The 1078463-nt window shown below is 46.4% G+C and overlaps 6 protein-coding genes, 1 long non-coding RNA gene and 609 other non-coding genes across 618 annotated transcripts; 157 read left to right on the top strand and 459 right to left on the bottom strand.

The window, feature by feature from the left end:
* Positions 1 to 727: 727 nt before the first annotated feature.
* Positions 728 to 798, bottom strand: trnag-gcc (transfer RNA glycine (anticodon GCC)). The gene has a single exon. It is a non-coding gene; the product is annotated as a tRNA-Gly (tRNA).
* Positions 799 to 1606: 808 nt separating this feature from the next.
* trnag-gcc (transfer RNA glycine (anticodon GCC)) lies at positions 1607 to 1677 on the bottom strand. The gene has a single exon. It is a non-coding gene; the product is annotated as a tRNA-Gly (tRNA).
* An 808-nt stretch (positions 1678 to 2485) lies between these two features.
* Positions 2486 to 2556, bottom strand: trnag-gcc (transfer RNA glycine (anticodon GCC)). Its single transcript has one exon. It is a non-coding gene; the product is annotated as a tRNA-Gly (tRNA).
* Positions 2557 to 4239: 1683 nt separating this feature from the next.
* Positions 4240 to 4310, bottom strand: trnag-gcc (transfer RNA glycine (anticodon GCC)). Its single transcript has one exon. It is a non-coding gene; the product is annotated as a tRNA-Gly (tRNA).
* Positions 4311 to 6870: 2560 nt separating this feature from the next.
* Positions 6871 to 6941, bottom strand: trnag-gcc (transfer RNA glycine (anticodon GCC)). The gene has a single exon. It is a non-coding gene; the product is annotated as a tRNA-Gly (tRNA).
* An 806-nt stretch (positions 6942 to 7747) lies between these two features.
* trnag-gcc (transfer RNA glycine (anticodon GCC)) lies at positions 7748 to 7818 on the bottom strand. The gene has a single exon. It is a non-coding gene; the product is annotated as a tRNA-Gly (tRNA).
* Positions 7819 to 8626: 808 nt separating this feature from the next.
* On the bottom strand, positions 8627 to 8697 carry trnag-gcc (transfer RNA glycine (anticodon GCC)). The gene has a single exon. It is a non-coding gene; the product is annotated as a tRNA-Gly (tRNA).
* A 1685-nt stretch (positions 8698 to 10382) lies between these two features.
* On the bottom strand, positions 10383 to 10453 carry trnag-gcc (transfer RNA glycine (anticodon GCC)). Its single transcript has one exon. It is a non-coding gene; the product is annotated as a tRNA-Gly (tRNA).
* Positions 10454 to 11259: 806 nt separating this feature from the next.
* On the bottom strand, positions 11260 to 11330 carry trnag-gcc (transfer RNA glycine (anticodon GCC)). Its single transcript has one exon. It is a non-coding gene; the product is annotated as a tRNA-Gly (tRNA).
* An 806-nt stretch (positions 11331 to 12136) lies between these two features.
* trnag-gcc (transfer RNA glycine (anticodon GCC)) lies at positions 12137 to 12207 on the bottom strand. Its single transcript has one exon. It is a non-coding gene; the product is annotated as a tRNA-Gly (tRNA).
* An 808-nt stretch (positions 12208 to 13015) lies between these two features.
* Positions 13016 to 13086, bottom strand: trnag-gcc (transfer RNA glycine (anticodon GCC)). The gene has a single exon. It is a non-coding gene; the product is annotated as a tRNA-Gly (tRNA).
* Positions 13087 to 13892: 806 nt separating this feature from the next.
* On the bottom strand, positions 13893 to 13963 carry trnag-gcc (transfer RNA glycine (anticodon GCC)). Its single transcript has one exon. It is a non-coding gene; the product is annotated as a tRNA-Gly (tRNA).
* Positions 13964 to 17400: 3437 nt separating this feature from the next.
* Positions 17401 to 17471, bottom strand: trnag-gcc (transfer RNA glycine (anticodon GCC)). Its single transcript has one exon. It is a non-coding gene; the product is annotated as a tRNA-Gly (tRNA).
* Positions 17472 to 18277: 806 nt separating this feature from the next.
* On the bottom strand, positions 18278 to 18348 carry trnag-gcc (transfer RNA glycine (anticodon GCC)). The gene has a single exon. It is a non-coding gene; the product is annotated as a tRNA-Gly (tRNA).
* Positions 18349 to 20031: 1683 nt separating this feature from the next.
* On the bottom strand, positions 20032 to 20102 carry trnag-gcc (transfer RNA glycine (anticodon GCC)). The gene has a single exon. It is a non-coding gene; the product is annotated as a tRNA-Gly (tRNA).
* Positions 20103 to 20908: 806 nt separating this feature from the next.
* trnag-gcc (transfer RNA glycine (anticodon GCC)) lies at positions 20909 to 20979 on the bottom strand. The gene has a single exon. It is a non-coding gene; the product is annotated as a tRNA-Gly (tRNA).
* Positions 20980 to 21785: 806 nt separating this feature from the next.
* trnag-gcc (transfer RNA glycine (anticodon GCC)) lies at positions 21786 to 21856 on the bottom strand. The gene has a single exon. It is a non-coding gene; the product is annotated as a tRNA-Gly (tRNA).
* Positions 21857 to 22662: 806 nt separating this feature from the next.
* On the bottom strand, positions 22663 to 22733 carry trnag-gcc (transfer RNA glycine (anticodon GCC)). Its single transcript has one exon. It is a non-coding gene; the product is annotated as a tRNA-Gly (tRNA).
* A 3441-nt stretch (positions 22734 to 26174) lies between these two features.
* trnag-gcc (transfer RNA glycine (anticodon GCC)) lies at positions 26175 to 26245 on the bottom strand. Its single transcript has one exon. It is a non-coding gene; the product is annotated as a tRNA-Gly (tRNA).
* Positions 26246 to 27051: 806 nt separating this feature from the next.
* On the bottom strand, positions 27052 to 27122 carry trnag-gcc (transfer RNA glycine (anticodon GCC)). The gene has a single exon. It is a non-coding gene; the product is annotated as a tRNA-Gly (tRNA).
* Positions 27123 to 27928: 806 nt separating this feature from the next.
* On the bottom strand, positions 27929 to 27999 carry trnag-gcc (transfer RNA glycine (anticodon GCC)). Its single transcript has one exon. It is a non-coding gene; the product is annotated as a tRNA-Gly (tRNA).
* An 806-nt stretch (positions 28000 to 28805) lies between these two features.
* trnag-gcc (transfer RNA glycine (anticodon GCC)) lies at positions 28806 to 28876 on the bottom strand. The gene has a single exon. It is a non-coding gene; the product is annotated as a tRNA-Gly (tRNA).
* An 806-nt stretch (positions 28877 to 29682) lies between these two features.
* On the bottom strand, positions 29683 to 29753 carry trnag-gcc (transfer RNA glycine (anticodon GCC)). The gene has a single exon. It is a non-coding gene; the product is annotated as a tRNA-Gly (tRNA).
* Positions 29754 to 33194: 3441 nt separating this feature from the next.
* On the bottom strand, positions 33195 to 33265 carry trnag-gcc (transfer RNA glycine (anticodon GCC)). Its single transcript has one exon. It is a non-coding gene; the product is annotated as a tRNA-Gly (tRNA).
* Positions 33266 to 34071: 806 nt separating this feature from the next.
* trnag-gcc (transfer RNA glycine (anticodon GCC)) lies at positions 34072 to 34142 on the bottom strand. The gene has a single exon. It is a non-coding gene; the product is annotated as a tRNA-Gly (tRNA).
* An 808-nt stretch (positions 34143 to 34950) lies between these two features.
* trnag-gcc (transfer RNA glycine (anticodon GCC)) lies at positions 34951 to 35021 on the bottom strand. Its single transcript has one exon. It is a non-coding gene; the product is annotated as a tRNA-Gly (tRNA).
* Positions 35022 to 35829: 808 nt separating this feature from the next.
* trnag-acc (transfer RNA glycine (anticodon ACC)) lies at positions 35830 to 35900 on the bottom strand. The gene has a single exon. It is a non-coding gene; the product is annotated as a tRNA-Gly (tRNA).
* An 806-nt stretch (positions 35901 to 36706) lies between these two features.
* trnag-gcc (transfer RNA glycine (anticodon GCC)) lies at positions 36707 to 36777 on the bottom strand. The gene has a single exon. It is a non-coding gene; the product is annotated as a tRNA-Gly (tRNA).
* Positions 36778 to 37585: 808 nt separating this feature from the next.
* On the bottom strand, positions 37586 to 37656 carry trnag-acc (transfer RNA glycine (anticodon ACC)). Its single transcript has one exon. It is a non-coding gene; the product is annotated as a tRNA-Gly (tRNA).
* Positions 37657 to 38462: 806 nt separating this feature from the next.
* trnag-gcc (transfer RNA glycine (anticodon GCC)) lies at positions 38463 to 38533 on the bottom strand. Its single transcript has one exon. It is a non-coding gene; the product is annotated as a tRNA-Gly (tRNA).
* Positions 38534 to 39339: 806 nt separating this feature from the next.
* Positions 39340 to 39410, bottom strand: trnag-gcc (transfer RNA glycine (anticodon GCC)). The gene has a single exon. It is a non-coding gene; the product is annotated as a tRNA-Gly (tRNA).
* Positions 39411 to 40215: 805 nt separating this feature from the next.
* On the bottom strand, positions 40216 to 40286 carry trnag-gcc (transfer RNA glycine (anticodon GCC)). The gene has a single exon. It is a non-coding gene; the product is annotated as a tRNA-Gly (tRNA).
* An 806-nt stretch (positions 40287 to 41092) lies between these two features.
* On the bottom strand, positions 41093 to 41163 carry trnag-gcc (transfer RNA glycine (anticodon GCC)). The gene has a single exon. It is a non-coding gene; the product is annotated as a tRNA-Gly (tRNA).
* Positions 41164 to 41969: 806 nt separating this feature from the next.
* trnag-gcc (transfer RNA glycine (anticodon GCC)) lies at positions 41970 to 42040 on the bottom strand. Its single transcript has one exon. It is a non-coding gene; the product is annotated as a tRNA-Gly (tRNA).
* An 806-nt stretch (positions 42041 to 42846) lies between these two features.
* trnag-gcc (transfer RNA glycine (anticodon GCC)) lies at positions 42847 to 42917 on the bottom strand. The gene has a single exon. It is a non-coding gene; the product is annotated as a tRNA-Gly (tRNA).
* Positions 42918 to 43723: 806 nt separating this feature from the next.
* trnag-gcc (transfer RNA glycine (anticodon GCC)) lies at positions 43724 to 43794 on the bottom strand. Its single transcript has one exon. It is a non-coding gene; the product is annotated as a tRNA-Gly (tRNA).
* Positions 43795 to 44600: 806 nt separating this feature from the next.
* On the bottom strand, positions 44601 to 44671 carry trnag-gcc (transfer RNA glycine (anticodon GCC)). Its single transcript has one exon. It is a non-coding gene; the product is annotated as a tRNA-Gly (tRNA).
* A 2564-nt stretch (positions 44672 to 47235) lies between these two features.
* trnag-gcc (transfer RNA glycine (anticodon GCC)) lies at positions 47236 to 47306 on the bottom strand. The gene has a single exon. It is a non-coding gene; the product is annotated as a tRNA-Gly (tRNA).
* An 806-nt stretch (positions 47307 to 48112) lies between these two features.
* On the bottom strand, positions 48113 to 48183 carry trnag-gcc (transfer RNA glycine (anticodon GCC)). Its single transcript has one exon. It is a non-coding gene; the product is annotated as a tRNA-Gly (tRNA).
* Positions 48184 to 48989: 806 nt separating this feature from the next.
* Positions 48990 to 49060, bottom strand: trnag-gcc (transfer RNA glycine (anticodon GCC)). The gene has a single exon. It is a non-coding gene; the product is annotated as a tRNA-Gly (tRNA).
* Positions 49061 to 49866: 806 nt separating this feature from the next.
* On the bottom strand, positions 49867 to 49937 carry trnag-gcc (transfer RNA glycine (anticodon GCC)). The gene has a single exon. It is a non-coding gene; the product is annotated as a tRNA-Gly (tRNA).
* An 808-nt stretch (positions 49938 to 50745) lies between these two features.
* trnag-gcc (transfer RNA glycine (anticodon GCC)) lies at positions 50746 to 50816 on the bottom strand. The gene has a single exon. It is a non-coding gene; the product is annotated as a tRNA-Gly (tRNA).
* Positions 50817 to 51622: 806 nt separating this feature from the next.
* On the bottom strand, positions 51623 to 51693 carry trnag-gcc (transfer RNA glycine (anticodon GCC)). The gene has a single exon. It is a non-coding gene; the product is annotated as a tRNA-Gly (tRNA).
* Positions 51694 to 52501: 808 nt separating this feature from the next.
* On the bottom strand, positions 52502 to 52572 carry trnag-gcc (transfer RNA glycine (anticodon GCC)). The gene has a single exon. It is a non-coding gene; the product is annotated as a tRNA-Gly (tRNA).
* Positions 52573 to 54255: 1683 nt separating this feature from the next.
* Positions 54256 to 54326, bottom strand: trnag-gcc (transfer RNA glycine (anticodon GCC)). Its single transcript has one exon. It is a non-coding gene; the product is annotated as a tRNA-Gly (tRNA).
* Positions 54327 to 55132: 806 nt separating this feature from the next.
* Positions 55133 to 55203, bottom strand: trnag-gcc (transfer RNA glycine (anticodon GCC)). Its single transcript has one exon. It is a non-coding gene; the product is annotated as a tRNA-Gly (tRNA).
* Positions 55204 to 56009: 806 nt separating this feature from the next.
* trnag-gcc (transfer RNA glycine (anticodon GCC)) lies at positions 56010 to 56080 on the bottom strand. Its single transcript has one exon. It is a non-coding gene; the product is annotated as a tRNA-Gly (tRNA).
* An 806-nt stretch (positions 56081 to 56886) lies between these two features.
* Positions 56887 to 56957, bottom strand: trnag-gcc (transfer RNA glycine (anticodon GCC)). Its single transcript has one exon. It is a non-coding gene; the product is annotated as a tRNA-Gly (tRNA).
* A 1685-nt stretch (positions 56958 to 58642) lies between these two features.
* On the bottom strand, positions 58643 to 58713 carry trnag-gcc (transfer RNA glycine (anticodon GCC)). Its single transcript has one exon. It is a non-coding gene; the product is annotated as a tRNA-Gly (tRNA).
* An 806-nt stretch (positions 58714 to 59519) lies between these two features.
* On the bottom strand, positions 59520 to 59590 carry trnag-gcc (transfer RNA glycine (anticodon GCC)). Its single transcript has one exon. It is a non-coding gene; the product is annotated as a tRNA-Gly (tRNA).
* An 806-nt stretch (positions 59591 to 60396) lies between these two features.
* trnag-gcc (transfer RNA glycine (anticodon GCC)) lies at positions 60397 to 60467 on the bottom strand. The gene has a single exon. It is a non-coding gene; the product is annotated as a tRNA-Gly (tRNA).
* Positions 60468 to 63027: 2560 nt separating this feature from the next.
* trnag-gcc (transfer RNA glycine (anticodon GCC)) lies at positions 63028 to 63098 on the bottom strand. The gene has a single exon. It is a non-coding gene; the product is annotated as a tRNA-Gly (tRNA).
* Positions 63099 to 63904: 806 nt separating this feature from the next.
* On the bottom strand, positions 63905 to 63975 carry trnag-gcc (transfer RNA glycine (anticodon GCC)). Its single transcript has one exon. It is a non-coding gene; the product is annotated as a tRNA-Gly (tRNA).
* An 806-nt stretch (positions 63976 to 64781) lies between these two features.
* On the bottom strand, positions 64782 to 64852 carry trnag-gcc (transfer RNA glycine (anticodon GCC)). The gene has a single exon. It is a non-coding gene; the product is annotated as a tRNA-Gly (tRNA).
* Positions 64853 to 65658: 806 nt separating this feature from the next.
* On the bottom strand, positions 65659 to 65729 carry trnag-gcc (transfer RNA glycine (anticodon GCC)). Its single transcript has one exon. It is a non-coding gene; the product is annotated as a tRNA-Gly (tRNA).
* A 2562-nt stretch (positions 65730 to 68291) lies between these two features.
* On the bottom strand, positions 68292 to 68362 carry trnag-gcc (transfer RNA glycine (anticodon GCC)). Its single transcript has one exon. It is a non-coding gene; the product is annotated as a tRNA-Gly (tRNA).
* Positions 68363 to 70924: 2562 nt separating this feature from the next.
* Positions 70925 to 70995, bottom strand: trnag-gcc (transfer RNA glycine (anticodon GCC)). The gene has a single exon. It is a non-coding gene; the product is annotated as a tRNA-Gly (tRNA).
* Positions 70996 to 71801: 806 nt separating this feature from the next.
* Positions 71802 to 71872, bottom strand: trnag-gcc (transfer RNA glycine (anticodon GCC)). The gene has a single exon. It is a non-coding gene; the product is annotated as a tRNA-Gly (tRNA).
* An 806-nt stretch (positions 71873 to 72678) lies between these two features.
* Positions 72679 to 72749, bottom strand: trnag-gcc (transfer RNA glycine (anticodon GCC)). The gene has a single exon. It is a non-coding gene; the product is annotated as a tRNA-Gly (tRNA).
* Positions 72750 to 73555: 806 nt separating this feature from the next.
* On the bottom strand, positions 73556 to 73626 carry trnag-gcc (transfer RNA glycine (anticodon GCC)). Its single transcript has one exon. It is a non-coding gene; the product is annotated as a tRNA-Gly (tRNA).
* Positions 73627 to 74432: 806 nt separating this feature from the next.
* trnag-gcc (transfer RNA glycine (anticodon GCC)) lies at positions 74433 to 74503 on the bottom strand. Its single transcript has one exon. It is a non-coding gene; the product is annotated as a tRNA-Gly (tRNA).
* An 806-nt stretch (positions 74504 to 75309) lies between these two features.
* On the bottom strand, positions 75310 to 75380 carry trnag-gcc (transfer RNA glycine (anticodon GCC)). The gene has a single exon. It is a non-coding gene; the product is annotated as a tRNA-Gly (tRNA).
* Positions 75381 to 77063: 1683 nt separating this feature from the next.
* On the bottom strand, positions 77064 to 77134 carry trnag-gcc (transfer RNA glycine (anticodon GCC)). The gene has a single exon. It is a non-coding gene; the product is annotated as a tRNA-Gly (tRNA).
* Positions 77135 to 77940: 806 nt separating this feature from the next.
* trnag-gcc (transfer RNA glycine (anticodon GCC)) lies at positions 77941 to 78011 on the bottom strand. The gene has a single exon. It is a non-coding gene; the product is annotated as a tRNA-Gly (tRNA).
* Positions 78012 to 78817: 806 nt separating this feature from the next.
* On the bottom strand, positions 78818 to 78888 carry trnag-gcc (transfer RNA glycine (anticodon GCC)). Its single transcript has one exon. It is a non-coding gene; the product is annotated as a tRNA-Gly (tRNA).
* An 808-nt stretch (positions 78889 to 79696) lies between these two features.
* Positions 79697 to 79767, bottom strand: trnag-gcc (transfer RNA glycine (anticodon GCC)). Its single transcript has one exon. It is a non-coding gene; the product is annotated as a tRNA-Gly (tRNA).
* Positions 79768 to 80573: 806 nt separating this feature from the next.
* On the bottom strand, positions 80574 to 80644 carry trnag-gcc (transfer RNA glycine (anticodon GCC)). The gene has a single exon. It is a non-coding gene; the product is annotated as a tRNA-Gly (tRNA).
* An 808-nt stretch (positions 80645 to 81452) lies between these two features.
* trnag-gcc (transfer RNA glycine (anticodon GCC)) lies at positions 81453 to 81523 on the bottom strand. The gene has a single exon. It is a non-coding gene; the product is annotated as a tRNA-Gly (tRNA).
* An 806-nt stretch (positions 81524 to 82329) lies between these two features.
* On the bottom strand, positions 82330 to 82400 carry trnag-gcc (transfer RNA glycine (anticodon GCC)). Its single transcript has one exon. It is a non-coding gene; the product is annotated as a tRNA-Gly (tRNA).
* Positions 82401 to 83206: 806 nt separating this feature from the next.
* Positions 83207 to 83277, bottom strand: trnag-gcc (transfer RNA glycine (anticodon GCC)). The gene has a single exon. It is a non-coding gene; the product is annotated as a tRNA-Gly (tRNA).
* Positions 83278 to 84083: 806 nt separating this feature from the next.
* On the bottom strand, positions 84084 to 84154 carry trnag-gcc (transfer RNA glycine (anticodon GCC)). The gene has a single exon. It is a non-coding gene; the product is annotated as a tRNA-Gly (tRNA).
* A 1683-nt stretch (positions 84155 to 85837) lies between these two features.
* On the bottom strand, positions 85838 to 85908 carry trnag-gcc (transfer RNA glycine (anticodon GCC)). Its single transcript has one exon. It is a non-coding gene; the product is annotated as a tRNA-Gly (tRNA).
* An 806-nt stretch (positions 85909 to 86714) lies between these two features.
* Positions 86715 to 86785, bottom strand: trnag-gcc (transfer RNA glycine (anticodon GCC)). Its single transcript has one exon. It is a non-coding gene; the product is annotated as a tRNA-Gly (tRNA).
* Positions 86786 to 87591: 806 nt separating this feature from the next.
* trnag-gcc (transfer RNA glycine (anticodon GCC)) lies at positions 87592 to 87662 on the bottom strand. Its single transcript has one exon. It is a non-coding gene; the product is annotated as a tRNA-Gly (tRNA).
* A 2564-nt stretch (positions 87663 to 90226) lies between these two features.
* Positions 90227 to 90297, bottom strand: trnag-gcc (transfer RNA glycine (anticodon GCC)). The gene has a single exon. It is a non-coding gene; the product is annotated as a tRNA-Gly (tRNA).
* Positions 90298 to 91103: 806 nt separating this feature from the next.
* Positions 91104 to 91174, bottom strand: trnag-gcc (transfer RNA glycine (anticodon GCC)). Its single transcript has one exon. It is a non-coding gene; the product is annotated as a tRNA-Gly (tRNA).
* Positions 91175 to 91980: 806 nt separating this feature from the next.
* Positions 91981 to 92051, bottom strand: trnag-gcc (transfer RNA glycine (anticodon GCC)). The gene has a single exon. It is a non-coding gene; the product is annotated as a tRNA-Gly (tRNA).
* An 806-nt stretch (positions 92052 to 92857) lies between these two features.
* On the bottom strand, positions 92858 to 92928 carry trnag-gcc (transfer RNA glycine (anticodon GCC)). The gene has a single exon. It is a non-coding gene; the product is annotated as a tRNA-Gly (tRNA).
* An 806-nt stretch (positions 92929 to 93734) lies between these two features.
* On the bottom strand, positions 93735 to 93805 carry trnag-gcc (transfer RNA glycine (anticodon GCC)). Its single transcript has one exon. It is a non-coding gene; the product is annotated as a tRNA-Gly (tRNA).
* Positions 93806 to 94611: 806 nt separating this feature from the next.
* On the bottom strand, positions 94612 to 94682 carry trnag-gcc (transfer RNA glycine (anticodon GCC)). The gene has a single exon. It is a non-coding gene; the product is annotated as a tRNA-Gly (tRNA).
* A 1683-nt stretch (positions 94683 to 96365) lies between these two features.
* On the bottom strand, positions 96366 to 96436 carry trnag-gcc (transfer RNA glycine (anticodon GCC)). The gene has a single exon. It is a non-coding gene; the product is annotated as a tRNA-Gly (tRNA).
* An 806-nt stretch (positions 96437 to 97242) lies between these two features.
* On the bottom strand, positions 97243 to 97313 carry trnag-gcc (transfer RNA glycine (anticodon GCC)). Its single transcript has one exon. It is a non-coding gene; the product is annotated as a tRNA-Gly (tRNA).
* Positions 97314 to 98996: 1683 nt separating this feature from the next.
* trnag-gcc (transfer RNA glycine (anticodon GCC)) lies at positions 98997 to 99067 on the bottom strand. The gene has a single exon. It is a non-coding gene; the product is annotated as a tRNA-Gly (tRNA).
* Positions 99068 to 99873: 806 nt separating this feature from the next.
* On the bottom strand, positions 99874 to 99944 carry trnag-gcc (transfer RNA glycine (anticodon GCC)). Its single transcript has one exon. It is a non-coding gene; the product is annotated as a tRNA-Gly (tRNA).
* Positions 99945 to 100750: 806 nt separating this feature from the next.
* trnag-gcc (transfer RNA glycine (anticodon GCC)) lies at positions 100751 to 100821 on the bottom strand. Its single transcript has one exon. It is a non-coding gene; the product is annotated as a tRNA-Gly (tRNA).
* An 806-nt stretch (positions 100822 to 101627) lies between these two features.
* Positions 101628 to 101698, bottom strand: trnag-gcc (transfer RNA glycine (anticodon GCC)). The gene has a single exon. It is a non-coding gene; the product is annotated as a tRNA-Gly (tRNA).
* Positions 101699 to 102504: 806 nt separating this feature from the next.
* trnag-gcc (transfer RNA glycine (anticodon GCC)) lies at positions 102505 to 102575 on the bottom strand. The gene has a single exon. It is a non-coding gene; the product is annotated as a tRNA-Gly (tRNA).
* An 806-nt stretch (positions 102576 to 103381) lies between these two features.
* Positions 103382 to 103452, bottom strand: trnag-gcc (transfer RNA glycine (anticodon GCC)). The gene has a single exon. It is a non-coding gene; the product is annotated as a tRNA-Gly (tRNA).
* Positions 103453 to 104258: 806 nt separating this feature from the next.
* trnag-gcc (transfer RNA glycine (anticodon GCC)) lies at positions 104259 to 104329 on the bottom strand. The gene has a single exon. It is a non-coding gene; the product is annotated as a tRNA-Gly (tRNA).
* Positions 104330 to 105135: 806 nt separating this feature from the next.
* On the bottom strand, positions 105136 to 105206 carry trnag-gcc (transfer RNA glycine (anticodon GCC)). Its single transcript has one exon. It is a non-coding gene; the product is annotated as a tRNA-Gly (tRNA).
* An 806-nt stretch (positions 105207 to 106012) lies between these two features.
* trnag-gcc (transfer RNA glycine (anticodon GCC)) lies at positions 106013 to 106083 on the bottom strand. The gene has a single exon. It is a non-coding gene; the product is annotated as a tRNA-Gly (tRNA).
* Positions 106084 to 106889: 806 nt separating this feature from the next.
* Positions 106890 to 106960, bottom strand: trnag-gcc (transfer RNA glycine (anticodon GCC)). Its single transcript has one exon. It is a non-coding gene; the product is annotated as a tRNA-Gly (tRNA).
* An 806-nt stretch (positions 106961 to 107766) lies between these two features.
* trnag-gcc (transfer RNA glycine (anticodon GCC)) lies at positions 107767 to 107837 on the bottom strand. The gene has a single exon. It is a non-coding gene; the product is annotated as a tRNA-Gly (tRNA).
* Positions 107838 to 108643: 806 nt separating this feature from the next.
* Positions 108644 to 108714, bottom strand: trnag-gcc (transfer RNA glycine (anticodon GCC)). The gene has a single exon. It is a non-coding gene; the product is annotated as a tRNA-Gly (tRNA).
* Positions 108715 to 109520: 806 nt separating this feature from the next.
* Positions 109521 to 109591, bottom strand: trnag-gcc (transfer RNA glycine (anticodon GCC)). The gene has a single exon. It is a non-coding gene; the product is annotated as a tRNA-Gly (tRNA).
* An 806-nt stretch (positions 109592 to 110397) lies between these two features.
* Positions 110398 to 110468, bottom strand: trnag-gcc (transfer RNA glycine (anticodon GCC)). Its single transcript has one exon. It is a non-coding gene; the product is annotated as a tRNA-Gly (tRNA).
* Positions 110469 to 111274: 806 nt separating this feature from the next.
* Positions 111275 to 111345, bottom strand: trnag-gcc (transfer RNA glycine (anticodon GCC)). Its single transcript has one exon. It is a non-coding gene; the product is annotated as a tRNA-Gly (tRNA).
* Positions 111346 to 112151: 806 nt separating this feature from the next.
* trnag-gcc (transfer RNA glycine (anticodon GCC)) lies at positions 112152 to 112222 on the bottom strand. The gene has a single exon. It is a non-coding gene; the product is annotated as a tRNA-Gly (tRNA).
* Positions 112223 to 113905: 1683 nt separating this feature from the next.
* On the bottom strand, positions 113906 to 113976 carry trnag-gcc (transfer RNA glycine (anticodon GCC)). Its single transcript has one exon. It is a non-coding gene; the product is annotated as a tRNA-Gly (tRNA).
* Positions 113977 to 114782: 806 nt separating this feature from the next.
* Positions 114783 to 114853, bottom strand: trnag-gcc (transfer RNA glycine (anticodon GCC)). The gene has a single exon. It is a non-coding gene; the product is annotated as a tRNA-Gly (tRNA).
* An 806-nt stretch (positions 114854 to 115659) lies between these two features.
* trnag-gcc (transfer RNA glycine (anticodon GCC)) lies at positions 115660 to 115730 on the bottom strand. The gene has a single exon. It is a non-coding gene; the product is annotated as a tRNA-Gly (tRNA).
* Positions 115731 to 117413: 1683 nt separating this feature from the next.
* On the bottom strand, positions 117414 to 117484 carry trnag-gcc (transfer RNA glycine (anticodon GCC)). Its single transcript has one exon. It is a non-coding gene; the product is annotated as a tRNA-Gly (tRNA).
* Positions 117485 to 118290: 806 nt separating this feature from the next.
* Positions 118291 to 118361, bottom strand: trnag-gcc (transfer RNA glycine (anticodon GCC)). Its single transcript has one exon. It is a non-coding gene; the product is annotated as a tRNA-Gly (tRNA).
* An 806-nt stretch (positions 118362 to 119167) lies between these two features.
* trnag-gcc (transfer RNA glycine (anticodon GCC)) lies at positions 119168 to 119238 on the bottom strand. Its single transcript has one exon. It is a non-coding gene; the product is annotated as a tRNA-Gly (tRNA).
* Positions 119239 to 120044: 806 nt separating this feature from the next.
* trnag-gcc (transfer RNA glycine (anticodon GCC)) lies at positions 120045 to 120115 on the bottom strand. The gene has a single exon. It is a non-coding gene; the product is annotated as a tRNA-Gly (tRNA).
* An 806-nt stretch (positions 120116 to 120921) lies between these two features.
* On the bottom strand, positions 120922 to 120992 carry trnag-gcc (transfer RNA glycine (anticodon GCC)). The gene has a single exon. It is a non-coding gene; the product is annotated as a tRNA-Gly (tRNA).
* Positions 120993 to 122675: 1683 nt separating this feature from the next.
* On the bottom strand, positions 122676 to 122746 carry trnag-gcc (transfer RNA glycine (anticodon GCC)). The gene has a single exon. It is a non-coding gene; the product is annotated as a tRNA-Gly (tRNA).
* Positions 122747 to 124431: 1685 nt separating this feature from the next.
* On the bottom strand, positions 124432 to 124502 carry trnag-gcc (transfer RNA glycine (anticodon GCC)). Its single transcript has one exon. It is a non-coding gene; the product is annotated as a tRNA-Gly (tRNA).
* Positions 124503 to 125308: 806 nt separating this feature from the next.
* trnag-gcc (transfer RNA glycine (anticodon GCC)) lies at positions 125309 to 125379 on the bottom strand. The gene has a single exon. It is a non-coding gene; the product is annotated as a tRNA-Gly (tRNA).
* An 806-nt stretch (positions 125380 to 126185) lies between these two features.
* trnag-gcc (transfer RNA glycine (anticodon GCC)) lies at positions 126186 to 126256 on the bottom strand. The gene has a single exon. It is a non-coding gene; the product is annotated as a tRNA-Gly (tRNA).
* Positions 126257 to 127062: 806 nt separating this feature from the next.
* On the bottom strand, positions 127063 to 127133 carry trnag-gcc (transfer RNA glycine (anticodon GCC)). The gene has a single exon. It is a non-coding gene; the product is annotated as a tRNA-Gly (tRNA).
* Positions 127134 to 128816: 1683 nt separating this feature from the next.
* On the bottom strand, positions 128817 to 128887 carry trnag-gcc (transfer RNA glycine (anticodon GCC)). The gene has a single exon. It is a non-coding gene; the product is annotated as a tRNA-Gly (tRNA).
* Positions 128888 to 130572: 1685 nt separating this feature from the next.
* On the bottom strand, positions 130573 to 130643 carry trnag-gcc (transfer RNA glycine (anticodon GCC)). Its single transcript has one exon. It is a non-coding gene; the product is annotated as a tRNA-Gly (tRNA).
* Positions 130644 to 131449: 806 nt separating this feature from the next.
* On the bottom strand, positions 131450 to 131520 carry trnag-gcc (transfer RNA glycine (anticodon GCC)). Its single transcript has one exon. It is a non-coding gene; the product is annotated as a tRNA-Gly (tRNA).
* Positions 131521 to 132326: 806 nt separating this feature from the next.
* On the bottom strand, positions 132327 to 132397 carry trnag-gcc (transfer RNA glycine (anticodon GCC)). The gene has a single exon. It is a non-coding gene; the product is annotated as a tRNA-Gly (tRNA).
* Positions 132398 to 134080: 1683 nt separating this feature from the next.
* On the bottom strand, positions 134081 to 134151 carry trnag-gcc (transfer RNA glycine (anticodon GCC)). The gene has a single exon. It is a non-coding gene; the product is annotated as a tRNA-Gly (tRNA).
* Positions 134152 to 134957: 806 nt separating this feature from the next.
* On the bottom strand, positions 134958 to 135028 carry trnag-gcc (transfer RNA glycine (anticodon GCC)). Its single transcript has one exon. It is a non-coding gene; the product is annotated as a tRNA-Gly (tRNA).
* An 806-nt stretch (positions 135029 to 135834) lies between these two features.
* On the bottom strand, positions 135835 to 135905 carry trnag-gcc (transfer RNA glycine (anticodon GCC)). Its single transcript has one exon. It is a non-coding gene; the product is annotated as a tRNA-Gly (tRNA).
* Positions 135906 to 136711: 806 nt separating this feature from the next.
* trnag-gcc (transfer RNA glycine (anticodon GCC)) lies at positions 136712 to 136782 on the bottom strand. Its single transcript has one exon. It is a non-coding gene; the product is annotated as a tRNA-Gly (tRNA).
* A 1683-nt stretch (positions 136783 to 138465) lies between these two features.
* Positions 138466 to 138536, bottom strand: trnag-gcc (transfer RNA glycine (anticodon GCC)). The gene has a single exon. It is a non-coding gene; the product is annotated as a tRNA-Gly (tRNA).
* Positions 138537 to 140221: 1685 nt separating this feature from the next.
* Positions 140222 to 140292, bottom strand: trnag-gcc (transfer RNA glycine (anticodon GCC)). Its single transcript has one exon. It is a non-coding gene; the product is annotated as a tRNA-Gly (tRNA).
* An 806-nt stretch (positions 140293 to 141098) lies between these two features.
* trnag-gcc (transfer RNA glycine (anticodon GCC)) lies at positions 141099 to 141169 on the bottom strand. The gene has a single exon. It is a non-coding gene; the product is annotated as a tRNA-Gly (tRNA).
* Positions 141170 to 141975: 806 nt separating this feature from the next.
* Positions 141976 to 142046, bottom strand: trnag-gcc (transfer RNA glycine (anticodon GCC)). The gene has a single exon. It is a non-coding gene; the product is annotated as a tRNA-Gly (tRNA).
* A 1683-nt stretch (positions 142047 to 143729) lies between these two features.
* On the bottom strand, positions 143730 to 143800 carry trnag-gcc (transfer RNA glycine (anticodon GCC)). The gene has a single exon. It is a non-coding gene; the product is annotated as a tRNA-Gly (tRNA).
* An 806-nt stretch (positions 143801 to 144606) lies between these two features.
* trnag-gcc (transfer RNA glycine (anticodon GCC)) lies at positions 144607 to 144677 on the bottom strand. Its single transcript has one exon. It is a non-coding gene; the product is annotated as a tRNA-Gly (tRNA).
* Positions 144678 to 145483: 806 nt separating this feature from the next.
* Positions 145484 to 145554, bottom strand: trnag-gcc (transfer RNA glycine (anticodon GCC)). The gene has a single exon. It is a non-coding gene; the product is annotated as a tRNA-Gly (tRNA).
* Positions 145555 to 146360: 806 nt separating this feature from the next.
* trnag-gcc (transfer RNA glycine (anticodon GCC)) lies at positions 146361 to 146431 on the bottom strand. The gene has a single exon. It is a non-coding gene; the product is annotated as a tRNA-Gly (tRNA).
* A 42577-nt stretch (positions 146432 to 189008) lies between these two features.
* trnaq-uug (transfer RNA glutamine (anticodon UUG)) lies at positions 189009 to 189080 on the bottom strand. Its single transcript has one exon. It is a non-coding gene; the product is annotated as a tRNA-Gln (tRNA).
* A 135-nt stretch (positions 189081 to 189215) lies between these two features.
* trnaf-gaa (transfer RNA phenylalanine (anticodon GAA)) lies at positions 189216 to 189288 on the bottom strand. The gene has a single exon. It is a non-coding gene; the product is annotated as a tRNA-Phe (tRNA).
* A 106-nt stretch (positions 189289 to 189394) lies between these two features.
* On the bottom strand, positions 189395 to 189468 carry trnai-aau (transfer RNA isoleucine (anticodon AAU)). Its single transcript has one exon. It is a non-coding gene; the product is annotated as a tRNA-Ile (tRNA).
* A 97-nt stretch (positions 189469 to 189565) lies between these two features.
* Positions 189566 to 189637, bottom strand: trnap-ugg (transfer RNA proline (anticodon UGG)). Its single transcript has one exon. It is a non-coding gene; the product is annotated as a tRNA-Pro (tRNA).
* Positions 189638 to 190573: 936 nt separating this feature from the next.
* On the top strand, positions 190574 to 190646 carry trnaa-agc (transfer RNA alanine (anticodon AGC)). Its single transcript has one exon. It is a non-coding gene; the product is annotated as a tRNA-Ala (tRNA).
* Positions 190647 to 191503: 857 nt separating this feature from the next.
* Positions 191504 to 191575, bottom strand: trnal-uag (transfer RNA leucine (anticodon UAG)). Its single transcript has one exon. It is a non-coding gene; the product is annotated as a tRNA-Leu (tRNA).
* A 135-nt stretch (positions 191576 to 191710) lies between these two features.
* trnaf-gaa (transfer RNA phenylalanine (anticodon GAA)) lies at positions 191711 to 191783 on the bottom strand. Its single transcript has one exon. It is a non-coding gene; the product is annotated as a tRNA-Phe (tRNA).
* Positions 191784 to 191889: 106 nt separating this feature from the next.
* trnai-aau (transfer RNA isoleucine (anticodon AAU)) lies at positions 191890 to 191963 on the bottom strand. Its single transcript has one exon. It is a non-coding gene; the product is annotated as a tRNA-Ile (tRNA).
* A 97-nt stretch (positions 191964 to 192060) lies between these two features.
* Positions 192061 to 192132, bottom strand: trnap-ugg (transfer RNA proline (anticodon UGG)). Its single transcript has one exon. It is a non-coding gene; the product is annotated as a tRNA-Pro (tRNA).
* A 1866-nt stretch (positions 192133 to 193998) lies between these two features.
* Positions 193999 to 194070, bottom strand: trnaq-uug (transfer RNA glutamine (anticodon UUG)). Its single transcript has one exon. It is a non-coding gene; the product is annotated as a tRNA-Gln (tRNA).
* Positions 194071 to 194205: 135 nt separating this feature from the next.
* trnaf-gaa (transfer RNA phenylalanine (anticodon GAA)) lies at positions 194206 to 194278 on the bottom strand. Its single transcript has one exon. It is a non-coding gene; the product is annotated as a tRNA-Phe (tRNA).
* A 106-nt stretch (positions 194279 to 194384) lies between these two features.
* On the bottom strand, positions 194385 to 194458 carry trnai-aau (transfer RNA isoleucine (anticodon AAU)). The gene has a single exon. It is a non-coding gene; the product is annotated as a tRNA-Ile (tRNA).
* Positions 194459 to 194555: 97 nt separating this feature from the next.
* Positions 194556 to 194627, bottom strand: trnap-ugg (transfer RNA proline (anticodon UGG)). The gene has a single exon. It is a non-coding gene; the product is annotated as a tRNA-Pro (tRNA).
* A 936-nt stretch (positions 194628 to 195563) lies between these two features.
* On the top strand, positions 195564 to 195636 carry trnaa-agc (transfer RNA alanine (anticodon AGC)). Its single transcript has one exon. It is a non-coding gene; the product is annotated as a tRNA-Ala (tRNA).
* Positions 195637 to 196493: 857 nt separating this feature from the next.
* trnaq-uug (transfer RNA glutamine (anticodon UUG)) lies at positions 196494 to 196565 on the bottom strand. Its single transcript has one exon. It is a non-coding gene; the product is annotated as a tRNA-Gln (tRNA).
* A 272-nt stretch (positions 196566 to 196837) lies between these two features.
* LOC127979557 (uncharacterized) lies at positions 196838 to 200934 on the bottom strand. The gene is made up of 5 exons (XM_052585091.1): positions 200379 to 200934; positions 200046 to 200255; positions 198921 to 199717; positions 197822 to 198811; positions 196838 to 196864 (listed from the first exon to the last, which is right to left on the bottom strand). Exons 1-5 carry the CDS (start codon positions 200893 to 200895, stop codon positions 196838 to 196840), a joined length of 2541 nt encoding a protein of 846 aa, XP_052441051.1. The 5' UTR covers positions 200896 to 200934.
* Positions 200935 to 210204: 9270 nt separating this feature from the next.
* LOC127979558 (uncharacterized) lies at positions 210205 to 213002 on the bottom strand. The gene is made up of 8 exons (XM_052585092.1): positions 212575 to 213002; positions 212314 to 212394; positions 212082 to 212192; positions 211897 to 211974; positions 211580 to 211774; positions 211023 to 211492; positions 210585 to 210912; positions 210205 to 210453 (listed from the first exon to the last, which is right to left on the bottom strand). Exons 1-8 carry the CDS (start codon positions 212719 to 212721, stop codon positions 210205 to 210207), a joined length of 1659 nt encoding a protein of 552 aa, XP_052441052.1. The 5' UTR covers positions 212722 to 213002.
* A 1206-nt stretch (positions 213003 to 214208) lies between these two features.
* Positions 214209 to 214282, bottom strand: trnai-aau (transfer RNA isoleucine (anticodon AAU)). The gene has a single exon. It is a non-coding gene; the product is annotated as a tRNA-Ile (tRNA).
* Positions 214283 to 214379: 97 nt separating this feature from the next.
* Positions 214380 to 214451, bottom strand: trnap-ugg (transfer RNA proline (anticodon UGG)). The gene has a single exon. It is a non-coding gene; the product is annotated as a tRNA-Pro (tRNA).
* A 936-nt stretch (positions 214452 to 215387) lies between these two features.
* Positions 215388 to 215460, top strand: trnaa-agc (transfer RNA alanine (anticodon AGC)). The gene has a single exon. It is a non-coding gene; the product is annotated as a tRNA-Ala (tRNA).
* An 857-nt stretch (positions 215461 to 216317) lies between these two features.
* On the bottom strand, positions 216318 to 216389 carry trnaq-uug (transfer RNA glutamine (anticodon UUG)). Its single transcript has one exon. It is a non-coding gene; the product is annotated as a tRNA-Gln (tRNA).
* Positions 216390 to 216661: 272 nt separating this feature from the next.
* LOC127979559 (uncharacterized) lies at positions 216662 to 223553 on the bottom strand. Its single transcript, XM_052585093.1, has 12 exons — positions 223126 to 223553; positions 222865 to 222945; positions 222633 to 222743; positions 222448 to 222525; positions 222131 to 222325; positions 221574 to 222043; positions 221136 to 221463; positions 220203 to 221004; positions 219870 to 220079; positions 218745 to 219541; positions 217646 to 218635; positions 216662 to 216688 (listed from the first exon to the last, which is right to left on the bottom strand). The coding sequence occupies exons 1-12, from the start codon at positions 223270 to 223272 to the stop codon at positions 216662 to 216664; spliced, it is 4236 nt and encodes a 1411-aa protein (XP_052441053.1). The 5' UTR covers positions 223273 to 223553.
* A 1238-nt stretch (positions 223554 to 224791) lies between these two features.
* Positions 224792 to 224865, bottom strand: trnai-aau (transfer RNA isoleucine (anticodon AAU)). The gene has a single exon. It is a non-coding gene; the product is annotated as a tRNA-Ile (tRNA).
* A 97-nt stretch (positions 224866 to 224962) lies between these two features.
* trnap-ugg (transfer RNA proline (anticodon UGG)) lies at positions 224963 to 225034 on the bottom strand. Its single transcript has one exon. It is a non-coding gene; the product is annotated as a tRNA-Pro (tRNA).
* A 936-nt stretch (positions 225035 to 225970) lies between these two features.
* trnaa-agc (transfer RNA alanine (anticodon AGC)) lies at positions 225971 to 226043 on the top strand. Its single transcript has one exon. It is a non-coding gene; the product is annotated as a tRNA-Ala (tRNA).
* An 857-nt stretch (positions 226044 to 226900) lies between these two features.
* trnaq-uug (transfer RNA glutamine (anticodon UUG)) lies at positions 226901 to 226972 on the bottom strand. Its single transcript has one exon. It is a non-coding gene; the product is annotated as a tRNA-Gln (tRNA).
* Positions 226973 to 227113: 141 nt separating this feature from the next.
* On the bottom strand, positions 227114 to 227185 carry trnap-ugg (transfer RNA proline (anticodon UGG)). The gene has a single exon. It is a non-coding gene; the product is annotated as a tRNA-Pro (tRNA).
* A 936-nt stretch (positions 227186 to 228121) lies between these two features.
* trnaa-agc (transfer RNA alanine (anticodon AGC)) lies at positions 228122 to 228194 on the top strand. The gene has a single exon. It is a non-coding gene; the product is annotated as a tRNA-Ala (tRNA).
* A 1064-nt stretch (positions 228195 to 229258) lies between these two features.
* trnaf-gaa (transfer RNA phenylalanine (anticodon GAA)) lies at positions 229259 to 229331 on the bottom strand. Its single transcript has one exon. It is a non-coding gene; the product is annotated as a tRNA-Phe (tRNA).
* A 106-nt stretch (positions 229332 to 229437) lies between these two features.
* trnai-aau (transfer RNA isoleucine (anticodon AAU)) lies at positions 229438 to 229511 on the bottom strand. The gene has a single exon. It is a non-coding gene; the product is annotated as a tRNA-Ile (tRNA).
* A 97-nt stretch (positions 229512 to 229608) lies between these two features.
* Positions 229609 to 229680, bottom strand: trnap-ugg (transfer RNA proline (anticodon UGG)). The gene has a single exon. It is a non-coding gene; the product is annotated as a tRNA-Pro (tRNA).
* A 936-nt stretch (positions 229681 to 230616) lies between these two features.
* On the top strand, positions 230617 to 230689 carry trnaa-agc (transfer RNA alanine (anticodon AGC)). Its single transcript has one exon. It is a non-coding gene; the product is annotated as a tRNA-Ala (tRNA).
* A 1064-nt stretch (positions 230690 to 231753) lies between these two features.
* Positions 231754 to 231826, bottom strand: trnaf-gaa (transfer RNA phenylalanine (anticodon GAA)). Its single transcript has one exon. It is a non-coding gene; the product is annotated as a tRNA-Phe (tRNA).
* Positions 231827 to 231932: 106 nt separating this feature from the next.
* Positions 231933 to 232006, bottom strand: trnai-aau (transfer RNA isoleucine (anticodon AAU)). The gene has a single exon. It is a non-coding gene; the product is annotated as a tRNA-Ile (tRNA).
* Positions 232007 to 232103: 97 nt separating this feature from the next.
* trnap-ugg (transfer RNA proline (anticodon UGG)) lies at positions 232104 to 232175 on the bottom strand. Its single transcript has one exon. It is a non-coding gene; the product is annotated as a tRNA-Pro (tRNA).
* A 926-nt stretch (positions 232176 to 233101) lies between these two features.
* On the top strand, positions 233102 to 233174 carry trnaa-agc (transfer RNA alanine (anticodon AGC)). The gene has a single exon. It is a non-coding gene; the product is annotated as a tRNA-Ala (tRNA).
* Positions 233175 to 234238: 1064 nt separating this feature from the next.
* trnaf-gaa (transfer RNA phenylalanine (anticodon GAA)) lies at positions 234239 to 234311 on the bottom strand. Its single transcript has one exon. It is a non-coding gene; the product is annotated as a tRNA-Phe (tRNA).
* A 106-nt stretch (positions 234312 to 234417) lies between these two features.
* On the bottom strand, positions 234418 to 234491 carry trnai-aau (transfer RNA isoleucine (anticodon AAU)). The gene has a single exon. It is a non-coding gene; the product is annotated as a tRNA-Ile (tRNA).
* Positions 234492 to 234588: 97 nt separating this feature from the next.
* Positions 234589 to 234660, bottom strand: trnap-ugg (transfer RNA proline (anticodon UGG)). Its single transcript has one exon. It is a non-coding gene; the product is annotated as a tRNA-Pro (tRNA).
* A 1856-nt stretch (positions 234661 to 236516) lies between these two features.
* Positions 236517 to 236588, bottom strand: trnaq-uug (transfer RNA glutamine (anticodon UUG)). Its single transcript has one exon. It is a non-coding gene; the product is annotated as a tRNA-Gln (tRNA).
* Positions 236589 to 236723: 135 nt separating this feature from the next.
* Positions 236724 to 236796, bottom strand: trnaf-gaa (transfer RNA phenylalanine (anticodon GAA)). The gene has a single exon. It is a non-coding gene; the product is annotated as a tRNA-Phe (tRNA).
* A 106-nt stretch (positions 236797 to 236902) lies between these two features.
* On the bottom strand, positions 236903 to 236976 carry trnai-aau (transfer RNA isoleucine (anticodon AAU)). The gene has a single exon. It is a non-coding gene; the product is annotated as a tRNA-Ile (tRNA).
* Positions 236977 to 237073: 97 nt separating this feature from the next.
* Positions 237074 to 237145, bottom strand: trnap-ugg (transfer RNA proline (anticodon UGG)). The gene has a single exon. It is a non-coding gene; the product is annotated as a tRNA-Pro (tRNA).
* A 1866-nt stretch (positions 237146 to 239011) lies between these two features.
* On the bottom strand, positions 239012 to 239083 carry trnaq-uug (transfer RNA glutamine (anticodon UUG)). The gene has a single exon. It is a non-coding gene; the product is annotated as a tRNA-Gln (tRNA).
* A 135-nt stretch (positions 239084 to 239218) lies between these two features.
* On the bottom strand, positions 239219 to 239291 carry trnaf-gaa (transfer RNA phenylalanine (anticodon GAA)). The gene has a single exon. It is a non-coding gene; the product is annotated as a tRNA-Phe (tRNA).
* A 106-nt stretch (positions 239292 to 239397) lies between these two features.
* Positions 239398 to 239471, bottom strand: trnai-aau (transfer RNA isoleucine (anticodon AAU)). The gene has a single exon. It is a non-coding gene; the product is annotated as a tRNA-Ile (tRNA).
* A 97-nt stretch (positions 239472 to 239568) lies between these two features.
* On the bottom strand, positions 239569 to 239640 carry trnap-ugg (transfer RNA proline (anticodon UGG)). Its single transcript has one exon. It is a non-coding gene; the product is annotated as a tRNA-Pro (tRNA).
* Positions 239641 to 241506: 1866 nt separating this feature from the next.
* Positions 241507 to 241578, bottom strand: trnal-uag (transfer RNA leucine (anticodon UAG)). Its single transcript has one exon. It is a non-coding gene; the product is annotated as a tRNA-Leu (tRNA).
* Positions 241579 to 241713: 135 nt separating this feature from the next.
* Positions 241714 to 241786, bottom strand: trnaf-gaa (transfer RNA phenylalanine (anticodon GAA)). Its single transcript has one exon. It is a non-coding gene; the product is annotated as a tRNA-Phe (tRNA).
* Positions 241787 to 241892: 106 nt separating this feature from the next.
* On the bottom strand, positions 241893 to 241966 carry trnai-aau (transfer RNA isoleucine (anticodon AAU)). The gene has a single exon. It is a non-coding gene; the product is annotated as a tRNA-Ile (tRNA).
* Positions 241967 to 242063: 97 nt separating this feature from the next.
* On the bottom strand, positions 242064 to 242135 carry trnap-ugg (transfer RNA proline (anticodon UGG)). The gene has a single exon. It is a non-coding gene; the product is annotated as a tRNA-Pro (tRNA).
* A 1866-nt stretch (positions 242136 to 244001) lies between these two features.
* Positions 244002 to 244073, bottom strand: trnaq-uug (transfer RNA glutamine (anticodon UUG)). Its single transcript has one exon. It is a non-coding gene; the product is annotated as a tRNA-Gln (tRNA).
* Positions 244074 to 244208: 135 nt separating this feature from the next.
* Positions 244209 to 244281, bottom strand: trnaf-gaa (transfer RNA phenylalanine (anticodon GAA)). Its single transcript has one exon. It is a non-coding gene; the product is annotated as a tRNA-Phe (tRNA).
* Positions 244282 to 244387: 106 nt separating this feature from the next.
* Positions 244388 to 244461, bottom strand: trnai-aau (transfer RNA isoleucine (anticodon AAU)). The gene has a single exon. It is a non-coding gene; the product is annotated as a tRNA-Ile (tRNA).
* Positions 244462 to 244558: 97 nt separating this feature from the next.
* On the bottom strand, positions 244559 to 244630 carry trnap-ugg (transfer RNA proline (anticodon UGG)). Its single transcript has one exon. It is a non-coding gene; the product is annotated as a tRNA-Pro (tRNA).
* Positions 244631 to 246496: 1866 nt separating this feature from the next.
* On the bottom strand, positions 246497 to 246568 carry trnaq-uug (transfer RNA glutamine (anticodon UUG)). Its single transcript has one exon. It is a non-coding gene; the product is annotated as a tRNA-Gln (tRNA).
* Positions 246569 to 246703: 135 nt separating this feature from the next.
* On the bottom strand, positions 246704 to 246776 carry trnaf-gaa (transfer RNA phenylalanine (anticodon GAA)). Its single transcript has one exon. It is a non-coding gene; the product is annotated as a tRNA-Phe (tRNA).
* Positions 246777 to 246882: 106 nt separating this feature from the next.
* Positions 246883 to 246956, bottom strand: trnai-aau (transfer RNA isoleucine (anticodon AAU)). The gene has a single exon. It is a non-coding gene; the product is annotated as a tRNA-Ile (tRNA).
* A 97-nt stretch (positions 246957 to 247053) lies between these two features.
* On the bottom strand, positions 247054 to 247125 carry trnap-ugg (transfer RNA proline (anticodon UGG)). Its single transcript has one exon. It is a non-coding gene; the product is annotated as a tRNA-Pro (tRNA).
* A 1856-nt stretch (positions 247126 to 248981) lies between these two features.
* trnaq-uug (transfer RNA glutamine (anticodon UUG)) lies at positions 248982 to 249053 on the bottom strand. Its single transcript has one exon. It is a non-coding gene; the product is annotated as a tRNA-Gln (tRNA).
* Positions 249054 to 249188: 135 nt separating this feature from the next.
* trnaf-gaa (transfer RNA phenylalanine (anticodon GAA)) lies at positions 249189 to 249261 on the bottom strand. Its single transcript has one exon. It is a non-coding gene; the product is annotated as a tRNA-Phe (tRNA).
* Positions 249262 to 249367: 106 nt separating this feature from the next.
* Positions 249368 to 249441, bottom strand: trnai-aau (transfer RNA isoleucine (anticodon AAU)). Its single transcript has one exon. It is a non-coding gene; the product is annotated as a tRNA-Ile (tRNA).
* Positions 249442 to 249538: 97 nt separating this feature from the next.
* Positions 249539 to 249610, bottom strand: trnap-ugg (transfer RNA proline (anticodon UGG)). Its single transcript has one exon. It is a non-coding gene; the product is annotated as a tRNA-Pro (tRNA).
* A 936-nt stretch (positions 249611 to 250546) lies between these two features.
* trnaa-agc (transfer RNA alanine (anticodon AGC)) lies at positions 250547 to 250619 on the top strand. Its single transcript has one exon. It is a non-coding gene; the product is annotated as a tRNA-Ala (tRNA).
* An 857-nt stretch (positions 250620 to 251476) lies between these two features.
* trnaq-uug (transfer RNA glutamine (anticodon UUG)) lies at positions 251477 to 251548 on the bottom strand. The gene has a single exon. It is a non-coding gene; the product is annotated as a tRNA-Gln (tRNA).
* A 945-nt stretch (positions 251549 to 252493) lies between these two features.
* LOC127978601 (uncharacterized) lies at positions 252494 to 258709 on the bottom strand. 3 transcript variants are annotated; one of them, XM_052583374.1, is made up of 11 exons: positions 258282 to 258709; positions 258021 to 258101; positions 257789 to 257899; positions 257604 to 257681; positions 257299 to 257481; positions 256730 to 257199; positions 256292 to 256619; positions 255359 to 256160; positions 255026 to 255235; positions 253901 to 254697; positions 252494 to 253791 (listed from the first exon to the last, which is right to left on the bottom strand). In XM_052583374.1, the coding sequence occupies exons 1-11, from the start codon at positions 258426 to 258428 to the stop codon at positions 252664 to 252666; spliced, it is 4335 nt and encodes a 1444-aa protein (XP_052439334.1). In that variant the 5' UTR covers positions 258429 to 258709; the 3' UTR covers positions 252494 to 252663. The 3 variants fall into 3 exon arrangements, with proteins under 3 accessions (XP_052439334.1, XP_052439333.1, XP_052439331.1); XM_052583373.1 differs by having other exon boundaries at positions 256730 to 257196; positions 257287 to 257481; XM_052583371.1 differs by having other exon boundaries at positions 257287 to 257481.
* A 1238-nt stretch (positions 258710 to 259947) lies between these two features.
* On the bottom strand, positions 259948 to 260021 carry trnai-aau (transfer RNA isoleucine (anticodon AAU)). Its single transcript has one exon. It is a non-coding gene; the product is annotated as a tRNA-Ile (tRNA).
* Positions 260022 to 260118: 97 nt separating this feature from the next.
* Positions 260119 to 260190, bottom strand: trnap-ugg (transfer RNA proline (anticodon UGG)). The gene has a single exon. It is a non-coding gene; the product is annotated as a tRNA-Pro (tRNA).
* A 936-nt stretch (positions 260191 to 261126) lies between these two features.
* On the top strand, positions 261127 to 261199 carry trnaa-agc (transfer RNA alanine (anticodon AGC)). The gene has a single exon. It is a non-coding gene; the product is annotated as a tRNA-Ala (tRNA).
* An 857-nt stretch (positions 261200 to 262056) lies between these two features.
* On the bottom strand, positions 262057 to 262128 carry trnaq-uug (transfer RNA glutamine (anticodon UUG)). The gene has a single exon. It is a non-coding gene; the product is annotated as a tRNA-Gln (tRNA).
* An 823-nt stretch (positions 262129 to 262951) lies between these two features.
* LOC127979560 (uncharacterized) lies at positions 262952 to 269295 on the bottom strand. The gene is made up of 11 exons (XM_052585094.1): positions 268868 to 269295; positions 268607 to 268687; positions 268375 to 268485; positions 268190 to 268267; positions 267873 to 268067; positions 267316 to 267785; positions 266878 to 267205; positions 265945 to 266746; positions 265612 to 265821; positions 264487 to 265283; positions 262952 to 264377 (listed from the first exon to the last, which is right to left on the bottom strand). The coding sequence occupies exons 1-11, from the start codon at positions 269012 to 269014 to the stop codon at positions 263250 to 263252; spliced, it is 4347 nt and encodes a 1448-aa protein (XP_052441054.1). The 5' UTR covers positions 269015 to 269295; the 3' UTR covers positions 262952 to 263249.
* Positions 269296 to 270553: 1258 nt separating this feature from the next.
* trnai-aau (transfer RNA isoleucine (anticodon AAU)) lies at positions 270554 to 270627 on the bottom strand. Its single transcript has one exon. It is a non-coding gene; the product is annotated as a tRNA-Ile (tRNA).
* A 97-nt stretch (positions 270628 to 270724) lies between these two features.
* trnap-ugg (transfer RNA proline (anticodon UGG)) lies at positions 270725 to 270796 on the bottom strand. The gene has a single exon. It is a non-coding gene; the product is annotated as a tRNA-Pro (tRNA).
* A 1866-nt stretch (positions 270797 to 272662) lies between these two features.
* Positions 272663 to 272734, bottom strand: trnaq-uug (transfer RNA glutamine (anticodon UUG)). Its single transcript has one exon. It is a non-coding gene; the product is annotated as a tRNA-Gln (tRNA).
* Positions 272735 to 272875: 141 nt separating this feature from the next.
* On the bottom strand, positions 272876 to 272947 carry trnap-ugg (transfer RNA proline (anticodon UGG)). The gene has a single exon. It is a non-coding gene; the product is annotated as a tRNA-Pro (tRNA).
* A 936-nt stretch (positions 272948 to 273883) lies between these two features.
* On the top strand, positions 273884 to 273956 carry trnaa-agc (transfer RNA alanine (anticodon AGC)). Its single transcript has one exon. It is a non-coding gene; the product is annotated as a tRNA-Ala (tRNA).
* Positions 273957 to 274813: 857 nt separating this feature from the next.
* Positions 274814 to 274885, bottom strand: trnaq-uug (transfer RNA glutamine (anticodon UUG)). The gene has a single exon. It is a non-coding gene; the product is annotated as a tRNA-Gln (tRNA).
* Positions 274886 to 275020: 135 nt separating this feature from the next.
* On the bottom strand, positions 275021 to 275093 carry trnaf-gaa (transfer RNA phenylalanine (anticodon GAA)). The gene has a single exon. It is a non-coding gene; the product is annotated as a tRNA-Phe (tRNA).
* A 106-nt stretch (positions 275094 to 275199) lies between these two features.
* On the bottom strand, positions 275200 to 275273 carry trnai-aau (transfer RNA isoleucine (anticodon AAU)). Its single transcript has one exon. It is a non-coding gene; the product is annotated as a tRNA-Ile (tRNA).
* A 97-nt stretch (positions 275274 to 275370) lies between these two features.
* Positions 275371 to 275442, bottom strand: trnap-ugg (transfer RNA proline (anticodon UGG)). Its single transcript has one exon. It is a non-coding gene; the product is annotated as a tRNA-Pro (tRNA).
* Positions 275443 to 277308: 1866 nt separating this feature from the next.
* trnaq-uug (transfer RNA glutamine (anticodon UUG)) lies at positions 277309 to 277380 on the bottom strand. Its single transcript has one exon. It is a non-coding gene; the product is annotated as a tRNA-Gln (tRNA).
* A 135-nt stretch (positions 277381 to 277515) lies between these two features.
* On the bottom strand, positions 277516 to 277588 carry trnaf-gaa (transfer RNA phenylalanine (anticodon GAA)). Its single transcript has one exon. It is a non-coding gene; the product is annotated as a tRNA-Phe (tRNA).
* A 106-nt stretch (positions 277589 to 277694) lies between these two features.
* Positions 277695 to 277768, bottom strand: trnai-aau (transfer RNA isoleucine (anticodon AAU)). Its single transcript has one exon. It is a non-coding gene; the product is annotated as a tRNA-Ile (tRNA).
* A 97-nt stretch (positions 277769 to 277865) lies between these two features.
* Positions 277866 to 277937, bottom strand: trnap-ugg (transfer RNA proline (anticodon UGG)). The gene has a single exon. It is a non-coding gene; the product is annotated as a tRNA-Pro (tRNA).
* Positions 277938 to 281148: 3211 nt separating this feature from the next.
* On the bottom strand, positions 281149 to 281220 carry trnaq-uug (transfer RNA glutamine (anticodon UUG)). Its single transcript has one exon. It is a non-coding gene; the product is annotated as a tRNA-Gln (tRNA).
* A 135-nt stretch (positions 281221 to 281355) lies between these two features.
* trnaf-gaa (transfer RNA phenylalanine (anticodon GAA)) lies at positions 281356 to 281428 on the bottom strand. Its single transcript has one exon. It is a non-coding gene; the product is annotated as a tRNA-Phe (tRNA).
* Positions 281429 to 281534: 106 nt separating this feature from the next.
* trnai-aau (transfer RNA isoleucine (anticodon AAU)) lies at positions 281535 to 281608 on the bottom strand. The gene has a single exon. It is a non-coding gene; the product is annotated as a tRNA-Ile (tRNA).
* Positions 281609 to 281705: 97 nt separating this feature from the next.
* Positions 281706 to 281777, bottom strand: trnap-ugg (transfer RNA proline (anticodon UGG)). Its single transcript has one exon. It is a non-coding gene; the product is annotated as a tRNA-Pro (tRNA).
* Positions 281778 to 282703: 926 nt separating this feature from the next.
* Positions 282704 to 282776, top strand: trnaa-agc (transfer RNA alanine (anticodon AGC)). Its single transcript has one exon. It is a non-coding gene; the product is annotated as a tRNA-Ala (tRNA).
* Positions 282777 to 283628: 852 nt separating this feature from the next.
* Positions 283629 to 283700, bottom strand: trnaq-uug (transfer RNA glutamine (anticodon UUG)). The gene has a single exon. It is a non-coding gene; the product is annotated as a tRNA-Gln (tRNA).
* A 135-nt stretch (positions 283701 to 283835) lies between these two features.
* Positions 283836 to 283908, bottom strand: trnaf-gaa (transfer RNA phenylalanine (anticodon GAA)). The gene has a single exon. It is a non-coding gene; the product is annotated as a tRNA-Phe (tRNA).
* A 106-nt stretch (positions 283909 to 284014) lies between these two features.
* Positions 284015 to 284088, bottom strand: trnai-aau (transfer RNA isoleucine (anticodon AAU)). Its single transcript has one exon. It is a non-coding gene; the product is annotated as a tRNA-Ile (tRNA).
* A 97-nt stretch (positions 284089 to 284185) lies between these two features.
* Positions 284186 to 284257, bottom strand: trnap-ugg (transfer RNA proline (anticodon UGG)). Its single transcript has one exon. It is a non-coding gene; the product is annotated as a tRNA-Pro (tRNA).
* A 1856-nt stretch (positions 284258 to 286113) lies between these two features.
* On the bottom strand, positions 286114 to 286185 carry trnaq-uug (transfer RNA glutamine (anticodon UUG)). The gene has a single exon. It is a non-coding gene; the product is annotated as a tRNA-Gln (tRNA).
* Positions 286186 to 286320: 135 nt separating this feature from the next.
* On the bottom strand, positions 286321 to 286393 carry trnaf-gaa (transfer RNA phenylalanine (anticodon GAA)). The gene has a single exon. It is a non-coding gene; the product is annotated as a tRNA-Phe (tRNA).
* Positions 286394 to 286499: 106 nt separating this feature from the next.
* Positions 286500 to 286573, bottom strand: trnai-aau (transfer RNA isoleucine (anticodon AAU)). Its single transcript has one exon. It is a non-coding gene; the product is annotated as a tRNA-Ile (tRNA).
* Positions 286574 to 286670: 97 nt separating this feature from the next.
* Positions 286671 to 286742, bottom strand: trnap-ugg (transfer RNA proline (anticodon UGG)). Its single transcript has one exon. It is a non-coding gene; the product is annotated as a tRNA-Pro (tRNA).
* Positions 286743 to 287668: 926 nt separating this feature from the next.
* trnaa-agc (transfer RNA alanine (anticodon AGC)) lies at positions 287669 to 287741 on the top strand. The gene has a single exon. It is a non-coding gene; the product is annotated as a tRNA-Ala (tRNA).
* An 857-nt stretch (positions 287742 to 288598) lies between these two features.
* trnal-uag (transfer RNA leucine (anticodon UAG)) lies at positions 288599 to 288670 on the bottom strand. Its single transcript has one exon. It is a non-coding gene; the product is annotated as a tRNA-Leu (tRNA).
* Positions 288671 to 288805: 135 nt separating this feature from the next.
* On the bottom strand, positions 288806 to 288878 carry trnaf-gaa (transfer RNA phenylalanine (anticodon GAA)). Its single transcript has one exon. It is a non-coding gene; the product is annotated as a tRNA-Phe (tRNA).
* Positions 288879 to 288984: 106 nt separating this feature from the next.
* Positions 288985 to 289058, bottom strand: trnai-aau (transfer RNA isoleucine (anticodon AAU)). Its single transcript has one exon. It is a non-coding gene; the product is annotated as a tRNA-Ile (tRNA).
* Positions 289059 to 289155: 97 nt separating this feature from the next.
* On the bottom strand, positions 289156 to 289227 carry trnap-ugg (transfer RNA proline (anticodon UGG)). The gene has a single exon. It is a non-coding gene; the product is annotated as a tRNA-Pro (tRNA).
* Positions 289228 to 290153: 926 nt separating this feature from the next.
* Positions 290154 to 290226, top strand: trnaa-agc (transfer RNA alanine (anticodon AGC)). Its single transcript has one exon. It is a non-coding gene; the product is annotated as a tRNA-Ala (tRNA).
* Positions 290227 to 291083: 857 nt separating this feature from the next.
* trnal-uag (transfer RNA leucine (anticodon UAG)) lies at positions 291084 to 291155 on the bottom strand. Its single transcript has one exon. It is a non-coding gene; the product is annotated as a tRNA-Leu (tRNA).
* Positions 291156 to 291290: 135 nt separating this feature from the next.
* On the bottom strand, positions 291291 to 291363 carry trnaf-gaa (transfer RNA phenylalanine (anticodon GAA)). Its single transcript has one exon. It is a non-coding gene; the product is annotated as a tRNA-Phe (tRNA).
* A 106-nt stretch (positions 291364 to 291469) lies between these two features.
* On the bottom strand, positions 291470 to 291543 carry trnai-aau (transfer RNA isoleucine (anticodon AAU)). Its single transcript has one exon. It is a non-coding gene; the product is annotated as a tRNA-Ile (tRNA).
* A 97-nt stretch (positions 291544 to 291640) lies between these two features.
* Positions 291641 to 291712, bottom strand: trnap-ugg (transfer RNA proline (anticodon UGG)). The gene has a single exon. It is a non-coding gene; the product is annotated as a tRNA-Pro (tRNA).
* A 936-nt stretch (positions 291713 to 292648) lies between these two features.
* Positions 292649 to 292721, top strand: trnaa-agc (transfer RNA alanine (anticodon AGC)). The gene has a single exon. It is a non-coding gene; the product is annotated as a tRNA-Ala (tRNA).
* Positions 292722 to 293578: 857 nt separating this feature from the next.
* Positions 293579 to 293650, bottom strand: trnaq-uug (transfer RNA glutamine (anticodon UUG)). The gene has a single exon. It is a non-coding gene; the product is annotated as a tRNA-Gln (tRNA).
* A 135-nt stretch (positions 293651 to 293785) lies between these two features.
* Positions 293786 to 293858, bottom strand: trnaf-gaa (transfer RNA phenylalanine (anticodon GAA)). Its single transcript has one exon. It is a non-coding gene; the product is annotated as a tRNA-Phe (tRNA).
* A 106-nt stretch (positions 293859 to 293964) lies between these two features.
* Positions 293965 to 294038, bottom strand: trnai-aau (transfer RNA isoleucine (anticodon AAU)). Its single transcript has one exon. It is a non-coding gene; the product is annotated as a tRNA-Ile (tRNA).
* Positions 294039 to 294135: 97 nt separating this feature from the next.
* Positions 294136 to 294207, bottom strand: trnap-ugg (transfer RNA proline (anticodon UGG)). Its single transcript has one exon. It is a non-coding gene; the product is annotated as a tRNA-Pro (tRNA).
* A 1866-nt stretch (positions 294208 to 296073) lies between these two features.
* On the bottom strand, positions 296074 to 296145 carry trnaq-uug (transfer RNA glutamine (anticodon UUG)). Its single transcript has one exon. It is a non-coding gene; the product is annotated as a tRNA-Gln (tRNA).
* An 8530-nt stretch (positions 296146 to 304675) lies between these two features.
* On the bottom strand, positions 304676 to 304749 carry trnai-aau (transfer RNA isoleucine (anticodon AAU)). The gene has a single exon. It is a non-coding gene; the product is annotated as a tRNA-Ile (tRNA).
* Positions 304750 to 304873: 124 nt separating this feature from the next.
* trnap-ugg (transfer RNA proline (anticodon UGG)) lies at positions 304874 to 304945 on the bottom strand. The gene has a single exon. It is a non-coding gene; the product is annotated as a tRNA-Pro (tRNA).
* Positions 304946 to 305881: 936 nt separating this feature from the next.
* trnaa-agc (transfer RNA alanine (anticodon AGC)) lies at positions 305882 to 305954 on the top strand. The gene has a single exon. It is a non-coding gene; the product is annotated as a tRNA-Ala (tRNA).
* Positions 305955 to 306811: 857 nt separating this feature from the next.
* Positions 306812 to 306883, bottom strand: trnal-uag (transfer RNA leucine (anticodon UAG)). The gene has a single exon. It is a non-coding gene; the product is annotated as a tRNA-Leu (tRNA).
* A 135-nt stretch (positions 306884 to 307018) lies between these two features.
* Positions 307019 to 307091, bottom strand: trnaf-gaa (transfer RNA phenylalanine (anticodon GAA)). The gene has a single exon. It is a non-coding gene; the product is annotated as a tRNA-Phe (tRNA).
* A 106-nt stretch (positions 307092 to 307197) lies between these two features.
* On the bottom strand, positions 307198 to 307271 carry trnai-aau (transfer RNA isoleucine (anticodon AAU)). Its single transcript has one exon. It is a non-coding gene; the product is annotated as a tRNA-Ile (tRNA).
* Positions 307272 to 307395: 124 nt separating this feature from the next.
* trnap-ugg (transfer RNA proline (anticodon UGG)) lies at positions 307396 to 307467 on the bottom strand. The gene has a single exon. It is a non-coding gene; the product is annotated as a tRNA-Pro (tRNA).
* Positions 307468 to 308403: 936 nt separating this feature from the next.
* Positions 308404 to 308476, top strand: trnaa-agc (transfer RNA alanine (anticodon AGC)). The gene has a single exon. It is a non-coding gene; the product is annotated as a tRNA-Ala (tRNA).
* An 857-nt stretch (positions 308477 to 309333) lies between these two features.
* On the bottom strand, positions 309334 to 309405 carry trnal-uag (transfer RNA leucine (anticodon UAG)). Its single transcript has one exon. It is a non-coding gene; the product is annotated as a tRNA-Leu (tRNA).
* Positions 309406 to 310302: 897 nt separating this feature from the next.
* On the top strand, positions 310303 to 310375 carry trnaa-agc (transfer RNA alanine (anticodon AGC)). The gene has a single exon. It is a non-coding gene; the product is annotated as a tRNA-Ala (tRNA).
* Positions 310376 to 311232: 857 nt separating this feature from the next.
* trnaq-uug (transfer RNA glutamine (anticodon UUG)) lies at positions 311233 to 311304 on the bottom strand. Its single transcript has one exon. It is a non-coding gene; the product is annotated as a tRNA-Gln (tRNA).
* A 135-nt stretch (positions 311305 to 311439) lies between these two features.
* Positions 311440 to 311512, bottom strand: trnaf-gaa (transfer RNA phenylalanine (anticodon GAA)). The gene has a single exon. It is a non-coding gene; the product is annotated as a tRNA-Phe (tRNA).
* A 106-nt stretch (positions 311513 to 311618) lies between these two features.
* On the bottom strand, positions 311619 to 311692 carry trnai-aau (transfer RNA isoleucine (anticodon AAU)). Its single transcript has one exon. It is a non-coding gene; the product is annotated as a tRNA-Ile (tRNA).
* A 97-nt stretch (positions 311693 to 311789) lies between these two features.
* On the bottom strand, positions 311790 to 311861 carry trnap-ugg (transfer RNA proline (anticodon UGG)). Its single transcript has one exon. It is a non-coding gene; the product is annotated as a tRNA-Pro (tRNA).
* A 1866-nt stretch (positions 311862 to 313727) lies between these two features.
* On the bottom strand, positions 313728 to 313799 carry trnaq-uug (transfer RNA glutamine (anticodon UUG)). Its single transcript has one exon. It is a non-coding gene; the product is annotated as a tRNA-Gln (tRNA).
* A 135-nt stretch (positions 313800 to 313934) lies between these two features.
* Positions 313935 to 314007, bottom strand: trnaf-gaa (transfer RNA phenylalanine (anticodon GAA)). The gene has a single exon. It is a non-coding gene; the product is annotated as a tRNA-Phe (tRNA).
* A 106-nt stretch (positions 314008 to 314113) lies between these two features.
* On the bottom strand, positions 314114 to 314187 carry trnai-aau (transfer RNA isoleucine (anticodon AAU)). The gene has a single exon. It is a non-coding gene; the product is annotated as a tRNA-Ile (tRNA).
* A 124-nt stretch (positions 314188 to 314311) lies between these two features.
* On the bottom strand, positions 314312 to 314383 carry trnap-ugg (transfer RNA proline (anticodon UGG)). The gene has a single exon. It is a non-coding gene; the product is annotated as a tRNA-Pro (tRNA).
* Positions 314384 to 316249: 1866 nt separating this feature from the next.
* On the bottom strand, positions 316250 to 316321 carry trnaq-uug (transfer RNA glutamine (anticodon UUG)). Its single transcript has one exon. It is a non-coding gene; the product is annotated as a tRNA-Gln (tRNA).
* Positions 316322 to 316456: 135 nt separating this feature from the next.
* trnaf-gaa (transfer RNA phenylalanine (anticodon GAA)) lies at positions 316457 to 316528 on the bottom strand. Its single transcript has one exon. It is a non-coding gene; the product is annotated as a tRNA-Phe (tRNA).
* Positions 316529 to 316634: 106 nt separating this feature from the next.
* trnai-aau (transfer RNA isoleucine (anticodon AAU)) lies at positions 316635 to 316708 on the bottom strand. The gene has a single exon. It is a non-coding gene; the product is annotated as a tRNA-Ile (tRNA).
* A 124-nt stretch (positions 316709 to 316832) lies between these two features.
* On the bottom strand, positions 316833 to 316904 carry trnap-ugg (transfer RNA proline (anticodon UGG)). The gene has a single exon. It is a non-coding gene; the product is annotated as a tRNA-Pro (tRNA).
* A 1866-nt stretch (positions 316905 to 318770) lies between these two features.
* On the bottom strand, positions 318771 to 318842 carry trnaq-uug (transfer RNA glutamine (anticodon UUG)). The gene has a single exon. It is a non-coding gene; the product is annotated as a tRNA-Gln (tRNA).
* Positions 318843 to 318977: 135 nt separating this feature from the next.
* On the bottom strand, positions 318978 to 319050 carry trnaf-gaa (transfer RNA phenylalanine (anticodon GAA)). Its single transcript has one exon. It is a non-coding gene; the product is annotated as a tRNA-Phe (tRNA).
* A 106-nt stretch (positions 319051 to 319156) lies between these two features.
* On the bottom strand, positions 319157 to 319230 carry trnai-aau (transfer RNA isoleucine (anticodon AAU)). The gene has a single exon. It is a non-coding gene; the product is annotated as a tRNA-Ile (tRNA).
* Positions 319231 to 319327: 97 nt separating this feature from the next.
* trnap-ugg (transfer RNA proline (anticodon UGG)) lies at positions 319328 to 319399 on the bottom strand. The gene has a single exon. It is a non-coding gene; the product is annotated as a tRNA-Pro (tRNA).
* Positions 319400 to 322113: 2714 nt separating this feature from the next.
* LOC127979561 (uncharacterized) lies at positions 322114 to 324272 on the bottom strand. Its single transcript, XM_052585095.1, has 3 exons — positions 324242 to 324272; positions 323421 to 323770; positions 322114 to 322700 (listed from the first exon to the last, which is right to left on the bottom strand). The coding sequence occupies exons 1-3, from the start codon at positions 324270 to 324272 to the stop codon at positions 322191 to 322193; spliced, it is 891 nt and encodes a 296-aa protein (XP_052441055.1). The 3' UTR covers positions 322114 to 322190.
* A 10211-nt stretch (positions 324273 to 334483) lies between these two features.
* On the bottom strand, positions 334484 to 334555 carry trnad-guc (transfer RNA aspartic acid (anticodon GUC)). The gene has a single exon. It is a non-coding gene; the product is annotated as a tRNA-Asp (tRNA).
* Positions 334556 to 336156: 1601 nt separating this feature from the next.
* On the bottom strand, positions 336157 to 336228 carry trnad-guc (transfer RNA aspartic acid (anticodon GUC)). Its single transcript has one exon. It is a non-coding gene; the product is annotated as a tRNA-Asp (tRNA).
* Positions 336229 to 337277: 1049 nt separating this feature from the next.
* Positions 337278 to 337393, top strand: LOC127979988 (U5 spliceosomal RNA). The gene has a single exon (XR_008159030.1). It is a non-coding gene; the product is annotated as a U5 spliceosomal RNA (small nuclear RNA).
* An 806-nt stretch (positions 337394 to 338199) lies between these two features.
* trnad-guc (transfer RNA aspartic acid (anticodon GUC)) lies at positions 338200 to 338271 on the bottom strand. Its single transcript has one exon. It is a non-coding gene; the product is annotated as a tRNA-Asp (tRNA).
* A 1600-nt stretch (positions 338272 to 339871) lies between these two features.
* trnad-guc (transfer RNA aspartic acid (anticodon GUC)) lies at positions 339872 to 339943 on the bottom strand. The gene has a single exon. It is a non-coding gene; the product is annotated as a tRNA-Asp (tRNA).
* A 1050-nt stretch (positions 339944 to 340993) lies between these two features.
* On the top strand, positions 340994 to 341109 carry LOC127979989 (U5 spliceosomal RNA). The gene has a single exon (XR_008159031.1). It is a non-coding gene; the product is annotated as a U5 spliceosomal RNA (small nuclear RNA).
* An 810-nt stretch (positions 341110 to 341919) lies between these two features.
* trnad-guc (transfer RNA aspartic acid (anticodon GUC)) lies at positions 341920 to 341991 on the bottom strand. Its single transcript has one exon. It is a non-coding gene; the product is annotated as a tRNA-Asp (tRNA).
* Positions 341992 to 343041: 1050 nt separating this feature from the next.
* LOC127980903 (U5 spliceosomal RNA) lies at positions 343042 to 343157 on the top strand. Its single transcript, XR_008159903.1, has one exon. It is a non-coding gene; the product is annotated as a U5 spliceosomal RNA (small nuclear RNA).
* Positions 343158 to 343944: 787 nt separating this feature from the next.
* Positions 343945 to 344016, bottom strand: trnad-guc (transfer RNA aspartic acid (anticodon GUC)). The gene has a single exon. It is a non-coding gene; the product is annotated as a tRNA-Asp (tRNA).
* Positions 344017 to 345056: 1040 nt separating this feature from the next.
* Positions 345057 to 345172, top strand: LOC127979990 (U5 spliceosomal RNA). Its single transcript, XR_008159032.1, has one exon. It is a non-coding gene; the product is annotated as a U5 spliceosomal RNA (small nuclear RNA).
* An 803-nt stretch (positions 345173 to 345975) lies between these two features.
* Positions 345976 to 346047, bottom strand: trnad-guc (transfer RNA aspartic acid (anticodon GUC)). The gene has a single exon. It is a non-coding gene; the product is annotated as a tRNA-Asp (tRNA).
* A 1048-nt stretch (positions 346048 to 347095) lies between these two features.
* LOC127980905 (U5 spliceosomal RNA) lies at positions 347096 to 347211 on the top strand. The gene has a single exon (XR_008159905.1). It is a non-coding gene; the product is annotated as a U5 spliceosomal RNA (small nuclear RNA).
* A 787-nt stretch (positions 347212 to 347998) lies between these two features.
* Positions 347999 to 348070, bottom strand: trnad-guc (transfer RNA aspartic acid (anticodon GUC)). The gene has a single exon. It is a non-coding gene; the product is annotated as a tRNA-Asp (tRNA).
* Positions 348071 to 349110: 1040 nt separating this feature from the next.
* LOC127979991 (U5 spliceosomal RNA) lies at positions 349111 to 349226 on the top strand. The gene has a single exon (XR_008159033.1). It is a non-coding gene; the product is annotated as a U5 spliceosomal RNA (small nuclear RNA).
* An 803-nt stretch (positions 349227 to 350029) lies between these two features.
* On the bottom strand, positions 350030 to 350101 carry trnad-guc (transfer RNA aspartic acid (anticodon GUC)). The gene has a single exon. It is a non-coding gene; the product is annotated as a tRNA-Asp (tRNA).
* A 1048-nt stretch (positions 350102 to 351149) lies between these two features.
* On the top strand, positions 351150 to 351265 carry LOC127980906 (U5 spliceosomal RNA). Its single transcript, XR_008159906.1, has one exon. It is a non-coding gene; the product is annotated as a U5 spliceosomal RNA (small nuclear RNA).
* Positions 351266 to 352052: 787 nt separating this feature from the next.
* On the bottom strand, positions 352053 to 352124 carry trnad-guc (transfer RNA aspartic acid (anticodon GUC)). The gene has a single exon. It is a non-coding gene; the product is annotated as a tRNA-Asp (tRNA).
* Positions 352125 to 353165: 1041 nt separating this feature from the next.
* On the top strand, positions 353166 to 353281 carry LOC127979993 (U5 spliceosomal RNA). The gene has a single exon (XR_008159035.1). It is a non-coding gene; the product is annotated as a U5 spliceosomal RNA (small nuclear RNA).
* Positions 353282 to 354085: 804 nt separating this feature from the next.
* On the bottom strand, positions 354086 to 354157 carry trnad-guc (transfer RNA aspartic acid (anticodon GUC)). The gene has a single exon. It is a non-coding gene; the product is annotated as a tRNA-Asp (tRNA).
* Positions 354158 to 355205: 1048 nt separating this feature from the next.
* On the top strand, positions 355206 to 355321 carry LOC127979994 (U5 spliceosomal RNA). The gene has a single exon (XR_008159036.1). It is a non-coding gene; the product is annotated as a U5 spliceosomal RNA (small nuclear RNA).
* Positions 355322 to 356108: 787 nt separating this feature from the next.
* Positions 356109 to 356180, bottom strand: trnad-guc (transfer RNA aspartic acid (anticodon GUC)). Its single transcript has one exon. It is a non-coding gene; the product is annotated as a tRNA-Asp (tRNA).
* Positions 356181 to 357220: 1040 nt separating this feature from the next.
* LOC127979995 (U5 spliceosomal RNA) lies at positions 357221 to 357336 on the top strand. The gene has a single exon (XR_008159037.1). It is a non-coding gene; the product is annotated as a U5 spliceosomal RNA (small nuclear RNA).
* An 808-nt stretch (positions 357337 to 358144) lies between these two features.
* trnad-guc (transfer RNA aspartic acid (anticodon GUC)) lies at positions 358145 to 358216 on the bottom strand. Its single transcript has one exon. It is a non-coding gene; the product is annotated as a tRNA-Asp (tRNA).
* A 2604-nt stretch (positions 358217 to 360820) lies between these two features.
* On the top strand, positions 360821 to 360936 carry LOC127979996 (U5 spliceosomal RNA). Its single transcript, XR_008159038.1, has one exon. It is a non-coding gene; the product is annotated as a U5 spliceosomal RNA (small nuclear RNA).
* A 1928-nt stretch (positions 360937 to 362864) lies between these two features.
* Positions 362865 to 362980, top strand: LOC127979997 (U5 spliceosomal RNA). The gene has a single exon (XR_008159039.1). It is a non-coding gene; the product is annotated as a U5 spliceosomal RNA (small nuclear RNA).
* Positions 362981 to 363788: 808 nt separating this feature from the next.
* Positions 363789 to 363860, bottom strand: trnad-guc (transfer RNA aspartic acid (anticodon GUC)). Its single transcript has one exon. It is a non-coding gene; the product is annotated as a tRNA-Asp (tRNA).
* Positions 363861 to 364907: 1047 nt separating this feature from the next.
* Positions 364908 to 365023, top strand: LOC127979998 (U5 spliceosomal RNA). Its single transcript, XR_008159040.1, has one exon. It is a non-coding gene; the product is annotated as a U5 spliceosomal RNA (small nuclear RNA).
* Positions 365024 to 365823: 800 nt separating this feature from the next.
* Positions 365824 to 365895, bottom strand: trnad-guc (transfer RNA aspartic acid (anticodon GUC)). Its single transcript has one exon. It is a non-coding gene; the product is annotated as a tRNA-Asp (tRNA).
* A 1048-nt stretch (positions 365896 to 366943) lies between these two features.
* On the top strand, positions 366944 to 367059 carry LOC127979999 (U5 spliceosomal RNA). Its single transcript, XR_008159041.1, has one exon. It is a non-coding gene; the product is annotated as a U5 spliceosomal RNA (small nuclear RNA).
* Positions 367060 to 368977: 1918 nt separating this feature from the next.
* Positions 368978 to 369093, top strand: LOC127980000 (U5 spliceosomal RNA). Its single transcript, XR_008159042.1, has one exon. It is a non-coding gene; the product is annotated as a U5 spliceosomal RNA (small nuclear RNA).
* An 808-nt stretch (positions 369094 to 369901) lies between these two features.
* On the bottom strand, positions 369902 to 369973 carry trnad-guc (transfer RNA aspartic acid (anticodon GUC)). Its single transcript has one exon. It is a non-coding gene; the product is annotated as a tRNA-Asp (tRNA).
* Positions 369974 to 371021: 1048 nt separating this feature from the next.
* On the top strand, positions 371022 to 371137 carry LOC127980001 (U5 spliceosomal RNA). The gene has a single exon (XR_008159043.1). It is a non-coding gene; the product is annotated as a U5 spliceosomal RNA (small nuclear RNA).
* An 800-nt stretch (positions 371138 to 371937) lies between these two features.
* On the bottom strand, positions 371938 to 372009 carry trnad-guc (transfer RNA aspartic acid (anticodon GUC)). The gene has a single exon. It is a non-coding gene; the product is annotated as a tRNA-Asp (tRNA).
* Positions 372010 to 373057: 1048 nt separating this feature from the next.
* On the top strand, positions 373058 to 373173 carry LOC127980966 (U5 spliceosomal RNA). Its single transcript, XR_008159962.1, has one exon. It is a non-coding gene; the product is annotated as a U5 spliceosomal RNA (small nuclear RNA).
* Positions 373174 to 373973: 800 nt separating this feature from the next.
* Positions 373974 to 374045, bottom strand: trnad-guc (transfer RNA aspartic acid (anticodon GUC)). The gene has a single exon. It is a non-coding gene; the product is annotated as a tRNA-Asp (tRNA).
* A 1050-nt stretch (positions 374046 to 375095) lies between these two features.
* Positions 375096 to 375211, top strand: LOC127980889 (U5 spliceosomal RNA). Its single transcript, XR_008159890.1, has one exon. It is a non-coding gene; the product is annotated as a U5 spliceosomal RNA (small nuclear RNA).
* An 801-nt stretch (positions 375212 to 376012) lies between these two features.
* On the bottom strand, positions 376013 to 376084 carry trnad-guc (transfer RNA aspartic acid (anticodon GUC)). Its single transcript has one exon. It is a non-coding gene; the product is annotated as a tRNA-Asp (tRNA).
* A 1290-nt stretch (positions 376085 to 377374) lies between these two features.
* trnad-guc (transfer RNA aspartic acid (anticodon GUC)) lies at positions 377375 to 377446 on the bottom strand. The gene has a single exon. It is a non-coding gene; the product is annotated as a tRNA-Asp (tRNA).
* A 1044-nt stretch (positions 377447 to 378490) lies between these two features.
* On the top strand, positions 378491 to 378606 carry LOC127980907 (U5 spliceosomal RNA). Its single transcript, XR_008159907.1, has one exon. It is a non-coding gene; the product is annotated as a U5 spliceosomal RNA (small nuclear RNA).
* An 809-nt stretch (positions 378607 to 379415) lies between these two features.
* trnad-guc (transfer RNA aspartic acid (anticodon GUC)) lies at positions 379416 to 379487 on the bottom strand. The gene has a single exon. It is a non-coding gene; the product is annotated as a tRNA-Asp (tRNA).
* A 1047-nt stretch (positions 379488 to 380534) lies between these two features.
* LOC127980890 (U5 spliceosomal RNA) lies at positions 380535 to 380650 on the top strand. Its single transcript, XR_008159891.1, has one exon. It is a non-coding gene; the product is annotated as a U5 spliceosomal RNA (small nuclear RNA).
* An 810-nt stretch (positions 380651 to 381460) lies between these two features.
* On the bottom strand, positions 381461 to 381532 carry trnad-guc (transfer RNA aspartic acid (anticodon GUC)). Its single transcript has one exon. It is a non-coding gene; the product is annotated as a tRNA-Asp (tRNA).
* Positions 381533 to 382579: 1047 nt separating this feature from the next.
* LOC127980002 (U5 spliceosomal RNA) lies at positions 382580 to 382695 on the top strand. The gene has a single exon (XR_008159044.1). It is a non-coding gene; the product is annotated as a U5 spliceosomal RNA (small nuclear RNA).
* Positions 382696 to 383505: 810 nt separating this feature from the next.
* trnad-guc (transfer RNA aspartic acid (anticodon GUC)) lies at positions 383506 to 383577 on the bottom strand. Its single transcript has one exon. It is a non-coding gene; the product is annotated as a tRNA-Asp (tRNA).
* A 1043-nt stretch (positions 383578 to 384620) lies between these two features.
* On the top strand, positions 384621 to 384736 carry LOC127980004 (U5 spliceosomal RNA). The gene has a single exon (XR_008159046.1). It is a non-coding gene; the product is annotated as a U5 spliceosomal RNA (small nuclear RNA).
* A 704-nt stretch (positions 384737 to 385440) lies between these two features.
* trnad-guc (transfer RNA aspartic acid (anticodon GUC)) lies at positions 385441 to 385512 on the bottom strand. The gene has a single exon. It is a non-coding gene; the product is annotated as a tRNA-Asp (tRNA).
* Positions 385513 to 386554: 1042 nt separating this feature from the next.
* On the top strand, positions 386555 to 386670 carry LOC127980005 (U5 spliceosomal RNA). The gene has a single exon (XR_008159047.1). It is a non-coding gene; the product is annotated as a U5 spliceosomal RNA (small nuclear RNA).
* Positions 386671 to 387480: 810 nt separating this feature from the next.
* Positions 387481 to 387552, bottom strand: trnad-guc (transfer RNA aspartic acid (anticodon GUC)). The gene has a single exon. It is a non-coding gene; the product is annotated as a tRNA-Asp (tRNA).
* Positions 387553 to 388595: 1043 nt separating this feature from the next.
* LOC127980006 (U5 spliceosomal RNA) lies at positions 388596 to 388711 on the top strand. Its single transcript, XR_008159048.1, has one exon. It is a non-coding gene; the product is annotated as a U5 spliceosomal RNA (small nuclear RNA).
* Positions 388712 to 389171: 460 nt separating this feature from the next.
* trnad-guc (transfer RNA aspartic acid (anticodon GUC)) lies at positions 389172 to 389243 on the bottom strand. The gene has a single exon. It is a non-coding gene; the product is annotated as a tRNA-Asp (tRNA).
* Positions 389244 to 390291: 1048 nt separating this feature from the next.
* Positions 390292 to 390407, top strand: LOC127980007 (U5 spliceosomal RNA). Its single transcript, XR_008159049.1, has one exon. It is a non-coding gene; the product is annotated as a U5 spliceosomal RNA (small nuclear RNA).
* Positions 390408 to 390867: 460 nt separating this feature from the next.
* On the bottom strand, positions 390868 to 390939 carry trnad-guc (transfer RNA aspartic acid (anticodon GUC)). The gene has a single exon. It is a non-coding gene; the product is annotated as a tRNA-Asp (tRNA).
* Positions 390940 to 391988: 1049 nt separating this feature from the next.
* LOC127980008 (U5 spliceosomal RNA) lies at positions 391989 to 392104 on the top strand. The gene has a single exon (XR_008159050.1). It is a non-coding gene; the product is annotated as a U5 spliceosomal RNA (small nuclear RNA).
* Positions 392105 to 392913: 809 nt separating this feature from the next.
* Positions 392914 to 392985, bottom strand: trnad-guc (transfer RNA aspartic acid (anticodon GUC)). The gene has a single exon. It is a non-coding gene; the product is annotated as a tRNA-Asp (tRNA).
* Positions 392986 to 394028: 1043 nt separating this feature from the next.
* LOC127980009 (U5 spliceosomal RNA) lies at positions 394029 to 394144 on the top strand. Its single transcript, XR_008159051.1, has one exon. It is a non-coding gene; the product is annotated as a U5 spliceosomal RNA (small nuclear RNA).
* A 705-nt stretch (positions 394145 to 394849) lies between these two features.
* trnad-guc (transfer RNA aspartic acid (anticodon GUC)) lies at positions 394850 to 394921 on the bottom strand. The gene has a single exon. It is a non-coding gene; the product is annotated as a tRNA-Asp (tRNA).
* Positions 394922 to 395970: 1049 nt separating this feature from the next.
* Positions 395971 to 396086, top strand: LOC127979973 (U5 spliceosomal RNA). Its single transcript, XR_008159016.1, has one exon. It is a non-coding gene; the product is annotated as a U5 spliceosomal RNA (small nuclear RNA).
* An 817-nt stretch (positions 396087 to 396903) lies between these two features.
* trnad-guc (transfer RNA aspartic acid (anticodon GUC)) lies at positions 396904 to 396975 on the bottom strand. The gene has a single exon. It is a non-coding gene; the product is annotated as a tRNA-Asp (tRNA).
* Positions 396976 to 398018: 1043 nt separating this feature from the next.
* On the top strand, positions 398019 to 398134 carry LOC127980010 (U5 spliceosomal RNA). The gene has a single exon (XR_008159052.1). It is a non-coding gene; the product is annotated as a U5 spliceosomal RNA (small nuclear RNA).
* Positions 398135 to 398839: 705 nt separating this feature from the next.
* Positions 398840 to 398911, bottom strand: trnad-guc (transfer RNA aspartic acid (anticodon GUC)). Its single transcript has one exon. It is a non-coding gene; the product is annotated as a tRNA-Asp (tRNA).
* Positions 398912 to 399953: 1042 nt separating this feature from the next.
* Positions 399954 to 400069, top strand: LOC127980012 (U5 spliceosomal RNA). Its single transcript, XR_008159053.1, has one exon. It is a non-coding gene; the product is annotated as a U5 spliceosomal RNA (small nuclear RNA).
* Positions 400070 to 400878: 809 nt separating this feature from the next.
* Positions 400879 to 400950, bottom strand: trnad-guc (transfer RNA aspartic acid (anticodon GUC)). Its single transcript has one exon. It is a non-coding gene; the product is annotated as a tRNA-Asp (tRNA).
* Positions 400951 to 401998: 1048 nt separating this feature from the next.
* On the top strand, positions 401999 to 402114 carry LOC127980013 (U5 spliceosomal RNA). Its single transcript, XR_008159054.1, has one exon. It is a non-coding gene; the product is annotated as a U5 spliceosomal RNA (small nuclear RNA).
* Positions 402115 to 402931: 817 nt separating this feature from the next.
* Positions 402932 to 403003, bottom strand: trnad-guc (transfer RNA aspartic acid (anticodon GUC)). The gene has a single exon. It is a non-coding gene; the product is annotated as a tRNA-Asp (tRNA).
* Positions 403004 to 404046: 1043 nt separating this feature from the next.
* On the top strand, positions 404047 to 404162 carry LOC127980014 (U5 spliceosomal RNA). Its single transcript, XR_008159055.1, has one exon. It is a non-coding gene; the product is annotated as a U5 spliceosomal RNA (small nuclear RNA).
* Positions 404163 to 404867: 705 nt separating this feature from the next.
* trnad-guc (transfer RNA aspartic acid (anticodon GUC)) lies at positions 404868 to 404939 on the bottom strand. Its single transcript has one exon. It is a non-coding gene; the product is annotated as a tRNA-Asp (tRNA).
* A 1043-nt stretch (positions 404940 to 405982) lies between these two features.
* Positions 405983 to 406098, top strand: LOC127980016 (U5 spliceosomal RNA). Its single transcript, XR_008159057.1, has one exon. It is a non-coding gene; the product is annotated as a U5 spliceosomal RNA (small nuclear RNA).
* Positions 406099 to 406907: 809 nt separating this feature from the next.
* On the bottom strand, positions 406908 to 406979 carry trnad-guc (transfer RNA aspartic acid (anticodon GUC)). Its single transcript has one exon. It is a non-coding gene; the product is annotated as a tRNA-Asp (tRNA).
* Positions 406980 to 408024: 1045 nt separating this feature from the next.
* On the top strand, positions 408025 to 408140 carry LOC127980017 (U5 spliceosomal RNA). The gene has a single exon (XR_008159058.1). It is a non-coding gene; the product is annotated as a U5 spliceosomal RNA (small nuclear RNA).
* Positions 408141 to 408957: 817 nt separating this feature from the next.
* Positions 408958 to 409029, bottom strand: trnad-guc (transfer RNA aspartic acid (anticodon GUC)). Its single transcript has one exon. It is a non-coding gene; the product is annotated as a tRNA-Asp (tRNA).
* Positions 409030 to 410072: 1043 nt separating this feature from the next.
* On the top strand, positions 410073 to 410188 carry LOC127980018 (U5 spliceosomal RNA). The gene has a single exon (XR_008159059.1). It is a non-coding gene; the product is annotated as a U5 spliceosomal RNA (small nuclear RNA).
* A 705-nt stretch (positions 410189 to 410893) lies between these two features.
* Positions 410894 to 410965, bottom strand: trnad-guc (transfer RNA aspartic acid (anticodon GUC)). Its single transcript has one exon. It is a non-coding gene; the product is annotated as a tRNA-Asp (tRNA).
* A 1042-nt stretch (positions 410966 to 412007) lies between these two features.
* LOC127980019 (U5 spliceosomal RNA) lies at positions 412008 to 412123 on the top strand. Its single transcript, XR_008159060.1, has one exon. It is a non-coding gene; the product is annotated as a U5 spliceosomal RNA (small nuclear RNA).
* An 809-nt stretch (positions 412124 to 412932) lies between these two features.
* trnad-guc (transfer RNA aspartic acid (anticodon GUC)) lies at positions 412933 to 413004 on the bottom strand. The gene has a single exon. It is a non-coding gene; the product is annotated as a tRNA-Asp (tRNA).
* Positions 413005 to 414049: 1045 nt separating this feature from the next.
* Positions 414050 to 414165, top strand: LOC127980020 (U5 spliceosomal RNA). Its single transcript, XR_008159061.1, has one exon. It is a non-coding gene; the product is annotated as a U5 spliceosomal RNA (small nuclear RNA).
* A 705-nt stretch (positions 414166 to 414870) lies between these two features.
* On the bottom strand, positions 414871 to 414942 carry trnad-guc (transfer RNA aspartic acid (anticodon GUC)). Its single transcript has one exon. It is a non-coding gene; the product is annotated as a tRNA-Asp (tRNA).
* Positions 414943 to 415984: 1042 nt separating this feature from the next.
* LOC127980021 (U5 spliceosomal RNA) lies at positions 415985 to 416100 on the top strand. The gene has a single exon (XR_008159062.1). It is a non-coding gene; the product is annotated as a U5 spliceosomal RNA (small nuclear RNA).
* An 809-nt stretch (positions 416101 to 416909) lies between these two features.
* On the bottom strand, positions 416910 to 416981 carry trnad-guc (transfer RNA aspartic acid (anticodon GUC)). The gene has a single exon. It is a non-coding gene; the product is annotated as a tRNA-Asp (tRNA).
* A 1049-nt stretch (positions 416982 to 418030) lies between these two features.
* On the top strand, positions 418031 to 418146 carry LOC127980022 (U5 spliceosomal RNA). Its single transcript, XR_008159063.1, has one exon. It is a non-coding gene; the product is annotated as a U5 spliceosomal RNA (small nuclear RNA).
* An 816-nt stretch (positions 418147 to 418962) lies between these two features.
* On the bottom strand, positions 418963 to 419034 carry trnad-guc (transfer RNA aspartic acid (anticodon GUC)). Its single transcript has one exon. It is a non-coding gene; the product is annotated as a tRNA-Asp (tRNA).
* A 1044-nt stretch (positions 419035 to 420078) lies between these two features.
* On the top strand, positions 420079 to 420194 carry LOC127980023 (U5 spliceosomal RNA). Its single transcript, XR_008159064.1, has one exon. It is a non-coding gene; the product is annotated as a U5 spliceosomal RNA (small nuclear RNA).
* Positions 420195 to 420899: 705 nt separating this feature from the next.
* trnad-guc (transfer RNA aspartic acid (anticodon GUC)) lies at positions 420900 to 420971 on the bottom strand. The gene has a single exon. It is a non-coding gene; the product is annotated as a tRNA-Asp (tRNA).
* A 1042-nt stretch (positions 420972 to 422013) lies between these two features.
* On the top strand, positions 422014 to 422129 carry LOC127980024 (U5 spliceosomal RNA). Its single transcript, XR_008159065.1, has one exon. It is a non-coding gene; the product is annotated as a U5 spliceosomal RNA (small nuclear RNA).
* Positions 422130 to 422938: 809 nt separating this feature from the next.
* On the bottom strand, positions 422939 to 423010 carry trnad-guc (transfer RNA aspartic acid (anticodon GUC)). Its single transcript has one exon. It is a non-coding gene; the product is annotated as a tRNA-Asp (tRNA).
* Positions 423011 to 424060: 1050 nt separating this feature from the next.
* Positions 424061 to 424176, top strand: LOC127980025 (U5 spliceosomal RNA). The gene has a single exon (XR_008159066.1). It is a non-coding gene; the product is annotated as a U5 spliceosomal RNA (small nuclear RNA).
* An 817-nt stretch (positions 424177 to 424993) lies between these two features.
* trnad-guc (transfer RNA aspartic acid (anticodon GUC)) lies at positions 424994 to 425065 on the bottom strand. Its single transcript has one exon. It is a non-coding gene; the product is annotated as a tRNA-Asp (tRNA).
* Positions 425066 to 426108: 1043 nt separating this feature from the next.
* On the top strand, positions 426109 to 426224 carry LOC127980027 (U5 spliceosomal RNA). The gene has a single exon (XR_008159068.1). It is a non-coding gene; the product is annotated as a U5 spliceosomal RNA (small nuclear RNA).
* Positions 426225 to 426930: 706 nt separating this feature from the next.
* trnad-guc (transfer RNA aspartic acid (anticodon GUC)) lies at positions 426931 to 427002 on the bottom strand. The gene has a single exon. It is a non-coding gene; the product is annotated as a tRNA-Asp (tRNA).
* A 1042-nt stretch (positions 427003 to 428044) lies between these two features.
* Positions 428045 to 428160, top strand: LOC127980028 (U5 spliceosomal RNA). Its single transcript, XR_008159069.1, has one exon. It is a non-coding gene; the product is annotated as a U5 spliceosomal RNA (small nuclear RNA).
* Positions 428161 to 428969: 809 nt separating this feature from the next.
* On the bottom strand, positions 428970 to 429041 carry trnad-guc (transfer RNA aspartic acid (anticodon GUC)). The gene has a single exon. It is a non-coding gene; the product is annotated as a tRNA-Asp (tRNA).
* Positions 429042 to 430086: 1045 nt separating this feature from the next.
* On the top strand, positions 430087 to 430202 carry LOC127980029 (U5 spliceosomal RNA). The gene has a single exon (XR_008159070.1). It is a non-coding gene; the product is annotated as a U5 spliceosomal RNA (small nuclear RNA).
* An 809-nt stretch (positions 430203 to 431011) lies between these two features.
* Positions 431012 to 431083, bottom strand: trnad-guc (transfer RNA aspartic acid (anticodon GUC)). Its single transcript has one exon. It is a non-coding gene; the product is annotated as a tRNA-Asp (tRNA).
* Positions 431084 to 432132: 1049 nt separating this feature from the next.
* On the top strand, positions 432133 to 432248 carry LOC127980030 (U5 spliceosomal RNA). Its single transcript, XR_008159071.1, has one exon. It is a non-coding gene; the product is annotated as a U5 spliceosomal RNA (small nuclear RNA).
* Positions 432249 to 433058: 810 nt separating this feature from the next.
* On the bottom strand, positions 433059 to 433130 carry trnad-guc (transfer RNA aspartic acid (anticodon GUC)). The gene has a single exon. It is a non-coding gene; the product is annotated as a tRNA-Asp (tRNA).
* Positions 433131 to 434172: 1042 nt separating this feature from the next.
* On the top strand, positions 434173 to 434288 carry LOC127980031 (U5 spliceosomal RNA). Its single transcript, XR_008159072.1, has one exon. It is a non-coding gene; the product is annotated as a U5 spliceosomal RNA (small nuclear RNA).
* Positions 434289 to 434993: 705 nt separating this feature from the next.
* trnad-guc (transfer RNA aspartic acid (anticodon GUC)) lies at positions 434994 to 435065 on the bottom strand. The gene has a single exon. It is a non-coding gene; the product is annotated as a tRNA-Asp (tRNA).
* Positions 435066 to 436115: 1050 nt separating this feature from the next.
* LOC127980032 (U5 spliceosomal RNA) lies at positions 436116 to 436231 on the top strand. The gene has a single exon (XR_008159073.1). It is a non-coding gene; the product is annotated as a U5 spliceosomal RNA (small nuclear RNA).
* An 808-nt stretch (positions 436232 to 437039) lies between these two features.
* Positions 437040 to 437111, bottom strand: trnad-guc (transfer RNA aspartic acid (anticodon GUC)). Its single transcript has one exon. It is a non-coding gene; the product is annotated as a tRNA-Asp (tRNA).
* Positions 437112 to 438164: 1053 nt separating this feature from the next.
* Positions 438165 to 438280, top strand: LOC127980033 (U5 spliceosomal RNA). Its single transcript, XR_008159074.1, has one exon. It is a non-coding gene; the product is annotated as a U5 spliceosomal RNA (small nuclear RNA).
* An 810-nt stretch (positions 438281 to 439090) lies between these two features.
* On the bottom strand, positions 439091 to 439162 carry trnad-guc (transfer RNA aspartic acid (anticodon GUC)). Its single transcript has one exon. It is a non-coding gene; the product is annotated as a tRNA-Asp (tRNA).
* Positions 439163 to 440207: 1045 nt separating this feature from the next.
* On the top strand, positions 440208 to 440323 carry LOC127981001 (U5 spliceosomal RNA). The gene has a single exon (XR_008159996.1). It is a non-coding gene; the product is annotated as a U5 spliceosomal RNA (small nuclear RNA).
* Positions 440324 to 440956: 633 nt separating this feature from the next.
* trnag-ucc (transfer RNA glycine (anticodon UCC)) lies at positions 440957 to 441028 on the top strand. Its single transcript has one exon. It is a non-coding gene; the product is annotated as a tRNA-Gly (tRNA).
* A 103-nt stretch (positions 441029 to 441131) lies between these two features.
* On the bottom strand, positions 441132 to 441203 carry trnad-guc (transfer RNA aspartic acid (anticodon GUC)). The gene has a single exon. It is a non-coding gene; the product is annotated as a tRNA-Asp (tRNA).
* Positions 441204 to 442257: 1054 nt separating this feature from the next.
* LOC127980034 (U5 spliceosomal RNA) lies at positions 442258 to 442373 on the top strand. The gene has a single exon (XR_008159075.1). It is a non-coding gene; the product is annotated as a U5 spliceosomal RNA (small nuclear RNA).
* An 803-nt stretch (positions 442374 to 443176) lies between these two features.
* trnad-guc (transfer RNA aspartic acid (anticodon GUC)) lies at positions 443177 to 443248 on the bottom strand. The gene has a single exon. It is a non-coding gene; the product is annotated as a tRNA-Asp (tRNA).
* A 1044-nt stretch (positions 443249 to 444292) lies between these two features.
* LOC127981002 (U5 spliceosomal RNA) lies at positions 444293 to 444408 on the top strand. The gene has a single exon (XR_008159997.1). It is a non-coding gene; the product is annotated as a U5 spliceosomal RNA (small nuclear RNA).
* Positions 444409 to 445041: 633 nt separating this feature from the next.
* Positions 445042 to 445113, top strand: trnag-ucc (transfer RNA glycine (anticodon UCC)). Its single transcript has one exon. It is a non-coding gene; the product is annotated as a tRNA-Gly (tRNA).
* Positions 445114 to 445216: 103 nt separating this feature from the next.
* trnad-guc (transfer RNA aspartic acid (anticodon GUC)) lies at positions 445217 to 445288 on the bottom strand. The gene has a single exon. It is a non-coding gene; the product is annotated as a tRNA-Asp (tRNA).
* Positions 445289 to 446339: 1051 nt separating this feature from the next.
* On the top strand, positions 446340 to 446455 carry LOC127980035 (U5 spliceosomal RNA). The gene has a single exon (XR_008159076.1). It is a non-coding gene; the product is annotated as a U5 spliceosomal RNA (small nuclear RNA).
* A 628-nt stretch (positions 446456 to 447083) lies between these two features.
* trnae-uuc (transfer RNA glutamic acid (anticodon UUC)) lies at positions 447084 to 447155 on the top strand. Its single transcript has one exon. It is a non-coding gene; the product is annotated as a tRNA-Glu (tRNA).
* Positions 447156 to 447258: 103 nt separating this feature from the next.
* On the bottom strand, positions 447259 to 447330 carry trnad-guc (transfer RNA aspartic acid (anticodon GUC)). Its single transcript has one exon. It is a non-coding gene; the product is annotated as a tRNA-Asp (tRNA).
* A 1044-nt stretch (positions 447331 to 448374) lies between these two features.
* On the top strand, positions 448375 to 448490 carry LOC127981003 (U5 spliceosomal RNA). The gene has a single exon (XR_008159998.1). It is a non-coding gene; the product is annotated as a U5 spliceosomal RNA (small nuclear RNA).
* Positions 448491 to 449298: 808 nt separating this feature from the next.
* Positions 449299 to 449370, bottom strand: trnad-guc (transfer RNA aspartic acid (anticodon GUC)). Its single transcript has one exon. It is a non-coding gene; the product is annotated as a tRNA-Asp (tRNA).
* A 1049-nt stretch (positions 449371 to 450419) lies between these two features.
* On the top strand, positions 450420 to 450535 carry LOC127980036 (U5 spliceosomal RNA). The gene has a single exon (XR_008159077.1). It is a non-coding gene; the product is annotated as a U5 spliceosomal RNA (small nuclear RNA).
* Positions 450536 to 451333: 798 nt separating this feature from the next.
* On the bottom strand, positions 451334 to 451405 carry trnad-guc (transfer RNA aspartic acid (anticodon GUC)). The gene has a single exon. It is a non-coding gene; the product is annotated as a tRNA-Asp (tRNA).
* Positions 451406 to 452450: 1045 nt separating this feature from the next.
* Positions 452451 to 452566, top strand: LOC127980038 (U5 spliceosomal RNA). Its single transcript, XR_008159079.1, has one exon. It is a non-coding gene; the product is annotated as a U5 spliceosomal RNA (small nuclear RNA).
* An 810-nt stretch (positions 452567 to 453376) lies between these two features.
* trnad-guc (transfer RNA aspartic acid (anticodon GUC)) lies at positions 453377 to 453448 on the bottom strand. The gene has a single exon. It is a non-coding gene; the product is annotated as a tRNA-Asp (tRNA).
* Positions 453449 to 454495: 1047 nt separating this feature from the next.
* Positions 454496 to 454611, top strand: LOC127980039 (U5 spliceosomal RNA). The gene has a single exon (XR_008159080.1). It is a non-coding gene; the product is annotated as a U5 spliceosomal RNA (small nuclear RNA).
* Positions 454612 to 455317: 706 nt separating this feature from the next.
* trnad-guc (transfer RNA aspartic acid (anticodon GUC)) lies at positions 455318 to 455389 on the bottom strand. The gene has a single exon. It is a non-coding gene; the product is annotated as a tRNA-Asp (tRNA).
* Positions 455390 to 456437: 1048 nt separating this feature from the next.
* LOC127980040 (U5 spliceosomal RNA) lies at positions 456438 to 456553 on the top strand. The gene has a single exon (XR_008159081.1). It is a non-coding gene; the product is annotated as a U5 spliceosomal RNA (small nuclear RNA).
* An 810-nt stretch (positions 456554 to 457363) lies between these two features.
* Positions 457364 to 457435, bottom strand: trnad-guc (transfer RNA aspartic acid (anticodon GUC)). Its single transcript has one exon. It is a non-coding gene; the product is annotated as a tRNA-Asp (tRNA).
* Positions 457436 to 458476: 1041 nt separating this feature from the next.
* On the top strand, positions 458477 to 458592 carry LOC127980041 (U5 spliceosomal RNA). The gene has a single exon (XR_008159082.1). It is a non-coding gene; the product is annotated as a U5 spliceosomal RNA (small nuclear RNA).
* An 810-nt stretch (positions 458593 to 459402) lies between these two features.
* On the bottom strand, positions 459403 to 459474 carry trnad-guc (transfer RNA aspartic acid (anticodon GUC)). The gene has a single exon. It is a non-coding gene; the product is annotated as a tRNA-Asp (tRNA).
* Positions 459475 to 460520: 1046 nt separating this feature from the next.
* On the top strand, positions 460521 to 460636 carry LOC127980042 (U5 spliceosomal RNA). Its single transcript, XR_008159083.1, has one exon. It is a non-coding gene; the product is annotated as a U5 spliceosomal RNA (small nuclear RNA).
* Positions 460637 to 461341: 705 nt separating this feature from the next.
* trnad-guc (transfer RNA aspartic acid (anticodon GUC)) lies at positions 461342 to 461413 on the bottom strand. Its single transcript has one exon. It is a non-coding gene; the product is annotated as a tRNA-Asp (tRNA).
* A 1040-nt stretch (positions 461414 to 462453) lies between these two features.
* Positions 462454 to 462569, top strand: LOC127980043 (U5 spliceosomal RNA). The gene has a single exon (XR_008159084.1). It is a non-coding gene; the product is annotated as a U5 spliceosomal RNA (small nuclear RNA).
* An 810-nt stretch (positions 462570 to 463379) lies between these two features.
* On the bottom strand, positions 463380 to 463451 carry trnad-guc (transfer RNA aspartic acid (anticodon GUC)). The gene has a single exon. It is a non-coding gene; the product is annotated as a tRNA-Asp (tRNA).
* Positions 463452 to 464496: 1045 nt separating this feature from the next.
* On the top strand, positions 464497 to 464612 carry LOC127980044 (U5 spliceosomal RNA). The gene has a single exon (XR_008159085.1). It is a non-coding gene; the product is annotated as a U5 spliceosomal RNA (small nuclear RNA).
* Positions 464613 to 465317: 705 nt separating this feature from the next.
* trnad-guc (transfer RNA aspartic acid (anticodon GUC)) lies at positions 465318 to 465389 on the bottom strand. The gene has a single exon. It is a non-coding gene; the product is annotated as a tRNA-Asp (tRNA).
* A 2254-nt stretch (positions 465390 to 467643) lies between these two features.
* On the bottom strand, positions 467644 to 467715 carry trnad-guc (transfer RNA aspartic acid (anticodon GUC)). The gene has a single exon. It is a non-coding gene; the product is annotated as a tRNA-Asp (tRNA).
* A 1616-nt stretch (positions 467716 to 469331) lies between these two features.
* trnad-guc (transfer RNA aspartic acid (anticodon GUC)) lies at positions 469332 to 469403 on the bottom strand. The gene has a single exon. It is a non-coding gene; the product is annotated as a tRNA-Asp (tRNA).
* A 1043-nt stretch (positions 469404 to 470446) lies between these two features.
* Positions 470447 to 470562, top strand: LOC127980943 (U5 spliceosomal RNA). The gene has a single exon (XR_008159941.1). It is a non-coding gene; the product is annotated as a U5 spliceosomal RNA (small nuclear RNA).
* Positions 470563 to 472515: 1953 nt separating this feature from the next.
* On the bottom strand, positions 472516 to 472587 carry trnad-guc (transfer RNA aspartic acid (anticodon GUC)). The gene has a single exon. It is a non-coding gene; the product is annotated as a tRNA-Asp (tRNA).
* Positions 472588 to 473632: 1045 nt separating this feature from the next.
* LOC127980999 (U5 spliceosomal RNA) lies at positions 473633 to 473746 on the top strand. The gene has a single exon (XR_008159994.1). It is a non-coding gene; the product is annotated as a U5 spliceosomal RNA (small nuclear RNA).
* Positions 473747 to 474556: 810 nt separating this feature from the next.
* On the bottom strand, positions 474557 to 474628 carry trnad-guc (transfer RNA aspartic acid (anticodon GUC)). The gene has a single exon. It is a non-coding gene; the product is annotated as a tRNA-Asp (tRNA).
* Positions 474629 to 475671: 1043 nt separating this feature from the next.
* Positions 475672 to 475787, top strand: LOC127981048 (U5 spliceosomal RNA). Its single transcript, XR_008160040.1, has one exon. It is a non-coding gene; the product is annotated as a U5 spliceosomal RNA (small nuclear RNA).
* A 3084-nt stretch (positions 475788 to 478871) lies between these two features.
* Positions 478872 to 478943, bottom strand: trnad-guc (transfer RNA aspartic acid (anticodon GUC)). Its single transcript has one exon. It is a non-coding gene; the product is annotated as a tRNA-Asp (tRNA).
* A 1054-nt stretch (positions 478944 to 479997) lies between these two features.
* Positions 479998 to 480112, top strand: LOC127981046 (U5 spliceosomal RNA). Its single transcript, XR_008160038.1, has one exon. It is a non-coding gene; the product is annotated as a U5 spliceosomal RNA (small nuclear RNA).
* A 1940-nt stretch (positions 480113 to 482052) lies between these two features.
* On the bottom strand, positions 482053 to 482124 carry trnad-guc (transfer RNA aspartic acid (anticodon GUC)). Its single transcript has one exon. It is a non-coding gene; the product is annotated as a tRNA-Asp (tRNA).
* Positions 482125 to 483180: 1056 nt separating this feature from the next.
* On the top strand, positions 483181 to 483295 carry LOC127980557 (U5 spliceosomal RNA). The gene has a single exon (XR_008159575.1). It is a non-coding gene; the product is annotated as a U5 spliceosomal RNA (small nuclear RNA).
* A 1938-nt stretch (positions 483296 to 485233) lies between these two features.
* On the bottom strand, positions 485234 to 485305 carry trnad-guc (transfer RNA aspartic acid (anticodon GUC)). Its single transcript has one exon. It is a non-coding gene; the product is annotated as a tRNA-Asp (tRNA).
* Positions 485306 to 486360: 1055 nt separating this feature from the next.
* Positions 486361 to 486475, top strand: LOC127980558 (U5 spliceosomal RNA). The gene has a single exon (XR_008159576.1). It is a non-coding gene; the product is annotated as a U5 spliceosomal RNA (small nuclear RNA).
* Positions 486476 to 487866: 1391 nt separating this feature from the next.
* Positions 487867 to 487981, top strand: LOC127981044 (U5 spliceosomal RNA). Its single transcript, XR_008160036.1, has one exon. It is a non-coding gene; the product is annotated as a U5 spliceosomal RNA (small nuclear RNA).
* A 1397-nt stretch (positions 487982 to 489378) lies between these two features.
* LOC127980559 (U5 spliceosomal RNA) lies at positions 489379 to 489493 on the top strand. The gene has a single exon (XR_008159577.1). It is a non-coding gene; the product is annotated as a U5 spliceosomal RNA (small nuclear RNA).
* Positions 489494 to 491420: 1927 nt separating this feature from the next.
* Positions 491421 to 491492, bottom strand: trnad-guc (transfer RNA aspartic acid (anticodon GUC)). Its single transcript has one exon. It is a non-coding gene; the product is annotated as a tRNA-Asp (tRNA).
* Positions 491493 to 492544: 1052 nt separating this feature from the next.
* LOC127980560 (U5 spliceosomal RNA) lies at positions 492545 to 492659 on the top strand. Its single transcript, XR_008159578.1, has one exon. It is a non-coding gene; the product is annotated as a U5 spliceosomal RNA (small nuclear RNA).
* Positions 492660 to 494597: 1938 nt separating this feature from the next.
* trnad-guc (transfer RNA aspartic acid (anticodon GUC)) lies at positions 494598 to 494669 on the bottom strand. The gene has a single exon. It is a non-coding gene; the product is annotated as a tRNA-Asp (tRNA).
* Positions 494670 to 495722: 1053 nt separating this feature from the next.
* Positions 495723 to 495837, top strand: LOC127980561 (U5 spliceosomal RNA). The gene has a single exon (XR_008159579.1). It is a non-coding gene; the product is annotated as a U5 spliceosomal RNA (small nuclear RNA).
* Positions 495838 to 497924: 2087 nt separating this feature from the next.
* Positions 497925 to 497996, bottom strand: trnad-guc (transfer RNA aspartic acid (anticodon GUC)). The gene has a single exon. It is a non-coding gene; the product is annotated as a tRNA-Asp (tRNA).
* Positions 497997 to 499044: 1048 nt separating this feature from the next.
* LOC127980564 (U5 spliceosomal RNA) lies at positions 499045 to 499159 on the top strand. Its single transcript, XR_008159581.1, has one exon. It is a non-coding gene; the product is annotated as a U5 spliceosomal RNA (small nuclear RNA).
* A 2087-nt stretch (positions 499160 to 501246) lies between these two features.
* On the bottom strand, positions 501247 to 501318 carry trnad-guc (transfer RNA aspartic acid (anticodon GUC)). Its single transcript has one exon. It is a non-coding gene; the product is annotated as a tRNA-Asp (tRNA).
* A 1051-nt stretch (positions 501319 to 502369) lies between these two features.
* LOC127980565 (U5 spliceosomal RNA) lies at positions 502370 to 502484 on the top strand. The gene has a single exon (XR_008159582.1). It is a non-coding gene; the product is annotated as a U5 spliceosomal RNA (small nuclear RNA).
* Positions 502485 to 504422: 1938 nt separating this feature from the next.
* trnad-guc (transfer RNA aspartic acid (anticodon GUC)) lies at positions 504423 to 504494 on the bottom strand. Its single transcript has one exon. It is a non-coding gene; the product is annotated as a tRNA-Asp (tRNA).
* A 1053-nt stretch (positions 504495 to 505547) lies between these two features.
* LOC127980566 (U5 spliceosomal RNA) lies at positions 505548 to 505662 on the top strand. The gene has a single exon (XR_008159583.1). It is a non-coding gene; the product is annotated as a U5 spliceosomal RNA (small nuclear RNA).
* Positions 505663 to 507749: 2087 nt separating this feature from the next.
* trnad-guc (transfer RNA aspartic acid (anticodon GUC)) lies at positions 507750 to 507821 on the bottom strand. Its single transcript has one exon. It is a non-coding gene; the product is annotated as a tRNA-Asp (tRNA).
* A 1049-nt stretch (positions 507822 to 508870) lies between these two features.
* On the top strand, positions 508871 to 508985 carry LOC127980567 (U5 spliceosomal RNA). Its single transcript, XR_008159584.1, has one exon. It is a non-coding gene; the product is annotated as a U5 spliceosomal RNA (small nuclear RNA).
* A 2087-nt stretch (positions 508986 to 511072) lies between these two features.
* On the bottom strand, positions 511073 to 511144 carry trnad-guc (transfer RNA aspartic acid (anticodon GUC)). Its single transcript has one exon. It is a non-coding gene; the product is annotated as a tRNA-Asp (tRNA).
* A 1052-nt stretch (positions 511145 to 512196) lies between these two features.
* On the top strand, positions 512197 to 512311 carry LOC127980568 (U5 spliceosomal RNA). Its single transcript, XR_008159585.1, has one exon. It is a non-coding gene; the product is annotated as a U5 spliceosomal RNA (small nuclear RNA).
* A 2685-nt stretch (positions 512312 to 514996) lies between these two features.
* Positions 514997 to 515111, top strand: LOC127980569 (U5 spliceosomal RNA). Its single transcript, XR_008159586.1, has one exon. It is a non-coding gene; the product is annotated as a U5 spliceosomal RNA (small nuclear RNA).
* Positions 515112 to 517038: 1927 nt separating this feature from the next.
* On the bottom strand, positions 517039 to 517110 carry trnad-guc (transfer RNA aspartic acid (anticodon GUC)). Its single transcript has one exon. It is a non-coding gene; the product is annotated as a tRNA-Asp (tRNA).
* A 1052-nt stretch (positions 517111 to 518162) lies between these two features.
* LOC127980570 (U5 spliceosomal RNA) lies at positions 518163 to 518277 on the top strand. The gene has a single exon (XR_008159587.1). It is a non-coding gene; the product is annotated as a U5 spliceosomal RNA (small nuclear RNA).
* Positions 518278 to 520215: 1938 nt separating this feature from the next.
* Positions 520216 to 520287, bottom strand: trnad-guc (transfer RNA aspartic acid (anticodon GUC)). The gene has a single exon. It is a non-coding gene; the product is annotated as a tRNA-Asp (tRNA).
* Positions 520288 to 523114: 2827 nt separating this feature from the next.
* LOC127980571 (U5 spliceosomal RNA) lies at positions 523115 to 523229 on the top strand. The gene has a single exon (XR_008159588.1). It is a non-coding gene; the product is annotated as a U5 spliceosomal RNA (small nuclear RNA).
* Positions 523230 to 525168: 1939 nt separating this feature from the next.
* On the bottom strand, positions 525169 to 525240 carry trnad-guc (transfer RNA aspartic acid (anticodon GUC)). The gene has a single exon. It is a non-coding gene; the product is annotated as a tRNA-Asp (tRNA).
* A 1050-nt stretch (positions 525241 to 526290) lies between these two features.
* On the top strand, positions 526291 to 526405 carry LOC127980572 (U5 spliceosomal RNA). The gene has a single exon (XR_008159589.1). It is a non-coding gene; the product is annotated as a U5 spliceosomal RNA (small nuclear RNA).
* A 2087-nt stretch (positions 526406 to 528492) lies between these two features.
* On the bottom strand, positions 528493 to 528564 carry trnad-guc (transfer RNA aspartic acid (anticodon GUC)). Its single transcript has one exon. It is a non-coding gene; the product is annotated as a tRNA-Asp (tRNA).
* Positions 528565 to 529620: 1056 nt separating this feature from the next.
* LOC127980573 (U5 spliceosomal RNA) lies at positions 529621 to 529735 on the top strand. The gene has a single exon (XR_008159590.1). It is a non-coding gene; the product is annotated as a U5 spliceosomal RNA (small nuclear RNA).
* Positions 529736 to 531822: 2087 nt separating this feature from the next.
* Positions 531823 to 531894, bottom strand: trnad-guc (transfer RNA aspartic acid (anticodon GUC)). Its single transcript has one exon. It is a non-coding gene; the product is annotated as a tRNA-Asp (tRNA).
* Positions 531895 to 532946: 1052 nt separating this feature from the next.
* LOC127980575 (U5 spliceosomal RNA) lies at positions 532947 to 533061 on the top strand. The gene has a single exon (XR_008159592.1). It is a non-coding gene; the product is annotated as a U5 spliceosomal RNA (small nuclear RNA).
* A 2685-nt stretch (positions 533062 to 535746) lies between these two features.
* LOC127980576 (U5 spliceosomal RNA) lies at positions 535747 to 535861 on the top strand. Its single transcript, XR_008159593.1, has one exon. It is a non-coding gene; the product is annotated as a U5 spliceosomal RNA (small nuclear RNA).
* A 1938-nt stretch (positions 535862 to 537799) lies between these two features.
* trnad-guc (transfer RNA aspartic acid (anticodon GUC)) lies at positions 537800 to 537871 on the bottom strand. The gene has a single exon. It is a non-coding gene; the product is annotated as a tRNA-Asp (tRNA).
* Positions 537872 to 538925: 1054 nt separating this feature from the next.
* LOC127980577 (U5 spliceosomal RNA) lies at positions 538926 to 539040 on the top strand. The gene has a single exon (XR_008159594.1). It is a non-coding gene; the product is annotated as a U5 spliceosomal RNA (small nuclear RNA).
* Positions 539041 to 541726: 2686 nt separating this feature from the next.
* On the top strand, positions 541727 to 541841 carry LOC127980579 (U5 spliceosomal RNA). The gene has a single exon (XR_008159595.1). It is a non-coding gene; the product is annotated as a U5 spliceosomal RNA (small nuclear RNA).
* A 1390-nt stretch (positions 541842 to 543231) lies between these two features.
* Positions 543232 to 543346, top strand: LOC127980580 (U5 spliceosomal RNA). The gene has a single exon (XR_008159596.1). It is a non-coding gene; the product is annotated as a U5 spliceosomal RNA (small nuclear RNA).
* A 3602-nt stretch (positions 543347 to 546948) lies between these two features.
* trnad-guc (transfer RNA aspartic acid (anticodon GUC)) lies at positions 546949 to 547020 on the bottom strand. The gene has a single exon. It is a non-coding gene; the product is annotated as a tRNA-Asp (tRNA).
* A 1056-nt stretch (positions 547021 to 548076) lies between these two features.
* Positions 548077 to 548191, top strand: LOC127980581 (U5 spliceosomal RNA). Its single transcript, XR_008159597.1, has one exon. It is a non-coding gene; the product is annotated as a U5 spliceosomal RNA (small nuclear RNA).
* A 1949-nt stretch (positions 548192 to 550140) lies between these two features.
* trnad-guc (transfer RNA aspartic acid (anticodon GUC)) lies at positions 550141 to 550212 on the bottom strand. Its single transcript has one exon. It is a non-coding gene; the product is annotated as a tRNA-Asp (tRNA).
* A 1600-nt stretch (positions 550213 to 551812) lies between these two features.
* Positions 551813 to 551884, bottom strand: trnad-guc (transfer RNA aspartic acid (anticodon GUC)). The gene has a single exon. It is a non-coding gene; the product is annotated as a tRNA-Asp (tRNA).
* Positions 551885 to 552939: 1055 nt separating this feature from the next.
* On the top strand, positions 552940 to 553054 carry LOC127980582 (U5 spliceosomal RNA). The gene has a single exon (XR_008159598.1). It is a non-coding gene; the product is annotated as a U5 spliceosomal RNA (small nuclear RNA).
* Positions 553055 to 555003: 1949 nt separating this feature from the next.
* trnad-guc (transfer RNA aspartic acid (anticodon GUC)) lies at positions 555004 to 555075 on the bottom strand. The gene has a single exon. It is a non-coding gene; the product is annotated as a tRNA-Asp (tRNA).
* A 1600-nt stretch (positions 555076 to 556675) lies between these two features.
* On the bottom strand, positions 556676 to 556747 carry trnad-guc (transfer RNA aspartic acid (anticodon GUC)). The gene has a single exon. It is a non-coding gene; the product is annotated as a tRNA-Asp (tRNA).
* Positions 556748 to 558351: 1604 nt separating this feature from the next.
* On the bottom strand, positions 558352 to 558423 carry trnad-guc (transfer RNA aspartic acid (anticodon GUC)). The gene has a single exon. It is a non-coding gene; the product is annotated as a tRNA-Asp (tRNA).
* A 1049-nt stretch (positions 558424 to 559472) lies between these two features.
* LOC127980583 (U5 spliceosomal RNA) lies at positions 559473 to 559587 on the top strand. The gene has a single exon (XR_008159599.1). It is a non-coding gene; the product is annotated as a U5 spliceosomal RNA (small nuclear RNA).
* Positions 559588 to 561524: 1937 nt separating this feature from the next.
* On the bottom strand, positions 561525 to 561596 carry trnad-guc (transfer RNA aspartic acid (anticodon GUC)). Its single transcript has one exon. It is a non-coding gene; the product is annotated as a tRNA-Asp (tRNA).
* A 1049-nt stretch (positions 561597 to 562645) lies between these two features.
* Positions 562646 to 562760, top strand: LOC127980584 (U5 spliceosomal RNA). Its single transcript, XR_008159600.1, has one exon. It is a non-coding gene; the product is annotated as a U5 spliceosomal RNA (small nuclear RNA).
* Positions 562761 to 564143: 1383 nt separating this feature from the next.
* LOC127980585 (U5 spliceosomal RNA) lies at positions 564144 to 564258 on the top strand. Its single transcript, XR_008159601.1, has one exon. It is a non-coding gene; the product is annotated as a U5 spliceosomal RNA (small nuclear RNA).
* A 1393-nt stretch (positions 564259 to 565651) lies between these two features.
* Positions 565652 to 565766, top strand: LOC127980587 (U5 spliceosomal RNA). Its single transcript, XR_008159603.1, has one exon. It is a non-coding gene; the product is annotated as a U5 spliceosomal RNA (small nuclear RNA).
* Positions 565767 to 567707: 1941 nt separating this feature from the next.
* Positions 567708 to 567779, bottom strand: trnad-guc (transfer RNA aspartic acid (anticodon GUC)). The gene has a single exon. It is a non-coding gene; the product is annotated as a tRNA-Asp (tRNA).
* A 1055-nt stretch (positions 567780 to 568834) lies between these two features.
* LOC127980151 (U5 spliceosomal RNA) lies at positions 568835 to 568949 on the top strand. Its single transcript, XR_008159189.1, has one exon. It is a non-coding gene; the product is annotated as a U5 spliceosomal RNA (small nuclear RNA).
* Positions 568950 to 571484: 2535 nt separating this feature from the next.
* LOC127980588 (U5 spliceosomal RNA) lies at positions 571485 to 571599 on the top strand. The gene has a single exon (XR_008159604.1). It is a non-coding gene; the product is annotated as a U5 spliceosomal RNA (small nuclear RNA).
* Positions 571600 to 573539: 1940 nt separating this feature from the next.
* Positions 573540 to 573611, bottom strand: trnad-guc (transfer RNA aspartic acid (anticodon GUC)). Its single transcript has one exon. It is a non-coding gene; the product is annotated as a tRNA-Asp (tRNA).
* A 1052-nt stretch (positions 573612 to 574663) lies between these two features.
* On the top strand, positions 574664 to 574778 carry LOC127980153 (U5 spliceosomal RNA). Its single transcript, XR_008159191.1, has one exon. It is a non-coding gene; the product is annotated as a U5 spliceosomal RNA (small nuclear RNA).
* A 2537-nt stretch (positions 574779 to 577315) lies between these two features.
* Positions 577316 to 577430, top strand: LOC127980589 (U5 spliceosomal RNA). Its single transcript, XR_008159605.1, has one exon. It is a non-coding gene; the product is annotated as a U5 spliceosomal RNA (small nuclear RNA).
* Positions 577431 to 579371: 1941 nt separating this feature from the next.
* Positions 579372 to 579443, bottom strand: trnad-guc (transfer RNA aspartic acid (anticodon GUC)). Its single transcript has one exon. It is a non-coding gene; the product is annotated as a tRNA-Asp (tRNA).
* A 1053-nt stretch (positions 579444 to 580496) lies between these two features.
* Positions 580497 to 580611, top strand: LOC127980154 (U5 spliceosomal RNA). The gene has a single exon (XR_008159192.1). It is a non-coding gene; the product is annotated as a U5 spliceosomal RNA (small nuclear RNA).
* Positions 580612 to 582552: 1941 nt separating this feature from the next.
* trnad-guc (transfer RNA aspartic acid (anticodon GUC)) lies at positions 582553 to 582624 on the bottom strand. Its single transcript has one exon. It is a non-coding gene; the product is annotated as a tRNA-Asp (tRNA).
* A 1060-nt stretch (positions 582625 to 583684) lies between these two features.
* On the top strand, positions 583685 to 583799 carry LOC127980155 (U5 spliceosomal RNA). Its single transcript, XR_008159193.1, has one exon. It is a non-coding gene; the product is annotated as a U5 spliceosomal RNA (small nuclear RNA).
* A 1937-nt stretch (positions 583800 to 585736) lies between these two features.
* On the bottom strand, positions 585737 to 585808 carry trnad-guc (transfer RNA aspartic acid (anticodon GUC)). Its single transcript has one exon. It is a non-coding gene; the product is annotated as a tRNA-Asp (tRNA).
* A 1049-nt stretch (positions 585809 to 586857) lies between these two features.
* On the top strand, positions 586858 to 586972 carry LOC127980590 (U5 spliceosomal RNA). The gene has a single exon (XR_008159606.1). It is a non-coding gene; the product is annotated as a U5 spliceosomal RNA (small nuclear RNA).
* A 1938-nt stretch (positions 586973 to 588910) lies between these two features.
* trnad-guc (transfer RNA aspartic acid (anticodon GUC)) lies at positions 588911 to 588982 on the bottom strand. The gene has a single exon. It is a non-coding gene; the product is annotated as a tRNA-Asp (tRNA).
* A 1050-nt stretch (positions 588983 to 590032) lies between these two features.
* Positions 590033 to 590147, top strand: LOC127980156 (U5 spliceosomal RNA). The gene has a single exon (XR_008159194.1). It is a non-coding gene; the product is annotated as a U5 spliceosomal RNA (small nuclear RNA).
* A 1382-nt stretch (positions 590148 to 591529) lies between these two features.
* On the top strand, positions 591530 to 591644 carry LOC127980591 (U5 spliceosomal RNA). Its single transcript, XR_008159607.1, has one exon. It is a non-coding gene; the product is annotated as a U5 spliceosomal RNA (small nuclear RNA).
* Positions 591645 to 593036: 1392 nt separating this feature from the next.
* Positions 593037 to 593151, top strand: LOC127980592 (U5 spliceosomal RNA). Its single transcript, XR_008159608.1, has one exon. It is a non-coding gene; the product is annotated as a U5 spliceosomal RNA (small nuclear RNA).
* A 1940-nt stretch (positions 593152 to 595091) lies between these two features.
* Positions 595092 to 595163, bottom strand: trnad-guc (transfer RNA aspartic acid (anticodon GUC)). The gene has a single exon. It is a non-coding gene; the product is annotated as a tRNA-Asp (tRNA).
* Positions 595164 to 596214: 1051 nt separating this feature from the next.
* Positions 596215 to 596329, top strand: LOC127980593 (U5 spliceosomal RNA). The gene has a single exon (XR_008159609.1). It is a non-coding gene; the product is annotated as a U5 spliceosomal RNA (small nuclear RNA).
* A 1392-nt stretch (positions 596330 to 597721) lies between these two features.
* On the top strand, positions 597722 to 597836 carry LOC127980594 (U5 spliceosomal RNA). Its single transcript, XR_008159610.1, has one exon. It is a non-coding gene; the product is annotated as a U5 spliceosomal RNA (small nuclear RNA).
* Positions 597837 to 599776: 1940 nt separating this feature from the next.
* trnad-guc (transfer RNA aspartic acid (anticodon GUC)) lies at positions 599777 to 599848 on the bottom strand. Its single transcript has one exon. It is a non-coding gene; the product is annotated as a tRNA-Asp (tRNA).
* A 1051-nt stretch (positions 599849 to 600899) lies between these two features.
* On the top strand, positions 600900 to 601014 carry LOC127980595 (U5 spliceosomal RNA). Its single transcript, XR_008159611.1, has one exon. It is a non-coding gene; the product is annotated as a U5 spliceosomal RNA (small nuclear RNA).
* Positions 601015 to 602407: 1393 nt separating this feature from the next.
* Positions 602408 to 602522, top strand: LOC127980596 (U5 spliceosomal RNA). The gene has a single exon (XR_008159612.1). It is a non-coding gene; the product is annotated as a U5 spliceosomal RNA (small nuclear RNA).
* A 1940-nt stretch (positions 602523 to 604462) lies between these two features.
* trnad-guc (transfer RNA aspartic acid (anticodon GUC)) lies at positions 604463 to 604534 on the bottom strand. The gene has a single exon. It is a non-coding gene; the product is annotated as a tRNA-Asp (tRNA).
* A 1051-nt stretch (positions 604535 to 605585) lies between these two features.
* LOC127980598 (U5 spliceosomal RNA) lies at positions 605586 to 605700 on the top strand. The gene has a single exon (XR_008159614.1). It is a non-coding gene; the product is annotated as a U5 spliceosomal RNA (small nuclear RNA).
* Positions 605701 to 607638: 1938 nt separating this feature from the next.
* On the bottom strand, positions 607639 to 607710 carry trnad-guc (transfer RNA aspartic acid (anticodon GUC)). Its single transcript has one exon. It is a non-coding gene; the product is annotated as a tRNA-Asp (tRNA).
* Positions 607711 to 608762: 1052 nt separating this feature from the next.
* Positions 608763 to 608877, top strand: LOC127980599 (U5 spliceosomal RNA). The gene has a single exon (XR_008159615.1). It is a non-coding gene; the product is annotated as a U5 spliceosomal RNA (small nuclear RNA).
* Positions 608878 to 610815: 1938 nt separating this feature from the next.
* Positions 610816 to 610887, bottom strand: trnad-guc (transfer RNA aspartic acid (anticodon GUC)). The gene has a single exon. It is a non-coding gene; the product is annotated as a tRNA-Asp (tRNA).
* Positions 610888 to 611940: 1053 nt separating this feature from the next.
* Positions 611941 to 612055, top strand: LOC127980600 (U5 spliceosomal RNA). Its single transcript, XR_008159616.1, has one exon. It is a non-coding gene; the product is annotated as a U5 spliceosomal RNA (small nuclear RNA).
* A 1937-nt stretch (positions 612056 to 613992) lies between these two features.
* trnad-guc (transfer RNA aspartic acid (anticodon GUC)) lies at positions 613993 to 614064 on the bottom strand. Its single transcript has one exon. It is a non-coding gene; the product is annotated as a tRNA-Asp (tRNA).
* Positions 614065 to 615114: 1050 nt separating this feature from the next.
* On the top strand, positions 615115 to 615229 carry LOC127980601 (U5 spliceosomal RNA). Its single transcript, XR_008159617.1, has one exon. It is a non-coding gene; the product is annotated as a U5 spliceosomal RNA (small nuclear RNA).
* Positions 615230 to 616617: 1388 nt separating this feature from the next.
* On the top strand, positions 616618 to 616732 carry LOC127980602 (U5 spliceosomal RNA). Its single transcript, XR_008159618.1, has one exon. It is a non-coding gene; the product is annotated as a U5 spliceosomal RNA (small nuclear RNA).
* Positions 616733 to 618671: 1939 nt separating this feature from the next.
* trnad-guc (transfer RNA aspartic acid (anticodon GUC)) lies at positions 618672 to 618743 on the bottom strand. The gene has a single exon. It is a non-coding gene; the product is annotated as a tRNA-Asp (tRNA).
* A 1061-nt stretch (positions 618744 to 619804) lies between these two features.
* Positions 619805 to 619919, top strand: LOC127980603 (U5 spliceosomal RNA). Its single transcript, XR_008159619.1, has one exon. It is a non-coding gene; the product is annotated as a U5 spliceosomal RNA (small nuclear RNA).
* Positions 619920 to 621858: 1939 nt separating this feature from the next.
* Positions 621859 to 621930, bottom strand: trnad-guc (transfer RNA aspartic acid (anticodon GUC)). Its single transcript has one exon. It is a non-coding gene; the product is annotated as a tRNA-Asp (tRNA).
* Positions 621931 to 622980: 1050 nt separating this feature from the next.
* LOC127980605 (U5 spliceosomal RNA) lies at positions 622981 to 623095 on the top strand. Its single transcript, XR_008159620.1, has one exon. It is a non-coding gene; the product is annotated as a U5 spliceosomal RNA (small nuclear RNA).
* Positions 623096 to 624483: 1388 nt separating this feature from the next.
* On the top strand, positions 624484 to 624598 carry LOC127980606 (U5 spliceosomal RNA). Its single transcript, XR_008159621.1, has one exon. It is a non-coding gene; the product is annotated as a U5 spliceosomal RNA (small nuclear RNA).
* Positions 624599 to 626538: 1940 nt separating this feature from the next.
* On the bottom strand, positions 626539 to 626610 carry trnad-guc (transfer RNA aspartic acid (anticodon GUC)). The gene has a single exon. It is a non-coding gene; the product is annotated as a tRNA-Asp (tRNA).
* A 1051-nt stretch (positions 626611 to 627661) lies between these two features.
* On the top strand, positions 627662 to 627776 carry LOC127980607 (U5 spliceosomal RNA). The gene has a single exon (XR_008159622.1). It is a non-coding gene; the product is annotated as a U5 spliceosomal RNA (small nuclear RNA).
* Positions 627777 to 629168: 1392 nt separating this feature from the next.
* On the top strand, positions 629169 to 629283 carry LOC127980608 (U5 spliceosomal RNA). The gene has a single exon (XR_008159623.1). It is a non-coding gene; the product is annotated as a U5 spliceosomal RNA (small nuclear RNA).
* A 1393-nt stretch (positions 629284 to 630676) lies between these two features.
* On the top strand, positions 630677 to 630791 carry LOC127980610 (U5 spliceosomal RNA). The gene has a single exon (XR_008159625.1). It is a non-coding gene; the product is annotated as a U5 spliceosomal RNA (small nuclear RNA).
* Positions 630792 to 632180: 1389 nt separating this feature from the next.
* On the top strand, positions 632181 to 632295 carry LOC127980611 (U5 spliceosomal RNA). The gene has a single exon (XR_008159626.1). It is a non-coding gene; the product is annotated as a U5 spliceosomal RNA (small nuclear RNA).
* A 1940-nt stretch (positions 632296 to 634235) lies between these two features.
* Positions 634236 to 634307, bottom strand: trnad-guc (transfer RNA aspartic acid (anticodon GUC)). Its single transcript has one exon. It is a non-coding gene; the product is annotated as a tRNA-Asp (tRNA).
* A 1049-nt stretch (positions 634308 to 635356) lies between these two features.
* Positions 635357 to 635471, top strand: LOC127980612 (U5 spliceosomal RNA). The gene has a single exon (XR_008159627.1). It is a non-coding gene; the product is annotated as a U5 spliceosomal RNA (small nuclear RNA).
* Positions 635472 to 636860: 1389 nt separating this feature from the next.
* On the top strand, positions 636861 to 636975 carry LOC127980613 (U5 spliceosomal RNA). Its single transcript, XR_008159628.1, has one exon. It is a non-coding gene; the product is annotated as a U5 spliceosomal RNA (small nuclear RNA).
* Positions 636976 to 638369: 1394 nt separating this feature from the next.
* On the top strand, positions 638370 to 638484 carry LOC127980614 (U5 spliceosomal RNA). The gene has a single exon (XR_008159629.1). It is a non-coding gene; the product is annotated as a U5 spliceosomal RNA (small nuclear RNA).
* An 805-nt stretch (positions 638485 to 639289) lies between these two features.
* Positions 639290 to 639361, bottom strand: trnad-guc (transfer RNA aspartic acid (anticodon GUC)). Its single transcript has one exon. It is a non-coding gene; the product is annotated as a tRNA-Asp (tRNA).
* A 1050-nt stretch (positions 639362 to 640411) lies between these two features.
* Positions 640412 to 640526, top strand: LOC127980615 (U5 spliceosomal RNA). The gene has a single exon (XR_008159630.1). It is a non-coding gene; the product is annotated as a U5 spliceosomal RNA (small nuclear RNA).
* A 1389-nt stretch (positions 640527 to 641915) lies between these two features.
* LOC127980616 (U5 spliceosomal RNA) lies at positions 641916 to 642030 on the top strand. The gene has a single exon (XR_008159631.1). It is a non-coding gene; the product is annotated as a U5 spliceosomal RNA (small nuclear RNA).
* Positions 642031 to 643418: 1388 nt separating this feature from the next.
* On the top strand, positions 643419 to 643533 carry LOC127980617 (U5 spliceosomal RNA). Its single transcript, XR_008159632.1, has one exon. It is a non-coding gene; the product is annotated as a U5 spliceosomal RNA (small nuclear RNA).
* A 1390-nt stretch (positions 643534 to 644923) lies between these two features.
* Positions 644924 to 645038, top strand: LOC127980618 (U5 spliceosomal RNA). Its single transcript, XR_008159633.1, has one exon. It is a non-coding gene; the product is annotated as a U5 spliceosomal RNA (small nuclear RNA).
* A 1391-nt stretch (positions 645039 to 646429) lies between these two features.
* Positions 646430 to 646544, top strand: LOC127980619 (U5 spliceosomal RNA). The gene has a single exon (XR_008159634.1). It is a non-coding gene; the product is annotated as a U5 spliceosomal RNA (small nuclear RNA).
* Positions 646545 to 647349: 805 nt separating this feature from the next.
* Positions 647350 to 647421, bottom strand: trnad-guc (transfer RNA aspartic acid (anticodon GUC)). The gene has a single exon. It is a non-coding gene; the product is annotated as a tRNA-Asp (tRNA).
* A 1051-nt stretch (positions 647422 to 648472) lies between these two features.
* On the top strand, positions 648473 to 648587 carry LOC127980622 (U5 spliceosomal RNA). The gene has a single exon (XR_008159636.1). It is a non-coding gene; the product is annotated as a U5 spliceosomal RNA (small nuclear RNA).
* Positions 648588 to 650528: 1941 nt separating this feature from the next.
* trnad-guc (transfer RNA aspartic acid (anticodon GUC)) lies at positions 650529 to 650600 on the bottom strand. The gene has a single exon. It is a non-coding gene; the product is annotated as a tRNA-Asp (tRNA).
* Positions 650601 to 652794: 2194 nt separating this feature from the next.
* On the top strand, positions 652795 to 652909 carry LOC127980898 (U5 spliceosomal RNA). The gene has a single exon (XR_008159899.1). It is a non-coding gene; the product is annotated as a U5 spliceosomal RNA (small nuclear RNA).
* A 1942-nt stretch (positions 652910 to 654851) lies between these two features.
* On the bottom strand, positions 654852 to 654923 carry trnad-guc (transfer RNA aspartic acid (anticodon GUC)). The gene has a single exon. It is a non-coding gene; the product is annotated as a tRNA-Asp (tRNA).
* A 2195-nt stretch (positions 654924 to 657118) lies between these two features.
* Positions 657119 to 657233, top strand: LOC127980896 (U5 spliceosomal RNA). Its single transcript, XR_008159897.1, has one exon. It is a non-coding gene; the product is annotated as a U5 spliceosomal RNA (small nuclear RNA).
* A 1390-nt stretch (positions 657234 to 658623) lies between these two features.
* LOC127980623 (U5 spliceosomal RNA) lies at positions 658624 to 658738 on the top strand. Its single transcript, XR_008159637.1, has one exon. It is a non-coding gene; the product is annotated as a U5 spliceosomal RNA (small nuclear RNA).
* Positions 658739 to 660136: 1398 nt separating this feature from the next.
* On the top strand, positions 660137 to 660251 carry LOC127980624 (U5 spliceosomal RNA). Its single transcript, XR_008159638.1, has one exon. It is a non-coding gene; the product is annotated as a U5 spliceosomal RNA (small nuclear RNA).
* Positions 660252 to 661044: 793 nt separating this feature from the next.
* On the bottom strand, positions 661045 to 661116 carry trnad-guc (transfer RNA aspartic acid (anticodon GUC)). The gene has a single exon. It is a non-coding gene; the product is annotated as a tRNA-Asp (tRNA).
* A 1052-nt stretch (positions 661117 to 662168) lies between these two features.
* Positions 662169 to 662283, top strand: LOC127980625 (U5 spliceosomal RNA). Its single transcript, XR_008159639.1, has one exon. It is a non-coding gene; the product is annotated as a U5 spliceosomal RNA (small nuclear RNA).
* A 1943-nt stretch (positions 662284 to 664226) lies between these two features.
* trnad-guc (transfer RNA aspartic acid (anticodon GUC)) lies at positions 664227 to 664298 on the bottom strand. The gene has a single exon. It is a non-coding gene; the product is annotated as a tRNA-Asp (tRNA).
* A 2192-nt stretch (positions 664299 to 666490) lies between these two features.
* Positions 666491 to 666605, top strand: LOC127980626 (U5 spliceosomal RNA). The gene has a single exon (XR_008159640.1). It is a non-coding gene; the product is annotated as a U5 spliceosomal RNA (small nuclear RNA).
* A 10054-nt stretch (positions 666606 to 676659) lies between these two features.
* LOC127980627 (U5 spliceosomal RNA) lies at positions 676660 to 676774 on the top strand. The gene has a single exon (XR_008159641.1). It is a non-coding gene; the product is annotated as a U5 spliceosomal RNA (small nuclear RNA).
* Positions 676775 to 685516: 8742 nt separating this feature from the next.
* Positions 685517 to 685631, top strand: LOC127980628 (U5 spliceosomal RNA). The gene has a single exon (XR_008159642.1). It is a non-coding gene; the product is annotated as a U5 spliceosomal RNA (small nuclear RNA).
* A 12855-nt stretch (positions 685632 to 698486) lies between these two features.
* Positions 698487 to 698558, bottom strand: trnad-guc (transfer RNA aspartic acid (anticodon GUC)). Its single transcript has one exon. It is a non-coding gene; the product is annotated as a tRNA-Asp (tRNA).
* A 17421-nt stretch (positions 698559 to 715979) lies between these two features.
* On the bottom strand, positions 715980 to 716051 carry trnad-guc (transfer RNA aspartic acid (anticodon GUC)). The gene has a single exon. It is a non-coding gene; the product is annotated as a tRNA-Asp (tRNA).
* Positions 716052 to 717659: 1608 nt separating this feature from the next.
* trnad-guc (transfer RNA aspartic acid (anticodon GUC)) lies at positions 717660 to 717731 on the bottom strand. The gene has a single exon. It is a non-coding gene; the product is annotated as a tRNA-Asp (tRNA).
* A 6485-nt stretch (positions 717732 to 724216) lies between these two features.
* Positions 724217 to 724288, bottom strand: trnad-guc (transfer RNA aspartic acid (anticodon GUC)). The gene has a single exon. It is a non-coding gene; the product is annotated as a tRNA-Asp (tRNA).
* A 2706-nt stretch (positions 724289 to 726994) lies between these two features.
* trnad-guc (transfer RNA aspartic acid (anticodon GUC)) lies at positions 726995 to 727066 on the bottom strand. The gene has a single exon. It is a non-coding gene; the product is annotated as a tRNA-Asp (tRNA).
* Positions 727067 to 728679: 1613 nt separating this feature from the next.
* On the bottom strand, positions 728680 to 728751 carry trnad-guc (transfer RNA aspartic acid (anticodon GUC)). Its single transcript has one exon. It is a non-coding gene; the product is annotated as a tRNA-Asp (tRNA).
* Positions 728752 to 735237: 6486 nt separating this feature from the next.
* On the bottom strand, positions 735238 to 735309 carry trnad-guc (transfer RNA aspartic acid (anticodon GUC)). Its single transcript has one exon. It is a non-coding gene; the product is annotated as a tRNA-Asp (tRNA).
* A 2706-nt stretch (positions 735310 to 738015) lies between these two features.
* trnad-guc (transfer RNA aspartic acid (anticodon GUC)) lies at positions 738016 to 738087 on the bottom strand. Its single transcript has one exon. It is a non-coding gene; the product is annotated as a tRNA-Asp (tRNA).
* A 1613-nt stretch (positions 738088 to 739700) lies between these two features.
* On the bottom strand, positions 739701 to 739772 carry trnad-guc (transfer RNA aspartic acid (anticodon GUC)). Its single transcript has one exon. It is a non-coding gene; the product is annotated as a tRNA-Asp (tRNA).
* A 6485-nt stretch (positions 739773 to 746257) lies between these two features.
* trnad-guc (transfer RNA aspartic acid (anticodon GUC)) lies at positions 746258 to 746329 on the bottom strand. Its single transcript has one exon. It is a non-coding gene; the product is annotated as a tRNA-Asp (tRNA).
* A 6784-nt stretch (positions 746330 to 753113) lies between these two features.
* On the bottom strand, positions 753114 to 753185 carry trnad-guc (transfer RNA aspartic acid (anticodon GUC)). The gene has a single exon. It is a non-coding gene; the product is annotated as a tRNA-Asp (tRNA).
* Positions 753186 to 755918: 2733 nt separating this feature from the next.
* Positions 755919 to 755990, bottom strand: trnad-guc (transfer RNA aspartic acid (anticodon GUC)). Its single transcript has one exon. It is a non-coding gene; the product is annotated as a tRNA-Asp (tRNA).
* Positions 755991 to 758713: 2723 nt separating this feature from the next.
* trnad-guc (transfer RNA aspartic acid (anticodon GUC)) lies at positions 758714 to 758785 on the bottom strand. Its single transcript has one exon. It is a non-coding gene; the product is annotated as a tRNA-Asp (tRNA).
* Positions 758786 to 761523: 2738 nt separating this feature from the next.
* trnad-guc (transfer RNA aspartic acid (anticodon GUC)) lies at positions 761524 to 761595 on the bottom strand. The gene has a single exon. It is a non-coding gene; the product is annotated as a tRNA-Asp (tRNA).
* A 2721-nt stretch (positions 761596 to 764316) lies between these two features.
* On the bottom strand, positions 764317 to 764388 carry trnad-guc (transfer RNA aspartic acid (anticodon GUC)). Its single transcript has one exon. It is a non-coding gene; the product is annotated as a tRNA-Asp (tRNA).
* A 2738-nt stretch (positions 764389 to 767126) lies between these two features.
* On the bottom strand, positions 767127 to 767198 carry trnad-guc (transfer RNA aspartic acid (anticodon GUC)). Its single transcript has one exon. It is a non-coding gene; the product is annotated as a tRNA-Asp (tRNA).
* A 1595-nt stretch (positions 767199 to 768793) lies between these two features.
* On the bottom strand, positions 768794 to 768865 carry trnad-guc (transfer RNA aspartic acid (anticodon GUC)). The gene has a single exon. It is a non-coding gene; the product is annotated as a tRNA-Asp (tRNA).
* A 7215-nt stretch (positions 768866 to 776080) lies between these two features.
* Positions 776081 to 776152, bottom strand: trnad-guc (transfer RNA aspartic acid (anticodon GUC)). Its single transcript has one exon. It is a non-coding gene; the product is annotated as a tRNA-Asp (tRNA).
* A 1600-nt stretch (positions 776153 to 777752) lies between these two features.
* On the bottom strand, positions 777753 to 777824 carry trnad-guc (transfer RNA aspartic acid (anticodon GUC)). Its single transcript has one exon. It is a non-coding gene; the product is annotated as a tRNA-Asp (tRNA).
* A 1612-nt stretch (positions 777825 to 779436) lies between these two features.
* trnad-guc (transfer RNA aspartic acid (anticodon GUC)) lies at positions 779437 to 779508 on the bottom strand. Its single transcript has one exon. It is a non-coding gene; the product is annotated as a tRNA-Asp (tRNA).
* A 1604-nt stretch (positions 779509 to 781112) lies between these two features.
* Positions 781113 to 781184, bottom strand: trnad-guc (transfer RNA aspartic acid (anticodon GUC)). Its single transcript has one exon. It is a non-coding gene; the product is annotated as a tRNA-Asp (tRNA).
* Positions 781185 to 782796: 1612 nt separating this feature from the next.
* Positions 782797 to 782868, bottom strand: trnad-guc (transfer RNA aspartic acid (anticodon GUC)). Its single transcript has one exon. It is a non-coding gene; the product is annotated as a tRNA-Asp (tRNA).
* Positions 782869 to 784473: 1605 nt separating this feature from the next.
* On the bottom strand, positions 784474 to 784545 carry trnad-guc (transfer RNA aspartic acid (anticodon GUC)). Its single transcript has one exon. It is a non-coding gene; the product is annotated as a tRNA-Asp (tRNA).
* Positions 784546 to 786157: 1612 nt separating this feature from the next.
* Positions 786158 to 786229, bottom strand: trnad-guc (transfer RNA aspartic acid (anticodon GUC)). The gene has a single exon. It is a non-coding gene; the product is annotated as a tRNA-Asp (tRNA).
* Positions 786230 to 787833: 1604 nt separating this feature from the next.
* On the bottom strand, positions 787834 to 787905 carry trnad-guc (transfer RNA aspartic acid (anticodon GUC)). The gene has a single exon. It is a non-coding gene; the product is annotated as a tRNA-Asp (tRNA).
* Positions 787906 to 789517: 1612 nt separating this feature from the next.
* Positions 789518 to 789589, bottom strand: trnad-guc (transfer RNA aspartic acid (anticodon GUC)). The gene has a single exon. It is a non-coding gene; the product is annotated as a tRNA-Asp (tRNA).
* Positions 789590 to 791193: 1604 nt separating this feature from the next.
* trnad-guc (transfer RNA aspartic acid (anticodon GUC)) lies at positions 791194 to 791265 on the bottom strand. The gene has a single exon. It is a non-coding gene; the product is annotated as a tRNA-Asp (tRNA).
* Positions 791266 to 792877: 1612 nt separating this feature from the next.
* On the bottom strand, positions 792878 to 792949 carry trnad-guc (transfer RNA aspartic acid (anticodon GUC)). Its single transcript has one exon. It is a non-coding gene; the product is annotated as a tRNA-Asp (tRNA).
* A 1604-nt stretch (positions 792950 to 794553) lies between these two features.
* trnad-guc (transfer RNA aspartic acid (anticodon GUC)) lies at positions 794554 to 794625 on the bottom strand. The gene has a single exon. It is a non-coding gene; the product is annotated as a tRNA-Asp (tRNA).
* A 1612-nt stretch (positions 794626 to 796237) lies between these two features.
* On the bottom strand, positions 796238 to 796309 carry trnad-guc (transfer RNA aspartic acid (anticodon GUC)). Its single transcript has one exon. It is a non-coding gene; the product is annotated as a tRNA-Asp (tRNA).
* A 1605-nt stretch (positions 796310 to 797914) lies between these two features.
* Positions 797915 to 797986, bottom strand: trnad-guc (transfer RNA aspartic acid (anticodon GUC)). The gene has a single exon. It is a non-coding gene; the product is annotated as a tRNA-Asp (tRNA).
* A 1611-nt stretch (positions 797987 to 799597) lies between these two features.
* trnad-guc (transfer RNA aspartic acid (anticodon GUC)) lies at positions 799598 to 799669 on the bottom strand. Its single transcript has one exon. It is a non-coding gene; the product is annotated as a tRNA-Asp (tRNA).
* A 1447-nt stretch (positions 799670 to 801116) lies between these two features.
* trnad-guc (transfer RNA aspartic acid (anticodon GUC)) lies at positions 801117 to 801188 on the bottom strand. Its single transcript has one exon. It is a non-coding gene; the product is annotated as a tRNA-Asp (tRNA).
* Positions 801189 to 802792: 1604 nt separating this feature from the next.
* trnad-guc (transfer RNA aspartic acid (anticodon GUC)) lies at positions 802793 to 802864 on the bottom strand. The gene has a single exon. It is a non-coding gene; the product is annotated as a tRNA-Asp (tRNA).
* A 1612-nt stretch (positions 802865 to 804476) lies between these two features.
* trnad-guc (transfer RNA aspartic acid (anticodon GUC)) lies at positions 804477 to 804548 on the bottom strand. Its single transcript has one exon. It is a non-coding gene; the product is annotated as a tRNA-Asp (tRNA).
* A 1604-nt stretch (positions 804549 to 806152) lies between these two features.
* Positions 806153 to 806224, bottom strand: trnad-guc (transfer RNA aspartic acid (anticodon GUC)). The gene has a single exon. It is a non-coding gene; the product is annotated as a tRNA-Asp (tRNA).
* A 1612-nt stretch (positions 806225 to 807836) lies between these two features.
* Positions 807837 to 807908, bottom strand: trnad-guc (transfer RNA aspartic acid (anticodon GUC)). The gene has a single exon. It is a non-coding gene; the product is annotated as a tRNA-Asp (tRNA).
* Positions 807909 to 809512: 1604 nt separating this feature from the next.
* trnad-guc (transfer RNA aspartic acid (anticodon GUC)) lies at positions 809513 to 809584 on the bottom strand. The gene has a single exon. It is a non-coding gene; the product is annotated as a tRNA-Asp (tRNA).
* A 1604-nt stretch (positions 809585 to 811188) lies between these two features.
* Positions 811189 to 811260, bottom strand: trnad-guc (transfer RNA aspartic acid (anticodon GUC)). The gene has a single exon. It is a non-coding gene; the product is annotated as a tRNA-Asp (tRNA).
* Positions 811261 to 812864: 1604 nt separating this feature from the next.
* On the bottom strand, positions 812865 to 812936 carry trnad-guc (transfer RNA aspartic acid (anticodon GUC)). The gene has a single exon. It is a non-coding gene; the product is annotated as a tRNA-Asp (tRNA).
* Positions 812937 to 814548: 1612 nt separating this feature from the next.
* Positions 814549 to 814620, bottom strand: trnad-guc (transfer RNA aspartic acid (anticodon GUC)). The gene has a single exon. It is a non-coding gene; the product is annotated as a tRNA-Asp (tRNA).
* A 1604-nt stretch (positions 814621 to 816224) lies between these two features.
* trnad-guc (transfer RNA aspartic acid (anticodon GUC)) lies at positions 816225 to 816296 on the bottom strand. The gene has a single exon. It is a non-coding gene; the product is annotated as a tRNA-Asp (tRNA).
* A 1604-nt stretch (positions 816297 to 817900) lies between these two features.
* trnad-guc (transfer RNA aspartic acid (anticodon GUC)) lies at positions 817901 to 817972 on the bottom strand. Its single transcript has one exon. It is a non-coding gene; the product is annotated as a tRNA-Asp (tRNA).
* A 1613-nt stretch (positions 817973 to 819585) lies between these two features.
* trnad-guc (transfer RNA aspartic acid (anticodon GUC)) lies at positions 819586 to 819657 on the bottom strand. Its single transcript has one exon. It is a non-coding gene; the product is annotated as a tRNA-Asp (tRNA).
* Positions 819658 to 822945: 3288 nt separating this feature from the next.
* trnad-guc (transfer RNA aspartic acid (anticodon GUC)) lies at positions 822946 to 823017 on the bottom strand. The gene has a single exon. It is a non-coding gene; the product is annotated as a tRNA-Asp (tRNA).
* A 1604-nt stretch (positions 823018 to 824621) lies between these two features.
* On the bottom strand, positions 824622 to 824693 carry trnad-guc (transfer RNA aspartic acid (anticodon GUC)). Its single transcript has one exon. It is a non-coding gene; the product is annotated as a tRNA-Asp (tRNA).
* Positions 824694 to 826297: 1604 nt separating this feature from the next.
* On the bottom strand, positions 826298 to 826369 carry trnad-guc (transfer RNA aspartic acid (anticodon GUC)). Its single transcript has one exon. It is a non-coding gene; the product is annotated as a tRNA-Asp (tRNA).
* Positions 826370 to 827982: 1613 nt separating this feature from the next.
* Positions 827983 to 828054, bottom strand: trnad-guc (transfer RNA aspartic acid (anticodon GUC)). Its single transcript has one exon. It is a non-coding gene; the product is annotated as a tRNA-Asp (tRNA).
* A 3289-nt stretch (positions 828055 to 831343) lies between these two features.
* Positions 831344 to 831415, bottom strand: trnad-guc (transfer RNA aspartic acid (anticodon GUC)). Its single transcript has one exon. It is a non-coding gene; the product is annotated as a tRNA-Asp (tRNA).
* A 1603-nt stretch (positions 831416 to 833018) lies between these two features.
* On the bottom strand, positions 833019 to 833090 carry trnad-guc (transfer RNA aspartic acid (anticodon GUC)). Its single transcript has one exon. It is a non-coding gene; the product is annotated as a tRNA-Asp (tRNA).
* A 1613-nt stretch (positions 833091 to 834703) lies between these two features.
* trnad-guc (transfer RNA aspartic acid (anticodon GUC)) lies at positions 834704 to 834775 on the bottom strand. Its single transcript has one exon. It is a non-coding gene; the product is annotated as a tRNA-Asp (tRNA).
* Positions 834776 to 836381: 1606 nt separating this feature from the next.
* On the bottom strand, positions 836382 to 836453 carry trnad-guc (transfer RNA aspartic acid (anticodon GUC)). Its single transcript has one exon. It is a non-coding gene; the product is annotated as a tRNA-Asp (tRNA).
* Positions 836454 to 839745: 3292 nt separating this feature from the next.
* On the bottom strand, positions 839746 to 839817 carry trnad-guc (transfer RNA aspartic acid (anticodon GUC)). Its single transcript has one exon. It is a non-coding gene; the product is annotated as a tRNA-Asp (tRNA).
* Positions 839818 to 841258: 1441 nt separating this feature from the next.
* trnae-uuc (transfer RNA glutamic acid (anticodon UUC)) lies at positions 841259 to 841330 on the top strand. The gene has a single exon. It is a non-coding gene; the product is annotated as a tRNA-Glu (tRNA).
* Positions 841331 to 841433: 103 nt separating this feature from the next.
* On the bottom strand, positions 841434 to 841505 carry trnad-guc (transfer RNA aspartic acid (anticodon GUC)). The gene has a single exon. It is a non-coding gene; the product is annotated as a tRNA-Asp (tRNA).
* A 1259-nt stretch (positions 841506 to 842764) lies between these two features.
* Positions 842765 to 842836, bottom strand: trnad-guc (transfer RNA aspartic acid (anticodon GUC)). Its single transcript has one exon. It is a non-coding gene; the product is annotated as a tRNA-Asp (tRNA).
* A 3359-nt stretch (positions 842837 to 846195) lies between these two features.
* trnad-guc (transfer RNA aspartic acid (anticodon GUC)) lies at positions 846196 to 846267 on the bottom strand. Its single transcript has one exon. It is a non-coding gene; the product is annotated as a tRNA-Asp (tRNA).
* A 4402-nt stretch (positions 846268 to 850669) lies between these two features.
* trnad-guc (transfer RNA aspartic acid (anticodon GUC)) lies at positions 850670 to 850741 on the bottom strand. Its single transcript has one exon. It is a non-coding gene; the product is annotated as a tRNA-Asp (tRNA).
* A 1672-nt stretch (positions 850742 to 852413) lies between these two features.
* Positions 852414 to 852485, bottom strand: trnad-guc (transfer RNA aspartic acid (anticodon GUC)). Its single transcript has one exon. It is a non-coding gene; the product is annotated as a tRNA-Asp (tRNA).
* Positions 852486 to 865838: 13353 nt separating this feature from the next.
* Positions 865839 to 865910, bottom strand: trnad-guc (transfer RNA aspartic acid (anticodon GUC)). Its single transcript has one exon. It is a non-coding gene; the product is annotated as a tRNA-Asp (tRNA).
* Positions 865911 to 869202: 3292 nt separating this feature from the next.
* trnad-guc (transfer RNA aspartic acid (anticodon GUC)) lies at positions 869203 to 869274 on the bottom strand. Its single transcript has one exon. It is a non-coding gene; the product is annotated as a tRNA-Asp (tRNA).
* A 16676-nt stretch (positions 869275 to 885950) lies between these two features.
* Positions 885951 to 886022, bottom strand: trnad-guc (transfer RNA aspartic acid (anticodon GUC)). Its single transcript has one exon. It is a non-coding gene; the product is annotated as a tRNA-Asp (tRNA).
* A 1603-nt stretch (positions 886023 to 887625) lies between these two features.
* Positions 887626 to 887697, bottom strand: trnad-guc (transfer RNA aspartic acid (anticodon GUC)). Its single transcript has one exon. It is a non-coding gene; the product is annotated as a tRNA-Asp (tRNA).
* Positions 887698 to 891395: 3698 nt separating this feature from the next.
* trnad-guc (transfer RNA aspartic acid (anticodon GUC)) lies at positions 891396 to 891467 on the bottom strand. The gene has a single exon. It is a non-coding gene; the product is annotated as a tRNA-Asp (tRNA).
* Positions 891468 to 896305: 4838 nt separating this feature from the next.
* On the bottom strand, positions 896306 to 896377 carry trnad-guc (transfer RNA aspartic acid (anticodon GUC)). The gene has a single exon. It is a non-coding gene; the product is annotated as a tRNA-Asp (tRNA).
* A 1604-nt stretch (positions 896378 to 897981) lies between these two features.
* trnad-guc (transfer RNA aspartic acid (anticodon GUC)) lies at positions 897982 to 898053 on the bottom strand. Its single transcript has one exon. It is a non-coding gene; the product is annotated as a tRNA-Asp (tRNA).
* An 8595-nt stretch (positions 898054 to 906648) lies between these two features.
* trnad-guc (transfer RNA aspartic acid (anticodon GUC)) lies at positions 906649 to 906720 on the bottom strand. The gene has a single exon. It is a non-coding gene; the product is annotated as a tRNA-Asp (tRNA).
* Positions 906721 to 908322: 1602 nt separating this feature from the next.
* Positions 908323 to 908394, bottom strand: trnad-guc (transfer RNA aspartic acid (anticodon GUC)). Its single transcript has one exon. It is a non-coding gene; the product is annotated as a tRNA-Asp (tRNA).
* A 2387-nt stretch (positions 908395 to 910781) lies between these two features.
* On the bottom strand, positions 910782 to 910853 carry trnad-guc (transfer RNA aspartic acid (anticodon GUC)). The gene has a single exon. It is a non-coding gene; the product is annotated as a tRNA-Asp (tRNA).
* An 11952-nt stretch (positions 910854 to 922805) lies between these two features.
* On the bottom strand, positions 922806 to 922877 carry trnad-guc (transfer RNA aspartic acid (anticodon GUC)). The gene has a single exon. It is a non-coding gene; the product is annotated as a tRNA-Asp (tRNA).
* Positions 922878 to 924480: 1603 nt separating this feature from the next.
* On the bottom strand, positions 924481 to 924552 carry trnad-guc (transfer RNA aspartic acid (anticodon GUC)). The gene has a single exon. It is a non-coding gene; the product is annotated as a tRNA-Asp (tRNA).
* Positions 924553 to 928615: 4063 nt separating this feature from the next.
* trnad-guc (transfer RNA aspartic acid (anticodon GUC)) lies at positions 928616 to 928687 on the bottom strand. The gene has a single exon. It is a non-coding gene; the product is annotated as a tRNA-Asp (tRNA).
* A 1603-nt stretch (positions 928688 to 930290) lies between these two features.
* trnad-guc (transfer RNA aspartic acid (anticodon GUC)) lies at positions 930291 to 930362 on the bottom strand. Its single transcript has one exon. It is a non-coding gene; the product is annotated as a tRNA-Asp (tRNA).
* Positions 930363 to 938192: 7830 nt separating this feature from the next.
* On the bottom strand, positions 938193 to 938264 carry trnad-guc (transfer RNA aspartic acid (anticodon GUC)). The gene has a single exon. It is a non-coding gene; the product is annotated as a tRNA-Asp (tRNA).
* A 1601-nt stretch (positions 938265 to 939865) lies between these two features.
* On the bottom strand, positions 939866 to 939937 carry trnad-guc (transfer RNA aspartic acid (anticodon GUC)). The gene has a single exon. It is a non-coding gene; the product is annotated as a tRNA-Asp (tRNA).
* A 5724-nt stretch (positions 939938 to 945661) lies between these two features.
* Positions 945662 to 945733, bottom strand: trnad-guc (transfer RNA aspartic acid (anticodon GUC)). The gene has a single exon. It is a non-coding gene; the product is annotated as a tRNA-Asp (tRNA).
* Positions 945734 to 951465: 5732 nt separating this feature from the next.
* On the bottom strand, positions 951466 to 951537 carry trnad-guc (transfer RNA aspartic acid (anticodon GUC)). Its single transcript has one exon. It is a non-coding gene; the product is annotated as a tRNA-Asp (tRNA).
* A 1603-nt stretch (positions 951538 to 953140) lies between these two features.
* trnad-guc (transfer RNA aspartic acid (anticodon GUC)) lies at positions 953141 to 953212 on the bottom strand. Its single transcript has one exon. It is a non-coding gene; the product is annotated as a tRNA-Asp (tRNA).
* An 8190-nt stretch (positions 953213 to 961402) lies between these two features.
* trnad-guc (transfer RNA aspartic acid (anticodon GUC)) lies at positions 961403 to 961474 on the bottom strand. The gene has a single exon. It is a non-coding gene; the product is annotated as a tRNA-Asp (tRNA).
* A 5746-nt stretch (positions 961475 to 967220) lies between these two features.
* Positions 967221 to 967292, bottom strand: trnad-guc (transfer RNA aspartic acid (anticodon GUC)). Its single transcript has one exon. It is a non-coding gene; the product is annotated as a tRNA-Asp (tRNA).
* Positions 967293 to 973038: 5746 nt separating this feature from the next.
* On the bottom strand, positions 973039 to 973110 carry trnad-guc (transfer RNA aspartic acid (anticodon GUC)). Its single transcript has one exon. It is a non-coding gene; the product is annotated as a tRNA-Asp (tRNA).
* Positions 973111 to 974722: 1612 nt separating this feature from the next.
* On the bottom strand, positions 974723 to 974794 carry trnad-guc (transfer RNA aspartic acid (anticodon GUC)). The gene has a single exon. It is a non-coding gene; the product is annotated as a tRNA-Asp (tRNA).
* A 4061-nt stretch (positions 974795 to 978855) lies between these two features.
* Positions 978856 to 978927, bottom strand: trnad-guc (transfer RNA aspartic acid (anticodon GUC)). Its single transcript has one exon. It is a non-coding gene; the product is annotated as a tRNA-Asp (tRNA).
* A 7058-nt stretch (positions 978928 to 985985) lies between these two features.
* On the bottom strand, positions 985986 to 986057 carry trnad-guc (transfer RNA aspartic acid (anticodon GUC)). Its single transcript has one exon. It is a non-coding gene; the product is annotated as a tRNA-Asp (tRNA).
* A 5745-nt stretch (positions 986058 to 991802) lies between these two features.
* Positions 991803 to 991874, bottom strand: trnad-guc (transfer RNA aspartic acid (anticodon GUC)). The gene has a single exon. It is a non-coding gene; the product is annotated as a tRNA-Asp (tRNA).
* Positions 991875 to 995936: 4062 nt separating this feature from the next.
* trnad-guc (transfer RNA aspartic acid (anticodon GUC)) lies at positions 995937 to 996008 on the bottom strand. The gene has a single exon. It is a non-coding gene; the product is annotated as a tRNA-Asp (tRNA).
* An 8196-nt stretch (positions 996009 to 1004204) lies between these two features.
* trnad-guc (transfer RNA aspartic acid (anticodon GUC)) lies at positions 1004205 to 1004276 on the bottom strand. Its single transcript has one exon. It is a non-coding gene; the product is annotated as a tRNA-Asp (tRNA).
* Positions 1004277 to 1005755: 1479 nt separating this feature from the next.
* On the bottom strand, positions 1005756 to 1008609 carry LOC127978784 (uncharacterized). The gene is made up of 3 exons (XR_008158645.1): positions 1008230 to 1008609; positions 1007732 to 1007815; positions 1005756 to 1007138 (listed from the first exon to the last, which is right to left on the bottom strand). It is a non-coding gene; the product is annotated as an uncharacterized LOC127978784 (long non-coding RNA).
* A 4414-nt stretch (positions 1008610 to 1013023) lies between these two features.
* trnad-guc (transfer RNA aspartic acid (anticodon GUC)) lies at positions 1013024 to 1013095 on the bottom strand. The gene has a single exon. It is a non-coding gene; the product is annotated as a tRNA-Asp (tRNA).
* A 1609-nt stretch (positions 1013096 to 1014704) lies between these two features.
* trnad-guc (transfer RNA aspartic acid (anticodon GUC)) lies at positions 1014705 to 1014776 on the bottom strand. Its single transcript has one exon. It is a non-coding gene; the product is annotated as a tRNA-Asp (tRNA).
* A 35497-nt stretch (positions 1014777 to 1050273) lies between these two features.
* Positions 1050274 to 1050345, bottom strand: trnad-guc (transfer RNA aspartic acid (anticodon GUC)). Its single transcript has one exon. It is a non-coding gene; the product is annotated as a tRNA-Asp (tRNA).
* Positions 1050346 to 1052396: 2051 nt separating this feature from the next.
* Positions 1052397 to 1052468, bottom strand: trnad-guc (transfer RNA aspartic acid (anticodon GUC)). The gene has a single exon. It is a non-coding gene; the product is annotated as a tRNA-Asp (tRNA).
* A 5555-nt stretch (positions 1052469 to 1058023) lies between these two features.
* Positions 1058024 to 1058095, bottom strand: trnad-guc (transfer RNA aspartic acid (anticodon GUC)). Its single transcript has one exon. It is a non-coding gene; the product is annotated as a tRNA-Asp (tRNA).
* A 5526-nt stretch (positions 1058096 to 1063621) lies between these two features.
* trnad-guc (transfer RNA aspartic acid (anticodon GUC)) lies at positions 1063622 to 1063693 on the bottom strand. The gene has a single exon. It is a non-coding gene; the product is annotated as a tRNA-Asp (tRNA).
* A 2168-nt stretch (positions 1063694 to 1065861) lies between these two features.
* Positions 1065862 to 1065933, bottom strand: trnad-guc (transfer RNA aspartic acid (anticodon GUC)). Its single transcript has one exon. It is a non-coding gene; the product is annotated as a tRNA-Asp (tRNA).
* Positions 1065934 to 1071459: 5526 nt separating this feature from the next.
* Positions 1071460 to 1071531, bottom strand: trnad-guc (transfer RNA aspartic acid (anticodon GUC)). Its single transcript has one exon. It is a non-coding gene; the product is annotated as a tRNA-Asp (tRNA).
* A 2167-nt stretch (positions 1071532 to 1073698) lies between these two features.
* On the bottom strand, positions 1073699 to 1073770 carry trnad-guc (transfer RNA aspartic acid (anticodon GUC)). The gene has a single exon. It is a non-coding gene; the product is annotated as a tRNA-Asp (tRNA).
* Between the last annotated feature and the right edge of the window lie 4693 nt (positions 1073771 to 1078463).

Genomic DNA, 1078463 nt, shown 5'->3' on the forward strand with positions numbered 1-1078463 from the left:
GAACAACTGACAGACAAACTGATCAAGTTCCATGGGTATTTGATGAACTGATATGAGCAAAAGTGTCTCTGAGCAAAGGGGAGTGGGGGAGGTCAATATCAAAAGTGAGAGGCGTTAACTTCTGTGGCCACCAGCTCCCTTAAGAACCACAGGGCACCTCAGCCTCCTGGACTGCACCAGATTTGTCAGTTCTTGCTGGGAGTCATTACCCTGCTCTTCCAACAAGCCACTGTCCAACTGTGACCTTGTAGCGCTGTCTTGGGGATCTTACATTACTTACCTTGCAGTTTATTCCACTTTCATGCAGGTCAGCATTGACCCTGGACATTTTTCTTCTGGTGTTTTTTAGAGACAACAAACAGGTCAGTTTACTCTCATTGGTTTCTTTAAGCATGACCTTTCTTGCCTGCAGCCTTTTTATTGCCTTCAGGAGTTTTTCACAGGTGCATGAGCCATAATTGCTTGTACTTCGTTGAACAAGCATGGAAAAGCATTGTCTAGAGTGCTTCCACTAGTTCCCTGTAAAACACTGATAAGTTGCCCACTTCTAAAGTAGCAAGATACACTGCTTTGCTTCTGCTGGGAATTGAACCTGGGTCTCCTGCGCGGGAAACAACAACTCTGACATTCAGCCACCAGTGAGAGAAGCTGCGCTGTGTTCGTGGCTCTGGGGACAGCTGCCGCTTATGAGGAACGACTAACATGGCCTTAAAAACACGACCTCTGCTGCATTGGCCGGGAATCGGACCCGGGTCTCCCGCGTGGCAGGCGAGAATTCTACCACTGAACCACCAATGCTCTATTTCTGCGAGAATTCTACGAATTTATGTGGAAAATGCATCTCTTCAACTGGGTAATATCGACCAATGCTAAAGCTGAACAACTGACAGACAAACTGATCAAGTTCCATGGGTATTTGATGAACTGATATGAGCAAAAGTGTCTCTGAGCAAAGGGGAGTGGGGGAGGTCAATATCAAAAGTGAGAGGCGTTAACTTCTGTGGCCACCAGCTCCCTTAAGAACCACAGGGCACCTCAGCCTCCTGGACTGCACCAGATTTGTCAGTTCTTGCTGGGAGTCATTACCCTGCTCTTCCAACAAGCCACTGTCCAACTGTGACCTTGTAGCGCTGTCTTGGGGATCTTACATTACTTACCTTGCAGTTTATTCCACTTTCATGCAGATCAGCATTGACCCCCTGGACATTTTTCTTCTGGTGTTTTTTAGAGACAACAAACAGGTCAGTTTACTCTCATTGGTTTCTTTAAGCAAGACCTTTCTTGCCTGCAGCCTTTTTATTGCCTTCAGGAGTTTTTCACAGGTGCATGAGCCATAATTGCTTGTACTTCGTTGAACAAGCATGGAAAAGCATTGTCTAGAGTGCTTCCACTAGTTCCCTGTAAAACACTGATAAGTTGCCCACTTCTAAAGTAGCAAGATACACTGCTTTGCTTCTGCTGGGAATCGAACCTGGGTCTCCTGCGCGGGAAACAACAACTCTGACATTCAGCCACCAGTGAGAGAAGCTGCGCTGTGCTCGTGGATCTGGGGACAGCTGCCGCTTATGAGGAACGACTAACATGGCCTTAAAAACACGACCTCTGCTGCATTGGCCGGGAATCGGACCCGGGTCTCCCGCGTGGCAGGCGAGAATTCTACCACTGAACCACCAATGCTCTATTTCTGCATGAATTCTACGAATTTATGTGGAAAATGCATCTCTTCAACTGGGTAATATCGACCAATGCTAAAGCTGAACAACTGACAGACAAACTGATCAAGTTCCATGGGTATTTGATGAACTGATATGAGCAAAAGTGTCTCTGAGCAAAGGGGAGTGGGGGAGGTCAATATCAAAAGTGAGAGGCGTTAACTTCTGTGGCCACCAGCTCCCTTAAGAACCACAGGGCACCTCAGCCTCCTGGACTGCACCAGATTTGTCAGTTCTTGCTGGGAGTCATTACCCTGCTCTTCCAACAAGACACTGTCCAACTGTGACCTTGTAGCGCTGTCTTGGGGATCTTACATTACTTACCTTGCAGTTTATTCCACTTTCATGCAGATCAGCATTGACCCCCTGGACATTTTTCTTCTGGTGTTTTTTAGAGACAACAAACAGGTCAGTTTACTCTCATTGGTTTCTTTAAGCCTGACCTTTCTTGCCTGCAGCCTTTTTATTGCCTTCAGGAGTTTTTCACAGGTGCATGAGCCATAATTGCTTGTACTTCGTTGAACAAGCATTGAAAAGCATTGTCTAGAGTGCTTCCACTAGTTCCCTGTAAAACACTGATAAGTTGCCCACTTCTAAAGTAGCAAGATACACTGCTTAGCTTTTGCTGGGAATAGAACCTGGGTCTCCTGCGCGGGAAACAACAACTCTGACATTCAACCACCAGTGAGTGAAGCTGCGCTGTGCTCGTGGCTCTGGGGACAGCTGCCGTTTATGAAGAACGACTAACATGGCCTTAAAAACACGACCTTTGCTGCATTGGCCGGGAATCGGACCCGGGTCTCCCGCGTGGCAGGCGAGAATTCTACCACTGAACCACCAATGCTCTATTTCTGCAAGAATTCTACGAATTTATGTGGAAAATGCATCTCTTCAACTGGGTAATATCGACCAATGCTAAAGCTGAACAACTGACAGACAAACTGATCAAGTTCCATGGGTATTTGATGAACTGATATGAGCAAAAGTGTCTCTGAGCAAAGGGGAGTGGGGGAGGTCAATATCAAAAGTGAGAGGCGTTAACTTCTGTGGCCACCAGCTCCCTTAAGAACCACAGGGCACCTCAGCCTCCTGGACTGCACCAGATTTGTCAGTTCTTGCTGGGAGTCATTACCCTGCTCTTCCAACAAGCCACTGTCCAACTGTGACCTTGTAGCGCTGTCTTGGGGATCTTACATTACTTACCTTGCAGTTTATTCCACTTTCATGCAGGTCAGCATTGACCCTGGACATTTTTCTTCTGGTGTTTTTTAGAGACAACAAACAGGTCAGTTTACTCTCATTGGTTTCTTTAAGCATGACCTTTCTTGCCTGCAGCCTTTTTATTGCCTTCAGGAGTTTTTCACAGGTGCATGAGCCATAATTGCTTGTACTTCGTTGAACAAGCATGGAAAAGCATTGTCTAGAGTGCTTCCACTAGTTCCCTGTAAAACACTGATAAGTTGCCCACTTCTAAAGTAGCAAGATACACTGCTTTGCTTCTGCTGGGAATTGAACCTGGGTCTCCTGCGCGGGAAACAACAACTCTGACATTCAGCCACCAGTGAGAGAAGCTGCGCTGTGTTCGTGGCTCTGGGGACAGCTGCCGCTTATGAGGAACGACTAACATGGCCTTAAAAACACGACCTCTGCTGCATTGGCCGGGAATCGGACCCGGGTCTGCCGCGTGGCAGGCGAGAATTCTACCACTGAACCACCAATGCTCTATTTCTGCAAGAATTCTACGAATTTATGTGGAAAATGCATCTCTTCAACTGGGTAATATCGACCAATGCTAAAGCTGAACAACTGACAGACAAACTGATCAAGTTCCATGGGTATTTGATGAACTGATATGAGCAAAAGTGTCTCTGAGCAAAGGGGAGTGGGGGAGGTCAATATCAAAAGTGAGAGGCGTTAACTTCTGTGGCCACCAGCTCCCTTAAGAACCACAGGGCACCTCAGCCTCCTGGACTGCACCAGATTTGTCAGTTCTTGCTGGGAGTCATTACCCTGCTATTCCAACAAGCCACTGTCCAACTGTGACCTTGTAGCGCTGTCTTGGGGATCTTACATTACTTACCTTGCAGTTTATTCCACTTTCATGCAGGTCAGCATTGACCCTGGACATTTTTCTTCTGGTGTTTTTTAGAGACAACAAACAGGTCAGTTTACTCTCATTGGTTTCTTTAAGCATGACCTTTCTTGCCTGCAGCCTTTTTATTGCCTTCAGGAGTTTTTCACAGGTGCATGAGCCATAATTTCTTGTACTTCGTTGAACAAGCATGGAAAAGCATTGTCTAGAGTGCTTCCACTAGTTCCCTGTAAAACACTGATAAGTTGCCCACTTCTAAAGTAGCAAGATACACTGCTTTGCTTCTGCTGGGAATCGAACCTGGGTCTCCTGCGCGGGAAACAACAACTCTGACATTCAGCCACCAGTGAGAGAAGCTGCGCTGTGCTCGTGGCTCTGGGGACAGCTGCCGCTTATGAGGAACGACTAACATGGCCTTAAAAACACGACCTCTGCTGCATTGGCCGGGAATCGGACCCGGGTCTCCCGCGTGGCAGGCGAGAATTCTACCACTGAACCACCAATGCTCTATTTCTGCAAGAATTCTACGAATTTATGTGGAAAATGCATCTCTTCAACTGGGTAATATCGACCAATGCTAAAGCTGAACAACTGACAGACAAACTGATCAAGTTCCATGTGTATTTGATGAACTGATATGAGCAAAAGTGTCTCTGAGCAAAGGGGAGTGGGGGAGGTCAATATCAAAAGTGAGAGGCGTTAACTTCTGTGGCCACCAGCTCCCTTAAGAACCACAGGGCACCTCAGCCTCCTGGACTGCACCAGATTTGTCAGTTCTTGCTGGGAGTCATTACCCTGCTCTTCCAACAAGCCACTGTCCAACTGTGACCTTGTAGCGCTGTCTTGGGGATCTTACATTACTTACCTTGCAGTTTATTCCACTTTCATGCAGGTCAGCATTGACCCTGGACATTTTTCTTCTGGTGTTTTTTAGAGACAACAAACAGGTCAGTTTACTCTCATTGGTTTCTTTAAGCATGACCTTTCTTGCCTGCAGCCTTTTTATTGCCTTCAGGAGTTTTTCACAGGTGCATGAGCCATAATTGCTTGTACTTCGTTGAACAAGCATGGAAAAGCATTGTCTAGAGTGCTTCCACTAGTTCCCTGTAAAACACTGATAAGTTGCCCACTTCTAAAGTAGCAAGATACACTGCTTTGCTTCTGCTGGGAATTGAACCTGGGTCTCCTGCGCGGGAAACAACAACTCTGACATTCAGCCACCAGTGAGAGAAGCTGCGCTGTGTTCGTGGCTCTGGGGACAGCTGCCGCTTATGAGGAACGACTAACATGGCCTTAAAAACACGACCTCTGCTGCATTGGCCGGGAATCGGACCCGGGTCTGCCGCGTGGCAGGCGAGAATTCTACCACTGAACCACCAATGCTCTATTTCTGCAAGAATTCTACGAATTTATGTGGAAAATGCATCTCTTCAACTGGGTAATATCGACCAATGCTAAAGCTGAACAACTGACAGACAAACTGATCAAGTTCCATGGGTATTTGATGAACTGATATGAGCAAAAGTGTCTCTGAGCAAAGGGGAGTGGGGGAGGTCAATATCAAAAGTGAGAGGCGTTAACTTCTGTGGCCACCAGCTCCCTTAAGAACCACAGGGCACCTCAGCCTCCTGGACTGCACCAGATTTGTCAGTTCTTGCTGGGAGTCATTACCCTGCTATTCCAACAAGCCACTGTCCAACTGTGACCTTGTAGCGCTGTCTTGGGGATCTTACATTACTTACCTTGCAGTTTATTCCACTTTCATGCAGGTCAGCATTGACCCTGGACATTTTTCTTCTGGTGTTTTTTAGAGACAACAAACAGGTCAGTTTACTCTCATTGGTTTCTTTAAGCATGACCTTTCTTGCCTGCAGCCTTTTTATTGCCTTCAGGAGTTTTTCACAGGTGCATGAGCCATAATTTCTTGTACTTCGTTGAACAAGCATGGAAAAGCATTGTCTAGAGTGCTTCCACTAGTTCCCTGTAAAACACTGATAAGTTGCCCACTTCTAAAGTAGCAAGATACACTGCTTTGCTTCTGCTGGGAATCGAACCTGGGTCTCCTGCGCGGGAAACAACAACTCTGACATTCAGCCACCAGTGAGAGAAGCTGCGCTGTGCCCGTGGCTCTGGGGACAGCTGCCGCTTATGAGGAACGACTAACATGGCCTTAAAAACACGACCTCTGCTGCATTGGCCGGGAATCGGACCCTGGTCTCCCGCGTGGCAGGCGAGAATTCTACCACTGAACCACCAATGCTCTATTTCTGCAAGAATTCTACGAATTTATGTGGAAAATGCATCTCTTCAACTGGGTAATATCGACCAATGCTAAAGCTGAACAACTGACAGACAAACTGATCAAGTTGCATGGGTATTTGATGAACTGATATGAGCAAAAGTGTCTCTGAGCAAAGGGGAGTGGGGGAGGTCAATATCAAAAGTGAGAGGCGTTAACTTCTGTGGCCACCAGCTCCCTTAAGAACCACAGGGCACCTCAGCCTCCTGGACTGCACCAGATTTGTCAGTTCTTGCTGGGAGTCATTACCCTGCTCTTCCAACAAGCCACTGTCCAACTGTGACCTTGTAGCGCTGTCTTGGGGATCTTACATTACTTACCTTGCAGTTTATTCCACTTTCATGCAGGTCAGCATTGACCCTGGACATTTTTCTTCTGGTGTTTTTTAGAGACAACAAACAGGTCAGTTTACTCTCATTGGTTTCTTTAAGCATGACCTTTCTTGCCTGCAGCCTTTTTATTGCCTTCAGGAGTTTTTCACAGGTGCATGAGCCATAATTGCTTGTACTTCGTTGAACAAGCATGGAAAAGCATTGTCTAGAGTGCTTCCACTAGTTCCCTGTAAAACACTGATAAGTTGCCCACTTCTAAAGTAGCAAGATACACTGCTTTGCTTCTGCTGGGAATTGAACCTGGGTCTCCTGCGCGGGAAACAACAACTCTGACATTCAGCCACCAGTGAGAGAAGCTGCGCTGTGTTCGTGGCTCTGGGGACAGCTGCCGCTTATGAGGAACGACTAACATGGCCTTAAAAACACGACCTCTGCTGCATTGGCCGGGAATCGGACCCGGGTCTCCCGCGTGGCAGGCGAGAATTCTACCACTGAACCACCAATGCTCTATTTCTGCAAGAATTCTACGAATTTATGTGGAAAATGCATCTCTTCAACTGGGTAATATCGACCAATGCTAAAGCTGAACAACTGACAGACAAACTGATCAAGTTCCATGGGTATTTGATGAACTGATATGAGCAAAAGTGTCTCTGAGCAAAGGGGAGTGGGGGAGGTCAATATCAAAAGTGAGAGGCGTTAACTTCTGTGGCCACCAGCTCCCTTAAGAACCACAGGGCACCTCAGCCTCCTGGACTGCACCAGATTTGTCAGTTCTTGCTGGGAGTCATTACCCTGCTCTTCCAACAAGCCACTGTCCAACTGTGACCTTGTAGCGCTGTCTTGGGGATCTTACATTACTTACCTTGCAGTTTATTCCACTTTCATGCAGGTCAGCATTGACCCTGGACATTTTTCTTCTGGTGTTTTTTAGAGACAACAAACAGGTCAGTTTACTCTCATTGGTTTCTTTAAGCATGACCTTTCTTGCCTGCAGCCTTTTTATTGCCTTCAGGAGTTTTTCACAGGTGCATGAGCCATAATTGCTTGTACTTCGTTGAACAAGCATGGAAAAGCATTGTCTAGAGTGCTTCCACTAGTTCCCTGTAAAACACTGATAAGTTGCCCACTTCTAAAGTAGCAAGATACACTGCTTTGCTTCTGCTGGGAATCGAACCTGGGTCTCCTGCGCGGGAAACAACAACTCTGACATTCAGCCACCAGTGAGAGAAGCTGCGCTGTGCTCGTGGCTCTGGGGACAGCTGCCGCTTATGAGGAACGACTAACATGGCCTTAAAAACACGACCTCTGCTGCATTGGCCGGGAATCGGACCCGGGTCTCCCGCGTGGCAGGCGAGAATTCTACCACTGAACCACCAATGCTCTATTTCTGCATGAATTCTACGAATTTATGTGGAAAATGCATCTCTTCAACTGGGTAATATCGACCAATGCTAAAGCTGAACAACTGACAGACAAACTGATCAAGTTCCATGGGTATTTGATGAACTGATATGAGCAAAAGTGTCTCTGAGCAAAGGGGAGTGGGGGAGGTCAATATCAAAAGTGAGAGGCGTTAACTTCTGTGGCCACCAGCTCCCTTAAGAACCACAGGGCACCTCAGCCTCCTGGACTGCACCAGATTTGTCAGTTCTTGCTGGGAGTCATTACCCTGCTCTTCCAACAAGACACTGTCCAACTGTGACCTTGTAGCGCTGTCTTGGGGATCTTACATTACTTACCTTGCAGTTTATTCCACTTTCATGCAGATCAGCATTGACCCCCTGGACATTTTTCTTCTGGTGTTTTTTAGAGACAACAAACAGGTCAGTTTACTCTCATTGGTTTCTTTAAGCCTGACCTTTCTTGCCTGCAGCCTTTTTATTGCCTTCAGGAGTTTTTCACAGGTGCATGAGCCATAATTGCTTGTACTTCGTTGAACAAGCATGGAAAAGCATTGTCTAGAGTGCTTCCACTAGTTCCCTGTAAAACACTGATAAGTTGCCCACTTCTAAAGTAGCAAGATACACTGCTTTGCTTCTGCTGGGAATCGAACCTGGGTCTCCTGCGCGGGAAACAACAACTCTGACATTCAGCCACCAGTGAGAGAAGCTGCGCTGTGCTCGTGGCTCTGGGGACAGCTGCCGCTTATGAGGAACGACTAACATGGCCTTAAAAACACGACCTCTGCTGCATTGGCCGGGAATCGGACCCGGGTCTCCCGCGTGGCAGGCGAGAATTCTACCACTGAACCACCAATGCTCTATTTCTGCATGAATTCTACGAATTTATGTGGAAAATGCATCTCTTCAACTGGGTAATATCGACCAATGCTTAAGCTGAACAACTGACAGACAAACTGATCAAGTTCCATGGGTATTTGATGAACTGATATGAGCAAAAGTGTCTCTGAGCAAAGGGGAGTGGGGGAGGTCAATATCAAAAGTGAGAGGCGTTAACTTCTGTGGCCACCAGCTCCCTTAAGAACCACAGGGCACCTCAGCCTCCTGGACTGCACCAGATTTGTCAGTTCTTGCTGGGAGTCATTACCCTGCTCTTCCAACAAGACACTGTCCAACTGTGACCTTGTAGCGCTGTCTTGGGGCTCTTACATTACTTACCTTGCAGTTTATTCCACTTTCATGCAGATCAGCATTGACCCCCTGGACATTTTTCTTCTGGTGTTTTTTAGAGACAACAAACAGGTCAGTTTACTCTCATTGGTTTCTTTATGCCTGACCTTTCTTGCCTGCAGCCTTTTTATTGCCTTCAGGAGTTTTTCACAGGTGCATGAGCCATAATTGCTTGTACTTCGTTGAACAAGCATGGAAAAGCATTGTCTAGAGTGCTTCCACTAGTTCCCTGTAAAACACTGATAAGTTGCCCACTTCTAAAGTAGCAAGATACACTGCTTTGCTTCTGCTGGGAATTGAACCTGGGTCTCCTGCGCGGGAAACAACAACTCTGACATTCAGCCACCAGTGAGAGAAGCTGCGCTGTGTTCGTGGCTCTGGGGACAGCTGCCGCTTATGAGGAACGACTAACATGGCCTTAAAAACACGACCTCTGCTGCATTGGCTGGGAATCGGACCCGGGTCTCCCGCGTGGCAGGCGAGAATTCTAGCACTGAACCACCAATGCTCTATTTCTGCAAGAATTCTACGAATTTATGTGGAAAATGCATCTCTTCAACTGGGTAATATCGACCAATGCTAAAGCTGAACAACTGACAGACAAACTGATCAAGTTCCATGGGTATTTGATGAACTGATATGAGCAAAAGTGTCTCTGAGCAAAGGGGAGTGGGGGAGGTCAATATCAAAAGTGAGAGGCGTTAACTTCTGTGGCCACCAGCTCCCTTAAGAACCACAGGGCACCTCAGCCTCCTGGACTGCACCAGATTTGTCAGTTCTTGCTGGGAGTCATTACCCTGCTCTTCCAACAAGACACTGTCCAACTGTGACCTTGTAGCGCTGTCTTGGGGATCTTACATTACTTACCTTGCAGTTTATTCCACTTTCATGCAGGTCAGCATTGACCCTGGACATTTTTCTTCTGGTGTTTTTTAGAGACAACAAACAGGTCAGTTTACTCTCATTGGTTTCTTTAAGCATGACCTTTCTTGCCTGCAGCCTTTTTATTGCCTTCAGGAGTTTTTCACAGGTGCATGAGCCATAATTGCTTGTACTTCGTTGAACAATCATGGAAAAGCATTGTCTAGAGTGCTTCCACTAGTTCCCTGTAAAACACTGATAAGTTGCCCACTTCTAAAGTAGCAAGATACACTGCTTTGCTTCTGCTGGGAATCGAACCTGGGTCTCCTGCGCGGGAAACAACAACTCTGACATTCAGCCACCAGTGAGAGAAGCTGCGCTGTGCTCGTGGCTCTGGGGACAGCTGCCGCTTATGAGGAACGACTAACATGGCCTTAAAAACACGACCTCTGCTGCATTGGCCGGGAATCGGACCCGGGTCTCCCGCGTGGCAGGCGAGAATTCTACCACTGAACCACCAATGCTCTATTTCTGCAAGAATTCTACGAATTTATGTGGAAAATGCATCTCTTCAACTGGGTAATATCGACCAATGCTAAAGCTGAACAACTGACAGACAAACTGATCAAGTTCCATGGGTATTTGATGAACTGATATGAGCAAAAGTGTCTCTGAGCAAAGGGGAGTGGGGGAGGTCAATATCAAAAGTGAGAGGCGTTAACTTCTGTGGCCACCAGCTCCCTTAAGAACCACAGGGCACCTCAGCCTCCTGGACTGCACCAGATTTGTCAGTTCTTGCTGGGAGTCATTACCCTGCTCTTCCAACAAGACACTGTCCAACTGTGACCTTGTAGCGCTGTCTTGGGGATCTTACATTACTTACCTTGCAGTTTATTCCACTTTCATGCAGGTCAGCATTGACCCTGGACATTTTTCTTCTGGTGTTTTTTAGAGACAACAAACAGGTCAGTTTACTCTCATTGGTTTCTTTAAGCATGACCTTTCTTGCCTGCAGCCTTTTTATTGCCTTCAGGAGTTTTTCACAGGTGCATGAGCCATAATTGCTTGTACTTCGTTGAACAAGCATGGAAAAGCATTGTCTAGAGTGCTTCCACTAGTTCCCTGTAAAACACTGATAAGTTGCCCACTTCTAAAGTAGCAAGATACACTGCTTTGCTTCTGCTGGGAATCGAACCTGGGTCTCCTGCGCGGGAAACAACAACTCTGACATTCAGCCACCAGTGAGAGAAGCTGCGCTGTGCTCGTGGCTCTGGGGACAGCTGCCGCTTATGAGGAACGACTAACATGGCCTTAAAAACACGACCTCTGCTGCATTGGCCGGGAATCGGACCCGGGTCTCCCGCGTGGCAGGCGAGAATTCTACCACTGAACCACCAATGCTCTATTTCTGCAAGAATTCTACGAATTTATGTCGAAAATGCATCTCTTCAACTGGGTAATATCGACCAATGCTAAAGCTGAACAACTGACAGACAAACTGATCAAGTTCCATGGGTATTTGATGAACTGATATGAGCAAAAGTGTCTCTGAGCAAAGGGGAGTGGGGGAGGTCAATATCAAAAGTGAGAGGCGTTAACTTCTGTGGCCACCAGCTCCCTTAAGAACCACAGGGCACCTCAGCCTCCTGGACTGCACCAGATTTGTCAGTTCTTGCTGGGAGTCATTACCCTGCTCTTCCAACAAGCCACTGTCCAACTGTGACCTTGTAGCGCTGTCTTGGGGATCTTACATTACTTACCTTGCAGTTTATTCCACTTTCATGCAGGTCAGCATTGACCCTGGACATTTTTCTTCTGGTGTTTTTTAGAGACAACAAACAGGTCAGTTTACTCTCATTGGTTTCTTTAAGCATGACCTTTCTTGCCTGCAGCCTTTTTATTGCCTTCAGGAGTTTTTCACAGGTGCATGAGCCATAATTGCTTGTACTTCGTTGAACAAGCATGGAAAAGCATTGTCTAGAGTGCTTCCACTAGTTCCCTGTAAAACACTGATAAGTTGCCCACTTCTAAAGTAGCAAGATACACTGCTTTGCTTCTGCTGGGAATCGAACCTGGGTCTCCTGCGCGGGAAACAACAACTCTGACATTCAGCCACCAGTGAGAGAAGCTGCGCTGTGCTCGTGGCTCTGGGGACAGCTGCCGCTTATGAGGAACGACTAACATGGCCTTAAAAACACGACCTCTGCTGCATTGGCCGGGAATCGGACCCGGGTCTCCCGCGTGGCAGGCGAGAATTCTACCACTGAACCACCAATGCTCTATTTCTGCATGAATTCTACGAATTTATGTGGAAAATGCATCTCTTCAACTGGGTAATATCGACCAATGCTAAAGCTGAACAACTGACAGACAAACTGATCAAGTTCCATGGGTATTTGATGAACTGATATGAGCAAAAGTGTCTCTGAGCAAAGGGGAGTGGGGGAGGTCAATATCAAAAGTGAGAGGCGTTAACTTCTGTGGCCACCAGCTCCCTTAAGAACCACAGGGCACCTCAGCCTCCTGGACTGCACCAGATTTGTCAGTTCTTGCTGGGAGTCATTACCCTGCTCTTCCAACAAGACACTGTCCAACTGTGACCTTGTAGCGCTGTCTTGGGGATCTTACATTACTTACCTTGCAGTTTATTCCACTTTCATGCAGATCAGCATTGACCCCCTGGACATTTTTCTTCTGGTGTTTTTTAGAGACAACAAAGAGGTCAGTTTACTCTCATTGGTTTCTTTAAGCCTGACCTTTCTTGCCTGCAGCCTTTTTATTGCCTTCAGGAGTTTTTCACAGGTGCATGAGCCATAATTGCTTGTACTTCGTTGAACAAGCATGGAAAAGCATTGTCTAGAGTGCTTCCACTAGTTCCCTGTAAAACACTGATAAGTTGCCCACTTCTAAAGTAGCAAGATACACTGCTTAGCTTTTGCTGGGAATAGAACCTGGGTCTCCTGCGCGGGAAACAACAACTCTGACATTCAACCACCAGTGAGTGAAGCTGCGCTGTGCTCGTGGCTCTGGGGACAGCTGCCGCTTATGAAGAACGACTAACATGGCCTTAAAAACACGACCTTTGCTGCATTGGCCGGGAATCGGACCCGGGTCTCCCGCGTGGCAGGCGAGAATTCTACCACTGAACCACCAATGCTCTATTTCTGCAAGAATTCTACGAATTTATGTGGAAAATGCATCTCTTCAACTGGGTAATATCGACCAATGCTAAAGCTGAACAACTGACAGACAAACTGATCAAGTTCCATGGGTATTTGATGAACTGATATGAGCAAAAGTGTCTCTGAGCAAAGGGGAGTGGGGGAGGTCAATATCAAAAGTGAGAGGCGTTAACTTCTGTGGCCACCAGCTCCCTTAAGAACCACAGGGCACCTCAGCCTCCTGGACTGCACCAGATTTGTCAGTTCTTGCTGGGAGTCATTACCCTGCTCTTCCAACAAGCCACTGTCCAACTGTGACCTTGTAGCGCTGTCTTGGGGATCTTACATTACTTACCTTGCAGTTTATTCCACTTTCATGCAGGTCAGCATTGACCCTGGACATTTTTCTTCTGGTGTTTTTTAGAGACAACAAACAGGTCAGTTTACTCTCATTGGTTTCTTTAAGCATGACCTTTCTTGCCTGCAGCCTTTTTATTGCCTTCAGGAGTTTTTCACAGGTGCATGAGCCATAATTGCTTGTACTTCGTTGAACAAGCATGGAAAAGCATTGTCTAGAGTGCTTCCACTAGTTCCCTGTAAAACACTGATAAGTTGCCCACTTCTAAAGTAGCAAGATACACTGCTTTGCTTCTGCTGGGAATTGAACCTGGGTCTCCTGCGCGGGAAACAACAACTCTGACATTCAGCCACCAGTGAGAGAAGCTGCGCTGTGTTCGTGGGTCTGGGGACAGCTGCCGCTTATGAGGAACGACTAACATGGCCTTAAAAACACGACCTCTGCTGCATTGGCCGGGAATCGGACCCGGGTCTCCCGCGTGGCAGGCGAGAATTCTACCACTGAACCACCAATGCTCTATTTCTGCAAGAATTCTACGAATTTATGTCGAAAATGCATCTCTTCAACTGGGTAATATCGACCAATGCTAAAGCTGAACAACTGACAGACAAACTGATCAAGTTCCATGGGTATTTGATGAACTGATATGAGCAAAAGTGTCTCTGAGCAAAGGGGAGTGGGGGAGGTCAATATCAAAAGTGAGAGGCGTTAACTTCTGTGGCCACCAGCTCCCTTAAGAACCACAGGGCACCTCAGCCTCCTGGACTGCACCAGATTTGTCAGTTCTTGCTGGGAGTCATTACCCTGCTCTTCCAACAAGCCACTGTCCAACTGTGACCTTGTAGCGCTGTCTTGGGGATCTTACATTACTTACCTTGCAGTTTATTCCACTTTCATGCAGGTCAGCATTGACCCTGGACATTTTTCTTCTGGTGTTTTTTAGAGACAACAAACAGGTCAGTTTACTCTCATTGGTTTCTTTAAGCATGACCTTTCTTGCCTGCAGCCTTTTTATTGCCTTCAGGAGTTTTTCACAGGTGCATGAGCCATAATTGCTTGTACTTCGTTGAACAAGCATGGAAAAGCATTGTCTAGAGTGCTTCCACTAGTTCCCTGTAAAACACTGATAAGTTGCCCACTTCTAAAGTAGCAAGATACACTGCTTTGCTTCTGCTGGGAATTGAACCTGGGTCTCCTGCGCGGGAAACAACAACTCTGACATTCAGCCACCAGTGAGAGAAGCTGCGCTGTGTTCGTGGCTCTGGGGACAGCTGCCGCTTATGAGGAACGACTAACATGGCCTTAAAAACACGACCTCTGCTGCATTGGCCGGGAATCGGACCCGGGTCTGCCGCGTGGCAGGCGAGAATTCTACCACTGAACCACCAATGCTCTATTTCTGCAAGAATTCTACGAATTTATGTGGAAAATGCATCTCTTCAACTGGGTAATATCGACCAATGCTAAAGCTGAACAACTGACAGACAAACTGATCAAGTTCCATGGGTATTTGATGAACTGACATGAGCAAAAGTGTCTCTGAGCAAAGGGGAGTGGGGGAGGTCAATATCAAAAGTGAGAGGCGTTAACTTCTGTGGCCACCAGCTCCCTTAAGAACCACAGGGCACCTCAGCCTCCTGGACTGCACCAGATTTGTCAGTTCTTGCTGGGAGTCATTACCCTGCTCTTCCAACAAGCCACTGTCCAACTGTGACCTTGTAGCGCTGTCTTGGGGATCTTACATTACTTACCTTGCAGTTTATTCCACTTTCATGCAGGTCAGCATTGACCCTGGACATTTTTCTTCTGGTGTTTTTTAGAGTCAACAAACAGGTCAGTTTACTCTCATTGGTTTCTTTAAGCATGACCTTTCTTGCCTGCAGCCTTTTTATTGCCTTCAGGAGTTTTTCACAGGTGCATGAGCCATAATTTCTTGTACTTCATTGAACAAGCATGGAAAAGCATTGTCTAGAGTGCTTCCACTAGTTCCCTGTAAAACACTGATAAGTTGCCCACTTCTAAAGTAGCAAGATACACTGCTTTGCTTCTGCTGGGAATCGAACCTGGGTCTCCTGCGCGGGAAACAACAACTCTGACATTCAGCCACCAGTGAGAGAAGCTGCGCTGTGCTCGTGGCTCTGGGGACAGCTGCCGCTTATGAGGAACGACTAACATGGCCTTAAAAACACGACCTCTGCTGCATTGGCCGGGAATCGGACCTGGGTCTCCCGCGTGGCAGGCGAGAATTCTACCACTGAACCACCAATGCTCTATTTCTGCAAGAATTCTACGAATTTATGTGGAAAATGCATCTCTTCAACTGGGTAATATCGACCAATGCTAAAGCTGAACAACTGACAGACAAACTGATCAAGTTCCATGGGTATTTGATGAACTGATATGAGCAAAAGTGTCTCTGAGCAAAGGGGAGTGGGGGAGGTCAATATCAAAAGTGAGAGGCGTTAACTTCTGTGGCCACCAGCTCCCTTAAGAACCACAGGGCACCTCAGCCTCCTGGACTGCACCAGATTTGTCAGTTCTTGCTGGGAGTCATTACCCTGCTCTTCCAACAAGCCACTGTCCAACTGTGACCTTGTAGCGCTGTCTTGGGGATCTTACATTACTTACCTTGCAGTTTATTCCACTTTCATGCAGGTCAGCATTGACCCTGGACATTTTTCTTCTGGTGTTTTTTAGAGACAACAAACAGGTCAGTTTACTCTCATTGGTTTCTTTAAGCATGACCTTTCTTGCCTGCAGCCTTTTTATTGCCTTCAGGAGTTTTTCACAGGTGCATGAGCCATAATTGCTTGTACTTCGTTGAACAAGCATGGAAAAGCATTGTCTAGAGTGCTTCCACTAGTTCCCTGTAAAACACTGATAAGTTGCCCACTTCTAAAGTAGCAAGATACACTGCTTTGCTTCTGCTGGGAATCGAACCTGGGTCTCCTGCGCGGGAAACAACATCTCTGACATTCAGCCACCAGTGAGTGAAGCTACGCTGTGCTCATGGCTCTGGGGACAGCTGCCGCTTATGAAGAACGACTAACATGGCCTTAAAAACACGACCTCTGCTGCATTGGCCAGGAATCGGACCCGGGTCTCCCGCGTGGCAGGCGAGAATTCTACCACTGAACCACCAATGCTCTATTTCTGCAAGAATTCTACGAATTTATGTGGAAAATGCATCTCTTCAACTGGGTAATATCGACCAATGCTAAAGCTGAACAACTGACAGACAAACTGATCAAGTTCCATGGGTATTTGATGAACTGATATGAGCAAAAGTGTCTCTGAGCAAAGGGGAGTGGGGGAGGTCAATATCAAAAGTGAGAGGCGTTAACTTCTGTGGCCACCAGCTCCCTTAAGAACCACAGGGCACCTCAGCCTCCTGGACTGCACCAGATTTGTCAGTTCTTGCTGGGAGTCATTACCCTGCTCTTCCAACAAGCCACTGTCCAACTGTGACCTTGTAGTGCTGTCTTGGGGATCTTACATTACTTACCTTGCAGTTTATTCCACTTTCATGCAGGTCAGCATTGACCCTGGACATTTTTATTCTGGTGTTTTTTAGAGACAACAAACAGGTCAGTTTACTCTCATTGGTTTCTTTAAGCATGACCTTTCTTGCCTGCAGCCTTTTTATTGCCTTCAGGAGTTTTTCACAGGTGCATGAGCCATAATTGCTTGTACTTCGTTGAACAAGCATGGAAAAGCATTGTCTAGAGTGCTTCCACTAGTTCCCTGTAAAACACTGATAAGTTGCCCACTTCTAAAGTAGCAAGATACACTGCTTTGCTTCTGCTGGGAATCGAACCTGGGTCTCCTGCGCGGGAAACAACAACTCTGACATTCAGCCACCAGTGAGAGAAGCTGCGCTGTACTCGTGGCTCTGGGGACAGCTGCCGCTTATGAAGAACGACTAACATGGCCTTAAAAACACGACCTCTGCTGCATTGGCCGGGAATCGGACCCGGGTCTCCCGCGTGGCAGGCGAGAATTCTACCACTGAACCACCAATGCTCTATTTCTGCCTGAATTCTACGAATTTATGTGGAAAATGCATCTCTTCAACTGGGTAATATCGACCAATGCTAAAGCTGAACAACTGACAGACAAACTGATCAAGTTCCATGGGTATTTGATGAACTGATATGAGCAAAAGTGTCTCTGAGCAAAGGGGAGTGGGGGAGGTCAATATCAAAAGTGAGAGGCGTTAACTTCTGTGGCCACCAGCTCCCTCAAGAACCACAGGGCACCTCAGCCTCCTGGACTGCACCAGATTTGTCAGTTCTTGCTGGGAGTCATTACCCTGCTCTTCCAACAAGCCACTGTCCAACTGTGACCTTGTAGCGCTGTCTTGGGGATCTTACATTACTTACCTTGCAGTTTATTCCACTTTCATGCAGGTCAGCATTGACCCTGGACATTTTTCTTCTGGTGTTTTTTAGAGACAACAAACAGGTCAGTTTACTCTCATTGGTTTCTTTAAGCATGACCTTTCTTGCCTGCAGCCTTTTTATTGCCTTCAGGAGTTTTTAACAGGTGCATGAGCCATAATTGCTTGTACTTCGTTGAACAAGCATGGAAAAGCATTGTCTAGAGTGCTTCCACTAGTTCCCTGTAAAACACTGATAAGTTGCCCACTTCTAAAGTAGCAAGATACACTGCTTTGCTTCTGCTGGGAATCGAACCTGGGTCTCCTGCGCGGGAAACAACAACTCTGACATTCAGCCACCAGTGAGTGAAGCTGCGCTGTACTCGTGGGTCTGGGGACAGATGCCGCTTATGAAGAACGACTAACATGGCCTTAAAAACACGACCTCTGCTGCATTGGCCGGGAATCGGACCCGGGTCTCCCGCGTGGCAGGCGAGAATTCTACCACTGAACCACCAATGCTCTATTTCTGCATGAATTCTAGGAATTTATGTGGAAAATGCATCTCTTCAACTGGGTAATATCGACCAATGCTAAAGCTGAACAACTGACAGACAAACTGATCAAGTTCCATGGGTATTTGATGAACTGATATGAGCAAAAGTGTCTCTGAGCAAAGGGGAGTGGGGGAGGTCAATATCAAAAGTGAGAGGCGTTAACTTCTGTGGCCACCAGCTCCCTTAAGAACCACAGGGCACCTCAGCCTCCTGGACTGCACCAGATTTGTCAGTTCTTGCTGGGAGTCATTACCCTGCTCTTCCAACAAGCCACTGTCCAACTGTGACCTTGTACCGCTGTCTTGGGGATCTTACATTACTTACCTTGCAGTTTATTCCACTTTCATGCAGGTCAGCATTGACCCTGGACATTTTTCTTCTGGTGTTTTTTAGAGACAACAAACAGGTCAGTTTACTCTCATTGGTTTCTTTAAGCCTGACCTTTCTTGCCTGCAGCCTTTTTATTGCCTTCAGGAGTTTTTCACAGGTGCATGAGCCATAATTGCTTGTACTTCGTTGAACAAGCATGGAAAAGCATTGTCTAGAGTGCTTCCACTAGTTCCCTGTAAAACACTGATAAGTTGCCCACTTCTAAAGTAGCAAGATACACTGCTTAGCTTTTGCTGGGAATAGAACCTGGGTCTCCTGCGCGGGAAACAACAACTCTGACATTCAACCACCAGTGAGTGAAGCTGCGCTGTGCTCGTGGCTCTGGGGACAGCTGCCGCTTATGAAGAACGACTAACATGGCCTTAAAAACATGACCTTTGCTGCATTGGCCGGGAATCGGACCTGGGTCTCCCGCGTGGCAGGCGAGAATTCTACCACTGAACCACCAATGCTCTATTTCTGCAAGAATTCTACGAATTTATGTGGAAAATGCATCTCTTCAACTGGGTAATATCGACCAATGCTAAAGCTGAACAACTGACAGACAAACTGATCAAGTTCCATGGGTATTTGATGAACTGATATGAGCAAAAGTGTCTCTGAGCAAAGGGGAGTGGGGGAGGTCAATATCAAAAGTGAGAGGCGTTAACTTCTGTGGCCACCAGCTCCCTTAAGAACCACAGGGCACCTCAGCCTCCTGGACTGCACCAGATTTGTCAGTTCTTGCTGGGAGTCATTACCCTGCTCTTCCAACAAGCCACTGTCCAACTGTGACCTTGTAGCGCTGTCTTGGGGATCTTACATTACTTACCTTGCAGTTTATTCCACTTTCATGCAGGTCAGCATTGACCCTGGACATTTTTCTTCTGGTGTTTTTTAGAGACAACAAACAGGTCAGTTTACTCTCATTGGTTTCTTTAAGCATGACCTTTCTTGCCTGCAGCCTTTTTATTGCCTTCAGGAGTTTTTCACAGGTGCATGAGCCATAATTGCTTGTACTTCGTTGAACAAGCATGGAAAAGCATTGTCTAGAGTGCTTCCACTAGTTCCCTGTAAAACACTGATAAGTTGCCCACTTCTAAAGTAGCAAGATACACTGCTTTGCTTCTGCTGGGAATTGAACCTGGGTCTCCTGCGCGGGAAACAACAACTCTGACATTCAGCCACCAGTGAGAGAAGCTGCGCTGTGTTCGTGGCTCTGGGGACAGCTGCCGCTTATGAGGAACGACTAACATGGCCTTAAAAACACGACCTCTGCTGCATTGGCCGGGAATCGGACCCGGGTCTCCCGCGTGGCAGGCGAGAATTCTACCACTGAACCACCAATGCTCTATTTCTGCAAGAATTCTACGAATTTATGTGGAAAATGCATCTCTTCAACTGGGTAATATCGACCAATGCTAAAGCTGAACAACTGACAGACAAACTGATCAAGTTCCATGGGTATTTGATGAACTGATATGAGCAAAAGTGTCTCTGAGCAAAGGGGAGTGGGGGAGGTCAATATCAAAAGTGAGAGGCGTTAACTTCTGTGGCCACCAGCTCCCTTAAGAACCACAGGGCACCTCAGCCTCCTGGACTGCACCAGATTTGTCAGTTCTTGCTGGGAGTCATTACCCTGCTCTTCCAACAAGCCACTGTCCAACTGTGACCTTGTAGCGCTGTCTTGGGGATCTTACATTACTTACCTTGCAGTTTATTCCACTTTCATGCAGGTCAGCATTGACCCTGGACATTTTTCTTCTGGTGTTTTTTAGAGACAACAAACAGGTCAGTTTACTCTCATTGGTTTCTTTAAGCATGACCTTTCTTGCCTGCAGCCTTTTTATTGCCTTCAGGAGTTTTTCACAGGTGCATGAGCCATAATTGCTTGTACTTCGTTGAACAAGCATGGAAAAGCATTGTCTAGAGTGCTTCCACTAGTTCCCTGTAAAACACTGATAAGTTGCCCACTTCTAAAGTAGCAAGATACACTGCATTGCTTCTGCTGGGAATTGAACCTGGGTCTCCTGCGCGGGAAACAACAACTCTGACATTCAGCCACCAGTGAGAGAAGCTGCGCTGTGTTCGTGGGTCTGGGGACAGCTGCCGCTTATGAGGAATGACTAACATGGCCTTAAAAACACGACCTCTGCTGCATTGGCCGGGAATCGGACCCGGGTCTCCCGCGTGGCAGGCGAGAATTCTACCACTGAACCACCAATGCTCTATTTCTGCAAGAATTCTACGAATTTATGTCGAAAATGCATCTCTTCAACTGGGTAATATCGACCAATGCTAAAGCTGAACAACTGACAGACAAACTGATCAAGTTCCATGGGTATTTGATGAACTGATATGAGCAAAAGTGTCTCTGAGCAAAGGGGAGTGGGGGAGGTCAATATCAAAAGTGAGAGGCGTTAACTTCTGTGGCCACCAGCTCCCTTAAGAACCACAGGGCACCTCAGCCTCCTGGACTGCACCAGATTTGTCAGTTCTTGCTGGGAGTCATTACCCTGCTCTTCCAACAAGCCACTGTCCAACTGTGACCTTGTAGCGCTGTCTTGGGGATCTTACATTACTTACCTTGCAGTTTATTCCACTTTCATGCAGGTCAGCATTGACCCTGGACATTTTTCTTCTGGTGTTTTTTAGAGACAACAAACAGGTCAGTTTACTCTCATTGGTTTCTTTAAGCATGACCTTTCTTGCCTGCAGCCTTTTTATTGCCTTCAGGAGTTTTTCACAGGTGCATGAGCCATAATTGCTTGTACTTCGTTGAACAAGCATGGAAAAGCATTGTCTAGAGTGCTTCCACTAGTTCCCTGTAAAACACTGATAAGTTGCCCACTTCTAAAGTAGCAAGATACACTGCTTTGCTTCTGCTGGGAATCGAACCTGGGTCTCCTGCGCGGGAAACAACAACTCTGACATTCAGCCACCAGTGAGAGAAGCTGCGCTGTGCTCGTGGCTCTGGGGACAGCTGCCGCTTATGAGGAACGACTAACATGGCCTTAAAAACACGACCTCTGCTGCATTGGCCGGGAATCGGACCCGGGTCTCCCGCGTGGCAGGCGAGAATTCTACCACTGAACCACCAATGCTCTATTTCTGCAAGAATTCTACGAATTTATGTCGAAAATGCATCTCTTCAACTGGGTAATATCGACCAATGCTAAAGCTGAACAACTGACAGACAAACTGATCAAGTTCCATGGGTATTTGATGAACTGATATGAGCAAAAGTGTCTCTGAGCAAAGGGGAGTGGGGGAGGTCAATATCAAAAGTGAGAGGCGTTAACTTCTGTGGCCACCAGCTCCCTTAAGAACCACAGGGCACCTCAGCCTCCTGGACTGCACCAGATTTGTCAGTTCTTGCTGGGAGTCATTACCCTGCTCTTCCAACAAGCCACTGTCCAACTGTGACCTTGTAGCGCTGTCTTGGGGATCTTACATTACTTACCTTGCAGTTTATTCCACTTTCATGCAGGTCAGCATTGACCCTGGACATTTTTCTTCTGGTGTTTTTTAGAGACAACAAACAGGTCAGTTTACTCTCATTGGTTTCTTTAAGCATGACCTTTCTTGCCTGCAGCCTTTTTATTGCCTTCAGGAGTTTTTCACAGGTGCATGAGCCATAATTGCTTGTACTTCGTTGAACAAGCATGGAAAAGCATTGTCTAGAGTGCTTCCACTAGTTCCCTGTAAAACACTGATAAGTTGCCCACTTCTAAAGTAGCAAGATACACTGCTTTGCTTCTGCTGGGAATCGAACCTGGGTCTCCTGCGCGGGAAACAACAACTCTGACATTCAGCCACCAGTGAGAGAAGCTGCGCTGTGTTCGTGGCTCTGGGGACAGCTGCCGCTTATGAGGAACGACTAACATGGCCTTAAAAACACGACCTCTGCTGCATTGGCCGGGAATCGGACCCGGGTCTCCCGCGTGGCAGGCGAGAATTCTACCACTGAACCACCAATGCTCTATTTCTGCAAGAATTCTACGAATTTATGTGGAAAATGCATCTCTTCAACTGGGTAATATCGACCAATGCTAAAGCTGAACAACTGACAGACAAACTGATCAAGTTCCATGGGTATTTGATGAACTGATATGAGCAAAAGTGTCTCTGAGCAAAGGGGAGTGGGGGAGGTCAATATCAAAAGTGAGAGGCGTTAACTTCTGTGGCCACCAGCTCCCTTAAGAACCACAGGGCACCTCAGCCTCCTGGACTGCACCAGATTTGTCAGTTCTTGCTGGGAGTCATTACCCTGCTCTTCCAACAAGCCACTGTCCAACTGTGACCTTGTAGCGCTGTCTTGGGGATCTTACATTACTTACCTTGCAGTTTATTCCACTTTCATGCAGGTCAGCATTGACCCTGGACATTTTTCTTCTGGTGTTTTTTAGAGACAACAAACAGGTCAGTTTACTCTCATTGGTTTCTTTAAGCATGACCTTTCTTGCCTGCAGCCTTTTTATTGCCTTCAGGAGTTTTTCACAGGTGCATGAGCCATAATTGCTTGTACTTCGTTGAACAAGCATGGAAAAGCATTGTCTAGAGTGCTTCCACTAGTTCCCTGTAAAACACTGATAAGTTGCCCACTTCTAAAGTAGCAAGATACACTGCTTTGCTTCTGCTGGGAATCGAACCTGGGTCTCCTGCGCGGGAAACAACAACTCTGACATTCAGCCACCAGTGAGAGAAGCTGCGCTGTGCTCGTGGCTCTGGGGACAGCTGCCGCTTATGAGGAACGACTAACATGGCCTTAAAAACACGACCTCTGCTGCATTGGCCGGGAATCGGACACGGGTCTCCCGCGTGGCAGGCGAGAATTCTACCACTGAACCACCAATGCTCTATTTCTGCATGAATTCTACGAATTTATGTGGAAAATGCATCTCTTCAACTGGGTAATATCGACCAATGCTAAAGCTGAACAACTGACAGACAAACTGATCAAGTTCCATGGGTATTTGATGAACTGATATGAGCAAAAGTGTCTCTGAGCAAAGGGGAGTGGGGGAGGTCAATATCAAAAGTGAGAGGCGTTAACTTCTGTGGCCACCAGCTCCCTTAAGAACCACAGGGCACCTCAGCCTCCTGGACTGCACCAGATTTGTCAGTTCTTGCTGGGAGTCATTACCCTGCTCTTCCAACAAGACACTGTCCAACTGTGACCTTGTAGCGCTGTCTTGGGGATCTTACATTACTTACCTTGCAGTTTATTCCACTTTCATGCAGATGAGCATTGACCCCCTGGACATTTTTCTTCTGGTGTTTTTTAGAGACAACAAACAGGTCAGTTTACTCTCATTGGTTTCTTTAAGCCTGACCTTTCTTGCCTGCAGCCTTTTTATTGCCTTCAGGAGTTTTTCACAGGTGCATGAGCCATAATTGCTTGTACTTCGTTGAACAAGCATGGAAAAGCATTGTCTAGAGTGCTTCCACTAGTTCCCTGTAAAACACTGATAAGTTGCCCACTTCTAAAGTAGCAAGATACACTGCTTAGCTTTTGCTGGGAATAGAACCTGGGTCTCCTGCGCGGGAAACAACAACTCTGACATTCAACCACCAGTGAGTGAAGCTGCGCTGTGCTCGTGGCTCTGGGGACAGCTGCCGCTTATGAAGAACGACTAACATGGCCTTAAAAACACGACCTTTGCTGCATTGGCCGGGAATCGGACCTGGGTCTCCCGCGTGGCAGGCGAGAATTCTACCACTGAACCACCAATGCTCTATTTCTGCAAGAATTCTACGAATTTATGTGGAAAATGCATCTCTTCAACTGGGTAATATCGACCAATGCTAAAGCTGAACAACTGACAGACAAACTGATCAAGTTCCATGGGTATTTGATGAACTGATATGAGCAAAAGTGTCTCTGAGCAAAGGGGAGTGGGGGAGGTCAATATCAAAAGTGAGAGGCGTTAACTTCTGTGGCCACCAGCTCCCTTAAGAACCACAGGGCACCTCAGCCTCCTGGACTGCACCAGATTTGTCAGTTCTTGCTGGGAGTCATTACCCTGCTCTTCCAACAAGACACTGTCCAACTGTGACCTTGTAGCGCTGTCTTGGGGATCTTACATTACTTACCTTGCAGTTTATTCCACTTTCATGCAGATGAGCATTGACCCCCTGGACATTTTTCTTCTGGTGTTTTTTAGAGACAACAAACAGGTCAGTTTACTCTCATTGGTTTCTTTAAGCCTGACCTTTCTTGCCTGCAGCCTTTTTATTGCCTTCAGGAGTTTTTCACAGGTGCATGAGCCATAATTGCTTGTACTTCGTTGAACAAGCATGGAAAAGCATTGTCTAGAGTGCTTCCACTAGTTCCCTGTAAAACACTGATAAGTTGCCCACTTCTAAAGTAGCAAGATACACTGCTTAGCTTTTGCTGGGAATAGAACCTGGGTCTCCTGCGCGGGAAACAACAACTCTGACATTCAACCACCAGTGAGTGAAGCTGCGCTGTGCTCGTGGCTCTGGGGACAGCTGCCGCTTATGAAGAACGACTAACATGGCCTTAAAAACACGACCTTTGCTGCATTGGCCGGGAATCGGACCTGGGTCTCCCGCGTGGCAGGCGAGAATTCTACCACTGAACCACCAATGCTCTATTTCTGCAAGAATTCTACGAATTTATGTGGAAAATGCATCTCTTCAACTGGGTAATATCGACCAATGCTAAAGCTGAACAACTGACAGACAAACTGATCAAGTTCCATGGGTATTTGATGAACTGATATGAGCAAAAGTGTCTCTGAGAAAAGGGGAGTGGGGGAGGTCAATATCAAAAGTGAGAGGCGTTAACTTCTGTGGCCACCAGCTCCCTTAAGAACCACAGGGCACCTCAGCCTCCTGGACTGCACCAGATTTGTCAGTTCTTGCTGGGAGTCATTACCCTGCTCTTCCAACAAGCCACTGTCCAACTGTGACCTTGTAGCGCTGTCTTGGGGATCTTACATTACTTACCTTGCAGTTTATTCCACTTTCATGCAGGTCAGCATTGACCCTGGACATTTTTCTTCTGGTGTTTTTTAGAGACAACAAACAGGTCAGTTTACTCTCATTGGTTTCTTTAAGCATGACCTTTCTTGCCTGCAGCCTTTTTATTGCCTTCAGGAGTTTTTCACAGGTGCATGAGCCATAATTGCTTGTACTTCGTTGAACAAGCATGGAAAAGCATTGTCTAGAGTGCTTCCACTAGTTCCCTGTAAAACACTGATAAGTTGCCCACTTCTAAAGTAGCAAGATACACTGCTTTGCTTCTGCTGGGAATTGAACCTGGGTCTGCTGCGCGGGAAACAACAACTCTGACATTCAGCCACCAGTGAGAGAAGCTGCGCTGTGTTCGTGGCTCTGGGGACAGCTGCCGCTTATGAGGAACGACTAACATGGCCTTAAAAACACGACCTCTGCTGCATTGGCCGGGAATCGGACCCGGGTCTCCCGCGTGGCAGGCGAGAATTCTACCACTGAACCACCAATGCTCTATTTCTGCAAGAACTCTACGAATTTATGTGGAAAATGCATCTCTTCAACTGGGTAATATCGACCAATGCTAAAGCTGAACAACTGACAGACAAACTGATCAAGTTCCATGGGTATTTGATGAACTGATATGAGCAAAAGTGTCTCTGAGCAAAGGGGAGTGGGGGAGGTCAATATCAAAAGTGAGAGGCGTTAACTTCTGTGGCCACCAGCTCCCTTAAGAACCACAGGGCACCTCAGCCTCCTGGACTGCACCAGATTTGTCAGTTCTTGCTGGGAGTCATTACCCTGCTCTTCCAACAAGCCACTGTCCAACTGTGACCTTGTAGCGCTGTCTTGGGGATCTTACATTACTTACCTTGCAGTTTATTCCACTTTCATGCAGGTCAGCATTGACCCTGGACATTTTTCTTCTGGTGTTTTTTAGAGACAACAAACAGGTCAGTTTACTCTCATTGGTTTCTTTAAGCATGACCTTTCTTGCCTGCAGCCTTTTTATTGCCTTCAGGAGTTTTTCACAGGTGCATGAGCCATAATTGCTTGTACTTCGTTGAACAAGCATGGAAAAGCATTGTCTAGAGTGCTTCCACTAGTTCCCTGTAAAACACTGATAAGTTGCCCACTTCTAAAGTAGCAAGATACACTGCATTGCTTCTGCTGGGAATTGAACCTGGGTCTCCTGCGCGGGAAACAACAACTCTGACATTCAGCCACCAGTGAGAGAAGCTGCGCTGTGTTCGTGGCTCTGGGGACAGCTGCCGCTTATGAGGAACGACTAACATGGCCTTAAAAACACGACCTCTGCTGCATTGGCCGGGAATCGGACCCGGGTCTCCCGCGTGGCAGGCGAGAATTCTACCACTGAACCACCAATGCTCTATTTCTGCAAGAATTCTACGAATTTATGTCGAAAATGCATCTCTTCAACTGGGTAATATCGACCAATGCTAAAGCTGAACAACTGACAGACAAACTGATCAAGTTCCATGGGTATTTGATGAACTGATATGAGCAAAAGTGTCTCTGAGCAAAGGGGAGTGGGGGAGGTCAATATCAAAAGTGAGAGGCGTTAACTTCTGTGGCCACCAGCTCCCTTAAGAACCACAGGGCACCTCAGCCTCCTGGACTGCACCAGATTTGTCAGTTCTTGCTGGGAGTCATTACCCTGCTCTTCCAACAAGCCACTGTCCAACTGTGACCTTGTAGCGCTGTCTTGGGGATCTTACATTACTTACCTTGCAGTTTATTCCACTTTCATGCAGGTCAGCATTGACCCTGGACATTTTTCTTCTGGTGTTTTTTAGAGACAACAAACAGGTCAGTTTACTCTCATTGGTTTCTTTAAGCATGACCTTTCTTGCCTGCAGCCTTTTTATTGCCTTCAGGAGTTTTTCACAGGTGCATGAGCCATAATTGCTTGTACTTCGTTGAACAAGCATGGAAAAGCATTGTCTAGAGTGCTTCCACTAGTTCCCTGTAAAACACTGATAAGTTGCCCACTTCTAAAGTAGCAAGATACACTGCTTTGCTTCTGCTGGGAATCGAACCTGGGTCTCCTGCGCGGGAAACAACAACTCTGACATTCAGCCACCAGTGAGAGAAGCTGCGCTGTGCTCGTGGCTCTGGGGACAGCTGCCGCTTATGAGGAACGACTAACATGGCCTTAAAAACACGACCTCTGCTGCATTGGCCGGGAATCGGACCCGGGTCTCCCGCGTGGCAGGCGAGAATTCTACCACTGAACCACCAATGCTCTATTTCTGCAAGAATTCTACGAATTTATGTCGAAAATGCATCTCTTCAACTGGGTAATATCGACCAATGCTAAAGCTGAACAACTGACAGACAAACTGATCAAGTTCCATGGGTATTTGATGAACTGATATGAGCAAAAGTGTCTCTGAGCAAAGGGGAGTGGGGGAGGTCAATATCAAAAGTGAGAGGCGTTAACTTCTGTGGCCACCAGCTCCCTTAAGAACCACAGGGCACCTCAGCCTCCTGGACTGCACCAGATTTGTCAGTTCTTGCTGGGAGTCATTACCCTGCTCTTCCAACAAGCCACTGTCCAACTGTGACCTTGTACCGCTGTCTTGGGGATCTTACATTACTTACCTTGCAGTTTATTCCACTTTCATGCAGGTCAGCATTGACCCTGGACATTTTTCTTCTGGTGTTTTTTAGAGACAACAAACAGGTCAGTTTACTCTCATTGGTTTCTTTAAGCATGACCTTTCTTGCCTGCAGCCTTTTTATTGCCTTCAGGAGTTTTTCACAGGTGCATGAGCCATAATTGCTTGTACTTCGTTGAACAAGCATGGAAAAGCATTGTCTAGAGTGCTTCCACTAGTTCCCTGTAAAACACTGATAAGTTGCCCACTTCTAAAGTAGCAAGATACACTGCTTTGCTTCTGCTGGGAATTGAACCTGGGTCTCCTGCGCGGGAAACAACAACTCTGACATTCAGCCACCAGTGAGAGAAGCTGCGCTGTGTTCGTGGCTCTGGGGACAGCTGCCGCTTATGAGGAACGACTAACATGGCCTTAAAAACACGACCTCTGCTGCATTGGCCGGGAATCGGACCCGGGTCTCCCGCGTGGCAGGCGAGAATTCTACCACTGAACCACCAATGCTCTATTTCTGCAAGAATTCTACGAATTTATGTCGAAAATGCATCTCTTCAACTGGGTAATATCGACCAATGCTAAAGCTGAACAACTGACAGACAAACTGATCAAGTTCCATGGGTATTTGATGAACTGATATGAGCAAAAGTGTCTCTGAGCAAAGGGGAGTGGGGGAGGTCAATATCAAAAGTGAGAGGCGTTAACTTCTGTGGCCACCAGCTCCCTTAAGAACCACAGGGCACCTCAGCCTCCTGGACTGCACCAGATTTGTCAGTTCTTGCTGGGAGTCATTACCCTGCTCTTCCAACAAGCCACTGTCCAACTGTGACCTTGTAGCGCTGTCTTGGGGATCTTACATTACTTACCTTGCAGTTTATTCCACTTTCATGCAGGTCAGCATTGACCCTGGACATTTTTCTTCTGGTGTTTTTTAGAGACAACAAACAGGTCAGTTTACTCTCATTGGTTTCTTTAAGCATGACCTTTCTTGCCTGCAGCCTTTTTATTGCCTTCAGGAGTTTTTCACAGGTGCATGAGCCATAATTGCTTGTACTTCGTTGAACAAGCATGGAAAAGCATTGTCTAGAGTGCTTCCACTAGTTCCCTGTAAAACACTGATAAGTTGCCCACTTCTAAAGTAGCAAGATACACTGCTTTGCTTCTGCTGGGAATCGAACCTGGGTCTCCTGCGCGGGAAACAACAACTCTGACATTCAGCCACCAGTGAGAGAAGCTGCGCTGTGCTCGTGGCTCTGGGGACAGCTGCCGCTTATGAGGAACGACTAACATGGCCTTAAAAACACGACCTCTGCTGCATTGGCCGGGAATCGGACCCGGGTCTCCCGCGTGGCAGGCGAGAATTCTACCACTGAACCACCAATGCTCTATTTCTGCATGAATTCTACGAATTTATGTGGAAAATGCATCTCTTCAACTGGGTAATATCGACCAATGCTAAAGCTGAACAACTGACAGACAAACTGATCAAGTTCCATGGGTATTTGATGAACTGATATGAGCAAAAGTGTCTCTGAGCAAAGGGGAGTGGGGGAGGTCAATATCAAAAGTGAGAGGCGTTAACTTCTGTGGCCACCAGCTCCCTTAAGAACCACAGGGCACCTCAGCCTCCTGGACTGCACCAGATTTGTCAGTTCTTGCTGGGAGTCATTACCCTGCTCTTCCAACAAGCCACTGTCCAACTGTGACCTTGTAGCGCTGTCTTGGGGATCTTACATTACTTACCTTGCAGTTTATTCCACTTTCATGCAGATCAGCATTGACCCCCTGGACATTTTTCTTCTGGTGTTTTTTAGAGACAACAAACAGGTCAGTTTACTCTCATTGGTTTCTTTAAGCCTGACCTTTCTTGCCTGCAGCCTTTTTATTGCCTTCAGGAGTTTTTCACAGGTGCATGAGCCATAATTGCTTGTACTTCGTTGAACAAGCATGGAAAAGCATTGTCTAGAGTGCTTCCACTAGTTCCCTGTAAAACACTGATAAGTTGCCCACTTCTAAAGTAGCAAGATACACTGCTTTGCTTCTGCTGGGAATCGAACCTGGGTCTCCTGCGCGGGAAACAACATCTCTGACATTCAGCCACCAGTGAGTGAAGCTGCGCTGTGCTCATGGCTCTGGGGACAGCTGCCGCTTATGAAGAACGACTAACATGGCCTTAAAAACACGACCTCTGCTGCATTGGCCGGGAATCAGACCCGGGTCTGCCGCGTGGCAGGCGAGAATTCTACCACTGAACCACCAATGCTCTATTTCTGCAAGAATTCTACGAATTTATGTGGAAAATGCATCTCTTCAACTGGGTAATATCGACCAATGCTAAAGCTGAACAACTGACAGACAAACTGATCAAGTTCCATGGGTATTTGATGAACTGATATGAGCAAAAGTGTCTCTGAGCAAAGGGGAGTGGGGGAGGTCAATATCAAAAGTGAGAGGCGTTAACTTCTGTGGCCACCAGCTCCCTTAAGAACCACAGGGCACCTCAGCCTCCTGGACTGCACCAGATTTGTCAGTTCTTGCTGGGAGTCATTACCCTGCTCTTCCAACAAGCCACTGTCCAACTGTGACCTTGTACCGCTGTCTTGGGGATCTTACATTACTTACCTTGCAGTTTATTCCACTTTCATGCAGGTCAGCATTGACCCTGGACATTTTTCTTCTGGTGTTTTTTAGAGACAACAAACAGGTCAGTTTACTCTCATTGGTTTCTTTAAGCATGACCTTTCTTGCCTGCAGCCTTTTTATTGCCTTCAGGAGTTTTTCACAGGTGCATGAGCCATAATTGCTTGTACTTCGTTGAACAAGCATGGAAAAGCATTGTCTAGAGTGCTTCCACTAGTTCCCTGTAAAACACTGATAAGTTGCCCACTTCTAAAGTAGCAAGATACACTGCTTTGCTTCTGCTGGGAATCGAACCTGGGTCTCCTGCGCGGGAAACAACATCTCTGACATTCAGCCACCAGTGAGTGAAGCTGCGCTGTGCTCATGGCTCTGGGGACAGCTGCCGCTTATGAAGAACGACTAACATGGCCTTAAAAACACGACCTCTGCTGCATTGGCCGGGAATCAGACCCGGGTCTGCCGCGTGGCAGGCGAGAATTCTACCACTGAACCACCAATGCTCTATTTCTGCAAGAATTCTACGAATTTATGTGGAAAATGCATCTCTTCAACTGGGTAATATCGACCAATGCTAAAGCTGAACAACTGACAGACAAACTGATCAAGTTCCATGGGTATTTGATGAACTGATATGAGCAAAAGTGTCTCTGAGCAAAGGGGAGTGGGGGAGGTCAATATCAAAAGTGAGAGGCGTTAACTTCTGTGGCCACCAGCTCCCTTAAGAACCACAGGGCACCTCAGCCTCCTGGACTGCACCAGATTTGTCAGTTCTTGCTGGGAGTCATTACCCTGCTCTTCCAACAAGCCACTGTCCAACTGTGACCTTGTACCGCTGTCTTGGGGATCTTACATTACTTACCTTGCAGTTTATTCCACTTTCATGCAGGTCAGCATTGACCCTGGACATTTTTCTTCTGGTGTTTTTTAGAGACAACAAACAGGTCAGTTTACTCTCATTGGTTTCTTTAAGCATGACCTTTCTTGCCTGCAGCCTTTTTATTGCCTTCAGGAGTTTTTCACAGGTGCATGAGCCATAATTGCTTGTACTTCGTTGAACAAGCATGGAAAAGCATTGTCTAGAGTGCTTCCACTAGTTCCCTGTAAAACACTGATAAGTTGCCCACTTCTAAAGTAGCAAGATACACTGCTTTGCTTCTGCTGGGAATCGAACCTGGGTCTCCTGCGTGGGAAACAACAACTCTGACATTCAGCCACCAGTGAGAGAAGCTGCGCTGTGCTCGTGGCTCTGGGGACAGCTGCCGCTTATGAGGAACGACTAACATGGCCTTAAAAACACGACCTCTGCTGCATTGGCCGGGAATCGGACCCGGGTCTCCCGCGTGGCAGGCAAGAATTCTACCACTGAACCACCAATGCTCTATTTCTGCAAGAATTCTACGAATTTATGTGGAAAATGCATCTCTTCAACTGGGTAATATCGACCAATGCTAAAGCTGAACAACTGACAGACAAACTGATCAAGTTCCATGGGTATTTGATGAACTGATATGAGCAAAAGTGTCTCTGAGCAAAGGGGAGTGGAGGAGGTCAATATCAAAAGTGAGAGGCGTTAACTTCTGTGGCCACCAGCTCCCTTATGAACCACAGGGCACCTCAGCCTCTTGGACTGCACCAGATTTGTCAGTTCTTGCTGGGAGTCATTACCCTGCTCTTCCAACAAGCCACTGTCCAACTGTGACCTTGTACCGCTGTCTTGGGGATCTTACATTACTTACCTTGCAGTTTATTCCACTTTCATGCAGATCAGCATTGACCCCCTGGACATTTTTCTTCTGGTGTTTTTTAGAGACAACAAACAGGTCAGTTTACTCTCATTGGTTTCTTTAAGCCTGACCTTTCTTGCCTGCAGCCTTTTTATTGCCTTCAGGAGTTTTTCACAGGTGCATGAGCCATAATTGCTTGTACTTCGTTGAACAAGCATGGAAAAGCATTGTCTAGAGTGCTTCCACTAGTTCCCTGTAAAACACTGATAAGTTGCCCACTTCTAAAGTAGCAAGATACACTGCTTTGCTTCTGCTGGGAATTGAACCTGGGTCTTCTGCGCGGGAAACAACATCTCTGACATTCAGCCACCAGTGAGTGAAGCTGCGCTGTGCTCATGGCTCTGGGGACAGCTGCCGCTTATGAAGAACGACTAACATGGCCTTAAAAACACGACCTCTGCTGCATTGGCCGGGAATCGGACCCGGGTCTCCCGCGTGGCAGGCGAGAATTCTACCACTGAACCACCAATGCTCTATTTCTGCACGAATTCTACGAATTTATGTGGAAAATGCATCTCTTCAACTGGGTAATATCGACCAATGCTAAAGCTGAACAACTGACAGACAAACTGATCAAGTTCCATGGGTATTTGATGAACTGATATGAGCAAAAGTGTCTCTGAGCAAAGGGGAGTGGGGGAGGTCAATATCAAAAGTGAGAGGCGTTAACTTCTGTGGCCACCAGCTCCCTTAAGAACCACAGGGCACCTCAGCCTCCTGGACTGCACCAGATTTGTCAGTTCTTGCTGGGAGTCATTACCCTGCTCTTCCAACAAGCCACTGTCCAACTGTGACCTTGTAGCGCTGTCTTGGGGATCTTACATTACTTACCTTGCAGTTTATTCCACTTTCATGCAGGTCAGCATTGACCCTGGACATTTTTCTTCTGGTGTTTTTTAGAGACAACAAACAGGTCAGTTTACTCTCATTGGTTTCTTTAAGCATGACCTTTCTTGCCTGCAGCCTTTTTATTGCCTTCAGGAGTTTTTCACAGGTGCATGAGCCATAATTGCTTGTACTTCGTTGAACAAGCATGGAAAAGCATTGTCTAGAGTGCTTCCACTAGTTCCCTGTAAAACACTGATAAGTTGCCCACTTCTAAAGTAGCAAGATACACTGCTTTGCTTCTGCTGGGAATCGAACCTGGGTCTCCTGCGCGGGAAACAACAACTCTGACATTCAGCCACCAGTGAGAGAAGCTGCGCTGTGCTCGTGGCTCTGGGGACAGCTGCCGCTTATGAGGAACGACTAACATGGCCTTAAAAACACGACCTCTGCTGCATTGGCCGGGAATCGGACCCGGGTCTCCCGCGTGGCAGGCGAGAATTCTACCACTGAACCACCAATGCTCTATTTCTGCATGAATTCTACGAATTTATGTGGAAAATGCATCTCTTCAACTGGGTAATATCGACCAATGCTAAAGCTGAACAACTGACAGACAAACTGATCAAGTTCCATGGGTATTTGATGAACTGATATGAGCAAAAGTGTCTCTGAGCAAAGGGGAGTGGGGGAGGTCAATATCAAAAGTGAGAGGCGTTAACTTCTGTGGCCACCAGCTCCCTTAAGAACCACAGGGCACCTCAGCCTCCTGGACTGCACCAGATTTGTCAGTTCTTGCTGGGAGTCATTACCCTGCTCTTCCAACAAGACACTGTCCAACTGTGACCTTGTAGCGCTGTCTTGGGGATCTTACATTACTTACCTTGCAGTTTATTCCACTTTCATGCAGATCAGCATTGACCCCCTGGACATTTTTCTTCTGGTGTTTTTTAGAGACAACAAACAGGTCAGTTTACTCTCATTGGTTTCTTTAAGCCTGACCTTTCTTGCCTGCAGCCTTTTTATTGCCTTCAGGAGTTTTTCACAGGTGCATGAGCCATAATTGCTTGTACTTCGTTGAACAAGCATGGAAAAGCATTGTCTAGAGTGCTTCCACTAGTTCCCTGTAAAACACTGATAAGTTGCCCACTTCTAAAGTAGCAAGATACACTGCTTAGCTTTTGCTGGGAATAGAACCTGGGTCTCCTGCGCGGGAAACAACAACTCTGACATTCAACCACCAGTGAGTGAAGCTGCGCTGTGCTCGTGGCTCTGGGGACAGCTGCCGCTTATGAAGAACGACTAACATGGCCTTAAAAACACGACCTTTGCTGCATTGGCCGGGAATCGGACCCGGGTCTCCCGCGTGGCAGGCGAGAATTCTACCACTGAACCACCAATGCTCTATTTCTGCAAGAATTCTACGAATTTATGTGGAAAATGCATCTCTTCAACTGGGTAATATCGACCAATGCTAAAGCTGAACAACTGACAGACAAACTGATCAAGTTGCATGGGTATTTGATGAACTGATATGAGCAAAAGTGTCTCTGAGCAAAGGGGAGTGGGGGAGGTCAATATCAAAAGTGAGAGGCGTTAACTTCTGTGGCCACCAGCTCCCTTAAGAACCACAGGGCACCTCAGCCTCCTGGACTGCACCAGATTTGTCAGTTCTTGCTGGGAGTCATTACCCTGCTCTTCCAACAAGCCACTGTCCAACTGTGACCTTGTACCGCTGTCTTGGGGATCTTACATTACTTACCTTGCAGTTTATTCCACTTTCATGCAGATCAGCATTGACCCCCTGGACATTTTTCTTCTGGTGTTTTTTAGAGACAACAAACAGGTCAGTTTACTCTCATTGGTTTCTTTAAGCCTGACCTTTCTTGCCTGCAGCCTTTTTATTGCCTTCAGGAGTTTTTCACAGGTGCATGAGCCATAATTGCTTGTACTTCGTTGAACAAGCATGGAAAAGCATTGTCTAGAGTGCTTCCACTAGTTCCCTGTAAAACACTGATAAGTTGCCCACTTCTAAAGTAGCAAGATACACTGCTTTGCTTCTGCTGGGAATTGAACCTGGGTCTTCTGCGCGGGAAACAACATCTCTGACATTCAGCCACCAGTGAGTGAAGCTGCGCTGTGCTCATGGCTCTGGGGACAGCTGCCGCTTATGAAGAACGACTAACATGGCCTTAAAAACACGACCTCTGCTGCATTGGCCGGGAATCGGACCCGGGTCTCCCGCGTGGTAGGCGAGAATTCTACCACTGAACCACCAATGCTCTATTTCTGCACGAATTCTACGAATTTATGTGGAAAATGCATCTCTTCAACTGGGTAATATCGACCAATGCTAAAGCTGAACAACTGACAGACAAACTGATCAAGTTCCATGGGTATTTGATGAACTGATATGAGCAAAAGTGTCTCTGAGCAAAGGGGAGTGGGGGAGGTCAATATCAAAAGTGAGAGGCGTTAACTTCTGTGGCCACCAGCTCCCTTAAGAACCACAGGGCACCTCAGCCTCCTGGACTGCACCAGATTTGTCAGTTCTTGCTGGGAGTCATTACCCTGCTCTTCCAACAAGCCACTGTCCAACTGTGACCTTGTAGCGCTGTCTTGGGGATCTTACATTACTTACCTTGCAGTTTATTCCACTTTCATGCAGGTCAGCATTGACCCTGGACATTTTTCTTCTGGTGTTTTTTAGAGACAACAAACAGGTCAGTTTACTCTCATTGGTTTCTTTAAGCATGACCTTTCTTGCCTGCAGCCTTTTTATTGCCTTCAGGAGTTTTTCACAGGTGCATGAGCCATAATTGCTTGTACTTCGTTGAACAAGCATGGAAAAGCATTGTCTAGAGTGCTTCCACTAGTTCCCTGTAAAACACTGATAAGTTGCCCACTTCTAAAGTAGCAAGATACACTGCTTTGCTTCTGCTGGGAATCGAACCTGGGTCTCCTGCGCGGGAAACAACAACTCTGACATTCAGCCACCAGTGAGTGAAGCTGCGCTGTACTCGTGGCTCTGGGGACAGCTGCCGCTTATGAAGAACGACTAACATGGCCTTAAAAACACAACCTCTGCTGCATTGGCCGGGAATCGGACCCGGGTCTCCCGCGTGGCAGGCGAGAATTCTACCACTGAACCACCAATGCTCCATTTCTGCCTGAATTCTACGAATTTATGTGGAAAATGCATCTCTTCAACTGGGTAATATCGACCAATGCTAAAGCTGAACAACTGACAGACAAACTGATCAAGTTCCATGGGTATTTGATGAACTGATATGAGCAAAAGTGTCTCTGAGCAAAGGGGAGTGGGGGAGGTCAATATCAAAAGTGAGAGGCGTTAACTTCTGTGGCCACCAGCTCCCTTAAGAACCACAGGGCACCTCAGCCTCCTGGACTGCACCAGATTTGTCAGTTCTTGCTGGGAGTCATTACCCTGCTCTTCCAACAAGCCACTGTCCAACTGTGACCTTGTACCGCTGTCTTGGGGATCTTACATTACTTACCTTGCAGTTTATTCCACTTTCATGCAGATCAGCATTGACCCCCTGGACATTTTTCTTCTGGTGTTTTTTAGAGACAACAAACAGGTCAGTTTACTCTCATTGGTTTCTTTAAGCCTGACCTTTCTTGCCTGCAGCCTTTTTATTGCCTTCAGGAGTTTTTCACAGGTGCATGAGCCATAATTGCTTGTACTTCGTTGAACAAGCATGGAAAAGCATTGTCTAGAGTGCTTCCACTAGTTCCCTGTAAAACACTGATAAGTTGCCCACTTCTAAAGTAGCAAGATACACTGCTTTGCTTCTGCTGGGAATTGAACCTGGGTCTTCTGCGCGGGAAACAACATCTCTGACATTCAGCCACCAGTGAGTGAAGCTGCGCTGTGCTCATGGCTCTGGGGACAGCTGCCGCTTATGAAGAACGACTAACATGGCCTTAAAAACACGACCTCTGCTGCATTGGCCGGGAATCGGACCCGGGTCTCCCGCGTGGTAGGCGAGAATTCTACCACTGAACCACCAATGCTCTATTTCTGCACGAATTCTACGAATTTATGTGGAAAATGCATCTCTTCAACTGGGTAATATCGACCAATGCTAAAGCTGAACAACTGACAGACAAACTGATCAAGTTCCATGGGTATTTGATGAACTGATATGAGCAAAAGTGTCTCTGAGCAAAGGGGAGTGGGGGAGGTCAATATCAAAAGTGAGAGGCGTTAACTTCTGTGGCCACCAGCTCCCTTAAGAACCACAGGGCACCTCAGCCTCCTGGACTGCACCAGATTTGTCAGTTCTTGCTGGGAGTCATTACCCTGCTCTTCCAACAAGCCACTGTCCAACTGTGACCTTGTAGCGCTGTCTTGGGGATCTTACATTACTTACCTTGCAGTTTATTCCACTTTCATGCAGGTCAGCATTGACCCTGGACATTTTTCTTCTGGTGTTTTTTAGAGACAACAAACAGGTCAGTTTACTCTCATTGGTTTCTTTAAGCATGACCTTTCTTGCCTGCAGCCTTTTTATTGCCTTCAGGAGTTTTTCACAGGTGCATGAGCCATAATTGCTTGTACTTCGTTGAACAAGCATGGAAAAGCATTGTCTAGAGTGCTTCCACTAGTTCCCTGTAAAACACTGATAAGTTGCCCACTTCTAAAGTAGCAAGATACACTGCTTTGCTTCTGCTGGGAATCGAACCTGGGTCTCCTGCGCGGGAAACAACAACTCTGACATTCAGCCACCAGTGAGTGAAGCTGCGCTGTACTCGTGGCTCTGGGGACAGCTGCCGCTTATGAAGAACGACTAACATGGCCTTAAAAACACAACCTCTGCTGCATTGGCCGGGAATCGGACCCGGGTCTCCCGCGTGGCAGGCGAGAATTCTACCACTGAACCACCAATGCTCTATTTCTGCCTGAATTCTACGAATTTATGTGGAAAATGCATCTCTTCAACTGGGTAATATCGACCAATGCTAAAGCTGAACAACTGACAGACAAACTGATCAAGTTCCATGGGTATTTGATGAACTGATATGAGCAAAAGTGTCTCTGAGCAAAGGGGAGTGGGGGAGGTCAATATCAAAAGTGAGAGGCGTTAACTTCTGTGGCCACCAGCTCCCTTAAGAACCACAGGGCACCTCAGCCTCCTGGACTGCACCAGATTTGTCAGTTCTTGCTGGGAGTCATTACCCTGCTCTTCCAACAAGCCACTGTCCAACTGTGACCTTGTACCGCTGTCTTGGGGATCTTACATTACTTACCTTGCAGTTTATTCCACTTTCATGCAGGTCAGCATTGACCCTGGACATTTTTCTTCTGGTGTTTTTTAGAGACAACAAACAGGTCAGTTTACTCTCATTGGTTTCTTTAAGCATGACCTTTCTTGCCTGCAGCCTTTTTATTGCCTTCAGGAGTTTTTCACAGGTGCATGAGCCATAATTGCTTGTACTTCGTTGAACAAGCATGGAAAAGCATTGTCTAGAGTGCTTCCACTAGTTCCCTGTAAAACACTGATAAGTTGCCCACTTCTAAAGTAGCAAGATACACTGCTTTGCTTCTGCTGGGAATTGAACCTGGGTCTCCTGCGCGGGAAACAACAACTCTGACATTCAGCCACCAGTGAGAGAAGCTGCGCTGTGCTCGTGGCTCTGGGGACAGCTGCCGCTTATGAGGAACGACTAACATGGCCTTAAAAACACGACCTCTGCTGCATTGGCCGGGAATCGGACCCGGGTCTCCCGCGTGGCAGGCGAGAATTCTACCACTGAACCACCAATGCTCTATTTCTGCAAGAATTCTACGAATTTATGTGGAAAATGCATCTCTTCAACTGGGTAATATCGACCAATGCTAAAGCTGAACAACTGACAGACAAACTGATCAAGTTGCATGGGTATTTGATGAACTGATATGAGCAAAAGTGTCTCTGAGCAAAGGGGAGTGGGGGAGGTCAATATCAAAAGTGAGAGGCGTTAACTTCTGTGGCCACCAGCTCCCTTAAGAACCACAGGGCACCTCAGCCTCCTGGACTGCACCAGATTTGTCAGTTCTTGCTGGGAGTCATTACCCTGCTCTTCCAACAAGCCACTGTCCAACTGTGACCTTGTAGCGCTGTCTTGGGGATCTTACATTACTTACCTTGCAGTTTATTCCACTTTCATGCAGGTCAGCATTGACCCTGGACATTTTTCTTCTGGTGTTTTTTAGAGACAACAAACAGGTCAGTTTACTCTCATTGGTTTCTTTAAGCATGACCTTTCTTGCCTGCAGCCTTTTTATTGCCTTCAGGAGTTTTTCACAGGTGCATGAGCCATAATTGCTTGTACTTCGTTGAACAAGCATGGAAAAGCATTGTCTAGAGTGCTTCCACTAGTTCCCTGTAAAACACTGATAAGTTGCCCACTTCTAAAGTAGCAAGATACACTGCTTTGCTTCTGCTGGGAATTGAACCTGGGTCTCCTGCGCGGGAAACAACAACTCTGACATTCAGCCACCAGTGAGAGAAGCTGCGCTGTGCTCGTGGCTCTGGGGACAGCTGCCGCTTATGAGGAATACTAACATGGCCTTAAAAACACGACCTCTGCTGCATTGGCCGGGAATCGGACCCGGGTCTCCCGCGTGGCAGGCGAGAATTCTACCACTGAACCACCAATGCTCTATTTCTGCATGAATTCTACGAATTTATGTGGAAAATGCATCTCTTCAACTGGGTAATATCGACCAATGCTAAAGCTGAACAACTGACAGACAAACTGATCAAGTTCCATGGGTATTTGATGAACTGATATGAGCAAAAGTGTCTCTGAGCAAAGGGGAGTGGGGGAGGTCAATATCAAAAGTGAGAGGCGTTAACTTCTGTGGCCACCAGCTCCCTTAAGAACCACAGGGCACCTCAGCCTCCTGGACTGCACCAGATTTGTCAGTTCTTGCTGGGAGTCATTACCCTGCTCTTCCAACAAGACACTGTCCAACTGTGACCTTGTAGCGCTGTCTTGGGGATCTTACATTACTTACCTTGCAGTTTATTCCACTTTCATGCAGGTCAGCATTGACCCTGGACATTTTTCTTCTGGTGTTTTTTAGAGACAACAAACAGGTCAGTTTACTCTCATTGGTTTCTTTAAGCATGACCTTTCTTGCCTGCAGCCTTTTTATTGCCTTCAGGAGTTTTTCACAGGTGCATGAGCCATAATTGCTTGTACTTCGTTGAACAAGCATGGAAAAGCATTGTCTAGAGTGCTTCCACTAGTTCCCTGTAAAACACTGATAAGTTGCCCACTTCTAAAGTAGCAAGATACACTGCTTTGCTTCTGCTGGGAATTGAACCTGGGTCTCCTGCGCGGGAAACAACAACTCTGACATTCAGCCACCAGTGAGAGAAGCTGCGCTGTGTTCGTGGCTCTGGGGACAGCTGCCGCTTATGAGGAACGACTAACATGGCCTTAAAAACACGACCTCTGCTGCATTGGCCGGGAATCGGACCCGGGTCTCCCGCGTGGCAGGCGAGAATTCTACCACTGAACCACCAATGCTCTATTTCTGCAAGAATTCTACGAATTTATGTGGAAAATGCATCTCTTCAACTGGGTAATATCGACCAATGCTAAAGCTGAACAACTGACAGACAAACTGATCAAGTTCCATGGGTATTTGATGAACTGATATGAGCAAAAGTGTCTCTGAGCAAAGGGGAGTGGGGGAGGTCAATATCAAAAGTGAGAGGCGTTAACTTCTGTGGCCACCAGCTCCCTTAAGAACCACAGGGCACCTCAGCCTCCTGGACTGCACCAGATTTGTCAGTTCTTGCTGGGAGTCATTACCCTGCTCTTCCAACAAGCCACTGTCCAACTGTGACCTTGTAGCGCTGTCTTGGGGATCTTACATTACTTACCTTGCAGTTTATTCCACTTTCATGCAGGTCAGCATTGACCCTGGACATTTTTCTTCTGGTGTTTTTTAGAGACAACAAACAGGTCAGTTTACTCTCATTGGTTTCTTTAAGCATGACCTTTCTTGCCTGCAGCCTTTTTATTGCCTTCAGGAGTTTTTCACAGGTGCATGAGCCATAATTGCTTGTACTTCGTTGAACAAGCATGGAAAAGCATTGTCTAGAGTGCTTCCACTAGTTCCCTGTAAAACACTGATAAGTTGCCCACTTCTAAAGTAGCAAGATACACTGCATTGCTTCTGCTGGGAATTGAACCTGGGTCTCCTGCGCGGGAAACAACAACTCTGACATTCAGCCACCAGTGAGAGAAGCTGCGCTGTGTTCGTGGCTCTGGGGACAGCTGCCGCTTATGAGGAACGACTAACATGGCCTTAAAAACACGACCTCTGCTGCATTGGCCGGGAATCGGACCCGGGTCTCCCGCGTGGCAGGCGAGAATTCTACCACTGAACCACCAATGCTCTATTTCTGCAAGAATTCTACGAATTTATGTCGAAAATGCATCTCTTCAACTGGGTAATATCGACCAATGCTAAAGCTGAACAACTGACAGACAAACTGATCAAGTTCCATGGGTATTTGATGAACTGATATGAGCAAAAGTGTCTCTGAGCAAAGGGGAGTGGGGGAGGTCAATATCAAAAGTGAGAGGCGTTAACTTCTGTGGCCACCAGCTCCCTTAAGAACCACAGGGCACCTCAGCCTCCTGGACTGCACCAGATTTGTCAGTTCTTGCTGGGAGTCATTACCCTGCTCTTCCAACAAGCCACTGTCCAACTGTGACCTTGTAGCGCTGTCTTGGGGATCTTACATTACTTACCTTGCAGTTTATTCCACTTTCATGCAGGTCAGCATTGACCCTGGACATTTTTCTTCTGGTGTTTTTTAGAGACAACAAACAGGTCAGTTTACTCTCATTGGTTTCTTTAAGCATGACCTTTCTTGCCTGCAGCCTTTTTATTGCCTTCAGGAGTTTTTCACAGGTGCATGAGCCATAATTGCTTGTACTTCGTTGAACAAGCATGGAAAAGCATTGTCTAGAGTGCTTCCACTAGTTCCCTGTAAAACACTGATAAGTTGCCCACTTCTAAAGTAGCAAGATACACTGCTTTGCTTCTGCTGGGAATCGAACCTGGGTCTCCTGCGCGGGAAACAACAACTCTGACATTCAGCCACCAGTGAGAGAAGCTGCGCTGTGCTCGTGGCTCTGGGGACAGCTGCCGCTTATGAGGAACGACTAACATGGCCTTAAAAACACGACCTCTGCTGCATTGGCCGGGAATCGGACCCGGGTCTCCCGCGTGGCAGGCGAGAATTCTACCACTGAACCACCAATGCTCTATTTCTGCAAGAATTCTACGAATTTATGTGGAAAATGCATCTCTTCAACTGGGTAATATCGACCAATGCTAAAGCTGAACAACTGACAGACAAACTGATCAAGTTCCATGGGTATTTGATGAACTGATATGAGCAAAAGTGTCTCTGAGCAAAGGGGAGTGGGGGAGGTCAATATCAAAAGTGAGAGGCGTTAACTTCTGTGGCCACCAGCTCCCTTAAGAACCACAGGGCACCTCAGCCTCCTGGACTGCACCAGATTTGTCAGTTCTTGCTGGGAGTCATTACCCTGCTCTTCCAACAAGCCACTGTCCAACTGTGACCTTGTACCGCTGTCTTGGGGATCTTACATTACTTACCTTGCAGTTTATTCCACTTTCATGCAGGTCAGCATTGACCCTGGACATTTTTCTTCTGGTGTTTTTTAGAGACAACAAACAGGTCAGTTTACTCTCATTGGTTTCTTTAAGCATGACCTTTCTTGCCTGCAGCCTTTTTATTGCCTTCAGGAGTTTTTCACAGGTGCATGAGCCATAATTGCTTGTACTTCGTTGAACAAGCATGGAAAAGCATTGTCTAGAGTGCTTCCACTAGTTCCCTGTAAAACACTGATAAGTTGCCCACTTCTAAAGTAGCAAGATACACTGCTTTGCTTCTGCTGGGAATTGAACCTGGGTCTCCTGCGCGGGAAACAACAACTCTGACATTCAGCCACCAGTGAGAGAAGCTGCGCTGTGTTCGTGGCTCTGGGGACAGCTGCCGCTTATGAGGAACGACTAACATGGCCTTAAAAACACGACCTCTGCTGCATTGGCCGGGAATCGGACCCGGGTCTCCCGCGTGGCAGGCGAGAATTCTACCACTGAACCACCAATGCTCTATTTCTGCAAGAATTCTACGAATTTATGTGGAAAATGCATCTCTTCAACTGGGTAATATCGACCAATGCTAAAGCTGAACAACTGACAGACAAACTGATCAAGTTCCATGGGTATTTGATGAACTGATATGAGCAAAAGTGTCTCTGAGCAAAGGGGAGTGGGGGAGGTCAATATCAAAAGTGAGAGGCGTTAACTTCTGTGGCCACCAGCTCCCTTAAGAACCACAGGGCACCTCAGCCTCCTGGACTGCACCAGATTTGTCAGTTCTTGCTGGGAGTCATTACCCTGCTCTTCCAACAAGCCACTGTCCAACTGTGACCTTGTAGCGCTGTCTTGGGGATCTTACATTACTTACCTTGCAGTTTATTCCACTTTCATGCAGGTCAGCATTGACCCTGGACATTTTTCTTCTGGTGTTTTTTAGAGACAACAAACAGGTCAGTTTACTCTCATTGGTTTCTTTAAGCATGACCTTTCTTGCCTGCAGCCTTTTTATTGCCTTCAGGAGTTTTTCACAGGTGCATGAGCCATAATTGCTTGTACTTCGTTGAACAAGCATGGAAAAGCATTGTCTAGAGTGCTTCCACTAGTTCCCTGTAAAACACTGATAAGTTGCCCACTTCTAAAGTAGCAAGATACACTGCTTTGCTTCTGCTGGGAATCGAACCTGGGTCTCCTGCGCGGGAAACAACAACTCTGACATTCAGCCACCAGTGAGAGAAGCTGCGCTGTGCTCGTGGCTCTGGGGACAGCTGCCGCTTATGAGGAACGACTAACATGGCCTTAAAAACACGACCTCTGCTGCATTGGCCGGGAATCGGACCCGGGTCTCCCGCGTGGCAGGCGAGAATTCTACCACTGAACCACCAATGCTCTATTTCTGCATGAATTCTACGAATTTATATGGAAAATGCATCTCTTCAACTGGGTAATATCGACCAATGCTAAAGCTGAACAACTGACAGACAAACTGATCAAGTTCCATGGGTATTTGATGAACTGATATGAGCAAAAGTGTCTCTGAGCAAAGGGGAGTGGGGGAGGTCAATATCAAAAGTGAGAGGCGTTAACTTCTGTGGCCACCAGCTCCCTTAAGAACCACAGGGCACCTCAGCCTCCTGGACTGCACCAGATTTGTCAGTTCTTGCTGGGAGTCATTACCCTGCTCTTCCAACAAGCCACTGTCCAACTGTGACCTTGTAGCGGTGTCTTGGGGATCTTACATTACTTACCTTGCAGTTTATTCCACTTTCATGCAGATCAGCATTGACCCTCTGGACATTTTTCTTCTGGTGTTTTTTAGAGACAACAAACAGGTCAGTTTACTCTCATTGGTTTCTTTAAGCCTGACCTTTCTTGCCTGCAGCCTTTTTATTGCCTTCAGGAGTTTTTCACAGGTGCATGAGCCATAATTGCTTGTACTTCGTTGAACAAGCATGGAAAAGCATTGTCTAGAGTGCTTCCACTAGTTCCCTGTAAAACACTGATAAGTTGCCCACTTCTAAAGTAGCAAGATACACTGCTTTGCTTCTGCTGGGAATCGAACCTGGGTCTCCTGCGCGGGAAACAACATCTCTGACATTCAGCCACCAGTGAGTGAAGCTGCGCTGTGCTCATGGCTCTGGGGACAGCTGCCGCTTATGAAGAACGACTAACATGGCCTTAAAAACACGACCTCTGCTGCATTGGCCGGGAATCGGACCCGGGTCTGCCGCGTGGCAGGCGAGAATTCTACCACTGAACCACCAATGCTCTATTTCTGCAAGAATTCTACGAATTTATGTGGAAAATGCATCTCTTCAACTGGGTAATATCGACCAATGCTAAAGCTGAACAACTGACAGACAAACTGATCAAGTTCCATGGGTATTTGATGAACTGATATGAGCAAAAGTGTCTCTGAGCAAAGGGGAGTGGGGGAGGTCAATATCAAAAGTGAGAGGCGTTAACTTCTGTGGCCACCAGCTCCCTTAAGAACCACAGGGCACCTCAGCCTCCTGGACTGCACCAGATTTGTCAGTTCTTGCTGGGAGTCATTACCCTGCTCTTCCAACAAGCCACTGTCCAACTGTGACCTTGTACCGCTGTCTTGGGGATCTTACATTACTTACCTTGCAGTTTATTCCACTTTCATGCAGGTCAGCATTGACCCTGGACATTTTTCTTCTGGTGTTTTTTAGAGACAACAAACAGGTCAGTTTACTCTCATTGGTTTCTTTAAGCATGACCTTTCTTGCCTGCAGCCTTTTTATTGCCTTCAGGAGTTTTTCACAGGTGCATGAGCCATAATTGCTTGTACTTCGTTGAACAAGCATGGAAAAGCATTGTCTAGAGTGCTTCCACTAGTTCCCTGTAAAACACTGATAAGTTGCCCACTTCTAAAGTAGCAAGATACACTGCTTTGCTTCTGCTGGGAATCGAACCTGGGTCTCCTGCGTGGGAAACAACAACTCTGACATTCAGCCACCAGTGAGAGAAGCTGCGCTGTGCTCGTGGCTCTGGGGACAGCTGCCGCTTATGAGGAACGACTAACATGGCCTTAAAAACACGACCTCTGCTGCATTGGCCGGGAATCGGACCCGGGTCTCCCGCGTGGCAGGCAAGAATTCTACCACTGAACCACCAATGCTCTATTTCTGCAAGAATTCTACGAATTTATGTGGAAAATGCATCTCTTCAACTGGGTAATATCGACCAATGCTAAAGCTGAACAACTGACAGACAAACTGATCAAGTTCCATGGGTATTTGATGAACTGATATGAGCAAAAGTGTCTCTGAGCAAAGGGGAGTGGAGGAGGTCAATATCAAAAGTGAGAGGCGTTAACTTCTGTGGCCACCAGCTCCCTTATGAACCACAGGGCACCTCAGCCTCTTGGACTGCACCAGATTTGTCAGTTCTTGCTGGGAGTCATTACCCTGCTCTTCCAACAAGCCACTGTCCAACTGTGACCTTGTACCGCTGTCTTGGGGATCTTACATTACTTACCTTGCAGTTTATTCCACTTTCATGCAGATCAGCATTGACCCCCTGGACATTTTTCTTCTGGTGTTTTTTAGAGACAACAAACAGGTCAGTTTACTCTCATTGGTTTCTTTAAGCCTGACCTTTCTTGCCTGCAGCCTTTTTATTGCCTTCAGGAGTTTTTCACAGGTGCATGAGCCATAATTGCTTGTACTTCGTTGAACAAGCATGGAAAAGCATTGTCTAGAGTGCTTCCACTAGTTCCCTGTAAAACACTGATAAGTTGCCCACTTCTAAAGTAGCAAGATACACTGCTTTGCTTCTGCTGGGAATTGAACCTGGGTCTCCTGCGCGGGAAACAACATCTCTGACATTCAGCCACCAGTGAGTGAAGCTGCGCTGTGCTCATGGCTCTGGGGACAGCTGCCGCTTATGAAGAACGACTAACATGGCCTTAAAAACACGACCTCTGCTGCATTGGCCGGGAATCGGACCCGGGTCTCCCGCGTGGCAGGCGAGAATTCTACCACTGAACCACCAATGCTCTATTTCTGCAAGAATTCTACGAATTTATGTGGAAAATGCATCTCTTCAACTGGGTAATATCGACCAATGCTAAAGCTGAACAACTGACAGACAAACTGATCAAGTTCCATGGGTATTTGATGAACTGATATGAGCAAAAGTGTCTCTGAGCAAAGGGGAGTGGGGGAGGTCAATATCAAAAGTGAGAGGCGTTAACTTCTGTGGCCACCAGCTCCCTTAAGAACCACAGGGCACCTCAGCCTCCTGGACTGCACCAGATTTGTCAGTTCTTGCTGGGAGTCATTACCCTGCTCTTCCAACAAGCCACTGTCCAACTGTGACCTTGTCGCGCTGTCTTGGGGATCTTACATTACTTACCTTGCAGTTTATTCCACTTTCATGCAGGTCAGCATTGACCCTGGACATTTTTCTTCTGGTGTTTTTTAGAGACAACAAACAGGTCAGTTTACTCTCATTGGTTTCTTTAAGCATGACCTTTCTTGCCTGCAGCCTTTTTATTGCCTTCAGGAGTTTTTCACAGGTGCATGAGCCATAATTGCTTGTACTTCGTTGAACAAGCATGGAAAAGCATTGTCTAGAGTGCTTCCACTAGTTCCCTGTAAAACACTGATAAGTTGCCCACTTCTAAAGTAGCAAGATACACTGCTTTGCTTCTGCTGGGAATTGAACCTGGGTCTCCTGCGCGGGAAACAACAACTCTGACATTCAGCCACCAGTGAGAGAAGCTGCGCTGTGTTCGTGGCTCTGGGGACAGCTGCCGCTTATGAGGAACGACTAACATGGCCTTAAAAACACGACCTCTGCTGCATTGGCCGGGAATCGGACCCGGGTCTCCCGCGTGGCAGGCGAGAATTCTACCACTGAACCACCAATGCTCTATTTCTGCAAGAATTCTACGAATTTATGTGGAAAATGCATCTCTTCAACTGGGTAATATCGACCAATGCTAAAGCTGAACAACTGACAGACAAACTGATCAAGTTCCATGGGTATTTGATGAACTGATATGAGCAAAAGTGTCTCTGAGCAAAGGGGAGTGGGGGAGGTCAATATCAAAAGTGAGAGGCGTTAACTTCTGTGGCCACCAGCTCCCTTAAGAACCACAGGGCACCTCAGCCTCCTGGACTGCACCAGATTTGTCAGTTCTTGCTGGGAGTCATTACCCTGCTCTTCCAACAAGCCACTGTCCAACTGTGACCTTGTAGCGCTGTCTTGGGGATCTTACATTACTTACCTTGCAGTTTATTCCACTTTCATGCAGGTCAGCATTGACCCTGGACATTTTTCTTCTGGTGTTTTTTAGAGACAACAAACAGGTCAGTTTACTCTCATTGGTTTCTTTAAGCATGACCTTTCTTGCCTGCAGCCTTTTTATTGCCTTCAGGAGTTTTTCACAGGTGCATGAGCCATAATTGCTTGTACTTCGTTGAACAAGCATGGAAAAGCATTGTCTAGAGTGCTTCCACTAGTTCCCTGTAAAACACTGATAAGTTGCCCACTTCTAAAGTAGCAAGATACACTGCTTTGCTTCTGCTGGGAATTGAACCTGGCTCTCCTGCGCGGGAAACAACAACTCTGACATTCAGCCACCAGTGAGAGAAGCTGCGCTGTGTTCGTGGCTCTGGGGACAGCTGCCGCTTATGAGGAACGACTAACATGGCCTTAAAAACACGACCTCTGCTGCATTGGCCGGGAATCGGACCCGGGTCTCCCGCGTGGCAGGCGAGAATTCTACCACTGAACCACCAATGCTCTATTTCTGCAAGAATTCTACGAATTTATGTCGAAAATGCATCTCTTCAACTGGGTAATATCGACCAATGCTAAAGCTGAACAACTGACAGACAAACTGATCAAGTTCCATGGGTATTTGATGAACTGATATGAGCAAAAGTGTCTCTGAGCAAAGGGGAGTGGGGGAGGTCAATATCAAAAGTGAGAGGCGTTAAGTTCTGTGGCCACCAGCTCCCTTAAGAACCACAGGGCACCTCAGCCTCCTGGACTGCACCAGATTTGTCAGTTCTTGCTGGGAGTCATTACCCTGCTCTTCCAACAAGCCACTGTCCAACTGTGACCTTGTAGCGCTGTCTTGGGGATCTTACATTACTTACCTTGCAGTTTATTCCACTTTCATGCAGGTCAGCATTGACCCTGGACATTTTTCTTCTGGTGTTTTTTAGAGACAACAAACAGGTCAGTTTACTCTCATTGGTTTCTTTAAGCATGACCTTTCTTGCCTGCAGCCTTTTTATTGCCTTCAGGAGTTTTTCACAGGTGCATGAGCCATAATTGCTTGTACTTCGTTGAACAAGCATGGAAAAGCATTGTCTAGAGTGCTTCCACTAGTTCCCTGTAAAACACTGATAAGTTGCCCACTTCTAAAGTAGCAAGATACACTGCTTTGCTTCTGCTGGGAATCGAACCTGGGTCTCCTGCGCGGGAAACAACAACTCTGACATTCAGCCACCAGTGAGAGAAGCTGCGCTGTGCTCGTGGCTCTGGGGACAGCTGCCGCTTATGAGGAACGACTAACATGGCCTTAAAAACACGACCTCTGCTGCATTGGCCGGGAATCGGACCCGGGTCTCCCGCGTGGCAGGCGAGAATTCTACCACTGAACCACCAATGCTCTATTTCTGCATGAATTCTACGAATTTATGTGGAAAATGCATCTCTTCAACTGGGTAATATCGACCAATGCTAAAGCTGAACAACTGACAGACAAACTGATCAAGTTCCATGGGTATTTGATGAACTGATATGAGCAAAAGTGTCTCTGAGCAAAGGGGAGTGGGGGAGGTCAATATCAAAAGTGAGAGGCGTTAACTTCTGTGGCCACCAGCTCCCTTAAGAACCACAGGGCACCTCAGCCTCCTGGACTGCACCAGATTTGTCAGTTCTTGCTGGGAGTCATTACCCTGCTCTTCCAACAAGACACTGTCCAACTGTGACCTTGTAGCGCTGTCTTGGGGATCTTACATTACTTACCTTGCAGTTTATTCCACTTTCATGCAGATCAGCATTGACCCCCTGGACATTTTTCTTCTGGTGTTTTTTAGAGACAACAAACAGGTCAGTTTACTCTCATTGGTTTCTTTAAGCCTGACCTTTCTTGCCTGCAGCCTTTTTATTGCCTTCAGGAGTTTTTCACAGGTGCATGAGCCATAATTGCTTGTACTTCGTTGAACAAGCATGGAAAAGCATTGTCTAGAGTGCTTCCACTAGTTCCCTGTAAAACACTGATAAGTTGCCCACTTCTAAAGTAGCAAGATACACTGCTTAGCTTTTGCTGGGAATAGAACCTGGGTCTCCTGCGCGGGAAACAACAACTCTGACATTCAACCACCAGTGAGTGAAGCTGCGCTGTGCTCGTGGCTCTGGGGACAGCTGCCGCTTATGAAGAACGACTAACATGGCCTTAAAAACACGACCTTTGCTGCATTGGCCGGGAATCGGACCCGGGTCTCCCGCGTGGCAGGCGAGAATTCTACCACTGAACCACCAATGCTCTATTTCTGCAAGAATTCTACGAATTTATGTGGAAAATGCATCTCTTCAACTGGGTAATATCGACCAATGCTAAAGCTGAACAACTGACAGACAAACTGATCAAGTTCCATGGGTATTTGATGAACTGATATGAGCAAAAGTGTCTCTGAGCAAAGGGGAGTGGGGGAGGTCAATATCAAAAGTGAGAGGCGTTAACTTCTGTGGCCACCAGCTCCCTTAAGAACCACAGGGCACCTCAGCCTCCTGGACTGCACCAGATTTGTCAGTTCTTGCTGGGAGTCATTACCCTGCTCTTCCAACAAGCCACTGTCCAACTGTGACCTTGTAGCGCTGTCTTGGGGATCTTACATTACTTACCTTGCAGTTTATTCCACTTTCATGCAGGTCAGCATTGACCCTGGACATTTTTCTTCTGGTGTTTTTTAGAGACAACAAACAGGTCAGTTTACTCTCATTGGTTTCTTTAAGCATGACCTTTCTTGCCTGCAGCCTTTTTATTGCCTTCAGGAGTTTTTCACAGGTGCATGAGCCATAATTGCTTGTACTTCGTTGAACAAGCATGGAAAAGCATTGTCTAGAGTGCTTCCACTAGTTCCCTGTAAAACACTGATAAGTTGCCCACTTCTAAAGTAGCAAGATACACTGCTTTGCTTCTGCTGGGAATCGAACCTGGGTCTCCTGCGCGGGAAACAACAACTCTGACATTCAGCCACCAGTGAGAGAAGCTGCGCTGTGCTCGTGGCTCTGGGGACAGCTGCCGCTTATGAGGAACGACTAACATGGCCTTAAAAACACGACCTCTGCTGCATTGGCCGGGAATCGGACCCGGGTCTCCCGCGTGGCAGGCGAGAATTCTACCACTGAACCACCAATGCTCTATTTCTGCATGAATTCTACGAATTTATGTGGAAAATGCATCTCTTCAACTGGGTAATATCGACCAATGCTAAAGCTGAACAACTGACAGACAAACTGATCAAGTTCCATGGGTATTTGATGAACTGATATGAGCAAAAGTGTCTCTGAGCAAAGGGGAGTGGGGGAGGTCAATATCAAAAGTGAGAGGCGTTAACTTCTGTGGCCACCAGCTCCCTTAAGAACCACAGGGCACCTCAGCCTCCTGGACTGCACCAGATTTGTCAGTTCTTGCTGGGAGTCATTACCCTGCTCTTCCAACAAGCCACTGTCCAACTGTGACCTTGTAGCGCTGTCTTGGGGATCTTACATTACTTACCTTGCAGTTTATTCCACTTTCATGCAGGTCAGCATTGACCCCCTGGACATTTTTCTTCTGGTGTTTTTTAGAGACAACAAACAGGTCAGTTTACTCTCATTGGTTTCTTTAAGCCTGACCTTTCTTGCCTGCAGCCTTTTTATTGCCTTCAGGAGTTTTTCACAGGTGCATGAGCCATAATTGCTTGTACTTCGTTGAACAAGCATGGAAAAGCATTGTCTAGAGTGCTTCCACTAGTTCCCTGTAAAACACTGATAAGTTGCCCACTTCTAAAGTAGCAAGATACACTGCTTTGCTTCTGCTGGGAATTGAACCTGGGTCTCCTGCGCGGGAAACAACAACTCTGACATTCAGCCACCAGTGAGAGAAGCTGCGCTGTGTTCGTGGGTCTGGGGACAGCTGCCGCTTATGAGGAACGACTAACATGGCCTTAAAAACACGACCTCTGCTGCATTGGCCGGGAATCGGACCCGGGTCTCCCGCGTGGCAGGCGAGAATTCTACCACTGAACCACCAATGCTCTATTTCTGCAAGAATTCTACGAATTTATGTCGAAAATGCATCTCTTCAACTGGGTAATATCGACCAATGCTAAAGCTGAACAACTGACAGACAAACTGATCAAGTTCCATGGGTATTTGATGAACTGATATGAGCAAAAGTGTCTCTGAGCAAAGGGGAGTGGGGGAGGTCAATATCAAAAGTGAGAGGCGTTAACTTCTGTGGCCACCAGCTCCCTTAAGAACCACAGGGCACCTCAGCCTCCTGGACTGCACCAGATTTGTCAGTTCTTGCTGGGAGTCATTACCCTGCTCTTCCAACAAGCCACTGTCCAACTGTGACCTTGTAGCGCTGTCTTGGGGATCTTACATTACTTACCTTGCAGTTTATTCCACTTTCATGCAGGTCAGCATTGACCCTGGACATTTTTCTTCTGGTGTTTTTTAGAGACAACAAACAGGTCAGTTTACTCTCATTGGTTTCTTTAAGCATGACCTTTCTTGCCTGCAGCCTTTTTATTGCCTTCAGGAGTTTTTCACAGGTGCATGAGCCATAATTGCTTGTACTTCGTTGAACAAGCATGGAAAAGCATTGTCTAGAGTGCTTCCACTAGTTCCCTGTAAAACACTGATAAGTTGCCCACTTCTAAAGTAGCAAGATACACTGCTTTGCTTCTGCTGGGAATTGAACCTGGGTCTCCTGCGCGGGAAACAACAACTCTGACATTCAGCCACCAGTGAGAGAAGCTGCGCTGTGTTCGTGGCTCTGGGGACAGCTGCCGCTTATGAGGAACGACTAACATGGCCTTAAAAACACGACCTCTGCTGCATTGGCCGGGAATCGGACCCGGGTCTGCCGCGTGGCAGGCGAGAATTCTACCACTGAACCACCAATGCTCTATTTCTGCAAGAATTCTACGAATTTATGTGGAAAATGCATCTCTTCAACTGGGTAATATCGACCAATGCTAAAGCTGAACAACTGACAGACAAACTGATCAAGTTCCATGGGTATTTGATGAACTGATATGAGCAAAAGTGTCTCTGAGCAAAGGGGAGTGGGGGAGGTCAATATCAAAAGTGAGAGGCGTTAACTTCTGTGGCCACCAGCTCCCTTAAGAACCACAGGGCACCTCAGCCTCCTGGACTGCACCAGATTTGTCAGTTCTTGCTGGGAGTCATTACCCTGCTATTCCAACAAGCCACTGTCCAACTGTGACCTTGTAGCGCTGTCTTGGGGATCTTACATTACTTACCTTGCAGTTTATTCCACTTTCATGCAGGTCAGCATTGACCCTGGACATTTTTCTTCTGGTGTTTTTTAGAGACAACAAACAGGTCAGTTTACTCTCATTGGTTTCTTTAAGCATGACCTTTCTTGCCTGCAGCCTTTTTATTGCCTTCAGGAGTTTTTCACAGGTGCATGAGCCATAATTTCTTGTACTTCGTTGAACAAGCATGGAAAAGCATTGTCTAGAGTGCTTCCACTAGTTCCCTGTAAAACACTGATAAGTTGCCCACTTCTAAAGTAGCAAGATACACTGCTTTGCTTCTGCTGGGAATCGAACCTGGGTCTCCTGCGCGGGAAACAACAACTCTGACATTCAGCCACCAGTGAGAGAAGCTGCGCTGTGCTCGTGGCTCTGGGGACAGCTGCCGCTTATGAGGAACGACTAACATGGCCTTAAAAACACGACCTCTGCTGCATTGGCCGGGAATCGGACCCGGGTCTCCCGCGTGGCAGGCGAGAATTCTACCACTGAACCACCAATGCTCTATTTCTGCAAGAATTCTACGAATTTATGTGGAAAATGCATCTCTTCAACTGGGTAATATCGACCAATGCTAAAGCTGAACAACTGACAGACAAACTGATCAAGTTCCATGGGTATTTGATGAACTGATATGAGCAAAAGTGTCTCTGAGCAAAGGGGAGTGGGGGAGGTCAATATCAAAAGTGAGAGGCGTTAACTTCTGTGGCCACCAGCTCCCTTAAGAACCACAGGGCACCTCAGCCTCCTGGACTGCACCAGATTTGTCAGTTCTTGCTGGGAGTCATTACCCTGCTCTTCCAACAAGCCACTGTCCAACTGTGACCTTGTAGCGCTGTCTTGGGGATCTTACATTACTTACCTTGCAGTTTATTCCACTTTCATGCAGGTCAGCATTGACCCTGGACATTTTTCTTCTGGTGTTTTTTAGAGACAACAAACAGGTCAGTTTACTCTCATTGGTTTCTTTAAGCATGACCTTTCTTGCCTGCAGCCTTTTTATTGCCTTCAGGAGTTTTTCACAGGTGCATGAGCCATAATTGCTTGTACTTCGTTGAACAAGCATGGAAAAGCATTGTCTAGAGTGCTTCCACTAGTTCCCTGTAAAACACTGATAAGTTGCCCACTTCTAAAGTAGCAAGATACACTGCTTTGCTTCTGCTGGGAATTGAACCTGGGTCTCCTGCGCGGGAAACAACAACTCTGACATTCAGCCACCAGTGAGAGAAGCTGCGCTGTGTTCGTGGCTCTGGGGACAGCTGCCGCTTATGAGGAACGACTAACATGGCCTTAAAAACACGACCTCTGCTGCATTGGCCGGGAATCGGACCCGGGTCTCCCGCGTGGCAGGCGAGAATTCTACCACTGAACCACCAATGCTCTATTTCTGCAAGAATTCTACGAATTTATGTGGAAAATGCATCTCTTCAACTGGGTAATATCGACCAATGCTAAAGCTGAACAACTGACAGACAAACTGATCAAGTTCCATGGGTATTTGATGAACTGATATGAGCAAAAGTGTCTCTGAGCAAAGGGGAGTGGGGGAGGTCAATATCAAAAGTGAGAGGCGTTAACTTCTGTGGCCACCAGCTCCCTTAAGAACCACAGGGCACCTCAGCCTCCTGGACTGCACCAGATTTGTCAGTTCTTGCTGGGAGTCATTACCCTGCTCTTCCAACAAGCCACTGTCCAACTGTGACCTTGTAGCGCTGTCTTGGGGATCTTACATTACTTACCTTGCAGTTTATTCCACTTTCATGCAGGTCAGCATTGACCCTGGACATTTTTCTTCTGGTGTTTTTTAGAGACAACAAACAGGTCAGTTTACTCTCATTGGTTTCTTTAAGCATGACCTTTCTTGCCTGCAGCCTTTTTATTGCCTTCAGGAGTTTTTCACAGGTGCATGAGCCATAATTGCTTGTACTTCGTTGAACAAGCATGGAAAAGCATTGTCTAGAGTGCTTCCACTAGTTCCCTGTAAAACACTGATAAGTTGCCCACTTCTAAAGTAGCAAGATACACTGCTTTGCTTCTGCTGGGAATTGAACCTGGGTCTCCTGCGCGGGAAACAACAACTCTGACATTCAGCCACCAGTGAGAGAAGCTGCGCTGTGTTCGTGGCTCTGGGGACAGCTGCCGCTTATGAGGAACGACTAACATGGCCTTAAAAACACGACCTCTGCTGCATTGGCCGGGAATCGGACCCGGGTCTCCCGCGTGGCAGGCGAGAATTCTACCACTGAACCACCAATGCTCTATTTCTGCAAGAATTCTACGAATTTATGTCGAAAATGCATCTCTTCAACTGGGTAATATCGACCAATGCTAAAGCTGAACAACTGACAGACAAACTGATCAAGTTCCATGGGTATTTGATGAACTGATATGAGCAAAAGTGTCTCTGAGCAAAGGGGAGTGGGGGAGGTCAATATCAAAAGTGAGAGGCGTTAACTTCTGTGGCCACCAGCTCCCTTAAGAACCACAGGGCACCTCAGCCTCCTGGACTGCACCAGATTTGTCAGTTCTTGCTGGGAGTCATTACCCTGCTCTTCCAACAAGCCACTGTCCAACTGTGACCTTGTAGCGCTGTCTTGGGGATCTTACATTACTTACCTTGCAGTTTATTCCACTTTCATGCAGGTCAGCATTGACCCTGGACATTTTTCTTCTGGTGTTTTTTAGAGACAACAAACAGGTCAGTTTACTCTCATTGGTTTCTTTAAGCATGACCTTTCTTGCCTGCAGCCTTTTTATTGCCTTCAGGAGTTTTTCACAGTTGCATGAGCCATAATTGCTTGTACTTCGTTGAACAAGCATGGAAAAGCATTGTCTAGAGTGCTTCCACTAGTTCCCTGTAAAACACTGATAAGTTGCCCACTTCTAAAGTAGCAAGATACACTGCTTTGCTTCTGCTGGGAATCGAACCTGGGTCTCCTGCGCGGGAAACAACAACTCTGACATTCAGCCACCAGTGAGAGAAGCTGCGCTGTGCTCGTGGCTCTGGGGACAGCTGCCGCTTATGAGGAACGACTAACATGGCCTTAAAAACACGACCTCTGCTGCATTGGCCGGGAATCGGACCCGGGTCTCCCGCGTGGCAGGCGAGAATTCTACCACTGAACCACCAATGCTCTATTTCTGCATGAATTCTACGAATTTATGTGGAAAATGCATCTCTTCAACTGGGTAATATCGACCAATGCTTAAGCTGAACAACTGACAGACAAACTGATCAAGTTCCATGGGTATTTGATGAACTGATATGAGCAAAAGTGTCTCTGAGCAAAGGGGAGTGGGGGAGGTCAATATCAAAAGTGAGAGGCGTTAACTTCTGTGGCCACCAGCTCCCTTAAGAACCACAGGGCACCTCAGCCTCCTGGACTGCACCAGATTTGTCAGTTCTTGCTGGGAGTCATTACCCTGCTCTTCCAACAAGACACTGTCCAACTGTGACCTTGTAGCGCTGTCTTGGGGATCTTACATTACTTACCTTGCAGTTTATTCCACTTTCATGCAGATCAGCATTGACCCCCTGGACATTTTTCTTCTGGTGTTTTTTAGAGACAACAAACAGGTCAGTTTACTCTCATTGGTTTCTTTATGCCTGACCTTTCTTGCCTGCAGCCTTTTTATTGCCTTCAGGAGTTTTTCACAGGTGCATGAGCCATAATTGCTTGTACTTCGTTGAACAAGCATGGAAAAGCATTGTCTAGAGTGCTTCCACTAGTTCCCTGTAAAACACTGATAAGTTGCCCACTTCTAAAGTAGCAAGATACACTGCTTTGCTTCTGCTGGGAATTGAACCTGGGTCTCCTGCGCGGGAAACAACAACTCTGACATTCAGCCACCAGTGAGAGAAGCTGCGCTGTGTTCGTGGCTCTGGGGACAGCTGCCGCTTATGAGGAACGACTAACATGGCCTTAAAAACACGACCTCTGCTGCATTGGCTGGGAATCGGACCCGGGTCTCCCGCGTGGCAGGCGAGAATTCTACCACTGAACCACCAATGCTCTATTTCTGCAAGAATTCTACGAATTTATGTGGAAAATGCATCTCTTCAACTGGGTAATATCGACCAATGCTAAAGCTGAACAACTGACAGACAAACTGATCAAGTTCCATGGGTATTTGATGAACTGATATGAGCAAAAGTGTCTCTGAGCAAAGGGGAGTGGGGGAGGTCAATATCAAAAGTGAGAGGCGTTAACTTCTGTGGCCACCAGCTCCCTTAAGAACCACAGGGCACCTCAGCCTCCTGGACTGCACCAGATTTGTCAGTTCTTGCTGGGAGTCATTACCCTGCTCTTCCAACAAGCCACTGTCCAACTGTGACCTTGTAGCGCTGTCTTGGGGATCTTACATTACTTACCTTGCAGTTTATTCCACTTTCATGCAGGTCAGCATTGACCCTGGACATTTTTCTTCTGGTGTTTTTTAGAGACAACAAACAGGTCAGTTTACTCTCATTGGTTTCTTTAAGCATGACCTTTCTTGCCTGCAGCCTTTTTATTGCCTTCAGGAGTTTTTCACAGGTGCATGAGCCATAATTGCTTGTACTTCGTTGAACAAGCATGGAAAAGCATTGTCTAGAGTGCTTCCACTAGTTCCCTGTAAAACACTGATAAGTTGCCCACTTCTAAAGTAGCAAGATACACTGCTTTGCTTCTGCTGGGAATCGAACCTGGGTCTCCTGCGCGGGAAACAACAACTCTGACATTCAGCCACCAGTGAGAGAAGCTGCGCTGTGCTCGTGGCTCTGGGGACAGCTGCCGCTTATGAGGAACGACTAACATGGCCTTAAAAACACGACCTCTGCTGCATTGGCCGGGAATCGGACCCGGGTCTCCCGCGTGGCAGGCGAGAATTCTACCACTGAACCACCAATGCTCTATTTCTGCAAGAATTCTACGAATTTATGTGGAAAATGCATCTCTTCAACTGGGTAATATCGACCAATGCTAAAGCTGAACAACTGACAGACAAACTGATCAAGTTCCATGGGTATTTGATGAACTGATATGAGCAAAAGTGTCTCTGAGCAAAGGGGAGTGGGGGAGGTCAATATCAAAAGTGAGAGGCGTTAACTTCTGTGGCCACCAGCTCCCTTAAGAACCACAGGGCACCTCAGCCTCCTGGACTGCACCAGATTTGTCAGTTCTTGCTGGGAGTCATTACCCTGCTCTTCCAACAAGCCACTGTCCAACTGTGACCTTGTAGCGCTGTCTTGGGGATCTTACATTACTTACCTTGCAGTTTATTCCACTTTCATGCAGGTCAGCATTGACCCTGGACATTTTTCTTCTGGTGTTTTTTAGAGACAACAAACAGGTCAGTTTACTCTCATTGGTTTCTTTAAGCATGACCTTTCTTGCCTGCAGCCTTTTTATTGCCTTCAGGAGTTTTTCACAGGTGCATGAGCCATAATTGCTTGTACTTCGTTGAACAAGCATGGAAAAGCATTGTCTAGAGTGCTTCCACTAGTTCCCTGTAAAACACTGATAAGTTGCCCACTTCTAAAGTAGCAAGATACACTGCTTTGCTTCTGCTGGGAATCGAACCTGGGTCTCCTGCGCGGGAAACAACAACTCTGACATTCAGCCACCAGTGAGAGAAGCTGCGCTGTGCTCGTGGCTCTGGGGACAGCTGCCGCTTATGAGGAACGACTAACATGGCCTTAAAAACACGACCTCTGCTGCATTGGCCGGGAATCGGACCCGGGTCTCCCGCGTGGCAGGCGAGAATTCTACCACTGAACCACCAATGCTCTATTTCTGCAAGAATTCTACGAATTTATGTCGAAAATGCATCTCTTCAACTGGGTAATATCGACCAATGCTAAAGCTGAACAACTGACAGACAAACTGATCAAGTTCCATGGGTATTTCATGAACTGATATGAGCAAAAGTGTCTCTGAGCAAAGGGGAGTGGGGGAGGTCAATATCAAAAGTGAGAGGCGTTAACTTCTGTGGCCACCAGCTCCCTTAAGAACCACAGGGCACCTCAGCCTCCTGGACTGCACCAGATTTGTCAGTTCTTGCTGGGAGTCATTACCCTGCTCTTCCAACAAGCCACTGTCCAACTGTGACCTTGTAGCGCTGTCTTGGGGATCTTACATTACTTACCTTGCAGTTTATTCCACTTTCATGCAGGTCAGCATTGACCCTGGACATTTTTCTTCTGGTGTTTTTTAGAGACAACAAACAGGTCAGTTTACTCTCATTGGTTTCTTTAAGCATGACCTTTCTTGCCTGCAGCCTTTTTATTGCCTTCAGGAGTTTTTAACAGGTGCATGAGCCATAATTGCTTGTACTTCGTTGAACAAGCATGGAAAAGCATTGTCTAGAGTGCTTCCACTAGTTCCCTGTAAAACACTGATAAGTTGCCCACTTCTAAAGTAGCAAGATACACTGCTTAGCTTTTGCTGGGAATAGAACCTGGGTCTCCTGCGCGGGAAACAACAACTCTGACATTCAACCACCAGTGAGTGAAGCTGCGCTGTGCTCGTGGCTCTGGGGACAGCTGCCGCTTATGAAGAACGACTAACATGGCCTTAAAAACACGACCTTTGCTGCATTGGCCGGGAATCGGACCCGGGTCTCCCGCGTGGCAGGCGAGAATTCTACCACTGAACCACCAATGCTCTATTTCTGCAAGAATTCTACGAATTTATGTGGAAAATGCATCTCTTCAACTGGGTAATATCGACCAATGCTAAAGCTGAACAACTGACAGACAAACTGATCAAGTTCCATGGGTATTTGATGAACTGATATGAGCAAAAGTGTCTCTGAGCAAAGGGGAGTGGGGGAGGTCAATATCAAAAGTGAGAGGCGTTAACTTCTGTGGCCACCAGCTCCCTTAAGAACCACAGGGCACCTCAGCCTCCTGGACTGCACCAGATTTGTCAGTTCTTGCTGGGAGTCATTACCCTGCTCTTCCAACAAGCCACTGTCCAACTGTGACCTTGTACCGCTGTCTTGGGGATCTTACATTACTTACCTTGCAGTTTATTCCACTTTCATGCAGGTCAGCATTGACCCTGGACATTTTTCTTCTGGTGTTTTTTAGAGACAACAAACAGGTCAGTTTACTCTCATTGGTTTCTTTAAGCCTGACCTTTCTTGCCTGCAGCCTTTTTATTGCCTTCAGGAGTTTTTCACAGGTGCATGAGCCATAATTGCTTGTACTTCGTTGAACAAGCATGGAAAAGCATTGTCTAGAGTGCTTCCACTAGTTCCCTGTAAAACACTGATAAGTTGCCCACTTCTAAAGTAGCAAGATACACTGCTTAGCTTTTGCTGGGAATAGAACCTGGGTCTCCTGCGCGGGAAACAACAACTCTGACATTCAACCACCAGTGAGTGAAGCTGCGCTGTGCTCGTGGCTCTGGGGACAGCTGCCGCTTTTGAAGAACGACTAACATGGCCTTAAAAACATGACCTTTGCTGCATTGGCCGGGAATCGGACCTGGGTCTCCCGCGTGGCAGGCGAGAATTCTACCACTGAACCACCAATGCTCTATTTCTGCAAGAATTCTACGAATTTATGTGGAAAATGCATCTCTTCAACTGGGTAATATCGACCAATGCTAAAGCTGAACAACTGACAGACAAACTGATCAAGTTCCATGGGTATTTGATGAACTGATATGAGCAAAAGTGTCTCTGAGCAAAGGGGAGTGGGGGAGGTCAATATCAAAAGTGAGAGGCGTTAACTTCTGTGGCCACCAGCTCCCTTAAGAACCACAGGGCACCTCAGCCTCCTGGACTGCACCAGATTTGTCAGTTCTTGCTGGGAGTCATTACCCTGCTCTTCCAACAAGCCACTGTCCAACTGTGACCTTGTAGCGCTGTCTTGGGGATCTTACATTACTTACCTTGCAGTTTATTCCACTTTCATGCAGGTCAGCATTGACCCTGGACATTTTTCTTCTGGTGTTTTTTAGAGACAACAAACAGGTCAGTTTACTCTCATTGGTTTCTTTAAGCATGACCTTTCTTGCCTGCAGCCTTTTTATTGCCTTCAGGAGTTTTTCACAGGTGCATGAGCCATAATTGCTTGTACTTCGTTGAACAAGCATGGAAAAGCATTGTCTAGAGTGCTTCCACTAGTTCCCTGTAAAACACTGATAAGTTGCCCACTTCTAAAGTAGCAAGATACACTGCTTTGCTTCTGCTGGGAATTGAACCTGGGTCTCCTGCGCGGGAAACAACAACTCTGACATTCAGCCACCAGTGAGAGAAGCTGCGCTGTGTTCGTGGCTCTGGGGACAGCTGCCGCTTATGAGGAACGACTAACATGGCCTTAAAAACACGACCTCTGCTGCATTGTCCGGGAATCGGACCCGGGTCTCCCGCGTGGCAGGCGAGAATTCTACCACTGAACCACCAATGCTCTATTTCTGCAAGAATTCTACGAATTTATGTGGAAAATGCATCTCTTCAACTGGGTAATATCGACCAATGCTAAAGCTGAACAACTGACAGACAAACTGATCAAGTTCCATGGGTATTTGATGAACTGATATGAGCAAAAGTGTCTCTGAGCAAAGGGGAGTGGGGGAGGTCAATATCAAAAGTGAGAGGCGTTAACTTCTGTGGCCACCAGCTCCCTTAAGAACCACAGGGCACCTCAGCCTCCTGGACTGCACCAGATTTGTCAGTTCTTGCTGGGAGTCATTACCCTGCTCTTCCAACAAGCCACTGTCCAACTGTGACCTTGTAGCGCTGTCTTGGGGATCTTACATTACTTACCTTGCAGTTTATTCCACTTTCATGCAGGTCAGCATTGACCCTGGACATTTTTCTTCTGGTGTTTTTTAGAGACAACAAACAGGTCAGTTTACTCTCATTGGTTTCTTTAAGCATGACCTTTCTTGCCTGCAGCCTTTTTATTGCCTTCAGGAGTTTTTCACAGGTGCATGAGCCATAATTGCTTGTACTTCGTTGAACAAGCATGGAAAAGCATTGTCTAGAGTGCTTCCACTAGTTCCCTGTAAAACACTGATAAGTTGCCCACTTCTAAAGTAGCAAGATACACTGCATTGCTTCTGCTGGGAATTGAACCTGGGTCTCCTGCGCGGGAAACAACAACTCTGACATTCAGCCACCAGTGAGAGAAGCTGCGCTGTGTTCGTGGGTCTGGGGACAGCTGCCGCTTATGAGGAATGACTAACATGGCCTTAAAAACACGACCTCTGCTGCATTGGCCGGGAATCGGACCCGGGTCTCCCGCGTGGCAGGCGAGAATTCTACCACTGAACCACCAATGCTCTATTTCTGCAAGAATTCTACGAATTTATGTCGAAAATGCATCTCTTCAACTGGGTAATATCGACCAATGCTAAAGCTGAACAACTGACAGACAAACTGATCAAGTTCCATGGGTATTTGATGAACTGATATGAGCAAAAGTGTCTCTGAGCAAAGGGGAGTGGGGGAGGTCAATATCAAAAGTGAGAGGCGTTAACTTCTGTGGCCACCAGCTCCCTTAAGAACCACAGGGCACCTCAGCCTCCTGGACTGCACCAGATTTGTCAGTTCTTGCTGGGAGTCATTACCCTGCTCTTCCAACAAGCCACTGTCCAACTGTGACCTTGTAGCGCTGTCTTGGGGATCTTACATTACTTACCTTGCAGTTTATTCCACTTTCATGCAGGTCAGCATTGACCCTGGACATTTTTCTTCTGGTGTTTTTTAGAGACAACAAACAGGTCAGTTTACTCTCATTGGTTTCTTTAAGCATGACCTTTCTTGCCTGCAGCCTTTTTATTGCCTTCAGGAGTTTTTCACAGGTGCATGAGCCATAATTGCTTGTACTTCGTTGAACAAGCATGGAAAAGCATTGTCTAGAGTGCTTCCACTAGTTCCCTGTAAAACACTGATAAGTTGCCCACTTCTAAAGTAGCAAGATACACTGCTTTGCTTCTGCTGGGAATCGAACCTGGGTCTCCTGCGCGGGAAACAACAACTCTGACATTCAGCCACCAGTGAGAGAAGCTGCGCTGTGCTCGTGGCTCTGGGGACAGCTGCCGCTTATGAGGAACGACTAACATGGCCTTAAAAACACGACCTCTGCTGCATTGGCCGGGAATCGGACCCGGGTCTCCCGCGTGGCAGGCGAGAATTCTACCACTGAACCACCAATGCTCTATTTCTGCAAGAATTCTACGAATTTATGTCGAAAATGCATCTCTTCAACTGGGTAATATCGACCAATGCTGAAGCTGAACAACTGACAGACAAACTGATCAAGTTCCATGGGTATTTGATGAACTGATATGAGCAAAAGTGTCTCTGAGCAAAGGGGAGTGGGGGAGGTCAATATCAAAAGTGAGAGGCGTTAACTTCTGTGGCCACCAGCTCCCTTAAGAACCACAGGGCACCTCAGCCTCCTGGACTGCACCAGATTTGTCAGTTCTTGCTGGGAGTCATTACCCTGCTCTTCCAACAAGCCACTGTCCAACTGTGACCTTGTAGCGCTGTCTTGGGGATCTTACATTACTTACCTTGCAGTTTATTCCACTTTCATGCAGGTCAGCATTGACCCTGGACATTTTTCTTCTGGTGTTTTTTAGAGACAACAAACAGGTCAGTTTACTCTCATTGGTTTCTTTAAGCATGACCTTTCTTGCCTGCAGCCTTTTTATTGCCTTCAGGAGTTTTTCACAGGTGCATGAGCCATAATTGCTTGTACTTCGTTGAACAAGCATGGAAAAGCATTGTCTAGAGTGCTTCCACTAGTTCCCTGTAAAACACTGATAAGTTGCCCACTTCTAAAGTAGCAAGATACACTGCTTTGCTTCTGCTGGGAATTGAACCTGGGTCTCCTGCGCGGGAAACAACAACTCTGACATTCAGCCACCAGTGAGAGAAGCTGCGCTGTGTTCGTGGCTCTGGGGACAGCTGCCGCTTATGAGGAACGACTAACATGGCCTTAAAAACACGACCTCTGCTGCATTGGCCGGGAATCGGACCCGGGTCTCCCGCGTGGCAGGCGAGAATTCTACCACTGAACCACCAATGCTCTATTTCTGCAAGAATTCTACGAATTTATGTCGAAAATGCATCTCTTCAACTGGGTAATATCGACCAATGCTAAAGCTGAACAACTGACAGACAAACTGATCAAGTTCCATGGGTATTTGATGAACTGATATGAGCAAAAGTGTCTCTGAGCAAAGGGGAGTGGGGGAGGTCAATATCAAAAGTGAGAGGCGTTAACTTCTGTGGCCACCAGCTCCCTTAAGAACCACAGGGCACCTCAGCCTCCTGGACTGCACCAGATTTGTCAGTTCTTGCTGGGAGTCATTACCCTGCTCTTCCAACAAGCCACTGTCCAACTGTGACCTTGTAGCGCTGTCTTGGGGATCTTACATTACTTACCTTGCAGTTTATTCCACTTTCATGCAGGTCAGCATTGACCCTGGACATTTTTCTTCTGGTGTTTTTTAGAGACAACAAACAGGTCAGTTTACTCTCATTGGTTTCTTTAAGCATGACCTTTCTTGCCTGCAGCCTTTTTATTGCCTTCAGGAGTTTTTCACAGGTGCATGAGCCATAATTGCTTGTACTTCGTTGAACAAGCATGGAAAAGCATTGTCTAGAGTGCTTCCACTAGTTCCCTGTAAAACACTGATAAGTTGCCCACTTCTAAAGTAGCAAGATACACTGCTTTGCTTCTGCTGGGAATCGAACCTGGGTCTCCTGCGCGGGAAACAACAACTCTGACATTCAGCCACCAGTGAGAGAAGCTGCGCTGTGCTCGTGGCTCTGGGGACAGCTGCCGCTTATGAGGAACGACTAACATGGCCTTAAAAACACGACCTCTGCTGCATTGGCCGGGAATCGGACCCGGGTCTCCCGCGTGGCAGGCGAGAATTCTACCACTGAACCACCAATGCTCTATTTCTGCATGAATTCTACGAATTTATGTGGAAAATGCATCTCTTCAACTGGGTAATATCGACCAATGCTAAAGCTGAACAACTGACAGACAAACTGATCAAGTTCCATGGGTATTTGATGAACTGATATGAGCAAAAGTGTCTCTGAGCAAAGGGGAGTGGGGGAGGTCAATATCAAAAGTGAGAGGCGTTAACTTCTGTGGCCACCAGCTCCCTTAAGAACCACAGGGCACCTCAGCCTCCTGGACTGCACCAGATTTGTCAGTTCTTGCTGGGAGTCATTACCCTGCTCTTCCAACAAGCCACTGTCCAACTGTGACCTTGTAGCGCTGTCTTGGGGATCTTACATTACTTACCTTGCAGTTTATTCCACTTTCATGCAGATCAGCATTGACCCCCTGGACATTTTTCTTCTGGTGTTTTTTAGAGACAACAAACAGGTCAGTTTACTCTCATTGGTTTCTTTAAGCCTGACCTTTCTTGCCTGCAGCCTTTTTATTGCCTTCAGGAGTTTTTCACAGGTGCATGAGCCATAATTGCTTGTACTTCGTTGAACAAGCATGGAAAAGCATTGTCTAGAGTGCTTCCACTAGTTCCCTGTAAAACACTGATAAGTTGCCCACTTCTAAAGTAGCAAGATACACTGCTTTGCTTCTGCTGGGAATCGAACCTGGGTCTCCTGCGCGGGAAACAACATCTCTGACATTCAGCCACCAGTGAGTGAAGCTGCGCTGTGCTCATGGCTCTGGGGACAGCTGCCGCTTATGAAGAACGACTAACATGGCCTTAAAAACACGACCTCTGCTGCATTGGCCGGGAATCGGACCCGGGTCTGCCGCGTGGCCGGCGAGAATTCTACCACTGAACCACCAATGCTCTATTTCTGCAAGAATTCTACGAATTTATGTGGAAAATGCATCTCTTCAACTGGGTAATATCGACCAATGCTAAAGCTGAACAACTGACAGACAAACTGATCAAGTTCCATGGGTATTTGATGAACTGATATGAGCAAAAGTGTCTCTGAGCAAAGGGGAGTGGGGGAGGTCAATATCAAAAGTGAGAGGCGTTAACTTCTGTGGCCACCAGCTCCCTTAAGAACCACAGGGCACCTCAGCCTCCTGGACTGCACCAGATTTGTCAGTTCTTGCTGGGAGTCATTACCCTGCTCTTCCAACAAGCCACTGTCCAACTGTGACCTTGTAGCGCTGTCTTGGGGATCTTACATTACTTACCTTGCAGTTTATTCCACTTTCATGCAGGTCAGCATTGACCCTGGACATTTTTCTTCTGGTGTTTTTTAGAGACAACAAACAGGTCAGTTTACTCTCATTGGTTTCTTTAAGCATGACCTTTCTTGCCTGCAGCCTTTTTATTGCCTTCAGGAGTTTTTCACAGGTGCATGAGCCATAATTGCTTGTACTTCGTTGAACAAGCATGGAAAAGCATTGTCTAGAGTGCTTCCACTAGTTCCCTGTAAAACACTGATAAGTTGCCCACTTCTAAAGTAGCAAGATACACTGCTTTGCTTCTGCTGGGAATTGAACCTGGGTCTCCTGCGCGGGAAACAACAACTCTGACATTCAGCCACCAGTGAGAGAAGCTGCGCTGTGTTCGTGGCTCTGGGGACAGCTGCCGCTTATGAGGAACGACTAACATGGCCTTAAAAACACGACCTTTGCGGCATTGGCCGGGAATCGGACCCGGGTCTCCCGCGTGGCAGGCGAGAATTCTACCACTGAACCACCAATGCTCTATTTCTGCAAGAATTCTACGAATTTATGTGGAAAATGCATCTCTTCAACTGGGTAATATCGACCAATGCTAAAGCTGAACAACTGACAGACAAACTGATCAAGTTCCATGGGTATTTGATGAACTGATATGAGCAAAAGTGTCTCTGAGCAAAGGGGAGTGGGGGAGGTCAATATCAAAAGTGAGAGGCGTTAACTTCTGTGGCCACCAGCTCCCTTAAGAACCACAGGGCACCTCAGCCTCCTGGACTGCACCAGATTTGTCAGTTCTTGCTGGGAGTCATTACCCTGCTCTTCCAACAAGCCACTGTCCAACTGTGACCTTGTAGCGCTGTCTTGGGGATCTTACATTACTTACCTTGCAGTTTATTCCACTTTCATGCAGGTCAGCATTGACCCTGGACATTTTTCTTCTGGTGTTTTTTAGAGACAACAAACAGGTCAGTTTACTCTCATTGGTTTCTTTAAGCATGACCTTTCTTGCCTGCAGCCTTTTTATTGCCTTCAGGAGTTTTTCACAGGTGCATGAGCCATAATTGCTTGTACTTCGTTGAACAAGCATGGAAAAGCATTGTCTAGAGTGCTTCCACTAGTTCCCTGTAAAACACTGATAAGTTGCCCACTTCTAAAGTAGCAAGATACACTGCTTTGCTTCTGCTGGGAATCGAACCTGGGTCTCCTGCGCGGGAAACAACAACTCTGACATTCAGCCACCAGTGAGAGAAGCTGCGCTGTGCTCGTGGCTCTGGGGACAGCTGCCGCTTATGAGGAACGACTAACATGGCCTTAAAAACACGACCTCTGCTGCATTGGCCGGGAATCGGACCCGGGTCTCCCGCGTGGCAGGCGAGAATTCTACCACTGAACCACCAATGCTCTATTTCTGCATGAATTCTACGAATTTATGTGGAAAATGCATCTCTTCAACTGGGTAATATCGACCAATGCTAAAGCTGAACAACTGACAGACAAACTGATCAAGTTCCATGGGTATTTGATGAACTGATATGAGCAAAAGTGTCTCTGAGCAAAGGGGAGTGGGGGAGGTCAATATCAAAAGTGAGAGGCGTTAACTTCTGTGGCCACCAGCTCCCTTAAGAACCACAGGGCACCTCAGCCTCCTGGACTGCACCAGATTTGTCAGTTCTTGCTGGGAGTCATTACCCTGCTCTTCCAACAAGCCACTGTCCAACTGTGACCTTGTAGCGCTGTCTTGGGGATCTTACATTACTTACCTTGCAGTTTATTCCACTTTCATGCAGATCAGCATTGACCCCCTGGACATTTTTCTTCTGGTGTTTTTTAGAGACAACAAACAGGTCAGTTTACTCTCATTGGTTTCTTTAAGCCTGACCTTTCTTGCCTGCAGCCTTTTTATTGCCTTCAGGAGTTTTTCACAGGTGCATGAGCCATAATTGCTTGTACTTCGTTGAACAAGCATGGAAAAGCATTGTCTAGAGTGCTTCCACTAGTTCCCTGTAAAACACTGATAAGTTGCCCACTTCTAAAGTAGCAAGATACACTGCTTTGCTTCTGCTGGGAATCGAACCTGGGTCTCCTGCGCGGGAAACAACATCTCTGACATTCAGCCACCAGTGAGTGAAGCTGCGCTGTGCTCATGGCTCTGGGGACAGCTGCCGCTTATGAAGAACGACTAACATGGCCTTAAAAACACGACCTCTGCTGCATTGGCCGGGAATCGGACCCGGGTCTGCCGCGTGGCCGGCGAGAATTCTACCACTGAACCACCAATGCTCTATTTCTGCAAGAATTCTACGAATTTATGTGGAAAATGCATCTCTTCAACTGGGTAATATCGACCAATGCTAAAGCTGAACAACTGACAGACAAACTGATCAAGTTCCATGGGTATTTGATGAACTGATATGAGCAAAAGTGTCTCTGAGCAAAGGGGAGTGGGGGAGGTCAATATCAAAAGTGAGAGGCGTTAACTTCTGTGGCCACCAGCTCCCTTAAGAACCACAGGGCACCTCAGCCTCCTGGACTGCACCAGATTTGTCAGTTCTTGCTGGGAGTCATTACCCTGCTCTTCCAACAAGCCACTGTCCAACTGTGACCTTGTAGCGCTGTCTTGGGGATCTTACATTACTTACCTTGCAGTTTATTCCACTTTCATGCAGGTCAGCATTGACCCTGGACATTTTTCTTCTGGTGTTTTTTAGAGACAACAAACAGGTCAGTTTACTCTCATTGGTTTCTTTAAGCATGACCTTTCTTGCCTGCAGCCTTTTTATTGCCTTCAGGAGTTTTTCACAGGTGCATGAGCCATAATTGCTTGTACTTCGTTGAACAAGCATGGAAAAGCATTGTCTAGAGTGCTTCCACTAGTTCCCTGTAAAACACTGATAAGTTGCCCACTTCTAAAGTAGCAAGATACACTGCTTTGCTTCTGCTGGGAATTGAACCTGGGTCTCCTGCGCGGGAAACAACAACTCTGACATTCAGCCACCAGTGAGAGAAGCTGCGCTGTGTTCGTGGCTCTGGGGACAGCTGCCGCTTATGAGGAACGACTAACATGGCCTTAAAAACACGACCTTTGCGGCATTGGCCGGGAGTCGGACCCGGGTCTCCCGCGTGGCAGGCGAGAATTCTACCACTGAACCACCAATGCTCTATTTCTGCAAGAATTCTACGAATTTATGTGGAAAATGCATCTCTTCAACTGGGTAATATCGACCAATGCTAAAGCTGAACAACTGACAGACAAACTGATCAAGTTCCATGGGTATTTGATGAACTGATATGAGCAAAAGTGTCTCTGAGCAAAGGGGAGTGGGGGAGGTCAATATCAAAAGTGAGAGGCGTTAACTTCTGTGGCCACCAGCTCCCTTAAGAACCACAGGGCACCTCAGCCTCCTGGACTGCACCAGATTTGTCAGTTCTTGCTGGGAGTCATTACCCTGCTCTTCCAACAAGCCACTGTCCAACTGTGACCTTGTAGCGCTGTCTTGGGGATCTTACATTACTTACCTTGCAGTTTATTCCACTTTCATGCAGGTCAGCATTGACCCTGGACATTTTTATTCTGGTGTTTTTTAGAGACAACAAACAGGTCAGTTTACTCTCACTGGTTTCTTTAAGCATGACCTTTCTTGCCTGCAGCCTTTTTATTGCCTTCAGGAGTTTTTCACAGGTGCATGAGCCATAATTGCTTGTACTTCGTTGAACAAGCATGGAAAAGCATTGTCTAGAGTGCTTCCACTAGTTCCCTGTAAAACACTGATAAGTTGCCCACTTCTAAAGTAGCAAGATACACTGCTTTGCTTCTGCTGGGAATCGAACCTGGGTCTCCTGCGCGGGAAACAACAACTCTGACATTCAACCACCAGTGAGTGAAGCTGCGCTGTACTCGGGGCTCTGGGGACAGCTGCCGCTTATGAAGAACGACTAACATGGCCTTAAAAACACGACCTCTGCTGCATTGGCCGGGAATCGGACCCGGGTCTCCCGCGTGGCAGGCGAGAATTCTACCACTGAACCACCAATGCTCTATTTCTGCAAGAATTCTACGAATTTATGTGGAAAATGCATCTCTTCAACTGGGTAATATCGACCAATGCTAAAGCTGAACAACTGACAGACAAACTGATCAAGTTCCATGGGTATTTGATGAACTGATATGAGCAAAAGTGTCTCTGAGCAAAGGGGAGTGGGGGAGGTCAATATCAAAAGTGAGAGGCGTTAACTTCTGTGGCCACCAGCTCCCTTAAGAACCACAGGGCACCTCAGCCTCCTGGACTGCACCAGATTTGTCAGTTCTTGCTGGGAGTCATTACCCTGCTCTTCCAACAAGCCACTGTCCAACTGTGACCTTGTAGCGCTGTCTTGGGGATCTTACATTACTTACCTTGCAGTTTATTCCACTTTCATGCAGGTCAGCATTGACCCTGGACATTTTTCTTCTGGTGTTTTTTAGAGACAACAAACAGGTCAGTTTACTCTCATTGGTTTCTTTAAGCATGACCTTTCTTGCCTGCAGCCTTTTTATTGCCTTCAGGAGTTTTTCACAGGTGCATGAGCCATAATTGCTTGTACTTCGTTGAACAAGCATGGAAAAGCATTGTCTAGAGTGCTTCCACTAGTTCCCTGTAAAACACTGATAAGTTGCCCACTTCTAAAGTAGCAAGATACACTGCTTTGCTTCTGCTGGGAATTGAACCTGGGTCTCCTGCGCGGGAAACAACAACTCTGACATTCAGCCACCAGTGAGAGAAGCTGCGCTGTGTTCGTGGCTCTGGGGACAGCTGCCGCTTATGAGGAACGACTAACATGGCCTTAAAAACACGACCTCTGCTGCATTGGCCGGGAATCGGACCCGGGTCTCCCGCGTGGCAGGCGAGAATTCTACCACTGAACCACCAATGCTCTATTTCTGCAAGAATTCTACGAATTTATGTGGAAAATGCATCTCTTCAACTGGGTAATATCGACCAATGCTAAAGCTGAACAACTGACAGACAAACTGATCAAGTTCCATGGGTATTTGATGAACTGATATGAGCAAAAGTGTCTCTGAGCAAAGGGGAGTGGGGGAGGTCAATATCAAAAGTGAGAGGCGTTAACTTCTGTGGCCACCAGCTCCCTTAAGAACCACAGGGCACCTCAGCCTCCTGGACTGCACCAGATTTGTCAGTTCTTGCTGGGAGTCATTACCCTGCTCTTCCAACAAGCCACTGTCCAACTGTGACCTTGTAGCGCTGTCTTGGGGATCTTACATTACTTACCTTGCAGTTTATTCCACTTTCATGCAGGTCAGCATTGACCCTGGACATTTTTCTTCTGGTGTTTTTTAGAGACAACAAACAGGTCAGTTTACTCTCATTGGTTTCTTTAAGCATGACCTTTCTTGCCTGCAGCCTTTTTATTGCCTTCAGGAGTTTTTCACAGGTGCATGAGCCATAATTGCTTGTACTTCGTTGAACAAGCATGGAAAAGCATTGTCTAGAGTGCTTCCACTAGTTCCCTGTAAAACACTGATAAGTTGCCCACTTCTAAAGTAGCAAGATACACTGCTTTGCTTCTGCTGGGAATTGAACCTGGGTCTCCTGCGCGGGAAACAACAACTCTGACATTCAGCCACCAGTGAGAGAAGCTGCGCTGTGTTCGTGGCTCTGGGGACAGCTGCCGCTTATGAGGAACGACTAACATGGCCTTAAAAACACGACCTCTGCTGCATTGGCCGGGAATCGGACCCGGGTCTCCCGCGTGGCAGGCGAGAATTCTACCACTGAACCACCAATGCTCTATTTCTGCAAGAATTCTACGAATTTATGTGGAAAATGCATCTCTTCAACTGGGTAATATCGACCAATGCTAAAGCTGAACAACTGACAGACAAACTGATCAAGTTCCATGGGTATTTGATGAACTGATATGAGCAAAAGTGTCTCTGAGCAAAGGGGAGTGGGGGAGGTCAATATCAAAAGTGAGAGGCGTTAACTTCTGTGGCCACCAGCTCCCTTAAGAACCACAGGGCACCTCAGCCTCCTGGACTGCACCAGATTTGTCAGTTCTTGCTGGGAGTCATTACCCTGCTCTTCCAACAAGCCACTGTCCAACTGTGACCTTGTAGCGCTGTCTTGGGGATCTTACATTACTTACCTTGCAGTTTATTCCACTTTCATGCAGGTCAGCATTGACCCTGGACATTTTTCTTCTGGTGTTTTTTAGAGACAACAAACAGGTCAGTTTACTCTCATTGGTTTCTTTAAGCATGACCTTTCTTGCCTGCAGCCTTTTTATTGCCTTCAGGAGTTTTTCACAGGTGCATGAGCCATAATTGCTTGTACTTCGTTGAACAAGCATGGAAAAGCATTGTCTAGAGTGCTTCCACTAGTTCCCTGTAAAACACTGATAAGTTGCCCACTTCTAAAGTAGCAAGATACACTGCTTTGCTTCTGCTGGGAATCGAACCTGGGTCTCCTGCGCGGGAAACAACAACTCTGACATTCAGCCACCAGTGAGAGAAGCTGCGCTGTGCTCGTGGCTCTGGGGACAGCTGCCGCTTATGAGGAACGACTAACATGGCCTTAAAAACACGACCTCTGCTGCATTGGCCGGGAATCGGACCCGGGTCTCCCGCGTGGCAGGCGAGAATTCTACCACTGAACCACCAATGCTCTATTTCTGCAAGAATTCTACGAATTTATGTGGAAAATGCATCTCTTCAACTGGGTAATATCGACCAATGCTAAAGCTGAACAACTGACAGACAAACTGATCAAGTTCCATGGGTATTTGATGAACTGATATGAGCAAAAGTGTCTCTGAGCAAAGGGGAGTGGGGGAGGTCAATATCAAAAGTGAGAGGCGTTAACTTCTGTGGCCACCAGCTCCCTTAAGAACCACAGGGCACCTCAGCCTCCTGGACTGCACCAGATTTGTCAGTTCTTGCTGGGAGTCATTACCCTGCTCTTCCAACAAGCCACTGTCCAACTGTGACCTTGTAGCGCTGTCTTGGGGATCTTACATTACTTACCTTGCAGTTTATTCCACTTTCATGCAGGTCAGCATTGACCCTGGACATTTTTCTTCTGGTGTTTTTTAGAGACAACAAACAGGTCAGTTTACTCTCATTGGTTTCTTTAAGCATGACCTTTCTTGCCTGCAGCCTTTTTATTGCCTTCAGGAGTTTTTCACAGGTGCATGAGCCATAATTGCTTGTACTTCGTTGAACAAGCATGGAAAAGCATTGTCTAGAGTGCTTCCACTAGTTCCCTGTAAAACACTGATAAGTTGCCCACTTCTAAAGTAGCAAGATACACTGCTTTGCTTCTGCTGGGAATTGAACCTGGGTCTCCTGCGCGGGAAACAACAACTCTGACATTCAGACACCAGTGAGAGAAGCTGCGCTGTGTTCGTGGCTCTGGGGACAGCTGCCGCTTATGAGGAACGACTAACATGGCCTTAAAAACACGACCTCTGCTGCATTGGCCGGGAATCGGACCCGGGTCTCCCGCGTGGCAGGCGAGAATTCTACCACTGAACCACCAATGCTCTATTTCTGCAAGAATTCTACGAATTTATGTGGAAAATGCATCTCTTCAACTGGGTAATATCGACCAATGCTAAAGCTGAACAACTGACAGACAAACTGATCAAGTTCCATGGGTATTTGATGAACTGATATGAGCAAAAGTGTCTCTGAGCAAAGGGGAGTGGGGGAGGTCAATATCAAAAGTGAGAGGCGTTAACTTCTGTGGCCACCAGCTCCCTTAAGAACCACAGGGCACCTCAGCCTCCTGGACTGCACCAGATTTGTCAGTTCTTGCTGGGAGTCATTACCCTGCTCTTCCAACAAGCCACTGTCCAACTGTGACCTTGTAGCGCTGTCTTGGGGATCTTACATTACTTACCTTGCAGTTTATTCCACTTTCATGCAGGTCAGCATTGACCCTGGACATTTTTCTTCTGGTGTTTTTTAGAGACAACAAACAGGTCAGTTTACTCTCATTGGTTTCTTTAAGCATGACCTTTCTTGCCTGCAGCCTTTTTATTGCCTTCAGGAGTTTTTCACAGGTGCATGAGCCATAATTGCTTGTACTTCGTTGAACAAGCATGGAAAAGCATTGTCTAGAGTGCTTCCACTAGTTCCCTGTAAAACACTGATAAGTTGCCCACTTCTAAAGTAGCAAGATACACTGCTTTGCTTCTGCTGGGAATTGAACCTGGGTCTCCTGCGCGGGAAACAACAACTCTGACATTCAGCCACCAGTGAGAGAAGCTGCGCTGTGTTCGTGGCTCTGGGGACAGCTGCCGCTTATGAGGAACGACTAACATGGCCTTAAAAACACGACCTCTGCTGCATTGGCCGGGAATCGGACCCGGGTCTCCCGCGTGGCAGGCGAGAATTCTACCACTGAACCACCAATGCTCTATTTCTGCAAGAATTCTACGAATTTATGTCGAAAATGCATCTCTTCAACTGGGTAATATCGACCAATGCTAAAGCTGAACAACTGACAGACAAACTGATCAAGTTCCATGGGTATTTGATGAACTGATATGAGCAAAAGTGTCTCTGAGCAAAGGGGAGTGGGGGAGGTCAATATCAAAAGTGAGAGGCGTTAACTTCTGTGGCCACCAGCTCCCTTAAGAACCACAGGGCACCTCAGCCTCCTGGACTGCACCAGATTTGTCAGTTCTTGCTGGGAGTCATTACCCTGCTCTTCCAACAAGCCACTGTCCAACTGTGACCTTGTAGCGCTGTCTTGGGGATCTTACATTACTTACCTTGCAGTTTATTCCACTTTCATGCAGGTCAGCATTGACCCTGGACATTTTTCTTCTGGTGTTTTTTAGAGACAACAAACAGGTCAGTTTACTCTCATTGGTTTCTTTAAGCATGACCTTTCTTGCCTGCAGCCTTTTTATTGCCTTCAGGAGTTTTTCACAGGTGCATGAGCCATAATTGCTTGTACTTCGTTGAACAAGCATGGAAAAGCATTGTCTAGAGTGCTTCCACTAGTTCCCTGTAAAACACTGATAAGTTGCCCACTTCTAAAGTAGCAAGATACACTGCTTTGCTTCTGCTGGGAATCGAACCTGGGTCTCCTGCGCGGGAAACAACAACTCTGACATTCAGCCACCAGTGAGAGAAGCTGCGCTGTGCTCGTGGCTCTGGGGACAGCTGCCGCTTATGAGGAACGACTAACATGGCCTTAAAAACATGACCTCTGCTGCATTGGCCAGGAATCGGACCCGGGTCTCCCGCGTGGCAGGCGAGAATTCTACCACTGAACCACCAATGCTCTATTTCTGCAAGAATTCTACGAATTTATGTGGAAAATGCATCTCTTCAACTGGGTAATATCGACCAATGCTAAAGCTGAACAACTGACAGACAAACTGATCAAGTTCCATGGGTATTTGATGAACTGATATGAGCAAAAGTGTCTCTGAGCAAAGGGGAGTGGGGGAGGTCAATATCAAAAGTGAGAGGCGTTAACTTCTGTGGCCACCAGCTCCCTTAAGAACCACAGGGCACCTCAGCCTCCTGGACTGCACCAGATTTGTCAGTTCTTGCTGGGAGTCATTACCCTGCTCTTCCAACAAGCCACTGTCCAACTGTGACCTTGTAGCGCTGTCTTGGGGATCTTACATTACTTACCTTGCAGTTTATTCCACTTTCATGCAGGTCAGCATTGACCCTGGACATTTTTCTTCTGGTGTTTTTTAGAGACAACAAACAGGTCAGTTTACTCTCATTGGTTTCTTTAAGCATGACCTTTCTTGCCTGCAGCCTTTTTATTGCCTTCAGGAGTTTTTCACAGGTGCATGAGCCATAATTGCTTGTACTTCGTTGAACAAGCATGGAAAAGCATTGTCTAGAGTGCTTCCACTAGTTCCCTGTAAAACACTGATAAGTTGCCCACTTCTAAAGTAGCAAGATACACTGCTTTGCTTCTGCTGGGAATTGAACCTGGGTCTCCTGCGCGGGAAACAACAACTCTGACATTCAGCCACCAGTGAGAGAAGCTGCGCTGTGTTCGTGGCTCTGGGGACAGCTGCCGCTTATGAGGAACGACTAACATGGCCTTAAAAACACGACCTCTGCTGCATTGGCCGGGAATCGGACCCGGGTCTCCCGCGTGGCAGGCGAGAATTCTACCACTGAACCACCAATGCTCTATTTCTGCAAGAATTCTACGAATTTATGTGGAAAATGCATCTCTTCAACTGGGTAATATCGACCAATGCTAAAGCTGAACAACTGACAGACAAACTGATCAAGTTCCATGGGTATTTGATGAACTGATATGAGCAAAAGTGTCTCTGAGCAAAGGGGAGTGGGGGAGGTCAATATCAAAAGTGAGAGGCGTTAACTTCTGTGGCCACCAGCTCCCTTAAGAACCACAGGGCACCTCAGCCTCCTGGACTGCACCAGATTTGTCAGTTCTTGCTGGGAGTCATTACCCTGCTCTTCCAACAAGCCACTGTCCAACTGTGACCTTGTAGCGCTGTCTTGGGGATCTTACATTACTTACCTTGCAGTTTATTCCACTTTCATGCAGGTCAGCATTGACCCTGGACATTTTTCTTCTGGTGTTTTTTAGAGACAACAAACAGGTCAGTTTACTCTCATTGGTTTCTTTAAGCATGACCTTTCTTGCCTGCAGCCTTTTTATTGCCTTCAGGAGTTTTTCACAGGTGCATGAGCCATAATTGCTTGTACTTCGTTGAACAAGCATGGAAAAGCATTGTCTAGAGTGCTTCCACTAGTTCCCTGTAAAACACTGATAAGTTGCCCACTTCTAAAGTAGCAAGATGCACTGCTTTGCTTCTGCTGGGAATTGAACCTGGGTCTCCTGCGCGGGAAACAACAACTCTGACATTCAGCCACCAGTGAGAGAAGCTGCGCTGTGTTCGTGGCTCTGGGGACAGCTGCCGCTTATGAGGAACGACTAACATGGCCTTAAAAACACGACCTCTGCTGCATTGGCCGGGAATCGGACCCGGGTCTCCCGCGTGGCAGGCGAGAATTCTACCACTGAACCACCAATGCTCTATTTCTGCAAGAATTCTACGAATTTATGTCGAAAATGCATCTCTTCAACTGGGTAATATCGACCAATGCTAAAGCTGAACAACTGACAGACAAACTGATCAAGTTCCATGGGTATTTGATGAACTGATATGAGCAAAAGTGTCTCTGAGCAAAGGGGAGTGGGGGAGGTCAATATCAAAAGTGAGAGGCGTTAACTTCTGTGGCCACCAGCTCCCTTAAGAACCACAGGGCACCTCAGCCTCCTGGACTGCACCAGATTTGTCAGTTCTTGCTGGGAGTCATTACCCTGCTCTTCCAACAAGCCACTGTCCAACTGTGACCTTGTAGCGCTGTCTTGGGGATCTTACATTACTTACCTTGCAGTTTATTCCACTTTCATGCAGGTCAGCATTGACCCTGGACATTTTTCTTCTGGTGTTTTTTAGAGACAACAAACAGGTCAGTTTACTCTCATTGGTTTCTTTAAGCATGACCTTTCTTGCCTGCAGCCTTTTTATTGCCTTCAGGAGTTTTTCACAGGTGCATGAGCCATAATTGCTTGTACTTCGTTGAACAAGCATGGAAAAGCATTGTCTAGAGTGCTTCCACTAGTTCCCTGTAAAACACTGATAAGTTGCCCACTTCTAAAGTAGCAAGATACACTGCTTTGCTTCTGCTGGGAATCGAACCTGGGTCTCCTGCGCGGGAAACAACAACTCTGACATTCAGCCACCAGTGAGAGAAGCTGCGCTGTGCTCGTGGCTCTGGGGACAGCTGCCGCTTATGAGGAACGACTAACATGGCCTTAAAAACACGACCTCTGCTGCATTGGCCGGGAATCGGACCCGGGTCTCCCGCGTGGCAGGCGAGAATTCTACCACTGAACCACCAATGCTCTATTTCTGCATGAATTCTACGAATTTATGTGGAAAATGCATCTCTTCAACTGGGTAATATCGACCAATGCTAAAGCTGAACAACTGACAGACAAACTGATCAAGTTCCATGGGTATTTGATGAACTGATATGAGCAAAAGTGTCTCTGAGCAAAGGGGAGTGGGGGAGGTCAATATCAAAAGTGAGAGGCGTTAACTTCTGTGGCCACCAGCTCCCTTAAGAACCACAGGGCACCTCAGCCTCCTGGACTGCACCAGATTTGTCAGTTCTTGCTGGGAGTCATTACCCTGCTCTTCCAACAAGACACTGTCCAACTGTGACCTTGTAGCGCTGTCTTGGGGATCTTACATTACTTACCTTGCAGTTTATTCCACTTTCATGCAGATCAGCATTGACCCCCTGGACATTTTTCTTCTGGTGTTTTTTAGAGACAACAAACAGGTCAGTTTACTCTCATTGGTTTCTTTAAGCCTGACCTTTCTTGCCTGCAGCCTTTTTATTGCCTTCAGGAGTTTTTCACAGGTGCATGAGCCATAATTGCTTGTACTTCGTTGAACAAGCATGGAAAAGCATTGTCTAGAGTGCTTCCACTAGTTCCCTGTAAAACACTGATAAGTTGCCCACTTCTAAAGTAGCAAGATACACTGCTTTGCTTCTGCTGGGAATTGAACCTGGGTCTCCTGCGCGGGAAACAACAACTCTGACATTCAGCCACCAGTGAGAGAAGCTGCGCTGTGTTCGTGGCTCTGGGGACAGCTGCCGCTTATGAGGAACGACTAACATGGCCTTAAAAACACGACCTCTGCTGCATTGGCCGGGAATCGGACCCGGGTCTCCCGCGTGGCAGGCGAGAATTCTACCACTGAACCACCAATGCTCTATTTCTGCAAGAATTCTACGAATTTATGTCGAAAATGCATCTCTTCAACTGGGTAATATCGACCAATGCTAAAGCTGAACAACTGACAGACAAACTGATCAAGTTCCATGGGTATTTGATGAACTGATATGAGCAAAAGTGTCTCTGAGCAAAGGGGAGTGGGGGAGGTCAATATCAAAAGTGAGAGGCGTTAACTTCTGTGGCCACCAGCTCCCTTAAGAACCACAGGGCACCTCAGCCTCCTGGACTGCACCAGATTTGTCAGTTCTTGCTGGGAGTCATTACCCTGCTCTTCCAACAAGCCACTGTCCAACTGTGACCTTGTAGCGCTGTCTTGGGGATCTTACATTACTTACCTTGCAGTTTATTCCACTTTCATGCAGGTCAGCATTGACCCTGGACATTTTTCTTCTGGTGTTTTTTAGAGACAACAAACAGGTCAGTTTACTCTCATTGGTTTCTTTAAGCATGACCTTTCTTGCCTGCAGCCTTTTTATTGCCTTCAGGAGTTTTTCACAGGTGCATGAGCCATAATTGCTTGTACTTCGTTGAACAAGCATGGAAAAGCATTGTCTAGAGTGCTTCCACTAGTTCCCTGTAAAACACTGATAAGTTGCCCACTTCTAAAGTAGCAAGATACACTGCTTTGCTTCTGCTGGGAATCGAACCTGGGTCTCCTGCGCGGGAAACAACAACTCTGACATTCAGCCACCAGTGAGAGAAGCTGCGCTGTGCTCGTGGCTCTGGGGACAGCTGCCGCTTATGAGGAACGACTAACATGGCCTTAAAAACACGACCTCTGCTGCATTGGCCGGGAATCGGACCCGGGTCTCCCGCGTGGCAGGCGAGAATTCTACCACTGAACCACCAATGCTCTATTTCTGCATGAATTCTACGAATTTATGTGGAAAATGCATCTCTTCAACTGGGTAATATCGACCAATGCTAAAGCTGAACAACTGACAGACAAACTGATCAAGTTCCATGGGTATTTGATGAACTGATATGAGCAAAAGTGTCTCTGAGCAAAGGGGAGTGGGGGAGGTCAATATCAAAAGTGAGAGGCGTTAACTTCTGTGGCCACCAGCTCCCTTAAGAACCACAGGGCACCTCAGCCTCCTGGACTGCACCAGATTTGTCAGTTCTTGCTGGGAGTCATTACCCTGCTCTTCCAACAAGACACTGTCCAACTGTGACCTTGTAGCGCTGTCTTGGGGATCTTACATTACTTACCTTGCAGTTTATTCCACTTTCATGCAGATCAGCATTGACCCCCTGGACATTTTTCTTCTGGTGTTTTTTAGAGACAACAAACAGGTCAGTTTACTCTCATTGGTTTCTTTATGCCTGACCTTTCTTGCCTGCAGCCTTTTTATTGCCTTCAGGAGTTTTTCACAGGTGCATGAGCCATAATTGCTTGTACTTCGTTGAACAAGCATGGAAAACCATTGTCTAGAGTGCTTCCACTAGTTCCCTGTAAAACACTGATAAGTTGCCCACTTCTAAAGTAGCAAGATACACTGCTTTGCTTCTGCTGGGAATTGAACCTGGGTCTCCTGCGCGGGAAACAACAACTCTGACATTCAGCCACCAGTGAGAGAAGCTGCGCTGTGTTCGTGGCTCTGGGGACAGCTGCCGCTTATGAGGAACGACTAACATGGCCTTAAAAACACGACCTCTGCTGCATTGGCCGGGAATCGGACCCGGGTCTCCCGCGTGGCAGGCGAGAATTCTACCACTGAACCACCAATGCTCTATTTCTGCATGAATTCTACGAATTTATGTCGAAAATGCATCTCTTCAACTGGGTAATATCGACCAATGCTAAAGCTGAACAACTGACAGACAAACTGATCAAGTTCCATGGGTATTTGATGAACTGATATGAGCAAAAGTGTCTCTGAGCAAAGGGGAGTGGGGGAGGTCAATATCAAAAGTGAGAGGCGTTAACTTCTGTGGCCACCAGCTCCCTTAAGAACCACAGGGCACCTCAGCCTCCTGGACTGCACCAGATTTGTCAGTTCTTGCTGGGAGTCATTACCCTGCTCTTCCAACAAGCCACTGTCCAACTGTGACCTTGTAGCGCTGTCTTGGGGATCTTACATTACTTACCTTGCAGTTTATTCCACTTTCATGCAGGTCAGCATTGACCCTGGACATTTTTCTTCTGGTGTTTTTTAGAGACAACAAACAGGTCAGTTTACTCTCATTGGTTTCTTTAAGCATGACCTTTCTTGCCTGCAGCCTTTTTATTGCCTTCAGGAGTTTTTCACAGGTGCATGAGCCATAATTGCTTGTACTTCGTTGAACAAGCATGGAAAAGCATTGTCTAGAGTGCTTCCACTAGTTCCCTGTAAAACACTGATAAGTTGCCCACTTCTAAAGTAGCAAGATACACTGCTTTGCTTCTGCTGGGAATTGAACCTGGGTCTCCTGCGCGGGAAACAACAACTCTGACATTCAGCCACCAGTGAGAGAAGCTGCGCTGTGTTCGTGGCTCTGGGGACAGCTGCCGCTTATGAGGAACGACTAACATGGCCTTAAAAACACGACCTCTGCTGCATTGGCCGGGAATCGGACCCGGGTCTCCCGCGTGGCAGGCGAGAATTCTACCACTGAACCACCAATGCTCTATTTCTGCAAGAATTCTACGAATTTATGTGGAAAATGCATCTCTTCAACTGGGTAATATCGACCAATGCTAAAGCTGAACAACTGACAGACAAACTGATCAAGTTCCATGGGTATTTGATGAACTGATATGAGCAAAAGTGTCTCTGAGCAAAGGGGAGTGGGGGAGGTCAATATCAAAAGTGAGAGGCGTTAACTTCTGTGGCCACCAGCTCCCTTAAGAACCACAGGGCACCTCAGCCTCCTGGACTGCACCAGATTTGTCAGTTCTTGCTGGGAGTCATTACCCTGCTCTTCCAACAAGCCACTGTCCAACTGTGACCTTGTAGCGCTGTCTTGGGGATCTTACATTACTTACCTTGCAGTTTATTCCACTTTCATGCAGGTCAGCATTGACCCTGGACATTTTTCTTCTGGTGTTTTTTAGAGACAACAAACAGGTCAGTTTACTCTCATTGGTTTCTTTAAGCATGACCTTTCTTGCCTGCAGCCTTTTTATTGCCTTCAGGAGTTTTTCACAGGTGCATGAGCCATAATTGCTTGTACTTCGTTGAACAAGCATGGAAAAGCATTGTCTAGAGTGCTTCCACTAGTTCCCTGTAAAACACTGATAAGTTGCCCACTTCTAAAGTAGCAAGATACACTGCATTGCTTCTGCTGGGAATTGAACCTGGGTCTCCTGCGCGGGAAACAACAACTCTGACATTCAGCCACCAGTGAGAGAAGCTGCGCTGTGTTCGTGGCTCTGGGGACAGCTGCCGCTTATGAGGAACGACTAACATGGCCTTAAAAACACGACCTCTGCTGCATTGGCCGGGAATCGGACCCGGGTCTCCCGCGTGGCAGGCGAGAATTCTACCACTGAACCACCAATGCTCTATTTCTGCAAGAATTCTACGAATTTATGTGGAAAATGCATCTCTTCAACTGGGTAATATCGACCAATGCTAAAGCTGAACAACTGACAGACAAACTGATCAAGTTCCATGGGTATTTGATGAACTGATATGAGCAAAAGTGTCTCTGAGCAAAGGGGAGTGGGGGAGGTCAATATCAAAAGTGAGAGGCGTTAACTTCTGTGGCCACCAGCTCCCTTAAGAACCACAGGGCACCTCAGCCTCCTGGACTGCACCAGATTTGTCAGTTCTTGCTGGGAGTCATTACCCTGCTCTTCCAACAAGCCACTGTCCAACTGTGACCTTGTAGCGCTGTCTTGGGGATCTTACATTACTTACCTTGCAGTTTATTCCACTTTCATGCAGGTCAGCATTGACCCTGGACATTTTTCTTCTGGTGTTTTTTAGAGACAACAAACAGGTCAGTTTACTCTCATTGGTTTCTTTAAGCATGACCTTTCTTGCCTGCAGCCTTTTTATTGCCTTCAGGAGTTTTTCACAGGTGCATGAGCCATAATTGCTTGTACTTCGTTGAACAAGCATGGAAAAGCATTGTCTAGAGTGCTTCCACTAGTTCCCAGTAAAACACTGATAAGTTGCCCACTTCTAAAGTAGCAAGATACACTGCTTTGCTTCTGCTGGGAATCGAACCTGGGTCTCCTGCGCGGGAAACAGCAACTCTGACATTCAGCCACCAGTGAGAGAAGCTGCGCTGTGCTCGTGGCTCTGGGGACAGCTGCCGCTTATGAGGAACGACTAACATGGCCTTAAAAACACGACCTCTGCTGCATTGGCCGGGAATCGGACCCGGGTCTCCCGCGTGGCAGGCGAGAATTCTACCACTGAACCACCAATGCTCTATTTCTGCAAGAATTCTACGAATTTATGTCGAAAATGCATCTCTTCAACTGGGTAATATCGACCAATGCTAAAGCTGAACAACTGACAGACAAACTGATCAAGTTCCATGGGTATTTGATGAACTGATATGAGCAAAAGTGTCTCTGAGCAAAGGGGAGTGGGGGAGGTCAATATCAAAAGTGAGAGGCGTTAACTTCTGTGGCCACCAGCTCCCTTAAGAACCACAGGGCACCTCAGCCTCCTGGACTGCACCAGATTTGTCAGTTCTTGCTGGGAGTCATTACCCTGCTCTTCCAACAAGCCACTGTCCAACTGTGACCTTGTACCGCTGTCTTGGGGATCTTACATTACTTACCTTGCAGTTTATTCCACTTTCATGCAGGTCAGCATTGACCCTGGACATTTTTCTTCTGGTGTTTTTTAGAGACAACAAACAGGTCAGTTTACTCTCATTGGTTTCTTTAAGCATGACCTTTCTTGCCTGCAGCCTTTTTATTGCCTTCAGGAGTTTTTCACAGGTGCATGAGCCATAATTGCTTGTACTTCGTTGAACAAGCATGGAAAAGCATTGTCTAGAGTGCTTCCACTAGTTCCCTGTAAAACACTGATAAGTTGCCCACTTCTAAAGTAGCAAGATACACTGCTTTGCTTCTGCTGGGAATTGAACCTGGGTCTCCTGCGCGGGAAACAACAACTCTGACATTCAGCCACCAGTGAGAGAAGCTGCGCTGTGTTCGTGGCTCTGGGGACAGCTGCCGCTTATGAGGAACGACTAACATGGCCTTAAAAACACGACCTCTGCTGCATTGGCCGGGAATCGGACCCGGGTCTGCCGCGTGGCAGGCGAGAATTCTACCACTGAACCACCAATGCTCTATTTCTGCAAGAATTCTACGAATTTATGTGGAAAATGCATCTCTTCAACTGGGTAATATCGACCAATGCTAAAGCTGAACAACTGACAGACAAACTGATCAAGTTCCATGGGTATTTGATGAACTGATATGAGCAAAAGTGTCTCTGAGCAAAGGGGAGTGGGGGAGGTCAATATCAAAAGTGAGAGGCGTTAACTTCTGTGGCCACCAGCTCCCTTAAGAACCACAGGGCACCTCAGCCTCCTGGACTGCACCAGATTTGTCAGTTCTTGCTGGGAGTCATTACCCTGCTCTTCCAACAAGCCACTGTCCAACTGTGACCTTGTACCGCTGTCTTGGGGATCTTACATTACTTACCTTGCAGTTTATTCCACTTTCATGCAGGTCAGCATTGACCCTGGACATTTTTCTTCTGGTGTTTTTTAGAGACAACAAACAGGTCAGTTTACTCTCATTGGTTTCTTTAAGCATGACCTTTCTTGCCTGCAGCCTTTTTATTGCCTTCAGGAGTTTTTCACAGGTGCATGAGCCATAATTGCTTGTACTTCGTTGAACAAGCATGGAAAAGCATTGTCTAGAGTGCTTCCACTAGTTCCCTGTAAAACACTGATAAGTTGCCCACTTCTAAAGTAGCAAGATACACTGCTTTGCTTCTGCTGGGAATCGAACCTGGGTCTCCTGCGCGGGAAACAACAACTCTGACATTCAGCCACCAGTGAGAGAAGCTGCGCTGTGCTCGTGGCTCTGGGGACAGCTGCCGCTTATGAGGAACGACTAACATGGCCTTAAAAACACGACCTCTGCTGCATTGGCCGGGAATCGGACCCGGGTCTCCCGCGTGGCAGGCGAGAATTCTACCACTGAACCACCAATGCTCTATTTCTGCAAGAATTCTACGAATTTATGTCGAAAATGCATCTCTTCAACTGGGTAATATCGACCAATGCTAAAGCTGAACAACTGACAGACAAACTGATCAAGTTCCATGGGTATTTGATGAACTGATATGAGCAAAAGTGTCTCTGAGCAAAGGGGAGTGGGGGAGGTCAATATCAAAAGTGAGAGGCGTTAACTTCTGTGGCCACCAGCTCCCTTAAGAACCACAGGGCACCTCAGCCTCCTGGACTGCACCAGATTTGTCAGTTCTTGCTGGGAGTCATTACCCTGCTCTTCCAACAAGCCACTGTCCAACTGTGACCTTGTACCGCTGTCTTGGGGATCTTACATTACTTACCTTGCAGTTTATTCCACTTTCATGCAGGTCAGCATTGACCCTGGACATTTTTCTTCTGGTGTTTTTTAGAGACAACAAACAGGTCAGTTTACTCTCATTGGTTTCTTTAAGCATGACCTTTCTTGCCTGCAGCCTTTTTATTGCCTTCAGGAGTTTTTCACAGGTGCATGAGCCATAATTGCTTGTACTTCGTTGAACAAGCATGGAAAAGCATTGTCTAGAGTGCTTCCACTAGTTCCCTGTAAAACACTGATAAGTTGCCCACTTCTAAAGTAGCAAGATACACTGCTTTGCTTCTGCTGGGAATTGAACCTGGGTCTCCTGCGCGGGAAACAACAACTCTGACATTCAGCCACCAGTGAGAGAAGCTGCGCTGTGTTCGTGGCTCTGGGGACAGCTGCCGCTTATGAGGAACGACTAACATGGCCTTAAAAACACGACCTCTGCTGCATTGGCCGGGAATCGGACCCGGGTCTCCCGCGTGGCAGGCGAGAATTCTACCACTGAACCACCAATGCTCTATTTCTGCAAGAATTCTACGAATTTATGTCGAAAATGCATCTCTTCAACTGGGTAATATCGACCAATGCTAAAGCTGAACAACTGACAGACAAACTGATCAAGTTCCATGGGTATTTGATGAACTGATATGAGCAAAAGTGTCTCTGAGCAAAGGGGAGTGGGGGAGGTCAATATCAAAAGTGAGAGGCGTTAACTTCTGTGGCCACCAGCTCCCTTAAGAACCACAGGGCACCTCAGCCTCCTGGACTGCACCAGATTTGTCAGTTCTTGCTGGGAGTCATTACCCTGCTCTTCCAACAAGCCACTGTCCAACTGTGACCTTGTAGCGCTGTCTTGGGGATCTTACATTACTTACCTTGCAGTTTATTCCACTTTCATGCAGGTCAGCATTGACCCTGGACATTTTTCTTCTGGTGTTTTTTAGAGACAACAAACAGGTCAGTTTACTCTCATTGGTTTCTTTAAGCATGACCTTTCTTGCCTGCAGCCTTTTTATTGCCTTCAGGAGTTTTTCACAGGTGCATGAGCCATAATTGCTTGTACTTCGTTGAACAAGCATGGAAAAGCATTGTCTAGAGTGCTTCCACTAGTTCCCTGTAAAACACTGATAAGTTGCCCACTTCTAAAGTAGCAAGATACACTGCTTTGCTTCTGCTGGGAATCGAACCTGGGTCTCCTGCGCGGGAAACAACAACTCTGACATTCAGCCACCAGTGAGAGAAGCTGCGCTGTGCTCGTGGCTCTGGGGACAGCTGCCGCTTATGAGGAACGACTAACATGGCCTTAAAAACACGACCTCTGCTGCATTGGCCGGGAATCGGACCCGGGTCTCCCGCGTGGCAGGCGAGAATTCTACCACTGAACCACCAATGCTCTATTTCTGCATGAATTCTACGAATTTATGTGGAAAATGCATCTCTTCAACTGGGTAATATCGACCAATGCTAAAGCTGAACAACTGACAGACAAACTGACCAAGTTCCATGGGTATTTGATGAACTGATATGAGCAAAAGTGTCTCTGAGCAAAGGGGAGTGGGGGAGGTCAATATCAAAAGTGAGAGGCGTTAACTTCTGTGGCCACCAGCTCCCTTAAGAACCACAGGGCACCTCAGCCTCCTGGACTGCACCAGATTTGTCAGTTCTTGCTGGGAGTCATTAGCCTGCTCTTCCAACAAGCCACTGTCCAACTGTGACCTTGTAGCGCTGTCTTGGGGATCTTACATTACTTACCTTGCAGTTTATTCCACTTTCATGCAGATCAGCATTGACCCCCTGGACATTTTTCTTCTGGTGTTTTTTAGAGACAACAAACAGGTCAGTTTACTCTCATTGGTTTCTTTAAGCCTGACCTTTCTTGCCTGCAGCCTTTTTATTGCCTTCAGGAGTTTTTCACAGGTGCATGAGCCATAATTGCTTGTACTTCGTTGAACAAGCATGGAAAAGCATTGTCTAGAGTGCTTCCACTAGTTCCCTGTAAAACACTGATAAGTTGCCCACTTCTAAAGTAGCAAGATACACTGCTTTGCTTCTGCTGGGAATCGAACCTGGGTCTCCTGCGCGGGAAACAACATCTCTGACATTCAGCCACCAGTGAGTGAAGCTGCGCTGTGCTCATGGCTCTGGGGACAGCTGCCGCTTATGAAGAACGACTAACATGGCCTTAAAAACACGACCTCTGCTGCATTGGCCGGGAATCAGACCCGGGTCTGCCGCGTGGCAGGCGAGAATTCTACCACTGAACCACCAATGCTCTATTTCTGCAAGAATTCTACGAATTTATGTGGAAAATGCATCTCTTCAACTGGGTAATATCGACCAATGCTAAAGCTGAACAACTGACAGACAAACTGATCAAGTTCCATGGGTATTTGATGAACTGATATGAGCAAAAGTGTCTCTGAGCAAAGGGGAGTGGGGGAGGTCAATATCAAAAGTGAGAGGCGTTAACTTCTGTGGCCACCAGCTCCCTTAAGAACCACAGGGCACCTCAGCCTCCTGGACTGCACCAGATTTGTCAGTTCTTGCTGGGAGTCATTACCCTGCTCTTCCAACAAGCCACTGTCCAACTGTGACCTTGTACCACTGTCTTGGGGATCTTACATTACTTACCTTGCAGTTTATTCCACTTTCATGCAGGTCAGCATTGACCCTGGACATTTTTCTTCTGGTGTTTTTTAGAGACAACAAACAGGTCAGTTTACTCTCATTGGTTTCTTTAAGCATGACCTTTCTTGCCTGCAGCCTTTTTATTGCCTTCAGGAGTTTTTCACAGGTGCATGAGCCATAATTGCTTGTACTTCGTTGAACAAGCATGGAAAAGCATTGTCTAGAGTGCTTCCACTAGTTCCCTGTAAAACACTGATAAGTTGCCCACTTCTAAAGTAGCAAGATACACTGCTTTGCTTCTGCTGGGAATCGAACCTGGGTCTCCTGCGTGGGAAACAACAACTCTGACATTCAGCCACCAGTGAGAGAAGCTGCGCTGTGCTCGTGGCTCTGGGGACAGCTGCCGCTTATGAGGAACGACTAACATGGCCTTAAAAACACGACCTCTGCTGCATTGGCCGGGAATCGGACCCGGGTCTCCCGCGTGGCAGGCAAGAATTCTACCACTGAACCACCAATGCTCTATTTCTGCAAGAATTCTACGAATTTATGTGGAAAATGCATCTCTTCAACTGGGTAATATCGACCAATGCTAAAGCTGAACAACTGACAGACAAACTGATCAAGTTCCATGGGTATTTGATGAACTGATATGAGCAAAAGTGTCTCTGAGCAAAGGGGAGTGGAGGAGGTCAATATCAAAAGTGAGAGGCGTTAACTTCTGTGGCCACCAGCTCCCTTATGAACCACAGGGCACCTCAGCCTCTTGGACTGCACCAGATTTGTCAGTTCTTGCTGGGAGTCATTACCCTGCTCTTCCAACAAGCCACTGTCCAACTGTGACCTTGTACCGCTGTCTTGGGGATCTTACATTACTTACCTTGCAGTTTATTCCACTTTCATGCAGATCAGCATTGACCCCCTGGACATTTTTCTTCTGGTGTTTTTTAGAGACAACAAACAGGTCAGTTTACTCTCATTGGTTTCTTTAAGCCTGACCTTTCTTGCCTGCAGCCTTTTTATTGCCTTCAGGAGTTTTTCACAGGTGCATGAGCCATAATTGCTTGTACTTCGTTGAACAAGCATGGAAAAGCATTGTCTAGAGTGCTTCCACTAGTTCCCTGTAAAACACTGATAAGTTGCCCACTTCTAAAGTAGCAAGATACACTGCTTTGCTTCTGCTGGGAATTGAACCTGGGTCTTCTGCGCGGGAAACAACATCTCTGACATTCAGCCACCAGTGAGTGAAGCTGCGCTGTGCTCATGGCTCTGGGGACAGCTGCCGCTTATGAAGAACGACTAACATGGCCTTAAAAACACGACCTCTGCTGCATTGGCCGGGAATCGGACCCGGGTCTCCCGCGTGGCAGGCGAGAATTCTACCACTGAACCACCAATGCTCTATTTCTGCACGAATTCTACGAATTTATGTGGAAAATGCATCTCTTCAACTGGGTAATATCGACCAATGCTAAAGCTGAACAACTGACAGACAAACTGATCAAGTTCCATGGGTATTTGATGAACTGATATGAGCAAAAGTGTCTCTGAGCAAAGGGGAGTGGGGGAGGTCAATATCAAAAGTGAGAGGCGTTAACTTCTGTGGCCACCAGCTCCCTTAAGAACCACAGGGCACCTCAGCCTCCTGGACTGCACCAGATTTGTCAGTTCTTGCTGGGAGTCATTACCCTGCTCTTCCAACAAGCCACTGTCCAACTGTGACCTTGTAGCGCTGTCTTGGGGATCTTACATTACTTACCTTGCAGTTTATTCCACTTTCATGCAGGTCAGCATTGACCCTGGACATTTTTCTTCTGGTGTTTTTTAGAGACAACAAACAGGTCAGTTTACTCTCATTGGTTTCTTTAAGCATGACCTTTCTTGCCTGCAGCCTTTTTATTGCCTTCAGGAGTTTTTCACAGGTGCATGAGCCATAATTGCTTGTACTTCGTTGAACAAGCATGGAAAAGCATTGTCTAGAGTGCTTCCACTAGTTCCCTGTAAAACACTGATAAGTTGCCCACTTCTAAAGTAGCAAGATACACTGCTTTGCTTCTGCTGGGAATCGAACCTGGGTCTCCTGCGCGGGAAACAACAACTCTGACATTCAGCCACCAGTGAGTGAAGCTGCGCTGTACTCGTGGCTCTGGGGACAGCTGCCGCTTATGAAGAACGACTAACATGGCCTTAAAAACACAACCTCTGCTGCATTGGCCGGGAATCGGACCCGGGTCTCCCGCGTGGCAGGCGAGAATTCTACCACTGAACCACCAATGCTCTATTTCTGCCTGAATTCTACGAATTTATGTGGAAAATGCATCTCTTCAACTGGGTAATATCGACCAATGCTAAAGCTGAACAACTGACAGACAAACTGATCAAGTTCCATGGGTATTTGATGAACTGATATGAGCAAAAGTGTCTCTGAGCAAAGGGGAGTGGGGGAGGTCAATATCAAAAGTGAGAGGCGTTAACTTCTGTGGCCACCAGCTCCTTTAAGAACCACAGGGCACCTCAGCCTCCTGGACTGCACCAGATTTGTCAGTTCTTGCTGGGAGTCATTACCCTGCTCTTCCAACAAGCCACTGTCCAACTGTGACCTTGTACCGCTGTCTTGGGGATCTTACATTACTTACCTTGCAGTTTATTCCACTTTCATGCAGGTCAGCATTGACCCTGGACATTTTTCTTCTGGTGTTTTTTAGAGACAACAAACAGGTCAGTTTACTCTCATTGGTTTCTTTAAGCATGACCTTTCTTGCCTGCAGCCTTTTTATTGCCTTCAGGAGTTTTTCACAGGTGCATGAGCCATAATTGCTTGTACTTCGTTGAACAAGCATGGAAAAGCATTGTCTAGAGTGCTTCCACTAGTTCCCTGTAAAACACTGATAAGTTGCCCACTTCTAAAGTAGCAAGATACACTGCTTTGCTTCTGCTGGGAATTGAACCTGGGTCTCCTGCGCGGGAAACAACAACTCTGACATTCAGCCACCAGTGAGAGAAGCTGCGCTGTGCTCGTGGCTCTCGGGACAGCTGCCGCTTATGAGGAACGACTAACATGGCCTTAAAAGCACGACCTCTGCTGCATTGGCCGGGAATCGGACCCGGGTCTCCCGCGTGGCAGGCGAGAATTCTACCACTGAACCACCAATGCTCTATTTCTGCCTGAATTCTACGAATTTATGTGGAAAATGCATCTCTTCAACTGGGTAATATCGACCAATGCTAAAGCTGAACAACTGACAGACAAACTGATCAAGTTCCATGGGTATTTGATGAACTGATATGAGCAAAAGTGTCTCTGAGCAAAGGGGAGTGGGGGAGGTCAATATCAAAAGTGAGAGGCGTTAACTTCTGTGGCCACCAGCTCCCTTAAGAACCACAGGGCACCTCAGCCTCCTGGACTGCACCAGATTTGTCAGTTCTTGCTGGGAGTCATTACCCTGCTCTTCCAACAAGCCACTGTCCAACTGTGACCTTGTACCGCTGTCTTGGGGATCTTACATTACTTACCTTGCAGTTTATTCCACTTTCATGCAGGTCAGCATTGACCCTGGACATTTTTCTTCTGGTGTTTTTTAGAGACAACAAACAGGTCAGTTTACTCTCATTGGTTTCTTTAAGCATGACCTTTCTTGCCTGCAGCCTTTTTATTGCCTTCAGGAGTTTTTCACAGGTGCATGAGCCATAATTGCTTGTACTTCGTTGAACAAGCATGGAAAAGCATTGTCTAGAGTGCTTCCACTAGTTCCCTGTAAAACACTGATAAGTTGCCCACTTCTAAAGTAGCAAGATACACTGCTTTGCTTCTGCTGGGAATTGAACCTGGGTCTCCTGCGCGGGAAACAACAACTCTGACATTCAGCCACCAGTGAGAGAAGCTGCGCTGTGCTCGTGGCTCTCGGGACAGCTGCCGCTTATGAGGAACGACTAACATGGCCTTAAAAGCACGACCTCTGCTGCATTGGCCGGGAATCGGACCCGGGTCTCCCGCGTGGCAGGCGAGAATTCTACCACTGAACCACCAATGCTCTATTTCTGCAAGAATTCTACGAATTTATGTGGAAAATGCATCTCTTCAACTGGGTAATATCGACCAATGCTAAAGCTGAACAACTGACAGACAAACTGATCAAGTTGCATGGGTATTTGATGAACTGATATGAGCAAAAGTGTCTCTGAGCAAAGGGGAGTGGGGGAGGTCAATATCAAAAGTGAGAGGCGTTAACTTCTGTGGCCACCAGCTCCCTTAAGAACCACAGGGCACCTCAGCCTCCCGGACTGCACCAGATTTGTCAGTTCTTGCTGGGAGTCATTACCCTGCTCTTCCAACAAGCCACTGTCCAACTGTGACCTTGTACCGCTGTCTTGGGGATCTTACATTACTTACCTTGCAGTTTATTCCACTTTCATGCAGGTCAGCATTGACCCTGGACATTTTTCTTCTGGTGTTTTTTAGAGACAACAAACAGGTCAGTTTACTCTCATTGGTTTCTTTAAGCATGACCTTTCTTGCCTGCAGCCTTTTTATTGCCTTCAGGAGTTTTTCACAGGTGCATGAGCCATAATTGCTTGTACTTCGTTGAACAAGCATGGAAAAGCATTGTCTAGAGTGCTTCCACTAGTTCCCTGTAAAACACTGATAAGTTGCCCACTTCTAAAGTAGCAAGATACACTGCTTTGCTTCTGCTGGGAATTGAACCTGGGTCTCCTGCGCGGGAAACAACAACTCTGACATTCAGCCACCAGTGAGAGAAGCTGCGCTGTGCTCGTGGCTCTGGGGACAGCTGCCGCTTATGAGGAACGACTAACATGGCCTTAAAAACACGACCTCTGCTGCATTGGCCGGGAATCGGACCCGGGTCTCCCGCGTGGCAGGCGAGAATTCTACCACTGAACCACCAATGCTCTATTTCTGCGAGAATTCTACGAATTTATGTGGAAAATGCATCTCTTCAACTGGGTAATATCGACCAATGCTAAAGCTGAACAACTGACAGACAAACTGATCAAGTTCCATGGGTATTTGATGAACTGATATGAGCAAAAGTGTCTCTGAGCAAAGGGGAGTGGGGGAGGTCAATATCAAAAGTGAGAGGCGTTAACTTCTGTGGCCACCAGCTCCCTTAAGAACCACAGGGCACCTCAGCCTCCTGGACTGCACCAGATTTGTCAGTTCTTGCTGGGAGTCATTACCCTGCTCTTCCAACAAGACACTGTCCAACTGTGACCTTGTAGCGCTGTCTTGGGGATCTTACATTACTTACCTTGCAGTTTATTCCACTTTCATGCAGGTCAGCATTGACCCTGGACATTTTTCTTCTGGTGTTTTTTAGAGACAACAAACAGGTCAGTTTACTCTCATTGGTTTCTTTAAGCATGACCTTTCTTGCCTGCAGCCTTTTTATTGCCTTCAGGAGTTTTTCACAGGTGCATGAGCCATAATTGCTTGTACTTCGTTGAACAAGCATGGAAAAGCATTGTCTAGAGTGCTTCCACTAGTTCCCTGTAAAACACTGATAAGTTGCCCACTTCTAAAGTAGCAAGATACACTGCTTTGCTTCTGCTGGGAATCGAACCTGGGTCTCCTGCGCGGGAAACAACAACTCTGACATTCAGCCACCAGTGAGAGAAGCTGCGCTGTGTTCGTGGCTCTGGGGACAGCTGCCGCTTATGAGGAACGACTAACATGGCCTTAAAAACACGACCTCTGCTGCATTGGCCGGGAATCGGACCCGGGTCTCCCGCGTGGCAGGCGAGAATTCTACCACTGAACCACCAATGCTCTATTTCTGCAAGAATTCTACGAATTTATGTGGAAAATGCATCTCTTCAACTGGGTAATATCGACCAATGCTAAAGCTGAACAACTGACAGACAAACTGATCAAGTTCCATGGGTATTTGATGAACTGATATGAGCAAAAGTGTCTCTGAGCAAAGGGGAGTGGGGGAGGTCAATATCAAAAGTGAGAGGCGTTAACTTCTGTGGCCACCAGCTCCCTTAAGAACCACAGGGCACCTCAGCCTCCTGGACTGCACCAGATTTGTCAGTTCTTGCTGGGAGTCATTACCCTGCTCTTCCAACAAGCCACTGTCCAACTGTGACCTTGTAGCGCTGTCTTGGGGATCTTACATTACTTACCTTGCAGTTTATTCCACTTTCATGCAGGTCAGCATTGACCCTGGACATTTTTCTTCTGGTGTTTTTTAGAGACAACAAACAGGTCAGTTTACTCTCATTGGTTTCTTTAAGCATGACCTTTCTTGCCTGCAGCCTTTTTATTGCCTTCAGGAGTTTTTCACAGGTGCATGAGCCATAATTGCTTGTACTTCGTTGAACAAGCATGGAAAAGCATTGTCTAGAGTGCTTCCACTAGTTCCCTGTAAAACACTGATAAGTTGCCCACTTCTAAAGTAGCAAGATACACTGCTTTGCTTCTGCTGGGAATTGAACCTGGGTCTCCTGCGCGGGAAACAACAACTCTGACATTCAGCCACCAGTGAGAGAAGCTGCGCTGTGTTCGTGGCTCTGGGGACAGCTGCCGCTTATGAGGAACGACTAACATGGCCTTAAAAACACGACCTCTGCTGCATTGGCCGGGAATCGGACCCGGGTCTGCCGCGTGGCAGGCGAGAATTCTACCACTGAACCACCAATGCTCTATTTCTGCAAGAATTCTACGAATTTATGTGGAAAATGCATCTCTTCAACTGGGTAATATCGACCAATGCTAAAGCTGAACAACTGACAGACAAACTGATCAAGTTCCATGGGTATTTGATGAACTGATATGAGCAAAAGTGTCTCTGAGCAAAGGGGAGTGGGGGAGGTCAATATCAAAAGTGAGAGGCGTTAACTTCTGTGGCCACCAGCTCCCTTAAGAACCACAGGGCACCTCAGCCTCCTGGACTGCACCAGATTTGTCAGTTCTTGCTGGGAGTCATTACCCTGCTATTCCAACAAGCCACTGTCCAACTGTGACCTTGTAGCGCTGTCTTGGGGATCTTACATTACTTACCTTGCAGTTTATTCCACTTTCATGCAGGTCAGCATTGACCCTGGACATTTTTCTTCTGGTGTTTTTTAGAGACAACAAACAGGTCAGTTTACTCTCATTGGTTTCTTTAAGCATGACCTTTCTTGCCTGCAGCCTTTTTATTGCCTTCAGGAGTTTTTCACAGGTGCATGAGCCATAATTGCTTGTACTTCGTTGAACAAGCATGGAAAAGCATTGTCTAGAGTGCTTCCACTAGTTCCCTGTAAAACACTGATAAGTTGCCCACTTCTAAAGTAGCAAGATACACTGCTTTGCTTCTGCTGGGAATCGAACCTGGGTCTCCTGCGCGGGAAACAACAACTCTGACATTCAGCCACCAGTGAGAGAAGCTGCGCTGTGCTCGTGGCTCTGGGGACAGCTGCCGCTTATGAGGAACGACTAACATGGCCTTAAAAACACGACCTCTGCTGCATTGGCCGGGAATCGGACCCGGGTCTCCCGCGTGGCAGGCGAGAATTCTACCACTGAACCACCAATGCTCTATTTCTGCAAGAATTCTACGAATTTATGTGGAAAATGCATCTCTTCAACTGGGTAATATCGACCAATGCTAAAGCTGAACAACTGACAGACAAACTGATCAAGTTCCATGGGTATTTGATGAACTGATATGAGCAAAAGTGTCTCTGAGCAAAGGGGAGTGGGGGAGGTCAATATCAAAAGTGAGAGGCGTTAACTTCTGTGGCCACCAGCTCCCTTAAGAACCACAGGGCACCTCAGCCTCCTGGACTGCACCAGATTTGTCAGTTCTTGCTGGGAGTCATTACCCTGCTCTTCCAACAAGCCACTGTCCAACTGTGACCTTGTAGCGCTGTCTTGGGGATCTTACATTACTTACCTTGCAGTTTATTCCACTTTCATGCAGGTCAGCATTGACCCTGGACATTTTTCTTCTGGTGTTTTTTAGAGACAACAAACAGGTCAGTTTACTCTCATTGGTTTCTTTAAGCATGACCTTTCTTGCCTGCAGCCTTTTTATTGCCTTCAGGAGTTTTTCACAGGTGCATGAGCCATAATTGCTTGTACTTCGTTGAACAAGCATGGAAAAGCATTGTCTAGAGTGCTTCCACTAGTTCCCTGTAAAACACTGATAAGTTGCCCACTTCTAAAGTAGCAAGATACACTGCTTTGCTTCTGCTGGGAATCGAACCTGGGTCTCCTGCGCGGGAAACAACAACTCTGACATTCAGCCACCAGTGAGAGAAGCTGCGCTGTGTTCGTGGCTCTGGGGACAGCTGCCGCTTATGAGGAACGACTAACATGGCCTTAAAAACACGACCTCTGCTGCATTGGCCGGGAATCGGACCCGGGTCTCCCGCGTGGCAGGCGAGAATTCTACCACTGAACCACCAATGCTCTATTTCTGCAAGAATTCTACGAATTTATGTGGAAAATGCATCTCTTCAACTGGGTAATATCGACCAATGCTAAAGCTGAACAACTGACAGACAAACTGATCAAGTTCCATGGGTATTTGATGAACTGATATGAGCAAAAGTGTCTCTGAGCAAAGGGGAGTGGGGGAGGTCAATATCAAAAGTGAGAGGCGTTAACTTCTGTGGCCACCAGCTCCCTTAAGAACCACAGGGCACCTCAGCCTCCTGGACTGCACCAGATTTGTCAGTTCTTGCTGGGAGTCATTACCCTGCTCTTCCAACAAGCCACTGTCCAACTGTGACCTTGTAGCGCTGTCTTGGGGATCTTACATTACTTACCTTGCAGTTTATTCCACTTTCATGCAGGTCAGCATTGACCCTGGACATTTTTCTTCTGGTGTTTTTTAGAGACAACAAACAGGTCAGTTTACTCTCATTGGTTTCTTTAAGCATGACCTTTCTTGCCTGCAGCCTTTTTATTGCCTTCAGGAGTTTTTCACAGGTGCATGAGCCATAATTGCTTGTACTTCGTTGAACAAGCATGGAAAAGCATTGTCTAGAGTGCTTCCACTAGTTCCCTGTAAAACACTGATAAGTTGCCCACTTCTAAAGTAGCAAGATACACTGCTTTGCTTCTGCTGGGAATTGAACCTGGGTCTCCTGCGCGGGAAACAACAACTCTGACATTCAGCCACCAGTGAGAGAAGCTGCGCTGTGTTCGTGGCTCTGGGGACAGCTGCCGCTTATGAGGAACGACTAACATGGCCTTAAAAACACGACCTCTGCTGCATTGGCCGGGAATCGGACCCGGGTCTGCCGCGTGGCAGGCGAGAATTCTACCACTGAACCACCAATGCTCTATTTCTGCAAGAATTCTACGAATTTATGTGGAAAATGCATCTCTTCAACTGGGTAATATCGACCAATGCTAAAGCTGAACAACTGACAGACAAACTGATCAAGTTCCATGGGTATTTGATGAACTGATATGAGCAAAAGTGTCTCTGAGCAAAGGGGAGTGGGGGAGGTCAATATCAAAAGTGAGAGGCGTTAACTTCTGTGGCCACCAGCTCCCTTAAGAACCACAGGGCACCTCAGCCTCCTGGACTGCACCAGATTTGTCAGTTCTTGCTGGGAGTCATTACCCTGCTCTTCCAACAAGCCACTGTCCAACTGTGACCTTGTAGCGCTGTCTTGGGGATCTTACATTACTTACCTTGCAGTTTATTCCACTTTCATGCAGGTCAGCATTGACCCTGGACATTTTTCTTCTGGTGTTTTTTAGAGACAACAAACAGGTCAGTTTACTCTCATTGGTTTCTTTAAGCATGACCTTTCTTGCCTGCAGCCTTTTTATTGCCTTCAGGAGTTTTTCACAGGTGCATGAGCCATAATTTCTTGTACTTCGTTGAACAAGCATGGAAAAGCATTGTCTAGAGTGCTTCCACTAGTTCCCTGTAAAACACTGATAAGTTGCCCACTTCTAAAGTAGCAAGATACACTGCTTTGCTTCTGCTGGGAATCGAACCTGGGTCTCCTGCGCGGGAAACAACAACTCTGACATTCAGCCACCAGTGAGAGAAGCTGCGCTGTGCTCGTGGCTCTGGGGACAGCTGCCGCTTATGAGGAACGACTAACATGGCCTTAAAAACACGACCTCTGCTGCATTGGCCGGGAATCGGACCCGGGTCTCCCGCGTGGCAGGCGAGAATTCTACCACTGAACCACCAATGCTCTATTTCTGCAAGAATTCTACGAATTTATGTGGAAAATGCATCTCTTCAACTGGGTAATATCGACCAATGCTAAAGCTGAACAACTGACAGACAAACTGATCAAGTTCCATGGGTATTTGATGAACTGATATGAGCAAAAGTGTCTCTGAGCAAAGGGGAGTGGGGGAGGTCAATATCAAAAGTGAGAGGCGTTAACTTCTGTGGCCACCAGCTCCCTTAAGAACCACAGGGCACCTCAGCCTCCTGGACTGCACCAGATTTGTCAGTTCTTGCTGGGAGTCATTACCCTGCTCTTCCAACAAGCCACTGTCCAACTGTGACCTTGTAGCGCTGTCTTGGGGATCTTACATTACTTACCTTGCAGTTTATTCCACTTTCATGCAGGTCAGCATTGACCCTGGACATTTTTCTTCTGGTGTTTTTTAGAGACAACAAACAGGTCAGTTTACTCTCATTGGTTTCTTTAAGCATGACCTTTCTTGCCTGCAGCCTTTTTATTGCCTTCAGGAGTTTTTCACAGGTGCATGAGCCATAATTGCTTGTACTTCGTTGAACAAGCATGGAAAAGCATTGTCTAGAGTGCTTCCACTAGTTCCCTGTAAAACACTGATAAGTTGCCCACTTCTAAAGTAGCAAGATACACTGCTTTGCTTCTGCTGGGAATTGAACCTGGGTCTCCTGCGCGGGAAACAACAACTCTGACATTCAGCCACCAGTGAGAGAAGCTGCGCTGTGTTCGTGGCTCTGGGGACAGCTGCCGCTTATGAGGAACGACTAACATGGCCTTAAAAACACGACCTCTGCTGCATTGGCCGGGAATCGGACCCGGGTCTCCCGCGTGGCAGGCGAGAATTCTACCACTGAACCACCAATGCTCTATTTCTGCAAGAATTCTACGAATTTATGTGGAAAATGCATCTCTTCAACTGGGTAATATCGACCAATGCTAAAGCTGAACAACTGACAGACAAACTGATCAAGTTCCATGGGTATTTGATGAACTGATATGAGCAAAAGTGTCTCTGAGCAAAGGGGAGTGGGGGAGGTCAATATCAAAAGTGAGAGGCGTTAACTTCTGTGGCCACCAGCTCCCTTAAGAACCACAGGGCACCTCAGCCTCCTGGACTGCACCAGATTTGTCAGTTCTTGCTGGGAGTCATTACCCTGCTCTTCCAACAAGCCACTGTCCAACTGTGACCTTGTAGCGCTGTCTTGGGGATCTTACATTACTTACCTTGCAGTTTATTCCACTTTCATGCAGGTCAGCATTGACCCTGGACATTTTTCTTCTGGTGTTTTTTAGAGACAACAAACAGGTCAGTTTACTCTCATTGGTTTCTTTAAGCATGACCTTTCTTGCCTGCAGCCTTTTTATTGCCTTCAGGAGTTTTTCACAGGTGCATGAGCCATAATTGCTTGTACTTCGTTGAACAAGCATGGAAAAGCATTGTCTAGAGTGCTTCCACTAGTTCCCTGTAAAACACTGATAAGTTGCCCACTTCTAAAGTAGCAAGATACACTGCTTTGCTTCTGCTGGGAATCGAACCTGGGTCTCCTGCGCGGGAAACAACAACTCTGACATTCAGCCACCAGTGAGAGAAGCTGCGCTGTGCTCGTGGCTCTGGGGACAGCTGCCGCTTATGAGGAACGACTAACATGGCCTTAAAAACACGACCTCTGCTGCATTGGCCGGGAATCGGACCCGGGTCTCCCGCGTGGCAGGCGAGAATTCTACCACTGAACCACCAATGCTCTATTTCTGCAAGAATTCTACGAATTTATGTGGAAAATGCATCTCTTCAACTGGGTAATATCGACCAATGCTAAAGCTGAACAACTGACAGACAAACTGATCAAGTTCCATGGGTATTTGATGAACTGATATGAGCAAAAGTGTCTCTGAGCAAAGGGGAGTGGGGGAGGTCAATATCAAAAGTGAGAGGCGTTAACTTCTGTGGCCACCAGCTCCCTTAAGAACCACAGGGCACCTCAGCCTCCTGGACTGCACCAGATTTGTCAGTTCTTGCTGGGAGTCATTACCCTGCTCTTCCAACAAGCCACTGTCCAACTGTGACCTTGTAGCGCTGTCTTGGGGATCTTACATTACTTACCTTGCAGTTTATTCCACTTTCATGCAGGTCAGCATTGACCCTGGACATTTTTCTTCTGGTGTTTTTTAGAGACAACAAACAGGTCAGTTTACTCTCATTGGTTTCTTTAAGCATGACCTTTCTTGCCTGCAGCCTTTTTATTGCCTTCAGGAGTTTTTCACAGGTGCATGAGCCATAATTGCTTGTACTTCGTTGAACAAGCATGGAAAAGCATTGTCTAGAGTGCTTCCACTAGTTCCCTGTAAAACACTGATAAGTTGCCCACTTCTAAAGTAGCAAGATACACTGCTTTGCTTCTGCTGGGAATTGAACCTGGGTCTCCTGCGCGGGAAACAACAACTCTGACATTCAGCCACCAGTGAGAGAAGCTGCGCTGTGTTCGTGGCTCTGGGGACAGCTGCCGCTTATGAGGAACGACTAACATGGCCTTAAAAACACGACCTCTGCTGCATTGGCCGGGAATCGGACCCGGGTCTCCCGCGTGGCAGGCGAGAATTCTACCACTGAACCACCAATGCTCTATTTCTGCAAGAATTCTACGAATTTATGTGGAAAATGCATCTCTTCAACTGGGTAATATCGACCAATGCTAAAGCTGAACAACTGACAGACAAACTGATCAAGTTCCATGGGTATTTGATGAACTGATATGAGCAAAAGTGTCTCTGAGCAAAGGGGAGTGGGGGAGGTCAATATCAAAAGTGAGAGGCGTTAACTTCTGTGGCCACCAGCTCCCTTAAGAACCACAGGGCACCTCAGCCTCCTGGACTGCACCAGATTTGTCAGTTCTTGCTGGGAGTCATTACCCTGCTCTTCCAACAAGCCACTGTCCAACTGTGACCTTGTAGCGCTGTCTTGGGGATCTTACATTACTTACCTTGCAGTTTATTCCACTTTCATGCAGGTCAGCATTGACCCTGGACATTTTTCTTCTGGTGTTTTTTAGAGACAACAAACAGGTCAGTTTACTCTCATTGGTTTCTTTAAGCATGACCTTTCTTGCCTGCAGCCTTTTTATTGCCTTCAGGAGTTTTTCACAGGTGCATGAGCCATAATTGCTTGTACTTCGTTGAACAAGCATGGAAAAGCATTGTCTAGAGTGCTTCCACTAGTTCCCTGTAAAACACTGATAAGTTGCCCACTTCTAAAGTAGCAAGATACACTGCTTTGCTTCTGCTGGGAATTGAACCTGGGTCTCCTGCGCGGGAAACAACAACTCTGACATTCAGCCACCAGTGAGAGAAGCTGCGCTGTGTTCGTGGCTCTGGGGACAGCTGCCGCTTATGAGGAACGACTAACATGGCCTTAAAAACACGACCTCTGCTGCATTGGCCGGGAATCGGACCCGGGTCTCCCGCGTGGCAGGCGAGAATTCTACCACTGAACCACCAATGCTCTATTTCTGCAAGAATTCTACGAATTTATGTGGAAAATGCATCTCTTCAACTGGGTAATATCGACCAATGCTAAAGCTGAACAACTGACAGACAAACTGATCAAGTTCCATGGGTATTTGATGAACTGATATGAGCAAAAGTGTCTCTGAGCAAAGGGGAGTGGGGGAGGTCAATATCAAAAGTGAGAGGCGTTAACTTCTGTGGCCACCAGCTCCCTTAAGAACCACAGGGCACCTCAGCCTCCTGGACTGCACCAGATTTGTCAGTTCTTGCTGGGAGTCATTACCCTGCTCTTCCAACAAGCCACTGTCCAACTGTGACCTTGTAGCGCTGTCTTGGGGATCTTACATTACTTACCTTGCAGTTTATTCCACTTTCATGCAGGTCAGCATTGACCCTGGACATTTTTCTTCTGGTGTTTTTTAGAGACAACAAACAGGTCAGTTTACTCTCATTGGTTTCTTTAAGCATGACCTTTCTTGCCTGCAGCCTTTTTATTGCCTTCAGGAGTTTTTCACAGGTGCATGAGCCATAATTGCTTGTACTTCGTTGAACAAGCATGGAAAAGCATTGTCTAGAGTGCTTCCACTAGTTCCCTGTAAAACACTGATAAGTTGCCCACTTCTAAAGTAGCAAGATACACTGCTTTGCTTCTGCTGGGAATCGAACCTGGGTCTCCTGCGCGGGAAACAACAACTCTGACATTCAGCCACCAGTGAGAGAAGCTGCGCTGTGCTCGTGGCTCTTGGGACAGCTGCCGCTTATGAGGAACGACTAACATGGCCTTCAAAACACGACCTCTGCTGCATTGGCCGGGAATCGGACCCGGGTCTCCCGCGTGGCAGGCGAGAATTCTACCACTGAACCACCAATGCTCTATTTCTGCATGAATTCTACGAATTTATGTGGAAAATGCATCTCTTCAACTGGGTAATATCGACCAATGCTAAAGCTGAACAACTGACAGACAAACTGATCAAGTTCCATGGGTATTTGATGAACTGATATGAGCAAAAGTGTCTCTGAGCAAAGGGGAGTGGGGGAGGTCAATATCAAAAGTGAGAGGCGTTAACTTCTGTGGCCACCAGCTCCCTTAAGAACCACAGGGCACCTCAGCCTCCTGGACTGCACCAGATTTGTCAGTTCTTGCTGGGAGTCATTACCCTGCTCTTCCAACAAGCCACTGTCCAACTGTGACCTTGTAGCGCTGTCTTGGGGATCTTACATTACTTACCTTGCAGTTTATTCCACTTTCATGCAGGTCAGCATTGACCCTGGACATTTTTCTTCTGGTGTTTTTTAGAGACAACAAACAGGTCAGTTTACTCTCATTGGTTTCTTTAAGCATGACCTTTCTTGCCTGCAGCCTTTTTATTGCCTTCAGGAGTTTTTCACAGGTGCATGAGCCATAATTGCTTGTACTTCGTTGAACAAGCATGGAAAAGCATTGTCTAGAGTGCTTCCACTAGTTCCCTGTAAAACACTGATAAGTTGCCCACTTCTAAAGTAGCAAGATACACTGCTTTGCTTCTGCTGGGAATCGAACCTGGGTCTCCTGCGCGGGAAACAACAACTCTGACATTCAGCCACCAGTGAGAGAAGCTGCGCTGTGCTCGTGGCTCTGGGGACAGCTGCCGCTTATGAGGAACGACTAACATGGCCTTAAAAACACGACCTCTGCTGCATTGGCCGGGAATCGGACCCGGGTCTCCCGCGTGGCAGGCGAGAATTCTACCACTGAACCACCAATGCTCTATTTCTGCAAGAATTCTACGAATTTATGTGGAAAATGCATCTCTTCAACTGGGTAATATCGACCAATGCTAAAGCTGAACAACTGACAGACAAACTGATCAAGTTCCATGGGTATTTGATGAACTGATATGAGCAAAAGTGTCTCTGAGCAAAGGGGAGTGGGGGAGGTCAATATCAAAAGTGAGAGGCGTTAACTTCTGTGGCCACCAGCTCCCTTAAGAACCACAGGGCACCTCAGCCTCCTGGACTGCACCAGATTTGTCAGTTCTTGCTGGGAGTCATTACCCTGCTCTTCCAACAAGCCACTGTCCAACTGTGACCTTGTAGCGCTGTCTTGGGGATCTTACATTACTTACCTTGCAGTTTATTCCACTTTCATGCAGGTCAGCATTGACCCTGGACATTTTTCTTCTGGTGTTTTTTAGAGACAACAAACAGGTCAGTTTACTCTCATTGGTTTCTTTAAGCATGACCTTTCTTGCCTGCAGCCTTTTTATTGCCTTCAGGAGTTTTTCACAGGTGCATGAGCCATAATTGCTTGTACTTCGTTGAACAAGCATGGAAAAGCATTGTCTAGAGTGCTTCCACTAGTTCCCTGTAAAACACTGATAAGTTGCCCACTTCTAAAGTAGCAAGATACACTGCTTTGCTTCTGCTGGGAATTGAACCTGGGTCTCCTGCGCGGGAAACAACAACTCTGACATTCAGCCACCAGTGAGAGAAGCTGCGCTGTGTTCGTGGCTCTGGGGACAGCTGCCGCTTATGAGGAACGACTAACATGGCCTTAAAAACACGACCTCTGCTGCATTGGCCGGGAATCGGACCCGGGTCTCCCGCGTGGCAGGCGAGAATTCTACCACTGAACCACCAATGCTCTATTTCTGCAAGAATTCTACGAATTTATGTGGAAAATGCATCTCTTCAACTGGGTAATATCGACCAATGCTAAAGCTGAACAACTGACAGACAAACTGATCAAGTTCCATGGGTATTTGATGAACTGATATGAGCAAAAGTGTCTCTGAGCAAAGGGGAGTGGGGGAGGTCAATATCAAAAGTGAGAGGCGTTAACTTCTGTGGCCACCAGCTCCCTTAAGAACCACAGGGCACCTCAGCCTCCTGGACTGCACCAGATTTGTCAGTTCTTGCTGGGAGTCATTACCCTGCTCTTCCAACAAGCCACTGTCCAACTGTGACCTTGTAGCGCTGTCTTGGGGATCTTACATTACTTACCTTGCAGTTTATTCCACTTTCATGCAGGTCAGCATTGACCCTGGACATTTTTCTTCTGGTGTTTTTTAGAGACAACAAACAGGTCAGTTTACTCTCATTGGTTTCTTTAAGCATGACCTTTCTTGCCTGCAGCCTTTTTATTGCCTTCAGGAGTTTTTCACAGGTGCATGAGCCATAATTGCTTGTACTTCGTTGAACAAGCATGGAAAAGCATTGTCTAGAGTGCTTCCACTAGTTCCCTGTAAAACACTGATAAGTTGCCCACTTCTAAAGTAGCAAGATACACTGCTTTGCTTCTGCTGGGAATTGAACCTGGGTCTCCTGCGCGGGAAACAACAACTCTGACATTCAGCCACCAGTGAGAGAAGCTGCGCTGTGTTCGTGGCTCTGGGGACAGCTGCCGCTTATGAGGAACGACTAACATGGCCTTAAAAACACGACCTCTGCTGCATTGGCCGGGAATCGGACCCGGGTCTCCCGCGTGGCAGGCGAGAATTCTACCACTGAACCACCAATGCTCTATTTCTGCAAGAATTCTACGAATTTATGTGGAAAATGCATCTCTTCAACTGGGTAATATCGACCAATGCTAAAGCTGAACAACTGACAGACAAACTGATCAAGTTCCATGGGTATTTGATGAACTGATATGAGCAAAAGTGTCTCTGAGCAAAGGGGAGTGGGGGAGGTCAATATCAAAAGTGAGAGGCGTTAACTTCTGTGGCCACCAGCTCCCTTAAGAACCACAGGGCACCTCAGCCTCCTGGACTGCACCAGATTTGTCAGTTCTTGCTGGGAGTCATTACCCTGCTCTTCCAACAAGCCACTGTCCAACTGTGACCTTGTAGCGCTGTCTTGGGGATCTTACATTACTTACCTTGCAGTTTATTCCACTTTCATGCAGGTCAGCATTGACCCTGGACATTTTTCTTCTGGTGTTTTTTAGAGACAACAAACAGGTCAGTTTACTCTCATTGGTTTCTTTAAGCATGACCTTTCTTGCCTGCAGCCTTTTTATTGCCTTCAGGAGTTTTTCACAGGTGCATGAGCCATAATTGCTTGTACTTCGTTGAACAAGCATGGAAAAGCATTGTCTAGAGTGCTTCCACTAGTTCCCTGTAAAACACTGATAAGTTGCCCACTTCTAAAGTAGCAAGATACACTGCTTTGCTTCTGCTGGGAATCGAACCTGGGTCTCCTGCGCGGGAAACAACAACTCTGACATTCAGCCACCAGTGAGAGAAGCTGCGCTGTGCTCGTGGCTCTTGGGACAGCTGCCGCTTATGAGGAACGACTAACATGGCCTTCAAAACACGACCTCTGCTGCATTGGCCGGGAATCGGACCCGGGTCTCCCGCGTGGCAGGCGAGAATTCTACCACTGAACCACCAATGCTCTATTTCTGCATGAATTCTACGAATTTATGTGGAAAATGCATCTCTTCAACTGGGTAATATCGACCAATGCTAAAGCTGAACAACTGACAGACAAACTGATCAAGTTCCATGGGTATTTGATGAACTGATATGAGCAAAAGTGTCTCTGAGCAAAGGGGAGTGGGGGAGGTCAATATCAAAAGTGAGAGGCGTTAACTTCTGTGGCCACCAGCTCCCTTAAGAACCACAGGGCACCTCAGCCTCCTGGACTGCACCAGATTTGTCAGTTCTTGCTGGGAGTCATTACCCTGCTCTTCCAACAAGCCACTGTCCAACTGTGACCTTGTAGCGCTGTCTTGGGGATCTTACATTACTTACCTTGCAGTTTATTCCACTTTCATGCAGGTCAGCATTGACCCTGGACATTTTTCTTCTGGTGTTTTTTAGAGACAACAAACAGGTCAGTTTACTCTCATTGGTTTCTTTAAGCATGACCTTTCTTGCCTGCAGCCTTTTTATTGCCTTCAGGAGTTTTTCACAGGTGCATGAGCCATAATTTCTTGTACTTCGTTGAACAAGCATGGAAAAGCATTGTCGAGAGTGCTTCCACTAGTTCCCTGTAAAACACTGATAAGTTGCCCACTTCTAAAGTAGCAAGATACACTGCTTTGCTTCTGCTGGGAATCGAACCTGGGTCTCCTGCGCGGGAAACAACAACTCTGACATTCAGCCACCAGTGAGAGAAGCTGCGCTGTGCTCGTGGCTCTGGGGACAGCTGCCGCTTATGAGGAACGACTAACATGGCCTTAAAAACACGACCTCTGCTGCATTGGCCGGGAATCGGACCCGGGTCTCCCGCGTGGCAGGCGAGAATTCTACCACTGAACCACCAATGCTCTATTTCTGCAAGAATTCTACGAATTTATGTGGAAAATGCATCTCTTCAACTGGGTAATATCGACCAATGCTAAAGCTGAACAACTGACAGACAAACTGATCAAGTTCCATGGGTATTTGATGAACTGATATGAGCAAAAGTGTCTCTGAGCAAAGGGGAGTGGGGGAGGTCAATATCAAAAGTGAGAGGCGTTAACTTCTGTGGCCACCAGCTCCCTTAAGAACCACAGGGCACCTCAGCCTCCTGGACTGCACCAGATTTGTCAGTTCTTGCTGGGAGTCATTACCCTGCTATTCCAACAAGCCACTGTCCAACTGTGACCTTGTAGCGCTGTCTTGGGGATCTTACATTACTTACCTTGCAGTTTATTCCACTTTCATGCAGGTCAGCATTGACCCTGGACATTTTTCTTCTGGTGTTTTTTAGAGACAACAAACAGGTCAGTTTACTCTCATTGGTTTCTTTAAGCATGACCTTTCTTGCCTGCAGCCTTTTTATTGCCTTCAGGAGTTTTTCACAGGTGCATGAGCCATAATTTCTTGTACTTCGTTGAACAAGCATGGAAAAGCATTGTCTAGAGTGCTTCCACTAGTTCCCTGTAAAACACTGATAAGTTGCCCACTTCTAAAGTAGCAAGATACACTGCTTTGCTTCTGCTGGGAATCGAACCTGGGTCTCCTGCGCGGGAAACAACAACTCTGACATTCAGCCACCAGTGAGAGAAGCTGCGCTGTGCTCGTGGCTCTGGGGACAGCTGCCGCTTATGAGGAACGACTAACATGGCCTTAAAAACACGACCTCTGCTGCATTGGCCGGGAATCGGACCCGGGTCTCCCGCGTGGCAGGCGAGAATTCTACCACTGAACCACCAATGCTCTATTTCTGCAAGAATTCTACGAATTTATGTGGAAAATGCATCTCTTCAACTGGGTAATATCGACCAATGCTAAAGCTGAACAACTGACAGACAAACTGATCAAGTTCCATGGGTATTTGATGAACTGATATGAGCAAAAGTGTCTCTGAGCAAAGGGGAGTGGGGGAGGTCAATATCAAAAGTGAGAGGCGTTAACTTCTGTGGCCACCAGCTCCCTTAAGAACCACAGGGCACCTCAGCCTCCTGGACTGCACCAGATTTGTCAGTTCTTGCTGGGAGTCATTACCCTGCTCTTCCAACAAGCCACTGTCCAACTGTGACCTTGTAGCGCTGTCTTGGGGATCTTACATTACTTACCTTGCAGTTTATTCCACTTTCATGCAGGTCAGCATTGACCCTGGACATTTTTCTTCTGGTGTTTTTTAGAGACAACAAACAGGTCAGTTTACTCTCATTGGTTTCTTTAAGCATGACCTTTCTTGCCTGCAGCCTTTTTATTGCCTTCAGGAGTTTTTCACAGGTGCATGAGCCATAATTGCTTGTACTTCGTTGAACAAGCATGGAAAAGCATTGTCTAGAGTGCTTCCACTAGTTCCCTGTAAAACACTGATAAGTTGCCCACTTCTAAAGTAGCAAGATACACTGCTTTGCTTCTGCTGGGAATTGAACCTGGGTCTCCTGCGCGGGAAACAACAACTCTGACATTCAGCCACCAGTGAGAGAAGCTGCGCTGTGTTCGTGGCTCTGGGGACAGCTGCCGCTTATGAGGAACGACTAACATGGCCTTAAAAACACGACCTCTGCTGCATTGGCCGGGAATCGGACCCGGGTCTCCCGCGTGGCAGGCGAGAATTCTACCACTGAACCACCAATGCTCTATTTCTGCAAGAATTCTACGAATTTATGTGGAAAATGCATCTCTTCAACTGGGTAATATCGACCAATGCTAAAGCTGAACATCTGACAGACAAACTGATCAAGTTCCATGGGTATTTGATGAACTGATATGAGCAAAAGTGTCTCTGAGCAAAGGGGAGTGGGGGAGGTCAATATCAAAAGTGAGAGGCGTTAACTTCTGTGGCCACCAGCTCCCTTAAGAACCACAGGGCACCTCAGCCTCTTGGACTGCACCAGATTTGTCAGTTCTTGCTGGGAGTCATTACCCTGCTCTTCCAACAAGCCACTGTCCAACTGTGACCTTGTAGCGCTGTCTTGGGGATCTTACATTACTTACCTTGCAGTTTATTCCACTTTCATGCAGGTCAGCATTGACCCTGGACATTTTTCTTCTGGTGTTTTTTAGAGACAACAAACAGGTCAGTTTACTCTCATTGGTTTCTTTAAGCATGACCTTTCTTGCCTGCAGCCTTTTTATTGCCTTCAGGAGTTTTTCACAGGTGCATGAGCCATAATTTCTTGTACTTCGTTGAACAAGCATGGAAAAGCATTGTCTAGAGTGCTTCCACTAGTTCCCTGTAAAACACTGATAAGTTGCCCACTTCTAAAGTAGCAAGATACACTGCTTTGCTTCTGCTGGGAATCGAACCTGGGTCTCCTGCGCGGGAAACAACAACTCTGACATTCAGCCACCAGTGAGAGAAGCTGCGCTGTGCTCGTGGCTCTGGGGACAGCTGCCGCTTATGAGGAACGACTAACATGGCCTTAAAAACACGACCTCTGCTGCATTGGCCGGGAATCGGACCCGGGTCTCCCGCGTGGCAGGCGAGAATTCTACCACTGAACCACCAATGCTCTATTTCTGCAAGAATTCTACGAATTTATGTGGAAAATGCATCTCTTCAACTGGGTAATATCGACCAATGCTAAAGCTGAACAACTGACAGACAAACTGATCAAGTTCCATGGGTATTTGATGAACTGATATGAGCAAAAGTGTCTCTGAGCAAAGGGGAGTGGGGGAGGTCAATATCAAAAGTGAGAGGCGTTAACTTCTGTGGCCACCAGCTCCCTTAAGAACCACAGGGCACCTCAGCCTCCTGGACTGCACCAGATTTGTCAGTTCTTGCTGGGAGTCATTACCCTGCTCTTCCAACAAGCCACTGTCCAACTGTGACCTTGTAGCGCTGTCTTGGGGATCTTACATTACTTACCTTGCAGTTTATTCCACTTTCATGCAGGTCAGCATTGACCCTGGACATTTTTCTTCTGGTGTTTTTTAGAGACAACAAACAGGTCAGTTTACTCTCATTGGTTTCTTTAAGCATGACCTTTCTTGCCTGCAGCCTTTTTATTGCCTTCAGGAGTTTTTCACAGGTGCATGAGCCATAATTGCTTGTACTTCGTTGAACAAGCATGGAAAAGCATTGTCTAGAGTGCTTCCACTAGTTCCCTGTAAAACACTGATAAGTTGCCCACTTCTAAAGTAGCAAGATACACTGCTTTGCTTCTGCTGGGAATTGAACCTGGGTCTCCTGCGCGGGAAACAACAACTCTGACATTCAGCCACCAGTGAGAGAAGCTGCGCTGTGTTCGTGGCTCTGGGGACAGCTGCCGCTTATGAGGAACGACTAACATGGCCTTAAAAACACGACCTCTGCTGCATTGGCCGGGAATCGGACCCGGGTCTCCCGCGTGGCAGGCGAGAATTCTACCACTGAACCACCAATGCTCTATTTCTGCAAGAATTCTACGAATTTATGTGGAAAATGCATCTCTTCAACTGGGTAATATCGACCAATGCTAAAGCTGAACAACTGACAGACAAACTGATCAAGTTCCATGGGTATTTGATGAACTGATATGAGCAAAAGTGTCTCTGAGCAAAGGGGAGTGGGGGAGGTCAATATCAAAAGTGAGAGGCGTTAACTTCTGTGGCCACCAGCTCCCTTAAGAACCACAGGGCACCTCAGCCTCCTGGACTGCACCAGATTTGTCAGTTCTTGCTGGGAGTCATTACCCTGCTCTTCCAACAAGCCACTGTCCAACTGTGACCTTGTAGCGCTGTCTTGGGGATCTTACATTACTTACCTTGCAGTTTATTCCACTTTCATGCAGGTCAGCATTGACCCTGGACATTTTTCTTCTGGTGTTTTTTAGAGACAACAAACAGGTCAGTTTACTCTCATTGGTTTCTTTAAGCATGACCTTTCTTGCCTGCAGCCTTTTTATTGCCTTCAGGAGTTTTTCACAGGTGCATGAGCCATAATTGCTTGTACTTCGTTGAACAAGCATGGAAAAGCATTGTCTAGAGTGCTTCCACTAGTTCCCTGTAAAACACTGATAAGTTGCCCACTTCTAAAGTAGCAAGATACACTGCTTTGCTTCTGCTGGGAATTGAACCTGGGTCTCCTGCGCGGGAAACAACAACTCTGACATTCAGCCACCAGTGAGAGAAGCTGCGCTGTGTTCGTGGCTCTGGGGACAGCTGCCGCTTATGAGGAACGACTAACATGGCCTTAAAAACACGACCTCTGCTGCATTGGCCGGGAATCGGACCCGGGTCTCCCGCGTGGCAGGCGAGAATTCTACCACTGAACCACCAATGCTCTATTTCTGCATGAATTCTACGAATTTATGTGGAAAATGCATCTCTTCAACTGGGTAATATCGACCAATGCTAAAGCTGAACAACTGACAGACAAACTGATCAAGTTCCATGGGTATTTGATGAACTGATATGAGCAAAAGTGTCTCTGAGCAAAGGGGAGTGGGGGAGGTCAATATCAAAAGTGAGAGGCGTTAACTTCTGTGGCCACCAGCTCCCTTAAGAACCACAGGGCACCTCAGCCTCCTGGACTGCACCAGATTTGTCAGTTCTTGCTGGGAGTCATTACCCTGCTCTTCCAACAAGCCACTGTCCAACTGTGACCTTGTAGCGCTGTCTTGGGGATCTTACATTACTTACCTTGCAGTTTATTCCACTTTCATGCAGGTCAGCATTGACCCTGGACATTTTTCTTCTGGTGTTTTTTAGAGACAACAAACAGGTCAGTTTACTCTCATTGGTTTCTTTAAGCATGACCTTTCTTGCCTGCAGCCTTTTTATTGCCTTCAGGAGTTTTTCACAGGTGCATGAGCCATAATTGCTTGTACTTCGTTGAACAAGCATGGAAAAGCATTGTCTAGAGTGCTTCCACTAGTTCCCTGTAAAACACTGATAAGTTGCCCACTTCTAAAGTAGCAAGATACACTGCTTTGCTTCTGCTGGGAATTGAACCTGGGTCTCCTGCGCGGGAAACAACAACTCTGACATTCAGCCACCAGTGAGAGAAGCTGCGCTGTGTTCGTGGCTCTGGGGACAGCTGCCGCTTATGAGGAACGACTAACATGGCCTTAAAAACACGACCTCTGCTGCATTGGCCGGGAATCGGACCCGGGTCTGCCGCGTGGCAGGCGAGAATTCTACCACTGAACCACCAATGCTCTATTTCTGCAAGAATTCTACGAATTTATGTGGAAAATGCATCTCTTCAACTGGGTAATATCGACCAATGCTAAAGCTGAACAACTGACAGACAAACTGATCAAGTTCCATGGGTATTTGATGAACTGATATGAGCAAAAGTGTCTCTGAGCAAAGGGGAGTGGGGGAGGTCAATATCAAAAGTGAGAGGCGTTAACTTCTGTGGCCACCAGCTCCCTTAAGAACCACAGGGCACCTCAGCCTCCTGGACTGCACCAGATTTGTCAGTTCTTGCTGGGAGTCATTACCCTGCTATTCCAACAAGCCACTGTCCAACTGTGACCTTGTAGCGCTGTCTTGGGGATCTTACATTACTTACCTTGCAGTTTATTCCACTTTCATGCAGGTCAGCATTGACCCTGGACATTTTTCTTCTGGTGTTTTTTAGAGACAACAAACAGGTCAGTTTACTCTCATTGGTTTCTTTAAGCATGACCTTTCTTGCCTGCAGCCTTTTTATTGCCTTCAGGAGTTTTTCACAGGTGCATGAGCCATAATTTCTTGTACTTCGTTGAACAAGCATGGAAAAGCATTGTCTAGAGTGCTTCCACTAGTTCCCTGTAAAACACTGATAAGTTGCCCACTTCTAAAGTAGCAAGATACACTGCTTTGCTTCTGCTGGGAATCGAACCTGGGTCTCCTGCGCGGGAAACAACAACTCTGACATTCAGCCACCAGTGAGAGAAGCTGCGCTGTGCTCGTGGCTCTGGGGACAGCTGCCGCTTATGAGGAACGACTAACATGGCCTTAAAAACACGACCTCTGCTGCATTGGCCGGGAATCGGACCCGGGTCTCCCGCGTGGCAGGCGAGAATTCTACCACTGAACCACCAATGCTCTATTTCTGCAAGAATTCTACGAATTTATGTGGAAAATGCATCTCTTCAACTGGGTAATATCGACCAATGCTAAAGCTGAACAACTGACAGACAAACTGATCAAGTTCCATGGGTATTTGATGAACTGATATGAGCAAAAGTGTCTCTGAGCAAAGGGGAGTGGGGGAGGTCAATATCAAAAGTGAGAGGCGTTAACTTCTGTGGCCACCAGCTCCCTTAAGAACCACAGGGCACCTCAGCCTCCTGGACTGCACCAGATTTGTCAGTTCTTGCTGGGAGTCATTACCCTGCTCTTCCAACAAGCCACTGTCCAACTGTGACCTTGTAGCGCTGTCTTGGGGATCTTACATTACTTACCTTGCAGTTTATTCCACTTTCATGCAGGTCAGCATTGACCCTGGACATTTTTCTTCTGGTGTTTTTTAGAGACAACAAACAGGTCAGTTTACTCTCATTGGTTTCTTTAAGCATGACCTTTCTTGCCTGCAGCCTTTTTATTGCCTTCAGGAGTTTTTCACAGGTGCATGAGCCATAATTGCTTGTACTTCGTTGAACAAGCATGGAAAAGCATTGTCTAGAGTGCTTCCACTAGTTCCCTGTAAAACACTGATAAGTTGCCCACTTCTAAAGTAGCAAGATACACTGCTTTGCTTCTGCTGGGAATCGAACCTGGGTCTCCTGCGCGGGAAACAACAACTCTGACATTCAGCCACCAGTGAGAGAAGCTGCGCTGTGCTCGTGGCTCTGGGGACAGCTGCCGCTTATGAGGAACGACTAACATGGCCTTAAAAACACGACCTCTGCTGCATTGGCCGGGAATCGGACCCGGGTCTCCCGCGTGGCAGGCGAGAATTCTACCACTGAACCACCAATGCTCTATTTCTGCAAGAATTCTACGAATTTATGTGGAAAATGCATCTCTTCAACTGGGTAATATCGACCAATGCTAAAGCTGAACAACTGACAGACAAACTGATCAAGTTCCATGGGTATTTGATGAACTGATATGAGCAAAAGTGTCTCTGAGCAAAGGGGAGTGGGGGAGGTCAATATCAAAAGTGAGAGGCGTTAACTTCTGTGGCCACCAGCTCCCTTAAGAACCACAGGGCACCTCAGCCTCCTGGACTGCACCAGATTTGTCAGTTCTTGCTGGGAGTCATTACCCTGCTCTTCCAACAAGCCACTGTCCAACTGTGACCTTGTAGCGCTGTCTTGGGGATCTTACATTACTTACCTTGCAGTTTATTCCACTTTCATGCAGGTCAGCATTGACCCTGGACATTTTTCTTCTGGTGTTTTTTAGAGACAACAAACAGGTCAGTTTACTCTCATTGGTTTCTTTAAGCATGACCTTTCTTGCCTGCAGCCTTTTTATTGCCTTCAGGAGTTTTTCACAGGTGCATGAGCCATAATTGCTTGTACTTCGTTGAACAAGCATGGAAAAGCATTGTCTAGAGTGCTTCCACTAGTTCCCTGTAAAACACTGATAAGTTGCCCACTTCTAAAGTAGCAAGATACACTGCTTTGCTTCTGCTGGGAATTGAACCTGGGTCTCCTGCGCGGGAAACAACAACTCTGACATTCAGCCACCAGTGAGAGAAGCTGCGCTGTGTTCGTGGCTCTGGGGACAGCTGCCGCTTATGAGGAACGACTAACATGGCCTTAAAAACACGACCTCTGCTGCATTGGCCGGGAATCGGACCCGGGTCTCCCGCGTGGCAGGCGAGAATTCTACCACTGAACCACCAATGCTCTATTTCTGCAAGAATTCTACGAATTTATGTGGAAAATGCATCTCTTCAACTGGGTAATATCGACCAATGCTAAAGCTGAACAACTGACAGACAAACTGATCAAGTTCCATGGGTATTTGATGAACTGATATGAGCAAAAGTGTCTCTGAGCAAAGGGGAGTGGGGGAGGTCAATATCAAAAGTGAGAGGCGTTAACTTCTGTGGCCACCAGCTCCCTTAAGAACCACAGGGCACCTCAGCCTCCTGGACTGCACCAGATTTGTCAGTTCTTGCTGGGAGTCATTACCCTGCTCTTCCAACAAGCCACTGTCCAACTGTGACCTTGTAGCGCTGTCTTGGGGATCTTACATTACTTACCTTGCAGTTTATTCCACTTTCATGCAGGTCAGCATTGACCCTGGACATTTTTCTTCTGGTGTTTTTTAGAGACAACAAACAGGTCAGTTTACTCTCATTGGTTTCTTTAAGCATGACCTTTCTTGCCTGCAGCCTTTTTATTGCCTTCAGGAGTTTTTCACAGGTGCATGAGCCATAATTGCTTGTACTTCGTTGAACAAGCATGGAAAAGCATTGTCTAGAGTGCTTCCACTAGTTCCCTGTAAAACACTGATAAGTTGCCCACTTCTAAAGTAGCAAGATACACTGCTTTGCTTCTGCTGGGAATTGAACCTGGGTCTCCTGCGCGGGAAACAACAACTCTGACATTCAGCCACCAGTGAGAGAAGCTGCGCTGTGTTCGTGGCTCTGGGGACAGCTGCCGCTTATGAGGAACGACTAACATGGCCTTAAAAACACGACCTCTGCTGCATTGGCCGGGAATCGGACCCGGGTCTGCCGCGTGGCAGGCGAGAATTCTACCACTGAACCACCAATGCTCTATTTCTGCAAGAATTCTACGAATTTATGTGGAAAATGCATCTCTTCAACTGGGTAATATCGACCAATGCTAAAGCTGAACAACTGACAGACAAACTGATCAAGTTCCATGGGTATTTGATGAACTGATATGAGCAAAAGTGTCTCTGAGCAAAGGGGAGTGGGGGAGGTCAATATCAAAAGTGAGAGGCGTTAACTTCTGTGGCCACCAGCTCCCTTAAGAACCACAGGGCACCTCAGCCTCCTGGACTGCACCAGATTTGTCAGTTCTTGCTGGGAGTCATTACCCTGCTATTCCAACAAGCCACTGTCCAACTGTGACCTTGTAGCGCTGTCTTGGGGATCTTACATTACTTACCTTGCAGTTTATTCCACTTTCATGCAGGTCAGCATTGACCCTGGACATTTTTCTTCTGGTGTTTTTTAGAGACAACAAACAGGTCAGTTTACTCTCATTGGTTTCTTTAAGCATGACCTTTCTTGCCTGCAGCCTTTTTATTGCCTTCAGGAGTTTTTCACAGGTGCATGAGCCATAATTTCTTGTACTTCGTTGAACAAGCATGGAAAAGCATTGTCTAGAGTGCTTCCACTAGTTCCCTGTAAAACACTGATAAGTTGCCCACTTCTAAAGTAGCAAGATACACTGCTTTGCTTCTGCTGGGAATCGAACCTGGGTCTCCTGCGCGGGAAACAACAACTCTGACATTCAGCCACCAGTGAGAGAAGCTGCGCTGTGCTCGTGGCTCTGGGGACAGCTGCCGCTTATGAGGAACGACTAACATGGCCTTAAAAACACGACCTCTGCTGCATTGGCCGGGAATCGGACCCGGGTCTCCCGCGTGGCAGGCGAGAATTCTACCACTGAACCACCAATGCTCTATTTCTGCAAGAATTCTACGAATTTATGTGGAAAATGCATCTCTTCAACTGGGTAATATCGACCAATGCTAAAGCTGAACAACTGACAGACAAACTGATCAAGTTCCATGGGTATTTGATGAACTGATATGAGCAAAAGTGTCTCTGAGCAAAGGGGAGTGGGGGAGGTCAATATCAAAAGTGAGAGGCGTTAACTTCTGTGGCCACCAGCTCCCTTAAGAACCACAGGGCACCTCAGCCTCCTGGACTGCACCAGATTTGTCAGTTCTTGCTGGGAGTCATTACCCTGCTCTTCCAACAAGCCACTGTCCAACTGTGACCTTGTAGCGCTGTCTTGGGGATCTTACATTACTTACCTTGCAGTTTATTCCACTTTCATGCAGGTCAGCATTGACCCTGGACATTTTTCTTCTGGTGTTTTTTAGAGACAACAAACAGGTCAGTTTACTCTCATTGGTTTCTTTAAGCATGACCTTTCTTGCCTGCAGCCTTTTTATTGCCTTCAGGAGTTTTTCACAGGTGCATGAGCCATAATTGCTTGTACTTCGTTGAACAAGCATGGAAAAGCATTGTCTAGAGTGCTTCCACTAGTTCCCTGTAAAACACTGATAAGTTGCCCACTTCTAAAGTAGCAAGATACACTGCTTTGCTTCTGCTGGGAATCGAACCTGGGTCTCCTGCGCGGGAAACAACAACTCTGACATTCAGCCACCAGTGAGAGAAGCTGCGCTGTGCTCGTGGCTCTGGGGACAGCTGCCGCTTATGAGGAACGACTAACATGGCCTTAAAAACACGACCTCTGCTGCATTGGCCGGGAATCGGACCCGGGTCTCCCGCGTGGCAGGCGAGAATTCTACCACTGAACCACCAATGCTCTATTTCTGCAAGAATTCTACGAATTTATGTGGAAAATGCATCTCTTCAACTGGGTAATATCGACCAATGCTAAAGCTGAACAACTGACAGACAAACTGATCAAGTTCCATGGGTATTTGATGAACTGATATGAGCAAAAGTGTCTCTGAGCAAAGGGGAGTGGGGGAGGTCAATATCAAAAGTGAGAGGCGTTAACTTCTGTGGCCACCAGCTCCCTTAAGAACCACAGGGCACCTCAGCCTCCTGGACTGCACCAGATTTGTCAGTTCTTGCTGGGAGTCATTACCCTGCTCTTCCAACAAGCCACTGTCCAACTGTGACCTTGTAGCGCTGTCTTGGGGATCTTACATTACTTACCTTGCAGTTTATTCCACTTTCATGCAGGTCAGCATTGACCCTGGACATTTTTCTTCTGGTGTTTTTTAGAGACAACAAACAGGTCAGTTTACTCTCATTGGTTTCTTTAAGCATGACCTTTCTTGCCTGCAGCCTTTTTATTGCCTTCAGGAGTTTTTCACAGGTGCATGAGCCATAATTGCTTGTACTTCGTTGAACAAGCATGGAAAAGCATTGTCTAGAGTGCTTCCACTAGTTCCCTGTAAAACACTGATAAGTTGCCCACTTCTAAAGTAGCAAGATACACTGCTTTGCTTCTGCTGGGAATTGAACCTGGGTCTCCTGCGCGGGAAACAACAACTCTGACATTCAGCCACCAGTGAGAGAAGCTGCGCTGTGTTCGTGGCTCTGGGGACAGCTGCCGCTTATGAGGAACGACTAACATGGCCTTAAAAACACGACCTCTGCTGCATTGGCCGGGAATCGGACCCGGGTCTCCCGCGTGGCAGGCGAGAATTCTACCACTGAACCACCAATGCTCTATTTCTGCAAGAATTCTACGAATTTATGTGGAAAATGCATCTCTTCAACTGGGTAATATCGACCAATGCTAAAGCTGAACAACTGACAGACAAACTGATCAAGTTCCATGGGTATTTGATGAACTGATATGAGCAAAAGTGTCTCTGAGCAAAGGGGAGTGGGGGAGGTCAATATCAAAAGTGAGAGGCGTTAACTTCTGTGGCCACCAGCTCCCTTAAGAACCACAGGGCACCTCAGCCTCCTGGACTGCACCAGATTTGTCAGTTCTTGCTGGGAGTCATTACCCTGCTCTTCCAACAAGCCACTGTCCAACTGTGACCTTGTAGCGCTGTCTTGGGGATCTTACATTACTTACCTTGCAGTTTATTCCACTTTCATGCAGGTCAGCATTGACCCTGGACATTTTTCTTCTGGTGTTTTTTAGAGACAACAAACAGGTCAGTTTACTCTCATTGGTTTCTTTAAGCATGACCTTTCTTGCCTGCAGCCTTTTTATTGCCTTCAGGAGTTTTTCACAGGTGCATGAGCCATAATTGCTTGTACTTCGTTGAACAAGCATGGAAAAGCATTGTCTAGAGTGCTTCCACTAGTTCCCTGTAAAACACTGATAAGTTGCCCACTTCTAAAGTAGCAAGATACACTGCTTTGCTTCTGCTGGGAATTGAACCTGGGTCTCCTGCGCGGGAAACAACAACTCTGACATTCAGCCACCAGTGAGAGAAGCTGCGCTGTGTTCGTGGCTCTGGGGACAGCTGCCGCTTATGAGGAACGACTAACATGGCCTTAAAAACACGACCTCTGCTGCATTGGCCGGGAATCGGACCCGGGTCTCCCGCGTGGCAGGCGAGAATTCTACCACTGAACCACCAATGCTCTATTTCTGCAAGAATTCTACGAATTTATGTGGAAAATGCATCTCTTCAACTGGGTAATATCGACCAATGCTAAAGCTGAACAACTGACAGACAAACTGATCAAGTTCCATGGGTATTTGATGAACTGATATGAGCAAAAGTGTCTCTGAGCAAAGGGGAGTGGGGGAGGTCAATATCAAAAGTGAGAGGCGTTAACTTCTGTGGCCACCAGCTCCCTTAAGAACCACAGGGCACCTCAGCCTCCTGGACTGCACCAGATTTGTCAGTTCTTGCTGGGAGTCATTACCCTGCTCTTCCAACAAGCCACTGTCCAACTGTGACCTTGTAGCGCTGTCTTGGGGATCTTACATTACTTACCTTGCAGTTTATTCCACTTTCATGCAGGTCAGCATTGACCCTGGACATTTTTCTTCTGGTGTTTTTTAGAGACAACAAACAGGTCAGTTTACTCTCATTGGTTTCTTTAAGCATGACCTTTCTTGCCTGCAGCCTTTTTATTGCCTTCAGGAGTTTTTCACAGGTGCATGAGCCATAATTGCTTGTACTTCGTTGAACAAGCATGGAAAAGCATTGTCTAGAGTGCTTCCACTAGTTCCCTGTAAAACACTGATAAGTTGCCCACTTCTAAAGTAGCAAGATACACTGCTTTGCTTCTGCTGGGAATCGAACCTGGGTCTCCTGCGCGGGAAACAACAACTCTGACATTCAGCCACCAGTGAGAGAAGCTGCGCTGTGTTCGTGGCTCTGGGGACAGCTGCCGCTTATGAGGAACGACTAACATGGCCTTAAAAACACGACCTCTGCTGCATTGGCCGGGAATCGGACCCGGGTCTCCCGCGTGGCAGGCGAGAATTCTACCACTGAACCACCAATGCTCTATTTCTGCAAGAATTCTACGAATTTATGTGGAAAATGCATCTCTTCAACTGGGTAATATCGACCAATGCTAAAGCTGAACAACTGACAGACAAACTGATCAAGTTCCATGGGTATTTGATGAACTGATATGAGCAAAAGTGTCTCTGAGCAAAGGGGAGTGGGGGAGGTCAATATCAAAAGTGAGAGGCGTTAACTTCTGTGGCCACCAGCTCCCTTAAGAACCACAGGGCACCTCAGCCTCCTGGACTGCACCAGATTTGTCAGTTCTTGCTGGGAGTCATTACCCTGCTCTTCCAACAAGCCACTGTCCAACTGTGACCTTGTAGCGCTGTCTTGGGGATCTTACATTACTTACCTTGCAGTTTATTCCACTTTCATGCAGGTCAGCATTGACCCTGGACATTTTTCTTCTGGTGTTTTTTAGAGACAACAAACAGGTCAGTTTACTCTCATTGGTTTCTTTAAGCATGACCTTTCTTGCCTGCAGCCTTTTTATTGCCTTCAGGAGTTTTTCACAGGTGCATGAGCCATAATTGCTTGTACTTCGTTGAACAAGCATGGAAAAGCATTGTCTAGAGTGCTTCCACTAGTTCCCTGTAAAACACTGATAAGTTGCCCACTTCTAAAGTAGCAAGATACACTGCTTTGCTTCTGCTGGGAATTGAACCTGGGTCTCCTGCGCGGGAAACAACAACTCTGACATTCAGCCACCAGTGAGAGAAGCTGCGCTGTGTTCGTGGCTCTGGGGACAGCTGCCGCTTATGAGGAACGACTAACATGGCCTTAAAAACACGACCTCTGCTGCATTGGCCGGGAATCGGACCCGGGTCTCTCGCGTGGCAGGCGAGAATTCTACCACTGAACCACCGATGCTCTATTTCTGCAAGAATTCTACGAATTTATGTCGAAAATGCATCTCTTCAACTGGGTAATATCGACCAATGCTAAAGCTGAACAACTGACAGACAAACTGATCAAGTTCCATGGGTATTTGATGAACTGATATGAGCAAAAGTGTCTCTGAGCAAAGGGGAGTGGGGGAGGTCAATATCAAAAGTGAGAGGCGTTAACTTCTGTGGCCACCAGCTCCCTTAAGAACCACAGGGCACCTCAGCCTCCTGGACTGCACCAGATTTGTCAGTTCTTGCTGGGAGTCATTACCCTGCTCTTCCAACAAGCCACTGTCCAACTGTGACCTTGTAGCGCTGTCTTGGGGATCTTACATTACTTACCTTGCAGTTTATTCCACTTTCATGCAGGTCAGCATTGACCCTGGACATTTTTCTTCTGGTGTTTTTTAGAGACAACAAACAGGTCAGTTTACTCTCATTGGTTTCTTTAAGCATGACCTTTCTTGCCTGCAGCCTTTTTATTGCCTTCAGGAGTTTTTCACAGGTGCATGAGCCATAATTGCTTGTACTTCGTTGAACAAGCATGGAAAAGCATTGTCTAGAGTGCTTCCACTAGTTCCCTGTAAAACACTGATAAGTTGCCCACTTCTAAAGTAGCAAGATACACTGCTTTGCTTCTGCTGGGAATCGAACCTGGGTCTCCTGCGCGGGAAACAACAACTCTGACATTCAGCCACCAGTGAGAGAAGCTGCGCTGTGCTCGTGGCTCTGGGGACAGCTGCCGCTTATGAGGAACGACTAACATGGCCTTAAAAACACGACCTCTGCTGCATTGGCCGGGAATCGGACCCGGGTCTCCCGCGTGGCAGGCGAGAATTCTACCACTGAACCACCAATGCTCTATTTCTGCATGAATTCTACGAATTTATGTGGAAAATGCATCTCTTCAACTGGGTAATATCGACCAATGCTTAAGCTGAACAACTGACAGACAAACTGATCAAGTTCCATGGGTATTTGATGAACTGATATGAGCAAAAGTGTCTCTGAGCAAAGGGGAGTGGGGGAGGTCAATATCAAAAGTGAGAGGCGTTAACTTCTGTGGCCACCAGCTCCCTTAAGAACCACAGGGCACCTCAGCCTCCTGGACTGCACCAGATTTGTCAGTTCTTGCTGGGAGTCATTACCCTGCTCTTCCAACAAGACACTGTCCAACTGTGACCTTGTAGCGCTGTCTTGGGGATCTTACATTACTTACCTTGCAGTTTATTCCACTTCCATGCAGATCAGCATTGACCCCCTGGACATTTTTCTTCTGGTGTTTTTTAGAGACAACAAACAGGTCAGTTTACTCTCATTGGTTTCTTTATGCCTGACCTTTCTTGCCTGCAGCCTTTTTATTGCCTTCAGGAGTTTTTCACAGGTGCATGAGCCATAATTGCTTGTACTTCGTTGAACAAGCATGGAAAAGCATTGTCTAGAGTGCTTCCACTAGTTCCCTGTAAAACACTGATAAGTTGCCCACTTCTAAAGTAGCAAGATACACTGCTTTGCTTCTGCTGGGAATTGAACCTGGGTCTCCTGCGCGGGAAACAACAACTCTGACATTCAGCCACCAGTGAGAGAAGCTGCGCTGTGTTCGTGGCTCTGGGGACAGCTGCCGCTTATGAGGAACGACTAACATGGCCTTAAAAACACGACCTCTGCTGCATTGGCCGGGAATCGGACCCGGGTCTGCCGCGTGGCAGGCGAGAATTCTACCACTGAACCACCAATGCTCTATTTCTGCAAGAATTCTACGAATTTATGTGGAAAATGCATCTCTTCAACTGGGTAATATCGACCAATGCTAAAGCTGAACAACTGACAGACAAACTGATCAAGTTCCATGGGTATTTGATGAACTGATATGAGCAAAAGTGTCTCTGAGCAAAGGGGAGTGGGGGAGGTCAATATCAAAAGTGAGAGGCGTTAACTTCTGTGGCCACCAGCTCCCTTAAGAACCACAGGGCACCTCAGCCTCCTGGACTGCACCAGATTTGTCAGTTCTTGCTGGGAGTCATTACCCTGCTCTTCCAACAAGCCACTGTCCAACTGTGACCTTGTAGCGCTGTCTTGGGGATCTTACATTACTTACCTTGCAGTTTATTCCACTTTCATGCAGGTCAGCATTGACCCTGGACATTTTTCTTCTGGTGTTTTTTAGAGACAACAAACAGGTCAGTTTACTCTCATTGGTTTCTTTAAGCATGACCTTTCTTGCCTGCAGCCTTTTTATTGCCTTCAGGAGTTTTTCACAGGTGCATGAGCCATAATTGCTTGTACTTCGTTGAACAAGCATGGAAAAGCATTGTCTAGAGTGCTTCCACTAGTTCCCTGTAAAACACTGATAAGTTGCCCACTTCTAAAGTAGCAAGATACACTGCTTTGCTTCTGCTGGGAATTGAACCTGGGTCTCCTGCGCGGGAAACAACAACTCTGACATTCAGCCACCAGTGAGAGAAGCTGCGCTGTGTTCGTGGCTCTGGGGACAGCTGCCGCTTATGAGGAACGACTAACATGGCCTTAAAAACACGACCTCTGCTGCATTGGCCGGGAATCGGACCCGGGTCTCCCGCGTGGCAGGCGAGAATTCTACCACTGAACCACCAATGCTCTATTTCTGCAAGAATTCTACGAATTTATGTGGAAAATGCATCTCTTCAACTGGGTAATATCGACCAATGCTAAAGCTGAACAACTGACAGACAAACTGATCAAGTTCCATGGGTATTTGATGAACTGATATGAGCAAAAGTGTCTCTGAGCAAAGGGGAGTGGGGGAGGTCAATATCAAAAGTGAGAGGCGTTAACTTCTGTGGCCACCAGCTCCCTTAAGAACCACAGGGCACCTCAGCCTCCTGGACTGCACCAGATTTGTCAGTTCTTGCTGGGAGTCATTACCCTGCTCTTCCAACAAGCCACTGTCCAACTGTGACCTTGTAGCGCTGTCTTGGGGATCTTACATTACTTACCTTGCAGTTTATTCCACTTTCATGCAGGTCAGCATTGACCCTGGACATTTTTCTTCTGGTGTTTTTTAGAGACAACAAACAGGTCAGTTTACTCTCATTGGTTTCTTTAAGCATGACCTTTCTTGCCTGCAGCCTTTTTATTGCCTTCAGGAGTTTTTCACAGGTGCATGAGCCATAATTGCTTGTACTTCGTTGAACAAGCATGGAAAAGCATTGTCTAGAGTGCTTCCACTAGTTCCCTGTAAAACACTGATAAGTTGCCCACTTCTAAAGTAGCAAGATACACTGCTTTGCTTCTGCTGGGAATCGAACCTGGGTCTCCTGCGCGGGAAACAACAACTCTGACATTCAGCCACCAGTGAGAGAAGCTGCGCTGTGCTCGTGGCTCTGGGGACAGCTGCCGCTTATGAGGAACGACTAACATGGCCTTAAAAACACGACCTCTGCTGCATTGGCCGGGAATCGGACCCGGGTCTCCCGCGTGGCAGGCGAGAATTCTACCACTGAACCACCAATGCTCTATTTCTGCAAGAATTCTACGAATTTATGTGGAAAATGCATCTCTTCAACTGGGTAATATCGACCAATGCTAAAGCTGAACAACTGACAGACAAACTGATCAAGTTCCATGGGTATTTGATGAACTGATATGAGCAAAAGTGTCTCTGAGCAAAGGGGAGTGGGGGAGGTCAATATCAAAAGTGAGAGGCGTTAACTTCTGTGGCCACCAGCTCCCTTAAGAACCACAGGGCACCTCAGCCTCCTGGACTGCACCAGATTTGTCAGTTCTTGCTGGGAGTCATTACCCTGCTCTTCCAACAAGCCACTGTCCAACTGTGACCTTGTAGCGCTGTCTTGGGGATCTTACATTACTTACCTTGCAGTTTATTCCACTTTCATGCAGGTCAGCATTGACCCTGGACATTTTTCTTCTGGTGTTTTTTAGAGACAACAAACAGGTCAGTTTACTCTCATTGGTTTCTTTAAGCATGACCTTTCTTGCCTGCAGCCTTTTTATTGCCTTCAGGAGTTTTTCACAGGTGCATGAGCCATAATTGCTTGTACTTCGTTGAACAAGCATGGAAAAGCATTGTCTAGAGTGCTTCCACTAGTTCCCTGTAAAACACTGATAAGTTGCCCACTTCTAAAGTAGCAAGATACACTGCTTTGCTTCTGCTGGGAATTGAACCTGGGTCTCCTGCGCGGGAAACAACAACTCTGACATTCAGCCACCAGTGAGAGAAGCTGCGCTGTGTTCGTGGCTCTGGGGACAGCTGCCGCTTATGAGGAACGACTAACATGGCCTTAAAAACACGACCTCTGCTGCATTGGCCGGGAATCGGACCCGGGTCTCCCGCGTGGCAGGCGAGAATTCTACCACTGAACCACCAATGCTCTATTTCTGCAAGAATTCTACGAATTTATGTGGAAAATGCATCTCTTCAACTGGGTAATATCGACCAATGCTAAAGCTGAACAACTGACAGACAAACTGATCAAGTTCCATGGGTATTTGATGAACTGATATGAGCAAAAGTGTCTCTGAGCAAAGGGGAGTGGGGGAGGTCAATATCAAAAGTGAGAGGCGTTAACTTCTGTGGCCACCAGCTCCCTTAAGAACCACAGGGCACCTCAGCCTCCTGGACTGCACCAGATTTGTCAGTTCTTGCTGGGAGTCATTACCCTGCTCTTCCAACAAGCCACTGTCCAACTGTGACCTTGTAGCGCTGTCTTGGGGATCTTACATTACTTACCTTGCAGTTTATTCCACTTTCATGCAGGTCAGCATTGACCCTGGACATTTTTCTTCTGGTGTTTTTTAGAGACAACAAACAGGTCAGTTTACTCTCATTGGTTTCTTTAAGCATGACCTTTCTTGCCTGCAGCCTTTTTATTGCCTTCAGGAGTTTTTCACAGGTGCATGAGCCATAATTGCTTGTACTTCGTTGAACAAGCATGGAAAAGCATTGTCTAGAGTGCTTCCACTAGTTCCCTGTAAAACACTGATAAGTTGCCCACTTCTAAAGTAGCAAGATACACTGCTTTGCTTCTGCTGGGAATTGAACCTGGGTCTCCTGCGCGGGAAACAACAACTCTGACATTCAGCCACCAGTGAGAGAAGCTGCGCTGTGTTCGTGGCTCTGGGGACAGCTGCCGCTTATGAGGAACGACTAACATGGCCTTAAAAACACGACCTCTGCTGCATTGGCCGGGAATCGGACCCGGGTCTCCCGCGTGGCAGGCGAGAATTCTACCACTGAACCACCAATGCTCTATTTCTGCAAGAATTCTACGAATTTATGTGGAAAATGCATCTCTTCAACTGGGTAATATCGACCAATGCTAAAGCTGAACAACTGACAGACAAACTGATCAAGTTCCATGGGTATTTGATGAACTGATATGAGCAAAAGTGTCTCTGAGCAAAGGGGAGTGGGGGAGGTCAATATCAAAAGTGAGAGGCGTTAACTTCTGTGGCCACCAGCTCCCTTAAGAACCACAGGGCACCTCAGCCTCCTGGACTGCACCAGATTTGTCAGTTCTTGCTGGGAGTCATTACCCTGCTCTTCCAACAAGCCACTGTCCAACTGTGACCTTGTAGCGCTGTCTTGGGGATCTTACATTACTTACCTTGCAGTTTATTCCACTTTCATGCAGGTCAGCATTGACCCTGGACATTTTTCTTCTGGTGTTTTTTAGAGACAACAAACAGGTCAGTTTACTCTCATTGGTTTCTTTAAGCATGACCTTTCTTGCCTGCAGCCTTTTTATTGCCTTCAGGAGTTTTTCACAGGTGCATGAGCCATAATTGCTTGTACTTCGTTGAACAAGCATGGAAAAGCATTGTCTAGAGTGCTTCCACTAGTTCCCTGTAAAACACTGATAAGTTGCCCACTTCTAAAGTAGCAAGATACACTGCTTTGCTTCTGCTGGGAATTGAACCTGGGTCTCCTGCGCGGGAAACAACAACTCTGACATTCAGCCACCAGTGAGAGAAGCTGCGCTGTGTTCGTGGCTCTGGGGACAGCTGCCGCTTATGAGGAACGACTAACATGGCCTTAAAAACACGACCTCTGCTGCATTGGCCGGGAATCGGACCCGGGTCTCTCGCGTGGCAGGCGAGAATTCTACCACTGAACCACCGATGCTCTATTTCTGCAAGAATTCTACGAATTTATGTCGAAAATGCATCTCTTCAACTGGGTAATATCGACCAATGCTAAAGCTGAACAACTGACAGACAAACTGATCAAGTTCCATGGGTATTTGATGAACTGATATGAGCAAAAGTGTCTCTGAGCAAAGGGGAGTGGGGGAGGTCAATATCAAAAGTGAGAGGCGTTAACTTCTGTGGCCACCAGCTCCCTTAAGAACCACAGGGCACCTCAGCCTCCTGGACTGCACCAGATTTGTCAGTTCTTGCTGGGAGTCATTACCCTGCTCTTCCAACAAGCCACTGTCCAACTGTGACCTTGTAGCGCTGTCTTGGGGATCTTACATTACTTACCTTGCAGTTTATTCCACTTTCATGCAGGTCAGCATTGACCCTGGACATTTTTCTTCTGGTGTTTTTTAGAGACAACAAACAGGTCAGTTTACTCTCATTGGTTTCTTTAAGCATGACCTTTCTTGCCTGCAGCCTTTTTATTGCCTTCAGGAGTTTTTCACAGGTGCATGAGCCATAATTGCTTGTACTTCGTTGAACAAGCATGGAAAAGCATTGTCTAGAGTGCTTCCACTAGTTCCCTGTAAAACACTGATAAGTTGCCCACTTCTAAAGTAGCAAGATACACTGCTTTGCTTCTGCTGGGAATCGAACCTGGGTCTCCTGCGCGGGAAACAACAACTCTGACATTCAGCCACCAGTGAGAGAAGCTGCGCTGTGCTCGTGGCTCTGGGGACAGCTGCCGCTTATGAGGAACGACTAACATGGCCTTAAAAACACGACCTCTGCTGCATTGGCCGGGAATCGGACCCGGGTCTCCCGCGTGGCAGGCGAGAATTCTACCACTGAACCACCAATGCTCTATTTCTGCATGAATTCTACGAATTTATGTGGAAAATGCATCTCTTCAACTGGGTAATATCGACCAATGCTTAAGCTGAACAACTGACAGACAAACTGATCAAGTTCCATGGGTATTTGATGAACTGATATGAGCAAAAGTGTCTCTGAGCAAAGGGGAGTGGGGGAGGTCAATATCAAAAGTGAGAGGCGTTAACTTCTGTGGCCACCAGCTCCCTTAAGAACCACAGGGCACCTCAGCCTCCTGGACTGCACCAGATTTGTCAGTTCTTGCTGGGAGTCATTACCCTGCTCTTCCAACAAGACACTGTCCAACTGTGACCTTGTAGCGCTGTCTTGGGGATCTTACATTACTTACCTTGCAGTTTATTCCACTTCCATGCAGATCAGCATTGACCCCCTGGACATTTTTCTTCTGGTGTTTTTTAGAGACAACAAACAGGTCAGTTTACTCTCATTGGTTTCTTTATGCCTGACCTTTCTTGCCTGCAGCCTTTTTATTGCCTTCAGGAGTTTTTCACAGGTGCATGAGCCATAATTGCTTGTACTTCGTTGAACAAGCATGGAAAAGCATTGTCTAGAGTGCTTCCACTAGTTCCCTGTAAAACACTGATAAGTTGCCCACTTCTAAAGTAGCAAGATACACTGCTTTGCTTCTGCTGGGAATTGAACCTGGGTCTCCTGCGCGGGAAACAACAACTCTGACATTCAGCCACCAGTGAGAGAAGCTGCGCTGTGTTCGTGGCTCTGGGGACAGCTGCCGCTTATGAGGAACGACTAACATGGCCTTAAAAACACGACCTCTGCTGCATTGGCCGGGAATCGGACCCGGGTCTGCCGCGTGGCAGGCGAGAATTCTACCACTGAACCACCAATGCTCTATTTCTGCAAGAATTCTACGAATTTATGTGGAAAATGCATCTCTTCAACTGGGTAATATCGACCAATGCTAAAGCTGAACAACTGACAGACAAACTGATCAAGTTCCATGGGTATTTGATGAACTGATATGAGCAAAAGTGTCTCTGAGCAAAGGGGAGTGGGGGAGGTCAATATCAAAAGTGAGAGGCGTTAACTTCTGTGGCCACCAGCTCCCTTAAGAACCACAGGGCACCTCAGCCTCCTGGACTGCACCAGATTTGTCAGTTCTTGCTGGGAGTCATTACCCTGCTCTTCCAACAAGCCACTGTCCAACTGTGACCTTGTAGCGCTGTCTTGGGGATCTTACATTACTTACCTTGCAGTTTATTCCACTTTCATGCAGGTCAGCATTGACCCTGGACATTTTTCTTCTGGTGTTTTTTAGAGACAACAAACAGGTCAGTTTACTCTCATTGGTTTCTTTAAGCATGACCTTTCTTGCCTGCAGCCTTTTTATTGCCTTCAGGAGTTTTTCACAGGTGCATGAGCCATAATTGCTTGTACTTCGTTGAACAAGCATGGAAAAGCATTGTCTAGAGTGCTTCCACTAGTTCCCTGTAAAACACTGATAAGTTGCCCACTTCTAAAGTAGCAAGATACACTGCTTTGCTTCTGCTGGGAATCGAACCTGGGTCTCCTGCGCGGGAAACAACAACTCTGACATTCAGCCACCAGTGAGAGAAGCTGCGCTGTGCTCGTGGCTCTGGGGACAGCTGCCGCTTATGAGGAACGACTAACATGGCCTTAAAAACACGACCTCTGCTGCATTGGCCGGGAATCGGACCCGGGTCTCCCGCGTGGCAGGCGAGAATTCTACCACTGAACCACCAATGCTCTATTTCTGCATGAATTCTACGAATTTATGTGGAAAATGCATCTCTTCAACTGGGTAATATCGACCAATGCTAAAGCTGAACAACTGACAGACAAACTGATCAAGTTCCATGGGTATTTGATGAACTGATATGAGCAAAAGTGTCTCTGAGCAAAGGGGAGTGGGGGAGGTCAATATCAAAAGTGAGAGGCGTTAACTTCTGTGGCCACCAGCTCCCTTAAGAACCACAGGGCACCTCAGCCTCCTGGACTGCACCAGATTTGTCAGTTCTTGCTGGGAGTCATTACCCTGCTCTTCCAACAAGACACTGTCCAACTGTGACCTTGTAGCGCTGTCTTGGGGATCTTACATTACTTACCTTGCAGTTTATTCCACTTTCATGCAGGTCAGCATTGACCCTGGACATTTTTCTTCTGGTGTTTTTTAGAGACAACAAACAGGTCAGTTTACTCTCATTGGTTTCTTTAAGCATGACCTTTCTTGCCTGCAGCCTTTTTATTGCCTTCAGGAGTTTTTCACAGGTGCATGAGCCATAATTGCTTGTACTTCGTTGAACAAGCATGGAAAAGCATTGTCTAGAGTGCTTCCACTAGTTCCCTGTAAAACACTGATAAGTTGCCCACTTCTAAAGTAGCAAGATACACTGCTTTGCTTCTGCTGGGAATTGAACCTGGGTCTCCTGCGCGGGAAACAACAACTCTGACATTCAGCCACCAGTGAGAGAAGCTGCGCTGTGTTCGTGGCTCTGGGGACAGCTGCCGCTTATGAGGAACGACTAACATGGCCTTAAAACCACGACCTCTGCTGCATTGGCCGGGAATCGGACCCGGGTCTCCCGCGTGGCAGGCGAGAATTCTACCACTGAACCACCAATGCTCTATTTCTGCAAGAATTCTACGAATTTATGTGGAAAATGCATCTCTTCAACTGGGTAATATCGACCAATGCTAAAGCTGAACAACTGACAGACAAACTGATCAAGTTCCATGGGTATTTGATGAACTGATATGAGCAAAAGTGTCTCTGAGCAAAGGGGAGTGGGGGAGGTCAATATCAAAAGTGAGAGGCGTTAACTTCTGTGGCCACCAGCTCCCTTAAGAACCACAGGGCACCTCAGCCTCCTGGACTGCACCAGATTTGTCAGTTCTTGCTGGGAGTCATTACCCTGCTCTTCCAACAAGCCACTGTCCAACTGTGACCTTGTAGCGCTGTCTTGGGGATCTTACATTACTTACCTTGCAGTTTATTCCACTTTCATGCAGGTCAGCATTGACCCTGGACATTTTTCTTCTGGTGTTTTTTAGAGACAACAAACAGGTCAGTTTACTCTCATTGGTTTCTTTAAGCATGACCTTTCTTGCCTGCAGCCTTTTTATTGCCTTCAGGAGTTTTTCACAGGTGCATGAGCCATAATTGCTTGTACTTCGTTGAACAAGCATGGAAAAGCATTGTCTAGAGTGCTTCCACTAGTTCCCTGTAAAACACTGATAAGTTGCCCACTTCTAAAGTAGCAAGATACACTGCATTGCTTCTGCTGGGAATTGAACCTGGGTCTCCTGCGCGGGAAACAACAACTCTGACATTCAGCCACCAGTGAGAGAAGCTGCGCTGTGTTCGTGGGTCTGGGGACAGCTGCCGCTTATGAGGAACGACTAACATGGCCTTAAAAACACGACCTCTGCTGCATTGGCCGGGAATCGGACCCGGGTCTCCCGCGTGGCAGGCGAGAATTCTACCACTGAACCACCAATGCTCTATTTCTGCAAGAATTCTACGAATTTATGTCGAAAATGCATCTCTTCAACTGGGTAATATCGACCAATGCTAAAGCTGAACAACTGACAGACAAACTGATCAAGTTCCATGGGTATTTGATGAACTGATATGAGCAAAAGTGTCTCTGAGCAAAGGGGAGTGGGGGAGGTCAATATCAAAAGTGAGAGGCGTTAACTTCTGTGGCCACCAGCTCCCTTAAGAACCACAGGGCACCTCAGCCTCCTGGACTGCACCAGATTTGTCAGTTCTTGCTGGGAGTCATTACCCTGCTCTTCCAACAAGCCACTGTCCAACTGTGACCTTGTAGCGCTGTCTTGGGGATCTTACATTACTTACCTTGCAGTTTATTCCACTTTCATGCAGGTCAGCATTGACCCTGGACATTTTTCTTCTGGTGTTTTTTAGAGACAACAAACAGGTCAGTTTACTCTCATTGGTTTCTTTAAGCATGACCTTTCTTGCCTGCAGCCTTTTTATTGCCTTCAGGAGTTTTTCACAGGTGCATGAGCCATAATTGCTTGTACTTCGTTGAACAAGCATGGAAAAGCATTGTCTAGAGTGCTTCCACTAGTTCCCTGTAAAACACTGATAAGTTGCCCACTTCTAAAGTAGCAAGATACACTGCTTTGCTTCTGCTGGGAATTGAACCTGGGTCTCCTGCGCGGGAAACAACAACTCTGACATTCAGCCACCAGTGAGAGAAGCTGCGCTGTGTTCGTGGCTCTGGGGACAGCTGCCGCTTATGAGGAACGACTAACATGGCCTTAAAAACACGACCTCTGCTGCATTGGCCGGGAATCGGACCCGGGTCTGCCGCGTGGCAGGCGAGAATTCTACCACTGAACCACCAATGCTCTATTTCTGCAAGAATTCTACGAATTTATGTGGAAAATGCATCTCTTCAACTGGGTAATATCGACCAATGCTAAAGCTGAACAACTGACAGACAAACTGATCAAGTTCCATGGGTATTTGATGAACTGATATGAGCAAAAGTGTCTCTGAGCAAAGGGGAGTGGGGGAGGTCAATATCAAAAGTGAGAGGCGTTAACTTCTGTGGCCACCAGCTCCCTTAAGAACCACAGGGCACCTCAGCCTCCTGGACTGCACCAGATTTGTCAGTTCTTGCTGGGAGTCATTACCCTGCTCTTCCAACAAGCCACTGTCCAACTGTGACCTTGTAGCGCTGTCTTGGGGATCTTACATTACTTACCTTGCAGTTTATTCCACTTTCATGCAGGTCAGCATTGACCCTGGACATTTTTCTTCTGGTGTTTTTTAGAGACAACAAACAGGTCAGTTTACTCTCATTGGTTTCTTTAAGCATGACCTTTCTTGCCTGCAGCCTTTTTATTGCCTTCAGGAGTTTTTCACAGGTGCATGAGCCATAATTGCTTGTACTTCGTTGAACAAGCATGGAAAAGCATTGTCTAGAGTGCTTCCACTAGTTCCCTGTAAAACACTGATAAGTTGCCCACTTCTAAAGTAGCAAGATACACTGCTTTGCTTCTGCTGGGAATTGAACCTGGGTCTCCTGCGCGGGAAACAACAACTCTGACATTCAGCCACCAGTGAGAGAAGCTGCGCTGTGTTCGTGGCTCTGGGGACAGCTGCCGCTTATGAGGAACGACTAACATGGCCTTAAAAACACGACCTCTGCTGCATTGGCCGGGAATCGGACCCGGGTCTCCCGCGTGGCAGGCGAGAATTCTACCACTGAACCACCAATGCTCTATTTCTGCAAGAATTCTACGAATTTATGTGGAAAATGCATCTCTTCAACTGGGTAATATCGACCAATGCTAAAGCTGAACAACTGACAGACAAACTGATCAAGTTCCATGGGTATTTGATGAACTGATATGAGCAAAAGTGTCTCTGAGCAAAGGGGAGTGGGGGAGGTCAATATCAAAAGTGAGAGGCGTTAACTTCTGTGGCCACCAGCTCCCTTAAGAACCACAGGGCACCTCAGCCTCCTGGACTGCACCAGATTTGTCAGTTCTTGCTGGGAGTCATTACCCTGCTCTTCCAACAAGCCACTGTCCAACTGTGACCTTGTAGCGCTGTCTTGGGGATCTTACATTACTTACCTTGCAGTTTATTCCACTTTCATGCAGGTCAGCATTGACCCTGGACATTTTTCTTCTGGTGTTTTTTAGAGACAACAAACAGGTCAGTTTACTCTCATTGGTTTCTTTAAGCATGACCTTTCTTGCCTGCAGCCTTTTTATTGCCTTCAGGAGTTTTTCACAGGTGCATGAGCCATAATTGCTTGTACTTCGTTGAACAAGCATGGAAAAGCATTGTCTAGAGTGCTTCCACTAGTTCCCTGTAAAACACTGATAAGTTGCCCACTTCTAAAGTAGCAAGATACACTGCTTTGCTTCTGCTGGGAATCGAACCTGGGTCTCCTGCGCGGGAAACAACAACTCTGACATTCAGCCACCAGTGAGAGAAGCTGCGCTGTGCTCGTGGCTCTGGGGACAGCTGCCGCTTATGAGGAACGACTAACATGGCCTTAAAAACACGACCTCTGCTGCATTGGCCGGGAATCGGACCCGGGTCTCCCGCGTGGCAGGCGAGAATTCTACCACTGAACCACCAATGCTCTATTTCTGCAAGAATTCTACGAATTTATGTGGAAAATGCATCTCTTCAACTGGGTAATATCGACCAATGCTAAAGCTGAACAACTGACAGACAAACTGATCAAGTTCCATGGGTATTTGATGAACTGATATGAGCAAAAGTGTCTCTGAGCAAAGGGGAGTGGGGGAGGTCAATATCAAAAGTGAGAGGCGTTAACTTCTGTGGCCACCAGCTCCCTTAAGAACCACAGGGCACCTCAGCCTCCTGGACTGCACCAGATTTGTCAGTTCTTGCTGGGAGTCATTACCCTGCTCTTCCAACAAGCCACTGTCCAACTGTGACCTTGTAGCGCTGTCTTGGGGATCTTACATTACTTACCTTGCAGTTTATTCCACTTTCATGCAGGTCAGCATTGACCCTGGACATTTTTCTTCTGGTGTTTTTTAGAGACAACAAACAGGTCAGTTTACTCTCATTGGTTTCTTTAAGCATGACCTTTCTTGCCTGCAGCCTTTTTATTGCCTTCAGGAGTTTTTCACAGGTGCATGAGCCATAATTGCTTGTACTTCGTTGAACAAGCATGGAAAAGCATTGTCTAGAGTGCTTCCACTAGTTCCCTGTAAAACACTGATAAGTTGCCCACTTCTAAAGTAGCAAGATACACTGCTTTGCTTCTGCTGGGAATTGAACCTGGGTCTCCTGCGCGGGAAACAACAACTCTGACATTCAGCCACCAGTGAGAGAAGCTGCGCTGTGTTCGTGGCTCTGGGGACAGCTGCCGCTTATGAGGAACGACTAACATGGCCTTAAAAACACGACCTCTGCTGCATTGGCCGGGAATCGGACCCGGGTCTCCCGCGTGGCAGGCGAGAATTCTACCACTGAACCACCAATGCTCTATTTCTGCAAGAATTCTACGAATTTATGTGGAAAATGCATCTCTTCAACTGGGTAATATCGACCAATGCTAAAGCTGAACAACTGACAGACAAACTGATCAAGTTCCATGGGTATTTGATGAACTGATATGAGCAAAAGTGTCTCTGAGCAAAGGGGAGTGGGGGAGGTCAATATCAAAAGTGAGAGGCGTTAACTTCTGTGGCCACCAGCTCCCTTAAGAACCACAGGGCACCTCAGCCTCCTGGACTGCACCAGATTTGTCAGTTCTTGCTGGGAGTCATTACCCTGCTCTTCCAACAAGCCACTGTCCAACTGTGACCTTGTAGCGCTGTCTTGGGGATCTTACATTACTTACCTTGCAGTTTATTCCACTTTCATGCAGGTCAGCATTGACCCTGGACATTTTTCTTCTGGTGTTTTTTAGAGACAACAAACAGGTCAGTTTACTCTCATTGGTTTCTTTAAGCATGACCTTTCTTGCCTGCAGCCTTTTTATTGCCTTCAGGAGTTTTTCACAGGTGCATGAGCCATAATTGCTTGTACTTCGTTGAACAAGCATGGAAAAGCATTGTCTAGAGTGCTTCCACTAGTTCCCTGTAAAACACTGATAAGTTGCCCACTTCTAAAGTAGCAAGATACACTGCTTTGCTTCTGCTGGGAATTGAACCTGGGTCTCCTGCGCGGGAAACAACAACTCTGACATTCAGCCACCAGTGAGAGAAGCTGCGCTGTGTTCGTGGCTCTGGGGACAGCTGCCGCTTATGAGGAACGACTAACATGGCCTTAAAAACACGACCTCTGCTGCATTGGCCGGGAATCGGACCCGGGTCTCCCGCGTGGCAGGCGAGAATTCTACCACTGAACCACCAATGCTCTATTTCTGCAAGAATTCTACGAATTTATGTGGAAAATGCATCTCTTCAACTGGGTAATATCGACCAATGCTAAAGCTGAACAACTGACAGACAAACTGATCAAGTTCCATGGGTATTTGATGAACTGATATGAGCAAAAGTGTCTCTGAGCAAAGGGGAGTGGGGGAGGTCAATATCAAAAGTGAGAGGCGTTAACTTCTGTGGCCACCAGCTCCCTTAAGAACCACAGGGCACCTCAGCCTCCTGGACTGCACCAGATTTGTCAGTTCTTGCTGGGAGTCATTACCCTGCTCTTCCAACAAGCCACTGTCCAACTGTGACCTTGTAGCGCTGTCTTGGGGATCTTACATTACTTACCTTGCAGTTTATTCCACTTTCATGCAGGTCAGCATTGACCCTGGACATTTTTCTTCTGGTGTTTTTTAGAGACAACAAACAGGTCAGTTTACTCTCATTGGTTTCTTTAAGCATGACCTTTCTTGCCTGCAGCCTTTTTATTGCCTTCAGGAGTTTTTCACAGGTGCATGAGCCATAATTGCTTGTACTTCGTTGAACAAGCATGGAAAAGCATTGTCTAGAGTGCTTCCACTAGTTCCCTGTAAAACACTGATAAGTTGCCCACTTCTAAAGTAGCAAGATACACTGCTTTGCTTCTGCTGGGAATTGAACCTGGGTCTCCTGCGCGGGAAACAACAACTCTGACATTCAGCCACCAGTGAGAGAAGCTGCGCTGTGTTCGTGGCTCTGGGGACAGCTGCCGCTTATGAGGAACGACTAACATGGCCTTAAAAACACGACCTCTGCTGCATTGGCCGGGAATCGGACCCGGGTCTCTCGCGTGGCAGGCGAGAATTCTACCACTGAACCACCGATGCTCTATTTCTGCAAGAATTCTACGAATTTATGTCGAAAATGCATCTCTTCAACTGGGTAATATCGACCAATGCTAAAGCTGAACAACTGACAGACAAACTGATCAAGTTCCATGGGTATTTGATGAACTGATATGAGCAAAAGTGTCTCTGAGCAAAGGGGAGTGGGGGAGGTCAATATCAAAAGTGAGAGGCGTTAACTTCTGTGGCCACCAGCTCCCTTAAGAACCACAGGGCACCTCAGCCTCCTGGACTGCACCAGATTTGTCAGTTCTTGCTGGGAGTCATTACCCTGCTCTTCCAACAAGCCACTGTCCAACTGTGACCTTGTAGCGCTGTCTTGGGGATCTTACATTACTTACCTTGCAGTTTATTCCACTTTCATGCAGGTCAGCATTGACCCTGGACATTTTTCTTCTGGTGTTTTTTAGAGACAACAAACAGGTCAGTTTACTCTCATTGGTTTCTTTAAGCATGACCTTTCTTGCCTGCAGCCTTTTTATTGCCTTCAGGAGTTTTTCACAGGTGCATGAGCCATAATTGCTTGTACTTCGTTGAACAAGCATGGAAAAGCATTGTCTAGAGTGCTTCCACTAGTTCCCTGTAAAACACTGATAAGTTGCCCACTTCTAAAGTAGCAAGATACACTGCTTTGCTTCTGCTGGGAATCGAACCTGGGTCTCCTGCGCGGGAAACAACAACTCTGACATTCAGCCACCAGTGAGAGAAGCTGCGCTGTGCTCGTGGCTCTGGGGACAGCTGCCGCTTATGAGGAACGACTAACATGGCCTTAAAAACACGACCTCTGCTGCATTGGCCGGGAATCGGACCCGGGTCTCCCGCGTGGCAGGCGAGAATTCTACCACTGAACCACCAATGCTCTATTTCTGCATGAATTCTACGAATTTATGTGGAAAATGCATCTCTTCAACTGGGTAATATCGACCAATGCTTAAGCTGAACAACTGACAGACAAACTGATCAAGTTCCATGGGTATTTGATGAACTGATATGAGCAAAAGTGTCTCTGAGCAAAGGGGAGTGGGGGAGGTCAATATCAAAAGTGAGAGGCGTTAACTTCTGTGGCCACCAGCTCCCTTAAGAACCACAGGGCACCTCAGCCTCCTGGACTGCACCAGATTTGTCAGTTCTTGCTGGGAGTCATTACCCTGCTCTTCCAACAAGACACTGTCCAACTGTGACCTTGTAGCGCTGTCTTGGGGATCTTACATTACTTACCTTGCAGTTTATTCCACTTCCATGCAGATCAGCATTGACCCCCTGGACATTTTTCTTCTGGTGTTTTTTAGAGACAACAAACAGGTCAGTTTACTCTCATTGGTTTCTTTATGCCTGACCTTTCTTGCCTGCAGCCTTTTTATTGCCTTCAGGAGTTTTTCACAGGTGCATGAGCCATAATTGCTTGTACTTCGTTGAACAAGCATGGAAAAGCATTGTCTAGAGTGCTTCCACTAGTTCCCTGTAAAACACTGATAAGTTGCCCACTTCTAAAGTAGCAAGATACACTGCTTTGCTTCTGCTGGGAATTGAACCTGGGTCTCCTGCGCGGGAAACAACAACTCTGACATTCAGCCACCAGTGAGAGAAGCTGCGCTGTGTTCGTGGCTCTGGGGACAGCTGCCGCTTATGAGGAACGACTAACATGGCCTTAAAAACACGACCTCTGCTGCATTGGCCGGGAATCGGACCCGGGTCTGCCGCGTGGCAGGCGAGAATTCTACCACTGAACCACCAATGCTCTATTTCTGCAAGAATTCTACGAATTTATGTGGAAAATGCATCTCTTCAACTGGGTAATATCGACCAATGCTAAAGCTGAACAACTGACAGACAAACTGATCAAGTTCCATGGGTATTTGATGAACTGATATGAGCAAAAGTGTCTCTGAGCAAAGGGGAGTGGGGGAGGTCAATATCAAAAGTGAGAGGCGTTAACTTCTGTGGCCACCAGCTCCCTTAAGAACCACAGGGCACCTCAGCCTCCTGGACTGCACCAGATTTGTCAGTTCTTGCTGGGAGTCATTACCCTGCTCTTCCAACAAGCCACTGTCCAACTGTGACCTTGTAGCGCTGTCTTGGGGATCTTACATTACTTACCTTGCAGTTTATTCCACTTTCATGCAGGTCAGCATTGACCCTGGACATTTTTCTTCTGGTGTTTTTTAGAGACAACAAACAGGTCAGTTTACTCTCATTGGTTTCTTTAAGCATGACCTTTCTTGCCTGCAGCCTTTTTATTGCCTTCAGGAGTTTTTCACAGGTGCATGAGCCATAATTGCTTGTACTTCGTTGAACAAGCATGGAAAAGCATTGTCTAGAGTGCTTCCACTAGTTCCCTGTAAAACACTGATAAGTTGCCCACTTCTAAAGTAGCAAGATACACTGCTTTGCTTCTGCTGGGAATCGAACCTGGGTCTCCTGCGCGGGAAACAACAACTCTGACATTCAGCCACCAGTGAGAGAAGCTGCGCTGTGCTCGTGGCTCTGGGGACAGCTGCCGCTTATGAGGAACGACTAACATGGCCTTAAAAACACGACCTCTGCTGCATTGGCCGGGAATCGGACCCGGGTCTCCCGCGTGGCAGGCGAGAATTCTACCACTGAACCACCAATGCTCTATTTCTGCATGAATTCTACGAATTTATGTGGAAAATGCATCTCTTCAACTGGGTAATATCGACCAATGCTAAAGCTGAACAACTGACAGACAAACTGATCAAGTTCCATGGGTATTTGATGAACTGATATGAGCAAAAGTGTCTCTGAGCAAAGGGGAGTGGGGGAGGTCAATATCAAAAGTGAGAGGCGTTAACTTCTGTGGCCACCAGCTCCCTTAAGAACCACAGGGCACCTCAGCCTCCTGGACTGCACCAGATTTGTCAGTTCTTGCTGGGAGTCATTACCCTGCTCTTCCAACAAGACACTGTCCAACTGTGACCTTGTAGCGCTGTCTTGGGGATCTTACATTACTTACCTTGCAGTTTATTCCACTTTCATGCAGGTCAGCATTGACCCTGGACATTTTTCTTCTGGTGTTTTTTAGAGACAACAAACAGGTCAGTTTACTCTCATTGGTTTCTTTAAGCATGACCTTTCTTGCCTGCAGCCTTTTTATTGCCTTCAGGAGTTTTTCACAGGTGCATGAGCCATAATTGCTTGTACTTCGTTGAACAAGCATGGAAAAGCATTGTCTAGAGTGCTTCCACTAGTTCCCTGTAAAACACTGATAAGTTGCCCACTTCTAAAGTAGCAAGATACACTGCTTTGCTTCTGCTGGGAATTGAACCTGGGTCTCCTGCGCGGGAAACAACAACTCTGACATTCAGCCACCAGTGAGAGAAGCTGCGCTGTGTTCGTGGCTCTGGGGACAGCTGCCGCTTATGAGGAACGACTAACATGGCCTTAAAACCACGACCTCTGCTGCATTGGCCGGGAATCGGACCCGGGTCTCCCGCGTGGCAGGCGAGAATTCTACCACTGAACCACCAATGCTCTATTTCTGCAAGAATTCTACGAATTTATGTGGAAAATGCATCTCTTCAACTGGGTAATATCGACCAATGCTAAAGCTGAACAACTGACAGACAAACTGATCAAGTTCCATGGGTATTTGATGAACTGATATGAGCAAAAGTGTCTCTGAGCAAAGGGGAGTGGGGGAGGTCAATATCAAAAGTGAGAGGCGTTAACTTCTGTGGCCACCAGCTCCCTTAAGAACCACAGGGCACCTCAGCCTCCTGGACTGCACCAGATTTGTCAGTTCTTGCTGGGAGTCATTACCCTGCTCTTCCAACAAGCCACTGTCCAACTGTGACCTTGTAGCGCTGTCTTGGGGATCTTACATTACTTACCTTGCAGTTTATTCCACTTTCATGCAGGTCAGCATTGACCCTGGACATTTTTCTTCTGGTGTTTTTTAGAGACAACAAACAGGTCAGTTTACTCTCATTGGTTTCTTTAAGCATGACCTTTCTTGCCTGCAGCCTTTTTATTGCCTTCAGGAGTTTTTCACAGGTGCATGAGCCATAATTGCTTGTACTTCGTTGAACAAGCATGGAAAAGCATTGTCTAGAGTGCTTCCACTAGTTCCCTGTAAAACACTGATAAGTTGCCCACTTCTAAAGTAGCAAGATACACTGCATTGCTTCTGCTGGGAATTGAACCTGGGTCTCCTGCGCGGGAAACAACAACTCTGACATTCAGCCACCAGTGAGAGAAGCTGCGCTGTGTTCGTGGGTCTGGGGACAGCTGCCGCTTATGAGGAACGACTAACATGGCCTTAAAAACACGACCTCTGCTGCATTGGCCGGGAATCGGACCCGGGTCTCCCGCGTGGCAGGCGAGAATTCTACCACTGAACCACCAATGCTCTATTTCTGCAAGAATTCTACGAATTTATGTCGAAAATGCATCTCTTCAACTGGGTAATATCGACCAATGCTAAAGCTGAACAACTGACAGACAAACTGATCAAGTTCCATGGGTATTTGATGAACTGATATGAGCAAAAGTGTCTCTGAGCAAAGGGGAGTGGGGGAGGTCAATATCAAAAGTGAGAGGCGTTAACTTCTGTGGCCACCAGCTCCCTTAAGAACCACAGGGCACCTCAGCCTCCTGGACTGCACCAGATTTGTCAGTTCTTGCTGGGAGTCATTACCCTGCTCTTCCAACAAGCCACTGTCCAACTGTGACCTTGTAGCGCTGTCTTGGGGATCTTACATTACTTACCTTGCAGTTTATTCCACTTTCATGCAGGTCAGCATTGACCCTGGACATTTTTCTTCTGGTGTTTTTTAGAGACAACAAACAGGTCAGTTTACTCTCATTGGTTTCTTTAAGCATGACCTTTCTTGCCTGCAGCCTTTTTATTGCCTTCAGGAGTTTTTCACAGGTGCATGAGCCATAATTGCTTGTACTTCGTTGAACAAGCATGGAAAAGCATTGTCTAGAGTGCTTCCACTAGTTCCCTGTAAAACACTGATAAGTTGCCCACTTCTAAAGTAGCAAGATACACTGCTTTGCTTCTGCTGGGAATTGAACCTGGGTCTCCTGCGCGGGAAACAACAACTCTGACATTCAGCCACCAGTGAGAGAAGCTGCGCTGTGTTCGTGGCTCTGGGGACAGCTGCCGCTTATGAGGAACGACTAACATGGCCTTAAAAACACGACCTCTGCTGCATTGGCCGGGAATCGGACCCGGGTCTGCCGCGTGGCAGGCGAGAATTCTACCACTGAACCACCAATGCTCTATTTCTGCAAGAATTCTACGAATTTATGTGGAAAATGCATCTCTTCAACTGGGTAATATCGACCAATGCTAAAGCTGAACAACTGACAGACAAACTGATCAAGTTCCATGGGTATTTGATGAACTGATATGAGCAAAAGTGTCTCTGAGCAAAGGGGAGTGGGGGAGGTCAATATCAAAAGTGAGAGGCGTTAACTTCTGTGGCCACCAGCTCCCTTAAGAACCACAGGGCACCTCAGCCTCCTGGACTGCACCAGATTTGTCAGTTCTTGCTGGGAGTCATTACCCTGCTCTTCCAACAAGCCACTGTCCAACTGTGACCTTGTAGCGCTGTCTTGGGGATCTTACATTACTTACCTTGCAGTTTATTCCACTTTCATGCAGGTCAGCATTGACCCTGGACATTTTTCTTCTGGTGTTTTTTAGAGACAACAAACAGGTCAGTTTACTCTCATTGGTTTCTTTAAGCATGACCTTTCTTGCCTGCAGCCTTTTTATTGCCTTCAGGAGTTTTTCACAGGTGCATGAGCCATAATTGCTTGTACTTCGTTGAACAAGCATGGAAAAGCATTGTCTAGAGTGCTTCCACTAGTTCCCTGTAAAACACTGATAAGTTGCCCACTTCTAAAGTAGCAAGATACACTGCTTTGCTTCTGCTGGGAATTGAACCTGGGTCTCCTGCGCGGGAAACAACAACTCTGACATTCAGCCACCAGTGAGAGAAGCTGCGCTGTGTTCGTGGCTCTGGGGACAGCTGCCGCTTATGAGGAACGACTAACATGGCCTTAAAAACACGACCTCTGCTGCATTGGCCGGGAATCGGACCCGGGTCTCCCGCGTGGCAGGCGAGAATTCTACCACTGAACCACCAATGCTCTATTTCTGCAAGAATTCTACGAATTTATGTGGAAAATGCATCTCTTCAACTGGGTAATATCGACCAATGCTAAAGCTGAACAACTGACAGACAAACTGATCAAGTTCCATGGGTATTTGATGAACTGATATGAGCAAAAGTGTCTCTGAGCAAAGGGGAGTGGGGGAGGTCAATATCAAAAGTGAGAGGCGTTAACTTCTGTGGCCACCAGCTCCCTTAAGAACCACAGGGCACCTCAGCCTCCTGGACTGCACCAGATTTGTCAGTTCTTGCTGGGAGTCATTACCCTGCTCTTCCAACAAGCCACTGTCCAACTGTGACCTTGTAGCGCTGTCTTGGGGATCTTACATTACTTACCTTGCAGTTTATTCCACTTTCATGCAGGTCAGCATTGACCCTGGACATTTTTCTTCTGGTGTTTTTTAGAGACAACAAACAGGTCAGTTTACTCTCATTGGTTTCTTTAAGCATGACCTTTCTTGCCTGCAGCCTTTTTATTGCCTTCAGGAGTTTTTCACAGGTGCATGAGCCATAATTGCTTGTACTTCGTTGAACAAGCATGGAAAAGCATTGTCTAGAGTGCTTCCACTAGTTCCCTGTAAAACACTGATAAGTTGCCCACTTCTAAAGTAGCAAGATACACTGCTTTGCTTCTGCTGGGAATCGAACCTGGGTCTCCTGCGCGGGAAACAACAACTCTGACATTCAGCCACCAGTGAGAGAAGCTGCGCTGTGCTCGTGGCTCTGGGGACAGCTGCCGCTTATGAGGAACGACTAACATGGCCTTAAAAACACGACCTCTGCTGCATTGGCCGGGAATCGGACCCGGGTCTCCCGCGTGGCAGGCGAGAATTCTACCACTGAACCACCAATGCTCTATTTCTGCAAGAATTCTACGAATTTATGTGGAAAATGCATCTCTTCAACTGGGTAATATCGACCAATGCTAAAGCTGAACAACTGACAGACAAACTGATCAAGTTCCATGGGTATTTGATGAACTGATATGAGCAAAAGTGTCTCTGAGCAAAGGGGAGTGGGGGAGGTCAATATCAAAAGTGAGAGGCGTTAACTTCTGTGGCCACCAGCTCCCTTAAGAACCACAGGGCACCTCAGCCTCCTGGACTGCACCAGATTTGTCAGTTCTTGCTGGGAGTCATTACCCTGCTCTTCCAACAAGCCACTGTCCAACTGTGACCTTGTAGCGCTGTCTTGGGGATCTTACATTACTTACCTTGCAGTTTATTCCACTTTCATGCAGGTCAGCATTGACCCTGGACATTTTTCTTCTGGTGTTTTTTAGAGACAACAAACAGGTCAGTTTACTCTCATTGGTTTCTTTAAGCATGACCTTTCTTGCCTGCAGCCTTTTTATTGCCTTCAGGAGTTTTTCACAGGTGCATGAGCCATAATTGCTTGTACTTCGTTGAACAAGCATGGAAAAGCATTGTCTAGAGTGCTTCCACTAGTTCCCTGTAAAACACTGATAAGTTGCCCACTTCTAAAGTAGCAAGATACACTGCTTTGCTTCTGCTGGGAATTGAACCTGGGTCTCCTGCGCGGGAAACAACAACTCTGACATTCAGCCACCAGTGAGAGAAGCTGCGCTGTGTTCGTGGCTCTGGGGACAGCTGCCGCTTATGAGGAACGACTAACATGGCCTTAAAAACACGACCTCTGCTGCATTGGCCGGGAATCGGACCCGGGTCTCCCGCGTGGCAGGCGAGAATTCTACCACTGAACCACCAATGCTCTATTTCTGCAAGAATTCTACGAATTTATGTGGAAAATGCATCTCTTCAACTGGGTAATATCGACCAATGCTAAAGCTGAACAACTGACAGACAAACTGATCAAGTTCCATGGGTATTTGATGAACTGATATGAGCAAAAGTGTCTCTGAGCAAAGGGGAGTGGGGGAGGTCAATATCAAAAGTGAGAGGCGTTAACTTCTGTGGCCACCAGCTCCCTTAAGAACCACAGGGCACCTCAGCCTCCTGGACTGCACCAGATTTGTCAGTTCTTGCTGGGAGTCATTACCCTGCTCTTCCAACAAGCCACTGTCCAACTGTGACCTTGTAGCGCTGTCTTGGGGATCTTACATTACTTACCTTGCAGTTTATTCCACTTTCATGCAGGTCAGCATTGACCCTGGACATTTTTCTTCTGGTGTTTTTTAGAGACAACAAACAGGTCAGTTTACTCTCATTGGTTTCTTTAAGCATGACCTTTCTTGCCTGCAGCCTTTTTATTGCCTTCAGGAGTTTTTCACAGGTGCATGAGCCATAATTGCTTGTACTTCGTTGAACAAGCATGGAAAAGCATTGTCTAGAGTGCTTCCACTAGTTCCCTGTAAAACACTGATAAGTTGCCCACTTCTAAAGTAGCAAGATACACTGCTTTGCTTCTGCTGGGAATTGAACCTGGGTCTCCTGCGCGGGAAACAACAACTCTGACATTCAGCCACCAGTGAGAGAAGCTGCGCTGTGTTCGTGGCTCTGGGGACAGCTGCCGCTTATGAGGAACGACTAACATGGCCTTAAAAACACGACCTCTGCTGCATTGGCCGGGAATCGGACCCGGGTCTCCCGCGTGGCAGGCGAGAATTCTACCACTGAACCACCAATGCTCTATTTCTGCAAGAATTCTACGAATTTATGTGGAAAATGCATCTCTTCAACTGGGTAATATCGACCAATGCTAAAGCTGAACAACTGACAGACAAACTGATCAAGTTCCATGGGTATTTGATGAACTGATATGAGCAAAAGTGTCTCTGAGCAAAGGGGAGTGGGGGAGGTCAATATCAAAAGTGAGAGGCGTTAACTTCTGTGGCCACCAGCTCCCTTAAGAACCACAGGGCACCTCAGCCTCCTGGACTGCACCAGATTTGTCAGTTCTTGCTGGGAGTCATTACCCTGCTCTTCCAACAAGCCACTGTCCAACTGTGACCTTGTAGCGCTGTCTTGGGGATCTTACATTACTTACCTTGCAGTTTATTCCACTTTCATGCAGGTCAGCATTGACCCTGGACATTTTTCTTCTGGTGTTTTTTAGAGACAACAAACAGGTCAGTTTACTCTCATTGGTTTCTTTAAGCATGACCTTTCTTGCCTGCAGCCTTTTTATTGCCTTCAGGAGTTTTTCACAGGTGCATGAGCCATAATTGCTTGTACTTCGTTGAACAAGCATGGAAAAGCATTGTCTAGAGTGCTTCCACTAGTTCCCTGTAAAACACTGATAAGTTGCCCACTTCTAAAGTAGCAAGATACACTGCTTTGCTTCTGCTGGGAATTGAACCTGGGTCTCCTGCGCGGGAAACAACAACTCTGACATTCAGCCACCAGTGAGAGAAGCTGCGCTGTGTTCGTGGCTCTGGGGACAGCTGCCGCTTATGAGGAACGACTAACATGGCCTTAAAAACACGACCTCTGCTGCATTGGCCGGGAATCGGACCCGGGTCTCTCGCGTGGCAGGCGAGAATTCTACCACTGAACCACCGATGCTCTATTTCTGCAAGAATTCTACGAATTTATGTCGAAAATGCATCTCTTCAACTGGGTAATATCGACCAATGCTAAAGCTGAACAACTGACAGACAAACTGATCAAGTTCCATGGGTATTTGATGAACTGATATGAGCAAAAGTGTCTCTGAGCAAAGGGGAGTGGGGGAGGTCAATATCAAAAGTGAGAGGCGTTAACTTCTGTGGCCACCAGCTCCCTTAAGAACCACAGGGCACCTCAGCCTCCTGGACTGCACCAGATTTGTCAGTTCTTGCTGGGAGTCATTACCCTGCTCTTCCAACAAGCCACTGTCCAACTGTGACCTTGTAGCGCTGTCTTGGGGATCTTACATTACTTACCTTGCAGTTTATTCCACTTTCATGCAGGTCAGCATTGACCCTGGACATTTTTCTTCTGGTGTTTTTTAGAGACAACAAACAGGTCAGTTTACTCTCATTGGTTTCTTTAAGCATGACCTTTCTTGCCTGCAGCCTTTTTATTGCCTTCAGGAGTTTTTCACAGGTGCATGAGCCATAATTGCTTGTACTTCGTTGAACAAGCATGGAAAAGCATTGTCTAGAGTGCTTCCACTAGTTCCCTGTAAAACACTGATAAGTTGCCCACTTCTAAAGTAGCAAGATACACTGCTTTGCTTCTGCTGGGAATCGAACCTGGGTCTCCTGCGCGGGAAACAACAACTCTGACATTCAGCCACCAGTGAGAGAAGCTGCGCTGTGCTCGTGGCTCTGGGGACAGCTGCCGCTTATGAGGAACGACTAACATGGCCTTAAAAACACGACCTCTGCTGCATTGGCCGGGAATCGGACCCGGGTCTCCCGCGTGGCAGGCGAGAATTCTACCACTGAACCACCAATGCTCTATTTCTGCATGAATTCTACGAATTTATGTGGAAAATGCATCTCTTCAACTGGGTAATATCGACCAATGCTTAAGCTGAACAACTGACAGACAAACTGATCAAGTTCCATGGGTATTTGATGAACTGATATGAGCAAAAGTGTCTCTGAGCAAAGGGGAGTGGGGGAGGTCAATATCAAAAGTGAGAGGCGTTAACTTCTGTGGCCACCAGCTCCCTTAAGAACCACAGGGCACCTCAGCCTCCTGGACTGCACCAGATTTGTCAGTTCTTGCTGGGAGTCATTACCCTGCTCTTCCAACAAGACACTGTCCAACTGTGACCTTGTAGCGCTGTCTTGGGGATCTTACATTACTTACCTTGCAGTTTATTCCACTTCCATGCAGATCAGCATTGACCCCCTGGACATTTTTCTTCTGGTGTTTTTTAGAGACAACAAACAGGTCAGTTTACTCTCATTGGTTTCTTTATGCCTGACCTTTCTTGCCTGCAGCCTTTTTATTGCCTTCAGGAGTTTTTCACAGGTGCATGAGCCATAATTGCTTGTACTTCGTTGAACAAGCATGGAAAAGCATTGTCTAGAGTGCTTCCACTAGTTCCCTGTAAAACACTGATAAGTTGCCCACTTCTAAAGTAGCAAGATACACTGCTTTGCTTCTGCTGGGAATTGAACCTGGGTCTCCTGCGCGGGAAACAACAACTCTGACATTCAGCCACCAGTGAGAGAAGCTGCGCTGTGTTCGTGGCTCTGGGGACAGCTGCCGCTTATGAGGAACGACTAACATGGCCTTAAAAACACGACCTCTGCTGCATTGGCCGGGAATCGGACCCGGGTCTGCCGCGTGGCAGGCGAGAATTCTACCACTGAACCACCAATGCTCTATTTCTGCAAGAATTCTACGAATTTATGTGGAAAATGCATCTCTTCAACTGGGTAATATCGACCAATGCTAAAGCTGAACAACTGACAGACAAACTGATCAAGTTCCATGGGTATTTGATGAACTGATATGAGCAAAAGTGTCTCTGAGCAAAGGGGAGTGGGGGAGGTCAATATCAAAAGTGAGAGGCGTTAACTTCTGTGGCCACCAGCTCCCTTAAGAACCACAGGGCACCTCAGCCTCCTGGACTGCACCAGATTTGTCAGTTCTTGCTGGGAGTCATTACCCTGCTCTTCCAACAAGCCACTGTCCAACTGTGACCTTGTAGCGCTGTCTTGGGGATCTTACATTACTTACCTTGCAGTTTATTCCACTTTCATGCAGGTCAGCATTGACCCTGGACATTTTTCTTCTGGTGTTTTTTAGAGACAACAAACAGGTCAGTTTACTCTCATTGGTTTCTTTAAGCATGACCTTTCTTGCCTGCAGCCTTTTTATTGCCTTCAGGAGTTTTTCACAGGTGCATGAGCCATAATTGCTTGTACTTCGTTGAACAAGCATGGAAAAGCATTGTCTAGAGTGCTTCCACTAGTTCCCTGTAAAACACTGATAAGTTGCCCACTTCTAAAGTAGCAAGATACACTGCTTTGCTTCTGCTGGGAATCGAACCTGGGTCTCCTGCGCGGGAAACAACAACTCTGACATTCAGCCACCAGTGAGAGAAGCTGCGCTGTGCTCGTGGCTCTGGGGACAGCTGCCGCTTATGAGGAACGACTAACATGGCCTTAAAAACACGACCTCTGCTGCATTGGCCGGGAATCGGACCCGGGTCTCCCGCGTGGCAGGCGAGAATTCTACCACTGAACCACCAATGCTCTATTTCTGCATGAATTCTACGAATTTATGTGGAAAATGCATCTCTTCAACTGGGTAATATCGACCAATGCTAAAGCTGAACAACTGACAGACAAACTGATCAAGTTCCATGGGTATTTGATGAACTGATATGAGCAAAAGTGTCTCTGAGCAAAGGGGAGTGGGGGAGGTCAATATCAAAAGTGAGAGGCGTTAACTTCTGTGGCCACCAGCTCCCTTAAGAACCACAGGGCACCTCAGCCTCCTGGACTGCACCAGATTTGTCAGTTCTTGCTGGGAGTCATTACCCTGCTCTTCCAACAAGACACTGTCCAACTGTGACCTTGTAGCGCTGTCTTGGGGATCTTACATTACTTACCTTGCAGTTTATTCCACTTTCATGCAGGTCAGCATTGACCCTGGACATTTTTCTTCTGGTGTTTTTTAGAGACAACAAACAGGTCAGTTTACTCTCATTGGTTTCTTTAAGCATGACCTTTCTTGCCTGCAGCCTTTTTATTGCCTTCAGGAGTTTTTCACAGGTGCATGAGCCATAATTGCTTGTACTTCGTTGAACAAGCATGGAAAAGCATTGTCTAGAGTGCTTCCACTAGTTCCCTGTAAAACACTGATAAGTTGCCCACTTCTAAAGTAGCAAGATACACTGCTTTGCTTCTGCTGGGAATTGAACCTGGGTCTCCTGCGCGGGAAACAACAACTCTGACATTCAGCCACCAGTGAGAGAAGCTGCGCTGTGTTCGTGGCTCTGGGGACAGCTGCCGCTTATGAGGAACGACTAACATGGCCTTAAAACCACGACCTCTGCTGCATTGGCCGGGAATCGGACCCGGGTCTCCCGCGTGGCAGGCGAGAATTCTACCACTGAACCACCAATGCTCTATTTCTGCAAGAATTCTACGAATTTATGTGGAAAATGCATCTCTTCAACTGGGTAATATCGACCAATGCTAAAGCTGAACAACTGACAGACAAACTGATCAAGTTCCATGGGTATTTGATGAACTGATATGAGCAAAAGTGTCTCTGAGCAAAGGGGAGTGGGGGAGGTCAATATCAAAAGTGAGAGGCGTTAACTTCTGTGGCCACCAGCTCCCTTAAGAACCACAGGGCACCTCAGCCTCCTGGACTGCACCAGATTTGTCAGTTCTTGCTGGGAGTCATTACCCTGCTCTTCCAACAAGCCACTGTCCAACTGTGACCTTGTAGCGCTGTCTTGGGGATCTTACATTACTTACCTTGCAGTTTATTCCACTTTCATGCAGGTCAGCATTGACCCTGGACATTTTTCTTCTGGTGTTTTTTAGAGACAACAAACAGGTCAGTTTACTCTCATTGGTTTCTTTAAGCATGACCTTTCTTGCCTGCAGCCTTTTTATTGCCTTCAGGAGTTTTTCACAGGTGCATGAGCCATAATTGCTTGTACTTCGTTGAACAAGCATGGAAAAGCATTGTCTAGAGTGCTTCCACTAGTTCCCTGTAAAACACTGATAAGTTGCCCACTTCTAAAGTAGCAAGATACACTGCATTGCTTCTGCTGGGAATTGAACCTGGGTCTCCTGCGCGGGAAACAACAACTCTGACATTCAGCCACCAGTGAGAGAAGCTGCGCTGTGTTCGTGGGTCTGGGGACAGCTGCCGCTTATGAGGAACGACTAACATGGCCTTAAAAACACGACCTCTGCTGCATTGGCCGGGAATCGGACCCGGGTCTCCCGCGTGGCAGGCGAGAATTCTACCACTGAACCACCAATGCTCTATTTCTGCAAGAATTCTACGAATTTATGTCGAAAATGCATCTCTTCAACTGGGTAATATCGACCAATGCTAAAGCTGAACAACTGACAGACAAACTGATCAAGTTCCATGGGTATTTGATGAACTGATATGAGCAAAAGTGTCTCTGAGCAAAGGGGAGTGGGGGAGGTCAATATCAAAAGTGAGAGGCGTTAACTTCTGTGGCCACCAGCTCCCTTAAGAACCACAGGGCACCTCAGCCTCCTGGACTGCACCAGATTTGTCAGTTCTTGCTGGGAGTCATTACCCTGCTCTTCCAACAAGCCACTGTCCAACTGTGACCTTGTAGCGCTGTCTTGGGGATCTTACATTACTTACCTTGCAGTTTATTCCACTTTCATGCAGGTCAGCATTGACCCTGGACATTTTTCTTCTGGTGTTTTTTAGAGACAACAAACAGGTCAGTTTACTCTCATTGGTTTCTTTAAGCATGACCTTTCTTGCCTGCAGCCTTTTTATTGCCTTCAGGAGTTTTTCACAGGTGCATGAGCCATAATTGCTTGTACTTCGTTGAACAAGCATGGAAAAGCATTGTCTAGAGTGCTTCCACTAGTTCCCTGTAAAACACTGATAAGTTGCCCACTTCTAAAGTAGCAAGATACACTGCTTTGCTTCTGCTGGGAATCGAACCTGGGTCTCCTGCGCGGGAAACAACAACTCTGACATTCAGCCACCAGTGAGAGAAGCTGCGCTGTGCTCGTGGCTCTGGGGACAGCTGCCGCTTATGAGGAACGACTAACATGGCCTTAAAAACACGACCTCTGCTGCATTGGCCGGGAATCGGACCCGGGTCTCCCGCGTGGCAGGCGAGAATTCTACCACTGAACCACCAATGCTCTATTTCTGCAAGAATTCTACGAATTTATGTCGAAAATGCATCTCTTCAACTGGGTAATATCGACCAATGCTAAAGCTGAACAACTGACAGACAAACTGATCAAGTTCCATGGGTATTTGATGAACTGATATGAGCAAAAGTGTCTCTGAGCAAAGGGGAGTGGGGGAGGTCAATATCAAAAGTGAGAGGCGTTAACTTCTGTGGCCACCAGCTCCCTTAAGAACCACAGGGCACCTCAGCCTCCTGGACTGCACCAGATTTGTCAGTTCTTGCTGGGAGTCATTACCCTGCTCTTCCAACAAGCCACTGTCCAACTGTGACCTTGTAGCGCTGTCTTGGGGATCTTACATTACTTACCTTGCAGTTTATTCCACTTTCATGCAGGTCAGCATTGACCCTGGACATTTTTCTTCTGGTGTTTTTTAGAGACAACAAACAGGTCAGTTTACTCTCATTGGTTTCTTTAAGCATGACCTTTCTTGCCTGCAGCCTTTTTATTGCCTTCAGGAGTTTTTCACAGGTGCATGAGCCATAATTGCTTGTACTTCGTTGAACAAGCATGGAAAAGCATTGTCTAGAGTGCTTCCACTAGTTCCCTGTAAAACACTGATAAGTTGCCCACTTCTAAAGTAGCAAGATACACTGCTTTGCTTCTGCTGGGAATCGAACCTGGGTCTCCTGCGCGGGAAACAACAACTCTGACATTCAGCCACCAGTGAGAGAAGCTGCGCTGTGCTCGTGGCTCTGGGGACAGCTGCCGCTTATGAGGAACGACTAACATGGCCTTAAAAACACGACCTCTGCTGCATTGGCCGGGAATCGGACCCGGGTCTCCCGCGTGGCAGGCGAGAATTCTACCACTGAACCACCAATGCTCTATTTCTGCATGAATTCTACGAATTTATGTGGAAAATGCATCTCTTCAACTGGGTAATATCGACCAATGCTAAAGCTGAACAACTGACAGACAAACTGATCAAGTTCCATGGGTATTTGATGAACTGATATGAGCAAAAGTGTCTCTGAGCAAAGGGGAGTGGGGGAGGTCAATATCAAAAGTGAGAGGCGTTAACTTCTGTGGCCACCAGCTCCCTTAAGAACCACAGGGCACCTCAGCCTCCTGGACTGCACCAGATTTGTCAGTTCTTGCTGGGAGTCATTACCCTGCTCTTCCAACAAGACACTGTCCAACTGTGACCTTGTAGCGCTGTCTTGGGGATCTTACATTACTTACCTTGCAGTTTATTCCACTTTCATGCAGATCAGCATTGACCCCCTGGACATTTTTCTTCTGGTGTTTTTTAGAGACAACAAACAGGTCAGTTTACTCTCATTGGTTTCTTTAAGCCTGACCTTTCTTGCCTGCAGCCTTTTTATTGCCTTCAGGAGTTTTTCACAGGTGCATGAGCCATAATTGCTTGTACTTCGTTGAACAAGCATGGAAAAGCATTGTCTAGAGTGCTTCCACTAGTTCCCTGTAAAACACTGATAAGTTGCCCACTTCTAAAGTAGCAAGATACACTGCTTAGCTTTTGCTGGGAATAGAACCTGGGTCTCCTGCGCGGGAAACAACAACTCTGACATTCAACCACCAGTGAGTGAAGCTGCGCTGTGCTCGTGGCTCTGGGGACAGCTGCCGCTTATGAAGAACGACTAACATGGCCTTAAAAACACGACCTTTGCTGCATTGGCCGGGAATCGGACCCGGGTCTCCCGCGTGGCAGGCGAGAATTCTACCACTGAACCACCAATGCTCTATTTCTGCAAGAATTCTACGAATTTATGTGGAAAATGCATCTCTTCAACTGGGTAATATCGACCAATGCTAAAGCTGAACAACTGACAGACAAACTGATCAAGTTCCATGGGTATTTGATGAACTGATATGAGCAAAAGTGTCTCTGAGCAAAGGGGAGTGGGGGAGGTCAATATCAAAAGTGAGAGGCGTTAACTTCTGTGGCCACCAGCTCCCTTAAGAACCACAGGGCACCTCAGCCTCCTGGACTGCACCAGATTTGTCAGTTCTTGCTGGGAGTCATTACCCTGCTCTTCCAACAAGCCACTGTCCAACTGTGACCTGTCTTGGGGATCTTACATTACTTACCTTGCAGTTTATTCCACTTTCATGCAGGTCAGCATTGACCCTGGACATTTTTCTTCTGGTGTTTTTTAGAGACAACAAACAGGTCAGTTTACTCTCATTGGTTTCTTTAAGCATGACCTTTCTTGCCTGCAGCCTTTTTATTGCCTTCAGGAGTTTTTCACAGGTGCATGAGCCATAATTGCTTGTACTTCGTTGAACAAGCATGGAAAAGCATTGTCTAGAGTGCTTCCACTAGTTCCCTGTAAAACACTGATAAGTTGCCCACTTCTAAAGTAGCAAGATACACTGCTTTGCTTCTGCTGGGAATTGAACCTGGGTCTCCTGCGCGGGAAACAACAACTCTGACATTCAGCCACCAGTGAGAGAAGCTGCGCTGTGTTCGTGGGTCTGGGGACAGCTGCCGCTTATGAGGAACGACTAACATGGCCTTAAAAACACGACCTCTGCTGCATTGGCCGGGAATCGGACCCGGGTCTCCCGCGTGGCAGGCGAGAATTCTACCACTGAACCACCAATGCTCTATTTCTGCAAGAATTCTACGAATTTATGTCGAAAATGCATCTCTTCAACTGGGTAATATCGACCAATGCTAAAGCTGAACAACTGACAGACAAACTGATCAAGTTCCATGGGTATTTGATGAACTGATATGAGCAAAAGTGTCTCTGAGCAAAGGGGAGTGGGGGAGGTCAATATCAAAAGTGAGAGGCGTTAACTTCTGTGGCCACCAGCTCCCTTAAGAACCACAGGGCACCTCAGCCTCCTGGACTGCACCAGATTTGTCAGTTCTTGCTGGGAGTCATTACCCTGCTCTTCCAACAAGACACTGTCCAACTGTGACCTTGTAGCGCTGTCTTGGGGATCTTACATTACTTACCTTGCAGTTTATTCCACTTTCATGCAGGTCAGCATTGACCCTGGACATTTTTCTTCTGGTGTTTTTTAGAGACAACAAACAGGTCAGTTTACTCTCATTGGTTTCTTTAAGCATGACCTTTCTTGCCTGCAGCCTTTTTATTGCCTTCAGGAGTTTTTCACAGGTGCATGAGCCATAATTGCTTGTACTTCGTTGAACAAGCATGGAAAAGCATTGTCTAGAGTGCTTCCACTAGTTCCCTGTAAAACACTGATAAGTTGCCCACTTCTAAAGTAGCAAGATACACTGCTTTGCTTCTGCTGGGAATTGAACCTGGGTCTCCTGCGCGGGAAACAACAACTCTGACATTCAGCCACCAGTGAGAGAAGCTGCGCTGTGTTCGTGGCTCTGGGGACAGCTGCCGCTTATGAGGAACGACTAACATGGCCTTAAAAACACGACCTCTGCTGCATTGGCCGGGAATCGGACCCGGGTCTCCCGCGTGGCAGGCGAGAATTCTACCACTGAACCACCAATGCTCTATTTCTGCAAGAATTCTACGAATTTATGTGGAAAATGCATCTCTTCAACTGGGTAATATCGACCAATGCTAAAGCTGAACAACTGACAGACAAACTGATCAAGTTCCATGGGTATTTGATGAACTGATATGAGCAAAAGTGTCTCTGAGCAAAGGGGAGTGGGGGAGGTCAATATCAAAAGTGAGAGGCGTTAACTTCTGTGGCCACCAGCTCCCTTAAGAACCACAGGGCACCTCAGCCTCCTGGACTGCACCAGATTTGTCAGTTCTTGCTGGGAGTCATTACCCTGCTCTTCCAACAAGCCACTGTCCAACTGTGACCTTGTAGCGCTGTCTTGGGGATCTTACATTACTTACCTTGCAGTTTATTCCACTTTCATGCAGGTCAGCATTGACCCTGGACATTTTTCTTCTGGTGTTTTTTAGAGACAACAAACAGGTCAGTTTACTCTCATTGGTTTCTTTAAGCATGACCTTTCTTGCCTGCAGCCTTTTTATTGCCTTCAGGAGTTTTTCACAGGTGCATGAGCCATAATTGCTTGTACTTCGTTGAACAAGCATGGAAAAGCATTGTCTAGAGTGCTTCCACTAGTTCCCTGTAAAACACTGATAAGTTGCCCACTTCTAAAGTAGCAAGATACACTGCTTTGCTTCTGCTGGGAATTGAACCTGGGTCTCCTGCGCGGGAAACAACAACTCTGACATTCAGCCACCAGTGAGAGAAGCTGCGCTGTGTTCGTGGCTCTGGGGACAGCTGCCGCTTATGAGGAACGACTAACATGGCCTTAAAAACACGACCTCTGCTGCATTGGCCGGGAATCGGACCCGGGTCTCCCGCGTGGCAGGCGAGAATTCTACCACTGAACCACCAATGCTCTATTTCTGCAAGAATTCTACGAATTTATGTCGAAAATGCATCTCTTCAACTGGGTAATATCGACCAATGCTAAAGCTGAACAACTGACAGACAAACTGATCAAGTTCCATGGGTATTTGATGAACTGATATGAGCAAAAGTGTCTCTGAGCAAAGGGGAGTGGGGGAGGTCAATATCAAAAGTGAGAGGCGTTAACTTCTGTGGCCACCAGCTCCCTTAAGAACCACAGGGCACCTCAGCCTCCTGGACTGCACCAGATTTGTCAGTTCTTGCTGGGAGTCATTACCCTGCTCTTCCAACAAGCCACTGTCCAACTGTGACCTTGTAGCGCTGTCTTGGGGATCTTACATTACTTACCTTGCAGTTTATTCCACTTTCATGCAGGTCAGCATTGACCCTGGACATTTTTCTTCTGGTGTTTTTTAGAGACAACAAACAGGTCAGTTTACTCTCATTGGTTTCTTTAAGCATGACCTTTCTTGCCTGCAGCCTTTTTATTGCCTTCAGGAGTTTTTCACAGGTGCATGAGCCATAATTGCTTGTACTTCGTTGAACAAGCATGGAAAAGCATTGTCTAGAGTGCTTCCACTAGTTCCCTGTAAAACACTGATAAGTTGCCCACTTCTAAAGTAGCAAGATACACTGCTTTGCTTCTGCTGGGAATCGAACCTGGGTCTCCTGCGCGGGAAACAACAACTCTGACATTCAGCCACCAGTGAGAGAAGCTGCGCTGTGCTCGTGGCTCTGGGGACAGCTGCCGCTTATGAGGAACGACTAACATGGCCTTAAAAACACGACCTCTGCTGCATTGGCCGGGAATCGGACCCGGGTCTCCCGCGTGGCAGGCAAGAATTCTACCACTGAACCACCAATGCTCTATTTCTGCATGAATTCTACGAATTTATGTGGAAAATGCATCTCTTCAACTGGGTAATATCGACCAATGCTTAAGCTGAACAACTGACAGACAAACTGATCAAGTTCCATGGGTATTTGATGAACTGATATGAGCAAAAGTGTCTCTGAGCAAAGGGGAGTGGGGGAGGTCAATATCAAAAGTGAGAGGCGTTAACTTCTCTGGCCACCAGCTCCCTTAAGAACCACAGGGCACCTCAGCCTCCTGGACTGCACCAGATTTGTCAGTTCTTGCTGGGAGTCATTACCCTGCTCTTCCAACAAGACACTGTCCAACTGTGACCTTGTAGCGCTGTCTTGGGGATCTTACATTACTTACCTTGCAGTTTATTCCACTTTCATGCAGATCAGCATTGACCCCCTGGACATTTTTCTTCTGGTGTTTTTTAGAGACAACAAACAGGTCAGTTTACTCTCATTGGTTTCTTTATGCCTGACCTTTCTTGCCTGTAGCCTTTTTATTGCCTTCAGGAGTTTTTCACAGGTGCATGAGCCATAATTGCTTGTACTTCGTTGAACAAGCATGGAAAAGCATTGTCTAGAGTGCTTCCACTAGTTCCCTGTAAAACACTGATAAGTTGCCCACTTCTAAAGTAGCAAGATACACTGCTTTGCTTCTGCTGGGAATTGAACCTGGGTCTCCTGCGCGGGAAACAACAACTCTGACATTCAGCCACCAGTGAGAGAAGCTGCGCTGTGTTCGTGGCTCTGGGGACAGCTGCCGCTTATGAGGAACGACTAACATGGCCTTAAAAACACGACCTCTGCTGCATTGGCTGGGAATCGGACCCGGGTCTCCCGCGTGGCAGGCGAGAATTCTACCACTGAACCACCAATGCTCTATTTCTGCAAGAATTCTACGAATTTATGTGGAAAATGCATCTCTTCAACTGGGTAATATCGACCAATGCTAAAGCTGAACAACTGACAGACAAACTGATCAAGTTCCATGGGTATTTGATGAACTGATATGAGCAAAAGTGTCTCTGAGCAAAGGGGAGTGGGGGAGGTCAATATCAAAAGTGAGAGGCGTTAACTTCTGTGGCCACCAGCTCCCTTAAGAACCACAGGGCACCTCAGCCTCCTGGACTGCACCAGATTTGTCAGTTCTTGCTGGGAGTCATTACCCTGCTCTTCCAACAAGCCACTGTCCAACTGTGACCTTGTAGCGCTGTCTTGGGGATCTTACATTACTTACCTTGCAGTTTATTCCACTTTCATGCAGGTCAGCATTGACCCTGGACATTTTTCTTCTGGTGTTTTTTAGAGACAACAAACAGGTCAGTTTACTCTCATTGGTTTCTTTAAGCATGACCTTTCTTGCCTGCAGCCTTTTTATTGCCTTCAGGAGTTTTTCACAGGTGCATGAGCCATAATTGCTTGTACTTCGTTGAACAAGCATGGAAAAGCATTGTCTAGAGTGCTTCCACTAGTTCCCTGTAAAACACTGATAAGTTGCCCACTTCTAAAGTAGCAAGATACACTGCTTTGCTTCTGCTGGGAATCGAACCTGGGTCTCCTGCGCGGGAAACAACAACTCTGACATTCAGCCACCAGTGAGAGAAGCTGCGCTGTGCTCGTGGCTCTGGGGACAGCTGCCGCTTATGAGGAACGACTAACATGGCCTTAAAAACACGACCTCTGCTGCATTGGCCGGGAATCGGACCCGGGTCTCCCGCGTGGCAGGCGAGAATTCTACCACTGAACCACCAATGCTCTATTTCTGCATGAATTCTACGAATTTATGTGGAAAATGCATCTCTTCAACTGGGTAATATCGACCAATGCTAAAGCTGAACAACTGACAGACAAACTGATCAAGTTCCATGGGTATTTGATGAACTGATATGAGCAAAAGTGTCTCTGAGCAAAGGGGAGTGGGGGAGGTCAATATCAAAAGTGAGAGGCGTTAACTTCTGTGGCCACCAGCTCCCTTAAGAACCACAGGGCACCTCAGCCTCCTGGACTGCACCAGATTTGTCAGTTCTTGCTGGGAGTCATTACCCTGCTCTTCCAACAAGACACTGTCCAACTGTGACCTTGTAGCGCTGTCTTGGGGATCTTACATTACTTACCTTGCAGTTTATTCCACTTTCATGCAGATCAGCATTGACCCCCTGGACATTTTTCTTCTGGTGTTTTTTAGAGACAACAAACAGGTCAGTTTACTCTCATTGGTTTCTTTAAGCCTGACCTTTCTTGCCTGCAGCCTTTTTATTGCCTTCAGGAGTTTTTCACAGGTGCATGAGCCATAATTGCTTGTACTTCGTTGAACAAGCATGGAAAAGCATTGTCTAGAGTGCTTCCACTAGTTCCCTGTAAAACACTGATAAGTTGCCCACTTCTAAAGTAGCAAGATACACTGCTTAGCTTTTGCTGGGAATAGAACCTGGGTCTCCTGCGCGGGAAACAACAACTCTGACATTCAACCACCAGTGAGTGAAGCTGCGCTGTGCTCGTGGCTCTGGGGACAGCTGCCGCTTATGAAGAACGACTAACATGGCCTTAAAAACATGACCTTTGCTGCATTGGCCGGGAATCGGACCTGGGTCTCCCGCGTGGCAGGCGAGAATTCTACCACTGAACCACCAATGCTCTATTTCTGCAAGAATTCTACGAATTTATGTGGAAAATGCATCTCTTCAACTGGGTAATATCGACCAATGCTAAAGCTGAACAACTGACAGACAAACTGATCAAGTTCCATGGGTATTTGATGAACTGATATGAGCAAAAGTGTCTCTGAGCAAAGGGGAGTGGGGGAGGTCAATATCAAAAGTGAGAGGCGTTAACTTCTGTGGCCACCAGCTCCCTTAAGAACCACAGGGCACCTCAGCCTCCTGGACTGCACCAGATTTGTCAGTTCTTGCTGGGAGTCATTACCCTGCTCTTCCAACAAGCCACTGTCCAACTGTGACCTTGTAGCGCTGTCTTGGGGATCTTACATTACTTACCTTGCAGTTTATTCCACTTTCATGCAGGTCAGCATTGACCCTGGACATTTTTCTTCTGGTGTTTTTTAGAGACAACAAACAGGTCAGTTTACTCTCATTGGTTTCTTTAAGCATGACCTTTCTTGCCTGCAGCCTTTTTATTGCCTTCAGGAGTTTTTCACAGGTGCATGAGCCATAATTGCTTGTACTTCGTTGAACAAGCATGGAAAAGCATTGTCTAGAGTGCTTCCACTAGTTCCCTGTAAAACACTGATAAGTTGCCCACTTCTAAAGTAGCAAGATACACTGCTTTGCTTCTGCTGGGAATTGAACCTGGGTCTCCTGCGCGGGAAACAACAACTCTGACATTCAGCCACCAGTGAGAGAAGCTGCGCTGTGTTCGTGGCTCTGGGGACAGCTGCCGCTTATGAGGAACGACTAACATGGCCTTAAAAACACGACCTCTGCTGCATTGGCCGGGAATCGGACCCGGGTCTCCCGCGTGGCAGGCGAGAATTCTACCACTGAACCACCAATGCTCTATTTCTGCAAGAATTCTACGAATTTATGTGGAAAATGCATCTCTTCAACTGGGTAATATCGACCAATGCTAAAGCTGAACAACTGACAGACAAACTGATCAAGTTCCATGGGTATTTGATGAACTGATATGAGCAAAAGTGTCTCTGAGCAAAGGGGAGTGGGGGAGGTCAATATCAAAAGTGAGAGGCGTTAACTTCTGTGGCCACCAGCTCCCTTAAGAACCACAGGGCACCTCAGCCTCCTGGACTGCACCAGATTTGTCAGTTCTTGCTGGGAGTCATTACCCTGCTCTTCCAACAAGCCACTGTCCAACTGTGACCTTGTAGCGCTGTCTTGGGGATCTTACATTACTTACCTTGCAGTTTATTCCACTTTCATGCAGGTCAGCATTGACCCTGGACATTTTTCTTCTGGTGTTTTTTAGAGACAACAAACAGGTCAGTTTACTCTCATTGGTTTCTTTAAGCATGACCTTTCTTGCCTGCAGCCTTTTTATTGCCTTCAGGAGTTTTTCACAGGTGCATGAGCCATAATTGCTTGTACTTCGTTGAACAAGCATGGAAAAGCATTGTCTAGAGTGCTTCCACTAGTTCCCTGTAAAACACTGATAAGTTGCCCACTTCTAAAGTAGCAAGATACACTGCTTTGCTTCTGCTGGGAATCGAACCTGGGTCTCCTGCGCGGGAAACAACAACTCTGACATTCAGCCACCAGTGAGAGAAGCTGCGCTGTGCTCGTGGCTCTGGGGACAGCTGCCGCTTATGAGGAACGACTAACATGGCCTTAAAAACACGACCTCTGCTGCATTGGCCGGGAATCGGACCCGGGTCTCCCGCGTGGCAGGCGAGAATTCTACCACTGAACCACCAATGCTCTATTTCTGCAAGAATTCTACGAATTTATGTCGAAAATGCATCTCTTCAACTGGGTAATATCGACCAATGCTAAAGCTGAACAACTGACAGACAAACTGATCAAGTTCCATGGGTATTTGATGAACTGATATGAGCAAAAGTGTCTCTGAGCAAAGGGGAGTGGGGGAGGTCAATATCAAAAGTGAGAGGCGTTAACTTCTGTGGCCACCAGCTCCCTTAAGAACCACAGGGCACCTCAGCCTCCTGGACTGCACCAGATTTGTCAGTTCTTGCTGGGAGTCATTACCCTGCTCTTCCAACAAGCCACTGTCCAACTGTGACCTTGTAGCGCTGTCTTGGGGATCTTACATTACTTACCTTGCAGTTTATTCCACTTTCATGCAGGTCAGCATTGACCCTGGACATTTTTCTTCTGGTGTTTTTTAGAGACAACAAACAGGTCAGTTTACTCTCATTGGTTTCTTTAAGCATGACCTTTCTTGCCTGCAGCCTTTTTATTGCCTTCAGGAGTTTTTCACAGGTGCATGAGCCATAATTGCTTGTACTTCGTTGAACAAGCATGGAAAAGCATTGTCTAGAGTGCTTCCACTAGTTCCCTGTAAAACACTGATAAGTTGCCCACTTCTAAAGTAGCAAGATACACTGCTTTGCTTCTGCTGGGAATCGAACCTGGGTCTCCTGCGCGGGAAACAACAACTCTGACATTCAGCCACCAGTGAGAGAAGCTGCGCTGTGCTCGTGGCTCTGGGGACAGCTGCCGCTTATGAGGAACGACTAACATGGCCTTAAAAACACGACCTCTGCTGCATTGGCCGGGAATCGGACCCGGGTCTCCCGCGTGGCAGGCGAGAATTCTACCACTGAACCACCAATGCTCTATTTCTGCATGAATTCTACGAATTTATGTGGAAAATGCATCTCTTCAACTGGGTAATATCGACCAATGCTAAAGCTGAACAACTGACAGACAAACTGATCAAGTTCCATGGGTATTTGATGAACTGATATGAGCAAAAGTGTCTCTGAGCAAAGGGGAGTGGGGGAGGTCAATATCAAAAGTGAGAGGCGTTAACTTCTGTGGCCACCAGCTCCCTTAAGAACCACAGGGCACCTCAGCCTCCTGGACTGCACCAGATTTGTCAGTTCTTGCTGGGAGTCATTACCCTGCTCTTCCAACAAGACACTGTCCAACTGTGACCTTGTAGCGCTGTCTTGGGGATCTTACATTACTTACCTTGCAGTTTATTCCACTTTCATGCAGGTCAGCATTGACCCTGGACATTTTTCTTCTGGTGTTTTTTAGAGACAACAAACAGGTCAGTTTACTCTCATTGGTTTCTTTAAGCATGACCTTTCTTGCCTGCAGCCTTTTTATTGCCTTCAGGAGTTTTTCACAGGTGCATGAGCCATAATTGCTTGTACTTCGTTGAACAAGCATGGAAAAGCATTGTCTAGAGTGCTTCCACTAGTTCCCTGTAAAACACTGATAAGTTGCCCACTTCTAAAGTAGCAAGATACACTGCTTTGCTTCTGCTGGGAATTGAACCTGGGTCTCCTGCGCGGGAAACAACAACTCTGACATTCAGCCACCAGTGAGAGAAGCTGCGCTGTGTTCGTGGCTCTGGGGACAGCTGCCGCTTATGAGGAACGACTAACATGGCCTTAAAACCACGACCTCTGCTGCATTGGCCGGGAATCGGACCCGGGTCTCCCGCGTGGCAGGCGAGAATTCTACCACTGAACCACCAATGCTCTATTTCTGCAAGAATTCTACGAATTTATGTGGAAAATGCATCTCTTCAACTGGGTAATATCGACCAATGCTAAAGCTGAACAACTGACAGACAAACTGATCAAGTTCCATGGGTATTTGATGAACTGATATGAGCAAAAGTGTCTCTGAGCAAAGGGGAGTGGGGGAGGTCAATATCAAAAGTGAGAGGCGTTAACTTCTGTGGCCACCAGCTCCCTTAAGAACCACAGGGCACCTCAGCCTCCTGGACTGCACCAGATTTGTCAGTTCTTGCTGGGAGTCATTACCCTGCTCTTCCAACAAGCCACTGTCCAACTGTGACCTTGTAGCGCTGTCTTGGGGATCTTACATTACTTACCTTGCAGTTTATTCCACTTTCATGCAGGTCAGCATTGACCCTGGACATTTTTCTTCTGGTGTTTTTTAGAGACAACAAACAGGTCAGTTTACTCTCATTGGTTTCTTTAAGCATGACCTTTCTTGCCTGCAGCCTTTTTATTGCCTTCAGGAGTTTTTCACAGGTGCATGAGCCATAATTGCTTGTACTTCGTTGAACAAGCATGGAAAAGCATTGTCTAGAGTGCTTCCACTAGTTCCCTGTAAAACACTGATAAGTTGCCCACTTCTAAAGTAGCAAGATACACTGCATTGCTTCTGCTGGGAATTGAACCTGGGTCTCCTGCGCGGGAAACAACAACTCTGACATTCAGCCACCAGTGAGAGAAGCTGCGCTGTGTTCGTGGGTCTGGGGACAGCTGCCGCTTATGAGGAACGACTAACATGGCCTTAAAAACACGACCTCTGCTGCATTGGCCGGGAATCGGACCCGGGTCTCCCGCGTGGCAGGCGAGAATTCTACCACTGAACCACCAATGCTCTATTTCTGCAAGAATTCTACGAATTTATGTCGAAAATGCATCTCTTCAACTGGGTAATATCGACCAATGCTAAAGCTGAACAACTGACAGACAAACTGATCAAGTTCCATGGGTATTTGATGAACTGATATGAGCAAAAGTGTCTCTGAGCAAAGGGGAGTGGGGGAGGTCAATATCAAAAGTGAGAGGCGTTAACTTCTGTGGCCACCAGCTCCCTTAAGAACCACAGGGCACCTCAGCCTCCTGGACTGCACCAGATTTGTCAGTTCTTGCTGGGAGTCATTACCCTGCTCTTCCAACAAGCCACTGTCCAACTGTGACCTTGTAGCGCTGTCTTGGGGATCTTACATTACTTACCTTGCAGTTTATTCCACTTTCATGCAGGTCAGCATTGACCCTGGACATTTTTCTTCTGGTGTTTTTTAGAGACAACAAACAGGTCAGTTTACTCTCATTGGTTTCTTTAAGCATGACCTTTCTTGCCTGCAGCCTTTTTATTGCCTTCAGGAGTTTTTCACAGGTGCATGAGCCATAATTGCTTGTACTTCGTTGAACAAGCATGGAAAAGCATTGTCTAGAGTGCTTCCACTAGTTCCCTGTAAAACACTGATAAGTTGCCCACTTCTAAAGTAGCAAGATACACTGCTTTGCTTCTGCTGGGAATCGAACCTGGGTCTCCTGCGCGGGAAACAACAACTCTGACATTCAGCCACCAGTGAGAGAAGCTGCGCTGTGCTCGTGGCTCTGGGGACAGCTGCCGCTTATGAGGAACGACTAACATGGCCTTAAAAACACGACCTCTGCTGCATTGGCCGGGAATCGGACCCGGGTCTCCCGCGTGGCAGGCGAGAATTCTACCACTGAACCACCAATGCTCTATTTCTGCAAGAATTCTACGAATTTATGTCGAAAATGCATCTCTTCAACTGGGTAATATCGACCAATGCTAAAGCTGAACAACTGACAGACAAACTGATCAAGTTCCATGGGTATTTGATGAACTGATATGAGCAAAAGTGTCTCTGAGCAAAGGGGAGTGGGGGAGGTCAATATCAAAAGTGAGAGGCGTTAACTTCTGTGGCCACCAGCTCCCTTAAGAACCACAGGGCACCTCAGCCTCCTGGACTGCACCAGATTTGTCAGTTCTTGCTGGGAGTCATTACCCTGCTCTTCCAACAAGCCACTGTCCAACTGTGACCTTGTAGCGCTGTCTTGGGGATCTTACATTACTTACCTTGCAGTTTATTCCACTTTCATGCAGGTCAGCATTGACCCTGGACATTTTTCTTCTGGTGTTTTTTAGAGACAACAAACAGGTCAGTTTACTCTCATTGGTTTCTTTAAGCATGACCTTTCTTGCCTGCAGCCTTTTTATTGCCTTCAGGAGTTTTTCACAGGTGCATGAGCCATAATTGCTTGTACTTCGTTGAACAAGCATGGAAAAGCATTGTCTAGAGTGCTTCCACTAGTTCCCTGTAAAACACTGATAAGTTGCCCACTTCTAAAGTAGCAAGATACACTGCTTTGCTTCTGCTGGGAATCGAACCTGGGTCTCCTGCGCGGGAAACAACAACTCTGACATTCAGCCACCAGTGAGAGAAGCTGCGCTGTGCTCGTGGCTCTGGGGACAGCTGCCGCTTATGAGGAACGACTAACATGGCCTTAAAAACACGACCTCTGCTGCATTGGCCGGGAATCGGACCCGGGTCTCCCGCGTGGCAGGCGAGAATTCTACCACTGAACCACCAATGCTCTATTTCTGCATGAATTCTACGAATTTATGTGGAAAATGCATCTCTTCAACTGGGTAATATCGACCAATGCTAAAGCTGAACAACTGACAGACAAACTGATCAAGTTCCATGGGTATTTGATGAACTGATATGAGCAAAAGTGTCTCTGAGCAAAGGGGAGTGGGGGAGGTCAATATCAAAAGTGAGAGGCGTTAACTTCTGTGGCCACCAGCTCCCTTAAGAACCACAGGGCACCTCAGCCTCCTGGACTGCACCAGATTTGTCAGTTCTTGCTGGGAGTCATTACCCTGCTCTTCCAACAAGACACTGTCCAACTGTGACCTTGTAGCGCTGTCTTGGGGATCTTACATTACTTACCTTGCAGTTTATTCCACTTTCATGCAGATCAGCATTGACCCCCTGGACATTTTTCTTCTGGTGTTTTTTAGAGACAACAAACAGGTCAGTTTACTCTCATTGGTTTCTTTAAGCCTGACCTTTCTTGCCTGCAGCCTTTTTATTGCCTTCAGGAGTTTTTCACAGGTGCATGAGCCATAATTGCTTGTACTTCGTTGAACAAGCATGGAAAAGCATTGTCTAGAGTGCTTCCACTAGTTCCCTGTAAAACACTGATAAGTTGCCCACTTCTAAAGTAGCAAGATACACTGCTTAGCTTTTGCTGGGAATAGAACCTGGGTCTCCTGCGCGGGAAACAACAACTCTGACATTCAACCACCAGTGAGTGAAGCTGCGCTGTGCTCGTGGCTCTGGGGACAGCTGCCGCTTATGAAGAACGACTAACATGGCCTTAAAAACACGACCTTTGCTGCATTGGCCGGGAATCGGACCCGGGTCTCCCGCGTGGCAGGCGAGAATTCTACCACTGAACCACCAATGCTCTATTTCTGCAAGAATTCTACGAATTTATGTGGAAAATGCATCTCTTCAACTGGGTAATATCGACCAATGCTAAAGCTGAACAACTGACAGACAAACTGATCAAGTTCCATGGGTATTTGATGAACTGATATGAGCAAAAGTGTCTCTGAGCAAAGGGGAGTGGGGGAGGTCAATATCAAAAGTGAGAGGCGTTAACTTCTGTGGCCACCAGCTCCCTTAAGAACCACAGGGCACCTCAGCCTCCTGGACTGCACCAGATTTGTCAGTTCTTGCTGGGAGTCATTACCCTGCTCTTCCAACAAGCCACTGTCCAACTGTGACCTGTCTTGGGGATCTTACATTACTTACCTTGCAGTTTATTCCACTTTCATGCAGGTCAGCATTGACCCTGGACATTTTTCTTCTGGTGTTTTTTAGAGACAACAAACAGGTCAGTTTACTCTCATTGGTTTCTTTAAGCATGACCTTTCTTGCCTGCAGCCTTTTTATTGCCTTCAGGAGTTTTTCACAGGTGCATGAGCCATAATTGCTTGTACTTCGTTGAACAAGCATGGAAAAGCATTGTCTAGAGTGCTTCCACTAGTTCCCTGTAAAACACTGATAAGTTGCCCACTTCTAAAGTAGCAAGATACACTGCTTTGCTTCTGCTGGGAATTGAACCTGGGTCTCCTGCGCGGGAAACAACAACTCTGACATTCAGCCACCAGTGAGAGAAGCTGCGCTGTGTTCGTGGGTCTGGGGACAGCTGCCGCTTATGAGGAACGACTAACATGGCCTTAAAAACACGACCTCTGCTGCATTGGCCGGGAATCGGACCCGGGTCTCCCGCGTGGCAGGCGAGAATTCTACCACTGAACCACCAATGCTCTATTTCTGCAAGAATTCTACGAATTTATGTCGAAAATGCATCTCTTCAACTGGGTAATATCGACCAATGCTAAAGCTGAACAACTGACAGACAAACTGATCAAGTTCCATGGGTATTTGATGAACTGATATGAGCAAAAGTGTCTCTGAGCAAAGGGGAGTGGGGGAGGTCAATATCAAAAGTGAGAGGCGTTAACTTCTGTGGCCACCAGCTCCCTTAAGAACCACAGGGCACCTCAGCCTCCTGGACTGCACCAGATTTGTCAGTTCTTGCTGGGAGTCATTACCCTGCTCTTCCAACAAGACACTGTCCAACTGTGACCTTGTAGCGCTGTCTTGGGGATCTTACATTACTTACCTTGCAGTTTATTCCACTTTCATGCAGGTCAGCATTGACCCTGGACATTTTTCTTCTGGTGTTTTTTAGAGACAACAAACAGGTCAGTTTACTCTCATTGGTTTCTTTAAGCATGACCTTTCTTGCCTGCAGCCTTTTTATTGCCTTCAGGAGTTTTTCACAGGTGCATGAGCCATAATTGCTTGTACTTCGTTGAACAAGCATGGAAAAGCATTGTCTAGAGTGCTTCCACTAGTTCCCTGTAAAACACTGATAAGTTGCCCACTTCTAAAGTAGCAAGATACACTGCTTTGCTTCTGCTGGGAATTGAACCTGGGTCTCCTGCGCGGGAAACAACAACTCTGACATTCAGCCACCAGTGAGAGAAGCTGCGCTGTGTTCGTGGCTCTGGGGACAGCTGCCGCTTATGAGGAACGACTAACATGGCCTTAAAAACACGACCTCTGCTGCATTGGCCGGGAATCGGACCCGGGTCTCCCGCGTGGCAGGCGAGAATTCTACCACTGAACCACCAATGCTCTATTTCTGCAAGAATTCTACGAATTTATGTGGAAAATGCATCTCTTCAACTGGGTAATATCGACCAATGCTAAAGCTGAACAACTGACAGACAAACTGATCAAGTTCCATGGGTATTTGATGAACTGATATGAGCAAAAGTGTCTCTGAGCAAAGGGGAGTGGGGGAGGTCAATATCAAAAGTGAGAGGCGTTAACTTCTGTGGCCACCAGCTCCCTTAAGAACCACAGGGCACCTCAGCCTCCTGGACTGCACCAGATTTGTCAGTTCTTGCTGGGAGTCATTACCCTGCTCTTCCAACAAGCCACTGTCCAACTGTGACCTTGTAGCGCTGTCTTGGGGATCTTACATTACTTACCTTGCAGTTTATTCCACTTTCATGCAGGTCAGCATTGACCCTGGACATTTTTCTTCTGGTGTTTTTTAGAGACAACAAACAGGTCAGTTTACTCTCATTGGTTTCTTTAAGCATGACCTTTCTTGCCTGCAGCCTTTTTATTGCCTTCAGGAGTTTTTCACAGGTGCATGAGCCATAATTGCTTGTACTTCGTTGAACAAGCATGGAAAAGCATTGTCTAGAGTGCTTCCACTAGTTCCCTGTAAAACACTGATAAGTTGCCCACTTCTAAAGTAGCAAGATACACTGCTTTGCTTCTGCTGGGAATTGAACCTGGGTCTCCTGCGCGGGAAACAACAACTCTGACATTCAGCCACCAGTGAGAGAAGCTGCGCTGTGTTCGTGGCTCTGGGGACAGCTGCCGCTTATGAGGAACGACTAACATGGCCTTAAAAACACGACCTCTGCTGCATTGGCCGGGAATCGGACCCGGGTCTCCCGCGTGGCAGGCGAGAATTCTACCACTGAACCACCAATGCTCTATTTCTGCAAGAATTCTACGAATTTATGTCGAAAATGCATCTCTTCAACTGGGTAATATCGACCAATGCTAAAGCTGAACAACTGACAGACAAACTGATCAAGTTCCATGGGTATTTGATGAACTGATATGAGCAAAAGTGTCTCTGAGCAAAGGGGAGTGGGGGAGGTCAATATCAAAAGTGAGAGGCGTTAACTTCTGTGGCCACCAGCTCCCTTAAGAACCACAGGGCACCTCAGCCTCCTGGACTGCACCAGATTTGTCAGTTCTTGCTGGGAGTCATTACCCTGCTCTTCCAACAAGCCACTGTCCAACTGTGACCTTGTAGCGCTGTCTTGGGGATCTTACATTACTTACCTTGCAGTTTATTCCACTTTCATGCAGGTCAGCATTGACCCTGGACATTTTTCTTCTGGTGTTTTTTAGAGACAACAAACAGGTCAGTTTACTCTCATTGGTTTCTTTAAGCATGACCTTTCTTGCCTGCAGCCTTTTTATTGCCTTCAGGAGTTTTTCACAGGTGCATGAGCCATAATTGCTTGTACTTCGTTGAACAAGCATGGAAAAGCATTGTCTAGAGTGCTTCCACTAGTTCCCTGTAAAACACTGATAAGTTGCCCACTTCTAAAGTAGCAAGATACACTGCTTTGCTTCTGCTGGGAATCGAACCTGGGTCTCCTGCGCGGGAAACAACAACTCTGACATTCAGCCACCAGTGAGAGAAGCTGCGCTGTGCTCGTGGCTCTGGGGACAGCTGCCGCTTATGAGGAACGACTAACATGGCCTTAAAAACACGACCTCTGCTGCATTGGCCGGGAATCGGACCCGGGTCTCCCGCGTGGCAGGCAAGAATTCTACCACTGAACCACCAATGCTCTATTTCTGCATGAATTCTACGAATTTATGTGGAAAATGCATCTCTTCAACTGGGTAATATCGACCAATGCTTAAGCTGAACAACTGACAGACAAACTGATCAAGTTCCATGGGTATTTGATGAACTGATATGAGCAAAAGTGTCTCTGAGCAAAGGGGAGTGGGGGAGGTCAATATCAAAAGTGAGAGGCGTTAACTTCTCTGGCCACCAGCTCCCTTAAGAACCACAGGGCACCTCAGCCTCCTGGACTGCACCAGATTTGTCAGTTCTTGCTGGGAGTCATTACCCTGCTCTTCCAACAAGACACTGTCCAACTGTGACCTTGTAGCGCTGTCTTGGGGATCTTACATTACTTACCTTGCAGTTTATTCCACTTTCATGCAGATCAGCATTGACCCCCTGGACATTTTTCTTCTGGTGTTTTTTAGAGACAACAAACAGGTCAGTTTACTCTCATTGGTTTCTTTATGCCTGACCTTTCTTGCCTGTAGCCTTTTTATTGCCTTCAGGAGTTTTTCACAGGTGCATGAGCCATAATTGCTTGTACTTCGTTGAACAAGCATGGAAAAGCATTGTCTAGAGTGCTTCCACTAGTTCCCTGTAAAACACTGATAAGTTGCCCACTTCTAAAGTAGCAAGATACACTGCTTTGCTTCTGCTGGGAATTGAACCTGGGTCTCCTGCGCGGGAAACAACAACTCTGACATTCAGCCACCAGTGAGAGAAGCTGCGCTGTGTTCGTGGCTCTGGGGACAGCTGCCGCTTATGAGGAACGACTAACATGGCCTTAAAAACACGACCTCTGCTGCATTGGCTGGGAATCGGACCCGGGTCTCCCGCGTGGCAGGCGAGAATTCTACCACTGAACCACCAATGCTCTATTTCTGCAAGAATTCTACGAATTTATGTGGAAAATGCATCTCTTCAACTGGGTAATATCGACCAATGCTAAAGCTGAACAACTGACAGACAAACTGATCAAGTTCCATGGGTATTTGATGAACTGATATGAGCAAAAGTGTCTCTGAGCAAAGGGGAGTGGGGGAGGTCAATATCAAAAGTGAGAGGCGTTAACTTCTGTGGCCACCAGCTCCCTTAAGAACCACAGGGCACCTCAGCCTCCTGGACTGCACCAGATTTGTCAGTTCTTGCTGGGAGTCATTACCCTGCTCTTCCAACAAGCCACTGTCCAACTGTGACCTTGTAGCGCTGTCTTGGGGATCTTACATTACTTACCTTGCAGTTTATTCCACTTTCATGCAGGTCAGCATTGACCCTGGACATTTTTCTTCTGGTGTTTTTTAGAGACAACAAACAGGTCAGTTTACTCTCATTGGTTTCTTTAAGCATGACCTTTCTTGCCTGCAGCCTTTTTATTGCCTTCAGGAGTTTTTCACAGGTGCATGAGCCATAATTGCTTGTACTTCGTTGAACAAGCATGGAAAAGCATTGTCTAGAGTGCTTCCACTAGTTCCCTGTAAAACACTGATAAGTTGCCCACTTCTAAAGTAGCAAGATACACTGCTTTGCTTCTGCTGGGAATCGAACCTGGGTCTCCTGCGCGGGAAACAACAACTCTGACATTCAGCCACCAGTGAGAGAAGCTGCGCTGTGCTCGTGGCTCTGGGGACAGCTGCCGCTTATGAGGAACGACTAACATGGCCTTAAAAACACGACCTCTGCTGCATTGGCCGGGAATCGGACCCGGGTCTCCCGCGTGGCAGGCGAGAATTCTACCACTGAACCACCAATGCTCTATTTCTGCATGAATTCTACGAATTTATGTGGAAAATGCATCTCTTCAACTGGGTAATATCGACCAATGCTAAAGCTGAACAACTGACAGACAAACTGATCAAGTTCCATGGGTATTTGATGAACTGATATGAGCAAAAGTGTCTCTGAGCAAAGGGGAGTGGGGGAGGTCAATATCAAAAGTGAGAGGCGTTAACTTCTGTGGCCACCAGCTCCCTTAAGAACCACAGGGCACCTCAGCCTCCTGGACTGCACCAGATTTGTCAGTTCTTGCTGGGAGTCATTACCCTGCTCTTCCAACAAGACACTGTCCAACTGTGACCTTGTAGCGCTGTCTTGGGGATCTTACATTACTTACCTTGCAGTTTATTCCACTTTCATGCAGATCAGCATTGACCCCCTGGACATTTTTCTTCTGGTGTTTTTTAGAGACAACAAACAGGTCAGTTTACTCTCATTGGTTTCTTTAAGCCTGACCTTTCTTGCCTGCAGCCTTTTTATTGCCTTCAGGAGTTTTTCACAGGTGCATGAGCCATAATTGCTTGTACTTCGTTGAACAAGCATGGAAAAGCATTGTCTAGAGTGCTTCCACTAGTTCCCTGTAAAACACTGATAAGTTGCCCACTTCTAAAGTAGCAAGATACACTGCTTAGCTTTTGCTGGGAATAGAACCTGGGTCTCCTGCGCGGGAAACAACAACTCTGACATTCAACCACCAGTGAGTGAAGCTGCGCTGTGCTCGTGGCTCTGGGGACAGCTGCCGCTTATGAAGAACGACTAACATGGCCTTAAAAACATGACCTTTGCTGCATTGGCCGGGAATCGGACCTGGGTCTCCCGCGTGGCAGGCGAGAATTCTACCACTGAACCACCAATGCTCTATTTCTGCAAGAATTCTACGAATTTATGTGGAAAATGCATCTCTTCAACTGGGTAATATCGACCAATGCTAAAGCTGAACAACTGACAGACAAACTGATCAAGTTCCATGGGTATTTGATGAACTGATATGAGCAAAAGTGTCTCTGAGCAAAGGGGAGTGGGGGAGGTCAATATCAAAAGTGAGAGGCGTTAACTTCTGTGGCCACCAGCTCCCTTAAGAACCACAGGGCACCTCAGCCTCCTGGACTGCACCAGATTTGTCAGTTCTTGCTGGGAGTCATTACCCTGCTCTTCCAACAAGCCACTGTCCAACTGTGACCTTGTAGCGCTGTCTTGGGGATCTTACATTACTTACCTTGCAGTTTATTCCACTTTCATGCAGGTCAGCATTGACCCTGGACATTTTTCTTCTGGTGTTTTTTAGAGACAACAAACAGGTCAGTTTACTCTCATTGGTTTCTTTAAGCATGACCTTTCTTGCCTGCAGCCTTTTTATTGCCTTCAGGAGTTTTTCACAGGTGCATGAGCCATAATTGCTTGTACTTCGTTGAACAAGCATGGAAAAGCATTGTCTAGAGTGCTTCCACTAGTTCCCTGTAAAACACTGATAAGTTGCCCACTTCTAAAGTAGCAAGATACACTGCTTTGCTTCTGCTGGGAATTGAACCTGGGTCTCCTGCGCGGGAAACAACAACTCTGACATTCAGCCACCAGTGAGAGAAGCTGCGCTGTGTTCGTGGCTCTGGGGACAGCTGCCGCTTATGAGGAACGACTAACATGGCCTTAAAAACACGACCTCTGCTGCATTGGCCGGGAATCGGACCCGGGTCTCCCGCGTGGCAGGCGAGAATTCTACCACTGAACCACCAATGCTCTATTTCTGCAAGAATTCTACGAATTTATGTGGAAAATGCATCTCTTCAACTGGGTAATATCGACCAATGCTAAAGCTGAACAACTGACAGACAAACTGATCAAGTTCCATGGGTATTTGATGAACTGATATGAGCAAAAGTGTCTCTGAGCAAAGGGGAGTGGGGGAGGTCAATATCAAAAGTGAGAGGCGTTAACTTCTGTGGCCACCAGCTCCCTTAAGAACCACAGGGCACCTCAGCCTCCTGGACTGCACCAGATTTGTCAGTTCTTGCTGGGAGTCATTACCCTGCTCTTCCAACAAGCCACTGTCCAACTGTGACCTTGTAGCGCTGTCTTGGGGATCTTACATTACTTACCTTGCAGTTTATTCCACTTTCATGCAGGTCAGCATTGACCCTGGACATTTTTCTTCTGGTGTTTTTTAGAGACAACAAACAGGTCAGTTTACTCTCATTGGTTTCTTTAAGCATGACCTTTCTTGCCTGCAGCCTTTTTATTGCCTTCAGGAGTTTTTCACAGGTGCATGAGCCATAATTGCTTGTACTTCGTTGAACAAGCATGGAAAAGCATTGTCTAGAGTGCTTCCACTAGTTCCCTGTAAAACACTGATAAGTTGCCCACTTCTAAAGTAGCAAGATACACTGCTTTGCTTCTGCTGGGAATCGAACCTGGGTCTCCTGCGCGGGAAACAACAACTCTGACATTCAGCCACCAGTGAGAGAAGCTGCGCTGTGCTCGTGGCTCTGGGGACAGCTGCCGCTTATGAGGAACGACTAACATGGCCTTAAAAACACGACCTCTGCTGCATTGGCCGGGAATCGGACCCGGGTCTCCCGCGTGGCAGGCGAGAATTCTACCACTGAACCACCAATGCTCTATTTCTGCAAGAATTCTACGAATTTATGTCGAAAATGCATCTCTTCAACTGGGTAATATCGACCAATGCTAAAGCTGAACAACTGACAGACAAACTGATCAAGTTCCATGGGTATTTGATGAACTGATATGAGCAAAAGTGTCTCTGAGCAAAGGGGAGTGGGGGAGGTCAATATCAAAAGTGAGAGGCGTTAACTTCTGTGGCCACCAGCTCCCTTAAGAACCACAGGGCACCTCAGCCTCCTGGACTGCACCAGATTTGTCAGTTCTTGCTGGGAGTCATTACCCTGCTCTTCCAACAAGCCACTGTCCAACTGTGACCTTGTAGCGCTGTCTTGGGGATCTTACATTACTTACCTTGCAGTTTATTCCACTTTCATGCAGGTCAGCATTGACCCTGGACATTTTTCTTCTGGTGTTTTTTAGAGACAACAAACAGGTCAGTTTACTCTCATTGGTTTCTTTAAGCATGACCTTTCTTGCCTGCAGCCTTTTTATTGCCTTCAGGAGTTTTTCACAGGTGCATGAGCCATAATTGCTTGTACTTCGTTGAACAAGCATGGAAAAGCATTGTCTAGAGTGCTTCCACTAGTTCCCTGTAAAACACTGATAAGTTGCCCACTTCTAAAGTAGCAAGATACACTGCTTTGCTTCTGCTGGGAATCGAACCTGGGTCTCCTGCGCGGGAAACAACAACTCTGACATTCAGCCACCAGTGAGAGAAGCTGCGCTGTGCTCGTGGCTCTGGGGACAGCTGCCGCTTATGAGGAACGACTAACATGGCCTTAAAAACACGACCTCTGCTGCATTGGCCGGGAATCGGACCCGGGTCTCCCGCGTGGCAGGCGAGAATTCTACCACTGAACCACCAATGCTCTATTTTTGCCTGAATTCTACGAATTTATGTAGAAAATGCATCTCTTCAACTGGGTAATATCGACCAATGCTAAAGCTGAACAACTGACAGACAAACTGATCAAGTTCCATGGGTATTTGATGAACTGATATGAGCAAAAGTGTCTCTGAGCAAAGGGGAGTGGGGGAGGTCAATATCAAAAGTGAGAGGCGTTAACTTCTGTGGCCACCAGCTCCCTTAAGAACCACAGGGCACCTCAGCCTCCTGGACTGCACCAGATTTGTCAGTTCTTGCTGGGAGTCATTACCCTGCTCTTCCAACAAGCCACTGTCCAACTGTGACCTTGTAGCGCTGTCTTGGGGATCTTACATTACTTACCTTGCAGTTTATTCCACTTTCATGCAGGTCAGCATTGACCCTGGACATTTTTCTTCTGGTGTTTTTTAGAGACAACAAACAGGTCAGTTTACTCTCATTGGTTTCTTTAAGCATGACCTTTCTTGCCTGCAGCCTTTTTATTGCCTTCAGGAGTTTTTCACAGGTGCATGAGCCATAATTGCTTGTACTTCGTTGAACAAGCATGGAAAAGCATTGTCTAGAGTGCTTCCACTAGTTCCCTGTAAAACACTGATAAGTTGCCCACTTCTAAAGTAGCAAGATACACTGCTTTGCTTCTGCTGGGAATTGAACCTGGGTCTCCTGCGCGGGAAACAACAACTCTGACATTCAGCCACCAGTGAGAGAAGCTGCGCTGTGTTCGTGGCTCTGGGGACAGCTGCCGCTTATGAGGAACGACTAACATGGACTTAAAAACACGACCTCTGCTGCATTGGCCGGGAATCGGACCCGGGTCTCCCGCGTGGCAGGCGAGAATTCTACCACTGAACCACCAATGCTCTATTTCTGCAAGAATTCTACGAATTTATGTCGAAAATGCATCTCTTCAACTGGGTAATATCGACCAATGCTAAAGCTGAACAACTGACAGACAAACTGATCAAGTTCCATGGGTATTTGATGAACTGATATGAGCAAAAGTGTCTCTGAGCAAAGGGGAGTGGGGGAGGTCAATATCAAAAGTGAGAAGCGTTAACTTCTGTGGCCACCAGCTCCCTTAAGAACCACAGGGCACCTCAGCCTCCTGGACTGCACCAGATTTGTCAGTTCTTGCTGGGAGTCATTACCCTGCTCTTCCAACAAGCCACTGTCCAACTGTGACCTTGTAGCGCTGTCTTGGGGATCTTACATTACTTACCTTGCAGTTTATTCCACTTTCATGCAGGTCAGCATTGACCCTGGACATTTTTCTTCTGGTGTTTTTTAGAGACAACAAACAGGTCAGTTTACTCTCATTGGTTTCTTTAAGCATGACCTTTCTTGCCTGCAGCCTTTTTATTGCCTTCAGGAGTTTTTCACAGGTGCATGAGCCATAATTGCTTGTACTTCGTTGAACAAGCATGGAAAAGCATTGTCTAGAGTGCTTCCACTAGTTCCCTGTAAAACACTGATAAGTTGCCCACTTCTAAAGTAGCAAGATACACTGCTTTGCTTCTGCTGGGAATTGAACCTGGGTCTCCTGCGCGGGAAACAACAACTCTGACATTCAGCCACCAGTGAGAGAAGCTGCGCTGTGTTCGTGGCTCTGGGGACAGCTGCCGCTTATGAGGAACGACTAACATGGCCTTAAAAACACGACCTCTGCTGCATTGGCCGGGAATCGGACCCGGGTCTCCCGCGTGGCAGGCGAGAATTCTACCACTGAACCACCAATGCTCTATTTCTGCAAGAATTCTACGAATTTATGTCGAAAATGCATCTCTTCAACTGGGTAATATCGACCAATGCTAAAGCTGAACAACTGACAGACAAACTGATCAAGTTCCATGGGTATTTGATGAACTGATATGAGCAAAAGTGTCTCTGAGCAAAGGGGAGTGGGGGAGGTCAATATCAAAAGTGAGAGGCGTTAACTTCTGTGGCCACCAGCTCCCTTAAGAACCACAGGGCACCTCAGCCTCCTGGACTGCACCAGATTTGTCAGTTCTTGCTGGGAGTCATTACCCTGCTCTTCCAACAAGCCACTGTCCAACTGTGACCTTGTAGCGCTGTCTTGGGGATCTTACATTACTTACCTTGCAGTTTATTCCACTTTCATGCAGGTCAGCATTGACCCTGGACATTTTTCTTCTGGTGTTTTTTAGAGACAACAAACAGGTCAGTTTACTCTCATTGGTTTCTTTAAGCATGACCTTTCTTGCCTGCAGCCTTTTTATTGCCTTCAGGAGTTTTTCACAGGTGCATGAGCCATAATTGCTTGTACTTCGTTGAACAAGCATGGAAAAGCATTGTCTAGAGTGCTTCCACTAGTTCCCTGTAAAACACTGATAAGTTGCCCACTTCTAAAGTAGCAAGATACACTGCTTTGCTTCTGCTGGGAATCGAACCTGGGTCTCCTGCGCGGGAAACAACAACTCTGACATTCAGCCACCAGTGAGAGAAGCTGCGCTGTGCTCGTGGCTCTGGGGACAGCTGCCGCTTATGAGGAACGACTAACATGGCCTTAAAAACACGACCTCTGCTGCATTGGCCGGGAATCGGACCCGGGTCTCCCGCGTGGCAGGCGAGAATTCTACCACTGAACCACCAATGCTCTATTTCTGCATGAATTCTACGAATTTATGTGGAAAATGCATCTCTTCAACTGGGTAATATCGACCAATGCTAAAGCTGAACAACTGACAGACAAACTGATCAAGTTCCATGGGTATTTGATGAACTGATATGAGCAAAAGTGTCTCTGAGCAAAGGGGAGTGGGGGAGGTCAATATCAAAAGTGAGAGGCGTTAACTTCTGTGGCCACCAGCTCCCTTAAGAACCACAGGGCACCTCAGCCTCCTGGACTGCACCAGATTTGTCAGTTCTTGCTGGGAGTCATTACCCTGCTCTTCCAACAAGCCACTGTCCAACTGTGACCTTGTAGCGCTGTCTTGGGGATCTTACATTACTTACCTTGCAGTTTATTCCACTTTCATGCAGATCAGCATTGACCCCCTGGACATTTTTCTTCTGGTGTTTTTTAGAGACAACAAACAGGTCAGTTTACTCTCATTGGTTTCTTTAAGCCTGACCTTTCTTGCCTGCAGCCTTTTTATTGCCTTCAGGAGTTTTTCACAGGTGCATGAGCCATAATTGCTTGTACTTCGTTGAACAAGCATGGAAAAGCATTGTCTAGAGTGCTTCCACTAGTTCCCTGTAAAACACTGATAAGTTGCCCACTTCTAAAGTAGCAAGATACACTGCTTAGCTTTTGCTGGGAATCGAACCTGGGTCTCCTGCGCGGGAAACAACAACTCTGACATTCAACCACCAGTGAGTGAAGCTGCGCTGTGCTCGTGGCTCTGGGGACAGCTGCCGCTTATGAAGAACGACTAACATGGCCTTAAAAACACGACCTTTGCTGCATTGGCCGGGAATCGGACCCGGGTCTCCCGCGTGGCAGGCGAGAATTCTACCACTGAACCACCAATGCTCTATTTCTGCCTGAATTCTACGAATTTATGTGGAAAATGCATCTCTTCAACTGGGTAATATCGACCAATGCTAAAGCTGAACAACTGACAGACAAACTGATCAAGTTCCATGGGTATTTGATGAACTGATATGAGCAAAAGTGTCTCTGAGCAAAGGGGAGTGGGGGAGGTCAATATCAAAAGTGAGAGGCGTTAACTTCTGTGGCCACCAGCTCCCTTAAGAACCACAGGGCACCTCAGCCTCCTGGACTGCACCAGATTTGTCAGTTCTTGCTGGGAGTCATTACCCTGCTCTTCCAACAAGCCACTGTCCAACTGTGACCTTGTAGCGCTGTCTTGGGGATCTTACATTACTTACCTTGCAGTTTATTCCACTTTCATGCAGATCAGCATTGACCCCCTGGACATTTTTGTTCTGGTGTTTTTTAGAGACAACAAACAGGTCAGTTTACTCTCATTGGTTTCTTTAAGCCTGACCTTTCTTGCCTGCAGCCTTTTTATTGCCTTCAGGAGTTTTTCACAGGTGCATGAGCCATAATTGCTTGTACTTCGTTGAACAAGCATGGAAAAGCATTGTCTAGAGTGCTTCCACTAGTTCCCTGTAAAACACTGATAAGTTGCCCACTTCTAAAGTAGCAAGATACACTGCTTAGCTTTTGCTGGGAATCGAACCTGGGTCTCCTGCGCGGGAAACAACAACTCTGACATTCAACCACCAGTGAGTGAAGCTGCGCTGTGCTCGTGAATCTGGGGACAGCTGCCGCTTATGAAGAACGACTAACATGGCCTTAAAAACACGACCTTTGCTGCATTGGCCGGGAATCGGACCCGGGTCTCCCGCGTGGCAGGCGAGAATTCTACCACTGAACCACCAATGCTCTATTTCTGCAAGAATTCTACGAATTTATGTGGAAAATGCATCTCTTCAACTGGGTAATATCGACCAATGCTAAAGCTGAACAACTGACAGACAAACTGATCAAGTTCCATGGGTATTTGATGAACTGATATGAGCAAAAGTGTCTCTGAGCAAAGGGGAGTGGGGGAGGTCAATATCAAAAGTGAGAGGCGTTAACTTCTGTGGCCACCAGCTCCCTTAAGAACCACAGGGCACCTCAGCCTCCTGGACTGCACCAGATTTGTCAGTTCTTGCTGGGAGTCATTACCCTGCTCTTCCAACAAGCCACTGTCCAACTGTGACCTTGTAGCGCTGTCTTGGGGATCTTACATTACTTACCTTGCAGTTTATTCCACTTTCATGCAGGTCAGCATTGACCCTGGACATTTTTCTTCTGGTGTTTTTTAGAGACAACAAACAGGTCAGTTTACTCTCACTGGTTTCTTTAAGCATGACCTTTCTTGCCTGCAGCCTTTTTATTGCCTTCAGGAGTTTTTCACAGGTGCATGAGCCATAATTGCTTGTACTTCGTTGAACAAGCATGGAAAAGCATTGTCTAGAGTGCTTCCACTAGTTCCCTGTAAAACACTGATAAGTTGCCCACTTCTAAAGTAGCAAGATACACTGCTTTGCTTCTGCTGGGAATCGAACCTGGGTCTCCTGCGCGGGAAACAACAACTCTGACATTCAGCCACCAGTGAGTGAAGCTGCGCTGTACTCGTGGCTCTGGGGACAGCTGCCGCTTATGAAGAACGACTAACATGGCCTTAAAAACTCGACCTCTGCTGCATTGGCGGGGAATCGGACCCGGGTCTCCCGCGTGGCAGGCGAGAATTCTACCACTGAACCACCAATGCTCTATTTCTGCCTGAATTCTACGAATTTATGTGGAAAATGCATCTCTTCAACTGGGTAATATCGACCAATGCTAAAGCTGAACAACTGACAGACAAACTGATCAAGTTCCATGGGTATTTGATGAACTGATATGAGCAAAAGTGTCTCTGAGCAAAGGGGAGTGGGGGAGGTCAATATCAAAAGTGAGAGGCGTTAACTTCTGTGGCCACCAGCTCCCTTAAGAACCACAGGGCACCTCAGCCTCCTGGACTGCACCAGATTTGTCAGTTCTTGCTGGGAGTCATTACCCTGCTCTTCCAACAAGCCACTGTCCAACTGTGACCTTGTACCGCTGTCTTGGGGATCTTACATTACTTACCTTGCAGTTTATTCCACTTTCATGCAGGTCAGCATTGACCCTGGACATTTTTCTTCTGGTGTTTTTTAGAGACAACAAACAGGTCAGTTTACTCTCATTGGTTTCTTTAAGCATGACCTTTCTTGCCTGCAGCCTTTTTATTGCCTTCAGGAGTTTTTCACAGGTGCATGAGCCATAATTGCTTGTACTTCGTTGAACAAGCATGGAAAAGCATTGTCTAGAGTGCTTCCACTAGTTCCCTGTAAAACACTGATAAGTTGCCCACTTCTAAAGTAGCAAGATACACTGCTTTGCTTCTGCTGGGAATCAAACCTGGGTCTCCTGCGCGGGAAACAACAACTCTGACATTCAGCCACCAGTGAGTGAAGCTGCGCTGTACTCGTGGCTCTGGGGACAGCTGCCGCTTATGAAGAACGACTAACATGGCCTTAAAAACACGACCTCTGCTGCATTGTCCGGGAATCGGACCCGGGTCTCCCGCGTGGCAGGCGAGAATTCTACCACTGAACCACCAATGCTCTATTTCTGCAAGAATTCTACGAATTTATGTGGAAAATGCATCTCTTCAACTGGGTAATATCGACCAATGCTAAAGCTGAACAACTGACAGACAAACTGATCAAGTTCCATGGGTATTTGATGAACTGATATGAGCAAAAGTGTCTCTGAGCAAAGGGGAGTGGGGGAGGTCAATATCAAAAGTGAGAGGCGTTAACTTCTGTGGCCACCAGCTCCCTTAAGAACCACAGGGCACCTCAGCCTCCTGGACTGAACCAGATTTGTCAGTTCTTGCTGGGAGTCATTACCCTGCTCTTCCAACAAGCCACTGTCCAACTGTGACCTTGTAGCGCTGTCTTGGGGATCTTACATTACTTACCTTGCAGTTTATTCCACTTTCATGCAGGTCAGCATTGACCCTGGACATTTTTCTTCTGGTGTTTTTTAGAGACAACAAACAGGTCAGTTTACTCTCATTGGTTTCTTTAAGCATGACCTTTCTTGCCTGCAGCCTTTTTATTGCCTTCAGGAGTTTTTCACAGGTGCATGAGCCATAATTGCTTGTACTTCGTTGAACAAGCATGGAAAAGCATTGTCTAGAGTGCTTCCACTAGTTCCCTGTAAAACACTGATAAGTTGCCCACTTCTAAAGTAGCAAGATACACTGCTTTGCTTCTGCTGGGAATCGAACCTGGGTCTCCTGCGCGGGAAACAACAACTCTGACATTCAGCCACCAGTGAGTCTGAAGCTGCGCTGTACTCGTGGCTCTGGGGACAGCTGCTGCTTATGAAGAACGACTAACATGGCCTTAAAAACACAACCTCTGCTGCATTGGCCGGGAATCGGACCCGGGTCTCCCGCGTGGCAGACGAGAATTCTACCACTGAACCACCAATGCTCTATTTCTGCAAGAATTCTACGAATTTATGTGGAAAATGCATCTCTTCAACTGGGTAATATCGACCAATGCTAAAGCTGAACAACTGACAGACAAACTGATCAAGTTCCATGGGTATTTGATGAACTGATATGAGCAAAAGTGTCTCTGAGCAAAGGGGAGTGGGGGAGGTCAATATCAAAAGTGAGAGGCGTTAACTTCTGTGGCCACCAGCTCCCTTAAGAACCACAGGGCACCTCAGCCTCCTGGACTGCACCAGATTTGTCAGTTCTTGCTGGGAGTCATTACCCTGCTCTTCCAACAAGCCACTGTCCAACTGTGACCTTGTACCGCTGTCTTGGGGATCTTACATTACTTACCTTGCAGTTTATTCCACTTTCATGCAGGTCAGCATTGACCCTGGACATTTTTCTTCTGGTGTTTTTTAGAGACAACAAACAGGTCAGTTTACTCTCATTGGTTTCTTTAAGCATGACCTTTCTTGCCTGCAGCCTTTTTATTGCCTTCAGGAGTTTTTCACAGGTGCATGAGCCATAATTGCTTGTACTTCGTTGAACAAGCATGGAAAAGCATTGTCTAGAGTGCTTCCACTAGTTCCCTGTAAAACACTGATAAGTTGCCCACTTCTAAAGTAGCAAGATACACTGCTTTGCTTCTGCTGGGAATCGAACCTGGGTCTCCTGCGCGGGAAACAACAACTCTGACATTCAGCCACCAGTGAGTGAAGCTGCGCTGTACTCGTGGCTCTGGGGACAGCTGCCGCTTATGAAGAACGACTAACATGGCCTTAAAAACACGACCTCTGCTGCATTGGCCGGGAATCGGACCCGGGTCTCCCGCGCCGCGGCCTTGAATTGTTTAGCTAAACGGCCCTAAACCGTTTCCCATTCATTCTCAATGGTAGTGCTAAACCACTACGGATGTAATATATTTCGGCCGCTAGCGCTCTCGTGGCGCTCTTCCGGTTTTCGGCACCGCGGGAAGTTTGAATTCGCAGAAGAAGGAGAAGAAGAAAACACACAACAGCGATCGGCTCCGTTGTTAAATTCAACGCATTCTCAAGCGTCTATCAAAGGTAAGATACTTTACGTGATATCAGCTGACGTTTCGTTACCGTTAATGATGAAATCACGTTGGTAAACTTTGCTCGTTTCTAAACGGTTTACTATAGTTCAGCCTAGATAGATTTGTTTGCAAATTATGAATGAACATAGCCATGATTTACGTTTCTGTGTATTGTTTGTCATCATTAACATGTCATCTGTTGATTACAAGTTGAATTATGAATGAAGTAAACATTATTTTCACTTTTGTGATGAGATTACATGTATTCCACAGTTCAAAAATGTTTTCTGACTATGGTTTTACTATAGTAACCATGATTTAGCCATGTTATTTTAGTAGAATCACAACAATAAATGTACTATTGTTGTTATTGAATTGGCATTATATTTACAGGACAGTCATGAGACTTTAAATGAATATCAGTCTGCCAAGAACAGCAAGATTACTATAGTTTTACAATTAAACTGCATACAATCTTACAGGATTTAAAATCTTTTATTTGTGAATATCATACAGTCCCAATGCTTACACACACACAGAGACACACACACACATATATATATATATATATATATAATATTATGTGCTTCAATTTAAGTATTATTTATGTGTTTGAGTGTGTTTGTTTGTGTCTGTAATATAGTTATAATTATTCCTTTTTTTAATATTGCTATATTGTTGTTGTTCTTTCAGAGAGCACTGCTTCTTCACTGATTGTGTCTTTGCTGTCATCTTTTCCTGGGACCCGAGCAGATCTTCAGTCAGAGACAGGTGAATATTTAACACATTAACAACAAACACACAAGAGTTCCTGCAGGTTTTAAAGTCTTAAAATGTCTTAATTTACCCTTTCACAAATTAATGCCTTAAGAAAGTTTGAAAGGAATGAATCACTTCCTCTGAGTTTTGTCTTGTTTTCCAGTGCAGATATCTTTCAATCAATATGTAATTTATGATGCAAATGTAAAATGAAGTCTTGAAAAATGTAACACTAATTAAATGAGTTTACTAAGGAGCCTCGCACATGACATGCAGGAAAAAATATAAGGCTAAAACGTGTGTATGATTTACTAATTCATTCCCTCAATGTACTAAAACGTGCACTCGATTACTATAGCGTTCCCTCGATTTACTATTGCCAGCAAATGAGTAAAGCATGCACACAATTTATTTATTTTTTTCTTGCATGTCATGTGCGGGGCTCCTTAGTTTACACTTAAAACAATAAAAAAATATTTGTCAATGATTTACTATAACTTTTCTTTGAATTTAGGTGACTTTTTTTCCCTAAATGGCAGATATTACTTCTTGTTATAATCAAACAATTCTTTCAAACAAGTCTTTGTATTTCATGTAATTTTGTATCTCCAGTAAATTTATCTTTATTTAATAATATTTATGCATGTTCACTGGAAAACAAGGCAGCATGATTTTGCAGCATGATCTGAACGTACAGTAACATATGAAATGTTGTAGTGTCTGGGAGCAGAGGCTTTCAGTGTGTTTCTGTCAAATTAAATTATGAATATCTGTTGGAAGTTGTGTTTTCAAACTCTGAAGTTAATACTACTATCCAGACATTTCCATTTACAGAACATATTTGTGTTTTTCCTCATTTGTTCCTCAAATTTGATTTGCTTGGTTTTAAAAAGGTCTTAACTTCACCTTCATAAACCTGAAGAAACTCTGTTTCCTTACACATTAAACTCAATATTCAGCTTGTTGTAGACCCCACTGGTTCTCTGTCTGTGTCCTCGCTGTCCTCATCTCATGGGTCTCATGTGGAGCCTCACTCTGAATGTTCATGATGCAGAAATTGATCACATGTTTCCCCTCTGTATAGGAGCTACATGTTTGTCACCTCTGCATGTGCTGGCCGTACCTGACCTGTGAAGACTGCTGACAGGGTGTTTGTACTGGACAGCGAACGCTGAGCCTATCGACAACGTGCTTAATAAACACCACAGGAAGACATCCTAACAGCACGCTCCATATGACCACAAAACTACACGTCACATTATGTCAAGCACCTGACCACACTGCTGAACACCAGTTCTTCATTAAACACGACTGCAGAGAAGTAAACACCAGGATGTCATTCCAAGACTTTATGGAAATGGAGCACTTTAGACTGAACTGAAGGACACAAAGAAACGGGACTGCAAAAACACGAAAGGCCTGGAGATGAACACGTTGTTCACTTGTGCAGATTTTGTGAAATGGAACTTAGCCAGGATCCAAACAGTCCTCACACACACACACACACAGGCTATCCTGAAATAAGTTCAAAAAAGTTTTTGAAAAAAAGTAAAGCTAAAGTCTTCTTTATTTACCAACATCAGGGCATTGAGAAAGAGGTGACCTGGAAAGAGTCTAAAGAAAAATACGAGATATTAATTTGCAGCTTATTTAGCAATATTTAACTCATGTATATACTGTATATTTTAATTTTTCAGTGTGAGATTGTAATATCTATTTATATTGTCAGAATTCTTTTTTCTATTTAATTATTTTGGCTTGATCTTAAAAGGTGCTAAAAGCATTTAATAAACACAACTGAAAAATACAAATTGCTTCACGAGTGCTGTTTCCACTTCGTATGACTAATATTTTACAGTGTCTATGGTTTTGAAAACTCTTACTTGATCAGTTATCTTAAGTGTGACTTACATTATTCCATCAATCAATTTTCACTCAGTACTTGAATATTACTCAGTTAAATAAAATTTTCTTCAATTTACATTTGAAAAGTAATTTAATATAACCATTTGTGTTTTTATATAATCATGTAATGTATACTAGCATTATTTTACTGTGTTTATTTTATATAATCCTTTGCTTTGTAATCCAAAAAGGAAAGACATAAATTTCAAAAACTTTGTAGCTGTAAGGTGTTGTTAAATGTTAGATTTTTTTTATTTATTAAAAAGCATAAAGCTGAGTTTAATAATAGTTTAGACCTGTGTGAGTGGGATTCGAACCCCGGTCCAAATGAATGCATGAAAAAATCTGATTGGCTGTGATGTAATTTCCGCTCTTTGGCCAGCTGCTGCAGTCTGATTGGCTGTCAGCGCATGACAACTATTCGCGGCTGGCCCCCGCGCCCAAAGCGAGAATTATACCCCTAGACCAACGAGCCATCCCTCCGTGATTCAAGTTCAGAGCGTATGTGTACGTTCAGTTCAAAGTGACTAACACAGAGGTGTACAGAGGTATACAGAGGTATATGATGTCACACTTGTCCATGTGTGAAGACGTTGCGCAGCGCAAATCCGTGAACCAATGTTCCAAAGTGAAGTAAACTTCGACGGATTTCCCCTGCTCAGGGAGTGGGGAGCAATGAACACTGTGTAGGGACCATGTCAATCGCAAGGAGCTCACTTCTAATGAGCTGATTATCCAAATCAGGTGTGCTAACAAAAAGAGAAATGCAAAATATGCAGACCTTTGGGGAGCGAGGACTGGAATGGAGAACCGCTTCCTTATTCTTTAAGTCAGTGTGAGAAAAAGAGGTGAGAAGTTGTCTGCGTGACCCGAGTGATGCAAGGTGGTCTGCATAATACAAGAATCCGCACATGCATACTGGCGTAACAAGACCGAGAAGGTCCTTTAACACAAAAGCTAAATCTCTTTGTTAATTCGACAACACAATCGCGGCCAGTGCAAACGTGCAAGCCCAGAGGAGGGACGGCCTCTTTGCATCAAGCCGGTCATTCGCAGCTATGCTCGTCATTCTTGAAAGGCCAGGGGAATTAGCTCAAATGGTAGAGCGCTTGCTTAGCATGCGAGAGGTAGCGGGATCGATGCCCGCATTCTCCAAGTTGGCTCCTGCCCTTTTACTCACACATCCCTAAATCAGTGGTTTTCAATCCTGTCCTGGAGGCATCCCTGCCCTGCACATTTTGCATTTCCCCTCATCTAACACACCAGTTTCAAATCATCAGCTCATTAATAGAGACTGCAAGACCTGATTTGGGTGTGTCTAATAAGGGAGACATACGAAATGTTCAGGACAGGGTTGCCTCCAGGAAAGGTTTGAAAACCATTGCCCTAAAGAGACCGACTGAGCACTGACGCAATGCTGCGACACTCCCACGTTAGCTTTTTTTGGGGCTCACAGCTGCCAAAAAGTATTTCAGACATGGTCCTGTGCAAATTGGTTGCAAAACATTGCCATTTTACACACAGTTCCCTAAAGCAGTGGTTTTCAAACCTGTCCTGGAGGCACCCCTGCCCTACACATTTTGAATGTTTCCCTCATCTATCACACCTGTTTCAAATCATCAACTCATTGATAGAGACCGCAAGACCTTATTTGGGTGTGTCTAATAAGGCAGACAATCAAACTGTGCAGGGCAGGGGTGCCTCCAGGACAGGTTTGAGAACCAGTGCCCTAAAGAGACCGACTGGGCATCGATGCAATGCTGCCACAGTCTCTACGTTAGTTAATTTTTTTGGACTCAAAGCTGCCAAAAAGTATTTCAGACATGGTCCTGCGCAAATTGGTTGCAAAAAGTGGTCCCACCGCGATTTGAACTCGGATCACTGGATTCAGAGTGCTAACCATTACACCATGAAACCTTACCTGGAGCAGCCATTGCTCACAGGGCCACAAAGACTGTCACCAGTGCCAACCTAGTGCTGTTTTTATCTTTTCCTGCGGCAAGAAAGCACACAGGTTCCACCGAGATTCAAACTCAGATCGCTGGATTCAAAGCCCAGAGTGCTGACCATTACACCATGGAACCGAAACTGCTTGTTTGGTGGCCAACTGGGAAACAGATAGCTCCGTGGCAGTGGGGAAGCAGTTATACAGAGAAGTTGGAACCCAGTGATTTTTGGTCACTGGCCCGCCTCAAAAAACGGAAAAGAGTGGGAGATTTTGCCGAAACCCGGGATCGAACCAGGGACCTTTAGATCTTCAGTCTAACGCTCTCCCAACTGAGCTATTTCGGCCACAACAAGCTCCTGCTTAGCAAGCAGGGATTTCAGTGAGATCACCCTACTCTTTGTCACAGGAGAAGAGCAGAGCAGAGATGAGCCCCCAGACAATAAAAACAGCTGGCCAGTACGGGGATCGAACCCGCGACCTTGGCGTTATTAGCACCACGCTCTAACCATCTGAGCTAACCGGCCTCCCTTAGCCATCTGTCTCTACCCGATTTAATAAAAAACTGCCTCAATGTTAGTGAACGCAATGAGACAACAAAGCTTCACGTTTTATCCCGACCACGGGCTCGTCCGGGATTTGAACCCGGGACCTCTCGCACCCAAAGCGAGAATCATACCCCTAGACCAACGAGCCTTCCTGTGCTGGGCCGAGAAAAAAGAGCTACTGCAGCATCAATAAAAGAAGGAACATGAACTAACGTGGAAGCAATCAAAGACCTCGAGACAGTGTTAAAGGCTAACGAACGCAAGTTGGCCTCTTAACTGACCTAAAAATGTGGCTGTATCTAACATGTAGAGGGATGTTAGGGAGGACAGCTGAAACTGTCAGATGTCACTTAGACCAGCGGTTCTCAATTCCAGTCCTCGAGCCCCCTGCTCTTCAGATTTTGTATGTTTCTCGTATAGCTTCAGACATTTGTTCCATTCAAACGTAAGTGCCCTGAGAAGTGGACATCACATGACATCCCTCCGTGATTCAAGTTCAGAGCGTATGTGTACGTTCAGTTCAAAGTGACTAACACAGAGGTGTACAGAGGTATACAGAGGTATATGATGTCACACTTGTCCATGTGTGAAGACGTTGCGCAGCGCAAATCCGTGAACCAATGTTCCAAAGTGAAGTAAACTTCGACGGATTTCCCCTGCTCAGGGAGTGGGGAGCAATGAACACTGTGTAGGGACCATGTCAATCGCAAGGAGCTCACTTCTAATGAGCTGATTATCCAAAACAGGTGTGCTAACAAAGAGAGACATGCAAAATATGCAGACCTTTGGGAAGCGAGGACTGGAATGGAGATGCGCTTCCTTATTCTTTAAGTCAGTGTGAGAAAAAGAGGTGAGAAGTTGTCTGCGTGACCCGAGTGATGCAAGGTGGTCTGCATAATACAAGAATCCGCACATGCATACTGGCGTAACAAGACCGAGAAGGTCCTTTAACACAAAAGCTAAATCTCTTTGTTAATTCGACAACACAATCGCGGCCAGTGCAAAGGTGCAAGCCCAGAGGAGGGACGGCCTCTTTGCATCAAGCCGGTCATTCGCAGCTATGCTCGTCATTCTTGAAAGGCCAGGGGAATTAGCTCAAATGGTAGAGCGCTCGCTTAGCATGCGAGAGGTAGCGGGATCGATGCCCGCATTCTCCAAGTTGGCTCCTGCCCTTTTACTCACACATCCCTAAATCAGTGGTTTTCAATCCTGTCCTGGAGGCATCCCTGCCCTGCACATTTTGCATTTCCCCTCATCTAACACACCAGTTTCAAATCATCAGCTCATTAATAGAGACTGCAAGACCTGATTTGGGTGTGTCTAATAAGGGAGACATACGAAATGTTCAGGACAGGGTTGCCTCCAGGAAAGGTTTGAAAACCATTGCCCTAAAGAGACCGACTGAGCACTGAGGCAATGCTGCGACACTCCCACGTTAGCTTTTTTTGGGGCTCACAGCTGCCAAAAAGTATTTCAGACATGGTCCTGTGCAAATTGGTTGCAAAACATTGCCATTTTACACACAGTTCCCTAAAGCAGTGGTTTTCAAACCTGTCCTGGAGGCACCCCTGCCCTACACATTTTGAATGTTTCCCTCATCTATCACACCTGTTTCAAATCATCAACTCATTGATAGAGACCGCAAGACCTTATTTGGGTGTGTCTAATAAGGCAGACAATCAAACTGTGCAGGGCAGGGGTGCCTCCAGGACAGGTTTGAGAACCAGTGCCCTAAAGAGACCGACTGGGCATCGATGCAATGCTGCCACAGTCTCTACGTTAGTTAATTTTTTTGGACTCAAAGCTGCCAAAAAGTATTTCAGACATGGTCCTGCGCAAATTGGTTGCAAAAAGTGGTCCCACCGCGATTTGAACTCTGATCACTGGATTCAGAGTGCTAACCATTACACCATGAAACCTTACCTGGAGCAGCCGTTGCTCACAGGGCCACAAAGACTGTCACCAGTGCCAACCTAGTGCTGTTTTTATCTTTTCCTGCGGCAAGAAAGCACACAGGTTCCACCGAGATTCAAACTCAGATCGCTGGATTCTAAGCCCAGAGTGCTGACCATTACACCATGGAACCGAAACTGCTTGTTTGGTGGCCAACTGGGAAACAGATAGCTCCGTGGCAGTGGGGAAGCAGTTATACAGAGAAGTTGGAACCCAGTGATTTTTGGTCACTGGCCCGCCTCAAAAAACGGAAAAGAGTGGGAGATTTTGCCGAAACCCGGGATCGAACCAGGGACCTTTAGATCTTCAGTCTAACGCTCTCCCAACTGAGCTATTTCGGCCACAACAAGCTCCTGCTTAGCAAGCAGGGATTTCAGTGAGATCACCCTACTCTTTGTCACAGGAGAAGAACAGAGCAGAGATGAGCCCCCAGACAATAAAAACAGCTGGCCAGTACGGGGATCGAACCCGCGACCTTGGCGTTATTAGCACCACGCTCTAACTATCTGAGCTAACCGGCCTCCCTTAGCCATTTGTCTCTACCCGATTGAATAAAAAACTGCCTCAATGTTAGTGAACGCAATGAGACAACAAAGCTTCACGTTTTATCCCGACCACGGGCTCGTCCGGGATTTGAACCCGGGACCTCTCGCACCCAAAGCGAGAATCATACCCCTAGACCAACAAGCCTTCCTGTGCTGGGCTGAGAAAAAAGAGCTACTGCAGCATCAATAAAAGAAGGAACATGAACTAACGTGGAACCAATCAAAGACCTTGAGACAGTGTTAAAGGCTAACGAACGCAAGTTGGCCTCTTAACTGACCTAAAAATGTGGCTGTATCTAACATGTAGAGGGATGTTAGGGAGGACAGCTGAAACTGTCAGATGTCACTTAGACCAGCGGTTCTCAATTCCAGTCCTCGAGCCCCCTGCTCTTCAGATTTTGTATGTTTCTCGTATAGCTTCAGACATTTGTTCCATTCAAACGTAAGTGCCCTGAGAAGTGGACATCACATGACATCCCTCCGTGATTCAAGTTCAGAGCGTATGTGTACGTTCAGTTCAAAGTGACTAACACAGAGGTGTACAGAGGTATACAGAGGTATATGATGTCACACTTGTCCATGTGTGAAGACGTTGCGCAGCGCAAATCCGTGAACCAATGTTCCAAAGTGAAGTAAACTTCGACGGATTTCCCCTGCTCAGGGAGTGGGGAGCAATGAACACTGTGTAGGGACCATGTCAATCGCAAGGAGCTCACTTCTAATGAGCTGATTATCCAAATCAGGTGTGCTAACAAAGAGAGACATGCAAAATATGCAGACCTTTGGGGAGCGAGGACTGGAATGGAGAACCGATTCCTTATTCTTTAAGTCAGTGTGAGAAAAAGAGGTGAGAAGTTGTCTGCGTGACCCAAGTGATGCAAGGTGGTCTGCATAATACAAGAATCCGCACATGCATACTGGCGTAACAAGACCGAGAAGGTCCTTTAACACAAAAGCTAAATCTCTTTGTTAATTCGACAACACAATCGCGGCCAGTGCAAAGGTGCAAGCCCAGAGGAGGGACGGCCTCTTTGCATCAAGCCGGTCATTCGCAGCTATGCTCGTCATTCTTGAAAGGCCAGGGGAATTAGCTCAAATGGTAGAGCGCTCGCTTAGCATGTGAGAGGTAGCGGGATCGATGCCCGCATTCTCCAATTTGGCTCCTGCCCTTTTACTCACACATCCCTAAATCAGTGGTTTTCAGTCCTGTCCTGGAGGCATCCCTGCCCTGCACATTTTGCATTTTCCCTCATCTAACACACCAGTTTCAAATCATCAGCTCATTAATAGAGACTGCAAGACCTGATTTGGGTGTGTCTAATAAGGGAGACATACGAAATGTTCAGGACAGGGTTGCCTCCAGGAAAGGTTTGAAAACCATTGCCCTAAAGAGACCGACTGAGCACTGACGCAATGCTGCGACACTCCCACGTTAGCTTTTTTTGGGGCTCACAGCTGCCAAAAAGTATTTCAGACATGGTCCTGTGCAAATTGGTTGCAAAACATTGCCATTTTACACACAGTTCCCTAAAGCAGTGGTTTTCAAACCTGTCCTGGAGGCACCCCTGCCCTACACATTTTGAATGTTTCCCTCATCTATCACACCTGTTTCAAATCATCAACTCATTGATAGAGACCGCAATACCTTATTTGGGTGTGTCTAATAAGGCAGACAATCAAACTGTGCAGGGCAGGGGTGCCTCCAGGACAGGTTTGAGAACCAGTGCCCTAAAGAGACCGACTGGGCATCGATGCAATGCTGCCACAGTCTCTACGTTAGTTAATTTTTTTGGACTCAAAGCTGCCAAAAAGTATTTCAGACATGGTCCTGCGCAAATTGGTTGCAAAAAGTGGTCCCACCGCGATTTGAACTCGGATCACTGGATTCAGAGTGCTAACCAATACACCATGAAACCTTACCTGGAGCAGCCGTTGCTCACAGGGCCACAAAGACTGTCACCAGTGCCAACCTAGTGCTGTTTTTATCTTTTCCTGCGGCAAGAAAGCACACAGGTTCCACCGAGATTCGAACTCAGATCGCTGGATTCAAAGCCCAGAGTGCTGACCATTACACCATGGAACCGAAACTGCTTGTTTGGTGGCCAACTGGGAAACAGATAGCTCCGTGGCAGTGGGGAAGCAGTTATACAGAGAAGTTGGAACCCAGTGATTTTTGGTCACTGGCCCGCCTCAAAAAACGGAAAAGAGTGAGAGATTTTGCCGAAACCCGGGATCGAACCAGGGACCTTTAGATCTTCAGTCTAACGCTCTCCCAACTGAGCTATTTCGGCCACAACAAGCTCCTGCTTAGCAAGCAGGGATTTCAGTGAGATCACCCTACTCTTTGTCACAGGAGAAGAGCAGAGCAGAGATGAGCCCCCAGACAATAAAAACAGCTGGCCAGTACGGGGATCGAACCCGCGACCTTGGCGTTATTAGCACCACGCTCTAACCATCTGAGCTAACCGGCCTCCCTTAGCCATCTGCCTCTACCCGATTGAATAAAAAACTGCCTCAATGTTAGTGAACGCAATGACACAAAAAAGCTTCACGTTTTATCCCTACCAAGGGCTCGTCCGGGATTTGAACCCGGGACCTCTCGCACCCAAAGCGAGAATCATACCCCTAGACCAACGAGCCTTCCTGTGCTGGGCTGAGAAAAAAGAGCTACTGCAGCATCAATAAAAGAAGGAACATGAACTAACGTGGAAGCAATCAAAGACCTCGAGACAGTGTTAAAGGCTAACGAACGCAAGTTGGCCTCTTAACTGACCTAAAAATGTGGCTGTATCTAACATGTAGAGGGATGTTAGGGAGGACAGCTGAAACTGTCAGATGTCACTTAGACCAGCGGTTCTCAATTCCAGTCCTCGAGCCCCCTGCTCTTCAGATTTTGTATGTTTCTCGTATAGCTTCAGACATTTGTTCCATTCAAACGTAAGTGCCCTGAGAAGTGGACATCACATGACATCCCTCCGTGATTCAAGTTCAGAGCGTATGTGTACGTTCAGTTCAAAGTGACTAACACAGAGGTGTACAGAGGTATACAGAGGTATATGATGTCACACTTGTCCATGTGTGAAGACGTTGCGCAGCGCAAATCCGTGAACCAATGTTCCAAAGTGAAGTAAACTTCGACGGATTTCCCCTGCTCAGGGAGTGGGGAGCAATGAACACTGTGTAGGGACCATGTCAATCGCAAGGAGCTCACTTCTAATGAGCTGATTATCCAAATCAGGTGTGCTAACAAAGAGAGACATGCAAAATATGCAGACCTTTGGGAAGCGAGGACTGGAATGGAGATGCGCTTCCTTATTCTTTAAGTCAGTGTGAGAAAAAGAGGTGAGAAGTTGTCTGCGTGACCCGAGTGATGCAAGGTGGTCTGCATAATACAAGAATCCGCACATGCATACTGGCGTAACAAGACCGAGAAGGTCCTTTAACACAAAAGCTAAATCTCTTTGTTAATTCGACAACACAATCGCGGCCAGTGCAAAGGTGCAAGCCCAGAGGAGGGACGGCCTCTTTGCATCAAGCCGGTCATTCGCAGCTATGCTCGTCATTCTTGAAAGGCCAGGGGAATTAGCTCAAATGGTAGAGCGCTCGCTTAGCATGCGAGAGGTAGCGGGATCGATGCCCGCATTCTCCAAGTTGGCTCCTGCCCTTTTACTCACACATCCCTAAATCAGTGGTTTTCAATCCTGTCCTGGAGGCATCCCTGCCCTGCACATTTTGCATTTCCCCTCATCTAACACACCAGTTTCAAATCATCAGCTCATTAATAGAGACTGCAAGACCTGATTTGGGTGTGTCTAATAAGGGAGACATACGAAATGTTCAGGACAGGGTTGCCTCCAGGAAAGGTTTGAAAACCATTGCCCTAAAGAGACCGACTGAGCACTGACGCAATGCTGCGACACTCCCACGTTAGCTTTTTTTGGGTCTCACAGCTGCCAAAAAGTATTTCAGACATGGTCCTGTGCAAATTGGTTGCAAAACATTGCCATTTTACACACAGTTCCCTAAAGCAGTGGTTTTCAAACCTGTCCTGGAGGCACCCCTGCCCTACACATTTTGAATGTTTCCCTCATCTATCACACCTGTTTCAAATCATCAACTCATTGATAGAGACCGCAATACCTTATTTGGGTGTGTCTAATAAGGCAGACAATCAAACTGTGCAGGGCAGGGGTGCCTCCAGGACAGGTTTGAGAACCAGTGCCCTAAAGAGACCGACTGGGCATCGATGCAATGCTGCCACAGTCTCTACGTTAGTTAATTTTTTTGGACTCAAAGCTGCCAAAAAGTATTTCAGACATGGTCCTGCGCAAATTGGTTGCAAAAAGTGGTCCCACCGCGATTTGAACTCGGATCACTGGATTCAGAGTGCTAACCAATACACCATGAAACCTTACCTGGAGCAGCCGTTGCTCACAGGGCCACAAAGACTGTCACCAGTGCCAACCTAGTGCTGTTTTTATCTTTTCCTGCGGCAAGAAAGCACACAGGTTCCACCGAGATTCGAACTCAGATCGCTGGATTCAAAGCCCAGAGTGCTGACCATTACACCATGGAACCGAAACTGCTTGTTTGGTGGCCAACTGGGAAACAGATAGCTCCGTGGCAGTGGGGAAGCAGTTATACAGAGAAGTTGGAACCCAGTGATTTTTGGTCACTGGCCCGCCTCAAAAAACGGAAAAGAGTGAGAGATTTTGCCGAAACCCGGGATCGAACCAGGGACCTTTAGATCTTCAGTCTAACGCTCTCCCAACTCCGCCAAAGCTGGGGAACAATTGTCTGTATAAGAAGGGGGGGAAGAGGGGAGAGAGAGGAAGAGAAGCGCGAGAAATTCAGGAAATCGTAGGTTCGAATCCACGCTGTCACATAAAGTTATGCGTGTATTTGTTAAAAATCGTAAATCGATTGTTTCGTGTCCAAGTTTGATTTTAAAAGTAATGTATTTGAATTTAATTATTGTTTCGTTTCTAAGATTGATTTTGACAGTAATGTTTTTGATTTAATAATTCTTTCGTTTCTAAGATTGATTTTTATTTTATTCTCATTATCATTATCATTAGTCAAAGTGCATTTATTAAGGCAATCATTTCCTGTGGCAGTAGGGACAAAATAACCTCCTTATTACGGCATTCACACTTTATTGTATCATATTACTTACTGCAAAGCTACACGTGACACTGAATTTAACTGTAAACTGAATGTCATTACATTCAATAAAACAAATAAATACAACACACCAGTCAAAGAGAAATATATTTATTAACTATATACATATTTAAAAAAATGTAGGAAAAGTACTAAATTCAATATAAAATTAAGAATTTTAAGTTCACACGCTATATAAAATAAGTACAAAAAAATATATAAATATATACATCAAAATCTACACATTTTGGTATTTTACTTTATACTGCTTCCTCTACACATAAACCTTTCTATAATAATAATAATAATAGTTTAACTTTATTTAATATGTATATATATTTCCATATGTATTATAGTGTATTCACATACATACCCACATGTTTATAATAATAATAATAATAATAATAATAATAATACAAGATAAAAAAAAGTGCACAGTATAACTCTTTAACATTAAATATGGCTGGAAGATAAAAAACAGAACAGATCCAACCAAGAGAACAAAATGAATGTATCACACATAAATAAATGAGTTATCTTCTCATAATCTGTAACCACTGCTCCTTCGTAATTGTTTCTTTATTAGGGCAATATATTTTGCCTTTGTACTGGCTATGGCCAGTTTCTTGAGTACGAAATTGGCCACACTTTCTGCACGAATTTGCTTTTACAGTGCGATTGTACGATCGTTTGGTTGGAGTGGCTGTGTCATTTGCAGGTGGCTCAGAGGAAATTGCTCCAGGGTTAATGGTGGAAAATGGGGCTGGGCAGGGCACCAGAAACATCTGAGACACAACAGGGGCAGTGGGTGTGTCAGGAACCAATGGGTGTGGTGCTGTCGGCCTGGGACAAATTGTCCTTAGCTGGCTGGACGTGGCTGAATGCTGAGGGTGTACGGCTGATGGCCAGATTGAAGTTGCTGTGGCAGATGTACAGGTAGCTGAGGGCGCAATCTTTCTAAACTTTGTCTTTGCCTGTCCAGCTGTGTCTGGTGGCATCTGGTAGGTATGCAACTGGTGGCTATATTGTGGAGGCACAACAGGCTGTACTCGTGCTGGAGGCAAAACATCCAAAGCCACTGGACGTGCCTCTGGAAGGTCCAGCCCTTGCAACAGCAAGGAGACCTCCTGACCCTTTAAACGGTTATTGTGCCATGTCGTAAGGGTCCTCTGATTTACCTCAACTAGCTGAAGGGTTGTGTCACTCATCACCGTTCCATTGCTCAGGATTAGCTGCCGAATTTTTCTGTAATCACGAAGAATGAGATCCCATCTAGACAGACATTCTGTCCGCTGTTTCTTGGGGCTTCGGTGGATGTTACATAACCTTATGAAAATCATTTCAACAAGGCGACAGCAATTAGGCCACTGTGCTGGAGAGCCGCTAGAACCCAAAACACACCTTTTTGTGCTGTCGACACCAGGAGTGAAGACAGCTTTCTTTTTTGGGGACCTAAAACGTCCTGTAAGTAGCCTGTCTTGATGACGAGCAGCATACACCACCCTGTCTTTATCAAATTTGTCCAGGTTCTGCCACAGACCCACAATGGTCGCAACTTGTTGGTTGGTAAGTGTGAGGCTTGTCTGTGTGCGCAGCTCCACCAGACACTCTGCCAACGCATCCACCCGGTCCATTCCAGGAATGCAGTGTTCGTCAACAGCCTGGAAATATATAACTGTTGGTTAGGTATTTACATGCTGTTAAGTAAGTTTACTGCTTAATGGCAGATAACTAAATGAGTGACAATTCGTATAGAAAAGGAAATTTTACCATTGCTGAGGGCACTGGTGTATCTAAAGGATCCTGGACACTGGGTACTGGTGCAGCTGAAGGAGCCCGGACTCTGAGCAGTGGTGGAGCCTGGACACTGGGCAGTGGTGGAGTCTGGACACTGGGCAGTGGTGCAGCTACACTGGGCACTGGTGCAGCTGAAGGAGCCCGGACTCTGAGCAGTGGTGGAGCCTGGACACTGGGCACTGGTGCAGCTGAAGGAGCCCGGACTCTGAACAATGGTGGAGCCTGGACACTGAGCAGTGATGCAGCTACACTGGGCACTGGTGCAGTTGAAGGAGCCCGGACTCTGAGCAGTGGTGGAGCCTGGACACTGGGCAGTGGTGGAGTCTGGACACTGGGCAGTGGTGTAGTTTGGACACTGGGCAATGGTGGAGTCTGGACACTGGGCAATGGTGGAGTCTGGACACTGGGCAGTGGTGGAGTCTGGACACTGGGCAATGGTGGAGTCTGGACACTGGGCAGTGGTGGAGTCTGGACAATGGGCAGTGGTGGAATTTTGACACTGGGCAGTGGTGCAGCTGTAGGAGCCTGGACACTGGGAACTGGTGCAGCTGGTAGAACTGGTGGACCTGAAAGGACTAAGTCATCTGATGCCACAAGATTTGCCACTGTGGCTTCCTCTCCAAAGAAATCAATGAAACCCTCATCCTTTTCCACTTGCTCCTCCACATCTATCTCCTCCAGCAATTGAGAGGTCCTATCAGAGGTAGGGCACATGTCCTCCAGGGGCTGACTATTCTGCCTCAACAAGTACTGTACTCCAATGAGCTCCCCTGAGGAAATATTTGTAACAGGAAACATTTTTAATGGAAATTATGCAGAAAGGTTTATTTAGAAATGCAGTAAATATTTTGTTGTCCACTTCTGTATGAACAATATATATCTAATTCAGAGGGTATCATAAAAAGACAGGATTACTCTATATTCTACTATGTATTTTATTTTCTGCCCTGAAACCTAGAACACAGAATAATGTATAAATATTCTGGTAGTATAATTTTTCTCTGATATGTCAAAATTACATTATTATTGTCCAAAAGCACTTGTAATTTTACCAAAAACATGCTACATCATGAGCTGCATTTATCAAAATATTTTTACCTGTGTATACTGCAGGTGGAGTGAAGCTAGGGACCAATTTCCTGCCATACAACTTATTGTAGTTCTCATTGACAGAGTAAAACAGCTCCCCTGTGTAAGAGCGCAGAGTTGAACCTCCATCTGCAACAGCAGCTTCAGCCCGGTCCTGATTCCAGCGTAATAAACCTTCCAGGAGATAAATCTGGAAGTTCAGGCTGTTTGCGCTGTTCCCTAGAAAAAGAAATAGAAAGCCAAATATTGCTTTGAGAAAATGCAAAACATAAAATTTAATCTGCAAATATCTTGATAAACAGGAATTAGTGGCAAAATGTGGTATATTCTGACATGACAAACCTGGAATAAATCTGTTTAGGTGGCAGTGAAATGATTCCAGGGATGTGGAGCCTCTGGCACAACGATAAGTTTTTAGAACCACCCCACCCTTGCTTGTAGTTCCAGTTTCAGTATAGAGCGGCACATTTGGAGGGTCTTGGATACAGGTGATGTGCCGCCTCTGGACATTCCAGATGTGCTGCATTCTCACACTGTCAAGTAGAGGAACACCAAGAGCATCATTCCCCTTGCCACCCATGAGCTCTCTGATGAGCATATCAAGGAGGCGGAAAGTGGTTTCTTCTCCCCGTGTTCTCCTCCTGCAGTGCTGGAGCAGCTCAGCTTTAGTTAAATGATGGTCCAGTTCTGCCTCCGACAGAGTAGGCCAGCCCTGTTGGATGAGTTGCTCCCTTTTGGCCTGTCTCAGCAGAGTGAGATCCCCTGCATCCCACTCAAAAATACAGGATGACAGCCTTGCCATAAAAGTAGGGTACAACTGGTGGGCGTCAGTGGTGCACCCTACTGCCAGACGTCGCATAAAATGCCAAATGTCTAGGCGGACGATGACATCTGGCCAGCCGCTTGTAGCAGAAATGAGTCAAATCAGACAAATCAAAGAGTCTATCAGAGCTGTGTGCACTGAAACATGAGCTGAATTCCTCAGGAAGTCATAAATCAGTTCTAGTGCCACAGGAACTAAGCAAGATAACCAACCAACCAACTTGTTCACACAACAGCTTTCAACATAAACACCAATAGAACAATTATTAACAATTTTAATTCGAAGAAGAGATTGTCAAATTTATTGTTCGTGATTGAAATGCAACGCTGGACATCACATGGAAACCCAGGAGATCAAGTTAAATACTTGCATTGACTCCCCCCCCCCCCCCCAGCCAGTGAAACCAGACTGAAATTCCTAAGGGGGAAGGGCTTTAAACCTTTGTCTTCACAGAAAAGTCCTTTGCCAGAGAATGGCAAAGAAACTGCTTTTTATACATTATATATGGACCAGAATGAACTCAAAAAAGACTTATGAATGAATCATTCTATTGCTTAACTCCATATTCATTTACGTGTAACCCACACATTTGACTATCATGTATAATCACTTATTGTGTATGTCTTTTGATAACTATAGGATACCTAGTCATGTCTAGTATTCAAATAATCGCATTTTCTTGCTTGATATTGTCCTGACAATCATTTATTTGTAAAATATATCATAATCATGTTATAGGAATCATGTCCAAAATTAGACCCTGTGAGGCAAGAACCACATGCTTGGTAAGATAAACAAATGATTTATGATACCCAAGACTCAAGAACATATCTGATTGGTCAAGGCAACATTTGAGGGGTGGCCAACAGGAAGTTTTAAATACTTTGGACACGATGTAATTTTTTTTTTTTTTTAGTCATGCCTTGCTTTTAGTCTGCTTTTAGTTCTAGTCTAGCTGCTGCTATTAGCCATGTCGGCTTTTAGTTCTAGCATTGCTCGTGCTATCAGTCATGCCTGCTCTTAGCTTTTAGCTTGTAGCTTTGCTACCTAGCTTTAGCTTGTAGCATCTAGCCATGCGGTAGTCATCATTGTTCTTTGAGCGCGGTTCCAGCGTGCCTGCCTGCTGCTACTATGAGAAGGAACACAACCTAGTCTCGTCAAACTTTATTTCTTTTCTTTTCCGTTTGAGAGTTTCGTGTTCTGAGTTAAGTTTTGTAACGTCCATTCAACTTCAACCAGCGAACACGACTCTGCACTTTCAGCCAACGCCCAACAACCACGGGCTTCCCAAGACGTCACTTCAGAGACTGAACTTCCAGCCAATCAACGACCTCGGGATAGCCCTTTCACCGAGGCTCCTTCTTCACAGGAGATGCAAGTAACTTTACCTCCAGACTGTGACCTTTACTGGTGTATCTAATATAATTTTAACCTCATTGAGGAACTCAATGCGAGCGCTAATTACGTGATTGATGGTTGTTCATGTCTATGCAATTTAACGTATTGCTGTTAACTTGGGATTCCATATTTCCATTCTCTTAAACTCATCTTTCCCTAACTTTCGACCTTCCTGCAACTTGTGTGAATGTGTGTGTGCGTGCGTTTATGTGTTAGATTAGTTTATATGTCTTAGATTTATCTAATAAAGCCTTATTCATATTGAAAAGAGAAGTATCTTGTGTTTTGTGCTTACAAGTTAATGTCTTAAACTGCCGATCTTGTTACTGTGCTAATTGATAGTGTTTTCACTATAGTTTGGATATTAGTATCCAGCGCAGATTTGATGTTAAACGGCTCGTTCACTGAACCGCAGGCGCGTCTCCGTGAACAGCCGTGAAACAGTGATTCTGTTCAAATTCCCTTTAAAATCTTAAATGATTCCCTTTGAGCTAAATTGACCTGTTTCCCTTACATTTATTATGGTGGAGAATGCGGGCAGTTTAATCTAAATTGTGAGCATAAACCAAGTTATTTAATCTTTGATTTTGCTAAAGGAATGAAAGATGAGAAGCTTGCGAGACGTGCGTGTTTGAGAGTGTGACGTAAGCAGCGCGCGCCCTCCCGCTTGAATGAAAGGAGCTAGAGGAGACTTTAACTCGAGTCCGTCTCCCCTTTGTTAACAGCAGTAAGTGAACTTAAAAGTAAACATCTGAGATCGTACAATAAGGTAGAAATTGAGCGTGTTCCTCATTTGTGTAATGCCTTGTTTTATAGCTGATTTGATTTCACTGCGTGTTCCAGTGTCTCAAACGCTATCTCAGTCACTGTTTGCTGAACGGAGCTAAACTGTTAGTGTTTCAAAAGGGATATAAATCGGTGAATAAAGAATAGTTTTGAGCGGGTTCCTCAAGCTATTTATCAAAGTCCCCGTATTCATATTGTTTGATTGCCAGTGCGTGTTCCACTGGCGAATCAAATTTGATATTCGACTCCCCTAAGTTAACGTTAAAACATTAGAGAACAATGTTTGCCCATTTGTATCCGTTCACAAAGTGAATGCAATCTCGCGTAACACTGCGTGTGTCCGAGAGTAATTTGAATGGGAGTGTTTTAAAAGCTTGATCAAGTAAAGTTTAACTGTGTACCAACAGCGAAGGAAAACTTTTATGTTTGTGTCCAGAAAAACTGGCACGGAGATTCAAATTGCTGAGATTGATATAACTGTGTTCCCTTAACTACAGCAGGAAGCTGCTATTTGAATTAAGATAAATTTAACTCTATACAAACTGAGAGTTTAAGTGCCACATCGCAAAACCAACTGAAAGGCGGTGTTGTTATTTGTACAGTGTTGAAATGAGCCGACATTTCATGTAACATGCTTAACTGTATTTGCAACAATGCAACGATTCATGTGCTGATCCACTAGAATGTGTTTTGGTTGCCATAGTGACGACCGTGACCCGGAAGCCTAACGTACTTCCGGAGCAACTCTGAACTGTGCACGCGCAGCGCACAAACTCTGCGGTGTCGCTAAGCTAACGAAACCATTGCATTTACATTGAAGTCTATACTAAAGCCACTAGCCTCAAAGGTTAGCCGTTAGCATTACCATCCAGTGGTAGAATAATGTGTGTTTGGGCAACGCTGACGTGATTTAACCATTTTCAACATCTTAACTAACACTTGTTAGTCTCTTTCTTTTTATCGCTCTGTTTTCTCACTAGACCACTTATTTTCATTTTACTAGAAAGGGAAATACTGACTCACAATTATTAATTGTCAAATTGAAATTTAATTGAAACATTAAATTTATTTTGAATCATTTAAAATTTCCCTCTCAGATCATTTCATATGATCTTTTATTTCTAGTATTCTCTTTTGGGTCTTATTATTTTAGGAATGAATAAGCCTTGAACTTTGGAAGTTTAAGTAAACTTATTCTTCCTAATTTATTTATTACCCATCTGAATATATGCTATTCAGACCTTTACTTATTTGAATGCGTTTTACCCCTCTTCCTATTTTGGTTATACACTTAACCACTATTGTTTTACTTATTGATTTCTTTTTTTTTTTAATTTCATTTTTGCATATTTTGCCCATTTATTAATTTTTTTAATTTTACTTTTTCTTACCATTTCTTTACTTTGTGTATCCTAGCCTGGGAACGACAAACCTGAGCCCTAAAAGGAGACATTGTTATCCCTCACTACGAGTTCAAATAAATTAGAAAGACAACTCTCTTTCATTTAAAGTTTATTTTGTTTGATTAGTTGTGCAGCAACTAACACAACGCTCTCCTTGTAGTTGAGGTAACCGCTTCTGAGACTTACCATCTCCGTCCTCTCTCTCCTTTACTTTCCTCTTCTCTTTTTACATTTGTAGGACATGTAAGAACCATCAATCAATTCTAAGTGAAGTAAATACACAATCGTGCCAAAGACAACGAATCATCCTTATGAATTTGATTGTAATCATCCTCTCATTTGTTCTTCCTAACCTCCCTACATTTGGAAACGCAATCCAAGTTTTAGCATCTCATCCAACGTTGGGATCAATTTAATAGAGATACGTGTTGAGCAACTGTCGCCTTCGCTGACTCCCTGGTGAGCGGTCCAACTGAAAGGTGTACGGTGTCAATCCTGTCAGACTAAGAAAAGAGATATCAGAATTATTATTGTATTCTTTTGTCCAAAGCAAGAAATATAATAATATTGTTTATGTTTTTGATAACATTTAATTGGAAAAAAATAATTTTCCTCATTTGAAAAACAGAAATTTTGCTTGTCATTTGAATTTGTTTTTCACCTCTGTCTCTCTTTTCCTCTTCCTCATTAGAGTGACAAAGTCTTCGCATCTCTAGTCTACTTAGACACCCTGAGACCAACACAGTCATCACCACATTTCACTAGTGGTTCACAATCACTGATACAACACTTAGTTGTCCCACCACAAATAGGCTTTTACTCCACACAGATCTGTGTCAGTCTCTCTTCTCCCTAGCATGCCAACATGCCGCAGACTGCAGACCCCATTGCCCATGGGGAAGATGTGAACTTTTGGCTGAGAGGCATGACAGACAGCCTCACTCCAAAGACATTTGAACTGTTATTATTTTTAATAATAATCCTAATCCTGAGAAGATTCCTGACACAAGAAAAACAAACACGAGGAGCTAGTCAAGATCACAAGCTCACAAAGCTATGCCTTCACAACCCAGCTGAAACTGAGCGACAAGCACATCACCCACCTTCAAGAGGAGCTGACACGTGCTCAACGTCGCATAGACAAGCTGGAAGTGAAAGTTCAAAATCAACTCAAAGCACCCAGCGAGAGGGAGCAGGATACAACAGAACAAGTTATGAAGCTCCAAGCAGCCCTGGCAGCAGCTCAGCTCGACCAGCAACATGCAACGGCTGCTCAGAAAGACCTGGTAAACAGACTCCAGTATGAACAGCTACTGGAGAAAGCCAAGATAGACATCAGAAACAAGAATTCTGAAATCAGTGCTTTGAAAGACCACCTTGAAAGGTACAGAACTGAAATGGACAATCTGACCCAACAACTAGATGATACCAACGATGAGCTCTACCTGGTCAGAAAAGAACTCCAAAATGCTTGCAAGCACAAACTAGAGCCAAGGAAAGAGAAACATCTCTTAACCTCATCACTGCTGAGCAGAGCAGAGTCCCACGCCCAAGAACTGGCATATGACGAAAGGAGCGAAGGGCCACAACCCAAAACCTCACCTGCCTTCGCCACACAACCCTTTCCTGCCAACGAAAGAAAACCTCCCGTCCAAGGCCTTGAAGCTGCACACGGGATGACCATCAAAGACCTCAACAAGCTGTCTAAAAACATCAGCAGGTTCAACCCGAACTCCACAGAGAGCCTCGACATCCAAGCTTATCTGCGAGATATCGAATTTCACCTGGAAGTGAGACCTCATGTGACTGACAGAGACTGGTTATACCTCCTTAGAGCCACGTCCAGTTCCGAGGTACGAAACTTTCTAGATCGACAGCCCAGTCAAACCAAGTCAAACTACCAGCGACTTCGTGAGGTCCTGATTAAAGAGTTTACAGACCCAGAGTCTGAACATGGACTGTTAACTGCCTTGGAAACCAAACAAGGTCGTCAAGAGACTCCACAAGCTTACTACAACCGACTCCGACAAGCCTACTTTGGTGCACACAACAGCCCTGACCTTGAAGAGGATGTGAACTTCAAAAGCCTCTTCCTAAGAAATCTGCACCCTGGAGTCAGTCACCATCTAGGTGTCATGGCCTGTCCGAACTCCATGACCATCCAACAGTTGCGTGACCTAACACAGAAGGCCTATAACAAGCAGAAGGTGGCCTCAAAGAAAGGTAACAAAACATCCACACTCTTGAACTCTGTCAACAAAGACTCAAGCCTTGCACTGGACGACACCCAGTGGCATCACAACACCAGAGTCTTCCATCAAGAGCACAGAGAACGTGACGCCCATATCCACGACCGCTTTCAGCCCATCTGCTGGAAAAATCCATGGGACCAGCCACGTTTCTCAAGAAACCAAAAGGATAACATCTGGAAACCTAACCAGAGATCCAAAGGTAATCACCTGACTCATCCAAGAGCAACTCGTGTGGGTAAGCGACAACAAAACCCACCTCAGCACCACTCAGACATGCACAGTGCTGAGTATGCACAAGAACATAACCACTTACCATTAGAAGACACAGAACAAGTCATGGAACAACTAAGAGAGTTCTTTCAAGACAATTTACATGCATATGACCACAAAGTTGAGTCATGCTCGCTGTGACCAGCGACAGAACGGAAGGCCGGTGATCACCTGGTGCACCACATCAGAGATGACAAGCACCTGTTCAACAACAACCCAGAATGAACAAGTCTTTCACGGCCAACTGTTGATGAAAATCTGAGGTACTAAAGGACATCACCTCAGTCACTAACAAACTGTCAAATGAACTCCAACTCCAAGTTCCAAATTCCCTGTCTGTGCAACAGCAACCACCAGAGCACAGAAGGTCAGAAAGTCTGCTACAGCCAGAAGGCATCACAAGAAGAATGCAACATAGGAGACAAGTTTTGCAACTCAGCTTCACACAGCCATGCCAAACTGCCTCCGACTGTCTGCTAAAGAACTTCCTGCCTTGCTGGACTGACCCCTCATTAGACCATGGACACGCCCTCATCCAAGCCAAGGATGCTGAGAGCCAGTCTTAAGTGACATGCTAGAAAAAGGGGGAGACAACACAGACTTGAACAGATCTGACCACACATGCACTACACCAGTAATACACAACATTACCTACACCCAGAGGTAAACACATCTACTGATAACACAGTCAACAAACATATTCTTCCCACAGGTAGAATATCCAACTTTTAGTGTAACAAAGTTACACATACCCACCATGAAGAAACGTGCAGCCATCCTCACAATAGGTAGAACACCTGACACTAAGTTAAGGTTCATGACACACTAGCTGCACCTGACATCCTAGCTCAATAGTAGTTGTAACCCATGCTAGGAAAACCCACAGCAGCCTTGTTTTGTTTTGTTCTTCTTCTACCTATCCTTCTCCTTCCCCTCTTTCCTGAGTAGGTGAAATGCCTAGACACCCTGCGAGGGTCGAAGGTCTGATATTAGGATTGACTCGCAACACCTAATATCCGCCAGCCACTCTAAACTGAATGGAAGCCAGAGAGCTCCATGCATGAAAGGTCAATTCATTGAATTGAAATGAAATTACTAGAAAACTAATGGTAAACATGTAAAGTAAGACAACCTAGAAGAACCAAACAAAGTTAACCACAAATTTGATTGATGAATCAAAATAAAAACAATTTCCAAGACGATCTAAACTATCCTCAATGTGCTAAACTACATTGACTAATTGAACTTAACCACGTGTACCTAAATAACCTGATGCCTGCACCAGTACAGTAACTGTCATGGAGGTGTTGTCTTGCTGTTTGCTGTGTTTGTCTGCTTCTTCTGCCTTTGTTTCTCCAGCGATCGACGATGTCTTCACCTAAACACCTCGCCGATCGAAAGGGGGATATATGTAGCAGAAATGAGTCAAATCAGACAAATCAAAGAGTCTATCAGAGCTGTGTGCACTGAAACATGAGCTGAATTCCTCAGGAAGTCATAAATCAGTTCTAGTGCCACAGGAACTAAGCAAGATAACCAACCAACCAACTTGTTCACACAACAGCTTTCAACATAAACACCAATAGAACAATTATTAACAATTTTAATTCGAAGAAGAGATTGTCAAATTTATTGTTCGTGATTGAAATGCAACGCTGGACATCACATGGAAACCCAGGAGATCAAGTTAAATACTTGCATTGACTCCCCCCCCCCCCCCAGCCAGTGAAACCAGACTGAAATTCCTAAGGGGGAAGGGCTTTAAACCTTTGTCTTCACAGAAAAGTCCTTTGCCAGAGAATGGCAAAGAAACTGCTTTTTATACATTATATATGGACCAGAATGAACTCAAAAAAGACTTATGAATGAATCATTCTATTGCTTAACTCCATATTCATTTACGTGTAACCCACACATTTGACTATCATGTATAATCACTTATTGTGTATGTCTTTTGATAACTATAGGATACCTAGTCATGTCTAGTATTCAAATAATCGCATTTTCTTGCTTGATATTGTCCTGACAATCATTTATTTGTAAAATATATCATAATCATGTTATAGGAATCATGTCCAAAATTAGACCCTGTGAGGCAAGAACCACATGCTTGGTAAGATAAACAAATGATTTATGATACCCAAGACTCAAGAACATATCTGATTGGTCAAGGCAACATTTGAGGGGTGGCCAACAGGAAGTTTTAAATACTTTGGACACGATGTAATTTTTTTTTTTTTTTAGTCATGCCTTGCTTTTAGTCTGCTTTTAGTTCTAGTCTAGCTGCTGCTATTAGCCATGTCGGCTTTTAGTTCTAGCATTGCTCGTGCTATCAGTCATGCCTGCTCTTAGCTTTTAGCTTGTAGCTTTGCTACCTAGCTTTAGCTTGTAGCATCTAGCCATGCGGTAGTCATCATTGTTCTTTGAGCGCGGTTCCAGCGTGCCTGCCTGCTGCTACTATGAGAAGGAACACAACCTAGTCTCGTCAAACTTTATTTCTTTTCTTTTCCGTTTGAGAGTTTCGTGTTCTGAGTTAAGTTTTGTAACGTCCATTCAACTTCAACCAGCGAACACGACTCTGCACTTTCAGCCAACGCCCAACAACCACGGGCTTCCCAAGACGTCACTTCAGAGACTGAACTTCCAGCCAATCAACGACCTCGGGATAGCCCTTTCACCGAGGCTCCTTCTTCACAGGAGATGCAAGTAACTTTACCTCCAGACTGTGACCTTTACTGGTGTATCTAATATAATTTTAACCTCATTGAGGAACTCAATGCGAGCGCTAATTACGTGATTGATGGTTGTTCATGTCTATGCAATTTAACGTATTGCTGTTAACTTGGGATTCCATATTTCCATTCTCTTAAACTCATCTTTCCCTAACTTTCGACCTTCCTGCAACTTGTGTGAATGTGTGTGTGCGTGCGTTTATGTGTTAGATTAGTTTATATGTCTTAGATTTATCTAATAAAGCCTTATTCATATTGAAAAGAGAAGTATCTTGTGTTTTGTGCTTACAAGTTAATGTCTTAAACTGCCGATCTTGTTACTGTGCTAATTGATAGTGTTTTCACTATAGTTTGGATATTAGTATCCAGCGCAGATTTGATGTTAAACGGCTCGTTCACTGAACCGCAGGCGCGTCTCCGTGAACAGCCGTGAAACAGTGATTCTGTTCAAATTCCCTTTAAAATCTTAAATGATTCCCTTTGAGCTAAATTGACCTGTTTCCCTTACACGCTGAACCGCCTCTTCAATTTAGTCTCTCCCACTTTCTTGCAACAATCACAGTCCACATAAATGATAGTGGGAGGATCAACACCAGCACTCCGGTATCGCTCCATGAGCCCTGCAGCCATGAGGTCTAACCCAGCCCCTTCATTCGCAGTCAGGACACTCATCAGCACCTGACCTATCTCATTGCCCACTGAGGTAAGCCACTGTGCTGTGCCTTTCGCAGGCCCGCTCAACTTCTTGGTGATCTGAAAGAAACAATAAGCATAGCAAATAATACAACATGCATCCAAATCAGTTACACTGAAAAAAATAAAGCTCTCTTGGTCTAACAATACATTATAGATAAGGGTACAGTCAATTAAGCAGCTTATCTGACCTTCTTAGTTGAATCCATTTTTAAGATTGATCCATACGTGGATGTTATGCTGGCCTTTATGTGATCGAGCCTGTTGAGAATGTCCTGACTATATACAGTGAGGAGCCATTTGTAGCTGGGTACTGAAGCAAGTGGTGGTGGCTCCTGGAAGTGCAGCGGATGCAGGCCACGATTATCAAAAAAGGCCACACACTCTGATGTGTACCGAAGCGCACGTTTCAACCACTCCTCACTGTGGTTCTCTCTCAGCTGGCCGATGATCCTCACTGGGCCATTCCCCATGCCCCTCTCACGCAGCAAGCGAAGAACCCGAATGTCACAGGCATACCTTGGAAAAAAGCATTCATTTAAGTATCTTATTATAAGGTATCTAATTATTGTAGGAAATATTTATCAGAAAGGGTAGCACATAAGTGAAAATGACTGCAAAATAATTACTTGCGTGTGAGGATGACCCTGAATTCAGATCGATGGGCCAGGTCCAACTGCTGCAGCACAGCTTGACTCCAGGACAGATAGCTGGTTCTACACCTGGTGCAGATCAGGGTCTCTGTCACCAGGTTGTAGTATCTGTCAATGTCTAACACCTGTCGTACCCTCCTGTGCAGTCCACCACCACACAGCTGTTGCCTGGCACAGGCAGGGTTAGTACACTGGAGCCGCACCTTCCACAGCTTATATGGCATCCAGAGCAAGAGACGCTGTGAAAAAAACCTATCAGGTGTTGGAGCTTGGTGGTACAACAGGGCTGGTGGTGGGGGGTGATACCACAACTGTAGGTTTTCACGCAGCTCCAGCTTTCCCTTTGCACCAACCCTAAAAAGTGCTTCTGACACCCACTTCTGGTCTTGCTGTGGCATTGTCTGTGGCCACAGAAGGGGGAGATCTTCTGGCTGAGATGAGACCTGCTGATATTATAAAAAACACTGGTTTAAATAAAAGCTAAGAGAGCATTAAATGATGAAGACATGTATATATTTTGAATGAGATCTTACTGGGCTCCTCACAACAGTATTCTCAGAAACAGTTGATGGCGTTGCTGTTTTTTTGATGCGTTGTGAACTCTGAGGTGGAGGAAGGAAGAAGGAAGAGGAGGACTGGATGACGGGCTGATGAGGTTTGGGGGATGGAGGAGGATGAGGATCAGAGGGTGGACATGAAACTGTAGCTGAACTGGAGTGCTCTAACATCTGTGGAGTCAAACATTATGAATAATTTATTAAGGGGATTGCCATGTTTTTAATACATTAAAATTACATAGTGATAAAGTCATGATGACATTATAAAAGTCTTGATGTCTTTTAATATTAACCTGAGAGGTTTTCCTCTGGGTGCTCAAATTAGGTTTTGCTGCTGCCACATGTGAGCCTCCAAACCTTGACTTTTCAAACTAAAAAGATTTGTCATGGTTAGTGATAACAAAACCCTAACACTATAGTTAAAGGTTGAGATGTTTCAGTATCTGCAGTGATGCATGCAATAGTGTGGTCTGCTTACCATTGACAATGTCAGTTTAGGTCTCTTTGCAGGACATGACACATCGCTGACAGAGGGTGTGCTTTGGGCCGGGGTGCTCTGTGATGCTTCCCCTGTGACTGGTGGATGAACCTGTGACACATGCATAAAGTACAAAACAGTCTTCCTAATGTGATTTTAGATATAAAGACACATTGATGTTGCAAACACATCTATCTATTTATGCAACTTGAACCAGGCTAATTGAAGTTACCTTGTGAAAGCCACAAATACATGTCTGAGCTTCCTTCAGAAGAGTGGTCTGTCCCCTCATTTGCAGAGGGCACTTTTCTATCTGTGAACATGAATTATACCTCTGACACTGGATCTCAAAACAGCAATAAGTCATCATAATTATATCAATATAACATTGTATTTACATGTAATTACTTAACCATACACATAAATAAAAATACCACAATGTATTGTCAAAAAAGTTTGTTAGTTTGCCCATGAATCTAGCTGCATAACTTACCTTCTGATACATCTCATGCCATCTTTTTTGTCGGGGAGAAGGTCTATTCCCCTGTGTAGATGGCCAAACTCCTGTTTGGGCAAAACTCTCCAGACGCGCAAGCCATTCAGCATTACTCATGCCTTTGTGAGACTTAGCTGAAGCCATGTCGTTGCCTGAAACACTACATAACACGTTACACTAACTGCCATTGTAGCCTGTAGCATTTACCCTCCTGTTGTGTTCATTTCATGATAGCTAGTTGTGTTCCTGGTCCAGAACGACCGCCATATTATAGCAGATTATAAGTTCATTATAATACACATATTATCTTACATATAACATGTTGTGATTTATTTATTTATTATTTAATGCCATGTCAGCAGCAGGGGCTATATTCATGCCAAGAGGAAACATTTCAATTGCACAATTCAGTCATATATATAATGTCAAAACAATTATATAACATTTATATATATATATATATATATATATATATATATATATATATATATATATATATATATATATATATGTTTGTATGTATGTGTGTATGTTTGTACAAATATAAAAAAATACATATAATAAGATTATAACAAGAATAAAAGTATAAGAACAATTACATAGAGTCTTAACAAGTTGTGATAGATCTTTCTATTATGGCTGTATGTCTCAATGACCTAGGCTCATACAACACGTTTATGAGTATAAATAAATAAATAAATATATAGCATTATGGATTAATTTGACTAAAACAAATACTCAGATTAAACATATTGTGGTCTTTCAACTGTGTCCATGTGATAAGGGCATGAACCTGAATGTATAAACTTATCCATTCACTTCTTTTGACTGGTCATAACATATGTACAAACATATAACATACGTGTAAAAGTTAAACAAAACATTAACATTTTCCAAATTTATTTTGTGTGTTCAAATGCCGCATTTGGAAAAAGCTGTAGAACCTTATTACAATTAAATAAAAAGCATTTTTTTTTTCATTGAGAAAACTTGTTAATCGGTTAAATTCGACATATTTACAGTTACGTTAGCTCCGGTCGTAATAGTATTTACACATCAGTGACAGTTGACGTTACGTAGTATCAAGCGGTAATCATAGGCTAATTTACATGGCCAATCTTGCTATTCCTAAAGAACAAAAATCCTAAACCATTTCATTCATATCAAGATATAAATAACATACATGAGCGGAATGTAAATAATTTAACGTTACCTGAGCGGAGATTACATGCAATTGGCGAGGACGTGCGTGATTGGTGTATGAGAAATAGACCTTGCCATTTCATTGGACGCGGAAAAATAGAGATCGCAACGTGATTGATTTATAAAAGATAGAAGTCGTAACGTGATTGGTTTTTAAAAGATAGAAGTCGTAACGTGATTGGTTTTCAAAAGATAGAGGTCGTAACGTGATTGGTTTTCAAAAGATAGAGGTCATAACGTGATTGGTTTTTAAAAGATAGAAGTCGGCATACTATTGGATTAATTTTACAGACTTGTGGTTGTCAGGTACCGCCATTTCGGCCACAACAAGCTCCTGCTTAGCAAGCAGGGATTTCAGTGAGATCACCCTACTCTTTGTCACAGGAGAAGAGCAGAGCAGAGATGAGCCCCCAGACAATAAAAACAGCTGGCCAGTACGGGGATCGAACCCGCGACCTTGGCGTTATTAGCACCACGCTCTAACCATCTGAGCTAACCGGCCTACCTTAGCCATCTGCCTCTACCCGATTGAATAAAAAACTGCCTCAATGTTAGTGAACGCAATGAGACAACAAAGCTTCACGTTTTATCCCGACCAAGGGGTCGTCCGGGATTTGAACCCGGGACCTCTCGCACCCAAAGCGAGAATCATACCCCTAGACCAACGAGCCTTCCTGTGCTGGGCTGAGAAAAAAGAGCTACTGCAGCATCAATAAAAGAAGGAACATGAACTAACGTGGAAGCAATCAAAGACCTCGAGACAGTGTTAAAGGCTAACGAACGCAAGTTGGCCTCTTAACTGACCTAAAAATGTGGCTGTATCTAACATGTAGAGGGATGTTAGGGAGGACAGCTGAAACTGTCAGATGTCACTTAGACCAGCGGTTCTCAATTCCAGTCCTCGAGCCCCCTGCTCTTCAGATTTTGTATGTTTCTCGTATAGCTTCAGACATTTGTTCCATTCAAACGTAAGTGCCCTGAGAAGTGGACATCACATGACATCCCTCCGTGATTCAAGTTCAGAGCGTATGTGTACGTTCAGTTCAAAGTGACTAACACAGAGGTGTACAGAGGTATACAGAGGTATATGATGTCACACTTGTCCATGTGTGAAGACGTTGCGCAGCGCAAATCCGTGAACCAATGTTCCAAAGTGAAGTAAACTTCGACGGATTTCCCCTGCTCAGGGAGTGGGGAGCAATGAACACTGTGTAGGGACCATGTCAATCGCAAGGAGCTCACTTCTAATGAGCTGATTATCCAAATCAGGTGTGCTAACAAAGAGAGACATGCAAAATATGCAGACCTTTGGGAAGCGAGGACTGGAATGGAGATGCGCTTCCTTATTCTTTAAGTCAGTGTGAGAAAAAGAGGTGAGAAGTTGTCTGCGTGACCCGAGTGATGCAAGGTGGTCTGCATAATACAAGAATCCGCACATGCATACTGGCGTAACAAGACCGAGAAGGTCCTTTAACACAAAAGCTAAATCTCTTTGTTAATTCGACAACACAATCGCGGCCAGTGCAAAGGTGCAAGCCCAGAGGAGGGACGGCCTCTTTGCATCAAGCCGGTCATTCGCAGCTATGCTCGTCATTCTTGAAAGGCCAGGGGAATTAGCTCAAATGGTAGAGCGCTCGCTTAGCATGCGAGAGGTAGCGGGATCGATGCCCGCATTCTCCAAGTTGGCTCCTGCCCTTTTACTCACACATCCCTAAATCAGTGGTTTTCAATCCTGTCCTGGAGGCATCCCTGCCCTGCACATTTTGCATTTCCCCTCATCTAACACACCAGTTTCAAATCATCAGCTCATTAATAGAGACTGCAAGACCTGATTTGGGTGTGTCTAATAAGGGAGACATACGAAATGTTCAGGACAGGGTTGCCTCCAGGAAAGGTTTGAAAACCATTGCCCTAAAGAGACCGACTGAGCACTGACGCAATGCTGCGACACTCCCACGTTAGCTTTTTTTGGGGCTCACAGCTGCCAAAAAGTATTTCAGACATGGTCCTGTGCAAATTGGTTGCAAAACATTGCCATTTTACACACAGTTCCCTAAAGCAGTGGTTTTCAAACCTGTCCTGGAGGCACCCCTGCCCTACACATTTTGAATGTTTCCCTCATCTATCACACCTGTTTCAAATCATCAACTCATTGATAGAGACCGCAAGACCTTATTTGGGTGTGTCTAATAAGGCAGACAATCAAACTGTGCAGGGCAGGGGTGCCTCCAGGACAGGTTTGAGAACCAGTGCCCTAAAGAGACCGACTGGGCATCGATGCAATGCTGCCACAGTCTCTACGTTAGTTAATTTTTTTGGACTCAAAGCTGCCAAAAAGTATTTCAGACATGGTCCTGCGCAAATTGGTTGCAAAAAGTGGTCCCACCGCGATTTGAACTCGGATCACTGGATTCAGAGTGCTAACCAATACACCATGAAACCTTACCTGGAGCAGCCGTTGCTCACAGGGCCACAAAGACTGTCACCAGTGCCAACCTAGTGCTGTTTTTATCTTTTCCTGCGGCAAGAAAGCACACAGGTTCCACCGAGATTCGAACTCAGATCGCTGGATTCAAAGCCCAGAGTGCTGACCATTACACCATGGAACCGAAACTGCTTGTTTGGTGGCCAACTGGGAAACAGATAGCTCCGTGGCAGTGGGGAAGCAGTTATACAGAGAAGTTGGAACCCAGTGATTTTTGGTCACTGGCCCGCCTCAAAAAACGGAAAAGAGTGAGAGATTTTGCCGAAACCCGGGATCGAACCAGGGACCTTTAGATCTTCAGTCTAACGCTCTCCCAACTCCGCCAAAGCTGGGGAACAATTGTCTGTATAAGAAGGGGGGGGAGAGGGGAGAGAGAGGAAGAGAAGCGCGAGAAATTCAGGAAATCGTAGGTTCGAATCCACGCTGTCACATAAAGTTATGCGTGTATTTGTTAAAAATCGTAAATCGATTGTTTCGTGTCCAAGTTTGATTTTAAAAGTAATGTATTTGAATTTAATTATTGTTTCGTTTCTAAGATTGATTTTGACAGTAATGTTTTTGATTTAATAATTCTTTCGTTTCTAAGATTGATTTTTATTTTATTCTCATTATCATTATCATTAGTCAAAGTGCATTTATTAAGGCAATCATTTCCTGTGGCAGTAGGGACAAAATAACCTCCTTATTACGGCATTCACACTTTATTGTATCATATTACTTACTGCAAAGCTACACGTGACACTGAATTTAACTGTAAACTGAATGTCATTACATTCAATAAAACAAATAAATACAACACACCAGTCAAAGAGAAATATATTTATTAACTATATACATATTTAAAAAAATGTAGGAAAAGTACTAAATTCAATATAAAATTAAGAATTTTAAGTTCACACGCTATATAAAATAAGTACAAAAAAATATATAAATATATACATCAAAATCTACACATTTTGGTATTTTACTTTATACTGCTTCCTCTACACATAAACCTTTCTATAATAATAATAATAATAGTTTAACTTTATTTAATATGTATATATATTTCCATATGTATTATAGTGTATTCACATACATACCCACATGTTTATAATAATAATAATAATAATAATAATAATAATACAAGATAAAAAAAAGTGCACAGTATAACTCTTTAACATTAAATATGGCTGGAAGATAAAAAACAGAACAGATCCAACCAAGAGAACAAAATGAATGTATCACACATAAATAAATGAGTTATCTTCTCATAATCTGTAACCACTGCTCCTTCGTAATTGTTTCTTTATTAGGGCAATATATTTTGCCTTTGTACTGGCTATGGCCAGTTTCTTGAGTACGAAATTGGCCACACTTTCTGCACGAATTTGCTTTTACAGTGCGATTGTACGATCGTTTGGTTGGAGTGGCTGTGTCATTTGCAGGTGGCTCAGAGGAAATTGCTCCAGGGTTAATGGTGGAAAATGGGGCTGGGCAGGGCACCAGAAACATCTGAGACACAACAGGGGCAGTGGGTGTGTCAGGAACCAATGGGTGTGGTGCTGTCGGCCTGGGACAAATTGTCCTTAGCTGGCTGGACGTGGCTGAATGCTGAGGGTGTACGGCTGATGGCCAGATTGAAGTTGCTGTGGCAGATGTACAGGTAGCTGAGGGCGCAATCTTTCTAAACTTTGTCTTTGCCTGTCCAGCTGTGTCTGGTGGCATCTGGTAGGTATGCAACTGGTGGCTATATTGTGGAGGCACAACAGGCTGTACTCGTGCTGGAGGCAAAACATCCAAAGCCACTGGACGTGCCTCTGGAAGGTCCAGCCCTTGCAACAGCAAGGAGACCTCCTGACCCTTTAAACGGTTATTGTGCCATGTCGTAAGGGTCCTCTGATTTACCTCAACTAGCTGAAGGGTTGTGTCACTCATCACCGTTCCATTGCTCAGGATTAGCTGCCGAATTTTTCTGTAATCACGAAGAATGAGATCCCATCTAGACAGACATTCTGTCCGCTGTTTCTTGGGGCTTCGGTGGATGTTACATAACCTTATGAAAATCATTTCAACAAGGCGACAGCAATTAGGCCACTGTGCTGGAGAGCCGCTAGAACCCAAAACACACCTTTTTGTGCTGTCGACACCAGGAGTGAAGACAGCTTTCTTTTTTGGGGACCTAAAACGTCCTGTAAGTAGCCTGTCTTGATGACGAGCAGCATACACCACCCTGTCTTTATCAAATTTGTCCAGGTTCTGCCACAGACCCACAATGGTCGCAACTTGTTGGTTGGTAAGTGTGAGGCTTGTCTGTGTGCGCAGCTCCACCAGACACTCTGCCAACGCATCCACCCGGTCCATTCCAGGAATGCAGTGTTCGTCAACAGCCTGGAAATATATAACTGTTGGTTAGGTATTTACATGCTGTTAAGTAAGTTTACTGCTTAATGGCAGATAACTAAATGAGTGACAATTCGTATAGAAAAGGAAATTTTACCATTGCTGAGGGCACTGGTGTATCTAAAGGATCCTGGACACTGGGTACTGGTGCAGCTGAAGGAGCCCGGACTCTGAGCAGTGGTGGAGCCTGGACACTGGGCAGTGGTGGAGTCTGGACACTGGGCAGTGGTGCAGCTACACTGGGCACTGGTGCAGCTGAAGGAGCCCGGACTCTGAGCAGTGGTGGAGCCTGGACACTGGGCACTGGTGCAGCTGAAGGAGCCCGGACTCTGAACAATGGTGGAGCCTGGACACTGAGCAGTGATGCAGCTACACTGGGCACTGGTGCAGTTGAAGGAGCCCGGACTCTGAGCAGTGGTGGAGCCTGGACACTGGGCAGTGGTGGAGTCTGGACACTGGGCAGTGGTGTAGTTTGGACACTGGGCAATGGTGGAGTCTGGACACTGGGCAATGGTGGAGTCTGGACACTGGGCAGTGGTGGAGTCTGGACACTGGGCAATGGTGGAGTCTGGACACTGGGCAGTGGTGGAGTCTGGACAATGGGCAGTGGTGGAATTTTGACACTGGGCAGTGGTGCAGCTGTAGGAGCCTGGACACTGGGAACTGGTGCAGCTGGTAGAACTGGTGGACCTGAAAGGACTAAGTCATCTGATGCCACAAGATTTGCCACTGTGGCTTCCTCTCCAAAGAAATCAATGAAACCCTCATCCTTTTCCACTTGCTCCTCCACATCTATCTCCTCCAGCAATTGAGAGGTCCTATCAGAGGTAGGGCACATGTCCTCCAGGGGCTGACTATTCTGCCTCAACAAGTACTGTACTCCAATGAGCTCCCCTGAGGAAATATTTGTAACAGGAAACATTTTTAATGGAAATTATGCAGAAAGGTTTATTTAGAAATGCAGTAAATATTTTGTTGTCCACTTCTGTATGAACAATATATATCTAATTCAGAGGGTATCATAAAAAGACAGGATTACTCTATATTCTACTATGTATTTTATTTTCTGCCCTGAAACCTAGAACACAGAATAATGTATAAATATTCTGGTAGTATAATTTTTCTCTGATATGTCAAAATTACATTATTATTGTCCAAAAGCACTTGTAATTTTACCAAAAACATGCTACATCATGAGCTGCATTTATCAAAATATTTTTACCTGTGTATACTGCAGGTGGAGTGAAGCTAGGGACCAATTTCCTGCCATACAACTTATTGTAGTTCTCATTGACAGAGTAAAACAGCTCCCCTGTGTAAGAGCGCAGAGTTGAACCTCCATCTGCAACAGCAGCTTCAGCCCGGTCCTGATTCCAGCGTAATAAACCTTCCAGGAGATAAATCTGGAAGTTCAGGCTGTTTGCGCTGTTCCCTAGAAAAAGAAATAGAAAGCCAAATATTGCTTTGAGAAAATGCAAAACATAAAATTTAATCTGCAAATATCTTGATAAACAGGAATTAGTGGCAAAATGTGGTATATTCTGACATGACAAACCTGGAATAAATCTGTTTAGGTGGCAGTGAAATGATTCCAGGGATGTGGAGCCTCTGGCACAACGATAAGTTTTTAGAACCACCCCACCCTTGCTTGTAGTTCCAGTTTCAGTATAGAGCGGCACATTTGGAGGGTCTTGGATACAGGTGATGTGCCGCCTCTGGACATTCCAGATGTGCTGCATTCTCACACTGTCAAGTAGAGGAACACCAAGAGCATCATTCCCCTTGCCACCCATGAGCTCTCTGATGAGCATATCAAGGAGGCGGAAAGTGGTTTCTTCTCCCCGTGTTCTCCTCCTGCAGTGCTGGAGCAGCTCAGCTTTAGTTAAATGATGGTCCAGTTCTGCCTCCGACAGAGTAGGCCAGCCCTGTTGGATGAGTTGCTCCCTTTTGGCCTGTCTCAGCAGAGTGAGATCCCCTGCATCCCACTCAAAAATACAGGATGACAGCCTTGCCATAAAAGTAGGGTACAACTGGTGGGCGTCAGTGGTGCACCCTACTGCCAGACGTCGCATAAAATGCCAAATGTCTAGGCGGACGATGACATCTGGCCAGCCGCTGAACCGCCTCTTCAATTTAGTCTCTCCCACTTTCTTGCAACAATCACAGTCCACATAAATGATAGTGGGAGGATCAACACCAGCACTCCGGTATCGCTCCATGAGCCCTGCAGCCATGAGGTCTAACCCAGCCCCTTCATTCGCAGTCAGGACACTCATCAGCACCTGACCTATCTCATTGCCCACTGAGGTAAGCCACTGTGCTGTGCCTTTCGCAGGCCCGCTCAACTTCTTGGTGATCTGAAAGAAACAATAAGCATAGCAAATAATACAACATGCATCCAAATCAGTTACACTGAAAAAAATAAAGCTCTCTTGGTCTAACAATACATTATAGATAAGGGTACAGTCAATTAAGCAGCTTATCTGACCTTCTTAGTTGAATCCATTTTTAAGATTGATCCATACGTGGATGTTATGCTGGCCTTTATGTGATCGAGCCTGTTGAGAATGTCCTGACTATATACAGTGAGGAGCCATTTGTAGCTGGGTACTGAAGCAAGTGGTGGTGGCTCCTGGAAGTGCAGCGGATGCAGGCCACGATTATCAAAAAAGGCCACACACTCTGATGTGTACCGAAGCGCACGTTTCAACCACTCCTCACTGTGGTTCTCTCTCAGCTGGCCGATGATCCTCACTGGGCCATTCCCCATGCCCCTCTCACGCAGCAAGCGAAGAACCCGAATGTCACAGGCATACCTTGGAAAAAAGCATTCATTTAAGTATCTTATTATAAGGTATCTAATTATTGTAGGAAATATTTATCAGAAAGGGTAGCACATAAGTGAAAATGACTGCAAAATAATTACTTGCGTGTGAGGATGACCCTGAATTCAGATCGATGGGCCAGGTCCAACTGCTGCAGCACAGCTTGACTCCAGGACAGATAGCTGGTTCTACACCTGGTGCAGATCAGGGTCTCTGTCACCAGGTTGTAGTATCTGTCAATGTCTAACACCTGTCGTACCCTCCTGTGCAGTCCACCACCACACAGCTGTTGCCTGGCACAGGCAGGGTTAGTACACTGGAGCCGCACCTTCCACAGCTTATATGGCATCCAGAGCAAGAGACGCTGTGAAAAAAACCTATCAGGTGTTGGAGCTTGGTGGTACAACAGGGCTGGTGGTGGGGGGTGATACCACAACTGTAGGTTTTCACGCAGCTCCAGCTTTCCCTTTGCACCAACCCTAAAAAGTGCTTCTGACACCCACTTCTGGTCTTGCTGTGGCATTGTCTGTGGCCACAGAAGGGGGAGATCTTCTGGCTGAGATGAGACCTGCTGATATTATAAAAAACACTGGTTTAAATAAAAGCTAAGAGAGCATTAAATGATGAAGACATGTATATATTTTGAATGAGATCTTACTGGGCTCCTCACAACAGTATTCTCAGAAACAGTTGATGGCGTTGCTGTTTTTTTGATGCGTTGTGAACTCTGAGGTGGAGGAAGGAAGAAGGAAGAGGAGGACTGGATGACGGGCTGATGAGGTTTGGGGGATGGAGGAGGATGAGGATCAGAGGGTGGACATGAAACTGTAGCTGAACTGGAGTGCTCTAACATCTGTGGAGTCAAACATTATGAATAATTTATTAAGGGGATTGCCATGTTTTTAATACATTAAAATTACATAGTGATAAAGTCATGATGACATTATAAAAGTCTTGATGTCTTTTAATATTAACCTGAGAGGTTTTCCTCTGGGTGCTCAAATTAGGTTTTGCTGCTGCCACATGTGAGCCTCCAAACCTTGACTTTTCAAACTAAAAAGATTTGTCATGGTTAGTGATAACAAAACCCTAACACTATAGTTAAAGGTTGAGATGTTTCAGTATCTGCAGTGATGCATGCAATAGTGTGGTCTGCTTACCATTGACAATGTCAGTTTAGGTCTCTTTGCAGGACATGACACATCGCTGACAGAGGGTGTGCTTTGGGCCGGGGTGCTCTGTGATGCTTCCCCTGTGACTGGTGGATGAACCTGTGACACATGCATAAAGTACAAAACAGTCTTCCTAATGTGATTTTAGATATAAAGACACATTGATGTTGCAAACACATCTATCTATTTATGCAACTTGAACCAGGCTAATTGAAGTTACCTTGTGAAAGCCACAAATACATGTCTGAGCTTCCTTCAGAAGAGTGGTCTGTCCCCTCATTTGCAGAGGGCACTTTTCTATCTGTGAACATGAATTATACCTCTGACACTGGATCTCAAAACAGCAATAAGTCATCATAATTATATCAATATAACATTGTATTTACATGTAATTACTTAACCATACACATAAATAAAAATACCACAATGTATTGTCAAAAAAGTTTGTTAGTTTGCCCATGAATCTAGCTGCATAACTTACCTTCTGATACATCTCATGCCATCTTTTTTGTCGGGGAGAAGGTCTATTCCCCTGTGTAGATGGCCAAACTCCTGTTTGGGCAAAACTCTCCAGACGCGCAAGCCATTCAGCATTACTCATGCCTTTGTGAGACTTAGCTGAAGCCATGTCGTTGCCTGAAACACTACATAACACGTTACACTAACTGCCATTGTAGCCTGTAGCATTTACCCTCCTGTTGTGTTCATTTCATGATAGCTAGTTGTGTTCCTGGTCCAGAACGACCGCCATATTATAGCAGATTATAAGTTCATTATAATACACATATTATCTTACATATAACATGTTGTGATTTATTTATTTATTATTTAATGCCATGTCAGCAGCAGGGGCTATATTCATGCCAAGAGGAAACATTTCAATTGCACAATTCAGTCATATATATAATGTCAAAACAATTATATAACATTTATATATATATATATATATATATATATATATATATATATATATATATATATATATATATATATATATATATATATATATATATATATATATATATATGTTTGTATGTATGTGTGTATGTTTGTACAAATATAAAAAAATACATATAATAAGATTATAACAAGAATAAAAGTATAAGAACAATTACATAGAGTCTTAACAAGTTGTGATAGATCTTTCTATTATGGCTGTATGTCTCAATGACCTAGGCTCATACAACACGTTTATGAGTATAAATAAATAAATAAATATATAGCATTATGGATTAATTTGACTAAAACAAATACTCAGATTAAACATATTGTGGTCTTTCAACTGTGTCCATGTGATAAGGGCATGAACCTGAATGTATAAACTTATCCATTCACTTCTTTTGACTGGTCATAACATATGTACAAACATATAACATACGTGTAAAAGTTAAACAAAACATTAACATTTTCCAAATTTATTTTGTGTGTTCAAATGCCGCATTTGGAAAAAGCTGTAGAACCTTATTACAATTAAATAAAAAGCATTTTTTTTTTCATTGAGAAAACTTGTTAATCGGTTAAATTCGACATATTTACAGTTACGTTAGCTCCGGTCGTAATAGTATTTACACATCAGTGACAGTTGACGTTACGTAGTATCAAGCGGTAATCATAGGCTAATTTACATGGCCAATCTTGCTATTCCTAAAGAACAAAAATCCTAAACCATTTCATTCATATCAAGATATAAATAACATACATGAGCGGAATGTAAATAATTTAACGTTACCTGAGCGGAGATTACATGCAATTGGCGAGGACGTGCGTGATTGGTGTATGAGAAATAGACCTTGCCATTTCATTGGACGCGGAAAAATAGAGATCGCAACGTGATTGATTTATAAAAGATAGAAGTCGTAACGTGATTGGTTTTTAAAAGATAGAAGTCGTAACGTGATTGGTTTTCAAAAGATAGAGGTCGTAACGTGATTGGTTTTCAAAAGATAGAGGTCATAACGTGATTGGTTTTTAAAAGATAGAAGTCGGCATACTATTGGATTAATTTTACAGACTTGTGGTTGTCAGGTACCGCCATTTCGGCCACAACAAGCTCCTGCTTAGCAAGCAGGGATTTCAGTGAGATCACCCTACTCTTTGTCACAGGAGAAGAGCAGAGCAGAGATGAGCCCCCAGACAATAAAAACAGCTGGCCAGTACGGGGATCGAACCCGCGACCTTGGCGTTATTAGCACCACGCTCTAACCATCTGAGCTAACCGGCCTCCCTTAGCCATCTGCCTCTACCCGATTGAATAAAAAACTGCCTCAATGTTAGTGAACGCAATGAGACAACAAAGCTTCACGTTTTATCCCGACCAAGGGCTCGTCCGGGATTTGAACCCGGGACCTCTCGCACCCAAAGCGAGAATCATACCCCTAGACCAACGAGCCTTCCTGTGCTGGGCTGAGAAAAAAGAGCTACTGCAGCATCAATAAAAGAAGGAACATGAACTAACGTGGAAGCAATCAAAGACCTCGAGACAGTGTTAAAGGCTAACGAACGCAAGTTGGCCTCTTAACTGACCTAAAAATGTGGCTGTATCTAACATGTAGAGGGATGTTAGGGAGGACAGCTGAAACTGTCAGATGTCACTTAGACCAGCGGTTCTCAATTCCAGTCCTCGAGCCCCCTGCTCTTCAGATTTTGTATGTTTCTCGTATAGCTTCAGACATTTGTTCCATTCAAACGTAAGTGCCCTGAGAAGTGGACATCACATGACATCCCTCCGTGATTCAAGTTCAGAGCGTATGTGTACGTTCAGTTCAAAGTGACTAACACAGAGGTGTACAGAGGTATACAGAGGTATATGATGTCACACTTGTCCATGTGTGAAGACGTTGCGCAGCGCAAATCCGTGAACCAATGTTCCAAAGTGAAGTAAACTTCGACGGATTTCCCCTGCTCAGGGAGTGGGGAGCAATGAACACTGTGTAGGGACCATGTCAATCGCAAGGAGCTCACTTCTAATGAGCTGATTATCCAAATCAGGTGTGCTAACAAAGAGAGACATGCAAAATATGCAGACCTTTGGGAAGCGAGGACTGGAATGGAGATGCGCTTCCTTATTCTTTAAGTCAGTGTGAGAAAAAGAGGTGAGAAGTTGTCTGCGTGACCCGAGTGATGCAAGGTGGTCTGCATAATACAAGAATCCGCACATGCATACTGGCGTAACAAGACCGAGAAGGTCCTTTAACACAAAAGCTAAATCTCTTTGTTAATTCGACAACACAATCGCGGCCAGTGCAAAGGTGCAAGCCCAGAGGAGGGACGGCCTCTTTGCATCAAGCCGGTCATTCGCAGCTATGCTCGTCATTCTTGAAAGGCCAGGGGAATTAGCTCAAATGGTAGAGCGCTCGCTTAGCATGCGAGAGGTAGCGGGATCGATGCCCGCATTCTCCAAGTTGGCTCCTGCCCTTTTACTCACACATCCCTAAATCAGTGGTTTTCAATCCTGTCCTGGAGGCATCCCTGCCCTGCACATTTTGCATTTCCCCTCATCTAACACACCAGTTTCAAATCATCAGCTCATTAATAGAGACTGCAAGACCTGATTTGGGTGTGTCTAATAAGGGAGACATACGAAATGTTCAGGACAGGGTTGCCTCCAGGAAAGGTTTGAAAACCATTGCCCTAAAGAGACCGACTGAGCACTGACGCAATGCTGCGACACTCCCACGTTAGCTTTTTTTGGGGCTCACAGCTGCCAAAAAGTATTTCAGACATGGTCCTGTGCAAATTGGTTGCAAAACATTGCCATTTTACACACAGTTCCCTAAAGCAGTGGTTTTCAAACCTGTCCTGGAGGCACCCCTGCCCTACACATTTTGAATGTTTCCCTCATCTATCACACCTGTTTCAAATCATCAACTCATTGATAGAGACCGCAAGACCTTATTTGGGTGTGTCTAATAAGGCAGACAATCAAACTGTGCAGGGCAGGGGTGCCTCCAGGACAGGTTTGAGAACCAGTGCCCTAAAGAGACCGACTGGGCATCGATGCAATGCTGCCACAGTCTCTACGTTAGTTAATTTTTTTGGACTCAAAGCTGCCAAAAAGTATTTCAGACATGGTCCTGCGCAAATTGGTTGCAAAAAGTGGTCCCACCGCGATTTGAACTCTGATCACTGGATTCTGAGTGCTAACCATTACACCATGAAACCTTACCTGGAGCAGCCGTTGCTCACAGGGCCACAAAGACTGTCACCAGTGCCAACCTAGTGCTGTTTTTATCTTTTCCTGCGGCAAGAAAGCACACAGGTTCCACCGAGATTCGAACTCAGATCACTGGATTCAAAGCCCAGAGTGCTGACCATTACACCATGGAACCGAAACTGCTTGTTTGGTGGCCAACTGGGAAACAGATAGCTCCGTGGCAGTGGGGAAGCAGTTATACAGAGAAGTTGGAACCCAGTGATTTTTGGTCACTGGCCCGCCTCAAAAAACGGAAAAGAGTGAGAGATTTTGCCAAGGGCTCGTCCGGGATTTGAACCCAGGACCTCTCGCACCCAAAGCGAGAATCATACCCCTAGACCAACGAGCCTTCCTGTGCTGGGCTCAGAAAAAAGAGCTACTGCAGCATCAATAAAAGAAGGAACATGAACTAACGTGGAAGCAATCAAAGACCTCGAGACAGTGTTAAAGGCTAACGAACGCAAGTTGGCCTCTTAACTGACCTAAAAATGTGGCTGTATCTAACATGTAGAGGGATGTTAGGGAGGACAGCTGAAACTGTCAGATGTCACTTAGACCAGCGGTTCTCAATTCCAGTCCTCGAGCCCCCTGCTCTTCAGATTTTGTATGTTTCTCGTATAGCTTCAGACATTTGTTCCATTCAAACGTAAGTGCCCTGAGAAGTGGACATCACATGACATCCCTCCGTGATTCAAGTTCAGAGCGTATGTGTACGTTCAGTTCAAAGTGACTAACACAGAGGTGTACAGAGGTATACAGAGGTATATGATGTCACACTTGTCCATGTGTGAAGATGTTGCGCAGCGCAAATCCGTGAACCAATGTTCCAAAGTGAAGTAAACTTCGACGGATTTCCCCTGCTCAGGGAGTGGGGAGCAATGAACACTGAGTAGGGACCATGTCAATCGCAAGGAGCTCACTTCTAATGAGCTGATTATCCAAATCAGGTGTGCTAACAAAGAGAGACATGCAAAATATGCAGACCTTTGGGGAGCGAGGACTGGAATGGAGATGCGCTTCCTTATTCTTTAAGTCAGTGTGAGAAAAAGAGGTGAGAAGTTGTCTGCGTGACCCAAGTGATGCAAGGTGGTCTGCATAATACAAGAATCCGCACATGCATACTGGCGTAACAAGACCGAGAAGGTCCTTTAACACAAAAGCTAAATCTCTTTGTTAATTCGACAACACAATCGCGGCCAGTGCAAAGGTGCAAGCCCAGAGGAGGGACGGCCTCTTTGCATCAAGCCGGTCATTCGCAGCTATGCTCGTCATTCTTGAAAGGCCAGGGGAATTAGCTCAAATGGTAGAGCGCTCGCTTAGCATGCGAGAGGTAGCGGGATCGATGCCCGCATTCTCCAAGTTGGCTCCTGCCCTTTTACTCACACATCCCTAAATCAGTGGTTTTCAATCCTGTCCTGGAGGCATCCCTGCCCTGCACATTTTGCATTTCCCCTCATCTAACACACCAGTATCAAATCATCAGCTCATTAATAGAGACTGCAAGACCTGATTTGGGTGTGTCTAATAAGGGAGACATACGAAATGTTCAGGACAGGGTTGCCTCCAGGAAAGGTTTGAAAACCATTGCCCTAAAGAGACCGACTGAGCACTGACGCAATGCTGCGACACTCCCACGTTAGCTTTTTTTGGGGCTCACAGCTGCCAAAAAGTATTTCAGACATGGTCCTGTGCAAATTGGTTGCAAAACATTGCCATTTTACACACAGTTCCCTAAAGCAGTGGTTTTCAAACCTGTCCTGGAGGCACCCCTGCCCTACACATTTTGAATGTTTCCCTCATCTATCACACCTGTTTCAAATCATCAACTCATTGATAGAGACCGCAAGACCTTATTTGGGTGTGTCTAATAAGGCAGACAATCAAACTGTGCAGGGCAGGGGTGCCTCCAGGACAGGTTTGAGAACCAGTGCCCTAAAGAGACCGACTGGGCATCGATGAAATGCTGCCACAGTCTCTACGTTAGTTAATTTTTTTGGACTCAAAGCTGCCAAAAAGTATTTCAGACATGGTCCTGCGCAAATTGGTTGCAAAAAGTGGTCCCACAGCGATTTGAACTCGGATCACTGGATTCAGAGTGCTAACCATTACACCATGAAACCTTACCTGGAGCAGCCGTTGCTCACAGGGCCACAAAGACTGTCACCAGTGCCAACCTAGTGCTGTTTTTATCTTTTCCTGCGGCAAGAAAGCACACAGGTTCCACCGATATTCGAACTCAGATCGCTGGATTCAAAGCCCAGAGTGCTGACCATTACACCATGGAACCGAAACTGCTTGTTTGGTGGCCAACTGGGAAACAGATAGCTCCGTGGCAGTGGGGAAGCAGTTATACAGAGAAGTTGGAACCCAGTGATTTTTGGTCACTGGTCCGCCTCAAAAAACGGAAAAGAGTGGGAGATTTTGCCAAAACCCGGGATCGAACCAGGGACCTTTAGATTTTCAGTCTAACGCTCTCCCAACTGAGCTATTTCGGCCACAACAAGCTCCTGCTTAGCAAGCAGGGATTTCAGTGAGATCACCCTACTCTTTGTCACAGGAGAAGAGCAGAGCAGAGATGAGCCCCCAGACAATAAAAACAGCTGGCCAGTACGGGGATCGAACCCACGACCTTGGCGTTATTAGCACCACGCTCTAACCATCTGAGCTAAGCGGCCTCCCTTAGCCATCTGTCTCTACCCGATTGAATAAAAAACTGCCTCAATGTTAGTGAACGCAATGAGACAACAAAGCTTCACGTTTTATCCCTACCAAGGGCTCGTCCGGGATTTGAACCCGGGACCTCTCGCACCCAAAGCGAGAATCATACCCCTAGACCAACGAGCCTTCCTGTGCTGGGCTCAGAAAAAAGAGCTACTGCAGCATCAATAAAAGAAGGAACATGAACTAACGTGGAAGCAATCAAAGACCTCGAGACAGTGTTAAAGGCTAACGAACGCAAGTTGGCCTCTTAACTGACCTAAAAATGTGGCTGTATCTAACATGTAGAGGGATGTTAGGGAGGACAGCTGAAACTGTCAGATGTCACTTAGACCAGCGGTTCTCAATTCCAGTCCTCGAGCCCCCTGCTCTTCAGATTTTGTATGTTTCTCGTATAGCTTCAGACATTTGTTCCATTCAAACGTAAGTGCCCTGAGAAGTGGACATCACATGACATCCCTCCGTGATTCAAGTTCAGAGCGTATGTGTACGTTCAGTTCAAAGTGACTAACACAGAGGTGTACAGAGGTATACAGAGGTATATGATGTCACACTTGTCCATGTGTGAAGACGTTGCGCAGCGCAAATCCGTGAACCAATGTTCCAAAGTGAAGTAAACTTCGACGGATTTCCCCTGCTCAGGGAGTGGGGAGCAATGAACACTGTGTAGGGACCATGTCAATCGCAAGGAGCTCACTTCTAATGAGCTGATTATCCAAATCAGGTGTGCTAACAAAGAGAGACATGCAAAATATGCAGACCTTTGGGAAGCGAGGACTGGAATGGAGATGCGCTTCCTTATTCTTTAAGTCAGTGTGAGAAAAAGAGGTGAGAAGTTGTCTGCGTGACCCAAGTGATGCAAGGTGGTCTGCATAATACAAGAATCCGCACATGCATACTGGCGTAACAAGACCGAGAAGGTCCTTTAACACAAAAGCTAAATCTCTTTGTTAATTCGACAACACAATCGCGGCCAGTGCAAAGGTGCAAGCCCAGAGGAGGGATGGCCTCTTTGCATCAAGCCGGTCATTCGCAGCTATGCTCGTCATTCTTGAAAGGCCAGGGGAATTAGCTCAAATGGTAGAGCGCTCGCTTAGCATGCGAGAGGTAGCGGGATCGATGCCCGCATTCTCCAAGTTGGCTCCTGCCCTTTTACTCACACATCCCTAAATCAGTGGTTTTCAATCCTGTCCTGGAGGCATCCCTGCCCTGCACATTTTGCATTTCCCCTCATCTAACACACCAGTATCAAATCATCAGCTCATTAATAGAGACTGCAAGACCTGATTTGGGTGTGTCTAATAAGGGAGACATACGAAATGTTCAGGACAGGGTTGCCTCCAGGAAAGGTTTGAAAACCATTGCCCTAAAGAGACCGACTGAGCACTGACGCAATGCTGCGACACTCCCACGTTAGCTTTTTTTGGGGCTCACAGCTGCCAAAAAGTATTTCAGACATGGTCCTGTGCAAATTGGTTGCAAAACATTGCCATTTTACACACAGTTCCCTAAAGCAGTGGTTTTCAAACCTGTCCTGGAGGCACCCCTGCCCTACACATTTTGAATGTTTCCCTCATCTATCACACCTGTTTCAAATCATCAACTCATTGATAGAGACCGCAAGACCTTATTTGGGTGTGTCTAATAAGGCAGACAATCAAACTGTGCAGGGCAGGGGTGCCTCCAGGACAGGTTTGAGAACCAGTGCCCTAAAGAGACCGACTGGGCATCGATGAAATGCTGCCACAGTCTCTACGTTAGTTAATTTTTTTGGACTCAAAGCTGCCAAAAAGTATTTCAGACATGGTCCTGCGCAAATTGGTTGCAAAAAGTGGTCCCACAGCGATTTGAACTCGGATCACTGGATTCAGAGTGCTAACCATTACACCATGAAACCTTACCTGGAGCAGCCGTTGCTCACAGGGCCACAAAGACTGTCACCAGTGCCAACCTAGTGCTGTTTTTATCTTTTCCTGCGGCAAGAAAGCACACAGGTTCCACCGATATTCGAACTCAGATCGCTGGATTCAAAGCCCAGAGTGCTGACCATTACACCATGGAACCGAAACTGCTTGTTTGGTGGCCAACTGGGAAACAGATAGCTCCGTGGCAGTGGGGAAGCAGTTATACAGAGAAGTTGGAACCCAGTGATTTTTGGTCACTGGTCCGCCTCAAAAAACGGAAAAGAGTGGGAGATTTTGCCAAAACCCGGGATCGAACCAGGGACCTTTAGATTTTCAGTCTAACGCTCTCCCAACTGAGCTATTTCGGCCACAACAAGCTCCTGCTTAGCAAGCAGGGATTTCAGTGAGATCACCCTACTCTTTGTCACAGGAGAAGAGCAGAGCAGAGATGAGCCCCCAGACAATAAAAACAGCTGGCCAGTACGGGGATCGAACCCACGACCTTGGCGTTATTAGCACCACGCTCTAACCATCTGAGCTAACCGGCCTCCCTTAGCCATCTGTCTCTACCCGATTGAATAAAAAACTGCCTCAATGTTAGTGAACGCAATGAGACAACAAAGCTTCACGTTTTATCCCTACCAAGGGCTCGTCCGGGATTTGAACCCGGGACCTCTCGCACCCAAAGCGAGAATCATACCCCTAGACCAACGAGCCTTCCTGTGCTGGGCTCAGAAAAAAGAGCTACTGCAGCATCAATAAAAGAAGGAACATGAACTAACGTGGAAGCAATCAAAGACCTCGAGACAGTGTTAAAGGCTAACGAACGCAAGTTGGCCTCTTAACTGACCTAAAAATGTGGCTGTATCTAACATGTAGAGGGATGTTAGGGAGGACAGCTGAAACTGTCAGATGTCACTTAGACCAGCGGTTCTCAATTCCAGTCCTCGAGCCCCCTGCTCTTCAGATTTTGTATGTTTCTCGTATAGCTTCAGACATTTGTTCCATTCAAACGTAAGTGCCCTGAGAAGTGGACATCACATGACATCCCTCCGTGATTCAAGTTCAGAGCGTATGTGTACGTTCAGTTCAAAGTGACTAACACAGAGGTATAAAGAGGTATATGATGTCACACTTGTCCATGTGTGAAGACGTTGCGCAGCGCAAATCCGTGAACCAATGTTCCAAAGTGAAGTAAACTTCGACGGATTTCCCCTGCTCAGGGAGTGGGGAGCAATGAACACTGAGTAGGGACCATGTCAATCGCAAGGAGCTCACTTCTAATGAGCTGATTATCCAAATCAGGTGTGCTAACAAAGAGAGACATGCAAAATATGCAGACCTTTGGGGAGCGAGGACTGGAATGGAGATGCGCTTCCTTATTCTTTAAGTCAGTGTGAGAAAAAGAGGTGAGAAGTTGTCTGCGTGACCCAAGTGATGCAAGGTGGTCTGCATAATACAAGAATCCGCACATGCATACTGGCGTAACAAGACCGAGAAGGTCCTTTAACACAAAAGCTAAATCTCTTTGTTAATTCGACAACACAATCGCGGCCAGTGCAAAGGTGCAAGCCCAGAGGAGGGACGGCCTCTTTGCATCAAGCCGGTCATTCGCAGCTATGCTCGTCATTCTTGAAAGGCCAGGGGAATTAGCTCAAATGGTAGAGCGCTCGCTTAGCATGCGAGAGGTAGCGGGATCGATGCCCGCATTCTCCAAGTTGGCTCCTGCCCTTTTACTCACACATCCCTAAATCAGTGGTTTTCAATCCTGTCCTGGAGGCATCCCTGCCCTGCACATTTTGCATTTCCCCTCATCTAACACACCAGTTTCAAATCATCAGCTCATTAATAGAGACTGCAAGACCTGATTTGGGTGTGTCTAATAAGGGAGACATACGAAATGTTCAGGACAGGGTTGCCTCCAGGAAAGGTTTGAAAACCATTGCCCTAAAGAGACCGACTGAGCACTGACGCAATGCTGCGACACTCCCACGTTAGCTTTTTTTGGGGCTCACAGCTGCCAAAAAGTATTTCAGACATGGTCCTGTGCAAATTGGTTGCAAAACATTGCCATTTTACACACAGTTCCCTAAAGCAGTGGTTTTCAAACCTGTCCTGGAGGCACCCCTGCCCTACACATTTTGAATGTTTCCCTCATCTATCACACCTGTTTCAAATCATCAACTCATTGATAGAGACCGCAAGACCTTATTTGGGTGTGTCTAATAAGGCAGACAATCAAACTGTGCAGGGCAGGGGTGCCTCCAGGACAGGTTTGAGAACCAGTGCCCTAAAGAGACCGACTGGGCATCGATGCAATGCTGCCACAGTCTCTACGTTAGTTAATTTTTTTGGACTCAAAGCTGCCAAAAAGTATTTCAGACATGGTCCTGCGCAAATTGGTTGCAAAAAGTGGTCCCACAGCGATTTGAACTCGGATCACTGGATTCAGAGTGCTAACCATTACACCATGAAACCTTACCTGGAGCAGCCGTTGCTCACAGGGCCACAAAGACTGTCACCAGTGCCAACCTAGTGCTGTTTTTATCTTTTCCTGCGGCAAGAAAGCACACAGGTTCCACCGAGATTTGGACTCAGATCGCTGGATTCAAAGCCCAGAGTGCTGACCATTACACCATGGAACCGAAACTGCTTGTTTGGTGGCCAACTGGGAAACAGATAGCTCCGTGGCAGTGGGGAAGCAGTTATACAGAGAAGTTGGAACCCAGTGATTTTTGGTCACTGGCCCGCCTCAAAAAACGGAAAAGAGTGGGAGATTTTGCCAAAACCCGGGATCGAACCAGGGACCTTTAGATCTTCAGTCTAACGCTCTCCCAACTGAGCTATTTCGGCCACAACAAGCTCCTGCTTAGCAAGCAGGGATTTCAGTGAGATCACCCTACTCTTTGTCACAGGAGAAGAGCAGAGCAGAGATGAGCCCCCAGACAATAAAAACAGCTGGCCAGTACGGGGATCGAACCCACGACCTTGGCGTTATTAGCACCACGCTCTAACCATCTGAGCTAACCGGCCTCCCTTAGCCATCTGTCTCTACCCGATTGAATAAAAAACTGCCTCAATGTTAGTGAACGCAATGAGACAACAAAGCTTCACGTTTTATCCCTACCAAGGGCTCGTCCGGGATTTGAACCCGGGACCTCTCGCACCCAAAGCGAGAATCATACCCCTAGACCAACGAGCCTTCCTGTGCTGGGCTGAGAAAAAAGAGCTACTGCAGCATCAATAAAAGAAGGAACATGAACTAACGTGGAAGCAATCAAAGACCTCGAGACAGTGTTAAAGGCTAACGAACGCAAGTTGGCCTCTTAACTGACCTAAAAATGTGGCTGTATCTAACATGTAGAGGGATGTTAGGGAGGACAGCTGAAACTGTCAGATGTCACTTAGACCAGCGGTTCTCAATTCCAGTCCTCGAGCCCCCTGCTCTTCAGATTTTGTATGTTTCTCGTATAGCTTCAGACATTTGTTCGATTCAAACGTAAGTGCCCTGAGAAGTGGACATCACATGACATCCCTCCGTGATTCAAGTTCAGAGCGTATGTGTACGTTCAGTTCAAAGTGACTAACACAGAGGTATAAAGAGGTATATGATGTCACACTTGTCCATGTGTGAAGACGTTGCGCAGCGCAAATCCGTGAACCAATGTTCCAAAGTGAAGTAAACTTCGACGGATTTCCCCTGCTCAGGGAGTGGGGAGCAATGAACACTGTGTAGGGACCATGTCAATCGCAAGGAGCTCACTTCTAATGAGCTGATTATCCAAATCAGGTGTGCTAACAAAGAGAGACATGCAAAATATGCAGACCTTTGGGGAGCGAGGACTGGAATGGAGAACCGCTTCCTTATTCTTTAAGTCAGTGTGAGAAAAAGAGGTGAGAAGTTGTCTGCGTGACCCAAGTGATGCAAGGTGGTCTGCATAATACAAGAATCCGCACATGCATACTGGCGTAACAAGACCGAGAAGGTCCTTTAACACAAAAGCTAAATCTCTTTGTTAATTCGACAACACAGTCGCGGCCAGTGCAAAGGTGCAAGCCCAGAGGAGGGACGGCCTCTTTGCATCAAGCCGGTCATTCGCAGCTATGCTCGTCATTCTTGAAAGTCCAGGGGAATTCGCTCAAATGGTAGAGCGCTCGCTTAGCATGCGAGAGGTAGCGGGATCGATGCCCGCATTCTCCAAGTTGGCTCCTGCCCTTTTACTCACACATCCCTAAATCAGTGGTTTTCAATCCTGTCCTGGAGGAATCCCTGCCCTGCACATTTTGCATTTCCCCTCATCTAACACACCAGTTTCAAATCATCAGCTCATTAATAGAGACTGCAAGACCTGATTTGGGTGTGTCTAATAAGGGAGACATACGAAATGTTCAGGACAGGGTTGCCTCCAGGAAAGGTTTGAAAACCATTGCCCTAAAGAGACCGACTGAGCACTGACGCAATGCTGCGACACTCCCACGTTAGCTTTTTTTGGGGCTCACAGCTGCCAAAAAGTATTTCAGACATGGTCCTGTGCAAATTGGTTGCAAAACATTGCCATTTTACACACAGTTCCCTAAAGCAGTGGTTTTCAAACCTGTCCTGGAGGCACCCCTGCCCTACACATTTTGAATGTTTCCCTCATCTATCACACCTGTTTCAAATCATCAACTCATTGATAGAGACCGCAAGACCTTATTTGGGTGTGTCTAATAAGGCAGACAATCAAACTGTGCAGGGCAGGGGTGCCTCCAGGACAGGTTTGAGAACCAGTGCCCTAAAGAGACCGACTGGGCATCGATGCAATGCTGCCACAGTCTCTACGTTAGTTAATTTTTTTGGACTCAAAGCTGCCAAAAAGTATTTCAGACATGGTCCTGCGCAAATTGGTTGCAAAAAGTGGTCCCACAGCGATTTGAACTCGGATCACTGGATTCAGAGTGCTAACCATTACACCATGAAACCTTACCTGGAGCAGCCGTTGCTCACAGGGCCACAAAGACTGTCACCAGTGCCAACCTAGTGCTGTTTTTATCTTTTCCTGCGGCAAGAAAGCACACAGGTTCCACCGAGATTCGGACTCAGATCGCTGGATTCAAAGCCCAGAGTGCTGACCATTACACCATGGAACCGAAACTGCTTGTTTGGTGGCCAACTGGGAAACAGATAGCTCCGTGGCAGTGGGGAAGCAGTTATACAGAGAAGTTGGAACCCAGTGATTTTTGGTCACTGGCCCGCCTCAAAAAACGGAAAAGAGTGGGAGATTTTGCCAAAACCCGGGATCGAACCAGGGACCTTTAGATCTTCAGTCTAACGCTCTCCCAACTGAGCTATTTCGGCCACAACAAGCTCCTGCTTAGCAAGCAGGGATTTCAGTGAGATCACCCTACTCTTTGTCACAGGAGAAGAGCAGAGCAGAGATGAGCCCCCAGACAATAAAAACAGCTGGCCAGTACGGGGATCGAACCCGCGACCTTGGCGTTATTAGCACCACGCTCTAACCATCTGAGCTAACCGGGCTCCCTTAGCCATCTGTCTCTACCCGATTGAATAAAAAACTGCCTCAATGTTAGTGAACGCAATGAGACAACAAAGCTTCACGTTTTATCCCTACCAAGGGCTCGTCCGGGATTTGAACCCGGGACCTCTCGCACCCAAAGCGAGAATCATACCCCTAGACCAACGAGCCTTCCTGTGCTGGGCTGAGAAAAAAGAGCTACTGCAGCATCAATAAAAGAAGGAACATGAACTAACGTGGAAGCAATCAAAGACCTCGAGACAGTGTTAAAGGCTAACGAACGCAAGTTGGCCTCTTAACTGACCTAAAAATGTGGCTGTATCTAACATGTAGAGGGATGTTAGGGAGGACAGCTGAAACTGTCAGATGTCACTTAGACCAGCGGTTCTCAATTCCAGTCCTCGAGCCCCCTGCTCTTCAGATTTTGTATGTTTCTCGTATAGCTTCAGACATTTGTTCGATTCAAACGTAAGTGCCCTGAGAAGTGGACATCACATGACATCCCTCCGTGATTCAAGTTCAGAGCGTATGTGTACGTTCAGTTCAAAGTGACTAACACAGAGGTGTACAGAGGTATACAGAGGTATATGATGTCACACTTGTCCATGTGTGAAGACGTTGCGCAGCGCAAATCCGTGAACCAATGTTCCAAAGTGAAGTAAACTTCGACGGATTTCCCCTGCTCAGGGAGTGGGGAGCAATGAACACTGTGTAGGGACCATGTCAATCGCAAGGAGCTCACTTCTAATGAGCTGATTATCCAAATCAGGTGTGCTAACAAAGAGAGACATGCAAAATATGCAGACCTTTGGGGAGCGAGGACTGGAATGGAGAACCGCTTCCTTATTCTTTAAGTCAGTGTGAGAAAAAGAGGTGAGAAGTTGTCTGCGTGACCCAAGTGATGCAAGGTGGTCTGCATAATACAAGAATCCGCACATGCATACTGGCGTAACAAGACCGAGAAGGTCCTTTAACACAAAAGCTAAATCTCTTTGTTAATTCGACAACACAGTCGCGGCCAGTGCAAAGGTGCAAGCCCAGAGGAGGGACGGCCTCTTTGCATCAAGCCGGTCATTCGCAGCTATGCTCGTCATTCTTGAAAGTCCAGGGGAATTCGCTCAAATGGTAGAGCGCTCGCTTAGCATGCGAGAGGTAGCGGGATCGATGCCCGCATTCTCCAAGTTGGCTCCTGCCCTTTTACTCACACATCCCTAAATCAGTGGTTTTCAATCCTGTCCTGGAGGAATCCCTGCCCTGCACATTTTGCATTTCCCCTCATCTAACACACCAGTTTCAAATCATCAGCTCATTAATAGAGACTGCAAGACCTGATTTGGGTGTGTCTAATAAGGGAGACATACGAAATGTTCAGGACAGGGTTGCCTCCAGGAAAGGTTTGAAAACCATTGCCCTAAAGAGACCGACTGAGCACTGACGCAATGCTGCGACACTCCCACGTTAGCTTTTTTTGGGGCTCACAGCTGCCAAAAAGTATTTCAGACATGGTCCTGTGCAAATTGGTTGCAAAACATTGCCATTTTACACACAGTTCCCTAAAGCAGTGGTTTTCAAACCTGTCCTGGAGGCACCCCTGCCCTACACATTTTGAATGTTTCCCTCATCTATCACACCTGTTTCAAATCATCAACTCATTGATAGAGACCGCAAGACCTTATTTGGGTGTGTCTAATAAGGCAGACAATCAAACTGTGCAGGGCAGGGGTGCCTCCAGGACAGGTTTGAGAACCAGTGCCCTAAAGAGACCGACTGGGCATCGATGCAATGCTGCCACAGTCTCTACGTTAGTTAATTTTTTTGGACTCAAAGCTGCCAAAAAGTATTTCAGACATGGTCCTGCGCAAATTGGTTGCAAAAAGTGGTCCCACAGCGATTTGAACTCGGATCACTGGATTCAGAGTGCTAACCATTACACCATGAAACCTTACCTGGAGCAGCCGTTGCTCACAGGGCCACAAAGACTGTCACCAGTGCCAACCTAGTGCTGTTTTTATCTTTTCCTGCGGCAAGAAAGCACACAGGTTCCACCGAGATTCGGACTCAGATCGCTGGATTCAAAGCCCAGAGTGCTGACCATTACACCATGGAACCGAAACTGCTTGTTTGGTGGCCAACTGGGAAACAGATAGCTCCGTGGCAGTGGGGAAGCAGTTATACAGAGAAGTTGGAACCCAGTGATTTTTGGTCACTGGCCCGCCTCAAAAAACGGAAAAGAGTGGGAGATTTTGCCAAAACCCGGGATCGAACCAGGGACCTTTAGATCTTCAGTCTAACGCTCTCCCAACTGAGCTATTTCGGCCACAACAAGCTCCTGCTTAGCAAGCAGGGATTTCAGTGAGATCACCCTACTCTTTGTCACAGGAGAAGAGCAGAGCAGAGATGAGCCCCCAGACAATAAAAACAGCTGGCCAGTACGGGGATCGAACCCGCGACCTTGGCGTTATTAGCACCACGCTCTAACCATCTGAGCTAACCGGGCTCCCTTAGCCATCTGTCTCTACCCGATTGAATAAAAAACTGCCTCAATGTTAGTGAACGCAATGAGACAACAAAGCTTCACGTTTTATCCCTACCAAGGGCTCGTCCGGGATTTGAACCCGGGACCTCTCGCACCCAAAGCGAGAATCATACCCCTAGACCAACGAGCCTTCCTGTGCTGGGCTGAGAAAAAAGAGCTACTGCAGCATCAATAAAAGAAGGAACATGAACTAACGTGGAAGCAATCAAAGACCTCGAGACAGTGTTAAAGGCTAACGAACGCAAGTTGGCCTCTTAACTGACCTAAAAATGTGGCTGTATCTAACATGTAGAGGGATGTTAGGGAGGACAGCTGAAACTGTCAGATGTCACTTAGACCAGCGGTTCTCAATTCCAGTCCTCGAGCCCCCTGCTCTTCAGATTTTGTATGTTTCTCGTATAGCTTCAGACATTTGTTCGATTCAAACGTAAGTGCCCTGAGAAGTGGACATCACATGACATCCCTCCGTGATTCAAGTTCAGAGCGTATGTGTACGTTCAGTTCAAAGTGACTAACACAGAGGTGTACAGAGGTATACAGAGGTATATGATGTCACACTTGTCCATGTGTGAAGACGTTGCGCAGCGCAAATCCGTGAACCAATGTTCCAAAGTGAAGTAAACTTCGACGGATTTCCCCTGCTCAGGGAGTGGGGAGCAATGAACACTGTGTAGGGACCATGTCAATCGCAAGGAGCTCACTTCTAATGAGCTGATTATCCAAATCAGGTGTGCTAACAAAGAGAGACATGCAAAATATGCAGACCTTTGGGGAGCGAGGACTGGAATGGAGAACCGCTTCCTTATTCTTTAAGTCAGTGTGAGAAAAAGAGGTGAGAAGTTGTCTGCGTGACCCAAGTGATGCAAGGTGGTCTGCATAATACAAGAATCCGCACATGCATACTGGCGTAACAAGACCGAGAAGGTCCTTTAACACAAAAGCTAAATCTCTTTGTTAATTCGACAACACAATCGCGGCCAGTGCAAAGGTGCAAGCCCAGAGGAGGGACGGCCTCTTTGCATCAAGCCGGTCATTCGCAGCTATGCTCGTCATTCTTGAAAGGCCAGGGGAATTCGCTCAAATGGTAGAGCGCTCGCTTAGCATGCGAGAGGTAGCGGGATCGATGCCCGCATTCTCCAAGTTGGCTCCTGCCCTTTTACTCACACATCCCTAAATCAGTGGTTTTCAATCCTGTCCTGGAGGAATCCCTGCCCTGCACATTTTGCATTTCCCCTCATCTAACACACCAGTTTCAAATCATCAGCTCATTAATAGAGACTGCAAGACCTGATTTGGGTGTGTCTAATAAGGGAGACATACGAAATGTTCAGGGCAGGGTTGCCTCCAGGAAAGGTTTGAAAACCATTGCCCTAAAGAGACTGACTGAGCACTGACGCAATGCTGCGACACTCCCACGTTAGCCTTTTTTGGGGCTCACAGCTGCCAAAAAGTATTTCAGACATGGTCCTGTGCAAATTGGTTGCAAAACATTGCCATTTTACACACAGTTCCCTAAAGCAGTGGTTTTCAAACCTGTCCTGGAGGCACCCCTGCCCTACACATTTTGAATGTTTCCCTCATCTATCACACCTGTTTCAAATCATCAACTCATTGATAGAGACCGCAATACCTTATTTGGGTGTGTCTAATAAGGCAGACAATCAAACTGTGCAGGGCAGGGGTGCCTCCAGGACAGGTTTGAGAACCAGTGCCCTAAAGAGACCGACTGGGCATCGATGCAATGCTGCCACAGTCTCTACGTTAGTTAATTTTTTTGGACTCAAAGCTGCCAAAAAGTATTTCAGACATGGTCCTGCGCAAATTGGTTGCAAAAAGTGGTCCCACCGCGATTTGAACTCGGATCACTGGATTCAGAGTGCTAACCATTACACCATGAAACCTTACCTGGAGCAGCCGTTGCTCACAGGGCCACAAAGACTGTCACCAGTGCCAACCTAGTGCTGTTTTTATCTTTTCCTGTGGCAAGAAAGCACACAGGTTCCACCGAGATTTGAACTCAGATCGCTGGATTCTAAGCCCAGAGTGCTGACCATTACACCATGGAACCGAAACTGCTTGTATGGTGGCCAACTGGGAAACAGATAGCTCCGTGGCAGTGGGGAAGCAGTTATACAGAGAAGTTGGAACCCAGTGATTTTTGGTCACTGGCCCGCCTCAAAAAACGGAAAAGAGTGGGAGATTTTGCCGAAACCCGGGATCGAACCAGGGACCTTTAGATCTTCAGTCTAACGCTCTCCCAACTGAGCTATTTCGGCCACAACAAGCTCCTGCTTAGCAAGCAGGGATTTCAGTGAGATCACCCTACTCTTTGTCACAGGAGAAGAGCAGAGCAGAGATGAGCCCCCAGACAATAAAAACAGCTGGCCAGTACGGGGATCGAACCCGCGACCTTGGCGTTATTAGCACCACGCTCTAACCATCTGAGCTAACTGGCCTCCCTTAGCCATCTGTCTCTACCCGATTGAATAAAAAACTGCCTCAATGTTAGTGAACGCAATGAGACAACAAAGCTTCACGTTTTATCCCGACCAAGGGCTCGTCCGGGATTTGAACCCGGGACCTCTCGCACCCAAAGCGAGAATCATACCCCTAGACCAACGAGCCTTCCTGTGCTGTGCTGAGAAAAAAGAGCTACTGCAGCATCAATAAAAGAAGGAACATGAACTAACGTGGAAGCTATCAAAGACCTCGAGACAGTGTTAAAGGCTAACGAACGCAAGTTGGCCTCTTAACTGACCTAAAAATGTGGCTGTATCTAACATGTAGAGGGATGTTAGGGAGGACAGCTGAAACTGTCAGATGTCACTTAGACCAGCGGTTCTCAATTCCAGTCCTCGAGCCCCCTGCTCTTCAGATTTTGTATGTTTCTCGTATAGCTTCAGACATTTGTTCCATTCAAACGTAAGTGCCCTGAGAAGTGGACATCACATGACATCCCTCCGTGATTCAAGTTCAGAGCGTATGTGTACGTTCAGTTCAAAGTGACTAACACAGAGGTGTACAGAGGTATACAGAGGTATATGATGTCACACTTGTCCATGTGTGAAGACGTTGCGCAGCGCAAATCTGTGAACCAATGTTCCAAAGTGAAGTAAACTTCGACGGATTTCCCCTGCTCAGGGAGTGGGGAGCAATGAACACTGTGTAGGGACCATGTCAATCGCAAGGAGCTCACTTCTAATGAGCTGATTATCCAAATCAGGTGTGCTAACAAAGAGAGACATGCAAAATATGCAGACCTTTGGGGAGCGAGGACTGGAATGGAGAACCGCTTCCTTATTCTTTAAGTCAGTGTGAGAAAAAGAGGTGAGAAGTTGTCTGCGTGACCCAAGTGATGCAAGGTGGTCTGCATAATACAAGAATCCGCACATGCATACTGGCGTAACAAGACCGAGAAGGTCCTTTAACACAAAAGCTAAATCTCTTTGTTAATTCGACAACACAATCGCGGCCAGTGCAAAGGTGCAAGCCCAGAGGAGGGACGGCCTCTTTGCATCAAGCCGGTCATTCGCAGCTATGCTCGTCATTCTTGAAAGGACAGGGGAATTAGCTCAAATGGTAGAGCGCTCGCTTAGCATGCGAGAGGTAGAGGGATCGATGCCCGCATTCTCCAAGTTGGCTCCTGCCCTTTTACTCACACATCCCTAAATCAGTGGTTTTCAATCCTGTCCTGGAGGCATCCCTGCCCTGCACATTTTGCATTTCCCCTCATCTAACACACCAGTTTCAAATCATCAGCTCATTAATAGAGACTGCAAGACCTGATTTGGGTGTGTCTAATAAGGGAGACATACGCAATGTTCAGGACAGGGTTGCCTCCAGGAAAGGTTTGAAAACCATTGCCCTAAAGAGACCGACTGAGCACTGACGCAATGCTGCGACACTCCCACGTTAGCTTTTTTTGGGGCTCACAGCTGCCAAAAAGTATTTCAGACATGGTCCTGTGCAAATTGGTTGCAAAACATTGCCATTTTACACACAGTTCCCTAAAGCAGTGGTTTTCAAACCTGTCCTGGAGGCACCCCTGCCCTACACATTTTGAATGTTTCCCTCATCTATCACACCTGTTTCAAATCATCAACTCATTGATAGAGACCGCAAGACCTTATTTGGGTGTGTCTAATAAGGCAGACAATCAAACTGTGCAGGGCAGGGGTGCCTCCAGGACAGGTTTGAGAACCAGTGCCCTAAAGAGACCGACTGGGCATCGATGCAATGCTGCCACAGTCTCTACGTTAGTTAATTTTTTTGGACTCAAAGCTGCCAAAAAGTATTTCAGACATGGTCCTGCGCAAATTGGTTGCAAAAAGTGGTCCCACAGCGATTTGAACTCGGATCACTGGATTAAGAGTGCTAACCATTACACCATGAAACCTTACCTGGAGCAGCCGTTGCTCACAGGGCCACAAAGACTGTCACCAGTGCCAACCTAGTGCTGTTTTTATCTTTTCCTGCGGCAAGAAAGCACACAGGTTCCACCGAGATTCGGACTCAGATCGCTGGATTCAAAGCCCAGAGTGCTGACCATTACACCATGGAACCGAAACTGCTTGTTTGGTGGCCAACTGGGAAACAGATAGCTCCGTGGCAGTGGGGAAGCAGTTATACAGAGAAGTTGGAACCCAGTGATTTTTGGTCACTGGCCCGCCTCAAAAAACGGAAAAGAGTGGGAGATTTTGCCAAAACCCGGGATCGAACCAGGGACCTTTAGATCTTCAGTCTAACGCTCTCCCAACTGAGCTATTTCGGCCACAACAAGCTCCTGCTTAGCAAGCAGGGATTTCAGTGAGATCACCCTACTCTTTGTCACAGGAGAAGAGCAGAGCAGAGATGAGCCCCCAGACAATAAAAACAGCTGGCCAGTACGGGGATCGAACCCGCGACCTTGGCGTTATTAGCACCACGCTCTAACCATCTGAGCTAACCGGCCTCCCTTAGCCATCTGTCTCTACCCGATTGAATAAAAAACTGCCTCAATGTTAGTGAACGCAATGAGACAACAAAGCTTCACGTTTTATCCCTACCAAGGGCTCGTCCGGGATTTGAACCCGGGACCTCTCGCACCCAAAGCGAGAATCATACCCCTAGACCAACGAGCCTTCCTGTGCTGGGCTGAGAAAAAAGAGCTACTGCAGCATCAATAAAAGAAGGAACATGAACTAACGTGGAAGCAATCAAAGACCTCGAGACAGTGTTAAAGGCTAACGAACGCAAGTTGGCCTCTTAACTGACCTAAAAATGTGGCTGTATCTAACATGTAGAGGGATGTTAGGGAGGACAGCTGAAACTGTCAGATGTCACTTAGACCAGCGGTTCTCAATTCCAGTCCTCGAGCCCCCTGCTCTTCAGATTTTGTATGTTTCTCGTATAGCTTCAGACATTTGTTCCATTCAAACGTAAGTGCCCTGAGAAGTGGACATCACATGACATCCCTCCGTGATTCAAGTTCAGAGCGTATGTGTACGTTCAGTTCAAAGTGACTAACACAGAGGTGTACAGAGGTATACAGAGGTATATGATGTCACACTTGTCCATGTGTGAAGACGTTGCGCAGCGCAAATCCGTGAACCAATGTTCCAAAGTGAAGTAAACTTCGACGGATTTCCCCTGCTCAGGGAGTGGGGAGCAATGAACACTGTGTAGGGACCATGTCAATCGCAAGGAGCTCACTTCTAATGAGCTGATTATCCAAATCAGGTGTGCTAACAAAGAGAGACATGCAAAATATGCAGACCTTTGGGGAGCGAGGACTGGAATGGAGAACCGCTTCCTTATTCTTTAAGTCAGTGTGAGAAAAAGAGGTGAGAAGTTGTCTGCGTGACCCAAGTGATGCAAGGTGGTCTGCATAATACAAGAATCCGCACATGCATACTGGCGTAACAAGACCGAGAAGGTCCTTTAACACAAAAGCTAAATCTCTTTGTTAATTCGACAACACAATCGCGGCCAGTGCAAAGGTGCAAGCCCAGAGGAGGGACGGCCTCTTTGCATCAAGCCGGTCATTCGCAGCTATGCTCGTCATTCTTGAAAGGCCAGGGGAATTCGCTCAAATGGTAGAGCGCTCGCTTAGCATGCGAGAGGTAGCGGGATCGATGCCCGCATTCTCCAAGTTGGCTCCTGCCCTTTTACTCACACATCCCTAAATCAGTGGTTTTCAATCCTGTCCTGGAGGAATCCCTGCCCTGCACATGTTGCATTTCCCCTCATCTAACACACCAGTTTCAAATCATCAGCTCATTAATAGAGACTGCAAGACCTGATTTGGGTGTGTCTAATAAGGGAGACATACGAAATGTTCAGGGCAGGGTTGCCTCCAGGAAAGGTTTGAAAACCATTGCCCTAAAGAGACTGACTGAGCACTGACGCAATGCTGCGACACTCCCACGTTAGCCTTTTTTGGGGCTCACAGCTGCCAAAAAGTATTTCAGACATGGTCCTGTGCAAATTGGTTGCAAAACATTGCCATTTTACACACAGTTCCCTAAAGCAGTGGTTTTCAAACCTGTCCTGGAGGCACCCCTGCCCTACACATTTTGAATGTTTCCCTCATCTATCACACCTGTTTCAAATCATCAACTCATTGATAGAGACCGCAAGACCTTATTTGGGTGTGTCTAATAAGGCAGACAATCAAACTGTGCAGGGCAGGGGTGCCTCCAGGACAGGTTTGAGAACCAGTGCCCTAAAGAGACCGACTGGGCATCGATGCAATGCTGCCACAGTCTCTACGTTAGTTAATTTTTTTGGACTCAAAGCTGCCAAAAAGTATTTCAGACATGGTCCTGCGCAAATTGGTTGCAAAAAGTGGTCCCACAGCGATTTGAACTCGGATCACTGGATTCAGAGTGCTAACCATTACACCATGAAACCTTACCTGGAGCAGCCGTTGCTCACAGGGCCACAAAGACTGTCACCAGTGCCAACCTAGTGCTGTTTTTATCTTTTCCTGCGGCAAGAAAGCACACAGGTTCCACCGAGATTCGGACTCAGATCGCTGGATTCAAAGCCCAGAGTGCTGACCATTACACCATGGAACCGAAACTGCTTGTTTGGTGGCCAACTGGGAAACAGATAGCTCCGTGGCAGTGGGGAAGCAGTTATACAGAGAAGTTGGAACCCAGTGATTTTTGGTCACTGGCCCGCCTCAAAAAACGGAAAAGAGTGGGAGATTTTGCCAAAACCCGGGATCGAACCAGGGACCTTTAGATCTTCAGTCTAACGCTCTCCCAACTGAGCTATTTCGGCCACAACAAGCTCCTGCTTAGCAAGCAGGGATTTCAGTGAGATCACCCTACTCTTTGTCACAGGAGAAGAGCAGAGCAGAGATGAGCCCCCAGACAATAAAAACAGCTGGCCAGTACGGGGATCGAACCCGCGACCTTGGCGTTATTAGCACCACGCTCTAACCATCTGAGCTAACCGGGCTCCCTTAGCCATCTGTCTCTACCCGATTGAATAAAAAACTGCCTCAATGTTAGTGAACGCAATGAGACAACAAAGCTTCACGTTTTATCCCTACCAAGGGCTCGTCCGGGATTTGAACCCGGGACCTCTCGCACCCAAAGCGAGAATCATACCCCTAGACCAACGAGCCTTCCTGTGCTGGGCTGAGAAAAAAGAGCTACTGCAGCATCAATAAAAGAAGGAACATGAACTAACGTGGAAGCAATCAAAGACCTCGAGACAGTGTTAAAGGCTAACGAACGCAAGTTGGCCTCTTAACTGACCTAAAAATGTGGCTGTATCTAACATGTAGAGGGATGTTAGGGAGGACAGCTGAAACTGTCAGATGTCACTTAGACCAGCGGTTCTCAATTCCAGTCCTCGAGCCCCCTGCTCTTCAGATTTTGTATGTTTCTCGTATAGCTTCAGACATTTGTTCGATTCAAACGTAAGTGCCCTGAGAAGTGGACATCACATGACATCCCTCCGTGATTCAAGTTCAGAGCGTATGTGTACGTTCAGTTCAAAGTGACTAACACAGAGGTATAAAGAGGTATATGATGTCACACTTGTCCATGTGTGAAGACGTTGCGCAGCGCAAATCCGTGAACCAATGTTCCAAAGTGAAGTAAACTTCGACGGATTTCCCCTGCTCAGGGAGTGGGGAGCAATGAACACTGTGTAGGGACCATGTCAATCGCAAGGAGCTCACTTCTAATGAGCTGATTATCCAAATCAGGTGTGCTAACAAAGAGAGACATGCAAAATATGCAGACCTTTGGGGAGCGAGGACTGGAATGGAGAACCGATTCCTTATTCTTTAAGTCAGTGTGAGAAAAAGAGGTGAGAAGTTGTCTGCGTGACCCAAGTGATGCAAGGTGGTCTGCATAATACAAGAATCCGCACATGCATACTGGCGTAACAAGACCGAGAAGGTCCTTTAACACAAAAGCTAAATCTCTTTGTTAATTCGACAACACAATCGCGGCCAGTGCAAAGGTGCAAGCCCAGAGGAGGGACGGCCTCTTTGCATCAAGCCGGTCATTCGCAGCTATGCTCGTCATTCTTGAAAGGCCAGGGGAATTAGCTCAAATGGTAGAGCGCTCGCTTAGCATGTGAGAGGTAGTGGGATCGATGCCCGCATTCTCCAATTTGGCTCCTGCCCTTTTACTCACACATCCCTAAATCAGTGGTTTTCAGTCCTGTCCTGGAGGCATCCCTGCCCTGCACATTTTGCATTTTCCCTCATCTAACACACCAGTTTCAAATCATCAGCTCATTAATAGAGACTGCAAGACCTGATTTGGGTGTGTCTAATAAGGGAGACATACGAAATGTTCAGGACAGGGTTGCCTCCAGGAAAGGTTTGAAAACCATTGCCCTAAAGAGACCGACTGAGCACTGACGCAATGCTGCGACACTCCCACGTTAGCTTTTTTTGGGGCTCACAGCTGCCAAAAAGTATTTCAGACATGGTCCTGTGCAAATTGGTTGCAAAACATTGCCATTTTACACACAGTTCCCTAAAGCAGTGGTTTTCAAACCTGTCCTGGAGGCACCCCTGCCCTACACATTTTGAATGTTTCCCTCATCTATCACACCTGTTTCAAATCATCAACTCATTGATAGAGACCGCAATACCTTATTTGGGTGTGTCTAATAAGGCAGACAATCAAACTGTGCAGGGCAGGGGTGCCTCCAGGACAGGTTTGAGAACCAGTGCCCTAAAGAGACCGACTGGGCATCGATGCAATGCTGCCACAGTCTCTACGTTAGTTAATTTTTTTGGACTCAAAGCTGCCAAAAAGTATTTCAGACATGGTCCTGCGCAAATTGGTTGCAAAAAGTGGTCCCACCGCGATTTGAACTCGGATCACTGGATTCAGAGTGATAACCAATACACCATGAAACCTTACCTGGAGCAGCCGTTGCTCACAGGGCCACAAAGACTGTCACCAGTGCCAACCTAGTGCTGTTTTTATCTTTTCCTGCGGCAAGAAAGCACACAGGTTCCACCGAGATTCGAACTCAGATCGCTGGATTCAAAGCCCAGAGTGCTGACCATTACACCATGGAACCGAAACTGCTTGTTTGGTGGCCAACTGGGAAACAGATAGCTCCGTGGCAGTGGGGAAGCAGTTATACAGAGAAGTTGGAACCCAGTGATTTTTGGTCACTGGCCCGCCTCAAAAAACGGAAAAGAGTGAGAGATTTTGCCGAAACCCGGGATCGAACCAGGGACCTTTAGATCTTCAGTCTAACGCTCTCCCAACTGAGCTATTTCGGCCACAACAAGCTCCTGCTTAGCAAGCAGGGATTTCAGTGAGATCACCCTACTCTTTGTCACAGGAGAAGAGCAGAGCAGAGATGAGCCCCCAGACAATAAAAACAGCTGGCCAGTACGGGGATCGAACCCGCGACCTTGGCGTTATTAGCACCACGCTCTAACCATCTGAGCTAACCGGCCTCCCTTAGCCATCTGCCTCTACCCGATTGAATAAAAAACTGCCTCAATGTTAGTGAACGCAATGACACAAAAAAGCTTCACGTTTTATCCCTACCAAGGGCTCGTCCGGGATTTGAACCCGGGACCTCTCGCACCCAAAGCGAGAATCATACCCCTAGACCAACGAGCCTTCCTGTGCTGGGCTGAGAAAAAAGAGCTACTGCAGCATCAATAAAAGAAGGAACATGAACTAACGTGGAAGCAATCAAAGACCTCGAGACAGTGTTAAAGGCTAACGAACGCAAGTTGGCCTCTTAACTGACCTAAAAATGTGGCTGTATCTAACATGTAGAGGGATGTTAGGGAGGACAGCTGAAACTGTCAGATGTCACTTAGACCAGCGGTTCTCAATTCCAGTCCTCGAGCCCCCTGCTCTTCAGATTTTGTATGTTTCTCGTATAGCTTCAGACATTTGTTCCATTCAAACGTAAGTGCCCTGAGAAGTGGACATCACATGACATCCCTCCGTGATTCAAGTTCAGAGCGTATGTGTACGTTCAGTTCAAAGTGACTAACACAGAGGTGTACAGAGGTATACAGAGGTATATGATGTCACACTTGTCCATGTGTGAAGACGTTGCGCAGCGCAAATCCGTGAACCAATGTTCCAAAGTGAAGTAAACTTCGACGGATTTCCCCTGCTCAGGGAGTGGGGAGCAATGAACACTGTGTAGGGACCATGTCAATCGCAAGGAGCTCACTTCTAATGAGCTGATTATCCAAATCAGGTGTGCTAACAAAGAGAGACATGCAAAATATGCAGACCTTTGGGAAGCGAGGACTGGAATGGAGATGCGCTTCCTTATTCTTTAAGTCAGTGTGAGAAAAAGAGGTGAGAAGTTGTCTGCGTGACCCGAGTGATGCAAGGTGGTCTGCATAATACAAGAATCCGCACATGCATACTGGCGTAACAAGACCGAGAAGGTCCTTTAACACAAAAGCTAAATCTCTTTGTTAATTCGACAACACAATCGCGGCCAGTGCAAAGGTGCAAGCCCAGAGGAGGGACGGCCTCTTTGCATCAAGCCGGTCATTCGCAGCTATGCTCGTCATTCTTGAAAGGCCAGGGGAATTAGCTCAAATGGTAGAGCGCTCGCTTAGCATGCGAGAGGTAGCGGGATCGATGCCCGCATTCTCCAAGTTGGCTCCTGCCCTTTTACTCACACATCCCTAAATCAGTGGTTTTCAATCCTGTCCTGGAGGCATCCCTGCCCTGCACATTTTGCATTTCCCCTCATCTAACACACCAGTTTCAAATCATCAGCTCATTAATAGAGACTGCAAGACCTGATTTGGGTGTGTCTAATAAGGGAGACATACGAAATGTTCAGGACAGGGTTGCCTCCAGGAAAGGTTTGAAAACCATTGCCCTAAAGAGACCGACTGAGCACTGACGCAATGCTGCGACACTCCCACGTTAGCTTTTTTTGGGTCTCACAGCTGCCAAAAAGTATTTCAGACATGGTCCTGTGCAAATTGGTTGCAAAACATTGCCATTTTACACACAGTTCCCTAAAGCAGTGGTTTTCAAACCTGTCCTGGAGGCACCCCTGCCCTACACATTTTGAATGTTTCCCTCATCTATCACACCTGTTTCAAATCATCAACTCATTGATAGAGACCGCAATACCTTATTTGGGTGTGTCTAATAAGGCAGACAATCAAACTGTGCAGGGCAGGGGTGCCTCCAGGACAGGTTTGAGAACCAGTGCCCTAAAGAGACCGACTGGGCATCGATGCAATGCTGCCACAGTCTCTACGTTAGTTAATTTTTTTGGACTCAAAGCTGCCAAAAAGTATTTCAGACATGGTCCTGCGCAAATTGGTTGCAAAAAGTGGTCCCACCGCGATTTGAACTCGGATCACTGGATTCAGAGTGCTAACCAATACACCATGAAACCTTACCTGGAGCAGCCGTTGCTCACAGGGCCACAAAGACTGTCACCAGTGCCAACCTAGTGCTGTTTTTATCTTTTCCTGCGGCAAGAAAGCACACAGGTTCCACCGAGATTCGAACTCAGATCGCTGGATTCAAAGCCCAGAGTGCTGACCATTACACCATGGAACCGAAACTGCTTGTTTGGTGGCCAACTGGGAAACAGATAGCTCCGTGGCAGTGGGGAAGCAGTTATACAGAGAAGTTGGAACCCAGTGATTTTTGGTCACTGGCCCGCCTCAAAAAACGGAAAAGAGTGAGAGATTTTGCCGAAACCCGGGATCGAACCAGGGACCTTTAGATCTTCAGTCTAACGCTCTCCCAACTCCGCCAAAGCTGGGGAACAATTGTCTGTATAAGAAGGGGGGGAAGAGGGGAGAGAGAGGAAGAGAAGCGCGAGAAATTCAGGAAATCGTAGGTTCGAATCCACGCTGTCACATAAAGTTATGCGTGTATTTGTTAAAAATCGTAAATCGATTGTTTCGTGTCCAAGTTTGATTTTAAAAGTAATGTATTTGAATTTAATTATTGTTTCGTTTCTAAGATTGATTTTGACAGTAATGTTTTTGATTTAATAATTCTTTCGTTTCTAAGATTGATTTTTATTTTATTCTCATTATCATTATCATTAGTCAAAGTGCATTTATTAAGGCAATCATTTCCTGTGGCAGTAGGGACAAAATAACCTCCTTATTACGGCATTCACACTTTATTGTATCATATTACTTACTGCAAAGCTACACGTGACACTGAATTTAACTGTAAACTGAATGTCATTACATTCAATAAAACAAATAAATACAACACACCAGTCAAAGAGAAATATATTTATTAACTATATACATATTTAAAAAAATGTAGGAAAAGTACTAAATTCAATATAAAATTAAGAATTTTAAGTTCACACGCTATATAAAATAAGTACAAAAAAATATATAAATATATACATCAAAATCTACACATTTTGGTATTTTACTTTATACTGCTTCCTCTACACATAAACCTTTCTATAATAATAATAATAATAGTTTAACTTTATTTAATATGTATATATATTTCCATATGTATTATAGTGTATTCACATACATACCCACATGTTTATAATAATAATAATAATAATAATAATAATACAAGATAAAAAAAAGTGCACAGTATAACTCTTTAACATTAAATATGGCTGGAAGATAAAAAACAGAACAGATCCAACCAAGAGAACAAAATGAATGTATCACACATAAATAAATGAGTTATCTTCTCATAATCTGTAACCACTGCTCCTTCGTAATTGTTTCTTTATTAGGGCAATATATTTTGCCTTTGTACTGGCTATGGCCAGTTTCTTGAGTACGAAATTGGCCACACTTTCTGCACGAATTTGCTTTTACAGTGTGATTGTACGATCGTTTGGTTGGAGTGGCTGTGTCATTTGCAGGTGGCTCAGAGGAAATTGCTCCAGGGTTAATGGTGGAAAATGGGGCTGGGCAGGGCACCAGAAACATCTGAGACACAACAGGGGCAGTGGGTGTGTCAGGAACCAATGGGTGTGGTGCTGTCGGCCTGGGACAAATTGTCCTTAGCTGGCTGGACGTGGCTGAATGCTGAGGGTGTACGGCTGATGGCCAGATTGAAGTTGCTGTGGCAGATGTACAGGTAGCTGAGGGCGCAATCTTTCTAAACTTTGTCTTTGCCTGTCCAGCTGTGTCTGGTGGCATCTGGTAGGTATGCAACTGGTGGCTATATTGTGGAGGCACAACAGGCTGTACTCGTGCTGGAGGCAAAACATCCAAAGCCACTGGACGTGCCTCTGGAAGGTCCAGCCCTTGCAACAGCAAGGAGACCTCCTGACCCTTTAAACGGTTATTGTGCCATGTCGTAAGGGTCCTCTGATTTACCTCAACTAGCTGAAGGGTTGTGTCACTCATCACCGTTCCATTGCTCAGGATTAGCTGCCGAATTTTTCTGTAATCACGAAGAATGAGATCCCATCTAGACAGACATTCTGTCCGCTGTTTCTTGGGGCTTCGGTGGATGTTACATAACCTTATGAAAATCATTTCAACAAGGCGACAGCAATTAGGCCACTGTGCTGGAGAGCCGCTAGAACCCAAAACACACCTTTTTGTGCTGTCGACACCAGGAGTGAAGACAGCTTTCTTTTTTGGGGACCTAAAACGTCCTGTAAGTAGCCTGTCTTGATGACGAGCAGCATACACCACCCTGTCTTTATCAAATTTGTCCAGGTTCTGCCACAGACCCACAATGGTCGCAACTTGTTGGTTGGTAAGTGTGAGGCTTGTCTGTGTGCGCAGCTCCACCAGACACTCTGCCAACGCATCCACCCGGTCCATTCCAGGAATGCAGTGTTCGTCAACAGCCTGGAAATATATAACTGTTGGTTAGGTATTTACATGCTGTTAAGTAAGTTTACTGCTTAATGGCAGATAACTAAATGAGTGACAATTCGTATAGAAAAGGAAATTTTACCATTGCTGAGGGCACTGGTGTATCTAAAGGATCCTGGACACTGGGTACTGGTGCAGCTGAAGGAGCCCGGACTCTGAGCAGTGGTGGAGCCTGGACACTGGGCAGTGGTGGAGTCTGGACACTGGGCAGTGGTGCAGCTACACTGGGCACTGGTGCAGCTGAAGGAGCCCGGACTCTGAGCAGTGGTGGAGCCTGGACACTGGGCACTGGTGCAGCTGAAGGAGCCCGGACTCTGAACAATGGTGGAGCCTGGACACTGAGCAGTGATGCAGCTACACTGGGCACTGGTGCAGTTGAAGGAGCCCGGACTCTGAGCAGTGGTGGAGCCTGGACACTGGGCAGTGGTGGAGTCTGGACACTGGGCAGTGGTGTAGTTTGGACACTGGGCAATGGTGGAGTCTGGACACTGGGCAATGGTGGAGTCTGGACACTGGGCAGTGGTGGAGTCTGGACACTGGGCAATGGTGGAGTCTGGACACTGGGCAGTGGTGGAGTCTGGACAATGGGCAGTGGTGGAATTTTGACACTGGGCAGTGGTGCAGCTGTAGGAGCCTGGACACTGGGAACTGGTGCAGCTGGTAGAACTGGTGGACCTGAAAGGACTAAGTCATCTGATGCCACAAGATTTGCCACTGTGGCTTCCTCTCCAAAGAAATCAATGAAACCCTCATCCTTTTCCACTTGCTCCTCCACATCTATCTCCTCCAGCAATTGAGAGGTCCTATCAGAGGTAGGGCACATGTCCTCCAGGGGCTGACTATTCTGCCTCAACAAGTACTGTACTCCAATGAGCTCCCCTGAGGAAATATTTGTAACAGGAAACATTTTTAATGGAAATTATGCAGAAAGGTTTATTTAGAAATGCAGTAAATATTTTGTTGTCCACTTCTGTATGAACAATATATATCTAATTCAGAGGGTATCATAAAAAGACAGGATTACTCTATATTCTACTATGTATTTTATTTTCTGCCCTGAAACCTAGAACACAGAATAATGTATAAATATTCTGGTAGTATAATTTTTCTCTGATATGTCAAAATTACATTATTATTGTCCAAAAGCACTTGTAATTTTACCAAAAACATGCTACATCATGAGCTGCATTTATCAAAATATTTTTACCTGTGTATACTGCAGGTGGAGTGAAGCTAGGGACCAATTTCCTGCCATACAACTTATTGTAGTTCTCATTGACAGAGTAAAACAGCTCCCCTGTGTAAGAGCGCAGAGTTGAACCTCCATCTGCAACAGCAGCTTCAGCCCGGTCCTGATTCCAGCGTAATAAACCTTCCAGGAGATAAATCTGGAAGTTCAGGCTGTTTGCGCTGTTCCCTAGAAAAAGAAATAGAAAGCCAAATATTGCTTTGAGAAAATGCAAAACATAAAATTTAATCTGCAAATATCTTGATAAACAGGAATTAGTGGCAAAATGTGGTATATTCTGACATGACAAACCTGGAATAAATCTGTTTAGGTGGCAGTGAAATGATTCCAGGGATGTGGAGCCTCTGGCACAACGATAAGTTTTTAGAACCACCCCACCCTTGCTTGTAGTTCCAGTTTCAGTATAGAGCGGCACATTTGGAGGGTCTTGGATACAGGTGATGTGCCGCCTCTGGACATTCCAGATGTGCTGCATTCTCACACTGTCAAGTAGAGGAACACCAAGAGCATCATTCCCCTTGCCACCCATGAGCTCTCTGATGAGCATATCAAGGAGGCGGAAAGTGGTTTCTTCTCCCCGTGTTCTCCTCCTGCAGTGCTGGAGCAGCTCAGCTTTAGTTAAATGATGGTCCAGTTCTGCCTCCGACAGAGTAGGCCAGCCCTGTTGGATGAGTTGCTCCCTTTTGGCCTGTCTCAGCAGAGTGAGATCCCCTGCATCCCACTCAAAAATACAGGATGACAGCCTTGCCATAAAAGTAGGGTACAACTGGTGGGCGTCAGTGGTGCACCCTACTGCCAGACGTCGCATAAAATGCCAAATGTCTAGGCGGACGATGACATCTGGCCAGCCGCTGAACCGCCTCTTCAATTTAGTCTCTCCCACTTTCTTGCAACAATCACAGTCCACATAAATGATAGTGGGAGGATCAACACCAGCACTCCGGTATCGCTCCATGAGCCCTGCAGCCATGAGGTCTAACCCAGCCCCTTCATTCGCAGTCAGGACACTCATCAGCACCTGACCTATCTCATTGCCCACTGAGGTAAGCCACTGTGCTGTGCCTTTCGCAGGCCCGCTCAACTTCTTGGTGATCTGAAAGAAACAATAAGCATAGCAAATAATACAACATGCATCCAAATCAGTTACACTGAAAAAAATAAAGCTCTCTTGGTCTAACAATACATTATAGATAAGGGTACAGTCAATTAAGCAGCTTATCTGACCTTCTTAGTTGAATCCATTTTTAAGATTGATCCATACGTGGATGTTATGCTGGCCTTTATGTGATCGAGCCTGTTGAGAATGTCCTGACTATATACAGTGAGGAGCCATTTGTAGCTGGGTACTGAAGCAAGTGGTGGTGGCTCCTGGAAGTGCAGCGGATGCAGGCCACGATTATCAAAAAAGGCCACACACTCTGATGTGTACCGAAGCGCACGTTTCAACCACTCCTCACTGTGGTTCTCTCTCAGCTGGCCGATGATCCTCACTGGGCCATTCCCCATGCCCCTCTCACGCAGCAAGCGAAGAACCCGAATGTCACAGGCATACCTTGGAAAAAAGCATTCATTTAAGTATCTTATTATAAGGTATCTAATTATTGTAGGAAATATTTATCAGAAAGGGTAGCACATAAGTGAAAATGACTGCAAAATAATTACTTGCGTGTGAGGATGACCCTGAATTCAGATCGATGGGCCAGGTCCAACTGCTGCAGCACAGCTTGACTCCAGGACAGATAGCTGGTTCTACACCTGGTGCAGATCAGGGTCTCTGTCACCAGGTTGTAGTATCTGTCAATGTCTAACACCTGTCGTACCCTCCTGTGCAGTCCACCACCACACAGCTGTTGCCTGGCACAGGCAGGGTTAGTACACTGGAGCCGCACCTTCCACAGCTTATATGGCATCCAGAGCAAGAGACGCTGTGAAAAAAACCTATCAGGTGTTGGAGCTTGGTGGTACAACAGGGCTGGTGGTGGGGGGTGATACCACAACTGTAGGTTTTCACGCAGCTCCAGCTTTCCCTTTGCACCAACCCTAAAAAGTGCTTCTGACACCCACTTCTGGTCTTGCTGTGGCATTGTCTGTGGCCACAGAAGGGGGAGATCTTCTGGCTGAGATGAGACCTGCTGATATTATAAAAAACACTGGTTTAAATAAAAGCTAAGAGAGCATTAAATGATGAAGACATGTATATATTTTGAATGAGATCTTACTGGGCTCCTCACAACAGTATTCTCAGAAACAGTTGATGGCGTTGCTGTTTTTTTGATGCGTTGTGAACTCTGAGGTGGAGGAAGGAAGAAGGAAGAGGAGGACTGGATGACGGGCTGATGAGGTTTGGGGGATGGAGGAGGATGAGGATCAGAGGGTGGACATGAAACTGTAGCTGAACTGGAGTGCTCTAACATCTGTGGAGTCAAACATTATGAATAATTTATTAAGGGGATTGCCATGTTTTTAATACATTAAAATTACATAGTGATAAAGTCATGATGACATTATAAAAGTCTTGATGTCTTTTAATATTAACCTGAGAGGTTTTCCTCTGGGTGCTCAAATTAGGTTTTGCTGCTGCCACATGTGAGCCTCCAAACCTTGACTTTTCAAACTAAAAAGATTTGTCATGGTTAGTGATAACAAAACCCTAACACTATAGTTAAAGGTTGAGATGTTTCAGTATCTGCAGTGATGCATGCAATAGTGTGGTCTGCTTACCATTGACAATGTCAGTTTAGGTCTCTTTGCAGGACATGACACATCGCTGACAGAGGGTGTGCTTTGGGCCGGGGTGCTCTGTGATGCTTCCCCTGTGACTGGTGGATGAACCTGTGACACATGCATAAAGTACAAAACAGTCTTCCTAATGTGATTTTAGATATAAAGACACATTGATGTTGCAAACACATCTATCTATTTATGCAACTTGAACCAGGCTAATTGAAGTTACCTTGTGAAAGCCACAAATACATGTCTGAGCTTCCTTCAGAAGAGTGGTCTGTCCCCTCATTTGCAGAGGGCACTTTTCTATCTGTGAACATGAATTATACCTCTGACACTGGATCTCAAAACAGCAATAAGTCATCATAATTATATCAATATAACATTGTATTTACATGTAATTACTTAACCATACACATAAATAAAAATACCACAATGTATTGTCAAAAAAGTTTGTTAGTTTGCCCATGAATCTAGCTGCATAACTTACCTTCTGATACATCTCATGCCATCTTTTTTGTCGGGGAGAAGGTCTATTCCCCTGTGTAGATGGCCAAACTCCTGTTTGGGCAAAACTCTCCAGACGCGCAAGCCATTCAGCATTACTCATGCCTTTGTGAGACTTAGCTGAAGCCATGTCGTTGCCTGAAACACTACATAACACGTTACACTAACTGCCATTGTAGCCTGTAGCATTTACCCTCCTGTTGTGTTCATTTCATGATAGCTAGTTGTGTTCCTGGTCCAGAACGACCGCCATATTATAGCAGATTATAAGTTCATTATAATACACATATTATCTTACATATAACATGTTGTGATTTATTTATTTATTATTTAATGCCATGTCAGCAGCAGGGGCTATATTCATGCCAAGAGGAAACATTTCAATTGCACAATTCAGTCATATATATAATGTCAAAACAATTATATAACATTTATATATATATATATATATATATATATATATATATATATATATATATATATATATATATATATATATATATATATATATATATATATATATATATATGTTTGTATGTATGTGTGTATGTTTGTACAAATATAAAAAAATACATATAATAAGATTATAACAAGAATAAAAGTATAAGAACAATTACATAGAGTCTTAACAAGTTGTGATAGATCTTTCTATTATGGCTGTATGTCTCAATGACCTAGGCTCATACAACACGTTTATGAGTATAAATAAATAAATAAATATATAGCATTATGGATTAATTTGACTAAAACAAATACTCAGATTAAACATATTGTGGTCTTTCAACTGTGTCCATGTGATAAGGGCATGAACCTGAATGTATAAACTTATCCATTCACTTCTTTTGACTGGTCATAACATATGTACAAACATATAACATACGTGTAAAAGTTAAACAAAACATTAACATTTTCCAAATTTATTTTGTGTGTTCAAATGCCGCATTTGGAAAAAGCTGTAGAACCTTATTACAATTAAATAAAAAGCATTTTTTTTTTCATTGAGAAAACTTGTTAATCGGTTAAATTCGACATATTTACAGTTACGTTAGCTCCGGTCGTAATAGTATTTACACATCAGTGACAGTTGACGTTACGTAGTATCAAGCGGTAATCATAGGCTAATTTACATGGCCAATCTTGCTATTCCTAAAGAACAAAAATCCTAAACCATTTCATTCATATCAAGATATAAATAACATACATGAGCGGAATGTAAATAATTTAACGTTACCTGAGCGGAGATTACATGCAATTGGCGAGGACGTGCGTGATTGGTGTATGAGAAATAGACCTTGCCATTTCATTGGACGCGGAAAAATAGAGATCGCAACGTGATTGATTTATAAAAGATAGAAGTCGTAACGTGATTGGTTTTTAAAAGATAGAAGTCGTAACGTGATTGGTTTTCAAAAGATAGAGGTCGTAACGTGATTGGTTTTCAAAAGATAGAGGTCATAACGTGATTGGTTTTTAAAAGATAGAAGTCGGCATACTATTGGATTAATTTTACAGACTTGTGGTTGTCAGGTACCGCCATTTCGGCCACAACAAGCTCCTGCTTAGCAAGCAGGGATTTCAGTGAGATCACCCTACTCTTTGTCACAGGAGAAGAGCAGAGCAGAGATGAGCCCCCAGACAATAAAAACAGCTGGCCAGTACAGGGATCGAACCCGCGACCTTGGCGTTATTAGCACCACGCTCTAACCATCTGAGCTAACCGGCCTCCCTTAGCCATCTGCCTCTACCCGATTGAATAAAAAACTGCCTCAATGTTAGTGAACGCAATGACACAAAAAAGCTTCACGTTTTATCCCTACCAAGGGCTCGTCCGGGATTTGAACCCGGGACCTCTCGCACCCAAAGCGAGAATCATACCCCTAGACCAACGAGCCTTCCTGTGCTGGGCTGAGAAAAAAGAGCTACTGCAGCATCAATAAAAGAAGGAACATGAACTAACGTGGAAGCAATCAAAGACCTCGAGACAGTGTTAAAGGCTAACGAACGCAAGTTGGCCTCTTAACTGACCTAAAAATGTGGCTGTATCTAACATGTAGAGGGATGTTAGGGAGGACAGCTGAAACTGTCAGATGTCACTTAGACCAGCGGTTCTCAATTCCAGTCCTCGAGCCCCCTGCTCTTCAGATTTTGTATGTTTCTCGTATAGCTTCAGACATTTGTTCCATTCAAACGTAAGTGCCCTGAGAAGTGGACATCACATGACATCCCTCCGTGATTCAAGTTCAGAGCGTATGTGTACGTTCAGTTCAAAGTGACTAACACAGAGGTGTACAGAGGTATACAGAGGTATATGATGTCACACTTGTCCATGTGTGAAGACGTTGCGCAGCGCAAATCCGTGAACCAATGTTCCAAAGTGAAGTAAACTTCGACGGATTTCCCCTGCTCAGGGAGTGGGGAGCAATGAACACTGTGTAGGGACCATGTCAATCGCAAGGAGCTCACTTCTAATGAGCTGATTATCCAAATCAGGTGTGCTAACAAAGAGAGACATGCAAAATATGCAGACCTTTGGGAAGCGAGGACTGGAATGGAGATGCGCTTCCTTATTCTTTAAGTCAGTGTGAGAAAAAGAGGTGAGAAGTTGTCTGCGTGACCCGAGTGATGCAAGGTGGTCTGCATAATACAAGAATCCGCACATGCATACTGGCGTAACAAGACCGAGAAGGTCCTTTAACACAAAAGCTAAATCTCTTTGTTAATTCGACAACACAATCGCGGCCAGTGCAAAGGTGCAAGCCCAGAGGAGGGACGGCCTCTTTGCATCAAGCCGGTCATTCGCAGCTATGCTCGTCATTCTTGAAAGGCCAGGGGAATTAGCTCAAATGGTAGAGCGCTCGCTTAGCATGCGAGAGGTAGCGGGATCGATTCCCGCATTCTCCAAGTTGGCTCCTGCCCTTTTACTCACACATCCCTAAATCAGTGGTTTTCAATCCTGTCCTGGAGGCATCCCTGCCCTGCACATTTTGCATTTCCCCTCATCTAACACACCAGTTTCAAATCATCAGCTCATTAATAGAGACTGCAAGACCTGATTTGGGTGTGTCTAATAAGGGAGACATACGAAATGTTCAGGACAGGGTTGCCTCCAGGAAAGGTTTGAAAACCATTGCCCTAAAGAGACCGACTGAGCACTGACGCAATGCTGCGACACTCCCACGTTAGCTTTTTTTGGGTCTCACAGCTGCCAAAAAGTATTTCAGACATGGTCCTGTGCAAATTGGTTGCAAAACATTGCCATTTTACACACAGTTCCCTAAAGCAGTGGTTTTCAAACCTGTCCTGGAGGCACCCCTGCCCTACACATTTTGAATGTTTCCCTCATCTATCACACCTGTTTCAAATCATCAACTCATTGATAGAGACCGCAATACCTTATTTGGGTGTGTCTAATAAGGCAGACAATCAAACTGTGCAGGGCAGGGGTGCCTCCAGGACAGGTTTGAGAACCAGTGCCCTAAAGAGACCGACTGGGCATCGATGCAATGCTGCCACAGTCTCTACGTTAGTTAATTTTTTTGGACTCAAAGCTGCCAAAAAGTATTTCAGACATGGTCCTGCGCAAATTGGTTGCAAAAAGTGGTCCCACCGCGATTTGAACTCGGATCACTGGATTCAGAGTGCTAACCAATACACCATGAAACCTTACCTGGAGCAGCCGTTGCTCACAGGGCCACAAAGACTGTCACCAGTGCCAACCTAGTGCTGTTTTTATCTTTTCCTGCGGCAAGAAAGCACACAGGTTCCACCGAGATTCGAACTCAGATCGCTGGATTCAAAGCCCAGAGTGCTGACCATTACACCATGGAACCGAAACTGCTTGTTTGGTGGCCAACTGGGAAACAGATAGCTCCGTGGCAGTGGGGAAGCAGTTATACAGAGAAGTTGGAACCCAGTGATTTTTGGTCACTGGCCCGCCTCAAAAAACGGAAAAGAGTGAGAGATTTTGCCGAAACCCGGGATCGAACCAGGGACCTTTAGATCTTCAGTCTAACGCTCTCCCAACTCCGCCAAAGCTGGGGAACAATTGTCTGTATAAGAAGGGGGGGAAGAGGGGAGAGAGAGGAAGAGAAGCGCGAGAAATTCAGGAAATCGTAGGTTCGAATCCACGCTGTCACATAAAGTTATGCGTGTATTTGTTAAAAATCGTAAATCGATTGTTTCGTGTCCAAGTTTGATTTTAAAAGTAATGTATTTGAATTTAATTATTGTTTCGTTTCTAAGATTGATTTTGACAGTAATGTTTTTGATTTAATAATTCTTTCGTTTCTAAGATTGATTTTTATTTTATTCTCATTATCATTATCATTAGTCAAAGTGCATTTATTAAGGCAATCATTTCCTGTGGCAGTAGGGACAAAATAACCTCCTTATTACGGCATTCACACTTTATTGTATCATATTACTTACTGCAAAGCTACACGTGACACTGAATTTAACTGTAAACTGAATGTCATTACATTCAATAAAACAAATAAATACAACACACCAGTCAAAGAGAAATATATTTATTAACTATATACATATTTAAAAAAATGTAGGAAAAGTACTAAATTCAATATAAAATTAAGAATTTTAAGTTCACACGCTATATAAAATAAGTACAAAAAAATATATAAATATATACATCAAAATCTACACATTTTGGTATTTTACTTTATACTGCTTCCTCTACACATAAACCTTTCTATAATAATAATAATAATAGTTTAACTTTATTTAATATGTATATATATTTCCATATGTATTATAGTGTATTCACATACATACCCACATGTTTATAATAATAATAATAATAATAATAATAATAATAATACAAGATAAAAAAAAGTGCACAGTATAACTCTTTAACATTAAATATGGCTGGAAGATAAAAAACAGAACAGATCCAACCAAGAGAACAAAATGAATGTATCACACATAAATAAATGAGTTATCTTCTCATAATCTGTAACCACTGCTCCTTCGTAATTGTTTCTTTATTAGGGCAATATATTTTGCCTTTGTACTGGCTATGGCCAGTTTCTTGAGTACGAAATTGGCCACACTTTCTGCACGAATTTGCTTTTACAGTGCGATTGTACGATCGTTTGGTTGGAGTGGCTGTGTCATTTGCAGGTGGCTCAGAGGAAATTGCTCCAGGGTTAATGGTGGAAAATGGGGCTGGGCAGGGCACCAGAAACATCTGAGACACAACAGGGGCAGTGGGTGTGTCAGGAACCAATGGGTGTGGTGCTGTCGGCCTGGGACAAATTGTCCTTAGCTGGCTGGACGTGGCTGAATGCTGAGGGTGTACGGCTGATGGCCAGATTGAAGTTGCTGTGGCAGATGTACAGGTAGCTGAGGGCGCAATCTTTCTAAACTTTGTCTTTGCCTGTCCAGCTGTGTCTGGTGGCATCTGGTAGGTATGCAACTGGTGGCTATATTGTGGAGGCACAACAGGCTGTACTCGTGCTGGAGGCAAAACATCCAAAGCCACTGGACGTGCCTCTGGAAGGTCCAGCCCTTGCAACAGCAAGGAGACCTCCTGACCCTTTAAACGGTTATTGTGCCATGTCGTAAGGGTCCTCTGATTTACCTCAACTAGCTGAAGGGTTGTGTCACTCATCACCGTTCCATTGCTCAGGATTAGCTGCCGAATTTTTCTGTAATCACGAAGAATGAGATCCCATCTAGACAGACATTCTGTCCGCTGTTTCTTGGGGCTTCGGTGGATGTTACATAACCTTATGAAAATCATTTCAACAAGGCGACAGCAATTAGGCCACTGTGCTGGAGAGCCGCTAGAACCCAAAACACACCTTTTTGTGCTGTCGACACCAGGAGTGAAGACAGCTTTCTTTTTTGGGGACCTAAAACGTCCTGTAAGTAGCCTGTCTTGATGACGAGCAGCATACACCACCCTGTCTTTATCAAATTTGTCCAGGTTCTGCCACAGACCCACAATGGTCGCAACTTGTTGGTTGGTAAGTGTGAGGCTTGTCTGTGTGCGCAGCTCCACCAGACACTCTGCCAACGCATCCACCCGGTCCATTCCAGGAATGCAGTGTTCGTCAACAGCCTGGAAATATATAACTGTTGGTTAGGTATTTACATGCTGTTAAGTAAGTTTACTGCTTAATGGCAGATAACTAAATGAGTGACAATTCGTATAGAAAAGGAAATTTTACCATTGCTGAGGGCACTGGTGTATCTAAAGGATCCTGGACACTGGGTACTGGTGCAGCTGAAGGAGCCCGGACTCTGAGCAGTGGTGGAGCCTGGACACTGGGCAGTGGTGGAGTCTGGACACTGGGCAGTGGTGCAGCTACACTGGGCACTGGTGCAGCTGAAGGAGCCCGGACTCTGAGCAGTGGTGGAGCCTGGACACTGGGCACTGGTGCAGCTGAAGGAGCCCGGACTCTGAACAATGGTGGAGCCTGGACACTGAGCAGTGATGCAGCTACACTGGGCACTGGTGCAGTTGAAGGAGCCCGGACTCTGAGCAGTGGTGGAGCCTGGACACTGGGCAGTGGTGGAGTCTGGACACTGGGCAGTGGTGTAGTTTGGACACTGGGCAATGGTGGAGTCTGGACACTGGGCAATGGTGGAGTCTGGACACTGGGCAGTGGTGGAGTCTGGACACTGGGCAATGGTGGAGTCTGGACACTGGGCAGTGGTGGAGTCTGGACAATGGGCAGTGGTGGAATTTTGACACTGGGCAGTGGTGCAGCTGTAGGAGCCTGGACACTGGGAACTGGTGCAGCTGGTAGAACTGGTGGACCTGAAAGGACTAAGTCATCTGATGCCACAAGATTTGCCACTGTGGCTTCCTCTCCAAAGAAATCAATGAAACCCTCATCCTTTTCCACTTGCTCCTCCACATCTATCTCCTCCAGCAATTGAGAGGTCCTATCAGAGGTAGGGCACATGTCCTCCAGGGGCTGACTATTCTGCCTCAACAAGTACTGTACTCCAATGAGCTCCCCTGAGGAAATATTTGTAACAGGAAACATTTTTAATGGAAATTATGCAGAAAGGTTTATTTAGAAATGCAGTAAATATTTTGTTGTCCACTTCTGTATGAACAATATATATCTAATTCAGAGGGTATCATAAAAAGACAGGATTACTCTATATTCTACTATGTATTTTATTTTCTGCCCTGAAACCTAGAACACAGAATAATGTATAAATATTCTGGTAGTATAATTTTTCTCTGATATGTCAAAATTACATTATTATTGTCCAAAAGCACTTGTAATTTTACCAAAAACATGCTACATCATGAGCTGCATTTATCAAAATATTTTTACCTGTGTATACTGCAGGTGGAGTGAAGCTAGGGACCAATTTCCTGCCATACAACTTATTGTAGTTCTCATTGACAGAGTAAAACAGCTCCCCTGTGTAAGAGCGCAGAGTTGAACCTCCATCTGCAACAGCAGCTTCAGCCCGGTCCTGATTCCAGCGTAATAAACCTTCCAGGAGATAAATCTGGAAGTTCAGGCTGTTTGCGCTGTTCCCTAGAAAAAGAAATAGAAAGCCAAATATTGCTTTGAGAAAATGCAAAACATAAAATTTAATCTGCAAATATCTTGATAAACAGGAATTAGTGGCAAAATGTGGTATATTCTGACATGACAAACCTGGAATAAATCTGTTTAGGTGGCAGTGAAATGATTCCAGGGATGTGGAGCCTCTGGCACAACGATAAGTTTTTAGAACCACCCCACCCTTGCTTGTAGTTCCAGTTTCAGTATAGAGCGGCACATTTGGAGGGTCTTGGATACAGGTGATGTGCTGCCTCTGGACATTCCAGATGTGCTGCATTCTCACACTGTCAAGTAGAGGAACACCAAGAGCATCATTCCCCTTGCCACCCATGAGCTCTCTGATGAGCATATCAAGGAGGCGGAAAGTGGTTTCTTCTCCCCGTGTTCTCCTCCTGCAGTGCTGGAGCAGCTCAGCTTTAGTTAAATGATGGTCCAGTTCTGCCTCCGACAGAGTAGGCCAGCCCTGTTGGATGAGTTGCTCCCTTTTGGCCTGTCTCAGCAGAGTGAGATCCCCTGCATCCCACTCAAAAATACAGGATGACAGCCTTGCCATAAAAGTAGGGTACAACTGGTGGGCGTCAGTGGTGCACCCTACTGCCAGACGTCGCATAAAATGCCAAATGTCTAGGCGGACGATGACATCTGGCCAGCCGCTGAACCGCCTCTTCAATTTAGTCTCTCCCACTTTCTTGCAACAATCACAGTCCACATAAATGATAGTGGGAGGATCAACACCAGCACTCCGGTATCGCTCCATGAGCCCTGCAGCCATGAGGTCTAACCCAGCCCCTTCATTCGCAGTCAGGACACTCATCAGCACCTGACCTATCTCATTGCCCACTGAGGTAAGCCACTGTGCTGTGCCTTTCGCAGGCCCGCTCAACTTCTTGGTGATCTGAAAGAAACAATAAGCATAGCAAATAATACAACATGCATCCAAATCAGTTACACTGAAAAAAATAAAGCTCTCTTGGTCTAACAATACATTATAGATAAGGGTACAGTCAATTAAGCAGCTTATCTGACCTTCTTAGTTGAATCCATTTTTAAGATTGATCCATACGTGGATGTTATGCTGGCCTTTATGTGATCGAGCCTGTTGAGAATGTCCTGACTATATACAGTGAGGAGCCATTTGTAGCTGGGTACTGAAGCAAGTGGTGGTGGCTCCTGGAAGTGCAGCGGATGCAGGCCACGATTATCAAAAAAGGCCACACACTCTGATGTGTACCGAAGCGCACGTTTCAACCACTCCTCACTGTGGTTCTCTCTCAGCTGGCCGATGATCCTCACTGGGCCATTCCCCATGCCCCTCTCACGCAGCAAGCGAAGAACCCGAATGTCACAGGCATACCTTGGAAAAAAGCATTCATTTAAGTATCTTATTATAAGGTATCTAATTATTGTAGGAAATATTTATCAGAAAGGGTAGCACATAAGTGAAAATGACTGCAAAATAATTACTTGCGTGTGAGGATGACCCTGAATTCAGATCGATGGGCCAGGTCCAACTGCTGCAGCACAGCTTGACTCCAGGACAGATAGCTGGTTCTACACCTGGTGCAGATCAGGGTCTCTGTCACCAGGTTGTAGTATCTGTCAATGTCTAACACCTGTCGTACCCTCCTGTGCAGTCCACCACCACACAGCTGTTGCCTGGCACAGGCAGGGTTAGTACACTGGAGCCGCACCTTCCACAGCTTATATGGCATCCAGAGCAAGAGACGCTGTGAAAAAAACCTATCAGGTGTTGGAGCTTGGTGGTACAACAGGGCTGGTGGTGGGGGGTGATACCACAACTGTAGGTTTTCACGCAGCTCCAGCTTTCCCTTTGCACCAACCCTAAAAAGTGCTTCTGACACCCACTTCTGGTCTTGCTGTGGCATTGTCTGTGGCCACAGAAGGGGGAGATCTTCTGGCTGAGATGAGACCTGCTGATATTATAAAAAACACTGGTTTAAATAAAAGCTAAGAGAGCATTAAATGATGAAGACATGTATATATTTTGAATGAGATCTTACTGGGCTCCTCACAACAGTATTCTCAGAAACAGTTGATGGCGTTGCTGTTTTTTTGATGCGTTGTGAACTCTGAGGTGGAGGAAGGAAGAAGGAAGAGGAGGACTGGATGACGGGCTGATGAGGTTTGGGGGATGGAGGAGGATGAGGATCAGAGGGTGGACATGAAACTGTAGCTGAACTGGAGTGCTCTAACATCTGTGGAGTCAAACATTATGAATAATTTATTAAGGGGATTGCCATGTTTTTAATACATTAAAATTACATAGTGATAAAGTCATGATGACATTATAAAAGTCTTGATGTCTTTTAATATTAACCTGAGAGGTTTTCCTCTGGGTGCTCAAATTAGGTTTTGCTGCTGCCACATGTGAGCCTCCAAACCTTGACTTTTCAAACTAAAAAGATTTGTCATGGTTAGTGATAACAAAACCCTAACACTATAGTTAAAGGTTGAGATGTTTCAGTATCTGCAGTGATGCATGCAATAGTGTGGTCTGCTTACCATTGACAATGTCAGTTTAGGTCTCTTTGCAGGACATGACACATCGCTGACAGAGGGTGTGCTTTGGGCCGGGGTGCTCTGTGATGCTTCCCCTGTGACTGGTGGATGAACCTGTGACACATGCATAAAGTACAAAACAGTCTTCCTAATGTGATTTTAGATATAAAGACACATTGATGTTGCAAACACATCTATCTATTTATGCAACTTGAACCAGGCTAATTGAAGTTACCTTGTGAAAGCCACAAATACATGTCTGAGCTTCCTTCAGAAGAGTGGTCTGTCCCCTCATTTGCAGAGGGCACTTTTCTATCTGTGAACATGAATTATACCTCTGACACTGGATCTCAAAACAGCAATAAGTCATCATAATTATATCAATATAACATTGTATTTACATGTAATTACTTAACCATACACATAAATAAAAATACCACAATGTATTGTCAAAAAAGTTTGTTAGTTTGCCCATGAATCTAGCTGCATAACTTACCTTCTGATACATCTCATGCCATCTTTTTTGTCGGGGAGAAGGTCTATTCCCCTGTGTAGATGGCCAAACTCCTGTTTGGGCAAAACTCTCCAGACGCGCAAGCCATTCAGCATTACTCATGCCTTTGTGAGACTTAGCTGAAGCCATGTCGTTGCCTGAAACACTACATAACACGTTACACTAACTGCCATTGTAGCCTGTAGCATTTACCCTCCTGTTGTGTTCATTTCATGATAGCTAGTTGTGTTCCTGGTCCAGAACGACCGCCATATTATAGCAGATTATAAGTTCATTATAATACACATATTATCTTACATATAACATGTTGTGATTTATTTATTTATTATTTAATGCCATGTCAGCAGCAGGGGCTATATTCATGCCAAGAGGAAACATTTCAATTGCACAATTCAGTCATATATATAATGTCAAAACAATTATATAACATTTATATATATATATATATATATATATATATATATATATATATATATATATATATATATATATATATATATATATATATATATATATATATATATATATATATATATATATATATGTTTGTATGTATGTGTGTATGTTTGTACAAATATAAAAAAATACATATAATAAGATTATAACAAGAATAAAAGTATAAGAACAATTACATAGAGTCTTAACAAGTTGTGATAGATCTTTCTATTATGGCTGTATGTCTCAATGACCTAGGCTCATACAACACGTTTATGAGTATAAATAAATAAATAAATAAATATATAGCATTATGGATTAATTTGACTAAAACAAATACTCAGATTAAACATATTGTGGTCTTTCAACTGTGTCCATGTGATAAGGGCATGAACCTGAATGTATAAACTTATCCATTCACTTCTTTTGACTGGTCATAACATATGTACAAACATATAACATACGTGTAAAAGTTAAACAAAACATTAACATTTTCCAAATTTATTTTGTGTGTTCAAATGCCGCATTTGGAAAAAGCTGTAGAACCTTATTACAATTAAATAAAAAGCATTTTTTTTTTCATTGAGAAAACTTGTTAATCGGTTAAATTCGACATATTTACAGTTACGTTAGCTCCGGTCGTAATAGTATTTACACATCAGTGACAGTTGACGTTACGTAGTATCAAGCGGTAATCATAGGCTAATTTACATGGCCAATCTTGCTATTCCTAAAGAACAAAAATCCTAAACCATTTCATTCATATCAAGATATAAATAACATACATGAGCGGAATGTAAATAATTTAACGTTACCTGAGCGGAGATTACATGCAATTGGCGAGGACGTGCGTGATTGGTGTATGAGAAATAGACCTTGCCATTTCATTGGACGCGGAAAAATAGAGATCGCAACGTGATTGATTTATAAAAGATAGAAGTCGTAACGTGATTGGTTTTTAAAAGATAGAAGTCGTAACGTGATTGGTTTTCAAAAGATAGAGGTCGTAACGTGATTGGTTTTCAAAAGATAGAGGTCATAACGTGATTGGTTTTTAAAAGATAGAAGTCGGCATACTATTGGATTAATTTTACAGACTTGTGGTTGTCAGGTACCGCCATTTCGGCCACAACAAGCTCCTGCTTAGCAAGCAGGGATTTCAGTGAGATCACCCTACTCTTTGTCACAGGAGAAGAGCAGAGCAGAGATGAGCCCCCAGACAATAAAAACAGCTGGCCAGTACGGGGATCGAACCCGCGACCTTGGCGTTATTAGCACCACGCTCTAACCATCTGAGCTAACCGGCCTCCCTTAGCCATCTGCCTCTACCCGATTGAATAAAAAACTGCCTCAATGTTAGTGAACGCAATGAGACAACAAAGCTTCACGTTTTATCCCGACCAAGGGCTCGTCCGGGATTTGAACCCGGGACCTCTCGCACCCAAAGCGAGAATCATACCCCTAGACCAACGAGCCTTCCTGTGCTGGGCTGAGAAAAAAGAGCTACTGCAGCATCAAAAAAAGAAGGAACATGAACTAACGTGGAAGCAATCAAAGACCTCGAGACAGTGTTAAAGGCTAACGAACGCAAGTTGGCCTCTTAACTGACCTAAAAATGTGGCTGTATCTAACATGTAGAGGGATGTTAGGGAGGACAGCTGAAACTGTCAGATGTCACTTAGACCAGCGGTTCTCAATTCCAGTCCTCGAGCCCCCTGCTCTTCAGATTTTGTATGTTTCTCGTATAGCTTCAGACATTTGTTCCATTCAAACGTAAGTGCCCTGAGAAGTGGACATCACATGACATCCCTCCGTGATTCAAGTTCAGAGCGTATGTGTACGTTCAGTTCAAAGTGACTAACACAGAGGTGTACAGAGGTATACAGAGGTATATGATGTCACACTTGTCCATGTGTGAAGACGTTGCGCAGCGCAAATCCGTGAACCAATGTTCCAAAGTGAAGTAAACTTCGACGGATTTCCCCTGCTCAGGGAGTGGGGAGCAATGAACACTGTGTAGGGACCATGTCAATCGCAAGGAGCTCACTTCTAATGAGCTGATTATCCAAATCAGGTGTGCTAACAAAGAGAGACATGCAAAATATGCAGACCTTTGGGAAGCGAGGACTGGAATGGAGATGCGCTTCCTTATTCTTTAAGTCAGTGTGAGAAAAAGAGGTGAGAAGTTGTCTGCGTGACCCGAGTGATGCAAGGTGGTCTGCATAATACAAGAATCCGCACATGCATACTGGCGTAACAAGACCGAGAAGGTCCTTTAACACAAAAGCTAAATCTCTTTGTTAATTCGACAACACAATCGCGGCCAGTGCAAAGGTGCAAGCCCAGAGGAGGGACGGCCTCTTTGCATCAAGCCGGTCATTCGCAGCTATGCTCGTCATTCTTGAAAGGCCAGGGGAATTAGCTCAAATAGTAGAGCGCTCGCTTAGCATGCGAGAGGTAGCGGGATCGATGCCCGCATTCTCCAAGTTGGCTCCTGCCCTTTTACTCACACATCCCTAAATCAGTGGTTTTCAATCCTGTCCTGGAGGCATCCCTGCCCTGCACATTTTGCATTTCCCCTCATCTAACACACCAGTTTCAAATCATCAGCTCATTAATAGAGACTGCAAGACCTGATTTGGGTGTGTCTAATAAGGGAGACATACGAAATGTTCAGGACAGGGTTGCCTCCAGGAAAGGTTTGAAAACCATTGCCCTAAAGAGACCGACTGAGCACTGACGCAATGCTGCGACACTCCCACGTTAGCTTTTTTTGGGGCTCACAGCTGCCAAAAAGTATTTCAGACATGGTCCTGTGCAAATTGGTTGCAAAACATTGCCATTTTACACACAGTTCCCTAAAGCAGTGGTTTTCAAACCTGTCCTGGAGGCACCCCTGCCCTACACATTTTGAATGTTTCCCTCATCTATCACACCTGTTTCAAATCATCAACTCATTGATAGAGACCGCAAGACCTTATTTGGGTGTGTCTAATAAGGCAGACAATCAAACTGTGCAGGGCAGGGGTGCCTCCAGGACAGGTTTGAGAACCAGTGCCCTAAAGAGACCGACTGGGCATCGATGCAATGCTGCCACAGTCTCTACGTTAGTTAATTTTTTTGGACTCAAAGCTGCCAAAAAGTATTTCAGACATGGTCCTGCGCAAATTGGTTGCAAAAAGTGGTCCCACCGCGATTTGAACTCTGATCACTGGATTCTGAGTGCTAACCATTACACCATGAAACCTTACCTGGAGCAGCCGTTGCTCACAGGGCCACAAAGACTGTCACCAGTGCCAACCTAGTGCTGTTTTTATCTTTTCCTGCGGCAAGAAAGCACACAGGTTCCACCGAGATTCGAACTCAGATCACTGGATTCAAAGCCCAGAGTGCTGACCATTACACCATGGAACCGAAACTGCTTGTTTGGTGGCCAACTGGGAAACAGATAGCTCCGTGGCAGTGGGGAAGCAGTTATACAGAGAAGTTGGAACCCAGTGATTTTTGGTCACTGGCCCGCCTCAAAAAACGGAAAAGAGTGAGAGATTTTGCCAAGGGCTCGTCCGGGATTTGAACCCAGGACCTCTCGCACCCAAAGCGAGAATCATACCCCTAGACCAACGAGCCTTCCTGTGCTGGGCTCAGAAAAAAGAGCTACTGCAGCATCAATAAAAGAAGGAACATGAACTAACGTGGAAGCAATCAAAGACCTCGAGACAGTGTTAAAGGCTAACGAACGCAAGTTGGCCTCTTAACTGACCTAAAAATGTGGCTGTATCTAACATGTAGAGGGATGTTAGGGAGGACAGCTGAAACTGTCAGATGTCACTTAGACCAGCGGTTCTCAATTCCAGTCCTCGAGCCCCCTGCTCTTCAGATTTTGTATGTTTCTCGTATAGCTTCAGACATTTGTTCCATTCAAACGTAAGTGCCCTGAGAAGTGGACATCACATGACATCCCTCCGTGATTCAAGTTCAGAGCGTATGTGTACGTTCAGTTCAAAGTGACTAACACAGAGGTGTACAGAGGTATACAGAGGTATATGATGTCACACTTGTCCATGTGTGAAGATGTTGCGCAGCGCAAATCCGTGAACCAATGTTCCAAAGTGAAGTAAACTTCGACGGATTTCCCCTGCTCAGGGAGTGGGGAGCAATGAACACTGAGTAGGGACCATGTCAATCGCAAGGAGCTCACTTCTAATGAGCTGATTATCCAAATCAGGTGTGCTAACAAAGAGAGACATGCAAAATATGCAGACCTTTGGGGAGCGAGGACTGGAATGGAGATGCGCTTCCTTATTCTTTAAGTCAGTGTGAGAAAAAGAGGTGAGAAGTTGTCTGCGTGACCCAAGTGATGCAAGGTGGTCTGCATAATACAAGAATCCGCACATGCATACTGGCGTAACAAGACCGAGAAGGTCCTTTAACGCAAAAGCTAAATCTCTTTGTTAATTCGACAACACAATCGCGGCCAGTGCAAAGGTGCAAGCCCAGAGGAGGGACGGCCTCTTTGCATCAAGCCGGTCATTCGCAGCTATGCTCGTCATTCTTGAAAGGCCAGGGGAATTAGCTCAAATGGTAGAGCGCTCGCTTAGCATGCGAGAGGTAGCGGGATCGATGCCCGCATTCTCCAAGTTGGCTCCTGCCCTTTTACTCACACATCCCTAAATCAGTGGTTTTCAATCCTGTCCTGGAGGCATCCCTGCCCTGCACATTTTGCATTTCCCCTCATCTAACACACCAGTATCAAATCATCAGCTCATTAATAGAGACTGCAAGACCTGATTTGGGTGTGTCTAATAAGGGAGACATACGAAATGTTCAGGACAGGGTTGCCTCCAGGAAAGGTTTGAAAACCATTGCCCTAAAGAGACCGACTGAGCACTGACGCAATGCTGCGACACTCCCACGTTAGCTTTTTTTGGGGCTCACAGCTGCCAAAAAGTATTTCAGACATGGTCCTGTGCAAATTGGTTGCAAAACATTGCCATTTTACACACAGTTCCCTAAAGCAGTGGTTTTCAAACCTGTCCTGGAGGCACCCCTGCCCTACACATTTTGAATGTTTCCCTCATCTATCACACCTGTTTCAAATCATCAACTCATTGATAGAGACCGCAAGACCTTATTTGGGTGTGTCTAATAAGGCAGACAATCAAACTGTGCAGGGCAGGGGTGCCTCCAGGACAGGTTTGAGAACCAGTGCCCTAAAGAGACCGACTGGGCATCGATGAAATGCTGCCACAGTCTCTACGTTAGTTAATTTTTTTGGACTCAAAGCTGCCAAAAAGTATTTCAGACATGGTCCTGCGCAAATTGGTTGCAAAAAGTGGTCCCACAGCGATTTGAACTCGGATCACTGGATTCAGAGTGCTAACCATTACACCATGAAACCTTACCTGGAGCAGCCGTTGCTCACAGGGCCACAAAGACTGTCACCAGTGCCAACCTAGTGCTGTTTTTATCTTTTCCTGCGGCAAGAAAGCACACAGGTTCCACCGAGATTCGAACTCAGATCGCTGGATTCAAAGCCCAGAGTGCTGACCATTACACCATGGAACCGAAACTGCTTGTTTGGTGGCCAACTGGGAAACAGATAGCTCCGTGGCAGTGGGGAAGCAGTTATACAGAGAAGTTGGAACCCAGTGATTTTTGGTCACTGGCCCGCCTCAAAAAACGGAAAAGAGTGGGAGATTTTGCCAAAACCCGGGATCGAACCAGGGACCTTTAGATTTTCAGTCTAACGCTCTCCCAACTGAGCTATTTCGGCCACAACAAGCTCCTGCTTAGCAAGCAGGGATTTCAGTGAGATCACCCTACTCTTTGTCACAGGAGAAGAGCAGAGCAGAGATGAGCCCCCAGACAATAAAAACAGCTGGCCAGTACGGGGATCGAACCCACGACCTTGGCGTTATTAGCACCACGCTCTAACCATCTGAGCTAACCGGCCTCCCTTAGCCATCTGTCTCTACCCGATTGAATAAAAAACTGCCTCAATGTTAGTGAACGCAATGAGACAACAAAGCTTCACGTTTTATCCCTACCAAGGGCTCGTCCGGGATTTGAACCCGGGACCTCTCGCACCCAAAGCGAGAATCATACCCCTAGACCAACGAGCCTTCCTGTGCTGGGCTCAGAAAAAAGAGCTACTGCAGCATCAATAAAAGAAGGAACATGAACTAACGTGGAAGCAATCAAAGACCTCGAGACAGTGTTAAAGGCTAACGAACGCAAGTTGGCCTCTTAACTGACCTAAAAATGTGGCTGTATCTAACATGTAGAGGGATGTTAGGGAGGACAGCTGAAACTGTCAGATGTCACTTAGACCAGCGGTTCTCAATTCCAGTCCTCGAGCCCCCTGCTCTTCAGATTTTGTATGTTTCTCGTATAGCTTCAGACATTTGTTCCATTCAAACGTAAGTGCCCTGAGAAGTGGACATCACATGACATCCCTCCGTGATTCAAGTTCAGAGCGTATGTGTACGTTCAGTTCAAAGTGACTAACACAGAGGTGTACAGAGGTATACAGAGGTATATGATGTCACACTTGTCCATGTGTGAAGACGTTGCGCAGCGCAAATCCGTGAACCAATGTTCCAAAGTGAAGTAAACTTCGACGGATTTCCCCTGCTCAGGGAGTGGGGAGCAATGAACACTGAGTAGGGACCATGTCAATCGCAAGGAGCTCACTTCTAATGAGCTGATTATCCAAATCAGGTGTGCTAACAAAGAGAGACATGCAAAATATGCAGACCTTTGGGGAGCGAGGACTGGAATGGAGATGCGCTTCCTTATTCTTTAAGTCAGTGTGAGAAAAAGAGGTGAGAAGTTGTCTGCGTGACCCAAGTGATGCAAGGTGGTCTGCATAATACAAGAATCCGCACATGCATACTGGCGTAACAAGACCGAGAAGGTCCTTTAACACAAAAGCTAAATCTCTTTGTTAATTCGACAACACAATCGTGGCCAGTGCAAAGGTGCAAGCCCAGAGGAGGGACGGCCTCTTTGCATCAAGCCGGTCATTCGCAGCTATGCTCGTCATTCTTGAAAGGCCAGGGGAATTCGCTCAAATGGTAGAGCGCTCGCTTAGCATGCGAGAGGTAGCGGGATCGATGCCCGCATTCTCCAAGTTGGCTCCTGCCCTTTTACTCACACATCCCTAAATCAGTGGTTTTCAATCCTGTCCTGGAGGAATCCCTGCCCTGCACATTTTGCATTTCCCCTCATCTAACACACCAGTTTCAAATCATCAGCTCATTAATAGAGACTGCAAGACCTGATTTGGGTGTGTCTAATAAGGGAGACATACGAAATGTTCAGGACAGGGTTGCCTCCAGGAAAGGTTTGAAAACCATTGCCCTAAAGAGACCGACTGAGCACTGACGCAATGCTGCGACACTCCCACGTTAGCTTTTTTTGGGGCTCACAGCTGCCAAAAAGTATTTCAGACATGGTCCTGTGCAAATTGGTTGCAAAACATTGCCATTTTACACACAGTTCCCTAAAGCAGTGGTTTTCAAACCTGTCCTGGAGGCACCCCTGCCCTACACATTTTGAATGTTTCCCTCATCTATCACACCTGTTTCAAATCATCAACTCATTGATAGAGACCGCAAGACCTTATTTGGGTGTGTCTAATAAGGCAGACAATCAAACTGTGCAGGGCAGGGGTGCCTCCAGGACAGGTTTGAGAACCAGTGCCCTAAAGAGACCGACTGGGCATCGATGAAATGCTGCCACAGTCTCTACGTTAGTTAATTTTTTTGGACTCAAAGCTGCCAAAAAGTATTTCAGACATGGTCCTGCGCAAATTGGTTGCAAAAAGTGGTCCCACAGCGATTTGAACTCGGATCACTGGATTCAGAGTGCTAACCATTACACCATGAAACCTTACCTGGAGCAGCCGTTGCTCACAGGGCCACAAAGACTGTCACCAGTGCCAACCTAGTGCTGTTTTTATCTTTTCCTGCGGCAAGAAAGCACACAGGTTCCACCGAGATTCGAACTCAGATCGCTGGATTCAAAGCCCAGAGTGCTGACCATTACACCATGGAACCGAAACTGCTTGTTTGGTGGCCAACTGGGAAACAGATAGCTCCGTGGCAGTGGGGAAGCAGTTATACAGAGAAGTTGGAACCCAGTGATTTTTGGTCACTGGCCCGCCTCAAAAAACGGAAAAGAGTGGGAGATTTTGCCAAAACCCGGGATCGAACCAGGGACCTTTAGATTTTCAGTCTAACGCTCTCCCAACTGAGCTATTTCGGCCACAACAAGCTCCTGCTTAGCAAGCAGGGATTTCAGTGAGATCACCCTACTCTTTGTCACAGGAGAAGAGCAGAGCAGAGATGAGCCCCCAGACAATAAAAACAGCTGGCCAGTACGGGGATCGAACCCACGACCTTGGCGTTATTAGCACCACGCTCTAACCATCTGAGCTAACCGGCCTCCCTTAGCCATCTGTCTCTACCCGATTGAATAAAAAACTGCCTCAATGTTAGTGAACGCAATGAGACAACAAAGCTTCACGTTTTATCCCTACCAAGGGCTCGTCCGGGATTTGAACCCGGGACCTCTCGCACCCAAAGCGAGAATCATACCCCTAGACCAACGAGCCTTCCTGTGCTGGGCTCAGAAAAAAGAGCTACTGCAGCATCAATAAAAGAAGGAACATGAACTAACGTGGAAGCAATCAAAGACCTCGAGACAGTGTTAAAGGCTAACGAACGCAAGTTGGCCTCTTAACTGACCTAAAAATGTGGCTGTATCTAACATGTAGAGGGATGTTAGGGAGGACAGCTGAAACTGTCAGATGTCACTTAGACCAGCGGTTCTCAATTCCAGTCCTCGAGCCCCCTGCTCTTCAGATTTTGTATGTTTCTCGTATAGCTTCAGACATTTGTTCCATTCAAACGTAAGTGCCCTGAGAAGTGGACATCACATGACATCCCTCCGTGATTCAAGTTCAGAGCGTATGTGTACGTTCAGTTCAAAGTGACTAACACAGAGGTGTACAGAGGTATACAGAGGTATATGATGTCACACTTGTCCATGTGTGAAGACGTTGCGCAGCGCAAATCCGTGAACCAATGTTCCAAAGTGAAGTAAACTTCGACGGATTTCCCCTGCTCAGGGAGTGGGGAGCAATGAACACTGAGTAGGGACCATGTCAATCGCAAGGAGCTCACTTCTAATGAGCTGATTATCCAAATCAGGTGTGCTAACAAAGAGAGACATGCAAAATATGCAGACCTTTGGGGAGCGAGGACTGGAATGGAGATGCGCTTCCTTATTCTTTAAGTCAGTGTGAGAAAAAGAGGTGAGAAGTTGTCTGCGTGACCCAAGTGATGCAAGGTGGTCTGCATAATACAAGAATCCGCACATGCATACTGGCGTAACAAGACCGAGAAGGTCCTTTAACACAAAAGCTAAATCTCTTTGTTAATTCGACAACACAATCGTGGCCAGTGCAAAGGTGCAAGCCCAGAGGAGGGACGGCCTCTTTGCATCAAGCCGGTCATTCGCAGCTATGCTCGTCATTCTTGAAAGGCCAGGGGAATTCGCTCAAATGGTAGAGCGCTCGCTTAGCATGCGAGAGGTAGCGGGATCGATGCCCGCATTCTCCAAGTTGGCTCCTGCCCTTTTACTCACACATCCCTAAATCAGTGGTTTTCAATCCTGTCCTGGAGGAATCCCTGCCCTGCACATTTTGCATTTCCCCTCATCTAACACACCAGTTTCAAATCATCAGCTCATTAACCCTCTTGGCGCCACGGTCGAGTTTACTCGACAAGATGCGGCACTGAATAAAACGGCCGATTTTGTCAAATAGGGTGTCAAATTTCATGCAACCTCCCCTGCACCAGATAGCAGACATGTAATACTTCATCTCTGGCTGAAAAAAACGTCATGGTCCTATACAAAATCTTCGAGCTAGAGCGCATTGAATCAGTGCGAATAAAAGCGGAGCTTGTGTGAGAGTGAGCCATTTTATCTGACCAATATTGTCAACGTCAGCGAGTATTGGCATTAGATTATTATTATTATCATTATTATTATTATCTAATGGCATAAATAAAGCTTCAATAAAGCCCCAATGAGGTGTTGGGACTTATATTCGCGGACACTGATTCTGAAGGGAATCTGCATTCAGAAGATGACGGTGATACTGAAAGTGAAAGTATAGCCACCAAGCACAGACGGTGAATCCTTTGCCCAATGTAAATAAATGGTCCTTTGCCAAATGTCAGAGGTGTGAACAATGTTTGCCGGGGTCGGAGTGTTCATCGCGAAATAAGCAAGCGTGTTATTGTTGCGGGGACGAGGCGGGAGATTTTTACCGCGCTAGACATGTATATTTGTCTTCTGACTGCACCTCTCCGCAATCGCGGACACAGTATTGTAGTGGAGACTTTTTCTAATGCCACTGGGTATGTTAGACGAGGTCGAAGTATTCATAGGACAGTTAGGAGGCAAGGTGGAGAGTAGCAATGACATTGACAGTAGTCCGATATGTGCACTCTCTGCGCGTGCGCGAGGCAGATCTGGTTGCGCTGCTCATAGCAGAAGCAGAGGCGATGTGACACGGGGCATAGCTTTTGAACTAAACAGGTCTTGTCTACTTGTGTTTGTGTGTCATATGAATAATATATATGTACCCCATACATGGAATCAGAGTGCCTGCTGCATGTAGAAAATTGAAAATCCCAACCGCTACATACATTCGGTTTGTTTCTACCATTTATTAGTAATGATTTACACAGTTTGTTTACTACTTACTATTTACCTGAGCATTCAGTATTGTGCAATATAGCACACAGAAGGTGAGGGACATTTTTTGGGGGAAAGAAGTGATGCATTTTATCATTTAAACATGTGACTTTTCATGAAAATTCTATAATTCAAGATGACCACCCCATATGACGTCATAATATGCAAATTAGATGGGAAAATAAAATCCCTACATAAACATTGGGTCATCCTTAATATTTTTATAATTTACAGAAAGTCTCTATCTTTTATAAATTTTAAGATATAGCCTTTTGAAATTAAGATGTCAAAATCGAACGTTTTAGGAAAAAACCTCTGGCGCCTAAAGGGTTAATAGAGACTGCAAGACCTGATTTGGGTGTGTCTAATAAGGGAGACATACGAAATGTTCAGGACAGGGTTGCCTCCAGGAAAGGTTTGAAAACCATTGCCCTAAAGAGACCGACTGAGCACTGACGCAATGCTGCGACACTCCCACGTTAGCTTTTTTTGGGGCTCACAGCTGCCAAAAAGTATTTCAGACATGGTCCTGTGCAAATTGGTTGCAAAACATTGCCATTTTACACACAGTTCCCTAAAGCAGTGGTTTTCAAACCTGTCCTGGAGGCACCCCTGCCCTACACATTTTGAATGTTTCCCTCATCTATCACACCTGTTTCAAATCATCAACTCATTGATAGAGACCGCAAGACCTTATTTGGGTGTGTCTAATAAGGCAGACAATCAAACTGTGCAGGGCAGGGGTGCCTCCAGGACAGGTTTGAGAACCAGTGCCCTAAAGAGACCGACTGGGCATCGATGCAATGCTGCCACAGTCTCTACGTTAGTTAATTTTTTTGGACTCAAAGCTGCCAAAAAGTATTTCAGACATGGTCCTGCGCAAATTGGTTGCAAAAAGTGGTCCCACCGCGATTTGAACTCGGATCACTGGATTCAGAGTGCTAACCATTACACCATGAAACCTTACCTGGAGCAGCCGTTGCTCACAGGGCCACAAAGACTGTCACCAGTGCCAACCTAGTGCTGTTTTTATCTTTTCCTGCGGCAAGAAAGCACACAGGTTCCACCGAGATTCGAACTCAGATCGCTGGATTCAAAGCCCAGAGTGCTGACCATTACACCATGGAACCGAAACTGCTTGTTTGGTGGCCAACTGGGAAACAGATAGCTCCGTGGCAGTGGGGAAGCAGTTATACAGAGAAGTTGGAACCCAGTGATTTTTGGTCACTGGCCCGCCTCAAAAAACGGAAAAGAGTGGGAGATTTTGCCAAAACCCGGGATCGAACCAGGGACCTTTAGATCTTCAGTCTAACGCTCTCCCAACTGAGCTATTTCGGCCACAACAAGCTCCTGCTTAGCAAGCAGGGATTTCAGTGAGATCACCCTACTCTTTGTCACAGGAGAAGAGCAGAGCAGAGATGAGCCCCCAGACAATAAAAACAGCTGGCCAGTACGGGGATCGAACCCGCGACCTTGGCGTTATTAGCACCACGCTCTAACCATCTGAGCTAACCGGGCTCCCTTAGCCATCTGTCTCTACCCGATTGAATAAAAAACTGCCTCAATGTTAGTGAACGCAATGAGACAACAAAGCTTCACGTTTTATCCCTACCAAGGGCTCGTCCGGGATTTGAACCCGGGACCTCTCGCACCCAAAGCGAGAATCATACCCCTAGACCAACGAGCCTTCCTGTGCTGGGCTGAGAAAAAAGAGCTACTGCAGCATCAATAAAAGAAGGAACATGAACTAACGTGGAAGCAATCAAAGACCTCGAGACAGTGTTAAAGGCTAACGAACGCAAGTTGGCCTCTTAACTGACCTAAAAATGTGGCTGTATCTAACATGTAGAGGGATGTTAGGGAGGACAGCTGAAACTGTCAGATGTCACTTAGACCAGCGGTTCTCAATTCCAGTCCTCGAGCCCCCTGCTCTTCAGATTTTGTATGTTTCTCGTATAGCTTCAGACATTTGTTCGATTCAAACGTAAGTGCCCTGAGAAGTGGACATCACATGACATCCCTCCGTGATTCAAGTTCAGAGCGTATGTGTACGTTCAGTTCAAAGTGACTAACACAGAGGTATAAAGAGGTATATGATGTCACACTTGTCCATGTGTGAAGACGTTGCGCAGCGCAAATCCGTGAACCAATGTTCCAAAGTGAAGTAAACTTCGACGGACTTCCCCTGCTCAGGGAGTGGGGAGCAATGAACACTGTGTAGGGACCATGTCAATCGCAAGGAGCTCACTTCTAATGAGCTGATTATCCAAATCAGGTGTGCTAACAAAGAGAGACATGCAAAATATGCAGACCTTTGGGGAGCGAGGACTGGAATGGAGATGCGCTTCCTTATTCTTTAAGTCAGTGTGAGAAAAAGAGGTGAGAAGTTGTCTGCGTGACCCAAGTGATGCAAGGTGGTCTGCATAATACAAGAATCCGCACATGCATACTGGCGTAACAAGACCGAGAAGGTCCTTTAACACAAAAGCTAAATCTCTTTGTTAATTCGACAACACAATCGCGGCCAGTGCAAAGGTGCAAGCCCAGAGGAGGGACGGCCTCTTTGCATCAAGCCGGTCATTCGCAGCTATGCTCGTCATTCTTGAAAGGCCAGGGGAATTAGCTCAAATGGTAGAGCGCTCGCTTAGCATGCGAGAGGTAGCGGGATCGATGCCCGCATTCTCCAAGTTGGCTCCTGCCCTTTTACTCACACATCCCTAAATCAGTGGTTTTCAATCCTGTCCTGGAGGCATCCCTGCCCTGCACATTTTGCATTTCCCCTCATCTAACACACCAGTTTCAAATCATCAGCTCATTAATAGAGACTGCAAGACCTGATTTGGGTGTGTCTAATAAGGGAGACATACGAAATGTTCAGGACAGGGTTCCCTCCAGGAAAGGTTTGAAAACCATTGCCCTAAAGAGACCGACTGAGCACTGACGCAATGCTGCGACACTCCCACGTTAGCTTTTTTTGGGGCTCACAGCTGCCAAAAAGTATTTCAGACATGGTCCTGTGCAAATTGGTTGCAAAACATTGCCATTTTACACACAGTTCCCTAAAGCAGTGGTTTTCAAACCTGTCCTGGAGGCACCCCTGCCCTACACATTTTGAATGTTTCCCTCATCTATCACACCTGTTTCAAATCATCAACTCATTGATAGAGACCGCAAGACCTTATTTGGGTGTGTCTAATAAGGCAGACAATCAAACTGTGCAGGGGTGCCTCCAGGACAGGTTTGAGAACCAGTGCCCTAAAGAGACCGACTGGGCATCGATGCAATGCTGCCACAGTCTCTACGTTAGTTAATTTTTTTGGACTCAAAGCTGCCAAAAAGTATTTCAGACATGGTCCTGCGCAAATTGGTTGCAAAAAGTGGTCCCAACGCGATTTGAACTCGGATCACTGGATTCAGAGTGCTAACCATTACACCATGAAACCTTACCTGGAGCAGCCGTTGCTCACAGGGCCACAAAGACTGTCACCAGTGCCAACCTAGTGCTGTTTTTATCTTTTCCTGCGGCAAGAAAGCACACAGGTTCCACCGAGATTCGAACTCAGATCGCTGGATTCAAAGCCCAGAGTGCTGACCATTACACCATGGAACCGAAACTGCTTGTTTGGTGGCCAACTGGGAAACAGATAGCTCCGTGGCAGTGGGGAAGCAGTTATACAGAGAAGTTGGAACCCAGTGATTTTTGGTCACTGGCCCGCCTCAAAAAACGGAAAAGAGTGGGAGATTTTGCCAAAACCCAGGATCGAACCAGGGACCTTTAGATCTTCAGTCTAACGCTCTCCCAACTGAGCTATTTCGGCCACAACAAGCTCCTGCTTAGCAAGCAGGGATTTCAGTGAGATCACCCTACTCTTTGTCACAGGAGAAGAGCAGAGCAGAGATGAGCCCCCAGACAATAAAAACAGCTGGCCAGTACGGGGATCGAACCCGCGACCTTGGCGTTATTAGCACCACGCTCTAACCATCTGAGCTAACCGGCCTCCCTTAGCCATCTGTCTCTACCCGATTGAATAAAAAACTGCCTCAATGTTAGTGAACGCAATGAGACAACAAAGCTTCACGTTTTATCCCTACCAAGGGCTCGTCCGGGATTTGAACCCGGGACCTCTCGCACCCAAAGCGAGAATCATACCCCTAGACCAACGAGCCTTCCTGTGCTGGGCTGAGAAAAAAGAGCTACTGCAGCATCAATAAAAGAAGGAACATGAACTAACGTGGAAGCAATCAAAGACCTCGAGACAGTGTTAAAGGCTAACGAACGCAAGTTGGCCTCTTAACTGACCTAAAAATGTGGCTGTATCTAACATGTAGAGGGATGTTAGGGAGGACAGCTGAAACTGTCAGATGTCACTTAGACCAGCGGTTCTCAATTCCAGTCCTCGAGCCCCCTGCTCTTCAGATTTTGTATGTTTCTCGTATAGCTTCAGACATTTGTTCGATTCAAACGTAAGTGCCCTGAGAAGTGGACATCACATGACATCCCTCCGTGATTCAAGTTCAGAGCGTATGTGTACGTTCAGTTCAAAGTGACTAACACAGAGGTATAAAGAGGTATATGATGTCACACTTGTCCATGTGTGAAGACGTTGCGCAGCGCAAATCCGTGAACCAATGTTCCAAAGTGAAGTAAACTTCGACGGATTTCCCCTGCTCAGGGAGTGGGGAGCAATGAACACTGTGTAGGGACCATGTCAATCGCAAGGAGCTCACTTCTAATGAGCTGATTATCCAAATCAGGTGTGCTAACAAAGAGAGACATGCAAAATATGCAGACCTTTGGGTAGCGAGGACTGGAATGGAGAACCGCTTCCTTATTCTTTAAGTCAGTGTGAGAAAAAGAGGTGAGAAGTTGTCTGCGTGACCCAAGTGATGCAAGGTGGTCTGCATAATACAAGAATCCGCACATGCATACTGGCGTAACAAGACCGAGAAGGTCCTTTAACACAAAAGCTAAATCTCTTTGTTAATTCGACAACACAATCGCGGCCAGTGCAAAGGTGCAAGCCCAGAGGAGGGACGGCCTCTTTGCATCAAGCCGGTCATTCGCAGCTATGCTCGTCATTCTTGAAAGTCCAGGGGAATTCGCTCAAATGGTAGAGCGCTCGCTTAGCATGCGAGAGGTAGCGGGATCGATGCCCGCATTCTCCAAGTTGGCTCCTGCCCTTTTACTCACACATCCCTAAATCAGTGGTTTTCAATCCTGTCCTGGAGGAATCCCTGCCCTGCACATTTTGCATTTCCCCTCATCTAACACACCAGTTTCAAATCATCAGCTCATTAATAGAGACTGCAAGACCTGATTTGGGTGTGTCTAATAAGGGAGACATACGAAATGTTCAGGATAGGGTTCCCTCCAGGAAAGGTTTGAAAACCATTGCCCTAAAGAGACCGACTGAGCACTGACGCAATGCTGCGACACTCCCACGTTAGCTTTTTTTGGGGCTCACAGCTGCCAAAAAGTATTTCAGACATGGTCCTGTGCAAATTGGTTGCAAAACATTGCCATTTTACACACAGTTCCCTAAAGCAGTGGTTTTCAAACCTGTCCTGGAGGCACCCCTGCCCTACACATTTTGAATGTTTCCCTCATCTATCACACCTGTTTCAAATCATCAACTCATTGATAGAGACCGCAAGACCTTATTTGGGTGTGTCTAATAAGGCAGACAATCAAACTGTGCAGGGCAGGGGTGCCTCCAGGACAGGTTTGAGAACCAGTGCCCTAAAGAGACCGACTGGGCATCGATGCAATGCTGCCACAGTCTCTACGTTAGTTAATTTTTTTGGACTCAAAGCTGCCAAAAAGTATTTCAGACATGGTCCTGCGCAAATTGGTTGCAAAAAGTGGTCCCAACGCGATTTGAACTCGGATCACTGGATTCAGAGTGCTAACCATTACACCATGAAACCTTACCTGGAGCAGCCGTTGCTCACAGGGCCACAAAGACTGTCACCAGTGCCAACCTAGTGCTGTTTTTATCTTTTCCTGCGGCAAGAAAGCACACAGGTTCCACCGAGATTCGAACTCAAATCGCTGGATTCAAAGCCCAGAGTGCTGACCATTACACCATGGAACCGAAACTGCTTGTTTGGTGGCCAACTGGGAAACAGATAGCTCCGTGGCAGTGGGGAAGCAGTTATACAGAGAAGTTGGAACCCAGTGATTTTTGGTCACTGGCCCGCCTCAAAAAACGGAAAAGAGTGGGAGATTTTGCCAAAACCCGGGATCGAACCAGGGACCTTTAGATCTTCAGTCTAACGCTCTCCCAACTGAGCTATTGCGGCCACAACAAGCTCCTGCTTAGCAAGCAAGGATTTCAGTGAGATCACCCTACTCTTTGTCACAGGAGAAGAGCAGAGCAGAGATGAGCCCCCAGACAATAAAAACAGCTGGCCAGTACGGGGATCGAACCCGCGACCTTGGCGTTATTAGCACCACGCTCTAACCATCTGAGCTAACCGGGCTCCCTTAGCCATCTGTCTCTACCCGATTGAATAAAAAACTGCCTCAATGTTAGTGAACGCAATGAGACAACAAAGCTTCACGTTTTATCCCTACCAAGGGCTCGTCCGGGATTTGAACCCGGGACCTCTCGCACCCAAAGCGAGAATCATACCCCTAGACCAACGAGCCTTCCTGTGCTGGGCTGAGAAAAAAGAGCTACTGCAGCATCAATAAAAGAAGGAACATGAACTAACGTGGAAGCAATCAAAGACCTCGAGACAGTGTTAAAGGCTAACGAACGCAAGTTGGCCTCTTAACTGACCTAAAAATGTGGCTGTATCTAACATGTAGAGGGATGTTAGGGAGGACAGCTGAAACTGTCAGATGTCACTTAGACCAGCGGTTCTCAATTCCAGTCCTCGAGCCCCCTGCTCTTCAGATTTTGTATGTTTCTCGTATAGCTTCAGACATTTGTTCGATTCAAACGTAAGTGCCCTGAGAAGTGGACATCACATGACATCCCTCCGTGATTCAAGTTCAGAGCGTATGTGTACGTTCAGTTCAAAGTGACTAACACAGAGGTATAAAGAGGTATATGATGTCACACTTGTCCATGTGTGAAGACGTTGCGCAGCGCAAATCCGTGAACCAATGTTCCAAAGTGAAGTAAACTTCGACGGATTTCCCCTGCTCAGGGAGTGGGGAGCAATGAACACTGTGTAGGGACCATGTCAATCGCAAGGAGCTCACCTCTAATGAGCTGATTATCCAAATCAGGTGTGCTAACAAAGAGAGACATGCAAAATATGCAGACCTTTGGGGAGCGAGGACTGGAATGGAGAACCGCTTCCTTATTCTTTAAGTCAGTGTGAGAAAAAGAGGTGAGAAGTTGTCTGCGTGACCCAAGTGATGCAAGGTGGTCTGCATAATACAAGAATCCGCACATGCATACTGGCGTAACAAGACCGAGAAGGTCCTTTAACACAAAAGCTAAATCTCTTTGTTAATTCGACAACACAATCGCGGCCAGTGCAAAGGTGCAAGCCCAGAGGAGGGACGGCCTCTTTGCATCAAGCCGGTCATTCGCAGCTATGCTCGTCATTCTTGAAAGGACAGGGGAATTAGCTCAAATGGTAGAGCGCTCGCTTAGCATGCGAGAGGTAGCGGGATCGATGCCCGCATTCTCCAAGTTGGCTCCTGCCCTTTTACTCACACATCCCTAAATCAGTGGTTTTCAATCCTGTCCTGGAGGCATCCCTGCCCTGCACATTTTGCATTTCCCCTCATCTAACACACCAGTTTCAAATCATCAGCTCATTAATAGAGACTGCAAGACCTGATTTGGGTGTGTCTAATAAGGGAGACATACGGAATGTTCAGGACAGGGTTGCCTCCAGGAAAGGTTTGAAAACCATTGCCCTAAAGAGACCGACTGAGCACTGACGCAATGCTGCGACACTCCCACGTTAGCTTTTTTTGGGGCTCACAGCTGCCAAAAAGTATTTCAGACATGGTCCTGTGCAAATTGGTTGCAAAACATTGCCATTTTACACACAGTTCCCTAAAGCAGTGGTTTTCAAACCTGTCCTGGAGGCACCCCTGCCCTACACATTTTGAATGTTTCCCTCATCTATCACACCTGTTTCAAATCATCAACTCATTGATAGAGACCGCAATACCTTATTTGGGTGTGTCTAATAAGGCAGACAATCAAACTGTGCAGGGCAGGGGTGCCTCCAGGACAGGTTTGAGAACCAGTGCCCTAAAGAGACCGACTGGGCATCGATGCAATGCTGCCACAGTCTCTACGTTAGTTAATTTTTTTGGACTCAAAGCTGCCAAAAAGTATTTCAGACATGGTCCTGCGCAAATTGGTTGCAAAAAGTGGTCCCACCGCGATTTGAACTCGGATCACTGGATTCAGAGTGCTAACCATTACACCATGAAACCTTACCTGGAGCAGCCGTTGCTCACAGGGCCATAAAGACTGTCACCAGTGCCAACCTAGTGCTGTTTTTATCTTTTCCTGCGGCAAGAAAGCACACAGGTTCCACCGAGATTTGAACTCAGATCGCTGGATTCTAAGCCCAGAGTGCTGACCATTACACCATGGAACCGAAACTGCTTGTATGGTGGCCAACTGGGAAACAGATAGCTCCGTGGCAGTGGGGAAGCAGTTATACAGAGAAGTTGGAACCCAGTGATTTTTGGTCACTGGCCCGCCTCAAAAAACGGAAAAGAGTGGGAGATTTTGCCGAAACCCGGGATCGAACCAGGGACCTTTAGATCTTCAGTCTAACGCTCTCCCAACTGAGCTATTTCGGCCACAACAAGCTCCTGCTTAGCAAGCAGGGATTTCAGTGAGATCACCCTACTCTTTGTCACAGGAGAAGAGCAGAGCAGAGATGAGCCCCCAGACAATAAAAACAGCTGGCCAGTACGGGGATCGAACCCGCGACCTTGGCGTTATTAGCACCACGCTCTAACCATCTGAGCTAACTGGCCTCCCTTAGCCATCTGTCTCTACCCGAGTGAATAAAAAACTGCCTCAATGTTAGTGAACGCAATGAGACAACAAAGCTTCACGTTTTATCCCGACCAAGGGCTCGTCCGGGATTTGAACCCGGGACCTCTCGCACCCAAAGCGAGAATCATACCCCTAGACCAACGAGCCTTCCTGTGCTGGGCTCAGAAAAAAGAGCTACTGCAGCATCAATAAAAGAAGGAACATGAACTAACGTGGAAGCAATCAAAGACCTCGAGACAGTGTTAAAGGCTAACGAACGCAAGTTGGCCTCTTAACTGACCTAAAAATGTGGCTGTATCTAACATGTAGAGGGATGTTAGGGAGGACAGCTGAAACTGTCAGATGTCACTTAGACCAGCGGTTCTCAATTCCAGTCCTCGAGCCCCCTGCTCTTCAGATTTTGTATGTTTCTCGTATAGCTTCAGACATTTGTTCGATTCAAACGTAAGTGCCCTGAGAAGTGGACATCACATGACATCCCTCCGTGATTCAAGTTCAGAGCGTATGTGTACGTTCAGTTCAAAGTGACTAACACAGAGGTATAAAGAGGTATATGATGTCACACTTGTCCATGTGTGAAGACGTTGCGCAGCGCAAATCCGTGAACCAATGTTCCAAAGTGAAGTAAACTTCGACGGATTTCCCCTGCTCAGGGAGTGGGGAGCAATGAACACTGTGTAGGGACCATGTCAATCGCAAGGAGCTCACCTCTAATGAGCTGATTATCCAAATCAGGTGTGCTAACAAAGAGAGACATGCAAAATATGCAGACCTTTGGGGAGCGAGGACTGGAATGGAGAACCGCTTCCTTATTCTTTAAGTCAGTGTGAGAAAAAGAGGTGAGAAGTTGTCTGCGTGACCCAAGTGATGCAAGGTGGTCTGCATAATACAAGAATCCGCACATGCATACTGGCGTAACAAGACCGAGAAGGTCCTTTAACACAAAAGCTAAATCTCTTTGTTAATTCGACAACACAATCGCGGCCAGTGCAAAGGTGCAAGCCCAGAGGAGGGACGGCCTCTTTGCATCAAGCCGGTCATTCGCAGCTATGCTCGTCATTCTTGAAAGGACAGGGGAATTAGCTCAAATGGTAGAGCGCTCGCTTAGCATGCGAGAGGTAGCGGGATCGATGCCCGCATTCTCCAAGTTGGCTCCTGCCCTTTTACTCACACATCCCTAAATCAGTGGTTTTCAATCCTGTCCTGGAGGCATCCCTGCCCTGCACATTTTGCATTTCCCCTCATCTAACACACCAGTTTCAAATCATCAGCTCATTAATAGAGACTGCAAGACCTGATTTGGGTGTGTCTAATAAGGGAGACATACGGAATGTTCAGGACAGGGTTGCCTCCAGGAAAGGTTTGAAAACCATTGCCCTAAAGAGACCGACTGAGCACTGACGCAATGCTGCGACACTCCCACGTTAGCTTTTTTTGGGGCTCACAGCTGCCAAAAAGTATTTCAGACATGGTCCTGTGCAAATTGGTTGCAAAACATTGCCATTTTACACACAGTTCCCTAAAGCAGTGGTTTTCAAACCTGTCCTGGAGGCACCCCTGCCCTACACATTTTGAATGTTTCCCTCATCTATCACACCTGTTTCAAATCATCAACTCATTGATAGAGACCGCAATACCTTATTTGGGTGTGTCTAATAAGGCAGACAATCAAACTGTGCAGGGCAGGGGTGCCTCCAGGACAGGTTTGAGAACCAGTGCCCTAAAGAGACCGACTGGGCATCGATGCAATGCTGCCACAGTCTCTACGTTAGTTAATTTTTTTGGACTCAAAGCTGCCAAAAAGTATTTCAGACATGGTCCTGCGCAAATTGGTTGCAAAAAGTGGTCCCACCGCGATTTGAACTCGGATCACTGGATTCAGAGTGCTAACCATTACACCATGAAACCTTACCTGGAGCAGCCGTTGCTCACAGGGCCATAAAGACTGTCACCAGTGCCAACCTAGTGCTGTTTTTATCTTTTCCTGCGGCAAGAAAGCACACAGGTTCCACCGAGATTTGAACTCAGATCGCTGGATTCTAAGCCCAGAGTGCTGACCATTACACCATGGAACCGAAACTGCTTGTATGGTGGCCAACTGGGAAACAGATAGCTCCGTGGCAGTGGGGAAGCAGTTATACAGAGAAGTTGGAACCCAGTGATTTTTGGTCACTGGCCCGCCTCAAAAAACGGAAAAGAGTGGGAGATTTTGCCGAAACCCGGGATCGAACCAGGGACCTTTAGATCTTCAGTCTAACGCTCTCCCAACTGAGCTATTTCGGCCACAACAAGCTCCTGCTTAGCAAGCAGGGATTTCAGTGAGATCACCCTACTCTTTGTCACAGGAGAAGAGCAGAGCAGAGATGAGCCCCCAGACAATAAAAACAGCTGGCCAGTACGGGGATCGAACCCGCGACCTTGGCGTTATTAGCACCACGCTCTAACCATCTGAGCTAACTGGCCTCCCTTAGCCATCTGTCTCTACCCGAGTGAATAAAAAACTGCCTCAATGTTAGTGAACGCAATGAGACAACAAAGCTTCACGTTTTATCCCGACCAAGGGCTCGTCCGGGATTTGAACCCGGGACCTCTCGCACCCAAAGCGAGAATCATACCCCTAGACCAACGAGCCTTCCTGCGCTGTGCTGAGAAAAAAGAGCTACTGCAGCATCAATAAAAGAAGGAACATGAACTAACGTGGAAGCAATCAAAGACCTCGAGACAGTGTTAAAGGCTAACGAACGCAAGTTGGCCTCTTAACTGACCTAAAAATGTGGCTGTATCTAACATGTAGAGGGATGTTAGGGAGGACAGCTGAAACTGTCAGATGTCACTTAGACCAGCGGTTCTCAATTCCAGTCCTCGAGCCCCCTGCTCTTCAGATTTTGTATGTTTCTCGTATAGCTTCAGACATTTGTTCCATTCAAACGTAAGTGCCCTGAGAAGTGGACATCACATGACATCCCTCCGTGATTCAAGTTCAGAGCGTATGTGTACGTTCAGTTCAAAGTGACTAACACAGAGGTGTACAGAGGTATACAGAGGTATATGATGTCACACTTGTCCATGTGTGAAGACGTTGCGCAGCGCAAATCTGTGAACCAATGTTCCAAAGTGAAGTAAACTTCGACGGATTTCCCCTGCTCAGGGAGTGGGGAGCAATGAACACTGTGTAGGGACCATGTCAATCGCAAGGAGCTCACTTCTAATGAGCTGATTATCCAAATCAGGTGTGCTAACAAAGAGAGACATGCAAAATATGCAGACCTTTGGGGAGCGAGGACTGGAATGGAGAACCGCTTCCTTATTCTTTAAGTCAGTGTGAGAAAAAGAGGTGAGAAGTTGTCTGCGTGACCCAAGTGATGCAAGGTGGTCTGCATAATACAAGAATCCGCACATGCATACTGGCGTAACAAGACCGAGAAGGTCCTTTAACACAAAAGCTAAATCTCTTTGTTAATTCGACAACACAATCGCGGCCAGTGCAAAGGTGCAAGCCCAGAGGAGGGACGGCCTCTTTGCATCAAGCCGGTCATTCGCAGCTATGCTCGTCATTCTTGAAAGGACAGGGGAATTAGCTCAAATGGTAGAGCGCTCGCTTAGCATGCGAGAGGTAGCGGGATCGATGCCCGCATTCTCCAAGTTGGCTCCTGCCCTTTTACTCACACATCCCTAAATCAGTGGTTTTCAATCCTGTCCTGGAGGCATCCCTGCCCTGCACATTTTGCATTTCCCCTCATCTAACACACCAGTTTCAAATCATCAGCTCATTAATAGAGACTGCAAGACCTGATTTGGGTGTGTCTAATAAGGGAGACATACGCAATGTTCAGGACAGGGTTGCCTCCAGGAAAGGTTTGAAAACCATTGCCCTAAAGAGACCGACTGAGCACTGACGCAATGCTGCGACACTCCCACGTTAGCTTTTTTTGGGGCTCACAGCTGCCAAAAAGTATTTCAGACATGGTCCTGTGCAAATTGGTTGCAAAACATTGCCATTTTACACACAGTTCCCTAAAGCAGTGGTTTTCAAACCTGTCCTGGAGGCACCCCTGCCCTACACATTTTGAATGTTTCCCTCATCTATCACACCTGTTCCAAATCATCAACTCATTGATAGAGACCGCAAGACCTTATTTGGGTGTGTCTAATAAGGCAGACAATCAAACTGTGCAGGGCAGGGGTGCCTCCAGGACAGGTTTGAGAACCAGTGCCCTAAAGAAACCGACTGGGCATCGATGCAATGCTGCCACAGTCTCTACGTTAGTTAATTTTTTTGGACTCAAAGCTGCCAAAAAGTATTTCAGACATGGTCCTGCGCAAATTGGTTGCAAAAAGTGGTCCCACAGCGATTTGAACTCGGATCACTGGATTAAGAGTGCTAACCATTACACCATGAAACCTTACCTGGAGCAGCCGTTGCTCACAGGGCCACAAAGACTGTCACCAGTGCCAACCTAGTGCTGTTTTTATCTTTTCCTGCGGCAAGAAAGCACACAGGTTCCACCGAGATTCGGACTCAGATCGCTGGATTCAAAGCCCAGAGTGCTGACCATTACACCATGGAACCGAAACTGCTTGTTTGGTGGCCAACTGGGAAACAGATAGCTCCGTGGCAGTGGGGAAGCAGTTATACAGAGAAGTTGGAACCCAGTGATTTTTGGTCACTGGCCCGCCTCAAAAAACGGAAAAGAGTGGGAGATTTTGCCAAAACCCGGGATCGAACCAGGGACCTTTAGATCTTCAGTCTAACGCTCTCCCAACTGAGCTATTTCGGCCACAACAAGCTCCTGCTTAGCAAGCAGGGATTTCAGTGAGATCACCCTACTCTTTGTCACAGGAGAAGAGCAGAGCAGAGATGAGCCCCCAGACAATAAAAACAGCTGGCCAGTACGGGGATCGAACCCGCGACCTTGGCGTTATTAGCACCACGCTCTAACCATCTGAGCTAACCGGCCTCCCTTAGCCATCTGTCTCTACCAGATTGAATAAAAAACTGCCTCAATGTTAGTGAACGCAATGAGACAACAAAGCTTCACGTTTTATCCCTACCAAGGGCTCGTCCGGGATTTGAACCCGGGACCTCTCGCACCCAAAGCGAGAATCATACCCCTAGACCAACGAGCCTTCCTGTGCTGGGCTGAGAAAAAAGAGCTACTGCAGCATCAATAAAAGAAGGAACATGAACTAACGTGGAAGCAATCAAAGACCTCGAGACAGTGTTAAAGGCTAACGAACGCAAGTTGGCCTCTTAACTGACCTAAAAATGTGGCTGTATCTAACATGTAGAGGGATGTTAGGGAGGACAGCTGAAACTGTCAGATGTCACTTAGACCAGCGGTTCTCAATTCCAGTCCTCGAGCCCCCTGCTCTTCAGATTTTGTATGTTTCTCGTATAGCTTCAGACATTTGTTCCATTCAAACGTAAGTGCCCTGAGAAGTGGACATCACATGACATCCCTCCGTGATTCAAGTTCAGAGCGTATGTGTACGTTCAGTTCAAAGTGACTAACACAGAGGTGTACAGAGGTATACAGAGGTATATGATGTCACACTTGTCCATGTGTGAAGACGTTGCGCAGCGCAAATCGGTGAACCAATGTTCCAAAGTGAAGTAAACTTCGACGGATTTCCCCTGCTCAGGGAGTGGGGAGCAATGAACACTGTGTAGGGACCATGTCAATCGCAAGGAGCTCACTTCTAATGAGCTGATTATCCAAATCAGGTGTGCTAACAAAGAGAGACATGCAAAATATGCAGACCTTTGGGGAGCGAGGACTGGAATGGAGAACCGCTTCCTTATTCTTTAAGTCAGTGTGAGAAAAAGAGGTGAGAAGTTGTCTGCGTGACCCAAGTGATGCAAGGTGGTCTGCATAATACAAGAATCCGCACATGCATACTGGCGTAACAAGACCGAGAAGGTCCTTTAACACAAAAGCTAAATCTCTTTGTTAATTCGACAACACAATCGCGGCCAGTGCAAAGGTGCAAGCCCAGAGGAGGGACGGCCTCTTTGCATCAAGCCGGTCATTCGCAGCTATGCTCGTCATTCTTGAAAGGCCAGGGGAATTCGCTCAAATGGTAGAGCGCTCGCTTAGCATGCGAGAGGTAGCGGGATCGATGCCCGCATTCTCCAAGTTGGCTCCTGCCCTTTTACTCACACATCCCTAAATCAGTGGTTTTCAATCCTGTCCTGGAGGAATCCCTGCCCTGCACATTTTGCATTTCCCCTCATCTAACACACCAGTTTCAAATCATCAGCTCATTAATAGAGACTGCAAGACCTGATTTGGGTGTGTCTAATAAGGGAGACATACGAAATGTTCAGGGCAGGGTTGCCTCCAGGAAAGGTTTGAAAACCATTGCCCTAAAGAGACTGACTGAGCACTGACGCAATGCTGCGACACTCCCACGTTAGCCTTTTTTGGGGCTCACAGCTGCCAAAAAGTATTTCAGACATGGTCCTGTGCAAATTGGTTGCAAAACATTGCCATTTTACACACAGTTCCCTAAAGCAGTGGTTTTCAAACCTGTCCTGGAGGCACCCCTGCCCTACACATTTTGAATGTTTCCCTCATCTATCACACCTGTTTCAAATCATCAACTCATTGATAGAGACCGCAAGACCTTATTTGGGTGTGTCTAATAAGGCAGACAATCAAACTGTGCAGGGCAGGGGTGCCTCCAGGACAGGTTTGAGAACCAGTGCCCTAAAGAGACCGACTGGGCATCGATGCAATGCTGCCACAGTCTCTACGTTAGTTAATTTTTTTGGACTCAAAGCTGCCAAAAAGTATTTCAGACATGGTCCTGCGCAAATTGGTTGCAAAAAGTGGTCCCACAGCGATTTGAACTCGGATCACTGGATTCAGAGTGCTAACCATTACACCATGAAACCTTACCTGGAGCAGCCGTTGCTCACAGGGCCACAAAGACTGTCACCAGTGCCAACCTAGTGCTGTTTTTATCTTTTCCTGCGGCAAGAAAGCACACAGGTTCCACCGAGATTCGGACTCAGATCGCTGGATTCAAAGCCCAGAGTGCTGACCATTACACCATGGAACCGAAACTGCTTGTTTGGTGGCCAACTGGGAAACAGATAGCTCCGTGGCAGTGGGGAAGCAGTTATACAGAGAAGATGGAACCCAGTGATTTTTGGTCACTGGCCCGCCTCAAAAAACGGAAAAGAGTGGGAGATTTTGCCAAAACCCGGGATCGAACCAGGGACCTTTAGATCTTCAGTCTAACGCTCTCCCAACTGAGCTAAAGCTGGGGAACAATTGTCTGTATAAGAAGGGGGGGAAGAGGGGAGAGAGAGGAAGAGAAGCGCGAGAAATTCAGGAAATCGTAGGTTCGAATCCACGCTGTCACATAAAGTTATGCGTGTATTTGTTAAAAATCGTAAATCGATTGTTTCGTGTCCAAGTTTGATTTTAAAAGTAATGTATTTGAATTTAATTATTGTTTCATTTCTAAGATTGATTTTGACAGTAATGTTTTTGATTTAATAATTCTTTCGTTTCTAAGATTGATTTTTATTTTATTCTCATTATCATTATCATTAGTCAAAGTGCATTTATTAAGGCAATCATTTCCTGTGGCAGTAGGGACAAAATAACCTCCTTATTACGGCATTCACACTTTATTGTATCATATTACTTACTGCAAAGCTACACGTGACACTGAATTTAACTGTAAACTGAATGTCATTACATTCAATAAAACAAATAAATACAACACACCAGTCAAAGAGAAATATATTTATTAACTATATACATATTTAAAAAAATGTAGGAAAAGTACTAAATTCAATATAAAATTAAGAATTTTAAGTGCACACGCTATATAAAATAAGTACAAAAAAATATATAAATATATACATCAAAATCTACACATTTTGGTATTTTACTTTATACTGCTTCCTCTACACATAAACCTTTCTATAATAATAATAATAATAATAGTTTAACTTTATTTAATATGTATATATATTTCCATATGTATTATAGTGTATTCACATACATACCCACATGTTTATAATAATAATAATAATAATAATAATAATACAAGATAAAAAAAAGTGCACAGTATAACTCTTTAACATTAAATATGGCTGGAAGATAAAAAACAGAACAGATCCAACCAAGAGAACAAAATGAATGTATCACACATAAATAAATGAGTTATCTTCTCATAATCTGTAACCACTGCTCCTTTGTAATTGTTTCTTTATTAGGGCAATATATTTTGCCTTTGTACTGGCTATGGCCAGTTTCTTGAGTACGAAATTGGCCACACTTTCTGCACGAATTTGCTTTTACAGTGCGATTGTACGATCGTTTGGTTGGAGTGGCTGTGTCATTTGCAGGTGGCTCAGAGGAAATTGCTCCAGGGTTAATGGTGGAAAATGGGGCTGGGCAGGGCACCAGAAACATCTGAGACACAACAGGGGCAGTGGGTGTGTCAGGAACCAATGGGTGTGGTGCTGTCGGCCTGGGACAAATTGTCCTTAGCTGGCTGGACGTGGCTGAACGCTGAGGGTGTACGGCTGATGGCCAGATTGAAGTTGCTGTGGCAGATGTACAGGTAGCTGAGGGCGCAATCTTTCTAAACTTTGTCTTTGCCTGTCCAGCTGTGTCTGGTGGCATCTGGTAGGTATGCAACTGGTGGCTATATTGTGGAGGCACAACAGGCTGTACTCGTGCTGGAGGCAAAACATCCAAAGCCACTGGACGTGCCTCTGGAAGGTCCAGCCCTTGCAACAGCAAGGAGACCTCCTGACCCTTTAAACGGTTATTGTGCCATGTCGTAAGGGTCCTCTGATTTACCTCAACTAGCTGAAGGGTTGTGTCACTCATCACCGTTCCATTGCTCAGGATTAGCTGCCGAATTTTTCTGTAATCACGAAGAATGAGATCCCATCTAGACAGACATTCTGTCCGCTGTTTCTTGGGGCTTCGGTGGATGTTACATAACCTTATGAAAATCATTTCAACAAGGCGACAGCAATTAGGCCACTGTGCTGGAGAGCCGCTAGAACCCAAAACACACCTTTTTGTGCTGTCGACACCAGGAGTGAAGACAGCTTTCTTTTTTGGGGACCTAAAACGTCCTGTAAGTAGCCTGTCTTGATGACGAGCAGCATACACCACCCTGTCTTTATCAAATTTGTCCAGGTTCTGCCACAGACCCACAATGGTCGCAACTTGTTGGTTGGTAAGTGTGAGGCTTGTCTGTGTGCGCAGCTCCACCAGACACTCTGCCAACGCATCCACCCGGTCCATTCCAGGAATGCAGTGTTCGTCAACAGCCTGGAAATATATAACTGTTGGTTAGGTATTTACATGCTGTTAAGTAAGTTTACTGCTTAATGGCAGATAACTAAATGAGTGACAATTCGTATAGAAAAGGAAATTTTACCATTGCTGGGGGCACTGGTGTATCTAAAGGATCCTGGACACTGGGTACTGGTGCAGCTGAAGGAGCCCGGACTCTGAGCAGTGGTGGAGCCTGGACACTGGGCAGTGGTGGAGCCTGGACACTGAGCAGTGATGCAGCTACACTGGGCACTGGTGCAGCTGAAGGAGCCCGGACTCTGAGCAGTGGTGGAGCCTGGACACTGGGCAGTGGTGGAGTCTGGACACTGGGCAGTGGTGCAGCTACACTGGGCACTGGTGCAGCTGAAGGAGCTCGGACTCTGAGCAGTGGTGGAGCCTGGACACTGGGCAGTGGTGGAGCCTGGACACTGGGCACTGGTGCAGCTGAAGGAGCCCGGACTCTGAACAATGGTGGAGCCTGGACACTGAGCAGTGATGCAGCTACACTGGGCACTGGTGCAGTTGAAGGAGCCCGGACTCTGAGCAGTGGTGGAGCCTGGACACTGGGCAGTGGTGGAGTCTGGACACTGGGCAGTGGTGGAGTCTGGACACTGGGCAGTGGTGGAGTCTGGACACTGGGCAATGGTGGAGTCTGGACACTGGGCAGTGGTGGAGTCTGGACACTGGGCAGTGGTGGAGTCTGGACACTGGGCAATGGTGGAGTCTGGACACTGGGCAGTGGTGGAGTCTGGACAATGGGCAGTGGTGGAATTTTGACACTGGGCAGTGGTGCAGCTGTAGGAGCCTGGACACTGGGAACTGGTGCAGCTGGTAGAACTGGTGGACCTGAAAGGACTAAGTCATCTGATGCCACAAGATTTGCCACTGTGGCTTCCTCTCCAAAGAAATCAATGAAACCCTCATCCTTTTCCACTTGCTCCTCCACATCTATCTCCTCCAGCAATTGAGAGGTCCTATCAGAGGTAGGGCACATGTCCTCCAGGGGCTGACTATTCTGCCTCAACAAGTACTGTACTCCAATGAGCTCCCCTGAGGAAATATTTGTAACAGGAAACATTTTTAATGGAAATTATGCAGAAAGGTTTATTTAGAAATGCAGTAAATATTTTGTTGTCCACTTCTGTATGAACAATATATATCTAATTCAGAGGGTATCATAAAAAGACAGGATTACTCTATATTCTACTATGTATTTTATTTTCTGCCCTGAAACCTAGAACACAGAATAATGTATAAATATTCTGGTAGTATAATTTTTCTCTGATATGTCAAAATTACATTATTATTGTCCAAAAGCACTTGTAATTTTACCAAAAACATGCTACATCATGAGCTGCATTTATCAAAATATTTTTACCTGTGTATACTGCAGGTGGAGTGAAGCTAGGGACCAATTTCCTGCCATACAACTTATTGTAGTTCTCATTGACAGAGTAAACCAGCTCCCCTGTGTAAGAGCGCAGAGTTGAACCTCCATCTGCAACAGCAGCTTCAGCCCGGTCCTGATTCCAGCGTAATAAACCTTCCAGGAGATAAATCTGGAAGTTCAGGCTGTTTGCGCTGTTCCCTAGAAAAAGAAATAGAAAGCCAAATATTGCTTTGAGAAAATGCAAAACATAAAATTTAATCTGCAAATATCTTGATAAACAGGAATTAGTGGCAAAATGTGGTATATTCTGACATGACAAACCTGGAATAAATCTGTTTAGGTGGCAGTGAAATGATTCCAGGGATGTGGAGCCTCTGGCACAACGATAAGTTTTTAGAACCACCCCACCCTTGCTTGTAGTTCCAGTTTCAGTATAGAGCGGCACATTTGGAGGGTCTTGGATACAGGTGATGTGCCGCCTCTGGACATTCCAGATGTGCTGCATTCTCACACTGTCAAGTAGAGGAACACCAAGAGCATCATTCCCCTTGCCACCCATGAGCTCTCTGATGAGCATATCAAGGAGGCGGAAAGTGGTTTCTTCTCCCCGTGTTCTCCTCCTGCAGTGCTGGAGCAGCTCAGCTTTAGTTAAATGATGGTCCAGTTCTGCCTCCGACAGAGTAGGCCAGCCCTGTTGGATGAGTTGCTCCCTTTTGGCCTGTCTCAGCAGAGTGAGATCCCCTGCATCCCACTCAAAAATACAGGATGACAGCCTTGCCATAAAAGTAGGGTACAACTGGTGGGCGTCAGTGGTGCACCCTACTGCCAGACGTCGCATAAAATGCCAAATGTCTAGGCGGACGATGACATCTGGCCAGCCGCTGAACCGCCTCTTCAATTTAGTCTCTCCCACTTTCTTGCAACAATCACAGTCCACATAAATGATAGTGGGAGGATCAACACCAGCACTCCGGTATCGCTCCATGAGCCCTGCAGCCATGAGGTCTAACCCAGCCCCTTCATTCGCAGTCAGGACACTCATCAGCACCTGACCTATCTCATTGCCCACTGAGGTAAGCCACTGTGCTGTGCCTTTCGCAGGCCCGCTCAACTTCTTGGTGATCTGAAAGAAACAATAAGCATAGCAAATAATACAACATGCATCCAAATCAGTTACACTGAAAAAAATAAAGCTCTCTTGGTCTAACAATACATTATAGATAAGGGTACAGTCAATTAAGCAGCTTATCTGACCTTCTTAGTTGAATCCATTTTTAAGATTGATCCATACGTGGATGTTATGCTGGCCTTTATGTGATCGAGCCTGTTGAGAATGTCCTGACTATATACAGTGAGGAGCCATTTGTAGCTGGGTACTGAAGCAAGTGGTGGTGGCTCCTGGAAGTGCAGCGGATGCAGGCCACGATTATCAAAAAAGGCCACACACTCTGATGTGTACCGAAGCGCACGTTTCAACCACTCCTCACTGTGGTTCTCTCTCAGCTGGCCGATGATCCTCACTGGGCCATTCCCCATGCCCCTCTCACGCAGCAAGCGAAGAACCCGAATGTCACAGGCATACCTTGGAAAAAAGCATTCATTTAAGTATCTTATTATAAGGTATCTAATTATTGTAGGAAATATTTATCAGAAAGGGTAGCACATAAGTGAAAATGACTGCAAAATAATTACTTGCGTGTGAGGATGACCCTGAATTCAGATCGATGGGCCAGGTCCAACTGCTGCAGCACAGCTTGACTCCAGGACAGATAGCTGGTTCTACACCTGGTGCAGATCAGGGTCTCTGTCACCAGGTTGTAGTATCTGTCAATGTCTAACACCTGTCGTACCCTCCTGTGCAGTCCACCACCACACAGCTGTTGCCTGGCACAGGCAGGGTTAGTACACTGGAGCCGCACCTTCCACAGCTTATATGGCATCCAGAGCAAGAGACGCTGTGAAAAAAACCTATCAGGTGTTGGAGCTTGGTGGTACAACAGGGCTGGTGGTGGGGGGTGATACCACAACTGTAGGTTTTCACGCAGCTCCAGCTTTCCCTTTGCACCAACCCTAAAAAGTGCTTCTGACACCCACTTCTGGTCTTGCTGTGGCATTGTCTGTGGCCACAGAAGGGGGAGATCTTCTGGCTGAGATGAGACCTGCTGATATTATAAAAAACACTGGTTTAAATAAAAGCTAAGAGAGCATTAAATGATGAAGACATGTATATATTTTGAATGAGATCTTACTGGGCTCCTCACAACAGTATTCTCAGAAACAGTTGATGGCGTTGCTGTTTTTTTGATGCGTTGTGAACTCTGAGGTGGAGGAAGGAAGAAGGAAGAGGAGGACTGGATGACGGGCTGATGAGGTTTGGGGGATGGAGGAGGATGAGGATCAGAGGGTGGACATGAAACTGTAGCTGAACTGGAGTGCTCTAACATCTGTGGAGTCAAACATTATGAATAATTTATTAAGGGGATTGCCATGTTTTTAATACATTAAAATTACATAGTGATAAAGTCATGATGACATTATAAAAGTCTTGATGTCTTTTAATATTAACCTGAGAGGTTTTCCTCTGGGTGCTCAAATTAGGTTTTGCTGCTGCCACATGTGAGCCTCCAAACCTTGACTTTTCAAACTAAAAAGATTTGTCATGGTTAGTGATAACAAAACCCTAACACTATAGTTAAAGGTTGAGATGTTTCAGTATCTGCAGTGATGCATGCAATAGTGTGGTCTGCTTACCATTGACAATGTCAGTTTAGGTCTCTTTGCAGGACATGACACATCGCTGACAGAGGGTGTGCTTTGGGCCGGGGTGCTCTGTGATGCTTCCCCTGTGACTGGTGGATGAACCTGTGACACATGCATAAAGTACAAAACAGTCTTCCTAATGTGATTTTAGATATAAAGACACATTGATGTTGCAAACACATCTATCTATTTATGCAACTTGAACCAGGCTAATTGAAGTTACCTTGTGAAAGCCACAAATACATGTCTGAGCTTCCTTCAGAAGAGTGGTCTGTCCCCTCATTTGCAGAGGGCACTTTTCTATCTGTGAACATGAATTATACCTCTGACACTGGATCTCAAAACAGCAATAAGTCATCATAATTATATCAATATAACATTGTATTTACATGTAATTACTTAACCATACACATAAATAAAAATACCACAATGTATTGTCAAAAAAGTTTGTTAGTTTGCCCATGAATCTAGCTGCATAACTTACCTTCTGATACATCTCATGCCATCGTTTTTGTCGGGGAGAAGGTCTATTCCCCTGTGTAGATGGCCAAACTCCTGTTTGGGCAAAACTCTCCAGACGCGCAAGCCATTCAGCATTACTCATGCCTTTGTGAGACTTAGCTGAAGCCATGTCGTTGCCTGAAACACTACATAACACGTTACACTAACTGCCATTGTAGCCTGTAGCATTTACCCTCCTGTTGTGTTCATTTCATGATAGCTAGTTGTGTTCCTGGTCCAGAACGACCGCCATATTATAGCAGATTATAAGTTCATTATAATACACATATTATCTTACATATAACATGTTGTGATTTATTTATTTATTATTTAATGCCATGTCAGCAGCAGGGGCTATATTCATGCCAAGAGGAAACATTTCAATTGCACAATTCAGTCATATATATAATGTCAAAACAATTATATAACATTTATATATATATATATATATATATATATATATATATATATATATATATATATATATATATATATATATATATATATGTTTGTATGTATGTGTGTATGTTTGTACAAATATAAAAAAATACATATAATAAGATTATAACAAGAATAAAAGTATAAGAACAATTACATAGAGTCTTAACAAGTTGTGATAGATCTTTCTATTATGGCTGTATGTCTCAATGACCTAGGCTCATACAACACGTTTATGAGTATAAATAAATAAATAAATATATAGCATTATGGATTAATTTGACTAAAACAAATACTCAGATTAAACATATTGTGGTCTTTCAACTGTGTCCATGTGATAAGGGCATGAACCTGAATGTATAAACTTATCCATTCACTTCTTTTGACTGGTCATAACATATGTACAAACATATAACATACGTGTAAAAGTTAAACAAAACATTAACATTTTCCAAATTTATTTTGTGTGTTCAAATGCCGCATTTGGAAAAAGCTGTGGAACCTTATTACAATTAAATAAAAAGCATTTTTTTTTTCATTGAGAAAACTTGTTAATCGGTTAAATTCGACATATTTACAGTTACGTTAGCTCCGGTCGTAATAGTATTTACACATCAGTGACAGTTGACGTTACGTAGTATCAAGCGGTAATCATAGGCTAATTTACATGGCCAATCTTGCTATTCCTAAAGAACAAAAATCCTAAACCATTTCATTCATATCAAGATATAAATAACATACATGAGCGGAATGTAAATAATTTAACGTTACCTGAGCGGAGATTACATGCAATTGGCGAGGACGTGCGTGATTGGTGTATGAGAAATAGACCTTGCCATTTCATTGGACGCGGAAAAATAGAGATCGCAACGTGATTGATTTATAAAAGATAGAAGTCGTAAGGTGATTGGTTTTTAAAAGATAGAAGTCGTAACGTGATTGGTTTTCAAAAGATAGAGGTCGTAACGTGATTGGTTTTCAAAAGATAGAGGTCATAACGTGATTGGTTTTTAAAAGATAGAAGTCGGCATACTATTGGATTAATTTTACAGACTTGTGGTTGTCAGGTACCGCCATTTCGGCCACAACAAGCTCCTGCTTAGCAAGCAGGGATTTCAGTGAGATCACCCTACTCTTTGTCACAGGAGAAGAGCAGAGCAGAGATGAGCCCCCAGACAATAAAAACAGCTGGCCAGTACGGGGATCGAACCCGCGACCTTGGCGTTATTAGCACCACGCTCTAACCATCTGAGCTAACCGGGCTCCCTTAGCCATCTGAGCTAACCGGCCTCCCTTAGCCATCTGTCTCTACCCGATTGAATAAAAAACTGCCTCAATGTTAGTGAACGCAATGAGACAACAAAGCTTCACGTTTTATCCCGACCAAGGGCTCGTCCGGGATTTGAACCCGGGACCTCTCGCACCCAAAGTGAGAATCATACCCCTAGACCAACGAGCCTTCCTGTGCTGAGCTGAGAAAAAAGAGCTACTGCAGCATCAATAAAAGAAGGAACATGAACTAACGTGGAAGCAATCAAAGACCTCGAGACAGTGTTAAAGGCTAACGAACGCAAGTTGGCCTCTTAACTGACCTAAAAATGTGGCTGTATCTAACATGTAGAGGGATGTTAGGGAGGACAGCTGAAACTGTCAGATGTCACTTAGACCAGCGGTTCTCAATTCCAGTCCTCGAGCCCCCTGCTCTTCAGATTTTGTATGTTTCTCGTATATCTTCAGACATTTGTTCCATTCAAACGTAAGTGCCCTGAGAAGTGGACATCACATGACATCCCTCCGTGATTCAAGTTCAGAGCGTATGTGTACGTTCAGTTCAAAGTGACTAACACAGAGGTGTACAGAGGTATACAGAGGTATATGATGTCACACTTGTCCATGTGTGAAGACGTTGCGCAGCGCAAATCCGTGAACCAATGTTCCAAAGTGAAGTAAACTTCGACGGATTTCCCCTGCTCAGGGAGTGGGGAGCAATGAACACTGTGTAGGGACCATGTCAATCGCAAGGAGCTCACTTCTAATGAGCTGATTATCCAAATCAGGTGTGCTAACAAAGAGAGACATGCAAAATATGCAGACCTTTGGGGAGCGAGGACTGGAATGGAGAACCGCTTCCTTATTCTTTAAGTCAGTGTGAGAAAAAGAGGTGAGAAGTTGTCTGCGTGACCCAAGTGATGCAAGGTGGTCTGCATAATACAAGAATCCGCACATGCATACTGGCGTAACAAGACCGAGAAGGTCCTTTAACACAAAAGCTAAATCTCTTTGTTAATTCGACAACACAATCGCGGCCAGTGCAAAGGTGCAAGCCCAGAGGAGGGACGGCCTCTTTGCATCAAGCCGGTCATTCGCAGCTATGCTCGTCATTCTTGAAAGGACAGGGGAATTAGCTCAAATGGTAGAGCGCTCGCTTAGCATGCGAGAGGTAGCGGGATCGATGCCCGCATTCTCCAAGTTGGCTCCTGCCCTTTTACTCACACATCCCTAAATCAGTGGTTTTCAATCCTGTCCTGGAGGCATCCCTGCCCTGCACATTTTGCATTTCCCCTCATCTAACACACCAGTTTCAAATCATCAGCTTATTAATAGAGACTGCAAGACCTGATTTGGGTGTGTCTAATAAGGGAGACATACGGAATGTTCAGGACAGGGTTGCCTCCAGGAAAGGTTTGAAAACCATTGCCCTAAAGAGACCGACTGAGCACTGACGCAATGCTGCGACACTCCCACGTTAGCTTTTTTTGGGGCTCACAGCTGCCAAAAAGTATTTCAGACATGGTCCTGTGCAAATTGGTTGCAAAACATTGCCATTTTACACACAGTTCCCTAAAGCAGTGGTTTTCAAACCTGTCCTGGAGGCACCCCTGCCCTACACATTTTGAATGTTTCCCTCATCTATCACACCTGTTTCAAATCATCAACTCATTGATAGAGACCGCAATACCTTATTTGGGTGTGTCTAATAAGGCAGACAATCAAACTGTGCAGGGCAGGGGTGCCTCCAGGACAGGTTTGAGAACCAGTGCCCTAAAGAGACCGACTGGGCATCGATGCAATGCTGCCACAGTCTCTACGTTAGTTAATTTTTTTGGACTCAAAGCTGCCAAAAAGTATTTCAGACATGGTCCTGCGCAAATTGGTTGCAAAAAGTGGTCCCACCGCGATTTGAACTCGGATCACTGGATTCAGAGTGCTAACCATTACACCATGAAACCTTACCTGGAGCAGCCGTTGCTCACAGGGCCACAAAGACTGTCACCAGTGCCAACCTAGTGCTGTTTTTATCTTTTCCTGCGGCAAGAAAGCACACAGGTTCCACCGAGATTTGAACTCAGATCGCTGGATTCTAAGCCCAGAGTGCTGACCATTACACCATGGAACCGAAACTGCTTGTATGGTGGCCAACTGGGAAACAGATAGCTCCGTGGCAGTGGGGAAGCAGATATACAGAGAAGTTGGAACCCAGTGATTTTTGGTCACTGGCCCGCCTCAAAAAACGGAAAAGAGTGGGAGATTTTGCCGAAACCCGGGATCGAACCAGGGACCTTTAGATCTTCAGTCTAATGCTCTCCCAACTGAGCTATTTCGGCCACAACAAGCTCCTGCTTAGCAAGCAGGGATTTCAGTGAGATCACCCTACTCTTTGTCACAGGAGAAGAGCAGAGCAGAGATGAGCCCCCAGACAATAAAAACAGCTGGCCAGTACGGGGATCGAACCCGCGACCTTGGCGTTATTAGCACCACGCTCTAACCATCTGAGCTAACCGGGCTCCCTTAGCCATCTGAGCTAACCGGCCTCCCTTAGCCATCTGTCTCTACCCGATTGAATAAAAAACTGCCTCAATGTTAGTGAACGCAATGAGACAACAAAGCTTCACGTTTTATCCCGACCAAGGGCTCGTCCGGGATTTGAATCCGGGACCTCTCGCACCCAAAGCGAGAATCATACCCCTAGACCAACGAGCCTTCCTGTGCTGGGCTGAGAAAAAAGAGCTACTGCAGCATCAATAAAAGAAGGAACATGAACTAACGTGGAAGCAATCAAAGACCTCGAGACAGTGTTAAAGGCTAACGAACGCAAGTTGGCCTCTTAACTGACCTAAAAATGTGGCTGTATCTAACATGTAGAGGGATGTTAGGGAGGACAGCTGAAACTGTCAGATGTCACTTAGACCAGCGGTTCTCAATTCCAGTCCTCGAGCCCCCTGCTCTTCAGATTTTGTATGTTTCTCGTATATCTTCAGACATTTGTTCCATTCAAACGTAAGTGCCCTGAGAAGTGGACATCACATGACATCCCTCCGTGATTCAAGTTCAGAGCGTATGTGTACGTTCAGTTCAAAGTGACTAACACAGAGGTGTACAGAGGTATACAGAGGTATATGATGTCACACTTGTCCATGTGTGAAGACGTTGCGCAGCGCAAATCCGTGAACCAATGTTCCAAAGTGAAGTAAACTTCGACGGATTTCCCCTGCTCAGGGAGTGGGGAGCAATGAACACTGTGTAGGGACCATGTCAATCGCAAGGAGCTCACTTCTAATGAGCTGATTATCCAAATCAGGTGTGCTAACAAAGAGAGACATGCAAAATATGCAGACCTTTGGGGAGCGAGGACTGGAATGGAGAACCGCTTCCTTATTCTTTAAGTCAGTGTGAGAAAAAGAGGTGAGAAGTTGTCTGCGTGACCCAAGTGATGCAAGGTGGTCTGCATAATACAAGAATCCGCACATGCATACTGGCGTAACAAGACCGAGAAGGTCCTTTAACACAAAAGCTAAATCTCTTTGTTAATTCGACAACACAATCGCGGCCAGTGCAAAGGTGCAAGCCCAGAGGAGGGACGGCCTCTTTGCATCAAGCCGGTCATTCGCAGCTATGCTCGTCATTCTTGAAGAGACAGGGGAATTAGCTCAAATGGTAGAGCGCTCGCTTAGCATGCGAGAGGTAGCGGGATCGATGCCCGCATTCTCCAAGTTGGCTCCTGCCCTTTTACTCACACATCCCTAAATCAGTGGTTTTCAATCCTGTCCTGGAGGCATCCCTGCCCTGCACATTTTGCATTTCCCCTCATCTAACACACCAGTTTCAAATCATCAGCTCATTAATAGAGACTGCAAGACCTGATTTGGGTGTGTCTAATAAGGGAGACATACGGAATGTTCAGGACAGGGTTGCCTCCAGGAAAGGTTTGAAAACCATTGCCCTAAAGAGACCGACTGAGCACTGACGCAATGCTGCGACACTCCCACGTTAGCTTTTTTTGGGGCTCACAGCTGCCAAAAAGTATTTCAGACATGGTCCTGTGCAAATTGGTTGCAAAACATTGCCATTTTACACACAGTTCCCTAAAGCAGTGGTTTTCAAACCTGTCCTGGAGGCACCCCTGCCCTACACATTTTGAATGTTTCCCTCATCTATCACACCTGTTTCAAATCATCAACTCATTGATAGAGACCGCAATACCTTATTTGGGTGTGTCTAATAAGGCAGACAATCAAACTGTGCAGGGCAGGGGTGCCTCCAGGACAGGTTTGAGAACCAGTGCCCTAAAGAGACCGACTGGGCATCGATGCAATGCTGCCACAGTCTCTACGTTAGTTAATTTTTTTGGACTCAAAGCTGCCAAAAAGTATTTCAGACATGGTCCTGCGCAAATTGGTTGCAAAAAGTGGTCCCACCGCGATTTGAACTCGGATCACTGGATTCAGAGTCCTAACCATTACACCATGAAACCTTACCTGGAGCAGCCGTTGCTCACAGGGCCACAAAGACTGTCACCAGTGCCAACCTAGTGCTGTTTTTATCTTTTCCTGCGGCAAGAAAGCACACAGGTTCCACCGAGATTTGAACTCAGATCGCTGGATTCTAAGCCCAGAGTGCTGACCATTACACCATGGAACCGAAACTGCTTGTATGGTGGCCAACTGGGAAACAGATAGCTCCGTGGCAGTGGGGAAGCAGTTATACAGAGAAGTTGGAACCCCTCTTAACTGACCTAAAAATGTGGCTGTATCTAACATGTAGAGGGATGTTAGGGAGGACAGCTGAAACTGTCAGATGTCACTTAGACCAGCGGTTCTCAATTCCAGTCCTCGAGCCCCCTGCTCTTCAGATTTTGTATGTTTCTCGTATAGCTTCAGACATTTGTTCCATTCAAACGTAAGTGCCCTGAGAAGTGGACATCACATGACATCCCTCCGTGATTCAAGTTCAGAGCGTATGTGTACGTTCAGTTCAAAGTGACTAACACAGAGGTGTACAGAGGTATACAGAGGTATATGATGTCACACTTGTCCATGTGTGAAGACGTTGCGCAGCGCAAATCCGTGAACCAATGTTCCAAAGTGAAGTAAACTTCGACGGATTTCCCCTGCTCAGGGAGTGGGGAGCAATGAACACTGTGTAGGGACCATGTCAATCGCAAGGAGCTCACTTCTAATGAGCTGATTATCCAAATCAGGTGTGCTAACAAAGAGAGACATGCAAAATATGCAGACCTTTGGGGAGCGAGGACTGGAATGGAGAACCGCTTCCTTATTCTTTAAGTCAGTGTGAGAAAAAGAGGTGAGAAGTTGTCTGCGTGACCCAAGTGATGCAAGGTGGTCTGCATAATACAAGAATCCGCACATGCATACTGGCGTAACAAGACCGAGAAGGTCCTTTAACACAAAAGCTAAATCTCTTTGTTAATTCGACAACACAATCGCGGCCAGTGCAAAGGTGCAAGCCCAGAGGAGGGACGGCCTCTTTGCATCAAGCCGGTCATTCGCAGCTATGCTCGTCATTCTTGAAAGGCCAGGGGAATTAGCTCAAATGGTAGAGCGCTCGCTTAGCATGCGAGAGGTAGCGGGATCGATGCCCGCATTCTCCAATTTGTCTCCTGCCCTTTTACTCACACATCCCTAAATCAGTGGTTTTCAGTCCTGTCCTGGAGGCATCCCTGCCCTGCATATTTTGCATTTCCCCTCATCTAACACACCAGTTTCAAATCATCAGCTCATTAATAGAGACTGCAAGACCTGATTTGGGTGTGTCTAATAAGGGAGACATACGAAATGTTCAGGACAGGGTTGCCTCCAGGAAAGGTTTGAAAACCATTGCCCTAAAGAGACCGACTGAGCACTGACGCAATGCTGCGACACTCCCACGTTAGCTTTTTTTGGGGCTCACAGCTGCCAAAAAGTATTTCAGACATGGTCCTGTGCAAATTGGTTGCAAAACATTGCCATTTTACACACAGTTCCCTAAAGCAGTGGTTTTCAAACCTGTCCTGGAGGCACCCCTGCCCTACACATTTTGAATGTTTCCCTCATCTATCACACCTGTTTCAAATCATCAACTCATTGATAGAGACCGCAATACCTTATTTGGGTGTGTCTAATAAGGCAGACAATCAAACTGTGCAGGGCAGGGGTGCCTCCAGGACAGGTTTGAGAACCAGTGCCCTAAAGAGACCGACTGGGCATCGATGCAATGCTGCCACAGTCTCTACGTTAGTTAATTTTTTTGGACTCAAAGCTGCCAAAAAGTATTTCAGACATGGTCCTGCGCAAATTGGTTGCAAAAAGTGGTCCCACCGCGATTTGAACTCGGATCACTGGATTCAGAGTGCTAACCAATACACCATGAAACCTTACCTGGAGCAGCCGTTACTCACAGGGCCACAAAGACTGTCACCAGTGCCAACCTAGTGCTGTTTTTATCTTTTCCTGCGGCAAGAAAGCACACAGGTTCCACCGAGATTCGAACTCAGATCGCTGGATTCAAAGCCCAGAGTGCTGACCATTACACCATGGAACCGAAACTGCTTGTTTGGTGGCCAACTGGGAAACAGATAGCTCCGTGGCAGTGGGGAAGCAGTTATACAGAGAAGTTGGAACCCAGTGATTTTTGGTCACTGGCCCGCCTCAAAAAACGGAAAAGAGTGGGAGATTTTGCCGAAACCCGGGATCGAACCAGGGACCTTTAGATCTTCAGTCTAACGCTTTCCCAACTGAGCTATTTCGGCCACAACAAGCTCCTGCTTAGCAAGCAGGGATTTCAGTGAGATCACCCTACTCTTTGTCACAGGAGAAGAGCAGAGCAGAGATGAGCCCCCAGACAATAAAAACAGCTGGCCAGTACGGGGATCGAACCCGCGACCTTGGCGTTATTAGCACCACGCTCTAACCATCTGAGCTAACCGGCCTCCCTTAGCCATCTGTCTCTACCCGATTGAATAAAAAACTGCCTCAATGTTAGTGAACGCAATGAGACAACAAAGCTTCACGTTTTATCCCGACCAAGGGCTCGTCCGGGATTTGAACCCGGGACCTCTCGCACCCAAAGCGAGAATCATATCCCTAGACCAACGAGCCTTCCTGTGCTGGGCTGAGAAAAAAGAGCTACTGCAGCATCAATAAAAGAAGGAACATGAACTAACGTGGAAGCAATCAAAGACCTCGAGACAGTGTTAAAGGCTAACGAACGCAAGTTGGCCTCTTAACTGACCTAAAAATGTGGCTGTATCTAACATGTAGAGGGATGTTAGGGAGGACAGCTGAAACTGTCAGATGTCACTTAGACCAGCGGTTCTCAATTCCAGTCCTCGAGCCCCCTGCTCTTCAGATTTTGTATGTTTCTCGTATATCTTCAGACATTTGTTCCATTCAAACGTAAGTGCCCTGAGAAGTGGACATCACATGACATCCCTCCGTGATTCAAGTTCAGAGCGTATGTGTACGTTCAGTTCAAAGTGACTAACACAGAGGTGTACAGAGGTATACAGAGGTATATGATGTTACACTTGTCCATGTGTGAAGACGTTGCGCAGCGCAAATCCGTGAACCAATGTTCCAAAGTGAAGTAAACTTCGACGGATTTCCCCTGCTCAGGGAGTGGGGAGCAATGAACACTGTGTAGGGACCATGTCAATCGCAAGGAGCTCACTTCTAATGAGCTGATTATCCAAATCAGGTGTGCTAACAAAGAGAGACATGCAAAATATGCAGACCTTTGGGGAGCGAGGACTGGAATGGAGAACCGCTTCCTTATTCTTTAAGTCAGTGTGAGAAAAAGAGGTGAGAAGTTGTCTGCGTGACCCAAGTGATGCAAGGTGGTCTGCATAATACAAGAATCCGCACATGCATACTGGTGTAACAAGACCGAGAAGGTCCTTTAACACAAAAGCTAAATCTCTTTGTTAATTCGACAACACAATCGCGGCCAGTGCAAAGGTGCAAGCCCAGAGGAGGGACGGCCTCTTTGCATCAAGCCGGTCATTCGCAGCTATGCTCGTCATTCTTGAAAGGCCAGGGGAATTAGCTCAAATGGTAGAGCGCTCGCTTAGCATGTGAGAGGTAGCGGGATCGATGCCCGCATTCTCCAATTTGGCTCCTGCCCTTTTACTCACACATCCCTAAATCAGTGGTTTTCAGTCCTGTCCTGGAGGCATCCCTGCCCTGCACATTTTGCATTTCCCCTCATCTAACACACCAGTTTCAAATCATCAGCTCATTAATAGAGACTGCAAGACCTGATTTGGGTGTGTCTAATAAGGGAGACATACGAAATGTTCAGGACAGGGTTGCCTCCAGGAAAGGTTTGAAAACCATTGCCCTAAAGAGACCGACTGAGCACTGACGCAATGCTGCGACACTCCCACGTTAGCTTTTTTTGGGGCTCACAGCTGCCAAAAAGTATTTCAGACATGGTCCTGTGCAAATTGGTTGCAAAACATTGCCATTTTACACACAGTTCCCTAAAGCAGTGGTTTTCAAACCTGTCCTGGAGGCACCCCTGCCCTACACATTTTGAATGTTTCCCTCATCTATCACACCTGTTTCAAATCATCAACTCATTGATAGAGACCGCAATACCTTATTTGGGTGTGTCTAATAAGGCAGACAATCAAACTGTGCAGGGCAGGGGTGCCTCCAGGACAGGTTTGAGAACCAGTGCCCTAAAGAGACCGACTGGGCATCGATGCAATGCTGCCACAGTCTCTACGTTAGTTAATTTTTTTGGACTCAAAGCTGCCAAAAAGTATTTCAGACATGGTCCTGCGCAAATTGGTTGCAAAAAGTGGTCCCACCGCGATTTGAACTCGGATCACTGGATTCAGAGTGCTAACCAATACACCATGAAACCTTACCTGGAGCAGCCGTTGCTCACAGGGCCACAAAGACTGTCACCAGTGCCAACCTAGTGCTGTTTTTATCTTTTCCTGCGGCAAGAAAGCACACAGGTTCCACCGAGATTCGAACTCAGATCGCTGGATTCAAAGCCCAGAGTGCTGACCATTACACCATGGAACCGAAACTGCTTGTTTGGTGGCCAACTGGGAAACAGATAGCTCCGTGGCAGTGGGGAAGCAGTTATACAGAGAAGTTGGAACCCAGTGATTTTTGGTCACTGGCCCGCCTCAAAAAACGGAAAAGAGTGGGAGATTTTGCCGAAACCCGGGATCGAACCAGGGACCTTTAGATCTTCAGTCTAACGCTCTCCCAACTGAGCTATTTCGGCCACAACAAGCTCTTGCTTAGCAAGCAGGGATTTCAGTGAGATCACCCTACTCTTTGTCACAGGAGAAGAGCAGAGCAGAGATGAGCCCCCAGACAATAAAAACAGCTGGCCAGTATGGGGATCGAACCCGCGACCTTGGCGTTATTAGCACCACGCTCTAACCATCTGAGCTAACCGGCCTCCCTTAGCCATCTGAGCTAACCGGCCTCCCTTAGCCATCTGTCTCTACCCGATTGAATAAAAAACTGCCTCAATGTTAGTGAACGCAATGAGACAACAAAGCTTCACGTTTTATCCCGACCAAGGGCTCGTCCGGGATTTGAACCCGGGACCTCTCGCACCCAAAGCGAGAATCATACCCCTAGACCAACGAGCCTTCCTGTGCTGGGCTGAGAAAAAAGAGCTACTGCAGCATCAATAAAAGAAGGAACATGAACTAATGTGGAAGCAATCAAAGACCTCGAGACAGTGTTAAAGGCTAACGAACGCAAGTTGGCCTCTTAACTGACCTAAAAATGTGGCTGTATCTAACATGTAGAGGGATGTTAGGGAGGACAGCTGAAACTGTCAGATGTCACTTAGACCAGCGGTTCTCAATTCCAGTCCTCGAGCCCCCTGCTCTTCAGATTTTGTATGTTTCTCGTATATCTTCAGACATTTGTTCCATTCAAACGTAAGTGCCCTGAGAAGTGGACATCACATGACATCCCTCCGTGATTCAAGTTCAGAGCGTATGTGTACGTTCAGTTCAAAGTGACTAACACAGAGGTGTACAGAGGTATACAGAGGTATATGATGTCACACTTGTCCATGTGTGAAGACGTTGCGCAGCGCAAATCCGTGAACCAATGTTCCAAAGTGAAGTAAACTTCGACGGATTTCCCCTGCTCAGGGAGTGGGGAGCAATGAACACTGTGTAGGGACCATGTCAATCGCAAGGAGCTCACTTCTAATGAGCTGATTATCCAAATCAGGTGTGCTAACAAAGAGAGACATGCAAAATATGCAGACCTTTGGGGAGCGAGGACTGGAATGGAGAACCGCTTCCTTATTCTTTAAGTCAGTGTGAGAAAAAGAGGTGAGAAGTTGTCTGCGTGACCCAAGTGATGCAAGGTGGTCTGCATAATACAAGAATCCGCACATGCATACTGGCGTAACAAGACCGAGAAGGTCCTTTAACACAAAAGCTAAATCTCTTTGTTAATTCGACAACACAATCGCGGCCAGTGCAAAGGTGCAAGCCCAGAGGAGGGACGGCCTCTTTGCATCAAGCCGGTCATTCGCAGCTATGCTCGTCATTCTTGAAAGGCCAGGGGAATTAACTCAAATGGTAGAGCGCTCGCTTAGCATGCGAGAGGTAGCGGGATCGATGCCCGCATTCTCCAAGTTGGCTCCTGCCCTTTTACTCACACATCCCTAAATCAGTGGTTTTCAATCCTGTCCTGGAGGCATCCCTGCCCTGCACATTTTGCATTTCCCCTCATCTAACACACCAGTTTCAAATCATCAGCTCATTAATAGAGACTGCAAGACCTGATTTGGGTGTGTCTAATAAGGGAGACATACGAAATGTTCAGGACAGGGTTGCCTCCAGGAAAGGTTTGAAAACCATTGCCCTAAAGAGACCGACTGAGCACTGACGCAATGCTGCGACACTCCCACGTTAGCTTTTTTTGGGGCTCACAGCTGCCAAAAAGTATTTCAGACATGGTCCTGTGCAAATTGGTTGCAAAACATTGCCATTTTACACACAGTTCCCTAAAGCAGTGGTTTTCAAACCTGTCCTGGAGGCACCCCTGCCCTACACATTTTGAATGTTTCCCTCATCTATCACACCTGTTTCAAATCATCAACTCATTGATAGAGACCGCAATACCTTATTTGGGTGTGTCTAATAAGGCAGACAATCAAACTGTGCAGGGCAGGGGTGCCTCCAGGACAGGTTTGAGAACCAGTGCCCTAAAGAGACCGACTGGGCATCGATGCAATGCTGCCACAGTCTCTACGTTAGTTAATTTTTTTGGACTCAAAGCTGCCAAAAAGTATTTCAGACATGGTCCTGCGCAAATTGGTTGCAAAAAGTGGTCCCACCGCGATTTGAACTCGGATCACTGGATTCAGAGTGCTAACCAATACACCATGAAACCTTACCTGGAGCAGCCGTTGCTCACAGGGCCACAAAGACTGTCACCAGTGCCAACCTAGTGCTGTTTTTATCTTTTCCTGCGGCAAGAAAGCACACAGGTTCCACCGAGATTCGAACTCAGATCGCTGGATTCAAAGCCCAGAGTGCTGACCATTACACCATGGAACCGAAACTGCTTGTTTGGTGGCCAACTGGGAAACAGATAGCTCCGTGGCAGTGGGGAAGCAGTTATACAGAGAAGTTGGAACCCAGTGATTTTTGGTCACTGGCCCGCCTCAAAAAACGGAAAAGAGTGGGAGATTTTGCCGAAACCGGGATCGAACCAGGGACCTTTAGATCTTCAGTCTAACGCTCTCCCAACTGAGCTATTTCGGCCACAACAAGCTCCTGCTTAGCAAGCAGGGATTTCAGTGAGATCACCCTACTCTTTGTCACAGGAGAAGAGCAGAGCAGAGATGAGCCCCCAGACAATAAAAACAGCTGGCCAGTATGGGGATCGAACCCGCGACCTTGGCGTTATTAGCACCACGCTCTAACCATCTGAGCTAACCGGCCTCCCTTAGCCATCTGAGCTAACCGGCCTCCCTTAGCCATCTGTCTCTACCCGATTGAATAAAAAACTGCCTCAATGTTAGTGAACGCAATGAGACAACAAAGCTTCACGTTTTATCCCGACCAAGGGCTCGTCCGGGATTTGAACCCGGGACCTCTCGCACCCAAAGCGAGAATCATACCCCTAGACCAACGAGCCTTCCTGTGCTGAGCTGAGAAAAAAGAGCTACTGCAGCATCAATAAAAGAAGGAACATGAACTAACGTGGAAGCAATCAAAGACCTCGAGACAGTGTTAAAGGCTAACGAACGCAAGTTGGCCTCTTAACTGACCTAAAAATGTGGCTGTATCTAACATGTAGAGGGATGTTAGGGAGGACAGCTGAAACTGTCAGATGTCACTTAGACCAGCGGTTCTCAATTCCAGTCCTCGAGCCCCCTGCTCTTCAGATTTTGTATGTTTCTCGTATATCTTCAGACATTTGTTCCATTCAAACGTAAGTGCCCTGAGAAGTGGACATCACATGACATCCCTCCGTGATTCAAGTTCAGAGCGTATGTGTACGTTCAGTTCAAAGTGACTAACACAGAGGTGTACAGAGGTATACAGAGGTATATGATGTCACACTTGTCCATGTGTGAAGACGTTGCGCAGCGCAAATCCGTGAACCAATGTTCCAAAGTGAAGTAAACTTCGACGGATTTCCCCTGCTCAGGGAGTGGGGAGCAATGAACACTGTGTAGGGACCATGTAAATCGCAAGGAGCTCACTTCTAATGAGCTGATTATCCAAATCAGGTGTGCTAACAAAGAGAGACATGCAAAATATGCAGACCTTTGGGGAGCGAGGACTGGAATGGAGAACCGCTTCCTTATTCTTTAAGTCAGTGTGAGAAAAAGAGGTGAGAAGTTGTCTGCGTGACCCAAGTGATGCAAGGTGGTCTGCATAATACAAGAATCCGCACATGCATACTGGCGTAACAAGACCGAGAAGGTCCTTTAACACAAAAGCTAAATCTCTTTGTTAATTCGACAACACAATCGCGGCCAGTGCAAAGGTGCAAGCCCAGAGGAGGGACGGCCTCTTTGCATCAAGCCGGTCATTCGCAGCTATGCTCGTCATTCTTGAAAGGCCAGGGGAATTAACTCAAATGGTAGAGCGCTCACTTAGCATGCGAGAGGTAGCGGGATCGATGCCCGCATTCTCCAAGTTGGCTCCTGCCCTTTTACTCACACATCCCTAAATCAGTGGTTTTCAATCCTGTCCTGGAGGCATCCCTGCCCTGCACATTTTGCATTTCCCCTCATCTAACACACCAGTTTCAAATCATCAGCTCATTAATAGAGACTGCAAGACCTGATTTGGGTGTGTCTAATAAGGGAGACATACGAAATGTTCAGGACAGGGTTGCCTCCAGGAAAGGTTTGAAAACCATTGCCCTAAAGAGACCGACTGAGCACTGACGCAATGCTGCGACACTCCCACGTTAGCTTTTTTTGGGGCTCACAGCTGCCAAAAAGTATTTCAGACATGGTCCTGTGCAAATTGGTTGCAAAACATTGCCATTTTACACACAGTTCCCTAAAGCAGTGGTTTTCAAACCTGTCCTGGAGGCACCCCTGCCCTACACATTTTGAATGTTTCCCTCATCTATCACACCTGTTTCAAATCATCAACTCATTGATAGAGACCGCAAGACCTTATTTGGGTGTGTCTAATAAGGCAGACAATCAAACTGTGCAGGGCAGGGGTGCCTCCAGGACAGGTTTGAGAACCAGTGCCCTAAAGAGACCGACTGGGCATCGATGCAATGCTGCCACAGTCTCTACGTTAGTTAATTTTTTTGGACTCAAAGCTGCCAAAAAGTATTTCAGACATGGTCCTGCGCAAATTGGTTGCAAAAAGTGGTCCCACCGCGATTTGAACTCGGATCACTGGATTCAGAGTGCTAACCATTACACCATGAAACCTTACCTGGAGCAGCCGTTGCTCACAGGGCCACAAAGACTGTCACCAGTGCCAACCTAGTGCTGTTTTTATCTTTTCCTGCGGCAAGAAAGCACACAGGTTCCACCGAGATTCGAACTCAGATCGCTGGATTCAAAGCCCAGAGTGCTGACCATTACACCATGGAACCGAAACTGCTTGTTTGGTGGCCAACTGGGAAACAGATAGCTCCGTGGCAGTGGGGAAGCAGTTATACAGAGAAGTTGGAACCCAGTGATTTTTGGTCACTGGCCCGCCTCAAAAAGCGGAAAAGAGTGGGAGATTTTGCCGAAACCCGGGATCGAACCAGGGACCTTTAGATCTTCAGTCTAACGCTCTCCCAACTGAGCTATTTCGGCCACAACAAGCTCCTGCTTAGCAAGCAGGGATTTCAGTGAGATCACCCTACTCTTTGTCACAGGGGAAGAGCAGAGCAGAGATGAGCCCCCAGACAATAAAAACAGCTGGCCAGTACGGGGATCGAACCGGCGACCTTGGCGTTATTAGCACCACGCTCTAACCATCTGAGCTAACCGGCCTCCCTTAGCCATCTGTCTCTACCCGATTGAATAAAAAACTGCCTCAATGTTAGTGAACGCAATGAGACAACAAAGCTTCACGTTTTATCCCAACCAAGGGCTCGTCCGGGATTTGAACCCGGGACCTCTCGCACCCAAAGCGAGAATCATACCCCTAGACCAACGAGCCTTCCTGTGCTGGGCTGAGAAAAAAGAGCTACTGCAGCATCAATAAAAGAAGGAACATGAACTAACGTGGAAGCAATCAAAGACCTCGAGACAGTGTTTAAGGCTAACGAACGCAAGTTGGCCTCTTAACTGACCTAAAAATGTGGCTGTATCTAACATGTAGAGGGATGTTAGGGAGGACAGCTGAAACTGTCAGATGTCACTTAGACCAGCGGTTCTCAATTCCAGTCCTCGAGCCCCCTGCTCTTCAGATTTTGTATGTTTCTCGTATATCTTCAGACATTTGTTCCATTCAAACGTAAGTGCCCTGAGAAGTGGACATCACATGACATCCCTCCGTGATTCAAGTTCAGAGCGTATGTGTACGTTCAGTTCAAAGTGACTAACACAGAGGTGTACAGAGGTATACAGAGGTATATGATGTCACACTTGTCCATGTGTGAAGACGTTGCGCAGCGCAAATCCGTGAACCAATGTTCCAAAGTGAAGTAAACTTCGACGGATTTCCCCTGCTCAGGGAGTGGGGAGCAATGAACACTGTGTAGGGACCATGTCAATCGCAAGGAGCTCACTTCTAATGAGCTGATTATCCAAATCAGGTGTGCTAACAAAGAGAGACATGCAAAATATGCAGACCTTTGGGGAGCGAGGACTGGAATGGAGAACCGCTTCCTTATTCTTTAAGTCAGTGTGAGAAAAAGAGGTGAGAAGTTGTCTGCGTGACCCAAGTGATGCAAGGTGGTCTGCATAATACAAGAATCCGCACATGCATACTGGCGTAACAAGACCGAGAAGGTCCTTTAACACAAAAGCTAAATCTCTTTGTTAATTCGACAACACAATCGCGGCCAGTGCAAAGGTGCAAGCCCAGAGGAGGGACGGCCTCTTTGCATCAAGCCGGTCATTCGCAGCTATGCTCATCATTCTTGAAAGGCCAGGGGAATTAGCTCAAATGGTAGAGCGCTCGCTGCGCAATGGAAGGGGTCCAATCTTTGAGCCCCGCCCGCAAGCTGAAAAGACGCAGAACACGTGAAAATGCCGAAAGATTTCCCCTGCTGCAATACTCGGGGTATATTTCTCTTCGTTTTGAAGAGTTTTAATTACATGTGAGACAACTCTACCCTCCGCGGCCTGGATTCGAACCCGTGCTCTCTCGGATGAGCCGTGACGTCATATATCCTCGACGTGTATTTTTAAGCATGCAATAAACCGAGACTTTTATTTTGTTATCTATGACACAATTGATTGATTTTATATTACATAGATTTGTGTGTGTGTATTATTTAAATGTTTGTGTTTAAATAAAATTAATAAAAAACGTTTCTTCAAATACGTTTTGTGTGTGTGGATATGATTTGATTGATATGATGTAGCAGATTTTTTTTATCTAATCAAAAAAATGTTCTATTAAAATTAGTACAAACACATACTGTACATACACAGAATATAAAAAGCACAATACGAAAGAGTGGGCCCAAGTAATATATACAAAATGTTTTATTAAAATGAACACACACACATACATACACACAATATAAAAAAAAATATGAAAAGAGTGGGCCCATATAATATAAACAATATTTATATATACAGGAAAGATATTATGTACTACTTATATTAAAAAATATATATGAAAAGAGTGGGCCCATATAATATATACAAAATATACACATTATTTACAATGGAGGCGGAGTTTGTCATTTATTTTGCCTGCCGCTGTTCTGCCAACCAATCATCTAAAGTTTTTCCATTAGAGGAGCGTGAGCAAAATGTGGCATTCCCATATCGGCTATGACCAAACTCTTTAGTTTTGGGCTGCCCACATTTGCTGCATGTGTTAAAAGTAACCCCTCGCACATACTTCCTCTTATGGACTCCGCTTTCCGTCTCCAGGGCCCGCCGGCGCCTGTTCCTCTGGGTGTAACGGGACACAGGAGCAGCAGGCACTGGAGCAGGCACTGGAGCAGGCACTGGAGCAGGGGCTGGAGCAGGCACTGGAGCAGGCACTTGAGCAGACACTGGAGCAGGCACTGGAGCAGGCACTGGAGCAGACACTGGAGCAGGCACTGGAGCAGACACTGGAGCAGGCACTGGAGCAGGCACTGGAGCAGACACTGGAGCAGGCACTGGAGCAGGCACTGGAGCAGACACTGGAGCAGGCACTGGAGCAGGCACTTGAGCAGGCACTGGAGCAGGCACTGGAGCAGACACTGGAGCAGGCACTGGAGCAGGCACTGGAGCAGGCGGAGCTGGGCCTGGACCGGATGTCAAAGCACCAGCAGATGGAATCACTATTGACACAGTCATGTCTGGGTTAAAAACTAGTGTGCCTAACAGTGACCCAGGTGCTGAAATGGGCTGCACAACTCCTGCTGCTGTGGGGACGGGTGCGATAGGGCACTCCCTTTTGGCAGCAGCGGGCCGGCGACCCGGTCGCAGAATTGGAGCCTGTCCTTCTCGATTTGGCGGAAGGATAAATTGATGTTTTGGGCCTGATGTTGATGGCACGTCATCCAATTTTTCCCTCGGCAGAGGAAGCTGCACATCAGCCACATCTATTGGGTCAGATGGAGTCAGTCCCTGGACGAGGACACTCAATTCCTGATTCTTCTGCTGCCGTTGAAACCTGAAAGTAAATTACTTGTAAAATATATATATATATATATATATATATATATATATATATATATATATATATATATATATATATGTGTGTGTGTGTGTGTGTGTGTGTGTGTGTGTGTGTGTGTACAGAAGTATTCAGTTCACTGGAACCAAATAATGTGCCTTGCTTACCACTGAATGAGTGTCCTCTGGTTCAGCTCAAACAGTTGTATCATTGTTTCATCCATCAGCCTTTGATTGTTAAGCACCAGCTCTCGGATGTGGTGGTAATCCGAAAGGATTTTAGACCACCTGGGGGTGGAAACTCCAGCCTTCTTGGTCGGTGACTTGTGTAAAGCACACAGCTTCATACAAATGGCCTCAACCAAGCGGCTGGTGCTGGGCCACTGTGCTGGACCCCCAGGATGTCCAATTAGACACCGTTTCACACTCTCCACACCCGGTGTGACTCCGGACCGCTTCGGTGCCTTAAAGCGCCCATGTGTCAGCTGAGGCTGATGTCGAGGCTGATAGTTGACCCGCTGTTTATCAACATCAGGGAGAGCGGTCCACAGCTGGATGGCCTCTGTAACCTGCAGGTCGGTGAGGTAAGGAGCCTCACGAAGACCCACCAGGAAACCAGCCAGATCCTGGACCTTGTCCCACCCAGCGATGCCATCAGGTCCAATGACTGCTCCCTAGTAAATGCAGATTAGTGTTAATATACACTTCCAGTCAAAAGCCTTTGAACAGAAATATTTTTGACATTTTTTAAAGAATTCTGCTCAACAAGCCTGCATTTATTTTATTCAAAATACAGCAAAAGCCATTATATTGTGAAATAATTTTACTATTTAAAATAAAAATGCTTTCTATTTGAATATAGTTTAAAGTGTAATTTATTCCTGTGATGCACAGCTGTATTTTCAGCATCATTCCTCCAGTCTTCAGTGTCACATGATCTTCAGAAATTTGTTGTTCTAGAAACCTTTTTTTTATTGATATTATTATCAATATTTAAAACAGTTGTGTACATTTTGTTCAAGATTCTTTGATGAATAGAAGGATCCAAGATAAGAATTTATCTGTAACAAAAAGCTTTTTTAATATTATACACTATACCCTTCAAAAGTGTGGAGTCAGAACATTTAAATCATTATATATTTATTATTAAATTATAGAAATTAATACTTTTATTTAGCAAGGACGCATTAAATTGATGATAAAGACATTTATAATCTTACAATATACACTGAACTTTCTATTCATCAAAGAAACCTAAACAAAAATCTCTAGAAGCTATTTTTAACCTTATAATAATAATAATAAAGTAAAAAAAAAAAAAAAAAAAAACTTGCTTGTAGTGTATGTGGAATAAAACGAGACTGAAACGAAATAAAGCCCTTAGAGTGTCGTACCTGAGCCTCGCCGGAGACACTGCTTCCAGTGTCAGATGTCTGTGACAGCACTGAAGAGGCAGGGGCGAGATGCTGTCCCTCTCCTCCAGATGATGTGGACGACTCAGCCAGTGATGCTGGGGACTGAGGCAGAGGCAAAGATGAGGGGGTGTTTCTGAGGCAGGGGTCATCCTCATACAGCACTGGAACTGTGATGTCCTCCATGCTCTCTTCCTCAAACCCCTCATCTAGCAGGTCCTGATCATCAACCTCCTCCACCAACCGGTCTTCCTCCTCTGGGTTCTGGAGCACTGGAGTCAGTGTTTTGCCAGTCTGGCTGTAAAGGTACTCGATTCCAAGAGAACCGCTTCCTTATTCTTTAAGTCAGTGTGAGAAAAAGAGGTGAGAAGTTGTCTGCGTGACCCAAGTGATGCAAGGTGGTCTGCATAATACAAGAATCCGCACATGCATACTGGCGTAACAAGACCGAGAAGGTCCTTTAACACAAAAGCTAAATCTCTTTGTTAATTCGACAACACAATCGCGGCCAGTGCAAAGGTGCAAGCCCAGAGGAGGGACGGCCTCTTTGCATCAAGCCGGTCATTCGCAGCTATGCTCATCATTCTTGAAAGGCCAGGGGAATTAGCTCAAATGGTAGAGCGCTCGCTGCGCAATGGAAGGGGTCCAATCTTTGAGCCCCGCCCGCAAGCTGAAAAGACGCAGAACACGTGAAAATGCCGAGAGATTTCCCCTGCTGCAATACTCGGGGTATATTTCTCTTCGTTTTGAAGAGTTTTAATTACATGTGAGACAACTCTACCCTCCGCGGCCTGGATTCGAACCCGTGCTCTCTCGGATGAGCCGTGACGTCATATATCCTCGACGTGTATTTTTAAGCATGCAATAAACCGAGACTTTTATTTTGTTATCTATGACACAATTGATTGATTTTATATTACATAGATTTGTGTGTGTGTATTATTTAAATGTTTGTGTTTAAATAAAATTAATAAAAAACGTTTCTTCAAATACGTTTTGTGTGTGTGGATATGATTTGATTGATATGATGTAGCAGATTTTTTTTATCTAATCAAAAAAATGTTCTATTAAAATTAGTACAAACACATACTGTACATACACAGAATATAAAAAGCACAATACGAAAGAGTGGGCCCAAGTAATATATACAAAATGTTTTATTAAAATGAACACACACACATACATACACACAATATAAAAAAAAATATGAAAAGAGTGGGCCCATATAATATAAACAATATTTATATATACAGGAAAGATATTATGTACTACTTATATTAAAAAATATATATGAAAAGAGTGGGCCCATATAATATATACAAAATATACACATTATTTACAATGGAGGCGGAGTTTGTCATTTATTTTGCCTGCCGCTGTTCTGCCAACCAATCATCTAAAGTTTTTCCATTAGAGGAGCGTGAGCAAATTGTGGCATTCCCATATCGGCTATGACCAAACTCTTTAGTTTTGGGCTGCCCACATTTGCTGCATGTGTTAAAAGTAACCCCTCGCACATACTTCCTCTTATGGACTCCGCTTTCCGTCTCCAGGGCCCGCCGGCGCCTGTTCCTCTGGGTGTAACGGGACACAGGAGCAGCAGGCACTGGAGCAGGCACTGGAGCAGGCACTGGAGCAGGGGCTGGAGCAGGCACTGGAGCAGGCACTTGAGCAGACACTGGAGCAGGCACTGGAGCAGGCACTGGAGCAGACACTGGAGCAGGCACTGGAGCAGACACTGGAGCAGGCACTGGAGCAGGCACTGGAGCAGACACTGGAGCAGGCACTGGAGCAGGCACTGGAGCAGACACTGGAGCAGGCACTGGAGCAGGCACTTGAGCAGGCACTGGAGCAGGCACTGGAGCAGACACTGGAGCAGGCACTGGAGCAGGCACTGGAGCAGGCGGAGCTGGGCCTGGACCGGATGTCAAAGCACCAGCAGATGGAATCACTATTGACACAGTCATGTCTGGGTTAAAAACTAGTGTGCCTAACAGTGACCCAGGTGCTGAAATGGGCTGCACAACTCCTGCTGCTGTGGGGACGGGTGCGATAGGGCACTCCCTTTTGGCAGCAGCGGGCCGGCGACCCGGTCGCAGAATTGGAGCCTGTCCTTCTCGATTTGGCGGAAGGATAAATTGATGTTTTGGGCCTGATGTTGATGGCACGTCATCCAATTTTTCCCTCGGCAGAGGAAGCTGCACATCAGCCACATCTATTGGGTCAGATGGAGTCAGTCCCTGGACGAGGACACTCAATTCCTGATTCTTCTGCTGCCGTTGAAACCTGAAAGTAAATTACTTGTAAAATATATATATATATATATATATATATATATATATATATATATATATATATATATATATATATGTGTGTGTGTGTGTGTGTGTGTGTGTGTGTGTGTGTGTGTACAGAAGTATTCAGTTCACTGGAACCAAATAATGTGCCTTGCTTACCACTGAATGAGTGTCCTCTGGTTCAGCTCAAACAGTTGTATCATTGTTTCATCCATCAGCCTTTGATTGTTAAGCACCAGCTCTCGGATGTGGTGGTAATCCGAAAGGATTTTAGACCACCTGGGGGTGGAAACTCCAGCCTTCTTGGTCGGTGACTTGTGTAAAGCACACAGCTTCATACAAATGGCCTCAACCAAGCGGCTGGTGCTGGGCCACTGTGCTGGACCCCCAGGATGTCCAATTAGACACCGTTTCACACTCTCCACACCCGGTGTGACTCCGGACCGCTTCGGTGCCTTAAAGCGCCCATGTGTCAGCTGAGGCTGATGTCGAGGCTGATAGTTGACCCGCTGTTTATCAACATCAGGGAGAGCGGTCCACAGCTGGATGGCCTCTGTAACCTGCAGGTCGGTGAGGTAAGGAGCCTCACGAAGACCCACCAGGAAACCAGCCAGATCCTGGACCTTGTCCCACCCAGCGATGCCATCAGGTCCAATGACTGCTCCCTAGTAAATGCAGATTAGTGTTAATATACACTTCCAGTCAAAAGCCTTTGAACAGAAATATTTTTGACATTTTTTAAAGAATTCTGCTCAACAAGCCTGCATTTATTTTATTCAAAATACAGCAAAAGCCATTATATTGTGAAATAATTTTACTATTTAAAATAAAAATGCTTTCTATTTGAATATAGTTTAAAGTGTAATTTATTCCTGTGATGCACAGCTGTATTTTCAGCATCATTCCTCCAGTCTTCAGTGTCACATGATCTTCAGAAATTTGTTGTTCTAGAAACCTTTTTTTTATTGATATTATTATCAATATTTAAAACAGTTGTGTACATTTTGTTCAAGATTCTTTGATGAATAGAAGGATCCAAGATAAGAATTTATCTGTAATAAAAAGCTTTTTTAATATTATACACTATACCCTTCAAAAGTGTGGAGTCAGAACATTTAAATCATTATATATTTATTATTAAATTATAGAAATTAATACTTTTATTTAGCAAGGACGCATTAAATTGATGATAAAGACATTTATAATCTTACAATATACACTGAACTTTCTATTCATCAAAGAAACCTAAACAAAAATCTCTAGAAGCTATTTTTAACCTTATAATAATAATAATAAAGTAAAAAAAAAAAAAAAAAAAACTTGCTTGTAGTGTATGTGGAATAAAACGAGACTGAAACGAAATAAAGCCCTTAGAGTGTCGTACCTGAGCCTCGCCGGAGACACTGCTTCCAGTGTCAGATGTCTGTGACAGCACTGAAGAGGCAGGGGCGAGATGCTGTCCCTCTCCTCCAGATGATGTGGACGACTCAGCCAGTGATGCTGGGGACTGAGGCAGAGGCAAATATGAGGGGGTGTTTCTGAGGCAGGGGTCATCCTCATACAGCACTGGAACTGTGATGTCCTCCATGCTCTCTTCCTCAAACCCCTCATCTAGCAGGTCCTGATCATCAACCTCCTCCACCAACCGGTCTTCCTCCTCTGGGTTCTGGAGCACTGGAGTCAGTGTTTTGCCAGTCTGGCTGTAAAGGTACTCGATTCCCAGCAATTCACCTACAATAATAAAATAATAAAAAAAGTGTTCTTAATAATTGATCAAGTACATTGGAGGCTCTAATACTCTATTGCAAAAGAAATAATTAAATGTCTTACCTGTATATGCTCCAGGAGGGCGATAGCGCTCATCCCAGGGCTTCCCAAAGACTGTTCGGCTAAGCCGGTCCACAGCCTCGCTCATGGCACTGCCATATGTCCGAATGGAGGACGCCCGTTTTATGGCGTCTTCCATTCGGTCATCATTCCAACGCATCAAGCCCTCAAGGAGATAGGCCTGAAAATGCGCATCGCTGGCACTGGTTCCTAAAAGTTAAATAATATAAAAAAAATATATAAAAAAGGGTTTTATATGTCACATATGTACAATATATGTACTACACATAAGGTGCTCTGAAGTAATTTGTATACTACATTTAATAGAGTTTTGTAACTATATTAAAAATGATTGTCACTTAGTCATGTGTTACTAGTGACTTGTTAGTAAAGACAGCTTTGTCAATGCTTATGACATTAAAAAGTATAATGTAGAGTGTGACATTTATTAATGCAGCATTACTTTAAAGTGATGGAAGCAGTTACAGTGCTTATATTTTCTACAGAAAAATGAATAATCCATATGCATGTAATACCTGGAATAAAACAGTTCAGGTGGAGGTGGAATGACTCCAAGGAGGTAGAGCCACGAGCACACCTGTAGCAGCACAGCTCCACGCCGCCTTTCTTCAGTGTCCCTGTCTTCATGTACAGCGGAAAGTCCTCTGGGTCTTGGATACACTGGACGTGCTTGCGCTGTTCCTTCCATATCTGCTGGATCCGTTCGTGGTCCAGCAGAGGAACTCCCAGGGTGTCCTTCCCATCCGCACTGTCAAACTGATCAATCAGTGACCCAATCAATCTGGTGGTCTCCTCCACCCCCCTGGTCCTCCTCCGGCAGTGCAGTGCCAACTCCCTCCGGGTAATGCGAGCACTGACCGCCTTTTCTGAGATGTGGCCAGTCTTCTTTGCCGCCAGGTCACCCTCTTTTGCGGAGCGAAGAGCAGCCACATCCTCTGGATCCCACTGAAAGATGCACGTGGACAGACGTGCCATGAAGATCCCATAGAGCGGATGAGCCTCTGTCGTGACACCTGCAGCAAATCGCCGCATGAAGTGCCAGATGTCGAGGCGCACTACAAGCTCATCCCACTCCAAAAACATGATCTTCACCCGCGATTGGCCGTACTGACTGCAGCAGTCCCTGTCCACGTACATCACTTTTGGGGCTGCCTCTCCTGCCTCTCGGTAGCGTTTCATCAGACCAGCTGCCATGGAGTCCAGTCCATGTCCCTCGGCAGCTGTCAGCACAGAGACAAGGACCTGGCCGTGTTCGTTTCTGACATTTGTGCACCAGGCAGCTGTTCCTGAAGCAGCACCGGCAAGTTTCTTTGTGACCTATTGGGAAAAATAAAAGAGTAAAAAAAATGTGCCATATCTGTGCCATATCCGTGCCATATCCATATCTGGCAAATTTCTGGATATAAACAGGGCTTTGATACCTTTTTTGTCGAATCCATCTTGAGAACACAGCCAAAGACAGATGTTAATTTGGCCTTGACCTCGTGCAGTCGCCCCAGAACATCCCTTGCATACACGGCTAACAGCCACTTAGGTTTAGGCAAAGCAGGTAAAAGTGGAGGATCAGCAAACACAGGAGGCTGCACAAGGGAGGACCTTGTGAATGGTTCACAGGCAGTCAGGTACTGCAAGACACGCTGTGTCCATGCCTCACTGTGCTGTTCCATCAGCTTCCTGTAAAGCTGAGTCACACTGTTGCCCAGTGTCCTCTCCCTCATCATCCTCAGCACCCGGTTGTCACATGAGTATCTAAGGAAACAACAGTATAATCATGCAAATTCTTTAGCTGGTAAAAAATAACCCACATAAAAGCACCTAATAATGAATGATTGTCATTATGAATTACCTGTATGTCAGCAAAGCTGGAAACTGACTGCGGTGGCCCATATCCAGCTGTCCTAGGATGTCCTTGGACCAGGCAGGATATTTCTTTTTGCAGCGTTTGCACTCCAGATACTCAGTGGCAAGGTCATACCACCCGTCGATGTCCAAGACCTTACGCACGGTACGGTAAATTCCTGCCGCAGTTAGTCTGTGCCTACCACAGTCTGGGCGAACACAGACGAGAGGAAATAACCACATCTTCAGCGGCATCCATAAGAAAAGGGGCCGACAGAAGAAGAGGTCAGGTGAGGCAGGGGGCTGAGTGTTTATTAAAGGGGGCTGAGGAGGATACCACCAAAGTTTCAGCTGGGACACTAGTTCTGGCTTGCCGGTTCGTGGGTTGGCCTTAAACAGTGTGTTCCGGATCCACTCATGCTGGAAAGGTGGAAGTTGATCTTTCCAGTGACTTGGAAGCTCAGCTGGTGGCCGGTGATGTGAAGGAGCTGGTGCCTTGGCAGTTTCCACTGATGGAGATGGAGCAGCACAGTCCTCTGAGTGAATAGTAAAAAAAACAATAAGGATGACTGTTGCATTTGATAGTAATATGCCATAAATGCAGCGCACAAATAGCCTGCAAAGCACAATTTTTGGACAAGTATTCATAATTATTATGTTATTTTTAGGAACGAGAGTGAAGAAAGTGGTACTAGTGTTAAGGAAGCACATAACCCAGCATACACTTTATTAATTTAAGGAGAATGGAATCAGTGCAGCTGACTGAGAATGAGGATCAGATGGAATGGAGGAAGGAAAATGTGGTGTGATGAATTAAGTGTAAAGCAACGAAGCCCACGGACATGAAGCATACACACAGATAGAGTAAGGAAAAACTGTTAACATTAGAACAATGAATCTCCACCATCCTGTCTGCTCAGGGGGAGATGAAGAGTGAGTGAGAAGAGCAAGCGGTGTGAAAAAGTTATCTAGTGATTATCTAACAACGGATAAGTTCGGAAACGCAAATAAATACACTGACACCTTTGGACATCCTTACGGTTTTGAAGAAGTGCACTCAAGAAAGCATCCCGCTTGAGGCATGACATGACATAATTCTGTATTGTAAACAAAAAATATTTTAAAATGTTGATTATTTTCCCCCAAGAAATAACGCTTCTCATTGTGTTTTACAAAACATTCTTGTAATATTTGCATTTGTGTCATATGCCACACCTGTATTTAGCTGTGCTTCACATTGTGATGCAGCAAATACCAGCTCCTCATCGTCATCTTCAGCAGTGGGAACGGACTTGCCTGGAGCACAAATGTTAAAACTATCATTGTGAACAATACACAGAGACAAACATATGTAAGATGGTGCTTACTTACCAGTAGCGAAAAGCTGTATCGGGGTCAAATGTTTGGCTGGGGGTTCTGCTGCTGGAGGAGGTAAAGTGGACTGCAATAATGGATCTGGAAACAGCAAGTTGACAAGTTTGCCATAATGATAAATTAATATATGAAGAAATGCTGTAGGTAAAATTCTATATTCACACTCCTACTCACAGGGTTTAGCTGGTGACGTGAGTTTTTTCGCCAGCTGTGAAGGAGACAAATTTTTGCCACGCGCCAACAGCGCTTTCACAGTTGCGGTCTTCTGTACACCAGTTTGGATAGGTGCAGGTGGAGGTGCAGTGGTTGCAGAAGCACTGGAGGTTGCAGCGTGAGGTGCAGGCTGACGTACGCTGGTGACCACAGCAGAAGCCCGTCTTTTCAGGACATATGTCTTGAAAATGGCCATGTTGGTTTTGGGCCTGGCATCTGCCTTAATGAGGTACCTGATGAGGGCTTGAGCCTCCTTGCTCTGGTCCTCATAAACATCTTTCATGGAGCGGCCCTGGAAGTCACCAAACTCCACCATCAAGCAGCCCTGGTCTCCAGTTGCCCGGGCTTCTGCCTGCATTTCCTGCTTCCTCTGATACTTTTCCACTTCTTCTGCCATCTCTCTAATTTGAGAAGTGTACTGTAGGAACAGTTGTTTATTTTGTGACAGGGGTGTTGTCTGCGCTGTCTCAGTGGAAATGCTGAGCACCAAATACACGGCATACCCCAGAGAGTTTTCCAGGAGCCATCTAAATCTCTGGCCCTGGTACTTCCCAAACTGAAGTTTGCAGTGAGCCAGTACTAAAAACTGGTCACTGGGGTCACTGGGGTCTCCACTGTTCCACCTCCACCTCCTCCTTAGGTTTGGCCCTTCCAGACTCCAAATTTTCAAGGCGCTTCGCCTCCGCCGAAGGCGCCATGAGGAGTCGGCTTGATGTTGCCGATTGCCGTTGAAAAGAGGGATATGCATACATTTTCTGAAATGAAAATCAGAAAAAGACTACTATCTTTTGCAATCTGAAAGACACCTGTATGTTAAGTGTGTAACAATAATTTAACAAGCTACGCATAAACTATATTACTGTGGTAATAAACTTGGCCATGACATAAACTGTCCTGAAGATGAGTTTTCTACAAAGGACAGGAATCCCTGACATATAAAATATGTAATGTCAGTATGAAGTCTGAAATTTCCTTTTATTTCCAATGCTTTCATCTTAAACCATGACTACACACACCAGGCTATAAAATATTACATTAAATATATAATACTTCAAAAGTGGTCATCTTACCCCAGGGTTACACCAGGTGCTTTTACCTCTTAAAATCTTTTTAAGTGTTTTTAACTTTCTGGTCTACCCAAATTAAAATGAGCACTATTCCCATATACTTTTGCTCATATGGATACATTTGGCCTTTTTTGTTTGTTTTTAGTTAAGACTCTCAATGTTTTATTTATAAAAAAGTCATTATTATATAATTTTAGAAAATATAAATGTATTTCTTGGTAAATGCATTTTTCCATATCTCCACAACAATTTGGTAACGATTTTTACAATCAAAATGTGTGTGTGTTATTATGTGTTATAACCAAATATAAATGTAAATAGTTTAATCGTTATTTTCATTCATAGGACCCAGAAACCATGACTTCTTAGACAATACACACATCATTGTTGACAGTAGCATAGCTTAATTAGCTGACGGTCGATAACTTTAACTTATCTGATCATTTATCATGTGAAAAGTTACAGGTTCACAGGTACTGAAGAAAGCATGAACTGTATGCTAGCTAGCTATACTGACACGATTCGTTTTCAAAAAATACACACTGTATATTAACCAATAATGACCAGTTTTCAATGAATGAAGTAATAGCCTTACCTTTAACAAAGATGACAATGACAACGACCGGCGATTGGTCAAAAGGAGGCCACGGGAGAGAAACGCGATTGGAGGAAAGTAAGCCCCGGAAGAGAAACTCGATTGATCAAAAGTAAGCCACAGGCAAAACGCGATTTGTCAAAAGTAAGCCACAGGCGAAACGTGATTTGTCAAAAGTAAGCCACAGGCGAAACGCGATTTGTCAAAAGTAAGCCACAAGCGAAACGCGATTTGTCAAAAGTAAGCCAACTACTGCTTTCCACCCACTGAGGCGAAGTAAGCCAAAAGTAAGCCCACATGAACCAATCGCATTTCACCTGTGGCTTACTTTTGACCAATCGCATTTCACCTGTGGCTTACTTTTGACCAATTGCGTTTCGCCTGTGGCTTACTTTTGATCAATCGCGTTTCTCTTCTGGGGCTTACTTTCCTCCAATCGCGTTTCTCTTCCGTTGCTTACTTTCCTCCAATCGCGTTTCTCTCCCGTGGCCTCCTTTTGACCAATCGCCGGTCATTGTTATTGTCATCTTTGTTAAAGGTAAGGCTGTTACTTCATTCATTGAAAACTGGTCATTATTTGTTCATATACAGTGTGTATTTTTGGAAAATGAATCGTGTCAGTATAGCTAGCTAGCATACAGTTCATGATAAATGATCAGATAAGTTAAAGTTATCGACCGTCAGCTAATTAAGCTATGCTACTGTCAACAATGATGTGTGTATTGTCTTAGAAGTCATGGTTTCTGGGCCCTTTGAATGAAAATAACGATTAAACTATTTACATTTATATTTGATAACAACACATAATAACACACACACATTTTAAATGTAAAAATCGTTACCAAATTGTTGTGGAGATATGGAAAACTGCATTTACCAAGAAATAAATTTATATTTTCTAAAATAAAGTAATAATAACTACTTTTTTTATAAATAAAACATTGAGAGTCTTAACTAAAAACAGCGAGTGACCTGTATTTTTGGGTGCTCTGCTCACAGCAGAGCTACATCGAAATGTCAAGAGCAGAATCAGTTTGACCGTCTGACAGCATGCTGCGAGAGGGCTTGCCACTGGTCATCGTCTGAATAGGCACTCTCTGCGTTTGACCACTTCGTGTTTATTTAGCCGGATGGGAAGGCAGCGCTTTCTTGTACGTGACGGGATGCAAATTCTTGAAGGCTCTCTTTAGTGACGGGTCCAAACAAAGATCTCATCTGCTCCTCTAGCCCTATCGGCGACTCGTGCACTTCGAGCCTTCTTAGTGACGGCGCAAGTTGCTGACTGCTGACTGCGTTGGTGGTATAGTGGTGAGCATAGCTGCCTTCCAAGCAGTTGACCCGGATTCGATTCCCGTCCAACGCATGTCCTTTGGCTCGGGCTGACGTCGAAGCAGAACTCCCTCTGTGACCTGTGCCTCCACCCAAAACTTTTGGATGGAATAATTTCGGATGGACCCATCATTAGCTGAAGTCGCATAACACTTGCAACACTACCCGTAGCAGGGGTCATTGTTTGGACTCTTTTTTTTTTTTTTTTTTTTTTTTAATTGCGCTTTAAACAAAAAGTATTGTGTCAATGCAACTGAGCAACATTTATTAGGAACACAGTGCGTCAATAAAGCTACTGACTTCCGCCTGCGTTGGTGGTATAGTGGTGAGCATAGCTGCCTTCCAAGCAGTTGACCCGGGTTCGATTCCCGGCCAACGCATGTCCTTTGGCTCGGGCTGACGTCGAAGCAGAACTCCTTCTGTGAACTGCGACTCCAACCAAACATTTTGGATGGATCATTCGGAAGACGAAAAGAACCAGCTCTCCCCGTCGGGGAATCGAACCCCGGTCTTCCGCGTGACAGGCGGAGATACTGTCCACTATACTAACGAGGAGCCGTGCATGCTGCAGTTTCCCCCCCAACTGACGGCACTGCACTGACATAACTAAACAATGCATGGCTTCTTCTGACGCAGACCCAGCCCTAGCACCGTAAAATTTCTGATGGACCCATCATTAGCTGAAGTCGCATAACACTTGGAACACTACCCGTAGCAGGGGTCATTGTTTGGACTCTTTTTTTTTTTTTTTTTTTTTTTTTTAATTGCGCTTTAAACAAAAAGTATCGCGTCAATGCAACTGAACAACATTAATTAGGAACACAGTGCGTCAAAAAGCAAAATGACAGTTAAAGGCATTTCGTTATTGAACTCTTTGATGACATCATTCAGCTAAGTTCAGTTTAAATAGTATCTGTGCAATAATTTGCAATCAAGTCAACGATATCGCTGTACATGAAGTGTCCCCAGCTCCGCCTGCCAGAAGCGACAGAGGGAAGAAACCAAAACTCGATCGGTGAAAGGATGGAGAAAAAACCCGGTGAGAAACCAGGCTCAGTCGGGGAGACAGTTCTCCCCTTGTCAGACGAAACCAGTAGATCAGCTCCAGGCTGCAGGAATGTCAGACTGTGCAGAAGAATCATCTGTTTCCTGTGGACTTGTCCAGGTGGTCTTTACAGGGGATTTGTATCTGCGGCTCATCTAGTTGTCACGGTCTCCGCTGTGTTTCTGGGCCATAGAGGTCCTTTCTAGGTGTTGATCCACCATCTTCTCTGGATACGGACTGGATCCGGGTGACTGAAGCGGATACAGACTGGATCTGGTGGCTACGGTGAACTCGGAATAAGGGATTTCTTTAAAAGACTTTTTTTTTCATATAAGATTTTATCCAACTTTTCAGATAGAGGCATGAGAAAGAGATTGCCTTGATTGGGCTTTTGGTTATTATAGGCACTCTCTGCGTTTGACCACTTCTTGTTTATTTAGCCGGATGGGAAGGCAGCGCTTTCTTGTACGTGACGGGATGCAAATTCTTGAAGGCTCTCTTTAGTGACGGGTCCAAACAAAGATCTCATCTGCTCCTCTAGCCCTATCGGCGACTCGTGCACTTCGAGCCTTCTTAGTGACGGCGCAAGTTGCTGACTGCGTTGGTGGTATAGTGGTGAGCATAGCTGCCTTCCAAGCAGTTGGAGAGAGCAGTGCGCATGTCCTTTGGCTCGGGCTGACGTCGAAGCAGAACTCCCTCTGTGACCTGTGCCTCCACCCAAAACTTTTGGATGGAATAATTTCGGATGGACCCATCATTAGCTGAAGTCGCATAACACTTGCAACACTACCCGTAGCAGGGGTCATTGTTTGGACTCTTTTTTTTTTTTTTTTTTTTTTTTTTTAATTGCGCTTTAAACAAAAGGTATTGTGTCAATGCAACTGAACAACATTTATTAGGAACACAGTGCGTCAATAAAGCTACTGACTTCCGCCTGCGTTGGTGGTATAGTGGTGAGCATAGCTGCCTTCCAAGCAGTTGACCCGGGTTCGATTCCCGGCCAACGCATGTCCTTTGGCTCGGGCTGACATCGAAGCAGAACTCCTTCTGTGACCTGCGACTCCAACCAAACATTTTGGATGGATCATTCGGAAGACGAAAAGAACCAGCTCTCCCCGTCGGGGAATCGAACCCCGGTCTTCCGCGTGACAGGCGGAGATACTGTCCACTATACTAACGAGGAGCCGTGCATGCTGCAGTTTCCCCCCCAACTGACGGCACTGCACTGACATAACTAAACAATGCATGGCTTCTTCTGACGCAGACCCAGCCCTAGCACCGTAAAATTTCTGATGGACCCATCATTAGCTGAAGTCGCATAACACTTGGAACACTACCCGTAGCAGGGGTCATTGTTTGGACTCTTTTTTTTTTTTTTTTTTTTTTTTAATTGCGCTTTAAACAAAAAGTATCGCGTCAATGCAACTGAACAACATTAATTAGGAACACAGTGCGTCAAAAAGCAAAATGACAGTTAAAGGCATTTCGTTATTGAACTCTTTGATGACATCATTCAGCTAAGTTCAGTTTAAATAGTATCTGTGCAATAATTTGCAATCAAGTCAACGATATCGCTGTACATGAAGTGTCCCCAGCTCCGCCTGCCAGAAGCGACAGAGGGAAGAAACCAAAACTCGATCGGTGAAAGGATGGAGAAAAAACCCGGTGAGAAACCAGGCTCAGTCGGGGAGACAGTTCTCCCCTTGTCAGACGAAACCAGTAGATCAGCTCCAGGCTGCAGGAATGTCAGACTGTGCAGAAGAATCATCTGTTTCCTGTGGACTTGTCCAGGTGGTCTTTACAGGGGATTTGTATCTGCGGCTCATCTAGTTGTCACGGTCTCCGCTGTGTTTCTGGGCCATAGAGGTCCTTTCTAGGTGTTGATCCACCATCTTCTCTGGATACGGACTGGATCCGGGTGACTGAAGCGGATACAGACTGGATCTGGTGGCTACGGTGAACTCGGAATAAGGGATTTCTTTAAAAGACTTTTTTTTTCATATAAGATTTTATCCAACTTTTCAGATAGAGGCATGAGAAAGAGATTGCCTTGATTGGGCTTTTGGTTATTGGTGGACAGAGAGGACTTTTTTGAGTTTTACTCTTCCCTTTTGGAGTAGGGGGGGGGGGTGCTGACGAAACACATGTGGGCAGGCATTGTCACCCTTGATGACCCTTGGCGAGCGTAGTAGTTTAACAGAGGCAGCGCACAGGCCCGAGGGTTTGGAGACACAGCTCGAGTTTCTCTTCATTGTCGCATAAATCTTTCGCCTTTTACTAAAGATTTCCGTGGAGGGGAACTTTTGAGAGTGACCTGTATTTTTGGGTGCTCTGCTCACAGCAGAGCTACATCGAAATGTCAAGAGCAGAATCAGTTTGACCCTCCGACAGCATGCTGCGAGAGGGCTTGCCACTGGTCGTCGTCTGAATAGGCACTCTCTGCGTTTGACCACTTCGTGTTTATTTAGCCAGATGGGAAGGCAGCGCTTTCTTGTACGTGACGGGATGCAAATTCTTGAAGGCTCTCTTTAGTGACGGGTCCAAACAAAGATCTCATCTGCTCCTCTAGCCCTATCGGCGACTCGTGCACTTCGAGCCTTCTTAGTGACGGCGCAAGTTGCTGACTGCTGACTGCGTTGGTGGTATAGTGGTGAGCATAGCTGCCTTCCAAGCAGTTGACCCGGATTCGATTCCCGGCCAACGCATGTCCTTTGGCTCGGGCTGACGTCGAAGCAGAACTCCCTCTGTGACCTGTGCCTCCACCCAAAACTTTTGGATGGAATAATTTCGGATGGACCCATCATTAGCTGAAGTCGCATAACACTTGCAACACTACCCGTAGCAGGGGTCATTGTTTGGACTCTTTTTTTTTTTTTTTTTTTTTTTTAATTGCGCTTTAAACAAAAAGTATTGTGTCAATGCAACTGAGCAACATTTATTAGGAACACAGTGCGTCAATAAAGCTACTGACTTCCGCCTGCGTTGGTGGTATAGTGGTGAGCATAGCTGCCTTCCAAGCAGTTGACCCGGGTTCGATTCCCGGCCAACGCATGTCCTTTGGCTCGGGCTGACGTCGAAGCAGAACTCCTTCTGTGAACTGCGACTCCAACCAAACATTTTGGATGGATCATTCGGAAGACGAAAAGAACCAGCTCTCCCCGTCGGGGAATCGAACCCCGGTCTTCCGCGTGACAGGCGGAGATACTGTCCACTATACTAACGAGGAGCCGTGCATGCTGCAGTTTCCCCCCCAACTGACGGCACTGCACTGACATAACTAAACAATGCATGGCTTCTTCTGACGCAGACCCAGCCCTAGCACCGTAAAATTTCTGATGGACCCATCATTAGCTGAAGTCGCATAACACTTGGAACACTACCCGTAGCAGGGGTCATTGTTTGGACTCTTTTTTTTTTTTTTTTTTTTTTTTTAATTGCGCTTTAAACAAAAAGTATCGCGTCAATGCAACTGAACAACATTAATTAGGAACACAGTGCGTCAAAAAGCAAAATGACAGTTAAAGGCATTTCGTTATTGAACTCTTTGATGACATCATTCAGCTAAGTTCAGTTTAAATAGTATCTGTGCAATAATTTGCAATCAAGTCAACGATATCGCTGTACATGAAGTGTCCCCAGCTCCGCCTGCCAGAAGCGACAGAGGGAAGAAACCAAAACTCGATCGGTGAAAGGATGGAGAAAAAACCCGGTGAGAAACCAGGCTCAGTCGGGGAGACAGTTCTCCCCTTGTCAGACGAAACCAGTAGATCAGCTCCAGGCTGCAGGAATGTCAGACTGTGCAGAAGAATCATCTGTTTCCTGTGGACTTGTCCAGGTGGTCTTTACAGGGGATTTGTATCTGCGGCTCATCTAGTTGTCACGGTCTCCGCTGTGTTTCTGGGCCATAGAGGTCCTTTCTAGGTGTTGATCCACCATCTTCTCTGGATACGGACTGGATCCGGGTGACTGAAGCGGATACAGACTGGATCTGGTGGCTACGGTGAACTCGGAATAAGGGATTTCTTTAAAAGACTTTTTTTTTCATATAAGATTTTATCCAACTTTTCAGATAGAGGCATGAGAAAGAGATTGCCTTGATTGGGCTTTTGGTTATTATAGGCACTCTCTGCGTTTGACCACTTCTTGTTTATTTAGCCGGATGGGAAGGCAGCGCTTTCTTGTACGTGACGGGATGCAAATTCTTGAAGGCTCTCTTTAGTGACGGGTCCAAACAAAGATCTCATCTGCTCCTCTAGCCCTATCGGCGACTCGTGCACTTCGAGCCTTCTTAGTGACGGCGCAAGTTGCTGACTGCGTTGGTGGTATAGTGGTGAGCATAGCTGCCTTCCAAGCAGTTGGAGAGAGCAGTGCGCATGTCCTTTGGCTCGGGCTGACGTCGAAGCAGAACTCCCTCTGTGACCTGTGCCTCCACCCAAAACTTTTGGATGGAATAATTTCGGATGGACCCATCATTAGCTGAAGTCGCATAACACTTGCAACACTACCCGTAGCAGGGGTCATTGTTTGGACTCTTTTTTTTTTTTTTTTTTTTTTTTTTTAATTGCGCTTTAAACAAAAGGTATTGTGTCAATGCAACTGAACAACATTTATTAGGAACACAGTGCGTCAATAAAGCTACTGACTTCCGCCTGCGTTGGTGGTATAGTGGTGAGCATAGCTGCCTTCCAAGCAGTTGACCCGGGTTCGATTCCCGGCCAACGCATGTCCTTTGGCTCGGGCTGACATCGAAGCAGAACTCCTTCTGTGACCTGCGACTCCAACCAAACATTTTGGATGGATCATTCGGAAGACGAAAAGAACCAGCTCTCCCCGTCGGGGAATCGAACCCCGGTCTTCCGCGTGACAGGCGGAGATACTGTCCACTATACTAACGAGGAGCCGTGCATGCTGCAGTTTCCCCCCCAACTGACGGCACTGCACTGACATAACTAAACAATGCATGGCTTCTTCTGACGCAGACCCAGCCCTAGCACCGTAAAATTTCTGATGGACCCATCATTAGCTGAAGTCGCATAACACTTGGAACACTACCCGTAGCAGGGGTCATTGTTTGGACTCTTTTTTTTTTTTTTTTTTTTTTTTAATTGCGCTTTAAACAAAAAGTATCGCGTCAATGCAACTGAACAACATTAATTAGGAACACAGTGCGTCAAAAAGCAAAATGACAGTTAAAGGCATTTCGTTATTGAACTCTTTGATGACATCATTCAGCTAAGTTCAGTTTAAATAGTATCTGTGCAATAATTTGCAATCAAGTCAACGATATCGCTGTACATGAAGTGTCCCCAGCTCCGCCTGCCAGAAGCGACAGAGGGAAGAAACCAAAACTCGATCGGTGAAAGGATGGAGAAAAAACCCGGTGAGAAACCAGGCTCAGTCGGGGAGACAGTTCTCCCCTTGTCAGACGAAACCAGTAGATCAGCTCCAGGCTGCAGGAATGTCAGACTGTGCAGAAGAATCATCTGTTTCCTGTGGACTTGTCCAGGTGGTCTTTACAGGGGATTTGTATCTGCGGCTCATCTAGTTGTCACGGTCTCCGCTGTGTTTCTGGGCCATAGAGGTCCTTTCTAGGTGTTGATCCACCATCTTCTCTGGATACGGACTGGATCCGGGTGACTGAAGCGGATACAGACTGGATCTGGTGGCTACGGTGAACTCGGAATAAGGGATTTCTTTAAAAGACTTTTTTTTTTCATATAAGATTTTATCCAACTTTTCAGATAGAGGCATGAGAAAGAGATTGCCTTGATTGGGCTTTTGGTTATTGGTGGACAGAGAGGACTTTTTTGAGTTTTACTCTTCCCTTTTGGAGTAGGGGGGGGGGGTGCTGACGAAACACATGTGGGCAGGCATTGTCACCCTTGATGACCCTTGGCGAGCGTAGTAGTTTAACAGAGGCAGCGCACAGGCCCGAGGGTTTGGAGACACAGCTCGAGTTTCTCTTCATTGTCGCATAAATCTTTCGCCTTTTACTAAAGATTTCCGTGGAGGGGAACTTTTGAGAGTGACCTGTATTTTTGGGTGCTCTGCTCACAGCAGAGCTACATCGAAATGTCAAGAGCAGAATCAGTTTGACCCTCCGACAGCATGCTGCGAGAGGGCTTGCCACTGGTCGTCGTCTGAATAGGCACTCTCTGCGTTTGACCACTTCGTGTTTATTTAGCCAGATGGGAAGGCAGCGCTTTCTTGTACGTGACGGGATGCAAATTCTTGAAGGCTCTCTTTAGTGACGGGTCCAAACAAAGATCTCATCTGCTCCTCTAGCCCTATCGGCGACTCGTGCACTTCGAGCCTTCTTAGTGACGGCGCAAGTTGCTGACTGCTGACTGCGTTGGTGGTATAGTGGTGAGCATAGCTGCCTTCCAAGCAGTTGACCCGGATTCGATTCCCGGCCAACGCATGTCCTTTGGCTCGGGCTGACGTCGAAGCAGAACTCCCTCTGTGACCTGTGCCTCCACCCAAAACTTTTGGATGGAATAATTTCGGATGGACCCATCATTAGCTGAAGTCGCATAACACTTGCAACACTACCCGTAGCAGGGGTCATTGTTTGGACTCTTTTTTTTTTTTTTTTTTTTTTTTTTTTAATTGCGCTTTAAACAAAAAGTATTGTGTCAATGCAACTGAACAACATTTATTAGGAACACAGTGCGTCAATAAAGCTACTGACTTCCGCCTGCGTTGGTGGTATAGTGGTGAGCATAGCTGCCTTCCAAGCAGTTGACCCGGGTTCGATTCCCAGCCAACGCATGTCCTTTGGCTCGGGCTGACGTCGAAGCAGAACTCCTTCTGTGACCTGCGACTCCAACCAAACATTTTGGATGGATCATTCGGAAGACGAAATGAACCAGCTCTCCCCGTCGGGGAATCGAACCCCGGTCTTCCGCGTGACAGGCGGAGATACTGTCCACTATACTAACGAGGAGCCGTGCATGGTGCAGTTTCCCCCCCAACTGACGGCACTGCACTGACATAACTAAACAATGCATGGCTTCTTCTGACGCAGACCCAGCCCTAGCACCGTAAAATTTCTGATGGACCCATCATTAGCTGAAGTCGCATAACACTTGGAACAATACCCGTAGCAGGGGTCATTGTTTGGACTCTTTTTTTTTTTTTTTTTTTTTTTTAAATTGCGCTTTAAACAAAAAGTATCGCGTCAATGCAACTGAACAACATTAATTAGGAACACAGTGCGTCAAAAAGCAAAATGACAGTTAAAGGCATTTCGTTATTGAACTCTTTGATGACATCATTCAGCTAAGTTCAGTTTAAATAGTATCTGTGCAATAATTTGCAATCAAGTCAACGATATCGCTGTACATGAAGTGTCCCCAGCTCCGCCTGCCAGAAGCGACAGAGGGAAGAAACCAAAACTCGATCGGTGAAAGGATGGAGAAAAAACCCGGTGAGAAACCAGGCTCAGTCGGGGAGACAGTTCTCCCCTTGTCAGACGAAACCAGTAGATCAGCTCCAGGCTGCAGGAATGTCAGACTGTGCAGAAGAATCATCTGTTTCCTGTGGTCTTGTCCAGGTGGTCTTTACAGGGGATTTGTATCTGCGGCTCATCTAGTTGTCACGGTCTCCGCTGTGTTTCTGGGCCATAGAGGTCCTTTCTAGGTGTTGATCCACCATCTTCTCTGGATACGGACTGGATCCGAGTGACTGAAGCGGATACAGACTGGATCTGGTGGCTACGGTGACCTCGGAATAAGGGATTTCTTTAAAAGACTTTTTTTTTCATATAAGATTTTATCCAACTTTTCAGATAGAGGCATGAGAAAGAGATTGCCTTGATTGGGCTTTTGGTTATTGGTGGACAGAGAGGACTTTTTTGAGTTTTACTCCTCCCTTTTGGAGTAGGGGGGGGGGGTGCTGACGAAACACATGTGGGCAGGCATTGTCACCCTTGATGACCCTTGGCGAGCGTAGTAGTTTAACAGAGGCAGCGCACAGGCCCGAGGGTTTGGAGACACAGCTCGAGTTTCTCTTCATTGTTGCATAAATCTTTCGCCTTTTACTAAAGATTTCCGTGGAGGGGAACTTTTGAGAGTGACCTGTATTTTTGGGTGCTCTGCTCACAGCAGAGCTACATCGAAATGTCAAGAGCAGAATCAGTTTGACCGTCCGGCAGCATGGCGCGAGAGGGCTTGCCACTGGTCGTCGTCTGAATAGGCACTCTCTGCGTTTGACCACTTCGTGTTTATTTAGCCGGATGGGAAGGCAGCGCTTTCTTGTACGTGACGGGATGCAAATTCTTGAAGGCTCTCTTTAGTGACGGGTCCAAACAAAGATCTCATCTGCTCCTCTAGCCCTATCGGCGACTCGTGCACTTCGAGCCTTCTTAGTGACGGCGCAAGTTGCTGACTGCTGACTGCGTTGGTGGTATAGTGGTGAGCATAGCTGCCTTCCAAGCAGTTGACCCGGATTCGATTCCCGGCCAACGCATGTCCTTTGGCTCGGGCTGACGTCGAAGCAGAACTCCCTCTGTGACCTGTGCCTCCACCCAAAACTTTTGGATGGAATAATTTCGGATGGACCCATCATTAGCTGAAGTCGCATAACACTTGCAACACTACCCGTAGCAGGGGTCATTGTTTGGTTTTTTTTTAATTGCGCTTTAAACAAAAAGTATTGTGTCAATGCAACTGAACAACATTTATTAGGAACACAGTGCGTCAATAAAGCTACTGACTTCCGCCTGCGTTGGTGGTATAGTGGTGAGCATAGCTGCCTTCCAAGCAGTTGACCCGGGTTCGATTCCCGGCCAACGCATGTCCTTTGGCTCGGGCTGACGTCGAAGCAGAACTCCTTCTGTGACCTGCGACTCCAACCAAACATTTTGGATGGATCATTCGGAAGACGAAAAGAACCAGCTCTCCCCGTCGGGGAATCGAACCCCGGTCTTCCGCGTGACAGGCGGAGATACTGTCCACTATACTAACGAGGAGCCGTGCATGCTGCAGTTTCCCCCCCAACTGACGGCACTGCACTGACATAACTAAACAATGCATGGCTTCTTCTGACGCAGACCCAGCCCTAGCACCGTAAAATTTCTGATGGACCCATCATTAGCTGAAGTCGCATAACACTTGGAACACTACCCGTAGCAGGGGTCATTGTTTGGACTCTTTTTTTTTTTTTTTAAATTGCGCTTTAAACAAAAAGTATTGCGTCAATGCAACTGAACAACATTAATTAGGAACACAGTGCGTCAAAAAGCAAAATGACAGTTAAAGGCATTTCGTTATTGAACTCTTTGATGACATCATTCAGCTAAGTTCAGTTTAAATAGTATCTGTGCAATAATTTGCAATCAAGTCAACGATATCGCTGTACATGAAGTGTCCCCAGCTCCGCCTGCCAGAAGCGACAGAGGGAAGAAACCAAAACTCGATCGGTGAAAGGATGGAGAAAAAACCCGGTGAGAAACCAGGCTCAGTCGGGGAGACAGTTCTCCCCTTGTCAGACGAAACCAGTAGATCAGCTCCAGGCTGCAGGAATGTCAGACTGTGCAGAAGAATCATCTGTTTCCTGTGGACTTGTCCAGGTGGTCTTTACAGGGGATTTGTATCTGCGGCTCATCTAGTTGTCACGGTCTCCGCTGTGTTTCTGGGCCATAGAGGTCCTTTCTAGGTGTTGATCCACCATCTTCTCTGGATACGGACTGGATCCGGGTGACTGAAGCGGATACAGACTGGATCTGGTGGCTACGGTGAACTCGGAATAAGGGATTTCTTTAAAAGACTTTTTTTTTCATATAAGATTTTATCCAACTTTTCAGATAGAGGCATGAGAAAGAGATTGCCTTGATTGGGCTTTTGGTTATTGGTGGACAGAGAGGACTTTTTTGAGTTTTACTCCTCCCTTTTGGAGTAGGGGGGGGGGTGCTGACGAAACACATGTGGGCAGGCATTGTCACCCTTGATGACCCTTGGCGAGCGTAGTAGTTTAACAGAGGCAGCGCACAGGCCCGAGGGTTTGGAGACACAGCTCGAGTTTCTCTTCATTGTCGCATAAATCTTTCGCCTTTTACTAAAGATTTCCGTGGAGGGGAACTTTTGAGAGTGACCTGTATTTTTGGGTGCTCTGCTCACAGCAGAGCTACATCGAAATGTCAAGAGCAGAATCAGTTTGACCCTCCGACAGCATGCTGCGAGAGGGCTTGCCACTGGTCGTCGTCTGAATAGGCACTCTCTGCGTTTGACCACTTCGTGTTTATTTAGCCGGATGGGAAGGCAGCGCTTTCTTGTACGTGACGGGATGCAAATTCTTGAAGGCTCTCTTTAGTGACGGGTCCAAACAAAGATCTCATCTGCTCCTCTAGCCCTATCGGCGACTCGTGCACTTCGAGCCTTCTTAGTGACGGCGCAAGTTGCTGACTGCTGACTGCGTTGGTGGTATAGTGGTGAGCATAGCTGCCTTCCAAGCAGTTGACCCGGATTCGATTCCCGGCCAACGCATGTCCTTTGGCTCGGGCTGACGTTGAAGCAGAACTCCCTCTGTGACCTGTGCCTCCACCCAAAACTTTTGGATGGAATAATTTCGGATGGACCCATCATTAGCTGAAGTCGCATAACACTTGCAACACTACCCGTAGCAGGGGTCATTGTTTGGACTCTTTTTTTTTTTTTTTTTTTTTAATTGCGCTTTAAACAAAAAGTATTGTGTCAATGCAACTGAACAACATTTATTAGGAACACAGTGCGTCAATAAAGCTACTGACTTCTGCCTGCGTTGGTGGTATAGTGGTGAGCATAGCTGCCTTCCAAGCAGTTGACCCGGGTTCGATTCCCGGCCAACGCATGTCCTTTGGCTCGGGCTGACGTCGAAGCAGAACTCCTTCTGTGACCTGCGACTCCAACCAAACATTTTGGATGGATCATTCGGAAGACGAAAAGAACCAGCTCTCCCCGTCGGGGAATCGAACCCCGGTCTTCCGCGTGACAGGCGGAGATACTGTCCACTATACTAACGAGGAGCCGTGCATGCTGCAGTTTCCCCCCCAACTGACGGCACTGCACTGACATAACTAAACAATGCATGGCTTCTTCTGACGCAGACCCAGCCCTAGCACCGTAAAATTTCTGATGGACCCATCATTAGCTGAAGTCGCATAACACTTGGAACACTACCCGTAGCAGGGGTCATTGTTTGGACTCTTTTTTTTTTTTTTTTTTTTTTAAATTGCGCTTTAAACAAAAAGTATCGCGTCAATGCAACTGAACAACATTAATTAGGAACACAGTGCGTCAAAAAGCAAAATGACAGTTAAAGGCATTTCGTTATTGAACTCTTTGATGACATCATTCAGCTAAGTTCAGTTTAAATAGTATCTGTGCAATAATTTGCAATCAAGTCAACGATATCGCTGTACATGAAGTGTCCCCAGCTCCGCCTGCCAGAAGCGACAGAGGGAAGAAACCAAAACTCGATCGGTGAAAGGATGGAGAAAAAACCCGGTGAGAAACCAGGCTCAGTCGGGGAGACAGTTCTCCCCTTGTCAGACGAAACCAGTAGATCAGCTCCAGGCTGCAGGAATGTCAGACTGTGCAGAAGAATCATCTGTTTCCTGTGGTCTTGTCCAGGTGGTCTTTACAGGGGATTTGTATCTGCGGCTCATCTAGTTGTCACGGTCTCCGCTGTGTTTCTGGGCCATAGAGGTCCTTTCTAGGTGTTGATCCACCATCTTCTCTGGATACGGACTGGATCCGAGTGACTGAAGCGGATACAGACTGGATCTGGTGGCTACGGTGACCTCGGAATAAGGGATTTCTTTAAAAGACTTTTTTTTTCATATAAGATTTTATCCAACTTTTCAGATAGAGGCATGAGAAAGAGATTGCCTTGATTGGGCTTTTGGTTATTGGTGGACAGAGAGGACTTTTTTGAGTTTTACTCCTCCCTTTTGGAGTAGGGGGGGGGGGTGCTGACGAAACACATGTGGGCAGGCATTGTCACCCTTGATGACCCTTGGCGAGCGTAGTAGTTTAACAGAGGCAGCGCACAGGCCCGAGGGTTTGGAGACACAGCTCGAGTTTCTCTTCATTGTTGCATAAATCTTTCGCCTTTTACTAAAGATTTCCGTGGAGGGGAACTTTTGAGAGTGACCTGTATTTTTGGGTGCTCTGCTCACAGCAGAGCTACATCGAAATGTCAAGAGCAGAATCAGTTTGACCGTCCGGCAGCATGGCGCGAGAGGGCTTGCCACTGGTCGTCGTCTGAATAGGCACTCTCTGCGTTTGACCACTTCGTGTTTATTTAGCCGGATGGGAAGGCAGCGCTTTCTTGTACGTGACGGGATGCAAATTCTTGAAGGCTCTCTTTAGTGACGGGTCCAAACAAAGATCTCATCTGCTCCTCTAGCCCTATCGGCGACTCGTGCACTTCGAGCCTTCTTAGTGACGGCGCAAGTTGCTGACTGCTGACTGCGTTGGTGGTATAGTGGTGAGCATAGCTGCCTTCCAAGCAGTTGACCCGGATTCGATTCCCGGCCAACGCATGTCCTTTGGCTCGGGCTGACGTCGAAGCAGAACTCCCTCTGTGACCTGTGCCTCCACCCAAAACTTTTGGATGGAATAATTTCGGATGGACCCATCATTAGCTGAAGTCGCATAACACTTGCAACACTACCCGTAGCAGGGGTCATTGTTTGGTTTTTTTTTAATTGCGCTTTAAACAAAAAGTATTGTGTCAATGCAACTGAACAACATTTATTAGGAACACAGTGCGTCAATAAAGCTACTGACTTCCGCCTGCGTTGGTGGTATAGTGGTGAGCATAGCTGCCTTCCAAGCAGTTGACCCGGGTTCGATTCCCGGCCAACGCATGTCCTTTGGCTCGGGCTGACGTCGAAGCAGAACTCCTTCTGTGACCTGCGACTCCAACCAAACATTTTGGATGGATCATTCGGAAGACGAAAAGAACCAGCTCTCCCCGTCGGGGAATCGAACCCCGGTCTTCCGCGTGACAGGCGGAGATACTGTCCACTATACTAACGAGGAGCCGTGCATGCTGCAGTTTCCCCCCCAACTGACGGCACTGCACTGACATAACTAAACAATGCATGGCTTCTTCTGACGCAGACCCAGCCCTAGCACCGTAAAATTTCTGATGGACCCATCATTAGCTGAAGTCGCATAACACTTGGAACACTACCCGTAGCAGGGGTCATTGTTTGGACTCTTTTTTTTTTTTTTTAAATTGCGCTTTAAACAAAAAGTATTGCGTCAATGCAACTGAACAACATTAATTAGGAACACAGTGCGTCAAAAAGCAAAATGACAGTTAAAGGCATTTCGTTATTGAACTCTTTGATGACATCATTCAGCTAAGTTCAGTTTAAATAGTATCTGTGCAATAATTTGCAATCAAGTCAACGATATCGCTGTACATGAAGTGTCCCCAGCTCCGCCTGCCAGAAGCGACAGAGGGAAGAAACCAAAACTCGATCGGTGAAAGGATGGAGAAAAAACCCGGTGAGAAACCAGGCTCAGTCGGGGAGACAGTTCTCCCCTTGTCAGACGAAACCAGTAGATCAGCTCCAGGCTGCAGGAATGTCAGACTGTGCAGAAGAATCATCTGTTTCCTGTGGACTTGTCCAGGTGGTCTTTACAGGGGATTTGTATCTGCGGCTCATCTAGTTGTCACGGTCTCCGCTGTGTTTCTGGGCCATAGAGGTCCTTTCTAGGTGTTGATCCACCATCTTCTCTGGATACGGACTGGATCCGGGTGACTGAAGCGGATACAGACTGGATCTGGTGGCTACGGTGAACTCGGAATAAGGGATTTCTTTAAAAGACTTTTTTTTTCATATAAGATTTTATCCAACTTTTCAGATAGAGGCATGAGAAAGAGATTGCCTTGATTGGGCTTTTGGTTATTGGTGGACAGAGAGGACTTTTTTGAGTTTTACTCCTCCCTTTTGGAGTAGGGGGGGGGGTGCTGACGAAACACATGTGGGCAGGCATTGTCACCCTTGATGACCCTTGGCGAGCGTAGTAGTTTAACAGAGGCAGCGCACAGGCCCGAGGGTTTGGAGACACAGCTCGAGTTTCTCTTCATTGTCGCATAAATCTTTCGCCTTTTACTAAAGATTTCCGTGGAGGGGAACTTTTGAGAGTGACCTGTATTTTTGGGTGCTCTGCTCACAGCAGAGCTACATCGAAATGTCAAGAGCAGAATCAGTTTGACCCTCCGACAGCATGCTGCGAGAGGGCTTGCCACTGGTCGTCGTCTGAATAGGCACTCTCTGCGTTTGACCACTTCGTGTTTATTTAGCCGGATGGGAAGGCAGCGCTTTCTTGTACGTGACGGGATGCAAATTCTTGAAGGCTCTCTTTAGTGACGGGTCCAAACAAAGATCTCATCTGCTCCTCTAGCCCTATCGGCGACTCGTGCACTTCGAGCCTTCTTAGTGACGGCGCAAGTTGCTGACTGCTGACTGCGTTGGTGGTATAGTGGTGAGCATAGCTGCCTTCCAAGCAGTTGACCCGGATTCGATTCCCGGCCAACGCATGTCCTTTGGCTCGGGCTGACGTTGAAGCAGAACTCCCTCTGTGACCTGTGCCTCCACCCAAAACTTTTGGATGGAATAATTTCGGATGGACCCATCATTAGCTGAAGTCGCATAACACTTGCAACACTACCCGTAGCAGGGGTCATTGTTTGGACTCTTTTTTTTTTTTTTTTTTTTTAATTGCGCTTTAAACAAAAAGTATTGTGTCAATGCAACTGAACAACATTTATTAGGAACACAGTGCGTCAATAAAGCTACTGACTTCTGCCTGCGTTGGTGGTATAGTGGTGAGCATAGCTGCCTTCCAAGCAGTTGACCCGGGTTCGATTCCCGGCCAACGCATGTCCTTTGGCTCGGGCTGACGTCGAAGCAGAACTCCTTCTGTGACCTGCGACTCCAACCAAACATTTTGGATGGATCATTCGGAAGACGAAAAGAACCAGCTCTCCCCGTCGGGGAATCGAACCCCGGTCTTCCGCGTGACAGGCGGAGATACTGTCCACTATACTAACGAGGAGCCGTGCATGCTGCAGTTTCCCCCCCAACTGACGGCACTGCACTGACATAACTAAACAATGCATGGCTTCTTCTGACGCAGACCCAGCCCTAGCACCGTAAAATTTCTGATGGACCCATCATTAGCTGAAGTCGCATAACACTTGGAACACTACCCGTAGCAGGGGTCATTGTTTGGACTCTTTTTTTTTTTTTTTTTTTTTTAAATTGCGCTTTAAACAAAAAGTATCGCGTCAATGCAACTGAACAACATTAATTAGGAACACAGTGCGTCAAAAAGCAAAATGACAGTTAAAGGCATTTCGTTATTGAACTCTTTGATGACATCATTCAGCTAAGTTCAGTTTAAATAGTATCTGTGCAATAATTTGCAATCAAGTCAACGATATCGCTGTACATGAAGTGTCCCCAGCTCCGCCTGCCAGAAGCGACAGAGGGAAGAAACCAAAACTCGATCGGTGAAAGGATGGAGAAAAAACCCGGTGAGAAACCAGGCTCAGTCGGGGAGACAGTTCTCCCCTTGTCAGACGAAACCAGTAGATCAGCTCCAGGCTGCAGGAATGTCAGACTGTGCAGAAGAATCATCTGTTTCCTGTGGTCTTGTCCAGGTGGTCTTTACAGGGGATTTGTATCTGCGGCTCATCTAGTTGTCACGGTCTCCGCTGTGTTTCTGGGCCATAGAGGTCCTTTCTAGGTGTTGATCCACCATCTTCTCTGGATACGGACTGGATCCGAGTGACTGAAGCGGATACAGACTGGATCTGGTGGCTACGGTGACCTCGGAATAAGGGATTTCTTTAAAAGACTTTTTTTTTCATATAAGATTTTATCCAACTTTTCAGATAGAGGCATGAGAAAGAGATTGCCTTGATTGGGCTTTTGGTTATTGGTGGACAGAGAGGACTTTTTTGAGTTTTACTCCTCCCTTTTGGAGTAGGGGGGGGGGGTGCTGACGAAACACATGTGGGCAGGCATTGTCACCCTTGATGACCCTTGGCGAGCGTAGTAGTTTAACAGAGGCAGCGCACAGGCCCGAGGGTTTGGAGACACAGCTCGAGTTTCTCTTCATTGTTGCATAAATCTTTCGCCTTTTACTAAAGATTTCCGTGGAGGGGAACTTTTGAGAGTGACCTGTATTTTTGGGTGCTCTGCTCACAGCAGAGCTACATCGAAATGTCAAGAGCAGAATCAGTTTGACCGTCCGGCAGCATGGCGCGAGAGGGCTTGCCACTGGTCGTCGTCTGAATAGGCACTCTCTGCGTTTGACCACTTCGTGTTTATTTAGCCGGATGGGAAGGCAGCGCTTTCTTGTACGTGACGGGATGCAAATTCTTGAAGGCTCTCTTTAGTGACGGGTCCAAACAAAGATCTCATCTGCTCCTCTAGCCCTATCGGCGACTCGTGCACTTCGAGCCTTCTTAGTGACGGCGCAAGTTGCTGACTGCTGACTGCGTTGGTGGTATAGTGGTGAGCATAGCTGCCTTCCAAGCAGTTGACCCGGATTCGATTCCCGGCCAACGCATGTCCTTTGGCTCGGGCTGACGTCGAAGCAGAACTCCCTCTGTGACCTGTGCCTCCACCCAAAACTTTTGGATGGAATAATTTCGGATGGACCCATCATTAGCTGAAGTCGCATAACACTTGCAACACTACCCGTAGCAGGGGTCATTGTTTGGTTTTTTTTTAATTGCGCTTTAAACAAAAAGTATTGTGTCAATGCAACTGAACAACATTTATTAGGAACACAGTGCGTCAATAAAGCTACTGACTTCCGCCTGCGTTGGTGGTATAGTGGTGAGCATAGCTGCCTTCCAAGCAGTTGACCCGGGTTCGATTCCCGGCCAACGCATGTCCTTTGGCTCGGGCTGACGTCGAAGCAGAACTCCTTCTGTGACCTGCGACTCCAACCAAACATTTTGGATGGATCATTCGGAAGACGAAAAGAACCAGCTCTCCCCGTCGGGGAATCGAACCCCGGTCTTCCGCGTGACAGGCGGAGATACTGTCCACTATACTAACGAGGAGCCGTGCATGCTGCAGTTTCCCCCCCAACTGACGGCACTGCACTGACATAACTAAACAATGCATGGCTTCTTCTGACGCAGACCCAGCCCTAGCACCGTAAAATTTCTGATGGACCCATCATTAGCTGAAGTCGCATAACACTTGGAACACTACCCGTAGCAGGGGTCATTGTTTGGACTCTTTTTTTTTTTTTTTAAATTGCGCTTTAAACAAAAAGTATTGCGTCAATGCAACTGAACAACATTAATTAGGAACACAGTGCGTCAAAAAGCAAAATGACAGTTAAAGGCATTTCGTTATTGAACTCTTTGATGACATCATTCAGCTAAGTTCAGTTTAAATAGTATCTGTGCAATAATTTGCAATCAAGTCAACGATATCGCTGTACATGAAGTGTCCCCAGCTCCGCCTGCCAGAAGCGACAGAGGGAAGAAACCAAAACTCGATCGGTGAAAGGATGGAGAAAAAACCCGGTGAGAAACCAGGCTCAGTCGGGGAGACAGTTCTCCCCTTGTCAGACGAAACCAGTAGATCAGCTCCAGGCTGCAGGAATGTCAGACTGTGCAGAAGAATCATCTGTTTCCTGTGGACTTGTCCAGGTGGTCTTTACAGGGGATTTGTATCTGCGGCTCATCTAGTTGTCACGGTCTCCGCTGTGTTTCTGGGCCATAGAGGTCCTTTCTAGGTGTTGATCCACCATCTTCTCTGGATACGGACTGGATCCGGGTGACTGAAGCGGATACAGACTGGATCTGGTGGCTACGGTGAACTCGGAATAAGGGATTTCTTTAAAAGACTTTTTTTTTCATATAAGATTTTATCCAACTTTTCAGATAGAGGCATGAGAAAGAGATTGCCTTGATTGGGCTTTTGGTTATTGGTGGACAGAGAGGACTTTTTTGAGTTTTACTCCTCCCTTTTGGAGTAGGGGGGGGGGGTGCTGACGAAACACATGTGGGCAGGCATTGTCACCCTTGATGACCCTTGGCGAGCGTAGTAGTTTAACAGAGGCAGCGCACAGGCCCGAGGGTTTGGAGACACAGCTCGAGTTTCTCTTCATTGTCGCATAAATCTTTCGCCTTTTACTAAAGATTTCCGTGGAGGGGAACTTTTGAGAGTGACCTGTATTTTTGGGTGCTCTGCTCACAGCAGAGCTACATCGAAATGTCAAGAGCAGAATTAGTTTGACCCTCCGACAGCATGTTGCGAGAGGGCTTGCCACTGGTCGTCGTCTGAATAGGCACTCTCTGCGTTTGACCACTTCGTGTTTATTTAGCCGGATGGGAAGGCAGCGCTTTCTTGTACGTGACGGGATGCAAATTCTTGAAGGCTCTCTTTAGTGACGGGTCCAAACAAAGATCTCATCTGCTCCTCTAGCCCTATCGGCGACTCGTGCACTTCGAGCCTTCTTAGTGACGGCGCAAGTTGCTGACTGCTGACTGCGTTGGTGGTATAGTGGTGAGCATAGCTGCCTTCCAAGCAGTTGACCCGGATTCGATTCCCGGCCAACGCATGTCCTTTGGCTCGGGCTGACGTTGAAGCAGAACTCCCTCTGTGACCTGTGCCTCCACCCAAAACTTTTGGATGGAATAATTTCGGATGGACCCATCATTAGCTGAAGTCGCATAACACTTGCAACACTACCCGTAGCAGGGGTCATTGTTTGGACTCTTTTTTTTTTTTTTTTTTTTTTAATTGCGCTTTAAACAAAAAGTATTGTGTCAATGCAACTGAACAACATTTATTAGGAACACAGTGCGTCAATAAAGCTACTGACTTCTGCCTGCGTTGGTGGTATAGTGGTGAGCATAGCTGCCTTCCAAGCAGTTGACCCGGGTTCGATTCCCGGCCAACGCATGTCCTTTGGCTCGGGCTGACGTCGAAGCAGAACTCCTTCTGTGACCTGCGACTCCAACCAAACATTTTGGATGGATCATTCGGAAGACGAAAAGAACCAGCTCTCCCCGTCGGGGAATCGAACCCCGGTCTTCCGCGTGACAGGCGGAGATACTGTCCACTATACTAACGAGGAGCCGTGCATGCTGCAGTTTCCCCCCCAACTGACGGCACTGCACTGACATAACTAAACAATGCATGGCTTCTTCTGACGCAGACCCAGCCCTAGCACCGTAAAATTTCTGATGGACCCATCATTAGCTGAAGTCGCATAACACTTGGAACACTACCCGTAGCAGGGGTCATTGTTTGGACTCTTTTTTTTTTTTTTTTTTTTTTAAATTGCGCTTTAAACAAAAAGTATCGCGTCAATGCAACTGAACAACATTAATTAGGAACACAGTGCGTCAAAAAGCAAAATGACAGTTAAAGGCATTTCGTTATTGAACTCTTTGATGACATCATTCAGCTAAGTTCAGTTTAAATAGTATCTGTGCAATAATTTGCAATCAAGTCAACGATATCGCTGTACATGAAGTGTCCCCAGCTCCGCCTGCCAGAAGCGACAGAGGGAAGAAACCAAAACTCGATCGGTGAAAGGATGGAGAAAAAACCCGGTGAGAAACCAGGCTCAGTCGGGGAGACAGTTCTCCCCTTGTCAGACGAAACCAGTAGATCAGCTCCAGGCTGCAGGAATGTCAGACTGTGCAGAAGAATCATCTGTTTCCTGTGGACTTGTCCAGGTGGTCTTTACAGGGGATTTGTATCTGCGGCTCATCTAGTTGTCACGGTCTCCGCTGTGTTTCTGGGCCATAGAGGTCCTTTCTAGGTGTTGATCCACCATCTTCTCTGGATACGGACTGGATCCGGGTGACTGAAGCGGATACAGACTGGATCTGGTGGCTACGGTGAACTCGGAATAAGGGATTTCTTTAAAAGACTTTTTTTTTTCATATAAGATTTTATCCAACTTTTCAGATAGAGGCATGAGAAAGAGATTGCCTTGATTGGGCTTTTGGTTATTGGTGGACAGAGAGGAGTTTTTTGAGTTTTACTCCTCCCTTTTGGAGTAGGGGGGGGGGTGCTGACGAAACACATGTGGGCAGGCATTGTCACCCTTGATGACCCTTGGCGAGCGTAGTAGTTTAACAGAGGCAGCGCACAGGCCCGAGGGTTTGGAGACACAGCTCGAGTTTCTCTTCATTGTCGCATAAATCTTTCGCCTTTTACTAAAGATTTCCGTGGAGGGGAACTTTTGAGAGTGACCTGTATTTTTGGGTGCTCTGCTCACAGCAGAGCTACATCGAAATGTCAAGAGCAGAATCAGTTTGACCGTCCGGCAGCATGCTGCGAGAGGGCTTGCCACTGGTCGTCGTCTGAATAGGCACTCTCTGCGTTTGACCACTTCGTGTTTATTTAGCCGGATGGGAAGGCAGCGCTTTCTTGTACGTGACGGGATGCAAATTCTTGAAGGCTCTCTTTAGTGACGGGTCCAAACAAAGATCTCATCTGCTCCTCTAGCCCTATCGGCGACTCGTGCACTTCGAGCCTTCTTAGTGACGGCGCAAGTTGCTGACTGCTGACTGCGTTGGTGGTATAGTGGTGAGCATAGCTGCCTTCCAAGCAGTTGACCCGGATTCGATTCCCGGCCAACGCATGTCCTTTGGCTCGGGCTGACGTCGAAGCAGAACTCCCTCTGTGACCTGTGCCTCCACCCAAAACTTTTGGATGGAATAATTTCGGATGGACCCATCATTAGCTGAAGTCGCATAACACTTGCAACACTACCCGTAGCAGGGGTCATTGTTTGGTTTTTTTTTAATTGCGCTTTAAACAAAAAGTATTGTGTCAATGCAACTGAACAACATTTATTAGGAACACAGTGCGTCAATAAAGCTACTGACTTCCGCCTGCGTTGGTGGTATAGTGGTGAGCATAGCTGCCTTCCAAGCAGTTGACCCGGGTTCGATTCCCGGCCAACGCATGTCCTTTGGCTCGGGCTGACGTCGAAGCAGAACTCCTTCTGTGACCTGCGACTCCAACCAAACATTTTGGATGGATCATTCGGAAGACGAAAAGAACCAGCTCTCCCCGTCGGGGAATCGAACCCCGGTCTTCCGCGTGACAGGCGGAGATACTGTCCACTATACTAACGAGGAGCCGTGCATGCTGCAGTTTCCCCCCCAACTGACGGCACTGCACTGACATAACTAAACAATGCATGGCTTCTTCTGACGCAGACCCAGCCCTAGCACCGTAAAATTTCTGATGGACCCATCATTAGCTGAAGTCGCATAACACTTGGAACACTACCCGTAGCAGGGGTCATTGTTTGGACTCTTTTTTTTTTTTTTTAAATTGCGCTTTAAACAAAAAGTATTGCGTCAATGCAACTGAACAACATTAATTAGGAACACAGTGCGTCAAAAAGCAAAATGACAGTTAAAGGCATTTCGTTATTGAACTCTTTGATGACATCATTCAGCTAAGTTCAGTTTAAATAGTATCTGTGCAATAATTTGCAATCAAGTCAACGATATCGCTGTACATGAAGTGTCCCCAGCTCCGCCTGCCAGAAGCGACAGAGGGAAGAAACCAAAACTCGATCGGTGAAAGGATGGAGAAAAAACCCGGTGAGAAACCAGGCTCAGTCGGGGAGACAGTTCTCCCCTTGTCAGACGAAACCAGTAGATCAGCTCCAGGCTGCAGGAATGTCAGACTGTGCAGAAGAATCATCTGTTTCCTGTGGACTTGTCCAGGTGGTCTTTACAGGGGATTTGTATCTGCGGCTCATCTAGTTGTCACGGTCTCCGCTGTGTTTCTGGGCCATAGAGGTCCTTTCTAGGTGTTGATCCACCATCTTCTCTGGATACGGACTGGATCCGGGTGACTGAAGCGGATACAGACTGGATCTGGTGGCTACGGTGAACTCGGAATAAGGGATTTCTTTAAAAGACTTTTTTTTTCATATAAGATTTTATCCAACTTTTCAGATAGAGGCATGAGAAAGAGATTGCCTTGATTGGGCTTTTGGTTATTGGTGGACAGAGAGGACTTTTTTGAGTTTTACTCCTCCCTTTTGGAGTAGGGGGGGGGGTGCTGACGAAACACATGTGGGCAGGCATTGTCACCCTTGATGACCCTTGGCGAGCGTAGTAGTTTAACAGAGGCAGCGCACAGGCCCGAGGGTTTGGAGACACAGCTCGAGTTTCTCTTCATTGTCGCATAAATCTTTCGCCTTTTACTAAAGATTTCCGTGGAGGGGAACTTTTGAGAGTGACCTGTATTTTTGGGTGCTCTGCTCACAGCAGAGCTACATCGAAATGTCAAGAGCAGAATCAGTTTGACCCTCCGACAGCATGCTGCGAGAGGGCTTGCCACTGGTCGTCGTCTGAATAGGCACTCTCTGCGTTTGACCACTTCGTGTTTATTTAGCCGGATGGGAAGGCAGCGCTTTCTTGTACGTGACGGGATGCAAATTCTTGAAGGCTCTCTTTAGTGACGGGTCCAAACAAAGATCTCATCTGCTCCTCTAGCCCTATCGGCGACTCGTGCACTTCGAGCCTTCTTAGTGACGGCGCAAGTTGCTGACTGCTGACTGCGTTGGTGGTATAGTGGTGAGCATAGCTGCCTTCCAAGCAGTTGACCCGGATTCGATTCCCGGCCAACGCATGTCCTTTGGCTCGGGCTGACGTTGAAGCAGAACTCCCTCTGTGACCTGTGCCTCCACCCAAAACTTTTGGATGGAATAATTTCGGATGGACCCATCATTAGCTGAAGTCGCATAACACTTGCAACACTACCCGTAGCAGGGGTCATTGTTTGGACTCTTTTTTTTTTTTTTTTTTTTTTTTTTAATTGCGCTTTAAACAAAAAGTATTGTGTCAATGCAACTGAACAACATTTATTAGGAACACAGTGCGTCAATAAAGCTACTGACTTCTGCCTGCGTTGGTGGTATAGTGGTGAGCATAGCTGCCTTCCAAGCAGTTGACCCGGGTTCGATTCCCGGCCAACGCATGTCCTTTGGCTCGGGCTGACGTCGAAGCAGAACTCCTTCTGTGACCTGCGACTCCAACCAAACATTTTGGATGGATCATTCGGAAGACGAAAAGAACCAGCTCTCCCCGTCGGGGAATCGAACCCCGGTCTTCCGCGTGACAGGCGGAGATACTGTCCACTATACTAACGAGGAGCCGTGCATGCTGCAGTTTCCCCCCCAACTGACGGCACTGCACTGACATAACTAAACAATGCATGGCTTCTTCTGACGCAGACCCAGCCCTAGCACCGTAAAATTTCTGATGGACCCATCATTAGCTGAAGTCGCATAACACTTGGAACACTACCCGTAGCAGGGGTCATTGTTTGGACTCTTTTTTTTTTTTTTTAAATTGCGCTTTAAACAAAAAGTATTGCGTCAATGCAACTGAACAACATTAATTAGGAACACAGTGCGTCAAAAAGCAAAATGACAGTTAAAGGCATTTCGTTATTGAACTCTTTGATGACATCATTCAGCTAAGTTCAGTTTAAATAGTATCTGTGCAATAATTTGCAATCAAGTCAACGATATCGCTGTACATGAAGTGTCCCCAGCTCCGCCTGCCAGAAGCGACAGAGGGAAGAAACCAAAACTCGATCGGTGAAAGGATGGAGAAAAAACCCGGTGAGAAACCAGGCTCAGTCGGGGAGACAGTTCTCCCCTTGTCAGACGAAACCAGTAGATCAGCTCCAGGCTGCAGGAATGTCAGACTGTGCAGAAGAATCATCTGTTTCCTGTGGACTTGTCCAGGTGGTCTTTACAGGGGATTTGTATCTGCGGCTCATCTAGTTGTCACGGTCTCCGCTGTGTTTCTGGGCCATAGAGGTCCTTTCTAGGTGTTGATCCACCATCTTCTCTGGATACGGACTGGATCCGGGTGACTGAAGCGGATACAGACTGGATCTGGTGGCTACGGTGAACTCGGAATAAGGGATTTCTTTAAAAGACTTTTTTTTTCATATAAGATTTTATCTAGGGCTGCACGATTAATCGCATGCGATTGTCATGCGTGTCTCATCAGTAAAGATGGTTCTGTGATTAGCGGTAAATGTCCATCAGCTGCTTTCAAATGGAGCCGCACCTAATATACAGAGCCGTAGATCGTTGACAAGCTACGCAATATCGTGTTCATAACCGCATGCGATTAATCTGCGATTATGAACGTGATATTGCACAGCTTGTCAGTGAATTACGGCTTCCCATCACACTAGATGTGGACTGACATTGCTTAGAAGTCAGATGTTGGTTGAAAGTGAAAACCCAACCTCTGTTTGGTGTCAAACTCTAGCGTAAATACTCCAAAAACATGACAATCTTCACTTATTATAAACAAGATTTATTTCTGTCATAAATGTAAAAAAGTTCTTATTGAGATTAACAGAGATGTTGATGGTTTATTGAAAATTATAGTTTAGTTTGATGTCTCCATTATGCTGATCAGTACTTAGGAAGTATGACTCTTTTCAGTGTTAGCGTTCATTTAGCTGCTGTAATTATATCTGTTACAGCAAAAACATTGAGAAAAAGATGTCATTCGATAATGTTGGTTACTGGCTGATATTAGAGATGTCTTAATGTAACAATCTGATCTACTGATTTTACCAGGAGTCTGTTCTACGCTATTAATTTAATATTAGTGACTATAGCAGATGTGTTGCAATACACAGGGTCCTGACAATTTATATTATTTTATTTTTATCTGATCTTTTTAAACTACATTGTTTTAGAATCTCAACAATGGTGACATGCTTCATGCTGCAATGCATTCTGGGTGCTACGGATGAGTTTTGCATGATGTACCCAGAATACATTGCAGCATAAAGCATGTCACCATTGCTGAGATTCATACACTGAATCTTGATGTTTGTGTGACAATTTTTTTTTTTAATTTTTGAAATTATCTGCTTTAAATTCAACTGGGTGTCAGGTTGTTGACCATTGAGTCACTTTAATAAATAATACTTAACTAACACCACACAGTAGCTTGGGTGAAAACAAGTAATCAGACATATCAATCATCAGCAAGCAAACAGCACCATTGAACCACATATTCGTTTGCTGTTTTAGCCACAATAAAGATGACAGCAGCTAAAAAACAACACCGTCAAGTCAAGTGTCAAATTGCACAACTAAAGCCAACACTTACCAGCATTATGGTGACATCAAACCAAGCTATTACTTTTAAACAGACATCAACATCCACATCTAAACATCCACTTAAATCTTAATTAGAATGTTATGGAATAATGTTCTAATAATGTTATTGATAAACATTTGTAGAATGTTTTTAGAGAACGTTATCCTATCTTTTGAGAGAACGTTCTGGGAACAAAAATAAAACTACCCGCTAAAAACATTGTTAGAACAATCCATGGGAATGTTCTTAGAACATTTTAGAACAAAGAAAATTCTAGCTGGGAAGTGCCGCTCCATTTGAAACCAGGTGGTGGACATTTACTGCTAATACAGAACCGGCTTTACTGACAAAGACACGCATGACAATCGCATGCGATTAATCGTGCAGCCCTAATTTTATCCAACTTTTCAGATAGAGGCATGAGAAAGAGATTGCCTTGATTGGGCTTTTGGTTATTGGTGGACAGAGAGGACTTTTTTGAGTTTTACTCCTCCCTTTTGGAGTAGGGGGGGGGGTGCTGACGAAACACATGTGGGCAGGCATTGTCACCCTTGATGACCCTTGGCGAGCGTAGTAGTTTAACAGAGGCAGCGCACAGGCCCGAGGGTTTGGAGACACAGCTCGAGTTTCTCTTCATTGTCGCATAAATCTTTCGCCTTTTACTAAAGATTTCCGTGGAGGGGAACTTTTGAGAGTGACCTGTATTTTTGGGTGCTCTGCTCACAGCAGAGCTACATCGAAATGTCAAGAGCAGAATCAGTTTGACCGTCCGGCAGCATGCTGCGAGAGGGCTTGCCACTGGTCGTCGTCTGAATAGGCACTCTCTGCGTTTGACCACTTCGTGTTTATTTAGCCGGATGGGAAGGCAGCGCTTTCTTGTACGTGACGGGATGCAAATTCTTGAAGGCTCTCTTTAGTGACGGGTCCAAACAAAGATCTCATCTGCTCCTCTAGCCCTATCGGCGACTCGTGCACTTCGAGCCTTCTTAGTGACGGCGCAAGTTGCTGACTGCTGACTGCGTTGGTGGTATAGTGGTGAGCATAGCTGCCTTCCAAGCAGTTGACCCGGATTCGATTCCCGGCCAACGCATGTCCTTTGGCTCGGGCTGACGTCGAAGCAGAACTCCCTCTGTGACCTGTGCCTCCACCCAAAACTTTTGGATGGAATAATTTCGGATGGACCCATCATTAGCTGAAGTCGCATAACACTTGCAACACTACCCGTAGCAGGGGTCATTGTTTGGACTCTTTTTTTTTTTTTTTTTTTTTTTTTTTTAATTGCGCTTTAAACAAAAAGTATTGTGTCAATGCAACTGAACAACATTTATTAGGAACACAGTGCGTCAATAAAGCTACTGACTTCCGCCTGCGTTGGTGGTATAGTGGTGAGCATAGCTGCCTTCCAAGCAGTTGACCCGGGTTCGATTCCCGGCCAACGCATGTCCTTTGGCTCGGGCTGACGTCGAAGCAGAACTCCTTCTGTGACCTGCGACTCCAACCAAACATTTTGGATGGATCATTCGGAAGACGAAAAGAACCAGCTCTCCCCGTCGGGGAATCGAACCCCGGTCTTCCGCGTGACAGGCGGAGATACTGTCCACTATACTAAGGAGGAGCCGTGCATGCTGCAGTTTCCCCCCCAACTGACGGCACTGCACTGACATAACTAAACAATGCATGGCTTCTTCTGACGCAGACCCAGCCCTAGCACCGTAAAATTTCTGATGGACCCATCATTAGCTGAAGTCGCATAACACTTGGAACACTACCCGTAGCAGGGGTCATTGTTTGGACTCTTTTTTTTTTTTTTTTTTTTTAAATTGCGCTTTAAACAAAAAGTATCGCGTCAATGCAACTGAACAACATTAATTAGGAACACAGTGCGTCAAAAAGCAAAATGACAGTTAAAGGCATTTCGTTATTGAACTCTTTGATGACATCATTCAGCTAAGTTCAGTTTAAATAGTATCTGTGCAATAATTTGCAATCAAGTCAACGATATCGCTGTACATGAAGTGTCCCCAGCTCCGCCTGCCAGAAGCGACAGAGGGAAGAAACCAAAACTCGATCGGTGAAAGGATGGAGAAAAAACCCGGTGAGAAACCAGGCTCAGTCGGGGAGACAGTTCTCCCCTTGTCAGACGAAACCAGTAGATCAGCTCCAGGCTGCAGGAATGTCAGACTGTGCAGAAGAATCATCTGTTTCCTGTGGACTTGTCCAGGTGGTCTTTACAGGGGATTTGTATCTGCGGCTCATCTAGTTGTCACGGTCTCCGCTGTGTTTCTGGGCCATAGAGGTCCTTTCTAGGTGTTGATCCACCATCTTCTCTGGATACGGACTGGATCCGGGTGACTGAAGCGGATACAGACTGGATCTGGTGGCTACGGTGAACTCGGAATAAGGGATTTCTTTAAAAGACTTTTTTTTTCATATAAGATTTTATCCAACTTTTCAGATAGAGGCATGAGAAAGAGATTGCCTTGATTGGGCTTTTGGTTATTGGTGGACAGAGAGGACTTTTTTGAGTTTTACTCCTCCCTTTTGGAGTAGGGGGGGGGGTGCTGACGAAACACATGTGGGCAGGCATTGTCACCCTTGATGACCCTTGGCGAGCGTAGTAGTTTAACAGAGGCAGCGCACAGGCCCGAGGGTTTGGAGACACAGCTCGAGTTTCTCTTCATTGTCGCATAAATCTTTCGCCTTTTACTAAAGATTTCCGTGGAGGGGAACTTTTGAGAGTGACCTGTATTTTTGGGTGCTCTGCTCACAGCAGAGCTACATTGAAAAGTCAAGAGCAGAATCAGTTTGACCGTCCGGCAGCATGCTGTGAGAGGGCTTGCCACTGGTCGTCGTCTGAATAGGCACTCTCTGCGTTTGACCACTTCGTGTTTATTTAGCCGGATGGGAAGGCAGCGCTTTCTTGTACGTGACGGAATGCAAATTCTTGAAGGCTCTCTTTAGTGACGGGTCCAAACAAAGATCTCATCTGCTCCTCTAGCCCTATCGGCGACTCGTGCACTTCGAGCCTTCTTAGTGACGGCGCAAGTTGCTGACTGCTGACTGCGTTGGTGGTATAGTGGTGAGCATAGCTGCCTTCCAAGCAGTTGACCCGGATTCGATTCCCGGCCAACGCATGTCCTTTGGCTCGGGCTGACGTCGAAGCAGAACTCCCTCTGTGACCTGTGCCTCCACCCAAAACTTTTGGATGGAATAATTTCGGATGGACCCATCATTAGCTGAAGTCGCATAACACTTGCAACACTACCCGTAGCAGGGGTCATTGTTTGGACTCTTTTTTTTTTTTTTTTTTTTTTTTTTAATTGCGCTTTAAACAAAAAGTATTGTGTCAATGCAACTGAACAACATTTATTAGGAACACAGTGCATCAATAAAGCTACTGACTTCCGCCTGCGTTGGTGGTATAGTGGTGAGCATAGCTGCCTTCCAAGCAGTTGACCCGGGTTCGATTCCCGGCCAACGCATGTCCTTTGGCTCGGGCTGACGTCGAAGCAGAACTCCTTCTGTGACCTGCCACTCCAACCAAACATTTTGGATGGATCATTCGGAAGATGAAAAGAACCAGCTCTCCCCGTCGGGGAATCGAACCCCGGTCTTCCGCGTGACAGGCGGAGATACTGTCCACTATACTAACGAGGAGCCGTGCATGCTGCAGTTTCCCCCCCAACTGACGGCACTGCACTGACATAACTAAACAATGCATGGCTTCTTCTGACGCAGACCCAGCCCTAGCACCGTAAAATTTCTGATGGACCCATCATTAGCTGAAGTCGCATAACACTTGGAACACTACCCGTAGCAGGGGTCATTGTTTGGACTCTTTTTTTTTTTTTTTTTTTTTTAAATTGCGCTTTAAACAAAAAGTATCGCGTCAATGCAACTGAACAACATTAATTAGGAACACAGTGCGTCAAAAAGCAAAATGACAGTTAAAGGCATTTCGTTATTGAACTCTTTGATGACATCATTCAGCTAAGTTCAGTTTAAATAGTATCTGTGCAATAATTTGCAATCAAGTCAACGATATCGCTGTACATGAAGTGTCCCCAGCTCCGCCTGCCAGAAGCGACAGAGGGAAGAAACCAAAACTCGATCGGTGAAAGGATGGAGAAAAAACCCGGTGAGAAACCAGGCTCAGTCGGGGAGACAGTTCTCCCCTTGTCAGACGAAACCAGTAGATCAGCTCCAGGCTGCAGGAATGTCAGACTGTGCAGAAGAATCATCTGTTTCCTGTGGACTTGTCCAGGTGGTCTTTACAGGGGATTTGTATCTGCGGCTCATCTAGTTGTCACGGTCTCCGCTGTGTTTCTGGGCCATAGAGGTCCTTTCTAGGTGTTGATCCACCATCTTCTCTGGATACGGACTGGATCCGGGTGACTGAAGCGGATACAGACTGGATCTGGTGGCTACGGTGAACTCGGAATAAGGGATTTCTTTAAAAGACTTTTTTTTTCATATAAGATTTTATCCAACTTTTCAGATAGAGGCATGAGAAAGAGATTGCCTTGATTGGGCTTTTGGTTATTGGTGGACAGAGAGGACTTTTTTGAGTTTTACTCCTCCCTTTTGGAGTAGGGGGGGGGGTGCTGACGAAACACATGTGGGCAGGCATTGTCACCCTTGATGACCCTTGGCGAGCGTAGTAGTTTAACAGAGGCAGCGCACAGGCCCGAGGGTTTGGAGACACAGCTCGAGTTTCTCTTCATTGTCGCATAAATCTTTCGCCTTTTACTAAAGATTTCCGTGGAGGGGAACTTTTGAGAGTGACCTGTATTTTTGGGTGCTCTGCTCACAGCAGAGCTACATCGAAATGTCAAGAGCAGAATCAGTTTGACCGTCCGGCAGCATGCTGCGAGAGGGCTTGCCACTGGTCGTCGTCTGAATAGGCACTCTCTGCGTTTGACCACTTCGTGTTTATTTAGCCGGATGGGAAGGCAGCGCTTTCTTGTACGTGACGGGATGCAAATTCTTGAAGGCTCTCTTTAGTGACGGGTCCAAACAAAGATCTCATCTGCTCCTCTAGCCCTATCGGCGACTCGTGCACTTCGAGCCTTCTTAGTGACGGCGCAAGTTGCTGACTGCTGACTGCGTTGGTGGTATAGTGGTGAGCATAGCTGCCTTCCAAGCAGTTGACCCGGATTCGATTCCCGGCCAACGCATGTCCTTTGGCTCGGGCTGACGTCGAAGCAGAACTCCCTCTGTGACCTGTGCCTCCACCCAAAACTTTTGGATGGAATAATTTCGGATGGACCCATCATTAGCTGAAGTCGCATAACACTTGCAACACTACCCGTAGCAGGGGTCATTGTTTGGACTCTTTTTTTTTTTTTTTTTTAATTGCGCTTTAAACAAAAAGTATTGTGTCAATGCAACTGAACAACATTTATTAGGAACACAGTGCGTCAATAAAGCTACTGACTTCCGCCTGCGTTGGTGGTATAGTGGTGAGCATAGCTGCCTTCCAAGCAGTTGACCCGGGTTCGATTCCCGGCCAACGCATGTCCTTTGGCTCGGGCTGACGTCGAAGCAGAACTCCTTCTGTGACCTGCGACTCCAACCAAACATTTTGGATGGATCATTCGGAAGACGAAAAGAACCAGCTCTCCCCGTCGGGGAATCGAACCCCGGTCTTCCGCGTGACAGGCGGAGATACTGTCCACTATACTAACGAGGAGCCGTGCATGCTGCAGTTTCCCCCCCAATTGACGGCACTGCACTGACATAACTAAACAATGCATGGCTTCTTCTGACGCAGACCCAGCCCTAGCACCGTAAAATTTCTGATGGACCCATCATTAGCTGAAGTCGCATAACACTTGGAACACTACCCGTAGCAGGGGTCATTGTTTGGACTCTTTTTTTTTTTTTTTTTTTTTTTAAATTGCGCTTTAAACAAAAAGTATCGCGTCAATGCAACTGAACAACATTAATTAGGAACACAGTGCGTCAAAAAGCAAAATGACAGTTAAAGGCATTTCGTTATTGAACTCTTTGATGACATCATTCAGCTAAGTTCAGTTTAAATAGTATCTGTGCAATAATTTGCAATCAAGTCAACGATATCGCTGTACATGAAGTGTCCCCAGCTCCGCCTGCCAGAAGCGACAGAGGGAAGAAACCAAAACTCGATCGGTGAAAGGATGGAGAAAAAACCCGGTGAGAAACCAGGCTCAGTCGGGGAGACAGTTCTCCCCTTGTCAGACGAAACCAGTAGATCAGCTCCAGGCTGCAGGAATGTCAGACTGTGCAGAAGAATCATCTGTTTCCTGTGGACTTGTCCAGGTGGTCTTTACAGGGGATTTGTATCTGCGGCTCATCTAGTTGTCACGGTCTCCGCTGTGTTTCTGGGCCATAGAGGTCCTTTCTAGGTGTTGATCCACCATCTTCTCTGGATACGGACTGGATCCGGGTGACTGAAGCGGATACAGACTGGATCTGGTGGCTACGGTGAACTCGGAATAAGGGATTTCTTTAAAAGACTTTTTTTTTCATATAAGATTTTATCCAACTTTTCAGATAGAGGCATGAGAAAGAGATTGCCTTGATTGGGCTTTTGGTTATTGGTGGACAGAGAGGACTTTTTTGAGTTTTACTCCTCCCTTTTGGAGTAGGGGGGGGGGTGCTGACGAAACACATGTGGGCAGGCATTGTCACCCTTGATGACCCTTGGCGAGCGTAGTAGTTTAACAGAGGCAGCGCACAGGCCCGAGGGTTTGGAGACACAGCTCGAGTTTCTCTTCATTGTCGCATAAATCTTTCGCCTTTTACTAAAGATTTCCGTGGAGGGGAACTTTTGAGAGTGACCTGTATTTTTGGGTGCTCTGCTCACAGCAGAGCTACATCGAAATGTCAAGAGCAGAATCAGTTTGACCGTCCGGCAGCATGCTGCGAGAGGGCTTGCCACTGGTCGTCGTCTGAATAGGCACTCTCTGCGTTTGACCACTTCGTGTTTATTTAGCCGGATGGGAAGGCAGCGCTTTCTTGTACGTGACGGGATGCAAATTCTTGAAGGCTCTCTTTAGTGACGGGTCCAAACAAAGATCTCATCTGCTCCTCTAGCCCTATCGGCGACTCGTGCACTTCGAGCCTTCTTAGTGACGGCGCAAGTTGCTGACTGCTGACTGCGTTGGTGGTATAGTGGTGAGCATAGCTGCCTTCCAAGCAGTTGACCCGGATTCGATTCCCGGCCAACGCATGTCCTTTGGCTCGGGCTGACGTCGAAGCAGAACTCCCTCTGTGACCTGTGCCTCCACCCAAAACTTTTGGATGGAATAATTTCGGATGGACCCATCATTAGCTGAAGTCGCATAACACTTGCAACACTACCCGTAGCAGGGGTCATTGTTTGGACTCTTTTTTTTTTTTTTTTTTAATTGCGCTTTAAACAAAAAGTATTGTGTCAATGCAACTGAACAACATTTATTAGGAACACAGTGCGTCAATAAAGCTACTGACTTCCGCCTGCGTTGGTGGTATAGTGGTGAGCATAGCTGCCTTCCAAGCAGTTGACCCGGGTTCGATTCCCGGCCAACGCATGTCCTTTGGCTCGGGCTGACGTCGAAGCAGAACTCCTTCTGTGACCTGCGACTCCAACCAAACATTTTGGATGGATCATTCGGAAGACGAAAAGAACCAGCTCTCCCCGTCGGGGAATCGAACCCCGGTCTTCCGCGTGACAGGCGGAGATACTGTCCACTATACTAAGGAGGAGCCGTGCATGCTGCAGTTTCCCCCCCAACTGACGGCACTGCACTGACATAACTAAACAATGCATGGCTTCTTCTGACGCAGACCCAGCCCTAGCACCGTAAAATTTCTGATGGACCCATCATTAGCTGAAGTCGCATAACACTTGGAACACTACCCGTAGCAGGGGTCATTGTTTGGACTCTTTTTTTTTTTTTTTTTTTTTAAATTGCGCTTTAAACAAAAAGTATCGCGTCAATGCAACTGAACAACATTAATTAGGAACACAGTGCGTCAAAAAGCAAAATGACAGTTAAAGGCATTTCGTTATTGAACTCTTTGATGACATCATTCAGCTAAGTTCAGTTTAAATAGTATCTGTGCAATAATTTGCAATCAAGTCAACGATATCGCTGTACATGAAGTGTCCCCAGCTCCGCCTGCCAGAAGCGACAGAGGGAAGAAACCAAAACTCGATCGGTGAAAGGATGGAGAAAAAACCCGGTGAGAAACCAGGCTCAGTCGGGGAGACAGTTCTCCCCTTGTCAGACGAAACCAGTAGATCAGCTCCAGGCTGCAGGAATGTCAGACTGTGCAGAAGAATCATCTGTTTCCTGTGGACTTGTCCAGGTGGTCTTTACAGGGGATTTGTATCTGCGGCTCATCTAGTTGTCACGGTCTCCGCTGTGTTTCTGGGCCATAGAGGTCCTTTCTAGGTGTTGATCCACCATCTTCTCTGGATACGGACTGGATCCGGGTGACTGAAGCGGATACAGACTGGATCTGGTGGCTACGGTGAACTCGGAATAAGGGATTTCTTTAAAAGACTTTTTTTTTCATATAAGATTTTATCCAACTTTTCAGATAGAGGCATGAGAAAGAGATTGCCTTGATTGGGCTTTTGGTTATTGGTGGACAGAGAGGACTTTTTTGAGTTTTACTCCTCCCTTTTGGAGTAGGGGGGGGGGTGCTGACGAAACACATGTGGGCAGGCATTGTCACCCTTGATGACCCTTGGCGAGCGTAGTAGTTTAACAGAGGCAGCGCACAGGCCCGAGGGTTTGGAGACACAGCTCGAGTTTCTCTTCATTGTCGCATAAATCTTTCGCCTTTTACTAAAGATTTCCGTGGAGGGGAACTTTTGAGAGTGACCTGTATTTTTGGGTGCTCTGCTCACAGCAGAGCTACATTGAAAAGTCAAGAGCAGAATCAGTTTGACCGTCCGGCAGCATGCTGTGAGAGGGCTTGCCACTGGTCGTCGTCTGAATAGGCACTCTCTGCGTTTGACCACTTCGTGTTTATTTAGCCGGATGGGAAGGCAGCGCTTTCTTGTACGTGACGGAATGCAAATTCTTGAAGGCTCTCTTTAGTGACGGGTCCAAACAAAGATCTCATCTGCTCCTCTAGCCCTATCGGCGACTCGTGCACTTCGAGCCTTCTTAGTGACGGCGCAAGTTGCTGACTGCTGACTGCGTTGGTGGTATAGTGGTGAGCATAGCTGCCTTCCAAGCAGTTGACCCGGATTCGATTCCCGGCCAACGCATGTCCTTTGGCTCGGGCTGACGTCGAAGCAGAACTCCCTCTGTGACCTGTGCCTCCACCCAAAACTTTTGGATGGAATAATTTCGGATGGACCCATCATTAGCTGAAGTCGCATAACACTTGCAACACTACCCGTAGCAGGGGTCATTGTTTGGACTCTTTTTTTTTTTTTTTTTTTTTTTTTTAATTGCGCTTTAAACAAAAAGTATTGTGTCAATGCAACTGAACAACATTTATTAGGAACACAGTGCATCAATAAAGCTACTGACTTCCGCCTGCGTTGGTGGTATAGTGGTGAGCATAGCTGCCTTCCAAGCAGTTGACCCGGGTTCGATTCCCGGCCAACGCATGTCCTTTGGCTCGGGCTGACGTCGAAGCAGAACTCCTTCTGTGACCTGCCACTCCAACCAAACATTTTGGATGGATCATTCGGAAGATGAAAAGAACCAGCTCTCCCCGTCGGGGAATCGAACCCCGGTCTTCCGCGTGACAGGCGGAGATACTGTCCACTATACTAACGAGGAGGCGTGCATGCTGCAGTTTCCCCCCCAACTGACGGCACTGCACTGACATAACTAAACAATGCATGGCTTCTTCTGACGCAGACCCAGCCCTAGCACCGTAAAATTTCTGATGGACCCATCATTAGCTGAAGTCGCATAACACTTGGAACACTACCCGTAGCAGGGGTCATTGTTTGGACTCTTTTTTTTTTTTTTTTTTTTTTTAAATTGCGCTTTAAACAAAAAGTATCGCGTCAATGCAACTGAACAACATTAATTAGGAACACAGTGCGTCAAAAAGCAAAATGACAGTTAAAGGCATTTCGTTATTGAACTCTTTGATGACATCATTCAGCTAAGTTCAGTTTAAATAGTATCTGTGCAATAATTTGCAATCAAGTCAACGATATCGCTGTACATGAAGTGTCCCCAGCTCCGCCTGCCAGAAGCGACAGAGGGAAGAAACCAAAACTCGATCGGTGAAAGGATGGAGAAAAAACCCGGTGAGAAACCAGGCTCAGTCGGGGAGACAGTTCTCCCCTTGTCAGACGAAACCAGTAGATCAGCTCCAGGCTGCAGGAATGTCAGACTGTGCAGAAGAATCATCTGTTTCCTGTGGACTTGTCCAGGTGGTCTTTACAGGGGATTTGTATCTGCGGCTCATCTAGTTGTCACGGTCTCCGCTGTGTTTCTGGGCCATAGAGGTCCTTTCTAGGTGTTGATCCACCATCTTCTCTGGATACGGACTGGATCCGGGTGACTGAAGCGGATACAGACTGGATCTGGTGGCTACGGTGAACTCGGAATAAGGGATTTCTTTAAAAGACTTTTTTTTTCATATAAGATTTTATCCAACTTTTCAGATAGAGGCATGAGAAAGAGATTGCCTTGATTGGGCTTTTGGTTATTGGTGGACAGAGAGGACTTTTTTGAGTTTTACTCCTCCCTTTTGGAGTAGGGGGGGGGGTGCTGACGAAACACATGTGGGCAGGCATTGTCACCCTTGATGACCCTTGGCGAGCGTAGTAGTTTAACAGAGGCAGCGCACAGGCCCGAGGGTTTGGAGACACAGCTCGAGTTTCTCTTCATTGTCGCATAAATCTTTCGCCTTTTACTAAAGATTTCCGTGGAGGGGAACTTTTGAGAGTGACCTGTATTTTTGGGTGCTCTGCTCACAGCAGAGCTACATCGAAATGTCAAGAGCAGAATCAGTTTGACCGTCCGGCAGCATGCTGCGAGAGGGCTTGCCACTGGTCGTCGTCTGAATAGGCACTCTCTGCGTTTGACCACTTCGTGTTTATTTAGCCGGATGGGAAGGCAGCGCTTTCTTGTACGTGACGGGATGCAAATTCTTGAAGGCTCTCTTTAGTGACGGGTCCAAACAAAGATCTCATCTGCTCCTCTAGCCCTATCGGCGACTCGTGCACTTCGAGCCTTCTTAGTGACGGCGCAAGTTGCTGACTGCTGACTGCGTTGGTGGTATAGTGGTGAGCATAGCTGCCTTCCAAGCAGTTGACCCGGATTCGATTCCCGGCCAACGCATGTCCTTTGGCTCGGGCTGACGTCGAAGCAGAACTCCCTCTGTGACCTGTGCCTCCACCCAAAACTTTTGGATGGAATAATTTCGGATGGACCCATCATTAGCTGAAGTCGCATAACACTTGCAACACTACCCGTAGCAGGGGTCATTGTTTGGACTCTTTTTTTTTTTTTTTTTTAATTGCGCTTTAAACAAAAAGTATTGTGTCAATGCAACTGAACAACATTTATTAGGAACACAGTGCGTCAATAAAGCTACTGACTTCCGCCTGCGTTGGTGGTATAGTGGTGAGCATAGCTGCCTTCCAAGCAGTTGACCCGGGTTCGATTCCCGGCCAACGCATGTCCTTTGGCTCGGGCTGACGTCGAAGCAGAACTCCTTCTGTGACCTGCGACTCCAACCAAACATTTTGGATGGATCATTCGGAAGACGAAAAGAACCAGCTCTCCCCGTCGGGGAATCGAACCCCGGTCTTCCGCGTGACAGGCGGAGATACTGTCCACTATACTAACGAGGAGCCGTGCATGCTGCAGTTTCCCCCCCAATTGACGGCACTGCACTGACATAACTAAACAATGCATGGCTTCTTCTGACGCAGACCCAGCCCTAGCACCGTAAAATTTCTGATGGACCCATCATTAGCTGAAGTCGCATAACACTTGGAACACTACCCGTAGCAGGGGTCATTGTTTGGACTCTTTTTTTTTTTTTTTTTTTTTTTAAATTGCGCTTTAAACAAAAAGTATCGCGTCAATGCAACTGAACAACATTAATTAGGAACACAGTGCGTCAAAAAGCAAAATGACAGTTAAAGGCATTTCGTTATTGAACTCTTTGATGACATCATTCAGCTAAGTTCAGTTTAAATAGTATCTGTGCAATAATTTGCAATCAAGTCAACGATATCGCTGTACATGAAGTGTCCCCAGCTCCGCCTGCCAGAAGCGACAGAGGGAAGAAACCAAAACTCGATCGGTGAAAGGATGGAGAAAAAACCCGGTGAGAAACCAGGCTCAGTCGGGGAGACAGTTCTCCCCTTGTCAGACGAAACCAGTAGATCAGCTCCAGGCTGCAGGAATGTCAGACTGTGCAGAAGAATCATCTGTTTCCTGTGGACTTGTCCAGGTGGTCTTTACAGGGGATTTGTATCTGCGGCTCATCTAGTTGTCACGGTCTCCGCTGTGTTTCTGGGCCATAGAGGTCCTTTCTAGGTGTTGATCCACCATCTTCTCTGGATACGGACTGGATCCGGGTGACTGAAGCGGATACAGACTGGATCTGGTGGCTACGGTGAACTCGGAATAAGGGATTTCTTTAAAAGACTTTTTTTTTCATATAAGATTTTATCCAACTTTTCAGATAGAGGCATGAGAAAGAGATTGCCTTGATTGGGCTTTTGGTTATTGGTGGACAGAGAGGACTTTTTTGAGTTTTACTCCTCCCTTTTGGAGTAGGGGGGGGGGTGCTGACGAAACACATGTGGGCAGGCATTGTCACCCTTGATGACCCTTGGCGAGCGTAGTAGTTTAACAGAGGCAGCGCACAGGCCCGAGGGTTTGGAGACACAGCTCGAGTTTCTCTTCATTGTCGCATAAATCTTTCGCCTTTTACTAAAGATTTCCGTGGATGGGAACTTTTGAGAGTGACCTGTATTTTTGGGTGCTCTGCTCACAGCAGAGCTACATCGAAATGTCAAGAGCAGAATCAGTTTGACCGTCCGGCAGCATGCTGCGAGAGGGCTTGCCACTGGTCGTCGTCTGAATAGGCACTCTCTGCGTTTGACCACTTCGTGTTTATTTAGCCGGATGGGAAGGCAGCGCTTTCTTGTACGTGACGGGATGCAAATTCTTGAAGGCTCTCTTTAGTGACGGGTCCAAACAAAGATCTCATCTGCTCCTCTAGCCCTATCGGCGACTCGTGCACTTCGAGCCTTCTTAGTGACGGCGCAAGTTGCTGACTGCTGACTGCGTTGGTGGTATAGTGGTGAGCATAGCTGCCTTCCAAGCAGTTGACCCGGATTCGATTCCCGGCCAACGCATGTCCTTTGGCTCGGGCTGACGTCGAAGCAGAACTCCCTCTGTGACCTGTGCCTCCACCCAAAACTTTTGGATGGAATAATTTCGGATGGACCCATCATTAGCTGAAGTCGCATAACACTTGCAACACTACCCGTAGCAGGGGTCATTGTTTGGACTCTTTTTTTTTTTTTTTTTTAATTGCGCTTTAAACAAAAAGTATTGTGTCAATGCAACTGAACAACATTTATTAGGAACACAGTGCGTCAATAAAGCTACTGACTTCCGCCTGCGTTGGTGGTATAGTGGTGAGCATAGCTGCCTTCCAAGCAGTTGACCCGGGTTCGATTCCCGGCCAACGCATGTCCTTTGGCTCGGGCTGACGTCGAAGCAGAACTCCTTCTGTGACCTGCGACTCCAACCAAACATTTTGGATGGATCATTCGGAAGACGAAAAGAACCAGCTCTCCCCGTCGGGGAATCGAACCCCGGTCTTCCGCGTGACAGGCGGAGATACTGTCCACTATACTAACGAGGAGCCGTGCATGCTGCAGTTTCCCCCCCAATTGACGGCACTGCACTGACATAACTAAACAATGCATGGCTTCTTCTGACGCAGACCCAGCCCTAGCACCGTAAAATTTCTGATGGACCCATCATTAGCTGAAGTCGCATAACACTTGGAACACTACCCGTAGCAGGGGTCATTGTTTGGACTCTTTTTTTTTTTTTTTTTTTTTTAAATTGCGCTTTAAACAAAAAGTATCGTGTCAATGCAACTGAACAACATTAATTAGGAACACAGTGCGTCAAAAAGCAAAATGACAGTTAAAGGCATTTCGTTATTGAACTCTTTGATGACATCATTCAGCTAAGTTCAGTTTAAATAGTATCTGTGCAATAATTTGCAATCAAGTCAACGATATCGCTGTACATGAAGTGTCCCCAGCTCCGCCTGCCAGAAGCGACAGAGGGAAGAAACCAAAACTCGATCGGTGAAAGGATGGAGAAAAAACCCGGTGAGAAACCAGGCTCAGTCGGGGAGACAGTTCTCCCCTTGTCAGACGAAACCAGTAGATCAGCTCCAGGCTGCAGGAATGTCAGACTGTGCAGAAGAATCATCTGTTTCCTGTGGACTTGTCCAGGTGGTCTTTACAGGGGATTTGTATCTGCGGCTCATCTAGTTGTCACGGTCTCCGCTGTGTTTCTGGGCCATAGAGGTCCTTTCTAGGTGTTGATCCACCATCTTCTCTGGATACGGACTGGATCCGGGTGACTGAAGCGGATACAGACTGGATCTGGTGGCTACGGTGAACTCGGAATAAGGGATTTCTTTAAAAGACTTTTTTTTTCATATAAGATTTTATCCAACTTTTCAGATAGAGGCATGAGAAAGAGATTGCCTTGATTGGGCTTTTGGTTATTGGTGGACAGAGAGGACTTTTTTGAGTTTTACTCCTCTCTTTTGGAGTAGGGGGGGGGGGGGTGCTGACGAAACACATGTGGGCAGGCATTGTCACCCTTGATGACCCTTGGCGAGCGTAGTAGTTTAACAGAGGCAGCGCACAGGCCCGAGGGTTTGGAGACACAGCTCGAGTTTCTCTTCATTGTCGCATAAATCTTTCGCCTTTTACTAAAGATTTCCGTGGAGGGGAACTTTTGAGAGTGACCTGTATTTTTGGGTGTTCTGCTCACAGCAGAGCTACATTGAAAAGTCAAGAGCAGAATCAGTTTGACCGTCCGGCAGCATGCTGTGAGAGGGCTTGCCACTGGTCGTCGTCTGATTAGGCACTCTCTGCGTTTGACCACTTCGTGTTTATTTAGCCGGATGGGAAGGCAGCGCTTTCTTGTACGTGACGGAATGCAAATTCTTGAAGGCTCTCTTTAGTGACGGGTCCAAACAAAGATCTCATCTGCTCCTCTAGCCCTATCGGCGACTCGTGCACTTCGAGCCTTCTTAGTGACGGCGCAAGTTGCTGACTGCTGACTGCGTTGGTGGTATAGTGGTGAGCATAGCTGCCTTCCAAGCAGTTGACCCGGATTCGATTCCCGGCCAACGCATGTCCTTTGGCTCGGGCTGACGTCGAAGCAGAACTCCCTCTGTGACCTGTGCCTCCACCCAAAACTTTTGGATGGAATAATTTCGGATGGACCCATCATTAGCTGAAGTCGCATAACACTTGCAACACTACCCGTAGCAGGGGTCATTGTTTGGACTCTTTTTTTTTTTTTTTTTTTAATTGCGCTTTAAACAAAAAGTATTGTGTCAATGCAACTGAACAACATTTATTAGGAACACAGTGCATCAATAAAGCTACTGACTTCCGCCTGCGTTGGTGGTATAGTGGTGAGCATAGCTGCCTTCCAAGCAGTTGACCCGGGTTCGATTCCCGGCCAACGCATGTCCTTTGGCTCGGGCTGACGTCGAAGCAGAACTCCTTCTGTGACCTGCCACTCCAACCAAACATTTTGGATGGATCATTCGGAAGACGAAAAGAACCAGCTCTCCCCGTCGGGGAATCGAACCCCGGTCTTCCGCGTGACAGGCGGAGATACTGTCCACTATACTAACGAGGAGACGTGCATGCTGCCGTTTCCCCCCCAACTGACGGCACTGCACTGACATAACTAAACAATCATCATTAGCCCATCATTAGCTGAAGTCGCATAACACTTGGAACACTACCCGTAGCAGGGGTCATTGTTTGGACTCTTTTTTTTTTTTTTTTTTTTTAATTGCGCTTTAAACAAAAAGTATTGCGTCAATGCAACTGAACAACATTAATTAGGAACACAGTGCGTCAAAAAGCAAAATGACAGTTAAAGGCATTTCGTTATTGAACTCTTTGATGACATCATTCAGCTAAGTTCAGTTTAAATAGTATCTGTGCAATAATTTGCAATCAAGTCAACGATATCGCTGTACATGAAGTGTCCCCAGCTCCGCCTGCCAGAAGCGACAGAGGGAAGAAACCAAAACTCGATCGGTGAAAGGATGGAGAAAAAACCCGGTGAGAAACCAGGCTCAGTCGGGGAGACAGTTCTCCCCTTGTCAGACGAAACCAGTAGATCAGCTCCAGGCTGCAGGAATGTCAGACTGTGCAGAAGAATCATCTGTTTCCTGTGGACTTGTCCAGGTGGTCTTTACAGGGGATTTGTATCTGCGGCTCATCTAGTTGTCACGGTCTCCGCTGTGTTTCTGGGCCATAGAGGTCCTTTCTAGGTGTTGATCCACCATCTTCTCTGGATACGGACTGGATCCGGGTGACTGAAGCGGATACAGACTGGATCTGGTGGCTACGGTGAACTCGGAATAAGGGATTTCTTTAAAAGACTTTTTTTTTCATATAAGATTTTATCCAACTTTTCAGATAGAGGCATGAGAAAGAGATTGCCTTGATTGGGCTTTTGGTTATTGGTGGACAGAGAGGACTTTTTTGAGTTTTACTCCTCTCTTTTGGAGTAGGGGGGGGGGTGCTGACGAAACACAATAATTTCGGATGGACCCATCATTAGCTGAAGTCGCATAACACTTGCAACACTACCCGTAGCAGGGGTCATTGTTTGGACTCTTTTTTTTTTTTTTTTTTTTTTTTTTTTAATTGCGCTTTAAACAAAAAGTATTGTGTCAATGCAACTGAACAACATTTATTAGGAACACAGTGCATCAATAAAGCTACTGACTTCCGCCTGCGTTGGTGGTATAGTGGTGAGCATAGCTGCCTTCCAAGCAGTTGACCCGGGTTCGATTCCCGGCCAACGCATGTCCTTTGGCTCGGGCTGACGTCGAAGCAGAACTCCTTCTGTGACCTGCCACTCCAACCAAACATTTTGGATGGATCATTCGGAAGACGAAAAGAACCAGCTCTCCCCGTCGGGGAATCGAACCCCGGTCTTCCGCGTGACAGGCGGAGATACTGTCCACTATACTAACGAGGAGACGTGCATGCTGCCGTTTCCCCCCCAACTGACGGCACTGCACTGACATAACTAAACAATGCATGGCTTCTTCTGACGCAGACCCAGCCCTAGCACCGTAAAATTTCTGATGGACCCATCATTAGCTGAAGTCGCATAACACTTGGAACACTACCCGTAGCAGGGGTCATTGTTTGGACTCTTTTTTTTTTTTTTTTTTTTAATTGCGCTTTAAACAAAAAGTATTGCGTCAATGCAACTGAACAACATTAATTAGGAACACAGTGCGTCAAAAAGCAAAATGACAGTTAAAGGCATTTCGTTATTGAACTCTTTGATGACATCATTCAGCTAAGTTCAGTTTAAATAGTATCTGTGCAATAATTTGCAATCAAGTCAACGATATCGCTGTACATGAAGTGTCCCCAGCTCCGCCTGCCAGAAGCGACAGAGGGAAGAAACCAAAACTCGATCGGTGAAAGGATGGAGAAAAAACCCGGTGAGAAACCAGGCTCAGTCGGGGAGACAGTTCTCCCCTTGTCAGACGAAACCAGTAGATCAGCTCCAGGCTGCAGGAATGTCAGACTGTGCAGAAGAATCATCTGTTTCCTGTGGACTTGTCCAGGTGGTCTTTACAGGGGATTTGTATCTGCGGCTCATCTAGTTGTCACGGTCTCCGCTGTGTTTCTGGGCCATAGAGGTCCTTTCTAGGTGTTGATCCACCATCTTCTCTGGATACGGACTGGATCCGGGTGACTGAAGCGGATACAGACTGGATCTGGTGGCTACGGTGAACTCGGAATAAGGGATTTCTTTAAAAGACTTTTTTTTTCATATAAGATTTTATCCAACTTTTCAGATAGAGGCATGAGAAAGAGATTGCCTTGATTGGGCTTTTGGTTATTGGTGGACAGAGAGGACTTTTTTGAGTTTTACTCCTCCCTTTTGGAGTAGGGGGGGGGGTGCTGACGAAACACATGTGGGCAGGCATTGTCACCCTTGATGACCCTTGGCGAGCGTAGTAGTTTAACAGAGGCAGCGCACAGGCCCGAGGGTTTGGAGACACAGCTCGAGTTTCTCTTCATTGTTGCATAAATCTTTCGCCTTTTACTAAAGATTTCCGTGGAGGGGAACTTTTGAGAGTGACCTGTATTTTTGGGTGCTCTGCTCACAGCAGAGCTACATCGAAATGTCAAGAGCAGAATCAGTTTGACCGTCCGGCAGCATGCTGCGAGAGGGCTTGCCACTGGTCGTCGTCTGAATAGGCACTCTCTGCGTTTGACCACTTCGTGTTTATTTAGCCGGATGGGAAGGCAGCGCTTTCTTGTACGTGACGGGATGCAAATTCTTGAAGGCTCTCTTTAGTGACGGGTCCAAACAAAGATCTCATCTGCTCCTCTAGCCCTATCGGCGACTCGTGCACTTCGAGCCTTCTTAGTGACGGCGCAAGTTGCTGACTGCTGACTGCGTTGGTGGTATAGTGGTGAGCATAGCTGCCTTCCAAGCAGTTGACCCGGACTCGATTCCCGGCCAACGCATGTCCTTTGGCTCGGGCTGACGTCGAAGCAGAACTCCCTCTGTGACCTGTGCCTCCACCCAAAACTTTTGGATGGAATAATTTCGGATGGACCCATCATTAGCTGAAGTCGCATAACACTTGCAACACTACCCGTAGCAGGGGTCATTGTTTGGACTCTTTTTTTTTTTTTTTTTTTTTTTTTTTAATTGCGCTTTAAACAAAAAGTATTGTGTCAATGCAACTGAACAACATTTATTAGGAACACAGTGCGTCAATAAAGCTACTGACTTCCGCCTGCGTTGGTGGTATAGTGGTGAGCATAGCTGCCTTCCAAGCAGTTGACCCGGGTTCGATTCCCGGCCAACGCATGTCCTTTGGCTCGGGCTGACGTCGAAGCAGAACTCCTTCTGTGACCTGCGACTCCAACCAAACATTTTGGATGGATCATTCGGAAGACGAAAAGAACCAGCTCTCCCCGTCGGGGAATCGAACCCCGGTCTTCCGCGTGACAGGCGGAGATACTGTCCACTATACTAACGAGGAGCCGTGCATGCTGCAGTTTCCCCCCCAACTGACGGCACTGCACTGACATAACTAAACAATGCATGGCTTCTTCTGACGCAGACCCAGCCCTAGCACCGTAAAATTTCTGATGGACCCATCATTAGCTGAAGTCGCATAACACTTGGAACACTACCCGTAGCAGGGGTCATTGTTTGGACTCTTTTTTTTTTTTTTTTTTTTTTAAATTGCGCTTTAAACAAAAAGTATCGCGTCAATGCAACTGAACAACATTAATTAGGAACACAGTGCGTCAAAAAGCAAAATGACAGTTAAAGGCATTTCGTTATTGAACTCTTTGATGACATCATTCAGCTAAGTTCAGTTTAAATAGTATCTGTGCAATAATTTGCAATCAAGTCAACGATATCGCTGTACATGAAGTGTCCCCAGCTCCGCCTGCCAGAAGCGACAGAGGGAAGAAACCAAAACTCGATCGGTGAAAGGATGGAGAAAAAACCCGGTGAGAAACCAGGCTCAGTCGGGGAGACAGTTCTCCCCTTGTCAGACGAAACCAGTAGATCAGCTCCAGGCTGCAGGAATGTCAGACTGTGCAGAAGAATCATCTGTTTCCTGTGGACTTGTCCAGGTGGTCTTTACAGGGGATTTGTATCTGCGGCTCATCTAGTTGTCACGGTCTCCGCTGTGTTTCTGGGCCATAGAGGTCCTTTCTAGGTGTTGATCCACCATCTTCTCTGGATACGGACTGGATCCGGGTGACTGAAGCGGATACAGACTGGATCTGGTGGCTACGGTGAACTCGGAATAAGGGATTTCTTTAAAAGACTTTTTTTTCATATAAGATTTTATCCAACTTTTCAGATAGAGGCATGAGAAAGAGATTGCCTTGATTGGGCTTTTGGTTATTGGTGGACAGAGAGGACTTTTTTGAGTTTTACTCCTCCCTTTTGGAGTAGGGGGGGGGGGTGCTGACGAAACACATGTGGGCAGGCATTGTCACCCTTGATGACCCTTGGCGAGCGTAGTAGTTTAACAGAGGCAGCGCACAGGCCCGAGGGTTTGGAGACACAGCTCGAGTTTCTCTTCATTGTCGCATAAATCTTTCGCCTTTTACTAAAGATTTCCGTGGAGGGGAACTTTTGAGAGTGACCTGTATTTTTGGGTGTTCTGCTCACAGCAGAGCTACATTGAAAAGTCAAGAGCAGAATCAGTTTGACCGTCCGGCAGCATGCTGTGAGAGGGCTTGCCACTGGTCGTCGTCTGAATAGGCACTCTCTGCGTTTGACCACTTCGTGTTTATTTAGCCGGATGGGAAGGCAGCGCTTTCTTGTACGTGACGGGATGCAAATTCTTGAAGGCTCTCTTTAGTGACGGGTCCAAACAAAGATCTCATCTGCTCCTCTAGCCCTATCGGCGACTCGTGCACTTCGAGCCTTCTTAGTGACGGCGCAAGTTGCTGACTGCTGACTGCGTTGGTGGTATAGTGGTGAGCATAGCTGCCTTCCAAGCAGTTGACCCGGATTCGATTCCCGGCCAACGCATGTCCTTTGGCTCGGGCTGACGTCGAAGCAGAACTCCCTCTGTGACCTGTGCCTCCACCCAAAACTTTTGGATGGAATAATTTCGGATGGACCCATCATTAGCTGAAGTCGCATAACACTTGCAACACTACCCGTAGCAGGGGTCATTGTTTGGACTCTTTTTTTTTTTTTTTTTTTTTTTTTTTTAATTGCGCTTTAAACAAAAAGTATTGTGTCAATGCAACTGAACAACATTTATTAGGAACACAGTGCATCAATAAAGCTACTGACTTCCGCCTGCGTTGGTGGTATAGTGGTGAGCATAGCTGCCTTCCAAGCAGTTGACCCGGGTTCGATTCCCGGCCAACGCATGTCCTTTGGCTCGGGCTGACGTCGAAGCAGAACTCCTTCTGTGACCTGCCACTCCAACCAAACATTTTGGATGGATCATTCGGAAGACGAAAAGAACCAGCTCTCCCCGTCGGGGAATCGAACCCCGGTCTTCCGCGTGACAGGCGGAGATACTGTCCACTATACTAACGAGGAGACGTGCATGCTGCCGTTTCCCCCCCAACTGACGGCACTGCACTGACATAACTAAACAATGCATGGCTTCTTCTGACGCAGACCCAGCCCTAGCACCGTAAAATTTCTGATGGACCCATCATTAGCTGAAGTCGCATAACACTTGGAACACTACCCGTAGCAGGGGTCATTGTTTGGACTCTTTTTTTTTTTTTTTTTTTTTAATTGCGCTTTAAACAAAAAGTATTGCGTCAATGCAACTGAACAACATTAATTAGGAACACAGTGCGTCAAAAAGCAAAATGACAGTTAAAGGCATTTCGTTATTGAACTCTTTGATGACATCATTCAGCTAAGTTCAGTTTAAATAGTATCTGTGCAATAATTTGCAATCAAGTCAACGATATCGCTGTACATGAAGTGTCCCCAGCTCCGCCTGCCAGAAGCGACAGAGGGAAGAAACCAAAACTCGATCGGTGAAAGGATGGAGAAAAAACCCGGTGAGAAACCAGGCTCAGTCGGGGAGACAGTTCTCCCCTTGTCAGACGAAACCAGCAGATCAGCTCCAGGCTGCAGGAATGTCAGACTGTGCAGAAGAATCATCTGTTTCCTGTGGTCTTGTCCAGGTGGTCTTTACAGGGGATTTGTATCTGCGGCTCATCTAGTTGTCACGGTCTCCGCTGTGTTTCTGGGCCATAGAGGTCCTTTCTAGGTGTTGATCCACCATCTTCTCTGGATACGGACTGGATCCGGGTGACTGAAGCGGATACAGACTGGATCTGGTGGCTACGGTGAACTCGGAATAAGGGATTTCTTTAAAAGACTTTTTTTTTCATATAAGATTTTATCCAACTTTTCAGATAGAGGCATGAGAAAGAGATTGCCTTGATTGGGCTTTTGGTTATTGGTGGACAGAGAGGACTTTTTTGAGTTTTACTCCTCCCTTTTGGAGTAGGGGGGGGGGGGTGCTGACGAAACACATGTGGGCAGGCATTGTCACCCTTGATGACCCTTGGCGAGCGTAGTAGTTTAACAGAGGCAGCGCACAGGCCCGAGGGTTTGGAGACACAGCTCGAGTTTCTCTTCATTGTCGCATAAATCTTTCGCCTTTTACTAAAGATTTCCGTGGAGGGGAACTTTTGAGAGTGACCTGTATTTTTGGGTGCTCTGCTCACAGCAGAGCTACATTGAAAAGTCAAGAGCAGAATCAGTTTGACCGTCCGGCAGCATGCTGTGAGAGGGCTTGCCACTGGTCGTCGTCTGAATAGGCACTCTCTGCGTTTGACCACTTCGTGTTTATTTAGCCGGATGGGAAGGCAGCGCTTTCTTGTACGTGACGGAATGCAAATTCTTGAAGGCTCTCTTTAGTGACGGGTCCAAACAAAGATCTCATCTGCTCCTCTAGCCCTATCGGCGACTCGTGCACTTCGAGCCTTCTTAGTGACGGCGCAAGTTGCTGACTGCTGACTGCGTTGGTGGTATAGTGGTGAGCATAGCTGCCTTCCAAGCAGTTGACCCGGATTCGATTCCCGGCCAACGCATGTCCTTTGGCTCGGGCTGACGTCGAAGCAGAACTCCCTCTGTGACCTGTGCCTCCACCCAAAACTTTTGGATGGAATAATTTCGGATGGACCCATCATTAGCTGAAGTCGCATAACACTTGCAACACTACCCGTAGCAGGGGTCATTGTTTGGACTCTTTTTTTTTTTTTTTTTTTTTTTTTTTTAATTGCGCTTTAAACAAAAAGTATTGTGTCAATGCAACTGAACAACATTTATTAGGAACACAGTGCATCAATAAAGCTACTGACTTCCGCCTGCGTTGGTGGTATAGTGGTGAGCATAGCTGCCTTCCAAGCAGTTGACCCGGGTTCGATTCCCGGCCAACGCATGTCCTTTGGCTCGGGCTGACGTCGAAGCAGAACTCCTTCTGTGACCTGCCACTCCAACCAAACATTTTGGATGGATCATTCGGAAGACGAAAAGAACCAGCTCTCCCCGTCGGGGAATCGAACCCCGGTCTTCCGCGTGACAGGCGGAGATACTGTCCACTATACTAACGAGGAGACGTGCATGCTGCCGTTTCCCCCCCAACTGACGGCACTGCACTGACATAACTAAACAATGCATGGCTTCTTCTGACGCAGACCCAGCCCTAGCACCGTAAAATTTCTGATGGACCCATCATTAGCTGAAGTCGCATAACACTTGGAACACTACCCGTAGCAGGGGTCATTGTTTGGACTCTTTTTTTTTTTTTTTTTTTTAATTGCGCTTTAAACAAAAAGTATTGCGTCAATGCAACTGAACAACATTAATTAGGAACACAGTGCGTCAAAAAGCAAAATGACAGTTAAAGGCATTTCGTTATTGAACTCTTTGATGACATCATTCAGCTAAGTTCAGTTTAAATAGTATCTGTGCAATAATTTGCAATCAAGTCAACGATATCGCTGTACATGAAGTGTCCCCAGCTCCGCCTGCCAGAAGCGACAGAGGGAAGAAACCAAAACTCGATCGGTGAAAGGATGGAGAAAAAACCCGGTGAGAAACCAGGCTCAGTCGGGGAGACAGTTCTCCCCTTGTCAGACGAAACCAGCAGATCAGCTCCAGGCTGCAGGAATGTCAGACTGTGCAGAAGAATCATCTGTTTCCTGTGGTCTTGTCCAGGTGGTCTTTACAGGGGATTTGTATCTGCGGCTCATCTAGTTGTCACGGTCTCCGCTGTGTTTCTGGGCCATAGAGGTCCTTTCTAGGTGTTGATCCACCATCTTCTCTGGATACGGACTGGATCCGAGTGACTGAAGCGGATACAGACTGGATCTGGTGGCTACGGTGACCTCGGAATAAGGGATTTCTTTAAAAGACTTTTTTTTTCATATAAGATTTTATCCAACTTTTCAGATAGAGGCATGAGAAAGAGATTGCCTTGATTGGGCTTTTGGTTATTGGTGGACAGAGAGGACTTTTTTGAGTTTTACTCCTCCCTTTTGGAGTAGGGGGGGGGTGCTGACGAAACACATGTGGGCAGGCATTGTCACCCTTGATGACCCTTGGCGAGCGTAGTAGTTTAACAGAGGCAGCGCACAGGCCCGAGGGTTTGGAGACACAGCTCGAGTTTCTCTTCATTGTCGCATAAATCTTTCGCCTTTTACTAAAGATTTCCGTGGAGGGGAACTTTTGAGAGTGACCTGTATTTTTGGGTGCTCTGCTCACAGCAGAGCTACATCGAAATGTCAAGAGCAGAATCAGTTTGACCCTCCGACAGCATGCTGCGAGAGGGCTTGCCACTGGTCGTCGTCTGAATAGGCACTCTCTGCGTTTGACCACTTCGTGTTTATTTAGCCGGATGGGAAGGCAGCGCTTTCTTGTACGTGACGGGATGCAAATTCTTGAAGGCTCTCTTTAGTGACGGGTCCAAACAAAGATCTCATCTGCTCCTCTAGCCCTATCGGCGACTCGTGCACTTCGAGCCTTCTTAGTGACGGCGCAAGTTGCTGACTGCTGACTGCGTTGGTGGTATAGTGGTGAGCATAGCTGCCTTCCAAGCAGTTGACCCCGGATTCGATTCCCGGCCAACGCATATGCTTTGGCTCGGGCTGACGTCGAAGCAGAACTCCCTCTGTGTTTGGACTCTTTTTTTTTTTTTTTTTTTTTTTTTAAATTGCGCTTTAAACAAAAAGTATTGTGTCAATGCAACTGAACAACATTTATTAGGAACACAGTGCATCAATAAAGCTACTGACTTCCGCCTGCGTTGGTGGTATAGTGGTGAGCATAGCTGCCTTCCAAGCAGTTGACCCGGGTTCGATTCCCGGCCAACGCATGTCCTTTGGCTCGGGCTGACGTCGAAGCAGAACTCCTTCTGTGACCTGCGACTCCAACCAAACATTTTGGATGGATCATTCGGAAGACGAAAAGAACCAGCTCTCCCCGTCGGGGAATCGAACCCCGGTCTTCCGCGTGACAGGCGGAGATACTGTCCACTATACTAACGAGGAGCCGTGCATGCTGCAGTTTCCCCCCCAACTGACGGCACTGCACTGACATAACTAAACAATGCATGGCTTCTTCTGACGCAGACCCAGCCCTAGCACCGTAAAATTTCTGATGGACCCATCATTAGCTGAAGTCGCATAACACTTGGAACACTACCCGTAGCAGGGGTCATTGTTTGGACTCTTTTTTTTTTTTTTTAAATTGCGCTTTAAACAAAAAGTATTGCGTCAATGCAACTGAACAACATTAATTAGGAACACAGTGCGTCAAAAAGCAAAATGACAGTTAAAGGCATTTCGTTATTGAACTCTTTGATGACATCATTCAGCTAAGTTCAGTTTAAATAGTATCTGTGCAATAATTTGCAATCAAGTCAACGATATCGCTGTACATGAAGTGTCCCCAGCTCCGCCTGCCAGAAGCGACAGAGGGAAGAAACCAAAACTCGATCGGTGAAAGGATGGAGAAAAAACCCGGTGAGAAACCAGGCTCAGTCGGGGAGACAGTTCTCCCCTTGTCAGACGAAACCAGTAGATCAGCTCCAGGCTGCAGGAATGTCAGACTGTGCAGAAGAATCATCTGTTTCCTGTGGACTTGTCCAGGTGGTCTTTACAGGGGATTTGTATCTGCGGCTCATCTAGTTGTCACGGTCTCCGCTGTGTTTCTGGGCCATAGAGGTCCTTTCTAGGTGTTGATCCACCATCTTCTCTGGATACGGACTGGATCCGGGTGACTGAAGCGGATACAGACTGGATCTGGTGGCTACGGTGAACTCGGAATAAGGGATTTCTTTAAAAGACTTTTTTTTTCATATAAGATTTTATCCAACTTTTCAGATAGAGGCATGAGAAAGAGATTGCCTTGATTGGGCTTTTGGTTATTGGTGGACAGAGAGGACTTTTTTGAGTTTTACTCCTCCCTTTTGGAGTAGGGGGGGGGGAGTGCTGACGAAACACATGTGGGCAGGCATTGTCACCCTTGATGACCCTTGGCGAGCGTAGTAGTTTAACAGAGGCAGCGCACAGGCCCGAGGGTTTGGAGACACAGCTCGAGTTTCTCTTCATTGTCGCATAAATCTTTCGCCTTTTACTAAAGATTTCCGTGGAGGGGAACTTTTGAGAGTGACCTGTATTTTTGGGTGCTCTGCTCACAGCAGAGCTACATTGAAAAGTCAAGAGCAGAATCAGTTTGACCGTCCGGCAGCATGCTGTGAGAGGGCTTGCCACTGGTCGTCGTCTGAATAGGCACTCTCTGCGTTTGACCACTTCGTGTTTATTTAGCCGGATGGGAAGGCAGCGCTTTCTTGTACGTGACGGAATGAAAATTCTTGAAGGCCCTCTTTAGTGACGGGTCCAAACAAAGATCTCATCTGCTCCTCTAGCCCTATCGGCGACTCGTGCACTTCGAGCCTTCTTAGTGACGGCGCAAGTTGCTGACTGCTGACTGCGTTGGTGGTATAGTGGTGAGCATAGCTGCCTTCCAAGCAGTTGACCCGGATTCGATTCCCGGCCAACGCATGTCCTTTGGCTCGGGCTGACGTCGAAGCAGAACTCCCTCTGTGACCTGTGCCTCCACCCAAAACTTTTGGATGGAATAATTTCGGATGGACCCATCATTAGCTGAAGTCGCATAACACTTGCAACACTACCCGTAGCAGGGGTCATTGTTTGGACTCTTTTTTTTTTTTTTTTTTTTTTTTTTTTAATTGCGCTTTAAACAAAAAGTATTGTGTCAATGCAACTGAACAACATTTATTAGGAACACAGTGCATCAATAAAGCTACTGACTTCCGCCTGCGTTGGTGGTATAGTGGTGAGCATAGCTGCCTTCCAAGCAGTTGACCCGGGTTCGATTCCCGGCCAACGCATGTCCTTTGGCTCGGGCTGACGTCGAAGCAGAACTCCTTCTGTGACCTGCCACTCCAACCAAACATTTTGGATGGATCATTCGGAAGACGAAAAGAACCAGCTCTCCCCGTCGGGGAATCGAACCCCGGTCTTCCGCGTGACAGGCGGAGATACTGTCCACTATACTAACGAGGAGACGTGCATGCTGCCGTTTCCCCCCCAACTGACGGCACTGCACTGACATAACTAAACAATGCATGGCTTCTTCTGACGCAGACCCAGCCCTAGCACCGTAAAATTTCTGATGGACCCATCATTAGCTGAAGTCGCATAACACTTGGAACACTACCCGTAGCAGGGGTCATTGTTTGGACTCTTTTTTTTTTTTTTTTTTTTAATTGCGCTTTAAACAAAAAGTATTGCGTCAATGCAACTGAACAACATTAATTAGGAACACAGTGCGTCAAAAAGCAAAATGACAGTTAAAGGCATTTCGTTATTGAACTCTTTGATGACATCATTCAGCTAAGTTCAGTTTAAATAGTATCTGTGCAATAATTTGCAATCAAGTCAACGATATCGCTGTACATGAAGTGTCCCCAGCTCCGCCTGCCAGAAGCGACAGAGGGAAGAAACCAAAACTCGATCGGTGAAAGGATGGAGAAAAAACCCGGTGAGAAACCAGGCTCAGTCGGGGAGACAGTTCTCCCCTTGTCAGACGAAACCAGCAGATCAGCTCCAGGCTGCAGGAATGTCAGACTGTGCAGAAGAATCATCTGTTTCCTGTGGTCTTGTCCAGGTGGTCTTTACAGGGGATTTGTATCTGCGGCTCATCTAGTTGTCACGGTCTCCGCTGTGTTTCTGGGCCATAGAGGTCCTTTCTAGGTGTTGATCCACCATCTTCTCTGGATACGGACTGGATCCGAGTGACTGAAGCGGATACAGACTGGATCTGGTGGCTACGGTGACCTCGGAATAAGGGATTTCTTTAAAAGACTTTTTTTTTCATATAAGATTTTATCCAACTTTTCAGATAGAGGCATGAGAAAGAGATTGCCTTGATTGGGCTTTTGGTTATTGGTGGACAGAGAGGACTTTTTTGAGTTTTACTCCTCCCTTTTGGAGTAGGGGGGGGGTGCTGACGAAACACATGTGGGCAGGCATTGTCACCCTTGATGACCCTTGGCGAGCGTAGTAGTTTAACAGAGGCAGCGCACAGGCCCGAGGGTTTGGAGACACAGCTCGAGTTTCTCTTCATTGTCGCATAAATCTTTCGCCTTTTACTAAAGATTTCCGTGGAGGGGAACTTTTGAGAGTGACCTGTATTTTTGGGTGCTCTGCTCACAGCAGAGCTACATCGAAATGTCAAGAGCAGAATCAGTTTGACCCTCCGACAGCATGCTGCGAGAGGGCTTGCCACTGGTCGTCGTCTGAATAGGCACTCTCTGCGTTTGACCACTTCGTGTTTATTTAGCCGGATGGGAAGGCAGCGCTTTCTTGTACGTGACGGGATGCAAATTCTTGAAGGCTCTCTTTAGTGACGGGTCCAAACAAAGATCTCATCTGCTCCTCTAGCCCTATCGGCGACTCGTGCACTTCGAGCCTTCTTAGTGACGGCGCAAGTTGCTGACTGCTGACTGCGTTGGTGGTATAGTGGTGAGCATAGCTGCCTTCCAAGCAGTTGACCCGGGTTCGATTCCCGGCCAACGCATGTCCTTTGGCTCGGGCTGACGTCGAAGCAGAACTCCTTCTGTGACCTGCGACTCCAACCAAACATTTTGGATGGATCATTCGGAAGACGAAAAGAACCAGCTCTCCCCGTCGGGGAATCGAACCCCGGTCTTCCGCGTGACAGGCGGAGATACTGTCCACTATACTAACGAGGAGCCGTGCATGCTGGAGTTTCCCCCCCAACTGACGGCACTGCACTGACATAACTAAACAATGCATGGCTTCTTCTGACGCAGACCCAGCCCTAGCACCGTAAAATTTCTGATGGACCCATCATTAGCTGAAGTCGCATAACACTTGGAACACTACCCGTAGCAGGGGTCATTGTTTGGACTCTTTTTTTTTTTTTTTTTTTTTTTAAATTGCGCTTTAAACAAAAAGTATCGCGTCAATGCAACTGAACAACATTAATTAGGAACACAGTGCGTCAAAAAGCAAAATGACAGTTAAAGGCATTTCGTTATTGAACTCTTTGATGACATCATTCAGCTAAGTTCAGTTTAAATAGTATCTGTGCAATAATTTGCAATCAAGTCAACGATATCGCTGTACATGAAGTGTCCCCAGCTCCGCCTGCCAGAAGCGACAGAGGGAAGAAACCAAAACTCGATCGGTGAAAGGATGGAGAAAAAACCCGGTGAGAAACCAGGCTCAGTCGGGGAGACAGTTCTCCCCTTGTCAGACGAAACCAGCAGATCAGCTCCAGGCTGCAGGAATGTCAGACTGTGCAGAAGAATCATCTGTTTCCTGTGGTCTTGTCCAGGTGGTCTTTACAGGGGATTTGTATCTGCGGCTCATCTAGTTGTCACGGTCTCCGCTGTGTTTCTGGGCCATAGAGGTCCTTTCTAGGTGTTGATCCACCATCTTCTCTGGATACGGACTGGATCCGAGTGACTGAAGCGGATACAGACTGGATCTGGTGGCTACGGTGACCTCGGAATAAGGGATTTCTTTAAAAGACTTTTTTTTTCATATAAGATTTTATCCAACTTTTCAGATAGAGGCATGAGAAAGAGATTGCCTTGATTGGGCTTTTGGTTATTGGTGGACAGAGAGGACTTTTTTGAGTTTTACTCCTCCCTTTTGGAGTAGGGGGGGGGGTGCTGACGAAACACATGTGGGCAGGCATTGTCACCCTTGATGACCCTTGGCGAGCGTAGTAGTTTAACAGAGGCAGCGCACAGGCCCGAGGGTTTGGAGACACAGCTCGAGTTTCTCTTCATTGTCGCATAAATCTTTCGCCTTTTACTAAAGATTTCCGTGGAGGGGAACTTTTGAGAGTGACCTGTATTTTTGGGTGCTCTGCTCACAGCAGAGCTACATCGAAATGTCAAGAGCAGAATCAGTTTGACCCTCCGACAGCATGCTGCGAGAGGGCTTGCCACTGGTCGTCGTCTGAATAGGCACTCTCTGCGTTTGACCACTTCGTGTTTATTTAGCCGGATGGGAAGGCAGCGCTTTCTTGTACGTGACGGGATGCAAATTCTTGAAGGCTCTCTTTAGTGACGGGTCCAAACAAAGATCTCATCTGCTCCTCTAGCCCTATCGGCGACTCGTGCACTTCGAGCCTTCTTAGTGACGGCGCAAGTTGCTGACTGCTGACTGCGTTGGTGGTATAGTGGTGAGCATAGCTGCCTTCCAAGCAGTTGACCCGGGTTCGATTCCCGGCCAACGCATGTCCTTTGGCTCGGGCTGACGTCGAAGCAGAACTCCTTCTGTGACCTGCGACTCCAACCAAACATTTTGGATGGATCATTTGGAAGACGAAAAGAACCAGCTCTCCCCGTCGGGGAATCGAACCCCGGTCTTCCGCGTGACAGGCGGAGATACTGTCCACTATACTAACGAGGAGCCGTGCATGCTGGAGTTTCCCCCCCAACTGACGGCACTGCACTGACATAACTAAACAATGCATGGCTTCTTCTGACGCAGACCCAGCCCTAGCACCGTAAAATTTCTGATGGACCCATCATTAGCTGAAGTCGCATAACACTTGGAACACTACCCGTAGCAGGGGTCATTGTTTGGACTCTTTTTTTTTTTTTTTTTTTTTTTTAAATTGCGCTTTAAACAAAAAGTATCGCGTCAATGCAACTGAACAACATTAATTAGGAACACAGTGCGTCAAAAAGCAAAATGACAGTTAAAGGCATTTCGTTATTGAACTCTTTGATGACATCATTCAGCTAAGTTCAGTTTAAATAGTATCTGTGCAATAATTTGCAATCAAGTCAACGATATCGCTGTACATGAAGTGTCCCCAGCTCCGCCTGCCAGAAGCGACAGAGGGAAGAAACCAAAACTCGATCGGTGAAAGGATGGAGAAAAAACCCGGTGAGAAACCAGGCTCAGTCGGGGAGACAGTTCTCCCCTTGTCAGACGAAACCAGTAGATCAGCTCCAGGCTGCAGGAATGTCAGACTGTGCAGAAGAATCATCTGTTTCCTGTGGACTTGTCCAGGTGGTCTTTACAGGGGATTTGTATCTGCGGCTCATCTAGTTGTCACGGTCTCCGCTGTGTTTCTGGGCCATAGAGGTCCTTTCTAGGTGTTGATCCACCATCTTCTCTGGATACGGACTGGATCCGGGTGACTGAAGCGGATACAGACTGGATCTGGTGGCTACGGTGAACTCGGAATAAGGGATTTCTTTAAAAGACTTTTTTTTTCATATAAGATTTTATCCAACTTTTCAGATAGAGGCATGAGAAAGAGATTGCCTTGATTGGGCTTTTGGTTATTGGTGGACAGAGAGGACTTTTTTGAGTTTTACTCCTCCCTTTTGGAGTAGGGGGGGGGGTGCTGACGAAACACATGTGGGCAGGCATTGTCACCCTTGATGACCCTTGGCGAGCGTAGTAGTTTAACAGAGGCAGCGCACAGGCCCGAGGGTTTGGAGACACAGCTCGAGTTTCTCTTCATTGTCGCATAAATCTTTCGCCTTTTACTAAAGATTTCCGTGGAGGGGAACTTTTGAGAGTGACCTGTATTTTTGGGTGCTCTGCTCACAGCAGAGCTACATCGAAATGTCAAGAGCAGAATCAGTTTGACCGTCCGGCAGCATGCTGCGAGAGGGCTTGCCACTGGTCGTCGTCTGAATAGGCACTCTCTGCGTTTGACCACTTCGTGTTTATTTAGCCGGATGGGAAGGCAGCGCTTTCTTGTACGTGACGGGATGCAAATTCTTGAAGGCTCTCTTTAGTGACGGGTCCAAACAAAGATCTCATCTGCTCCTCTAGCCCTATCGGCGACTCGTGCACTTCGAGCCTTCTTAGTGACGGCGCAAGTTGCTGACTGCTGACTGCGTTGGTGGTATAGTGGTGAGCATAGCTGCCTTCCAAGCAGTTGACCCGGATTCGATTCCCGGCCAACGCATGTCCTTTGGCTCGGGCTGACGTCGAAGCAGAACTCCCTCTGTGACCTGTGCCTCCACCCAAAACTTTTGGATGGAATAATTTCGGATGGACCCATCATTAGCTGAAGTCGCATAACACTTGCAACACTACCCGTAGCAGGGGTCATTGTTTGGACTCTTTTTTTTTTTTTTTTTTTTTTTTTTTAATTGCGCTTTAAACAAAAAGTATTGTGTCAATGCAACTGAACAACATTTATTAGGAACACAGTGCGTCAATAAAGCTACTGACTTCCGCCTGCGTTGGTGGTATAGTGGTGAGCATAGCTGCCTTCCAAGCAGTTGACCCGGGTTCGATTCCCGGCCAACGCATGTCCTTTGGCTCGGGCTGACGTCGAAGCAGAACTCCTTCTGTGACCTGCGACTCCAACCAAACATTTTGGATGGATCATTCGGAAGACGAAAAGAACCAGCTCTCCCCGTCGGGGAATCGAACCCCGGTCTTCCGCGTGACAGGCGGAGATACTGTCCACTATACTAACGAGGAGCCGTGCATGCTGCAGTTTCCCCCCCAACTGACGGCACTGCACTGACATAACTAAACAATGCATGGCTTCTTCTGACGCAGACCCAGCCCTAGCACCGTAAAATTTCTGATGGACCCATCATTAGCTGAAGTCGCATAACACTTGGAACACTACCCGTAGCAGGGGTCATTGTTTGGACTCTTTTTTTTTTTTTTTTTTTTAATTGCGCTTTAAACAAAAAGTATTGCGTCAATGCAACTGAACAACATTAATTAGGAACACAGTGCGTCAAAAAGCAAAATGACAGTTAAAGGCATTTCGTTATTGAACTCTTTGATGACATCATTCAGCTAAGTTCAGTTTAAATAGTATCTGTGCAATAATTTGCAATCAAGTCAACGATATCGCTGTACATGAAGTGTCCCCAGCTCCGCCTGCCAGAAGCGACAGAGGGAAGAAACCAAAACTCGATCGGTGAAAGGATGGAGAAAAAACCCGGTGAGAAACCAGGCTCAGTCGGGGAGACAGTTCTCCCCTTGTCAGACGAAACCAGCAGATCAGCTCCAGGCTGCAGGAATGTCAGACTGTGCAGAAGAATCATCTGTTTCCTGTGGTCTTGTCCAGGTGGTCTTTACAGGGGATTTGTATCTGCGGCTCATCTAGTTGTCACGGTCTCCGCTGTGTTTCTGGGCCATAGAGGTCCTTTCTAGGTGTTGATCCACCATCTTCTCTGGATACGGACTGGATCCGAGTGACTGAAGCGGATACAGACTGGATCTGGTGGCTACGGTGACCTCGGAATAAGGGATTTCTTTAAAAGACTTTTTTTTTCATATAAGATTTTATCCAACTTTTCAGATAGAGGCATGAGAAAGAGATTGCCTTGATTGGGCTTTTGGTTATTGGTGGACAGAGAGGACTTTTTTGAGTTTTACTCCTCCCTTTTGGAGTAGGGGGGGGGTGCTGACGAAACACATGTGGGCAGGCATTGTCACCCTTGATGACCCTTGGCGAGCGTAGTAGTTTAACAGAGGCAGCGCACAGGCCCGAGGGTTTGGAGACACAGCTCGAGTTTCTCTTCATTGTCGCATAAATCTTTCGCCTTTTACTAAAGATTTCCGTGGAGGGGAACTTTTGAGAGTGACCTGTATTTTTGGGTGCTCTGCTCACAGCAGAGCTACATCGAAATGTCAAGAGCAGAATCAGTTTGACCCTCCGACAGCATGCTGCGAGAGGGCTTGCCACTGGTCGTCGTCTGAATAGGCACTCTCTGCGTTTGACCACTTCGTGTTTATTTAGCCGGATGGGAAGGCAGCGCTTTCTTGTACGTGACGGGATGCAAATTCTTGAAGGCTCTCTTTAGTGACGGGTCCAAACAAAGATCTCATCTGCTCCTCTAGCCCTATCGGCGACTCGTGCACTTCGAGCCTTCTTAGTGACGGCGCAAGTTGCTGACTGCTGACTGCGTTGGTGGTATAGTGGTGAGCATAGCTGCCTTCCAAGCAGTTGACCCCGGATTCGATTCCCGGCCAACGCATATGCTTTGGCTCGGGCTGACGTCGAAGCAGAACTCCCTCTGTGTTTGGACTCTTTTTTTTTTTTTTTTTTTTTTTTTTAAATTGCGCTTTAAACAAAAAGTATTGTGTCAATGCAACTGAACAACATTTATTAGGAACACAGTGCATCAATAAAGCTACTGACTTCCGCCTGCGTTGGTGGTATAGTGGTGAGCATAGCTGCCTTCCAAGCAGTTGACCCGGGTTCGATTCCCGGCCAACGCATGTCCTTTGGCTCGGGCTGACGTCGAAGCAGAACTCCTTCTGTGACCTGCGACTCCAACCAAACATTTTGGATGGATCATTCGGAAGACGAAAAGAACCAGCTCTCCCCGTCGGGGAATCGAACCCCGGTCTTCCGCGTGACAGGCGGAGATACTGTCCACTATACTAACGAGGAGCCGTGCATGCTGCAGTTTCCCCCCCAACTGACGGCACTGCACTGACATAACTAAACAATGCATGGCTTCTTCTGACGCAGACCCAGCCCTAGCACCGTAAAATTTCTGATGGACCCATCATTAGCTGAAGTCGCATAACACTTGGAACACTACCCGTAGCAGGGGTCATTGTTTGGACTCTTTTTTTTTTTTTTTTTTTTTTTAAATTGCGCTTTAAACAAAAAGTATCGCGTCAATGCAACTGAACAACATTAATTAGGAACACAGTGCGTCAAAAAGCAAAATGACAGTTAAAGGCATTTCGTTATTGAACTCTTTGATGACATCATTCAGCTAAGTTCAGTTTAAATAGTATCTGTGCAATAATTTGCAATCAAGTCAACGATATCGCTGTACATGAAGTGTCCCCAGCTCCGCCTGCCAGAAGCGACAGAGGGAAGAAACCAAAACTCGATCGGTGAAAGGATGGAGAAAAAACCCGGTGAGAAACCAGGCTCAGTCGGGGAGACAGTTCTCCCCTTGTCAGACGAAACCAGTAGATCAGCTCCAGGCTGCAGGAATGTCAGACTGTGCAGAAGAATCATCTGTTTCCTGTGGACTTGTCCAGGTGGTCTTTACAGGGGATTTGTATCTGCGGCTCATCTAGTTGTCACGGTCTCCGCTGTGTTTCTGGGCCATAGAGGTCCTTTCTAGGTGTTGATCCACCATCTTCTCTGGATACGGACTGGATCCGGGTGACTGAAGCGGATACAGACTGGATCTGGTGGCTACGGTGAACTCGGAATAAGGGATTTCTTTAAAAGACTTTTTTTTTCATATAAGATTTTATCCAACTTTTCAGATAGAGGCATGAGAAAGAGATTGCCTTGATTGGGCTTTTGGTTATTGGTGGACAGAGAGGACTTTTTTGAGTTTTACTCCTCCCTTTTGGAGTAGGGGGGGGGGGTGCTGACGAAACACATGTGGGCAGGCATTGTCACCCTTGATGACCCTTGGCGAGCGTAGTAGTTTAACAGAGGCAGCGCACAGGCCCGAGGGTTTGGAGACACAGCTCGAGTTTCTCTTCATTGTCGCATAAATCTTTCGCCTTTTACTAAAGATTTCCGTGGAGGGGAACTTTTGAGAGTGAACTGTATTTTTGGGTGCTCTGCTCACAGCAGAGCTACATTGAAAAGTCAAGAGCAGAATCAGTTTGACCGTCCGGCAGCATGCTGTGAGAGGGCTTGCCACTGGTCGTCGTCTGAATAGGCACTCTCTGCGTTTGACCACTTCGTGTTTATTTAGCCGGATGGGAAGGCAGCGCTTTCTTGTACGTGACGGAATGCAAATTCTTGAAGGCTCTCTTTAGTGACGGGTCCAAACAAAGATCTCATCTGCTCCTCTAGCCCTATCGGCGACTCGTGCACTTCGAGCCTTCTTAGTGACGCCGCAAGTTGCTGACTGCTGACTGCTGACTGCGTTGGTGGTATAGTGGTGAGCATAGCTGCCTTCCAAGCAGTTGACCCGGATTCGATTCCCGGCCAACGCATGTCCTTTGGCTCGGGCTGACGTCGAAGCAGAACTCCCTCTGTGACCTGTGCCTCCACCCAAAACTTTTGGATGGAATAATTTCGGATGGACCCATCATTAGCTGAAGTCGCATAACACTTGCAACACTACCCGTAGCAGGGGTCATTGTTTGGACTCTTTTTTTTTTTTTTTTTTTTTTTTTTTTAATTGCGCTTTAAACAAAAAGTATTGTGTCAATGCAACTGAACAACATTTATTAGGAACACAGTGCATCAATAAAGCTACTGACTTCCGCCTGCGTTGGTGGTATAGTGGTGAGCATAGCTGCCTTCCAAGCAGTTGACCCGGGTTCGATTCCCGGCCAACGCATGTCCTTTGGCTTGGGCTGACGTCGAAGCAGAACTCCTTCTGTGACCTGCCACTCCAACCAAACATTTTGGATGGATCATTCGGAAGACGAAAAGAACCAGCTCTCCCCGTCGGGGAATCGAACCCCGGTCTTCCGCGTGACAGGCGGAGATACTGTCCACTATACTAACGAGGAGACGTGCATGCTGCCGTTTCCCCCCCAACTGACGGCACTGCACTGACATAACTAAACAATGCATGGCTTCTTCTGACGCAGACCCAGCCCTAGCACCGTAAAATTTCTGATGGACCCATCATTAGCTGAAGTCGCATAACACTTGGAACACTACCCGTAGCAGGGGTCATTGTTTGGACTCTTTTTTTTTTTTTTTTTTTTAATTGCGCTTTAAACAAAAAGTATTGCGTCAATGCAACTGAACAACATTAATTAGGAACACAGTGCGTCAAAAAGCAAAATGACAGTTAAAGGCATTTCGTTATTGAACTCTTTGATGACATCATTCAGCTAAGTTCAGTTTAAATAGTATCTGTGCAATAATTTGCAATCAAGTCAACGATATCGCTGTACATGAAGTGTCCCCAGCTCCGCCTGCCAGAAGCGACAGAGGGAAGAAACCAAAACTCGATCGGTGAAAGGATGGAGAAAAAACCCGGTGAGAAACCAGGCTCAGTCGGGGAGACAGTTCTCCCCTTGTCAGACGAAACCAGCAGATCAGCTCCAGGCTGCAGGAATGTCAGACTGTGCAGAAGAATCATCTGTTTCCTGTGGTCTTGTCCAGGTGGTCTTTACAGGGGATTTGTATCTGCGGCTCATCTAGTTGTCACGGTCTCCGCTGTGTTTCTGGGCCATAGAGGTCCTTTCTAGGTGTTGATCCACCATCTTCTCTGGATACGGACTGGATCCGAGTGACTGAAGCGGATACAGACTGGATCTGGTGGCTACGGTGACCTCGGAATAAGGGATTTCTTTAAAAGACTTTTTTTTTCATATAAGATTTTATCCAACTTTTCAGATAGAGGCATGAGAAAGAGATTGCCTTGATTGGGCTTTTGGTTATTGGTGGACAGAGAGGACTTTTTTGAGTTTTACTCCTCCCTTTTGGAGTAGGGGGGGGGTGCTGACGAAACACATGTGGGCAGGCATTGTCACCCTTGATGACCCTTGGCGAGCGTAGTAGTTTAACAGAGGCAGCGCACAGGCCCGAGGGTTTGGAGACACAGCTCGAGTTTCTCTTCATTGTCGCATAAATCTTTCGCCTTTTACTAAAGATTTCCGTGGAGGGGAACTTTTGAGAGTGACCTGTATTTTTGGGTGCTCTGCTCACAGCAGAGCTACATCGAAATGTCAAGAGCAGAATCAGTTTGACCCTCCGACAGCATGCTGCGAGAGGGCTTGCCACTGGTCGTCGTCTGAATAGGCACTCTCTGCGTTTGACCACTTCGTGTTTATTTAGCCGGATGGGAAGGCAGCGCTTTCTTGTACGTGACGGGATGCAAATTCTTGAAGGCTCTCTTTAGTGACGGGTCCAAACAAAGATCTCATCTGCTCCTCTAGCCCTATCGGCGACTCGTGCACTTCGAGCCTTCTTAGTGACGGCGCAAGTTGCTGACTGCTGACTGCGTTGGTGGTATAGTGGTGAGCATAGCTGCCTTCCAAGCAGTTGACCCCGGATTCGATTCCCGGCCAACGCATATGCTTTGGCTCGGGCTGACGTCGAAGCAGAACTCCCTCTGTGTTTGGACTCTTTTTTTTTTTTTTTTTTTTTTTTTTAAATTGCGCTTTAAACAAAAAGTATTGTGTCAATGCAACTGAACAACATTTATTAGGAACACAGTGCATCAATAAAGCTACTGACTTCCGCCTGCGTTGGTGGTATAGTGGTGAGCATAGCTGCCTTCCAAGCAGTTGACCCGGGTTCGATTCCCGGCCAACGCATGTCCTTTGGCTCGGGCTGACGTCGAAGCAGAACTCCTTCTGTGACCTGCGACTCCAACCAAACATTTTGGATGGATCATTCGGAAGACGAAAAGAACCAGCTCTCCCCGTCGGGGAATCGAACCCCGGTCTTCCGCGTGACAGGCGGAGATACTGTCCACTATACTAACGAGGAGCCGTGCATGCTGCAGTTTCCCCCCCAACTGACGGCACTGCACTGACATAACTAAACAATGCATGGCTTCTTCTGACGCAGACCCAGCCCTAGCACCGTAAAATTTCTGATGGACCCATCATTAGCTGAAGTCGCATAACACTTGGAACACTACCCGTAGCAGGGGTCATTGTTTGGACTCTTTTTTTTTTTTTTTAAATTGCGCTTTAAACAAAAAGTATTGCGTCAATGCAACTGAACAACATTAATTAGGAACACAGTGCGTCAAAAAGCAAAATGACAGTTAAAGGCATTTCGTTATTGAACTCTTTGATGACATCATTCAGCTAAGTTCAGTTTAAATAGTATCTGTGCAATAATTTGCAATCAAGTCAACGATATCGCTGTACATGAAGTGTCCCCAGCTCCGCCTGCCAGAAGCGACAGAGGGAAGAAACCAAAACTCGATCGGTGAAAGGATGGAGAAAAAACCCGGTGAGAAACCAGGCTCAGTCGGGGAGACAGTTCTCCCCTTGTCAGACGAAACCAGTAGATCAGCTCCAGGCTGCAGGAATGTCAGACTGTGCAGAAGAATCATCTGTTTCCTGTGGACTTGTCCAGGTGGTCTTTACAGGGGATTTGTATCTGCGGCTCATCTAGTTGTCACGGTCTCCGCTGTGTTTCTGGGCCATAGAGGTCCTTTCTAGGTGTTGATCCACCATCTTCTCTGGATACGGACTGGATCCGGGTGACTGAAGCGGATACAGACTGGATCTGGTGGCTACGGTGAACTCGGAATAAGGGATTTCTTTAAAAGACTTTTTTTTTCATATAAGATTTTATCCAACTTTTCAGATAGAGGCATGAGAAAGAGATTGCCTTGATTGGGCTTTTGGTTATTGGTGGACAGAGAGGACTTTTTTGAGTTTTACTCCTCCCTTTTGGAGTAGGGGGGGGGGAGTGCTGACGAAACACATGTGGGCAGGCATTGTCACCCTTGATGACCCTTGGCGAGCGTAGTAGTTTAACAGAGGCAGCGCACAGGCCCGAGGGTTTGGAGACACAGCTCGAGTTTCTCTTCATTGTCGCATAAATCTTTCGCCTTTTACTAAAGATTTCCGTGGAGGGGAACTTTTGAGAGTGACCTGTATTTTTGGGTGCTCTGCTCACAGCAGAGCTACATTGAAAAGTCAAGAGCAGAATCAGTTTGACCGTCCGGCAGCATGCTGTGAGAGGGCTTGCCACTGGTCGTCGTCTGAATAGGCACTCTCTGCGTTTGACCACTTCGTGTTTATTTAGCCGGATGGGAAGGCAGCGCTTTCTTGTACGTGACGGAATGCAAATTCTTGAAGGCCCTCTTTAGTGACGGGTCCAAACAAAGATCTCATCTGCTCCTCTAGCCCTATCGGCGACTCGTGCACTTCGAGCCTTCTTAGTGACGGCGCAAGTTGCTGACTGCTGACTGCGTTGGTGGTATAGTGGTGAGCATAGCTGCCTTCCAAGCAGTTGACCCGGATTCGATTCCCGGCCAACGCATGTCCTTTGGCTCGGGCTGACGTCGAAGCAGAACTCCCTCTGTGACCTGTGCCTCCACCCAAAACTTTTGGATGGAATAATTTCGGATGGACCCATCATTAGCTGAAGTCGCATAACACTTGCAACACTACCCGTAGCAGGGGTCATTGTTTGGACTCTTTTTTTTTTTTTTTTTTTTTTTTTTTAATTGCGCTTTAAACAAAAAGTATTGTGTCAATGCAACTGAACAACATTTATTAGGAACACAGTGCATCAATAAAGCTACTGACTTCCGCCTGCGTTGGTGGTATAGTGGTGAGCATAGCTGCCTTCCAAGCAGTTGACCCGGGTTCGATTCCCGGCCAACGCATGTCCTTTGGCTCGGGCTGACGTCGAAGCAGAACTCCTTCTGTGACCTGCGACTCCAACCAAACATTTTGGATGGATCATTCGGAAGACGAAAAGAACCAGCTCTCCCCGTCGGGGAATCGAACCCCGGTCTTCCGCGTGACAGGCGGAGATACTGTCCACTATACTAACGAGGAGCCGTGCATGCTGCAGTTTCCCCCCCAACTGACGGCACTGCACTGACATAACTAAACAATGCATGGCTTCTTCTGACGCAGACCCAGCCCTAGCACCGTAAAATTTCTGATGGACCCATCATTAGCTGAAGTCGCATAACACTTGGAACACTAACCGTAGCAGGGGTCATTGTTTGGACTCTTTTTTTTTTTTTTTTTTTTTTTAAATTGCGCTTTAAACAAAAAGTATCGCGTCAATGCAACTGAACAACATTAATTAGGAACACAGTGCGTCAAAAAGCAAAATGACAGTTAAAGGCATTTCGTTATTGAACTCTTTGATGACATCATTCAGCTAAGTTCAGTTTAAATAGTATCTGTGCAATAATTTGCAATCAAGTCAACGATATCGCTGTACATGAAGTGTCCCCAGCTCCGCCTGCCAGAAGCGACAGAGGGAAGAAACCAAAACTCGATCGGTGAAAGGATGGAGAAAAAACCCGGTGAGAAACCAGGCTCAGTCGGGGAGACAGTTCTCCCCTTGTCAGACGAAACCAGTAGATCAGCTCCAGGCTGCAGGAATGTCAGACTGTGCAGAAGAATCATCTGTTTCCTGTGGACTTGTCCAGGTGGTCTTTACAGGGGATTTGTATCTGCGGCTCATCTAGTTGTCACGGTCTCCGCTGTGTTTCTGGGCCATAGAGGTCCTTTCTAGGTGTTGATCCACCATCTTCTCTGGATACGGACTGGATCCGGGTGACTGAAGCGGATACAGACTGGATCTGGTGGCTACGGTGAACTCGGAATAAGGGATTTCTTTAAAAGACTTTTTTTTTCATATAAGATTTTATCCAACTTTTCAGATAGAGGCATGAGAAAGAGATTGCCTTGATTGGGCTTTTGGTTATTGGTGGACAGAGAGGACTTTTTTGAGTTTTACTCCTCCCTTTTGGAGTAGGGGGGGGGGTGCTGACGAAACACATGTGGGCAGGCATTGTCACCCTTGATGACCCTTGGCGAGCGTAGTAGTTTAACAGAGGCAGCGCACAGGCCCGAGGGTTTGGAGACACAGCTCGAGTTTCTCTTCATTGTCGCATAAATCTTTCGCCTTTTACTAAAGATTTCCGTGGAGGGGAACTTTTGAGAGTGACCTGTATTTTTGGGTGCTCTGCTCACAGCAGAGCTACATTGAAAAGTCAAGAGCAGAATCAGTTTGACCGTCCGGCAGCATGCTGTGAGAGGGCTTGCCACTGGTCGTCGTCTGAATAGGCACTCTCTGCGTTTGACCACTTCGTGTTTATTTAGCCGGATGGGAAGGCAGCGCTTTCTTGTACGTGACGGAATGCAAATTCTTGAAGGCTCTCTTTAGTGACGGGTCCAAACAAAGATCTCATCTGCTCCTCTAGCCCTATCGGCGACTCGTGCACTTCGAGCCTTCTTAGTGACGCCGCAAGTTGCTGACTGCTGACTGCTGACTGCGTTGGTGGTATAGTGGTGAGCATAGCTGCCTTCCAAGCAGTTGACCCGGATTCGATTCCCGGCCAACGCATGTCCTTTGGCTCGGGCTGACGTCGAAGCAGAACTCCCTCTGTGACCTGTGCCTCCACCCAAAACTTTTGGATGGAATAATTTCGGATGGACCCATCATTAGCTGAAGTCGCATAACACTTGCAACACTACCCGTAGCAGGGGTCATTGTTTGGACTCTTTTTTTTTTTTTTTTTTTTTTTTTTTTAATTGCGCTTTAAACAAAAAGTATTGTGTCAATGCAACTGAACAACATTTATTAGGAACACAGTGCATCAATAAAGCTACTGACTTCCGCCTGCGTTGGTGGTATAGTGGTGAGCATAGCTGCCTTCCAAGCAGTTGACCCGGGTTCGATTCCCGGCCAACGCATGTCCTTTGGCTTGGGCTGACGTCGAAGCAGAACTCCTTCTGTGACCTGCCACTCCAACCAAACATTTTGGATGGATCATTCGGAAGACGAAAAGAACCAGCTCTCCCCGTCGGGGAATCGAACCCCGGTCTTCCGCGTGACAGGCGGAGATACTGTCCACTATACTAACGAGGAGACGTGCATGCTGCCGTTTCCCCCCCAACTGACGGCACTGCACTGACATAACTAAACAATGCATGGCTTCTTCTGACGCAGACCCAGCCCTAGCACCGTAAAATTTCTGATGGACCCATCATTAGCTGAAGTCGCATAACACTTGGAACACTACCCGTAGCAGGGGTCATTGTTTGGACTCTTTTTTTTTTTTTTTTTTTTAATTGCGCTTTAAACAAAAAGTATTGCGTCAATGCAACTGAACAACATTAATTAGGAACACAGTGCGTCAAAAAGCAAAATGACAGTTAAAGGCATTTCGTTATTGAACTCTTTGATGACATCATTCAGCTAAGTTCAGTTTAAATAGTATCTGTGCAATAATTTGCAATCAAGTCAACGATATCGCTGTACATGAAGTGTCCCCAGCTCCGCCTGCCAGAAGCGACAGAGGGAAGAAACCAAAACTCGATCGGTGAAAGGATGGAGAAAAAACCCGGTGAGAAACCAGGCTCAGTCGGGGAGACAGTTCTCCCCTTGTCAGACGAAACCAGCAGATCAGCTCCAGGCTGCAGGAATGTCAGACTGTGCAGAAGAATCATCTGTTTCCTGTGGTCTTGTCCAGGTGGTCTTTACAGGGGATTTGTATCTGCGGCTCATCTAGTTGTCACGGTCTCCGCTGTGTTTCTGGGCCATAGAGGTCCTTTCTAGGTGTTGATCCACCATCTTCTCTGGATACGGACTGGATCCGAGTGACTGAAGCGGATACAGACTGGATCTGGTGGCTACGGTGACCTCGGAATAAGGGATTTCTTTAAAAGACTTTTTTTTTCATATAAGATTTTATCCAACTTTTCAGATAGAGGCATGAGAAAGAGATTGCCTTGATTGGGCTTTTGGTTATTGGTGGACAGAGAGGACTTTTTTGAGTTTTACTCCTCCCTTTTGGAGTAGGGGGGGGGTGCTGACGAAACACATGTGGGCAGGCATTGTCACCCTTGATGACCCTTGGCGAGCGTAGTAGTTTAACAGAGGCAGCGCACAGGCCCGAGGGTTTGGAGACACAGCTCGAGTTTCTCTTCATTGTCGCATAAATCTTTCGCCTTTTACTAAAGATTTCCGTGGAGGGGAACTTTTGAGAGTGACCTGTATTTTTGGGTGCTCTGCTCACAGCAGAGCTACATCGAAATGTCAAGAGCAGAATCAGTTTGACCCTCCGACAGCATGCTGCGAGAGGGCTTGCCACTGGTCGTCGTCTGAATAGGCACTCTCTGCGTTTGACCACTTCGTGTTTATTTAGCCGGATGGGAAGGCAGCGCTTTCTTGTACGTGACGGGATGCAAATTCTTGAAGGCTCTCTTTAGTGACGGGTCCAAACAAAGATCTCATCTGCTCCTCTAGCCCTATCGGCGACTCGTGCACTTCGAGCCTTCTTAGTGACGGCGCAAGTTGCTGACTGCTGACTGCGTTGGTGGTATAGTGGTGAGCATAGCTGCCTTCCAAGCAGTTGACCCCGGATTCGATTCCCGGCCAACGCATATGCTTTGGCTCGGGCTGACGTCGAAGCAGAACTCCCTCTGTGTTTGGACTCTTTTTTTTTTTTTTTTTTTTTTTTTTAAATTGCGCTTTAAACAAAAAGTATTGTGTCAATGCAACTGAACAACATTTATTAGGAACACAGTGCATCAATAAAGCTACTGACTTCCGCCTGCGTTGGTGGTATAGTGGTGAGCATAGCTGCCTTCCAAGCAGTTGACCCGGGTTCGATTCCCGGCCAACGCATGTCCTTTGGCTCGGGCTGACGTCGAAGCAGAACTCCTTCTGTGACCTGCGACTCCAACCAAACATTTTGGATGGATCATTCGGAAGACGAAAAGAACCAGCTCTCCCCGTCGGGGAATCGAACCCCGGTCTTCCGCGTGACAGGCGGAGATACTGTCCACTATACTAACGAGGAGCCGTGCATGCTGCAGTTTCCCCCCCAACTGACGGCACTGCACTGACATAACTAAACAATGCATGGCTTCTTCTGACGCAGACCCAGCCCTAGCACCGTAAAATTTCTGATGGACCCATCATTAGCTGAAGTCGCATAACACTTGGAACACTACCCGTAGCAGGGGTCATTGTTTGGACTCTTTTTTTTTTTTTTTAAATTGCGCTTTAAACAAAAAGTATTGCGTCAATGCAACTGAACAACATTAATTAGGAACACAGTGCGTCAAAAAGCAAAATGACAGTTAAAGGCATTTCGTTATTGAACTCTTTGATGACATCATTCAGCTAAGTTCAGTTTAAATAGTATCTGTGCAATAATTTGCAATCAAGTCAACGATATCGCTGTACATGAAGTGTCCCCAGCTCCGCCTGCCAGAAGCGACAGAGGGAAGAAACCAAAACTCGATCGGTGAAAGGATGGAGAAAAAACCCGGTGAGAAACCAGGCTCAGTCGGGGAGACAGTTCTCCCCTTGTCAGACGAAACCAGTAGATCAGCTCCAGGCTGCAGGAATGTCAGACTGTGCAGAAGAATCATCTGTTTCCTGTGGACTTGTCCAGGTGGTCTTTACAGGGGATTTGTATCTGCGGCTCATCTAGTTGTCACGGTCTCCGCTGTGTTTCTGGGCCATAGAGGTCCTTTCTAGGTGTTGATCCACCATCTTCTCTGGATACGGACTGGATCCGGGTGACTGAAGCGGATACAGACTGGATCTGGTGGCTACGGTGAACTCGGAATAAGGGATTTCTTTAAAAGACTTTTTTTTTCATATAAGATTTTATCCAACTTTTCAGATAGAGGCATGAGAAAGAGATTGCCTTGATTGGGCTTTTGGTTATTGGTGGACAGAGAGGACTTTTTTGAGTTTTACTCCTCCCTTTTGGAGTAGGGGGGGGGGGAGTGCTGACGAAACACATGTGGGCAGGCATTGTCACCCTTGATGACCCTTGGCGAGCGTAGTAGTTTAACAGAGGCAGCGCACAGGCCCGAGGGTTTGGAGACACAGCTCGAGTTTCTCTTCATTGTCGCATAAATCTTTCGCCTTTTACTAAAGATTTCCGTGGAGGGGAACTTTTGAGAGTGACCTGTATTTTTGGGTGCTCTGCTCACAGCAGAGCTACATTGAAAAGTCAAGAGCAGAATCAGTTTGACCGTCCGGCAGCATGCTGTGAGAGGGCTTGCCACTGGTCGTCGTCTGAATAGGCACTCTCTGCGTTTGACCACTTCGTGTTTATTTAGCCGGATGGGAAGGCAGCGCTTTCTTGTACGTGACGGAATGCAAATTCTTGAAGGCCCTCTTTAGTGACGGGTCCAAACAAAGATCTCATCTGCTCCTCTAGCCCTATCGGCGACTCGTGCACTTCGAGCCTTCTTAGTGACGGCGCAAGTTGCTGACTGCTGACTGCGTTGGTGGTATAGTGGTGAGCATAGCTGCCTTCCAAGCAGTTGACCCGGATTCGATTCCCGGCCAACGCATGTCCTTTGGCTCGGGCTGACGTCGAAGCAGAACTCCCTCTGTGACCTGTGCCTCCACCCAAAACTTTTGGATGGAATAATTTCGGATGGACCCATCATTAGCTGAAGTCGCATAACACTTGCAACACTACCCGTAGCAGGGGTCATTGTTTGGACTCTTTTTTTTTTTTTTTTTTTTTTTTTTTAATTGCGCTTTAAACAAAAAGTATTGTGTCAATGCAACTGAACAACATTTATTAGGAACACAGTGCATCAATAAAGCTACTGACTTCCGCCTGCGTTGGTGGTATAGTGGTGAGCATAGCTGCCTTCCAAGCAGTTGACCCGGGTTCGATTCCCGGCCAACGCATGTCCTTTGGCTCGGGCTGACGTCGAAGCAGAACTCCTTCTGTGACCTGCCACTCCAACCAAACATTTTGGATGGATCATTCGGAAGACGAAAAGAACCAGCTCTCCCCGTCGGGGAATCGAACCCCGGTCTTCCGCGTGACAGGCGGAGATACTGTCCACTATACTAACGAGGAGACGTGCATGCTGCCGTTTCCCCCCCAACTGACGGCACTGCACTGACATAACTAAACAATGCATGGCTTCTTCTGACGCAGACCCAGCCCTAGCACCGTAAAATTTCTGATGGACCCATCATTAGCTGAAGTCGCATAACACTTGGAACACTACCCGTAGCAGGGGTCATTGTTTGGACTCTTTTTTTTTTTTTTTTTTTTTAATTGCGCTTTAAACAAAAAGTATTGCGTCAATGCAACTGAACAACATTAATTAGGAACACAGTGCGTCAAAAAGCAAAATGACAGTTAAAGGCATTTCGTTATTGAACTCTTTGATGACATCATTCAGCTAAGTTCAGTTTAAATAGTATCTGTGCAATAATTTGCAATCAAGTCAACGATATCGCTGTACATGAAGTGTCCCCAGCTCCGCCTGCCAGAAGCGACAGAGGGAAGAAACCAAAACTCGATCGGTGAAAGGATGGAGAAAAAACCCGGTGAGAAACCAGGCTCAGTCGGGGAGACAGTTCTCCCCTTGTCAGACGAAACCAGCAGATCAGCTCCAGGCTGCAGGAATGTCAGACTGTGCAGAAGAATCATCTGTTTCCTGTGGTCTTGTCCAGGTGGTCTTTACAGGGGATTTGTATCTGCGGCTCATCTAGTTGTCACGGTCTCCGCTGTGTTTCTGGGCCATAGAGGTCCTTTCTAGGTGTTGATCCACCATCTTCTCTGGATACGGACTGGATCCGAGTGACTGAAGCGGATACAGACTGGATCTGGTGGCTACGGTGACCTCGGAATAAGGGATTTCTTTAAAAGACTTTTTTTTTCATATAAGATTTTATCCAACTTTTCAGATAGAGGCATGAGAAAGAGATTGCCTTGATTGGGCTTTTGGTTATTGGTGGACAGAGAGGACTTTTTTGAGTTTTACTCCTCCCTTTTGGAGTAGGGGGGGGGGTGCTGACGAAACACATGTGGGCAGGCATTGTCACCCTTGATGACCCTTGGCGAGCGTAGTAGTTTAACAGAGGCAGCGCACAGGCCCGAGGGTTTGGAGACACAGCTCGAGTTTCTCTTCATTGTCGCATAAATCTTTCGCCTTTTACTAAAGATTTCCGTGGAGGGGAACTTTTGAGAGTGACCTGTATTTTTGGGTGCTCTGCTCACAGCAGAGCTACATTGAAAAGTCAAGAGCAGAATCAGTTTGACCGTCCGGCAGCATGCTGTGAGAGGGCTTGCCACTGGTCGTCGTCTGAATAGGCACTCTCTGCGTTTGACCACTTCGTGTTTATTTAGCCGGATGGGAAGGCAGCGCTTTCTTGTACGTGACGGAATGCAAATTCTTGAAGGCTCTCTTTAGTGACGGGTCCAAACAAAGATCTCATCTGCTCCTCTAGCCCTATCGGCGACTCGTGCACTTCGAGCCTTCTTAGTGACGCCGCAAGTTGCTGACTGCTGACTGCTGACTGCGTTGGTGGTATAGTGGTGAGCATAGCTGCCTTCCAAGCAGTTGACCCGGATTCGATTCCCGGCCAACGCATGTCCTTTGGCTCGGGCTGACGTCGAAGCAGAACTCCCTCTGTGACCTGTGCCTCCACCCAAAACTTTTGGATGGAATAATTTCGGATGGACCCATCATTAGCTGAAGTCGCATAACACTTGCAACACTACCCGTAGCAGGGGTCATTGTTTGGACTCTTTTTTTTTTTTTTTTTTTTTTTTTTTTAATTGCGCTTTAAACAAAAAGTATTGTGTCAATGCAACTGAACAACATTTATTAGGAACACAGTGCATCAATAAAGCTACTGACTTCCGCCTGCGTTGGTGGTATAGTGGTGAGCATAGCTGCCTTCCAAGCAGTTGACCCGGGTTCGATTCCCGGCCAACGCATGTCCTTTGGCTTGGGCTGACGTCGAAGCAGAACTCCTTCTGTGACCTGCCACTCCAACCAAACATTTTGGATGGATCATTCGGAAGACGAAAAGAACCAGCTCTCCCCGTCGGGGAATCGAACCCCGGTCTTCCGCGTGACAGGCGGAGATACTGTCCACTATACTAACGAGGAGACGTGCATGCTGCCGTTTCCCCCCCAACTGACGGCACTGCACTGACATAACTAAACAATGCATGGCTTCTTCTGACGCAGACCCAGCCCTAGCACCGTAAAATTTCTGATGGACCCATCATTAGCTGAAGTCGCATAACACTTGGAACACTACCCGTAGCAGGGGTCATTGTTTGGACTCTTTTTTTTTTTTTTTTTTTTAATTGCGCTTTAAACAAAAAGTATTGCGTCAATGCAACTGAACAACATTAATTAGGAACACAGTGCGTCAAAAAGCAAAATGACAGTTAAAGGCATTTCGTTATTGAACTCTTTGATGACATCATTCAGCTAAGTTCAGTTTAAATAGTATCTGTGCAATAATTTGCAATCAAGTCAACGATATCGCTGTACATGAAGTGTCCCCAGCTCCGCCTGCCAGAAGCGACAGAGGGAAGAAACCAAAACTCGATCGGTGAAAGGATGGAGAAAAAACCCGGTGAGAAACCAGGCTCAGTCGGGGAGACAGTTCTCCCCTTGTCAGACGAAACCAGCAGATCAGCTCCAGGCTGCAGGAATGTCAGACTGTGCAGAAGAATCATCTGTTTCCTGTGGTCTTGTCCAGGTGGTCTTTACAGGGGATTTGTATCTGCGGCTCATCTAGTTGTCACGGTCTCCGCTGTGTTTCTGGGCCATAGAGGTCCTTTCTAGGTGTTGATCCACCATCTTCTCTGGATACGGACTGGATCCGAGTGACTGAAGCGGATACAGACTGGATCTGGTGGCTACGGTGACCTCGGAATAAGGGATTTCTTTAAAAGACTTTTTTTTTCATATAAGATTTTATCCAACTTTTCAGATAGAGGCATGAGAAAGAGATTGCCTTGATTGGGCTTTTGGTTATTGGTGGACAGAGAGGACTTTTTTGAGTTTTACTCCTCCCTTTTGGAGTAGGGGGGGGGTGCTGACGAAACACATGTGGGCAGGCATTGTCACCCTTGATGACCCTTGGCGAGCGTAGTAGTTTAACAGAGGCAGCGCACAGGCCCGAGGGTTTGGAGACACAGCTCGAGTTTCTCTTCATTGTCGCATAAATCTTTCGCCTTTTACTAAAGATTTCCGTGGAGGGGAACTTTTGAGAGTGACCTGTATTTTTGGGTGCTCTGCTCACAGCAGAGCTACATCGAAATGTCAAGAGCAGAATCAGTTTGACCCTCCGACAGCATGCTGCGAGAGGGCTTGCCACTGGTCGTCGTCTGAATAGGCACTCTCTGCGTTTGACCACTTCGTGTTTATTTAGCCGGATGGGAAGGCAGCGCTTTCTTGTACGTGACGGGATGCAAATTCTTGAAGGCTCTCTTTAGTGACGGGTCCAAACAAAGATCTCATCTGCTCCTCTAGCCCTATCGGCGACTCGTGCACTTCGAGCCTTCTTAGTGACGGCGCAAGTTGCTGACTGCTGACTGCGTTGGTGGTATAGTGGTGAGCATAGCTGCCTTCCAAGCAGTTGACCCCGGATTCGATTCCCGGCCAACGCATATGCTTTGGCTCGGGCTGACGTTGAAGCAGAACTCCCTCTGTGTTTGGACTCTTTTTTTTTTTTTTTTTTTTTTTTTTAAATTGCGCTTTAAACAAAAAGTATTGTGTCAATGCAACTGAACAACATTTATTAGGAACACAGTGCATCAATAAAGCTACTGACTTCCGCCTGCGTTGGTGGTATAGTGGTGAGCATAGCTGCCTTCCAAGCAGTTGACCCGGGTTCGATTCCAGGCCAACGCATGTCCTTTGGCTCGGGCTGACGTCGAAGCAGAACTCCTTCTGTGACCTGCGACTCCAACCAAACATTTTGGATGGATCATTCGGAAGACGAAAAGAACCAGCTCTCCCCGTCGGGGAATCGAACCCCGGTCTTCCGCGTGACAGGCGGAGATACTGTCCACTATACTAACGAGGAGCCGTGCATGCTGCAGTTTCCCCCCCAACTGACGGCACTGCACTGACATAACTAAACAATGCATGGCTTCTTCTGACGCAGACCCAGCCCTAGCACCGTAAAATTTCTGATGGACCCATCATTAGCTGAAGTCGCATAACACTTGGAACACTACCCGTAGCAGGGGTCATTGTTTGGACTCTTTTTTTTTTTTTTTAAATTGCGCTTTAAACAAAAAGTATTGCGTCAATGCAACTGAACAACATTAATTAGGAACACAGTGCGTCAAAAAGCAAAATGACAGTTAAAGGCATTTCGTTATTGAACTCTTTGATGACATCATTCAGCTAAGTTCAGTTTAAATAGTATCTGTGCAATAATTTGCAATCAAGTCAACGATATCGCTGTACATGAAGTGTCCCCAGCTCCGCCTGCCAGAAGCGACAGAGGGAAGAAACCAAAACTCGATCGGTGAAAGGATGGAGAAAAAACCCGGTGAGAAACCAGGCTCAGTCGGGGAGACAGTTCTCCCCTTGTCAGACGAAACCAGTAGATCAGCTCCAGGCTGCAGGAATGTCAGACTGTGCAGAAGAATCATCTGTTTCCTGTGGACTTGTCCAGGTGGTCTTTACAGGGGATTTGTATCTGCGGCTCATCTAGTTGTCACGGTCTCCGCTGTGTTTCTGGGCCATAGAGGTCCTTTCTAGGTGTTGATCCACCATCTTCTCTGGATACGGACTGGATCCGGGTGACTGAAGCGGATACAGACTGGATCTGGTGGCTACGGTGAACTCGGAATAAGGGATTTCTTTAAAAGACTTTTTTTTTCATATAAGATTTTATCCAACTTTTCAGATAGAGGCATGAGAAAGAGATTGCCTTGATTGGGCTTTTGGTTATTGGTGGACAGAGAGGACTTTTTTGAGTTTTACTCCTCCCTTTTGGAGTAGGGGGGGGGGAGTGCTGACGAAACACATGTGGGCAGGCATTGTCACCCTTGATGACCCTTGGCGAGCGTAGTAGTTTAACAGAGGCAGCGCACAGGCCCGAGGGTTTGGAGACACAGCTCGAGTTTCTCTTCATTGTCGCATAAATCTTTCGCCTTTTACTAAAGATTTCCGTGGAGGGGAACTTTTGAGAGTGACCTGTATTTTTGGGTGCTCTGCTCACAGCAGAGCTACATTGAAAAGTCAAGAGCAGAATCAGTTTGACCGTCCGGCAGCATGCTGTGAGAGGGCTTGCCACTGGTCGTCGTCTGAATAGGCACTCTCTGCGTTTGACCACTTCGTGTTTATTTAGCCGGATGGGAAGGCAGCGCTTTCTTGTACGTGACGGAATGCAAATTCTTGAAGGCCCTCTTTAGTGACGGGTCCAAACAAAGATCTCATCTGCTCCTCTAGCCCTATCGGCGACTCGTGCACTTCGAGCCTTCTTAGTGACGGCGCAAGTTGCTGACTGCTGACTGCGTTGGTGGTATAGTGGTGAGCATAGCTGCCTTCCAAGCAGTTGACCCGGATTCGATTCCCGGCCAACGCATGTCCTTTGGCTCGGGCTGACGTCGAAGCAGAACTCCCTCTGTGACCTGTGCCTCCACCCAAAACTTTTGGATGGAATAATTTCGGATGGACCCATCATTAGCTGAAGTCGCATAACACTTGCAACACTACCCGTAGCAGGGGTCATTGTTTGGACTCTTTTTTTTTTTTTTTTTTTTTTTTTTTAATTGCGCTTTAAACAAAAAGTATTGTGTCAATGCAACTGAACAACATTTATTAGGAACACAGTGCATCAATAAAGCTACTGACTTCCGCCTGCGTTGGTGGTATAGTGGTGAGCATAGCTGCCTTCCAAGCAGTTGACCCGGGTTCGATTCCCGGCCAACGCATGTCCTTTGGCTCGGGCTGACGTCGAAGCAGAACTCCTTCTGTGACCTGCCACTCCAACCAAACATTTTGGATGGATCATTCGGAAGACGAAAAGAACCAGCTCTCCCCGTCGGGGAATCGAACCCCGGTCTTCCGCGTGACAGGCGGAGATACTGTCCACTATACTAACGAGGAGACGTGCATGCTGCCGTTTCCCCCCCAACTGACGGCACTGCACTGACATAACTAAACAATGCATGGCTTCTTCTGACGCAGACCCAGCCCTAGCACCGTAAAATTTCTGATGGACCCATCATTAGCTGAAGTCGCATAACACTTGGAACACTACCCGTAGCAGGGGTCATTGTTTGGACTCTTTTTTTTTTTTTTTTTTTTTAATTGCGCTTTAAACAAAAAGTATTGCGTCAATGCAACTGAACAACATTAATTAGGAACACAGTGCGTCAAAAAGCAAAATGACAGTTAAAGGCATTTCGTTATTGAACTCTTTGATGACATCATTCAGCTAAGTTCAGTTTAAATAGTATCTGTGCAATAATTTGCAATCAAGTCAACGATATCGCTGTACATGAAGTGTCCCCAGCTCCGCCTGCCAGAAGCGACAGAGGGAAGAAACCAAAACTCGATCGGTGAAAGGATGGAGAAAAAACCCGGTGAGAAACCAGGCTCAGTCGGGGAGACAGTTCTCCCCTTGTCAGACGAAACCAGCAGATCAGCTCCAGGCTGCAGGAATGTCAGACTGTGCAGAAGAATCATCTGTTTCCTGTGGTCTTGTCCAGGTGGTCTTTACAGGGGATTTGTATCTGCGGCTCATCTAGTTGTCACGGTCTCCGCTGTGTTTCTGGGCCATAGAGGTCCTTTCTAGGTGTTGATCCACCATCTTCTCTGGATACGGACTGGATCCGAGTGACTGAAGCGGATACAGACTGGATCTGGTGGCTACGGTGACCTCGGAATAAGGGATTTCTTTAAAAGACTTTTTTTTTCATATAAGATTTTATCCAACTTTTCAGATAGAGGCATGAGAAAGAGATTGCCTTGATTGGGCTTTTGGTTATTGGTGGACAGAGAGGACTTTTTTGAGTTTTACTCCTCCCTTTTGGAGTAGGGGGGGGGGTGCTGACGAAACACATGTGGGCAGGCATTGTCACCCTTGATGACCCTTGGCGAGCGTAGTAGTTTAACAGAGGCAGCGCACAGGCCCGAGGGTTTGGAGACACAGCTCGAGTTTCTCTTCATTGTCGCATAAATCTTTCGCCTTTTACTAAAGATTTCCGTGGAGGGGAACTTTTGAGAGTGACCTGTATTTTTGGGTGCTCTGCTCACAGCAGAGCTACATCGAAATGTCAAGAGCAGAATCAGTTTGACCGTCCGGCAGCATGCTGCGAGAGGGCTTGCCACTGGTCGTCGTCTGAATAGGCACTCTCTGCGTTTGACCACTTCGTGTTTATTTAGCCGGATGGGAAGGCAGCGCTTTCTTGTACGTGACGGGATGCAAATTCTTGAAGGCTCTCTTTAGTGACGGGTCCAAACAAAGATCTCATCTGCTCCTCTAGCCCTATCGGCGACTCGTGCACTTCGAGCCTTCTTAGTGACGGCGCAAGTTGCTGACTGCTGACTGCGTTGGTGGTATAGTGGTGAGCATAGCTGCCTTCCAAGCAGTTGACCCCGGATTCGATTCCCGGCCAACGCATATGCTTTGGCTCGGGCTGACGTCGAAGCAGAACTCCCTCTGTGTTTGGACTCTTTTTTTTTTTTTTTTTTTTTTTTTTAAATTGCGCTTTAAACAAAAAGTATTGTGTCAATGCAACTGAACAACATTTATTAGGAACACAGTGCATCAATAAAGCTACTGACTTCCGCCTGCGTTGGTGGTATAGTGGTGAGCATAGCTGCCTTCCAAGCAGTTGACCCGGGTTCGATTCCCGGCCAACGCATGTCCTTTGGCTCGGGCTGACGTCGAAGCAGAACTCCTTCTGTGACCTGCGACTCCAACCAAACATTTTGGATGGATCATTCGGAAGACGAAAAGAACCAGCTCTCCCCGTCGGGGAATCGAACCCCGGTCTTCCGCGTGACAGGCGGAGATACTGTCCACTATACTAACGAGGAGCCGTGCATGCTGCAGTTTCCCCCCCAACTGACGGCACTGCACTGACATAACTAAACAATGCATGGCTTCTTCTGACGCAGACCCAGCCCTAGCACCGTAAAATTTCTGATGGACCCATCATTAGCTGAAGTCGCATAACACTTGGAACACTACCCGTAGCAGGGGTCATTGTTTGGACTCTTTTTTTTTTTTTTTAAATTGCGCTTTAAACAAAAAGTATTGCGTCAATGCAACTGAACAACATTAATTAGGAACACAGTGCGTCAAAAAGCAAAATGACAGTTAAAGGCATTTCGTTATTGAACTCTTTGATGACATCATTCAGCTAAGTTCAGTTTAAATAGTATCTGTGCAATAATTTGCAATCAAGTCAACGATATCGCTGTACATGAAGTGTCCCCAGCTCCGCCTGCCAGAAGCGACAGAGGGAAGAAACCAAAACTCGATCGGTGAAAGGATGGAGAAAAAACCCGGTGAGAAACCAGGCTCAGTCGGGGAGACAGTTCTCCCCTTGTCAGACGAAACCAGTAGATCAGCTCCAGGCTGCAGGAATGTCAGACTGTGCAGAAGAATCATCTGTTTCCTGTGGACTTGTCCAGGTGGTCTTTACAGGGGATTTGTATCTGCGGCTCATCTAGTTGTCACGGTCTCCGCTGTGTTTCTGGGCCATAGAGGTCCTTTCTAGGTGTTGATCCACCATCTTCTCTGGATACGGACTGGATCCGGGTGACTGAAGCGGATACAGACTGGATCTGGTGGCTACGGTGAACTCGGAATAAGGGATTTCTTTAAAAGACTTTTTTTTTCATATAAGATTTTATCCAACTTTTCAGATAGAGGCATGAGAAAGAGATTGCCTTGATTGGGCTTTTGGTTATTGGTGGACAGAGAGGACTTTTTTGAGTTTTACTCCTCCCTTTTGGAGTAGGGGGGGGGGAGTGCTGACGAAACACATGTGGGCAGGCATTGTCACCCTTGATGACCCTTGGCGAGCGTAGTAGTTTAACAGAGGCAGCGCACAGGCCCGAGGGTTTGGAGACACAGCTCGAGTTTCTCTTCATTGTCGCATAAATCTTTCGCCTTTTACTAAAGATTTCCGTGGAGGGGAACTTTTGAGAGTGACCTGTATTTTTGGGTGCTCTGCTCACAGCAGAGCTACATTGAAAAGTCAAGAGCAGAATCAGTTTGACCGTCCGGCAGCATGCTGTGAGAGGGCTTGCCACTGGTCGTCGTCTGAATAGGCACTCTCTGCGTTTGACCACTTCGTGTTTATTTAGCCGGATGGGAAGGCAGCGCTTTCTTGTACGTGACGGAATGCAAATTCTTGAAGGCCCTCTTTAGTGACGGGTCCAAACAAAGATCTCATCTGCTCCTCTAGCCCTATCGGCGACTCGTGCACTTCGAGCCTTCTTAGTGACGGCGCAAGTTGCTGACTGCTGACTGCGTTGGTGGTATAGTGGTGAGCATAGCTGCCTTCCAAGCAGTTGACCCGGATTCGATTCCCGGCCAACGCATGTCCTTTGGCTCGGGCTGACGTCGAAGCAGAACTCCCTCTGTGACCTGTGCCTCCACCCAAAACTTTTGGATGGAATAATTTCGGATGGACCCATCATTAGCTGAAGTCGCATAACACTTGCAACACTACCCGTAGCAGGGGTCATTGTTTGGACTCTTTTTTTTTTTTTTTTTTTTTTTTTTTAATTGCGCTTTAAACAAAAAGTATTGTGTCAATGCAACTGAACAACATTTATTAGGAACACAGTGCATCAATAAAGCTACTGACTTCCGCCTGCGTTGGTGGTATAGTGGTGAGCATAGCTGCCTTCCAAGCAGTTGACCCGGGTTCGATTCCCGGCCAACGCATGTCCTTTGGCTCGGGCTGACGTCGAAGCAGAACTCCTTCTGTGACCTGCGACTCCAACCAAACATTTTGGATGGATCATTCGGAAGACGAAAAGAACCAGCTCTCCCCGTCGGGGAATCGAACCCCGGTCTTCCGCGTGACAGGCGGAGATACTGTCCACTATACTAACGAGGAGCCGTGCATGCTGCAGTTTCCCCCCCAACTGACGGCACTGCACTGACATAACTAAACAATGCATGGCTTCTTCTGACGCAGACCCAGCCCTAGCACCGTAAAATTTCTGATGGACCCATCATTAGCTGAAGTCGCATAACACTTGGAACACTACCCGTAGCAGGAGTCATTGTTTGGACTCTTTTTTTTTTTTTTTTTTTTTTTAAATTGCGCTTTAAACAAAAAGTATCGCGTCAATGCAACTGAACAACATTAATTAGGAACACAGTGCGTCAAAAAGCAAAATGACAGTTAAAGGCATTTCGTTATTGAACTCTTTGATGACATCATTCAGCTAAGTTCAGTTTAAATAGTATCTGTGCAATAATTTGCAATCAAGTCAACGATATCGCTGTACATGAAGTGTCCCCAGCTCCGCCTGCCAGAAGCGACAGAGGGAAGAAACCAAAACTCGATCGGTGAAAGGATGGAGAAAAAACCCGGTGAGAAACCAGGCTCAGTCGGGGAGACAGTTCTCCCCTTGTCAGACGAAACCAGTAGATCAGCTCCAGGCTGCAGGAATGTCAGACTGTGCAGAAGAATCATCTGTTTCCTGTGGACTTGTCCAGGTGGTCTTTACAGGGGATTTGTATCTGCGGCTCATCTAGTTGTCACGGTCTCCGCTGTGTTTCTGGGCCATAGAGGTCCTTTCTAGGTGTTGATCCACCATCTTCTCTGGATACGGACTGGATCCGGGTGACTGAAGCGGATACAGACTGGATCTGGTGGCTACGGTGAACTCGGAATAAGGGATTTCTTTAAAAGACTTTTTTTTTCATATAAGATTTTATCCAACTTTTCAGATAGAGGCATGAGAAAGAGATTGCCTTGATTGGGCTTTTGGTTATTGGTGGACAGAGAGGACTTTTTTGAGTTTTACTCCTCCCTTTTGGAGTAGGGGGGGGGGGTGCTGACGAAACACATGTGGGCAGGCATTGTCACCCTTGATGACCCTTGGCGAGCGTAGTAGTTTAACAGAGGCAGCGCACAGGCCCGAGGGTTTGGAGACACAGCTCGAGTTTCTCTTCATTGTCGCATAAATCTTTCGCCTTTTACTAAAGATTTCCGTGGAGGGGAACTTTTGAGAGTGACCTGTATTTTTGGGTGCTCTGCTCACAGCAGAGCTACATTGAAAAGTCAAGAGCAGAATCAGTTTGACCGTCCGGCAGCATGCTGTGAGAGGGCTTGCCACTGGTCGTCGTCTGAATAGGCACTCTCTGCGTTTGACCACTTCGTGTTTATTTAGCCGGATGGGAAGGCAGCGCTTTCTTGTACGTGACGGAATGCAAATTCTTGAAGGCTCTCTTTAGTGACGGGTCCAAACAAAGATCTCATCTGCTCCTCTAGCCCTATCGGCGACTCGTGCACTTCGAGCCTTCTTAGTGACGCCGCAAGTTGCTGACTGCTGACTGCTGACTGCGTTGGTGGTATAGTGGTGAGCATAGCTGCCTTCCAAGCAGTTGACCCGGATTCGATTCCCGGCCAACGCATGTCCTTTGGCTCGGGCTGACGTCGAAGCAGAACTCCCTCTGTGACCTGTGCCTCCACCCAAAACTTTTGGATGGAATAATTTCGGATGGACCCATCATTAGCTGAAGTCGCATAACACTTGCAACACTACCCGTAGCAGGGGTCATTGTTTGGACTCTTTTTTTTTTTTTTTTTTTTTTTTTTTAATTGCGCTTTAAACAAAAAGTATTGTGTCAATGCAACTGAACAACATTTATTAGGAACACAGTGCATCAATAAAGCTACTGACTTCCGCCTGCGTTGGTGGTATAGTGGTGAGCATAGCTGCCTTCCAAGCAGTTGACCCGGGTTCGATTCCCGGCCAACGCATGTCCTTTGGCTTGGGCTGACGTCGAAGCAGAACTCCTTCTGTGACCTGCCACTCCAACCAAACATTTTGGATGGATCATTCGGAAGACGAAAAGAACCAGCTCTCCCCGTCGGGGAATCGAACCCCGGTCTTCCGCGTGACAGGCGGAGATACTGTCCACTATACTAACGAGGAGACGTGCATGCTGCCGTTTCCCCCCCAACTGACGGCACTGCACTGACATAACTAAACAATGCATGGCTTCTTCTGACGCAGACCCAGCCCTAGCACCGTAAAATTTCTGATGGACCCATCATTAGCTGAAGTCGCATAACACTTGGAACACTACCCGTAGCAGGGGTCATTGTTTGGACTCTTTTTTTTTTTTTTTTTTTTAATTGCGCTTTAAACAAAAAGTATTGCGTCAATGCAACTGAACAACATTAATTAGGAACACAGTGCGTCAAAAAGCAAAATGACAGTTAAAGGCATTTCGTTATTGAACTCTTTGATGACATCATTCAGCTAAGTTCAGTTTAAATAGTATCTGTGCAATAATTTGCAATCAAGTCAACGATATCGCTGTACATGAAGTGTCCCCAGCTCCGCCTGCCAGAAGCGACAGAGGGAAGAAACCAAAACTCGATCGGTGAAAGGATGGAGAAAAAACCCGGTGAGAAACCAGGCTCAGTCGGGGAGACAGTTCTCCCCTTGTCAGACGAAACCAGCAGATCAGCTCCAGGCTGCAGGAATGTCAGACTGTGCAGAAGAATCATCTGTTTCCTGTGGTCTTGTCCAGGTGGTCTTTACAGGGGATTTGTATCTGCGGCTCATCTAGTTGTCACGGTCTCCGCTGTGTTTCTGGGCCATAGAGGTCCTTTCTAGGTGTTGATCCACCATCTTCTCTGGATACGGACTGGATCCGAGTGACTGAAGCGGATACAGACTGGATCTGGTGGCTACGGTGACCTCGGAATAAGGGATTTCTTTAAAAGACTTTTTTTTTCATATAAGATTTTATCCAACTTTTCAGATAGAGGCATGAGAAAGAGATTGCCTTGATTGGGCTTTTGGTTATTGGTGGACAGAGAGGACTTTTTTGAGTTTTACTCCTCCCTTTTGGAGTAGGGGGGGGGGTGCTGACGAAACACATGTGGGCAGGCATTGTCACCCTTGATGACCCTTGGCGAGCGTAGTAGTTTAACAGAGGCAGCGCACAGGCCCGAGGGTTTGGAGACACAGCTCGAGTTTCTCTTCATTGTCGCATAAATCTTTCGCCTTTTACTAAAGATTTCCGTGGAGGGGAACTTTTGAGAGTGACCTGTATTTTTGGGTGCTCTGCTCACAGCAGAGCTACATCGAAATGTCAAGAGCAGAATCAGTTTGACCGTCCGGCAGCATGCTGCGAGAGGGCTTGCCACTGGTCGTCGTCTGAATAGGCACTCTCTGCGTTTGACCACTTCGTGTTTATTTAGCCGGATGGGAAGGCAGCGCTTTCTTGTACGTGACGGGATGCAAATTCTTGAAGGCTCTCTTTAGTGACGGGTCCAAACAAAGATCTCATCTGCTCCTCTAGCCCTATCGGCGACTCGTGCACTTCGAGCCTTCTTAGTGACGGCGCAAGTTGCTGACTGCTGACTGCGTTGGTGGTATAGTGGTGAGCATAGCTGCCTTCCAAGCAGTTGACCCCGGATTCGATTCCCGGCCAACGCATATGCTTTGGCTCGGGCTGACGTCGAAGCAGAACTCCCTCTGTGTTTGGACTCTTTTTTTTTTTTTTTTTTTTTTTTTTAAATTGCGCTTTAAACAAAAAGTATTGTGTCAATGCAACTGAACAACATTTATTAGGAACACAGTGCATCAATAAAGCTACTGACTTCCGCCTGCGTTGGTGGTATAGTGGTGAGCATAGCTGCCTTCCAAGCAGTTGACCCGGGTTCGATTCCCGGCCAACGCATGTCCTTTGGCTCGGGCTGACGTCGAAGCAGAACTCCTTCTGTGACCTGCGACTCCAACCAAACATTTTGGATGGATCATTCGGAAGACGAAAAGAACCAGCTCTCCCCGTCGGGGAATCGAACCCCGGTCTTCCGCGTGACAGGCGGAGATACTGTCCACTATACTAACGAGGAGCCGTGCATGCTGCAGTTTCCCCCCCAACTGACGGCACTGCACTGACATAACTAAACAATGCATGGCTTCTTCTGACGCAGACCCAGCCCTAGCACCGTAAAATTTCTGATGGACCCATCATTAGCTGAAGTCGCATAACACTTGGAACACTACCCGTAGCAGGGGTCATTGTTTGGACTCTTTTTTTTTTTTTTTAAATTGCGCTTTAAACAAAAAGTATTGCGTCAATGCAACTGAACAACATTAATTAGGAACACAGTGCGTCAAAAAGCAAAATGACAGTTAAAGGCATTTCGTTATTGAACTCTTTGATGACATCATTCAGCTAAGTTCAGTTTAAATAGTATCTGTGCAATAATTTGCAATCAAGTCAACGATATCGCTGTACATGAAGTGTCCCCAGCTCCGCCTGCCAGAAGCGACAGAGGGAAGAAACCAAAACTCGATCGGTGAAAGGATGGAGAAAAAACCCGGTGAGAAACCAGGCTCAGTCGGGGAGACAGTTCTCCCCTTGTCAGACGAAACCAGTAGATCAGCTCCAGGCTGCAGGAATGTCAGACTGTGCAGAAGAATCATCTGTTTCCTGTGGACTTGTCCAGGTGGTCTTTACAGGGGATTTGTATCTGCGGCTCATCTAGTTGTCACGGTCTCCGCTGTGTTTCTGGGCCATAGAGGTCCTTTCTAGGTGTTGATCCACCATCTTCTCTGGATACGGACTGGATCCGGGTGACTGAAGCGGATACAGACTGGATCTGGTGGCTACGGTGAACTCGGAATAAGGGATTTCTTTAAAAGACTTTTTTTTTCATATAAGATTTTATCCAACTTTTCAGATAGAGGCATGAGAAAGAGATTGCCTTGATTGGGCTTTTGGTTATTGGTGGACAGAGAGGACTTTTTTGAGTTTTACTCCTCCCTTTTGGAGTAGGGGGGGGGGAGTGCTGACGAAACACATGTGGGCAGGCATTGTCACCCTTGATGACCCTTGGCGAGCGTAGTAGTTTAACAGAGGCAGCGCACAGGCCCGAGGGTTTGGAGACACAGCTCGAGTTTCTCTTCATTGTCGCATAAATCTTTCGCCTTTTACTAAAGATTTCCGTGGAGGGGAACTTTTGAGAGTGACCTGTATTTTTGGGTGCTCTGCTCACAGCAGAGCTACATTGAAAAGTCAAGAGCAGAATCAGTTTGACCGTCCGGCAGCATGCTGTGAGAGGGCTTGCCACTGGTCGTCGTCTGAATAGGCACTCTCTGCGTTTGACCACTTCGTGTTTATTTAGCCGGATGGGAAGGCAGCGCTTTCTTGTACGTGACGGAATGCAAATTCTTGAAGGCCCTCTTTAGTGACGGGTCCAAACAAAGATCTCATCTGCTCCTCTAGCCCTATCGGCGACTCGTGCACTTCGAGCCTTCTTAGTGACGGCGCAAGTTGCTGACTGCTGACTGCGTTGGTGGTATAGTGGTGAGCATAGCTGCCTTCCAAGCAGTTGACCCGGATTCGATTCCCGGCCAACGCATGTCCTTTGGCTCGGGCTGACGTCGAAGCAGAACTCCCTCTGTGACCTGTGCCTCCACCCAAAACTTTTGGATGGAATAATTTCGGATGGACCCATCATTAGCTGAAGTCGCATAACACTTGCAACACTACCCGTAGCAGGGGTCATTGTTTGGACTCTTTTTTTTTTTTTTTTTTTTTTTTTTTAATTGCGCTTTAAACAAAAAGTATTGTGTCAATGCAACTGAACAACATTTATTAGGAACACAGTGCATCAATAAAGCTACTGACTTCCGCCTGCGTTGGTGGTATAGTGGTGAGCATAGCTGCCTTCCAAGCAGTTGACCCGGGTTCGATTCCCGGCCAACGCATGTCCTTTGGCTCGGGCTGACGTCGAAGCAGAACTCCTTCTGTGACCTGCGACTCCAACCAAACATTTTGGATGGATCATTCGGAAGACGAAAAGAACCAGCTCTCCCCGTCGGGGAATCGAACCCCGGTCTTCCGCGTGACAGGCGGAGATACTGTCCACTATACTAACGAGGAGCCGTGCATGCTGCAGTTTCCCCCCCAACTGACGGCACTGCACTGACATAACTAAACAATGCATGGCTTCTTCTGACGCAGACCCAGCCCTAGCACCGTAAAATTTCTGATGGACCCATCATTAGCTGAAGTCGCATAACACTTGGAACACTACCCGTAGCAGGAGTCATTGTTTGGACTCTTTTTTTTTTTTTTTTTTTTTTTTAAATTGCGCTTTAAACAAAAAGTATCGCGTCAATGCAACTGAACAACATTAATTAGGAACACAGTGCGTCAAAAAGCAAAATGACAGTTAAAGGCATTTCGTTATTGAACTCTTTGATGACATCATTCAGCTAAGTTCAGTTTAAATAGTATCTGTGCAATAATTTGCAATCAAGTCAACGATATCGCTGTACATGAAGTGTCCCCAGCTCCGCCTGCCAGAAGCGACAGAGGGAAGAAACCAAAACTCGATCGGTGAAAGGATGGAGAAAAAACCCGGTGAGAAACCAGGCTCAGTCGGGGAGACAGTTCTCCCCTTGTCAGACGAAACCAGTAGATCAGCTCCAGGCTGCAGGAATGTCAGACTGTGCAGAAGAATCATCTGTTTCCTGTGGACTTGTCCAGGTGGTCTTTACAGGGGATTTGTATCTGCGGCTCATCTAGTTGTCACGGTCTCCGCTGTGTTTCTGGGCCATAGAGGTCCTTTCTAGGTGTTGATCCACCATCTTCTCTGGATACGGACTGGATCCGGGTGACTGAAGCGGATACAGACTGGATCTGGTGGCTACGGTGAACTCGGAATAAGGGATTTCTTTAAAAGACTTTTTTTTTCATATAAGATTTTATCCAACTTTTCAGATAGAGGCATGAGAAAGAGATTGCCTTGATTGGGCTTTTGGTTATTGGTGGACAGAGAGGACTTTTTTGAGTTTTACTCCTCCCTTTTGGAGTAGGGGGGGGGGGTGCTGACGAAACACATGTGGGCAGGCATTGTCACCCTTGATGACCCTTGGCGAGCGTAGTAGTTTAACAGAGGCAGCGCACAGGCCCGAGGGTTTGGAGACACAGCTCGAGTTTCTCTTCATTGTCGCATAAATCTTTCGCCTTTTACTAAAGATTTCCGTGGAGGGGAACTTTTGAGAGTGACCTGTATTTTTGGGTGCTCTGCTCACAGCAGAGCTACATTGAAAAGTCAAGAGCAGAATCAGTTTGACCGTCCGGCAGCATGCTGTGAGAGGGCTTGCCACTGGTCGTCGTCTGAATAGGCACTCTCTGCGTTTGACCACTTCGTGTTTATTTAGCCGGATGGGAAGGCAGCGCTTTCTTGTACGTGACGGAATGCAAATTCTTGAAGGCTCTCTTTAGTGACGGGTCCAAACAAAGATCTCATCTGCTCCTCTAGCCCTATCGGCGACTCGTGCACTTCGAGCCTTCTTAGTGACGCCGCAAGTTGCTGACTGCTGACTGCTGACTGCGTTGGTGGTATAGTGGTGAGCATAGCTGCCTTCCAAGCAGTTGACCCGGATTCGATTCCCGGCCAACGCATGTCCTTTGGCTCGGGCTGACGTCGAAGCAGAACTCCCTCTGTGACCTGTGCCTCCACCCAAAACTTTTGGATGGAATAATTTCGGATGGACCCATCATTAGCTGAAGTCGCATAACACTTGCAACACTACCCGTAGCAGGGGTCATTGTTTGGACTCTTTTTTTTTTTTTTTTTTTTTTTTTTTTAATTGCGCTTTAAACAAAAAGTATTGTGTCAATGCAACTGAACAACATTTATTAGGAACACAGTGCATCAATAAAGCTACTGACTTCCGCCTGCGTTGGTGGTATAGTGGTGAGCATAGCTGCCTTCCAAGCAGTTGACCCGGGTTCGATTCCCGGCCAACGCATGTCCTTTGGCTTGGGCTGACGTCGAAGCAGAACTCCTTCTGTGACCTGCCACTCCAACCAAACATTTTGGATGGATCATTCGGAAGACGAAAAGAACCAGCTCTCCCCGTCGGGGAATCGAACCCCGGTCTTCCGCGTGACAGGCGGAGATACTGTCCACTATACTAACGAGGAGACGTGCATGCTGCCGTTTCCCCCCCAACTGACGGCACTGCACTGACATAACTAAACAATGCATGGCTTCTTCTGACGCAGACCCAGCCCTAGCACCGTAAAATTTCTGATGGACCCATCATTAGCTGAAGTCGCATAACACTTGGAACACTACCCGTAGCAGGGGTCATTGTTTGGACTCTTTTTTTTTTTTTTTTTTTTAATTGCGCTTTAAACAAAAAGTATTGCGTCAATGCAACTGAACAACATTAATTAGGAACACAGTGCGTCAAAAAGCAAAATGACAGTTAAAGGCATTTCGTTATTGAACTCTTTGATGACATCATTCAGCTAAGTTCAGTTTAAATAGTATCTGTGCAATAATTTGCAATCAAGTCAACGATATCGCTGTACATGAAGTGTCCCCAGCTCCGCCTGCCAGAAGCGACAGAGGGAAGAAACCAAAACTCGATCGGTGAAAGGATGGAGAAAAAACCCGGTGAGAAACCAGGCTCAGTCGGGGAGACAGTTCTCCCCTTGTCAGACGAAACCAGCAGATCAGCTCCAGGCTGCAGGAATGTCAGACTGTGCAGAAGAATCATCTGTTTCCTGTGGTTTTGTCCAGGTGGTCTTTACAGGGGATTTGTATCTGCGGCTCATCTAGTTGTCACGGTCTCCGCTGTGTTTCTGGGCCATAGAGGTCCTTTCTAGGTGTTGATCCACCATCTTCTCTGGATACGGACTGGATCCGAGTGACTGAAGCGGATACAGACTGGATCTGGTGGCTACGGTGACCTCGGAATAAGGGATTTCTTTAAAAGACTTTTTTTTTCATATAAGATTTTATCCAACTTTTCAGATAGAGGCATGAGAAAGAGATTGCCTTGATTGGGCTTTTGGTTATTGGTGGACAGAGAGGACTTTTTTGAGTTTTACTCCTCCCTTTTGGAGTAGGGGGGGGGTGCTGACGAAACACATGTGGGCAGGCATTGTCACCCTTGATGACCCTTGGCGAGCGTAGTAGTTTAACAGAGGCAGCGCACAGGCCCGAGGGTTTGGAGACACAGCTCGAGTTTCTCTTCATTGTCGCATAAATCTTTCGCCTTTTACTAAAGATTTCCGTGGAGGGGAACTTTTGAGAGTGACCTGTATTTTTGGGTGCTCTGCTCACAGCAGAGCTACATCGAAATGTCAAGAGCAGAATCAGTTTGACCCTCCGACAGCATGCTGCGAGAGGGCTTGCCACTGGTCGTCGTCTGAATAGGCACTCTCTGCGTTTGACCACTTCGTGTTTATTTAGCCGGATGGGAAGGCAGCGCTTTCTTGTACGTGACGGGATGCAAATTCTTGAAGGCTCTCTTTAGTGACGGGTCCAAACAAAGATCTCATCTGCTCCTCTAGCCCTATCGGCGACTCGTGCACTTCGAGCCTTCTTAGTGACGGCGCAAGTTGCTGACTGCTGACTGCGTTGGTGGTATAGTGGTGAGCATAGCTGCCTTCCAAGCAGTTGACCCCGGATTCGATTCCCGGCCAACGCATATGCTTTGGCTCGGGCTGACGTCGAAGCAGAACTCCCTCTGTGTTTGGACTCTTTTTTTTTTTTTTTTTTTTTTTTTTTAAATTGCGCTTTAAACAAAAAGTATTGTGTCAATGCAACTGAACAACATTTATTAGGAACACAGTGCATCAATAAAGCTACTGACTTCCGCCTGCGTTGGTGGTATAGTGGTGAGCATAGCTGCCTTCCAAGCAGTTGACCCGGGTTCGATTCCCGGCCAACGCATGTCCTTTGGCTCGGGCTGACGTCGAAGCAGAACTCCTTCTGTGACCTGCGACTCCAAACAAACATTTTGGATGGATCATTCGGAAGACGAAAAGAACCAGCTCTCCCCGTCGGGGAATCGAACCCCGGTCTTCCGCGTGACAGGCGGAGATACTGTCCACTATACTAACGAGGAGCCGTGCATGCTGCAGTTTCCCCCCCAACTGACGGCACTGCACTGACATAACTAAACAATGCATGGCTTCTTCTGACGCAGACCCAGCCCTAGCACCGTAAAATTTCTGATGGACCCATCATTAGCTGAAGTCGCATAACACTTGGAACACTACCCGTAGCAGGGGTCATTGTTTGGACTCTTTTTTTTTTTTTTTAAATTGCGCTTTAAACAAAAAGTATTGCGTCAATGCAACTGAACAACATTAATTAGGAACACAGTGCGTCAAAAAGCAAAATGACAGTTAAAGGCATTTCGTTATTGAACTCTTTGATGACATCATTCAGCTAAGTTCAGTTTAAATAGTATCTGTGCAATAATTTGCAATCAAGTCAACGATATCGCTGTACATGAAGTGTCCCCAGCTCCGCCTGCCAGAAGCGACAGAGGGAAGAAACCAAAACTCGATCGGTGAAAGGATGGAGAAAAAACCCGGTGAGAAACCAGGCTCAGTCGGGGAGACAGTTCTCCCCTTGTCAGACGAAACCAGTAGATCAGCTCCAGGCTGCAGGAATGTCAGACTGTGCAGAAGAATCATCTGTTTCCTGTGGACTTGTCCAGGTGGTCTTTACAGGGGATTTGTATCTGCGGCTCATCTAGTTGTCACGGTCTCCGCTGTGTTTCTGGGCCATAGAGGTCCTTTCTAGGTGTTGATCCACCATCTTCTCTGGATACGGACTGGATCCGGGTGACTGAAGCGGATACAGACTGGATCTGGTGGCTACGGTGAACTCGGAATAAGGGATTTCTTTAAAAGACTTTTTTTTTCATATAAGATTTTATCCAACTTTTCAGATAGAGGCATGAGAAAGAGATTGCCTTGATTGGGCTTTTGGTTATTGGTGGACAGAGAGGACTTTTTTGAGTTTTACTCCTCCCTTTTGGAGTAGGGGGGGGGGAGTGCTGACGAAACACATGTGGGCAGGCATTGTCACCCTTGATGACCCTTGGCGAGCGTAGTAGTTTAACAGAGGCAGCGCACAGGCCCGAGGGTTTGGAGACACAGCTCGAGTTTCTCTTCATTGTCGCATAAATCTTTCGCCTTTTACTAAAGATTTCCGTGGAGGGGAACTTTTGAGAGTGACCTGTATTTTTGGGTGCTCTGCTCACAGCAGAGCTACATTGAAAAGTCAAGAGCAGAATCAGTTTGACCGTCCGGCAGCATGCTGTGAGAGGGCTTGCCACTGGTCGTCGTCTGAATAGGCACTCTCTGCGTTTGACCACTTCGTGTTTATTTAGCCGGATGGGAAGGCAGCGCTTTCTTGTACGTGACGGAATGCAAATTCTTGAAGGCCCTCTTTAGTGACGGGTCCAAACAAAGATCTCATCTGCTCCTCTAGCCCTATCGGCGACTCGTGCACTTCGAGCCTTCTTAGTGACGGCGCAAGTTGCTGACTGCTGACTGCGTTGGTGGTATAGTGGTGAGCATAGCTGCCTTCCAAGCAGTTGACCCGGATTCGATTCCCGGCCAACGCATGTCCTTTGGCTCGGGCTGACGTCGAAGCAGAACTCCCTCTGTGACCTGTGCCTCCACCCAAAACTTTTGGATGGAATAATTTCGGATGGACCCATCATTAGCTGAAGTCGCATAACACTTGCAACACTACCCGTAGCAGGGGTCATTGTTTGGACTCTTTTTTTTTTTTTTTTTTTTTTTTTTTAATTGCGCTTTAAACAAAAAGTATTGTGTCAATGCAACTGAACAACATTTATTAGGAACACAGTGCGTCAATAAAGCTACTGACTTCCGCCTGCGTTGGTGGTATAGTGGTGAGCATAGCTGCCTTCCAAGCAGTTGACCCGGGTTCGATTCCCGGCCAACGCATGTCCTTTGGCTCGGGCTGACGTCGAAGCAGAACTCCTTCTGTGACCTGCCACTCCAACCAAACATTTTGGATGGATCATTCGGAAGACGAAAAGAACCAGCTCTCCCCGTCGGGGAATCGAACCCCGGTCTTCCGCGTGACAGGCGGAGATACTGTCCACTATACTAACGAGGAGACGTGCATGCTGCCGTTTCCCCCCCAACTGACGGCACTGCACTGACATAACTAAACAATGCATGGCTTCTTCTGACGCAGACCCAGCCCTAGCACCGTAAAATTTCTGATGGACCCATCATTAGCTGAAGTCGCATAACACTTGGAACACTACCCGTAGCAGGGGTCATTGTTTGGACTCTTTTTTTTTTTTTTTTTTTTTAATTGCGCTTTAAACAAAAAGTATTGCGTCAATGCAACTGAACAACATTAATTAGGAACACAGTGCGTCAAAAAGCAAAATGACAGTTAAAGGCATTTCGTTATTGAACTCTTTGATGACATCATTCAGCTAAGTTCAGTTTAAATAGTATCTGTGCAATAATTTGCAATCAAGTCAACGATATCGCTGTACATGAAGTGTCCCCAGCTCCGCCTGCCAGAAGCGACAGAGGGAAGAAACCAAAACTCGATCGGTGAAAGGATGGAGAAAAAACCCGGTGAGAAACCAGGCTCAGTCGGGGAGACAGTTCTCCCCTTGTCAGACGAAACCAGCAGATCAGCTCCAGGCTGCAGGAATGTCAGACTGTGCAGAAGAATCATCTGTTTCCTGTGGTCTTGTCCAGGTGGTCTTTACAGGGGATTTGTATCTGCGGCTCATCTAGTTGTCACAGTCTCCGCTGTGTTTCTGGGCCATAGAGGTCCTTTCTAGGTGTTGATCCACCATCTTCTCTGGATACGGACTGGATCCGAGTGACTGAAGCGGATACAGACTGGATCTGGTGGCTACGGTGACCTCGGAATAAGGGATTTCTTTAAAAGACTTTTTTTTTCATATAAGATTTTATCCAACTTTTCAGATAGAGGCATGAGAAAGAGATTGCCTTGATTGGGCTTTTGGTTATTGGTGGACAGAGAGGACTTTTTTGAGTTTTACTCCTCCCTTTTGGAGTAGGGGGGGGGGTGCTGACGAAACACATGTGGGCAGGCATTGTCACCCTTGATGACCCTTGGCGAGCGTAGTAGTTTAACAGAGGCAGCGCACAGGCCCGAGGGTTTGGAGACACAGCTCGAGTTTCTCTTCATTGTCGCATAAATCTTTCGCCTTTTACTAAAGATTTCCGTGGAGGGGAACTTTTGAGAGTGACCTGTATTTTTGGGTGCTCTGCTCACAGCAGAGCTACATCGAAATGTCAAGAGCAGAATCAGTTTGACCGTCCGGCAGCATGCTGCGAGAGGGCTTGCCACTGGTCGTCGTCTGAATAGGCACTCTCTGCGTTTGACCACTTCGTGTTTATTTAGCCGGATGGGAAGGCAGCGCTTTCTTGTACGTGACGGGATGCAAATTCTTGAAGGCTCTCTTTAGTGACGGGTCCAAACAAAGATCTCATCTGCTCCTCTAGCCCTATCGGCGACTCGTGCACTTCGAGCCTTCTTAGTGACGGCGCAAGTTGCTGACTGCTGACTGCGTTGGTGGTATAGTGGTGAGCATAGCTGCCTTCCAAGCAGTTGACCCGGATTCGATTCCCGGCCAACGCATGTCCTTTGGCTCGGGCTGACGTCGAAGCAGAACTCCCTCTGTGACCTGTGCCTCCACCCAAAACTTTTGGATGGAATAATTTCGGATGGACCCATCATTAGCTGAAGTCGCATAACACTTGCAACACTACCCGTAGCAGGGGTCATTGTTTGGACTCTTTTTTTTTTTTTTTTTTTTTTTTTTTAATTGCGCTTTAAACAAAAAGTATTGTGTCAATGCAACTGAACAACATTTATTAGGAACACAGTGCGTCAATAAAGCTACTGACTTCCGCCTGCGTTGGTGGTATAGTGGTGAGCATAGCTGCCTTCCAAGCAGTTGACCCGGGTTCGATTCCCGGCCAACGCATGTCCTTTGGCTCGGGCTGACGTCGAAGCAGAACTCCTTCTGTGACCTGCGACTCCAACCAAACATTTTGGATGGATCATTCGGAAGACGAAAAGAACCAGCTCTCCCCGTCGGGGAATCGAACCCCGGTCTTCCGCGTGACAGGCGGAGATACTGTCCACTATACTAACGAGGAGCCGTGCATGCTGCAGTTTCCCCCCCAACTGACGGCACTGCACTGACATAACTAAACAATGCATGGCTTCTTCTGACGCAGACCCAGCCCTAGCACCGTAAAATTTCTGATGGACCCATCATTAGCTGAAGTCGCATAACACTTGGAACACTACCCGTAGCAGGGGTCATTGTTTGGACTCTTTTTTTTTTTTTTTTTTTTTTTAAATTGCGCTTTAAACAAAAAGTATCGCGTCAATGCAACTGAACAACATTAATTAGGAACACAGTGCGTCAAAAAGCAAAATGACAGTTAAAGGCATTTCGTTATTGAACTCTTTGATGACATCATTCAGCTAAGTTCAGTTTAAATAGTATCTGTGCAATAATTTGCAATCAAGTCAACGATATCGCTGTACATGAAGTGTCCCCAGCTCCGCCTGCCAGAAGCGACAGAGGGAAGAAACCAAAACTCGATCGGTGAAAGGATGGAGAAAAAACCCGGTGAGAAACCAGGCTCAGTCGGGGAGACAGTTCTCCCCTTGTCAGACGAAACCAGTAGATCAGCTCCAGGCTGCAGGAATGTCAGACTGTGCAGAAGAATCATCTGTTTCCTGTGGACTTGTCCAGGTGGTCTTTACAGGGGATTTGTATCTGCGGCTCATCTAGTTGTCACGGTCTCCGCTGTGTTTCTGGGCCATAGAGGTCCTTTCTAGGTGTTGATCCACCATCTTCTCTGGATACGGACTGGATCCGGGTGACTGAAGCGGATACAGACTGGATCTGGTGGCTACGGTGAACTCGGAATAAGGGATTTCTTTAAAAGACTTTTTTTTTCATATAAGATTTTATCCAACTTTTCAGATAGAGGCATGAGAAAGAGATTGCCTTGATTGGGCTTTTGGTTATTGGTGGACAGAGAGGACTTTTTTGAGTTTTACTCCTCCCTTTTGGAGTAGGGGGGGGGGGTGCTGACGAAACACATGTGGGCAGGCATTGTCACCCTTGATGACCCTTGGCGAGCGTAGTAGTTTAACAGAGGCAGCGCACAGGCCCGAGGGTTTGGAGACACAGCTCGAGTTTCTCTTCATTGTCGCATAAATCTTTCGCCTTTTACTAAAGATTTCCGTGGAGGGGAACTTTTGAGAGTGACCTGTATTTTTGGGTGCTCTGCTCACAGCAGAGCTACATTGAAAAGTCAAGAGCAGAATCAGTTTGACCGTCCGGCAGCATGCTGTGAGAGGGCTTGCCACTGGTCGTCGTCTGAATAGGCACTCTCTGCGTTTGACCACTTCGTGTTTATTTAGCCGGATGGGAAGGCAGCGCTTTCTTGTACGTGACGGAATGCAAATTCTTGAAGGCTCTCTTTAGTGACGGGTCCAAACAAAGATCTCATCTGCTCCTCTAGCCCTATCGGCGACTCGTGCACTTCGAGCCTTCTTAGTGACGGCGCAAGTTGCTGACTGCTGACTGCGTTGGTGGTATAGTGGTGAGCATAGCTGCCTTCCAAGCAGTTGACCCGGATTCGATTCCCGGCCAACGCATGTCCTTTGGCTCGGGCTGACGTCGAAGCAGAACTCCCTCTGTGACCTGTGCCTCCACCCAAAACTTTTGGATGGAATAATTTCGGATGGACCCATCATTAGCTGAAGTCGCATAACACTTGCAACACTACCCGTAGCAGGGGTCATTGTTTGGACTCTTTTTTTTTTTTTTTTTTTTTTTTTTTTAATTGCGCTTTAAACAAAAAGTATTGTGTCAATGCAACTGAACAACATTTATTAGGAACACAGTGCATCAATAAAGCTACTGACTTCCGCCTGCGTTGGTGGTATAGTGGTGAGCATAGCTGCCTTCCAAGCAGTTGACCCGGGTTCGATTCCCGGCCAACGCATGTCCTTTGGCTCGGGCTGACGTCGAAGCAGAACTCCTTCTGTGACCTGCCACTCCAACCAAACATTTTGGATGGATCATTCGGAAGACGAAAAGAACCAGCTCTCCCCGTCGGGGAATCGAACCCCGGTCTTCCGCGTGACAGGCGGAGATACTGTCCACTATACTAACGAGGAGACGTGCATGCTGCCGTTTCCCCCCCAACTCACGGCACTGCACTGACATAACTAAACAATGCATGGCTTCTTCTGACGCAGACCCAGCCCTAGCACCGTAAAATTTCTGATGGACCCATCATTAGCTGAAGTCGCATAACACTTGGAACACTACCCGTAGCAGGGGTCATTGTTTGGACTCTTTTTTTTTTTTTTTTTTTAATTGCGCTTTAAACAAAAAGTATTGCGTCAATGCAACTGAACAACATTAATTAGGAACACAGTGCGTCAAAAAGCAAAATGACAGTTAAAGGCATTTCGTTATTGAACTCTTTGATGACATCATTCAGCTAAGTTCAGTTTAAATAGTATCTGTGCAATAATTTGCAATCAAGTCAACGATATCGCTGTACATGAAGTGTCCCCAGCTCCGCCTGCCAGAAGCGACAGAGGGAAGAAACCAAAACTCGATCGGTGAAAGGATGGAGAAAAAACCCGGTGAGAAACCAGGCTCAGTCGGGGAGACAGTTCTCCCCTTGTCAGACGAAACCAGCAGATCAGCTCCAGGCTGCAGGAATGTCAGACTGTGCAGAAGAATCATCTGTTTCCTGTGGTCTTGTCCAGGTGGTCTTTACAGGGGATTTGTATCTGCGGCTCATCTAGTTGTCACGGTCTCCGCTGTGTTTCTGGGCCATAGAGGTCCTTTCTAGGTGTTGATCCACCATCTTCTCTGGATACGGACTGGATCCGAGTGACTGAAGCGGATACAGACTGGATCTGGTGGCTACGGTGACCTCGGAATAAGGGATTTCTTTAAAAGACTTTTTTTTTCATATAAGATTTTATCCAACTTTTCAGATAGAGGCATGAGAAAGAGATTGCCTTGATTGGGCTTTTGGTTATTGGTGGACAGAGAGGACTTTTTTGAGTTTTACTCCTCCCTTTTGGAGTAGGGGGGGGGTGCTGACGAAACACATGTGGGCAGGCATTGTCACCCTTGATGACCCTTGGCGAGCGTAGTAGTTTAACAGAGGCAGCGCACAGGCCCGAGGGTTTGGAGACACAGCTCGAGTTTCTCTTCATTGTCGCATAAATCTTTCGCCTTTTACTAAAGATTTCCGTGGAGGGGAACTTTTGAGAGTGACCTGTATTTTTGGGTGCTCTGCTCACAGCAGAGCTACATCGAAATGTCAAGAGCAGAATCAGTTTGACCCTCCGACAGCATGCTGCGAGAGGGCTTGCCACTGGTCGTCGTCTGAATAGGCACTCTCTGCGTTTGACCACTTCGTGTTTATTTAGCCGGATGGGAAGGCAGCGCTTTCTTGTACGTGACGGGATGCAAATTCTTGAAGGCTCTCTTTAGTGACGGGTCCAAACAAAGATCTCATCTGCTCCTCTAGCCCTATCGGCGACTCGTGCACTTCGAGCCTTCTTAGTGACGGCGCAAGTTGCTGACTGCTGACTGCGTTGGTGGTATAGTGGTGAGCATAGCTGCCTTCCAAGCAGTTGACCCCGGATTCGATTCCCGGCCAACGCATATGCTTTGGCTCGGGCTGACGTCGAAGCAGAACTCCCTCTGTGTTTGGACTCTTTTTTTTTTTTTTTTTTTTTTTTTTAAATTGCGCTTTAAACAAAAAGTATTGTGTCAATGCAACTGAACAACATTTATTAGGAACACAGTGCATCAATAAAGCTACTGACTTCCGCCTGCGTTGGTGGTATAGTGGTGAGCATAGCTGCCTTCCAAGCAGTTGACCCGGGTTCGATTCCCGGCCAACGCATGTCCTTTGGCTCGGGCTGACGTCGAAGCAGAACTCCTTCTGTGACCTGCGACTCCAACCAAACATTTTGGATGGATCATTCGGAAGACGAAAAGAACCAGCTCTCCCCGTCGGGGAATCGAACCCCGGTCTTCCGCGTGACAGGCGGAGATACTGTCCACTATACTAACGAGGAGCCGTGCATGCTGCAGTTTCCCCCCCAACTGACGGCACTGCACTGACATAACTAAACAATGCATGGCTTCTTCTGACGCAGACCCAGCCCTAGCACCGTAAAATTTCTGATGGACCCATCATTAGCTGAAGTCGCATAACACTTGGAACACTACCCGTAGCAGGGGTCATTGTTTGGACTCTTTTTTTTTTTTTTTTTTTTTTAAATTGCGCTTTAAACAAAAAGTATCGCGTCAATGCAACTGAACAACATTAATTAGGAACACAGTGCGTCAAAAAGCAAAATGACAGTTAAAGGCATTTCGTTATTGAACTCTTTGATGACATCATTCAGCTAAGTTCAGTTTAAATAGTATCTGTGCAATAATTTGCAATCAAGTCAACGATATCGCTGTACATGAAGTGTCCCCAGCTCCGCCTGCCAGAAGCGACAGAGGGAAGAAACCAAAACTCGATCGGTGAAAGGATGGAGAAAAAACCCGGTGAGAAACCAGGCTCAGTCGGGGAGACAGTTCTCCCCTTGTCAGACGAAACCAGTAGATCAGCTCCAGGCTGCAGGAATGTCAGACTGTGCAGAAGAATCATCTGTTTCCTGTGGACTTGTCCAGGTGGTCTTTACAGGGGATTTGTATCTGCGGCTCATCTAGTTGTCACGGTCTCCGCTGTGTTTCTGGGCCATAGAGGTCCTTTCTAGGTGTTGATCCACCATCTTCTCTGGATACGGACTGGATCCGGGTGACTGAAGCGGATACAGACTGGATCTGGTGGCTACGGTGAACTCGGAATAAGGGATTTCTTTAAAAGACTTTTTTTTTCATATAAGATTTTATCCAACTTTTCAGATAGAGGCATGAGAAAGAGATTGCCTTGATTGGGCTTTTGGTTATTGGTGGACAGAGAGGACTTTTTTGAGTTTTACTCCTCCCTTTTGGAGTAGGGGGGGGGGGGGTGCTGACGAAACACATGTGGGCAGGCATTGTCACCCTTGATGACCCTTGGCGAGCGTAGTAGTTTAACAGAGGCAGCGCACAGGCCCGAGGGTTTGGAGACACAGCTCGAGTTTCTCTTCATTGTCGCATAAATCTTTCGCCTTTTACTAAAGATTTCCGTGGAGGGGAACTTTTGAGAGTGACCTGTATTTTTGGGTGCTCTGCTCACAGCAGAGCTACATTGAAAAGTCAAGAGCAGAATCAGTTTGACCGTCCGGCAGCATGCTGTGAGAGGGCTTGCCACTGGTCGTCGTCTGAATAGGCACTCTCTGCGTTTGACCACTTCGTGTTTATTTAGCCGGATGGGAAGGCAGCGCTTTCTTGTACGTGACGGGATGCAAATTCTTGAAGGCTCTCTTTAGTGACGGGTCCAAACAAAGATCTCATCTGCTCCTCTAGCCCTATCGGCGACTCGTGCACTTCGAGCCTTCTTAGTGACGGCGCAAGTTGCTGACTGCTGACTGCGTTGGTGGTATAGTGGTGAGCATAGCTGCCTTCCAAGCAGTTGACCCGGATTCGATTCCCGGCCAACGCATGTCCTTTGGCTCGGGCTGACGTCGAAGCAGAACTCCCTCTGTGACCTGTGCCTCCACCCAAAACTTTTGGATGGAATAATTTCGGATGGACCCATCATTAGCTGAAGTCGCATAACACTTGCAACACTACCCGTAGCAGGGGTCATTGTTTGGACTCTTTTTTTTTTTTTTTTTTTTTTTTTTAATTGCGCTTTAAACAAAAAGTATTGTGTCAATGCAACTGAACAACATTTATTAGGAACACAGTGCGTCAATAAAGCTACTGACTTCCGCCTGCGTTGGTGGTATAGTGGTGAGCATAGCTGCCTTCCAAGCAGTTGACCCGGGTTCGATTGCCGGCCAACGCATGTCCTTTGGCTCGGGCTGACGTCGAAGCAGAACTCCTTCTGTGACCTGCGACTCCAACCAAACATTTTGGATGGATCATTCGGAAGACGAAAAGAACCAGCTCTCCCCGTCGGGGAATCGAACCCCGGTCTTCCGCGTGACAGGCGGAGATACTGTCCACTATACTAACGAGGAGCCGTGCATGCTGCAGTTTCCCCCCCAACTGACGGCACTGCACTGACATAACTAAACAATGCATGGCTTCTTCTGACGCAGACCCAGCCCTAGCACCGTAAAATTTCTGATGGACCCATCATTAGCTGAAGTCGCATAACACTTGGAACACTACCCGTAGCAGGGGTCATTGTTTGGACTCTTTTTTTTTTTTTTTTTTTTTTTAAATTGCGCTTTAAACAAAAAGTATCGCGTCAATGCAACTGAACAACATTAATTAGGAACACAGTGCGTCAAAAAGCAAAATGACAGTTAAAGGCATTTCGTTATTGAACTCTTTGATGACATCATTCAGCTAAGTTCAGTTTAAATAGTATCTGTGCAATAATTTGCAATCAAGTCAACGATATCGCTGTACATGAAGTGTCCCCAGCTCCGCCTGCCAGAAGCGACAGAGGGAAGAAACCAAAACTCGATCGGTGAAAGGATGGAGAAAAAACCCGGTGAGAAACCAGGCTCAGTCGGGGAGACAGTTCTCCCCTTGTCAGACGAAACTAGTAGATCAGCTCCAGGCTGCAGGAATGTCAGACTGTGCAGAAGAATCATCTGTTTCCTGTGGACTTGTCCAGGTGGTCTTTACAGGGGATTTGTATCTGCGGCTCATCTAGTTGTCACGGTCTCCGCTGTGTTTCTGGGCCATAGAGGTCCTTTCTAGGTGTTGATCCACCATCTTCTCTGGATACGGACTGGATCCGGGTGACTGAAGCGGATACAGACTGGATCTGGTGGCTACGGTGAACTCGGAATAAGGGATTTCTTTAAAAGACTTTTTTTTTCATATAAGATTTTATCCAACTTTTCAGATAGAGGCATGAGAAAGAGATTGCCTTGATTGGGCTTTTGGTTATTGGTGGACAGAGAGGACTTTTTTGAGTTTTACTCCTCCCTTTTGGAGTAGGGGGGGGGGGGGGGTGCTGACGAAACACATGTGGGCAGGCATTGTCACCCTTGATGACCCTTGGCGAGCGTAGTAGTTTAACAGAGGCAGCGCACAGGCCCGAGGGTTTGGAGACACAGCTCGAGTTTCTCTTCATTGTCGCATAAATCTTTCGCCTTTTACTAAAGATTTCCGTGGAGGGGAACTTTTGAGAGTGACCTGTATTTTTGGGTGCTCTGCTCACAGCAGAGCTACATTGAAAAGTCAAGAGCAGAATCAGTTTGACCGTCCGGCAGCATGCTGTGAGAGGGCTTGCCACTGGTCGTCGTCTGAATAGGCACTCTCTGCGTTTGACCACTTCGTGTTTATTTAGCCGGATGGGAAGGCAGCGCTTTCTTGTACGTGACGGAATGCAAATTCTTGAAGGCTCTCTTTAGTGACGGGTCCAAACAAAGATCTCATCTGCTCCTCTAGCCCTATCGGCGACTCGTGCACTTCGAGCCTTCTTAGTGACGGCGCAAGTTGCTGACTGCTGACTGCGTTGGTGGTATAGTGGTGAGCATAGCTGCCTTCCAAGCAGTTGACCCGGATTCGATTCCCGGCCAACGCATGTCCTTTGGCTCGGGCTGACGTCGAAGCAGAACTCCCTCTGTGACCTGTGCCTCCACCCAAAACTTTTGGATGGAATAATTTCGGATGGACCCATCATTAGCTGAAGTCGCATAACACTTGCAACACTACCCGTAGCAGGGGTCATTGTTTGGACTCTTTTTTTTTTTTTTTTTTTTTTTTTTTTAATTGCGCTTTAAACAAAAAGTATTGTGTCAATGCAACTGAACAACATTTATTAGGAACACAGTGCATCAATAAAGCTACTGACTTCCGCCTGCGTTGGTGGTATAGTGGTGAGCATAGCTGCCTTCCAAGCAGTTGACCCGGGTTCGATTCCCGGCCAACGCATGTCCTTTGGCTCGGGCTGACGTCGAAGCAGAACTCCTTCTGTGACCTGCCACTCCAACCAAACATTTTGGATGGATCATTCGGAAGACGAAAAGAACCAGCTCTCCCCGTCGGGGAATCGAACCCCGGTCTTCCGCGTGACAGGCGGAGATACTGTCCACTATACTAACGAGGAGACGTGCATGCTGCCGTTTCCCCCCCAACTGACGGCACTGCACTGACATAACTAAACAATGCATGGCTTCTTCTGACGCAGACCCAGCCCTAGCACCGTAAAATTTCTGATGGACCCATCATTAGCTGAAGTCGCATAACACTTGGAACACTACCCGAAGCAGGGGTCATTGTTTGGACTCTTTTTTTTTTTTTTTTTTTTTAATTGCGCTTTAAACAAAAAGTATTGCGTCAATGCAACTGAACAACATTAATTAGGAACACAGTGCGTCAAAAAGCAAAATGACAGTTAAAGGCATTTCGTTATTGAACTCTTTGATGACATCATTCAGCTAAGTTCAGTTTAAATAGTATCTGTGCAATAATTTGCAATCAAGTCAACGATATCGCTGTACATGAAGTGTCCCCAGCTCCGCCTGCCAGAAGCGACAGAGGGAAGAAACCAAAACTCGATCGGTGAAAGGATGGAGAAAAAACCCGGTGAGAAACCAGGCTCAGTCGGGGAGACAGTTCTCCCCTTGTCAGACGAAACCAGTAGATCAGCTCCAGGCTGCAGGAATGTCAGACTGTGCAGAAGAATCATCTGTTTCCTGTGGACTTGTCCAGGTGGTCTTTACAGGGGATTTGTATCTGCGGCTCATCTAGTTGTCACGGTCTCCGCTGTGTTTCTGGGCCATAGAGGTCCTTTCTAGGTGTTGATCCACCATCTTCTCTGGATACGGACTGGATCCGGGTGACTGAAGCGGATACAGACTGGATCTGGTGGCTACGGTGAACTCGGAATAAGGGATTTCTTTAAAAGACTTTTTTTTTCATATAAGATTTTATCCAACTTTTCAGATAGAGGCATGAGAAAGAGATTGCCTTGATTGGGCTTTTGGTTATTGGTGGACAGAGAGGACTTTTTTGAGTTTTACTCCTCCCTTTTGGAGTAGGGGGGGGGGTGCTGACGAAACACATGTGGGCAGGCATTGTCACCCTTGATGACCCTTGGCGAGCGTAGTAGTTTAACAGAGGCAGCGCACAGGCCCGAGGGTTTGGAGACACAGCTCGAGTTTCTCTTCATTGTCGCATACATCTTTCGCCTTTTACTAAAGATTTCCGTGGAGGGGAACTTTTGAGAGTGACCTGTATTTTTGGGTGCTCTGCTCACAGCAGAGCTACATCGAAATGTCAAGAGCAGAATCAGTTTGACCGTCCGGCAGCATGCTGCGAGAGGGCTTGCCACTGGTCGTCGTCTGAATAGGCACTCTCTGCGTTTGACCACTTCGTGTTTATTTAGCCGGATGGGAAGGCAGCGCTTTCTTGTACGTGACGGGATGCAAATTCTTGAAGGCTCTCTTTAGTGACGGGTCCAAACAAAGATCTCATCTGCTCCTCTAGCCCTATCGGCGACTCGTGCACTTCGAGCCTTCTTAGTGACGGCGCAAGTTGCTGACTGCTGACTGCGTTGGTGGTATAGTGGTGAGCATAGCTGCCTTCCAAGCAGTTGACCCGGATTCGATTCCCGGCCAACGCATGTCCTTTGGCTCGGGCTGACGTCGAAGCAGAACTCCCTCTGTGACCTGTGCCTCCACCCAAAACTTTTGGATGGAATAATTTCGGATGGACCCATCATTAGCTGAAGTCGCATAACACTTGCAACACTACCCGTAGCAGGGGTCATTGTTTGGACTCTTTTTTTTTTTTTTTTTTTTTTTTTTAATTGCGCTTTAAACAAAAAGTATTGTGTCAATGCAACTGAACAACATTTATTAGGAACACAGTGCGTCAATAAAGCTACTGACTTCCGCCTGCGTTGGTGGTACAGTGGTGAGCATAGCTGCCTTCCAAGCAGTTGACCCGGGTTCGATTCCCGGCCAACGCATGTCCTTTGGCTCGGGCTGACGTCGAAGCAGAACTCCTTCTGTGACCTGCGACTCCAACCAAACATTTTGGATGGATCATTCGGAAGACGAAAAGAACCAGCTCTCCCCGTCGGGGAATCGAACCCCGGTCTTCCGCGTGACAGGCGGAGATACTGTCCACTATACTAACGAGGAGCCGTGCATGCTGCAGTTTCCCCCCCAACTGACGGCACTGCACTGACATAACTAAACAATGCATGGCTTCTTCTGACGCAGACCCAGCCCTAGCACCGTAAAATTTCTGATGGACCCATCATTAGCTGAAGTCGCATAACACTTGGAACACTACCCGTAGCAGGGGTCATTGTTTGGACTCTTTTTTTTTTTTTTTTTTTTTTTAAATTGCGCTTTAAACAAAAAGTATCGCGTCAATGCAACTGAACAACATTAATTAGGAACACAGTGCGTCAAAAAGCAAAATGACAGTTAAAGGCATTTCGTTATTGAACTCTTTGATGACATCATTCAGCTAAGTTCAGTTTAAATAGTATCTGTGCAATAATTTGCAATCAAGTCAACGATATCGCTGTACATGAAGTGTCCCCAGCTCCGCCTGCCAGAAGCGACAGAGGGAAGAAACCAAAACTCGATCGGTGAAAGGATGGAGAAAAAACCCGGTGAGAAACCAGGCTCAGTCGGGGAGACAGTTCTCCCCTTGTCAGACGAAACTAGTAGATCAGCTCCAGGCTGCAGGAATGTCAGACTGTGCAGAAGAATCATCTGTTTCCTGTGGACTTGTCCAGGTGGTCTTTACAGGGGATTTGTATCTGCGGCTCATCTAGTTGTCACGGTCTCCGCTGTGTTTCTGGGCCATAGAGGTCCTTTCTAGGTGTTGATCCACCATCTTCTCTGGATACGGACTGGATCCGGGTGACTGAAGCGGATACAGACTGGATCTGGTGGCTACGGTGAACTCGGAATAAGGGATTTCTTTAAAAGACTTTTTTTTTCATATAAGATTTTATCCAACTTTTCAGATAGAGGCATGAGAAAGAGATTGCCTTGATTGGGCTTTTGGTTATTGGTGGACAGAGAGGACTTTTTTGAGTTTTACTCCTCCCTTTTGGAGTAGGGGGGGGGGGGGGGGTGCTGACGAAACACATGTGGGCAGGCATTGTCACCCTTGATGACCCTTGGCGAGCGTAGTAGTTTAACAGAGGCAGCGCACAGGCCCGAGGGTTTGGAGACACAGCTCGAGTTTCTCTTCATTGTCGCATAAATCTTTCGCCTTTTACTAAAGATTTCCGTGGAGGGGAACTTTTGAGAGTGACCTGTATTTTTGGGTGCTCTGCTCACAGCAGAGCTACATTGAAAAGTCAAGAGCAGAATCAGTTTGACCGTCCGGCAGCATGCTGTGAGAGGGCTTGCCACTGGTCGTCGTCTGAATAGGCACTCTCTGCGTTTGACCACTTCGTGTTTATTTAGCCGGATGGGAAGGCAGCGCTTTCTTGTACGTGACGGAATGCAAATTCTTGAAGGCTCTCTTTAGTGACGGGTCCAAACAAAGATCTCATCTGCTCCTCTAGCCCTATCGGCGACTCGTGCACTTCGAGCCTTCTTAGTGACGGCGCAAGTTGCTGACTGCTGACTGCGTTGGTGGTATAGTGGTGAGCATAGCTGCCTTCCAAGCAGTTGACCCGGATTCGATTCCCGGCCAACGCATGTCCTTTGGCTCGGGCTGACGTCGAAGCAGAACTCCCTCTGTGACCTGTGCCTCCACCCAAAACTTTTGGATGGAATAATTTCGGATGGACCCATCATTAGCTGAAGTCGCATAACACTTGCAACACTACCCGTAGCAGGGGTCATTGTTTGGACTCTTTTTTTTTTTTTTTTTTTTTAATTGCGCTTTAAACAAAAAGTATTGTGTCAATGCAACTGAACAACATTTATTAGGAACACAGTGCATCAATAAAGCTACTGACTTCCGCCTGCGTTGGTGGTATAGTGGTGAGCATAGCTGCCTTCCAAGCAGTTGACCCGGGTTCGATTCCCGGCCAACGCATGTCCTTTGGCTCGGGCTGACGTCGAAGCAGAACTCCTTCTGTGACCTGCCACTCCAACCAAACATTTTGGATGGATCATTCGGAAGACGAAAAGAACCAGCTCTCCCCGTCGGGGAATCGAACCCCGGTCTTCCGCGTGACAGGCGGAGATACTGTCCACTATACTAACGAGGAGACGTGCATGCTGCCGTTTCCCCCCCAACTGACGGCACTGCACTGACATAACTAAACAATGCATGGCTTCTTCTGACGCAGACCCAGCCCTAGCACCGTAAAATTTCTGATGGACCCATCATTAGCTGAAGTCGCATAACACTTGGAACACTACCCGAAGCAGGGGTCATTGTTTGGACTCTTTTTTTTTTTTTTTTTTTTTAATTGCGCTTTAAACAAAAAGTATTGCGTCAATGCAACTGAACAACATTAATTAGGAACACAGTGCGTCAAAAAGCAAAATGACAGTTAAAGGCATTTCGTTATTGAACTCTTTGATGACATCATTCAGCTAAGTTCAGTTTAAATAGTATCTGTGCAATAATTTGCAATCAAGTCAACGATATCGCTGTACATGAAGTGTCCCCAGCTCCGCCTGCCAGAAGCGACAGAGGGAAGAAACCAAAACTCGATCGGTGAAAGGATGGAGAAAAAACCCGGTGAGAAACCAGGCTCAGTCGGGGAGACAGTTCTCCCCTTGTCAGACGAAACCAGTAGATCAGCTCCAGGCTGCAGGAATGTCAGACTGTGCAGAAGAATCATCTGTTTCCTGTGGACTTGTCCAGGTGGTCTTTACAGGGGATTTGTATCTGCGGCTCATCTAGTTGTCACGGTCTCCGCTGTGTTTCTGGGCCATAGAGGTCCTTTCTAGGTGTTGATCCACCATCTTCTCTGGATACGGACTGGATCCGGGTGACTGAAGCGGATACAGACTGGATCTGGTGGCTACGGTGAACTCGGAATAAGGGATTTCTTTAAAAGACTTTTTTTTTCATATAAGATTTTATCCAACTTTTCAGATAGAGGCATGAGAAAGAGATTGCCTTGATTGGGCTTTTGGTTATTGGTGGACAGAGAGGACTTTTTTGAGTTTTACTCCTCCCTTTTGGAGTAGGGGGGGGGTGCTGACGAAACACATGTGGGCAGGCATTGTCACCCTTGATGACCCTTGGCGAGCGTAGTAGTTTAACAGAGGCAGCGCACAGGCCCGAGGGTTTGGAGACACAGCTCGAGTTTCTCTTCATTGTCGCATACATCTTTCGCCTTTTACTAAAGATTTCCGTGGAGGGGAACTTTTGAGAGTGACCTGTATTTTTGGGTGCTCTGCTCACAGCAGAGCTACATCGAAATGTCAAGAGCAGAATCAGTTTGACCGTCCGGCAGCATGCTGCGAGAGGGCTTGCCACTGGTCGTCGTCTGAATAGGCACTCTCTGCGTTTGACCACTTCGTGTTTATTTAGCAGGATGGGAAGGCAGCGCTTTCTTGTACGTGACGGGATGCAAATTCTTGAAGGCTCTCTTTAGTGACGGGTCCAAACAAAGATCTCATCTGCTCCTCTAGCCCTATCGGCGACTCGTGCACTTCGAGCCTTCTTAGTGACGGCGCAAGTTGCTGACTGCTGACTGCGTTGGTGGTATAGTGGTGAGCATAGCTGCCTTCCAAGCAGTTGACCCGGATTCGATTCCCGGCCAACGCATGTCCTTTGGCTCGGGCTGACGTCGAAGCAGAACTCCCTCTGTGACCTGTGCCTCCACCCAAAACTTTTGGATGGAATAATTTCGGATGGACCCATCATTAGCTGAAGTCGCATAACACTTGCAACACTACCCGTAGCAGGGGTCATTGTTTGGACTCTTTTTTTTTTTTTTTTTTTTTTTTTTAATTGCGCTTTAAACAAAAAGTATTGTGTCAATGCAACTGAACAACATTTATTAGGAACACAGTGCGTCAATAAAGCTACTGACTTCCGCCTGCGTTGGTGGTACAGTGGTGAGCATAGCTGCCTTCCAAGCAGTTGACCCGGGTTCGATTCCCGGCCAACGCATGTCCTTTGGCTCGGGCTGACGTCGAAGCAGAACTCCTTCTGTGACCTGTGACTCCAACCAAACATTTTGGATGGATCATTCGGAAGACGAAAAGAACCAGCTCTCCCCGTCGGGGAATCGAACCCCGGTCTTCCGCGTGACAGGCGGAGATACTGTCCACTATACTAACGAGGAGCCGTGCATGCTGCAGTTTCCCCCCCAACTGACGGCACTGCACTGACATAACTAAACAATGCATGGCTTCTTCTGACGCAGACCCAGCCCTAGCACCGTAAAATTTCTGATGGACCCATCATTAGCTGAAGTCGCATAACACTTGGAACACTACCCGTAGCAGGGGTCATTGTTTGGACTCTTTTTTTTTTTTTTTTTTTTTTTAAATTGCGCTTTAAACAAAAAGTATCGCGTCAATGCAACTGAACAACATTAATTAGGAACACAGTGCGTCAAAAAGCAAAATGACAGTTAAAGGCATTTCGTTATTGAACTCTTTGATGACATCATTCAGCTAAGTTCAGTTTAAATAGTATCTGTGCAATAATTTGCAATCAAGTCAACGATATCGCTGTACATGAAGTGTCCCCAGCTCCGCCTGCCAGAAGCGACAGAGGGAAGAAACCAAAACTCGATCGGTGAAAGGATGGAGAAAAAACCCGGTGAGAAACCAGGCTCAGTCGGGGAGACAGTTCTCCCCTTGTCAGACGAAACTAGTAGATCAGCTCCAGGCTGCAGGAATGTCAGACTGTGCAGAAGAATCATCTGTTTCCTGTGGACTTGTCCAGGTGGTCTTTACAGGGGATTTGTATCTGCGGCTCATCTAGTTGTCACGGTCTCCGCTGTGTTTCTGGGCCATAGAGGTCCTTTCTAGGTGTTGATCCACCATCTTCTCTGGATACGGACTGGATCCGGGTGACTGAAGCGGATACAGACTGGATCTGGTGGCTACGGTGAACTCGGAATAAGGGATTTCTTTAAAAGACTTTTTTTTTCATATAAGATTTTATCCAACTTTTCAGATAGAGGCATGAGAAAGAGATTGCCTTGATTGGGCTTTTGGTTATTGGTGGACAGAGAGGACTTTTTTGAGTTTTACTCCTCCCTTTTGGAGTAGGGGGGGGGGGGGTGCTGACGAAACACATGTGGGCAGGCATTGTCACCCTTGATGACCCTTGGCGAGCGTAGTAGTTTAACAGAGGCAGCGCACAGGCCCGAGGGTTTGGAGACACAGCTCGAGTTTCTCTTCATTGTCGCATAAATCTTTCGCCTTTTACTAAAGATTTCCGTGGAGGGGAACTTTTGAGAGTGACCTGTATTTTTGGGTGCTCTGCTCACAGCAGAGCTACATTGAAAAGTCAAGAGCAGAATCAGTTTGACCGTCCGGCAGCATGCTGTGAGAGGGCTTGCCACTGGTCGTCGTCTGAATAGGCACTCTCTGCGTTTGACCACTTCGTGTTTATTTAGCCGGATGGGAAGGCAGCGCTTTCTTGTACGTGACGGAATGCAAATTCTTGAAGGCTCTCTTTAGTGACGGGTCCAAACAAAGATCTCATCTGCTCCTCTAGCCCTATCGGCGACTCGTGCACTTCGAGCCTTCTTAGTGACGGCGCAAGTTGCTGACTGCTGACTGCGTTGGTGGTATAGTGGTGAGCATAGCTGCCTTCCAAGCAGTTGACCCGGATTCGATTCCCGGCCAACGCATGTCCTTTGGCTCGGGCTGACGTCGAAGCAGAACTCCCTCTGTGACCTGTGCCTCCACCCAAAACTTTTGGATGGAATAATTTCGGATGGACCCATCATTAGCTGAAGTCGCATAACACTTGCAACACTACCCGTAGCAGGGGTCATTGTTTGGACTCTTTTTTTTTTTTTTTTTTTTTAATTGCGCTTTAAACAAAAAGTATTGTGTCAATGCAACTGAACAACATTTATTAGGAACACAGTGCATCAATAAAGCTACTGACTTCCGCCTGCGTTGGTGGTATAGTGGTGAGCATAGCTGCCTTTCAAGCAGTTGACCCGGGTTCGATTCCCGGCCAACGCATGTCCTTTGGCTCGGGCTGACGTCGAAGCAGAACTCCTTCTGTGACCTGCCACTCCAACCAAACATTTTGGATGGATCATTCGGAAGACGAAAAGAACCAGCTCTCCCCGTCGGGGAATCGAACCCCGGTCTTCCGCGTGACAGGCGGAGATACTGTCCACTATACTAACGAGGAGACGTGCATGCTGCCGTTTCCCCCCCAACTGACGGCACTGCACTGACATAACTAAACAATGCATGGCTTCTTCTGACGCAGACCCAGCCCTAGCACCGTAAAATTTCTGATGGACCCATCATTAGCTGAAGTCGCATAACACTTGGAACACTACCCGAAGCAGGGGTCATTGTTTGGACTCTTTTTTTTTTTTTTTTTTTTTAATTGCGCTTTAAACAAAAAGTATTGCGTCAATGCAACTGAACAACATTAATTAGGAACACAGTGCGTCAAAAAGCAAAATGACAGTTAAAGGCATTTCGTTATTGAACTCTTTGATGACATCATTCAGCTAAGTTCAGTTTAAATAGTATCTGTGCAATAATTTGCAATCAAGTCAACGATATCGCTGTACATGAAGTGTCCCCAGCTCCGCCTGCCAGAAGCGACAGAGGGAAGAAACCAAAACTCGATCGGTGAAAGGATGGAGAAAAAACCCGGTGAGAAACCAGGCTCAGTCGGGGAGACAGTTCTCCCCTTGTCAGACGAAACCAGTAGATCAGCTCCAGGCTGCAGGAATGTCAGACTGTGCAGAAGAATCATCTGTTTCCTGTGGACTTGTCCAGGTGGTCTTTACAGGGGATTTGTATCTGCGGCTCATCTAGTTGTCACGGTCTCCGCTGTGTTTCTGGGCCATAGAGGTCCTTTCTAGGTGTTGATCCACCATCTTCTCTGGATACGGACTGGATCCGGGTGACTGAAGCGGATACAGACTGGATCTGGTGGCTACGGTGAACTCGGAATAAGGGATTTCTTTAAAAGACTTTTTTTTTCATATAAGATTTTATCCAACTTTTCAGATAGAGGCATGAGAAAGAGATTGCCTTGATTGGGCTTTTGGTTATTGGTGGACAGAGAGGACTTTTTTGAGTTTTACTCCTCCCTTTTGGAGTAGGGGGGGGGTGCTGACGAAACACATGTGGGCAGGCATTGTCACCCTTGATGACCCTTGGCGAGCGTAGTAGTTTAACAGAGGCAGCGCACAGGCCCGAGGGTTTGGAGACACAGCTCGAGTTTCTCTTCATTGTCGCATACATCTTTCGCCTTTTACTAAAGATTTCCGTGGAGGGGAACTTTTGAGAGTGACCTGTATTTTTGGGTGCTCTGCTCACAGCAGAGCTACATCGAAATGTCAAGAGCAGAATCAGTTTGACCGTCCGGCAGCATGCTGCGAGAGGGCTTGCCACTGGTCGTCGTCTGAATAGGCACTCTCTGCGTTTGACCACTTCGTGTTTATTTAGCCGGATGGGAAGGCAGCGCTTTCTTGTACGTGACGGGATGCAAATTCTTGAAGGCTCTCTTTAGTGACGGGTCCAAACAAAGATCTCATCTGCTCCTCTAGCCCTATCGGCGACTCGTGCACTTCGAGCCTTCTTAGTGACGGCGCAAGTTGCTGACTGCTGACTGCGTTGGTGGTATAGTGGTGAGCATAGCTGCCTTCCAAGCAGTTGACCCGGATTCGATTCCCGGCCAACGCATGTCCTTTGGCTCGGGCTGACGTCGAAGCAGAACTCCCTCTGTGACCTGTGCCTCCACCCAAAACTTTTGGATGGAATAATTTCGGATGGACCCATCATTAGCTGAAGTCGCATAACACTTGCAACACTACCCGTAGCAGGGGTCATTGTTTGGACTCTTTTTTTTTTTTTTTTTTTTTTTTTTAATTGCGCTTTAAACAAAAAGTATTGTGTCAATGCAACTGAACAACATTTATTAGGAACACAGTGCGTCAATAAAGCTACTGACTTCCGCCTGCGTTGGTGGTATAGTGGTGAGCATAGCTGCCTTCCAAGCAGTTGACCCGGGTTCGATTCCCGGCCAACGCATGTCCTTTGGCTCGGGCTGACGTCGAAGCAGAACTCCTTCTGTGACCTGCGACTCCAACCAAACATTTTGGATGGATCATTCGGAAGACGAAAAGAACCAGCTCTCCCCGTCGGGGAATCGAACCCCGGTCTTCCGCGTGACAGGCGGAGATACTGTCCACTATACTAACGAGGAGCCGTGCATGCTGCAGTTTCCCCCCCAACTGACGGCACTGCACTGACATAACTAAACAATGCATGGCTTCTTCTGACGCAGACCCAGCCCTAGCACCGTAAAATTTCTGATGGACCCATCATTAGCTGAAGTCGCATAACACTTGGAACACTACCCGTAGCAGGGGTCATTGTTTGGACTCTTTTTTTTTTTTTTTTTTTTTTTAAATTGCGCTTTAAACAAAAAGTATCGCGTCAATGCAACTGAACAACATTAATTAGGAACACAGTGCGTCAAAAAGCAAAATGACAGTTAAAGGCATTTCGTTATTGAACTCTTTGATGACATCATTCAGCTAAGTTCAGTTTAAATAGTATCTGTGCAATAATTTGCAATCAAGTTAACGATATCGCTGTACATGAAGTGTCCCCAGCTCCGCCTGCCAGAAGCGACAGAGGGAAGAAACCAAAACTCGATCGGTGAAAGGATGGAGAAAAAACCCGGTGAGAAACCAGGCTCAGTCGGGGAGACAGTTCTCCCCTTGTCAGACGAAACCAGTAGATCAGCTCCAGGCTGCAGGAATGTCAGACTGTGCAGAAGAATCATCTGTTTCCTGTGGACTTGTCCAGGTGGTCTTTACAGGGGATTTGTATCTGCGGCTCATCTAGTTGTCACGGTCTCCGCTGTGTTTCTGGGCCATAGAGGTCCTTTCTAGGTGTTGATCCACCATCTTCTCTGGATACGGACTGGATCCGGGTGACTGAAGCGGATACAGACTGGATCTGGTGGCTACGGTGAACTCGGAATAAGGGATTTCTTTAAAAGACTTTTTTTTTCATATAAGATTTTATCCAACTTTTCAGATAGAGGCATGAGAAAGAGATTGCCTTGATTGGGCTTTTGGTTATTGGTGGACAGAGAGGACTTTTTTGAGTTTTACTCCTCCCTTTTGGAGTAGGGGGGGGGGGTGCTGACGAAACACATGTGGGCAGGCATTGTCACCCTTGATGACCCTTGGCGAGCGTAGTAGTTTAACAGAGCCAGCGCACAGGCCCGAGGGTTTGGAGACACAGCTCGAGTTTCTCTTCATTGTCGCATAAATCTTTCGCCTTTTACTAAAGATTTCCGTGGAGGGGAACTTTTGAGAGTGACCTGTATTTTTGGGTGCTCTGCTCACAGCAGAGCTACATTGAAAAGTCAAGAGCAGAATCAGTTTGACCGTCCGGCAGCATGCTGTGAGAGGGCTTGCCACTGGTCGTCGTCTGAATAGGCACTCTCTGCGTTTGACCACTTCGTGTTTATTTAGCCGGATGGGAAGGCAGCGCTTTCTTGTACGTGACGGAATGCAAATTCTTGAAGGCTCTCTTTAGTGACGGGTCCAAACAAAGATCTCATCTGCTCCTCTAGCCCTATCGGCGACTCGTGCACTTCGAGCCTTCTTAGTGACGGCGCAAGTTGCTGACTGCTGACTGCGTTGGTGGTATAGTGGTGAGCATAGCTGCCTTCCAAGCAGTTGACCCGGATTCGATTCCCGGCCAACGCATGTCCTTTGGCTCGGGCTGACGTCGAAGCAGAACTCCCTCTGTGACCTGTGCCTCCACCCAAAACTTTTGGATGGAATAATTTCGGATGGACCCATCATTAGCTGAAGTCGCATAACACTTGCAACACTACCCGTAGCAGGGGTCATTGTTTGGACTCTTTTTTTTTTTTTTTTTTTTTTTTTTTTAACAAAAAGTATTGTGTCAATGCAACTGAACAACATTTATTAGGAACACAGTGCATCAATAAAGCTACTGACTTCCGCCTGCGTTGGTGGTATAGTGGTGAGCATAGCTGCCTTCCAAGCAGTTGACCCGGGTTCGATTCCCGGCCAACGCATGTCCTTTGGCTCGGGCTGACGTCGAAGCAGAACTCCTTCTGTGACCTGCCACTCCAACCAAACATTTTGGATGGATCATTCGGAAGACGAAAAGAACCAGCTCTCCCCGTCGGGGAATCGAACCCCGGTCTTCCGCGTGACAGGCGGAGATACTGTCCACTATACTAACGAGGAGACGTGCATGCTGCCGTTTCCCCCCCAACTCACGGCACTGCACTGACATAACTAAACAATGCATGGCTTCTTCTGACGCAGACCCAGCCCTAGCACCGTAAAATTTCTGATGGACCCATCATTAGCTGAAGTCGCATAACACTTGGAACACTACCCGTAGCAGGGGTCATTGTTTGGACTCTTTTTTTTTTTTTTTTTTTTTAATTGCGCTTTAAACAAAAAGTATTGCGTCAATGCAACTGAACAACATTAATTAGGAACACAGTGCGTCAAAAAGCAAAATGACAGTTAAAGGCATTTCGTTATTGAACTCTTTGATGACATCATTCAGCTAAGTTCAGTTTAAATAGTATCTGTGCAATAATTTGCAATCAAGTCAACGATATCGCTGTACATGAAGTGTCCCCAGCTCCGCCTGCCAGAAGCGACAGAGGGAAGAAACCAAAACTCGATCGGTGAAAGGATGGAGAAAAAACCCGGTGAGAAACCAGGCTCAGTCGGGGAGACAGTTCTCCCCTTGTCAGACGAAACCAGCAGATCAGCTCCAGGCTGCAGGAATGTCAGACTGTGCAGAAGAATCATCTGTTTCCTGTGGTCTTGTCCAGGTGGTCTTTACAGGGGATTTGTATCTGCGGCTCATCTAGTTGTCACGGTCTCCGCTGTGTTTCTGGGCCATAGAGGTCCTTTCTAGGTGTTGATCCACCATCTTCTCTGGATACGGACTGGATCCGAGTGACTGAAGCGGATACAGACTGGATCTGGTGGCTACGGTGACCTCGGAATAAGGGATTTCTTTAAAAGACTTTTTTTTTCATATAAGATTTTATCCAACTTTTCAGATAGAGGCATGAGAAAGAGATTGCCTTGATTGGGCTTTTGGTTATTGGTGGACAGAGAGGACTTTTTTGAGTTTTACTCCTCCCTTTTGGAGTAGGGGGGGGGGTGCTGACGAAACACATGTGGGCAGGCATTGTCACCCTTGATGACCCTTGGCGAGCGTAGTAGTTTAACAGAGGCAGCGCACAGGCCCGAGGGTTTGGAGACACAGCTCGAGTTTCTCTTCATTGTCGCATAAATCTTTCGCCTTTTACTAAAGATTTCCGTGGAGGGGAACTTTTGAGAGTGACCTGTATTTTTGGGTGCTCTGCTCACAGCAGAGCTACATTGAAAAGTCAAGAGCAGAATCAGTTTGACCGTCCGGCAGCATGCTGTGAGAGGGCTTGCCACTGGTCGTCGTCTGAATAGGCACTCTCTGCGTTTGACCACTTCGTGTTTATTTAGCCGGATGGGAAGGCAGCGCTTTCTTGTACGTGACGGAATGCAAATTCTTGAAGGCCCTCTTTAGTGACGGGTCCAAACAAAGATCTCATCTGCTCCTCTAGCCCTATCGGCGACTCGTGCACTTCGAGCCTTCTTAGTGACGGCGCAAGTTGCTGACTGCTGACTGCGTTGGTGGTATAGTGGTGAGCATAGCTGCCTTCCAAGCAGTTGACCCGGATTCGATTCCCGGCCAACGCATGTCCTTTGGCTCGGGCTGACGTCGAAGCAGAACTCCCTCTGTGACCTGTGCCTCCACCCAAAACTTTTGGATGGAATAATTTCGGATGGACCCATCATTAGCTGAAGTCGCATAACACTTGCAACACTACCCGTAGCAGGGGTCATTGTTTGGACTCTTTTTTTTTTTTTTTTTTTTTTTTTTTTAATTGCGCTTTAAACAAAAAGTATTGTGTCAATGCAACTGAACAACATTTATTAGGAACACAGTGCATCAATAAAGCTACTGACTTCCGCCTGCGTTGGTGGTATAGTGGTGAGCATAGCTGCCTTCCAAGCAGTTGACCCGGGTTCGATTCCCGGCCAACGCATGTCCTTTGGCTCGGGCTGACGTCGAAGCAGAACTCCTTCTGTGACCTGCCACTCCAACCAAACATTTTGGATGGATCATTCGGAAGACGAAAAGAACCAGCTCTCCCCGTCGGGGAATCGAACCCCGGTCTTCCGCGTGACAGGCGGAGATACTGTCCACTATACTAACGAGGAGACGTGCATGCTGCCGTTTCCCCCCCAACTGACGGCACTGCACTGACATAACTAAACAATGCATGGCTTCTTCTGACGCAGACCCAGCCCTAGCACCGTAAAATTTCTGATGGACCCATCATTAGCTGAAGTCGCATAACACTTGGAACACTACCCGTAGCAGGGGTCATTGTTTGGACTCTTTTTTTTTTTTTTTTTTTTTTAATTGCGCTTTAAACAAAAAGTATTGCGTCAATGCAACTGAACAACATTAATTAGGAACACAGTGCGTCAAAAAGCAAAATGACAGTTAAAGGCATTTCGTTATTGAACTCTTTGATGACATCATTCAGCTAAGTTCAGTTTAAATAGTATCTGTGCAATAATTTGCAATCAAGTCAACGATATCGCTGTACATGAAGTGTCCCCAGCTCCGCCTGCCAGAAGCGACAGAGGGAAGAAACCAAAACTCGATCGGTGAAAGGATGGAGAAAAAACCCGGTGAGAAACCAGGCTCAGTCGGGGAGACAGTTCTCCCCTTGTCAGACGAAACCAGCAGATCAGCTCCAGGCTGCAGGAATGTCAGACTGTGCAGAAGAATCATCTGTTTCCTGTGGACTTGTCCAGGTGGTCTTTACAGGGGATTTGTATCTGCGGCTCATCTAGTTGTCACGGTCTCCGCTGTGTTTCTGGGCCATAGAGGTCCTTTCTAGGTGTTGATCCACCATCTTCTCTGGATACGGACTGGATCCGAGTGACTGAAGCGGATACAGACTGGATCTGGTGGCTACGGTGACCTCGGAATAAGGGATTTCTTTAAAAGACTTTTTTTTTCATATAAGATTTTATCCAACTTTTCAGATAGAGGCATGAGAAAGAGATTGCCTTGATTGGGCTTTTGGTTATTGGTGGACAGAGAGGACTTTTTTGAGTTTTACTCCTCCCTTTTGGAGTAGGGGGGGGGGGTGCTGACGAAACACATGTGGGCAGGCATTGTCACCCTTGATGACCCTTGGCGAGCGTAGTAGTTTAACAGAGGCAGCGCACAGGCCCGAGGGTTTGGAGACACAGCTCGAGTTTCTCTTCATTGTCGCATAAATCTTTCGCCTTTTACTAAAGATTTCCGTGGAGGGGAACTTTTGAGAGTGACCTGTATTTTTGGGTGCTCTGCTCACAGCAGAGCTACATCGAAATGTCAAGAGCAGAATCAGTTTGACCCTCCGACAGCATGCTGCGAGAGGGCTTGCCACTGGTCGTCGTCTGAATAGGCACTCTCTGCGTTTGACCACTTCGTGTTTATTTAGCCGGATGGGAAGGCAGCGCTTTCTTGTACGTGACGGGATGCAAATTCTTGAAGGCTCTCTTTAGTGACGGGTCCAAACAAAGATCTCATCTGCTCCTCTAGCCCTATCGGCGACTCGTGCACTTCGAGCCTTCTTAGTGACGGCGCAAGTTGCTGACTGCTGACTGCGTTGGTGGTATAGTGGTGAGCATAGCTGCCTTCCAAGCAGTTGACCCCGGATTCGATTCCCGGCCAACGCATATGCTTTGGCTCGGGCTGACGTCGAAGCAGAACTCCCTCTGTGTTTGGACTCTTTTTTTTTTTTTTTTTTTTTTTTTTTTAATTGCGCTTTAAACAAAAAGTATTGTGTCAATGCAACTGAACAACATTTATTAGGAACACAGTGCATCAATAAAGCTACTGACTTCCGCCTGCGTTGGTGGTATAGTGGTGAGCATAGCTGCCTTCCAAGCAGTTGACCCGGGTTCGATTCCCGGCCAACGCATGTCCTTTGGCTCGGGCTGACGTCGAAGCAGAACTCCTTCTGTGACCTGCCACTCCAACCAAACATTTTGGATGGATCATTCGGAAGACGAAAAGAACCAGCTCTCCCCGTCGGGGAATCGAACCCCGGTCTTCCGCGTGACAGGCGGAGATACTGTCCACTATACTAACGAGGAGACGTGCATGCTGCCGTTTCCCCCCCAACTCACGGCACTGCACTGACATAACTAAACAATGCATGGCTTCTTCTGACGCAGACCCAGCCCTAGCACCGTAAAATTTCTGATGGACCCATCATTAGCTGAAGTCGCATAACACTTGGAACACTACCCGTAGCAGGGGTCATTGTTTGGACTCTTTTTTTTTTTTTTTTTTTTTAATTGCGCTTTAAACAAAAAGTATTGCGTCAATGCAACTGAACAACATTAATTAGGAACACAGTGCGTCAAAAAGCAAAATGACAGTTAAAGGCATTTCGTTATTGAACTCTTTGATGACATCATTCAGCTAAGTTCAGTTTAAATAGTATCTGTGCAATAATTTGCAATCAAGTCAACGATATCGCTGTACATGAAGTGTCCCCAGCTCCGCCTGCCAGAAGCGACAGAGGGAAGAAACCAAAACTCGATCGGTGAAAGGATGGAGAAAAAACCCGGTGAGAAACCAGGCTCAGTCGGGGAGACAGTTCTCCCCTTGTCAGACGAAACCAGCAGATCAGCTCCAGGCTGCAGGAATGTCAGACTGTGCAGAAGAATCATCTGTTTCCTGTGGTCTTGTCCAGGTGGTCTTTACAGGGGATTTGTATCTGCGGCTCATCTAGTTGTCACGGTCTCCGCTGTGTTTCTGGGCCATAGAGGTCCTTTCTAGGTGTTGATCCACCATCTTCTCTGGATACGGACTGGATCCGAGTGACTGAAGCGGATACAGACTGGATCTGGTGGCTACGGTGACCTCGGAATAAGGGATTTCTTTAAAAGACTTTTTTTTTCATATAAGATTTTATCCAACTTTTCAGATAGAGGCATGAGAAAGAGATTGCCTTGATTGGGCTTTTGGTTATTGGTGGACAGAGAGGACTTTTTTGAGTTTTACTCCTCCCTTTTGGAGTAGGGGGGGGGGGGGTGCTGACGAAACACATGTGGGCAGGCATTGTCACCCTTGATGACCCTTGGCGAGCGTAGTAGTTTAACAGAGGCAGCGCACAGGCCCGAGGGTTTGGAGACACAGCTCGAGTTTCTCTTCATTGTCGCATAAATCTTTCGCCTTTTACTAAAGATTTCCGTGGAGGGGAACTTTTGAGAGTGACCTGTATTTTTGGGTGCTCTGCTCACAGCAGAGCTACATTGAAAAGTCAAGAGCAGAATCAGTTTGACCGTCCGGCAGCATGCTGTGAGAGGGCTTGCCACTGGTCGTCGTCTGAATAGGCACTCTCTGCGTTTGACCACTTCGTGTTTATTTAGCCGGATGGGAAGGCAGCGCTTTCTTGTACGTGACGGAATGCAAATTCTTGAAGGCCCTCTTTAGTGACGGGTCCAAACAAAGATCTCATCTGCTCCTCTAGCCCTATCGGCGACTCGTGCACTTCGAGCCTTCTTAGTGACGGCGCAAGTTGCTGACTGCTGACTGCGTTGGTGGTATAGTGGTGAGCATAGCTGCCTTCCAAGCAGTTGACCCGGATTCGATTCCCGGCCAACGCATGTCCTTTGGCTCGGGCTGACGTCGAAGCAGAACTCCCTCTGTGACCTGTGCCTCCACCCAAAACTTTTGGATGGAATAATTTCGGATGGACCCATCATTAGCTGAAGTCGCATAACACTTGCAACACTACCCGTAGCAGGGGTCATTGTTTGGACTCTTTTTTTTTTTTTTTTTTTTTTTTTTTTAATTGCGCTTTAAACAAAAAGTATTGTGTCAATGCAACTGAACAACATTTATTAGGAACACAGTGCATCAATAAAGCTACTGACTTCCGCCTGCGTTGGTGGTATAGTGGTGAGCATAGCTGCCTTCCAAGCAGTTGACCCGGGTTCGATTCCCGGCCAACGCATGTCCTTTGGCTCGGGCTGACGTCGAAGCAGAACTCCTTCTGTGACCTGCGACTCCAACCAAACATTTTGGATGGATCATTCGGAAGACGAAAAGAACCAGCTCTCCCCGTCGGGGAATCGAACCCCGGTCTTCCGCGTGACAGGCGGAGATACTGTCCACTATACTAACGAGGAGCCGTGCATGCTGCAGTTTCCCCCCCAACTGACGGCACTGCACTGACATAACTAAACAATGCATGGCTTCTTCTGACGCAGACCCAGCCCTAGCACCGTAAAATTTCTGATGGACCCATCATTAGCTGAAGTCGCATAACACTTGGAACACTACCCGTAGCAGGGGTCATTGTTTGGACTCTTTTTTTTTTTTTTTAAATTGCGCTTTAAACAAAAAGTATTGCGTCAATGCAACTGAACAACATTAATTAGGAACACAGTGCGTCAAAAAGCAAAATGACAGTTAAAGGCATTTCGTTATTGAACTCTTTGATGACATCATTCAGCTAAGTTCAGTTTAAATAGTATCTGTGCAATAATTTGCAATCAAGTCAACGATATCGCTGTACATGAAGTGTCCCCAGCTCCGCCTGCCAGAAGCGACAGAGGGAAGAAACCAAAACTCGATCGGTGAAAGGATGGAGAAAAAACCCGGTGAGAAACCAGGCTCAGTCGGGGAGACAGTTCTCCCCTTGTCAGACGAAACCAGTAGATCAGCTCCAGGCTGCAGGAATGTCAGACTGTGCAGAAGAATCATCTGTTTCCTGTGGACTTGTCCAGGTGGTCTTTACAGGGGATTTGTATCTGCGGCTCATCTAGTTGTCACGGTCTCCGCTGTGTTTCTGGGCCATAGAGGTCCTTTCTAGGTGTTGATCCACCATCTTCTCTGGATACGGACTGGATCCGGGTGACTGAAGCGGATACAGACTGGATCTGGTGGCTACGGTGAACTCGGAATAAGGGATTTCTTTAAAAGACTTTTTTTTTTCATATAAGATTTTATCCAACTTTTCAGATAGAGGCATGAGAAAGAGATTGCCTTGATTGGGCTTTTGGTTATTGGTGGACAGAGAGGACTTTTTTGAGTTTTACTCCTCCCTTTTGGAGTAGGGGGGGGGGTGCTGACGAAACACATGTGGGCAGGCATTGTCACCCTTGATGACCCTTGGCGAGCGTAGTAGTTTAACAGAGGCAGCGCACAGGCCCGAGGGTTTGGAGACACAGCTCGAGTTTCTCTTCATTGTCGCATAAATCTTTCGCCTTTTACTAAAGATTTCCGTGGAGGGGAACTTTTGAGAGTGACCTGTATTTTTGGGTGCTCTGCTCACAGCAGAGCTACATTGAAAAGTCAAGAGCAGAATCAGTTTGACCATCCGGCAGCATGCTGTGAGAGGGCTTGCCACTGGTCGTCGTCTGAATAGGCACTCTCTGCGTTTGACCACTTCGTGTTTATTTAGCCGGATGGGAAGGCAGCGCTTTCTTGTACGTGACGGAATGCAAATTCTTGAAGGCTCTCTTTAGTGACGGGTCCAAACAAAGATCTCATCTGCTCCTCTAGCCCTATCGGCGACTCGTGCACTTCGAGCCTTCTTAGTGACGGCGCAAGTTGCTGACTGCTGACTGCGTTGGTGGTATAGTGGTGAGCATAGCTGCCTTCCAAGCAGTTGACCCGGATTCGATTCCCGGCCAACGCATGTCCTTTGGCTCGGGCTGACGTCGAAGCAGAACTCCCTCTGTGACCTGTGCCTCCACCCAAAACTTTTGGATGGAATAATTTCGGATGGACCCATCATTAGCTGAAGTCGCATAACACTTGCAACACTACCCGTAGCAGGGGTCATTGTTTGGACTCTTTTTTTTTTTTTTTTTTTTTTTTTTTTAATTGCGCTTTAAACAAAAAGTATTGTGTCAATGCAACTGAACAACATTTATTAGGAACACAGTGCATCAATAAAGCTACTGACTTCCGCCTGCGTTGGTGGTATAGTGGTGAGCATAGCTGCCTTCCAAGCAGTTGACCCGGGTTCGATTCCCGGCCAACGCATGTCCTTTGGCTCGGGCTGACGTCGAAGCAGAACTCCTTCTGTGACCTGCCACTCCAACCAAACATTTTGGATGGATCATTCGGAAGACGAAAAGAACCAGCTCTCCCCGTCGGGGAATCGAACCCCGGTCTTCCGCGTGACAGGCGGAGATACTGTCCACTATACTAACGAGGAGACGTGCATGCTGCCGTTTCCCCCCCAACTGACGGCACTGCACTGACATAACTAAACAATGCATGGCTTCTTCTGACGCAGACCCAGCCCTAGCACCGTAAAATTTCTGATGGACCCATCATTAGCTGAAGTCGCATAACACTTGGAACACTACCCGTAGCAGGGGTCATTGTTTGGACTCTTTTTTTTTTTTTTTTTTTTTTAATTGCGCTTTAAACAAAAAGTATTGCGTCAATGCAACTGAACAACATTAATTAGGAACACAGTGCGTCAAAAAGCAAAATGACAGTTAAAGGCATTTCGTTATTGAACTCTTTGATGACATCATTCAGCTAAGTTCAGTTTAAATAGTATCTGTGCAATAATTTGCAATCAAGTCAACGATATCGCTGTACATGAAGTGTCCCCAGCTCCGCCTGCCAGAAGCGACAGAGGGAAGAAACCAAAACTCGATCGGTGAAAGGATGGAGAAAAAACCCGGTGAGAAACCAGGCTCAGTCGGGGAGACAGTTCTCCCCTTGTCAGACGAAACCAGCAGATCAGCTCCAGGCTGCAGGAATGTCAGACTGTGCAGAAGAATCATCTGTTTCCTGTGGACTTGTCCAGGTGGTCTTTACAGGGGATTTGTATCTGCGGCTCATCTAGTTGTCACGGTCTCCGCTGTGTTTCTGGGCCATAGAGGTCCTTTCTAGGTGTTGATCCACCATCTTCTCTGGATACGGACTGGATCCGAGTGACTGAAGCGGATACAGACTGGATCTGGTGGCTACGGTGACCTCGGAATAAGGGATTTCTTTAAAAGACTTTTTTTTTCATATAAGATTTTATCCAACTTTTCAGATAGAGGCATGAGAAAGAGATTGCCTTGATTGGGCTTTTGGTTATTGGTGGACAGAGAGGACTTTTTTGAGTTTTACTCCTCCCTTTTGGAGTAGGGGGGGGGGTGCTGACGAAACACATGTGGGCAGGCATTGTCACCCTTGATGACCCTTGGCGAGCGTAGTAGTTTAACAGAGGCAGCGCACAGGCCCGAGGGTTTGGAGACACAGCTCGAGTTTCTCTTCATTGTCGCATAAATCTTTCGCCTTTTACTAAAGATTTCCGTGGAGGGGAACTTTTGAGAGTGACCTGTATTTTTGGGTGCTCTGCTCACAGCAGAGCTACATCGAAATGTCAAGAGCAGAATCAGTTTGACCCTCCGACAGCATGCTGCGAGAGGGCTTGCCACTGGTCGTCGTCTGAATAGGCACTCTCTGCGTTTGACCACTTCGTGTTTATTTAGCCGGATGGGAAGGCAGCGCTTTCTTGTACGTGACGGGATGCAAATTCTTGAAGGCTCTCTTTAGTGACGGATCCAAACAAAGATCTCATCTGCTCCTCTAGCCCTATCGGCGACTCGTGCACTTCGAGCCTTCTTAGTGACGGCGCAAGTTGCTGACTGCTGACTGCGTTGGTGGTATAGTGGTGAGCATAGCTGCCTTCCAAGCAGTTGACCCCGGATTCGATTCCCGGCCAACGCATATGCTTTGGCTCGGGCTGACGTCGAAGCAGAACTCCCTCTGTGTTTGGACTCTTTTTTTTTTTTTTTTTTTTTTTTTTTAATTGCGCTTTAAACAAAAAGTATTGTGTCAATGCAACTGAACAACATTTATTAGGAACACAGTGCATCAATAAAGCTACTGACTTCCGCCTGCGTTGGTGGTATAGTGGTGAGCATAGCTGCCTTCCAAGCAGTTGACCCGGGTTCGATTCCCGGCCAACGCATGTCCTTTGGCTCGGGCTGACGTCGAAGCAGAACTCCTTCTGTGACCTGCGACTCCAACCAAACATTTTGGATGGATCATTCGGAAGACGAAAAGAACCAGCTCTCCCCGTCGGGGAATCGAACCCCGGTCTTCCGCGTGACAGGCGGAGATACTGTCCACTATACTAACGAGGAGCCGTGCATGCTGCAGTTTCCCCCCCAACTGACGGCACTGCACTGACATAACTAAACAATGCATGGCTTCTTCTGACGCAGACCCAGCCCTAGCACCGTAAAATTTCTGATGGACCCATCATTAGCTGAAGTCGCATAACACTTGGAACACTACCCGTAGCAGGGGTCATTGTTTGGACTCTTTTTTTTTTTTTTTAAATTGCGCTTTAAACAAAAAGTATTGCGTCAATGCAACTGAACAACATTAATTAGGAACACAGTGCGTCAAAAAGCAAAATGACAGTTAAAGGCATTTCGTTATTGAACTCTTTGATGACATCATTCAGCTAAGTTCAGTTTAAATAGTATCTGTGCAATAATTTGCAATCAAGTCAACGATATCGCTGTACATGAAGTGTCCCCAGCTCCGCCTGCCAGAAGCGACAGAGGGAAGAAACCAAAACTCGATCGGTGAAAGGATGGAGAAAAAACCCGGTGAGAAACCAGGCTCAGTCGGGGAGACAGTTCTCCCCTTGTCAGACGAAACCAGTAGATCAGCTCCAGGCTGCAGGAATGTCAGACTGTGCAGAAGAATCATCTGTTTCCTGTGGACTTGTCCAGGTGGTCTTTACAGGGGATTTGTATCTGCGGCTCATCTAGTTGTCACGGTCTCCGCTGTGTTTCTGGGCCATAGAGGTCCTTTCTAGGTGTTGATCCACCATCTTCTCTGGATACGGACTGGATCCGGGTGACTGAAGCGGATACAGACTGGATCTGGTGGCTACGGTGAACTCGGAATAAGGGATTTCTTTAAAAGACTTTTTTTTTCATATAAGATTTTATCCAACTTTTCAGATAGAGGCATGAGAAAGAGATTGCCTTGATTGGGCTTTTGGTTATTGGTGGACAGAGAGGACTTTTTTGAGTTTTACTCCTCCCTTTTGGAGTAGGGGGGGGGGTGCTGACGAAACACATGTGGGCAGGCATTGTCACCCTTGATGACCCTTGGCGAGCGTAGTAGTTTAACAGAGGCAGCGCACAGGCCCGAGGGTTTGGAGACACAGCTCGAGTTTCTCTTCATTGTCGCATAAATCTTTCGCCTTTTACTAAAGATTTCCGTGGAGGGGAACTTTTGAGAGTGACCTGTATTTTTGGGTGCTCTGCTCACAGCAGAGCTACATTGAAAAGTCAAGAGCAGAATCAGTTTGACCATCCGGCAGCATGCTGTGAGAGGGCTTGCCACTGGTCGTCGTCTGAATAGGCACTCTCTGCGTTTGACCACTTCGTGTTTATTTAGCCGGATGGGAAGGCAGCGCTTTCTTGTACGTGACGGAATGCAAATTCTTGAAGGCTCTCTTTAGTGACGGGTCCAAACAAAGATCTCATCTGCTCCTCTAGCCCTATCGGCGACTCGTGCACTTCGAGCCTTCTTAGTGACGGCGCAAGTTGCTGACTGCTGACTGCGTTGGTGGTATAGTGGTGAGCATAGCTGCCTTCCAAGCAGTTGACCCGGATTCGATTCCCGGCCAACGCATGTCCTTTGGCTCGGGCTGACGTCGAAGCAGAACTCCCTCTGTGACCTGTGCCTCCACCCAAAACTTTTGGATGGAATAATTTCGGATGGACCCATCATTAGCTGAAGTCGCATAACACTTGCAACACTACCCGTAGCAGGGGTCATTGTTTGGACTCTTTTTTTTTTTTTTTTTTTTTTTTTTTTAATTGCGCTTTAAACAAAAAGTATTGTGTCAATGCAACTGAACAACATTTATTAGGAACACAGTGCATCAATAAAGCTACTGACTTCCGCCTGCGTTGGTGGTATAGTGGTGAGCATAGCTGCCTTCCAAGCAGTTGACCCGGGTTCGATTCCCGGCCAACGCATGTCCTTTGGCTCGGGCTGACGTCGAAGCAGAACTCCTTCTGTGACCTGCCACTCCAACCAAACATTTTGGATGGATCATTCGGAAGACGAAAAGAACCAGCTCTCCCCGTCGGGGAATCGAACCCCGGTCTTCCGCGTGACAGGCGGAGATACTGTCCACTATACTAACGAGGAGACGTGCATGCTGCCGTTTCCCCCCCAACTCACGGCACTGCACTGACATAACTAAACAATGCATGGCTTCTTCTGACGCAGACCCAGCCCTAGCACCGTAAAATTTCTGATGGACCCATCATTAGCTGAAGTCGCATAACACTTGGAACACTACCCGTAGCAGGGGTCATTGTTTGGACTCTTTTTTTTTTTTTTTTTTTTTAATTGCGCTTTAAACAAAAAGTATCGCGTCAATGCAACTGAACAACATTAATTAGGAACACAGTGCGTCAAAAAGCAAAATGACAGTTAAAGGCATTTCGTTATTGAACTCTTTGATGACATCATTCAGCTAAGTTCAGTTTAAATAGTATCTGTGCAATAATTTGCAATCAAGTCAACGATATCGCTGTACATGAAGTGTCCCCAGCTCCGCCTGCCAGAAGCGACAGAGGGAAGAAACCAAAACTCGATCGGTGAAAGGATGGAGAAAAAACCCGGTGAGAAACCAGGCTCAGTCGGGGAGACAGTTCTCCCCTTGTCAGACGAAACCAGCAGATCAGCTCCAGGCTGCAGGAATGTCAGACTGTGCAGAAGAATCATCTGTTTCCTGTGGTCTTGTCCAGGTGGTCTTTACAGGGGATTTGTATCTGCGGCTCATCTAGTTGTCACGGTCTCCGCTGTGTTTCTGGGCCATAGAGGTCCTTTCTAGGTGTTGATCCACCATCTTCTCTGGATACGGACTGGATCCGAGTGACTGAAGCGGATACAGACTGGATCTGGTGGCTACGGTGACCTCGGAATAAGGGATTTCTTTAAAAGACTTTTTTTTTCATATAAGATTTTATCCAACTTTTCAGATAGAGGCATGAGAAAGAGATTGCCTTGATTGGGCTTTTGGTTATTGGTGGACAGAGAGGACTTTTTTGAGTTTTACTCCTCCCTTTTGGAGTAGGGGGGGGGGTGCTGACGAAACACATGTGGGCAGGCATTGTCACCCTTGATGACCCTTGGCGAGCGTAGTAGTTTAACAGAGGCAGCGCACAGGCCCGAGGGTTTGGAGACACAGCTCGAGTTTCTCTTCATTGTCGCATAAATCTTTCGCCTTTTACTAAAGATTTCCGTGGAGGGGAACTTTTGAGAGTGACCTGTATTTTTGGGTGCTCTGCTCACAGCAGAGCTACATCGAAATGTCAAGAGCAGAATCAGTTTGACCCTCCGACAGCATGCTGCGAGAGGGCTTGCCACTGGTCGTCGTCTGAATAGGCACTCTCTGCGTTTGACCACTTCGTGTTTATTTAGCCGGATGGGAAGGCAGCGCTTTCTTGTACGTGACGGGATGCAAATTCTTGAAGGCTCTCTTTAGTGACGGGTCCAAACAAAGATCTCATCTGCTCCTCTAGCCCTATCGGCGACTCGTGCACTTCGAGCCTTCTTAGTGACGGCGCAAGTTGCTGACTGCTGACTGCGTTGGTGGTATAGTGGTGAGCATAGCTGCCTTCCAAGCAGTTGACCCCGGATTCGATTCCCGGCCAACGCATATGCTTTGGCTCGGGCTGACGTCGAAGCAGAACTCCCTCTGTGTTTGGACTCTTTTTTTTTTTTTTTTTTTTTTTTTTAAATTGCGCTTTAAACAAAAAGTATTGTGTCAATGCAACTGAACAACATTTATTAGGAACACAGTGCATCAATAAAGCTACTGACTTCCGCCTGCGTTGGTGGTATAGTGGTGAGCATAGCTGCCTTCCAAGCAGTTGACCCGGGTTCGATTCCCGGCCAACGCATGTCCTTTGGCTCGGGCTGACGTCGAAGCAGAACTCCTTCTGTGACCTGCGACTCCAACCAAACATTTTGGATGGATCATTCGGAAGACGAAAAGAACCAGCTCTCCCCGTCGGGGAATCGAACCCCGGTCTTCCGCGTGACAGGCGGAGATACTGTCCACTATACTAACGAGGAGCCGTGCATGCTGCAGTTTCCCCCCCAACTGACGGCACTGCACTGACATAACTAAACAATGCATGGCTTCTTCTGACGCAGACCCAGCCCTAGCACCGTAAAATTTCTGATGGACCCATCATTAGCTGAAGTCGCATAACACTTGGAACACTACCCGTAGCAGGGGTCATTGTTTGGACTCTTTTTTTTTTTTTTTTTTTTTTTAAATTGCGCTTTAAACAAAAAGTATCGCGTCAATGCAACTGAACAACATTAATTAGGAACACAGTGCGTCAAAAAGCAAAATGACAGTTAAAGGCATTTCGTTATTGAACTCTTTGATGACATCATTCAGCTAAGTTCAGTTTAAATAGTATCTGTGCAATAATTTGCAATCAAGTCAACGATATCGCTGTACATGAAGTGTCCCCAGCTCCGCCTGCCAGAAGCGACAGAGGGAAGAAACCAAAACTCGATCGGTGAAAGGATGGAGAAAAAACCCGGTGAGAAACCAGGCTCAGTCGGGGAGACAGTTCTCCCCTTGTCAGACGAAACCAGTAGATCAGCTCCAGGCTGCAGGAATGTCAGACTGTGCAGAAGAATCATCTGTTTCCTGTGGACTTGTCCAGGTGGTCTTTACAGGGGATTTGTATCTGCGGCTCATCTAGTTGTCACGGTCTCCGCTGTGTTTCTGGGCCATAGAGGTCCTTTCTAGGTGTTGATCCACCATCTTCTCTGGATACGGACTGGATCCGGGTGACTGAAGCGGATACAGACTGGATCTGGTGGCTACGGTGAACTCGGAATAAGGGATTTCTTTAAAAGACTTTTTTTTTCATATAAGATTTTATCCAACTTTTCAGATAGAGGCATGAGAAAGAGATTGCCTTGATTGGGCTTTTGGTTATTATAGGCACTCTCTGCGTTTGACCACTTCGTGTTTATTTAGCCGGATGGGAAGGCAGCGCTTTCTTGTACGTGACGGGATGCAAATTCTTGAAGGCTCTCTTTAGTGACGGGTCCAAACAAAGATCTCATCTGCTCCTCTAGCCCTATCGGCGACTCGTGCACTTCGAGCCTTCTTAGTGACGGCGCAAGTTGCTGACTGCTGACTGCGTTGGTGGTATAGTGGTGAGCATAGCTGCCTTCCAAGCAGTTGACCCGGATTCGATTCCCGGCCAACGCATGTCCTTTGGCTCGGGCTGACGTCGAAGCAGAACTCCCTCTGTGACCTGTGCCTCCACCCAAAACTTTTGGATGGAATAATTTCGGATGGACCCATCATTAGCTGAAGTCGCATAACACTTGCAACACTACCCGTAGCAGGGGTCATTGTTTGGACTCTTTTTTTTTTTTTTTTTTTTTTTTTTAATTGCGCTTTAAACAAAAAGTATTGTGTCAATGCAACTGAACAACATTTATTAGGAACACAGTGCGTCAAAAAGCAAAATGACAGTTAAAGGCATTTCGTTATTGAACTCTTTGATGACATCATTCAGCTAAGTTCAGTTTAAATAGTATCTGTGCAATACTGTGGAGAAAAAACCCGGTGAGAAACCAGGCTCAGTCGGGGAGACAGTTCTCCCCTTGTCAGACGAAACAGGTAGATTAGCTCCAGGCTGCAGGAATGTCAGACTGTGCAGAAGAATCATCTGTTTCCTGTGGTCTTGTCCAGGTGGTCTTTACAGGGGATTTGTATCTGCGGCTCATCTAGTTGTCACGGTCTCCGCTGTGTTTCTGGGCCACAGAGGTCCTTTCTAGGTGTTGATCCACCATCTTCTCTGGATACGGACTGGATCCGGGTGACTGAAGCGGATACAGACTGGATCTGGTGGCTACGGTGACCTCGGAATAAGGGATTTCTTTAAAAGACTTTTTTTTTCATATAAGATTTTATCCAACTTTTCAGATAGAGGCATGAGAAAGAGATTGCCTTGATTGGGCTTTTGGTTATTATAGGCACTTGCAACACTACCGGTAGCAGGGGTCATTGTTTGGACTCTTTTTTTTTTTTTTTTTTTTTTTTTTAATTGCGCTTTAAACAAAAAGTATTGTGTCAATGCAACTGAACAACATTTATTAGGAACACAGTGCGTCAATAAAGCTACTGACTTCCGCTTGCGTTGGTGGTATAGTGGTGAGCATAGCTGCCTTCCAAGCAGTTGACCCGGGTTCGATTACCGGCCAACGCATGTCCTTTGGCTCGGGCTGACGTCGAAGCAGAACTCCTTCAAACATTTTGGATGGATCATTCGGAAGACGAGAAGAACCAGCTCTCCCCGTCGGGGAATCGAACCCCGGTCTTCCGCGTGACAGGCGGAGATACTGTCCACTATACTAACGAGGAGCCGTGCATGCTGCCGTTTCCCCCCCAACTGACGGCACTACACTGACATAACTAAACAATGCATGGCTTCTTCTGACGCAGACCCAGCACTAGCACCGTAAAATTTCGGATGGACCCATCATTAGCTGAAGTCGCATAACACTTGCAACACTACCGGTAGCAGGGGTCATTGTTTGGACTTTTTTTTTTTTTTTTTTTTTTTTTTTTAATTGCGCTTTAAACAAAAAGTATTGCGTCAATGCAACTGAACAACATTAATTAGGAACACAGTGCGTCAAAAAGCAAAATGACAGTTAAAGGCATTTCGTTATTGAACTCTTTGATGACATCATTCAGCTAAGTTCAGTTTAAATAGTATCTGTGCAATAATTTGCAATCAAGTCAACGATATCGCTGTACATGAAGTGTCCCCAGCTCCGCCTGCCAGAAGCGACAGAGGCAAGAAACCAAAACTCGATCGGTGAAAGGATGGAGAAAAAACCCGGTGAGAAACCAGGCTCAGTCGGGGAGACAGTTCTCCCCTTGTCAGACGAAACAGGTAGATTAGCTCCAGGCTGCAGGAATGTCAGACTGTGCAGAAGAATCATCTGTTTCCTGTGGTCTTGTCCAGGTGGTCTTTACAGGGGATTTGTATCTGCGGCTCATCTAGTTGTCACGGTCTCCGCTGTGTTTCTGGGCCACAGAGGTCCTTTCTAGGTGTTGATCCACCATCTTCTCTGGATACGGACTGGATCCGGGTGACTGAAGCGGATACAGACTGGATCTGGTGGCTACGGTGACCTCGGAATAAGGGATTTCTTTAAAAGACTTTTTTTTTCATATAAGATTTTATCCAACTTTTCAGATAGAGGCATGAGAAAGAGATTGCCTTGATTGGGCTTTTGGTTATTATAGGCACTCTCTGCGTTTGACCACTTCGTGTTTATTTAGCCGGATGGGAAGGCAGCGCTTTCTTGTACGTGACGGGATGCAAATTCTTGAAGGCTCTCTTTAGTGACGGGTCCAAACAAAGATCTCATCTGCTCCTCTAGCCCTATCGGCGACTCGTGCACTTCGAGCCTTCTTAGTGACGGCGCAAGTTGCTGACTGCTGACTGCGTTGGTGGTATAGTGGTGAGCATAGCTGCCTTCCAAGCAGTTGACCCCGGATTCGATTCCCGGCCAACGCATATGCGTTGGCTCGGGCTGACTTTGAAGCAGAACTCCCTCTGTGACCTGTGCCTCCACCCAAAACTTTTGGATGGAATAATTTCGGATGGACCCATCATTAGCTGAAGTCGCATAACACTTGCAACACTACCGGTAGCAGGGGTCATTGTTTGGACTCTTTTTTTTTTTTTTTTTTTTTTTAATTGCGCTTTAAACAAAAAGTATTGTGTCAATGCAACTGAACAACATTTATTAGGAACACAGTGCGTCAATAAAGCTACTGACTTCCGCCTGCATTGGTGGTATAGTGGTGAGCATAGCTGCCTTCCAAGCAGCTGACCCGGGTTCGATTCCCGGCCAACGCATGTCCTTTGGCTCGGGCTGACGTCGAAGCAGAACTCCTTCTGTGACCTGCGACTCCAACCAAACTTTTTGGATGGATCATTCGGAAGACGCAAAGAACCAGCTCTCCCCGTCGGGGAATCGAACCCCGGTCTTCCGCGTGACAGGCGGAGATACTGTCCACTATACTAACGAGGAGCCGTGCATGCTGCCGTTTCCCCCCCAACTGACGGCACTGCACTGACATAACTAAACAATGCATGGCTTCTTCTGACGCAGACCCAGCCCTAGCACCCTAAAATTTCTGATGGACCCATCATTAGCTGAAGTCGCATAACACTTGGAACACTACCCATAGCAGGGGTCATTGTTTGGACTCTTTTTTTTTTTTTTAAATTGCGCTTTAAACAAAAAGTATTGCGTCAATGCAACTGAACAACATTAATTAGGAACACAGTGCGTCAAAAAGCAAAATGACAGTTAAAGGCATTTCGTTATTGAACTCTTTGATGACATCATTCAGCTAAGTTCAGTTTAAATAGTATCTGTGCAATAATTTGCAATCAAGTCAACGATATCGCTGTACATGAAGTGTCCCCAGCTCCGCCTGCCAGAAGCGACAGAGGGAAGAAACCAAAATTCGATCGGTGAAAGGATGGAGAAAAAACCCGGTGAGAAACCAGGCTCAGTCGGGGAGACAGTTCTCCCCTTGTCAGACGAAACCAGTAGATCAGCTCCAGGCTGCAGGAATGTCAGACTGTGCAGAAGAATCATCTGTTTCCTGTGGTCTTGTCCAGGTGGTCTTTACAGGGGATTTGTATCTGCGGCTCATCTAGTTGTCACGGTCTCCGCTGTGTTTCTGGGCCATAGAGGTCCTTTCTAGGTGTTGATCCACCATCTTCTCTGGATACGGACTGGATCCGATTGACTGAAGCGGATACAGACTGGATCTGGTGGCTACGGTGACCTCGGAATAAGGGATTTCTTTAAAAGACTTTTTTTTTCATATAAGATTTTATCCAACTTTTCAGATAGAGGCATGAGAAAGAGATTGCCTTGATTGGGCTTTTGGTTATTGGTGGACCGAGAGGACTTTTTTGAGTTTTACTCCTCCCTTTTGGAGTGGGGGGGGGGGGGTGTGCTGATGAAACACATGTGGGCAGGCATTGTCACCCTTGATGACCCTTGGCGAGCGTAGTAGTTTAACAGAGGCAGCGCACAGGCCCGAGGGTTTGGAGACACAGCTCGAGTTTCTCTTCATTGTCGCATAAATCTTTCGCCTTTTACTAAAGATTTCCGTGGAGGGGAACTTTTGTGAGTTACCTGTAGTTTTGGGTGCTCTGCTCACAGCAGAGCTACATCGAAATGTCAAGAGCAGAATCAGTTTGACCGTCCGGCAGCATGCTGCGAGAGGGCTTGCCACTGGTCATCGTCTGAATAGGCACTCTCTGCGTTTGACCACTTCGTGTTTATTTAGCCGGATGGGAAGGCAGCGCTTTCTTGTACGTGACGGGATGCAAATTCTTGAAGGCTCTCTTTAGTGACGGGTCCAAACAAAGATCTCATCTGCTCCTCTAGCCCTATCGGCGACTCGTGCACTTCGAGCCTTCTTAGTGACGGCGCAAGTTGCTGACTGCTGACTGCGTTGGTGGTATAGTGGTGAGCATAGCTGCCTTCCAAGCAGTTGACCCGGAATCGATTCCCGGCCAACGCATGTCCTTTGGCTCGGGCTGACGTCGAAGCAGAACTCCCTCTGTGACCTGTGCCTCCACCCAAAACTTTTGGATGGAATAATTTCGGATGGACCCATCATTAGCTGAAGTCGCATAATACTTGCAACACTACCCGTAGCAGGGGTCATTGTTTGGACTCTTTTTTTTATTTTTATTTTTTTTTTTAATTGCGCTTTAAACAAAAAGTATTGTGTCAATGAAACTGAACAACATTTATTAGGAACACAGTGCGTCAAAAAGCAAAATGACAGTTAAAGGCATTTCGTTATTGAACTCTTTGATGACATCATTCAGCTAAGTTCAGTTTAAATAGTATCTGTGCAATAATTTGCAATCAAGTCAACGATATCGCTGTACATGAAGTGTCCCCAGCTCCGACTGCCAGAAGCGACAGAGGGAAGAAACCAAAACTCGATCGGTGAAAGGATGGAGAAAAAACCCGGTGAGAAACCAGGCTCAGTCGGGGAGACAGTTCTCCCCTTGTCAGACGAAACCAGTAGATCAGCTCCAGGCTGCAGGAATGTCAGACTGTGCAGAAGAATCATCTGTTTCCTGTGGTCTTGTCCAGGTGGTCTTTACAGGGGATTTGTATCTGCGGCTCATCTAGTTGTCACGGTCTCTGCTGTGTTTCTGGGCCATAGAGGTCCTTTCTAGGTGTTGATTCACCATCTTCTCTGGATACGGACTGGATCCGGGTGACTGAAGCGGATACAGACTGGATTTGGTGGCTACGGTGACCTCGGAATAAGGGATTTCTTTAAAATACTTTTTTTTTCATATAAGATTTTATCCAACTTTTCAGATAGAGGCATGAGAAAGAGATTGCCTTGATTGGGCTTTTGGTTATTATAGGCACTCTCTGCGTTTGACCACTTCGTGTTTATTTAGCCGGATGGGAAGGCAGCGCTTTCTTGTACGTGACGGGATGCAAATTCTTGAAGGCTCTCTTTAGTGACGGGTCCAAACAAAGATCTCATCTGCTCCTCTAGCCCTATCGGCGACTCGTGCACTTCGAGCCTTCTTAGTGACGGCGCAAGTTGCTGACTGCTGACTGCGTTGGTGGTATAGTGGGGTGCATAGCTGCTTTCCAAGCAGTTGACCCGGGATTCGATTCCCGGCCAACGCATATGCTTTGGCTCGGGCTGACGTCGAAGCAGAACTCCCTCTGTGACCTGTGCCTCCACCCAAAACTTTTGGATGGAATAATTTCGGATGGACCCATCATTAGCTGAAGTCGCATAACACTTGCAACACTACCGGTAGCAGGGGTCATTGTTTGGACTCTTTTTTTTTTTTTTTTTTTTTTTTTTAATTGCGCTTTAAACAAAAAGTATTGTGTCAATGCAACTGAACAACATTTATTAGGAACACAGTGCGTCAATAAAGCTACTGACTTCCGCCTGCGTTGGTGGTATAGTGGTGAGCATAGCTGCCTTCCAAGCAGTTGACCCGGGTTCGATTCCCGGCCAACGCATGTCCTTTGGCTCGGGCTGACGTCGAAGCAGAACTCCTTCTGTGACCTGCGACTCCAACCAAACTTTTTGGATGGATCATTCGGAAGACGCAAAGAACCAGCTCTCCCCGTCGGGGAATCGAACCCCGGTCTTCCGCGTGACAGGCGGAGATACTGTCCACTATACTAACGAGGAGCCGTGCATGCTGCCGTTTCCCCCCCAACTGACGGCACTGCACTGACATAACTAAACAATGCATGGCTTCTTCTGACGCAGACCCAGCCCTAGCACCGTAAAATTTCTGATGGACCCATCATTAGCTGAAGTCGCATAACACTTGGAACACTACCCGTAGCAGGGGTCATTGTTTGGACTCTTTTTTTTTTTTTTTAAATTGCGCTTTAAACAAAAAGTATTGCGTCAATGCAACTGAACAACATTAATTAGGAACACAGTGCGTCAAAAAGCAAAATGACAGTTAAAGGCATTTCGTTATTGAACTCTTTGATGACATCATTCAGCTAAGTTCAGTTTAAATAGTATCTGTGCAATAATTTGCAATCAAGTCAACGATATCGCTGTACATGAAGTGTCCCCAGCTCCGCCTGCCAGAAGCGACAGAGGGAAGAAACCAAAATTCGATCGGTGAAAGGATGGAGAAAAAACCCGGTGAGAAACCAGGCTCAGTCGGGGAGACAGTTCTCCCCTTGTCAGACGAAACCAGTAGATCAGCTCCAGGCTGCAGGAATGTCAGACTGTGCAGAAGAATCATCTGTTTCCTGTGGTCTTGTCCAGGTGGTCTTTACAGGGGATTTGTATCTGCGGCTCATCTAGTTGTCACGGTCTCCGCTGTGTTTCTGGGCCATAGAGGTCCTTTCTAGGTGTTGATCCACCATCTTCTCTGGATACGGACTGGATCCGATTGACTGAAGCGGATACAGACTGGATCTGGTGGCTACGGTGACCTCGGAATAAGGGATTTCTTTAAAAGACTTTTTTTTTTCATATAAGATTTTATCCAACTTTTCAGATAGAGGCATGAGAAAGAGATTGCCTTGATTGGGCTTTTGGTTATTGGTGGACCGAGAGGACTTTTTTGAGTTTTACTCCTCCCTTTTGGAGTGGGGGGGGGGGTGTGCTGACGAAACACATGTGGGCAGGCATTGTCACCCTTGATGACCCTTGGCGAGCGTAGTAGTTTAACAGAGGCAGCGCACAGGCCCGAGGGTTTGGAGACACAGCTCGAGTTTCTCTTCATTGTCGCATAAATCTTTCGCCTTTTACTAAAGATTTCCTTGGAGAGGAACTTTTGCGATTTACCTGTATTTTTGGGTGCTCTGCTCACAGCAGAGCTACATCGAAATGTCAAGAGCAGAATCAGTTTGACCGTCCGGCAGCATGCTGCGAGAGGGCTTGCCACTGGTCATCGTCTGAATAGGCACTCTCTGCGTTTGACCACTTCGTGTTTATTTAGCCGGATGGGAAGGCAGCGCTTTCTTGTACGTGACGGGATGCAAATTCTTGAAGGCTCTCTTTAGTGACGGGTCCAAACAAAGATCTCATCTGCTCCTCTAGCCCTATCGGCGACTCGTGCACTTCGAGCCTTCTTAGTGACGGCGCAAGTTGCTGACTGCTGACTGCGTTGGTGGTATAGTGGGGTGCATAGCTGCCTTCCAAGCAGTTGACCCGGGATTCGATTCCCGGCCAACGCATATGCTTTGGCTCGGGCTGACGTCGAAGCAGAACTCCCTCTGTGACCTGTGCCTCCACCCAAAACTTTTGGATGGAATAATTTCGGATGGACCCATCATTAGCTGAAGTCGCATAACACTTGCAACACTACCGGTAGCAGGGGTCATTGTTTGGACTCTTTTTTTTTTTTTTTTTTTTTTTTTTTAATTGCGCTTTAAACAAAAAGTATTGTGTCAATGCAACTGAACAACATTTATTAGGAACACAGTGCGTCAATAAAGCTACTGACTTCCGCCTGCGTTGGTGGTATAGTGGTGAGCATAGCTGCCTTCCAAGCAGTTGACCCGGGTTCGATTCCCGGCCAACGCATGTCCTTTGGCTCGGGCTGACGTCGAAGCAGAACTCCTTCTGTGACCTGCGACTCCAACCAAACTTTTTGGATGGATCATTCGGAAGACGCAAAGAACCAGCTCTCCCCGTCGGGGAATCGAACCCCGGTCTTCCGCGTGACAGGCGGAGATACTATCCACTATACTAACGAGGAGCCGTGCATGCTGCCGTTTCCCCCCCAACTGACGGCACTGCACTGACATAACTAAACAATGCATGGCTTCTTCTGACGCAGACCCAGCCCTAGCACCGTAAAATTTCTGATGGACCCATCATTAGCTGAAGTCGCATAACACTTGGAACACTACCCGTAGCAGGGGTCATTGTTTGGACTCTTTTTTTTTTTTTTTAAATTGCGCTTTAAACAAAAAGTATTGCGTCAATGCAACTGAACAACATTAATTAGGAACACAGTGCGTCAAAAAGCAAAATGACAGTTAAAGGCATTTCGTTATTGAACTCTTTGATGACATCATTCAGCTAAGTTCAGTTTAAATAGTATCTGTGCAATAATTTGCAATCAAGTCAACGATATCGCTGTACATGAAGTGTCCCCAGCTCCGCCTGCCAGAAGCGACAGAGGGAAGAAACCAAAATTCGATCGGTGAAAGGATGGAGAAAAAACCCGGTGAGAAACCAGGCTCAGTCGGGGAGACAGTTCTCCCCTTGTCAGACGAAACCAGTAGATCAGCTCCAGGCTGCAGGAATGTCAGACTGTGCAGAAGAATCATCTGTTTCCTGTGGTCTTGTCCAGGTGGTCTTTACAGGGGATTTGTATCTGCGGCTCATCTAGTTGTCACGGTCTCCGCTGGGTTTCTGGGCCATAGAGGTCCTTTCTAGGTGTTGATCCACCATCTTCTCTGGATACGGACTGGATCCGATTGACTGAAGCGGATACAGACTGGATCTGGTGGCTACGGTGACCTCGGAATAAGGGATTTCTTTAAAAGACTTTTTTTTTCATATAAGATTTTATCCAACTTTTCAGATAGAGGCATGAGAAAGAGATTGCCTTGATTGGGCTTTTGGTTATTGGTGGACCGAGAGGACTTTTTTGAGTTTTACTCCTCCCTTTTGGAGTGGGGGGGGGGGGTGTGCTGATGAAACACATGTGGGCAGGCATTGTCACCCTTGATGACCCTTGGCGAGCGTAGTAGTTTAACAGAGGCAGCGCACAGGCCCGAGGGTTTGGAGACACAGCTCGAGTTTCTCTTCATTGTCGCATAAATCTTTCGCCTTTTACTAAAGATTTCCGTGGAGGAGAACTTTTGTGAGTTACCTGTAGTTTTGGGTGCTCTGCTCACAGCAGAGCTTCATCGAAATGTCAAGAGCAGAATCAGTTTGACCGTCCGGCAGCATGCTGCGAGAGGGCTTGCCACTGGTCATCGTCTGAATAGGCACTCTCTGCGTTTGACCACTTCGTGTTTATTTAGCCGGATGGGAAGGCAGCGCTTTCTTGTACGTGACGGGATGCAAATTCTTGAAGGCTCTCTTTAGTGACGGGTCCAAACAAAGATCTCATCTGCTCCTCTAGCCCTATCGGCGACTCGTGCACTTCGAGCCTTCTTAGTGACGGCGCAAGTTGCTGACTGCTGACTGCGTTGGTGGTATAGTGGTGAGCATAGCTGCCTTCCAAGCAGTTGACCCGGATTCGATTCCCGGCCAACGCATGTCCTTTGGCTCGGGCTGACGTCGAAGCAGAACTCCCTCTGTGACCTGTGCCTCCACCCAAAACTTTTGGATGGAATAATTTCGGATGGACCCATCATTAGCTGAAGTCGCATAATACTTGCAACACTACCCGTAGCAGGGGTCATTGTTTGGACTCTTTTTTTTATTTTTATTTTTTTTTTTAATTGCGCTTTAAACAAAAAGTATTGTGTCAATGAAACTGAACAACATTTATTAGGAACACAGTGCGTCAAAAAGCAAAATGACAGTTAAAGGCATTTCGTTATTGAACTCTTTGATGACATCATTCAGCTAAGTTCAGTTTAAATAGTATCTGTGCAATAATTTGCAATCAAGTCAACGATATCGCTGTACATGAAGTGTCCCCAGCTCCGACTGCCAGAAGCGACAGAGGGAAGAAACCAAAACTCGATCGGTGAAAGGATGGAGAAAAAACCCGGTGAGAAACCAGGCTCAGTCGGGGAGACAGTTCTCCCCTTGTCAGACGAAACCAGTAGATCAGCTCCAGGCTGCAGGAATGTCAGACTGTGCAGAAGAATCATCTGTTTCCTGTGGTCTTGTCCAGGTGGTCTTTACAGGGGATTTGTATCTGCGGCTCATCTAGTTGTCACGGTCTCCGCTGTGTTTCTGGGCCATAGAGGTCCTTTCTAGGTGTTGATTCACCATCTTCTCTGGATACGGACTGGATCCGGGTGACTGAAGCGGATACAGACTGGATTTGGTGGCTACGGTGACCTCGGAATAAGGGATTTCTTTAAAATACTTTTTTTTTCATATAAGATTTTATCCAACTTTTCAGATAGAGGCATGAGAAAGAGATTGCCTTGATTGGGCTTTTGGTTATTATAGGCACTCTCTGCGTTTGACCACTTCGTGTTTATTTAGCCGGATGGGAAGGCAGCGCTTTCTTGTACGTGACGGGATGCAAATTCTTGAAGGCTCTCTTTAGTGACGGGTCCAAACAAAGATCTCATCTGCTCCTCTAGCCCTATCGGCGACTCGTGCACTTCGAGCCTTCTTAGTGACGGCGCAAGTTGCTGACTGCTGACTGCGTTGGTGGTATAGTGGGGTGCATAGCTGCCTTCCAAGCAGTTGACCCGGGATTCGATTCCCAGCCAACGCATATGCTTTGGCTCGGGCTGACGTCGAAGCAGAACTCCCTCTGTGACCTGTGCCTCCACCCAAAACTTTTGGATGGAATAATTTCGGATGGACCCATCATTAGCTGAAGTCGCATAACACTTGCAACACTACCGGTAGCAGGGGTCATTGTTTGGACTTTTTTTTTTTTTTTTTTTTTTTTTTTTTAATTGCGCTTTAAACAAAAAGTATTGTGTCAATGCAACTGAACAACATTTATTAGGAACACAGTGCGTCAATAAAGCTACTGACTTCCGCTTGCGTTGGTGGTATAGTGGTGAGCATAGCTGCCTTCCAAGCAGTTGACCCGGGTTCGATTACCGGCCAATAATTTGCAATCAAGTCAACGATATCGCTGTACATGAAGTGTCCCCAGCTCCGCCTGCCAGAAGCGACAGAGGCAAGAAACCAAAACTCGATCGGTGAAAGGATGGAGAAAAAACCCGGTGAGAAACCAGGCTCAGTCGGGGAGACAGTTCTCCCCTTGTCAGACGAAACAGGTAGATTAGCTCCAGGCTGCAGGAATGTCAGACTGTGCAGAAGAATCATCTGTTTCCTGTGGTCTTGTCCAGGTGGTCTTTACAGGGGATTTGTATCTGCGGCTCATCTAGTTGTCACGGTCTCCGCTGTGTTTCTGGGCCATAGAGGTCCTTTCTAGGTGTTGATCCACCATCTTCTCTGGATACGGACTGGATCCGGGTGACTGAAGCGGATACAGACTGGATCTGGTGGCTACGGTGACCTCGGAATAAGGGATTTCTTTAAAAGACTTTTTTTTTCATATAAGATTTTATCCAACTTTTCAGATAGAGACATGAGAAAGAGATTGCCTTGATTGGGCTTTTGGTTATTATAGGCACTCTCTGCGTTTGACCACTTCGTGTTTATTTAGCCGGATGGGAAGGCAGCGCTTTCTTGTACGTGACGGGATGCAAATTCTTGAAGGCTCTCTTTAGTGACGGGTCCAAACAAAGATCTCATCTGCTCCTCTAGCCCTATCGGCGACTCGTGCACTTCGAGCCTTCTTAGTGACGGCGCAAGTTGCTGACTGCTGACTGCGTTGGTGGTATAGTGGTGAGCATAGCTGCCTTCCAAGCAGTTGGAGAGAGCAGTGCGCATGTCCTTTGGCTCGGGCTGACGTCGAAGCAGAACTCCCTCTGTGACCTGTGCCTCCACCCAAAACTTTTGGATGGAATAATTTCGGATGGACCCATCATTAGCTGAAGTCGCATAACACTTGCAACACTACCGGTAGCAGGGGTCATTGTTTGGACTCTTTTTTTTTTTTTTTTTTTTTTTAATTGCGCTTTAAACAAAAAGTATTGTGTCAATGCAACTGAACAACATTTATTAGGAACACAGTGCGTCAAAAAGCTACTGACTTCCGCCTGCGTTGGTGGTATAGTGGTGAGCATAGCTGCCTTCCAAGCAGTTGACCCGGGTTCGATTCCCGGCCAGCGCATGTCCTTTGGCTCGGGCTGACGTCGAAGCAGAACTCCTTCTGTGACCTGCGACTCCAACCAAACATTTTGGATGGATCATTCGGAAGACGAAAAGAACCAGCTCTCCCCGTCGGGGAATCGAACCCCGGTCTTCCGCGTGACAGGCGGAGATACTGTCCACTATACTAACGAGGAGCCATGCATGCTGTCGTTTCTCCCGTTACTGACGGCACTGCACTGACATACCTAAACAATGCATGGCTTCTTCTGACGCAGACCCAGCCCTGGCACCGTAAAATTTCTGATGGACCCATCATTAGCTGAAGTCGCATAACACTTGGAACACTACCCGTAGCAGGGGTCATTGTTTGGACTCTTTTTTTTTTTTTTTTTTTTTTTTAATTGCGCTTTAAACAAAAAGTATTGTGTCAATGCAACTGAACAACATTTATTAGGAACACAGTGCGTCAAAAAGCAAAATGACAGTTAAAGGCATTTCGTTATTGAACTCTTTGATGACATCATTCAGCTAAGTTCAGTTTAAATAGTATCTGTGCAATAATTTGCAATCAAGTCAACGATATCGCTGTACATGAAGTGTCCCCAGCTCCACCTGCCAGAAGCGACAGAGGCAAGAAACCAAAACTCGATCGGTGAAAGGATGGAGAAAAAACCCGGTGAGAAACCAGGCTCAGTCGGGGAGACAGTTCTCCCCTTGTCAGACGAAACAGGTAGATTAGCTCCAGGCTGCAGGAATGTCAGACTGTGCAGAAGAATCATCTGTTTCCTGTGGTCTTGTCCAGGTGGTCTTTACAGGGGATTTGTATCTGCGGCTCATCTAGTTGTCACGGTCTCCGCTGTGTTTCTGGGCCATAGAGGTCCTTTCTAGGTGTTGATCCACCATCTTCTCTGGATACGGACTGGATCCGGGTGACTGAAGCGGATACAGACTGGATCTGGTGGCTACGGTGACCTCCGAATAAGGGATTTCTTTAAAAGACTTTTTTTTTCATATAAGATTTTATCCAACTTTTCAGATAGAGGCATGAGAAAGAGATTGCCTTGATTGGGCTTTTGGTTATTGGTGGACCGAGAGGACTTTTTTGAGTTTTACTCCTCCCTTTTGGAGTAGGGGGGGGGGGGGGGTGCTGACGAAACACATGTGGGCAGGCATTGTCACCCTTGATGACCCTTGGCGAGCGTAGTAGTTTAACAGAGGCATCGCACAGGCCCGAGGGTTTGGAGACACAGCTCGAGTTTCTCTTCATTGTCGCATAAATCTTTCGCCTTTTACTAAAGAATTCCGTGGAGGGGAACTTTTGCGAGTGACCTGTATTTTTGGGTGCTCTGCTCACAGCAGAGCTACATCGAAATGTCAAGAGCAGAATCAGTTTGACCGTCCGGCAGCATGCTGCGAGAGGGCTTGCCACTGGTCATCGTCTGAATAGGCACTCTCTGCGTTTGACCACTTCGTGTTTATTTAGCCGGATGGGAAGGCAGCGCTTTCTTGTACGTGACGGGATGCAAATTCTTGAAGGCTCTCTTTAGTGACGGGTCCAAACAAAGATCTCATCTGCTCCTCTAGCCCTATCGGCGACTCGTGCACTTCGAGCCTTCTTAGTGACGGCGCAAGTTGCTAAATGCTGACTGCGTTGGTGGTATAGAGGTGAGCATAGCTGCCTTCCAAGCAGTTGACCCGGATTCGATTCCCGGCCAACGCATGTCCTTTGGCTCGGGCTGACGTCGAAGCAGAACTCCCTCTGTGACCTGTGCCTCCACCCAAAACTTTTGGATGGAATAATTTCGGATGGACCCATCATTAGCTGAAGTCGCATAACACTTGCAACACTACCCGTAGCAGGGGTCATTGTTTGGACTCTTTTTTTTTTTTTTTTTTTTTTTTTTTTAATTGCGCTTTAAACAAAAAGTATTGTGTCAATGCAACTGAACAACATTTATTAGGAACACAGTGCGTCAAAAAGCAAAATGACAGTTAAAGGCATTTCGTTATTGAACTCTTTGATGACGTCATTCAGCTAAGTTCAGTTTAAATAGTATCTGTGCAATAATTTGCAATCAAGTCAACGATATCGCTGTACATGAAGTGTCCCCAGCTCCGCCTGCCAGAAGCGACAGAGGCAAGAAACCAAAACTCGATCGGTGAAAGGATGGAGAAAAAACCCGGTGAGAAACCAGGCTCAGTCGGGGAGACAGTTCTCCCCTTGTCAGACGAAACAGGTAGATTAGCTCCAGGCTGCAGGAATGTCAGACTGTGCAGAAGAATCATCTGTTTCCTGTGGTCTTGTCCAGGTGGTCTTTACAGGGGATTTGTATCTGCGGCTCATCTAGTTGTCACGGTCTCCGCTGTGTTTCTGGGCCATAGAGGTCCTTTCTAGGTGTTGATCCACCATCTTCTCTGGATACGGACTGGATCCGGGTGACTGAAGCGGATACAGACTGGATCTGGTGGCTACGGTGACCTCGGAATAAGGGATTTCTTTAAAAGACTTTTTTTTTCATATAAGATTTTATCCAACTTTTCAGATAGAGACATGAGAAAGAGATTGCCTTGATTGGGCTTTTAGTTATTATAGGCACTCTCTGCGTTTGACCACTTCGTGTTTATTTAGCCGGATGGGAAGGCAGCGCTTTCTTGTACGTGACGGGATGCAAATTCTTGAAGGCTCTCTTTAGTGACGGGTCCAAACAAAGATCTCATCTGCTCCTCTAGCCCTATCGGCGACTCGTGCACTTCGAGCCTTCTTAGTGACGGCGCAAGTTGCTGACTGCTGACTGCGTTGGTGGTATAGTGGTGAGCATAGCTGCCTTCCAAGCAGTTGGAGAGAGCAGTGCGCATGTCCTTTGGCTCGGGCTGACGTCGAAGCAGAACTCCCTCTGTGACCTGTGCCTCCACCCAAAACTTTTGGATGGAATAATTTCGGATGGACCCATCATTAGCTGAAGTCGCATAACACTTGCAACACTACCGGTAGCAGGGGTCATTGTTTGGACTCTTTTTTTTTTTTTTTTTTTTTTTTAATTGCGCTTTAAACAAAAAGTATTGTGTCAATGCAACTGAACAACATTTATTAGGAACACAGTGCGTCAAAAAGCTACTGACTTCCGCCTGCGTTGGTGGTATAGTGGTGAGCATAGCTGCCTTCCAAGCAGTTGACCCGGGTTCGATTCCCGGCCAGCGCATGTCCTTTGGCTCGGGCTGACGTCGAAGCAGAACTCCTTCTGTGACCTGCGACTCCAACCAAACATTTTGGATGGATCATTCGGAAGACGAAAAGAACCAGCTCTCCCCGTCGGGGAATCGAACCCCGGTCTTCCGCGTGACAGGCGGAGATACTGTCCACTATACTAACGAGGAGCCATGCATGCTGTCGTTTCTCCCGTTACTGACGGCACTGCACTGACATACCTAAACAATGCATGGCTTCTTCTGACGCAGACCCAGCCCTGGCACCGTAAAATTTCTGATGGACCCATCATTAGCTGAAGTCGCATAACACTTGGAACACTACCCGTAGCAGGGGTCATTGTTTGGACTCTTTTTTTTTTTTTTTTTTTTTTTTTAATTGCGCTTTAAACAAAAAGTATTGTGTCAATGCAACTGAACAACATTTATTAGGAACACAGTGCGTCAAAAAGCAAAATGACAGTTAAAGGCATTTCGTTATTGAACTCTTTGATGACATCATTCAGCTAAGTTCAGTTTAAATAGTATCTGTGCAATAATTTGCAATCAAGTCAACGATATCGCTGTACATGAAGTGTCCCCAGCTCCACCTGCCAGAAGCGACAGAGGCAAGAAACCAAAACTCGATCGGTGAAAGGATGGAGAAAAAACCCGGTGAGAAACCAGGCTCAGTCGGGGAGACAGTTCTCCCCTTGTCAGACGAAACAGGTAGATTAGCTCCAGGCTGCAGGAATGTCAGACTGTGCAGAAGAATCATCTGTTTCCTGTGGTCTTGTCCAGGTGGTCTTTACAGGGGATTTGTATCTGCGGCTCATCTAGTTGTCACGGTCTCCGCTGTGTTTCTGGGCCATAGAGGTCCTTTCTAGGTGTTGATCCACCATCTTCTCTGGATACGGACTGGATCCGGGTGACTGAAGCGGATACAGACTGGATCTGGTGGCTACGGTGACCTCCGAATAAGGGATTTCTTTAAAAGACTTTTTTTTTCATATAAGATTTTATCCAACTTTTCAGATAGAGGCATGAGAAAGAGATTGCCTTGATTGGGCTTTTGGTTATTGGTGGACCGAGAGGACTTTTTTGAGTTTTACTCCTCCCTTTTGGAGTAGGGGGGGGGGGGGGGGTGCTGACGAAACACATGTGGGCAGGCATTGTCACCCTTGATGACCCTTGGCGAGCGTAGTAGTTTAACAGAGGCAGCGCACAGGCCCGAGGGTTTGGAGACACAGCTCGAGTTTCTCTTCATTGTCGCATAAATCTTTCGCCTTTTACTAAAGATTTCCGTGGAGGGGAACTTTTGCGAGTGACCTGTATTTTTGGGTGCTCTGCTCACAGCAGAGCTACATCGAAATGTCAAGAGCAGAATCAGTTTGACCGTCCGGCAGCATGCTGCGAGAGGGCTTGCCACTGGTCATCGTCTGAATAGGCACTCTCTGCGTTTGACCACTTCGTGTTTATTTAGCCGGATGGGAAGGCAGCGCTTTCTTGTACGTGACGGGATGCAAATTCTTGAAGGCTCTCTTTAGTGACGGGTCCAAACAAAGATCTCATCTGCTCCTCTAGCCCTATCGGCGACTCGTGCACTTCGAGCCTTCTTAGTGACGGCGCAAGTTGCTAAATGCTGACTGCGTTGGTGGTATAGAGGTGAGCATAGCTGCCTTCCAAGCAGTTGACCCGGATTCGATTCCCGGCCAACGCATGTCCTTTGGCTCGGGCTGACGTCGAAGCAGAACTCCCTCTGTGACCTGTGCCTCCACCCAAAACTTTTGGATGGAATAATTTTGGATGGACCCATCATTAGCTGAAGTCGCATAACACTTGCAACACTACCCGTAGCAGGGGTCATTGTTTGGACTCTTTTTTTTTTTTTTTTTTTTTTTTTTTTAATTGCGCTTTAAACAAAAAGTATTGTGTCAATGCAACTGAACAACATTTATTAGGAACACAGTGCGTCAAAAAGCAAAATGACAGTTAAACGCATTTCGTTATTGAACTCTTTGATGACATCATTCAGCTAAGTTCAGTTTAAATAGTATCTGTGCAATAATTTGCAATCAAGTCAACGATATCGCTGTACATGAAGTGTCCCCAGCTCCGCCTGCCAGAAGCGACAGAGGCAAGAAACCAAAACTCGATCGGTGAAAGGATGGAGAAAAAACCCGGTGAGAAACCAGGCTCAATCGGGGAGACAGTTCTCCCCTTGTCAGACGAAACAGGTAGATCAGCTCCAGGCTGCAGGAATGTCAGACTGTGCAGAAGAATCATCTGTTTCCTGTGGTCTTGTCCAGGTGGTCTTTACAGGGGATTTGTATCTGCGGCTCATCTAGTTGTCACGGTCTCCGCTGTGTTTCTGGGCCATAGAGGTCCTTTCTAGGTGTTGATCCACCATCTTCTCTGGATACGGACTGGATCCGGGTGACTGAAGCGGATACAGACTGGATCTGGTGGCTACGGTGACCTCGGAATAAGGGATTTCTTTAAAAGACTTTTTTTTTCATATAAGATTTTATCCAACTTTTCAGATAGAGACATGAGAAAGAGATTGCCTTGATTGGGCTTTTAGTTATTATAGGCACTCTCTGCGTTTGACCACTTCGTGTTTATTTAGCCGGATGGGAAGGCAGCGCTTTCTTGTACGTGACGGGATGCAAATTCTTGAAGGCTCTCTTTAGTGACGGGTCCAAACAAAGATCTCATCTGCTCCTCTAGCCCTATCGGCGACTCGTGCACTTCGAGCCTTCTTAGTGACGGCGCAAGTTGCTGACTGCTGACTGCGTTGGTGGTATAGTGGTGAGCATAGCTGCCTTCCAAGCAGTTGGAGAGAGCAGTGCGCATGTCCTTTGGCTCGGGCTGACGTCGAAGCAGAACTCCCTCTGTGACCTGTGCCTCCACCCAAAACTTTTGGATGGAATAATTTCGGATGGACCCATCATTAGCTGAAGTCGCATAACACTTGCAACACTACCGGTAGCAGGGGTCATTGTTTGGACTCTTTTTTTTTTTTTTTTTTTTTTAATTGCGCTTTAAACAAAAAGTATTGTGTCAATGCAACTGAACAACATTTATTAGGAACACAGTGCGTCAAAAAGCTACTGACTTCCGCCTGCGTTGGTGGTATAGTGGTGAGCATAGCTGCCTTCCAAGCAGTTGACCCGGGTTCGATTCCCGGCCAGCGCATGTCCTTTGGCTCGGGCTGACGTCGAAGCAGAACTCCTTCTGTGACCTGCGACTCCAACCAAACATTTTGGATGGATCATTCGGAAGACGAAAAGAACCAGCTCTCCCCGTCGGGGAATCGAACCCCGGTCTTCCGCGTGACAGGCGGAGATACTGTCCACTATACTAACGAGGAGCCATGCATGCTGTCGTTTCTCCCGTTACTGACGGCACTGCACTGACATACCTAAACAATGCATGGCTTCTTCTGACGCAGACCCAGCCCTGGCACCGTAAAATTTCTGATGGACCCATCATTAGCTGAAGTCGCATAACACTTGGAACACTACCCGTAGCAGGGGTCATTGTTTGGACTCTTTTTTTTTTTTTTTTTTTTTTTTTAATTGCGCTTTAAACAAAAAGTATTGTGTCAATGCAACTGAACAACATTTATTAGGAACACAGTGCGTCAAAAAGCAAAATGACAGTTAAAGGCATTTCGTTATTGAACTCTTTGATGACATCATTCAGCTAAGTTCAGTTTAAATAGTATCTGTGCAATAATTTGCAATCAAGTCAACGATATCGCTGTACATGAAGTGTCCCCAGCTCCACCTGCCAGAAGCGACAGAGGCAAGAAACCAAAACTCGATCGGTGAAAGGATGGAGAAAAAACCCGGTGAGAAACCAGGCTCAGTCGGGGAGACAGTTCTCCCCTTGTCAGACGAAACAGGTAGATTAGCTCCAGGCTGCAGGAATGTCAGACTGTGCAGAAGAATCATCTGTTTCCTGTGGTCTTGTCCAGGTGGTCTTTACAGGGGATTTGTATCTGCGGCTCATCTAGTTGTCACGGTCTCCGCTGTGTTTCTGGGCCATAGAGGTCCTTTCTAGGTGTTGATCCACCATCTTCTCTGGATACGGACTGGATCCGGGTGACTGAAGCGGATACAGACTGGATCTGGTGGCTACGGTGACCTCCGAATAAGGGATTTCTTTAAAAGACTTTTTTTTTCATATAAGATTTTATCCAACTTTTCAGATAGAGGCATGAGAAAGAGATTGCCTTGATTGGGCTTTTGGTTATTGGTGGACCGAGAGGACTTTTTTGAGTTTTACTCCTCCCTTTTGGAGTGGGGGGGGGGGGGGGGTGCTGACGAAACACATGTGGGCAGGCATTGTCACCCTTGATGACCCTTGGCGAGCGTAGTAGTTTAACAGAGGCAGCGCACAGGCCCGAGGGTTTGGAGACACAGCTCGAGTTTCTCTTCATTGTCGCATAAATCTTTCGCCTTTTACTAAAGATTTCCGTGGAGGGGAACTTTTGCGAGTGACCTGTATTTTTGGGTGCTCTGCTCACAGCAGAGCTACATCGAAATGTCAAGAGCAGAATCAGTTTGACCGTCCGGCAGCATGCTGCGAGAGGGCTTGCCACTGGTCATCGTCTGAATAGGCACTCTCTGCGTTTGACCACTTCGTGTTTATTTAGCCGGATGGGAAGGCAGCGCTTTCTTGTACGTGACGGGATGCAAATTCTTGAAGGCTCTCTTTAGTGACGGGTCCAAACAAAGATCTCATCTGCTCCTCTAGCCCTATCGGCGACTCGTGCACTTCGAGCCTTCTTAGTGACGGCGCAAGTTGCTAAATGCTGACTGCGTTGGTGGTATAGAGGTGAGCATAGCTGCCTTCCAAGCAGTTGACCCGGATTCGATTCCCGGCCAACGCATGTCCTTTGGCTCGGGCTGACGTCGAAGCAGAACTCCCTCTGTGACCTGTGCCTCCACCCAAAACTTTTGGATGGAATAATTTTGGATGGACCCATCATTAGCTGAAGTCGCATAACACTTGCAACACTACCCGTAGCAGGGGTCATTGTTTGGACTCTTTTTTTTTTTTTTTTTTTTTTTTTTTTAATTGCGCTTTAAACAAAAAGTATTGTGTCAATGCAACTGAACAACATTTATTAGGAACACAGTGCGTCAAAAAGCAAAATGACAGTTAAACGCATTTCGTTATTGAACTCTTTGATGACATCATTCAGCTAAGTTCAGTTTAAATAGTATCTGTGCAATAATTTGCAATCAAGTCAACGATATCGCTGTACATGAAGTGTCCCCAGCTCCGCCTGCCAGAAGCGACAGAGGCAAGAAACCAAAACTCGATCGGTGAAAGGATGGAGAAAAAACCCGGTGAGAAACCAGGCTCAATCGGGGAGACAGTTCTCCCCTTGTCAGACGAAACAGGTAGATCAGCTCCAGGCTGCAGGAATGTCAGACTGTGCAGAAGAATCATCTGTTTCCTGTGGTCTTGTCCAGGTGGTCTTTACAGGGGATTTGTATCTGCGGCTCATCTAGTTGTCACGGTCTCCGCTGTGTTTCTGGGCCATAGAGGTCCTTTCTAGGTGTTGATCCACCATCTTCTCTGGATACGGACTGGATCCGGGTGACTGAAGCGGATACAGACTGGATCTGGTGGCTACGGTGACCTCGGAATAAGGGATTTCTTTAAAAGACTTTTTTTTTCATATAAGATTTTATCCAACTTTTCAGATAGAGGCATGAGAAAGAGATTGCCTTGATTGGGCTTTTGGTTATTGGTGGACCGAGAGGACTTTTTTGAGTTTTACTCCTCCCTTTTGGAGTAGGGGGGGGGGGGGGTGCTGACGAAACACATGTGGGCAGGCATTGTCACCCTTGATGACCCTTGGCGAGCGTAGTAGTTTAACAGAGGCAGCGCTCAGGCCCGAGGGTTTGGAGACACAGCTCGAGTTTCTCTTCATTGTCGCATAAATCTTTTGCGTTTTACTAAAGATTTCCGTGGAGGGGAACTTTTGCGAGTGACCTGTATTTTTGGGTGCTCTGCTCACAGCAGAGCTACATCGAAATGTCAAGAGCAGAATCAGTTTGACCGTCCGGCAGCATGCTGCGAGAGGGCTTGCCACTGGTCATCGTCTGAATAGGCACTCTCTGCGTTTGACCACTTCGTGTTTATTTAGCCGGATGGGAAGGCAGCGCTTTCTTGTACGTGACGGGATGCAAATTCTTGAAGGCTCTCTTTAGTGACGGGTCCAAACAAAGATCTCATCTGCTCCTCTAGCCCTATCGGCGACTCGTGCACTTCGAGCCTTCTTAGTGACGGCGCAAGTTGCTGACTGCTGACTGCGTTGGTGGTATAGTGGTGAGCATAGCTGCCTTCCAAGCAGTTGACCCGGATTCGATTCCTGGCCAACGCATGTCCTTTGGCTCGGGCTGACGTCGAAGCAGAACTCCCTCTGTGACCTGTGCCTCCACCCAAAACTTTTGGATGGAATAATTTCGGATGGACCCATCATTAGCTGAAGTCGCATAACACTTGCAACACTACCCGTAGCAGGGGTCATTGTTTGGACTCTTTTTTTTTTTTTTTTTTTTTTTTTTTTTTTTAATTGCGCTTTAAACAAAAAGTATTGTGTCAATGCAACTGAACAACATTTATTAGGAACACAGTGCGTCAAAAAGCAAAATGACAGTTAAAGGCATTTCGTTATTGAACTCTTTGATGACATCATTCAGCTAAGTTCAGTTTAAATAGTATCTGTGCAATAATTTGCAATCAAGTCAACGATATCGCTGTACATGAAGTGTCCCCAGCTCCGCCTGCCAGAAGCGACAGAGGCAAGAAACCAAAACTCGATCGGTGAAAGGATGGAGAAAAAACCCGGTGAGAAACCAGGCTCAATCGGGGAGACAGTTCTCCCCTTGTCAGACGAAACAGGTAGATCAGCTCCAGGCTGCAGGAATGTCAGACTGTGCAGAAGAATCATCTGTTTCCTGTGGTCTTGTCCAGGTGGTCTTTACAGGGGATTTGTATCTGCGGCTCATCTAGTTGTCACGGTCTCCGCTGTGTTTCTGGGCCATAGAGGTCCTTTCTAGGTGTTGATCCACCATCTTCTCTGGATACGGACTGGATCCGGGTGACTGAAGCGGATACAGACTGGATCTGGTGGCTACGGTGACCTCCGAATAAGGGATTTCTTTAAAAGACTTTTTTTTTCATATAAGATTTTATCCAACTTTTCAGATAGAGGCATGAGAAAGAGATTGCCTTGATTGGGCTTTTGGTTATTGGTGGACCGAGAGGACTTTTTTGAGTTTTACTCCTCCCTTTTGGAGTAGGGGGGGGGGGGGGGGTGCTGACGAAACACATGTGGGCAGGCATTGTCACCCTTGATGACCCTTGGCGAGCGTAGTAGTTTAACAGAGGCAGCGCACAGGCCCGAGGGTTTGGAGACACAGCTCGAGTTTCTCTTCATTGTCGCATAAATCTTTCGCCTTTTACTAAAGATTTCCGTGGAGGGGAACTTTTGCGAGTGACCTGTATTTTTGGGTGCTCTGCTCACAGCAGAGCTACATCGAAATGTCAAGAGCAGAATCAGTTTGACCGTCCGGCAGCATGCTGCGAGAGGGCTTGCCACTGGTCATCGTCTGAATAGGCACTCTCTGCGTTTGACCACTTCGTGTTTATTTAGCCGGATGGGAAGGCAGCGCTTTCTTGTACGTGACGGGATGCAAATTCTTGAAGGCTCTCTTTAGTGACGGGTCCAAACAAAGATCTCATCTGCTCCTCTAGCCCTATCGGCGACTCGTGCACTTCGAGCCTTCTTAGTGACGGCGCAAGTTGCTAAATGCTGACTGCGTTGGTGGTATAGAGGTGAGCATAGCTGCCTTCCAAGCAGTTGACCCGGATTCGATTCCCGGCCAACGCATGTCCTTTGGCTCGGGCTGACGTCGAAGCAGAACTCCCTCTGTGACCTGTGCCTCCACCCAAAACTTTTGGATGGAATAATTTTGGATGGACCCATCATTAGCTGAAGTCGCATAACACTTGCAACACTACCCGTAGCAGGGGTCATTGTTTGGACTCTTTTTTTTTTTTTTAATTGCGCTTTAAACAAAAAGTATTGTGTCAATGCAACTGAACAACATTTATTAGGAACACAGTGCGTCAAAAAGCAAAATGACAGTTAAACGCATTTCGTTATTGAACTCTTTGATGACATCATTCAGCTAAGTTCAGTTTAAATAGTATCTGTGCAATAATTTGCAATCAAGTCAACGATATCGCTGTACATGAAGTGTCCCCAGCTCCGCCTGCCAGAAGCGACAGAGGCAAGAAACCAAAACTCGATCGGTGAAAGGATGGAGAAAAAACCCGGTGAGAAACCAGGCTCAATCGGGGAGACAGTTCTCCCCTTGTCAGACGAAACAGGTAGATCAGCTCCAGGCTGCAGGAATGTCAGACTGTGCAGAAGAATCATCTGTTTCCTGTGGTCTTGTCCAGGTGGTCTTTACAGGGGATTTGTATCTGCGGCTCATCTAGTTGTCACGGTCTCCGCTGTGTTTCTGGGCCATAGAGGTCCTTTCTAGGTGTTGATCCACCATCTTCTCTGGATACGGACTGGATCCGGGTGACTGAAGCGGATACAGACTGGATCTGGTGGCTACGGTGACCTCGGAATAAGGGATTTCTTTAAAAGACTTTTTTTTTCATATAAGATTTTATCCAACTTTTCAGATAGAGGCATGAGAAAGAGATTGCCTTGATTGGGCTTTTGGTTATTATAGGCACTCTCTGCGTTTGACCACTTCGTGTTTATTTAGCCGAATGGGAAGGCAGCGCTTTCTTGTACGTGACGGGATGCAAATTCTTGAAGGCTCTCTTTAGTGACGGGTCCAAACAAAGATCTCATCTGCTCCTCTAGCCCTATCGGCGACTCGTGCACTTCGAGCCTTCTTAGTGACGGCGCAAGTTGCTGACTGCTGACTGCGTTGGTGGTATAGTGGTGAGCATAGCTGCCTTCCAAGCAGTTGGAGAGAGCAGTGCGCATGTCCTTTGGCTCGGGCTGACGTCGAAGCAGAACTCCCTCTGTGACCTGTGCCTCCACCCAAAACTTTTGGATGGAATAATTTCGGATGGACCCATCATTAGCTGAAGTCGCATAACACTTGCAACACTACCGGTAGCAGGGGTCATTGTTTGGACTCTTTTTTTTTTTTTTTTTTTTTTTTTAATTGCGCTTTAAACAAAAAGTATTGTGTCAATGCAACTGAACAACATTTATTAGGAACACAGTGCGTCAAAAAGCTACTGACTTCCGCCTGCGTTGGTGGTATAGTGGTGAGCATAGCTGCCTTCCAAGCAGTTGACCCGGGTTCGATTCCCGGCCAACGCATGTCCTTTGGCTCGGGCTGACGTCGAAGCAGAACTCCTTCTGTGACCTGCGACTCCAACCAAACATTTTGGATGGATCATTCGGAAGACGAAAAGAACCAGCTCTCCCCGTCGGGGAATCGAACCCCGGTCTTCCGCGTGACAGGCGGAGATACTGTCCACTATACTAACGAGGAGCCATGCATGCTGTCGTTTCTCCCGTTACTGACGGCACTGCACTGACATACCTAAACAATGCATGGCTTCTTCTGACGCAGACCCAGCCCTGGCACCGTAAAATTTCTGATGGACCCATCATTAGCTGAAGTCGCATAACACTTGGAACACTACCCGTAGCAGGGGTCATTGTTTGGACTCTTTTTTTTTTTTTTTTTTTTTTTTAATTGCGCTTTAAACAAAAAGTATTGTGTCAATGCAACTGAACAACATTTATTAGGAACACAGTGCGTCAAAAAGCAAAATGACAGTTAAAGGCATTTCGTTATTGAACTCTTTGATGACATCATTCAGCTAAGTTCAGTTTAAATAGTATCTGTGCAATAATTTGCAATCAAGTCAACGATATCGCTGTACATGAAGTGTCCCCAGCTCCGCCTGCCAGAAGCGACAGAGGGAAGAAACCAAAACTCGATCGGTGAAAGGATGGAGAAAAAACCCGGTGAGAAACCAGGCTCAGTCGGGGAGACAGTTCTCCCCTTGTCAGACGAAACAGGTAGATTAGCTCCAGGCTGCAGGAATGTCAGACTGTGCAGAAGAATCATCTGTTTCCTGTGGTCTTGTCCAGGTGGTCTTTACAAGGGATTTGTATCTGCGGCTCATCTAGTTGTCACGGTCTCCGCTGTGTTTCTGGGCCATAGAGGTCCTTTCTAGGTGTTGATCCACCATCTTCTCTGGATACGGACTGGATCCGGGTGACTGAAGCGGATACAGACTGGATCTGGTGGCTACGGTGACCTCGGAATAAGGGATTTCTTTAAAAGACTTTTTTTTTCATATAAGATTTTATCCAACTTTTCAGATAGAGGCATGAGAAAGAGATTGCCTTGATTGGGCTTTTGGTTATTGGTGGACCGAGAGGACTTTTTTGAGTTTTACTCCTCCCTTTTGGAGTGGGGGGGGGGGGGGTGCTGACGAAACACATGTGGGCAGGCATTGTCACCCTTGATGACCCTTGGTGAGCGTAGTAGTTTAACAGAGGCAGCGCACAGGCCCGAGGGTTTGGAGACACAGCTCGAGTTTCTCTTCATTGTCGCATAAATCTTTCGCCTTTTACTAAAGATTTCCGTGGAGGGGAACTTTTGCGAGTGACCTGTATTTTTGGGTGCTCTGCTCACAGCAGAGCTACATCGAAATGTCAAGAGCAGAATCAGTTTGACCGTCCGGCAGCATGCTGCGAGAGGGCTTGCCACTGGTCATCGTCTGAATAGGCACTCTCTGCGTTTGACCACTTCGTGTTTATTTAGCCGGATGGGAAGGCAGCGCTTTCTTGTACGTGACGGGATGCAAATTCTTGAAGGCTCTCTTTAGTGACGGGTCCAAACAAAGATCTCATCTGCTCCTCTAGCCCTATCGGCGACTCGTGCACTTCGAGCCTTCTTAGTGACGGCGCAAGTTGCTGACTGCTGACTGCGTTGGTGGTATAGTGGTGAGCATAGCTGCCTTCCAAGCAGTTGACCCGGATTCGATTCCCGGCCAACGCATGTCCTTTGGCTCGGGCTGACGTCGAAGCAGAACTCCCTCTGTGACCTGTGCCTCCACCCAAAACTTTTGGATGGAATAATTTCGGATGGACCCATCATTAGCTGAAGTCGCATAACACTTGCAACACTACCCGTAGCAGGGGTCATTGTTTGGACTCTTTTTTTTTTTTTTTTTTTTTTTTTTAATTGCGCTTTAAACAAAAAGTATTGTGTCAATGCAACTGAACAACATTTATTAGGAACACAGTGCGTCAAAAAGCAAAATGACAGTTAAAGGCATTTCGTTATTGAACTCTTTGATGACATCATTCAGCTAAGTTCAGTTTAAATAGTATCTGTGCAATAATTTGCAATCAAGTCAACGATATCGCTGTACATGAAGTGTCCCCAGCTCCGCCTGCCAGAAGCGACAGAGGCAAGAAACCAAAACTCGATCGGTGAAAGGATGGAGAAAAAACCCGGTGAGAAACCAGGCTCAGTCGGGGAGACAGTTCTCCCCTTGTCAGACGAAACAGGTAGATTAGCTCCAGGCTGCAGGAATGTCAGACTGTGCAGAAGAATCATCTGTTTCCTGTGGTCTTGTCCAGGTGGTCTTTACAGGGGATTTGTATCTGCGGCTCATCTAGTTGTCACGGTCTCCGCTGTGTTTCTGGGCCATAGAGGTCCTTTCTAGGTGTTGATCCACCATCTTCTCTGGATACGGACTGGATCCGGGTGACTGAAGCGGATACAGACTGGATCTGGTGGCTACGGTGACCTCGGAATAAGGGATTTCTTTAAAAGACTTTTTTTTTCATATACGATTTTATCCAACTTTTCAGATAGAGACATGAGAAAGAGATTGCCTTGATTGGGCTTTTGGTTATTATAGGCACTCTCTGCGTTTGACCACTTCGTGTTTATTTAGCCGGATGGGAAGGCAGCGCTTTCTTGTACGTGACGGGATGCAAATTCTTGAAGGCTCTCTTTAGTGACGGGTCCAAACAAAGATCTCATCTGCTCCTCTAGCCCTATCGGCGACTCGTGCACTTCGAGCCTTCTTAGTGACGGCGCAAGTTGCTGACTGCTGACTGCGTTGGTGGTATAGTGGTGAGCATAGCTGCCTTCCAAGCAGTTGGAGAGAGCAGTGCGCATGTCCTTTGGCTCGGGCTGACGTCGAAGCAGAACTCCCTCTGTGACCTGTGCCTCCACCCAAAACTTTTGGATGGAATAATTTCGGATGGACCCATCATTAGCTGAAGTCGCATAACACTTGCAACACTACCGGTAGCAGGGGTCATTGTTTGGACTCTTTTTTTTTTTTTTTTTTTTTTTTAATTGCGCTTTAAACAAAAAGTATTGTGTCAATGCAACTGAACAACATTTATTAGGAACACAGTGCGTCAAAAAGCTACTGACTTCCGCCTGCGTTGGTGGTATAGTGGTGAGCATAGCTGCCTTCCAAGCAGTTGACCCGGGTTCGATTCCCGGCCAACGCATGTCCTTTGGCTCGGGCTGACGTCGAAGCAGAACTCCTTCTGTGACCTGCGACTCCAACCAAACATTTTGGATGGATCATTCGGAAGACGAAAAGAACCAGCTCTCCCCGTCGGGGAATCGAACCCCGGTCTTCCGCGTGACAGGCGGAGATACTGTCCACTATACTAACGAGGAGCCATGCATGCTGTCGTTTCTCCCGTTACTGACGGCACTGCACTGACATACCTAAACAATGCATGGCTTCTTCTGATGCAGACCCAGCCCTAGCACCGTAAAATTTCTGATGGACCCATCATTAGCTGAAGTCGCATAACACTTGGAACACTACCCGTAGCAGGGGTCATTGTTTGGACTCTTTTTTTTTTTTTTTTTTTTTAAATTGCGCTTTAAACAGAAAGTATTGCGTCAATGCAACTGAACAACATTAATTAGGAACACAGTGCGTCAAAAAGCAAAATGACAGTTAAAGGCATTTCGTTATTGAACTCTTTGATGACATCATTCAGCTAAGTTCAGTTTAAATAGTATCTGTGCAATAATTTGCAATCAAGTCAACGATATCGCTGTACATGAAGTGTCCCCAGCTCCGCCTGCCAGAAGCGACACAGGGAAGAAACCAAAACTCGATCGGTGAAAGGATGGAGAAAAAACCCGGTGAGAAACCAGGCTCAGTCGGGGAGACAGTTCTCCCCTTGTCAGACGAAACCAGTAGATCAGCTCCAGGCTGCAGGAATGTCAGACTGTGCAGAAGAATCATCTGTTTCCTGTGGTCTTGTCCAGGTGGTCTTTACAAGGGATTTGTATCTGCGGCTCATCTAGTTGTCACGGTCTCCGCTGTGTTTCTGGGCCATAGAGGTCCTTTCTAGGTGTTGATCCACCATCTTCTCTGGATACGGACTGGATCCGGGTGACTGAAGCGGATACAGACTGGATCTGGTGGCTACGGTGACCTCGGAATAAGGGATTTCTTTAAAAGACTTTTTTTTTCATATAAGATTTTATCCAACTTTTCAGATAGAGGCATGAGAAAGAGATTGCCTTGATTGGGCTTTTGGTTATTGGTGGACCGAGAGGACTTTTTTGAGTTTTACTCCTCCCTTTTGGAGTGGGGGGGGGGGGGGGGGTGCTGACGAAACACATGTGGGCAGGCATTGTCACCCTTGATGACCCTTGGCGAGCGTAGTAGTTTAACAGAGGCAGCGCACAGGCCCGAGGGTTTGGAGACACAGCTCGAGTTTCTCTTCATTGTCGCATAAATCTTTCGCCTTTTACTAAAGATTTCCGTGGAGGGGAACTTTTGCGAGTGACCTGTATTTTTGGGTGCTCTGCTCACAGCAGAGCTACATCGAAATGTCAAGAGCAGAATCAGTTTGACCGTCCGGCAGCATGCTGCGAGAGGGCTTGCCACTGGTCATCGTCTGAATAGGCACTCTCTGCGTTTGACCACTTCGTGTTTATTTAGCCGGATGGGAAGGCAGCGCTTTCTTGTACGTGACTGGATGCAAATTCTTGAAGGCTCTCTTTAGTGACGGCAGCATGCTGCGAGAGGGCTTGCCACTGGTCATCGTCTGAATAGGCACTCTCTGCGTTTGACCACTTTGTGTTTATTTAGCCGGATGGGAAGGCAGCGCTTTCTTGTACGTGACTGGATGCAAATTCTTGAAGGCTCTCTTTAGTGACGGGTCCAAACAAAGATCTCATCTGCTCCTCTAGCCCTATCGGCGACTCGTGCACTTCGAGCCTTCTTAGTGACGGCGCAAGTTGCTGACTGCTGACTGCGTTGGTGGTATAGTGGTGAGCATAGCTGCCTTCCAAGCAGTTGACCCGGATTCGATTCCCGGCCAACGCATGTCCTTTGGCTCGGGCTGACGTCGAAGCAGAACTCCCTCTGTGACCTGTGCCTCCACCCAAAACTTTTGGATGGAATAATTTCGGATGGACCCATCATTAGCTGAAGTCGCATAACACTTGCAACACTACCCGTAGCAGGGGTCATTGTTTGGACTCTTTTTTTTTTTTTTTTTTTTTTTTTAATTGCGCTTTAAACAAAAAGTATTGTGTCAATGCAACTGAACAACATTTATTAGGAACACAGTGCGTCAAAAAGCAAAATGACAGTTAAAGGCATTTCGTTATTGAACTCTTTGATGACATCATTCAGCTAAGTTCAGTTTAAATAGTATCTGTGCAATAATTTGCAATCAAGTCAACGATATCGCTGTACATGAAGTGTCCCCAGCTCCGCCTGCCAGAAGCGACAGAGGCAAGAAACCAAAACTCGATCGGTGAAAGGATGGAGAAAAAACCCGGTGAGAAACCAGGCTCAGTCGGGGAGACAGTTCTCCCCTTGTCAGACGAAACAGGTAGATTAGCTCCAGGCTGCAGGAATGTCAGACTGTGCAGAAGAATCATCTGTTTCCTGTGGTCTTGTCCAGGTGGTCTTTACAGGGGATTTGTATCTGCGGCTCATCTAGTTGTCACGGTCTCCGCTGTGTTTCTGGGCCATAGAGGTCCTTTCTAGGTGTTGATCCACCATCTTCTCTGGATACGGACTGGATCCGGGTGACTGAAGCGGATACAGACTGGATCTGGTGGCTACGGTGACCTCGGAATAAGGGATTTCTTTAAAAGACTTTTTTTTTCATATAAGATTTTATCCAACTTTTCAGATAGAGACATGAGAAAGAGATTGCCTTGATTGGGCTTTTGGTTATTATAGGCACTCTCTGCGTTTGACCACTTCGTGTTTATTTAGCCGGATGGGAAGGCAGCGCTTTCTTGTACGTGACGGGATGCAAATTCTTGAAGGCTCTCTTTAGTGACGGGTCCAAACAAAGATCTCATCTGCTCCTCTAGCCCTATCGGCGACTCGTGCACTTCGAGCCTTCTTAGTGACGGCGCAAGTTGCTGACTGCTGACTGCGTTGGTGGTATAGTGGTGAGCATAGCTGCCTTCCAAGCAGTTGGAGAGAGCAGTGCGCATGTCCTTTGGCTCGGGCTGACGTCGAAGCAGAACTCCCTCTGTGACCTGTGCCTCCACCCAAAACTTTTGGATGGAATAATTTCGGATGGACCCATCATTAGCTGAAGTCGCATAACACTTGCAACACTACCGGTAGCAGGGGTCATTGTTTGGACTCTTTTTTTTTTTTTTTTTTTTTTTTAATTGCGCTTTAAACAAAAAGTATTGTGTCAATGCAACTGAACAACATTTATTAGGAACACAGTGCGTCAAAAAGCTACTGACTTCCGCCTGCGTTGGTGGTATAGTGGTGAGCATAGCTGCCTTCCAAGCAGTTGACCCGGGTTCGATTCCCGGCCAACGCATGTCCTTTGGCTCGGGCTGACGTCGAAGCAGAACTCCTTCTGTGACCTGCGACTCCAACCAAACATTTTGGATGGATCATTCGGAAGACGAAAAGAACCAGCTCTCCCCGTCGGGGAATCGAACCCCGGTCTTCCGCGTGACAGGCGGAGATACTGTCCACTATACTAACGAGGAGCCATGCATGCTGTGGTTTCTCCCGTTACTGACGGCACTGCACTGACATACCTAAACAATGCATGGCTTCTTCTGATGCAGACCCAGCCCTAGCACCGTAAAATTTCTGATGGACCCATCATTAGCTGAAGTCGCATAACACTTGGAACACTACCCGTAGCAGGGGTCATTGTTTGGACTCTTTTTTTTTTTTTTTTTTTTTTAAATTGCGCTTTAAACAGAAAGTATTGCGTCAATGCAACTGAACAACATTAATTAGGAACACAGTGCGTCAAAAAGCAAAATGACAGTTAAAGGCATTTCGTTATTGAACTCTTTGATGACATCATTCAGCTAAGTTCAGTTTAAATAGTATCTGTGCAATAATTTGCAATCAAGTCAACGATATCGCTGTACATGAAGTGTCCCCAGCTCCGCCTGCCAGAAGCGACAGAGGGAAGAAACCAAAACTCGATCGGTGAAAGGATGGAGAAAAAACCCGGTGAGAAACCAGGCTCAGTCGGGGAGACAGTTCTCCCCTTGTCAGACGAAACCAGTAGATCAGCTCCAGGCTGCAGGAATGTCAGACTGTGCAGAAGAATCATCTGTTTCCTGTGGTCTTGTCCAGGTGGTCTTTACAAGGGATTTGTATCTGCGGCTCATCTAGTTGTCACGGTCTCCGCTGTGTTTCTGGGCCATAGAGGTCCTTTCTAGGTGTTGATCCACCATCTTCTCTGGATACGGACTGGATCCGGGTGACTGAAGCGGATACAGACTGGATCTGGTGGCTACGGTGACCTCGGAATAAGGGATTTCTTTAAAAGACTTTTTTTTTCATATAAGATTTTATCCAACTTTTCAGATAGAGGCATGAGAAAGAGATTGCCTTGATTGGGCTTTTGGTTATTGGTGGACCGAGAGGACTTTTTTGAGTTTTACTCCTCCCTTTTGGAGTGGGGGGGGGGGTGCTGACGAAACACATGTGGGCAGGCATTGTCACCCTTGATGACCCTTGGCGAGCGTAGTAGTTTAACAGAGGCAGCGCACAGGCCCGAGGGTTTGGAGACACAGCTCGAGTTTCTCTTCATTGTCGCATAAATCTTTCGCCTTTTACTAAAGATTTCCGTGGAGGGGAACTTTTGCGAGTGACCTGTATTTTTGGGTGCTCTGCTCACAGCAGAGCTACATCGAAATGTCAAGAGCAGAATCAGTTTGACCGTCCGGCAGCATGCTGCGAGAGGGCTTGCCACTGGTCATCGTCTGAATAGGCACTCTCTGCGTTTGACCACTTCGTGTTTATTTAGCCGGATGGGAAGGCAGCGCTTTCTTGTACGTGACTGGATGCAAATTCTTGAAGGCTCTCTTTAGTGACGGCAGCATGCTGCGAGAGGGCTTGCCACTGGTCATCGTCTGAATAGGCACTCTCTGCGTTTGACCACTTTGTGTTTATTTAGCCGGATGGGAAGGCAGCGCTTTCTTGTACGTGACTGGATGCAAATTCTTGAAGGCTCTCTTTAGTGACGGGTCCAAACAAAGATCTCATCTGCTCCTCTAGCCCTATCGGCGACTCGTGCACTTCGAGCCTTCTTAGTGACGGCGCAAGTTGCTGACTGCTGACTGCGTTGGTGGTATAGTGGTGAGCATAGCTGCCTTCCAAGCAGTTGACCCGGATTCGATTCCCGGCCAACGCATGTCCTTTGGCTCGGGCTGACGTCGAAGCAGAACTCCCTCTGTGACCTGTGCCTCCACCCAAAACTTTTGGATGGAATAATTTCGGATGGACCCATCATTAGCTGAAGTCGCATAACACTTGCAACACTACCCGTAGCAGGGGTCATTGTTTGGACTCTTTTTTTTTTTTTTTTTTTTTTTTTAATTGCGCTTTAAACAAAAAGTATTGTGTCAATGCAACTGAACAACATTTATTAGGAACACAGTGCGTCAAAAAGCAAAATGACAGTTAAAGGCATTTCGTTATTGAACTCTTTGATGACATCATTCAGCTAAGTTCAGTTTAAATAGTATCTGTGCAATAATTTGCAATCAAGTCAACGATATCGCTGTACATGAAGTGTCCCCAGCTCCGCCTGCCAGAAGCGACAGAGGCAAGAAACCAAAACTCGATCGGTGAAAGGATGGAGAAAAAACCCGGTGAGAAACCAGGCTCAGTCGGGGAGACAGTTCTCCCCTTGTCAGACGAAACAGGTAGATTAGCTCCAGGCTGCAGGAATGTCAGACTGTGCAGAAGAATCATCTGTTTCCTGTGGTCTTGTCCAGGTGGTCTTTACAGGGGATTTGTATCTGCGGCTCATCTAGTTGTCACGGTCTCCGCTGTGTTTCTGGGCCATAGAGGTCCTTTCTAGGTGTTGATCCACCATCTTCTCTGGATACGGACTGGATCCGGGTGACTGAAGCGGATACAGACTGGATCTGGTGGCTACGGTGACCTCGGAATAAGGGATTTCTTTAAAAGACTTTTTTTTTCATATAAGATTTTATCCAACTTTTCAGATAGAGACATGAGAAAGAGATTGCCTTGATTGGGCTTTTGGTTATTATAGGCACTCTCTGCGTTTGACCACTTCGTGTTTATTTAGCCGGATGGGAAGGCAGCGCTTTCTTGTACGTGACGGGATGCAAATTCTTGAAGGCTCTCTTTAGTGACGGGTCCAAACAAAGATCTCATCTGCTCCTCTAGCCCTATCGGCGACTCGTGCACTTCGAGCCTTCTTAGTGACGGCGCAAGTTGCTGACTGCTGACTGCGTTGGTGGTATAGTGGTGAGCATAGCTGCCTTCCAAGCAGTTGGAGAGAGCAGTGCGCATGTCCTTTGGCTCGGGCTGACGTCGAAGCAGAACTCCCTCTGTGACCTGTGCCTCCACCCAAAACTTTTGGATGGAATAATTTCGGATGGACCCATCATTAGCTGAAGTCGCATAACACTTGCAACACTACCGGTAGCAGGGGTCATTGTTTGGACTCTTTTTTTTTTTTTTTTTTTTTTTTAATTGCGCTTTAAACAAAAAGTATTGTGTCAATGCAACTGAACAACATTTATTAGGAACACAGTGCGTCAAAAAGCTACTGACTTCCGCCTGCGTTGGTGGTATAGTGGTGAGCATAGCTGCCTTCCAAGCAGTTGACCCGGGTTCGATTCCCGGCCAACGCATGTCCTTTGGCTCGGGCTGACGTCGAAGCAGAACTCCTTCTGTGACCTGCGACTCCAACCAAACATTTTGGATGGATCATTCGGAAGACGAAAAGAACCAGCTCTCCCCGTCGGGGAATCGAACCCCGGTCTTCCGCGTGACAGGCGGAGATACTGTCCACTATACTAACGAGGAGCCATGCATGCTGTCGTTTCTCCCGTTACTGACGGCACTGCACTGACATACCTAAACAATGCATGGCTTCTTCTGACGCAGACCCAGCCCTGGCACCGTAAAATTTCTGATGGACCCATCATTAGCTGAAGTCGCATAACACTTGGAACACTACCCGTAGCAGGGGTCATTGTTTGGACTCTTTTTTTTTTTTTTTTTTTTTTTTAATTGCGCTTTAAACAAAAAGTATTGTGTCAATGCAACTGAACAACATTTATTAGGAACACAGTGCGTCAAAAAGCAAAATGACAGTTAAAGGCATTTCGTTATTGAACTCTTTGATGACATCATTCAGCTAAGTTCAGTTTAAATAGTATCTGTGCAATAATTTGCAATCAAGTCAACGATATCGCTGTACATGAAGTGTCCCCAGCTCCGCCTGCCAGAAGCGACAGAGGGAAGAAACCAAAACTCGATCGGTGAAAGGATGGAGAAAAAACCCGGTGAGAAACCAGGCTCAGTCGGGGAGACAGTTCTCCCCTTGTCAGACGAAACAGGTAGATTAGCTCCAGGCTGCAGGAATGTCAGACTGTGCAGAAGAATCATCTGTTTCCTGTGGTCTTGTCCAGGTGGTCTTTACAAGGGATTTGTATCTGCGGCTCATCTAGTTGTCACGGTCTCCGCTGTGTTTCTGGGCCATAGAGGTCCTTTCTAGGTGTTGATCCACCATCTTCTCTGGATACGGACTGGATCCGGGTGACTGAAGCGGATACAGACTGGATCTGGTGGCTACGGTGACCTCGGAATAAGGGATTTCTTTAAAAGACTTTTTTTTTCATATAAGATTTTATCCAACTTTTCAGATAGAGGCATGAGAAAGAGATTGCCTTGATTGGGCTTTTGGTTATTGGTGGACCGAGAGGACTTTTTTGAGTTTTACTCCTCCCTTTTGGAGTGGGGGGGGGGGGGTGCTGACGAAACACATGTGGGCAGGCATTGTCACCCTTGATGACCCTTGGTGAGCGTAGTAGTTTAACAGAGGCAGCGCACAGGCCCGAGGGTTTGGAGACACAGCTCGAGTTTCTCTTCATTGTCGCATAAATCTTTCGCCTTTTACTAAAGATTTCCGTGGAGGGGAACTTTTGCGAGTGACCTGTATTTTTGGGTGCTCTGCTCACAGCAGAGCTACATCGAAATGTCAAGAGCAGAATCAGTTTGACCGTCCGGCAGCATGCTGCGAGAGGGCTTGCCACTGGTCATCGTCTGAATAGGCACTCTCTGCGTTTGACCACTTCGTGTTTATTTAGCCGGATGGGAAGGCAGCGCTTTCTTGTACGTGACGGGATGCAAATTCTTGAAGGCTCTCTTTAGTGACGGGTCCAAACAAAGATCTCATCTGCTCCTCTAGCCCTATCGGCGACTCGTGCACTTCGAGCCTTCTTAGTGACGGCGCAAGTTGCTGACTGCTGACTGCGTTGGTGGTATAGTGGTGAGCATAGCTGCCTTCCAAGCAGTTGACCCGGATTCGATTCCCGGCCAACGCATGTCCTTTGGCTCGGGCTGACGTCGAAGCAGAACTCCCTCTGTGACCTGTGCCTCCACCCAAAACTTTTGGATGGAATAATTTCGGATGGACCCATCATTAGCTGAAGTCGCATAACACTTGCAACACTACCCGTAGCAGGGGTCATTGTTTGGACTCTTTTTTTTTTTTTTTTTTTTTTTTTTAATTGCGCTTTAAACAAAAAGTATTGTGTCAATGCAACTGAACAACATTTATTAGGAACACAGTGCGTCAAAAAGCAAAATGACAGTTAAAGGCATTTCGTTATTGAACTCTTTGATGACATCATTCAGCTAAGTTCAGTTTAAATAGTATCTGTGCAATAATTTGCAATCAAGTCAACGATATCGCTGTACATGAAGTGTCCCCAGCTCCGCCTGCCAGAAGCGACAGAGGCAAGAAACCAAAACTCGATCGGTGAAAGGATGGAGAAAAAACCCGGTGAGAAACCAGGCTCAGTCGGGGAGACAGTTCTCCCCTTGTCAGACGAAACAGGTAGATTAGCTCCAGGCTGCAGGAATGTCAGACTGTGCAGAAGAATCATCTGTTTCCTGTGGTCTTGTCCAGGTGGTCTTTACAGGGGATTTGTATCTGCGGCTCATCTAGTTGTCACGGTCTCCGCTGTGTTTCTGGGCCATAGAGGTCCTTTCTAGGTGTTGATCCACCATCTTCTCTGGATACGGACTGGATCCGGGTGACTGAAGCGGATACAGACTGGATCTGGTGGCTACGGTGACCTCGGAATAAGGGATTTCTTTAAAAGACTTTTTTTTTCATATAAGATTTTATCCAACTTTTCAGATAGAGACATGAGAAAGAGATTGCCTTGATTGGGCTTTTGGTTATTATAGGCACTCTCTGCGTTTGACCACTTCGTGTTTATTTAGCCGGATGGGAAGGCAGCGCTTTCTTGTACGTGACGGGATGCAAATTCTTGAAGGCTCTCTTTAGTGACGGGTCCAAACAAAGATCTCATCTGCTCCTCTAGCCCTATCGGCGACTCGTGCACTTCGAGCCTTCTTAGTGACGGCGCAAGTTGCTGACTGCTGACTGCGTTGGTGGTATAGTGGTGAGCATAGCTGCCTTCCAAGCAGTTGGAGAGAGCAGTGCGCATGTCCTTTGGCTCGGGCTGACGTCGAAGCAGAACTCCCTCTGTGACCTGTGCCTCCACCCAAAACTTTTGGATGGAATAATTTCGGATGGACCCATCATTAGCTGAAGTCGCATAACACTTGCAACACTACCGGTAGCAGGGGTCATTGTTTGGACTCTTTTTTTTTTTTTTTTTTTTTTTTAATTGCGCTTTAAACAAAAAGTATTGTGTCAATGCAACTGAACAACATTTATTAGGAACACAGTGCGTCAAAAAGCTACTGACTTCCGCCTGCGTTGGTGGTATAGTGGTGAGCATAGCTGCCTTCCAAGCAGTTGACCCGGGTTCGATTCCCGGCCAACGCATGTCCTTTGGCTCGGGCTGACGTCGAAGCAGAACTCCTTCTGTGACCTGCGACTCCAACCAAACATTTTGGATGGATCATTCGGAAGACGAAAAGAACCAGCTCTCCCCGTCGGGGAATCGAACCCCGGTCTTCCGCGTGACAGGCGGAGATACTGTCCACTATACTAACGAGGAGCCATGCATGCTGTCGTTTCTCCCGTTACTGACGGCACTGCACTGACATACCTAAACAATGCATGGCTTCTTCTGATGCAGACCCAGCCCTAGCACCGTAAAATTTCTGATGGACCCATCATTAGCTGAAGTCGCATAACACTTGGAACACTACCCGTAGCAGGGGTCATTGTTTGGACTCTTTTTTTTTTTTTTTTTTTTTAAATTGCGCTTTAAACAGAAAGTATTGCGTCAATGCAACTGAACAACATTAATTAGGAACACAGTGCGTCAAAAAGCAAAATGACAGTTAAAGGCATTTCGTTATTGAACTCTTTGATGACATCATTCAGCTAAGTTCAGTTTAAATAGTATCTGTGCAATAATTTGCAATCAAGTCAACGATATCGCTGTACATGAAGTGTCCCCAGCTCCGCCTGCCAGAAGCGACACAGGGAAGAAACCAAAACTCGATCGGTGAAAGGATGGAGAAAAAACCCGGTGAGAAACCAGGCTCAGTCGGGGAGACAGTTCTCCCCTTGTCAGACGAAACCAGTAGATCAGCTCCAGGCTGCAGGAATGTCAGACTGTGCAGAAGAATCATCTGTTTCCTGTGGTCTTGTCCAGGTGGTCTTTACAAGGGATTTGTATCTGCGGCTCATCTAGTTGTCACGGTCTCCGCTGTGTTTCTGGGCCATAGAGGTCCTTTCTAGGTGTTGATCCACCATCTTCTCTGGATACGGACTGGATCCGGGTGACTGAAGCGGATACAGACTGGATCTGGTGGCTACGGTGACCTCGGAATAAGGGATTTCTTTAAAAGACTTTTTTTTTCATATAAGATTTTATCCAACTTTTCAGATAGAGGCATGAGAAAGAGATTGCCTTGATTGGGCTTTTGGTTATTGGTGGACCGAGAGGACTTTTTTGAGTTTTACTCCTCCCTTTTGGAGTGGGGGGGGGGGGGGGGGTGCTGACGAAACACATGTGGGCAGGCATTGTCACCCTTGATGACCCTTGGCGAGCGTAGTAGTTTAACAGAGGCAGCGCACAGGCCCGAGGGTTTGGAGACACAGCTCGAGTTTCTCTTCATTGTCGCATAAATCTTTCGCCTTTTACTAAAGATTTCCGTGGAGGGGAACTTTTGCGAGTGACCTGTATTTTTGGGTGCTCTGCTCACAGCAGAGCTACATCGAAATGTCAAGAGCAGAATCAGTTTGACCGTCCGGCAGCATGCTGCGAGAGGGCTTGCCACTGGTCATCGTCTGAATAGGCACTCTCTGCGTTTGACCACTTCGTGTTTATTTAGCCGGATGGGAAGGCAGCGCTTTCTTGTACGTGACTGGATGCAAATTCTTGAAGGCTCTCTTTAGTGACGGCAGCATGCTGCGAGAGGGCTTGCCACTGGTCATCGTCTGAATAGGCACTCTCTGCGTTTGACCACTTTGTGTTTATTTAGCCGGATGGGAAGGCAGCGCTTTCTTGTACGTGACTGGATGCAAATTCTTGAAGGCTCTCTTTAGTGACGGGTCCAAACAAAGATCTCATCTGCTCCTCTAGCCCTATCGGCGACTCGTGCACTTCGAGCCTTCTTAGTGACGGCGCAAGTTGCTGACTGCTGACTGCGTTGGTGGTATAGTGGTGAGCATAGCTGCCTTCCAAGCAGTTGACCCGGATTCGATTCCCGGCCAACGCATGTCCTTTGGCTCGGGCTGACGTCGAAGCAGAACTCCCTCTGTGACCTGTGCCTCCACCCAAAACTTTTGGATGGAATAATTTCGGATGGACCCATCATTAGCTGAAGTCGCATAACACTTGCAACACTACCCGTAGCAGGGGTCATTGTTTGGACTCTTTTTTTTTTTTTTTTTTTTTTTTTAATTGCGCTTTAAACAAAAAGTATTGTGTCAATGCAACTGAACAACATTTATTAGGAACACAGTGCGTCAAAAAGCAAAATGACAGTTAAAGGCATTTCGTTATTGAACTCTTTGATGACATCATTCAGCTAAGTTCAGTTTAAATAGTATCTGTGCAATAATTTGCAATCAAGTCAACGATATCGCTGTACATGAAGTGTCCCCAGCTCCGCCTGCCAGAAGCGACAGAGGCAAGAAACCAAAACTCGATCGGTGAAAGGATGGAGAAAAAACCCGGTGAGAAACCAGGCTCAGTCGGGGAGACAGTTCTCCCCTTGTCAGACGAAACAGGTAGATTAGCTCCAGGCTGCAGGAATGTCAGACTGTGCAGAAGAATCATCTGTTTCCTGTGGTCTTGTCCAGGTGGTCTTTACAGGGGATTTGTATCTGCGGCTCATCTAGTTGTCACGGTCTCCGCTGTGTTTCTGGGCCATAGAGGTCCTTTCTAGGTGTTGATCCACCATCTTCTCTGGATACGGACTGGATCCGGGTGACTGAAGCGGATACAGACTGGATCTGGTGGCTACGGTGACCTCGGAATAAGGGATTTCTTTAAAAGACTTTTTTTTTCATATAAGATTTTATCCAACTTTTCAGATAGAGACATGAGAAAGAGATTGCCTTGATTGGGCTTTTGGTTATTATAGGCACTCTCTGCGTTTGACCACTTCGTGTTTATTTAGCCGGATGGGAAGGCAGCGCTTTCTTGTACGTGACGGGATGCAAATTCTTGAAGGCTCTCTTTAGTGACGGGTCCAAACAAAGATCTCATCTGCTCCTCTAGCCCTATCGGCGACTCGTGCACTTCGAGCCTTCTTAGTGACGGCGCAAGTTGCTGACTGCTGACTGCGTTGGTGGTATAGTGGTGAGCATAGCTGCCTTCCAAGCAGTTGGAGAGAGCAGTGCGCATGTCCTTTGGCTCGGGCTGACGTCGAAGCAGAACTCCCTCTGTGACCTGTGCCTCCACCCAAAACTTTTGGATGGAATAATTTCGGATGGACCCATCATTAGCTGAAGTCGCATAACACTTGCAACACTACCGGTAGCAGGGGTCATTGTTTGGACTCTTTTTTTTTTTTTTTTTTTTTTTTAATTGCGCTTTAAACAAAAAGTATTGTGTCAATGCAACTGAACAACATTTATTAGGAACACAGTGCGTCAAAAAGCTACTGACTTCCGCCTGCGTTGGTGGTATAGTGGTGAGCATAGCTGCCTTCCAAGCAGTTGACCCGGGTTCGATTCCCGGCCAACGCATGTCCTTTGGCTCGGGCTGACGTCGAAGCAGAACTCCTTCTGTGACCTGCGACTCCAACCAAACATTTTGGATGGATCATTCGGAAGACGAAAAGAACCAGCTCTCCCCGTCGGGGAATCGAACCCCGGTCTTCCGCGTGACAGGCGGAGATACTGTCCACTATACTAACGAGGAGCCATGCATGCTGTGGTTTCTCCCGTTACTGACGGCACTGCACTGACATACCTAAACAATGCATGGCTTCTTCTGATGCAGACCCAGCCCTAGCACCGTAAAATTTCTGATGGACCCATCATTAGCTGAAGTCGCATAACACTTGGAACACTACCCGTAGCAGGGGTCATTGTTTGGACTCTTTTTTTTTTTTTTTTTTTTTTAAATTGCGCTTTAAACAGAAAGTATTGCGTCAATGCAACTGAACAACATTAATTAGGAACACAGTGCGTCAAAAAGCAAAATGACAGTTAAAGGCATTTCGTTATTGAACTCTTTGATGACATCATTCAGCTAAGTTCAGTTTAAATAGTATCTGTGCAATAATTTGCAATCAAGTCAACGATATCGCTGTACATGAAGTGTCCCCAGCTCCGCCTGCCAGAAGCGACAGAGGGAAGAAACCAAAACTCGATCGGTGAAAGGATGGAGAAAAAACCCGGTGAGAAACCAGGCTCAGTCGGGGAGACAGTTCTCCCCTTGTCAGACGAAACCAGTAGATCAGCTCCAGGCTGCAGGAATGTCAGACTGTGCAGAAGAATCATCTGTTTCCTGTGGTCTTGTCCAGGTGGTCTTTACAAGGGATTTGTATCTGCGGCTCATCTAGTTGTCACGGTCTCCGCTGTGTTTCTGGGCCATAGAGGTCCTTTCTAGGTGTTGATCCACCATCTTCTCTGGATACGGACTGGATCCGGGTGACTGAAGCGGATACAGACTGGATCTGGTGGCTACGGTGACCTCGGAATAAGGGATTTCTTTAAAAGACTTTTTTTTTCATATAAGATTTTATCCAACTTTTCAGATAGAGGCATGAGAAAGAGATTGCCTTGATTGGGCTTTTGGTTATTGGTGGACCGAGAGGACTTTTTTGAGTTTTACTCCTCCCTTTTGGAGTGGGGGGGGGGGGTGCTGACGAAACACATGTGGGCAGGCATTGTCACCCTTGATGACCCTTGGCGAGCGTAGTAGTTTAACAGAGGCAGCGCACAGGCCCGAGGGTTTGGAGACACAGCTCGAGTTTCTCTTCATTGTCGCATAAATCTTTCGCCTTTTACTAAAGATTTCCGTGGAGGGGAACTTTTGCGAGTGACCTGTATTTTTGGGTGCTCTGCTCACAGCAGAGCTACATCGAAATGTCAAGAGCAGAATCAGTTTGACCGTCCGGCAGCATGCTGCGAGAGGGCTTGCCACTGGTCATCGTCTGAATAGGCACTCTCTGCGTTTGACCACTTCGTGTTTATTTAGCCGGATGGGAAGGCAGCGCTTTCTTGTACGTGACTGGATGCAAATTCTTGAAGGCTCTCTTTAGTGACGGCAGCATGCTGCGAGAGGGCTTGCCACTGGTCATCGTCTGAATAGGCACTCTCTGCGTTTGACCACTTTGTGTTTATTTAGCCGGATGGGAAGGCAGCGCTTTCTTGTACGTGACTGGATGCAAATTCTTGAAGGCTCTCTTTAGTGACGGGTCCAAACAAAGATCTCATCTGCTCCTCTAGCCCTATCGGCGACTCGTGCACTTCGAGCCTTCTTAGTGACGGCGCAAGTTGCTGACTGCTGACTGCGTTGGTGGTATAGTGGTGAGCATAGCTGCCTTCCAAGCAGTTGACCCGGATTCGATTCCCGGCCAACGCATGTCCTTTGGCTCGGGCTGACGTCGAAGCAGAACTCCCTCTGTGACCTGTGCCTCCACCCAAAACTTTTGGATGGAATAATTTCGGATGGACCCATCATTAGCTGAAGTCGCATAACACTTGCAACACTACCCGTAGCAGGGGTCATTGTTTGGACTCTTTTTTTTTTTTTTTTTTTTTTTTTAATTGCGCTTTAAACAAAAAGTATTGTGTCAATGCAACTGAACAACATTTATTAGGAACACAGTGCGTCAAAAAGCAAAATGACAGTTAAAGGCATTTCGTTATTGAACTCTTTGATGACATCATTCAGCTAAGTTCAGTTTAAATAGTATCTGTGCAATAATTTGCAATCAAGTCAACGATATCGCTGTACATGAAGTGTCCCCAGCTCCGCCTGCCAGAAGCGACAGAGGCAAGAAACCAAAACTCGATCGGTGAAAGGATGGAGAAAAAACCCGGTGAGAAACCAGGCTCAGTCGGGGAGACAGTTCTCCCCTTGTCAGACGAAACAGGTAGATTAGCTCCAGGCTGCAGGAATGTCAGACTGTGCAGAAGAATCATCTGTTTCCTGTGGTCTTGTCCAGGTGGTCTTTACAGGGGATTTGTATCTGCGGCTCATCTAGTTGTCACGGTCTCCGCTGTGTTTCTGGGCCATAGAGGTCCTTTCTAGGTGTTGATCCACCATCTTCTCTGGATACGGACTGGATCCGGGTGACTGAAGCGGATACAGACTGGATCTGGTGGCTACGGTGACCTCGGAATAAGGGATTTCTTTAAAAGACTTTTTTTTTCATATAAGATTTTATCCAACTTTTCAGATAGAGACATGAGAAAGAGATTGCCTTGATTGGGCTTTTGGTTATTATAGGCACTCTCTGCGTTTGACCACTTCGTGTTTATTTAGCCGGATGGGAAGGCAGCGCTTTCTTGTACGTGACGGGATGCAAATTCTTGAAGGCTCTCTTTAGTGACGGGTCCAAACAAAGATCTCATCTGCTCCTCTAGCCCTATCGGCGACTCGTGCACTTCGAGCCTTCTTAGTGACGGCGCAAGTTGCTGACTGCTGACTGCGTTGGTGGTATAGTGGTGAGCATAGCTGCCTTCCAAGCAGTTGGAGAGAGCAGTGCGCATGTCCTTTGGCTCGGGCTGACGTCGAAGCAGAACTCCCTCTGTGACCTGTGCCTCCACCCAAAACTTTTGGATGGAATAATTTCGGATGGACCCATCATTAGCTGAAGTCGCATAACACTTGCAACACTACCGGTAGCAGGGGTCATTGTTTGGACTCTTTTTTTTTTTTTTTTTTTTTTTTAATTGCGCTTTAAACAAAAAGTATTGTGTCAATGCAACTGAACAACATTTATTAGGAACACAGTGCGTCAAAAAGCTACTGACTTCCGCCTGCGTTGGTGGTATAGTGGTGAGCATAGCTGCCTTCCAAGCAGTTGACCCGGGTTCGATTCCCGGCCAACGCATGTCCTTTGGCTCGGGCTGACGTCGAAGCAGAACTCCTTCTGTGACCTGCGACTCCAACCAAACATTTTGGATGGATCATTCGGAAGACGAAAAGAACCAGCTCTCCCCGTCGGGGAATCGAACCCCGGTCTTCCGCGTGACAGGCGGAGATACTGTCCACTATACTAACGAGGAGCCATGCATGCTGTCGTTTCTCCCGTTACTGACGGCACTGCACTGACATACCTAAACAATGCATGGCTTCTTCTGATGCAGACCCAGCCCTAGCACCGTAAAATTTCTGATGGACCCATCATTAGCTGAAGTCGCATAACACTTGGAACACTACCCGTAGCAGGGGTCATTGTTTGGACTCTTTTTTTTTTTTTTTTTTTTTAAATTGCGCTTTAAACAGAAAGTATTGCGTCAATGCAACTGAACAACATTAATTAGGAACACAGTGCGTCAAAAAGCAAAATGACAGTTAAAGGCATTTCGTTATTGAACTCTTTGATGACATCATTCAGCTAAGTTCAGTTTAAATAGTATCTGTGCAATAATTTGCAATCAAGTCAACGATATCGCTGTACATGAAGTGTCCCCAGCTCCGCCTGCCAGAAGCGACAGAGGGAAGAAACCAAAACTCGATCGGTGAAAGGATGGAGAAAAAACCCGGTGAGAAACCAGGCTCAGTCGGGGAGACAGTTCTCCCCTTGTCAGACGAAACCAGTAGATCAGCTCCAGGCTGCAGGAATGTCAGACTGTGCAGAAGAATCATCTGTTTCCTGTGGTCTTGTCCAGGTGGTCTTTACAAGGGATTTGTATCTGCGGCTCATCTAGTTGTCACGGTCTCCGCTGTGTTTCTGGGCCATAGAGGTCCTTTCTAGGTGTTGATCCACCATCTTCTCTGGATACGGACTGGATCCGGGTGACTGAAGCGGATACAGACTGGATCTGGTGGCTACGGTGACCTCGGAATAAGGGATTTCTTTAAAAGACTTTTTTTTTCATATAAGATTTTATCCAACTTTTCAGATAGAGGCATGAGAAAGAGATTGCCTTGATTGGGCTTTTGGTTATTGGTGGACCGAGAGGACTTTTTTGAGTTTTACTCCTCCCTTTTGGAGTGGGGGGGGGGGGGGGGTGCTGACGAAACACATGTGGGCAGGCATTGTCACCCTTGATGACCCTTGGCGAGCGTAGTAGTTTAACAGAGGCAGCGCACAGGCCCGAGGGTTTGGAGACACAGCTCGAGTTTCTCTTCATTGTCGCATAAATCTTTCGCCTTTTACTAAAGATTTCCGTGGAGGGGAACTTTTGCGAGTGACCTGTATTTTTGGGTGCTCTGCTCACAGCAGAGCTACATCGAAATGTCAAGAGCAGAATCAGTTTGACCGTCCGGCAGCATGCTGCGAGAGGGCTTGCCACTGGTCATCGTCTGAATAGGCACTCTCTGCGTTTGACCACTTCGTGTTTATTTAGCCGGATGGGAAGGCAGCGCTTTCTTGTACGTGACTGGATGCAAATTCTTGAAGGCTCTCTTTAGTGACGGCAGCATGCTGCGAGAGGGCTTGCCACTGGTCATCGTCTGAATAGGCACTCTCTGCGTTTGACCACTTTGTGTTTATTTAGCCGGATGGGAAGGCAGCGCTTTCTTGTACGTGACTGGATGCAAATTCTTGAAGGCTCTCTTTAGTGACGGGTCCAAACAAAGATCTCATCTGCTCCTCTAGCCCTATCGGCGACTCGTGCACTTCGAGCCTTCTTAGTGACGGCGCAAGTTGCTGACTGCTGACTGCGTTGGTGGTATAGTGGTGAGCATAGCTGCCTTCCAAGCAGTTGACCCGGATTCGATTCCCGGCCAACGCATGTCCTTTGGCTCGGGCTGACGTCGAAGCAGAACTCCCTCTGTGACCTGTGCCTCCACCCAAAACTTTTGGATGGAATAATTTCGGATGGACCCATCATTAGCTGAAGTCGCATAACACTTGCAACACTACCCGTAGCAGGGGTCATTGTTTGGACTCTTTTTTTTTTTTTTTTTTTTTTTTTAATTGCGCTTTAAACAAAAAGTATTGTGTCAATGCAACTGAACAACATTTATTAGGAACACAGTGCGTCAAAAAGCAAAATGACAGTTAAAGGCATTTCGTTATTGAACTCTTTGATGACATCATTCAGCTAAGTTCAGTTTAAATAGTATCTGTGCAATAATTTGCAATCAAGTCAACGATATCGCTGTACATGAAGTGTCCCCAGCTCCGCCTGCCAGAAGCGACAGAGGCAAGAAACCAAAACTCGATCGGTGAAAGGATGGAGAAAAAACCCGGTGAGAAACCAGGCTCAGTCGGGGAGACAGTTCTCCCCTTGTCAGACGAAACAGGTAGATTAGCTCCAGGCTGCAGGAATGTCAGACTGTGCAGAAGAATCATCTGTTTCCTGTGGTCTTGTCCAGGTGGTCTTTACAGGGGATTTGTATCTGCGGCTCATCTAGTTGTCACGGTCTCCGCTGTGTTTCTGGGCCATAGAGGTCCTTTCTAGGTGTTGATCCACCATCTTCTCTGGATACGGACTGGATCCGGGTGACTGAAGCGGATACAGACTGGATCTGGTGGCTACGGTGACCTCGGAATAAGGGATTTCTTTAAAAGACTTTTTTTTTCATATAAGATTTTATCCAACTTTTCAGATAGAGACATGAGAAAGAGATTGCCTTGATTGGGCTTTTGGTTATTATAGGCACTCTCTGCGTTTGACCACTTCGTGTTTATTTAGCCGGATGGGAAGGCAGCGCTTTCTTGTACGTGACGGGATGCAAATTCTTGAAGGCTCTTTTTAGTGACGGGTCCAAACAAAGATCTCATCTGCTCCTCTAGCCCTATCGGCGACTCGTGCACTTCGAGCCTTCTTAGTGACGGCGCAAGTTGCTAAATGCTGACTGCGTTGGTGGTATAGAGGTGAGCATAGCTGCCTTCCAAGCAGTTGACCCGGATTCGATTCCCGGCCAACGCATGTCCTTTGGCTCGGGCTGACGTCGAAGCAGAACTCCCTCTGTGACCTGTGCCTCCACCCAAAACTTTTGGATGGAATAATTTCGGATGGACCCATCATTAGCTGAAGTCGCATAACACTTGCAACACTACCCGTAGCAGGGGTCATTGTTTGGACTCTTTTTTTTTTTTTTTTTTTTTTTTTTTTTAATTGCGCTTTAAACAAAAAGTATTGTGTCAATGCAACTGAACAACATTTATTAGGAACACAGTGCGTCAAAAAGCAAAATGACAGTTAAAGGCATTTCGTTATTGAACTCTTTGATGACATCATTCAGCTAAGTTCAGTTTAAATAGTATCTGTGCAATAATTTGCAATCAAGTCAACGATATCGCTGTACATGAAGTGTCCCCAGCTCCGCCTGCCAGAAGCGACAGAGGCAAGAAACCAAAACTCGATCGGTGAAAGGATGGAGAAAAAACCCGGTGAGAAACCAGGCTCAATCGGGGAGACAGTTCTCCCCTTGTCAGACGAAACAGGTAGATCAGCTCCAGGCTGCAGGAATGTCAGACTGTGCAGAAGAATCATCTGTTTCCTGTGGTCTTGTCCAGGTGGTCTTTACAGGGGATTTGTATCTGCGGCTCATCTAGTTGTCACGGTCTCCGCTGTGTTTCTGGGCCATAGAGGTCCTTTCTAGGTGTTGATCCACCATCTTCTCTGGATACGGACTGGATCCGGGTGACTGAAGCGGATACAGACTGGATCTGGTGGCTACGGTGACCTCCGAATAAGGGATTTCTTTAAAAGACTTTTTTTTTCATATAAGATTTTATCCAACTTTTCAGATAGAGGCATGAGAAAGAGATTGCCTTGATTGGGCTTTTGGTTATTGGTGGACCGAGAGGACTTTTTTGAGTTTTACTCCTCCCTTTTGGAGTAGGGGGGGGGGGGGGTGCTGACGAAACACATGTGGGCAGGCATTGTCACCCTTGATGACCCTTGGCGAGCGTAGTAGTTTAACAGAGGCAGCGCACAGGCCCGAGGGTTTGGAGACACAGCTCGAGTTTCTCTTCATTGTCGCATAAATCTTTCGCCTTTTACTAAAGATTTCCGTGGAGGGGAACTTTTGCGAGTGACCTGTATTTTTGGGTGCTCTGCTCACAGCAGAGCTACATCGAAATGTCAAGAGCAGAATCAGTTTGACCGTCCGGCAGCATGCTGCGAGAGGGCTTGCCACTGGTCATCGTCTGAATAAGCACTCTCTGCGTTTGACCACTTCGTGTTTATTTAGCCGGATGGGAAGGCAGCGCTTTCTTGTACGTGACGGGATGCAAATTCTTGAAGGCTCTCTTTAGTGACGGGTCCAAACAAAGATCTCATCTGCTCCTCTAGCCCTATCGGCGACTCGTGCACTTCGAGCCTTCTTAGTGACGGCGCAAGTTGCTAAATGCTGACTGCGTTGGTGGTATAGAGGTGAGCATAGCTGCCTTCCAAGCAGTTGACCCGGATTCGATTCCCGGCCAACGCATGTCCTTTGGCTCGGGCTGACGTCGAAGCAGAACTCCCTCTGTGACCTGTGCCTCCACCCAAAACTTTTGGATGGAATAATTTTGGATGGACCCATCATTAGCTGAAGTCGCATAACACTTGCAACACTACCCGTAGCAGGGGTCATTGTTTGGACTCTTTTTTTTTTTTTTAATTGCGCTTTAAACAAAAAGTATTGTGTCAATGCAACTGAACAACATTTATTAGGAACACAGTGCGTCAAAAAGCAAAATGACAGTTAAACGCATTTCGTTATTGAACTCTTTGATGACATCATTCAGCTAAGTTCAGTTTAAATAGTATCTGTGCAATAATTTGCAATCAAGTCAACGATATCGCTGTACATGAAGTGTCCCCAGCTCCGCCTGCCAGAAGCGACAGAGGCAAGAAACCAAAACTCGATCGGTGAAAGGATGGAGAAAAAACCCGGTGAGAAACCAGGCTCAATCGGGGAGACAGTTCTCCCCTTGTCAGACGAAACAGGTAGATCAGCTCCAGGCTGCAGGAATGTCAGACTGTGCAGAAGAATCATCTGTTTCCTGTGGTCTTGTCCAGGTGGTCTTTACAGGGGATTTGTATCTGCGGCTCATCTAGTTGTCACGGTCTCCGCTGTGTTTCTGGGCCATAGAGGTCCTTTCTAGGTGTTGATCCACCATCTTCTCTGGATACGGACTGGATCCGGGTGACTGAAGCGGATACAGACTGGATCTGGTGGCTACGGTGACCTCGGAATAAGGGATTTCTTTAAAAGACTTTTTTTTTCATATAAGATTTTATCCAACTTTTCAGATAGAGGCATGAGAAAGAGATTGCCTTGATTGGGCTTTTGGTTATTATAGGCACTCTCTGCGTTTGACCACTTCGTGTTTATTTAGCCGAATGGGAAGGCAGCGCTTTCTTGTACGTGACGGGATGCAAATTCTTGAAGGCTCTCTTTAGTGACGGGTCCAAACAAAGATCTCATCTGCTCCTCTAGCCCTATCGGCGACTCGTGCACTTCGAGCCTTCTTAGTGACGGCGCAAGTTGCTGACTGCTGACTGCGTTGGTGGTATAGTGGTGAGCATAGCTGCCTTCCAAGCAGTTGGAGAGAGCAGTGCGCATGTCCTTTGGCTCGGGCTGACGTCGAAGCAGAACTCCCTCTGTGACCTGTGCCTCCACCCAAAACTTTTGGATGGAATAATTTCGGATGGACCCATCATTAGCTGAAGTCGCATAACACTTGCAACACTACCGGTAGCAGGGGTCATTGTTTGGACTCTTTTTTTTTTTTTTTTTTTTTTTTTAATTGCGCTTTAAACAAAAAGTATTGTGTCAATGCAACTGAACAACATTTATTAGGAACACAGTGCGTCAAAAAGCTACTGACTTCCGCCTGCGTTGGTGGTATAGTGGTGAGCATAGCTGCCTTCCAAGCAGTTGACCCGGGTTCGATTCCCGGCCAACGCATGTCCTTTGGCTCGGGCTGACGTCGAAGCAGAACTCCTTCTGTGACCTGCGACTCCAACCAAACATTTTGGATGGATCATTCGGAAGACGAAAAGAACCAGCTCTCCCCGTCGGGGAATCGAACCCCGGTCTTCCGCGTGACAGGCGGAGATACTGTCCACTATACTAACGAGGAGCCATGCATGCTGTCGTTTCTCCCGTTACTGACGGCACTGCACTGACATACCTAAACAATGCATGGCTTCTTCTGACGCAGACCCAGCCCTGGCACCGTAAAATTTCTGATGGACCCATCATTAGCTGAAGTCGCATAACACTTGGAACACTACCCGTAGCAGGGGTCATTGTTTGGACTCTTTTTTTTTTTTTTTTTTTTTTTTAATTGCGCTTTAAACAAAAAGTATTGTGTCAATGCAACTGAACAACATTTATTAGGAACACAGTGCGTCAAAAAGCAAAATGACAGTTAAAGGCATTTCGTTATTGAACTCTTTGATGACATCATTCAGCTAAGTTCAGTTTAAATAGTATCTGTGCAATAATTTGCAATCAAGTCAACGATATCGCTGTACATGAAGTGTCCCCAGCTCCGCCTGCCAGAAGCGACAGAGGGAAGAAACCAAAACTCGATCGGTGAAAGGATGGAGAAAAAACCCGGTGAGAAACCAGGCTCAGTCGGGGAGACAGTTCTCCCCTTGTCAGACGAAACAGGTAGATTAGCTCCAGGCTGCAGGAATGTCAGACTGTGCAGAAGAATCATCTGTTTCCTGTGGTCTTGTCCAGGTGGTCTTTACAAGGGATTTGTATCTGCGGCTCATCTAGTTGTCACGGTCTCCGCTGTGTTTCTGGGCCATAGAGGTCCTTTCTAGGTGTTGATCCACCATCTTCTCTGGATACGGACTGGATCCGGGTGACTGAAGCGGATACAGACTGGATCTGGTGGCTACGGTGACCTCGGAATAAGGGATTTCTTTAAAAGACTTTTTTTTTCATATAAGATTTTATCCAACTTTTCAGATAGAGGCATGAGAAAGAGATTGCCTTGATTGGGCTTTTGGTTATTGGTGGACCGAGAGGACTTTTTTGAGTTTTACTCCTCCCTTTTGGAGTGGGGGGGGGGGGGGTGCTGACGAAACACATGTGGGCAGGCATTGTCACCCTTGATGACCCTTGGCGAGCGTAGTAGTTTAACAGAGGCAGCGCACAGGCCCGAGGGTTTGGAGACACAGCTCGAGTTTCTCTTCATTGTCGCATAAATCTTTCGCCTTTTACTAAAGATTTCCGTGGAGGGGAACTTTTGCGAGTGACCTGTATTTTTGGGTGCTCTGCTCACAGCAGAGCTACATCGAAATGTCAAGAGCAGAATCAGTTTGACCGTCCGGCAGCATGCTGCGAGAGGGCTTGCCACTGGTCATCGTCTGAATAGGCACTCTCTGCGTTTGACCACTTCGTGTTTATTTAGCCGGATGGGAAGGCAGCGCTTTCTTGTACGTGACGGGATGCAAATTCTTGAAGGCTCTCTTTAGTGACGGGTCCAAACAAAGATCTCATCTGCTCCTCTAGCCCTATCGGCGACTCGTGCACTTCGAGCCTTCTTAGTGACGGCGCAAGTTGCTGACTGCTGACTGCGTTGGTGGTATAGTGGTGAGCATAGCTGCCTTCCAAGCAGTTGACCCGGATTCGATTCCCGGCCAACGCATGTCCTTTGGCTCGGGCTGACGTCGAAGCAGAACTCCCTCTGTGACCTGTGCCTCCACCCAAAACTTTTGGATGGAATAATTTCGGATGGACCCATCATTAGCTGAAGTCGCATAACACTTGCAACACTACCCGTAGCAGGGGTCATTGTTTGGACTCTTTTTTTTTTTTTTTTTTTTTTTTTTAATTGCGCTTTAAACAAAAAGTATTGTGTCAATGCAACTGAACAACATTTATTAGGAACACAGTGCGTCAAAAAGCAAAATGACAGTTAAAGGCATTTCGTTATTGAACTCTTTGATGACATCATTCAGCTAAGTTCAGTTTAAATAGTATCTGTGCAATAATTTGCAATCAAGTCAACGATATCGCTGTACATGAAGTGTCCCCAGCTCCGCCTGCCAGAAGCGACAGAGGCAAGAAACCAAAACTCGATCGGTGAAAGGATGGAGAAAAAACCCGGTGAGAAACCAGGCTCAGTCGGGGAGACAGTTCTCCCCTTGTCAGACGAAACAGGTAGATTAGCTCCAGGCTGCAGGAATGTCAGACTGTGCAGAAGAATCATCTGTTTCCTGTGGTCTTGTCCAGGTGGTCTTTACAGGGGATTTGTATCTGCGGCTCATCTAGTTGTCACGGTCTCCGCTGTGTTTCTGGGCCATAGAGGTCCTTTCTAGGTGTTGATCCACCATCTTCTCTGGATACGGACTGGATCCGGGTGACTGAAGCGGATACAGACTGGATCTGGTGGCTACGGTGACCTCGGAATAAGGGATTTCTTTAAAAGACTTTTTTTTTCATATAAGATTTTATCCAACTTTTCAGATAGAGACATGAGAAAGAGATTGCCTTGATTGGGCTTTTGGTTATTATAGGCACTCTCTGCGTTTGACCACTTCGTGTTTATTTAGCCGGATGGGAAGGCAGCGCTTTCTTGTACGTGACGGGATGCAAATTCTTGAAGGCTCTCTTTAGTGACGGGTCCAAACAAAGATCTCATCTGCTCCTCTAGCCCTATCGGCGACTCGTGCACTTCGAGCCTTCTTAGTGACGGCGCAAGTTGCTGACTGCTGACTGCGTTGGTGGTATAGTGGTGAGCATAGCTGCCTTCCAAGCAGTTGGAGAGAGCAGTGCGCATGTCCTTTGGCTCGGGCTGACGTCGAAGCAGAACTCCCTCTGTGACCTGTGCCTCCACCCAAAACTTTTGGATGGAATAATTTCGGATGGACCCATCATTAGCTGAAGTCGCATAACACTTGCAACACTACCGGTAGCAGGGGTCATTGTTTGGACTCTTTTTTTTTTTTTTTTTTTTTTTTAATTGCGCTTTAAACAAAAAGTATTGTGTCAATGCAACTGAACAACATTTATTAGGAACACAGTGCGTCAAAAAGCTACTGACTTCCGCCTGCGTTGGTGGTATAGTGGTGAGCATAGCTGCCTTCCAAGCAGTTGACCCGGGTTCGATTCCCGGCCAACGCATGTCCTTTGGCTCGGGCTGACGTCGAAGCAGAACTCCTTCTGTGACCTGCGACTCCAACCAAACATTTTGGATGGATCATTCGGAAGACGAAAAGAACCAGCTCTCCCCGTCGGGGAATCGAACCCCGGTCTTCCGCGTGACAGGCGGAGATACTGTCCACTATACTAACGAGGAGCCATGCATGCTGTCGTTTCTCCCGTTACTGACGGCACTGCACTGACATACCTAAACAATGCATGGCTTCTTCTGATGCAGACCCAGCCCTAGCACCGTAAAATTTCTGATGGACCCATCATTAGCTGAAGTCGCATAACACTTGGAACACTACCCGTAGCAGGGGTCATTGTTTGGACTCTTTTTTTTTTTTTTTTTTTTTAAATTGCGCTTTAAACAGAAAGTATTGCGTCAATGCAACTGAACAACATTAATTAGGAACACAGTGCGTCAAAAAGCAAAATGACAGTTAAAGGCATTTCGTTATTGAACTCTTTGATGACATCATTCAGCTAAGTTCAGTTTAAATAGTATCTGTGCAATAATTTGCAATCAAGTCAACGATATCGCTGTACATGAAGTGTCCCCAGCTCCGCCTGCCAGAAGCGACACAGGGAAGAAACCAAAACTCGATCGGTGAAAGGATGGAGAAAAAACCCGGTGAGAAACCAGGCTCAGTCGGGGAGACAGTTCTCCCCTTGTCAGACGAAACCAGTAGATCAGCTCCAGGCTGCAGGAATGTCAGACTGTGCAGAAGAATCATCTGTTTCCTGTGGTCTTGTCCAGGTGGTCTTTACAAGGGATTTGTATCTGCGGCTCATCTAGTTGTCACGGTCTCCGCTGTGTTTCTGGGCCATAGAGGTCCTTTCTAGGTGTTGATCCACCATCTTCTCTGGATACGGACTGGATCCGGGTGACTGAAGCGGATACAGACTGGATCTGGTGGCTACGGTGACCTCGGAATAAGGGATTTCTTTAAAAGACTTTTTTTTTCATATAAGATTTTATCCAACTTTTCAGATAGAGGCATGAGAAAGAGATTGCCTTGATTGGGCTTTTGGTTATTGGTGGACCGAGAGGACTTTTTTGAGTTTTACTCCTCCCTTTTGGAGTGGGGGGGGGGGGGGGTGCTGACGAAACACATGTGGGCAGGCATTGTCACCCTTGATGACCCTTGGCGAGCGTAGTAGTTTAACCCTTTCGAGTCGATTAACGCATATATGCGTTTTGAGTCATTTTCTCCTGATAACCCCGAAAAGAACTTAAATTACACTTTCAGTTTTAACCGTACAGATAAGAGCAATACATCAATCGAATCTGTAAAGGGTCTAGTTTTTTTTGGATACAGACATAATAACAAAAAACCTTTGTGCACTTATAAAATAAAGATAACAAACAAGGTGCGCTGTCTACAGTCTTTGTCTCCGCTGATCGTCATGTACAAACATTTCATTAAAATGAACTGTAACTCCGTGAATACTCAAAGAAGAGACATGAGAGAGATATCTATAGAAAGCCTGGAATGTCTACTTTTAAACTAAACGAGTGCTGCCGAAAACAAATATTCTGAGATAAAGTAATCCATATGAAAACAACGCAATGTCTGTTTTTCATATCTCAGCTCATTATATCTAATGTGACCACGCCCCCGCGCTGAACGCGCTATTCAGATTCAAACTGAAGCGCGCGGCTTGAATACGCCCACACAGAAGAAAAGGCATTGACACTGTTCTTCAAGTTTTTATTTTATTTTACTGTTTGCTTCGCGATGAGAGGACTAAGACATAATTCACCCCAAAAAGATGTGGTGTGGCTGAGGATTTGAGAAATGGATTTCCTCAGAAAAAAGAATGAAGCACTTTATTCAGCAGAGATCATAAACATGAGTAAGTCTCTTTTTATTTATTTGTACTAGTTTTCACATAACGTGTAAACATTTTACTAGTTAGACTTTTTCCAAAGACTTTTTCCAAACTATAATTCCTGACTAAACGTATAATCAAGTGAAACATTATGAAGTTTCAATAATAATATACAATACTATACCATTCAAAAGCTTGATGTAAATAATATAAATGTGACAAATAGAGATAACTCTAATAAATGTAAAAACAATGCAGTTCTTTCGATTTATTCCCCCTAAAAAAACCTGAAAAATATTCTCAGCTCTTTTCAACATTAATAATAATAATAATAATGATGATGATAATAAATGGGGTTTATTTGGTAGAAAATAAGATTGTTAAAAGGATTTCTGAAGGATTGTGTGACTGAAGTAAGGATGCCAAAAAAATTGTTTGAAAGTCAGCTTTGATTGTTCCTAATAAACTGTTTAACTGCTCCCCCAAGTGAATATTAAATTATGTTGTGGGATAATTAAATATATTCTTAATAAACTACAAACATAAAATTATATACTTTTATTTTGTTCTCTTTCTTGTAAGTCCTCCCTCACAGTGGCACAGTTGAATGGGAGGCTCATTATGCAGCTCATTATGCAGGCCTTTGTCTTCTCAGGTGTAAATCACAATGATATTCATGATAGTTGACGCCTACTCGCATATGACTTTTACCAACAAAAAGTGTTTTAGAAAATTTAAATCAATACATTGTTTTCTGTGAATGAGTAAACAAGATGATTTTCACATCATTCAGAAAGAAAAATTCTTGGCTACAAGCTCCAGTTCTCAACTTTTCCGGCAACCAATTTTATGTATGTGTTTTATTGCCTTATTCAAGTGATTTAACATTTTTAGTTTTTCACTAACCATGCATAACATTTTTTTTCTCAAAAATGCAATCATGTACATGCATGCCTTTCACATATTATTATAGCCCAGTTTGTGCTGATTACAGTGATATTAGACTTTACCCATTTAGATATTTATAAGAAACTGAAAAAAGCACAAATGTCAGGGCATGACAAAACTTCTCAAGGCCCCAAAAATACCCTTAGACTCCAGAGGGTTAACAGAGGCAGCGCACAGGCCCGAGGGTTTGGAGACACAGCTCGAGTTTCTCTTCATTGTCGCATAAATCTTTCGCCTTTTACTAAAGATTTCCGTGGAGGGGAACTTTTGCGAGTGACCTGTATTTTTGGGTGCTCTGCTCACAGCAGAGCTACATCGAAATGTCAAGAGCAGAATCAGTTTGACCGTCCGGCAGCATGCTGCGAGAGGGCTTGCCACTGGTCATCGTCTGAATAGGCACTCTCTGCGTTTGACCACTTCGTGTTTATTTAGCCGGATGGGAAGGCAGCGCTTTCTTGTACGTGACGGGATGCAAATTCTTGAAGGCTCTCTTTAGTGACGGGTCCAAACAAAGATCTCATCTGCTCCTCTAGCCCTATCGGCGACTCGTGCACTTCGAGCCTTCTTAGTGACGGCGCAAGTTGCTGACTGCTGACTGCGTTGGTGGTATAGTGGTGAGCATAGCTGCCTTCCAAGCAGTTGACCCGGATTCGATTCCCGGCCAACGCATGTCCTTTGGCTCGGGCTGACGTCGAAGCAGAACTCCCTCTGTGACCTGTGCCTCCACCCAAAACTTTTGGATGGAATAATTTCGGATGGACCCATCATTAGCTGAAGTCGCATAACACTTGCAACACTACCCGTAGCAGGGGTCATTGTTTGGACTCTTTTTTTTTTTTTTTTTTTTTTTTTTTAATTGCGCTTTAAACAAAAAGTATTGTGTCAATGCAACTGAACAACATTTATTAGGAACACAGTGCGTCAAAAAGCAAAATGACAGTTAAAGGCATTTCGTTATTGAACTCTTTGATGACATCATTCAGCTAAGTTCAGTTTAAATAGTATCTGTGCAATAATTTGCAATCAAGTCAACGATATCGCTGTACATGAAGTGTCCCCAGCTCCGCCTGCCAGAAGCGACAGAGGCAAGAAACCAAAACTCGATCGGTGAAAGGATGGAGAAAAAACCCGGTGAGAAACCAGGCTCAGTCGGGGAGACAGTTCTCCCCTTGTCAGACGAAACAGGTAGATTAGCTCCAGGCTGCAGGAATGTCAGACTGTGCAGAAGAATCATCTGTTTCCTGTGGTCTTGTCCAGGTGGTCTTTACAGGGGATTTGTATCTGCGGCTCATCTAGTTGTCACGGTCTCCGCTGTGTTTCTGGGCCATAGAGGTCCTTTCTAGGTGTTGATCCACCATCTTCTCTGGATACGGACTGGATCCGGGTGACTGAAGCGGATACAGACTGGATCTGGTGGCTACGGTGACCTCGGAATAAGGGATTTCTTTAAAAGACTTTTTTTTTCATATAAGATTTTATCCAACTTTTCAGATAGAGACATGAGAAAGAGATTGCCTTGATTGGGCTTTTGGTTATTATAGGCACTCTCTGCGTTTGACCACTTCGTGTTTATTTAGCCGGATGGGAAGGCAGCGCTTTCTTGTACGTGACGGGATGCAAATTCTTGAAGGCTCTCTTTAGTGACGGGTCCAAACAAAGATCTCATCTGCTCCTCTAGCCCTATCGGCGACTCGTGCACTTCGAGCCTTCTTAGTGACGGCGCAAGTTGCTGACTGCTGACTGCGTTGGTGGTATAGTGGTGAGCATAGCTGCCTTCCAAGCAGTTGGAGAGAGCAGTGCGCATGTCCTTTGGCTCGGGCTGACGTCGAAGCAGAACTCCCTCTGTGACCTGTGCCTCCACCCAAAACTTTTGGATGGAATAATTTCGGATGGACCCATCATTAGCTGAAGTCGCATAACACTTGCAACACTACCGGTAGCAGGGGTCATTGTTTGGACTCTTTTTTTTTTTTTTTTTTTTTTTTAATTGCGCTTTAAACAAAAAGTATTGTGTCAATGCAACTGAACAACATTTATTAGGAACACAGTGCGTCAAAAAGCTACTGACTTCCGCCTGCGTTGGTGGTATAGTGGTGAGCATAGCTGCCTTCCAAGCAGTTGACCCGGGTTCGATTCCCGGCCAACGCATGTCCTTTGGCTCGGGCTGACGTCGAAGCAGAACTCCTTCTGTGACCTGCGACTCCAACCAAACATTTTGGATGGATCATTCGGAAGACGAAAAGAACCAGCTCTCCCCGTCGGGGAATCGAACCCCGGTCTTCCGCGTGACAGGCGGAGATACTGTCCACTATACTAACGAGGAGCCATGCATGCTGTCGTTTCTCCCGTTACTGACGGCACTGCACTGACATACCTAAACAATGCATGGCTTCTTCTGATGCAGACCCAGCCCTAGCACCGTAAAATTTCTGATGGACCCATCATTAGCTGAAGTCGCATAACACTTGGAACACTACCCGTAGCAGGGGTCATTGTTTGGACTCTTTTTTTTTTTTTTTTTTTTTTAAATTGCGCTTTAAACAGAAAGTATTGCGTCAATGCAACTGAACAACATTAATTAGGAACACAGTGCGTCAAAAAGCAAAATGACAGTTAAAGGCATTTCGTTATTGAACTCTTTGATGACATCATTCAGCTAAGTTCAGTTTAAATAGTATCTGTGCAATAATTTGCAATCAAGTCAACGATATCGCTGTACATGAAGTGTCCCCAGCTCCGCCTGCCAGAAGCGACAGAGGGAAGAAACCAAAACTCGATCGGTGAAAGGATGGAGAAAAAACCCGGTGAGAAACCAGGCTCAGTCGGGGAGACAGTTCTCCCCTTGTCAGACGAAACCAGTAGATCAGCTCCAGGCTGCAGGAATGTCAGACTGTGCAGAAGAATCATCTGTTTCCTGTGGTCTTGTCCAGGTGGTCTTTACAAGGGATTTGTATCTGCGGCTCATCTAGTTGTCACGGTCTCCGCTGTGTTTCTGGGCCATAGAGGTCCTTTCTAGGTGTTGATCCACCATCTTCTCTGGATACGGACTGGATCCGGGTGACTGAAGCGGATACAGACTGGATCTGGTGGCTACGGTGACCTCGGAATAAGGGATTTCTTTAAAAGACTTTTTTTTTCATATAAGATTTTATCCAACTTTTCAGATAGAGGCATGAGAAAGAGATTGCCTTGATTGGGCTTTTGGTTATTGGTGGACCGAGAGGACTTTTTTGAGTTTTACTCCTCCCTTTTGGAGTGGGGGGGGGGGGGTGCTGACGAAACACATGTGGGCAGGCATTGTCACCCTTGATGACCCTTGGCGAGCGTAGTAGTTTAACAGAGGCAGCGCACAGGCCCGAGGGTTTGGAGACACAGCTCGAGTTTCTCTTCATTGTCGCATAAATCTTTCGCCTTTTACTAAAGATTTCCGTGGAGGGGAACTTTTGCGAGTGACCTGTATTTTTGGGTGCTCTGCTCACAGCAGAGCTACATCGAAATGTCAAGAGCAGAATCAGTTTGACCGTCCGGCAGCATGCTGCGAGAGGGCTTGCCACTGGTCATCGTCTGAATAGGCACTCTCTGCGTTTGACCACTTCGTGTTTATTTAGCCGGATGGGAAGGCAGCGCTTTCTTGTACGTGACTGGATGCAAATTCTTGAAGGCTCTCTTTAGTGACGGCAGCATGCTGCGAGAGGGCTTGCCACTGGTCATCGTCTGAATAGGCACTCTCTGCGTTTGACCACTTTGTGTTTATTTAGCCGGATGGGAAGGCAGCGCTTTCTTGTACGTGACTGGATGCAAATTCTTGAAGGCTCTCTTTAGTGACGGGTCCAAACAAAGATCTCATCTGCTCCTCTAGCCCTATCGGCGACTCGTGCACTTCGAGCCTTCTTAGTGACGGCGCAAGTTGCTGACTGCTGACTGCGTTGGTGGTATAGTGGTGAGCATAGCTGCCTTCCAAGCAGTTGACCCGGATTCGATTCCCGGCCAACGCATGTCCTTTGGCTCGGGCTGACGTCGAAGCAGAACTCCCTCTGTGACCTGTGCCTCCACCCAAAACTTTTGGATGGAATAATTTCGGATGGACCCATCATTAGCTGAAGTCGCATAACACTTGCAACACTACCCGTAGCAGGGGTCATTGTTTGGACTCTTTTTTTTTTTTTTTTTTTTTTTTTAATTGCGCTTTAAACAAAAAGTATTGTGTCAATGCAACTGAACAACATTTATTAGGAACACAGTGCGTCAAAAAGCAAAATGACAGTTAAAGGCATTTCGTTATTGAACTCTTTGATGACATCATTCAGCTAAGTTCAGTTTAAATAGTATCTGTGCAATAATTTGCAATCAAGTCAACGATATCGCTGTACATGAAGTGTCCCCAGCTCCGCCTGCCAGAAGCGACAGAGGCAAGAAACCAAAACTCGATCGGTGAAAGGATGGAGAAAAAACCCGGTGAGAAACCAGGCTCAGTCGGGGAGACAGTTCTCCCCTTGTCAGACGAAACAGGTAGATTAGCTCCAGGCTGCAGGAATGTCAGACTGTGCAGAAGAATCATCTGTTTCCTGTGGTCTTGTCCAGGTGGTCTTTACAGGGGATTTGTATCTGCGGCTCATCTAGTTGTCACGGTCTCCGCTGTGTTTCTGGGCCATAGAGGTCCTTTCTAGGTGTTGATCCACCATCTTCTCTGGATACGGACTGGATCCGGGTGACTGAAGCGGATACAGACTGGATCTGGTGGCTACGGTGACCTCGGAATAAGGGATTTCTTTAAAAGACTTTTTTTTTCATATAAGATTTTATCCAACTTTTCAGATAGAGACATGAGAAAGAGATTGCCTTGATTGGGCTTTTGGTTATTATAGGCACTCTCTGCGTTTGACCACTTCGTGTTTATTTAGCCGGATGGGAAGGCAGCGCTTTCTTGTACGTGACGGGATGCAAATTCTTGAAGGCTCTCTTTAGTGACGGGTCCAAACAAAGATCTCATCTGCTCCTCTAGCCCTATCGGCGACTCGTGCACTTCGAGCCTTCTTAGTGACGGCGCAAGTTGCTGACTGCTGACTGCGTTGGTGGTATAGTGGTGAGCATAGCTGCCTTCCAAGCAGTTGGAGAGAGCAGTGCGCATGTCCTTTGGCTCGGGCTGACGTCGAAGCAGAACTCCCTCTGTGACCTGTGCCTCCACCCAAAACTTTTGGATGGAATAATTTCGGATGGACCCATCATTAGCTGAAGTCGCATAACACTTGCAACACTACCGGTAGCAGGGGTCATTGTTTGGACTCTTTTTTTTTTTTTTTTTTTTTTTTAATTGCGCTTTAAACAAAAAGTATTGTGTCAATGCAACTGAACAACATTTATTAGGAACACAGTGCGTCAAAAAGCTACTGACTTCCGCCTGCGTTGGTGGTATAGTGGTGAGCATAGCTGCCTTCCAAGCAGTTGACCCGGGTTCGATTCCCGGCCAACGCATGTCCTTTGGCTCGGGCTGACGTCGAAGCAGAACTCCTTCTGTGACCTGCGACTCCAACCAAACATTTTGGATGGATCATTCGGAAGACGAAAAGAACCAGCTCTCCCCGTCGGGGAATCGAACCCCGGTCTTCCGCGTGACAGGCGGAGATACTGTCCACTATACTAACGAGGAGCCATGCATGCTGTCGTTTCTCCCGTTACTGACGGCACTGCACTGACATACCTAAACAATGCATGGCTTCTTCTGATGCAGACCCAGCCCTAGCACCGTAAAATTTCTGATGGACCCATCATTAGCTGAAGTCGCATAACACTTGGAACACTACCCGTAGCAGGGGTCATTGTTTGGACTCTTTTTTTTTTTTTTTTTTTTTTAAATTGCGCTTTAAACAGAAAGTATTGCGTCAATGCAACTGAACAACATTAATTAGGAACACAGTGCGTCAAAAAGCAAAATGACAGTTAAAGGCATTTCGTTATTGAACTCTTTGATGACATCATTCAGCTAAGTTCAGTTTAAATAGTATCTGTGCAATAATTTGCAATCAAGTCAACGATATCGCTGTACATGAAGTGTCCCCAGCTCCGCCTGCCAGAAGCGACAGAGGGAAGAAACCAAAACTCGATCGGTGAAAGGATGGAGAAAAAACCCGGTGAGAAACCAGGCTCAGTCGGGGAGACAGTTCTCCCCTTGTCAGACGAAACCAGTAGATCAGCTCCAGGCTGCAGGAATGTCAGACTGTGCAGAAGAATCATCTGTTTCCTGTGGTCTTGTCCAGGTGGTCTTTACAAGGGATTTGTATCTGCGGCTCATCTAGTTGTCACGGTCTCCGCTGTGTTTCTGGGCCATAGAGGTCCTTTCTAGGTGTTGATCCACCATCTTCTCTGGATACGGACTGGATCCGGGTGACTGAAGCGGATACAGACTGGATCTGGTGGCTACGGTGACCTCGGAATAAGGGATTTCTTTAAAAGACTTTTTTTTTCATATAAGATTTTATCCAACTTTTCAGATAGAGGCATGAGAAAGAGATTGCCTTGATTGGGCTTTTGGTTATTGGTGGACCGAGAGGACTTTTTTGAGTTTTACTCCTCCCTTTTGGAGTGGGGGGGGGGGGGGGGGGGTGCTGACGAAACACATGTGGGCAGGCATTGTCACCCTTGATGACCCTTGGCGAGCGTAGTAGTTTAACAGAGGCAGCGCACAGGCCCGAGGGTTTGGAGACACAGCTCGAGTTTCTCTTCATTGTCGCATAAATCTTTCGCCTTTTACTAAAGATTTCCGTGGAGGGGAACTTTTGCGAGTGACCTGTATTTTTGGGTGCTCTGCTCACAGCAGAGCTACATCGAAATGTCAAGAGCAGAATCAGTTTGACCGTCCGGCAGCATGCTGCGAGAGGGCTTGCCACTGGTCATCGTCTGAATAGGCACTCTCTGCGTTTGACCACTTCGTGTTTATTTAGCCGGATGGGAAGGCAGCGCTTTCTTGTACGTGACTGGATGCAAATTCTTGAAGGCTCTCTTTAGTGACGGCAGCATGCTGCGAGAGGGCTTGCCACTGGTCATCGTCTGAATAGGCACTCTCTGCGTTTGACCACTTTGTGTTTATTTAGCCGGATGGGAAGGCAGCGCTTTCTTGTACGTGACTGGATGCAAATTCTTGAAGGCTCTCTTTAGTGACGGGTCCAAACAAAGATCTCATCTGCTCCTCTAGCCCTATCGGCGACTCGTGCACTTCGAGCCTTCTTAGTGACGGCGCAAGTTGCTGACTGCTGACTGCGTTGGTGGTATAGTGGTGAGCATAGCTGCCTTCCAAGCAGTTGACCCGGATTCGATTCCCGGCCAACGCATGTCCTTTGGCTCGGGCTGACGTCGAAGCAGAACTCCCTCTGTGACCTGTGCCTCCACCCAAAACTTTTGGATGGAATAATTTCGGATGGACCCATCATTAGCTGAAGTCGCATAACACTTGCAACACTACCCGTAGCAGGGGTCATTGTTTGGACTCTTTTTTTTTTTTTTTTTTTTTTTTTAATTGCGCTTTAAACAAAAAGTATTGTGTCAATGCAACTGAACAACATTTATTAGGAACACAGTGCGTCAAAAAGCAAAATGACAGTTAAAGGCATTTCGTTATTGAACTCTTTGATGACATCATTCAGCTAAGTTCAGTTTAAATAGTATCTGTGCAATAATTTGCAATCAAGTCAACGATATCGCTGTACATGAAGTGTCCCCAGCTCCGCCTGCCAGAAGCGACAGAGGCAAGAAACCAAAACTCGATCGGTGAAAGGATGGAGAAAAAACCCGGTGAGAAACCAGGCTCAGTCGGGGAGACAGTTCTCCCCTTGTCAGACGAAACAGGTAGATTAGCTCCAGGCTGCAGGAATGTCAGACTGTGCAGAAGAATCATCTGTTTCCTGTGGTCTTGTCCAGGTGGTCTTTACAGGGGATTTGTATCTGCGGCTCATCTAGTTGTCACGGTCTCCGCTGTGTTTCTGGGCCATAGAGGTCCTTTCTAGGTGTTGATCCACCATCTTCTCTGGATACGGACTGGATCCGGGTGACTGAAGCGGATACAGACTGGATCTGGTGGCTACGGTGACCTCGGAATAAGGGATTTCTTTAAAAGACTTTTTTTTTCATATAAGATTTTATCCAACTTTTCAGATAGAGACATGAGAAAGAGATTGCCTTGATTGGGCTTTTGGTTATTATAGGCACTCTCTGCGTTTGACCACTTCGTGTTTATTTAGCCGGATGGGAAGGCAGCGCTTTCTTGTACGTGACGGGATGCAAATTCTTGAAGGCTCTCTTTAGTGACGGGTCCAAACAAAGATCTCATCTGCTCCTCTAGCCCTATCGGCGACTCGTGCACTTCGAGCCTTCTTAGTGACGGCGCAAGTTGCTGACTGCTGACTGCGTTGGTGGTATAGTGGTGAGCATAGCTGCCTTCCAAGCAGTTGGAGAGAGCAGTGCGCATGTCCTTTGGCTCGGGCTGACGTCGAAGCAGAACTCCCTCTGTGACCTGTGCCTCCACCCAAAACTTTTGGATGGAATAATTTCGGATGGACCCATCATTAGCTGAAGTCGCATAACACTTGCAACACTACCGGTAGCAGGGGTCATTGTTTGGACTCTTTTTTTTTTTTTTTTTTTTTTTTAATTGCGCTTTAAACAAAAAGTATTGTGTCAATGCAACTGAACAACATTTATTAGGAACACAGTGCGTCAAAAAGCTACTGACTTCCGCCTGCGTTGGTGGTATAGTGGTGAGCATAGCTGCCTTCCAAGCAGTTGACCCGGGTTCGATTCCCGGCCAACGCATGTCCTTTGGCTCGGGCTGACGTCGAAGCAGAACTCCTTCTGTGACCTGCGACTCCAACCAAACATTTTGGATGGATCATTCGGAAGACGAAAAGAACCAGCTCTCCCCGTCGGGGAATCGAACCCCGGTCTTCCGCGTGACAGGCGGAGATACTGTCCACTATACTAACGAGGAGCCATGCATGCTGTCGTTTCTCCCGTTACTGACGGCACTGCACTGACATACCTAAACAATGCATGGCTTCTTCTGATGCAGACCCAGCCCTAGCACCGTAAAATTTCTGATGGACCCATCATTAGCTGAAGTCGCATAACACTTGGAACACTACCCGTAGCAGGGGTCATTGTTTGGACTCTTTTTTTTTTTTTTTTTTTTTTAAATTGCGCTTTAAACAGAAAGTATTGCGTCAATGCAACTGAACAACATTAATTAGGAACACAGTGCGTCAAAAAGCAAAATGACAGTTAAAGGCATTTCGTTATTGAACTCTTTGATGACATCATTCAGCTAAGTTCAGTTTAAATAGTATCTGTGCAATAATTTGCAATCAAGTCAACGATATCGCTGTACATGAAGTGTCCCCAGCTCCGCCTGCCAGAAGCGACAGAGGGAAGAAACCAAAACTCGATCGGTGAAAGGATGGAGAAAAAACCCGGTGAGAAACCAGGCTCAGTCGGGGAGACAGTTCTCCCCTTGTCAGACGAAACCAGTAGATCAGCTCCAGGCTGCAGGAATGTCAGACTGTGCAGAAGAATCATCTGTTTCCTGTGGTCTTGTCCAGGTGGTCTTTACAAGGGATTTGTATCTGCGGCTCATCTAGTTGTCACGGTCTCCGCTGTGTTTCTGGGCCATAGAGGTCCTTTCTAGGTGTTGATCCACCATCTTCTCTGGATACGGACTGGATCCGGGTGACTGAAGCGGATACAGACTGGATCTGGTGGCTACGGTGACCTCGGAATAAGGGATTTCTTTAAAAGACTTTTTTTTTCATATAAGATTTTATCCAACTTTTCAGATAGAGGCATGAGAAAGAGATTGCCTTGATTGGGCTTTTGGTTATTGGTGGACCGAGAGGACTTTTTTGAGTTTTACTCCTCCCTTTTGGAGTGGGGGGGGGGGGGGGTGCTGACGAAACACATGTGGGCAGGCATTGTCACCCTTGATGACCCTTGGCGAGCGTAGTAGTTTAACAGAGGCAGCGCACAGGCCCGAGGGTTTGGAGACACAGCTCGAGTTTCTCTTCATTGTCGCATAAATCTTTCGCCTTTTACTAAAGATTTCCGTGGAGGGGAACTTTTGCGAGTGACCTGTATTTTTGGGTGCTCTGCTCACAGCAGAGCTACATCGAAATGTCAAGAGCAGAATCAGTTTGACCGTCCGGCAGCATGCTGCGAGAGGGCTTGCCACTGGTCATCGTCTGAATAGGCACTCTCTGCGTTTGACCACTTCGTGTTTATTTAGCCGGATGGGAAGGCAGCGCTTTCTTGTACGTGACTGGATGCAAATTCTTGAAGGCTCTCTTTAGTGACGGCAGCATGCTGCGAGAGGGCTTGCCACTGGTCATCGTCTGAATAGGCACTCTCTGCGTTTGACCACTTTGTGTTTATTTAGCCGGATGGGAAGGCAGCGCTTTCTTGTACGTGACTGGATGCAAATTCTTGAAGGCTCTCTTTAGTGACGGGTCCAAACAAAGATCTCATCTGCTCCTCTAGCCCTATCGGCGACTCGTGCACTTCGAGCCTTCTTAGTGACGGCGCAAGTTGCTGACTGCTGACTGCGTTGGTGGTATAGTGGTGAGCATAGCTGCCTTCCAAGCAGTTGACCCGGATTCGATTCCCGGCCAACGCATGTCCTTTGGCTCGGGCTGACGTCGAAGCAGAACTCCCTCTGTGACCTGTGCCTCCACCCAAAACTTTTGGATGGAATAATTTCGGATGGACCCATCATTAGCTGAAGTCGCATAACACTTGCAACACTACCCGTAGCAGGGGTCATTGTTTGGACTCTTTTTTTTTTTTTTTTTTTTTTTTTAATTGCGCTTTAAACAAAAAGTATTGTGTCAATGCAACTGAACAACATTTATTAGGAACACAGTGCGTCAAAAAGCAAAATGACAGTTAAAGGCATTTCGTTATTGAACTCTTTGATGACATCATTCAGCTAAGTTCAGTTTAAATAGTATCTGTGCAATAATTTGCAATCAAGTCAACGATATCGCTGTACATGAAGTGTCCCCAGCTCCGCCTGCCAGAAGCGACAGAGGCAAGAAACCAAAACTCGATCGGTGAAAGGATGGAGAAAAAACCCGGTGAGAAACCAGGCTCAGTCGGGGAGACAGTTCTCCCCTTGTCAGACGAAACAGGTAGATTAGCTCCAGGCTGCAGGAATGTCAGACTGTGCAGAAGAATCATCTGTTTCCTGTGGTCTTGTCCAGGTGGTCTTTACAGGGGATTTGTATCTGCGGCTCATCTAGTTGTCACGGTCTCCGCTGTGTTTCTGGGCCATAGAGGTCCTTTCTAGGTGTTGATCCACCATCTTCTCTGGATACGGACTGGATCCGGGTGACTGAAGCGGATACAGACTGGATCTGGTGGCTACGGTGACCTCGGAATAAGGGATTTCTTTAAAAGACTTTTTTTTTCATATAAGATTTTATCCAACTTTTCAGATAGAGACATGAGAAAGAGATTGCCTTGATTGGGCTTTTGGTTATTATAGGCACTCTCTGCGTTTGACCACTTCGTGTTTATTTAGCCGGATGGGAAGGCAGCGCTTTCTTGTACGTGACGGGATGCAAATTCTTGAAGGCTCTCTTTAGTGACGGGTCCAAACAAAGATCTCATCTGCTCCTCTAGCCCTATCGGCGACTCGTGCACTTCGAGCCTTCTTAGTGACGGCGCAAGTTGCTAAATGCTGACTGCGTTGGTGGTATAGAGGTGAGCATAGCTGCCTTCCAAGCAGTTGACCCGGATTCGATTCCCGGCCAACGCATGTCCTTTGGCTCGGGCTGACGTCGAAGCAGAACTCCCTCTGTGACCTGTGCCTCCACCCAAAACTTTTGGATGGAATAATTTCGGATGGACCCATCATTAGCTGAAGTCGCATAACACTTGCAACACTACCCGTAGCAGGGGTCATTGTTTGGACTCTTTTTTTTTTTTTTTTTTTTTTTTTTTTTAATTGCGCTTTAAACAAAAAGTATTGTGTCAATGCAACTGAACAACATTTATTAGGAACACAGTGCGTCAAAAAGCAAAATGACAGTTAAACGCATTTCGTTATTGAACTCTTTGATGACATCATTCAGCTAAGTTCAGTTTAAATAGTATCTGTGCAATAATTTGCAATCAAGTCAACGATATCGCTGTACATGAAGTGTCCCCAGCTCCGCCTGCCAGAAGCGACAGAGGCAAGAAACCAAAACTCGATCGGTGAAAGGATGGAGAAAAAACCCGGTGAGAAACCAGGCTCAATCGGGGAGACAGTTCTCCCCTTGTCAGACGAAACAGGTAGATCAGCTCCAGGCTGCAGGAATGTCAGACTGTGCAGAAGAATCATCTGTTTCCTGTGGTCTTGTCCAGGTGGTCTTTACAGGGGATTTGTATCTGCGGCTCATCTAGTTGTCACGGTCTCCGCTGTGTTTCTGGGCCATAGAGGTCTTTTCTAGGTGTTGATCCACCATCTTCTCTGGATACGGACTGGATCCGGGTGACTGAAGCGGATACAGACTGGATCTGGTGGCTACGGTGACCTCGGAATAAGGGATTTCTTTAAAAGACTTTTTTTTTCATATAAGATTTTATCCAACTTTTCAGATAGAGGCATGAGAAAGAGATTGCCTTGATTGGGCTTTTGGTTATTGGTGGACCGAGAGGACTTTTTTGAGTTTTACTCCTCCCTTTTGGAGTAGGGGGGGGGGGGGGTGCTGACGAAACACATGTGGGCAGGCATTGTCACCCTTGATGACCCTTGGCGAGCGTAGTAGTTTAACAGAGGCAGCGCACAGGCCCGAGGGTTTGGAGACACAGCTCGAGTTTCTCTTCATTGTCGCATAAATCTTTCGCCTTTTACTAAAGATTTCCGTGGAGGGGAACTTTTGCGAGTGACCTGTATTTTTGGGTGCTCTGCTCACAGCAGAGCTACATCGAAATGTCAAGAGCAGAATCAGTTTGACCGTCCGGCAGCATGCTGCAAGAGGGCTTGCCACTGGTCATCGTCTGAATAGGCACTCTCTGCGTTTGACCATTTCGTGTTTATTTAGCCGGATGGGAAGGCAGCGCTTTCTTGTACGTGACGGGATGCAAATTCTTGAAGGCTCTCTTTAGTGACGGGTCCAAACAAAGATCTCATCTGCTCCTCTAGCCCTATCGGCGACTCGTGCACTTCGAGCCTTCTTAGTGACGGCGCAAGTTGCTGACTGCTGACTGCGTTGGTGGTATAGTGGTGAGCATAGCTGCCTTCCAAGCAGTTGACCCGGATTCGATTCCCGGCCAACGCATGTCCTTTGGCTCGGGCTGACGTCGAAGCAGAACTCCCTCTGTGACCTGTGCCTCCACCCAAAACTTTTGGATGGAATAATTTCGGATGGACCCATCATTAGCTGAAGTCGCATAACACTTGCAACACTACCCGTAGCAGGGGTCATTGTTTGGACTCTTTTTTTTTTTTTTTTTTTTTTTTTTAATTGCGCTTTAAACAAAAAGTATTGTGTCAATGCAACTGAACAACATTTATTAGGAACACAGTGCGTCAAAAAGCAAAATGACAGTTAAAGGCATTTCGTTATTGAACTCTTTGATGACATCATTCAGCTAAGTTCAGTTTAAATAGTATCTGTGCAATAATTTGCAATCAAGTCAACGATATCGCTGTACATGAAGTGTCCCCAGCTCCGCCTGCCAGAAGCGACAGAGGCAAGAAACCAAAACTCGATCGGTGAAAGGATGGAGAAAAAACCCGGTGAGAAACCAGGCTCAGTCGGGGAGACAGTTCTCCCCTTGTCAGACGAAACAGGTAGATTAGCTCCAGGCTGCAGGAATGTCAGACTGTGCAGAAGAATCATCTGTTTCCTGTGGTCTTGTCCAGGTGGTCTTTACAGGGGATTTGTATCTGCGGCTCATCTAGTTGTCACGGTCTCCGCTGTGTTTCTGGGCCATAGAGGTCCTTTCTAGGTGTTGATCCACCATCTTCTCTGGATACGGACTGGATCCGGGTGACTGAAGCGGATACAGACTGGATCTGGTGGCTACGGTGACCTCGGAATAAGGGATTTCTTTAAAAGACTTTTTTTTTCATATAAGATTTTATCCAACTTTTCAGATAGAGACATGAGAAAGAGATTGCCTTGATTGGGCTTTTGGTTATTATAGGCACTCTCTGCGTTTGACCACTTCGTGTTTATTTAGCCGGATGGGAAGGCAGCGCTTTCTTGTACGTGACGGGATGCAAATTCTTGAAGGCTCTCTTTAGTGACGGGTCCAAACAAAGATCTCATCTGCTCCTCTAGCCCTATCGGCGACTCGTGCACTTCGAGCCTTCTTAGTGACGGCGCAAGTTGCTGACTGCTGACTGCGTTGGTGGTATAGTGGTGAGCATAGCTGCCTTCCAAGCAGTTGGAGAGAGCAGTGCGCATGTCCTTTGGCTCGGGCTGACGTCGAAGCAGAACTCCCTCTGTGACCTGTGCCTCCACCCAAAACTTTTGGATGGAATAATTTCGGATGGACCCATCATTAGCTGAAGTCGCATAACACTTGCAACACTACCGGTAGCAGGGGTCATTGTTTGGACTCTTTTTTTTTTTTTTTTTTTTTTTTAATTGCGCTTTAAACAAAAAGTATTGTGTCAATGCAACTGAACAACATTTATTAGGAACACAGTGCGTCAAAAAGCTACTGACTTCCGCCTGCGTTGGTGGTATAGTGGTGAGCATAGCTGCCTTCCAAGCAGTTGACCCGGGTTCGATTCCCGGCCAACGCATGTCCTTTGGCTCGGGCTGACGTCGAAGCAGAACTCCTTCTGTGACCTGCGACTCCAACCAAACATTTTGGATGGATCATTCGGAAGACGAAAAGAACCAGCTCTCCCCGTCGGGGAATCGAACCCCGGTCTTCCGCGTGACAGGCGGAGATACTGTCCACTATACTAACGAGGAGCCATGCATGCTGTCGTTTCTCCCGTTACTGACGGCACTGCACTGACATACCTAAACAATGCATGGCTTCTTCTGATGCAGACCCAGCCCTAGCACCGTAAAATTTCTGATGGACCCATCATTAGCTGAAGTCGCATAACACTTGGAACACTACCCGTAGCAGGGGTCATTGTTTGGACTCTTTTTTTTTTTTTTTTTTTTTTAAATTGCGCTTTAAACAGAAAGTATTGCGTCAATGCAACTGAACAACATTAATTAGGAACACAGTGCGTCAAAAAGCAAAATGACAGTTAAAGGCATTTCGTTATTGAACTCTTTGATGACATCATTCAGCTAAGTTCAGTTTAAATAGTATCTGTGCAATAATTTGCAATCAAGTCAACGATATCGCTGTACATGAAGTGTCCCCAGCTCCGCCTGCCAGAAGCGACAGAGGGAAGAAACCAAAACTCGATCGGTGAAAGGATGGAGAAAAAACCCGGTGAGAAACCAGGCTCAGTCGGGGAGACAGTTCTCCCCTTGTCAGACGAAACCAGTAGATCAGCTCCAGGCTGCAGGAATGTCAGACTGTGCAGAAGAATCATCTGTTTCCTGTGGTCTTGTCCAGGTGGTCTTTACAAGGGATTTGTATCTGCGGCTCATCTAGTTGTCACGGTCTCCGCTGTGTTTCTGGGCCATAGAGGTCCTTTCTAGGTGTTGATCCACCATCTTCTCTGGATACGGACTGGATCCGGGTGACTGAAGCGGATACAGACTGGATCTGGTGGCTACGGTGACCTCGGAATAAGGGATTTCTTTAAAAGACTTTTTTTTTCATATAAGATTTTATCCAACTTTTCAGATAGAGGCATGAGAAAGAGATTGCCTTGATTGGGCTTTTGGTTATTGGTGGACCGAGAGGACTTTTTTGAGTTTTACTCCTCCCTTTTGGAGTGGGGGGGGGGGGGGGGGTGCTGACGAAACACATGTGGGCAGGCATTGTCACCCTTGATGACCCTTGGCGAGCGTAGTAGTTTAACAGAGGCAGCGCACAGGCCCGAGGGTTTGGAGACACAGCTCGAGTTTCTCTTCATTGTCGCATAAATCTTTCGCCTTTTACTAAAGATTTCCGTGGAGGGGAACTTTTGCGAGTGACCTGTATTTTTGGGTGCTCTGCTCACAGCAGAGCTACATCGAAATGTCAAGAGCAGAATCAGTTTGACCGTCCGGCAGCATGCTGCGAGAGGGCTTGCCACTGGTCATCGTCTGAATAGGCACTCTCTGCGTTTGACCACTTCGTGTTTATTTAGCCGGATGGGAAGGCAGCGCTTTCTTGTACGTGACTGGATGCAAATTCTTGAAGGCTCTCTTTAGTGACGGCAGCATGCTGCGAGAGGGCTTGCCACTGGTCATCGTCTGAATAGGCACTCTCTGCGTTTGACCACTTTGTGTTTATTTAGCCGGATGGGAAGGCAGCGCTTTCTTGTACGTGACTGGATGCAAATTCTTGAAGGCTCTCTTTAGTGACGGGTCCAAACAAAGATCTCATCTGCTCCTCTAGCCCTATCGGCGACTCGTGCACTTCGAGCCTTCTTAGTGACGGCGCAAGTTGCTGACTGCTGACTGCGTTGGTGGTATAGTGGTGAGCATAGCTGCCTTCCAAGCAGTTGACCCGGATTCGATTCCCGGCCAACGCATGTCCTTTGGCTCGGGCTGACGTCGAAGCAGAACTCCCTCTGTGACCTGTGCCTCCACCCAAAACTTTTGGATGGAATAATTTCGGATGGACCCATCATTAGCTGAAGTCGCATAACACTTGCAACACTACCCGTAGCAGGGGTCATTGTTTGGACTCTTTTTTTTTTTTTTTTTTTTTTTTTAATTGCGCTTTAAACAAAAAGTATTGTGTCAATGCAACTGAACAACATTTATTAGGAACACAGTGCGTCAAAAAGCAAAATGACAGTTAAAGGCATTTCGTTATTGAACTCTTTGATGACATCATTCAGCTAAGTTCAGTTTAAATAGTATCTGTGCAATAATTTGCAATCAAGTCAACGATATCGCTGTACATGAAGTGTCCCCAGCTCCGCCTGCCAGAAGCGACAGAGGCAAGAAACCAAAACTCGATCGGTGAAAGGATGGAGAAAAAACCCGGTGAGAAACCAGGCTCAGTCGGGGAGACAGTTCTCCCCTTGTCAGACGAAACAGGTAGATTAGCTCCAGGCTGCAGGAATGTCAGACTGTGCAGAAGAATCATCTGTTTCCTGTGGTCTTGTCCAGGTGGTCTTTACAGGGGATTTGTATCTGCGGCTCATCTAGTTGTCACGGTCTCCGCTGTGTTTCTGGGCCATAGAGGTCCTTTCTAGGTGTTGATCCACCATCTTCTCTGGATACGGACTGGATCCGGGTGACTGAAGCGGATACAGACTGGATCTGGTGGCTACGGTGACCTCGGAATAAGGGATTTCTTTAAAAGACTTTTTTTTTCATATAAGATTTTATCCAACTTTTCAGATAGAGACATGAGAAAGAGATTGCCTTGATTGGGCTTTTGGTTATTATAGGCACTCTCTGCGTTTGACCACTTCGTGTTTATTTAGCCGGATGGGAAGGCAGCGCTTTCTTGTACGTGACGGGATGCAAATTCTTGAAGGCTCTCTTTAGTGACGGGTCCAAACAAAGATCTCATCTGCTCCTCTAGCCCTATCGGCGACTCGTGCACTTCGAGCCTTCTTAGTGACGGCGCAAGTTGCTAAATGCTGACTGCGTTGGTGGTATAGAGGTGAGCATAGCTGCCTTCCAAGCAGTTGACCCGGATTCGATTCCCGGCCAACGCATGTCCTTTGGCTCGGGCTGACGTCGAAGCAGAACTCCCTCTGTGACCTGTGCCTCCACCCAAAACTTTTGGATGGAATAATTTCGGATGGACCCATCATTAGCTGAAGTCGCATAACACTTGCAACACTACCCGTAGCAGGGGTCATTGTTTGGACTCTTTTTTTTTTTTTTTTTTTTTTTTTTTTTAATTGCGCTTTAAACAAAAAGTATTGTGTCAATGCAACTGAACAACATTTATTAGGAACACAGTGCGTCAAAAAGCAAAATGACAGTTAAACGCATTTCGTTATTGAACTCTTTGATGACATCATTCAGCTAAGTTCAGTTTAAATAGTATCTGTGCAATAATTTGCAATCAAGTCAACGATATCGCTGTACATGAAGTGTCCCCAGCTCCGCCTGCCAGAAGCGACAGAGGCAAGAAACCAAAACTCGATCGGTGAAAGGATGGAGAAAAAACCCGGTGAGAAACCAGGCTCAATCGGGGAGACAGTTCTCCCCTTGTCAGACGAAACAGGTAGATCAGCTCCAGGCTGCAGGAATGTCAGACTGTGCAGAAGAATCATCTGTTTCCTGTGGTCTTGTCCAGGTGGTCTTTACAGGGGATTTGTATCTGCGGCTCATCTAGTTGTCACGGTCTCCGCTGTGTTTCTGGGCCATAGAGGTCTTTTCTAGGTGTTGATCCACCATCTTCTCTGGATACGGACTGGATCCGGGTGACTGAAGCGGATACAGACTGGATCTGGTGGCTACGGTGACCTCGGAATAAGGGATTTCTTTAAAAGACTTTTTTTTTTCATATAAGATTTTATCCAACTTTTCAGATAGAGGCATGAGAAAGAGATTGCCTTGATTGGGCTTTTGGTTATTGGTGGACCGAGAGGACTTTTTTGAGTTTTACTCCTCCCTTTTGGAGTAGGGGGGGGGGGGGGTGCTGACGAAACACATGTGGGCAGGCATTGTCACCCTTGATGACCCTTGGCGAGCGTAGTAGTTTAACAGAGGCAGCGCACAGGCCCGAGGGTTTGGAGACACAGCTCGAGTTTCTCTTCATTGTCGCATAAATCTTTCGCCTTTTACTAAAGATTTCCGTGGAGGGGAACTTTTGCGAGTGACCTGTATTTTTGGGTGCTCTGCTCACAGCAGAGCTACATCGAAATGTCAAGAGCAGAATCAGTTTGACCGTCCGGCAGCATGCTGCGAGAGGGCTTGCCACTGGTCATCGTCTGAATAGGCACTCTCTGCGTTTGACCATTTCGTGTTTATTTAGCCGGATGGGAAGGCAGCGCTTTCTTGTACGTGACGGGATGCAAATTCTTGAAGGCTCTCTTTAGTGACGGGTCCAAACAAAGATCTCATCTGCTCCTCTAGCCCTATCGGCGACTCGTGCACTTCGAGCCTTCTTAGTGACGGCGCAAGTTGCTGACTGCTGACTGCGTTGGTGGTATAGTGGTGAGCATAGCTGCCTTCCAAGCAGTTGACCCGGATTCGATTCCCGGCCAACGCATGTCCTTTGGCTCGGGCTGACGTCGAAGCAGAACTCCCTCTGTGACCTGTGCCTCCACCCAAAACTTTTGGATGGAATAATTTCGGATGGACCCATCATTAGCTGAAGTCGCATAACACTTGCAACACTACCCGTAGCAGGGGTCATTGTTTGGACTCTTTTTTTTTTTTTTTTTTTTTTTTTTTTTTTAATTGCGCTTTAAACAAAAAGTATTGTGTCAATGCAACTGAACAACATTTATTAGGAACACAGTGCGTCAAAAAGCAAAATGACAGTTAAAGGCATTTCGTTATTGAACTCTTTGATGACATCATTCAGCTAAGTTCAGTTTAAATAGTATCTGTGCAATAATTTGCAATCAAGTCAACGATATCGCTGTACATGAAGTGTCCCCAGCTCCGCCTGCCAGAAGCGACAGAGGCAAGAAACCAAAACTCGATCGGTGAAAGGATGGAGAAAAAACCCGGTGAGAAACCAGGCTCAATCGGGGAGACAGTTCTCCCCTTGTCAGACGAAACAGGTAGATCAGCTCCAGGCTGCAGGAATGTCAGACTGTGCAGAAGAATCATCTGTTTCCTGTGGTCTTGTCCAGGTGGTCTTTACAGGGGATTTGTATCTGCGGCTAATCTAGTTGTCACGGTCTCCGCTGTGTTTCTGGGCCATAGAGGTCCTTTCTAGGTGTTGATCCACCATCTTCTCTGGATACGGACTGGATCCGGGTGACTGAAGCGGATACAGACTGGATCTGGTGGCTACGGTGACCTCGGAATAAGGGATTTCTTTAAAAGACTTTTTTTTTCATATAAGATTTTATCCAACTTTTCAGATAGAGGCATGAGAAAGAGATTGCCTTGATTGGGCTTTTGGTTATTGGTGGACCGAGAGGACTTTTTTGAGTTTTACTCCTCCCTTTTGGAGTGGGGGGGGGGGTGCTGACGAAACACATGTGGGCAGGCATTGTCACCCTTGATGACCCTTGGCGAGCGTAGTAGTTTAACAGAGGCAGCGCACAGGCCCGAGGGTTTGGAGACACAGCTCGAGTTTCTCTTCATTGTCGCATAAATCTTTCGCCTTTTACTAAAGATTTCCGTGGAGGGGAACTTTTGCGAGTGACCTGTATTTTTGGGTGCTCTGCTCACAGCAGAGCTACATCGAAATGTCAAGAGCAGAATCAGTTTGACCGTCCGGCAGCATGCTGCGAGAGGGCTTGCCACTGGTCATCGTCTGAATAGGCACTCTCTGTGTTTGACCACTTCGTGTTTATTTAGCCGGATGGGAAGGCAGCGCTTTCTTGTACGTGACGGGATGCAAATTCTTGAAGGCTCTCTTTAGTGACGGCTCCAAACAAAGATCTCATCTGCTCCTCTAGCCCTATCGGCGACTCGTGCACTTCGAGCCTTCTTAGTGACGGCGCAAGTTGCTGACTGCTGACTGCGTTGGTGGTATAGTGGTGAGCATAGCTGCCTTCCAAGCAGTTGACCCGGATTCGATTCCCGGCCAACGCATGTCCTTTGGCTCGGGCTGACGTCGAAGCAGAACTCCCTCTGTGACCTGTGCCTCCACCCAAAACTTTTGGATGGAATAATTTCGGATGGACCCATCATTAGCTGAAGTCGCATAACACTTGCAACACTACCCGTAGCAGGGGTCATTGTTTGGACTCTTTTTTTTTTTTTTTTTTTAATTGCGCTTTAAACAAAAAGTATTGTGTCAATGCAACTGAACAACATTTATTAGGAACACAGTGCGTCAAAAAGCAAAATGACAGTTAAAGGCATTTTGTTATTGAACTCTTTGATGACATCATTCAGCTAAGTTCAGTTTAAATAGTATCTGTGCAATAATTTGCAATCAAGTCAACGATATCGCTGTACATGAAGTGTCCCCAGCTCCGCCTGCCAGAAGCGACAGAGGCAAGAAACCAAAACTCGATCGGTGAAAGGATGGAGAAAAAACCCGGTGAGAAACCAGGCTCAGTCGGGGAGACAGTTCTCCCCTTGTCAGACGAAACAGGTAGATTAGCTCCAGGCTGCAGGAATGTCAGACTGTGCAGAAGAATCATCTGTTTCCTGTGGTCTTGTCCAGGTGGTCTTTACAGGGGATTTGTATCTGCGGCTCATCTAGTTGTCACGGTCTCCGCTGTGTTTCTGGGCCATAGAGGTCCTTTCTAGGTGTTGATCCACCATCTTCTCTGGATACGGACTGCATCCGGGTGACTGAAGCGGATACAGACTGGATCTGGTGGCTACGGTGACCTCGGAATAAGGGATTTCTTTAAAAGACTTTTTTTTTCATATAAGATTTTATCCAACTTTTCAGATAGAGACATGAGAAAGAGATTGCCTTGATTGGGCTTTTGGTTATTATAGGCACTCTCTGCGTTTGACCACTTCGTGTTTATTTAGCCGGATGGGAAGGCAGCGCTTTCTTGTACGTGACGGGATGCAAATTCTTGAAGGCTCTCTTTAGTGACGGGTCCAAACAAAGATCTCATCTGCTCCTCTAGCCCTATCGGCGACTCGTGCACTTCGAGCCTTCTTAGTGACGGCGCAAGTTGCTGACTGCTGACTGTGTTGGTGGTATAGTGGTGAGCATAGCTGCCTTCCAAGCAGTTGGAGAGAGCAGTGCGCATGTCCTTTGGCTCGGGCTGACGTCGAAGCAGAACTCCCTCTGTGACCTGTGCCTCCACCCAAAACTTTTGGATGGAATAATTTCGGATGGACCCATCATTAGCTGAAGTCGCATAACACTTGCAACACTACCGGTAGCAGGGGTCATTGTTTGGACTCTTTTTTTTTTTTTTTTTTTTTTTAATTGCGCTTTAAACAAAAAGTATTGTGTCAATGCAACTGAACAACATTTATTAGGAACACAGTGCGTCAAAAAGCTACTGACTTCCGCCTGCGTTGGTGGTATAGTGGTGAGCATAGCTGCCTTCCAAGCAGTTGACCCGGGTTCGATTCCCGGCCAACGCATGTCCTTTGGCTCGGGCTGACGTCGAAGCAGAACTCCTTCTGTGACCTGCGACTCCAACCAAACATTTTGGATGGATCATTCGGAAGACGAAAAGAACCAGCTCTACCCGTCGGGGAATCGAACCCCGGTCTTCCGCGTGACAGGCGGAGATACTGTCCACTATACTAACGAGGAGCCATGCATGCTGTCGTTTCTCCCGTTACTGACGGCACTGCACTGACATACCTAAACAATGCATGGCTTCTTCTGACGCAGACCCAGCCCTAGCACCGTAAAATTTCTGATGGACCCATCATTAGCTGAAGTCGCATAACACTTGGAACACTACCCGTAGCAGGGGTCATTGTTTGGACTCTTTTTTTTTTTTTTTTTTTTTTAAATTGCGCTTTAAACAGAAAGTATTGCGTCAATGCAACTGAACAACATTAATTAGGAACACAGTGCGTCAAAAAGCAAAATGACAGTTAAAGGCATTTCGTTATTGAACTCTTTGATGACATCATTCAGCTAAGTTCAGTTTAAATAGTATCTGTGCAATAATTTGCAATCAAGTCAACGATATCGCTGTACATGAAGTGTCCCCAGCTCCGCCTGCCAGAAGCGACAGAGGGAAGAAACCAAAACTCGATCGGTGAAAGGATGGAGAAAAAACCCGGTGAGAAACCAGGCTCAGTCGGGGAGACAGTTCTCCCCTTGTCAGACGAAACCAGTAGATCAGCTCCAGGCTGCAGGAATGTCAGACTGTGCAGAAGAATCATCTGTTTCCTGTGGTCTTGTCCAGGTGGTCTTTACAGGGGATTTGTATCTGCGGCTCATCTAGTTGTCACGGTCTCCGCTGTGTTTCTGGGCCATAGAGGTCCTTTCTAGGTGTTGATCCACCATCTTCTCTGGATACAGACTGGATCCGGGTGACTGAATCGGATACAGACTGGATCTGGTGGCTACGGTGACCTCGGAATAAGGGATTTCTTTAAAAGACTTTTTTTTTCATATAAGATTTTATCCAACTTTTCAGATAGAGGCATGAGAAAGAGATTGCCTTGATTGGGCTTTTGGTTATTATAGGCACTCTCTGCGTTTGACCACTTCGTGTTTATTTAGCCGGATGGGAAGGCAGCGCTTTCTTGTACGTGACGGGATGCAAATTCTTGAAGGCTCTCTTTAGTGACGGGTCCAAACAAAGATCTCATCTGCTCCTCTAGCCCTATCGGCGACTCGTGCACTTCGAGCATTCTTAGTGACGGCGCAAGTTGCTGACTGCTGACTGCGTTGGTGGTATAGTGGTGAGCATAGCTGCCTTCCAAGCAGTTGGAGAGAGCAGTGCGCATGTCCTTTGGCTCGGGCTGACGTCGAAGCAGAACTCCCTCTGTGACCTGTGCCTCCACCCAAAACTTTTGGATGGAATAATTTCGGATGGACCCATCATTAGCTGAAGTCGCATAACACTTGCAACACTACCGGTAGCAGGGGTCATTGTTTGGACTCTTTTTTTTTTTTTTTTTTTTTTTAATTGCGCTTTAAACAAAAAGTATTGTGTCAATGCAACTGAACAACATTTATTAGGAACACAGTGCGTCAAAAAGCTACTGACTTCCGCCTGCGTTGGTGGTATAGTGGTGAGCATAGCTGCCTTCCAAGCAGTTGACCCGGGTTCGATTCCCGGCTAACGCATGTCCTTTGGCTCGGGCTGACGTCGAAGCAGAACTCCTTCTGTGACCTGCGACTCCAACCAAACATTTTGGATGGATCATTCGGAAGACGAAAAGAACCAGCTCTCCCCGTCGGGGAATCGAACCCCGGTCTTCCGCGTGACAGGCGGAGATACTGTCCACTATACTAACGAGGAGCCATGCATGCTGCCGTTTCTCCCCTTACTGACGGCACTGCACTGACATACCTAAACAATGCATGGCTTCTTCTGACGCAGACCCAGCCCTAGCACCGTAAAATTTCTGATGGACCCATCATTAGCTGAAGTCGCATAACACTTGCAACACTACCCGTAGCAGGGGTCATTGTTTGGACTCTTTTTTTTTTTTTTTTTTTTTTTTTTAATTGCGCTTTAAACAAAAAGTATTGTGTCAATGCAACTGAACAACATTTATTAGGAACACAGTGCGTCAAAAAGCAAAATGACAGTTAAAGGCATTTCGTTATTGAACTCTTTGATGACATCATTCAGCTAAGTTCAGTTTAAATAGTATCTGTGCAATAATTTGCAATCAAGTCAACGATATCGCTGTACATGAAGTGTCCCCAGCTCCGCCTGCCAGAAGCGACAGAGGGAAGAAACCAAAACTCGATCGGTGAAAGGATGGAGAAAAAACCCGGTGAGAAACCAGGCTCAGTCGGGGAGACAGTTCTCCCCTTGTCAGACGAAACCAGTAGATCAGCTCCAGGCTGCAGGAATGTCAGACTGTGCAGAAGAATCATCTGTTTCCTGTGGTCTTGTCCAGGTGGTCTTTACAAGGGATTTGTATCTGCGGCTCATCTAGTTGTCACGGTCTCCGCTGTGTTTCTGGGCCATAGAGGTCCTTTCTAGGTGTTGATCCACCATCTTCTCTGGATACGGACTGGATCCGGGTGACTGAAGCGGATACAGACTGGATCTGGTGGCTACGGTGACCTCGGAATAAGGGATTTCTTTAAAAGACTTTTTTTTTCATATAAGATTTTATCCAACTTTTCAGATAGAGGCATGAGAAAGAGATTGCCTTGATTGGGCTTTTGGTTATTGGTGGACCGAGAGGACTTTTTTGAGTTTTACTCCTCCCTTTTGGAGTGGGGGGGGGGGGGGGGTGCTGACGAAACACATGTGGGCAGGCATTGTCACCCTTGATGACCCTTGGCGAGCGTAGTAGTTTAACAGAGGCAGCGCACAGGCCCGAGGGTTTGGAGACACAGCTCGAGTTTCTCTTCATTGTCGCATAAATCTTTCGCCTTTTACTAAAGATTTCCGTGGAGGGGAACTTTTGCGAGTGACCTGTATTTTTGGGTGCTCTGCTCACAGCAGAGCTACATCGAAATGTCAAGAGCAGAATCAGTTTGACCGTCCGGCAGCATGCTGCGAGAGGGCTTGCCACTGGTCATCGTCTGAATAGGCACTCTCTGCGTTTGACCACTTCGTGTTTATTTAGCCGGATGGGAAGGCAGCGCTTTCTTGTACGTGACGGGATGCAAATTCTTGAAGGCTCTCTTTAGTGACGGGTCCAAACAAAGATCTCATCTGCTCCTCTAGCCCTATCGGCGACTCGTGCACTTCGAGCCTTCTTAGTGACGGCGCAAGTTGCTGACTGCTGACTGCGTTGGTGGTATAGTGGTGAGCATAGCTGCCTTCCAAGCAGTTGACCCGGATTCGATTCCCGGCCAACGCATGTCCTTTGGCTCGGGCTGACGTCGAAGCAGAACTCCCTCTGTGACCTGTGCCTCCACCCAAAACTTTTGGATGGAATAATTTCGGATGGACCCATCATTAGCTGAAGTCGCATAACACTTGCAACACTACCCGTAGCAGGGGTCATTGTTTGGACTCTTTTTTTTTTTTTTTTTTTTTTTTTAATTGCGCTTTAAACAAAAAGTATTGTGTCAATGCAACTGAACAACATTTATTAGGAACACAGTGCGTCAAAAAGCAAAATGACAGTTAAAGGCATTTCGTTATTGAACTCTTTGATGACATCATTCAGCTAAGTTCAGTTTAAATAGTATCTGTGCAATAATTTGCAATCAAGTCAACGATATCGCTGTACATGAAGTGTCCCCAGCTCCGCCTGCCAGAAGCGACAGAGGCAAGAAACCAAAACTCGATCGGTGAAAGGATGGAGAAAAAACCCGGTGAGAAACCAGGCTCAGTCGGGGAGACAGTTCTCCCCTTGTCAGACGAAACAGGTAGATTAGCTCCAGGCTGCAGGAATGTCAGACTGTGCAGAAGAATCATCTGTTTCCTGTGGTCTTGTCCAGGTGGTCTTTACAGGGGATTTGTATCTGCGGCTCATCTAGTTGTCACGGTCTCCGCTGTGTTTCTGGGCCATAGAGGTCCTTTCTAGGTGTTGATCCACCATCTTCTCTGGATACGGACTGGATCCGGGTGACTGAAGCGGATACAGACTGGATCTGGTGGCTACGGTGACCTCGGAATAAGGGATTTCTTTAAAAGACTTTTTTTTTCATATAAGATTTTATCCAACTTTTCAGATAGAGACATGAGAAAGAGATTGCCTTGATTGGGCTTTTGGTTATTATAGGCACTCTCTGCGTTTGACCACTTCGTGTTTATTTAGCCGGATGGGAAGGCAGCGCTTTCTTGTACGTGACGGGATGCAAATTCTTGAAGGCTCTCTTTAGTGACGGGTCCAAACAAAGATCTCATCTGCTCCTCTAGCCCTATCGGCGACTCGTGCACTTCGAGCCTTCTTAGTGACGGCGCAAGTTGCTGACTGCTGACTGCGTTGGTGGTATAGTGGTGAGCATAGCTGCCTTCCAAGCAGTTGACCCGGATTCGATTCCCGGCCAACGCATGTCCTTTGGCTCGGGCTGACGTCGAAGCAGAACTCCCTCTGTGACCTGTGCCTCCACCCAAAACTTTTGGATGGAATAATTTCGGATGGACCCATCATTAGCTGAAGTCGCATAACACTTGCAACACTACCCGTAGCAGGGGTCATTGTTTGGACTCTTTTTTTTTTTTTTTTTTTTTTTTTAATTGCGCTTTAAACAAAAAGTATTGTGTCAATGCAACTGAACAACATTTATTAGGAACACAGTGCGTCAAAAAGCTACTGACTTCCGCCTGCGTTGGTGGTATAGTGGTGAGCATAGCTGCCTTCCAAGCAGTTGACCCGGGTTCGATTCCCGGCCAACGCATGTCCTTTGGCTCGGGCTGACGTCGAAGCAGAACTCCTTCTGTGACCTGCGACTCCAACCAAACATTTTGGATGGATCATTCGGAAGACGAAAAGAACCAGCTCTCCCCGTCGGGGAATCGAACCCCGGTCTTCCGCGTGACAGGCGGAGATACTGTCCACTATACTAACGAGGAGCCATGCATGCTGTCGTTTCTCCCGTTACTGACGGCACTGCACTGACATACCTAAACAATGCATGGCTTCTTCTGATGCAGACCCAGCCCTAGCACCGTAAAATTTCTGATGGACCCATCATTAGCTGAAGTCGCATAACACTTGGAACACTACCCGTAGCAGGGGTCATTGTTTGGACTCTTTTTTTTTTTTTTTTTTTTTTAAATTGCGCTTTAAACAGAAAGTATTGCGTCAATGCAACTGAACAACATTAATTAGGAACACAGTGCGTCAAAAAGCAAAATGACAGTTAAAGGCATTTCGTTATTGAACTCTTTGATGACATCATTCAGCTAAGTTCAGTTTAAATAGTATCTGTGCAATAATTTGCAATCAAGTCAACGATATCGCTGTACATGAAGTGTCCCCAGCTCCGCCTGCCAGAAGCGACAGAGGGAAGAAACCAAAACTCGATCGGTGAAAGGATGGAGAAAAAACCCGGTGAGAAACCAGGCTCAGTCGGGGAGACAGTTCTCCCCTTGTCAGACGAAACAGGTAGATTAGCTCCAGGCTGCAGGAATGTCAGACTGTGCAGAAGAATCATCTGTTTCCTGTGGTCTTGTCCAGGTGGTCTTTACAGGGGATTTGTATCTGCGGCTCATCTAGTTGTCACGGTCTCCGCTGTGTTTCTGGGCCATAGAGGTCCTTTCTAGGTGTTGATCCACCATCTTCTCTGGATACGGACTGGATCCGGGTGACTGAATCGGATACAGACTGGATCTGGTGGCTACGGTGACCTCGGAATAAGGGATTTCTTTAAAAGACTTTTTTTTTCATATAAGATTTTATCCAACTTTTCAGATAGAGGCATGAGAAAGAGATTGCCTTGATTGGGCTTTTGGTTATTATAGGCACTCTCTGCGTTTGACCACTTCGTGTTTATTTAGCCGGATGGGAAGGCAGCGCTTTCTTGTACGTGACGGGATGCAAATTCTTGAAGGCTCTCTTTAGTGACGGGTCCAAACAAAGATCTCATCTGCTCCTCTAGCCCTATCGGCGACTCGTGCACTTCGAGCATTCTTAGTGACGGCGCAAGTTGCTGACTGCTGACTGCGTTGGTGGTATAGTGGTGAGCATAGCTGCCTTCCAAGCAGTTGGAGAGAGCAGTGCGCATGTCCTTTGGCTCGGGCTGACGTCGAAGCAGAACTCCCTCTGTGACCTGTGCCTCCACCCAAAACTTTTGGATGGAATAATTTCGGATGGACCCATCATTAGCTGAAGTCGCATAACACTTGCAACACTACCGGTAGCAGGGGTCATTGTTTGGACTCTTTTTTTTTTTTTTTTTTTTTTTAATTGCGCTTTAAACAAAAAGTATTGTGTCAATGCAACTGAACAACATTTATTAGGAACACAGTGCGTCAAAAAGCTACTGACTTCCGCCTGCGTTGGTGGTATAGTGGTGAGCATAGCTGCCTTCCAAGCAGTTGACCCGGGTTCGATTCCCGGCTAACGCATGTCCTTTGGCTCGGGCTGACGTCGAAGCAGAACTCCTTCTGTGACCTGCGACTCCAACCAAACATTTTGGATGGATCATTCGGAAGACGAAAAGAACCAGCTCTCCCCGTCGGGGAATCGAACCCCGGTCTTCCGCGTGACAGGCGGAGATACTGTCCACTATACTAACGAGGAGCCATGCATGCTGCCGTTTCTCCCCTTACTGACGGCACTGCACTGACATACCTAAACAATGCATGGCTTCTTCTGACGCAGACCCAGCCCTAGCACCGTAAAATTTCTGATGGACCCATCATTAGCTGAAGTCGCATAACACTTGCAACACTACCCGTAGCAGGGGTCATTGTTTGGACTCTTTTTTTTTTTTTTTTTTTTTTTTTTAATTGCGCTTTAAACAAAAAGTATTGTGTCAATGCAACTGAACAACATTTATTAGGAACACAGTGCGTCAAAAAGCAAAATGACAGTTAAAGGCATTTCGTTATTGAACTCTTTGATGACATCATTCAGCTAAGTTCAGTTTAAATAGTATCTGTGCAATAATTTGCAATCAAGTCAACGATATCGCTGTACATGAAGTGTCCCCAGCTCCGCCTGCCAGAAGCGACAGAGGGAAGAAACCAAAACTCGATCGGTGAAAGGATGGAGAAAAAACCCGGTGAGAAACCAGGCTCAGTCGGGGAGACAGTTCTCCCCTTGTCAGACGAAACCAGTAGATCAGCTCCAGGCTGCAGGAATGTCAGACTGTGCAGAAGAATCATCTGTTTCCTGTGGTCTTGTCCAGGTGGTCTTTACAAGGGATTTGTATCTGCGGCTCATCTAGTTGTCACGGTCTCCGCTGTGTTTCTGGGCCATAGAGGTCCTTTCTAGGTGTTGATCCACCATCTTCTCTGGATACGGACTGGATCCGGGTGACTGAAGCGGATACAGACTGGATCTGGTGGCTACGGTGACCTCGGAATAAGGGATTTCTTTAAAAGACTTTTTTTTTCATATAAGATTTTATCCAACTTTTCAGATAGAGGCATGAGAAAGAGATTGCCTTGATTGGGCTTTTGGTTATTGGTGGACCGAGAGGACTTTTTTGAGTTTTACTCCTCCCTTTTGGAGTGGGGGGGGGGGGGGGTGCTGACGAAACACATGTGGGCAGGCATTGTCACCCTTGATGACCCTTGGCGAGCGTAGTAGTTTAACAGAGGCAGCGCACAGGCCCGAGGGTTTGGAGACACAGCTCGAGTTTCTCTTCATTGTCGCATAAATCTTTCGCCTTTTACTAAAGATTTCCGTGGAGGGGAACTTTTGCGAGTGACCTGTATTTTTGGGTGCTCTGCTCACAGCAGAGCTACATCGAAATGTCAAGAGCAGAATCAGTTTGACCGTCCGGCAGCATGCTGCGAGAGGGCTTGCCACTGGTCATCGTCTGAATAGGCACTCTCTGCGTTTGACCACTTCGTGTTTATTTAGCCGGATGGGAAGGCAGCGCTTTCTTGTACGTGACGGGATGCAAATTCTTGAAGGCTCTCTTTAGTGACGGGTCCAAACAAAGATCTCATCTGCTCCTCTAGCCCTATCGGCGACTCGTGCACTTCGAGCCTTCTTAGTGACGGCGCAAGTTGCTGACTGCTGACTGCGTTGGTGGTATAGTGGTGAGCATAGCTGCCTTCCAAGCAGTTGACCCGGATTCGATTCCCGGCCAACGCATGTCCTTTGGCTCGGGCTGACGTCGAAGCAGAACTCCCTCTGTGACCTGTGCCTCCACCCAAAACTTTTGGATGGAATAATTTCGGATGGACCCATCATTAGCTGAAGTCGCATAACACTTGCAACACTACCCGTAGCAGGGGTCATTGTTTGGACTCTTTTTTTTTTTTTTTTTTTTTTTTTAATTGCGCTTTAAACAAAAAGTATTGTGTCAATGCAACTGAACAACATTTATTAGGAACACAGTGCGTCAAAAAGCAAAATGACAGTTAAAGGCATTTCGTTATTGAACTCTTTGATGACATCATTCAGCTAAGTTCAGTTTAAATAGTATCTGTGCAATAATTTGCAATCAAGTCAACGATATCGCTGTACATGAAGTGTCCCCAGCTCCGCCTGCCAGAAGCGACAGAGGCAAGAAACCAAAACTCGATCGGTGAAAGGATGGAGAAAAAACCCGGTGAGAAACCAGGCTCAGTCGGGGAGACAGTTCTCCCCTTGTCAGACGAAACAGGTAGATTAGCTCCAGGCTGCAGGAATGTCAGACTGTGCAGAAGAATCATCTGTTTCCTGTGGTCTTGTCCAGGTGGTCTTTACAGGGGATTTGTATCTGCGGCTCATCTAGTTGTCACGGTCTCCGCTGTGTTTCTGGGCCATAGAGGTCCTTTCTAGGTGTTGATCCACCATCTTCTCTGGATACGGACTGGATCCGGGTGACTGAAGCGGATACAGACTGGATCTGGTGGCTACGGTGACCTCGGAATAAGGGATTTCTTTAAAAGACTTTTTTTTTCATATAAGATTTTATCCAACTTTTCAGATAGAGACATGAGAAAGAGATTGCCTTGATTGGGCTTTTGGTTATTATAGGCACTCTCTGCGTTTGACCACTTCGTGTTTATTTAGCCGGATGGGAAGGCAGCGCTTTCTTGTACGTGACGGGATGCAAATTCTTGAAGGCTCTCTTTAGTGACGGGTCCAAACAAAGATCTCATCTGCTCCTCTAGCCCTATCGGCGACTCGTGCACTTCGAGCCTTCTTAGTGACGGCGCAAGTTGCTGACTGCTGACTGCGTTGGTGGTATAGTGGTGAGCATAGCTGCCTTCCAAGCAGTTGACCCGGATTCGATTCCCGGCCAACGCATGTCCTTTGGCTCGGGCTGACGTCGAAGCAGAACTCCCTCTGTGACCTGTGCCTCCACCCAAAACTTTTGGATGGAATAATTTCGGATGGACCCATCATTAGCTGAAGTCGCATAACACTTGCAACACTACCCGTAGCAGGGGTCATTGTTTGGACTCTTTTTTTTTTTTTTTTTTTTTTTTTAATTGCGCTTTAAACAAAAAGTATTGTGTCAATGCAACTGAACAACATTTATTAGGAACACAGTGCGTCAAAAAGCTACTGACTTCCGCCTGCGTTGGTGGTATAGTGGTGAGCATAGCTGCCTTCCAAGCAGTTGACCCGGGTTCGATTCCCGGCCAACGCATGTCCTTTGGCTCGGGCTGACGTCGAAGCAGAACTCCTTCTGTGACCTGCGACTCCAACCAAACATTTTGGATGGATCATTCGGAAGACGAAAAGAACCAGCTCTCCCCGTCGGGGAATCGAACCCCGGTCTTCCGCGTGACAGGCGGAGATACTGTCCACTATACTAACGAGGAGCCATGCATGCTGTCGTTTCTCCCGTTACTGACGGCACTGCACTGACATACCTAAACAATGCATGGCTTCTTCTGATGCAGACCCAGCCCTAGCACCGTAAAATTTCTGATGGACCCATCATTAGCTGAAGTCGCATAACACTTGGAACACTACCCGTAGCAGGGGTCATTGTTTGGACTCTTTTTTTTTTTTTTTTTTTTTTAAATTGCGCTTTAAACAGAAAGTATTGCGTCAATGCAACTGAACAACATTAATTAGGAACACAGTGCGTCAAAAAGCAAAATGACAGTTAAAGGCATTTCGTTATTGAACTCTTTGATGACATCATTCAGCTAAGTTCAGTTTAAATAGTATCTGTGCAATAATTTGCAATCAAGTCAACGATATCGCTGTACATGAAGTGTCCCCAGCTCCGCCTGCCAGAAGCGACAGAGGGAAGAAACCAAAACTCGATCGGTGAAAGGATGGAGAAAAAACCCGGTGAGAAACCAGGCTCAGTCGGGGAGACAGTTCTCCCCTTGTCAGACGAAACAGGTAGATTAGCTCCAGGCTGCAGGAATGTCAGACTGTGCAGAAGAATCATCTGTTTCCTGTGGTCTTGTCCAGGTGGTCTTTACAGGGGATTTGTATCTGCGGCTCATCTAGTTGTCACGGTCTCCGCTGTGTTTCTGGGCCATAGAGGTCCTTTCTAGGTGTTGATCCACCATCTTCTCTGGATACGGACTGGATCCGGGTGACTGAATCGGATACAGACTGGATCTGGTGGCTACGGTGACCTCGGAATAAGGGATTTCTTTAAAAGACTTTTTTTTTCATATAAGATTTTATCCAACTTTTCAGATAGAGGCATGAGAAAGAGATTGCCTTGATTGGGCTTTTGGTTATTATAGGCACTCTCTGCGTTTGACCACTTCGTGTTTATTTAGCCGGATGGGAAGGCAGCGCTTTCTTGTACGTGACGGGATGCAAATTCTTGAAGGCTCTCTTTAGTGACGGGTCCAAACAAAGATCTCATCTGCTCCTCTAGCCCTATCGGCGACTCGTGCACTTCGAGCATTCTTAGTGACGGCGCAAGTTGCTGACTGCTGACTGCGTTGGTGGTATAGTGGTGAGCATAGCTGCCTTCCAAGCAGTTGGAGAGAGCAGTGCGCATGTCCTTTGGCTCGGGCTGACGTCGAAGCAGAACTCCCTCTGTGACCTGTGCCTCCACCCAAAACTTTTGGATGGAATAATTTCGGATGGACCCATCATTAGCTGAAGTCGCATAACACTTGCAACACTACCGGTAGCAGGGGTCATTGTTTGGACTCTTTTTTTTTTTTTTTTTTTTTTTAATTGCGCTTTAAACAAAAAGTATTGTGTCAATGCAACTGAACAACATTTATTAGGAACACAGTGCGTCAAAAAGCTACTGACTTCCGCCTGCGTTGGTGGTATAGTGGTGAGCATAGCTGCCTTCCAAGCAGTTGACCCGGGTTCGATTCCCGGCTAACGCATGTCCTTTGGCTCGGGCTGACGTCGAAGCAGAACTCCTTCTGTGACCTGCGACTCCAACCAAACATTTTGGATGGATCATTCGGAAGACGAAAAGAACCAGCTCTCCCCGTCGGGGAATCGAACCCCGGTCTTCCGCGTGACAGGCGGAGATACTGTCCACTATACTAACGAGGAGCCATGCATGCTGCCGTTTCTCCCCTTACTGACGGCACTGCACTGACAAACCTAAACAATGCATGGCTTCTTCTGACGCAGACCCAGCCCTAGCACCGTAAAATTTCTGATGGACCCATCATTAGCTGAAGTCGCATAACACTTGCAACACTACCCGTAGCAGGGGTCATTGTTTGGACTCTTTTTTTTTTTTTTTTTTTTTTTTTTAATTGCGCTTTAAACAAAAAGTATTGTGTCAATGCAACTGAACAACATTTATTAGGAACACAGTGCGTCAAAAAGCAAAATGACAGTTAAAGGCATTTCGTTATTGAACTCTTTGATGACATCATTCAGCTAAGTTCAGTTTAAATAGTATCTGTGCAATAATTTGCAATCAAGTCAACGATATCGCTGTACATGAAGTGTCCCCAGCTCCGCCTGCCAGAAGCGACAGAGGCAAGAAACCAAAACTCGATCGGTGAAAGGATGGAGAAAAAACCCGGTGAGAAACCAGGCTCAGTCGGGGAGACAGTTCTCCCCTTGTCAGACGAAACAGGTAGATTAGCTCCAGGCTGCAGGAATGTCAGACTGTGCAGAAGAATCATCTGTTTCCTGTGGTCTTGTCCAGGTGGTCTTTACAGGGGATTTGTATCTGCGGCTCATCTAGTTGTCACGGTCTCCGCTGTGTTTCTGGGCCATAGAGGTCCTTTCTAGGTGTTGATCCACCATCTTCTCTGGATACGGACTGGATCCGGGTGACTGAAGCGGATACAGACTGGATCTGGTGGCTACGGTGACCTCGGAATAAGGGATTTCTTTAAAAGACTTTTTTTTTCATATAAGATTTTATCCAACTTTTCAGATAGAGACATGAGAAAGAGATTGCCTTGATTGGGCTTTTGGTTATTATAGGCACTCTCTGCGTTTGACCACTTCGTGTTTATTTAGCCGGATGGGAAGGCAGCGCTTTCTTGTACGTGACGGGATGCAAATTCTTGAAGGCTCTCTTTAGTGACGGGTCCAAACAAAGATCTCATCTGCTCCTCTAGCCCTATCGGCGACTCGTGCACTTCGAGCCTTCTTAGTGACGGCGCAAGTTGCTGACTGCTGACTGCGTTGGTGGTATAGTGGTGAGCATAGCTGCCTTCCAAGCAGTTGGAGAGAGCAGTGCGCATGTCCTTTGGCTCGGGCTGACGTCGAAGCAGAACTCCCTCTGTGACCTGTGCCTCCACCCAAAACTTTTGGATGGAATAATTTCGGATGGACCCATCATTAGCTGAAGTCGCATAACACTTGCAACACTACCGGTAGCAGGGGTCATTGTTTGGACTCTTTTTTTTTTTTTTTTTTTTTTTTAATTGCGCTTTAAACAAAAAGTATTGTGTCAATGCAACTGAACAACATTTATTAGGAACACAGTGCGTCAAAAAGCTACTGACTTCCGCCTGCGTTGGTGGTATAGTGGTGAGCATAGCTGCCTTCCAAGCAGTTGACCCGGGTTCGATTCCCGGCCAACGCATGTCCTTTGGCTCGGGCTGACGTCGAAGCAGAACTCCTTCTGTGACCTGCGACTCCAACCAAACATTTTGGATGGATCATTCGGAAGACGAAAAGAACCAGCTCTCCCCGTCGGGGAATCGAACCCCGGTCTTCCGCGTGACAGGCGGAGATACTGTCCACTATACTAACGAGGAGCCATGCATGCTGTCGTTTCTCCCGTTACTGACGGCACTGCACTGACATACCTAAACAATGCATGGCTTCTTCTGATGCAGACCCAGCCCTAGCACCGTAAAATTTCTGATGGACCCATCATTAGCTGAAGTCGCATAACACTTGGAACACTACCCGTAGCAGGGGTCATTGTTTGGACTCTTTTTTTTTTTTTTTTTTTTTTAAATTGCGCTTTAAACAGAAAGTATTGCGTCAATGCAACTGAACAACATTAATTAGGAACACAGTGCGTCAAAAAGCAAAATGACAGTTAAAGGCATTTCGTTATTGAACTCTTTGATGACATCATTCAGCTAAGTTCAGTTTAAATAGTATCTGTGCAATAATTTGCAATCAAGTCAACGATATCGCTGTACATGAAGTGTCCCCAGCTCCGCCTGCCAGAAGCGACAGAGGGAAGAAACCAAAACTCGATCGGTGAAAGGATGGAGAAAAAACCCGGTGAGAAACCAGGCTCAGTCGGGGAGACAGTTCTCCCCTTGTCAGACGAAACCAGTAGATCAGCTCCAGGCTGCAGGAATGTCAGACTGTGCAGAAGAATCATCTGTTTCCTGTGGTCTTGTCCAGGTGGTCTTTACAAGGGATTTGTATCTGCGGCTCATCTAGTTGTCACGGTCTCCGCTGTGTTTCTGGGCCATAGAGGTCCTTTCTAGGTGTTGATCCACCATCTTCTCTGGATACGGACTGGATCCGGGTGACTGAAGCGGATACAGACTGGATCTGGTGGCTACGGTGACCTCGGAATAAGGGATTTCTTTAAAAGACTTTTTTTTTCATATAAGATTTTATCCAACTTTTCAGATAGAGGCATGAGAAAGAGATTGCCTTGATTGGGCTTTTGGTTATTGGTGGACCGAGAGGACTTTTTTGAGTTTTACTCCTCCCTTTTGGAGTGGGGGGGGGGGGTGCTGACGAAACACATGTGGGCAGGCATTGTCACCCTTGATGACCCTTGGCGAGCGTAGTAGTTTAACAGAGGCAGCGCACAGGCCCGAGGGTTTGGAGACACAGCTCGAGTTTCTCTTCATTGTCGCATAAATCTTTCGCCTTTTACTAAAGATTTCCGTGGAGGGGAACTTTTGCGAGTGACCTGTATTTTTGGGTGCTCTGCTCACAGCAGAGCTACATCGAAATGTCAAGAGCAGAATCAGTTTGACCGTCCGGCAGCATGCTGCGAGAGGGCTTGCCACTGGTCATCGTCTGAATAGGCACTCTCTGCGTTTGACCACTTCGTGTTTATTTAGCCGGATGGGAAGGCAGCGCTTTTTTGTACGTGACGGGATGCAAATTCTTGAAGGCTCTCTTTAGTGACGGGTCCAAACAAAGATCTCATCTGCTCCTCTAGCCCTATCGGCGACTCGTGCACTTCGAGCCTTCTTAGTGACGGCGCAAGTTGCTGACTGCTGACTGCGTTGGTGGTATAGTGGTGAGCATAGCTGCCTTCCAAGCAGTTGACCCGGATTCGATTCCCGGCCAACGCATGTCCTTTGGCTCGGGCTGACGTCGAAGCAGAACTCCCTCTGTGACCTGTGCCTCCACCCAAAACTTTTGGATGGAATAATTTCGGATGGACCCATCATTAGCTGAAGTCGCATAACACTTGCAACACTACCCGTAGCAGGGGTCATTGTTTGGACTCTTTTTTTTTTTTTTTTTTTTTTTTTAATTGCGCTTTAAACAAAAAGTATTGTGTCAATGCAACTGAACAACATTTATTAGGAACACAGTGCGTCAAAAAGCAAAATGACAGTTAAAGGCATTTCGTTATTGAACTCTTTGATGACATCATTCAGCTAAGTTCAGTTTAAATAGTATCTGTGCAATAATTTGCAATCAAGTCAACGATATCGCTGTACATGAAGTGTCCCCAGCTCCGCCTGCCAGAAGCGACAGAGGCAAGAAACCAAAACTCGATCGGTGAAAGGATGGAGAAAAAACCCGGTGAGAAACCAGGCTCAGTCGGGGAGACAGTTCTCCCCTTGTCAGACGAAACAGGTAGATTAGCTCCAGGCTGCAGGAATGTCAGACTGTGCAGAAGAATCATCTGTTTCCTGTGGTCTTGTCCAGGTGGTCTTTACAGGGGATTTGTATCTGCGGCTCATCTAGTTGTCACGGTCTCCGCTGTGTTTCTGGGCCATAGAGGTCCTTTCTAGGTGTTGATCCACCATCTTCTCTGGATACGGACTGGATCCGGGTGACTGAAGCGGATACAGACTGGATCTGGTGGCTACGGTGACCTCGGAATAAGGGATTTCTTTAAAAGACTTTTTTTTTCATATAAGATTTTATCCAACTTTTCAGATAGAGACATGAGAAAGAGATTGCCTTGATTGGGCTTTTGGTTATTATAGGCACTCTCTGCGTTTGACCACTTCGTGTTTATTTAGCCGGATGGGAAGGCAGCGCTTTCTTGTACGTGACGGGATGCAAATTCTTGAAGGCTCTCTTTAGTGACGGGTCCAAACAAAGATCTCATCTGCTCCTCTAGCCCTATCGGCGACTCGTGCACTTCGAGCCTTCTTAGTGACGGCGCAAGTTGCTGACTGCTGACTGCGTTGGTGGTATAGTGGTGAGCATAGCTGCCTTCCAAGCAGTTGGAGAGAGCAGTGCGCATGTCCTTTGGCTCGGGCTGACGTCGAAGCAGAACTCCCTCTGTGACCTGTGCCTCCACCCAAAACTTTTGGATGGAATAATTTCGGATGGACCCATCATTAGCTGAAGTCGCATAACACTTGCAACACTACCGGTAGCAGGGGTCATTGTTTGGACTCTTTTTTTTTTTTTTTTTTTTTTTTTATTGCGCTTTAAACAAAAAGTATTGTGTCAATGCAACTGAACAACATTTATTAGGAACACAGTGCGTCAAAAAGCTACTGACTTCCGCCTGCGTTGGTGGTATAGTGGTGAGCATAGCTGCCTTCCAAGCAGTTGACCCGGGTTCGATTCCCGGCCAACGCATGTCCTTTGGCTCGGGCTGACGTCGAAGCAGAACTCCTTCTGTGACCTGCGACTCCAACCAAACATTTTGGATGGATCATTCGGAAGACGAAAAGAACCAGCTCTCCCCGTCGGGGAATCGAACCCCGGTCTTCCGCGTGACAGGCGGAGATACTGTCCACTATACTAACGAGGAGCCATGCATGCTGTCGTTTCTCCCGTTACTGACGGCACTGCACTGACATACCTAAACAATGCATGGCTTCTTCTGATGCAGACCCAGCCCTAGCACCGTAAAATTTCTGATGGACCCATCATTAGCTGAAGTCGCATAACACTTGGAACACTACCCGTAGCAGGGGTCATTGTTTGGACTCTTTTTTTTTTTTTTTTTTTTAAATTGCGCTTTAAACAGAAAGTATTGCGTCAATGCAACTGAACAACATTAATTAGGAACACAGTGCGTCAAAAAGCAAAATGACAGTTAAAGGCATTTCGTTATTGAACTCTTTGATGACATCATTCAGCTAAGTTCAGTTTAAATAGTATCTGTGCAATAATTTGCAATCAAGTCAACGATATCGCTGTACATGAAGTGTCCCCAGCTCCGCCTGCCAGAAGCGACAGAGGGAAGAAACCAAAACTCGATCGGTGAAAGGATGGAGAAAAAACCCGGTGAGAAACCAGGCTCAGTCGGGGAGACAGTTCTCCCCTTGTCAGACGAAACAGGTAGATTAGCTCCAGGCTGCAGGAATGTCAGACTGTGCAGAAGAATCATCTGTTTCCTGTGGTCTTGTCCAGGTGGTCTTTACAGGGGATTTGTATCTGCGGCTCATCTAGTTGTCACGGTCTCCGCTGTGTTTCTGGGCCATAGAGGTCCTTTCTAGGTGTTGATCCACCATCTTCTCTGGATACGGACTGGATCCGGGTGACTGAAGCGGATACAGACTGGATCTGGTGGCTACGGTGACCTCCGAATAAGGGATTTCTTTAAAAGACTTTTTTTTTCATATAAGATTTTATCCAACTTTTCAGATAGAGGCATGAGAAAGAGATTGCCTTGATTGGGCTTTTGGTTATTGGTGGACCGAGAGGACTTTTTTGAGTTTTACTCCTCCCTTTTGGAGTGGGGGGGGGGGGGGTGCTGACGAAACACATGTGGGCAGGCATTGTCACCCTTGATGACCCTTGGCGAGCGTAGTAGTTTAACAGAGGCAGCGCACAGGCCCGAGGGTTTGGAGACACAGCTCGAGTTTCTCTTCATTGTCGCATAAATCTTTCGCCTTTTACTAAAGATTTCCGTGGAGGGGAACTTTTGCGAGTGACCTGTATTTTTGGGTGCTCTGCTCACAGCAGAGCTACATCGAAATGTCAAGAGCAGAATCAGTTTGACCGTCCGGCAGCATGCTGCGAGAGGGCTTGCCACTGGTCATCGTCTGAATAGGCACTCTCTGCGTTTGACCACTTCGTGTTTATTTAGCCGGATGGGAAGGCAGTGCTTTCTTGTACGTGACGGGATGCAAATTCTTGAAGGCTCTCTTTAGTGACGGGTCCAAACAAAGATCTCATCTGCTCCTCTAGCCCTATCGGCGACTCGTGCACTTCGAGCCTTCTTAGTAACGGCGCAAGTTGCTAAATGCTGACTGCGTTGGTGGTATAGAGGTGAGCATAGCTGCCTTCCAAGCAGTTGACCCGGATTCGATTCCCGGCCAACGCATGTCCTTTGGCTCGGGCTGACGTCGAAGCAGAACTCCCTCTGTGACCTGTGCCTCCACCCAAAACTTTTGGATGGAATAATTTCGGATGGACCCATCATTAGCTGAAGTCGCATAACACTTGCAACACTACCCGTAGCAGGGGTCATTGTTTGGACTCTTTTTTTTTTTTTTTTTTTTTTAATTGCGCTTTAAACAAAAAGTATTGTGTCAATGCAACTGAACAACATTTATTAGGAACACAGTGCGTCAAAAAGCAAAATGACAGTTAAACGCATTTCGTTATTGAACTCTTTGATGACATCATTCAGCTAAGTTCAGTTTAAATAGTATCTGTGCAATAATTTGCAATCAAGTCAACGATATCGCTGTACATGAAGTGTCCCCAGCTCCGCCTGCCAGAAGCGACAGAGGCAAGAAACCAAAACTCGATCGGTGAAAGGATGGAGAAAAAACCCGGTGAGAAACCAGGCTCAATCGGGGAGACAGTTCTCCCCTTGTCAGACGAAACAGGTAGATCAGCTCCAGGCTGCAGGAATGTCAGACTGTGCAGAAGAATCATCTGTTTCCTGTGGTCTTGTCCAGGTGGTCTTTACAGGGGATTTGTATCTGCGGCTCATCTAGTTGTCACGGTCTCCGCTGTGTTTCTGGGCCATAGAGGTCCTTTCTAGGTGTTGATCCACCATCTTCTCTGGATACGGACTGGATCCGGGTGACTGAAGCGGATACAGACTGGATCTGGTGGCTACGGTGACCTCGGAATAAGGGATTTCTTTAAAAGACTTTTTTTTTCATATAAGATTTTATCCAACTTTTCAGATAGAGGCATGAGAAAGAGATTGCCTTGATTGGGCTTTTGGTTATTGGTGGACCGAGAGGACTTTTTTGAGTTTTACTCCTCCCTTTTGGAGTAGGGGGGGGGGGGTGCTGACGAAACACATGTGGGCAGGCATTGTCACCCTTGATGACCCTTGGCGAGCGTAGTAGTTTAACAGAGGCAGCGCACAGGCCCGAGGGTTTGGAGACACAGCTCGAGTTTCTCTTCATTGTCGCATAAATCTTTCGCCTTTTACTAAAGATTTCCGTGGAGGGGAACTTTTGCGAGTGACCTGTATTTTTGGGTGCTCTGCTCACAGCAGAGCTACATCGAAATGTCAAGAGCAGAATCAGTTTGACCGTCCGGCAGCATGCTGCGAGAGGGCTTGCCACTGGTCATCGTCTGAATAGGCACTCTCTGCGTTTGACCATTTCGTGTTTATTTAGCCGGATGGGAAGGCAGCGCTTTCTTGTACGTGACGGGATGCAAATTCTTGAAGGCTCTCTTTAGTGACGGGTCCAAACAAAGATCTCATCTGCTCCTCTAGCCCTATCGGCGACTCGTGCACTTCGAGCCTTCTTAGTGACGGCGCAAGTTGCTGACTGCTGACTGCGTTGGTGGTATAGTGGTGAGCATAGCTGCCTTCCAAGCAGTTGACCCGGATTCGATTCCCGGCCAACGCATGTCCTTTGGCTCGGGCTGACGTCGAAGCAGAACTCCCTCTGTGACCTGTGCCTCCACCCAAAACTTTTGGATGGAATAATTTCGGATGGACCCATCATTAGCTGAAGTCGCATAACACTTGCAACACTACCCGTAGCAGGGGTCATTGTTTGGACTCTTTTTTTTTTTTTTTTTTTTTTTTTTTTTTTAATTGCGCTTTAAACAAAAAGTATTGTGTCAATGCAACTGAACAACATTTATTAGGAACACAGTGCGTCAAAAAGCAAAATGACAGTTAAAGGCATTTCGTTATTGAACTCTTTGATGACATCATTCAGCTAAGTTCAGTTTAAATAGTATCTGTGCAATAATTTGCAATCAAGTCAACGATATCGCTGTACATGAAGTGTCCCCAGCTCCGCCTGCCAGAAGCGACAGAGGCAAGAAACCAAAACTCGATCGGTGAAAGGATGGAGAAAAAACCCGGTGAGAAACCAGGCTCAATCGGGGAGACAGTTCTCCCCTTGTCAGACGAAACAGGTAGATCAGCTCCAGGCTGCAGGAATGTCAGACTGTGCAGAAGAATCATCTGTTTCCTGTGGTCTTGTCCAGGTGGTCTTTACAGGGGATTTGTATCTGCGGCTAATCTAGTTGTCACGGTCTCCGCTGTGTTTCTGGGCCATAGAGGTCCTTTCTAGGTGTTGATCCACCATCTTCTCTGGATACGGACTGGATCCGGGTGACTGAAGCGGATACAGACTGGATCTGGTGGCTACGGTGACCTCGGAATAAGGGATTTCTTTAAAAGACTTTTTTTTTCATATAAGATTTTATCCAACTTTTCAGATAGAGGCATGAGAAAGAGATTGCCTTGATTGGGCTTTTGGTTATTGGTGGACCGAGAGGACTTTTTTGAGTTTTACTCCTCCCTTTTGGAGTGTGGGGGGGGGGGGTGCTGACGAAACACATGTGGGCAGGCATTGTCACCCTTGATGACCCTTGGCGAGCGTAGTAGTTTAACAGAGGCAGCGCACAGGCCCGAGGGTTTGGAGACACAGCTCGAGTTTCTCTTCATTGTCGCATAAATCTTTCGCCTTTTACTAAAGATTTCCGTGGAGGGGAACTTTTGCGAGTGACCTGTATTTTTGGGTGCTCTGCTCACAGCAGAGCTACATCGAAATGTCAAGAGCAGAATCAGTTTGACCGTCCGGGCAGCATGCTGCGAGAGGGCTTGCCACTGGTCATCGTCTGAATAGGCACTCTCTGTGTTTGACCACTTCGTGTTTATTTAGCCGGATGGGAAGGCAGCGCTTTCTTGTACGTGACGGGATGCAAATTCTTGAAGGCTCTCTTTAGTGACGGCTCCAAACAAAGATCTCATCTGCTCCTCTAGCCCTATCGGCGACTCGTGCACTTCGAGCCTTCTTAGTGACGGCGCAAGTTGCTGACTGCTGACTGCGTTGGTGGTATAGTGGTGAGCATAGCTGCCTTCCAAGCAGTTGACCCGGATTCGATTCCCGGCCAACGCATGTCCTTTGGCTCGGGCTGACGTCGAAGCAGAACTCCCTCTGTGACCTGTGCCTCCACCCAAAACTTTTGGATGGAATAATTTCGGATGGACCCATCATTAGCTGAAGTCGCATAACACTTGCAACACTACCCGTAGCAGGGGTCATTGTTTGGACTCTTTTTTTTTTTTTTTTTTTTTTTTTTTAATTGCGCTTTAAACAAAAAGTATTGTGTCAATGCAACTGAACAACATTTATTAGGAACACAGTGCGTCAAAAAGCAAAATGACAGTTAAAGGCATTTTGTTATTGAACTCTTTGATGACATCATTCAGCTAAGTTCAGTTTAAATAGTATCTGTGCAATAATTTGCAATCAAGTCAACGATATCGCTGTACATGAAGTGTCCCCAGCTCCGCCTGCCAGAAGCGACAGAGGCAAGAAACCAAAACTCGATCGGTGAAAGGATGGAGAAAAAACCCGGTGAGAAACCAGGCTCAGTCGGGGAGACAGTTCTCCCCTTGTCAGACGAAACAGGTAGATTAGCTCCAGGCTGCAGGAATGTCAGACTGTGCAGAAGAATCATCTGTTTCCTGTGGTCTTGTCCAGGTGGTCTTTACAGGGGATTTGTATCTGCGGCTCATCTAGTTGTCACGGTCTCCGCTGTGTTTCTGGGCCATAGAGGTCCTTTCTAGGTGTTGATCCACCATCTTCTCTGGATACGGACTGGATCCGGGTGACTGAAGCGGATACAGACTGGATCTGGTGGCTACGGTGACCTCGGAATAAGGGATTTCTTTAAAAGACTTTTTTTTTCATATAAGATTTTATCCAACTTTTCAGATAGAGACATGAGAAAGAGATTGCCTTGATTGGGCTTTTGGTTATTATAGGCACTCTCTGCGTTTGACCACTTCGTGTTTATTTAGCCGGATGGGAAGGCAGCGCTTTCTTGTACGTGACGGGATGCAAATTCTTGAAGGCTCTCTTTAGTGACGGGTCCAAACAAAGATCTCATCTGCTCCTCTAGCCCTATCGGCGACTCGTGCACTTCGAGCCTTCTTAGTGACGGCGCAAGTTGCTGACTGCTGACTGCGTTGGTGGTATAGTGGTGAGCATAGCTGCCTTCCAAGCAGTTGGAGAGAGCAGTGCGCATGTCCTTTGGCTCGGGCTGACGTCGAAGCAGAACTCCCTCTGTGACCTGTGCCTCCACCCAAAACTTTTGGATGGAATAATTTCGGATGGACCCATCATTAGCTGAAGTCGCATAACACTTGCAACACTACCGGTAGCAGGGGTCATTGTTTGGACTCTTTTTTTTTTTTTTTTTTTTTTTTTAATTGCGCTTTAAACAAAAAGTATTGTGTCAATGCAACTGAACAACATTTATTAGGAACACAGTGCGTCAAAAAGCTACTGACTTCCGCCTGCGTTGGTGGTATAGTGGTGAGCATAGCTGCCTTCCAAGCAGTTGACCCGGGTTCGATTCCCGGCCAACGCATGTCCTTTGGCTCGGGCTGACGTCGAAGCAGAACTCCTTCTGTGACCTGCGACTCCAACCAAACATTTTGGATGGATCATTCGGAAGACGAAAAGAACCAGCTCTCCCCGTCGGGGAATCGAACCCCGGTCTTCCGCGTGACAGGCGGAGATACTGTCCACTATACTAACGAGGAGCCATGCATGCTGTCGTTTCTCCCGTTACTGACGGCACTGCACTGACATACCTAAACAATGCATGGCTTCTTCTGATGCAGACCCAGCCCTAGCACCGTAAAATTTCTGATGGACCCATCATTAGCTGAAGTCGCATAACACTTGGAACACTACCCGTAGCAGGGGTCATTGTTTGGACTCTTTTTTTTTTTTTTTTTTTTTTTAAATTGCGCTTTAAACAGAAAGTATTGCGTCAATGCAACTGAACAACATTAATTAGGAACACAGTGCGTCAAAAAGCAAAATGACAGTTAAAGGCATTTCGTTATTGAACTCTTTGATGACATCATTCAGCTAAGTTCAGTTTAAATAGTATCTGTGCAATAATTTGCAATCAAGTCAACGATATCGCTGTACATGAAGTGTCCCCAGCTCCGCCTGCCAGAAGCGACAGAGGGAAGAAACCAAAACTCGATCGGTGAAAGGATGGAGAAAAAACCCGGTGAGAAACCAGGCTCAGTCGGGGAGACAGTTCTCCCCTTGTCAGACGAAACCAGTAGATCAGCTCCAGGCTGCAGGAATGTCAGACTGTGCAGAAGAATCATCTGTTTCCTGTGGTCTTGTCCAGGTGGTCTTTACAAGGGATTTGTATCTGCGGCTCATCTAGTTGTCACGGTCTCCGCTGTGTTTCTGGGCCATAGAGGTCCTTTCTAGGTGTTGATCCACCATCTTCTCTGGATACGGACTGGATCCGGGTGACTGAAGCGGATACAGACTGGATCTGGTGGCTACGGTGACCTCGGAATAAGGGATTTCTTTAAAAGACTTTTTTTTTCATATAAGATTTTATCCAACTTTTCAGATAGAGGCATGAGAAAGAGATTGCCTTGATTGGGCTTTTGGTTATTGGTGGACCGAGAGGACTTTTTTGAGTTTTACTCCTCCCTTTTGGAGTGGGGGGGGGGGGGGGGGTGCTGACGAAACACATGTGGGCAGGCATTGTCACCCTTGATGACCCTTGGCGAGCGTAGTAGTTTAACAGAGGCAGCGCACAGGCCCGAGGGTTTGGAGACACAGCTCGAGTTTCTCTTCATTGTCGCATAAATCTTTCGCCTTTTACTAAAGATTTCCGTGGAGGGGAACTTTTGCGAGTGACCTGTATTTTTTGGTGCTCTGCTCACAGCAGAGCTACATCGAAATGTCAAGAGCAGAATCAGTTTGACCGTCCGGCAGCATGCTGCGAGAGGGCTTGCCACTGGTCATCGTCTGAATAGGCACTCTCTGCGTTTGACCACTTCGTGTTTATTTAGCCGGATGGGAAGGCAGCGCTTTCTTGTACGTGACGGGATGCAAATTCTTGAAGGCTCTCTTTAGTGACGGGTCCAAACAAAGATCTCATCTGCTCCTCTAGCCCTATCGGCGACTCGTGCACTTCGAGCCTTCTTAGTGACGGCGCAAGTTGCTGACTGCTGACTGCGTTGGTGGTATAGTGGTGAGCATAGCTGCCTTCCAAGCAGTTGACCCGGATTCGATTCCCGGCCAACGCATGTCCTTTGGCTCGGGCTGACGTCGAAGCAGAACTCCCTCTGTGACCTGTGCCTCCACCCAAAACTTTTGGATGGAATAATTTCGGATGGACCCATCATTAGCTGAAGTCGCATAACACTTGCAACACTACCCGTAGCAGGGGTCATTGTTTGGACTCTTTTTTTTTTTTTTTTTTTTTTTTTAATTGCGCTTTAAACAAAAAGTATTGTGTCAATGCAACTGAACAACATTTATTAGGAACACAGTGCGTCAAAAAGCAAAATGACAGTTAAAGGCATTTCGTTATTGAACTCTTTGATGACATCATTCAGCTAAGTTCAGTTTAAATAGTATCTGTGCAATAATTTGCAATCAAGTCAACGATATCGCTGTACATGAAGTGTCCCCAGCTCCGCCTGCCAGAAGCGACAGAGGCAAGAAACCAAAACTCGATCGGTGAAAGGATGGAGAAAAAACCCGGTGAGAAACCAGGCTCAGTCGGGGAGACAGTTCTCCCCTTGTCAGACGAAACAGGTAGATTAGCTCCAGGCTGCAGGAATGTCAGACTGTGCAGAAGAATCATCTGTTTCCTGTGGTCTTGTCCAGGTGGTCTTTACAGGGGATTTGTATCTGCGGCTCATCTAGTTGTCACGGTCTCCGCTGTGTTTCTGGGCCATAGAGGTCCTTTCTAGGTGTTGATCCACCATCTTCTCTGGATACGGACTGGATCCGGGTGACTGAAGCGGATACAGACTGGATCTGGTGGCTACGGTGACCTCGGAATAAGGGATTTCTTTAAAAGACTTTTTTTTTCATATAAGATTTTATCCAACTTTTCAGATAGAGACATGAGAAAGAGATTGCCTTGATTGGGCTTTTGGTTATTATAGGCACTCTCTGCGTTTGACCACTTCGTGTTTATTTAGCCGGATGGGAAGGCAGCGCTTTCTTGTACGTGACGGGATGCAAATTCTTGAAGGCTCTCTTTAGTGACGGGTCCAAACAAAGATCTCATCTGCTCCTCTAGCCCTATCGGCGACTCGTGCACTTCGAGCCTTCTTAGTGATGGCGCAAGTTGCTGACTGCTGACTGCGTTGGTGGTATAGTGGTGAGCATAGCTGCCTTCCAAGCAGTTGACCCGGATTCGATTCCCGGCCAACGCATGTCCTTTGGCTCGGGCTGACGTCGAAGCAGAACTCCCTCTGTGACCTGTGCCTCCACCCAAAACTTTTGGATGGAATAATTTCGGATGGACCCATCATTAGCTGAAGTCGCATAACACTTGCAACACTACCCGTAGCAGGGGTCATTGTTTGGACTCTTTTTTTTTTTTTTTTTTTTTTTTTTTTTTTAATTGCGCTTTAAACAAAAAGTATTGTGTCAATGCAACTGAACAACATTTATTAGGAACACAGTGCGTCAAAAAGCAAAATGACAGTTAAAGGCATTTCGTTATTGAACTCTTTGATGACATCATTCAGCTAAGTTCAGTTTAAATAGTATCTGTGCAATAATTTGCAATCAAGTCAACGATATCGCTGTACATGAAGTGTCCCCAGCTCCGCCTGCCAGAAGCGACAGAGGCAAGAAACCAAAACTCGATCGGTGAAAGGATGGAGAAAAAACCCGGTGAGAAACCAGGCTCAATCGGGGAGACAGTTCTCCCCTTGTCAGACGAAACAGGTAGATCAGCTCCAGGCTGCAGGAATGTCAGACTGTGCAGAAGAATCATCTGTTTCCTGTGGTCTTGTCCAGGTGGTCTTTACAGGGGATTTGTATCTGCGGCTAATCTAGTTGTCACGGTCTCCGCTGTGTTTCTGGGCCATAGAGGTCCTTTCTAGGTGTTGATCCACCATCTTCTCTGGATACGGACTGGATCCGGGTGACTGAAGCGGATACAGACTGGATCTGGTGGCTACGGTGACCTCGGAATAAGGGATTTCTTTAAAAGACTTTTTTTTTCATATAAGATTTTATCCAACTTTTCAGATAGAGGCATGAGAAAGAGATTGCCTTGATTGGGCTTTTGGTTATTGGTGGACCGAGAGGACTTTTTTGAGTTTTACTCCTCCCTTTTGGAGTGTGGGGGGGGGGGTGCTGACGAAACACATGTGGGCAGGCATTGTCACCCTTGATGACCCTTGGCGAGCGTAGTAGTTTAACAGAGGCAGCGCACAGGCCCGAGGGTTTGGAGACACAGCTCGAGTTTCTCTTCATTGTCGCATAAATCTTTCGCCTTTTACTAAAGATTTCCGTGGAGGGGAACTTTTGCGAGTGACCTGTATTTTTGGGTGCTCTGCTCACAGCAGAGCTACATCGAAATGTCAAGAGCAGAATCAGTTTGACCGTCCGGCAGCATGCTGCGAGAGGGCTTGCCACTGGTCATCGTCTGAATAGGCACTCTCTGTGTTTGACCACTTCGTGTTTATTTAGCCGGATGGGAAGGCAGCGCTTTCTTGTACGTGACGGGATGCAAATTCTTGAAGGCTCTCTTTAGTGACGGCTCCAAACAAAGATCTCATCTGCTCCTCTAGCCCTATCGGCGACTCGTGCACTTCGAGCCTTCTTAGTGACGGCGCAAGTTGCTGACTGCTGACTGCGTTGGTGGTATAGTGGTGAGCATAGCTGCCTTCCAAGCAGTTGACCCGGATTCGATTCCCGGCCAACGCATGTCCTTTGGCTCGGGCTGACGTCGAAGCAGAACTCCCTCTGTGACCTGTGCCTCCACCCAAAACTTTTGGATGGAATAATTTCGGATGGACCCATCATTAGCTGAAGTCGCATAACACTTGCAACACTACCCGTAGCAGGGGTCATTGTTTGGACTCTTTTTTTTTTTTTTTTTTTTTTTTTTTAATTGCGCTTTAAACAAAAAGTATTGTGTCAATGCAACTGAACAACATTTATTAGGAACACAGTGCGTCAAAAAGCAAAATGACAGTTAAAGGCATTTTGTTATTGAACTCTTTGATGACATCATTCAGCTAAGTTCAGTTTAAATAGTATCTGTGCAATAATTTGCAATCAAGTCAACGATATCGCTGTACATGAAGTGTCCCCAGCTCCGCCTGCCAGAAGCGACAGAGGCAAGAAACCAAAACTCGATCGGTGAAAGGATGGAGAAAAAACCCGGTGAGAAACCAGGCTCAGTCGGGGAGACAGTTCTCCCCTTGTCAGACGAAACAGGTAGATTAGCTCCAGGCTGCAGGAATGTCAGACTGTGCAGAAGAATCATCTGTTTCCTGTGGTCTTGTCCAGGTGGTCTTTACAGGGGATTTGTATCTGCGGCTCATCTAGTTGTCACGGTCTCCGCTGTGTTTCTGGGCCATAGAGGTCCTTTCTAGGTGTTGATCCACCATCTTCTCTGGATACGGACTGGATCCGGGTGACTGAAGCGGATACAGACTGGATCTGGTGGCTACGGTGACCTCGGAATAAGGGATTTCTTTAAAAGACTTTTTTTTTCATATAAGATTTTATCCAACTTTTCAGATAGAGACATGAGAAAGAGATTGCCTTGATTGGGCTTTTGGTTATTATAGGCACTCTCTGCGTTTGACCACTTCGTGTTTATTTAGCCGGATGGGAAGGCAGCGCTTTCTTGTACGTGACGGGATGCAAATTCTTGAAGGCTCTCTTTAGTGACGGGTCCAAACAAAGATCTCATCTGCTCCTCTAGCCCTATCGGCGACTCGTGCACTTCGAGCCTTCTTAGTGACGGCGCAAGTTGCTGACTGCTGACTGCGTTGGTGGTATAGTGGTGAGCATAGCTGCCTTCCAAGCAGTTGGAGAGAGCAGTGCGCATGTCCTTTGGCTCGGGCTGACGTCGAAGCAGAACTCCCTCTGTGACCTGTGCCTCCACCCAAAACTTTTGGATGGAATAATTTCGGATGGACCCATCATTAGCTGAAGTCGCATAACACTTGCAACACTACCGGTAGCAGGGGTCATTGTTTGGACTCTTTTTTTTTTTTTTTTTTTTTTTTTAATTGCGCTTTAAACAAAAAGTATTGTGTCAATGCAACTGAACAACATTTATTAGGAACACAGTGCGTCAAAAAGCTACTGACTTCCGCCTGCGTTGGTGGTATAGTGGTGAGCATAGCTGCCTTCCAAGCAGTTGACCCGGGTTCGATTCCCGGCCAACGCATGTCCTTTGGCTCGGGCTGACGTCGAAGCAGAACTCCTTCTGTGACCTGCGACTCCAACCAAACATTTTGGATGGATCATTCGGAAGACGAAAAGAACCAGCTCTCCCCGTCGGGGAATCGAACCCCGGTCTTCCGCGTGACAGGCGGAGATACTGTCCACTATACTAACGAGGAGCCATGCATGCTGTCGTTTCTCCCGTTACTGACGGCACTGCACTGACATACCTAAACAATGCATGGCTTCTTCTGATGCAGACCCAGCCCTAGCACCGTAAAATTTCTGATGGACCCATCATTAGCTGAAGTCGCATAACACTTGGAACACTACCCGTAGCAGGGGTCATTGTTTGGACTCTTTTTTTTTTTTTTTTTTTTTTTAAATTGCGCTTTAAACAGAAAGTATTGCGTCAATGCAACTGAACAACATTAATTAGGAACACAGTGCGTCAAAAAGCAAAATGACAGTTAAAGGCATTTCGTTATTGAACTCTTTGATGACATCATTCAGCTAAGTTCAGTTTAAATAGTATCTGTGCAATAATTTGCAATCAAGTCAACGATATCGCTGTACATGAAGTGTCCCCAGCTCCGCCTGCCAGAAGCGACAGAGGGAAGAAACCAAAACTCGATCGGTGAAAGGATGGAGAAAAAACCCGGTGAGAAACCAGGCTCAGTCGGGGAGACAGTTCTCCCCTTGTCAGACGAAACCAGTAGATCAGCTCCAGGCTGCAGGAATGTCAGACTGTGCAGAAGAATCATCTGTTTCCTGTGGTCTTGTCCAGGTGGTCTTTACAAGGGATTTGTATCTGCGGCTCATCTAGTTGTCACGGTCTCCGCTGTGTTTCTGGGCCATAGAGGTCCTTTCTAGGTGTTGATCCACCATCTTCTCTGGATACGGACTGGATCCGGGTGACTGAAGCGGATACAGACTGGATCTGGTGGCTACGGTGACCTCGGAATAAGGGATTTCTTTAAAAGACTTTTTTTTTCATATAAGATTTTATCCAACTTTTCAGATAGAGGCATGAGAAAGAGATTGCCTTGATTGGGCTTTTGGTTATTGGTGGACCGAGAGGACTTTTTTGAGTTTTACTCCTCCCTTTTGGAGTGGGGGGGGGGGGGGTGCTGACGAAACACATGTGGGCAGGCATTGTCACCCTTGATGACCCTTGGCGAGCGTAGTAGTTTAACAGAGGCAGCGCACAGGCCCGAGGGTTTGGAGACACAGCTCGAGTTTCTCTTCATTGTCGCATAAATCTTTCGCCTTTTACTAAAGATTTCCGTGGAGGGGAACTTTTGCGAGTGACCTGTATTTTTTGGTGCTCTGCTCACAGCAGAGCTACATCGAAATGTCAAGAGCAGAATCAGTTTGACCGTCCGGCAGCATGCTGCGAGAGGGCTTGCCACTGGTCATCGTCTGAATAGGCACTCTCTGCGTTTGACCACTTCGTGTTTATTTAGCCGGATGGGAAGGCAGCGCTTTCTTGTACGTGACGGGATGCAAATTCTTGAAGGCTCTCTTTAGTGACGGGTCCAAACAAAGATCTCATCTGCTCCTCTAGCCCTATCGGCGACTCGTGCACTTCGAGCCTTCTTAGTGACGGCGCAAGTTGCTGACTGCTGACTGCGTTGGTGGTATAGTGGTGAGCATAGCTGCCTTCCAAGCAGTTGACCCGGATTCGATTCCCGGCCAACGCATGTCCTTTGGCTCGGGCTGACGTCGAAGCAGAACTCCCTCTGTGACCTGTGCCTCCACCCAAAACTTTTGGATGGAATAATTTCGGATGGACCCATCATTAGCTGAAGTCGCATAACACTTGCAACACTACCCGTAGCAGGGGTCATTGTTTGGACTCTTTTTTTTTTTTTTTTTTTTTTTTTAATTGCGCTTTAAACAAAAAGTATTGTGTCAATGCAACTGAACAACATTTATTAGGAACACAGTGCGTCAAAAAGCAAAATGACAGTTAAAGGCATTTCGTTATTGAACTCTTTGATGACATCATTCAGCTAAGTTCAGTTTAAATAGTATCTGTGCAATAATTTGCAATCAAGTCAACGATATCGCTGTACATGAAGTGTCCCCAGCTCCGCCTGCCAGAAGCGACAGAGGCAAGAAACCAAAACTCGATCGGTGAAAGGATGGAGAAAAAACCCGGTGAGAAACCAGGCTCAGTCGGGGAGACAGTTCTCCCCTTGTCAGACGAAACAGGTAGATTAGCTCCAGGCTGCAGGAATGTCAGACTGTGCAGAAGAATCATCTGTTTCCTGTGGTCTTGTCCAGGTGGTCTTTACAGGGGATTTGTATCTGCGGCTCATTTAGTTGTCACGGTCTCCGCTGTGTTTCTGGGCCATAGAGGTCCTTTCTAGGTGTTGATCCACCATCTTCTCTGGATACGGACTGGATCCGGGTGACTGAAGCGGATACAGACTGGATCTGGTGGCTACGGTGACCTCGGAATAAGGGATTTCTTTAAAAGACTTTTTTTTTCATATAAGATTTTATCCAACTTTTCAGATAGAGACATGAGAAAGAGATTGCCTTGATTGGGCTTTTGGTTATTATAGGCACTCTCTGCGTTTGACCACTTCGTGTTTATTTAGCCGGATGGGAAGGCAGCGCTTTCTTGTACGTGACGGGATGCAAATTCTTGAAGGCTCTCTTTAGTGACGGGTCCAAACAAAGATCTCATCTGCTCCTCTAGCCCTATCGGCGACTCGTGCACTTCGAGCCTTCTTAGTGACGGCGCAAGTTGCTGACTGCTGACTGCGTTGGTGGTATAGTGGTGAGCATAGCTGCCTTCCAAGCAGTTGACCCGGATTCGATTCCCGGCCAACGCATGTCCTTTGGCTCGGGCTGACGTCGAAGCAGAACTCCCTCTGTGACCTGTGCCTCCACCCAAAACTTTTGGATGGAATAATTTCGGATGGACCCATCATTAGCTGAAGTCGCATAACACTTGCAACACTACCCGTAGCAGGGGTCATTGTTTGGACTCTTTTTTTTTTTTTTTTTTTTTTTTTTTTTTTTAATTGCGCTTTAAACAAAAAGTATTGTGTCAATGCAACTGAACAACATTTATTAGGAACACAGTGCGTCAAAAAGCAAAATGACAGTTAAAGGCATTTCGTTATTGAACTCTTTGATGACATCATTCAGCTAAGTTCAGTTTAAATAGTATCTGTGCAATAATTTGCAATCAAGTCAACGATATCGCTGTACATGAAGTGTCCCCAGCTCCGCCTGCCAGAAGCGACAGAGGCAAGAAACCAAAACTCGATCGGTGAAAGGATGGAGAAAAAACCCGGTGAGAAACCAGGCTCAATCGGGGAGACAGTTCTCCCCTTGTCAGACGAAACAGGTAGATCAGCTCCAGGCTGCAGGAATGTCAGACTGTGCAGAAGAATCATCTGTTTCCTGTGGTCTTGTCCAGGTGGTCTTTACAGGGGATTTGTATCTGCGGCTAATCTAGTTGTCACGGTCTCCGCTGTGTTTCTGGGCCATAGAGGTCCTTTCTAGGTGTTGATCCACCATCTTCTCTGGATACGGACTGGATCCGGGTGACTGAAGCGGATACAGACTGGATCTGGTGGCTACGGTGACCTCGGAATAAGGGATTTCTTTAAAAGACTTTTTTTTTCATATAAGATTTTATCCAACTTTTCAGATAGAGGCATGAGAAAGAGATTGCCTTGATTGGGCTTTTGGTTATTGGTGGACCGAGAGGACTTTTTTGAGTTTTACTCCTCCCTTTTGGAGTGTGGGGGGGGGGGGTGCTGACGAAACACATGTGGGCAGGCATTGTCACCCTTGATGACCCTTGGCGAGCGTAGTAGTTTAACAGAGGCAGCGCACAGGCCCGAGGGTTTGGAGACACAGCTCGAGTTTCTCTTCATTGTCGCATAAATCTTTCGCCTTTTACTAAAGATTTCCGTGGAGGGGAACTTTTGCGAGTGACCTGTATTTTTGGGTGCTCTGCTCACAGCAGAGCTACATCGAAATGTCAAGAGCAGAATCAGTTTGACCGTCCGGCAGCATGCTGCGAGAGGGCTTGCCACTGGTCATCGTCTGAATAGGCACTCTCTGTGTTTGACCACTTCGTGTTTATTTAGCCGGATGGGAAGGCAGCGCTTTCTTGTACGTGACGGGATGCAAATTCTTGAAGGCTCTCTTTAGTGACGGCTCCAAACAAAGATCTCATCTGCTCCTCTAGCCCTATCGGCGACTCGTGCACTTCGAGCCTTCTTAGTGACGGCGCAAGTTGCTGACTGCTGACTGCGTTGGTGGTATAGTGGTGAGCATAGCTGCCTTCCAAGCAGTTGACCCGGATTCGATTCCCGGCCAACGCATGTCCTTTGGCTCGGGCTGACGTCGAAGCAGAACTCCCTCTGTGACCTGTGCCTCCACCCAAAACTTTTGGATGGAATAATTTCGGATGGACCCATCATTAGCTGAAGTCGCATAACACTTGCAACACTACCCGTAGCAGGGGTCATTGTTTGGACTCTTTTTTTTTTTTTTTTTTTTTTTTTTTTAATTGCGCTTTAAACAAAAAGTATTGTGTCAATGCAACTGAACAACATTTATTAGGAACACAGTGCGTCAAAAAGCAAAATGACAGTTAAAGGCATTTTGTTATTGAACTCTTTGATGACATCATTCAGCTAAGTTCAGTTTAAATAGTATCTGTGCAATAATTTGCAATCAAGTCAACGATATCGCTGTACATGAAGTGTCCCCAGCTCCGCCTGCCAGAAGCGACAGAGGCAAGAAACCAAAACTCGATCGGTGAAAGGATGGAGAAAAAACCCGGTGAGAAACCAGGCTCAGTCGGGGAGACAGTTCTCCCCTTGTCAGACGAAACAGGTAGATTAGCTCCAGGCTGCAGGAATGTCAGACTGTGCAGAAGAATCATCTGTTTCCTGTGGTCTTGTCCAGGTGGTCTTTACAGGGGATTTGTATCTGCGGCTCATCTAGTTGTCACGGTCTCCGCTGTGTTTCTGGGCCATAGAGGTCCTTTCTAGGTGTTGATCCACCATCTTCTCTGGATACGGACTGGATCCGGGTGACTGAAGCGGATACAGACTGGATCTGGTGGCTACGGTGACCTCGGAATAAGGGATTTCTTTAAAAGACTTTTTTTTTCATATAAGATTTTATCCAACTTTTCAGATAGAGACATGAGAAAGAGATTGCCTTGATTGGGCTTTTGGTTATTATAGGCACTCTCTGCGTTTGACCACTTCGTGTTTATTTAGCCGGATGGGAAGGCAGCGCTTTCTTGTACGTGACGGGATGCAAATTCTTGAAGGCTCTCTTTAGTGACGGGTCCAAACAAAGATCTCATCTGCTCCTCTAGCCCTATCGGCGACTCGTGCACTTCGAGCCTTCTTAGTGACGGCGCAAGTTGCTGACTGCTGACTGCGTTGGTGGTATAGTGGTGAGCATAGCTGCCTTCCAAGCAGTTGGAGAGAGCAGTGCGCATGTCCTTTGGCTCGGGCTGACGTCGAAGCAGAACTCCCTCTGTGACCTGTGCCTCCACCCAAAACTTTTGGATGGAATAATTTCGGATGGACCCATCATTAGCTGAAGTCGCATAACACTTGCAACACTACCGGTAGCAGGGGTCATTGTTTGGACTCTTTTTTTTTTTTTTTTTTTTTTTTTAATTGCGCTTTAAACAAAAAGTATTGTGTCAATGCAACTGAACAACATTTATTAGGAACACAGTGCGTCAAAAAGCTACTGACTTCCGCCTGCGTTGGTGGTATAGTGGTGAGCATAGCTGCCTTCCAAGCAGTTGACCCGGGTTCGATTCCCGGCCAACGCATGTCCTTTGGCTCGGGCTGACGTCGAAGCAGAACTCCTTCTGTGACCTGCGACTCCAACCAAACATTTTGGATGGATCATTCGGAAGACGAAAAGAACCAGCTCTCCCCGTCGGGGAATCGAACCCCGGTCTTCCGCGTGACAGGCGGAGATACTGTCCACTATACTAACGAGGAGCCATGCATGCTGTCGTTTCTCCCGTTACTGACGGCACTGCACTGACATACCTAAACAATGCATGGCTTCTTCTGATGCAGACCCAGCCCTTGCACCGTAAAATTTCTGATGGACCCATCATTAGCTGAAGTCGCATAACACTTGGAACACTACCCGTAGCAGGGGTCATTGTTTGGACTCTTTTTTTTTTTTTTTTTTTTTTTTAAATTGCGCTTTAAACAGAAAGTATTGCGTCAATGCAACTGAACAACATTAATTAGGAACACAGTGCGTCAAAAAGCAAAATGACAGTTAAAGGCATTTCGTTATTGAACTCTTTGATGACATCATTCAGCTAAGTTCAGTTTAAATAGTATCTGTGCAATAATTTGCAATCAAGTCAACGATATCGCTGTACATGAAGTGTCCCCAGCTCCGCCTGCCAGAAGCGACAGAGGGAAGAAACCAAAACTCGATCGGTGAAAGGATGGAGAAAAAACCCGGTGAGAAACCAGGCTCAGTCGGGGAGACAGTTCTCCCCTTGTCAGACGAAACCAGTAGATCAGCTCCAGGCTGCAGGAATGTCAGACTGTGCAGAAGAATCATCTGTTTCCTGTGGTCTTGTCCAGGTGGTCTTTACAAGGGATTTGTATCTGCGGCTCATCTAGTTGTCACGGTCTCCGCTGTGTTTCTGGGCCATAGAGGTCCTTTCTAGGTGTTGATCCACCATCTTCTCTGGATACGGACTGGATCCGGGTGACTGAAGCGGATACAGACTGGATCTGGTGGCTACGGTGACCTCGGAATAAGGGATTTCTTTAAAAGACTTTTTTTTTCATATAAGATTTTATCCAACTTTTCAGATAGAGGCATGAGAAAGAGATTGCCTTGATTGGGCTTTTGGTTATTGGTGGACCGAGAGGACTTTTTTGAGTTTTACTCCTCCCTTTTGGAGTGGGGGGGGGGGGGGTGCTGACGAAACACATGTGGGCAGGCATTGTCACCCTTGATGACCCTTGGCGAGCGTAGTAGTTTAACAGAGGCAGCGCACAGGCCCGAGGGTTTGGAGACACAGCTCGAGTTTCTCTTCATTGTCGCATAAATCTTTCGCCTTTTACTAAAGATTTCCGTGGAGGGGAACTTTTGCGAGTGACCTGTATTTTTTGGTGCTCTGCTCACAGCAGAGCTACATCGAAATGTCAAGAGCAGAATCAGTTTGACCGTCCGGCAGCATGCTGCGAGAGGGCTTGCCACTGGTCATCGTCTGAATAGGCACTCTCTGAGTTTGACCACTTCGTGTTTATTTAGCCGGATGGGAAGGCAGCGCTTTCTTGTACGTGACGGGATGCAAATTCTTGAAGGCTCTCTTTAGTGACGGGTCCAAACAAAGATCTCATCTGCTCCTCTAGCCCTATCGGCGACTCGTGCACTTCGAGCCTTCTTAGTGACGGCGCAAGTTGCTGACTGCTGACTGCGTTGGTGGTATAGTGGTGAGCATAGCTGCCTTCCAAGCAGTTGACCCGGATTCGATTCCCGGCCAACGCATGTCCTTTGGCTCGGGCTGACGTCGAAGCAGAACTCCCTCTGTGACCTGTGCCTCCACCCAAAACTTTTGGATGGAATAATTTCGGATGGACCCATCATTAGCTGAAGTCGCATAACACTTGCAACACTACCCGTAGCAGGGGTCATTGTTTGGACTCTTTTTTTTTTTTTTTTTTTTTTTTTAATTGCGCTTTAAACAAAAAGTATTGTGTCAATGCAACTGAACAACATTTATTAGGAACACAGTGCGTCAAAAAGCAAAATGACAGTTAAAGGCATTTCGTTATTGAACTCTTTGATGACATCATTCAGCTAAGTTCAGTTTAAATAGTATCTGTGCAATAATTTGCAATCAAGTCAACGATATCGCTGTACATGAAGTGTCCCCAGCTCCGCCTGCCAGAAGCGACAGAGGCAAGAAACCAAAACTCGATCGGTGAAAGGATGGAGAAAAAACCCGGTGAGAAACCAGGCTCAGTCGGGGAGACAGTTCTCCCCTTGTCAGACGAAACAGGTAGATTAGCTCCAGGCTGCAGGAATGTCAGACTGTGCAGAAGAATCATCTGTTTCCTGTGGTCTTGTCCAGGTGGTCTTTACAGGGGATTTGTATCTGCGGCTCATCTAGTTGTCACGGTCTCCGCTGTGTTTCTGGGCCATAGAGGTCCTTTCTAGGTGTTGATCCACCATCTTCTCTGGATACGGACTGGATCCGGGTGACTGAAGCGGATACAGACTGGATCTGGTGGCTACGGTGACCTCGGAATAAGGGATTTCTTTAAAAGACTTTTTTTTTCATATAAGATTTTATCCAACTTTTCAGATAGAGACATGAGAAAGAGATTGCCTTGATTGGGCTTTTGGTTATTATAGGCACTCTCTGCGTTTGACCACTTCGTGTTTATTTAGCCGGATGGGAAGGCAGCGCTTTCTTGTACGTGACGGGATGCAAATTCTTGAAGGCTCTCTTTAGTGACGGGTCCAAACAAAGATCTCATCTGCTCCTCTAGCCCTATCGGCGACTCGTGCACTTCGAGCCTTCTTAGTGACGGCGCAAGTTGCTGACTGCTGACTGCGTTGGTGGTATAGTGGTGAGCATAGCTGCCTTCCAAGCAGTTGGAGAGAGCAGTGCGCATGTCCTTTGGCTCGGGCTGACGTCGAAGCAGAACTCCCTCTGTGACCTGTGCCTCCACCCAAAACTTTTGGATGGAATAATTTCGGATGGACCCATCATTAGCTGAAGTCGCATAACACTTGCAACACTACCGGTAGCAGGGGTCATTGTTTGGACTCTTTTTTTTTTTTTTTTTTTTTTTTTTTTAATTGCGCTTTAACCAAAAAGTATTGTGTCAATGCAACTGAACAACATTTATTAGGAACACAGTGCGTCAAAAAGCTACTGACTTCCGCCTGCGTTGGTGGTATAGTGGTGAGCATAGCTGCCTTCCAAGCAGTTGACCCGGGTTCGATTCCCGGCCAACGCATTTCCTTTGGCTCGGGCTGACGTCGAAGCAGAACTCCTTCTGTGACCTGCGACTCCAACCAAACATTTTGGATGGATCATTCGGAAGACGAAAAGAACCAGCTCTCCCCGTCGGGGAATCGAACCCCGGTCTTCCGCGTGACAGGCGGAGATACTGTCCACTATACTAACGAGGAGCCATGCATGCTGTCGTTTCTCCCGTTACTGACGGCACTGCACTGACATACCTAAACAATGCATGGCTTCTTCTGATGCAGACCCAGCCCTAGCACCGTAAAATTTCTGATGGACCCATCATTAGCTGAAGTCGCATAACACTTGGAACACTACCCGTAGCAGGGGTCATTGTTTGGACTCTTTTTTTTTTTTTTTTTTTTTTTTTAAATTGCGCTTTAAACAGAAAGTATTGCGTCAATGCAACTGAACAACATTAATTAGGAACACAGTGCGTCAAAAAGCAAAATGACAGTTAAAGGCATTTCGTTATTGAACTCTTTGATGACATCATTCAGCTAAGTTCAGTTTAAATAGTATCTGTGCAATAATTTGCAATCAAGTCAACGATATCGCTGTACATGAAGTGTCCCCAGCTCCGCCTGCCAGAAGCGACAGAGGGAAGAAACCAAAACTCGATCGGTGAAAGGATGGAGAAAAAACCCGGTGAGAAACCAGGCTCAGTCGGGGAGACAGTTCTCCCCTTGTCAGACGAAACCAGTAGATCAGCTCCAGGCTGCAGGAATGTCAGACTGTGCAGAAGAATCATCTGTTTCCTGTGGTCTTGTCCAGGTGGTCTTTACAAGGGATTTGTATCTGCGGCTCATCTAGTTGTCACGGTCTCCGCTGTGTTTCTGGGCCATAGAGGTCCTTTCTAGGTGTTGATCCACCATCTTCTCTGGATACGGACTGGATCCGGGTGACTGAAGCGGATACAGACTGGATCTGGTGGCTACGGTGACCTCGGAATAAGGGATTTCTTTAAAAGACTTTTTTTTTCATATAAGATTTTATCCAACTTTTCAGATAGAGGCATGAGAAAGAGATTGCCTTGATTGGGCTTTTGGTTATTGGTGGACCGAGAGGACTTTTTTGAGTTTTACTCCTCCCTTTTGGAGTGGGGGGGGGGGGGGGGGGGGTGCTGACGAAACACATGTGGGCAGGCATTGTCACCCTTGATGACCCTTGGCGAGCGTAGTAGTTTAACAGAGGCAGCGCACAGGCCCGAGGGTTTGGAGACACAGCTCGAGTTTCTCTTCATTGTCGCATAAATCTTTCGCCTTTTACTAAAGATTTCCGTGGAGGGGAACTTTTGCGAGTGACCTGTATTTTTTGGTGCTCTGCTCACAGCAGAGCTACATCGAAATGTCAAGAGCAGAATCAGTTTGACCGTCCGGCAGCATGCTGCGAGAGGGCTTGCCACTGGTCATCGTCTGAATAGGCACTCTCTGCGTTTGACCACTTCGTGTTTATTTAGCCGGATGGGAAGGCAGCGCTTTCTTGTACGTGACGGGATGCAAATTCTTGAAGGCTCTCTTTAGTGACGGGTCCAAACAAAGATCTCATCTGCTCCTCTAGCCCTATCGGCGACTCGTGCACTTCGAGCCTTCTTAGTGACGGCGCAAGTTGCTGACTGCTGACTGCGTTGGTGGTATAGTGGTGAGCATAGCTGCCTTCCAAGCAGTTGACCCGGATTCGATTCCCGGCCAACGCATGTCCTTTGGCTCGGGCTGACGTCGAAGCAGAACTCCCTCTGTGACCTGTGCCTCCACCCAAAACTTTTGGATGGAATAATTTCGGATGGACCCATCATTAGCTGAAGTCGCATAACACTTGCAACACTACCCGTAGCAGGGGTCATTGTTTGGACTCTTTTTTTTTTTTTTTTTTTTTTTTTAATTGCGCTTTAAACAAAAAGTATTGTGTCAATGCAACTGAACAACATTTATTAGGAACACAGTGCGTCAAAAAGCAAAATGACAGTTAAAGGCATTTCGTTATTGAACTCTTTGATGACATCATTCAGCTAAGTTCAGTTTAAATAGTATCTGTGCAATAATTTGCAATCAAGTCAACGATATCGCTGTACATGAAGTGTCCCCAGCTCCGCCTGCCAGAAGCGACAGAGGCAAGAAACCAAAACTCGATCGGTGAAAGGATGGAGAAAAAACCCGGTGAGAAACCAGGCTCAGTCGGGGAGACAGTTCTCCCCTTGTCAGACGAAACAGGTAGATTAGCTCCAGGCTGCAGGAATGTCAGACTGTGCAGAAGAATCATCTGTTTCCTGTGGTCTTGTCCAGGTGGTCTTTACAGGGGATTTGTATCTGCGGCTCATCTAGTTGTCACGGTCTCCGCTGTGTTTCTGGGCCATAGAGGTCCTTTCTAGGTGTTGATCCACCATCTTCTCTGGATACGGACTGGATCCGGGTGACTGAAGCGGATACAGACTGGATCTGGTGGCTACGGTGACCTCGGAATAAGGGATTTCTTTAAAAGACTTTTTTTTTCATATAAGATTTTATCCAACTTTTCAGATAGAGACATGAGAAAGAGATTGCCTTGATTGGGCTTTTGGTTATTATAGGCACTCTCTGCGTTTGACCACTTCGTGTTTATTTAGCCGGATGGGAAGGCAGCGCTTTCTTGTACGTGACGGGATGCAAATTCTTGAAGGCTCTCTTTAGTGACGGGTCCAAACAAAGATCTCATCTGCTCCTCTAGCCCTATCGGCGACTCGTGCACTTCGAGCCTTCTTAGTGACGGCGCAAGTTGCTGACTGCTGACTGCGTTGGTGGTATAGTGGTGAGCATAGCTGCCTTCCAAGCAGTTGGAGAGAGCAGTGCGCATGTCCTTTGGCTCGGGCTGACGTCGAAGCAGAACTCCCTCTGTGACCTGTGCCTCCACCCAAAACTTTTGGATGGAATAATTTCGGATGGACCCATCATTAGCTGAAGTCGCATAACACTTGCAACACTACCGGTAGCAGGGGTCATTGTTTGGACTCTTTTTTTTTTTTTTTTTTTTTTTTAATTGCGCTTTAACCAAAAAGTATTGTGTCAATGCAACTGAACAACATTTATTAGGAACACAGTGCGTCAAAAAGCTACTGACTTCCGCCTGCGTTGGTGGTATAGTGGTGAGCATAGCTGCCTTCCAAGCAGTTGACCCGGGTTCGATTCCCGGCCAACGCATGTCCTTTGGCTCGGGCTGACGTCGAAGCAGAACTCCTTCTGTGACCTGCGACTCCAACCAAACATTTTGGATGGATCATTCGGAAGACGAAAAGAACCAGCTCTCCCCGTCGGGGAATCGAACCCCGGTCTTCCGCGTGACAGGCGGAGATACTGTCCACTATACTAACGAGGAGCCATGCATGCTGTCGTTTCTCCCGTTACTGACGGCACTGCACTGACATACCTAAACAATGCATGGCTTCTTCTGATGCAGACCCAGCCCTAGCACCGTAAAATTTCTGATGGACCCATCATTAGCTGAAGTCGCATAACACTTGGAACACTACCCGTAGCAGGGGTCATTGTTTGGACTCTTTTTTTTTTTTTTTTTTTTTAAATTGCGCTTTAAACAGAAAGTATTGCGTCAATGCAACTGAACAACATTAATTAGGAACACAGTGCGTCAAAAAGCAAAATGACAGTTAAAGGCATTTCGTTATTGAACTCTTTGATGACATCATTCAGCTAAGTTCAGTTTAAATAGTATCTGTGCAATAATTTGCAATCAAGTCAACGATATCGCTGTACATGAAGTGTCCCCAGCTCCGCCTGCCAGAAGCGACAGAGGGAAGAAACCAAAACTCGATCTGTGAAAGGATGGAGAAAAAACCCGGTGAGAAACCAGGCTCAGTCGGGGAGACAGTTCTCCCCTTGTCAGACGAAACAGGTAGATTAGCTCCAGGCTGCAGGAATGTCAGACTGTGCAGAAGAATCATCTGTTTCCTGTGGTCTTGTCCAGGTGGTCTTTACAGGGGATTTGTATCTGCGGCTCATCTAGTTGTCACGGTCTCCGCTGTGTTTCTGGGCCATAGAGGTCCTTTCTAGGTGTTGATCCACCATCTTCTCTGGATACGGACTGGATCCGGGTGACTGAAGCGGATACAGACTGGATCTGGTGGCTACGGTGACCTCCGAATAAGGGATTTCTTTAAAAGACTTTTTTATTCATATAAGATTTTATCCAACTTTTCAGATAGAGGCATGAGAAAGAGATTGCCTTGATTGGGCTTTTGGTTATTGGTGGACCGAGAGGACTTTTTTGAGTTTTACTCCTCCCTTTTGGAGTAGGGGGGGGGGGGTGCTGACGAAACACATGTGGGCAGGCATTGTCACCCTTGATGACCCTTGGCGAGCGTAGTAGTTTAACAGAGGCAGCGCACAGGCCCGAGGGTTTGGAGACACAGCTCGAGTTTCTCTTCATTGTCGCATAAATCTTTCGCCTTTTACTAAAGATTTCCGTGGAGGGGAACTTTTGCGAGTGACCTGTATTTTTGGGTGCTCTGCTCACAGCAGAGCTACATCGAAATGTCAAGAGCAGAATCAGTTTGACCGTCCGGCAGCATGCTGCGAGAGGGCTTGCCACTGGTCATCGTCTGAATAGGCACTCTCTGCGTTTGACCACTTCGTGTTTATTTAGCCGGATGGGAAGGCAGCGCTTTCTTGTACGTGACGGGATGCAAATTCTTGAAGGCTCTCTTTAGTGACGGGTCCAAACAAAGATCTCATCTGCTCCTCTAGCCCTATCGGCGACTCGTGCACTTCGAGCCTTCTTAGTGACGGCGCAAGTTGCTAAATGCTGACTGCGTTGGTGGTATAGAGGTGAGCATAGCTGCCTTCCAAGCAGTTGACCCGGATTCGATTCCCGGCCAACGCATGTCCTTTGGCTCGGGCTGACGTCCAAGCAGAACTCCCTCTGTGACCTGTGCCTCCACCCAAAACTTTTGGATGGAATAATTTCGGATGGACCCATCATTAGCTGAAGTCGCATAACACTTGCAACACTACCCGTAGCAGGGGTCATTGTTTGGACTCTTTTTTTTTTTTTTTTTTTTTTTTTAATTGCGCTTTAAACAAAAAGTATTGTGTCAATGCAACTGAACAACATTTATTAGGAACACAGTGCTTCAAAAAGCAAAATGACAGTTAAAGGCATTTCGTTATTGAACTCTTTGATGACATCATTCAGCTAAGTTCAGTTTAAATAGTATCTGTGCAATAATTTGCAATCAAGTCAACGATATCGCTGTACATGAAGTGTCCCCAGCTCCGCCTGCCAGAAGCGACAGAGGCAAGAAACCAAAACTCGATCGGTGAAAGGATGGAGAAAAAACCCGGTGAGAAACCAGGCTCAGTCGGGGAGACAGTTCTCCCCTTGTCAGACGAAACAGGTAGATTAGCTCCAGGCTGCAGGAATGTCAGACTGTGCAGAAGAATCATCTGTTTCCTGTGGTCTTGTCCAGGTGGTCTTTACAGGGGATTTGTATCTGCGGCTCATCTAGTTGTCACGGTCTCCGCTGTGTTTCTGGGCCATAGAGGTCCTTTCTAGGTGTTGATCCACCATCTTCTCTGGATACGGACTGGATCCGGGTGACTGAAGCGGATACAGACTGGATCTGGTGGCTACGGTGACCTCGGAATAAGGGATTTCTTTAAAAGACTTTTTTTTTCATATAAGATTTTATCCAACTTTTCAGATAGAGACATGAGAAAGAGATTGCCTTGATTGGGCTTTTGGTTATTATAGGCACTCTCTGCGTTTGACCACTTCGTGTTTATTTAGCCGGATGGGAAGGCAGCGCTTTCTTGTACGTGACGGGATGCAAATTCTTGAAGGCTCTCTTTAGTGACGGGTCCAAACAAAGATCTCATCTGCTCCTCTAGCCCTATCGGCGACTCGTGCACTTCGAGCCTTCTTAGTGACGGCGCAAGTTGCTGACTGCTGACTGCGTTGGTGGTATAGTGGTGAGCATAGCTGCCTTCCAAGCAGTTGGAGAGAGCAGTGCGCATGTCCTTTGGCTCGGGCTGACGTCGAAGCAGAACTCCCTCTGTGACCTGTGCCTCCACCCAAAACTTTTGGATGGAATAATTTCGGATGGACCCATCATTAGCTGAAGTCGCATAACACTTGCAACACTACCGGTAGCAGGGGTCATTGTTTGGACTCTTTTTTTTTTTTTTTTTTTTTTTTTAATTGCGCTTTAAACAAAAAGTATTGTGTCAATGCAACTGAACAACATTTATTAGGAACACAGTGCGTCAAAAAGCTACTGACTTCCGCCTGCGTTGGTGGTATAGTGGTGAGCATAGCTGCCTTCCAAGCAGTTGACCCGGGTTCGATTCCCGGCCAACGCATGTCCTTTGGCTCGGGCTGACGTCGAAGCAGAACTCCTTCTGTGACCTGCGACTCCAACCAAACATTTTGGATGGATCATTCGGAAGACGAAAAGAACCAGCTCTCCCCGTCGGGGAATCGAACCCCGGTCTTCCGCGTGACAGGCGGAGATACTGTCCACTATACTAACGAGGAGCCATGCATGCTGTCGTTTCTCCCGTTACTGACGGCACTGCACTGACATACCTAAACAATGCATGGCTTCTTCTGATGCAGACCCAGCCCTAGCACCGTAAAATTTCTGATGGACCCATCATTAGCTGAAGTCGCATAACACTTGGAACACTACCCGTAGCAGGGGTCATTGTTTGGACTCTTTTTTTTTTTTTTTTTTTTTAAATTGCGCTTTAAACAGAAAGTATTGCGTCAATGCAACTGAACAACATTAATTAGGAACACAGTGCGTCAAAAAGCAAAATGACAGTTAAAGGCATTTCGTTATTGAACTCTTTGATGACATCATTCAGCTAAGTTCAGTTTAAATAGTATCTGTGCAATAATTTGCAATCAAGTCAACGATATCGCTGTACATGAAGTGTCCCCAGCTCCGCCTGCCAGAAGCGACAGAGGGAAGAAACCAAAACTCGATCGGTGAAAGGATGGAGAAAAAACCCGGTGAGAAACCAGGCTCAGTCGGGGAGACAGTTCTCCCCTTGTCAGACGAAACCAGTAGATCAGCTCCAGGCTGCAGGAATGTCAGACTGTGCAGAAGAATCATCTGTTTCCTGTGGTCTTGTCCAGGTGGTCTTTACAAGGGATTTGTATCTGCGGCTCATCTAGTTGTCACGGTCTCCGCTGTGTTTCTGGGCCATAGAGGTCCTTTCTAGGTGTTGATCCACCATCTTCTCTGGATACGGACTGGATCCGGGTGACTGAAGCGGATACAGACTGGATCTGGTGGCTACGGTGACCTCGGAATAAGGGATTTCTTTAAAAGACTTTTTTTTTCATATAAGATTTTATCCAACTTTTCAGATAGAGGCATGAGAAAGAGATTGCCTTGATTGGGCTTTTGGTTATTGGTGGACCGAGAGGACTTTTTTGAGTTTTACTCCTCCCTTTTGGAGTGGGGGGGGGGGGGGTGCTGACGAAACACATGTGGGCAGGCATTGTCACCCTTGATGACCCTTGGCGAGCGTAGTAGTTTAACAGAGGCAGCGCACAGGCCCGAGGGTTTGGAGACACAGCTCGAGTTTCTCTTCATTGTCGCATAAATCTTTCGCCTTTTACTAAAGATTTCCGTGGAGGGGAACTTTTGCGAGTGACCTGTATTTTTTGGTGCTCTGCTCACAGCAGAGCTACATCGAAATGTCAAGAGCAGAATCAGTTTGACCGTCCGGCAGCATGCTGCGAGAGGGCTTGCCACTGGTCATCGTCTGAATAGGCACTCTCTGCGTTTGACCACTTCGTGTTTATTTAGCCGGATGGGAAGGCAGCGCTTTCTTGTACGTGACGGGATGCAAATTCTTGAAGGCTCTCTTTAGTGACGGGTCCAAACAAAGATCTCATCTGCTCCTCTAGCCCTATCGGCGACTCGTGCACTTCGAGCCTTCTTAGTGACGGCGCAAGTTGCTGACTGCTGACTGCGTTGGTGGTATAGTGGTGAGCATAGCTGCCTTCCAAGCAGTTGACCCGGATTCGATTCCCGGCCAACGCATGTCCTTTGGCTCGGGCTGACGTCGAAGCAGAACTCCCTCTGTGACCTGTGCCTCCACCCAAAACTTTTGGATGGAATAATTTCGGATGGACCCATCATTAGCTGAAGTCGCATAACACTTGCAACACTACCCGTAGCAGGGGTCATTGTTTGGACTCTTTTTTTTTTTTTTTTTTTTTAAATTGCGCTTTAAACAGAAAGTATTGCGTCAATGCAACTGAACAACATTAATTAGGAACACAGTGCGTCAAAAAGCAAAATGACAGTTAAAGGCATTTCGTTATTGAACTCTTTGATGACATCATTCAGCTAAGTTCAGTTTAAATAGTATCTGTGCAATAATTTGCAATCAAGTCAACGATATCGCTGTACATGAAGTGTCCCCAGCTCCGCCTGCCAGAAGCGACAGAGGGAAGAAACCAAAACTCGATCTGTGAAAGGATGGAGAAAAAACCCGGTGAGAAACCAGGCTCAGTCGGGGAGACAGTTCTCCCCTTGTCAGACGAAACAGGTAGATTAGCTCCAGGCTGCAGGAATGTCAGACTGTGCAGAAGAATCATCTGTTTCCTGTGGTCTTGTCCAGGTGGTCTTTACAGGGGATTTGTATCTGCGGCTCATCTAGTTGTCACGGTCTCCGCTGTGTTTCTGGGCCATAGAGGTCCTTTCTAGGTGTTGATCCACCATCTTCTCTGGATACGGACTGGATCCGGGTGACTGAAGCGGATACAGACTGGATCTGGTGGCTACGGTGACCTCCGAATAAGGGATTTCTTTAAAAGACTTTTTTTTTCATATAAGATTTTATCCAACTTTTCAGATAGAGGCATGAGAAAGAGATTGCCTTGATTGGGCTTTTGGTTATTGGTGGACCGAGAGGACTTTTTTGAGTTTTACTCCTCCCTTTTGGAGTAGGGGGGGGGGGTGCTGACGAAACACATGTGGGCAGGCATTGTCACCCTTGATGACCCTTGGCGAGCGTAGTAGTTTAACAGAGGCAGCGCACAGGCCCGAGGGTTTGGAGACACAGCTCGAGTTTCTCTTCATTGTCGCATAAATCTTTCGCCTTTTACTAAAGATTTCCGTGGAGGGGAACTTTTGCGAGTGACCTGTATTTTTGGGTGCTCTGCTCACAGCAGAGCTACATCGAAATGTCAAGAGCAGAATCAGTTTGACCGTCCGGCAGCATGCTGCGAGAGGGCTTGCCACTGGTCATCGTCTGAATAGGCACTCTCTGCGTTTGACCACTTCGTGTTTATTTAGCCGGATGGGAAGGCAGCGCTTTCTTGTACGTGACGGGATGCAAATTCTTGAAGGCTCTCTTTAGTGACGGGTCCAAACAAAGATCTCATCTGCTCCTCTAGCCCTATCGGCGACTCGTGCACTTCGAGCCTTCTTAGTGACGGCGCAAGTTGCTGACTGCTGACTGCGTTGGTGGTATAGTGGTGAGCATAGCTGCCTTCCAAGCAGTTGACCCGGATTCGATTCCCGGCCAACGCATGTCCTTTGGCTCGGGCTGACGTCGAAGCAGAACTCCCTCTGTGACCTGTGCCTCCACCCAAAACTTTTGGATGGAATAATTTCGGATGGACCCATCATTAGCTGAAGTCGCATAACACTTGCAACACTACCCGTAGCAGGGGTCATTGTTTGGACTCTTTTTTTTTTTTTTTTTTTTTTTTTTTTTTTAATTGCGCTTTAAACAAAAAGTATTGTGTCAATGCAACTGAACAACATTTATTAGGAACACAGTGCGTCAAAAAGCAAAATGACAGTTAAAGGCATTTCGTTATTGAACTCTTTGATGACATCATTCAGCTAAGTTCAGTTTAAATAGTATCTGTGCAATAATTTGCAATCAAGTCAACGATATCGCTGTACATGAAGTGTCCCCAGCTCCGCCTGCCAGAAGCGACAGAGGCAAGAAACCAAAACTCGATCGGTGAAAGGATGGAGAAAAAACCCGGTGAGAAACCAGGCTCAATCGGGGAGACAGTTCTCCCCTTGTCAGACGAAACAGGTAGATCAGCTCCAGGCTGCAGGAATGTCAGACTGTGCAGAAGAATCATCTGTTTCCTGTGGTCTTGTCCAGGTGGTCTTTACAGGGGATTTGTATCTGCGGCTCATCTAGTTGTCACGGTCTCCGCTGTGTTTCTGGGCCATAGAGGTCCTTTCTAGGTGTTGATCCACCATCTTCTCTGGATACGGACTGGATCCGGGTGACTGAAGCGGATACAGACTGGATCTGGTGGCTACGGTGACCTCGGAATAAGGGATTTCTTTAAAAGACTTTTTTTTTCATATAAGATTTTATCCAACTTTTCAGATAGAGGCATGAGAAAGAGATTGCCTTGATTGGGCTTTTGGTTATTGGTGGACCGAGAGGACTTTTTTGAGTTTTACTCCTCCCTTTTGGAGTGGGGGGGGGGGGGTGCTGACGAAACACATGTGGGCAGGCATTGTCACCCTTGATGACCCTTGGCGAGCGTAGTAGTTTAACAGAGGCAGCGCACAGGCCCGAGGGTTTGGAGACACAGCTCGAGTTTCTCTTCATTGTCGCATAAATCTTTCGCCTTTTACTAAAGATTTCCGTGGAGGGGAACTTTTGCGAGTGACCTGTATTTTTGGGTGCTCTGCTCACAGCAGAGCTACATCGAAATGTCAAGAGCAGAATCAGTTTGACCGTCCGGCAGCATGCTGCGAGAGGGCTTGCCACTGGTCATCGTCTGAATAGGCACTCTCTGTGTTTGACCACTTCGTGTTTATTTAGCCGGATGGGAAGGCAGCGCTTTCTTGTACGTGACGGGATGCAAATTCTTGAAGGCTCTCTTTAGTGACGGCTCCAAACAAAGATCTCATCTGCTCCTCTAGCCCTATCAGCGACTCGTGCACTTCGAGCCTTCTTAGTGACGGCGCAAGTTGCTGACTGCTGACTGCGTTGGTGGTATAGTGGTGAGCATAGCTGCCTTCCAAGCAGTTGACCCGGATTCGATTCCCGGCCAACGCATGTCCTTTGGCTCGGGCTGACGTCGAAGCAGAACTCCCTCTGTGACCTGTGCCTCCACCCAAAACTTTTGGATGGAATAATTTCGGATGGACCCATCATTAGCTGAAGTCGCATAACACTTGCAACACTACCCGTAGCAGGGGTCATTGTTTGGACTCTTTTTTTTTTTTTTTTTTTTTTTTTTTAATTGCGCTTTAAACAAAAAGTATTGTGTCAATGCAACTGAACAACATTTATTAGGAACACAGTGCGTCAAAAAGCAAAATGACAGTTAAAGGCATTTTGTTATTGAACTCTTTGATGACATCATTCAGCTAAATTCAGTTTAAATAGTATCTGTGCAATAATTTGCAATCAAGTCAACGATATCGCTGTACATGAAGTGTCCCCAGCTCCGCCTGCCAGAAGCGACAGAGGCAAGAAACCAAAACTCGATCGGTGAAAGGATGGAGAAAAAACCCGGTGAGAAACCAGGCTCAGTCGGGGAGACAGTTCTCCCCTTGTCAGACGAAACAGGTAGATTAGCTCCAGGCTGCAGGAATGTCAGACTGTGCAGAAGAATCATCTGTTTCCTGTGGTCTTGTCCAGGTGGTCTTTACAGGGGATTTGTATCTGCGGCTCATCTAGTTGTCACGGTCTCCGCTGTGTTTCTGGGCCATAGAGGTCCTTTCTAGGTGTTGATCCACCATCTTCTCTGGATACGGACTGGATCCGGGTGACTGAAGCGGATACAGACTGGATCTGGTGGCTACGGTGACCTCGGAATAAGGGATTTCTTTAAAAGACTTTTTTTTTCATATAAGATTTTATCCAACTTTTCAGATAGAGACATGAGAAAGAGATTGCCTTGATTGGGCTTTTGGTTATTATAGGCACTCTCTGCGTTTGACCACTTCGTGTTTATTTAGCCGGATGGGAAGGCAGCGCTTTCTTGTACGTGACGGGATGCAAATTCTTGAAGGCTCTCTTTAGTGACGGGTCCAAACAAAGATCTCATCTGCTCCTCTAGCCCTATCGGCGACTCGTGCACTTCGAGCCTTCTTAGTGACGGCGCAAGTTGCTGACTGCTGACTGCGTTGGTGGTATAGTGGTGAGCATAGCTGCCTTCCAAGCAGTTGGAGAGAGCAGTGCGCATGTCCTTTGGCTCGGGCTGACGTCGAAGCAGAACTCCCTCTGTGACCTGTGCCTCCACCCAAAACTTTTGGATGGAATAATTTCGGATGGACCCATCATTAGCTGAAGTCGCATAACACTTGCAACACTACCGGTAGCAGGGGTCATTGTTTGGACTCTTTTTTTTTTTTTTTTTTTTTTTTTAATTGCGCTTTAAACAAAAAGTATTGTGTCAATGCAACTGAACAACATTTATTAGGAACACAGTGCGTCAAAAAGCTACTGACTTCCGCCTGCGTTGGTGGTATAGTGGTGAGCATAGCTGCCTTCCAAGCAGTTGACCCGGGTTCGATTCCCGGCCAACGCATGTCCTTTGGCTCGGGCTGACGTCGAAGCAGAACTCCTTCTGTGACCTGCGACTCCAACCAAACATTTTGGATGGATCATTCGGAAGACGAAAAGAACCAGCTCTCCCCGTCGGGGAATCGAACCCCGGTCTTCCGCGTGACAGGCGGAGATACTGTCCACTATACTAACGAGGAGCCATGCATGCTGTCGTTTCTCCCGTTACTGACGGCACTGCACTGACATACCTAAACAATGCATGGCTTCTTCTGATGCAGACCCAGCCCTAGCACCGTAAAATTTCTGATGGACCCATCATTAGCTGAAGTCGCATAACACTTGGAACACTACCCGTAGCAGGGGTCATTGTTTGGACTCTTTTTTTTTTTTTTTTTTTTTAAATTGCGCTTTAAACAGAAAGTATTGCGTCAATGCAACTGAACAACATTAATTAGGAACACAGTGCGTCAAAAAGCAAAATGACAGTTAAAGGCATTTCGTTATTGAACTCTTTGATGACATCATTCAGCTAAGTTCAGTTTAAATAGTATCTGTGCAATAATTTGCAATCAAGTCAACGATATCGCTGTACATGAAGTGTCCCCAGCTCCGCCTGCCAGAAGCGACAGAGGGAAGAAACCAAAACTCGATCTGTGAAAGGATGGAGAAAAAACCCGGTGAGAAACCAGGCTCAGTCGGGGAGACAGTTCTCCCCTTGTCAGACGAAACAGGTAGATTAGCTCCAGGCTGCAGGAATGTCAGACTGTGCAGAAGAATCATCTGTTTCCTGTGGTCTTGTCCAGGTGGTCTTTACAGGGGATTTGTATCTGCGGCTCATCTAGTTGTCACGGTCTCCGCTGTGTTTCTGGGCCATAGAGGTCCTTTCTAGGTGTTGATCCACCATCTTCTCTGGATACGGACTGGATCCGGGTGACTGAAGCGGATACAGACTGGATCTGGTGGCTACGGTGACCTCCGAATAAGGGATTTCTTTAAAAGACTTTTTTTTTCATATAAGATTTTATCCAACTTTTCAGATAGAGGCATGAGAAAGAGATTGCCTTGATTGGGCTTTTGGTTATTGGTGGACCGAGAGGACTTTTTTGAGTTTTACTCCTCCCTTTTGGAGTAGGGGGGGGGGGGGGTGCTGACGAAACACATGTGGGCAGGCATTGTCACCCTTGATGACCCTTGGCGAGCGTAGTAGTTTAACAGAGGCAGCGCACAGGCCCGAGGGTTTGGAGACACAGCTCGAGTTTCTCTTCATTGTCGCATAAATCTTTCGCCTTTTACTAAAGATTTCCGTGGAGGGGAACTTTTGCGAGTGACCTGTATTTTTGGGTGCTCTGCTCACAGCAGAGCTACATCGAAATGTCAAGAGCAGAATCAGTTTGACCGTCCGGCAGCATGCTGCGAGAGGGCTTGCCACTGGTCATCGTCTGAATAGGCACTCTCTGCGTTTGACCACTTCGTGTTTATTTAGCCGGATGGGAAGGCAGCGCTTTCTTGTACGTGACGGGATGCAAATTCTTGAAGGCTCTCTTTAGTGACGGGTCCAAACAAAGATCTCATCTGCTCCTCTAGCCCTATCGGCGACTCGTGCACTTCGAGCCTTCTTAGTGACGGCGCAAGTTGCTGACTGCTGACTGCGTTGGTGGTATAGTGGTGAGCATAGCTGCCTTCCAAGCAGTTGACCCGGATTCGATTCCCGGCCAACGCATGTCCTTTGGCTCGGGCTGACGTCGAAGCAGAACTCCCTCTGTGACCTGTGCCTCCACCCAAAACTTTTGGATGGAATAATTTCGGATGGACCCATCATTAGCTGAAGTCGCATAACACTTGCAACACTACCCGTAGCAGGGGTCATTGTTTGGACTCTTTTTTTTTTTTTTTTTTTTTTTTTTTTTTTAATTGCGCTTTAAACAAAAAGTATTGTGTCAATGCAACTGAACAACATTTATTAGGAACACAGTGCGTCAAAAAGCAAAATGACAGTTAAAGGCATTTCGTTATTGAACTCTTTGATGACATCATTCAGCTAAGTTCAGTTTAAATAGTATCTGTGCAATAATTTGCAATCAAGTCAACGATATCGCTGTACATGAAGTGTCCCCAGCTCCGCCTGCCAGAAGCGACAGAGGCAAGAAACCAAAACTCGATCGGTGAAAGGATGGAGAAAAAACCCGGTGAGAAACCAGGCTCAATCGGGGAGACAGTTCTCCCCTTGTCAGACGAAACAGGTAGATCAGCTCCAGGCTGCAGGAATGTCAGACTGTGCAGAAGAATCATCTGTTTCCTGTGGTCTTGTCCAGGTGGTCTTTACAGGGGATTTGTATCTGCGGCTCATCTAGTTGTCACGGTCTCCGCTGTGTTTCTGGGCCATAGAGGTCCTTTCTAGGTGTTGATCCACCATCTTCTCTGGATACGGACTGGATCCGGGTGACTGAAGCGGATACAGACTGGATCTGGTGGCTACGGTGACCTCGGAATAAGGGATTTCTTTAAAAGACTTTTTTTTTCATATAAGATTTTATCCAACTTTTCAGATAGAGGCATGAGAAAGAGATTGCCTTGATTGGGCTTTTGGTTATTGGTGGACCGAGAGGACTTTTTTGAGTTTTACTCCTCCCTTTTGGAGTGGGGGGGGGGGGGTGCTGACGAAACACATGTGGGCAGGCATTGTCACCCTTGATGACCCTTGGCGAGCGTAGTAGTTTAACAGAGGCAGCGCACAGGCCCGAGGGTTTGGAGACACAGCTCGAGTTTCTCTTCATTGTCGCATAAATCTTTCGCCTTTTACTAAAGATTTCCGTGGAGGGGAACTTTTGCGAGTGACCTGTATTTTTGGGTGCTCTGCTCACAGCAGAGCTACATCGAAATGTCAAGAGCAGAATCAGTTTGACCGTCCGGCAGCATGCTGCGAGAGGGCTTGCCACTGGTCATCGTCTGAATAGGCACTCTCTGTGTTTGACCACTTCGTGTTTATTTAGCCGGATGGGAAGGCAGCGCTTTCTTGTACGTGACGGGATGCAAATTCTTGAAGGCTCTCTTTAGTGACGGCTCCAAACAAAGATCTCATCTGCTCCTCTAGCCCTATCAGCGACTCGTGCACTTCGAGCCTTCTTAGTGACGGCGCAAGTTGCTGACTGCTGACTGCGTTGGTGGTATAGTGGTGAGCATAGCTGCCTTCCAAGCAGTTGACCCGGATTCGATTCCCGGCCAACGCATGTCCTTTGGCTCGGGCTGACGTCGAAGCAGAACTCCCTCTGTGACCTGTGCCTCCACCCAAAACTTTTGGATGGAATAATTTCGGATGGACCCATCATTAGCTGAAGTCGCATAACACTTGCAACACTACCCGTAGCAGGGGTCATTGTTTGGACTCTTTTTTTTTTTTTTTTTTTTTTTTTTTAATTGCGCTTTAAACAAAAAGTATTGTGTCAATGCAACTGAACAACATTTATTAGGAACACAGTGCGTCAAAAAGCAAAATGACAGTTAAAGGCATTTTGTTATTGAACTCTTTGATGACATCATTCAGCTAAATTCAGTTTAAATAGTATCTGTGCAATAATTTGCAATCAAGTCAACGATATCGCTGTACATGAAGTGTCCCCAGCTCCGCCTGCCAGAAGCGACAGAGGCAAGAAACCAAAACTCGATCGGTGAAAGGATGGAGAAAAAACCCGGTGAGAAACCAGGCTCAGTCGGGGAGACAGTTCTCCCCTTGTCAGACGAAACAGGTAGATTAGCTCCAGGCTGCAGGAATGTCAGACTGTGCAGAAGAATCATCTGTTTCCTGTGGTCTTGTCCAGGTGGTCTTTACAGGGGATTTGTATCTGCGGCTCATCTAGTTGTCACGGTCTCCGCTGTGTTTCTGGGCCATAGAGGTCCTTTCTAGGTGTTGATCCACCATCTTCTCTGGATACGGACTGGATCCGGGTGACTGAAGCGGATACAGACTGGATCTGGTGGCTACGGTGACCTCGGAATAAGGGATTTCTTTAAAAGACTTTTTTTTTCATATAAGATTTTATCCAACTTTTCAGATAGAGACATGAGAAAGAGATTGCCTTGATTGGGCTTTTGGTTATTATAGGCACTCTCTGCGTTTGACCACTTCGTGTTTATTTAGCCGGATGGGAAGGCAGCGCTTTCTTGTACGTGACGGGATGCAAATTCTTGAAGGCTCTCTTTAGTGACGGGTCCAAACAAAGATCTCATCTGCTCCTCTAGCCCTATCGGCGACTCGTGCACTTCGAGCCTTCTTAGTGACGGCGCAAGTTGCTGACTGCTGACTGCGTTGGTGGTATAGTGGTGAGCATAGCTGCCTTCCAAGCAGTTGGAGAGAGCAGTGCGCATGTCCTTTGGCTCGGGCTGACGTCGAAGCAGAACTCCCTCTGTGACCTGTGCCTCCACCCAAAACTTTTGGATGGAATAATTTCGGATGGACCCATCATTAGCTGAAGTCGCATAACACTTGCAACACTACCGGTAGCAGGGGTCATTGTTTGGACTCTTTTTTTTTTTTTTTTTTTTTTTTTAATTGCGCTTTAAACAAAAAGTATTGTGTCAATGCAACTGAACAACATTTATTAGGAACACAGTGCGTCAAAAAGCTACTGACTTCCGCCTGCGTTGGTGGTATAGTGGTGAGCATAGCTGCCTTCCAAGCAGTTGACCCGGGTTCGATTCCCGGCCAACGCATGTCCTTTGGCTCGGGCTGACGTCGAAGCAGAACTCCTTCTGTGACCTGCGACTCCAACCAAACATTTTGGATGGATCATTCGGAAGACGAAAAGAACCAGCTCTCCCCGTCGGGGAATCGAACCCCGGTCTTCCGCGTGACAGGCGGAGATACTGTCCACTATACTAACGAGGAGCCATGCATGCTGTCGTTTCTCCCGTTACTGACGGCACTGCACTGACATACCTAAACAATGCATGGCTTCTTCTGATGCAGACCCAGCCCTAGCACCGTAAAATTTCTGATGGACCCATCATTAGCTGAAGTCGCATAACACTTGGAACACTACCCGTAGCAGGGGTCATTGTTTGGACTCTTTTTTTTTTTTTTTTTTTTTAAATTGCGCTTTAAACAGAAAGTATTGCGTCAATGCAACTGAACAACATTAATTAGGAACACAGTGCGTCAAAAAGCAAAATGACAGTTAAAGGCATTTCGTTATTGAACTCTTTGATGACATCATTCAGCTAAGTTCAGTTTAAATAGTATCTGTGCAATAATTTGCAATCAAGTCAACGATATCGCTGTACATGAAGTGTCCCCAGCTCCGCCTGCCAGAAGCGACAGAGGGAAGAAACCAAAACTCGATCTGTGAAAGGATGGAGAAAAAACCCGGTGAGAAACCAGGCTCAGTCGGGGAGACAGTTCTCCCCTTGTCAGACGAAACAGGTAGATTAGCTCCAGGCTGCAGGAATGTCAGACTGTGCAGAAGAATCATCTGTTTCCTGTGGTCTTGTCCAGGTGGTCTTTACAGGGGATTTGTATCTGCGGCTCATCTAGTTGTCACGGTCTCCGCTGTGTTTCTGGGCCATAGAGGTCCTTTCTAGGTGTTGATCCACCATCTTCTCTGGATACGGACTGGATCCGGGTGACTGAAGCGGATACAGACTGGATCTGGTGGCTACGGTGACCTCCGAATAAGGGATTTCTTTAAAAGACTTTTTTTTTCATATAAGATTTTATCCAACTTTTCAGATAGAGGCATGAGAAAGAGATTGCCTTGATTGGGCTTTTGGTTATTGGTGGACCGAGAGGACTTTTTTGAGTTTTACTCCTCCCTTTTGGAGTAGGGGGGGGGGGGGGTGCTGACGAAACACATGTGGGCAGGCATTGTCACCCTTGATGACCCTTGGCGAGCGTAGTAGTTTAACAGAGGCAGCGCACAGGCCCGAGGGTTTGGAGACACAGCTCGAGTTTCTCTTCATTGTCGCATAAATCTTTCGCCTTTTACTAAAGATTTCCGTGGAGGGGAACTTTTGCGAGTGACCTGTATTTTTGGGTGCTCTGCTCACAGCAGAGCTACATCGAAATGTCAAGAGCAGAATCAGTTTGACCGTCCGGCAGCATGCTGCGAGAGGGCTTGCCACTGGTCATCGTCTGAATAGGCACTCTCTGCGTTTGACCACTTCGTGTTTATTTAGCCGGATGGGAAGGCAGCGCTTTCTTGTACGTGACGGGATGCAAATTCTTGAAGGCTCTCTTTAGTGACGGGTCCAAACAAAGATCTCATCTGCTCCTCTAGCCCTATCGGCGACTCGTGCACTTCGAGCCTTCTTAGTGACGGCGCAAGTTGCTGACTGCTGACTGCGTTGGTGGTATAGTGGTGAGCATAGCTGCCTTCCAAGCAGTTGACCCGGATTCGATTCCCGGCCAACGCATGTCCTTTGGCTCGGGCTGACGTCGAAGCAGAACTCCCTCTGTGACCTGTGCCTCCACCCAAAACTTTTGGATGGAATAATTTCGGATGGACCCATCATTAGCTGAAGTCGCATAACACTTGCAACACTACCCGTAGCAGGGGTCATTGTTTGGACTCTTTTTTTTTTTTTTTTTTTTTTTTTTTTTTTAATTGCGCTTTAAACAAAAAGTATTGTGTCAATGCAACTGAACAACATTTATTAGGAACACAGTGCGTCAAAAAGCAAAATGACAGTTAAAGGCATTTCGTTATTGAACTCTTTGATGACATCATTCAGCTAAGTTCAGTTTAAATAGTATCTGTGCAATAATTTGCAATCAAGTCAACGATATCGCTGTACATGAAGTGTCCCCAGCTCCGCCTGCCAGAAGCGACAGAGGCAAGAAACCAAAACTCGATCGGTGAAAGGATGGAGAAAAAACCCGGTGAGAAACCAGGCTCAATCGGGGAGACAGTTCTCCCCTTGTCAGACGAAACAGGTAGATCAGCTCCAGGCTGCAGGAATGTCAGACTGTGCAGAAGAATCATCTGTTTCCTGTGGTCTTGTCCAGGTGGTCTTTACAGGGGATTTGTATCTGCGGCTCATCTAGTTGTCACGGTCTCCGCTGTGTTTCTGGGCCATAGAGGTCCTTTCTAGGTGTTGATCCACCATCTTCTCTGGATACGGACTGGATCCGGGTGACTGAAGCGGATACAGACTGGATCTGGTGGCTACGGTGACCTCGGAATAAGGGATTTCTTTAAAAGACTTTTTTTTTCATATAAGATTTTATCCAACTTTTCAGATAGAGGCATGAGAAAGAGATTGCCTTGATTGGGCTTTTGGTTATTGGTGGACCGAGAGGACTTTTTTGAGTTTTACTCCTCCCTTTTGGAGTGGGGGGGGGGGGGGTGCTGACGAAACACATGTGGGCAGGCATTGTCACCCTTGATGACCCTTGGCGAGCGTAGTAGTTTAACAGAGGCAGCGCACAGGCCCGAGGGTTTGGAGACACAGCTCGAGTTTCTCTTCATTGTCGCATAAATCTTTCGCCTTTTACTAAAGATTTCCGTGGAGGGGAACTTTTGCGAGTGACCTGTATTTTTGGGTGCTCTGCTCACAGCAGAGCTACATCGAAATGTCAAGAGCAGAATCAGTTTGACCGTCCGGCAGCATGCTGCGAGAGGGCTTGCCACTGGTCATCGTCTGAATAGGCACTCTCTGTGTTTGACCACTTCGTGTTTATTTAGCCGGATGGGAAGGCAGCGCTTTCTTGTACGTGACGGGATGCAAATTCTTGAAGGCTCTCTTTAGTGACGGCTCCAAACAAAGATCTCATCTGCTCCTCTAGCCCTATCAGCGACTCGTGCACTTCGAGCCTTCTTAGTGACGGCGCAAGTTGCTGACTGCTGACTGCGTTGGTGGTATAGTGGTGAGCATAGCTGCCTTCCAAGCAGTTGACCCGGATTCGATTCCCGGCCAACGCATGTCCTTTGGCTCGGGCTGACGTCGAAGCAGAACTCCCTCTGTGACCTGTGCCTCCACCCAAAACTTTTGGATGGAATAATTTCGGATGGACCCATCATTAGCTGAAGTCGCATAACACTTGCAACACTACCCGTAGCAGGGGTCATTGTTTGGACTCTTTTTTTTTTTTTTTTTTTTTTTTTTTTAATTGCGCTTTAAACAAAAAGTATTGTGTCAATGCAACTGAACAACATTTATTAGGAACACAGTGCGTCAAAAAGCAAAATGACAGTTAAAGGCATTTTGTTATTGAACTCTTTGATGACATCATTCAGCTAAATTCAGTTTAAATAGTATCTGTGCAATAATTTGCAATCAAGTCAACGATATCGCTGTACATGAAGTGTCCCCAGCTCCGCCTGCCAGAAGCGACAGAGGCAAGAAACCAAAACTCGATCGGTGAAAGGATGGAGAAAAAACCCGGTGAGAAACCAGGCTCAGTCGGGGAGACAGTTCTCCCCTTGTCAGACGAAACAGGTAGATTAGCTCCAGGCTGCAGGAATGTCAGACTGTGCAGAAGAATCATCTGTTTCCTGTGGTCTTGTCCAGGTGGTCTTTACAGGGGATTTGTATCTGCGGCTCATCTAGTTGTCACGGTCTCCGCTGTGTTTCTGGGCCATAGAGGTCCTTTCTAGGTGTTGATCCACCATCTTCTCTGGATACGGACTGGATCCGGGTGACTGAAGCGGATACAGACTGGATCTGGTGGCTACGGTGACCTCGGAATAAGGGATTTCTTTAAAAGACTTTTTTTTTCATATAAGATTTTATCCAACTTTTCAGATAGAGACATGAGAAAGAGATTGCCTTGATTGGGCTTTTGGTTATTATAGGCACTCTCTGCGTTTGACCACTTCGTGTTTATTTAGCCGGATGGGAAGGCAGCGCTTTCTTGTACGTGACGGGATGCAAATTCTTGAAGGCTCTCTTTAGTGACGGGTCCAAACAAAGATCTCATCTGCTCCTCTAGCCCTATCGGCGACTCGTGCACTTCGAGCCTTCTTAGTGACGGCGCAAGTTGCTGACTGCTGACTGCGTTGGTGGTATAGTGGTGAGCATAGCTGCCTTCCAAGCAGTTGGAGAGAGCAGTGCGCATGTCCTTTGGCTCGGGCTGACGTCGAAGCAGAACTCCCTCTGTGACCTGTGCCTCCACCCAAAACTTTTGGATGGAATAATTTCGGATGGACCCATCATTAGCTGAAGTCGCATAACACTTGCAACACTACCGGTAGCAGGGGTCATTGTTTGGACTCTTTTTTTTTTTTTTTTTTTTTTTTAATTGCGCTTTAAACAAAAAGTATTGTGTCAATGCAACTGAACAACATTTATTAGGAACACAGTGCGTCAAAAAGCTACTGACTTCCGCCTGCGTTGGTGGTATAGTGGTGAGCATAGCTGCCTTCCAAGCAGTTGACCCGGGTTCGATTCCCGGCCAACGCATGTCCTTTGGCTCGGGCTGACGTCGAAGCAGAACTCCTTCTGTGACCTGCGACTCCAACCAAACATTTTGGATGGATCATTCGGAAGACGAAAAGAACCAGCTCTCCCCGTCGGGGAATCGAACCCCGGTCTTCCGCGTGACAGGCGGAGATACTGTCCACTATACTAACGAGGAGCCATGCATGCTGTCGTTTCTCCCGTTACTGACGGCACTGCACTGACATACCTAAACAATGCATGGCTTCTTCTGACGCAGACCCAGCCCTAGCACCGTAAAATTTCTGATGGACCCATCATTAGCTGAAGTCGCATAACACTTGGAACACTACCCGTAGCAGGGGTCATTGTTTGGACTCTTTTTTTTTTTTTTTTTTTTTTAAATTGCGCTTTAAACAGAAAGTATTGCGTCAATGCAACTGAACAACATTAATTAGGAACACAGTGCGTCAAAAAGCAAAATGACAGTTAAAGGCATTTCGTTATTGAACTCTTTGATGACATCATTCAGCTAAGTTCAGTTTAAATAGTATCTGTGCAATAATTTGCAATCAAGTCAACGATATCGCTGTACATGAAGTGTCCCCAGCTCCGCCTGCCAGAAGCGACAGAGGGAAGAAACCAAAACTCGATCTGTGAAAGGATGGAGAAAAAACCCGGTGAGAAACCAGGCTCAGTCGGGGAGACAGTTCTCCCCTTGTCAGACGAAACAGGTAGATTAGCTCCAGGCTGCAGGAATGTCAGACTGTGCAGAAGAATCATCTGTTTCCTGTGGTCTTGTCCAGGTGGTCTTTACAGGGGATTTGTATCTGCGGCTCATCTAGTTGTCACGGTCTCCGCTGTGTTTCTGGGCCATAGAGGTCCTTTCTAGGTGTTGATCCACCATCTTCTCTGGATACGGACTGGATCCGGGTGACTGAAGCGGATACAGACTGGATGTGGTGGCTACGGTGACCTCCGAATAAGGGATTTCTTTAAAAGACTTTTTTTTTCATATAAGATTTTATCCAACTTTTCAGATAGAGGCATGAGAAAGAGATTGCCTTGATTGGGCTTTTGGTTATTGGTGGACCGAGAGGACTTTTTTGAGTTTTACTCCTCCCTTTTGGAGTAGGGGGGGGGGGGGTGCTGACGAAACACATGTGGGCAGGCATTGTCACCCTTGATGACCCTTGGCGAGCGTAGTAGTTTAACAGAGGCAGCGCACAGGCCCGAGGGTTTGGAGACACAGCTCGAGTTTCTCTTCATTGTCGCATAAATCTTTCGCCTTTTACTAAAGATTTCCGTGGAGGGGAACTTTTGCGAGTGACCTGTATTTTTGGGTGCTCTGCTCACAGCAGAGCTACATCGAAATGTCAAGAGCAGAATCAGTTTGACCGTCCGGCAGCATGCTGCGAGAGGGCTTGCCACTGGTCATCGTCTGAATAGGCACTCTCTGCGTTTGACCACTTCGTGTTTATTTAGCCGGATGGGAAGGCAGCGCTTTCTTGTACGTGACGGGATGCAAATTCTTGAAGGCTCTCTTTAGTGACGGGTCCAAACAAAGATCTCATCTGCTCCTCTAGCCCTATCGGCGACTCGTGCACTTCGAGCCTTCTTAGTGACGGCGCAAGTTGCTAAATGCTGACTGCGTTGGTGGTATAGAGGTGAGCATAGCTGCCTTCCAAGCAGTTGACCCGGATTCGATTCCCGGCCAACGCATGTCCTTTGGCTCGGGCTGACGTCGAAGCAGAACTCCCTCTGTGACCTGTGCCTCCACCCAAAACTTTTGGATGGAATAATTTCGGATGGACCCATCATTAGCTGAAGTCGCATAACACTTGCAACATTACCCGTAGCAGGGGTCATTGTTTGGACTCTTTTTTTTTTTTTTTTTTTTTTTTTAATTGCGCTTTAAACAAAAAGTATTGTGTCAATGCAACTGAACAACATTTATTAGGAACACAGTGCGTCAAAAAGCAAAATGACAGTTAAAGGCATTTCGTTATTGAACTCTTTGATGACATCATTCAGCTAAGTTCAGTTTAAATAGTATCTGTGCAATAATTTGCAATCAAGTCAACGATATCGCTGTACATGAAGTGTCCCCAGCTCCGCCTGCCAGAAGCGACAGAGGCAAGAAACCAAAACGCGATCGGTGAAAGGATGGAGAAAAAAACCCGGTGAGAAACCAGGCTCAGTCGGGGAGACAGTTCTCCCCTTGTCAGACGAAACAGGTAGATTAGCTCCAGGCTGCAGGAATGTCAGACTGTGCAGAAGAATCATCTGTTTCCTGTGGTCTTGTCCAGGTGGTCTTTACAGGGGATTTGTATCTGCGGCTCATCTAGTTGTCACGGTCTCCGCTGTGTTTCTGGGCCATAGAGGTCCTTTCTAGGTGTTGATCCACCATCTTCTCTGGATACGGACTGGATCCGGGTGACTGAAGCGGATACAGACTGGATCTGGTGGCTACGGTGACCTCGGAATAAGGGATTTCTTTAAAAGACTTTTTTTTTCATATAAGATTTTATCCAACTTTTCAGATAGAGACATGAGAAAGAGATTGCCTTGATTGGGCTTTTGGTTATTATAGGCACTCTCTGCGTTTGACCACTTCGTGTTTATTTAGCCGGATGGGAAGGCAGCGCTTTCTTGTACGTGACGGGATGCAAATTCTTGAAGGCTCTCTTTAGTGACGGGTCCAAACAAAGATCTCATCTGCTCCTCTAGCCCTATCGGCGACTCGTGCACTTCGAGCCTTCTTAGTGACGGCGCAAGTTGCTGACTGCTGACTGCGTTGGTGGTATAGTGGTGAGCATAGCTGCCTTCCAAGCAGTTGGAGAGAGCAGTGCGCATGTCCTTTGGCTCGGGCTGACGTCGAAGCAGAACTCCCTCTGTGACCTGTGCCTCCACCCAAAACTTTTGGATGGAATAATTTCGGATGGACCCATCATTAGCTGAAGTCGCATAACACTTGCAACACTACCGGTAGCAGGGGTCATTGTTTGGACTCTTTTTTTTTTTTTTTTTTTTTTTTAATTGCGCTTTAAACAAAAAGTATTGTGTCAATGCAACTGAACAACATTTATTAGGAACACAGTGCGTCAAAAAGCTACTGACTTCCGCCTGCGTTGGTGGTATAGTGGTGAGCATAGCTGCCTTCCAAGCAGTTGACCCGGGTTCGATTCCCGGCCAACGCATGTCCTTTGGCTCGGGCTGACGTCGAAGCAGAACTCCTTCTGTGACCTGCGACTCCAACCAAACATTTTGGATGGATCATTCGGAAGACGAAAAGAACCAGCTCTCCCCGTCGGGGAATCGAACCCCGGTCTTCCGCGTGACAGGCGGAGATACTGTCCACTATACTAACGAGGAGCCATGCATGCTGTCGTTTCTCCCGTTACTGACGGCACTGCACTGACATACCTAAACAATGCATGGCTTCTTCTGACGCAGACCCAGCCCTAGCACCGTAAAATTTCTGATGGACCCATCATTAGCTGAAGTCGCATAACACTTGGAACACTACCCGTAGCAGGGGTCATTGTTTGGACTCTTTTTTTTTTTTTTTTTTTTTTAAATTGCGCTTTAAACAGAAAGTATTGCGTCAATGCAACTGAACAACATTAATTAGGAACACAGTGCGTCAAAAAGCAAAATGACAGTTAAAGGCATTTCGTTATTGAACTCTTTGATGACATCATTCAGCTAAGTTCAGTTTAAATAGTATCTGTGCAATAATTTGCAATCAAGTCAACGATATCGCTGTACATGAAGTGTCCCCAGCTCCGCCTGCCAGAAGCGACAGAGGGAAGAAACCAAAACTCGATCTGTGAAAGGATGGAGAAAAAACCCGGTGAGAAACCAGGCTCAGTCGGGGAGACAGTTCTCCCCTTGTCAGACGAAACAGGTAGATTAGCTCCAGGCTGCAGGAATGTCAGACTGTGCAGAAGAATCATCTGTTTCCTGTGGTCTTGTCCAGGTGGTCTTTACAGGGGATTTGTATCTGCGGCTCATCTAGTTGTCACGGTCTCCGCTGTGTTTCTGGGCCATAGAGGTCCTTTCTAGGTGTTGATCCACCATCTTCTCTGGATACGGACTGGATCCGGGTGACTGAAGCGGATACAGACTGGATCTGGTGGCTACGGTGACCTCCGAATAAGGGATTTCTTTAAAAGACTTTTTTTTTCATATAAGATTTTATCCAACTTTTCAGATAGAGGCATGAGAAAGAGATTGCCTTGATTGGGCTTTTGGTTATTGGTGGACCGAGAGGACTTTTTTGAGTTTTACTCCTCCCTTTTGGAGTAGGGGGGGGGGGGGGTGCTGACGAAACACATGTGGGCAGGCATTGTCACCCTTGATGACCCTTGGCGAGCGTAGTAGTTTAACAGAGGCAGCGCACAGGCCCGAGGGTTTGGAGACACAGCTCGAGTTTCTCTTCATTGTCGCATAAATCTTTCGCCTTTTACTAAAGATTTCCGTGGAGGGGAACTTTTGCGAGTGACCTGTATTTTTGGGTGCTCTGCTCACAGCAGAGCTACATCGAAATGTCAAGAGCAGAATCAGTTTGACCGTCCGGCAGCATGCTGCGAGAGGGCTTGCCACTGGTCATCGTCTGAATAGGCACTCTCTGCGTTTGACCACTTCGTGTTTATTTAGCCGGATGGGAAGGCAGCGCTTTCTTGTACGTGACGGGATGCAAATTCTTGAAGGCTCTCTTTAGTGACGGGTCCAAACAAAGATCTCATCTGCTCCTCTAGCCCTATCGGCGACTCGTGCACTTCGAGCCTTCTTAGTGACGGCGCAAGTTGCTAAATGCTGACTGCGTTGGTGGTATAGAGGTGAGCATAGCTGCCTTCCAAGCAGTTGACCCGGATTCGATTCCCGGCCAACGCATGTCCTTTGGCTCGGGCTGACGTCGAAGCAGAACTCCCTCTGTGACCTGTGCCTCCACCCAAAACTTTTGGATGGAATAATTTCGGATGGACCCATCATTAGCTGAAGTCGCATAACACTTGCAACATTACCCGTAGCAGGGGTCATTGTTTGGACTCTTTTTTTTTTTTTTTTTTTTTTTTTAATTGCGCTTTAAACAAAAAGTATTGTGTCAATGCAACTGAACAACATTTATTAGGAACACAGTGCGTCAAAAAGCAAAATGACAGTTAAAGGCATTTCGTTATTGAACTCTTTGATGACATCATTCAGCTAAGTTCAGTTTAAATAGTATCTGTGCAATAATTTGCAATCAAGTCAACGATATCGCTGTACATGAAGTGTCCCCAGCTCCGCCTGCCAGAAGCGACAGAGGCAAGAAACCAAAACTCGATCGGTGAAAGGATGGAGAAAAAACCCGGTGAGAAACCAGGCTCAGTCGGGGAGACAGTTCTCCCCTTGTCAGACGAAACAGGTAGATTAGCTCCAGGCTGCAGGAATGTCAGACTGTGCAGAAGAATCATCTGTTTCCTGTGGTCTTGTCCAGGTGGTCTTTACAGGGGATTTGTATCTGCGGCTCATCTAGTTGTCACGGTCTCCGCTGTGTTTCTGGGCCATAGAGGTCCTTTCTAGGTGTTGATCCACCATCTTCTCTGGATACGGACTGGATCCGGGTGACTGAAGCGGATACAGACTGGATCTGGTGGCTACGGTGACCTCGGAATAAGGGATTTCTTTAAAAGACTTTTTTTTTCATATAAGATTTTATCCAACTTTTCAGATAGAGACATGAGAAAGAGATTGCCTTGATTGGGCTTTTGGTTATTATAGGCACTCTCTGCGTTTGACCACTTCGTGTTTATTTAGCCGGATGGGAAGGCAGCGCTTTCTTGTACGTGACGGGATGCAAATTCTTGAAGGCTCTCTTTAGTGACGGGTCCAAACAAAGATCTCATCTGCTCCTCTAGCCCTATCGGCGACTCGTGCACTTCGAGCCTTCTTAGTGACGGCGCAAGTTGCTGACTGCTGACTGCGTTGGTGGTATAGTGGTGAGCATAGCTGCCTTCCAAGCAGTTGGAGAGAGCAGTGCGCATGTCCTTTGGCTCGGGCTGACGTCGAAGCAGAACTCCCTCTGTGACCTGTGCCTCCACCCAAAACTTTTGGATGGAATAATTTCGGATGGACCCATCATTAGCTGAAGTCGCATAACACTTGCAACACTACCGGTAGCAGGGGTCATTGTTTGGACTCTTTTTTTTTTTTTTTTTTTTTTTTTAATTGCGCTTTAAACAAAAAGTATTGTGTCAATGCAACTGAACAACATTTATTAGGAACACAGTGCGTCAAAAAGCTACTGACTTCCGCCTGCGTTGGTGGTATAGTGGTGAGCATAGCTGCCTTCCAAGCAGTTGACCCGGGTTCGATTCCCGGCCAACGCATGTCCTTTGGCTCGGGCTGACGTCGAAGCAGAACTCCTTCTGTGACCTGCGACTCCAACCAAACATTTTGGATGGATCATTCGGAAGACGAAAAGAACCAGCTCTCCCCGTCGGGGAATCGAACCCCGGTCTTCCGCGTGACAGGCGGAGATACTGTCCACTATACTAACGAGGAGCCATGCATGCTGTCGTTTCTCCCGTTACTGACGGCACTGCACTGACATACCTAAACAATGCATGGCTTCTTCTGACGCAGACCCAGCCCTAGCACCGTAAAATTTCTGATGGACCCATCATTAGCTGAAGTCGCATAACACTTGGAACACTACCCGTAGCAGGGGTCATTGTTTGGACTCTTTTTTTTTTTTTTTTTTTTTTAAATTGCGCTTTAAACAGAAAGTATTGCGTCAATGCAACTGAACAACATTAATTAGGAACACAGTGCGTCAAAAAGCAAAATGACAGTTAAAGGCATTTCGTTATTGAACTCTTTGATGACATCATTCAGCTAAGTTCAGTTTAAATAGTATCTGTGCAATAATTTGCAATCAAGTCAACGATATCGCTGTACATGAAGTGTCCCCAGCTCCGCCTGCCAGAAGCGACAGAGGGAAGAAACCAAAACTCGATCTGTGAAAGGATGGAGAAAAAACCCGGTGAGAAACCAGGCTCAGTCGGGGAGACAGTTCTCCCCTTGTCAGACGAAACAGGTAGATTAGCTCCAGGCTGCAGGAATGTCAGACTGTGCAGAAGAATCATCTGTTTCCTGTGGTCTTGTCCAGGTGGTCTTTACAGGGGATTTGTATCTGCGGCTCATCTAGTTGTCACGGTCTCCGCTGTGTTTCTGGGCCATAGAGGTCCTTTCTAGGTGTTGATCCACCATCTTCTCTGGATACGGACTGGATCCGGGTGACTGAAGCGGATACAGACTGGATCTGGTGGCTACGGTGACCTCCGAATAAGGGATTTCTTTAAAAGACTTTTTTTTTCATATAAGATTTTATCCAACTTTTCAGATAGAGGCATGAGAAAGAGATTGCCTTGATTGGGCTTTTGGTTATTGGTGGACCGAGAGGACTTTTTTGAGTTTTACTCCTCCCTTTTGGAGTAGGGGGGGGGGGGGGGTGCTGACGAAACACATGTGGGCAGGCATTGTCACCCTTGATGACCCTTGGCGAGCGTAGTAGTTTAACAGAGGCAGCGCACAGGCCCGAGGGTTTGGAGACACAGCTCGAGTTTCTCTTCATTGTCGCATAAATCTTTCGCCTTTTACTAAAGATTTCCGTGGAGGGGAACTTTTGCGAGTGACCTGTATTTTTGGGTGCTCTGCTCACAGCAGAGCTACATCGAAATGTCAAGAGCAGAATCAGTTTGACCGTCCGGCAGCATGCTGCGAGAGGGCTTGCCACTGGTCATCGTCTGAATAGGCACTCTCTGCGTTTGACCACTTCGTGTTTATTTAGCCGGATGGGAAGGCAGCGCTTTCTTGTACGTGACGGGATGCAAATTCTTGAAGGCTCTCTTTAGTGACGGGTCCAAACAAAGATCTCATCTGCTCCTCTAGCCCTATCGGCGACTCGTGCACTTCGAGCCTTCTTAGTGACGGCGCAAGTTGCTAAATGCTGACTGCGTTGGTGGTATAGAGGTGAGCATAGCTGCCTTCCAAGCAGTTGACCCGGATTCGATTCCCGGCCAACGCATGTCCTTTGGCTCGGGCTGACGTCGAAGCAGAACTCCCTCTGTGACCTGTGCCTCCACCCAAAACTTTTGGATGGAATAATTTCGGATGGACCCATCATTAGCTGAAGTCGCATAACACTTGCAACATTACCCGTAGCAGGGGTCATTGTTTGGACTCTTTTTTTTTTTTTTTTTTTTTTTTTAATTGCGCTTTAAACAAAAAGTATTGTGTCAATGCAACTGAACAACATTTATTAGGAACACAGTGCGTCAAAAAGCAAAATGACAGTTAAAGGCATTTCGTTATTGAACTCTTTGATGACATCATTCAGCTAAGTTCAGTTTAAATAGTATCTGTGCAATAATTTGCAATCAAGTCAACGATATCGCTGTACATGAAGTGTCCCCAGCTCCGCCTGCCAGAAGCGACAGAGGCAAGAAACCAAAACTCGATCGGTGAAAGGATGGAGAAAAAACCCGGTGAGAAACCAGGCTCAGTCGGGGAGACAGTTCTCCCCTTGTCAGACGAAACAGGTAGATTAGCTCCAGGCTGCAGGAATGTCAGACTGTGCAGAAGAATCATCTGTTTCCTGTGGTCTTGTCCAGGTGGTCTTTACAGGGGATTTGTATCTGCGGCTCATCTAGTTGTCACGGTCTCCGCTGTGTTTCTGGGCCATAGAGGTCCTTTCTAGGTGTTGATCCACCATCTTCTCTGGATACGGACTGGATCCGGGTGACTGAAGCGGATACAGACTGGATCTGGTGGCTACGGTGACCTCGGAATAAGGGATTTCTTTAAAAGACTTTTTTTTTCATATAAGATTTTATCCAACTTTTCAGATAGAGACATGAGAAAGAGATTGCCTTGATTGGGCTTTTGGTTATTATAGGCACTCTCTGCGTTTGACCACTTCGTGTTTATTTAGCCGGATGGGAAGGCAGCGCTTTCTTGTACGTGACGGGATGCAAATTCTTGAAGGCTCTCTTTAGTGACGGGTCCAAACAAAGATCTCATCTGCTCCTCTAGCCCTATCGGCGACTCGTGCACTTCGAGCCTTCTTAGTGACGGCGCAAGTTGCTGACTGCTGACTGCGTTGGTGGTATAGTGGTGAGCATAGCTGCCTTCCAAGCAGTTGGAGAGAGCAGTGCGCATGTCCTTTGGCTCGGGCTGACGTCGAAGCAGAACTCCCTCTGTGACCTGTGCCTCCACCCAAAACTTTTGGATGGAATAATTTCGGATGGACCCATCATTAGCTGAAGTCGCATAACACTTGCAACACTACCGGTAGCAGGGGTCATTGTTTGGACTCTTTTTTTTTTTTTTTTTTTTTTTTAATTGCGCTTTAAACAAAAAGTATTGTGTCAATGCAACTGAACAACATTTATTAGGAACACAGTGCGTCAAAAAGCTACTGACTTCCGCCTGCGTTGGTGGTATAGTGGTGAGCATAGCTGCCTTCCAAGCAGTTGACCCGGGTTCGATTCCCGGCCAACGCATGTCCTTTGGCTCGGGCTGACGTCGAAGCAGAACTCCTTCTGTGACCTGCGACTCCAACCAAACATTTTGGATGGATCATTCGGAAGACGAAAAGAACCAGCTCTCCCCGTCGGGGAATCGAACCCCGGTCTTCCGCGTGACAGGCGGAGATACTGTCCACTATACTAACGAGGAGCCATGCATGCTGTCGTTTCTCCCGTTACTGACGGCACTGCACTGACATACCTAAACAATGCATGGCTTCTTCTGACGCAGACCCAGCCCTAGCACCGTAAAATTTCTGATGGACCCATCATTAGCTGAAGTCGCATAACACTTGGAACACTACCCGTAGCAGGGGTCATTGTTTGGACTCTTTTTTTTTTTTTTTTTTTTTTAAATTGCGCTTTAAACAGAAAGTATTGCGTCAATGCAACTGAACAACATTAATTAGGAACACAGTGCGTCAAAAAGCAAAATGACAGTTAAAGGCATTTCGTTATTGAACTCTTTGATGACATCATTCAGCTAAGTTCAGTTTAAATAGTATCTGTGCAATAATTTGCAATCAAGTCAACGATATCGCTGTACATGAAGTGTCCCCAGCTCCGCCTGCCAGAAGCGACAGAGGGAAGAAACCAAAACTCGATCGGTGAAAGGATGGAGAAAAAACCCGGTGAGAAACCAGGCTCAGTCGGGGAGACAGTTCTCCCCTTGTCAGACGAAACCAGTAGATCAGCTCCAGGCTGCAGGAATGTCAGACTGTGCAGAAGAATCATCTGTTTCCTGTGGTCTTGTCCAGGTGGTCTTTACAGGGGATTTGTATCTGCGGCTCATCTAGTTGTCACGGTCTCCGCTGTGTTTCTGGGCCATAGAGGTCCTTTCTAGGTGTTGATCCACCATCTTCTCTGGATACGGACTGGATCCGGGTGACTGAAGCGGATACAGACTGGATCTGGTGGCTACGGTGACCTCGGAATAAGGGATTTCTTTAAAAGACTTTTTTTTTCATATAAGATTTTATCCAACTTTTCAGATAGAGGCATGAGAAAGAGATTGCCTTGATTGGGCTTTTGGTTATTGGTGGACCGAGAGGACTTTTTTGAGTTTTACTCCTCCCTTTTGGAGTAGGGGGGGGGGGGTGCTGACGAAACACATGTGGGCAGGCATTGTCACCCTTGATGACCCTTGGCGAGCGTAGTAGTTTAACAGAGGCAGCGCACAGGCCCGAGGGTTTGGAGACACAGCTCGAGTTTCTCTTCATTGTCGCATAAATCTTTCGCCTTTTACTAAAGATTTCCGTGGAGGGGAACTTTTGCGAGTGACCTGTATTTTTGGGTGCTCTGCTCACAGCAGAGCTACATCGAAATGTCAAGAGCAGAATCAGTTTGACCGTCCGGCAGCATGCTGCGAGAGGGCTTGCCACTGGTCATCGTCTGAATAGGCACTCTCTGCGTTTGACCACTTCGTGTTTATTTAGCCGGATGGGAAGGCAGCGCTTTCTTGTACGTGACGGGATGCAAATTCTTGAAGGCTCTCTTTAGTGACGGGTCCAAACAAAGATCTCATCTGCTCCTCTAGCCCTATCGGCGACTCGTGCACTTCGAGCCTTCTTAGTGACGGCGCAAGTTGCTAAATGCTGACTGCGTTGGTGGTATAGAGGTGAGCATAGCTGCCTTCCAAGCAGTTGACCCGGATTCGATTCCCGGCCAACGCATGTCCTTTGGCTCGGGCTGACGTCGAAGCAGAACTCCCTCTGTGACCTGTGCCTCCACCCAAAACTTTTGGATGGAATAATTTCGGATGGACCCATCATTAGCTGAAGTCGCATAACACGTGCAACACTACCCGTAGCAGGGGTCATTGTTTGGACTCTTTTTTTTTTTTTTTTTTTTTTTTTTAATTGCGCTTTAAACAAAAAGTATTGTGTCAATGCAACTGAACAACATTTATTAGGAACACAGTGCGTCAAAAAGCAAAATGACAGTTAAACGCATTTCGTTATTGAACTCTTTGATGACATCATTCAGCTAAGTTCAGTTTAAATTGTATCTGTGCAATAATTTGCAATCAAGTCAACGATATCGCTGTACATGAAGTGTCCCCAGCTCCGCCTGCCAGAAGCGACAGAGGCAAGAAACCAAAACTCGATCGGTGAAAGGATGGAGAAAAAACCCGGTGAGAAACCAGGCTCAATCGGGGAGACAGTTCTCCCCTTGTCAGACGAAACAGGTAGATCAGCTCCAGGCTGCAGGAATGTCAGACTGTGCAGAAGAATCATCTGTTTCCTGTGGTCTTGTCCAGGTGGTCTTTACAGGGGATTTGTATCTGCGGCTCATCTAGTTGTCACGGTCTCCGCTGTGTTTCTGGGCCATAGAGGTCCTTTCTAGGTGTTGATCCACCATCTTCTCTGGATACGGACTGGATCCGGGTGACTGAAGCGGATACAGACTGGATCTGGTGGCTACGGTGACCTCGGAATAAGGGATTTCTTTAAAAGACTTTTTTTTTCATATAAGATTTTATCCAACTTTTCAGATAGAGGCATGAGAAAGAGATTGCCTTGATTGGGCTTTTGGTTATTGGTGGACCGAGAGGACTTTTTTGAGTTTTACTCCTCCCTTTTGGAGTGGGGGGGGGGGGGGTGCTGACGAAACACATGTGGGCAGGCATTGTCACCCTTGATGACCCTTGGCGAGCGTAGTAGTTTAACAGAGGCAGCGCACAGGCCCGAGGGTTTGGAGACACAGCTCGAGTTTCTCTTCATTGTCGCATAAATCTTTCGCCTTTTACTAAAGATTTCCGTGGAGGGGAACTTTTGCGAGTGACCTGTATTTTTGGGTGCTCTGCTCACAGCAGAGCTACATCGAAATGTCAAGAGCAGAATCAGTTTGACCGTCCGGCAGCATGCTGCGAGAGGGCTTGCCACTGGTCATCGTCTGAATAGGCACTCTCTGTGTTTGACCACTTCGTGTTTATTTAGCCGGATGGGAAGGCAGCGCTTTCTTGTACGTGACGGGATGCAAATTCTTGAAGGCTCTCTTTAGTGACGGCTCCAAACAAAGATCTCATCTGCTCCTCTAGCCCTATCAGCGACTCGTGCACTTCGAGCCTTCTTAGTGACGGCGCAAGTTGCTGACTGCTGACTGCGTTGGTGGTATAGTGGTGAGCATAGCTGCCTTCCAAGCAGTTGACCCGGATTCGATTCCCGGCCAACGCATGTCCTTTGGCTCGGGCTGACGTCGAAGCAGAACTCCCTCTGTGACCTGTGCCTCCACCCAAAACTTTTGGATGGAATAATTTCGGATGGACCCATCATTAGCTGAAGTCGCATAACACTTGCAACACTACCCGTAGCAGGGGTCATTGTTTGGACTCTTTTTTTTTTTTTTTTTTTTTTTTTTTAATTGCGCTTTAAACAAAAAGTATTGTGTCAATGCAACTGAACAACATTTATTAGGAACACAGTGCGTCAAAAAGCAAAATGACAGTTAAAGGCATTTTGTTATTGAACTCTTTGATGACATCATTCAGCTAAATTCAGTTTAAATAGTATCTGTGCAATAATTTGCAATCAAGTCAACGATATCGCTGTACATGAAGTGTCCCCAGCTCCGCCTGCCAGAAGCGACAGAGGCAAGAAACCAAAACTCGATCGGTGAAAGGATGGAGAAAAAACCCGGTGAGAAACCAGGCTCAGTCGGGGAGACAGTTCTCCCCTTGTCAGACGAAACAGGTAGATTAGCTCCAGGCTGCAGGAATGTCAGACTGTGCAGAAGAATCATCTGTTTCCTGTGGTCTTGTCCAGGTGGTCTTTACAGGGGATTTGTATCTGCGGCTCATCTAGTTGTCACGGTCTCCGCTGTGTTTCTGGGCCATAGAGGTCCTTTCTAGGTGTTGATCCACCATCTTCTCTGGATACGGACTGGATCCGGGTGACTGAAGCGGATACAGACTGGATCTGGTGGCTACGGTGACCTCGGAATAAGGGATTTCTTTAAAAGACTTTTTTTTTCATATAAGATTTTATCCAACTTTTCAGATAGAGACATGAGAAAGAGATTGCCTTGATTGGGCTTTTGGTTATTATAGGCACTCTCTGCGTTTGACCACTTCGTGTTTATTTAGCCGGATGGGAAGGCAGCGCTTTCTTGTACGTGACGGGATGCAAATTCTTGAAGGCTCTCTTTAGTGACGGGTCCAAACAAAGATCTCATCTGCTCCTCTAGCCCTATCGGCGACTCGTGCACTTCGAGCCTTCTTAGTGACGGCGCAAGTTGCTGACTGCTGACTGCGTTGGTGGTATAGTGGTGAGCATAGCTGCCTTCCAAGCAGTTGGAGAGAGCAGTGCGCATGTCCTTTGGCTCGGGCTGACGTCGAAGCAGAACTCCCTCTGTGACCTGTGCCTCCACCCAAAACTTTTGGATGGAATAATTTCGGATGGACCCATCATTAGCTGAAGTCGCATAACACTTGCAACACTACCGGTAGCAGGGGTCATTGTTTGGACTCTTTTTTTTTTTTTTTTTTTTTTTTAATTGCGCTTTAAACAAAAAGTATTGTGTCAATGCAACTGAACAACATTTATTAGGAACACAGTGCGTCAAAAAGCTACTGACTTCCGCCTGCGTTGGTGGTATAGTGGTGAGCATAGCTGCCTTCCAAGCAGTTGACCCGGGTTCGATTCCCGGCCAACGCATGTCCTTTGGCTCGGGCTGACGTCGAAGCAGAACTCCTTCTGTGACCTGCGACTCCAACCAAACATTTTGGATGGATCATTCGGAAGACGAAAAGAACCAGCTCTCCCCGTCGGGGAATCGAACCCCGGTCTTCCGCGTGACAGGCGGAGATACTGTCCACTATACTAACGAGGAGCCATGCATGCTGTCGTTTCTCCCGTTACTGACGGCACTGCACTGACATACCTAAACAATGCATGGCTTCTTCTGACGCAGACCCAGCCCTAGCACCGTAAAATTTCTGATGGACCCATCATTAGCTGAAGTCGCATAACACTTGCAACACTACCCGTAGCAGGGGTCATTGTTTGGACTCTTTTTTTTTTTTTTTTTTTTTTTTTTTTTTAATTGCGCTTTAAACAAAAAGTATTGTGTCAATGCAACTGAACAACATTTATTAGGAACACAGTGCGTCAAAAAGCAAAATGACAGTTAAAGGCATTTCGTTATTGAACTCTTTGATGACATCATTCAGCTAAGTTCAGTTTAAATAGTATCTGTGCAATAATTTGCAATCAAGTCAACGATATCGCTGTACATGAAGTGTCCCCAGCTCCGCCTGCCAGAAGCGACAGAGGCAAGAAACCAAAACTCGATCGGTGAAAGGATGGAGAAAAAACCCGGTGAGAAACCAGGCTCAATCGGGGAGACAGTTCTCCCCTTGTCAGACGAAACAGGTAGATCAGCTCCAGGCTGCAGGAATGTCAGACTGTGCAGAAGAATCATCTGTTTCCTGTGGTCTTGTCCAGGTGGTCTTTACAGGGGATTTGTATCTGCGGCTCATCTAGTTGTCACGGTCTCCGCTGTGTTTCTGGGCCATAGAGGTCCTTTCTAGGTGTTGATCCACCATCTTCTCTGGATACGGACTGGATCCGGGTGACTGAAGCGGATACAGACTGGATCTGGTGGCTACGGTGACCTCGGAATAAGGGATTTCTTTAAAAGACTTTTTTTTTCATATAAGATTTTATCCAACTTTTCAGATAGAGGCATGAGAAAGAGATTGCCTTGATTGGGCTTTTGGTTATTGGTGGACCGAGAGGACTTTTTTGAGTTTTACTCCTCCCTTTTGGAGTGGGGGGGGGGGGGGGGGTGCTGACGAAACACATGTGGGCAGGCATTGTCACCCTTGATGACCCTTGGCGAGCGTAGTAGTTTAACAGAGGCAGCGCACAGGCCCGAGGGTTTGGAGACACAGCTCGAGTTTCTCTTCATTGTCGCATAAATCTTTCGCCTTTTACTAAAGATTTCCGTGGAGGGGAACTTTTGCGAGTGACCTGTATTTTTGGGTGCTCTGCTCACAGCAGAGCTACATCGAAATGTCAAGAGCAGAATCAGTTTGACCGTCCGGCAGCATGCTGCGAGAGGGCTTGCCACTGGTCATCGTCTGAATAGGCACTCTCTGTGTTTGACCACTTCGTGTTTATTTAGCCGGATGGGAAGGCAGCGCTTTCTTGTACGTGACGGGATGCAAATTCTTGAAGGCTCTCTTTAGTGACGGCTCCAAACAAAGATCTCATCTGCTCCTCTAGCCCTATCAGCGACTCGTGCACTTCGAGCCTTCTTAGTGACGGCGCAAGTTGCTGACTGCTGACTGCGTTGGTGGTATAGTGGTGAGCATAGCTGCCTTCCAAGCAGTTGACCCGGATTCGATTCCCGGCCAACGCATGTCCTTTGGCTCGGGCTGACGTCGAAGCAGAACTCCCTCTGTGACCTGTGCCTCCACCCAAAACTTTTGGATGGAATAATTTCGGATGGACCCATCATTAGCTGAAGTCGCATAACACTTGCAACACTACCCGTAGCAGGGGTCATTGTTTGGACTCTTTTTTTTTTTTTTTTTTTTTTTTTTTAATTGCGCTTTAAACAAAAAGTATTGTGTCAATGCAACTGAACAACATTTATTAGGAACACAGTGCGTCAAAAAGCAAAATGACAGTTAAAGGCATTTTGTTATTGAACTCTTTGATGACATCATTCAGCTAAATTCAGTTTAAATAGTATCTGTGCAATAATTTGCAATCAAGTCAACGATATCGCTGTACATGAAGTGTCCCCAGCTCCGCCTGCCAGAAGCGACAGAGGCAAGAAACCAAAACTCGATCGGTGAAAGGATGGAGAAAAAACCCGGTGAGAAACCAGGCTCAGTCGGGGAGACAGTTCTCCCCTTGTCAGACGAAACAGGTAGATTAGCTCCAGGCTGCAGGAATGTCAGACTGTGCAGAAGAATCATCTGTTTCCTGTGGTCTTGTCCAGGTGGTCTTTACAGGGGATTTGTATCTGCGGCTCATCTAGTTGTCACGGTCTCCGCTGTGTTTCTGGGCCATAGAGGTCCTTTCTAGGTGTTGATCCACCATCTTCTCTGGATACGGACTGGATCCGGGTGACTGAAGCGGATACAGACTGGATCTGGTGGCTACGGTGACCTCGGAATAAGGGATTTCTTTAAAAGACTTTTTTTTTCATATAAGATTTTATCCAACTTTTCAGATAGAGACATGAGAAAGAGATTGCCTTGATTGGGCTTTTGGTTATTATAGGCACTCTCTGCGTTTGACCACTTCGTGTTTATTTAGCCGGATGGGAAGGCAGCGCTTTCTTGTACGTGACGGGATGCAAATTCTTGAAGGCTCTCTTTAGTGACGGGTCCAAACAAAGATCTCATCTGCTCCTCTAGCCCTATCGGCGACTCGTGCACTTCGAGCCTTCTTAGTGACGGCGCAAGTTGCTGACTGCTGACTGCGTTGGTGGTATAGTGGTGAGCATAGCTGCCTTCCAAGCAGTTGGAGAGAGCAGTGCGCATGTCCTTTGGCTCGGGCTGACGTCGAAGCAGAACTCCCTCTGTGACCTGTGCCTCCACCCAAAACTTTTGGATGGAATAATTTCGGATGGACCCATCATTAGCTGAAGTCGCATAACACTTGCAACACTACCGGTAGCAGGGGTCATTGTTTGGACTCTTTTTTTTTTTTTTTTTTTTTTTTAATTGCGCTTTAAACAAAAAGTATTGTGTCAATGCAACTGAACAACATTTATTAGGAACACAGTGCGTCAAAAAGCTACTGACTTCCGCCTGCGTTGGTGGTATAGTGGTGAGCATAGCTGCCTTCCAAGCAGTTGACCCGGGTTCGATTCCCGGCCAACGCATGTCCTTTGGCTCGGGCTGACGTCGAAGCAGAACTCCTTCTGTGACCTGCGACTCCAACCAAACATTTTGGATGGATCATTCGGAAGACGAAAAGAACCAGCTCTCCCCGTCGGGGAATCGAACCCCGGTCTTCCGCGTGACAGGCGGAGATACTGTCCACTATACTAACGAGGAGCCATGCATGCTGTCGTTTCTCCCGTTACTGACGGCACTGCACTGACATACCTAAACAATGCATGGCTTCTTCTGACGCAGACCCAGCCCTAGCACCGTAAAATTTCTGATGGACCCATCATTAGCTGAAGTCGCATAACACTTGGAACACTACCCGTAGCAGGGGTCATTGTTTGGACTCTTTTTTTTTTTTTTTTTTTTTTAAATTGCGCTTTAAACAGAAAGTATTGCGTCAATGCAACTGAACAACATTAATTAGGAACACAGTGCGTCAAAAAGCAAAATGACAGTTAAAGGCATTTCGTTATTGAACTCTTTGATGACATCATTCAGCTAAGTTCAGTTTAAATAGTATCTGTGCAATAATTTGCAATCAAGTCAACGATATCGCTGTACATGAAGTGTCCCCAGCTCCGCCTGCCAGAAGCGACAGAGGGAAGAAACCAAAACTCGATCGGTGAAAGGATGGAGAAAAAACCCGGTGAGAAACCAGGCTCAGTCGGGGAGACAGTTCTCCCCTTGTCAGACGAAACCAGTAGATCAGCTCCAGGCTGCAGGAATGTCAGACTGTGCAGAAGAATCATCTGTTTCCTGTGGTCTTGTCCAGGTGGTCTTTACAGGGGATTTGTATCTGCGGCTCATCTAGTTGTCACGGTCTCCGCTGTGTTTCTGGGCCATAGAGGTCCTTTCTAGGTGTTGATCCACCATCTTCTCTGGATACGGACTGGATCCGGGTGACTGAAGCGGATACAGACTGGATCTGGTGGCTACGGTGACCTCGGAATAAGGGATTTCTTTAAAAGACTTTTTTTTTCATATAAGATTTTATCCAACTTTTCAGATAGAGGCATGAGAAAGAGATTGCCTTGATTGGGCTTTTGGTTATTGGTGGACCGAGAGGACTTTTTTGAGTTTTACTCCTCCCTTTTGGAGTAGGGGGGGGGGGGTGCTGACGAAACACATGTGGGCAGGCATTGTCACCCTTGATGACCCTTGGCGAGCGTAGTAGTTTAACAGAGGCAGCGCACAGGCCCGAGGGTTTGGAGACACAGCTCGAGTTTCTCTTCATTGTCGCATAAATCTTTCGCCTTTTACTAAAGATTTCCGTGGAGGGGAACTTTTGCGAGTGACCTGTATTTTTGGGTGCTCTGCTCACAGCAGAGCTACATCGAAATGTCAAGAGCAGAATCAGTTTGACCGTCCGGCAGCATGCTGCGAGAGGGCTTGCCACTGGTCATCGTCTGAATAGGCACTCTCTGCGTTTGACCACTTCGTGTTTATTTAGCCGGATGGGAAGGCAGCGCTTTCTTGTACGTGACGGGATGCAAATTCTTGAAGGCTCTCTTTAGTGACGGGTCCAAACAAAGATCTCATCTGCTCCTCTAGCCCTATCGGCGACTCGTGCACTTCGAGCCTTCTTAGTGACGGCGCAAGTTGCTAAATGCTGACTGCGTTGGTGGTATAGTGGTGAGCATAGCTGCCTTCCAAGCAGTTGACCCGGATTCGATTCCCGGCCAACGCATGTCCTTTGGCTCGGGCTGACGTCGAAGCAGAACTCCCTCTGTGACCTGTGCCTCCACCCAAAACTTTTGGATGGAATAATTTCGGATGGACCCATCATTAGCTGAAGTCGCATAACACGTGCAACACTACCCGTAGCAGGGGTCATTGTTTGGACTCTTTTTTTTTTTTTTTTTTTTTTTTTTAATTGCGCTTTAAACAAAAAGTATTGTGTCAATGCAACTGAACAACATTTATTAGGAACACAGTGCGTCAAAAAGCAAAATGACAGTTAAACGCATTTCGTTATTGAACTCTTTGATGACATCATTCAGCTAAGTTCAGTTTAAATTGTATCTGTGCAATAATTTGCAATCAAGTCAACGATATCGCTGTACATGAAGTGTCCCCAGCTCCGCCTGCCAGAAGCGACAGAGGCAAGAAACCAAAACTCGATCGGTGAAAGGATGGAGAAAAAACCCGGTGAGAAACCAGGCTCAATCGGGGAGACAGTTCTCCCCTTGTCAGACGAAACAGGTAGATCAGCTCCAGGCTGCAGGAATGTCAGACTGTGCAGAAGAATCATCTGTTTCCTGTGGTCTTGTCCAGGTGGTCTTTACAGGGGATTTGTATCTGCGGCTCATCTAGTTGTCACGGTCTCCGCTGTGTTTCTGGGCCATAGAGGTCCTTTCTAGGTGTTGATCCACCATCTTCTCTGGATACGGACTGGATCCGGGTGACTGAAGCGGATACAGACTGGATCTGGTGGCTACGGTGACCTCGGAATAAGGGATTTCTTTAAAAGACTTTTTTTTTCATATAAGATTTTATCCAACTTTTCAGATAGAGGCATGAGAAAGAGATTGCCTTGATTGGGCTTTTGGTTATTGGTGGACCGAGAGGACTTTTTTGAGTTTTACTCCTCCCTTTTGGAGTGGGGGGGGGGGGGGTGCTGACGAAACACATGTGGGCAGGCATTGTCACCCTTGATGACCCTTGGCGAGCGTAGTAGTTTAACAGAGGCAGCGCACAGGCCCGAGGGTTTGGAGACACAGCTCGAGTTTCTCTTCATTGTCGCATAAATCTTTCGCCTTTTACTAAAGATTTCCGTGGAGGGGAACTTTTGCGAGTGACCTGTATTTTTGGGTGCTCTGCTCACAGCAGAGCTACATCGAAATGTCAAGAGCAGAATCAGTTTGACCGTCCGGCAGCATGCTGCGAGAGGGCTTGCCACTGGTCATCGTCTGAATAGGCACTCTCTGTGTTTGACCACTTCGTGTTTATTTAGCCGGATGGGAAGGCAGCGCTTTCTTGTACGTGACGGGATGCAAATTCTTGAAGGCTCTCTTTAGTGACGGCTCCAAACAAAGATCTCATCTGCTCCTCTAGCCCTATCAGCGACTCGTGCACTTCGAGCCTTCTTAGTGACGGCGCAAGTTGCTGACTGCTGACTGCGTTGGTGGTATAGTGGTGAGCATAGCTGCCTTCCAAGCAGTTGACCCGGATTCGATTCCCGGCCAACGCATGTCCTTTGGCTCGGGCTGACGTCGAAGCAGAACTCCCTCTGTGACCTGTGCCTCCACCCAAAACTTTTGGATGGAATAATTTCGGATGGACCCATCATTAGCTGAAGTCGCATAACACTTGCAACACTACCCGTAGCAGGGGTCATTGTTTGGACTCTTTTTTTTTTTTTTTTTTTTTTTTTTTTAATTGCGCTTTAAACAAAAAGTATTGTGTCAATGCAACTGAACAACATTTATTAGGAACACAGTGCGTCAAAAAGCAAAATGACAGTTAAAGGCATTTTGTTATTGAACTCTTTGATGACATCATTCAGCTAAATTCAGTTTAAATAGTATCTGTGCAATAATTTGCAATCAAGTCAACGATATCGCTGTACATGAAGTGTCCCCAGCTCCGCCTGCCAGAAGCGACAGAGGCAAGAAACCAAAACTCGATCGGTGAAAGGATGGAGAAAAAACCCGGTGAGAAACCAGGCTCAGTCGGGGAGACAGTTCTCCCCTTGTCAGACGAAACAGGTAGATTAGCTCCAGGCTGCAGGAATGTCAGACTGTGCAGAAGAATCATCTGTTTCCTGTGGTCTTGTCCAGGTGGTCTTTACAGGGGATTTGTATCTGCGGCTCATCTAGTTGTCACGGTCTCCGCTGTGTTTCTGGGCCATAGAGGTCCTTTCTAGGTGTTGATCCACCATCTTCTCTGGATACGGACTGGATCCGGGTGACTGAAGCGGATACAGACTGGATCTGGTGGCTACGGTGACCTCGGAATAAGGGATTTCTTTAAAAGACTTTTTTTTTCATATAAGATTTTATCCAACTTTTCAGATAGAGACATGAGAAAGAGATTGCCTTGATTGGGCTTTTGGTTATTATAGGCACTCTCTGCGTTTGACCACTTCGTGTTTATTTAGCCGGATGGGAAGGCAGCGCTTTCTTGTACGTGACGGGATGCAAATTCTTGAAGGCTCTCTTTAGTGACGGGTCCAAACAAAGATCTCATCTGCTCCTCTAGCCCTATCGGCGACTCGTGCACTTCGAGCCTTCTTAGTGACGGCGCAAGTTGCTGACTGCTGACTGCGTTGGTGGTATAGTGGTGAGCATAGCTGCCTTCCAAGCAGTTGGAGAGAGCAGTGCGCATGTCCTTTGGCTCGGGCTGACGTCGAAGCAGAACTCCCTCTGTGACCTGTGCCTCCACCCAAAACTTTTGGATGGAATAATTTCGGATGGACCCATCATTAGCTGAAGTCGCATAACACTTGCAACACTACCGGTAGCAGGGGTCATTGTTTGGACTCTTTTTTTTTTTTTTTTTTTTTTTTAATTGCGCTTTAAACAAAAAGTATTGTGTCAATGCAACTGAACAACATTTATTAGGAACACAGTGCGTCAAAAAGCTACTGACTTCCGCCTGCGTTGGTGGTATAGTGGTGAGCATAGCTGCCTTCCAAGCAGTTGACCCGGGTTCGATTCCCGGCCAACGCATGTCCTTTGGCTCGGGCTGACGTCGAAGCAGAACTCCTTCTGTGACCTGCGACTCCAACCAAACATTTTGGATGGATCATTCGGAAGACGAAAAGAACCAGCTCTCCCCGTCGGGGAATCGAACCCCGGTCTTCCGCGTGACAGGCGGAGATACTGTCCACTATACTAACGAGGAGCCATGCATGCTGTCGTTTCTCCCGTTACTGACGGCACTGCACTGACATACCTAAACAATGCATGGCTTCTTCTGACGCAGACCCAGCCCTAGCACCGTAAAATTTCTGATGGACCCATCATTAGCTGAAGTCGCATAACACTTGGAACACTACCCGTAGCAGGGGTCATTGTTTGGACTCTTTTTTTTTTTTTTTTTTTTTTAAATTGCGCTTTAAACAGAAAGTATTGCGTCAATGCAACTGAACAACATTAATTAGGAACACAGTGCGTCAAAAAGCAAAATGACAGTTAAAGGCATTTCGTTATTGAACTCTTTGATGACATCATTCAGCTAAGTTCAGTTTAAATAGTATCTGTGCAATAATTTGCAATCAAGTCAACGATATCGCTGTACATGAAGTGTCCCCAGCTCCGCCTGCCAGAAGCGACAGAGGGAAGAAACCAAAACTCGATCGGTGAAAGGATGGAGAAAAAACCCGGTGAGAAACCAGGCTCAGTCGGGGAGACAGTTCTCCCCTTGTCAGACGAAACCAGTAGATCAGCTCCAGGCTGCAGGAATGTCAGACTGTGCAGAAGAATCATCTGTTTCCTGTGGTCTTGTCCAGGTGGTCTTTACAGGGGATTTGTATCTGCGGCTCATCTAGTTGTCACGGTCTCCGCTGTGTTTCTGGGCCATAGAGGTCCTTTCTAGGTGTTGATCCACCATCTTCTCTGGATACGGACTGGATCCGGGTGACTGAAGCGGATACAGACTGGATCTGGTGGCTACGGTGACCTCGGAATAAGGGATTTCTTTAAAAGACTTTTTTTTTCATATAAGATTTTATCCAACTTTTCAGATAGAGGCATGAGAAAGAGATTGCCTTGATTGGGCTTTTGGTTATTGGTGGACCGAGAGGACTTTTTTGAGTTTTACTCCTCCCTTTTGGAGTAGGGGGGGGGGGGGTGCTGACGAAACACATGTGGGCAGGCATTGTCACCCTTGATGACCCTTGGCGAGCGTAGTAGTTTAACAGAGGCAGCGCACAGGCCCGAGGGTTTGGAGACACAGCTCGAGTTTCTCTTCATTGTCGCATAAATCTTTCGCCTTTTACTAAAGATTTCCGTGGAGGGGAACTTTTGCGAGTGACCTGTATTTTTGGGTGCTCTGCTCACAGCAGAGCTACATCGAAATGTCAAGAGCAGAATCAGTTTGACCGTCCAGCAGCATGCTGCGAGAGGGCTTGCCACTGGTCATCGTCTGAATAGGCACTCTCTGCGTTTGACCACTTCGTGTTTATTTAGCCGGATGGGAAGGCAGCGCTTTCTTGTACGTGACGGGATGCAAATTCTTGAAGGCTCTCTTTAGTGACGGGTCCAAACAAAGATCTCATCTGCTCCTCTAGCCCTATCGGCGACTCGTGCACTTCGAGCCTTCTTAGTGACGGCGCAAGTTGCTAAATGCTGACTGCGTTGGTGGTATAGAGGTGAGCATAGCTGCCTTCCAAGCAGTTGACCCGGATTCGATTCCCGGCCAACGCATGTCCTTTGGCTCGGGCTGACGTCGAAGCAGAACTCCCTCTGTGACCTGTGCCTCCACCCAAAACTTTTGGATGGAATAATTTCGGATGGACCCATCATTAGCTGAAGTCGCATAACACGTGCAACACTACCCGTAGCAGGGGTCATTGTTTGGACTCTTTTTTTTTTTTTTTTTTTTTTTTTTAATTGCGCTTTAAACAAAAAGTATTGTGTCAATGCAACTGAACAACATTTATTAGGAACACAGTGCGTCAAAAAGCAAAATGACAGTTAAACGCATTTCGTTATTGAACTCTTTGATGACATCATTCAGCTAAGTTCAGTTTAAATAGTATCTGTGCAATAATTTGCAATCAAGTCAACGATATCGCTGTACATGAAGTGTCCCCAGCTCCGCCTGCCAGAAGCGACAGAGGCAAGAAACCAAAACTCGATCGGTGAAAGGATGGAGAAAAAACCCGGTGAGAAACCAGGCTCAATCGGGGAGACAGTTCTCCCCTTGTCAGACGAAACAGGTAGATCAGCTCCAGGCTGCAGGAATGTCAGACTGTGCAGAAGAATCATCTGTTTCCTGTGGTCTTGTCCAGGTGGTCTTTACAGGGGATTTGTATCTGCGGCTCATCTAGTTGTCACGGTCTCCGCTGTGTTTCTGGGCCATAGAGGTCCTTTCTAGGTGTTGATCCACCATCTTCTCTGGATACGGACTGGATCCGGGTGACTGAAGCGGATACAGACTGGATCTGGTGGCTACGGTGACCTCGGAATAAGGGATTTCTTTAAAAGACTTTTTTTTTCATATAAGATTTTATCCAACTTTTCAGATAGAGGCATGAGAAAGAGATTGCCTTGATTGGGCTTTTGGTTATTGGTGGACCGAGAGGACTTTTTTGAGTTTTACTCCTCCCTTTTGGAGTAGGGGGGGGGGGGGGGGGTGCTGACGAAACACATGTGGGCAGGCATTGTCACCCTTGATGACCCTTGGCGAGCGTAGTAGTTTAACAGAGGCAGCGCACAGGCCCGAGGGTTTGGAGACACAGCTCGAGTTTCTCTTCATTGTCGCATAAATCTTTCGCCTTTTACTAAAGATTTCCGTGGAGGGGAACTTTTGCGAGTGACCTGTATTTTTGGGTGCTCTGCTCACAGCAGAGCTACATCGAAATGTCAAGAGCAGAATCAGTTTGACCGTCCGGCAGCATGCTGCGAGAGGGCTTGCCACTGGTCATCGTCTGAATAGGCACTCTCTGCGTTTGACCATTTCGTGTTTATTTAGCCGGATGGGAAGGCAGCGCTTTCTTGTACGTGACAGGATGCAAATTCTTGAAGGCTCTCTTTAGTGACGGGTCCAAACAAAGATCTCATCTGCTCCTCTAGCCCTATCGGCGACTCGTGCACTTCGAGCCTTCTTAGTGACGGCGCAAGTTGCTGACTGCTGACTGCGTTGGTGGTATAGTGGTGAGCATAGCTGCCTTCCAAGCAGTTGACCCGGATTCGATTCCCGGCCAACGCATGTCCTTTGGCTCGGGCTGACGTCGAAGCAGAACTCCCTCTGTGACCTGTGCCTCCACCCAAAACTTTTGGATGGAATAATTTCGGATGGACCCATCATTAGCTGAAGTCGCATAACACTTGCAACACTACCCGTAGCAGGGGTCATTGTTTGGACTCTTTTTTTTTTTTTTTTTTTTTTTTTTTTTTTAATTGCGCTTTAAACAAAAAGTATTGTGTCAATGCAACTGAACAACATTTATTAGGAACACAGTGCGTCAAAAAGCAAAATGACAGTTAAAGGCATTTCGTTATTGAACTCTTTGATGACATCATTCAGCTAAGTTCAGTTTAAATAGTATCTGTGCAATAATTTGCAATCAAGTCAACGATATCGCTGTACATGAAGTGTCCCCAGCTCCGCCTGCCAGAAGCGACAGAGGCAAGAAACCAAAACTCGATCGGTGAAAGGATGGAGAAAAAACCCGGTGAGAAACCAGGCTCAATCGGGGAGACAGTTCTCCCCTTGTCAGACGAAACAGGTAGATCAGCTCCAGGCTGCAGGAATGTCAGACTGTGCAGAAGAATCATCTGTTTCCTGTGGTCTTGTCCAGGTGGTCTTTACAGGGGATTTGTATCTGCGGCTAATCTAGTTGTCACGGTCTCCGCTGTGTTTCTGGGCCATAGAGGTCCTTTCTAGGTGTTGATCCACCATCTTCTCTGGATACGGACTGGATCCGGGTGACTGAAGCGGATACAGACTGGATCTGGTGGCTACGGTGACCTCGGAATAAGGGATTTCTTTAAAAGACTTTTTTTTTCATATAAGATTTTATCCAACTTTTCAGATAGAGGCATGTGAAAGAGATTGCCTTGATTGGGCTTTTGGTTATTGGTGGACCGAGAGGACTTTTTTGAGTTTTACTCCTCCCTTTTGGAGTGGGGGGGGGGGGGGTGCTGACGAAACACATGTGGGCAGGCATTGTCACCCTTGATGACCCTTGGCGAGCGTAGTAGTTTAACAGAGGCAGCGCACAGGCCCGAGGGTTTGGAGACACAGCTCGAGTTTCTCTTCATTGTCGCATAAATCTTTCGCCTTTTACTAAAGATTTCCGTGGAGGGGAACTTTTGCGAGTGACCTGTATTTTTGGGTGCTCTGCTCACAGCAGAGCTACATCGAAATGTCAAGAGCAGAATCAGTTTGACCGTCCGGCAGCATGCTGCGAGAGGGCTTGCCACTGGTCATCGTCTGAATAGGCACTCTCTGTGTTTGACCACTTCGTGTTTATTTAGCCGGATGGGAAGGCAGCGCTTTCTTGTACGTGACGGGATGCAAATTCTTGAAGGCTCTCTTTAGTGACGGCTCCAAACAAAGATCTCATCTGCTCCTCTAGCCCTATCGGCGACTCGTGCACTTCGAGCCTTCTTAGTGACGGCGCAAGTTGCTGACTGCTGACTGCGTTGGTGGTATAGTGGTGAGCATAGCTGCCTTCCAAGCAGTTGACCCGGATTCGATTCCCGGCCAACGCATGTCCTTTGGCTCGGGCTGACGTCGAAGCAGAACTCCCTCTGTGACCTGTGCCTCCACCCAAAACTTTTGGATGGAATAATTTCGGATGGACCCATCATTAGCTGAAGTCGCATAACACTTGCAACACTACCCGTAGCAGGGGTCATTGTTTGGACTCTTTTTTTTTTTTTTTTTTTTTTTTTTTAATTGCGCTTTAAACAAAAAGTATTGTGTCAATGCAACTGAACAACATTTATTAGGAACACAGTGCGTCAAAAAGCAAAATGACAGTTAAAGGCATTTTGTTATTGAACTCTTTGATGACATCATTCAGCTAAGTTCAGTTTAAATAGTATCTGTGCAATAATTTGCAATCAAGTCAACGATATCGCTGTACATGAAGTGTCCCCAGCTCCGCCTGCCAGAAGCGACAGAGGCAAGAAACCAAAACTCGATCGGTGAAAGGATGGAGAAAAAACCCGGTGAGAAACCAGGCTCAATCGGGGAGACAGTTCTCCCCTTGTCAGACGAAACAGGTAGATCAGCTCCAGGCTGCAGGAATGTCAGACTGTGCAGAAGAATCATCTGTTTCCTGTGGTCTTGTCCAGGTGGTCTTTACAGGGGATTTGTATCTGCGGCTAATCTAGTTGTCACGGTCTCCGCTGTGTTTCTGGGCCATAGAGGTCCTTTCTAGGTGTTGATCCACCATCTTCTCTGGATACGGACTGGATCCGGGTGACTGAAGCGGATACAGACTGGATCTGGTGGCTACGGTGACCTCGGAATAAGGGATTTCTTTAAAAGACTTTTTTTTTCATATAAGATTTTATCCAACTTTTCAGATAGAGGCATGAGAAAGAGATTGCCTTGATTGGGCTTTTGGTTATTGGTGGACCGAGAGGACTTTTTTGAGTTTTACTCCTCCCTTTTGGAGTGGGGGGGGGGGGGGTGCTGACGAAACACATGTGGGCAGGCATTGTCACCCTTGATGACCCTTGGCGAGCGTAGTAGTTTAACAGAGGCAGCGCACAGGCCCGAGGGTTTGGAGACACAGCTCGAGTTTCTCTTCATTGTCGCATAAATCTTTCGCCTTTTACTAAAGATTTCCGTGGAGGGGAACTTTTGCGAGTGACCTGTATTTTTGGGTGCTCTGCTCACAGCAGAGCTACATCGAAATGTCAAGAGCAGAATCAGTTTGACCGTCCGGCAGCATGCTGCGAGAGGGCTTGCCACTGGTCATCGTCTGAATAGGCACTCTCTGTGTTTGACCACTTCGTGTTTATTTAGCCGGATGGGAAGGCAGCGCTTTCTTGTACGTGACGGGATGCAAATTCTTGAAGGCTCTCTTTAGTGACGGCTCCAAACAAAGATCTCATCTGCTCCTCTAGCCCTATCGGCGACTCGTGCACTTCGAGCCTTCTTAGTGACGGCGCAAGTTGCTGACTGCTGACTGCGTTGGTGGTATAGTGGTGAGCATAGCTGCCTTCCAAGCAGTTGACCCGGATTCGATTCCCGGCCAACGCATGTCCTTTGGCTCGGGCTGACGTCGAAGCAGAACTCCCTCTGTGACCTGTGCCTCCACCCAAAACTTTTGGATGGAATAATTTCGGATGGACCCATCATTAGCTGAAGTCGCATAACACTTGCAACACTACCCGTAGCAGGGGTCATTGTTTGGACTCTTTTTTTTTTTTTTTTTTTTTTTTTTTAATTGCGCTTTAAACAAAAAGTATTGTGTCAATGCAACTGAACAACATTTATTAGGAACACAGTGCGTCAAAAAGCAAAATGACAGTTAAAGGCATTTTGTTATTGAACTCTTTGATGACATCATTCAGCTAAGTTCAGTTTAAATAGTATCTGTGCAATAATTTGCAATCAAGTCAACGATATCGCTGTACATGAAGTGTCCCCAGCTCCGCCTGCCAGAAGCGACAGAGGCAAGAAACCAAAACTCGATCGGTGAAAGGATGGAGAAAAAACCCGGTGAGAAACCAGGCTCAGTCGGGGAGACAGTTCTCCCCTTGTCAGACGAAACAGGTAGATTAGCTCCAGGCTGCAGGAATGTCAGACTGTGCAGAAGAATCATCTGTTTCCTGTGGTCTTGTCCAGGTGGTCTTTACAGGGGATTTGTATCTGCGGCTCATCTAGTTGTCACGGTCTCCGCTGTGTTTCTGGGCCATAGAGGTCCTTTCTAGGTGTTGATCCACCATCTTCTCTGGATACGGACTGGATCCGGGTGACTGAAGCGGATAGAGACTGGATCTGGTGGCTACGGTGACCTCGGAATAAGGGATTTCTTTAAAAGACTTTTTTTTTCATATAAGATTTTATCCAACTTTTCAGATAGAGACATGAGAAAGAGATTGCCTTGATTGGGCTTTTGGTTATTATAGGCACTCTCTGCGTTTGACCACTTCGTGTTTATTTAGCCGGATGGGAAGGCAGCGCTTTCTTGTACGTGACGGGATGCAAATTCTTGAAGGCTCTCTTTAGTGACGGGTCCAAACAAAGATCTCATCTGCTCCTCTAGCCCTATCGGCGACTCGTGCACTTCGAGCCTTCTTAGTGACGGCGCAAGTTGCTGACTGCTGACTGCGTTGGTGGTATAGTGGTGAGCATAGCTGCCTTCCAAGCAGTTGGAGAGAGCAGTGCGCATGTCCTTTGGCTCGGGCTGACGTCGAAGCAGAACTCCCTCTGTGACCTGTGCCTCCACCCAAAACTTTTGGATGGAATAATTTCGGATGGACCCATCATTAGCTGAAGTCGCATAACACTTGCAACACTACCGGTAGCAGGGGTCATTGTTTGGACTCTTTTTTTTTTTTTTTTTTTTTTTTTAATTGCGCTTTAAACAAAAAGTATTGTGTCAATGCAACTGAACAACATTTATTAGGAACACAGTGCGTCAAAAAGCTACTGACTTCCGCCTGCGTTGGTGGTATAGTGGTGAGCATAGCTGCCTTCCAAGCAGTTGACCCGGGTTCGATTCCCGGCCAACGCATGTCCTTTGGCTCGGGCTGACGTCGAAGCAGAACTCCTTCTGTGACCTGCGACTCCAACCAAACATTTTGGATGGATCATTCGGAAGACGAAAAGAACCAGCTCTCCCCGTCGGGGAATCGAACCCCGGTCTTCCGCGTGACAGGCGGAGATACTGTCCACTATACTAACGAGGAGCCATGCATGCTGTCGTTTCTCCCGTTACTGACGGCACTGCACTGACATACCTAAACAATGCATGGCTTCTTCTGACGCAGACCCAGCCCTAGCACCGTAAAATTTCTGATGGACCCATCATTAGCTGAAGTCGCATAACACTTGGAACACTACCCGTAGCAGGGGTCATTGTTTGGACTCTTTTTTTTTTTTTTTTTTTTTTAAATTGCGCTTTAAACAGAAAGTATTGCGTCAATGCAACTGAACAACATTAATTAGGAACACAGTGCGTCAAAAAGCAAAATGACAGTTAAAGGCATTTCGTTATTGAACTCTTTGATGACATCATTCAGCTAAGTTCAGTTTAAATAGTATCTGTGCAATAATTTGCAATCAAGTCAACGATATCGCTGTACATGAAGTGTCCCCAGCTCCGCCTGCCAGAAGCGACAGAGGGAAGAAACCAAAACTCGATCGGTGAAAGGATGGAGAAAAAACCCGGTGAGAAACCAGGCTCAGTCGGGGAGACAGTTCTCCCCTTGTCAGACGAAACCAGTAGATCAGCTCCAGGCTGCAGGAATGTCAGACTGTGCAGAAGAATCATCTGTTTCCTGTGGTCTTGTCCAGGTGGTCTTTACAAGGGATTTGTATCTGCGGCTCATCTAGTTGTCACGGTCTCCGCTGTGTTTCTGGGCCATAGAGGTCCTTTCTAGGTGTTGATCCACCATCTTCTCTGGATACGGACTGGATCCGGGTGACTGAAGCGGATACAGACTGGATCTGGTGGCAACGGTGACCTCGGAATAAGGGATTTCTTTAAAAGACTTTTTTTTTCATATAAGATTTTATCCAACTTTTCAGATAGAGGCATGAGAAAGAGATTGCCTTGATTGGGCTTTTGGTTATTGGTGGACCGAGAGGACTTTTTTGAGTTTTACTCCTCCCTTTTGGAGTGGGGGGGGGGGGTGCTGACGAAACACATGTGGGCAGGCATTGTCACCCTTGATGACCCTTGGCGAGCGTAGTAGTTTAACAGAGGCAGCGCACAGGCCCGAGGGTTTGGAGACACAGCTCGAGTTTCTCTTCATTGTCGCATAAATCTTTCGCCTTTTACTAAAGATTTCCGTGGAGGGGAACTTTTGCGAGTGACCTGTATTTTTGGGTGCTCTGCTCACAGCAGAGCTACATCGAAATGTCAAGAGCAGAATCAGTTTGACCGTCCGGCAGCATGCTGCGAGAGGGCTTGCCACTGGTCATCGTCTGAATAGGCACTCTCTGCGTTTGACCACTTCGTGTTTATTTAGCCGGATGGGAAGGCAGCGCTTTCTTGTACATGACGGGATGCAAATTCTTGAAGGCTCTCTTTAGTGACGGGTCCAAACAAAGATCTCATCTGCTCCTCTAGCCCTATCGGCGACTCGTGCACTTCGAGCCTTCTTAGTGACGGCGCAAGTTGCTGACTGCTGACTGCGTTGGTGGTATAGTGGTGAGCATAGCTGCCTTCCAAGCAGTTGACCCGGATTCGATTCCCGGCCAACGCATGTCCTTTGGCTCGGGCTGACGTCGAAGCAGAACTCCCTCTGTGACCTGTGCCTCCACCCAAAACTTTTGGATGGAATAATTTCGGATGGACCCATCATTAGCTGAAGTCGCATAACACTTGCAACACTACCCGTAGCAGGGGTCATTGTTTGGACTCTTTTTTTTTTTTTTTTTTTTTTTTTTAATTGCGCTTTAAACAAAAAGTATTGTGTCAATGCAACTGAACAACATTTATTAGGAACACAGTGCGTCAAAAAGCAAAATGACAGTTAAACGCATTTCGTTATTGAACTCTTTGATGACATCATTCAGCTAAGTTCAGTTTAAATAGTATCTGTGCAATAATTTGCAATCAAGTCAACGATATCGCTGTACATGAAGTGTCCCCAGCTCCGCCTGCCAGAAGCGACAGAGGCAAGAAACCAAAACTCGATCGGTGAAAGGATGGAGAAAAAACCCGGTGAGAAACCAGGCTCAATCGGGGAGACAGTTCTCCCCTTGTCAGACGAAACAGGTAGATCAGCTCCAGGCTGCAGGAATGTCAGACTGTGCAGAAGAATCATCTGTTTCCTGTGGTCTTGTCCAGGTGGTCTTTACAGGGGATTTGTATCTGCGGCTCATCTAGTTGTCACGGTCTCCGCTGTGTTTCTGGGCCATAGAGGTCCTTTCTAGGTGTTGATCCACCATCTTCTCTGGATACGGACTGGATCCGGGTGACTGAAGCGGATACAGACTGGATCTGGTGGCTACGGTGACCTCGGAATAAGGGATTTCTTTAAAAGACTTTTTTTTTCATATAAGATTTTATCCAACTTTTCAGATAGAGGCATGAGAAAGAGATTGCCTTGATTGGGCTTTTGGTTATTGGTGGACCGAGAGGACTTTTTTGAGTTTTACTCCTCCCTTTTGGAGTAGGGGGGGGGGGGGGTGCTGACGAAACACATGTGGGCAGGCATTGTCACCCTTGATGACCCTTGGCGAGCGTAGTAGTTTAACAGAGGCAGCGCACAGGCCCGAGGGTTTGGAGACACAGCTCGAGTTTCTCTTCATTGTCGCATAAATCTTTCGCCTTTTACTAAAGATTTCCGTGGAGGGGAACTTTTGCGAGTGACCTGTATTTTTGGGTGCTCTGCTCACAGCAGAGCTACATCGAAATGTCAAGAGTAGAATCAGTTTGACCGTCCGGCAGCATGCTGCGAGAGGGCTTGCCACTGGTCATCGTCTGAATAGGCACTCTCTGCGTTTGACCATTTCGTGTTTATTTAGCCGGATGGGAAGGCAGCGCTTTCTTGTACGTGACGGGATGCAAATTCTTGAAGGCTCTCTTTAGTGACGGGTCCAAACAAAGATCTCATCTGCTCCTCTAGCCCTATCGGCGACTCGTGCACTTCGAGCCTTCTTAGTGACGGCGCAAGTTGCTGACTGCTGACTGCGTTGGTGGTATAGTGGTGAGCATAGCTGCCTTCCAAGCAGTTGACCCGGATTCGATTCCCGGCCAACGCATGTCCTTTGGCTCGGGCTGACGTCGAAGCAGAACTCCCTCTGTGACCTGTGCCTCCACCCAAAACTTTTGGATGGAATAATTTCGGATGGACCCATCATTAGCTGAAGTCGCATAACACTTGCAACACTACCCGTAGCAGGGGTCATTGTTTGGACTCTTTTTTTTTTTTTTTTTTTTTTTTTTTTTTTAATTGCGCTTTAAACAAAAAGTATTGTGTCAATGCAACTGAACAACATTTATTAGGAACACAGTGCGTCAAAAAGCAAAATGACAGTTAAAGGCATTTCGTTATTGAACTCTTTGATGACATCATTCAGCTAAGTTCAGTTTAAATAGTATCTGTGCAATAATTTGCAATCAAGTCAACGATATCGCTGTACATGAAGTGTCCCCAGCTCCGCCTGCCAGAAGCGACAGAGGCAAGAAACCAAAACTCGATCGGTGAAAGGATGGAGAAAAAACCCGGTGAGAAACCAGGCTCAATCGGGGAGACAGTTCTCCCCTTGTCAGACGAAACAGGTAGATCAGCTCCAGGCTGCAGGAATGTCAGACTGTGCAGAAGAATCATCTGTTTCCTGTGGTCTTGTCCAGGTGGTCTTTACAGGGGATTTGTATCTGCGGCTAATCTAGTTGTCACGGTCTCCGCTGTGTTTCTGGGCCATAGAGGTCCTTTCTAGGTGTTGATCCACCATCTTCTCTGGATACGGACTGGATCCGGGTGACTGAAGCGGATACAGACTGGATCTGGTGGCTACGGTGACCTCGGAATAAGGGATTTCTTTAAAAGACTTTTTTTTTCATATAAGATTTTATCCAACTTTTCAGATAGAGGCATGAGAAAGAGATTGCCTTGATTGGGCTTTTGGTTATTGGTGGACCGAGAGGACTTTTTTGAGTTTTACTCCTCCCTTTTGGAGTGGGGGGGGGGGGGGGTGCTGACGAAACACATGTGGGCAGGCATTGTTACCCTTGATGACCCTTGGCGAGCGTAGTAGTTTAACAGAGGCAGCGCACAGGCCCGAGGGTTTGGAGACACAGCTCGAGTTTCTCTTCATTGTCGCATAAATCTTTCGCCTTTTACTAAAGATTTCCGTGGAGGGGAACTTTTGCGAGTGACCTGTATTTTTGGGTGCTCTGCTCACAGCAGAGCTACATCGAAATGTCAAGAGCAGAATCAGTTTGACCGTCCGGCAGCATGCTGCGAGAGGGCTTGCCACTGGTCATCGTCTGAATAGGCACTCTCTGTGTTTGACCACTTCGTGTTTATTTAGCCGGATGGGAAGGCAGCGCTTTCTTGTACGTGACGGGATGCAAATTCTTGAAGGCTCTCTTTAGTGACGGCTCCAAACAAAGATCTCATCTGCTCCTCTAGCCCTATCGGCGACTCGTGCACTTCGAGCCTTCTTAGTGACGGCGCAAGTTGCTGACTGCTGACTGCGTTGGTGGTATAGTGGTGAGCATAGCTGCCTTCCAAGCAGTTGACCCGGATTCGATTCCCGGCCAACGCATGTCCTTTGGCTCGGGCTGACGTCGAAGCAGAACTCCCTCTGTGACCTGTGCCTCCACCCAAAACTTTTGGATGGAATAATTTCGGATGGACCCATCATTAGCTGAAGTCGCATAACACTTGCAACACTACCGGTAGCAGGGGTCATTGTTTGGACTCTTTTTTTTTTTTTTTTTTTTTTTTAATTGCGCTTTAAACAAAAAGTATTGTGTCAATGCAACTGAACAACATTTATTAGGAACACAGTGCGTCAAAAAGCTACTGACTTCCGCCTGAGTTGGTGGTATAGTGGTGAGCATAGCTGCCTTCCAAGCAGTTGACCCGGGTTCGATTCCCGGCCAACGCATGTCCTTTGGCTCGGGCTGACGTCGAAGCAGAACTCCTTCTGTGACCTGCGACTCCAACCAAACATTTTGGATGGATCATTCGGAAGACGAAAAGAACCAGCTCTCCCCGTCGGGGAATCGAACCCCGGTCTTCCGCGTGACAGGCGGAGATACTGTCCACTATACTAACGAGGAGCCATGCATGCTGTCGTTTCTCCCGTTACTGACGGCACTGCACTGACATACCTAAACAATGCATGGCTTCTTCTGACGCAGACCCAGCCCTAGCACCGTAAAATTTCTGATGGACCCATCATTAGCTGAAGTCGCATAACACTTGGAACACTACCCGTAGCAGGGGTCATTGTTTGGACTCTTTTTTTTTTTTTTTTTTTTTTAAATTGCGCTTTAAACAGAAAGTATTGCGTCAATGCAACTGAACAACATTAATTAGGAACACAGTGCGTCAAAAAGCAAAATGACAGTTAAAGGCATTTCGTTATTGAACTCTTTGATGACATCATTCAGCTAAGTTCAGTTTAAATAGTATCTGTGCAATAATTTGCAATCAAGTCAACGATATCGCTGTACATGAAGTGTCCCCAGCTCCGCCTGCCAGAAGCGACAGAGGGAAGAAACCAAAACTCGATCGGTGAAAGGATGGAGAAAAAACCCGGTGAGAAACCAGGCTCAGTCGGGGAGACAGTTCTCCCCTTGTCAGACGAAACCAGTAGATCAGCTCCAGGCTGCAGGAATGTCAGACTGTGCAGAAGAATCATCTGTTTCCTGTGGTCTTGTCCAGGTGGTCTTTACAAGGGATTTGTATCTGCGGCTCATCTAGTTGTCACGGTCTCCGCTGTGTTTCTGGGCCATAGAGGTCCTTTCTAGGTGTTGATCCACCATCTTCTCTGGATACGGACTGGATCCGGGTGACTGAAGCGGATACAGACTGGATCTGGTGGCTACGGTGACCTCGGAATAAGGGATTTCTTTAAAAGACTTTTTTTTTCATATAAGATTTTATCCAACTTTTCAGATAGAGGCATGAGAAAGAGATTGCCTTGATTGGGCTTTTGGTTATTGGTGGACCGAGAGGACTTTTTTGAGTTTTACTCCTCCCTTTTGGAGTGGGGGGGGGGGGGTGCTGACGAAACACATGTGGGCAGGCATTGTCACCCTTGATGACCCTTGGCGAGCGTAGTAGTTTAACAGAGGCAGCGCACAGGCCCGAGGGTTTGGAGACACAGCTCGAGTTTCTCTTCATTGTCGCATAAATCTTTCGCCTTTTACTAAAGATTTCCGTGGAGGGGAACTTTTGCGAGTGACCTGTATTTTTGGGTGCTCTGCTCACAGCAGAGCTACATCGAAATGTCAAGAGCAGAATCAGTTTGACCGTCCGGCAGCATGCTGCGAGAGGGCTTGCCACTGGTCATCGTCTGAATAGGCACTCTCTGCGTTTGACCACTTCGTGTTTATTTAGCCGGATGGGAAGGCAGCGCTTTCTTGTACATGACGGGATGCAAATTCTTGAAGGCTCTCTTTAGTGACGGGTCCAAACAAAGATCTCATCTGCTCCTCTAGCCCTATCGGCGACTCGTGCACTTCGAGCCTTCTTAGTGACGGCGCAAGTTGCTGACTGCTGACTGCGTTGGTGGTATAGTGGTGAGCATAGCTGCCTTCCAAGCAGTTGACCCGGATTCGATTCCCGGCCAACGCATGTCCTTTGGCTCGGGCTGACGTCGAAGCAGAACTCCCTCTGTGACCTGTGCCTCCACCCAAAACTTTTGGATGGAATAATTTCGGATGGACCCATCATTAGCTGAAGTCGCATAACACTTGCAACACTACCCGTAGCAGGGGTCATTGTTTGGACTCTTTTTTTTTTTTTTTTTTTTTTTTTTTTTAATTGCGCTTTAAACAAAAAGTATTGTGTCAATGCAACTGAACAACATTTATTAGGAACACAGTGCGTCAAAAAGCAAAATGACAGTTAAAGGCATTTCGTTATTGAACTCTTTGATGACATCATTCAGCTAAGTTCAGTTTAAATAGTATCTGTGCAATAATTTGCAATCAAGTCAACGATATCGCTGTACATGAAGTGTCCCCAGCTCCGCCTGCCAGAAGCGACAGAGGGAAGAAACCAAAACTCGATCGGTGAAAGGATGGAGAAAAAACCCGGTGAGAAACCAGGCTCAGTCGGGGAGACAGTTCTCCCCTTGTCAGACGAAACCAGTAGATCAGCTCCAGGCTGCAGGAATGTCAGACTGTGCAGAAGAATCATCTGTTTCCTGTGGTCTTGTCCAGGTGGTCTTTACAAGGGATTTGTATCTGCGGCTCATCTAGTTGTCACGGTCTCCGCTGTGTTTCTGGGCCATAGAGGTCCTTTCTAGGTGTTGATCCACCATCTTCTCTGGATACGGACTGGATCCGGGTGACTGAAGCGGATACAGACTGGATCTGGTGGCTACGGTGACCTCGGAATAAGGGATTTCTTTAAAAGACTTTTTTTTTCATATAAGATTTTATCCAACTTTTCAGATAGAGGCATGAGAAAGAGATTGCCTTGATTGGGCTTTTGGTTATTGGTGGACCGAGAGGACTTTTTTGAGTTTTACTCCTCCCTTTTGGAGTGGGGGGGGGGGGTGCTGACGAAACACATGTGGGCAGGCATTGTCACCCTTGATGACCCTTGGCGAGCGTAGTAGTTTAACAGAGGCAGCGCACAGGCCCGAGGGTTTGGAGACACAGCTCGAGTTTCTCTTCATTGTCGCATAAATCTTTCGCCTTTTACTAAAGATTTCCGTGGAGGGGAACTTTTGCGAGTGACCTGTATTTTTGGGTGCTCTGCTCACAGCAGAGCTACATCGAAATGTCAAGAGCAGAATCAGTTTGACCGTCCGGCAGCATGCTGCGAGAGGGCTTGCCACTGGTCATCGTCTGAATAGGCACTCTCTGCGTTTGACCACTTCGTGTTTATTTAGCCGGATGGGAAGGCAGCGCTTTCTTGTACATGACGGGATGCAAATTCTTGAAGGCTCTCTTTAGTGACGGGTCCAAACAAAGATCTCATCTGCTCCTCTAGCCCTATCGGCGACTCGTGCACTTCGAGCCTTCTTAGTGACGGCGCAAGTTGCTGACTGCTGACTGCGTTGGTGGTATAGTGGTGAGCATAGCTGCCTTCCAAGCAGTTGACCCGGATTCGATTCCCGGCCAACGCATGTCCTTTGGCTCGGGCTGACGTCGAAGCAGAACTCCCTCTGTGACCTGTGCCTCCACCCAAAACTTTTGGATGGAATAATTTCGGATGGACCCATCATTAGCTGAAGTCGCATAACACTTGCAACACTACCTGTAGCAGGGGTCATTGTTTGGACTCTTTTTTTTTTTTTTTTTTTTTTTTTTTTTAATTGCGCTTTAAACAAAAAGTATTGTGTCAATGCAACTGAACAACATTTATTAGGAACACAGTGCGTCAAAAAGCAAAATGACAGTTAAAGGCATTTCGTTATTGAACTCTTTGATGACATCATTCAGCTAAGTTCAGTTTAAATAGTATCTGTGCAATAATTTGCAATCAAGTCAACGATATCGCTGTACATGAAGTGTCCCCAGCTCCGCCTGCCAGAAGCGACAGAGGGAAGAAACCAAAACTCGATCGGTGAAAGGATGGAGAAAAAACCCGGTGAGAAACCAGGCTCAGTCGGGGAGACAGTTCTCCCCTTGTCAGACGAAACCAGTAGATCAGCTCCAGGCTGCAGGAATGTCAGACTGTGCAGAAGAATCATCTGTTTCCTGTGGTCTTGTCCAGGTGGTCTTTACAAGGGATTTGTATCTGCGGCTCATCTAGTTGTCACGGTCTCCGCTGTGTTTCTGGGCCATAGAGGTCCTTTCTAGGTGTTGATCCACCATCTTCTCTGGATACGGACTGGATCCGGGTGACTGAAGCGGATACAGACTGGATCTGGTGGCTACGGTGACCTCGGAATAAGGGATTTCTTTAAAAGACTTTTTTTTTCATATAAGATTTTATCCAACTTTTCAGATAGAGGCATGAGAAAGAGATTGCCTTGATTGGGCTTTTGGTTATTGGTGGACCGAGAGGACTTTTTTGAGTTTTACTCCTCCCTTTTGGAGTGGGGGGGGGGGTGCTGACGAAACACATGTGGGCAGGCATTGTCACCCTTGATGACCCTTGGCGAGCGTAGTAGTTTAACAGAGGCAGCGCACAGGCCCGAGGGTTTGGAGACACAGCTCGAGTTTCTCTTCATTGTCGCATAAATCTTTCGCCTTTTACTAAAGATTTCCGTGGAGGGGAACTTTTGCGAGTGACCTGTATTTTTGGGTGCTCTGCTCACAGCAGAGCTACATCGAAATGTCAAGAGCAGAATCAGTTTGACCGTCCGGCAGCATGCTGCGAGAGGGCTTGCCACTGGTCATCGTCTGAATAGGCACTCTCTGCGTTTGACCACTTCGTGTTTATTTAGCCGGATGGGAAGGCAGCGCTTTCTTGTACATGACGGGATGCAAATTCTTGAAGGCTCTCTTTAGTGACGGGTCCAAACAAAGATCTCATCTGCTCCTCTAGCCCTATCGGCGACTCGTGCACTTCGAGCCTTCTTAGTGACGGCGCAAGTTGCTGACTGCTGACTGCGTTGGTGGTATAGTGGTGAGCATAGCTGCCTTCCAAGCAGTTGACCCGGATTCGATTCCCGGCCAACGCATGTCCTTTGGCTCGGGCTGACGTCGAAGCAGAACTCCCTCTGTGACCTGTGCCTCCACCCAAAACTTTTGGATGGAATAATTTCGGATGGACCCATCATTAGCTGAAGTCGCATAACACTTGCAACACTACCCGTAGCAGGGGTCATTGTTTGGACTCTTTTTTTTTTTTTTTTTTTTTTTTTTAATTGCGCTTTAAACAAAAAGTATTGTGTCAATGCAACTGAACAACATTTATTAGGAACACAGTGCGTCAAAAAGCAAAATGACAGTTAAACGCATTTCGTTATTGAACTCTTTGATGACATCATTCAGCTAAGTTCAGTTTAAATAGTATCTGTGCAATAATTTGCAATCAAGTCAACGATATCGCTGTACATGAAGTGTCCCCAGCTCCGCCTGCCAGAAGCGACAGAGGCAAGAAACCAAAACTCGATCGGTGAAAGGATGGAGAAAAAACCCGGTGAGAAACCAGGCTCAATCGGGGAGACAGTTCTCCCCTTGTCAGACGAAACAGGTAGATCAGCTCCAGGCTGCAGGAATGTCAGACTGTGCAGAAGAATCATCTGTTTCCTGTGGTCTTGTCCAGGTGGTCTTTACAGGGGATTTGTATCTGCGGCTCATCTAGTTGTCACGGTCTCCGCTGTGTTTCTGGGCCATAGAGGTCCTTTCTAGGTGTTGATCCACCATCTTCTCTGGATACGGACTGGATCCGGGTGACTGAAGCGGATACAGACTGGATCTGGTGGCTACGGTGACCTCGGAATAAGGGATTTCTTTAAAAGACTTTTTTTTTCATATAAGATTTTATCCAACTTTTCAGATAGAGGCATGAGAAAGAGATTGCCTTGATTGGGCTTTTGGTTATTGGTGGACCGAGAGGACTTTTTTGAGTTTTACTCCTCCCTTTTGGAGTAGGGGGGGGGGGGGGGTGCTGACGAAACACATGTGGGCAGGCATTGTCACCCTTGATGACCCTTGGCGAGCGTAGTAGTTTAACAGAGGCAGCGCACAGGCCCGAGGGTTTGGAGACACAGCTCGAGTTTCTCTTCATTGTCGCATAAATCTTTCGCCTTTTACTAAAGATTTCCGTGGAGGGGAACTTTTGCGAGTGACCTGTATTTTTGGGTGCTCTGCTCACAGCAGAGCTACATCGAAATGTCAAGAGTAGAATCAGTTTGACCGTCCGGCAGCATGCTGCGAGAGGGCTTGCCACTGGTCATCGTCTGAATAGGCACTCTCTGCGTTTGACCATTTCGTGTTTATTTAGCCGGATGGGAAGGCAGCGCTTTCTTGTACGTGACGGGATGCAAATTCTTGAAGGCTCTCTTTAGTGACGGGTCCAAACAAAGATCTCATCTGCTCCTCTAGCCCTATCGGCGACTCGTGCACTTCGAGCCTTCTTAGTGACGGCGCAAGTTGCTGACTGCTGACTGCGTTGGTGGTATAGTGGTGAGCATAGCTGCCTTCCAAGCAGTTGACCCGGATTCGATTCCCGGCCATCGCATGTCCTTTGGCTCGGGCTGACGTCGAAGCAGAACTCCCTCTGTGACCTGTGCCTCCACCCAAAACTTTTGGATGGAATAATTTCGGATGGACCCATCATTAGCTGAAGTCGCATAACACTTGCAACACTACCCGTAGCAGGGGTCATTGTTTGGACTCTTTTTTTTTTTTTTTTTTTTTTTTTTTTTTTAATTGCGCTTTAAACAAAAAGTATTGTGTCAATGCAACTGAACAACATTTATTAGGAACACAGTGCGTCAAAAAGCAAAATGACAGTTAAAGGCATTTCGTTATTGAACTCTTTGATGACATCATTCAGCTAAGTTCAGTTTAAATAGTATCTGTGCAATAATTTGCAATCAAGTCAACGATATCGCTGTACATGAAGTGTCCCCAGCTCCGCCTGCCAGAAGCGACAGAGGCAAGAAACCAAAACTCGATCGGTGAAAGGATGGAGAAAAAACCCGGTGAGAAACCAGGCTCAATCGGGGAGACAGTTCTCCCCTTGTCAGACGAAACAGGTAGATCAGCTCCAGGCTGCAGGAATGTCAGACTGTGCAGAAGAATCATCTGTTTCCTGTGGTCTTGTCCAGGTGGTCTTTACAGGGGATTTGTATCTGCGGCTAATCTAGTTGTCACGGTCTCCGCTGTGTTTCTGGGCCATAGAGGTCCTTTCTAGGTGTTGATCCACCATCTTCTCTGGATACGGACTGGATCCGGGTGACTGAAGCGGATACAGACTGGATCTGGTGGCTACGGTGACCTCGGAATAAGGGATTTCTTTAAAAGACTTTTTTTTTCATATAAGATTTTATCCAACTTTTCAGATAGAGGCATGAGAAAGAGATTGCCTTGATTGGGCTTTTGGTTATTGGTGGACCGAGAGGACTTTTTTGAGTTTTACTCCTCCCTTTTGGAGTGGGGGGGGGGGGTGCTGACGAAACACATGTGGGCAGGCATTGTCACCCTTGATGACCCTTGGCGAGCGTAGTAGTTTAACAGAGGCAGCGCACAGGCCCGAGGGTTTGGAGACACAGCTCGAGTTTCTCTTCATTGTCGCATAAATCTTTCGCCTTTTACTAAAGATTTCCGTGGAGGGGAACTTTTGCGAGTGACCTGTATTTTTGGGTGCTCTGCTCACAGCAGAGCTACATCGAAATGTCAAGAGCAGAATCAGTTTGACCGTCCGGCAGCATGCTGCGAAAGGGCTTGCCACTGGTCATCGTCTGAATAGGCACTCTCTGTGTTTGACCACTTCGTGTTTATTTAGCCGGATGGGAAGGCAGCGCTTTCTTGTACGTGACGGGATGCAAATTCTTGAAGGCTCTCTTTAGTGACGGCTCCAAACAAAGATCTCATCTGCTCCTCTAGCCCTATCGGCGACTCGTGCACTTCGAGCCTTCTTAGTGACGGCGCAAGTTGCTGACTGCTGACTGCGTTGGTGGTATAGTGGTGAGCATAGCTGCCTTCCAAGCAGTTGACCCGGATTCGATTCCCGGCCAACGCATGTCCTTTGGCTCGGGCTGACGTCGAAGCAGAACTCCCTCTGTGACCTGTGCCTCCACCCAAAACTTTTGGATGGAATAATTTCGGATGGACCCATCATTAGCTGAAGTCGCATAACACTTGCAACACTACCGGTAGCAGGGGTCATTGTTTGGACTCTTTTTTTTTTTTTTTTTTTTTTTTAATTGCGCTTTAAACAAAAAGTATTGTGTCAATGCAACTGAACAACATTTATTAGGAACACAGTGCGTCAAAAAGCTACTGACTTCCGCCTGAGTTGGTGGTATAGTGGTGAGCATAGCTGCCTTCCAAGCAGTTGACCCGGGTTCGATTCCCGGCCAACGCATGTCCTTTGGCTCGGGCTGACGTCGAAGCAGAACTCCTTCTGTGACCTGCGACTCCAACCAAACATTTTGGATGGATCATTCGGAAGACGAAAAGAACCAGCTCTCCCCGTCGGGGAATCGAACCCCGGTCTTCCGCGTGACAGGCGGAGATACTGTCCACTATACTAACGAGGAGCCATGCATGCTGTCGTTTCTCCCGTTACTGACGGCACTGCACTGACATACCTAAACAATGCATGGCTTCTTCTGACGCAGACCCAGCCCTAGCACCGTAAAATTTCTGATGGACCCATCATTAGCTGAAGTCGCATAACACTTGGAACACTACCCGTAGCAGGGGTCATTGTTTGGACTCTTTTTTTTTTTTTTTTTTTTTAAATTGCGCTTTAAACAGAAAGTATTGCGTCAATGCAACTGAACAACATTAATTAGGAACACAGTGCGTCAAAAAGCAAAATGACAGTTAAAGGCATTTCGTTATTGAACTCTTTGATGACATCATTCAGCTAAGTTCAGTTTAAATAGTATCTGTGCAATAATTTGCAATCAAGTCAACGATATCGCTGTACATGAAGTGTCCCCAGCTCCGCCTGCCAGAAGCGACAGAGGGAAGAAACCAAAACTCGATCGGTGAAAGGATGGAGAAAAAACCCGGTGAGAAACCAGGCTCAGTCGGGGAGACAGTTCTCCCCTTGTCAGACGAAACCAGTAGATCAGCTCCAGGCTGCAGGAATGTCAGACTGTGCAGAAGAATCATCTGTTTCCTGTGGTCTTGTCCAGGTGGTCTTTACAAGGGATTTGTATCTGCGGCTCATCTAGTTGTCACGGTCTCCGCTGTGTTTCTGGGCCATAGAGGTCCTTTCTAGGTGTTGATCCACCATCTTCTCTGGATACGGACTGGATCCGGGTGACTGAAGCGGATACAGACTGGATCTGGTGGCTACGGTGACCTCGGAATAAGGGATTTCTTTAAAAGACTTTTTTTTTCATATAAGATTTTATCCAACTTTTCAGATAGAGGCATGAGAAAGAGATTGCCTTGATTGGGCTTTTGGTTATTGGTGGACCGAGAGGACTTTTTTGAGTTTTACTCCTCCCTTTTGGAGTGGGGGGGGGGGGGGGTGCTGACGAAACACATGTGGGCAGGCATTGTCACCCTTGATGACCCTTGGCGAGCGTAGTAGTTTAACAGAGGCAGCGCACAGGCCCGAGGGTTTGGAGACACAGCTCGAGTTTCTCTTCATTGTCGCATAAATCTTTCGCCTTTTACTAAAGATTTCCGTGGAGGGGAACTTTTGCGAGTGACCTGTATTTTTGGGTGCTCTGCTCACAGCAGAGCTACATCGAAATGTCAAGAGCAGAATCAGTTTGACCGTCCGGCAGCATGCTGCGAGAGGGCTTGCCACTGGTCATCGTCTGAATAGGCACTCTCTGCGTTTGACCACTTCGTGTTTATTTAGCCGGATGGGAAGGCAGCGCTTTCTTGTACATGACGGGATGCAAATTCTTGAAGGCTCTCTTTAGTGACGGGTCCAAACAAAGATCTCATCTGCTCCTCTAGCCCTATCGGCGACTCGTGCACTTCGAGCCTTCTTAGTGACGGCGCAAGTTGCTGACTGCTGACTGCGTTGGTGGTATAGTGGTGAGCATAGCTGCCTTCCAAGCAGTTGACCCGGATTCGATTCCCGGCCAACGCATGTCCTTTGGCTCGGGCTGACGTCGAAGCAGAACTCCCTCTGTGACCTGTGCCTCCACCCAAAACTTTTGGATGGAATAATTTCGGATGGACCCATCATTAGCTGAAGTCGCATAACACTTGCAACACTACCCGTAGCAGGGGTCATTGTTTGGACTCTTTTTTTTTTTTTTTTTTTTTTTTTTTTTAATTGCGCTTTAAACAAAAAGTATTGTGTCAATGCAACTGAACAACATTTATTAGGAACACAGTGCGTCAAAAAGCAAAATGACAGTTAAAGGCATTTCGTTATTGAACTCTTTGATGACATCATTCAGCTAAGTTCAGTTTAAATAGTATCTGTGCAATAATTTGCAATCAAGTCAACGATATCGCTGTACATGAAGTGTCCCCAGCTCCGCCTGCCAGAAGCGACAGAGGCAAGAAACCAAAACTCGATCGGTGAAAGGATGGAGAAAAAACCCGGTGAGAAACCAGGCTCAATCGGGGAGACAGTTCTCCCCTTGTCAGACGAAACAGGTAGATCAGCTCCAGGCTGCAGGAATGTCAGACTGTGCAGAAGAATCATCTGTTTCCTGTGGTCTTGTCCAGGTGGTCTTTACAGGGGATTTGTATCTGCGGCTCATCTAGTTGTCACGGTCTCCGCTGTGTTTCTGGGCCATAGAGGTCCTTTCTAGGTGTTGATCCACCATCTTCTCTGGATACAGACTGGATCCGGGTGACTGAATCGGATACAGACTGGATCTGGTGGCTACGGTGACCTCGGAATAAGGGATTTCTTTAAAAGACTTTTTTTTTCATATAAGATTTTATCCAACTTTTCAGATAGAGGCATGAGAAAGAGATTGCCTTGATTGGGCTTTTGGTTATTATAGGCACTCTCTGCGTTTGACCACTTCGTGTTTATTTAGCCGGATGGGAAGGCAGCGCTTTCTTGTACGTGACGGGATGCAAATTCTTGAAGGCTCTCTTTAGTGACGGGTCCAAACAAAGATCTCATCTGCTCCTCTAGCCCTATCGGCGACTCGTGCACTTCGAGCATTCTTAGTGACGGCGCAAGTTGCTGACTGCTGACTGCGTTGGTGGTATAGTGGTGAGCATAGCTGCCTTCCAAGCAGTTGGAGAGAGCAGTGCGCATGTCCTTTGGCTCGGGCTGACGTCGAAGCAGAACTCCCTCTGTGACCTGTGCCTCCACCCAAAACTTTTGGATGGAATAATTTCGGATGGACCCATCATTAGCTGAAGTCGCATAACACTTGCAACACTACCGGTAGCAGGGGTCATTGTTTGGACTCTTTTTTTTTTTTTTTTTTTTTTTTAATTGCGCTTTAAACAAAAAGTATTGTGTCAATGCAACTGAACAACATTTATTAGGAACACAGTGCGTCAAAAAGCTACTGACTTCCGCCTGCGTTGGTGGTATAGTGGTGAGCATAGCTGCCTTCCAAGCAGTTGACCCGGGTTCGATTCCCGGCTAACGCATGTCCTTTGGCTCGGGCTGACGTCGAAGCAGAACTCCTTCTGTGACCTGCGACTCCAACCAAACATTTTGGATGGATCATTCGGAAGACGAAAAGAACCAGCTCTCCCCGTCGGGGAATCGAACCCCGGTCTTCCGCGTGACAGGCGGAGATACTGTCCACTATACTAACGAGGAGCCATGCATGCTGCCGTTTCTCCCCTTACTGACGGCACTGCACTGACATACCTAAACAATGCATGGCTTCTTCTGACGCAGACCCAGCCCTAGCACCGTAAAATTTCTGATGGACCCATCATTAGCTGAAGTCGCATAACACTTGGAACACTACCCGTAGCAGGGGTCATTGTTTGGACTCTTTTTTTTTTTTTTTTTTTTTAAATTGCGCTTTAAACAGAAAGTATTGCGTCAATGCAACTGAATAACATTAATTAGGAACACAGTGCGTCAAAAAGCAAAATGACAGTTAAAGGCATTTCGTTATTGAACTCTTTGATGACATCATTCAGCTAAGTTCAGTTTAAATAGTATCTGTGCAATAATTTGCAATCAAGTCAACGATATCGCTGTACATGAAGTGTCCCCAGCTCCGCCTGCCAGAAGCGACAGAGGCAAGAAACCAAAACTCGATCGGTGAAAGGATGGAGAAAAAACCCGGTGAGAAACCAGGCTCAATCGGGGAGACAGTTCTCCCCTTGTCAGACGAAACAGGTAGATCAGCTCCAGGCTGCAGGAATGTCAGACTGTGCAGAAGAATCATCTGTTTCCTGTGGTCTTGTCCAGGTGGTCTTTACAGGGGATTTGTATCTGCGGCTCATCTAGTTGTCACGGTCTCCGCTGTGTTTCTGGGCCATAGAGGTCCTTTCTAGGTGTTGATCCACCATCTTCTCTGGATACGGACTGGATCCGGGTGACTGAAGCGGATACAGACTGGATCTGGTGGCTACGGTGACCTCGGAATAAGGGATTTCTTTAAAAGACTTTTTTTTTCATATAAGATTTTATCCAACTTTTCAGATAGAGGCATGAGAAAGAGATTGCCTTGATTGGGCTTTTGGTTATTATAGGCACTCTCTGCGTTTGACCACTTCGTGTTTATTTAGCCGGATGGGAAGGCAGCGCTTTCTTGTACGTGACAGGATGCAAATTCTTGAAGGCTCTCTTTAGTGACGGGTCCAAACAAAGATCTCATCTGCTCCTCTAGCCCTATCGGCGACTCGTGCACTTCGAGCCTTCTTAGTGACGGCGCAAGTTGCTGACTGCTGACTGCGTTGGTGGTATAGTGGTGAGCATAGCTGCCTTCCAAGCAGTTAACCCGGATTCGATTCCCGGCCAACGCATGTCCTTTGGCTCGGGCTGACGTCGAAGCAGAACTCCCTCTGTGACCTGTGCCTCCACCCAAAACTTTTGGATGGAATAATTTCGGATGGACCCATCATTAGCTGAAGTCGCATAACACTTGCAACACTACCCGTAGCAGGGGTCATTGTTTGGACTCTTTTTTTTTTTTTTTTTTTTTTTTTTTTTAATTGCGCTTTAAACAAAAAGTATTGTGTCAATGCAACTGAACAACATTTATTAGGAACACAGTGCGTCAAAAAGCAAAATGACAGTTAAAGGCATTTCGTTATTGAACTCTTTGATGACATCATTCAGCTAAGTTCAGTTTAAATAGTATCTGTGCAATAATTTGCAATCAAGTCAACGATATCGCTGTACATGAAGTGTCCCCAGCTCCGCCTGCCAGAAGCGACAGAGGCAAGAAACCAAAACTCGATCGGTGAAAGGATGGATAAAAAACCCGGTGAGAAACCAGGCTCAATCGGGGAGACAGTTCTCCCCTTGTCAGACGAAACAGGTAGATCAGCTCCAGGCTGCAGGAATGTCAGACTGTGCAGAAGAATCATCTGTTTCCTGTGGTCTTGTCCAGGTGGTCTTTACAGGGGATTTGTATCTGCGGCTCATCTAGTTGTCACGGTCTCCGCTGTGTTTCTGGGCCATAGAGGTCCTTTCTAGGTGTTGATCCACCATCTTCTCTGGATACGGACTGGATCCGGGTGACTGAAGCGGATACAGACTGGATCTGGTGGCTACGGTGACCTCGGAATAAGGGATTTCTTTAAAAGACTTTTTTTTTCATATAAGATTTTATCCAACTTTTCAGATAGAGGCATGAGAAAGAGATTGCCTTGATTGGGCTTTTGGTTATTGGTGGACCGAGAGGACTTTTTTGAGTTTTACTCCTCCCTTTTGGAGTAGGGGGGGGGGTGCTGACGAAACACATGTGGGCAGGCATTGTCACCCTTGATGACCCTTGGCGAGCGTAGTAGTTTAACAGAGGCAGCGCACAGGCCCGAGGGTTTGGAGACACAGCTCGAGTTTCTCTTCATTGTCGCATAAATCTTTTGCCTTTTACTAAAGATTTCCGTGGAGGGGAACTTCTGCGAGTGACCTGTATTTTTGGGTGCTCTGCTCACAGCAGAGCTACATCGAAATGTCAAGAGCAGAATCAGTTTGACCGTCCGGCAGCATGCTGCGAGAGGGCTTGCCACTGGTCATCGTCTGAATAGGCACTCTCTGCGTTTGACCACTTCGTGTTTATTTAGCCGGATGGGAAGGCAGCGCTTTCTTGTACGTGACGGGATGCAAATTCTTGAAGGCTCTCTTTAGTGACGGGTCCAAACAAAGATCTCATCTGCTCCTCTAGCCCTATCGGCGACTCGTGCACTTTGAGCCTTCTTAGTGACGGCGCAAGTTGCTGACTGCTGACTGCGTTGGTGGTATAGAGGTGAGCATAGCTGCCTTCCAAGCAGTTGACCCGGATTCGATTCCCGGCCAACGCATGTCCTTTGGCTCGGGCTGACGTCGAAGCAGAACTCCCTCTGTGACCTGTGCCTCCACCCAAAACTTTTGGATGGAATAATTTCGGATGGACCCATCATTAGCTGAAGTCGCATAACACTTGCAACACTACCCGTAGCAGGGGTCATTGTTTGGACTCTTTTTTTTTTTTTTTTTTTTTTTTTTTTTAATTGCGCTTTAAACAAAAAGTATTGTGTCAATGCAACTGAACAACATTTATTAGGAACACAGTGCGTCAAAAAGCAAAATGACAGTTAAAGGCATTTCGTTATTGAACTCTTTGATGACATCATTCAGCTAAGTTCAGTTTAAATAGTATCTGTGCAATAATTTGCAATCAAGTCAACGATATCGCTGTACATGAAGTGTCCCCAGCTCCGCCTGCCAGAAGCGACAGAGGCAAGAAACCAAAACTCGATCGGTGAAAGGATGGAGAAAAAACCCGGTGAGAAACCAGGCTCAATCGGGGAGACAGTTCTCCCCTTGTCAGACGAAACAGGTAGATCAGCTCCAGGCTGCAGGAATGTCAGACTGTGCAGAAGAATCATCTGTTTCCTGTGGTCTTGTCCAGGTGGTCTTTACAGGGGATTTGTATCTGCGGCTCATCTAGTTGTCACGGTCTCCGCTGTGTTTCTGGGCCATAGAGGTCCTTTCTAGGTGTTGATCCACCATCTTCTCTGGATACAGACTGGATCCGGGTGACTGAATCGGATACAGACTGGATCTGGTGGCTACGGTGACCTCGGAATAAGGGATTTCTTTAAAAGACTTTTTTTTTCATATAAGATTTTATCCAACTTTTCAGATAGAGGCATGAGAAAGAGATTGCCTTGATTGGGCTTTTGGTTATTATAGGCACTCTCTGCGTTTGACCACTTCGTGTTTATTTAGCCGGATGGGAAGGCAGCGCTTTCTTGTACGTGACGGGATGCAAATTCTTGAAGGCTCTCTTTAGTGACGGGTCCAAACAAAGATCTCATCTGCTCCTCTAGCCCTATCGGCGACTCGTGCACTTCGAGCATTCTTAGTGACGGCGCAAGTTGCTGACTGCTGACTGCGTTGGTGGTATAGTGGTGAGCATAGCTGCCTTCCAAGCAGTTGGAGAGAGCAGTGCGCATGTCCTTTGGCTCGGGCTGACGTCGAAGCAGAACTCCCTCTGTGACCTGTGCCTCCACCCAAAACTTTTGGATGGAATAATTTCGGATGGACCCATCATTAGCTGAAGTCGCATAACACTTGCAACACTACCGGTAGCAGGGGTCATTGTTTGGACTCTTTTTTTTTTTTTTTTTTTTTTTTTAATTGCGCTTTAAACAAAAAGTATTGTGTCAATGCAACTGAACAACATTTATTAGGAACACAGTGCGTCAAAAAGCTACTGACTTCCGCCTGCGTTGGTGGTATAGTGGTGAGCATAGCTGCCTTCCAAGCAGTTGACCCGGGTTCGATTCCCGGCTAACGCATGTCCTTTGGCTCGGGCTGACGTCGAAGCAGAACTCCTTCTGTGACCTGCGACTCCAACCAAACATTTTGGATGGATCATTCGGAAGACGAAAAGAACCAGCTCTCCCCGTCGGGGAATCGAACCCCGGTCTTCCGCGTGACAGGCGGAGATACTGTCCACTATACTAACGAGGAGCCATGCATGCTGCCGTTTCTCCCCTTACTGACGGCACTGCACTGACATACCTAAACAATGCATGGCTTCTTCTGACGCAGACCCAGCCCTAGCACCGTAAAATTTCTGATGGACCCATCATTAGCTGAAGTCGCATAACACTTGGAACACTACCCGTAGCAGGGGTCATTGTTTGGACTCTTTTTTTTTTTTTTTTTTTTTAAATTGCGCTTTAAACAGAAAGTATTGCGTCAATGCAACTGAATAACATTAATTAGGAACACAGTGCGTCAAAAAGCAAAATGACAGTTAAAGGCATTTCGTTATTGAACTCTTTGATGACATCATTCAGCTAAGTTCAGTTTAAATAGTATCTGTGCAATAATTTGCAATCAAGTCAACGATATCGCTGTACATGAAGTGTCCCCAGCTCCGCCTGCCAGAAGCGACAGAGGCAAGAAACCAAAACTCGATCGGTGAAAGGATGGAGAAAAAACCCGGTGAGAAACCAGGCTCAATCGGGGAGACAGTTCTCCCCTTGTCAGACGAAACAGGTAGATCAGCTCCAGGCTGCAGGAATGTCAGACTGTGCAGAAGAATCATCTGTTTCCTGTGGTCTTGTCCAGGTGGTCTTTACAGGGGATTTGTATCTGCGGCTCATCTAGTTGTCACGGTCTCCGCTGTGTTTCTGGGCCATAGAGGTCCTTTCTAGGTGTTGATCCACCATCTTCTCTGGATACGGACTGGATCCGGGTGACTGAAGCGGATACAGACTGGATCTGGTGGCTACGGTGACCTCGGAATAAGGGATTTCTTTAAAAGACTTTTTTTTTCATATAAGATTTTATCCAACTTTTCAGATAGAGGCATGAGAAAGAGATTGCCTTGATTGGGCTTTTGGTTATTATAGGCACTCTCTGCGTTTGACCACTTCGTGTTTATTTAGCCGGATGGGAAGGCAGCGCTTTCTTGTACGTGACAGGATGCAAATTCTTGAAGGCTCTCTTTAGTGACGGGTCCAAACAAAGATCTCATCTGCTCCTCTAGCCCTATCGGCGACTCGTGCACTTCGAGCCTTCTTAGTGACGGCGCAAGTTGCTGACTGCTGACTGCGTTGGTGGTATAGTGGTGAGCATAGCTGCCTTCCAAGCAGTTAACCCGGATTCGATTCCCGGCCAACGCATGTCCTTTGGCTCGGGCTGACGTCGAAGCAGAACTCCCTCTGTGACCTGTGCCTCCACCCAAAACTTTTGGATGGAATAATTTCGGATGGACCCATCATTAGCTGAAGTCGCATAACACTTGCAACACTACCCGTAGCAGGGGTCATTGTTTGGACTCTTTTTTTTTTTTTTTTTTTTTTTTTTTTTTAATTGCGCTTTAAACAAAAAGTATTGTGTCAATGCAACTGAACAACATTTATTAGGAACACAGTGCGTCAAAAAGCAAAATGACAGTTAAAGGCATTTCGTTATTGAACTCTTTGATGACATCATTCAGCTAAGTTCAGTTTAAATAGTATCTGTGCAATAATTTGCAATCAAGTCAACGATATCGCTGTACATGAAGTGTCCCCAGCTCCGCCTGCCAGAAGCGACAGAGGCAAGAAACCAAAACTCGATCGGTGAAAGGATGGATAAAAAACCCGGTGAGAAACCAGGCTCAATCGGGGAGACAGTTCTCCCCTTGTCAGACGAAACAGGTAGATCAGCTCCAGGCTGCAGGAATGTCAGACTGTGCAGAAGAATCATCTGTTTCCTGTGGTCTTGTCCAGGTGGTCTTTACAGGGGATTTGTATCTGCGGCTCATCTAGTTGTCACGGTCTCCGCTGTGTTTCTGGGCCATAGAGGTCCTTTCTAGGTGTTGATCCACCATCTTCTCTGGATACGGACTGGATCCGGGTGACTGAAGCGGATACAGACTGGATCTGGTGGCTACGGTGACCTCGGAATAAGGGATTTCTTTAAAAGACTTTTTTTTTCATATAAGATTTTATCCAACTTTTCAGATAGAGGCATGAGAAAGAGATTGCCTTGATTGGGCTTTTGGTTATTGGTGGACCGAGAGGACTTTTTTGAGTTTTACTCCTCCCTTTTGGAGTAGGGGGGGGGGTGCTGACGAAACACATGTGGGCAGGCATTGTCACCCTTGATGACCCTTGGCGAGCGTAGTAGTTTAACAGAGGCAGCGCACAGGCCCGAGGGTTTGGAGACACAGCTCGAGTTTCTCTTCATTGTCGCATAAATCTTTCGCCTTTTACTAAAGATTTCCGTGGAGGGGAACTTCTGCGAGTGACCTGTATTTTTGGGTGCTCTGCTCACAGCAGAGCTACATCGAAATGTCAAGAGCAGAATCAGTTTGACCGTCCGGCAGCATGCTGCGAGAGGGCTTGCCACTGGTCATCGTCTGAATAGGCACTCTCTGCGTTTGACCACTTCGTGTTTATTTAGCCGGATGGGAAGGCAGCGCTTTCTTGTACGTGACGGGATGCAAATTCTTGAAGGCTCTCTTTAGTGACGGGTCCAAACAAAGATCTCATCTGCTCCTCTAGCCCTATCGGCGACTCGTGCACTTTGAGCCTTCTTAGTGACGGCGCAAGTTGCTGACTGCTGACTGCGTTGGTGGTATAGAGGTGAGCATAGCTGCCTTCCAAGCAGTTGACCCGGATTCGATTCCCGGCCAACGCATGTCCTTTGGCTCGGGCTGACGTCGAAGCAGAACTCCCTCTGTGACCTGTGCCTCCACCCAAAACTTTTGGATGGAATAATTTCGGATGGACCCATCATTAGCTGAAGTCGCATAACACTTGCAACACTACCCGTAGCAGGGGTCATTGTTTGGACTCTTTTTTTTTTTTTTTTTTTTTTTTTTTTTAATTGCGCTTTAAACAAAAAGTATTGTGTCAATGCAACTGAACAACATTTATTAGGAACACAGTGCGTCAAAAAGCAAAATGACAGTTAAAGGCATTTCGTTATTGAACTCTTTGATGACATCATTCAGCTAAGTTCAGTTTAAATAGTATCTGTGCAATAATTTGCAATCAAGTCAACGATATCGCTGTACATGAAGTGTCCCCAGCTCCGCCTGCCAGAAGCGACAGAGGCAAGAAACCAAAACTCGATCGGTGAAAGGATGGAGAAAAAACCCGGTGAGAAACCAGGCTCAATCGGGGAGACAGTTCTCCCCTTGTCAGACGAAACAGGTAGATCAGCTCCAGGCTGCAGGAATGTCAGACTGTGCAGAAGAATCATCTGTTTCCTGTGGTCTTGTCCAGGTGGTCTTTACAGGGGATTTGTATCTGCGGCTCATCTAGTTGTCACGGTCTCCGCTGTGTTTCTGGGCCATAGAGGTCCTTTCTAGGTGTTGATCCACCATCTTCTCTGGATACGGACTGGATCCGGGTGACTGAAGCGGATACAGACTGGATCTGGTGGCTACGGTGACCTCGGAATAAGGGATTTCTTTAAAAGACTTTTTTTTTCATATAAGATTTTATCCAACTTTTCAGATAGAGGCATGAGAAAGAGATTGCCTTGATTGGGCTTTTGGTTATTGGTGGACCGAGAGGACTTTTTTGAGTTTTACTCCTCCCTTTTGGAGTAGGGGGGGGGGGGTGCTGACGAAACACATGTGGGCAGGCATTGTCACCCTTGATGACCCTTGGCGAGCGTAGTAGTTTAACAGAGGCAGCCCACAGGCCCGAGGGTTTGGAGACACAGCTCGAGTTTCTCTTCATTGTCGCATAAATCTTTCGCCTTTTACTAAAGATTTCCGTGGAGGGGAACTTTTGCGAGTGACCTGTATTTTTGGGTGCTCTGCTCACAGCAGAGCTACATCGAAATGTCAAGAGCAGAATCAGTTTGACCGTCCGGCAGCATGCTGCGAGAGGGCTTGCCACTGGTCATCGTCTGAATAGGCACTCTCTGCGTTTGACCACTTCGTGTTTATTTAGCCGGATGGGAAGGCAGCGCTTTCTTGTACGTGACGGGATGCAAATTCTTGAAGGCTCTCTTTAGTGACGGGTCCAAACAAAGATCTCATCTGCTCCTCTAGCCCTATCGGCGACTCGTGCACTTCGAGCCTTCTTAGTGACGGCGCAAGTTGCTGACTGCTGACTGCGTTGGTGGTATAGTGGTGAGCATAGCTGCCTTCCAAGCAGTTGACCCGGATTCGATTCCCGGCAAACACATGTCCTTTGGCTCGGGCTGACGTCGAAGCAGAACTCCCTCTGTGACCTGTGCCTCCACCCAAAACTTTTGGATGGAATAATTTCGGATGGACCCATCATTAGCTGAAGTCGCATAACACTTGCAACACTACCCGTAGCAGGGGTCATTGTTTGGACTCTTTTTTATTTTATTTATTTATTTTTTTTTTTAATTGCGCTTTAAACAAAAAGTATTGTGTCAATGCAACTGAACAACATTTATTAGGAACACAGTGCGTCAAAAAGCAAAATGACAGTTAAAGGCATTTCGTTATTGAACTCTTTGATGACATCATTCAGCTAAGTTCAGTTTAAATAGTATCTGTGCAATAATTTGCAATCAAGTCAACGATATCGCTGTACATGAAGTGTCCCCAGCTCCGCCTGCCAGAAGCGACAGAGGCAAGAAACCAAAACTCGATCGGTGAAAGGATGGAGAAAAAACCCGGTGAGAAACCAGGCTCAATCGGGGAGACAGTTCTCCCCTTGTCAGACGAAACAGGTAGATCAGCTCCAGGCTGCAGGAATGTCAGACTGTGCAGAAGAATCATCTGTTTCCTGTGGTCTTGTCCAGGTGGTCTTTACAGGGGATTTGTATCTGCGGCTCATCTAGTTGTCACGGTCTCCGCTGTGTTTCTGGGCCATAGAGGTCCTTTCTAGGTGTTGATCCACCATCTTCTCTGGATACGGACTGGATCCGGGTGACTGAAGCGGATACAGACTGGATCTGGTGGCTACGGTGACCTCGGAATAAGGGATTTCTTTAAAAGACTTTTTTTTTTCATATAAGATTTTATCCAACTTTTCAGATAGAGGCATGAGAAAGAGATTGCCTTGATTGGGCTTTTGGTTATTGGTGGACCGAGAGGACTTTTTTGAGTTTTACTCCTCCCTTTTGGAGTAGGGGGGGGGGGGGGGGGTGCTGACGAAACACATGTGGGCAGGCATTGTCACCCTTGATGACCCTTGGCGAGCGTAGTAGTTTAACAGAGGCAGCGCACAGGCCCGAGGGTTTGGAGACACAGCTCGAGTTTCTCTTCATTGTCGCATAAATCTTTCGCCTTTTACTAAAGATTTCCGTGGAGGGGAACTTTTGCGAGTGACCTGTATTTTTGGGTGCTCTGCTCACAGCAGAGCTACATCGAAATGTCAAGAGCAGAATCAGTTTGACCGTCCGGCAGCATGCTGCGAGAGGGCTTGCCACTGGTCATCGTCTGAATAGGCACTCTCTGCGTTTGACCACTTCGTGTTTATTTAGCCGGATGGGAAGGCAGCGCTTTCTTGTACGTGACGGGATGCAAATTCTTGAAGGCTCTCTTTAGTGACGGGTCCAAACAAAGATCTCATCTGCTCCTCTAGCCCTATCGGCGACTCGTGCACTTCGAGCCTTCTTAGTGACGGCGCAAGTTGCTGACTGCTGACTGCGTTGGTGGTATAGTGGTGAGCATAGCTGCCTTCCAAGCAGTTGGAGAGAGCAGTGCGCATGTCCTTTGGCTCGGGCTGACGTCGAAGCAGAACTCCCTCTGTGACCTGTGCCTCCACCCAAAACTTTTGGATGGAATAATTTCGGATGGACCCATCATTAGCTGAAGTCGCATAACACTTGCAACACTACCGGTAGCAGGGGTCATTGTTTGGACTCTTTTTTTTTTTTTTTTTTTTTTTAATTGCGCTTTAAACAAAAAGTATTGTGTCAATGCAACTGAACAACATTTATTAGGAACACAGTGCGTCAAAAAGCTACTGACTTCCGCCTGCGTTGGTGGTATAGTGGTGAGCATAGCTGCCTTCCAAGCAGTTGACCCGGGTTCGATTCCCGGCCAACGCATGTCCTTTGGCTCGGGCTGACGTCGAAGCAGAACTCCTTCTGTGACCTGCGACTCCGACCAAACATTTTGGATGGATCATTCGGAAGACGAAAAGAACCAGCTCTCCCCGTCGGGGAATCGAACCCCGGTCTTCCGCGTGACAGGCGGAGATACTGTCCACTATACTAACGAGGAGCCATGCATGCTGCCGTTTCTCCCCTTACTGACGGCACTGCACTGACATACCTAAACAATGCATGGCTTCTTCTGACGCAGACCCAGCCCTAGCACCGTAAAATTTCTGATGGACCCATCATTAGCTGAAGTCGCATAACACTTGGAACACTACCCGTAGCAGGGGTCATTGTTTGGACTCTTTTTTTTTTTTTTTTTTTTTTAAATTGCGCTTTAAACAGAAAGTATTGCGTCAATGCAACTGAACAACATTAATTAGGAACACAGTGCTTCAAAAAGCAAAATGACAGTTAAAGGCATTTCGTTATTGAACTCTTTGATGACATCATTCAGCTAAGTTCAGTTTAAATAGTATCTGTGCAATAATTTGCAATCAAGTCAACGATATCGCTGTACATGAAGTGTCCCCAGCTCCGCCTGCCAGAAGCGACAGAGGCAAGAAACCAAAACTCGATCGGTGAAAGGATGGAGAAAAAACCCGGTGAGAAACCAGGCTCAATCGGGGAGACAGTTCTCCCCTTGTCAGACGAAACAGGTAGATCAGCTCCAGGCTGCAGGAATGTCAGACTGTGCAGAAGAATCATCTGTTTCCTGTGGTCTTGTCCAGGTGGTCTTTACAGGGGATTTGTATCTGCGGCTCATCTAGTTGTCACGGTCTGCGCTGTGTTTCTGGGCCATAGAGGTCCTTTCTAGGTGTTGATCCACCATCTTCTCTGGATACGGACTGGATCCGGGTGACTGAAGCGGATACAGACTGGATCTGGTGGCTACGGTGACCTCGGAATAAGGGATTTCTTTAAAAGACTTTTTTTTTCATATAAGATTTTATCCAACTTTTCAGATAGAGGCATGAGAAAGAGATTGCCTTGATTGGGCTTTTGGTTATTGGTGGACCGAGAGGACTTTTTTGAGTTTTACTCCTCCCTTTTGGAGTAGGGGGGGGGGGGGGTGCTGACGAAACACATGTGGGCAGGCATTGTCACCCTTGATGACCCTTGGCGAGCGTAGTAGTTTAACAGAGGCAGCCCACAGGCCCGAGGGTTTGGAGACACAGCTCGAGTTTCTCTTCATTGTCGCATAAATCTTTCGCCTTTTACTAAAGATTTCCGTGGAGGGGAACTTTTGCGAGTGACCTGTATTTTTGGGTGCTCTGCTCACAGCAGAGCTACATCGAAATGTCAAGAGCAGAATCAGTTTGACCGTCCGGCAGCATGCTGCGAGAGGGCTTGCCACTGGTCATCGTCTGAATAGGCACTCTCTGCGTTTGACCACTTCGTGTTTATTTAGCCGGATGGGAAGGCAGCGCTTTCTTGTACGTGACGGGATGCAAATTCTTGAAGGCTCTCTTTAGTGACGGGTCCAAACAAAGATCTCATCTGCTCCTCTAGCCCTATCGGCGACTCGTGCACTTCGAGCCTTCTTAGTGACGGCGCAAGTTGCTGACTGCTGACTGCGTTGGTGGTATAGTGGTGAGCATAGCTGCCTTCCAAGCAGTTGACCCGGATTCGATTCCCGGCAAACGCATGTCCTTTGGCTCGGGCTGACGTCGAAGCAGAACTCCCTCTGTGACCTGTGCCTCCACCCAAAACTTTTGGATGGAATAATTTCGGATGGACCCATCATTAGCTGAAGTCGCATAACACTTGCAACACTACCCGTAGCAGGGGTCATTGTTTGGACTCTTTTTTATTTTATTTATTATTTTTTTTTTTTAATTGCGCTTTAAACAAAAAATATTGTGTCAATGCAACTGAACAACATTTATTAGGAACACAGTGCGTCAAAAAGCAAAATGACAGTTAAAGGCATTTCGTTATTGAACTCTTTGATGACATCATTCAGCTAAGTTCAGTTTAAATAGTATCTGTGCAATAATTTGCAATCAAGTCAACGATATCGCTGTACATGAAGTGTCCCCAGCTCCGCCTGCCAGAAGCGACAGAGGCAAGAAACCAAAACTCGATCGGTGAAAGGATGGAGAAAAAACCCGGTGAGAAACCAGGCTCAATCGGGGAGACAGTTCTCCCCTTGTCAGACGAAACAGGTAGATCAGCTCCAGGCTGCAGGAATGTCAGACTGTGCAGAAGAATCATCTGTTTCCTGTGGTCTTGTCCAGGTGGTCTTTACAGGGGATTTGTATCTGCGGCTCATCTAGTTGTCACGGTCTCCGCTGTGTTTCTGGGCCATAGAGGTCCTTTCTAGGTGTTGATCCACCATCTTCTCTGGATACAGACTGGATCCGGGTGACTGAAGCGGATACAGACTGGATCTGGTGGCTACGGTGACCTCGGAATAAGGGATTTCTTTAAAAGACTTTTTTTTTCATATAAGATTTTATCCAACTTTTCAGATAGAGGCATGAGAAAGAGATTGCCTTGATTGGGCTTTTGGTTATTATAGGCACTCTCTGCGTTTGACCACTTCGTGTTTATTTAGCCGGATGGGAAGGCAGCGCTTTCTTGTACGTGACGGGATGCAAATTCTTAAAGGCTCTCTTTAGTGACGGGTCCAAACAAAGAGCTCATCTGCTCCTCTAGCCCTATCGGCGACTCGTGCACTTCGAGCCTTCTTAGTGACGGCGCAAGTTGCTGACTGCTGACTGCGTTGGTGGTATAGTGGTGAGCATAGCTGCCTTCCAAGCAGTTGGAGAGAGCAGTGCGCATGTCCTTTGGCTCGGGCTGACGTCGAAGCAGAACTCCCTCTGTGACCTGTGCCTCCACCCAAAACTTTTGGATGGAATAATTTCGGATGGACCCATCATTAGCTGAAGTCGCATAACACTTGCAACACTACCGGTAGCAGGGGTCATTGTTTGGACTCTTTTTTTTTTTTTTTTTTTTTTTTAATTGCGCTTTAAACAAAAAGTATTGTGTCAATGCAACTGAACAACATTTATTAGGAACACAGTGCGTCAAAAAGCTACTGACTTCCGCCTGCGTTGGTGGTATAGTGGTGAGCATAGCTGCCTTCCAAGCAGTTGACCCGGGTTCGATTCCCGGCCAACGCATGTCCTTTGGCTCGGGCTGACGTCGAAGCAGAACTCCTTCTGTGACCTGCGACTCCGACCAAACATTTTGGATGGATCATTCGGAAGACGAAAAGAACCAGCTCTCCCCGTCGGGGAATCGAACCCCGGTCTTCCGCGTGACAGGCGGAGATACTGTCCACTATACTAACGAGGAGCCATGCATGCTGCCGTTTCTCCCCTTACTGACGGCACTGCACTGACATACCTAAACAATGCATGGCTTCTTCTGACGCAGACCCAGCCCTAGCACCGTAAAATTTCTGATGGACCCATCATTAGCTGAAGTCGCATAACACTTGGAACACTACCCGTAGCAGGGGTCATTGTTTGGACTCTTTTTTTTTTTTTTTTTTTTTTTAAATTGCGCTTTAAACAGAAAGTATTGCGTCAATGCAACTGAACAACATTAATTAGGAACACAGTGCGTCAAAAAGCAAAATGACAGTTAAAGGCATTTCGTTATTGAACTCTTTGATGACATCATTCAGCTAAGTTCAGTTTAAATAGTATCTGTGCAATAATTTGCAATCAAGTCAACGATATCGCTGTACATGAAGTGTCCCCAGCTCCGCCTGCCAGAAGCGACAGAGGCAAGAAACCAAAACTCGATCGGTGAAAGGATGGAGAAAAAACCCGGTGAGAAACCAGGCTCAATCGGGGAGACAGTTCTCCCCTTGTCAGACGAAACAGGTAGATCAGCTCCAGGCTGCAGGAATGTCAGACTGTGCAGAAGAATCATCTGTTTCCTGTGGTCTTGTCCAGGTGGTCTTTACAGGGGATTTGTATCTGCGGCTCATCTAGTTGTCACGGTCTCCGCTGTGTTTCTGGGCCATAGAGGTCCTTTCTAGGTGTTGATCCACCATCTTCTCTGGATACGGACTGGATCCGGGTGACTGAAGCGGATACAGACTGGATCTGGTGGCTACGGTGACCTCGGAATAAGGGATTTCTTTAAAAGACTTTTTTTTTCATATAAGATTTTATCCAACTTTTCAGATAGAGGCATGAGAAAGAGATTGCCTTGATTGGGCTTTTGGTTATTATAGGCACTCTCTGCGTTTGACCACTTCGTGTTTATTTAGCCGGATGGGAAGGCAGCGCTTTCTTGTACGTGACGGGATGCAAATTCTTGAAGGCTCTCTTTAGTGACGGGTCCAAACAAAGATCTCATCTGCTCCTCTAGCCCTATCGGCGACTCGTGCACTTCGAGCCTTCTTAGTGACGGCGCAAGTTGCTGACTGCTGACTGCGTTGGTGGTATAGTGGTGAGCATAGCTGCCTTCCAAGCAGTTGACACGGATTCGATTCCCGGCCAACGCATATCCTTTGGCTCGGGCTGACGTCGAAGCAGAACTCCCTCTGTGACCTGTGCCTCCACCCAAAACTTTTGGATGGAATAATTTCGGATGGACCCATCATTAGCTGAAGTCGCATAACACTTGCAACACTACCGGTAGCAGGGGTCATTGTTTGGACTCTTTTTTTTTTTTTTTTTTTTTTTAATTGCGCTTTAAACAAAAAGTATTGTGTCAATGCAACTGAACAACATTTATTAGGAACACAGTGCGTCAAAAAGCAAAATGACAGTTAAAGGCATTTCGTTATTGAACTCTTTGATGACATCATTCAGCTAAGTTCAGTTTAAATAGTATCTGTGCAATAATTTGCAATCAAGTCAACGATATCGCTGTACATGAAGTGTCCCCAGCTCCGCCTGCCAGAAGCGACAGAGGCAAGAAACCAAAACTCGATCGGTGAAAGGATGGAGAAAAAACCCGGTGAGAAACCAGGCTCAATCGGGGAGACAGTTCTCCCCTTGTCAGACGAAACAGGTAGATCAGCTCCAGGCTGCAGGAATGTCAGACTGTGCAGAAGAATCATCTGTTTCCTGTGGTCTTGTCCAGGTGGTCTTTACAGGGGATTTGTATCTGCGGCTCATCTAGTTGTCACGGTCTCCGCTGTGTTTCTGGGCCATAGAGGTCCTTTCTAGGTGTTGATCCACCATCTTCTCTGGATACGGACTGGATCCGGGTGACTGAAGCGGATACAGACTGGATCTGGTGGCTACGGTGACCTCGGAATAAGGGATTTCTTTAAAAGACTTTTTTTTTCATATAAGATTTTATCCAACTTTTCAGATAGAGGCATGAGAAAGAGATTGCCTTGATTGGGCTTTTGGTTATTGGTGGACCGAGAGGACTTTTTTGAGTTTTACTCCTCCCTTTTGGAGTAGGGGGGGGGGGGTGCTGACGAAACACATGTGGGCAGGCATTGTCACCCTTGATGACCCTTGGCGAGCGTAGTAGTTTAACAGAGGCAGCGCACAGGCCCGAGGGTTTGGAGACACAGCTCGAGTTTCTCTTCATTGTCGCATAAATCTTTCGCCTTTTACTAAAGATTTCCGTGGAGGGGAACTTTTGCGAGTGACCTGTATTTTTGGGTGCTCTGCTCACAGCAGAGCTACATCGAAATGTCAAGAGCAGAATCAGTTTGACCGTCCGGCAGCATGCTGCGAGAGGGCTTGCCACTGGTCATCGTCTGAATAGGCACTCTCTGCGTTTGACCACTTCGTGTTTATTTAGCCGGATGGGAAGGCAGCGCTTTCTTGTACGTGACGGGATGCAAATTCTTGAAGGCTCTCTTTAGTGACGGGTCCAAACAAAGATCTCATCTGCTCCTCTAGCCCTATCGGCGACTCGTGCACTTCGAGCCTTCTTAGTGACGGCGCAAGTTGCTGACTGCTGACTGCGTTGGTGGTATGGTGGTGAGCATAGCTGCCTTCCAAGCAGTTGACCCGGATTCGATTCCCGGCCAACGCATGTCCTTTGGCTCGGGCTGACGTCGAAGCAGAACTCCATCTGTGACCTGTGCCTCCACCCAAAACTTTTGGATGGAATAATTTCGGATGGACCCATCATTAGCTGAAGTCGCATAACACTTGCAACACTACCCGTAGCAGGGGTCATTGTTTGGACTCTTTTTTTTTTTTTTTTTTTTTTTTTTTTTTTTAATTGCGCTTTAAAAAAAAGTATTGTGTCAATGCAACTGAACAACATTTATTAGGAACACAGTGCGTCAATAAAGCTACTGACTTCCGCCTGCGTTGGTGGTATAGTGGTGACCATAGCTGCCTTCCAAGCAGTTGACCCGGGTTCGATTCTTTTATTGATTTTTTTTAAATTGCGCTTCAAACAGAAAGTATTGCGTCAATGCAACTGAACAACATTAATTAGGAACACAGTGCGTCAAAAAGCAAAATGACAGTTAAAGGCATTTCGTTATTGAACTCTTTGATGACATCATTCAGCTAAGTTCAGTTTAAATAGTATCTGTGCAATAATTTGCAATTAAGTCAACGATATCGCTGTACATGAAGTGTCCCCAGCTCCGCCTGCCAGAAGCGACAGAGGGAAGAAACCAAAACTCGATCAGTGAAAGGATGGAGAAAAAACCCGGTGAGAAACCAGGCTCAGTCGGGGAGACAGTTCTCCCCTTGTCAGACGAAACCAGTAGATCAGGTCCAGGCTGCAGGAATGTCAGACTGTGCAGAAGAATCATCTGTTTCCTGTGGTCTTGTCCAGGTGGTCTTTACAAGGGATTTGTATCTGCGGCTCATCTAGTTGTCACGGTCTCCGCTGTGTTTCTGGGCCATAGAGGTCCTTTCTAGGTGTTGATCCACCATCTTCTCTGGATACGGACTGGATCCGGGTGACTGAAGCGGATACAGACTGGATCTGGTGGCTACGGTGACCTCGGAATAAGGGATTTCTTTAAAAGACTTTTTTTTTCATATAAGATTTTATCCAACTTTTCAGATAGAGGCATGAGAAAGAGATTGCCTTGATTGGGCTTTTGGTTATTATAGGCACTCTCTGCGTTTGACCACTTCGTGTTTATTTAGCCGGATGGGAAGGCAGCGCTTTCTTGTACGTGACGGGATGCAAATTCTTGAAGGCTCTCTTTAGTGACGGGTCCAAACAAAGATCTCATCTGCTCCTCTAGCCCTATCGGCGACTCGTGCACTTCGAGCCTTCTTAGTGACGGCGCAAGTTGCTGACTGCTGACTGCGTTGGTGGTATAGTGGTGAGCATAGCTGCCTTCCAAGCAGTTGACCCGGATTCGATTCCCGGCCAAAGCATATCTTTTGGCTCGGGCTGACGTCGAAGCAGAACTCCCTCTGTGACCTGTGCCTCCACCCAAAACTTTTGGATGGAATAATTTCGGATGGACCCATCATTAGCTGAAGTCGCATAACACTTGCAACACTACCGGTAGCAGGGGTCATTGTTTGGACTCTTTTTTTTTTTTTTTTTTTTTTTTAAATTGCGCTTTAAAAAAAAAGTATTGTGTCAATGCAACTGAACAACATTTATTAGGAACACAGTGCGTCAATAAAGCTACTGACTTCCGCCTGCGTTGGTGGTATAGTGGTGAGCATAGCTGCCTTCCAAGCAGTTGACCCGGGTTCGATTCTTTTATTGATTTTTTTTAAATTGCGCTTCAAACAGAAAGTATTGCGTCAATGCAACTGAACAACATTAATTAGGAACACAGTGCGTCAAAAAGCAAAATGACAGTTAAAGGCATTTCGTTATTGAACTCTTTGATGACATCATTCAGCTAAGTTCAGTTTAAATAGTATCTGTGCAATAATTTGCAATCAAGTCAACGATATCGCTGTACATGAAGTGTCCCCAGCTCCGCCTGCCAGAAGCGACAGAGGGAAGAAACCAAAACTCGATCGGTGAAAGGATGGAGAAAAAACCCGGTGAGAAACCAGGCTCAGTCGGGGAGACAGTTCTCCCCTTGTCAGACGAAACCAGTAGATCAGGTCCAGGCTGCAGGAATGTCAGACTGTGCAGAAGAATCATCTGTTTCCTGTGGTCTTGTCCAGGTGGTCTTTACAAGGGATTTGTATCTGCGGCTCATCTAGTTGTCACGGTCTCCGCTGTGTTTCTGGGCCATAGAGGTCCTTTCTAGGTGTTGATCCACCATCTTCTCTGGATACGGACTGGATCCGGGTGACTGAAGCGGATACAGACTGGATCTGGTGGCTACGGTGACCTCGGAATAAGGGATTTCTTTAAAAGACTTTTTTTTTCATATAAGATTTTATCCAACTTTTCAGATAGAGGCATGAGAAAGAGATTGCCTTGATTGGGCTTTTGGTTATTATAGGCACTCTCTGCGTTTGACCACTTCGTGTTTATTTAGCCGGATGGGAAGGCAGCGCTTTCTTGTACGTGACGGGATGCAAATTCTTGAAGGCTCTCTTTAGTGACGGGTCCAAACAAAGATCTCATCTGCTCCTCTAGCCCTATCGGCGACTCGTGCACTTCGAGCCTTCTTAGTGACGGCGCAAGTTGCTGACTGCTGACTGCGTTGGTGGTATAGTGGTGAGCATAGCTGCCTTCCAAGCAGTTGACCCGGATTCGATTCCCGGCCAAAGCATATCCTTTGGCTCGGGCTGACGTCGAAGCAGAACTCCCTCTGTGACCTGTGCCTCCACCCAAAACTTTTGGATGGAATAATTTCGGATGGACCCATCGTTAGCTGAAGTCGCATAACACTTGCAACACTACCCGTAGCAGGGGTCATTGTTTGGACTCTTTTTTTTTTTTTTTTTTTAATTGCGCTTTAAACAAAAAGTATTGTGTCAATGCAACTGAACAACATTTATTAGGAACACAGTGCGTCAAAAAGCAAAATGACAGTTAAAGGCATTTCGTTATTGAACTCTTTGATGACATCATTCAGCTAAGTTCAGTTTAAATAGTATCTGTGCAATAATTTGCAATCAAGTCAACGATATCGCTGTACATGAAGTGTCCCCAGCTCCGCCTGCCAGAAGCGACAGAGGGAAGAAACCAAAACTCGATCGGTGAAAGGATGGAGAAAAAACCCGGTGAGAAACCAGGCTCAGTCGGGGAGACAGTTCTCCCCTTGTCAGACGAAACCAGTAGATCAGGTCCAGGCTGCAGGAATGTCAGACTGTGCAGAAGAATCATCTGTTTCCTGTGGTCTTGTCCAGGTGGTCTTTACAAGGGATTTGTATCTGCGGCTCATCTAGTTGTCACGGTCTCCGCTGTGTTTCTGGGCCATAGAGGTCCTTTCTAGGTGTTGATCCACCATCTTCTCTGGATACGGACTGGATCCGGGTGACTGAAGCGGATACAGACTGGATCTGGTGGCTACGGTGACCTCGGAATAAGGGATTTCTTTAAAAGACTTTTTTTTTCATATAAGATTTTATCCAACTTTTCAGATAGAGGCATGAGAAAGAGATTGCCTTGATTGGGCTTTTGGTTATTATAGGCACTCTCTGCGTTTGACCACTTCGTGTTTATTTAGCCGGATGGGAAGGCAGCGCTTTCTTGTACGTGACGGGATGCAAATTCTTGAAGGCTCTCTTTAGTGACGGGTCCAAACAAAGATCTCATCTGCTCCTCTAGCCCTATCGGCGACTCGTGCACTTCGAGCCTTCTTAGTGACGGCGCAAGTTGCTGACTGCTGACTGCGTTGGTGGTATAGTGGTGAGCATAGCTGCCTTCCAAGCAGTTGACCCGGATTCGATTCCCGGCCAAAGCATATCCTTTGGCTCGGGCTGACGTCGAAGCAGAACTCCCTCTGTGACCTGTGCCTCCACCCAAAACTTTTGGATGGAATAATTTCGGATGGACCCATCATTAGCTGAAGTCGCATAACACTTGCAACACTACCGGTAGCAGGGGTCATTGTTTGGACTCTTTTTTTTTTTTTTTTTTTTTTTTAAATTGCGCTTTAAAAAAAAAGTATTGTGTCAATGCAACTGAACAACATTTATTAGGAACACAGTGCGTCAATAAAGCTACTGACTTCCGCCTGCGTTGGTGGTATAGTGGTGAGCATAGCTGCCTTCCAAGCAGTTGACCCGGGTTCGATTCTTTTATTGATTTTTTTTAAATTGCGCTTCAAACAGAAAGTATTGCGTCAATGCAACTGAACAACATTAATTAGGAACACAGTGCGTCAAAAAGCAAAATGACAGTTAAAGGCATTTCGTTATTGAACTCTTTGATGACATCATTCAGCTAAGTTCAGTTTAAATAGTATCTGTGCAATAATTTGCAATCAAGTCAACGATATCGCTGTACATGAAGTGTCCCCAGCTCCGCCTGCCAGAAGCGACAGAGGGAAGAAACCAAAACTCGATCGGTGAAAGGATGGAGAAAAAACCCGGTGAGAAACCAGGCTCAGTCGGGGAGACAGTTCTCCCCTTGTCAGACGAAACCAGTAGATCAGGTCCAGGCTGCAGGAATGTCAGACTGTGCAGAAGAATCATCTGTTTCCTGTGGTCTTGTCCAGGTGGTCTTTACAAGGGATTTGTATCTGCGGCTCATCTAGTTGTCACGGTCTCCGCTGTGTTTCTGGGCCATAGAGGTCCTTTCTAGGTGTTGGTCCACCATCTTCTCTGGATACGGACTGGATCCGGGTGACTGAAGCGGATACAGACTGGATCTGGTGGCTACGGTGACCTCGGAATAAGGGATTTCTTTAAAAGACTTTTTTTTTCATATAAGATTTTATCCAACTTTTCAGATAGAGGCATGAGAAAGAGATTGCCTTGATTGGGCTTTTGGTTATTATAGGCACTCTCTGCGTTTGACCACTTCGTGTTTATTTAGCCGGATGGGAAGGCAGCGCTTTCTTGTACGTGACGGGATGCAAATTCTTGAAGGCTCTCTTTAGTGACGGGTCCAAACAAAGATCTCATCTGCTCCTCTAGCCCTATCGGCGACTCGTGCACTTCGAGCCTTCTTAGTGACGGCGCAAGTTGCTGACTGCTGACTGCGTTGGTGGTATAGTGGTGAGCATAGCTGCCTTCCAAGCAGTTGACCCGGATTCGATTCCCGGCCAAAGCATATCCTTTGGCTCGGGCTGACGTCGAAGCAGAACTCCCTCTGTGACCTGTGCCTCCACCCAAAACTTTTGGATGGAATAATTTCGGATGGACCCATCGTTAGCTGAAGTCGCATAACACTTGCAACACTACCCGTAGCAGGGGTCATTGTTTGGACTCTTTTTTTTTTTTTTTTTTTTAATTGCGCTTTAAACAAAAAGTATTGTGTCAATGCAACTGAACAACATTTATTAGGAACACAGTGCGTCAAAAAGCAAAATGACAGTTAAAGGCATTTCGTTATTGAACTCTTTGATGACATCATTCAGCTAAGTTCAGTTTAAATAGTATCTGTGCAATAATTTGCAATCAAGTCAACGATATCGCTGTACATGAAGTGTCCCCAGCTCCGCCTGCCAGAAGCGACAGAGGGAAGAAACCAAAACTCGATCGGTGAAAGGATGGAGAAAAAACCCGGTGAGAAACCAGGCTCAGTCGGGGAGACAGTTCTCCCCTTGTCAGACGAAACCAGTAGATCAGGTCCAGGCTGCAGGAATGTCAGACTGTGCAGAAGAATCATCTGTTTCCTGTGGTCTTGTCCAGGTGGTCTTTACAAGGGATTTGTATCTGCGGCTCATCTAGTTGTCACGGTCTCCGCTGTGTTTCTGGGCCATAGAGGTCCTTTCTAGGTGTTGATCCACCATCTTCTCTGGATACGGACTGGATCCGGGTGACTGAAGCGGATACAGACTGGATCTGGTGGCTACGGTGACCTCGGAATAAGGGATTTCTTTAAAAGACTTTTTTTTTCATATAAGATTTTATCCAACTTTTCAGATAGAGGCATGAGAAAGAGATTGCCTTGATTGGGCTTTTGGTTATTATAGGCACTCTCTGCGTTTGACCACTTCGTGTTTATTTAGCCGGATGGGAAGGCAGCGCTTTCTTGTACGTGACGGGATGCAAATTCTTGAAGGCTCTCTTTAGTGACGGGTCCAAACAAAGATCTCATCTGCTCCTCTAGCCCTATCGGCGACTCGTGCACTTCGAGCCTTCTTAGTGACGGCGCAAGTTGCTGACTGCTGACTGCGTTGGTGGTATAGTGGTTAGCATAGCTGCCTTCCAAGCAGTTGACCCGGATTCGATTCCCGGCCAAAGCATATCCTTTGGCTCGGGCTGACGTCGAAGCAGAACTCCCTCTGTGACCTGTGCCTCCACCCAAAACTTTTGGATGGAATAATTTCGGATGGACCCATCAATAGCTGAAGTCGCATAACACTTGCAACACTACCGGTAGCAGGGGTCATTGTTTGGACTCTTTTTTTTTTTTTTTTTTTTTTTTAAATTGCGCTTTAAAAAAAAAGTATTGTGTCAATGCAACTGAACAACATTTATTAGGAACACAGTGCGTCAATAAAGCTACTGACTTCCGCCTGCGTTGGTGGTATAGTGGTGAGCATAGCTGCCTTCCAAGCAGTTGACCCGGGTTCGATTCTTTTATTGATTTTTTTTAAATTGCGCTTCAAACAGAAAGTATTGCGTCAATGCAACTGAACAACATTAATTAGGAACACAGTGCGTCAAAAAGCAAAATGACAGTTAAAGGCATTTCGTTATTGAACTCTTTGATGACATCATTCAGCTAAGTTCAGTTTAAATAGTATCTGTGCAATAATTTGCAATCAAGTCAACGATATCGCTGTACATGAAGTGTCCCCAGCTCCGCCTGCCAGAAGCGACAGAGGGAAGAAACCAAAACTCGATCGGTGAAAGGATGGAGAAAAAACCCGGTGAGAAACCAGGCTCAGTCGGGGAGACAGTTCTCCCCTTGTCAGACGAAACCAGTAGATCAGCTCCAGGCTGCAGGAATGTCAGACTGTGCAGAAGAATCATCTGTTTCCTGTGGTCTTGTCCAGGTGGTCTTTACAAGGGATTTGTATCTGCGGCTCATCTAGTTGTCACGGTCTCCGCTGTGTTTCTGGGCCATAGAGGTCCTTTCTAGGTGTTGATCCACCATCTTCTCTGGATACGGACTGGATCCGGGTGACTGAAGCGGATACAGACTGGATCTGGTGGCTACGGTGACCTCGGAATAAGGGATTTCTTTAAAAGACTTTTTTTTTCATATAAGATTTTATCCAACTTTTCAGATAGAGGCATGAGAAAGAGATTGCCTTGATTGGGCTTTTGGTTATTATAGGCACTCTCTGCGTTTGACCACTTCGTGTTTATTTAGCCGGATGGGAAGGCAGCGCTTTCTTGTACGTGACGGGATGCAAATTCTTGAAGGCTCTCTTTAGTGACGGGTCCAAACAAAGATCTCATCTGCTCCTCTAGCCCTATCGGCGACTCGTGCACTTCGAGCCTTCTTAGTGACGGCGCAAGTTGCTGACTGCTGACTGCGTTGGTGGTATAGTGGTGAGCATAGCTGCCTTCCAAGCAGTTGACCCGGATTCGATTCCCGGCCAAAGCATATCCTTTGGCTCGGGCTGACGTCGAAGCAGAACTCCCTCTGTGACCTGTGCCTCCACCCAAAACTTTTGGATGGAATAATTTCGGATGGACCCATCGTTAGCTGAAGTCGCATAACACTTGCAACACTACCCGTAGCAGGGGTCATTGTTTGGACTCTTTTTTTTTTTTTTTTTTTAATTGCGCTTTAAAAAAAAAGTATTGTGTCAATGCAACTGAACAACATTTATTAGGAACACAGTGCGTCAAAAAGCAAAATGACAGTTAAAGGCATTTCGTTATTGAACTCTTTGATGACATCATTCAGCTAAGTTCAGTTTAAATAGTATCTGTGCAATAATTTGCAATCAAGTCAACGATATCGCTGTACATCAAGTGTCCCCAGCTCCGCCTGCCAGAAGCGACAGAGGGAAGAAACCAAAACTCGATCGGTGAAAGGATGGAGAAAAAACCCGGTGAGAAACCAGGCTCAGTCGGGGAGACAGTTCTCCCCTTGTCAGACGAAACCAGTAGATCAGGTCCAGGCTGCAGGAATGTCAGACTGTGCAGAAGAATCATCTGTTTCCTGTGGTCTTGTCCAGGTGGTCTTTACAAGGGATTTGTATCTGCGGCTCATCTAGTTGTCACGGTCTCCGCTGTGTTTCTGGGCCATAGAGGTCCTTTCTAGGTGTTGATCCACCATCTTCTCTGGATACGGACTGGATCCGGGTGACTGAAGCGGATACAGACTGGATCTGGTGGCTACGGTGACCTCGGAATAAGGGATTTCTTTAAAAGACTTTTTTTTTTCATATAAGATTTTATCCAACTTTTCAGATAGAGGCATGAGAAAGAGATTGCCTTGATTGGGCTTTTGGTTATTATAGGCACTCTCTGCGTTTGACCACTTCGTGTTTATTTAGCCGGATGGGAAGGCAGCGCTTTCTTGTACGTGACGGGATGCAAATTCTTGAAGGCTCTCTTTAGTGACGGGTCCAAACAAAGATCTCATCTGCTCCTCTAGCCCTATCGGCGACTCGTGCACTTCGAGCCTTCTTAGTGACGGCGCAAGTTGCTGACTGCTGACTGCGTTGGTGGTATAGTGGTGAGCATAGCTGCCTTCCAAGCAGTTGACACGGATTCGATTCCCGGCCAACGCATATCCTTTGGCTCGGGCTGACGTCGAAGCAGAACTCCCTCTGTGACCTGTGCCTCCACCCAAAACTTTTGGATGGAATAATTTCGGATGGACCCATCATTAGCTGAAGTCGCATAACACTTGCAACACTACCGGTAGCAGGGGTCATTGTTTGGACTCTTTTTTTTTTTTTTTTTTTTTTTAATTGCGCTTTAAACAAAAAGTATTGTGTCAATGCAACTGAACAACATTTATTAGGAACACAGTGCGTCAAAAAGCAAAATGACAGTTAAAGGCATTTCGTTATTGAACTCTTTGATGACATCATTCAGCTAAGTTCAGTTTAAATAGTATCTGTGCAATAATTTGCAATCAAGTCAACGATATCGCTGTACATGAAGTGTCCCCAGCTCCGCCTGCCAGAAGCGACAGAGGCAAGAAACCAAAACTCGATCGGTGAAAGGATGGAGAAAAAACCCGGTGAGAAACCAGGCTCAATCGGGGAGACAGTTCTCCCCTTGTCAGACGAAACAGGTAGATCAGCTCCAGGCTGCAGGAATGTCAGACTGTGCAGAAGAATCATCTGTTTCCTGTGGTCTTGTCCAGGTGGTCTTTACAGGGGATTTGTATCTGCGGCTCATCTAGTTGTCACGGTCTCCGCTGTGTTTCTGGGCCATAGAGGTCCTTTCTAGGTGTTGATCCACCATCTTCTCTGGATACGGACTGGATCCGGGTGACTGAAGCGGATACAGACTGGATCTGGTGGCTACGGTGACCTCGGAATAAGGGATTTCTTTAAAAGACTTTTTTTTTCATATAAGATTTTATCCAACTTTTCAGATAGAGGCATGAGAAAGAGATTGCCTTGATTGGGCTTTTGGTTATTGGTGGACCGAGAGGACTTTTTTGAGTTTTACTCCTCCCTTTTGGAGTAGGGGGGGGGGGTGCTGACGAAACACATGTGGGCAGGCATTGTCACCCTTGATGACCCTTGGCGAGCGTAGTAGTTTAACAGAGGCAGCGCACAGGCCCGAGGGTTTGGAGACACAGCTCGAGTTTCTCTTCATTGTCGCATAAATCTTTCGCCTTTTACTAAAGATTTCCGTGGAGGGGAACTTTTGCGAGTGACCTGTATTTTTGGGTGCTCTGCTCACAGCAGAGCTACATCGAAATGTCAAGAGCAGAATCAGTTTGACCGTCCGGCAGCATGCTGCGAGAGGGCTTGCCACTGGTCATCGTCTGAATAGGCACTCTCTGCGTTTGACCACTTCGTGTTTATTTAGCCGGATGGGAAGGCAGCGCTTTCTTGTACGTGACGGGATGCAAATTCTTGAAGGCTCTCTTTAGTGACGGGTCCAAACAAAGATCTCATCTGCTCCTCTAGCCCTATCGGCGACTCGTGCACTTCGAGCCTTCTTAGTGACGGCGCAAGTTGCTGACTGCTGACTGCGTTGGTGGTATGGTGGTGAGCATAGCTGCCTTCCAAGCAGTTGACCCGGATTCGATTCCCGGCCAACGCATGTCCTTTGGCTCGGGCTGACGTCGAAGCAGAACTCCATCTGTGACCTGTGCCTCCACCCAAAACTTTTGGATGGAATAATTTCGGATGGACCCATCATTAGCTGAAGTCGCATAACACTTGCAACACTACCCGTAGCAGGGGTCATTGTTTGGACTCTTTTTTTTTTTTTTTTTTTTTTTTTTTTTTTTAATTGCGCTTTAAAAAAAAAGTATTGTGTCAATGCAACTGAACAACATTTATTAGGAACACAGTGCGTCAATAAAGCTACTGACTTCCGCCTGCGTTGGTGGTATAGTGGTGACCATAGCTGCCTTCCAAGCAGTTGACCCGGGTTCGATTCTTTTATTGATTTTTTTTAAATTGCGCTTCAAACAGAAAGTATTGCGTCAATGCAACTGAACAACATTAATTAGGAACACAGTGCGTCAAAAAGCAAAATGACAGTTAAAGGCATTTCGTTATTGAACTCTTTGATGACATCATTCAGCTAAGTTCAGTTTAAATAGTATCTGTGCAATAATTTGCAATTAAGTCAACGATATCGCTGTACATGAAGTGTCCCCAGCTCCGCCTGCCAGAAGCGACAGAGGGAAGAAACCAAAACTCGATCAGTGAAAGGATGGAGAAAAAACCCGGTGAGAAACCAGGCTCAGTCGGGGAGACAGTTCTCCCCTTGTCAGACGAAACCAGTAGATCAGGTCCAGGCTGCAGGAATGTCAGACTGTGCAGAAGAATCATCTGTTTCCTGTGGTCTTGTCCAGGTGGTCTTTACAAGGGATTTGTATCTGCGGCTCATCTAGTTGTCACGGTCTCCGCTGTGTTTCTGGGCCATAGAGGTCCTTTCTAGGTGTTGATCCACCATCTTCTCTGGATACGGACTGGATCCGGGTGACTGAAGCGGATACAGACTGGATCTGGTGGCTACGGTGACCTCGGAATAAGGGATTTCTTTAAAAGACTTTTTTTTTCATATAAGATTTTATCCAACTTTTCAGATAGAGGCATGAGAAAGAGATTGCCTTGATTGGGCTTTTGGTTATTATAGGCACTCTCTGCGTTTGACCACTTCGTGTTTATTTAGCCGGATGGGAAGGCAGCGCTTTCTTGTACGTGACGGGATGCAAATTCTTGAAGGCTCTCTTTAGTGACGGGTCCAAACAAAGATCTCATCTGCTCCTCTAGCCCTATCGGCGACTCGTGCACTTCGAGCCTTCTTAGTGACGGCGCAAGTTGCTGACTGCTGACTGCGTTGGTGGTATAGTGGTGAGCATAGCTGCCTTCCAAGCAGTTGACCCGGATTCGATTCCCGGCCAAAGCATATCTTTTGGCTCGGGCTGACGTCGAAGCAGAACTCCCTCTGTGACCTGTGCCTCCACCCAAAACTTTTGGATGGAATAATTTCGGATGGACCCATCATTAGCTGAAGTCGCATAACACTTGCAACACTACCGGTAGCAGGGGTCATTGTTTGGACTCTTTTTTTTTTTTTTTTTTTTTTTTAAATTGCGCTTTAAAAAAAAAGTATTGTGTCAATGCAACTGAACAACATTTATTAGGAACACAGTGCGTCAATAAAGCTACTGACTTCCGCCTGCGTTGGTGGTATAGTGGTGAGCATAGCTGCCTTCCAAGCAGTTGACCCGGGTTCGATTCTTTTATTGATTTTTTTTAAATTGCGCTTCAAACAGAAAGTATTGCGTCAATGCAACTGAACAACATTAATTAGGAACACAGTGCGTCAAAAAGCAAAATGACAGTTAAAGGCATTTCGTTATTGAACTCTTTGATGACATCATTCAGCTAAGTTCAGTTTAAATAGTATCTGTGCAATAATTTGCAATCAAGTCAACGATATCGCTGTACATGAAGTGTCCCCAGCTCCGCCTGCCAGAAGCGACAGAGGGAAGAAACCAAAACTCGATCGGTGAAAGGATGGAGAAAAAACCCGGTGAGAAACCAGGCTCAGTCGGGGAGACAGTTCTCCCCTTGTCAGACGAAACCAGTAGATCAGGTCCAGGCTGCAGGAATGTCAGACTGTGCAGAAGAATCATCTGTTTCCTGTGGTCTTGTCCAGGTGGTCTTTACAAGGGATTTGTATCTGCGGCTCATCTAGTTGTCACGGTCTCCGCTGTGTTTCTGGGCCATAGAGGTCCTTTCTAGGTGTTGATCCACCATCTTCTCTGGATACGGACTGGATCCGGGTGACTGAAGCGGATACAGACTGGATCTGGTGGCTACGGTGACCTCGGAATAAGGGATTTCTTTAAAAGACTTTTTTTTTCATATAAGATTTTATCCAACTTTTCAGATAGAGGCATGAGAAAGAGATTGCCTTGATTGGGCTTTTGGTTATTATAGGCACTCTCTGCGTTTGACCACTTCGTGTTTATTTAGCCGGATGGGAAGGCAGCGCTTTCTTGTACGTGACGGGATGCAAATTCTTGAAGGCTCTCTTTAGTGACGGGTCCAAACAAAGATCTCATCTGCTCCTCTAGCCCTATCGGCGACTCGTGCACTTCGAGCCTTCTTAGTGACGGCGCAAGTTGCTGACTGCTGACTGCGTTGGTGGTATAGTGGTGAGCATAGCTGCCTTCCAAGCAGTTGACCCGGATTCGATTCCCGGCCAAAGCATATCCTTTGGCTCGGGCTGACGTCGAAGCAGAACTCCCTCTGTGACCTGTGCCTCCACCCAAAACTTTTGGATGGAATAATTTCGGATGGACCCATCGTTAGCTGAAGTCGCATAACACTTGCAACACTACCCGTAGCAGGGGTCATTGTTTGGACTCTTTTTTTTTTTTTTTTTTTAATTGCGCTTTAAACAAAAAGTATTGTGTCAATGCAACTGAACAACATTTATTAGGAACACAGTGCGTCAAAAAGCAAAATGACAGTTAAAGGCATTTCGTTATTGAACTCTTTGATGACATCATTCAGCTAAGTTCAGTTTAAATAGTATCTGTGCAATAATTTGCAATCAAGTCAACGATATCGCTGTACATGAAGTGTCCCCAGCTCCGCCTGCCAGAAGCGACAGAGGGAAGAAACCAAAACTCGATCGGTGAAAGGATGGAGAAAAAACCCGGTGAGAAACCAGGCTCAGTCGGGGAGACAGTTCTCCCCTTGTCAGACGAAACCAGTAGATCAGGTCCAGGCTGCAGGAATGTCAGACTGTGCAGAAGAATCATCTGTTTCCTGTGGTCTTGTCCAGGTGGTCTTTACAAGGGATTTGTATCTGCGGCTCATCTAGTTGTCACGGTCTCCGCTGTGTTTCTGGGCCATAGAGGTCCTTTCTAGGTGTTGGTCCACCATCTTCTCTGGATACGGACTGGATCCGGGTGACTGAAGCGGATACAGACTGGATCTGGTGGCTACGGTGACCTCGGAATAAGGGATTTCTTTAAAAGACTTTTTTTTTCATATAAGATTTTATCCAACTTTTCAGATAGAGGCATGAGAAAGAGATTGCCTTGATTGGGCTTTTGGTTATTATAGGCACTCTCTGCGTTTGACCACTTCGTGTTTATTTAGCCGGATGGGAAGGCAGCGCTTTCTTGTACGTGACGGGATGCAAATTCTTGAAGGCTCTCTTTAGTGACGGGTCCAAACAAAGATCTCATCTGCTCCTCTAGCCCTATCGGCGACTCGTGCACTTCGAGCCTTCTTAGTGACGGCGCAAGTTGCTGACTGCTGACTGCGTTGGTGGTATAGTGGTGAGCATAGCTGCCTTCCAAGCAGTTGACCCGGATTCGATTCCCGGCCAAAGCATATCCTTTGGCTCGGGCTGACGTCGAAGCAGAACTCCCTCTGTGACCTGTGCCTCCACCCAAAACTTTTGGATGGAATAATTTCGGATGGACCCATCGTTAGCTGAAGTCGCATAACACTTGCAACACTACCCGTAGCAGGGGTCATTGTTTGGACTCTTTTTTTTTTTTTTTTTTTTAATTGCGCTTTAAACAAAAAGTATTGTGTCAATGCAACTGAACAACATTTATTAGGAACACAGTGCGTCAAAAAGCAAAATGACAGTTAAAGGCATTTCGTTATTGAACTCTTTGATGACATCATTCAGCTAAGTTCAGTTTAAATAGTATCTGTGCAATAATTTGCAATCAAGTCAACGATATCGCTGTACATGAAGTGTCCCCAGCTCCGCCTGCCAGAAGCGACAGAGGGAAGAAACCAAAACTCGATCGGTGAAAGGATGGAGAAAAAACCCGGTGAGAAACCAGGCTCAGTCGGGGAGACAGTTCTCCCCTTGTCAGACGAAACCAGTAGATCAGGTCCAGGCTGCAGGAATGTCAGACTGTGCAGAAGAATCATCTGTTTCCTGTGGTCTTGTCCAGGTGGTCTTTACAAGGGATTTGTATCTGCGGCTCATCTAGTTGTCACGGTCTCCGCTGTGTTTCTGGGCCATAGAGGTCCTTTCTAGGTGTTGATCCACCATCTTCTCTGGATACGGACTGGATCCGGGTGACTGAAGCGGATACAGACTGGATCTGGTGGCTACGGTGACCTCGGAATAAGGGATTTCTTTAAAAGACTTTTTTTTTCATATAAGATTTTATCCAACTTTTCAGATAGAGGCATGAGAAAGAGATTGCCTTGATTGGGCTTTTGGTTATTATAGGCACTCTCTGCGTTTGACCACTTCGTGTTTATTTAGCCGGATGGGAAGGCAGCGCTTTCTTGTACGTGACGGGATGCAAATTCTTGAAGGCTCTCTTTAGTGACGGGTCCAAACAAAGATCTCATCTGCTCCTCTAGCCCTATCGGCGACTCGTGCACTTCGAGCCTTCTTAGTGACGGCGCAAGTTGCTGACTGCTGACTGCGTTGGTGGTATAGTGGTTAGCATAGCTGCCTTCCAAGCAGTTGACCCGGATTCGATTCCCGGCCAAAGCATATCCTTTGGCTCGGGCTGACGTCGAAGCAGAACTCCCTCTGTGACCTGTGCCTCCACCCAAAACTTTTGGATGGAATAATTTCGGATGGACCCATCAATAGCTGAAGTCGCATAACACTTGCAACACTACCGGTAGCAGGGGTCATTGTTTGGACTCTTTTTTTTTTTTTTTTTTTTTTTAAATTGCGCTTTAAAAAAAAAGTATTGTGTCAATGCAACTGAACAACATTTATTAGGAACACAGTGCGTCAATAAAGCTACTGACTTCCGCCTGCGTTGGTGGTATAGTGGTGAGCATAGCTGCCTTCCAAGCAGTTGACCCGGGTTCGATTCTTTTATTGATTTTTTTTAAATTGCGCTTCAAACAGAAAGTATTGCGTCAATGCAACTGAACAACATTAATTAGGAACACAGTGCGTCAAAAAGCAAAATGACAGTTAAAGGCATTTCGTTATTGAACTCTTTGATGACATCATTCAGCTAAGTTCAGTTTAAATAGTATCTGTGCAATAATTTGCAATCAAGTCAACGATATCGCTGTACATGAAGTGTCCCCAGCTCCGCCTGCCAGAAGCGACAGAGGGAAGAAACCAAAACTCGATCGGTGAAAGGATGGAGAAAAAACCCGGTGAGAAACCAGGCTCAGTCGGGGAGACAGTTCTCCCCTTGTCAGACGAAACCAGTAGATCAGCTCCAGGCTGCAGGAATGTCAGACTGTGCAGAAGAATCATCTGTTTCCTGTGGTCTTGTCCAGGTGGTCTTTACAAGGGATTTGTATCTGCGGCTCATCTAGTTGTCACGGTCTCCGCTGTGTTTCTGGGCCATAGAGGTCCTTTCTAGGTGTTGATCCACCATCTTCTCTGGATACGGACTGGATCCGGGTGACTGAAGCGGATACAGACTGGATCTGGTGGCTACGGTGACCTCGGAATAAGGGATTTCTTTAAAAGACTTTTTTTTTCATATAAGATTTTATCCAACTTTTCAGATAGAGGCATGAGAAAGAGATTGCCTTGATTGGGCTTTTGGTTATTATAGGCACTCTCTGCGTTTGACCACTTCGTGTTTATTTAGCCGGATGGGAAGGCAGCGCTTTCTTGTACGTGACGGGATGCAAATTCTTGAAGGCTCTCTTTAGTGACGGGTCCAAACAAAGATCTCATCTGCTCCTCTAGCCCTATCGGCGACTCGTGCACTTCGAGCCTTCTTAGTGACGGCGCAAGTTGCTGACTGCTGACTGCGTTGGTGGTATAGTGGTGAGCATAGCTGCCTTCCAAGCAGTTGACCCGGATTCGATTCCCGGCCAAAGCATATCCTTTGGCTCGGGCTGACGTCGAAGCAGAACTCCCTCTGTGACCTGTGCCTCCACCCAAAACTTTTGGATGGAATAATTTCGGATGGACCCATCGTTAGCTGAAGTCGCATAACACTTGCAACACTACCCGTAGCAGGGGTCATTGTTTGGACTCTTTTTTTTTTTTTTTTTTTAATTGCGCTTTAAAAAAAAAGTATTGTGTCAATGCAACTGAACAACATTTATTAGGAACACAGTGCGTCAAAAAGCAAAATGACAGTTAAAGGCATTTCGTTATTGAACTCTTTGATGACATCATTCAGCTAAGTTCAGTTTAAATAGTATCTGTGCAATAATTTGCAATCAAGTCAACGATATCGCTGTACATGAAGTGTCCCCAGCTCCGCCTGCCAGAAGCGACAGAGGGAAGAAACCAAAACTCGATCGGTGAAAGGATGGAGAAAAAACCCGGTGAGAAACCAGGCTCAGTCGGGGAGACAGTTCTCCCCTTGTCAGACGAAACCAGTAGATCAGGTCCAGGCTGCAGGAATGTCAGACTGTGCAGAAGAATCATCTGTTTCCTGTGGTCTTGTCCAGGTGGTCTTTACAAGGGATTTGTATCTGCGGCTCATCTAGTTGTCACGGTCTCCGCTGTGTTTCTGGGCCATAGAGGTCCTTTCTAGGTGTTGATCCACCATCTTCTCTGGATACGGACTGGATCCGGGTGACTGAAGCGGATACAGACTGGATCTGGTGGCTACGGTGACCTCGGAATAAGGGATTTCTTTAAAAGACTTTTTTTTTTCATATAAGATTTTATCCAACTTTTCAGATAGAGGCATGAGAAAGAGATTGCCTTGATTGGGCTTTTGGTTATTATAGGCACTCTCTGCGTTTGACCACTTCGTGTTTATTTAGCCGGATGGGAAGGCAGCGCTTTCTTGTACGTGACGGGATGCAAATTCTTGAAGGCTCTCTTTAGTGACGGGTCCAAACAAAGATCTCATCTGCTCCTCTAGCCCTATCGGCGACTCGTGCACTTCGAGCCTTCTTAGTGACGGCGCAAGTTGCTGACTGCTGACTGCGTTGGTGGTATAGTGGTGAGCATAGCTGCCTTCCAAGCAGTTGACACGGATTCGATTCCCGGCCAACGCATATCCTTTGGCTCGGGCTGACGTCGAAGCAGAACTCCCTCTGTGACCTGTGCCTCCACCCAAAACTTTTGGATGGAATAATTTCGGATGGACCCATCATTAGCTGAAGTCGCATAACACTTGCAACACTACCGGTAGCAGGGGTCATTGTTTGGACTCTTTTTTTTTTTTTTTTTTTTTTTAATTGCGCTTTAAACAAAAAGTATTGTGTCAATGCAACTGAACAACATTTATTAGGAACACAGTGCGTCAAAAAGCAAAATGACAGTTAAAGGCATTTCGTTATTGAACTCTTTGATGACATCATTCAGCTAAGTTCAGTTTAAATAGTATCTGTGCAATAATTTGCAATCAAGTCAACGATATCGCTGTACATGAAGTGTCCCCAGCTCCGCCTGCCAGAAGCGACAGAGGCAAGAAACCAAAACTCGATCGGTGAAAGGATGGAGAAAAAACCCGGTGAGAAACCAGGCTCAATCGGGGAGACAGTTCTCCCCTTGTCAGACGAAACAGGTAGATCAGCTCCAGGCTGCAGGAATGTCAGACTGTGCAGAAGAATCATCTGTTTCCTGTGGTCTTGTCCAGGTGGTCTTTACAGGGGATTTGTATCTGCGGCTCATCTAGTTGTCACGGTCTCCGCTGTGTTTCTGGGCCATAGAGGTCCTTTCTAGGTGTTGATCCACCATCTTCTCTGGATACGGACTGGATCCGGGTGACTGAAGCGGATACAGACTGGATCTGGTGGCTACGGTGACCTCGGAATAAGGGATTTCTTTAAAAGACTTTTTTTTTCATATAAGATTTTATCCAACTTTTCAGATAGAGGCATGAGAAAGAGATTGCCTTGATTGGGCTTTTGGTTATTGGTGGACCGAGAGGACTTTTTTGAGTTTTACTCCTCCCTTTTGGAGTAGGGGGGGGGGGGTGCTGACGAAACACATGTGGGCAGGCATTGTCACCCTTGATGACCCTTGGCGAGCGTAGTAGTTTAACAGAGGCAGCGCACAGGCCCGAGGGTTTGGAGACACAGCTCGAGTTTCTCTTCATTGTCGCATAAATCTTTCGCCTTTTACTAAAGATTTCCGTGGAGGGGAACTTTTGCGAGTGACCTGTATTTTTGGGTGCTCTGCTCACAGCAGAGCTACATCGAAATGTCAAGAGCAGAATCAGTTTGACCGTCCGGCAGCATGCTGCGAGAGGGCTTGCCACTGGTCATCGTCTGAATAGGCACTCTCTGCGTTTGACCACTTCGTGTTTATTTAGCCGGATGGGAAGGCAGCGCTTTCTTGTACGTGACGGGATGCAAATTCTTGAAGGCTCTCTTTAGTGACGGGTCCAAACAAAGATCTCATCTGCTCCTCTAGCCCTATCGGCGACTCGTGCACTTCGAGCCTTCTTAGTGACGGCGCAAGTTGCTGACTGCTGACTGCGTTGGTGGTATGGTGGTGAGCATAGCTGCCTTCCAAGCAGTTGACCCGGATTCGATTCCCGGCCAACGCATGTCCTTTGGCTCGGGCTGACGTCGAAGCAGAACTCCATCTGTGACCTGTGCCTCCACCCAAAACTTTTGGATGGAATAATTTCGGATGGACCCATCATTAGCTGAAGTCGCATAACACTTGCAACACTACCCGTAGCAGGGGTCATTGTTTGGACTCTTTTTTTTTTTTTTTTTTTTTTTTTTTTTTTTTAATTGCGCTTTAAAAAAAAAGTATTGTGTCAATGCAACTGAACAACATTTATTAGGAACACAGTGCGTCAATAAAGCTACTGACTTCCGCCTGCGTTGGTGGTATAGTGGTGACCATAGCTGCCTTCCAAGCAGTTGACCCGGGTTCGATTCTTTTATTGATTTTTTTTAAATTGCGCTTCAAACAGAAAGTATTGCGTCAATGCAACTGAACAACATTAATTAGGAACACAGTGCGTCAAAAAGCAAAATGACAGTTAAAGGCATTTCGTTATTGAACTCTTTGATGACATCATTCAGCTAAGTTCAGTTTAAATAGTATCTGTGCAATAATTTGCAATTAAGTCAACGATATCGCTGTACATGAAGTGTCCCCAGCTCCGCCTGCCAGAAGCGACAGAGGGAAGAAACCAAAACTCGATCAGTGAAAGGATGGAGAAAAAACCCGGTGAGAAACCAGGCTCAGTCGGGGAGACAGTTCTCCCCTTGTCAGACGAAACCAGTAGATCAGGTCCAGGCTGCAGGAATGTCAGACTGTGCAGAAGAATCATCTGTTTCCTGTGGTCTTGTCCAGGTGGTCTTTACAAGGGATTTGTATCTGCGGCTCATCTAGTTGTCACGGTCTCCGCTGTGTTTCTGGGCCATAGAGGTCCTTTCTAGGTGTTGATCCACCATCTTCTCTGGATACGGACTGGATCCGGGTGACTGAAGCGGATACAGACTGGATCTGGTGGCTACGGTGACCTCGGAATAAGGGATTTCTTTAAAAGACTTTTTTTTTCATATAAGATTTTATCCAACTTTTCAGATAGAGGCATGAGAAAGAGATTGCCTTGATTGGGCTTTTGGTTATTATAGGCACTCTCTGCGTTTGACCACTTCGTGTTTATTTAGCCGGATGGGAAGGCAGCGCTTTCTTGTACGTGACGGGATGCAAATTCTTGAAGGCTCTCTTTAGTGACGGGTCCAAACAAAGATCTCATCTGCTCCTCTAGCCCTATCGGCGACTCGTGCACTTCGAGCCTTCTTAGTGACGGCGCAAGTTGCTGACTGCTGACTGCGTTGGTGGTATAGTGGTGAGCATAGCTGCCTTCCAAGCAGTTGACCCGGATTCGATTCCCGGCCAAAGCATATCTTTTGGCTCGGGCTGACGTCGAAGCAGAACTCCCTCTGTGACCTGTGCCTCCACCCAAAACTTTTGGATGGAATAATTTCGGATGGACCCATCATTAGCTGAAGTCGCATAACACTTGCAACACTACCGGTAGCAGGGGTCATTGTTTGGACTCTTTTTTTTTTTTTTTTTTTTTTTTAAATTGCGCTTTAAAAAAAAAGTATTGTGTCAATGCAACTGAACAACATTTATTAGGAACACAGTGCGTCAATAAAGCTACTGACTTCCGCCTGCGTTGGTGGTATAGTGGTGAGCATAGCTGCCTTCCAAGCAGTTGACCCGGGTTCGATTCTTTTATTGATTTTTTTTAAATTGCGCTTCAAACAGAAAGTATTGCGTCAATGCAACTGAACAACATTAATTAGGAACACAGTGCGTCAAAAAGCAAAATGACAGTTAAAGGCATTTCGTTATTGAACTCTTTGATGACATCATTCAGCTAAGTTCAGTTTAAATAGTATCTGTGCAATAATTTGCAATCAAGTCAACGATATCGCTGTACATGAAGTGTCCCCAGCTCCGCCTGCCAGAAGCGACAGAGGGAAGAAACCAAAACTCGATCGGTGAAAGGATGGAGAAAAAACCCGGTGAGAAACCAGGCTCAGTCGGGGAGACAGTTCTCCCCTTGTCAGACGAAACCAGTAGATCAGGTCCAGGCTGCAGGAATGTCAGACTGTGCAGAAGAATCATCTGTTTCCTGTGGTCTTGTCCAGGTGGTCTTTACAAGGGATTTGTATCTGCGGCTCATCTAGTTGTCACGGTCTCCGCTGTGTTTCTGGGCCATAGAGGTCCTTTCTAGGTGTTGATCCACCATCTTCTCTGGATACGGACTGGATCCGGGTGACTGAAGCGGATACAGACTGGATCTGGTGGCTACGGTGACCTCGGAATAAGGGATTTCTTTAAAAGACTTTTTTTTTCATATAAGATTTTATCCAACTTTTCAGATAGAGGCATGAGAAAGAGATTGCCTTGATTGGGCTTTTGGTTATTATAGGCACTCTCTGCGTTTGACCACTTCGTGTTTATTTAGCCGGATGGGAAGGCAGCGCTTTCTTGTACGTGACGGGATGCAAATTCTTGAAGGCTCTCTTTAGTGACGGGTCCAAACAAAGATCTCATCTGCTCCTCTAGCCCTATCGGCGACTCGTGCACTTCGAGCCTTCTTAGTGACGGCGCAAGTTGCTGACTGCTGACTGCGTTGGTGGTATAGTGGTGAGCATAGCTGCCTTCCAAGCAGTTGACCCGGATTCGATTCCCGGCCAAAGCATATCCTTTGGCTCGGGCTGACGTCGAAGCAGAACTCCCTCTGTGACCTGTGCCTCCACCCAAAACTTTTGGATGGAATAATTTCGGATGGACCCATCGTTAGCTGAAGTCGCATAACACTTGCAACACTACCCGTAGCAGGGGTCATTGTTTGGACTCTTTTTTTTTTTTTTTTTTTAATTGCGCTTTAAACAAAAAGTATTGTGTCAATGCAACTGAACAACATTTATTAGGAACACAGTGCGTCAAAAAGCAAAATGACAGTTAAAGGCATTTCGTTATTGAACTCTTTGATGACATCATTCAGCTAAGTTCAGTTTAAATAGTATCTGTGCAATAATTTGCAATCAAGTCAACGATATCGCTGTACATGAAGTGTCCCCAGCTCCGCCTGCCAGAAGCGACAGAGGGAAGAAACCAAAACTCGATCGGTGAAAGGATGGAGAAAAAACCCGGTGAGAAACCAGGCTCAGTCGGGGAGACAGTTCTCCCCTTGTCAGACGAAACCAGTAGATCAGGTCCAGGCTGCAGGAATGTCAGACTGTGCAGAAGAATCATCTGTTTCCTGTGGTCTTGTCCAGGTGGTCTTTACAAGGGATTTGTATCTGCGGCTCATCTAGTTGTCACGGTCTCCGCTGTGTTTCTGGGCCATAGAGGTCCTTTCTAGGTGTTGATCCACCATCTTCTCTGGATACGGACTGGATCCGGGTGACTGAAGCGGATACAGACTGGATCTGGTGGCTACGGTGACCTCGGAATAAGGGATTTCTTTAAAAGACTTTTTTTTTCATATAAGATTTTATCCAACTTTTCAGATAGAGGCATGAGAAAGAGATTGCCTTGATTGGGCTTTTGGTTATTATAGGCACTCTCTGCGTTTGACCACTTCGTGTTTATTTAGCCGGATGGGAAGGCAGCGCTTTCTTGTACGTGACGGGATGCAAATTCTTGAAGGCTCTCTTTAGTGACGGGTCCAAACAAAGATCTCATCTGCTCCTCTAGCCCTATCGGCGACTCGTGCACTTCGAGCCTTCTTAGTGACGGCGCAAGTTGCTGACTGCTGACTGCGTTGGTGGTATAGTGGTGAGCATAGCTGCCTTCCAAGCAGTTGACCCGGATTCGATTCCCGGCCAAAGCATATCCTTTGGCTCGGGCTGACGTCGAAGCAGAACTCCCTCTGTGACCTGTGCCTCCACCCAAAACTTTTGGATGGAATAATTTCGGATGGACCCATCATTAGCTGAAGTCGCATAACACTTGCAACACTACCGGTAGCAGGGGTCATTGTTTGGACTCTTTTTTTTTTTTTTTTTTTTTTTTTAAATTGCGCTTTAAAAAAAAAGTATTGTGTCAATGCAACTGAACAACATTTATTAGGAACACAGTGCGTCAATAAAGCTACTGACTTCCGCCTGCGTTGGTGGTATAGTGGTGAGCATAGCTGCCTTCCAAGCAGTTGACCCGGGTTCGATTCTTTTATTGATTTTTTTTAAATTGCGCTTCAAACAGAAAGTATTGCGTCAATGCAACTGAACAACATTAATTAGGAACACAGTGCGTCAAAAAGCAAAATGACAGTTAAAGGCATTTCGTTATTGAACTCTTTGATGACATCATTCAGCTAAGTTCAGTTTAAATAGTATCTGTGCAATAATTTGCAATCAAGTCAACGATATCGCTGTACATGAAGTGTCCCCAGCTCCGCCTGCCAGAAGCGACAGAGGGAAGAAACCAAAACTCGATCGGTGAAAGGATGGAGAAAAAACCCGGTGAGAAACCAGGCTCAGTCGGGGAGACAGTTCTCCCCTTGTCAGACGAAACCAGTAGATCAGGTCCAGGCTGCAGGAATGTCAGACTGTGCAGAAGAATCATCTGTTTCCTGTGGTCTTGTCCAGGTGGTCTTTACAAGGGATTTGTATCTGCGGCTCATCTAGTTGTCACGGTCTCCGCTGTGTTTCTGGGCCATAGAGGTCCTTTCTAGGTGTTGGTCCACCATCTTCTCTGGATACGGACTGGATCCGGGTGACTGAAGCGGATACAGACTGGATCTGGTGGCTACGGTGACCTCGGAATAAGGGATTTCTTTAAAAGACTTTTTTTTTCATATAAGATTTTATCCAACTTTTCAGATAGAGGCATGAGAAAGAGATTGCCTTGATTGGGCTTTTGGTTATTATAGGCACTCTCTGCGTTTGACCACTTCGTGTTTATTTAGCCGGATGGGAAGGCAGCGCTTTCTTGTACGTGACGGGATGCAAATTCTTGAAGGCTCTCTTTAGTGACGGGTCCAAACAAAGATCTCATCTGCTCCTCTAGCCCTATCGGCGACTCGTGCACTTCGAGCCTTCTTAGTGACGGCGCAAGTTGCTGACTGCTGACTGCGTTGGTGGTATAGTGGTGAGCATAGCTGCCTTCCAAGCAGTTGACCCGGATTCGATTCCCGGCCAAAGCATATCCTTTGGCTCGGGCTGACGTCGAAGCAGAACTCCCTCTGTGACCTGTGCCTCCACCCAAAACTTTTGGATGGAATAATTTCGGATGGACCCATCGTTAGCTGAAGTCGCATAACACTTGCAACACTACCCGTAGCAGGGGTCATTGTTTGGACTCTTTTTTTTTTTTTTTTTTTTAATTGCGCTTTAAACAAAAAGTATTGTGTCAATGCAACTGAACAACATTTATTAGGAACACAGTGCGTCAAAAAGCAAAATGACAGTTAAAGGCATTTCGTTATTGAACTCTTTGATGACATCATTCAGCTAAGTTCAGTTTAAATAGTATCTGTGCAATAATTTGCAATCAAGTCAACGATATCGCTGTACATGAAGTGTCCCCAGCTCCGCCTGCCAGAAGCGACAGAGGGAAGAAACCAAAACTCGATCGGTGAAAGGATGGAGAAAAAACCCGGTGAGAAACCAGGCTCAGTCGGGGAGACAGTTCTCCCCTTGTCAGACGAAACCAGTAGATCAGGTCCAGGCTGCAGGAATGTCAGACTGTGCAGAAGAATCATCTGTTTCCTGTGGTCTTGTCCAGGTGGTCTTTACAAGGGATTTGTATCTGCGGCTCATCTAGTTGTCACGGTCTCCGCTGTGTTTCTGGGCCATAGAGGTCCTTTCTAGGTGTTGATCCACCATCTTCTCTGGATACGGACTGGATCCGGGTGACTGAAGCGGATACAGACTGGATCTGGTGGCTACGGTGACCTCGGAATAAGGGATTTCTTTAAAAGACTTTTTTTTTCATATAAGATTTTATCCAACTTTTCAGATAGAGGCATGAGAAAGAGATTGCCTTGATTGGGCTTTTGGTTATTATAGGCACTCTCTGCGTTTGACCACTTCGTGTTTATTTAGCCGGATGGGAAGGCAGCGCTTTCTTGTACGTGACGGGATGCAAATTCTTGAAGGCTCTCTTTAGTGACGGGTCCAAACAAAGATCTCATCTGCTCCTCTAGCCCTATCGGCGACTCGTGCACTTCGAGCCTTCTTAGTGACGGCGCAAGTTGCTGACTGCTGACTGCGTTGGTGGTATAGTGGTTAGCATAGCTGCCTTCCAAGCAGTTGACCCGGATTCGATTCCCGGCCAAAGCATATCCTTTGGCTCGGGCTGACGTCGAAGCAGAACTCCCTCTGTGACCTGTGCCTCCACCCAAAACTTTTGGATGGAATAATTTCGGATGGACCCATCAATAGCTGAAGTCGCATAACACTTGCAACACTACCGGTAGCAGGGGTCATTGTTTGGACTCTTTTTTTTTTTTTTTTTTTTTTTAAATTGCGCTTTAAAAAAAAAGTATTGTGTCAATGCAACTGAACAACATTTATTAGGAACACAGTGCGTCAATAAAGCTACTGACTTCCGCCTGCGTTGGTGGTATAGTGGTGAGCATAGCTGCCTTCCAAGCAGTTGACCCGGGTTCGATTCTTTTATTGATTTTTTTTAAATTGCGCTTCAAACAGAAAGTATTGCGTCAATGCAACTGAACAACATTAATTAGGAACACAGTGCGTCAAAAAGCAAAATGACAGTTAAAGGCATTTCGTTATTGAACTCTTTGATGACATCATTCAGCTAAGTTCAGTTTAAATAGTATCTGTGCAATAATTTGCAATCAAGTCAACGATATCGCTGTACATGAAGTGTCCCCAGCTCCGCCTGCCAGAAGCGACAGAGGGAAGAAACCAAAACTCGATCGGTGAAAGGATGGAGAAAAAACCCGGTGAGAAACCAGGCTCAGTCGGGGAGACAGTTCTCCCCTTGTCAGACGAAACCAGTAGATCAGCTCCAGGCTGCAGGAATGTCAGACTGTGCAGAAGAATCATCTGTTTCCTGTGGTCTTGTCCAGGTGGTCTTTACAAGGGATTTGTATCTGCGGCTCATCTAGTTGTCACGGTCTCCGCTGTGTTTCTGGGCCATAGAGGTCCTTTCTAGGTGTTGATCCACCATCTTCTCTGGATACGGACTGGATCCGGGTGACTGAAGCGGATACAGACTGGATCTGGTGGCTACGGTGACCTCGGAATAAGGGATTTCTTTAAAAGACTTTTTTTTTCATATAAGATTTTATCCAACTTTTCAGATAGAGGCATGAGAAAGAGATTGCCTTGATTGGGCTTTTGGTTATTATAGGCACTCTCTGCGTTTGACCACTTCGTGTTTATTTAGCCGGATGGGAAGGCAGCGCTTTCTTGTACGTGACGGGATGCAAATTCTTGAAGGCTCTCTTTAGTGACGGGTCCAAACAAAGATCTCATCTGCTCCTCTAGCCCTATCGGCGACTCGTGCACTTCGAGCCTTCTTAGTGACGGCGCAAGTTGCTGACTGCTGACTGCGTTGGTGGTATAGTGGTGAGCATAGCTGCCTTCCAAGCAGTTGACCCGGATTCGATTCCCGGCCAAAGCATATCCTTTGGCTCGGGCTGACGTCGAAGCAGAACTCCCTCTGTGACCTGTGCCTCCACCCAAAACTTTTGGATGGAATAATTTCGGATGGACCCATCGTTAGCTGAAGTCGCATAACACTTGCAACACTACCCGTAGCAGGGGTCATTGTTTGGACTCTTTTTTTTTTTTTTTTTTTAATTGCGCTTTAAAAAAAAAGTATTGTGTCAATGCAACTGAACAACATTTATTAGGAACACAGTGCGTCAAAAAGCAAAATGACAGTTAAAGGCATTTCGTTATTGAACTCTTTGATGACATCATTCAGCTAAGTTCAGTTTAAATAGTATCTGTGCAATAATTTGCAATCAAGTCAACGATATCGCTGTACATGAAGTGTCCCCAGCTCCGCCTGCCAGAAGCGACAGAGGGAAGAAACCAAAACTCGATCGGTGAAAGGATGGAGAAAAAACCCGGTGAGAAACCAGGCTCAGTCGGGGAGACAGTTCTCCCCTTGTCAGACGAAACCAGTAGATCAGGTCCAGGCTGCAGGAATGTCAGACTGTGCAGAAGAATCATCTGTTTCCTGTGGTCTTGTCCAGGTGGTCTTTACAAGGGATTTGTATCTGCGGCTCATCTAGTTGTCACGGTCTCCGCTGTGTTTCTGGGCCATAGAGGTCCTTTCTAGGTGTTGATCCACCATCTTCTCTGGATACGGACTGGATCCGGGTGACTGAAGCGGATACAGACTGGATCTGGTGGCTACGGTGACCTCGGAATAAGGGATTTCTTTAAAAGACTTTTTTTTTTCATATAAGATTTTATCCAACTTTTCAGATAGAGGCATGAGAAAGAGATTGCCTTGATTGGGCTTTTGGTTATTATAGGCACTCTCTGCGTTTGACCACTTCGTGTTTATTTAGCCGGATGGGAAGGCAGCGCTTTCTTGTACGTGACGGGATGCAAATTCTTGAAGGCTCTCTTTAGTGACGGGTCCAAACAAAGATCTCATCTGCTCCTCTAGCCCTATCGGCGACTCGTGCACTTCGAGCCTTCTTAGTGACGGCGCAAGTTGCTGACTGCTGACTGCGTTGGTGGTATAGTGGTGAGCATAGCTGCCTTCCAAGCAGTTGGAGAGAGCAGTGCGCATGTCCTTTGGCTCGGGCTGACGTCGAAGCAGAACTCCCTCTGTGACCTGTGCCTCCACCCAAAACTTTTGGATGGAATAATTTCGGATGGACCCATCATTAGCTGAAGTCGCATAACACTTGCAACACTACCCGTAGCAGGGGTCATTGTTTGGACTCTTTTTTTTTTTTTTTTTTTTTAATTGCGCTTTAAACAGAAAGTATTGCGTCAATGCAACTGAACAACATTAATTAGGAACACAGTGCGTCAAAAAGCAAAATGACAGTTAAAGGCATTTCGTTATTGAACTCTTTGATGACATCATTCAGCTAAGTTCAGTTTAAATAGTATCTGTGCAATAATTTGCAATCAAGTCAACGATATCGCTGTACATGAAGTGTCCCCAGCTCCGCCTGCCAGAAGCGACAGAGGGAAGAAACCAAAACTCGATCGGTGAAAGGATGGAGAAAAAACCCGGTGAGAAACCAGGCTCAGTCGGGGAGACAGTTCTCCCCTTGTCAGACGAAACCAGTAGATCAGCTCCAGGCTGCAGGAATGTCAGACTGTGCAGAAGAATCATCTGTTTCCTGTGGTCTTGTCCAGGTGGTCTTTACAAGGGATTTGTATCTGCGGCTCATCTAGTTGTCACGGTCTCCACTGTGTTTCTGGGCCATAGAGGTCCTTTCTAGGTGTTGATCCACCATCTTCTCTGGATACGGACTGGATCCGGGTGACTGAAGCGGATACAGACTGGATCTGGTGGCTACGGTGACCTCGGAATAAGGGATTTCTTTAAAAGACTTTTTTTTTTCATATAAGATTTTATCCAACTTTTCAGATAGAGGCATGAGAAAGAGATTGCCTTGATTGGGCTTTTGGTTATTATAGGCACTCTCTGCGTTTGACCACTTCGTGTTTATTTAGCCGGATGGGAAGGCAGCGCTTTCTTGTACGTGACGGGATGCAAATTCTTGAAGGCTCTCTTTAGTGACGGGTCCAAACAAAGATCTCATCTGCTCCTCTAGCCCTATCGGCGACTCGTGCACTTCGAGCCTTCTTAGTGACGGCGCAAGTTGCTGACTGCAGACTGCGTTGGTGGTATAGTGGTGAGCATAGCTGCCTTCCAAGCAGTTGGAGAAAGCAGTGCGCATGTCCTTTGGCTCGGGCTGACGTCGAAGCAGAACTCCCTCTGTGACCTGTGCCTCCACCCAAAACTTTTGGATGGAATAATTTCGGATGGACCCATCATTAGCTGAAGTTGCATAACACTTGCAACACTACCCGTAGCAGGGGTCATTGTTTGGACTCTTTTTTTTTTTTTTTTTTTTTTTTTAATTGCGCTTTAAACAAAAAGTATTGTGTCAATGCAACTGAACAACATTTATTAGGAACACAGTGCGTCAAAAAGCAAAATGACAGTTAAAGGCATTTCGTTATTGAACTCTTTGATGACATCATTCAGCTAAGTTCAGTTTAAATAGTATCTGTGCAATAATTTGCAATCAAGTCAACGATATCGCTGTACATGAAGTGTCCCCAGCTCCGCCTGCCAGAAGCGACAGAGGCAAGAAACCAAAACTCGATCGGTGAAAGGATGGAGAAAAAACCCGGTGAGAAACCAGGCTCAATCGGGGAGACAGTTCTCCCCTTGTCAGACGAAACAGGTAGATCAGCTCCAGGCTGCAGGAATGTCAGACTGTGCAGAAGAATCATCTGTTTCCTGTGGTCTTGTCCAGGTGGTCTTTACAGGGGATTTGTATCTGCGGCTCATCTAGTTGTCACGGTCTCCGCTGTGTTTCTGGGCCATAGAGGTCCTTTCTAGGTGTTGATCCACCATCTTCTCTGGATACGGACTGGATCCGGGTGACTGAAGCGGATACAGACTGGATCTGGTGGCTACGGTGACCTCGGAATAAGGGATTTCTTTAAAAGACTTTTTTTTTCATATAAGATTTTATCCAACTTTTCAGATAGAGGCATGAGAAAGAGATTGCCTTGATTGGGCTTTTGGTTATTATAGGCACTCTCTGCGTTTGACCACTTCGTGTTTATTTAGCCGGATGGGAAGGCAGCGCTTTCTTGTACGTGACGGGATGCAAATTCTTGAAGGCTCTCTTTAGTGACGGGTCCAAACAAAGATCTCATCTGCTCTTCTAGCCCTATCGGCGACTCGTGCACTTCGAGCCTTCTTAGTGACGGCGCAAGTTGCTGACTGCTGACTGCGTTGGTGGTATAGTGGTGAGCATAGCTGCCTTCCAAGCAGTTGGAGAAAGCAGTGCGCATGTCCTTTGGCTCGGGCTGACGTCGAAGCAGAACTCCCTCTGTGACCTGTGCCTCCACCCAAAACTTTTGGATGGAATAATTTCGGATGGACCCATCATTAGCTGAAGTCGCATAACACTTGCAACACTACCCGTAGCAGGGGTCATTGTTTGGCCTCTTTTTTTTTTTTTTTTTTTAATTGCGCTTTAAACAAAAAGTATTGTGTCAATGCAACTGAACAACATTTATTAGGAACACAGTGCGTCAAAAAGCAAAATGACAGTTAAAGGCATTTCGTTATTGAACTCTTTGATGACATCATTCAGCTAAGTTCAGTTTAAATAGTATCTGTGCAATAATTTGCAATCAAGTCAACGATATCGCTGTACATGAAGTGTCCCCAGCTCCGCCTGCCAGAAGCGACAGAGGCAAGAAACCAAAACTCGATCGGTGAAAGGATGGAGAAAAAACCCGGTGAGAAACCAGGCTCAATCGGGGAGACAGTTCTCCCCTTGTCAGACGAAACAGGTAGATCAGCTCCAGGCTGCAGGAATGTCAGACTGTGCAGAAGAATCATCTGTTTCCTGTGGTCTTGTCCAGGTGGTCTTTACAGGGGATTTGTATCTGCGGCTCATCTGGTTGTCACGGTCTCCGCTGTGTTTCTGGGCCATAGAGGTCCTTTCTAGGTGTTGATCCACCATCTTCTCTGTATACGGACTGGATCCGGGTGACTGAAGCGGATACAGACTGGATCTGGTGGCTACGGTGACCTCGGAATAAGGGATTTCTTTAAAAGACTTTTTTTTTCATATAAGATTTTATCCAACTTTTCAGATAGAGGCATGAGAAAGAGATTGCCTTGATTGGGCTTTTGGTTATTATAGGCACTCTCTGCGTTTGACCACTTCGTGTTTATTTAGCCGGATGGGAAGGCAGCGCTTTCTTGTACGTGACGGGATGCAAATTCTTGAAGGCTCTCTTTAGTGACGGGTCCAAACAAAGATCTCATCTGCTCCTCTAGCCCTATCGGCGACTCGTGCACTTCGAGCCTTCTTAGTGACGGCGCAAGTTGCTGACTGCTGACTGCGTTGGTGGTATAGTGGTGAGCATAGCTGCCTTCCAAGCAGTTGGAGAGAGCAGTGCGCATGTCCTTTGGCTCGGGCTGACGTCGAAGCAGAACTCCCTCTGTGACCTGTGCCTCCACCCAAAACTTTTGGATGGAATAATTTCGGATGGACCCATCATTAGCTGAAGTCGCATAACACTTGCAACACTACCCGTAGCAGGGGTCATTGTTTGGACTCTTTTTTTTTTTTTTTTTTTTTTTTAATTGCGCTTTAAACAAAAAGTATTGTGTCAATGCAACTGAACAACATTTCTTAGGAACACAGTGCGTCAATAAAGCTACTGACTTCCGCCTGCGTTGTTGGTATAGTGGTGAGCATAGCTGCCTTCCAAGCAGTTGACCCGGGTTCGATTCCCGGCCAACGCATGTCCTTTGGCTCGGGCTGACGTCGAAGCAGAACTCCTTCTGTGACCTGCGAATCCAACCAAACATTTTGGATGGATCATTCGGAAGACGAAAAGAACCAGCTCTCCCCGTCGGGGAATCGAACCCCGGTCTTCCGCGTGACAGGCGGAGATACTGTCCACTATACTAACGAGGAGCCGTGCATGCTGCCGTTTCTCCCCCAACTGACGGCACTGCACTGACATAACTAAACAATGCATGGCTTCTTCTGACGCAGACCCAGCCCTAGCACCGTAAAATTTCTGATGGACCCATCATTAGCTGAAGTCGCATAACACTTGGAACACTACCCGTAGCTGGGGTCATTGTTTGGACTCTTTTTTTTTTTTTTTTTTTTTTTTTAAATTGCGCTTTAAACAGAAAGTATTGCGTCAATGCAACTGAACAACATTAATTAGGAACACAGTGCGTCAAAAAGCAAAATGACAGTTAAAGGCATTTCGTTATTGAACTCTTTGATGACATCATTCAGCTAAGTTCAGTTTAAATAGTATCTGTGCAATAATTTGCAATCAAGTCAACGATATCGCTGTACATGAAGTGTCCCCAGCTCCGCCTGCCAGAAGCGACAGAGGGAAGAAACCAAAACTCGATCGGTGAAAGGATGGAGAAAAAACCCGGTGAGAAACCAGGCTCAGTCGGGGAGACAGTTCTCCCCTTGTCAGACGAAACCAGTAGATCAGCTCCAGGCTGCAGGAATGTCAGACTGTGCAGAAGAATCATCTGTTTCCTGTGGTCTTGTCCAGGTGGTCTTTACAAGGGATTTGTATCTGCGGCTCATCTAGTTGTCACGGTCTCCGCTGTGTTTCTGGGCCATAGAGGTCCTTTCTAGGTGTTGATCCACCATCTTCTCTGGATACGGACTGGATCCGGGTGACTGAAGCGGATACAGACTGGATCTGGTGGCTACGGTGACCTCGGAATAAGGGATTTCTTTAAAAGACTTTTTTTTTCATATAAGATTTTATCCAACTTTTCAGATAGAGGCATGAGAAAGAGATTGCCTTGATTGGGCTTTTGGTTATTATAGGCACTCTCTGCGTTTGACCACTTCGTGTTTATTTAGCCGGATGGGAAGGCAGCGCTTTCTTGTACGTGACGGGATGCAAATTCTTGAAGGCTCTCTTTAGTGACGGGTCCAAACAAAGATCTCATCTGCTCCTCTAGCCCTATCGGCGACTCGTGCACTTCGAGCCTTCTTAGTGACGGCGCAAGTTGCTGACTGCTGACTGCGTTGGTGGTATAGTGGTGAGCATAGCTGCCTTCCAAGCAGTTGGAGAGAGCAGTGCGCATGTCCTTTGGCTCGGGCTGACGTCGAAGCAGAACTCCCTCTGTGACCTGTGCCTCCACCCAAAACTTTTGGATGGAATAATTTCGGATGGACCCATCATTAGCTGAAGTCGCATAACACTTGCAACACTACCGGTAGCAGGGGTCATTGTTTGGACTCTTTTTTTTTTTTTTTTTTTTTTTTAAATTGCGCTTTAAAAAAAAAGTATTGTGTCAATGCAACTGAACAACATTTATTAGGAACACAGTGCGTCAATAAAGCTACTGACTTCCGCCTGCGTTGGTGGTATAGTGGTGAGCATAGCTGCCTTCCAAGCAGTTGACCCGGGTTCGATTCTTTTATTGATTTTTTTTAAATTGCGCTTCAAACAGAAAGTATTGCGTCAATGCAACTGAACAACATTAATTAGGAACACAGTGCGTCAAAAAGCAAAATGACAGTTAAAGGCATTTCGTTATTGAACTCTTTGATGACATCATTCAGCTAAGTTCAGTTTAAATAGTATCTGTGCAATAATTTGCAATCAAGTCAACGATATCGCTGTACATGAAGTGTCCCCAGCTCCGCCTGCCAGAAGCGACAGAGGGAAGAAACCAAAACTCGATCAGTGAAAGGATGGAGAAAAAACCCGGTGAGAAACCAGGCTCAGTCGGGGAGACAGTTCTCCCCTTGTCAGACGAAACCAGTAGATCAGGTCCAGGCTGCAGGAATGTCCGACTGTGCAGAAGAATCATCTGTTTCCTGTGGTCTTGTCCAGGTGGTCTTTACAAGGGATTTGTATCTGCGGCTCATCTAGTTGTCACGGTCTCCGCTGTGTTTCTGGGCCATAGAAGTCCTTTCTAGGTGTTGATCCACCATCTTCTCTGGATACGGACTGGATCCGGGTGACTGAAGCGGATACAGACTGGATCTGGTGGCTACGGTGACCTCGGAATAAGGGATTTCTTTAAAAGACTTTTTTTTTCATATAAGATTTTATCCAACTTTTCAGATAGAGGCATGAGAAAGAGATTGCCTTGATTGGGCTTTTGGTTATTATAGGCACTCTCTGCGTTTGACCACTTCGTGTTTATTTAGCCGGATGGGAAGGCAGCGCTTTCTTGTACGTGACGGGATGCAAATTCTTGAAGGCTCTCTTTAGTGACGGGTCCAAACAAAGATCTCATCTGCTCCTCTAGCCCTATCGGCGACTCGTGCACTTCGAGCCTTCTTAGTGACGGCGCAAGTTGCTGACTGCTGACTGCGTTGGTGGTATAGTGGTGAGCATAGCTGCCTTCCAAGCAGTTGACCCGGATTCGATTCCCGGCCAAAGCATATCCTTTGGCTCGGGCTGACGTCGAAGCAGAACTCCCTCTGTGACCTGTGCCTCCACCCAAAACTTTTGGATGGAATAATTTCGGATGGACCCATCGTTAGCTGAAGTCGCATAACACTTGCAACACTACCCGTAGCAGGGGTCATTGTTTGGACTCTTTTTTTTTTTTTTTTTTTAATTGCGCTTTAAACAAAAAGTATTGTGTCAATGCAACTGAACAACATTTATTAGGAACACAGTGCGTCAAAAAGCAAAATGACAGTTAAAGGCATTTCGTTATTGAACTCTTTGATGACATCATTCAGCTAAGTTCAGTTTAAATAGTATCTGTGCAATAATTTGCAATCAAGTCAACGATATCGCTGTACATGAAGTGTCCCCAGCTCCGCCTGCCAGAAGCGACAGAGGGAAGAAACCAAAACTCGATCGGTGAAAGGATGGAGAAAAAACCCGGTGAGAAACCAGGCTCAGTCGGGGAGACAGTTCTCCCCTTGTCAGACGAAACCAGTAGATCAGGTCCAGGCTGCAGGAATGTCAGACTGTGCAGAAGAATCATCTGTTTCCTGTGGTCTTGTCCAGGTGGTCTTTACAAGGGATTTGTATCTGCGGCTCATCTAGTTGTCACGGTCTCCGCTGTGTTTCTGGGCCATAGAGGTCCTTTCTAGGTGTTGATCCACCATCTTCTCTGGATACGGACTGGATCCGGGTGACTGAAGCGGATACAGACTGGATCTGGTGGCTACGGTGACCTCGGAATAAGGGATTTCTTTAAAAGACTTTTTTTTTCATATAAGATTTTATCCAACTTTTCAGATAGAGGCATGAGAAAGAGATTGCCTTGATTGGGCTTTTGGTTATTATAGGCACTCTCTGCATTTGACCACTTCGTGTTTATTTAGCCGGATGGGAAGGCAGCGCTTTCTTGTACGTGACGGGATGCAAAGTCTTGAAGGCTCTCTTTAGTGACGGGTCCAAACAAAGATCTCATCTGCTCCTCTAGCCCTATCGGCGACTCGTGCACTTCGAGCCTTCTTAGTGACGGCGCAAGTTGCTGACTGCTGACTGCGTTGGTGGTATAGTGGTGAGCATAGCTGCCTTCCAAGCAGTTGACCCGGATTCGATTCCCGGCCAAAGCATATCCTTTGGCTCGGGCTGACGTCGAAGCAGAACTCCCTCTGTGACCTGTGCCTCCACCCAAAACTTTTGGATGGAATAATTTCGGATGGACCCATCATTAGCTGAAGTCGCATAACACTTGCAACACTACCGGTAGCAGGGGTCATTGTTTGGACTCTTTTTTTTTTTTTTTTTTTTTTTAAATTGCGCTTTAAAAAAAAAGTATTGTGTCAATGCAACTGAACAACATTTATTAGGAACACAGTGCGTCAATAAAGCTACTGACTTCCGCCTGCGTTGGTGGTATAGTGGTGAGCATAGCTGCCTTCCAAGCAGTTGACCCGGGTTCGATTCTTTTATTGATTTTTTTTAAATTGCGCTTCAAACAGAAAGTATTGCGTCAATGCAACTGAACAACATTAATTAGGAACACAGTGCGTCAAAAAGCAAAATGACAGTTAAAGGCATTTCGTTATTGAACTCTTTGATGACATCATTCAGCTAAGTTCAGTTTAAATAGTATCTGTGCAATAATTTGCAATCAAGTCAACGATATCGCTGTACATGAAGTGTCCCCAGCTCCGCCTGCCAGAAGCGACAGAGGGAAGAAACCAAAACTTGATCAGTGAAAGGATGGAGAAAAAACCCGGTGAGAAACCAGGCTCAGTCGGGGAGACAGTTCTCCCCTTGTCAGACGAAACCAGTAGATCAGGTCCAGGCTGCAGGAATGTCAGACTGTGCAGAAGAATCATCTGTTTCCTGTGGTCTTGTCCAGGTGGTCTTTACAAGGGATTTGTATCTGCGGCTCATCTAGTTGTCACGGTCTCCGCTGTGTTTCTGGGCCATAGAGGTCCTTTCTAGGTGTTGATCCACCATCTTCTCTGGATACGGACTGGATCCGGGTGACTGAAGCGGATACAGACTGGATCTGGTGGCTACGGTGACCTCGGAATAAGGGATTTCTTTAAAAGACTTTTTTTTTCATATAAGATTTTATCCAACTTTTCAGATAGAGGCATGAGAAAGAGATTGCCTTGATTGGGCTTTTGGTTATTATAGGCACTCTCTGCGTTTGACCACTTCGTGTTTATTTAGCCGGATGGGAAGGCAGCGCTTTCTTGTACGTGACGGGATGCAAATTCTTGAAGGCTCTCTTTAGTGACGGGTCCAAACAAAGATCTCATCTGCTCCTCTAGCCCTATCGGCGACTCGTGCACTTCGAGCCTTCTTAGTGACGGCGCAAGTTGCTGACTGCTGACTGCGTTGGTGGTATAGTGGTGAGCATAGCTGCCTTCCAAGCAGTTGACCCGGATTCGATTCCCGGCCAAAGCATATCCTTTGGCTCGGGCTGACGTCGAAGCAGAACTCCCTCTGTGACCTGTGCCTCCACCCAAAACTTTTGGATGGAATAATTTCGGATGGACCCATCGTTAGCTGAAGTCGCATAACACTTGCAACACTACCCGTAGCAGGGGTCATTGTTTGGACTCTTTTTTTTTTTTTTTTTTTTTATTGCGCTTTAAACAAAAAGTATTGTGTCAATGCAACTGAACAACATTTATTAGGAACACAGTGCGTCAAAAAGCAAAATGACAGTTAAAGGCATTTCGTTATTGAACTCTTTGATGACATCATTCAGCTAAGTTCAGTTTAAATAGTATCTGTGCAATAATTTGCAATCAAGTCAACGATATCGCTGTACATGAAGTGTCCCCAGCTCCGCCTGCCAGAAGCGACAGAGGGAAGAAACCAAAACTCGATCGGTGAAAGGATGGAGAAAAAACCCGGTGAGAAACCAGGCTCAGTCGGGGAGACAGTTCTCCCCTTGTCAGACGAAACCAGTAGATCAGGTCCAGGCTGCAGGAATGTCAGACTGTGCAGAAGAATCATCTGTTTCCTGTGGTCTTGTCCAGGTGGTCTTTACAAGGGATTTGTATCTGCGGCTCATCTAGTTGTCACGGTCTCCGCTGTGTTTCTGGGCCATAGAGGTCCTTTCTAGGTGTTGATCCACCATCTTCTCTGGATACGGACTGGATCCGGGTGACTGAAGCGGATACAGACTGGATCTGGTGGCTACGGTGACCTCGGAATAAGGGATTTCTTTAAAAGACTTTTTTTTTCATATAAGATTTTATCCAACTTTTCAGATAGAGGCATGAGAAAGAGATTGCCTTGATTGGGCTTTTGGTTATTATAGGCACTCTCTGCGTTTGACCACTTCGTGTTTATTTAGCCGGATGGGAAGGCAGCGCTTTCTTGTACGTGACGGGATGCAAATTCTTGAAGGCTCTCTTTAGTGACGGGTCCAAACAAAGATCTCATCTGCTCCTCTAGCCCTATCGGCGACTCGTGCACTTCGAGCCTTCTTAGTGACGGCGCAAGTTGCTGACTGCTGACTGCGTTGGTGGTATATTGGTGAGCATAGCTGCCTTCCAAGCAGTTGGAGAGAGCAGTGCGCATGTCCTTTGGCTCGGGCTGACGTCGAAGCAGAACTCCCTCTGTGACCTGTGCCTCCACCCAAAACTTTTGGATGGAATAATTTCGGATGGACCCATCGTTAGCTGAAGTCGCATAACACTTGGAACACTACCCGTAGCAGGGGTCATTGTTTGGACTCTTTTTTTTTTTTTTTTTTTTTTTAAATTGCGCTTTAAACAGAAAGTATTGCGTCAATGCAACTGAACAACATTAATTAGGAACACAGTGCGTCAAAAAGCAAAATGACAGTTAAAGGCATTTCGTTATTGAACTCTTTGATGACATCATTCAGCTAAGTTCAGTTTAAATAGTATCTGTGCAATAATTTGCAATCAAGTCAACGATATCGCTGTACATGAAGTGTCCCCAGCTCCGCCTGCCAGAAGCGACAGAGGCAAGAAACCAAAACTCGATCGGTGAAAGGATGGAGAAAAAACCCGGTGAGAAACCAGGCTCAATCGGGGAGACAGTTCTCCCCTTGTCAGACGAAACAGGTAGATCAGCTCTAGGCTGCAGGAATGTCAGACTGTGCAGAAGAATCATCTGTTTCCTGTGGTCTTGTCCAGGTGGTCTTTACAGGGGATTTGTATCTGCGGCTCATCTAGTTGTCACGGTCTCCGCTGTGTTTCTGGGCCATAGAGGTCCTTTCTAGGTGTTGATCCACCATCTTCTCTGGATACGGACTGGATCCGGGTGACTGAAGCGGATACAGACTGGATCTGGTGGCTACGGTGACCTCGGAATAAGGGATTTCTTTAAAAGACTTTTTTTTTCATATAAGATTTTATCCAACTTTTCAGATAGAGGCATGAGAAAGAGATTGCCTTGATTGGGCTTTTGGTTATTATAGGCACTCTCTGCGTTTGACCACTTCGTGTTTATTTAGCCGGATGGGAAGGCAGCGCTTTCTTGTACGTGACGGGATGCAAATTCTTGAAGGCTCTCTTTAGTGACGGGTCCAAACAAAGATCTCATCTGCTCCTCTAGCCCTATCGGCGACTCGTGCACTTCGAGCCTTCTTATTGACGGCGCAAGTTGCTGACTGCTGACTGCGTTGGTGGTATAGTGGTGAGCATAGCTGCCTTCCAAGCAGTTGGAGAGAGCAGTGCGCATGTCCTTTGGCTCGGGCTGACGTCGAAGCAGAACTCCCTCTGTGACCTGTGCCTCCACCCAAAACTTTTGGATGGAATAATTTCGGATGGACCCATCATTAGCTGAAGTCGCATAACACTTGCAACACTACCGGTAGCAGGGGTCATTGTTTGGACTCTTTTTTTTTTTTTTTTTTTTTTTTAAATTGCGCTTTAAAAAAAAAGTATTGTGTCAATGCAACTGAACAACATTTATTAGGAACACAGTGCGTCAATAAAGCTACTGACTTCCGCCTGCGTTGGTGGTATAGTGGTGAGCATAGCTGCCTTCCAAGCAGTTGACCCGGGTTCGATTCTTTTATTGATTTTTTTTAAATTGCGCTTCAAACAGAAAGTATTGCGTCAATGCAACTGAACAACATTAATTAGGAACACAGTGCGTCAAAAAGCAAAATGACAGTTAAAGGCATTTCGTTATTGAACTCTTTGATGACATCATTCAGCTAAGTTCAGTTTAAATAGTATCTGTGCAATAATTTGCAATCAAGTCAACGATATCGCTGTACATGAAGTGTCCCCAGCTCCGCCTGCCAGAAGCGACAGAGGGAAGAAACCAAAACTCGATCAGTGAAAGGATGGAGAAAAAACCCGGTGAGAAACCAGGCTCAGTCGGGGAGACAGTTCTCCCCTTGTCAGACGAAACCAGTAGATCAGGTCCAGGCTGCAGGAATGTCAGACTGTGCAGAAGAATCATCTGTTTCCTGTGGTCTTGTCCAGGTGGTCTTTACAAGGGATTTGTATCTGCGGCTCATCTAGTTGTCACGGTCTCCGCTGTGTTTCTGGGCCATAGAGGTCCTTTCTAGGTGTTGATCCACCATCTTCTCTGGATACGGACTGGATCCGGGTGACTGAAGCGGATACAGACTGGATCTGGTGGCTACGGTGACCTCGGAATAAGGGATTTCTTTAAAAGACTTTTTTTTTCATATAAGATTTTATCCAACTTTTCAGATAGAGGCATGAGAAAGAGATTGCCTTGATTGGGCTTTTGGTTATTATAGGCACTCTCTGCGTTTGACCACTTCGTGTTTATTTAGCCGGATGGGAAGGCAGCGCTTTCTTGTACGTGATGGGATGCAAATTCTTGAAGGCTCTCTTTAGTGACGGGTCCAAACAAAGATCTCATCTGCTCCTCTAGCCCTATCGGCGACTCGTGCACTTCGAGCCTTCTTAGTGACGGCGCAAGTTGCTGACTGCTGACTGCGTTGGTGGTATAGTGGTGAGCATAGCTGCCTTCCAAGCAGTTGACCCGGATTCGATTCCCGGCCAAAGCATATCCTTTGGCTCGGGCTGACGTCGAAGCAGAACTCCCTCTGTGACCTGTGCCTCCACCCAAAACTTTTGGATGGAATAATTTCGGATGGACCCATCGTTAGCTGAAGTCGCATAACACTTGCAACACTACCCGTAGCAGGGGTCATTGTTTGGACTCTTTTTTTTTTTTTTTTTTTAATTGCGCTTTAAACAAAAAGTATTGTGTCAATGCAACTGAACAACATTTATTAGGAACACAGTGCGTCAAAAAGCAAAATGACAGTTAAAGGCATTTCGTTATTGAACTCTTTGATGACATCATTCAGCTAAGTTCAGTTTAAATAGTATCTGTGCAATAATTTGCAATCAAGTCAACGATATCGCTGTACATGAAGTGTCCCCAGCTCCGCCTGCCAGAAGCGACAGAGGGAAGAAACCAAAACTCGATCGGTGAAAGGATGGAGAAAAAACCCGGTGAGAAACCAGGCTCAGTCGGGGAGACAGTTCTCCCCTTGTCAGACGAAACCAGTAGATCAGGTCCAGGCTGCAGGAATGTCAGACTGTGCAGAAGAATCATCTGTTTCCTGTGGTCTTGTCCAGGTGGTCTTTACAAGGGATTTGTATCTGCGGCTCATCTAGTTGTCACGGTCTCCGCTGTGTTTCTGGGCCATAGAGGTCCTTTCTAGGTGTTGATCCACCATCTTCTCTGGATACGGACTGGATCCGGGTGACTGAAGCGGATACAGACTGGATCTGGTGGCTACGGTGACCTCGGAATAAGGGATTTCTTTAAAAGACTTTTTTTTTCATATAAGATTTTATCCAACTTTTCAGATAGAGGCATGAGAAAGAGATTGCCTTGATTGGGCTTTTGGTTATTATAGGCACTCTCTGCATTTGACCACTTCGTGTTTATTTAGCCGGATGGGAAGGCAGCGCTTTCTTGTACGTGACGGGATGCAAAGTCTTGAAGGCTCTCTTTAGTGACGGGTCCAAACAAAGATCTCATCTGCTCCTCTAGCCCTATCGGCGACTCGTGCACTTCGAGCCTTCTTAGTGACGGCGCAAGTTGCTGACTGCTGACTGCGTTGGTGGTATAGTGGTGAGCATAGCTGCCTTCCAAGCAGTTGACCCGGATTCGATTCCCGGCCAAAGCATATCCTTTGGCTCGGGCTGACGTCGAAGCAGAACTCCCTCTGTGACCTGTGCCTCCACCCAAAACTTTTGGATGGAATAATTTCGGATGGACCCATCATTAGCTGAAGTCGCATAACACTTGCAACACTACCGGTAGCAGGGGTCATTGTTTGGACTCTTTTTTTTTTTTTTTTTTTTTTTAAATTGCGCTTTAAAAAAAAAGTATTGTGTCAATGCAACTGAACAACATTTATTAGGAACACAGTGCGTCAATAAAGCTACTGACTTCCGCCTGCGTTGGTGGTATAGTGGTGAGCATAGCTGCCTTCCAAGCAGTTGACCCGGGTTCGATTCTTTTATTGATTTTTTTTAAATTGCGCTTCAAACAGAAAGTATTGCGTCAATGCAACTGAACAACATTAATTAGGAACACAGTGCGTCAAAAAGCAAAATGACAGTTAAAGGCATTTCGTTATTGAACTCTTTGATGACATCATTCAGCTAAGTTCAGTTTAAATAGTATCTGTGCAATAATTTGCAATCAAGTCAACGATATCGCTGTACATGAAGTGTCCCCAGCTCCGCCTGCCAGAAGCGACAGAGGGAAGAAACCAAAACTCGATCAGTGAAAGGATGGAGAAAAAACCCGGTGAGAAACCAGGCTCAGTCGGGGAGACAGTTCTCCCCTTGTCAGACGAAACCAGTAGATCAGGTCCAGGCTGCAGGAATGTCAGACTGTGCAGAAGAATCATCTGTTTCCTGTGGTCTTGTCCAGGTGGTCTTTACAAGGGATTTGTATCTGCGGCTCATCTAGTTGTCACGGTCTCCGCTGTGTTTCTGGGCCATAGAGGTCCTTTCTAGGTGTTGATCCACCATCTTCTCTGGATACGGACTGGATCCGGGTGACTGAAGCGGATACAGACTGGATCTGGTGGCTACGGTGACCTCGGAATAAGGGATTTCTTTAAAAGACTTTTTTTTTCATATAAGATTTTATCCAACTTTTCAGATAGAGGCATGAGAAAGAGATTGCCTTGATTGGGCTTTTGGTTATTATAGGCACTCTCTGCGTTTGACCACTTCGTGTTTATTTAGCCGGATGGGAAGGCAGCGCTTTCTTGTACGTGATGGGATGCAAATTCTTGAAGGCTCTCTTTAGTGACGGGTCCAAACAAAGATCTCATCTGCTCCTCTAGCCCTATCGGCGACTCGTGCACTTCGAGCCTTCTTAGTGACGGCGCAAGTTGCTGACTGCTGACTGCGTTGGTGGTATAGTGGTGAGCATAGCTGCCTTCCAAGCAGTTGACCCGGATTCGATTCCCGGCCAAAGCATATCCTTTGGCTCGGGCTGACGTCGAAGCAGAACTCCCTCTGTGACCTGTGCCTCCACCCAAAACTTTTGGATGGAATAATTTCGGATGGACCCATCGTTAGCTGAAGTCGCATAACACTTGCAACACTACCCGTAGCAGGGGTCATTGTTTGGACTCTTTTTTTTTTTTTTTTTTTAATTGCGCTTTAAACAAAAAGTATTGTGTCAATGCAACTGAACAACATTTATTAGGAACACAGTGCGTCAAAAAGCAAAATGACAGTTAAAGGCATTTCGTTATTGAACTCTTTGATGACATCATTCAGCTAAGTTCAGTTTAAATAGTATCTGTGCAATAATTTGCAATCAAGTCAACGATATCGCTGTACATGAAGTGTCCCCAGCTCCGCCTGCCAGAAGCGACAGAGGGAAGAAACCAAAACTCGATCGGTGAAAGGATGGAGAAAAAACCCGGTGAGAAACCAGGCTCAGTCGGGGAGACAGTTCTCCCCTTGTCAGACGAAACCAGTAGATCAGGTCCAGGCTGCAGGAATGTCAGACTGTGCAGAAGAATCATCTGTTTCCTGTGGTCTTGTCCAGGTGGTCTTTACAAGGGATTTGTATCTGCGGCTCATCTAGTTGTCACGGTCTCCGCTGTGTTTCTGGGCCATAGAGGTCCTTTCTAGGTGTTGATCCACCATCTTCTCTGGATACGGACTGGATCCGGGTGACTGAAGCGGATACAGACTGGATCTGGTGGCTACGGTGACCTCGGAATAAGGGATTTCTTTAAAAGACTTTTTTTTTCATATAAGATTTTATCCAACTTTTCAGATAGAGGCATGAGAAAGAGATTGCCTTGATTGGGCTTTTGGTTATTATAGGCACTCTCTGCATTTGACCACTTCGTGTTTATTTAGCCGGATGGGAAGGCAGCGCTTTCTTGTACGTGACGGGATGCAAATTCTTGAAGGCTCTCTTTAGTGACGGGTCCAAACAAAGATCTCATCTGCTCCTCTAGCCCTATCGGCGACTCGTGCACTTCGAGCCTTCTTAGTGACGGCGCAAGTTGCTGACTGCTGACTGCGTTGGTGGTATAGTGGTGAGCATAGCTGCCTTCCAAGCAGTTGACCCGGATTCGATTCCCGGCCAAAGCATATCCTTTGGCTCGGGCTGACGTCGAAGCAGAACTCCCTCTGTGACCTGTGCCTCCACCCAAAACTTTTGGATGGAATAATTTCGGATGGACCCATCATTAGCTGAAGTCGCATAACACTTGCAACACTACCGGTTGCAGGGGTCATTGTTTGGACTCTTTTTTTTTTTTTTTTTTTTTTTAAATTGCGCTTTAAAAAAAAAGTATTGTGTCAATGCAACTGAACAACATTTATTAGGAACACAGTGCGTCAATAAAGCTACTGACTTCCGCCTGCGTTGGTGGTATAGTGGTGAGCATAGCTGCCTTCCAAGCAGTTGACCCGGGTTCGATTCTTTTATTGATTTTTTTTAAATTGCGCTTCAAACAGAAAGTATTGCGTCAATGCAACTGAACAACATTAATTAGGAACACAGTGCGTCAAAAAGCAAAATGACAGTTAAAGGCATTTCGTTATTGAACTCTTTGATGACATCATTCAGCTAAGTTCAGTTTAAATAGTATCTGTGCAATAATTTGCAATCAAGTCAACGATATCGCTGTACATGAAGTGTCCCCAGCTCCGCCTGCCAGAAGCGACAGAGGGAAGAAACCAAAACTTGATCAGTGAAAGGATGGAGAAAAAACCCGGTGAGAAACCAGGCTCAGTCGGGGAGACAGTTCTCCCCTTGTCAGACGAAACCAGTAGATCAGGTCCAGGCTGCAGGAATGTCAGACTGTGCAGAAGAATCATCTGTTTCCTGTGGTCTTGTCCAGGTGGTCTTTACAAGGGATTTGTATCTGCGGCTCATCTAGTTGTCACGGTCTCCGCTGTGTTTCTGGGCCATAGAGGTCCTTTCTAGGTGTTGATCCACCATCTTCTCTGGATACGGACTGGATCCGGGTGACTGAAGCGGATACAGACTGGATCTGGTGGCTACGGTGACCTCGGAATAAGGGATTTCTTTAAAAGACTTTTTTTTTCATATAAGATTTTATCCAACTTTTCAGATAGAGGCATGAGAAAGAGATTGCCTTGATTGGGCTTTTGGTTATTATAGGCACTCTCTGCGTTTGACCACTTCGTGTTTATTTAGCCGGATGGGAAGGCAGCGCTTTCTTGTACGTGACGGGATGCAAATTCTTGAAGGCTCTCTTTAGTGACGGGTCCAAACAAAGATCTCATCTGCTCCTCTAGCCCTATCGGCGACTCGTGCACTTCGAGCCTTCTTAGTGACGGCGCAAGTTGCTGACTGCTGACTGCGTTGGTGGTATAGTGGTGAGCATAGCTGCCTTCCAAGCAGTTGACCCGGATTCGATTCCCGGCCAAAGCATATCCTTTGGCTCGGGCTGACGTCGAAGCAGAACTCCCTCTGTGACCTGTGCCTCCACCCAAAACTTTTGGATGGAATAATTTCGGATGGACCCATCGTTAGCTGAAGTCGCATAACACTTGCAACACTACCCGTAGCAGGGGTCATTGTTTGGACTCTTTTTTTTTATTTATTTTTTTTTATTGCGCTTTAAACAAAAAGTATTGTGTCAATGCAACTGAACAACATTTATTAGGAACACAGTGCGTCAAAAAGCAAAATGACAGTTAAAGGCATTTCGTTATTGAACTCTTTGATGACATCATTCAGCTAAGTTCAGTTTAAATAGTATCTGTGCAATAATTTGCAATCAAGTCAACGATATCGCTGTACATGAAGTGTCCCCAGCTCCGCCTGCCAGAAGCGACAGAGGGAAGAAACCAAAACTCGATCGGTGAAAGGATGGAGAAAAAACCCGGTGAGAAACCAGGCTCAGTCGGGGAGACAGTTCTCCCCTTGTCAGACGAAACCAGTAGATCAGGTCCAGGCTGCAGGAATGTCAGACTGTGCAGAAGAATCATCTGTTTCCTGTGGTCTTGTCCAGGTGGTCTTTACAAGGGATTTGTATCTGCGGCTCATCTAGTTGTCACGGTCTCCGCTGTGTTTCTGGGCCATAGAGGTCCTTTCTAGGTGTTGATCCACCATCTTCTCTGGATACGGACTGGATCCGGGTGACTGAAGCGGATACAGACTGGATCTGGTGGCTACGGTGACCTCGGAATAAGGGATTTCTTTAAAAGACTTTTTTTTTCATATAAGATTTTATCCAACTTTTCAGATAGAGGCATGAGAAAGAGATTGCCTTGATTGGGCTTTTGGTTATTATAGGCACTCTCTGCGTTTGACCACTTCGTGTTTATTTAGCCGGATGGGAAGGCAGCGCTTTCTTGTACGTGACGGGATGCAAATTCTTGAAGGCTCTCTTTAGTGACGGGTCCAAACAAAGATCTCATCTGCTCCTCTAGCCCTATCGGCGACTCGTGCACTTCGAGCCTTCTTAGTGACGGCGCAAGTTGCTGACTGCTGACTGCGTTGGTGGTATAGTGGTGAGCATAGCTGCCTTCCAAGCAGTTGACCCGGATTCGATTCCCGGCCAAAGCATATCCTTTGGCTCGGGCTGACGTCGAAGCAGAACTCCCTCTGTGACCTGTGCCTCCACCCAAAACTTTTGGATGGAATAATTTCGGATGGACCCATCATTAGCTGAAGTCGCATAACACTTGCAACACTACCGGTTGCAGGGGTCATTGTTTGGACTCTTTTTTTTTTTTTTTTTTTTTTTAAATTGCGCTTTAAAAAAAAAGTATTGTGTCAATGCAACTGAACAACATTTATTAGGAACACAGTGCGTCAATAAAGCTACTGACTTCCGCCTGCGTTGGTGGTATAGTGGTGAGCATAGCTGCCTTCCAAGCAGTTGACCCGGGTTCGATTCTTTTATTGATTTTTTTTAAATTGCGCTTCAAACAGAAAGTATTGCGTCAATGCAACTGAACAACATTAATTAGGAACACAGTGCGTCAAAAAGCAAAATGACAGTTAAAGGCATTTCGTTATTGAACTCTTTGATGACATCATTCAGCTAAGTTCAGTTTAAATAGTATCTGTGCAATAATTTGCAATCAAGTCAACGATATCGCTGTACATGAAGTGTCCCCAGCTCCGCCTGCCAGAAGCGACAGAGGGAAGAAACCAAAACTTGATCAGTGAAAGGATGGAGAAAAAACCCGGTGAGAAACCAGGCTCAGTCGGGGAGACAGTTCTCCCCTTGTCAGACGAAACCAGTAGATCAGGTCCAGGCTGCAGGAATGTCAGACTGTGCAGAAGAATCATCTGTTTCCTGTGGTCTTGTCCAGGTGGTCTTTACAAGGGATTTGTATCTGCGGCTCATCTAGTTGTCACGGTCTCCGCTGTGTTTCTGGGCCATAGAGGTCCTTTCTAGGTGTTGATCCACCATCTTCTCTGGATACGGACTGGATCCGGGTGACTGAAGCGGATACAGACTGGATCTGGTGGCTACGGTGACCTCGGAATAAGGGATTTCTTTAAAAGACTTTTTTTTTCATATAAGATTTTATCCAACTTTTCAGATAGAGGCATGAGAAAGAGATTGCCTTGATTGGGCTTTTGGTTATTATAGGCACTCTCTGCGTTTGACCACTTCGTGTTTATTTAGCCGGATGGGAAGGCAGCGCTTTCTTGTACGTGACGGGATGCAAATTCTTGAAGGCTCTCTTTAGTGACGGGTCCAAACAAAGATCTCATCTGCTCCTCTAGCCCTATCGGCGACTCGTGCACTTCGAGCCTTCTTAGTGACGGCGCAAGTTGCTGACTGCTGACTGCGTTGGTGGTATAGTGGTGAGCATAGCTGCCTTCCAAGCAGTTGACCCGGATTCGATTCCCGGCCAAAGCATATCCTTTGGCTCGGGCTGACGTCGAAGCAGAACTCCCTCTGTGACCTGTGCCTCCACCCAAAACTTTTGGATGGAATAATTTCGGATGGACCCATCGTTAGCTGAAGTCGCATAACACTTGCAACACTACCCGTAGCAGGGGTCATTGTTTGGACTCTTTTTTTTTATTTTTTTTTTTTTATTGCGCTTTAAACAAAAAGTATTGTGTCAATGCAACTGAACAACATTTATTAGGAACACAGTGCGTCAAAAAGCAAAATGACAGTTAAAGGCATTTCGTTATTGAACTCTTTGATGACATCATTCAGCTAAGTTCAGTTTAAATAGTATCTGTGCAATAATTTGCAATCAAGTCAACGATATCGCTGTACATGAAGTGTCCCCAGCTCCGCCTGCCAGAAGCGACAGAGGGAAGAAACCAAAACTCGATCGGTGAAAGGATGGAGAAAAAACCCGGTGAGAAACCAGGCTCAGTCGGGGAGACAGTTCTCCCCTTGTCAGACGAAACCAGTAGATCAGGTCCAGGCTGCAGGAATGTCAGACTGTGCAGAAGAATCATCTGTTTCCTGTGGTCTTGTCCAGGTGGTCTTTACAAGGGATTTGTATCTGCGGCTCATCTAGTTGTCACGGTCTCCGCTGTGTTTCTGGGCCATAGAGGTCCTTTCTAGGTGTTGATCCACCATCTTCTCTGGATACGGACTGGATCCGGGTGACTGAAGCGGATACAGACTGGATCTGGTGGCTACGGTGACCTCGGAATAAGGGATTTCTTTAAAAGACTTTTTTTTTCATATAAGATTTTATCCAACTTTTCAGATAGAGGCATGAGAAAGAGATTGCCTTGATTGGGCTTTTGGTTATTATAGGCACTCTCTGCGTTTGACCACTTCGTGTTTATTTAGCCGGATGGGAAGGCAGCGCTTTCTTGTACGTGACGGGATGCAAATTCTTGAAGGCTCTCTTTAGTGACGGGTCCAAACAAAGATCTCATCTGCTCCTCTAGCCCTATCGGCGACTCGTGCACTTCGAGCCTTCTTAGTGACGGCGCAAGTTGCTGACTGCTGACTGCGTTGGTGGTATAGTGGTGAGCATAGCTGCCTTCCAAGCAGTTGGAGAGAGCAGTGCGCATGTCCTTTGGCTCGGGCTGACGTCGAAGCAGAACTCCCTCTGTGACCTGTGCCTCCACCCAAAACTTTTGGATGGAATAATTTCGGATGGACCCATCATTAGCTGAAGTCGCATAACACTTGCAACACTACCGGTAGCAGGGGTCATTGTTTGGACTCTTTTTTTTTTTTTTTTTTTTTTTTTTTTTATTGCGCTTTAAACAAAAAGTATTGTGTCAATGCAACTGAACAACATTTATTAGGAACACAGTGCGTCAATAAAGCTACTGACTTCCGCCTGCGTTGGTGGTATAGTGGTGAGCATAGCTGCCTTCCAAGCAGTTGACCCGGGTTCGATTCCCGGCCAACGCATGTCCTTTGGCTCGGGCTGACGTCGAAGCAGAACTCCTTCTGTGACCTGCGACTCCAACCAAACATTTTGGATGGATCATTCGGAAGACGAAAAGTACCAGCTCTCCCCGTCGGGGAATCGAACCCCGGTCTTCCGCGTGACAGGCGGAGATACTGTCCACTATACTAACGAGGAGCCGTGCATGCTGCCGTTTCTCCCCCAACTGACGGCACTGCACTGACATAACTAAACAATGCATGGCTTCTTCTGACGCAGACCCAGCCCTAGCACCGTAAAATTTCTGATGGACCCATCATTAGCTGAAGTCGCATAACACTTGGAACACTACCCGTAGCAGGGGTCATTGTTTGGACTCTTTTTTTTTTTTTTTTTTTAAATTGCGCTTTAAACAGAAAGTATTGCGTCAATGCAACTGAACAACATTAATTAGGAACACAGTGCGTCAAAAAGCAAAATGACAGTTAAAGGCATTTCGTTATTGAACTCTTTGATGACATCATTCAGCTAAGTTCAGTTTAAATAGTATCTGTGCAATAATTTGCAATCAAGTCAACGATATCGCTGTACATGAAGTGTCCCCAGCTCCGCCTGCCAGAAGCGACAGAGGGAAGAAACCAAAACTCGATCGGTGAAAGGATGGAGAAAAAACCCGGTGAGAAACCAGGCTCAGTCGGGGAGACAGTTCTCCCCTTGTCAGACGAAACCAGTAGATCAGCTCCAGGCTGCAGGAATGTCAGACTGTGCAGAAGAATCATCTGTTTCCTGTGGTCTTGTCCAGGTGGTCTTTACAAGGGATTTGTATCTGCGGCTCATCTAGTTGTCACGGTCTCCGCTGTGTTTCTGGGCCATAGAGGTCCTTTCTAGGTGTTGATCCACCATCTTCTCTGGATACGGACTGGATCCGGGTGACTGAAGCGGATACAGACTGGATCTGGTGGCTACGGTGACCTCGGAATAAGGGATTTCTTTAAAAGACTTTTTTTTTCATATAAGATTTTATCCAACTTTTCAGATAGAGGCATGAGAAAGAGATTGCCTTGATTGGGCTTTTGGTTATTATAGGCACTCTCTGCGTTTGACCACTTCGTGTTTATTTAGCCGGATGGGAAGGCAGCGCTTTCTTGTACGTGACGGGATGCAAATTCTTGAAGGCTCTCTTTAGTGACGGGTCCAAACAAAGATCTCATCTGCTCCTCTAGCCCTATCGGCGACTCGTGCACTTCGAGCCTTCTTAGTGACGGCGCAAGTTGCTGACTGCTGACTGCGTTGGTGGTATAGTGGTGAGCATAGCTGCCTTCCAAGCAGTTGACACGGATTCGATTCCCGGCCAACGCATATCCTTTGGCTCGGGCTGACGTCGAAGCAGAACTCCCTCTGTGACCTGTGCCTCCACCCAAAACTTTTGGATGGAATAATTTCGGATGGACCCATCATTAGCTGAAGTCGCATAACACTTGCAACACTACCCGTAGCAGGGGTCATTGTTTGGACTCTTTTTTTTTTTTTTTTTTTTTTAATTGCGCTTTAAACAAAAAGTATTGTGTCAATGCAACTGAACAACATTTATTAGGAACACAGTGCGTCAATAAAGCTACTGACTTCCGCCTGCGTTGTTGGTATAGTGGTGAGCATAGCTGCCTTCCAAGCAGTTGACCCGGGTTCGATTCCCGGCCAACGCATGTCCTTTGGCTCGGGCTGACGTCGAAGCAGAACTCCTTCTGTGACCTGCGAATCCAACCAAACATTTTGGATGGATCATTCGGAAGACGAAAAGAACCAGCTCTCCCCGTCGGGGAATCGAACCCCGGTCTTCCGCGTGACAGGCGGAGATACTGTCCACTATACTAACGAGGAGCCGTGCATGCTGCCGTTTCTCCCCCAACTGACGGCACTGCACTGACATAACTAAACAATGCATGGCTTCTTCTGACGCAGACCCAGCCCTAGCACCGTAAAATTTCTGATGGACCCATCATTAGCTGAAGTCGCATAACACTTGGAACACTACCCGTAGCTGGGGTCATTGTTTGGACTCTTTTTTTTTTTTTTTTTTTTTTTTTTAAATTGCGCTTTAAACAAAAAGTATTGTGTCAATGCAACTGAACAACATTTATTAGGAACACAGTGCGTCAAAAAGCAAAATGACAGTTAAAGGCATTTCGTTATTGAACTCTTTGATGACATCATTCAGCTAAGTTCAGTTTAAATAGTATCTGTGCAATAATTTGCAATCAAGTCAACGATATCGCTGTACATGAAGTGTCCCCAGCTCCGCCTGCCAGAAGCGACAGAGGCAAGAAACCAAAACTCGATCGGTGAAAGGATGGAGAAAAAACCCGGTGAGAAACCAGGCTCAATCGGGGAGACAGTTCTCCCCTTGTCAGACGAAACAGGTAGATCAGCTCTAGGCTGCAGGAATGTCAGACTGTGCAGAAGAATCATCTGTTTCCTGTGGTCTTGTCCAGGTGGTCTTTACAGGGGATTTGTATCTGCGGCTCATCTAGTTGTCACGGTCTCCGCTGTGTTTCTGGGCCATAGAGGTCCTTTCTAGGTGTTGATCCACCATCTTCTCTGGATACGGACTGGATCCGGGTGACTGAAGCGGATACAGACTGGATCTGGTGGCTACGGTGACCTCGGAATAAGGGATTTCTTTAAAAGACTTTTTTTTTCATATAAGATTTTATCCAACTTTTCAGATAGAGGCATGAGAAAGAGATTGCCTTGATTGGGCTTTTGGTTATTATAGGCACTCTCTGCGTTTGACCACTTCGTGTTTATTTAGCCGGATGGGAAGGCAGCGCTTTCTTGTACGTGACGGGATGCAAATTCTTGAAGGCTCTCTTTAGTGACGGGTCCAAACAAAGATCTCATCTGCTCCTCTAGCCCTATCGGCGACTCGTGCACTTCGAGCCTTCTTAGTGACGGCGCAAGTTGCTGACTGCTGACTGCGTTGGTGGTATAGTGGTGAGCATAGCTGCCTTCCAAGCAGTTGGAGAGAGCAGTGCGCATGTCCTTTGGCTCGGGCTGACGTCGAAGCAGAACTCCCTCTGTGACCTGTGCCTCCACCCAAAACTTTTGGATGGAATAATTTCGGATGGACCCATCATTAGCTGAAGTCGCATAACACTTGCAACACTACCGGTAGCAGGGGTCATTGTTTGGACTCTTTTTTTTTTTTTTTTTTTTTTTTAAATTGCGCTTTAAAAAAAAAGTATTGTGTCAATGCAACTGAACAACATTTATTAGGAACACAGTGCGTCAATAAAGCTACTGACTTCCGCCTGCGTTGGTGGTATAGTGGTGAGCATAGCTGCCTTCCAAGCAGTTGACCCGGGTTCGATTCTTTTATTGATTTTTTTTAAATTGCGCTTCAAACAGAAAGTATTGCGTCAATGCAACTGAACAACATTAATTAGGAACACAGTGCGTCAAAAAGCAAAATGACAGTTAAAGGCATTTCGTTATTGAACTCTTTGATGACATCATTCAGCTAAGTTCAGTTTAAATAGTATCTGTGCAATAATTTGCAATCAAGTCAACGATATCGCTGTACATGAAGTGTCCCCAGCTCCGCCTGCCAGAAGCGACAGAGGGAAGAAACCAAAACTCGATCAGTGAAAGGATGGAGAAAAAACCCGGTGAGAAACCAGGCTCAGTCGGGGAGACAGTTCTCCCCTTGTCAGACGAAACCAGTAGATCAGGTCCAGGCTGCAGGAATGTCAGACTGTGCAGAAGAATCATCTGTTTCCTGTGGTCTTGTCCAGGTGGTCTTTACAAGGGATTTGTATCTGCGGCTCATCTAGTTGTCACGGTCTCCGCTGTGTTTCTGGGCCATAGAGGTCCTTTCTAGGTGTTGATCCACCATCTTCTCTGGATACGGACTGGATCCGGGTGACTGAAGCGGATACAGACTGGATCTGGTGGCTACGGTGACCTCGGAATAAGGGATTTCTTTAAAAGACTTTTTTTTTCATATAAGATTTTATCCAACTTTTCAGATAGAGGCATGAGAAAGAGATTGCCTTGATTGGGCTTTTGGTTATTATAGGCACTCTCTGCGTTTGACCACTTCGTGTTTATTTAGCCGGATGGGAAGGCAGCGCTTTCTTGTACGTGACGGGATGCAAATTCTTGAAGGCTCTCTTTAGTGACGGGTCCAAACAAAGATCTCATCTGCTCCTCTAGCCCTATCGGCGACTCGTGCACTTCGAGCCTTCTTAGTGACGGCGCAAGTTGCTGACTGCTGACTGCGTTGGTGGTATAGTGGTGAGCATAGCTGCCTTCCAAGCAGTTGACCCGGATTCGATTCCCGGCCAAAGCATATCCTTTGGCTCGGGCTGACGTCGAAGCAGAACTCCCTCTGTGACCTGTGCCTCCACCCAAAACTTTTGGATGGAATAATTTCGGATGGACCCATCGTTAGCTGAAGTCGCATAACACTTGCAACACTACCCGTAGCAGGGGTCATTGTTTGGACTCTTTTTTTTTTTTTTTTTTTAATTGCGCTTTAAACAAAAAGTATTGTGTCAATGCAACTGAACAACATTTATTAGGAACACAGTGCGTCAAAAAGCAAAATGACAGTTAAAGGCATTTCGTTATTGAACTCTTTGATGACATCATTCAGCTAAGTTCAGTTTAAATAGTATCTGTGCAATAATTTGCAATCAAGTCAACGATATCGCTGTACATGAAGTGTCCCCAGCTCCGCCTGCCAGAAGCGACAGAGGGAAGAAACCAAAACTCGATCGGTGAAAGGATGGAGAAAAAACCCGGTGAGAAACCAGGCTCAGTCGGGGAGACAGTTCTCCCCTTGTCAGACGAAACCAGTAGATCAGGTCCAGGCTGCAGGAATGTCAGACTGTGCAGAAGAATCATCTGTTTCCTGTGGTCTTGTCCAGGTGGTCTTTACAAGGGATTTGTATCTGCGGCTCATCTAGTTGTCACGGTCTCCGCTGTGTTTCTGGGCCATAGAGGTCCTTTCTAGGTGTTGATCCACCATCTTCTCTGGATACGGACTGGATCCGGGTGACTGAAGCGGATACAGACTGGATCTGGTGGCTACGGTGACCTCGGAATAAGGGATTTCTTTAAAAGACTTTTTTTTTCATATAAGATTTTATCCAACTTTTCAGATAGAGGCATGAGAAAGAGATTGCCTTGATTGGGCTTTTGGTTATTATAGGCACTCTCTGCATTTGACCACTTCGTGTTTATTTAGCCGGATGGGAAGGCAGCGCTTTCTTGTACGTGACGGGATGCAAATTCTTGAAGGCTCTCTTTAGTGACGGGTCCAAACAAAGATCTCATCTGCTCCTCTAGCCCTATCGGCGACTCGTGCACTTCGAGCCTTCTTAGTGACGGCGCAAGTTGCTGACTGCTGACTGCGTTGGTGGTATAGTGGTGAGCATAGCTGCCTTCCAAGCAGTTGACCCGGATTCGATTCCCGGCCAAAGCATATCCTTTGGCTCGGGCTGACGTCGAAGCAGAACTCCCTCTGTGACCTGTGCCTCCACCCAAAACTTTTGGATGGAATAATTTCGGATGGACCCATCATTAGCTGAAGTCGCATAACACTTGCAACACTACCGGTAGCAGGGGTCATTGTTTGGACTCTTTTTTTTTTTTTTTTTTTTTTTAAATTGCGCTTTAAAAAAAAAGTATTGTGTCAATGCAACTGAACAACATTTATTAGGAACACAGTGCGTCAATAAAGCTACTGACTTCCGCCTGCGTTGGTGGTATAGTGGTGAGCATAGCTGCCTTCCAAGCAGTTGACCCGGGTTCGATTCTTTTATTGATTTTTTTTAAATTGCGCTTCAAACAGAAAGTATTGCGTCAATGCAACTGAACAACATTAATTAGGAACACAGTGCGTCAAAAAGCAAAATGACAGTTAAAGGCATTTCGTTATTGAACTCTTTGATGACATCATTCAGCTAAGTTCAGTTTAAATAGTATCTGTGCAATAATTTGCAATCAAGTCAACGATATCGCTGTACATGAAGTGTCCCCAGCTCCGCCTGCCAGAAGCGACAGAGGGAAGAAACCAAAACTTGATCAGTGAAAGGATGGAGAAAAAACCCGGTGAGAAACCAGGCTCAGTCGGGGAGACAGTTCTCCCCTTGTCAGACGAAACCAGTAGATCAGGTCCAGGCTGCAGGAATGTCAGACTGTGCAGAAGAATCATCTGTTTCCTGTGGTCTTGTCCAGGTGGTCTTTACAAGGGATTTGTATCTGCGGCTCATCTAGTTGTCACGGTCTCCGCTGTGTTTCTGGGCCATAGAGGTCCTTTCTAGGTGTTGATCCACCATCTTCTCTGGATACGGACTGGATCCGGGTGACTGAAGCGGATACAGACTGGATCTGGTGGCTACGGTGACCTCGGAATAAGGGATTTCTTTAAAAGACTTTTTTTTTCATATAAGATTTTATCCAACTTTTCAGATAGAGGCATGAGAAAGAGATTGCCTTGATTGGGCTTTTGGTTATTATAGGCACTCTCTGCGTTTGACCACTTCGTGTTTATTTAGCCGGATGGGAAGGCAGCGCTTTCTTGTACGTGACGGGATGCAAATTCTTGAAGGCTCTCTTTAGTGACGGGTCCAAACAAAGATCTCATCTGCTCCTCTAGCCCTATCGGCGACTCGTGCACTTCGAGCCTTCTTAGTGACGGCGCAAGTTGCTGACTGCGTTGGTGGTATAGTGGTGAGCATAGCTGCCTTCCAAGCAGTTGACCCGGATTCGATTCCCGGCCAAAGCATATCCTTTGGCTCGGGCTGACGTCGAAGCAGAACTCCCTCTGTGACCTGTGCCTCCACCCAAAACTTTTGGATGGAATAATTTCGGATGGACCCATCGTTAGCTGAAGTCGCATAACACTTGCAACACTACCCGTAGCAGGGGTCATTGTTTGGACTCTTTTTTTTTTTTTTTTTTTTTATTGCGCTTTAAACAAAAAGTATTGTGTCAATGCAACTGAACAACATTTATTAGGAACACAGTGCGTCAAAAAGCAAAATGACAGTTAAAGGCATTTCGTTATTGAACTCTTTGATGACATCATTCAGCTAAGTTCAGTTTAAATAGTATCTGTGCAATAATTTGCAATCAAGTCAACGATATCGCTGTACATGAAGTGTCCCCAGCTCCGCCTGCCAGAAGCGACAGAGGGAAGAAACCAAAACTCGATCGGTGAAAGGATGGAGAAAAAACCCGGTGAGAAACCAGGCTCAGTCGGGGAGACAGTTCTCCCCTTGTCAGACGAAACCAGTAGATCAGGTCCAGGCTGCAGGAATGTCAGACTGTGCAGAAGAATCATCTGTTTCCTGTGGTCTTGTCCAGGTGGTCTTTACAAGGGATTTGTATCTGCGGCTCATCTAGTTGTCACGGTCTCCGCTGTTTTTCTGGGCCATAGAGGTCCTTTCTAGGTGTTGATCCACCATCTTCTCTGGATACGGACTGGATCCGGGTGACTGAAGCGGATACAGACTGGATCTGGTGGCTACGGTGACCTCGGAATAAGGGATTTCTTTAAAAGACTTTTTTTTTCATATAAGATTTTATCCAACTTTTCAGATAGAGGCATGAGAAAGAGATTGCCTTGATTGGGCTTTTGGTTATTATAGGCACTCTCTGCGTTTGACCACTTCGTGTTTATTTAGCCGGATGGGAAGGCAGCGCTTTCTTGTACGTGACGGGATGCAAATTCTTGAAGGCTCTCTTTAGTGACGGGTCCAAACAAAGATCTCATCTGCTCCTCTAGCCCTATCGGCGACTCGTGCACTTCGAGCCTTCTTAGTGACGGCGCAAGTTGCTGACTGCTGACTGCGTTGGTGGTATAGTGGTGAGCATAGCTGCCTTCCAAGCAGTTGGAGAGAGCAGTGCGCATGTCCTTTGGCTCGGGCTGACGTCGAAGCAGAACTCCCTCTGTGACCTGTGCCTCCACCCAAAACTTTTGGATGGAATAATTTCGGATGGACCCATCATTAGCTGAAGTCGCATAACACTTGCAACACTACCCGTAGCAGGGGTCATTGTTTGGACTCTTTTTTTTTTTTTTTTTTTTAATTGCGCTTTAAACAAAAAGTCTTGTGTCAATGCAACTGAACAACATTTATTAGGAACACAGTGCGTCAATAAAGCTACTGACTTCCGCCTGCGTTGTTGGTATAGTGGTGAGCATAGCTGCCTTCCAAGCAGTTGACCCGGGTTCGATTCCAGGGCCAACGCATGTCTTTTGGCTCGGGCTGACGTCGAAGCAGAACTCCTTCTGTGACCTGCGAATCCAACCAAACAATTTGGATGGATCATTCGGAAGACGAAAAGAACCAGCTCTCCCCGTCGGGGAATCGAACCCCGGTCTTCCGCGTGACAGGCGGAGATACTGTCCACTATACTAACGAGGAGCCGTGCATGCTGCCGTTTCTCCCCCAACTGACGGCACTGCACCTACATAACTAAACAATGCATGGCTTCTTCTGACGCAGACCCAGCCCTAGCACCGTAAAATTTCTGATGGACCCATCATTAGCTGAAGTCGCATAACACTTGGAACACTACCCGTAGCAGGGGTCATTGTTTGGACTCTTTTTTTTTTTTTTTTTTTTTTTTAAATTGCGCTTTAAACAGAAAGTATTGCGTCAATGCAACTGAACAACATTAATTAGGAACACAGTGCGTCAAAAAGCAAAATGACAGTTAAAGGCATTTCGTTATTGAACTCTTTGATGACATCATTCAGCTAAGTTCAGTTTAAATAGTATCTGTGCAATAATTTGCAATCAAGTCAACGATATCGCTGTACATGAAGTGTCCCCAGCTCCGCCTGCCAGAAGCGACAGAGGGAAGAAACCAAAACTCGATCGGTGAAAGGATGGAGAAAAAACCCGGTGAGAAACCAGGCTCAGTCGGGGAGACAGTTCTCCCCTTGTCAGACGAAACCAGTAGATCAGCTCCAGGCTGCAGGAATGTCAGACTGTGCAGAAGAATCATCTGTTTCCTGTGGTCTTGTCCAGGTGGTCTTTACAAGGGATTTGTATCTGCGGCTCATCTAGTTGTCACGGTCTCCACTGTGTTTCTGGGCCATAGAGGTCCTTTCTAGGTGTTGATCCACCATCTTCTCTGGATACGGACTGGATCTGGTGGCTACGGTGACCTCGGAATAAGGGATTTCTTTAAAAGACTTTTTTTTTTCATATAAGATTTTATCCAACTTTTCAGATAGAGGCATGAGAAAGAGATTGCCTTGATTGGGCTTTTGGTTATTATAGGCACTCTCTGCGTTTGACCACTTCGTGTTTATTTAGCCGGATGGGAAGGCAGCGCTTTCTTGTACGTGACGGGATGCAAATTCTTGAAGGCTCTCTTTAGTGACGGGTCCAAACAAAGATCTCATCTGCTCCTCTAGCCCTATCGGCGACTCGTGCACTTCGAGCCTTCTTAGTGACGGCGCAAGTTGCTGACTGCAGACTGCGTTGGTGGTATAGTGGTGAGCATAGCTGCCTTCCAAGCAGTTGGAGAGAGCAGTGCGCATGTCCTTTGGCTCGGGCTGACGTCGAAGCAGAACTCCCTCTGTGACCTGTGCCTCCACCCAAAACTTTTGGATGGAATAATTTCGGATGGACCCATCATTAGCTGAAGTTGCATAACACTTGCAACACTACCCGTAGCAGGGGTCATTGTTTGGACTCTTTTTTTTTTTTTTTTTTTTTTTTAATTGCGCTTTAAACAAAAAGTATTGTGTCAATGCAACTGAACAACATTTATTAGGAACACAGTGCGTCAAAAAGCAAAATGACAGTTAAAGGCATTTCGTTATTGAACTCTTTGATGACATCATTCAGCTAAGTTCAGTTTAAATAGTATCTGTGCAATAATTTGCAATCAAGTCAACGATATCGCTGTACATGAAGTGTCCCCAGCTCCGCCTGCCAGAAGCGACAGAGGCAAGAAACCAAAACTCGATCGGTGAAAGGATGGAGAAAAAACCCGGTGAGAAACCAGGCTCAATCGGGGAGACAGTTCTCCCCTTGTCAGACGAAACAGGTAGATCAGCTCCAGGCTGCAGGAATGTCAGACTGTGCAGAAGAATCATCTGTTTCCTGTGGTCTTGTCCAGGTGGTCTTTACAGGGGATTTGTATCTGCGGCTCATCTAGTTGTCACGGTCTCCGCTGTGTTTCTGGGCCATAGAGGTCCTTTCTAGGTGTTGATCCACCATCTTCTCTGGATACGGACTGGATCCGGGTGACTGAAGCGGATACAGACTGGATCTGGTGGCTACGGTGACCTCGGAATAAGGGATTTCTTTAAAAGACTTTTTTTTTCATATAAGATTTTATCCAACTTTTCAGATAGAGGCATGAGAAAGAGATTGCCTTGATTGGGCTTTTGGTTATTATAGGCACTCTCTGCGTTTGACCACTTCGTGTTTATTTAGCCGGATGGGAAGGCAGCGCTTTCTTGTACGTGACGGGATGCAAATTCTTGAAGGCTCTCTTTAGTGACGGGTCCAAACAAAGATCTCATCTGCTCTTCTAGCCCTATCGGCGACTCGTGCACTTCGAGCCTTCTTAGTGACGGCGCAAGTTGCTGACTGCTGACTGCGTTGGTGGTATAGTGGTGAGCATAGCTGCCTTCCAAGCAGTTGGAGAAAGCAGTGCGCATGTCCTTTGGCTCGGGCTGACGTCGAAGCAGAACTCCCTCTGTGACCTGTGCCTCCACCCAAAACTTTTGGATGGAATAATTTCGGATGGACCCATCATTAGCTGAAGTCGCATAACACTTGCAACACTACCCGTAGCAGGGGTCATTGTTTGGACTCTTTTTTTTTTTTTTTTTTTTTTTTTATTGCGCTTTAAACAAAAAGTATTGTGTCAATGCAACTGAACAACATTTATTAGGAACACAGTGCGTCAATAAAGCTACTGACTTCCGCCTGCGTTGGTGGTATAGTGGTGAGCATAGCTGCCTTCCAAGCAGTTGACCCGGGTTCGATTCCCGGCCAACGCATGTCCTTTGGCTCGGGCTGACGTCGAAGCAGAACTCCTTCTGTGACCTGCGACTCCAACCAAACATTTTGGATGGATCATTCGGAAGACGAAAAGAACCAGCTCTCCCCGTCGGGGAATCGAACCCCGGTCTTCCGCGTGACAGGCGGAGATACTGTCCACTATACTAACGAGGAGCCGTGCATGCTGCCGTTTCTCCCCCAACTGACGGCACTGCACTGACATAACTAAACAATGCATGGCTTCTTCTGACGCAGACCCAGCCCTAGCACCGTAAAATTTCTGATGGACCCATCATTAGCTGAAGTCGCATAACACTTGGAACACTACCCGTAGCAGGGGTCATTGTTTGGACTCTTTTTTTTTTTTTTTTTTTTTTTAAATTGCGCTTTAAACAGAAAGTATTGCGTCAATGCAACTGAACAACATTAATTAGGAACACAGTGCGTCAAAAAGCAAAATGACAGTTAAAGGCATTTCGTTATTGAACTCTTTGATGACATCATTCAGCTAAGTTCAGTTTAAATAGTATCTGTGCAATAATTTGCAATCAAGTCAACGATATCGCTGTACATGAAGTGTCCCCAGCTCCGCCTGCCAGAAGCGACAGAGGGAAGAAACCAAAACTCGATCGGTGAAAGGATGGAGAAAAAACCCGGTGAGAAACCAGGCTCAGTCGGGGAGACAGTTCTCCCCTTGTCAGACGAAACCAGTAGATCAGCTCCAGGCTGCAGGAATGTCAGACTGTGCAGAAGAATCATCTGTTTCCTGTGGTCTTGTCCAGGTGGTCTTTACAAGGGATTTGTATCTGCGGCTCATCTAGTTGTCACGGTCTCCGCTGTGTTTCTGGGCCATAGAGGTCCTTTCTAGGTGTTGATCCACCATCTTCTCTGGATACGGACTGGATCCGGGTGACTGAAGCGGATACAGACTGGATCTGGTGGCTACGGTGACCTCGGAATAAGGGATTTCTTTAAAAGACTTTTTTTTTCATATAAGATTTTATCCAACTTTTCAGATAGAGGCATGAGAAAGAGATTGCCTTGATTGGGCTTTTGGTTATTATAGGCACTCTCTGCGTTTGACCACTTCGTGTTTATTTAGCCGGATGGGAAGGCAGCGCTTTCTTGTACGTGACGGGATGCAAATTCTTGAAGGCTCTCTTTAGTGACGGGTCCAAACAAAGATCTCATCTGCTCCTCTAGCCCTATCGGCGACTCGTGCACTTCGAGCCTTCTTAGTGACGGCGCAAGTTGCTGACTGCTGACTGCGTTGGTGGTATAGTGGTGAGCATAGCTGCCTTCCAAGCAGTTGACACGGATTCGATTCCCGGCCAACGCATATCCTTTGGCTCGGGCTGACGTCGAAGCAGAACTCCCTCTGTGACCTGTGCCTCCACCCAAAACTTTTGGATGGAATAATTTCGGATGGACCCATCATTAGCTGAAGTCGCATAACACTTGCAACACTACCCGTAGCAGGGGTCATTGTTTGGACTCTTTTTTTTTTTTTTTTTTTTTTTAATTGCGCTTTAAACAAAAAGTATTGTGTCAATGCAACTGAACAACATTTATTAGGAACACAGTGCGTCAATAAAGCTACTGACTTCCGCCTGCGTTGTTGGTATAGTGGTGAGCATAGCTGCCTTCCAAGCAGTTGACCCGGGTTCGATTCCCGGCCAACGCATGTCCTTTGGCTCGGGCTGACGTCGAAGCAGAACTCCTTCTGTGACCTGCGAATCCAACCAAACATTTTGGATGGATCATTCGGAAGACGAAAAGAACCAGCTCTCCCCGTCGGGGAATCGAACCCCGGTCTTCCGCGTGACAGGCGGAGATACTGTCCACTATACTAACGAGGAGCCGTGCATGCTGCCGTTTCTCCCCCAACTGACGGCACTGCACTGACATAACTAAACAATGCATGGCTTCTTCTGACGCAGACCCAGCCCTAGCACCGTAAAATTTCTGATGGACCCATCATTAGCTGAAGTCGCATAACACTTGGAACACTACCCGTAGCTGGGGTCATTGTTTGGACTCTTTTTTTTTTTTTTTTTTTTTTTTTTTAAATTGCGCTTTAAACAAAAAGTATTGTGTCAATGCAACTGAACAACATTTATTAGGAACACAGTGCGTCAAAAAGCAAAATGACAGTTAAAGGCATTTCGTTATTGAACTCTTTGATGACATCATTCAGCTAAGTTCAGTTTAAATAGTATCTGTGCAATAATTTGCAATCAAGTCAACGATATCGCTGTACATGAAGTGTCCCCAGCTCCGCCTGCCAGAAGCGACAGAGGCAAGAAACCAAAACTCGATCGGTGAAAGGATGGAGAAAAAACCCGGTGAGAAACCAGGCTCAATCGGGGAGACAGTTCTCCCCTTGTCAGACGAAACAGGTAGATCAGCTCTAGGCTGCAGGAATGTCAGACTGTGCAGAAGAATCATCTGTTTCCTGTGGTCTTGTCCAGGTGGTCTTTACAGGGGATTTGTATCTGCGGCTCATCTAGTTGTCACGGTCTCCGCTGTGTTTCTGGGCCATAGAGGTCCTTTCTAGGTGTTGATCCACCATCTTCTCTGGATACGGACTGGATCCGGGTGACTGAAGCGGATACAGACTGGATCTGGTGGCTACGGTGACCTCGGAATAAGGGATTTCTTTAAAAGACTTTTTTTTTCATATAAGATTTTATCCAACTTTTCAGATAGAGGCATGAGAAAGAGATTGCCTTGATTGGGCTTTTGGTTATTATAGGCACTCTCTGCGTTTGACCACTTCGTGTTTATTTAGCCGGATGGGAAGGCAGCGCTTTCTTGTACGTGACGGGATGCAAATTCTTGAAGGCTCTCTTTAGTGACGGGTCCAAACAAAGATCTCATCTGCTCCTCTAGCCCTATCGGCGACTCGTGCACTTCGAGCCTTCTTAGTGACGGCGCAAGTTGCTGACTGCTGACTGCGTTGGTGGTATAGTGGTGAGCATAGCTGCCTTCCAAGCAGTTGGAGAGAGCAGTGCGCATGTCCTTTGGCTCGGGCTGACGTCGAAGCAGAACTCCCTCTGTGACCTGTGCCTCCACCCAAAACTTTTGGATGGAATAATTTCGGATGGACCCATCATTAGCTGAAGTCGCATAACACTTGCAACACTACCGGTAGCAGGGGTCATTGTTTGGACTCTTTTTTTTTTTTTTTTTTTTTTTTAAATTGCGCTTTAAAAAAAAAGTATTGTGTCAATGCAACTGAACAACATTTATTAGGAACACAGTGCGTCAATAAAGCTACTGACTTCCGCCTGCGTTGGTGGTATAGTGGTGAGCATAGCTGCCTTCCAAGCAGTTGACCCGGGTTCGATTCTTTTATTGATTTTTTTTAAATTGCGCTTCAAACAGAAAGTATTGCGTCAATGCAACTGAACAACATTAATTAGGAACACAGTGCGTCAAAAAGCAAAATGACAGTTAAAGGCATTTCGTTATTGAACTCTTTGATGACATCATTCAGCTAAGTTCAGTTTAAATAGTATCTGTGCAATAATTTGCAATCAAGTCAACGATATCGCTGTACATGAAGTGTCCCCAGCTCCGCCTGCCAGAAGCGACAGAGGGAAGAAACCAAAACTCGATCAGTGAAAGGATGGAGAAAAAACCCGGTGAGAAACCAGGCTCAGTCGGGGAGACAGTTCTCCCCTTGTCAGACGAAACCAGTAGATCAGGTCCAGGCTGCAGGAATGTCAGACTGTGCAGAAGAATCATCTGTTTCCTGTGGTCTTGTCCAGGTGGTCTTTACAAGGGATTTGTATCTGCGGCTCATCTAGTTGTCACGGTCTCCGCTGTGTTTCTGGGCCATAGAGGTCCTTTCTAGGTGTTGATCCACCATCTTCTCTGGATACGGACTGGATCCGGGTGACTGAAGCGGATACAGACTGGATCTGGTGGCTACGGTGACCTCGGAATAAGGGATTTCTTTAAAAGACTTTTTTTTTCATATAAGATTTTATCCAACTTTTCAGATAGAGGCATGAGAAAGAGATTGCCTTGATTGGGCTTTTGGTTATTATAGGCACTCTCTGCGTTTGACCACTTCGTGTTTATTTAGCCGGATGGGAAGGCAGCGCTTTCTTGTACGTGACGGGATGCAAATTCTTGAAGGCTCTCTTTAGTGACGGGTCCAAACAAAGATCTCATCTGCTCCTCTAGCCCTATCGGCGACTCGTGCACTTCGAGCCTTCTTAGTGACGGCGCAAGTTGCTGACTGCTGACTGCGTTGGTGGTATAGTGGTGAGCATAGCTGCCTTCCAAGCAGTTGACCCGGATTCGATTCCCGGCCAAAGCATATCCTTTGGCTCGGGCTGACGTCGAAGCAGAACTCCCTCTGTGACCTGTGCCTCCACCCAAAACTTTTGGATGGAATAATTTCGGATGGACCCATCGTTAGCTGAAGTCGCATAACACTTGCAACACTACCCGTAGCAGGGGTCATTGTTTGGACTCTTTTTTTTTTTTTTTTTTTAATTGCGCTTTAAACAAAAAGTATTGTGTCAATGCAACTGAACAACATTTATTAGGAACACAGTGCGTCAAAAAGCAAAATGACAGTTAAAGGCATTTCGTTATTGAACTCTTTGATGACATCATTCAGCTAAGTTCAGTTTAAATAGTATCTGTGCAATAATTTGCAATCAAGTCAACGATATCGCTGTACATGAAGTGTCCCCAGCTCCGCCTGCCAGAAGCGACAGAGGGAAGAAACCAAAACTCGATCGGTGAAAGGATGGAGAAAAAACCCGGTGAGAAACCAGGCTCAGTCGGGGAGACAGTTCTCCCCTTGTCAGACGAAACCAGTAGATCAGGTCCAGGCTGCAGGAATGTCAGACTGTGCAGAAGAATCATCTGTTTCCTGTGGTCTTGTCCAGGTGGTCTTTACAAGGGATTTGTATCTGCGGCTCATCTAGTTGTCACGGTCTCCGCTGTGTTTCTGGGCCATAGAGGTCCTTTCTAGGTGTTGATCCACCATCTTCTCTGGATACGGACTGGATCCGGGTGACTGAAGCGGATACAGACTGGATCTGGTGGCTACGGTGACCTCGGAATAAGGGATTTCTTTAAAAGACTTTTTTTTTCATATAAGATTTTATCCAACTTTTCAGATAGAGGCATGAGAAAGAGATTGCCTTGATTGGGCTTTTGGTTATTATAGGCACTCTCTGCATTTGACCACTTCGTGTTTATTTAGCCGGATGGGAAGGCAGCGCTTTCTTGTACGTGACGGGATGCAAATTCTTGAAGGCTCTCTTTAGTGACGGGTCCAAACAAAGATCTCATCTGCTCCTCTAGCCCTATCGGCGACTCGTGCACTTCGAGCCTTCTTAGTGACGGCGCAAGTTGCTGACTGCTGACTGCGTTGGTGGTATAGTGGTGAGCATAGCTGCCTTCCAAGCAGTTGACCCGGATTCGATTCCCGGCCAAAGCATATCCTTTGGCTCGGGCTGACGTCGAAGCAGAACTCCCTCTGTGACCTGTGCCTCCACCCAAAACTTTTGGATGGAATAATTTCGGATGGACCCATCATTAGCTGAAGTCGCATAACACTTGCAACACTACCGGTAGCAGGGGTCATTGTTTGGACTCTTTTTTTTTTTTTTTTTTTTTTTAAATTGCGCTTTAAAAAAAAAGTATTGTGTCAATGCAACTGAACAACATTTATTAGGAACACAGTGCGTCAATAAAGCTACTGACTTCCGCCTGCGTTGGTGGTATAGTGGTGAGCATAGCTGCCTTCCAAGCAGTTGACCCGGGTTCGATTCTTTTATTGATTTTTTTTAAATTGCGCTTCAAACAGAAAGTATTGCGTCAATGCAACTGAACAACATTAATTAGGAACACAGTGCGTCAAAAAGCAAAATGACAGTTAAAGGCATTTCGTTATTGAACTCTTTGATGACATCATTCAGCTAAGTTCAGTTTAAATAGTATCTGTGCAATAATTTGCAATCAAGTCAACGATATCGCTGTACATGAAGTGTCCCCAGCTCCGCCTGCCAGAAGCGACAGAGGGAAGAAACCAAAACTTGATCAGTGAAAGGATGGAGAAAAAACCCGGTGAGAAACCAGGCTCAGTCGGGGAGACAGTTCTCCCCTTGTCAGACGAAACCAGTAGATCAGGTCCAGGCTGCAGGAATGTCAGACTGTGCAGAAGAATCATCTGTTTCCTGTGGTCTTGTCCAGGTGGTCTTTACAAGGGATTTGTATCTGCGGCTCATCTAGTTGTCACGGTCTCCGCTGTGTTTCTGGGCCATAGAGGTCCTTTCTAGGTGTTGATCCACCATCTTCTCTGGATACGGACTGGATCCGGGTGACTGAAGCGGATACAGACTGGATCTGGTGGCTACGGTGACCTCGGAATAAGGGATTTCTTTAAAAGACTTTTTTTTTCATATAAGATTTTATCCAACTTTTCAGATAGAGGCATGAGAAAGAGATTGCCTTGATTGGGCTTTTGGTTATTATAGGCACTCTCTGCGTTTGACCACTTCGTGTTTATTTAGCCGGATGGGAAGGCAGCGCTTTCTTGTACGTGACGGGATGCAAATTCTTGAAGGCTCTCTTTAGTGACGGGTCCAAACAAAGATCTCATCTGCTCCTCTAGCCCTATCGGCGACTCGTGCACTTCGAGCCTTCTTAGTGACGGCGCAAGTTGCTGACTGCGTTGGTGGTATAGTGGTGAGCATAGCTGCCTTCCAAGCAGTTGACCCGGATTCGATTCCCGGCCAAAGCATATCCTTTGGCTCGGGCTGACGTCGAAGCAGAACTCCCTCTGTGACCTGTGCCTCCACCCAAAACTTTTGGATGGAATAATTTCGGATGGACCCATCGTTAGCTGAAGTCGCATAACACTTGCAACACTACCCGTAGCAGGGGTCATTGTTTGGACTCTTTTTTTTTTTTTTTTTTTTTATTGCGCTTTAAACAAAAAGTATTGTGTCAATGCAACTGAACAACATTTATTAGGAACACAGTGCGTCAAAAAGCAAAATGACAGTTAAAGGCATTTCGTTATTGAACTCTTTGATGACATCATTCAGCTAAGTTCAGTTTAAATAGTATCTGTGCAATAATTTGCAATCAAGTCAACGATATCGCTGTACATGAAGTGTCCCCAGCTCCGCCTGCCAGAAGCGACAGAGGGAAGAAACCAAAACTCGATCGGTGAAAGGATGGAGAAAAAACCCGGTGAGAAACCAGGCTCAGTCGGGGAGACAGTTCTCCCCTTGTCAGACGAAACCAGTAGATCAGGTCCAGGCTGCAGGAATGTCAGACTGTGCAGAAGAATCATCTGTTTCCTGTGGTCTTGTCCAGGTGGTCTTTACAAGGGATTTGTATCTGCGGCTCATCTAGTTGTCACGGTCTCCGCTGTGTTTCTGGGCCATAGAGGTCCTTTCTAGGTGTTGATCCACCATCTTCTCTGGATACGGACTGGATCCGGGTGACTGAAGCGGATACAGACTGGATCTGGTGGCTACGGTGACCTCGGAATAAGGGATTTCTTTAAAAGACTTTTTTTTTCATATAAGATTTTATCCAACTTTTCAGATAGAGGCATGAGAAAGAGATTGCCTTGATTGGGCTTTTGGTTATTATAGGCACTCTCTGCGTTTGACCATTTCGTGTTTATTTAGCCGGATGGGAAGGCAGCGCTTTCTTGTACGTGACGGGATGCAAATTCTTGAAGGCTCTCTTTAGTGACGGGTCCAAACAAAGATCTCATCTGCTCCTCTAGCCCTATCGGCGACTCGTGCACTTCGAGCCTTCTTAGTGACGGCGCAAGTTGCTGACTGCTGACTGCGTTGGTGGTATAGTGGTGAGCATAGCTGCCTTCCAAGCAGTTGGAGAGAGCAGTGCGCATGTCCTTTGGCTCGGGCTGACGTCGAAGCAGAACTCCCTCTGTGACCTGTGCCTCCACCCAAAACTTTTGGATGGAATAATTTCGGATGGACCCATCATTAGCTGAAGTCGCATAACACTTGCAACACTACCCGTAGCAGGGGTCATTGTTTGGACTCTTTTTTTTTTTTTTTTTTTTAATTGCGCTTTAAACAAAAAGTCTTGTGTCAATGCAACTGAACAACATTTATTAGGAACACAGTGCGTCAATAAAGCTACTGACTTCCGCCTGCGTTGTTGGTATAGTGGTGAGCATAGCTGCCTTCCAAGCAGTTGACCCGGGTTCGATTCCAGGGCCAACGCATGTCTTTTGGCTCGGGCTGACGTCGAAGCAGAACTCCTTCTGTGACCTGCGAATCCAACCAAACATTTTGGATGGATCATTCGGAAGACGAAAAGAACCAGCTCTCCCCGTCGGGGAATCGAACCCCGGTCTTCCGCGTGACAGGCGGAGATACTGTCCACTATACTAACGAGGAGCCGTGCATGCTGCTGTTTCTCCCCCAACTGACGGCACTGCACTGACATAACTAAACAATGCATGGCTTCTTCTGACGCAGACCCAGCCCTAGCACCGTAAAATTTCTGATGGACCCATCATTAGCTGAAGTCGCATAACACTTGGAACACTACCCGTAGCAGGGGTCATTGTTTGGACTCTTTTTTTTTTTTTTTTTTTTTTTTAAATTGCGCTTTAAACAGAAAGTATTGCGTCAATGCAACTGAACAACATTAATTAGGAACACAGTGCGTCAAAAAGCAAAATGACAGTTAAAGGCATTTCGTTATTGAACTCTTTGATGACATCATTCAGCTAAGTTCAGTTTAAATAGTATCTGTGCAATAATTTGCAATCAAGTCAACGATATCGCTGTACATGAAGTGTCCCCAGCTCCGCCTGCCAGAAGCGACAGAGGGAAGAAACCAAAACTCGATCGGTGAAAGGATGGAGAAAAAACCCGGTGAGAAACCAGGCTCAGTCGGGGAGACAGTTCTCCCCTTGTCAGACGAAACCAGTAGATCAGCTCCAGGCTGCAGGAATGTCAGACTGTGCAGAAGAATCATCTGTTTCCTGTGGTCTTGTCCAGGTGGTCTTTACAAGGGATTTGTATCTGCGGCTCATCTAGTTGTCACGGTCTCCACTGTGTTTCTGGGCCATAGAGGTCCTTTCTAGGTGTTGATCCACCATCTTCTCTGGATACGGACTGGATCTGGTGGCTACGGTGACCTCGGAATAAGGGATTTCTTTAAAAGACTTTTTTTTTTCATATAAGATTTTATCCAACTTTTCAGATAGAGGCATGAGAAAGAGATTGCCTTGATTGGGCTTTTGGTTATTATAGGCACTCTCTGCGTTTGACCACTTCGTGTTTATTTAGCCGGATGGGAAGGCAGCGCTTTCTTGTACGTGACGGGATGCAAATTCTTGAAGGCTCTCTTTAGTGACGGGTCCAAACAAAGATCTCATCTGCTCCTCTAGCCCTATCGGCGACTCGTGCACTTCGAGCCTTCTTAGTGACGGCGCAAGTTGCTGACTGCAGACTGCGTTGGTGGTATAGTGGTGAGCATAGCTGCCTTCCAAGCAGTTGGAGAGAGCAGTGCGCATGTCCTTTGGCTCGGGCTGACGTCGAAGCAGAACTCCCTCTGTGACCTGTGCCTCCACCCAAAACTTTTGGATGGAATAATTTCGGATGGACCCATCATTAGCTGAAGTTGCATAACACTTGCAACACTACCCGTAGCAGGGGTCATTGTTTGGACTCTTTTTTTTTTTTTTTTTTTTTTTTAATTGCGCTTTAAACAAAAAGTATTGTGTCAATGCAACTGAACAACATTTATTAGGAACACAGTGCGTCAAAAAGCAAAATGACAGTTAAAGGCATTTCGTTATTGAACTCTTTGATGACATCATTCAGCTAAGTTCAGTTTAAATAGTATCTGTGCAATAATTTGCAATCAAGTCAACGATATCGCTGTACATGAAGTGTCCCCAGCTCCGCCTGCCAGAAGCGACAGAGGCAAGAAACCAAAACTCGATCGGTGAAAGGATGGAGAAAAAACCCGGTGAGAAACCAGGCTCAATCGGGGAGACAGTTCTCCCCTTGTCAGACGAAACAGGTAGATCAGCTCCAGGCTGCAGGAATGTCAGACTGTGCAGAAGAATCATCTGTTTCCTGTGGTCTTGTCCAGGTGGTCTTTACAGGGGATTTGTATCTGCGGCTCATCTAGTTGTCACGGTCTCCGCTGTGTTTCTGGGCCATAGAGGTCCTTTCTAGGTGTTGATCCACCATCTTCTCTGGATACGGACTGGATCCGGGTGACTGAAGCGGATACAGACTGGATCTGGTGGCTACGGTGACCTCGGAATAAGGGATTTCTTTAAAAGACTTTTTTTTTCATATAAGATTTTATCCAACTTTTCAGATAGAGGCATGAGAAAGAGATTGCCTTGATTGGGCTTTTGGTTATTATAGGCACTCTCTGCGTTTGACCACTTCGTGTTTATTTAGCCGGATGGGAAGGCAGCGCTTTCTTGTACGTGACGGGATGCAAATTCTTGAAGGCTCTCTTTAGTGACGGGTCCAAACAAAGATCTCATCTGCTCTTCTAGCCCTATCGGCGACTCGTGCACTTCGAGCCTTCTTAGTGACGGCGCAAGTTGCTGACTGCTGACTGCGTTGGTGGTATAGTGGTGAGCATAGCTGCCTTCCAAGCAGTTGGAGAAAGCAGTGCGCATGTCCTTTGGCTCGGGCTGACGTCGAAGCAGAACTCCCTCTGTGACCTGTGCCTCCACCCAAAACTTTTGGATGGAATAATTTCGGATGGACCCATCATTAGCTGAAGTCGCATAACACTTGCAACACTACCCGTAGCAGGGGTCATTGTTTGGACTCTTTTTTTTTTTTTTTTTTTTTTTTTATTGCGCTTTAAACAAAAAGTATTGTGTCAATGCAACTGAACAACATTTATTAGGAACACAGTGCGTCAATAAAGCTACTGACTTCCGCCTGCGTTGGTGGTATAGTGGTGAGCATAGCTGCCTTCCAAGCAGTTGACCCGGGTTCGATTCCCGGCCAACGCATGTCCTTTGGCTCGGGCTGACGTCGAAGCAGAACTCCTTCTGTGACCTGCGACTCCAACCAAACATTTTGGATGGATCATTCGGAAGACGAAAAGAACCAGCTCTCCCCGTCGGGGAATCGAACCCCGGTCTTCCGCGTGACAGGCGGAGATACTGTCCACTATACTAACGAGGAGCCGTGCATGCTGCCGTTTCTCCCCCAACTGACGGCACTGCACTGACATAACTAAACAATGCATGGCTTCTTCTGACGCAGACCCAGCCCTAGCACCGTAAAATTTCTGATGGACCCATCATTAGCTGAAGTCGCATAACACTTGGAACACTACCCGTAGCAGGGGTCATTGTTTGGACTCTTTTTTTTTTTTTTTTTTTTTTTAAATTGCGCTTTAAACAGAAAGTATTGCGTCAATGCAACTGAACAACATTAATTAGGAACACAGTGCGTCAAAAAGCAAAATGACAGTTAAAGGCATTTCGTTATTGAACTCTTTGATGACATCATTCAGCTAAGTTCAGTTTAAATAGTATCTGTGCAATAATTTGCAATCAAGTCAACGATATCGCTGTACATGAAGTGTCCCCAGCTCCGCCTGCCAGAAGCGACAGAGGGAAGAAACCAAAACTCGATCGGTGAAAGGATGGAGAAAAAACCCGGTGAGAAACCAGGCTCAGTCGGGGAGACAGTTCTCCCCTTGTCAGACGAAACCAGTAGATCAGCTCCAGGCTGCAGGAATGTCAGACTGTGCAGAAGAATCATCTGTTTCCTGTGGTCTTGTCCAGGTGGTCTTTACAAGGGATTTGTATCTGCGGCTCATCTAGTTGTCACGGTCTCCGCTGTGCTTCTGGGCCATAGAGGTCCTTTCTAGGTGTTGATCCACCATCTTCTCTGGATACGGACTGGATCCGGGTGACTGAAGCGGATACAGACTGGATCTGGTGGCTACGGTGACCTCGGAATAAGGGATTTCTTTAAAAGACTTTTTTTTTCATATAAGATTTTATCCAACTTTTCAGATAGAGGCATGAGAAAGAGATTGCCTTGATTGGGCTTTTGGTTATTATAGGCACTCTCTGCGTTTGACCACTTCGTGTTTATTTAGCCGGATGGGAAGGCAGCGCTTTCTTGTACGTGACGGGATGCAAATTCTTGAAGGCTCTCTTTAGTGACGGGTCCAAACAAAGATCTCATCTGCTCCTCTAGCCCTATCGGCGACTCGTGCACTTCGAGCCTTCTTAGTGACGGCGCAAGTTGCTGACTGCTGACTGCGTTGGTGGTATAGTGGTGAGCATAGCTGCCTTCCAAGCAGTTGACACGGATTCGATTCCCGGCCAACGCATATCCTTTGGCTCGGGCTGACGTCGAAGCAGAACTCCCTCTGTGACCTGTGCCTCCACCCAAAACTTTTGGATGGAATAATTTCGGATGGACCCATCATTAGCTGAAGTCGCATAACACTTGCAACACTACCCGTAGCAGGGGTCATTGTTTGGACTCTTTTTTTTTTTTTTTTTTTTTTTAATTGCGCTTTAAACAAAAAGTATTGTGTCAATGCAACTGAACAACATTTATTAGGAACACAGTGCGTCAATAAAGCTACTGACTTCCGCCTGCGTTGCTGGTATAGTGGTGAGCATAGCTGCCTTCCAAGCAGTTGACCCGGGTTCGATTCCCGGCCAACGCATGTCCTTTGGCTCGGGCTGACGTCGAAGCAGAACTCCTTCTGTGACCTGCGAATCCAACCAAACATTTTGGATGGATCATTCGGAAGACGAAAAGAACCAGCTCTCCCCGTCGGGGAATCGAACCCCGGTCTTCCGCGTGACAGGCGGAGATACTGTCCACTATACTAACGAGGAGCCGTGCATGCTGCCGTTTCTCCCCCAACTGACGGCACTGCACTGACATAACTAAACAATGCATGGCTTCTTCTGACGCAGACCCAGCCCTAGCACCGTAAAATTTCTGATGGACCCATCATTAGCTGAAGTCGCATAACACTTGGAACACTACCCGTAGCTGGGGTCATTGTTTGGACTCTTTTTTTTTTTTTTTTTTTTTTTTTTTAAATTGCGCTTTAAACAAAAAGTATTGTGTCAATGCAACTGAACAACATTTATTAGGAACACAGTGCGTCAAAAAGCAAAATGACAGTTAAAGGCATTTCGTTATTGAACTCTTTGATGACATCATTCAGCTAAGTTCAGTTTAAATAGTATCTGTGCAATAATTTGCAATCAAGTCAACGATATCGCTGTACATGAAGTGTCCCCAGCTCCGCCTGCCAGAAGCGACAGAGGCAAGAAACCAAAACTCGATCGGTGAAAGGATGGAGAAAAAACCCGGTGAGAAACCAGGCTCAATCGGGGAGACAGTTCTCCCCTTGTCAGACGAAACAGGTAGATCAGCTCTAGGCTGCAGGAATGTCAGACTGTGCAGAAGAATCATCTGTTTCCTGTGGTCTTGTCCAGGTGGTCTTTACAGGGGATTTGTATCTGCGGCTCATCTAGTTGTCACGGTCTCCGCTGTGTTTCTGGGCCATAGAGGTCCTTTCTAGGTGTTGATCCACCATCTTCTCTGGATACGGACTGGATCCGGGTGACTGAAGCGGATACAGACTGGATCTGGTGGCTACGGTGACCTCGGAATAAGGGATTTCTTTAAAAGACTTTTTTTTTCATATAAGATTTTATCCAACTTTTCAGATAGAGGCATGAGAAAGAGATTGCCTTGATTGGGCTTTTGGTTATTATAGGCACTCTCTGCGTTTGACCACTTCGTGTTTATTTAGCCGGATGGGAAGGCAGCGCTTTCTTGTACGTGACGGGATGCAAATTCTTGAAGGCTCTCTTTAGTGACGGGTCCAAACAAAGATCTCATCTGCTCCTCTAGCCCTATCGGCGACTCGTGCACTTCGAGCCTTCTTAGTGACGGCGCAAGTTGCTGACTGCTGACTGCGTTGGTGGTATAGTGGTGAGCATAGCTGCCTTCCAAGCAGTTGGAGAGAGCAGTGCGCATGTCCTTTGGCTCGGGCTGACGTCGAAGCAGAACTCCCTCTGTGACCTGTGCCTCCACCCAAAACTTTTGGATGGAATAATTTCGGATGGACCCATCATTAGCTGAAGTCGCATAACACTTGCAACACTACCGGTAGCAGGGGTCATTGTTTGGACTCTTTTTTTTTTTTTTTTTTTTTTTTAAATTGCGCTTTAAAAAAAAAGTATTGTGTCAATGCAACTGAACAACATTTATTAGGAACACAGTGCGTCAATAAAGCTACTGACTTCCGCCTGCGTTGGTGGTATAGTGGTGAGCATAGCTGCCTTCCAAGCAGTTGACCCGGGTTCGATTCTTTTATTGATTTTTTTTAAATTGCGCTTCAAACAGAAAGTATTGCGTCAATGCAACTGAACAACATTAATTAGGAACACAGTGCGTCAAAAAGCAAAATGACAGTTAAAGGCATTTCGTTATTGAACTCTTTGATGACATCATTCAGCTAAGTTCAGTTTAAATAGTATCTGTGCAATAATTTGCAATCAAGTCAACGATATCGCTGTACATGAAGTGTCCCCAGCTCCGCCTGCCAGAAGCGACAGAGGGAAGAAACCAAAACTCGATCAGTGAAAGGATGGAGAAAAAACCCGGTGAGAAACCAGGCTCAGTCGGGGAGACAGTTCTCCCCTTGTCAGACGAAACCAGTAGATCAGGTCCAGGCTGCAGGAATGTCAGACTGTGCAGAAGAATCATCTGTTTCCTGTGGTCTTGTCCAGGTGGTCTTTACAAGGGATTTGTATCTGCGGCTCATCTAGTTGTCACGGTCTCCGCTGTGTTTCTGGGCCATAGAGGTCCTTTCTAGGTGTTGATCCACCATCTTCTCTGGATACGGACTGGATCCGGGTGACTGAAGCGGATACAGACTGGATCTGGTGGCTACGGTGACCTCGGAATAAGGGATTTCTTTAAAAGACTTTTTTTTTCATATAAGATTTTATCCAACTTTTCAGATAGAGGCATGAGAAAGAGATTGCCTTGATTGGGCTTTTGGTTATTATAGGCACTCTCTGCGTTTGACCACTTCGTGTTTATTTAGCCGGATGGGAAGGCAGCGCTTTCTTGTACGTGACGGGATGCAAATTCTTGAAGGCTCTCTTTAGTGACGGGTCCAAACAAAGATCTCATCTGCTCCTCTAGCCCTATCGGCGACTCGTGCACTTCGAGCTTTCTTAGTGACGGCGCAAGTTGCTGACTGCTGACTGCGTTGGTGGTATAGTGGTGAGCATAGCTGCCTTCCAAGCAGTTGACCCGGATTCGATTCCCGGCCAAAGCATATCCTTTGGCTCGGGCTGACGTCGAAGCAGAACTCCCTCTGTGACCTGTGCCTCCACCCAAAACTTTTGGATGGAATAATTTCGGATGGACCCATCGTTAGCTGAAGTCGCATAACACTTGCAACACTACCCGTAGCAGGGGTCATTGTTTGGACTCTTTTTTTTTTTTTTTTTTTAATTGCGCTTTAAACAAAAAGTATTGTGTCAATGCAACTGAACAACATTTATTAGGAACACAGTGCGTCAAAAAGCAAAATGACAGTTAAAGGCATTTCGTTATTGAACTCTTTGATGACATCATTCAGCTAAGTTCAGTTTAAATAGTATCTGTGCAATAATTTGCAATCAAGTCAACGATATCGCTGTACATGAAGTGTCCCCAGCTCCGCCTGCCAGAAGCGACAGAGGGAAGAAACCAAAACTCGATCGGTGAAAGGATGGAGAAAAAACCCGGTGAGAAACCAGGCTCAGTCGGGGAGACAGTTCTCCCCTTGTCAGACGAAACCAGTAGATCAGGTCCAGGCTGCAGGAATGTCAGACTGTGCAGAAGAATCATCTGTTTCCTGTGGTCTTGTCCAGGTGGTCTTTACAAGGGATTTGTATCTGCGGCTCATCTAGTTGTCACGGTCTCCGCTGTGTTTCTGGGCCATAGAGGTCCTTTCTAGGTGTTGATCCACCATCTTCTCTGGATACGGACTGGATCCGGGTGACTGAAGCGGATACAGACTGGATCTGGTGGCTACGGTGACCTCGGAATAAGGGATTTCTTTAAAAGACTTTTTTTTTTCATATAAGATTTTATCCAACTTTTCAGATAGAGGCATGAGAAAGAGATTGCCTTGATTGGGCTTTTGGTTATTATAGGCACTCTCTGCATTTGACCACTTCGTGTTTATTTAGCCGGATGGGAAGGCAGCGCTTTCTTGTACGTGACGGGATGCAAATTCTTGAAGGCTCTCTTTAGTGACGGGTCCAAACAAAGATCTCATCTGCTCCTCTAGCCCTATCGGCGACTCGTGCACTTCGAGCCTTCTTAGTGACGGCGCAAGTTGCTGACTGCTGACTGCGTTGGTGGTATAGTGGTGAGCATAGCTGCCTTCCAAGCAGTTGACCCGGATTCGATTCCCGGCCAAAGCATATCCTTTGGCTCGGGCTGACGTCGAAGCAGAACTCCCTCTGTGACCTGTGCCTCCACCCAAAACTTTTGGATGGAATAATTTCGGATGGACCCATCATTAGCTGAAGTCGCATAACACTTGCAACACTACCGGTAGCAGGGGTCATTGTTTGGACTCTTTTTTTTTTTTTTTTTTTTTTTAAATTGCGCTTTAAAAAAAAAGTATTGTGTCAATGCAACTGAACAACATTTATTAGGAACACAGTGCGTCAATAAAGCTACTGACTTCCGCCTGCGTTGGTGGTATAGTGGTGAGCATAGCTGCCTTCCAAGCAGTTGACCCGGGTTCGATTCTTTTATTGATTTTTTTTAAATTGCGCTTCAAACAGAAAGTATTGCGTCAATGCAACTGAACAACATTAATTAGGAACACAGTGCGTCAAAAAGCAAAATGACAGTTAAAGGCATTTCGTTATTGAACTCTTTGATGACATCATTCAGCTAAGTTCAGTTTAAATAGTATCTGTGCAATAATTTGCAATCAAGTCAACGATATCGCTGTACATGAAGTGTCCCCAGCTCCGCCTGCCAGAAGCGACAGAGGGAAGAAACCAAAACTTGATCAGTGAAAGGATGGAGAAAAAACCCGGTGAGAAACCAGGCTCAGTCGGGGAGACAGTTCTCCCCTTGTCAGACGAAACCAGTAGATCAGGTCCAGGCTGCAGGAATGTCAGACTGTGCAGAAGAATCATCTGTTTCCTGTGGTCTTGTCCAGGTGGTCTTTACAAGGGATTTGTATCTGCGGCTCATCTAGTTGTCACGGTCTCCGCTGTGTTTCTGGGCCATAGAGGTCCTTTCTAGGTGTTGATCCACCATCTTCTCTGGATACGGACTGGATCCGGGTGACTGAAGCGGATACAGACTGGATCTGGTGGCTACGGTGACCTCGGAATAAGGGATTTCTTTAAAAGACTTTTTTTTTCATATAAGATTTTATCCAACTTTTCAGATAGAGGCATGAGAAAGAGATTGCCTTGATTGGGCTTTTGGTTATTATAGGCACTCTCTGCGTTTGACCACTTCGTGTTTATTTAGCCGGATGGGAAGGCAGCGCTTTCTTGTACGTGACGGGATGCAAATTCTTGAAGGCTCTCTTTAGTGACGGGTCCAAACAAAGATCTCATCTGCTCCTCTAGCCCTATCGGCGACTCGTGCACTTCGAGCCTTCTTAGTGACGGCGCAAGTTGCTGACTGCTGACTGCGTTGGTGGTATAGTGGTGAGCATAGCTGCCTTCCAAGCAGTTGGAGAAAGCAGTGCGCATGTCCTTTGGCTCGGGCTGACGTCGAAGCAGAACTCCCTCTGTGACCTGTGCCTCCACCCAAAACTTTTGGATGGAATAATTTCGGATGGACCCATCATTAGCTGAAGTCGCATAACACTTGCAACACTACCCGTAGCAGGGGTCATTGTTTGGACTCTTTTTTTTTTTTTTTTTTTAATTGCGCTTTAAACAAAAAGTATTGTGTCAATGCAACTGAACAACATTTATTAGGAACACAGTGCGTCAAAAAGCAAAATGACAGTTAAAGGCATTTCGTTATTGAACTCTTTGATGACATCATTCAGCTAAGTTCAGTTTAAATAGTATCTGTGCAATAATTTGCAATCAAGTCAACGATATCGCTGTACATGAAGTGTCCCCAGCTCCGCCTGCCAGAAGCGACAGAGGCAAGAAACCAAAACTCGATCGGTGAAAGGATGGAGAAAAAACCCGGTGAGAAACCAGGCTCAATCGGGGAGACAGTTCTCCCCTTGTCAGACGAAACAGGTAGATCAGCTCCAGGCTGCAGGAATGTCAGACTGTGCAGAAGAATCATCTGTTTCCTGTGGTCTTGTCCAGGTGGTCTTTACAGGGGATTTGTATCTGCGGCTCATCTGGTTGTCACGGTCTCCGCTGTGTTTCTGGGCCATAGAGGTCCTTTCTAGGTGTTGATCCACCATCTTCTCTGTATACGGACTGGATCCGGGTGACTGAAGCGGATACAGACTGGATCTGGTGGCTACGGTGACCTCGGAATAAGGGATTTCTTTAAAAGACTTTTTTTTTCATATAAGATTTTATCCAACTTTTCAGATAGAGGCATGAGAAAGAGATTGCCTTGATTGGGCTTTTGGTTATTATAGGCACTCTCTGCGTTTGACCACTTCGTGTTTATTTAGCCGGATGGGAAGGCAGCGCTTTCTTGTACGTGACGGGATGCAAATTCTTGAAGGCTCTCTTTAGTGACGGGTCCAAACAAAGATCTCATCTGCTCCTCTAGCCCTATCGGCGACTCGTGCACTTCGAGCCTTCTTAGTGACGGCGCAAGTTGCTGACTGCTGACTGCGTTGGTGGTATAGTGGTGAGCATAGCTGCCTTCCAAGCAGTTGGAGAGAGCAGTGCGCATGTCCTTTGGCTCGGGCTGACGTCGAAGCAGAACTCCCTCTGTGACCTGTGCCTCCACCCAAAACTTTTGGATGGAATAATTTCGGATGGACCCATCATTAGCTGAAGTCGCATAACACTTGCAACACTACCCGTAGCAGGGGTCATTGTTTGGACTCTTTTTTTTTTTTTTTTTTTTTTTTAATTGCGCTTTAAACAAAAAGTATTGTGTCAATGCAACTGAACAACATTTATTAGGAACACAGTGCGTCAATAAAGCTACTGACTTCCGCCTGCGTTGTTGGTATAGTGGTGAGCATAGCTGCCTTCCAAGCAGTTGACCCGGGTTCGATTCCCGGCCAACGCATGTCCTTTGGCTCGGGCTGACGTCGAAGCAGAACTCCTTCTGTGACCTGCGAATCCAACCAAACATTTTGGATGGATCATTCGGAAGACGAAAAGAACCAGCTCTCCCCGTCGGGGAATCGAACCCCGGTCTTCCGCGTGACAGGCGGAGATACTGTCCACTATACTAACGAGGAGCCGTGCATGCTGCCGTTTCTCCCCCAACTGACGGCACTGCACTGACATAACTAAACAATGCATGGCTTCTTCTGACGCAGACCCAGCCCTAGCACCGTAAAATTTCTGATGGACCCATCATTAGCTGAAGTCGCATAACACTTGGAACACTACCCGTAGCAGGGGTCATTGTTTGGACTCTTTTTTTTTTTTTTTTTTTTTTTTTAAATTGCGCTTTAAACAGAAAGTATTGCGTCAATGCAACTGAACAACATTAATTAGGAACACAGTGCGTCAAAAAGCAAAATGACAGTTAAAGGCATTTCGTTATTGAACTCTTTGATGACATCATTCAGCTAAGTTCAGTTTAAATAGTATCTGTGCAATAATTTGCAATCAAGTCAACGATATCGCTGTACATGAAGTGTCCCCAGCTCCGCCTGCCAGAAGCGACAGAGGGAAGAAACCAAAACTCGATCGGTGAAAGGATGGAGAAAAAACCCGGTGAGAAACCAGGCTCAGTCGGGGAGACAGTTCTCCCCTTGTCAGACGAAACCAGTAGATCAGCTCCAGGCTGCAGGAATGTCAGACTGTGCAGAAGAATCATCTGTTTCCTGTGGTCTTGTCCAGGTGGTCTTTACAAGGGATTTGTATCTGCGGCTCATCTAGTTGTCACGGTCTCCACTGTGTTTCTGGGCCATAGAGGTCCTTTCTAGGTGTTGATCCACCATCTTCTCTGGATACGGACTGGATCCGGGTGACTGAAGCGGATACAGACTGGATCTGGTGGCTACGGTGACCTCGGAATAAGGGATTTCTTTAAAAGACTTTTTTTTTTCATATAAGATTTTATCCAACTTTTCAGATAGAGGCATGAGAAAGAGATTGCCTTGATTGGGCTTTTGGTTATTATAGGCACTCTCTGCGTTTGACCACTTCGTGTTTATTTAGCCGGATGGGAAGGCAGCGCTTTCTTGTACGTGACGGGATGCAAATTCTTGAAGGCTCTCTTTAGTGACGGGTCCAAACAAAGATCTCATCTGCTCCTCTAGCCCTATCGGCGACTCGTGCATTTCGAGCCTTCTTAGTGACGGCGCAAGTTGCTGACTGCTGACTGCGTTGGTGGTATAGTGGTGAGCATAGCTGCCTTCCAAGCAGTTGGAGAAAGCAGTGCGCATGTCCTTTGGCTCGGGCTGACGTCGAAGCAGAACTCCCTCTGTGACCTGTGCCTCCACCCAAAACTTTTGGATGGAATAATTTCGGATGGACCCATCATTAGCTGAAGTTGCATAACACTTGCAACACTACCCGTAGCAGGGGTCATTGTTTGGACTCTTTTTTTTTTTTTTTTTTTTTTTTTAATTGCGCTTTAAACAAAAAGTATTGTGTCAATGCAACTGAACAACATTTATTAGGAACACAGTGCGTCAAAAAGCAAAATGACAGTTAAAGGCATTTCGTTATTGAACTCTTTGATGACATCATTCAGCTAAGTTCAGTTTAAATAGTATCTGTGCAATAATTTGCAATCAAGTCAACGATATCGCTGTACATGAAGTGTCCCCAGCTCCGCCTGCCAGAAGCGACAGAGGCAAGAAACCAAAACTCGATCGGTGAAAGGATGGAGAAAAAACCCGGTGAGAAACCAGGCTCAATCGGGGAGACAGTTCTCCCCTTGTCAGACGAAACAGGTAGATCAGCTCCAGGCTGCAGGAATGTCAGACTGTGCAGAAGAATCATCTGTTTCCTGTGGTCTTGTCCAGGTGGTCTTTACAGGGGATTTGTATCTGCGGCTCATCTAGTTGTCACGGTCTCCGCTGTGTTTCTGGGCCATAGAGGTCCTTTCTAGGTGTTGATCCACCATCTTCTCTGGATACGGACTGGATCCGGGTGACTGAAGCGGATACAGACTGGATCTGGTGGCTACGGTGACCTCGGAATAAGGGATTTCTTTAAAAGACTTTTTTTTTCATATAAGATTTTATCCAACTTTTCAGATAGAGGCATGAGAAAGAGATTGCCTTGATTGGGCTTTTGGTTATTATAGGCACTCTCTGCGTTTGACCACTTCGTGTTTATTTAGCCGGATGGGAAGGCAGCGCTTTCTTGTACGTGACGGGATGCAAATTCTTGAAGGCTCTCTTTAGTGACGGGTCCAAACAAAGATCTCATCTGCTCTTCTAGCCCTATCGGCGACTCGTGCACTTCGAGCCTTCTTAGTGACGGCGCAAGTTGCTGACTGCTGACTGCGTTGGTGGTATAGTGGTGAGCATAGCTGCCTTCCAAGCAGTTGGAGAAAGCAGTGCGTATGTCCTTTGGCTCGGGCTGACGTCGAAGCAGAACTCCCTCTGTGACCTGTGCCTCCACCCAAAACTTTTGGATGGAATAATTTCGGATGGACCCATCATTAGCTGAAGTCGCATAACACTTGCAACACTACCCGTAGCAGGGGTCATTGTTTGGACTCTTTTTTTTTTTTTTTTTTTTAATTGCGCTTTAAACAAAAAGTATTGTGTCAATGCAACTGAACAACATTTATTAGGAACACAGTGCGTCAAAAAGCAAAATGACAGTTAAAGGCATTTCGTTATTGAACTCTTTGATGACATCATTCAGCTAAGTTCAGTTTAAATAGTATCTGTGCAATAATTTGCAATCAAGTCAACGATATCGCTGTACATGAAGTGTCCCCAGCTCCGCCTGCCAGAAGCGACAGAGGGAAGAAACCAAAACTCGATCGGTGAAAGGATGGAGAAAAAACCCGGTGAGAAACCAGGCTCAGTCGGGGAGACAGTTCTCCCCTTGTCAGACGAAACCAGTAGATCAGCTCCAGGCTGCAGGAATGTCAGACTGTGCAGAAGAATCATCTGTTTCCTGTGGTCTTGTCCAGGTGGTCTTTACAAGGGATTTGTATCTGCGGCTCATCTAGTTGTCACGGTCTCCACTGTGTTTCTGGGCCATAGAGGTCCTTTCTAGGTGTTGATCCACCATCTTCTCTGGATACGGACTGGATCCGGTTGACTGAAGCGGATACAGACTGGATCTGGTGGCTACGGTGACCTCGGAATAAGGGATTTCTTTAAAAGACTTTTTTTTTTCATATAAGATTTTATCCAACTTTTCAGATAGAGGCATGAGAAAGAGATTGCCTTGATTGGGCTTTTGGTTATTATAGGCACTCTCTGCGTTTGACCACTTCGTGTTTATTTAGCCGGATGGGAAGGCAGCGCTTTCTTGTACGTGACGGGATGCAAATTCTTGAAGGCTCTCTTTAGTGACGGGTCCAAACAAAGATCTCATCTGCTCCTCTAGCCCTATCGGCGACTCGTGCACTTCGAGCCTTCTTAGTGACGGCGCAAGTTGCTGACTGCTGACTGCGTTGGTGGTATAGTGGTGAGCATAGCTGCCTTCCAAGCAGTTGGAGAAAGCAGTGCGCATGTCCTTTGGCTCGGGCTGACGTCGAAGCAGAACTCCCTCTGTGACCTGTGCCTCCACCCAAAACTTTTGGATGGAATAATTTCGGATGGACCCATCATTAGCTGAAGTCGCATAACACTTGCAACACTACCCGTAGCAGGGGTCATTGTTTGGACTCTTTTTTTTTTTTTTTTTTTAATTGCGCTTTAAACAAAAAGTATTGTGTCAATGCAACTGAACAACATTTATTAGGAACACAGTGCGTCAAAAAGCAAAATGACAGTTAAAGGCATTTCGTTATTGAACTCTTTGATGACATCATTCAGCTAAGTTCAGTTTAAATAGTATCTGTGCAATAATTTGCAATCAAGTCAACGATATCGCTGTACATGAAGTGTCCCCAGCTCCGCCTGCCAGAAGCGACAGAGGCAAGAAACCAAAACTCGATCGGTGAAAGGATGGAGAAAAAACCCGGTGAGAAACCAGGCTCAATCGGGGAGACAGTTCTCCCCTTGTCAGACGAAACAGGTAGATCAGCTCCAGGCTGCAGGAATGTCAGACTGTGCAGAAGAATCATCTGTTTCCTGTGGTCTTGTCCAGGTGGTCTTTACAGGGGATTTGTATCTGCGGCTCATCTGGTTGTCACGGTCTCCGCTGTGTTTCTGGGCCATAGAGGTCCTTTCTAGGTGTTGATCCACCATCTTCTCTGTATACGGACTGGATCCGGGTGACTGAAGCGGATACAGACTGGATCTGGTGGCTACGGTGACCTCGGAATAAGGGATTTCTTTAAAAGACTTTTTTTTTCATATAAGATTTTATCCAACTTTTCAGATAGAGGCATGAGAAAGAGATTGCCTTGATTGGGCTTTTGGTTATTATAGGCACTCTCTGCGTTTGACCACTTCGTGTTTATTTAGCCGGATGGGAAGGCAGCGCTTTCTTGTACGTGACGGGATGCAAATTCTTGAAGGCTCTCTTTAGTGACGGGTCCAAACAAAGATCTCATCTGCTCCTCTAGCCCTATCGGCGACTCGTGCACTTCGAGCCTTCTTAGTGACGGCGCAAGTTGCTGACTGCTGACTGCGTTGGTGGTATAGTGGTGAGCATAGCTGCCTTCCAAGCAGTTGGAGAGAGCAGTGCGCATGTGGGAGACAGTCGGGGAGACAGTTCTCCCCTTGTCAGACGAAACAGGTAGATCAGCTCCAGGCTGCAGGAATGTCAGACTGTGCAGAAGAATCATCTGTTTCCTGTGGTCTTGTCCAGGTGGTCTTTACAAGGGATTTGTATCTGCGGCTCATCTGGTTGTCACGGTCTCCACTGTGTTTCTGGGCCATAGAGGTCCTTTCTAGGTGTTGATCCACCATCTTCTCTGTATACGGACTGGATCCGGGTGACTGAAGCGGATACAGACTGGATCTGGTGGCTACGGTGACCTCGGAATAAGGGATTTCTTTAAAAGACTTTTTTTTTCATATAAGATTTTATCCAACTTTTCAGATAGAGGCATGAGAAAGAGATTGCCTTGATTGGGCTTTTGGTTATTATAGGCACTCTCTGCGTTTGACCACTTCGTGTTTATTTAGCCGGATGGGAAGGCAGCGCTTTCTTGTACGTGACGGGATGCAAATTCTTGAAGGCTCTCTTTAGTGACGGGTCCAAACAAAGATCTCATCTGCTCCTCTAGCCCTATCGGCGACTCGTGCACTTCGAGCCTTCTTAGTGACGGCGCAAGTTGCTGACTGCTGACTGCGTTGGTGGTATAGTGGTGAGCATAGCTGCCTTCCAAGCAGTTGGAGAGAGCAGTGCGCATGTCCTTTGGCTCGGGCTGACGTCGAAGCAGAACTCCCTCTGTGACCTGTGCCTCCACCCAAAACTTTTGGATGGAATAATTTCGGATGGACCCATCATTAGCTGAAGTCGCATAACACTTGCAACACTACCCGTAGCAGGGGTCATTGTTTGGACTCTTTTTTTTTTTTTTTTTTTTTTTTAATTGCGCTTTAAACAAAAAGTATTGTGTCAATGCAACTGAACAACATTTATTAGGAACACAGTGCGTCAAAAAGCAAAATGACAGTTAAAGGCATTTCGTTATTGAACTCTTTGATGACATCATTCAGCTAAGTTCAGTTTAAATAGTATCTGTGCAATAATTTGCAATCAAGTCAACGATATCGCTGTACATGAAGTGTCCCCAGCTCCGCCTGCCAGAAGCGACAGAGGCAAGAAACCAAAACTCGATCGGTGAAAGGATGGAGAAAAAACCCGGTGAGAAACCAGGCTCAATCGGGGAGACAGTTCTCCCCTTGTCAGACGAAACAGGTAGATCAGCTCCAGGCTGCAGGAATGTCAGACTGTGCAGAAGAATCATCTGTTTCCTGTGGTCTTGTCCAGGTGGTCTTTACAGGGGATTTGTATCTGCGGCTCATCTGGTTGTCACGGTCTCCGCTGTGTTTCTGGGCCATAGAGGTCCTTTCTAGGTGTTGATCCACCATCTTCTCTGTATACGGACTGGATCCGGGTGACTGAAGCGGATACAGACTGGATCTGGTGGCTACGGTGACCTCGGAATAAGGGATTTCTTTAAAAGACTTTTTTTTTCATATAAGATTTTATCCAACTTTTCAGATAGAGGCATGAGAAAGAGATTGCCTTGATTGGGCTTTTGGTTATTATAGGCACTCTCTGCGTTTGACCACTTCGTGTTTATTTAGCCGGATGGGAAGGCAGCGCTTTCTTGTACGTGACGGGATGCAAATTCTTGAAGGCTCTCTTTAGTGACGGGTCCAAACAAAGATCTCATCTGCTCCTCTAGCCCTATCGGCGACTCGTGCACTTCGAGCCTTCTTAGTGACGGCGCAAGTTGCTGACTGCGTTGGTGGTATAGTGGTGAGCATAGCTGCCTTCCAAGCAGTTGGAGAGAGCAGTGCGCATGTCCTTTGGCTCGGGCTGACGTCGAAGCAGAACTCCCTCTGTGACCTGTGCCTCCACCCAAAACTTTTGGATGGAATAATTTCGGATGGACCCATCATTAGCTGAAGTCGCATAACACTTGCAACACTACCCGTAGCAGGGGTCATTGTTTGGACTCTTTTTTTTTTTTTTTTTTTTTTTTTTAATTGCGCTTTAAACAAAAAGTATTGTGTCAATGCAACTGAACAACATTTATTAGGAACACAGTGCGTCAATAAAGCTACTGACTTCCGCCTGCGTTGTTGGTATAGTGGTGAGCATAGCTGCCTTCCAAGCAGTTGACCCGGGTTCGATTCCCGGCCAACGCATGTCCTTTGGCTCGGGCTGACGTCGAAGCAGAACTCCTTCTGTGACCTGCGAATCCAACCAAACATTTTGGATGGATCATTCGGAAGACGAAAAGAACCAGCTCTCCCCGTCGGGGAATCGAACCCCGGTCTTCCGCGTGACAGGCGGAGATACTGTCCACTATACTAACGAGGAGCCGTGCATGCTGCCGTTTCTCCCCCAACTGACGGCACTGCACTGACATAACTTAACAATGCATGGCTTCTTCTGACGCAGACCCAGCCCTAGCACCGTAAAATTTCTGATGGACCCATCATTAGCTGAAGTCGCATAACACTTGGAACACTACCCGTAGCTGGGGTCATTGTTTGGACTCTTTTTTTTTTTTTTTTTTTTTTTTTTAAATTGCGCTTTAAACAGAAAGTATTGCGTCAATGCAACTGAACAACATTAATTAGGAACACAGTGCGTCAAAAAGCAAAATGACAGTTAAAGGCATTTCGTTATTGAACTCTTTGATGACATCATTCAGCTAAGTTCAGTTTAAATAGTATCTGTGCAATAATTTGCAATCAAGTCAACGATATCGCTGTACATGAAGTGTCCCCAGCTCCGCCTGCCAGAAGCGACAGAGGGAAGAAACCAAAACTCGATCGGTGAAAGGATGGAGAAAAAACCCGGTGAGAAACCAGGCTCAATCGGGGAGACAGTTCTCCCCTTGTCAGACGAAACAGGTAGATCAGCTCCAGGCTGCAGGAATGTCAGACTGTGCAGAAGAATCATCTGTTTCCTGTGGTCTTGTCCAGGTGGTCTTTACAGGGGATTTGTATCTGCGGCTCATCTAGTTGTCACGGTCTCCGCTGTGTTTCTGGGCCATAGAGGTCCTTTCTAGGTGTTGATCCACCATCTTCTCTGTATACGGACTGGATCCGGGTGACTGAAGCGGATACAGACTGGATCTGGTGGCTACGGTGACCTCGGAATAAGGGATTTCTTTAAAAGACTTTTTTTTTCATATAAGATTTTATCCAACTTTTCAGATAGAGGCATGAGAAAGAGATTGCCTTGATTGGGCTTTTGGTTATTATAGGCACTCTCTGCGTTTGACCACTTCGTGTTTATTTAGCCGGATGGGAAGGCAGCGCTTTCTTGTACGTGACGGGATGCAAATTCTTGAAGGCTCTCTTTAGTGACGGGTCCAAACAAAGATCTCATCTGCTCCTCTAGCCCTATCGGCGACTCGTGCACTTCGAGCCTTCTTAGTGACGGCGCAAGTTGCTGACTGCTGACTGCGTTGGTGGTATAGTGGTGAGCATAGCTGCCTTCCAAGCAGTTGGAGAAAGCAGTGCGCATGTCCTTTGGCTCGGGCTGACGTCGAAGCAGAACTCCCTCTGTGACCTGTGCCTCCACCCAAAACTTTTGGATGGAATAATTTCGGATGGACCCATCATTAGCTGAAGTCGCATAACACTTGCAACACTACCCGTAGCAGGGGTCATTGTTTGGACTCTTTTTTTTTTTTTTTTTTTTAATTGCGCTTTAAACAAAAAGTATTGTGTCAATGCAACTGAACAACATTTATTAGGAACACAGTGCGTCAAAAAGCAAAATGACAGTTAAAGGCATTTCGTTATTGAACTCTTTGATGACATCATTCAGCTAAGTTCAGTTTAAATAGTATCTGTGCAATAATTTGCAATCAAGTCAACGATATCGCTGTACATGAAGTGTCCCCAGCTCCGCCTGCCAGAAGCGACAGAGGCAAGAAACCAAAACTCGATCGGTGAAAGGATGGAGAAAAAACCCGGTGAGAAACCAGGCTCAATCGGGGAGACAGTTCTCCCCTTGTCAGACGAAACAGGTAGATCAGCTCCAGGCTGCAGGAATGTCAGACTGTGCAGAAGAATCATCTGTTTCCTGTGGTCTTGTCCAGGTGGTCTTTACAGGGGATTTGTATCTGCGGCTCATCTGGTTGTCACGGTCTCCGCTGTGTTTCTGGGCCATAGAGGTCCTTTCTAGGTGTTGATCCACCATCTTCTCTGTATACGGACTGGATCCGGGTGACTGAAGCGGATACAGACTGGATCTGGTGGCTACGGTGACCTCGGAATAAGGGATTTCTTTAAAAGACTTTTTTTTTCATATAAGATTTTATCCAACTTTTCAGATAGAGGCATGAGAAAGAGATTGCCTTGATTGGGCTTTTGGTTATTATAGGCACTCTCTGCGTTTGACCACTTCGTGTTTATTTAGCCGGATGGGAAGGCAGCGCTTTCTTGTACGTGACGGGATGCAAATTCTTGAAGGCTCTCTTTAGTGACGGGTCCAAACAAAGATCTCATCTGCTCCTCTAGCCCTATCGGCGACTCGTGCACTTCGAGCCTTCTTAGTGACGGCGCAAGTTGCTGACTGCTGACTGCGTTGGTGGTATAGTGGTGAGCATAGCTGCCTTCCAAGCAGTTGGAGAGAGCAGTGCGCATGTCCTTTGGCTCGGGCTGACGTCGAAGCAGAACTCCCTCTGTGACCTGTGCCTCCACCCAAAACTTTTGGATGGAATAATTTCGGATGGACCCATCATTAGCTGAAGTCGCATAACACTTGCAACACTACCCGTAGCAGGGGTCATTGTTTGGACTCTTTTTTTTTTTTTTTTTTTTTTTTAATTGCGCTTTAAACAAAAAGTATTGTGTCAATGCAACTGAACAACATTTATTAGGAACACAGTGCGTCAATAAAGCTACTGACTTCCGCCTGCGTTGTTGGTATAGTGGTGAGCATAGCTGCCTTCCAAGCAGTTGACCCGGGTTCGATTCCCGGCCAACGCATGTCCTTTGGCTCGGGCTGACGTCGAAGCAGAACTCCTTCTGTGACCTGCGAATCCAACCAAACATTTTGGATGGATCATTCGGAAGACGAAAAGAACCAGCTCTCCCCGTCGGGGAATCGAACCCCGGTCTTCCGCGTGACAGGCGGAGATACTGTCCACTATACTAACGAGGAGCCGTGCATGCTGCTGTTTCTCCCCCAACTGACGGCACTGCACTGACATAACTAAACAATGCATGGCTTCTTCTGACGCAGACCCAGCCCTAGCACCGTAAAATTTCTGATGGACCCATCATTAGCTGAAGTCGCATAACACTTGGAACACTACCCGTAGCTGGGGTCATTGTTTGGACTCTTTTTTTTTTTTTTTTTTTTTTTTAAATTGCGCTTTAAACAGAAAGTATTGCGTCAATGCAACTGAACAACATTAATTAGGAACACAGTGCGTCAAAAAGCAAAATGACAGTTAAAGGCATTTCGTTATTGAACTCTTTGATGACATCATTCAGCTAAGTTCAGTTTAAATAGTATCTGTGCAATAATTTGCAATCAAGTCAACGATATCGCTGTACATGAAGTGTCCCCAGCTCCGCCTGCCAGAAGCGACAGAGGGAAGAAACCAAAACTCGATCGGTGAAAGGATGGAGAAAAAACCCGGTGAGAAACCAGGCTCAGTCGGGGAGACAGTTCTCCCCTTGTCAGACGAAACCAGTAGATCAGCTCCAGGCTGCAGGAATGTCAGACTGTGCAGAAGAATCATCTGTTTCCTGTGGTCTTGTCCAGGTGGTCTTTACAAGGGATTTGTATCTGCGGCTCATCTAGTTGTCACGGTCTCCACTGTGTTTCTGGGCCATAGAGGTCCTTTCTAGGTGTTGATCCACCATCTTCTCTGGATACGGACTGGATCCGGGTGACTGAAGCGGATACAGACTGGATCTGGTGGCTACGGTGACCTCGGAATAAGGGATTTCTTTAAAAGACTTTTTTTTTCATATAAGATTTTATCCAACTTTTCAGATAGAGGCATGAGAAAGAGATTGCCTTGATTGGGCTTTTGGTTATTATAGGCACTCTCTGCGTTTGACCACTTCGTGTTTATTTAGCCGGATGGGAAGGCAGCGCTTTCTTGTACGTGACGGGATGCAAATTCTTGAAGGCTCTCTTTAGTGACGGGTCCAAACAAAGATCTCATCTGCTCCTCTAGCCCTATCGGCGACTCGTGCACTTCGAGCCTTCTTAGTGACGGCGCAAGTTGCTGACTGCTGACTGCGTTGGTGGTATAGTGGTGAGCATAGCTGCCTTCCAAGCAGTTGGAGAAAGCAGTGCGCATGTCCTTTGGCTCGGGCTGACGTCGAAGCAGAACTCCCTCTGTGACCTGTGCCTCCACCCAAAACTTTTGGATGGAATAATTTCGGATGGACCCATCATTAGCTGAAGTCGCATAACACTTGCAACACTACCCGTAGCAGGGGTCATTGTTTGGACTCTTTTTTTTTTTTTTTTTTTAATTGCGCTTTAAACAAAAAGTATTGTGTCAATGCAACTGAACAACATTTATTAGGAACACAGTGCGTCAAAAAGCAAAATGACAGTTAAAGGCATTTCGTTATTGAACTCTTTGATGACATCATTCAGCTAAGTTCAGTTTAAATAGTATCTGTGCAATAATTTGCAATCAAGTCAACGATATCGCTGTACATGAAGTGTCCCCAGCTCCGCCTGCCAGAAGCGACAGAGGCAAGAAACCAAAACTCGATCGGTGAAAGGATGGAGAAAAAACCCGGTGAGAAACCAGGCTCAATCGGGGAGACAGTTCTCCCCTTGTCAGACGAAACAGGTAGATCAGCTCCAGGCTGCAGGAATGTCAGACTGTGCAGAAGAATCATCTGTTTCCTGTGGTCTTGTCCAGGTGGTCTTTACAGGGGATTTGTATCTGCGGCTCATCTGGTTGTCACGGTCTCCGCTGTGTTTCTGGGCCATAGAGGTCCTTTCTAGGTGTTGATCCACCATCTTCTCTGTATACGGACTGGATCCGGGTGACTGAAGCGGATACAGACTGGATCTGGTGGCTACGGTGACCTCGGAATAAGGGATTTCTTTAAAAGACTTTTTTTTTCATATAAGATTTTATCCAACTTTTCAGATAGAGGCATGAGAAAGAGATTGCCTTGATTGGGCTTTTGGTTATTATAGGCACTCTCTGCGTTTGACCACTTCGTGTTTATTTAGCCGGATGGGAAGGCAGCGCTTTCTTGTACGTGACGGGATGCAAATTCTTGAAGGCTCTCTTTAGTGACGGGTCCAAACAAAGATCTCATCTGCTCCTCTAGCCCTATCGGCGACTCGTGCACTTCGAGCCTTCTTAGTGACGGCGCAAGTTGCTGACTGCGTTGGTGGTATAGTGGTGAGCATAGCTGCCTTCCAAGCAGTTGGAGAGAGCAGTGCGCATGTCCTTTGGCTCGGGCTGACGTCGAAGCAGAACTCCCTCTGTGACCTGTGCCTCCACCCAAAACTTTTGGATGGAATAATTTCGGATGGACCCATCATTAGCTGAAGTCGCATAACACTTGCAACACTACCCGTAGCAGGGGTCATTGTTTGGACTCTTTTTTTTTTTTTTTTTTTTTTTTAATTGCGCTTTAAACAAAAAGTATTGTGTCAATGCAACTGAACAACATTTATTAGGAACACAGTGCGTCAATAAAGCTACTGACTTCCGCCTGCGTTGTTGGTATAGTGGTGAGCATAGCTGCCTTCCAAGCAGTTGACCCGGGTTCGATTCCCGGCCAACGCATGTCCTTTGGCTCGGGCTGACGTCGAAGCAGAACTCCTTCTGTGACCTGCGAATCCAACCAAACATTTTGGATGGATCATTCGGAAGACGAAAAGAACCAGCTCTCCCCGTCGGGGAATCGAACCCCGGTCTTCCGCGTGACAGGCGGAGATACTGTCCACTATACTAACGAGGAGCCGTGCATGCTGCCGTTTCTCCCCCAACTGACGGCACTGCACTGACATAACTTAACAATGCATGGCTTCTTCTGACGCAGACCCAGCCCTAGCACCGTAAAATTTCTGATGGACCCATCATTAGCTGAAGTCGCATAACACTTGGAACACTACCCGTAGCTGGGGTCATTGTTTGGACTCTTTTTTTTTTTTTTTTTTTTTTTTTTAAATTGCGCTTTAAACAGAAAGTATTGCGTCAATGCAACTGAACAACATTAATTAGGAACACAGTGCGTCAAAAAGCAAAATGACAGTTAAAGGCATTTCGTTATTGAACTCTTTGATGACATCATTCAGCTAAGTTCAGTTTAAATAGTATCTGTGCAATAATTTGCAATCAAGTCAACGATATCGCTGTACATGAAGTGTCCCCAGCTCCGCCTGCCAGAAGCGACAGAGGGAAGAAACCAAAACTCGATCGGTGAAAGGATGGAGAAAAAACCCGGTGAGAAACCAGGCTCAATCGGGGAGACAGTTCTCCCCTTGTCAGACGAAACAGGTAGATCAGCTCCAGGCTGCAGGAATGTCAGACTGTGCAGAAGAATCATCTGTTTCCTGTGGTCTTGTCCAGGTGGTCTTTACAGGGGATTTGTATCTGCGGCTCATCTAGTTGTCACGGTCTCCGCTGTGTTTCTGGGCCATAGAGGTCCTTTCTAGGTGTTGATCCACCATCTTCTCTGTATACGGACTGGATCCGGGTGACTGAAGCGGATACAGACTGGATCTGGTGGCTACGGTGACCTCGGAATAAGGGATTTCTTTAAAAGACTTTTTTTTTCATATAAGATTTTATCCAACTTTTCAGATAGAGGCATGAGAAAGAGATTGCCTTGATTGGGCTTTTGGTTATTATAGGCACTCTCTGCGTTTGACCACTTCGTGTTTATTTAGCCGGATGGGAAGGCAGCGCTTTCTTGTACGTGACGGGATGCAAATTCTTGAAGGCTCTCTTTAGTGACGGGTCCAAACAAAGATCTCATCTGCTCCTCTAGCCCTATCGGCGACTCGTGCACTTCGAGCCTTCTTAGTGACGGCGCAAGTTGCTGACTGCTGACTGCGTTGGTGGTATAGTGGTGAGCATAGCTGCCTTCCAAGCAGTTGGAGAAAGCAGTGCGCATGTCCTTTGGCTCGGGCTGACGTCGAAGCAGAACTCCCTCTGTGACCTGTGCCTCCACCCAAAACTTTTGGATGGAATAATTTCGGATGGACCCATCATTAGCTGAAGTCGCATAACACTTGCAACACTACCCGTAGCAGGGGTCATTGTTTGGACTCTTTTTTTTTTTTTTTTTTTTTTTTTTTAATTGCGCTTTAAACAAAAAGTATTGTGTCAATGCAACTGAACAACATTTATTAGGAACACAGTGCGTCAAAAAGCAAAATGACAGTTAAAGGCATTTCGTTATTGAACTCTTTGATGACATCATTCAGCTAAGTTCAGTTTAAATAGTATCTGTGCAATAATTTGCAATCAAGTCAACGATATCGCTGTACATGAAGTGTCCCCAGCTCCGCCTGCCAGAAGCGACAGAGGCAAGAAACCAAAACTCGATCGGTGAAAGGATGGAGAAAAAACCCGGTGAGAAACCAGGCTCAATCGGGGAGACAGTTCTCCCCTTGTCAGACGAAACAGGTAGATCAGCTCCAGGGTGCAGTAATGTCAGACTGTGCAGAAGAATCATCTGTTTCCTGTGGTCTTGTCCAGGTGGTCTTTACAGGGGATTTGTATCTGCGGCTCATCTAGATGTCACGGTCTCCGCTGTGTTTCTGGGCCATAGAGGTCCTTTCTAGGTGTTGATCCACCATCTTCTCTGTATACGGACTGGATCCGGGTGACTGAAGCGGATACAGACTGGATCTGGTGGCTACGGTGACCTCGGAATAAGGGATTTCTTTAAAAGACTTTTTTTTTCATATAAGATTTTATCCAACTTTTCAGATAGAGGCATGAGAAAGAGATTGCCTTGATTGGGCTTTTGGTTATTATAGGCACTCTCTGCGTTTGACCACTTCGTGTTTATTTAGCCGGATGGGAAGGCAGCGCTTTCTTGTACGTGACGGGATGCAAATTCTTGAAGGCTCTCTTTAGTGACGGGTCCAAACAAAGATCTCATCTGCTCCTCTAGCCCTATCGGCGACTCGTGCACTTCGAGCCTTCTTAGTGACGGCGCAAGTTGCTGACTGCTGACTGCGTTGGTGGTATAGTGGTGAGCATAGCTGCCTTCCAAGCAGTTGGAGAGAGCAGTGCGCATGTCCTTTGGCTCGGGCTGACGTCGAAGCAGAACTCCCTCTGTGACCTGTGCCTCCACCCAAAACTTTTGGATGGAATAATTTTGGATGGACCCATCATTAGCTGAAGTCGCATAACACTTGCAACACTACCCGTAGCAGGGGTCATTGTTTGGACTCTTTTTTTTTTTTTTTTTTTTTTAATTGCGCTTTAAACAAAAAGTATTGTGTCAATGCAACTGAACAACATTTATTAGGAACACAGTGCGTCAATAAAGCTACTGACTTCCGCCTGCGTTGTTGGTATAGTGGTGAGCATAGCTGCCTTCCAAGCAGTTGACCCGGGTTCGATTCCCGGCCAACGCATGTCCTTTGGCTCGGGCTGACGTCGAAGCAGAACTCCTTCTGTGACCTGCGAATCCAACCAAACATTTTGGATGGATCATTCGGAAGACGAAAAGAACCAGCTCTCCCCGTCGGGGAATCGAACCCCGGTCTTCCGCGTGACAGGCGGAGATACTGTCCACTATACTAACGAGGAGCCGTGCATGCTGCCGTTTCTCCCCCAACTGACGGCACTGCACTGACATAACTAAACAATGCATGGCTTCTTCTGACGCAGACCCAGCCCTAGCACCGTAAAATTTCTGATGGACCCATCATTAGCTGAAGTCGCATAACACTTGGAACACTACCCGTAGCAGGGGTCATTGTTTGGACTCTTTTTTTTTTTTTTTTTTTTTTAAATTGCGCTTTAAACAGAAAGTATTGCGTCAATGCAACTGAACAACATTAATTAGGAACACAGTGCGTCAAAAAGCAAAATGACAGTTAAAGGCATTTCGTTATTGAACTCTTTGATGACATCATTCAGCTAAGTTCAGTTTAAATAGTATCTGTGCAATAATTTGCAATCAAGTCAACGATATCGCTGTACATGAAGTGTCCCCAGCTCCGCCTGCCAGAAGCGACAGAGGGAAGAAACCAAAACTCGATCGGTGAAAGGATGGAGAAAAAACCCGGTGAGAAACCAGGCTCAGTCGGGGAGACAGTTCTCCCCTTGTCAGACGAAACCAGTAGATCAGCTCCAGGCTGCAGGAATGTCAGACTGTGCAGAAGAATCATCTGTTTCCTGTGGTCTTGTCCAGGTGGTCTTTACAAGGGATTTGTATCTGCGGCTCATCTAGTTGTCACGGTCTCCGCTGTGTTTCTGGGCCATAGAGGTCCTTTCTAGGTGTTGATCCACCATCTTCTCTGGATACGGACTGGATCCGGGTGACTGAAGCGGATACAGACTGGATCTGGTGGCTACGGTGACCTCGGAATAAGGGATTTCTTTAAAAGACTTTTTTTTTCATATAAGATTTTATCCAACTTTTCAGATAGAGGCATGAGAAAGAGATTGCCTTGATTGGGCTTTTGGTTATTATAGGCACTCTCTGCGTTTGACCACTTCGTGTTTATTTAGCCGGATGGGAAGGCAGCGCTTTCTTGTACGTGACGGGATGCAAATTCTTGAAGGCTCTCTTTAGTGACGGGTCCAAACAAAGATCTCATCTGCTCCTCTAGCCCTATCGGCGACTCGTGCACTTCGAGCCTTCTTAGTGACGGCGCAAGTTGCTGACTGCTGACTGCGTTGGTGGTATAGTGGTGAGCATAGCTGCCTTCCAAGCAGTTGGAGAAAGCAGTGCGCATGTCCTTTGGCTCGGGCTGACGTCGAAGCAGAACTCCCTCTGTGACCTGTGCCTCCACCCAAAACTTTTGGATGGAATAATTTCGGATGGACCCATCATTAGCTGAAGTCGCATAACACTTGCAACACTACCCGTAGCAGGGGTCATTGTTTGGACTCTTTTTTTTTTTTTTTTTTTAATTGCGCTTTAAACAAAAAGTATTGTGTCAATGCAACTGAACAACATTTATTAGGAACACAGTGCGTCAAAAAGCAAAATGACAGTTAAAGGCATTTCGTTATTGAACTCTTTGATGACATCATTCAGCTAAGTTCAGTTTAAATAGTATCTGTGCAATAATTTGCAATCAAGTCAACGATATCGCTGTACATGAAGTGTCCCCAGCTCCGCCTGCCAGAAGCGACAGAGGCAAGAAACCAAAACTCGATCGGTGAAAGGATGGAGAAAAAACCCGGTGAGAAACCAGGCTCAATCGGGGAGACAGTTCTCCCCTTGTCAGACGAAACAGGTAGATCAGCTCCAGGCTGCAGGAATGTCAGACTGTGCAGAAGAATCATCTGTTTCCTGTGGTCTTGTCCAGGTGGTCTTTACAGGGGATTTGTATCTGCGGCTCATCTGGTTGTCACGGTCTCCGCTGTGTTTCTGGGCCATAGAGGTCCTTTCTAGGTGTTGATCCACCATCTTCTCTGTATACGGACTGGATCCGGGTGACTGAAGCGGATACAGACTGGATCTGGTGGCTACGGTGACCTCGGAATAAGGGATTTCTTTAAAAGACTTTTTTTTTCATATAAGATTTTATCCAACTTTTCAGATAGAGGCATGAGAAAGAGATTGCCTTGATTGGGCTTTTGGTTATTATAGGCACTCTCTGCGTTTGACCACTTCGTGTTTATTTAGCCGGATGGGAAGGCAGCGCTTTCTTGTACGTGACGGGATGCAAATTCTTGAAGGCTCTCTTTAGTGACGGGTCCAAACAAAGATCTCATCTGCTCCTCTAGCCCTATCGGCGACTCGTGCACTTCGAGCCTTCTTAGTGACGGCGCAAGTTGCTGACTGCGTTGGTGGTATAGTGGTGAGCATAGCTGCCTTCCAAGCAGTTGGAGAGAGCAGTGCGCATGTCCTTTGGCTCGGGCTGACGTCGAAGCAGAACTCCCTCTGTGACCTGTGCCTCCACCCAAAACTTTTGGATGGAATAATTTCGGATGGACCCATCATTAGCTGAAGTCGCATAACACTTGCAACACTACCCGTAGCAGGGGTCATTGTTTGGACTCTTTTTTTTTTTTTTTTTTTTTTTTAATTGCGCTTTAAACAAAAAGTATTGTGTCAATGCAACTGAACAACATTTATTAGGAACACAGTGCGTCAATAAAGCTACTGACTTCCGCCTGCGTTGTTGGTATAGTGGTGAGCATAGCTGCCTTCCAAGCAGTTGACCCGGGTTCGATTCCCGGCCAACGCATGTCCTTTGGCTCGGGCTGACGTCGAAGCAGAACTCCTTCTGTGACCTGCGAATCCAACCAAACATTTTGGATGGATCATTCGGAAGACGAAAAGAACCAGCTCTCCCCGTCGGGGAATCGAACCCCGGTCTTCCGCGTGACAGGCGGAGATACTGTCCACTATACTAACGAGGAGCCGTGCATGCTGCCGTTTCTCCCCCAACTGACGGCACTGCACTGACATAACTTAACAATGCATGGCTTCTTCTGACGCAGACCCAGCCCTAGCACCGTAAAATTTCTGATGGACCCATCATTAGCTGAAGTCGCATAACACTTGGAACACTACCCGTAGCTGGGGTCATTGTTTGGACTCTTTTTTTTTTTTTTTTTTTTTTTTAAATTGCGCTTTAAACAGAAAGTATTGCGTCAATGCAACTGAACAACATTAATTAGGAACACAGTGCGTCAAAAAGCAAAATGACAGTTAAAGGCATTTCGTTATTGAACTCTTTGATGACATCATTCAGCTAAGTTCAGTTTAAATAGTATCTGTGCAATAATTTGCAATCAAGTCAACGATATCGCTGTACATGAAGTGTCCCCAGCTCCGCCTGCCAGAAGCGACAGAGGGAAGAAACCAAAACTCGATCGGTGAAAGGATGGAGAAAAAACCCGGTGAGAAACCAGGCTCAATCGGGGAGACAGTTCTCCCCTTGTCAGACGAAACAGGTAGATCAGCTCCAGGCTGCAGGAATGTCAGACTGTGCAGAAGAATCATCTGTTTCCTGTGGTCTTGTCCAGGTGGTCTTTACAGGGGATTTGTATCTGCGGCTCATCTAGTTGTCACGGTCTCCGCTGTGTTTCTGGGCCATAGAGGTCCTTTCTAGGTGTTGATCCACCATCTTCTCTGTATACGGACTGGATCCGGGTGACTGAAGCGGATACAGACTGGATCTGGTGGCTACGGTGACCTCGGAATAAGGGATTTCTTTAAAAGACTTTTTTTTTCATATAAGATTTTATCCAACTTTTCAGATAGAGGCATGAGAAAGAGATTGCCTTGATTGGGCTTTTGGTTATTATAGGCACTCTCTGCGTTTGACCACTTCGTGTTTATTTAGCCGGATGGGAAGGCAGCGCTTTCTTGTACGTGACGGGATGCAAATTCTTGAAGGCTCTCTTTAGTGACGGGTCCAAACAAAGATCTCATCTGCTCCTCTAGCCCTATCGGCGACTCGTGCACTTCGAGCCTTCTTAGTGACGGCGCAAGTTGCTGACTGCTGACTGCGTTGGTGGTATAGTGGTGAGCATAGCTGCCTTCCAAGCAGTTGGAGAAAGCAGTGCGCATGTCCTTTGGCTCGGGCTGACGTCGAAGCAGAACTCCCTCTGTGACCTGTGCCTCCACCCAAAACTTTTGGATGGAATAATTTCGGATGGACCCATCATTAGCTGAAGTCGCATAACACTTGCAACACTACCCGTAGCAGGGGTCATTGTTTGGACTCTTTTTTTTTTTTTTTTTTTTTTTTTTTTAATTGCGCTTTAAACAAAAAGTATTGTGTCAATGCAACTGAACAACATTTATTAGGAACACAGTGCGTCAAAAAGCAAAATGACAGTTAAAGGCATTTCGTTATTGAACTCTTTGATGACATCATTCAGCTAAGTTCAGTTTAAATAGTATCTGTGCAATAATTTGCAATCAAGTCAACGATATCGCTGTACATGTAGTGTCCCCAGCTCCGCCTGCCAGAAGCGACAGAGGCAAGAAACCAAAACTCGATCGGTGAAAGGATGGAGAAAAAACCCGGTGAGAAACCAGGCTCAATCGGGGAGACAGTTCTCCCCTTGTCAGACGAAACAGGTAGATCAGCTCCAGGGTGCAGTAATGTCAGACTGTGCAGAAGAATCATCTGTTTCCTGTGGTCTTGTCCAGGTGGTCTTTACAGGGGATTTGTATCTGCGGCTCATCTAGATGTCACGGTCTCCGCTGTGTTTCTGGGCCATAGAGGTCCTTTCTAGGTGTTGATCCACCATCTTCTCTGTATACGGACTGGATCCGGGTGACTGAAGCGGATACAGACTGGATCTGGTGGCTACGGTGACCTCGGAATAAGGGATTTCTTTAAAAGACTTTTTTTTTCATATAAGATTTTATCCAACTTTTCAGATAGAGGCATGAGAAAGAGATTGCCTTGATTGGGCTTTTGGTTATTATAGGCACTCTCTGCGTTTGACCACTTCGTGTTTATTTAGCCGGATGGGAAGGCAGCGCTTTCTTGTACGTGACGGGATGCAAATTCTTGAAGGCTCTCTTTAGTGACGGGTCCAAACAAAGATCTCATCTGCTCCTCTAGCCCTATCGGCGACTCGTGCACTTCGAGCCTTCTTAGTGACGGCGCAAGTTGCTGACTGCTGACTGCGTTGGTGGTATAGTGGTGAGCATAGCTGCCTTCCAAGCAGTTGGAGAGAGCAGTGCGCATGTCCTTTGGCTCGGGCTGACGTCGAAGCAGAACTCCCTCTGTGACCTGTGCCTCCACCCAAAACTTTTGGATGGAATAATTTTGGATGGACCCATCATTAGCTGAAGTCGCATAACACTTGCAACACTACCCGTAGCAGGGGTCATTGTTTGGACTCTTTTTTTTTTTTTTTTTTTTTTTAATTGCGCTTTAAACAAAAAGTATTGTGTCAATGCAACTGAACAACATTTATTAGGAACACAGTGCGTCAATAAAGCTACTGACTTCCGCCTGCGTTGTTGGTATAGTGGTGAGCATAGCTGCCTTCCAAGCAGTTGACCCGGGTTCGATTCCCGGCCAACGCATGTCCTTTGGCTCGGGCTGACGTCGAAGCAGAACTCCTTCTGTGACCTGCGAATCCAACCAAACATTTTGGATGGATCATTCGGAAGACGAAAAGAACCAGCTCTCCCCGTCGGGGAATCGAACCCCGGTCTTCCGCGTGACAGGCGGAGATACTGTCCACTATACTAACGAGGAGCCGTGCATGCTGCCGTTTCTCCCCCAACTGACGGCACTGCACTGACATAACTAAACAATGCATGGCTTCTTCTGACGCAGACCCAGCCCTAGCACCGTAAAATTTCTGATGGACCCATCATTAGCTGAAGTCGCATAACACTTGGAACACTACCCGTAGCAGGGGTCATTGTTTGGACTCTTTTTTTTTTTTTTTTTTTTTTAAATTGCGCTTTAAACAGAAAGTATTGCGTCAATGCAACTGAACAACATTAATTAGGAACACAGTGCGTCAAAAAGCAAAATGACAGTTAAAGGCATTTCGTTATTGAACTCTTTGATGACATCATTCAGCTAAGTTCAGTTTAAATAGTATCTGTGCAATAATTTGCAATCAAGTCAACGATATCGCTGTACATGAAGTGTCCCCAGCTCCGCCTGCCAGAAGCGACAGAGGGAAGAAACCAAAACTCGATCGGTGAAAGGATGGAGAAAAAACCCGGTGAGAAACCAGGCTCAATCGGGGAGACAGTTCTCCCCTTGTCAGACGAAACAGGTAGATCAGCTCCAGGCTGCAGGAATGTCAGACTGTGCAGAAGAATCATCTGTTTCCTGTGGTCTTGTCCAGGTGGTCTTTACAGGGGATTTGTATCTGCGGCTCATCTGGTTGTCACGGTCTCCGCTGTGTTTCTGGGCCATAGAGGTCCTTTCTAGGTGTTGATCCACCATCTTCTCTGTATACGGACTGGATCCGGGTGACTGAAGCGGATACAGACTGGATCTGGTGGCTACGGTGACCTCGGAATAAGGGATTTCTTTAAAAGACTTTTTTTTTCATATAAGATTTTATCCAACTTTTCAGATAGAGGCATGAGAAAGAGATTGCCTTGATTGGGCTTTTGGTTATTATAGGCACTCTCTGCGTTTGACCACTTCGTGTTTATTTAGCCGGATGGGAAGGCAGCGCTTTCTTGTACGTGACGGGATGCAAATTCTTGAAGGCTCACTTTAGTGACGGGTCCAAACAAAGATCTCATCTGCTCCTCTAGCCCTATCGGCGACTCGTGCACTTCGAGCCTTCTTAGTGACGGCGCAAGTTGCTGACTGCGTTGGTGGTATAGTGGTGAGCATAGCTGCCTTCCAAGCAGTTGGAGAGAGCAGTGCGCATGTCCTTTGGCTCGGGCTGACGTCGAAGCAGAACTCCCTCTGTGACCTGTGCCTCCACCCAAAACTTTTGGATGGAATAATTTCGGATGGACCCATCATTAGCTGAAGTCGCATAACACTTGCAACACTACCCGTAGCAGGGGTCATTGTTTGGACTCTTTTTTTTTTTTTTTTTTTTTTTTAATTGCGCTTTAAACAAAAAGTATTGTGTCAATGCAACTGAACAACATTTATTAGGAACACAGTGCGTCAATAAAGCTACTGACTTCCGCCTGCGTTGTTGGTATAGTGGTGAGCATAGCTGCCTTCCAAGCAGTTGACCCGGGTTCGATTCCCGGCCAACGCATGTCCTTTGGCTCGGGCTGACGTCGAAGCAGAACTCCTTCTGTGACCTGCGAATCCAACCAAACATTTTGGATGGATCATTCGGAAGACGAAAAGAACCAGCTCTCCCCGTCGGGGAATCGAACCCCGGTCTTCCGCGTGACAGGCGGAGATACTGTCCACTATACTAACGAGGAGCCGTGCATGCTGCCGTTTCTCCCCCAACTGACGGCACTGCACTGACATAACTTAACAATGCATGGCTTCTTCTGACGCAGACCCAGCCCTAGCACCGTAAAATTTCTGATGGACCCATCATTAGCTGAAGTCGCATAACACTTGGAACACTACCCGTAGCTGGGGTCATTGTTTGGACTCTTTTTTTTTTTTTTTTTTTTTTTTTAAATTGCGCTTTAAACAGAAAGTATTGCGTCAATGCAACTGAACAACATTAATTAGGAACACAGTGCGTCAAAAAGCAAAATGACAGTTAAAGGCATTTCGTTATTGAACTCTTTGATGACATCATTCAGCTAAGTTCAGTTTAAATAGTATCTGTGCAATAATTTGCAATCAAGTCAACGATATCGCTGTACATGAAGTGTCCCCAGCTCCGCCTGCCAGAAGCGACAGAGGGAAGAAACCAAAACTCGATCGGTGAAAGGATGGAGAAAAAACCCGGTGAGAAACCAGGCTCAATCGGGGAGACAGTTCTCCCCTTGTCAGACGAAACAGGTAGATCAGCTCCAGGCTGCAGGAATGTCAGACTGTGCAGAAGAATCATCTGTTTCCTGTGGTCTTGTCCAGGTGGTCTTTACAGGGGATTTGTATCTGCGGCTCATCTAGTTGTCACGGTCTCCGCTGTGTTTCTGGGCCATAGAGGTCCTTTCTAGGTGTTGATCCACCATCTTCTCTGTATACGGACTGGATCCGGGTGACTGAAGCGGATACAGACTGGATCTGGTGGCTACGGTGACCTCGGAATAAGGGATTTCTTTAAAAGACTTTTTTTTTCATATAAGATTTTATCCAACTTTTCAGATAGAGGCATGAGAAAGAGATTGCCTTGATTGGGCTTTTGGTTATTATAGGCACTCTCTGCGTTTGACCACTTCGTGTTTATTTAGCCGGATGGGAAGGCAGCGCTTTCTTGTACGTGACGGGATGCAAATTCTTGAAGGCTCTCTTTAGTGACGGGTCCAAACAAAGATCTCATCTGCTCCTCTAGCCCTATCGGCGACTCGTGCACTTCGAGCCTTCTTAGTGACGGCGCAAGTTGCTGACTGCTGACTGCGTTGGTGGTATAGTGGTGAGCATAGCTGCCTTCCAAGCAGTTGGAGAAAGCAGTGCGCATGTCCTTTGGCTCGGGCTGACGTCGAAGCAGAACTCCCTCTGTGACCTGTGCCTCCACCCAAAACTTTTGGATGGAATAATTTCGGATGGACCCATCATTAGCTGAAGTCGCATAACACTTGCAACACTACCCGTAGCAGGGGTCATTGTTTGGACTCTTTTTTTTTTTTTTTTTTTTTTAAATTGCGCTTTAAACAGAAAGTATTGCGTCAATGCAACTGAACAACATTAATTAGGAACACAGTGCGTCAAAAAGCAAAATGACAGTTAAAGGCATTTCGTTATTGAACTCTTTGATGACATCATTCAGCTAAGTTCAGTTTAAATAGTATCTGTGCAATAATTTGCAATCAAGTCAACGATATCGCTGTACATGAAGTGTCCCCAGCTCCGCCTGCCAGAAGCGACAGAGGGAAGAAACCAAAACTCGATCGGTGAAAGGATGGAGAAAAAACCCGGTGAGAAACCAGGCTCAATCGGGGAGACAGTTCTCCCCTTGTCAGACGAAACAGGTAGATCAGCTCCAGGCTGCAGGAATGTCAGACTGTGCAGAAGAATCATCTGTTTCCTGTGGTCTTGTCCAGGTGGTCTTTACAGGGGATTTGTATCTGCGGCTCATCTAGTTGTCACGGTCTCCGCTGTGTTTCTGGGCCATAGAGGTCCTTTCTAGGTGTTGATCCACCATCTTCTCTGTATACGGACTGGATCCGGGTGACTGAAGCGGATACAGACTGGATCTGGTGGCTACGGTGACCTCGGAATAAGGGATTTCTTTAAAAGACTTTTTTTTTCATATAAGATTTTATCCAACTTTTCAGATAGAGGCATGAGAAAGAGATTGCCTTGATTGGGCTTTTGGTTATTATAGGCACTCTCTGCGTTTGACCACTTCGTGTTTATTTAGCCGGATGGGAAGGCAGCGCTTTCTTGTACGTGACGGGATGCAAATTCTTGAAGGCTCTCTTTAGTGACGGGTCCAAACAAAGATCTCATCTGCTCCTCTAGCCCTATCGGCGACTCGTGCACTTCGAGCCTTCTTAGTGACGGCGCAAGTTGCTGACTGCTGACTGCGTTGGTGGTATAGTGGTGAGCATAGCTGCCTTCCAAGCAGTTGGAGAAAGCAGTGCGCATGTCCTTTGGCTCGGGCTGACGTCGAAGCAGAACTCCCTCTGTGACCTGTGCCTCCACCCAAAACTTTTGGATGGAATAATTTCGGATGGACCCATCATTAGCTGAAGTCGCATAACACTTGCAACACTACCCGTAGCAGGGGTCATTGTTTGGACTCTTTTTTTTTTTTTTTTTTTTTTTTAATTGCGCTTTAAACAAAAAGTATTGTGTCAATGCAACTGAACAACATTTATTAGGAACACAGTGCGTCAAAAAGCAAAATGACAGTTAAAGGCATTTCGTTATTGAACTCTTTGATGACATCATTCAGCTAAGTTCAGTTTAAATAGTATCTGTGCAATAATTTGCAATCAAGTCAACGATATCGCTGTACATGAAGTGTCCCCAGCTCCGCCTGCCAGAAGCGACAGAGGCAAGAAACCAAAACTCGATCGGTGAAAGGATGGAGAAAAAACCCGGTGAGAAACCAGGCTCAATCGGGGAGACAGTTCTCCCCTTGTCAGACGAAACAGGTAGATCAGCTCCAGGGTGCAGTAATGTCAGACTGTGCAGAAGAATCATCTGTTTCCTGTGGTCTTGTCCAGGTGGTCTTTACAGGGGATTTGTATCTGCGGCTCATCTAGTTGTCACGGTCTCCGCTGTGTTTCTGGGCCATAGAGGTCCTTTCTAGGTGTTGATCCACCATCTTCTCTGTATACGGACTGGATCCGGGTGACTGAAGCGGATACAGACTGGATCTGGTGGCTACGGTGACCTCGGAATAAGGGATTTCTTTAAAAGACTTTTTTTTTCATATAAGATTTTATCCAACTTTTCAGATAGAGGCATGAGAAAGAGATTGCCTTGATTGGGCTTTTGGTTATTATAGGCACTCTCTGCGTTTGACCACTTCGTGTTTATTTAGCCGGATGGGAAGGCAGCGCTTTCTTGTACGTGACGGGATGCAAATTCTTGAAGGCTCTCTTTAGTGACGGGTCCAAACAAAGATCTCATCTGCTCCTCTAGCCCTATCGGCGACTCGTGCACTTCGAGCCTTCTTAGTGACGGCGCAAGTTGCTGACTGCTGACTGCGTTGGTGGTATAGTGGTGAGCATAGCTGCCTTCCAAGCAGTTGGAGAGAGCAGTGCGCATGTCCTTTGGCTCGGGCTGACGTCGAAGCAGAACTCCCTCTGTGACCTGTGCCTCCACCCAAAACTTTTGGATGGAATAATTTCGGATGGACCCATCATTAGCTGAAGTCGCATAACACTTGCAACACTACCGGTAGCAGGGGTCATTGTTTGGACTCTTTTTTTTTTTTTTTTTTTTTTTTTATTGCGCTTTAAACAAAAAGTATTGTGTCAATGCAACTGAACAACATTTATTAGGAACACAGTGCGTCAATAAAGCTACTGACTTCCGCCTGCGTTTGTGGTATAGTGGTGAGCATAGCTGCCTTCCAAGCAGTTGACCCGGGTTCGATTCCCGGCCAACGCATGTCCTTTGGCTCGGGCTGACGTCGAAGCAGAACTCCTTCTGTGACCTGCGACTCCAACCAAACATTTTGGATGGATCATTCGGAAGACGAAAAGGACCAGCTCTCCCCGTCGGGGAATCGAACCCCGGTCTTCCGCGTGACAGGGGGAGATACTGTCCACTATACTAACGAGGAGCCGTGCATGCTGCCGTTTCTCCCCCAACTGACGGCACTGCACTGACATAACTAAACAATGCATGGCTTCTTCTGACGCAGACCCAGCCCTAGCACCGTAAAATTTCTGATGGACCCATCATTAGCTGAAGTCGCATAACACTTGGAACACTACCCGTAGCAGGGGTCATTGTTTGGACTCTTTTTTTTTTTTTTTTTTTTTTAAATTGCGCTTTAAACAGAAAGTATTGCGTCAATGCAACTGAACAACATTAATTAGGAACACAGTGCGTCAAAAAGCAAAATGACAGTTAAAGGCATTTCGTTATTGAACTCTTTGATGACATCATTCAGCTAAGTTCAGTTTAAATAGTATCTGTGCAATAATTTGCAATCAAGTCAACGATATCGCTGTACATGAAGTGTCCCCAGCTCCGCCTGCCAGAAGCGACAGAGGCAAGAAACCAAAACTCGATCGGTGAAAGGATGGAGAAAAAACCCGGTGAGAAACCAGGCTCAATCGGGGAGACAGTTCTCCCCTTGTCAGACGAAACAGGTAGATCAGCTCCAGGGTGCAGTAATGTCAGACTGTGCAGAAGAATCATCTGTTTCCTGTGGTCTTGTCCAGGTGGTCTTTACAGGGGATTTGTATCTGCGGCTCATCTAGTTGTCACGGTCTCCGCTGTGTTTCTGGGCCATAGAGGTCCTTTCTAGGTGTTGATCCACCATCTTCTCTGTATACGGACTGGATCCGGGTGACTGAAGCGGATACAGACTGGATCTGGTGGCTACGGTGACCTCGGAATAAGGGATTTCTTTAAAAGACTTTTTTTTTCATATAAGATTTTATCCAACTTTTCAGATAGAGGCATGAGAAAGAGATTGCCTTGATTGGGCTTTTGGTTATTATAGGCACTCTCTGCGTTTGACCACTTCGTGTTTATTTAGCCGGATGGGAAGGCAGCGCTTTCTTGTACGTGACGGGATGCAAATTCTTGAAGGCTCTCTTTAGTGACGGGTCCAAACAAAGATCTCATCTGCTCCTCTAGCCCTATCGGCGACTCGTGCACTTCGAGCCTTCTTAGTGACGGCGCAAGTTGCTGACTGCTGACTGCGTTGGTTGTATAGTGGTGAGCATAGCTGCCTTCCAAGCAGTTGGAGAGAGCAGTGCGCATGTCCTTTGGCTCGGGCTGACGTCGAAGCAGAACTCCCTCTGTGACCTGTGCCTCCACCCAAAACTTTTGGATGGAATAATTTCGGATGGACCCATCATTAGCTGAAGTCGCATAACACTTGCAACACTACCGGTAGCAGGGGTCATTGTTTGGACTCTTTTTTTTTTTTTTTTTTTTTTTTTTTATTGCGCTTTAAACAAAAAGTATTGTGTCAATGCAACTGAACAACATTTATTAGGAACACAGTGCGTCAATAAAGCTACTGACTTCCGCCTGCGTTTGTGGTATAGTGGTGAGCATAGCTGCCTTCCAAGCAGTTGACCCGGGTTCGATTCCCGGCCAACGCATGTCCTTTGGCTCGGGCTGACGTCGAAGCAGAACTCCTTCTGTGACCTGCGACTCCAACCAAACATTTTGGATGGATCATTCGGAAGACGAAAAGGACCAGCTCTCCCCGTCGGGGAATCGAACCCCGGTCTTCCGCGTGACAGGGGGAGATACTGTCCACTATACTAACGAGGAGCCGTGCATGCTGCCGTTTCTCCCCCAACTGACGGCACTGCACTGACATAACTAAACAATGCATGGCTTCTTCTGACGCAGACCCAGCCCTAGCACCGTAAAATTTCTGATGGACCCATCATTAGCTGAAGTCGCATAACACTTGGAACACTACCCGTAGCAGGGGTCATTGTTTGGACTCTTTTTTTTTTTTTTTTTTTTTTAAATTGCGCTTTAAACAGAAAGTATTGCGTCAATGCAACTGAACAACATTAATTAGGAACACAGTGCGTCAAAAAGCAAAATGACAGTTAAAGGCATTTCGTTATTGAACTCTTTGATGACATCATTCAGCTAAGTTCAGTTTAAATAGTATCTGTGCAATAATTTGCAATCAAGTCAACGATATCGCTGTACATGAAGTGTCCCCAGCTCCGCCTGCCAGAAGCGACAGAGGGAAGAAACCAAAACTCGATCGGTGAAAGGATGGAGAAAAAACCCGGTGAGAAACCAGGCTCAATCGGGGAGACAGTTCTCCCCTTGTCAGACGAAACAGGTAGATCAGCTCCAGGCTGCAGGAATGTCAGACTGTGCAGAAGAATCATCTGTTTCCTGTGGTCTTGTCCAGGTGGTCTTTACAGGGGATTTGTATCTGCGGCTCATCTAGTTGTCACGGTCTCCGCTGTGTTTCTGGGCCATAGAGGTCCTTTCTAGGTGTTGATCCACCATCTTCTCTGGATACGGACTGGATCCGGGTGACTGAAGCGGATACAGACTGGATCTGGTGGCTACGGTGACCTCGGAATAAGGGATTTCTTTAAAAGACTTTTTTTTTCATATAAGATTTTATCCAACTTTTCAGATAGAGGCATGAGAAAGAGATTGCCTTGATTGGGCTTTTGGTTATTATAGGCACTCTCTGCGTTTGACCACTTCGTGTTTATTTAGCCGGATGGGAAGGCAGCGCTTTCTTGTACGTGACGGGATGCAAATTCTTGAAGGCTCCCTTTAGTGACGGGTCCAAACAAAGATCTCATCTGCTCCTCTAGCCCTATCGGCGACTCGTGCACTTCGAGCCTTCTTAGTGACGGCGCAAGTTGCTGACTGCTGACTGCGTTGGTGGTATAGTGGTGAGCATAGCTGCCTTCCAAGCAGTTGGAGAGAGCAGTGCGCATGTCCTTTGGCTCGGGCTGACGTCGAAGCAGAACTCCCTCTGTGACCTGTGCCTCCACCCAAAACTTTTGGATGGAATAATTTCGGATGGACCCATCATTAGCTGAAGTCGCATAACACTTGCAACACTACCCGTAGCAGGGGTCATTGTTTGGACTCTTTTTTTTTTTTTTTTTTTTTTTAATTGCGCTTTAAACAAAAAGTATTGTGTCAATGCAACTGAACAACATTTATTAGGAACACAGTGCGTCAAAAAAGCTACTGACTTCCGCCTGCGTTGTTGGTATAGTGGTGAGCATAGCTGCCTTCCAAGCAGTTGACCCGGGTTCGATTCCCGGCCAACGCATGTCCTTTGGCTCGGGCTGACGTCGAAGCAGAACTCCTTCTGTGACCTGCGAATCCAACCAAACATTTTGGATGGATCATTCGGAAGACGAAAAGAACCAGCTCTCCCCGTCGGGGAATCGAACCCCGGTCTTCCGCGTGACAGGCGGAGATACTGTCCACTATACTAACGAGGAGCCGTGCATGCTGCCGTTTCTCCCCCAACTGACGGCACTGCACTGACATAACTAAACAATGCATGGCTTCTTCTGACGCAGACCCAGCCCTAGCACCGTAAAATTTCTGATGGACCCATCATTAGCTGAAGTCGCATAACACTTGGAACACTACCCGTAGCAGGGGTCATTGTTTGGACTCTTTTTTTTTTTTTTTTTTTTTTAAATTGCGCTTTAAACAAAAAGTATTGTGTCAATGCAACTGAACAACATTTATTAGGAACACAGTGCGTCAAAAAGCAAAATGACAGTTAAAGGCATTTCGTTATTGAACTCTTTGATGACATCATTCAGCTAAGTTCAGTTTAAATAGTATCTGTGCAATAATTTGCAATCAAGTCAACGATATCGCTGTACATGAAGTGTCCCCAGCTCCGCCTGCCAGAAGCGACAGAGGCAAGAAACCAAAACTCGATCGGTGAAAGGATGGAGAAAAAACCCGGTGAGAAACCAGGCTCAATCGGGGAGACAGTTCTCCCCTTGTCAGACGAAACAGGTAGATCAGCTCCAGGCTGCAGGAATGTCAGACTGTGCAGAAGAATCATCTGTTTCCTGTGGTCTTGTCCAGGTGGTCTTTACAGGGGATTTGTATCTGCGGCTCATCTAGTTGTCACGGTCTCCGCTGTGTTTCTGGGCCATAGAGGTCCTTTCTAGGTGTTGATCCACCATCTTCTCTGGATACGGACTGGATCCGGGTGACTGAAGCGGATACAGACTGGATCTGGTGGCTACGGTGACCTCGGAATAAGGGATTTCTTTAAAAGACTTTTTTTTTCATATAAGATTTTATCCAACTTTTCAGATAGAGGCATGAGAAAGAGATTGCCTTGATTGGGCTTTTGGTTATTATAGGCACTCTCTGCGTTTGACCACTTCGTGTTTATTTAGCCGGATGGGAAGGCAGCGCTTTCTTGTACGTGACGGGATGCAAATTCTTGAAGGCTCCCTTTAGTGACGGGTCCAAACAAAGATCTCATCTGCTCCTCTAGCCCTATCGGCGACTCGTGCACTTCGAGCCTTCTTAGTGACGGCGCAAGTTGCTGACTGCTGACTGCGTTGGTGGTATAGTGGTGAGCATAGCTGCCTTCCAAGCAGTTGGAGAGAGCAGTGCGCATGTCCTTTGGCTCGGGCTGACGTCGAAGCAGAACTCCCTCTGTGACCTGTGCCTCCACCCAAAACTTTTGGATGGAATAATTTCGGATGGACCCATCATTAGCTGAAGTCGCATAACACTTGCAACACTACCCGTAGCAGGGGTCATTGTTTGGACTCTTTTTTTTTTTTTTTTTTTTTTAATTGCGCTTTAAACAAAAAGTATTGTGTCAATGCAACTGAACAACATTTATTAGGAACACAGTGCGTCAATAAAGCTACTGACTTCCGCCTGCGTTGTTGGTATAGTGGTGAGCATAGCTGCCTTCCAAGCAGTTGACCCGGGTTCGATTCCCGGCCAACGCATGTCCTTTGGCTCGGGCTGACGTCGAAGCAGAACTCCTTCTGTGACCTGCGAATCCAACCAAACATTTTGGATGGATCATTCGGAAGACGAAAAGAACCAGCTCTCCCCGTCGGGGAATCGAACCCCGGTCTTCCGCGTGACAGGCGGAGATACTGTCCACTATACTAACGAGGAGCCGTGCATGCTGCCGTTTCTCCCCCAACTGACGGCACTGCACTGACATAACTAAACAATGCATGGCTTCTTCTGACGCAGACCCAGCCCTAGCACCGTAAAATTTCTGATGGACCCATCATTAGCTGAAGTCGCATAACACTTGGAACACTACCCGTAGCAGGGGTCATTGTTTGGACTCTTTTTTTTTTTTTTTTTTTTTTAAATTGCGCTTTAAACAGAAAGTATTGCGTCAATGCAACTGAACAACATTAATTAGGAACACAGTGCGTCAAAAAGCAAAATGACAGTTAAAGGCATTTCGTTATTGAACTCTTTGATGACATCATTCAGCTAAGTTCAGTTTAAATAGTATCTGTGCAATAATTTGCAATCAAGTCAACGATATCGCTGTACATGAAGTGTCCCCAGCTCCGCCTGCCAGAAGCGACAGAGGGAAGAAACCAAAACTCGATCGGTGAAAGGATGGAGAAAAAACCCGGTGAGAAACCAGGCTCAGTCGGGGAGACAGTTCTCCCCTTGTCAGACGAAACCAGTAGATCAGCTCCAGGCTGCAGGAATGTCAGACTGTGCAGAAGAATCATCTGTTTCCTGTGGTCTTGTCCAGGTGGTCTTTACAAGGAATTTGTATCTGCGGCTCATCTAGTTGTCACGGTCTCCGCTGTGTTTCTGGGCCATAGAGGTCCTTTCTAGGTGTTGATCCACCATCTTCTCTGGATACGGACTGGATCCGGGTGACTGAAGCGGATACAGACTGGATCTGGTGGCTACGGTGACCTCGGAATAAGGGATTTCTTTAAAAGACTTTTTTTTTCATATAAGATTTTATCCAACTTTTCAGATAGAGGCATGAGAAAGAGATTGCCTTGATTGGGCTTTTGGTTATTATAGGCACTCTCTGCGTTTGACCACTTCGTGTTTATTTAGCCGGATGGGAAGGCAGCGCTTTCTTGTACGTGACGGGATGCAAATTCTTGAAGGCTCTCTTTAGTGACGGGTCCAAACAAAGATCTCATCTGCTCCTCTAGCCCTATCGGCGACTCGTGCACTTCGAGCCTTCTTAGTGACGGCGCAAGTTGCTGACTGCTGACTGCGTTGGTGGTATAGTGGTGAGCATAGCTGCCTTCCAAGCAGTTGACACGGATTCGATTCCCGGCCAACGCATATCCTTTGGCTCGGGCTGACGTCGAAGCAGAACTCCCTCTGTGACCTGTGCCTCCACCCAAAACTTTTGGATGGAATAATTTCGGATGGACCCATCATTAGCTGAAGTCGCATAACACTTGCAACACTACCCGTAGCAGGGGTCATTGTTTGGACTCTTTTTTTTTTTTTTTTTTTTTTTAATTGCGCTTTAAACAAAAAGTATTGTGTCAATGCAACTGAACAACATTTATTAGGAACACAGTGCGTCAATAAAGCTACTGACTTCCGCCTGCGTTGTTGGTATAGTGGTGAGCATAGCTGCCTTCCAAGCAGTTGACCCGGGTTCGATTCCCGGCCAACGCATGTCCTTTGGCTCGGGCTGACGTCGAAGCAGAACTCCTTCTGTGACCTGCGAATCCAACCAAACATTTTGGATGGATCATTCGGAAGACGAAAAGAACCAGCTCTCCCCGTCGGGGAATCGAACCCCGGTCTTCCGCGTGACAGGCGGAGATACTGTCCACTATACTAACGAGGAGCCGTGCATGCTGCCGTTTCTCCCCCAACTGACGGCACTGCACTGACATAACTAAACAATGCATGGCTTCTTCTGACGCAGACCCAGCCCTAGCACCGTAAAATTTCTGATGGACCCATCATTAGCTGAAGTCGCATAACACTTGGAACACTACCCGTAGCTGGGGTCATTGTTTGGACTCTTTTTTTTTTTTTTTTTTTTTTTTTTAAATTGCGCTTTAAACAAAAAGTATTGTGTCAATGCAACTGAACAACATTTATTAGGAACACAGTGCGTCAAAAAGCAAAATGACAGCTAAAGGCATTTCGTTATTGAACTCTTTGATGACATCATTCAGCTAAGTTCAGTTTAAATAGTATCTGTGCAATAATTTGCAATCAAGTCAACGATATCGCTGTACATGAAGTGTCCCCAGCTCCGCCTGCCAGAAGCGACAGAGGCAAGAAACCAAAACTCGATCGGTGAAAGGATGGAGAAAAAACCCGGTGAGAAACCAGGCTCAATCGGGGAGACAGTTCTCCCCTTGTCAGACGAAACAGGTAGATCAGCTCCAGGCTGCAGGAATGTCAGACTGTGCAGAAGAATCATCTGTTTCCTGTGGTCTTGTCCAGGTGGTCTTTACAGGGGATTTGTATCTGCGGCTCATCTAGTTGTCACGGTCTCCGCTGTGTTTCTGGGCCATAGAGGTCCTTTCTAGGTGTTGATCCACCATCTTCTCTGGATACGGACTGGATCCGGGTGACTGAAGCGGATACAGACTGGATCTGGTGGCTACGGTGACCTCGGAATAAGGGATTTCTTTAAAAGACTTTTTTTTTCATATAAGATTTTATCCAACTTTTCAGATAGAGGCATGAGAAAGAGATTGCCTTGATTGGGCTTTTGGTTATTATAGGCACTCTCTGCGTTTGACCACTTCGTGTTTATTTAGCCGGATGGGAAGGCAGCGCTTTCTTGTACGTGACGGGATGCAAATTCTTGAAGGCTCCCTTTAGTGACGGGTCCAAACAAAGATCTCATCTGCTCCTCTAGCCCTATCGGCGACTCGTGCACTTCGAGCCTTCTTAGTGACGGCGCAAGTTGCTGACTGCTGACTGCGTTGGTGGTATAGTGGTGAGCATAGCTGCCTTCCAAGCAGTTGGAGAGAGCAGTGCGCATGTCCTTTGGCTCGGGCTGACGTCGAAGCAGAACTCCCTCTGTGACCTGTGCCTCCACCCAAAACTTTTGGATGGAATAATTTCGGATGGACCCATCATTAGCTGAAGTCGCATAACACTTGCAACACTACCCGTAGCAGGGGTCATTGTTTGGACTCTTTTTTTTTTTTTTTTTTTTTTAATTGCGCTTTAAACAAAAAGTATTGTGTCAATGCAACTGAACAACATTTATTAGGAACACAGTGCGTCAAAAAAGCTACTGACTTCCGCCTGCGTTGTTGGTATAGTGGTGAGCATAGCTGCCTTCCAAGCAGTTGACCCGGGTTCGATTCCCGGCCAACGCATGTCCTTTGGCTCGGGCTGACGTCGAAGCAGAACTCCTTCTGTGACCTGCGAATCCAACCAAACATTTTGGATGGATCATTCGGAAGACGAAAAGAACCAGCTCTCCCCGTCGGGGAATCGAACCCCGGTCTTCCGCGTGACAGGCGGAGATACTGTCCACTATACTAACGAGGAGCCGTGCATGCTGCCGTTTCTCCCCCAACTGACGGCACTGCACTGACATAACTAAACAATGCATGGCTTCTTCTGACGCAGACCCAGCCCTAGCACCGTAAAATTTCTGATGGACCCATCATTAGCTGAAGTCGCATAACACTTGGAACACTACCCGTAGCAGGGGTCATTGTTTGGACTCTTTTTTTTTTTTTTTTTTTTTTAAATTGCGCTTTAAACAGAAAGTATTGCGTCAATGCAACTGAACAACATTAATTAGGAACACAGTGCGTCAAAAAGCAAAATGACAGTTAAAGGCATTTCGTTATTGAACTCTTTGATGACATCATTCAGCTAAGTTCAGTTTAAATAGTATCTGTGCAATAATTTGCAATCAAGTCAACGATATCGCTGTACATGAAGTGTCCCCAGCTCCGCCTGCCAGAAGCGACAGAGGGAAGAAACCAAAACTCGATCGGTGAAAGGATGGAGAAAAAACCCGGTGAGAAACCAGGCTCAGTCGGGGAGACAGTTCTCCCCTTGTCAGACGAAACCAGTAGATCAGCTCCAGGCTGCAGGAATGTCAGACTGTGCAGAAGAATCATCTGTTTCCTGTGGTCTTGTCCAGGTGGTCTTTACAAGGGATTTGTATCTGCGGCTCATCTAGTTGTCACGGTCTCCGCTGTGTTTCTGGGCCATAGAGGTCCTTTCTAGGTGTTGATCCACCATCTTCTCTGGATACGGACTGGATCCGGGTGACTGAAGCGGATACAGACTGGATCTGGTGGCTACGGTGACCTCGGAATAAGGGATTTCTTTAAAAGACTTTTTTTTTCATATAAGATTTTATCCAACTTTTCAGATAGAGGCATGAGAAAGAGATTGCCTTGATTGGGCTTTTGGTTATTATAGGCACTCTCTGCGTTTGACCACTTCGTGTTTATTTAGCCGGATGGGAAGGCAGCGCTTTCTTGTACGTGACGGGATGCAAATTCTTGAAGGCTCTCTTTAGTGACGGGTCCAAACAAAGATCTCATCTGCTCCTCTAGCCCTATCGGCGACTCGTGCACTTCGAGCCTTCTTAGTGACGGCGCAAGTTGCTGACTGCTGACTGCGTTGGTGGTATAGTGGTGAGCATAGCTGCCTTCCAAGCAGTTGACACGGATTCGATTCCCGGCCAACGCATATCCTTTGGCTCGGGCTGACGTCGAAGCAGAACTCCCTCTGTGACCTGTGCCTCCACCCAAAACTTTTGGATGGAATAATTTCGGATGGACCCATCATTAGCTGAAGTCGCATAACACTTGCAACACTACCCGTAGCAGGGGTCATTGTTTGGACTCTTTTTTTTTTTTTTTTTTTTTTTAATTGCGCTTTAAACAAAAAGTATTGTGTCAATGCAACTGAACAACATTTATTAGGAACACAGTGCGTCAATAAAGCTACTGACTTCCGCCTGCGTTGTTGGTATAGTGGTGAGCATAGCTGCCTTCCAAGCAGTTGACCCGGGTTCGATTCCCGGCCAACGCATGTCCTTTGGCTCGGGCTGACGTCGAAGCAGAACTCCTTCTGTGACCTGCGAATCCAACCAAACATTTTGGATGGATCATTCGGAAGACGAAAAGAACCAGCTCTCCCCGTCGGGGAATCGAACCCCGGTCTTCCGCGTGACAGGCGGAGATACTGTCCACTATACTAACGAGGAGCCGTGCATGCTGCCGTTTCTCCCCCAACTGACGGCACTGCACTGACATAACTAAACAATGCATGGCTTCTTCTGACGCAGACCCAGCCCTAGCACCGTAAAATTTCTGATGGACCCATCATTAGCTGAAGTCGCATAACACTTGGAACACTACCCGTAGCTGGGGTCATTGTTTGGACTCTTTTTTTTTTTTTTTTTTTTTTTTTTTAAATTGCGCTTTAAACAAAAAGTATTGTGTCAATGCAACTGAACAACATTTATTAGGAACACAGTGCGTCAAAAAGCAAAATGACAGTTAAAGGCATTTCGTTATTGAACTCTTTGATGACATCATTCAGCTAAGTTCAGTTTAAATAGTATCTGTGCAATAATTTGCAATCAAGTCAACGATATCGCTGTACATGAAGTGTCCCCAGCTCCGCCTGCCAGAAGCGACAGAGGCAAGAAACCAAAACTCGATCGGTGAAAGGATGGAGAAAAAACCCGGTGAGAAACCAGGCTCAATCGGGGAGACAGTTCTCCCCTTGTCAGACGAAACAGGTAGATCAGCTCCAGGCTGCAGGAATGTCAGACTGTGCAGAAGAATCATCTGTTTCCTGTGGTCTTGTCCAGGTGGTCTTTACAGGGGATTTGTATCTGCGGCTCATCTAGTTGTCACGGTCTCCGCTGTGTTTCTGGGCCATAGAGGTCCTTTCTAGGTGTTGATCCACCATCTTCTCTGGATACGGACTGGATCCGGGTGACTGAAGCGGATACAGACTGGATCTGGTGGCTACGGTGACCTCGGAATAAGGGATTTCTTTAAAAGACTTTTTTTTTCATATAAGATTTTATCCAACTTTTCAGATAGAGGCATGAGAAAGAGATTGCCTTGATTGGGCTTTTGGTTATTATAGGCACTCTCTGCGTTTGACCACTTCGTGTTTATTTAGCCGGATGGGAAGGCAGCGCTTTCTTGTACGTGACGGGATGCAAATTCTTGAAGGCTCCCTTTAGTGACGGGTCCAAACAAAGATCTCATCTGCTCCTCTAGCCCTATCGGCGACTCGTGCACTTCGAGCCTTCTTAGTGACGGCGCAAGTTGCTGACTGCTGACTGCGTTGGTGGTATAGTGGTGAGCATAGCTGCCTTCCAAGCAGTTGGAGAGAGCAGTGCGCATGTCCTTTGGCTCGGGCTGACGTCGAAGCAGAACTCCCTCTGTGACCTGTGCCTCCACCCAAAACTTTTGGATGGAATAATTTCGGATGGACCCATCATTAGCTGAAGTCGCATAACACTTGCAACACTACCCGTAGCAGGGGTCATTGTTTGGACTCTTTTTTTTTTTTTTTTTTTTTTAATTGCGCTTTAAACAAAAAGTATTGTGTCAATGCAACTGAACAACATTTATTAGGAACACAGTGCGTCAATAAAGCTACTGACTTCCGCCTGCGTTGTTGGTATAGTGGTGAGCATAGCTGCCTTCCAAGCAGTTGACCCGGGTTCGATTCCCGGCCAACGCATGTCCTTTGGCTCGGGCTGACGTCGAAGCAGAACTCCTTCTGTGACCTGCGAATCCAACCAAACATTTTGGATGGATCATTCGGAAGACGAAAAGAACCAGCTCTCCCCGTCGGGGAATCGAACCCCGGTCTTCCGCGTGACAGGCGGAGATACTGTCCACTATACTAACGAGGAGCCGTGCATGCTGCCGTTTCTCCCCCAACTGACGGCACTGCACTGACATAACTAAACAATGCATGGCTTCTTCTGACGCAGACCCAGCCCTAGCACCGTAAAATTTCTGATGGACCCATCATTAGCTGAAGTCGCATAACACTTGGAACACTACCCGTAGCAGGGGTCATTGTTTGGACTCTTTTTTTTTTTTTTTTTTTTTTAAATTGCGCTTTAAACAGAAAGTATTGCGTCAATGCAACTGAACAACATTAATTAGGAACACAGTGCGTCAAAAAGCAAAATGACAGTTAAAGGCATTTCGTTATTGAACTCTTTGATGACATCATTCAGCTAAGTTCAGTTTAAATAGTATCTGTGCAATAATTTGCAATCAAGTCAACGATATCGCTGTACATGAAGTGTCCCCAGCTCCGCCTGCCAGAAGCGACAGAGGGAAGAAACCAAAACTCGATCGGTGAAAGGATGGAGAAAAAACCCGGTGAGAAACCAGGCTCAGTCGGGGAGACAGTTCTCCCCTTGTCAGACGAAACCAGTAGATCAGCTCCAGGCTGCAGGAATGTCAGACTGTGCAGAAGAATCATCTGTTTCCTGTGGTCTTGTCCAGGTGGTCTTTACAAGGAATTTGTATCTGCGGCTCATCTAGTTGTCACGGTCTCCGCTGTGTTTCTGGGCCATAGAGGTCCTTTCTAGGTGTTGATCCACCATCTTCTCTGGATACGGACTGGATCCGGGTGACTGAAGCGGATACAGACTGGATCTGGTGGCTACGGTGACCTCGGAATAAGGGATTTCTTTAAAAGACTTTTTTTTTCATATAAGATTTTATCCAACTTTTCAGATAGAGGCATGAGAAAGAGATTGCCTTGATTGGGCTTTTGGTTATTATAGGCACTCTCTGCGTTTGACCACTTCGTGTTTATTTAGCCGGATGGGAAGGCAGCGCTTTCTTGTACGTGACGGGATGCAAATTCTTGAAGGCTCTCTTTAGTGACGGGTCCAAACAAAGATCTCATCTGCTCCTCTAGCCCTATCGGCGACTCGTGCACTTCGAGCCTTCTTAGTGACGGCGCAAGTTGCTGACTGCTGACTGCGTTGGTGGTATAGTGGTGAGCATAGCTGCCTTCCAAGCAGTTGACACGGATTCGATTCCCGGCCAACGCATATCCTTTGGCTCGGGCTGACGTCGAAGCAGAACTCCCTCTGTGACCTGTGCCTCCACCCAAAACTTTTGGATGGAATAATTTCGGATGGACCCATCATTAGCTGAAGTCGCATAACACTTGCAACACTACCCGTAGCAGGGGTCATTGTTTGGACTCTTTTTTTTTTTTTTTTTTTTTTTAATTGCGCTTTAAACAAAAAGTATTGTGTCAATGCAACTGAACAACATTTATTAGGAACACAGTGCGTCAATAAAGCTACTGACTTCCGCCTGCGTTGTTGGTATAGTGGTGAGCATAGCTGCCTTCCAAGCAGTTGACCCGGGTTCGATTCCCGGCCAACGCATGTCCTTTGGCTCGGGCTGACGTCGAAGCAGAACTCCTTCTGTGACCTGCGAATCCAACCAAACATTTTGGATGGATCATTCGGAAGACGAAATGAACCAGCTCTCCCCGTCGGGGAATCGAACCCCGGTCTTCCGCGTGACAGGCGGAGATACTGTCCACTATACTAACGAGGAGCCGTGCATGCTGCCGTTTCTCCCCCAACTGACGGCACTGCACTGACATAACTAAACAATGCATGGCTTCTTCTGACGCAGACCCAGCCCTAGCACCGTAAAATTTCTGATGGACCCATCATTAGCTGAAGTCGCATAACACTTGGAACACTACCCGTAGCTGGGGTCATTGTTTGGACTCTTTTTTTTTTTTTTTTTTTTTTTTTTAAATTGCGCTTTAAACAAAAAGTATTGTGTCAATGCAACTGAACAACATTTATTAGGAACACAGTGCGTCAAAAAGCAAAATGACAGTTAAAGGCATTTCGTTATTGAACTCTTTGATGACATCATTCAGCTAAGTTCAGTTTAAATAGTATCTGTGCAATAATTTGCAATCAAGTCAACGATATCGCTGTACATGAAGTGTCCCCAGCTCCGCCTGCCAGAAGCGACAGAGGCAAGAAACCAAAACTCGATCGGTGAAAGGATGGAGAAAAAACCCGGTGAGAAACCAGGCTCAATCGGGGAGACAGTTCTCCCCTTGTCAGACGAAACAGGTAGATCAGCTCCAGGCTGCAGGAATGTCAGACTGTGCAGAAGAATCATCTGTTTCCTGTGGTCTTGTCCAGGTGGTCTTTACAGGGGATTTGTATCTGCGGCTCATCTAGTTGTCACGGTCTCCGCTGTGTTTCTGGGCCATAGAGGTCCTTTCTAGGTGTTGATCCACCATCTTCTCTGGATACGGACTGGATCCGGGTGACTGAAGCGGATACAGACTGGATCTGGTGGCTACGGTGACCTCGGAATAAGGGATTTCTTTAAAAGACTTTTTTTTTCATATAAGATTTTATCCAACTTTTCAGATAGAGGCATGAGAAAGAGATTGCCTTGATTGGGCTTTTGGTTATTATAGGCACTCTCTGCGTTTGACCACTTCGTGTTTATTTAGCCGGATGGGAAGGCAGCGCTTTCTTGTACGTGACGGGATGCAAATTCTTGAAGGCTCCCTTTAGTGACGGGTCCAAACAAAGATCTCATCTGCTCCTCTAGCCCTATCGGCGACTCGTGCACTTCGAGCCTTCTTAGTGACGGCGCAAGTTGCTGACTGCTGACTGCGTTGGTGGTATAGTGGTGAGCATAGCTGCCTTCCAAGCAGTTGGAGAGAGCAGTGCGCATGTCCTTTGGCTCGGGCTGACGTCGAAGCAGAACTCCCTCTGTGACCTGTGCCTCCACCCAAAACTTTTGGATGGAATAATTTCGGATGGACCCATCATTAGCTGAAGTCGCATAACACTTGCAACACTACCCGTAGCAGGGGTCATTGTTTGGACTCTTTTTTTTTTTTTTTTTTTTTTAATTGCGCTTTAAACAAAAAGTATTGTGTCAATGCAACTGAACAACATTTATTAGGAACACAGTGCGTCAATAAAGCTACTGACTTCCGCCTGCGTTGTTGGTATAGTGGTGAGCATAGCTGCCTTCCAAGCAGTTGACCCGGGTTCGATTCCCGGCCAACGCATGTCCTTTGGCTCGGGCTGACGTCGAAGCAGAACTCCTTCTGTGACCTGCGAATCCAACCAAACATTTTGGATGGATCATTCGGAAGACGAAAAGAACCAGCTCTCCCCGTCGGGGAATCGAACCCCGGTCTTCCGCGTGACAGGCGGAGATACTGTCCACTATACTAACGAGGAGCCGTGCATGCTGCCGTTTCTCCCCCAACTGACGGCACTGCACTGACATAACTAAACAATGCATGGCTTCTTCTGACGCAGACCCAGCCCTAGCACCGTAAAATTTCTGATGGACCCATCATTAGCTGAAGTCGCATAACACTTGGAACACTACCCGTAGCAGGGGTCATTGTTTGGACTCTTTTTTTTTTTTTTTTTTTTTTAAATTGCGCTTTAAACAGAAAGTATTGCGTCAATGCAACTGAACAACATTAATTAGGAACACAGTGCGTCAAAAAGCAAAATGACAGTTAAAGGCATTTCGTTATTGAACTCTTTGATGACATCATTCAGCTAAGTTCAGTTTAAATAGTATCTGTGCAATAATTTGCAATCAAGTCAACGATATCGCTGTACATGAAGTGTCCCCAGCTCCGCCTGCCAGAAGCGACAGAGGGAAGAAACCAAAACTCGATCGGTGAAAGGATGGAGAAAAAACCCGGTGAGAAACCAGGCTCAGTCGGGGAGACAGTTCTCCCCTTGTCAGACGAAACCAGTAGATCAGCTCCAGGCTGCAGGAATGTCAGACTGTGCAGAAGAATCATCTGTTTCCTGTGGTCTTGTCCAGGTGGTCTTTACAAGGAATTTGTATCTGCGGCTCATCTAGTTGTCACGGTCTCCGCTGTGTTTCTGGGCCATAGAGGTCCTTTCTAGGTGTTGATCCACCATCTTCTCTGGATACGGACTGGATCCGGGTGACTGAAGCGGATACAGACTGGATCTGGTGGCTACGGTGACCTCGGAATAAGGGATTTCTTTAAAAGACTTTTTTTTTCATATAAGATTTTATCCAACTTTTCAGATAGAGGCATGAGAAAGAGATTGCCTTGATTGGGCTTTTGGTTATTATAGGCACTCTCTGCGTTTGACCACTTCGTGTTTATTTAGCCGGATGGGAAGGCAGCGCTTTCTTGTACGTGACGGGATGCAAATTCTTGAAGGCTCTCTTTAGTGACGGGTCCAAACAAAGATCTCATCTGCTCCTCTAGCCCTATCGGCGACTCGTGCACTTCGAGCCTTCTTAGTGACGGCGCAAGTTGCTGACTGCTGACTGCGTTGGTGGTATAGTGGTGAGCATAGCTGCCTTCCAAGCAGTTGACACGGATTCGATTCCCGGCCAACGCATATCCTTTGGCTCGGGCTGACGTCGAAGCAGAACTCCCTCTGTGACCTGTGCCTCCACCCAAAACTTTTGGATGGAATAATTTCGGATGGACCCATCATTAGCTGAAGTCGCATAACACTTGCAACACTACCCGTAGCAGGGGTCATTGTTTGGACTCTTTTTTTTTTTTTTTTTTTTTTTAATTGCGCTTTAAACAAAAAGTATTGTGTCAATGCAACTGAACAACATTTATTAGGAACACAGTGCGTCAATAAAGCTACTGACTTCCGCCTGCGTTGTTGGTATAGTGGTGAGCATAGCTGCCTTCCAAGCAGTTGACCCGGGTTCGATTCCCGGCCAACGCATGTCCTTTGGCTCGGGCTGACGTCGAAGCAGAACTCCTTCTGTGACCTGCGAATCCAACCAAACATTTTGGATGGATCATTCGGAAGACGAAATGAACCAGCTCTCCCCGTCGGGGAATCGAACCCCGGTCTTCCGCGTGACAGGCGGAGATACTGTCCACTATACTAACGAGGAGCCGTGCATGCTGCCGTTTCTCCCCCAACTGACGGCACTGCACTGACATAACTAAACAATGCATGGCTTCTTCTGACGCAGACCCAGCCCTAGCACCGTAAAATTTCTGATGGACCCATCATTAGCTGAAGTCGCATAACACTTGGAACACTACCCGTAGCTGGGGTCATTGTTTGGACTCTTTTTTTTTTTTTTTTTTTTTTTTTTAAATTGCGCTTTAAACAAAAAGTATTGTGTCAATGCAACTGAACAACATTTATTAGGAACACAGTGCGTCAAAAAGCAAAATGACAGTTAAAGGCATTTCGTTATTGAACTCTTTGATGACATCATTCAGCTAAGTTCAGTTTAAATAGTATCTGTGCAATAATTTGCAATCAAGTCAACGATATCGCTGTACATGAAGTGTCCCCAGCTCCGCCTGCCAGAAGCGACAGAGGCAAGAAACCAAAACTCGATCGGTGAAAGGATGGAGAAAAAACCCGGTGAGAAACCAGGCTCAATCGGGGAGACAGTTCTCCCCTTGTCAGACGAAACAGGTAGATCAGCTCCAGGCTGCAGGAATGTCAGACTGTGCAGAAGAATCATCTGTTTCCTGTGGTCTTGTCCAGGTGGTCTTTACAGGGGATTTGTATCTGCGGCTCATCTAGTTGTCACGGTCTCCGCTGTGTTTCTGGGCCATAGAGGTCCTTTCTAGGTGTTGATCCACCATCTTCTCTGGATACGGACTGGATCCGGGTGACTGAAGCGGATACAGACTGGATCTGGTGGCTACGGTGACCTCGGAATAAGGGATTTCTTTAAAAGACTTTTTTTTTCATATAAGATTTTATCCAACTTTTCAGATAGAGGCATGAGAAAGAGATTGCCTTGATTGGGCTTTTGGTTATTATAGGCACTCTCTGCGTTTGACCACTTCGTGTTTATTTAGCCGGATGGGAAGGCAGCGCTTTCTTGTACGTGACGGGATGCAAATTCTTGAAGGCTCCCTTTAGTGACGGGTCCAAACAAAGATCTCATCTGCTCCTCTAGCCCTATCGGCGACTCGTGCACTTCGAGCCTTCTTAGTGACGGCGCAAGTTGCTGACTGCTGACTGCGTTGGTGGTATAGTGGTGAGCATAGCTGCCTTCCAAGCAGTTGGAGAGAGCAGTGCGCATGTCCTTTGGCTCGGGCTGACGTCGAAGCAGAACTCCCTCTGTGACCTGTGCCTCCACCCAAAACTTTTGGATGGAATAATTTCGGATGGACCCATCATTAGCTGAAGTCGCATAACACTTGCAACACTACCCGTAGCAGGGGTCATTGTTTGGACTCTTTTTTTTTTTTTTTTTTTTTTAATTGCGCTTTAAACAAAAAGTATTGTGTCAATGCAACTGAACAACATTTATTAGGAACACAGTGCGTCAATAAAGCTACTGACTTCCGCCTGCGTTGTTGGTATAGTGGTGAGCATAGCTGCCTTCCAAGCAGTTGACCCGGGTTCGATTCCCGGCCAACGCATGTCCTTTGGCTCGGGCTGACGTCGAAGCAGAACTCCTTCTGTGACCTGCGAATCCAACCAAACATTTTGGATGGATCATTCGGAAGACGAAAAGAACCAGCTCTCCCCGTCGGGGAATCGAACCCCGGTCTTCCGCGTGACAGGCGGAGATACTGTCCACTATACTAACGAGGAGCCGTGCATGCTGCCGTTTCTCCCCCAACTGACGGCACTGCACTGACATAACTAAACAATGCATGGCTTCTTCTGACGCAGACCCAGCCCTAGCACCGTAAAATTTCTGATGGACCCATCATTAGCTGAAGTCGCATAACACTTGGAACACTACCCGTAGCAGGGGTCATTGTTTGGACTCTTTTTTTTTTTTTTTTTTTTTTAAATTGCGCTTTAAACAGAAAGTATTGCGTCAATGCAACTGAACAACATTAATTAGGAACACAGTGCGTCAAAAAGCAAAATGACAGTTAAAGGCATTTCGTTATTGAACTCTTTGATGACATCATTCAGCTAAGTTCAGTTTAAATAGTATCTGTGCAATAATTTGCAATCAAGTCAACGATATCGCTGTACATGAAGTGTCCCCAGCTCCGCCTGCCAGAAGCGACAGAGGGAAGAAACCAAAACTCGATCGGTGAAAGGATGGAGAAAAAACCCGGTGAGAAACCAGGCTCAGTCGGGGAGACAGTTCTCCCCTTGTCAGACGAAACCAGTAGATCAGCTCCAGGCTGCAGGAATGTCAGACTGTGCAGAAGAATCATCTGTTTCCTGTGGTCTTGTCCAGGTGGTCTTTACAAGGAATTTGTATCTGCGGCTCATCTAGTTGTCACGGTCTCCGCTGTGTTTCTGGGCCATAGAGGTCCTTTCTAGGTGTTGATCCACCATCTTCTCTGGATACGGACTGGATCCGGGTGACTGAAGCGGATACAGACTGGATCTGGTGGCTACGGTGACCTCGGAATAAGGGATTTCTTTAAAAGACTTTTTTTTTCATATAAGATTTTATCCAACTTTTCAGATAGAGGCATGAGAAAGAGATTGCCTTGATTGGGCTTTTGGTTATTATAGGCACTCTCTGCGTTTGACCACTTCGTGTTTATTTAGCCGGATGGGAAGGCAGCGCTTTCTTGTACGTGACGGGATGCAAATTCTTGAAGGCTCTCTTTAGTGACGGGTCCAAACAAAGATCTCATCTGCTCCTCTAGCCCTATCGGCGACTCGTGCACTTCGAGCCTTCTTAGTGACGGCGCAAGTTGCTGACTGCTGACTGCGTTGGTGGTATAGTGGTGAGCATAGCTGCCTTCCAAGCAGTTGACACGGATTCGATTCCCGGCCAACGCATATCCTTTGGCTCGGGCTGACGTCGAAGCAGAACTCCCTCTGTGACCTGTGCCTCCACCCAAAACTTTTGGATGGAATAATTTCGGATGGACCCATCATTAGCTGAAGTCGCATAACACTTGCAACACTACCCGTAGCAGGGGTCATTGTTTGGACTCTTTTTTTTTTTTTTTTTTTTTTTAATTGCGCTTTAAACAAAAAGTATTGTGTCAATGCAACTGAACAACATTTATTAGGAACACAGTGCGTCAATAAAGCTACTGACTTCCGCCTGCGTTGTTGGTATAGTGGTGAGCATAGCTGCCTTCCAAGCAGTTGACCCGGGTTCGATTCCCGGCCAACGCATGTCCTTTGGCTCGGGCTGACGTCGAAGCAGAACTCCTTCTGTGACCTGCGAATCCAACCAAACATTTTGGATGGATCATTCGGAAGACGAAATGAACCAGCTCTCCCCGTCGGGGAATCGAACCCCGGTCTTCCGCGTGACAGGCGGAGATACTGTCCACTATACTAACGAGGAGCCGTGCATGCTGCCGTTTCTCCCCCAACTGACGGCACTGCACTGACATAACTAAACAATGCATGGCTTCTTCTGACGCAGACCCAGCCCTAGCACCGTAAAATTTCTGATGGACCCATCATTAGCTGAAGTCGCATAACACTTGGAACACTACCCGTAGCTGGGGTCATTGTTTGGACTCTTTTTTTTTTTTTTTTTTTTTTTTTTAAATTGCGCTTTAAACAAAAAGTATTGTGTCAATGCAACTGAACAACATTTATTAGGAACACAGTGCGTCAAAAAGCAAAATGACAGTTAAAGGCATTTCGTTATTGAACTCTTTGATGACATCATTCAGCTAAGTTCAGTTTAAATAGTATCTGTGCAATAATTTGCAATCAAGTCAACGATATCGCTGTACATGAAGTGTCCCCAGCTCCGCCTGCCAGAAGCGACAGAGGCAAGAAACCAAAACTCGATCGGTGAAAGGATGGAGAAAAAACCCGGTGAGAAACCAGGCTCAATCGGGGAGACAGTTCTCCCCTTGTCAGACGAAACAGGTAGATCAGCTCCAGGCTGCAGGAATGTCAGACTGTGCAGAAGAATCATCTGTTTCCTGTGGTCTTGTCCAGGTGGTCTTTACAGGGGATTTGTATCTGCGGCTCATCTAGTTGTCACGGTCTCCGCTGTGTTTCTGGGCCATAGAGGTCCTTTCTAGGTGTTGATCCACCATCTTCTCTGGATACGGACTGGATCCGGGTGACTGAAGCGGATACAGACTGGATCTGGTGGCTACGGTGACCTCGGAATAAGGGATTTCTTTAAAAGACTTTTTTTTTCATATAAGATTTTATCCAACTTTTCAGATAGAGGCATGAGAAAGAGATTGCCTTGATTGGGCTTTTGGTTATTATAGGCACTCTCTGCGTTTGACCACTTCGTGTTTATTTAGCCGGATGGGAAGGCAGCGCTTTCTTGTACGTGACGGGATGCAAATTCTTGAAGGCTCCCTTTAGTGACGGGTCCAAACAAAGATCTCATCTGCTCCTCTAGCCCTATCGGCGACTCGTGCACTTCGAGCCTTCTTAGTGACGGCGCAAGTTGCTGACTGCTGACTGCGTTGGTGGTATAGTGGTGAGCATAGCTGCCTTCCAAGCAGTTGGAGAGAGCAGTGCGCATGTCCTTTGGCTCGGGCTGACGTCGAAGCAGAACTCCCTCTGTGACCTGTGCCTCCACCCAAAACTTTTGGATGGAATAATTTCGGATGGACCCATCATTAGCTGAAGTCGCATAACACTTGCAACACTACCCGTAGCAGGGGTCATTGTTTGGACTCTTTTTTTTTTTTTTTTTTTTTTAATTGCGCTTTAAACAAAAAGTATTGTGTCAATGCAACTGAACAACATTTATTAGGAACACAGTGCGTCAATAAAGCTACTGACTTCCGCCTGCGTTGTTGGTATAGTGGTGAGCATAGCTGCCTTCCAAGCAGTTGACCCGGGTTCGATTCCCGGCCAACGCATGTCCTTTGGCTCGGGCTGACGTCGAAGCAGAACTCCTTCTGTGACCTGCGAATCCAACCAAACATTTTGGATGGATCATTCGGAAGACGAAAAGAACCAGCTCTCCCCGTCGGGGAATCGAACCCCGGTCTTCCGCGTGACAGGCGGAGATACTGTCCACTATACTAACGAGGAGCCGTGCATGCTGCCGTTTCTCCCCCAACTGACGGCACTGCACTGACATAACTAAACAATGCATGGCTTCTTCTGACGCAGACCCAGCCCTAGCACCGTAAAATTTCTGATGGACCCATCATTAGCTGAAGTCGCATAACACTTGGAACACTACCCGTAGCAGGGGTCATTGTTTGGACTCTTTTTTTTTTTTTTTTTTTTTTAAATTGCGCTTTAAACAGAAAGTATTGCGTCAATGCAACTGAACAACATTAATTAGGAACACAGTGCGTCAAAAAGCAAAATGACAGTTAAAGGCATTTCGTTATTGAACTCTTTGATGACATCATTCAGCTAAGTTCAGTTTAAATAGTATCTGTGCAATAATTTGCAATCAAGTCAACGATATCGCTGTACATGAAGTGTCCCCAGCTCCGCCTGCCAGAAGCGACAGAGGGAAGAAACCAAAACTCGATCGGTGAAAGGATGGAGAAAAAACCCGGTGAGAAACCAGGCTCAGTCGGGGAGACAGTTCTCCCCTTGTCAGACGAAACCAGTAGATCAGCTCCAGGCTGCAGGAATGTCAGACTGTGCAGAAGAATCATCTGTTTCCTGTGGTCTTGTCCAGGTGGTCTTTACAAGGAATTTGTATCTGCGGCTCATCTAGTTGTCACGGTCTCCGCTGTGTTTCTGGGCCATAGAGGTCCTTTCTAGGTGTTGATCCACCATCTTCTCTGGATACGGACTGGATCCGGGTGACTGAAGCGGATACAGACTGGATCTGGTGGCTACGGTGACCTCGGAATAAGGGATTTCTTTAAAAGACTTTTTTTTTCATATAAGATTTTATCCAACTTTTCAGATAGAGGCATGAGAAAGAGATTGCCTTGATTGGGCTTTTGGTTATTATAGGCACTCTCTGCGTTTGACCACTTCGTGTTTATTTAGCCGGATGGGAAGGCAGCGCTTTCTTGTACGTGACGGGATGCAAATTCTTGAAGGCTCTCTTTAGTGACGGGTCCAAACAAAGATCTCATCTGCTCCTCTAGCCCTATCGGCGACTCGTGCACTTCGAGCCTTCTTAGTGACGGCGCAAGTTGCTGACTGCTGACTGCGTTGGTGGTATAGTGGTGAGCATAGCTGCCTTCCAAGCAGTTGACACGGATTCGATTCCCGGCCAACGCATATCCTTTGGCTCGGGCTGACGTCGAAGCAGAACTCCCTCTGTGACCTGTGCCTCCACCCAAAACTTTTGGATGGAATAATTTCGGATGGACCCATCATTAGCTGAAGTCGCATAACACTTGCAACACTACCCGTAGCAGGGGTCATTGTTTGGACTCTTTTTTTTTTTTTTTTTTTTTTTAATTGCGCTTTAAACAAAAAGTATTGTGTCAATGCAACTGAACAACATTTATTAGGAACACAGTGCGTCAATAAAGCTACTGACTTCCGCCTGCGTTGTTGGTATAGTGGTGAGCATAGCTGCCTTCCAAGCAGTTGACCCGGGTTCGATTCCCGGCCAACGCATGTCCTTTGGCTCGGGCTGACGTCGAAGCAGAACTCCTTCTGTGACCTGCGAATCCAACCAAACATTTTGGATGGATCATTCGGAAGACGAAATGAACCAGCTCTCCCCGTCGGGGAATCGAACCCCGGTCTTCCGCGTGACAGGCGGAGATACTGTCCACTATACTAACGAGGAGCCGTGCATGCTGCCGTTTCTCCCCCAACTGACGGCACTGCACTGACATAACTAAACAATGCATGGCTTCTTCTGACGCAGACCCAGCCCTAGCACCGTAAAATTTCTGATGGACCCATCATTAGCTGAAGTCGCATAACACTTGGAACACTACCCGTAGCTGGGGTCATTGTTTGGACTCTTTTTTTTTTTTTTTTTTTTTTTTTTTAAATTGCGCTTTAAACAAAAAGTATTGTGTCAATGCAACTGAACAACATTTATTAGGAACACAGTGCGTCAAAAAGCAAAATGACAGTTAAAGGCATTTCGTTATTGAACTCTTTGATGACATCATTCAGCTAAGTTCAGTTTAAATAGTATCTGTGCAATAATTTGCAATCAAGTCAACGATATCGCTGTACATGAAGTGTCCCCAGCTCCGCCTGCCAGAAGCGACAGAGGCAAGAAACCAAAACTCGATCGGTGAAAGGATGGAGAAAAAACCCGGTGAGAAACCAGGCTCAATCGGGGAGACAGTTCTCCCCTTGTCAGACGAAACAGGTAGATCAGCTCCAGGCTGCAGGAATGTCAGACTGTGCAGAAGAATCATCTGTTTCCTGTGGTCTTGTCCAGGTGGTCTTTACAGGGGATTTGTATCTGCGGCTCATCTAGTTGTCACGGTCTCCGCTGTGTTTCTGGGCCATAGAGGTCCTTTCTAGGTGTTGATCCACCATCTTCTCTGGATACGGACTGGACCCGGGTGACTGAAGCGGATACAGACTGGATCTGGTGGCTACGGTGACCTCGGAATAAGGGATTTCTTTAAAAGACTTTTTTTTTCATATAAGATTTTATCCAACTTTTCAGATAGAGGCATGAGAAAGAGATTGCCTTGATTGGGCTTTTGGTTATTATAGGCACTCTCTGCGTTTGACCACTTCGTGTTTATTTAGCCGGATGGGAAGGCAGCGCTTTCTTGTACGTGACGGGATGCAAATTCTTGAAGGCTCCCTTTAGTGACGGGTCCAAACAAAGATCTCATCTGCTCCTCTAGCCCTATCGGCGACTCGTGCACTTCGAGCCTTCTTAGTGACGGCGCAAGTTGCTGACTGCTGACTGCGTTGGTGGTATAGTGGTGAGCATAGCTGCCTTCCAAGCAGTTGGAGAGAGCAGTGCGCATGTCCTTTGGCTCGGGCTGACGTCGAAGCAGAACTCCCTCTGTGACCTGTGCCTCCACCCAAAACTTTTGGATGGAATAATTTCGGATGGACCCATCATTAGCTGAAGTCGCATAACACTTGCAACACTACCCGTAGCAGGGGTCATTGTTTGGACTCTTTTTTTTTTTTTTTTTTTTTTAATTGCGCTTTAAACAAAAAGTATTGTGTCAATGCAACTGAACAACATTTATTAGGAACACAGTGCGTCAATAAAGCTACTGACTTCCGCCTGCGTTGTTGGTATAGTGGTGAGCATAGCTGCCTTCCAAGCAGTTGACCCGGGTTCGATTCCCGGCCAACGCATGTCCTTTGGCTCGGGCTGACGTCGAAGCAGAACTCCTTCTGTGACCTGCGAATCCAACCAAACATTTTGGATGGATCATTCGGAAGACGAAAAGAACCAGCTCTCCCCGTCGGGGAATCGAACCCCGGTCTTCCGCGTGACAGGCGGAGATACTGTCCACTATACTAACGAGGAGCCGTGCATGCTGCCGTTTCTCCCCCAACTGACGGCACTGCACTGACATAACTAAACAATGCATGGCTTCTTCTGACGCAGACCCAGCCCTAGCACCGTAAAATTTCTGATGGACCCATCATTAGCTGAAGTCGCATAACACTTGGAACACTACCCGTAGCAGGGGTCATTGTTTGGACTCTTTTTTTTTTTTTTTTTTTTTTAAATTGCGCTTTAAACAGAAAGTATTGCGTCAATGCAACTGAACAACATTAATTAGGAACACAGTGCGTCAAAAAGCAAAATGACAGTTAAAGGCATTTCGTTATTGAACTCTTTGATGACATCATTCAGCTAAGTTCAGTTTAAATAGTATCTGTGCAATAATTTGCAATCAAGTCAACGATATCGCTGTACATGAAGTGTCCCCAGCTCCGCCTGCCAGAAGCGACAGAGGGAAGAAACCAAAACTCGATCGGTGAAAGGATGGAGAAAAAACCCGGTGAGAAACCAGGCTCAGTCGGGGAGACAGTTCTCCCCTTGTCAGACGAAACCAGTAGATCAGCTCCAGGCTGCAGGAATGTCAGACTGTGCAGAAGAATCATCTGTTTCCTGTGGTCTTGTCCAGGTGGTCTTTACAAGGAATTTGTATCTGCGGCTCATCTAGTTGTCACGGTCTCCGCTGTGTTTCTGGGCCATAGAGGTCCTTTCTAGGTGTTGATCCACCATCTTCTCTGGATACGGACTGGATCCGGGTGACTGAAGCGGATACAGACTGGATCTGGTGGCTACGGTGACCTCGGAATAAGGGATTTCTTTAAAAGACTTTTTTTTTCATATAAGATTTTATCCAACTTTTCAGATAGAGGCATGAGAAAGAGATTGCCTTGATTGGGCTTTTGGTTATTATAGGCACTCTCTGCGTTTGACCACTTCGTGTTTATTTAGCCGGATGGGAAGGCAGCGCTTTCTTGTACGTGACGGGATGCAAATTCTTGAAGGCTCTCTTTAGTGACGGGTCCAAACAAAGATCTCATCTGCTCCTCTAGCCCTATCGGCGACTCGTGCACTTCGAGCCTTCTTAGTGACGGCGCAAGTTGCTGACTGCTGACTGCGTTGGTGGTATAGTGGTGAGCATAGCTGCCTTCCAAGCAGTTGACACGGATTCGATTCCCGGCCAACGCATATCCTTTGGCTCGGGCTGACGTCGAAGCAGAACTCCCTCTGTGACCTGTGCCTCCACCCAAAACTTTTGGATGGAATAATTTCGGATGGACCCATCATTAGCTGAAGTCGCATAACACTTGCAACACTACCCGTAGCAGGGGTCATTGTTTGGACTCTTTTTTTTTTTTTTTTTTTTTTAATTGCGCTTTAAACAAAAAGTATTGTGTCAATGCAACTGAACAACATTTATTAGGAACACAGTGCGTCAATAAAGCTACTGACTTCCGCCTGCGTTGTTGGTATAGTGGTGAGCATAGCTGCCTTCCAAGCAGTTGACCCGGGTTCGATTCCCGGCCAACGCATGTCCTTTGGCTCGGGCTGACGTCGAAGCAGAACTCCTTCTGTGACCTGCGAATCCAACCAAACATTTTGGATGGATCATTCGGAAGACGAAATGAACCAGCTCTCCCCGTCGGGGAATCGAACCCCGGTCTTCCGCGTGACAGGCGGAGATACTGTCCACTATACTAACGAGGAGCCGTGCATGCTGCCGTTTCTCCCCCAACTGACGGCACTGCACTGACATAACTAAACAATGCATGGCTTCTTCTGACGCAGACCCAGCCCTAGCACCGTAAAATTTCTGATGGACCCATCATTAGCTGAAGTCGCATAACACTTGGAACACTACCCGTAGCTGGGGTCATTGTTTGGACTCTTTTTTTTTTTTTTTTTTTTTTTTTTAAATTGCGCTTTAAACAAAAAGTATTGTGTCAATGCAACTGAACAACATTTATTAGGAACACAGTGCGTCAAAAAGCAAAATGACAGTTAAAGGCATTTCGTTATTGAACTCTTTGATGACATCATTCAGCTAAGTTCAGTTTAAATAGTATCTGTGCAATAATTTGCAATCAAGTCAACGATATCGCTGTACATGAAGTGTCCCCAGCTCCGCCTGCCAGAAGCGACAGAGGCAAGAAACCAAAACTCGATCGGTGAAAGGATGGAGAAAAAACCCGGTGAGAAACCAGGCTCAATCGGGGAGACAGTTCTCCCCTTGTCAGACGAAACAGGTAGATCAGCTCCAGGCTGCAGGAATGTCAGACTGTGCAGAAGAATCATCTGTTTCCTGTGGTCTTGTCCAGGTGGTCTTTACAGGGGATTTGTATCTGCGGCTCATCTAGTTGTCACGGTCTCCGCTGTGTTTCTGGGCCATAGAGGTCCTTTCTAGGTGTTGATCCACCATCTTCTCTGGATACGGACTGGATCCGGGTGACTGAAGCGGATACAGACTGGATCTGGTGGCTACGGTGACCTCGGAATAAGGGATTTCTTTAAAAGACTTTTTTTTTCATATAAGATTTTATCCAACTTTTCAGATAGAGGCATGAGAAAGAGATTGCCTTGATTGGGCTTTTGGTTATTATAGGCACTCTCTGCGTTTGACCACTTCGTGTTTATTTAGCCGGATGGGAAGGCAGCGCTTTCTTGTACGTGACGGGATGCAAATTCTTGAAGGCTCCCTTTAGTGACGGGTCCAAACAAAGATCTCATCTGCTCCTCTAGCCCTATCGGCGACTCGTGCACTTCGAGCCTTCTTAGTGACGGCGCAATTTCGGATGGACCCATCATTAGCTGAAGTCGCATAACACTTGCAACACTACCCGTAGCAGGGGTCATTGTTTGGACTCTTTTTTTTTTTTTTTTTTTTTTTAATTGCGCTTTAAACAAAAAGTATTGTGTCAATGCAACTGAACAACATTTATTAGGAACACAGTGCGTCAATAAAGCTACTGACTTCCGCCTGCGTTGTTGGTATAGTGGTGAGCATAGCTGCCTTCCAAGCAGTTGACCCGGGTTCGATTCCCGGCCAACGCATGTCCTTTGGCTCGGGCTGACGTCGAAGCAGAACTCCTTCTGTGACCTGCGAATCCAACCAAACATTTTGGATGGATCATTCGGAAGACGAAATGAACCAGCTCTCCCCGTCGGGGAATCGAACCCCGGTCTTCCGCGTGACAGGCGGAGATACTGTCCACTATACTAACGAGGAGCCGTGCATGCTGCCGTTTCTCCCCCAACTGACGGCACTGCACTGACATAACTAAACAATGCATGGCTTCTTCTGACGCAGACCCAGCCCTAGCACCGTAAAATTTCTGATGGACCCATCATTAGCTGAAGTCGCATAACACTTGGAACACTACCCGTAGCTGGGGTCATTGTTTGGACTCTTTTTTTTTTTTTTTTTTTTTTTTTTAAATTGCGCTTTAAACAAAAAGTATTGTGTCAATGCAACTGAACAACATTTATTAGGAACACAGTGCGTCAAAAAGCAAAATGACAGTTAAAGGCATTTCGTTATTGAACTCTTTGATGACATCATTCAGCTAAGTTCAGTTTAAATAGTATCTGTGCAATAATTTGCAATCAAGTCAACGATATCGCTGTACATGAAGTGTCCCCAGCTCCGCCTGCCAGAAGCGACAGAGGCAAGAAACCAAAACTCGATCGGTGAAAGGATGGAGAAAAAACCCGGTGAGAAACCAGGCTCAATCGGGGAGACAGTTCTCCCCTTGTCAGACGAAACAGGTAGATCAGCTCCAGGCTGCAGGAATGTCAGACTGTGCAGAAGAATCATCTGTTTCCTGTGGTCTTGTCCAGGTGGTCTTTACAGGGGATTTGTATCTGCGGCTCATCTAGTTGTCACGGTCTCCGCTGTGTTTCTGGGCCATAGAGGTCCTTTCTAGGTGTTGATCCACCATCTTCTCTGGATACGGACTGGATCCGGGTGACTGAAGCGGATACAGACTGGATCTGGTGGCTACGGTGACCTCGGAATAAGGGATTTCTTTAAAAGACTTTTTTTTTCATATAAGATTTTATCCAACTTTTCAGATAGAGGCATGAGAAAGAGATTGCCTTGATTGGGCTTTTGGTTATTATAGGCACTCTCTGCGTTTGACCACTTCGTGTTTATTTAGCCGGATGGGAAGGCAGCGCTTTCTTGTACGTGACGGGATGCAAATTCTTGAAGGCTCCCTTTAGTGACGGGTCCAAACAAAGATCTCATCTGCTCCTCTAGCCCTATCGGCGACTCGTGCACTTCGAGCCTTCTTAGTGACGGCGCAAGTTGCTGACTGCTGACTGCGTTGGTGGTATAGTGGTGAGCATAGCTGCCTTCCAAGCAGTTGGAGAGAGCAGTGCGCATGTCCTTTGGCTCGGGCTGACGTCGAAGCAGAACTCCCTCTGTGACCTGTGCCTCCACCCAAAACTTTTGGATGGAATAATTTCGGATGGACCCATCATTAGCTGAAGTCGCATAACACTTGCAACACTACCCGTAGCAGGGGTCATTGTTTGGACTCTTTTTTTTTTTTTTTTTTTTTTAATTGCGCTTTAAACAAAAAGTATTGTGTCAATGCAACTGAACAACATTTATTAGGAACACAGTGCGTCAATAAAGCTACTGACTTCCGCCTGCGTTGTTGGTATAGTGGTGAGCATAGCTGCCTTCCAAGCAGTTGACCCGGGTTCGATTCCCGGCCAACGCATGTCCTTTGGCTCAGGCTGACGTCGAAGCAGAACTCCTTCTGTGACCTGCGAATCCAACCAAACATTTTGGATGGATCATTCGGAAGACGAAAAGAACCAGCTCTCCCCGTCGGGGAATCGAACCCCGGTCTTCCGCGTGACAGGCGGAGATACTGTCCACTATACTAACGAGGAGCCGTGCATGCTGCCGTTTCTCCCCCAACTGACGGCACTGCACTGACATAACTAAACAATGCATGGCTTCTTCTGACGCAGACCCAGCCCTAGCACCGTAAAATTTCTGATGGACCCATCATTAGCTGAAGTCGCATAACACTTGGAACACTACCCGTAGCAGGGGTCATTGTTTGGACTCTTTTTTTTTTTTTTTTTTTTTTAAATTGCGCTTTAAACAGAAAGTATTGCGTCAATGCAACTGAACAACATTAATTAGGAACACAGTGCGTCAAAAAGCAAAATGACAGTTAAAGGCATTTCGTTATTGAACTCTTTGATGACATCATTCAGCTAAGTTCAGTTTAAATAGTATCTGTGCAATAATTTGCAATCAAGTCAACGATATCGCTGTACATGAAGTGTCCCCAGCTCCGCCTGCCAGAAGCGACAGAGGGAAGAAACCAAAACTCGATCGGTGAAAGGATGGAGAAAAAACCCGGTGAGAAACCAGGCTCAGTCGGGGAGACAGTTCTCCCCTTGTCAGACGAAACCAGTAGATCAGCTCCAGGCTGCAGGAATGTCAGACTGTGCAGAAGAATCATCTGTTTCCTGTGGTCTTGTCCAGGTGGTCTTTACAAGGAATTTGTATCTGCGGCTCATCTAGTTGTCACGGTCTCCGCTGTGTTTCTGGGCCATAGAGGTCCTTTCTAGGTGTTGATCCACCATCTTCTCTGGATACGGACTGGATCCGGGTGACTGAAGCGGATACAGACTGGATCTGGTGGCTACGGTGACCTCGGAATAAGGGATTTCTTTAAAAGACTTTTTTTTTCATATAAGATTTTATCCAACTTTTCAGATAGAGGCATGAGAAAGAGATTGCCTTGATTGGGCTTTTGGTTATTATAGGCACTCTCTGCGTTTGACCACTTCGTGTTTATTTAGCCGGATGGGAAGGCAGCGCTTTCTTGTACGTGACGGGATGCAAATTCTTGAAGGCTCTCTTTAGTGACGGGTCCAAACAAAGATCTCATCTGCTCCTCTAGCCCTATCGGCGACTCGTGCACTTCGAGCCTTCTTAGTGACGGCGCAAGTTGCTGACTGCTGACTGCGTTGGTGGTATAGTGGTGAGCATAGCTGCCTTCCAAGCAGTTGACACGGATTCGATTCCCGGCCAACGCATATCCTTTGGCTCGGGCTGACGTCGAAGCAGAACTCCCTCTGTGACCTGTGCCTCCACCCAAAACTTTTGGATGGAATAATTTCGGATGGACCCATCATTAGCTGAAGTCGCATAACACTTGCAACACTACCCGTAGCAGGGGTCATTGTTTGGACTCTTTTTTTTTTTTTTTTTTTTTTTAATTGCGCTTTAAACAAAAAGTATTGTGTCAATGCAACTGAACAACATTTATTAGGAACACAGTGCGTCAATAAAGCTACTGACTTCCGCCTGCGTTGTTGGTATAGTGGTGAGCATAGCTGCCTTCCAAGCAGTTGACCCGGGTTCGATTCCCGGCCAACGCATGTCCTTTGGCTCGGGCTGACGTCGAAGCAGAACTCCTTCTGTGACCTGCGAATCCAACCAAACATTTTGGATGGATCATTCGGAAGACGAAATGAACCAGCTCTCCCCGTCGGGGAATCGAACCCCGGTCTTCCGCGTGACAGGCGGAGATACTGTCCACTATACTAACGAGGAGCCGTGCATGCTGCCGTTTCTCCCCCAACTGACGGCACTGCACTGACATAACTAAACAATGCATGGCTTCTTCTGACGCAGACCCAGCCCTAGCACCGTAAAATTTCTGATGGACCCATCATTAGCTGAAGTCGCATAACACTTGGAACACTACCCGTAGCTGGGGTCATTGTTTGGACTCTTTTTTTTTTTTTTTTTTTTTTTTTTAAATTGCGCTTTAAACAAAAAGTATTGTGTCAATGCAACTGAACAACATTTATTAGGAACACAGTGCGTCAAAAAGCAAAATGACAGTTAAAGGCATTTCGTTATTGAACTCTTTGATGACATCATTCAGCTAAGTTCAGTTTAAATAGTATCTGTGCAATAATTTGCAATCAAGTCAACGATATCGCTGTACATGAAGTGTCCCCAGCTCCGCCTGCCAGAAGCGACAGAGGCAAGAAACCAAAACTCGATCGGTGAAAGGATGGAGAAAAAACCCGGTGAGAAACCAGGCTCAATCGGGGAGACAGTTCTCCCCTTGTCAGACGAAACAGGTAGATCAGCTCCAGGCTGCAGGAATGTCAGACTGTGCAGAAGAATCATCTGTTTCCTGTGGTCTTGTCCAGGTGGTCTTTACAGGGGATTTGTATCTGCGGCTCATCTAGTTGTCACGGTCTCCGCTGTGTTTCTGGGCCATAGAGGTCCTTTCTAGGTGTTGATCCACCATCTTCTCTGGATACGGACTGGATCCGGGTGACTGAAGCGGATACAGACTGGATCTGGTGGCTACGGTGACCTCGGAATAAGGGATTTCTTTAAAAGACTTTTTTTTTCATATAAGATTTTATCCAACTTTTCAGATAGAGGCATGAGAAAGAGATTGCCTTGATTGGGCTTTTGGTTATTATAGGCACTCTCTGCGTTTGACCACTTCGTGTTTATTTAGCCGGATGGGAAGGCAGCGCTTTCTTGTACGTGACGGGATGCAAATTCTTGAAGGCTCCCTTTAGTGACGGGTCCAAACAAAGATCTCATCTGCTCCTCTAGCCCTATCGGCGACTCGTGCACTTCGAGCCTTCTTAGTGACGGCGCAAGTTGCTGACTGCTGACTGCGTTGGTGGTATAGTGGTGAGCATAGCTGCCTTCCAAGCAGTTGGAGAGAGCAGTGCGCATGTCCTTTGGCTCGGGCTGACGTCGAAGCAGAACTCCCTCTGTGACCTGTGCCTCCACCCAAAACTTTTGGATGGAATAATTTCGGATGGACCCATCATTAGCTGAAGTCGCATAACACTTGCAACACTACCCGTAGCAGGGGTCATTGTTTGGACTCTTTTTTTTTTTTTTTTTTTTTTAATTGCGCTTTAAACAAAAAGTATTGTGTCAATGCAACTGAACAACATTTATTAGGAACACAGTGCGTCAATAAAGCTACTGACTTCCGCCTGCGTTGTTGGTATAGTGGTGAGCATAGCTGCCTTCCAAGCAGTTGACCCGGGTTCGATTCCCGGCCAACGCATGTCCTTTGGCTCAGGCTGACGTCGAAGCAGAACTCCTTCTGTGACCTGCGAATCCAACCAAACATTTTGGATGGATCATTCGGAAGACGAAAAGAACCAGCTCTCCCCGTCGGGGAATCGAACCCCGGTCTTCCGCGTGACAGGCGGAGATACTGTCCACTATACTAACGAGGAGCCGTGCATGCTGCCGTTTCTCCCCCAACTGACGGCACTGCACTGACATAACTAAACAATGCATGGCTTCTTCTGACGCAGACCCAGCCCTAGCACCGTAAAATTTCTGATGGACCCATCATTAGCTGAAGTCGCATAACACTTGGAACACTACCCGTAGCAGGGGTCATTGTTTGGACTCTTTTTTTTTTTTTTTTTTTTTTAAATTGCGCTTTAAACAGAAAGTATTGCGTCAATGCAACTGAACAACATTAATTAGGAACACAGTGCGTCAAAAAGCAAAATGACAGTTAAAGGCATTTCGTTATTGAACTCTTTGATGACATCATTCAGCTAAGTTCAGTTTAAATAGTATCTGTGCAATAATTTGCAATCAAGTCAACGATATCGCTGTACATGAAGTGTCCCCAGCTCCGCCTGCCAGAAGCGACAGAGGGAAGAAACCAAAACTCGATCGGTGAAAGGATGGAGAAAAAACCCGGTGAGAAACCAGGCTCAGTCGGGGAGACAGTTCTCCCCTTGTCAGACGAAACCAGTAGATCAGCTCCAGGCTGCAGGAATGTCAGACTGTGCAGAAGAATCATCTGTTTCCTGTGGTCTTGTCCAGGTGGTCTTTACAAGGAATTTGTATCTGCGGCTCATCTAGTTGTCACGGTCTCCGCTGTGTTTCTGGGCCATAGAGGTCCTTTCTAGGTGTTGATCCACCATCTTCTCTGGATACGGACTGGATCCGGGTGACTGAAGCGGATACAGACTGGATCTGGTGGCTACGGTGACCTCGGAATAAGGGATTTCTTTAAAAGACTTTTTTTTTCATATAAGATTTTATCCAACTTTTCAGATAGAGGCATGAGAAAGAGATTGCCTTGATTGGGCTTTTGGTTATTATAGGCACTCTCTGCGTTTGACCACTTCGTGTTTATTTAGCCGGATGGGAAGGCAGCGCTTTCTTGTACGTGACGGGATGCAAATTCTTGAAGGCTCTCTTTAGTGACGGGTCCAAACAAAGATCTCATCTGCTCCTCTAGCCCTATCGGCGACTCGTGCACTTCGAGCCTTCTTAGTGACGGCGCAAGTTGCTGACTGCTGACTGCGTTGGTGGTATAGTGGTGAGCATAGCTGCCTTCCAAGCAGTTGACACGGATTCGATTCCCGGCCAACGCATATCCTTTGGCTCGGGCTGACGTCGAAGCAGAACTCCCTCTGTGACCTGTGCCTCCACCCAAAACTTTTGGATGGAATAATTTCGGATGGACCCATCATTAGCTGAAGTCGCATAACACTTGCAACACTACCCGTAGCAGGGGTCATTGTTTGGACTCTTTTTTTTTTTTTTTTTTTTTTTAATTGCGCTTTAAACAAAAAGTATTGTGTCAATGCAACTGAACAACATTTATTAGGAACACAGTGCGTCAATAAAGCTACTGACTTCCGCCTGCGTTGTTGGTATAGTGGTGAGCATAGCTGCCTTCCAAGCAGTTGACCCGGGTTCGATTCCCGGCCAACGCATGTCCTTTGGCTCGGGCTGACGTCGAAGCAGAACTCCTTCTGTGACCTGCGAATCCAACCAAACATTTTGGATGGATCATTCGGAAGACGAAAAGAACCAGCTCTCCCCGTCGGGGAATCGAACCCCGGTCTTCCGCGTGACAGGCGGAGATACTGTCCACTATACTAACGAGGAGCCGTGCATGCTGCCGTTTCTCCCCCAACTGACGGCACTGCACTGACATAACTAAACAATGCATGGCTTCTTCTGACGCAGACCCAGCCCTAGCACCGTAAAATTTCTGATGGACCCATCATTAGCTGAAGTCGCATAACACTTGGAACACTACCCGTAGCTGGGGTCATTGTTTGGACTCTTTTTTTTTTTTTTTTTTTTTTTTTAAATTGCGCTTTAAACAAAAAGTATTGTGTCAATGCAACTGAACAACATTTATTAGGAACACAGTGCGTCAAAAAGCAAAATGACAGCTAAAGGCATTTCGTTATTGAACTCTTTGATGACATCATTCAGCTAAGTTCAGTTTAAATAGTATCTGTGCAATAATTTGCAATCAAGTCAACGATATCGCTGTACATGAAGTGTCCCCAGCTCCGCCTGCCAGAAGCGACAGAGGCAAGAAACCAAAACTCGATCGGTGAAAGGATGGAGAAAAAACCCGGTGAGAAACCAGGCTCAATCGGGGAGACAGTTCTCCCCTTGTCAGACGAAACAGGTAGATCAGCTCCAGGCTGCAGGAATGTCAGACTGTGCAGAAGAATCATCTGTTTCCTGTGGTCTTGTCCAGGTGGTCTTTACAGGGGATTTGTATCTGCGGCTCATCTAGTTGTCACGGTCTCCGCTGTGTTTCTGGGCCATAGAGGTCCTTTCTAGGTGTTGATCCACCATCTTCTCTGGATACGGACTGGATCCGGGTGACTGAAGCGGATACAGACTGGATCTGGTGGCTACGGTGACCTCGGAATAAGGGATTTCTTTAAAAGACTTTTTTTTTCATATAAGATTTTATCCAACTTTTCAGATAGAGGCATGAGAAAGAGATTGCCTTGATTGGGCTTTTGGTTATTATAGGCACTCTCTGCGTTTGACCACTTCGTGTTTATTTAGCCGGATGGGAAGGCAGCGCTTTCTTGTACGTGACGGGATGCAAATTCTTGAAGGCTCCCTTTAGTGACGGGTCCAAACAAAGATCTCATCTGCTCCTCTAGCCCTATCGGCGACTCGTGCACTTCGAGCCTTCTTAGTGACGGCGCAAGTTGCTGACTGCTGACTGCGTTGGTGGTATAGTGGTGAGCATAGCTGCCTTCCAAGCAGTTGGAGAGAGCAGTGCGCATGTCCTTTGGCTCGGGCTGACGTCGAAGCAGAACTCCCTCTGTGACCTGTGCCTCCACCCAAAACTTTTGGATGGAATAATTTCGGATGGACCCATCATTAGCTGAAGTCGCATAACACTTGCAACACTACCCGTAGCAGGGGTCATTGTTTGGACTCTTTTTTTTTTTTTTTTTTTTTTTAATTGCGCTTTAAACAAAAAGTATTGTGTCAATGCAACTGAACAACATTTATTAGGAACACAGTGCGTCAATAAAGCTACTGACTTCCGCCTGCGTTGTTGGTATAGTGGTGAGCATAGCTGCCTTCCAAGCAGTTGACCCGGGTTCGATTCCCGGCCAACGCATGTCCTTTGGCTCGGGCTGACGTCGAAGCAGAACTCCTTCTGTGACCTGCGAATCCAACCAAACATTTTGGATGGATCATTCGGAAGACGAAAAGAACCAGCTCTCCCCGTCGGGGAATCGAACCCCGGTCTTCCGCGTGACAGGCGGAGATACTGTCCACTATACTAACGAGGAGCCGTGCATGCTGCCGTTTCTCCCCCAACTGACGGCACTGCACTGACATAACTAAACAATGCATGGCTTCTTCTGACGCAGACCCAGCCCTAGCACCGTAAAATTTCTGATGGACCCATCATTAGCTGAAGTCGCATAACACTTGGAACACTACCCGTAGCTGGGGTCATTGTTTGGACTCTTTTTTTTTTTTTTTTTTTTTTTTTAAATTGCGCTTTAAACAAAAAGTATTGTGTCAATGCAACTGAACAACATTTATTAGGAACACAGTGCGTCAAAAAGCAAAATGACAGCTAAAGGCATTTCGTTATTGAACTCTTTGATGACATCATTCAGCTAAGTTCAGTTTAAATAGTATCTGTGCAATAATTTGCAATCAAGTCAACGATATCGCTGTACATGAAGTGTCCCCAGCTCCGCCTGCCAGAAGCGACAGAGGCAAGAAACCAAAACTCGATCGGTGAAAGGATGGAGAAAAAACCCGGTGAGAAACCAGGCTCAATCGGGGAGACAGTTCTCCCCTTGTCAGACGAAACAGGTAGATCAGCTCCAGGCTGCAGGAATGTCAGACTGTGCAGAAGAATCATCTGTTTCCTGTGGTCTTGTCCAGGTGGTCTTTACAGGGGATTTGTATCTGCGGCTCATCTAGTTGTCACGGTCTCCGCTGTGTTTCTGGGCCATAGAGGTCCTTTCTAGGTGTTGATCCACCATCTTCTCTGGATACGGACTGGATCCGGGTGACTGAAGCGGATACAGACTGGATCTGGTGGCTACGGTGACCTCGGAATAAGGGATTTCTTTAAAAGACTTTTTTTTTCATATAAGATTTTATCCAACTTTTCAGATAGAGGCATGAGAAAGAGATTGCCTTGATTGGGCTTTTGGTTATTATAGGCACTCTCTGCGTTTGACCACTTCGTGTTTATTTAGCCGGATGGGAAGGCAGCGCTTTCTTGTACGTGACGGGATGCAAATTCTTGAAGGCTCCCTTTAGTGACGGGTCCAAACAAAGATCTCATCTGCTCCTCTAGCCCTATCGGCGACTCGTGCACTTCGAGCCTTCTTAGTGACGGCGCAAGTTGCTGACTGCTGACTGCGTTGGTGGTATAGTGGTGAGCATAGCTGCCTTCCAAGCAGTTGGAGAGAGCAGTGCGCATGTCCTTTGGCTCGGGCTGACGTCGAAGCAGAACTCCCTCTGTGACCTGTGCCTCCACCCAAAACTTTTGGATGGAATAATTTCGGATGGACCCATCATTAGCTGAAGTCGCATAACACTTGCAACACTACCCGTAGCAGGGGTCATTGTTTGGACTCTTTTTTTTTTTTTTTTTTTTTTTAATTGCGCTTTAAACAAAAAGTATTGTGTCAATGCAACTGAACAACATTTATTAGGAACACAGTGCGTCAATAAAGCTACTGACTTCCGCCTGCGTTGTTGGTATAGTGGTGAGCATAGCTGCCTTCCAAGCAGTTGACCCGGGTTCGATTCCCGGCCAACGCATGTCCTTTGGCTCGGGCTGACGTCGAAGCAGAACTCCTTCTGTGACCTGCGAATCCAACCAAACATTTTGGATGGATCATTCGGAAGACGAAAAGAACCAGCTCTCCCCGTCGGGGAATCGAACCCCGGTCTTCCGCGTGACAGGCGGAGATACTGTCCACTATACTAACGAGGAGCCGTGCATGCTGCCGTTTCTCCCCCAACTGACGGCACTGCACTGACATAACTAAACAATGCATGGCTTCTTCTGACGCAGACCCAGCCCTAGCACCGTAAAATTTCTGATGGACCCATCATTAGCTGAAGTCGCATAACACTTGGAACACTACCCGTAGCTGGGGTCATTGTTTGGACTCTTTTTTTTTTTTTTTTTTTTTTTTTTAAATTGCGCTTTAAACAAAAAGTATTGTGTCAATGCAACTGAACAACATTTATTAGGAACACAGTGCGTCAAAAAGCAAAATGACAGTTAAAGGCATTTCGTTATTGAACTCTTTGATGACATCATTCAGCTAAGTTCAGTTTAAATAGTATCTGTGCAATAATTTGCAATCAAGTCAACGATATCGCTGTACATGAAGTGTCCCCAGCTCCGCCTGCCAGAAGCGACAGAGGCAAGAAACCAAAACTCGATCGGTGAAAGGATGGAGAAAAAACCCGGTGAGAAACCAGGCTCAATCGGGGAGACAGTTCTCCCCTTGTCAGACGAAACAGGTAGATCAGCTCCAGGCTGCAGGAATGTCAGACTGTGCAGAAGAATCATCTGTTTCCTGTGGTCTTGTCCAGGTGGTCTTTACAGGTGATTTGTATCTGCGGCTCATCTAGTTGTCACGGTCTCCGCTGTGTTTCTGGGCCATAGAGGTCCTTTCTAGGTGTTGATCCACCATCTTCTCTGGATACGGACTGGATCCGGGTGACTGAAGCGGATACAGACTGGATCTGGTGGCTACGGTGACCTCGGAATAAGGGATTTCTTTAAAAGACTTTTTTTTTCATATAAGATTTTATCCAACTTTTCAGATAGAGGCATGAGAAAGAGATTGCCTTGATTGGGCTTTTGGTTATTATAGGCACTCTCTGCGTTTGACCACTTCGTGTTTATTTAGCCGGATGGGAAGGCAGCGCTTTCTTGTACGTGACGGGATGCAAATTCTTGAAGGCTCTCTTTAGTGACGGGTCCAAACAAAGATCTCATCTGCTCCTCTAGCCCTATCGGCGACTCGTGCACTTCGAGCCTTCTTAGTGACGGCGCAAGTTGCTGACTGCTGACTGCGTTGGTGGTATAGTGGTGAGCATAGCTGCCTTCCAAGCAGTTGGAGAGAGCAGTGCGCATGTCCTTTGGCTCGGGCTGACGTCGAAGCAGAACTCCCTCTGTGACCTGTGCCTCCACCCAAAACTTTTGGATGGAATAATTTCGGATGGACCCATCATTAGCTGAAGTCGCATAACACTTGCAACACTACCCGTAGCAGGGGTCATTGTTTGGACTCTTTTTTTTTTTTTTTTTTTTTTAATTGCGCTTTAAACAAAAAGTATTGTGTCAATGCAACTGAACAACATTTATTAGGAACACAGTGCGTCAATAAAGCTACTGACTTCCGCCTGCGTTGTTGGTATAGTGGTGAGCATAGCTGCCTTCCAAGCAGTTGACCCGGGTTCGATTCCCGGCCAACGCATGTCCTTTGGCTCGGGCTGACGTCGAAGCAGAACTCCTTCTGTGACCTGCGAATCCAACCAAACATTTTGGATGGATCATTCGGAAGACGAAAAGAACCAGCTCTCCCCGTCGGGGAATCGAACCCCGGTCTTCCGCGTGACAGGCGGAGATACTGTCCACTATACTAACGAGGAGCCGTGCATGCTGCCGTTTCTCCCCCAACTGACGGCACTGCACTGACATAACTAAACAATGCATGGCTTCTTCTGACGCAGACCCAGCCCTAGCACCGTAAAATTTCTGATGGACCCATCATTAGCTGAAGTCGCATAACACTTGGAACACTACCCGTAGCAGGGGTCATTGTTTGGACTCTTTTTTTTTTTTTTTTTTTTTTAAATTGCGCTTTAAACAGAAAGTATTGCGTCAATGCAACTGAACAACATTAATTAGGAACACAGTGCGTCAAAAAGCAAAATGACAGTTAAAGGCATTTCGTTATTGAACTCTTTGATGACATCATTCAGCTAAGTTCAGTTTAAATAGTATCTGTGCAATAATTTGCAATCAAGTCAACGATATCGCTGTACATGAAGTGTCCCCAGCTCCGCCTGCCAGAAGCGACAGAGGGAAGAAACCAAAACTCGATCGGTGAAAGGATGGAGAAAAAACCCGGTGAGAAACCAGGCTCAGTCGGGGAGACAGTTCTCCCCTTGTCAGACGAAACCAGTAGATCAGCTCCAGGCTGCAGGAATGTCAGACTGTGCAGAAGAATCATCTGTTTCCTGTGGTCTTGTCCAGGTGGTCTTTACAAGGAATTTGTATCTGCGGCTCATCTAGTTGTCACGGTCTCCGCTGTGTTTCTGGGCCATAGAGGTCCTTTCTAGGTGTTGATCCACCATCTTCTCTGGATACGGACTGGATCCGGGTGACTGAAGCGGATACAGACTGGATCTGGTGGCTACGGTGACCTCGGAATAAGGGATTTCTTTAAAAGACTTTTTTTTTCATATAAGATTTTATCCAACTTTTCAGATAGAGGCATGAGAAAGAGATTGCCTTGATTGGGCTTTTGGTTATTATAGGCACTCTCTGCGTTTGACCACTTCGTGTTTATTTAGCCGGATGGGAAGGCAGCGCTTTCTTGTACGTGACGGGATGCAAATTCTTGAAGGCTCTCTTTAGTGACGGGTCCAAACAAAGATCTCATCTGCTCCTCTAGCCCTATCGGCGACTCGTGCACTTCGAGCCTTCTTAGTGACGGCGCAAGTTGCTGACTGCTGACTGCGTTGGTGGTATAGTGGTGAGCATAGCTGCCTTCCAAGCAGTTGACACGGATTCGATTCCCGGCCAACGCATATCCTTTGGCTCGGGCTGACGTCGAAGCAGAACTCCCTCTGTGACCTGTGCCTCCACCCAAAACTTTTGGATGGAATAATTTCGGATGGACCCATCATTAGCTGAAGTCGCATAACACTTGCAACACTACCCGTAGCAGGGGTCATTGTTTGGACTCTTTTTTTTTTTTTTTTTTTTTTTAATTGCGCTTTAAACAAAAAGTATTGTGTCAATGCAACTGAACAACATTTATTAGGAACACAGTGCGTCAATAAAGCTACTGACTTCCGCCTGCGTTGTTGGTATAGTGGTGAGCATAGCTGCCTTCCAAGCAGTTGACCCGGGTTCGATTCCCGGCCAACGCATGTCCTTTGGCTCGGGCTGACGTCGAAGCAGAACTCCTTCTGTGACCTGCGAATCCAACCAAACATTTTGGATGGATCATTCGGAAGACGAAAAGAACCAGCTCTCCCCGTCGGGGAATCGAACCCCGGTCTTCCGCGTGACAGGCGGAGATACTGTCCACTATACTAACGAGGAGCCGTGCATGCTGCCGTTTCTCCCCCAACTGACGGCACTGCACTGACATAACTAAACAATGCATGGCTTCTTCTGACGCAGACCCAGCCCTAGCACCGTAAAATTTCTGATGGACCCATCATTAGCTGAAGTCGCATAACACTTGGAACACTACCCGTAGCTGGGGTCATTGTTTGGACTCTTTTTTTTTTTTTTTTTTTTTTTTTAAATTGCGCTTTAAACAAAAAGTATTGTGTCAATGCAACTGAACAACATTTATTAGGAACACAGTGCGTCAAAAAGCAAAATGACAGCTAAAGGCATTTCGTTATTGAACTCTTTGATGACATCATTCAGCTAAGTTCAGTTTAAATAGTATCTGTGCAATAATTTGCAATCAAGTCAACGATATCGCTGTACATGAAGTGTCCCCAGCTCCGCCTGCCAGAAGCGACAGAGGCAAGAAACCAAAACTCGATCGGTGAAAGGATGGAGAAAAAACCCGGTGAGAAACCAGGCTCAATCGGGGAGACAGTTCTCCCCTTGTCAGACGAAACAGGTAGATCAGCTCCAGGCTGCAGGAATGTCAGACTGTGCAGAAGAATCATCTGTTTCCTGTGGTCTTGTCCAGGTGGTCTTTACAGGGGATTTGTATCTGCGGCTCATCTAGTTGTCACGGTCTCCGCTGTGTTTCTGGGCCATAGAGGTCCTTTCTAGGTGTTGATCCACCATCTTCTCTGGATACGGACTGGATCCGGGTGACTGAAGCGGATACAGACTGGATCTGGTGGCTACGGTGACCTCGGAATAAGGGATTTCTTTAAAAGACTTTTTTTTTCATATAAGATTTTATCCAACTTTTCAGATAGAGGCATGAGAAAGAGATTGCCTTGATTGGGCTTTTGGTTATTATAGGCACTCTCTGCGTTTGACCACTTCGTGTTTATTTAGCCGGATGGGAAGGCAGCGCTTTCTTGTACGTGACGGGATGCAAATTCTTGAAGGCTCCCTTTAGTGACGGGTCCAAACAAAGATCTCATCTGCTCCTCTAGCCCTATCGGCGACTCGTGCACTTCGAGCCTTCTTAGTGACGGCGCAAGTTGCTGACTGCTGACTGCGTTGGTGGTATAGTGGTGAGCATAGCTGCCTTCCAAGCAGTTGGAGAGAGCAGTGCGCATGTCCTTTGGCTCGGGCTGACGTCGAAGCAGAACTCCCTCTGTGACCTGTGCCTCCACCCAAAACTTTTGGATGGAATAATTTCGGATGGACCCATCATTAGCTGAAGTCGCATAACACTTGCAACACTACCCGTAGCAGGGGTCATTGTTTGGACTCTTTTTTTTTTTTTTTTTTTTTTTAATTGCGCTTTAAACAAAAAGTATTGTGTCAATGCAACTGAACAACATTTATTAGGAACACAGTGCGTCAATAAAGCTACTGACTTCCGCCTGCGTTGTTGGTATAGTGGTGAGCATAGCTGCCTTCCAAGCAGTTGACCCGGGTTCGATTCCCGGCCAACGCATGTCCTTTGGCTCGGGCTGACGTCGAAGCAGAACTCCTTCTGTGACCTGCGAATCCAACCAAACATTTTGGATGGATCATTCGGAAGACGAAAAGAACCAGCTCTCCCCGTCGGGGAATCGAACCCCGGTCTTCCGCGTGACAGGCGGAGATACTGTCCACTATACTAACGAGGAGCCGTGCATGCTGCCGTTTCTCCCCCAACTGACGGCACTGCACTGACATAACTAAACAATGCATGGCTTCTTCTGACGCAGACCCAGCCCTAGCACCGTAAAATTTCTGATGGACCCATCATTAGCTGAAGTCGCATAACACTTGGAACACTACCCGTAGCTGGGGTCATTGTTTGGACTCTTTTTTTTTTTTTTTTTTTTTTTTTTAAATTGCGCTTTAAACAAAAAGTATTGTGTCAATGCAACTGAACAACATTTATTAGGAACACAGTGCGTCAAAAAGCAAAATGACAGTTAAAGGCATTTCGTTATTGAACTCTTTGATGACATCATTCAGCTAAGTTCAGTTTAAATAGTATCTGTGCAATAATTTGCAATCAAGTCAACGATATCGCTGTACATGAAGTGTCCCCAGCTCCGCCTGCCAGAAGCGACAGAGGCAAGAAACCAAAACTCGATCGGTGAAAGGATGGAGAAAAAACCCGGTGAGAAACCAGGCTCAATCGGGGAGACAGTTCTCCCCTTGTCAGACGAAACAGGTAGATCAGCTCCAGGCTGCAGGAATGTCAGACTGTGCAGAAGAATCATCTGTTTCCTGTGGTCTTGTCCAGGTGGTCTTTACAGGTGATTTGTATCTGCGGCTCATCTAGTTGTCACGGTCTCCGCTGTGTTTCTGGGCCATAGAGGTCCTTTCTAGGTGTTGATCCACCATCTTCTCTGGATACGGACTGGATCCGGGTGACTGAAGCGGATACAGACTGGATCTGGTGGCTACGGTGACCTCGGAATAAGGGATTTCTTTAAAAGACTTTTTTTTTCATATAAGATTTTATCCAACTTTTCAGATAGAGGCATGAGAAAGAGATTGCCTTGATTGGGCTTTTGGTTATTATAGGCACTCTCTGCGTTTGACCACTTCGTGTTTATTTAGCCGGATGGGAAGGCAGCGCTTTCTTGTACGTGACGGGATGCAAATTCTTGAAGGCTCTCTTTAGTGACGGGTCCAAACAAAGATCTCATCTGCTCCTCTAGCCCTATCGGCGACTCGTGCACTTCGAGCCTTCTTAGTGACGGCGCAAGTTGCTGACTGCTGACTGCGTTGGTGGTATAGTGGTGAGCATAGCTGCCTTCCAAGCAGTTGGAGAGAGCAGTGCGCATGTCCTTTGGCTCGGGCTGACGTCGAAGCAGAACTCCCTCTGTGACCTGTGCCTCCACCCAAAACTTTTGGATGGAATAATTTCGGATGGACCCATCATTAGCTGAAGTCGCATAACACTTGCAACACTACCCGTAGCAGGGGTCATTGTTTGGACTCTTTTTTTTTTTTTTTTTTTTTTAATTGCGCTTTAAACAAAAAGTATTGTGTCAATGCAACTGAACAACATTTATTAGGAACACAGTGCGTCAATAAAGCTACTGACTTCCGCCTGCGTTGTTGGTATAGTGGTGAGCATAGCTGCCTTCCAAGCAGTTGACCCGGGTTCGATTCCCGGCCAACGCATGTCCTTTGGCTCGGGCTGACGTCGAAGCAGAACTCCTTCTGTGACCTGCGAATCCAACCAAACATTTTGGATGGATCATTCGGAAGACGAAAAGAACCAGCTCTCCCCGTCGGGGAATCGAACCCCGGTCTTCCGCGTGACAGGCGGAGATACTGTCCACTATACTAACGAGGAGCCGTGCATGCTGCCGTTTCTCCCCCAACTGACGGCACTGCACTGACATAACTAAACAATGCATGGCTTCTTCTGACGCAGACCCAGCCCTAGCACCGTAAAATTTCTGATGGACCCATCATTAGCTGAAGTCGCATAACACTTGGAACACTACCCGTAGCAGGGGTCATTGTTTGGACTCTTTTTTTTTTTTTTTTTTTTTTAAATTGCGCTTTAAACAGAAAGTATTGCGTCAATGCAACTGAACAACATTAATTAGGAACACAGTGCGTCAAAAAGCAAAATGACAGTTAAAGGCATTTCGTTATTGAACTCTTTGATGACATCATTCAGCTAAGTTCAGTTTAAATAGTATCTGTGCAATAATTTGCAATCAAGTCAACGATATCGCTGTACATGAAGTGTCCCCAGCTCCGCCTGCCAGAAGCGACAGAGGGAAGAAACCAAAACTCGATCGGTGAAAGGATGGAGAAAAAACCCGGTGAGAAACCAGGCTCAGTCGGGGAGACAGTTCTCCCCTTGTCAGACGAAACCAGTAGATCAGCTCCAGGCTGCAGGAATGTCAGACTGTGCAGAAGAATCATCTGTTTCCTGTGGTCTTGTCCAGGTGGTCTTTACAAGGAATTTGTATCTGCGGCTCATCTAGTTGTCACGGTCTCCGCTGTGTTTCTGGGCCATAGAGGTCCTTTCTAGGTGTTGATCCACCATCTTCTCTGGATACGGACTGGATCCGGGTGACTGAAGCGGATACAGACTGGATCTGGTGGCTACGGTGACCTCGGAATAAGGGATTTCTTTAAAAGACTTTTTTTTTCATATAAGATTTTATCCAACTTTTCAGATAGAGGCATGAGAAAGAGATTGCCTTGATTGGGCTTTTGGTTATTATAGGCACTCTCTGCGTTTGACCACTTCGTGTTTATTTAGCCGGATGGGAAGGCAGCGCTTTCTTGTACGTGACGGGATGCAAATTCTTGAAGGCTCTCTTTAGTGACGGGTCCAAACAAAGATCTCATCTGCTCCTCTAGCCCTATCGGCGACTCGTGCACTTCGAGCCTTCTTAGTGACGGCGCAAGTTGCTGACTGCTGACTGCGTTGGTGGTATAGTGGTGAGCATAGCTGCCTTCCAAGCAGTTGACACGGATTCGATTCCCGGCCAACGCATATCCTTTGGCTCGGGCTGACGTCGAAGCAGAACTCCCTCTGTGACCTGTGCCTCCACCCAAAACTTTTGGATGGAATAATTTCGGATGGACCCATCATTAGCTGAAGTCGCATAACACTTGCAACACTACCCGTAGCAGGGGTCATTGTTTGGACTCTTTTTTTTTTTTTTTTTTTTTTTTAATTGCGCTTTAAACAAAAAGTATTGTGTCAATGCAACTGAACAACATTTATTAGGAACACAGTGCGTCAATAAAGCTACTGACTTCCGCCTGCGTTGTTGGTATAGTGGTGAGCATAGCTGCCTTCCAAGCAGTTGACCCGGGTTCGATTCCCGGCCAACGCATGTCCTTTGGCTCGGGCTGACGTCGAAGCAGAACTCCTTCTGTGACCTGCGAATCCAACCAAACATTTTGGATGGATCATTCGGAAGACGAAAAGAACCAGCTCTCCCCGTCGGGGAATCGAACCCCGGTCTTCCGCGTGACAGGCGGAGATACTGTCCACTATACTAACGAGGAGCCGTGCATGCTGCCGTTTCTCCCCCAACTGACGGCACTGCACTGACATAACTAAACAATGCATGGCTTCTTCTGACGCAGACCCAGCCCTAGCACCGTAAAATTTCTGATGGACCCATCATTAGCTGAAGTCGCATAACACTTGGAACACTACCCGTAGCTGGGGTCATTGTTTGGACTCTTTTTTTTTTTTTTTTTTTTTTTTTAAATTGCGCTTTAAACAAAAAGTATTGTGTCAATGCAACTGAACAACATTTATTAGGAACACAGTGCGTCAAAAAGCAAAATGACAGTTAAAGGCATTTCGTTATTGAACTCTTTGATGACATCATTCAGCTAAGTTCAGTTTAAATAGTATCTGTGCAATAATTTGCAATCAAGTCAACGATATCGCTGTACATGAAGTGTCCCCAGCTCCGCCTGCCAGAAGCGACAGAGGCAAGAAACCAAAACTCGATCGGTGAAAGGATGGAGAAAAAACCCGGTGAGAAACCAGGCTCAATCGGGGAGACAGTTCTCCCCTTGTCAGACGAAACAGGTAGATCAGCTCCAGGCTGCAGGAATGTCAGACTGTGCAGAAGAATCATCTGTTTCCTGTGGTCTTGTCCAGGTGGTCTTTACAGGTGATTTGTATCTGCGGCTCATCTAGTTGTCACGGTCTCCGCTGTGTTTCTGGGCCATAGAGGTCCTTTCTAGGTGTTGATCCACCATCTTCTCTGGATACGGACTGGATCCGGGTGACTGAAGCGGATACAGACTGGATCTGGTGGCTACGGTGACCTCGGAATAAGGGATTTCTTTAAAAGACTTTTTTTTTCATATAAGATTTTATCCAACTTTTCAGATAGAGGCATGAGAAAGAGATTGCCTTGATTGGGCTTTTGGTTATTATAGGCACTCTCTGCGTTTGACCACTTCGTGTTTATTTAGCCGGATGGGAAGGCAGCGCTTTCTTGTACGTGACGGGATGCAAATTCTTGAAGGCTCCCTTTAGTGACGGGTCCAAACAAAGATCTCATCTGCTCCTCTAGCCCTATCGGCGACTCGTGCACTTCGAGCCTTCTTAGTGACGGCGCAAGTTGCTGACTGCTGACTGCGTTGGTGGTATAGTGGTGAGCATAGCTGCCTTCCAAGCAGTTGGAGAGAGCAGTGCGCATGTCCTTTGGCTCGGGCTGACGTCGAAGCAGAACTCCCTCTGTGACCTGTGCCTCCACCCAAAACTTTTGGATGGAATAATTTCGGATGGACCCATCATTAGCTGAAGTCGCATAACACTTGCAACACTACCGGTAGCAGGGGTCATTGTTTGGACTCTTTTTTTTTATTTTTTTTTTTTTTATTGCGCTTTAAACAAAAAGTATTGTGTCAATGCAACTGAACAACATTTATTAGGAACACAGTGCGTCAATAAAGCTACTGACTTCCGCCTGCGTTTGTGGTATAGTGGTGAGCATAGCTGCCTTCCAAGCAGTTGACCCGGGTTCGATTCCCGGCCAACGCATGTCCTTTGGCTCGGGCTGACGTCGAAGCAGAACTCCTTCTGTGACCTGCGACTCCAACCAAACATTTTGGATGGATCATTCGGAAGACGAAAAGGACCAGCTCTCCCCGTCGGGGAATCGAACCCCGGTCTTCCGCGTGACAGGGGGAGATACTGTCCACTATACTAACGAGGAGCCGTGCATGCTGCCGTTTCTCCCCCAACTGACGGCACTGCACTGACATAACTAAACAATGCATGGCTTCTTCTGACGCAGACCCAGCCCTAGCACCGTAAAATTTCTGATGGACCCATCATTAGCTGAAGTCGCATAACACTTGGAACACTACCCGTAGCAGGGGTCATTGTTTGGACTCTTTTTTTTTTTTTTTTTTTTTTAAATTGCGCTTTAAACAGAAAGTATTGCGTCAATGCAACTGAACAACATTAATTAGGAACACAGTGCGTCAAAAAGCAAAATGACAGTTAAAGGCATTTCGTTATTGAACTCTTTGATGACATCATTCAGCTAAGTTCAGTTTAAATAGTATCTGTGCAATAATTTGCAATCAAGTCAACGATATCGCTGTACATGAAGTGTCCCCAGCTCCGCCTGCCAGAAGCGACAGAGGGAAGAAACCAAAACTCGATCGGTGAAAGGATGGAGAAAAAACCCGGTGAGAAACCAGGCTCAGTCGGGGAGACAGTTCTCCCCTTGTCAGACGAAACCAGTAGATCAGCTCCAGGCTGCAGGAATGTCAGACTGTGCAGAAGAATCATCTGTTTCCTGTGGTCTTGTCCAGGTGGTCTTTACAAGGGATTTGTATCTGCGGCTCATCTAGTTGTCACGGTCTCCGCTGTGTTTCTGGGCCATAGAGGTCCTTTCTAGGTGTTGATCCACCATCTTCTCTGGATACGGACTGGATCCGGGTGACTGAAGCGGATACAGACTGGATCTGGTGGCTACGGTGACCTCGGAATAAGGGATTTCTTTAAAAGACTTTTTTTTTCATATAAGATTTTATCCAACTTTTCAGATAGAGGCATGAGAAAGAGATTGCCTTGATTGGGCTTTTGGTTATTATAGGCACTCTCTGCGTTTGACCACTTCGTGTTTATTTAGCCGGATGGGAAGGCAGCGCTTTCTTGTACGTGACGGGATGCAAATTCTTGAAGGCTCTCTTTAGTGACGGGTCCAAACAAAGATCTCATCTGCTCCTCTAGCCCTATCGGCGACTCGTGCACTTCGAGCCTTCTTAGTGACGGCGCAAGTTGCTGACTGCTGACTGCGTTGGTGGTATAGTGGTGAGCATAGCTGCCTTCCAAGCAGTTGACACGGATTCGATTCCCGGCCAACGCATAACCTTTGGCTCGGGCTGACGTCGAAGCAGAACTCCCTCTGTGACCTGTGCCTCCACCCAAAACTTTTGGATGGAATAATTTCGGATGGACCCATCATTAGCTGAAGTCGCATAACACTTGCAACACTACCCGTAGCAGGGGTCATTGTTTGGACTCTTTTTTTTTTTTTTTTTTTTTTTAATTGCGCTTTAAACAAAAAGTATTGTGTCAATGCAACTGAACAACATTTATTAGGAACACAGTGCGTCAATAAAGCTACTGACTTCCGCCTGCGTTGTTGGTATAGTGGTGAGCATAGCTGCCTTCCAAGCAGTTGACCCGGGTTCGATTCCCGGCCAACGCATGTCCTTTGGCTCGGGCTGACGTCGAAGCAGAACTCCTTCTGTGACCTGCGAATCCAACCAAACATTTTGGATGGATCATTCGGAAGACGAAAAGAACCAGCTCTCCCCGTCGGGGAATCGAACCCCGGTCTTCCGCGTGACAGGCGGAGATACTGTCCACTATACTAACGAGGAGCCGTGCATGCTGCCGTTTCTCCCCCAACTGACGGCACTGCACTGACATAACTAAACAATGCATGGCTTCTTCTGACGCAGACCCAGCCCTAGCACCGTAAAATTTCTGATGGACCCATCATTAGCTGAAGTCGCATAACACTTGGAACACTACCCGTAGCTGGGGTCATTGTTTGGACTCTTTTTTTTTTTTTTTTTTTTTTTTTAAATTGCGCTTTAAACAAAAAGTATTGTGTCAATGCAACTGAACAACATTTATTAGGAACACAGTGCGTCAAAAAGCAAAATGACAGCTAAAGGCATTTCGTTATTGAACTCTTTGATGACATCATTCAGCTAAGTTCAGTTTAAATAGTATCTGTGCAATAATTTGCAATCAAGTCAACGATATCGCTGTACATGAAGTGTCCCCAGCTCCGCCTGCCAGAAGCGACAGAGGCAAGAAACCAAAACTCGATCGGTGAAAGGATGGAGAAAAAACCCGGTGAGAAACCAGGCTCAATCGGGGAGACAGTTCTCCCCTTGTCAGACGAAACAGGTAGATCAGCTCCAGGCTGCAGGAATGTCAGACTGTGCAGAAGAATCATCTGTTTCCTGTGGTCTTGTCCAGGTGGTCTTTACAGGGGATTTGTATCTGCGGCTCATCTAGTTGTCACGGTCTCCGCTGTGTTTCTGGGCCATAGAGGTCCTTTCTAGGTGTTGATCCACCATCTTCTCTGGATACGGACTGGATCCGGGTGACTGAAGCGGATACAGACTGGATCTGGTGGCTACGGTGACCTCGGAATAAGGGATTTCTTTAAAAGACTTTTTTTTTCATATAAGATTTTATCCAACTTTTCAGATAGAGGCATGAGAAAGAGATTGCCTTGATTGGGCTTTTGGTTATTATAGGCACTCTCTGCGTTTGACCACTTCGTGTTTATTTAGCCGGATGGGAAGGCAGCGCTTTCTTGTACGTGACGGGATGCAAATTCTTGAAGGCTCCCTTTAGTGACGGGTCCAAACAAAGATCTCATCTGCTCCTCTAGCCCTATCGGCGACTCGTGCACTTCGAGCCTTCTTAGTGACGGCGCAAGTTGCTGACTGCTGACTGCGTTGGTGGTATAGTGGTGAGCATAGCTGCCTTCCAAGCAGTTGGAGAGAGCAGTGCGCATGTCCTTTGGCTCGGGCTGACGTCGAAGCAGAACTCCCTCTGTGACCTGTGCCTCCACCCAAAACTTTTGGATGGAATAATTTCGGATGGACCCATCATTAGCTGAAGTCGCATAACACTTGCAACACTACCCGTAGCAGGGGTCATTGTTTGGACTCTTTTTTTTTTTTTTTTTTTTTTTAATTGCGCTTTAAACAAAAAGTATTGTGTCAATGCAACTGAACAACATTTATTAGGAACACAGTGCGTCAATAAAGCTACTGACTTCCGCCTGCGTTGTTGGTATAGTGGTGAGCATAGCTGCCTTCCAAGCAGTTGACCCGGGTTCGATTCCCGGCCAACGCATGTCCTTTGGCTCGGGCTGACGTCGAAGCAGAACTCCTTCTGTGACCTGCGAATCCAACCAAACATTTTGGATGGATCATTCGGAAGACGAAAAGAACCAGCTCTCCCCGTCGGGGAATCGAACCCCGGTCTTCCGCGTGACAGGCGGAGATACTGTCCACTATACTAACGAGGAGCCGTGCATGCTGCCGTTTCTCCCCCAACTGACGGCACTGCACTGACATAACTAAACAATGCATGGCTTCTTCTGACGCAGACCCAGCCCTAGCACCGTAAAATTTCTGATGGACCCATCATTAGCTGAAGTCGCATAACACTTGGAACACTACCCGTAGCTGGGGTCATTGTTTGGACTCTTTTTTTTTTTTTTTTTTTTTTTTTTAAATTGCGCTTTAAACAAAAAGTATTGTGTCAATGCAACTGAACAACATTTATTAGGAACACAGTGCGTCAAAAAGCAAAATGACAGTTAAAGGCATTTCGTTATTGAACTCTTTGATGACATCATTCAGCTAAGTTCAGTTTAAATAGTATCTGTGCAATAATTTGCAATCAAGTCAACGATATCGCTGTACATGAAGTGTCCCCAGCTCCGCCTGCCAGAAGCGACAGAGGCAAGAAACCAAAACTCGATCGGTGAAAGGATGGAGAAAAAACCCGGTGAGAAACCAGGCTCAATCGGGGAGACAGTTCTCCCCTTGTCAGACGAAACAGGTAGATCAGCTCCAGGCTGCAGGAATGTCAGACTGTGCAGAAGAATCATCTGTTTCCTGTGGTCTTGTCCAGGTGGTCTTTACAGGTGATTTGTATCTGCGGCTCATCTAGTTGTCACGGTCTCCGCTGTGTTTCTGGGCCATAGAGGTCCTTTCTAGGTGTTGATCCACCATCTTCTCTGGATACGGACTGGATCCGGGTGACTGAAGCGGATACAGACTGGATCTGGTGGCTACGGTGACCTCGGAATAAGGGATTTCTTTAAAAGACTTTTTTTTTCATATAAGATTTTATCCAACTTTTCAGATAGAGGCATGAGAAAGAGATTGCCTTGATTGGGCTTTTGGTTATTATAGGCACTCTCTGCGTTTGACCACTTCGTGTTTATTTAGCCGGATGGGAAGGCAGCGCTTTCTTGTACGTGACGGGATGCAAATTCTTGAAGGCTCTCTTTAGTGACGGGTCCAAACAAAGATCTCATCTGCTCCTCTAGCCCTATCGGCGACTCGTGCACTTCGAGCCTTCTTAGTGACGGCGCAAGTTGCTGACTGCTGACTGCGTTGGTGGTATAGTGGTGAGCATAGCTGCCTTCCAAGCAGTTGGAGAGAGCAGTGCGCATGTCCTTTGGCTCGGGCTGACGTCGAAGCAGAACTCCCTCTGTGACCTGTGCCTCCACCCAAAACTTTTGGATGGAATAATTTCGGATGGACCCATCATTAGCTGAAGTCGCATAACACTTGCAACACTACCCGTAGCAGGGGTCATTGTTTGGACTCTTTTTTTTTTTTTTTTTTTTTTAATTGCGCTTTAAACAAAAAGTATTGTGTCAATGCAACTGAACAACATTTATTAGGAACACAGTGCGTCAATAAAGCTACTGACTTCCGCCTGCGTTGTTGGTATAGTGGTGAGCATAGCTGCCTTCCAAGCAGTTGACCCGGGTTCGATTCCCGGCCAACGCATGTCCTTTGGCTCGGGCTGACGTCGAAGCAGAACTCCTTCTGTGACCTGCGAATCCAACCAAACATTTTGGATGGATCATTCGGAAGACGAAAAGAACCAGCTCTCCCCGTCGGGGAATCGAACCCCGGTCTTCCGCGTGACAGGCGGAGATACTGTCCACTATACTAACGAGGAGCCGTGCATGCTGCCGTTTCTCCCCCAACTGACGGCACTGCACTGACATAACTAAACAATGCATGGCTTCTTCTGACGCAGACCCAGCCCTAGCACCGTAAAATTTCTGATGGACCCATCATTAGCTGAAGTCGCATAACACTTGGAACACTACCCGTAGCAGGGGTCATTGTTTGGACTCTTTTTTTTTTTTTTTTTTTTTTAAATTGCGCTTTAAACAGAAAGTATTGCGTCAATGCAACTGAACAACATTAATTAGGAACACAGTGCGTCAAAAAGCAAAATGACAGTTAAAGGCATTTCGTTATTGAACTCTTTGATGACATCATTCAGCTAAGTTCAGTTTAAATAGTATCTGTGCAATAATTTGCAATCAAGTCAACGATATCGCTGTACATGAAGTGTCCCCAGCTCCGCCTGCCAGAAGCGACAGAGGGAAGAAACCAAAACTCGATCGGTGAAAGGATGGAGAAAAAACCCGGTGAGAAACCAGGCTCAGTCGGGGAGACAGTTCTCCCCTTGTCAGACGAAACCAGTAGATCAGCTCCAGGCTGCAGGAATGTCAGACTGTGCAGAAGAATCATCTGTTTCCTGTGGTCTTGTCCAGGTGGTCTTTACAAGGAATTTGTATCTGCGGCTCATCTAGTTGTCACGGTCTCCGCTGTGTTTCTGGGCCATAGAGGTCCTTTCTAGGTGTTGATCCACCATCTTCTCTGGATACGGACTGGATCCGGGTGACTGAAGCGGATACAGACTGGATCTGGTGGCTACGGTGACCTCGGAATAAGGGATTTCTTTAAAAGACTTTTTTTTTCATATAAGATTTTATCCAACTTTTCAGATAGAGGCATGAGAAAGAGATTGCCTTGATTGGGCTTTTGGTTATTATAGGCACTCTCTGCGTTTGACCACTTCGTGTTTATTTAGCCGGATGGGAAGGCAGCGCTTTCTTGTACGTGACGGGATGCAAATTCTTGAAGGCTCTCTTTAGTGACGGGTCCAAACAAAGATCTCATCTGCTCCTCTAGCCCTATCGGCGACTCGTGCACTTCGAGCCTTCTTAGTGACGGCGCAAGTTGCTGACTGCTGACTGCGTTGGTGGTATAGTGGTGAGCATAGCTGCCTTCCAAGCAGTTGACACGGATTCGATTCCCGGCCAACGCATATCCTTTGGCTCGGGCTGACGTCGAAGCAGAACTCCCTCTGTGACCTGTGCCTCCACCCAAAACTTTTGGATGGAATAATTTCGGATGGACCCATCATTAGCTGAAGTCGCATAACACTTGCAACACTACCCGTAGCAGGGGTCATTGTTTGGACTCTTTTTTTTTTTTTTTTTTTTTTTTAATTGCGCTTTAAACAAAAAGTATTGTGTCAATGCAACTGAACAACATTTATTAGGAACACAGTGCGTCAATAAAGCTACTGACTTCCGCCTGCGTTGTTGGTATAGTGGTGAGCATAGCTGCCTTCCAAGCAGTTGACCCGGGTTCGATTCCCGGCCAACGCATGTCCTTTGGCTCGGGCTGACGTCGAAGCAGAACTCCTTCTGTGACCTGCGAATCCAACCAAACATTTTGGATGGATCATTCGGAAGACGAAAAGAACCAGCTCTCCCCGTCGGGGAATCGAACCCCGGTCTTCCGCGTGACAGGCGGAGATACTGTCCACTATACTAACGAGGAGCCGTGCATGCTGCCGTTTCTCCCCCAACTGACGGCACTGCACTGACATAACTAAACAATGCATGGCTTCTTCTGACGCAGACCCAGCCCTAGCACCGTAAAATTTCTGATGGACCCATCATTAGCTGAAGTCGCATAACACTTGGAACACTACCCGTAGCTGGGGTCATTGTTTGGACTCTTTTTTTTTTTTTTTTTTTTTTTTTAAATTGCGCTTTAAACAAAAAGTATTGTGTCAATGCAACTGAACAACATTTATTAGGAACACAGTGCGTCAAAAAGCAAAATGACAGTTAAAGGCATTTCGTTATTGAACTCTTTGATGACATCATTCAGCTAAGTTCAGTTTAAATAGTATCTGTGCAATAATTTGCAATCAAGTCAACGATATCGCTGTACATGAAGTGTCCCCAGCTCCGCCTGCCAGAAGCGACAGAGGCAAGAAACCAAAACTCGATCGGTGAAAGGATGGAGAAAAAACCCGGTGAGAAACCAGGCTCAATCGGGGAGACAGTTCTCCCCTTGTCAGACGAAACAGGTAGATCAGCTCCAGGCTGCAGGAATGTCAGACTGTGCAGAAGAATCATCTGTTTCCTGTGGTCTTGTCCAGGTGGTCTTTACAGGTGATTTGTATCTGCGGCTCATCTAGTTGTCACGGTCTCCGCTGTGTTTCTGGGCCATAGAGGTCCTTTCTAGGTGTTGATCCACCATCTTCTCTGGATACGGACTGGATCCGGGTGACTGAAGCGGATACAGACTGGATCTGGTGGCTACGGTGACCTCGGAATAAGGGATTTCTTTAAAAGACTTTTTTTTTCATATAAGATTTTATCCAACTTTTCAGATAGAGGCATGAGAAAGAGATTGCCTTGATTGGGCTTTTGGTTATTATAGGCACTCTCTGCGTTTGACCACTTCGTGTTTATTTAGCCGGATGGGAAGGCAGCGCTTTCTTGTACGTGACGGGATGCAAATTCTTGAAGGCTCCCTTTAGTGACGGGTCCAAACAAAGATCTCATCTGCTCCTCTAGCCCTATCGGCGACTCGTGCACTTCGAGCCTTCTTAGTGACGGCGCAAGTTGCTGACTGCTGACTGCGTTGGTGGTATAGTGGTGAGCATAGCTGCCTTCCAAGCAGTTGGAGAGAGCAGTGCGCATGTCCTTTGGCTCGGGCTGACGTCGAAGCAGAACTCCCTCTGTGACCTGTGCCTCCACCCAAAACTTTTGGATGGAATAATTTCGGATGGACCCATCATTAGCTGAAGTCGCATAACACTTGCAACACTACCGGTAGCAGGGGTCATTGTTTGGACTCTTTTTTTTTATTTTTTTTTTTTTTTATTGCGCTTTAAACAAAAAGTATTGTGTCAATGCAACTGAACAACATTTATTAGGAACACAGTGCGTCAATAAAGCTACTGACTTCCGCCTGCGTTTGTGGTATAGTGGTGAGCATAGCTGCCTTCCAAGCAGTTGACCCGGGTTCGATTCCCGGCCAACGCATGTCCTTTGGCTCGGGCTGACGTCGAAGCAGAACTCCTTCTGTGACCTGCGACTCCAACCAAACATTTTGGATGGATCATTCGGAAGACGAAAAGGACCAGCTCTCCCCGTCGGGGAATCGAACCCCGGTCTTCCGCGTGACAGGGGGAGATACTGTCCACTATACTAACGAGGAGCCGTGCATGCTGCCGTTTCTCCCCCAACTGACGGCACTGCACTGACATAACTAAACAATGCATGGCTTCTTCTGACGCAGACCCAGCCCTAGCACCGTAAAATTTCTGATGGACCCATCATTAGCTGAAGTCGCATAACACTTGGAACACTACCCGTAGCAGGGGTCATTGTTTGGACTCTTTTTTTTTTTTTTTTTTTTTTAAATTGCGCTTTAAACAGAAAGTATTGCGTCAATGCAACTGAACAACATTAATTAGGAACACAGTGCGTCAAAAAGCAAAATGACAGTTAAAGGCATTTCGTTATTGAACTCTTTGATGACATCATTCAGCTAAGTTCAGTTTAAATAGTATCTGTGCAATAATTTGCAATCAAGTCAACGATATCGCTGTACATGAAGTGTCCCCAGCTCCGCCTGCCAGAAGCGACAGAGGGAAGAAACCAAAACTCGATCGGTGAAAGGATGGAGAAAAAACCCGGTGAGAAACCAGGCTCAGTCGGGGAGACAGTTCTCCCCTTGTCAGACGAAACCAGTAGATCAGCTCCAGGCTGCAGGAATGTCAGACTGTGCAGAAGAATCATCTGTTTCCTGTGGTCTTGTCCAGGTGGTCTTTACAAGGGATTTGTATCTGCGGCTCATCTAGTTGTCACGGTCTCCGCTGTGTTTCTGGGCCATAGAGGTCCTTTCTAGGTGTTGATCCACCATCTTCTCTGGATACGGACTGGATCCGGGTGACTGAAGCGGATACAGACTGGATCTGGTGGCTACGGTGACCTCGGAATAAGGGATTTCTTTAAAAGACTTTTTTTTCATATAAGATTTTATCCAACTTTTCAGATAGAGGCATGAGAAAGAGATTGCCTTGATTGGGCTTTTGGTTATTATAGGCACTCTCTGCGTTTGACCACTTCGTGTTTATTTAGCCGGATGGGAAGGCAGCGCTTTCTTGTACGTGACGGGATGCAAATTCTTGAAGGCTCTCTTTAGTGACGGGTCCAAACAAAGATCTCATCTGCTCCTCTAGCCCTATCGGCGACTCGTGCACTTCGAGCCTTCTTAGTGACGGCGCAAGTTGCTGACTGCTGACTGCGTTGGTGGTATAGTGGTGAGCATAGCTGCCTTCCAAGCAGTTGACACGGATTCGATTCCCGGCCAACGCATATCCTTTGGCTCGGGCTGACGTCGAAGCAGAACTCCCTCTGTGACCTGTGCCTCCACCCAAAACTTTTGGATGGAATAATTTCGGATGGACCCATCATTAGCTGAAGTCGCATAACACTTGCAACACTACCCGTAGCAGGGGTCATTGTTTGGACTCTTTTTTTTTTTTTTTTTTTTTTTTAATTGCGCTTTAAACAAAAAGTATTGTGTCAATGCAACTGAACAACATTTATTAGGAACACAGTGCGTCAATAAAGCTACTGACTTCCGCCTGCGTTGTTGGTATAGTGGTGAGCATAGCTGCCTTCCAAGCAGTTGACCCGGGTTCGATTCCCGGCCAACGCATGTCCTTTGGCTCGGGCTGACGTCGAAGCAGAACTCCTTCTGTGACCTGCGAATCCAACCAAACATTTTGGATGGATCATTCGGAAGACGAAAAGAACCAGCTCTCCCCGTCGGGGAATCGAACCCCGGTCTTCCGCGTGACAGGCGGAGATACTGTCCACTATACTAACGAGGAGCCGTGCATGCTGCCGTTTCTCCCCCAACTGACGGCACTGCACTGACATAACTAAACAATGCATGGCTTCTTCTGACGCAGACCCAGCCCGAGCACCGTAAAATTTCTGATGGACCCATCATTAGCTGAAGTCGCATAACACTTGGAACACTACCCGTAGCTGGGGTCATTGTTTGGACTCTTTTTTTTTTTTTTTTTTTTTTTTTAAATTGCGCTTTAAACAAAAAGTATTGTGTCAATGCAACTGAACAACATTTATTAGGAACACAGTGCGTCAAAAAGCAAAATGACAGTTAAAGGCATTTCGTTATTGAACTCTTTGATGACATCATTCAGCTAAGTTCAGTTTAAATAGTATCTGTGCAATAATTTGCAATCAAGTCAACGATATCGCTGTACATGAAGTGTCCCCAGCTCCGCCTGCCAGAAGCGACAGAGGCAAGAAACCAAAACTCGATCGGTGAAAGGATGGAGAAAAAACCCGGTGAGAAACCAGGCTCAATCGGGGAGACAGTTCTCCCCTTGTCAGACGAAACAGGTAGATCAGCTCCAGGCTGCAGGAATGTCAGACTGTGCAGAAGAATCATCTGTTTCCTGTGGTCTTGTCCAGGTGGTCTTTACAGGTGATTTGTATCTGCGGCTCATCTAGTTGTCACGGTCTCCGCTGTGTTTCTGGGCCATAGAGGTCCTTTCTAGGTGTTGATCCACCATCTTCTCTGGATACGGACTGGATCCGGGTGACTGAAGCGGATACAGACTGGATCTGGTGGCTACGGTGACCTCGGAATAAGGGATTTCTTTAAAAGACTTTTTTTTTCATATAAGATTTTATCCAACTTTTCAGATAGAGGCATGAGAAAGAGATTGCCTTGATTGGGCTTTTGGTTATTATAGGCACTCTCTGCGTTTGACCACTTCGTGTTTATTTAGCCGGATGGGAAGGCAGCGCTTTCTTGTACGTGACGGGATGCAAATTCTTGAAGGCTCTCTTTAGTGACGGGTCCAAACAAAGATCTCATCTGCTCCTCTAGCCCTATCGGCGACTCGTGCACTTCGAGCCTTCTTAGTGACGGCGCAAGTTGCTGACTGCTGACTGCGTTGGTGGTATAGTGGTGAGCATAGCTGCCTTCCAAGCAGTTGGAGAGAGCAGTGCGCATGTCCTTTGGCTCGGGCTGACGTCGAAGCAGAACTCCCTCTGTGACCTGTGCCTCCACCCAAAACTTTTGGATGGAATAATTTCGGATGGACCCATCATTAGCTGAAGTCGCATAACACTTGCAACACTACCCGTAGCAGGGGTCATTGTTTGGACTCTTTTTTTTTTTTTTTTTTTTTAAATTGCGCTTTAAACAAAAAGTATTGTGTCAATGCAACTGAACAACATTTATTAGGAACACAGTGCGTCAATAAAGCTACTGACTTCCGCCTGCGTTGTTGGTATAGTGGTGAGCATAGCTGCCTTCCAAGCAGTTGACCCGGGTTCGATTCCCGGCCAACGCATGTCCTTTGGCTCGGGCTGACGTCGAAGCAGAACTCCTTCTGTGACCTGCGAATCCAACCAAACATTTTGGATGGATCATTCGGAAGACGAAAAGAACCAGCTCTCCCCGTCGGGGAATCGAACCCCGGTCTTCCGCGTGACAGGCGGAGATACTGTCCACTATACTAACGAGGAGCCGTGCATGCTGCCGTTTCTCCCCCAACTGACGGCACTGCACTGACATAACTAAACAATGCATGGCTTCTTCTGACGCAGACCCAGCCCTAGCACCGTAAAATTTCTGATGGACCCATCATTAGCTGAAGTCGCATAACACTTGGAACACTACCCGTAGCAGGGGTCATTGTTTGGACTCTTTTTTTTTTTTTTTTTTTTTTAAATTGCGCTTTAAACAGAAAGTATTGCGTCAATGCAACTGAACAACATTAATTAGGAACACAGTGCGTCAAAAAGCAAAATGACAGTTAAAGGCATTTCGTTATTGAACTCTTTGATGACATCATTCAGCTAAGTTCAGTTTAAATAGTATCTGTGCAATAATTTGCAATCAAGTCAACGATATCGCTGTACATGAAGTGTCCCCAGCTCCGCCTGCCAGAAGCGACAGAGGGAAGAAACCAAAACTCGATCGGTGAAAGGATGGAGAAAAAACCCGGTGAGAAACCAGGCTCAGTCGGGGAGACAGTTCTCCCCTTGTCAGACGAAACCAGTAGATCAGCTCCAGGCTGCAGGAATGTCAGACTGTGCAGAAGAATCATCTGTTTCCTGTGGTCTTGTCCAGGTGGTCTTTACAAGGAATTTGTATCTGCGGCTCATCTAGTTGTCACGGTCTCCGCTGTGTTTCTGGGCCATAGAGGTCCTTTCTAGGTGTTGATCCACCATCTTCTCTGGATACGGACTGGATCCGGGTGACTGAAGCGGATACAGACTGGATCTGGTGGCTACGGTGACCTCGGAATAAGGGATTTCTTTAAAAGACTTTTTTTTTCATATAAGATTTTATCCAACTTTTCAGATAGAGGCATGAGAAAGAGATTGCCTTGATTGGGCTTTTGGTTATTATAGGCACTCTCTGCGTTTGACCACTTCGTGTTTATTTAGCCGGATGGGAAGGCAGCGCTTTCTTGTACGTGACGGGATGCAAATTCTTGAAGGCTCTCTTTAGTGACGGGTCCAAACAAAGATCTCATCTGCTCCTCTAGCCCTATCGGCGACTCGTGCACTTCGAGCCTTCTTAGTGACGGCGCAAGTTGCTGACTGCTGACTGCGTTGGTGGTATAGTGGTGAGCATAGCTGCCTTCCAAGCAGTTGACACGGATTCGATTCCCGGCCAACGCATATCCTTTGGCTCGGGCTGACGTCGAAGCAGAACTCCCTCTGTGACCTGTGCCTCCACCCAAAACTTTTGGATGGAATAATTTCGGATGGACCCATCATTAGCTGAAGTCGCATAACACTTGCAACACTACCCGTAGCAGGGGTCATTGTTTGGACTCTTTTTTTTTTTTTTTTTTTTTTTTAATTGCGCTTTAAACAAAAAGTATTGTGTCAATGCAACTGAACAACATTTATTAGGAACACAGTGCGTCAATAAAGCTACTGACTTCCGCCTGCGTTGTTGGTATAGTGGTGAGCATAGCTGCCTTCCAAGCAGTTGACCCGGGTTCGATTCCCGGCCAACGCATGTCCTTTGGCTCGGGCTGACGTCGAAGCAGAACTCCTTCTGTGACCTGCGAATCCAACCAAACATTTTGGATGGATCATTCGGAAGACGAAAAGAACCAGCTCTCCCCGTCGGGGAATCGAACCCCGGTCTTCCGCGTGACAGGCGGAGATACTGTCCACTATACTAACGAGGAGCCGTGCATGCTGCCGTTTCTCCCCCAACTGACGGCACTGCACTGACATAACTAAACAATGCATGGCTTCTTCTGACGCAGACCCAGCCCGAGCACCGTAAAATTTCTGATGGACCCATCATTAGCTGAAGTCGCATAACACTTGGAACACTACCCGTAGCTGGGGTCATTGTTTGGACTCTTTTTTTTTTTTTTTTTTTTTTTTTAAATTGCGCTTTAAACAAAAAGTATTGTGTCAATGCAACTGAACAACATTTATTAGGAACACAGTGCGTCAAAAAGCAAAATGACAGTTAAAGGCATTTCGTTATTGAACTCTTTGATGACATCATTCAGCTAAGTTCAGTTTAAATAGTATCTGTGCAATAATTTGCAATCAAGTCAACGATATCGCTGTACATGAAGTGTCCCCAGCTCCGCCTGCCAGAAGCGACAGAGGCAAGAAACCAAAACTCGATCGGTGAAAGGATGGAGAAAAAACCCGGTGAGAAACCAGGCTCAATCGGGGAGACAGTTCTCCCCTTGTCAGACGAAACAGGTAGATCAGCTCCAGGCTGCAGGAATGTCAGACTGTGCAGAAGAATCATCTGTTTCCTGTGGTCTTGTCCAGGTGGTCTTTACAGGTGATTTGTATCTGCGGCTCATCTAGTTGTCACGGTCTCCGCTGTGTTTCTGGGCCATAGAGGTCCTTTCTAGGTGTTGATCCACCATCTTCTCTGGATACGGACTGGATCCGGGTGACTGAAGCGGATACAGACTGGATCTGGTGGCTACGGTGACCTCGGAATAAGGGATTTCTTTAAAAGACTTTTTTTTTCATATAAGATTTTATCCAACTTTTCAGATAGAGGCATGAGAAAGAGATTGCCTTGATTGGGCTTTTGGTTATTATAGGCACTCTCTGCGTTTGACCACTTCGTGTTTATTTAGCCGGATGGGAAGGCAGCGCTTTCTTGTACGTGACGGGATGCAAATTCTTGAAGGCTCCCTTTAGTGACGGGTCCAAACAAAGATCTCATCTGCTCCTCTAGCCCTATCGGCGACTCGTGCACTTCGAGCCTTCTTAGTGACGGCGCAAGTTGCTGACTGCTGACTGCGTTGGTGGTATAGTGGTGAGCATAGCTGCCTTCCAAGCAGTTGGAGAGAGCAGTGCGCATGTCCTTTGGCTCGGGCTGACGTCGAAGCAGAACTCCCTCTGTGACCTGTGCCTCCACCCAAAACTTTTGGATGGAATAATTTCGGATGGACCCATCATTAGCTGAAGTCGCATAACACTTACAACACTACCCGTAGCAGGGGTCATTGTTTGGACTCTTTTTTTTTTTTTTTTTTTTTTTTTTATTGCGCTTTAAACAAAAAGTATTGTGTCAATGCAACTGAACAACATTTATTAGGAACACAGTGCGTCAATAAAGCTACTGACTTCCGCCTGCGTTGTTGGTATAGTGGTGAGCATAGCTGCCTTCCAAGCAGTTGACCCGGGTTCGATTCCCGGCCAACGCATGTCCTTTGGCTCGGGCTGACGTCGAAGCAGAACTCCTTCTGTGACCTGCGAATCCAACCAAACATTTTGGATGGATCATTCGGAAGACGAAAAGAACCAGCTCTCCCCGTCGGGGAATCGAACCCCGGTCTTCCGCGTGACAGGCGGAGATACTGTCCACTATACTAACGAGGAGCCGTGCATGCTGCCGTTTCTCCCCCAACTGACGGCACTGCACTGACATAACTAAACAATGCATGGCTTCTTCTGACGCAGACCCAGCCCTAGCACCGTAAAATTTCTGATGGACCCATCATTAGCTGAAGTCGCATAACACTTGGAACACTACCCGTAGCTGGGGTCATTGTTTGGAATCTTTTTTTTTTTTTTTTTTTTTTTTTAAATTGCACTTTAAACAAAAAGTATTGTGTCAATGCAACTGAACAACATTTATTAGGAACACAGTGCGTCAAAAAGCAAAATGACAGTTAAAGGCATTTCGTTATTGAACTCTTTGATGACATCATTCAGCTAAGTTCAGTTTAAATAGTATCTGTGCAATAATTTGCAATCAAGTCAACGATATCGCTGTACATGAAGTGTCCCCAGCTCCGCCTGCCAGAAGCGACAGAGGCAAGAAACCAAAACTCGATCGGTGAAAGGATGGAGAAAAAACCCGGTGAGAAACCAGGCTCAATCGGGGAGACAGTTCTCCCCTTGTCAGACGAAACAGGTAGATCAGCTCCAGGCTGCAGGAATGTCAGACTGTGCAGAAGAATCATCTGTTTCCTGTGGTCTTGTCCAGGTGGTCTTTACAGGGGATTTGTATCTGCGGCTCATCTAGTTGTCACGGTCTCCGCTGTGTTTCTGGGCCATAGAGGTCCTTTCTAGGTGTTGATCCACCATCTTCTCTGGATACGGACTGGATCCGGGTGACTGAAGCGGATACAGACTGGATCTGGTGGCTACGGTGACCTCGGAATAAGGGATTTCTTTAAAAGACTTTTTTTTTCATATAAGATTTTATCCAACTTTTCAGATAGAGGCATGAGAAAGAGATTGCCTTGATTGGGCTTTTGGTTATTATAGGCACTCTCTGCGTTTGACCACTTCGTGTTTATTTAGCCGGATGGGAAGGCAGCGCTTTCTTGTACGTGACGGGATGCAAATTCTTGAAGGCTCTCTTTAGTGACGGGTCCAAACAAAGATCTCATCTGCTCCTCTAGCCCTATCGGCGACTCGTGCACTTCGAGCCTTCTTAGTGACGGCGCAAGTTGCTGACTGCTGACTGCGTTGGTGGTATAGTGGTGAGCATAGCTGCCTTCCAAGCAGTTGGAGAGAGCAGTGCGCATGTCCTTTGGCTCGGGCTGACGTCGAAGCAGAACTCCCTCTGTGACCTGTGCCTCCACCCAAAACTTTTGGATGGAATAATTTCGGATGGACCCATCATTAGCTGAAGTCGCATAACACTTGCAACACTACCGGTAGCAGGGGTCATTGTTTGGACTCTTTTTTTTTTTTTTTTTTTTTTTTATTGCGCTTTAAACAAAAAGTATTGTGTCAATGCAACTGAACAACATTTATTAGGAACACAGTGCGTCAATAAAGCTACTGACTTCCGCCTGCGTTTGTGGTATAGTGGTGAGCATAGCTGCCTTCCAAGCAGTTGACCCGGGTTCGATTCCCGGCCAACGCATGTCCTTTGGCTCGGGCTGACGTCGAAGCAGAACTCCTTCTGTGACCTGCGACTCCAACCAAACATTTTGGATGGATCATTCGGAAGACGAAAAGGACCAGCTCTCCCCGTCGGGGAATCGAACCCCGGTCTTCCGCGTGACAGGGGGAGATACTGTCCACTATACTAACGAGGAGCCGTGCATGCTGCCGTTTCTCCCCCAACTGACGGCACTGCACTGACATAACTAAACAATGCATGGCTTCTTCTGACGCAGACCCAGCCCTAGCACCGTAAAATTTCTGATGGACCCATCATTAGCTGAAGTCGCATAACACTTGGAACACTACCCGTAGCAGGGGTCATTGTTTGGACTCTTTTTTTTTTTTTTTTTTTTTTAAATTGCGCTTTAAACAGAAAGTATTGCGTCAATGCAACTGAACAACATTAATTAGGAACACAGTGCGTCAAAAAGCAAAATGACAGTTAAAGGCATTTCGTTATTGAACTCTTTGATGACATCATTCAGCTAAGTTCAGTTTAAATAGTATCTGTGCAATAATTTGCAATCAAGTCAACGATATATCGCTGTACATGAAGTGTCCCCAGCTCCGCCTGCCAGAAGCGACAGAGGGAAGAAACCAAAACTCGATCGGTGAAAGGATGGAGAAAAAACCCGGTGAGAAACCAGGCTCAGTCGGGGAGACAGTTCTCCCCTTGTCAGACGAAACCAGTAGATCAGCTCCAGGCTGCAGGAATGTCAGACTGTGCAGAAGAATCATCTGTTTCCTGTGGTCTTGTCCAGGTGGTCTTTACAAGGGATTTGTATCTGCGGCTCATCTAGTTGTCACGGTCTCCGCTGTGTTTCTGGGCCATAGAGGTCCTTTCTAGGTGTTGATCCACCATCTTCTCTGGATACGGACTGGATCCGGGTGACTGAAGCGGATACAGACTGGATCTGGTGGCTACGGTGACCTCGGAATAAGGGATTTCTTTAAAAGACTTTTTTTTTCATATAAGATTTTATCCAACTTTTCAGATAGAGGCATGAGAAAGAGATTGCCTTGATTGGGCTTTTGGTTATTATAGGCACTCTCTGCGTTTGACCACTTCGTGTTTATTTAGCCGGATGGGAAGGCAGCGCTTTCTTGTACGTGACGGGATGCAAATTCTTGAAGGCTCTCTTTAGTGACGGGTCCAAACAAAGATCTCATCTGCTCCTCTAGCCCTATCGGCGACTCGTGCACTTCGAGCCTTCTTAGTGACGGCGCAAGTTGCTGACTGCTGACTGCGTTGGTGGTATAGTGGTGAGCATAGCTGCCTTCCAAGCAGTTGACACGGATTCGATTCCCGGCCAACGCATAACCTTTGGCTCGGGCTGACGTCGAAGCAGAACTCCCTCTGTGACCTGTGCCTCCACCCAAAACTTTTGGATGGAATAATTTCGGATGGACCCATCATTAGCTGAAGTCGCATAACACTTACAACACTACCCGTAGCAGGGGTCATTGTTTGGACTCTTTTTTTTTTTTTTTTTTTTTTTTTTATTGCGCTTTAAACAAAAAGTATTGTGTCAATGCAACTGAACAACATTTATTAGGAACACAGTGCGTCAATAAAGCTACTGACTTCCGCCTGCGTTGTTGGTATAGTGGTGAGCATAGCTGCCTTCCAAGCAGTTGACCCGGGTTCGATTCCCGGCCAACGCATGTCCTTTGGCTCGGGCTGACGTCGAAGCAGAACTCCTTCTGTGACCTGCGAATCCAACCAAACATTTTGGATGGATCATTCGGAAGACGAAAAGAACCAGCTCTCCCCGTCGGGGAATCGAACCCCGGTCTTCCGCGTGACAGGCGGAGATACTGTCCACTATACTAACGAGGAGCCGTGCATGCTGCCGTTTCTCCCCCAACTGACGGCACTGCACTGACATAACTAAACAATGCATGGCTTCTTCTGACGCAGACCCAGCCCTAGCACCGTAAAATTTCTGATGGACCCATCATTAGCTGAAGTCGCATAACACTTGGAACACTACCCGTAGCTGGGGTCATTGTTTGGACTCTTTTTTTTTTTTTTTTTTTTTTTTTTAAATTGCACTTTAAACAAAAAGTATTGTGTCAATGCAACTGAACAACATTTATTAGGAACACAGTGCGTCAAAAAGCAAAATGACAGTTAAAGGCATTTCGTTATTGAACTCTTTGATGACATCATTCAGCTAAGTTCAGTTTAAATAGTATCTGTGCAATAATTTGCAATCAAGTCAACGATATCGCTGTACATGAAGTGTCCCCAGCTCCGCCTGCCAGAAGCGACAGAGGCAAGAAACCAAAACTCGATCGGTGAAAGGATGGAGAAAAAACCCGGTGAGAAACCAGGCTCAATCGGGGAGACAGTTCTCCCCTTGTCAGACGAAACAGGTAGATCAGCTCCAGGCTGCAGGAATGTCAGACTGTGCAGAAGAATCATCTGTTTCCTGTGGTCTTGTCCAGGTGGTCTTTACAAGGGATTTGTATCTGCGGCTCATCTAGTTGTCACGGTCTCCGCTGTGTTTCTGGGCCATAGAGGTCCTTTCTAGGTGTTGATCCACCATCTTCTCTGGATACGGACTGGATCCGGGTGACTGAAGCGGATACAGACTGGATCTGGTGGCTACGGTGACCTCGGAATAAGGGATTTCTTTAAAAGACTTTTTTTTTCATATAAGATTTTATCCAACTTTTCAGATAGAGGCATGAGAAAGAGATTGCCTTGATTGGGCTTTTGGTTATTATAGGCACTCTCTGCGTTTGACCACTTCGTGTTTATTTAGCCGGATGGGAAGGCAGCGCTTTCTTGTACGTGACGGGATGCAAATTCTTGAAGGCTCTCTTTAGTGACGGGTCCAAACAAAGATCTCATCTGCTCCTCTAGCCCTATCGGCGACTCGTGCACTTCGAGCCTTCTTAGTGACGGCGCAAGTTGCTGACTGCTGACTGCGTTGGTGGTATAGTGGTGAGCATAGCTGCCTTCCAAGCAGTTGACACGGATTCGATTCCCGGCCAACGCATATCCTTTGGCTCGGGCTGACGTCGAAGCAGAACTCCCTCTGTGACCTGTGCCTCCACCCAAAACTTTTGGATGGAATAATTTCGGATGGACCCATCATTAGCTGAAGTCGCATAACACTTGCAACACTACCGGTAGCAGGGGTCATTGTTTGGACTCTTTTTTTTTTTTTTTTTTTTTTTTATTGCGCTTTAAACAAAAAGTATTGTGTCAATGCAACTGAACAACATTTATTAGGAACACAGTGCGTCAATAAAGCTACTGACTTCCGCCTGCGTTGGTGGTATAGTGGTGAGCATAGCTGCCTTTCAAGCAGTTGACCCGGGTTCGATTCCCGGCCAACGCATGTCCTTTGGCTCGGGCTGACGTCGAAGCAGAACTCCTTCTGTGACCTGCGACTCCAACCAAACATTTTGGATGGATCATTCGGAAGACGAAAAGAACCAGCTCTCCCCGTCGGGGAATCGAACCCCGGTCTTCCGCGTGACAGGCGGAGATACTGTCCACTATACTAACGAGGAGCCGTGCATGCTGCCGTTTCTCCCCCAACTGACGGCACTGCACTGACATAACTAAACAATGCATGGCTTCTTCTGACGCAGACCCAGCCCTAGCACCGTAAAATTTCTGATGGACCCATCATTAGCTGAAGTCGCATAACACTTGGAACACTACCCGTAGCAGGGGTCATTGTTTGGACTCTTTTTTTTTTTTTTTTTTTTTTTAAATTGCGCTTTAAACAGAAAGTATTGCGTCAATGCAACTGAACAACATTAATTAGGAACACAGTGCGTCAAAAAGCAAAATGACAGTTAAAGGCATTTCGTTATTGAACTCTTTGATGACATCATTCAGCTAAGTTCAGTTTAAATAGTATCTGTGCAATAATTTGCAATCAAGTCAACGATATCGCTGTACATGAAGTGTCCCCAGCTCCGCCTGCCAGAAGCGACAGAGGGAAGAAACCAAAACTCGATCGGTGAAAGGATGGAGAAAAAACCCGGTGAGAAACCAGGCTCAGTCGGGGAGACAGTTCTCCCCTTGTCAGACGAAACCAGTAGATCAGCTCCAGGCTGCAGGAATGTCAGACTGTGCAGAAGAATCATCTGTTTCCTGTGGTCTTGTCCAGGTGGTCTTTACAAGGGATTTGTATCTGCGGCTCATCTAGTTGTCACGGTCTCCGCTGTGTTTCTGGGCCATAGAGGTCCTTTCTAGGTGTTGATCCACCATCTTCTATGGATACGGACTGGATCCGGGTGACTGAAGCGGATACAGACTGGATCTGGTGGCTACGGTGACCTCGGAATAAGGGATTTCTTTAAAAGACTTTTTTTTTCATATAAGATTTTATCCAACTTTTCAGATAGAGGCATGAGAAAGAGATTGCCTTGATTGGGCTTTTGGTTATTATAGGCACTCTCTGCGTTTGACCACTTCGTGTTTATTTAGCCGGATGGGAAGGCAGCGCTTTCTTGTACGTGACGGGATGCAAATTCTTGAAGGCTCTCTTTAGTGACGGGTCCAAACAAAGATCTCATCTGCTCCTCTAGCCCTATCGGCGACTCGTGCACTTCGAGCCTTCTTAGTGACGGCGCAAGTTGCTGACTGCTGACTGCGTTGGTGGTATAGTGGTGAGCATAGCTGCCTTCCAAGCAGTTGGAGAGAGCAGTGCGCATGTCCTTTGGCTCGGGCTGACGTCGAAGCAGAACTCCCTCTGTGACCTGTGCCTCCACCCAAAACTTTTGGATGGAATAATTTCGGAAGACGAAAAGAACCAGCTCTCCCCGTCGGGGAATCGAACCCCGGTCTTCCGCGTGACAGGCGGAGATACTGTCCACTATACTAACGAGGAGCCGTGCATGCTGCCGTTTCTCCCCCAACTGACGGCACTGCACTGACATAACTAAACAATGCATGGCTTCTTCTGACGCAGACCCAGCCCTAGCACCGTAAAATTTCTGATGGACCCATCATTAGCTGAAGTCGCATAACACTTGGAACACTACCCGTAGCTGGGGTCATTGTTTGGACTCTTTTTTTTTTTTTTTTTTTTTTTTTAAATTGCGCTTTAAACAAAAAGTATTGTGTCAATGCAACTGAACAACATTTATTAGGAACACAGTGCGTCAAAAAGCAAAATGACAGTTAAAGGCATTTCGTTATTGAACTCTTTGATGACATCATTCAGCTAAGTTCAGTTTAAATAGTATCTGTGCAATAATTTGCAATCAAGTCAACGATATCGCTGTACATGAAGTGTCCCCAGCTCCGCCTGCCAGAAGCGACAGAGGCAAGAAACCAAAACTCGATCGGTGAAAGGATGGAGAAAAAACCCGGTGAGAAACCAGGCTCAATCGGGGAGACAGTTCTCCCCTTGTCAGACGAAACAGGTAGATCAGCTCCAGGCTGCAGGAATGTCAGACTGTGCAGAAGAATCATCTGTTTCCTGTGGTCTTGTCCAGGTGGTCTTTACAGGGGATTTGTATCTGCGGCTCATCTAGTTGTCACGGTCTCCGCTGTGTTTCTGGGCCATAGAGGTCCTTTCTAGGTGTTGATCCACCATCTTCTCTGGATACGGACTGGATCCGGGTGACTGAAGCGGATACAGACTGGATCTGGTGGCTACGGTGACCTCGGAATAAGGGATTTCTTTAAAAGACTTTTTTTTTCATATAAGATTTTATCCAACTTTTCAGATAGAGGCATGAGAAAGAGATTGCCTTGATTGGGCTTTTGGTTATTATAGGCACTCTCTGCGTTTGACCACTTCGTGTTTATTTAGCCGGATGGGAAGGCAGCGCTTTCTTGTACGTGACGGGATGCAAATTCTTGAAGGCTCTCTTTAGTGACGGGTCCAAACAAAGATCTCATCTGCTCCTCTAGCCCTATCGGCGACTCGTGCACTTCGAGCCTTCTTAGTGACGGCGCAAGTTGCTGACTGCTGACTGCGTTGGTGGTATAGTGGTGAGCATAGCTGCCTTCCAAGCAGTTGGAGAGAGCAGTGCGCATGTCCTTTGGCTCGGGCTGACGTCGAAGCAGAACTCCCTCTGTGACCTGTGCCTCCACCCAAAACTTTTGGATGGAATAATTTCGGATGGACCCATCATTAGCTGAAGTCGCATAACACTTGCAACACTACCCGTAGCAGGGGTCATTGTTTGGACTCTTTTTTTTTTTTTTTTTTTTTTTTTATTGCGCTTTAAACAAAAAGTATTGTGTCAATGCAACTGAACAACATTTATTAGGAACACAGTGCGTCAATAAAGCTACTGACTTCCGCCTGCGTTTGTGGTATAGTGGTGAGCATAGCTGCCTTCCAAGCAGTTGACCCGGGTTCGATTCCCGGCCAACGCATGTCCTTTGGCTCGGGCTGACGTCGAAGCAGAACTCCTTCTGTGACCTGCGACTCCAACCAAACATTTTGGATGGATCATTCGAAAGACGAAAAGGACCAGCTCTCCCCGTCGGGGAATCGAACCCCGGTCTTCCGCGTGACAGGGGGAGATACTGTCCACTATACTAACGAGGAGCCGTGCATGCTGCCGTTTCTCCCCCAACTGACGGCACTGCACTGACATAACTAAACAATGCATGGCTTCTTCTGACGCAGACCCAGCCCTAGCACCGTAAAATTTCTGATGGACCCATCATTAGCTGAAGTCGCATAACACTTGGAACACTACCCGTAGCAGGGGTCATTGTTTGGACTCTTTTTTTTTTTTTTTTTTTTTTTAATTGCGCTTTAAACAGAAAGTATTGCGTCAATGCAACTGAACAACATTAATTAGGAACACAGTGCGTCAAAAAGCAAAATGACAGTTAAAGGCATTTCGTTATTGAACTCTTTGATGACATCATTCAGCTAAGTTCAGTTTAAATAGTATCTGTGCAATAATTTGCAATCAAGTCAACGATATCGCTGTACATGAAGTGTCCCCAGCTCCGCCTGCCAGAAGCGACAGAGGGAAGAAACCAAAACTCGATCGGTGAAAGGATGGAGAAAAAACCCGGTGAGAAACCAGGCTCAGTCGGGGAGACAGTTCTCCCCTTGTCAGACGAAACCAGTAGATCAGCTCCAGGCTGCAGGAATGTCAGACTGTGCAGAAGAATCATCTGTTTCCTGTGGTCTTGTCCAGGTGGTCTTTACAAGGGATTTGTATCTGCGGCTCATCTAGTTGTCACGGTCTCCGCTGTGTTTCTGGGCCATAGAGGTCCTTTCTAGGTGTTGATCCACCATCTTCTCTGGATACGGACTGGATCCGGGTGACTGAAGCGGATACAGACTGGATCTGGTGGCTACGGTGACCTCGGAATAAGGGATTTCTTTAAAAGACTTTTTTTTTCATATAAGATTTTATCCAACTTTTCAGATAGAGGCATGAGAAAGAGATTGCCTTGATTGGGCTTTTGGTTATTATAGGCACTCTCTGCGTTTGACCACTTCGTGTTTATTTAGCCGGATGGGAAGGCAGCGCTTTCTTGTACGTGACGGGATGCAAATTCTTGAAGGCTCTCTTTAGTGACGGGTCCAAACAAAGATCTCATCTGCTCCTCTAGCCCTATCGGCGACTCGTGCACTTCGAGCCTTCTTAGTGACGGCGCAAGTTGCTGACTGCTGACTGCGTTGGTGGTATAGTGGTGAGCATAGCTGCCTTCCAAGCAGTTGACACGGATTCGATTCCCGGCCAACGCATATCCTTTGGCTCGGGCTGACGTCGAAGCAGAACTCCCTCTGTGACCTGTGCCTCCACCCAAAACTTTTGGATGGAATAATTTCGGATGGACCCATCATTAGCTGAAGTCGCATAACACTTGCAACACTACCGGTAGCAGGGGTCATTGTTTGGACTCTTTTTTTTTTTTTTTTTTTTTTTTTATTGCGCTTTAAACAAAAAGTATTGTGTCAATGCAACTGAACAACATTTATTAGGAACACAGTGCGTCAATAAAGCTACTGACTTCCGCCTGCGTTTGTGGTCTTGTGGATTGCATTTATTAGGAACACAGTGCGTCAATAAAGCTACTGACTTCCGCCTGCGTTGTTGGTATAGTGGTGAGCATAGCTGCCTTCCAAGCAGTTGACCCGGGTTCGATTCCCGGCCAACGCATGTCCTTTGGCTCGGGCTGACGTCGAAGCAGAACTCCTTCTGTGACCTGCGAATCCAACCAAACATTTTGGATGGATCATTCGGAAGACGAAAAGAACCAGCTCTCCCCGTCGGGGAATCGAACCCCGGTCTTCCGCGTGACAGGCGGAGATACTGTCCACTATACTAACGAGGAGCCGTGCATGCTGCCGTTTCTCCCCCAACTGACGGCACTGCACTGACATAACTAAACAATGCATGGCTTCTTCTGACGCAGACCCAGCCCTAGCACCGTAAAATTTCTGATGGACCCATCATTAGCTGAAGTCGCATAACACTTGGAACACTACCTGTAGCTGGGGTCATTGTTTGGACTCTTTTTTTTTTTTTTTTTTAATTGCGCTTTAAACAAAAAGTATTGTGTCAATGCAACTGAACAACATTTATTAGGAACACAGTGCGTCAAAAAGCAAAATGACAGTTAAAGGCATTTCGTTATTGAACTCTTTGATGACATCATTCAGCTAAGTTCAGTTTAAATAGTATCTGTGCAATAATTTGCAATCAAGTCAACGATATCGCTGTACATGAAGTGTCCCCAGCTCCGCCTGCCAGAAGCGACAGAGGCAAGAAACCAAAACTCGATCGGTGAAAGGATGGAGAAAAAACCCGGTGAGAAACCAGGCTCAATCGGGGAGACAGTTCTCCCCTTGTCAGACGAAACAGGTAGATCAGCTCCAGGCTGCAGGAATGTCAGACTGTGCAGAAGAATCATCTGTTTCCTGTGGTCTTGTCCAGGTGGTCTTTACAGGGGATTTGTATCTGCGGCTCATCTAGTTGTCACGGTCTCCGCTGTGTTTCTGGGCCATAGAGGTCCATTCTAGGTGTTGATCCACCATCTTCTCTGGATACGGACTGGATCCGGGTGACTGAAGCGGATACAGACTGGATCTGGTGGCTACGGTGACCTCGGAATAAGGGATTTCTTTAAAAGACTTTTTTTTTCATATAAGATTTTATCCAACTTTTCAGATAGAGGCATGAGAAAGAGATTGCCTTGATTGGGCTTTTGGTTATTATAGGCACTCTCTGCGTTTGACCACTTCGTGTTTATTTAGCCGGATGGGAAGGCAGCGCTTTCTTGTACGTGACGGGATGCAAATTCTTGAAGGCTCTCTTTAGTGACGGGTCCAAACAAAGATCTCATCTGCTCCTCTAGCCCTATCGGCGACTCGTGCACTTCGAGCCTTCTTAGTGACGGCGCAAGTTGCTGACTGCTGACTGCGTTGGTGGTATAGTGGTGAGCATAGCTGCCTTCCAAGCAGTTGGAGAGAGCAGTGCGCATGTCCTTTGGCTCGGGCTGACGTCGAAGCAGAACTCCCTCTGTGACCTGTGCCTCCACCCAAAACTTTTGGATGGAATAATTTCTGATGGACCCATCATTAGCTGAAGTCGCATAACACTTGCAACACTACCCGTAGCTGGGGTCATTGTTTGGACTCTTTTTTTTTTTTTTTTTTTTTTTTTTAAATTGCGCTTTAAACAAAAAGTATTGTGTCAATGCAACTGAACAACATTTATTAGGAACACAGTGCGTCAAAAAGCAAAATGACAGTTAAAGGCATTTCGTTATTGAACTCTTTGATGACATCATTCAGCTAAGTTCAGTTTAAATAGTATCTGTGCAATAATTTGCAATCAAGTCAACGATATCGCTGTACATGAAGTGTCCCCAGCTCTGCCTGCCAGAAGCGACAGAGGCAAGAAACCAAAACTCGATCGGTGAAAGGATGGAGAAAAAACCCGGTGAGAAACCAGGCTCAATCGGGGAGACAGTTCTCCCCTTGTCAGACGAAACAGGTAGATCAGCTCCAGGCTGCAGGAATGTCAGACTGTGCAGAAGAATCATCTGTTTCCTGTGGTCTTGTCCAGGTGGTCTTTACAGGGGATTTGTATCTGCGGCTCATCTAGTTGTCACGGTCTCCGCTGTGTTTCTGGGCCATAGAGGTCCTTTCTAGGTGTTGATCCACCATCTTCTCTGGATACGGACTGGATCCGGGTGACTGAAGCGGATACAGACTGGATCTGGTGGCTACGGTGACCTCGGAATAAGGGATTTCTTTAAAAGACTTTTTTTTTCATATAAGATTTTATCCAACTTTTCAGATAGAGGCATGAGAAAGAGATTGCCTTGATTGGGCTTTTGGTTATTATAGGCACTCTCTGCGTTTGACCACTTCGTGTTTATTTAGCCGGATGGGAAGGCAGCGCTTTCTTGTACGTGACGGGATGCAAATTCTTGAAGGCTCTCTTTAGTGACGGGTCCAAACAAAGATCTCATCTGCTCCTCTAGCCCTATCGGCGACTCGTGCACTTCGAGCCTTCTTAGTGACGGCGCAAGTTGCTGACTGCTGACTGCGTTGGTGGTATAGTGGTGAGCATAGCTGCCTTCCAAGCAGTTGGAGAGAGCAGTGCGCATGTCCTTTGGCTCGGGCTGACGTCGAAGCAGAACTCCCTCTGTGACCTGTGCCTCCACCCAAAACTTTTGGATGGAATAATTTCGGATGGACCCATCATTAGCTGAAGTCGCATAACACTTGCAACACTACCCGTAGCAGGGGTCATTGTTTGGACTCTTTTTTTTTTTTTTTTTTTTTTTTTATTGCGCTTTAAACAAAAAGTATTGTGTCAATGCAACTGAACAACATTTATTAGGAACACAGTGCGTCAATAAAGCTACTGACTTCCGCCTGCGTTTGTGGTATAGTGGTGAGCATAGCTGCCTTCCAAGCAGTTGACCCGGGTTCGATTCCCGGCCAACGCATGTCCTTTGGCTCGGGCTGACGTCGAAGCAGAACTCCTTCTGTGACCTGCGACTCCAACCAAACATTTTGGATGGATCATTCGAAAGACGAAAAGGACCAGCTCTCCCCGTCGGGGAATCGAACCCCGGTCTTCCGCGTGACAGGGGGAGATACTGTCCACTATACTAACGAGGAGCCGTGCATGCTGCCGTTTCTCCCCCAACTGACGGCACTGCACTGACATAACTAAACAATGCATGTCTTCTTCTGACGCAGACCCAGCCCTAGCACCGTAAAATTTCTGATGGACCCATCATTAGCTGAAGTCGCATAACACTTGGAACACTACCCGTAGCAGGGGTCATTGTTTGGACTCTTTTTTTTTTTTTTTTTTTTTTAAATTGCGCTTTAAACAGAAAGTATTGCGTCAATGCAACTGAACAACATTAATTAGGAACACAGTGCGTCAAAAAGCAAAATGACAGTTAAAGGCATTTCGTTATTGAACTCTTTGATGACATCATTCAGCTAAGTTCAGTTTAAATAGTATCTGTGCAATAATTTGCAATCAAGTCAACGATATCGCTGTACATGAAGTGTCCCCAGCTCCGCCTGCCAGAAGCGACAGAGGGAAGAAACCAAAACTCGATCGGTGAAAGGATGGAGAAAAAACCCGGTGAGAAACCAGGCTCAGTCGGGGAGACAGTTCTCCCCTTGTCAGACGAAACCAGTAGATCAGCTCCAGGCTGCAGGAATGTCAGACTGTGCAGAAGAATCATCTGTTTCCTGTGGTCTTGTCCAGGTGGTCTTTACAAGGGATTTGTATCTGCGGCTCATCTAGTTGTCACGGTCTCCGCTGTGTTTCTGGGCCATAGAGGTCCTTTCTAGGTGTTGATCCACCATCTTCTCTGGATACGGACTGGATCCGGGTGACTGAAGCGGATACAGACTGGATCTGGTGGCTACGGTGACCTCGGAATAAGGGATTTCTTTAAAAGACTTTTTTTTTCATATAAGATTTTATCCAACTTTTCAGATAGAGGCATGAGAAAGAGATTGCCTTGATTGGGCTTTTGGTTATTATAGGCACTCTCTGCGTTTGACCACTTCGTGTTTATTTAGCCGGATGGGAAGGCAGCGCTTTCTTGTACGTGACGGGATGCAAATTCTTGAAGGCTCTCTTTAGTGACGGGTCCAAACAAAGATCTCATCTGCTCCTCTAGCCCTATCGGCGACTCGTGCACTTCGAGCCTTCTTAGTGACGGCGCAAGTTGCTGACTGCTGACTGCGTTGGTGGTATAGTGGTGAGCATAGCTGCCTTCCAAGCAGTTGGAGAGAGCAGTGCGCATGTCCTTTGGCTCGGGCTGACGTCGAAGCAGAACTCCCTCTGTGACCTGTGCCTCCACCCAAAACTTTTGGATGGAATAATTTCGGATGGACCCATCATTAGCTGAAGTCGCATAACACTTGCAACACTACCCGTAGCAGGGGTCATTGTTTGGACTCTTTTTTTTTTTTTTTTTTTTTAATTGCGCTTTAAACAAAAAGTATTGTGTCAATGCAACTGAACAACATTTATTAGGAACACAGTGCGTCAATAAAGCTACTGACTTCCGCCTGCGTTGTTGGTATAGTGGTGAGCATAGCTGCCTTCCAAGCAGTTGACCCGGGTTCGATTCCCGGCCAACGCATGTCCTTTGGCTCGGGCTGACGTCGAAGCAGAACTCCTTCTGTGACCTGCGAATCCAACCAAACATTTTGGATGGATCATTCGGAAGACGAAAAGAACCAGCTCTCCCCGTCGGGGAATCGAACCCCGGTCTTCCGCGTGACAGGCGGAGATACTGTCCACTATACTAACGAGGAGCCGTGCATGCTGCCGTTTCTCCCCGAACTGACGGCACTGCACTGACATAACTAAACAATGCATGGCTTCTTCTGACGCAGACCCAGCCCTAGCACCGTAAAATTTCTGATGGACCCATCATTAGCTGAAGTCGCATAACACTTGGAACACTACCCGTAGCAGGGGTCATTGTTTGGACTCTTTTTTTTTTTTTTTTTTTTTTTAATTGCGCTTTAAACAGAAAGTATTGCGTCAATGCAACTGAACAACATTAATTAGGAACACAGTGCGTCAAAAAGCAAAATGACAGTTAAAGGCATTTCGTTATTGAACTCTTTGATGACATCATTCAGCTAAGTTCAGTTTAAATAGTATCTGTGCAATAATTTGCAATCAAGTCAACGATATCGCTGTACATGAAGTGTCCCCAGCTCCGCCTGCCAGAAGCGACAGAGGGAAGAAACCAAAACTCGATCGGTGAAAGGATGGAGAAAAAACCCGGTGAGAAACCAGGCTCAGTCGGGGAGACAGTTCTCCCCTTGTCAGACGAAACCAGTAGATCAGCTCCAGGCTGCAGGAATGTCAGACTGTGCAGAAGAATCATCTGTTTCCTGTGGTCTTGTCCAGGTGGTCTTTACAAGGGATTTGTATCTGCGGCTCATCTAGTTGTCACGGTCTCCGCTGTGTTTCTGGGCCATAGAGGTCCTTTCTAGGTGTTGATCCACCATCTTCTCTGGATACGGACTGGATCCGGGTGACTGAAGCGGATACAGACTGGATCTGGTGGCTACGGTGACCTCGGAATAAGGGATTTCTTTAAAAGACTTTTTTTTTCATATAAGATTTTATCCAACTTTTCAGATAGAGGCATGAGAAAGAGATTGCCTTGATTGGGCTTTTGGTTATTATAGGCACTCTCTGCGTTTGACCACTTCGTGTTTATTTAGCCGGATGGGAAGGCAGCGCTTTCTTGTACGTGACGGGATGCAAATTCTTGAAGGCTCTCTTTAGTGACGGGTCCAAACAAAGATCTCATCTGCTCCTCTAGCCCTATCGGCGACTCGTGCACTTCGAGCCTTCTTAGTGACGGCGCAAGTTGCTGACTGCTGACTGCGTTGGTGGTATAGTGGTGAGCATAGCTGCCTTCCAAGCAGTTGACACGGATTCGATTCCCGGCCAACGCATATCCTTTGGCTCGGGCTGACGTCGAAGCAGAACTCCCTCTGTGACCTGTGCCTCCACCCAAAACTTTTGGATGGAATAATTTCGGATGGACCCATCATTAGCTGAAGTCGCATAACACTTGCAACACTACCGGTAGCAGGGGTCATTGTTTGGACTCTTTTTTTTTTTTTTTATTGCGCTTTAAACAAAAAGTATTGTGTCAATGCAACTGAACAACATTTATTAGGAACACAGTGCGTCAATAAAGCTACTGACTTCCGCCTGCGTTTGTGGTCTTGTGGATTGCATTTATTAGGAACACAGTGCGTCAATAAAGCTACTGACTTCCGCCTGCGTTGTTGGTATAGTGGTGAGCATAGCTGCCTTCCAAGCAGTTGACCCGGGTTCGATTCCCGGCCAACGCATGTCCTTTGGCTCGGGCTGACGTCGAAGCAGAACTCCTTCTGTGACCTGCGAATCCAACCAAACATTTTGGATGGATCATTCGGAAGACGAAAAGAACCAGCTCTCCCCGTCGGGGAATCGAACCCCGGTCTTCCGCGTGACAGGCGGAGATACTGTCCACTATACTAACGAGGAGCCGTGCATGCTGCCGTTTCTCCCCCAACTGACGGCACTGCACTGACATAACTAAACAATGCATGGCTTCTTCTGACGCAGACCCAGCCCTAGCACCGTAAAATTTCTGATGGACCCATCATTAGCTGAAGTCGCATAACACTTGGAACACTACCCGTAGCTGGGGTCATTGTTTGGACTCTTTTTTTTTTTTTTTTTTTTTTTTTTTAATTGCGCTTTAAACAAAAAGTATTGTGTCAATGCAACTGAACAACATTTATTAGGAACACAGTGCGTCAAAAAGCAAAATGACAGTTAAAGGCATTTCGTTATTGAACTCTTTGATGACATCATTCAGCTAAGTTCAGTTTAAATAGTATCTGTGCAATAATTTGCAATCAAGTCAACGATATCGCTGTACATGAAGTGTCCCCAGCTCCGCCTGCCAGAAGCGACAGAGGCAAGAAACCAAAACTCGATCGGTGAAAGGATGGAGAAAAAACCCGGTGAGAAACCAGGCTCAATCGGGGAGACAGTTCTCCCCTTGTCAGACGAAACAGGTAGATCAGCTCCAGGCTGCAGGAATGTCAGACTGTGCAGAAGAATCATCTGTTTCCTGTGGTCTTGTCCAGGTGGTCTTTACAGGGGATTTGTATCTGCGGCTCATCTAGTTGTCACGGTCTCCGCTGTGTTTCTGGGCCATAGAGGTCCATTCTAGGTGTTGATCCACCATCTTCTCTGGATACGGACTGGATCCGGGTGACTGAAGCGGATACAGACTGGATCTGGTGGCTACGGTGACCTCGGAATAAGGGATTTCTTTAAAAGACTTTTTTTTTCATATAAGATTTTATCCAACTTTTCAGATAGAGGCATGAGAAAGAGATTGCCTTGATTGGGCTTTTGGTTATTATAGGCACTCTCTGCGTTTGACCACTTCGTGTTTATTTAGCCGGATGGGAAGGCAGCGCTTTCTTGTACGTGACGGGATGCAAATTCTTGAAGGCTCTCTTTAGTGACGGGTCCAAACAAAGATCTCATCTGCTCCTCTAGCCCTATCGGCGACTCGTGCACTTCGAGCCTTCTTAGTGACGGCGCAAGTTGCTGACTGCTGACTGCGTTGGTGGTATAGTGGTGAGCATAGCTGCCTTCCAAGCAGTTGGAGAGAGCAGTGCGCATGTCCTTTGGCTCGGGCTGACGTCGAAGCAGAACTCCCTCTGTGACCTGTGCCTCCACCCAAAACTTTTGGATGGAATAATTTCGGATGGACCCATCATTAGCTGAAGTCGCATAACACTTGCAACACTACACGTAGCAGGGGTCATTGTTTGGACTCTTTTTTTTTTTTTTTTTTTTTTTTTAATTGCGCTTTAAACAAAAAGTATTGTGTCAATGCAACTGAACAACATTTATTAGGAACACAGTGCGTCAATAAAGCTACTGACTTCTGCCTGCGTTGTTGGTATAGTGGTGAGCATAGCTGCCTTCCAAGCAGTTGACCCGGGTTCGATTCCCGGCCAACGCATGTCCTTTGGCTCGGGCTGACGTCGAAGCAGAACTCCTTCTGTGACCTGCGAATCCAACCAAACATTTTGGATGGATCATTCGGAAGACGAAAAGAACCAGCTCTCCCCGTCGGGGAATCGAACCCCGGTCTTCCGCGTGACAGGCAGAGATACTGTCCACTATACTAACGAGGAGCCGTGCATGCTGCCGTTTCTCCCCCAACTGACGGCACTGCACTGACATAACTAAACAATGCATGGCTTCTTCTGACGCAGACCCAGCCCTAGCACCGTAAAATTTCTGATGGACCCATCATTAGCTGAAGTCGCATAACACTTGGAACACTACCCGTAGCTGGGGTCATTGTTTGGACTCTTTTTTTTTTTTTTTTTTTTTTTTTTAAATTGCGCTTTAAACAAAAAGTATTGTGTCAATGCAACTGAACAACATTTATTAGGAACACAGTGCGTCAAAAAGCAAAATGACAGTTAAAGGCATTTCGTTATTGAACTCTTTGATGACATCATTCAGCTAAGTTCAGTTTAAATAGTATCTGTGCAATAATTTGCAATCAAGTCAACGATATCGCTGTACATGAAGTGTCCCCAGCTCCGCCTGCCAGAAGCGACAGAGGGAAGAAACCAAAACTCGATCGGTGAAAGGATGGAGAAAAAACCCGGTGAGAAACCAGGCTCAGTCGGGGAGACAGTTCTCCCCTTGTCAGACGAAACCAGTAGATCAGCTCCAGGCTGCAGGAATGTCAGACTGTGCAGAAGAATCATCTGTTTCCTGTGGTCTTGTCCAGGTGGTCTTTACAAGGGATTTGTATCTGCGGCTCATCTAGTTGTCACGGTCTCCGCTGTGTTTCTGGGCCATAGAGGTCCTTTCTAGGTGTTGATCCACCATCTTCTCTGGATACGGACTGGATCCGGGTGACTGAAGCGGATACAGACTGGATCTGGTGGCTACGGTGACCTCGGAATAAGGGATTTCTTTAAAAGACTTTTTTTTTCATATAAGATTTTATCCAACTTTTCAGATAGAGGCATGAGAAAGAGATTGCCTTGATTGGGCTTTTGGTTATTATAGGCACTCTCTGCGTTTGACCACTTCGTGTTTATTTAGCCGGATGGGAAGGCAGCGCTTTCTTGTACGTGACGGGATGCAAATTCTTGAAGGCTCTCTTTAGTGACGGGTCCAAACAAAGATCTCATCTGCTCCTCTAGCCCTATCGGCGACTCGTGCACTTCGAGCCTTCTTAGTGACGGCGCAAGTTGCTGACTGCTGACTGCGTTGGTGGTATAGTGGTGAGCATAGCTGCCTTCCAAGCAGTTGGAGAGAGCAGTGCGCATGTCCTTTGGCTCGGGCTGACGTCGAAGCAGAACTCCCTCTGTGACCTGTGCCTCCACCCAAAACTTTTGGATGGAATAATTTTGGATGGACCCATCATTAGCTGAAGTCGCATAACACTTGCAACACTACCCGTAGCAGGGGTCATTGTTTGGACTCTTTTTTTTTTTTTTTTTTTTTTAATTGCGCTTTAAACAAAAAGTATTGTGTCAATGCAACTGAACAACATTTATTAGGAACACAGTGCGTCAATAAAGCTACTGACTTCCGCCTGCGTTGTTGGTATAGTGGTGAGCATAGCTGCCTTCCAAGCAGTTGACCCGGGTTCGATTCCCGGCCAACGCATGTCCTTTGGCTCGGGCTGACGTCGAAGCAGAACTCCTTCTGTGACCTGCGAATCCAACCAAACATTTTGGATGGATCATTCGGAAGACGAAAAGGACCAGCTCTCCCCGTCGGGGAATCGAACCCCGGTCTTCCGCGTGACAGGGGGAGATACTGTCCACTATACTAACGAGGAGCCGTGCATGCTGCCGTTTCTCCCCCAACTGACGGCACTGCACTGACATAACTAAACAATGCATGGCTTCTTCTGACGCAGACCCAGCCCTAGCACCGTAAAATTTCTGATGGACCCATCATTAGCTGAAGTCGCATAACACTTGGAACACTACCCGTAGCTGGGGTCATTGTTTGGACTCTTTTTTTTTTTTTTTTTTTTTTTTTTTAAATTGCGCTTTAAACAAAAAGTATTGTGTCAATGCAACTGAACAACATTTATTAGGAACACAGTGCGTCAAAAAGCAAAATGACAGTTAAAGGCATTTCGTTATTGAACTCTTTGATGACATCATTCAGCTAAGTTCAGTTTAAATAGTATCTGTGCAATAATTTGCAATCAAGTCAACGATATCGCTGTACATGAAGTGTCCCCAGCTCCGCCTGCCAGAAGCGACAGAGGCAAGAAACCAAAACTCGATCGGTGAAAGGATGGAGAAAAAACCCGGTGAGAAACCAGGCTCAATCGGGGAGACAGTTCTCCCCTTGTCAGACGAAACAGGTAGATCAGCTCCAGGCTGCAGGAATGTCAGACTGTGCAGAAGAATCATCTGTTTCCTGTGGTCTTGTCCAGGTGGTCTTTACAGGGGATTTGTATCTGCGGCTCATCTAGTTGTCACGGTCTCCGCTGTGTTTCTGGGCCATAGAGGTCCATTCTAGGTGTTGATCCACCATCTTCTCTGGATACGGACTGGATCCGGGTGACTGAAGCGGATACAGACTGGATCTGGTGGCTACGGTGACCTCGGAATAAGGGATTTCTTTAAAAGACTTTTTTTTTCATATAAGATTTTATCCAACTTTTCAGATAGAGGCATGAGAAAGAGATTGCCTTGATTGGGCTTTTGGTTATTATAGGCACTCTCTGCGTTTGACCACTTCGTGTTTATTTAGCCGGATGGGAAGGCAGCGCTTTCTTGTACGTGACGGGATGCAAATTCTTGAAGGCTCTCTTTAGTGACGGGTCCAAACAAAGATCTCATCTGCTCCTCTAGCCCTATCGGCGACTCGTGCACTTCGAGCCTTCTTAGTGACGGCGCAAGTTGCTGACTGCTGACTGCGTTGGTGGTATAGTGGTGAGCATAGCTGCCTTCCAAGCAGTTGGAGAGAGCAGTGCGCATGTCCTTTGGCTCGGGCTGACGTCGAAGCAGAACTCCCTCTGTGACCTGTGCCTCCACCCAAAACTTTTGGATGGAATAATTTCTGATGGACCCATCATTAGCTGAAGTCGCATAACACTTGCAACACTACCCGTAGCTGGGGTCATTGTTTGGACTCTTTTTTTTTTTTTTTTTTTTTTTTTAAATTGCGCTTTAAACAAAAAGTATTGTGTCAATGCAACTGAACAACATTTATTAGGAACACAGTGCGTCAAAAAGCAAAATGACAGTTAAAGGCATTTCGTTATTGAACTCTTTGATGACATCATTCAGCTAAGTTCAGTTTAAATAGTATCTGTGCAATAATTTGCAATCAAGTCAACGATATCGCTGTACATGAAGTGTCCCCAGCTCCGCCTGCCAGAAGCGACAGAGGCAAGAAACCAAAACTCGATCGGTGAAAGGATGGAGAAAAAACCCGGTGAGAAACCAGGCTCAATCGGGGAGACAGTTCTCCCCTTGTCAGACGAAACAGGTAGATCAGCTCCAGGCTGCAGGAATGTCAGACTGTGCAGAAGAATCATCTGTTTCCTGTGGTCTTGTCCAGGTGGTCTTTACAGGGGATTTGTATCTGCGGCTCATCTAGTTGTCACGGTCTCCGCTGTGTTTCTGGGCCATAGAGGTCCTTTCTAGGTGTTGATCCACCATCTTCTCTGGATACGGACTGGATCCGGGTGACTGAAGCGGATACAGACTGGATCTGGTGGCTACGGTGACCTCGGAATAAGGGATTTCTTTAAAAGACTTTTTTTTTCATATAAGATTTTATCCAACTTTTCAGATAGAGGCATGAGAAAGAGATTGCCTTGATTGGGCTTTTGGTTATTATAGGCACTCTCTGCGTTTGACCACTTCGTGTTTATTTAGCCGGATGGGAAGGCAGCGCTTTCTTGTACGTGACGGGATGCAAATTCTTGAAGGCTCTCTTTAGTGACGGGTCCAAACAAAGATCTCATCTGCTCCTCTAGCCCTATCGGCGACTCGTGCACTTCGAGCCTTCTTAGTGACGGCGCAAGTTGCTGACTGCTGACTGCGTTGGTGGTATAGTGGTGAGCATAGCTGCCTTCCAAGCAGTTGGAGAGAGCAGTGCGCATGTCCTTTGGCTCGGGCTGACGTCGAAGCAGAACTCCCTCTGTGACCTGTGCCTCCACCCAAAACTTTTGGATGGAATAATTTCTGATGGACCCATCATTAGCTGAAGTCGCATAACACTTGCAACACTACCCGTAGCAGGGGTCATTGTTTGGACTCTTTTTTTTTTTTTTTTTTTTTTTTTATTGCGCTTTAAACAAAAAGTATTGTGTCAATGCAACTGAACAACATTTATTAGGAACACAGTGCGTCAATAAAGCTACTGACTTCCGCCTGCGTTTGTGGTATAGTGGTGAGCATAGCTGCCTTCCAAGCAGTTGACCCGGGTTCGATTCCCGGCCAACGCATGTCCTTTGGCTCGGGCTGACGTCGAAGCAGAACTCCTTCTGTGACCTGCGACTCCAACCAAACATTTTGGATGGATCATTCGAAAGACGAAAAGGACCAGCTCTCCCCGTCGGGGAATCGAACCCCGGTCTTCCGCGTGACAGGGGGAGATACTGTCCACTATACTAACGAGGAGCCGTGCATGCTGCCGTTTCTCCCCCAACTGACGGCACTGCACTGACATAACTAAACAATGCATGTCTTCTTCTGACGCAGACCCAGCCCTAGCACCGTAAAATTTCTGATGGACCCATCATTAGCTGAAGTCGCATAACACTTGGAACACTACCCGTAGCAGGGGTCATTGTTTGGACTCTTTTTTTTTTTTTTTTTTTTTTAAATTGCGCTTTAAACAGAAAGTATTGCGTCAATGCAACTGAACAACATTAATTAGGAACACAGTGCGTCAAAAAGCAAAATGACAGTTAAAGGCATTTCGTTATTGAACTCTTTGATGACATCATTCAGCTAAGTTCAGTTTAAATAGTATCTGTGCAATAATTTGCAATCAAGTCAACGATATCGCTGTACATGAAGTGTCCCCAGCTCCGCCTGCCAGAAGCGACAGAGGGAAGAAACCAAAACTCGATCGGTGAAAGGATGGAGAAAAAACCCGGTGAGAAACCAGGCTCAGTCGGGGAGACAGTTCTCCCCTTGTCAGACGAAACCAGTAGATCAGCTCCAGGCTGCAGGAATGTCAGACTGTGCAGAAGAATCATCTGTTTCCTGTGGTCTTGTCCAGGTGGTCTTTACAAGGGATTTGTATCTGCGGCTCATCTAGTTGTCACGGTCTCCGCTGTGTTTCTGGGCCATAGAGGTCCTTTCTAGGTGTTGATCCACCATCTTCTCTGGATACGGACTGGATCCGGGTGACTGAAGCGGATACAGACTGGATCTGGTGGCTACGGTGACCTCGGAATAAGGGATTTCTTTAAAAGACTTTTTTTTTCATATAAGATTTTATCCAACTTTTCAGATAGAGGCATGAGAAAGAGATTGCCTTGATTGGGCTTTTGGTTATTATAGGCACTCTCTGCGTTTGACCACTTCGTGTTTATTTAGCCGGATGGGAAGGCAGCGCTTTCTTGTACGTGACGGGATGCAAATTCTTGAAGGCTCTCTTTAGTGACGGGTCCAAACAAAGATCTCATCTGCTCCTCTAGCCCTATCGGCGACTCGTGCACTTCGAGCCTTCTTAGTGACGGCGCAAGTTGCTGACTGCTGACTGCGTTGGTGGTATAGTGGTGAGCATAGCTGCCTTCCAAGCAGTTGACACGGATTCGATTCCCGGCCAACGCATATCCTTTGGCTCGGGCTGACGTCGAAGCAGAACTCCCTCTGTGACCTGTGCCTCCACCCAAAACTTTTGGATGGAATAATTTCGGATGGACCCATCATTAGCTGAAGTCGCATAACACTTGCAACACTACCGGTAGCAGGGGTCATTGTTTGGACTCTTTTTTTTTTTTTTTTTTTTTTTTATTGCGCTTTAAACAAAAAGTATTGTGTCAATGCAACTGAACAACATTTATTAGGAACACAGTGCGTCAATAAAGCTACTGACTTCCGCCTGCGTTTGTGGTATAGTGGTGAGCATAGCTGCCTTCCAAGCAGTTGACCCGGGTTCGATTCCCGGCCAACGCATGTCCTTTGGCTCGGGCTGACGTCGAAGCAGAACTCCTTCTGTGACCTGCGACTCCAACCAAACATTTTGGATGGATCATTCGGAAGACGAAAAGGACCAGCTCTCCCCGTCGGGGAATCGAACCCCGGTCTTCCGCGTGACAGGGGGAGATACTGTCCACTATACTAACGAGGAGCCGTGCATGCTGCCGTTTCTCCCCCAACTGACGGCACTGCACTGACATAACTAAACAATGCATGGCTTCTTCTGACGCAGACCCAGCCCTAGCACCGTAAAATTTCTGATGGACCCATCATTAGCTGAAGTCGCATAACACTTGGAACACTACCCGTAGCTGGGGTCATTGTTTGGACTCTTTTTTTTTTTTTTTTTTTTTTTTTTAAATTGCGCTTTAAACAAAAAGTATTGTGTCAATGCAACTGAACAACATTTATTAGGAACACAGTGCGTCAAAAAGCAAAATGACAGTTAAAGGCATTTCGTTATTGAACTCTTTGATGACATCATTCAGCTAAGTTCAGTTTAAATAGTATCTGTGCAATAATTTGCAATCAAGTCAACGATATCGCTGTACATGAAGTGTCCCCAGCTCCGCCTGCCAGAAGCGACAGAGGCAAGAAACCAAAACTCGATCGGTGAAAGGATGGAGAAAAAACCCGGTGAGAAACCAGGCTCAATCGGGGAGACAGTTCTCCCCTTGTCAGACGAAACAGGTAGATCAGCTCCAGGCTGCAGGAATGTCAGACTGTGCAGAAGAATCATCTGTTTCCTGTGGTCTTGTCCAGGTGGTCTTTACAGGGGATTTGTATCTGCGGCTCATCTAGTTGTCACGGTCTCCGCTGTGTTTCTGGGCCATAGAGGTCCTTTCTAGGTGTTGATCCACCATCTTCTCTGGATACGGACTGGATCCGGGTGACTGAAGCGGATACAGACTGGATCAGGTGGCTACGGTGACCTCGGAATAAGGGATTTCTTTAAAAGACTTTTTTTTTCATATAAGATTTTATCCAACTTTTCAGATAGAGGCATGAGAAAGAGATTGCCTTGATTGGGCTTTTGGTTATTATAGGCACTCTCTGCGTTTGACCACTTCGTGTTTATTTAGCCGGATGGGAAGGCAGCGCTTTCTTGTACGTGACGGGATGCAAATTCTTGAAGGCTCTCTTTAGTGACGGGTCCAAACAAAGATCTCATCTGCTCCTCTAGCCCTATCGGCGACTCGTGCACTTCGAGCCTTCTTAGTGACGGCGCAAGTTGCTGACTGCTGACTGCGTTGGTGGTATAGTGGTGAGCATAGCTGCCTTCCAAGCAGTTGGAGAGAGCAGTGCGCATGTCCTTTGGCTCGGGCTGACGTCGAAGCAGAACTCCCTCTGTGACCTGTGCCTCCACCCAAAACTTTTGGATGGAATAATTTTGGATGGACCCATCATTAGCTGAAGTCGCATAACACTTGCAACACTACCCGTAGCAGGGGTCATTGTTTGGACTCTTTTTTTTTTTTTTTTTTTTTTAATTGCGCTTTAAACAAAAAGTATTGTGTCAATGCAACTGAACAACATTTATTAGGAACACAGTGCGTCAATAAAGCTACTGACTTCCGCCTGCGTTGTTGGTATAGTGGTGAGCATAGCTGCCTTCCAAGCAGTTGACCCGGGTTCGATTCCCGGCCAACGCATGTCCTTTGGCTCGGGCTGACGTCGAAGCAGAACTCCTTCTGTGACCTGCGAATCCAACCAAACATTTTGGATGGATCATTCGGAAGACGAAAAGGACCAGCTCTCCCCGTCGGGGAATCGAACCCCGGTCTTCCGCGTGACAGGGGGAGATACTGTCCACTATACTAACGAGGAGCCGTGCATGCTGCCGTTTCTCCCCCAACTGACGGCACTGCACTGACATAACTAAACAATGCATGGCTTCTTCTGACGCAGACCCAGCCCTAGCACCGTAAAATTTCTGATGGACCCATCATTAGCTGAAGTCGCATAACACTTGGAACACTACCCGTAGCTGGGGTCATTGTTTGGACTCTTTTTTTTTTTTTTTTTTTTTTTTTTAAATTGCGCTTTAAACAAAAAGTATTGTGTCAATGCAACTGAACAACATTTATTAGGAACACAGTGCGTCAATAAAGCTACTGACTTCCGCCTGCGTTTGTGGTATAGTGGTGAGCATAGCTGCCTTCCAAGCAGTTGACCCGGGTTCGATTCCCGGCCAACGCATGTCCTTTGGCTCGGGCTGACGTCGAAGCAGAACTCCTTCTGTGACCTGCGACTCCAACCAAACATTTTGGATGGATCATTCGGAAGACGAAAAGGACCAGCTCTCCCCGTCGGGGAATCGAACCCCGGTCTTCCGCGTGACAGGGGGAGATACTGTCCACTATACTAACGAGGAGCCGTGCATGCTGCCGTTTCTCCCCCAACTGACGGCACTGCACTGACATAACTAAACAATGCATGGCTTCTTCTGACGCAGACCCAGCCCTAGCACCGTAAAATTTCTGATGGACCCATCATTAGCTGAAGTCGCATAACACTTGGAACACTACCCGTAGCTGGGGTCATTGTTTGGACTCTTTTTTTTTTTTTTTTTTTTTTTTTTAAATTGCGCTTTAAACAAAAAGTATTGTGTCAATGCAACTGAACAACATTTATTAGGAACACAGTGCGTCAAAAAGCAAAATGACAGTTAAAGGCATTTCGTTATTGAACTCTTTGATGACATCATTCAGCTAAGTTCAGTTTAAATAGTATCTGTGCAATAATTTGCAATCAAGTCAACGATATCGCTGTACATGAAGTGTCCCCAGCTCCGCCTGCCAGAAGCGACAGAGGCAAGAAACCAAAACTCGATCGGTGAAAGGATGGAGAAAAAACCCGGTGAGAAACCAGGCTCAATCGGGGAGACAGTTCTCCCCTTGTCAGACGAAACAGGTAGATCAGCTCCAGGCTGCAGGAATGTCAGACTGTGCAGAAGAATCATCTGTTTCCTGTGGTCTTGTCCAGGTGGTCTTTACAGGGGATTTGTATCTGCGGCTCATCTAGTTGTCACGGTCTCCGCTGTGTTTCTGGGCCATAGAGGTCCTTTCTAGGTGTTGATCCACCATCTTCTCTGGATACGGACTGGATCCGGGTGACTGAAGCGGATACAGACTGGATCAGGTGGCTACGGTGACCTCGGAATAAGGGATTTCTTTAAAAGACTTTTTTTTTCATATAAGATTTTATCCAACTTTTCAGATAGAGGCATGAGAAAGAGATTGCCTTGATTGGGCTTTTGGTTATTATAGGCACTCTCTGCGTTTGACCACTTCGTGTTTATTTAGCCGGATGGGAAGGCAGCGCTTTCTTGTACGTGACGGGATGCAAATTCTTGAAGGCTCTCTTTAGTGACGGGTCCAAACAAAGATCTCATCTGCTCCTCTAGCCCTATCGGCGACTCGTGCACTTCGAGCCTTCTTAGTGACGGCGCAAGTTGCTGACTGCTGACTGCGTTGGTGGTATAGTGGTGAGCATAGCTGCCTTCCAAGCAGTTGGAGAGAGCAGTGCGCATGTCCTTTGGCTCGGGCTGACGTCGAAGCAGAACTCCCTCTGTGACCTGTGCCTCCACCCAAAACTTTTGGATGGAATAATTTTGGATGGACCCATCATTAGCTGAAGTCGCATAACACTTGCAACACTACCCGTAGCAGGGGTCATTGTTTGGACTCTTTTTTTTTTTTTTTTTTTTTAATTGCGCTTTAAACAAAAAGTATTGTGTCAATGCAACTGAACAACATTTATTAGGAACACAGTGCGTCAATAAAGCTACTGACTTCCGCCTGCGTTGTTGGTATAGTGGTGAGCATAGCTGCCTTCCAAGCAGTTGACCCGGGTTCGATTCCCGGCCAACGCATGTCCTTTGGCTCGGGCTGACGTCGAAGCAGAACTCCTTCTGTGACCTGCGAATCCAACCAAACATTTTGGATGGATCATTCGGAAGACGAAAAGGACCAGCTCTCCCCGTCGGGGAATCGAACCCCGGTCTTCCGCGTGACAGGGGGAGATACTGTCCACTATACTAACGAGGAGCCGTGCATGCTGCCGTTTCTCCCCCAACTGACGGCACTGCACTGACATAACTAAACAATGCATGGCTTCTTCTGACGCAGACCCAGCCCTAGCACCGTAAAATTTCTGATGGACCCATCATTAGCTGAAGTCGCATAACACTTGGAACACTACCCGTAGCTGGGGTCATTGTTTGGACTCTTTTTTTTTTTTTTTTTTTTTTTTTTAAATTGCGCTTTAAACAAAAAGTATTGTGTCAATGCAACTGAACAACATTTATTAGGAACACAGTGCGTCAAAAAGCAAAATGACAGTTAAAGGCATTTCGTTATTGAACTCTTTGATGACATCATTCAGCTAAGTTCAGTTTAAATAGTATCTGTGCAATAATTTGCAATCAAGTCAACGATATCGCTGTACATGAAGTGTCCCCAGCTCCGCCTGCCAGAAGCGACAGAGGCAAGAAACCAAAACTCGATCGGTGAAAGGATGGAGAAAAAACCCGGTGAGAAACCAGGCTCAATCGGGGAGACAGTTCTCCCCTTGTCAGACGAAACAGGTAGATCAGCTCCAGGCTGCAGGAATGTCAGACTGTGCAGAAGAATCATCTGTTTCCTGTGGTCTTGTCCAGGTGGTCTTTACAGGGGATTTGTATCTGCGGCTCATCTAGTTGTCACGGTCTCCGCTGTGTTTCTGGGCCATAGAGGTCCTTTCTAGGTGTTGATCCACCATCTTCTCTGGATACGGACTGGATCCGGGTGACTGAAGCGGATACAGACTGGATCAGGTGGCTACGGTGACCTCGGAATAAGGGATTTCTTTAAAAGACTTTTTTTTTCATATAAGATTTTATCCAACTTTTCAGATAGAGGCATGAGAAAGAGATTGCCTTGATTGGGCTTTTGGTTATTATAGGCACTCTCTGCGTTTGACCACTTCGTGTTTATTTAGCCGGATGGGAAGGCAGCGCTTTCTTGTACGTGACGGGATGCAAATTCTTGAAGGCTCTCTTTAGTGACGGGTCCAAACAAAGATCTCATCTGCTCCTCTAGCCCTATCGGCGACTCGTGCACTTCGAGCCTTCTTAGTGACGGCGCAAGTTGCTGACTGCTGACTGCGTTGGTGGTATAGTGGTGAGCATAGCTGCCTTCCAAGCAGTTGGAGAGAGCAGTGCGCATGTCCTTTGGCTCGGGCTGACGTCGAAGCAGAACTCCCTCTGTGACCTGTGCCTCCACCCAAAACTTTTGGATGGAATAATTTTGGATGGACCCATCATTAGCTGAAGTCGCATAACACTTGCAACACTACCCGTAGCAGGGGTCATTGTTTGGACTCTTTTTTTTTTTTTTTTTTTTTTAATTGCGCTTTAAACAAAAAGTATTGTGTCAATGCAACTGAACAACATTTATTAGGAACACAGTGCGTCAATAAAGCTACTGACTTCCGCCTGCGTTGTTGGTATAGTGGTGAGCATAGCTGCCTTCCAAGCAGTTGACCCGGGTTCGATTCCCGGCCAACGCATGTCCTTTGGCTCGGGCTGACGTCGAAGCAGAACTCCTTCTGTGACCTGCGAATCCAACCAAACATTTTGGATGGATCATTCGGAAGACGAAAAGAACCAGCTCTCCCCGTCGGGGAATCGAACCCCGGTCTTCCGCGTGACAGGCGGAGATACTGTCCACTATACTAACGAGGAGCCGTGCATGCTGCCATTTCTCCCCCAACTGACGGCACTGCACTGACATAACTAAACAATGCATGGCTTCTTCTGACGCAGACCCAGCCCTAGCACCGTAAAATTTCTGATGGACCCATCATTAGCTGAAGTCGCATAACACTTGGAACACTACCCGTAGCAGGGGTCATTGTTTGGACTCTTTTTTTTTTTTTTTTTTTTTTTTTTAAATTGCGCTTTAAACAGAAAGTATTGCGTCAATGCAACTGAACAACATTAATTAGGAACACAGTGCGTCAAAAAGCAAAATGACAGTTAAAGGCATTTCGTTATTGAACTCTTTGATGACATCATTCAGCTAAGTTCAGTTTAAATAGTATCTGTGCAATAATTTGCAATCAAGTCAACGATATCGCTGTACATGAAGTGTCCCCAGCTCCGCCTGCCAGAAGCGACAGAGGGAAGAAACCAAAACTCGATCGGTGAAAGGATGGAGAAAAAACCCGGTGAGAAACCAGGCTCAGTCGGGGAGACAGTTCTCCCCTTGTCAGACGAAACCAGTAGATCAGCTCCAGGCTGCAGGAATGTCAGACTGTGCAGAAGAATCATCTGTTTCCTGTGGTCTTGTCCAGGTGGTCTTTACAAGGGATTTGTATCTGCGGCTCATCTAGTTGTCACGGTCTCCGCTGTGTTTCTGGGCCATAGAGGTCCTTTCTAGGTGTTGATCCACCATCTTCTCTGGATACGGACTGGATCCGGGTGACTGAAGCGGATACAGACTGGATCTGGTGGCTACGGTGACCTCGGAATAAGGGATTTCTTTAAAAGACTTTTTTTTTCATATAAGATTTTATCCAACTTTTCAGATAGAGGCATGAGAAAGAGATTGCCTTGATTGGGCTTTTGGTTATTATAGGCACTCTCTGCGTTTGACCACTTCGTGTTTATTTAGCCGGATGGGAAGGCAGCGCTTTCTTGTACGTGACGGGATGCAAATTCTTGAAGGCTCTCTTTAGTGACGGGTCCAAACAAAGATCTCATCTGCTCCTCTAGCCCTATCGGCGACTCGTGCACTTCGAGCCTTCTTAGTGACGGCGCAAGTTGCTGACTGCTGACTGCGTTGGTGGTATAGTGGTGAGCATAGCTGCCTTCCAAGCAGTTGACACGGATTCGATTCCCGGCCAACGCATATCCTTTGGCTCGGGCTGACGTCGAAGCAGAACTCCCTCTGTGACCTGTGCCTCCACCCAAAACTTTTGGATGGAATAATTTCGGATGGACCCATCATTAGCTGAAGTCGCATAACACTTGCAACACTACCGGTAGCAGGGGTCATTGTTTGGACTCTTTTTTTTTTTTTTTTTTTTTTTTATTGCGCTTTAAACAAAAAGTATTGTGTCAATGCAACTGAACAACATTTATTAGGAACACAGTGCGTCAATAAAGCTACTGACTTCCGCCTGCGTTTGTGGTATAGTGGTGAGCATAGCTGCCTTCCAAGCAGTTGACCCGGGTTCGATTCCCGGCCAACGCATGTCCTTTGGCTCGGGCTGACGTCGAAGCAGAACTCCTTCTGTGACCTGCGACTCCAACCAAACATTTTGGATGGATCATTCGGAAGACGAAAAGGACCAGCTCTCCCCGTCGGGGAATCGAACCCCGGTCTTCCGCGTGACAGGGGGAGATACTGTCCACTATACTAACGAGGAGCCGTGCATGCTGCCGTTTCTCCCCCAACTGACGGCACTGCACTGACATAACTAAACAATGCATGGCTTCTTCTGACGCAGACCCAGCCCTAGCACCATAAAATTTCTGATGGACCCATCATTAGCTGAAGTCGCATAACACTTGGAACACTACCCGTAGCTGGGGTCATTGTTTGGACTCTTTTTTTTTTTTTTTTTTTTTTTTTTAAATTGCGCTTTAAACAAAAAGTATTGTGTCAATGCAACTGAACAACATTTATTAGGAACACAGTGCGTCAAAAAGCAAAATGACAGTTAAAGGCATTTCGTTATTGAACTCTTTGATGACATCATTCAGCTAAGTTCAGTTTAAATAGTATCTGTGCAATAATTTGCAATCAAGTCAACGATATCGCTGTACATGAAGTGTCCCCAGCTCCGCCTGCCAGAAGCGACAGAGGCAAGAAACCAAAACTCGATCGGTGAAAGGATGGAGAAAAAACCCGGTGAGAAACCAGGCTCAATCGGGGAGACAGTTCTCCCCTTGTCAGACGAAACAGGTAGATCAGCTCCAGGCTGCAGGAATGTCAGACTGTGCAGAAGAATCATCTGTTTCCTGTGGTCTTGTCCAGGTGGTCTTTACAGGGGATTTGTATCTGCGGCTCATCTAGTTGTCACGGTCTCCGCTGTGTTTCTGGGCCATAGAGGTCCTTTCTAGGTGTTGATCCACCATCTTCTCTGGATACGGACTGGATCCGGGTGACTGAAGCGGATACAGACTGGATCAGGTGGCTACGGTGACCTCGGAATAAGGGATTTCTTTAAAAGACTTTTTTTTTCATATAAGATTTTATCCAACTTTTCAGATAGAGGCATGAGAAAGAGATTGCCTTGATTGGGCTTTTGGTTATTATAGGCACTCTCTGCGTTTGACCACTTCGTGTTTATTTAGCCGGATGGGAAGGCAGCGCTTTCTTGTACGTGACGGGATGCAAATTCTTGAAGGCTCTCTTTAGTGACGGGTCCAAACAAAGATCTCATCTGCTCCTCTAGCCCTATCGGCGACTCGTGCACTTCGAGCCTTCTTAGTGACGGCGCAAGTTGCTGACTGCTGACTGCGTTGGTGGTATAGTGGTGAGCATAGCTGCCTTCCAAGCAGTTGGAGAGAGCAGTGCGCATGTCCTTTGGCTCGGGCTGACGTCGAAGCAGAACTCCCTCTGTGACCTGTGCCTCCACCCAAAACTTTTGGATGGAATAATTTTGGATGGACCCATCATTAGCTGAAGTCGCATAACACTTGCAACACTACCCGTAGCAGGGGTCATTGTTTGGACTCTTTTTTTTTTTTTTTTTTTTTTAATTGCGCTTTAAACAAAAAGTATTGTGTCAATGCAACTGAACAACATTTATTAGGAACACAGTGCGTCAATAAAGCTACTGACTTCCGCCTGCGTTGTTGGTATAGTGGTGAGCATAGCTGCCTTCCAAGCAGTTGACCCGGGTTCGATTCCCGGCCAACGCATGTCCTTTGGCTCGGGCTGACGTCGAAGCAGAACTCCTTCTGTGACCTGCGAATCCAACCAAACATTTTGGATGGATCATTCGGAAGACGAAAAGAACCAGCTCTCCCCGTCGGGGAATCGAACCCCGGTCTTCCGCGTGACAGGCGGAGATACTGTCCACTATACTAACGAGGAGCCGTGCATGCTGCCATTTCTCCCCCAACTGACGGCACTGCACTGACATAACTAAACAATGCATGGCTTCTTCTGACGCAGACCCAGCCCTAGCACCGTAAAATTTCTGATGGACCCATCATTAGCTGAAGTCGCATAACACTTGGAACACTACCCGTAGCAGGGGTCATTGTTTGGACTCTTTTTTTTTTTTTTTTTTTTTTTTTAAATTGCGCTTTAAACAGAAAGTATTGCGTCAATGCAACTGAACAACATTAATTAGGAACACAGTGCGTCAAAAAGCAAAATGACAGTTAAAGGCATTTCGTTATTGAACTCTTTGATGACATCATTCAGCTAAGTTCAGTTTAAATAGTATCTGTGCAATAATTTGCAATCAAGTCAACGATATCGCTGTACATGAAGTGTCCCCAGCTCCGCCTGCCAGAAGCGACAGAGGGAAGAAACCAAAACTCGATCGGTGAAAGGATGGAGAAAAAACCCGGTGAGAAACCAGGCTCAGTCGGGGAGACAGTTCTCCCCTTGTCAGACGAAACCAGTAGATCAGCTCCAGGCTGCAGGAATGTCAGACTGTGCAGAAGAATCATCTGTTTCCTGTGGTCTTGTCCAGGTGGTCTTTACAAGGGATTTGTATCTGCGGCTCATCTAGTTGTCACGGTCTCCGCTGTGTTTCTGGGCCATAGAGGTCCTTTCTAGGTGTTGATCCACCATCTTCTCTGGATACGGACTGGATCCGGGTGACTGAAGCGGATACAGACTGGATCTGGTGGCTACGGTGACCTCGGAATAAGGGATTTCTTTAAAAGACTTTTTTTTTCATATAAGATTTTATCCAACTTTTCAGATAGAGGCATGAGAAAGAGATTGCCTTGATTGGGCTTTTGGTTATTATAGGCACTCTCTGCGTTTGACCACTTCGTGTTTATTTAGCCGGATGGGAAGGCAGCGCTTTCTTGTACGTGACGGGATGCAAATTCTTGAAGGCTCTCTTTAGTGACGGGTCCAAACAAAGATCTCATCTGCTCCTCTAGCCCTATCGGCGACTCGTGCACTTCGAGCCTTCTTAGTGACGGCGCAAGTTGCTGACTGCTGACTGCGTTGGTGGTATAGTGGTGAGCATAGCTGCCTTCCAAGCAGTTGACACGGATTCGATTCCCGGCCAACGCATATCCTTTGGCTCGGGCTGACGTCGAAGCAGAACTCCCTCTGTGACCTGTGCCTCCACCCAAAACTTTTGGATGGAATAATTTCGGATGGACCCATCATTAGCTGAAGTCGCATAACACTTGCAACACTACCGGTAGCAGGGGTCATTGTTTGGACTCTTTTTTTTTTTTTTTTTTTTTTTTATTGCGCTTTAAACAAAAAGTATTGTGTCAATGCAACTGAACAACATTTATTAGGAACACAGTGCGTCAATAAAGCTACTGACTTCCGCCTGCGTTTGTGGTATAGTGGTGAGCATAGCTGCCTTCCAAGCAGTTGACCCGGGTTCGATTCCCGGCCAACGCATGTCCTTTGGCTCGGGCTGACGTCGAAGCAGAACTCCTTCTGTGACCTGCGACTCCAACCAAACATTTTGGATGGATCATTCGGAAGACGAAAAGGACCAGCTCTCCCCGTCGGGGAATCGAACCCCGGTCTTCCGCGTGACAGGGGGAGATACTGTCCACTATACTAACGAGGAGCCGTGCATGCTGCCGTTTCTCCCCCAACTGACGGCACTGCACTGACATAACTAAACAATGCATGGCTTCTTCTGACGCAGACCCAGCCCTAGCACCGTAAAATTTCTGATGGACCCATCATTAGCTGAAGTCGCATAACACTTGGAACACTACCCGTAGCTGGGGTCATTGTTTGGACTCTTTTTTTTTTTTTTTTTTTTTTTTTTAAATTGCGCTTTAAACAAAAAGTATTGTGTCAATGCAACTGAACAACATTTATTAGGAACACAGTGCGTCAAAAAGCAAAATGACAGTTAAAGGCATTTCGTTATTGAACTCTTTGATGACATCATTCAGCTAAGTTCAGTTTAAATAGTATCTGTGCAATAATTTGCAATCAAGTCAACGATATCGCTGTACATGAAGTGTCCCCAGCTCCGCCTGCCAGAAGCGACAGAGGCAAGAAACCAAAACTCGATCGGTGAAAGGATGGAGAAAAAACCCGGTGAGAAACCAGGCTCAATCGGGGAGACAGTTCTCCCCTTGTCAGACGAAACAGGTAGATCAGCTCCAGGCTGCAGGAATGTCAGACTGTGCAGAAGAATCATCTGTTTCCTGTGGTCTTGTCCAGGTGGTCTTTACAGGGGATTTGTATCTGCGGCTCATCTAGTTGTCACGGTCTCCGCTGTGTTTCTGGGCCATAGAGGTCCTTTCTAGGTGTTGATCCACCATCTTCTCTGGATACGGACTGGATCCGGGTGACTGAAGCGGATACAGACTGGATCAGGTGGCTACGGTGACCTCGGAATAAGGGATTTCTTTAAAAGACTTTTTTTTTCATATAAGATTTTATCCAACTTTTCAGATAGAGGCATGAGAAAGAGATTGCCTTGATTGGGCTTTTGGTTATTATAGGCACTCTCTGCGTTTGACCACTTCGTGTTTATTTAGCCGGATGGGAAGGCAGCGCTTTCTTGTACGTGACGGGATGCAAATTCTTGAAGGCTCTCTTTAGTGACGGGTCCAAACAAAGATCTCATCTGCTCCTCTAGCCCTATCGGCGACTCGTGCACTTCGAGCCTTCTTAGTGACGGCGCAAGTTGCTGACTGCTGACTGCGTTGGTGGTATAGTGGTGAGCATAGCTGCCTTCCAAGCAGTTGGAGAGAGCAGTGCGCATGTCCTTTGGCTCGGGCTGACGTCGAAGCAGAACTCCCTCTGTGACCTGTGCCTCCACCCAAAACTTTTGGATGGAATAATTTTGGATGGACCCATCATTAGCTGAAGTCGCATAACACTTGCAACACTACCCGTAGCAGGGGTCATTGTTTGGACTCTTTTTTTTTTTTTTTTTTTTTTAATTGCGCTTTAAACAAAAAGTATTGTGTCAATGCAACTGAACAACATTTATTAGGAACACAGTGCGTCAATAAAGCTACTGACTTCCGCCTGCGTTGTTGGTATAGTGGTGAGCATAGCTGCCTTCCAAGCAGTTGACCCGGGTTCGATTCCCGGCCAACGCATGTCCTTTGGCTCGGGCTGACGTCGAAGCAGAACTCCTTCTGTGACCTGCGAATCCAACCAAACATTTTGGATGGATCATTCGGAAGACGAAAAGGACCAGCTCTCCCCGTCGGGGAATCGAACCCCGGTCTTCCGCGTGACAGGGGGAGATACTGTCCACTATAATAACGAGGAGCCGTGCATGCTGCCGTTTCTCCCCAAACTGACGGCACTGCACTGACATAACTAAACAATGCATGGCTTCTTCTGACGCAGACCCAGCCCTAGCACCGTAAAATTTCTGATGGACCCATCATTAGCTGAAGTCGCATAACACTTGGAACACTACCCGTAGCTGGGGTCATTGTTTGGACTCTTTTTTTTTTTTTTTTTTTTTTTTTTAAATTGCGCTTTAAACAAAAAGTATTGTGTCAATGCAACTGAACAACATTTATTAGGAACACAGTGCGTCAATAAAGCTACTGACTTCCGCCTGCGTTTGTGGTATAGTGGTGAGCATAGCTGCCTTCCAAGCAGTTGACCCGGGTTCGATTCCCGGCCAACGCATGTCCTTTGGCTCGGGCTGACGTCGAAGCAGAACTCCTTCTGTGACCTGCGACTCCAACCAAACATTTTGGATGGATCATTCGGAAGACGAAAAGGACCAGCTCTCCCCGTCGGGGAATCGAACCCCGGTCTTCCGCGTGACAGGGGGAGATACTGTCCACTATACTAACGAGGAGCCGTGCATGCTGCCGTTTCTCCCCCAACTGACGGCACTGCACTGACATAACTAAACAATGCATGGCTTCTTCTGACGCAGACCCAGCCCTAGCACCGTAAAATTTCTGATGGACCCATCATTAGCTGAAGTCGCATAACACTTGGAACACTACCCGTAGCTGGGGTCATTGTTTGGACTCTTTTTTTTTTTTTTTTTTTTTTTTTTAAATTGCGCTTTAAACAAAAAGTATTGTGTCAATGCAACTGAACAACATTTATTAGGAACACAGTGCGTCAAAAAGCAAAATGACAGTTAAAGGCATTTCGTTATTGAACTCTTTGATGACATCATTCAGCTAAGTTCAGTTTAAATAGTATCTGTGCAATAATTTGCAATCAAGTCAACGATATCGCTGTACATGAAGTGTCCCCAGCTCCGCCTGCCAGAAGCGACAGAGGCAAGAAACCAAAACTCGATCGGTGAAAGGATGGAGAAAAAACCCGGTGAGAAACCAGGCTCAATCGGGGAGACAGTTCTCCCCTTGTCAGACGAAACAGGTAGATCAGCTCCAGGCTGCAGGAATGTCAGACTGTGCAGAAGAATCATCTGTTTCCTGTGGTCTTGTCCAGGTGGTCTTTACAGGGGATTTGTATCTGCGGCTCATCTAGTTGTCACGGTCTCCGCTGTGTTTCTGGGCCATAGAGGTCCTTTCTAGGTGTTGATCCACCATCTTCTCTGGATACGGACTGGATCCGGGTGACTGAAGCGGATACAGACTGGATCAGGTGGCTACGGTGACCTCGGAATAAGGGATTTCTTTAAAAGACTTTTTTTTTCATATAAGATTTTATCCAACTTTTCAGATAGAGGCATGAGAAAGAGATTGCCTTGATTGGGCTTTTGGTTATTATAGGCACTCTCTGCGTTTGACCACTTCGTGTTTATTTAGCCGGATGGGAAGGCAGCGCTTTCTTGTACGTGACGGGATGCAAATTCTTGAAGGCTCTCTTTAGTGACGGGTCCAAACAAAGATCTCATCTGCTCCTCTAGCCCTATCGGCGACTCGTGCACTTCGAGCCTTCTTAGTGACGGCGCAAGTTGCTGACTGCTGACTGCGTTGGTGGTATAGTGGTGAGCATAGCTGCCTTCCAAGCAGTTGGAGAGAGCAGTGCGCATGTCCTTTGGCTCGGGCTGACGTCGAAGCAGAACTCCCTCTGTGACCTGTGCCTCCACCCAAAACTTTTGGATGGAATAATTTTGGATGGACCCATCATTAGCTGAAGTCGCATAACACTTGCAACACTACCCGTAGCAGGGGTCATTGTTTGGACTCTTTTTTTTTTTTTTTTTTTTTTAATTGCGCTTTAAACAAAAAGTATTGTGTCAATGCAACTGAACAACATTTATTAGGAACACAGTGCGTCAATAAAGCTACTGACTTCCGCCTGCGTTGTTGGTATAGTGGTGAGCATAGCTGCCTTCCAAGCAGTTGACCCGGGTTCGATTCCCGGCCAACGCATGTCCTTTGGCTCGGGCTGACGTCGAAGCAGAACTCCTTCTGTGACCTGCGAATCCAACCAAACATTTTGGATGGATCATTCGGAAGACGAAAAGGACCAGCTCTCCCCGTCGGGGAATCGAACCCCGGTCTTCCGCGTGACAGGGGGAGATACTGTCCACTATACTAACGAGGAGCCGTGCATGCTGCCGTTTCTCCCCCAACTGACGGCACTGCACTGACATAACTAAACAATGCATGGCTTCTTCTGACGCAGACCCAGCCCTAGCACCGTAAAATTTCTGATGGACCCATCATTAGCTGAAGTCGCATAACACTTGGAACACTACCCGTAGCTGGGGTCATTGTTTGGACTCTTTTTTTTTTTTTTTTTTTTTTTTTTAAATTGCGCTTTAAACAAAAAGTATTGTGTCAATGCAACTGAACAACATTTATTAGGAACACAGTGCGTCAAAAAGCAAAATGACAGTTAAAGGCATTTCGTTATTGAACTCTTTGATGACATCATTCAGCTAAGTTCAGTTTAAATAGTATCTGTGCAATAATTTGCAATCAAGTCAACGATATCGCTGTACATGAAGTGTCCCCAGCTCCGCCTGCCAGAAGCGACAGAGGCAAGAAACCAAAACTCGATCGGTGAAAGGATGGAGAAAAAACCCGGTGAGAAACCAGGCTCAATCGGGGAGACAGTTCTCCCCTTGTCAGACGAAACAGGTAGATCAGCTCCAGGCTGCAGGAATGTCAGACTGTGCAGAAGAATCATCTGTTTCCTGTGGTCTTGTCCAGGTGGTCTTTACAGGGGATTTGTATCTGCGGCTCATCTAGTTGTCACGGTCTCCGCTGTGTTTCTGGGCCATAGAGGTCCTTTCTAGGTGTTGATCCACCATCTTCTCTGGATACGGACTGGATCCGGGTGACTGAAGCGGATACAGACTGGATCTGGTGGCTACGGTGACCTCGGAATAAGGGATTTCTTTAAAAGACTTTTTTTTTCATATAAGATTTTATCCAACTTTTCAGATAGAGGCATGAGAAAGAGATTGCCTTGATTGGGCTTTTGGTTATTATAGGCACTCTCTGCGTTTGACCACTTCGTGTTTATTTAGCCGGATGGGAAGGCAGCGCTTTCTTGTACGTGACGGGATGCAAATTCTTGAAGGCTCTCTTTAGTGACGGGTCCAAACAAAGATCTCATCTGCTCCTCTAGCCCTATCGGCGACTCGTGCACTTCGAGCCTTCTTAGTGACGGCGCAAGTTGCTGACTGCTGACTGCGTTGGTGGTATAGTGGTGAGCATAGCTGCCTTCCAAGCAGTTGGAGAGAGCAGTGCGCATGTCCTTTGGCTCGGGCTGACGTCGAAGCAGAACTCCCTCTGTGACCTGTGCCTCCACCCAAAACTTTTGGATGGAATAATTTTGGATGGACCCATCATTAGCTGAAGTCGCATAACACTTGCAACACTACCCGTAGCAGGGGTCATTGTTTGGACTCTTTTTTTTTTTTTTTTTTTTTTAATTGCGCTTTAAACAAAAAGTATTGTGTCAATGCAACTGAACAACATTTATTAGGAACACAGTGCGTCAATAAAGCTACTGACTTCCGCCTGCGTTGTTGGTATAGTGGTGAGCATAGCTGCCTTCCAAGCAGTTGACCCGGGTTCGATTCCCGGCCAACGCATGTCCTTTGGCTCGGGCTGACGTCGAAGCAGAACTCCTTCTGTGACCTGCGAATCCAACCAAACATTTTGGATGGATCATTCGGAAGACGAAAAGGACCAGCTCTCCCCGTCGGGGAATCGAACCCCGGTCTTCCGCGTGACAGGGGGAGATACTGTCCACTATAATAACGAGGAGCCGTGCATGCTGCCGTTTCTCCCCAAACTGACGGCACTGCACTGACATAACTAAACAATGCATGGCTTCTTCTGACGCAGACCCAGCCCTAGCACCGTAAAATTTCTGATGGACCCATCATTAGCTGAAGTCGCATAACACTTGGAACACTACCCGTAGCTGGGGTCATTGTTTGGACTCTTTTTTTTTTTTTTTTTTTTTTTTTTAAATTGCGCTTTAAACAAAAAGTATTGTGTCAATGCAACTGAACAACATTTATTAGGAACACAGTGCGTCAATAAAGCTACTGACTTCCGCCTGCGTTTGTGGTATAGTGGTGAGCATAGCTGCCTTCCAAGCAGTTGACCCGGGTTCGATTCCCGGCCAACGCATGTCCTTTGGCTCGGGCTGACGTCGAAGCAGAACTCCTTCTGTGACCTGCGACTCCAACCAAACATTTTGGATGGATCATTCGGAAGACGAAAAGGACCAGCTCTCCCCGTCGGGGAATCGAACCCCGGTCTTCCGCGTGACAGGGGGAGATACTGTCCACTATACTAACGAGGAGCCGTGCATGCTGCCGTTTCTCCCCCAACTGACGGCACTGCACTGACATAACTAAACAATGCATGGCTTCTTCTGACGCAGACCCAGCCCTAGCACCGTAAAATTTCTGATGGACCCATCATTAGCTGAAGTCGCATAACACTTGGAACACTACCCGTAGCTGGGGTCATTGTTTGGACTCTTTTTTTTTTTTTTTTTTTTTTTTTTAAATTGCGCTTTAAACAAAAAGTATTGTGTCAATGCAACTGAACAACATTTATTAGGAACACAGTGCGTCAAAAAGCAAAATGACAGTTAAAGGCATTTCGTTATTGAACTCTTTGATGACATCATTCAGCTAAGTTCAGTTTAAATAGTATCTGTGCAATAATTTGCAATCAAGTCAACGATATCGCTGTACATGAAGTGTCCCCAGCTCCGCCTGCCAGAAGCGACAGAGGCAAGAAACCAAAACTCGATCGGTGAAAGGATGGAGAAAAAACCCGGTGAGAAACCAGGCTCAATCGGGGAGACAGTTCTCCCCTTGTCAGACGAAACAGGTAGATCAGCTCCAGGCTGCAGGAATGTCAGACTGTGCAGAAGAATCATCTGTTTCCTGTGGTCTTGTCCAGGTGGTCTTTACAGGGGATTTGTATCTGCGGCTCATCTAGTTGTCACGGTCTCCGCTGTGTTTCTGGGCCATAGAGGTCCTTTCTAGGTGTTGATCCACCATCTTCTCTGGATACGGACTGGATCCGGGTGACTGAAGCGGATACAGACTGGATCAGGTGGCTACGGTGACCTCGGAATAAGGGATTTCTTTAAAAGACTTTTTTTTTCATATAAGATTTTATCCAACTTTTCAGATAGAGGCATGAGAAAGAGATTGCCTTGATTGGGCTTTTGGTTATTATAGGCACTCTCTGCGTTTGACCACTTCGTGTTTATTTAGCCGGATGGGAAGGCAGCGCTTTCTTGTACGTGACGGGATGCAAATTCTTGAAGGCTCTCTTTAGTGACGGGTCCAAACAAAGATCTCATCTGCTCCTCTAGCCCTATCGGCGACTCGTGCACTTCGAGCCTTCTTAGTGACGGCGCAAGTTGCTGACTGCTGACTGCGTTGGTGGTATAGTGGTGAGCATAGCTGCCTTCCAAGCAGTTGGAGAGAGCAGTGCGCATGTCCTTTGGCTCGGGCTGACGTCGAAGCAGAACTCCCTCTGTGACCTGTGCCTCCACCCAAAACTTTTGGATGGAATAATTTTGGATGGACCCATCATTAGCTGAAGTCGCATAACACTTGCAACACTACCCGTAGCAGGGGTCATTGTTTGGACTCTTTTTTTTTTTTTTTTTTTTTTAATTGCGCTTTAAACAAAAAGTATTGTGTCAATGCAACTGAACAACATTTATTAGGAACACAGTGCGTCAATAAAGCTACTGACTTCCGCCTGCGTTGTTGGTATAGTGGTGAGCATAGCTGCCTTCCAAGCAGTTGACCCGGGTTCGATTCCCGGCCAACGCATGTCCTTTGGCTCGGGCTGACGTCGAAGCAGAACTCCTTCTGTGACCTGCGAATCCAACCAAACATTTTGGATGGATCATTCGGAAGACGAAAAGGACCAGCTCTCCCCGTCGGGGAATCGAACCCCGGTCTTCCGCGTGACAGGGGGAGATACTGTCCACTATACTAACGAGGAGCCGTGCATGCTGCCGTTTCTCCCCCAACTGACGGCACTGCACTGACATAACTAAACAATGCATGGCTTCTTCTGACGCAGACCCAGCCCTAGCACCGTAAAATTTCTGATGGACCCATCATTAGCTGAAGTCGCATAACACTTGGAACACTACCCGTAGCTGGGGTCATTGTTTGGACTCTTTTTTTTTTTTTTTTTTTTTTTTTTAAATTGCGCTTTAAACAAAAAGTATTGTGTCAATGCAACTGAACAACATTTATTAGGAACACAGTGCGTCAAAAAGCAAAATGACAGTTAAAGGCATTTCGTTATTGAACTCTTTGATGACATCATTCAGCTAAGTTCAGTTTAAATAGTATCTGTGCAATAATTTGCAATCAAGTCAACGATATCGCTGTACATGAAGTGTCCCCAGCTCCGCCTGCCAGAAGCGACAGAGGCAAGAAACCAAAACTCGATCGGTGAAAGGATGGAGAAAAAACCCGGTGAGAAACCAGGCTCAATCGGGGAGACAGTTCTCCCCTTGTCAGACGAAACAGGTAGATCAGCTCCAGGCTGCAGGAATGTCAGACTGTGCAGAAGAATCATCTGTTTCCTGTGGTCTTGTCCAGGTGGTCTTTACAGGGGATTTGTATCTGCGGCTCATCTAGTTGTCACGGTCTCCGCTGTGTTTCTGGGCCATAGAGGTCCTTTCTAGGTGTTGATCCACCATCTTCTCTGGATACGGACTGGATCCGGGTGACTGAAGCGGATACAGACTGGATCTGGTGGCTACGGTGACCTCGGAATAAGGGATTTCTTTAAAAGACTTTTTTTTTCATATAAGATTTTATCCAACTTTTCAGATAGAGGCATGAGAAAGAGATTGCCTTGATTGGGCTTTTGGTTATTATAGGCACTCTCTGCGTTTGACCACTTCGTGTTTATTTAGCCGGATGGGAAGGCAGCGCTTTCTTGTACGTGACGGGATGCAAATTCTTGAAGGCTCTCTTTAGTGACGGGTCCAAACAAAGATCTCATCTGCTCCTCTAGCCCTATCGGCGACTCGTGCACTTCGAGCCTTCTTAGTGACGGCGCAAGTTGCTGACTGCTGACTGCGTTGGTGGTATAGTGGTGAGCATAGCTGCCTTCCAAGCAGTTGACACGGATTCGATTCCCGGCCAACGCATATCCTTTGGCTCGGGCTGACGTCGAAGCAGAACTCCCTCTGTGACCTGTGCCTCCACCCAAAACTTTTGGATGGAATAATTTCGGATGGACCCATCATTAGCTGAAGTCGCATAACACTTGCAACACTACCGGTAGCAGGGGTCATTGTTTGGACTCTTTTTTTTTTTTTTTTTTTTTTTTATTGCGCTTTAAACAAAAAGTATTGTGTCAATGCAACTGAACAACATTTATTAGGAACACAGTGCGTCAATAAAGCTACTGACTTCCGCCTGCGTTTGTGGTATAGTGGTGAGCATAGCTGCCTTCCAAGCAGTTGACCCGGGTTCGATTCCCGGCCAACGCATGTCCTTTGGCTCGGGCTGACGTCGAAGCAGAACTCCTTCTGTGACCTGCGACTCCAACCAAACATTTTGGATGGATCATTCGGAAGACGAAAAGGACCAGCTCTCCCCGTCGGGGAATCGAACCCCGGTCTTCCGCGTGACAGGGGGAGATACTGTCCACTATACTAACGAGGAGCCGTGCATGCTGCCGTTTCTCCCCCAACTGACGGCACTGCACTGACATAACTAAACAATGCATGGCTTCTTCTGACGCAGACCCAGCCCTAGCACCGTAAAATTTCTGATGGACCCATCATTAGCTGAAGTCGCATAACACTTGGAACACTACCCGTAGCTGGGGTCATTGTTTGGACTCTTTTTTTTTTTTTTTTTTTTTTTTTTAAATTGCGCTTTAAACAAAAAGTATTGTGTCAATGCAACTGAACAACATTTATTAGGAACACAGTGCGTCAAAAAGCAAAATGACAGTTAAAGGCATTTCGTTATTGAACTCTTTGATGACATCATTCAGCTAAGTTCAGTTTAAATAGTATCTGTGCAATAATTTGCAATCAAGTCAACGATATCGCTGTACATGAAGTGTCCCCAGCTCCGCCTGCCAGAAGCGACAGAGGCAAGAAACCAAAACTCGATCGGTGAAAGGATGGAGAAAAAACCCGGTGAGAAACCAGGCTCAATCGGGGAGACAGTTCTCCCCTTGTCAGACGAAACAGGTAGATCAGCTCCAGGCTGCAGGAATGTCAGACTGTGCAGAAGAATCATCTGTTTCCTGTGGTCTTGTCCAGGTGGTCTTTACAGGGGATTTGTATCTGCGGCTCATCTAGTTGTCACGGTCTCCGCTGTGTTTCTGGGCCATAGAGGTCCTTTCTAGGTGTTGATCCACCATCTTCTCTGGATACGGACTGGATCCGGGTGACTGAAGCGGATACAGACTGGATCAGGTGGCTACGGTGACCTCGGAATAAGGGATTTCTTTAAAAGACTTTTTTTTTCATATAAGATTTTATCCAACTTTTCAGATAGAGGCATGAGAAAGAGATTGCCTTGATTGGGCTTTTGGTTATTATAGGCACTCTCTGCGTTTGACCACTTCGTGTTTATTTAGCCGGATGGGAAGGCAGCGCTTTCTTGTACGTGACGGGATGCAAATTCTTGAAGGCTCTCTTTAGTGACGGGTCCAAACAAAGATCTCATCTGCTCCTCTAGCCCTATCGGCGACTCGTGCACTTCGAGCCTTCTTAGTGACGGCGCAAGTTGCTGACTGCTGACTGCGTTGGTGGTATAGTGGTGAGCATAGCTGCCTTCCAAGCAGTTGGAGAGAGCAGTGCGCATGTCCTTTGGCTCGGGCTGACGTCGAAGCAGAACTCCCTCTGTGACCTGTGCCTCCACCCAAAACTTTTGGATGGAATAATTTTGGATGGACCCATCATTAGCTGAAGTCGCATAACACTTGCAACACTACCCGTAGCAGGGGTCATTGTTTGGACTCTTTTTTTTTTTTTTTTTTTTTTAATTGCGCTTTAAACAAAAAGTATTGTGTCAATGCAACTGAACAACATTTATTAGGAACACAGTGCGTCAATAAAGCTACTGACTTCCGCCTGCGTTGTTGGTATAGTGGTGAGCATAGCTGCCTTCCAAGCAGTTGACCCGGGTTCGATTCCCGGCCAACGCATGTCCTTTGGCTCGGGCTGACGTCGAAGCAGAACTCCTTCTGTGACCTGCGAATCCAACCAAACATTTTGGATGGATCATTCGGAAGACGAAAAGGACCAGCTCTCCCCGTCGGGGAATCGAACCCCGGTCTTCCGCGTGACAGGGGGAGATACTGTCCACTATACTAACGAGGAGCCGTGCATGCTGCCGTTTCTCCCCCAACTGACGGCACTGCACTGACATAACTAAACAATGCATGGCTTCTTCTGACGCAGACCCAGCCCTAGCACCGTAAAATTTCTGATGGACCCATCATTAGCTGAAGTCGCATAACACTTGGAACACTACCCGTAGCTGGGGTCATTGTTTGGACTCTTTTTTTTTTTTTTTTTTTTTTTTTTAAATTGCGCTTTAAACAAAAAGTATTGTGTCAATGCAACTGAACAACATTTATTAGGAACACAGTGCGTCAATAAAGCTACTGACTTCCGCCTGCGTTTGTGGTATAGTGGTGAGCATAGCTGCCTTCCAAGCAGTTGACCCGGGTTCGATTCCCGGCCAACGCATGTCCTTTGGCTCGGGCTGACGTCGAAGCAGAACTCCTTCTGTGACCTGCGACTCCAACCAAACATTTTGGATGGATCATTCGGAAGACGAAAAGGACCAGCTCTCCCCGTCGGGGAATCGAACCCCGGTCTTCCGCGTGACAGGGGGAGATACTGTCCACTATACTAACGAGGAGCCGTGCATGCTGCCGTTTCTCCCCCAACTGACGGCACTGCACTGACATAACTAAACAATGCATGGCTTCTTCTGACGCAGACCCAGCCCTAGCACCGTAAAATTTCTGATGGACCCATCATTAGCTGAAGTCGCATAACACTTGGAACACTACCCGTAGCTGGGGTCATTGTTTGGACTCTTTTTTTTTTTTTTTTTTTTTTTTTTAAATTGCGCTTTAAACAAAAAGTATTGTGTCAATGCAACTGAACAACATTTATTAGGAACACAGTGCGTCAAAAAGCAAAATGACAGTTAAAGGCATTTCGTTATTGAACTCTTTGATGACATCATTCAGCTAAGTTCAGTTTAAATAGTATCTGTGCAATAATTTGCAATCAAGTCAACGATATCGCTGTACATGAAGTGTCCCCAGCTCCGCCTGCCAGAAGCGACAGAGGCAAGAAACCAAAACTCGATCGGTGAAAGGATGGAGAAAAAACCCGGTGAGAAACCAGGCTCAATCGGGGAGACAGTTCTCCCCTTGTCAGACGAAACAGGTAGATCAGCTCCAGGCTGCAGGAATGTCAGACTGTGCAGAAGAATCATCTGTTTCCTGTGGTCTTGTCCAGGTGGTCTTTACAGGGGATTTGTATCTGCGGCTCATCTAGTTGTCACGGTCTCCGCTGTGTTTCTGGGCCATAGAGGTCCTTTCTAGGTGTTGATCCACCATCTTCTCTGGATACGGACTGGATCCGGGTGACTGAAGCGGATACAGACTGGATCAGGTGGCTACGGTGACCTCGGAATAAGGGATTTCTTTAAAAGACTTTTTTTTTCATATAAGATTTTATCCAACTTTTCAGATAGAGGCATGAGAAAGAGATTGCCTTGATTGGGCTTTTGGTTATTATAGGCACTCTCTGCGTTTGACCACTTCGTGTTTATTTAGCCGGATGGGAAGGCAGCGCTTTCTTGTACGTGACGGGATGCAAATTCTTGAAGGCTCTCTTTAGTGACGGGTCCAAACAAAGATCTCATCTGCTCCTCTAGCCCTATCGGCGACTCGTGCACTTCGAGCCTTCTTAGTGACGGCGCAAGTTGCTGACTGCTGACTGCGTTGGTGGTATAGTGGTGAGCATAGCTGCCTTCCAAGCAGTTGGAGAGAGCAGTGCGCATGTCCTTTGGCTCGGGCTGACGTCGAAGCAGAACTCCCTCTGTGACCTGTGCCTCCACCCAAAACTTTTGGATGGAATAATTTTGGATGGACCCATCATTAGCTGAAGTCGCATAACACTTGCAACACTACCCGTAGCAGGGGTCATTGTTTGGACTCTTTTTTTTTTTTTTTTTTTTTTAATTGCGCTTTAAACAAAAAGTATTGTGTCAATGCAACTGAACAACATTTATTAGGAACACAGTGCGTCAATAAAGCTACTGACTTCCGCCTGCGTTGTTGGTATAGTGGTGAGCATAGCTGCCTTCCAAGCAGTTGACCCGGGTTCGATTCCCGGCCAACGCATGTCCTTTGGCTCGGGCTGACGTCGAAGCAGAACTCCTTCTGTGACCTGCGAATCCAACCAAACATTTTGGATGGATCATTCGGAAGACGAAAAGGACCAGCTCTCCCCGTCGGGGAATCGAACCCCGGTCTTCCGCGTGACAGGGGGAGATACTGTCCACTATACTAACGAGGAGCCGTGCATGCTGCCGTTTCTCCCCCAACTGACGGCACTGCACTGACATAACTAAACAATGCATGGCTTCTTCTGACGCAGACCCAGCCCTAGCACCGTAAAATTTCTGATGGACCCATCATTAGCTGAAGTCGCATAACACTTGGAACACTACCCGTAGCTGGGGTCATTGTTTGGACTCTTTTTTTTTTTTTTTTTTTTTTTTTTAAATTGCGCTTTAAACAAAAAGTATTGTGTCAATGCAACTGAACAACATTTATTAGGAACACAGTGCGTCAAAAAGCAAAATGACAGTTAAAGGCATTTCGTTATTGAACTCTTTGATGACATCATTCAGCTAAGTTCAGTTTAAATAGTATCTGTGCAATAATTTGCAATCAAGTCAACGATATCGCTGTACATGAAGTGTCCCCAGCTCCGCCTGCCAGAAGCGACAGAGGCAAGAAACCAAAACTCGATCGGTGAAAGGATGGAGAAAAAACCCGCTGAGAAACCAGGCTCAATCGGGGAGACAGTTCTCCCCTTGTCAGACGAAACAGGTAGATCAGCTCCAGGCTGCAGGAATGTCAGACTGTGCAGAAGAATCATCTGTTTCCTGTGGTCTTGTCCAGGTGGTCTTTACAGGGGATTTGTATCTGCGGCTCATCTAGTTGTCACGGTCTCCGCTGTGTTTCTGGGCCATAGAGGTCCTTTCTAGGTGTTGATCCACCATCTTCTCTGGATACGGACTGGATCCGGGTGACTGAAGCGGATACAGACTGGATCAGGTGGCTACGGTGACCTCGGAATAAGGGATTTCTTTAAAAGACTTTTTTTTTCATATAAGATTTTATCCAACTTTTCAGATAGAGGCATGAGAAAGAGATTGCCTTGATTGGGCTTTTGGTTATTATAGGCACTCTCTGCGTTTGACCACTTCGTGTTTATTTAGCCGGATGGGAAGGCAGCGCTTTCTTGTACGTGACGGGATGCAAATTCTTGAAGGCTCTCTTTAGTGACGGGTCCAAACAAAGATCTCATCTGCTCCTCTAGCCCTATCGGCGACTCGTGCACTTCGAGCCTTCTTAGTGACGGCGCAAGTTGCTGACTGCTGACTGCGTTGGTGGTATAGTGGTGAGCATAGCTGCCTTCCAAGCAGTTGGAGAGAGCAGTGCGCATGTCCTTTGGCTCGGGCTGACGTCGAAGCAGAACTCCCTCTGTGACCTGTGCCTCCACCCAAAACTTTTGGATGGAATAATTTTGGATGGACCCATCATTAGCTGAAGTCGCATAACACTTGCAACACTACCCGTAGCAGGGGTCATTGTTTGGACTCTTTTTTTTTTTTTTTTTTTTTTAATTGCGCTTTAAACAAAAAGTATTGTGTCAATGCAACTGAACAACATTTATTAGGAACACAGTGCGTCAATAAAGCTACTGACTTCCGCCTGCGTTGTTGGTATAGTGGTGAGCATAGCTGCCTTCCAAGCAGTTGACCCGGGTTCGATTCCCGGCCAACGCATGTCCTTTGGCTCGGGCTGACGTCGAAGCAGAACTCCTTCTGTGACCTGCGAATCCAACCAAACATTTTGGATGGATCATTCGGAAGACGAAAAGAACCAGCTCTCCCCGTCGGGGAATCGAACCCCGGTCTTCCGCGTGACAGGCGGAGATACTGTCCACTATACTAACGAGGAGCCGTGCATGCTGCCATTTCTCCCCCAACTGACGGCACTGCACTGACATAACTAAACAATGCATGGCTTCTTCTGACGCAGACCCAGCCCTAGCACCGTAAAATTTCTGATGGACCCATCATTAGCTGAAGTCGCATAACACTTGGAACACTACCCGTAGCAGGGGTCATTGTTTGGACTCTTTTTTTTTTTTTTTTTTTTTTTTTAAATTGCGCTTTAAACAGAAAGTATTGCGTCAATGCAACTGAACAACATTAATTAGGAACACAGTGCGTCAAAAAGCAAAATGACAGTTAAAGGCATTTCGTTATTGAACTCTTTGATGACATCATTCAGCTAAGTTCAGTTTAAATAGTATCTGTGCAATAATTTGCAATCAAGTCAACGATATCGCTGTACATGAAGTGTCCCCAGCTCCGCCTGCCAGAAGCGACAGAGGGAAGAAACCAAAACTCGATCGGTGAAAGGATGGAGAAAAAACCCGGTGAGAAACCAGGCTCAGTCGGGGAGACAGTTCTCCCCTTGTCAGACGAAACCAGTAGATCAGCTCCAGGCTGCAGGAATGTCAGACTGTGCAGAAGAATCATCTGTTTCCTGTGGTCTTGTCCAGGTGGTCTTTACAAGGGATTTGTATCTGCGGCTCATCTAGTTGTCACGGTCTCCGCTGTGTTTCTGGGCCATAGAGGTCCTTTCTAGGTGTTGATCCACCATCTTCTCTGGATACGGACTGGATCCGGGTGACTGAAGCGGATACAGACTGGATCTGGTGGCTACGGTGACCTCGGAATAAGGGATTTCTTTAAAAGACTTTTTTTTTCATATAAGATTTTATCCAACTTTTCAGATAGAGGCATGAGAAAGAGATTGCCTTGATTGGGCTTTTGGTTATTATAGGCACTCTCTGCGTTTGACCACTTCGTGTTTATTTAGCCGGATGGGAAGGCAGCGCTTTCTTGTACGTGACGGGATGCAAATTCTTGAAGGCTCTCTTTAGTGACGGGTCCAAACAAAGATCTCATCTGCTCCTCTAGCCCTATCGGCGACTCGTGCACTTCGAGCCTTCTTAGTGACGGCGCAAGTTGCTGACTGCTGACTGCGTTGGTGGTATAGTGGTGAGCATAGCTGCCTTCCAAGCAGTTGGATAGAGCAGTGCGCATGTCCTTTGGCTCGGGCTGACGTCGAAGCAGAACTCCCTCTGTGACCTGTGCCTCCACCCAAAACTTTTGGATGGAATAATTTTGGATGGACCCATCATTAGCTGAAGTCGCATAACACTTGCAACACTACCCGTAGCAGGGGTCATTGTTTGGACTCTTTTTTTTTTTTTTTTTTTTTTAATTGCGCTTTAAACAAAAAGTATTGTGTCAATGCAACTGAACAACATTTATTAGGAACACAGTGCGTCAATAAAGCTACTGACTTCCGCCTGCGTTGTTGGTATAGTGGTGAGCATAGCTGCCTTCCAAGCAGTTGACCCGGGTTCGATTCCCGGCCAACGCATGTCCTTTGGCTCGGGCTGACGTCGAAGCAGAACTCCTTCTGTGACCTGCGAATCCAACCAAACATTTTGGATGGATCATTCGGAAGACGAAAAGAACCAGCTCTCCCCGTCGGGGAATCGAACCCCGGTCTTCCGCGTGACAGGCGGAGATACTGTCCACTATACTAACGAGGAGCCGTGCATGCTGCCGTTTCTCCCCCAACTGACGGCACTGCACTGACATAACTAAACAATGCATGGCTTCTTCTGACGCAGACCCAGCCCTAGCACCGTAAAATTTCTGATGGACCCATCATTAGCTGAAGTCGCATAACACTTGGAACACTACCCGTAGCAGGGGTCATTGTTTGGACTCTTTTTTTTTTTTTTTTTTTTTTTTAAATTGCGCTTTAAACAGAAAGTATTGCGTCAATGCAACTGAACAACATTAATTAGGAACACAGTGCGTCAAAAAGCAAAATGACAGTTAAAGGCATTTCGTTATTGAACTCTTTGATGACATCATTCAGCTAAGTTCAGTTTAAATAGTATCTGTGCAATAATTTGCAATCAAGTCAACGATATCGCTGTACATGAAGTGTCCCCAGCTCCGCCTGCCAGAAGCGACAGAGGGAAGAAACCAAAACTCGATCGGTGAAAGGATGGAGAAAAAACCCGGTGAGAAACCAGGCTCAGTCGGGGAGACAGTTCTCCCCTTGTCAGACGAAACCAGTAGATCAGCTCCAGGCTGCAGGAATGTCAGACTGTGCAGAAGAATCATCTGTTTCCTGTGGTCTTGTCCAGGTGGTCTTTACAAGGGATTTGTATCTGCGGCTCATCTAGTTGTCACGGTCTCCGCTGTGTTTCTGGGCCATAGAGGTCCTTTCTAGGTGTTGATCCACCATCTTCTCTGGATACGGACTGGATCCGGGTGACTGAAGCGGATACAGACTGGATCTGGTGGCTACGGTGACCTCGGAATAAGGGATTTCTTTAAAAGACTTTTTTTTTCATATAAGATTTTATCCAACTTTTCAGATAGAGGCATGAGAAAGAGATTGCCTTGATTGGGCTTTTGGTTATTATAGGCACTCTCTGCGTTTGACCACTTCGTGTTTATTTAGCCGGATGGGAAGGCAGCGCTTTCTTGTACGTGACGGGATGCAAATTCTTGAAGGCTCTCTTTAGTGACGGGTCCAAACAAAGATCTCATCTGCTCCTCTAGCCCTATCGGCGACTCGTGCACTTCGAGCCTTCTTAGTGACGGCGCAAGTTGCTGACTGCTGACTGCGTTGGTGAGCATAGCTGCCTTCCAAGCAGTTGACCCGGATTCGATTCCCGGCCAAAGCATATCCTTTGGCTCGGGCTGACGTCGAAGCAGAACTCCCTCTGTGACCTGTGCCTCCACCCAAAACTTTTGGATGGAATAATTTCGGATGGACCCATCATTAGCTGAAGTCGCATAACACTTGCAACACTACCGGTAGCAGGGGTCATTGTTTGGACTCTTTTTTTTTTTTTTTTTTTTTTTTTAAATTGCGCTTTAAAAAAAAAGTATTGTGTCAATGCAACTGAACAACATTTATTAGGAACACAGTGCGTCAATAAAGCTACTGACTTCCGCCTGCGTTGGTGGTATAGTGGTGAGCATAGCTGCCTTCCAAGCAGTTGACCCGGGTTCGATTCTTTTATTGATTTTTTTTAAATTGCGCTTCAAACAGAAAGTATTGCGTCAATGCAACTGAACAACATTAATTAGGAACACAGTGCGTCAAAAAGCAAAATGACAGTTAAAGGTATTTCGTTATTGAACTCTTTGATGACATCATTCAGCTAAGTTCAGTTTAAATAGTATCTGTGCAATAATTTGCAATCAAGTCAACGATATCGCTGTACATGAAGTGTCCCCAGCTCCGCCTGCCAGAAGCGACAGAGGGAAGAAACCAAAACTCGATCGGTGAAAGGATGGAGAAAAAACCCGGTGAGAAACCAGGCTCAGTCGGGGAGACAGTTCTCCCCTTGTCAGACGAAACCAGTAGATCAGGTCCAGGCTGCAGGAATGTCAGACTGTGCAGAAGAATCATCTGTTTCCTGTGGTCTTGTCCAGGTGGTCTTTACAAGGGATTTGTATCTGCGGCTCATCTAGTTGTCACGGTCTCCGCTGTGTTTCTGGGCCATAGAGGTCCTTTCTAGGTGTTGATCCACCATCTTCTCTGGATACGGACTGGATCCGGGTGACTGAAGCGGATACAGACTGGATCTGGTGGCTACGGTGACCTCGGAATAAGGGATTTCTTTAAAAGACTTTTTTTTTCATATAAGATTTTATCCAACTTTTCAGATAGAGGCATGAGAAAGAGATTGCCTTGATTGGGCTTTTGGTTATTATAGGCACTCTCTGCGTTTGACCACTTCGTGTTTATTTAGCCGGATGGGAAGGCACCGCTTTCTTGTACGTGACGGGATGCAAATTCTTGAAGGCTCTCTTTAGTGACGGGTCCAAACAAAGATCTCATCTGCTCCTCTAGCCCTATCGGCGACTCGTGCACTTCGAGCCTTCTTAGTGACGGCGCAAGTTGCTGACTGCTGACTGCGTTGGTGGTATAGTGGTGAGCATAGCTGCCTTCCAAGCAGTTGACACGGATTCGATTCCCGGCCAACGCATATCCTTTGGCTCGGGCTGACGTCGAAGCAGAACTCCCTCTGTGACCTGTGCCTCCACCCAAAACTTTTGGATGGAATAATTTCGGATGGACCCATCATTAGCTGAAGTCGCATAACACTTGCAACACTACCCGTAGCAGGGGTCATTGTTTGGACTCTTTTTTTTTTTTTTTTTTTTTTAAATTGCGCTTTAAAAAAAAAGTATTGTGTCAATGCAACTGAACAACATTTATTAGGAACACAGTGCGTCAATAAAGCTACTGACTTCCGCCTGCGTTGGCGGTCTCCGCTGTGTTTCTGGGCCATAGAGGTCCTTTCTAGGTGTTGATCCAACATCTTCTCTGGATACGGACTGGATCCGGGTGACTGAAGCGGATACAGACTGGATCTGGTGGCTACGGTGACCTCGGAATAAGGGATTTCTTTAAAAGACTTTTTTTTTCATATAAGATTTTATCCAACTTTTCAGACAGAGGCATGAGAAAGAGATTGCCTTGATTGGGCTTTTGGTTATTATAGGCACTCTCTGCGTTTGACCACTTCGTGTTTATTTAGCCGGATGGGAAGGCAGCGCTTTCTTGTACGTGACGGGATGCAAATTCTTGAAGGCTCTCTTTAGTGACGGGTCCAAACAAAGATCTCATCTGCTCCTCTAGCCCTATCGGCGACTCGTGCACTTCGAGCCTTCTTAGTGACGGCGCAAGTTGCTGACTGCTGACTGCGTTGGTGGTATAGTGGTGAGCATAGCTGCCTTCCAAGCAGTTGGAGAGAGCAGTGCGCATGTCCTTTGGCTCGGGCTGACGTCGAAGCAGAACTCCCTCTGTGACCTGTGCCTCCACCCAAAACTTTTGGATGGAATAATTTCGGATGGACCCATCATTAGCTGAAGTCGCATAACACTTGCAACACTACCCGTAGCAGGGGTCATTGTTTGGACTCTTTTTTTTTTTTTTTTTTTTTTTAATTGCGCTTTAAACAAAAAGTATTGTGTCAATGCAACTGAACAACATTTATTAGGAACACAGTGCGTCAATAAAGCTACTGACTTCCGCCTGCATTGTTGGTATAGTGGTGAGCATAGCTGCCTTCCAAGCAGTTGACCCGGGTTCGATTCCCGGCCAACGCATGTCCTTTGTCTCGGGCTGACGTCGAAGCAGAACTCCTTCTGTGACCTGCGAATCCAACCAAACATATTGGATGGATCATTCGGAAGACGAAAAGAACCAGCTCTCCCCGTCGGGGAATCGAACCCCGGTCTTCCGCGTGACAGGCGGAGATACTGTCCACTATACTAACGAGGAGCCGTGCATGCTGCCGTTTCTCCCCCAACTGACGGCACTGCACTGACATAACTAAACAATGCATGGCTTCTTCTGACGCAGACCCAGCCCTAGCACCGTAAAATTTCTGATGGACCCATCATTAGCTGAAGTCGCATAACACTTGGAACACTACCCGTAGCAGGGGTCATTGTTTGGACTCTTTTTTTTTTTTTTTTTTTTTTTTTAATTGCGCTTTAAACAGAAAGTATTGCGTCAATGCAACTGAACAACATTAATTAGGAACACAGTGCGTCAAAAAGCAAAATGACAGTTAAAGGCATTTCGTTATTGAACTCTTTGATGACATCATTCAGCTAAGTTCAGTTTAAATAGTATCTGTGCAATAATTTGCAATCAAGTCAACGATATCGCTGTACTTGAAGTGTCCCCAGCTCCGCCTGCCAGAAGCGACAGAGGCAAGAAACCAAAACTCGATCGGTGAAAGGATGGAGAAAAAACCCGGTGAGAAACCAGGCTCAATCGGGGAGACAGTTCTCCCCTTGTCAGACGAAACAGGTAGATCAGCTCCAGGCTGCAGGAATGTCAGACTGTGCAGAAGAATCATCTGTTTCCTGTGGTCTTGTCCAGGTGGTCTTTACAGGGGATTTGTATCTGCGGCTCATCTAGTTGTCACGGTCTCCGCTGTGTTTCTGGGCCATAGAGGTCCTTTGTAGGTGTTGATCCACCATCTTCTCTGGATACGGACTGGATCCGGGTGACTGAAGCGGATACAGACTGGATCTGGTGGCTACGGTGACCTCGGAATAAGGGATTTCTTTAAAAGACTTTTTTTTTCATATAAGATTTTATCCAACTTTTCAGATAGAGGCATGAGAAAGAGATTGCCTTGATTGGGCTTTTGGTTATTATAGGCACTCTCTGCGTTTGACCACTTCGTGTTTATTTAGCCGGATGGGAAGGCAGCGCTTTCTTGTACGTGACGGGATGCAAATTCTTGAAGGCTCTCTTTAGTGACGGGTCCAAACAAAGATCTCATCTGCTCCTCTAGCCCTATCGGCGACTCGTGCACTTCGAGCCTTCTTAGTGACGGCGCAAGTTGCTGACTGCTGACTGCGTTGGTGGTATAGTGGTGAGCATAGCTGCCTTCCAAGCAGTTGACCCGGATTCGATTCCCGGCCAAAGCATATCCTTTGGCTCGGGCTGACGTCGAAGCAGAACTCCCTCTGTGACCTGTGCCTCCACCCAAAACTTTTGGATGGAATAATTTCGGATGGACCCATCATTAGCTGAAGTCGCATAACACTTGCAACACTACCGGTAGCAGGGGTCATTGTTTGGACTCTTTTTTTTTTTTTTTTTTTTTTTTAAATTGCGCTTTAAAAAAAAAGTATTGTGTCAATGCAACTGAACAACATTTATTAGGAACACAGTGCGTCAATAAAGCTACTGACTTCCGCCTGCATTGGTGGTATAGTGGTGAGCATAGCTGCCTTCCAAGCAGTTGACCCGGGTTCGATTCTTTTATTGATTTTTTTTAAATTGCGCTTCAAACAGAAAGTATTGCGTCAATGCAACTGAACAACATTAATTAGGAACACAGTGCGTCAAAAAGCAAAATGACAGTTAAAGGCATTTCGTTATTGAACTCTTTGATGACATCATTCAGCTAAGTTCAGTTTAAATAGTATCTGTGCAATAATTTGCAATCAAGTCAACGATATCGCTGTACATGAAGTGTCCCCAGCTCCGCCTGCCAGAAGCGACAGAGGGAAGAAACCAAAACTCGATCGGTGAAAGGATGGAGAAAAAACCCGGTGAGAAACCAGGCTCAGTTGGGGAGACAGTTCTCCCCTTGTCAGACGAAACCAGTAGATCAGGTCCAGGCTGCAGGAATGTCAGACTGTGCAGAAGAATCATCTGTTTCCTGTGGTCTTGTCCAGGTGGTCTTTACAAGGGATTTGTATCTGCGGCTCATCTAGTTGTCACGGTCTCCGCTGTGTTTCTGGGCCATAGAGGTCCTTTCTAGGTGTTGATCCACCATCTTCTCTGGATACGGACTGGATCCGGGTGACTGAAGCGGATACAGACTGGATCTGGTGGCTACGGTGACCTCGGAATAAGGGATTTCTTTAAAAGACTTTTTTTTTCATATAAGATTTTATCCAACTTTTCAGATAGAGGCATGAGAAAGAGATTGCCTTGATTGGGCTTTTGGTTATTATAGGCACTCTCTGCGTTTGACCACTTCGTGTTTATTTAGCCGGATGGGAAGGCAGCGCTTTCTTGTACGTGACGGGATGCAAATTCTTGAAGGCTCTCTTTAGTGACGGGTCCAAACAAAGATCTCATCTGCTCCTCTAGCCCTATCGGCGACTCGTGCACTTCGAGCCTTCTTAGTGATGGCGCAAGTTGCTGACTGCAGACTGCGTTGGTGGTATAGTGGTGAGCATAGCTGCCTTCCAAGCAGTTGACCCGGATTCGATTCCCGGCCAAAGCATATCCTTTGGCTCGGGCTGACGTCGAAGCAGAACTCCCTCTGTGACCTGTGCCTCCACCCAAAACTTTTGGATGGAATAATTTCGGATGGACCCATCATTAGCTGAAGTCGCATAACACTTGCAACACTACCGGTAGCAGGGGTCATTGTTTGGACTCTTTTTTTTTTTTTTTAATTGCGCTTTAAACAAAAAGTATTGTGTCAATGCAACTGAACAACATTTATTAGGAACACAGTGCGTCAATAAAGCTACTGACTTCCGCCTGCGTTGGCGGTCTCCGCTGTGTTTCTGGGCCATAGAGGTCCTTTCTAGGTGTTGATCCAACATCTTCTCTGGATACGGACTGGATCCGGGTGACTGAAGCGGATACAGACTGGATCTGGTGGCTACGGTGACCTCGGAATAAGGGATTTCTTTAAAAGACTTTTTTTTTCATATAAGATTTTATCCAACTTTTCAGACAGAGGCATGAGAAAGAGATTGCCTTGATTGGGCTTTTGGTTATTATAGGCACTCTCTGCGTTTGACCACTTCGTGTTTATTTAGCCGGATGGGAAGGCAGCGCTTTCTTGTACGTGACGGGATGCAAATTCTTGAAGGCTCTCTTTAGTGACGGGTCCAAACAAAGATCTCATCTGCTCCTCTAGCCCTATCGGCGACTCGTGCACTTCGAGCCTTCTTAGTGACGGCGCAAGTTGCTGACTGCTGACTGCGTTGGTGGTATAGTGGTGAGCATAGCTGCCTTCCAAGCAGTTGACCCGGATTCGATTCCCGGCCAAAGCATATCCTTTGGCTCGGGCTGACGTCGAAGCAGAACTCCCTCTGTGACCTGTGCCTCCACCCAAAACTTTTGGATGGAATAATTTCGGATGGACCCATCATTAGCTGAAGTCGCATAACACTTGCAACACTACCCGTAGCAGGGGTCATTGTTTGGACTCTTTTTTTTTTTTTTTTTTTTAATTGCGCTTTAAACAAAAAGTATTGTGTCAATGCAACTGAACAACATTTATTAGGAACACAGTGCGTCAAAAAGCAAAATGACAGTTAAAGGCATTTCGTTATTGAACTCTTTGATGACATCATTCAGCTAAGTTCAGTTTAAATAGTATCTGTGCAATAATTTGCAATCAAGTCAACGATATCGCTGTACATGAAGTGTCCCCAGCTCCGCCTGCCAGAAGCGACAGAGGCAAGAAACCAAAACTCGATCGGTGAAAGGATGGAGAAAAAACCCGGTGAGAAACCAGGCTCAATCGGGGAGACAGTTCTCCCCTTGTCAGACGAAACAGGTAGATCAGCTCCAGGCTGCAGGAATGTCAGACTGTGCAGAAGAATCATCTGTTTCCTGTGGTCTTGTCCAGGTGGTCTTTACAGGGGATTTGTATCTGCGGCTCATCTGGTTGTCACGGTCTCCGCTGTGTTTCTGGGCCATAGAGGTCCTTTCTAGGTCTTGATCCACCATCTTCTCTGTATACGGACTGGATCCGGGTGACTGAAGCGGATACAGACTGGATCTGGTGGCTACGGTGACCTCGGAATAAGGGATTTCTTTAAAAGACTTTTTTTTCATATAAGATTTTATCCAACTTTTCAGATAGAGGCATGAGAAAGAGATTGCCTTGATTGGGCTTTTGGTTATTATAGGCACTCTCTGCGTTTGACCACTTCGTGTTTATTTAGCCGGATGGGAAGGCAGCGTTTTCTTGTACGTGACGGGATGCAAATTCTTGAAGGCTCTCTTTAGTGACGGGTCCAAACAAAGATCTCATCTGCTCCTCTAGCCCTATCGGCGACTCGTGCACTTCGAGCCTTCTTAGTGACGGCGCAAGTTGCTGACTGCTGACTGCGTTGGTGGTATAGTGGTGAGCATAGCTGCCTTCCAAGCAGTTGGAGAGAGCAGTGCGCATGTCCTTTGGCTCGGGCTGACGTCGAAGCAGAACTCCCTCTGTGACCTGTGCCTCCACCCAAAACTTTTGGATGGAATAATTTCGGATGGACCCATCATTAGCTGAAGTCGCATAACACTTGCAACACTACCCGTAGCAGGGGTCATTGTTTGGACTCTTTTTTTTTTTTTTTTTTTTTTTTAATTGCGCTTTAAACAAAAAGTATTGTGTCAATGCAACTGAACAACATTTATTAGGAACACAGTGCGTCAATAAAGCTACTGACTTCCGCCTGCGTTGTTGGTATAGTGGTGAGCATAGCTGCCTTCCAAGCAGTTGACCCGGGTTCGATTCCCGGCCAACGCATGTCCTTTGTCTCGGGCTGACGTCGAAGCAGAACTCCTTCTGTGACCTGCGAATCCAACCAAACATTTTGGATGGATCATTCGGAAGACGAAAAGAACCAGCTCTCCCCGTCGGGGAATCGAACCCCGGTCTTCCGCGTGACAGGCGGAGATACTGTCCACTATACTAACGAGGAGCCGTGCATGCTGCCGTTTCTCCCCCAACTGACGGCACTGCACTGACATAACTAAACAATGCATGGCTTCTTCTGACGCAGACCCAGCCCTAGCACCGTAAAATTTCTGATGGACCCATCATTAGCTGAAGTCGCATAACACTTGGAACACTACCCGTAGCAGGGGTCATTGTTTGGACTCTTTTTTTTTTTTTTTTTTTTTTTTAAATTGCGCTTTAAACAGAAAGTATTGCGTCAATGCAACTGAACAACATTAATTAGGAACACAGTGCGTCAAAAAGCAAAATGACAGTTAAAGGCATTTCGTTATTGAACTCTTTGATGACATCATTCAGCTAAGTTCAGTTTAAATAGTATCTGTGCAATAATTTGCAATCAAGTCAACGATATCGCTGTACTTGAAGTGTCCCCAGCTCCGCCTGCCAGAAGCGACAGAGGCAAGAAACCAAAACTCGATCGGTGAAAGGATGGAGAAAAAACCCGGTGAGAAACCAGGCTCAATCGGGGAGACAGTTCTCCCCTTGTCAGACGAAACAGGTAGATCAGCTCCAGGCTGCAGGAATGTCAGACTGTGCAGAAGAATCATCTGTTTCCTGTGGTCTTGTCCAGGTGGTCTTTACAGGGGATTTGTATCTGCGGCTCATCTAGTTGTCACAGTCTCCGCTGTGTTTCTGGGCCATAGAGGTCCTTTGTAGGTGTTGATCCACCATCTTCTCTGGATACGGACTGGATCCGGGTGACTGAAGCGGATACAGACTGGATCTGGTGGCTACGGTGACCTCGGAATAAGGGATTTCTTTAAAAGACTTTTTTTTTCATATAAGATTTTATCCAACTTTTCAGATAGAGGCATGAGAAAGAGATTGCCTTGATTGGGCTTTTGGTTATTATAGGCACTCTCTGCGTTTGACCACTTCGTGTTTATTTAGCCGGATGGGAAGGCAGCGCTTTCTTGTACGTGACGGGATGCAAATTCTTGAAGGCTCTCTTTAGTGACGGGTCCAAACAAAGATCTCATCTGCTCCTCTAGCCCTATCGGCGACTCGTGCACTTCGAGCCTTCTTAGTGACGGCGCAAGTTGCTGACTGCGTTGGTGGTATAGTGGTGAGCATAGCTGCCTTCCAAGCAGTTGGAGAGAGCAGTGCGCATGTCCTTTGGCTCGGGCTGACGTCGAAGCAGAACTCCCTCTGTGACCTGTGCCTCCACCCAAAACTTTTGGATGGAATAATTTCGGATGGACCAATCATTAGCTGAAGTCGCATAACACTTGCAACACTACCCGTAGCAGGGGTCATTGTTTGGACTCTTTTTTTTTTTTTTTTTTTTTTTTTTTTTTTAATTGCGCTTTAAACAAAAAGTATTGTGTCAATGCAACTGAACAACATTTATTAGGAACACAGTGCGTCAATAAAGCTACTGACTTCCGCCTGCGTTGTTGGTATAGTGGTGAGCATAGCTGCCTTCCAAGCAGTTGACCCGGGTTCGATTCCCAGCCAACGCATGTCCTTTGGCTCGGGCTGACGTCGAAGCAGAACTCCTTCTGTGACCTGCGAATCCAACCAAACATTTTGGATGGATCATTCGGAAGACGAAAAGAACCAGCTCTCCCCGTCGGGGAATCGAACCCCGGTCTTCCGCGTGACAGGCGGAGATACTGTCCACTATACTAACGAGGAGCCGTGCATGCTGCCGTTTCTCCCCCAACTGACGGCACTGCACTGACATAACTAAACAATGCATGGCTTCTTCTGACGCAGACCCAGCCCTAGCACCGTAAAATTTCTGATGGACCCATCATTAGCTGAAGTCGCATAACACTTGGAACACTACCCGTAGCAGGGGTCATTGTTTGGACTCTTTTTTTTTTTTTTTTTTTTTTTTAAATTGCGCTTTAAACAGAAAGTATTGCGTCAATGCAACTGAACAACATTAATTAGGAACACAGTGCGTCAAAAAGCAAAATGACAGTTAAAGGCATTTCGTTATTGAACTCTTTGATGACATCATTCAGCTAAGTTCAGTTTAAATAGTATCTGTGCAATAATTTGCAATCAAGTCAACGATATCGCTGTACATGAAGTGTCCCCAGCTCCGCCTGCCAGAAGCGACAGAGGGAAGAAACCAAAACTCGATCGGTGAAAGGATGGAGAAAAAACCCGGTGAGAAACCAGGCTCAGTCGGGGAGACAGTTCTCCCCTTGTCAGACGAAACCAGTAGATCAGCTCCAGGCTGCAGGAATGTCAGACTGTGCAGAAGAATCATCTGTTTCCTGTGGTCTTGTCCAGGTGGTCTTTACAAGGGATTTGTATCTGCGGCTCATCTAGTTGTCACGGTCTCCGCTGTGTTTCTGGGCCATAGAGGTCCTTTCTAGGTGTTGATCCACCATCTTCTCTGGATACGGACTGGATCCGGGTGACTGAAGCGGATACAGACTGGATCTGGTGGCTACGGTGACCTCGGAATAAGGGATTTCTTTAAAAGACTTTTTTTTTCATATAAGATTTTATCCAACTTTTCAGATAGAGGCATGAGAAAGAGATTGCCTTGATTGGGCTTTTGGTTATTATAGGCACTCTCTGCGTTTGACCACTTCGTGTTTATTTAGCCGGATGGGAAGGCAGCGCTTTCTTGTACGTGACGGGATGCAAATTCTTGAAGGCTCTCTTTAGTGACGGGTCCAAACAAAGATCTCATCTGCTCCTCTAGCCCTATCGGCGACTCGTGCACTTCGAGCCTTCTTAGTGACGGCGCAAGTTGCTGACTGCTGACTGCGTTGGTGGTATAGTGGTGAGCATAGCTGCCTTCCAAGCAGTTGACCCGGATTCGATTCCCGGCCAAAGCATATCCTTTGGCTCGGGCTGACGTCGAAGCAGAACTCCCTCTGTGACCTGTGCCTCCACCCAAAACTTTTGGATGGAATAATTTCGGATGGACCCATCATTAGCTGAAGTCGCATAACACTTGCAACACTACCGGTAGCAGGGGTCATTGTTTGGACTCTTTTTTTTTTTTTTTTTTTTTTTTTAAATTGCGCTTTAAAAAAAAAGTATTGCGTCAATGCAACTGAACAACATTTATTAGGAACACAGTGCGTCAATAAAGCTACTGACTTCCGCCTGCGTTGGTGGTATAGTGGTGAGCATAGCTGCCTTCCAAGCAGTTGACCCGGGTTCGATTCTTTTATTGATTTTTTTTAAATTGCGCTTCAAACAGAAAGTATTGCGTCAATGCAACTGAACAACATTAATTAGGAACACAGTGCGTCAAAAAGCAAAATGACAGTTAAAGGCATTTCGTTATTGAACTCTTTGATGACATCATTCAGCTAAGTTCAGTTTAAATAGTATCTGTGCAATAATTTGCAATCAAGTCAACGATATCGCTGTACATGAAGTGTCCCCAGCTCCGCCTGCCAGAAGCGACAGAGGGAAGAAACCAAAACTCGATCGGTGAAAGGATGGAGAAAAAACCCGGTGAGAAACCAGGCTCAGTTGGGGAGACAGTTCTCCCCTTGTCAGACGAAACCAGTAGATCAGGTCCAGGCTGCAGGAATGTCAGACTGTGCAGAAGAATCATCTGTTTCCTGTGGTCTTGTCCAGGTGGTCTTTACAAGGGATTTGTATCTGCGGCTCATCTAGTTGTCACGGTCTCCGCTGTGTTTCTGGGCCATAGAGGTCCTTTCTAGGTGTTGATCCACCATCTTCTCTGGATACGGACTGGATCCGGGTGACTGAAGCGGATACAGACTGGATCTGGTGGCTACGGTGACCTCGGAATAAGGGATTTCTTTAAAAGACTTTTTTTTTCATATAAGATTTTATCCAACTTTTCAGATAGAGGCATGAGAAAGAGATTGCCTTGATTGGGCTTTTGGTTATTATAGGCACTCTCTGCGTTTGACCACTTCGTGTTTATTTAGCCGGATGGGAAGGCAGCGCTTTCTTGTACGTGACGGGATGCAAATTCTTGAAGGCTCTCTTTAGTGACGGGTCCAAACAAAGATCTCATCTGCTCCTCTAGCCCTATCGGCGACTCGTGCACTTCGAGCCTTCTTAGTGACGGCGCAAGTTGCTGACTGCTGACTGCGTTGGTGAGCATAGCTGCCTTCCAAGCAGTTGACCCGGATTTGATTCCCGGCCAAAGCATATCCTTTGGCTCGGGCTGACGTCGAAGCAGAACTCCCTCTGTGACCTGTGCCTCCACCCAAAACTTTTGGATGGAATAATTTCGGATGGACCCATCATTAGCTGAAGTCGCATAACACTTGCAACACTACCGGTAGCAGGGGTCATTGTTTGGACTCTTTTTTTTTTTTTTTTTTTTTTTTAAATTGCGCTTTAAAAAAAAGTATTGTGTCAATGCAACTGAACAACATTTATTAGGAACACAGTGCGTCAATAAAGCTACTGACTTCCGCCTGCGTTGGTGGTATAGTGGTGAGCATAGCTGCCTTCCAAGCAGTTGACCCGGGTTCGATTCTTTTATTGATTTTTTTTAAATTGCGCTTCAAACAGAAAGTATTGCGTCAATGCAACTGAACAACATTAATTAGGAACACAGTGCGTCAAAAAGCAAAATGACAGTTAAAGGCATTTCGTTATTGAACTCTTTGATGACATCATTCAGCTAAGTTCAGTTTAAATAGTATCTGTGCAATAATTTGCAATCAAGTCAACGATATCGCTGTACATGAAGTGTCCCCAGCTCCGCCTGCCAGAAGCGACAGAGGGAAGAAACCAAAACTCGATCGGTGAAAGGATGGAGAAAAAACCCGGTGAGAAACCAGGCTCAGTTGGGGAGACAGTTCTCCCCTTGTCAGACGAAACCAGTAGATCAGGTCCAGGCTGCAGGAATGTCAGACTGTGCAGAAGAATCATCTGTTTCCTGTGGTCTTGTCCAGGTGGTCTTTACAAGGGATTTGTATCTGCGGCTCATCTAGTTGTCACGGTCTCCGCTGTGTTTCTGGGCCATAGAGGTCCTTTCTAGGTGTTGATCCACCATCTTCTCTGGATACGGACTGGATCCGGGTGACTGAAGCGGATACAGACTGGATCTGGTGGCTACGGTGACCTCGGAATAAGGGATTTCTTTAAAAGACTTTTTTTTTCATATAAGATTTTATCCAACTTTTCAGATAGAGGCATGAGAAAGAGATTGCCTTGATTGGGCTTTTGGTTATTATAGGCACTCTCTGCGTTTGACCACTTCGTGTTTATTTAGCCGGATGGGAAGGCAGCGCTTTCTTGTACGTGACGGGATGCAAATTCTTGAAGGCTCTCTTTAGTGACGGGTCCAAACAAAGATCTCATCTGCTCCTCTAGCCCTATCGGCGACTCGTGCACTTCGAGCCTTCTTAGTGACGGCGCAAGTTGCTGACTGCTGACTGCGTTGGTGGTATAGTGGTGAGCATAGCTGCCTTCCAAGCAGTTGACCCGGATTCGATTCCCGGCCAAAGCATATCCTTTGGCTCGGGCTGACGTCGAAGCAGAACTCCCTCTGTGACCTGTGCCTCCACCCAAAACTTTTGGATGGAATAATTTCGGATGGACCCATCATTAGCTGAAGTCGCATAACACTTGCAACACTACCGGTAGCAGGGGTCATTGTTTGGACTCTTTTTTTTTTTTTTTTTTTTTTTTTTAAATTGCGCTTTAAAAAAAAAGTATTGTGTCAATGCAACTGAACAACATTTATTAGGAACACAGTGCGTCAATAAAGCTACTGACTTCCGCCTGCGTTGGTGGTATAGTGGTGAGCATAGCTGCCTTCCAAGCAGTTGACCCGGGTTCGATTCTTTTATTGATTTTTTTTAAATTGCGCTTCAAACAGAAAGTATTGCGTCAATGCAACTGAACAACATTAATTAGGAACACAGTGCGTCAAAAAGCAAAATGACAGTTAAAGGCATTTCGTTATTGAACTCTTTGATGACATCATTCAGCTAAGTTCAGTTTAAATAGTATCTGTGCAATAATTTGCAATCAAGTCAACGATATCGCTGTACATGAAGTGTCCCCAGCTCCGCCTGCCAGAAGCGACAGAGGGAAGAAACCAAAACTCGATCGGTGAAAGGATGGAGAAAAAACCCGGTGAGAAACCAGGCTCAGTTGGGGAGACAGTTCTCCCCTTGTCAGACGAAACCAGTAGATCAGGTCCAGGCTGCAGGAATGTCAGACTGTGCAGAAGAATCATCTGTTTCCTGTGGTCTTGTCCAGGTGGTCTTTACAAGGGATTTGTATCTGCGGCTCATCTAGTTGTCACGGTCTCCGCTGTGTTTCTGGGCCATAGAGGTCCTTTCTAGGTGTTGATCCACCATCTTCTCTGGATACGGACTGGATCCGGGTGACTGAAGCGGATACAGACTGGATCTGGTGGCTACGGTGACCTCGGAATAAGGGATTTCTTTAAAAGACTTTTTTTTTCATATAAGATTTTATCCAACTTTTCAGATAGAGGCATGAGAAAGAGATTGCCTTGATTGGGCTTTTGGTTATTATAGGCACTCTCTGCGTTTGACCACTTCGTGTTTATTTAGCCGGATGGGAAGGCAGCGCTTTCTTGTACGTGACGGGATGCAAATTCTTGAAGGCTCTCTTTAGTGACGGGTCCAAACAAAGATCTCATCTGCTCCTCTAGCCCTATCGGCGACTCGTGCACTTCAAGCCTTCTTAGTGACGGCGCAAGTTGCTGACTGCTGACTGCGTTGGTGGTATAGTGGTGAGCATAGCTGCCTTCCAAGCAGTTGACCCGGATTCGATTCCCGGCCAAAGCATATCCTTTGGCTCGGGCTGACGTCGAAGCAGAACTCCCTCTGTGACCTGTGCCTCCACCCAAAACTTTTGGATGGAATAATTTCGGATGGACCCATCATTAGCTGAAGTCGCATAACACTTGCAACACTACCGGTAGCAGGGGTCATTGTTTGGACTCTTTTTTTTTTTTTTTTTAATTGCGCTTTAAACAAAAAGTATTGTGTCAATGCAACTGAACAACATTTATTAGGAACACAGTGCGTCAATAAAGCTACTGACTTCCGCCTGCGTTGGCGGTCTCCGCTGTGTTTCTGGGCCATAGAAGTCCTTTCTAGGTGTTGATCCAACATCTTCTCTGGATACGGACTGGATCCGGGTGACTGAAGCGGATACAGACTGGATCTGGTGGCTACGGTGACCTCGGAATAAGGGATTTCTTTAAAAGACTTTTTTTTTCATATAAGATTTTATCCAACTTTTCAGACAGAGGCATGAGAAAGAGATTGCCTTGATTGGGCTTTTGGTTATTATAGGCACTCTCTGCGTTTGACCACTTCGTGTTTATTTAGCCGGATGGGAAGGCAGCGCTTTCTTGTACGTGACGGGATGCAAATTCTTGAAGGCTCTCTTTAGTGACGGGTCCAAACAAAGATCTCATCTGCTCCTCTAGCCCTATCGGCGACTCGTGCACTTCGAGCCTTCTTAGTGACGGCGCAAGTTGCTGACTGCTGACTGCGTTGGTGGTATAGTGGTGAGCATAGCTGCCTTCCAAGCAGTTGACCCGGATTCGATTCCCGGCCAAAGCATATCCTTTGGCTCGGGCTGACGTCGAAGCAGAACTCCCTCTGTGACCTGTGCCTCCACCCAAAACTTTTGGATGGAATAATTTCGGATGGACCCATCATTAGCTGAAGTCGCATAACACTTGGAACACTACCCGTAGCAGGGGTCATTGTTTGGACTCTTTTTTTTTTTTTTTTTTTTTTTAAATTGCGCTTTAAACAGAAAGTATTGCGTCAATGCAACTGAACAACATTAATTAGGAACACAGTGCGTCAAAAAGCAAAATGACAGTTAAAGGCATTTCGTTATTGAACTCTTTGATGACATCATTCAGCTAAGTTCAGTTTAAATAGTATCTGTGCAATAATTTGCAATCAAGTCAACGATATCGCTGTACATGAAGTGTCCCCAGCTCCGCCTGCCAGAAGCGACAGAGGCAAGAAACCAAAACTCGATCGGTGAAAGGATGGAGAAAAAACCAGGTGAGAAACCAGGCTCAATCGGGGAGACAGTTCTCCCCTTGTCAGACGAAACAGGTAGATCAGCTCCAGGCTGCAGGAATGTCAGACTGTGCAGAAGAATCATCTGTTTCCTGTGGTCTTGTCCAGGTGGTCTTTACAGGGGATTTGTATCTGCGGCTCATCTAGTTGTCACGGTCTCCGCTGTGTTTCTGGGCCATAGAGGTCCTTTCTAGGTGTTGATCCACCATCTTCTCTGTATACGGACTGGATCAGGGTGACTGAAGCGGATACAGACTGGATCTGGTGGCTACGGTGACCTCGGAATAAGGGATTTCTTTAAAAGACTTTTTTTTTCATATAAGATTTTATCCAACTTTTCAGATAGAGGCATGAGAAAGAGATTGCCTTGATTGGGCTTTTGGTTATTATAGGCACTCTCTGCGTTTGACCACTTCGTGTTTATTTAGCCGGATGGGAAGGCAGCGCTTTCTTGTACGTGACGGGATGCAAATTCTTGAAGGCTCTCTTTAGTGACGGGTCCAAACAAAGATCTCATCTGCTCCTCTAGCCCTATCGGCGACTCGTGCACTTCGAGCCTTCTTAGTGACGGCGCAAGTTGCTGACTGCTGACTGCGTTGGTGGTATAGTGGTGAGCATAGCTGCCTTCCAAGCAGTTGGAGAAAGCAGTGCGCATGTCCTTTGGCTCGGGCTGACGTCGAAGCAGAACTCCCTCTGTGACCTGTGCCTCCACCCAAAACTTTTGGATGGAATAATTTCGGATGGACCCATCATTAGCTGAAGTCGCATAACACTTGCAACACTACCCGTAGCAGGGGTCATTGTTTGGACTCTTTTTTTTTTTTTTTTTTTTTTTTTTAATTGCGCTTTAAACAAAAAGTATTGTGTCAATGCAACTGAACAACATTTATTAGGAACACAGTGCGTCAAAAAGCAAAATGACAGTTAAAGGCATTTCGTTATTGAACTCTTTGATGACATCATTCAGCTAAGTTCAGTTTAAATAGTATCTGTGCAATAATTTGCAATCAAGTCAACGATATCGCTGTACATGAAGTGTCCCCAGCTCCGCCTGCCAGAAGCGACAGAGGCAAGAAACCAAAACTCGATCGGTGAAAGGATGGAGAAAAAACCCGGTGAGAAACCAGGCTCAGTCGGGGAGACAGTTCTCCCCTTGTCAGACGAAACAGGTAGATCAGCTCCAGGCTGCAGGAATGTCAGACTGTGCAGAAGAATCATCTGTTTCCTGTGGTCTTGTCCAGGTGGTCTTTACAGGGGATTTGTATCCGCGGCTCATCTAGTTGTCACGGTCTCCGCTGTGTTTCTGGGCCATAGAGGTCCTTTCTAGGTGTTGATCCACCATCTTCTCTGTATACGGACTGGATCCGGGTGACTGAAGCGGATACAGACTGGATCTGGTGGCTACGGTGACCTCGGAATAAGGGATTTCTTTAAAAGACTTTTTTTTTTCATATAAGATTTTATCCAACTTTTCAGATAGAGGCATGAGAAAGAGATTGCCTTGATTGGGCTTTTGGTTATTATAGGCACTCTCTGCGTTTGACCACTTCGTGTTTATTTAGCCGGATGGGAAGGCAGCGCTTTCTTGTACGTGACGGGATGCAAATTCTTGAAGGCTCTCTTTAGTGACGGGTCCAAACAAAGATCTCATCTGCTCCTCTAGCCCTATCGGCGACTCGTGCACTTCGAGCCTTCTTAGTGACGGCGCAAGTTGCTGACTGCTGACTGCGTTGGTGGTATAGTGGTGAGCATAGCTGCCTTCCAAGCAGTTGGAGAGAGCAGTGCGCATGTCCTTTGGCTCGGGCTGACGTCGAAGCAGAACTCCCTCTGTGACCTGTGCCTCCACCCAAAACTTTTGGATGGAATAATTTTGGATGGACCCATCATTAGCTGAAGTCGCATAACACTTGCAACACTACCCGTAGCAGGGGTCATTGTTTGGACTCTTTTTTTTTTTTTTTTTTTTTTTAATTGCGCTTTAAACAAAAAGTATTGTGTCAATGCAACTGAACAACATTTATTAGGAACACAGTGCTTCAATAAAGCTACTGACTTCCGCCTGCGTTGTTGGTATAGTGGTGAGCATAGCTGCCTTCCAAGCAGTTGACCCGGGTTCGATTCCCGGCCAACGCATGTCCTTTGGCTCGGGCTGACGTCGAAGCAGAACTCCTTCTGTGACCTGCGAATCCAACCAAACATTTTGGATGGATCATTCGGAAGACGAAAAGAACCAGCTCTCCCCGTCGGGGAATCGAACCCCGGTCTTCCGCGTGACAGGCGGAGATACTGTCCACTATACTAACGAGGAGCCGTGCATGCTGCCGTTTCTCCCCCAACTGACGGCACTGCACTGACATAACTAAACAATGCATGGCTTCTTCTGACGCAGACCCAGCCCTAGCACCGTAAAATTTCTGATGGACCCATCATTAGCTGAAGTCGCATAACACTTGGAACACTACCCGTAGCAGGGGTCATTGTTTGGACTCTTCTTTTTTTTTTTTTTTTTTTAAATTGCGCTTTAAACAGAAAGTATTGCGTCAATGCAACTGAACAACATTAATTAGGAACACAGTGCGTCAAAAAGCAAAATGACAGTTAAAGGCATTTCGTTATTGAACTCTTTGATGACATCATTCAGCTAAGTTCAGTTTAAATAGTATCTGTGCAATAATTTGCAATCAAGTCAACGATATCGCTGTACATGAAGTGTCCCCAGCTCCGCCTGCCAGAAGCGACAGAGGGAAGAAACCAAAACTCGATCGGTGAAAGGATGGAGAAAAAACCCGGTGAGAAACCAGGCTCAATCGGGGAGACAGTTCTCCCCTTGTCAGACGAAACAGGTAGATCAGCTCCAGGCTGCAGGAATGTCAGACTGTGCAGAAGAATCATCTGTTTCCTGTGGTCTTGTCCAGGTGGTCTTTACAGGGGATTTGTATCTGCGGCTCATCTAGTTGTCACGGTCTCCGCTGTGTTTCTGGGCCATAGAGGTCCTTTCTAGGTGTTGATCCACCATCTTCTCTGTATACGGACTGGATCCGGGTGACTGAAGCGGATACAGACTGGATCTGGTGGCTACGGTGACCTCGGAATAAGGGATTTCTTTAAAAGACTTTTTTTTTTCATATAAGATTTTATCCAACTTTTCAGATAGAGGCATGAGAAAGAGATTGCCTTGATTGGGCTTTTGGTTATTATAGGCACTCTCTGCGTTTGACCACTTCGTGTTTATTTAGCCGGATGGGAAGGCAGCGCTTTCTTGTACGTGACGGGATGCAAATTCTTGAAGGCTCTCTTTAGTGACGGGTCCAAACAAAGATCTCATCTGCTCCTCTAGCCCTATCGGCGACTCGTGCACTTCGAGCCTTCTTAGTGACGGCGCAAGTTGCTGACTGCTGACTGCGTTGGTGGTATAGTGGTGAGCATAGCTGCCTTCCAAGCAGTTGGAGAGAGCAGTGCGCATGTCCTTTGGCTCGGGCTGACGTCGAAGCAGAACTCCCTCTGTGACCTGTGCCTCCACCCAAAACTTTTGGATGGAATAATTTTGGATGGACCCATCATTAGCTGAAGTCGCATAACACTTGCAACACTACCCGTAGCAGGGGTCATTGTTTGGACTCTTTTTTTTTTTTTTTTTTTTTTTAATTGCGCTTTAAACAAAAAGTATTGTGTCAATGCAACTGAACAACATTTATTAGGAACACAGTGCTTCAATAAAGCTACTGACTTCCGCCTGCGTTGTTGGTATAGTGGTGAGCATAGCTGCCTTCCAAGCAGTTGACCCGGGTTCGATTCCCGGCCAACGCATGTCCTTTGGCTCGGGCTGACGTCGAAGCAGAACTCCTTCTGTGACCTGCGAATCCAAACAAACATTTTGGATGGATCATTCGGAAGACGAAAAGAACCAGCTCTCCCCGTCGGGGAATCGAACCCCGGTCTTCCGCGTGACAGGCGGAGATACTGTCCACTATACTAACGAGGAGCCGTGCATGCTGCCGTTTCTCCCCCAACTGACGGCACTGCACTGACATAACTAAACAATGCATGGCTTCTTCTGACGCAGACCCAGCCCTAGCACCGTAAAATTTCTGATGGACCCATCATTAGCTGAAGTCGCATAACACTTGGAACACTACCCGTAGCAGGGGTCATTGTTTGGACTCTTCTTTTTTTTTTTTTTTTTTTAAATTGCGCTTTAAACAGAAAGTATTGCGTCAATGCAACTGAACAACATTAATTAGGAACACAGTGCGTCAAAAAGCAAAATGACAGTTAAAGGCATTTCGTTATTGAACTCTTTGATGACATCATTCAGCTAAGTTCAGTTTAAATAGTATCTGTGCAATAATTTGCAATCAAGTCAACGATATCGCTGTACATGAAGTGTCCCCAGCTCCGCCTGCCAGAAGCGACAGAGGGAAGAAACCAAAACTCGATCGGTGAAAGGATGGAGAAAAAACCCGGTGAGAAACCAGGCTCAATCGGGGAGACAGTTCTCCCCTTGTCAGACGAAACAGGTAGATCAGCTCCAGGCTGCAGGAATGTCAGACTGTGCAGAAGAATCATCTGTTTCCTGTGGTCTTGTCCAGGTGGTCTTTACAGGGGATTTGTATCTGCGGCTCATCTAGTTGTCACGGTCTCCGCTGTGTTTCTGGGCCATAGAGGTCCTTTCTAGGTGTTGATCCACCATCTTCTCTGTATACGGACTGGATCCGGGTGACTGAAGCGGATACAGACTGGATCTGGTGGCTACGGTGACCTCGGAATAAGGGATTTCTTTAAAAGACTTTTTTTTTCATATAAGATTTTATCCAACTTTTCAGATAGAGGCATGAGAAAGAGATTGCCTTGATTGGGCTTTTGGTTATTATAGGCACTCTCTGCGTTTGACCACTTCGTGTTTATTTAGCCGGATGGGAAGGCAGCGCTTTCTTGTACGTGACGGGATGCAAATTCTTGAAGGCTCTCTTTAGTGACGGGTCCAAACAAAGATCTCATCTGCTCCTCTAGCCCTATCGGCGACTCGTGCACTTCGAGCCTTCTTAGTGACGGCGCAAGTTGCTGACTGCTGACTGCGTTGGTGGTATAGTGGTGAGCATAGCTGCCTTCCAAGCAGTTGGAGAAAGCAGTGCGCATGTCCTTTGGCTCGGGCTGACGTCGAAGCAGAACTCCCTCTGTGACCTGTGCCTCCACCCAAAACTTTTGGATGGAATAATTTCGGATGGACCCATCATTAGCTGAAGTCGCATAACACTTGCAACACTACCGGTAGCAGGGGTCATTGTTTGGACTCTTTTTTTTTTTTTTTTTTTTTTTTAATTGCGCTTTAAACAAAAAGTATTGTGTCAATGCAACTGAACAACATTTATTAGGAACACAGTGCGTCAAAAAGCAAAATGACAGTTAAAGGCATTTCGTTATTGAACTCTTTGATGACATCATTCAGCTAAGTTCAGTTTAAATAGTATCTGTGCAATAATTTGCAATCAAGTCAACGATATCGCTGTACATGAAGTGTCCCCAGCTCCGCCTGCCAGAAGCGACAGAGGCAAGAAACCAAAACTCGATCGGTGAAAGGATGGAGAAAAAACCCGGTGAGAAACCAGGCTCAATCGGGGAGACAGTTCTCCCCTTGTCAGACGAAACAGGTAGATCAGCTCCAGGCTGCAGGAATGTCAGACTGTGCAGAAGAATCATCTGTTTCCTGTGGTCTTGTCCAGGTGGTCTTTACAGGGGATTTGTATCTGCGGCTCATCTAGTTGTCACGGTCTCCGCTGTGTTTCTGGGCCATAGATGTCCTTTCTAGGTGTTGATCCACCATCTTCTCTGTATACGGACTGGATCCGGGTGACTGAAGCGGATACAGACTGGATCTGGTGGCTACGGTGACCTCGGAATAAGGGATTTCTTTAAAAGACTTTTTTTTTCATATAAGATTTTATCCAACTTTTCAGATAGAGGCATGAGAAAGAGATTGCCTTGATTGGGCTTTTGGTTATTATAGGCACTCTCTGCGTTTGACCACTTCGTGTTTATTTAGCCGGATGGGAAGGCAGCGCTTTCTTGTACGTGACGGGATGCAAATTCTTGAAGGCTCTCTTTAGTGACGGGTCCAAACAAAGATCTCATCTGCTCCTCTAGCCCTATCGGCGACTCGTGCACTTCGAGCCTTCTTAGTGACGGCGCAAGTTGCTGACTGCTGACTGCGTTGGTGGTATAGTGGTGAGCATAGCTGCCTTCCAAGCAGTTGGAGAGAGCAGTGCGCATGTCCTTTGGCTCGGGCTGACGTCGAAGCAGAACTCCTTCTGTGACCTGCGAATCCAACCAAACATTTTGGATGGATCATTCGGAAGACGAAAAGAACCAGCTCTCCCCGTCGGGGAATCGAACCCCGGTCTTCCGCGTGACAGGCGGAGATACTGTCCACTATACTAACGAGGAGCCGTGCATGCTGCCGTTTCTCCCCCAACTGACGGCACTGCACTGACATAACTAAACAATGCATGGCTTCTTCTGATGCAGACCCAGCCCTAGCACCGTAAAATTTCTGATGGACCCATCATTAGCTGAAGTCGCATAACACTTGGAACACTACCCGTAGCAGGGGTCATTGTTTGGACTCTTCTTTTTTTTTTTTTTTTTTTAAATTGCGCTTTAAACAGAAAGTATTGCGTCAATGCAACTGAACAACATTAATTAGGAACACAGTGCGTCAAAAAGCAAAATGACAGTTAAAGGCATTTCGTTATTGAACTCTTTGATGACATCATTCAGCTAAGTTCAGTTTAAATAGTATCTGTGCAATAATTTGCAATCAAGTCAACGATATCGCTGTACATGAAGTGTCCCCAGCTCCGCCTGCCAGAAGCGACAGAGGGAAGAAACCAAAACTCGATCGGTGAAAGGATGGAGAAAAAACCCGGTGAGAAACCAGGCTCAATCGGGGAGACAGTTCTCCCCTTGTCAGACGAAACAGGTAGATCAGCTCCAGGCTGCAGGAATGTCAGACTGTGCAGAAGAATCATCTGTTTCCTGTGGTCTTGTCCAGGTGGTCTTTACAGGGGATTTGTATCTGCGGCTCATCTAGTTGTCACGGTCTCCGCTGTGTTTCTGGGCCATAGAGGTCCTTTCTAGGTGTTGATCCACCATCTTCTCTGTATACGGACTGGATCCGGGTGACTGAAGCGGATACAGACTGGATCTGGTGGCTACGGTGACCTCGGAATAAGGGATTTCTTTAAAAGACTTTTTTTTTCATATAAGATTTTATCCAACTTTTCAGATAGAGGCATGAGAAAGAGATTGCCTTGATTGGGCTTTTGGTTATTATAGGCACTCTCTGCGTTTGACCACTTCGTGTTTATTTAGCCGGATGGGAAGGCAGCGCTTTCTTGTACGTGACGGGATGCAAATTCTTGAAGGCTCTCTTTAGTGACGGGTCCAAACAAAGATCTCATCTGCTCCTCTAGCCCTATCGGCGACTCGTGCACTTCGAGCCTTCTTAGTGACGGCGCAAGTTGCTGACTGCTGACTGCGTTGGTGGTATAGTGGTGAGCATAGCTGCCTTCCAAGCAGTTGGAGAAAGCAGTGCGCATGTCCTTTGGCTCGGGCTGACGTCGAAGCAGAACTCCCTCTGTGACCTGTGCCTCCACCCAAAACTTTTGGATGGAATAATTTCGGATGGACCCATCATTAGCTGAAGTCGCATAACACTTGCAACACTACCGGTAGCAGGGGTCATTGTTTGGACTCTTTTTTTTTTTTTTTTTTTTTTTTTTAATTGCGCTTTAAACAAAAAGTATTGTGTCAATGCAACTGAACAACATTTATTAGGAACACAGTGCGTCAAAAAGCAAAATGACAGTTAAAGGCATTTCGTTATTGAACTCTTTGATGACATCATTCAGCTAAGTTCAGTTTAAATAGTATCTGTGCAATAATTTGCAATCAAGTCAACGATATCGCTGTACATGAAGTGTCCCCAGCTCCGCCTGCCAGAAGCGACAGAGGCAAGAAACCAAAACTCGATCGGTGAAAGGATGGAGAAAAAACCCGGTGAGAAACCAGGCTCAATCGGGGAGACAGTTCTCCCCTTGTCAGACGAAACAGGTAGATCAGCTCCAGGCTGCAGGAATGTCAGACTGTGCAGAAGAATCATCTGTTTCCTGTGGTCTTGTCCAGGTGGTCTTTACAGGGGATTTGTATCTGCGGCTCATCTAGTTGTCACGGTCTCCGCTGTGTTTCTGGGCCATAGATGTCCTTTCTAGGTGTTGATCCACCATCTTCTCTGTATACGGACTGGATCCGGGTGACTGAAGCGGATACAGACTGGATCTGGTGGCTACGGTGACCTCGGAATAAGGGATTTCTTTAAAAGACTTTTTTTTTCATATAAGATTTTATCCAACTTTTCAGATAGAGGCATGAGAAAGAGATTGCCTTGATTGGGCTTTTGGTTATTATAGGCACTCTCTGCGTTTGACCACTTCGTGTTTATTTAGCCGGATGGGAAGGCAGCGCTTTCTTGTACGTGACGGGATGCAAATTCTTGAAGGCTCTCTTTAGTGACGGGTCCAAACAAAGATCTCATCTGCTCCTCTAGCCCTATCGGCGACTCGTGCACTTCGAGCCTTCTTAGTGACGGCGCAAGTTGCTGACTGCTGACTGCGTTGGTGGTATAGTGGTGAGCATAGCTGCCTTCCAAGCAGTTGGAGAGAGCAGTGCGCATGTCCTTTGGCTCGGGCTGACGTCGAAGCAGAACTCCCTCTGTGACCTGTGCCTCCACCCAAAACTTTTGAATGGAATAATTTTGGATGGACCCATCATTAGCTGAAGTCGCATAACACTTGCAACACTACCCGTAGCAGGAGTCATTGTTTGGACTCTTTTTTTTTTTTTTTTTTTTTTTAATTGCGCTTTAAACAAAAAGTATTGTGTCAATGCAACTGAACAACATTTATTAGGAACACAGTGCGTCAATAAAGCTACTGACTTCCGCCTGCGTTGTTGGTATAGTGGTGAGCATAGCTGCCTTCCAAGCAGTTGACCCGGGTTCGATTCCCGGCCAACGCATGTCCTTTGGCTCGGGCTGACGTCGAAGCAGAACTCCTTCTGTGACCTGCGAATCCAACCAAACATTTTGGATGGATCATTCGGAAGACGAAAAGAACCAGCTCTCCCCGTCGGGGAATCGAACCCCGGTCTTCCGCGTGACAGGTGGAGATACTGTCCACTATACTAACGAGGAGCCGTGCATGCTGCCGTTTCTCCCCCAACTGACGGCACTGCACTGACATAACTAAACAATGCATGGCTTCTTCTGACGCAGACCCAGCCCTAGCACCGTAAAATTTCTGATGGACCCATCATTAGCTGAAGTCGCATAACACTTGGAACACTACCCGTAGCAGGGGTCATTGTTTGGACTCTTTTTTTTTTTTTTTTTTTTTTTTTAATTGCGCTTTAAACAGAAAGTATTGCGTCAATGCAACTGAACAACATTAATTAGGAACACAGTGCGTCAAAAAGCAAAATGACAGTTAAAGGCATTTCGTTATTGAACTCTTTGATGACATCATTCAGCTAAGTTCAGTTTAAATAGTATCTGTGCAATAATTTGCAATCAAGTCAACGATATCGCTGTACATGAAGTGTCCCCAGCTCCGCCTGCCAGAAGCGACAGAGGGAAGAAACCAAAACTCGATCGGTGAAAGGATGGAGAAAAAACCCGGTGAGAAACCAGGCTCAGTCGGGGAGACAGTTCTCCCCTTGTCAGACGAAACCAGTAGATCAGCTCCAGGCTGCAGGAATGTCAGACTGTGCAGAAGAATCATCTGTTTCCTGTGGTCTTGTCCAGGTGGTCTTTACAAGGGATTTGTATCTGCGGCTCATCTAGTTGTCACGGTCTCCGCTGTGTTTCTGGGCCATAGAGGTCCTTTCTAGGTGTTGATCCACCATCTTCTCTGGATACGGACTGGATCCGGGTGACTGAAGCGGATACAGACTGGATCTGGTGGCTACGGTGACCTCGGAATAAGGGATTTCTTTAAAAGACTTTTTTTTTCATATAAGATTTTATCCAACTTTTCAGATAGAGGCATGAGAAAGAGATTGCCTTGATTGGGCTTTTGGTTATTATAGGCACTCTCTGCGTTTGACCACTTCGTGTTTATTTAGCCGGATGGGAAGGCAGCGCTTTCTTGTACGTGACGGGATGCAAATTCTTGAAGGCTCTCTTTAGTGACGGGTCCAAACAAAGATCTCATCTGCTCCTCTAGCCCTATCGGCGACTCGTGCACTTCGAGCCTTCTTAGTGACGGCGCAAGTTGCTGACTGCTGACTGCGTTGGTGGTATAGTGGTGAGCATAGCTGCCTTCCAAGCAGTTGACCCGGATTCGATTCCCGGCCAAAGCATATCCTTTGGCTCGGGCTGACGTCGAAGCAGAACTCCCTCTGTGACCTGTGCCTCCACCCAAAACTTTTGGATGGAATAATTTCGGATGGACCCATCATTAGCTGAAGTCGCATAACACTTGCAACACTACCGGTAGCAGGGGTCATTGTTTGGACTCTTTTTTTTTTTTTTTTTTTTTTTTTAAATTGCGCTTTAAAAAAAAAGTATTGTGTCAATGCAACTGAACAACATTTATTAGGAACACAGTGCGTCAATAAAGCTACTGACTTCCACCTGCGTTGGTGGTATAGTGGTGAGCATAGCTGCCTTCCAAGCAGTTGACCCGGGTTCGATTCTTTTATTGATTTTTTTTAAATTGCGCTTCAAACAGAAAGTATTGCGTCAATGCAACTGAACAACATTAATTAGGAACACAGTGCGTCAAAAAGCAAAATGACAGTTAAAGGCATTTCGTTATTGAACTCTTTGATGACATCATTCAGCTAAGTTCAGTTTAAATAGTATCTGTGCAATAATTTGCAATCAAGTCAACGATATCGCTGTACATGAAGTGTCCCCAGCTCCGCCTGCCAGAAGCGACAGAGGGAAGAAACCAAAACTCGATCAGTGAAAGGATGGAGAAAAAACCCGGTGAGAAACCAGGCTCAGTCGGGGAGACAGTTCTCCCCTTGTCAGACGAAACCAGTAGATCAGGTCCAGGCTGCAGGAATGTCAGACTGTGCAGAAGAATCATCTGTTTCCTGTGGTCTTGTCCAGGTGGTCTTTACAAGGGATTTGTATCTGCGGCTCATCTAGTTGTCACGGTCTCCGCTGTGTTTCTGGGCCATAGAGGTCCTTTCTAGGTGTTGATCCACCATCTTCTCTGGATACGGACTGGATCCGGGTGACTGAAGCGGATACAGACTGGATCTGGTGGCTACGGTGACCTCGGAATAAGGGATTTCTTTAAAAGACTTTTTTTTTCATATAAGATTTTATCCAACTTTTCAGATAGAGGCATGAGAAAGAGATTGCCTTGATTGGGCTTTTGGTTATTATAGGCACTCTCTGCGTTTGACCACTTCGTGTTTATTTAGCCGGATGGGAAGGCAGCGCTTTCTTGTACGTGACGGGATGCAAATTCTTGAAGGCTCTCTTTAGTGACGGGTCCAAACAAAGATCTCATCTGCTCCTCTAGCCCTATCGGCGACTCGTGCACTTCGAGCCTTCTTAGTGACGGCGCAAGTTGCTGACTGCTGACTGCGTTGGTGGTATAGTGGTGAGCATAGCTGCCTTCCAAGCAGTTGACCCGGATTCGATTCCCGGCCAAAGCATATCCTTTGGCTCGGGCTGACGTCGAAGCAGAACTCCCTCTGTGACCTGTGCCTCCACCCAAAACTTTTGGATGGAATAATTTCGGATGGACCCATCATTAGCTGAAGTCGCATAACACTTGCAACACTACCGGTAGCAGGGGTCATTGTTTGGACTCTTTTTTTTTTTTTTTTTTTTTTTTTTTAAATTGCGCTTTAAAAAAAAAGTATTGTGTCAATGCAACTGAACAACATTTATTAGGAACACAGTGCGTCAATAAAGCTACTGACTTCCACCTGCGTTGGTGGTATAGTGGTGAGCATAGCTGCCTTCCAAGCAGTTGACCCGGGTTCGATTCTTTTATTGATTTTTTTTAAATTGCGCTTCAAACAGAAAGTATTGCGTCAATGCAACTGAACAACATTAATTAGGAACACAGTGCGTCAAAAAGCAAAATGACAGTTAAAGGCATTTCGTTATTGAACTCTTTGATGACATCATTCAGCTAAGTTCAGTTTAAATAGTATCTGTGCAATAATTTGCAATCAAGTCAACGATATCGCTGTACATGAAGTGTCCCCAGCTCCGCCTGCCAGAAGCGACAGAGGGAAGAAACCAAAACTCGATCAGTGAAAGGATGGAGAAAAAACCCGGTGAGAAACCAGGCTCAGTCGGGGAGACAGTTCTCCCCTTGTCAGACGAAACCAGTAGATCAGGTCCAGGCTGCAGGAATGTCAGACTGTGCAGAAGAATCATCTGTTTCCTGTGGTCTTGTCCAGGTGGTCTTTACAAGGGATTTGTATCTGCGGCTCATCTAGTTGTCACGGTCTCCGCTGTGTTTCTGGGCCATAGAGGTCCTTTCTAGGTGTTGATCCACCATCTTCTCTGGATACGGACTGGATCCGGGTGACTGAAGCGGATACAGACTGGATCTGGTGGCTACGGTGACCTCGGAATAAGGGATTTCTTTAAAAGACTTTTTTTTTCATATAAGATTTTATCCAACTTTTCAGATAGAGGCATGAGAAAGAGATTGCCTTGATTGGGCTTTTGGTTATTATAGGCACTCTCTGCGTTTGACCACTTCGTGTTTATTTAGCCGGATGGGAAGGCAGCGCTTTCTTGTACGTGACGGGATGCAAATTCTTGAAGGCTCTCTTTAGTGACGGGTCCAAACAAAGATCTCATCTGCTCCTCTAGCCCTATCGGCGACTCGTGCACTTCGAGCCTTCTTAGTGACGGCGCAAGTTGCTGACTGCTGACTGCGTTGGTGGTATAGTGGTGAGCATAGCTGCCTTCCAAGCAGTTGACCCGGATTCGATTCCCGGCCAAAGCATATCCTTTGGCTCGGGCTGACGTCGAAGCAGAACTCCCTCTGTGACCTGTGCCTCCACCCAAAACTTTTGGATGGAATAATTTCGGATGGACCCATCATTAGCTGAAGTCGCATAACACTTGCAACACTACCCGTAGCAGGGGTCATTGTTTGGACTCTTTTTTTTTTTTTTTTTTTAATTGCGCTTTAAACAAAAAGTATTGTGTCAATGCAACTGAACAACATTTATTAGGAACACAGTGCGTCAAAAAGCAAAATGACAGTTAAAGGCATTTCGTTATTGAACTCTTTGATGACATCATTCAGCTAAGTTCAGTTTAAATAGTATCTGTGCAATAATTTGCAATCAAGTCAACGATATCGCTGTACATGAAGTGTCCCCAGCTCCGCCTGCCAGAAGCGACAGAGGGAAGAAACCAAAACTCGATCGGTGAAAGGATGGAGAAAAAACCCGGTGAGAAACCAGGCTCAGTCGGGGAGACAGTTCTCCCCTTGTCAGACGAAACCAGTAGATCAGCTCCAGGCTGCAGGAATGTCAGACTGTGCAGAAGAATCATCTGTTTCCTGTGGTCTTGTCCAGGTGGTCTTTACAAGGGATTTGTATCTGCGGCTCATCTAGTTGTCACGGTCTCCGCTGTGTTTCTGGGCCATAGAGGTCCTTTCTAGGTGTTGATCCACCATCTTCTCTGGATACGGACTGGATCCGGGTGACTGAAGCGGATACAGACTGGATCTGGTGGCTACGGTGACCTCGGAATAAGGGATTTCTTTAAAAGACTTTTTTTTTCATATAAGATTTTATCCAACTTTTCAGATAGAGGCATGAGAAAGAGATTGCCTTGATTGGGCTTTTGGTTATTATAGGCACTCTCTGCGTTTGACCACTTCGTGTTTATTTAGCCGGATGGGAAGGCAGCGCTTTCTTGTACGTGACGGGATGCAAATTCTTGAAGGCTCTCTTTAGTGACGGGTCCAAACAAAGATCTCATCTGCTCCTCTAGCCCTATCGGCGACTCGTGCACTTCGAGCCTTCTTAGTGACGGCGCAAGTTGCTGACTGCTGACTGCGTTGGTGGTATAGTGGTGAGCATAGCTGCCTTCCAAGCAGTTGACCCGGATTCGATTCCCGGCCAAAGCATATCCTTTGGCTCGGGCTGACGTCGAAGCAGAACTCCCTCTGTGACCTGTGCCTCCACCCAAAACTTTTGGATGGAATAATTTCGGATGGACCCATCATTAGCTGAAGTCGCATAACACTTGCAACACTACCGGTAGCAGGGGTCATTGTTTGGACTCTTTTTTTTTTTTTTTTTTTTTTTTTAAATTGCGCTTTAAAAAAAAAGTATTGTGTCAATGCAACTGAACAACATTTATTAGGAACACAGTGCGTCAATAAAGCTACTGACTTCCACCTGCGTTGGTGGTATAGTGGTGAGCATAGCTGCCTTCCAAGCAGTTGACCCGGGTTCGATTCTTTTATTGATTTTTTTTAAATTGCGCTTCAAACAGAAAGTATTGCGTCAATGCAACTGAACAACATTAATTAGGAACACAGTGCGTCAAAAAGCAAAATGACAGTTAAAGGCATTTCGTTATTGAACTCTTTGATGACATCATTCAGCTAAGTTCAGTTTAAATAGTATCTGTGCAATAATTTGCAATCAAGTCAACGATATCGCTGTACATGAAGTGTCCCCAGCTCCGCCTGCCAGAAGCGACAGAGGGAAGAAACCAAAACTCGATCAGTGAAAGGATGGAGAAAAAACCCGGTGAGAAACCAGGCTCAGTCGGGGAGACAGTTCTCCCCTTGTCAGACGAAACCAGTAGATCAGGTCCAGGCTGCAGGAATGTCAGACTGTGCAGAAGAATCATCTGTTTCCTGTGGTCTTGTCCAGGTGGTCTTTACAAGGGATTTGTATCTGCGGCTCATCTAGTTGTCACGGTCTCCGCTGTGTTTCTGGGCCATAGAGGTCCTTTCTAGGTGTTGATCCACCATCTTCTCTGGATACGGACTGGATCCGGGTGACTGAAGCGGATACAGACTGGATCTGGTGGCTACGGTGACCTCGGAATAAGGGATTTCTTTAAAAGACTTTTTTTTTCATATAAGATTTTATCCAACTTTTCAGATAGAGGCATGAGAAAGAGATTGCCTTGATTGGGCTTTTGGTTATTATAGGCACTCTCTGCGTTTGACCACTTCGTGTTTATTTAGCCGGATGGGAAGGCAGCGCTTTCTTGTACGTGACGGGATGCAAATTCTTGAAGGCTCTCTTTAGTGACGGGTCCAAACAAAGATCTCATCTGCTCCTCTAGCCCTATCGGCGACTCGTGCACTTCGAGCCTTCTTAGTGACGGCGCAAGTTGCTGACTGCTGACTGCGTTGGTGGTATAGTGGTGAGCATAGCTGCCTTCCAAGCAGTTGACCCGGATTCGATTCCCGGCCAAAGCATATCCTTTGGCTCGGGCTGACGTCGAAGCAGAACTCCCTCTGTGACCTGTGCCTCCACCCAAAACTTTTGGATGGAATAATTTCGGATGGACCCATCATTAGCTGAAGTCGCATAACACTTGCAACACTACCGGTAGCAGGGGTCATTGTTTGGACTCTTTTTTTTTTTTTTTTTTTTTTTTTTTAAATTGCGCTTTAAAAAAAAAGTATTGTGTCAATGCAACTGAACAACATTTATTAGGAACACAGTGCGTCAATAAAGCTACTGACTTCCACCTGCGTTGGTGGTATAGTGGTGAGCATAGCTGCCTTCCAAGCAGTTGACCCGGGTTCGATTCTTTTATTGATTTTTTTTAAATTGCGCTTCAAACAGAAAGTATTGCGTCAATGCAACTGAACAACATTAATTAGGAACACAGTGCGTCAAAAAGCAAAATGACAGTTAAAGGCATTTCGTTATTGAACTCTTTGATGACATCATTCAGCTAAGTTCAGTTTAAATAGTATCTGTGCAATAATTTGCAATCAAGTCAACGATATCGCTGTACATGAAGTGTCCCCAGCTCCGCCTGCCAGAAGCGACAGAGGGAAGAAACCAAAACTCGATCAGTGAAAGGATGGAGAAAAAACCCGGTGAGAAACCAGGCTCAGTCGGGGAGACAGTTCTCCCCTTGTCAGACGAAACCAGTAGATCAGGTCCAGGCTGCAGGAATGTCAGACTGTGCAGAAGAATCATCTGTTTCCTGTGGTCTTGTCCAGGTGGTCTTTACAAGGGATTTGTATCTGCGGCTCATCTAGTTGTCACGGTCTCCGCTGTGTTTCTGGGCCATAGAGGTCCTTTCTAGGTGTTGATCCACCATCTTCTCTGGATACGGACTGGATCCGGGTGACTGAAGCGGATACAGACTGGATCTGGTGGCTACGGTGACCTCGGAATAAGGGATTTCTTTAAAAGACTTTTTTTTTCATATAAGATTTTATCCAACTTTTCAGATAGAGGCATGAGAAAGAGATTGCCTTGATTGGGCTTTTGGTTATTATAGGCACTCTCTGCGTTTGACCACTTCGTGTTTATTTAGCCGGATGGGAAGGCAGCGCTTTCTTGTACGTGACGGGATGCAAATTCTTGAAGGCTCTCTTTAGTGACGGGTCCAAACAAAGATCTCATCTGCTCCTCTAGCCCTATCGGCGACTCGTGCACTTCGAGCCTTCTTAGTGACGGCGCAAGTTGCTGACTGCTGACTGCGTTGGTGGTATAGTGGTGAGCATAGCTGCCTTCCAAGCAGTTGACCCGGATTCGATTCCCGGCCAAAGCATATCCTTTGGCTCGGGCTGACGTCGAAGCAGAACTCCCTCTGTGACCTGTGCCTCCACCCAAAACTTTTGGATGGAATAATTTCGGATGGACCCATCATTAGCTGAAGTCGCATAACACTTGCAACACTACCCGTAGCAGGGGTCATTGTTTGGACTCTTTTTTTTTTTTTTTTTTTAATTGCGCTTTAAACAAAAAGTATTGTGTCAATGCAACTGAACAACATTTATTAGGAACACAGTGCGTCAAAAAGCAAAATGACAGTTAAAGGCATTTCGTTATTGAACTCTTTGATGACATCATTCAGCTAAGTTCAGTTTAAATAGTATCTGTGCAATAATTTGCAATCAAGTCAACGATATCGCTGTACATGAAGTGTCCCCAGCTCCGCCTGCCAGAAGCGACAGAGGCAAGAAACCAAAACTCGATCGGTGAAAGGATGGAGAAAAAACCCGGTGAGAAACCAGGCTCAATCGGGGAGACAGTTCTCCCCTTGTCAGACGAAACAGGTAGATCAGCTCCAGGCTGCAGGAATGTCAGACTGTGCAGAAGAATCATCTGTTTCCTGTGGTCTTGTCCAGGTGGTCTTTACAGGGGATTTGTATCTGCGGCTCATCTAGTTGTCACGGTCTCCGCTGTGTTTCTGGGCCATAGAGGTCCTTTCTAGGTGTTGATCCACCATCTTCTCTGGATACGGACTGGATCCGGGTGACTGAAGCGGATACAGACTGGATCTGGTGGCTACGGTGACCTCGGAATAAGGGATTTCTTTAAAAGACTTTTTTTTTCATATAAGATTTTATCCAACTTTTCAGATAGAGGCATGAGAAAGAGATTGCCTTGATTGGGCTTTTGGTTATTATAGGCACTCTCTGCGTTTGACCACTTCGTGTTTATTTAGCCGGATGGGAAGGCAGCGCTTTCTTGTACGTGACGGGATGCAAATTCTTGAAGGCTCTCTTTAGTGACGGGTCCAAACAAAGATCTCATCTGCTCCTCTAGCCCTATCGGCGACTCGTGCACTTCGAGCCTTCTTAGTGACGGCGCAAGTTGCTGACTGCTGACTGCGTTGGTGGTATAGTGGTGAGCATAGCTGCCTTCCAAGCAGTTGGAGAGAGCAGTGCGCATGTCCTTTGGCTCGGGCTGACGTCGAAGCAGAACTCCCTCTGTGACCTGTGCCTCCACCCAAAACTTTTGGATGGAATAATTTCGGATGGACCAATCATTAGCTGAAGTCGCATAACACTTGCAACACTACCCGTAGCAGGGGTCATTGTTTGGACTCTTTTTTTTTTTTTTTTTTTTTTTTTTTTTTTTAATTGCGCTTTAAACAAAAAGTATTGTGTCAATGCAACTGAACAACATTTATTAGGAACACAGTGCGTCAATAAAGCTACTGACTTCCGCCTGCGTTGTTGGTATAGTGGTGAGCATAGCTGCCTTCCAAGCAGTTGACCCGGGTTCGATTCCCAGCCAACGCATGTCCTTTGGCTCGGGCTGACGTCGAAGCAGAACTCCTTCTGTGACCTGCGAATCCAACCAAACATTTTGGATGGATCATTCGGAAGACGAAAAGAACCAGCTCTCCCCGTCGGGGAATCGAACCCCGGTCTTCCGCGTGACAGGCGGAGATACTGTCCACTATACTAACGAGGAGCCATGCATGCTGCCGTTTCTCCCCCAACTGACGGCACTGCACTGACATAACTAAACAATGCATGGCTTCTTCTGACGCAGACCCAGCCCTAGCACCGTAAAATTTCTGATGGACCCATCATTAGCTGAAGTCGCATAACACTTGGAACACTACCCGTAGCAGGGGTCATTGTTTGGACTCTTTTTTTTTTTTTTTTTTTTTTTTTAAATTGCGCTTTAAACAGAAAGTATTGCGTCAATGCAACTGAACAACATTAATTAGGAACACAGTGCGTCAAAAAGCAAAATGACAGTTAAAGGCATTTCGTTATTGAACTCTTTGATGACATCATTCAGCTAAGTTCAGTTTAAATAGTATCTGTGCAATAATTTGCAATCAAGTCAACGATATCGCTGTACATGAAGTGTCCCCAGCTCCGCCTGCCAGAAGCGACAGAGGCAAGAAACCAAAACTCGATCAGTGAAAGGATGGAGAAAAAACCCGGTGAGAAACCAGGCTCAATCGGGGAGACAGTTCTCCCCTTGTCAGACGAAACAGGTAGATCAGCTCCAGGCTGCAGGAATGTCAGACTGTGCAGAAGAATCATCTGTTTCCTGTGGTCTTGTCCAGGTGGTCTTTACAGGGGATTTGTATCTGCGGCTCATCTAGTTGTCACGGTCTCCGCTGTGTTTCTGGGCCATAGAGGTCCTTTCTAGGTGTTGATCCACCATCTTCTCTGGATACGGACTGGATCCGGGTGACTGAAGCGGATACAGACTGGATCTGGTGGCTACGGTGACCTCGGAATAAGGGATTTCTTTAAAAGACTTTTTTTTTCATATAAGATTTTATCCAACTTTTCAGATAGAGGCATGAGAAAGAGATTGCCTTGATTGGGCTTTTGGTTATTATAGGCACTCTCTGCGTTTGACCACTTCGTGTTTATTTAGCCGGATGGGAAGGCAGCGCTTTCTTGTACGTGACGGGATGCAAATTCTTGAAGGCTCTCTTTAGTGACGGGTCCAAACAAAGATCTCATCTGCTCCTCTAGCCCTATCGGCGACTCGTGCACTTCGAGCCTTCTTAGTGACGGCGCAAGTTGCTGACTGCTGACTGCGTTGGTGGTATAGTGGTGAGCATAGCTGCCTTCCAAGCAGTTGGAGAGAGCAGTGCGCATGTCCTTTGGCTCGGGCTGACGTCGAAGCAGAACTCCCTCTGTGACCTGTGCCTCCACCCAAAACTTTTGGATGGAATAATTTCGGATGGACCAATCATTAGCTGAAGTCGCATAACACTTGCAACACTACCCGTAGCAGGGGTCATTGTTTGGACTCTTTTTTTTTTTTTTTTTTTTTTTAATTGCGCTTTAAACAAAAAGTATTGTGTCAATGCAACTGAACAACATTTATTAGGAACACAGTGCGTCAAAAAGCTACTGACTTCCGCCTGCGTTGGTGGTATAGTGGTGAGCATAGCTGCCTTCCAAGCAGTTGACCCGGGTTCGATTCCCGGCCAACGCATGTCCTTTGGCTCGGGCTGACGTCGAAGCAGAACTCCTTCTGTGACCTGCGACTCCGACCAAACATTTTGGATGGATCATTCGGAAGACGAAAAGAACCAGCTCTCCCCGTCGGGGAATCGAACCCCGGTCTTCCGCGTGACAGGCGGAGATACTGTCCACTATACTAACGAGGAGCCGTGCATGCTGCCGTTTCTCCCCCAACTGACGGCACTGCACTGACATAACTAAACAATGCATGGCTTCTTCTGACGCAGACCCAGCCCTAGCACCGTAAAATTTCTGATGGACCCATCATTAGCTGAAGTCGCATAACACTTGGAACACTACCCGTAGCAGGGGTCATTGTTTGGACTCTTTTTTTTTTTTTTTTTTTTTTTTTAAATTGCGCTTTAAACAGAAAGTATTGCGTCAATGCAACTGAACAACATTAATTAGGAACACAGTGCGTCAAAAAGCAAAATGACAGTTAAAGGCATTTCGTTATTGAACTCTTTGATGACATCATTCAGCTAAGTTCAGTTTAAATAGTATCTGTGCAATAATTTGCAATCAAGTCAACGATATCGCTGTACATGAAGTGTCCCCAGCTCCGCCTGCCAGAAGCGACAGAGGGAAGAAACCAAAACTCGATCGGTGAAAGGATGGAGAAAAAACCCGGTGAGAAACCAGGCTCAGTCGGGGAGACAGTTCTCCCCTTGTCAGACGAAACCAGTAGATCAGCTCCAGGCTGCAGGAATGTCAGACTGTGCAGAAGAATCATCTGTTTCCTGTGGTCTTGTCCAGGTGGTCTTTACAAGGGATTTGTATCTGCGGCTCATCTAGTTGTCACGGTCTCCGCTGTGTTTCTGGGCCATAGAGGTCCTTTCTAGGTGTTGATCCACCATCTTCTCTGGATACGGACTGGATCCGGGTGACTGAAGCGGATACAGACTGGATCTGGTGGCTACGGTGACCTCGGAATAAGGGATTTCTTTAAAAGACTTTTTTTTTTCATATAAGATTTTATCCAACTTTTCAGATAGAGGCATGAGAAAGAGATTGCCTTGATTGGGCTTTTGGTTATTATAGGCACTCTCTGCGTTTGACCACTTCGTGTTTATTTAGCCAGATGGGAAGGCAGCGCTTTCTTGTACGTGACGGGATGCAAATTCTTGAAGGCTCTCTTTAGTGACGGGTCCAAACAAAGATCTCATCTGCTCCTCTAGCCCTATCGGCGACTCGTGCACTTCGAGCCTTCTTAGTGACGGCGCAAGTTGCTGACTGCTGACTGCGTTGGTGGTATAGTGGTGAGCATAGCTGCCTTCCAAGCAGTTGACCCAGATTCGATTCCCGGCCAAAGCATATCCTTTGGCTCGGGCTGACGTCGAAGCAGAACTCCCTCTGTGACCTGTGCCTCCACCCAAAACTTTTGGATGGAATAATTTCGGATGGACCCATCATTAGCTGAAGTCGCATAACACTTGCAACACTACCGGTAGCAGGGGTCATTGTTTGGACTCTTTTTTTTTTTTTTTTTTTTTTTAAATTGCGCTTTAAAAAAAAAGTATTGTGTCAATGCAACTGAACAACATTTATTAGGAACACAGTGCGTCAATAAAGCTACTGACTTCCACCTGCGTTGGTGGTATAGTGGTGAGCATAGCTGCCTTCCAAGCAGTTGACCCGGGTTCGATTCTTTTATTGATTTTTTTTAAATTGCGCTTCAAACAGAAAGTATTGCGTCAATGCAACTGAACAACATTAATTAGGAACACAGTGCGTCAAAAAGCAAAATGACAGTTAAAGGCATTTCGTTATTGAACTCTTTGATGACATCATTCAGCTAAGTTCAGTTTAAATAGTATCTGTGCAATAATTTGCAATCAAGTCAACGATATCGCTGTACATGAAGTGTCCCCAGCTCCGCCTGCCAGAAGCGACAGAGGGAAGAAACCAAAACTCGATCAGTGAAAGGATGGAGAAAAAACCCGGTGAGAAACCAGGCTCAGTCGGGGAGACAGTTCTCCCCTTGTCAGACGAAACCAGTAGATCAGGTCCAGGCTGCAGGAATGTCAGACTGTGCAGAAGAATCATCTGTTTCCTGTGGTCTTGTCCAGGTGGTCTTTACAAGGGATTTGTATCTGCGGCTCATCTAGTTGTCACGGTCTCCGCTGTGTTTCTGGGCCATAGAGGTCCTTTCTAGGTGTTGATCCACCATCTTCTCTGGATACGGACTGGATCCGGGTGACTGAAGCGGATACAGACTGGATCTGGTGGCTACGGTGACCTCGGAATAAGGGATTTCTTTAAAAGACTTTTTTTTTCATATAAGATTTTATCCAACTTTTCAGATAGAGGCATGAGAAAGAGATTGCCTTGATTGGGCTTTTGGTTATTATAGGCACTCTCTGCGTTTGACCACTTCGTGTTTATTTAGCCGGATGGGAAGGCAGCGCTTTCTTGTACGTGACGGGATGCAAATTCTTGAAGGCTCTCTTTAGTGACGGGTCCAAACAAAGATCTCATCTGCTCCTCTAGCCCTATCGGCGACTCGTGCACTTCGAGCCTTCTTAGTGACGGCGCAAGTTGCTGACTGCTGACTGCGTTGGTGGTATAGTGGTGAGCATAGCTGCCTTCCAAGCAGTTGACCCGGATTCGATTCCCGGCCAAAGCATATCCTTTGGCTCGGGCTGACGTCGAAGCAGAACTCCCTCTGTGACCTGTGCCTCCACCCAAAACTTTTGGATGGAATAATTTCGGATGGACCCATCATTAGCTGAAGTCGCATAACACTTGCAACACTACCCGTAGCAGGGGTCATTGTTTGGACTCTTTTTTTTTTTTTTTTTTTAATTGCGCTTTAAACAAAAAGTATTGTGTCAATGCAACTGAACAACATTTATTAGGAACACAGTGCGTCAAAAAGCAAAATGACAGTTAAAGGCATTTCGTTATTGAACTCTTTGATGACATCATTCAGCTAAGTTCAGTTTAAATAGTATCTGTGCAATAATTTGCAATCAAGTCAACGATATCGCTGTACATGAAGTGTCCCCAGCTCCGCCTGCCAGAAGCGACAGAGGCAAGAAACCAAAACTCGATCGGTGAAAGGATGGAGAAAAAACCCGGTGAGAAACCAGGCTCAATCGGGGAGACAGTTCTCCCCTTGTCAGACGAAACAGGTAGATCAGCTCCAGGCTGCAGGAATGTCAGACTGTGCAGAAGAATCATCTGTTTCCTGTGGTCTTGTCCAGGTGGTCTTTACAGGGGATTTGTATCTGCGGCTCATCTAGTTGTCACGGTCTCCGCTGTGTTTCTGGGCCATAGAGGTCCTTTCTAGGTGTTGATCCACCATCTTCTCTGGATACGGACTGGATCCGGGTGACTGAAGCGGATACAGACTGGATCTGGTGGCTACGGTGACCTCGGAATAAGGGATTTCTTTAAAAGACTTTTTTTTTCATATAAGATTTTATCCAACTTTTCAGATAGAGGCATGAGAAAGAGATTGCCTTGATTGGGCTTTTGGTTATTATAGGCACTCTCTGCGTTTGACCACTTCGTGTTTATTTAGCCGGATGGGAAGGCAGCGCTTTCTTGTACGTGACGGGATGCAAATTCTTGAAGGCTCTCTTTAGTGACGGGTCCAAACAAAGATCTCATCTGCTCCTCTAGCCCTATCGGCGACTCGTGCACTTCGAGCCTTCTTAGTGACGGCGCAAGTTGCTGACTGCTGACTGCGTTGGTGGTATAGTGGTGAGCATAGCTGCCTTCCAAGCAGTTGGAGAGAGCAGTGCGCATGTCCTTTGGCTCGGGCTGACGTCGAAGCAGAACTCCCTCTGTGACCTGTGCCTCCACCCAAAACTTTTGGATGGAATAATTTCGGATGGACCAATCATTAGCTGAAGTCGCATAACACTTGCAACACTACCCGTAGCAGGGGTCATTGTTTGGACTCTTTTTTTTTTTTTTTTTTTTTTTTTTTTTTTTAATTGCGCTTTAAACAAAAAGTATTGTGTCAATGCAACTGAACAACATTTATTAGGAACACAGTGCGTCAATAAAGCTACTGACTTCCGCCTGCGTTGTTGGTATAGTGGTGAGCATAGCTGCCTTCCAAGCAGTTGACCCGGGTTCGATTCCCAGCCAACGCATGTCCTTTGGCTCGGGCTGACGTCGAAGCAGAACTCCTTCTGTGACCTGCGAATCCAACCAAACATTTTGGATGGATCATTCGGAAGACGAAAAGAACCAGCTCTCCCCGTCGGGGAATCGAACCCCGGTCTTCCGCGTGACAGGCGGAGATACTGTCCACTATACTAACGAGGAGCCATGCATGCTGCCGTTTCTCCCCCAACTGACGGCACTGCACTGACATAACTAAACAATGCATGGCTTCTTCTGACGCAGACCCAGCCCTAGCACCGTAAAATTTCTGATGGACCCATCATTAGCTGAAGTCGCATAACACTTGGAACACTACCCGTAGCAGGGGTCATTGTTTGGACTCTTTTTTTTTTTTTTTTTTTTTTTTTAAATTGCGCTTTAAACAGAAAGTATTGCGTCAATGCAACTGAACAACATTAATTAGGAACACAGTGCGTCAAAAAGCAAAATGACAGTTAAAGGCATTTCGTTATTGAACTCTTTGATGACATCATTCAGCTAAGTTCAGTTTAAATAGTATCTGTGCAATAATTTGCAATCAAGTCAACGATATCGCTGTACATGAAGTGTCCCCAGCTCCGCCTGCCAGAAGCGACAGAGGCAAGAAACCAAAACTCGATCGGTGAAAGGATGGAGAAAAAACCCGGTGAGAAACCAGGCTCAATCGGGGAGACAGTTCTCCCCTTGTCAGACGAAACAGGTAGATCAGCTCCAGGCTGCAGGAATGTCAGACTGTGCAGAAGAATCATCTGTTTCCTGTGGTCTTGTCCAGGTGGTCTTTACAGGGGATTTGTATCTGCGGCTCATCTAGTTGTCACGGTCTCCGCTGTGTTTCTGGGCCATAGAGGTCCTTTCTAGGTGTTGATCCACCATCTTCTCTGGATACGGACTGGATCCGGGTGACTGAAGCGGATACAGACTGGATCTGGTGGCTACGGTGACCTCGGAATAAGGGATTTCTTTAAAAGACTTTTTTTTTCATATAAGATTTTATCCAACTTTTCAGATAGAGGCATGAGAAAGAGATTGCCTTGATTGGGCTTTTGGTTATTATAGGCACTCTCTGCGTTTGACCACTTCGTGTTTATTTAGCCGGATGGGAAGGCAGCGCTTTCTTGTACGTGACGGGATGCAAATTCTTGAAGGCTCTCTTTAGTGACGGGTCCAAACAAAGATCTCATCTGCTCCTCTAGCCCTATCGGCGACTCGTGCACTTCGAGCCTTCTTAGTGACGGCGCAAGTTGCTGACTGCTGACTGCGTTGGTGGTATAGTGGTGAGCATAGCTGCCTTCCAAGCAGTTGGAGAGAGCAGTGCGCATGTCCTTTGGCTCGGGCTGACGTCGAAGCAGAACTCCCTCTGTGACCTGTGCCTCCACCCAAAACTTTTGGATGGAATAATTTCGGATGGACCAATCATTAGCTGAAGTCGCATAACACTTGCAACACTACCCGTAGCAGGGGTCATTGTTTGGACTCTTTTTTTTTTTTTTTTTTTTTTTAATTGCGCTTTAAACAAAAAGTATTGTGTCAATGCAACTGAACAACATTTATTAGGAACACAGTGCGTCAAAAAGCTACTGACTTCCGCCTGCGTTGGTGGTATAGTGGTGAGCATAGCTGCCTTCCAAGCAGTTGACCCGGGTTCGATTCCCGGCCAACGCATGTCCTTTGGCTCGGGCTGACGTCGAAGCAGAACTCCTTCTGTGACCTGCGACTCCGACCAAACATTTTGGATGGATCATTCGGAAGACGAAAAGAACCAGCTCTCCCCGTCGGGGAATCGAACCCCGGTCTTCCGCGTGACAGGCGGAGATACTGTCCACTATACTAACGAGGAGCCGTGCATGCTGCCGTTTCTCCCCCAACTGACGGCACTGCACTGACATAACTAAACAATGCATGGCTTCTTCTGACGCAGACCCAGCCCTAGCACCGTAAAATTTCTGATGGACCCATCATTAGCTGAAGTCGCATAACACTTGGAACACTACCCGTAGCAGGGGTCATTGTTTGGACTCTTTTTTTTTTTTTTTTTTTTTTTTTAAATTGCGCTTTAAACAGAAAGTATTGCGTCAATGCAACTGAACAACATTAATTAGGAACACAGTGCGTCAAAAAGCAAAATGACAGTTAAAGGCATTTCGTTATTGAACTCTTTGATGACATCATTCAGCTAAGTTCAGTTTAAATAGTATCTGTGCAATAATTTGCAATCAAGTCAACGATATCGCTGTACATGAAGTGTCCCCAGCTCCGCCTGCCAGAAGCGACAGAGGGAAGAAACCAAAACTCGATCGGTGAAAGGATGGAGAAAAAACCCGGTGAGAAACCAGGCTCAGTCGGGGAGACAGTTCTCCCCTTGTCAGACGAAACCAGTAGATCAGCTCCAGGCTGCAGGAATGTCAGACTGTGCAGAAGAATCATCTGTTTCCTGTGGTCTTGTCCAGGTGGTCTTTACAAGGGATTTGTATCTGCGGCTCATCTAGTTGTCACGGTCTCCGCTGTGTTTCTGGGCCATAGAGGTCCTTTCTAGGTGTTGATCCACCATCTTCTCTGGATACGGACTGGATCCGGGTGACTGAAGCGGATACAGACTGGATCTGGTGGCTACGGTGACCTCGGAATAAGGGATTTCTTTAAAAGACTTTTTTTTTTCATATAAGATTTTATCCAACTTTTCAGATAGAGGCATGAGAAAGAGATTGCCTTGATTGGGCTTTTGGTTATTATAGGCACTCTCTGCGTTTGACCACTTCGTGTTTATTTAGCCGGATGGGAAGGCAGCGCTTTCTTGTACGTGACGGGATGCAAATTCTTGAAGGCTCTCTTTAGTGACGGGTCCAAACAAAGATCTCATCTGCTCCTCTAGCCCTATCGGCGACTCGTGCACTTCGAGCCTTCTTAGTGACGGCGCAAGTTGCTGACTGCTGACTGCGTTGGTGGTATAGTGGTGAGCATAGCTGCCTTCCAAGCAGTTGACCCAGATTCGATTCCCGGCCAAAGCATATCCTTTGGCTCGGGCTGACGTCGAAGCAGAACTCCCTCTGTGACCTGTGCCTCCACCCAAAACTTTTGGATGGAATAATTTCGGATGGACCCATCATTAGCTGAAGTCGCATAACACTTGCAACACTACCGGTAGCAGGGGTCATTGTTTGGACTCTTTTTTTTTTTTTTTTTTTTTTTAAATTGCGCTTTAAAAAAAAAGTATTGTGTCAATGCAACTGAACAACATTTATTAGGAACACAGTGCGTCAATAAAGCTACTGACTTCCACCTGCGTTGGTGGTATAGTGGTGAGCATAGCTGCCTTCCAAGCAGTTGACCCGGGTTCGATTCTTTTATTGATTTTTTTTAAATTGCGCTTCAAACAGAAAGTATTGCGTCAATGCAACTGAACAACATTAATTAGGAACACAGTGCGTCAAAAAGCAAAATGACAGTTAAAGGCATTTCGTTATTGAACTCTTTGATGACATCATTCAGCTAAGTTCAGTTTAAATAGTATCTGTGCAATAATTTGCAATCAAGTCAACGATATCGCTGTACATGAAGTGTCCCCAGCTCCGCCTGCCAGAAGCGACAGAGGGAAGAAACCAAAACTCGATCAGTGAAAGGATGGAGAAAAAACCCGGTGAGAAACCAGGCTCAGTCGGGGAGACAGTTCTCCCCTTGTCAGACGAAACCAGTAGATCAGGTCCAGGCTGCAGGAATGTCAGACTGTGCAGAAGAATCATCTGTTTCCTGTGGTCTTGTCCAGGTGGTCTTTACAAGGGATTTGTATCTGCGGCTCATCTAGTTGTCACGGTCTCCGCTGTGTTTCTGGGCCATAGAGGTCCTTTCTAGGTGTTGATCCACCATCTTCTCTGGATACGGACTGGATCCGGGTGACTGAAGCGGATACAGACTGGATCTGGTGGCTACGGTGACCTCGGAATAAGGGATTTCTTTAAAAGACTTTTTTTTTCATATAAGATTTTATCCAACTTTTCAGATAGAGGCATGAGAAAGAGATTGCCTTGATTGGGCTTTTGGTTATTATAGGCACTCTCTGCGTTTGACCACTTCGTGTTTATTTAGCCGGATGGGAAGGCAGCGCTTTCTTGTACGTGACGGGATGCAAATTCTTGAAGGCTCTCTTTAGTGACGGGTCCAAACAAAGATCTCATCTGCTCCTCTAGCCCTATCGGCGACTCGTGCACTTCGAGCCTTCTTAGTGACGGCGCAAGTTGCTGACTGCTGACTGCGTTGGTGGTATAGTGGTGAGCATAGCTGCCTTCCAAGCAGTTGACCCGGATTCGATTCCCGGCCAAAGCATATCCTTTGGCTCGGGCTGACGTCGAAGCAGAACTCCCTCTGTGACCTGTGCCTCCACCCAAAACTTTTGGATGGAATAATTTCGGATGGACCCATCATTAGCTGAAGTCGCATAACACTTGCAACACTACCCGTAGCAGGGGTCATTGTTTGGACTCTTTTTTTTTTTTTTTTTTTTAATTGCGCTTTAAACAAAAAGTATTGTGTCAATGCAACTGAACAACATTTATTAGGAACACAGTGCGTCAAAAAGCAAAATGACAGTTAAAGGCATTTCGTTATTGAACTCTTTGATGACATCATTCAGCTAAGTTCAGTTTAAATAGTATCTGTGCAATAATTTGCAATCAAGTCAACGATATCGCTGTACATGAAGTGTCCCCAGCTCCACCTGCCAGAAGCGACAGAGGCAAGAAACCAAAACTCGATCGGTGAAAGGATGGAGAAAAAACCCGGTGAGAAACCAGGCTCAATCGGGGAGACAGTTCTCCCCTTGTCAGACGAAACAGGTAGATCAGCTCCAGGCTGCAGGAATGTCAGACTGTGCAGAAGAATCATCTGTTTCCTGTGGTCTTGTCCAGGTGGTCTTTACAAGGGATTTGTATCTGCGGCTCATCTAGTTGTCACGGTCTCCGCTGTGTTTCTGGGCCATAGAGGTCCTTTCTAGGTGTTGATCCACCATCTTCTCTGGATACGGACTGGATCCGGGTGACTGAAGCGGATACAGACTGGATCTGGTGGCTACGGTGACCTCGGAATAAGGGATTTCTTTAAAAGACTTTTTTTTTCATATAAGATTTTATCCAACTTTTCAGATAGAGGCATGAGAAAGAGATTGCCTTGATTGGGCTTTTGGTTATTATAGGCACTCTCTGCGTTTGACCACTTCGTGTTTATTTAGCCGGATGGGAAGGCAGCGCTTTCTTGTACGTGACGGGATGCAAATTCTTGAAGGCTCTCTTTAGTGACGGGTCCAAACAAAGATCTCATCTGCTCCTCTAGCCCTATCGGCGACTCGTGCACTTCGAGCCTTCTTAGTGACGGCGCAAGTTGCTGACTGCTGACTGCGTTGGTGGTATAGTGGTGAGCATAGCTGCCTTCCAAGCAGTTGACCCAGATTCGATTCCCGGCCAAAGCATATCCTTTGGCTCGGGCTGACGTCGAAGCAGAACTCCCTCTGTGACCTGTGCCTCCACCCAAAACTTTTGGATGGAATAATTTCGGATGGACCCATCATTAGCTGAAGTCGCATAACACTTGCAACACTACCGGTAGCAGGGGTCATTGTTTGGACTCTTTTTTTTTTTTTTTTTTTTTTTAAATTGCGCTTTAAAAAAAAAGTATTGTGTCAATGCAACTGAACAACATTTATTAGGAACACAGTGCGTCAATAAAGCTACTGACTTCCACCTGCGTTGGTGGTATAGTGGTGAGCATAGCTGCCTTCCAAGCAGTTGACCCAGGTTCGATTCTTTTATTGATTTTTTTTAAATTGCGCTTCAAACAGAAAGTATTGCGTCAATGCAACTGAACAACATTAATTAGGAACACAGTGCGTCAAAAAGCAAAATGACAGTTAAAGGCATTTCGTTATTGAACTCTTTGATGACATCATTCAGCTAAGTTCAGTTTAAATAGTATCTGTGCAATAATTTGCAATCAAGTCAACGATATCGCTGTACATGAAGTGTCCCCAGCTCCGCCTGCCAGAAGCGACAGAGGGAAGAAACCAAAACTCGATCAGTGAAAGGATGGAGAAAAAACCCGGTGAGAAACCAGGCTCAGTCGGGGAGACAGTTCTCCCCTTGTCAGACGAAACCAGTAGATCAGGTCCAGGCTGCAGGAATGTCAGACTGTGCAGAAGAATCATCTGTTTCCTGTGGTCTTGTCCAGGTGGTCTTTACAAGGGATTTGTATCTGCGGCTCATCTAGTTGTCACGGTCTCCGCTGTGTTTCTGGGCCATAGAGGTCCTTTCTAGGTGTTGATCCACCATCTTCTCTGGATACGGACTGGATCCGGGTGACTGAAGCGGATACAGACTGGATCTGGTGGCTACGGTGACCTCGGAATAAGGGATTTCTTTAAAAGACTTTTTTTTTCATATAAGATTTTATCCAACTTTTCAGATAGAGGCATGAGAAAGAGATTGCCTTGATTGGGCTTTTGGTTATTATAGGCACTCTCTGCGTTTGACCACTTCGTGTTTATTTAGCCGGATGGGAAGGCAGCGCTTTCTTGTACGTGACGGGATGCAAATTCTTGAAGGCTCTCTTTAGTGACGGGTCCAAACAAAGATCTCATCTGCTCCTCTAGCCCTATCGGCGACTCGTGCACTTCGAGCCTTCTTAGTGACGGCGCAAGTTGCTGACTGCTGACTGCGTTGGTGGTATAGTGGTGAGCATAGCTGCCTTCCAAGCAGTTGACCCGGATTCGATTCCCGGCCAAAGCATATCCTTTGGCTCGGGCTGACGTCGAAGCAGAACTCCCTCTGTGACCTGTGCCTCCACCCAAAACTTTTGGATGGAATAATTTCGGATGGACCCATCATTAGCTGAAGTCGCATAACACTTGCAACACTACCCGTAGCAGGGGTCATTGTTTGGACTCTTTTTTTTTTTTTTTTTTTTTTTTTTTTTAAATTGCGCTTTAAAAAAAAAGTATTGTGTCAATGCAACTGAACAACATTTATTAGGAACACAGTGCGTCAATAAAGCTACTGACTTCCACCTGCGTTGGTGGTATAGTGGTGAGCATAGCTGCCTTCCAAGCAGTTGACCCGGGTTCGATTCTTTTATTGATTTTTTTAAATTGCGCTTCAAACAGAAAGTATTGCGTCAATGCAACTGAACAACATTAATTAGGAACACAGTGCGTCAAAAAGCAAAATGACAGTTAAAGGCATTTCGTTATTGAACTCTTTGATTACATCATTCAGCTAAGTTCAGTTTAAATAGTATCTGTGCAATAATTTGCAATCAAGTCAACGATATCGCTGTACATGAAGTGTCCCCAGCTCCGCCTGCCAGAAGCGACAGAGGGAAGAAACCAAAACTCGATCAGTGAAAGGATGGAGAAAAAACCCGGTGAGAAACCAGGCTCAGTCGGGGAGACAGTTCTCCCCTTGTCAGACGAAACCAGTAGATCAGGTCCAGGCTGCAGGAATGTCAGACTGTGCAGAAGAATCATCTGTTTCCTGTGGTCTTGTCCAGGTGGTCTTTACAAGGGATTTGTATCTGCGGCTCATCTAGTTGTCACGGTCTCCGCTGTGTTTCTGGGCCATAGAGGTCCTTTCTAGGTGTTGATCCACCATCTTCTCTGGATACGGACTGGATCCGGGTGACTGAAGCGGATACAGACTGGATCTGGTGGCTACGGTGACCTCGGAATAAGGGATTTCTTTAAAAGACTTTTTTTTTCATATAAGATTTTATCCAACTTTTCAGATAGAGGCATGAGAAAGAGATTGCCTTGATTGGGCTTTTGGTTATTATAGGCACTCTCTGCGTTTGACCACTTCGTGTTTATTTAGCCGGATGGGAAGGCAGCGCTTTCTTGTACGTGACGGGATGCAAATTCTTGAAGGCTCTCTTTAGTGACGGGTCCAAACAAAGATCTCATCTGCTCCTCTAGCCCTATCGGCGACTCGTGCACTTCGAGCCTTCTTAGTGACGGCGCAAGTTGCTGACTGCTGACTGCGTTGGTGGTATAGTGGTGAGCATAGCTGCCTTCCAAGCAGTTGACCCGGATTCGATTCCCGGCCAAAGCATATCCTTTGGCTCGGGCTGACGTCGAAGCAGAACTCCCTCTGTGACCTGTGCCTCCACCCAAAACTTTTGGATGGAATAATTTCGGATGGACCCATCATTAGCTGAAGTCGCATAACACTTGCAACACTACCCGTAGCAGGGGTCATTGTTTGGACTCTTTTTTTTTTTTTTTTTTTAATTGCGCTTTAAACAAAAAGTATTGTGTCAATGCAACTGAACAACATTTATTAGGAACACAGTGCGTCAAAAAGCAAAATGACAGTTAAAGGCATTTCGTTATTGAACTCTTTGATGACATCATTCAGCTAAGTTCAGTTTAAATAGTATCTGTGCAATAATTTGCAATCAAGTCAACGATATCGCTGTACATGAAGTGTCCCCAGCTCCGCCTGCCAGAAGCGACAGAGGCAAGAAACCAAAACTCGATCGGTGAAAGGATGGAGAAAAAACCCGGTGAGAAACCAGGCTCAATCGGGGAGACAGTTCTCCCCTTGTCAGACGAAACAGGTAGATCAGCTCCAGGCTGCAGGAATGTCAGACTGTGCAGAAGAATCATCTGTTTCCTGTGGTCTTGTCCAGGTGGTCTTTACAGGGGATTTGTATCTGCGGCTCATCTAGTTGTCACGGTCTCCGCTGTGTTTCTGGGCCATAGAGGTCCTTTCTAGGTGTTGATCCACCATCTTCTCTGGATACGGACTGGATCCGGGTGACTGAAGCGGATACAGACTGGATCTGGTGGCTACGGTGACCTCGGAATAAGGGATTTCTTTAAAAGACTTTTTTTTTCATATAAGATTTTATCCAACTTTTCAGATAGAGGCATGAGAAAGAGATTGCCTTGATTGGGCTTTTGGTTATTATAGGCACTCTCTGCGTTTGACCACTTCATGTTTATTTAGCCGGATGGGAAGGCAGCGCTTTCTTGTACGTGACGGGATGCAAATTCTTGAAGGCTCTCTTTAGTGACGGGTCCAAACAAAGATCTCATCTGCTCCTCTAGCCCTATCGGCGACTCGTGCACTTCGAGCCTTCTTAGTGACGGCGCAAGTTGCTGACTGCTGACTGCGTTGGTGGTATAGTGGTGAGCATAGCTGCCTTCCAAGCAGTTGGAGAGAGCAGTGCGCATGTCCTTTGGCTCGGGCTGACGTCGAAGCAGAACTCCCTCTGTGACCTGTGCCTCCACCCAAAACTTTTGGATGGAATAATTTCGGATGGACCAATCATTAGCTGAAGTCGCATAACACTTGCAACACTACCCGTAGCAGGGGTCATTGTTTGGACTCTTTTTTTTTTTTTTTTTTTTTTTTTTTTTTTTAATTGCGCTTTAAACAAAAAGTATTGTGTCAATGCAACTGAACAACATTTATTAGGAACACAGTGCGTCAATAAAGCTACTGACTTCCGCCTGCGTTGTTGGTATAGTGGTGAGCATAGCTGCCTTCCAAGCAGTTGACCCGGGTTCGATTCCCAGCCAACGCATGTCCTTTGGCTCGGGCTGACGTCGAAGCAGAACTCCTTCTGTGACCTGCGAATCCAACCAAACATTTTGGATGGATCATTCGGAAGACGAAAAGAACCAGCTCTCCCCGTCGGGGAATCGAACCCCGGTCTTCCGCGTGACAGGCGGAGATACTGTCCACTATACTAACGAGGAGCCATGCATGCTGCCGTTTCTCCCCCAACTGACGGCACTGCACTGACATAACTAAACAATGCATGGCTTCTTCTGACGCAGACCCAGCCCTAGCACCGTAAAATTTCTGATGGACCCATCATTAGCTGAAGTCGCATAACACTTGGAACACTACCCGTAGCAGGGGTCATTGTTTGGACTCTTTTTTTTTTTTTTTTTTTTTTTAAATTGCGCTTTAAACAGAAAGTATTGCGTCAATGCAACTGAACAACATTAATTAGGAACACAGTGCGTCAAAAAGCAAAATGACAGTTAAAGGCATTTCGTTATTGAACTCTTTGATGACATCATTCAGCTAAGTTCAGTTTAAATAGTATCTGTGCAATAATTTGCAATCAAGTCAACGATATCGCTGTACATGAAGTGTCCCCAGCTCCGCCTGCCAGAAGCGACAGAGGCAAGAAACCAAAACTCGATCGGTGAAAGGATGGAGAAAAAACCCGGTGAGAAACCAGGCTCAATCGGGGAGACAGTTCTCCCCTTGTCAGACGAAACAGGTAGATCAGCTCCAGGCTGCAGGAATGTCAGACTGTGCAGAAGAATCATCTGTTTCCTGTGGTCTTGTCCAGGTGGTCTTTACAGGGGATTTGTATCTGCGGCTCATCTAGTTGTCACGGTCTCCGCTGTGTTTCTGGGCCATAGAGGTCCTTTCTAGGTGTTGATCCACCATCTTCTCTGGATACGGACTGGATCCGGGTGACTGAAGCGGATACAGACTGGATCTGGTGGCTACGGTGACCTCGGAATAAGGGATTTCTTTAAAAGACTTTTTTTTTCATATAAGATTTTATCCAACTTTTCAGATAGAGGCATGAGAAAGAGATTGCCTTGATTGGGCTTTTGGTTATTATAGGCACTCTCTGCGTTTGACCACTTCGTGTTTATTTAGCCGGATGGGAAGGCAGCGCTTTCTTGTACGTGACGGGATGCAAATTCTTGAAGGCTCTCTTTAGTGACGGGTCCAAACAAAGATCTCATCTGCTCCTCTAGCCCTATCGGCGACTCGTGCACTTCGAGCCTTCTTAGTGACGGCGCAAGTTGCTGACTGCTGACTGCGTTGGTGGTATAGTGGTGAGCATAGCTGCCTTCCAAGCAGTTGGAGAGAGCAGTGCGCATGTCCTTTGGCTCGGGCTGACGTCGAAGCAGAACTCCCTCTGTGACCTGTGCCTCCACCCAAAACTTTTGGATGGAATAATTTCGGATGGACCAATCATTAGCTGAAGTCGCATAACACTTGCAACACTACCCGTAGCAGGGGTCATTGTTTGGACTCTTTTTTTTTTTTTTTTTTTTTTTAATTGCGCTTTAAACAAAAAGTATTGTGTCAATGCAACTGAACAACATTTATTAGGAACACAGTGCGTCAAAAAGCTACTGACTTCCGCCTGCGTTGGTGGTATAGTGGTGAGCATAGCTGCCTTCCAAGCAGTTGACCCGGGTTCGATTCCCGGCCAACGCATGTCCTTTGGCTCGGGCTGACGTCGAAGCAGAACTCCTTCTGTGACCTGCGACTCCGACCAAACATTTTGGATGGATCATTCGGAAGACGAAAAGAACCAGCTCTCCCCGTCGGGGAATCGAACCCCGGTCTTCCGCGTGACAGGCGGAGATACTGTCCACTATACTAACGAGGAGCCGTGCATGCTGCCGTTTCTCCCCCAACTGACGGCACTGCACTGACATAACTAAACAATGCATGGCTTCTTCTGACGCAGACCCAGCCCTAGCACCGTAAAATTTCTGATGGACCCATCATTAGCTGAAGTCGCATAACACTTGGAACACTACCCGTAGCAGGGGTCATTGTTTGGACTCTTTTTTTTTTTTTTTTTTTTTTTTTAAATTGCGCTTTAAACAGAAAGTATTGCGTCAATGCAACTGAACAACATTAATTAGGAACACAGTGCGTCAAAAAGCAAAATGACAGTTAAAGGCATTTCGTTATTGAACTCTTTGATGACATCATTCAGCTAAGTTCAGTTTAAATAGTATCTGTGCAATAATTTGCAATCAAGTCAACGATATCGCTGTACATGAAGTGTCCCCAGCTCCGCCTGCCAGAAGCGACAGAGGGAAGAAACCAAAACTCGATCGGTGAAAGGATGGAGAAAAAACCCGGTGAGAAACCAGGCTCAGTCGGGGAGACAGTTCTCCCCTTGTCAGACGAAACCAGTAGATCAGCTCCAGGCTGCAGGAATGTCAGACTGTGCAGAAGAATCATCTGTTTCCTGTGGTCTTGTCCAGGTGGTCTTTACAAGGGATTTGTATCTGCGGCTCATCTAGTTGTCACGGTCTCCGCTGTGTTTCTGGGCCATAGAGGTCCTTTCTAGGTGTTGATCCACCATCTTCTCTGGATACGGACTGGATCCGGGTGACTGAAGCGGATACAGACTGGATCTGGTGGCTACGGTGACCTCGGAATAAGGGATTTCTTTAAAAGACTTTTTTTTTTCATATAAGATTTTATCCAACTTTTCAGATAGAGGCATGAGAAAGAGATTGCCTTGATTGGGCTTTTGGTTATTATAGGCACTCTCTGCGTTTGACCACTTCGTGTTTATTTAGCCAGATGGGAAGGCAGCGCTTTCTTGTACGTGACGGGATGCAAATTCTTGAAGGCTCTCTTTAGTGACGGGTCCAAACAAAGATCTCATCTGCTCCTCTAGCCCTATCGGCGACTCGTGCACTTCGAGCCTTCTTAGTGACGGCGCAAGTTGCTGACTGCTGACTGCGTTGGTGGTATAGTGGTGAGCATAGCTGCCTTCCAAGCAGTTGACCCAGATTCGATTCCCGGCCAAAGCATATCCTTTGGCTCGGGCTGACGTCGAAGCAGAACTCCCTCTGTGACCTGTGCCTCCACCCAAAACTTTTGGATGGAATAATTTCGGATGGACCCATCATTAGCTGAAGTCGCATAACACTTGCAACACTACCGGTAGCAGGGGTCATTGTTTGGACTCTTTTTTTTTTTTTTTTTTTTTTTAAATTGCGCTTTAAAAAAAAAGTATTGTGTCAATGCAACTGAACAACATTTATTAGGAACACAGTGCGTCAATAAAGCTACTGACTTCCACCTGCGTTGGTGGTATAGTGGTGAGCATAGCTGCCTTCCAAGCAGTTGACCCGGGTTCGATTCTTTTATTGATTTTTTTTAAATTGCGCTTCAAACAGAAAGTATTGCGTCAATGCAACTGAACAACATTAATTAGGAACACAGTGCGTCAAAAAGCAAAATGACAGTTAAAGGCATTTCGTTATTGAACTCTTTGATGACATCATTCAGCTAAGTTCAGTTTAAATAGTATCTGTGCAATAATTTGCAATCAAGTCAACGATATCGCTGTACATGAAGTGTCCCCAGCTCCGCCTGCCAGAAGCGACAGAGGGAAGAAACCAAAACTCGATCAGTGAAAGGATGGAGAAAAAACCCGGTGAGAAACCAGGCTCAGTCGGGGAGACAGTTCTCCCCTTGTCAGACGAAACCAGTAGATCAGGTCCAGGCTGCAGGAATGTCAGACTGTGCAGAAGAATCATCTGTTTCCTGTGGTCTTGTCCAGGTGGTCTTTACAAGGGATTTGTATCTGCGGCTCATCTAGTTGTCACGGTCTCCGCTGTGTTTCTGGGCCATAGAGGTCCTTTCTAGGTGTTGATCCACCATCTTCTCTGGATACGGACTGGATCCGGGTGACTGAAGCGGATACAGACTGGATCTGGTGGCTACGGTGACCTCGGAATAAGGGATTTCTTTAAAAGACTTTTTTTTTCATATAAGATTTTATCCAACTTTTCAGATAGAGGCATGAGAAAGAGATTGCCTTGATTGGGCTTTTGGTTATTATAGGCACTCTCTGCGTTTGACCACTTCGTGTTTATTTAGCCGGATGGGAAGGCAGCGCTTTCTTGTACGTGACGGGATGCAAATTCTTGAAGGCTCTCTTTAGTGACGGGTCCAAACAAAGATCTCATCTGCTCCTCTAGCCCTATCGGCGACTCGTGCACTTCGAGCCTTCTTAGTGACGGCGCAAGTTGCTGACTGCTGACTGCGTTGGTGGTATAGTGGTGAGCATAGCTGCCTTCCAAGCAGTTGACCCGGATTCGATTCCCGGCCAAAGCATATCCTTTGGCTCGGGCTGACGTCGAAGCAGAACTCCCTCTGTGACCTGTGCCTCCACCCAAAACTTTTGGATGGAATAATTTCGGATGGACCCATCATTAGCTGAAGTCGCATAACACTTGCAACACTACCCGTAGCAGGGGTCATTGTTTGGACTCTTTTTTTTTTTTTTTTTTTTAATTGCGCTTTAAACAAAAAGTATTGTGTCAATGCAACTGAACAACATTTATTAGGAACACAGTGCGTCAAAAAGCAAAATGACAGTTAAAGGCATTTCGTTATTGAACTCTTTGATGACATCATTCAGCTAAGTTCAGTTTAAATAGTATCTGTGCAATAATTTGCAATCAAGTCAACGATATCGCTGTACATGAAGTGTCCCCAGCTCCACCTGCCAGAAGCGACAGAGGCAAGAAACCAAAACTCGATCGGTGAAAGGATGGAGAAAAAACCCGGTGAGAAACCAGGATCAATCGGGGAGACAGTTCTCCCCTTGTCAGACGAAACAGGTAGATCAGCTCCAGGCTGCAGGAATGTCAGACTGTGCAGAAGAATCATCTGTTTCCTGTGGTCTTGTCCAGGTGGTCTTTACAGGGGATTTGTATCTGCGGCTCATCTAGTTGTCACGGTCTCCGCTGTGTTTCTGGGCCATAGAGGTCCTTTCTAGGTGTTGATCCACCATCTTCTCTGGATACGGACTGGATCCGGGTGACTGAAGCGGATACAGACTGGATCTGGTGGCTACGGTGACCTCGGAATAAGGGATTTCTTTAAAAGACTTTTTTTTTCATATAAGATTTTATCCAACTTTTCAGATAGAGGCATGAGAAAGAGATTGCCTTGATTGGGCTTTTGGTTATTATAGGCACTCTCTGCGTTTGACCACTTCGTGTTTATTTAGCCGGATGGGAAGGCAGCGCTTTCTTGTACGTGACGGGATGCAAATTCTTGAAGGCTCTCTTTAGTGACGGGTCCAAACAAAGATCTCATCTGCTCCTCTAGCCCTATCGGCGACTCGTGCACTTCGAGCCTTCTTAGTAACGGCGCAAGTTGCTGACTGCTGACTGCGTTGGTGGTATAGTGGTGAGCATAGCTGCCTTCCAAGCAGTTGGAGAGAGCAGTGCGCATGTCCTTTGGCTCGGGCTGACGTCGAAGCAGAACTCCCTCTGTGACCTGTGCCTCCACCCAAAACTTTTGGATGGAATAATTTCGGATGGACCAATCATTAGCTGAAGTCGCATAACACTTGCAACACTACCCGTAGCAGGGGTCATTGTTTGGACTCTTTTTTTTTTTTTTTTTTTTTTTTAATTGCGCTTTAAACAAAAAGTATTGTGTCAATGCAACTGAACAACATTTATTAGGAACACAGTGCGTCAATAAAGCTACTGACTTCCGCCTGCGTTGTTGGTATAGTGGTGAGCATAGCTGCCTTCCAAGCAGTTGACCCGGGTTCGATTCCCAGCCAACGCATGTCCTTTGGCTCGGGCTGACGTCGAAGCAGAACTCCTTCTGTGACCTGCGAATCCAACCAAACATTTTGGATGGATCATTCGGAAGACGAAAAGAACCAGCTCTCCCCGTCGGGGAATCGAACCCCGGTCTTCCGCGTGACAGGCGAAGATACTGTCCACTATACTAACGAGGAGCCGTGCATGCTGCCGTTTCTCCCCCAACTGACGGCACTGCACTGACATAACTAAACAATGCATGGCTTCTTCTGACGCAGACCCAGCCCTAGCACCGTAAAATTTCTGATGGACCCATCATTAGCTGAAGTCGCATAACACTTGCAACACTACCCGTAGCAGGGGTCATTGTTTGGACTCTTTTTTTTTTTTTTTTTTTAATTGCGCTTTAAACAAAAAGTATTGTGTCAATGCAACTGAACAACATTTATTAGGAACACAGTGCGTCAAAAAGCAAAATGACAGTTAAAGGCATTTCGTTATTGAACTCTTTGATGACATCATTCAGCTAAGTTCAGTTTAAATAGTATCTGTGCAATAATTTGCAATCAAGTCAACGATATCGCTGTACATGAAGTGTCCCCAGCTCCGCCTGCCAGAAGCGACAGAGGCAAGAAACCAAAACTCGATCGGTGAAAGGATGGAGAAAAAACCCGGTGAGAAACCAGGCTCAATCGGGGAGACAGTTCTCCCCTTGTCAGACGAAACAGGTAGATCAGCTCCAGGCTGCAGGAATGTCAGACTGTGCAGAAGAATCATCTGTTTCCTGTGGTCTTGTCCAGGTGGTCTTTACAGGGGATTTGTATCTGCGGCTCATCTAGTTGTCACGGTCTCCGCTGTGTTTCTGGGCCATAGAGGTCCTTTCTAGGTGTTGATCCACCATCTTCTCTGGATACGGACTGGATCCGGGTGACTGAAGCGGATACAGACTGGATCTGGTGGCTACGGTGACCTCGGAATAAGGGATTTCTTTAAAAGACTTTTTTTTTCATATAAGATTTTATCCAACTTTTCAGATAGAGGCATGAGAAAGAGATTGCCTTGATTGGGCTTTTGGTTATTATAGGCACTCTCTGCGTTTGACCACTTCGTGTTTATTTAGCCGGATGGGAAGGCAGCGCTTTCTTGTACGTGACGGGATGCAAATTCTTGAAGGCTCTCTTTAGTGACGGGTCCAAACAAAGATCTCATCTGCTCCTCTAGCCCTATCGGCGACTCGTGCACTTCGAGCCTTCTTAGTGACGGCGCAAGTTGCTGACTGCTGACTGCGTTGGTGGTATAGTGGTGAGCATAGCTGCCTTCCAAGCAGTTGGAGAGAGCAGTGCGCATGTCCTTTGGCTCGGGCTGACGTCGAAGCAGAACTCCCTCTGTGACCTGTGCCTCCACCCAAAACTTTTGGATGGAATAATTTCGGATGGACCAATCATTAGCTGAAGTCGCATAACACTTGCAACACTACCCGTAGCAGGGGTCATTGTTTGGACTCTTTTTTTTTTTTTTTTTTTTTTTAATTGCGCTTTAAACAAAAAGTATTGTGTCAATGCAACTGAACAACATTTATTAGGAACACAGTGCGTCAAAAAGCTACTGACTTCCGCCTGCGTTGGTGGTATAGTGGTGAGCATAGCTGCCTTCCAAGCAGTTGACCCGGGTTCGATTCCCGGCCAACGCATGTCCTTTGGCTCGGGCTGACGTCGAAGCAGAACTCCTTCTGTGACCTGCGACTCCGACCAAACATTTTGGATGGATCATTCGGAAGACGAAAAGAACCAGCTCTCCCCGTCGGGGAATCGAACCCCGGTCTTCCGCGTGACAGGCGGAGATACTGTCCACTATACTAACGAGGAGCCGTGCATGCTGCCGTTTCTCCCCCAACTGACGGCACTGCACTGACATAACTAAACAATGCATGGCTTCTTCTGACGCAGACCCAGCCCTAGCACCGTAAAATTTCTGATGGACCCATCATTAGCTGAAGTCGCATAACACTTGGAACACTACCCGTAGCAGGGGTCATTGTTTGGACTCTTTTTTTTTTTTTTTTTTTTTTTTTAAATTGCGCTTTAAACAGAAAGTATTGCGTCAATGCAACTGAACAACATTAATTAGGAACACAGTGCGTCAAAAAGCAAAATGACAGTTAAAGGCATTTCGTTATTGAACTCTTTGATGACATCATTCAGCTAAGTTCAGTTTAAATAGTATCTGTGCAATAATTTGCAATCAAGTCAACGATATCGCTGTACATGAAGTGTCCCCAGCTCCGCCTGCCAGAAGCGACAGAGGGAAGAAACCAAAACTCGATCGGTGAAAGGATGGAGAAAAAACCCGGTGAGAAACCAGGCTCAGTCGGGGAGACAGTTCTCCCCTTGTCAGACAAAACCAGTAGATCAGCTCCAGGCTGCAGGAATGTCAGACTGTGCAGAAGAATCATCTGTTTCCTGTGGTCTTGTCCAGGTGGTCTTTACAAGGGATTTGTATCTGCGGCTCATCTAGTTGTCACGGTCTCCGCTGTGTTTCTGGGCCATAGAGGTCCTTTCTAGGTGTTGATCCACCATCTTCTCTGGATACGGACTGGATCCGGGTGACTGAAGCGGATACAGACTGGATCTGGTGGCTACGGTGACCTCGGAATAAGGGATTTCTTTAAAAGACTTTTTTTTTTCATATAAGATTTTATCCAACTTTTCAGATAGAGGCATGAGAAAGAGATTGCCTTGATTGGGCTTTTGGTTATTATAGGCACTCTCTGCGTTTGACCACTTCGTGTTTATTTAGCCGGATGGGAAGGCAGCGCTTTCTTGTACGTGACGGGATGCAAATTCTTGAAGGCTCTCTTTAGTGACGGGTCCAAACAAAGATCTCATCTGCTCCTCTAGCCCTATCGGCGACTCGTGCACTTCGAGCCTTCTTAGTGACGGCGCAAGTTGCTGACTGCTGACTGCGTTGGTGGTATAGTGGTGAGCATAGCTGCCTTCCAAGCAGTTGACCCAGATTCGATTCCCGGCCAAAGCATATCCTTTGGCTCGGGCTGACGTCGAAGCAGAACTCCCTCTGTGACCTGTGCCTCCACCCAAAACTTTTGGATGGAATAATTTCGGATGGACCCATCATTAGCTGAAGTCGCATAACACTTGCAACACTACCGGTAGCAGGGGTCATTGTTTGGACTCTTTTTTTTTTTTTTTTTTTTTTTAAATTGCGCTTTAAAAAAAAAGTATTGTGTCAATGCAACTGAACAACATTTATTAGGAACACAGTGCGTCAATAAAGCTACTGACTTCCACCTGCGTTGGTGGTATAGTGGTGAGCATAGCTGCCTTCCAAGCAGTTGACCCGGGTTCGATTCTTTTATTGATTTTTTTTAAATTGCGCTTCAAACAGAAAGTATTGCGTCAATGCAACTGAACAACATTAATTAGGAACACAGTGCGTCAAAAAGCAAAATGACAGTTAAAGGCATTTCGTTATTGAACTCTTTGATGACATCATTCAGCTAAGTTCAGTTTAAATAGTATCTGTGCAATAATTTGCAATCAAGTCAACGATATCGCTGTACATGAAGTGTCCCCAGCTCCGCCTGCCAGAAGCGACAGAGGGAAGAAACCAAAACTCGATCAGTGAAAGGATGGAGAAAAAACCCGGTGAGAAACCAGGCTCAGTCGGGGAGACAGTTCTCCCCTTGTCAGACGAAACCAGTAGATCAGGTCCAGGCTGCAGGAATGTCAGACTGTGCAGAAGAATCATCTGTTTCCTGTGGTCTTGTCCAGGTGGTCTTTACAAGGGATTTGTATCTGCGGCTCATCTAGTTGTCACGGTCTCCGCTGTGTTTCTGGGCCATAGAGGTCCTTTCTAGGTGTTGATCCACCATCTTCTCTGGATACGGACTGGATCCGGGTGACTGAAGCGGATACAGACTGGATCTGGTGGCTACGGTGACCTCGGAATAAGGGATTTCTTTAAAAGACTTTTTTTTTCATATAAGATTTTATCCAACTTTTCAGATAGAGGCATGAGAAAGAGATTGCCTTGATTGGGCTTTTGGTTATTATAGGCACTCTCTGCGTTTGACCACTTCGTGTTTATTTAGCCGGATGGGAAGGCAGCGCTTTCTTGTACGTGACGGGATGCAAATTCTTGAAGGCTCTCTTTAGTGACGGGTCCAAACAAAGATCTCATCTGCTCCTCTAGCCCTATCGGCGACTCGTGCACTTCGAGCCTTCTTAGTGACGGCGCAAGTTGCTGACTGCTGACTGCGTTGGTGGTATAGTGGTGAGCATAGCTGCCTTCCAAGCAGTTGACCCGGATTCGATTCCCGGCCAAAGCATATCCTTTGGCTCGGGCTGACGTCGAAGCAGAACTCCCTCTGTGACCTGTGCCTCCACCCAAAACTTTTGGATGGAATAATTTCGGATGGACCCATCATTAGCTGAAGTCGCATAACACTTGCAACACTACCCGTAGCAGGGGTCATTGTTTGGACTCTTTTTTTTTTTTTTTTTTTTAATTGCGCTTTAAACAAAAAGTATTGTGTCAATGCAACTGAACAACATTTATTAGGAACACAGTGCGTCAAAAAGCAAAATGACAGTTAAAGGCATTTCGTTATTGAACTCTTTGATGACATCATTCAGCTAAGTTCAGTTTAAATAGTATCTGTGCAATAATTTGCAATCAAGTCAACGATATCGCTGTACATGAAGTGTCCCCAGCTCCACCTGCCAGAAGCGACAGAGGCAAGAAACCAAAACTCGATCGGTGAAAGGATGGAGAAAAAACCCGGTGAGAAACCAGGCTCAATCGGGGAGACAGTTCTCCCCTTGTCAGACGAAACAGGTAGATCAGCTCCAGGCTGCAGGAATGTCAGACTGTGCAGAAGAATCATCTGTTTCCTGTGGTCTTGTCCAGGTGGTCTTTACAGGGGATTTGTATCTGCGGCTCATCTAGTTGTCACGGTCTCCGCTGTGTTTCTGGGCCATAGAGGTCCTTTCTAGGTGTTGATCCACCATCTTCTCTGGATACGGACTGGATCCGGGTGACTGAAGCGGATACAGACTGGATCTGGTGGCTACGGTGACCTCGGAATAAGGGATTTCTTTAAAAGACTTTTTTTTTCATATAAGATTTTATCCAACTTTTCAGATAGAGGCATGAGAAAGAGATTGCCTTGATTGGGCTTTTGGTTATTATAGGCACTCTCTGCGTTTGACCACTTCGTGTTTATTTAGCCGGATGGGAAGGCAGCGCTTTCTTGTACGTGACGGGATGCAAATTCTTGAAGGCTCTCTTTAGTGACGGGTCCAAACAAAGATCTCATCTGCTCCTCTAGCCCTATCGGCGACTCGTGCACTTCGAGCCTTCTTAGTAACGGCGCAAGTTGCTGACTGCTGACTGCGTTGGTGGTATAGTGGTGAGCATAGCTGCCTTCCAAGCAGTTGGAGAGAGCAGTGCGCATGTCCTTTGGCTCGGGCTGACGTCGAAGCAGAACTCCCTCTGTGACCTGTGCCTCCACCCAAAACTTTTGGATGGAATAATTTCGGATGGACCAATCATTAGCTGAAGTCGCATAACACTTGCAACACTACCCGTAGCAGGGGTCATTGTTTGGACTCTTTTTTTTTTTTTTTTTTTTTTTTAATTGCGCTTTAAACAAAAAGTATTGTGTCAATGCAACTGAACAACATTTATTAGGAACACAGTGCGTCAATAAAGCTACTGACTTCCGCCTGCGTTGTTGGTATAGTGGTGAGCATAGCTGCCTTCCAAGCAGTTGACCCGGGTTCGATTCCCAGCCAACGCATGTCCTTTGGCTCGGGCTGACGTCGAAGCAGAACTCCTTCTGTGACCTGCGAATCCAACCAAACATTTTGGATGGATCATTCGGAAGACGAAAAGAACCAGCTCTCCCCGTCGGGGAATCGAACCCCGGTCTTCCGCGTGACAGGCGAAGATACTGTCCACTATACTAACGAGGAGCCGTGCATGCTGCCGTTTCTCCCCCAACTGACGGCACTGCACTGACATAACTAAACAATGCATGGCTTCTTCTGACGCAGACCCAGCCCTAGCACCGTAAAATTTCTGATGGACCCATCATTAGCTGAAGTCGCATAACACTTGCAACACTACCCGTAGCAGGGGTCATTGTTTGGACTCTTTTTTTTTTTTTTTTTTTAATTGCGCTTTAAACAAAAAGTATTGTGTCAATGCAACTGAACAACATTTATTAGGAACACAGTGCGTCAAAAAGCAAAATGACAGTTAAAGGCATTTCGTTATTGAACTCTTTGATGACATCATTCAGCTAAGTTCAGTTTAAATAGTATCTGTGCAATAATTTGCAATCAAGTCAACGATATCGCTGTACATGAAGTGTCCCCAGCTCCGCCTGCCAGAAGCGACAGAGGCAAGAAACCAAAACTCGATCGGTGAAAGGATGGAGAAAAAACCCGGTGAGAAACCAGGCTCAATCGGGGAGACAGTTCTCCCCTTGTCAGACGAAACAGGTAGATCAGCTCCAGGCTGCAGGAATGTCAGACTGTGCAGAAGAATCATCTGTTTCCTGTGGTCTTGTCCAGGTGGTCTTTACAGGGGATTTGTATCTGCGGCTCATCTAGTTGTCACGGTCTCCGCTGTGTTTCTGGGCCATAGAGGTCCTTTCTAGGTGTTGATCCACCATCTTCTCTGGATACGGACTGGATCCGGGTGACTGAAGCGGATACAGACTGGATCTGGTGGCTACGGTGACCTCGGAATAAGGGATTTCTTTAAAAGACTTTTTTTTTCATATAAGATTTTATCCAACTTTTCAGATAGAGGCATGAGAAAGAGATTGCCTTGATTGGGCTTTTGGTTATTATAGGCACTCTCTGCGTTTGACCACTTCGTGTTTATTTAGCCGGATGGGAAGGCAGCGCTTTCTTGTACGTGACGGGATGCAAATTCTTGAAGGCTCTCTTTAGTGACGGGTCCAAACAAAGATCTCATCTGCTCCTCTAGCCCTATCGGCGACTCGTGCACTTCGAGCCTTCTTAGTGACGGCGCAAGTTGCTGACTGCTGACTGCGTTGGTGGTATAGTGGTGAGCATAGCTGCCTTCCAAGCAGTTGGAGAGAGCAGTGCGCATGTCCTTTGGCTCGGGCTGACGTCGAAGCAGAACTCCCTCTGTGACCTGTGCCTCCACCCAAAACTTTTGGATGGAATAATTTCGGATGGACCAATCATTAGCTGAAGTCGCATAACACTTGCAACACTACCCGTAGCAGGGGTCATTGTTTGGACTCTTTTTTTTTTTTTTTTTTTTTTTTTTTTTTAATTGCGCTTTAAACAAAAAGTATTGTGTCAATGCAACTGAACAACATTTATTAGGAACACAGTGCGTCAATAAAGCTACTGACTTCCGCCTGCGTTGTTGGTATAGTGGTGAGCATAGCTGCCTTCCAAGCAGTTGACCCGGGTTCGATTCCCAGCCAACGCATGTCCTTTGGCTCGGGCTGACGTCGAAGCAGAACTCCTTCTGTGACCTGCGAATCCAACCAAACATTTTGGATGGATCATTCGGAAGACGAAAAGAACCAGCTCTCCCCGTCGGGGAATCGAACCCCGGTCTTCCGCGTGACAGGCGGAGATACTGTCCACTATACTAACGAGGAGCCATGCATGCTGCCGTTTCTCCCCCAACTGACGGCACTGCACTGACATAACTAAACAATGCATGGCTTCTTCTGACGCAGACCCAGCCCTAGCACCGTAAAATTTCTGATGGACCCATCATTAGCTGAAGTCGCATAACACTTGGAACACTACCCGTAGCAGGGGTCATTGTTTGGACTCTTTTTTTTTTTTTTTTTTTTTTTTTAAATTGCGCTTTAAACAGAAAGTATTGCGTCAATGCAACTGAACAACATTAATTAGGAACACAGTGCGTCAAAAAGCAAAATGACAGTTAAAGGCATTTCGTTATTGAACTCTTTGATGACATCATTCAGCTAAGTTCAGTTTAAATAGTATCTGTGCAATAATTTGCAATCAAGTCAACGATATCGCTGTACATGAAGTGTCCCCAGCTCCGCCTGCCAGAAGCGACAGAGGCAAGAAACCAAAACTCGATCGGTGAAAGGATGGAGAAAAAACCCGGTGAGAAACCAGGCTCAATCGGGGAGACAGTTCTCCCCTTGTCAGACGAAACAGGTAGATCAGCTCCAGGCTGCAGGAATGTCAGACTGTGCAGAAGAATCATCTGTTTCCTGTGGTCTTGTCCAGGTGGTCTTTACAGGGGATTTGTATCTGCGGCTCATCTAGTTGTCACGGTCTCCGCTGTGTTTCTGGGCCATAGAGGTCCTTTCTAGGTGTTGATCCACCATCTTCTCTGGATACGGACTGGATCCGGGTGACTGAAGCGGATACAGACTGGATCTGGTGGCTACGGTGACCTCGGAATAAGGGATTTCTTTAAAAGACTTTTTTTTTCATATAAGATTTTATCCAACTTTTCAGATAGAGGCATGAGAAAGAGATTGCCTTGATTGGGCTTTTGGTTATTATAGGCACTCTCTGCGTTTGACCACTTCGTGTTTATTTAGCCGGATGGGAAGGCAGCGCTTTCTTGTACGTGACGGGATGCAAATTCTTGAAGGCTCTCTTTAGTGACGGGTCCAAACAAAGATCTCATCTGCTCCTCTAGCCCTATCGGCGACTCGTGCACTTCGAGCCTTCTTAGTGACGGCGCAAGTTGCTGACTGCTGACTGCGTTGGTGGTATAGTGGTGAGCATAGCTGCCTTCCAAGCAGTTGGAGAGAGCAGTGCGCATGTCCTTTGGCTCGGGCTGACGTCGAAGCAGAACTCCCTCTGTGACCTGTGCCTCCACCCAAAACTTTTGGATGGAATAATTTCGGATGGACCAATCATTAGCTGAAGTCGCATAACACTTGCAACACTACCCGTAGCAGGGGTCATTGTTTGGACTCTTTTTTTTTTTTTTTTTTTTTTTAATTGCGCTTTAAACAAAAAGTATTGTGTCAATGCAACTGAACAACATTTATTAGGAACACAGTGCGTCAAAAAGCTACTGACTTCCGCCTGCGTTGGTGGTATAGTGGTGAGCATAGCTGCCTTCCAAGCAGTTGACCCGGGTTCGATTCCCGGCCAACGCATGTCCTTTGGCTCGGGCTGACGTCGAAGCAGAACTCCTTCTGTGACCTGCGACTCCGACCAAACATTTTGGATGGATCATTCGGAAGACGAAAAGAACCAGCTCTCCCCGTCGGGGAATCGAACCCCGGTCTTCCGCGTGACAGGCGGAGATACTGTCCACTATACTAACGAGGAGCCGTGCATGCTGCCGTTTCTCCCCCAACTGACGGCACTGCACTGACATAACTAAACAATGCATGGCTTCTTCTGACGCAGACCCAGCCCTAGCACCGTAAAATTTCTGATGGACCCATCATTAGCTGAAGTCGCATAACACTTGGAACACTACCCGTAGCAGGGGTCATTGTTTGGACTCTTTTTTTTTTTTTTTTTTTTTTTTTAAATTGCGCTTTAAACAGAAAGTATTGCGTCAATGCAACTGAACAACATTAATTAGGAACACAGTGCGTCAAAAAGCAAAATGACAGTTAAAGGCATTTCGTTATTGAACTCTTTGATGACATCATTCAGCTAAGTTCAGTTTAAATAGTATCTGTGCAATAATTTGCAATCAAGTCAACGATATCGCTGTACATGAAGTGTCCCCAGCTCCGCCTGCCAGAAGCGACAGAGGGAAGAAACCAAAACTCGATCGGTGAAAGGATGGAGAAAAAACCCGGTGAGAAACCAGGCTCAGTCGGGGAGACAGTTCTCCCCTTGTCAGACAAAACCAGTAGATCAGCTCCAGGCTGCAGGAATGTCAGACTGTGCAGAAGAATCATCTGTTTCCTGTGGTCTTGTCCAGGTGGTCTTTACAAGGGATTTGTATCTGCGGCTCATCTAGTTGTCACGGTCTCCGCTGTGTTTCTGGGCCATAGAGGTCCTTTCTAGGTGTTGATCCACCATCTTCTCTGGATACGGACTGGATCCGGGTGACTGAAGCGGATACAGACTGGATCTGGTGGCTACGGTGACCTCGGAATAAGGGATTTCTTTAAAAGACTTTTTTTTTTCATATAAGATTTTATCCAACTTTTCAGATAGAGGCATGAGAAAGAGATTGCCTTGATTGGGCTTTTGGTTATTATAGGCACTCTCTGCGTTTGACCACTTCGTGTTTATTTAGCCGGATGGGAAGGCAGCGCTTTCTTGTACGTGACGGGATGCAAATTCTTGAAGGCTCTCTTTAGTGACGGGTCCAAACAAAGATCTCATCTGCTCCTCTAGCCCTATCGGCGACTCGTGCACTTCGAGCCTTCTTAGTGACGGCGCAAGTTGCTGACTGCTGACTGCGTTGGTGGTATAGTGGTGAGCATAGCTGCCTTCCAAGCAGTTGACCCAGATTCGATTCCCGGCCAAAGCATATCCTTTGGCTCGGGCTGACGTCGAAGCAGAACTCCCTCTGTGACCTGTGCCTCCACCCAAAACTTTTGGATGGAATAATTTCGGATGGACCCATCATTAGCTGAAGTCGCATAACACTTGCAACACTACCGGTAGCAGGGGTCATTGTTTGGACTCTTTTTTTTTTTTTTTTTTTTTTTAAATTGCGCTTTAAAAAAAAAGTATTGTGTCAATGCAACTGAACAACATTTATTAGGAACACAGTGCGTCAATAAAGCTACTGACTTCCACCTGCGTTGGTGGTATAGTGGTGAGCATAGCTGCCTTCCAAGCAGTTGACCCGGGTTCGATTCTTTTATTGATTTTTTTTAAATTGCGCTTCAAACAGAAAGTATTGCGTCAATGCAACTGAACAACATTAATTAGGAACACAGTGCGTCAAAAAGCAAAATGACAGTTAAAGGCATTTCGTTATTGAACTCTTTGATGACATCATTCAGCTAAGTTCAGTTTAAATAGTATCTGTGCAATAATTTGCAATCAAGTCAACGATATCGCTGTACATGAAGTGTCCCCAGCTCCGCCTGCCAGAAGCGACAGAGGGAAGAAACCAAAACTCGATCAGTGAAAGGATGGAGAAAAAACCCGGTGAGAAACCAGGCTCAGTCGGGGAGACAGTTCTCCCCTTGTCAGACGAAACCAGTAGATCAGGTCCAGGCTGCAGGAATGTCAGACTGTGCAGAAGAATCATCTGTTTCCTGTGGTCTTGTCCAGGTGGTCTTTACAAGGGATTTGTATCTGCGGCTCATCTAGTTGTCACGGTCTCCGCTGTGTTTCTGGGCCATAGAGGTCCTTTCTAGGTGTTGATCCACCATCTTCTCTGGATACGGACTGGATCCGGGTGACTGAAGCGGATACAGACTGGATCTGGTGGCTACGGTGACCTCGGAATAAGGGATTTCTTTAAAAGACTTTTTTTTTCATATAAGATTTTATCCAACTTTTCAGATAGAGGCATGAGAAAGAGATTGCCTTGATTGGGCTTTTGGTTATTATAGGCACTCTCTGCGTTTGACCACTTCGTGTTTATTTAGCCGGATGGGAAGGCAGCGCTTTCTTGTACGTGACGGGATGCAAATTCTTGAAGGCTCTCTTTAGTGACGGGTCCAAACAAAGATCTCATCTGCTCCTCTAGCCCTATCGGCGACTCGTGCACTTCGAGCCTTCTTAGTGACGGCGCAAGTTGCTGACTGCTGACTGCGTTGGTGGTATAGTGGTGAGCATAGCTGCCTTCCAAGCAGTTGACCCGGATTCGATTCCCGGCCAAAGCATATCCTTTGGCTCGGGCTGACGTCGAAGCAGAACTCCCTCTGTGACCTGTGCCTCCACCCAAAACTTTTGGATGGAATAATTTCGGATGGACCCATCATTAGCTGAAGTCGCATAACACTTGCAACACTACCCGTAGCAGGGGTCATTGTTTGGACTCTTTTTTTTTTTTTTTTTTTTAATTGCGCTTTAAACAAAAAGTATTGTGTCAATGCAACTGAACAACATTTATTAGGAACACAGTGCGTCAAAAAGCAAAATGACAGTTAAAGGCATTTCGTTATTGAACTCTTTGATGACATCATTCAGCTAAGTTCAGTTTAAATAGTATCTGTGCAATAATTTGCAATCAAGTCAACGATATCGCTGTACATGAAGTGTCCCCAGCTCCACCTGCCAGAAGCGACAGAGGCAAGAAACCAAAACTCGATCGGTGAAAGGATGGAGAAAAAACCCGGTGAGAAACCAGGCTCAATCGGGGAGACAGTTCTCCCCTTGTCAGACGAAACAGGTAGATCAGCTCCAGGCTGCAGGAATGTCAGACTGTGCAGAAGAATCATCTGTTTCCTGTGGTCTTGTCCAGGTGGTCTTTACAAGGGATTTGTATCTGCGGCTCATCTAGTTGTCACGGTCTCCGCTGTGTTTCTGGGCCATAGAGGTCCTTTCTAGGTGTTGATCCACCATCTTCTCTGGATACGGACTGGATCCGGGTGACTGAAGCGGATACAGACTGGATCTGGTGGCTACGGTGACCTCGGAATAAGGGATTTCTTTAAAAGACTTTTTTTTTTCATATAAGATTTTATCCAACTTTTCAGATAGAGGCATGAGAAAGAGATTGCCTTGATTGGGCTTTTGGTTATTATAGGCACTCTCTGCGTTTGACCACTTCGTGTTTATTTAGCCGGATGGGAAGGCAGCGCTTTCTTGTACGTGACGGGATGCAAATTCTTGAAGGCTCTCTTTAGTGACGGGTCCAAACAAAGATCTCATCTGCTCCTCTAGCCCTATCGGCGACTCGTGCACTTCGAGCCTTCTTAGTGACGGCGCAAGTTGCTGACTGCTGACTGCGTTGGTGGTATAGTGGTGAGCATAGCTGCCTTCCAAGCAGTTGACCCAGATTCGATTCCCGGCCAAAGCATATCCTTTGGCTCGGGCTGACGTCGAAGCAGAACTCCCTCTGTGACCTGTGCCTCCACCCAAAACTTTTGGATGGAATAATTTCGGATGGACCCATCATTAGCTGAAGTCGCATAACACTTGCAACACTACCGGTAGCAGGGGTCATTGTTTGGACTCTTTTTTTTTTTTTTTTTTTTTTTAAATTGCGCTTTAAAAAAAAAGTATTGTGTCAATGCAACTGAACAACATTTATTAGGAACACAGTGCGTCAATAAAGCTACTGACTTCCACCTGCGTTGGTGGTATAGTGGTGAGCATAGCTGCCTTCCAAGCAGTTGACCCGGGTTCGATTCTTTTATTGATTTTTTTTAAATTGCGCTTCAAACAGAAAGTATTGCGTCAATGCAACTGAACAACATTAATTAGGAACACAGTGCGTCAAAAAGCAAAATGACAGTTAAAGGCATTTCGTTATTGAACTCTTTGATGACATCATTCAGCTAAGTTCAGTTTAAATAGTATCTGTGCAATAATTTGCAATCAAGTCAACGATATCGCTGTACATGAAGTGTCCCCAGCTCCGCCTGCCAGAAGCGACAGAGGGAAGAAACCAAAACTCGATCAGTGAAAGGATGGAGAAAAAACCCGGTGAGAAACCAGGCTCAGTCGGGGAGACAGTTCTCCCCTTGTCAGACGAAACCAGTAGATCAGGTCCAGGCTGCAGGAATGTCAGACTGTGCAGAAGAATCATCTGTTTCCTGTGGTCTTGTCCAGGTGGTCTTTACAAGGGATTTGTATCTGCGGCTCATCTAGTTGTCACGGTCTCCGCTGTGTTTCTGGGCCATAGAGGTCCTTTCTAGGTGTTGATCCACCATCTTCTCTGGATACGGACTGGATCCGGGTGACTGAAGCGGATACAGACTGGATCTGGTGGCTACGGTGACCTCGGAATAAGGGATTTCTTTAAAAGACTTTTTTTTTCATATAAGATTTTATCCAACTTTTCAGATAGAGGCATGAGAAAGAGATTGCCTTGATTGGGCTTTTGGTTATTATAGGCACTCTCTGCGTTTGACCACTTCGTGTTTATTTAGCCGGATGGGAAGGCAGCGCTTTCTTGTACGTGACGGGATGCAAATTCTTGAAGGCTCTCTTTAGTGACGGGTCCAAACAAAGATCTCATCTGCTCCTCTAGCCCTATCGGCGACTCGTGCACTTCGAGCCTTCTTAGTGACGGCGCAAGTTGCTGACTGCTGACTGCGTTGGTGGTATAGTGGTGAGCATAGCTGCCTTCCAAGCAGTTGACCCGGATTCGATTCCTGGCCAAAGCATATCCTTTGGCTCGGGCTGACGTCGAAGCAGAACTCCCTCTGTGACCTGTGCCTCCACCCAAAACTTTTGGATGGAATAATTTCGGATGGACCCATCATTAGCTGAAGTCGCATAACACTTGCAACACTACCCGTAGCAGGGGTCATTGTTTGGACTCTTTTTTTTTTTTTTTTTTTTAATTGCGCTTTAAACAAAAAGTATTGTGTCAATGCAACTGAACAACATTTATTAGGAACACAGTGCGTCAAAAAGCAAAATGACAGTTAAAGGCATTTCGTTATTGAACTCTTTGATGACATCATTCAGCTAAGTTCAGTTTAAATAGTATCTGTGCAATAATTTGCAATCAAGTCAACGATATCGCTGTACATGAAGTGTCCCCAGCTCCACCTGCCAGAAGCGACAGAGGCAAGAAACCAAAACTCGATCGGTGAAAGGATGGAGAAAAAACCCGGTGAGAAACCAGGCTCAATCGGGGAGACAGTTCTCCCCTTGTCAGACGAAACAGGTAGATCAGCTCCAGGCTGCAGGAATGTCAGACTGTGCAGAAGAATCATCTGTTTCCTGTGGTCTTGTCCAGGTGGTCTTTACAGGGGATTTGTATCTGCGGCTCATCTAGTTGTCACGGTCTCCGCTGTGTTTCTGGGCCATAGAGGTCCTTTCTAGGTGTTGATCCACCATCTTCTCTGGATACGGACTGGATCCGGGTGACTGAAGCGGATACAGACTGGATCTGGTGGCTACGGTGACCTCGGAATAAGGGATTTCTTTAAAAGACTTTTTTTTTCATATAAGATTTTATCCAACTTTTCAGATAGAGGCATGAGAAAGAGATTGCCTTGATTGGGCTTTTGGTTATTATAGGCACTCTCTGCGTTTGACCACTTCGTGTTTATTTAGCCGGATGGGAAGGCAGCGCTTTCTTGTACGTGACGGGATGCAAATTCTTGAAGGCTCTCTTTAGTGACGGGTCCAAACAAAGATCTCATCTGCTCCTCTAGCCCTATCGGCGACTCGTGCACTTCGAGCCTTCTTAGTAACGGCGCAAGTTGCTGACTGCTGACTGCGTTGGTGGTATAGTGGTGAGCATAGCTGCCTTCCAAGCAGTTGGAGAGAGCAGTGCGCATGTCCTTTGGCTCGGGCTGACGTCGAAGCAGAACTCCCTCTGTGACCTGTGCCTCCACCCAAAACTTTTGGATGGAATAATTTCGGATGGACCAATCATTAGCTGAAGTCGCATAACACTTGCAACACTACCCGTAGCAGGGGTCATTGTTTGGACTCTTTTTTTTTTTTTTTTTTTTTTTTAATTGCGCTTTAAACAAAAAGTATTGTGTCAATGCAACTGAACAACATTTATTAGGAACACAGTGCGTCAATAAAGCTACTGACTTCCGCCTGCGTTGTTGGTATAGTGGTGAGCATAGCTGCCTTCCAAGCAGTTGACCCGGGTTCGATTCCCAGCCAACGCATGTCCTTTGGCTCGGGCTGACGTCGAAGCAGAACTCCTTCTGTGACCTGCGAATCCAACCAAACATTTTGGATGGATCATTCGGAAGACGAAAAGAACCAGCTCTCCCCGTCGGGGAATCGAACCCCGGTCTTCCGCGTGACAGGCGAAGATACTGTCCACTATACTAACGAGGAGCCGTGCATGCTGCCGTTTCTCCCCCAACTGACGGCACTGCACTGACATAACTAAACAATGCATGGCTTCTTCTGACGCAGACCCAGCCCTAGCACCGTAAAATTTCTGATGGACCCATCATTAGCTGAAGTCGCATAACACTTGGAACACTACCCGTAGCAGGGGTCATTGTTTGGACTCTTTTTTTTTTTTTTTTTTTTTTTTAAATTGCGCTTTAAACAGAAAGTATTGCGTCAATGCAACTGAACAACATTAATTAGGAACACAGTGCGTCAAAAAGCAAAATGACAGTTAAAGGCATTTCGTTATTGAACTCTTTGATGACATCATTCAGCTAAGTTCAGTTTAAATAGTATCTGTGCAATAATTTGCAATCAAGTCAACGATATCGCTGTACATGAAGTGTCCCCAGCTCCGCCTGCCAGAAGCGACAGAGGCAAGAAACCAAAACTCGATCGGTGAAAGGATGGAGAAAAAACCCGGTGAGAAACCAGGCTCAATCGGGGAGACAGTTCTCCCCTTGTCAGACGAAACAGGTAGATCAGCTCCAGGCTGCAGGAATGTCAGACTGTGCAGAAGAATCATCTGTTTCCTGTGGTCTTGTCCAGGTGGTCTTTACAAGGGATTTGTATCTGCGGCTCATCTAGTTGTCACGGTCTCCGCTGTGTTTCTGGGCCATAGAGGTCCTTTCTAGGTGTTGATCCACCATCTTCTCTGGATACGGACTGGATCCGGGTGACTGAAGCGGATACAGACTGGATCTGGTGGCTACGGTGACCTCGGAATAAGGGATTTCTTTAAAAGACTTTTTTTTTCATATAAGATTTTATCCAACTTTTCAGATAGAGGCATGAGAAAGAGATTGCCTTGATTGGGCTTTTGGTTATTATAGGCACTCTCTGCGTTTGACCACTTCGTGTTTATTTAGCCGGATGGGAAGGCAGCGCTTTCTTGTACGTGACGGGATGCAAATTCTTGAAGGCTCTCTTTAGTGACGGGTCCAAACAAAGATCTCATCTGCTCCTCTAGCCCTATCGGCGACTCGTGCACTTCGAGCCTTCTTAGTGACGGCGCAAGTTGCTGACTGCTGACTGCGTTGGTGGTATAGTGGTGAGCATAGCTGCCTTCCAAGCAGTTGGAGAGAGCAGTGCGCATGTCCTTTGGCTCGGGCTGACGTCGAAGCAGAACTCCCTCTGTGACCTGTGCCTCCACCCAAAACTTTTGGATGGAATAATTTCGGATGGACCAATCATTAGCTGAAGTCGCATAACACTTGCAACACTACCCGTAGCAGGGGTCATTGTTTGGACTCTTTTTTTTTTTTTTTTTTTTTTTTTTTTTTTAATTGCGCTTTAAACAAAAAGTATTGTGTCAATGCAACTGAACAACATTTATTAGGAACACAGTGCGTCAATAAAGCTACTGACTTCCGCCTGCGTTGTTGGTATAGTGGTGAGCATAGCTGCCTTCCAAGCAGTTGACCCGGGTTCGATTCCCAGCCAACGCATGTCCTTTGGCTCGGGCTGACGTCGAAGCAGAACTCCTTCTGTGACCTGCGAATCCAACCAAACATTTTGGATGGATCATTCGGAAGACGAAAAGAACCAGCTCTCCCCGTCGGGGAATCGAACCCCGGTCTTCCGCGTGACAGGCGGAGATACTGTCCACTATACTAACGAGGAGCCGTGCATGCTGCCGTTTCTCCCCCAACTGACGGCACTGCACTGACATAACTAAACAATGCATGGCTTCTTCTGACGCAGACCCAGCCCTAGCACCGTAAAATTTCTGATGGACCCATCATTAGCTGAAGTCGCATAACACTTGGAACACTACCCGTAGCAGGGGTCATTGTTTGGACTCTTTTTTTTTTTTTTTTTTTTTTTTAAATTGCGCTTTAAACAGAAAGTATTGCGTCAATGCAACTGAACAACATTAATTAGGAACACAGTGCGTCAAAAAGCAAAATGACAGTTAAAGGCATTTCGTTATTGAACTCTTTGATGACATCATTCAGCTAAGTTCAGTTTAAATAGTATCTGTGCAATAATTTGCAATCAAGTCAACGATATCGCTGTACATGAAGTGTCCCCAGCTCCGCCTGCCAGAAGCGACAGAGGGAAGAAACCAAAACTCGATCGGTGAAAGGATGGAGAAGAAACCCGGTGAGAAACCAGGCTCAGTCGGGGAGACAGTTCTCCCCTTGTCAGACGAAACCAGTAGATCAGCTCCAGGCTGCAGGAATGTCAGACTGTGCAGAAGAATCATCTGTTTCCTGTGGTCTTGTCCAGGTGGTCTTTACAAGGGATTTGTATCTGCGGCTCATCTAGTTGTCACGGTCTCCGCTGTGTTTCTGGGCCATAGAGGTCCTTTCTAGGTGTTGATCCACCATCTTCTCTGGATACGGACTGGATCCGGGTGACTGAAGCGGATACAGACTGGATCTGGTGGCTACGGTGACCTCGGAATAAGGGATTTCTTTAAAAGACTTTTTTTTTCATATAAGATTTTATCCAACTTTTCAGATAGAGGCATGAGAAAGAGATTGCCTTGATTGGGCTTTTGGTTATTATAGGCACTCTCTGCGTTTGACCACTTCGTGTTTATTTAGCCGGATGGGAAGGCAGCGCTTTCTTGTACGTGACGGGATGCAAATTCTTGAAGGCTCTCTTTAGTGACGGGTCCAAACAAAGATCTCATCTGCTCCTCTAGCCCTATCGGCGACTCGTGCACTTCGAGCCTTCTTAGTGACGGCGCAAGTTGCTGACTGCTGACTGCGTTGGTGGTATAGTGGTGAGCATAGCTGCCTTCCAAGCAGTTGACCCGGATTCGATTCCCGGCCAAAGCATATCCTTTGGCTCGGGCTGACGTCGAAGCAGAACTCCCTCTGTGACCTGTGCCTCCACCCAAAACTTTTGGATGGAATAATTTCGGATGGACCCATCATTAGCTGAAGTCGCATAACACTTGCAACACTACCGGTAGCAGGGGTCATTGTTTGGACTCTTTTTTTTTTTTTTTTTTTTTTTTAAATTGCGCTTTAAAAAAAAAGTATTGTGTCAATGCAACTGAACAACATTTATTAGGAACACAGTGCGTCAATAAAGCTACTGACTTCCACCTGCGTTGGTGGTATAGTGGTGAGCATAGCTGCCTTCCAAGCAGTTGACCCGGGTTCGATTCTTTTATTGATTTTTTTTAAATTGCGCTTCAAACAGAAAGTATTGCGTCAATGCAACTGAACAACATTAATTAGGAACACAGTGCGTCAAAAAGCAAAATGACAGTTAAAGGCATTTCGTTATTGAACTCTTTGATGACATCATTCAGCTAAGTTCAGTTTAAATAGTATCTGTGCAATAATTTGCAATCAAGTCAACGATATCGCTGTACATGAAGTGTCCCCAGCTCCGCCTGCCAGAAGCGACAGAGGGAAGAAACCAAAACTCGATCAGTGAAAGGATGGAGAAAAAACCCGGTGAGAAACCAGGCTCAGTCGGGGAGACAGTTCTCCCCTTGTCAGACGAAACCAGTAGATCAGGTCCAGGCTGCAGGAATGTCAGACTGTGCAGAAGAATCATCTGTTTCCTGTGGTCTTGTCCAGGTGGTCTTTACAAGGGATTTGTATCTGCGGCTCATCTAGTTGTCACGGTCTCCGCTGTGTTTCTGGGCCATAGAGGTCCTTTCTAGGTGTTGATCCACCATCTTCTCTGGATACGGACTGGATCCGGGTGACTGAAGCGGATACAGACTGGATCTGGTGGCTACGGTGACCTCGGAATAAGGGATTTCTTTAAAAGACTTTTTTTTTCATATAAGATTTTATCCAACTTTTCAGATAGAGGCATGAGAAAGAGATTGCCTTGATTGGGCTTTTGGTTATTATAGGCACTCTCTGCGTTTGACCACTTCGTGTTTATTTAGCCGGATGGGAAGGCAGCGCTTTCTTGTACGTGACGGGATGCAAATTCTTGAAGGCTCTCTTTAGTGACGGGTCCAAACAAAGATCTCATCTGCTCCTCTAGCCCTATCGGCGACTCGTGCACTTCGAGCCTTCTTAGTGACGGCGCAAGTTGCTGACTGCTGACTGCGTTGGTGGTATAGTGGTGAGCATAGCTGCCTTCCAAGCAGTTGACCCGGATTCGATTCCCGGCCAAAGCATATCCTTTGGCTCGGGCTGACGTCGAAGCAGAACTCCCTCTGTGACCTGTGCCTCCACCCAAAACTTTTGGATGGAATAATTTCAGATGGACCCATCATTAGCTGAAGTCGCATAACACTTGCAACACTACCCGTAGCAGGGGTCATTGTTTGGACTCTTTTTTTTTTTTTTTTTTTTAATTGCGCTTTAAACAAAAAGTATTGTGTCAATGCAACTGAACAACATTTATTAGGAACACAGTGCGTCAAAAAGCAAAATGACAGTTAAAGGCATTTCGTTATTGAACTCTTTGATGACATCATTCAGCTAAGTTCAGTTTAAATAGTATCTGTGCAATAATTTGCAATCAAGTCAACGATATCGCTGTACATGAAGTGTCCCCAGCTCCGCCTGCCAGAAGCGACAGAGGCAAGAAACCAAAACTCGATCGGTGAAAGGATGGAGAAAAAACCCGGTGAGAAACCAGGCTCAATCGGGGAGACAGTTCTCCCCTTGTCAGACGAAACAGGTAGATCAGCTCCAGGCTGCAGGAATGTCAGACTGTGCAGAAGAATCATCTGTTTCCTGTGGTCTTGTCCAGGTGGTCTTTACAGGGGATTTGTATCTGCGGCTCATCTAGTTGTCACGGTCTCCGCTGTGTTTCTGGGCCATAGAGGTCCTTTCTAGGTGTTGATCCACCATCTTCTCTGGATACGGACTGGATCCGGGTGACTGAAGCGGATACAGACTGGATCTGGTGGCTACGGTGACCTCGGAATAAGGGATTTCTTTAAAAGACTTTTTTTTTCATATAAGATTTTATCCAACTTTTCAGATAGAGGCATGAGAAAGAGATTGCCTTGATTGGGCTTTTGGTTATTATAGGCACTCTCTGCGTTTGACCACTTCGTGTTTATTTAGCCGGATGGGAAGGCAGCGCTTTCTTGTACGTGACGGGATGCAAATTCTTGAAGGCTCTCTTTAGTGACGGGTCCAAACAAAGATCTCATCTGCTCCTCTAGCCCTATCGGCGACTCGTGCACTTCGAGCCTTCTTAGTGATGGCGCAAGTTGCTGACTGCTGACTGCGTTGGTGGTATAGTGGTGAGCATAGCTGCCTTCCAAGCAGTTGGAGAGAGCAGTGCGCATGTCCTTTGGCTCGGGCTGACGTCGAAGCAGAACTCCCTCTGTGACCTGTGCCTCCACCCAAAACTTTTGGATGGAATAATTTCGGATGGACCAATCATTAGCTGAAGTCGCATAACACTTGCAACACTACCCGTAGCAGGGGTCATTGTTTGGACTCTTTTTTTTTTTTTTTTTTTTTTTTTTTTTTTTAATTGCGCTTTAAACAAAAAGTATTGTGTCAATGCAACTGAACAACATTTATTAGGAACACAGTGCGTCAATAAAGCTACTGACTTCCGCCTGCGTTGTTGGTATAGTGGTGAGCATAGCTGCCTTCCAAGCAGTTGACCCGGGTTCGATTCCCAGCCAACGCATGTCCTTTGGCTCGGGCTGACGTAGAAGCAGAACTCCTTCTGTGACCTGCGAATCCAACCAAACATTTTGGATGGATCATTCGGAAGACGAAAAGAACCAGCTCTCCCCGTCGGGGAATCGAACCCCGGTCTCCCGCGTGACAGGCGGAGATACTGTCCACTATACTAACGAGGAGCCGTGCATGCTGCCGTTTCTCCCCCAACTGACGGCACTGCACTGACATAACTAAACAATGCATGGCTTCTTCTGACGCAGACCCAGCCCTAGCACCGTAAAATTTCTGATGGACCCATCATTAGCTGAAGTCGCATAACACTTGGAACACTACCCGTAGCAGGGGTCATTGTTTGGACTCTTTTTTTTTTTTTTTTTTTTTTTTAAATTGCGCTTTAAACAGAAAGTATTGCGTCAATGCAACTGAACAACATTAATTAGGAACACAGTGCGTCAAAAAGCAAAATGACAGTTAAAGGCATTTCGTTATTGAACTCTTTGATGACATCATTCAGCTAAGTTCAGTTTAAATAGTATCTGTGCAATAATTTGCAATCAAGTCAACGATATCGCTGTACATGAAGTGTCCCCAGCTCCGCCTGCCAGAAGCGACAGAGGGAAGAAACCAAAACTCGATCGGTGAAAGGATGGAGAAAAAACCCGGTGAGAAACCAGGCTCAGTCGGGGAGACAGTTCTCCCCTTGTCAGACGAAACCAGTAGATCAGCTCCAGGCTGCAGGAATGTCAGACTGTGCAGAAGAATCATCTGTTTCCTGTGGTCTTGTCCAGGTGGTCTTTACAAGGGATTTGTATCTGCGGCTCATCTAGTTGTCACGGTCTCCGCTGTGTTTCTGGGCCATAGAGGTCCTTTCTAGGTGTTGATCCACCATCTTCTCTGGATACGGACTGGATCCGGGTGACTGAAGCGGATACAGACTGGATCTGGTGGCTACGGTGACCTCGGAATAAGGGATTTCTTTAAAATACTTTTTTTTTTCATATAAGATTTTATCCAACTTTTCAGATAGAGGCATGAGAAAGAGATTGCCTTGATTGGGCTTTTGGTTATTATAGGCACTCTCTGCGTTTGACCACTTCGTGTTTATTTAGCCGGATGGGAAGGCAGCGCTTTCTTGTACGTGACGGGATGCAAATTCTTGAAGGCTCTCTTTAGTGACGGGTCCAAACAAAGATCTCATCTGCTCCTCTAGCCCTATCGGCGACTCGTGCACTTCGAGCCTTCTTAGTGACGGCGCAAGTTGCTGACTGCTGACTGCGTTGGTGGTATAGTGGTGAGCATAGCTGCCTTCCAAGCAGTTGGAGAGAGCAGTGCGCATGTCCTTTGGCTCGGGCTGACGTCGAAGCAGAACTCCCTCTGTGACCTGTGCCTCCACCCAAAACTTTTGGATGGAATAATTTCGGATGGACCAATCATTAGCTGAAGTCGCATAACACTTGCAACACTACCCGTAGCAGGGGTCATTGTTTGGACTCTTTTTTTTTTTTTTTTTTTTTTTTTTTTTTAATTGCGCTTTAAACAAAAAGTATTGTGTCAATGCAACTGAACAACATTTATTAGGAACACAGTGCGTCAATAAAGCTACTGACTTCCGCCTGCGTTGTTGGTATAGTGGTGAGCACAGCTGCCTTCCAAGCAGTTGACCCGGGTTCGATTCCCAGCCAACGCATGTCCTTTGGCTCGGGCTGACGTCGAAGCAGAACTCCTTCTGTGACCTGCGAATCCAACCAAACATTTTGGATGGATCATTCGGAAGACGAAAAGAACCAGCTCTCCCCGTCGGGGAATCGAACCCCGGTCTTCCGCGTGACAGGCGGAGATACTGTCCACTATACTAACGAGGAGCCGTGCATGCTGCCGTTTCTCCCCCAACTGACGGCACTGCACTGACATAACTAAACAATGCATGGCTTCTTCTGACGCAGACCCAGCCCTAGCACCGTAAAATTTCTGATGGACCCATCATTAGCTGAAGTCGCATAACACTTGGAACACTACCCGTAGCAGGGGTCATTGTTTGGACTCTTTTTTTTTTTTTTTTTTTTTTTTAAATTGCGCTTTAAACAGAAAGTATTGCGTCAATGCAACTGAACAACATTAATTAGGAACACAGTGCGTCAAAAAGCAAAATGACAGTTAAAGGCATTTCGTTATTGAACTCTTTGATGACATCATTCAGCTAAGTTCAGTTTAAATAGTATCTGTGCAATAATTTGCAATCAAGTCAACGATATCGCTGTACATGAAGTGTCCCCAGCTCCGCCTGCCAGAAGCGACAGAGGGAAGAAACCAAAACTCGATCGGTGAAAGGATGGAGAAAAAACCCGGTGAGAAACCAGGCTCAGTCGGGGAGACAGTTCTCCCCTTGTCAGACGAAACCAGTAGATCAGCTCCAGGCTGCAGGAATGTCAGACTGTGCAGAAGAATCATCTGTTTCCTGTGGTCTTGTCCAGGTGGTCTTTACAAGGGATTTGTATCTGCGGCTCATCTAGTTGTCACGGTCTCCGCTGTGTTTCTGGGCCATAGAGGTCCTTTCTAGGTGTTGATCCACCATCTTCTCTGGATACGGACTGGATCCGGGTGACTGAAGCGGATACAGACTGGATCTGGTGGCTACGGTGACCTCGGAATAAGGGATTTCTTTAAAAGACTTTTTTTTTCATATAAGATTTTATCCAACTTTTCAGATAGAGGCATGAGAAAGAGATTGCCTTGATTGGGCTTTTGGTTATTATAGGCACTCTCTGCGTTTGACCACTTCGTGTTTATTTAGCCGGATGGGAAGGCAGCGCTTTCTTGTACGTGACGGGATGCAAATTCTTGAAGGCTCTCTTTAGTGACGGGTCCAAACAAAGATCTCATCTGCTCCTCTAGCCCTATCGGCGACTCGTGCACTTCGAGCCTTCTTAGTGACGGCGCAAGTTGCTGACTGCTGACTGCGTTGGTGGTATAGTGGTGAGCATAGCTGCCTTCCAAGCAGTTGACCCGGATTCGATTCCCGGCCAAAGCATATCCTTTGGCTCGGGCTGACGTCGAAGCAGAACTCCCTCTGTGACCTGTGCCTCCACCCAAAACTTTTGGATGGAATAATTTCGGATGGACCCATCATTAGCTGAAGTCGCATAACACTTGCAACACTACCGGTAGCAGGGGTCATTGTTTGGACTCTTTTTTTTTTTTTTTTTTTTTTTTAAATTGCGCTTTAAAAAAAAAGTATTGTGTCAATGCAACTGAACAACATTTATTAGGAACACAGTGCGTCAATAAAGCTACTGACTTCCACCTGCGTTGGTGGTATAGTGGTGAGCATAGCTGCCTTCCAAGCAGTTGACCCGGGTTCGATTCTTTTATTGATTTTTTTTAAATTGCGCTTCAAACAGAAAGTATTGCGTCAATGCAACTGAACAACATTAATTAGGAACACAGTGCGTCAAAAAGCAAAATGACAGTTAAAGGCATTTCGTTATTGAACTCTTTGATGACATCATTCAGCTAAGTTCAGTTTAAATAGTATCTGTGCAATAATTTGCAATCAAGTCAACGATATCGCTGTACATGAAGTGTCCCCAGCTCCGCCTGCCAGAAGCGACAGAGGGAAGAAACCAAAACTCGATCAGTGAAAGGATGGAGAAAAAACCCGGTGAGAAACCAGGCTCAGTCGGGGAGACAGTTCTCCCCTTGTCAGACGAAACCAGTAGATCAGGTCCAGGCTGCAGGAATGTCAGACTGTGCAGAAGAATCATCTGTTTCCTGTGGTCTTGTCCAGGTGGTCTTTACAAGGGATTTGTATCTGCGGCTCATCTAGTTGTCACGGTCTCCGCTGTGTTTCTGGGCCATAGAGGTCCTTTCTAGGTGTTGATCCACCATCTTCTCTGGATACGGACTGGATCCGGGTGACTGAAGCGGATACAGACTGGATCTGGTGGCTACGGTGACCTCGGAATAAGGGATTTCTTTAAAAGACTTTTTTTTTCATATAAGATTTTATCCAACTTTTCAGATAGAGGCATGAGAAAGAGATTGCCTTGATTGGGCTTTTGGTTATTATAGGCACTCTCTGCGTTTGACCACTTCGTGTTTATTTAGCCGGATGGGAAGGCAGCGCTTTCTTGTACGTGACGGGATGCAAATTCTTGAAGGCTCTCTTTAGTGACGGGTCCAAACAAAGATCTCATCTGCTCCTCTAGCCCTATCGGCGACTCGTGCACTTCGAGCCTTCTTAGTGACGGCGCAAGTTGCTGACTGCTGACTGCGTTGGTGGTATAGTGGTGAGCATAGCTGCCTTCCAAGCAGTTGACCCGGATTCGATTCCCGGCCAAAGCATATCCTTTGGCTCGGGCTGACGTCGAAGCAGAACTCCCTCTGTGACCTGTGCCTCCACCCAAAACTTTTGGATGGAATAATTTCAGATGGACCCATCATTAGCTGAAGTCGCATAACACTTGCAACACTACCCGTAGCAGGGGTCATTGTTTGGACTCTTTTTTTTTTTTTTTTTTTAATTGCGCTTTAAACAAAAAGTATTGTGTCAATGCAACTGAACAACATTTATTAGGAACACAGTGCGTCAAAAAGCAAAATGACAGTTAAAGGCATTTCGTTATTGAACTCTTTGATGACATCATTCAGCTAAGTTCAGTTTAAATAGTATCTGTGCAATAATTTGCAATCAAGTCAACGATATCGCTGTACATGAAGTGTCCCCAGCTCCGCCTGCCAGAAGCGACAGAGGCAAGAAACCAAAACTCGATCGGTGAAAGGATGGAGAAAAAACCCGGTGAGAAACCAGGCTCAATCGGGGAGACAGTTCTCCCCTTGTCAGACGAAACAGGTAGATCAGCTCCAGGCTGCAGGAATGTCAGACTGTGCAGAAGAATCATCTGTTTCCTGTGGTCTTGTCCAGGTGGTCTTTACAGGGGATTTGTATCTGCGGCTCATCTAGTTGTCACGGTCTCCGCTGTGTTTCTGGGCCATAGAGGTCCTTTCTAGGTGTTGATCCACCATCTTCTCTGGATACGGACTGGATCCGGGTGACTGAAGCGGATACAGACTGGATCTGGTGGCTACGGTGACCTCGGAATAAGGGATTTCTTTAAAAGACTTTTTTTTTCATATAAGATTTTATCCAACTTTTCAGATAGAGGCATGAGAAAGAGATTGCCTTGATTGGGCTTTTGGTTATTATAGGCACTCTCTGCGTTTGACCACTTCGTGTTTATTTAGCCGGATGGGAAGGCAGCGCTTTCTTGTACGTGACGGGATGCAAATTCTTGAAGGCTCTCTTTAGTGACGGGTCCAAACAAAGATCTCATCTGCTCCTCTAGCCCTATCGGCGACTCGTGCACTTCGAGCCTTCTTAGTGATGGCGCAAGTTGCTGACTGCTGACTGCGTTGGTGGTATAGTGGTGAGCATAGCTGCCTTCCAAGCAGTTGGAGAGAGCAGTGCGCATGTCCTTTGGCTCGGGCTGACGTCGAAGCAGAACTCCCTCTGTGACCTGTGCCTCCACCCAAAACTTTTGGATGGAATAATTTCGGATGGACCAATCATTAGCTGAAGTCGCATAACACTTGCAACACTACCCGTAGCAGGGGTCATTGTTTGGACTCTTTTTTTTTTTTTTTTTTTTTTTTTTTTTTTTAATTGCGCTTTAAACAAAAAGTATTGTGTCAATGCAACTGAACAACATTTATTAGGAACACAGTGCGTCAATAAAGCTACTGACTTCCGCCTGCGTTGTTGGTATAGTGGTGAGCATAGCTGCCTTCCAAGCAGTTGACCCGGGTTCGATTCCCAGCCAACGCATGTCCTTTGGCTCGGGCTGACGTAGAAGCAGAACTCCTTCTGTGACCTGCGAATCCAACCAAACATTTTGGATGGATCATTCGGAAGACGAAAAGAACCAGCTCTCCCCGTCGGGGAATCGAACCCCGGTCTCCCGCGTGACAGGCGGAGATACTGTCCACTATACTAACGAGGAGCCGTGCATGCTGCCGTTTCTCCCCCAACTGACGGCACTGCACTGACATAACTAAACAATGCATGGCTTCTTCTGACGCAGACCCAGCCCTAGCACCGTAAAATTTCTGATGGACCCATCATTAGCTGAAGTCGCATAACACTTGGAACACTACCCGTAGCAGGGGTCATTGTTTGGACTCTTTTTTTTTTTTTTTTTTTTTTTTAAATTGCGCTTTAAACAGAAAGTATTGCGTCAATGCAACTGAACAACATTAATTAGGAACACAGTGCGTCAAAAAGCAAAATGACAGTTAAAGGCATTTCGTTATTGAACTCTTTGATGACATCATTCAGCTAAGTTCAGTTTAAATAGTATCTGTGCAATAATTTGCAATCAAGTCAACGATATCGCTGTACATGAAGTGTCCCCAGCTCCGCCTGCCAGAAGCGACAGAGGGAAGAAACCAAAACTCGATCGGTGAAAGGATGGAGAAAAAACCCGGTGAGAAACCAGGCTCAGTCGGGGAGACAGTTCTCCCCTTGTCAGACGAAACCAGTAGATCAGCTCCAGGCTGCAGGAATGTCAGACTGTGCAGAAGAATCATCTGTTTCCTGTGGTCTTGTCCAGGTGGTCTTTACAAGGGATTTGTATCTGCGGCTCATCTAGTTGTCACGGTCTCCGCTGTGTTTCTGGGCCATAGAGGTCCTTTCTAGGTGTTGATCCACCATCTTCTCTGGATACGGACTGGATCCGGGTGACTGAAGCGGATACAGACTGGATCTGGTGGCTACGGTGACCTCGGAATAAGGGATTTCTTTAAAATACTTTTTTTTTTCATATAAGATTTTATCCAACTTTTCAGATAGAGGCATGAGAAAGAGATTGCCTTGATTGGGCTTTTGGTTATTATAGGCACTCTCTGCGTTTGACCACTTCGTGTTTATTTAGCCGGATGGGAAGGCAGCGCTTTCTTGTACGTGACGGGATGCAAATTCTTGAAGGCTCTCTTTAGTGACGGGTCCAAACAAAGATCTCATCTGCTCCTCTAGCCCTATCGGCGACTCGTGCACTTCGAGCCTTCTTAGTGACGGCGCAAGTTGCTGACTGCTGACAGCGTTGGTGGTATAGTGGTGAGCATAGCTGCCTTCCAAGCAGTTGGAGAGAGCAGTGCGCATGTCCTTTGGCTCGGGCTGACGTCGAAGCAGAACTCCCTCTGTGACCTGTGCCTCCACCCAAAACTTTTGGATGGAATAATTTCGGATGGACCAATCATTAGCTGAAGTCGCATAACACTTGCAACACTACCCGTAGCAGGGGTCATTGTTTGGACTCTTTTTTTTTTTTTTTTTTTTTTTTTTTTTTTAATTGCGCTTTAAACAAAAAGTATTGTGTCAATGCAACTGAACAACATTTATTAGGAACACAGTGCGTCAATAAAGCTACTGACTTCCGCCTGCGTTGTTGGTATAGTGGTGAGCACAGCTGCCTTCCAAGCAGTTGACCCGGGTTCGATTCCCAGCCAACGCATGTCCTTTGGCTCGGGCTGACGTCGAAGCAGAACTCCTTCTGTGACCTGCGAATCCAACCAAACATTTTGGATGGATCATTCGGAAGACGAAAAGAACCAGCTCTCCCCGTCGGGGAATCGAACCCCGGTCTTCCGCGTGACAGGCGGAGATACTGTCCACTATACTAACGAGGAGCCGTGCATGCTGCCGTTTCTCCCCCAACTGACGGCACTGCACTGACATAACTAAACAATGCATGGCTTCTTCTGACGCAGACCCAGCCCTAGCACCGTAAAATTTCTGATGGACCCATCATTAGCTGAAGTCGCATAACACTTGGAACACTACCCGTAGCAGGGGTCATTGTTTGGACTCTTTTTTTTTTTTTTTTTTTTTTTTAAATTGCGCTTTAAACAGAAAGTATTGCGTCAATGCAACTGAACAACATTAATTAGGAACACAGTGCGTCAAAAAGCAAAATGACAGTTAAAGGCATTTCGTTATTGAACTCTTTGATGACATCATTCAGCTAAGTTCAGTTTAAATAGTATCTGTGCAATAATTTGCAATCAAGTCAACGATATCGCTGTACATGAAGTGTCCCCAGCTCCGCCTGCCAGAAGCGACAGAGGGAAGAAACCAAAACTCGATCGGTGAAAGGATGGAGAAAAAACCCGGTGAGAAACCAGGCTCAGTCGGGGAGACAGTTCTCCCCTTGTCAGACGAAACCAGTAGATCAGCTCCAGGCTGCAGGAATGTCAGACTGTGCAGAAGAATCATCTGTTTCCTGTGGTCTTGTCCAGGTGGTCTTTACAAGGGATTTGTATCTGCGGCTCATCTAGTTGTCACGGTCTCCGCTGTGTTTCTGGGCCATAGAGGTCCTTTCTAGGTGTTGATCCACCATCTTCTCTGGATACGGACTGGATCCGGGTGACTGAAGCGGATACAGACTGGATCTGGTGGCTACGGTGACCTCGGAATAAGGGATTTCTTTAAAATACTTTTTTTTTTCATATAAGATTTTATCCAACTTTTCAGATAGAGGCATGAGAAAGAGATTGCCTTGATTGGGCTTTTGGTTATTATAGGCACTCTCTGCGTTTGACCACTTCGTGTTTATTTAGCCGGATGGGAAGGCAGCGCTTTCTTGTACGTGACGGGATGCAAATTCTTGAAGGCTCTCTTTAGTGACGGGTCCAAACAAAGATCTCATCTGCTCCTCTAGCCCTATCGGCGACTCGTGCACTTCGAGCCTTCTTAGTGACGGCGCAAGTTGCTGACTGCTGACAGCGTTGGTGGTATAGTGGTGAGCATAGCTGCCTTCCAAGCAGTTGGAGAGAGCAGTGCGCATGTCCTTTGGCTCGGGCTGACGTCGAAGCAGAACTCCCTCTGTGACCTGTGCCTCCACCCAAAACTTTTGGATGGAATAATTTCGGATGGACCAATCATTAGCTGAAGTCGCATAACACTTGCAACACTACCCGTAGCAGGGGTCATTGTTTGGACTCTTTTTTTTTTTTTTTTTTTTTTTTTTTTTTTAATTGCGCTTTAAACAAAAAGTATTGTGTCAATGCAACTGAACAACATTTATTAGGAACACAGTGCGTCAATAAAGCTACTGACTTCCGCCTGCGTTGTTGGTATAGTGGTGAGCACAGCTGCCTTCCAAGCAGTTGACCCGGGTTCGATTCCCAGCCAACGCATGTCCTTTGGCTCGGGCTGACGTCGAAGCAGAACTCCTTCTGTGACCTGCGAATCCAACCAAACATTTTGGATGGATCATTCGGAAGACGAAAAGAACCAGCTCTCCCCGTCGGGGAATCGAACCCCGGTCTTCCGCGTGACAGGCGGAGATACTGTCCACTATACTAACGAGGAGCCGTGCATGCTGCCGTTTCTCCCCCAACTGACGGCACTGCACTGACATAACTAAACAATGCATGGCTTCTTCTGACGCAGACCCAGCCCTAGCACCGTAAAATTTCTGATGGACCCATCATTAGCTGAAGTCGCATAACACTTGGAACACTACCCGTAGCAGGGGTCATTGTTTGGACTCTTTTTTTTTTTTTTTTTTTTTTTTAAATTGCGCTTTAAACAGAAAGTATTGCGTCAATGCAACTGAACAACATTAATTAGGAACACAGTGCGTCAAAAAGCAAAATGACAGTTAAAGGCATTTCGTTATTGAACTCTTTGATGACATCATTCAGCTAAGTTCAGTTTAAATAGTATCTGTGCAATAATTTGCAATCAAGTCAACGATATCGCTGTACATGAAGTGTCCCCAGCTCCGCCTGCCAGAAGCGACAGAGGGAAGAAACCAAAACTCGATCGGTGAAAGGATGGAGAAAAAACCCGGTGAGAAACCAGGCTCAGTCGGGGAGACAGTTCTCCCCTTGTCAGACGAAACCAGTAGATCAGCTCCAGGCTGCAGGAATGTCAGACTGTGCAGAAGAATCATCTGTTTCCTGTGGTCTTGTCCAGGTGGTCTTTACAAGGGATTTGTATCTGCGGCTCATCTAGTTGTCACGGTCTCCGCTGTGTTTCTGGGCCATAGAGGTCCTTTCTAGGTGTTGATCCACCATCTTCTCTGGATACGGACTGGATCCGGGTGACTGAAGCGGATACAGACTGGATCTGGTGGCTACGGTGACCTCGGAATAAGGGATTTCTTTAAAAGACTTTTTTTTTCATATAAGATTTTATCCAACTTTTCAGATAGAGGCATGAGAAAGAGATTGCCTTGATTGGGCTTTTGGTTATTATAGGCACTCTCTGCGTTTGACCACTTCGTGTTTATTTAGCCGGATGGGAAGGCAGCGCTTTCTTGTACGTGACGGGATGCAAATTCTTGAAGGCTCTCTTTAGTGACGGGTCCAAACAAAGATCTCATCTGCTCCTCTAGCCCTATCGGCGACTCGTGCACTTCGAGCCTTCTTAGTGACGGCGCAAGTTGCTGACTGCTGACTGCGTTGGTGGTATAGTGGTGAGCATAGCTGCCTTCCAAGCAGTTGACCCGGATTCGATTCCCGGCCAAAGCATATCCTTTGGCTCGGGCTGACGTCGAAGCAGAACTCCCTCTGTGACCTGTGCCTCCACCCAAAACTTTTGGATGGAATAATTTCGGATGGACCCATCATTAGCTGAAGTCGCATAACACTTGCAACACTACCGGTAGCAGGGGTCATTGTTTGGACTCTTTTTTTTTTTTTTTTTTTTTTTTAAATTGCGCTTTAAAAAAAAAGTATTGTGTCAATGCAACTGAACAACATTTATTAGGAACACAGTGCGTCAATAAAGCTACTGACTTCCACCTGCGTTGGTGGTATAGTGGTGAGCATAGCTGCCTTCCAAGCAGTTGACCCGGGTTCGATTCTTTTATTGATTTTTTTTAAATTGCGCTTCAAACAGAAAGTATTGCTTCAATGCAACTGAACAACATTAATTAGGAACACAGTGCGTCAAAAAGCAAAATGACAGTTAAAGGCATTTCGTTATTGAACTCTTTGATGACATCATTCAGCTAAGTTCAGTTTAAATAGTATCTGTGCAATAATTTGCAATCAAGTCAACGATATCGCTGTACATGAAGTGTCCCCAGCTCCGCCTGCCAGAAGCGACAGAGGGAAGAAACCAAAACTCGATCAGTGAAAGGATGGAGAAAAAACCCGGTGAGAAACCAGGCTCAGTCGGGGAGACAGTTCTCCCCTTGTCAGACGAAACCAGTAGATCAGGTCCAGGCTGCAGGAATGTCAGACTGTGCAGAAGAATCATCTGTTTCCTGTGGTCTTGTCCAGGTGGTCTTTACAAGGGATTTGTATCTGCGGCTCATCTAGTTGTCACGGTCTCCGCTGTGTTTCTGGGCCATAGAGGTCCTTTCTAGGTGTTGATCCACCATCTTCTCTGGATACGGACTGGATCCGGGTGACTGAAGCGGATACAGACTGGATCTGGTGGCTACGGTGACCTCGGAATAAGGGATTTCTTTAAAAGACTTTTTTTTTCATATAAGATTTTATCCAACTTTTCAGATAGAGGCATGAGAAAGAGATTGCCTTGATTGGGCTTTTGGTTATTATAGGCACTCTCTGCGTTTGACCACTTCGTGTTTATTTAGCCGGATGGGAAGGCAGCGCTTTCTTGTACGTGACGGGATGCAAATTCTTGAAGGCTCTCTTTAGTGACGGGTCCAAACAAAGATCTCATCTGCTCCTCTAGCCCTATCGGCGACTCGTGCACTTCGAGCCTTCTTAGTGACGGCGCAAGTTGCTGACTGCTGACTGCGTTGGTGGTATAGTGGTGAGCATAGCTGCCTTCCAAGCAGTTGACCCGGATTCGATTCCCGGCCAAAGCATATCCTTTGGCTCGGGCTGACGTCGAAGCAGAACTCCCTCTGTGACCTGTGCCTCCACCCAAAACTTTTGGATGGAATAATTTCAGATGGACCCATCATTAGCTGAAGTCGCATAACACTTGCAACACTACCCGTAGCAGGGGTCATTGTTTGGACTCTTTTTTTTTTTTTTTTTTAATTGCGCTTTAAACAAAAAGTATTGTGTCAATGCAACTGAACAACATTTATTAGGAACACAGTGCGTCAAAAAGCAAAATGACAGTTAAAGGCATTTCGTTATTGAACTCTTTGATGACATCATTCAGCTAAGTTCAGTTTAAATAGTATCTGTGCAATAATTTGCAATCAAGTCAACGATATCGCTGTACATGAAGTGTCCCCAGCTCCGCCTGCCAGAAGCGACAGAGGCAAGAAACCAAAACTCGATCGGTGAAAGGATGGAGAAAAAACCCGGTGAGAAACCAGGCTCAATCGGGGAGACAGTTCTCCCCTTGTCAGACGAAACAGGTAGATCAGCTCCAGGCTGCAGGAATGTCAGACTGTGCAGAAGAATCATCTGTTTCCTGTGGTCTTGTCCAGGTGGTCTTTACAGGGGATTTGTATCTGCGGCTCATCTAGTTGTCACGGTCTCCGCTGTGTTTCTGGGCCATAGAGGTCCTTTCTAGGTGTTGATCCACCATCTTCTCTGGATACGGACTGGATCCGGGTGACTGAAGCGGATACAGACTGGATCTGGTGGCTACGGTGACCTCGGAATAAGGGATTTCTTTAAAAGACTTTTTTTTTCATATAAGATTTTATCCAACTTTTCAGATAGAGGCATGAGAAAGAGATTGCCTTGATTGGGCTTTTGGTTATTATAGGCACTCTCTGCGTTTGACCACTTCGTGTTTATTTAGCCGGATGGGAAGGCAGCGCTTTCTTGTACGTGACGGGATGCAAATTCTTGAAGGCTCTCTTTAGTGACGGGTCCAAACAAAGATCTCATCTGCTCCTCTAGCCCTATCGGCGACTCGTGCACTTCGAGCCTTCTTAGTGACGGCGCAAGTTGCTGACTGCTGACTGCGTTGGTGGTATAGTGGTGAGCATAGCTGCCTTCCAAGCAGTTGGAGAGAGCAGTGCGCATGTCCTTTGGCTCGGGCTGACGTCGAAGCAGAACTCCCTCTGTGACCTGTGCCTCCACCCAAAACTTTTGGATGGAATAATTTCGGATGGACCAATCATTAGCTGAAGTCGCATAACACTTGCAACACTACCCGTAGCAGGGGTCATTGTTTGGACTCTTTTTTTTTTTTTTTTTTTTTTTTTTTTTTTTAATTGCGCTTTAAACAAAAAGTATTGTGTCAATGCAACTGAACAACATTTATTAGGAACACAGTGCGTCAATAAAGCTACTGACTTCCGCCTGCGTTGTTGGTATAGTGGTGAGCACAGCTGCCTTCCAAGCAGTTGACCCGGGTTCGATTCCCAGCCAACGCATGTCCTTTGGCTCGGGCTGACGTCGAAGCAGAACTCCTTCTGTGACCTGCGAATCCAACCAAACATTTTGGATGGATCATTCGGAAGACGAAAAGAACCAGCTCTCCCCGTCGGGGAATCGAACCCCGGTCTTCCGCGTGACAGGCGGAGATACTGTCCACTATACTAACGAGGAGCCGTGCATGCTGCCGTTTCTCCCCCAACTGACGGCACTGCACTGACATAACTAAACAATGCATGGCTTCTTCTGACGCAGACCCAGCCCTAGCACCGTAAAATTTCTGATGGACCCATCATTAGCTGAAGTCGCATAACACTTGGAACACTACCCGTAGCAGGGGTCATTGTTTGGACTCTTTTTTTTTTTTTTTTTTTTTTAAAAATTGCGCTTTAAACAGAAAGTATTGCGTCAATGCAACTGAACAACATTAATTAGGAACACAGTGCGTCAAAAAGCAAAATGACAGTTAAAGGCATTTCGTTATTGAACTCTTTGATGACATCATTCAGCTAAGTTCAGTTTAAATAGTATCTGTGCAATAATTTGCAATCAAGTCAACGATATCGCTGTACATGAAGTGTCCCCAGCTCCGCCTGCCAGAAGCGACAGAGGGAAGAAACCAAAACTCGATCGGTGAAAGGATGGAGAAAAAACCCGGTGAGAAACCAGGCTCAGTCGGGGAGACAGTTCTCCCCTTGTCAGACGAAACCAGTAGATCAGCTCCAGGCTGCAGGAATGTCAGACTGTGCAGAAGAATCATCTGTTTCCTGTGGTCTTGTCCAGGTGGTCTTTACAAGGGATTTGTATCTGCGGCTCATCTAGTTGTCACGGTCTCCGCTGTGTTTCTGGGCCATAGAGGTCCTTTCTAGGTGTTGATCCACCATCTTCTCTGGATACGGACTGGATCCGGGTGACTGAAGCGGATACAGACTGGATCTGGTGGCTACGGTGACCTCGGAATAAGGGATTTCTTTAAAAGACTTTTTTTTTCATATAAGATTTTATCCAACTTTTCAGATAGAGGCATGAGAAAGAGATTGCCTTGATTGGGCTTTTGGTTATTATAGGCACTCTCTGCGTTTGACCACTTCGTGTTTATTTAGCCGGATGGGAAGGCAGCGCTTTCTTGTACGTGACGGGATGCAAATTCTTGAAGGCTCTCTTTAGTGACGGGTCCAAACAAAGATCTCATCTGCTCCTCTAGCCCTATCGGCGACTCGTGCACTTCGAGCCTTCTTAGTGACGGCGCAAGTTGCTGACTGCTGACTGCGTTGGTGGTATAGTGGTGAGCATAGCTGCCTTCCAAGCAGTTGACCCGGATTCGATTCCCGGCCAAAGCATATCCTTTGGCTCGGGCTGACGTCGAAGCAGAACTCCCTCTGTGACCTGTGCCTCCACCCAAAACTTTTGGATGGAATAATTTCGGATGGACCCATCATTAGCTGAAGTCGCATAACACTTGCAACACTACCGGTAGCAGGGGTCATTGTTTGGACTCTTTTTTTTTTTTTTTTTTTTTTTTTAAATTGCGCTTTAAAAAAAAAGTATTGTGTCAATGCAACTGAACAACATTTATTAGGAACACAGTGCGTCAATAAAGCTACTGACTTCCACCTGCGTTGGTGGTATAGTGGTGAGCATAGCTGCCTTCCAAGCAGTTGACCCGGGTTCGATTCTTTTATTGATTTTTTTTAAATTGCGCTTCAAACAGAAAGTATTGCGTCAATGCAACTGAACAACATTAATTAGGAACACAGTGCGTCAAAAAGCAAAATGACAGTTAAAGGCATTTCGTTATTGAACTCTTTGATGACATCATTCAGCTAAGTTCAGTTTAAATAGTATCTGTGCAATAATTTGCAATCAAGTCAACGATATCGCTGTACATGAAGTGTCCCCAGCTCCGCCTGCCAGAAGCGACAGAGGGAAGAAACCAAAACTCGATCGGTGAAAGGATGGAGAAAAAACCCGGTGAGAAACCAGGCTCAGTCGGGGAGACAGTTCTCCCCTTGTCAGACGAAACCAGTAGATCAGCTCCAGGCTGCAGGAATGTCAGACTGTGCAGAAGAATCATCTGTTTCCTGTGGTCTTGTCCAGGTGGTCTTTACAAGGGATTTGTATCTGCGGCTCATCTAGTTGTCACGGTCTCCGCTGTGTTTCTGGGCCATAGAGGTCCTTTCTAGGTGTTGATCCACCATCTTCTCTGGATACGGACTGGATCCGGGTGACTGAAGCGGATACAGACTGGATCTGGTGGCTACGGTGACCTCGGAATAAGGGATTTCTTTAAAAGACTTTTTTTTTCATATAAGATTTTATCCAACTTTTCAGATAGAGGCATGAGAAAGAGATTGCCTTGATTGGGCTTTTGGTTATTATAGGCACTCTCTGCGTTTGACCACTTCGTGTTTATTTAGCCGGATGGGAAGGCAGCGCTTTCTTGTACGTGACGGGATGCAAATTCTTGAAGGCTCTCTTTAGTGACGGGTCCAAACAAAGATCTCATCTGCTCCTCTAGCCCTATCGGCGACTCGTGCACTTCGAGCCTTCTTAGTGACGGCGCAAGTTGCTGACTGCTGACTGCGTTGGTGGTATAGTGGTGAGCATAGCTGCCTTCCAAGCAGTTGACCCGGATTCGATTCCCGGCCAAAGCATATCCTTTGGCTCGGGCTGACGTCGAAGCAGAACTCCCTCTGTGACCTGTGCCTCCACCCAAAACTTTTGGATGGAATAATTTCGGATGGACCCATCATTAGCTGAAGTCGCATAACACTTGCAACACTACCGGTAGCAGGGGTCATTGTTTGGACTCTTTTTTTTTTTTTTTTTTTTTTTTTAAATTGCGCTTTAAAAAAAAAGTATTGTGTCAATGCAACTGAACAACATTTATTAGGAACACAGTGCGTCAATAAAGCTACTGACTTCCACCTGCGTTGGTGGTATAGTGGTGAGCATAGCTGCCTTCCAAGCAGTTGACCCGGGTTCGATTCTTTTATTGATTTTTTTTAAATTGCGCTTCAAACAGAAAGTATTGCGTCAATGCAACTGAACAACATTAATTAGGAACACAGTGCGTCAAAAAGCAAAATGACAGTTAAAGGCATTTCGTTATTGAACTCTTTGATGACATCATTCAGCTAAGTTCAGTTTAAATAGTATCTGTGCAATAATTTGCAATCAAGTCAACGATATCGCTGTACATGAAGTGTCCCCAGCTCCGCCTGCCAGAAGCGACAGAGGGAAGAAACCAAAACTCGATCAGTGAAAGGATGGAGAAAAAACCCGGTGAGAAACCAGGCTCAGTCGGGGAGACAGTTCTCCCCTTGTCAGACGAAACCAGTAGATCAGGTCCAGGCTGCAGGAATGTCAGACTGTGCAGAAGAATCATCTGTTTCCTGTGGTCTTGTCCAGGTGGTCTTTACAAGGGATTTGTATCTGCGGCTCATCTAGTTGTCACGGTCTCCGCTGTGTTTCTGGGCCATAGAGGTCCTTTCTAGGTGTTGATCCACCATCTTCTCTGGATACGGACTGGATCCGGGTGACTGAAGCGGATACAGACTGGATCTGGTGGCTACGGTGACCTCGGAATAAGGGATTTCTTTAAAAGACTTTTTTTTTCATATAAGATTTTATCCAACTTTTCAGATAGAGGCATGAGAAAGAGATTGCCTTGATTGGGCTTTTGGTTATTATAGGCACTCTCTGCGTTTGACCACTTCGTGTTTATTTAGCCGGATGGGAAGGCAGCGCTTTCTTGTACGTGACGGGATGCAAATTCTTGAAGGCTCTCTTTAGTGACGGGTCCAAACAAAGATCTCATCTGCTCCTCTAGCCCTATCGGCGACTCGTGCACTTCGAGCCTTCTTAGTGACGGCGCAAGTTGCTGACTGCTGACTGCGTTGGTGGTATAGTGGTGAGCATAGCTGCCTTCCAAGCAGTTGACCCGGATTCGATTCCCGGCCAAAGCATATCCTTTGGCTCGGGCTGACGTCGAAGCAGAACTCCCTCTGTGACCTGTGCCTCCACCCAAAACTTTTGGATGGAATAATTTCAGATGGACCCATCATTAGCTGAAGTCGCATAACACTTGCAACACTACCCGTAGCAGGGGTCATTGTTTGGACTCTTTTTTTTTTTTTTTTTTAATTGCGCTTTAAACAAAAAGTATTGTGTCAATGCAACTGAACAACATTTATTAGGAACACAGTGCGTCAAAAAGCAAAATGACAGTTAAAGGCATTTCGTTATTGAACTCTTTGATGACATCATTCAGCTAAGTTCAGTTTAAATAGTATCTGTGCAATAATTTGCAATCAAGTCAACGATATCGCTGTACATGAAGTGTCCCCAGCTCCGCCTGCCAGAAGCGACAGAGGCAAGAAACCAAAACTCGATCGGTGAAAGGATGGAGAAAAAACCCGGTGAGAAACCAGGCTCAATCGGGGAGACAGTTCTCCCCTTGTCAGACGAAACAGGTAGATCAGCTCCAGGCTGCAGGAATGTCAGACTGTGCAGAAGAATCATCTGTTTCCTGTGGTCTTGTCCAGGTGGTCTTTACAGGGGATTTGTATCTGCGGCTCATCTAGTTGTCACGGTCTCCGCTGTGTTTCTGGGCCATAGAGGTCCTTTCTAGGTGTTGATCCACCATCTTCTCTGGATACGGACTGGATCCGGGTGACTGAAGCGGATACAGACTGGATCTGGTGGCTACGGTGACCTCGGAATAAGGGATTTCTTTAAAAGACTTTTTTTTTCATATAAGATTTTATCCAACTTTTCAGATAGAGGCATGAGAAAGAGATTGCCTTGATTGGGCTTTTGGTTATTATAGGCACTCTCTGCGTTTGACCACTTCGTGTTTATTTAGCCGGATGGGAAGGCAGTGCTTTCTTGTACGTGACGGGATGCAAATTCTTGAAGGCTCTCTTTAGTGACGGGTCCAAACAAAGATCTCATCTGCTCCTCTAGCCCTATCGGCGACTCGTGCACTTCGAGCCTTCTTAGTGATGGCGCAAGTTGCTGACTGCTGACTGCGTTGGTGGTATAGTGGTGAGCATAGCTGCCTTCCAAGCAGTTGGAGAGAGCAGTGCGCATGTCCTTTGGCTCGGGCTGACGTCGAAGCAGAACTCCCTCTGTGACCTGTGCCTCCACCCAAAACTTTTGGATGGAATAATTTCGGATGGACCAATCATTAGCTGAAGTCGCATAACACTTGCAACACTACCCGTAGCAGGGGTCATTGTTTGGACTCTTTTTTTTTTTTTTTTTTTTTTTTTTTTTTTAATTGCGCTTTAAACAAAAAGTATTGTGTCAATGCAACTGAACAACATTTATTAGGAACACAGTGCGTCAATAAAGCTACTGACTTCCGCCTGCGTTGTTGGTATAGTGGTGAGCATAGCTGCCTTCCAAGCAGTTGACCCGGGTTCGATTCCCAGCCAACGCATGTCCTTTGGCTCGGGCTGACGTCGAAGCAGAACTCCTTCTGTGACCTGCGAATCCAACCAAACATTTTGGATGGATCATTCGGAAGACGAAAAGAACCAGCTCTCCCCGTCGGGGAATCGAACCCCGGTCTCCCGCGTGACAGGCGGAGATACTGTCCACTATACTAACGAGGAGCCGTGCATGCTGCCGTTTCTCCCCCAACTGACGGCACTGCACTGACATAACTAAACAATGCATGGCTTCTTCTGACGCAGACCCAGCCCTAGCACCGTAAAATTTCTGATGGACCCATCATTAGCTGAAGTCGCATAACACTTGGAACACTACCCGTAGCAGGGGTCATTGTTTGGACTCTTTTTTTTTTTTTTTTTTTTTTTAAATTGCGCTTTAAACAGAAAGTATTGCGTCAATGCAACTGAACAACATTAATTAGGAACACAGTGCGTCAAAAAGCAAAATGACAGTTAAAGGCATTTCGTTATTGAACTCTTTGATGACATCATTCAGCTAAGTTCAGTTTAAATAGTATCTGTGCAATAATTTGCAATCAAGTCAACGATATCGCTGTACATGAAGTGTCCCCAGCTCCGCCTGCCAGAAGCGACAGAGGGAAGAAACCAAAACTCGATCGGTGAAAGGATGGAGAAAAAACCCGGTGAGAAACCAGGCTCAGTCGGGGAGACAGTTCTCCCCTTGTCAGACGAAACCAGTAGATCAGCTCCAGGCTGCAGGAATGTCAGACTGTGCAGAAGAATCATCTGTTTCCTGTGGTCTTGTCCAGGTGGTCTTTACAAGGGATTTGTATCTGCGGCTCATCTAGTTGTCACAGTCTCCGCTGTGTTTCTGGGCCATAGAGGTCCTTTCTAGGTGTTGATCCACCATCTTCTCTGGATACGGACTGGATCCGGGTGACTGAAGCGGATACAGACTGGATCTGGTGGCTACGGTGACCTCGGAATAAGGGATTTCTTTAAAAGACTTTTTTTTTCATATAAGATTTTATCCAACTTTTCAGATAGAGGCATGAGAAAGAGATTGCCTTGATTGGGCTTTTGGTTATTATAGGCACTCTCTGCGTTTGACCACTTCGTGTTTATTTAGCCGGATGGGAAGGCAGCGCTTTCTTGTACGTGACGGGATGCAAATTCTTGAAGGCTCTCTTTAGTGACGGGTCCAAACAAAGATCTCATCTGCTCCTCTAGCCCTATCGGCGACTCGTGCACTTCGAGCCTTCTTAGTGACGGCGCAAGTTGCTGACTGCTGACTGCGTTGGTGGTATAGTGGTGAGCATAGCTGCCTTCCAAGCAGTTGGAGAGAGCAGTGCGCATGTCCTTTGGCTCGGGCTGACGTCGAAGCAGAACTCCCTCTGTGACCTGTGCCTCCACCCAAAACTTTTGGATGGAATAATTTCGGATGGACCAATCATTAGCTGAAGTCGCATAACACTTGCAACACTACCCGTAGCAGGGGTCATTGTTTGGACTCTTTTTTTTTTTTTTTTTTTTTTTTTTTTTTTTAATTGCGCTTTAAACAAAAAGTATTGTGTCAATGCAACTGAACAACATTTATTAGGAACACAGTGCGTCAATAAAGCTACTGACTTCCGCCTGCGTTGTTGGTATAGTGGTGAGCACAGCTGCCTTCCAAGCAGTTGACCCGGGTTCGATTCCCAGCCAACGCATGTCCTTTGGCTCGGGCTGACGTCGAAGCAGAACTCCTTCTGTGACCTGCGAATCCAACCAAACATTTTGGATGGATCATTCGGAAGACGAAAAGAACCAGCTCTCCCCGTCGGGGAATCGAACCCCGGTCTTCCGCGTGACAGGCGGAGATACTGTCCACTATACTAACGAGGAGCCGTGCATGCTGCCGTTTCTCCCCCAACTGACGGCACTGCACTGACATAACTAAACAATGCATGGCTTCTTCTGACGCAGACCCAGCCCTAGCACCGTAAAATTTCTGATGGACCCATCATTAGCTGAAGTCGCATAACACTTGGAACACTACCCGTAGCAGGGGTCATTGTTTGGACTCTTTTTTTTTTTTTTTTTTTTTTTAAAATTGCGCTTTAAACAGAAAGTATTGCGTCAATGCAACTGAACAACATTAATTAGGAACACAGTGCGTCAAAAAGCAAAATGACAGTTAAAGGCATTTCGTTATTGAACTCTTTGATGACATCATTCAGCTAAGTTCAGTTTAAATAGTATCTGTGCAATAATTTGCAATCAAGTCAACGATATCGCTGTACATGAAGTGTCCCCAGCTCCGCCTGCCAGAAGCGACAGAGGGAAGAAACCAAAACTCGATCGGTGAAAGGATGGAGAAAAAACCCGGTGAGAAACCAGGCTCAGTCGGGGAGACAGTTCTCCCCTTGTCAGACGAAACCAGTAGATCAGCTCCAGGCTGCAGGAATGTCAGACTGTGCAGAAGAATCATCTGTTTCCTGTGGTCTTGTCCAGGTGGTCTTTACAAGGGATTTGTATCTGCGGCTCATCTAGTTGTCACGGTCTCCGCTGTGTTTCTGGGCCATAGAGGTCCTTTCTAGGTGTTGATCCACCATCTTCTCTGGATACGGACTGGATCCGGGTGACTGAAGCGGATACAGACTGGATCTGGTGGCTACGGTGACCTCGGAATAAGGGATTTCTTTAAAAGACTTTTTTTTTCATATAAGATTTTATCCAACTTTTCAGATAGAGGCATGAGAAAGAGATTGCCTTGATTGGGCTTTTGGTTATTATAGGCACTCTCTGCGTTTGACCACTTCGTGTTTATTTAGCCGGATGGGAAGGCAGCGCTTTCTTGTACGTGACGGGATGCAAATTCTTGAAGGCTCTCTTTAGTGACGGGTCCAAACAAAGATCTCATCTGCTCCTCTAGCCCTATCGGCGACTCGTGCACTTCGAGCCTTCTTAGTGACGGCGCAAGTTGCTGACTGCTGACTGCGTTGGTGGTATAGTGGTGAGCATAGCTGCCTTCCAAGCAGTTGACCCGGATTCGATTCCCGGCCAAAGCATATCCTTTGGCTCGGGCTGACGTCGAAGCAGAACTCCCTCTGTGACCTGTGCCTCCACCCAAAACTTTTGGATGGAATAATTTCGGATGGACCCATCATTAGCTGAAGTCGCATAACACTTGCAACACTACCGGTAGCAGGGGTCATTGTTTGGACTCTTTTTTTTTTTTTTTTTTTTTTTTTAAATTGCGCTTTAAAAAAAAAGTATTGTGTCAATGCAACTGAACAACATTTATTAGGAACACAGTGCGTCAATAAAGCTACTGACTTCCACCTGCGTTGGTGGTATAGTGGTGAGCATAGCTGCCTTCCAAGCAGTTGACCCGGGTTCGATTCTTTTATTGATTTTTTTTAAATTGCGCTTCAAACAGAAAGTATTGCGTCAATGCAACTGAACAACATTAATTAGGAACACAGTGCGTCAAAAAGCAAAATGACAGTTAAAGGCATTTCGTTATTGAACTCTTTGATGACATCATTCAGCTAAGTTCAGTTTAAATAGTATCTGTGCAATAATTTGCAATCAAGTCAACGATATCGCTGTACATGAAGTGTCCCCAGCTCCGCCTGCCAGAAGCGACAGAGGGAAGAAACCAAAACTCGATCAGTGAAAGGATGGAGAAAAAACCCGGTGAGAAACCAGGCTCAGTCGGGGAGACAGTTCTCCCCTTGTCAGACGAAACCAGTAGATCAGGTCCAGGCTGCAGGAATGTCAGACTGTGCAGAAGAATCATCTGTTTCCTGTGGTCTTGTCCAGGTGGTCTTTACAAGGGATTTGTATCTGCGGCTCATCTAGTTGTCACGGTCTCCGCTGTGTTTCTGGGCCATAGAGGTCCTTTCTAGGTGTTGATCCACCATCTTCTCTGGATACGGACTGGATCCGGGTGACTGAAGCGGATACAGACTGGATCTGGTGGCTACGGTGACCTCGGAATAAGGGATTTCTTTAAAAGACTTTTTTTTTCATATAAGATTTTATCCAACTTTTCAGATAGAGGCATGAGAAAGAGATTGCCTTGATTGGGCTTTTGGTTATTATAGGCACTCTCTGCGTTTGACCACTTCGTGTTTATTTAGCCGGATGGGAAGGCAGCGCTTTCTTGTACGTGACGGGATGCAAATTCTTGAAGGCTCTCTTTAGTGACGGGTCCAAACAAAGATCTCATCTGCTCCTCTAGCCCTATCGGCGACTCGTGCACTTCGAGCCTTCTTAGTGACGGCGCAAGTTGCTGACTGCTGACTGCGTTGGTGGTATAGTGGTGAGCATAGCTGCCTTCCAAGCAGTTGACCCGGATTCGATTCCCGGCCAAAGCATATCCTTTGGCTCGGGCTGACGTCGAAGCAGAACTCCCTCTGTGACCTGTGCCTCCACCCAAAACTTTTGGATGGAATAATTTCAGATGGACCCATCATTAGCTGAAGTCGCATAACACTTGCAACACTACCCGTAGCAGGGGTCATTGTTTGGACTCTTTTTTTTTTTTTTTTTTAATTGCGCTTTAAACAAAAAGTATTGTGTCAATGCAACTGAACAACATTTATTAGGAACACAGTGCGTCAAAAAGCAAAATGACAGTTAAAGGCATTTCGTTATTGAACTCTTTGATGACATCATTCAGCTAAGTTCAGTTTAAATAGTATCTGTGCAATAATTTGCAATCAAGTCAACGATATCGCTGTACATGAAGTGTCCCCAGCTCCGCCTGCCAGAAGCGACAGAGGCAAGAAACCAAAACTCGATCGGTGAAAGGATGGAGAAAAAACCCGGTGAGAAACCAGGCTCAATCGGGGAGACAGTTCTCCCCTTGTCAGACGAAACAGGTAGATCAGCTCCAGGCTGCAGGAATGTCAGACTGTGCAGAAGAATCATCTGTTTCCTGTGGTCTTGTCCAGGTGGTCTTTACAGGGGATTTGTATCTGCGGCTCATCTAGTTGTCACGGTCTCCGCTGTGTTTCTGGGCCATAGAGGTCCTTTCTAGGTGTTGATCCACCATCTTCTCTGGATACGGACTGGATCCGGGTGACTGAAGCGGATACAGACTGGATCTGGTGGCTACGGTGACCTCGGAATAAGGGATTTCTTTAAAAGACTTTTTTTTTCATATAAGATTTTATCCAACTTTTCAGATAGAGGCATGAGAAAGAGATTGCCTTGATTGGGCTTTTGGTTATTATAGGCACTCTCTGCGTTTGACCACTTCGTGTTTATTTAGCCGGATGGGAAGGCAGCGCTTTCTTGTACGTGACGGGATGCAAATTCTTGAAGGCTCTCTTTAGTGACGGGTCCAAACAAAGATCTCATCTGCTCCTCTAGCCCTATCGGCGACTCGTGCACTTCGAGCCTTCTTAGTGATGGCGCAAGTTGCTGACTGCTGACTGCGTTGGTGGTATAGTGGTGAGCATAGCTGCCTTCCAAGCAGTTGGAGAGAGCAGTGCGCATGTCCTTTGGCTCGGGCTGACGTCGAAGCAGAACTCCCTCTGTGACCTGTGCCTCCACCCAAAACTTTTGGATGGAATAATTTCGGATGGACCAATCATTAGCTGAAGTCGCATAACACTTGCAACACTACCCGTAGCAGGGGTCATTGTTTGGACTCTTTTTTTTTTTTTTTTTTTTTTTTTTTTTTTAATTGCGCTTTAAACAAAAAGTATTGTGTCAATGCAACTGAACAACATTTATTAGGAACACAGTGCGTCAATAAAGCTACTGACTTCCGCCTGCGTTGTTGGTATAGTGGTGAGCATAGCTGCCTTCCAAGCAGTTGACCCGGGTTCGATTCCCAGCCAACGCATGTCCTTTGGCTCGGGCTGACGTCGAAGCAGAACTCCTTCTGTGACCTGCGAATCCAACCAAACATTTTGGATGGATCATTCGGAAGACGAAAAGAACCAGCTCTCCCCGTCGGGGAATCGAACCCCGGTCTCCCGCGTGACAGGCGGAGATACTGTCCACTATACTAACGAGGAGCCGTGCATGCTGCCGTTTCTCCCCCAACTGACGGCACTGCACTGACATAACTAAACAATGCATGGCTTCTTCTGACGCAGACCCAGCCCTAGCACCGTAAAATTTCTGATGGACCCATCATTAGCTGAAGTCGCATAACACTTGGAACACTACCCGTAGCAGGGGTCATTGTTTGGACTCTTTTTTTTTTTTTTTTTTTTTTTTAAATTGCGCTTTAAACAGAAAGTATTGCGTCAATGCAACTGAACAACATTAATTAGGAACACAGTGCGTCAAAAAGCAAAATGACAGTTAAAGGCATTTCGTTATTGAACTCTTTGATGACATCATTCAGCTAAGTTCAGTTTAAATAGTATCTGTGCAATAATTTGCAATCAAGTCAACGATATCGCTGTACATGAAGTGTCCCCAGCTCCGCCTGCCAGAAGCGACAGAGGGAAGAAACCAAAACTCGATCGGTGAAAGGATGGAGAAAAAACCCGGTGAGAAACCAGGCTCAGTCGGGGAGACAGTTCTCCCCTTGTCAGACGAAACCAGTAGATCAGCTCCAGGCTGCAGGAATGTCAGACTGTGCAGAAGAATCATCTGTTTCCTGTGGTCTTGTCCAGGTGGTCTTTACAAGGGATTTGTATCTGCGGCTCATCTAGTTGTCACAGTCTCCGCTGTGTTTCTGGGCCATAGAGGTCCTTTCTAGGTGTTGATCCACCATCTTCTCTGGATACAGACTGGATCCGGGTGACTGAAGCGGATACAGACTGGATCTGGTGGCTACGGTGACCTCGGAATAAGGGATTTCTTTAAAAGACTTTTTTTTTCATATAAGATTTTATCCAACTTTTCAGATAGAGGCATGAGAAAGAGATTGCCTTGATTGGGCTTTTGGTTATTATAGGCACTCTCTGCGTTTGACCACTTCGTGTTTATTTAGCCGGATGGGAAGGCAGCGCTTTCTTGTACGTGACGGGATGCAAATTCTTGAAGGCTCTCTTTAGTGACGGGTCCAAACAAAGATCTCATCTGCTCCTCTAGCCCTATCGGCGACTCGTGCACTTCGAGCCTTCTTAGTGACGGCGCAAGTTGCTGACTGCTGACTGCGTTGGTGGTATAGTGGTGAGCATAGCTGCCTTCCAAGCAGTTGGAGAGAGCAGTGCGCATGTCCTTTGGCTCGGGCTGACGTCGAAGCAGAACTCCCTCTGTGACCTGTGCCTCCACCCAAAACTTTTGGATGGAATAATTTCGGATGGACCAATCATTAGCTGAAGTCGCATAACACTTGCAACACTACCCGTAGCAGGGGTCATTGTTTGGACTCTTTTTTTTTTTTTTTTTTTTTTTTTTTTTTTTAATTGCGCTTTAAACAAAAAGTATTGTGTCAATGCAACTGAACAACATTTATTAGGAACACAGTGCGTCAATAAAGCTACTGACTTCCGCCTGCGTTGTTGGTATAGTGGTGAGCACAGCTGCCTTCCAAGCAGTTGACCCGGGTTCGATTCCCAGCCAACGCATGTCCTTTGGCTCGGGCTGACGTCGAAGCAGAACTCCTTCTGTGACCTGCGAATCCAACCAAACATTTTGGATGGATCATTCGGAAGACGAAAAGAACCAGCTCTCCCCGTCGGGGAATCGAACCCCGGTCTTCCGCGTGACAGGCGGAGATACTGTCCACTATACTAACGAGGAGCCGTGCATGCTGCCGTTTCTCCCCCAACTGACGGCACTGCACTGACATAACTAAACAATGCATGGCTTCTTCTGACGCAGACCCAGCCCTAGCACCGTAAAATTTCTGATGGACCCATCATTAGCTGAAGTCGCATAACACTTGGAACACTACCCGTAGCAGGGGTCATTGTTTGGACTCTTTTTTTTTTTTTTTTTTTTTTTAAAATTGCGCTTTAAACAGAAAGTATTGCGTCAATGCAACTGAACAACATTAATTAGGAACACAGTGCGTCAAAAAGCAAAATGACAGTTAAAGGCATTTCGTTATTGAACTCTTTGATGACATCATTCAGCTAAGTTCAGTTTAAATAGTATCTGTGCAATAATTTGCAATCAAGTCAACGATATCGCTGTACATGAAGTGTCCCCAGCTCCGCCTGCCAGAAGCGACAGAGGGAAGAAACCAAAACTCGATCGGTGAAAGGATGGAGAAAAAACCCGGTGAGAAACCAGGCTCAGTCGGGGAGACAGTTCTCCCCTTGTCAGACGAAACCAGTAGATCAGCTCCAGGCTGCAGGAATGTCAGACTGTGCAGAAGAATCATCTGTTTCCTGTGGTCTTGTCCAGGTGGTCTTTACAAGGGATTTGTATCTGCGGCTCATCTAGTTGTCACGGTCTCCGCTGTGTTTCTGGGCCATAGAGGTCCTTTCTAGGTGTTGATCCACCATCTTCTCTGGATACGGACTGGATCCGGGTGACTGAAGCGGATACAGACTGGATCTGGTGGCTACGGTGACCTCGGAATAAGGGATTTCTTTAAAAGACTTTTTTTTTCATATAAGATTTTATCCAACTTTTCAGATAGAGGCATGAGAAAGAGATTGCCTTGATTGGGCTTTTGGTTATTATAGGCACTCTCTGCGTTTGACCACTTCGTGTTTATTTAGCCGGATGGGAAGGCAGCGCTTTCTTGTACGTGACGGGATGCAAATTCTTGAAGGCTCTCTTTAGTGACGGGTCCAAACAAAGATCTCATCTGCTCCTCTAGCCCTATCGGCGACTCGTGCACTTCGAGCCTTCTTAGTGACGGCGCAAGTTGCTGACTGCTGACTGCGTTGGTGGTATAGTGGTGAGCATAGCTGCCTTCCAAGCAGTTGACCCGGATTCGATTCCCGGCCAAAGCATATCCTTTGGCTCGGGCTGACGTCGAAGCAGAACTCCCTCTGTGACCTGTGCCTCCACCCAAAACTTTTGGATGGAATAATTTCGGATGGACCCATCATTAGCTGAAGTCGCATAACACTTGCAACACTACCGGTAGCAGGGGTCATTGTTTGGACTCTTTTTTTTTTTTTTTTTTTTTTTTTAAATTGCGCTTTAAAAAAAAAGTATTGTGTCAATGCAACTGAACAACATTTATTAGGAACACAGTGCGTCAATAAAGCTACTGACTTCCACCTGCGTTGGTGGTATAGTGGTGAGCATAGCTGCCTTCCAAGCAGTTGACCCGGGTTCGATTCTTTTATTGATTTTTTTTAAATTGCGCTTCAAACAGAAAGTATTGCGTCAATGCAACTGAACAACATTAATTAGGAACACAGTGCGTCAAAAAGCAAAATGACAGTTAAAGGCATTTCGTTATTGAACTCTTTGATGACATCATTCAGCTAAGTTCAGTTTAAATAGTATCTGTGCAATAATTTGCAATCAAGTCAACGATATCGCTGTACATGAAGTGTCCCCAGCTCCGCCTGCCAGAAGCGACAGAGGGAAGAAACCAAAACTCGATCAGTGAAAGGATGGAGAAAAAACCCGGTGAGAAACCAGGCTCAGTCGGGGAGACAGTTCTCCCCTTGTCAGACGAAACCAGTAGATCAGGTCCAGGCTGCAGGAATGTCAGACTGTGCAGAAGAATCATCTGTTTCCTGTGGTCTTGTCCAGGTGGTCTTTACAAGGGATTTGTATCTGCGGCTCATCTAGTTGTCACGGTCTCCGCTGTGTTTCTGGGCCATAGAGGTCCTTTCTAGGTGTTGATCCACCATCTTCTCTGGATACGGACTGGATCCGGGTGACTGAAGCGGATACAGACTGGATCTGGTGGCTACGGTGACCTCGGAATAAGGGATTTCTTTAAAAGACTTTTTTTTTCATATAAGATTTTATCCAACTTTTCAGATAGAGGCATGAGAAAGAGATTGCCTTGATTGGGCTTTTGGTTATTATAGGCACTCTCTGCGTTTGACCACTTCGTGTTTATTTAGCCGGATGGGAAGGCAGCGCTTTCTTGTACGTGACGGGATGCAAATTCTTGAAGGCTCTCTTTAGTGACGGGTCCAAACAAAGATCTCATCTGCTCCTCTAGCCCTATCGGCGACTCGTGCACTTCGAGCCTTCTTAGTGACGGCGCAAGTTGCTGACTGCTGACTGCGTTGGTGGTATAGTGGTGAGCATAGCTGCCTTCCAAGCAGTTGACCCGGATTCGATTCCCGGCCAAAGCATATCCTTTGGCTCGGGCTGACGTCGAAGCAGAACTCCCTCTGTGACCTGTGCCTCCACCCAAAACTTTTGGATGGAATAATTTCAGATGGACCCATCATTAGCTGAAGTCGCATAACACTTGCAACACTACCCGTAGCAGGGGTCATTGTTTGGACTCTTTTTTTTTTTTTTTTTTTAATTGCGCTTTAAACAAAAAGTATTGTGTCAATGCAACTGAACAACATTTATTAGGAACACAGTGCGTCAAAAAGCAAAATGACAGTTAAAGGCATTTCGTTATTGAACTCTTTGATGACATCATTCAGCTAAGTTCAGTTTAAATAGTATCTGTGCAATAATTTGCAATCAAGTCAACGATATCGCTGTACATGAAGTGTCCCCAGCTCCGCCTGCCAGAAGCGACAGAGGCAAGAAACCAAAACTCGATCGGTGAAAGGATGGAGAAAAAACCCGGTGAGAAACCAGGCTCAATCGGGGAGACAGTTCTCCCCTTGTCAGACGAAACAGGTAGATCAGCTCCAGGCTGCAGGAATGTCAGACTGTGCAGAAGAATCATCTGTTTCCTGTGGTCTTGTCCAGGTGGTCTTTACAGGGGATTTGTATCTGCGGCTCATCTAGTTGTCACGGTCTCCGCTGTGTTTCTGGGCCATAGAGGTCCTTTCTAGGTGTTGATCCACCATCTTCTCTGGATACGGACTGGATCCGGGTGACTGAAGCGGATACAGACTGGATCTGGTGGCTACGGTGACCTCGGAATAAGGGATTTCTTTAAAAGACTTTTTTTTTCATATAAGATTTTATCCAACTTTTCAGATAGAGGCATGAGAAAGAGATTGCCTTGATTGGGCTTTTGGTTATTATAGGCACTCTCTGCGTTTGACCACTTCGTGTTTATTTAGCCGGATGGGAAGGCAGCGCTTTCTTGTACGTGACGGGATGCAAATTCTTGAAGGCTCTCTTTAGTGACGGGTCCAAACAAAGATCTCATCTGCTCCTCTAGCCCTATCGGCGACTCGTGCACTTCGAGCCTTCTTAGTGATGGCGCAAGTTGCTGACTGCTGACTGCGTTGGTGGTATAGTGGTGAGCATAGCTGCCTTCCAAGCAGTTGGAGAGAGCAGTGCGCATGTCCTTTGGCTCGGGCTGACGTCGAAGCAGAACTCCCTCTGTGACCTGTGCCTCCACCCAAAACTTTTGGATGGAATAATTTCGGATGGACCAATCATTAGCTGAAGTCGCATAACACTTGCAACACTACCCGTAGCAGGGGTCATTGTTTGGACTCTTTTTTTTTTTTTTTTTTTTTTTTTTTTTTTAATTGCGCTTTAAACAAAAAGTATTGTGTCAATGCAACTGAACAACATTTATTAGGAACACAGTGCGTCAATAAAGCTACTGACTTCCGCCTGCGTTGTTGGTATAGTGGTGAGCACAGCTGCCTTCCAAGCAGTTGACCCGGGTTCGATTCCCAGCCAACGCATGTCCTTTGGCTCGGGCTGACGTCGAAGCAGAACTCCTTCTGTGACCTGCGAATCCAACCAAACATTTTGGATGGATCATTCGGAAGACGAAAAGAACCAGCTCTCCCCGTCGGGGAATCGAACCCCGGTCTTCCGCGTGACAGGCGGAGATACTGTCCACTATACTAACGAGGAGCCGTGCATGCTGCCGTTTCTCCCCCAACTGACGGCACTGCACTGACATAACTAAACAATGCATGGCTTCTTCTGACGCAGACCCAGCCCTAGCACCGTAAAATTTCTGATGGACCCATCATTAGCTGAAGTCGCATAACACTTGGAACACTACCCGTAGCAGGGGTCATTGTTTGGACTCTTTTTTTTTTTTTTTTTTTTTTTAAAATTGCGCTTTAAACAGAAAGTATTGCGTCAATGCAACTGAACAACATTAATTAGGAACACAGTGCGTCAAAAAGCAAAATGACAGTTAAAGGCATTTCGTTATTGAACTCTTTGATGACATCATTCAGCTAAGTTCAGTTTAAATAGTATCTGTGCAATAATTTGCAATCAAGTCAACGATATCGCTGTACATGAAGTGTCCCCAGCTCCGCCTGCCAGAAGCGACAGAGGGAAGAAACCAAAACTCGATCGGTGAAAGGATGGAGAAAAAACCCGGTGAGAAACCAGGCTCAGTCGGGGAGACAGTTCTCCCCTTGTCAGACGAAACCAGTAGATCAGCTCCAGGCTGCAGGAATGTCAGACTGTGCAGAAGAATCATCTGTTTCCTGTGGTCTTGTCCAGGTGGTCTTTACAAGGGATTTGTATCTGCGGCTCATCTAGTTGTCACGGTCTCCGCTGTGTTTCTGGGCCATAGAGGTCCTTTCTAGGTGTTGATCCACCATCTTCTCTGGATACGGACTGGATCCGGGTGACTGAAGCGGATACAGACTGGATCTGGTGGCTACGGTGACCTCGGAATAAGGGATTTCTTTAAAAGACTTTTTTTTTCATATAAGATTTTATCCAACTTTTCAGATAGAGGCATGAGAAAGAGATTGCCTTGATTGGGCTTTTGGTTATTATAGGCACTCTCTGCGTTTGACCACTTCGTGTTTATTTAGCCGGATGGGAAGGCAGCGCTTTCTTGTACGTGACGGGATGCAAATTCTTGAAGGCTCTCTTTAGTGACGGGTCCAAACAAAGATCTCATCTGCTCCTCTAGCCCTATCGGCGACTCGTGCACTTCGAGCCTTCTTAGTGACGGCGCAAGTTGCTGACTGCTGACTGCGTTGGTGGTATAGTGGTGAGCATAGCTGCCTTCCAAGCAGTTGACCCGGATTCGATTCCCGGCCAAAGCATATCCTTTGGCTCGGGCTGACGTCGAAGCAGAACTCCCTCTGTGACCTGTGCCTCCACCCAAAACTTTTGGATGGAATAATTTCGGATGGACCCATCATTAGCTGAAGTCGCATAACACTTGCAACACTACCGGTAGCAGGGGTCATTGTTTGGACTCTTTTTTTTTTTTTTTTTTTTTTTTTAAATTGCGCTTTAAAAAAAAAGTATTGTGTCAATGCAACTGAACAACATTTATTAGGAACACAGTGCGTCAATAAAGCTACTGACTTCCACCTGCGTTGGTGGTATAGTGGTGAGCATAGCTGCCTTCCAAGCAGTTGACCCGGGTTCGATTCTTTTATTGATTTTTTTTAAATTGCGCTTCAAACAGAAAGTATTGCGTCAATGCAACTGAACAACATTAATTAGGAACACAGTGCGTCAAAAAGCAAAATGACAGTTAAAGGCATTTCGTTATTGAACTCTTTGATGACATCATTCAGCTAAGTTCAGTTTAAATAGTATCTGTGCAATAATTTGCAATCAAGTCAACGATATCGCTGTACATGAAGTGTCCCCAGCTCCGCCTGCCAGAAGCGACAGAGGGAAGAAACCAAAACTCGATCAGTGAAAGGATGGAGAAAAAACCCGGTGAGAAACCAGGCTCAGTCGGGGAGACAGTTCTCCCCTTGTCAGACGAAACCAGTAGATCAGGTCCAGGCTGCAGGAATGTCAGACTGTGCAGAAGAATCATCTGTTTCCTGTGGTCTTGTCCAGGTGGTCTTTACAAGGGATTTGTATCTGCGGCTCATCTAGTTGTCACGGTCTCCGCTGTGTTTCTGGGCCATAGAGGTCCTTTCTAGGTGTTGATCCACCATCTTCTCTGGATACGGACTGGATCCGGGTGACTGAAGCGGATACAGACTGGATCTGGTGGCTACGGTGACCTCGGAATAAGGGATTTCTTTAAAAGACTTTTTTTTTCATATAAGATTTTATCCAACTTTTCAGATAGAGGCATGAGAAAGAGATTGCCTTGATTGGGCTTTTGGTTATTATAGGCACTCTCTGCGTTTGACCACTTCGTGTTTATTTAGCCGGATGGGAAGGCAGCGCTTTCTTGTACGTGACGGGATGCAAATTCTTGAAGGCTCTCTTTAGTGACGGGTCCAAACAAAGATCTCATCTGCTCCTCTAGCCCTATCGGCGACTCGTGCACTTCGAGCCTTCTTAGTGACGGCGCAAGTTGCTGACTGCTGACTGCGTTGGTGGTATAGTGGTGAGCATAGCTGCCTTCCAAGCAGTTGACCCGGATTCGATTCCCGGCCAAAGCATATCCTTTGGCTCGGGCTGACGTCGAAGCAGAACTCCCTCTGTGACCTGTGCCTCCACCCAAAACTTTTGGATGGAATAATTTCAGATGGACCCATCATTAGCTGAAGTCGCATAACACTTGCAACACTACCCGTAGCAGGGGTCATTGTTTGGACTCTTTTTTTTTTTTTTTTTTAATTGCGCTTTAAACAAAAAGTATTGTGTCAATGCAACTGAACAACATTTATTAGGAACACAGTGCGTCAAAAAGCAAAATGACAGTTAAAGGCATTTCGTTATTGAACTCTTTGATGACATCATTCAGCTAAGTTCAGTTTAAATAGTATCTGTGCAATAATTTGCAATCAAGTCAACGATATCGCTGTACATGAAGTGTCCCCAGCTCCGCCTGCCAGAAGCGACAGAGGCAAGAAACCAAAACTCGATCGGTGAAAGGATGGAGAAAAAACCCGGTGAGAAACCAGGCTCAATCGGGGAGACAGTTCTCCCCTTGTCAGACGAAACAGGTAGATCAGCTCCAGGCTGCAGGAATGTCAGACTGTGCAGAAGAATCATCTGTTTCCTGTGGTCTTGTCCAGGTGGTCTTTACAGGGGATTTGTATCTGCGGCTCATCTAGTTGTCACGGTCTCCGCTGTGTTTCTGGGCCATAGAGGTCCTTTCTAGGTGTTGATCCACCATCTTCTCTGGATACGGACTGGATCCGGGTGACTGAAGCGGATACAGACTGGATCTGGTGGCTACGGTGACCTCGGAATAAGGGATTTCTTTAAAAGACTTTTTTTTTCATATAAGATTTTATCCAACTTTTCAGATAGAGGCATGAGAAAGAGATTGCCTTGATTGGGCTTTTGGTTATTATAGGCACTCTCTGCGTTTGACCACTTCGTGTTTATTTAGCCGGATGGGAAGGCAGCGCTTTCTTGTACGTGACGGGATGCAAATTCTTGAAGGCTCTCTTTAGTGACGGGTCCAAACAAAGATCTCATCTGCTCCTCTAGCCCTATCGGCGACTCGTGCACTTCGAGCCTTCTTAGTGATGGCGCAAGTTGCTGACTGCTGACTGCGTTGGTGGTATAGTGGTGAGCATAGCTGCCTTCCAAGCAGTTGGAGAGAGCAGTGCGCATGTCCTTTGGCTCGGGCTGACGTCGAAGCAGAACTCCCTCTGTGACCTGTGCCTCCACCCAAAACTTTTGGATGGAATAATTTCGGATGGACCAATCATTAGCTGAAGTCGCATAACACTTGCAACACTACCCGTAGCAGGGGTCATTGTTTGGACTCTTTTTTTTTTTTTTTTTTTTTTTTTTTTTTTTAATTGCGCTTTAAACAAAAAGTATTGTGTCAATGCAACTGAACAACATTTATTAGGAACACAGTGCGTCAATAAAGCTACTGACTTCCGCCTGCGTTGTTGGTATAGTGGTGAGCATAGCTGCCTTCCAAGCAGTTGACCCGGGTTCGATTCCCAGCCAACGCATGTCCTTTGGCTCGGGCTGACGTCGAAGCAGAACTCCTTCTGTGACCTGCGAATCCAACCAAACATTTTGGATGGATCATTCGGAAGACGAAAAGAACCAGCTCTCCCCGTCGGGGAATCGAACCCCGGTCTCCCGCGTGACAGGCGGAGATACTGTCCACTATACTAACGAGGAGCCGTGCATGCTGCCGTTTCTCCCCCAACTGACGGCACTGCACTGACATAACTAAACAATGCATGGCTTCTTCTGACGCAGACCCAGCCCTAGCACCGTAAAATTTCTGATGGACCCATCATTAGCTGAAGTCGCATAACACTTGGAACACTACCCGTAGCAGGGGTCATTGTTTGGACTCTTTTTTTTTTTTTTTTTTTTTTTAAAATTGCGCTTTAAACAGAAAGTATTGCGTCAATGCAACTGAACAACATTAATTAGGAACACAGTGCGTCAAAAAGCAAAATGACAGTTAAAGGCATTTCGTTATTGAACTCTTTGATGACATCATTCAGCTAAGTTCAGTTTAAATAGTATCTGTGCAATAATTTGCAATCAAGTCAACGATATCGCTGTACATGAAGTGTCCCCAGCTCCGCCTGCCAGAAGCGACAGAGGGAAGAAACCAAAACTCGATCGGTGAAAGGATGGAGAAAAAACCCGGTGAGAAACCAGGCTCAGTCGGGGAGACAGTTCTCCCCTTGTCAGACGAAACCAGTAGATCAGCTCCAGGCTGCAGGAATGTCAGACTGTGCAGAAGAATCATCTGTTTCCTGTGGTCTTGTCCAGGTGGTCTTTACAAGGGATTTGTATCTGCGGCTCATCTAGTTGTCACGGTCTCCGCTGTGTTTCTGGGCCATAGAGGTCCTTTCTAGGTGTTGATCCACCATCTTCTCTGGATACGGACTGGATCCGGGTGACTGAAGCGGATACAGACTGGATCTGGTGGCTACGGTGACCTCGGAATAAGGGATTTCTTTAAAAGACTTTTTTTTTCATATAAGATTTTATCCAACTTTTCAGATAGAGGCATGAGAAAGAGATTGCCTTGATTGGGCTTTTGGTTATTATAGGCACTCTCTGCGTTTGACCACTTCGTGTTTATTTAGCCGGATGGGAAGGCAGCGCTTTCTTGTACGTGACGGGATGCAAATTCTTGAAGGCTCTCTTTAGTGACGGGTCCAAACAAAGATCTCATCTGCTCCTCTAGCCCTATCGGCGACTCGTGCACTTCGAGCCTTCTTAGTGACGGCGCAAGTTGCTGACTGCTGACTGCGTTGGTGGTATAGTGGTGAGCATAGCTGCCTTCCAAGCAGTTGACCCGGATTCGATTCCCGGCCAAAGCATATCCTTTGGCTCGGGCTGACGTCGAAGCAGAACTCCCTCTGTGACCTGTGCCTCCACCCAAAACTTTTGGATGGAATAATTTCGGATGGACCCATCATTAGCTGAAGTCGCATAACACTTGCAACACTACCGGTAGCAGGGGTCATTGTTTGGACTCTTTTTTTTTTTTTTTTTTTTTTTTTAAATTGCGCTTTAAAAAAAAAGTATTGTGTCAATGCAACTGAACAACATTTATTAGGAACACAGTGCGTCAATAAAGCTACTGACTTCCACCTGCGTTGGTGGTATAGTGGTGAGCATAGCTGCCTTCCAAGCAGTTGACCCGGGTTCGATTCTTTTATTGATTTTTTTTAAATTGCGCTTCAAACAGAAAGTATTGCGTCAATGCAACTGAACAACATTAATTAGGAACACAGTGCGTCAAAAAGCAAAATGACAGTTAAAGGCATTTCGTTATTGAACTCTTTGATGACATCATTCAGCTAAGTTCAGTTTAAATAGTATCTGTGCAATAATTTGCAATCAAGTCAACGATATCGCTGTACATGAAGTGTCCCCAGCTCCGCCTGCCAGAAGCGACAGAGGGAAGAAACCAAAACTCGATCAGTGAAAGGATGGAGAAAAAACCCGGTGAGAAACCAGGCTCAGTCGGGGAGACAGTTCTCCCCTTGTCAGACGAAACCAGTAGATCAGGTCCAGGCTGCAGGAATGTCAGACTGTGCAGAAGAATCATCTGTTTCCTGTGGTCTTGTCCAGGTGGTCTTTACAAGGGATTTGTATCTGCGGCTCATCTAGTTGTCACGGTCTCCGCTGTGTTTCTGGGCCATAGAGGTCCTTTCTAGGTGTTGATCCACCATCTTCTCTGGATACGGACTGGATCCGGGTGACTGAAGCGGATACAGACTGGATCTGGTGGCTACGGTGACCTCGGAATAAGGGATTTCTTTAAAAGACTTTTTTTTTCATATAAGATTTTATCCAACTTTTCAGATAGAGGCATGAGAAAGAGATTGCCTTGATTGGGCTTTTGGTTATTATAGGCACTCTCTGCGTTTGACCACTTCGTGTTTATTTAGCCGGATGGGAAGGCAGCGCTTTCTTGTACGTGACGGGATGCAAATTCTTGAAGGCTCTCTTTAGTGACGGGTCCAAACAAAGATCTCATCTGCTCCTCTAGCCCTATCGGCGACTCGTGCACTTCGAGCCTTCTTAGTGACGGCGCAAGTTGCTGACTGCTGACTGCGTTGGTGGTATAGTGGTGAGCATAGCTGCCTTCCAAGCAGTTGACCCGGATTCGATTCCCGGCCAAAGCATATCCTTTGGCTCGGGCTGACGTCGAAGCAGAACTCCCTCTGTGACCTGTGCCTCCACCCAAAACTTTTGGATGGAATAATTTCAGATGGACCCATCATTAGCTGAAGTCGCATAACACTTGCAACACTACCCGTAGCAGGGGTCATTGTTTGGACTCTTTTTTTTTTTTTTTTTTTAATTGCGCTTTAAACAAAAAGTATTGTGTCAATGCAACTGAACAACATTTATTAGGAACACAGTGCGTCAAAAAGCAAAATGACAGTTAAAGGCATTTCGTTATTGAACTCTTTGATGACATCATTCAGCTAAGTTCAGTTTAAATAGTATCTGTGCAATAATTTGCAATCAAGTCAACGATATCGCTGTACATGAAGTGTCCCCAGCTCCGCCTGCCAGAAGCGACAGAGGCAAGAAACCAAAACTCGATCGGTGAAAGGATGGAGAAAAAACCCGGTGAGAAACCAGGCTCAATCGGGGAGACAGTTCTCCCCTTGTCAGACGAAACAGGTAGATCAGCTCCAGGCTGCAGGAATGTCAGACTGTGCAGAAGAATCATCTGTTTCCTGTGGTCTTGTCCAGGTGGTCTTTACAGGGGATTTGTATCTGCGGCTCATCTAGTTGTCACGGTCTCCGCTGTGTTTCTGGGCCATAGAGGTCCTTTCTAGGTGTTGATCCACCATCTTCTCTGGATACGGACTGGATCCGGGTGACTGAAGCGGATACAGACTGGATCTGGTGGCTACGGTGACCTCGGAATAAGGGATTTCTTTAAAAGACTTTTTTTTTCATATAAGATTTTATCCAACTTTTCAGATAGAGGCATGAGAAAGAGATTGCCTTGATTGGGCTTTTGGTTATTATAGGCACTCTCTGCGTTTGACCACTTCGTGTTTATTTAGCCGGATGGGAAGGCAGCGCTTTCTTGTACGTGACGGGATGCAAATTCTTGAAGGCTCTCTTTAGTGACGGGTCCAAACAAAGATCTCATCTGCTCCTCTAGCCCTATCGGCGACTCGTGCACTTCGAGCCTTCTTAGTGATGGCGCAAGTTGCTGACTGCTGACTGCGTTGGTGGTATAGTGGTGAGCATAGCTGCCTTCCAAGCAGTTGGAGAGAGCAGTGCGCATGTCCTTTGGCTCGGGCTGACGTCGAAGCAGAACTCCCTCTGTGACCTGTGCCTCCACCCAAAACTTTTGGATGGAATAATTTCGGATGGACCAATCATTAGCTGAAGTCGCATAACACTTGCAACACTACCCGTAGCAGGGGTCATTGTTTGGACTCTTTTTTTTTTTTTTTTTTTTTTTTTTTTTTTAATTGCGCTTTAAACAAAAAGTATTGTGTCAATGCAACTGAACAACATTTATTAGGAACACAGTGCGTCAATAAAGCTACTGACTTCCGCCTGCGTTGTTGGTATAGTGGTGAGCATAGCTGCCTTCCAAGCAGTTGACCCGGGTTCGATTCCCAGCCAACGCATGTCCTTTGGCTCGGGCTGATGTCGAAGCAGAACTCCTTCTGTGACCTGCGAATCCAACTAAACATTTTGGATGGATCATTCGGAAGACGAAAAGAACCAGCTCTCCCCGTCGGGGAATCGAACCCCGGTCTTCCGCGTGACAGGCGGAGATACTGTCCACTATACTAACGAGGAGCCGTGCATGCTGCCGTTTCTCCCCCAACTGACGGCACTGCACTGACATAACTAAACAATGCATGGCTTCTTCTGACGCAGACCCAGCCCTAGCACCGTAAAATTTCTGATGGACCCATCATTAGCTGAAGTCGCATAACACTTGGAACACTACCCGTAGCAGGGGTCATTGTTTGGACTCTTTTTTTTTTTTTTTTTTTTTTTTAAATTGCGCTTTAAACAGAAAGTATTGCGTCAATGCAACTGAACAACATTAATTAGGAACACAGTGCGTCAAAAAGCAAAATGACAGTTAAAGGCATTTCGTTATTGAACTCTTTGATGACATCATTCAGCTAAGTTCAGTTTAAATAGTATCTGTGCAATAATTTGCAATCAAGTCAACGATATCGCTGTACATGAAGTGTCCCCAGCTCCGCCTGCCAGAAGCGACAGAGGCAAGAAACCAAAACTCGATCGGTGAAAGGATGGAGAAAAAACCCGGTGAGAAACCAGGCTCAATCGGGGAGACAGTTCTCCCCTTGTCAGACGAAACAGGTAGATCAGCTCCAGGCTGCAGGAATGTCAGACTGTGCAGAAGAATCATCTGTTTCCTGTGGTCTTGTCCAGGTGGTCTTTACAGGGGATTTGTATCTGCGGCTCATCTAGTTGTCACGGTCTCCGCTGTGTTTCTGGGCAATAGAGGTCCTTTCTAGGTGTTGATCCACCATCTTCTCTGGATACGGACTGGATCCGGGTGACTGAAGCGGATACAGACTGGATCTGGTGGCTACGGTGACCTCGGAATAAGGGATTTCTTTAAAAGACTTTTTTTTTCATATAAGATTTTATCCAACTTTTCAGATAGAGGCATGAGAAAGAGATTGCCTTGATTGGGCTTTTGGTTATTATAGGCACTCTCTGCGTTTGACCACTTCGTGTTTATTTAGCCGGATGGGAAGGCAGCGCTTTCTTGTACGTGACGGGATGCAAATTCTTGAAGGCTCTCTTTAGTGACGGGTCCAAACAAAGATCTCATCTGCTCCTCTAGCCCTATCGGCGACTCGTGCACTTCGAGCCTTCTTAGTGACGGCGCAAGTTGCTGACTGCTGACTGCGTTGGTGGTATAGTGGTGAGCATAGCTGCCTTCCAAGCAGTTGGAGAGAGCAGTGCGCATGTCCTTTGGCTCGGGCTGACGTCGAAGCAGAACTCCCTCTGTGACCTGTGCCTCCACCCAAAACTTTTGGATGGAATAATTTCGGATGGACCAATCATTAGCTGAAGTCGCATAACACTTGCAACACTACCCGTAGCAGGGGTCATTGTTTGGACTCTTTTTTTTTTTTTTTTTTTTTTTTTTTTTTTTAATTGCGCTTTAAACAAAAAGTATTGTGTCAATGCAACTGAACAACATTTATTAGGAACACAGTGCGTCAATAAAGCTACTGACTTCCGCCTGCGTTGTTGGTATAGTGGTGAGCATAGCTGCCTTCCACAAGTAGGTATCGCTGCAGCCCGGAGACCTCCAAGTGGGAGGAGCTTTTGCCGCAAGTGGGCTGGACTTCACGGAGAGCTCCAAGTGGGAGGAACTTTTGCCGCTAGTGGGCGGGACTTTTACAAATGGGCGGGATTTAAACGGAAATTTCACATTGCGTCATTGTCGGGGTGCGCGCGAATGAGGATGGCTTAAAGTAGCGATACTAATGAAAAACAGATTTATTGTTTTTCATTGTAGTTTAAATTTAATTAACAAGAGGTTATATAATTTTGTGACAACTGCAAACATTCAAGTATATTAAATTATATTAATTTTATAATTATATCAGTATCAAGAAAATGAATGAGTAATTTAGAGCAATAAAATGTTTACTGTATGTGAATGTTTTTCTTTATTGCAAGTTTGAAATCTGAGGGAGAATTATATTGTTTAGATTGTTACAACCCCCTTGGCTCTAGGTGAAACAACATTACAAAAGGCCACACGTGGAAGTAGGCTACATTTTACAAATAAACATTTAATTTAAAAAAAAGAAAAAAAAATCTAAATAGTAATACAAGAGTTAATAATAATAATAAAAAAACATTCCAAGACTTAAGAGGAAAATAATATTGGTACCAAAGTCCAATTTAAGACACTCATTTCCCCATCTCCTTTTTATCACCAACTCAATCACAGGTAACGCTCCAAACCATTAAAAATTCAAGTTTTATTTGTTATATGACATGCAAAAAGCAGTGAAAAGTAGGTCTGGCATACTTTTTTTAGACTGTGCAAAAAAATAAAAAATAAGAGAAAATTAAATACAAATAATGAAACAACAGGAAAAAAATAAAGTTTTTTTTTTTTTTGGAGATAATTAAATACAAATAATGAAATATACACAATATACTGTATTAAACTTCTACACAGATGATTTGTAGAGATGCTACACAGAAACTGCTACACAGATGATGTGCAGAGATGTAAACAATGTGCAGTGAGGATGAAATGCCTAGTTAGGTTGTCAAAAAAGCGCAGTGTGCAGAGAGTTATTGGGTAGCCCTAAACAACCAGTCTATAAAGTGCAGTGTGTTTAATGTCCATGTTTAGTAGTCTGATAACATGAGGGAAGAAACTCCTCCTGAGCCTCTCCGTCTTTGCCATCAGACTGCAGAAGGGTCTGCCTGACTGTAGCAGATGAAACAGTGGATTTCCATGGTGGGTGGGGTCTTTAAGGATCTTAACAGTCCTAGATTTACATCTTCTGGTGTGGATGTCTTGCAGAGAGGGGAGAGATGTTCTGGAGATGCGCTCAGCTACTCTTTGCAGGGCATTTGAAGGTATTGAAGCTGCTCACTCTCTCCACTGGGGTCCCGTTAATGATGATTGGGGTAGATCCGCTGCTGCCTCAAATAGAAAAGAGTTATTGTAAAATATTATTACAATTTACAATATGAATGTTTCTACTGCATTTCTGAACAAATAAATGTAGGGCTGGTGAGCATCAGACTTCAAAACCCTAACAAAATCTGTCCAGCCCCAAACAGTCCTCTAGAACAGATATTTAAGGAATCTGAGGTTTTAACCTGCTTGATTTTCATCAGCACTGGAACACTTTGCTGCTGCTTTCACTCCAATGCTATGGATTATATTTTTACTGGAATGAAGTGTCATTAGTTACTAAACATTCAGTCCAATGACATCCTAAAATAATTCACTGTTGACAAGTTAACATTAACTACAGTATAATGCACATTTATGTGAGACGTCCACAGAATGTAATGTCATTTACATTCCAACATTTGTCATTTAGGACAGTGTCTGACCATACCCCTGGAGCAATTTTAGGGACAAGCGCTGTTGCAAATGTCCACCTTTAAAGTATGAACATAATTTATCCACACAAAGACCCACATACACACACACATTAGTCAAAAATCTTCAGAAAAAATAAATTACACATCTTGATGCATAGAAAGAACAAAAAAAAGTTTACAGGAAAGTGATCCTTTGGGTTTGCAGAGAGAGGCGGTAACCAGATCACTGAAATGTAACTTTTGGCCACCCAGACTTGAGCTTTCTGTAACACAAAGTTTACACATAATGTTTTTGTTTGTTTGTGTTTCCTACAATGACAAAATTAATTCTACACCTGTTGATATGTAATGCATGGTAGTGGACACTGCAGTTATCCTCATATATCCACTCTGTTATGATTATTAAATTGAAAAATGAATTTGGTAATTAAACCATATGTATCAATTGCATTACATTGTTTGGATTAACGTTACACGTAAAAATAGATAACATTTAAAAATTGTTTTGAAACAATGACCAGCTTTGTTAAAGTCAAGCATTATCAGTTAGGAGTTTTAACTAAGACTCATTCTTATGGAACACTGTACTAAATCTATTAATAGTTATTGATCGCTTAAATATCAGTGCAGTTATAATACATAGGCCTGCATATTTTACGTAACGTTAGTAACAATACCTGCTTAGTCTTCAGTGTCCGTAATCTGCAGCGTAAATCCTATATGTATTGCAGAAATATTTAGCACAAAAGGGTAACAGACACAATAAAGATGTAATTTATCTGTGCTGCTAATGCTGTCTTAACGTCCTTTCGGAATAATGGTAAATATGAGTTTTGAAGGTAAAAAAAAAATTGCACATGAATGTCCTCCCATTTTCAAACTTGAATGCAATGAGCTTGTAATCATGATTTAACTACGTCAAGACTAAAACATCAACCGCCAAGATACTGCACTTTTTCGCAACTTGTAATACGTTGTACAAGTCTAGACTTACCCCTTCAAACTCCTCTTTCTTGACGCTGAAAAGCCTTGGGAAGTTGACGCCGTCTTTTTTTTTTTTTTTTTTTTTATTAACCCCATGACATTAAATAAACCAATCAAAAGGCTCTGGAGGTTTGTACAGCCCACTTGGAGCTGAAGTCCCACCCATTTGGAGCTGACCCGCCCATTTGGAGCTGGCTCCGACCTCCGTTTATACCTATCTCGCCTTCCAAGCAGTTGACCCGGGTTCGATTCCCAGCCAACGCATGTCCTTTGGCTCGGGCTGACGTCGAAGCAGAACTCCTTCTGTGACCTGCGAATCCAACCAAACATTTTGGATGGATCATTCGGAAGACGAAAAGAACCAGCTCTCCCCGTCGGGGAATCGAACCCCGGTCTCCCGCGTGACAGGCGGAGATACTGTCCACTATACTAACGAGGAGCCGTGCATGCTGCCGTTTCTCCCCCAACTGACGGCACTGCACTGACATAACTAAACAATGCATGGCTTCTTCTGACGCAGACCCAGCCCTAGCACCGTAAAATTTCTGATGGACCCATCATTAGCTGAAGTCGCATAACACTTGGAACACTACCCGTAGCAGGGGTCATTGTTTGGACTCTTTTTTTTTTTTTTTTTTTTTTTAAATTGCGCTTTAAACAGAAAGTATTGCGTCAATGCAACTGAACAACATTAATTAGGAACACAGTGCGTCAAAAAGCAAAATGACAGTTAAAGGCATTTCGTTATTGAACTCTTTGATGACATCATTCAGCTAAGTTCAGTTTAAATAGTATCTGTGCAATAATTTGCAATCAAGTCAACGATATCGCTGTACATGAAGTGTCCCCAGCTCCGCCTGCCAGAAGCGACAGAGGGAAGAAACCAAAACTCGATCGGTGAAAGGATGGAGAAAAAACCCGGTGAGAAACCAGGCTCAGTCGGGGAGACAGTTCTCCCCTTGTCAGACGAAACCAGTAGATCAGCTCCAGGCTGCAGGAATGTCAGACTGTGCAGAAGAATCATCTGTTTCCTGTGGTCTTGTCCAGGTGGTCTTTACAAGGGATTTGTATCTGCGGCTCATCTAGTTGTCACGGTCTCCGCTGTGTTTCTGGGCCATAGAGGTCCTTTCTAGGTGTTGATCCACCATCTTCTCTGGATACGGACTGGATCCGGGTGACTGAAGCGGATACAGACTGGATCTGGTGGCTACGGTGACCTCGGAATAAGGGATTTCTTTAAAAGACTTTTTTTTTCATATAAGATTTTATCCAACTTTTCAGATAGAGGCATGAGAAAGAGATTGCCTTGATTGGGCTTTTGGTTATTATAGGCACTCTCTGCGTTTGACCACTTCGTGTTTATTTAGCCGGATGGGAAGGCAGCGCTTTCTTGTACGTGACGGGATGCAAATTCTTGAAGGCTCTCTTTAGTGACGGGTCCAAACAAAGATCTCATCTGCTCCTCTAGCCCTATCGGCGACTCGTGCACTTCGAGCCTTCTTAGTGACGGCGCAAGTTGCTGACTGCTGACTGCGTTGGTGGTATAGTGGTGAGCATAGCTGCCTTCCAAGCAGTTGACCCGGATTCGATTCCCGGCCAAAGCATGTCCTTTGGCTCGGGCTGACGTCGAAGCAGAACTCCCTCTGTGACCTGTGCCTCCACCCAAAACTTTTGGATGGAATAATTTCGGATGGACCCATCATTAGCTGAAGTCGCATAACACTTGCAACACTACCCGTAGCAGGGGTCATTGTTTGGACTCTTTTTTTTTTTTTTTTTTTTTAATTGCGCTTTAAACAAAAAGTATTGTGTCAATGCAACTGAACAACATTTATTAGGAACACAGTGCGTCAATAAAGCTACTGACTTCCGCCTGCGTTGGTGGTATAGTGGTGAGCATAGCTGCCTTCCAAGCAGTTGACCCGGGTTCGATTCTTTTATAGATTTTTTTTAAATTGTGCTTCAAACAGAAAGTATTGCGTCAATGCAACTGAACAACATTAATTAGGAACACAGTGCGTCAAAAAGCAAAATGACAGTTAAAGGCATTTCGTTATTGAACTCTTTGATGACATCATTCAGCTAAGTTCAGTTTAAATAGTATCTGTGCAATAATTTGCAATCAAGTCAACGATATCGCTGTACATGAAGTGTCCCCAGCTCCGCCTGCCAGAAGCGACAGAGGGAAGAAACCAAAACTCGATCAGTGAAAGGATGGAGAAAAAACCCGGTGAGAAACCAGGCTCAGTCGGGGAGACAGTTCTCCCCTTGTCAGACGAAACCAGTAGATCAGGTCCAGGCTGCAGGAATGTCAGACTGTGCAGAAGAATCATCTGTTTCCTGTGGTCTTGTCCAGGTGGTCTTTACAAGGGATTTGTATCTGCGGCTCATCTAGTTGTCACGGTCTCCGCTGTGTTTCTGGGCCATAGAGGTCCTTTCTAGGTGTTGATCCACCATCTTCTCTGGATACGGACTGGATCCGGGTGACTGAAGCGGATACAGACTGGATCTGGTGGCTACGGTGACCTCGGAATAAGGGATTTCTTTAAAAGACTTTTTTTTTCATATAAGATTTTATCCAACTTTTCAGATAGAGGCATGAGAAAGAGATTGCCTTGATTGGGCTTTTGGTTATTATAGGCACTCTCTGCGTTTGACCACTTCGTGTTTATTTAGCCGGATGGGAAGGCAGCGCTTTCTTGTACGTGACGGGATGCAAATTCTTGAAGGCTCTCTTTAGTGACGGGTCCAAACAAAGATCTCATCTGCTCCTCTAGCCCTATCGGCGACTCGTGCACTTCGAGCCTTCTTAGTGACGGCGCAAGTTGCTGACTGCTGACTGCGTTGGTGGTATAGTGGTGAGCATAGCTGCCTTCCAAGCAGTTGACCCGGATTCGATTCCCGGCCAAAGCATGTCCTTTGGCTCGGGCTGACGTCGAAGCAGAACTCCCTCTGTGACCTGTGCCTCCACCCAAAACTTTTGGATGGAATAATTTCGGATGGACCCATCATTAGCTGAAGTCGCATAACACTTGCAACACTACCCGTAGCAGGGGTCATTGTTTGGACTCTTTTTTTTTTTTTTTTTTTTAATTGCGCTTTAAACAAAAAGTATTGTGTCAATGCAACTGAACAACATTTATTAGGAACACAGTGCGTCAAAAAGCAAAATGACAGTTAAAGGCATTTCGTTATTGAACTCTTTGATGACATCATTCAGCTAAGTTCAGTTTAAATAGTATCTGTGCAATAATTTGCAATCAAGTCAACGATATCGCTGTACATGAAGTGTCCCCAGCTCCGCCTGCCAGAAGCGACAGAGGCAAGAAACCAAAACTCGATCGGTGAAAGGATGGAGAAAAAACCCGGTGAGAAACCAGGCTCAATCGGGGAGACAGTTCTCCCCTTGTCAGACGAAACAGGTAGATCAGCTCCAGGCTGCAGGAATGTCAGACTGTGCAGAAGAATCATCTGTTTCCTGTGGTCTTGTCCAGGTGGTCTTTACAGGGGATTTGTATCTGCGGCTCATCTAGTTGTCACGGTCTCCGCTGTGTTTCTGGGCCATAGAGGTCCTTTCTAGGTGTTGATCCACCATCTTCTCTGGATACGGACTGGATCCGGGTGACTGAAGCGGATACAGACTGGATCTGGTGGCTACGGTGACCTCGGAATAAGGGATTTCTTTAAAAGACTTTTTTTTTCATATAAGATTTTATCCAACTTTTCAGATAGAGGCATGAGAAAGAGATTGCCTTGATTGGGCTTTTGGTTATTATAGGCACTCTCTGCGTTTGACCACTTCGTGTTTATTTAGCCGGATGGGAAGGCAGCGCTTTCTTGTACGTGACGGGATGCAAATTCTTAAAGGCTCTCTTTAGTGACGGGTCCAAACAAAGAGCTCATCTGCTCCTCTAGCCCTATCGGCGACTCGTGCACTTCGAGCCTTCTTAGTGACGGCGCAAGTTGCTGACTGCTGACTGCGTTGGTGGTATAGTGGTGAGCATAGCTGCCTTCCAAGCAGTTGGAGAGAGCAGTGCGCATGTCCTTTGGCTCGGGCTGACGTCGAAGCAGAACTCCCTCTGTGACCTGTGCCTCCACCCAAAACTTTTGGATGGAATAATTTCGGATGGACCCATCATTAGCTGAAGTCGCATAACACTTGCAACACTACCGGTAGCAGGGGTCATTGTTTGGACTCTTTTTTTTTTTTTTTTTTTTTTTTATTGCGCTTTAAACAAAAAGTATTGTGTCAATGCAACTGAACAACATTTATTAGGAACACAGTGCGTCAAAAAGCTACTGACTTCCGCCTGCGTTGGTGGTATAGTGGTGAGCATAGCTGCCTTCCAAGCAGTTGACCCGGGTTCGATTCCCGGCCAACGCATGTCCTTTGGCTCGGGCTGACGTCGAAGCAGAACTCCTTCTGTGACCTGCGACTCCGACCAAACATTTTGGATGGATCATTCGGAAGACGAAAAGAACCAGCTCTCCCCGTCGGGGAATCGAACCCCGGTCTTCCGCGTGACAGGCGGAGATACTGTCCACTATACTAACGAGGAGCCATGCATGCTGCCGTTTCTCCCCTTACTGACGGCACTGCACTGACATACCTAAACAATGCATGGCTTCTTCTGACGCAGACCCAGCCCTAGCACCGTAAAATTTCTGATGGACCCATCATTAGCTGAAGTCGCATAACACTTGGAACACTACCCGTAGCAGGGGTCATTGTTTGGACTCTTTTTTTTTTTTTTTTTTTTTTAAATTGCGCTTTAAACAGAAAGTATTGCGTCAATGCAACTGAACAACATTAATTAGGAACACAGTGCGTCAAAAAGCAAAATGACAGTTAAAGGCATTTCGTTATTGAACTCTTTGATGACATCATTCAGCTAAGTTCAGTTTAAATAGTATCTGTGCAATAATTTGCAATCAAGTCAACGATATCGCTGTACATGAAGTGTCCCCAGCTCCGCCTGCCAGAAGCGACAGAGGCAAGAAACCAAAACTCGATCGGTGAAAGGATGGAGAAAAAACCCGGTGAGAAACCAGGCTCAATCGGGGAGACAGTTCTCCCCTTGTCAGACGAAACAGGTAGATCAGCTCCAGGCTGCAGGAATGTCAGACTGTGCAGAAGAATCATCTGTTTCCTGTGGTCTTGTCCAGGTGGTCTTTACAGGGGATTTGTATCTGCGGCTCATCTAGTTGTCACGGTCTGCGCTGTGTTTCTGGGCCATAGAGGTCCTTTCTAGGTGTTGATCCACCATCTTCTCTGGATACGGACTGGATCCGGGTGACTGAAGCGGATACAGACTGGATCTGGTGGCTACGGTGACCTCGGAATAAGGGATTTCTTTAAAAGACTTTTTTTTTCATATAAGATTTTATCCAACTTTTCAGATAGAGGCATGAGAAAGAGATTGCCTTGATTGGGCTTTTGGTTATTATAGGCACTCTCTGCGTTTGACCACTTCGTGTTTATTTAGCCGGATGGGAAGGCAGCGCTTTCTTGTACGTGACGGGATGCAAATTCTTGAAGGCTCTCTTTAGTGACGGGTCCAAACAAAGATCTCATCTGCTCCTCTAGCCCTATCGGCGACTCGTGCACTTCGAGCCTTCTTAGTGACGGCGCAAGTTGCTGACTGCTGACTGCGTTGGTGGTATAGTGGTGAGCATAGCTGCCTTCCAAGCAGTTGGAGAGAGCAGTGCGCATGTCCTTTGGCTCGGGCTGACGTCGAAGCAGAACTCCCTCTGTGACCTGTGCCTCCACCCAAAACTTTTGGATGGAATAATTTCGGATGGACCAATCATTAGCTGAAGTCGCATAACACTTGCAACACTACCCGTAGCAGGGGTCATTGTTTGGACTCTTTTTTTTTTTTTTTTTTTTTTTTTTTTTTTAATTGCGCTTTAAACAAAAAGTATTGTGTCAATGCAACTGAACAACATTTATTAGGAACACAGTGCGTCAATAAAGCTACTGACTTCCGCCTGCGTTGTTGGTATAGTGGTGAGCATAGCTGCCTTCCAAGCAGTTGACCCGGGTTCGATTCCCGGCCAACGCATGTCCTTTGGCTCGGGCTGATGTCGAAGCAGAACTCCTTCTGTGACCTGCGAATCCAACCAAACATTTTGGATGGATCATTCGGAAGACGAAAAGAACCAGCTCTCCCCGTCGGGGAATCGAACCCCGGTCTTCCGCGTGACAGGCGGAGATACTGTCCACTATACTAACGAGGAGCCGTGCATGCTGCCGTTTCTCCCCCAACTGACGGCACTGCACTGACATAACTAAACAATGCATGGCTTCTTCTGACGCAGACCCAGCCCTAGCACCGTAAAATTTCTGATGGACCCATCATTAGCTGAAGTCGCATAACACTTGGAACACTACCCGTAGCAGGGGTCATTGTTTGGACTCTTTTTTTTTTTTTTTTTTTTTTTTAAATTGCGCTTTAAACAGAAAGTATTGCGTCAATGCAACTGAACAACATTAATTAGGAACACAGTGCGTCAAAAAGCAAAATGACAGTTAAAGGCATTTCGTTATTGAACTCTTTGATGACATCATTCAGCTAAGTTCAGTTTAAATAGTATCTGTGCAATAGTTTGCAATCAAGTCAACGATATCGCTGTACATGAAGTGTCCCCAGCTCCGCCTGCCAGAAGCGACAGAGGGAAGAAACCAAAACTCGATCGGTGAAAGGATGGAGAAAAAACCCGGTGAGAAACCAGGCTCAGTCGGGGAGACAGTTCTCCCCTTGTCAGACGAAACCAGTAGATCAGCTCCAGGCTGCAGGAATGTCAGACTGTGCAGAAGAATCATCTGTTTCCTGTGGTCTTGTCCAGGTGGTCTTTACAAGGGATTTGTATCTGCGGCTCATCTAGTTGTCACGGTCTCCGCTGTGTTTCTGGGCCATAGAGGTCCTTTCTAGGTGTTGATCCACCATCTTCTCTGGATACGGACTGGATCCGGGTGACTGAAGCGGATACAGACTGGATCTGGTGGCTACGGTGACCTCGGAATAAGGGATTTCTTTAAAAGACTTTTTTTTTCATATAAGATTTTATCCAACTTTTCAGATAGAGGCATGAGAAAGAGATTGCCTTGATTGGGCTTTTGGTTATTATAGGCACTCTCTGCGTTTGACCACTTCGTGTTTATTTAGCCGGATGGGAAGGCAGCGCTTTCTTGTACGTGACGGGATGCAAATTCTTGAAGGCTCTCTTTAGTGACGGGTCCAAACAAAGATCTCATCTGCTCCTCTAGCCCTATCGGCGACTCGTGCACTTCGAGCCTTCTTAGTGACGGCGCAAGTTGCTGACTGCTGACTGCGTTGGTGGTATAGTGGTGAGCATAGCTGCCTTCCAAGCAGTTGACCCGGATTCGATTCCCGGCCAAAGCATATCCTTTGGCTCGGGCTGACGTCGAAGCAGAACTCCCTCTGTGACCTGTGCCTCCACCCAAAAGTTTTGGATGGAATAATTTCGGATGGACCCATCATTAGCTGAAGTCGCATAACACTTGCAACACTACCGGTAGCAGGGGTCATTGTTTGGACTCTTTTTTTTTTTTTTTTTTTTTTTTTTAAATTGCGCTTTAAAAAAAAAGTATTGTGTCAATGCAACTGAACAACATTTATTAGGAACACAGTGCGTCAATAAAGCTACTGACTTCCGCCTGCGTTGGTGGTATAGTGGTGAGCATAGCTGCCTTCCAAGCAGTTGACCCGGGTTCGATTCTTTTATTGATTTTTTTTAAATTGTGCTTCAAACAGAAAGTATTGCGTCAATGCAACTGAACAACATTAATTAGGAACACAGTGCGTCAAAAAGCAAAATGACAGTTAAAGGCATTTCGTTATTGAACTCTTTGATGACATCATTCAGCTAAGTTCAGTTTAAATAGTATCTGTGCAATAATTTGCAATCAAGTCAACGATATCGCTGTACATGAAGTGTCCCCAGCTCCGCCTGCCAGAAGCGACAGAGGGAAGAAACCAAAACTCGATCAGTGAAAGGATGGAGAAAAAACCCGGTGAGAAACCAGGCTCAGTCGGGGAGACAGTTCTCCCCTTGTCAGACGAAACCAGTAGATCAGGTCCAGGCTGCAGGAATGTCAGACTGTGCAGAAGAATCATCTGTTTCCTGTGGTCTTGTCCAGGTGGTCTTTACAAGGGATTTGTATCTGCGGCTCATCTAGTTGTCACGGTCTCCGCTGTGTTTCTGGGCCATAGAGGTCCTTTCTAGGTGTTGATCCACCATCTTCTCTGGATACGGACTGGATCCGGGTGACTGAAGCGGATACAGACTGGATCTGGTGGCTACGGTGACCTCGGAATAAGGGATTTCTTTAAAAGACTTTTTTTTTCATATAAGATTTTATCCAACTTTTCAGATAGAGGCATGAGAAAGAGATTGCCTTGATTGGGCTTTTGGTTATTATAGGCACTCTCTGCGTTTGACCACTTCGTGTTTATTTAGCCGGATGGGAAGGCAGCGCTTTCTTGTACGTGACGGGATGCAAATTCTTGAAGGCTCTCTTTAGTGACGGGTCCAAACAAAGATCTCATCTGCTCCTCTAGCCCTATCGGCGACTCGTGCACTTCGAGCCTTCTTAGTGACGGCGCAAGTTGCTGACTGCTGACTGCGTTGGTGGTATAGTGGTGAGCATAGCTGCCTTCCAAGCAGTTGACCCGGATTCGATTCCCGGCCAAAGCATGTCCTTTGGCTCGGGCTGACGTCGAAGCAGAACTCCCTCTGTGACCTGTGCCTCCACCCAAAACTTTTGGATGGAATAATTTCGGATGGACCCATCATTAGCTGAAGTCGCATAACACTTGCAACACTACCCGTAGCAGGGGTCATTGTTTGGACTCTTTTTTTTTTTTTTTTTTTTAATTGCGCTTTAAACAAAAAGTATTGTGTCAATGCAACTGAACAACATTTATTAGGAACACAGTGCGTCAAAAAGCAAAATGACAGTTAAAGGCATTTCGTTATTGAACTCTTTGATGACATCATTCAGCTAAGTTCAGTTTAAATAGTATCTGTGCAATAATTTGCAATCAAGTCAACGATATCGCTGTACATGAAGTGTCCCCAGCTCCGCCTGCCAGAAGCGACAGAGGCAAGAAACCAAAACTCGATCGGTGAAAGGATGGAGAAAAAACCCGGTGAGAAACCAGGCTCAATCGGGGAGACAGTTCTCCCCTTGTCAGACGAAACAGGTAGATCAGCTCCAGGCTGCAGGAATGTCAGACTGTGCAGAAGAATCATCTGTTTCCTGTGGTCTTGTCCAGGTGGTCTTTACAGGGGATTTGTATCTGCGGCTCATCTAGTTGTCACGGTCTCCGCTGTGTTTCTGGGCCATAGAGGTCCTTTCTAGGTGTTGATCCACCATCTTCTCTGGATACGGACTGGATCCGGGTGACTGAAGCGGATACAGACTGGATCTGGTGGCTACGGTGACCTCGGAATAAGGGATTTCTTTAAAAGACTTTTTTTTTCATATAAGATTTTATCCAACTTTTCAGATAGAGGCATGAGAAAGAGATTGCCTTGATTGGGCTTTTGGTTATTATAGGCACTCTCTGCGTTTGACCACTTCGTGTTTATTTAGCCGGATGGGAAGGCAGCGCTTTCTTGTACGTGACGGGATGCAAATTCTTGAAGGCTCTCTTTAGTGACGGGTCCAAACAAAGATCTCATCTGCTCCTCTAGCCCTATCGGCGACTCGTGCACTTCGAGCCTTCTTAGTGACGGCGCAAGTTGCTGACTGCTGACTGCGTTGGTGGTATAGTGGTGAGCATAGCTGCCTTCCAAGCAGTTGGAGAGAGCAGTGCGCATGTCCTTTGGCTCGGGCTGACGTCGAAGCAGAACTCCCTCTGTGACCTGTGCCTCCACCCAAAACTTTTGGATGGAATAATTTCGGATGGACCCATCATTAGCTGAAGTCGCATAACACTTGCAACACTACCGGTAGCAGGGGTCATTGTTTGGACTCTTTTTTTTTTTTTTTTTTTTTTAATTGCGCTTTAAACAAAAAGTATTGTGTCAATGCAACTGAACAACATTTATTAGGAACACAGTGCGTCAAAAAGCTACTGACTTCCGCCTGCGTTGGTGGTATAGTGGTGAGCATAGCTGCCTTCCAAGCAGTTGACCCGGGTTCGATTCCCGGCCAACGCATGTCCTTTGGCTCGGGCTGACGTCGAAGCAGAACTCCTTCTGTGACCTGCGACTCCGACCAAACATTTTGGATGGATCATTCGGAAGACGAAAAGAACCAGCTCTCCCCGTCGGGGAATCGAACCCCGGTCTTCCGCGGGACAGGCGGAGATACTGTCCACTATACTAACGAGGAGCCATGCATGCTGCCGTTTCTCCCCTTACTGACGGCACTGCACTGACATACCTAAACAATGCATGGCTTCTTCTGACGCAGACCCAGCCCTAGCACCGTAAAATTTCTGATGGACCCATCATTAGCTGAAGTCGCATAACACTTGGAACACTACCCGTAGCAGGGGTCATTGTTTGGACTCTTTTTTTTTTTTTTTTTTTTTTTAAATTGCGCTTTAAACAGAAAGTATTGCGTCAATGCAACTGAACAACATTAATTAGGAACACAGTGCGTCAAAAAGCAAAATGACAGTTAAAGGCATTTCGTTATTGAACTCTTTGATGACATCATTCAGCTAAGTTCAGTTTAAATAGTATCTGTGCAATAATTTGCAATCAAGTCAACGATATCGCTGTACATGAAGTGTCCCCAGCTCCGCCTGCCAGAAGCGACAGAGGCAAGAAACCAAAACTCGATCGGTGAAAGGATGGAGAAAAAACCCGGTGAGAAACCAGGCTCAATCGGGGAGACAGTTCTCCCCTTGTCAGACGAAACAGGTAGATCAGCTCCAGGCTGCAGGAATGTCAGACTGTGCAGAAGAATCATCTGTTTCCTGTGGTCTTGTCCAGGTGGTCTTTACAGGGGACTTGTATCTGCGGCTCATCTAGTTGTCACGGTCTGCGCTGTGTTTCTGGGCCATAGAGGTCCTTTCTAGGTGTTGATCCACCATCTTCTCTGGATACGGACTGGATCCGGGTGACTGAAGCGGATACAGACTGGATCTGGTGGCTACGGTGACCTCGGAATAAGGGATTTCTTTAAAAGACTTTTTTTTTCATATAAGATTTTATCCAACTTTTCAGATAGAGGCATGAGAAAGAGATTGCCTTGATTGGGCTTTTGGTTATTATAGGCACTCTCTGCGTTTGACCACTTCGTGTTTATTTAGCCGGATGGGAAGGCAGCGCTTTCTTGTACGTGACGGGATGCAAATTCTTGAAGGCTCTCTTTAGTGACGGGTCCAAACAAAGATCTCATCTGCTCCTCTAGCCCTATCGGCGACTCGTGCACTTCGAGCCTTCTTAGTGACGGCGCAAGTTGCTGACTGCTGACTGCGTTGGTGGTATAGTGGTGAGCATAGCTGCCTTCCAAGCAGTTGACCCGGATTCGATTCCCGGCCAAAGCATGTCCTTTGGCTCGGGCTGACGTCGAAGCAGAACTCCCTCTGTGACCTGTGCCTCCACCCAAAACTTTTGGATGGAATAATTTCGGATGGACCCATCATTAGCTGAAGTCGCATAACACTTGCAACACTACCCGTAGCAGGGGTCATTGTTTGGACTCTTTTTTTTTTTTTTTTTTTAATTGCGCTTTAAACAAAAAGTATTGTGTCAATGCAACTGAACAACATTTATTAGGAACACAGTGCGTCAAAAAGCAAAATGACAGTTAAAGGCATTTCGTTATTGAACTCTTTGATGACATCATTCAGCTAAGTTCAGTTTAAATAGTATCTGTGCAATAATTTGCAATCAAGTCAACGATATCGCTGTACATGAAGTGTCCCCAGCTCCGCCTGCCAGAAGCGACAGAGGCAAGAAACCAAAACTCGATCGGTGAAAGGATGGAGAAAAAACCCGGTGAGAAACCAGGCTCAATCGGGGAGACAGTTCTCCCCTTGTCAGACGAAACAGGTAGATCAGCTCCAGGCTGCAGGAATGTCAGACTGTGCAGAAGAATCATCTGTTTCCTGTGGTCTTGTCCAGGTGGTCTTTACAGGGGATTTGTATCTGCGGCTCATCTAGTTGTCACGGTCTCCGCTGTGTTTCTGGGCCATAGAGGTCCTTTCTAGGTGTTGATCCACCATCTTCTCTGGATACGGACTGGATCCGGGTGACTGAAGCGGATACAGACTGGATCTGGTGGCTACGGTGACCTCGGAATAAGGGATTTCTTTAAAAGACTTTTTTTTTCATATAAGATTTTATCCAACTTTTCAGATAGAGGCATGAGAAAGAGATTGCCTTGATTGGGCTTTTGGTTATTATAGGCACTCTCTGCGTTTGACCACTTCGTGTTTATTTAGCCGGATGGGAAGGCAGCGCTTTCTTGTACGTGACGGGATGCAAATTCTTGAAGGCTCTCTTTAGTGACGGGTCCAAACAAAGATCTCATCTGCTCCTCTAGCCCTATCGGCGACTCGTGCACTTCGAGCCTTCTTAGTGACGGCGCAAGTTGCTGACTGCTGACTGCGTTGGTGGTATAGTGGTGAGCATAGCTGCCTTCCAAGCAGTTGACCCGGATTCGATTCCCGGCCAAAGCATATCCTTTGGCTCGGGCTGACGTCGAAGCAGAACTCCCTCTGTGACCTGTGCCTCCACCCAAAACTTTTGGATGGAATAATTTCGGATGGACCCATCATTAGCTGAAGTCGCATAACACTTGCAACACTACTGGTAGCAGGGGTCATTGTTTGGACTCTTTTTTTTTTTTTTTTTTTTTTTTAAATTGCGCTTTAAAAAAAAAGTATTGTGTCAATGCAACTGAACAACATTTATTAGGAACACAGTGCGTCAATAAAGCTACTGACTTCCGCCTGCGTTGGTGGTATAGTGGTGAGCATAGCTGCCTTCCAAGCAGTTGACCCGGGTTCGATTCTTTTATTGATTTTATTTAAATTGCGCTTCAAACAGAAAGTATTGCGTCAATGCAACTGAACAACATTAATTAGGAACACAGTGCGTCAAAAAGCAAAATGACAGTTAAAGGCATTTCGTTATTGAACTCTTTGATGACATCATTCAGCTAAGTTCAGTTTAAATAGTATCTGTGCAATAATTTGCAATCAAGTCAACGATATCGCTGTACATGAAGTGTCCCCAGCTCCGCCTGCCAGAAGCGACAGAGGGAAGAAACCAAAACTCGATCGGTGAAAGGATGGAGAAAAAACCCGGTGAGAAACCAGGCTCAGTCGGGGAGACAGTTCTCCCCTTGTCAGACGAAACCAGTAGATCAGCTCCAGGCTGCAGGAATGTCAAACTGTGCAGAAGAATCATCTGTTTCCTGTGGTCTTGTCCAGGTGGTCTTTACAAGGGATTTGTATCTGCGGCTCATCTAGTTGTCACGGTCTCCGCTGTGTTTCTGGGCCATAGAGGTCCTTTCTAGGTGTTGATCCACCATCTTCTCTGGATACGGACTGGATCCGGGTGACTGAAGCGGATACAGACTGGATCTGGTGGCTACGGTGACCTCGGAATAAGGGATTTCTTTAAAAGACTTTTTTTTCATATAAGATTTTATCCAACTTTTCAGATAGAGGCATGAGAAAGAGATTGCCTTGATTGGGCTTTTGGTTATTATAGGCACTCTCTGCGTTTGACCACTTCGTGTTTATTTAGCCGGATGGGAAGGCAGCGCTTTCTTGTACGTGACGGGATGCAAATTCTTGAAGGCTCTCTTTAGTGACGGGTCCAAACAAAGATCTCATCTGCTCCTCTAGCCCTATCGGCGACTCGTGCACTTCGAGCCTTCTTAGTGACGGCGCAAGTTGCTGACTGCTGACTGCGTTGGTGGTATAGTGGTGAGCATAGCTGCCTTCCAAGCAGTTGACCCGGATTCGATTCCCGGCCAAAGCATGTCCTTTGGCTCGGGCTGACGTCGAAGCAGAACTCCCTCTGTGACCTGTGCCTCCACCCAAAACTTTTGGATGGAATAATTTCGGATGGACCCATCATTAGCTGAAGTCGCATAACACTTGCAACACTACCCGTAGCAGGGGTCATTGTTTGGACTCTTTTTTTTTTTTTTTTTTAATTGCGCTTTAAACAAAAAGTATTGTGTCAATGCAACTGAACAACATTTATTAGGAACACAGTGCGTCAAAAAGCAAAATGACAGTTAAAGGCATTTCGTTATTGAACTCTTTGATGACATCATTCAGCTAAGTTCAGTTTAAATAGTATCTGTGCAATAATTTGCAATCAAGTCAACGATATCGCTGTACATGAAGTGTCCCCAGCTCCGCCTGCCAGAAGCGACAGAGGCAAGAAACCAAAACTCGATCGGTGAAAGGATGGAGAAAAAACCCGGTGAGAAACCAGGCTCAATCGGGGAGACAGTTCTCCCCTTGTCAGACGAAACAGGTAGATCAGCTCCAGGCTGCAGGAATGTCAGACTGTGCAGAAGAATCATCTGTTTCCTGTGGTCTTGTCCAGGTGGTCTTTACAGGGGATTTGTATCTGCGGCTCATCTAGTTGTCACGGTCTCCGCTGTGTTTCTGGGCCATAGAGGTCCTTTCTAGGTGTTGATCCACCATCTTCTCTGGATACGGACTGGATCCGGGTGACTGAAACGGATACAGACTGGATCTGGTGGCTACGGTGACCTCGGAATAAGGGATTTCTTTAAAAGACTTTTTTTTTCATATAAGATTTTATCCAACTTTTCAGATAGAGGCATGAGAAAGAGATTGCCTTGATTGGGCTTTTGGTTATTATAGGCACTCTCTGCGTTTGACCACTTCGTGTTTATTTAGCCGGATGGGGAAGGCAGCGCTTTCTTGTACGTGACGGGATGCAAATTCTTGAAGGCTCTCTTTAGTGACGGGTCCAAACAAAGATCTCATCTGCTCCTCTAGCCCTATCGGCGACTCGTGCACTTCGAGCCTTCTTAGTGACGGCGCAAGATGCTGACTGCTGACTGCGTTGGTGGTATAGTGGTGAGCATAGCTGCCTTCCAAGCAGTTGACCCGGATTCGATTCCCGGCCAAAGCATATCCTTTGGCTCGGGCTGACGTCGAAGCAGAACTCCCTCTGTGACCTGTGCCTCCACCCAAAACTTTTGGATGGAATAATTTCGGATGGACCCATCATTAGCTGAAGTCGCATAACACTTGCAACACTACCGGTAGCAGGGGTCATTGTTTGGACTCTTTTTTTTTTTTTTTTCTTTTTTAAATTGCGCTTTAAAAAAAAGTATTGTGTCAATGCAACTGAACAACATTTATTAGGAACACAGTGCGTCAATAAAGCTACTGACTTCCGCCTGCGTTGGTGGTATAGTGGTGAGCATAGCTGCCTTCCAAGCAGTTGACCCGGGTTCGATTCTTTTATTGATTTTTTTTAAATTGCGCTTCAAACAGAAAGTATTGCGTCAATGCAACTGAACAACATTAATTAGGAACACAGTGCGTCAAAAAGCAAAATGACAGTTAAAGGCATTTCGTTATTGAACTCTTTGATGACATCATTCAGCTAAGTTCAGTTTAAAAAGTATCTGTGCAATAATTTGCAATCAAGTCAACGATATCGCTGTACATGAAGTGTCCCCAGCTCCGCCTGCCAGAAGCGACAGAGGGAAGAAACCAAAACTCGATCGGTGAAAGGATGGAGAAAAAACCCGGTGAGAAACCAGGCTCAGTCGGGGAGACAGTTCTCCCCTTGTCAGACGAAACCAGTAGATCAGCTCCAGGCTGCAGGAATGTCAGACTGTGCAGAAGAATCATCTGTTTCCTGTGGTCTTGTCCAGGTGGTCTTTACAAGGGATTTGTATCTGCGGCTCATCTAGTTGTCACGGTCTCCGCTGTGTTTCTGGGCCATAGAGGTCCTTTCTAGGTGTTGATCCACCATCTTCTCTGGATACGGACTGGATCCGGGTGACTGAAGCGGATACAGACTGGATCTGGTGGCTACGGTGACCTCGGAATAAGGGATTTCTTTAAAAGACTTTTTTTTTCATATAAGATTTTATCCAACTTTTCAGATAGAGGCATGAGAAAGAGATTGCCTTGATTGGGCTTTTGGTTATTATAGGCACTCTCTGCGTTTGACCACTTCGTGTTTATTTAGCCGGATGGGAAGGCAGCGCTTTCTTGTACGTGACGGGATGCAAATTCTTGAAGGCTCTCTTTAGTGACGGGTCCAAACAAAGATCTCATCTGCTCCTCTAGCCCTATCGGCGACTCGTGCACTTCGAGCCTTCTTAGTGACGGCGCAAGTTGCTGACTGCTGACTGCGTTGGTGGTATAGTGGTGAGCATAGCTGCCTTCCAAGCAGTTGACCCGGATTCGATTCCCGGCCAAAGCATATCCTTTGGCTCGGGCTGACGTCGAAGCAGAACTCCCTCTGTGACCTGTGCCTCCACCCAAAACTTTTGGATGGAATAATTTCGGATGGACCCATCATTAGCTGAAGTCGCATAACACTTGCAACACTACCGGTAGCAGGGGTCATTGTTTGGACTCTTTTTTTTTTTTTTTTTTTTTTTTAAATTGCGCTTTAAACAGAAAGTATTGCGTCAATGCAACTGAACAACATTAATTAGGAACACAGTGCGTCAAAAAGCAAAATGACAGTTAAAGGCATTTCGTTATTGAACTCTTTGATGACATCATTCAGCTAAGTTCAGTTTAAATAGTATCTGTGCAATAATTTGCAATCAAGTCAACGATATCGCTGTACATGAAGTGTCCCCAGCTCCGCCTGCCAGAAGCGACAGAGGGAAGAAACCAAAACTCGATCGGTGAAAGGATGGAGAAAAAACCCGGTGAGAAACCAGGCTCAGTCGGGGAGACAGTTCTCCCCTTGTCAGACGAAACCAGTAGATCAGCTCCAGGCTGCAGGAATGTCAGACTGTGCAGAAGAATCATCTGTTTCCTGTGGTCTTGTCCAGGTGGTCTTTACAAGGGATTTGTATCTGCGGCTCATCTAGTTGTCACGGTCTCCGCTGTGTTTCTGGGCCATAGAGGTCCTTTCTAGGTGTTGATCCACCATCTTCTCTGGATACGGACTGGATCCGGGTGACTGAAGCGGATACAGACTGGATCTGGTGGCTACGGTGACCTCGGAATAAGGGATTTCTTTAAAAGACTTTTTTTTTCATATAAGATTTTATCCAACTTTTCAGATAGAGGCATGAGAAAGAGATTGCCTTGATTGGGCTTTTGGTTATTATAGGCACTCTCTGCGTTTGACCACTTCGTGTTTATTTAGCCGGATGGGAAGGCAGCGCTTTCTTGTACGTGACGGGATGCAAATTCTTGAAGGCTCTCTTTAGTGACGGGTCCAAACAAAGATCTCATCTGCTCCTCTAGCCCTATCGGCGACTCGTGCACTTCGAGCCTTCTTAGTGACGGCGCAAGTTGCTGACTGCTGACTGCGTTGGTGGTATAGTGGTGAGCATAGCTGCCTTCCAAGCAGTTGACCCGGATTCGATTCCCGGCCAAAGCATATCCTTTGGCTCGGGCTGACGTCGAAGCAGAACTCCCTCTGTGACCTGTGCCTCCACCCAAAACTTTTGGATGGAATAATTTCGGATGGACCCATCATTAGCTGAAGTCGCATAACACTTGCAACACTACCGGTAGCAGGGGTCATTGTTTGGACTCTTTTTTTTTTTTTTTTTTTTTTTTAAATTGCGCTTTAAAAAAAAAGTATTGTGTCAATGCAACTGAACAACATTTATTAGGAACACAGTGCGTCAATAAAGCTACTGACTTCCGCCTGCGTTGGTGGTATAGTGGTGAGCATAGCTGCCTTCCAAGCAGTTGACCCGGGTTCGATTCTTTTATTGATTTTTTTTAAATTGCGCTTCAAACAGAAAGTATTGCGTCAATGCAACTGAACAACATTAATTAGGAACACAGTGCGTCAAAAAGCAAAATGACAGTTAAAGGCATTTCGTTATTGAACTCTTTGATGACATCATTCAGCTAAGTTCAGTTTAAATAGTATCTGTGCAATAATTTGCAATCAAGTCAACGATATCGCTGTACATGAAGTGTCCCCAGCTCCGCCTGCCAGAAGCGACAGAGGGAAGAAACCAAAACTCGATCGGTGAAAGGATGGAGAAAAAACCCGGTGAGAAACCAGGCTCAGTCGGGGAGACAGTTCTCCCCTTGTCAGACGAAACCAGTAGATCAGCTCCAGGCTGCAGGAATGTCAGACTGTGCAGAAGAATCATCTGTTTCCTGTGGTCTTGTCCAGGTGGTCTTTACAAGGGATTTGTATCTGCGGCTCATCTAGTTGTCACGGTCTCCGCTGTGTTTCTGGGCCATAGAGGTCCTTTCTAGGTGTTGATCCACCATCTTCTCTGGATACGGACTGGATCCGGGTGACTGAAGCGGATACAGACTGGATCTGGTGGCTACGGTGACCTCGGAATAAGGGATTTCTTTAAAAGACTTTTTTTTTTCATATAAGATTTTATCCAACTTTTCAGATAGAGGCATGAGAAAGAGATTGCCTTGATTGGGCTTTTGGTTATTATAGGCACTCTCTGCGTTTGACCACTTCGTGTTTATTTAGCCGGATGGGAAGGCAGCGCTTTCTTGTACGTGACGGGATGCAAATTCTTGAAGGCTCTCTTTAGTGACGGGTCCAAACAAAGATCTCATATGCTCCTCTAGCCCTATCGGCGACTCGTGCACTTCGAGCCTTCTTAGTGACGGCGCAAGTTGCTGACTGCTGACTGCGTTGGTGGTATAGTGGTGAGCATAGCTGCCTTCCAAGCAGTTGACCTGGATTCGATTCCCGGCCAAAGCATGTCCTTTGGCTCGGGCTGACGTCGAAGCAGAACTCCCTCTGTGACCTGTGCCTCCACCCAAAACTTTTGGATGGAATAATTTCGGATGGACCCATCATTAGCTGAAGTCGCATAACACTTGCAACACTACCCGTAGCAGGGGTCATTGTTTGGACTCTTTTTTTTTTTTTTTTTTTTAATTGCGCTTTAAACAAAAAGTATTGTGTCAATGCAACTGAACAACATTTATTAGGAACACAGTGCGTCAAAAAGCAAAATGACAGTTAAAGGCATTTCGTTATTGAACTCTTTGATGACATCATTCAGCTAAGTTCAGTTTAAATAGTATCTGTGCAATAATTTGCAATCAAGTCAACGATATCGCTGTACATGAAGTGTCCCCAGCTCCGCCTGCCAGAAGCGACAGAGGCAAGAAACCAAAACTCGATCGGTGAAAGGATGGAGAAAAAACCCGGTGAGAAACCAGGCTCAATCGGGGAGACAGTTCTCCCCTTGTCAGACGAAACAGGTAGATCAGCTCCAGGCTGCAGGAATGTCAGACTGTGCAGAAGAATCATCTGTTTCCTGTGGTCTTGTCCAGGTGGTCTTTACAGGGGATTTGTATCTGCGGCTCATCTAGTTGTCACGGTCTCCGCTGTGTTTCTGGGCCATAGAGGTCCTTTCTAGGTGTTGATCCACCATCTTCTCTGGATACGGACTGGATCCGGGTGACTGAAGCGGATACAGACTGGATCTGGTGGCTACGGTGACCTCGGAATAAGGGATTTCTTTAAAAGACTTTTTTTTTCATATAAGATTTTATCCAACTTTTCAGATAGAGGCATGAGAAAGAGATTGCCTTGATTGGGCTTTTGGTTATTATAGGCACTCTCTGCGTTTGACCACTTCGTGTTTATTTAGCCGGATGGGAAGGCAGCGCTTTCTTGTACGTGACGGGATGCAAATTCTTGAAGGCTCTCTTTAGTGACGGGTCCAAACAAAGATCTCATCTGCTCCTCTAGCCCTATCGGCGACTCGTGCACTTCGAGCCTTCTTAGTGACGGCGCAAGTTGCTGACTGCTGACTGCGTTGGTGGTATAGTGGTGAGCATAGCTGCCTTCCAAGCAGTTGACCCGGATTCGATTCCCGGCCAAAGCATATCCTTTGGCTCGGGCTGACGTCGAAGCAGAACTCCCTCTGTGACCTGTGCCTCCACCCAAAACTTTTGGATGGAATAATTTCGGATGGACCCATCATTAGCTGAAGTCGCATAACACTTGCAACACTACCGGTAGCAGGGGTCATTGTTTGGACTCTTTTTTTTTTTCTTTTTTTTTTTAAATTGCGCTTTAAAAAAAAAGTATTGTGTCAATGCAACTGAACAACATTTATTAGGAACACAGTGCGTCAATAAAGCTACTGACTTCCGCCTGCGTTGGTGGTATAGTGGTGAGCATAGCTGCCTTCCAAGCAGTTGACCCGGGTTCGATTCTTTTATTGATTTTTTTTAAATTGTGCTTCAAACAGAAAGTATTGCGTCAATGCAACTGAACAACATTAATTAGGAACACAGTGCGTCAAAAAGCAAAATGACAGTTAAAGGCATTTCGTTATTGAACTCTTTGATGACATCATTCAGCTAAGTTCAGTTTAAATAGTATCTGTGCAATAATTTGCAATCAAGTCAACGATATCGCTGTACATGAAGTGTCCCCAGCTCCGCCTGCCAGAAGCGACAGAGGGAAGAAACCAAAACTCGATCAGTGAAAGGATGGAGAAAAAACCCGGTGAGAAACCAGGCTCAGTCGGGGAGACAGTTCTCCCCTTGTCAGACGAAACCAGTAGATCAGGTCCAGGCTGCAGGAATGTCAGACTGTGCAGAAGAATCATCTGTTTCCTGTGGTCTTGTCCAGGTGGTCTTTACAAGGGATTTGTATCTGCGGCTCATCTAGTTGTCACGGTCTCCGCTGTGTTTCTGGGCCATAGAGGTCCTTTCTAGGTGTTGATCCACCATCTTCTCTGGATACGGACTGGATCCGGGTGACTGAAGCGGATACAGACTGGATCTGGTGGCTACGGTGACCTCGGAATAAGGGATTTCTTTAAAAGACTTTTTTTTTCATATAAGATTTTATCCAACTTTTCAGATAGAGGCATGAGAAAGAGATTGCCTTGATTGGGCTTTTGGTTATTATAGGCACTCTCTGCGTTTGACCACTTCGTGTTTATTTAGCCGGATGGGAAGGCAGCGCTTTCTTGTACGTGACGGGATGCAAATTCTTGAAGGCTCTCTTTAGTGACGGGTCCAAACAAAGATCTCATCTGCTCCTCTAGCCTTATCGGCGACTCGTGCACTTCGAGCCTTCTTAGTGACGGCGCAAGTTGCTGACTGCTGACTGCGTTGGTGGTATAGTGGTGAGCATAGCTGCCTTCCAAGCAGTTGACCCGGATTCGATTCCCGGCCAAAGCATGTCCTTTGGCTCGGGCTGACGTCGAAGCAGAACTCCCTCTGTGACCTGTGCCTCCACCCAAAACTTTTGGATGGAATAATTTCGGATGGACCCATCATTAGCTGAAGTCGCATAACACTTGCAACACTACCCGTAGCAGGGGTCATTGTTTGGACTCTTTTTTTTTTTTTTTTTTTAATTGCGCTTTAAACAAAAAGTATTGTGTCAATGCAACTGAACAACATTTATTAGGAACACAGTGCGTCAAAAAGCAAAATGACAGTTAAAGGCATTTCGTTATTGAACTCTTTGATGACATCATTCAGCTAAGTTCAGTTTAAATAGTATCTGTGCAATAATTTGCAATCAAGTCAACGATATCGCTGTACATGAAGTGTCCCCAGCTCCGCCTGCCAGAAGCGACAGAGGCAAGAAACCAAAACTCGATCGGTGAAAGGATGGAGAAAAAACCCGGTGAGAAACCAGGCTCAATCGGGGAGACAGTTCTCCCCTTGTCAGACGAAACAGGTAGATCAGCTCCAGGCTGCAGGAATGTCAGACTGTGCAGAAGAATCATCTGTTTCCTGTGGTCTTGTCCAGGTGGTCTTTACAGGGGATTTGTATCTGCGGCTCATCTAGTTGTCACGGTCTCCGCTGTGTTTCTGGGCCATAGAGGTCCTTTCTAGGTGTTGATCCACCATCTTCTCTGGATACGGACTGGATCCGGGTGACTGAAGCGGATACAGACTGGATCTGGTGGCTACGGTGACCTCGGAATAAGGGATTTCTTTAAAAGACTTTTTTTTTCATATAAGATTTTATCCAACTTTTCAGATAGAGGCATGAGAAAGAGATTGCCTTGATTGGGCTTTTGGTTATTATAGGCACTCTCTGCGTTTGACCACTTCGTGTTTATTTAGCCGGATGGGAAGGCAGCGCTTTCTTGTACGTGACGGGATGCAAATTCTTGAAGGCTCTCTTTAGTGACGGGTCCAAACAAAGATCTCATCTGCTCCTCTAGCCCTATCGGCGACTCGTGCACTTCGAGCCTTCTTAGTGACGGCGCAAGTTGCTGACTGCTGACTGCGTTGGTGGTATAGTGGTGAGCATAGCTGCCTTCCAAGCAGTTGGAGAGAGCAGTGCGCATGTCCTTTGGCTCGGGCTGACGTCGAAGCAGAACTCCCTCTGTGACCTGTGCCTCCACCCAAAACTTTTGGATGGAATAATTTCGGATGGACCCATCATTAGCTGAAGTCGCATAACACTTGCAACACTACCGGTAGCAGGGGTCATTGTTTGGACTCTTTTTTTTTTTTTTTTTTTTTTAATTGCGCTTTAAACAAAAAGTATTGTGTCAATGCAACTGAACAACATTTATTAGGAACACAGTGCGTCAAAAAGCTACTGACTTCCGCCTGCGTTGGTGGTATAGTGGTGAGCATAGCTGCCTTCCAAGCAGTTGACCCGGGTTCGATTCCCGGCCAACGCATGTCCTTTGGCTCGGGCTGACGTCGAAGCAGAACTCCTTCTGTGACCTGCGACTCCGACCAAACATTTTGGATGGATCATTCGGAAGACGAAAAGAACCAGCTCTCCCCGTCGGGGAATCGAACCCCGGTCTTCCGCGGGACAGGCGGAGATACTGTCCACTATACTAACGAGGAGCCATGCATGCTGCCGTTTCTCCCCTTACTGACGGCACTGCACTGACATACCTAAACAATGCATGGCTTCTTCTGACGCAGACCCAGCCCTAGCACCGTAAAATTTCTGATGGACCCATCATTAGCTGAAGTCGCATAACACTTGGAACACTACCCGTAGCAGGGGTCATTGTTTGGACTCTTTTTTTTTTTTTTTTTTTTTTTAAATTGCGCTTTAAACAGAAAGTATTGCGTCAATGCAACTGAACAACATTAATTAGGAACACAGTGCGTCAAAAAGCAAAATGACAGTTAAAGGCATTTCGTTATTGAACTCTTTGATGACATCATTCAGCTAAGTTCAGTTTAAATAGTATCTGTGCAATAATTTGCAATCAAGTCAACGATATCGCTGTACATGAAGTGTCCCCAGCTCCGCCTGCCAGAAGCGACAGAGGCAAGAAACCAAAACTCGATCGGTGAAAGGATGGAGAAAAAACCCGGTGAGAAACCAGGCTCAATCGGGGAGACAGTTCTCCCCTTGTCAGACGAAACAGGTAGATCAGCTCCAGGCTGCAGGAATGTCAGACTGTGCAGAAGAATCATCTGTTTCCTGTGGTCTTGTCCAGGTGGTCTTTACAGGGGACTTGTATCTGCGGCTCATCTAGTTGTCACGGTCTGCGCTGTGTTTCTGGGCCATAGAGGTCCTTTCTAGGTGTTGATCCACCATCTTCTCTGGATACGGACTGGATCCGGGTGACTGAAGCGGATACAGACTGGATCTGGTGGCTACGGTGACCTCGGAATAAGGGATTTCTTTAAAAGACTTTTTTTTTCATATAAGATTTTATCCAACTTTTCAGATAGAGGCATGAGAAAGAGATTGCCTTGATTGGGCTTTTGGTTATTATAGGCACTCTCTGCGTTTGACCACTTCGTGTTTATTTAGCCGGATGGGAAGGCAGCGCTTTCTTGTACGTGACGGGATGCAAATTCTTGAAGGCTCTCTTTAGTGACGGGTCCAAACAAAGATCTCATCTGCTCCTCTAGCCCTATCGGCGACTCGTGCACTTCGAGCCTTCTTAGTGACGGCGCAAGTTGCTGACTGCTGACTGCGTTGGTGGTATAGTGGTGAGCATAGCTGCCTTCCAAGCAGTTGACCCGGATTCGATTCCCGGCCAAAGCATGTCCTTTGGCTCGGGCTGACGTCGAAGCAGAACTCCCTCTGTGACCTGTGCCTCCACCCAAAACTTTTGGATGGAATAATTTCGGATGGACCCATCATTAGCTGAAGTCGCATAACACTTGCAACACTACCCGTAGCAGGGGTCATTGTTTGGACTCTTTTTTTTTTTTTTTTTTTAATTGCGCTTTAAACAAAAAGTATTGTGTCAATGCAACTGAACAACATTTATTAGGAACACAGTGCGTCAAAAAGCAAAATGACAGTTAAAGGCATTTCGTTATTGAACTCTTTGATGACATCATTCAGCTAAGTTCAGTTTAAATAGTATCTGTGCAATAATTTGCAATCAAGTCAACGATATCGCTGTACATGAAGTGTCCCCAGCTCCGCCTGCCAGAAGCGACAGAGGCAAGAAACCAAAACTCGATCGGTGAAAGGATGGAGAAAAAACCCGGTGAGAAACCAGGCTCAATCGGGGAGACAGTTCTCCCCTTGTCAGACGAAACAGGTAGATCAGCTCCAGGCTGCAGGAATGTCAGACTGTGCAGAAGAATCATCTGTTTCCTGTGGTCTTGTCCAGGTGGTCTTTACAGGGGATTTGTATCTGCGGCTCATCTAGTTGTCACGGTCTCCGCTGTGTTTCTGGGCCATAGAGGTCCTTTCTAGGTGTTGATCCACCATCTTCTCTGGATACGGACTGGATCCGGGTGACTGAAGCGGATACAGACTGGATCTGGTGGCTACGGTGACCTCGGAATAAGGGATTTCTTTAAAAGACTTTTTTTTTCATATAAGATTTTATCCAACTTTTCAGATAGAGGCATGAGAAAGAGATTGCCTTGATTGGGCTTTTGGTTATTATAGGCACTCTCTGCGTTTGACCACTTCGTGTTTATTTAGCCGGATGCGAAGGCAGCGCTTTCTTGTACGTGACGGGATGCAAATTCTTGAAGGCTCTCTTCAGTGACGGGTCCAAACAAAGATCTCATCTGCTCCTCTAGCCCTATCGGCGACTCGTGCACTTCGAGCCTTCTTAGTGACGGCGCAAGTTGCTGACTGCTGACTGCGTTGGTGGTATAGTGGTGAGCATAGCTGCCTTCCAAGCAGTTGACCCGGATTCGATTCCCGGCCAAAGCATATCCTTTGGCTCGGGCTGACGTCGAAGCAGAACTCCCTCTGTGACCTGTGCCTCCACCCAAAACTTTTGGATGGAATAATTTCGGATGGACCCATCATTAGCTGAAGTCGCATAACACTTGCAACACTACTGGTAGCAGGGGTCATTGTTTGGACTCTTTTTTTTTTTTTTTTTTTTTTTTAAATTGCGCTTTAAAAAAAAAGTATTGTGTCAATGCAACTGAACAACATTTATTAGGAACACAGTGCGTCAATAAAGCTACTGACTTCCGCCTGCGTTGGTGGTATAGTGGTGAGCATAGCTGCCTTCCAAGCAGTTGACCCGGGTTCGATTCTTTTATTGATTTTATTTAAATTGCGCTTCAAACAGAAAGTATTGCGTCAATGCAACTGAACAACATTAATTAGGAACACAGTGCGTCAAAAAGCAAAATGACAGTTAAAGGCATTTCGTTATTGAACTCTTTGATGACATCATTCAGCTAAGTTCAGTTTAAATAGTATCTGTGCAATAATTTGCAATCAAGTCAACGATATCGCTGTACATGAAGTGTCCCCAGCTCCGCCTGCCAGAAGCGACAGAGGGAAGAAACCAAAACTCGATCGGTGAAAGGATGGAGAAAAAACCCGGTGAGAAACCAGGCTCAGTCGGGGAGACAGTTCTCCCCTTGTCAGACGAAACCAGTAGATCAGCTCCAGGCTGCAGGAATGTCAAACTGTGCAGAAGAATCATCTGTTTCCTGTGGTCTTGTCCAGGTGGTCTTTACAAGGGATTTGTATCTGCGGCTCATCTAGTTGTCACGGTCTCCGCTGTGTTTCTGGGCCATAGAGGTCCTTTCTAGGTGTTGATCCACCATCTTCTCTGGATACGGACTGGATCCGGGTGACTGAAGCGGATACAGACTGGATCTGGTGGCTACGGTGACCTCGGAATAAGGGATTTCTTTAAAAGACTTTTTTTTCATATAAGATTTTATCCAACTTTTCAGATAGAGGCATGAGAAAGAGATTGCCTTGATTGGGCTTTTGGTTATTATAGGCACTCTCTGCGTTTGACCACTTCGTGTTTATTTAGCCGGATGGGAAGGCAGCGCTTTCTTGTACGTGACGGGATGCAAATTCTTGAAGGCTCTCTTTAGTGACGGGTCCAAACAAAGATCTCATCTGCTCCTCTAGCCCTATCGGCGACTCGTGCACTTCGAGCCTTCTTAGTGACGGCGCAAGTTGCTGACTGCTGACTGCGTTGGTGGTATAGTGGTGAGCATAGCTGCCTTCCAAGCAGTTGACCCGGATTCGATTCCCGGCCAAAGCATGTCCTTTGGCTCGGGCTGACGTCGAAGCAGAACTCCCTCTGTGACCTGTGCCTCCACCCAAAACTTTTGGATGGAATAATTTCGGATGGACCCATCATTAGCTGAAGTCGCATAACACTTGCAACACTACCCGTAGCAGGGGTCATTGTTTGGACTCTTTTTTTTTTTTTTTTTTAATTGCGCTTTAAACAAAAAGTATTGTGTCAATGCAACTGAACAACATTTATTAGGAACACAGTGCGTCAAAAAGCAAAATGACAGTTAAAGGCATTTCGTTATTGAACTCTTTGATGACATCATTCAGCTAAGTTCAGTTTAAATAGTATCTGTGCAATAATTTGCAATCAAGTCAACGATATCGCTGTACATGAAGTGTCCCCAGCTCCGCCTGCCAGAAGCGACAGAGGCAAGAAACCAAAACTCGATCGGTGAAAGGATGGAGAAAAAACCCGGTGAGAAACCAGGCTCAATCGGGGAGACAGTTCTCCCCTTGTCAGACGAAACAGGTAGATCAGCTCCAGGCTGCAGGAATGTCAGACTGTGCAGAAGAATCATCTGTTTCCTGTGGTCTTGTCCAGGTGGTCTTTACAGGGGATTTGTATCTGCGGCTCATCTAGTTGTCACGGTCTCCGCTGTGTTTCTGGGCCATAGAGGTCCTTTCTAGGTGTTGATCCACCATCTTCTCTGGATACGGACTGGATCCGGGTGACTGAAACGGATACAGACTGGATCTGGTGGCTACGGTGACCTCGGAATAAGGGATTTCTTTAAAAGACTTTTTTTTTCATATAAGATTTTATCCAACTTTTCAGATAGAGGCATGAGAAAGAGATTGCCTTGATTGGGCTTTTGGTTATTATAGGCACTCTCTGCGTTTGACCACTTCGTGTTTATTTAGCCGGATGGGGAAGGCAGCGCTTTCTTGTACGTGACGGGATGCAAATTCTTGAAGGCTCTCTTTAGTGACGGGTCCAAACAAAGATCTCATCTGCTCCTCTAGCCCTATCGGCGACTCGTGCACTTCGAGCCTTCTTAGTGACGGCGCAAGATGCTGACTGCTGACTGCGTTGGTGGTATAGTGGTGAGCATAGCTGCCTTCCAAGCAGTTGACCCGGATTCGATTCCCGGCCAAAGCATATCCTTTGGCTCGGGCTGACGTCGAAGCAGAACTCCCTCTGTGACCTGTGCCTCCACCCAAAACTTTTGGATGGAATAATTTCGGATGGACCCATCATTAGCTGAAGTCGCATAACACTTGCAACACTACCGGTAGCAGGGGTCATTGTTTGGACTCTTTTTTTTTTTTTTTTCTTTTTTAAATTGCGCTTTAAAAAAAAGTATTGTGTCAATGCAACTGAACAACATTTATTAGGAACACAGTGCGTCAATAAAGCTACTGACTTCCGCCTGCGTTGGTGGTATAGTGGTGAGCATAGCTGCCTTCCAAGCAGTTGACCCGGGTTCGATTCTTTTATTGATTTTTTTTAAATTGCGCTTCAAACAGAAAGTATTGCGTCAATGCAACTGAACAACATTAATTAGGAACACAGTGCGTCAAAAAGCAAAATGACAGTTAAAGGCATTTCGTTATTGAACTCTTTGATGACATCATTCAGCTAAGTTCAGTTTAAAAAGTATCTGTGCAATAATTTGCAATCAAGTCAACGATATCGCTGTACATGAAGTGTCCCCAGCTCCGCCTGCCAGAAGCGACAGAGGGAAGAAACCAAAACTCGATCGGTGAAAGGATGGAGAAAAAACCCGGTGAGAAACCAGGCTCAGTCGGGGAGACAGTTCTCCCCTTGTCAGACGAAACCAGTAGATCAGCTCCAGGCTGCAGGAATGTCAGACTGTGCAGAAGAATCATCTGTTTCCTGTGGTCTTGTCCAGGTGGTCTTTACAAGGGATTTGTATCTGCGGCTCATCTAGTTGTCACGGTCTCCGCTGTGTTTCTGGGCCATAGAGGTCCTTTCTAGGTGTTGATCCACCATCTTCTCTGGATACGGACTGGATCCGGGTGACTGAAGCGGATACAGACTGGATCTGGTGGCTACGGTGACCTCGGAATAAGGGATTTCTTTAAAAGACTTTTTTTTTCATATAAGATTTTATCCAACTTTTCAGATAGAGGCATGAGAAAGAGATTGCCTTGATTGGGCTTTTGGTTATTATAGGCACTCTCTGCGTTTGACCACTTCGTGTTTATTTAGCCGGATGGGAAGGCAGCGCTTTCTTGTACGTGACGGGATGCAAATTCTTGAAGGCTCTCTTTAGTGACGGGTCCAAACAAAGATCTCATCTGCTCCTCTAGCCCTATCGGCGACTCGTGCACTTCGAGCCTTCTTAGTGACGGCGCAAGTTGCTGACTGCTGACTGCGTTGGTGGTATAGTGGTGAGCATAGCTGCCTTCCAAGCAGTTGACCCGGATTCGATTCCCGGCCAAAGCATATCCTTTGGCTCGGGCTGACGTCGAAGCAGAACTCCCTCTGTGACCTGTGCCTCCACCCAAAACTTTTGGATGGAATAATTTCGGATGGACCCATCATTAGCTGAAGTCGCATAACACTTGCAACACTACCGGTAGCAGGGGTCATTGTTTGGACTCTTTTTTTTTTTTTTTTTTTTTTTTAAATTGCGCTTTAAACAGAAAGTATTGCGTCAATGCAACTGAACAACATTAATTAGGAACACAGTGCGTCAAAAAGCAAAATGACAGTTAAAGGCATTTCGTTATTGAACTCTTTGATGACATCATTCAGCTAAGTTCAGTTTAAATAGTATCTGTGCAATAATTTGCAATCAAGTCAACGATATCGCTGTACATGAAGTGTCCCCAGCTCCGCCTGCCAGAAGCGACAGAGGGAAGAAACCAAAACTCGATCGGTGAAAGGATGGAGAAAAAACCCGGTGAGAAACCAGGCTCAGTCGGGGAGACAGTTCTCCCCTTGTCAGACGAAACCAGTAGATCAGCTCCAGGCTGCAGGAATGTCAGACTGTGCAGAAGAATCATCTGTTTCCTGTGGTCTTGTCCAGGTGGTCTTTACAAGGGATTTGTATCTGCGGCTCATCTAGTTGTCACGGTCTCCGCTGTGTTTCTGGGCCATAGAGGTCCTTTCTAGGTGTTGATCCACCATCTTCTCTGGATACGGACTGGATCCGGGTGACTGAAGCGGATACAGACTGGATCTGGTGGCTACGGTGACCTCGGAATAAGGGATTTCTTTAAAAGACTTTTTTTTTCATATAAGATTTTATCCAACTTTTCAGATAGAGGCATGAGAAAGAGATTGCCTTGATTGGGCTTTTGGTTATTATAGGCACTCTCTGCGTTTGACCACTTCGTGTTTATTTAGCCGGATGGGAAGGCAGCGCTTTCTTGTACGTGACGGGATGCAAATTCTTGAAGGCTCTCTTTAGTGACGGGTCCAAACAAAGATCTCATCTGCTCCTCTAGCCCTATCGGCGACTCGTGCACTTCGAGCCTTCTTAGTGACGGCGCAAGTTGCTGACTGCTGACTGCGTTGGTGGTATAGTGGTGAGCATAGCTGCCTTCCAAGCAGTTGACCCGGATTCGATTCCCGGCCAAAGCATATCCTTTGGCTCGGGCTGACGTCGAAGCAGAACTCCCTCTGTGACCTGTGCCTCCACCCAAAACTTTTGGATGGAATAATTTCGGATGGACCCATCATTAGCTGAAGTCGCATAACACTTGCAACACTACCGGTAGCAGGGGTCATTGTTTGGACTCTTTTTTTTTTTTTTTTTTTTTTTTAAATTGCGCTTTAAAAAAAAAGTATTGTGTCAATGCAACTGAACAACATTTATTAGGAACACAGTGCGTCAATAAAGCTACTGACTTCCGCCTGCGTTGGTGGTATAGTGGTGAGCATAGCTGCCTTCCAAGCAGTTGACCCGGGTTCGATTCTTTTATTGATTTTTTTTAAATTGCGCTTCAAACAGAAAGTATTGCGTCAATGCAACTGAACAACATTAATTAGGAACACAGTGCGTCAAAAAGCAAAATGACAGTTAAAGGCATTTCGTTATTGAACTCTTTGATGACATCATTCAGCTAAGTTCAGTTTAAATAGTATCTGTGCAATAATTTGCAATCAAGTCAACGATATCGCTGTACATGAAGTGTCCCCAGCTCCGCCTGCCAGAAGCGACAGAGGGAAGAAACCAAAACTCGATCGGTGAAAGGATGGAGAAAAAACCCGGTGAGAAACCAGGCTCAGTCGGGGAGACAGTTCTCCCCTTGTCAGACGAAACCAGTAGATCAGCTCCAGGCTGCAGGAATGTCAGACTGTGCAGAAGAATCATCTGTTTCCTGTGGTCTTGTCCAGGTGGTCTTTACAAGGGATTTGTATCTGCGGCTCATCTAGTTGTCACGGTCTCCGCTGTGTTTCTGGGCCATAGAGGTCCTTTCTAGGTGTTGATCCACCATCTTCTCTGGATACGGACTGGATCCGGGTGACTGAAGCGGATACAGACTGGATCTGGTGGCTACGGTGACCTCGGAATAAGGGATTTCTTTAAAAGACTTTTTTTTTTCATATAAGATTTTATCCAACTTTTCAGATAGAGGCATGAGAAAGAGATTGCCTTGATTGGGCTTTTGGTTATTATAGGCACTCTCTGCGTTTGACCACTTCGTGTTTATTTAGCCGGATGGGAAGGCAGCGCTTTCTTGTACGTGACGGGATGCAAATTCTTGAAGGCTCTCTTTAGTGACGGGTCCAAACAAAGATCTCATATGCTCCTCTAGCCCTATCGGCGACTCGTGCACTTCGAGCCTTCTTAGTGACGGCGCAAGTTGCTGACTGCTGACTGCGTTGGTGGTATAGTGGTGAGCATAGCTGCCTTCCAAGCAGTTGACCTGGATTCGATTCCCGGCCAAAGCATGTCCTTTGGCTCGGGCTGACGTCGAAGCAGAACTCCCTCTGTGACCTGTGCCTCCACCCAAAACTTTTGGATGGAATAATTTCGGATGGACCCATCATTAGCTGAAGTCGCATAACACTTGCAACACTACCCGTAGCAGGGGTCATTGTTTGGACTCTTTTTTTTTTTTTTTTTTTTAATTGCGCTTTAAACAAAAAGTATTGTGTCAATGCAACTGAACAACATTTATTAGGAACACAGTGCGTCAAAAAGCAAAATGACAGTTAAAGGCATTTCGTTATTGAACTCTTTGATGACATCATTCAGCTAAGTTCAGTTTAAATAGTATCTGTGCAATAATTTGCAATCAAGTCAACGATATCGCTGTACATGAAGTGTCCCCAGCTCCGCCTGCCAGAAGCGACAGAGGCAAGAAACCAAAACTCGATCGGTGAAAGGATGGAGAAAAAACCCGGTGAGAAACCAGGCTCAATCGGGGAGACAGTTCTCCCCTTGTCAGACGAAACAGGTAGATCAGCTCCAGGCTGCAGGAATGTCAGACTGTGCAGAAGAATCATCTGTTTCCTGTGGTCTTGTCCAGGTGGTCTTTACAGGGGATTTGTATCTGCGGCTCATCTAGTTGTCACGGTCTCCGCTGTGTTTCTGGGCCATAGAGGTCCTTTCTAGGTGTTGATCCACCATCTTCTCTGGATACGGACTGGATCCGGGTGACTGAAGCGGATACAGACTGGATCTGGTGGCTACGGTGACCTCGGAATAAGGGATTTCTTTAAAAGACTTTTTTTTTCATATAAGATTTTATCCAACTTTTCAGATAGAGGCATGAGAAAGAGATTGCCTTGATTGGGCTTTTGGTTATTATAGGCACTCTCTGCGTTTGACCACTTCGTGTTTATTTAGCCGGATGGGAAGGCAGCGCTTTCTTGTACGTGACGGGATGCAAATTCTTGAAGGCTCTCTTTAGTGACGGGTCCAAACAAAGATCTCATCTGCTCCTCTAGCCCTATCGGCGACTCGTGCACTTCGAGCCTTCTTAGTGACGGCGCAAGTTGCTGACTGCTGACTGCGTTGGTGGTATAGTGGTGAGCATAGCTGCCTTCCAAGCAGTTGACCCGGATTCGATTCCCGGCCAAAGCATATCCTTTGGCTCGGGCTGACGTCGAAGCAGAACTCCCTCTGTGACCTGTGCCTCCACCCAAAACTTTTGGATGGAATAATTTCGGATGGACCCATCATTAGCTGAAGTCGCATAACACTTGCAACACTACCGGTAGCAGGGGTCATTGTTTGGACTCTTTTTTTTTTTCTTTTTTTTTTTAAATTGCGCTTTAAAAAAAAAGTATTGTGTCAATGCAACTGAACAACATTTATTAGGAACACAGTGCGTCAATAAAGCTACTGACTTCCGCCTGCGTTGGTGGTATAGTGGTGAGCATAGCTGCCTTCCAAGCAGTTGACCCGGGTTCGATTCTTTTATTGATTTTTTTTAAATTGTGCTTCAAACAGAAAGTATTGCGTCAATGCAACTGAACAACATTAATTAGGAACACAGTGCGTCAAAAAGCAAAATGACAGTTAAAGGCATTTCGTTATTGAACTCTTTGATGACATCATTCAGCTAAGTTCAGTTTAAATAGTATCTGTGCAATAATTTGCAATCAAGTCAACGATATCGCTGTACATGAAGTGTCCCCAGCTCCGCCTGCCAGAAGCGACAGAGGGAAGAAACCAAAACTCGATCAGTGAAAGGATGGAGAAAAAACCCGGTGAGAAACCAGGCTCAGTCGGGGAGACAGTTCTCCCCTTGTCAGACGAAACCAGTAGATCAGGTCCAGGCTGCAGGAATGTCAGACTGTGCAGAAGAATCATCTGTTTCCTGTGGTCTTGTCCAGGTGGTCTTTACAAGGGATTTGTATCTGCGGCTCATCTAGTTGTCACGGTCTCCGCTGTGTTTCTGGGCCATAGAGGTCCTTTCTAGGTGTTGATCCACCATCTTCTCTGGATACGGACTGGATCCGGGTGACTGAAGCGGATACAGACTGGATCTGGTGGCTACGGTGACCTCGGAATAAGGGATTTCTTTAAAAGACTTTTTTTTTCATATAAGATTTTATCCAACTTTTCAGATAGAGGCATGAGAAAGAGATTGCCTTGATTGGGCTTTTGGTTATTATAGGCACTCTCTGCGTTTGACCACTTCGTGTTTATTTAGCCGGATGGGAAGGCAGCGCTTTCTTGTACGTGACGGGATGCAAATTCTTGAAGGCTCTCTTTAGTGACGGGTCCAAACAAAGATCTCATCTGCTCCTCTAGCCTTATCGGCGACTCGTGCACTTCGAGCCTTCTTAGTGACGGCGCAAGTTGCTGACTGCTGACTGCGTTGGTGGTATAGTGGTGAGCATAGCTGCCTTCCAAGCAGTTGACCCGGATTCGATTCCCGGCCAAAGCATGTCCTTTGGCTCGGGCTGACGTCGAAGCAGAACTCCCTCTGTGACCTGTGCCTCCACCCAAAACTTTTGGATGGAATAATTTCGGATGGACCCATCATTAGCTGAAGTCGCATAACACTTGCAACACTACCCGTAGCAGGGGTCATTGTTTGGACTCTTTTTTTTTTTTTTTTTTTAATTGCGCTTTAAACAAAAAGTATTGTGTCAATGCAACTGAACAACATTTATTAGGAACACAGTGCGTCAAAAAGCAAAATGACAGTTAAAGGCATTTCGTTATTGAACTCTTTGATGACATCATTCAGCTAAGTTCAGTTTAAATAGTATCTGTGCAATAATTTGCAATCAAGTCAACGATATCGCTGTACATGAAGTGTCCCCAGCTCCGCCTGCCAGAAGCGACAGAGGCAAGAAACCAAAACTCGATCGGTGAAAGGATGGAGAAAAAACCCGGTGAGAAACCAGGCTCAATCGGGGAGACAGTTCTCCCCTTGTCAGACGAAACAGGTAGATCAGCTCCAGGCTGCAGGAATGTCAGACTGTGCAGAAGAATCATCTGTTTCCTGTGGTCTTGTCCAGGTGGTCTTTACAGGGGATTTGTATCTGCGGCTCATCTAGTTGTCACGGTCTCCGCTGTGTTTCTGGGCCATAGAGGTCCTTTCTAGGTGTTGATCCACCATCTTCTCTGGATACGGACTGGATCCGGGTGACTGAAGCGGATACAGACTGGATCTGGTGGCTACGGTGACCTCGGAATAAGGGATTTCTTTAAAAGACTTTTTTTTTCATATAAGATTTTATCCAACTTTTCAGATAGAGGCATGAGAAAGAGATTGCCTTGATTGGGCTTTTGGTTATTATAGGCACTCTCTGCGTTTGACCACTTCGTGTTTATTTAGCCGGATGGGAAGGCAGCGCTTTCTTGTACGTGACGGGATGCAAATTCTTGAAGGCTCTCTTTAGTGACGGGTCCAAACAAAGATCTCATCTGCTCCTCTAGCCCTATCGGCGACTCGTGCACTTCGAGCCTTCTTAGTGACGGCGCAAGTTGCTGACTGCTGACTGCGTTGGTGGTATAGTGGTGAGCATAGCTGCCTTCCAAGCAGTTGACCCGGATTCGATTCCCGGCCAAAGCATATCCTTTGGCTCGGGCTGACGTCGAAGCAGAACTCCCTCTGTGACCTGTGCCTCCACCCAAAACTTTTGGATGGAATAATTTCGGATGGACCCATCATTAGCTGAAGTCGCATAACACTTGCAACACTACTGGTAGCAGGGGTCATTGTTTGGACTCTTTTTTTTTTTTTTTTTTTTTTTTAAATTGCGCTTTAAAAAAAAAGTATTGTGTCAATGCAACTGAACAACATTTATTAGGAACACAGTGCGTCAATAAAGCTACTGACTTCCGCCTGCGTTGGTGGTATAGTGGTGAGCATAGCTGCCTTCCAAGCAGTTGACCCGGGTTCGATTCTTTTATTGATTTTATTTAAATTGCGCTTCAAACAGAAAGTATTGCGTCAATGCAACTGAACAACATTAATTAGGAACACAGTGCGTCAAAAAGCAAAATGACAGTTAAAGGCATTTCGTTATTGAACTCTTTGATGACATCATTCAGCTAAGTTCAGTTTAAATAGTATCTGTGCAATAATTTGCAATCAAGTCAACGATATCGCTGTACATGAAGTGTCCCCAGCTCCGCCTGCCAGAAGCGACAGAGGCAAGAAACCAAAACTCGATCGGTGAAAGGATGGAGAAAAAACCCGGTGAGAAACCAGGCTCAATCGGGGAGACAGTTCTCCCCTTGTCAGACGAAACAGGTAGATCAGCTCCAGGCTGCAGGAATGTCAGACTGTGCAGAAGAATCATCTGTTTCCTGTGGTCTTGTCCAGGTGGTCTTTACAGGGGATTTGTATCTGCGGCTCATCTAGTTGTCACGGTCTCCGCTGTGTTTCTGGGCCATAGAGGTCCTTTCTAGGTGTTGATCCACCATCTTCTCTGGATACGGACTGGATCCGGGTGACTGAAACGGATACAGACTGGATCTGGTGGCTACGGTGACCTCGGAATAAGGGATTTCTTTAAAAGACTTTTTTTTTCATATAAGATTTTATCCAACTTTTCAGATAGAGGCATGAGAAAGAGATTGCCTTGATTGGGCTTTTGGTTATTATAGGCACTCTCTGCGTTTGACCACTTCGTGTTTATTTAGCCGGATGGGGAAGGCAGCGCTTTCTTGTACGTGACGGGATGCAAATTCTTGAAGGCTCTCTTTAGTGACGGGTCCAAACAAAGATCTCATCTGCTCCTCTAGCCCTATCGGCGACTCGTGCACTTCGAGCCTTCTTAGTGACGGCGCAAGATGCTGACTGCTGACTGCGTTGGTGGTATAGTGGTGAGCATAGCTGCCTTCCAAGCAGTTGACCCGGATTCGATTCCCGGCCAAAGCATATCCTTTGGCTCGGGCTGACGTCGAAGCAGAACTCCCTCTGTGACCTGTGCCTCCACCCAAAACTTTTGGATGGAATAATTTCGGATGGACCCATCATTAGCTGAAGTCGCATAACACTTGCAACACTACCCGTAGCAGGGGTCATTGTTTGGACTCTTTTTTTTTTTTTTTTTTTTTTTTAAATTGCGCTTTAAAAAAAAAGTATTGTGTCAATGCAACTGAACAACATTTATTAGGAACACAGTGCGTCAATAAAGCTACTGACTTCCGCCTGCGTTGGTGGTATAGTGGTGAGCATAGCTGCCTTCCAAGCAGTTGACCCGGGTTCGATTCTTTTATTGATTTTTTTTAAATTGCGCTTCAAACAGAAAGTATTGCGTCAATGCAACTGAACAACATTAATTAGGAACACAGTGCGTCAAAAAGCAAAATGACAGTTAAAGGCATTTCGTTATTGAACTCTTTGATGACATCATTCAGCTAAGTTCAGTTTAAATAGTATCTGTGCAATAATTTGCAATCAAGTCAACGATATCGCTGTACATGAAGTGTCCCCAGCTCCGCCTGCCAGAAGCGACAGAGGGAAGAAACCAAAACTCGATCGGTGAAAGGATGGAGAAAAAACCCGGTGAGAAACCAGGCTCAGTCGGGGAGACAGTTCTCCCCTTGTCAGACGAAACCAGTAGATCAGCTCCAGGCTGCAGGAATGTCAGACTGTGCAGAAGAATCATCTGTTTCCTGTGGTCTTGTCCAGGTGGTCTTTACAAGGGATTTGTATCTGCGGCTCATCTAGTTGTCACGGTCTCCGCTGTGTTTCTGGGCCATAGAGGTCCTTTCTAGGTGTTGATCCACCATCTTCTCTGGATACGGACTGGATCCGGGTGACTGAAGCGGATACAGACTGGATCTGGTGGCTACGGTGACCTCGGAATAAGGGATTTCTTTAAAAGACTTTTTTTTTCATATAAGATTTTATCCAACTTTTCAGATAGAGGCATGAGAAAGAGATTGCCTTGATTGGGCTTTTGGTTATTATAGGCACTCTCTGCGTTTGACCACTTCGTGTTTATTTAGCCGGATGGGAAGGCAGCGCTTTCTTGTACGTGACGGGATGCAAATTCTTGAAGGCTCTCTTTAGTGACGGGTCCAAACAAAGATCTCATCTGCTCCTCTAGCCCTATCGGCGACTCGTGCACTTCGAGCCTTCTTAGTGACGGCGCAAGTTGCTGACTGCTGACTGCGTTGGTGGTATAGTGGTGAGCATAGCTGCCTTCCAAGCAGTTGACCCGGATTCGATTCCCGGCCAAAGCATATCCTTTGGCTCGGGCTGACGTCGAAGCAGAACTCCCTCTGTGACCTGTGCCTCCACCCAAAACTTTTGGATGGAATAATTTCGGATGGACCCATCATTAGCTGAAGTCGCATAACACTTGCAACACTACCGGTAGCAGGGGTCATTGTTTGGACTCTTTTTTTTTTTTTTTTTTTTTTTTAAATTGCGCTTTAAACAGAAAGTATTGCGTCAATGCAACTGAACAACATTAATTAGGAACACAGTGCGTCAAAAAGCAAAATGACAGTTAAAGGCATTTCGTTATTGAACTCTTTGATGACATCATTCAGCTAAGTTCAGTTTAAATAGTATCTGTGCAATAATTTGCAATCAAGTCAACGATATCGCTGTACATGAAGTGTCCCCAGCTCCGCCTGCCAGAAGCGACAGAGGGAAGAAACCAAAACTCGATCGGTGAAAGGATGGAGAAAAAACCCGGTGAGAAACCAGGCTCAGTCGGGGAGACAGTTCTCCCCTTGTCAGACGAAACCAGTAGATCAGCTCCAGGCTGCAGGAATGTCAGACTGTGCAGAAGAATCATCTGTTTCCTGTGGTCTTGTCCAGGTGGTCTTTACAAGGGATTTGTATCTGCGGCTCATCTAGTTGTCACGGTCTCCGCTGTGTTTCTGGGCCATAGAGGTCCTTTCTAGGTGTTGATCCACCATCTTCTCTGGATACGGACTGGATCCGGGTGACTGAAGCGGATACAGACTGGATCTGGTGGCTACGGTGACCTCGGAATAAGGGATTTCTTTAAAAGACTTTTTTTTTCATATAAGATTTTATCCAACTTTTCAGATAGAGGCATGAGAAAGAGATTGCCTTGATTGGGCTTTTGGTTATTATAGGCACTCTCTGCGTTTGACCACTTCGTGTTTATTTAGCCGGATGGGAAGGCAGCGCTTTCTTGTACGTGACGGGATGCAAATTCTTGAAGGCTCTCTTTAGTGACGGGTCCAAACAAAGATCTCATCTGCTCCTCTAGCCCTATCGGCGACTCGTGCACTTCGAGCCTTCTTAGTGACGGCGCAAGTTGCTGACTGCTGACTGCGTTGGTGGTATAGTGGTGAGCATAGCTGCCTTCCAAGCAGTTGACCCGGATTCGATTCCCGGCCAAAGCATATCCTTTGGCTCGGGCTGACGTCGAAGCAGAACTCCCTCTGTGACCTGTGCCTCCACCCAAAACTTTTGGATGGAATAATTTCGGATGGACCCATCATTAGCTGAAGTCGCATAACACTTGCAACACTACCGGTAGCAGGGGTCATTGTTTGGACTCTTTTTTTTTTTTTTTTTTTTTTTTAAATTGCGCTTTAAAAAAAAAGTATTGTGTCAATGCAACTGAACAACATTTATTAGGAACACAGTGCGTCAATAAAGCTACTGACTTCCGCCTGCGTTGGTGGTATAGTGGTGAGCATAGCTGCCTTCCAAGCAGTTGACCCGGGTTCGATTCTTTTATTGATTTTTTTTAAATTGCGCTTCAAACAGAAAGTATTGCGTCAATGCAACTGAACAACATTAATTAGGAACACAGTGCGTCAAAAAGCAAAATGACAGTTAAAGGCATTTCGTTATTGAACTCTTTGATGACATCATTCAGCTAAGTTCAGTTTAAATAGTATCTGTGCAATAATTTGCAATCAAGTCAACGATATCGCTGTACATGAAGTGTCCCCAGCTCCGCCTGCCAGAAGCGACAGAGGGAAGAAACCAAAACTCGATCGGTGAAAGGATGGAGAAAAAACCCGGTGAGAAACCAGGCTCAGTCGGGGAGACAGTTCTCCCCTTGTCAGACGAAACCAGTAGATCAGCTCCAGGCTGCAGGAATGTCAGACTGTGCAGAAGAATCATCTGTTTCCTGTGGTCTTGTCCAGGTGGTCTTTACAAGGGATTTGTATCTGCGGCTCATCTAGTTGTCACGGTCTCCGCTGTGTTTCTGGGCCATAGAGGTCCTTTCTAGGTGTTGATCCACCATCTTCTCTGGATACGGACTGGATCCGGGTGACTGAAGTGGATACAGACTGGATCTGGTGGCTACGGTGACCTCGGAATAAGGGATTTCTTTAAAAGACTTTTTTTTTTCATATAAGATTTTATCCAACTTTTCAGATAGAGGCATGAGAAAGAGATTGCCTTGATTGGGCTTTTGGTTATTATAGGCACTCTCTGCGTTTGACCACTTCGTGTTTATTTAGCCGGATGGGAAGGCAGCGCTTTCTTGTACGTGACGGGATGCAAATTCTTGAAGGCTCTCTTTAGTGACGGGTCCAAACAAAGATCTCATCTGCTCCTCTAGCCCTATCGGCGACTCGTGCACTTCGAGCCTTCTTAGTGACGGCGCAAGTTGCTGACTGCTGACTGCGTTGGTGGTATAGTGGTGAGCATAGCTGCCTTCCAAGCAGTTGGAGAGAGCAGTGCGCATGTCCTTTGGCTCGGGCTGAAGTCGAAGCAGAACTCCCTCTGTGACCTGTGCCTCCACCCAAAACTTTTGGATGGAATAATTTCGGATGGACCCATCATTAGCTGAAGTCGCATAACACTTGCAACACTACCGGTAGCAGGGGTCATTGTTTGGACTCTTTTTTTTTTTTTTTTTTAATTGCGCTTTAAACAAAAAGTATTGTGTCAATGCAACTGAACAACATTTATTAGGAACACAGTGCGTCAAAAAGCAAAATGACAGTTAAAGGCATTTCGTTATTGAACTCTTTGATGACATCATTCAGCTAAGTTCAGTTTAAATAGTATCTGTGCAATAATTTGCAATCAAGTCAACGATATCGCTGTACATGAAGTGTCCCCAGCTCCGCCTGCCAGAAGCGACAGAGGCAAGAAACCAAAACTCGATCGGTGAAAGGATGGAGAAAAAACCCGGTGAGAAACCAGGCTCAATCGGGGAGACAGTTCTCCCCTTGTCAGACGAAACAGGTAGATCAGCTCCAGGCTGCAGGAATGTCAGACTGTGCAGAAGAATCATCTGTTTCCTGTGGTCTTGTCCAGGTGGTCTTTTCAGGGGATTTGTATCTGCGGCTCATCTAGTTGTCACGGTCTCCGCTGTGTTTCTGGGCCATAGAGGTCCTTTCTAGGTGTTGATCCACCATCTTCTCTGGATACGGACTGGATCCGGGTGACTGAAACGGATACAGACTGGATCTGGTGGCTACGGTGACCTCGGAATAAGGGATTTCTTTAAAAGACTTTTTTTTTCATATAAGATTTTATCCAACTTTTCAGATAGAGGCATGAGAAAGAGATTGCCTTGATTGGGCTTTTGGTTATTATAGGCACTCTCTGCGTTTGACCACTTCGTGTTTATTTAGCCGGATGGGAAGGCAGCGCTTTCTTGTACGTGACGGGATGCAAATTCTTGAAGGCTCTCTTTAGTGACGGGTCCAAACAAAGATCTCATCTGCTCCTCTAGCCCTATCGGCGACTCGTGCACTTCGAGCCTTCTTAGTGACGGCGCAAGTTGCTGACTGCTGACTGCGTTGGTGGTATAGTGGTGAGCATAGCTGCCTTCCAAGCAGTTGGAGAGAGCAGTGCGCATGTCCTTTGGCTCGGGCTGACGTCGAAGCAGAACTCCCTCTGTGACCTGTGCCTCCACCCAAAACTTTTGGATGGAATAATTTCGGATGGACCAATCATTAGCTGAAGTCGCATAACACTTGCAACACTACCCGTAGCAGGGGTCATTGTTTGGACTCTTTTTTTTTTTTTTTTTTTTTTTTTTTTTAATTGCGCTTTAAACAAAAAGTATTGTGTCAATGCAACTGAACAACATTTATTAGGAACACAGTGCGTCAATAAAGCTACTGACTTCCGCCTGCGTTGTTGGTATAGTGGTGAGCATAGCTGCCTTCCAAGCAGTTGACCCGGGTTCGATTCCCGGCCAACGCATGTCCTTTGGCTCGGGCTGATGTCGAAGCAGAACTCCTTCTGTGACCTGCGAATCCAACCAAACATTTTGGATGGATCATTCGGAAGACGAAAAGAACCAGCTCTCCCCGTCGGGGAATCGAACCCCGGTCTTCCGCGTGACAGGCGGAGATACTGTCCACTATACTAACGAGGAGCCGTGCATGCTGCCGTTTCTCCCCCAACTGACGGCACTGCACTGACATAACTAAACAATGCATGGCTTCTTCTGACGCAGACCCAGCCCTAGCACCGTAAAATTTCTGATGGACCCATCATTAGCTGAAGTCGCATAACACTTGGAACACTACCCGTAGCAGGGGTCATTGTTTGGACTCTTTTTTTTTTTTTTTTTTTTTTTTTAATTGCGCTTTAAACAGAAAGTATTGCGTCAATGCAACTGAACAACATTAATTAGGAACACAGTGCGTCAAAAAGCAAAATGACAGTTAAAGGCATTTCGTTATTGAACTCTTTGATGACATCATTCAGCTAAGTTCAGTTTAAATAGTATCTGTGCAATAATTTGCAATCAAGTCAACGATATCGCTGTACATGAAGTGTCCCCAGCTCCGCCTGCCAGAAGCGACAGAGGGAAGAAACCAAAACTCGATCGGTGAAAGGATGGAGAAAAAACCCGGTGAGAAACCAGGCTCAGTCGGGGAGACAGTTCTCCCCTTGTCAGACGAAACCAGTAGATCAGCTCCAGGCTGCAGGAATGTCAGACTGTGCAGAAGAATCATCTGTTTCCTGTGGTCTTGTCCAGGTGGTCTTTACAAGGGATTTGTATCTGCGGCTCATCTAGTTGTCACGGTCTCCGCTGTGTTTCTGGGCCATAGAGGTCCTTTCTAGGTGTTGATCCACCATCTTCTCTGGATACGGACTGGATCCGGGTGACTGAAGCGGATACAGACTGGATCTGGTGGCTACGGTGACCTCGGAATAAGGGATTTCTTTAAAAGACTTTTTTTTTCATATAAGATTTTATCCAACTTTTCAGATAGAGGCATGAGAAAGAGATTGCCTTGATTGGGCTTTTGGTTATTATAGGCACTCTCTGCGTTTGACCACTTCGTGTTTATTTAGCCGGATGGGAAGGCAGCGCTTTCTTGTACGTGACGGGATGCAAATTCTTGAAGGCTCTCTTTAGTGACGGGTCCAAACAAAGATCTCATCTGCTCCTCTAGCCCTATCGGCGACTCGTGCACTTCGAGCCTTCTTAGTGACGGCGCAAGTTGCTGACTGCTGACTGCGTTGGTGGTATAGTGGTGAGCATAGCTGCCTTCCAAGCAGTTGACCCGGATTCGATTCCCGGCCAAAGCATATCCTTTGGCTCGGGCTGACGTCGAAGCAGAACTCCCTCTGTGACCTGTGCCTCCACCCAAAACTTTTGGATGGAATAATTTCGGATGGACCCATCATTAGCTGAAGTCGCATAACACTTGCAACACTACCGGTAGCAGGGGTCATTGTTTGGACTCTTTTTTTTTTTTTAATTGCGCTTTAAACAAAAAGTATTGTGTCAATGCAACTGAACAACATTTATTAGGAACACAGTGCGTCAATAAAGCTACTGACTTCCGCCTGCGTTGGCGGTCTCCGCTGTGTTTCTGGGCCATAGAGGTCCTTTCTAGGTGTTGATCCAACATCTTCTCTGGATACGGACTGGATCCGGGTGACTGAAGCGGATACAGACTGGATCTGGTGGCTACGGTGACCTCGGAATAAGGGATTTCTTTAAAATACTTTTTTTTTCATATAAGATTTTATCCAACTTTTCAGACAGAGGCATGAGAAAGAGATTGCCTTGATTGGGCTTTTGGTTATTATAGGCACTCTCTGCGTTTGACCACTTCGTGTTTATTTAGCCGGATGGGAAGGCAGCGCTTTCTTGTACGTGACGGGATGCAAATTCTTGAAGGCTCTCTTTAGTGACGGGTCCAAACAAAGATCTCATCTGCTCCTCTAGCCCTATCGGCGACTCGTGCACTTCGAGCCTTCTTAGTGACGGCGCAAGTTGCTGACTGCTGACTGCGTTGGTGGTATAGTGGTGAGCATAGCTGCCTTCCAAGCAGTTGACCCGGATTCGATTCCCGGCCAACGCATGTCCTTTGGCTCGGGCTGACGTCGAAGCAGAACTCCCTCTGTGACCTGAGACTCCAACCAAACATTTTGGATGGATCATTCGGAAGACGAAAAGAACCAGCTCTCCCCGTCGGGGAATCGAACCCCGGTCTTCCGCGTGACAGGCGGAGATACTGTCCACTATACTAACGAGGAGCCGTGCATGCTGCCGTTTCTCCCCCAACTGACGGCACTGCACTGACATAACTAAACAATGCATGGCTTCTTCTGACGCAGACCCAGCCCTAGCACCGTAAAATTTCTGATGGACCCATCATTAGCTGAAGTCGCATAACACTTGGAACACTACCCGTAGCAGGGGTCATTGTTTGGACTCTTTTTTTTTTTTTTTTTTTTTTTTAAATTGCGCTTTAAACAAAAAGTATTGCGTCAATGCAACTGAACAACATTAATTAGGAACATAGTGCGTCAAAAAGCAAAATGACAGTTAAAGGCATTTCGTTATTGAACTCTTTGATGACATCATTCAGCTAAGTTCAGTTTAAATAGTATCTGTGCAATAATTTGCAATCAAGTCAACGATATCGCTGTACTTGAAGTGTCCCCAGCTCCGCCTGCCAGAAGCGACAGAGGCAAGAAACCAAAACTCGATCGGTGAAAGGATGGAGAAAAAACCTGGTGAGAAACCAGGCTCAGTCGGGGAGACAGTTCTCCCCTTGTCAGACGAAACAGGTAGATCAGCTCCAGGCTGCAGGAATGTCAGACTGTGCAGAAGAATCATCTGTTTCCTGTGGTCTTGTCCAGGTGGTCTTTACAGGGGATTTGTATCTGCGGCTCATCTAGTTGTCACGGTCTCCGCTGTGTTTCTGGGCCATAGAGGTCCTTTCTAGGTGTTGATCCAACATCTTCTCTGGATACGGACTGGATCCGGGTGACTGAAGCGGATACAGACTGGATCTGGTGGCTACGGTGACCTCGGAATAAGGGATTTCTCCTCTAGCCCTATCGGCGACTCGTGCACTTCGAGCCTTCTTAGTGACGGCGCAAGTTGCTGACTGCTGACTGCGTTGGTGGTATAGTGGTGAGCATAGCTGCCTTCCAAGCAGTTGACCAGGATTCGATTCCCGGCCAACGCATGTCCTTTGGCTCGGGCTGACGTCGAAGCAGAACTCCCTCTGTGACCTGTGCCTCCACCCAAAACTTTTGGATGGAATAATTTCGGATGGACCCATCATTAGCTGAAGTCGCATAACACTTGCAACACTACCCGTAGCAGGGGTCATTGTTTGGACTCTTTTTTTTTTTTTTAATTGCGCTTTAAACAAAAAGTATTGTGTCAATGCAACTGAACAACATTTATTAGGAACACAGTGCGTCAATAAAGCTACTGACTTCCGCCTGCGTTGGCGGTCTCCGCTGTGTTTCTGGGCCATAGAGGTCCTTTCTAGGTGTTGATCCAACATCTTCTCTGGATACGGACTGGATCCGGGTGACTGAAGCGGATACAGACTGGATCTGGTGGCTACGGTGACCTCGGAATAAGGGATTTCTTTAAAAGACTTTTTTTTTTCATATAAGATTTTATCCAACTTTTCAGACAGAGGCATGAGAAAGAGATTGCCTTGATTGGGCTTTTGGTTATTATAGGCACTCTCTGCGTTTGACCACTTCGTGTTTATTTAGCCGGATGGGAAGGCAGCGCTTTCTTGTACGTGACGGGATGCAAATTCTTGAAGGCTCTCTTTAGTGACGGGTCCAAACAAAGATCTCATCTGCTCCTCTAGCCCTATCGGCGACTCGTGCACTTCGAGCCTTCTTAGTGACGGCGCAAGTTGCTAACTGCTGACTGCGTTGGTGGTATAGTGGTGAGCATAGCTGCCTTCCAAGCAGTTGACCCGGATTCGATTCCCGGCCAACGCATGTCCTTTGGCTCGGGCTGACGTCGAAGCAGAACTCCCTCTGTGACCTGTGCCTCCACCCAAAACTTTTGGATGGAATAATTTCGGATGGACCCATCATTAGCTGAAGTCGCACAACACTTGCAACACTACCCGTAGCAGGGGTCATTGTTTGGACTCTTTTTTTTTTTTTTTTAAATTGCGCTTTAAACAAAAAGTATTGCGTCAATGCAACTGAACAACATTAATTAGGAACATAGTGCGTCAAAAAGCAAAATGACAGTTAAAGGCATTTCGTTATTGAACTCTTTGATGACATCATTCAGCTAAGTTCAGTTTAAATAGTATCTGTGCAATAATTTGCAATCAAGTCAACGATATCGCTGTACTTGAAGTGTCCCCAGCTCCGCCTGCCAGAAGCGACAGAGGCAAGAAACCAAAACTCGATCGGTGAAAGGATGGAGAAAAAACCTGGTGAGAAACCAGGCTCAGTCGGGGAGACAGTTCTCCCCTTGTCAGACGAAACAGGTAGATCAGCTCCAGGCTGCAGGAATGTCAGACTGTGCAGAAGAATCATCTGTTTCCTGTGGTCTTGTCCAGGTGGTCTTTACAGGGGATTTGTATCTGCGGCTCATCTAGTTGTCACGGTCTCCGCTGTGTTTCTGGGCCATAGAGGTCCTTTCTAGGTGTTGATCCAACATCTTCTCTGGATACGGACTGGATCCGGGTGACTGAAGCGGATACAGACTGGATCTGGTGGCTACGGTGACCTCGGAATAAGGGATTTCTCCTCTAGCCCTATCGGCGACTCGTGCACTTCGAGCCTTCTTAGTGACGGCGCAAGTTGCTGACTGCTGACTGCGTTGGTGGTATAGTGGTGAGCATAGCTGCCTTCCAAGCAGTTGACCAGGATTCGATTCCCGGCCAACGCATGTCCTTTGGCTCGGGCTGACGTCGAAGCAGAACTCCCTCTGTGACCTGTGCCTCCACCCAAAACTTTTGGATGGAATAATTTCGGATGGACCCATCATTAGCTGAAGTCGCATAACACTTGCAACACTACCCGTAGCAGGGGTCATTGTTTGGACTCTTTTTTTTTTTTTTAATTGCGCTTTAAACAAAAAGTATTGTGTCAATGCAACTGAACAACATTTATTAGGAACACAGTGCGTCAATAAAGCTACTGACTTCCGCCTGCGTTGGCGGTCTCCGCTGTGTTTCTGGGCCATAGAGGTCCTTTCTAGGTGTTGATCCAACATCTTCTCTGGATACGGACTGGATCCGGGTGACTGAAGCGGATACAGACTGGATCTGGTGGCTACGGTGACCTCGGAATAAGGGATTTCTTTAAAAGACTTTTTTTTTTCATATAAGATTTTATCCAACTTTTCAGACAGAGGCATGAGAAAGAGATTGCCTTGATTGGGCTTTTGGTTATTATAGGCACTCTCTGCGTTTGACCACTTCGTGTTTATTTAGCCGGATGGGAAGGCAGCGCTTTCTTGTACGTGACGGGATGCAAATTCTTGAAGGCTCTCTTTAGTGACGGGTCCAAACAAAGATCTCATCTGCTCCTCTAGCCCTATCGGCGACTCGTGCACTTCGAGCCTTCTTAGTGACGGCGCAAGTTGCTAACTGCTGACTGCGTTGGTGGTATAGTGGTGAGCATAGCTGCCTTCCAAGCAGTTGACCCGGATTCGATTCCCGGCCAACGCATGTCCTTTGGCTCGGGCTGACGTCGAAGCAGAACTCCCTCTGTGACCTGTGCCTCCACCCAAAACTTTTGGATGGAATAATTTCGGATGGACCCATCATTAGCTGAAGTCGCACAACACTTGCAACACTACCCGTAGCAGGGGTCATTGTTTGGACTCTTTTTTTTTTTTTTTTAAATTGCGCTTTAAACAAAAAGTATTGCGTCAATGCAACTGAACAACATTAATTAGGAACATAGTGCGTCAAAAAGCAAAATGACAGTTAAAGGCATTTCGTTATTGAACTCTTTGATGACATCATTCAGCTAAGTTCAGTTTAAATAGTATCTGTGCAATAATTTGCAATCAAGTCAACGATATCGCTGTACTTGAAGTGTCCCCAGCTCCGCCTGCCAGAAGCGACAGAGGCAAGAAACCAAAACTCGATCGGTGAAAGGATGGAGAAAAAACCTGGTGAGAAACCAGGCTCAGTCGGGGAGACAGTTCTCCCCTTGTCAGACGAAACAGGTAGATCAGCTCCAGGCTGCAGGAATGTCAGACTGTGCAGAAGAATCATCTGTTTCCTGTGGTCTTGTCCAGGTGGTCTTTACAGGGGATTTGTATCTGCGGCTCATCTAGTTGTCACGGTCTCCGCTGTGTTTCTGGGCCATAGAGGTCCTTTCTAGGTGTTGATCCAACATCTTCTCTGGATACGGACTGGATCCGGGTGACTGAAGCGGATACAGACTGGATCTGGTGGCTACGGTGACCTCGGAATAAGGGATTTCTCCTCTAGCCCTATCGGCGACTCGTGCACTTCGAGCCTTCTTAGTGACGGCGCAAGTTGCTGACTGCTGACTGCGTTGGTGGTATAGTGGTGAGCATAGCTGCCTTCCAAGCAGTTGACCAGGATTCGATTCCCGGCCAACGCATGTCCTTTGGCTCGGGCTGACGTCGAAGCAGAACTCCCTCTGTGACCTGTGCCTCCACCCAAAACTTTTGGATGGAATAATTTCGGATGGACCCATCATTAGCTGAAGTCGCATAACACTTGCAACACTACCCGTAGCAGGGGTCATTGTTTGGACTCTTTTTTTTTTTTTTAATTGCGCTTTAAACAAAAAGTATTGTGTCAATGCAACTGAACAACATTTATTAGGAACACAGTGCGTCAATAAAGCTACTGACTTCCGCCTGCGTTGGCGGTCTCCGCTGTGTTTCTGGGCCATAGAGGTCCTTTCTAGGTGTTGATCCAACATCTTCTCTGGATACGGACTGGATCCGGGTGACTGAAGCGGATACAGACTGGATCTGGTGGCTACGGTGACCTCGGAATAAGGGATTTCTTTAAAAGACTTTTTTTTTTCATATAAGATTTTATCCAACTTTTCAGACAGAGGCATGAGAAAGAGATTGCCTTGATTGGGCTTTTGGTTATTATAGGCACTCTCTGCGTTTGACCACTTCGTGTTTATTTAGCCGGATGGGAAGGCAGCGCTTTCTTGTACGTGACGGGATGCAAATTCTTGAAGGCTCTCTTTAGTGACGGGTCCAAACAAAGATCTCATCTGCTCCTCTAGCCCTATCGGCGACTCGTGCACTTCGAGCCTTCTTAGTGACGGCGCAAGTTGCTAACTGCTGACTGCGTTGGTGGTATAGTGGTGAGCATAGCTGCCTTCCAAGCAGTTGACCCGGATTCGATTCCCGGCCAACGCATGTCCTTTGGCTCGGGCTGACGTCGAAGCAGAACTCCCTCTGTGACCTGTGCCTCCACCCAAAACTTTTGGATGGAATAATTTCGGATGGACCCATCATTAGCTGAAGTCGCACAACACTTGCAACACTACCCGTAGCAGGGGTCATTGTTTGGACTCTTTTTTTTTTTTTTTTTTATTGCGCTTTAAACAAAAAGTATTGTGTCAATGCAACTGAACAACATTTATTAGGAACACAGTGCGTCAATAAAGCTACTGACTTCCGCCTGCGTTGGTGGTATAGTGGTGAGCATAGCTGCCTTCCAAGCAGTTGAGCCGGGTTCGATTCCCGGCCAACGCATGTCCTTTGGCTCGGGCTGACGTCGAAGCAGAACTCCTTCTGTGACCTGCGACTCCAACCAAACATTTTGGATGGATCATTCGGAAGACGAAAAGAACCAGCTCTCCCCGTCGGGGAATCGAACCCCGGTCTTCCGCGTGACAGGCGGAGATACTGTCCACTATACTAACGAGGAGCCGTGCATGCTGCCGTTTCTCCCCCAACTGACGGCACTGCACTGACATAACTAAACAATGCATGGCTTCTTCTGACGCAGACCCAGCCCTAGCACCGTAAAATTTCTGATGGACCCATCATTAGCTGAAGTCGCATAACACTTGGAACACTACCCGTAGCAGGGGTCATTGTTTGGACTCTTTTTTTTTTTTTTTTTTTTTTTTAAATTGCGCTTTAAACAAAAAGTATTGCGTCAATGCAACTGAACAACATTAATTAGGAACATAGTGCGTCAAAAAGCAAAATGACAGTTAAAGGCATTTCGTTATTGAACTCTTTGATGACATCATTCAGCTAAGTTCAGTTTAAATAGTATCTGTGCAATAATTTGCAATCAAGTCAACGATATCGCTGTACTTGAAGTGTCCCCAGCTCCGCCTGCCAGAAGCGACAGAGGCAAGAAACCAAAACTCGATCGGTGAAAGGATGGAGAAAAAACCCGGTGAGAAACCAGGCTCAGTCGGGGAGACAGTTCTCCCCTTGTCAGACGAAACAGGTAGATCAGCTCCAGGCTGCAGGAATGTCAGACTGTGCAGAAGAATCATCTGTTTCCTGTGGTCTTGTCCAGGTGGTCTTTACAGGGGATTTGTATCTGCGGCTCATCTAGTTGTCACGGTCTCCGCTGTGTTTCTGGGCCATAGAGGTCCTTTCTAGGTGTTGATCCAACATCTTCTCTGGATACGAACTGGATCCGGGTGACTGAAGCGGATACAGACTGGATCTGGTGGCTACGGTGACCTCGGAATAAGGGATTTCTCCTCTAGCCCTATCGGCGACTCGTGCACTTCGAGCCTTCTTAGTGACGGCGCAAGTTGCTGACTGCCGACTGCGTTGGTGGTATAGTGGTGAGCATAGCTGCCTTCCAAGCAGTTGACCCGGATTCGATTCCCGGCCAACGCATGTCCTTTGGCTCGGGCTGACATCGAAGCAGAACTCCCTCTGTGACCTGTGCCTCCACCCAAAACTTTTGGATGGAATAATTTCGGATGGACCCATCATTAGCTGAAGTCGCATAACCCTTGCAACACTACCGGTAGCAGGGGTCATTGTTTGGACTCTTTTTTTTTTATTATTTTTTTTATTGCGCTTTAAACAAAAAGTATTGTGTCAATGCAACTGAACAACATTTATTAGGAACACAGTGCGTCAAAAAGCAAAATGACAGTTAAAGGCATTTCGTTATTGAACTCTTTGATGACATCATTCAGGTAAGTTCAGTTTAAATAGTATCTGTGCAATAATTTGCAATCAAGTCAACGATATCGCTGTACATGAAGTGTCCCCAGCTCCGCCTGCCAGAAGCGACAGAGGGAAGAAACCAAAACTCGATCGGTGAAAGGATGGAGAAAAAACCCGGTGAGAAACCAGGCTCAGTCAGGGAGACAGTTCTCCCCTTGTCAGACGAAACCAGTAGATCAGCTTTTTTTTAATTGCGCTTTAAACAAAAAGTATTGTGTCAATGCAACTGAACAACATTTATTAGGAACACAGTGCGTCAATAAAGCTACTGACTTCCGCCTGCGTTGTTGGTATAGTGGTGAGCATAGCTGCCTTCCAAGCAGTTGACCCGGGTTCGATTCCCGGCCAACGCATGTCCTTTGGCTCGGGCTGACGTCGAAGCAGAACTCCTTCTGTGACCTGCGAATCCAACCGAACATTTTGGATGGATCATTCGGAAGACGAAAAGAACCAGCTCTCCCCGTCGAACCCCGGTCTTCCGCGTGACAGGCGGAGATACTGTCCACTATACTAACGAGGAGCCGTGCATGCTGCCGTTTCTCCCCCAACTGACGGCACTGCACTGACATAACTAAACAATGCATGGCTTCTTCTGACGCAGACCCAGCCCTAGCACCGTAAAATTTCTGATGGACCCATCATTAGCTGAAGTCGCATAACACTTGGAACACTACCCGTAGCAGGGGTCATTGTTTGGACTCTTTTTTTTTTTTTTTTTTTTTTAATTGCGCTTTAAACAGAAAGTATTGCGTCAATGCAACTGAACAACATTAATTAGGAACACAGTGCGTCAAAAAGCAAAATGACAGTTAAAGGCATTTCGTTATTGAACTCTTTGATGACATCATTCAGCTAAGTTCAGTTTAAATAGTATCTGTGCAATAATTTGCAATCAAGTCAACGATATCGCTGTACATGAAGTGTCCCCAGCTCCGCCTGCCAGAAGCGACAGAGGGAAGAAACCAAAACTCGATCGGTGAAAGGATGGAGAAAAAACCCGGTGAGAAACCAGGCTCAGTCGGGGAGACAGTTCTCCCCTTGTCAGACGAAACCAGTAGATCAGCTCCAGGCTGCAGGAATGTCAGACTGTGCAGAAGAATCATCTGTTTCCTGTGGTCTTGTCCAGGTGGTCTTTACAAGGGATTTGTATCTGCGGCTCATCTAGTTGTCACGGTCTCCGCTGTGTTTCTGGGCCATAGAGGTCCTTTCTAGGTGTTGATCCACCATCTTCTCTGGATACGGACTGGATCCGGGTGACTGAAGCGGATACAGACTGGATCTGGTGGCTACGGTGACCTCGGAATAAGGGATTTCTTTAAAAGACTTTTTTTTTTCATATAAGATTTTATCCAACTTTTCAGATAGAGGCATGAGAAAGAGATTGCCTTGATTGGGCTTTTGGTTATTATAGGCACTCTCTGCGTTTGACCACTTCGTGTTTATTTAGCCGGATGGGAAGGCAGCGCTTTCTTGTACGTGACGGGATGCAAATTCTTGAAGGCTCTCTTTAGTGACGGGTCCAAACAAAGATCTCATCTGCTCCTCTAGCCCTATCGGCGACTCGTGCACTTCGAGCCTTCTTAGTGACGGCGCAAGTTGCTGACTGCTGAATGCGTTGGTGGTATAGTGGTGAGCATAGCTGCCTTCCAAGCAGTTGACACGGATTCGATTCCCGGCCCACGCATATCCTTTGGCTCGGGCTGACGTCGAAGCAGAACTCCCTCTGTGACCTGTGCCTCCACCCAAAACTTTTGGATGGAATAATTTCGGATGGACCCATCATTAGCGGAAGTCGCATAACCCTTGCAACACTACCGGTAGCAGGGGTCATTGTTTGGACTCTTTTTTTTTTTTTTTTTTTTTTTTTTTTTATTGCGCTTTAAACAAAAAGTAGTGTGTCAATGCAACTGAACAACATTTATTAGGAACACAGTGCGTCAATAAAGCTACTGACTTCCGCCTGCGTTGGTGGTATAGTGGTGAGCATAGCTGCCTTCCAAGCAGTTGACCCGGGTTCGATTCCCGGCCAACGCATGTCCTTTGGCTCGGGCTGACGTCGAAGCAGAACTCCTTCTGTGACCTGCGACTCCAACCAAACATTTTGGATGGATCATTTGGAAGACGAAAAGAACCAGCTCTCCCTGTCGGGGAATTGAACCCCGGTCTTCCGCGTGACAGGCGGAGATACTGTCCACTATACTAACGAGGAGCCGTGGATGCTGCCGTTTCTCCCCCAACTGACGGCACTGCACTGACATAACTAAACAATGCATGGCTTCTTCTGACGCAGACCCAGCCCTAGCACCGTAAAATTTCTGATGGACCCATCATTAGCTGAAGTCGCATAACACTTGGAACACTACCCGTAGCAGGGGTCATTGTTTGGACTCTTTTTTTTTTTTTTTTTTTTTAAATTGCGCTTTAAACAGAAAGTATTGCGTCAATGCAACTGAACAACATTAATTAGGAACACAGTGCGTCAAAAAGCAAAATGACAGTTAAAGGCATTTCGTTATTGAACTCTTTGATGACATCATTCAGCTAAGTTCAGTTTAAATAGTATCTGTGCAATAATTTGCAATCAAGTCAACGATATCGCTGTACATGAAGTGTCCCCAGCTCCGCCTGCCAGAAGCGACAGAGGGAAGAAACCAAAACTCGATCGGTGAAAGGATGGAGAAAAAACCCGGTGAGAAACCAGGCTCAGTCGGGGAGACAGTTCTCCCCTTGTCAGACGAAACCAGTAGATCAGCTCCAGGCTGCAGGAATGTCAGACTGTGCAGAAGAATCATCTGTTTCCTGTGGTCTTGTCCAGGTGGTCTTTACAAGGGATTTGTATCTGCGGCTCATCTAGTTGTCACGGTCTCCGCTGTGTTTCTGGGCCATAGAGGTCCTTTCTAGGTGTTGATCCACCATCTTCTCTGGATACGGACTGGATCCGGGTGACTGAAGCGGATACAGACTGGATCTGGTGGCTACGGTGACCTCGGAATAAGGGATTTCTTTAAAAGACTTTTTTTTTCATATAAGATTTTATCCAACTTTTCAGATAGAGGCATGAGAAAGAGATTGCCTTGATTGGGCTTTTGGTTATTATAGGCACTCTCTGCGTTTGACCACTTCGTGTTTATTTAGCCGGATGGGAAGGCAGCGCTTTCTTGTACGTGACGGGATGCAAATTCTTGAAGGCTCTCTTTAGTGACGGGTCCAAACAAAGATCTCATCTGCTCCTCTAGCCCTATCGGCGACTCGTGCACTTCGAGCCTTCTTAGTGACGGCGCAAGTTGCTGACTGCTGACTGCGTTGGTGGTATAGTGGTGAGCATAGCTGCCTTCCAAGCAGTTGGAGAGAGCAGTGCGCATGTCCTTTTGCTCGGGCTGACGTCGAAGCAGAACTCCCTCTGTGACCTGTGCCTCCACCCAAAACTTTTGGATGGAATAATTTCGGATGGACCCATCATTAGCTGAAGTCGCATAACACTTGCAACACTACCCGTAGCAGGGGTCATTGTTTGGACTCTTTTTTTTTTTTTAATTGCGCTTTAAACAAAAAGTATTGTGTCAATGCAACTGAACAACATTTATTAGGAACACAGTGCGTCAATAAAGCTACTGACTTCCGCCTGCGTTGGCGGTCTCCGCTGTGTTTCTGGGCCATAGAGGTCCTTTCTAGGTGTTGATCCAACATCTTCTCTGGATACGGACTGGATCCGGGTGACTGAAGCGGATACAGACTGGATCTGGTGGCTACGGTGACCTCGGAATAAGGGATTTCTTTAAAATACTTTTTTTTTCATATAAGATTTTATCCAACTTTTCAGACAGAGGCATGAGAAAGAGATTGCCTTGATTGGGCTTTTGGTTATTATAGGCACTCTCTGCGTTTGACCACTTCGTGTTTATTTAGCCGGATGGGAAGGCAGCGCTTTCTTGTACGTGACGGGATGCAAATTCTTGAAGGCTCTCTTTAGTGACGGGTCCAAACAAAGATCTCATCTGCTCCTCTAGCCCTATCGGCGACTCGTGCACTTCGAGCCTTCTTAGTGACGGCGCAAGTTGCTGACTGCTGACTGCGTTGGTGGTATAGTGGTGAGCATAGCTGCCTTCCAAGCAGTTGACCCGGATTCGATTCCCGGCCAACGCATGTCCTTTGGCTCGGGCTGACGTCGAAGCAGAACTCCCTCTGTGACCTGAGACTCCAACCAAACATTTTGGATGGATCATTCGGAAGACGAAAAGAACCAGCTCTCCCCGTCGGGGAATCGAACCCCGGTCTTCCGCGTGACAGGCGGAGATACTGTCCACTATACTAACGAGGAGCCGTGCATGCTGCCGTTTCTCCCCCAACTGACGGCACTGCACTGACATAACTAAACAATGCATGGCTTCTTCTGACGCAGACCCAGCCCTAGCACCGTAAAATTTCTGATGGACCCATCATTAGCTGAAGTCGCATAACACTTGGAACACTACCCGTAGCAGGGGTCATTGTTTGGACTCTTTTTTTTTTTCTTTTTTTTTTTTTAAATTGCGCTTTAAACAAAAAGTATTGCGTCAATGCAACTGAACAACATTAATTAGGAACATAGTGCGTCAAAAAGCAAAATGACAGTTAAAGGCATTTCGTTATTGAACTCTTTGATGACATCATTCAGCTAAGTTCAGTTTAAATAGTATCTGTGCAATAATTTGCAATCAAGTCAACGATATCGCTGTACTTGAAGTGTCCCCAGCTCCGCCTGCCAGAAGCGACAGAGGCAAGAAACCAAAACTCGATCGGTGAAAGGATGGAGAAAAAACCTGGTGAGAAACCAGGCTCAGTCGGGGAGACAGTTCTCCCCTTGTCAGACGAAACAGGTAGATCAGCTCCAGGCTGCAGGAATGTCAGACTGTGCAGAAGAATCATCTGTTTCCTGTGGTCTTGTCCAGGTGGTCTTTACAGGGGATTTGTATCTGCGGCTCATCTAGTTGTCACGGTCTCCGCTGTGTTTCTGGGCCATAGAGGTCCTTTCTAGGTGTTGATCCAACATCTTCTCTGGATACGGACTGGATCCGGGTGACTGAAGCGGATACAGACTGGATCTGGTGGCTACGGTGACCTCGGAATAAGGGATTTCTCCTCTAGCCCTATCGGCGACTCGTGCACTTCGAGCCTTCTTAGTGACGGCGCAAGTTGCTGACTGCTGACTGCGTTGGTGGTATAGTGGTGAGCATAGCTGCCTTCCAAGCAGTTGACCAGGATTCGATTCCCGGCCAACGCATGTCCTTTGGCTCGGGCTGACGTCGAAGCAGAACTCCCTCTGTGACCTGTGCCTCCACCCAAAACTTTTGGATGGAATAATTTCGGATGGACCCATCATTAGCTGAAGTCGCATAACACTTGCAACACTACCCGTAGCAGGGGTCATTATTTGGACTCTTTTTTTTTTTTTTAATTGCGCTTTAAACAAAAAGTATTGTGTCAATGCAACTGAACAACATTTATTAGGAACACAGTGCGTCAATAAAGCTACTGACTTCCGCCTGCGTTGGCGGTCTCCGCTGTGTTTCTGGGCCATAGAGGTCCTTTCTAGGTGTTGATCCAACATCTTCTCTGGATACGGACTGGATCCGGGTGACTGAAGCGGATACAGACTGGATCTGGTGGCTACGGTGACCTCGGAATAAGGGATTTCTTTAAAAGACTTTTTTTTTTCATATAAGATTTTATCCAACTTTTCAGACAGAGGCATGAGAAAGAGATTGCCTTGATTGGGCTTTTGGTTATTATAGGCACTCTCTGCGTTTGACCACTTCGTGTTTATTTAGCCGGATGGGAAGGCAGCGCTTTCTTGTACGTGACGGGATGCAAATTCTTGAAGGCTCTCTTTAGTGACGGGTCCAAACAAAGATCTCATCTGCTCCTCTAGCCCTATCGGCGACTCGTGCACTTCGAGCCTTCTTAGTGACGGCGCAAGTTGCTAACTGCTGACTGCGTTGGTGGTATAGTGGTGAGCATAGCTGCCTTCCAAGCAGTTGACCCGGATTCGATTCCCGGCCAACGCATGTCCTTTGGCTCGGGCTGACGTCGAAGCAGAACTCCCTCTGTGACCTGTGCCTCCACCCAAAACTTTTGGATGGAATAATTTCGGATGGACCCATCATTAGCTGAAGTCGCACAACACTTGCAACACTACCCGTAGCAGGGGTCATTGTTTGGACTCTTTTTTTTTTTTTTTTTTATTGCGCTTTAAACAAAAAGTATTGTGTCAATGCAACTGAACAACATTTATTAGGAACACAGTGCGTCAATAAAGCTACTGACTTCCGCCTGCGTTGGTGGTATAGTGGTGAGCATAGCTGCCTTCCAAGCAGTTGAGCCGGGTTCGATTCCCGGCCAACGCATGTCCTTTGGCTCGGGCTGACGTCGAAGCAGAACTCCTTCTGTGACCTGCGACTCCAACCAAACATTTTGGATGGATCATTCGGAAGACGAAAAGAACCAGCTCTCCCCGTCGGGGAATCGAACCCCGGTCTTCCGCGTGACAGGCGGAGATACTGTCCACTATACTAACGAGGAGCCGTGCATGCTGCCGTTTCTCCCCCAACTGACGGCACTGCACTGACATAACTAAACAATGCATGGCTTCTTCTGACGCAGACCCAGCCCTAGCACCGTAAAATTTCTGATGGACCCATCATTAGCTGAAGTCGCATAACACTTGGAACACTACCCGTAGCAGGGGTCATTGTTTGGACTCTTTTTTTTTTTTTTTTTTTTTTTTAAATTGCGCTTTAAACAAAAAGTATTGCGTCAATGCAACTGAACAACATTAATAAGGAACATAGTGCGTCAAAAAGCAAAATGACAGTTAAAGGCATTTCGTTATTGAACTCTTTGATGACATCATTCAGCTAAGTTCAGTTTAAATAGTATCTGTGCAATAATTTGCAATCAAGTCAACGATATCGCTGTACTTGAAGTGTCCCCAGCTCCGCCTGCCAGAAGCGACAGAGGCAAGAAACCAAAACTCGATCGGTGAAAGGATGGAGAAAAAACCCGGTGAGAAACCAGGCTCAGTCGGGGAGACAGTTCTCCCCTTGTCAGACGAAACAGGTAGATCAGCTCCAGGCTGCAGGAATGTCAGACTGTGCAGAAGAATCATCTGTTTCCTGTGGTCTTGTCCAGGTGGTCTTTACAGGGGATTTGTATCTGCGGCTCATCTAGTTGTCACGGTCTCCGCTGTGTTTCTGGGCCATAGAGGTCCTTTCTAGGTGTTGATCCAACATCTTCTCTGGATACGAACTGGATCCGGGTGACTGAAGCGGATACAGACTGGATCTGGTGGCTACGGTGACCTCGGAATAAGGGATTTCTCCTCTAGCCCTATCGGCGACTCGTGCACTTCGAGCCTTCTTAGTGACGGCGCAAGTTGCTGACTGCCGACTGCGTTGGTGGTATAGTGGTGAGCATAGCTGCCTTCCAAGCAGTTGACCCGGATTCGATTCCCGGCCAACGCATGTCCTTTGGCTCGGGCTGACATCGAAGCAGAACTCCCTCTGTGACCTGTGCCTCCACCCAAAACTTTTGGATGGAATAATTTCGGATGGACCCATCATTAGCTGAAGTCGCATAACCCTTGCAACACTACCGGTAGCAGGGGTCATTGTTTGGACTCTTTTTTTTTTATTATTTTTTTTATTGCGCTTTAAACAAAAAGTATTGTGTCAATGCAACTGAACAACATTTATTAGGAACACAGTGCGTCAAAAAGCAAAATGACAGTTAAAGGCATTTCGTTATTGAACTCTTTGATGACATCATTCAGGTAAGTTCAGTTTAAATAGTATCTGTGCAATAATTTGCAATCAAGTCAACGATATCGCTGTACATGAAGTGTCCCCAGCTCCGCCTGCCAGAAGCGACAGAGGGAAGAAACCAAAACTCGATCGGTGAAAGGATGGAGAAAAAACCCGGTGAGAAACCAGGCTCAGTCAGGGAGACAGTTCTCCCCTTGTCAGACGAAACCAGTAGATCAGCTTTTTTTTAATTGCGCTTTAAACAAAAAGTATTGTGTCAATGCAACTGAACAACATTTATTAGGAACACAGTGCGTCAATAAAGCTACTGACTTCCGCCTGCGTTGTTGGTATAGTGGTGAGCATAGCTGCCTTCCAAGCAGTTGACCCGGGTTCGATTCCCGGCCAACGCATGTCCTTTGGCTCGGGCTGACGTCGAAGCAGAACTCCTTCTGTGACCTGCGAATCCAACCGAACATTTTGGATGGATCATTCGGAAGACGAAAAGAACCAGCTCTCCCCGTCGAACCCCGGTCTTCCGCGTGACAGGCGGAGATACTGTCCACTATACTAACGAGGAGCCGTGCATGCTGCCGTTTCTCCCCCAACTGACGGCACTGCACTGACATAACTAAACAATGCATGGCTTCTTCTGACGCAGACCCAGCCCTAGCACCGTAAAATTTCTGATGGACCCATCATTAGCTGAAGTCGCATAACACTTGGAACACTACCCGTAGCAGGGGTCATTGTTTGGACTCTTTTTTTTTTTTTTTTTTTTTTTAATTGCGCTTTAAACAGAAAGTATTGCGTCAATGCAACTGAACAACATTAATTAGGAACACAGTGCGTCAAAAAGCAAAATGACAGTTAAAGGCATTTCGTTATTGAACTCTTTGATGACATCATTCAGCTAAGTTCAGTTTAAATAGTATCTGTGCAATAATTTGCAATCAAGTCAACGATATCGCTGTACATGAAGTGTCCCCAGCTCCGCCTGCCAGAAGCGACAGAGGGAAGAAACCAAAACTCGATCGGTGAAAGGATGGAGAAAAAACCCGGTGAGAAACCAGGCTCAGTCGGGGAGACAGTTCTCCCCTTGTCAGACGAAACCAGTAGATCAGCTCCAGGCTGCAGGAATGTCAGACTGTGCAGAAGAATCATCTGTTTCCTGTGGTCTTGTCCAGGTGGTCTTTACAAGGGATTTGTATCTGCGGCTCATCTAGTTGTCACGGTCTCCGCTGTGTTTCTGGGCCATAGAGGTCCTTTCTAGGTGTTGATCCACCATCTTCTCTGGATACGGACTGGATCCGGGTGACTGAAGCGGATACAGACTGGATCTGGTGGCTACGGTGACCTCGGAATAAGGGATTTCTTTAAAAGACTTTTTTTTTTCATATAAGATTTTATCCAACTTTTCAGATAGAGGCATGAGAAAGAGATTGCCTTGATTGGGCTTTTGGTTATTATAGGCACTCTCTGCGTTTGACCACTTCGTGTTTATTTAGCCGGATGGGAAGGCAGCGCTTTCTTGTACGTGACGGGATGCAAATTCTTGAAGGCTCTCTTTAGTGACGGGTCCAAACAAAGATCTCATCTGCTCCTCTAGCCCTATCGGCGACTCGTGCACTTCGAGCCTTCTTAGTGACGGCGCAAGTTGCTGACTGCTGAATGCGTTGGTGGTATAGTGGTGAGCATAGCTGCCTTCCAAGCAGTTGACACGGATTCGATTCCCGGCCCACGCATATCCTTTGGCTCGGGCTGACGTCGAAGCAGAACTCCCTCTGTGACCTGTGCCTCCACCCAAAACTTTTGGATGGAATAATTTCGGATGGACCCATCATTAGCGGAAGTCGCATAACCCTTGCAACACTACCGGTAGCAGGGATCATTGTTTGGACTCTTTTTTTTTTTTTTTTTTTTTTTTTTTTTATTGCGCTTTAAACAAAAAGTAGTGTGTCAATGCAACTGAACAACATTTATTAGGAACACAGTGCGTCAATAAAGCTACTGACTTCCGCCTGCGTTGGTGGTATAGTGGTGAGCATAGCTGCCTTCCAAGCAGTTGACCCGGGTTCGATTCCCGGCCAACGCATGTCCTTTGGCTCGGGCTGACGTCGAAGCAGAACTCCTTCTGTGACCTGCGACTCCAACCAAACATTTTGGATGGATCATTCGGAAGACGAAAAGAACCAGCTCTCCCTGTCGGGGAATTGAACCCCGGTCTTCCGCGTGACAGGCGGAGATACTGTCCACTATACTAACGAGGAGCCGTGGATGCTGCCGTTTCTCCCCCAACTGACGGCACTGCACTGACATAACTAAACAATGCATGGCTTCTTCTGACGCAGACCCAGCCCTAGCACCGTAAAATTTCTGATGGACCCATCATTAGCTGAAGTCGCATAACACTTGGAACACTACCCGTAGCAGGGGTCATTGTTTGGACTCTTTTTTTTTTTTTTTTTTTTAAATTGCGCTTTAAACAGAAAGTATTGCGTCAATGCAACTGAACAACATTAATTAGGAACACAGTGCGTCAAAAAGCAAAATGACAGTTAAAGGCATTTCGTTATTGAACTCTTTGATGACATCATTCAGCTAAGTTCAGTTTAAATAGTATCTGTGCAATAATTTGCAATCAAGTCAACGATATCGCTGTACATGAAGTGTCCCCAGCTCCGCCTGCCAGAAGCGACAGAGGGAAGAAACCAAAACTCGATCGGTGAAAGGATGGAGAAAAAACCCGGTGAGAAACCAGGCTCAGTCGGGGAGACAGTTCTCCCCTTGTCAGACGAAACCAGTAGATCAGCTCCAGGCTGCAGGAATGTCAGACTGTGCAGAAGAATCATCTGTTTCCTGTGGTCTTGTCCAGGTGGTCTTTACAAGGGATTTGTATCTGCGGCTCATCTAGTTGTCACGGTCTCCGCTGTGTTTCTGGGCCATAGAGGTCCTTTCTAGGTGTTGATCCACCATCTTCTCTGGATACGGACTGGATCCGGGTGACTGAAGCGGATACAGACTGGATCTGGTGGCTACGGTGACCTCGGAATAAGGGATTTCTTTAAAAGACTTTTTTTTTCATATAAGATTTTATCCAACTTTTCAGATAGAGGCATGAGAAAGAGATTGCCTTGATTGGGCTTTTGGTTATTATAGGCACTCTCTGCGTTTGACCACTTCGTGTTTATTTAGCCGGATGGGAAGGCAGCGCTTTCTTGTACGTGACGGGATGCAAATTCTTGAAGGCTCTCTTTAGTGACGGGTCCAAACAAAGATCTCATCTGCTCCTCTAGCCCTATCGGCGACTCGTGCACTTCGAGCCTTCTTAGTGACGGCGCAAGTTGCTGACTGCTGACTGCGTTGGTGGTATAGTGGTGAGCATAGCTGCCTTCCAAGCAGTTGGAGAGAGCAGTGCGCATGTCCTTTTGCTCGGGCTGACGTCGAAGCAGAACTCCCTCTGTGACCTGTGCCTCCACCCAAAACTTTTGGATGGAATAATTTCGGATGGACCCATCATTAGCTGAAGTCGCATAACACTTGCAACACTACCCGTAGCAGGGGTCATTGTTTGGACTCTTTTTTTTTTTTTAATTGCGCTTTAAACAAAAAGTATTGTGTCAATGCAACTGAACAACATTTATTAGGAACACAGTGCGTCAATAAAGCTACTGACTTCCGCCTGCGTTGGCGGTCTCCGCTGTGTTTCTGGGCCATAGAGGTCCTTTCTAGGTGTTGATCCAACATCTTCTCTGGATACGGACTGGATCCGGGTGACTGAAGCGGATACAGACTGGATCTGGTGGCTACGGTGACCTCGGAATAAGGGATTTCTTTAAAATACTTTTTTTTTCATATAAGATTTTATCCAACTTTTCAGACAGAGGCATGAGAAAGAGATTGCCTTGATTGGGCTTTTGGTTATTATAGGCACTCTCTGCGTTTGACCACTTCGTGTTTATTTAGCCGGATGGGAAGGCAGCGCTTTCTTGTACGTGACGGGATGCAAATTCTTGAAGGCTCTCTTTAGTGACGGGTCCAAACAAAGATCTCATCTGCTCCTCTAGCCCTATCGGCGACTCGTGCACTTCGAGCCTTCTTAGTGACGGCGCAAGTTGCTGACTGCTGACTGTGTTGGTGGTATAGTGGTGAGCATAGCTGCCTTCCAAGCAGTTGACCCGGATTCGATTCCCGGCCAACGCATGTCCTTTGGCTCGGGCTGACGTCGAAGCAGAACTCCCTCTGTGACCTGAGACTCCAACCAAACATTTTGGATGGATCATTCGGAAGACGAAAAGAACCAGCTCTCCCCGTCGGGGAATCGAACCCCGGTCTTCCGCGTGACAGGCGGAGATACTGTCCACTATACTAACGAGGAGCCGTGCATGCTGCCGTTTCTCCCCCAACTGACGGCACTGCACTGACATAACTAAACAATGCATGGCTTCTTCTGACGCAGACCCAGCCCTAGCACCGTAAAATTTCTGATGGACCCATCATTAGCTGAAGTCGCATAACACTTGGAACACTACCCGTAGCAGGGGTCATTGTTTGGACTCTTTTTTTTTTTTTTTTTTTTTTTTTAAATTGCGCTTTAAACAAAAAGTATTGCGTCAATGCAACTGAACAACATTAATTAGGAACATAGTGCGTCAAAAAGCAAAATGACAGTTAAAGGCATTTCGTTATTGAACTCTTTGATGACATCATTCAGCTAAGTTCAGTTTAAATAGTATCTGTGCAATAATTTGCAATCAAGTCAACGATATCGCTGTACTTGAAGTGTCCCCAGCTCCGCCTGCCAGAAGCGACAGAGGCAAGAAACCAAAACTCGATCGGTGAAAGGATGGAGAAAAAACCTGGTGAGAAACCAGGCTCAGTCGGGGAGACAGTTCTCCCCTTGTCAGACGAAACAGGTAGATCAGCTCCAGGCTGCAGGAATGTCAGACTGTGCAGAAGAATCATCTGTTTCCTGTGGTCTTGTCCAGGTGGTCTTTACAGGGGATTTGTATCTGCGGCTCATCTAGTTGTCACGGTCTCCGCTGTGTTTCTGGGCCATAGAGGTCCTTTCTAGGTGTTGATCCAACATCTTCTCTGGATACGGACTGGATCCGGGTGACTGAAGCGGATACAGACTGGATCTGGTGGCTACGGTGACCTCGGAATAAGGGATTTCTCCTCTAGCCCTATCGGCGACTCGTGCACTTCGAGCCTTCTTAGTGACGGCGCAAGTTGCTGACTGCTGACTGCGTTGGTGGTATAGTGGTGAGCATAGCTGCCTTCCAAGCAGTTGACCAGGATTCGATTCCCGGCCAACGCATGTCCTTTGGCTCGGGCTGACGTCGAAGCAGAACTCCCTCTGTGACCTGTGCCTCCACCCAAAACTTTTGGATGGAATAATTTCGGATGGACCCATCATTAGCTGAAGTCGCATAACACTTGCAACACTACCCGTAGCAGGGGTCATTGTTTGGACTCTTTTTTTTTTTTTTAATTGCGCTTTAAACAAAAAGTATTGTGTCAATGCAACTGAACAACATTTATTAGGAACACAGTGCGTCAATAAAGCTACTGACTTCCGCCTGCGTTGGCGGTCTCCGCTGTGTTTCTGGGCCATAGAGGTCCTTTCTAGGTGTTGATCCAACATCTTCTCTGGATACGGACTGGATCCGGGTGACTGAAGCGGATACAGACTGGATCTGGTGGCTACGGTGACCTCGGAATAAGGGATTTCTTTAAAAGACTTTTTTTTTTCATATAAGATTTTATCCAACTTTTCAGACAGAGGCATGAGAAAGAGATTGCCTTGATTGGGCTTTTGGTTATTATAGGCACTCTCTGCATTTGACCACTTCGTGTTTATTTAGCCGGATGGGAAGGCAGCGCTTTCTTGTACGTGACGGGATGCAAATTCTTGAAGGCTCTCTTTAGTGACGGGTCCAAACAAAGATCTCATCTGCTCCTCTAGCCCTATCGGCGACTCGTGCACTTCGAGCCTTCTTAGTGACGGCGCAAGTTGCTAACTGCTGACTGCGTTGGTGGTATAGTGGTGAGCATAGCTGCCTTCCAAGCAGTTGACCCGGATTCGATTCCCGGCCAACGCATGTCCTTTGGCTCGGGCTGACGTCGAAGCAGAACTCCCTCTGTGACCTGTGCCTCCACCCAAAACTTTTGGATGGAATAATTTCGGATGGACCCATCATTAGCTGAAGTCGCACAACACTTGCAACACTACCCGTAGCAGGGGTCATTGTTTGGACTCTTTTTTTTTTTTTTTTTATTGCGCTTTAAACAAAAAGTATTGTGTCAATGCAACTGAACAACATTTATTAGGAACACAGTGCGTCAATAAAGCTACTGACTTCCGCCTGCGTTGGTGGTATAGTGGTGAGCATAGCTGCCTTCCAAGCAGTTGAGCCGGGTTCGATTCCCGGCCAACGCATGTCCTTTGGCTCGGGCTGACGTCGAAGCAGAACTCCTTCTGTGACCTGCGACTCCAACCAAACATTTTGGATGGATCATTCGGAAGACGAAAAGAACCAGCTCTCCCCGTCGGGGAATCGAACCCCGGTCTTCCGCGTGACAGGCGGAGATACTGTCCACTATACTAACGAGGAGCCGTGCATGCTGCCGTTTCTCCCCCAACTGACGGCACTGCACTGACATAACTAAACAATGCATGGCTTCTTCTGACGCAGACCCAGCCCTAGCACCGTAAAATTTCTGATGGACCCATCATTAGCTGAAGTCGCATAACACTTGGAACACTACCCGTAGCAGGGGTCATTGTTTGGACTCTTTTTTTTTTTTTTTTTTTTTTTTAAATTGCGCTTTAAACAAAAAGTATTGCGTCAATGCAACTGAACAACATTAATTAGGAACATAGTGCGTCAAAAAGCAAAATGACAGTTAAAGGCATTTCGTTATTGAACTCTTTGATGACATCATTCAGCTAAGTTCAGTTTAAATAGTATCTGTGCAATAATTTGCAATCAAGTCAACGATATCGCTGTACTTGAAGTGTCCCCAGCTCCGCCTGCCAGAAGCGACAGAGGCAAGAAACCAAAACTCGATCGGTGAAAGGATGGAGAAAAAACCCGGTGAGAAACCAGGCTCAGTCGGGGAGACAGTTCTCCCCTTGTCAGACGAAACAGGTAGATCAGCTCCAGGCTGCAGGAATGTCAGACTGTGCAGAAGAATCATCTGTTTCCTGTGGTCTTGTCCAGGTGGTCTTTACAGGGGATTTGTATCTGCGGCTCATCTAGTTGTCACGGTCTCCGCTGTGTTTCTGGGCCATAGAGGTCCTTTCTAGGTGTTGATCCAACATCTTCTCTGGATACGAACTGGATCCGGGTGACTGAAGCGGATACAGACTGGATCTGGTGGCTACGGTGACCTCGGAATAAGGGATTTCTCCTCTAGCCCTATCGGCGACTCGTGCACTTCGAGCCTTCTTAGTGACGGCGCAAGTTGCTGACTGCCGACTGCGTTGGTGGTATAGTGGTGAGCATAGCTGCCTTCCAAGCAGTTGACCCGGATTCGATTCCCGGCCAACGCATGTCCTTTGGCTCGGGCTGACATCGAAGCAGAACTCCCTCTGTGACCTGTGCCTCCACCCAAAACTTTTGGATGGAATAATTTCGGATGGACCCATCATTAGCTGAAGTCGCATAACCCTTGCAACACTACCGGTAGCAGGGGTCATTGTTTGGACTCTTTTTTTTTTATTATTTTTTTTATTGCGCTTTAAACAAAAAGTATTGTGTCAATGCAACTGAACAACATTTATTAGGAACACAGTGCGTCAAAAAGCAAAATGACAGTTAAAGGCATTTCGTTATTGAACTCTTTGATGACATCATTCAGGTAAGTTCAGTTTAAATAGTATCTGTGCAATAATTTGCAATCAAGTCAACGATATCGCTGTACATGAAGTGTCCCCAGCTCCGCCTGCCAGAAGCGACAGAGGGAAGAAACCAAAACTCGATCGGTGAAAGGATGGAGAAAAAACCCGGTGAGAAACCAGGCTCAGTCAGGGAGACAGTTCTCCCCTTGTCAGACGAAACCAGTAGATCAGCTTTTTTTTAATTGCGCTTTAAACAAAAAGTATTGTGTCAATGCAACTGAACAACATTTATTAGGAACACAGTGCGTCAATAAAGCTACTGACTTCCGCCTGCGTTGTTGGTATAGTGGTGAGCATAGCTGCCTTCCAAGCAGTTGACCCGGGTTCGATTCCCGGCCAACGCATGTCCTTTGGCTCGGGCTGACGTCGAAGCAGAACTCCTTCTGTGACCTGCGAATCCAACCGAAAATTTTGGATGGATCATTCGGAAGACGAAAAGAACCAGCTCTCCCCGTCGAACCCCGGTCTTCCGCGTGACAGGCGGAGATACTGTCCACTATACTAACGAGGAGCCGTGCATGCTGCCGTTTCTCCCCCAACTGACGGCACTGCACTGACATAACTAAACAATGCATGGCTTCTTCTGACGCAGACCCAGCCCTAGCACCGTAAAATTTCTGATGGACCCATCATTAGCTGAAGTCGCATAACACTTGGAACACTACCCGTAGCAGGGGTCATTGTTTGGACTCTTTTTTTTTTTTTTTTTTTTTTAATTGCGCTTTAAACAGAAAGTATTGCGTCAATGCAACTGAACAACATTAATTAGGAACACAGTGCGTCAAAAAGCAAAATGACAGTTAAAGGCATTTCGTTATTGAACTCTTTGATGACATCATTCAGCTAAGTTCAGTTTAAATAGTATCTGTGCAATAATTTGCAATCAAGTCAACGATATCGCTGTACATGAAGTGTCCCCAGCTCCGCCTGCCAGAAGCGACAGAGGGAAGAAACCAAAACTCGATCGGTGAAAGGATGGAGAAAAAACCCGGTGAGAAACCAGGCTCAGTCGGGGAGACAGTTCTCCCCTTGTCAGACGAAACCAGTAGATCAGCTCCAGGCTGCAGGAATGTCAGACTGTGCAGAAGAATCATCTGTTTCCTGTGGTCTTGTCCAGGTGGTCTTTACAAGGGATTTGTATCTGCGGCTCATCTAGTTGTCACGGTCTCCGCTGTGTTTCTGGGCCATAGAGGTCCTTTCTAGGTGTTGATCCACCATCTTCTCTGGATACGGACTGGATCCGGGTGACTGAAGCGGATACAGACTGGATCTGGTGGCTACGGTGACCTCGGAATAAGGGATTTCTTTAAAAGACTTTTTTTTTTCATATAAGATTTTATCCAACTTTTCAGATAGAGGCATGAGAAAGAGATTGCCTTGATTGGGCTTTTGGTTATTATAGGCACTCTCTGCGTTTGACCACTTCGTGTTTATTTAGCCGGATGGGAAGGCAGCGCTTTCTTGTACGTGACGGGATGCAAATTCTTGAAGGCTCTCTTTAGTGACGGGTCCAAACAAAGATCTCATCTGCTCCTCTAGCCCTATCGGCGACTCGTGCACTTCGAGCCTTCTTAGTGACGGCGCAAGTTGCTGACTGCTGAATGCGTTGGTGGTATAGTGGTGAGCATAGCTGCCTTCCAAGCAGTTGACACGGATTCGATTCCCGGCCCACGCATATCCTTTGGCTCGGGCTGACGTCGAAGCAGAACTCCCTCTGTGACCTGTGCCTCCACCCAAAACTTTTGGATGGAATAATTTCGGATGGACCCATCATTAGCGGAAGTCGCATAACCCTTGCAACACTACCGGTAGCAGGGGTCATTGTTTGGACTCTTTTTTTTTTTTTTTTTTTTTTTTTTTTTATTGCGCTTTAAACAAAAAGTAGTGTGTCAATGCAACTGAACAACATTTATTAGGAACACAGTGCGTCAATAAAGCTACTGACTTCCGCCTGCGTTGGTGGTATAGTGGTGAGCATAGCTGCCTTCCAAGCAGTTGACCCGGGTTCGATTCCCGGCCAACGCATGTCCTTTGGCTCGGGCTGACGTCGAAGCAGAACTCCTTCTGTGACCTGCGACTCCAACCAAACATTTTGGATGGATCATTCGGAAGACGAAAAGAACCAGCTCTCCCTGTCGGGGAATTGAACCCCGGTCTTCCGCGTGACAGGCGGAGATACTGTCCACTATACTAACGAGGAGCCGTGGATGCTGCCGTTTCTCCCCCAACTGACGGCACTGCACTGACATAACTAAACAATGCATGGCTTCTTCTGACGCAGACCCAGCCCTAGCACCGTAAAATTTCTGATGGACCCATCATTAGCTGAAGTCGCATAACACTTGGAACACTACCCGTAGCAGGGGTCATTGTTTGGACTCTTTTTTTTTTTTTTTTTTTTTAAATTGCGCTTTAAACAGAAAGTATTGCGTCAATGCAACTGAACAACATTAATTAGGAACACAGTGCGTCAAAAAGCAAAATGACAGTTAAAGGCATTTCGTTATTGAACTCTTTGATGACATCATTCAGCTAAGTTCAGTTTAAATAGTATCTGTGCAATAATTTGCAATCAAGTCAACGATATCGCTGTACATGAAGTGTCCCCAGCTCCGCCTGCCAGAAGCGACAGAGGGAAGAAACCAAAACTCGATCGGTGAAAGGATGGAGAAAAAACCCGGTGAGAAACCAGGCTCAGTCGGGGAGACAGTTCTCCCCTTGTCAGACGAAACCAGTAGATCAGCTCCAGGCTGCAGGAATGTCAGACTGTGCAGAAGAATCATCTGTTTCCTGTGGTCTTGTCCAGGTGGTCTTTACAAGGGATTTGTATCTGCGGCTCATCTAGTTGTCACGGTCTCCGCTGTGTTTCTGGGCCATAGAGGTCCTTTCTAGGTGTTGATCCACCATCTTCTCTGGATACGGACTGGATCCGGGTGACTGAAGCGGATACAGACTGGATCTGGTGGCTACGGTGACCTCGGAATAAGGGATTTCTTTAAAAGACTTTTTTTTTCATATAAGATTTTATCCAACTTTTCAGATAGAGGCATGAGAAAGAGATTGCCTTGATTGGGCTTTTGGTTATTATAGGCACTCTCTGCGTTTGACCACTTCGTGTTTATTTAGCCGGATGGGAAGGCAGCGCTTTCTTGTACGTGACGGGATGCAAATTCTTGAAGGCTCTCTTTAGTGACGGGTCCAAACAAAGATCTCATCTGCTCCTCTAGCCCTATCGGCGACTCGTGCACTTCGAGCCTTCTTAGTGACGGCGCAAGTTGCTGACTGCTGACTGCGTTGGTGGTATAGTGGTGAGCATAGCTGCCTTCCAAGCAGTTGGAGAGAGCAGTGCGCATGTCCTTTTGCTCGGGCTGACGTCGAAGCAGAACTCCCTCTGTGACCTGTGC

The sequence above is a fragment of the Carassius gibelio genome, chromosome B19 (assembly GCF_023724105.1).
Source record: "Carassius gibelio isolate Cgi1373 ecotype wild population from Czech Republic chromosome B19, carGib1.2-hapl.c, whole genome shotgun sequence".
Lineage (NCBI taxonomy): Eukaryota > Metazoa > Chordata > Actinopteri > Cypriniformes > Cyprinidae > Carassius > Carassius gibelio.

Coding starts and splice junctions, on each gene's coding strand:
- LOC127979557 (XM_052585091.1), bottom strand. CDS start 200,895: ATGCGACGTCTGGCAGTAGGGTGCACCACTGACGCCCACCAGTTGTAC. Junction 198,812..198,920: donor CACCAGTGCCCTCAGCAATG/GTAAAATTTCCT, acceptor ATATATTTCCAG/GCTGTTGACGAACACTGCAT. Junction 196,865..197,821: donor AACGATCGTACAATCGCACT/GTAAAAGCAAAT, acceptor TTTATGTGACAG/CGTGGATTCGAACCTACGAT.
- LOC127979558 (XM_052585092.1), bottom strand. CDS start 212,721: ATGGCTTCAGCTAAGTCTCACAAAGGCATGAGTAATGCTGAATGGCTT. Junction 211,975..212,081: donor CTAAACTGACATTGTCAATG/GTAAGCAGACCA, acceptor AAATCTTTTTAG/TTTGAAAAGTCAAGGTTTGG. Junction 211,493..211,579: donor ATACTGTTGTGAGGAGCCCA/GTAAGATCTCAT, acceptor TTATAATATCAG/CAGGTCTCATCTCAGCCAGA.
- LOC127979559 (XM_052585093.1), bottom strand. CDS start 223,272: ATGGCTTCAGCTAAGTCTCACAAAGGCATGAGTAATGCTGAATGGCTT. Junction 222,744..222,864: donor GTATTTGTGGCTTTCACAAG/GTAACTTCAATT, acceptor CATGTGTCACAG/GTTCATCCACCAGTCACAGG. Junction 220,080..220,202: donor CCTAAACAGATTTATTCCAG/GTTTGTCATGTC, acceptor TTCTTTTTCTAG/GGAACAGCGCAAACAGCCTG.
- LOC127978601 (XM_052583371.1), bottom strand. CDS start 258,428: ATGGCTTCAGCTAAGTCTCACAAAGGCATGAGTAATGCTGAATGGCTT. Junction 257,682..257,788: donor CTAAACTGACATTGTCAATG/GTAAGCAGACCA, acceptor AAATCTTTTTAG/TTTGAAAAGTCAAGGTTTGG. Junction 256,620..256,729: donor AGGGTCATCCTCACACGCAA/GTAATTATTTTG, acceptor CTTTTTTCCAAG/GTATGCCTGTGACATTCGGG.
- LOC127979560 (XM_052585094.1), bottom strand. CDS start 269,014: ATGGCTTCAGCTAAGTCTCACAAAGGCATGAGTAATGCTGAATGGCTT. Junction 268,068..268,189: donor CCCAGAGGAAAACCTCTCAG/GTTAATATTAAA, acceptor TTGACTCCACAG/ATGTTAGAGCACTCCAGTTC. Junction 264,378..264,486: donor CACCAGTGCCCTCAGCAATG/GTAAAATTTCCT, acceptor ATATATTTCCAG/GCTGTTGACGAACACTGCAT.
- LOC127979561 (XM_052585095.1), bottom strand. CDS start 324,272: ATGACGTCACGGCTCATCCGAGAGAGCACGG. Junction 323,771..324,241: donor GCTCATCCGAGAGAGCACGG/GTTCGAATCCAG, acceptor TTAAAGAATAAG/GAAGCGGTTCTCTTGGAATC. Junction 322,701..323,420: donor GTGTCTCCGGCGAGGCTCAG/GTACGACACTCT, acceptor TGCATTTACTAG/GGAGCAGTCATTGGACCTGA.